This window comes from Pongo pygmaeus, chromosome 15 (genome assembly GCF_028885625.2).
Source record: "Pongo pygmaeus isolate AG05252 chromosome 15, NHGRI_mPonPyg2-v2.0_pri, whole genome shotgun sequence".
Classification (NCBI taxonomy): Eukaryota; Metazoa; Chordata; class Mammalia; order Primates; family Hominidae; genus Pongo; species Pongo pygmaeus.
In genome coordinates, this window is record NC_072388.2 from 79193861 (window position 1) to 80183754 (window position 989894).

At 37.5% G+C, this 989894-nt stretch overlaps 4 protein-coding genes, 2 long non-coding RNA genes, 1 other non-coding gene and 3 pseudogenes across 31 annotated transcripts; 5 read left to right on the forward strand and 5 right to left on the reverse strand.

The window, feature by feature from the left end:
- The first annotated feature begins 201869 nt into the window (after window positions 1–201869).
- Window positions 201870–221735, forward strand: LOC134738163 (uncharacterized). The gene is made up of 3 exons (XR_010123774.1): window positions 201870–201998; window positions 218465–218625; window positions 221590–221735. It is a non-coding gene; the product is annotated as an uncharacterized LOC134738163 (long non-coding RNA).
- Window positions 221736–245364: 23629 nt separating this feature from the next.
- On the reverse strand, window positions 245365–710868 carry CEP128 (centrosomal protein 128). Of its 21 annotated transcripts, none has more exons than XM_063651940.1 (27): window positions 710766–710862; window positions 690817–690972; window positions 671277–671423; window positions 667904–668065; window positions 665827–665913; window positions 657522–657648; window positions 656375–656493; window positions 651795–651886; window positions 647624–647696; window positions 613970–614086; window positions 593563–593649; window positions 591092–591166; window positions 589093–589225; window positions 584061–584212; window positions 545844–546194; window positions 537980–538630; window positions 524859–525023; window positions 508749–508925; window positions 504164–504223; window positions 490198–490390; window positions 334715–334764; window positions 323218–323307; window positions 313552–313575; window positions 285373–285450; window positions 281411–281524; window positions 253482–253590; window positions 245365–246097 (listed from the first exon to the last, which is right to left on the reverse strand). In XM_063651940.1, exons 4-27 carry the CDS (start codon window positions 668048–668050, stop codon window positions 245994–245996), a joined length of 3375 nt encoding a protein of 1124 aa, XP_063508010.1. In that variant the 5' UTR covers window positions 668051–668065; window positions 671277–671423; window positions 690817–690972; window positions 710766–710862; the 3' UTR covers window positions 245365–245993. The 21 variants fall into 21 exon arrangements, with proteins under 21 accessions (XP_063508010.1, XP_054305574.2, XP_063508011.1 ...); XM_054449599.2 differs by lacking the exon at window positions 690817–690972 and adding an exon at window positions 709515–709620; XM_063651941.1 differs by lacking the exon at window positions 710766–710862 and adding an exon at window positions 696482–696697.
- LOC129013127 (non-histone chromosomal protein HMG-17-like) lies at window positions 575487–575765 on the forward strand. Its single transcript, XM_054449614.1, has one exon. The coding sequence runs from the start codon at window positions 575493–575495 to the stop codon at window positions 575763–575765; it is 273 nt and encodes a 90-aa protein (XP_054305589.1). The 5' UTR covers window positions 575487–575492.
- On the forward strand, window positions 706281–889339 carry TSHR (thyroid stimulating hormone receptor). Of its 2 annotated transcripts, none has more exons than XM_054449612.2 (10): window positions 706281–706576; window positions 706832–707159; window positions 811347–811418; window positions 817504–817578; window positions 836583–836657; window positions 839703–839777; window positions 841169–841246; window positions 845269–845337; window positions 857713–857790; window positions 857963–858291. In XM_054449612.2, exons 2-10 carry the CDS (start codon window positions 706990–706992, stop codon window positions 858030–858032), a joined length of 762 nt encoding a protein of 253 aa, XP_054305587.1. In that variant the 5' UTR covers window positions 706281–706576; window positions 706832–706989; the 3' UTR covers window positions 858033–858291. The 2 variants fall into 2 exon arrangements, with proteins under 2 accessions (XP_054305587.1, XP_054305588.1); XM_054449613.2 differs by lacking the exons at window positions 706281–706576; window positions 857963–858291 and adding exons at window positions 882692–882880; window positions 885993–889339 and having other exon boundaries at window positions 706978–707159.
- On the forward strand, window positions 733477–735195 carry LOC129013124 (G protein-coupled receptor associated sorting protein 3-like; annotated as a pseudogene).
- Window positions 752317–754494, reverse strand: LOC129013180 (large ribosomal subunit protein uL22-like; annotated as a pseudogene).
- LOC129013125 (nicotinamide/nicotinic acid mononucleotide adenylyltransferase 1-like) lies at window positions 781757–782639 on the forward strand (annotated as a pseudogene).
- An 8366-nt stretch (window positions 889340–897705) lies between the features above and the next one.
- Window positions 897706–914223, reverse strand: LOC134738164 (uncharacterized). Its single transcript, XR_010123775.1, has 3 exons — window positions 913923–914223; window positions 908938–909126; window positions 897706–897798 (listed from the first exon to the last, which is right to left on the reverse strand). It is a non-coding gene; the product is annotated as an uncharacterized LOC134738164 (long non-coding RNA).
- A 17674-nt stretch (window positions 914224–931897) lies between these two features.
- On the reverse strand, window positions 931898–980492 carry GTF2A1 (general transcription factor IIA subunit 1). 4 transcript variants are annotated; one of them, XM_063651943.1, is made up of 9 exons: window positions 977996–980492; window positions 973076–973177; window positions 960689–960893; window positions 958359–958423; window positions 954181–954256; window positions 952877–953010; window positions 949300–949620; window positions 942300–942389; window positions 931898–937090 (listed from the first exon to the last, which is right to left on the reverse strand). In XM_063651943.1, the coding sequence occupies exons 2-9, from the start codon at window positions 973088–973090 to the stop codon at window positions 936983–936985; spliced, it is 1014 nt and encodes a 337-aa protein (XP_063508013.1). In that variant the 5' UTR covers window positions 973091–973177; window positions 977996–980492; the 3' UTR covers window positions 931898–936982. The 4 variants fall into 4 exon arrangements, with proteins under 4 accessions (XP_063508013.1, XP_054305590.1, XP_054305593.1 ...); XM_054449615.2 differs by lacking the exon at window positions 977996–980492 and adding an exon at window positions 977334–977978; XM_063651942.1 differs by lacking the exon at window positions 977996–980492 and adding an exon at window positions 977334–977811 and having other exon boundaries at window positions 937070–938119.
- Window positions 959473–959616, reverse strand: LOC129013446 (small nucleolar RNA SNORA79). Its single transcript, XR_008493922.1, has one exon. It is a non-coding gene; the product is annotated as a small nucleolar RNA SNORA79 (small nucleolar RNA).
- Window positions 980493–989894: the final 9402 nt, after the last annotated feature.

Consider the following 989894-nt stretch of genomic DNA (forward strand, 5'->3'; position numbering starts at 1 on the left):
GTGCAAGGGAGTTAGCATGTGGGGTCTCATCCGTGAGCACTGAGCAACAAGAGCATATGGATAGATGCGTCCTCCTTTCCTACCACAAGAGGACATTTCTGAGAGGGCTTCCATAGCTTTTAGAAGGCTTTGTGGCCAGATCAATAATACAGATTTATCTTGGCTTTCTTTTCTTTCCTGCTTATCTCCCTATTCGTCACAATTATTACCTGTAATCACATTCTTAAATTACCTAACTGCACTAAAGCCTTTGTTTCAGGCTCTGCCTCTGAGGGAACTCAAGCTAAGACAGTATTTTTAAATTATATTTTCTGGTTGTTGCTGATGTATAGAGTGCAATTGACTCTTTCATATCAACAACAATTCCACTATTTGAGTTCTAAGGAATAAGTGCTTTATATATTATCAATTTTAATCCTCATAGACGTTATGATGTAGGTACATGAGTATACATAATAATAAAGTTTAATACACTGACTTTTGTATATGGCAATATTGATAATTCATATTAATTATAATAAAATGTGTTTAGAATCATTAGAATTTTCTGTGTAAGCAGTCCTTGACTTCATGCTATATAAAAGGAAACACATTCAACATTTCACATTTAAATATAATGCTTATTGTAGGATTTTTATAGATCTCTACATTAGATTAAGGAAAGTGTAATTTATTCCCCATTAGTTATGAGTTTTTGTTTTAAATAGATAAGAATTTCACTAAATGCTTTTTAACCTATTTATTAATTAGATATTAATTTGATTTTCTCCTTAATTAATTTCAAATTAGAAATTAATTTAATTTAATTTATTTAATTGATATTAGATTACCATTGAAATAAACCCACTGTGGTCATGATTATCTCTTTTATATATTACTTAATTTCATTTGATATTATGTTTACTAATACTAATTTCATTTGTATTCATGTTTACTAATGAAACTTGTCTAGTATTGAGTATCAAGGTAATATTAGTCTCAAGATGAGCTACAGAATGATATTGTTTGTCCTCTTTAAGAGTTAGCGTATGTTTAGAATTATCTTTTCACTGAAAATTTAGTAAAACTTTCCATTAAAGCTGTCTGAGATTAGTGATTCCTTTGTGGAAAGATTTTTAATCTCTAATTCAAGTTTCCTAATGACTATTTTTCATCCCTTGTATTCTTCTTGGGTCACTTTTAGAAGTTGCATTTTTCTAAGAATTTATTTACTTCACCTAGGTTTTAAAATATTTTGTCATAAGCTATTTATAATATCTTAATTTTCATAACTTTTGTCTCCTTTTTCATTTATAATATTGTTTATTTGCAATTTGAACCATAGTTTTCTTGATTAATCTTGTCAGAGGTTCATCTAATTTATTATTATTTTCAAAGAACCAATCTCTGGTTTTGGTGATTTTATTATCCATCTTCATTTTCTATGTCATTAATTTCTGCTATAATTTTCTTCCTTCTACTTTTTAAGAATTATTTTGCTGTTCTAACTTTTCAAGTTGAATGTTTAAGATGTTTGATTAATTTTGAGTGTTTCTTCTTTAAGGTTGATAATTTCCTGTAATATAACTTTAGCTGTATAACAATTTTAACAATAGGATTTTCATTATCATTTCATTCTAAGTATTTCTGAAATTGTATTATGGTTTACTCTTTGACCCATGAGTATATTTAATAACATATATTTTAATTTTAAACACTTTTTTCTATTTTTTTGGTGGTTATTGATCTCTAATTTAATGACATTGTCACCTTAGATGATGCGGTATTTATTCTATCCATCCTTTGAAATTTGTTGTGGGTAATTCTAAGTACAGCACATGGTCAGTTTTCACAAATTTCTTTATATGCTTGAAAATAATGTTTGTTATCCAATTATTAGATGTATAATAATTTCCCATATAGGTAAATTAGAACATGTTTACTGATTTTGCTATTAACATCTTCTATACATGTAGACATAAAAGTATCTTAATTGGCTTGTGCTATCAATGACTAAGAGATACATTGTCAACCTTGGTGATGTTTAATGTATCTTTCTCTTTGCAATTCCGTCAATTTTTTATTTAAAATTTTGAGGCAATGCAAGTATGTACACAGCAATTGAGAATATTTTAATTTATTGATGAATGTAGCTTTTCAGTCTTTTCAGTGATTCTCAAAATTACAAGCAATTCTTTTTTGCCTTTGAGTTTACTCTGCATAGTATTAGCACTGCTATGGTAGCTTTGTCTTGGTTAGTATTTGACTTGAAGTCAAGGGAGGTTGAATGACAGGCCCAAGTTCACAAAGATAATTCCCAGAAGTTGAACTAGGACCCAGACTTCCGGACATCCAGTCCAGTTCTCTTGCTTGCATCCTACAGAACAAGTGTGATGTGATATAGAAGAGAGCAAGAAAGACATGAATGGCATATGTTAAGAAGCAATGAAGACAGCAGGGCTAGCTACAGAGGAACAATGCAGGGCAGTTAAACCCAGGCACAGAGTTTGAATTTTATGATCAGCATGTCATGACCAAGTAAGATTTTAGGAAGCCTATAATTTCAGCCATATTCAAGACAGAGAAAATGAGACCATTTAAAACGGTCCTTTCCCTCCAAACCCAGTATAATGTAATGAGAGTTTGACTCAAAGCCATGGGAATGAAAAGAAAAAGGCAGATTCAAGAGTCATTTTATGTAGGAAATGACACACCAAAATGACTTAATGGATTTTGGAGGTGAAGGAAATAGTAGAGTCAAAGATACTACCATATTTATGTCTGTAGTAACCTGACAGCTTTATTACTTTTTAGGTTAGAAACCGCAGAGTGGGGAACCAGTAGATGGCCTAGGGAAGGAGAGAAAATAATGGGTTTCCTCTCCATGCAGTGAGTTGGGTATTTCTCGTATGCAGAGGAAATACACGACTAAGCACAGATTGAAATATGTAGGGATCTTTTTATTTGTTGTTGGTTTTGTGTCATTTTGCCCTGTGAGAAAGGGGACCATTTGCATAGAAATCATAGTGGAATATTTGTTTCAGGCTCTGTGTTTGTTAACAAACACAAAGAATCATTGTCTGCCAAACATTTTAAATTAAAAATTGCTATAATTTATTACTGCTATATTTTAAAAATTGATACCAAAGATAATGGCTTTATGAACAAACTTCTGGTCAACCCAGAGGGCCTTCTTGGACAACCACTGTATTCCAGGCGCTCTTAAGCATCCTTGTATGAAATAAGTAAGATTTATTGCTTCAGTGGTTTGAAATTCCTTGTGGACCTCCCCTGAAAGTATTGACAAGGCTCAACCCTATTTAATCCACAACCATTAAGATCAAAGCATTACGTGGTACATCTGCTTGTGTAATTACCAGTAATGCCAGAAAACAGCTTTGCGAATTCGGTCACGATGAACTCTGAGGGAATAAGCAGCTGGAAAGGCTCTAGGAACTCTCTCTCCAGAACTTTAAAAAACTGTACTCAACCCAGTGAATATTTTTTTCAGTGAGTTTGGTTTTGGTTTTTGTTTTTCCAACTGGATATAATATAAATGTCTGAGATTTTGCTACATAATACGATCTCTTTGGAAGGGTCAATCCTAATGTTTTAGGCCAGTTCAGCAGGCTTGAGTTCAACTCTGGAAATGTGTAAGTTCCAACAGGATCCTAAAAAACCACCTAAAAGAGCCTGTGTTTGCCCACAGATTATTTATGTGTGAGCCCTTCCACTGGTAGAACAGCGAAGCCCCAGGGGAATCATTGAGATGTCTGAACATCAATGGTAAGTCTATTTAGATGCTCTAAAATCACAAATTCAAATCCCCAGAAGGCCTACTAAGCCCTGGCTTCAAGGTACATTCATGCAGTATAATGCTGTCTGTTATGAGACTTTTATATTAATACAGAGCACACAGAACTTCAGTTTTAAAGATCCCATGTTAATTTTGGTAGCAATAGAAGTTGTCTTTGTGTTCTCAGCCAATGTCTCTGGGACTTGGCTGAAATTTTGGAGCCATTGAGAAAGTGGATATATATATGTAATTTCAGATTAATAATAAAAGAGATATTTCTTTATTTAAAATCTCAAAATGTATTGTATATCTAGAGTAAATAAAGTGTTTTGAAAATGTCTCCTAACAATAGAATAAGATGAATCTACATTGGCCAAGGTTTTGCCTCCAAACTTCATATATAGTCATGAAACATTTCCAAAAGCTTCAGTAAACATAAAGTTTTTTAAAGCTTTTAGGAAGATGAGTTTTTCTTTTGTTTGTTTCCTCCAAGTAACCTGCTACTTGTCTATGTTCATCTGGAAACATCACCTCTTAGTAACCTTAACTTTTTTCATTAGAGAATGAAAGAGACATAAATGGAACTGATCGTAATTCTCTAAAATCTCTCTCTTAATTTCTATGTGTTTTTATGTGTTGCTCCCTTTGCTTAGGTTATCCTTTCCTACACTCTTTTTAAAATAAATCCTAAAAAATCTTTTTCTTTCTTTTTTTCTCTTTTTTTTTTTTTTTTTTGTTGTTGTTGTTTTAGACACAGGGTCTCACTCTGTCACCTAGGCTAGAGTGCAATGGTGCGATCACAGCTCATTGCAGCCTCAAACTCCTGGGCTCCAGAGATCTTCCTGCCTCAACCTCTGGAGTGGCTGGAACTATAGGCGCACATGACACCACTCCTGATTTGTTTTGTTTTATTTATTTCATTTTATTTTACTTTATTTTATTTTAGTAGAGATGAGGTTTCACTATGTTGCCAAGGCTGGTCATGAACTCCTGGGCTCAAGTAATCCTCTGCCTTGGCCTCCCAAAGTGCTGGAATTATAAGTGTGAGCTACCATGCCTAGCCAAAATCCTAAAGATTCTTTAGCACTTAGCTGAATTGTCACTTCTAGAAAGCTGTAGAAAGCCTAAATGTCTCTCTCCTACTTTAGTCTCTTCTTTTTTGACCAAACTGGGCACCTGCTCCTGACTTCCACTGTCACTTTGACCTTTTTCTGTCATAACACTCACTTGTATTTACTTCTCTCCAGCAAGAGCACCTCAAATATACACTGCCTTACTTGCATCCTAGCACCTGGTTTAATAAATGTCTTTTAAGTGCATAATAGAGCTCTGACAAACTGCTTTCTCACTCACTTCACAGAGGTACAAAACAAATGTGATCTCTTCTTTTAAAGTTTTTGAAAAATTATGTAGGGCAGGCGCAGTGGCTCACACCTGTAACCCCAGCACTTTGGGAGGCCTAGGAGGGTGGATCACCTGAGGTATGGAGTTCAAGACCAGCCTCACAAACATGGAGAAACCAAGTCTCTACTAAAAATACAAAATTAGCCGGGCGTGGTGGCGCATGCCTGTAATCCCAGCTACTCGGGAGGCTGAGACAGAAGAATTGCTTGAACCCGGAAGGCGGACGTTGTGGTGAGCCGAGATCGCGCCATTGCACTCCAGCCTGGGGACAAGAGCGAAGCTCCATCTTGAAAAAAAAAAAAGTGATAACCTGCTACATGCCTGGCACTGTAGGCACAGAAGATAGAGCGATGAACAAGCCCTTTCCTCTTACAGCTTATATAATAGTGGGGTAGACATAAAATAAAGCAAGCAAACAAAAAATAAGTCTATAATATGATGTCAAATAGTATTAGGTGCTGTGTAAAAAAATCAGCCAGAGCCAAGGATAGAAAAAAATGTATAAAGTACAGTTGGGTGGTGGTGGGGGACAGGCTCTTTCTGGCCAGAATGAGGTGAGGGAATGAGACCAAGCCGGGAAGGGAAGAGCATTCAGGGAGGGGAACAGCAAGTGCAAGGATTCCATGTCAGCACATCCGATGTGCGTGGAGAACAGCGAGGAGCCAGTGGGACTAGACTGGAGAGAGTAAGGGCAGAGAGGCACGGGATGGGTCTAAAGGTGGGCAGAGTTCTTACCACCCAGAGGCTGGAGGCTCCTAAGGACTTTCCATGGAGTGCATGGCCTGCAAGTGTGAAGATGGCCCATTTGAGGCTTTGATCAGGGACAGAATGTGGTCTGAGGAATGTTTCAGCAGGAGCACTCTGGATGCTAGTTAGAAACTGAATACAGGGGGACATGGAAAATTGTTAGGGAGCTCAAATACTAATCCAGCCAAGATGTTGACTTTAGTTAAGATGTAATAATTGAGGTGGTGGGAAGAAGTTCGATTTCAGATAAATTTAGAAAGCAGAGCTGATAGGATTTGGCATTTACTCTTGTGAAGTTATGTTTTAAGTTTGTTACGAAGTAAATTAGAATCAGGCGAATCTCATGACTAACCATAATACTGACAACATAGACACACATATACATAAACACACACATGCCACACACATGCATGAACACACACACACACACACCCCTACCACATCCAGATATAGCTAATGACACAACATACACGAACCTCTTGGTTTAATCTGATCTGGGGCAGTAGACACTATTGCAAATGCTATGGCAATCTGTGACTTAGGATTCACATCATAACTGCTCTATATGAGCCACCTCTGGCTGCCTCTACCTAGTTCACAAGTCTACAACTATAGTTTGCCAACATTCCCTTCACAAATGCACTGCCCTGTCTTAGCCTGAATATAATTGTGGCCATGGGCAGTTACTTTTACCCCTCTGCCATCACAAAACCCTGGTTTTTTGTCCACTCAGAGAGGCTCAGCTGCCCCAAGCTCCACTCCAGAGATATAATGCAAAGAAGAAAGACTTGGAGTTTGAATCTTGATTTTGCTGCCTACTGGTTGAGTAATGTCACTGACCTCTCTGAACCTTAGCTTCCTCATTTGTGAAATGCAGAAGTGTTAAAAACTTGAAGAGATGCAAGAGATAATCTTTCTCATTCTGCCTCTGTGCTTCAGGATGTCATTCACAGTCTTGTCCAAAAGAGTATGGCATCAAAGTAACACTAGTAAGGCCACCAACTGGGATGTCTATGACATATTCAACACTCATAGCCATGTCTAAGGTCAGAATCTGCCTCTGCTCTAAAGACTTCTAGTTTGGATCAATTCCTACCAGCAGTGGCATCAGTGGGACCACTTGCTGTCCCTGAACCAGGGTCCCAAGATGGCTTCTAGTCTTGAGTTTTCATTAAAACCTTTGCATTCTCGAGGATAATAATACTATCAACAGGGCAATCCACAAACAGAGATGATAATGATGTCTCAGAAAGGAGGCATCAAACCGAGATATTTTTCAAGATTTGGCAAGTCAGTCTCTTTACAAAATTCCTTTAATCACTGAGGGGCTAAGGCCACTTGAATTTCATTTATTTTTAAGTAGTGTTTTAGGATAAAGGCTAAAATTGCTCCAATGGGAGGGAGAGAAAGAGAGGGCAGACAAGAGCAAAGGGTTGAGAGCTGAGCAATGTGTCAATACACACAATGGAAATCACCAACAGACACTGAGGGCAAATTACTTTCATATACAGGAATTATACCCCAATAAAAGAGACTGATAGACGCTTACACAGCTGTGGTTATCAGGATAACATAATAGTGTTTGTTCAAAGCAAATAATGGAGTAGCATCAGGCTCAATATGACAGGCTTTCAGACCTTACCAACAATAGAGAAAGGACAAGTACCCAATAAGGCAATAAAATAATCAGGGAAAAAGAATAAAGATTGAGCCCCAGGTTGATGTTGAGAAGTGCGAGTGATGTGAGGAGGGTTTTAAGGAGGCTGCTTTTTTAGCCTATAAGGTTAATTCTAAATATCTAACAGGTTAATGCACAATTTTCAGACAACTTTACAACCCATGCATAATTAGACTGATGTTTGTGAGTTATTTGTTTTGCTTCTAATTTAAATTTGGAATTTGAACTATGTAATAAGTGGTGTTAGGAGGGAGATGGAATATGCAAAAAGTTGGGCATTTGTCCTCTAGAAGGAAACGTTTATGTGCCCCAGTCAAAGATAAAGTAATGTAAGCTATTTTGTCCTAGTAGTTTGTTATAAATTATAATTCAGGTAAAATATATCATTGGAAATGGCAGTAAATCATGGATTAAAGTAAGTTTGTGTTCTGTTGACATCGTCTTTTAATACAGCGCCTCAATCAAAACTTTGTTCTCTCTTCTCAAGAAATAATATGTTTATTTTCCCTTTCTCAGACAAATTTTACCTGAGCAATAGCATTTTGTTTTGATAAATATAATCTTTGACTTCATAAAATAGAAGATCACCATCTTTATTTATTTCTTGTCTCACCATGAAATAGGTTCTGGAACGCTACTTCTTGAAGGTACCAATGGGAGAAATAATTTCAACCATTATGTAAAATTGAATACAGGCTGAATAGTCCTTACGCAAAATGCCTGGCACCAGAACTGTTTCAAATTTGGGATTCTTAAAAAATTTTGGAATATTTGCACATACATAATGAGATATCTTGGGAATGGGACCTAAATCTAAATATAAAATTTATTTATGTTTTATATACACATTATATACATATCCTGAAGGTAATTTTATGCAATATTTTTAAAAATTTCTTTTCTTAAGCTTAGTGGCAAGAATGCAATATTTTAAATAATTTTATGTATGAAACAAAGTTTTGAATGAGTTTTGGCAGCAACCCATTACATAAGGTCAGATGCAGAATTTTCCACTTGTGACATCATGTCAGTGCTCAAGTTTCAGATTTTGGAGCATTTCAGGCTTCAGATTTTTGGATCAAGTCTGCTCAACCTGTATTGTCATATAGTGATTACTACATAGTTATTTTTTAAAATTGTAGCAAAGCTGAATTTATGGCTATTGTTAAAAAAAATATTGGCATTATCACCCAACTGACACTAATTCAAAGAATGCTATAACCTATTAACCATAATCCTCTGGCTATCTTTTCTGGGAACTATATTTCAGGCCTTCTGACACAATTAAAAATGTCTTCTTTCTACTGAGCCTGAAAGTTCACTGGTAATGGAGGAGTTAATTAAGAGTTTGTAAAGCTTAAAAGCTTCACAGTCCCATTTGTTTCTTTGTGTTCAACAAAAAGCAGCCTTGAGAAAATTTGACTGACATTTATGATAATTACTTTTGGAGATTAAAATAATTTAGGGTTTTGAAAGGTTTAAAATTTATACACCATATTGGGCCTCATATGATTATAGCTTCCTTCATATCATTTTTGTCTGGTGTTGAAATTCATTTGATGTGAAGGTAATAGTCATTTTAATGGATATTGTTAATTCCTTGTTTTCAGCATAATAGATATAGGGGAATTTAATTAAATTCATTGTGTGGGCACTTATCAGGGGTAAAAAGGTTCACAGAATTATTATTTTTCTGGCGTGACATGTAAAGAACATTGTAAAAGACAGAGAACATGAGCCATATCAGAGTGTGGCTGGCATTAAAAGTCACACAAGTTTTACCTCTCCGTAGATGATGTGGCAGACTTCAAACCAACACTAAAAAGTGGTACCTTGAAACTATAATTTCCATAAGGGACCAGCATGATGTAACAACATTGCTTTCTCTCTTCTTGAAACTTGGTGAGACTCTTTAAGGTCAGAGTTCAAGTCTCCCGAAAAGTCTTAACAGAGAATCAAATCTTAGGTCCCCAAAATTCAGCAACATATGGCAAGAGGTTTTGTTACAGTAGCAGCTCCATTTCTTGTGCCAGCTCAGAAAACCGGAAGAACAACCTCTCCCTGGAGATTTGGGGACACTCCTGGTTATAATCCCTGCTGACTAAAGGGCTCCAAAAGTCACTGGCCCAGGTACAAAGAAGCTATGACCTCATTCACGGAAGGTAACTTTCTGGGAAGGAAAGGTCCAACAAGAACTGCTGAGATGCTGAATTTATTTTGGTGGAAGAGAAAAGCCTGAATTATTTATTCTATAGAATTTTTACAGCATATTGATTGATATCTCCCTTTGGGTCATTAAGCCCAGAAACTCTGCCCTTAGTTTACTATTCACAAACCTTTGTCATTAATTCTTCATAGTTGTAGACTACATTCAAACACCATAATCATTAAACGTAAAAATATACTGGAAACTTCCACTGAAAAAAAACTAATTACAAAAACTTTCAACTAATTTAACAGCAAACAAACTCTATCATAAGTGAAACCACTACACTACTATCCAACCTTTAAAACATAATAGGTATATTTAGAAACACACACACATTGAAGATAGGCTAACAGTTTCTCTGAGTAATTACATGTGATTTTATTTTCTTTTTCATATGACTATTGATATGGTTTGACTGTGTCCCCCTCCAAAATCTCTTTGTGAATTGTAGCTCCCATAATCCCCATATGTCGTGGGAGGAACTCAGTAGAAGGTAATTAAATCATGGGGGTGGATTTTTCCCGTGCTGTTCTCATGAGAGTGAATAAGAGAGGTGAGTCTTGCAGATCATAATAAAGAGTACAAACTTTTTAAACTTCTTCCCATAAACAGTGATAGTAAATAAGTCTCACGAGATCTGATGGTTTTATAAAGGGCAGTTCCCCTGCACACATGTTCTCTTGCCTGACACCACATAACACATGCCTTTGCTCCCTCTTCACCTTCTACCATGATTGTGAGGTCTCCTCAGCCATGTGGAACTCTAAGTCTATTATTAAACCTCTCTTTCTTTATAAATTACCAGTCTCAGGTATTTCTTCATAGCAGAATGAAAATGGACTAATACAAGTATATTATAATGATAATGACTATGCATTACTTTTTAAATGTGCAAAATGCCTTGAAAGAATTGAAAAAGTAAATAACTTAAATACAAAGGTCTCTCTCTGTTTCTGTCTCTCTCTCCCTCCTGTGTGTATGTGTGTGTATGGTGTGTGTGTTTGTGTGTATCACTTTTCCCAGACCAAACCCATTTTCTCCCACACTCAAAACTTACTCTAACAGACTAAGAGTCAAAAGTAGCTGGTGTGAAAAGGAATGTGTAAAATGTAACAATATCACATCTCTTCACTTTGCCAAATTCAGTGGTGGGAGTAGTTTTAATATGCATCCTTTGGGGAGAAAAAGGGACACCACTCACCTCTCTTTGACCCTTCCAATCTGAACCCCATAATATTGCTCTTCCTTTGATAATTAAAATTTTCAAGAGTGCTTCTTGCCTCAACCATCTCACCACACATTTCTCAATCTTTCTCACGTGGCTTCTACTTCCCACACATTAATTTTTAAAACTCTTCTCCAAAAAGTCACCATGACTTCCTAAATACCAATTAAAATAATTCTCCCTCACTCTTTCTCTCCTGTGATCCTTCTGCTATATTTGACATATGTGCCCACTTCCTCTTTCTTTAGAAACCAAAGGCAAACTGGTTTTATTACTCTGCACTCTTGTCCTTCTCTGATTCCAATGACTACTTTTTGTTTTTATCGCCTGTTTTCATTCTTTTCCTGGATCTGCTTTCTTTTCCCACTCCCCATGTGAAAGCCATTTTCAAGCATGTTTCCAATCTTCATGTCACTTGATTTCAACATTTATTAAGAACTTGCTACATATTTGGCACAATGCTGGGCACTGGGCATACAAAGATGACTATGCTGTACAGAAGTATGCAGACTAATGAAAACATTTTAAATATTTTAAATCGGGTAAAATAGAACAATCAAGTGTTATAGATGCCAGAATAACAGTACAAACTGAAAACAGAGCAGTGTGCAAAGGAGAGAGTAGCAGATTCTCCTTGAAGAGATGTCTGGAATAACCACACCTGGGAAGAGGTGAGTCTTGCAGGTCATAATAAAGAGTATAAACATTTTAGACTTCATTCCACGGACAAAGGGAAGCTGAGACATTTTACGTGAATAAATGAAACAGATTTGCATTTTAGAAAACAATTGAAAGCAGTGAAAGAAATGGAAGAAAATGATATCATCTAGAGAACAGGAGACTTATTGGGACATGCTTGTTGTTGATGTTGAGGAGCGTTGAGTAGCCCTGAAATATTGCAGCATCCATGAGAATAGAAAAAAGGAAGTGAATGAAGGAGGTAGAGAAGAGTGAGGATTAAAGAGATAAATATCTATAGGATTTAGTGCTGATTCTGTAGGGGAGGAAAGGAGACAGAGGGGTTGGAATTCAAGATGACTCCTAGGATTCGGATTTGGGCTTCTAAATGAATCATGCTGATGACATATGTCACAGATAAGCAATGTAGAAAGAGGTATTTGTTGATGGGGAGACAGTGGGCTGGATTTTAAACATGTTGAAATTGGGATCTTTCAGGAAATTCTAGGAAATGTTGGCTAGGAGAATCAGAAGCTTATGTCCTGAACGGGAAACATTTAACACTCATAAGTATAAAAGAGACAGTCTAATCATATGATTGTGTAACGAAAAGAGGTGAGTCACTCCAGGAGAGTCAACAGAATAAGAAGTAAATAACATTAAGCCAGAGTCCAGGAACTATCAGCACTTAAGTGGTGAGAGGAAGAAGAAAACTCAGCAAATGAAAACAAATGATTACCAGTTCCATAAACCCACCTGCAATGGCTGTCAAAGTTCCTGTTTTCCTTCTTGCTACAACTAAAGAAGTGTCGCCCTAAAATCTTCTGCCCTCTCAAGCAAACCTACAAATAACTCCAAAATCTGTATCACTCATTCAGCCTTTCTTCTAAACTCTTTAATACAATCCTCCAAAATCTGACTCAAATCTCTTTTGTCTAGACGTTTCTGCTGGAACTGTCTTACACAGCCTCTGAGCTTTAGCCTCAAAATGACTTTCTTCCAAGTTTGCATTTACTATTCCACATCCTACTAGCGCTGTTCCCTCATCCTAGTATTCCCCCATCCCTCACTCCCAGCCACCATTTATTATCATGACCCCTGGCTTATGAGAAGCTAAAAATAGCCCAAACTGGAGTCACTAACATCAAAGGGAAAAGGAGGGAGAATATCTTACTTATCCAGGTTCTACTAATGTTCTAGAATTATATTTGGCCGTGAGTGTGTCTGTGTTCGTGAATACATCTCATTTAATCTTGCAGCAGCCCTAGAAGATCATATTTATAGAGGAAGATACTGAAGCTTCTTCATTTGCATAATAAATGTTTATCAAATGCCTATTATTTACCAGTCACTGTGCTAGATGCTAAACAACGGTAAACCAGAGTCCCCAGTTTGCACCTACAAAGAGCTATTAACAACGAGAGAGACAAATATTGAAAATATACTTATGTAAATAAATGTATAATGGCAAGTTGAAGTAGCAGCCATGATGTGAAATGATGGGAAGCTAATTCAGGGAAAGGAACCTCTGTTCTTAAGCAGGGATATTCACAGGACGATCTCAAGAAGAAGTGGCCAGGTGAATAATGTGTCAGGCCAAGGAAGGAGCCTGACATATGAAAACATAATGAAAGGTCAATGATGCTAGAGAGGAGTGAGAAAACAGAAAAGAGGGGCTCTGTGAAGCTGAAAAAGGAGGCAGACAAGATTTTTCATGTCTTTATAGGCCATGTTCGAGAGCGTAAATTTTACTCATTAAATAATTAGAAGACATTGAAGGATATTATGCAGCAGAGTTGCATAAAACGTTTTAAAAAATTAGAAAAAATAATTAAATAAAATCATCCATTTCATATATTATAGAACAAAAGACTAAACATCGGGTCTGATCCCCAACTTTGCAGAAAGTTTGTCATCTCATCTCAATCAAACCTATTAGCATAATCTAAAAGACATGGCCACCACTGGCAGGCTTGGGGGGGTCTCAACTCAGATTCTGTTGCTCTTTGTTCAAATTCCAAAACTTACTTGAAAATCTCTTGAAGAATATAAACTTTTTTGCCATATAAAATTCTGGAATACTAGGCTATCTTTCAAGTGTGGGGGGCCTTGTACATCAGCCTTTAGCAAAATTAAACTTGTCTACCTTTCAACTCAATATCATCTCATAGAATAATTGTGGTTCAACATGATGTTTAGGATGGAGCTGGTGCTAAAATCAGGCCCCTTGCTATTGTAACTTACAAGAAATGCATTAGCAAACAAAGACGGCAGAAGGTGGGGAGCCTGATTGCCTAGATTTCAAGTCTGGCTCCACTACTTATTAGCTGTATAACTCTGGGCTAGGCATTCTAAGCCTATTTCCTCATCTATAAGATGGGGATGATAGGAAGAATACTTAACTCATAGGGTTGTGTAAGGATGAAATGAGCTAATACTTTTAAAACTCATAGGGTTGTGTAAGGATGAAATGAACTAATATACATAAAGCACTTGCAACAGTACCTAACACAGAATACATACTGCATAAGTGATATCTGTTATTGTTAATAATTATGAAGGCATTTATAATTTGGGGTGTTTCTTAGAAAAAAATGCATATATCCATCTGTAACCATTATTTATAAATAGACTGACATTTTAGGCGAAGAGACCAACAGACATGCTCTTTCACATCCCTACTGAAATATGCAATGCTCATGCTTGCCAAATGTTTCATTATCATTTCTATGCTTCTGTCCCCACATGAGAGATAGGAAAACCTAGGCAAGTGGACTGTGTTTCCATCCAGAATCTGGTATTCTGGTGGAAGGTACATCCTCCTCAAAGTGCTATGTCTTAAAACACAGTGGCTGGCAGGATCTGAAAGCCACTTACATCCTTCTAGGACTATTTCTAGGGCTTATCCAATAAACAGCCATGAATAAGGAAGAGAAACAAATCCTGCAGACAAAGTCAGATTGAATACTTCCTTACAGTGGCAACTTCTCAGAGAATAAGATTCTAGACACTTTAGCTGAATATTATTACAATTAGCTTCTACACCTGAATCCTGCAAGAGTTCATGCTGTATTGTAGAGGAAGGGTGTCTCTGATTCTACTTCTATATTGAAGAAATGAAAGGCTCCGAATCCATGGATTATTTAAATGGAATGAGCTCCTCTGGTTTATTGCTGCCATGTTTTGTCACATGTTGAGGTCCAGCCCAGGTGTCCAAGTTGACCTAAGCAGAGGAGACCTTGAAGATGTTTACAAAACTAGGAGAAAAGTGTATAGAATAGGAGAAAAGTAGATAAAATCAAGCTAATCTTAGTTGGAGGAGGTGTGACCAGAAAGGCAGAACAAAATATTATGAGGAGCTAAACAGAAACACACAATGTTCATTGATTACGGTTGAAAAATGACTTAAAGAGCAACAGAGAGGGAAAGATGCTGAGAAAGAACGAAGAGTCAATTCCCTTTCCCACCTGTCCTCCATTGTCTATGTGAGGCAAGGGGGAGATTAGAGACTAATGGATATGGAGTCAAGGTATGACATTCAGCTGGTACCTTGGAAATCTTACCTACAGCTCTCCAACTCCAACTTCCCATTTAGAAGGTAGGCATGGAAGATAGAGTTGCAGCTATCTTCAGATTGTATAGATACATAAATTCTAGTTGGTGTTATATAAGTAGTCTATTGATAGATACATATTTTTACATATTTAAAATATTTTCTAATTAAATGAACACTGTTTTGCTGGGACTGAAACACTATTACATAAAATGCACCCATCAGTTACATGTCACAATTCCAAGAATAGCAACATAGCAGAAAAAAGTCTGATATACAAACAAAAAGCTCAGTGTTTGTGGAATGCCTCAAACAGCATAACAATGACCAGAGACATACCTAGGATTTGTATATTTTCTTAAAATTTGTTTTTATAAATTAGCTTTTTGTTAGAGATGCACATCTTTGGCTCATTTTCCCCTGTTGTCTTTATGTTAGGCAGCTTCCTTCAAACATTTCAAAGGGATGAATGTGTTTCTTTCATGGTTTATTTGAAAATCTGATATAAGTTATGGAAAAAACAACTGAGCTAAAAAAATCATAGGAATATGTACATTGTAATATCTAGTCCAAACTAGAAACAGGTTGGAGAAGATGAGCTGAAAAACGCCCAAAAATTCAATTCCTTTTATGATTCATTTGTTTAAGACAGAAAACATTTTTTAAATTCGCCTATCAAAATCTTAATATTTTTATTACTTATTTAGACAACAAAACAATGTTTATTTATAAACTTTGGGAAAAATATAAGAAAAAAATAAAATCTTCAACAATATTTCTACCTAGATAATCATAGCTAATCTTTTGATATGTGTGCTCATTATATTTTTCATAAATATATTCATATAAACTTAAACAAAATTGTAATTATACTATGCACATTGTTTTGTAAATTAACCTTCCATTTTATCGTCTTAAACACTTGTCCAAATTATTACTTTTCTAAAAGATGAACTTTAATAGCTGCATAGAACCTCATCATAACTATACTCTAAATTATTAAATCAATAATTCATTGTTGGTCATTTAAATTGTTTGCAATTACAGTGCTGTTACAATAAGCATCCTTGACATAATTTTGAGAATGTATCAGATTATTTTTTTAGACTGAGCATGTAGAAGGAGAATTATTAGATTGAAGGATATAAACATTTTTAAGACATGTAACACATATTGCTAACCTTTGCCCATTAAGGTTGAGCCAATTTGCCTTCCTGCTAACAGTATACAGTAAGCCTATGCTGACTAAGAAACAAAATGTAAACCCTTAGGTAATGCTACATAACAATTTCTGCTCTGACTATAACCAAATAAGAAGAGAGCAAAAAGAATAAAGTAGTAATAAATAAATGAATAAAGCACAGATTTTCTTAAATTAGTGAGCATACTAAACTGGTATATTTATATGTAGGTTCAATAGGTTTCATTCTAATACTCATTAAACTTTTTTAAAAAGTGATATAGAATGGCCAGACATGGTGGCTCATGCCTGTAATCCCAGCACTTTGGGAGGCTGAGGCAGGCGGATCACTTGAGGTCAGGAGTTTGAGACCAGCCTGGCCAACATGGTAAAACCCCATCTCTACTAAAAATACAAAAATTAGCCAGGCATGGTGGCCCCTGCCTGTAATCCCAGCTACTCAGGAGGCTGAGGCAGGAGAATCGCTTGAATCCAGGAGGTGAGTGTTGCAGTGAGCCAAGATCACGCCACTGCGCTCCAGCCTTGGCGACAGAGTGAGATTCTGTCTCAAAAAATAAATAAATAAAAACAAGCAAACAAAAAAAAATTTTTTTAAAGTGGTATAGATAACTAGAATGGGCCATGGAGTGAGAGAGAAGTGGGTTCAAGTCCCGGTTCTCCAATTTGAAACTGTGGGTGAATTACTTAAACCCTGTCACATTAAACTCATTCATAAAAGCACACTTCTCAAAATTTTGGGAAAGCCTACATGGGATGATGGATGAATGCTGCATAGCACCGTGCTTGATTCTTTGCAGGTCTTCACTCCTCACAATCTTCCATTTACCTTAAATGTGTTCTATTTATGTTATTTTGAAAAATACAATGGGAATATGCTGGCAAATTGTTTAAATGAATTCAAAACCTGTTGTGCCCATTCCTTTTTTGTTCATTTTCTTTCAGCAGGAAAGATTAAGAGATGAGCCATAAATGCTGACAAAAATATTTAGGAAAAAGCTTCATTTGGCCAATGTTTTAAAAATTGACATCACCAGTTCAAACTGGGAAGAGGCAAGATCTGCTCAGCAAATACCAACTGTGTTGGCCAAACCCTTGTTCCTCTTCCTCCATTGAATCTCCATGATTACCAAGATTACATTCTCCTCAAAGGATCCGCCTTCTAAAACAGTAATTTTTCGTTTCTTTATCCTCATTGTTTTTATATATTTTCTCAGATCTTCTCTGATGATTAATCTTTCCCATAAAGCCCATGCATCCTAATTTCTTGCCTTCTGCTCCATTTTGTGACCTAAATTCCACCAGGCAGTAGGGGTGGGGGGCCAAAAAGCTTATAATGAGATACACTGAAGGATAAAGTGGTAGAGACTTTTTAATATGCTGATGAATAGCTAACATAATTGACTCAAACATACGAACAAAAGAAAGTCATGAGAACTAAAAATGTGTGGGCAATGAAATATGCCATAAACAGAGGGGATTAACCTAATGAGTCATAGTACCATGCTGTCTGAATATTAGAATATGATGGAGAGAAGAAAATAGTTGCATTTCTACTTTTTGCTCCAGAAACTTCATTTTGTTCATTGTGGATAAATTAAGCTTTAACATTTTTTAAATCTTAATACAAAGCATGAGTGTATGTGTTGACTCATGTCATCTTATCAGCATTTAACGTTCATGCAAAGTTACCCTTGGGAAACAGCACCCCATTCAAGAAAGCTACAAACTGATGAAATGTTCAACTTGGCCACTGCAATGGCACAAACATGAGTGCATTTCAAGGGCTAATACTGAGTTATTTGTCCTTTAGTTTTTACATAAAGTTAAGTGATTGTTGTAAAAGAAATGTATTAGGCTGTCAATATTGATGAAGCTTACCATAGTACAACAATAAAGAAAAAAATAGGGTAAGAGATTTATTCTGCATAATTATTAGAAAATAGGGGCAGCTAACATACCATTTTTCCCAATAAAGTCCATTTTCAGTCTATAATATAAATCAGATCATATACTTGCCAAATCTCAAGGGAGTTATTATTATTTTTTTGGGGTGGGGGGGAGTTTTAAAGGTAAAGGTAAAGGACACACCATATCCCTGGGCCCAATATTGTGACTTTGTGCTACCAACACACACAGAGATGACCTGCAATCAAATCTGTTGGTCTCATATTTGAATGTCTATTGTTTGTTTTTCAAATATTAACCATAATTTAGTGCTAGAAGTTATTCAAAGTTGACAATTTATACACATTATGAAAGTCAATATTCACTAAGAAGGTCACCATCCCAAACATTTAAACTTGAATAGAAAACACAATCTTACATCTGTGTACAGCAGACACTATTGGTGGCCTAATAGCCATCACCATCTTTTGTGCTAAGAGAACCTTGGTTTTATTCTTATCTAGGAGAAGAAATGTTTTCAGAGAGGACGAGAACATCTCTAGACTGATCATTGTTCTAAATTAATCATGATCATTCCAGTTCTTTTAGCCAGTGATTATTTGGGAGTGGTCATCTGAGCTATTTATAGCCAATGAGACATAAGAATTAAGCCATCGCGCCACTGCACTCCAGCCTGGGCAACAGAGCGAGACTCCATCTCAATAAATAAATAAATAAATAAATAAATATATAAAAGAATTAAGCCATGAGAGCACGCTTCTGAAAAATGTTTCCTGGCCCTCACTGAAAAAAAAAAAAAGGTATAAAAAGAGAAACTCCCATTCTGCATTTGGATGCTGCCGAGGGAGAACAAATTGCAAAAGCCAACTTGTAATCACAAGAGAGACCTGAGGACAAAAGTCATCAAGCCAAGTATGGTAGGATGAAAAAGCAAAACTGTAGGGTGATGAAGACATCTTCATAATATTGAATGAATCTTGAATTTCCCACCTGAAGATTTCTTAAGTGATAAAATGCTTGTTTGTTTGTTTCATTCTGTTGTTTAAGCTACTTTTAATTAAATATTATGCTACTTGTAGCTGAGGTAATCATAAATATTACAACTGGTTAGACATCATATTTATTTCCAGGAAGGGACAGAGACTCCACACCTACTTAGGCTCTAACTTAATCCCTTTGTCACTGTGCCTTTGTTCATTATGATCTTTCCATCTAGAACACCCTTTCTCTTTCTCCACTGCATTATTGGCCAAGTATTTTTTCTTCTGTAATGTATACTTCCATGGTAGAATGAGTTGCTGCATTATATGTGTTCCTGTATAATTTAGCCACTATCATTATTATTGCTCTTATCACAATTAACTAAACATTGCACATGCATTCTGTGCCAGACATTGTGCTAAACACTTTACATGAATGATGTCTTCTGGTAGATTGTATTATTTGTTCATAAATATTGATTCTTTTCTCACCTGTGCCAAGCTCCTAGGAAGATGTGTATTCTTCCCTGTCCATTGATTTTTGGGCTTGGCGGTGTGCCTTGATTTGCCCAGTGAAATCTGAGTAGACCAGATGTAACTTCTGTCTGACAGAAACTTTAAACACCCTTATATAGTCTGGCTCTGTCTGTCTTAATCCTGTCTTCACCACGGGAATAGGATGCCCCAACATGCTCCTTTAACATGGCTTCCAGAGTGAGCAGATACATGGAACCCAGCAGAGCCTAATCAAGTTGAACAAAACTGCAGATAATCTTCGACCTTTGTGTGATAAGAGCAAGAAACACAAATGGACTTTAGTAAGCCACTGAGATAAAGGGCATAAACTAATACGATGTCATATAATATAAATCTCCTAACTGTATGAAGCATTTATTATTATTATCCCATTTAACAGTAGAGGAAACCAATTCCAGTTACAGGACTTAGATTTTTTTCCCAATAATAAGATGGATATCTGTTTCTCTCCCACTACACATAACTCCTTAAGGATAAGGACTACGTATTTTTTCTTTCTTTTCCCAACACATAGCACATTGTCTGCTTGATGAATTAGGTTGTTGGAAAGAATAGTTCCCTAGAGCACATTTACATTATTAGCACACCTTCATGACCTATATTTTACATACCCTGATACCAATAGTTTGGATAATTTACTTTTTCCTCCCCAATGTCCTTTCATTTTAAATACAAAATGAATACCTTGTATAATACTTTGTAAGCATAAGTTAAATAATATATAGTGTAGTCCTATGTCTTAACTTCATGGAGTGCATGCCAGGAAAAAAAATAGTCAATTGTTGGCCCACTTGTTACACAGGTTTGTGAGCAACTGACCAAAATAAGACACTTTGTGAATTGTTTTTAAAAATTAATGATATCTTTAATTCAGTAAAATCTGGCTTGAAAAGATGCCTGGTATTTTGGAAGTTGAATTCACAAAGCTTAATGATTAATTGGATATAGATGGGGAAGAGGGGAATTAAAAATATATACAGGATGTATTAGTCATGGTTTTCCAGAAACAAAAGCACTAATAAGAGAGAGAGAGAGATTATAAGACATTGGCTTACACAATTGTGATGGCTGAAAAGTCACAGTGTCTGTAGTTGGCAAGCTAGAGGCCCAGAAGAGCTGATGTGTAGTTCTGGCCCAAGTCCAAAGTCCTGAGAACCAAGGGAGCAGATGGTGTAAGTTTCAGTTTGAAAACGAGCAGGCTCAAGACCCAAGAAGAGCCAGTGTTTCAGTGTTAAGTCCAAAGGCCGGAGAAGAGCAATGTCCCAGCTGAAGCAGTCAGGCAGAAGACATTTCCTCTTACTTAGTCTTTTTATTCCATTCAGGTCTTCAAATGATTAGATGAGGCCCATCTACATTATAGAGGGCAATCTGTTTTATTTCATATCAATTCAAATGTTAATCTTATGCAGATGCACCCTCATAGACACACCCAGAATAATGTTTGACAAATGTCTGGGCCCCCATGGCCCAGTCAGGCTGACCCGTGAAATTGACCTTCACAGAGTGTTCTTTCATTTAACAAATATGCACTCAATGTGTTGAATCACTACTCTATGCTTTAAATAAATCTTTCTTTCAACATCCCTGAAGAAATTAAATTTTCATCCTTCATCAAAAAAACTTAAAATTAAAGTAATCTTAGAAATTATACTTTCCTACTGCATCATTTATACAAATGAGAAAAATAAGGCTCTAAGCAACATACTTTTATTGGTAAAAGTAGAGGTAAGACTAGAGCCAAGGTCAAGAACGAATGTTCCTTCTATTATACTGCACAGTTCCACATCTCCTTCTAAGTATTTGATTTAAAATCCCAGTCCCAGAAGGAAAAAGAAATTAATAGATACACATCCATACATAAGCCTTGCGGGGTGTTTATCTTGTTACAAATACATACACATAAGCGTTTCTGAACATAGGGAGAGATAAAAGCTTTATTATAGCTTCCAAGCAATAGTAAAACACATTTTAGACATAAAAGACAAGATTCCTATAGATAAAAATGCATCCTTTCCAGTTTTTCATCCATTAGAGAGAAATATAATAAAACATCCAATTTCTTTTCTTGAATGAAGCATTTCAGAAGTTTAATTTTTCTTGCTAACATCCAAGTAACCCAATGATGTTCATCTAAAAATGAGGCCAAAAGGTATTAAATTCATCAGCATATAAATGACTTTCCTAGGATGTGAAGATGGATCACAGCAAAAGATGTCCACAGTTTCAGACGTTATTACTTACCAAGGAAAATAAATAAAGTTAAGTTTTTCATACTATCATTACAGACTATTTCACTGAACTGTTCTTGATATTATCATATTCTGTTTTATAATATTCGCCCAGAGAAACTAAATATATAAAATAATATACATAACTCAATATTCCTCAGAATCACATTTCTTTTTTCATTGTTTCCCTAAACAATCCTGTTAGAAACAAAATATCATTGGTAATTGATCTACACCAATTGAACACAAGTGGCACCAGCTCAGAGTGAATTTCAAAATGGCTGCCATCTTGTTTCCATTCCACTGGAAATGCAACGCAATCATGAGAGAAATCATACTAGAGATAAATGTCAGTAAATGCTTATATATAATTTTATATGCTTTAATTTTAATACACAGAGAGTTCCAAACTATCATTTTATTATCTTAGGAGCTGTTAATAAAAATATGTTACCAAGCAAAATTAACTCTTATAAACTGACCATAGGTCAACTGTTTATTTATGCACTCATCTAATTATTTAACAAACATCTATTGTTAGGCTAACAAGGGTCAGATGCTGAATTTGGTACTATTAAAGCAGATATTTTAGAAGCTGAACTCACCAAACATAATGACTAATTGGATATGAGTAGAGAAGGAGAAATTATATGAATAAACTATAGCTCCTACCTTAAAATAGAGTACCGTGTGTGGGGAGGTCTAAGCAAATAATACAGTTCAAATATAATAATCTATGGAAGTAAGGTGAGAAGACAACTATCAGTCTGATGAAGATTCAGATGACTACTTAAAGGTGATGACATTTGAAGCTTATATTTATCCAGTAGTGAAGAAAGATGAGGCTATTACTGAGAGTATGAAAAAAAATTAAGGTATAGAGTTATAAAATAACAATATACTTTTTGTTTTAAAACTATAGTTTTAAATAGTAATGTTCAAAAAGAAAACAGTGTGCGTGGGCTGGAAAAGTAGGCTGGGACTAATCTATATGCTGTGTTGACACATTTAAATACATTTATTCAGCAATGGGGTTAACACTGAAAGTTTTTACACTGCAGTGTGATAAAACCAATTAAAAGTCCTAAAATCAGTAGAAGGAGGAATGAAAGAGACCTGAGGCAATGATAACAGGCAACAATTATAATAATCTAGGAGACCATTATGAGCAACTGAAGTAAACAATGGAAATGAAGGGGCAGGACCCAGAAGTACAGCTAATTCTCATTACTTGCAAGGTCCATATTTGTAAGTTTGCTTACTCACTAAAATTTATTTGTAACCCCCAAAATGAACACTCATGGCAAATTTTGCAGTCATTTGCAGACATGCCCAGAGTGGTGAAAAATCTGAGTTGCCAAACATGTACATTCCAAGCTGAGGAGAGGAGTTTGTGAGGTTCATCTTCTGTGGTTATCTGGAAGTTTGAGGTAAAAAGAATGCATTTCTTTATCAATGCCATCTAGAAAACTGGATTTAAATTACTATTTAAATTCTAAAAAAATTTTAATTGCTACAAATAAAGCTTAAATTGTTGTTTCATTCAACAAATTTTGCTGGGCACATATCATGTGTAAGGCATTATTCTAGACACTGGAGATACAGCAATGAAACATACAGACCCTAATTGCTATCCCCATAGAGATTACATTCTAGCCTGCCATGTCTCCCAAGAAAGGGAAATGGCATTATCCAAATAAATGTAAGTGAGTCTATGATACATGAAAGTTAGACAATTAACAGAATGAAATGTAAAATAACGAAGGGGTCTCCCAAAACCATGGTAGGGATAAGAACAGAGTCTCCAAAAATCACAGTAAAGACTGGTGAGAATGAACTTACTAAAACAAATGAAAGTAACATGTAAGGAACACTTCTGGAAGTTTGTGGCAGATGGAATTGTAGGGAAGGTGGGATTCTACTTGCACATTTGAAAATTATACCAATTTTCAACTGGCGTATAAGCCTTTTAAAGTATCAACTATGTATTATATCCCTTTAGCAAACCCTAATAATCCTAAAATAGAGATGAATCCATCTAATGAATTACCTCAAGGGCGTCCCTATATGCCCCTCAAGGATGGCTAAATAAGAAGACTCATAAAGTTTCTTATTTCAGAATCAGAGAGATTCAGTCATCCTAGAGTGGTATGGCCCTGGGGTTGAATTATAGCGTGAAATATGAAAATGCATCTTCAACCTTTAAACTGAGTGACAGCTGAGGATAGATACAAGACTGACAGAACTGTTAATGAATTTTGTAACATGGTTGAGTACCTAGAAACGGCATTATTAATAATATAATGCTATTTGGCAGTTATTGCAATGCATAATGATGGTAACTGATTTGTAGAAATTTATAGACACGTTATTGTGTATTTATGCACATACATGTATATATGTATGTGTGTGTATATGTATTATTTGATACACAATTTTGTTTGAATGCATTTAATTTTAATCCTGGGAATCTAAGAAGATCAAAGCATTATAAAACACTTTATTAGTGAATTTATAATCTGTTCATCATGAACTTTCAATAGATCAGAGAAAGGCTAAACAAAAGGAGAAATGACATATTAAGCAAATGCTAATATATGTGGTACTGCAAAGTTCATGTTTAATTGACTGGAAAAAACAAATTTTCTTGATTGCCTTATTTTTATAAATCTTTAAATAATTAATGCATTATGAATTATTCTTACACATTTACTATAGCAAATTCCAAATAACCTTTACTTCACTTTACCTACCAATTGTGTAGTATATACTTGGAAGATATAAAACTAATTTTTTATAGCATTTAAACTTAACACTTATATGACTATTCTTAATTAATCTGAATTAGTAAGATTTGATGTCATTTCTATTTAGCTGCTAGTTGGCAGGGTTTAATTTTTCCACACATACTGGATACTATTGGGTGAATAATTAACTTTTACTAGTCAGCTTCAATAATTTTACCCATTTGAGATACCAAACTATTTTGATTTTTCTTCTCTATAAAAACAGACTATCCAAATTACTTACATCAGAAAAGTAGTTGTCAAAATATTTCAAAAGCATTAAGCTAGATTTTTGATTCTGTAGAGATAGCTGTTAATTTATTCATACTAAGATATTGAAATCTCAATGCTACCATTTACCTTTTGAAGAATTTGCCAGAAAAACAAAAGTCAAATCCAGAATGAAAATCCACTGTTATATTTATGAATAAATAATGTGAAAGAAGAGTTTCTGTGTAAGTTAAAAGAAGAAGACAGGGTTTTAAAAAATATATCTGAACATCAACCTAATCAAAAGCAGAGACAGCTAGATATTTGAGATATAGACAAGTGAGAAGTCATTTCAAAAGTGATACCAATCAATCTGGCTAGGTCTATGGTCTGAATGTTTTTGTACCCCCACAATTCACATGTTAAAAAGCCAATCACCAAGGTGATGGTATTACAAGGTGGGGCCTTTCTGATGTGATTAGGTCGTGAGGGCTCCACCCATGTGAATGGGATTAATGCCCTTATAGAAGAGGCATCAGAGTGGGCCATTCCACTTTTGCCTAGCGAGGCTCCAACATGGAGGTGCCATCTATGAGGAACTGGCCCTCACCAGACACCAAATCAGCTGGCACCTTGATCTTGGACTATACAGACTCCAGAATCATGAGCAATAAATTCCATTGATTATAAAGTACCTAGTCTCCGGTATTCTGTTATAGCAGCCTGAAAAGACTAAGACAGCTACACACCGACCAAAATAGCTAAAATGAAAAGACAGAAAAATACCAAAAGGGTAGGCTAGTGAGAATGTGAATAAATATCCATTTGCAGGTTTTTGTGTGGTCATAAGTTTTCATCTCCTTTTGGTAAATACCAATGAGTGTAGTCGGTGGGTCATATGGTAAGAATATGTCTATTTTTATAGAAAATTACTGAACTGTCTTCCAAAGTGGCTGTACCATTTTGTATTTCTACCAGCAATGAATGAGAGTTCCTGTTGCTCCACACCCTCACCAGCATTTGGCGTTGTCATTGCTCTGAATTTTGGACACTCCAATAGATTCATAGTGATATCTCATTGCTATTTTAATATGCATTTCCTTGATGACATATGATGTGGAGTATCTTTTTATATGCTTGTTTTCCATCTTCATATCTTCATTGGTGAAGTATTCATTAAGGTCTTTGGCCCATTTTTTAAATTAGGTTGTTTGTTACTTAATTGTTGAGTTTTAAGAGTTCTTTGTACATTGTGAATAACTGTCTCTTATGGTTATGTCTTTCACAAATATTTTCTCTCAGTCTGTAGCTTGTCTCCTCATTCCCTTGAATCTATGTACTTTTCAGTGTTTGCATTACATCATTTACTTTGTATTTAGCTATTTACCTTTTTTTATTGTGGTAAGTATGCATAATATAAAATTTGCCATTTTAACAATTTTTTACATTTTTTGTTATTATACTTTAAGTTCTGGGGTACATGTGCAGAATGTGCAGGTTCGTTACATAGGTATACACGTGCCATGGCGGTTTGCTGCACCCATCACCCTGTCATCTACATTAGGTATTTCTCCTAATGCTATCCCTCCCCTAACCCCCCAACTCCCCAACAGGCCCTGGTGTGTGATGTTCCCCACCGTGTGTCCATGTGTTCTCATTGTTCAACTCCCACTTATGAGTGAGAACATGCAGTGTTTGGTTTTCTGTTCTTGTGTTAGTTTGCTGAGAACGATGGTTTCCAGCCTCATCCATGTCCCTGCAAAGGACATGAACTCATCCATTTTTATGGTTGCATAGTATTTCATGGTGTATATGTGCCACATTTTCTTTATCCAGTCTATCATTGATTGGCATTTGGGTTGGTTCCAAGTCTTTGCTATTGGGAACAGTGCCACAATAAACATACGTGTGCATGTGTCTTTATAGTAGAATGATTTATAATCTTTTGAGTATATACCCCGTAATGGGATTGCTGGGTCAAATGGTATTTCTAGTTCTAGAACCCTGAGGAATCACCACACTGTCTTCCACAATGGTTGAACTAATTTACACTCCCACCAACAGTGTAAAGCGTTCCTATTTCTCTACATCCTCTCCAGCATCTGTTATTTCCTGACTTTGTAACGATCGCCATTCTAACTGGCGTGATTTTAAAGATTTTTAAATGTATAGTTTGGTGGCATTAAGTACTTTCCCATTGTTATGCAGCCATCACCACTAACCATCTCCAGAATGTTTTCATCATTCAAAACTGAAACTCTATACCCATTAAGCAATAACTGCCCATTCACCCTTCTCACCTGGGCCCCTGGAACCACTGTTCTACCTTGTGTGTCTATGAATTTGACTATTCTACCTATCTCATGTAAGTGGAATCATACCATATTTGTTCTTTGTGTCTGACTTTTTTTATTTAGCATAATGTCTTGAAGGTTTATCCATATTGTAGCAAGTGTCAGAATTTCATTCCTCTTTTAGGCTGAATAATGTTTCATTGTATGCCATCAGTTTTAAATGTCATATAAATTGCCATTACATCAAATCCGTCAAGTCAGATATCCTTGACTAACCGATAACTTGTAAAATACCATAAGCAACCCAACATTTGCCAACAGATGTACAGATGAAGAAAATGTGGTACATATAGATATACACAATGGAGTATTATTCAGCCATAAAAAGAATGAAATCCATTATTTGCAAAAACATGGATGAAGCTGGAGATCATTATATTAAGTGAAATAAGCCAGGCACCAAAAGACAAACATTGCATGTTCTCATTTACTTGTGGGGTCTAAAAATCAACATAATTGAACTCGTGGACAGAGAGGAGAAGGACGGTTACTTGAGGCTGGGAAGGATAGTGGGGTTCAGGGGCGACATCGGGATGGTTAATGGGAACAAAAAAAATAGACTGAATAAGACCTACTATTTGATAGAACAACAGAGTGACTATAGTCAATAATAACTTAATTGTACATTTTAAATAACTTAAAGAGTGTAATTGGATTGTTTGTAACTCAAAGGATAAGTGCTTGAGAGGATGGATACCCCATTCTCCATGATGTGCTTATATCTCATTGCATGCCTGTAATCAAAACATCTCATGTATGCCATAAATATACACACCTATATTATTTACATAATCATTAATTATGTACTCACAAAAATTTTTAAAAGGCCAGGTGCGGTGGCTCACGTCTGTAATCCCAGCAGTTTGGAAGGCTGAGGCGGGCGGATCATGAGGTCAGGAGATCAAGACCAGCCTGGCCAACATGGTGAAACCCCGTCTCTACTAAAAATAGAAAACTTAGCTGGGCGTGGTGGCGCATGCCTGTAATCCCAGCTACTCAGGAGGCTGAGGTAGAAGAATCTCTTGAACCAGGGAGTCAGAGGTTGTAGTGAGCCGAGATCGCACCACTGCACTCCAGCCTTGGCAACAGAGCAAGATTCCGTCTCAAAAAACCAAACCAAAACAAAAAAATTAGAAAACACAACCAAATTGGCCAAAATCCTGTGTAAATAATATATACCTTCATACTATTATTTAAGATAACTTAGAATGTTCCTTGCCCTCAAGGGTCTCCCTTCCTTACTTCCAACATGTAATTTATTCTACACAGACTATTTTTAAACTCAAATATTCCTGAAAAAGTGTAACCTATTAAAAAAAAAGCATCTTGAGGTGGTTTACATTTACTGCTTTCCTTTACAACAAAGAGGCCTTAAGAGGAAGGTAAAGAAAACATTTCTTCTGTTTCTACTACTTTGTGTCATTTAATGCTCAAACCAGGTTAATAAAGTAGGACTGGTTATTTTCCTCTTGAATATGAGGAAACAGAGACAGGTTAAGCAACTGAGACCAGATGAACAACTTGTATGTGGGAAACTGGGTTTTGTTTTCAGGAATAATGCTTTCCTACTATACCATGCTGCCTACCAGGAAGAGACATAATTCATGAAAGAAGGAAAAGAAAGGGAATACGAAAGAACAACTAACTCTATTAACTTCCTAATTTTGTTCAAAACTAGCCTAGGCTATCAGTGTAACTGATCTCTTTCACTGGAAATTGTTCTCAGGTGTGAAATGGCTGATGTAAAACATATCAAATCTAATTTAAATATTTAATCTATATTGAACTGTCCCTACCCAAAAAAACATATATACTTACAGAAAAAAAAAAGCAACTGAACCCTTTTGTAACTGTACAACTATTATGGGAAAAGTGCCTAATTGATTCCTCTGAAGGAATCCTCTGCCTCTAGCCGTTATGCCCGCAGCACCTCCTATGAATGGGCTCTTTCCTATGAACAAGAGGAAAACAATACCCAGGCTTACATTTCATAAGTCATTATAGTGTTTCAAATTCTTGCTGTTAGTAATTTCTTGTGCAGGCATTAAAAAAATTCATCTTGCTGGTCACTAGGAATGATTTTCAGAGTAGGTAGAGACTAACTGGCCACTATCCTTCAAATACTAGAAGATTCTCATTGAGCTTTCTTTCCCCAGGTGAAATAATTCTTTCATCCTATCTCCTAAAATAACCAGAATTTTCTTAGCATTTAGTAAGAAATGTCAGAAAGCAACAATTCATCTGAAACTATTTAGTATCAGCTCAGATTCATAATTGTCAAATAGATTTGCCAATATAAAACATAAACATAAAATTGGTTTTCTGAGTTTAGTGCAAATTAAGCTAAAATAACCCAAAGTGATATTTATTAAAATAGGAGAGGATGTAGCTATGTTACTCAGATTTTAAAACATATCTTATCATAGTATTTTAATTTTCTGGACTCACTTATAGAAAGAGAGATACAGATAAAGATAGAGATAGGGAGAGCTAGAGGAAAAATAGAAAGGTGTAGATCATAAATTCAGTCTATTTGTGAAGAAAATATAAAACAGCTGCTAAAATTATTATAAGTAGCTATCACATAAAATATTCACATGTCACTTATTTTATTGTGTTTTGGAGGTTACCTCATTTTTAACAGCTTTACTGATATATAATTTGCATACCATATAGTTCACCTGTTTAAAGTATATAATTTAATGAATTTTAGTATATTTATAGAGTTGTGCAATCACCACCATTAGCTAATTTTAGAACATTTTCATCACTCCATAAAGAAACTGCATGCCCTTTAGCAATCACTCTCTGTTTCCTCCCTTACTCCTCCATTCATTCCTAGGCAACACTGATCTACTTTCTGTCTCTGTAGATTAGCTTATTCTGAACATTTCTTATAAATGAAATCATGCAATAGTTGGTCTTTTGTGACTGACTTCTTTTACCTAGTGCACTGTTTTTGAGGTTCATTCATATTGTGGCAAATAACAGTATATTATTCGTTTTTATTGTAGAATAATATTCCCTTATATGGCTACACCACATTTTATTTTTCCACTCATCAAGTGATAAGCATTTTGGTTGTTACCACTTTTTTGGCTATTACAAATAATGCTGCTATTTATGTTTGTATATAGTTCTTTGTGTGAACATAAGCTCCCATTTTTCCTGGGTAGATATCTAGGAGTGGAATTGCTGGGTCATATGGTAACCCTATTGTTAACCTTTTGAGGAACTGCTAAACCATTTTCTAAAATGGCTTCAACTTTTATAATCCCGTCACAATATACAAGAGTTCCAGTTTCTCAAATTTTCACTAACAATTGTGTCTGTTTTTATTATAGCCATTCAGTTGGTGTGAAGTGGTATCTCATTGGGGTTCTGACTTGCATTTCAGTAATGACTAATGATTTTGAGCATTACTTTGTGTGTTTATCATTTTTATATTTCTTTGGAGAACTGCCTATTCAAATGCTTTGCCCATTTTTAAATTGGTTTGCTTGTTCTATTATTGTAAGAATTCATATATTCTAGATTCAAGTCCCTTATCAGATACATGATGGGCAAATATTTTCTCTTACAGTGTGGGCTGTCTTTTCAACTTCTTGATGGTGCTCTTTGAAGCATAAAAGTCTTAATTTTGATGTTCAATTTACCAATTTTCTATTTTATCACCCATTCTTTGATTTCATTCCTAAGAACTCACTGCCTAACACAGAGATTTACTTTAATTTTAGTTGTAGAACTTACATTTAGGTCTGCAATCACTACTAGGAGTTCATTTTTGTTTATGACATTATGTAGGACCCCAAATTCATCTTTTTGCAAATGGATAACCAGTTGTACCAGCACCATTTCTTGAAAAGTATTCTTTCCCCCATTGAATTGACTCGCTCCTTTGCCAAAAATCAATTAACCAAAAATATTAGATTAATTTCTACATTATTAATTTTATTCCACTGATCTATATATTTATCCTGTGTCAGTACCACACTGGCTTGATTATTGTATCTTACTATAGCAGGTTTTCAAATTGGAAGTATTAGTCCTCCAAGTTCATACACCTATTTCATGATTGTCTTGGCTAGTCTGATCCCCTTGAATTTCCATATGAATTTTAAGATCAGGTTGTCAATTTCTCCAAAAAACAAATAACTAGATGGGATTTCGTTAGGGATTGCGTTGAATCTGTAAGAGGTTAACTCTTTGATATCTTTTATTAGATATAAACTATCATGGTTATGATAAATGGCTAATTATTTTGAATTTGATAAAAAGTTAAAGAGATATGGTTGTACTTCATAAGTAGTTGGCAGCAATAACACAGCAATCTCAAAAACATTACAACAAGGTTACATTTAGTGTTTGTGATCATTTTAACTTTAATATATTAAAAATTGCTTGAGATAAGACCTTCAAAAATCAAAAAACCTATGGCCATTAAAGGTCTTAAAATTGGTCTGGAATCAACTCTAAAGGAATCACATAAATTCTCAACTCTATAGAATGAAATAAAGCCTTGTATGTGTTTCATTGAAATGTAAACAAGTCACACGATACCTTTGTTGTGGTCTGTTACTCAACAATATAGAAGTCAAGTAATATTAGATTATACGATAGTCTAAGAAAAACCACTTCCCTCTTTGACCTAGTTTCAAAAGCATTTTCTCTTGGCTTTGAAGATGAATAAATATGCTTGTTAAAGTACTAGGTCAGGCCATCCACTCTTAGTAATGGGTTCTATTAATTATCCTTAAGTCCGTGTTAAAGCAATTTTTAAATTTTAGTTGGGAAGAAGATGCTTTATTTTATAAGCCTTTTAATTTCTCATTTACTTACTAAATGATTATATATTGATTGCCCAGGGGATCTTTCAGTATCTTTAGCCTTTGATTATCCTTTTTAATATGAACAGTAACTTTACAGATAATCTCACAGCTAAACAAATATCATGCATTAAGATGCTTGAAAATAATTTTTTGTAGCCCCCCTGGTTGTTTCATAAAGTTTAAAGACTGGAATGACCATTTTCTTCTATGAAGGCTTTTCAAAAAAATAAGCTGTTATTATCCATTACATTTTTAAAGCAACATCATATTTATTATTTTAGCCAGATATAGAAGCTAAATTTTTAAATTTTTGCCTTGTAACAGCTAAATGCAAAGTGTTAGCCAGGATCCTTAGTTCATTAAGACAGAAAATATTGGCGGATATTGTGATTACTTTATTTTCAAATTGGTTGGATTATCCTAGCTCCAGATGCACTGGAAATGTGAAGCTGACTGGAGGAAATTAGTAATTTCATGTTCTTTGTCCAGAAAACTGTTCAGTGGTTCCTGAACATCTTAGTACTTGAACTATATCTTAAGTTGATGTGCTAATTGAATAACAAAAATTCTAAGATAAGAATACATTTGCAAATATAGCATACCCCTACTGCTATTTTGTAAAATTTATAACTGGTTTTAGAAATGGTTAACTTATCAGTATCTAAAAGATTGTGCCTAAAGAAACTGGCAAGTGTTTATCCTCTCAGTAGCTTAGTAATGATAATTTTTTTAAATTGAGTTTTATATACAAGACAGTCGATAATGCTAGTATGAATATCCAAATCATATGTAAACATCAGATTATTCACAACTAAAATAAAAATACCAGAAAACTTCATTGACTATTAAAAATTACTTTCTTATGAAAGAGAGTAAATAAACATTTATTAGTGTGTATCATTCTTTTGGTATACTGTAGAATGAATGGAGTTTTACAAAATATTTAGCTTAGAGGAGTATTACTTCATTAAATTCAACAAAATATATTTTTAGCTTAAATAGTCAGTGATGATTTCTACAGTAATCTTTCAACCTGTTGCCCTCTCACTAATGTTACCTGTTTTTTTGTGAGTCTTTCACAACCTTATGAATAAAGGGATGAGATGAGAACACCTATGTTTTAGAGAAGTTATGTAAGTTAATTGAAGTCACACTGCAAACAATGACAAATCCTTGATTCAAATTCAAATAGATCTAACTTAAAAATTACATGAATTTTTTTATTATACCATTATACTACAATTTCCTCTACAGCCAGTAGCAATTATTGCTACTATCACTGCCACCATCATCACAATCTTGCCTCCTTATTTCTTGAGCTATACATCTAAAGCCTCCCATCAATGTAGCATGCATGTTCTAGGGCAATTTAAGGTAGAATTGGGGCTCCTATGGGTCAGAGCCTAACTTGAAAGTGACTCCAGATCTGTATATAAAAAAGCAATGGATGAGAATGTCTGCTCTGTGTAATAAAAGCCTCTGAGAAACAGGAATAAGTCCAGGTAAAATGAACAGGTAAAGACGGTGTGACCCAAATGTTCTCAAACGTACCAGCTTTGTGGTCCCTTTGTATCAAAGGTAACTCTGCGTCTCATAACTTTTTTCTCATAATTTTTTTCTTATGTCTTAGTTCATTCAGACTGCTGTAACAAAATTTCCTAGTCTTGGAGGTGTATAAAAACAGAAATTTATTTCTCACGGTTCTGGAGGCTGAAAAGTGCAAGATCAAGGCACTGGCAGATTTGGTGTCTGGCGAGGGCCTGCTTCCTGGTTCATAGATGGTGCCTTCTCACTGAGTTCTCACATGGTAAAAGGAACATAGGAACTCTCTAGGGTCTCTTTCTATAAAGGCACTAATTCCATTCATGAAGGTTCTGCCCACATAACCTAATCACCTCCCAAAAACCCCACCTCCTGACACCATCATATTGAGAGTTAGCCTTCAACATACGAATTTGGGGGAGACACAAAAATACAATCTATGGCACCAAACACTCAATGCACATTTATGAGCATTTCAGATTTTACTGAAGATTTGGCAGAGAAGATGGAGGAAGAGATTTAAATTGTATATTGCACCAAAACCTTTAAATACTCCCATTAACTATTTGTCTTCTTTTCCAAATCACTGTTAGGATTTTTCTTATCGTCTTTTACCACATGCTACTCAACCTTGTCAATTCTTTTATTTTCTCTCCCTAATTTTCCCAGAATCTTCATATACCTCTGCCCTTTAAATTGCTGAAGCTTTCAGCTTTGCCTCAAGGACCACCCCTAAATTGTACCTCAAACTTCATCATACTCACAACAATAAAAATCTTTTAATTTATATTATCCAACCTACATAAGAGGCAATGAGAGGTTATAGTATTTTTTTTTTTTTGAGATGTAGTCTCACTCTGTCACCGAGGCTGGAGGGCAGTGGTGCAATCTCGGCTCACTGCAACCTCCGCCTCCTGAGTTCAAGTGATTCTCCTGCCTCAGCCTCCCAAATAGCTGGGACTACAGGCGCGTGCCACCACACCCGGATAATATTTTTGTATTTCTAGTAGGGGCAGGGTTTCACTGTGTTAGCCAGGATTGTCTCAGTCTCCTGACCTTGTGATCCTCCCACTTCGGCCTCCCAAAGTGCTGGGATTATAGGCATGAGCCACCGTGAATAACCTTAGCTATTCCTAATCACTGTGCATGAACATGATGTGAACCAACATTATTCCCTATACATGCTATGCCTGTCTCCATGTTAACTTTGACTGCTTTCACCTCAGTCTGTCTGTCCCCCTCACTTTTTAAATTCTAAACCTCAAGTCTAACTTGACCAAAACTTAGAATAGACTTTGCTTCCAAAAACGTTTTTCAATAACAATCAGTAGAGCCCTATTTATGTAGCATTTCTTATGTACTGAGCAGTACAGTGAATACTTTAAAAATAATCACATTTAAACCTCCAAACAGGTCTGTGAAATGAATACTATTTTTACATCTGTCAATTGGCTTTTTCCTTGTCTTAAATTAAGACTCATATTGGCACTCATGTCTTTTGGTGGGAAGGAGAGAGTGTGCTCACTAAGCAGCCAGGAACATGTTGCTGAACAACAGAAGAGATGTAGGTAACAATTACTCAAGGCCGACCTTGATCTCATATCTAAATAGTTTAATGAGACAAAGAAAGTATCAATGCGCCATATTTAAATTTAATTCGCTGAGGTTTATGCAGTGCCTAGTAACTTCGGTCTGAGAAGCAAATATTGTTATGACCCCATTTTTACAGACAAGGAAAGGAGATGTGGAGAAACTAACCAAAAAACCTGCTCCAAATGTCAGATGCAAGAGCAAAACCTTTATTATATTCCTCCATGCATACTTCACGCACTTTGAACAATACCATGACAATATATATGCTGCATATGCAAACAGTACCACATGTGTATACATGTGTAATTTTGTGTGTCCCAAAGAAATGACGGCAACTGGCTTCTGAGGCTGATTTACTTGATAAAGAGACTAATGGTAGCATAACAGTTGCCCCTTCAAAAAGTAAAAAAATCTGGTACAGTGAATTGAGTCAGAAATTTATAATCACCAAATGAAAAATATACTTAACTTCATCATTAAAACTCATATTTTTAGACATAAGCTAGCAGTAGTTATTATTGGATTTTGTGTTATTTCAAAGAGTACAATTTTATTTTCATTTGTATATGGGTGAGTATTGACAGTGTGAGTACCACAATCTTTTCAGAGATAAGGAACTCTAACATTTTTAACAGAGACCTATTAATATTGACTACACCTCCAAGGTATATGGCAATGAGAAAAGAAAAATAGGGTGGTAGATAGTTAGGGAAAAAATGTAAGTAAAGAACAATCAGAATGGTTTGGAAAATTTATGCCAAGATAACATAGCATATATTATATAGTTAAGAAATGTAGATATAGAACCAAGTAAATATGAACTACAAAGCACAGATCATATTTAAGATACAAAAGAACTTTTAATATGTGAGTGACAAGTATAACAATAGCTAACTTTTTAAAAACACATACAATATGCAAAGAACGATATATGCATCATCTTATTTAATCCTTACATTTCTCCGTAAGTTATTATTATTATCATCTGCGTTTTGGAGATGAGAAACTAAGACTTAAGGAGGTTATAAGAATAGCCCAAAGTCACCTAGCTTATAAGTGGTTTGGGCAGGATTTCCAAAGTATGGCCACCAGTAACAGCATTCTCTCAGACAGAAGAGAAAGTTGAGGGTGGAAGAAAGATAAAACATGAAGCTGCCAATTCAGATGATTTTACAAAGCAAATACATTAGTGTAATTTCAAGCTAAAAAGCCCTAAAGGCCGGGCACAGTGGCTCATGCCTGTAATCCCACCACTTTCAGAGGCCTAGGCGGGGGATCACCCAAGGTCAGGTGTTCGAGACCAGCCTGACCAACATTGAGAAACCCCGTTTCTACTAAAAATACAAAATTAGCCAGGCGTGGTGGCACATGCCTGTAATCCCACCTACTTGGGAGGCTGAAGCACGAGAATCTCTTGAACCTGGGAGGGAGAGGTTGCTGTGAGCTGAGATTACACCATTGCACCCCAGCCTGGGCAACAAAAGCAAAACTCTGTCTCAAAAAAAAAAAAGTTTTAAAAATAGAGTAACTTATGGCGCTTCATACATTAAAAATTAAGACTTCTGTAGCAACAGAAGCAGCTTAGTAAAAAGAATAAAATTATTGACTCTATAAAGCAGATAAAATGTATAATTTAACTAATTTAACAAGTGGTTCTTATGGAGCAAATTATGTGATGAGGATGGAAAGAGAAGGAGAGAGGAGGGGAGGTGTGGGCAGGGGAGAAAATGACTGAAAAAAATAAAAAGAGACTCATCTTAAGGATGGGGTATTGAATTGTCACGGTGAGCAATGACAAAAAAACAGGAAAAAGTTTAGATGTCGTAAAACTCTTGAACATTCGGGACAGTATTTGAGTTAATTTATTGAGGTAAGGTTTGGAATTTGCTACCTAATCTCTTCTTAGAAAGAACAGAGGAACTTTTTGATGGGGTTGTTTTTTTCTTGTAAATTTGTTTAAGTTCTTTGTAGATTCTCGATATCAGCCCTTTGTCAGATGGGTAGATTGCAAAGATTTTCTCCCATTCTGTATGTTGCCTGTTCACTCTGATGATAGTTTCTTTTGCTGTGCAGAAGCTCTTTATTATTAGTTTAATTAGTTTAATTAGATCCCATTTGTCTATTTTGGTTTTTGTTGCCATTACTTTTGGTGTTTTAGTCATGAATTCTTTGCCCATGCCTATGTCCTGAGTGGTATTGCCTAGGTTTTCTTCTAGGGTTTTTATGGTGTTAGGTCTTACGTTTAAGTCTCTAATCCATCTTGAGTTAATTTTTATATACGGTATAAGGAAGAGATCCAGTTTCAGCTTTCTATGTATAGCCAGCCAGTTTTCCCAGCACCATTTATTAAATAGGGAATCCTTTTCCCATTGCTTGCTTTTGTCAGGTTTGTCAAAGATTGGATGGTTGTAGTTGGGTGGTGTTATTTCTGAGGCCTCTGTTCTGTTCCATTGGTCTATATATCTGTTTTGGTACCAGTACCAGGCTGTTTTGGTTACCGTAGCCTTGTAGTATAGTTTGAAGTCAGGTAGCGTGATGCCTCCAGCTTTGTTCTTTTTGCTTAGATTGTCTTGGCTATGCAGGCTCTTTTTTTGTCAAAAAGTGGGCAAAAGATATGAACAGACACTTCTCAAAGACATTTATGCAGCCAACAGACATATGAAAAAATGCTCATCATCACTGGTCATCAGAGAAATGCAAATCAAAACCACAATGAGATACCATCTCATGCCATTTAGAATGGCAATCATTACAAAGTCAGGAAACAACAGATGCTGGAGAGGATGTGGAGAAATAGGAATGCTCTTACACTGTTGGTGGGAGTGTAAATTAGTTCAACCATTGTGGAAGACGGTGTGGTGATTCCTCAAGGATCTAGAACTAGAAATACCATTTGACCCAGCAATCCCATTACTGGGTATACACCCAAAGGATTATAAATCATGCTACTATAAAGACACATGCACACGTATGTTTATTGAGGCACTATTCACAATAGCAAAGACTTGAAACCAACCCAAATGTCCATCAATGATAGACTGGATTAAGAAAATGTGGCACTTATATACCGTGGAATACTACACAGCCATAAAAAAGATGAGTTCATGTCCTTTGCAGGGACATGGATGAAGCTGAAAACCATCATTCTAAGCAAATTATCACAAGGACAGAAAACCAAACACCACATGTTCTCACTCATAGGTGAGAGTTGAACAACGAGAACACATGGACACAGGGCAGGAAACATCACACACTGGGGCCTGTCGGGGGCTTGGGGGCTGGGGGAGGGATAGCATTAGGAGAAATACGTAATGTAAATGACGAGTTAATGGGTGCAGCACACCAACATGGCACATGTATATCTATGTAGCAAACCTGCACGTTGTGCACATGTACCCTAGAACTTAAAGTATAAATTAAAAAAGAGAAAAATAGAAGTAATGACAGTCATAAAAAAAAAAAGAAAGAACAGAGGAACGTTAAGCAGTTTGATCACAATCATTACAAGAGACTTACAGAGATGCTTCTATCACATTTGCTGTTTCTCAGATCCTCACCTAAAACTCTTGCTATGCACATCACTGCATTTGATTCCAGAGTGTTGAAGCCAAGAACTGTGCAATCATTAATAAATGGTAAACATGCTGTGGTGTGTTTGTTTTCCTTTACTCAGGGTTTTCTCTGTGGTGTACGTGGTAGGAGTTACATGATGCCTAGCCAATTGTATTCATTTCATCAGCTGATTACAGGCATCCCTCTCAGGAAAGCTTCCATCCCCTATAGGCTCAACTTTATTACCCAACTCTAAGGCTCAATGAAAAATTCATAAGGACCGTGACAGCACAGAGGTGTGAAATGCAAAATACCAGAGATAAGATAAAATGATTTTAATTCCTTGCTGAATCGCAGTGTGTCTTATACAATACAGTGTGGCAAGCTGCACACATGATCCAAAACACATCTTTACGGGCTGCGGCACCTCATACTTTAGTTATCACCTCTACAGATATGCAGAGGATAATACCTCACCTAGGCAGAATGCTGCTGACAGGCAGAAGATAATCATGCCTCTGAATAGCTAGTGCACATTCATGCCCAAAGCTCATGCCTAAAACTTCCGTATTTTATTCTGTGAAAAGTTTATTGGACCCTTACTCAGAACTTTTTTGCTGTTATTTTACATAGAATTCTACAAAATTTGGTATAGCATAAGATTAATTTAAATCAAAATCACAGGTTTTTCCATATGTTAGCTCCCACATATTAATTGGGAAGACATTTAATATTTCCAAGTGTCCATTTTATGAACTGTAAAATGGGTATAAAATAGGTTTATTTTCATAGGGTAGGTATGAGGATGTAATCAGCACATCTATGTAAAGTATAAACATAAAACAAGTACCCTAGAGTTTAAATATGGATATTTTTGATAGAAACTGATATCACATTGCAAGCCAACCACCTTATCTGAGACTCAACCAGAGAAATAGCAATCTTATTCAATGCCAAAGAAAAACTGGCTGTGCTGGAATTGTTAAGAGATACACTGATCTCCCTTGTGGAAACTTTCTAGGGAATTTTCAAGGGTAAGTCCAATTTATGAGATTGTCTTTTATTGCTAGCATTAATATCTCCCAAAGAATTTTAAATGCATATCAATATGAACCTAGTCAGCCCAGATATGAACAGCCCTTCTTAATCTTATTGCACTGCATTATAGCGGAGTTCAAAAATCAGTGTTCTAAAGATGAATTGAATTGAGTCATCAAGAAAGTTTAAGTATACATTCCCTAATGCTCAGACAAAGTAAACAGGAATGTTTAGAAAGAATCTCATCGAAAAAACTAAAAATTTTAAACAATATTTGTAAAGGAAACTTACAGGTATAAACACTCAGCCAGTAAAACAAAACAAAAACTCAGTCATCCATAACGGAGCTAATTATAATGTCACTGGGTCCATACAGGACCATCCCCTACACATTCACATATAAAGATGGCTGAATACCCTCTCTTCAGTACCTGGACTCAAGACAACCAAGGTCAGTTTTTTAGGTAGAGAGAGCTACCTAAATGTCTAGACCATTATTTACTCTATGAACTTGTTTTATACCTTCTTACTAATTTGTAAGAGCTCTTAAATATTAAGGATATTAGCCTTTGCTTACAAATTGTAAATACATTTCCAGAGTTTACCCTTTATTTTATACTTGACTTTAACCACACAGAGGTCTTCAATTTTAGTATAATCAAATGTAACAAACTTTTATTTTATGACCCTTGGGTTGCCATCATATGACGAAAACCTGTTTCCAGCCCAAGATTGTTAAAATATCTGCCTATACTTTCTTCTATCCCCTCTGTGGCTTTATTCTCACATTTAAGTCGTTATTCCAATTGTCATATATATTTGTACATTATGCAAAGTAAATAAATTTCCAATAAAATATTTTAATGTAATTCTTATATTTTTAATCCATGTAGATAAAAGCACGGATTTTCATACTATACCTGGGTAAGACAAATATTAATAATACATTTTCATGTTATTATAAATTATCAGTTGTTTATATCTGCTAAGACAAGTAACCAGTTTGGTATTATGATGAGAAAGAAAAGCAAACTAATACTTACAGAATGCCTACAATGCTACAATGTGCCAAGCACTGTTCCGAGTACATTGTACATGCCATTTTACTTAATCCTCAGGAAGCCAACATTCAGTGAGGATAATTACTTACCCCCAAAGTCACATAGCTGATAAAGTAGAACAATGATTCAAAACAAGTTAGTTCTAACTTCAAAACTCATGTTCTTTCTGCACAGAGACACAGAAGTCTTGCCACGTGTCTAAGGGAAACGTGATTATATTTAGTGGTTAATGTTATTTTTTCCAAATGCTAAGTAGCCCATTTAATGCCTTGGATAGCAGTTATAATTATCATCATCATGTTGTATCTAAGTACAGACATTCAGGGAAGATGGTAATATGAATGGCCTTCAACTCCTGGGCAAGGTGAGGGCTAGAAAATGTATTATCCTATTTTTTTCTAATTTGGTTTCCTGAATTTCTAAACTAGAATTTAATAAAGAGGTGATCATGAACATCCACAATAGTTCTAGGCAGTTGGGGAATTTTTTAGTTGTAGTTATAGCTCCCAGTTTACATATACTCAACAGAATAATTGGGACCAAGATACAAAATGCTTTGTAAAATAAAATAATCAAAGGATAAAGTCAATTCTGTTGCTTTCAAATATAGTCCAACAGAAATATTTATGTTACTGTTACATGCACTAATTTTCCTACTATTGCCATATCAGTACAAAAAGCTTGTAACACTTTATTGCATAAAAAACTTGACCACACACATTGTCCCAGTGATTTCCACAACCGTCACATAAGAAGAAAGCACAGCAAGCATTATTTCCCCTGTTTTTACAGGAGTGACAGAAATTACACTCCTTACTTAGATCCTAAACCAGAGAAAAGAATGAGGGAATGAGCGAATGAGCAGAGACAACTCAGTTTCATGCATTCCTAATTCAGTTTTTCTCACCATGCAGCACTCCTTAAAAAAAAAAAAAAAGAAAGAAAGAAAGAAAGAAAAAAGAAAAGAAAAAGAGAAGACAAAAAAAAATCTAAGTTTAATTTTAAAATCCAGTGAAAGTCTAATAAAATTAGGTTTTAAAATGATTCAGTTCATTTACATCTGATCGTAGACCTAGCCTATTATAAAAAGAGATATTATAATCTCTGATCCTAGAGCTATTTGACAAAGATCTGTCTCTGGGACCTGAAAAAAGAATAGATAGATCAGAAAGTCTTCTGGATTCCATTCTAAGCCAAAAATTAAAATTCCTAAAAGACTTATGACTACTTTCATATCTTCTTGGAAACTGTGTAATTCCACAAATGTTGAGTATGCCTACTAGGTGTAGGGCATTCTGAGGGGGTACTAAGAAAATATAGTGGTAAGTGGGATGCTTTAAAAAACCAATATTCACTATCGATGTCTCCGAGAGTGTGGGACTAAGGGAATTTGGGAGGAACATATTTATTTCCAAATTTTTATGTAATTAACATGTACTCATTTTGGAATAAGAAATAAATAAAGCAAAATTTATGAAAAAAGGTTATAGTATAATGTATTATTTTCTTTAGAATAGGCCTCCCATGTTAAACACTATGCTGCCATGTTGAAAGAGAGGGGGAGCTCATATTGATTAGTTATCATGTGCTGGGCATTTTGTAGATGTTTTAAAACATAACCTTATTTACTTCTCAGCATAATTTTGGGAAGAAAATATTATTATCCTCATTTTACAGATCGAGAAACAAACTCTTATTGAAGTTGTGTGATTTGCCTTTGGTCATGCAGCAAAGTTTCAGACCCCACGTACAGTATTCTTTTCACATTACCATGATAATTTTCTTTTTAATCCTGCAGACAATATACTTTCTCCTTGCTGAGAATATCAGTCTGATTTATCACTAAAATAGACAATCATGTGAAGTCCCTAACAGCTCCACATTTACTTTTATTTGTGGTTCTCTAATATAGCAAATATCAATTCCTATTGTATTATCTCTAATCCCAGTAAACGATTGCACTAACTTCATTATATTCAATCAATTGGTTTGTTGACCAAGTTTATTTTTTCCATTGGATGAAATGGGAAAAAATTCTCAACTACTTGTTTTAAACTAATGTAGTTCAAATAATTGCCCTGTATTCCATAATTTGTATTGACTACACACCTAACACAACACAGAAATTGTAGTTTTTATAGCCCAGGTTAAACGAAGACCATGGAAAAAATGGAAATGAATCAGGTTGAACCTAGAGAGTTGCACTCAATGGAAGAAAAATTGTAGAATTACAAATTAGCAAGAGGAAAGAGGTTTTTGTAAGTCAGGATTTAGTCAGGAGAAGTTCATGATGAAGAATATTGAACTTCAAGATGCTGAAGAGTCGCATATCTGCCAAAAAAATCTTCTATTTACAGAAAATATAGGTCAAGTGGTTATATATTTATTAGAAATAAAAATGACTTTTATCCATCAGAAAAATGGTTTTGCTTAGAAAGGTTTAGTGATTAGAATTAGGAACAAGAGACAGTTCTGGGATGCCAAAGAGATTCTGTTTCTTCATGTTGGTACTAGTTACATGGTATGTTGAGTTTGTGTGTTTTCTAATATTTCTAAGAAATGTTTTCTAAATTTCTAAACATTTCTAAGAAAAGACTTATAACAGTGAAGACTAAAAACATCCTGAATGGTTTTTAAATGCAGGGTTTTTGCATATTTGCTGCACAGATTTAAAAAAAAGAGACATAATAAGAGTGTAGGTATAATGGATATATATTGTTTTGCAGAAGGAAAGCTCTTTAAATCATTTTGCAAAGAAGAAAAGAAGAGAAATTTCTCTTAGTCCTAGTATTCCATAAGGATTTGACCTGGGATAAGGAGTGATGTAAAGTTCTCATACACAAGAGCCCCCTAGTTAACTCTCCTTTCTCCTACACATGCACATCCAGACACTTGCATTTCAAGCCATATCAACCATTCCCGAACACAATTCTTTGCCCCATAAAGAACCACTTTTAAACAAGACTCATGCACTGACATTTCTAAAGGTTAACTATAAGATCATTTTCATTAGCATCATAGCCAACAAGCCAAAAATGGTTATTGCTGACCCATGAAATTATTATTTTTAAAGTTGACTATTTTAATCCCTAATTCTATTTAATGCCTATCAGAAAATAATGAAAAATGGTACATTTCACTTTCACAGAAGCTAGTAGTTCTCAAACTGTAGAATTCATAAAGATCATCTTGAACGTTTGTTGAAAACATAGACTTTTGAACTTTACATTGGAGAATCTGATCCAATAGACGTAGAGGGATGGCCCCAAGAATCTATGCTTTTTACAAACATGCCAGGTAATTCTGAAACAGATGATCAGCAGATCACATCTTGAGAAACACTGCCACTATTAGAACCTCAAACATAACAAGCTCCAGACAAACCTTGCATGGATTCAAGAAGATCACAATCCACACAGTGTGCATGGACCTGAATAACCACATGGTTTCCATCCTGGAACTCTGACAATCAATGATTTAACTCCAGGCTAGAGTAAAGCAAGGGAAAAAGGCATAACAGGGACAGGTGATTTCACCATGTTCTTCAGTGAGTTTTTACATGACATACGCTGGCTGAAGTTGTAAACGTTTGTAAAATTTATTGCAGGGCTTTCACAAAGCTTGGTTTGTGAGATACAATGGCTTCTATGAAGAGAGAAGGTACAATTCAGCAAACTTTTATAACACCCTGACCCATCGTTGGCTGAGACCCAACAAAGACTGGCTAACTAGCAGGCAAATCCTCAATTCTTAGAAAAGCCTCATCCATGGAAGCTGTAATTCAACCTGTCACAACAAGTGCGCACAAATTACATCTGCACCATCACAGGCTGTCGGTCACGAGGTGGCTTACTAATTTTTCTGAAACCCAAACATCATGCCAGAAGGTGTAGCTACACTGTTTACGCTCTTTCTTAGGCAATCTTTCTCTGCATTATCATTTTTATCATTAATGTGCTTAGGCTGACAGGAGCCAAAGAAAATTCAAATGCAACCCAGAAACAACAGAAATGTGTCATCCTAGAATGGACATGTTTGTCCAGCCTAGGCACCTGCTTCTCATAATGACTAATGCCAGATGTTTTAAGGAAAGATACAAGCTTCTATTACACATCTGCTTTATGCAATTGTGCAATGATATATTATCACAAGGGAGTTTTCTTTCTCTGACCCTGGGTTAGCCATCAGTTGCAGCCTAGTATTTCAAGATACCAGCCCTTGAACCCATTACCCCAGCATCCTTTACTAAACTCTTTCATAACACGCATACACACACACACACACATATACACACACAGTATTTGTCCAATATGCTCCCTTATCAAGAACTCTGTACCAAAGCAATTATACTTGTTAACAACCTTTTCCGGTTTCCATTAAGGAGATGGCTGGACATTTGCTATATGGGCAATGTTTGTTGGTGGCAGTAGGAAAATGAGAACTAGCTCATATTTGCAAATACTTGGAAATAAAACTTACTATACTGGTGATTATGAAAGTAGGTATTAGAAAGCCCCCTGAATTGTGGATAGTTAACTGAAAATATTCCAGGTAAAACTACAAAGAACTGGTAACAATTGCAAGAATTATAAACACTAACAAGTTATCTTGAATTATATACTCCTGAAAAAATTCAGTAAGCAAGAAGCATATCTATGGTATGTTTGCTCTTTTGTTCAACAGATATTTATCAAATGCCTTTTCTGTGCCATTCCTTGTGTTAAGTGCTAGGGAAAGAGTCATGAGTCTTCCTCTCATATAGTCTTGGCCAATTGGTAGGGAAATAAATAGATAATATAATGGCAAATTGAGATAAATGATATGAAGGAAACCAACATGGTTGTGACAGAGAAAAACTGCATGTACCTACTGTAGAGTGGTCAGGTGAATTTTCTCCAAGAAGTGATTCTTAAACTGAGACTAAAGCATAAGAAAACGAAAATCATGCCAAGAGCTGATGACTGTTCTGGGTAGAGAAAATAATGAGAGTAAGTTGTATGGGTAGAACCAAGTTTGGCACGTTTAAGAACTGAAAGGAAGTCAGTATGCCTGGAAGTAGGCAAGAATCAGATCTGAGAGGACTTTGTAGGTTATCATAAAAATTTGGGTCTTTATATAAGTAAGAAGGGAAGCCCTTAAAGGGATTAAAGTGTAGAAATGATACAATTGTTTATACATTTTTAAAATATCACACTGGATGCAAAGAGGGGGAATGTAATGGAGGAGGCAAAGAGAGTGTGGGAGATCTGTTAGAAGAGCAATTCTCTAACTTTAAATTGCACATGAACATCTGGGAGAATCTTATTGAAATGCATATGATTTTCTAGGTCCAAGGTGGAGCACGAGATTCCACATTTCTAACAAGCTCTCGGGTGATGCAGACGCTTCTGGTCCATGGACCACACTGAATAGCAAAGCATGGGGATCCATCTAAAGGAGTCCAGACTCTTCTCCTTCAAGGTGGTGGCTTGGGCTAGCATGGTAGGAAAGCAATTTGACATATATATTTGAAATATATTTGAAATATATTTCAGATTAGAAGTGGCAGATTCAGTCTAACCCACCTCTTAACATTATAACAGTATATTAAGAAAATCTCTAAAACCAGCCAGGCATGGTGGTTCACACCTGTAATCCCAGCACTTTGGGAGGTTGAGGTGGGTGGATCACGAGGTCAGGAGTTCAAGACCAGCCTGACCAACATGGTGAAACCCTGTCTCTACTAAAAATACAAAAATTAGCCGGGCGTGGTGACGCGCGCCTGTAATCCCAGCTACTCAGGAGGCTGAGGCAGGAGAATTGCTTGAACCTGGGGGGCAGAGGTGGCAGTGAGCCAAAATTGCGCCACTGCACTCCAGCCTGGGCAACACAGTGAGACTCCAAAAGATCTCTAAAACCAAAATTTCTGAAAATGAAAGGGAATCCTGGAAGTTCTTGTCTCAACATTGGAGGCAAGATGGAGATAACAGTGAACGAACTAAAGACAGAGGTCTTTAATTCCATGAGTAGGCCAGAACCCACATGGTCTCTAGATGGTAAGAGGATCAAGGTGCTGGTGAGGGAAGTAGAGATGGTGCCCAGGACTCAGCCTGTTTGTCTGACAGCCAGGGAGTTAGCAGCAGATGTCAGTGAGAGCAGAAGTCCACAGATGGCACAGGAAAGAACCTTCAGCCTCAATGTCCAAAGCTTTAAGCCTTTAAGCCAAGTTCTGTCACATTTCAGCTGTGTGTCTCTGGGGGAAAAAAAAAATCACTAATCTCTTATGCCTGTTTCCTCATTTAAATAAAATATGATGTAATGAGATCATGCATATGAACACATTTACCATGGGGCCTATTATAAGAAGGTATTGATAAATAGCAATCTAATCAAACTTGTATGTCAATGGGGGATCATTTTCTGCTTCTTCTGAAGTTGCATAAGAATATTGTCTGTTAGATATAGAAGGGAATGATTTTACATCCTGAATTGCCAGGCATAATAATTTCCTTTCAGTTCACATCCTGAACTGTGTCCCCATGTAGCTTCAGATTATTTTTGCTTCTGTTAGAGATATTTCCTGACATGGAAGTTGAAAAGCCTGGAAGCAATCCATAAATATCACCTTTACATTCTACAATGGTCCATACTTTTTCCAATTCTACAAAGGTAATTCCCAATTAAATATAACATGGATAAAATGTATTACTATAGGACTTAAATGACTTATTCAGTCATTTTGCCACACCTGAAAGGACCCCTAAAAAGTACCGACTTTCTTAGGAAAAGAAAAGTCTGGTATTGCCAAGGTAGGCTTTTTTATGTTCTCACTACAGAGACAATCAAGATTTTTTTCTTGATGATTTGGTATTAGTCTTCTGCTATTTGTTTGTTATGTCACTTGTACTAAGAAAGAGGCTTACTGGCTTTATCTTTCCTAGTTCAATTTAAAGTCATTCCTCTTTGCCATACTCACAGAGAGCATAAAAAAGTAGCTAGTCCTCAGACTCTGTAACTCAGGTCTGGCATGAAGTTAGGCCACCTCAATTAAGCCTCTTTTGTAATTACCAGCAAATATTAAGTTGGTGCTAAAGTAATTACGGTTTTTGCCCTCTAAAAGTGATGGCATTCAAGCAAAGTTCCAGAAGTACCCAAAAGCTGTTTGATCTCCATGTGGATAAAACATGACTCCCCATAAACATGCTCTACATCATTAATTCATAGTGATTGCTGTCTTCCCAGTGATGCAAAAACAAACTTCAGCCTTTCAAAATTATACTTTCAAAGCAATAAGCTGTTTTACTGTGTCATCTTAAAAGCCATGGACTTTATTGCTTTCCCAGGATAGGGAAGGATTCACAGAGTACACCTTGTACAGCTCAATGAGATGGTTTACTTGTTCAACCCTGTGCCTGAAATGAACCACCAGGAATCTTCTACCAAAATACACTGTATCTACTTCAGTCAAGGCACACGTTATCTCTTTCTCTCTCTCTCTTCTAGAATAATTCTCAAATTCCAAAAGAAGGTCTCCAAAATTTTCCTTGGCAATTCATGTTGGTAGAAAAGAAGTACTTACTGTTCACACTCTCTTGGGCCACATCTAGGACCATGTCTAAAATATTACATGTAACTGTAATATTCCTCTGCAAGAACTTTTCACAAAATATTTCTGAGTAAGTCTACTCCTTAATGGCACAGAATTCCTCAAACTCACAAGGATTGTCCAGGCGCTTTCCACCCCTGCAAGAGAGTACTCACTGTTCTGTTTTACTCACAGCCAAGTCATATCACCAAATAACTGAACATTCTGCCACACAAATTATCCAGATCTTACAAATAATTCTTTCCCTCTACTTCATCACATGATAAACAATGCCAAGTACTTGGGTGTCAGGGATAAAAGATTCTTCAAAGGAATTAACAGTTAGGTATGCATCTCTCACCTGCACTTCTACAATGGCTGCAGGCCCTCCAGTCCAATTCGCTTAAATCCATCCTATATGCTGATCCCAAAGGGAGACTTCCAAGGTACAAATGTGGCTATGATACTCAGGCAATGGGAGAGCTTGAAGAATTTAACACCTCAAACCCATTGATGTTCTTGTCTGACTCCCTCACAACCTGTAAAACGTCTAAGGCAGAGAATAAATCACACACATCCCATTAATCCTATAATCTAACAGGAGGCATGATGCTTCGATGTTTGCTGAATGAGTGACTATCAGTTTTTTCAGAGTTACAGATTCCCAAAAATGGTAATCAAGGAAGAAATCAGGGTAAGCATAGTAAATGACATAGGTGCCAAGCTATAGACTTTCCGTTATACCCTCTTCTTGTTCCCCAGAGCAGCTGGAGTAATATCTGAAATAGTTTACATCACAACATCCTGCTGCCTCCAGAGCTTTTGAGGTCACCATCACATCCAAAGTGATACGCAGGGAAATCATGTTTCAGACCAACACATTATTACTGAAACAAAGAGAAATCATGCTCCATGTTTTAAGTAAAATGGAATATTGCTTTCTGAACACAGTTTTACTAAAATGGATTCGAGTACACATCTTCCAGTAATGCTATCTCAACACCCACACTTGCCTCTCTATACCCACCACACACGCACATGCATGTTTTTGATACTACAAATCTTACTCAGACATATGGGGGGTAAAGCTTACTCACCTTTAGCTACCATTCCTCCTCAGCTCCCCTAACTGCATTTTAATCATAGTCATTACTGCCATAATGATAGTAATAATGCTTTGTGCTTCTGTAGCACTTCTCAGATGATCTCAAAGCATGACTGCATCATGACTGTAAAAGTTGAGAACATTTGTCTCCTCTAGAGATAGCGTTTATAATAAGGGCAGGAGCTCACCTACTCACCTGACACCCACAAATCAAAATTATGAGGAAGCGTGCACCGATTGTCTCTTTTATTTCGCTAGGAAAGGGTGATTTTATTGATACAGGGCAAGACAAGTCTCTGGAGGAGCCTATTGAAGAAGAAGACCTGTTTCTTATCCAACACTCACTGACCTTATCAAATACATTTTATACTGACAAGGGGGAAGGAAAATTAAACTTCCATGGTTTAAATCTGCAAAGCACCTTTCAAGTTGTGGCAACAAATTGATGGCTCTCCCATCCAGTCTTGGTCTCCAGCCTTAAGCTAAACTTGCTGTATGACTCAAATTTCTCCTCATCTCCATCTCATATGGTGCTGCCACAGCTCCTCCATTATATCCCACCAAAAAATCTATGGCCATTATTATGAGTATTTTCCCATGATCACAGAGAATCATTTAGGGAACTCTGAAAAACAGAAGGAACCCAATTCACACTTCATGGGAACAGACTCATCTGTAAGAAGAGTCCTAAGCCCTGAGAGGCTGAGATATTTCTGCCCTAATCTAAATTAGACATTTCTTTCACCCACCCTTCCAGAATAAATTCAGTATCTATCAACACAAAGCACTAGGAACATTTGTATGCAGAGGTGTTAAGGAGCTCATATTCTTTGTAGGCTAATCATGAGAGGGGATAATGGGTCTCCTTGCTGCTATACTGTGACTACCCACAAGAAGTTTCTTCTCTATGTGGTAGCAGAAAGATGGATTTTTAAATATAGATCAGATGATATTGCTCTCCTGCTCAAAATTCTTTGAGAGCTGCTCATCACACTTAGAAGGATATCTAAATTCTGACAACAGCCTGCACAGGGGTCTCTGGTTCTCTTGCTGCCTGCCTCTCCAATCTCATCTATCTCTCTTCCCTGTGATCCTTCCACTTATTGCATACTGACTTCCTTTCTGCTTCATTAAGACCCAACTCAAGTCTTCTGCACCTGCTGTTCCATCTTCTTGCAACACTCCCCCATACCTTCATATGATACCTCCCTCGTTTCACCCAGCTCTCTCTTCCACTATCATCTGCACAGAGATGTCTTCCTTGGTGCTTCCTCTAAAACAGTCTCCCAATCCCTGACAGCTCATCTTTATCTTCTTAGCCTACTTTATATTTCTTCATCATATTTTCCCTATCTGACATTATCATACATGTTAGTCTGGTCAATTGATCGCCATTGGTCTTCACTAGAACGTAAGCTTTGTGCACACTGGTATTTTGTTGTGTTCATCACTGTAACACAAGCACCTAGAAAAATACTTGGCACACAGTGTCTGGTCAATAAACATTTGTTGACAAGTAGTGGAGAGGCTTTCTATACCCACAGTTCATCTAATAATACCATAGGAACTCCTATTTGCTCCCAATACCAGGGATTTTTTTCAAGTCTTAAAGATCAGAAAAGCTAAGGGGATGGGGCATACCTACCAAACTCAGGCAAATTGATGAGAACTATGGTTCCAAAGATCATTCCAGGAAACTGGGAGGATCTTTTTAACCCTTATGGATGTTAAATACACTGTGTGCTGTGTGCCTGTGTTTTGACTGCAACCTATTATATGAGGTTAGTTCTATGTGTCCACAGTCATCTTCTGCCCATAATCCAAGGTCTTTTACACATTAGGCATTATAATTATGATGTTATCACTGGAGACTGGCTGTCCAGTCACCAGGACGCACCCTTTGTTGATGTGTGTTGTCCCATGAATATAGGCCCAGGAACTGTATCTCTTTGTCTCTACCTCTGCTCCTTCTATTTCTTTTGAGTCATGCCTTCACATAGCCCAAGAAAGTTTCCCCGTGGGAGCAATAACAGGAACCGGATTGTTTTCATAGGGTTTCGTGTCTATCTTGTTAGCCTCCAGGGGTCAAATTTTTGTATCCTGCTTCCTTACAGGGGATTTCAGACTATCAAAACAAGTTAGTGCAACCGAAGAGCTACTAGGTTCAATATGCTAATAGTTTGTATGCCTATCTACAAACACACATAATTCTGCATGTAAAATGTACATGGACAAAAGCTCAAGCCTACCAAAATGAACATGTAAAATTGTGAGATATGCTAAATTGGTACTTTTGAAATTCTAATGGCTTCAAATTAGTCCTGGAATTTAAAGTCTCATTAATAATTGCCCCTAATTACGTATGAAGCTGTCCCTCCAACAAAGATCTCTCCCTCCTCACCTCATTGCCTGATAAGGACATTGGTTGCCATTGCCAGAAACCACCACAGTGCCTACTCCATAGCATGTGAGAAAACAGGCTGATGGCATAGTCTTTATACCTCTTTTCTACTTTAACAATCATTTAACAGTTGGTGCCATCTCATCGGCTGACTATAATACTAATTCAGAAAATGCAGCTTCCAATCACACAAAACAAGCCCTGTTCTCTCTGCAATGTTTCATGCCATCATCTTTCTGAAAAATGAGATAAACTGCTGCATGTCTTACAAAAATGTTTAGCAAAAGTTGTGATTTGAGTTTTCTTTTAAAACTGGTTATGCTAAGTAGGATATCAAAAACTGCTTTTCCGTTTCTGAACCTAAAAATGTCTCCAGCCATATAGCCACACACTTATCTATCTTTTATCTCTCCTCTAAAACATGCACTGAACATCTACTCTGGGGCAGATCCTGCTGGAACTGGAAATATAAGTACTGGTTGAGTATCCCTTATCCAAAATGCTTGGGACCAGAAGTGGTTCGGATTTCGGAATTTTTCTGATTTTCAAATATTTGCATTTTCAACAATATCTTTATATTACAAAGCAGAGAATAAGCAAAAACAAAAAACAAACAGGAAAAAAAAAACACAGTGAGTAATGCATATAGGATGTCGTGGAAAACCTACTGTTGATTGGCGATTCAGCCTGCACAAGTGCCATTTTATTACCCTTTGTAGGCATGCTTGCCTGGGGAATCTGGGCATGCGCAGAAAAGATACAGCGCCGCTGAAGGAAAGTGGGAGGGTCTTTTTAACCCTTACGGATGTTAAATTCACTGTGTGCTTGCTGTGCCCCTGTGTTTTGACTGCAACCTATTACATGAGGCTAGGTGTGGAATTTTCCATTTGTGGCATCATTTCAGTGCTCAAAAGTTTTGTGTTTTGTTTTTGTTTTTGTTTTTGAGACGGAGTCTCCCTCTGTCGCCCAGGCTGGAGTGCAGCGGCACGATCTTGGCTCACTGCAACCTCCGCCTCCTGGGTTCAAGCGATTCTCCTGCTTCAGCCTCCCGAGTAGCTGGGACTGCAGGTGCCTGCCACCACACCCGGCTAATTTCCTTGTATTTTTTAGTACAGACGGGTTTTCGCTGTGTTGGCCAGGCTGGTCTCAAACTCCTGACCTCAAGTGATGCGCCCACCTCAGCCTCTCAAAGTGCTGGGATCACAGGCGTGAGCCACTGCACCCGGCCTGGAGCATTTTGGGTTTCAGATTTCAAGATTAAGTAGGCCCAACCTTTATTAATAAAACATGATCCTTGCCCTGAAGCAATTATCTACTGTAAACTGGAATTATTTGTCTTCAACATCAGCAATAGCTTTCAGGTCCAAAAATGTGTAGTCTATGTAACTTATCCCTATTAATTTCACTTTTGTGACTCTCAGCCAAACCTTTAAATAATGTTACATATTGGCCATGTGGGGTTCCTGCTGTTTCCTTGATCGTTTATTCATAGTCTGTAATTTACAAAGTACTTTCACTTACAGCATTTCATTTAATCCTCACAACCACCTGTGGGGAAGATGTCATAAACCTCATTTTACAGCAGCAGAACCTCAAGGATGCTGTGTTGCTTGCCCAAAGTTACACAAGGTCGTAAGGCCAGAAATGGACACTTCTGCCTCCATATCATTGCACTAAAGCTTCTAGTTATCAACTCCAGGATCTCCTTATAGTTCTGTGATCCAACACTCGTTTAACAAATATTTATTGAGCCTCAATTATGTGCAAAATATTTTGCTAGACAAGAATATTCAATCCTTGCCAATGTTCAAGAGAAGTTGTTCATTTTTGTGTTCCCTGAATCTAGGAATACTCTTCTCTATAATTTCCAGCCAAATACTATTAAATACCATGTGTAGTCTTACTTCTCAAGTATACGCTCACCTCATGTCTGCAGAAAGGGTCACACCTTTCCTCCATACTGTATCAACTTTTAAATGCATTTCTTACTTTGCATAGTGATTATTAGCCATATTCCCTTTCCCCCATGCCACACCTAGAGAAATGAATCAGAGGAGAAAGGGGTAAGTAAAGGAGTAATTCTTTGGCAGTATTTCAGAAGCACAGGTGGATAATCAGCTAGATGCCCTTGGGTCCAGTGGCAAGTGTAGATGACAGTCCATGAATATAGATGGCTTTACTAAAGCCCAGGTTACACAGCTCCTCAATATCCCAGGGAAATAGTTTTGTAATTTCTGCCACTTCTTAGCCAAAGACACTCTCCTCATTATCTCCATCTCACAGTTGCTGTTTATTGAGCTAATTTAAACCCTAGTTCAGAAGGATGGTCCTTAAGATAAAAAAGATGTGAAATGAAAAGCAGATGCTTCAATGTACTGGGGTCATGTCTGGGTCTGGAAATGGAAACAGAGACAGCAGGTTTTTATATTCTCTTGAGCAAACCCCAAGACATTCTTTAAAATGAAGCAGTCAAAAAATATAAATATTTCCATTAGTCAAAGGATACCAAACCAAGGTTTGTCAACTTAGTGACTGTGAGAACCTCTCCAAGTGGAAATATTTACCAGAAGACTGAGGCAATCATTGTTACCAAGAGCTTTTGTGAGCCATGTGCACCCTTTTCTCTCAATTTTCACACAGGCATATTGTGGCAAGGAAAGGTAAAGAAAACAAAAGAAAGAATGAAGTGGAAGAGGGGCTGAGAGGGAAAGTTTAGGAAGGACGAAAAGGAATGAGCAGAGAGGGTGAGTGGTATGAAAAAGAGTAAGTTTTGAAGTCAGATGGGCATACATGTAAATTCTGGCTTTGGGATAATTGATCTAATTGCCCAAAGCCAAATGGTCTCACCTGTATAGTGAATATGGTTCTATTTACCTCGAGGGTAAGTGTGAAGAGTAAGCAAGCTGCTGCAAGAAAGGTGCCAGCATGGTATGTGACAGAATGGACCTTAATAAAGACAGGGGGTAGTGGTGATTATTTATTTAAGAGTAAAAAAGACTGAAGAAAGAGAGAGAGAAGGAAAGAAGAGACATTCTCGCTGATAACATCTCATACTCAAAACAGATTTTTAAATCTCCATTTAAAGGAAATCTACATGGATATTCCAGAATCTTTTAAATTGACTATGAATTGACTATTAAATTAACTATTCATCCTGATAATTCTATAAAATGTAAATAGGTGAAGTGGCACAAAATACAAATTATTTTGAATGCAGTGTGACTCTCAATCCTGGATGCTTATCAAAATCCCTTGTGGACCTTAAAAAAAATTCAATTTCCAGGCCTCACCTGTACAAATTTGTCTTCAGTAAGTCTGAGATAGGACTCAGACATTTGTGTTACATTAAGAGTTCAGCATGTATTCTGACGCCCCAACAAGAGAGAGAACTGCTGCTATAGACACTACATAAGGTGGAATATAAAACATCACTAAGGAAAGAAACACGCATTTCTCCACTTGCATGAATATAGCAATTTCTAAATCATATTGAAACCTCTAGTTATAAGACCTTCCATTTTCTGCATCTATTTACTCAAACTTCTTCTGTGTTTATATCTACCTGTAAGACCAAGATGTGTCTCATAAGGAAGATCATGGACACAATAAACCCTTCCTCTAGAATGTGTTCCAGTTTCCAACCAATCCTTCGTGGGTCTATATAATATTTATAATCAAATGACTTCCATTTCAAATGTATGGAGAAGCACACCCCTAAGAATGGGGCAGTGACCACAGCATGTGATATCCTCAGGAGTGATGAGGGTAACATGTCATTTAACATTTTGCTTCAATTTATTTGACTGCCTCCATCTGTGCAAGCATTGATCGGTGTAAGAAGAATGAGTTACTTCACTTCAGATGGTTCATTAGGGAATGAAAACTATTGAATGAGAATTTCTTTGTGAATCAAGGCTAAATGATTAAGAATGCATCAAACCCCAAAAGAAAACACTTTATTGTCCATGAATGCTTTTAGAATGCAATTTTCATTAAAGATTACAGCTCTGATTATTTAAAATACCCATCATTTCCACCACTCCAAAAAAGAAAACAGTTATAAAACACAAATCTTTTGTTCTTATATCACGAAGTTAAACATTTTGAAAAGCTGCACTTGAAAAAGCAAAAGAGCTTATAATGCATTTGCTTTTAGATATGCAACAGAAAAATTGCTCTAAATAAATTTTAAAATGAAATGCCAGAAACTTGGAGAAACATACCTAGTGGGCCAAGAAAACAAAAGAGTGGATGTTGATGTGAGTCTCCCTTCTCTTTCATCAGGTTTTACTTAGCTAAGATCAGGCATGCAATTGCAGATAAACAAACAAAGGAACTTACATTTAAACATGGCAGATTCCTAACAGGACTTCTCCACATAAGGAAGAGAGCTCATTTCATCTCAGCGCCTCCCTATCTCTCCCGGATCAACCAGCTGCTCCTCATTGCTTGGGGAGCAAGTTGTGAAGAACGCTGGTTAATTATAATTAAAGTGAAGAAATTCCATTCAGATGTAATCATAAAGGGAAATGACAGAGACACAAAAGAAATGAAAAAATTTTAAAAAAAATTAAACCCACTAAAACCTTGAAGCCCTGAAGTAACCCCAGATTGTAAGAAAAAGAGATTGGTCTTTAAAAAAAAAATGCTTCTGGTAGAAAAGTCACATCAACTAAGAAGAATTCTGAGAAAAGAAGGTCACATTAGTAAGAAAACAACAGACAGTCATTTTAAGAGCTTAACAATGTAGAGAAGCATGTGAAAAAAAAGAAGTAAGAAGGATGGCTCTGCAATTCTCTAATGTTTTACCTTCTTTAATATGCTGGGGGCTTTTATACAGGTTTTCTTTGACAGTGTTAACAAATAAAAGGACAAGGTAAAATCTCTCTTTTGCTCTCTCTGTTTCTCTCTGTGTCTCTGTCTCGCTCTTTTTTTTTTAATAGAGAGGAAAGGTCCAATGTCTTTTTTACTATGTTCTTAAGACATCTAAATAGAAATATGATCTCCTGAAAGAGATTAATCGTTCATTGAAGTAGTCCTTCATAGATTTTTGACCCTGAAAGGAAATTACAGAAAACAGTCCAGCCCCCACAGGCATCATGATTCAGGCAAGGATGCCATCTAAAACATTTGTGTGGGCTGTGAGTTGAATTTGAGTTGAACTGGTATAATGTGGGTGTAAGGCAAAAGAGTGGCCTGAAGTGGAAACGGAGAAAAAAAAATGAGGTATCCAAGATATTTGCACTTATTTTCTTGCCAAAGTTACCAAAGCACTGGCCTTCTGTAGGCAGAAGCAGAGACATCTGGGACCCTTCAGCTTCAGCTTTTGTATTCCCAGACCCAGGTCACTGTTTCTAAATTAACATGTGTTACTGAGGGGTAACGTTCTATCATAAAATAGCTACTTGTATTGTTTGGATACTTCAGAACCTAAAACAACATATTCAATGTACATTAGCTGATCAAAGATTAAGACTTTTTAAAGCCAGATACCACAAGTGACTTTTTCTTTCTTTCTTTCTTTTTTAAGTGCCCATATAAGATTCCAACTAGGTCTTAATAATAGCATGTTCATGAGCCTCACTATTCAGAGGCAGCATAAAATACGGGAAAGCGCATGAGCTTTAAAGTTAGAGAGACCCTACTCTACCACAAGCCACGTGACTTCGGAAATTTAAAAAACTGACATTTATTGAAAATTTACTATTTGTCAGACACTGCTCTAAGCACCTGATGTATATTAAAACATGTAACCTACATAATAGCTCTAGGATTTAAATATTATTATTATCATAGATGTTAAAACAAAAATACACAGAGGTCATATGGCTAATTAGTGAAAAAGCTAATCTTTGAATCCAGAATAATAGCTTGTTTTTCGACTCATGCGCTCAACCACTATGTTACACCATTCCTCACCATTATTTAATTTCTCTACCTAAGGCTTAATTTTCCTTTTCTTGCCTTGTCTTTCTTTCTTTTTTATTTCAATTGGTTTTTGGGGAACGGGTCGTGTTTGGTTACATGAATAAGTTTTTTAGTGGTGATTTCTGAGATTCTGAGGCACCCATTACCCGAGCAGTGTACACCGTACCCAATGTGTAGTCTTTTATCCCTCACCCCCCACCCTCCCTCTTCCAATCCCGAAAGTCTATTGTATCACTCATGCTTTTGCATCCTCAGAGCTTAGCTCCCACTTATGAGTAAGAAACATATTTTAGGCCGGGCATGGTGGCTCACGCCTGTAATCCCAGCACTTCGGGAAGCCGAGGCAGGCAGATCACAAGGTCAGGAGTTCAAGACCAGCCTGGCTAACATGGTGAAACCCCCTCTCTACTAAAAATACAAAAATTAGCTGGGCGTGGTGGGTGCCTGTAATCCCAGCTACTCGGGAGGCTGAGGCAGGAGAATCATTTGAACACGGGAGGCAGATGCTGCAGTGAGCCGAGATCGCACCACTGCACTCCAGCCTGGGTGAAAGGTCAAGACTCCGTCTCAAAAAACAAACAAACAAAACAACCCCACATATTTTATTCTTCAGTTACTTCACTTAGAATAATGGTCTCCAATTTCATCCAGGCTGCTGCAAATGCCATTATTTAGTTCCTTTTTATAGTTGAATAGTAGTCCATGGTATAACGCAATTTCTTTATCCACTTATTGATTGATGGGCATATGTGCTGGTTCCATATTTTTGCAACTGCAAATTGTTAAGCTTCAATTTTTCTAATATATGGGAATGGAATTATTGTGATAAAGATTATGTTATATATATATATCTTAATTGTTTATATAATGCTACTCTTAAGAGGACTTCTAATTCTAGTCATGATGAAACAGTGTAGACTAGATTTATCTTCCTACCTTAAGCAAGTAGAAAATGAGGAGGAAACTTGTGAAACTACGTTATTCAAATGTTTGGGAACTGGTAGCATAGGCCAGGTGATCTCTGAAAGAAGTGAAACAAGTAAAGTGGCCCTCTCATTGCTCCCAGCTTACTGCCTGGAGAGTTTCCAGGATGTAGTGCAGAAGCAGAGAGCCAAAATAGAGCTAGAAGTTTTTCTGAATGGAGGAAACAGAGTTTGGAATTCAGGGAAGCTAAAGTAGCTAGAATTAGTGGCAGAAGAATATAGGAGAGGAGAAAGTTGCACAAAGAAAGCCCTCCAGAGATCTGAAGAGGGAGTTTCTGTGAGTTTTGGCTGAGTACTGATGTGCATATATGTAAAAGAAAACTATCCAAGGCCAGGGAATAAAGAAGGCAAAGAATTTCAGAAGCTCACATGGGGCTGAAGAAAGTTCGGTTCCAGCTGAACTGAGTGGAAAGACTTTCTAATACATGGAGAACTGGGTAGAGTTCTCAGTATTGTATTGACTTAGAAGTGGGGCTAAATTAGTTTAGACTAAAGGTTGCCTTTAGATCTGCCCTAAAAAACTTAAAAGCAACTCTCAAAAGCATCAAACAAATGACAAGTAATTTATTGCAACCTAGAACAAAGCTAAACGCGATTTAAAGGATAAAACAAAATTTAGCACCCAAGTATGTAAGATTCATAATGTTGGCATCCAGTCAAAAATTACCAGGCATGCCAGTAAGTGAGAAACTATGACCCATTTTTAAGGAAAAAAAAATCTATCAATAAAAATAGACCCAGAAATGGAAAGATGATAGAATTAGTAGACAAGAATATTGTAACAGCTACTATAAATATCCTCAATATGTTTAAGAAGGTAGAGGGAAAAAATGAGCACAATGAGGAGAAAAAGGTAATATACAAAAATGACTTGAATCAAACAATTTCTGACATAAAACATGAACTGGATGAAATTAACAACAGATTTGACACTGCAGAAGAAAATATCAGTGAATTTGAAGACATAGTAACAGAAGATATTCAAAATAAAACACATAGAGATAAAAGGCTAAAACAGAGCATAAGTGAATTGTGGGACAAAATTAAGTGGTCTAACATGCAAGAAAGGGGAGGAAAAATATTTTTTAGTAATGATAAAAAAAATTCCACATTGTACTAATCTGTTCTCACACTGCTAATAAAGACATACCCAAGACTGGTTAATTTATAAAAGAAAGAGGTTTAATTGACTCACAATTCCACATGGCTGGGGAAGTCTCACAAACATGGCAGAAAGAGAATGAGGAGCACAAGTCACTTCTTAGATGGCAGCAGGCAAAAGAGCATGTGTAAGAGGATTCCCCTTTATAAAACCATCAGTCTCTGAGACTTATTCACTATCACAAGAACAGCATTGGAAAGACCCACCCCCATGATTCAATTACTTCCTACTGGGTTCCTCCCACGACATGTGAGAATTATGGGAGCTGCAATTCAATATGAGATTTCAGTGGGGACACAGCCAAACTTTATCACACATTTAATGAAAACTACAAACCCCCAGATTCATGAAGCACAACACACTCCAAGCAAAATAATTATAAAGTCAGTCCAAGTCACATCATATTCAAATTACTGAAAACCGGTAATAAAAATAATGATTTAAAAATCCAGTGAGAAAAAAAAATTACATACAGAAGACTGAAGGGAGGAATGGCAGCACAATCCCTTTGGGAAACTACAGAAGGTGAGAAGACAATGAAATGGCATCCTTAACATATTAAAACAAAAGCATTGGCTAGGTGCGGTGGCTCACGCCTGTAATCCCAGCACTTTGGGAGGCTGAGGTGGGCAGATCACAAGGTCAGGAGATCAAGACCATCCTGGCTAACACGGTGAAGCCCCGTATCTACTAAATATACAAAAAAATTAGCCAGGCATGGTGGCGGGCACCTGTAGTCCCAACTACTCAGGAGCCTGAGGCAGGGGAATGGCATGAACCTGGGAGGCAGAGCTTGCAGTGAGCCGAGATTGTGCCACTGCACTCCAGCCTGGGCAACAGAGTGAGACTCCATCTCAGGAAAAAAAAAAAAAAAAAAGGCATTGTCAACCAATACGTCTATATTCAGCAAAAATATATATCAAAAATGAAGGTGAATTAAAGACTTTTTCAGACAACCAAAAGCTGAAATGATGTATTATCAGAAGTTCTTTATGCAGAAGGAAAATGATGTATATAAATTTGAATCCACAAAAACAAGGAAGAGCACCAGAAATAGCAAAGATGTTAGTAAATATAAAAAACTTTTTTTTGCATTTAAAAAAATATATTTGAATGATAATTGACTGTTTAAAATAAAAGTAATAACAATATAGTATAGGTTTTATAATGTATGTGGAAATAAAATGTATGATAAGAATAATGTAAAAGGCAGAGGAAAGGGAGTATAGTACAGTAGGGTCTTCATGGCATTATATTATTTGAAGACAACTATGATAAACTAAAGATGTACATTATAAGCCCTAAGAAACAATTTTTTAAGTGTAGCTAATAAGTCAATAGTTATTATGGAATTATAAAACATATTTACTTAATCCCCAAAATGTAGGAAAAGAGAAAAAGAAGAAAAGATAGAAAAGATATAAACTATTTTCTACAGTTTCCAACAGAAATCAAATTGAAAGGTGGTAGATTTAAATCCAATCGTATCAATAATTCTATTCATTATAAGTGGTCATAGTTCTGCCCTTGGGAAAGAAAGAAGCATTTTACTGACCAACAATCAGTGTTTCCATAATAAAGGCTACATGATCACATGATTATAAAATAAAAGTGCATTAAGGCATGCTGTTAGCACTGATTTCCCTTTGAAGAAAAGATAACCATGAGGCGTTATATTTATAGACCTTCTCTCCTGAAGTTAGGACGACGTGCAAGTAGAAACATAGCCATACAGAGATGAAGGTTAGAGGGTAAGCAAACTCTTAACCATGGTGAAATTCAGGCAGAATGAGATTGTGGGGAGAGAAGAAAAGGGAAAAAAAGTGGGTGCTTGTTAAATGCAGATTTCCAAACCTCAGCATGAGTGATTGAGTCAGTATATCTCGATTGTACCTAAAAGTCTGCATCTTTAGCATGTACCTACAGGTAATTAGGTTGAATCACATGGGGGACACTGGTGGAGCAGTTTGAAGAATAGGACCACAGGTCTATGATCAGGCTGCCTTGATTGGACTCAGTTCTACCAATCACTTGCTTGGCACAAGTCACTCAATTTCGGTTTAATGATGAGTAACTAGTGGTATTTGTATTCATTGAGTTACTTTACTTGAAACACTTAGCATAGTGCCTAGCACACAGTCATATTCATGTTAACCATTATTGTTATTCTCATATTTCTGAATAATTTGGATTTTTATATGGATGATATTTTCATATTATTCAGTGTTATTGCCCAGCCATGTTGGAAGTTGAGACAAAAGGAAAACACCAGTAATGCTGATCTTGTCTTTATTTTTTCATCATGGACTTTTTTATTAATTTGATTTTTTAAATATTATTTATTGGGGGGGTTTTTTTTAGAGCCTTGACTCTAGTGCCTCACTTGCCTCACCCTATTCTGGCCCTGTATCACTTGTGTAATTAAAAAATAGGTGGGGAACAGGCATATCTCTATGATTACCTAATTCACTAATCAAGTTGAGAGAAACAGGTGTAGTCCCACCCTCTGAACGAATGGGAGACATTAATATCCTGACGGTGAGGATACTTTTTCACTGTTCAAGTCATTTCTTTATTTTATTTTATTTTTTTTTTGAGATGGAGTCTCGCTCTGTTGCTCAGGTTGGAGTGCAGTGGCATGATCTTGGCTCACTGCAAGCTCCGCCTCCTGGGTTCACACCATTCTCCTGCCTCAGCCTCCAGAGTAGCTGGGACTACTGGTGCCTGCCACCACGCCCGGCTAATTTTTTTGTATTTTTTTGGTAGAGATGAGGTTTTACCATGTTAGCCAGGATGGTCTCGATCTCCTGATCTCGTGATCCGCCCACCTCGGCCTCCCAAAGTGCTGGGATTACAAGCGTGAGCCACGCGCCCGGCCTATTCAAGTCATTTCTTATGCCTTCTTTCAAATACTTAGCTTTCCTAAGAGCATTTCTAGAAATAGTTTACTAAGAAATTATTTGCACAACTGTTTAAAAACATCTCACCTACAAAATGACCGCAAACAATAACAATATGGGAACTCATGTTGTACCCAGTTTGCATCAGGTATTGTTCTAAGCACTCTACATATGTCAAATGATTTAATTCTCTCAGCAGTCCTACGAAATAAGTAGCATTTTTATCCCCACTTTACAGATGAAGAAACAAAGGTCCTTAGAGGTTATGTGAGTTTCCACAAATCACACAACTAAAAAGTGACAGAGTCAGGATGTAACACTAGGCTTTTTGATTTGATGCCTTACTGCTGACCTCTACACTGCATGGTCTTTCACCCCCAAACTAAGGAAACAGAGACCTAGGACCACATGACTTTAGTCAGCAGCAAAAATTTCTGGGACCCTTCAACTCCTATTGTTTATATCCCTAGCACTGAATTGCTGTTTCTCTCTTGACCAGTATCATGAGGAGGTAACCACATTAACAGCTGGTTCCACTGCCAAAATATTTGGGAATATAAAGGATTTATAGTGAAATTGGCTGTTCATTGGCAGAAAGAGACACCCAACACACACACACACATCCTTTAAGTGTGCATGGGAATTCATTCCACTTGTCAAGAGAGATTTATGTAGAGAGAAAGGACACTTGGATTGCTTAGGCATGGGTCCCTTTTACACATTGTGATATCTTTGCAGTCCTGAAGGCCTCTGACAGCATGTCAATGTGGAAAGCGGTATCTTGTTGAAAGCTTGATGAGTACATCTTATTTATAATGCTAACTAATTCTCGTTGCAGATAATCCTCTTTGAGTGATGTTTACATAAGATACAGAGAAATAACAGGATAAAAATAGTTACTATGAAATTCTCCACAGGCTATAAACAGTTTTAACTTTTGGCAAAAGGACCTTATTATTTACATACTCAGACAAATACAGGTCACACACTCCTCAGATTATTAATGTTCCTCTGCAAATAACTGACATACACAGTGTATAAATATACCAACAGAACCCCTTCCTGTGTCTTAATTAAATTCTAGCAATCTTGCTCAGAGTCCTATGTATTTGGTTTATCTTATGATCATCATTTATATATATCAATAATACTGCAGTCAGAGATCTTTTTTTTGTCTTTTTTCTAAAACAAATGCAGTCAGAAGTAATTTGTTTCTTATGAGAGATAATGCCTAACTCCAAAATCTCAGCATTTCAATTCCTCACTGTCCTAATGACCATAAACTCCAAATAACATCAACTCAAATACCACAATCCTAGTAGAGAACAAAGTGGCAGATTTTTTAACTGAAGTAAGGAGTGCACTTGTTTACATGAAAACAGTTATTTCTCTGTCAAATCCTCATGGTAAGAACAGAGTCTCAGCTCAACTTTTTTAGGTCAAATGAAGCACCATACTTATAAATAAAGCTTTCATTCTCTTTTCTCTCTAAGCTGTAAATTCTTTGCAACCTCTGGCATTTGCAGTATGAACATTTGTCTGATTTAGTTGCAAAACAGAGACACTCTGTTATGGAACAAGAAGCATTGCTGCAGTCATCCATATCCCAAAACATTCCTAAAACATAGGTGTCTTATGGGATTTGTGGTAAGTGGAATAATGACTCCCCAAAAATGTCCACATCCTCACCCCTGGAACCTGTGGCCATGTTACCTTACAAGGCAAAGGGAATTTTGCAGATGTGATTAGGGTTAAAGGCCTTCAGAAGGTAAGATTATCGTAGCTTATTCAGGTGGGCCCAATTAATCACATAGGCATTTAAGACAGGAAAACTTTCACCCAGTGAGATTAGTCAGAGGGAGATGCTAACACAGAAGACTGGTCTGAAATATGCAATGTTGCTGGCTTTAAAATGGGAGGAAGGGGTAGTTTCCGGGGTCTCTAAGGAATTTGTTTCCTTTGTCTAGTTTCTTTCTAGAAACTAGAAAACTGTGAAATCACTTTCTAGAAATTAGAGAAACAAAGGAAACAAATTCCTTAGAGACCCGGGAAAGAACTGCAACCCTGCCAACACCTTGATTTTAGCCCAGTGACACCTGTGTCAGACTTCCACCTACAAAGGTGTAAGATTATGAATTAGTGTTGTTTTAGGTCATTGAATTTGTGGTAATTTATTGCAGCAGCAATAGGAAACTAATGCAGAGTATTTTGCAGTTAATAGGCAACTCATTCAACTTCACAGGGCATATAAATCCACCTTTGCAAAAGGTATTTTTTTTTAGCATTTATTTCTTTTTTTTTTCTTTTTTTATTATTATTATACTTTAAGTTTTAGGGTACATGTGCACAATGTGCAGGTATCTTACATATGTATACATGTGCCATGTTGGTGTGCTGCACCCATTAACTCGTCATTTAGCATTAGGTATTCTACCAAAGGAAATGCACTGCCTTCTCTTTATAAAAAATCATGTATGCTATTAGAACATAAAGAGTTCATCCATCTTCTATTTTCCAGGAAATAAACTCAAGGATCATTCTAAGGTACTGAAATGAAAACCACTGAACTTCGGTCCTCAAGCTTCAATAATTTCCCATATTTCCTTAAGGTAAAAGATTCTCAGAATTTTCTAACAATTAGTAATTTCTGATTACTCTGAAATCTTGGGTTCACCACCAAGTTACAAGGAAAGCAGGTGCAGTGTGGAAAGAGGGGAGTGACCCTAAGCCCGGCTCCCAGATGATTTCCTTAGATCCTGGAGTTTCACTCACACCTGGCAGATCACTTTATCATTTATTATTTTCTTATACAAATATTGATTGTGTCTATAATGTTCTGAACACTGTGCTGGGGATACAGTGGTGAACATAACAGACAGTGCTTCCATCGCAAGAGCTGGAATTTACAGAGTTCCAACAGAGCAATGAGAGTTTACAGAACCATGAGAACTTTCCAGCTAATGAGCACTTGGTAGAGACTCTTGCTCCGCTGAGAATGAAGAGCAGTGACTTAGCAACTGTTAAAACTCACTTCAGGGCTGAGTGCAGTGGCTTACACCTATAATGCCAACACTTTGGGAGGCTGAGGCAGGTGGATCTCTTGAGCCCAAGAGTTTGAGAACAGCCTGGACAACATGGCAAGATCTCGTCTCTACAAAAAATTTAAAAATTAGCTGGAGCATGGTGGCATGCGCCCATAGTCCCAGCTACTCAGGAGGCTGAGGTAGCAGGATTGCTTGAACCCAGGAGACGGAGGCTGCAGTGAGCTGAGATGGTGCCACTGCTCTCCAGCCTGGGAGACAGAGGGAGACCCTGTCTCAATAAACAAACATACATACAAACAAAAAACAACTCACTTCACCCTCCTGGCGACTTATAGCTTTGTCTCTGACCCTATTCCTAATGGGCTAGAATAACAGAGGTCCTATAACTTTTTTCTATTCTCTGCCCTACAACATGCCTTCTTTGTGTGCAAGCTCAGGCCTTTTGCCTAGTTATTCTCGAATTTTAGTGTGTAGAAGAATAACCTGGGGTGTTTGTTTAAAATACAAGTCCCTGGACTGTCATCAAGATAGTCTGATTCCATGAGTGTGACGTGAGATCCAGGAGTCAGAATTGCTAAACAAACACTCCAGGTGAAATCTACTGAAATGGCTGCAGATTGCACCTTGACAAAAACTGATTTATGTGCTGAAGTGTTCATATGCATACAACTAAAAATATTATTACTTTAAAAAAATAATTTTTGTTTTATTCTGAATTTTTGAAATTTTTATTTATGAGGAGAAAAAATTATGCAACTAATAAATCACCTAGCATTCGAGAGATATTTAGAGATAATTACTGTTAACTTTTGTTCATTCTTTTTCAGTTTATTTTTCCTTATTTGAAGTCATGCCATAAAGGCCTGGGTCTTGCCAATTTCAAGTAATTATAAACAATTTCCCATTGAACTACATTCTTCTTTAAAATGAGATAGCCTTTCATTAGTCTTCTTTTAGGTTCCTTAGTAAAGTTTATAAATTTTCTTTATGTAGATGATATACATTTCTTGATAACTTTATTCCTAGATATTTTCAAAATTTATTATTAATAACAATTGTTTCCTATTATGTTTTCACATTTTAAAAATACAAGTACGTATTAAACCCACTAATTTGTATACACTTAAGTTTTAACAGGCTACCTTGTTTCATTCTCTTGGTAGTTCTAACAGCTTTTAAGTCCATTCTCTTTAGTTTGCTATATGATCTGCAAATAATGACAATTTTTTCTCCTTCGCTCTAATATTTATGACTCACTGATTTTTTCCTATCTTCTTGTATGTGCTACAACTTTGAAGCAAACACTAAATAATTAATAACAATTAATGGCCTTACATTATTTCTGACTTTAAGGACATCGTTCCAGTCTTTTACCATTAAGTATCATCTTTTCTACTAATATCAGACTGATCATTTCACTATGTTAAGAAAGTTTTCTACTATGAAAGTTATGAAGACTTTTAAGATCAAGATGAAGTGTTACATCTTATCAAATAATTTTTTGCATCTACTAAGAAAAGGGTTTTTTTCTTCTTGGTTTTAAATATTAACCCATTTCATAATGTTAAGCTACTGCTGTATTTCCAAAAGAGAAGCATTTACTCATTGATTAATTTTTTAGTATAGTTACAGTTTTTATGTGTTAATATTTTAATTAGAATTGCATTCATATTTATAAATGAGATTAATTTGTAGTTTTGCATGTGTCTATGCAAATATTCACTACGTCTGCAAGGTTTCTTATCAGGTTAATAAAGCAAATTGGGAAGATACTCATTCTAAGTTTTGTTCCAGAGCATAGATTTATTTACTTATTTTTTGGAGATTTTTTTAAATTGCACTTAAAATACTTTGAGCTTGGTATTTCTGAGAATTTGTTTTTGTTGCCATCTACGTGAACAATAGTTTAACTGAGTATAGAGTTCTTAAATCACGTCTTATCCTTCAAAATCTGAAGACTGCCTCCTAGCATGCAATGTTGTGAAATAGACATAATCCTTAAATAACTTGTTTCCTCTCCCTGAATGATTGCAGGTACTTTTCCTTTTTTTCTGAAGATTGAAGTATGTTGTAGGTTATGTGTGGGATAGTGTCTTTTTGTTTACTTTGCCTAATTTTATTTGATAAATATTTGTATGCTCAAAATTCTAGTGCTCATCTAAAGAAAATTTTCTTCTCATTTTATAATTATTTATCTGTAGTGTTTCTATGATCTTCCTAGGTTGAATTGCTTGGGACTATTCTCCAGTTTTTTAAACATTTTATCTTATAATGACTATTTAAATTTTTCCATGAGTTTTGTCAGATTTATTAAACATAGCTGAAGATAGTCATAATAGTGAGTTTCATTTGTGTGTTTTCACATTTGTTTTCCATGTTTGTTATGACAACTTGAAGTGAACTAGGAATGTGATCTTGTTTCTTATAACAACTGAAGTGGCTGTTGCTACAACGTTCCAGTTTCGGATGGGTCTCCACTTCATTCAGTAGGCTTTCACAAGCAAGGACAAGGTATAAGCGCCATAACAGTAGCTCAAGGTATACATCTCAGAGATTTTACTGGAACTGAGATCTATGTAGCACTCCTTATACTTCCTGATTACCCCATAGCTTAACTGTCCTGAGACAATACCACTCTGAGTGAAGGGCCAACCACCTTGCAAGTCACCATAAGCAATGAAAAGCCTGCTTGAAAAATCTCCTAATACTAACTAGCTTAATCAGCCTCTCTTTTGCCAAAATAAAAGAAAAATAATTATTTGAGGTTCATGGCATTTAATGCCCCAATTTTCAGTTGTGACAAGGGTTTTTCCTTCTCATTATCGCCCTTTGTCAAATGGGAATGTGAACAGGGAATAAGTTAAATAAATGGATTCAGACCATGTCATCATATGAAAAGAACACCATCATTTTCATTAAAACGTCTACACAAAGACAAAAAAGAGTAGGAGGTAAAAACAGAGCACTGGAAATCTGTAGGGCAATATCAAATAGTCTAACATAAGTATTATTAAAGTCAAAGAAAGAAAGACGGGAGAATACAGCATAAAAAATCTTCAAAAGCATGCATATGGCTAACAATGTTCCAAAATCAATGAAAGATAGATCTAATAAATCTATCTTTAGATTATGTTTTATAGTAATCCTGTGTAGAATTCTCTCAGCTTATTAGATCTGCTGAAAGAACAACAGCTCAGAGACTTCTACACAGGATATATATGAAACATAATCTAAACACAATCTACAACAATAAGAAAAGACACACTTAGACACATCATGGTCAAAGTGATGAAAACCAAAGGAAAAAAAAATCCTGATGCAGCCACTGACAAAAATATATAGACATATGAAGGAACAAAGGTAAGAATTACAGTGAATATTTTGTTAGAAATTATGCAAACTCAAAGTTATTAGAGTTATAGCTTTAAAGGACTAAAAAATACAAAAGTAATAACAACAATAGCAAAAAATCTTGACCCAGAGTTTTATGCTCAGAGAAAATAGCTTTCAATAATAAAGGCTTTTTTAGACAAACCAAAGCTGAAATAATTGTAAACAGATGTGTGCTAAAAAATATTTAAGGAAAATATTTCTATCAAAAGGAGTACAATACCAGTTTGAAATATAAATCTACACCAAAAAATTAAAAGCAACAGAAACTCTTAAAGTGCTAATATTTTTAAATGTCCTTAAAAATAATCAACTGTTTTGGGCAAAGGATATGAACAGACACTTCTCGAAAGAAGACATATATGTGGCCAACAAACATATGGAGAAAAGCTCATCAACACTGGTCACTAGAGAAATGCAAATCAAAACCACAGTGAGATACCATCTCATGACAGTTAGAATGGCGATCATTACAAAGTCAGGAAATAACAGATGCCAGAGAGGATGTGGAGAAATAGGAACACTTTTACACTGTTGATGGGAGTGTAAATTAGTTCAACCATTGTGGAAGACAGTGTGGCAATTCCTCAAGGATCTAGAACCAGAAACACCATTTGACCCAGCAATCCCATTACTGGGTATATACCCAAAGGATTATAAATCATTCTACTATAAAGACTCATGCACATCTATGTTTATTCCAGCACTATACACAATAGCAAAGACGGAACCAACCCAGATGCCCATCAATGATAGATTGGGTAAAGAAAATGTGGCATATATACACCATGGAATACTATGCAGCCATAATAAAGGATGAGTTCATGTCCTTTGCAAGGACGTGGATGAAGCTGGAAACCATCATTCTCAGCAAACTAACACAAGAACTGAAAAGCAAACACCACATGTTCTCACTCATAAGTGGGAGTTGAACAATGAGAACACATGGACACAGGGAAGGGAACATCACACACTGGGGCCTATTAGGGGGTGTGGGGCTGGGGGAGGGATAGCATTAGGAGAAATACCCAATGTAGATGATGGGTTGATGAGTGCAGCAAACCACCATGGCACATGTATAGCTATATAACAAACTTGCACGTTCTGCACATGTATTCCAGAACTTAAAGTATAATAAAAAATAAAAATTAAAAAAAAATCAACTGTTTACAGCAAGAATAATGCCTTACAGGGTTCATAACATGCAGAAATAAAATGTATGAAAACAATATCATAAATTATGGGAGAGAAAATGAGGTATATCCTTTAAAGATTTTTATACTATGTGTGAAATACTGTAATACCGTTTCTACGTGGACTATTATAAATTAAAGTCTATTCTTATCAGGTTTATATTTTAAACTCCAGAGCAATCTTGAAAAAAATTGAAAAAAGTGTAAGTAATAAGGCCAATGGGGAGATAATATTGAATAAAAACAAGGCAGAAAAAGAAGAAAGAGAGTGGAGAGAGATCCTATAAAGAGATCTATACAAAGAGAGAGAGAGACCACAATCTCATTTGTTGTCTTTCTCTGGACAACCCTGACTAGTACAGTAGGCACTCAGGAAATACTTGAATATGAGTAAATTTGATTTATCATTAGTTGTATACAGCTCCAATTCCCTTTTTAGACTTTAAGCTCCATGAAGGGGCTATAATTTATCCATTTTTCTTTTTGTTCAGTACTTAACACTACTATTCATTCATTTAGCATGTATTTGTTGATTATCTTCCCAGTACCAGGCATGGGACCCATGCTACACATATGCCTTGTACTTTCTTATCTCTCTGCCTTTGCTCTTTCTTCCCTCCCCTCAAACATTTATTTTATTTCACTCATCCTTTAAAATTCAGCTCAAATATGACATCTTCTATAAATAAGAAGCCATTCTTCCATTCAGAAAATACTAATTGAATGTCTATCATGGGTTATGTTTGTTGAATAAACATACGAGCTTGTATTAGTCCATTTTCATGCTGCTGATAAAGACATACCCGAGACTGGGAAGAAAAAGAGGTTTAATTGGACTTACAGTTCCACGTTGCTGGGGAGAACTCAGAATCATGGCAGGATGCAAAAGGCACCTCTTACATGGCAGCAGCAAAAGAAAATGAGAAAGAAGCAAAAGTGGAAATCCCTGATAAACCCATCAGATCTTGTGAGACTTATTCACTATCATGAGAATAGCACAGGAAAGACCAGCCCCTATGATTTAATTACCTTCCCCTGGGTCCCTCCCACAACTCATGGGAATCCTGGGAGATACAATTCAAGTTGAGATTTGGGTGGAGACACAGTCAAACCATATCATTCCACCCCTGGCCCCTCTAAATCTCAGGTCCTCACATTTCAAAACCAATCATGCCTTCCCAAAAGTCTCCCAAAGTCTTAACTCATCTCAGTATTAACTCAAAAGTCCACAGTCCAAAGTCTTATCTGAGACAAGGCAAGTCCTGTCCACCTATGAGCCTGTAAAATCAAAATCAAGTTAGTTACTTCCTAGATATAACGGGGGTACAGGCATTGGGTAAATTTGGCCATTACACATGGAGGAAAATTGGCCAAAACAAAGGGGCTACCAGCCACATGCAAGTCCGAAATCCATCAGGGCAGTCAAACCTTAAAGCTCCAAAATGGTCTCCTTTGACGCCAGGTCTCACATCTGGGTCATGCTGATGCACGAGGTGGGTTCCCATGGTCTTGGGCAGCTCCACCCCTGTGGATTTGTAGGGTACAGCCTCCTTCCTGGCTGCTTTCACGGGCTGGCATTGAGTATCTGCGGCTTCTCCAGGTGCACAATGCAAGCTGTTGATGGATGTACCATTCTGAGATCTGGAGGACGGTGGCCCTCTTCTCACAGATCCACCAGACAGTGTGCCTGTAGGGACTCTGTGTGGAGGCTCTGACCCCACATTTCCCTTCTACACTGCCCTAGCAGAGGTTCTCCATGAGGGCTCTGCCTCTGCAGCAAACTTTTGCCTGGGCATCCAGGCATTTCAATACATCTTCTGAAATCTAGGCAGAGGTCCCCAAACCTCAATTCTTGACTTCTGTGCACCCACAGGCTAAACACCACGTGGAAGCTGCCAAGGCTAGGGGTTTCCACCCTCTGAAGCCACAGCCTGAGCTGTATGTTGGCCCCTTTCAGCCATGGCTGGAGTGGCTGGGACACAGGGCACCAAGTCCCTAGGCTGCACACAGCATGGGGACCCTGGGCCTGGCCCACGAAACCACTTTTTCCTTCTGGGCTTCTGGGCATGTGATGATAGGGGCTGCCATGAAGGTCTCTGACATGGCCTGGAGGCATTTTCCCCATGGTCTTGGGGATTAACATTAGCCTCCTTGCTACCTATGCAAATTTCTGCATCTGCTTGAATTTCTCCTCAAAAAAAAATTTGATTTTTCTTTTTTACTGCATTGTCAGGCTGCAAATTTTCAGCCTTGTCAGAGAACTTTTATGCTCTGTTTCCCTTTTAAAATAGAATGTTTTTAACAGCACCCAAGTCACCTTTTGAATGCTTTCCTGCTTAGAAATTTCTTCTGCCAGATACCCTAAATCATCTCTCTCAAGTTCAAAGTTCCACAAATCTCTAGGGCAAGGGCAAAATGTCACCAGTCTCTTTGCTAAAACATGACAACTATCACCTTTGCTCCAGTTCCCAACAAGTTCCTCATCTCCATCTGAGACCACCTCAGCCTAGACCTAATTGTTCATGTCACTATCAGCATTTTTGTCAAAGCCATTCAACAAGTCTCTAGGAAGTTCCAAATTTCCCCACATTTTCCTGTCTTCTTCTGAGCCCTCCAAACTGTTTCAACCTCTGCCTGTTACCCAGTTCCAAAGTCACTTCCACATTTTCAGGTATCTTTTCAGCAACTCCCCACTCTACTGGTACCAATTTACTGTATTAATCCTTTTTCATGCTGCTGATAAAGATATACCCAAGACTGGGAACAAAAAGATGTTTAATTGGACTTACAGTTCCACATTGCTGGGGAGGACCCAGAATCATGGCGGGAGAAGAAAGGAACTTCTCAAACGGTGGTGGCAAAAGAAAATGAGAAAGAAGCAAAAGCATAAACCCCTGACAAACCAATCAGATTTTGTGAGACTTATTCATTGTCAGGAGAATAGCACGAGAAAGACCAGCCCCATGATTCAATTACCTCCCCCTGGGTCCCTCCCACAACACGTGGGAATTCTGGAATATACAATTCAAGTTGAGATTTGGGTGGGGACACAGCCAAACCATATCAGAGCTCCTCCACAGAAAAGTAGTTACATAAAGATAAAGATGGCATGATTCAGAGAAACAGATTCCTGAAAGTTCAACTTGTTAGGGAGTATGTATGTTACTAGCAACACAAACACTAAAAATACACAGATCAATTGGTTGGAATTACTTTGGTCATCTCTAAAGTGTAATCATCTGTCAGCCAAAGGACCAGAGCATGGATTCATATGAAATCAAAAGATCAAGTAAATGTAGGCAGTGGGAAGTGCCTCAAATTCATGTCCCATAAATCTCTTAAATTCATTGTTTTCCTCTTCAAACTAAAGTCTATTCTTGGGTTGTTTATGAGTTTAAATTCATTTATGAGTACAGCAGGTTGGGGGTAGTAAAGAAAGAAAATGACAAAGGGTTTTCAGAGGAACATTATTTTCACACCTCAACTATATTTTCATCATCCATTAAAGGTGATTAGTTGGCTGGGCACGGTGGCTCACGCCTGCAATCCCAGCACTTTGGGAGGCCAAGGCAGGCAGATCGCCTGAGGTCAGGAGTTCAAGTCCAGCCTGGCCAACATGGTGAAACCCCATCTCCACTAAAAATACAAATATTAGCCTGGTGTGGTCGTGGGCACCTATAATCCCAGCTACTCAGGAGGCTGAGATAGGAGAATCACTTGAACCCAGAAGGCAGAGGTTGCAGTGAGCTGAGATCACGTCATTTCACTCTAGCCTGAGCAACAGAGCGAAACTCCATCCCAGAAAAAAAGTGATTAGTCTAGGTCAACTCCATCTCAAAAAGGAAAAAAAAAAAAAAGGTGATTAGTCCAGGTCAAGTGTCAGCACTAAAAAGCTAAATCTTCGGGCATGAGGTGAAAAGGAGTCTTCTTGCCTTGCATTGAAATGATTTATGATGATAACAGATTGACAGACTGAAAAAGTCACTCGTCAGTCAGCCCACCAAACCTCATCTTTCTTCCATGTTGTAATAAACTTCACTTGCGGATCCTGTAGGATAATACATCCATATGCCTGGATGCTCCAGGAGCTGAAAGGTCATTCTGGACCAGAATTCCTCTCAGTCGTGTGTGAGTGCTCCTCGTCTCTCCTCACTTGCATATCATTATATTTAAAGCCACAAGCTGGTAAGTTTCCATCTCTTGTTCAACCCGTCAGCCTAGGTCTGAATCATAAATTATATTTTTCCATTTAACAGTCAGAAAAATCTCCTCTTCTTCAATGATAATAAAATCGGTAGACCAGATTCTGCCCTTCACTACTAATGTACAAATCCTGCTGAAGTCAGCAGAACTTAAGGGCATGCAACTTTGGACAGAGTGTGTTCCAACTTTTTTCTTTGCTGGGTTTTTATTACCTGACATCTTTCTGATTCCTCTGGATTGCACAATAAGGGAAGGGTGGCCCAGTTTGGGTAAAATAAAAAATGACCCAAACCACTGACCTAAATCCTGCCTTTGAAATTTAAAATTACATTTACTAGGAAGGAAAACAGTTTTTTGAGTGTGGGTGGTTTTCTTTTTCAAAAACCATTTTCAAATGTTGACCTCCTGAATGTTTTCATACCAGTTTGGATTGGAAAACAGAAGGGTAGGTAAACATTTTTTTAAAGCTTGGTAGGGGGAGGTCATCCTTTTCTGAATTCATTATCTGCAAAGAAGCAGGAAATACCAAGAACTTTTTATTTTTTTTTTTTTTCAAAAGATTGCCTGGTCACATTGCCAGATTTGACTCCAAAAGCAAATTGCCCATTTTTGTGAAATACTGAGGCTTTTTGTCCTCCTTTCCTTCTAAGGTGAACTCAGGTAGCAGAGAAGTGGAGGTAGGAAAGTTTTGCTTGGGGCTGTGGGATGGAGTTGAGGACAGCTCATCTTTTGCATAAATAAAGGGGCATATGCATTGTTGCCACATAAGGAACAGGCCACGTGGTTTGATGTAATGAATGCTTCAAGACTATCCCATCATAAACCTCACAGCTCTTCTGTTGTACCTGAGATAACTACATAAGTCAGTCTTCAGATAAGATGACACCTCTTGAGGCACTTTGAAGATTATCAGGATATTGGACTCTAGGACACTGTAACCTACACCCAATTATTTATCAATTCCCTATCTGAAATCAGAGCCCTGACCAAATGGAACAGGAAACAGGCAAATTTTGATAAAAAGAGAGGAAAAAGGAGGAAGGAAAGATGTGAATCAAACTCTAGAGGTATAAAAGCAGTTAGTCACTATGGGTTTGCCATACCTTTACCAATCTGTACATACATACTTACCCTACTGTGTTCTCATTATTTGTATACATAGCTAGTCCTTGACCTAAACTGATCTCCTTAAAATTGGGCTCTTTGTCTCATTTGCTTTTCTTTCACCACACCTAGCACAGGGCCTGCTAACATGGAAGGCAGTATAACACAGTGCTTTGGCTTAAGTCCTTGGCTTGAGTTCAAATTCTGCCCTTCACAAGCTATGTGACTTCGGGTGAGATAGCGTACCTCATTAAGCCTAATCTGTAAAATGGGTATAATAATTTCTTCCTGCAAATTTCCTTCTGAGGATTAAGATATGCTTTAAAGTGTCTTTCACAGTACTTGGTACACAGTACGCACTTTATAAAAACTCAATATTATTATACACTCAAAAATTTTGTGGAATAAATGAATCAGTCAATCAACTAGGAATTAGCAAAGGTTCATCAGGAGAGTCTGAGTGTTTGGTCATACGAAGAGTCAGGGAGGGAGTGCTTAAAGAAGGCATTAAACAATTGACCACAACTTTTGTTTTTGGCACAATGTCAAAAACTCACTACATTTGGTGGGATATTTGAATACAGTAGAAGTCTCAAAACAGCACTAAAGTAGCAATAATTTCTAAAGCAATCACTGCTCAAGAAGAGCTGTGTTTCACAATGCCAACATTATGCACTAGTCACCTTTCAGCCCCTTGCTGCTGATGAAGCAAAACTGTGTATATGCGCTCTTAAACTTCTACAGAGCAGAGTTGCCCTGCATTCCAGCAAACATTTCCTACATGCTGACCTAAAGTTACACTGGGCCTCTGACCTCATTCTGATCGTGTCGTAAGCTATGCTACATCATAAAAGCTAGTATTTGTTGAGATCTTCCTATGTATTCAGCACATTTCTAAGCACTTTTACATGAATCAATTTATTTCATCCTTACAACCCTATGATGTACGTACTACCTACCATTACCATCATAATGAGGAAACAGAGGCACATGGATTCAAACAACTTGGTTAAAGTCACAGAGATAGTAAGAGCTGAATCAGATATTTCAACCCAGACAGGTGGACTCCAGAGTTCTTAACCACTATGTCATATACACCACAAGATACACCAGCTCCACCTGCCTATTATGGACATTATCATAGCAGTATTTGTATACTACATTGTAGCTACATACACTTTACACATTGGTGAAAATATGGCTGTATACCTTGGGAGGAACTACACACACAGTGTGAGATCTGCTGGCAGAGACAGTGTCCTACAAGCAAATTCTGCTTAAATCACAAATATGCCAACAAACCAAGCTGAGGATGTGGGGCAAAAATTGACCATGTTCTCAAGCTTAAAGTCCCAAATGAAATGTGGCCTCTCGAGATCTCAGCCACGATCTCTGTTTCTAGTAAGATGCTGTGGACAGCCTCTTCAACCCATTTTCTGAATTTTCTGCCAGTGGGGAAGGCCTACAAATAGCTTCTGGGCAATTGTGGGGCACTGCCAGAGCTTCCTAAAGCCACCAGCTAAACTTGCAAATCTTTGGCAATTCCTTTCTCATGATAGACTTTACTTAAAAATGAAATTGAGCTTAACAGTCAATGAAAGAAAAGGCAGCAATTATTGAGCATAGTAAGCAACACGAGGAATATAAGATCCTCCTTTCAGTTTTTGTTCTAGACCCAGGCTTGTGCACCTGTGTACCCGTAGGTCTATTCAGTGCTGTCAAACACCTATTGTCCTCAGGAATTTTACTCACATACATTTTTATATCTGTGCATGAGCTGGTTTATACTGCTCCCAAATTTGGTTCATTGCTATTGGATTGATTATTTCTAGATGTTAAGATTCAGCAGCAATATCTATTATCCATTTTCTGACCCTGTACAATAGCAAGATTCAGTAACTCCTATCTAACTGAAATTATAAAAACAGTTGCAATCTTACACTGTATTGCTTCCAAATAAAATGTTAGTTCTGTCCTGGAATAGACAGATTCAATTACATATGTATTAACATTTGGCAAACAGGCCAAGGACTCAACTTTATCTCCAGAATCTTTACTGTTGTAAGCTACCTCTCTCCTCAGCTGGAACAGTCACGCCCAGTTATGAAGTTGTACATGCTTTGAGATTCACAGGTGAAAAGTTATTTAGTAGTCTTTAGAATATTTGTAATTTTGCATTGCGCCTTTCATCTCTAGGCTGTCCGTGCTGACTCATTCATCCTCTCCTCCACTTCTAAATCAGATGAGACCATGGCCCTTAAAAGTGAGGAACATCTCCAATTGCAGATGAAGAAAATGGGCATCTTACTGGTTCTTCTTTAGTTACATCATCATATTCCAGAGAAACATGCAGCACCGGTAGGACTCATCTGATCATTGAAAAGTGACAGTTTAAAAATTTCCACACCCTCATTGGGCTACCAGTTAAGGTAGATCTCATTAGGGTTATCAAATATACTTGGAACAGAACTTCCAGTAAAATACATACCATAAAACTCTGGAATTGTCATTAATCTTCAACTATTCTTATTCTCATGCTGTACCCAAAGAATGGTGACTGGTAAAGAGGAATGTCCATAGACTGTTGCCCCTCCTACAGCTGTATACCCTTGACAAAAACCAGATAGAAAACTGGACCAGGAAAATAAAGACAAAGTCACCCCAAGAGAACATAGCATTCATCCCAATTGCTGTCAGCTCTTATCTGGATGTTAGTAGTAGTTTCTCAGCTGCCATTCTTGCCCACGCCAAATTCTTTCTTTTCTCATAGACCATTGGTGTTTTTATGACTACTCTATCAGATCATATCCCTCCCCTATTTAAAGATTTTCAATGGACTCCCCATTACATAAGTGAAGAAAATGCAAATTCTTTCGCATGGCACACAAGATGCTTTAAAAGTAGCCTTGTCCGAAGGATATGAACAGACATTTCTCAAAAGAAGACTTTTATGCAGCAAACAAACATATGAAAAAAGCTCATCATCACTGATAATTAGAGAAATGGAAATCAAAACCACAATGAGGTACCATCTCATGCCAGTTAGAATGGCAATCATTAAAAAGTCAGGAAATGACAGATGCTGGAGAGGATGTGGAGAAATAGGAATGCTTTTACACTGTTGGTGAGAGTGTAAATTAGTTCAACCATGGTGGAAGACAGTGTGGCTATTCCTCAAGGATCTAGAACCAGAAGTACAATTTGACCCAGCAATCCCATTACTGGGTATAAACCCAAAGGCTTATAAATCATTCTACTATAAGGACACATGCACACATATGTTTACTTGCAGCACTGTTCATAATAGCAAAGACTTGGAACCAACCCAAATGCCAATCAATGATAGACTGGATAAAGAAAATGTGGCACATACACACCATGGAATACTATGCAGCCATAATAAAGGATGAGTTCATGTCCTTAGCAAGGACATAGATGAAGCTGGAAACCATCATTCTCAGCAAACTAACACAAGAAGAGAAAAGCAAACACCACATGTTCTCACTCATACGTGGGAGTTGAACAATGAGAACACAGGGACATGGGGAGGGGAATATCACACACTGGGGCCGATTGGGGGGTGGGAGGCTGGGGGAGGAATAGCATTAGAAGAAATACCTAATGTAGATGATGGGTTGATGGGTGCAGCAAACCACCATGGTACGTGTATATCTATGTAACAAACCTGCATGTTCTGCACATGTACCCCAGAACTTGAAGTATAATTTAAAAAAAATTTTTTTAAAGAAGTAGCCTTATCTATCTCTCCACCTCATTTGCAGTCTTTTTCGCCTTCCCTCACATGTTCCAATCATACTCACTTCCTTTAACCTTCTGAATTATGCCCAACTCTTTCCCAAATCAGAATATATACTTCTCCCTCTTCCTAAAGCACATCTCTCCCCCAACCCACCCCAACTTTTCTCATGGAAGGTGCCTTGATTTTCAGGATTCTCTTTATTGCCCCTCCTTAGAACAGGTCTTTTTATTATTATTATTTGAATAGTTTTTGGGGTACAGGTGGTTTTTGGTTACATGGATGAGTTCTATAGTGGTGAATTCTGAGATTTTATTTTAGTGCACCCGTGAAACAGGTCTTTTTAAATCTAAATCTCATCCACCTTTCCCTATCACAGCACTCTGTTAAATTTATTTGTTCATTCATTCAACAAATTTATTTTGTGCACTAAGTATGTTCTAAGAACCATTTTAAGCACCATGGATACAACAGTGAGCAAGAGTGAACATTTTAGTCAGAGAAGTAGACAATAAGCAAAATAAGTAGATTGAGTATCAAAAACATTTATAATTCTAGTTTAGAGTGGCCATGGAAAGTCTCACTAAGAGGGTGGCATATGAGAAAAGACGGCAAGGAGGAAAGGAGCCAGCCATATGACTATCTAGGGAGAGGGTATTCCGGGTGGAGGGAGAATCCAGTGCAAAGTCCCGAGGCAAGGGAATGCCTGGAGTGTTTGAGGAAGGCAAAGAGCTACAGTGACTAAAGTGGACTGAGTTGGAGGACAATTGCAAGAGACGAGGCGGGAAAAGTGAGATTAGGGTTAGATGGAGTAGGGCCTTGGACACCATAGTAGGTCCTTCAGCTTTTACTCTAAGTGAAACAGGAAACCCTTGGAAGCTTTTGTGTTAAGGGTCATGTGATCTGCCTTGCATTACAGAAGGATCACTCTAGTTGTTCTTCGGGAAAAAAATTTGAAGGAAAGAGTCATAGACTGAATGTTTGTGTAAATTCATATATTGAACTTTTAACCCACAATGTGATCTCACAAAGCCTGTAAGGTGATAAAGGTTAAATGAGGTCAAAATGGTGAAGCCCTGATTTTAAGGACTGGCGGTCCCATAAGACAAGGAAGCAACATTGGAGCTCTCTCTCTCCCTGAGCAACATGCACAGAGGAATGGCCATGTGAGGACAGACACAGCCAGAAGGCAGCCCTCTGCAAACCAGGAAAAGAGCCCTCACCAGAACAACCATTGCTAACACCCTGGTCTAGGACTTCCAGCCCCCAGAACTGTAAGAAAATTCACTTCTATTGTTTAAACCAACCAGTCTATAGTATTTTGTTATGGCAGCTTGAACTGACTAAGACAGGGTAAGAATGGAAGACCATGTTATCTTCCTAGCATTTAAGCAAATTTATATTATACATATCTGTCATGGTGCATTTGTTTCAGATCTTATCCACTCAACTGTAAGCTCCACAAGACTAGGTCCTTGGTCCCTCTCATTCAGCACTCTGCCTCCAGTTCCTAGTACTGTATCCAGCAGGTTGTGGATGCATAATAAATATTTCCTGAATGAGTAACTTGATGAATTTTGGATTTCTCTAAGATAGGCCCATCATTTAGGGCATTTACTTTTAAATGAAAAACATTTTGGTTTTTGTTTAATTTGTTTGTTTCTATAGAGCTTTCTATGGATTGATACTATGATACTCTATATTAATCAACTTTCCTCCTTCATTCTTTCATTCTATAGCCAATTATTGAGTATCTGCTATAAACCTGGCATTGTGCTAGGGCTGGGATGCAAGAACGAATCCTACTTGCTTACATCAAAGTGTTAGCAGACTTTTGTATTTGTATTATTTAACGTCATACCATTTAATGAGAGCCCAATATGCAAAAATAGAGTATATTTTTATCAAATCCAAATGTCATAATTTCTGGAATATGTTTTACTGGGTTACTTAGCAATCATTTTTAGAACTCAGATGCCACCTATTCAGTATGTCACTTTTGTTGGTAATAGGTTACAGCTTTAAAATTTGCAACACTTTGATAGACTCCTACATTAGTTTTCTAGGGATGCTGTAACAAAGTGCCACAAACTGGGCACAAATTTATTGTCTCGGTTCTGGAGCTAGAAGTTCAAGATCAGGGTGTCAGCAAAGTTGATTTCTTCTAAGCCCGATGAGAAAGAATCTGTTTCTTGCCTCTTCCCAGCTTCTGGCAGTTTGTCTGCAATCTTTGGCCTTCCTCAGCTTATAGAAACACCACACTGATTCCTGCCTTCATCTTGAAATGGAGTTCTCCCTGTGTGTGTGTCTATGTCTTCATTTCCTCTTTTTATAAAGACACCAGTCATGTTGGATTAGGGTTTTATCCTACTCTGGTATGACCTTATCTTAACTAACTACATTCGCAACAACCCTATTTCCAAAGAAGGTCACATTCTGAGGTACTGGCGTTAGGACTTCAACATATGAACTTTTGGAGAAGGCAAAATTAAACTTATAACAACTCTTAATAAGGGAATAAATAAAAAGCTCTTCTCACCTTCAGCTCTTAATTACTACTTATCTTTGATAAGTGTTGGGGTTGAAAGATGGAAAAAAAAAAGTGGAGTTCTAAATTTTACAACTTTCACCATGGTGTAGCCAAGAAAACACTTTAGTAAGACTCACAGAGCTCTGTCCTAATCTCATGTACCTAAATGTCTAATTCAGCTATTACTAAGGATATCAGTGAGTTTCTTTATATAAAGAGACAGGATCAACTTTCATAATCACTAATATCCTGACCTGTCCTAGAAGAAAAGAAAAAAGTGTTATTATTTATGGTAGGCAGAATACTAAAATTAGCCCCATGATCTCCACTGCTGGTGTTAGTCCTATGATTATATTATGTTGCATGGCAAACAGGAATTTGGCAGTTGCAATTAAGGTTATCAATCTGTTTACTGTATTGTAGAGACCTTTTCCCAGTGGGCCTAACCTAACCACATAAGCCCCATAAAGCTGAGAAGTTTCATCAATTGGTAGCTGAAAAGAAAATCAAAGAGATTCAAAGTGTGAGAGGGATTATTTTCAGGGAGACATTGCTAGAATGGATTGGGCCACTCAGGCAAGAACTTGAGAATTGCCTCTAAGAACTGAGAAATGTACCCAGCCAACAGCCAGCAAGAAAACAGGGACCTCAGTCCTACAACTGCAAGGCACTCAGTTCTACCAACAACCTGAATGAGTCTGGAAGTGGATTCTTCTACAGAGCCTCCAGGTAAGCACCCAGACTTCTGAAACCTAAGCAGAGAATCCAATCAAATCCAACTACATTTCTGTCCTACAGAACTGTGAGAAAAGAATGGGTGTTGTTTTAAGCCAGTAAGCTTATGGTAATATGTTATGCAGTGATAGAAAATTAACACAGTATTACCCTGTGATGACAAAAAGAATGGCGAAACCAGGAAGAAATAAAAATGAGAACAGAATGGAGAAACAGACTAGGTCAAAACTGAGTAGAATAGAGAAAGATCAAAGGAAACAGGTGAGGAAAGAAAGACAGAATGAGATAAGGTATATAAAGTTTTCTTTTAAAGATTTCTACTTGGCCACAGCCAAAATGTGCTTTTGTTTGTTTGTGTGTTTGTTTGTTTTAGTGTCTGTGTGTTTGGGTGAAGTGGTGATACTAGATTTGACAATCAACCTCATGATACGTTGTACAATTAAACTAAAATCTAGATTTATGTTACCAAAGATGATCTAATAAAAAAGAATGAAACGATGTGTACCTTTTGCACATGTGAGGAAAAGAGTAGAGAAAAAAAGGGAGGAAAAGAGTAGAGAAAAAAAGGAAGGAAAAGAAAGGAAGAGAAAAGAAAGGAAGAAGAAAGACAGGGGCAGTAAGGAAAAGGAGAGGAGAAGAGAAGGAAACTACAAAGGAAAACTTTTTTAGATGAATATAAATTCCGTATTGAAGATTGGACTAAGGTTGTGTGTCAGAGATGAGCACAGTGGTATCAAACTTCTCTTGATGTTCTCCAGAAGCAATAGAGAAATTGCCATTTCTGTTCTGCTTTTTCAACATTTTTGAGCTTGACTAGTTCCCTGGCTGCCTAAACAGCCTTTCATTCCATCAAAGGAAGCAAAAGCTCCACTGCCATGACATTAAAAAAAAAAAAAAAAAAAACTTTACCTCATGTAGGTATTTCTGAATCCAATAATTATGAAAACACAAAATCACATCTGTTTGAAAGAGCTGAGTAAGCCAATAGCAAAGTTAGACATTTCCAATAAAATTCAGTAATTGAAAATAAGTTTTATTAGGAAAACACCATTTCTGGAGTTTCACTCAGTAAGGCAGAGAAATTACTCTGACAGGGTCAAATCCCAAGGAGATTTTTTTCCCCTTGTGTCCTTAATGGGTTTATGGATCCTTTATAGGATGTGGGGACATTTCACATGTCCAGTGACACAGACCGACATCAGTTTATTGAAACAAAAACACAAAGACCAACTTAGTGTAGAATTTATGGTAAAAAGCATGCATGGCAGAGCCAAAGTGACCAAGCAATTAAATAGCAGGCACAAAAATATGAACAACTTCTGTGCACAGACTTATGCAGCTAGTTTCATGTAAGAGCTTTTGTTTTTTAAAAACTGAGCTGTTAAACACTAAAAAACAAGAGATAAATACACAGGACAAAGATCAACTAACTATACAAGTTGACATCCAAATAATAAATAAGAAGAAAGCAGTTATTAATCTTGTAACTTCTGTTCTGGGCTCTGAAGAAATACTGATTCTATTTTCTTTGTCTGTGACCAGTAATATTATTTGTAAAGCATTCTCACCAAGTTGGTTAAATGAGATCTCTTCTCCAGCCAGAGCTGAAAGACCTCTAATCAAAGTGTGCTTTCAGTAGCTCCTCTTTCTGTGCTCGGGAAATTCTAAATGATTATTGCCATTATTTCCTACATAGATGACTGCTGTATAATTGTCTATTCTCTGTCTTGTGGCCTTGGGAAGACTACTAATGTGACAGTTGATGACCAGCCAAACCCCAAGATTGTAGAGTGGCCCAAAGAGTTGTTTATGCCAATCTTTGGGAGGAAACATGCTACATAATTACAAAATAACATATTTAGATCAGGGGTCAGCAAACTTTTTCTGTAAAGGGCCATAGAGTAAATAGTTTAGGCTTTGTGAGCCAGACAGTCTTCGTTGCAACTATTCAACTCTGCTTGTAGTGTGAAAGTAGCTACAGACAGTACCTACATGAATGAGCACGGCTGTGTCCCAGTAAAACTTAAATTAGAACAAAAATTTAAATTTCTTATAATTTTCTTTTGTCAAAAAATATTACTCTGATTTAGGTCTCTTTAAACCACATAAAAACGTAAGAGCCATTCTTAGCTCACATTCATACAAAAACAGATAGTGGGCTAAAATTGCCAGGAGGGCATAGTTGCCTGTCTCTGATTTAAACTATTTTATATGTTTCCAGAATATATCAAGTGATTATATTTCTAGATCTAATCCTTGATATAAACATAATAAAAGTTGGTTAAAGTTATATACAATAAATACCAAATGCACAGTATTGAATTTTGTCAAATATTAATCGAAGTTCACCTTTTCTAATATACTGTAATTTTATTTACTTGATGCTCTTAAAGCTTCCAGTCCATGAAGGAAATACAATGCAGAAAACCTGAAAAATCCATATAATTTGACTACCCATCTATTGCAGTTGTTTGACACTGAAATACTGTGTACTGTCATAAAATCCTGAGGTTTTATTTTCCACGAGACAGAAAATATCTCAGAGTTATTTGGTGTTATTTATTTGGCTGAGAAATTATCTCAGAGTTATTTGGTAATGTAGTCATGTACAATAACACAATTACATGTGACCTATAGTCAATAACTGCTCTGCCCTTGGTACTCTGATATCAGTGATAGTATTAAATAAATAAATCCAAAGAATCTGGTTAAGGTTGATTCCAATTTCAGGCCCTGGGAATAGTTCAGTGGGAATTTTAATGTAGTTTTGCCATTATCCACACGCTATGATTCATGGTTCAAGGCAATACTAGCCATTCTTGACACAGCACTATATCTGTATGTGTGTAAGCTGTTCAGTGTGTATGGCTGCATATTCATCATACTAATGCAAACTAAGGTGATTACTACAGAGCTGTCAAACCCAGTTCAATTCTATACATTAATCAACAAGTATTTGCCAACTCCATAATTTATCCAAAGCTTTACAAAATTCCCTTCATGTCTGCTTTCTCTTAACATATCACTACAAGTTCTCTCTTACTTACTGGTCAGTGGATCTGGCAATTACTTTCCCCAAATTATTATTGTTGTCTTACAACATTATTGATGTAAGTTTTCAGGATCTAGTTATTCTCCAAAGCCAAAAGAACATGGTTCAAGTGTTTTTTTTTTTAAGATAAATCCTAGCTCTTCAAGCCCTTCCATTCTCAACAATGATATGTGCTTTCTTCATGGCTACACAGAACTAATGCTATCATCTTTTGTCTTTTCTCTAATTCATCTCCGATTTATTTATTCTCCCCTCCAACTCACCTTCATTGTCCTTTACTGTCTTGCAATGACTTTCTTTCTTTCATATTTCCTAATCTTTCTTCCTACAAATACTGATTAGGTACCAGGCCCTTTCACTGCCACCAGAAAGATAAGAATGAATAAGACACGGTTGTATGAGATAGATGGTAACATAAGATGCACAAAGATATAATAAGATATGGCATTGAGCTCAAAGTCTACTCCCTTCCCTATGCCTGGGATCCCATGATACTGCATTTTCCAGAGGCCCATGCTATATCCCTGTATTAGTCCGTTTGCACGCTGGTAATAAAGACATACCTGAGACAGGGTAATTTATAAACGAAAGAGGTTTAATTGACTCACAGTTCAGCATGACTAGGGAGGCCTCAGGAAACTTACAGTCATGATGGAAAGGGAAGCAAACACACCCTTCTTCACATCATGGCAGGAGAGAGAAGTGTGGAGCAAAAGGCAGGGAAAAACCCCTTATAAAACTATCAGATCTTGTGAGAACTCACTCACTATCACGAGAACAGCGGGGAGGTAACTGGCCCCATGATTCAACTACCTCCCACTGGGTGCCTCCTACATCATGTGGGAATTATGGGAACTACAATTCAAGATGAGATTTGGGTGGGGACACAGCCAAACCATGCCAATCCCCAATCTCTCAAGAGACTTAAAATTCTCCCTTTTCCTTAGCACCTTCTAACTTCAAATATAGTTATGCTTCCCCAAATTAAAAGATAGGTTTTACTTTCATTTTCATGCTTTAATAAAATATATCTAATATTTATAAATACGGAGTCAAATAACAAGTCACTCATCACCTGAGTGAACAAATTTTATTTTATTCCATTCAGACTTCAAAAAATAAAATAAAACATTCCAAGTGCCGTTAAAGTATTTTTTGTAGTTCTCCTTGGCCTCATATTTATCTGAAATCTTTGTCAACCCTTCCCCCCACCATGGAACCATTATTCTGAATCCTTTGCATTCAGTTTTTTCATACTTTTACTACATATGTATGGCTCTGTGTGGTTTTACTAAACGTGCATGTCTTTCAAAATACAGTGTTTCAGGAGGCCAAGGTGGGCAGATCTCTTGAGGCCAGGAGTTCGAGACCAGCCTGGCCAACACAGAGAAACCCTGTCTCTACTAAAAATACAAAAAAATAGCAAGGCATGGTGGTACAGTCCTGTAATGCCAGCTACTCGGGAGGCTGAGGCACAGAATTGTTTGAACCTGGGAGGTGGAGGTTGCAGTGAGATCACGTTGCTACACTCCAGCCTGGGTGACAGAGCAAGACTCTGTCTCAAGAAAACAAAAACAAAAGAAATCAAAAAATATAGTGTTTGCTTGAGTGCTTTTAAAAGTACATAATGATATCACACTACATGTTCCATTGTGAAACTTGTTTAAATTTGGTTTATGTACTAGTTATATATTTGAGATTTGTCTATATTGATGCATATTGTTTTCATTCATTCATTTTACCTGGTGAGTATTAGTCATCATATGAACAGAGCACAAATTATTTCTCTTTCTTCTATTCATGGAGATTTACATTGCTTCCAATTTTCCTTACCAAATATAATATTAAATAGACATTCCAGTATATGTTTCTTTGCGGACATAGGTAAAAGTGGAATATCTGAGCCTCAGGCTATGTGCACTTTCAACATCACTAGATGTTGTATATAGTGCCAATTGCCTCTACAGAATTGTTGTCTCAGTGTGCTCCCACTATTAGTGTATGAGGCTTTCCCACAGCCTCATAGCAATTGCTACTGTCAGATTTTTCCATTTTTTATTGTCTGATGGGTTTCAAGTGTGTCTTATCACTGCTTTCCAATCTGGTTTCTATCCTCATTGAGCTATAAAAACTGTTCTTTCCGTGGACATCTAATAATGATTTTCTTGCCAAATCACAAAGACTTCACTTGTACCCATCACTCTACTTGACCTCAATTGCATTTGGCATGCTCGTAACCACCAAGTCCAAACTTTTTCTTCCTTTTTCTACCATTTCACAGTATTCTGGGGCAGAGGAGGCATTGAGCAAAATGTCCCCCTTAGAAGTTCAGATATGAATCTCATAGACAGATCAGAAAAGTTACTCTTCAAAGAAATGTATTTAATAATAAAGCTGCAAACTTGGAAAGTTTAAAAAAATACAGGCAGGTTTCATAATATGAAACACAGAAAATTAATATCAAAACAAGTACTCCCCAGTTGTGGGGGTGTGCAAGAAACAGCATGAGAACACGTTCACAGTAAGCACAACATTTAACCCAACATATAACAAATATTCAAAATTCTTTCTTAATTATGTTCAATGTAGTTTATGTATGTGATGCATATTATATTGATAAACTTACTGGTCATCAAAATACAATAAATGTCTTATGTTTTAAAAAATAAACAAAGTTTGAATCTATTGTAATGTCAAAAGGGGGCCATCAGATTTCTGATGCATCTTTCCTTTCCTGTTTCATGAGCTATAGTTGCTTCTGACTATGCAAGCTGGAACACAAATTTAAAAAATGAAAACATATAGATCTGGACCAGGAACCTTTAAGTAGGTCTAAATGGGTAGCCATATATGAAAAATTATCCAAAATATTGTGTATTGGAGCTTATGCACATCTGAAATAGCCATCTCCACTACTCATTTTCCCCCATTGACATCACTGATGACAATAAACAAATATTCATTTAAGGAATGCATTCAACATATACTTACTGAGCACTGACTCGTTGACTATACGAGGTCAGGAGATTGGGCAACGGCTAAGAAAGTCCCTTTCCTCAAACAGTTTAAACTCTAGATCTCTGGAAAAGTAATGCCAGACTCTGATTAGTACCTCCTGTTTTTATAAGTTTTTTGAGGTATGGAGTATTTCAGTTTTGGGAAAAAAGTGGAATAGCTGTTACCAATGGCAAAAATAAAACTCCAAAATGTGATAAGGCTGATATAAAGGAAAGGGTCACCAACACTGTAAAAAGATGAGGTCTAGATCTCTCAGTATGGTCTAAGTTTAAAAATCCAGAGTAGTGACACCAACTAACCCTCATGAATAACGTTTTAGTAAAAATGTAAAAATCAGAAAAATCTTTCTTAAAAAGACTATTCTCTGTCCCACACATGTAGTTGACAATTATTAAAGTCTATAACCAGGAAACCTCAAGGGCTGTGATAATTTTATGTAAAATATCCCCTTTAACTGCAAAAAGTAAAAACCTTACTTCTTTGGTGACTCTCATTAAAGTCTGCATTCTGAATGTTTCCAAAACTTTTATTAAAGAAACACCATAGTGTTTCTGTTATAAACATTTGTGTAATTGCTGTGTCAATCTTTAAACAGACAACTCAGTAGAGGCTATGATAATTCAAATTTGGCAAAAGATCAGTCATTACCTTTTATTTTATTTGGTATGACCTGTGATGATTCTACTACTGGGGGACTCTACTCAATTATTAGTTTATGCCCACTATTTAGCTAAGTGCTCTATGAAACAAAAATGCTCTTTTTCACAGGTTTTGACAATTACCACGAAGATGAAGTACCTTCATAGTTCTGTCAAAGTCACTCTAACCAAAGCAGCAGAATTGGGAATAGGGAGGATTACAATATGCTTTTGCTATTCTAGAAATATTGGATTGGTAATCTGGAGTGCTGGCAAAACAAAACAAAACAAAACAAAACAAAATACTGACCCTATGCCATTTGCCCTCCAAAAATGATTTTCCAAATGCTGCCAAGTTCTTGAAGAGTAGATTTTGGTCTCACTACCAAGGTAATCTAATATAAGAAAAACAGTTCATGAAACACCAGTTTTTTCCCTTTGTTTTGTGAGGATACATATATGGATCAAAAAATGCTTGTGTTCCATGTTGAGGTTCTTTGATTCTTAAAAGGAAATATGCTTGGCTAAATTTATGAGCTGAAAGACCAAGTAGCCTATTTTTGGAACACCAGAGAAAAGACCAACTGTGTCAAACCTGAAAAATTATAACTGTCAGTGGGTCTTGGCTGTTTGGCAGATATACTTTAAGCATTGAGCATACTGAATCTGAAATTTCAAGAGAAAATTTCCAACTTCATTTCTCATTATAATAAATTTTAAGCATTTCTAGCCAAAACCCAGATATGGATACAGCATCTTAATGCCAAAAACTCTAATTATTGTCTCAACTTGACTTCAAGGACGCCTTGAAAATGATTTTAAAGAAGAAAGATTGAACGTCATCTATTCCTACTGTAAGAAAAATGTAGATGGTATTTTCTTGATGCTCTGGGTAAAAATTCCTTTTGGAAACTCAAGAAATGTTTCCCAACATTGAACTATACACAACTAGCTCTGAATAGCTATTTAAAAAATTATGTTCAATTATGTTTCCAAAATTAATTTTTATATAGTCATGGTGGAGTAAAATGTCACTGCAGAGAAGTAAAAAGGCTTTCTTGTCACTATTCAATGTTCACCAACACACACGTAACACACATTTTCTTCACATTTAGCAAACAAGGAAAATATCTGTACAATAGATTTTATACTTAAGCATGCTGTTATGGTCTTCATTTTCCACATAAACTAACATAGAAAAGTTTATAGTCATCAAGTATACTCAATTCTCACATAATCAAATATTTTAAATGATTATTTCTTTATTAAGAAACCTTTTTTCTTCTAAAACTACCACTGAAAATGTTGTTTTTATCTGCCATTTTAAAACTTCACAAACTTTTTTTTTTAAGTTCTGGGGTACATGTGCAGGATGTGCAGGTTAGTTACACAGGTAAACGTGTGCCATGGTGGTTTGCCACACCTATCAGCCCATCACCTAGGTATTAAGCCCGGCATGCATTAGCTGTTTTTCCTGATGCTCTCCTCCCCCAACCCCCACCGACAGGCCTCAGTGTGTGTGTTCCCCTCCCTGTGCCCATGTGTTCACATTGTTCAGTTCCCACTTATAAGTGAGAACATGCAGTGTCTGGTTTTCTGTTCCTGCGTTTAAAACTTCAGAAATGTTATGCATCAAAGCTACCATCCTTCTGATCTACATCATTTCTTTTGTGGGTTGTTTCTCTTGTTACACTTCCTTAATTAAAGATTTTTCTGGCCGGGCGCAGTGGCTCACAACTGTAATCCCAGCACTTTGGGAGGCTGAGGCAGGTGGATCACAAGGTCAGGAGATCAAGACCATCTTGGCTAACATGGTGAAACCCCACCTCTACTAAAAATACAAAAAATTAGCAGGGCGTAGTGGCGGGTGCCTGTAATCCCAGCTACTCGGGAGGCTGAGGCAGGAGAATGGCGTGAACCCGGGAGGCGGAGCTTGCAGTTAGCCAAGATCCGGCCACTGCACTCCAGCCTGGGCAACAGAGTGAGACTCCGTCTCAAAAAAAAAAAAGATTTTTCCAATACTTGGTCATTTTCTTCCTTTTTTGTGACACTCTTAGGAAACTTATCATTTCTCACAATCTTAACTATGATCTCCATGCAAAGGACTTCCAAATACATGTTGTTGACCTTTAATCAAATCTTCATTATTACATATTTCTTTCTTCAAGCCATTCACCTAATGTGTTCAGGGCACTTAGTGTACACAATTCCCACCACAGGCGCCAGAGACACAAGACAGCACAAAGCAGTGTGGGTCCCTTCAGAACTGTGTGCCAGATGATCTCCTTCCATCCCTCTCAACACGTTGCAACATTCATTGTTTAAAACTCATGCTTTTCCATCTCTACTAGCTCTGTTTATTCATTAAAGTTTTTGTCAACACTACAATCACTGTCCTATTCATCCAGATGTATAACTGTGTAGTTAACTCAAATATTGGGGAAAATTAGAAGAGAGGATATTTCAGTCTCTACTTCACACATATCTATTCTTTATTTCATGTCTGTTCTTTCTTATCACTTGCTAATTGACCCTCCAGCATTCACAGTCTTTACCTCCTAATCTACTCTGTATATAGTTGGCACATTAATTTTAGAATATCATCTGCATAATGTCACATCCCTGTACAAAACCCAACATAGAAAACCTTCAGTGGTTCACCATCTATGACATAAAATCTAAACCTGTTATTTTAGCATTCAAGATACCTTCTGATTTTATATTCCATGAATTGCCATGTACTTTGTGCTATAGCCAGACCACTGTTCTCTAAACATTTTAGTATTTCCACCTTGATATTCAGCACCTACCGAGAATGCCTCTCACCATCTTTTATAGCTGCCTAGGTTTCACTCAATGTAAGATATACCTGCAGTTCCACCTCCTCCTGGATTTTTTCCTTAACTCTTCCAACTAATATTCAACTCTCTCAGAAAGCATGAACTATTTTGTTTGTCTTGGCATTCATCATGTTTTAATGATAATAGCTTTTTAAGAAAGAATATATTATCTCTGAAATGAAATTCAATTTCCTTAAGGTTGGGACCTTTATATATATTTATATGTATATGTATTGTATATACACATACACATATATATTTAACTTACTTTCCCTTATAGTTTCCAATGTTGTGATTTTATTTGTCTAAAGGTTTACATTACAGAATGGCTTGGGCTTTTACAGGTGAAGATGTACCACAGCCTAATCATATCTCCTAAAAGCTGTACGCAAGTGAAGTATTATATAAGATGTTCAGATTTTATGACAAGCACACTTGTGTTGCTGATAGCAGTGTTTTAATGGGCTCTCCTGCCTGGCAGTATCCCTTCTGTTTGCATTAGGTCTCAAATCAAATAACATAACTCAGTGCCTCCATATGTATCATTCATGATGACCTAATCAGTAGGCTTTTATGTCAGTTGTAGAAAATTAGGCGTTATTTTCCTCTTTCAGGTTACAGGAAAATTGGCAAGAATTGCATTTTGATTTTATGTTCTCTTTGTAGACCACACTTAGATATTTGATTCTATTAACTGAATTAGTATGTGGAAAGCCTTGTGAAAGATTGGCTATTCAGACAAGTTTATAGACATCACTTGCTCCCTGCACAAAGGAGGGATGGCAAGAGTTATAGCTTAAGGAAAAAAAATATCAGATGCATTTACTGTGACTAACGGCACTAACATGGCCCGTTCTTGCTCCATTACTGTTTATTGTCTGCTTTTCAACAGTGCTTTGCATTTTCTCTAAAGATTCTGATTCAGGGATGAGCAGAGTGTTCTTCAAACAAGAACACACTCAATCTGCAGCATGTCGATAGCAAAGTGCTGATGGACATTATTCAAGAATTCTGATATGTCAGGAATTGTACCCCTGTGGCTCATAAGGGGAATGAAGTGAGGTTATTAGACTGGTTTGCAAGGCCGCACTTCAGTTTTGTCTGACTGACAGTGCCAGGAAAGACAGAGGTCCTCATCCTGTGCCTCGCAATTAATGTGTTTACAATTCCTGTCATTCTGTTAAGCAGCTTGTGCCTGAAAGTCACCGATAATTTTGTGGTCTGAGTAGCCTCATCTCCCCACTACCCTCCATCTTTCCAAGCAAAATCAGTGTTCAGTTGGCCAGGAATGCTTTTGTTTTTGTTTTGCTTTGTTTTCAGATTTGCCCATTATTTTTAATTTTTTTATTATTTTATTGAAAAGAATGAGACCATGTCCTTTGCAGGGACATGGGTGAAGCTGGAAGCCATTACCCTCAGCAAACTAACACAGGAACAGAAAACCAAACACCACTTGTTCTCACTTATAAGTGGAAGCTGAACAATGAGAACACATGGACACAGGGAGGGGAACAATACTCACAGGGGCCTATCCATGGGAGGGTGTGGCAGGTAGAGCGTTAGGGAAAAGAGCCAATGCATGCTGGACTTAATACCTAGGTGGTGGGTTGATAGGTGGAGCAAATCACCATGGCACACGTTTGTCTATGTAACAAACCTGCACATCCTGCACATATACCGCAAAACAGGAATGCTTTTGAATGGACACCAAAGGATTTGTGAAAAGATCACAGTGTTAAGATCAGCATAATTATTTAAAAGAAGAGAAATCTAGGCTGGACCAGAACAAAGACAGTTTCTTAAGATATGGGTTTTCATCAGTCTTTCATTAACGAAGAACAAGAAACCTTATTAGAAGTTCATTTTTATGGCTTTATTGAGGTGTAATTTATATAGCATAAATTCTCCCATTGCAAGTGTACAACAACTGAATGATTTTTAGAAAATTTATAGAGTTACATACCCATCACTACAATACAGTTTTAGAACATTTCCATTACTCCCAAAAGTCCCTTTGTGCACCTCATTTGCAGCTAATCCTTGTTCCCACCCTGGCCCCCCGTGGCCACTGATCTGCTTTCTGCCTCTATACCTTTGTCTTTTCTGGATATGTTATATACAAGTAATTCTGTAATACAGAGTCTTATGTGTTAGGATTCTTTCACTGAAGAAACTGTGTTACAGCTCACCAGTAATTCACTCCTTTATATTGCTGAGCAGTATTTAATTGTATGTTTACCCATTTACCAATTGACAGTCATTTAGATTATTTATAGTTTTCAACTCTGATGAATAATGCTGTGATGGACATTCATATATATGTCTTGTCTTTATGAGGCTTTTTCACGAAAAACAAGAGTAAAGTTTACCCCAGAAAATTAGTTCTTTTCCTAAATGTCACAATTCTAAACTCTACTGGAATGGTAAAAATCTACAGAAAATAGCAACACCAGCAAGATTTTAAAAGAATGGAAAGTCTGACCTGATTTATTACAATCTGCTGAATTCTTTACCTGACTTTTCTCAACTTTATTCTGGGCCCAGGTTAAGTGTATACAGAGAAATGACACAAGGTCAAGTCAAAATGCTAGAAAAGATAGCCTTTATCAAGGGTTATATACTTTTTTCATTCCAGTTTACAATAGTCCAAAGAACACAAAAACTTCTCTGGCATTGACTCATTCAATGCCGTGGATTTCTTGAGACAAACACAACAACAAATTCCCTATTCAGACTTGATTCCCAGGTTAAATGTTTGTTCTAAAAAAAGCTTACTCTATACTTTTTCATCTCAAAACTGAAGGCTTTGACTATCAATTTACAGATATGGAAACAGTTTCATAGCAGGTAGACTATCCCGGTTATGGAGTGAATATTTTGTCCCCTCCAAATTTATACGATGAAGCTCTAACCTCCACTGTAATGGTATTAGGACATGGGGCCTTTAGGAGGAAAATAGGCTTAGATGCAGTCATGAGGATAGAGTCTACAAGATGTGATTAGTGCCCTTATAAGAAGAGACCAGAGAGCTATTGCTCTCTCTCCAGCAGATGAGAATATAGCAAGAAGACAGCCATCTGCAATCCAGGAAGACAGCCCTCACCTGATAGCACCTGGCAGTACTGGCACCCTGATCTCAGACTTTCAGTCTCCAGACTGTGAGAAATAAATATCTGCTCTTTGTAAAGACACCCAGTCTATGGTATTTTGTTACAGCAGCCAAAACTGACTAAAACAATCTCTTTTAATGGTCTTCACCCCGCGCTTTCTTTCTCAAAACCAAACAAATGAAATTGTGGAAATTAAAATAAATATCATTTTGTCATTTATTTGTTTCTAGTGTAAATTCTTATCTTGGAAGTGTATAAAATTAAGGAAGATCAAGCAAGGTATTTCACTTGTTATTGATAGCTTACAAATAATTTTTCAGAGGCTCTTCTTTTGTAATAAAAATACTACTGCAGAGTTTTTCACATTAAAGAATGATTTTAATTTGCTTCAGTGCCAACATTTTATTATTATTATTATTATTATTATTATACTTTAGGTTTTATGGTACATGTGCGCAATGTGCAGGTTAGTTACATAGGTATACATGTGCCATGCTGGTGCGCTGCACCCACTAACTCATCATCTAGCATTAGGTATATCTCCCAAAGCTATCCCTCCCCCCTCCCCCCACCCCACAACAGTCCCCGAAGTGTGATGTTCCCCTTCCTGTGTCCATGTGTTCTCATTGTTCAATTCCCACCTATGAGTGAGAATATGCGGTGTTTGGTTTTTTGTTCTTGCGATAGTTTACTGAGAATGATGATTTCCAGTTTCATCCATGTCCCTACAAAAGACATGAACTCATCATTTTTTATGGCTGCATAGTATTCCATGGTGTATATGTGCCACATTTTCTTAATCCAGTCTATCATTGTTGGACATTTGGGTTGGTTCCAAGTCTTTGCTATTGTCAATAATGCCTCAATAAACATACGTGTGCATGTGTCTTTATAGCAGCATGATTTATAGTCCTTTGGGTATATACCCAGTAATGGGATGGCTGGGTCCAATGGAATTTCTAGTTCTAGATCCCTGAGGAATCGCCACACTGACTTCCACAAGGGTTGAACTAGTTTACAGTCCCACCAACAGTGTAAAAGTGTTCCTATTTCTCCACATCCTCTCCAGCACCTGTTGTTTCCTGACTTTTTAATGATTGCCATTCTAACTGGTGTGAGACGGTATCTCATTGTGGTTTTGATTTGCATTTCTCTGATGGCCAGTGATGGTGAGCATTTTTTCATGTGCTTTTTGGCTGCATAAATGTCTTCTTTTGAGAAGTGTCTGTTCATGTTCTTCACCCACTTTTTGATGGGGTTGTTTGTTTTTTTCTTGTAAATTTGTTGGAGGTCATTGTAGATTCTGGATATTAGCCCTTTGTCAGATGAGTAGGTTGCGAAAATTTTCTCCCATTTTGTAGGTTGCCTGTTCACTCTGATGGTAGTTTCTTTTGCTGTGCAGAAGCTCCTTAGTTTAATTAGATCCCATTTGTCAATTTTGGCTTTTGTTGCCATTGCTTTTGGTGTTTTAGACATGAAGTCCTCGCCCATGCCTATGTCCTGAATGGTAATGCCTAGGTTTGCTTCTAGGGTTTTTATGGTTTTATGTCTAACATTTAAAAGTCTTTAATCCATCTTGAATTGATTTTTGTATAAGGTGTAAGGAAGGGATCCAGTTTCAGCTTTCTACATATGGCTAGCCCGTATTCCCAGCACCATTTATTAAATAGGGAATCCTTTCCCCATTGCTTGTTTTTCTCAGGTTTGTCAACGATCAGATAGTTATAGATATGTGGCGTTATTTCTGACAGCTCTGTTCTGTTCCATTGATCTATATCTCTGTTTTGGTACCAGTACCATGCTGTTTTGGTTACTGTAGCCTTGTAGTATAGTTTGAAGTCAGGTAGCATGATGCCTCCAGCTTTGTTCTTTTGGCTTAGGATTGACTTGGCGATGCGGGCTCTTTTTTGGTTCCATATGAACTTTAAAGTAGTTTTTTCCAATTCTGTGAAGAAAGTCATTGGTAGCTTGATGGGGATGGCATTGAATCTGTAAATTACCTTGGGCAGTATGGCCATTTTCACGATATTGATTCTTCCTACCCATGAGCATGGAATGTTCTTCCATTTGTTTGTATCCTCTTTTATTTCCTTGAGCAGTGGTTTGTAGTTCTCCTTGAAGAGGTCCTTCACATCCCTTGTAAGTTGGATTCCCAGGTATTGTATTCTCTTTGAAGCAATTGTGAATGGGAGTTCACTCATGATTTGGCTCTCTGTTTGTCTGTTATTGGTGTATAAGAATGCTTGTGATTTTTGCACATTGATTTTGTATCCCGAGACTTTGCTGAAGTTGCTTATCAGCTTAAGGAGATTTTGGGCTGAGACAATGGGGTTTTCTAGATATACAATCATGTCGTCTGCAAACAGGGACAATTTGACTTCCTCTTTTCCTAATTGAATACCCTTTATTTCCTTCTCCTGCCTAATTGCCCTGGCCAGAACTTCCAACACTATGTTGAATAGAAGTGGTGAGAGAGGGCATCCCTCTCTTGTGCCAGTTTTCAAAGGGAATGCTTCCAGTTTTTGCCCATTCAGTATGATATTGGCTGTGGGTTTGTCATAAATAGCTCTTATTATTTTGAGATACGTCCCATCAATACCTAATTTATTGAGAGTTTTTAGCATGAAGAGTTGTTGAATTTTGTCAAAGGCCTTTTCTGCATCTATTGAGATAATCATGTGGTTTTTGTCTTTGGTTCTGTTTATATGCTGGATTACATTTATTGATTTGCGTATATTGAACCAGCCTTGCATCCCAGGGATGAAGCCCACTTGATCATGGTGGATAAGCTTTTTGATGTGCTGCTGGATTCTGTTTGCCAGTACTTTATTGAGGATTTTTGCATCAATGTTCATCAAGGATATTGGTCTAAAATTCTCTTTTTTGGTTGTGTCTCTGCCTGGCTTTGGTATCAGGATGATGCTGGCCTCATAAAATGAGTTAGGGAGGATTCCCTCTTTTTCTATTGATTGGAATAGTTTCAGAAGGAATGGTACCAGTTCCTCCTTGTACCTCTGGTAGAATTCGGCTGTGAACCCATCTGGTCCTGGACTTTTTTTGGTTGGTAAGCTATTGATTATTGCCACAATTTCAGCTCCTGTTATTGGTCTATTCAGAGATTCAACTTCTTCCTGGTTTAGTCGGGAGGGTGTATATGTCGAAGAATTTATCCATTTCTTCTAGATTTTCTAATTTATTTGCATAGAGGTGTTTGTAGTATTCTCTGATGGTAGTTTGTATTTCTGTGGGATTGGTGGTGATATCCCCTTTATCATTTTTTATTGCATCTATTTGATTCTTCTCTCTCTTTTTCTTTATTAATCTTGCTAGTGGTCTATCAATTTTTTTGATCCTTTCAAAAAACCAGCTCCTGGATTCATTAATTTTTTGAAGGGTTTTTTGTGTCTCTATTTCTTTCAGTTCTGCTCTGATTTTAGTTATTTCTTGCCTTCTGCTAGCTTTTGAATGTGTTTGCTCTTGCTTTTCTAGTTCTTTTAATTGTGATGTTAGGGTGTCAATTTTGGATCTTTCCTGCTTTCTCTTGTGGGCATTTAGTGCTATAAATTTCCCTCTACACACTGCTTTGAATGCATCCCAGAGATTCTGGTATGTTGTGTCTTGGTTCTCGTTGGCTTCAAAGAACATCTTTATTTCTGCCTTCATTTTGTTATGTACACAGTAGTCATTCAGGAGCAGGTTGTTCAGTTTCCATGTAGTTGAGCGGTTTTGAGTGAGATTCTTAATCCTGAGTTCTAGCTTGATTGCACTGTGATCTGAGAGATAATTTGTTATAATATCTGTTCTTTTACATTTACTGAGGAGAGCTTTACTTCCAACTATGTGGTCAATATTGGAATAGGTGTGCTGTGGTGCTGAAAAAAATGTATATTCTGTTGATTTGGGGTGGAGAGTTCCGTAGATGTCTATTAGGTCCGCTTGGTGCAGAGCTGAGTTCAATTCCTGGGTATCCTTGTTGACTTTCTGTCTCATTGATCTGTCTAATGTTGACAGTGGGGTGTTAAAGTCTCCCATTATTAATGTGTGGGAGTCTAAGTCTCTTTGTAGGTCACTCAGGACTTGCTTTATGAATCTGGGTGCTCCTGTATTGGGTGCATATATATTTAGGATAGTTAGCTCTTCTTGTTGAATTAATCCCTTTACCATTATGTAATGGCCTTCTTTGTCTCTTTTGATCTTTGTTGGTTTAAAGTCTGTTTTATCAGAGACTAGGATTGCAACCCCTGCCTCTTTTTGTTTTCCATTTGCTTGGTAGATCTTCCTCCATCCTTTTATTTTGAGCCTATTGTGTCTCTGCACGTGAGATGGGTTTCCTGAATACAGCACACTGATGGGTCTTGAGTCTTTATCCAATTTGCCAGTCTGTGTCTTTTAATTGGAGCATTTAGTCCATTTACATTTAAAGTTAATATTGTTATGTGTGAATTTGATCCTGTCATTATGATGTTAGCTGGTTATTTTGCTCATTAGTTGATGCAGTCTCTTCCTAGTCTCGATGGTCTTTACATTTTGGCATGATTTTGCAGTGGCTGGTACCAGTTGTGCCTTTCCATGTTTAGCACTTCCTTCAGGAGCTCTTTTAGGGCAGGCCTGGTGGTGACAAAATCTCTCAGCATTTGCTTGTCTGTAAAGTATTTTATTTGTCCTTCACTTATGAAGCTTAGTTTGGCTGGATATGAAATTCTGGGTTGAAAATTCTTTTCTTTAAGAATGTTGAATATTGGCCCCCACTCCCTTCTGGCTTGTAGGGTTTCTGCCGAGAGATCCGCTGTTAGTCTGATGGGCTTCCCTTTGATGGTAACCCGACCTTTCTCTCTGGCTGCCCTTAACATTTTTTCCTTCATTTCAACTTTGGTGAATCTGACAATTATGTGTTTTGGAGTTGCTCTTCTCGAGGAGTATCTTTGTGGCGTTCTCTGTATTTCCTGAATCTGAATGTTGGCCTGCCTTGCTAGATTGGGGAAGTTCTGGATAATATCCTGCAGAGTGTTTTCCAACTTGGTTCCATTCTCCCCATCACTTTCAGGTACACCAATCAGACGTAGATTTGGTCTTTTCACATAGTCCCACATTTCTTGGAGGCTTTGCTCGTTTCTTTTTATTCTTTTTTCTCTAAACTTCCCTTCTCGCTTCATTTCATTCATTTCATCTTCCAGGGCTGATACCCTTTCTTCCATTTGATCGCATCGGCTCCTGAGGCTTCTGCATTCTTCACGTAGTTCTTGAGCCTTGGTTTTCAGCTCCATCAGCTCCATTAAGCACTTCTCTGTAGTGGTTATTCTAGTTATACATTCTTCTAAATTTTTTTCAAAGTTTTCAACTTCTTTGCCTTTGGTTTGAATATCCTCCTGTAGCTCGGAGTAATTTGATCGTCTGAAGCCTTCTTCTCTCAGCTCGTCAAAGTCATTCTCCGTCCAGCTTTATTCTGTTGCTGGTGAGGAACTGTGTTCCTTTGGAGGAGGAGAGGCACTCTGCTTTTTAGAGTTTCCAGTTTTTCTGCTGTTTTTTCCCCATCTTTGTGGTTTTATCTACTTTTCGTCTTTGATGATGGTGATGTACAGATGAGTTTTTGGTGTGGATGTCCTTTCTGTTTGTTAGTTTTCCTTCTAACAGACAGAACCCTCAGCTGCAGGTCTGTTGGAGTACCCGGCCAGCCGTGTGAGGTGTCAGTCTGCCCCTGCTGGGGGGTGCCTCCCAGTTAGGCTGCTCGGGGGTCAGGGGTCAGGGACCCACTTGAGGAGGCAGTCTGCCCGTTCTCAGATGCATGCTGGGAGAACCACTGCTCTCCTCAAAGCTGTCAGACAGGGACATTTAAGTCTGCAGAGGTTACTGCTGTCTTTTTGTTTGTCTGTGCCCTGCCCCCAGAGGTGGAGCCTACAGAGGCAGGCAGGCCTCCTTGAGCTGTGGTGGGCTCCACCCAGTTCAAGCTTCCAGGCTGCTTTGTTTACCTAAGCGAGTCTGGGCAATGGCAGGCGCCCCTCCCCCAGCCTCGCTGCCACCTTGCTGTTTGATCTCAGACTGCTGTGCTAGCAATCAGTGAGACTCCGTGGGCGTAGGACCCTCTGAGCCGGGTGCGGGCGATAATCTCCTGGTGCACTGTTTCCTAAGCCCGTCGGAAAAGCACAGTATTCGGGTGGGAGTGGCCCGATTTTCCAGGTGCCGTCTGTCACCCCTGGAAAGGGAACTCCCTGACCCCTTGCGCTTCCTGAGTGAGGCAATGCCTCGCCTCTGCTTCGGCTGGTGCATGGTGCGCTCACCCACTGACCTGCACCCACTGTCTGGCACTCCCTAGTGAGATGAACACGGTACCTCAGATGGAAATGCAGAAATCACCCGTCTTCTGCGTTGCTCATGCTGGGAGCTGTAGACCGGAGCTGTTCCTATTCGTCCATCTTGGCTCCTCCCCCCAGTGCCAACATTTTTAATGAGGGCAAACATCCCAGAAATTACAATGTAAATCACTGGGGAAATGTAATTATCTCTACAAGATGTGTTCAGGGTGATCCTTGAGTGGCAGAGCACTCGGTAAATCGGGTTGCCTCCACAATGCACGTAAGTATTCCAGTGTATGCAGCCTTAACTGAGGTCTCTGATGAATCTCTCTTGTTTAATTGGCAGAAGGTGCATGAGGAAGGAATACACCGTGACCACATGGTTTCTGGAACACTCATGAGCACAAACTGTGCTAACAATTGTAACCACAGCAATGACTTTCTCATAAAAATTTGTTGTGATAAAATAGAGAAGTATATCAAAAATTCTGTAAACCAAAAAAAAGCACATAGAATATTATCGACAGGATTTCTGTCTGGGACAATCAGTAAACAACCTTAGACTGTGGGAATACCTTTTGTAAAGGCATATGGTCAGAGAGAAAGTATACTAGACAGCATCAGCCATAACCCAGACAGATACCTTTCCAAAAAATAATTCTAATTATAAAAGACTAATGTCTGTCTACATTTTAAAAATATTTATCTGAGAAATACAGCTTTTTAAAGGAATTAAATTTTGCTTCCTTTACCACCTTCTTGGTTGTCAGAAGAAAATAAATGGTGGCCAGATGCAGTGGCTCAGGCCTATAATCCTAGCACTTTGGGAGGCCAAGGTGGAAGAATTGCTTGAGTCCGGGAGTTCAAGACCAGCCTGGACAACACAGTGAGACCGTGTCGCTACAAAAAATACAAAAAACATTAGCCAGGCATAGTGGCATGTGCCTGAAGTCTCAGCTACCTGGGAGGCTGAGGAGGAAAGATCACCTGAGACCTGGAGGTTAAGACTTACATTGAGCCATGATCACACCAGCACTCCAGCCTGGGTGCAAAGTAAGACCTCATCTCAAAAACATAAATTTAATAAATAAATGCATGGCATTCTTTTTATGCTCTGCTGATATAGGAACAACAGTTGTTTAGGGCATATTGAATATGAAGTGCCCATGGAAGGTCAACTATAAGTACAATATAGTTGGAAATACCAGTGTGGAGCCCAAAAGAAAGATCTGGCTATAGATATACAATGGTAATTCATTCCCATACAGATGCCAAATAAAGTCATGATAGTGTATAAACCAGTAAAATGATAATTTGCAGATGAAACAAAAAGCTAGGCAAAAACTCTCCTAAATTTGCAACATAAAAAAACTGCAGAGGAAGAGGAGTCTGTGAAGGTTGATGGGATGTTACAGAAGCCAAAGGAAATGAGTGTATAAAGTGAATAGAGGAGGAGGGAGTGGGGCATGAGCAGTGCCAAATGCTAGAGAGAGGTCAGGTATGGGAAATCCTAAAACATCCATTTGATTTAACAGTCAAGAGGTTATTAGTACTCTTTTATTTTTGGTCTACATTTAAGGGGTACAAGTGTAATTTTGTTATGTGGATATATTGTGTGGTGGTGAAGTCTGGGCTTTTAATGTATCCATCACTTGGATAATGGACATTATATTCGTTAAGTAATTTCTCATCATCTACCCCAATCCCAGCTCCCACTTTCCCAAGTCTCCAGTGTATATTAGTCCACACTCTGTCTATATGTTACACCAAAAACATACCTGCACTCATATGTTTATCGCAGCATTATTCACAATAGCAAAAATATGGAATTAACCTAAGTGTCCAGCAATGAATTACTGGATGAAGAAAACATGGTGTGTGAGTGTGTGTGTGTGTGTGTGTGTGATTTCATATATATATATGATTTTTATATATGTATATGTGTGTGAGATTTCATATATATAAGATTTTTATATATGTATATGTGAGATTTCATATATATATGATTTATGTGTGTGTGTGTGTGTGTGTGTGTGTGTGTGTGTTGGCCAGGCACTGTGGCTCATGCCTATAATCTCAGCACTTTGGGAAGCCGAGGTGGAAGGATTCCTTGAGTCCTGGAGCTCAAGACCAGCCCTGGGCAACACGGTGAAACCCCATCTCTACAAAAAAATACAAAAAAAATTTAGCTGGGCATAGTGCCATGTGCCTGAAGTCTCAGCTACCTGGGAGGCTGAGAAGGAAAGATCATCTGAGCCCTGGAGGTTGAGACTTGCATTGAGCCATGACCACACCAGTGGAATACTATTCAGCCATAAAAATGAAATCATGTCTTTTGCAGCAACATGGATGAAACTGGAGGCCATTATCTTAAGTGAAACAACTTAGAAAGCATGTTCTCTCTTATAAATGAGAGCTAAATAGTGTGTACATGTGGACATACAGTGTAGACTGATAGATATTGTTGGTAATCTTAACCAGACCACAGTAGACTGAAAGGTAGAGAGAACAAAGAGATACAACCATTGGGGACTATTCTTTCAAGATGTCTGGCTCTGAGAAGAGGGAAAGAGACAAGTCAATAGTGGGAAGAAGAGAATATATGAAGTTAAAGACACATAGAGTTAGTTAGTTATTTAGGTAACTCAATATACTAAAAGAGGTTGGGGTTCTAATGAGAAAGAAGTTGGGGAGGAAACATGGAAGACATAGTTAGAAAGGGAAGTCTCACTGACATATGTTAGATATTCGGGCCATAAGTTTAAGCACTAGTGCTCCAGTTCAACAGCTCTCTGTTTTAAGAATGAGGATCCTAGGGTTTCTAGCCAGGATATCTAGCAGCTTTCCTTTACTGAGGCAGAGTTGTGACTTTCAAGACCCTCTCACTACAATTGTGTCTACTTCTGCTGTCACCACAATGTGCCTTGGAGCCTAGACTCTGCCCTGACATCTGTCTTTGTCATACTCTCAGGGCAGGGTTGCCAGATAAAATGTAGGATGACCAGTTAAACTCGAATTTCCAATAAACAATAAGTTTTTATTTAGTATAAATATGTCCCATTCAATACTCAAAACAGCTCATAACCCTCTTTCCATTAACCCAAGTATATACCGAGTGCATATGCAGAAGAGTGAGAGAAATGCGTAGTGTTTAGTCTTTAAAAAAATGAAAAACACATTTTGCCCCAAGTATTTTTCCCTTTCATTTAAAAGTTAAGTTGTGTATTTCAAAGATAAATCTAAGCCATGTGTCTCAGCTCTTCCCTCTAATAGCAAACTGCTCTGAAAGAACTCACTGTCATATCAAGGACTTTCAGAATGTCATTTTTTATCCCAAATAAGAAAACTATATTTTTCCTAAACACACAAAAACAGTCAATCTCAAAAATACACACATATGGCTCTAGCTCACTTCTCATGAAATAGAACAATAATCTATTCTCACTTGACTGATTTATATTCATTCTGAAGATACCCATCATCTGATCAGTGTCATCGGCAGCTTAACGTTTATTAAGAACCTATCATGTGCCAGGCACAAGGCTATGTACTTTATAAACGTTAGTTCTCATCTCAATCACCCTGATATGAACACATTATTGACCCATTTAACAGACAAAGTCATCAAAGTCCCAAGAGGTTAAGTAACATGTGAAGCACATCAAAGGTTAACACAAATTCTGCCTAACACAGAGGCCCACACTCTTTCCATTTTCCTAGATGGTAGCATGTTCCCTTATAGTTAAGAGAAAGCTAAACCATCCCTATTGTCTTGAGGCTGAAGGTCTTAATGAAAGACATAGACAAAAACACAATAACACAGAGTTGAGTAACCCATATTTAACTCAGTGGAGAACAAGGCACTAAGATGGTACATGCAAGGATCTAAAAAAAAAATCAATGTTTTAGAAGAAAATAGTTTCTGCAATGTATTTAAAAATTACCCAGATTCTCTTTATTAAGATAACACTTAATACATCCTATGTCTAGTGTTCACAGCTTTTTTGGAGGAGTGGGAGTTCTATGTGTCTTATAATTTTTGAATTATGAGGATGTAAGAAAAGAAAAAGAGCATTTTGAAAGTATGCGTTACAGAAAGTCCAAAGAAAAATGAATCAAAACACAGATTCTGAATACAGACACTTTGGGTTCCAAACCAAGTTCCGCTGCTTACTTGCCGATTATTCAATTATGGTCCCTTTACTTAACTACCCTGTACTTCAGTGTCTTCATCTACAAAATGGACATAATAATACCTATCTTATAGAAATGTTATAATAATTAAATGAGATTATATTTTGAAAATAGTTGGCCTCATTCCTGAGACATAATAAGCACCCTGTAACCAATGGTTGTGGCTGTTGCAGAACAATCTAGTAGAACACTTTGGCAGCCATCGTACAGTCATGGAGGCCAACGAGGCAACATTTTCAAATAATCACAGTCCATGAATAGGAAAAGGAGAAACCTAGCTAAGAACTTGACCACACTGGGAAGAAGGGGCATGAAAGAAGGGGGAAGAAGGGGGATGTTGGAATTGGCATACAAAGAGACACAAAAGGGCTTGGCAACAAACTTTCTATGTATAACAAAGAAAGACAGCTTACTTGTGTGTTTGTGCGTAATTTTCTGTCTGAATATTTCATACAGGAAAAAATAAAGCACCAAAGAAATTATTTTCATTGGATTAGGAAAAATTTTAAATTAAGAGATTCAAAATTTATGTGGCTTTGCTTTAGAAATAACCATTAGTCCATGTACCTCTAGCCTGAAAGCAGCTATATTATTATTACTAATGGGAATCACACATTACAACTTTTTTAAAAGTGGAAAAGACAACTGATTGTCATTTTTTTGTTATTGTTTAATAATAATGGAACTCTTCCTTTGAGAAAAAAAACCCAGCATATTTCTACTTTAAGTTATTTTTCTGTTTTCTTAGAATAAGAGCCAACAAACTACATAGCTTGCAACCAAATATGGCCCACTGTCTGTTTTCATAAACAAAGTTTTACTGGAACCTGGCCTCATTCATTTTTCTACTTTCATTTTCTACGTACTGCATTCATTTTTACGGCTACTTTCGTGCCAGAATTTCAGAGCAGAGCAAACGTAATAGAGGCTGTACAGGCTGTACAACCCACAAATCCTAAAATATTTAATATATGACCCTTCACAGCAAAAGTGTGCCAACCCCTTTCATACAGTTATGAGGTATTTTGTATTACTATGCTCTGGTTACCTTAATAAAATACCATAGACTAGTTGTCTTAGACAACAGACGCTTATTTTCTCTAGAGGCTCTCAGAAGTCTCAGATGAGGTTGGCAGCATGGTCGGTCTCCAGTGAGGCCTCTGTTCCTAGCTTGTAGGCAGGGGTGGGGAACATCTGGCCATGTTCTCATGATGTGGGAGAGAGCTCTTTGGTGTATCTTCTTATAAGGACACTAATCCTATTGTATCAGGGCCTCATCCTATGACCTCATTTAACTACCTCCTTAATTTAATTACCTCCTTATCGGCCCTATCTCTAAATACAGTTACACTGGGGGTTAGGACTTTAACGTAAAGATTTGAGGAGGACGTAATTCAGTCCATAGCGCATTTCACACCTCCAAACTCTGATTTTAATCTGAAATATCCATGGCTTTTTATCCCCAATGTACCTTCTAGTGTGCTTTTCTAAATATATCTAGAAAAAAGGTTGAAAAGAAAGTACAGTGGAAACCTGCTCTGTTGACTGTGACTAAAGAGACTATCTAGAAACCTTGCCACAAATGGTACCCATACCAAAGCACTTGAACTTGGAGAAAAATAAAGATAAAATGACTTCTGGAAAGCAGGACAAATTTCTCCACTGCAAAACTGAAACACACCCATTAATCCATCCTGCAAATGGTAGTTTCCATCATATGGATGACCTTTTATTTTACTGGGCAAAAAAACAGCAGTAAAGTCCTTCAGGGTAATCTGTGATCAAGTGGGGTTTGAAGATTCAAATAAGCATTGATGGGTCAAAGTCAAGTTGTGGGCCTCATCATTCTTGTGCTATTTACAAAAAGGATATAACTCCATTTCTCCAACAACCGCAGAGTATTTTAAGATACACTACCCCATTCATCTTCTGAGTGCTCCTTGAAGCAAAGTGTCCCACATTTTATTTCTATTTTACAAATGAGAAAACTAGGGCAGAGAGCAGTTATATGCTTCTCCCCAGAGAGAATCAATCTCTAGAAGAACTAAAGATATAATAATTTTAACTCCTTTTGTTCTCTATGAGTTCAACCACAATGAGTATATTCCATACCTCTCCATGAATAAAAAGGGTCTAATGCTCATTGGATAAAATATCATTCACACTGTAGTCATTGTGTGTATTTCCTGCCATGTCAATATGGTGGATGACACTTTCACTTTGGTGCTTTTAAGGACTCCCTTCTTAATTACAGGTAGAGAAACATGAACAACCATAAGAAAGAAATTATAAGCCAAATTAGATAATGGACAGAGCACCAAAAGTGTTGGTTTGAGATCCTAGCACCATACTGTCTTATGACATAGAAATAGGCACTAGCACCATCTAGTGAGAGTAACTCATGGATTATTAAGAGGGTTTGTCACCCAGGGGGTTCCTCTCATTGAGAGGTTTCAATTATTTCCAGATCAAAGTTTCTTTGGGCTTTATCTGACTCCTAAATAAGCAAGAATATCCTCATTAAAGTCACTGTAGGAGTGCAAGGGTTGAGCTTGGGTTGCTTGTTGTATGTTATTTTCCTGTGACAGAGTAAAAATGGCAAGGGCTAGAGGAGGTTGAGACCCAGTTTAAATCTATTCACCACCAGCTCTTTGGTTTTACATGAATTACCCAATCTCTCCAATTGTCTGTTTCTTCATCAATATAACGAAGATAATGCCCATTTCATGGGAATTTGTGAAGATTAACGTTATAAAAGAAATTTATGTTTCTCTATATGTTGACTCTCAACAAATACTAGTTTTCTCTTTCTTGCAAAGGATTCCAGCGATTTTTTCACATAGCACTTGGTATGCCATAACAAAGCACAAGAGACTGGGTGACTTAAAAAAAACAGATATTTATCTTATCACAGTTCTGGAGGCTTGAAGTCTGAGGTCAAGGGGTCAGCAAGATTGCCTCTTTCTGAGGGCTATGAGGGAAAGATCTATTCCAGGACTGCCTCCTTGGTTTGTAAATGGCTGTCTTCTCCCCATGTCTTTTCACATCATCTTCCCTCTGTATGTACCTGTGTCCCAATGTCTTTTTCTTATAAGCACAACAGTCAAATGGGATTAGGGCCTACCTAATGGCCTCATTTTAATTAAATTACCTCTTTAATGATGCTGTCTCAAAATACAGTTAAATTATTAGATACTGGGGGTTAGGATTTCAACATACACATTTGGGGGGATTTTGGGGGCACACAATTTAGCTCATAAGATGCACAGTAAGCAGATATCCATACAGCAAGTTAATAGTAGAGGCAGGATACATCCCAGCCCTGGGCTAGGGTGACATAGCCATGCTGTCCCTGAGAGAGGTAAACAGAAAAATAAAGTTTAATGGATCACATGGAATATCCCACTTATTTTTGTTTAAGTCAAACTATACCATCTTTTTCCTCCAGGAAAAAGGTTTCTGCGATTCTATAAGTATGACAATGTATTGTTAATTACAGCAAGTTCTTAGGTTCCCCAGGTAACGTTGAAGGTGGAATCAAAACATTTGTCCTATCCTCTAAATTGACTGAATCTACCATTCCTGAGTTATTATGCTACTCACCAGTGCTAAACCAACTTTGAGTTACTTCATCTCACGGTTTAGCTGACTCAGGAAGGGCTTTTTGTAATGTCTAGCTAATCTACAGCAGAGTTCAAAATCTTCAGTTGCTAAAAAACTGCACTCTCCAGCTTTTATTCTAAAACATAATGTCTGCCAGCACTTTCAAAATGTATTTTGTGAGGTACACATATGTTAATATAAGGATAGCAAAGACTGTCCACCTCGTTGCTCTCCTATTAAGCAGATTTCCCTTTTACAATCTCCCGCATACGCAGCCTCTGCACTTGAGGTTTAGAGAAAACGGAATTGCATTGCTTTCTCTGCCTGCTGTACCATGACTTCAACACCATCCCCCTCTTCCAGTCTCCCCACCACAGCTATTCCCATGCCTGGCATCCAATTTTTCTCTGCCTGGACAAAACTTAAAACTCGTAATAAACACAAATAGGAGCTTCAGAATCGCTTATAATAGCACTCCCTAGGTATCATCATTATTACCTTCATTTATATATTTTTTTGTATAATAATTTTTTTCTTTTTATTATTATTATTATTATTATTATTATTATTATACTTTAGGCTCTATGGTACATGTGCGCAACGTGCAGGTAAGTTACATATGTATACATGTACCTTCATTTATATTTTAAGTGCCTATTTGAGATGTCTTCATCCACGGAAAGAAAACTTGGTGAAAAGATAGCAGGATCAAACAATACTCAGTTGTGAGAATCCAAATAAAAGCGGGTCTGAAAGATCAGGTTTGACTTTTTCTAGTTAAATTGCATATCGTATTCAATTTCAAAGCTGGCTTGTGATATATTTACCCCAGTGTCTCATCCTCAATTTAAACTGTCCATGTTGTGCTGCCATGAACATTTAAGTACAGGGTTCCACACGGGCAACCCAGTAGTGCCATGTTTCAGCTCCAGCTTTGGCACCTCATTCAATACTCAGTTACTACCTAACCCACTCCCTTAGTTCTCTCCTCTTTCTTCCACTACAAAGCTGATGCCTTGCTCTCCTTCAAGCTGACGTATTCCCATTATACAAACGTTACTGCTTTTATACCCAGCACCTGGATCTTGGTTTCTAATACCATTCTCCAACAATGGAACTGGGGCCGATTCTATGTCTGGAATACGGGGTATACAAGATGATCCTAGGAGCATTCTGTAGTGTCAGAAAGTAAGGAAGTGCTAAAAATATTTAAAAATAAAAATATTTTTTAAAAGGATAGTTTATGTAAAAGGAACCAACCTGAAAGAGCTACAATGGCCAAAGCTGAAACGCTTTGAACAACAAAATATAAAACATAGAATTAGATTATAGCACACAGTATAAAATATACATGAGTCCATACTGATATAAATAAATGAGTGAATAAATACATGGAGGAGAAAAGACAAATCTTACATGAGGAAAAATTCTAAATAATATATGTAGATACTACATACATACCTTTCCAGGAGGTGGAATTAACCACCCCCTGCTTTAAGGGTGAGAGCTGGATTTAGTGACTAGCTTACTGAGTATGAAAAGGCAAAAAACATAAACTTATAGTGGAGAAACCCAGAAAACACTAGCTAAAGCGAGTGATCAAGATTAACATCACCAATGAGCATTCATCTTGATACATATACACACTAATATGACATGCTGAGAAAGGCATATTACCTGTGTGGTATGTGTCCCTCATTCTCATAACCCCAATATAATCATGAGAAAAACAACAGACAAACCCATATGGAAAGACTTTCTATAAAATATCTGCACTTCTTTCTTCAAAATTATAAAGGTCACAGAAAGCAAGAAAAGAATGAGAAACTGTCACAGACCAGGGGATACTATAAAAATGTGACAACTAAATGCAACATGGTATCCTGGATTGACTCTGGGTACAGAAAAAGGACACTCATGGAAAAATTGATACCTTCTTAATAAAGGCTGGAGTTTATTTAATAATAATATACCAATGTTAATTTCTCATTTTCAGTCCCATGGTTATATAAGATGCTGACATTAGAGGAAAATGGGTGAAGGAAATATAGGATTTCTTTGTACTACCTTTGCAAACTTTCTGTAAACCTAAGATTACTATAAATGAAAAAGACAATTTTTAAGAACTTAAATGTTATTTTTGCTGCTTAAAATTTTGTTCTCCTAAGACTTTAGTTTACCATTATAGAGTCTCCCTTTATGAAAAGGGTAGTGAAAAGGTAGAAAAAGGAAGAACATTACTAAAATGAAGACACAATCTTGGGGGATAGAAGTATGCTCATCTCTGTGTGTTTTATTATAAATAGATAAATAGATGTAGGTCTAGCTGATCATATACCACAAAATTGATACATTTAAAGTAGGAAATTTATTGATAAAAACCAATGTTATACTTTCATTGTGTATCATAAGATGATACACCATAAAATAGCATAAAATCAACATTTTTAAAGTATACAATTCATTGGTTTTCAGTATATTCACAAAGTTGTGCAACCATCACCACCATAATTCCAGAACATCTTTATCACCCCCCTCAAAAAAAAACAAAAAACCATGCCCATTAGCAGTTAATCCCGTTCCCTTTCCCACAGCCTCTCACAATCACTAATCTATTTCCTGTACTATGGATTTACCTATTCTAAACATTTCATAAAAATGAAATCATACAATATGCTGCCTTATGTGTCCAACTTCATTCAGTTAGCATAGCATTTTTAAGAGTCATCCATCTTGCAGCATGGGTCAGTATTTAATTTCTTTTTTTTTGGCTTAGTAATATTCTATTGTATGGATTTACCACAATTTGTTTACCCATTCATCAGTTGATGGGCATTTGGGTGTTTTCTACCTTTTGGAACTTATGAATAATATTGCAATGAACATTCTTGTACAAGTTTTTGTGTGAACATATGCTTCCCTTCTCTAGGGTATATTCCTAGGAGTAGGATTACTACATCATATGTTAACTTTATGTTTAAGCTTTTGAGGAACTGCCAAACTGTTTTTCAAAGTGCCTGTACCATTAATGTTCTCACCAGCAATGCCTTAGGGTTCCAATTTTTCCATATCCTTGCTAATATTCTTTTATCTGTCTTTTTTATTATAACTATCCTAGTGAGTGTTAAGTGGTATTTCATTGTGGTTTTGAAATGCACTTCCCTGATGGCTAAAAATAGTGAACATCTTTTCATATGCTTATTGGCAATTTCTCCATCTTCTTTAAAGAAATGTCTGTTCAAATCCTTTGCCCATTTTTTAGTTGGATTGTCTTTTTATTGTCGAGTTATAAAAGCTCTTTATATATTCTGGATACTAGATCTTTATGAAATATATAATTTGTGAATATTTCTTCATATTCTGTAAGTCCTCTTTTGACTTTCTAGATAGTGTCCTTTGGTGCACAAAAGTTTTTAATTTCAATGAAGTTGAATTTGTCTATTTGTTCTTTGATTTCTTGTACTTTTGCCATTATATTTAAGAAATTATTGCCTAATCCAAAGTCATACAGATTTACATCTATGTTTTTCTCCTAACACTTTTATAGTTCTAGCTGTTTCATTTAGGGCTCTGATCCATTTTGAAATAATTTTGTAAATGAGGCTTCTCTACATGGGGTTTCTCTCCATGATATGTCTAGTTTTCTTTATGTGACATCATGAACAGTGATTGAACTTAGAATAAAAATTTCAGGGCTGACATATCTGTGCCACCAGTTCTTAGTGGTAAGATGCTCCCCCTTCTTCGATTTTCATTTTCTCCCCAGTAACGTGAAGGAGCTGAATATTCTCAGTGGAGACTGTTTCAGTTCTATCTGAGATTTTACAACCTCTAAAATTTGAGGCTAAATTTAAGCAAATGAATCCCTGTTTCCTAAAGTTAAATGCCAAAATTTTGTAGATGAAAAGATATAATGAATTTGCTAAATAAAAAATTAGGTGAGAGAGAGTAGTGGTATAGTTAGACAAAATACAATTGGCTATAAATGGCCAACTGCAAAGTACATATGGGTTCATTACCCTACTCTGTTTTTTTAAAATAAGTTCCCAAAAAATTTCAATAGAAGAAACTGTTGTTCACTATTGCCAATATTTTGGGTTGCCAAGTAAAAACATTTTTTTTTAAAAACTGCCATCTATTATCATTATCATTTCATAACAGTTTGAACTATACCAAATAATAGGAGCAATACTATCTTTATATAAAGAAAATTCCCTTAATTTGGGAAAATATTAGCTTTATGCAAAACCTATTTCCTTGTTCTTGTAATTTTCACTTGGTCATGAACCAGTACCATTCCCCAACCTAATGTTTGGGAAGCACTGAATCAGATCACAACTCTGAGGCATTAGAACCACATAGGCTCAGGCGTATGATTTAGTCCACATTTTGATAAACATAAAGAACAATAGCAAGGGTGGGAGGAACTAGGTGTTCTCAGGTGGAATCTTGTTGATGCCAAGCTTTCTTACAATAAGCCAGAGGGTGTTGGGCTGTAGGACACCAAGTAAAGCTCCACCTTTATTCACAATTTGTTAATAGTAAATTTTTCTTGAAGCACCCGTGACTATAGACTAAGTCAAAGTAACTATGAGAGAAGGGAAGAGTAAGAAGATAAATTGTCATATCCTTTTTTGAGCTTTTGTTAGATTTCTTAATTTGAAATTATACATGGGCTTAGATGCATTGTAGTAAGTTTTAATTACATGTCTTTAATTGAAAATTAATAAAAATTGTAATAGACAAAAAATAAAGTCCTTTAATGACTTTTTAATGATTAATAGTGATTAATAGCTAATGATTTTTTTCTAATAATAGACAGAAAATAAAGCCTATAAATGATCTCAGTAGAGGTCATTTATAAGATCCAATGTGCTGGAATTGTTCATGTTAGAAACCTCCATGGTATGATAATGTTGGTCTTACAAATGTATTGAGGAAAGGGGAAAAAAATTAAAATTGTCAAATCAAAAATTTAAAAATAAATTAGATTTTTTCTTTTCTTTGACCTCCTAATGATCTCTAGCCAAAGCAAGTTAGTGTCTCCACTGACTCAATAAATTTGAGTGCTTTTTTCTAAGCAAGGTGAACAGATTCATAAATTCTATAAAAGTGAAATTGAACATCTGCTATATAGCATTTTGTGCTCAAGAACGAAATGAGCATTAAATCAGTACAACTTTGAGCTAATCCTAAATTTCTTTATATCGTTAGCATTTAGTGTCAGTTGTTATACATCTTCTGGGTGGTCCTCTGACCTTTCTTCTTATTATTACTCTTCTCTCCTGTATCACCTTGTTGGAATATCAGGTTCTTATAATCTTAACTCACAAAATTTGAATTTACAAAGTACTTATTTTTGAATCACCATGCAGTGTAATCCTGTAAAGTAGATCCTTTGTAACACATACATTTTACAGCCTAGAATTCTGAAATACTGATACATTAATGAGCTTCTTTTTTTTTAACTTCCTTCCTTTTTTTCTATCCCCACACATCTTTTGCAGCCAGCTCTCCTCTACTAGAGTTTGGAAGACTTTCAACCAATCAGTCCCTCAGAAAATAATACTGGATACCTACTAAGTTCAAGGCATTGTTTGTGCTATATGAACACAGCAATGAACAACAATAATAACAAAAAATAAACAAAAACTCATCTATACTCATGGAGTTTACAGTCAAGGAGCCAAGAGAGAAAATTAAGAAATAAAATGAATGTAAGTATATGTTGTGAAGTGTGTGAGAAGTGTTACATGCTATATATGAGAAATAAGAAAAGACTGATAATGTGGAAACTAACTGGAAGAGAAATACAACTTAATAATGGGTAGTCAAAGAAGGCCTCCTGGAGAAAAAGGTATTTGAGCCAGTACTTGAATGTCAAGAAGGAGAGAGTCAGTTGGAGGTCTAGAAAAGGCAGAGGCATCTGCAAGTGCAAGGCCTTGGAACCGGAAGGAGCTCAGCATGTTTAATGAAAAGGGAAAAAGCCATTTTAGCTGAAGTAAGTGGAAGGGGCTGAGGTCAGATGGTTGTCAGGGCCAGATCACAGAGAAGTTTGCAATGGGAAGTCATGGAAGGTTATAAGTCAGAAAAGAGAACCAATCTATCTTTTTAAAAATAGAGACAGCATCTTACTGTGTTGCCCAGGCTGGTCTTGAACTCCTGGGCTCAAGCAATCCTCCACCTCAGCCTCCCAGAGTGCTGGGATTATAGGCATGAGCATTTATGCCTGGCTGAACCAACCCATATTTAATAGAATACAAAGAGACACGAACTTAGCCTTCTGATTAGCCCTACTGTGACATTTATATCCTATATTTGGTTGACAAGCTTTTCTCTTGTACCCAGTTCACATCTTACACCTGACAACTAGCTCGTCAGGCACGGTCAGGAAGGAAGGATCCCATGAAGAATATTTCCCAATATTTCCAAAAATATTGCATGAAGGACAGTCTCACTCTCATTTCTTTCTTTCTTTTTATTTTTTTTAGACAGAGTTTCATTCTTGTTGCCCAGGTCGGAGTGCAATGGCATGATCTCGGCTCACCACAACCTCTGCCTCCCGGGTTCAAGTGATTCTCCTGCCTCAGCCTCCCAAGTAGCTGGGTTTACAGGCATGTGCCACCACGCCCTGCTAATTTTGTATTTTTAGCAGAGACAGGGTTTCTCCATGTTGGTCAGGCTGATCTCAAACTCCTGACCTCAGGTGATCTGCCTGCCTTGGCCTCCCAAAGTTCTGGGATTACAGGCATGAGCCACATCACACCCAGCACTCTCATTTCTTTCGTGCAATATTTTTAAATATGGAATGCGTCCTTAATTTTTTAACCCTTTGAAAGGCTGGAGTCATGATAACTAAATCCCTATCATTCAGCTCGTGTCCCGTACCTATTGTGAAGATCCTGACGTGCTGACCAATTCGACACTGACGGGCAGTAGAATTGTCATGATGTTGTACAACTACCATGTTCCCTTGTGAGGCTGGACATCTTTCTCAGCTGTTTAGAGTAGTGCCAAAATACCCACCTCCTCACCCCTCTATCTATTCACCTGAGTGAGCAGGTCAAGGAGTTTGGACTTTTGAGCTGACTCCATTTTCTTGGTGCCTAACCCTTCTGGTCTGGCTGTCAGGCTGCTCCCTGAGCTCAAAATTTCCCTCACAAACATAACACACAACTACAGGTACAGGCGAAAATTCAGACAGATTACCATTCCAAACCCAAGAATCCCTGATATAAACTGAGTTACTGATCCACTTGCCTTTTCCAAAGTTTATAACAGTCTGCCCTATAAATTTAGCATTATCTGAGTAAATGGCTATTAGAACTTTCCACTATTATGACATAGAAGTAATGACTATATTTTAATTATTTTGTTGGATTAAATTTGAACATGCAACAAAATAGTATTTTATTCAATAAATTTTACAGTATTCAAAAGAGAAGTGTTCCCTAAATTTAGGAATCTAGGAGCAAATATCAGAGTAGTAATTCAATAACAGTGGCCTCGTCAGTCAGAGGGGGGTTCTTTGAGGTCAAGGTTGAGATATTTTGGCAGCAAATGGTATTCAGGTGGGTCCACAGATCATAACCTCCTTGACAGTGCTACAGTAACCCTGGATAAAATACTAAAAGTGTGGGGGATGGGAAACATATGTAATTATGATACTAGAATGAGCTAATCAGCCTCATCGCAGTTTGTCTTTTTGGGAGAAAGGAACAACTTACTCATCTTCTGAAACATGGTAAGATGCGAGACTTCCACAGAATCCAAATGTTTGTCAGAAAATATAAGCATTTGTCTTTTAATTACCCTCCCACATCCACCCTCCCTTCCCCATTCTTACTTTTGCTGAAGCGACAAGTGTCCTTGACCCATACTAAGGCCACTAATATGGCATTGGTTACAGAAATGCAGACAGAAACTAACAGGGTAACAGGACCAGTGTTCGTCAAAGTGTGACAAATCCCTTTAGAATCCCGTTTGTGACGTGGTGCCCAAATGTCATATGAAACCAACTGAGTCAATCAGAATTTCTGGAGATGGATCCAGGAAGGCTGTATCTGGGGGAGGATAGGGTTCAGGAAGTTAACCTTACTGACTCTAACAACAGTAAAGTTTGAGAAGTATTAATAGTGGATACTTTAGCAAAGACAGAGGGAGCCCCAGAGGTGAAGCTGATGTTGGCAGAAGGTGACGAATCTTGGCACACAAAAAGAATTCAGGTGGCTGGCACGGTGACTCACACCTGTAATCCCAGCACTTTGGGAGGCCAAGGAGGGCGGATCGCCTGAGGTCAGGAGTTCGAGAACAGCCTGACCAACATGGAGAAACCCCATCTCTACTAAAAATACAAAATTAGCCGGGTGTGGTGGCACATGCCTGTAATCCCAGCTACTTGGGAAGCTGAGGCCAGAGAATCACTTAAACCTGGGAGAAGGAGGTTGTGGTGAGCCAAGATCATGCCATTGCACTCCAGCCTGGGCAACAAGAGCAAAACTCCATTAAAAAAAAAAAAAAAAAAAAAAAATTCAGGAAGAATTTGGTGTTTGAACTGAGAGAAAAAAATACTAATTTATATCATCGTTTGTTGTGGAAAAAGTCCTTTCCTCACACATGCTTCAGAGCCTGAAGGAGCAACATATAAGCTGCTAGAGACATGGCCCTTGACTTAGGGCCATGACTTAGAGTCACTGTGACCTTGAGGACTAGAGTTAAATTAAATTTGTACATGCCACAAAAATAGTATTTTATTCAATAAGTTATGCAATATTCAAAAGAAAAGTTTTCCCTAAATTTAGGAACCTAAGAGCAAATATCAGAATCATAAATCAATAGCAGTTGCCTCATTAATTACAGATGGGTTTCCCTGAGGTCAGGGTTCTCAATAGCAGTGGCCTCATCAATCACAGATGGGTTTTTTTGAGCTCAGGGTTCTCTGTTCCCAAGGTTAGAGTGACTGGAGGAGCATAGGTTGGAAGCGGCATGATGAGCACAGAAAGAAAGAAGAGAAAGAAGGGTAATCTGAAAAAAATGAGATGTGTTCTTCTGTGGCCATAAAATGAATAGCTAAGGGGTGCAGGACAGGCTTATGTGACACCAATGCACAAAACTACACAGAAAGACTCCTGCCATATGATTAACAAGCACACAAAAAAAAGATACTTTCTCCACTCTAGGGGAGGTAAAAACCAGGTAGAATGACTTTGCTCGGCATAACCATACTGACTAAAATGAAGGATCTATTTGTTTTGAAAGCAGAAACTATAGCGAGGAAACCCCATGTATCTACAGCAGTGATAATGCCCATCATATAGACGAGGTGAATTAATGTGAGGAGTTTAATTTTTCAGTGTGTATTAATAATTAACCTGCTCATTAGCTTTATTAGACACAATCAGTCCTGCACTGAAGCAGAGCAACTGCAAGGCAAATTATTAAAATAACTGATGAAACTTTCCTTCTTGACTTTAAAAGATGAAGTTTGGCAGCTCCAGATATTTATATGTCTAGTATGAGAAAAGAATAGAGTGTTTTTGTCTTGAAGAACTGGAAAGGACGACTGCTTTGATGCATTAAAATAAAGATGGGATTATTTGAGTACAGAAGTAGGGTTTAATTTGGACACTATGAAGAAAAAATACTTTAAAAATAGGTACGTTATTTAGCATTGATGCAACAAGTATTCCACCTGGAACATGAGGCCACCACATTGCTGGTCACTACTGTTTTATGCTACGTTTGGTAAGAAGACTACAGCAGTGTATGTGTGTATGAATACATTTATGCAAATTAACATTTTGAAAACTATATTTGACAGGTCTTTAGTCTCTTGAGGTCTTACAGATTTAATAAATGAATGAAGCTATCTTTCAAAAAATCAATACTTGAAATTTTACACAAGGAAATTGAGGAAGAATAAAGTTTGCCAAATAAAAAAATAAGTGATATTAAAGAGGACTGCATGTAATATTTTATCTTACCTTTTCACTCCCATCCCAAACATATTATCAAATACTTTTAAAGTATTATGAACAATGGCCCAGCTCCTTTTTGATTCTGGGATATCTTTGCTGATTTACGCCCTGGAATATTAGAGATTAAAAAAATCAAAATATCTCTTTGAAAAATGCCTGGCTCCATTGATTTTGTGGAGAGGCTCTTGCTTGTCTGAATTTAATTTAAATGTAGTTCTTTGTTATTGCTTCAAGAGGACGACAGTCATTTCTAACAAGCACAAATTATTCAGAGCATGACCCCAAATGCTGTATTTCAAATAGCAAAAGAAAACAAGCTATCCTGTAACCTACTTCACATTTCAGGAAGAGAAGCTGTGTGAAAAGAGAGCTGCAAAAGGACAACTTGACCCAGAGAGAGTCGCCCTCACCAGGGCCCTCCTCCCAGCTTCACTGGGTCTCTGGATGGGCCAGTTGCACAAATACAAGAAGATCAGGCCAGCATCCTGGAAGTGGGGAGGGGACTTGGTATCACCCTCCTTGGATAGGTGTTTGCCAAGTTCTAGTTAACCCAGTTACAGTAAAGCCATTGTGGACTCTTTAGTGGAGCAAGCCTCAAATCTACATGGCATTCACGATTTTTCGATGGCCCTGGCCACAGCCAGTAACTGCAATTTAGTGGCTTACACATTACCATGAAAGGGGGCGGGCAAAGGCTCAAGAGCAATGGATTTTTACGGCAATAGGAAATAGAACACATTTTGTGCAGTCGCCAACTCCTTTGCATTTCTGAGGATGAAATGCCCCCTAGATCAAAGTGACAAAGTGGTTAGGATATTCACGGGACAGAAGACAAAAGGAGTTCGTTCACTGCCAAAAAGAAAAAAAAAAAGCCTTCTGTTAAGTATTTAGAAGTTTAATAACAGTACTTACATGAGAAGCAGAATGCAAGAGGGCAACTTGAAAGTGTGCACAGTTAAACAGGAGCTAGCCATTCTCCTTCACACAGGCAGGAAGCTTACCTTCATTCACTCATTCATTCCCCAATATACATTGAGCACCTACTATATGGGACACTGCATTCGGTATTATAAGAAGTACAAATGTGCATAACAAAGCCTCTACTCTTAAGAAGATGGTGGACATTCAGGGAAGCTAATGAAGTATATGCACAAATCAAGGTGTCAGACCAACTATATAGCACTTGCAAAGGAGATAGGCAAAAACTGGTTTTACAATCTTAGCCCAACACAAGCCTCAAGAGGGTAAAAGAGGTTATAGAGGCAAGGAAAGAGACAATTTCTTTGGAGGGATTTGCTAGAATTCCATGCATTTCACTCTTCACTTGCCCCTACTTTGCAATGGAAAAGTTGAGGGCTACTCCCTCCTTATTTCATGCCAAGTGGAAGATGCTTTAAGAGAACCACTTGGGGAGCTTGGTCTGTATCTCTTTAGAGTCTGTGTTGGATATGGGTCAATGACTCTTTAGAGTCTGTGGTGGATATGGGTCAATGACCTACAATTGAAAAAATCTCCAGGCAAGAAGCTGGATGAAGCTGTTCATAGTGTCCAATTTGAAAGTTGTATAGACAGTAAACTGTGCTTCTACTGATGAAAAAAAAAAAAAAAAAAACGAGGACACATACATGTTTCCTGAATTCTACATGTGGTCCATAGCACATGGGAAACACCTGCCCTAGAGCTGTTGAACAGATAATTTACCCAGGAGGGCTACCTACACAGAAAATGGGTTTAAAAGGAATGGAAAATATAGAAGCCTTCTGCCTGTATTTTAAGGAGATCAGCACACTTTATTCAGTAGTTATAGTATATTAAGGTAGAAAGTCTAAATCTCATTCAGATACATAAATATACAGTGTTATGAGGGAAAGGTTTTTTTAAGATCACCTAAGACTTGTTAAATACTACTAATGCGTGGCTAAATAAAGTCTGGGCCTAAAGAGGTCCTGTCTATAAATCCAAGAAATCAAATGAAAAGTACAGTTTTAAGTTGTCATCTAGATATTTAGATTTCAAGACTCCAGGATTTTGGAAACTTGCAGATTTTGGAAGTTTGAGAAACTATAATTTTTATCTACGTGTCTAAAATATTAAGAGATGACATGAAGAAAAAAATGTAGACTCAGACTTAATCTAAACAGATTTGGTTCTTTATCATGAAAAACCCTTAGAGTGATACCCTTAAAGAGTGATTCCCACAGGGGATTATAGAAGTCTTTTGTCCTCGGCCCGGCATGGTGGCTCACCCCTGTAATCCCAGCACTTTGGGAGGCAAAGGAGGGTGAATCATTTGAGGTCAGGAGTTTGAGACCAGCCTGGCTAACATGGCGAAACCCCGTTTGTACTAAAAATACAAAAATTAGCTAGGTGTGGCAGTGGCGTGCACCTGTAATCCCAGCTACTTTGGAGGCTGAGGCAGGAGAATCGCTTGAACCCAGGAGGCAGTGGTTGCAGTGAGCCAAGATCGTGCCACTGCACTCCAGCCTGGGTGACAGAGCAAGATTTTTTCTCAAAAAAAAAAAAAAAAAAAAAGAAGCAGAAGTTTTGAAGTTTTGGCCCTCTTTCTTGGAGTTGCTGAGATGAGATAGAGGAGGGAGCGATTAAGGCATCTTCTCTAGTCTTAGTTCCCCTTCTTAGAATGGAGAGGGGAGGATATTCAGGAAGCAAAGACCAAACCCTGGTTCCATACCCCAGCTCTGCTTCTTCTTTACCCTTTAGGAAATTCCCCTCCCCACTGTCTTGCTTCTCTACCCCATTGACTGCTTGGCCAAACAGGCAATGGCCCCAGGAGTCCTCTCCAGGCTGACGCCACAATTTGCTGCAGTCCACAGGTAGACAAGGTATAATTCACAGGTTGTATAGTCTATCCCCCTCTGTTCTGAGGCCCAGAGAAGTTAAGTAGCCCAAATATCTTAGCATACTGGTCAGAGACTGACAGGAGAGTTCTGATCTTCTGCTTCTCCAGCAGAACTCTTTGACTATACTACCTTAAATGGAAGGTATGTAGGAAGGGCCATGGGGTCACATGTAGCCACAAACACACACACACAGAATAGGTAAACATGGCCCTTCCCCATCCCAGATGGTAGTTAGGGGCCACTGTTTCAAGAAATTTTATTTGGTATTAGACAGCACCCCCTGTCCTCCCCCCACCACACACACAAGTAATTTGGAAACATCAAAGAAAATTACAGAATTATTTCATATGTTATAAATCTGTACCATGTGTCATGAATCAAACAATTGATTAAATAAACTGGGAATGTCATGAAAGTCTCATTAACACTCATGTCATCTCTGCCTAGAAAAAAATTAATCAAGTACATTCTAGAAATAAAACATATTTTCTATAATCCCCAATCATCTGCGATTCTTAGTACAAATGTATACAATTTATGCAATTACTTGGACACTCAAGACAAATATGTCAGGCAAAGGGCCACGAGATTTTCTGTAGAGGCTGCATCAGAGTTAATTTTGTTCCCTGTGGGGTTCCCATTCCTATAATGATACACGAGTCCATGTCTTTCCAGGAACCATTCCGAAATAAGTTTTAAGAGCAGCAGCAAAGTCCTTGCTCTGCAATGTTATTATAGTCTCACACCAGTACCTGCAGGCCTTTAGAGACAGGGTCCTTGCTCTAAAAACAAAACACTGAACAGGACTGGCTACTAAAGGAGTCTCCTACACTTGGGGGGTAGTGGATTCCTTAACCCATTTATGTCTAGTGTTCCATTATTGGAACGCTAAGCTTGTGGGAGTTACTTATATCCTACTGCTCAAGGTCATCACCATGGTCTGATTTTTCACACACACACACAAAAATTGCAACCTCCAGCATAAATGGGTTAATTTGATCACAGAGATTAAACCAAACAGCTCAAACAAAACACCTGGTTCTCTCTCTCTGCCAATTGTTCTTTCAATGGCAAAAAAGCAATTTTTTCCATAACATGAATAATAAAAAAAAGCACTAATGAGATTTACGCAATATTGGAAAGAAGGATTATGAATAGGTAATTACACTTTTAGGAGATTTACAGATTTCAACCAGTTAAGCCCCGGGGCATGATTATCTCACTAGTCTTGTGCACTGAGAATAAATATAGAATAGAATGGGTGTGACCAGTGAACACTACTTTTTGCCAAAAACTTGTAAAGAACAAGCTGTGGATTCAGAAGGGTATGTACCAAAGGTTACCTAAATGGATTTCACGCTTATGAAAGGCAAGCGGCCCCTGGCACAGTAAGCTCCCCATGTCAGAGCCATTTGCATTACCTGCCACGTTGCCAGGCTCCCAAACAAACCACATTGTCTCATCCCTGTCCCTGGCCTCCACTTCTCAGAGTACTTCATGTTCTTTCTATTCCACACTAAATCTACTGACCTACCTTTCCCTTGGGCTGCCTCTGTGGCTTGTTCCTCTGGCTGTCCCTAGAAATAGATTTAATCTCATCTACTTTCACATGAGCAGAGGGATCCTTCATGGCCCGTGGAAGATTAAACCCACTATCTTGGCTTCAATTACATTACTCCGAAAGAGAGAGAGCTAGAAAGGGCACAGGGCACTGCTTGGGAGGAGCACTCACTGAGCAAGAAGAGTGAAAAAAGGAGCAACTGGTCAGGAAGACTTTCATCAACAATGACTAACATTGAATGGGCCCCCACTAAACGCAAGGCTCTATTCTAAGAGCTTCACCTTTATCAAGTTATCTACTCATGAGATAGACCCTACTAGAATCCCCATTTCATAGAGTAGGCAATAGAAGTACAGAGAAATAAAGTCAATTATTCCAGATTAGGATGTTGGAGCCAGGATTAGAATGCAGACAGTCCTGCTCAATAATCATAATAAAGCCAATTGAATACTTAATTAGTTCAATTTGTGTTAGTTATGCACCAAGCATTGTATTATAGAGTTATATGTATGATCTCATTGAATCCCTACAACAACGCCATGAAGTTGGTACTATTATGATGTCTATGGATACATTGTTTTTATTTTACCTCCAAAGTTCAATACTGTTAAGCAATGGAGCCAGAATCCCAACCAGGGTTAGAATGAATAAACTATTTTTTCTCCTATTACCAGCTAGTCCCTAGAGATGGAGTGAGATGCTTAAAAAGACATGGAATGCCCTACTACGGGAGATGGTCAAGGAGGCACCAGGCATTTATTCAAATGAGATACCCTTTTAAAGTTATTTCCATATTTCCATATAGCTAGGAATGCATGCTTTATATTCATTTGCATTGGTTTTCCTGTCTTTTCTGTACCCTTTTCCTACCAGGTTTCTATTTACTCACCCTGAGGCTGAAAACTACTGGGTTTTCTTTTTCCCTTTTTATTCTCTCACCATATGTAGACGCCATGTTCAATAATTCCTTCTGCTGCTATTGCTGCTACAGCTGAGAAGTTTGAGATGATAGAAGGCCCTGAAAAACAAGTCTGAATTGTCTTCTTACAAAACAGACATTTCCTTGCTTAGTGTTTTCTGCCCAGAGTGAGGAACACGTTGTTCAGACTTGTAATGAACTGGGTGCTCCTATAACAGTAGAACTGCCACACCCAAGCATCACATCAGGGCTGTTTTCCTGCTCTTCAGATCTGGATCTATAGGGTAATGTGAGGTTCTGGCATACTTGGAACCTTGTGTTCAGTCATAAATTAAGAAGAAATATATTCCACACTGATGAAAAGTCATCAGATTCTAAATCCATTATTGCAATAGAGTCAGTTTCTTTATGAGGGACGACATCATAACAAGTAGAGTGATAATTATTACCTAATATTTATTAAGCATTTACTATGTGCCACTCTACTCAGCACTTTACATTTCTTTCATTTAATCCTCATACACAAAAGAAAATCCAAATATGTACTGAGAACCATCACCAGGTTACAGATGAGGAAATTGAAACTCAGGAGGGTTAAATAACTTGTTGAGAGTAACATAGCTGTGAGTGTTGAAACCAGTACTTAGAAAAAACCACTGGACTCTAACAAGCCTCTTAACCACTATCCAACATGGCCTCCCACCATCTCAATGTGATCAATTAACATAGCATTGCAAAACATGGTGTCTTAGTCCTTTTGAGCTGCTATTACAAGATATCATAAACTGAGTGCCTTATATACAAAAAAACATTTCTTTTTTTTTTTTTTGAGACTTGCTCTTGTTGCCCAGGCTGGAGTGCAGTGGCATGATATAGGCTCACCGCAACTTCTGCCTCCCGGGTTCAAGCTATTCTCCTGCCTCAGCCTCCTGAATAGCTGGGATTACAGGCGCCCACCACCATGCCCAGCTAATTTTTTGTACTTTTAGTAGAGATGGGGGTTTCACTATGTTGGCCAGGCTAGTCTTGAACTCCTGACCCAGGTGATCCACCCGCCTCAGCCTCCTAAAGTGGTGGGATTACAGGCGTGAGCCACTGCGCCCGGCCAACAGACATTTATTTCTTACAGATCTAGAGGCTGGGCAGTCAAAGGTCAAGGCACTGACATACTCGGTGTCTGTTTCCTGGCTCATAGAAGGTGCCTTATTGCTATGTCCTCACATGGTGAAAGGGTGAACTAGCTCTCTGGGGTCCCTTTTATAAGGGCACTAATTCCATTTAGGAGGTCTCAGTCCTCATAATGTAATTACTTCCTAAAGGTACCACCTCCCAATGCTATCACCTTAGGGGCCAGGATTTCAACATACGAATCTTGGGAGGATGTAAACATTCAGTCCACTGCCATCTCCAAATGCCATCTGAGGTATCTGAATCCATAGCGTTTGTCTTGAAGCCCATCTTTCATAGGAACCTCTTCTCTCCTCATATGCTTATTTAGTTACAGCTAATCATCCTCAGGAGTACAGTTTGAAGAACTGGAGGCAGGATCTTATTTAAAGTACAAGAGGTCTTGCTTTAGAACACATTGATTTTGTTGTTGTTTTTGTTAGGAGGAGGGAGTTCAATTTTGTTTTATGTCATTGAGGCTAATCTTGTTAAGGTCTTAGTTTCAGAAACATGGAAAATTTTTTTTTTTAATTTTAGCTACTTTCTTTTTGCATAAAAGTTTTAGGTTTTTTTATGATACTGACACCCAAGACCATAGAAGTAAAATAACATTTTAAATATTATATATAAAAGGACAAGAGTACATTAGATGAAAGTTTATCCATAAAATTTAAGACTATAAAGACAGATCCAGCTAAATAAAGATGTATACAATCCAGACACAAGACTGACTTAAAATGAAAATACTATGGAAATATTATCCTAAAACTTCCTTAGAAATAAGTTTTCCCATTACTCTTGTTTCCACATGAAAAAAGATAAGGCCCACCGTGTGGAAGTAACTTGTTTAGGATAACATTAGTAATTGGGGCCTGATTTTGTCATCCATTCTCATGCTTGTTACTTCTTCTCCTCTTGCATTTTTTATTTCCTATTTAGTTTTCTCCCTGACCCTCTTTCCTCATTCTCTTCACCAAATGCAATCTTTCATTAAAGAGCATGCTGGCTCATTCGGCAAAAGATCTACATTCAAGTTCCACCTCTGCCACAAGCTCCCTGTGGAACAAAGCATCTGCCCTGGTGCTGCCTTACTGTAACTTTGCTCAGCTGCCTCTCTCTCTCTCATTGATCCCCAAACAAGGGCAATGCCTGCACTGCTGATGGATGTACCCTAGAGCACAGTCTGCCTCAACAGGGACAACTGACTCTCTCTCTGAATTTCACAATTTGGGAAGCCCTTGTCTCTCAGCCAGTTACTTTTTTAAGCACCTGGAAATCACAGGCAAGTGATGCAAAATGTTCTCTCGATAACAAACCAGAGACAAGATTAAATATTGGTCTTTCTCATGAACATTCAGCCAAAAGTCAAACATTACTTTCCCCCTTTACTATGGTGAAGTAAAATATTTGTGTCAGATGTCTCCAGGGCATTTCCTCACTTTAGTTCTTTCTTTACATAGGAACTCCTCAATCTGAACAGATCAATGGTGTTCATCAACCAGTATCACGATTTAAGCAGCCAATACCAGGTGCGACCCTAGAAGCTTCTTTTGCCTTCTTCACACACTGGAAGGGCAGAGGGAACTTCTTTGCAAGTACCAGTGAGGAAGAAGTGGGGTTTTGTGCCTTCTGCAGCTATTAGAAGTCTTCTTATACTATCTCAGGCAGTGCCTGCTTCATCCACATCATGTCCCTAACTGCCACTTGGGATGGCATCTGCCAGCAGTTCTCTGAAACAGGTTCAACTAGTAAAATCAGTTAATTGCCAAGCACAGATTGTCATGACCCTGATGCTTCCATCAGAAAAAGGTCAAAACCCTGCCCCCGAAAAAAGGTGTCAGAAAACACAGGGAGGTGGTTCTGGTGCAATGATTCTGGCAGCAGACAAGTCTTTTGTTCAACAATTGTAGCTTACTTGTCCATGTTATGGATTGGATTGTGTTTGCCCAATATTTACATGTTGAAATCCTAACCCCCAGCACCTCAGAAAGTGACCTAATTTGGATGGGGTTGTTGCAGATGTAATTAGTTCAGATGAGGTCATACCGGAGTAGGATCAGCCCCAATACAATATGACTGGTGTTCTCACAAGAAGACACAGACACAGGGAGAATACCATTGCAAAGGGGAAGGTAGAGATCAAAGTGACGCTTCTATAGGCCAAGGAATGCCAAAGAGTGCCAGGAACCACCAGAAGCTAGGAGAGAGGCATGGAAGGGATTTCTCCCTTATAGCCTGCAAAAGGAATGAGCCCTGCTGACACCTTAATCTTGCACTTCCAGCTTCCAGGACTGTGAGACAATAAATTCATGTTGTTTAAGCCACCCAGACTGTGGTACTTTGTTATGGGAACCCTGGAAAACGAATACAGACCATATTTCCAAAGTTTTGAGAGACTTAACATAAAGCTCTAGTTATCTGTATATTCCAGGAACACATTATTAGAATAGAAGAAGTTTTGTATAATTCATAATAGTGAATATTTCTCCTTACTGGGTGACACATTGTTTATCTATACCCAACAAATACCATCAACTGAATCTCTCAAAATAAACTAAAAAAAAAAAAAAAAACTCATTGATAAAATCCTGGGTTTTTCTGCACAATTATTTCCAAAGCAATGTATCATTTCCAAAATTTAGTTAAGACCAGCTCAGGACTTCCATGACTCAACTGGTATACCTGAGATGCATATTCCTTCCTTCCCCCAGCAAGTGTTACTGTGAAGACACAGACAGGCACCAGGGATCCAATAGTGGGCAAAGCAGGTAGCCATTGTCTTCACAATGGCTGATGTTTACCAAGAAAGACAGAAATTGATCAAACAATCACTCAAATACATAGAACTATTAACTGTGACAAATATAATAAAGAAGTACCATCATACTCTGCAGGCAGTTACTTCCCCTTGGAACTGTGGGCAGGCACAGCTGGGCTTACTCTGTATTCTATGTGTAAAGTTGCAGTACTGTGAGTTTTCTCCCATCAAAAGGAAACACTGAATATTATATTCAGGCACCAAACTACCTGTCAAAAATAATCATATGAATAAAACATGGGCCCATAAAGAAGGAGCTGAAAGGGGTAAAGAAGAGAAGCAGAGAGGCAAGTGGGACATGAAGACAGTTAAAGAAATAGGAAACTCAGGAGGAGACGCTGACATCAGGTTTCTGCACTCGGGATTCAAGAACAAGGGAGTGAGGACATGTTCCTAGTGCTGTGGGCATGGCAGTGGTGAAGGGCACGTGGTCAGGCATGAGACTTTGTGCAGTTAAAAGGCTCTTGCCCAAAATAAAAGCCTACCTTTGTTTGCAGCTCTGTCCTTTTAAACTGGAACATCACCGTTCAGCATGCTCTTTGCTCTATGCAATTGCAAGCACTTTAGCCTGCTGCCAAATGACGTAGCTGGTCACCAGAGAAGCTGCCGAATGCTGCTGAGCAGGGGAAAGAAAATCCATTGAATTAGTCCTGAACGTTGCAAAAGAAGCTGCCCCTCTCAGCTACTGTGTTAAGTCATATTATAATTGTCTCTCGGATCACATGTGAGCTTTTTCCACAGGTGGGATAGAGCCAGGGTTCCCAGTGCCAGTGTGGCCCCCCAGGCCTCTACAAACTGGTCTGCAGCTGCTGTGTCACTTGCCCTTGGCAGAATTTAACAAGATAAACTGCTTCCTTGGCATTTAGTTTTACACTTAGCATGGGTTATATTTATACTTTTTGCCTATTGGTGATGACCAACTTGGATGACCCACTTTGAGGTCACCCAAACAACCTAGGCATAACTGATTCAAAAATATCTTTAAAACAATAAATACATCACTGCATGAAAACATGAACACTTCTATTTTCTGAAACAACTATTCAGAGAACACCTTTACTGATAGCTAGAGGCTATGTGGATGAGAAAATTATACCAGTGGGGCGGAGAGCTCCATCATGAAACAAAAATAAGCTTGCATCACAAAACAGAGTTCTATGGCCCTTGATTCAGCTGTGTCTGCTTGAGTTTGCATGATTCAAAACGTAGATGTGGTAGTTAATGTCAAACCATCCTTAGGTAACTAGATGTATCCCTACAATGCCCAGGTGAATAACCTGAGATTAAAGCTAGATATTTTTAATGCTTTTATGTTAAATGGAAGGCTGAAGCATGTTTAGCACATTTAGCATCACGTGTAAAAGTGAGGAGAAGGAATCATGTGTAAAAGTGAGGAGAAGGAATATGATCTGAACAGAAACAAATTATCTGTGAATAAAAGAAAAGTGGAACGTCCTGGGTGTGGAGGTTGGCGGCTGGTTCTCAGAGCCTGGGCCCGGGACCAGCAGCATCAGCCATACCTGGGAACTATTTAGAAAAACAAATTCTCGCGATAGTTTACTGAGAATGATGATTTCCAATTTCATCCATGTTACTATCGCAAGAACAAAAAACCAAACACCGCATATTCTCACTCATAGGTGGGAATTGAACAATGAGAACACATGGACACAGGAAGGGGAACATCACACTTCGGGGACTGTTGTGGGGTGGGGGGAGGGGGGAGGGATAGCACTGAGAGATATACCTAATGCTAGATGACGAGTTGGTGAGTGCAGCGCACTAGCATGGCACATGTATACATATGTAACTTACCTGCACATTGCGCACATGTACCATAAAACCTAAAGTATAATAATAATAATAATAATAATAATAATAAAAGAAAAAAAAAAAGAAAAACAAATTCTCAGGTCTCACCCCAGACCTATTGAATGAGAAACTCTTGAGGGAGCTCAACAACCCATAGTTTAACAAGCTTTCTAGCGATTCTGATGCACACTCATGTTTGAAAGCATCTGAATTAGGGCATGAAGACCCAAGTACAAGAGACAGAAAAGCAAGACAGAGCGCACCGTCTTCCCCTAAGCAGGATTATGAGGGCAGAACTTCAATGTCTCTAAGGAAAGAAACCCTAATCCTGGAGTCTGTAAATTATTAGAGTCTAACAATCTAAACAATTCTGATAAAGAGATGAAAAGTCATTAAATTAAACTTAAATTGTTTTTCAACTGAATGGGTGACAGACATGATCCCTGTCCTTGTGACATTTGCAGAATTTCTACAAGTTCACTGTAAACAGTGTTTTCATCCCCAAATTCTTAAGTGACTGAAATCAGCCTTGAGCCCAGGCAGCTGAAGTTTTTGTGGTCTGGCAAGTATTTGGTATGACTCTCTTCACCTGAATCTGAGCATTTTCCCTCTGAATCATTCACTGAGTGAGAAGAATTCAAAAAGGAGTTAATAAAATACATTCTTTGTGGTTGGAAATTATAATATCCTCTGATCATAGACTGGCTAAGTCAGTACAAGCAAAGGAGATGCAGATAAGAAACATACAACACTTCTACATTGTGTTGTCTTTCTAATTATTGTACGTATCTAGAGCAATTTCTAGCAGAGGTCACTGGTCAAAGGGCACGTAGAAGACATTAAAAATTGAAGAACGGAAAAATGTACTATAATAAAATAAGCTTGAGTAGAGAGTGAATGTGGTTTGTCCAACCTAAAGCTAAGTGCCAGAGAGATTTATTCATCCTCCTTACCACCCCAAATATTACAAGCAACTCTGAGATATTAACAAGAAAGAGTTTTATGTAACTGGAAGTTTCCTTTTTCTTTTAAACTCTTTCATTTGCGTAGATTAAAATGGCACTGTGTGCTTATAAAAGTGACATCCATTTGCTAGTTCAGTTCCCCCAGGCTAGGAAAGTAAATGGATGTTTTGGCAAAAAGTCGTAACTAACCCTCAAAGTTGGTATACCGGCCATGCTTGAGAAACACTTAATTTAGTCAGTGTTTCCTATTATGGAAGATGGTACAAGATTACAATTTGAAAAAACTGGGAATATTCTAATAAAATTTCTTTTTTGATATGCCTAACTGGTTTTCAAATGTTATTGTGAACCTCATATCTCTCCCACAAATAGACATTTCTAAAGATCCTTCAAAAAAGACAACCAAGGCCAGGCACGGTGGCTCACACCTGTAATCCCAGCACTTTGGGAGGCCGAGGTAGGCAGATAACGAGGTCAGGAGATTGAGACTATCCTGGCTAACACAGTGAAACCCCGTCTCTACTAAAAATACAAAAAATTAGCCAGGTATGGTGGCAAGCACCTGTAGTCCCAGCTACTTGGGAGGCTGAGGCAGAAGAATGGCGTGAACCTGGGAGGCGGAGCTTGCAGTGAGCCGAGATTGCACCACTGCACTCCAACCTGGGTGACAGAGCAAGACTCTGTCAAAAAAAAAAAAAAAAAAAGACAACCAAAGATGTTAGCTTCAGAGCCAGCAGATCAATTTAGTTCCAGCATATAGAAATTATTTCACTGAAAAACTAACACTTGCTCAGCCAGGCCCAAGAATCTATGAGTCCATATTCAATTTTCTCTGTACATTCTCCTTCCTTCCTTCCTTTCTTCCTTCCCTCTTTCCTTCCTTCTTACCATCCTTCCAAGGATGGCAGCCCATGGTCATATATCTGCCAAAATTTTTGAGGGCACTGAAAAGAAATATACAAAATTAATAATCTAATATTTTCAACCTGTAGCTATAATCCCCCTTTAGTATTGTTCTTATGCTGGCAAAATACAGATAATGCTTTAGATGAGCCTAAATTTTGTAACTTTCCCTACCATCTTATACTCACCACCAAGAATAGACAAAATTGTTTATCACTTGTTTTAAGATAATGCAATTTTACTCTGGGGTGCCATGTCATTTCTACAGATCATCAACCGAAGTTCTAGTGTAGTTCATTCCCCAATGCTCTTCAAAGCTATATAATATGGTATGGGAACTAGTTCAGACCTTGCTAGCCTCATAACTGCCACTGAGGAGAAGATCTCTAAGAAGCATCAGCCCAGAGGGCTGCTCAAAGGAATTCAAGAACGTGGCTGAAGCTAAATTTCCTTTGGGACTTAAAAAGTTGACCTGTTATTCGAGCTGGCACATAGCCAGCTTTGTTGTGATCTGCAGCAAGTAGCTTTGCATAGGGTTAAGGAAGTCATATTCCTCAAACAGAGGAGGACCCAGGTACCTAGTGAGTCAAGACTGTGTCACACACAAACACAGACATATACAGTCTAGAAACCCCGCATTCCTGTAGCACAGTATGTCTCCACCTCAAAAGCATGGTGCTCTTTTGTTTTGTTCTCTTTCTTTCCTTTTCATCTAAATTGGTTCTGACAGTGATGACAGCCATGTGGGTGGTTGTCCTTCAGGTTTTGTCAATTCTATAAAACTGACTTTCCATTGTTCACCTTCTTCTAAATTTGCACTTTTCACTATAGGCATGATGTAAGTCAAACCTCATTACAATGAAAACCTTTGAAAGATAGACATTTTCATACCTCTTAACTATGATTATGGGTTTTTTTTTTATTTAGGCAATACACAGTACAATAGGTTTTCCTTTTAACAAAATTACCTGGACAATCCTTGGGAGTTAATCTGAAAGAAATTGGTAACTATAAGTAAGCACAAATAATTTTAGAAGAAACCAGGTCTTGTCATTGACATAGCACTTGTTTTCTCAATATTATCCCAGAAGTTCTGCTTATCAGTTACTGATTTACGTGGAGAAACAACACATGGGAATGTTTCCATGTGAACCTCAACTTGCTTTCTATACAATCTCCTGGTTCCGTCCCTTATTTAAACAAGTTATTTTACTTGGATAAACTACTTGTTATTCTTGTTTTGTTTTGTTTTTACATGAAACGGATAGATTGTCTCTTAATTTCTTTGTCTAATGAGACCCAAATTAATAACACATTCTTCTGAACTTGAAGATATCTATAGCATCAAGAGCATGAGACCAAATTGGCCAACTGACTCCCTCGTGTAAAATGAGGCAGTTGGCCTTTCTGTTCACTATACCCTAAAATCTCTGATCCCCTAAAATTGCTGATCCTCCTCTAAGAGGATCAAATATTCACATTTTCCAATATATTTCATGAGTTTTTTTTCTATAAGGCCCAAACTACTCCATTTAATTCCGTTTAAACCAATTGATTTGTTGACTTAGTTAACAAATACATATTGAGCATTTGTATGTTCCAGGCATTTTGCTAGATGCTGCCCTTAAGTTCATAGTCTATAATTTTACATATTTTATATCTGATACATATTTATGTTTTAAAAGCTCCATATACTCTCATGTAGCAATTTCTCCATTTTGTTTATGTGTGTTAGTGTAGACATGCCCAACTAGGTCTAACACCCTTGAAACTACAGATATCTTCAAGTTCAAAAGAACACTTTATCAATTTTAGACCTATTAGACAAAGAGATTAAGAGACTGTTTCATATAAAAACAAATAAATCAATAATAAAAAATAATTTATCCAAGCACATTAAGGGAATACTGTAGCTATTTTTATCACATTTTTCAGGTAAGGTAGAAATCAGTAATTTAAGTGCCTGATTGTGAGTGAAGATGGGTGGAATGAAATCTAAATGAGATTGGAGAAACATATTTTCCTGCAAGTTCTTTCTCACTAATTCTTAACCGTATTTGCCTGGAAGTGCTATGTCACAAATCTTTAACCATTACCAATCATTACTTAAATTTGTACAGAAATCTAGTATAAAGTTAGATCAATCAAGCAAATAAATTCAGATTTAATTTCTGATTATATTTTTATCAAATTCTAATAGGCTTCAAACTCCATTAGCTAGATTTACAATTTCTAATCCAATTCCTGTAAGACCCTATAAAGTGACCTATGAGTTACCAGTATTTCTAAGTATGCTAGAATATTATATTATCATTGCTTTCTATCCTATATCTTAGAAAACACAAAGCTATTCATAGGCATAGACATTTTAACTACATCAGATTTAAGAAACACTAGACACATCACCATGCCTCTGAATATCTCCCCAACTGACAGAAAATCATCTTCTGAATTTCTCTGTTAAAGATGCCTTTCTTGGGGTTCAGATGCACAGTCATCAAGAACGGCCTGATTACAATAACAATAGCTATTCATTCAGTGTCTAGGCTGTTATAGATATTGTGATTCCCTGTATGTATCTAAAACATCCTTATAAAGTATTATCTCATTTTTTTCTAAGATAAAGGAAGTGAAATGAGGGTGGTCACCTAGATGGGATGCAGTGGAGCCAGCATTTAAACGCTATGCTCTTTCACTATGGCATCTTGGGTCACTCTGTTCAGCCATCATCAGCTTTCAGTGGTCCATTGTAGAAAATTTTATTAGATTATTCTTCAAGATGTTTGAAAATAATGCCAGAAATATTTTTAATAGTAGAAAAAAACACCCAAGTGATGCATCTGGGAAATGGGGCATTTCTCAAGGTGATAATAACTGAGCTTGGTTCTCTAAATAAAGTTATTAGCTAGACAAAGACACACAAGACTACAAGATTTGGAGAAAACATATACAATAATAATAGCTAGCATTCACTGAAACTTACCATGTGCATCCACTGTCCTAAATGCTACACATATCTTAACTCATTTAAGCCTTTAAGATCAGAGAAATATATCAAATTTGGAGAAATCTCAGGGAAACAAGTAGACAGGAAAATAAGAACATGCCAAGCAAACTCTTCCTACTTCAGGGACACTCCTTTGCCTAGACAGATACCTTGAAAAGTGACCCTGTAACTACCTGGACACATCACACTCTTCTAACAAAGAACCTATAACCTTAAATAAAGTATATTACCTATATAAGAAGCAGAGACAAATCCAAGTTTGCTGGGCTTAACAGTTATGCAATTTGGGAGTCCCCTCTCTAAGAAAAAGAGTACAAAATTGTGGATGCAAAAGTGCCTGTGAAAATACACAGTGTTAATAACTGATTGCTAGTATTTTATGGTTTTTTTAATTTTACAAGAACATATGATCACATCAATGCACCTCAAGAGCTCCTGTTGAGACTTGGAAGGGGCCCGATCAAGTGAGGAGTCTTAAAGCTTGAGTTTCATTTACTTCACAGTATATCTGCCTCTGACAACAAGCAAGACTGAAGTTAATCCATTTAGCATGATGATGAAAATGAAGTCATCAATGAAGTTGCAAGCTTAGGATATCCTTCATATTAACCACCAGTAGCCCAACTATTTAACTAAAGAAACTTTGTAATATCTGGACTCAGAAACTGAGATAAATGCCACAACCAATCATCCAACCGGAGACTGAGGTACGTGTAATCAAGTTCAAAAGTGACTCTAAAGGTACTTGCCCGGCAGCATAACAAAGTGGCATATTATTACACTCCTTATACACTTTCTGAGAAGCAGCAATCACATCTCCCTCCTAAATGTATCCAAACACATCAGAGCATTAGACAAACAACTCAGACATTTACCACATTTCCATTCTTGTATATTGACCCAAGGGATAGGGAGGGACAAGGCTTGGTGAGGCAGACAGCATCCTGTTACACATAACCCACCCAAAAGTACAGAATTCATTTCTTGAATTGCTATGACACCCTGGGCCCCTTTGTTTCTCAATAATAGATGGACTCATTTTTCCTTCCACCTTATAAAAATTCCCTTAGAAGGAATTTAAATGCAGTCTGAGAGCACTAAAACATTCTTTAGTGGGACCACCCATTCATAATGCTACCCTAGAAAAGATAAAGAAAAATGAAATCTAGATATAAGAACCAAAGGGATCAGGTGAACAGGATCTTAATCACTTCCAGAGAGAATAAGCTAGTGAAATGAACTAGCATGGTTTTCCCTTCAAAAGCAATCCTGAAAAGAAAGAAAAATGTCTTATGTTGGGTGAAACATACATTTTTAGATGGTAGGCACAAACTGAATTATTTGCACCCTTAGATTTTTTGAAGGCCAGAGAGATCAAACATTTCCCTGCTGTTTGTTTGATTTGGTCTGAGTTGAAGCCAAGAGATGTGGTGATGGAAGTTTGGAAAAACAATTAAAAAGAAATGTATGCAGTGGTTTTTCTGGGATCCTAATTAACTGGCCCATTTCTAGGTAACATTAGGGAAGTTGTGGGCTGTGATTATTATCTCTTTAAAGTCCTAATTAAAATGTCAAACTGTAAGGTAGAATGTCTTCAAAGCTGCATGTAATTTGATTGTGTTGGCTTATTGGAAAAATGGCCATGGAAATACAAATAAACCAGCCACTAAAAAGATCCCAGAAGTCCAGGCTTTATTCCAGAAGCATAATCTGTTGAACCAATAGCATTTTATAACTAACCACTCACCAAGTGGTAGACATCCAAATGTCAAAGCCTGTTTCATAACATGGTAACACATAACATGCTGCAGAAGAATGCCTCTCCATTGCATATTTCAGTTTGAAAAGGGTGTTTGGGGTTAGTTCACCTACAAATGCTTATGTGCTTATCACCCAGACTTAAATGTTCTTACTTGGTGAACTTCAGAAGTTGCCGGCACCCTACCCACTTTCCAAATTAGTCTGCTAGAGTTTTGTAGCTCTAAAAGAATCCCTGAATACTGTGGCAGACTTCTGTTACTCTGAAGTATCAAAATCTCGGCAGAATGAATTCCCTATCATATCTGTGCATGGGTATTAGAGAAGCTGCCCGTCACTTATAAAACTCAGGCAGATATGACACGTTGAGATGTTAGTAACAAAAAAAAAGCCGATCAAAAACTGGCTTAAACAACAAAGACACTGGTTGTCACACAGCAAGTACAGCAGTGAATACAATATCTCAATGACATCAAATGACCTACTTTCTTTCGATTTTTCCACAATGCCATTCTCAGACAGTCAGCTGCTCCTCTCATCATCACACTGTGGTTACATCAGTTCTAGGCATCGTCTCCTCATAAACATTTTGAAAGGGAGGAAAACAGGAATGTTTCTCCCATGCATGTCCTTTTATCCTTTCCTAGAAACCCTTCAGTACACTTGCCACCACACTTCATTCTCCATAGTTGTATCATATGCCCGTGCCTAAACCAAACATGTTCTTTCAATGGCAATTGCTGTGACTAGAGAGCTAATCAAGACTCATCTCCACTCCCACGGCTAAGGAGGGATTCAGTCTCCCTGATGTACATGCATGTCATACTGATATTGAAAAACAAATTATAAGTGTATTTGCAAGAAAAAAATGGAAGAAACGCTGGGTAGGACACCAACATTGCCCACCCCAGTAAGTGGTACATCTACTGCATCACTGTCAGTAGGTTCCAGGCGTGGGCAGATTTGTATTGACACGTTGATCTCGGTCTCTCTTCTATCTCCACTCATGGCAACATGTTTATAAAATACCTCGTCAAGGCCTTTGGTCATGAATAAAAGAAAAAATTATTTCCACCTTGAAATTCCTCTATTCATTCACTTGTTTATTCACAAATATAGACTGAGCAGGCCCTGTACTAGACATAACAAGAACAAGCAAGACATGATCTGTAATAGGAGTCAGCTTATAGTTCAGTGGAGAGAATACATAAAGGAAAATGGGCAGTGTCATATCCCCTTTGATGGGGAATGTACAGTACTCTAAAGTACTTTAATAGTAAAGTATCATAAATGCTTTGATAGCAAAAGTCCTGGGGAACAATATAGATGCACATAGATGTACTTTATCCAGTCTCCTAGAAGAAGAGATCACTGAGGTAAGAAATGAAATATAAGGGTGAGTTGTAAGTAGAAAGACTTAAAAGGAGACTAAAGGAAGCCTCCAACCTTGGTGCGTCTCTAATTAACTTTGACTAATTTAGCTAACTTCTCAAGAATACCTATACTGCTAAAACAGGGATTCTTAAATTGGAGTACATGAATGTAATTCAGAAGATGAGTAAACTTAAAGAATAAAAAAAAAATCCCTATTTTATTAACGCAACTGAAATTTAAGATTTTTTTTCAATAATAAATACATTGGCAAATAATCAATTTGTACTACAGGGTCCCAGACTTAGGATTTTACTTATACCGGACTTGTGATTTTTCAACTTTACAATGGTGCAAAAGCAATTTGCATTCAGTAGAAACTATACTTCAGATTTTGAATTTTGATTTTTTTCACCCAGGCTAGCAATACATAGTATGATACTCTGTCATGATTTTGAGCAGCAGTAGCGAGCCTCAGATTCCAGTTGGCCACATGACCATAAGGGTAACCAACTGATACTCTACAATGTACTATGTTCCCAGATGATTTTGCCCAACTGTAGGCTAATGTAAGTATTCACAGCATGTTTAAGGTAGGCTACACTAAGCTATGATGTTCTGTAGTCTGTTGCATTAAATGCATCTTAAACTTAAGATATTCAAATTATTATGGGTTTATTGGGCTATAACCCCATCATAAGTCAAGGAGCATTTGTATTATCATTACCCATGACTTTGTCAACAATAGAAGTCATAGATATTTCATATTAAATTACAGTTGGTGCAGATATGTCAAAAAAAATTCAAGTGTATTTCCCTTATAAGACTTACCACTAGATATTGTTCTTTAAACCATTAATGTAAATAACATGCTTTTTTAAACATTTGGTTACTGTATTCCAATATAATTAGTTTTATATTTTACTTTCTATTTCTATATATTTTATTTTATTTTATGCATCTAAAGCAATAGTCAGAGAAGGGGTTGATAGATCTCAGCAGACAGATAGGGATGCATTTTTCCCTCAGATCAGACATGAGGGATTTGGAAAAGGTGTAAATTTACTTTTGTTATAATTAACCTGCCCAATTAAATTTTGTGTTTGATTTTTAGCACTGTTAGCTGATATGGTTTGGCAGTGTCCCCACCCAAATCTCATCTTGAATTGTAGCTCCCATAATTCCCACATGTTGTGGGAGGGGCCTGGTGGGAGGTAATTGAATCCTGGGAGCAGGTCTTCCCCATGGTGTCCTCTTGATAGTGAATAAGTCTCATGAGATCTGATGGTTTTATAAAGGGGAGTTCCCCTACATAAGCTCTCTTGCCTGCCACCACGTAAGACATGCCTTTGCTTCTCCTTTGCCTTCTGCCATGATTGTGAGGCCTCCCCATCCATGTGGAACTGTGAGTTCATTAAACCTCTTTCCTTTATAAATTATTCAGTCTTGGGTATGTCTTTATTAGCAGCATGAAAATGAACTAATACATTAGCCCTGTGGAAATAAAATATTCTTTTAGGGAAGCAGTAGAAGCTCTCTGAGTCTATGAGTTTGTCATTTTCTTTTTATAAGAGATTCAGTGCTATCAGAAAATACATTCCACACCAAAGTTCTTATAATCATTGTTACTGCCATAATGGTCAAGTTCAGCAGCTTCTTAGGCAGTTGTCTTAGCAGGCACTTCATCACAATCACTAATAGTGGTAATTTGATTGAATGAGTTACTACTACATCCCATATTTACTAGTATATAATTTCAGCATTGTGTTCAAACCCAAGAACATGAAGAAACCAATTTTCAAATCCCATTTTGGAGTGTCTGTTACCTGAGATCACTTGTGAAATCAATTTCTGTATCAGTCAGGGTCCAAGCAGGAGACAGAAACTATATCAGTGATTTGAACTGAAGGAATTTAATATTTAAAAAATTAGTTCAGTATAAACTTGTTAACTAACAAGGCAAGAATAGAACACTGAGTTATTGTTCAGTAAACTTTGAAACAAAGTACTGTTAGCAAATATTTTACTATATTATTGATGGTAAATATTTTCAGCTTTGCAGTCATGTGATGTTAAGTACTGAACAAGGTCTGCAAAAATATCTCAAGCACTGATCTTAAGTTTTACAACAGTGATGTTATCCCTAGAAGCAATCTGGGGAGGTTCAGAATCTTGCAGCCTCTGGCTACATGACTCCTAAACTGTAATTTCTAATCTTGTGGCAAATTTGTTAGTCCTGTAAAGACAATATAGTCCCCAGGCAGGAAAGGGGTTTGTTTGGGGAAAGGGCTGTTATTATCTTTGCTTCAAAGGTAAACTATAAACGAAGTTCCTCCCAAAATAAGTTTGGCCCACCATCAATGAACAAGGACAGCATGGAGGTTAGAAGCAAGATGGAGTCAGTTAGGTCAGGTATCTTTCACTGTAATACTTGACTCCGTTATAATTTTCGCAAAGGCAGTTTCAGGATAACCCGACTCTGCAAGGGTTGAAAAAACAAAAACAACAAATGACTTCAGCTGTTGTTATGGGAGGGTATTGCTGCTGCAAATTTGAAGTATTGCACAGTGGGAAGACCATGCAAAACAAACAGGAAGAAGAAAATTCCTTCTCCGTTTTCCAGCCTTGCCATCTTCCTGTAGTGTCCCCTTTTGGTAGAACCTAGCAGGGGCCAGTTGGCCATGCTGAAATGTAGTTTACAAAGTCCTAGTCCCAGCATCACAACATGGAGTTTAGAAAGGTTGGCTTGGAGCTGAGAAACAACAGCTTTATAACTGGCAGTCAAATGGTTCAGGCGCTTCACTAAGCTACCAAAGGATACTCAGTGAATAAAAACAAGCCAAGAATGAACTTGCTCAACTTTTTCATGAACTCTGATTACTGAATAACCCCATTAAATAGTCTTCATGAACTGTTCACTTCAGTATAGTTCATTTTGACACACCTGTGTCCTAAAAGAGTATTGAAAGTATAGTCTCCTTTCTTACCAGTTTAAAAGAAAGTAACTATAACTAATCAGCAAAAGCAATGGTCCCGTTTGGGCCACTTTTGAAAGAGAAAAGGCCACCAAGGCTGAGGCAGGTTCTCCTAGTATTATTATTATCACTTCTGGGCATACACAGATGGTTCCGTAATCTCTTCAAAGTCTCCTGGGAAATTAAAAGGAATGCTAAATTAATTTAGCATTTTAAATAAAATAGTAATGTTTTTTAATGAAGTGCTTCATTGCTTTGGGTGGCAGAAATGGACTTGAGATGGAACAGATGATAATTAGTAAGCTCTTTTATTTATGGAACCTGGTCCCTCGTCAGAAGGACCACACATTCTTTGCCCTTGGATGATCTCCACTATTAATAATTACAGGGATTCTGAGAAATAAAAGAAAATACAGCACATTCCAGGTTAACATGCCATAGTTGGAGGGCTCATCAAATATTCCAAGTTCCAGTTTCCCTAGGATGTTTACACCAAACAACACAGTGGGCCACATAATATCCGGAATTTTTCTTTCCTGTTCCTGGCATTCTTAGCCTTTGAAAAACAAAGAAACAAAAACCTTTGCAAAACTATATTACCTTGTTTAGAAACTGTCTGACTAGTGCCATTCAATTCCTGATCATTTCCCTATACATTGCATGGTTGTGACATTTTCTTATTCAATATGGCTTCCTCTGTCAACAAGTATGTACTATGGGTTACTGCTTGGTGTCCAGTGGCTACCATTGTCAAAATGATCACAATATGGTTAGGAAAGCAGAATGGAAATATATGAAATATAGATTTAACAGAATGTTAAATGAGATCAATTCTTTCTCAGAATCCTACTTAATAGACTTATTCCTGGAATGAGAGACTAGAATATATCACTCCAAAAGATGACTATTGGTGACCTAAATATGCTATTCCAAAACAGTGCTCTCAAAATATTTTGTGCTGATTATTTTGAGAAACTTATTTTGAGAAGCTCTGAAAACAGAGTAGAAGTTTCCCTTTTGTAAAGAAAATGTATATCTATAAAGGAAATCTCCATGTGTAAGGGTGTCTCTCTCACTGTACCAAGAAGAGAAGGATGACTTTAAATTACTAGAAACTAATGTCAACAGAGAAGGCACCAACAAAAATCTGTGTAACAAACCTTACCCTTGTTCACCAAGCTTCTCCTGATCATCTCCTCATTACAGCGTCCCCCAATATCCTCCTTTCTTTGTTTCATTTGAAGATGGTATTTCAGCCCGAACTCAAAGCCACTTCTTTAAGATTGACTTATTTTCCCTGAGTATCACCCATGTATAAATGAGGTATACACTCTAACAACCTTCTATGGGCTTTTTCCTTGTTAATCTGTCTTTTGTTACAGGATCTCATTCCAACTAAGAACTCAGAAGGGTAGAGAGAAAATTATTTTTGTCTTCCCCACACTAACAAACAGAAAAAGAAAAATAAGCAGTCACAAGCTGAAGTATGTAGCCCAAGGTTTCCAGTTAAAAATAGAAAGTATCTGTCACCGGAATCATTTTTTAATATTTTTTAAAATTGATTTTTTAAAAATAGAACTTAGACTGGGCCTTGAAGAATAAGGAGAATCTAATTCAAGGGAAGTAGGGCTAAGAAAACAGCTGAGCAAAAGCACAGAAGCAAAACTAAAAATTCTGACCTAGGTGAGGCAAGGTCTAAAGATTTAATAAAAGAACTGTTAAACTGGTCACGGTGGCTCACGCCTGTAATCCCAGCACTTTGGGAGGCCGAGACAGGCAGATCACGAGGTCAGGGGATCAAGACTATTCTGGACAACATGGAGAAACCCTGTCTCTACTAAAAATATGAAAATTAGCTGGGCATGGCGGTGCATTCTTTTAATCCCAGAGATTTGGGAGGCTGAGGCAGGAGAATCACTTGAACACGGGAGGCAGAGGTTGCAGTGAGCCGAGCTTGTGCCACTGCACTCCAGCCTGGGTGACAGAGTGAGACTCTGTCTCAAAAGTAAAAATAAAAATAAAAATAAAATAAATAAATAATAAAAACAAAAAAATTAAAAAACTGTTAGCGGCAGAATATATCTGAGACATGGCACTAAAGTATGTTACCAGCAACGAATCTGTGTGGGTCTGTGGCAACCTCAATTCTTGCCGCCTCAGAAGAAAGAATTCGACTGAGGGGCATAAGGCAGAAGGAGAGACTGAGGCAAGTTTTTACAGCAGGAGTGAAAATTTATTAAAAAGCTTTCGAGCAGGAAAGCAAGGAAGTGAAGTACACTTGGAAGAGGGCCAAGAAGGTGACGAGAGAGTCAAGTGCACTGTTTGACCTTTTAACTGGGGGTTTTATATGTTGGCATACTTTTGGGGTCTGGCATCCCTTCTCCCCTGATTCTTCCCCTGGGGTGGGCTGTCTGCATGTGCAGTGGCTTGCCAGCACTTAGGTGAGCATGCTCAGTGTGTTTACTAGAGTTGTACACAGGTTCACTTGAGGTATTCTTCCCTTACCTGTCGAATGTCCCTGCAAGTTCATATACCAGTTAAACTCCACCATGTTTCCTCTTAATGTGCATTCTTGGGCCCACTCACCCACCTCCTGAGATCTTATCAGGAAGCTACAGATCACCAATTTCAGGTGTTTCTATTGGGAGACGGCCCTTCCCTGGCACCAGCTGTTACCAATTATTATTTTAGAGAGACACGTGACAACTGCCTGACCATCACTTGATGATTGCCTGGCATCCCTGGTGGGGTGTGGGGAGCCCTCTTCTGCCCTGTTCATGCCTCATTAGTTACCCACTGTAACAGAACTGTATGAAATAATGTTCATAACAATTCATGAAAGAGTTTGAAGAATTATTTATGTAGGGGCAAAAGGAATTTTTCCTCTCGCTCTGAAGGTTCCAGGCTGCTGAAATGAATCAACTGACAGATTTACAGGAGAAAAGGCATACACATTTATTAATATGCGTAAGCACAGACGCCACACAAAATGAGACTCAAAGAATGGACAGATCGTTGAGTCTTAAATACCCTCTTCATGGTGGAGAGGGAAATGGGGGGTGTAGACAATTGTGAGCAGTATTTAATGATTTTCAGGGGAAATGAATGGGCCCCAAAAGAAGACAATAGTTTGTAAATGATTCCCTTAGGAACCTTAATGGAACCTACAAATTACACAATGAGGAGGGACAGAACTGCATTGTTGTTGCAGGACAAAGGTTGTCCTACCATACCGATAAAGTCTCTTGGTTAATCTCTTAGAGCTGCCTTCAGAAGAATAGATAAAAAGTCTGTCTGGGCATGGTGATGACTAGTTAATCTTTCCTGGATTTTTAATGAGATTCTTAAGGAGGGTATTTAAGACCATTGCATTTCTTTTGGATAAAATTTCCCCCATCAGATAAGGAAATTCCAGGGAGAGAACCCCTCCCTGCATTAGGCAGGGAGAGGAACAAGAGGTAAGAAGTCCATGGTTCTGAGGCAGCTTCTAAGATCTTTCAATTTCTTTTAATTCAAAGTGTTCTGCAGGCCAAAGCACCATACTTTTGGATATCATTTGCTGAATCCCAATGTTAGTAAAGCAAGAACTTGAAGTGGAACTTCAAAGAGGCAGAGTCAGCCAAGCCGAAAGTGAGGTTTGCCAAGATTGATCATTGATGTAAAAAGATTAATCATAAGTGGTAAGAGGGCAGGCCCTGTAAGGGTTACCACATAGGGGTCTAGTGTAGTGGCCCAAGCATGGGTAGATAATAATCCTACTAGAATAGCAGCCACAGAAATAAAGAAGGGAGACTTTGTGAATTGAACAATTGAGGTCACAATGGAAATGACACACCTATAGTTGATTACTTTAATAACATGTTTTTCAGCATCCTGGATCCCCTTGAAAGACAGGACTAGCTGGAATTCCTAGGCCGACTAAGAATTCCTAAGCCTAGCTGGGGAAGGTGACCGCACCCACCTTTAAACACGGGGCTTGTAACTCAGCTCACACCTGACCAATCAGGTAGTAAAGAGAGCTCACTAAAATACCAATTAGGCTAAAAGCAGGAAGTAAAGAAATAGTCAATCATCTATCACCTGAGAGCACAGAGGGAGGGACAATGATCAGGATATATAAACCCGGGCATTCAAGCCGGCAGTGGCAACCTCCTTTGGGTCCCCTCCCGTTGTATGGGAGCTCTGTTTTCACTCTATTAAATCTTGCAACTGCACACTCTTCTGGTCCGTGTTTGTTCCGGCTCCAGCTGAGCTTTCGCTCGCTGTCCACCACTGCTGATCACTGCTGTCGCAGACCCTCCACTGACTTCCATTCCTCTGGATCCAGCAGGGTGTCCACTGCGCTTCTGATCCAGCGAGGTGCCCACTGCCGCTCCCAATTGGGCTAGAGGCTCGCTATTGTTTCTGCACGGCTAAGTGCCCGGGTTCTGTCCTAATCAAGCTGAACACTAGTCGCAGGGTTCCACAGTTCTCTTCCATGACCCACAGCTTCTAATAGAGCTATAACACTCACTGCATGGCCCATGGTTCCATTCCTTGGAATCTGTGAGGCCAAGAACCCCATGTCAGAGAACAAAAGGCTTGACAGCATCTTGGAAGCTCCAAGAACAAAGACCCACCAGTCATACCCTTCTAGTTCATCGAGCTTTGGCATGTCCCTTCCCAGCCTTATATGTGGATGGTGTCAGGATCCAAACAAAGATAGCACCATGCCCCTACAGGAGGAGGATGAACTCTTTTGAGTGTTCCACTGATCCTGCTGATCCATAGTTTTAGCATTTTTTTCATTATGTTCCTATACTGTAAGAATTTTTAATTTTCTGTATATTATGATGTTTTGACATCTTAAAAAAAAAAATGTTGGGTGGAGAAGAGGCTGCTTTTTTTCTGGGCCAGCCAACTCAGGAATATAACAAAGGACCCAGCTGGGAGCGTGTCTTTGATATACAAACTAAGCAGTTCAGAGCCACATCTTCTCTATCTGGCCCATACACTCTAGGAGACAACATTCCTCTGTCTTAATCATGCTAGGGCCAGGTGCTAGGTAACTAGGGACCCCTCCTGTAGTTTAGAGCTCACTGAAATTATTCAAAGGAGCCAATCCTAAACTGTTGGCTCTGCCCGGCCCTCCCTTTCCCTTGGAAACCTAAGACTGTGGCCTAAGGACTCCCATTGCACCTGTTTTCTGCCTCCTTACCACCCTGGTGTTTTTCCCACGTGGCTTTATGTGGCATATTATACTACTTGTCTCTATGACCTGTGAGCATAATAAAAAATAATTCCCCCTGAGCCTGTCCTCTATCTCCCTGTGGCTGCATCTAACTTACCATATCACAAAATAATACAAAACCGTTCCCCCACCCAGTATATATACAGACCTAGCATCTCCTAAAATCTTCCTCTCTTTTTCCTGAACTGAGGAAGCGAATACAACTCCTGCTTTATAATTTGATGGGGGAAAAGGGGGCATCTGAAATCATGTCTGACCACTTCATGCTTTCTTCTCAAGCCCCCATCTCATTCAGAATATTTGGCTCCTTGCACAGCAGAACATATTCTTACTTTATCTGACTCCTCTAGTCACTGTGCCTGTAGCTCCTCAAAAACATCTCCGCAGATTATATAGATATTCAATGTTTTGGATTTGTCTTGGTCTTAAGCAGTTTGGATATATAAGGCTGCGTAATAAATATTTATACTATATCACTATAACCTTGTTTTCTTATATTTTTATCTCACTACTTGAAATCTAAAATCGCCAAGGACAAGGACTCCAAGCACTGCATCCAACACAATGTTACCATTTTGCATCTCAATAAAAATTAACAAATGAGCTAATCTTTTGCATGTTTATATTCCTTGCTAAGGAGCTGGAGATACACATGTAGATGTCTTGATAAGAAACTCTGAAATCTCTGAACTTTAAAAGGCATGGACTTTGCTAACAGTTGAGTGAAATTTCATAAAAGAGGTTATCTCCTTAATATATGCTAAGAGATAAATTGTATATACACATAAAGTCCCTGGCTTTGAAATAGCACATCTAGAAACAGCTCTAACAGATTTCCTTGAAACACAACTTTAAAGTCAAACAGCGTCCAGTATGAGAAAGATTTCACTCTTTTTTTTAAACAAAATGTCATTTGTTCTTTAGCACAGTAATACCCAAATAGCAATGCATAAGATAGCAAACTCTCAGAGGACAAATGCTCAGATTCTTCACATTTAATAGCCATTATCTTTTCCTATTTGTTTTACCTGGCACAGATCTCCGTGAATTTTCTTTTGGGTCCTTTCATATTATTTCACATGTCTCCTCCCCTGTCATTCTTTAACTCATCTTGTTCCTGATGTCTGCTGCCTCTGCAAACTGCCTACTAAACATACCCAATTTCTCAATTTGTGTGTATTTAGCTGCAAAATTTTATTGTTACTACCTGTGATGATTGTTTAGACAAGCTGAAGATATTAACTCAGTCTGGCTATTAATGTAAAAGCAGCTAAAATTTTTACTAACTTTATTTACCAAACACCCATACTTCTCTGTCTCTAATAAAAAGAAGAAAAAGAAAGACTTGAAATACCTTTGATAATCAGACACTTATAGAAATAATAACTATAAAATAAAATTGGATAAAGTATATCAAAAATGTTTAATTTTATCAAAAGGTATGTGTGCGTGTGTGTGTATGTGTGTGTGTCATTTTATATCACAAAAACACAAAAAAAGAACAGTTGGAATATCTTAGATATAATTAGGGATGTTTAAGAATAAATAATTTGTTGACCCCCCCAAAAAAAAAATCCTGTCCTTTAAATATTTTCCCTAAGCACCTTCAGGTGAATGGCCCTGTGTAGGTGCTATGGAAGATACCCAAAAGCAAAATTCAGGTTCTACCCTAAAGAAGCTGACAATTCAGTTAAAGAAACAAAATAAGCAGAATAAAAATTAAATGAATATGAAAATCTATCACATGGTGCATACCTTTTGACTCAGATATGCTACTTCTCAGATATGAACCTAAGTAAAAAGCTATGGATATAACTACATGGGATTATAGAATAATTTTTGGAATTACTAAACTTAGAAAAATAATGAAAGAATTAATTTTAAAGGGTGGTCACGTACAATAGACTGGCATGTGGCCATTAAAGTGATGTAGAAAATACTGTTTAATAGATGGAGAAATGTTTGTGGTATAATGGGGGAAAATCAGGCTAAAAATTAGTAAGCTTGATATGATCCTTTTGGTGTCAAAAAATAGATACAAAAGGTCGCATATTAAACTCACAGCATCACATTTAATAGTGAATATCAGAAACAAAACAGGGATGTCTGCTTTTGTCATTTCTGTTCAACATTGGATTAGCAATTCTAGCCAGGGAAAACAGGCAACAAAATTAAATAAAAGGCATCCACATTGAAAAGGAAGGAGTAAAGCTATCTCTATTTTCAGATGACGTGATCTTGTATATAGAAAATCCTCTAGGAATCTACTAAAAACTATTAAAACTAGTCAATTAGTTCAGCAAATTTCCAAAATACCATGAATATTATTTGTATTTCTATATAGTAGTAATGAATAAGTCAAAAATAAAATCAAGAAAATAATTTGATTTAAAATTGCATCAAAAAGAATAAAACACAAATAACCTTATCAAAGGAAGTGTAAAACTCATGTACTGAAAACCCTAAAACATTATTGAAACAAGTTAAAGGCATAACTCAACAGAAAAACATTTCATGTTCATGGCTCAGAACATTTAATAGTGTTACAATGGCGATAATCCCAAAATTGATCTACAGATTCAATGCAATTCCTATAAAAATACCAGCTGACTTCTTTGCAGAAATTGAAACCTAATTCTAAAACACATATGGAAAGGCAAGGGTTGCAGAATAGTCAAAACTCTCAAACAAAATTGGAGGATTCACACTTCCCAATTTCAAAACTTACAAAGCTACAGTAATTAAGACAGTGTGTTACCAGCGTAGGTGGAATAGAATTTAAAATCCTGAAATAAGTCCTTATATTTATGGCCAATTGATTTTCCAAAAACATGCCAAGGGTTGGACTCCTCCCTCACACCATACACAAAAATTAATTAAAAATGGATCCAAGAAAGACTTAAACGTAAAAGCCTAAACGATAAAGCTCTTAGAGGAAATTATAGATGTAAATCTTCATGACCTTGGATTAGACAATAATTCCATAGATAGATATGATACTAAAAGCACAAGCAACAATAACAAAATAAATAAATTAGATATCTACTCTTTGATTTTTTTTTGTTTTCTGTTTTTCTCTCTGTTTCATTTGCCTTATCTTCCTATATGTTTTTTAACAGGTTTTAGAATTCCATTTTTTGGATTCAGTTGTGCTGAGTTGAAAGAATAGGGAAAAATACAGCTACTGCATCTTCCCAGAAGCAGAAGTTCTATATATAAGTTTTATTGGGACATCTTTAAAAAGTACCGGAGGTTTTAAAAATTTTTCTGAGGCTCTACTGTAAGCCAGAAATTCTTCCTCACCTTTGGCTGCTACTGCACAATTTTGTGCCTATTTTTGGGTAGAAGGTCTCTTCTCACTTAGAATTATCTGATAGGGGTCTTCATATTCCACCATGCATCTTAGAGCTGTGGTTTTCTGCCACACTAGAAAAATGCTGTACTCCAATAGGTAATAGAAGCTGTTACCACAGTGATTCTCAAAGTATGTGTGTGGGGGTGGGGAGTAGAAAGTGTGTCCACACCACACACTGCAAATAGTGCTTTTTATTTTATTTTATTTTACTTTTTTGAGACAGCATCTTGCTCTGTTACCTAGGCTGGAGTACAGTGGCACAATTAAGGCTCACTGTAGCTTTGATCTCCCGAGCTCAAGCAATCCTCCCAGCTCAGCCTCTCCAGTAACTGGGACTACAGGTATAAACTACCATGCCCAGCTTATTTTTGTATTTTTTGCAGAGACTGGATTTTGCCATATTGCTCAGGATGGTCTTGAATTCCTGGACTCAAACAATCCACCTGCCTCAGCCTCCCAAAGTGCTGGGATTACAGGTGTGAGCCACTGCGCACAGCCAATGGTGCTTTTTAAAATGAGCCTCTGTATAGTTGGACAAAGTCTTTTGTCTGATCATAATCATGTCCTAGGATGTTGGCATAGCCCCTGATTAAGATACACTATAAGTTTTTGTCTTGTGGCAGAACCTGGTGGCCCATGTCTATTATCATGAGGTCATGCCCATCCACTTCCTTTGGCCATTGCCTTGAGTCGGGTTATACTGAAGAACCTAAAGCAAAAGTTTGAATTTGGTGTGGAGAGGAAGGAGGGCTGGTGAAGACTTCATGATGGGCAAGTTGAGTCTAGACTTGGTTCAAAGGCATCTAACCTTGGTTAAGATTCCCAGGCCCTGAGAGTTGCATGGGAAAGTGCAAGAGCACCTGTCGACTTTTAAGGATCGTGGCCTTCTTAGCGGAAACCAGAATGAAGCCCACAACCCAGAAAAGCCTACTTTGCTAAAGAGTCCTTGTATGACATTTGTAATAGGGAAGGAGTCCCAATAATAACTGAGAGGGAATTTGCCGCTAGATCTGTGGTATTGGAACTTGGAATCAAATTTAATTTTATTTAATGAAAATAAAGCAAAATGTGTCTTGCCCACTTAGCTTTGTAAAATACAATTGAAACCCCTCATAATAGTTTTAAAAACTTTTTTTTAACCTAATTCTAGCAAGAGAACAGGAACTCTTGATTCCAGAACAATTATACTTATCCCTTCCCTTTTTTTGTTCTCATTTTTTCGTTTAATTCTAGATCACTATAGTCTTCCATGATAACGATGTGCTTATCATTTTAAAAAAACATCTAGCATAAGTCAGCTTTTCTTACAGAGGTAGTATTACACACTGGAACTACATTTAACCTGGGCCCCAGTGTTCAAAGAAAGTTTATCAAAAGAAACATGAAATTCAAGTGTGATGTTTCCTTCACCTTGCACTGGAATGTCATCGTGACTTTAAAGGTAAAACTTTCTCCTTTTATACACTCTATTCCCTCTGTGGTTTAGGAAACACAGACAAGGTGAATCTACTTTTATAGTTTCACAAAAACAGTGAACATTATTTGTTCTACCTAAGATTTCTGGCGTACCATGTATTCTTCCTAAGGCAGCATTTTCTATTGCTTTTTGCAGTGTCCTCCTGAGACCTCCTTCCTCCTCTTCCTCTTAAACTGCTTTTTAAGCTATTCTTGCTTGCATTTTCTCCAATTATTTTCTGTTTTTAATTTAGAAAACTGTTGGATGCCCAGTAGATACCATAGCTATAAATGTACTCTTGACTTTCAGATCTTTATCTCCAGGCCAAGTCTATCTCTTTAATGTCAAACCTGTATAACTTCTACTACATATGGGAATCTTCCCTAGGATGTATATGTCAGAAGTTAGTGAGTTCTACAAATGGACATTTTCCAAGTGAGCCAGCAGCTTAAGCATCACCTGGGGATTTGTTAGAAATTCAAATTCTGGAGCCCCACCCCACACCTAGAGAGTCAGAAACTCTAGGGGTGGTGGCCATCAATCTGTCTATTAAGATCTCCAAGTAACTCTGAGGCACACTAAAGCTTGGGAGAAACTGTTCTAAAGCAATGGTTCTCAAAACTGCTGCACATGAGAATCACCTAGGGGGTGTGTACATCTGTGCATGTGTGTGTGTTATGAGTGAAATGTCTGTATCCCCCAAAATAAATATGATGTTGAAGCATTAACCCCCAATGCAATGGTATTTGGAGGTGGCCTCTGAAAGGTTATTAGGTTTAGATGAGGTCTCAAGGGTAGAGACCTCATAATGGGATTAGTGTCATCAGAAGAGAGAGACCAGAGCTCTCTCTCTCTCTCTTTGCTTGTCATATGAGGACACAGAAAGAAGGGAGCTGTCTACAAGCCAGGAAGGGGCCCCTCACCAGGAACTGAATCTTCTGGCACCTTGATCTTGGACTTCCCAGCCTCCAGAATTGTGAAAAACAATGTATGTTGTTTAAGCCACCTAGTGTATGGCATTTTGTTACAGCAGTCTGAGCAGACTAACACAGTGTGTGTGTACATATATACAGAGACACATACATTTATCTACATATAAATACATATATAGCAATCCTTGGTCTATCCTCAGAGATCCCGATTTAATTTCCACTGCACAAACACTGGCTTTTCTTGGTACTTGGAAGGCTTGGGTCCACGTCTCAGAACTCCTAGGTTTTCTTATAGGAAGGAGTGTTCTGAAACTCACAGATTTTACTGTCCCCCACACTGTTCATCTCTGCCCCTTATCCTTCGCTTTTTTATTTTGAAGGAAGGATGGCTGGAATAAAAAGAATATGGACTTTGAAACCAGACTCCCACATCCTGCTTATATCCCTTGCAAGTTCTACCACTTGCTGGCTTTGTGAGCTTGAACAAGTCACCCAGCCTTCCTTAGCCTCAGTGGCTCATCCAATAAAAGGAAAGAAAAAGACAAAAGAAGAGATAATATCTACACTCTGGATAAGACTAGAATTAATTTTAATTAAATTAGAATGAGATATAAAATCTTAGCATGGCACATATAGTTAAGCACATGCCAGTTATCTTTTAAAATAAATAGGCATTTCTCTTAAAGATTATACTGTAGACTTAAAGGTTTCCCCAAACTTTATAATAATAACAAAATAAAACAAGGTAGCTTTTGTCATTTCTGACGTGCATATTGAAGCAATAGAACACAGGGCATTTTTTGTTTTAGAGAATATACTCTTCTCAGTGGCACAACGCACAGAATTATCTTCATATTCACTAACACATGATGTTAATCTTGACATCCCAATTACAAAATACCAAGTGAAACGAAACCTAAGGTGATATTTTTAATAAAGAGTTTTAATAAAGAGTCTGAGACATGTTTCAAAAACAAAGCAAAAAATCATGCTTTAAGATAGTCTTGCTCCCTTGGTGAATGGTCCCAAGAAATTATAGTTTGTGTTTATATTTCCCCTAAGCTAAGGACAATTTTGAGTCGTATTCACTTTCATTTTGCCTTCTCACTTTGCCTCCTCAGAAAGGGACCAGAGACGTGAAGCTGCACTTTTAGTAAAAGTATAAATTACTCTCACTTTTATGAAAGACAATTGAGTTTTCTTTTGTAAATTTTTAACAATCAGCTTCTTTGAAGTATAATTTACATACCATAAGATTCATACTATAAGATTCACCAGTTTTAAGTGAGCAATTTGATGAGTTTGGATAAATGTCCACAGTTGTATAAATACCATACAATCTGGCCAGGCATGGTGGCTCATGCCTATAATCCCAGCATTTTGGGAGGCTGAGGCAGAAGGAGCATTTGAGGCCAGGAGTTTGAGACCAGCCTGGACAACATAGATAGACCCCATCCTCATGAAAAATTGTAACACTAGCTGGATGTGGTGGTGCATGCCTGTAGTCCCAGCTGCCTAGGAGGCTGAGGCAGGAGGATCACGGGATCCCAGAAGTTCAAGGTCACAGTGAGCTGTGATTGTGCCACTGTACTCTAGCCTAGGCAAGAGTAAGATCCTGTCTCAAAAAAAAAAAAAAAAAAAAAAAAAAAAAAAAATCACACAATCATGATACAGAGTATTTCCACTACATAAAAAAGCTTTCTTTCTCCTTCCCAGTTAAACCTCTCCCCCAAACTCCAGACCTCAAAACCCTAGATCTGTTTTCTATCACTACGTCGTTGCCTTTTCTAGAATTTCATATAAATAGAATCATACAGTCTTCTTTGTTTGGCTTTTACTAGCATAATGCTTTTGAGGACATTTGGTTTGTCTTCAGGTTTTGGCTATCATGGGTGAAGTTTCTATGAATATTCCTGTACAATTTATTCTGTAGACATACGTTTCTATTTATTTGGACATATAGGACGGGGATTGCTAGATTATATGGTGGGTACATGTTTAACTTTATAAGAAACTGCCAAACTGCTAGCCAAAATTGCTGTGCCATTTTGATTCTCACCAGGAATATGTGAGAATTTCAGTTATTCCATATCCTCACCAACACTTGGTGTTATCAGTATCTTTTATTTTAGTCATTATACTGTACATGTATAGTATCTAGTTGTGGTTTTATTTTACCTTTCTCTGATGACTAATAATTCATTCACAAGATATGATATCTCTCCCTTTACTTAGATATTCTTTAATATTTTTCAGTTTAAAGCATATAGGACTGGTATATTGTATAAATTCATCCCAAAGTATTTATTATTTTTATACTATTATAAATCATACTATTTGTATGTCTCAATTTCCAATTGCTTATTACTCATAGATTGAAATACAATTTATTTTTGTGTATAGACCAGATATCTATCCTGCAACTTTGCTAAATTCATATTAGTCACTAATATTATTGGATTTTTCCTTAAGGTTTTCTACATAAACAACCATGTAATCTGAAAATAAAGGCAACTTTACTACTTTCTTCTCATAGCCACACCTAAAACTCATGTGAACACTTACATAATAACTTCATTTAGCAACTCTTGAAGTTATATCACATTTTAGACAACCTTTTATCACATTTTTCCCTCAAAATTAACTAAATATACAATCAAAAGTGATATTTTTGACATTATACACAAATTTCTTTGACATGACAATTTCTAGTCAAGGAATGGAAATAAATTTAAATTATGTCCCTAATTTGTATGAACTCCAAATGTTTTGCTTGGATACGTCCACATACATACAAATGTTTTGCTTTTGCATATGCACACAAAGTGAGAGGGATGGAAAGGGAACATCTTCTACTACTCTTATCTATACAAATTGGGCATGTGCTATTTTCACTTATTTTTCAGTATTTAATCTTTATTTTGCCCTAACAATAGTTTTCTGTGCTATAACTTTTCAAAATGCAGTTTGATTGCAAAATAAGCATGAGCACCAAAGTATTGCAAATTGTTTGCTTCCTACCTGTTCCTGTTCCTGTTCCTATGAGCATTCCTCTAGCAATGCGTTTATCTTGGTAACAGCAGTTACTTCCTGTAACAGAAGTTGCACCCAGTTTTCAGTTTTTCCAATACTTGTAGAGATAACCTCATCACCCATCACCACCAGCTAAGCAGAGCCCCTTCATCAGAATTCTTAGTTTCAATACTACGGCTCCCTCCTTCCAGCTTCTAGGTTTTACAATTTCCAACTTCCATGCTTTGTTCCCTCAGTCCTAACAATGGTGGCTGCTTCCTGCAGCTGCTACCTCCATGCAACTTCATGTTCTCTTTTTTTTTCTTTTTCTTTTACACCAGTAATACATTTAGACATAGTTAATAATTCCATAAGTTAAATTATTTCTCTTAAAAAAAACCTGATGTGCTTTTTTTTTTGATGGACTCTGACTGATAAATATTTTCATATTAGGAGATAGATGACCATCATACACAGTAATTGAGGGTTAATTTGGTCATTTCTTCAGCTTGCCTGAATGTCGAGCTACTTGCCAATGAGAAATCATGCACTGGCTTATGATTAATCAAGTATCATTTGGAGTTGATTGTAGTGAAATGCCAACTGACGCAGGTCCTGAGGAGACCAAGCAGCTGCTGCTCTTCAGCACTATGGGAATAAAGATGACAACAAAGACTGCAGTGCGGAGAGGATTCTCTAAGTACACTGGAACACTCACAGAGTGAAAATGAGGAACACTGTGAATGGATTCTAAGGGTGTTAGACCAAGCAGGCTGCAAAATAATTCAGAAAAGGGTCAAATGTATTGATGAAGCACTTATGAGTGTTTTCATATTTAATGTGTTAGCTGGATATGGTTCCAACAGTTTACTTTGGTTGAGTGACACTTCGACTCTTTGACAATCTACATTTAATGAGATTAAGATGCTGTAACCCATCTGGTCCTGGACTTTTTTTGGTTGGTAAGCTATTGATTATTGCCACAATTTCAGCTCCTGTTATTGGTCTATTCAGAGATTCAACTTCTTCTTGGTTTAGTCTTGGGAGGGTGTATGTGTTGAGGAATTTATCCATTTCTTCTAGATTTTCTAGTTTATTTGCATAGAGGTGTTTGTAATATTCTCTGATGGTAGTTTGTATTTCTGTGGGATCGGTGGTGATATCCCCTTTATCATTTTTTATTGCATCTATTTGATTCTTCTCTCTTTTTTTCTTTATTAATCTTGCTAGCGGTCTATCAATTTTGTTGATCCTTTCAAAAAACCAGCTCCTGGATTCATTTATTTTTTGAAGGGTTTTTTGTGTCTCTATTTCCTTCAGTTCTGCTCTGATTTTAGTTCTTTCTTGCCTTCTGCTAGCTTTTGAATGTGTTTGCTCTTGCTTTTCTAGTTCTTTTAATTGTGATGTTAGGGTGTCAATTTTGGATCTTTCCTGCTTTCTCTTGTGGGCATTTAGTGCTATAAATTTCCCTCTACACACTGCTTTGAATGCATCCCAGAGATTCTGGTATGTTGTGTCTTGGTTCTCGTTGGTTTCAAAGAACATCTTTATTTCTGCCTTCATTTCGTTATGTACCCAGTAGTCATTCAGGAGCAGGTTGTTCAGTTTCCACGTAGTTGAGCGGTTTTGAGTGAGATTCTTAATCCTGAGTTCTAGCTTGATTGCACTGTGATCTGAGAGACAGTTTGTTACAATTTCTGTTCTTTTACATTTATTGAGGAGAGCTTTACTTCCAAGTATATGGTCAATTTTGGAATAGGTGTGGTGTGGTGCTGAAAAAAATGTATATTCTGTTGATTTGGGGTGGAGAGTTCTGTAGATGTCTTTTAGGCCTGCTTGGTGCAGAGCTGAGTTCAATTCCTGGGTATCCTTGTTGACTTTCTGTCTCGTTGATCTGTCTAATGTTGACAGTGGGGTGTTAAAGTCTCCCATTATTAATGTGTGAGAGTCTAAGTCTCTTTGTAGGTCACTCAGGACTTGCTTTATGAATCTGGGTGCTCCTGTATTGGGTGCATATATATTTAGGATAGTTAGCTCTTCTTGTTGAATTAATCCCTTTACCATTATGTAATGGCCTTCTTTGTCTCTTTTGATCTTTGTTGGTTTAAAGTCTGTTTTATCAGAGACTAGGATTGCAACCCCTGCCTTTTTTTGTTTTCCATTTGCTTGGTAGATCTTCCTCCATCCCTTTATTTTGAGCCAATGTGTGTCTCTGCACGTGAGATGGGTTTCCTGAATACAGCACACTGATGGGTCTTGAGTCTTTATCCAATTTGCCAGTCTGTGTCTTTTAATTGGAGCATTTAGTCCATTTACATTTAAAGTTAATATTGTTATGTGTGAATTTGATCCTGTCATTATGATGTTAGCTGGATATTTTGCTCGTTAGTTGATGCAGTCTCTTCCTAGTTTCAATGGTCTTTACATTTCGGTATGATTTTGCAGTGGCTGGTACCGGTTGTACCTTTCCATGTTTAGCGCTTCCTTCAAGAGCTCTTTTAGGGCAGGCCTGGTGGTGACAAAATCTCTCAGCATTTGCTTGTCTGTAAAGTATTTTATTTCTCCTTCACTTATGAAGCTTAGTTTGGCAGGATATGAAATTCTGGGTTGAAAATTCTTTTCTTTAAGAATGTTGAATATTGGCCCCCACTCTCTTCTGGCTTGTAGGGTTTCTGCCGAGAGATCCGCTGTTAGTCTGATGGGCTTCCCCCAAAAAAAGTCCAGGACCAGATGGGTTCACAGCCCAATTCTACCAGAGGTACAAGGAGGAGCTGGTACCATTCCTTCTGAAACTATTCCAATCAATAGAAAAAGAGGGAATCCTCCCTAACTCATTTTATGAGGCCAGCATCATCCTGATACCAAAGCCTGGCAGAGACACAACAAAAAAAGAGAATTTTAGACCAATATCCTTGATGAACATTGATGCAAAAATCCTCAATAAAATACTGGCAAACAGAATCCAGCAGCACATCAAAAAGCTTATCCACCATGATCAAGTGGGCTTCATCCCTGGGATGCAAGGCTGGTTCAATATACGCAAATCAATAAATGTAATCCAGCATATAAACAGAACCAAAGACAAAAACCACATGATTATCTCAATAGATGCAGAAAAGGCCTTTGACAAAATTCAACAACCCTTCATGCTAAAAACTCTCAATAAATTAGGAATTGATGGGACGTATCTCAAAATAATAAGAGCTATTTATGACAAACCCACAGCCAATATCATACTGAATGGGCAAAAACTGGAAGCATTCCCTTTGAAAACTGGCACAAGACAGGGATGCCCTCTCTCACCACTTCTATTCAACATAGTGTTGGAAGTTCTGGCCAGGGCAATTAGGCAGGAGAAGGAAATCAAGGGTATTCAATTAGGAAAAGAGGAAGTCAAACTGTCCCTGTTTGCAGATGACATGATAGTATATCTAGAAAACCCCATTGTCTCAGCCCAAAATCTCCTTAAGCTGATAAGCAACTTCAGCAAAGTCTCGGGATACAAAATCAATGTGCAAAAATCACAAGCATTCTTATACATCAATAACAGACAAACAGAGAGCCAAATCATGAGTGAACTCCCATTCACAATTGCTTCAAAGAGAATAAAATACCTAGGAATCCAACTTACAAGGGATGTGAAAGACCTCTTCAAGGAGAGCTACAAACCACTGCTCAAGGAAATAAAAGAGGATACAAACAAATGGAAGAACATTCCATGCTTATGGGTAGGAAGAATCAATATCATGAAAATGGCCATCCTTCCCAAGGTAATTTACAGATTCAATGCCATCCCCATCAAGCTACCAATGACTTTCTTCACAGAATTGGAAAAAACTACTTTAAAGTTCATATGGAACCAAAAAAGAGCCCGCATCTCCAAGTCAATCCTAAGCCAAAAGAACAAAGCTGGAGGCATCACGCTACCTGACTTCAAACTATACTACAAGGCTACAGTAACCAAAACAGCATGGTACTGGTACCAAAACAGAGATATAGATCAACGGAACAGAACAGAGCCGTCAGAAATAATGCCACATATCTACAACCATCTGATCTTTGACAAACCTGAGAAAAACAAGAAATGGGGAAAGGATTCCCTATTTAATAAATGGTGCTGGGAAAACTGGCTAGCCGTATGGAGAAAGCTGAAACTGGATCCCTTCCTTACACCTTATACAAAAATCAATTCAAGATGGATTAAAGACTTACATGTTAGACCTAAAACCATAAAAACCCTAGAAGAAAACCTAGGCAATACCATTCAGGACATAGGCATGGGCAAGGACTTCATGTCTAAAACACCAAAAGCAATGGCAACAAAAGCCAAAATTGACAAATGGGATCTAATTAAACTCAAGAGCTTCTGCACAGCAAAGGAAACTACCATCAGAGTGAACAGGCAACCTAAAAATGGGAGAAAATTTTCGCAACCTACTCATCTGACAAAGGGCTAATATCCAGAATCTACAATGAACTCCAACAAATTTACAAGAAAAAAACAAACAACCCCATCAAAAAGTGGGCGAAGGACATGAACAGACACTTCTCAAAAGAAGACATTTATGCAGCCAAAAAACACATGAAAAAATGCTCACCATCACTGGCCATCAGAGAAATGCAAATCAAAACCACAATGAGATACCATCTCACACCAGTTAGAATGGCAATCATTAAAAAGTCAGGAAACAACAGGTGCTGGAGAGGATGTGGAGAAATAGGAACACTTTTACACTGTTGGTGGGACTGTAAACTAGTTCAACCCTTGTGGAAGTCAGTGTGGCGATTCCTCAGGGATCTAGAACTAGAAATTCCATTCGACCCAGCCATCCCATTACTGGGTATATACCCAAAGGACTATAAATCATGCTGCTATAAAGACACATGCACACGTATGTTTATTGCCGCATTATTCACAATAGCAAAGACTTGGAACCAACCCAAATGTCCAACAATGATAGACTGGATTAAGAAAATGTGGCACATATACACCATGGAATACTATGCAGCCATCAAAAATGATGAGTTCATGTCCTTTGTAGGAACATGGATGAAATTGGAAATCATCATTCTCAGTAAACTATCGCAAGAACAAAAAACCAAACACCGCATATTCTCACTCATAGGTGGGAATTGAACAATGAGAACACATGGACACAGGAAGGGGAACATCACACTTCGGGGACTGTTGTGGGGTGGGGGGAGGGGGGAGGGATAGCATTGGGAGATATACCTAATGCTAGATGACGAGTTGGTGGGTGCAGCGCACCAGCATGGCACATGTATACATATGTAACTTACCTGCACATTGGGCACATGTACCATAAAACCTAAAGTATAATAATAATAATAATAATAATAATAAAAGAAAAAAAAAAAAAAGATGCTGTAACATCCCTAGTAAAATGTGGAAGAGCAGATCTAAAGGCCTAGGAAGGTAAGAATGATGGAGTCGATTTATCATGTGTGGCCTTCATTCCCTCCTCCCAACACTCTTCACCCAGCTACATTCACTGAAGAGCTCAAAGGACACTCCTTTTATATTGGTGAGGACAAAAACAAAATCTTGAAAAAGCTCTCTGGTTGCTGTCCTGCGTAAGCTAGTTATGAAAGTGGGAGATACTGTCATTAAGATGGACTTCCCGATTTCAGTTGGATCCTGCAGTTGCAGATTTTCAGAGGCCAAGTGACATATCAGAACTTAACTGACAAAGACAGTGTGGACATATCACCAGCTTATTTCTTCTGTCCATCATGGTAGAAGGAATGAACTGGTAATATGCTCACATTGTCTTTGTGACCATAACAGGCAGAAGGAATAAACTGGTAACCGGTATATTTTACTGCCATATTATATCACTTGCAGATATCTTTAGGTGGTAAATTGATTACGGTGTATCTGGGAATGAAATACACAGACAGCTTACTAAAAATGTTACTTGATCTATAATAAGAAAAAGTTCAGGTCTGCTAGAAACCAAATGTTATTTGACACGATGTATTGTCATAGCCTCTCACCTAGTTTTCATATGTAAGCCTGGAACCCCTTGATTGAAGTGGAGAGGTTAGGTTCATTTGAGGATAGAGACTGATACATTGCTACATATATATGCTATAAACTTTCCTTCAAGCCTTTTTCAATAGGACCTGTAGCCATTTATTAGTTTGATTGTGCTATGGGAAAAAAGAAATGCCCAGATCTTTTAGGAACTATTAGGCACTGGCTTAACTTCTAGGAACCCTAAGTACCAGTTGGTCCACCAGTCATATTAGAGGTTTAAGGCTGCCATGTCATCGGTGAGTTAAAAGTGGTGTGCTGCAGAAAGATGTAAGTTGGAGATATAAATTTGGATATATATCCTAATGGCTCTAAATACTATCTATATAACTGATGGTACTTAGAGCCCTGGTACTCAATGACATCATCAAAAAGTGGTATAGATACAGAAGTTCAAGCATTAAGCAAGGAGACATTTCAAATTTTAGGTATTGACGATATGAGAAGGAACTATAAAAAAGAGATTGAGAGGCAGTGGCCAGAAATACAGTAGGGATAACAGGTGAAGGCAATGTCCGGGAAGCCATGGAAAGAAACGTGTTTCTAAAGGGTGAATAAGCAGCTGTGTGTCACATGCTGCTGATCAGGCAAGTCCAAAAAGGGCCAAGAAATGACAACTGGATTTTAGCAAAGTGGTGACCAGGAGTAAAGGCATTTCAGAACAGTGACTAGTGTAGAAGCCTGATTAGAGTAGGTTCAAAGAAATGAGAGGATACATTCAAAACAGCAAGTACAGACAACTTTTTAAAAGAGTTATGCTCTAGAGGAAAAAAGAAATAAGGCAACAGCTAGGAGAAGAAGTAGGGTTGAGAGAAGGTTGTTTGTTGTTATTGTTGTAATATGGTAGACATAATAACCTTTTTTTATGCTAAGGGAAATGTTCCAAAAACAAGGGGGGAATATGATAATGCAGAGAGGAGTACTGTTTGACAATAGTTTTGAGTAGGAGAAAGGAATAAAATTAATGCACAAATAAAAGGGTTAGACTTAGCTTGGAGCACAGAGTTTATCCACAGAAATAGGAGAGATGATAGAAAATATTAGTACAGATTTAGGATATATAAAATTTTAAAAATCTACAAACAAAATTTTTTGTTCCAGTGGACACAGTGGTACATGTTTGTAATCCCAGCTACTGCAGAGGCCAAGGCAGAAGGATCACTTGAGCCCAGGGATTTAAGATCAGCCTGGGCGACAGAGAGAGAACTCATCCCCTCCCATCCCCACCTCCAAAAGGTTTGGTTCCTTGAAAATACTTACTAATAAAACACTGGCAAAGTTTACCAACTGAAGAAAAATAATTATATAATAAGCAAAATTAGGAATAAAATAGGGGACATAATTTCTTTAAAAGGCTGCAGAGATTTCCAAGATAATAAAAGAATATCACAACCAACTTTCTGCCAATAAATTTTAAAATAAATTATAGAAAAATGTAACTTAGCAAAATTTTCTAATAAAGAAACATAACATTAATAGTTCTATAACTGTTTTTTAAAAGTGAATCTGCATTTTAAAATCTTTCCTACTAAATACACTCATACTTAATGATGAAGTAATTAAACCGTTTCCTTTCAGATTAGCAATGAGAGTAAGAAAATAAACTATCACATTTCTATTTATCATTGTATTGGCGAACCTAGCCAAAGCAGTAAGGCAAAAGAAAGAAACAAAAGTTATGAGAATCAGAAAGAAAGTACACATAAATACTTTCAATACCCTGAGAAGCTATTATTGCCTACATGGATAATCTAAACAGAATAAACAGAATATAAAATAATTAATAAGAAGTTACTGGATTTATAAATGAATATACAAAAGTCAATTTCAGTTTTACAATTAGCAGTTAAAAACATTAATTTTTTTAAAAAAATTATTATAATAGTAATAAAATTATAAATACTTAGAAATGTACAAGACCTGTATGGAGAAAATTATAACATACTTGAAAGACAGTAAAGACTTAAATAAATAAAAATATATTATATTCATGGTTCAGGAGACTCAATATCACAAAGATATCTTTTGTTTCCAAATTAATGTACAGTTTCAGTGCAACTTATCAAAATCTCAACGGGTTAGCATGTATATTTGAGTGGGGTGGGGGTGAATGTGCAGCCATGTATATATAATTGAAACCTGATAGCTATTTCAAACATCAGTGTAGAAGTGCAAGTTATAATACCCAAATAGTATTAAAGAAAAGAACAATAATTGACAATAGATATTAAGGAAAAGATAATAAAAGTTACAACTTTAAAAAATCTTCTAAAGTATTCCACAAGATTTTTTAAAACAACTTTATTGAGGTATAATTGAAGTACAATAAATGATACATATTTGAAGTGTACAATTGGTTAAATTTTGACATAAGTTTATACTTGTGAAACCACTGCCTTCCAAAAATCTTTTTATACCCCTTAGTAATGCTTCCTCACCCCATTTCCAGGCACTCGCTCAATCGCTTTGTGTCACTATAGATTTATTTTCATTTTCTAGAATTTTAAATGAATGGAATTGTACATAATGTTGTGTTTCTGTCTGGCTTTTTTCACTGGAGATATATATATATATATTTATATATATATTTTAATGGAATCTTGCTCTGTTGCCCAGGCTGGAGTGCAATGGCATAATCAGAGGTCACTGCAGCCTTGAACTCCCGGGCTTAAGCCATCCCCCTGCCTCAGCTTCCTAAGTAGCTAGGACTACAGATGTGTACCACCACGTCCAGCTAATTTTTAAATTTTTTGCAGAGACAGGGTCTCACTATGTTGCCCAGGCTGATCTTGAACTCCTGGCTTCAAGTGTGGATATAATTATTTTAAAACTACCCACATCATAGCAGGTATCAATAGTTATTTCCTTTTTGTTGTTGAGTAATATTCCCACATCAGATTTAAAATGGCAACCTCCTGAAAATACGGGAAAGCAAAGACCAGGAGGATGACCTCCCATCTTGGAAATTATCATGCCAATGGACCTTCACGAATTTTCCTATGTTGGTCCTGATTTTGCTGCCCTACTTTGGAAAGTTGTGGTTTTAATGAACCATATTCTTCTCAAAGAACCTGTTGCTGAAAACCTTCTTTCCTTTTCACAGATTTTGATTATTTAGCTGAAAAGAGTACATTGTTACAAAACTGTAGCTATGAATGTATTTTCCCTATGGGACATTTAGGCTTTGCTTTATTCTATTTTTATAGATTGTACCCCTGTGCACCAGCTAGCTGATATAAGATGTTGAAGACAATTAAGAGGTTGTGGGTAGGTCAGCTCTTGGTCAAGCTACTACAAGCAATGTAGTTCAAGGGCAAGTTGGCTGATTTTCAGGAAAACAACAAAAGTGGTAAAAATTTCTAATATATATAATTTAATGTGCTCAGGAGCAGTAATGATAGCAACTAAAATTCACTTGAATATTGTCTGTGTACTTGGCATTGTTATGAGCTTTACATGTATTGTCTCATTTAATCTTTAAATCCCAATGAGATTGATGGTATTAATTATTCTTATTTTACACAGAGAAAACTGAGGTATGGAGACAGTAAGGTCAGAGAATAAATGTCATAACAGAGCAAAGCCTAGAGACAAAATGACCAAGACATACATATCTTGGTGTGAATTCCAGCCCTGCCACTTAGTAGTGCCTGGTTTCTGTTCCAGTTAAGTAGATCTCTGTAAAATAAATTTCATAAACTAACAGTACCAGCTCATATGATTGTTGTATGGCTTAAGTGGTATAATAATGCTTGCAAAGTACTTAGCACAAAGTCAGTAATAAACAGTAGCTGTAATAATAATAATTATTATTACAATGCCCAAGCAGTAATGCCTTCAACCATTATTATCCCGAGTCAATTACTCAAAAGTAAATAGTTTTTAAACCTAATAATCAAAAATGAGCTTACATCATTTCTAAATATGGGACATTTTGAAAGCACGGGAATTACTATTAACTCAAATGCACACTGATTTTCTGCCAAAAGTGTTGATTTATACTCTATCGCTAAGTGTGTTTCCTGACAACATATTAAGACAACTCCTAATTTTCTTTAATACACATCCAAAGAGAAACACACCTAATATTTTAATCCAGTGACAAACGTGTTTGCCACATGGGTATTATCTGAGAGTTAGCAATTAAACTCCTTGGTCAACAATCCCTGCTTTACTTTGCTTCGTTCAGCCAACTCCCATTTCTTTTATTTTCCTCAGCACATAATGTGATAAATGTTCCCAATGCAACGTGCTTCACAGGGTAGCTGTGGGGTTGCCAAGGTACACACACAAAATGTCTCACCAGGCAGAGATGAAAAGGAGTGTAATATAGCAAGGCTGCCTATGACATTCTGGAATTCTTTATGGCTAGGGAAAGCTTGAGGGCTTGCTCTTGAATATACAGTTAACCTCATTGTGATTTTTAGTGTGTGTCCCTCCCCATATATCTTATCACAACCAAAAATTATAGACTCTTATCTTAGAGAAGTTGGGGACCACCGACTTGCCACATGCCCTTGCATGCCACATGACAAAATTCACCTTGCCAATGCATCTCTCTCCATCCCCATGCCAGCTCAGGATTAGTGCAATGACCTTTCCTGATTGGATGGCACAAATTCCTATCTGGAGTCTTATTCTGAATTGCAGTTACCAGTCATATGACTGTAAGAAAATACTCCAGGCTGTTATCACCAGGCAGCTGGGGGAGAAAACCAAGGTAGCAATCCTGGCTCTACAAAGCCGCCCTTGGCTCTTTGTAGCGGAACAGAACTGGAAATACTGTCTGGCCTTGAGGGAAAATAAAGACAAGAGCTTGGCTGTTACAGTTGTAGTCATCGAGTCCTTCTGAAATACCTATATGGAAGATTATTTTACTGATTTTGTTCTCTTCTTGGAAACAAGCAAGAGTTGGAAGGGGCCTTACTCTAGACTTACCACTAGTTTGCATTAGGTTCATCATCCCAGTGATCTGCATTTAGGATCCATTGCATTATTTGCCTATCTCTCCTTCAGTAATACCCCCTCCTGCACACACAAACACCAAGACCCCAATACCATCAAGCAATACTGTGAGGACACTTTTGTTTTCCATTCATCCCAAGAAGTGTGCTCAACTCTGTACTCCCCATAAATCTCTAGTTTCCCCATTCACTCGCCCCTCCCCTTGCACTGAATCCTTTTCACTTAATGACCTTATCCCTCTACTCCACAGAGAAAATTGAAGCCTTCCCAGTGGAAATCCTACAAAGTTTGTGCATTGACGTATATTGTATCCTTCCACGATGAGAAATAGATGGTCTATCTATTTGAACGGATAATCCCTCCACCTGTACTACGGATCCTCTAAAAGTCCAGCTTTTTAAAGAACCTAACCTTATGAATTTCCCCATCTCTTTATTTTGTCTTTTTGTCTTCAACCTTTTTTTTTCTCCTGTGGCCTCCCTGGCATCAACATTTAAACATCCTCAAGTTTCCCTTCCTCTAAAAAGAAAAAAATCTCCTTCGATTCTTTTTCTCCCGTAAGCTACCTTTTTCTACATTTTTAATTCACTGGTACTACTTCTATTGTTGTCTTTCTCTCTTTTTCATTAGCTCCTTGCCTCACCACAAATCCCATGAAACAGCTCTTGTAATGTCACCAATGACTTCTATGTTATCAAATATAATTGGCTTAGCTCTGCTTACCTGGTTTCTCTATGGTATTCAGCATATTCCTTGCTGCTTGAAACATGCTCTAGTCTTGATTCCAGGAAACTGGTCTGATTTCCTCCTACCCCAGACATTTCCACCTCTTCTCAACTTTCCCAATTCTTTCTGCTCTATCTGACCAGTATATGATGAGTTTTCCAAAACTTAGTTCTAGGTTCTCTTTTCATGTCAAACTCTCCCTAGATGACTTCAACTGTTCTACACAACTTCATTTACCAGAAATATGCTAATAAATACAAATTAACTTTGCTGCTAGCCTTCTATGAGGCCCACAAGTATACTTTCAACTGCACATTCATCTTTATTCACCTTTATTCCAAAGGCATCTTGACTCTAACTTGCCAAACCAATGGGGAAATCTCACTCTAGTCTCCAAAAGTGGCTCTTCCAAGTGTTCTGCATCTAAAAGCACTAGTACCTATCCGTTTGTTCATACAAGAAACTAGGGAATTATTCTTGAGACTTTCTTCTCCCTTAACTGCCACCTTCAACCAGCCATTAGGTTCTCTCTAATAGGAAGAATCCCTATTTCCCTCTGGTTGTGTTGTCCAAAAGGAACTTCTGGCCCTAGGAGAAAATAATATTGAAATAACACTTCTAGTTTTCATTCCATCGGTCCTCTCCATATCCTCCTCTTTTATAGGGAAAGGGAAGGTATTACCTTATTGGGGAGTTTAGAAGGAGCCAGGCCATTATGTGTTCTCCCTATTTCTCAGTTCATTCTCCAACAGTCCTGAAAAAGTGGCTCTACAGACTGAAATCTTCCCTTAGAGGTTCATTTTGCATCCTAGGCTTGGACAAAAGGCATTAGGAAAAAATTGGCCACACCCTTAAGCTTCCCTGGAAGGATGTTGTTCATAGGTCTACTTTTTTCAATTGATTCCAAACTCAAAGGTTAGAGAAAGAAGATAAATTACTGCCCACAGACTCTCACAGCATTGCTTTTGTCTTCTGGACACCTCTCATGAACACCAATAATAAAAACCATCTTTACTGTCACTATCTCACTCCAAGCCTGCATCACGGCTCAATAAGATTATTAAAATGGCTGCACTGCGTATTTTCTCTTCTCCTCTTCTAGTCCATTCTCTTAGATGCAGCCAGAGTAGCCTTATTAAAACGCAAGTGACATCATGTCACTCCCCTGATTAAACCCTTCACTTTGTTTCCTATTGCTGTTGGGATGAAAGTTTTAAATGTCCTGCATACAGTGCCACATGTCATGCTCCATTTGAAACATTCTTCCTGTTGTTCATTGCATCCCAGACTGCTCAAGCGCTGCTTTTTTTGCTAGTTGGTCACCCTTTTCCCTCACTCTTGACCAGGATGATCCCAGCATAGCCCAACAATCTCAGATTAAGCTTCATTTCTCAGAGCTCCAATTAAAAGCAAGAAACCTGTTAACATTATGTACATTTTCTTTAGCGTCTTGTCCTTTTCCTTTGAGGTACTCGACACTATTTTATTTAATGTCACTATTAATTAATAGTATTCATCACTTCCAATCCCAATTGGTACATTGCCACAGCATTACCATTGCATGAGAGAAAGTAACGAGGCTCCACTGTCCCAGGCAGCCTTATTCCTACCAGAACAACTCTATGATAACTAAAGGAGAAATGCACCCTGGGAAAAGTGACACAGTTCATATGACTGCATGTTCTAACACAATTTGGTATCAGTTGACTGGTGGTGGAATTAATGGACAAAATAGGACTATGAACATACGTATAAAAACAGATCAAAAATAAGCTTATGAAAAATATCCATATCATAGAAGTTAACATTTTAATGATATATCTTGTGACATAATAATAAACAATCCATTTATTTTTAGTGATTGGAACACTGAGTTGAAAGGGACTTCAAGATATTGCTAATTTTTTAAAGTGATTTATATGGAAGTAATTTATATGGAAATAATTTATAAATAAGCAGCATAGACAATGAAAGAATCTTTAAATTTGACTCCTGGCCCAGTGCGGTGGTTCATGCCTGTAATTCCAGCACTTTGGGAGGCCAGGCAGGTGGCTCACCTGAGGTTAGAAGTTTGAGACCAGCATGGCTAACATGGTGAAACCCCGTCTCTACTAATAATACAAAAACTTAGCCGGCATTGTGGTGCACACCTGTAATCCTAGCTACTCGGGAGGCTGTGGCAGGAGAATCACTTGAACCCGGGAGGCAGAGATTGCAGTGAGCCAAGATCATGCCATTGCACTCCAGCCTGGGCGACAAGAGTGAAACTCCGGCTCAAAAAACAAAACAAAACTTTGACTCCTGACTACGCCACCTGCTAGCTGTGTGATCTTAGGTAAATTGTTTAACCTCTTTCCTCCTCTATCTCTTTATTTGTTTTAAAGTGATAATAATAACTCAATGTTTGTGAAGAGTAAGAGTAAATTATATTTGTGATGCAACCAGCACAGATGAATATTAAACACAGTAATTTCTAGGTTTGTGAATTACATGAAATATTTTCATAAATGATAATGCATATTACATTAAACACATAATTTTAATTATATTCAAGCACACATAATTGATTTAGGCAATATATACATTCAAATATGTATTCAAAGTACACATGTAATTGATTTAGATATTCAATATATATTCAAGTACAACAAAACTGATTTAGGTAAGACACAGGGATATGATGTTGCTTATTTTGTCAAATATTATGAGAAAATCCATAGAACACTATTACTTTATAAAAAGAAAAGACAGGTTAACAGCAAAGAAGTAGATCTTTACATTTAAATTGAATACATTGAGCTTTATGTTATGCATTTCTCCATGGAAGTATGAAAACCTGATCTCAGACTATTACTGGTTTGTGAGCTGCACTTGGAGACTCACAATTAAAGTAGCTATTTAATAAAAATTACTTGAATCTAAACCTGTGCCCTAATATCAGAAAATTGAGTGACTAAATCACTGAGGACCAGTTCTTGCCTGGGCTCTTTTTTTGGGGGGTTGGGGGGACGGAGTCTCACTCTGTCCCCAGGCTGGAATGCAGTGGTGCAATCTCCGCTCACTGCAACCTCCACCTCCCGGGTTCAAGTGATTCTCCTGCCTCAGCCTCCCACGTAGCTACAGGCGCTTACCACTACACCCAGCTAATTTTTGTATTTTAGTAGAGATGGGGTTTTGCCATGTTGGCCAGGATGGTCTTGAACTTCTGACCTCGTGATCCGCCCGCCTCAGCCTCCCAAAGTGCTGGGATTACAGGCATGAGCCACCGCGCCCGGCCTGCCTGGGCTCTTTAAGGTCCCAAGAGAAGACTCTCCTGTGCCTCACTGCACATGCAAATCCATAGGCTTAACCTTTCAAGTAAACTGATGCTCATTTTTTTTTTTCTCAGAGGGAGTTTCACTCTTGTTGCCCAGGCTGGAGTGCAATGGCGCAATCTTGGCTCACTGCAACCTCCACCTCCCAGGGTCAAGCTATTCTCCTGCTTCAGCTTCCTGAGTAGCTGGCATTACAACCACATGCCACCATGGCTGGCCAATTTTGTATTTTAAGTAGAGATGGAGTTTCTCCATGTTGGTCAGGCTGGTCTCGAACTTCCGACCTCAGGTGATCCTCCCACCTCGGCCTCCCAAAGTGCTGGGATTACAGGTGTTAGCCACTGCACCCGGCCTGCTCATTGATTTTGATGGTAGAAAAGTATGATTTTCTTTTTATTTGATAAATAAAACCATTAAAAAATGGTTTGAAGGACTTTTAAAAATATGTATTAAGATCCTATGTAATAAAACTGTAAATCTACCTACAGAATGTCTGAATTTCAAGACATTTTTTAAAAAACGGCGTGGTGCAGTGGCTTATGCCAGTAATCCTAGCACTTTGAGAGGCTGAGGCAGGCAGATCACAAGGTCAGGAGTTCAAGACCAGCCTGAGCAATATGGTGAAACCCCCATCTCTACTAAATATACAAAAATTAGCCAGGTGTGGTGGTGCACACCTGTAGTCCCAGCTACTCAGGAGGCTGAGGCAGGAGAATCGCTTGAACCCGGGAGAAGGAGGTTGAGATTGCACCACTGCACTCCAGCCTGGGTGACAGAGCGAGACTCTGTCTCAAACAAACAAAAAAAAGGCTCCTCAGTGCTCTCATGGAATATAAATTGTATGACTTTTTGGAAGACAAGCTGTCAATAACACAGTAAAAATCTTAAATTATTTACACTTTCCAAACCATTCTGTCTTTTCATATTTCATATTCCATATTTCAAATATGAAATTTAAATTCCAATGCCCATAAATAAAGTTTTATTAGAACATAGCCAAGCTTATTTATTTATGTATTTTCTACAGTTGCTTTGGTGCTGCAACTGCACAGTTAAATAGCTGTGGCAGAAATTTTGTGGCCCACAGAGCCTAAAATACAGTACTCTCTCCTTGTCCATCCTTATCCATAGTGGATATGTTCAAAGTCCCCCAGTGGATGCCTGAAACCATGGATAGTACCAAACCCTATATACCCTATTTTTTTTCCATACATTCACACTTATAATAAAGTTTAAGTTATAAATCAGGCACAGTAAAAGATTAACAACAATAACTAATAATAAAATAGAACAATTACAACAATATACTGTAATAAAAGTTAGGTGAATGTGGTCTCTCTCAAAATATTTTATCATACTATACTTACCCTTCTTCTTGTGATGATGTGAGTTGATAAAATGCCTATGTGATGAGATGAAGTGAGTGAATGACATAGGCATTTGATATAAGTGGAAACTTCCAGAAATGATTCGTAAGACTTAATTTGCATGTTGCTCTAAGTAGTGTGATGTAATCTTGTGCCACCCCACTCTGTCCTGCTGGGATTGCCATTAGTCACTTAGTATCCCTCTAGGTTATGAGATGATTGACCATCATGGCATCCCAGTGTTTGTGTTCAAGTAACCTTTATTTTACTTAATAATGGCCCCAAAGTGCAAGAATTGTGATGTAATATTTTTGGACGTTAGTTGACTGTGGGTCACTGAAACCGCAGACAGCCTAACTGCAGATAAGTGGCGACTACTGCATTTACTATGTGGCCTTTTACGAAAAAATTTTTTGCTGACCCCTGTCCTAGAAAATAGGGCTATTTCAGGGTGGTCTGCTCAAAAGTTCCTTGCTCCATGCCATGCTGCCCCTCATATGTATATGGGAAGAAGGTGAAAGGCAACATGTAAAAATGTTAACAGAGGAAAATTATCTTTGAGAGAACAGTACCTAGCCCATTTACTTAATATTTTTTGAGTGAGTGAAGGCATATGTGACTACTAATGGATATAGAAGGACTCATATGGAATGTTCTTAAGAAGTCCTGTGTCATCTCTCTCTTGCCATTATCTATGGAGAGGTAGCCACTCAATGAAGAAGCCAACAATCACTTGAAGGGGCCTTTGGGTTCTTTACTGTGAGAGAATATCCTGGCTTAACAATTTCTAGAGTCATGGAATAGCAGAGAAAGAATCTTCTCCTGTTGCTGTCTGGTTTCTGAGAAGGCTGTCCTGATGTTACTGTGTTAGCTAAGCCAGTACGGCCATTGGAATGAAACATGCTCAGGCCAAGGGCCATGAAACAGGAACTTCTGGTATATTAACTTGTGTCTAGACTGGTGCCACTAGTCACATGTGGCTATTTACATTTATTCAAATTAATTAAAATCATATAAGATTAAAATGTTAACTCTTCAGATAGAACAGACACATTTCAGGTGTTCAATAGAACAAGTGACTGGTGGCTTCTATTTTAGATGGGATAGAATAGAACATTTTCATCATCATAGAAACTGCTATTGGGCGATGCTGCTCTAGACACTGGTGCAACTCTTTCACGCAACTGATGTTGTAGTGCAGGAGTTGAGCATTTTTGCCTTAAGTCATATGTGTGATTAGTCAAATTCACTTCCTAACCCGGTATTTTACATCATAGTACATCTCTGAATTTAGAAATCATTGATAGGAGATTGGGCTTCCAAAATTTTATTTTCTAAATTTCAAAAATCTGTGTGTACCTCTCTTGCTTAGGTTTGAGATCCAAAGATTAGGTGCAGCTCCATGCCTCACATTAAAAAGACAACGGCTGATTTTTCATAGAATATAATTCTTATTATGTAATTTGATATACGAAGGCCTGTGGATGCACATTGCAATCTTTTCTTTCTCTACTTCTCTGCAATGTGTTTAAAGCCTTTTAGGCTATGAATCAAGTAACTGATGAATGTGTACTGGCTTGCAACTTTATTTATAAGACCGTTCTCTACTCACAGGGCCTTTTATCCAAAGCTGAGAGTACTTTACATCTCCTTACTCATTAGAACATCTCATTCTCCTGGATGGCTGACAAGGATTAAATATGTTCACAGATGGGGAGACCAAGGGGAAAAGAATTACAAGGTCACTTTGTGACATTGGCCATTCTAAGAACTGGATTTACTAAACCAACAATAACTGACCCAGTGCTAATAATGATTCTTTGAACTTTGAAGAACATTCCTCATCTAAACTTTTTATAGGATTTTTTTTTCCTGAAACTATTTTTTGAATCTGTAGAAAAGAGTAACTTTTCTTTCTTTTCTTTTTCCCTTCTTTTTTTTCTTTACTTAGTAATTGTAAAAGTAGTAAATGCTAATTTGAAAACATTTAACAAGTGTAAAGAAGAAAAACTATCCAGGAAACAATTGTTTATTACTTCATTTTTTCATCCAAGTAATATTTGTTGAATGCTTACTACATGCCAAGAATCACTCTACTTGAAGACAACTTTCTCCTCTTGACCCTCTTGGTACTTACGTTTTTCCCAGTATATAAATCAGAAAGGTAGAACATAGCAGTGGAAAAGCCATGCCCATCAGCATCACACCAACCTGGGTTCAAATTCTGGCTCTGACCCTTACTTGCTGTGTGACTTTGGGTAAGTTATTTAAACACCCTGAGCACAGTGGCTTGGTTCACGCCTGTAATCCCAGAACTTCGGGAGGCCAAGGCGGGCAGATCACCAGTTCAAGACCAACCTGGCCAACATGGTGAAACCCTGTCTCTACTAAAATTACAAAATTAGCCGGGCTTGGTGGCACATGCCTGTAATCCCAGCTATTTGGGAGGCTGAGGCAGAAGAATTGCTTGAACCTGGGAGGCGGAGGTTGCAGTGAGCCGAGATCACGCCATTGCACTCCAGCCTGAGCAACAAGAGTGAAACTCTGGCTCAATAAATAAATAAATAAATAAATAAACTCCCTGAGTTCCACTTTCTTATATGTAAAATCAGTATAGTAATAGCAGATCTACAGGTTTCCTAAAAGAATTCAAATAATCTCTGCTCCATTGGGAAATATGTAAGCTATTTGGGACACAAGCCCAAGAGCATGAGGTCTTAGCACAGTACTAATGTGGAGCAATACAAATGAGTAGATTTACTTATTATTACTTTTTTTTAATCATGAAAGGAAGGAAGGCAGGACCAGTGAATCAGGGGATATTGGCCACTGGACTTGGGGCCAAGTTTTTCCAAGATTGAGAAAGGGAAGGCAGATATTTTCTTTCCCAGGCTAAACTTGTAAATTCCCAAGTGTATCACCAACTATAAAGTACTCCATGTTAACACCATTCAGAGCAATGATTGTTAGGTTTTCAAGCAAACTTGTAGACTCAACACAGAAGAAGAGGTATGCAGGGCAAGTAGGGCTGTGTAATCTTAAATTATAGTGAGTTAAACGGGAGCCTTTGAGAAATGACTATGTTTATCCATAGTATTTGCAGGTCTCTCTTGCCAGCTTACATACGGCTGTCACAATGGGAATGAAGGAATCATGGAAGCTTCCATACAGCCTTGCCAATTCTCTTTTTTAGTAGGAAGCTGATTATTCAGTTTGGAAATAAACCCAGATTCCTTGTTTCTCTTTCTGCCTATTTTCCTCCAGCACTTTCTGATCATGTCACTTACAGAAGCTTTGCCAGAGGATAGAAAGGAACACGTTCAGGAAGTATTTAGTCAATGTTTCATTGTTTTCTGGTAACACAGATAAGTTATTTGGAAGACTATATTCCAAGACTATCCCTTACTCTTGATAATGCAAATAAGAGATCAATCAAAGCTCTGGTAAGATTATCTTGTTTTCTATACCAATACTCCACTCTTTAGAAGTGGACATTCAAGGACTAACCATCTCCTTTTTTCCTCATTACCATGGGCAAATTAAAATCCGGATGTAACAAAATTCTCTCAGAGGTTTTATATTTATTTTTAGCTCTATACATTGATCCCAAACTAGTTTAAAAAAATAAATTTAACCTTTGAACTGATGAGAACAATTTACAACATATTGAGCAACTTAGAGTTTTCATTGTGTAAGTCAACAATTAATATATAGTTTAGTTTCCTGCCTTACTAGATTTTATAAAAAGTATAGTTGCTTGAAAATTTTTAAGAACATTATTTTCTAACCACCTTGCCACTATGCAATATTTATTGTTACTGTGGAGATTTTCTTTCCCCTTAGCCTCAGCTTGAGATCATTTTATGCCCTAAAGCACATCACAATATGCCCTGTAGCACATCTTGGGAATCAGAAGTGAACCTTTAAATCACCTAATTTCACATCTCAGCAACATCAGTGAAGAGTATACATTGAGGCAGAGGTTAAAAACACAAAGACAAAACTCCAAACTGAATAGAATAAATAACTTGCCTTCAAGTGGAAAAAGTCTATAATTTTGTTGATTGTCTTTCATAAAACCTTTCTCAAAAAAGATGAGCACTTTTATATCCACAAAACAACACCCTCCTCCCACCAAAGTATTTTTTAAATAATTAGGCACTGTCTTTTTTACATGTGATTTGTCAAATAGAAGAGGTATGCTTCTGGAATTTATGCTTCTAAGTGATTTATCATTTCTGTTAATTATTTGTTCAATGTGAAGATTACTGCTTTGCATACTGCATGTGAGCCCTTCAGAATCCTTTTAAAAGGCTCAAATATGCAGGTCCAACTGTGGCTAAATATATTTTCATTTTATTCTTAAAATTATAGAAGAATGTATATGACCTTTGGAGAATGACAAAAATTGCTATGTGATCTTCATTATCAGTTTAATTAGGAACAGCTTTTTCTGTAAAATGGATTTAGAAATACCCACTCCATAGGATAGTTGTGAAGTCTAACGCAGTTCTCCTATGTACACTTCCCAGAATATTGCAGTTCATGTAAGAGACGCTCAAATATTCACTCTATAAGCAAAACTGAAGTTAGGTGAAGTTAGGTGCCTCTGAGGGAAAAATCTCAAGTTTTTCTGAGGTGTCCAGAAAATGTTGTTCAGTTTTGGTTTTGGTTTGAGGTTCTGCTATATAGCACACATTAGGCTAGGTATTGAGTATTTAATTCTCTCTAAACTACAGCAATAGGGGCTGACTCCCAATTATCTATTCTATCCACAAATAATTGTCCCAAGCACATAATGATAAATCCAAACATCCTGTCTGTAACGGGTTCAGGAATAACCAATTCTGGCTAAAGAGGTATAGAGAAAATTTAGACAAGAGGACACTTGTTAAGAGATTGCCACATGATACAATAATTTTCCTCATACCTCCAGACTTGGCCATTTGGGGGCGTAAGGGTTAGCACTAAAGCAACTATCTTGCTACTAGCATGAAATAAAACTCACGAATGGCAGAGGGCACATCCTGATGACATCATTTAATTGCTGAAACAACCAATCCTGGAGTACACCCTACTACTGGCCTTCTTAGGTATAAAATAATAAATGTCCTTAAGTCAGCTGGTGTTATTTTTATATTACTTGGACTTAACAACAACAAGCAGACAGAAACAAAAACACCATTCTACCTAAAAAGAGTAGCTTCCAAACTATCACCTTACTTCTACTCTTGCTTCTCATAGTCTATTTTCAGCACAATAGCCAAAGATCCTTTACACTCTTATCTTCCCCTGACTCAAAACCATGTAGTGGCCATCAATAATCCTTAGAATATAATCCAAAATTATTATCAAGGCTTACAGCATCCAATATGATCTGACCCTTTTCACTACCCCAGCATCACCTCTTTCCAGTCTGACCCTCTCTAGCTCAGCTAATGTCCACAAAGGCCTTCTTTCTCCTCCTTGAACAGCCATTTCTCATCTCAAAGACTTCGTTCTTCTCTCTGCCTGAAATGTGCTTCTCTTAGTTTTATTTCATTCTATTCTCAGTTCCGTTATCTTCTCAGAGAGGCCTTTATCATCCTACCAACAAAATAGCATGCACGCTCACCTAAACCCGGCTTTCTATTTCATTTGCTACATTATTTACTTCATAGCATATATTACTTTCTGCAATTGAATTGAAAGTAATGGCAAAAACCACAATTACTCTTGCACCAAACTAATATGTATTTGTTTACTTGATTTTATCTGTTGTCCACACTAAAATGAAAATTCCATGAGAGCAGAGACCCTGTCTACTTTGTTCACCCTTGTGTCTCCAGGGCCTTGTACAGTGCCTGGTGATGTAGTTTGGCTCTGTGCCTCCACCCAAATCTCATCTCAAATTGTATTTCCCATGTGTCAGGGAAGGGGCCCAGTGCAAGATAATTAGGTCATGGGGACGGATTTCCCTCTTGCTGTTCTCATAGTAGCGAGTGAGTTCTCACAAAATCTGATGGTTTAAAACTGTGTGGCTTCTTCGTGCTCTCTCTTCTGCTCTGCCATGGTAAATATGTGTTTGCCTCCCCTTTGCCTTCCACCATGACTGTAAGTTTCCTGAGGCCTCCCAGGAACCTGTGGAACTCTGAGTAAACTAAATCTCTTTTCTTTAAAAATTACGCAGTCTCAGGTAGTTCTTTATAGCAGTGTGAAACGGACTAATGCACCTGGCATGTAGTAAGTACTCAATCAGTATTTGTTTAATGAATGGAAGGTAGAACTACTGTAGGAATAGGAGTACCTCAAAGCCTGAGATAAATAGAAAAAGGCTGTAAGAAGAAGGAAAGCAGATAGAAAAACAAGATATTCAACAGAAGACTTGATTAAGTAATTAGAAAAATAAGATATTCAAAAGAAGCCTTGATGATGTAATTAAAAATGGAAAAAGTACAAATAGAAACATGCAATACAAAACAAATGGCTATTAATATCGATGACCAGAGGTCTAGCCTGAGAAAAAAAAAACTAATGGATTTTGCTTTGGTATAACAACAAATCTGAATATAAAGAGGAAGATGTGAAACCTAGTAAGCTAGTCTTCATCTTGGTCCAGTGGAGAAGTAAGCTCCACTGGCCCAGGAAGTCAAGAAGACCTGAAAGATCCACAAATGTGAATTTAACTGTAGATAATAAAAAATAAAATGTTTGAAATTGCATATGCCCTCACTTCTCTCTGGAAGAAAAATATGAAAGTGATATTAACTTCACCTCTAGTAAGCTGCTGAAATTTTAGAGAAGCTTCAAAACATAGCAGAAGCACAACCTCTAAAAAGTACCTCTTTACATACTATTAGGATGATATGTTCTTTGGAATAAACATAGAAAAAAATCAGCAAATCCAAAAAATAAATAGGATATACAAGGAAAGAGATACGGAGCCACATGAAATGTAAAAAGCAATCTTTTCTGTTCACATGACAATATAGCTGAAATTGAGTCTTCAAAAACTTAGAAATTAGTTGTATGGCAGTGAAAAAAAAGTGTTAGCTATGACAGGAAGTAGCTAAAACTTGCTTGAAGGGAGTAACAAGATGCCAGAACTTAGAAACACGTATTAAAAATATGTACAAAAAAAGGTGTCAAGGAAGAGGTAAATTCAAAAGCTTACAACATTGCAAGATTCCATTCAAATGAGTGGCTGGCAAGAAAAAAGACAAAAGTAAAATTCTCATGGGCTTCAAGCAATATGAAAAAACTAAAGCTGGTTTTAAGGAATTTTTCAATAGTCTTTCTGAAGAGTTGGTGCTCCCAACCAGAGCTCATCATCTATGACTCCACAGTTACATAGAATTTTACCATTACATCAAGGACAGCAGTATGATTATAAACAGATCAAGGGGGGAAATGTATTAAGGATAGTATCTTCAAAAACAAACAAATAAACCTTAGAAAAATGATATTTACCTGCCAGACTCAAGATGAGGGAAAATAATAAAGCCATCTATGCTGACTGAAGGTTCCTTAACTCAATCACTTGGTGCAGAGATCCTGGTTATCCTGGTTAGCCACAAGATTGGAGAATGAATTGTGAATAAAAGATAAGGAAGGCATTGCCAAAGGTAGTGCAGTACTGAAAATTCTAATCTCTTTCTTCCAAGTAAGACATTTGAAGTTATTCTGACCAAAATAATAATAATAGCTAACATTTTTGGAGGGCGTACTGTCTACCAGACACTGTCTTAAGGATATTACATAAAGCATTTTATCTAACTCTTATAATGACATTATGTTAGTCTCAATAGGATCCTTCAGAAAAACAACAAAATGACAACAGGAATAATTGCATAAAAATGCACCAGAAATCTCAAGTGGCTGTAATAATGTCTAACATGGCAGACAAGCTGTAAAAACAAACAAGGACAGTCATTTGGGAATGTGTTGCATATACCTGGGGCATAGCTTAGACAGATAAATAATTTAGCCTACTAGAAAAGATGGGAATTCTATAACTGGAGATACAAACGACAGTCTTTTCAAGGTAAGTATAATATTTTTTTAAAAAGGAAAATAAAAGAAATACTAACAAACATCCATGATCCGTATTGTATTTACATTGACTACTGGCTATTCCATGGTATACGATTCTGCTCTGAAGGAAGTATCAAAAATTAAGGTAAAGCTAAGCATACTAAAGCATGCTTCTTCTCTTCTTTGGAAATTTGTATAAACATTAACAAGAATATAACCTATTTTGTGTATGCTTGTTCTGGAATAAAGGATCATTCTAATCAGGACTTTGGTCTAATGAAGCAACTCTTTGCTGCAAGAGCTGGCAAAACTGAAATGCAACATTACTTCCCAATGATACACAGGAAAATAATAAACAGGGTGACACAGGCTTTCAAACTGTGCTAAAAAGGATACAGAATGTAACCAGGTAGAGACTGGAGGATCATACCTCTGAACACTTGGTAATATGTTGAAAAGACAGTTGTTAAGACCATGATTAAAAAAAAAATTGTATGTATTAAGAAAAGCACAAGGGAGGAAGAGGTGGAGCAAGATGGCTGAATAGAATCCTCCAGTGATTGTCCCTTACTGCATGAACACCAAACTTAACAACTATCCACACAAGAAAGCACCCTCATATGAATAAAAAATCAGGTGAGTAAGTACAGTACCTGGTTTTAACATTATATCAAGAAAAAACGTCACTGAAGAGGGTCTTGAATTGCCTACACCACTCCTCCCATATCCGCTGGCATCACAGCATGACATGGAGAGAGAATCTGTGTGCTTGGGGGAGGAAGTGAAGAGATTGTGAGACTTTACATTGCAACTCAGTACTGCCCTGTCCCAGCAGAAAGCAACACAGGGCAGAATTCCACCAGTTCCCATGGAGAGAGCATTTAGAGAAATCCTAGCTGGAGGGGAATTATCCGTCCCAGAGGTCAGAACCTGAGTTCCCACTAGCCTCACCACCATGGGCTAAAGTGCTCTGGGGTTCTAAATAAACTGGAAAGACAATCTAGGCAAAAAGGACTGCAATTCCTGGGCAAGTTCTGGTGCTGTGCTGAGCTTAGAGCTGGTGAACTTGGGGTGCAGGTGACCCAGTGACACACCAGCTGGGGCAGCCACAGGAGTGTTTGTATCACCCCTGCACCAACTCCAGGTAACTCAGCTTGCAGTCCCAGGAGGAGATGGAAGAGTAAAGAAGACTTTGTCTTGCAACTTGGATACCAGTTCAGCCACAATAAAATAAAAGCACCAAGTAGAGTCCTGAAGACCCCATTCTGAGCCATAGCTCCAGGATGACATTTCTAGACCAACCCTGGGCCAGAAGAGAACCAACTGTCCTGAAGGGAAGGACTCAGTCCTGGCAGAGTTCATCACCTGCTGACTAAGAATTCACTACCTGCTGACTAAAAAGCCTTTGGGTCTTGAATAAACATCAGTGGTAGCCAGGCAACTGTCACCATGGGCCTTGGGCAAGACCTAAAACCTGGCTGGCTTCAGGTATGACCCAGCATTTTTCCAGCTGTGGTGGCTGTAACCCCTTCTGCTTAGGGAAAGGAGAGGGAAGAATTAAAAAGACTTCGTCTTGCAGTTTGGGTACCAGCTCAGCCAAAGTAAAATAAAGCACCAAGCAGACACCCAAAGTTTCCAGTTCTAGGCCTTGGCTCCTGGAGGGCATTTCTAGACCCACCTTGGGCCAGAAGGGAAAGTGTTATCCTTGTAGGAAAGACCCAGGTTGGGCACGACTCACCATCTTCTGACTAAAGAACCCTTGTGCCTTGAATAAACATCAGTGATAACCAGGCAATACTCACCACAGACCTGGGGTGGTGGTGGTCATGGAGAAAGACTCCTGCTTGAGAAAAGGATAGGGAAAAGTAAAGAGGACTCTTGCAACATGGATACCAGTTCCACCCCAGCAAAATAAAGCACTAAGCAGATTCCTAAAGCCCCAATCACTGGCCATAGCTGCTGAATGGCATTTCTAAACTCACTTTGGGCCAGAAGGAAACCTGCTGCACTGAAGGAAAAGACTAACTTTTGGCTGAATGAATCACCTGTTGATTAAAGAGCCCTTGGGCCTTGAATAAACATCAGTGGTAGCCAGAAAATAGTCACCACAGGCCTTGGGTGACACTCAGTACTGTGCTGGATTCAGGTGTGACCCAGCACAGTCCTGGTGTTGGTGGCCACAAGGGTGCTTGTTTCACAGCTCCCTCAGATGCAGGCAGCTCAGCATGGAGAGAAAGACTCCATTCGTTTGTGAAAAAGTAAGGGAAGAGAATAAGAGACTCTGCCACATAATCTAGGGAATTATCATGGATCTTACCTAAGACAACCAAGGCACTACCTCTATGAGTCTCCAAGAGTCACAGTGTTACTGGGCTTGGGATGCCCCCTAATGCACTTATGGCAATTCTCTTTGAATAGTTGGAAAGTCTTCTCAAGAAGGTTGGGTACAAACAACCCGACTTTCAAGACTACAATAAACACCTAACTCTTCAGTGCCCAGACACCACTGAACATCCAAAAGCATCAAGACCATTTAGGAAAATATGACATCACCAAACATACTAAATAAGGCAACTGTGACCAGTCCCAAAGTGACAGAGATATGTGACCTTTCAGAGAATTCAGAATGGCTGTTTTGATGATGTTCAATGAAATCCAAGATAACACAGGGAAGGTATTGTCCTATCAGATAAACTTCACAAAGAGATTGCTATAATTAACAAGAACCAAGCAGAAATTTAGAAGCTGAAAAATTCAACTGACAAACTAAAGAATACATTAGAGTCACTCAACAGCAGAATTGATCAAGCAAAAGGAAGAATTAGTGAGTTTGAAGACAGGCTATTTGAAAAATATACAGTCAGAGGAGCCAACAGAAAAAGAAAAAAATATAATGAAGCATGCCTTCAGGCTCTAGAAAATAGCTTCATAGAGGCAAATATGAGTTACTTGCATTAAAGAGGCAGTAGAGAGAGAGAGTGATCAGGGTAGAAAGTTTATACAAAGAGATAATAATAGAGAACTTTTCAAACCTAGAGAAAGATATCAATATTGAAGTATAAGAAGGTTATGGAAAACCAAGAAGATTTAACACAAATAAGACTACCTCAAGACACTTAATAATCAAATTCCCAAAGGTTAAGACTAAAGAAAGGATCTGAAAAGCAGCAGGAGAAAATTAAAAAAAAAAAACATATAAAGGACCTCCAATATGTCTGGCAGCAGATTTCTCAATGGAAACCTTACAGGCAATGAGAGAAGTGCATGATGTATTTAAAGTGCTGAAGAAAAAAAATTTTTATCATAGAATAATATATCCATTGAAGATATGCTTCAAACATGAAGGAAAAATAAAGGCTTTCCCAGACAAAAGCTGAAGAATTTTGTCAACACCAGATCTGACCTACAAGAAATGCTAAACTGAACTATTCAATCTGAAAGCAAAGAACATTAACGAGGACTAAGAAATAATCTGAAAGTACAAAATTCACTGGTAATACTAAGTATGCAGACAAATACAGAATATGATAACACTTTAATTGTAATATATAAATTACTCATATCTTGAATAGGAAGTCTAAAAAACAAACCTATCAAAAAACAATAGCTACAACAAATTATAAAGACATATTCAGTGTAATAAGATATAAACAGAAACAACAAAAATTTAAAAAACTGGAGAGGATGAAGTTAAACTGTAGAGCTTTCATTAGTTTTCTTTTTGCTTGCTTGTTTGTTTTGCAGTTAGAGTGGTCATCCATTTAAAATAATGGGTTATAAGATGTTATTTGCAAGTCTCATGGTAACCTCAAATCAAAAAGCCTGCAACAAAAAAAATTTAAAAAGCAAGAAATTAAAACATACCACCAAAAGAAACAGCTTTCATTAAAAAAAAGAAAGAAGGAAGAAAAGACCACAGAACAACAAGAAAACAAATAACAAAATGATGGGAGTCAGTCCTAACTTATCAATAATAACATAAAATATAAATGATCTAAACTCTCCAAGCAAAAGCATAGAGTGGCTAAATGGATAAAGAAACAAGACCCAATGAACTGTTGCCTACAAGAAACACACTTCATATATAAAGACACATATAGATTGAAAATAAAAGGATGAAAAAAGATATTCCTTTCAAATGGAAGCCAAAAAGAGCAAGAGTTGCTATACTTATATCAAACAAAATAGACTTCAAGACAGAAACTATAAGAAGAGACAAGGAAGGTCATTATCTAATGGTAAAGGGGTGAATTCAGCAAGAGGATGTAACAATCCCAACACTGGAACATCCAGATGTATAAAGCAAATATTATTAGAGCTAAAGAAAGAGGTAGACCTCAATACAATAATAGGTGGATACTTCAACACCCTGCTTTCAGCATTGGACAGGTTATCCAGACAGAAAGATCAACAAAGAAACATTGGACCTAATCTGCAGTATTGACCAAATGGATCTAGTAGATATTTACAGAACATTTCATCCAATGGCTGCAGAACACAGATTCTTCTACTTAACACACGAATCATTCTCAAGGATAGAGCATATGTTAGGCCACAAAACAAGTCTTATAACATTTTTTAAAAATTGAAAACATCAATAATATAGTTTAGATATTTGTCACTGCCCAAAGCTCATGTTGAATTGTAATTCCTAATGTTGGAGGTGGGGCCTGATGGGAGGTGTTTGGGTCATAGGGGCAGATCCCTCATGAATGGCTTGGGCCACCCCCTTGGTGATAAGTGAGCTCTTATTCTAAGCTCACATGAGATCTGGTTGTTTTAAAATATGTGGCACTTTCCCATCCACTCTCTCTCTCTCTCTTGCTTCTGCTTTTGCCATATGATGGACCTGCTCTGCCTCTGCCTTCTGCCATGGTTATAAGCATCCTAAGGTCCCCACCAGAAACTGAGCAGATGCTGGTGCCATGCTTGCTATATAGCCTGCAGAATCATGAGCCAATTAAATCTCTTTTCTTATAAATTACCCAGTCTTGGGTATTTCTTTATAGCAATGCAAGAATGGCCTAATATAATCAAGTATATTTTCTGACCACAATAGAACAAAAGTAGAAATCAGTAACAAAAGGAATTTTGGAAACAATATAAACACACGGAAATTAAACAATATACTCCAGAATGACAAATGAGTCAATGAAGAAATTAAGAGGGAAATTTAAAAATTACTTGAAACAAATAAAAATAGAAACACAGCATACCAAAACTCATGGAATACAGTAAAAGCAGTACTAAGAGGAAGTTTGTAGCAATAAGTACCTCCATCAAAAAAGCAATAAAAATTCAAATAAACAACTTAACAATGCATGTTAAATAACTTTAAGTAAAGATTCAGAGCCAAGATGGCTGACTAGACACAGCCAAAAAGAATATCTCCCACTGAGAGACCAGGACATTGGGAAGATTGACATATTCTAAACATATCTTTGGAGGGAAGGCATCGAGAGTGGACAGAGGGAGGACACAGACCCTAGACTGAAGGGGGAAGGAAGCTGGAAACCCTGCACCCAGTTGCCAAGCACTGAGACTTATTCCTGGTTCCAAACAGCTCCTGGGTGAAGGGGTGAGTTAAGCATGTAAGAAGTGGCCCACTTATGTCACAGTCCTCCAGAATCCTAGCTACAGGAAACCCCTCACCCCTCATGGACACTTGAGCTGGCAAGCAGAGCTGCTTGAAGAGGGAGTACCTCAATCAGAAAGAAAAGCACATTAATGAGCAATAATAAATCATCTGAAAGTACAAAACTCACTGGTAACAGCAAGCACACAGAAAAGCACAGAATATTATACTACTGTAATAGTAGTGTGTAAATTACTCTTACCTTAAATAGAAAGGCAAAACAATGAACCAATAAAAAATAATAACCATAACTTTTCAAGGTACAGACAACACAAAAAGACAAGGTGAAACAACAAAAAGTTTTAAAGCAGGGTGAAAAGGTGAGAATTGTTATTGGTTTTCTCTTTCCTTGTTTGTTTGTTTAGGCAATCAGTGTTAAGTTGTCATCAGTTTAAAATAATAGGTTATAAGATGTTATTTGCAAGCCTCATGGTAACCTCAAATCAAAAAGCCTGTAATAGAAAAAAATTAAAGCAAGAAATTAAAACATACCCAGAGGAAATAGCTTTTACAAAAAGGAAGACAGGAAGGAAGGAAAGAAGGAAGAAAAGACCACAGAACAACAAGAAAACAAATAACAAAATGACAGGAGTCAGTCCTTACTTATCAATAATAACATTGAATGTAAATGGACTAAATTCTCCCATCAGAGGACACAGAGTGGCTAAATGGATAAAGAAACAAGACCCAGTGATCTGTTGCCTACAAGAAACACACTTCACATACACACATATAGACTAAAAATAAAAGGATGAAAAAAATATATTCCATTCCAATGGAAGCCACAAAACAGCAGGAATAGCTAGAATTATATCAAACAAAATAGACTTTGAGACAAAAACTGTAAGAAGAGACAAAGTAGGTCATCATGTGGTAATAAAGGAGTCAATTCAACAAGAGGATTATTAGAGCCAATGATACATATAGACCATCAATACAATAATAGCTGGAGGCTTCAACACCTTGCTTTCAGCATTGGACAGATTATCCAGACAGGAAATCAACAAAGAAACACTGGACTTAATCTGCACTATAGAACAAATAAACCTCATAGATATTTACAGACTATTTCATCCAATGGTTGCAGAATACATTCTTCCCCTAATCATATGGATCATTCTCAAGGATAGACCATATGTCAGGTCACAAAACAAGACTTAAAACATTCAAAACAACTGAAATAATATCAAGCATCTTCTCTGACCACAATAAAATTTACAAATCAATAACAAGAGGAATTTTGAAAACTATACAAACACATGGAATTTAAGCAATATGCTCCTGAATGACCAGTAGGTAAAGGAAGAAATTAAGAGGGAAATACAAAAATTACTTGAAACAAATGAAATATTAAATACAACATATCAAAACTTACAGGGTACAGCAAAAGCAGTACTAAAAGGGAAATTTATAGGTATAAGTGCCTACATCTAAAAATAAGAAAAACTTCAAATAAATAACCTAATGATGCATCTAAAAGAACTACAAAAGCAAGAGCAAACTGAACCCCAAACTAGTAGAAGAAAAGAAATATTTAAGATTACAGCACAAATAAATATAATTGAAATGAAGAAAACAATAAAAAAACAATGTAAATGTTTATTTGAAAGGTAAATAAAATTGATAAACCATTAGCCAGACTAACTAAGAAAAAAAGAGAGATGACCCAAATAAATAAAATCAGAGATGAAAAAGGAGACATTACAATGGATGCCCCAGGAATTCAAAGGACCATTAGTGGCTACTATGAGAAACTATCTGCCAATAAATTGGAAAATATAGAGGAAATGAATACGTTCCTAGGCACATACAAACCTACCAAGACTGAACCATGAAGAACTCCATAACCTGATCAGACCAAAAACAAGTAAAGAAATCAAAGCCATAATAAAAATCCAGTAAAGAAAAGCCCCAGATGTGGCTGGGCATGGTGTATCATGCCAATAATCTTAGTACTTTGGGAGGCCAAGGTGGATGGATAATTTGAGCCCAGGAATTCTAGACCAGTGTGGGCAACATGTCAAAACTCTGTCTCTACTAAAAATACAAAAACATCCAGGTGTGGTGACATGCACCAGTAGTCCTAGCTACTTAGGAGGCTGAGGTGGAAGGATCACCTGAGCATGGGTAAATGAGGCTGCAGTGAGCTAAGATCATGTCACTGCACTCCAGCCTGGGCAATGAGATGATCTAAAAAAAAACAAAAAACAAAATGAAAGAAAGAAAGAAAGAGAAAAGAAAAGAAAGAAAAACCCATGATGCAATGGCTTCACTTCTGAATTCTATCAAACATTTAAATAAATAATACCAACCCTACTCAAATTACTCCTAAAAATAAAGGAGAAGGGAATACTTCCAAATGCATTCTATGAGGCCAGTGTTACCCTGGTACCAAAACCAGATAAACACAAAACAGCAAAAGAAAACTATAGGCCAACATCTCTGATCAATAATATTGATGCAAAAATTTTCCACAGAATACTAGGAAACTGAATTCAATAACACATTTTTTAAAAGTCATTCATCATGACCAAGTAAGAGTAATCACAGGACACAAGGATGGTTTAACATACACAGATCAATCAATGTGATAGACCATATCAACAGAATGAAGAATAAAACCATATGATCATTTCAATTGATGCTAAAAATCATTTGATAAAATTCAACATCCCTTCATGATAAAAAAAACCCCTAAGATTAGAAGGAACATACCTTAACACCATAAAAGCCATAAACAAGAGACCCACAGCTAGTATCACACTGAATGAGGAAAATCTGAAAACCTTTCCTCTAAGACCTGGAACATGACAAGGATGTCAACTTTCACCACTGTTATTCAACACATAGTAGCAGATGTCCTACCTAGAGCCATCTGAAAAAAGAAAGAAAGAAAAAGCACCCCAATTGGAAAGGAAGAAGGCAAATTATTCTTGTTTGTAGATAATATGATCTTCTATTTGGAAAAACCTAAAGACTCCACCAAAAAGCTGTTAGACTGATAAACAAATTCAGTAAGTTTGCAGGATACAAATTTAACATACAAAAATCAGCAGCATTTCTATATGCCAACAGTGGACAATGTGAAAAAGAAAGAAAAAATGTAATCCCATTTACAATAACTGCAAATAAAATAAGATACATAGGAATAAACTTCATCAAAGAAGTGAAAGATCTCTGCTATGAAAACTACAAAACATTGATTCAAGAAATTGAAGAGGACAACAACAACAAAAAAATGGAAAGGCATTTTACAGTCATGAATTGTAAGAATCCAATACTGCTAAAATGTCCATACTACCCAAAGCAATCTACAGATTCAATGCAATCACTATAAAAATGCCAATAACATTTTTCACATAAATAGAAAAAAAATACAAAAATTTATATAGACCCACAAAAGACCCAGTATAGCCAAAGCCATCTAGAGCAAAAAGAACTAAACTGGAGAAATCACATTACCTGACTTCAAACTATTCTACAGTGCTACAGTAACCAAAACAGCATGGTATTGACATAAAAACAGACACACAGACCAATGGGACAGAATAGAGAACCCAGAAACGAATCCATATATCTGTTTTGTTGAACTTATTTTCAACAAAGGTACCAAGAACATACATTGGAGTAAAGACAGTCTCTTCAATAAATGGTGCTGGGAAAACTGAATATTCATATGCAGAAGAATGAAACTAGACCCCTGTACCATGTACAAAAATCAAATCAAAATGCATTAAAGACTTAAACCTAGGACTTCAAACTATGAAACTATTACATGAAAACTGTGAAGAAACTCTCCAGGACATTGATCTGGGCAAAGACTTCTTGAGAAATACAAGCACAGGCAAACAAAACAAAAATGGACAAATGGGATCATATCAAATCAAAAAGATTCTGCATAGCAAAAGAAACAATCAACAATGTGAAGAGACAACCCATAGAACAAGAGAAAATTTTTGCAAACTATCCATCTGACAAGAGATTAATAACCAGAATATATAAGGTGCTCAAACAAATCTACAGAAAAAAAATCTAATAATCTGATTAAAAACTGGGCAAAAGATACGAATAGACATTACTCAAAAGAAGACATAGAATGGCAAACACGTATATGAAAGGGTGCTCTACGTCACTGATCATCAGAGAAACGCAAATCAAAACTACAATGAGATATCTTACCGCAGTTAAAATGGCTTTTATCCAAAAGACAGGCAATAACAAATGCTGATAAGGATGTGGAGAAAGGGGAACTCTTGTATACTGCCGGAGGAAATGTAAAGCAGTAGTACAGCCACTGTGAAGCACAGTATAGATGTTTCTCAAAAAGATAAGAACAGAGCTACTATATGATCCAGCAATCCCACTGATGGGTCGACACCCTAAAGAAAGGAAATCAGTGTATCAAAGCGATATCTGTGCTTCCGCGTTTATTGCAGCACTATTCACAATAGCTATGATTTGGAAGCAACTTAAGTGACCATCAACAGATGAAAGGATAAAGAACATGTGGTATATATATACAAAAGAGCACTCAGCCATAAAAACGAATGAGATCTTGCCATTTGCAACAGCATGGGTTAACCTGGAGGATGCTATGTTAATTGAAAAAACCCAGGCACAAAAAGACAAACTTTGCATGTTTTTACTTATTTGTGGGAAATAAAAATTAAAACAATTGAACTCATGGAGATAGAGAATAGAATGATGATTACCAGAGGTTGGGAAGGGTAGTAGGAAGTGGTGTGAAATGGGTATGGTTAATGGGTACAAAATTATAGTTAGATAGAATGAGAAAGACCTGGAACTTGATAGCACAACAGGGTGACTACAGTTAGCTATAATTTTTTGTACATTTCAGAATAACTGCAGGAGTAAAATTGAATTGTTCATAACCGGAAAGAAATGATGAATGCTGGAGGTGACTGAAACACCATCTACCCTGATGTGATTATTACACATTATATGCCAGTGTTAAAATACCTCATGTACCCCATAAGTATATACATCTATTATGTACCCATAAAAATTTTAAATGTTAAAATTTTTAAAAAGAAAAAAAGAACAGCACAAGGACTATGAGATATATTCAGAAATTTGTCAGAGTGGCCCCTACCTCTCTATCTGTAGGCTAGATCCACCTAAAATGAGCACTAAAATTAGCATTGGCTGATGGTCTATGTGAGCTTGGACTGAGTGGATGACTAGCTGTGTAACCTGGGGCAATTTATATAACCTCTCTGGAATTCAGTTTTCTCATTTATATAACCTAGGAATTACATTGGTTGATCAGAGATATTGCTTCCCATTCAGAAAACAATTCTGAACTGACTTTTAGCAAGAACTGGAAGAGTAACGATTGCAGGAAAGAACATGAAGTAACCAAGAGGGGCAAATCTCAGTGAAAAAGTCCAACTGCTGCAAAGATAGACAACTTCAGGACAAAAACTTCTGTGCCACGTGGTAGTCCTTTGCAAAAGTGACTTGTTGAATTTCAGAAATTCAGTTCAAAAACTATTATGAGATTATATTAGTCAGGGCTTTCTAAAGGGATAGAACTAACAGGATATATGTACATATGAAGGGGAGTTTATTAGGAGAATTGACTCACATATCACAAGGTGAAGTCCCACAATAGGCCGTCTGCAAGCTGAGGAGCAAGGAAGCCAGTCCAAGTCCCAGAACCTCACAAGTAGGGAAGCCAACAGTGCAGCCTTCAGTCCATGGCCAAAGGCCCAAGATCCCCTGGCAAACCACTGGTGTAAGTCCAAGAGTCCAAAAGCTGAAGAACTTGTAGTCTGATGTTTGAGGGCAGGAAGCATCCAGCATGGGAGAAAGATGAAGTCTGGAAGACTCAGCAAGTCTCTCTTTCCAACTTCCCCTGCCTGCTTTATTCTAGCCACACTGGCAGCTGAATAGATGGTACCCACCCAGACTGAGGTTGGGTCTGCCTTGCCCAGTCCACTGACTCAAATGTTAATCTCCTTTGGCAACACTCTCACAGACACACCCAGGAACAATACTTTGCATCCTTCAATCCAATCAAGTTGACACTCAATATTAAGCATCACTGAGATGATGAATATCACAGTCATAGTTTTGAGTACCTGTGAATTTTATGTGTTTATCAGTTTTAAGAATTATCCCCCAAGCCCTAGGATAGTCTTCCCTTAGTCTTAGGTTACCAGGATGATATAGCAGCTTGAGACACAAGTTCTTCTCACAGCAATAACAAGATGTATCCAAGCTTTAACTGTTTTCACACACACCACTGTTTTGGCCTTGAGGTTTACGTGTGCACATTATATAGTTTGGATATTTGTCCCTCCAAATCTCATGCTGAAATTTGATCCCTGTTGTTGGAGGTGGGGCCTAAAGGGAAGTATTTGGGTCGTGAGGGTGAATCCCTCATGAATACCCTGGAGCCATCCTCACTGTAATGAGTGAGCTCTCACTCCATGAGTTCCTGCAAGAGTTTCCCCCTACCTTTCCAGAGAGCTGGTTGTTGAAAAGAGCCTGGCACCTCCACCTGCTCTGTCTTGCCATGTGATCTCTGCATAGTGCGGCTCCCCTTCTCCTTCTGCAATGAGTGGATGCAGCATGAAGCCCTCACAACAAGTGGATGCTGGTGCCATGCTTCTTGTACAGTCCAAAGAACCAAATAAACTTTCTTTCTTTATAAATTACCTAGCCTCAGGTATTCCAATATGCAACACAAAGGGACCAAGATACATGAGATAGGGTCTATCAGCTCCAATCAACTAGATGGCTGAAGAGCAGCTCTAACAAGAAGAAGGCTTCCCTGGATATGTATTGTTTCTGTTTGCTCAACATCCTTTCATTACAGCATCATTTATCTCTAATGGCATGAGGTTGTGAAGTGGCTTCAATTGCAGAACGCTGCTCCCTTAACTTCAGAGTCCGTTATTTTTTTTTTCTTCTGGGAATTTGAATCTTTATCGGAAACATGCAGTTGCACGAGGCAGTTAAAAGAAGTCCTCCAATTGAGTGCCCTGGAAGGAAATACACAAACTTTCTCTTTGGTTTTCCAGCTCTTCCTTGACTCTATGAGCTACTTTGTGCCTAAGCTAAACAGGGTCAGTTTCACTTGCTTCCAGACAAAGAATCCTGATGCCAAAATGCAAAAGTGGTGGTCTTTCCAATCAAGTTTCTTGAAGGGAAATGTCAAGATTGTGTTGCATTCCCTAGTCATTTGCTAAGGGGGAGAAAAGAGTGACTCAGAACTAGAACAAAAACCATCTGGCTTAACAAATTTTCCTAATGAGAAAACAATTTCAAAAAGGAGAGACTGATTGGAGATCACACAATTAGTAATTGATAGACCCAGATTCAAAACACCTGATACTTAAGTCTAGCACTTTTCTCCAACTATCAACATTTTTAGTGGATAATCCACAAAAATGAGTAATTATCTAGTAATTGAATGCAGACTCTATTTCTAATATTTTAAAATATATATATATATAACAGTGGTTACTTTGTTTTTCAATGTTTTAACACATTCATGCAGTTTTAAAATGTATTTTTTTAAATGCAGTGTAGATCTTTCTCCCACACCTGCCCCACCTGTCCTGTCCCTTTCTATCCTAAGGTAACAACATTTATTCATTTCTTGTGTATGCTTCCAGGGTTTTATTATGCAAGTACAAATATATATGTTTCCTTCTTTTTTTTTTTTTTTTCTTCCAAGTCAGGGTCTCATTCTGTTGCCCTGGCTAGAATGCAGTGGTGCAAACATGGCTCACAGCCGCCTCAACCTCCCAAGCTCAAGCAATCCCCCTGCCTCAGCCTTTTGAGTAGCTGGGACCACAGGTATGTGCCACTACACCTGGCTACTCTCACTTTGGTCTTCTAAAGTGCTGGGATTACAGGCCTGAGCCACCATGCCAGACCTGTTTCCTCCTTCCTTACACGAAAAGGAGTATACCCTACATACGTTTATGCACCTTACTTTTTTAACAAGAACTTTTATAAATTTTCCACATCATTACATGAAGAACAATCTTAACTTTTACAGGTGCATTATATCCCACTATATGGACATATATTAATTTAAGCCCTCCCCAGTTGATGGATATTTAGGTTATTTTCAGACTTTTGCTGTTCAAACAATACCCTTGTAAATAACATCAGTTCATAGCTAAGCAGTATTTCTGTGGAACAAATTTCCAGAAGTGTATTTGCTGAGTCAAAGCAGATGTATGAATTTAAAATTTTGATAGATATTAACTACATGCCTGCATAAGGGTTCATGTAGGTTTGTGTGCTACACCCATGAATCATCAGACCTGTTTCCCCACAGTTTTGCTAACAGTATGTTAAAAAAAAAAACAGTAATTGTTCAGTTCAGCTATTTAAGGAAAAGTAACTCAGAAGAGTTAATTTTTTTAAGTAGTAAAAAAAAATTCTTTAAAGCAGCTTACCTGTAGATTTTCTACCTTGACCATATAACAAAGAGAGTGTAATAAAAAGCTATCCTCTGAAATCACTCGTTGCAGTTAAGAGATGTGCTCGCGGCCAGGCACGGTGGCTCACGCCTGTAATCCCAGCACTTTGGGAGGCCAAGGTGGGCAGATCACGAGGTCAGGAGATGGAGACCATCCTGGCTAACACAGTGAAACCCTGTCTCTACTAAAAATACAAAAAAATTAGCCGGGCATGTGGTGGGTGCCTGTAGTCCCAGCTACTCGGGAGGCTGAGGCAGGAGAATGGCATGAACCCAGGAGGCAGAGATTGTAGTGAGCAGAGATTGCACTACTGCACTCCAGCCTGGGTGACAGAGTGAGACTCCGTCTCAAAAAAAAAAAAAAAACAAAAACAGAGAGAGATTGATGTGGTCTTGGGAAAGGAAGCAGGATGCATTAGGTTAGCTGCAGAAAGTGTTTACCAAACAATAATCTCATTTATGTTTAAGCTGACCAAGTTGAAACTGCTCAATAAACTGGACTATTCAAATATTGGCTCTTCCACTTCCAACTGTTGACCTTAGGCAAGTCATTTAAACTCCTTTTGCCCTATCTTCAAAATGAAGATTCCTGAGATAAAACATATAAATCACATAAAACAATGTCTGAACACATAAGTGTTCAGTTCATACAGCTATTGTGATATAATTTGCATATCTCTCAGTCATCTTTAATGTGCCCGGGCATATGTGGTAATGAGATTGCCAGGGAGCATAATCTCAAATGCATTTGAAGGTATGGAGGGTGAAAAACGAGAAGTAGATAACATAAGGAACAGGAGGATGTATGATCTGTCCACTGCATTCAAATTCAAATTTTAAAAAAATCTGTGTTGGCCAAACAAAATAATTCTGCACGCTAATTCTGCCTTGGAGATTGCAATATCAAAAATAATTAAAAGATCCCATTTAGCGTTATCATTCCATGGTTACTGAAATAGTCATTTTAGCCAATAGTGCTAGCATTCAACCTGGGCTTCACCACTTAGTCAGCTTTGACTCCCTTCTCCCTTGCTGCCTCTTTATGTGATCGTTCTTTTTTTTTTTTTTTTGAGACAGAGTCTTGCTCTGTCACCCATGCTGGAGTGCAGTGGCACGATCTCGGCTCACCGCAAGTTCCACCTCCTGGGTTCATGTCATTCTCCTGCCTCAGCCTCCCGAGTAGCTGGGACTACAGGCACCCGCCACCACACCCGGCTAATTTTTTGTATTTTTAGTAGAGATGGGGTTTCACCATGTTAGCCAGGATGGTCTTGATCTCCTGACCTTGTGATCCACCTGCCTCGGCCTCCCAAAGTGCTGGGATTACAGGCGTGAGCCACTGCGCCCGGCTAATGTGATCGTTCTTATATTCTGTTCATGCCTCCATTTAATGAGTCCTTAGCCCTCTTTCCAACATAACTTCTGAATGCTCCATGTCTCTGCCCACTTCCACATCTGTATTAGTCAAATATTGCTGCAAACCTAGAGTTTTACAATAGTAAAGCTATAATTTTCTTGCTCCCTAGTTTGAGGGTCGGCCAGGGAAGGATCTGCTTCAGTTTGTAGTTGGCTGGGCTTCAGGCTTTGAATCACAGTGCAATTTACATTACATGTCTCTCATTCTCCCTGTACCAGCAAAAGACAGGAGCACAAGAGGGTGGACAGAAAAATACAATGTCTCTTGGGGTCTGATATCATTTGGATTTGCATCCTTGCCCAAATATCATGTCGAATTATAATTCTCATTGTTGGAGAAGGGGACTGGTGGGAGGTAATTAAATCCTAGGGGCAGATTGTCCCCTTGCTGTTCTCATGATAGTGAGTTCTCATGAGATCTGATGGTTTAAAACTGTGTGGCACTTCCACCTTTACTCTCTCTCCTGCTGCCATTTGAAGAAGGCTCTTGTTTCCCCTCACCTTTTGCCATGATTGTAAGTTTAATGAGGCCTCCCGGTCAAGCTTCCTGTTAAGCATGCAGAACTGTGAGTCAATTAAACTTCTTTTCTCCATAAACTACCCAGTTTCAGGTAGTTCTTTACAGCACTGTGAGAACTGATACAGAAAACTGGTACCAGAAGAGTGGGGCATTGCTATAAATATACCTGAAAATGTGAAAGTGACTTTGGAACTGGGTAACAGGCAGAGGGGAACAGTTTTGAGGGCTCAGAAGAAGAAAGGAGAATGTGGGAAAGTTTGAAACTTCCTAGAGACCTATTGCATGGTTTTGACCAAAATGCTGACAGTGATATGGACAATGAAGTCCAGGCTGTGGTGGTCTCAGATGGAGATGAGAAACTCGCTGGGAACTGGAGTAAAGGTGATCCTTGCTATGTTTTAGCAAAGAGACTGGTCGCATTTTGCCCCTGCCCTAGAGAACTGTGGAACTTTGAACTTGAGAGAGATGATTTAGTATATCCAGCAGCAGAAATTTCTAAGCAGCGAAGCATTCAAGAAGTAACCTGGCTGTTTCTAAAATCGTATGCCCATATGTGTGAACAAAGAGATGATCTGAAACTGGAACTTATATTTAAAGGGAAGCAGAGCATAAAATTTTGGAAAGTTTGCAGCCCAGCCAAGAGGTAGAAAAAAATAACACATTTCCTTGGAAGAAATTCAAGCCTGCTGCAGAAATTTGCATAAACAAAGAGGAGCCGAATGTTAATACCCAAGACAATGGGGAAAATGTCTCCAGGGCATGCCAGAGATCCTCACAACAGACCTTTCCATCACAGCCCCAGGGCTTAGTAGGCATAAAACGGTTTTGAGGGCCAGGCCCAGGGCACAGCTCCTCTGTGCAGCTTTGGGATATGGTGCCCTGTGTCCTAACCTCTCCAGCCCCAGCCATGGCTAAAAGGGGCCAAGGTACAGCTTCAGAGGGTGCAAGCCTCAAGCCTTGGCAGCTCCCACATGGTCTTGGGCCTGCAGGTGGACGTAAAACAAGAGTTGATGTTTAGAAATCTCTGCCTAGATTTTGGAGGATGTATGGAAACACCTGGATGTCAAGGCAGAAGTTTGCTGCAGTGGTGGAGTCCTCATAGAGAACCCCTACTAGGGCAGTGTGGATGGGAAATGTGGGGTTGGAGCCCCCACACGGAGTCCCCACTGGGACACTGCCTAGTGGAGCTGTGAGAAGATGGCCACAGTCCTTCAGACCCTAGAATGGTAGATCTGACACTGTGGGCCTGGAAAAGCCACAGGCACTCAATGCTAGCCCATGAAAGCAGCCAAAGGGGCTGTAGAGCCAGAGGGTTGGAGCTGCCCAAGGCCTTGGGAGCTCACCTCTGGCATCACCGTGCCCTGGATGTGAGACATAGAGGCAAAGGAGAATATTTTGGAGCTTTAAGATTTAATAACTGCCCTGCTGGGTTTTGAACTTGCATGGGGCCTGTGGGTCCTTCGTTTTGGCCAATTTCTCCTATTTAGAATGTAAGCATCTACCCAAATGCCTATACTCCCATTGTATCTTGGAAGTAACTAACTTGTTTTTGATTTTACAGTCTCATAGGTGGAAGGAACTTACCTTGTTTCAGATGAGACTTTGCACTATGGACTTCTGAATTAATGCTGAAATGAGTTAAGACTGGGGAACTGTTGATAAGAGATAACTGTATTTTGCAACGTGAGAAGGACATAAGATTTGGGAGGGGCCAGGTGTAGAATGATATGGTTAGGATTGGTGTCCCCACCCAAAATCTCATGTCAAATTGTAATTCCAAATGTTGGAGGAGGGGCCTGGTGGAAGGTGATTGCATCATGGGGGAAGATTTTCCCACTTGCTGTTTTCATGATAGTGAGTGAGTTCTCATGAAATCTAATGGTTTAAAAGTGTGTGGCACTTCCTCCTTCACTCGTTCTTTCTCTTTGTCCTGTTGCCATGGGAAGAAGGTGTTTGCCTCCCCTTCTGCCATGATTGTAAGTTTCCTGAGGCCTCCCTGTCATGCTTCCTGTTAAGCCTGTGGAACTGGGAGTCAATTAGACCTCTTTTCTTCATAAATTACCCAGTCTCAGGTAGTTCTTTATATCAATGTGAGAACAAACTAATACAAGGTGTTAGCCTGAAACTGGAACACTGTGACTTCTACCTCTATTTCACTGGTCAAATCAAATCACATGGCCAATTCCAACATCAGTGGGGCTAGGAAACATACTCTATTTATTTTAGAGAAAGGTATTACAAAACCATATGGCAAAAGTTGCAAATATATAATTTGAATGAAAGAGGGACACGAATAATTGTGAACAATGAATGAATCAATATGCCACAGCATATTCTCTTGATCATAATTGTTCCTGTACTTCCCACATCCAAAATACACTTATCCCCTCCCCAAGACATCAACCACAAGGATGGAGAGATGTGGAGTAGACCTAAACCCAAACATAACCCAGAGTCAACCCTAACTCTCAGGTGACCTGCAGCCCGAAATAGTCACTTGGCTAAGCCAGCCTAAATCAGCAGATCTACAAGTGTGAAATAAGTGTTTGTTGTTATAAGACACTGAGTTTGTTACATTACCTAAGTAATCAAATGCATTTTCTCATATTTGTTTCCATATTCTTGACATGACTTTATCACTTCCTTAATTTTCTCAAATCCTTCCTATGTCTCAGATTGATCCAAATCTTCTTTCAGTGCCTGTTTCTTCATCTCATCTTCATTAATATATATAGAGGCTATGTCACTCATTTTGTGCTTTCAACATTGATCCTCTATATGTTTTTTTTTGAAAACTTACTATTCATTCATCTTTTAACAAAGACTTTTGAACACCTACTGTGTGCCAGAAGCAATAACAGGAACTTTAAAAACAATAATGAAAAGATAATCCATCCTCAAGGATTCTAGAGTTTAATAGGTATAAACAAGGAACAATTAAGAAGGTACATAAATGCTCTAATTTCCAAATTATTAATCTTAGCTCCTTAATTAAATTTGAAGCTAGTGTAAAGAGTTACAGGCAAAGATTATTTTATTCTTTTTAAAAAATTTATTTTTTAATTTATGCATTATAGATGCACATAATTTCAGAGGACATGTGATAATTTAATACATTCATATAACCTGTAAAAATCAAATTAATGTACTTGTGATATCTGTCACATTAAATATTTGCCTTTTCTTTATGCTAAAAACATTCAAATTATTCTCTTCTAGCTATTTTTAAATGTACAACAGATTATTGAAAACTATGGTCACCCTACTGATCTATCTAACATTTAGGTCTTATTTCTTCTATTAAACTGTGTATTTGTATTCATTAATAAACTTCTCTTCATACACTCCTCCCCACTACCCTTCCCAGTCTCCCACTCTTTCTTGAGCCTTTCATAGTACCAAGCACAATGACTTGTCTAGAGTAAGTGTTCAATAAAGAGTTGACTTGTTTTGTTGTTAAATGACATCACAACCCAATGCATGGCTTTTGTGCTATGTCTAGCAACTGAGTATTTAGTCTGTTGTTCCCAATAAACATTTGCATAGTGTGCCAAGCATTGTGCAAGGCCCAGGTGTTCCTGGTTGTCAAGCAGAGTACAGTCTGGGTAAGTCAGGTTTGTAATTATGATAGCACTTACTGCACTATATTAAGATTTACGAGAGTACACTATGGGACCAAGGAAGGGTGGCCAACTTCATTTGGGGAAGCAACTTTACAACTTCATAATTATAATTGCAACTTTAAAACACATAGAAATTTTCCAGGCAGAAAAAAGTGGGAAAGACTACTGTAGGTCACAAGAACATCATGTACAAAAGTACAGAGTCAGGAAAAAGCAGATGGGTTTGAAGATTAGCAAAGCATTAAGTATGGATAGAATTTAGGTTGGTTAGGAGTTGGGTGATGAGAGATGAAGCTGCAGCTGAATTGAGAGGATCCTTGTATGAAGCCTGGAGGAGCCAATGAACTGAGATATTATTCTGAGGAGATCAAGAAACGAGTGGGAGTTTTTAAGCCTGGGCGAATTGTAATTGGATATTTTATTTGAGGGTGGCCATCTCATGACAGTGAGGAGATTAGAATAAGGAAAAATAATTTGATTATAGAAAGACCACTTAGGAAACAGTTGAAATGATTCAAGTCCAAAATGATAAAGGCCTGGCTATGATGAGGGCTGGACTGGAAAGACATTTTTGCAATAGAGTTCATAGGACCTGCTAAGTCAGTGGATGGAAAATGTAGAGGGGATGAAGATAAAGCAAGTCTGCACTTTGCCTAAGTTGGGAGCCCAGTGGGATTGGTGACCTAAAATAGGAGAAAAGACAGGTTCCATCTGCAAAGGACAGGGCTCTGAACTTGAGCCTTGCCTGTTCCACCCATTGCTCTGCAATCCTGAGTGAGATACTTCACCTTTCTGAAACACAGTTACACCATCTATAAAATGGAAAAATACTATCTACTTCATGGGATTGTTTTGAGGTTAAACAGAAGTAAAAGATAAAAATGTCTAGCTTACTGCCTGGCCCATAGAAGCTATTTGATAAATACATTTTGAATAAAGCAAACAGAGAAATAGAATGAATAGCACAGACTGGGGTTTAAATCTAGCTGGTTATATAACGTTGAGTGTGTTACCTAAACTCCTTGACATTCTGCTTCTTCATTTGTAAAATAGTGAAAATTTGAGCTGCCTCACCGGGTTGTTGGGAAGATTAAACCTGAACCCATATGCAGAGCCTGATGTACACTGACAGATCGTAGGCACTCAATCAATTTGTATTGAATAAAAGTATGAATTAATTCAAATGAGCTTAGTAATCTTGTTTAAAGAAGCAGAAAAATATACACCCCCTTTAGTAAATATTACACACACATGCATACACCTACTCATAAAAGAGGATGTTAAATCTCTTTAAGTGGTAAGTTTCCATTATTTGTAAAGTCAAGTTACTTAGAAATGGTTATTCTTCAATAATGTAAAAAAAAAAATGGCATGCTTCTCTAATCTAATTGTATTGCATGAAAAACAAAGTCAAGTACACAACGAAATCTTCCTGCAGAGTATAGGTGATCTGCATAACTTTTACCCCAAAGAAGTGGTACACAGACTGAAAAAACTTGAGAACCATGATTATTAAAGAACCCAAGTGCTACCAGCATTGATTGTCTGATTGTGTGTCTTTAATTTGTTGCTGATACTATTCCTGCTTGAATAAATGCATTTTATTTTGTATATTGTGGCTACTGTAGATACTGCTAGCTGCACCACACTCCTGTCTACTCTACTCTCTTTTAGTAATTGAGTCAATTTGTATCCACTCTCCATCATTTCCCCCACCTCCCCACTTTTAGGAACATGGCCTCCCAGCTACAGACTACATTTACCAGCATCCCTTGAAGCTAAGTATGTTCATGTGATGAGATTCTGGGCAATGGAGGAGGAGTGGAATTTATATGTCACTTCCTTGAAGACACCTGCCCTGAAGTCTTTCTCCAGCAGCGCTGAGGAGTACGACATTCAGGAAATGGCAATGCGGCAGTAAGGAAGGAATCTGTGCCCTTTAATGACCTAGAGGAGTAGATCCACTTCGCCACCTGGACCGGCCAGACTAATGTGAGAAATACACTTCTATCTATGTAAGCCAGTACATTTGGGGGTTTCTTTGTAATAGCATCTCAACCTCTATCCATGGAATGCAAGATTTTGTCTTATTTTTCAAGCAAAAAAAGTTGTTTCAATGGTAAACTTTGCCTTTAGGACTTCTAGGACGGATGGATTTTTAAATGACACAGTCTGATGTGTCAGGCTGAACTTCCCAAATACCCATTATCATACCAAGGTTATTACCAAGGACCTTTCTATCATCTTTTATTTGATAATGGTATTTTGATTTTGAATGGCAAGTTCTTATGTGCCAACTGGGTTGATTTTCATTATGATTGTTTTTTGTAATGAAGTAGCAGTTTTTCAGTTTCTTTTACTAACTTTGCCAGTGAATGCTTGTCGAATAATACAAAGACTGTTCAAGTTGCCTTATCTCTGTTATTGGACTTCACCATAAATTAGATTTTAAAAAATGGAGGGTCTCAGAAGAGAATGTCTAAAAAAATAAGAAATGGTTCATCAATTTTTAACTTTGAAATAACAGTATCAATTTTGTATACCGTAATTACCAATTTCCATCTGAAAATTTGTTTTGACTAACAGGCAGAACTAGAAATAGAATTTTATTATGTTGTTTTGCCACTCTTGGCAATTGGGAAAAAATAGGATTCAAGATTCTAGTTCCACATACCTTTTGTAATAGGGTACCCTGCATCAGAACTTTTATTGTTGGTGTAATGAGGAGCTATGAAATTGTTTAGATGTCAAAAATAAAGTCAATAAAAAGACATGTAACATAAAAGAATGAGAACACCAGATGACGGTGGAATATAACATAATATAGACAGAACATTTCAAAGTTATCATACATGGCCACTTATACAACTTATCTAACCATAGATAGAACTGTCCTGGATCAACTGGCCTGGAAAATAACTACACTGCTAATACTTCAGTCACTACAATTCTCAAATTCAGAGAAGCCAAATCAGTTTCTTCCCCTGGCTTTCCCAGTAACCACTGACAGCTGTTGTGGTGGAAAGAACTCCTGGCTATGACTCAGGAAACTTTATTGCTAGTCCTGGCTTTACCACTTACTAAGCATGAATTTGGACAGGTCATGTAACCTCTGTGCAGAGTGATTATGAACTTCAGAATAAGATAATCTATGGGAAGTATTTTGGAAAATAAGAATAAGATAATCTATGGGAAGTATTTAGGAACTAAAAAGTTTTATGCAAATATACGCGCGTGCGTGTGTGCGCAAAATAACTCACATTGTAAATTCAAAGCCAAGTATAAATTTATATTTGCTTATATATGAAAATATATACATATGATATATATACATATGAACACAAATATACGTATATATACATGACCACATGTGTGGGTGGGTGTGTGTGTGTAAAAACACATTACCTAAATTAAAAGCTTTTACTCCTCAGGATTTATGCCCTGGCTGCTTCTAAAACGACTCGAGGCAGCAGTTATAGATTAACATGCAATGCAAAAGTGCAATGAGAAGCTCTAAAACAAAACAGAGTCTATGTAGATGACATTTAAGGAGTAAGTACTTTTTAGTGGAGCCCTCCTGCTCTTTTTTGATGGCTAAAAGCCAAGCATAAAGGGACTTCTACAGTGATAAAATAACAGCTAACTAATAACATATTTGTCACCTGTGAACTCTCACCTTCCCCTTCCCAAATAAAAACTAGAGTCATGACAATGACCTATATCTCACCCTATGGTTTCACCCATATCCCATTCCTCTGTCTCTTGTTCCCTGGGTAATAAAGTTAATAATCCAGTTCCACTAGAGTATTCAGGAAGTACGATCTGAGTGGTAAGTCCTCATAGTGGAATAAAAGGCACACATTATGCTTGCACCCTAAAGTCAGTAGGATTGTTACAAACAACATTTTATTGACTTTTTTTTCTCAGTGATCATTAATCAAGAGATTAAGGAACAAGATGACAGTAATGAGAATAATCTGTCTTTCCTTTACTGAGGTCCCAATAATTTTCCCTCCTAAAATAATTTTAAGCAAGCTACGTTTTTAAAATACACGTAAGTAAATTAGGAATTAACTTCTTGGTGGGGTGGAGAGTAATACATATACCTTTGATTCATTAGCTCAGATAATAGCATTCTATTCTGACAACATCTCTCAATTTCCTTTGATCTTTATTTTAAAACAAACAAATGGAAAGCATTGAATTTTATGGCCTTAGTTCTCAACTTGAACACCAAATATATTACACTATATTTTTACTGGACAGTTTAGTATTGACAAAGCATATTAATACTAAGATAACTCTCTATTTCAAATTAAAACTTGCAATCACTAGATTTACATTTGCACTAGCAAAGAATGGCATTTAAGAGATTTGCCTCTCCCCTATCCCTTTCTAAAATGATAATATAAAATGTGTTAACAATCTGCACAGATAGCTTGGAAATAAAGAACGAGAGCTGATCACTGAATACCATTCCCATACATTGTTCTAATGCTGTTGTTGTCCTCATCACTTAACCACGGCATCACTCCAGGAGCCCATGCATCTCCAGGCACTAGAAAATGCTCACAACTGAGACATAGGTCTTTCAGAAGCTGAAATGTATTCTCCAGACTAACATTTCTGTTTTCTAAACTTTACAAGAAAATGGTTTCTAGAGAAGACTGTATTTAATGTTTGCCACCTTAGAACCATAATGTGCCTTTCTTCCAAGGGAAACCTCCAAAAGCAGTCTCTCATTTAGTATTAGATAGTATACTTGCCAAATAGGCTGCAAAGAATGCCAGCCCTGTTTTACAAATGGAGGCCTAAGTGTCATGAGTCCCAGCCTCTCCCCATGCAGAGAGAGCAAGAGGAAGCAGTGGACCTGCACTGAAAGCCACACATTCCACCCGTTTCTTAAATGTGCATTTGTGAGCTCACATGTCAATAGCAGACTCCTTAAGCATGTGGAAACAAATAGAATACATTGGGAACACTGGTCGTTGTGATAAGAATTTAACCTGTTTCTCAGAGCAACTACAACGGGATAAATTGTATGCAAGCAAAAACCGTCTCATTGACCCCAGACTCACCTGACCCCCTTGTCCTCTTGAAGTTCTAAATACCTGCCCAGATTGACGGAAGTCTGCTAGAACAGACTGTGGAGACAGAAGCCCCAAACCCTTCGTCTTTATATGCCCCTCTTCATCTGTTCAGACATCTCTTTTCAATCTGATTGGCTTGTGGTTCTCTCTCACTGCTCCTTGCCTTTGAAATCTTCTCTGGTCAGCAGTTCTTAGGGTTAATCTCTCCAACTTCCCCAGAGCTTCTACGCACATCCTGGGCATGTATGTGTATTTCCAGTGGCCTAAAGTGACAGTCTATGGTAGATAGCTTCTTCCAACTCCTTTTCCTGGAGACTTGCTTCTCCCTTGTGTGGCTTGTCTTGGCTCTTCTAACAGGCTAAGGGAGGTGATCTATTCTCTTTACCTGCAACTTATAAATCATGATGTGGTTTTGTTTTAGAGGGGTGGTCTGCATGATTGGCATATTAACTGCCAGAAAGAAATCTCAGGTTCCATATTTGAACCTCTACCTCATCTTTTAAGTGAAGTACTACCAAAAAAAAAAAGATTTATATTATTGCCTTTTCGCTTTGTCACCTTCCTACCCAGATTAGCAATATTTTCCTTTCTGAATCTGATTTTTTTTCCTTTTTTCTTTTGTGTCTTGTATAGTTTCCTTTAACACAGTTCACACTATGGGTTGTTTTTCTGAAAAAAAAATTATTTTATTCTTCGTTTCCCACACCATATAGGTTCATATTACAGAATGAGCTTACATGATTTCCAAGGAGTAATAATTAGAATAATTTTGTCATTTCCGCTTCACTTCTTGAGTTCACAAATGAATGCTTAGGTCAGATTCTGTCATAAAAGGCAAAAGGAGTTTCCAAGTTCCTTTGTTGGTGTGAAATTTTATTTATCCATTACTGGGTAAAAGCAAGAGAAGAGGTTAGGAAATCTTCAGCTATGCAAAGAGTTTGCTGTTACAGAATTGTTGAAGTGGCAGATATCCAATATGCCATTTTTGAATGTCACCACGACCATTTCTGATCACCAGAATATGATAGCATTATTACTTAACATGTAATTGAGTTTTACAGCCTTAGTCTATACACAGAGATGGCAAGAACACCTTTTCAAAATCATGTTTAATTGAACTTAACAGATTTCTGCCTAACAGATAAATATCAGCTTTCCCTGAAGTTCTTCATTTTTGTGAAACTCAATTAGTGATGAGATTTAACATTTTCAGCAATAAATTCATAACATCCTAAGTTTAATCTGTTGAAATCTTGAAACAGACTAACTCATCCCTCCTTCCCAATTTCTCTGGTTGAAGATGTAGTGAATGTCCTCTCAGAATTCTCAAACACTGAGTTATTTTTGAGGCAGAACATTTCCACTGGTTGCCCTTGGGTAGATACGCAGTATTGTCACATTACCTTTGAAATCTCTCTCGACTGTGACCCACATTCTCAGCAAGGCAACTGTATGTGAACACCTTGTTCTTCATCAACTTTTTTTTTTTTTAATGACATCTCCCTTGAGTATCTGGTCACTTTGTAAGGTCTCCATCCATTGAGTTGAGTACATGTGATACATATGTCTGTAAATTGGATGGATATTTTCTTTGCTCAATTTAGAAGTACCAAGAACTTTATTAATATATCCCCATATATTTCAGTTGTAAAGTTCACAATATTGTCCTAGAGAATTACATTTATCAGTATTTCTTGTATTTTTTTCTTCTTATTCTGTACCCCAGTTATACATATGTATATGTGTTTATACATTTATAGTTAAAAAGATATTTTCTATCTATCCTCTAACTCACAATTCAGGCTTTGATAAAAGAAATGCTTCAATTAAATACAAGATCTTAATATTCATCATTGCTCTCTGTGGATACAGATCTTGGTGTGCTATCTTTCTTTGTTTTTTTTTTTTTTTTTTTTTTTTGTGAGATGGAGTTTCACTCTTGTTGCCCAGGCTAGACTGCAATGGTGCTGTCTTGGCTCACTGCAGCCTCAGCCTCCCGGGTTCAAGTGATTCTCCTGCCTTGGCCTCCCAAGTAGCTGGGATTACAGGCGTGTGTCACCACGTCCAGCGAATTTTTTGTATTTTAAGTAGAGTCGGGGTTTCACCGTGTTAGGCATGATGGTCTCGATCTTCCGACCTCAGATGATATGCCCACCTCAGCCTCCCAAAGTGCTGGCATTACAGGCATGGGCCACCATGCCCGGCCCAATCTTTCATAATAATATTTTTCACATGGGCTGTCTGAAAAAAATCTTAAGAAGTCGTTGTCTCATTGTCTTGTCCTACCACCTCCAGATGCCCAAACCGACTTCAGAAGTGAGCTTAGCTAATAAAGGCTTCAAGTGTTTTGTCTCCCCCAAGATACCTTCATTTTAATCAAGAATGAAACTTAATACATTTCTAAATGGCAGGTTTCCAGATACCCTTGATGAGGGTAGGGATACCCTTGATGGGGGTGGGGAAATTGAGGTAGAAATATTGCCAGTGCTTTGAAAGGGACACAATGAAAGAGGCAAAATACTTGCAACTTTAATGACTGAAATTATTCCAATTAATAATTGTACTTTCATATATTTTTTCTAATATTTACCCTACAAGGTGGGTATTGTTCACAAATAAGGAAGCTGAAGCTCCCAGTTATTATGTGACTTGCTCAGGGTGGCAGTACAGAGAAGTGGCTGAGCCAGGTCTGTCAATGCCCATGCCTGACCACCTGTTCCTGCACAAAGACCCTGTTGGAAGGTGTTGAGGAAAGGATAAGTGAGAGCTAATAATTTCCAAGTATCAGCTACAAGTAATTTGAGATTTTTATAGGAAAAGAAGTTTGGACCAGAAAATATATCTGGAGAACCTAAAAACTCCCCTCTCAACATTTTCCTAAAATCTGAAAAAAGTGAAAGAGTAAAACAGAAAGAGCAGGGGCTTAAAGTCAGAAAGCACTGGGTCAAAGTCTGCTACTGCCTCTTACACTGCCTCATACCTTGAGTAAAAATACATAGTTTTGTATCCATGTTCTCCCATTGAGTAAAAGAATATAATGTCAACTCCATAGGGCCACTATGAGGATTAAATGATGTAACTTATATGAAAGTCTCAGGATAAGTGTTCTGTTTATAGCGTAAACTCAATAAATGGTCTTTACCTCTCCTTTCATCCATTGTTATAATTTATTTACAACATTTTATTTTATTTTATTTTTTTGAGACAGGGTCTCACTCTATCACTTAGGCTGGAATGCAGTGGCATAATCATGGCACACTGTAGTCTCAAACTCCTGGGCTCAAGTCTTAGCCTTAGCCTCCCAAGTAGCTGGGACTACAGGCATGCATCACCATGCCCTGCTAATTAAAAATAAATTGTAGGCCGGGTGCGGTGGCTCACCTCTGTAATCCCGGCACTTTGGGAGGTGGAGGCGGGTGGATCACGAGGTCAGGAAATCGAGACCACCCTGGCTAACACGGTGAAACTCCATCTCTACTAAAAATACAAAAAATTAGCCAGGCGTGGTGGCATGTGCCTGTAGTCCCAGCTACCCAGGAGGCAAAGGCAGGAGAATCACTTGAACCCGGGAGGCGGAGGTTGCAGTGAGCCGATATCGCATCACTGCACTCCAGCCTAAGCGACAGAGCAAGACTCTGTCTCAAAAACAAAACAAAACAAAACAAAACAAAAACCAAAAAACACATTTGTAGACATGGTGTCTCATTTTGCCACCCAGGCAGGTCTCAAACTCACGGCCTCAAGAGATACTCCTAATTCAGCCTCCCAGAGCACTGGGATTTGAGGTGTTAGCCACTGCTCCCAGCCTGCAACCTTTAAATAGCTGCAAAGGAAGAGGCTTTTCAAGTCTGTAACTACATATATCTAAATGAGTGCTAGACAACAGCTGTACTACCTTGGTTAAGAGCATCAGTTCTAAATTGTAACTGCTAGTTCAGATCCTGGCTCTTCTCTTTACGAATTTTGTGATCTTGGCCCATTGGCTCAACACTATTGTGTGTCAATATCCTTAGGGAAAACACTGGCACTTACTTTGTGAGATTTTCTGAGATTCAATCAAATTCATTAATGAAAGTAAAGTGCTTACTATAGTAGCCAGAACTCAGTAAGTGCTCCATAAATGCTAGCTGTTATTACTAACCAAGCACATAATAGATTTAGAAGAATCATTCTCAACAGGGTTGATCTTGCTCCCAGAGGACATTGAACAATATCTAGAGACAATTTTGGTTGTTACAACTCCGTAGGAAGCTGCTCCTGGCATCTAGATTGTAGAGGTCAGGGATGCTGCTAAACATCCTAAAATATAAAAGACAGCCTACCCTACAAGGAATTATTCAGTCCAAAATGTCAATAAAGCTGAGGTAGAGAAATAATGAGCTAGAAAAATCACCTTTAGTCAACAAAGATCCTGAGATGTTTTCTCCATAGGGCATTAGATACCACTAACCAATATTGCTGGCAAACAAAATAACCCTATGAAACTGCACCCCATCCAATACCAAGTAAGCTAATGCTGGAAAAAGTCAAAATGATAATTGGATATATGGAAGTATAACACTCTAGTATGTCTTAGAGTTATTTAAAAATACTCCTTTGAAAGAGTAATCTTTATTTCTAATTAGAATAACTTTTCTAAAATTTATTGAATAGAATTCTGAGAGTGATGAGCAAGGATATACAAAAGCTTTAGAGACTACAGGTCCTATCAAAATTAATGCCTGCAAATTATCTAGATTTCTTCTCCCATAGGACCCAGCAAGAAAAAATGGTGTACTTATAATGGATACTGGGTAGGAGAGAAAGCGGCCATGAATTTTCATGCTTCTTTATATTTTCATCCTCCTCAACCTAGCCTAGATAATTTTTGGATGGTGGGATTATTTAAAGAAAGCTAAAAGAGAAGGGCTCAAAGTATCTTTTTCCTTGCAGTCCTGATCTCTTAAATTTAGCCAGAGCTCTAGCTGAGAGGATTTCTTATCCATCCTTTCTATGAGCTTCTCTGTATCTCCTCCAGCTTGTGTTGAAGAGAGTATATTGTCCACTTGAACCAAAACCTACTAAGACTAACAGAAACACTTTCTTCATAAAAAAATAGCCTCTGAAGTCTGAATTTCCATAAGGAACACACCATTGGACCTGAACTTCATTACTTGGGAACTGATGGTTGGTTCTCAGGGAACTGCTAAGTAACAGTGAGATCCCTTTCCTTCTTCAGTCCTTGGTATGGAGGTACTGCTCAAACACAGAACAGGGTTCCAGTGATGATACATGAAAAGGTATGACTCCTCTCTTATGCTTGCAGGTGAGATTCACAACAGAGGCTTATATATATACACAGAATGTGCTCACTGTTGTCTGCCATAATGTTAAAGGAGGACTCTGTAATATTCCAATTATAGTGGGCTTAATAATGGTGCCTAAAGAAATCATTCCTGTATTAGTCCATTTTCACACTTCTACAAAGATACTACCCGAGATGGGATAATTTATAAAGAAAAGAGGTTTAACTGACTCACAGTCCCACATAGCTAGGGAGGCCTCAGGAAACTTACAATCATGGTGGAAGGAGAAGTAGGCACTTTCTTCTCAAGGCAGCAGGGAAGAGTATGCGTGTGTGAGCGCAGGAAAAACTACCATTTATAAAACCATCAGATCTCGTGAGAATTCACTCACTATTACGAGAACAGCATGGGGAAACCACCCCCATAATCCAATTACTTCCCTTCCCTGACACTTGGGGATTATAGGTCACTCCCTCTACATGTGGGGATTACAATTTGAGTTGAGATTTGGGTGTGGACACTGCCAAACCATATCATTCTGCCCCTGGCCCCTCCAAATCTCATGTCCCTTATACATTTCAAAACCAATCATGCCTTCTCAACAGTCCCCCAATGTCTTAGCTTGTGGGAGTTCAGTCAGGCTGGTAGGAAAAATTTTAAAGATAGTTATAAGAAAAAGACACACACCTTCTTTGAAGGCCAGGGGGGTTTGCATAAGCTCCAGTAATAGATCAGGCTGAAGGCAGTGTAATCCTTACCTTGAGTTAATTGCTTAGGGCATAGAGTCGTTTATCTAAACAGCTTGTTTACTCCTGTGGTCCTAAAACCATCCTTTGATAACTGCCCGTCTGTAATTGCTCTCTGCTTGGGAGGTCAGCAATGTCAATTACCCTCTAGTGGTGTTTACTCAAGACCTTTGTCATTTATGCTGAATAAAGGCGAGGTTCGCTGGCTGATTGGCCGGCCTGTGGCTGCAACTCTTTACAGCACTCTCCTTGGTGTCTGTAGGTGGCCCGGACTCTCAGCTGGACTGATAGGCAAAATATCTGTGTCCGTGTACGTTATTCATCTGTCATTGGGTCAGGGTCTGCGGGACAGACCCCTACAGCTGGCGCTCTGCGTGAGGAATGCTGCGAAGGATCACGAAGGACCCCCCCAAAAATAAAGGTGAAAAGGACCGCACAGTCAGTAGGTCAGTAAGTCAGTGGTGCCTGCTTGGGATTTCCAAGTTCAGGGGTGGGGGATTGTTCAGGCTGAGGTTTCATCATGGGACAACAGTTATCAGGGCAACAGAAATAGTATATAAAACTATTGAAACCGCTGCTTAAGGCTAGTGGAGCCAGGGTTTCGCAGGCTCAATTAAGGGACCTAATGAAAACGTTGTAACCCATAATCCATGGTTCCCAAAAGAAGGCACACTAGATGTAGAGCTCTGGGAACAAGTGGGAAGAAATCTTAAACAACATCAGGCGTAAGGTCTATGGGTCCCAGTATCATCTTTAACGTATGGGCCTTAGTAAGGGCAGCTTTGGCCCCATTATACACAGAAGAGCCTAAAAAGGCGAAGGAGGAGGAACTGTCACATACTTTACCACCCCTGAGTCCCTCAGCCCTGCTATCACCAGGGAAAAATAACAAAGAGGAAACGGAGGTCTTGCCTGAACCTCCTCCTCCAATAAATAGGAAAAAAGACAAGAGACACACTCCAGCTATGGGACCTTGCCTTAAGCAAGCGACATTAGAAGGGGAGCTTTCAGCCTGCCTGGTAGTGCAAGACTAACAAGGAAATCAGCAACATGAACCCATTTCTTTTAATGCTTATAAAGAGCTAAGAAAAAGCATTAAAGAAAATGGAGCCACTAGCCTATTTACAAAAGGAATAATTGAGGACTTGGCAGACAACTTCCGTATGACCCCATGGGACTGGTCAATGCTAGCTAAAACAACTTTGGAGCCTAGCCAATACCTCCTTTGGAAGGCAGAATATGATGAGTTGTGCGAACAACAAGCCAACCAGAATCAGGCAGATGGGCAAGACATAACAGCTGCTATGCTCCAGGGGAGGGGTCCCCATGCCGATGTACAACAACAACTAGATTTTGATCCCCAGGCCTATGCTCAAGTGTCTTTGTGCACTCTCAGGGCTTGGGACCAAATTCCCAAAAGTGGAGTTCAATAGGGATCTTTTATAAATGTTCAACAAGGGCCTCAGGAGCCATGTGTTGAGTTTATCAATCAGTTAACCAAGGCAAATAAGAGACAAATTAGTCACACCCAGGCCACTGATATCTTATTGGTACAACTGGCTTTTGAAAATGCTAATGTGGATCGCCAGCAGGCAATGCAGGCAATCAGAGGAAAGGGAGCCACACTCGGGGAACTTACACAAGCATGTCAGCTGGTGGGAACTGAGACACACAAAGCCAAAATATTGGCTATGGCATTAAGGCCTCCTAAAGTAAAAAGGGAGAGAAGCCAAAATTGTTTTCTATGCGGACAGCCACGTCATATGAAGAAGGAATGCCCCCATAGTAGAGACCAAAGTAACTCAGGGAAAGAACCCCCTTCTATATGCCCCCAAGGTAAAAAGGGGAAACATTAGGCAAATCAATGCAGGTCAAAATTTGATAAAAATGGAAACCCCATAAGTAACCAGGTAGGAAACTTCATGAGGCCCCACTACAAATGGGCAATGCCAGCAGCTTTCCTCGGTCAGATGGAAAGTCCACAGTCCTCTCTCTCAGAGTAGGCACCACTGGGAATGCAGGACTGGACTTACTCTGCCCCAGTGAATTAGTGCTTAAAGAAGAAGACCCTAAAAGGGTTACAACCGGGATCTGGGGCCCGCTGCCTCTGGGAACAGTGGGATTAGTCCTAGGGTGGTCTAGCCTATATGGTAAAGGAACTAATGTGCTCACTGGGGGGTAATTGATAGTGATTACCAAGGTGAGATATTGGTTATAATGGAATGTAAAGGTCTGCATATTCTTCCCCCTGGATCAAAGATAGCTCAGTTACTGATTTTACCATACTAGGTCCCCAAAGCCCACAGAAAGGAAAGGGGAAAGGGAAGTTTTGGAAGCACAGGAGCCACAGGAGTATATTGGAATCAATTAGTCACTGACCAGAGACCCGTGATTACCTTAAAAATTGGAAATAAGAATTTTACTGGCTGATTGGACACAAGGGCGGACATTTCAATTATTAGTGATCAAAACTGGCCAGAAACTTGGGCTTGGGTCACTCAGAAACAAAAAATTGTCGGCACTGGGGAAGTGCACACAGCCAAGCAGAGCACGTGCCCCCTAACATGCTGCAATTCAGAAGGAAGAAAGGCAATTATACAACCTCTAATCATGCCCATCCCTGTTAATCTTTGGGGATGGGACCCATTAGCCCAATGGCGGTCACTGCAGACCCCTTTCTAACAACGGCCACTGTTATTATTCCTCCCCTACCCCGATGTGGCTCTCTCAAGATCCTATTTGGGTAGAACAGTGGCCTCTGAAGGGAGAGAAATTACAGACGGTCCATGAATTAGTTGAAGAGCAATTAAAAGCTGGACATGTGGAACCATCTAATAGTCCTTGGAATTCGCCCATTTTCCTCATTCCCAAAAAGTCTGGGAAATGGAGAATTTTGCATGGCTTACGTGCTATTAATGTCAATTTGCAACACATGGGACCCTTCAGCAGGGGTTCCTTTCCCCCGTGGTGACTCCTCAAGATTGGCCTATAATCGTTATTGACTTAAAGGACTGTTTATATATATATATTTTTTATTATACTTTAAGTTCTAGGGTACATGTGCACAATGTGGTTTGATACATAGGTATACATGTGCCATGTTGGTTTGCTGTACCCATCAACTCGTCATTTACATTAGGTATTTCTTCTAATGCTATCCCTCCCCCAGCCCTCCATCCCCCAAGAGGCCCTGGTGTATGATGTTCCCCGCCCTGTGTCCAAGTGATCTCATTGTTCAATTCCCACCTGTGAGTGAGAACATACAGTGTTTGGTTTTCTGTCCTTAAAGGACTGTTTTTATATGATTCCCTTAGCAGAACAGGACAGACAAAAATTTGTGTTTACAATACCAGCTATCAATAATGAAAGGCCAGCTTGTCAATTTCATTGGCAAGTGCTTCCTCAAGGAATGCTAAATAGTCCTACCATGTGTCAGTATCATGTAAATCAAGCTTTGCTACCCAGTAGAAAAGAATTTCCTGATTGCAAGGTTATTCATTTATGGATGATATTCTACCAGCAGCCCCAATGGAGCCAATGCTTTTAAATGTATTTACCTCTGTCATAAAGAATACACAGCTAAAAGGTTTAATCATTGCACCTGAGAAAGTATAGATGTCTTCTCCTTGGAAATATCGTGGGTACATACTAACTTCCCAGTCAGTAAGACCTCAAAATGTTAAATTAAATATTAGCAACTTACAACCTTAAATGATGATCAGAAATTACTAGGTGATATCAACTAGCTCTGCCCCACTCTGGGTATATCTATGGATAAGCTGCAAAACCTGTTTTCTATCTTAAAGGGCAATACAGCCCTAGATTTTCCCAGATATTTAACCCCTGCAACAAAAAGGGAAATTGAGGAAATAGAACAAACCATCTCTCAGAGGCAGCTAGATAGCATAGATCCAGGCTACTCAATTCAACTGTTTATCTTTCCCACCAAACACTCCCCTACAGGGTTAACCGCAGACCCCAGGACTGTGCTTTCTAGAATTTTTTTTTTTTTTTTTTTTTGCTCACATACCAGGACTAAAACACTAGTTCCCTATATCCAGTTACTTAGTAAAGTCATCTATTCAGGCTGCAAATGATGCAGTCAGTTGCTAGGTTATGATCCTAATATCATCAGGATTCCTTTAAGTAAAAAGCAGTTAGAAGCAGTATTGCCCTTATTGATGGACTTGCAAATACCACTCTCCGATTACACAGGACAAATAGAGCATGTCCTTCCTGCTGACAAACTCCTTCATTTCTTATGCTTCTACTCCTGTGATCTTGCCTACACAAATAGTTCACTCCCCCATATCTAATGCTTTAACACTGTTTACAGATGGATCTGGTAAACATGGAAAGGTGGCAGTCTTTTGGAGACTACATAATTCACTCACTTGATCTGGATTTACTAGCACTCAAAGAGCTGAGACTGGGGCCCTGATATTGGCCTTGGAAACTTTTTCCACTCAGCCTATCAATATTGTTAGCGATTCTGCCTACTCTATTTATTGCAGAACCTTGAAACAGCCCTAATTAAGTCCACTCTGGAGCCCACCCTGTGTGCTCTTTTTCTTCAACTTCAGCAATTGCTAGATCAACGTATACATCCTATTTTTATCACACATTTTTGAGCCCAGAGTTCACTGCCTGGCCTATTGGCTTATGGCAATGATCAAGCAGACCTTCAGGTTATGAAATCACTGCTTGACCAAGCCACCCAATTGCATCAATTTTTCCATCAAAATTGGAGAAACTTATCTAAACAATTTCAACTTACCCAGAGACTAGCTAAACAAATTATCCTGCAATGCCCAGATTGCCAGCTCACAGGCACGTCCCCACCTTCAACAGGTATTAACCCTAGAGGACTAGAACCTAACCAGTTATGGTAAACAGATGTTACACACATCCCTGAATTTGGAAAACTTAGATACATAAATGTATCCATTGATACCAATTCTCAATTAGTGCCCATGCTTTACCTGGAGATTCCACCCAATATGTCATTAAACATCTTTTAACTTTTGCATTTATGGGATGGCCCACAAAAATTAAAACTGATAATGGTCCAGTTTACGCCAGCTCACAATTTCAACAATTTTGTCACACGTGGAATATCCAACATTCCACAGGCATCCCATATGACCCCCAAGGACAGGCCATAGTAGAACGTGCCCACTCCACCCTTAAAAATATGCTCAAAAAACAGAAAAGGGAGAGTATGGGTAAAGACCCTGCAACACTACTAGCACAAGCCTTATTTACTCTTAATTTTTAAAATTTAGATGACAAATTTCAATCAGCTGTAGAAAAGCACTTTGCGAAAACCTCTCAAGACATAAAACCTGCAATTTTATGGAAAGATGTAAACGGTAATATATGGTGTGGTCCAAATGAATTACTAACTTGGGGAAGAGGGTACGCTTCTGTCCACACTCCCTCAGGTCCTCTTTAGATTCCAGCATGATGCATCAAACCATACCATGGCATGGCTAGGACCCAACCTGGTACCAGAAATGAAGGAACTGACCTTACAGGACCCACAGCCCCAGACGATGTGGCTTCTGTGGATGACAAATCCCCGGACATTACCTGGGGTATGCTGAAGAGGACAACTCAGGAGGCTAAATGAATCCCGCTCCAGACACAGACACCATTCACTTCAGATAATTTGTTCCTTCCTATGCTGTCTGTTGTACATTGCAATTCACATAGGGTATTGCTCCTTTTTAGGCCCTTGCTTTGTCTGCAACCTGTACCTGCTACACTCTACTGGGCTCATATCTTAGATCTGCCTTTCTTTAGTCCTGTCACCTAGGCAGACACCCCGTTCCCAGGCTTTAATAACATGACTTCTTGGCTAGAAGGGATAGATTTACCCCCAGTGGGGTCCCTCATTAATGGCACACATTAGACTAAGATGCCAGATAACACTAAGTATCACTCCAATATCCTCCCACTACGTGTTAAGTTATAAAGGTTCTAACACTTACTGTGTACCTGCTCAAACACAATTATGGCTACATCATGGCAAAAGAAATGCCTTAACAGTCTTAGCTGCAGATAGCCTCAAACCGGGTAATTCAATCAATGTTGCTTTCCCAAACATTCCTTCCTGTGCTAAAGAACAAAGCCAGGAAAGTAATGAATTCCACTTTAGCTGGGAGGTCTGTCACAGGGGACAAGCCTGTAGCCTCCAGTTAGGCAATTATAACATCTTAGACTGGAACCCTCATGGCCATTTGAAGGACAGCCTTATTGATGTCCACATCCATCATGGCATCAATCACAGTTTCGTAGCCTTGTTCCATCCCTCTGTGATTTGGGCCAATGTGGGGATGGGATATCCCAGACCCCAAGTAAAGTCCATCCCACCCCAAGACACTTTATAGTGCCTGGGACATCTTAGTACTTCCTTTGACACCTGGCATGGGACATATCATAATTCCAGTAACAACTATACTATAACCTTTATTCATAATCACACTGATCAGTGCCTAATTTGCACTACCCATCCATATGTTTTCCTTATGGGAACTAGTATTTCCATTACACCCCAAAACTCTGCATTTGTGACCCAGGTGCAGGGACAGGCTTGGTTTGCCTCATGTATCACTAATTACAATATATCTAATTTAAATATTACTAGTGTCATGGTATTAAGGAGACAATCTGAGGCATTCCTATCAGTCGATTTGACACACGACTGGCAAGGTTCCTCCGCCCTTGCCACCTTAGAATGTACCCTATCCCAGGTCAGACCCAAAAGATTCATAGGCAAACTTACAGCCTTTATAGTCTCAGCCATAGTTATCCTAGCAACTGCTAGTGTGGCTGTAGCATCAATTACTTAAACAGTACAAATGCTGTTTTTGTAGATAATTTGGCCAAAAATGTGTCTAATGAACTTCTCTTACAGCAGGGTACAGACCAAAAGATTCCTGCATGTCTGCAAGCCCTTGAGGCTGTGTTGGAATATGTTGGGGAGTGACAAGATGCACTGGCATTCTGTCAACAATTAAACTGCAACTGGGAGCATAAACATATCTATGTCAGTTCTCTACCATGGAATCAATCAATGCATAGTTGGGATGAGGTGAAACAATACCTCTGGGGAACCTTTCATTACAATTTAACAGCAGACGTAAAGCAACTTACAACTAAAATTTTAGAATCCCTTCACACGATACATCTACACACCCAACAAACAGCTGTATGGAAGGGTATGCAAGATCATCTCTCCTCGTTAGACCCCCACTCCTGGGGGTCACTCTTTGACTGGAAAAGAATGTTGCTAATTATACTTATGATTGTCTTATGTTATTTGCTAATTCTAGGATACAAAGCTGGAATAAGATGAATGACCACTTCGTCTGACAGACCTGTTGCTGCACACATCTGTACCCCTCGGTCAACAGAACCCGATGCAAAGAACAGAAAAGGGAGAGATGTGGGAGTTCAGACAGGCTGGTGGTGTGTCCAGAATTTATTCCTTCCGGTGGGTTCTTGGTCTCGCTGACTTCAAGAATGAAGCTGTGGACCTTTGCTGTGAGTGTTACAGCTCTTAAAGGTGGTGTGGACCCAAAGAGTGAGCAGCAGCAAGATTTATTGTGAAGAGCAAAAGAACAAAGCTTCTACAGCATGGAAGGGGACCTGAGCAGGCTGCCGCTGCAAGCTGGGATAGCCAGTTTTTATTCCCTTATTTGTCCCCGCCCAAATCCTGCTGATTGGTCCATTTTACAGAGTGCTGATTGGTGTGTTTACAATCCTTTAGCTAGACACAGAGCACTGATTGGTGAATTTTTACAGAGTGCCGATTGGTGCATTTACAATCCTTTTGCTAGACACAGAGTGCTGATTGGTGCGTTTTTACAGAGTGCTGATTGGTGTGTTTACAATCCTTTAGCTAGACACAGAGTGCTGATTGGTGCATTTTTACAGGGTGCTGATTGGTGCATTTACAATCCTTTAGCTAGATAGAAAAGTTCTCCAAGTCCGCACCCGACCCAGGAAGTCCAGCTGGCTTCACCTCTCAGTGGGAAAAATTTTAAAGATAGTTATAAGAAAAAGACACAAACCTTCTTGGAAGGCCAGTTGGGGGTTGGTTTGCATAAGCTCCAGTAATAGATCAGGCTGAAGGCAGCCTAATCCTTACCTTGAGTTAATAGTTTAGGGCACAGACACAAAGGAATGTAGAGCAGTTTATCTAAATAGCTTCTTTACTCATGTGGTCCTAAAACCAACCTTTGATCAACCACAGGTGCATAATTGCTTCTACTCGGGAGGTGGGCAGTGTCAATTACCCTCTAGTGGTGTTTACTCAAGACGTTTGTCATTTAATCTATACTGAATAAATGTGAGCTTTGCTGGCTGATTGGGGCCACAGCTGCAACTCTACAGCACCCTCCTTGGTGTCTGTAGGTGGCCCGGACCCTCAGCTGGACTGACAGGGAAAATAACCGTGTCAGTGTATGTTATTCATCCATCATTGGGTCAGGGTCTGCAGGACAGATCCCCACATTAACTCATTCAGCATTAACTCAAAAGTCCAAGTACAAAGTCTCATCTGAGAAAAGTCAAGTCCCTTTCACCAATGAGTCTGTAAAATCAAATACAAGTTAGTTACTTCCAAGATACAGTGGAGGTACAGGCATTGGAAAAATGCTCCCGTTCCAAATGGGAAAAATTAGCCAAAACAAAGGAGCTACAGGCCCCACGCAAGTCTGAAATCCAGCGGGGGTCAGTCACTACAACTTAAAGCTCCTAAAATATCTCTTTTGACTTCATGTCTCACATCCAGGGCATGCTGATGCAAGTGGTAGGCTCCCACAGTCTTGGGCAGCTCCACCCCTGTGCAATATACAGCCCCCCTCCCAGTTACTTTGATGGGCTGGCATTGAGTGTCCAGGTGCACAGTGCAAGCTGTCAGTGGATCTACCATTCTGGGGCCTGAGGGACTGTGGCCCTCTTCTCACAGCTCCACTAAGCAATGCCCCAGTGGGGACACTGTGTGGGTGCTCCAACCCCACGTTTCCCTTTCCACACTGCCCTAGCAGAGGTTTACCACGAGGGCTCAACCCCTGCAGCAAACTTCTGCCTGGACTTCTGTAGCAGGTGTTTCCATACATCCTCTGAAATCTAGGCAGAAGTTCCAAAACTTCAATTCTTGACTTCTGTGCACCTGCAGGCCCAACACCATGTGGAAGCTGCCAAGGCTTGGGGGTTGCACTCTCTGAAGCAACAGCCTGAGGTGTACATTGTCCCCGTCTAGCCACGGCTGAGATGCAGGGCACCAAGTCCCCAGACTGTACAAAGTAGCAAGGTCCTGGGCCCAGCCCATGAAATCATTTTTCCCACTAGGTCTCCAGGCCTGTGATGGAAGGGGCTGCTGTGAAGGTCTCTGACATGCCCTGGAGACATTTTTCCCCATTGTCTTGGCAATTAACATTTGGCTCCTAGTTACTTATGCAAATTACTACAGCAGGCTTGAATTTCTCCCCAGAAAATGGGTTTTTCTCTTCTGTCTCATTGTCAGGCTGCAAATTTTCCAAACTGTTATACTCTGCTTCCCTTTTAAATGTAAGTTCCAATTTCAGATCATCTCTCTCAAGTTCAAAGTTCCACAGATCTCTATGGCAGGGGTGAAATGCTGCCAATCTCTTTGCTAAAGCATAGCAAGGGTCACCTTTGCTCCAGTTCCCAATAAGTTCCTCATCTCCATCTGAGACCACCTCAGCCTGGACTTCATTGTCCATATTACTATCAGCATTTTGTCAAAACCATTCAACAAGTCTCTAGGAAGTTCCAAACTTTCCCACATCTTCCTGTCTTCTTCTGAGCCCTCCAAACTGTTCCAACCTCTGTCTGCTACCCAATTCCAAAGTCGTTTCCACATTTTCAAGAATCTTTATAGCAGTGCCCCATTCGTAGAACCAACTTACTGTATTAGTCCATTCTCATACTTCTATAAAGGTACTATCAAAGACTGGGTAATTTATAAAGAAAAGAGGTTTAATTGACTCACAGTTCCGCATGGCTAGGCAGGCCTCAGGAAACTTACAATCATGGCAGAAGGAGAAGCAAACACCTTCTTCACAAGGCAGCAGGAGAGAGTGTGCATGTGTAAGCACAAAAAAACCTGCCATTTATAAAACCATCAGATCTTGTGAGAATTCACTCACTATCATGAGAACAACATGGGGGATGTTGCTTCCATAATCCAATCACTTCCCTTTCCCTTCCTTGAAACGTGGGAATTACAGGTCCCCAACTTGACGTGTGTGGATTACAATTTGAGATGAAATTTGGGTGGGGACATAGAGCCATACCATATCAATTCTCTAATCCCTGGAACCTGTAAATGTTAACTTATTTGAAAGAAAGGATCTTTGTAGGTGTGATTAAGTTAAGGATCTTGAGATTTAGGGCATTACCTTGGATTATCTCTCTGTACCCTAAATAGCATCATAAATGTCCTTGTAAGAGGGGGATCTGACACACAGAGAAGAGTAGAAGGCCATGTGACCACAGAGGCAGAGATTGGAGGAATGCAGCCATAAACCGAAGCTGGCAGCCACCAGAACTTGGAAGAGGCAAGAGATCGATTCTTCTGTGGAGGTGATACCTTCATTTCTGTTTGGTGAAACTGATTTTGGACTTCTGGCCTCCAGAACTGTGACAGAATACATTTCTGTGTTTTAACTCATCTAGTTTGTAATTTGTTTCTGAGGCCACAGGATGACTAATACAGTACATTGTTTATGACTGTGGATTCTCTTCTCACAGGCCTATATCACCCTAACCTGCAAAGGGAAAGAAGGATGTGAAGAAAATAATAAAGGAGGAAGAAGAATGAAGAAACAGAGGGCAAGAAAAAGAAGAAGACCAGAAAAAGAAGATGAAGCAGGATAAAGTGGAGGAGAAATCTCTTTACTGAATGGTAGGTCATATACAAATTATACTGGGGAAAAGTGAAATTTGGCCCCTAAATTCCACATCTACTTACATGGTGAACATTGAGGGTATGCCTAGGTCCTAAGAGGAATTTGTCTTCAATAATCTTCATGAATCATTTAACAGTTTTAATGGTAACTGTGATGAGAAAAATTTCAGTAAGCTATATTAAAACTGTTAAATGATTTATTTAACAGTTTCGGTCAAAACAGTGACCCCTTATTAATCAAGCACTTAGGGTTGATTTGGCAACACTAAACATCCTTCAAGATTCTGTTCATAACCTACTTCCTCTATAAAATCTTCTTTGACCTCTGCTCTTTCCATTTTCTGAATTTGTATTCCACGTACAGGAAGTATGTCTGTTATTTCTGCTCTTCCAACAACAACAACAACAAAAAGCCCAAGGATGCTGCTAAATACCTTAAAAGGTACAAGCAAATAGTTATGATAGTTTTATATCTCCTCCAGCAGTCTGCACAGGGCAGGACTATAATAGAGTCCTTGTGGTGACTGATGGACTAACCACTATTCTGAGGCCAATAATACAGATGGTCTCATCTGTTTCATCTTCTATCTTCTACCTATGTATCATATTGTACAATGGTGATTGATATTGAGAATTATATCCCTGAGGCTTGCCAGGTCTAAATCAGAAAAAATAGATTGATAAAATACATTGTCTTGCTAGTTGAGAAAATCTACTCATACATTTTAGGAAGATTTCCAACTGGAAGAATCGAAGCCAGAATGCATTTCTCATCATCCTAATTTAATGCAATTAACTGCAACCCTCAAGTCCCAAGTATTCAAAGCATCAGAAGAATTGCTTTATTAACCAAAGATTCATAGGTTTGGCCTATAAATTTACCTGAAGGTACCTACTTTCTGTTATTCATTTCCCACTGTGTGGCAAGTCTTAGCATAAACGTGGTATAAAACAAGCTTATTTTTTAGTTGATTATACATTACAGGCTTAAAATTGCCCAGAGGAAAGTCTGCATTCATGGGCTTGTTTATATGTTTTATATTGCTCATTTATATCCAGTGTAACTGAAATTGAAGTTCAGTTCTGTAAACTATCCCACAGTAAGTACTCAGATAACTGCCCACATGCAAAACATTAGGTACACACAGGGCTAAAGAATTTAGTCAAGAGGGCGGGCATGGTGGCTCATGCCTAAATCCCAGCACTTTGGGAGGCCAAGGCAGGCGGATTACTTGAGGTCAAGAGTTCAAGACCAGCCTGGCCAACATGGTGAAACCCCATCTCTACTAAAAATACAAAAATTGGACGGGTGTGGTGACACGCGCCTGTAATTCCAGCTACTCGGGAGGCTGAGGTGGGAGAATCGGTTGAACTCAGGAGGTGGAGGTTGCAGTGAGCCCAGATGGTGCCACTGCACTCCAGCCTGGGTGACAGAGTGAGTTTCTGTCTCGAAAAAAAAAAAAAAATTTAGTCAAGGACATACAACTGTTTGTAAGAATACTTCATGAGTTTACATTTAATGTTTATTATTTTTTTTTTATTTTTTAAGCATAAGAAAACCAAAGGCACATTGTTGGCATTCCTATCACGTCAAAACAATGAATATAAACCACATCATACAATTAAGAATCAGAAATACAGAGAATGGGAATAAATTAACCAAGGAACTCATTAACACACCTCCAAACAGAAAACTAGGACCTAAAATAATGTAAACCTTAGTGAAACAACAGCTGCTCTTATGAAAATCCATATATTCTAATAGTACAGTATTATTGCCTTTCCTACCTTGGAAAAATTACATTATAGTTATGTGGCCCATATTAAAGTTTCTTTGGGCTTTTATAAGTATAAAAGTATTTCAAAAGGATAAGCTTTTGAAACTGGACATTTAGCCATCCACTAAGTCAAGTCGCTTGAGAAAAAGTTCCATTTTTTTCCTCTGGCTCTTTTAGAATGTTCCAAAAGAATGATTCAGAGAAACCATAAATAAAAGAATTATGAGCAAATTCTTAAAATGTAAAGCACCTCCCCGTGTTATCTATATATCTAAACCACGATGCAGTCATGTCAGTCACCTGTCCCATGCATTTCTATTTTGATGACCTGAATTAGGCCTTAATAATGAGTAGAACTAAAAGGCCCACACACCATGGAAAGCTTAGCAAGTTCTAAGGAGGGGGAAAGGTCCTTGCTTTGGCTGATTTTACCAGGTTCCTTTTTTCTACTTTCCAAAATGAATCCAGTAGGTTGTAGTCTGTTGTTCTGTCTGTTAATGATAGTGCACTTAAAGTTCTACTAGCACTTTCTGGAACTCTTTAACCTCACTGTTGTCCTGAGAGAACTCTGCCCCTGAAGGGGAAAATAATTTTTCTTCACCCAGGGCCTTTTTCCTTGTATTAATATTAATATCCCATGAGAATATTAGCTCTGGAGGAAAGAATTTGGTGGCAAAATTCCATATTTACTCATGAAATCCACCCCCAACTTCCACTCACACATTTTAGTAGGACACTCAAAAGAAAAGCTCCCCATTCCTCCCTCTCTTCCTGGACACCTCCCTTCAGCTTCATCTGACACCCACAGTTTTTTCCCCCTTTTTCTGCTTGAGTCAAAAAACACTTTTTACTAGCAGAGCATTCTTTCAGTAGAGTGTACCCTGTATTTGATAGGGCAGAAAAGTATTTAAATTTTTAAAAAATCACTTGGCACTGGCTGGAGTGTAGAAACAGAAAATGGAGTCAGTTATTGCTTAAGCCCGCAGCATCTAACCCCACCTGGCTGCTCTTTGTTCCCTCTCTTGGGTTACAGAGAAGATAGGCATAGCAAAACCTGACGAACCATCATGGCTCCAAGAGATTTAAGCAGTGTAGTGTGGTTGACAGCAGCCTTCCAGCCTTCCTTTCCTGGAAATGCTATTTAAAACACCCTCTATGAGAGAGAGAAAAAAACTCATTGGTGTCATTGATTCTTTCAAATAATTTTTAAATGACACTTTGCATATGTAGCTGAGTGACAAAACATATGGATTCTGAAGCAACACATACTGTCTGCATTCAAATTTGGGCTCCATGCTTACCAGTATGTGAGCTTGGGTAAGTTACTCAATCTCACTGTCCTGCAATTTCCTCATATAAGATACATTCTTGAATGAAAGTGATAATAATACTAACCTCATAGGGTTGTTGTGAGGATTGAGTTAAAATATTTAAAGCTCTTCTGAATACTGTTTGCATATAGCAGATGATACATGTTAGGTACAGAGTATCAACATCCCCTTCCCTGATACATAGGTAGATTTGAAGACATGCTTATAACAATATATCTCTTTCTGTGTATCTGAACTGGCATTCAGTAAATATTTGATGAATTAATGCAATCTAAGAGAATAAATATGCTAATTCCAGAGTCCAGTTAGCTTTGTCACTCATTATTCTACAGCTTCTGTGATTTGTTGCTGATTAATAAATAGAGATAGAACCTCAGAGTTTATGGATGAAGTGGATCAGGCCTAGATAGTAAGAAACATTTATGATGAGCCTCTGTGTGCCAGGTTCTGAGGTTGACACTTTTCATGAGCCATTACATATAAGTCTCCTAACAGCTCTTTTAAGGCAGATGCAATTAGTTCCTTTATAGAAATAAGAAAAATGAAGCTCAGAGATGTTAAGTAAATTACCCCAAATAGCACAATTAGTAAGTTGTGCAAGAGGTAGGATTCTAATCTTACGCTATTTTTAAGCAAAATATAACATGTAAAAAGGAGGTGGAGGGTGGATTATGCAAGTAAAATGATTTTACAGACAGTTCATTATTGAATAAAACATTGAAAAACAAGGGTATTTTCACACTGCTGATGAAGACACACCTGAAACTGGGAACAAAAGGAGGTTTAATTGGACTCGTACTTCCACATGGCTGGAGAGGCCTCAGAATCATGGCGGGAGGTGAAAGGCACTTCTTACATGGCAGCAGCAAGAGAAAAATAAGGAAGAAGCAAAAGCGGAAACCCCTGATAAATCCATTCCGATCTCATGAGACTTATTCACTATCATGAGAATATTACGGGAAAGATAGGCCCCCATGATTGAATTACCTCCCACTGGGTCCCTCCCACAACATGTGAGAATTCTGGGAGGTAGAATACAAGTTGAGATTTTGGTGGGGACACAGCCAAACCGTATCATTCTGCCCCTGGTCCCTCCAAACCTAATACCCTCACATTTCAAAACCAATCATGCCTTCCCAACAGTCCCTGAAAGTCTCAACTCATTTCACCATTAACCCAAAAGTCCACAGTCCAAAGTCTCATTTGACATAAGGCAAGCCCCTTACACGTATGAGCCTGTAAAATTAAAAGCAAGCTAGTTACTTCCTAGATACAATAGGGGTTCAGGTATTGGGTAAATACAGCCATTGAAAGTCTTAAATCCAGTGGGGCAGTCAAATGTTAAAGCTCCAAAATGATCTCCTTTGACTCCAGGTCTCACATCCAGGTCACGCTGATGCAAGAGGTGGGTTGCCATGGTCTTGGGCAGCTCCACTCTGTGGCTTTGCAGGGTACAGCCTCCCTCCTGGCTGCTTTCATGGGCTGGTGTTGAGTGTCTGTGGCTTTTCCAGGCACACAGTGCAAGCTGTTGGTGAAATCTATTATTCTGGATTCTGGAGGATGGTGGCCCTCTTCTCACAGCTCCACTGGACAGTGCCCCAGTAAGGACTCTGTGTGGGGGTGACCCCACATTTCTCTTCTGCACTGCCCTAGCAGAGGTTCTCCATGAGAACCTTGCCCCTGCAGCAAACTTTTGCCTGGGCATCCAGGTGTTTCCATGCATCTTCTGAAATCTAGGCAGAGGTTCGCAAACCTCAATTCCTGACTTCTATGTACCTGCAGGCTCAACACCACATGGAAGCTGCCAAGGCTTGGGGCTACCATCCTCTGAAGCCACAGCCCAACCTGTACACTGGCCCCTTTCAGCCACGGCTGGAGTGGCTGAGACCCAGGACATCAAGTCCCTAGGCTGCACACAACAAAGGGACCCTGGACCTGGCCCAGGAAACCATATTTTCCTCCTGGGCCTGCAGGCCTGTGATGGGAGGGGCTGCTGAGAAGGTCTCTGACATGGCCTGGAGACATTTTCCCCAGAAAATAGGTTTTTCTTTTCTATTGCATAGTAAGGCTGCAAATTCTCCAAACTTCATGCTCTGCTTCCCTTACAAAACTGCATGACTTTAACAGTACCCAAGTCACCTCTTGAATGCTTTGCTGCTTAGAAATTTCTTCTGCCAGATATCCTAAATCATCTTTCTCAAGTTCAAAGTTCCACAAATCTCTAGGACAGGGGCAAAATACCACCAGTCTCTTTGCTAAAACATAACAAGCATCACCTTTACTCCAGTTCCCAACAAGTTCCTCATCTTCACCTGAGACCACCTCAGCCTGGACCTTTATTGTTCAAATTGCTATCATTTTGGGCAAAGCCATTCAACAAGTCTCTAGGAAGTTCTAAACTTTCCCACATTTTCCTGTTTCCTTCTGAGCCCTCCAAACTGTTCCAACCTCTGCCTGTTACCCAATTCCAAAGTCGCTTCCACATTTTCGGGTATGTTTTCAGCAACTCCCCACTCTACTGGTAACAATTTACTGTATTAGTCCATTTTCATGCTGCTGCTAAAGACATACCCGAGACTGGGAAGAAAAAGAAGTTTAATTGGACTTACAGTTCTGCATGGCTGGGGAGGCCTCAGAATCATGGCAGGAGGCAAAAGGCACTTCTTACATGGCAGCGGCAAGAGAAAAATGAGAAAGAAGCAGAAGCAGAAACCCCTGATAAATCCATTAGCTCTCGTAAGACTTATTCGCTATCAGGAGAACAGCATGGGGAAGACCAGCCCCCATGATTGAATTACCTCTCCCTGGGTCCCTCCTACAACATGTGGCAGTTCTCAGAGATACAATTCAAGTTAAGATTTCAGTGGGGACACAGCCAAACCATATCACAAGGCTTATAATTCAAAGATGGTTTGGTCTCTCTTAGCATTAGCTTTGCGGTAGAGATTCAGACTATATATTGTCCACTTTAATCCAGTACAGAATGTTATTGTATACTTCAACAGTATATTCATAAACTATAGAAATGGAAAGTGACCCAGTTATTCAACTTCCTCAGTTAACAGCAAAGAGCCATGAGAGGTAAAATGGCAGGCTCAGTGTCACATGGCAATCAGCGACAGACACGGCCAAGATTTCTCTGGACCTAACACTAATCCCCTTACAGTAGTAGTCAGGATAGCCAACCAGACACTGTGGTTTTAAATCCATCCATTTAGATGTATGTGATCCTAGTTCACCTTAAATAGCCCAGTTCCTACTTTAGTATCTAAACCTAAAAAGAGTATTAGACTAATTCTTAATATTATCTGGGATGACAAAATAAATAAGATTATTCTCTAGCAGTAAAATAGGTAGACTTAATACCTAGGAGCTTCTATTTTTAAAACCTGACCAAAATTCTGGTATAGCTGTATCTTGTCAAGGGACAAAGAGAGTTAAATATAGTTTGGGTGGGAGAATAGTTTTTTAAAGAAAAAGTGCTGCTACTTTTTTTTTATGAAGAGAGGAGTTAAAAGAATCTTTTTTTTGTGTGTTAGATTGCATTCATTCACTAAATATTGATATTTACCCAAAGAACTATAATAGCAGAAATGCTACTTCCTTTGCATATTTCCGAGTATTTATTACAGAACTGGGCTTTTAGTAGTCACAGATTGGTGGTGTCTTTTCCTATGTTTAGTATGTTGGATAACTTCAAAACAAAAGTCACTGATGTTATATCAGCTACTACTGATGTACTGCTATAGAGACAAAGAAGCATATGGTTCTTGACTATTCCAATGCTTGTGTTGTCCAGAACCATGCAGTGTAGTATGCACTTTCTTAGTTATAATGTCATCAGTACCATGAAGTCCAAAGGCATACAGTTTATTTCATTGTGCATGCACCAGAAGCTTAGAATCAAGAGTACTCTTATCAGGCTGACAAGCCTCAAGTTGCATTATGGTATCTATACTAAAAAACTGGCACCATCTAATTATAGCATAGGGCCTAGGAAGCTTTGTTAATATGAGTGCAAGACACATGAAAAGCACATTATCCACTGCTTCAGCAACACTGCATCACCAGACATATCAGCTGAAAAAGCCAAACCTTGGGAAGCTCAAACTTTATGACCTAAACTTCAAAATCTGCCAAACATCACTTTAGTAGAAAGGGTTGTGAATTGCAATGCTGATGTGGAGAGAGAGGAAATAGTAAAGGTAAAGAAACAAAGAGGGACAGAAGTACACAATTCTAATTGATTTTTATAGCAGACACTTAGCCCAAGTAAGCAAATAAATCACTAAACAAGAAATTGGCATGTGAGTTAAGCAAGTTTCTCAAGCCAAATATCTTAAAATAAAGGATCACTGGTGGGATGAATAGGCAACCAAACCACAATCGGCTTGTACATTAGCCAAATATTGGCAGGTCAAGAAGGCTCAGCAAAGATTGACCTGCCATATCCTATAGGGGGTGAAGGACAACTTACTGAGGATGATATTGAAAAGTCAATAATCAGGGAACAATTGATGTTATTTATTCATTATGAGTCTCTCCACTTTCCCTAAAAACCCACATTGCAAAGCCAACTTAGAATTTAAGGGAGCAATATTACAATCTGAAGGATTTTGTTCCATATTAACCATCCAGTGGATAGTCCTAGGGAAGCATGTGATGATGACAGATATAATCCACAAATATGATGGCCGACACACACTCAGGCCTTCAGCTGTAGACTTGCACAAATACAAAAGAAATAATGCATGCAATGACAGCACAGATACTCTATTAATATCTTTTAAGGCAAAATCAGCATATTTCATGCACAGTAAATTACTTATTAATAGTGGTGACATAGGGATGTTATCTGATTGGTGTGGTTTTCATGCCATTCATGGCACTGAAGGCATGATTTAAACTATCAGGCGGAAGTTCCAAGAACAACACTGTGATGTGAATTTAAATGAATACAATCAAGCTAGTGGTTCTGTGAAGTGCTGAAAGACTGCAAATTTGGCTACCAAAACCAGTTAATAAACACACTTTGCTCACTGTGGTCAGGAAAGATGGTTGAGAGTATAGATGGAGTTAGCTCAGTTAGTAAACGTATTTTGAACACTTATTGTATGTCAGCCACAGTACTAGGCAAAAGACAATGCCTCTCTTCAAAGAGGTTACTGTCTAGTGAAACATTTTATAATTTAGAAATACAGTAATCATGTTTGTAGCAGCTATACATAATTTAACAAATAAGCTGCTTTCTAGGTACCATTAGTTATGTCTGGAGATTTTCTATGTAGCTTTTAAAGCTTCTGATTCTGGATAAAATATTGATTGAAAGAGTTAAGATGTTTAACAGGTGATGGTATCAAAATGATAAAACCCCTCATCTTGGTTCTTTTTTCTTTTTCTTTCTCTGAGACAGGGTCCCACTCTGTTGCCTAGGCTAGAGTGCAGTGGCACAATCACAGCTCACTGCAGCCTTGACCTCCAGGGCTCAAGAGATCCTCTCACCTCAGCTTCTCAAGCAGATGGGACTACAGGCGTGCACCACCATGCCCAACTAATTTTTGTATTTTTTATAGAGATGGAGTTTTTACCAAGTTGCGTGGGCTGGTCTCAAACTCCTGAGCTCAAGCAATCTGCCTGCCTCGGACTCCCAAAATGCTGGAATTATAGGCGTGAGCCACTGCACTCAGCCAATTTTGGTTCTTATTTATACAAATTTTTCTATATGCTAGACCTCTGACTACTAATTATAAAATGCATGGCAAATATCAAAGTGGTGATTATTTACCTTGGTCAGATCTTACAAAGACCTACTTGGGTTATCAATGTTACCACATGGGTCCTCACACAAATTATAGGTAACTTGGTAATTAGCTCCCATGATGCTATCAACCAACGGTAATTATTCTGTTGGTAAAAGGCAGTATTGCTTTTGTTAAACTGATCAAACATTTATGTAAAGTCATGGTATTGAGATCAGTATCAGAATGAACATGGATCTCACTCTGGTGATTGCCACTTTGATAGGCATCAGTTATCACCTTAGGAAAGTGGGTAATTTCATACACATTTGAAAGGACAAAAGAAGATACCTCTCACATCCATGCTTTCAACACTAGGGTTACAGACCACAGGGAGATTTTAACTTATTCTCCTTTAGATTCCTTCTCTGTTTCCAGTTCACTTGTAATGACTCTCCAAGAAGAGCAATAGACAGTGGAAAGGTATTGAATATTTAGCCTGAACATCTATTGGCATGAATATTGCACGGTAAAGTTTTTCTATATCTGCTCTGTGGTACCAGTGTCTACAACTGCACATTCCTCTAAGAAATACAGTCCCAAAAGAGAAAGGGTAGAGAAATCTGACCTCAATTGTGGGCATTAGTGTGAGAAATAACACATCATCTACAGCTCAAAAGCAGTGGAATCAAGGTAGCATCAGACAGAAGACAGCAGCCATTGTGGACAGCTGTCTCTCAGTGGCTCCAGAACTGCATTGTTCTCACATGAGATTTGTCTGTGAGAAGTTCAGCCCATATCCAGTAATGGTTCTGAGAATCTGAATCTCATCTTCATTTAATACCCAACAAACGATACATTTTCACATACATACACACAAGATCCTTGCTTTTGGAAAGTAAAGGTTGCCCAAAAACAAAACAAGAAGAATCATTTTGGGGTTGTATGGCTTCACCTTTAGTATTTATCTCAAAAGGGGTCAAGGATAATGCGATGGTCTTGGCTCTCTTATTTGATATTATCTCAATATATACAACTTTTAGATCCCTCTTCCTTTCCAAAAGTCCAATTTCATTCCTTTTTCTGAGAATAGCAATAAACAGTGAAATATGAATGAGTAATGAAAGTTTAGCATACTCAAGTCTAGTCGTACCAACTTCAAATTGTGTATAACTATTATCATTACTAATTAGGAATTATGAAGTATATGCATACTGAAACATATAGGTCTAGCTAACCAACTTTATCAGCGTACCAAGTAAGAAATTATACTGAAATTCTTAAAAATCACAAGGATAAGACTGGTAATACATACTAGAGACTTTTTTAGCCAATTAAATAAGATTTGGCACATAATAGGTCCACAAGAATTTAGCAATGAATTAATAAATGGATAGATGATTGAATTAAGGGAAATAATGCTTTCTCGAGTGGAAGGCCACTAGTGCTGAGGAAACGTAGGAATTGAAGTATGTAATTGTTGGCGTATGTGCCTGTTCAATGATGGGAAGTTTTTCCAAAGTAGATAACAGCAGGTGTAATAAAATGCATGTGTATATTCATGTAGGCTGTTTTTAAAAGACATTATCTACATTACCACTTGGTACAAATTCCAAACCATAAAATCACTGAAGACACTGTAAACACAGTTTGAGGAGCTATGCTGTTTACTCCATTTACTTGGTTTTGTTATTTATGCAAGACCTGTACATTTTAGTACTTTAACTGTTGCGGTTGGCTGGAAGGGTGGGGAATCCTTAGCAAAGCTTCTAAATGGGACCTATTGCATTGTAGTTACTCAATAAATAAGCACTCTTTCAAAGAAACACCTTCTCTGAAGTCCTTAAAGGAGCTGATTGAGCTGAAAGCCAAGGCTTGAGAACTGTGTGAAGAATGCAGAAGCCTCAGGAGCCGATGCAATCAACTGGAAGAAAGGGTATCAGTGATGGAAGACGAAATGAATGAAATGAAGCGAGCAGGGAAGTTTAGAGAAAAAAGAATAAAAAGAAATGAACAAAGCCTCCAAGAAATATGGGACTATGTGAAAAGACCAAATCTACGTCTGATTGGTGTACCTGAAAGTGACGGGGAGAATGGAACCAAGTTGGAAAACACTCTGCAGGATATTATCCAGCAGAACTTCCCCAATCTAGCAAGGCAGGCCAACATTCAGATTCAGGAAATACAGAGAACGCCACAAAGATACTCCTCGAGAAGAGCAACTCCAAGACACATAATTGTGAGATTCACCAAAGTTGAAATGAAGGAAAAAATGTTAAGGGCAGCCAGAGAGAAAGGTCGGGTTACCCATGAAGGGAAGCCCATCAGACTAACAGCGGATCTCTCGGCAGAAATTCTACAAGCCAGAAGAGAGAGGGGGCCAATATTCAACATTCTTAAAGAAGAGAATTTTCAACCCAGAATTTTATATCCAGCCAAACTAAGCTTCATAAGTGAAGGAGAAATAAAATACTTTACAGACAAGCAAATGCTGAGAGATTTTGTCACCACCAGGCCTGCCCTAAAAGAGCTCCTGAAGGAAGCACTAAACATGGAAAGGAACAACTGGTACCAGCCACTGCAAAAACATGCCAAAATGTAAAGACCATCAAGGCTAGGAAGAAACTGCATCAACTAACGAGCAAAATAACCAGCTAACATCAAAATGACAGGACCAAATACACACATAATAATATTAACTTTTAATGTAAATGGGCTAAATTCTCCAATTAAAAGACACAGACTGGCAAATTGGATAGAGTCAACACCCATCAGTGTGCTGTATTCAGGAAACCGATCTCACATGCAGAGACACACGTAGGCTCACAATAAAGGGATGGAGGAAGATCTACCAGGCAAATGGAAAACAAAAAAAGGCAGGGGTTGCAATCCTAGTCTCTGATAAAACAGACTTTAAACCAACAAAGATCAAAAGAGACAAAGAAGGCCATTACATAATGGTAAAGGGATCAATTCAACAAGAAGAGCTAACTATCCTAAATATATGTGCACCCAATACAGGAGCACTCAGATTCATAAAGCAAGTCCTGAGTGACCTACAAAGAGACTTAGACTTCCACACAATAATAATGGGAGACTTTAACACCCCACTGTCAACATTAGACAGATCAACGAGACAGAAAGTCAACAAGGATACCCAGGAATTGAACTCAGCTCTGCACCAAGCGGACCTAATAGACATCTACAGAACTCTCCACCCCAAATCAACAGAATATACATTCTTTTCATCACCACACCAAACCTACTCCAAAATTGACCACATAGTTGGAAGTAAAGCACTCCTCAGCAAATGTAAAAGAACAGAAACTATAACAAACTGTCTCTCAGACCACAGTGCAATCAAACTAGAACTCAGGACTAAGAAACTCACTCAAAACTGCTCAACTACATGGAAACTGAACAACCTGCTCCTGAATGACTACTGCATACATAACGAAATGACGGCAGAAATAAGGATGTTCTTTGAAACCAACGAGAACAAAGACACAACGTACCAGATTCTCTGGGACACATTCAAAACAGTGTGTAGAGGGAAATTTATAGCACTAAATGCCCACAAGAGAAAGCAGGAAAGATCCAAAACTGACACCCTAACATCACAATTAAAAGAACTAAAAAAGCAAGAGCAAACACATTCAAAAGCTAGCAGAAGGCAAGAAATAACTAAAATCAGAGCAGAACTGAAGGAAATAGAGATACAAAAAAACCCTTCAAAAAATTGATGAATCCAGGAGCTGGTTTTTCGAAAAGATCAACAAAATTGATAGACCGCTAGCAAGATTAATAAAGAAGGAAAGAGAGAAGAATCAAATAGATGCAATACAAAATGATACAGGGGATATCACCACTGATCCCACAGAAATACAAACTACCATCAGAGAATATTACAAACACCTCTACGCAAATAAACTAGAAAATCTAGAAGAAATGGATAAATTCCTCGACACATACACCCCCCCAAGACTAAACCAGGAAGAAGTTGAATCTCTGAATAGACCAACAACAGGAGCTGAAATTGTGGCAATAATCAATAGCTTACCAACCAAAAAAAGTCCAGCACCAGATGGATTCACAGCCGAATTCTAACAGAGGTACAAGGAGGAGCTGGTACCATTCCTTCTGAAACTATTCCAATCAATAGAAAAAGAGTGAATCCTCCCTAACTCATTTTATGAGGCCAGCATCATCCTGATACCAAAGTCTGGCAGAGACACAACCAAAAAAGAGAATTTTAGACCAATATCCTTGATGAACATCGACGCAAAAATCCTCAGTAAAATACTGGCAAACCGAATCCAGCAGCACATCAAAAAGCTTATCCACCATGATCAAGTGGGCTTCATCCCTGGGATGCAAGGCTGGTTCAATATACGCAAATCAATAAATGTAATCCAGAATATAAACAGAACCAAAGACAAAAACCACATGATTATCTCAATAGATGCAGAAAAGGCCTTTGACAAAATTCAACAACCCTTCATGCTAAAAACTCTCAATAAACTAGGTATTGATGGGACGTATCTCAAAATAATAAGAGCTATCTACGACAAACCCACAGCTAATATCGTACTGAATGGGCAAAAACTGGAAGCATTCTCTTTGAAAACTGGCACAAGACAGGGATGCCCTCTCTCACCACTCCTATTCAACATAGTGTTGGAAGTTCTGGCCAGGGCAATCAGGCAGGAGAAGGAAATAAAGGGTATTCAATTAGGAAAAGAGGAAGTCAAATTGTCCCTGTTTGCAGATGACACGATTGTATATCTAGAAAACCTCATTGTCTCAGCCCAAAATCTCCTTAAGCTGATAAGCAACTTCAGCCAAGTCGCAGGATACAAAATCAATGTACAAAAATCACAAGTATTCTTATACACCAATAACAGACAAACAGAGAGCCAAATCATGAGTGAACTCCCATTCACAATTGCTTCAAAGAGAATAAAATACCTAGGAATCCAACTTACAAGGGATGTGAAGGACCTCTTCAAGGAGAACTACAAACCACTGCTCAATGAAATAAAAGAGGATACAAACAAATGGAAGAACATTCCATGCTCATGGGTAGGAAGAATCAATATCGTGAAAATGGCCATACTGCCCAAGGTAATTTATAGATTCAATGCCATCCCCATCAAGATACCAATGACTTTCTTCACAGAATTGGAAAAAACTACTTTAAAGTTCATATGGAACCAAAAAAGAGCTCACATCGCCAAGTCAATCCTAAGCCAAAAGAACGAAGCTGGAGGCATCATGCTACCTGACTTCAAACTATACTACAAGGCTACGGTAACCAAAACAGCATGGTACTGGTACCAAAACAGAGATATAGATCAATGGAACAGAACAGAGCCCTCAGAAATAATGCCACATATCTACAACCATCTGATCTTTGACAAACCTGACAAAAACAAGCAATGGGGAAAGGATTCCCTACTTAATAAATGGTGCTGGGAAAACTGGCTAGCCATATGTAGAAAGCTGAAACTGGATCCCTTCCTTACACCTTATACAAAAATCAATTCAAGATGGATTAAAGACTTAAATGTTAGACCTAAAACCATAAAAACCCTAGAAGCAAACCTAGGCAATACCATTCAGGACATAGGCATGGGCAAGGACTTCATGTCTAAAACACCAAAAGCAATGGCAACAAAAGCCAAAATTGACAAATGGGATCTAATTAAACTAAGGAGCTTCTGCACAGCAAAAGAAACTATCATCAGAGTGAACAGGCAACCTACAAAATGGGAGAAAATTTTCACAACCTACTCATCTGACAAAGGGCTAATATCCAGAATCTACAATGAACTCAAACAAATTTACAAGAAAAAAACAAACAACCCCATCAAAAAGTGGGTAAAGGATATGAACAGACGCTTCTCAAAAGAAGACATTTATGCAGCCAAAAAACACATGAAAAAATGCTCATGATCACTGGCCATCAGAGAAATGCAAATCAAAACCACAATGAGATACCATCTCACACCAGTTAGAATGGCAATCATTAAAAAGTCAGGAAACAACAGGTGCTGGAGAGGATGTGGAGAAATAGGAACACTTTTACACTGTTGGTGGGACTGTAAACTAGTTCAACCATTGTGGAAGTCAGTGTGGCGATTCCTCAGGGATCTAGAAGTAGAAATACCATTTGACCCAGCCATCCCATTACAGGGTATATACCCAAAGGATTATAAATCATGCTGCTATAAAGACACATGCACACGTATTTTTATTGTGGCACTATTCACAATAGCAAAGACTTGGACCAACCCAAATGTCCAACAATGATAGTCTGGATTAAGAAAATGTGGCACATATATACCATGGAATAGTATACAGCCATAAAAAATGAAGAGTTCATGTCCTTTGTAGGGACATGGATGAAACTGGAAACCATCATTCTCAGCAAACTATCGCAAGGACAAAAAACCAAACACCGCATGTTCTCACTCATAGGTGGGAATTGAACAATGAGAACACATGGACACAGGAAGGGGAACATCACACTCCGGGGACTGTTGTGGGGTAGGGGGAGGGGGGAGGGAAAGCAGTAGGAGATATACCTAATGCTAAATGACGAGTCAGTGAGTGCAGCACACCAACATGGCACATGTATACATATGTAACAAACTTGCACATTGTGCACATGTACCCTAAAACTTAAAGTATAATAATAATAAAAAAAAAGAGAGAGAGAAGATGAAAATAAAACACCAAGCAAAACAAGAGGGATAGAATATTTTCGCCTAGTAAAGTAAACTTTCAAACCTAGCTGAAATAAACTTATGGTTAAATATTGTAAAAGCTAAAAAAAAAAAAAAGTCATGCACCAAGTGTCTGTTGTCTAATAGTGTAAGACATTATTGATAATTGCAAGAATTGCATTACGAAAAGGATAATAACACAGAGCCCCTTCTAACTGGTACACACCCTTCTGAACACTCTTTATGGATTAACCCTAATGAGCACTCTGAGGTAGGTAATATTATAATTTCTTTTTTCCTGATGAGGAGATTAAACAGCAAGGTAAAAAAGTCTCTAAAGGTAGAAGCTGGACTCAACCCCAGCAGAGTCCCCCAGAGTCTGGGATCTTCATACCCTATTGCCTTAGTATCATGATTTGGCTCGACTTCCTGCTCTAAAGGAATTGGTGCTAGCTTTCATTAAAAGTCAAGAGTACCACCCATATGTGGCTACTTTGAATGTGACTGAGGGGAAAGTGAATCGGCCAGATAAGAAGCTGCTCTCTCATCTCCTTAAAGCATCAGAGTAGGATGTGACCAAAAATCAGAGTGGGGTGTGACATCTCCAGTGGAAGTGGGAAAAGACAATTGTTTAGGAGCATTTACCACACTTACCACCTCCTGACCAGGGTATCTTGTAGGGATTCAGTATGTATTTCTTTGTATCTGACATTTGACATAAAAGGTTTTATCACCAAAAAAAAAAAAACAAAAAAAAAGAAACACCTTCTCTGAGTATGACGGAGTGAATTATTTAGATTGTCAGAAATCTAGAGGAGTTCTTGAACGTATTTAGACATTTTAGAATAGGAAAATTCTGGGTAGGTTTTCATTTAGTCCATTCCTAAACAATAAGGGGGAGGGGCATCAACTTGATTTCAAACAAATATTTCATATTATCAATTGTATTTAAGGGGGGTACCACTGTAAGATTAAAGTCCAAGACGAATCATATATGGCTATCAGTTATCAGTCTTTCAGGGACAACAAGATGGAAAGGTAGAAAAAATCCCTGATCTCGATGTCGACATTGAGGTAAAGCTGAAAGAGATTTAAACGTCAAGGAATCATCAAATTAAAATCTTCCTTCATATGACAATGTCAAAATCTGGAAATGTTACTCTGAAACACAGTGGTTGACTGTGAGCCACTGGTATAGAGAAGAAAAAATGAAATTGCATGTGAAATGTTAATGTGGAATCAATGCCCCAAATCAGGTTGCTCTGAAGTTCCTGGGAGTGACAGAAAACAGAATTACAACTTGACTCTAAAGACATGTGCAACTTTTATAATCAAATACTACTTCTGTCCTTCAAGCCAAACAGAACTATACTATAGGCCCTGATTTAATTGGATGTCTTGATGATGATCCTGATGAATGGGCAGAGTCCTGGCATAGTCTGTTAGAAGGAGGAGGTGGGAAGTACCCTTTAGTAGTTAATCAAGCATCTTTGGAAATGGCTTTAAGACCTTCACTTGGGTGAGCCTCAGGACTGAGTCACAGCTCGGATACCTGGAAGAACACATGATATTGGAAACCAAGTTAAAAAAAAATACTCTTGTACTTCACCTGGAAAATAGCCACTTTCGTATTTTTGTTTTGGGATAGGCACTAAAACTCAGAGAAGGCTATAATAAAATGAATGTCAAGGCAGGGTTCTTGAACTTGACCATTGATCAGAATCATCTGGAGGACTTGTAACACAGATCGTTGGCGCCATCACCAAAGTTTCTGAATCGATAGGTCTGGGGATAGCTAGGGAATATGTAATTCTAACAAGTACCCAGGTGATACTGCTGCTGCAGGTTTTGAGACCACCCTTTGTGAACCACTGCTTTCAGGAATCGTTGAACAAAAGGATATGTATCTTCTTCACAAAACTATGATTTACCCTCAGTGGAATCTAATCCGTGAGTTTACACGCAGTTAAAATTAAGAAATGAGCAATGACCACCACTGTTAATTTGGAACAGTCAAAGTAACCTCACAAGACTTCTCCAATGGAAAAAAATGGGAAACTCTTTCCACGGTACACACTGGCTTTATTGGCTGTGGTCTTGGTCAAAGCACAGAATGAACCTTGGCCAGCAGCATGAGGTCTCTCAAGCTGCAGCTGTTGGGCGGAGGCTGCTCTGCCAGTGACTCTGGGCAGGAAGTGCCTCGTTAGAACTGTTGCATCTATTTTACTCAGGCCAGATGGGGGGAAAAAAAGAAAGAAAGAAAAAATCCCTAGGTTTCTCCAAACCTCTTTTAATGCCACCTTCCTAAAGCCACCGTGTTAGATGGCTTTGCTACCCATCACTGTTTTACCTCTGGTAACTAACAGCTTGGGGTTCATTATGATGGGAAGTTTCAAATACGCTAAGTATTATAAATCAAGCCTGTATCTTCACTCACAGTGGAATTAATGACAGCATAAATAAAATGAAAATCCAAAATGACAGACAAGCACAGGGCACCCCAGCTGAAAAACATCAGAAAGCCGATCACTTTGCACCCAGATCCAAACTGCTAGCCAGCAGTCTATAAAGAACATGAAGGATTAGTGCAACTTTCATCAGAAATGTGACTTTACAGTGCACATCAAGTTCAACGGGACTTCTCACAATGCTTCTTTCCAGGACCCTGCATCACATAAAGGATGAAGTGCTACCACAGTTTTTTCCTTCCAGTAAACAGTTTAAAATGTGTGTTATTAAAGGCAACCCAGCTTCCTCTGTGTTCATATCATTTTACAGAACTCCTGCCATCCTTCATTCCCTTATCCAGCTAAGTGCTGAGCAACAATGGACAAACAAAATCTAAACTAGCATAACCACTACCCTAGGGATAACACTGAATAAGAGTTATGCAGTATGATCTGATAATAGCTGGCTTCAAGAGCTAAGAAGAAAAGGGGGGAAAAAGCTTATAAAGGGGATATATTTGAAATTGAAATTTTAAATCAAATGTTCAACTGGACACACATTTTGGGAATTGCTCTTTTCACTATAAGGTGATGAAGGTGATATGAATAGATTCTCTGATATATGAAGTACATATAAATACTATACTAAAAATAGCTGTGTATTATCACACAAGGATGAAGAATAATGATCTTATTTTACCAAGAGAAGCCTTTCACACCTGGTTAACAGACCAGCTCACATCTTAAGAAAAATAATAAAAGTGTTTCACATATTAATCTCACTAACTCCTTATGCTTGCGATTACCCTGTTATCTTAAAATACATGCACAGGACAAGTGAGCATGACTCTAGCCCACAGGCTGGCCCTAATAAAGGACAGAAAGTTGCCTCTAAAGATCACTGAGGAGAGGACTGGATACCAGAGAAGGATATCAAAGAGAGAGAGACTGGGAGAGATGAAATATTTCCAATAGAAATATAGTATCTCAAGAACAGAGATGCACTGTTTTGAAGTACAAATTTTCACATTATTGGCAAAGCGTCTTGCACTTTTGAAAGCCATTTGAATGCCTGGTGGCTTCAAATGATTCACAAGTACACCTGACTCTCAATTTAAAAATTTGTAAGAAAAAAACAAAAGGAAACTGTATAATTTAATGGAAAACCTCATATTATCAAAATTAAACTTGGCATTTTTTAAGCAAGTATGATTTTAAGAAAATATTAAATCATTATGTAAAGAAGATTGTAAGCTAGTGACTAAGGAACATATAATATTCTGCTTTCCCTCAGAATATTTTTTTACTTTTAAATTGTAACATCTGAATTGTTGGTAGTTTAGTACCCACTAGTTTTCTTTTAAAAATATATATATTGCTTCAAGCCAGTATTCTGATCTTTATTTCCAATTAAGTGATACAGCTAAGATGACACAGAGCTCCAATATCTAAGGATAAATTGTAACTTTAATTTTATTTAAATAATACCAGTCAAACTGCTTCACTAAAAGAATAAAAAATGAGAGGGCGACAAGTTGTGGGGTCCTATGGGGCGACAGAAGATAGACTGTGCAGGACAGTCTAGCATCTGCCTGTTTGAGAAAAAGAGAGCATTCGTCCAGAGAATGGCAACTGGCAATTGTGTAACTTCAGTTTCCTGAAACATAGCAAGTTATCCTTGCAAGTACAGGCGATAAATACTGCAAGACTCTGTTTTGACTACAGTAGCATTTCATTTATATGCTCAACATTCTCATTTATATGCTCAAAGACATTAGGTTCTACATTGTAAAAGCTGGAGGCCATCAGATGATATATTGTTTCAAACACCTTCCTGAAAGGAAGCTAACATGTAGCTATGTTTAGAAATCCACTATATTCCTGTAGAGAGCAAGGAGGTCAAGTTCACATCCAGAATTGTCACAGGGCTTTGCACCCACGTCAGAATCCAGCTATGTTAGAGAAGAAAAGATGTCCAACCACAGAAGTGTCCCTAGGGTTTTAGCCATAAGAATGGCCAAAGACATATGCAATATAAATGATTTCCTAATTGGCTGCTCCTGAAAAGAAATGCAGGGGCTACAAACCCTAGACTCGGCCCTTACAGTGTGGGTCGAACACTTACTAGACTTCAGAGGTCAACAGTAGGGGCTATCCTGGTAAAACACTAAGGGTGACTTGTGCTGGGCTTGAATTTAGGTAGGATATGGTCATAGGCATAGCTATAGCAGGAGAAGCCAATAGGGGCAGACGAGGGCCAGATGAGGTTAGAACTAGAAGGTGCGGCTGGTTTCACCAAACAGCAGATTGGTTTACTTTGTTACTAATCAAAAACTACAGTGACTTTTCTGAAATTTGCTTGGGGGCTTGGAATCTAAAGTTCTGCTTTTCCATGTAAGCATTTCTTCCAGCCTTAAATTAGATGTGTCGTGTTTTGTAAGGAAAGGAAACTAAATGGAATCTTTCGTGGTTTAAATTTCTTTTGTCAAATAGGGATAAGTTGATACGTTTCTATTGCTAAACATTTGAGAACTTAAAAGTTGAAAGATGGAACTATTTTCATATCAAATTTTGGTGCATGAAATGCCTTTATATACAAACTTTCCCAAATTTCCTTTCCAGCTAAGGTTCATAATTTAGTTTTGATCCAAGAAAACCAGATGCTTTCGTGAGAACAGCTTCTTCATTTGAAGGCCATGAAAATCACAAATTTTCTGTTTTGTTTTAAATTGAGAGAAAACACTGGAACAGTTTGTCTGGGGAGGGGGTGTAAGACTCTTGGAAAATTACTCAAAGATCATTCACATTCTTGGCTACCATAGGATGTGTAGTTGCATTTATAAGAACAAATCCTGAGTAAAACAATTTGAGGTATTTATCCCTTCCTAAAAAAAGAGTTTGCTAACTAAATGTGCCATCTCCTTATATGTAAGAATTTGGTCCCATTTTAAACACGATGTGTTATCTAACTACAAAATTCAATACAGATTAGAGAAAATGTTAACAACTACTAAATGGCTCTAAATGTACTTTGCATATCACTGAACTGAGACTCAAAATGAAAAATGCATTTACCATACTTGAAAGGAGAAAAATGAAGAAAAGTAGGTTCATTTTCTTAGTTAAGTAGGTAGGCATCTTTTATACATGTAAACTTTAAATGCTGTGTGCATACTATTTTATTAAGCTATAGATTTTAGCTCTTTATTAGTAAAAATAGGTAGGTAAACTATAACAATAAGAAAAGTTAGTGGTTCTGGGAAACTGGGTGCATAAAACGTTATATAACCAACTGGTTTTCAACCTTCCAGTCAGACACTAGTCAAAGAAATAATATGACCTTAGCCAATGGGAAAAACATTAAGCCAGATTTCTCCCAGCTGCGTTTCTCCCCCTGTAGCCTTCAGCAACTTCAATGGAAGTTTAGTGTGTTTAGGGAGAAAGATGGCCAGAAGAATCAAAATTACTAAACCAAAAAGGTCAACCTTCAAATTAAGCATTGGACCAGGCTTACTGCAGAATAAAGTTTATCCTTCCCAATGTCCCAGTGCTACAAGCAATATGGTGGACCAGCTACTATTCAAACAGGGCTGATATTACATGTAATTGAGGCTATCCTGCCAAAGGGGTGAGTAAAGGAAAGAAGCTGTTGCCTTTAAAATGCACAAATCAAGCTATTAATGTTTCCTTAGCATTCTTTTTGATTTCCAACTCAAGGGTAGGGTAACTGCAAGAGATAGGAAAAATCCTCAGAGGAGACAGGTCCCTGGATTTAATTCTCTATAAACAGGAGGCCAAGGAATTTTGACAAAATTGTTGTTCACAAAAAGTTGACTTTGCCTTTGAAGTTCTAGTGTGTTCCATATTTAGGTCAGACACCTTCATTCATCCAACAGTAGCACAGGGCATTCAATAACATGATATAATGGCTTTTTTTTTAGATTTAAAAAGTTATTTCGTAAGATTCCTCTCCATTCTGTTATAAAATCACTGGCTACTATGTTTTCAAGCATTTCTCAAGTAAATAATTTGAGTTACTTTACATTTTCAGGTCTAATTGGTTTGGTGCAATTTTTTTTTAAATGACCATAGATGCACTAATAATGGTTTAGATCAGTTCTTATTGAAGAGAATGGACTGCATGAAGGCCCTACTAATACATAAAGGAAAAAGTTATTTAACTAACATTTATCCATAGGATTTAAATAAAACCTGTTGATTTTCCCTCATATTTTCTTCTCTGCTGATTATTTAGGACCAAGGAGATAAAATATTTTGATGTTGGTCAAACCATCAATGGAAATAAATTCTCAATACTTTAAATATTACCATAGAGTGATTTAGTTTATATGGATCACCAGGACTGTGAGTCACACCACACGGGATACTCCAAATAAATCCTCATAATGCTCATTAGTACATTATATTGCTCTGAGAATTCCTGAAGTTAGACAGAAGAAAACCAAATCTGTTTAATGTTGTCTAACCCCAAATTTCTCCAGCTAGCCTGAACAAATCACTTCTGTTTTCATGTAATTCCTAATGCCAAACAAATTTTGCAACATGCATACCTGTTTTTGTATCTCATTTTTTCCTCCTAGCACAATGACTGGCATATAGTAAGCACTCAATAAAAGATTTTTGAAATGCATACATGATAAAAATGCATAGCTATACTCTCAGGTTACATAGCTTGTGTTACGCAATTTTTGGGTATGAGATATCTTCATGTTCTAAAGGAAGAGTTGCATTCAAGTTCATGGAAAGAGGCTGCCATGTTTTTCTTCAGTACCATCAAATATGGTAAGTTAGGACAACATATCTTGAGCGGAAGCATCTTTATGAAATGTGAGAACTCTTAATGAGCAAGTGTACTTTAACAAACACAAAATGTAATGCATATTACAAAGGTATTGCTTTATTGCCCTTGTCTATGCAGAATCCATGACCCAGTAGGATTCAGTTCCTGAAAGTTTACTAATACTTAGCATTTAATATAAATCTTTCTCCACCAGGAGATCAGCGTGTAAAGGGAATACGTTCTTAAACACTTTGATGAAAAAAGTTGGGATGGTAGAAGCAGACAGTACCGAATTATACAAGATTATATATAAATCTCATGGACAAAGGAGTTTGGTTCTATGATTTTAGTCACAGTAAACCAAAGACGGTCCAGGATATGACTGAAGTGATCACAGTAGGATATTTGGCCACAAAAAGACAAATAAATAAATTGTGCTATGAATTCTTTACAGTGCTCTACAGTTCAGATATCATTTATGAATTCTTTATTGCTGTTAAAAATGGATGATTGGAAATAATTTTCAGCTACTGTATCTTAGTCGCAGACCGCTGAGATGACGGATATAAAAGTCCTGAGCATTTATAAAGTGGACTGTCTAATGTTATATATGCACATCTCCATGACATGTTATAACACATGATAATTTATTAGGCAGAAAGCACTTTTCAAAAAATCAGTTGTATATAAATGCTCCCTGAATCTAAAGTGCTGGCAACTTTTGCCTCAAGGGAAACTCATTTTCCTTCTTTTTAGCCAGTAATTTTTGAAAGGCCTCAATTAGAAATCCAAATTTTGGTTGGGAAAATGTGACTGACCACACTTGAAAAAGGAAAATACAAAGTGAAAAAATATCATTCTTTCTGTGCTAGTATAAGTTGCAAACAAATTAGCTGCACATCATTCATGAGCTGATACTATTTGGATTGGTTTACCATTCACAAGGACCAACAGTATTGTCACTTTTGTCAATGTTTGGCAATACCAAACAGCCAAAGCTGCAAGTATGTCTGTTAGATAATCTGGGCCAAATTGCTGTAAGAATAGAGATGTTATTATTTGTAACGCACTCATGTAAAATAACAAATTACGTTTGCTTTTTTAGCTCTCATATTCCTCTTTTTTGGGTTGTGAACTTGTTCGATTCACTGTGGCATCTTCCTTGTTTGAAGCTGAATCTGGAGCAACAGTTCTTTTGGTAAATGCTGGCAAGGTAAGAAGAAAAAGAAAAATAAACCTAGGTGAATATAAAACTGGCCTAAAAAATTAATTTTTCAGAAGGTAGTTAATGTATCATGATATTTGATTGAGTTTTCTATAATTAAACTTCACATGGACTAACAGACCTTCAACCTAAGAATAAATACACTCAATTTATGACATTTAAAAAAACCACGAGAATTAAAATTTTTATTTTATTTGAAGAATACCTGAGAGTAAAAAGTGTGTGCTTCATCAGGATACAATTATATAAACCACATATGCGTGCATGCGCACACACACACACACACACGTGCACACTCCCACAGAATTTCAGAGGCAGAAATCTTAAGGGCTTCTTTTTATGGACTCCTCTTTGTTACAACTTCTAGTCTATTGAAAGTAGACCTGGAGTCTGTGTTTACTATTCTTTTACTATCTCCTACCCCTTGTCTGAGCTATAGATGCCTATATCCAACCAACTGTCTGTGTGAAATCTTCTCTCCTGATCTCTGGCTCCCTGACGCCTGCTCTTCCTTACTCTTCTCCAACTTGAAAAATGATATACCCATCTGCTCAGTTTCTCAAACCGTAGTTCCTCTCTTCCTTTGTCCTGTCTGATCCATCCATTCAGTTTAAGAGCAAGCTCTAATGACTCTCCTTATCAATTTCACCTGAGTCCTGATTCACACCATCCCCATTACTCTCATCTCAGCCCCCAAGCCACCACTGTCTCCCTTTCTGTTTTCTTCTTGCTCCCTTACAATCCTTTCTCCACACCACAACCACAGTTACCTTTCTGAAAAGTCAATCAAATTATGTCATTCTCCTGCATGACTCTCTCATCCTGCCCTTAATGGTCGCCCAGTGAACTCAGAATAAAATCCACACATCTGATTGTGGCTGCACCCTCTCACTCACTTGCTCAGTAGCCCGTATCTCTAGGAGACCATGGCCCTTTCTTCTCCGGAGCTTTTGTACTTTTTGCCCCTACTATCAGGAAGATGCTTCCCATCCAATTTCAACTCAGCTGCTGCTTCTTGCCATTCAGGTTTCAGCTGTAACCTCCTCAGGGAGGCAGATCCTGATCACCAATCTAAAGCAGTGCTCCTGTTCCAGGTACCTTCTATCATTTCACCTTCATAGCACCAATCACCATTTTAAATGATTTGTTTACTTGCTCACTACTTGTATCTCCATGACATGACCTTGCCTGTCCTGTTCACTACTGTACACTCCAGAACTGAACACTGGACATGGCACACAGCCTCCTAGTAAACACCGGTTGAACAAGTGAATATAGTTGAGGGATTTTAAAACGACAGCCAACTGGGGATTTTCTAGCTGGTTTCTGGAGCGCCTCTAGAGAGTACCTTGTCAGCTTGCAAAAATCAGAATTCAATTATTTAAAAATATCCAGCATTTAACCGATTAGTAAAAAATACCTGAACCACAGTCACATAAAATAAACCTGTAATCACATAAAATAAGCCTGTAAAATGAGACAGACAGAGGGACTGCACTTTCATAGAATTAAATCCTTTAATGGACAAGAAACAATTTTATTGCCTTTATCAGTGTCCTAGTGTTTTCATTGCCATTCATCTTTGGCATTTTATTCTATAAGGCTGAGGACAGGCTACATATGAAGTATCTTTTCACAGTTAGCCAGGTAGACCTTGAAGTATAACACAGAAGTGAAAATAGTGTGCTGTTCTTGCTGTGGATAAATTATTTTTCACCTCAGGGACTTAAACTACCATTAGAGGCACCTCAAAACACAAAGTGAGAATACTAGCTTTTCTTTTCATAGCAATGTAGACTGAGGTAAGAAAGTGAAATAGTATTTTGAAGCATCTTTCATTAATTCGCTTTTCTAAGAATATCAAATTAAAATAATCTCCAAGATTCACTTTCAACTCCTATGCTAATCCTTAGATAACATATTTTCCCCATGAAGAATAACAATTCCTTCTTTTTGGGTTTATTTATTTTAACAAACATTATGTTTTGGAAGTTTTAGATTTACAGGAAATTTACAATCTGCATTTATTTTTAAAATCTGGTTTGGAGACACCAACTCCACAAAGATGAAACATTTTAGTCTTAAAAAACTAGAGATTTCTAGAAGTCGTCAGATTATTATGGACTTCAGTGAAATCTGGTCTGGTCCCAGTCCTGGGATGTGATGGCTGTATCCTGGAGTTGTGTTTCTTTAGTCTAAAAGGAGCTATACATAGTGACTAGTGGTCAGTTGCCACTTTTGAAAAGCAAAAATGACAGTTTCAAAAGCTGACATTATGAGTCTCTCTTACTAAGCCCCCACTGTCTACAGGCTGAAGGTAATGGAATCCAAGCCTTCTAAAAGAGTGTCCTCACTCACGGCCATAACTTCCAGCAAGCCAGGATAAATTTGGTAGTGATCGTGGCTTTAAATAATGGATTTCTGTGTTCCTATTTCCAATGGCAATATAAACTTACAATTTATACATTTCTTCCCTTCTTCCTGGCAGAAGGAATCTACCTTTTCTTGAATTGACCTGAACTACACAAAGCTGACATAAATTACTTCTTAAAACAAACTTTCATTAGTGCTGGATCACTTCAGAGACCACAAATTATGCAGTATTTTCCCATTTCCTTTGTTTTTTCCATGGTCAATGATTCTATGCTTTAGTTTGGTCACAGTTTGACAGGGCATCTAAGTCAGCAGAATGAATGCCTTAGCATCTACAACTTAAACGAAAGGGCCTCACTCAGTACAAATTCTAACTAGAGTAAGCAGCTGACTGTTCTGTGGGCCCAGAAACTCATGTCTGCCTAAGGACCTATGACTCTCCACTCCCTATGTCTCTATATGTATCAAAACTGCTCAAAACTCCAAACCCTAGCTTTCATGTTCCACCTGAGACTTAACAAAAAAATTAGACATTTACTAGTCAGACATAAAAGCTGGGGTTTTCTTACTAACACTTGTCTTTGTAAGAATCATTTTTAGCCAAAGTGTATACACACATATCAAATAATACCAAAGGGTTACATAGAAAAACAGGAGTTTCTTGTCCTACCTCTCTGAATTCCACAATCCAACTCCCCAGAGTCAGCTATAATCACCTCTTCTAGTTTTATTTTCTGTATTTATTTCATTTTTGTAAAACATGGAGAAGCCTATATTGCTATTTTCTGATTTATATTTTTAGACATTATTCACACCCACCCCCTTCTCCTCACCCCATACTCCCAATATAGTTACATATGAGATTTTAGTTATATGACTGTTTACATTATTATGACTAAATATGGCTCATGAAAACATAGTAAGTATACTATGACAACATTTCTCTTCCTGTTGATTTTTTTTCTCCTGGGTTTATTAATTGACTCTGGTTTTAATTTTATTTCTTTTTATTTGCTCTTTCTCTGTGACCATCTTGCTTCTAAGTGCTCAGTTAGATCTGCCATATGTCCATTAGTAGTCTTTTTTTTTTTTAAGTTTTCAATTGTATCAGATATCTATCCGTTTTTTGTTTGTTTCCTGCAAATTTTCTGGATAGAATCTTTCCTTTCTTCCTTCAGTGTGGCAGAAATGAAAAACATGAGTGTCCAGATAAAAAGTAGCTAGAAGAATAAATTTAAAAAACCCACACTGAGGCACATCATCACAAACTCACTGGGGTGAAAGAGAAGATCCTAAAAGTTCCGGGAGCGAGGAGTAGAAAGGATGTGGTAAGGTAGGAAGGGGGTGCAAAAGATGACTTCAAAGGAGTGACAGTCTTTATATATGAATGAATGATTTTTCAACAACATTGGATTTTGCAGGATAATTGTTCAATGACTTCAGAAACAAAATCATTTTCAACTAGAATTTTATATAATGGAATAAATCTATTTTTAGAAATACAAACACTAAAAATATTTACCTTCTTTTCTTTCTTTCTTTTCTTTTTCTTTTTCTTTCTTTTTTTTTTTTTTTTGTAATGGAGTCTCACTCTGTCACCCAGGCTGGAGTGCAGTGGCGTGATCTTGGCTCACTGCAACCTCCGCCTCCCGGGTTCAAGCGATTCTCCTGCCTCAGCCTCCTGGGTAGCTGGGACTACAGGCACCCACCACCACGCCCGGCTTATTTTTTGTATTTTTAGTAGAGATGGGGTTTCACCGTGTTAGCCAGGATGGTCTCGATCTCCAGACCTCGTGATCCGCCCACCTCGGCCTCCCACCTCCTTATCTTTGATGTGCTCTTGAGGTAGGAGGTGGGACTAGACTCCAAAGGCAGGGCTTGGACACCTGCCCAAATTGAGGACTAGCTAAAACGGGTCTCAAGCAGAAGCACCTCCCCATAAGACACGCCCACAAGTGTGCCTGTCAGTTTATCATTGCCAAGGCAACACGACACACCTGTCGCCATTTTCCTGGCGACAACCCAACAACCTGGAAGTTACCACCCTCATCCTAGAAATTTCTGCATAAGCTGCTCTTTAATTTGCATATAATTAAAAGTGGTTATAACTATGAGTGCAGAATTGCTTCTGAGCTGCTGCTCTGGGCACACTGCCTATGGGGTAGGCCTGTTTTGCAAGGAGCAGGACCTCTGCTGCTGCTGTACGCTGCCGCTTCAATAAAAACTGCTGCTAACACCACCGGCTTGCCCTCGAATTCTTCCTTGGGTGAAGCCAAGGACTAAGCCTCAATTCGGGGGCTTGCTTGTCCTGCATCATTCTCATAAAAGAAAGGAGTGAAACAAGAAAGAGGAAGATATAGGATCTGGGCACACGGGCATCAATATAGGAAAAGAGTGAAAGACAATCTCAGGATGGCCGCTGTGCAGTGGGTGTTTGTTGGGTGGGCCTGGCCACTCCTGGCCTCTTGTTCTGTTTTCTCTGTTCTCTCAAGACTCACACTAATCATCTATTGTCCCTCCTGAATTGATTTTCTGAAAATTTTATCTTTTCTCTCTATTGTCCCATTCTTTTTCTTTTTCTTCTCCTTTCTTTGTGGTTATTTCACATTGTTTTCCACCTTTCTGGTTTTCTTTTCTCTTTATGACCATCATATTTTAAAATTCTGACACCACTTAGTCTGTGTTCCTTTTTCATAGTATTTTGCTCTTGTTAAATTTAGTGGATTTAATATTTTCTCTTATCTCTCAAAGGGTATTAATGATATTCTTTAAAACATCCACTGTTCCCTGTATTACTCATTTGCTGTAAGTTCGGTTTTCCTCTTTGCTGGTCCTGGCATCTCTTCTTTTTAATTTTTCAATTTAAAGGGAGATAAAAGAAAAATTACAGGATAATTTCTATAACTGAGCTGAAATTTTGCTACAAAAAATGAAGTATTCAGGGTAATCCTAATGTTTCTCACTGCTAATGTGCCCCATTATTAAAAACAGAAAACTTAAGGCTTATCAGAAAAGCAAGTAAGAATGTTTTCTAGAAATAATTATAATTCAATTACTTGAAAGTAATTAATCATAAGGTAGCTATGATTAAATTTTTTAAACTATTTTTGAAAATATGGGGATAGGTCTGGGAAGAAAATCATAAAACAAACTTGTACACTAGAAGAATAGTAAAACATAAGACTATGGATTAATCAATTAATTTATTTACTAATTAATTAAACTAATGAAGAGTTTTACTTTTTAGGTTAAATTTTTCAGTTAGATTTTACAATATAAACTATAATAAATGTTTTCTTTTTCAAATTATGCTCTTGATGATATTTTTTCCTATTTAACTTTATTTCCTTTCCAGCCAGTGTATATCTATAGAAACCTATAGTTGCTTGTGAGAAATATATCTTAATTAGAGAAATGACCACAATTGGTCATGAAATGCTAGTGTCGAAACCTAAATACAGGTTGTTTCACTGCCTATCATAGTACTAAATACAATTCCAAAAATCTTGATGTTTTCCATTTAATGTCTTCTAACCACTTCCCTCTAGGTGCCTTTCTAGGAAGGCTTATGAAGGTCATAATGGCAAAAGTAACAGCAGTATAACAAAGACCTCTGTTTACACATCATGGTGCTGTTTATCTCCAGGCTCTTGAATGTCTTACTAATTGGGACACTGTGATGTTTCATGGTGTGAAGTCCCTACTTCCACCTCCATGCTTGTTTATATTAGAAGGACTTGGAGAAAGTTTTCCATTGCTAAATATGAAAGAAAAAAAATTTGGCCTATGTGTATATCAGATTCTGAGGTGCCATAACCAACTTGAGGTCCGTATTGAAGGGTGGTTCTTGGCTTATGTAGATACAAAATCACTTAGGAAAATGATTAGGACAGGAAGACAAAATGCTCAGCATTTAGACTAAAATAATCATGAAATAATGAAAAACCACACCATTCATCAGAAATTGATAAATATTTATTCAATGAATCCATGAATATAAACCAGCAAAAATAAGAGCTATCACCTTTGGATTTGACCTACTTCCTAGTGACTTATTTTGGTATTTTATTTTAGAGCAATATAGCTATTTTAAATGACAGAATTATCAAATTTAATGTATAACCCTACAGGCCTATGGTAAACTGAAGAGCGAAATTATTACCTAAATAAAAATCCATTAAATAACATTTGGATCTCAATAGTTTAGATAAATGTGGACTTAACAAAAACAACTTATATGTATATTAATTGAATATTAGTTGAGTATTTACTATTTGCCAACTACTATATAGAGTACCAAGGAAACAGTGGTGAACAAAACAGGCACTGCTCCTATCCTCAAGATATAAAGAAAAATTGTAGCACACTGTGGGTGCTCATAACAGAGACTACGCTTCAAACTGTGAAGCTTCTTTAAGGAAATTACATATAAGCTGAAACTTGAAGACCACATATAGGAAGGAAGGGAGACGGCAGGGATAGATGGTGGCAGATGGCATTTTGGGCCAATGGACTCATACCTTGTTGATATTGATGATGACATTTATCAAGATTTATGAAATATTCACAGAGTGAAATCTAGCAGTAATAGTATTCTTACTCTTTGTACAAGATTACATATTTCTCAACATTTATATGCAAAGACCTTCAATTTTTTGATAATTTGAATTTTATTATAAAATAACTTTCTTTACTCATTCATCCATAGTTACTGGCAATCTCCAAACAAAAAATTTGCCTAATTAAGATTTTCACCTTGGGTGGTTATTTAAGTTATTCTGAGAAGTATAAAGTCTAAAAAGGAGGGATTCTACATATTTTTAGTAAACTGTGTACTATTATGAATATCCTTGAATATTTTTTGTGTGATTCATGAGGATTTTCTCAGACTTACGAATATTACTATCATGTGCTGGTCTTAAACTAATTTTCCCATGTGTTGCATTTTCTTAAATCTAATTTAAAAACGGATACAAGACTTCATTACTTACAGTTCATGTATGAAAATCTTGGACTAGACAGGAAGCGACTGTGATCCTGCCAAGAGGATGAGTGATCTAACCCATGAGTGCGGGAACCTTCTAGAAAGGTTCTGTCACCCTAAGGAAAAAAAGGCACAGCATTTCAATGATTACACAAGGTAAAGACCAAGACTCATTTAAATGTACTGAAGCTGAAATTAAATCTTAATATACAAACTGTGTTGTACATGCACAATTTAATAGAATTATAATCACTGTAAAAATAAAATATGTGCATGTTAAGGATAATTTGGAAAAAAGAAGAAATCACCCACTGCTATAGCAACATGACATATTTCTTTCCAGTCTTTTTCCCCCATGAATAGAATTTATAAAACTTTGTGTTTAACTTAAACTTATGCTATAAACATTTTTGAAGTCCTTATTTATCCTAACCTTTAGCTTATGAGTTACTCTTATACTATCTAGTGGATATACTGTGTTTTACTCAGCCATATTTTATTGGCATTTAGGTGATTTCCAATGTTTTACTCATATACATAACACTGTGAGAAACATCTTTAAACATATAACCTTTTCCATATTTAGGACTATTCCTTATGACAAATTCTTATGAAAAAATACTGGGTCAATAAAAATAACTGGATGTTTTAAAATACATTTAGCTAGACTGCTTTCTAGATTATATTCATCTTCTCACTCATTTAATAAATATTTACTAAATGAAAATGAACCCAGAAAAGGTCCTTCTCCTTATGTATTATATGAATGTGTCCTTCTCCACATATTTCAGCTATAACTTTAAATAATTTTACTAATAAAATAGATTTAAAATACGTGTTTAATATACTTTCCTTTGATAAACAGTAAAACTGCACTTTCTTCCCATGAACACTTCCTACTTATTTACCACACTTGTGTTTTTTTTCCTTCTTTCACTCATTCATTCATTCACAATAATTTATTGGGCACCTACTATGTGCTAGGCTAAGAGAAAGCAAGACATTGGGGTCTACAGTCAGAAAGCCTTCAGGCTTGCAGAAGAGAAAGGCATTAAACAAATAAATGATATAATAAAAACAGGTAATAACAGGAAGAACCAAGTTTAGATTTAGGATTCAGATAAGACCCCTCTGGGAGGTGACAGTTAAGGCAATATTTGGATGTTGAATATGAATCCACGAAATCAGCCAGGTGAAAATGTATTAGTGGGGCATGAGAAAGCGGAAGGTGAGGAGAAGGATCAGGGAGGGAAGTCAGGGAATGATATTCCAGACTCAAGTAAGTGTGGAGGTGAGAAAGAGTTTGGTGTGTCTGAAGAACTGGAGGAAGACCCCACAGCTTAGGTACACTGAGCCTGGGGGAAGCGATTACAGTGAGGTCCAGGGCCATGCTCAGGATTTGAAACTCTTTTTTTTTTTTTTTTTTTAAGTACAATCAGAAGGCAATCAGGAGTTTAAAGGAGAAGGATGACAAGCTTTGATTTACTTATTTTTTTCAAAGATTACTTGGCCCTCTGTTTGGAGAATGAATTGAAGCAGCACAGGATTGAAGGATGAATATCAGTTAAGACCATAACTGAGGATAACAGCAGGGTTCTAGGGAGATGAAGGAATCAAGAAATGTTGGCAAAAATTCCATATCTGTGGGTTAGGTGGCCCAGAAAGATTTCTCAAAATATGGTCCCAACATGGAGTAAGGCCTCGTGTAACATGACCATCTGATGAATTAGCCGTCCTTCTCTATACCAAGTACCAACTTTATATTTTATTTCTGTGTCACGTACAATGTAGGTAAGTGCAAAAGAAAGGGCAAACATTTTAAAAATATTTTCAACAGGTCCATATATTTTGAGCCAAAGGCACGAACATAATCCTCAGGTGGTTCAAGATCATTAACCTTCATGTTCCAAAGGGAGATGATATAGTTAGGGTATTTTCCCATGCCCCAATCTCATGTTGAAGTGTACTCCCCAGTGTTGGAGATGGGGCCTGCTGGGAGGTGGTTGGGTCATGGGGGCGGATCCCTCATGGCTTGGTGCCGTCCTTGCAATAGTGAGTACCGGGGAGATCTGGTTGTTTAAGTGTGTGGCACCTCCCCTCACCTCTTGCTGCTGGTTTTGCCATGTGAAGTGCCTGTGCCCACTTCACTTTCTGCCATGAGTAAAAGTTTCCTGAGGCCTCCCCAAAGCCAAGCAGATGCCGGTACCATGCCTGTACAGCCTGCAGAACCGTGAGCCAATTTCTTTGTAAATTACCCAGGGTCAGGTATTTCTTTACAGCAACACAAGATCAGACTAATACAGGAGGTTAGCTAGATTTAAGATGAAGACCCTGAAGTTTTTAACCAAGGGATTTTCAATTTTCACTAATTATGGGAATTTCATAAGAAACTCGTCATTCACTGCAGGATCTCTGGAAAGGAAAGGATATACATTATGCTCCAAATGTATTCCAACAACTATTTTAGAATGAGCTGACATTGGGCAACTAGAGGCAGGTAAACTAGCTACTGTAGTTCAGATGTGACATACTACAGGTGTGGCTGAAATTGCAAGATGTATAAATGGAGAAGAAGGTTATGATCTCAACCAATGCTAGAAATCTCCACTGAATCATGGTTTTGATATAAATCACGGTTTTGAAAGAGAAAAGCATAATAAATGGTTTCCCACTAAAAGATGCTTTGATGATTAGAGGCCAATAAGGGAAAGCAAACACACATTTTTACCCACTAACGCCACAACTGAGAAAGACAGTGAGAGGACAGGAGTAGAGACACAGGTTTGAGTATCTTGTTGAAACAGATGGTGTAATGGTGGCCTCAAAATGTGCCTACCAGAGGAAGGATGAATTAAACAAAGATATTTAAATAGTATTCATTCTTCCTAAAAGGCATGGTTTTAAATTTCTAAAAAAAAGTCAACTGGCATCAAAGCATTGGTTATATATTTTCTATTTAGAGAAAAATAATAATTTAATTTTTTTTGTTTATTTTTGAGACAGAGTCTCGCTCTGTTGCCCAGGCTGGAGTGCAGTGGCACGATCTTGGCTCACTGCAACCTCTGCCTCCCAGGTTCAAGCAATCCTCCTGCCTCAGCCCCTGCTAGTAGCTGGGATTACAGGCATGCGCCACCACGCCTGGCTAATTTTTGTATTTTTAGTAGAGACGGGGTTTCGCCATGTTGACCAGGCTGGTCTCGAACTCCTGACCTCAGGTGATCTACCTGCCTTGGCCCCCAAAGTGCTGGGATTACAGGTGTGAGCCACCACGCCTGGCCTAATTTAAATTTTTAATGATAAAGCCAGCTACTTGGCATATGACAGTCAAAATATGGCACTGACATATTTCATTCTAGCAAATTTAAAAACTATGGGAAAAATTCAGGAGAAAAACTATTCAACAAATATTTTAAAATAAAAACTTACTAGCATAATTTAAGGATACATTTTCCCAGGTCTTACTTATAAATATCTGTTTATATGGAGATCACCTTCGTTGATGATTTTGTTTCCTATTTTTTCATGGGAATTTTCTCTATCATGATCATCATTATCATTATTAGGGTTATATAGTATTTTATTTTACTAATCTCCTATTGCTCAAAATTTACAATTGATTCCAGTATTCTCTGTTATAAATAATCATTTGGTAAACATCTTGGTACAAAAACTTTTGTCCATATTTTTATGTACTTAACATAAATTCCTAGAATTGAAATTACTGAATGATACATTTTAAGGCTTTTAAAAATATCATTTTCATTTCAGTTGAAAAATTTACTGGTAGAGTTATTCATAACATTTACTAAACATATGTTGTCAAAAATTATTTAAAAACTTTTTATGGGTACAGAATAGGTATACATATTTATGGAGTACATGAGGTATTTTGATACAGGCATACAGAGTGCAATAATCCTGTATTAGTCTGATTTTACACTGTGATAAAGAACTACTGGAGACTGGGTAGTTTATGAAGAAAAAGGGTTTAATTGACTCACAGTTCCGGATGGCTGGGGAGGTCTCAGAAAACTTACAGTCATGGCGGAAGGATAAGGGGAAGTAAGGACCTACTTCACATGGCACCAGGAGAGAGCAAGCATGGGAAACTGCCACTTTGAAAACCATCAGATCTTGTGAGAACTCCCTCACTATCACAAGAACAGCATGGGGAAAACCACCCCCATGATCCAATGACCTTCCATTTGGTCCCTGTATACCTAGAAGTGGGATACCTAGCTGGATCATATGGTAGTTCTATTTTTAGTTTTTTGAAACTCCTCCATAGTGTTCTCTACAGTGGCTGTACTAATTTACACTTCAGCCAACAGTGCATGGGGGTTCCCCTTTCTCCACATCCTTGCCAGCATTTGTTATTGCCTGTCTTTTGGGTAAAAGCCACTTTAACTGAGGTAAGATGATGTCTCAGAGTTGTGATTTACATTTCTCAATGATCTTGAGCCCATTTCCTACACCTGTTTGCCATTTGTATATCTTCTTTTGAGAAATGACTATCCAGATCTTTTGCCTATTTTAAAATCGAATTATTAGATTTTTTTCCCTATGGAGTTGTTTGAGTTCCTTATGTATTACAGTTATTAATCCCTTATTAGATGGATAGTTTGCAAAAATTTTCTCCCATTCTGTGGGTTGTCTTTTCATGTGGCTGATTGTTTTCTTTAATGTGCAGAATCTTTTTAACTTTATGTGATTCCAGCTCTCCAGCTTTGGTTGCCTGTACTTCTGGGGTATTCCTCAAAGTCTTTGCACAATCCAATATCCTGGAGAGTTTCTTTTTTCTTATAGTAGTTTCATAATTTGAGGTCATCTATGTCTTTAATCCATTTTGATTTGAATTTTGTACATGATGAGGTATACATTCTAGTTTCATTTTTCTGCATATGAATATCCAGTTTTTATGGTAATATTTATCAAAGAGACTGTCTTTTCCCCAATGTATATTCTTGAAAACTGTCAAAAATAAGTTCACTGTAAATGTACGGATTTTTTTCTGGGCTCTCTATTCTGTTCCATTGGTCTATGTGTCTGTTTTTATGCCAGCAACATGCTGTTTTGGTTACTATAGCTCTGTAGTATAATTTAAAGTCAGGTAATGTGATTGCTCCAGCTTGGTTCTTTTTGCTCAGGATGGCTTTGGCTATTCTGGGTCTTGAGGTTCTATAAAAATTTTTTGATAGTTTTTTTCTATTTCCATGAAGAATGTCATTGATCTTTTCATAGGGATTGCACTGAATTTGTAGATTGCTTTGGGTAGTATGGACATTTTAACAATATTCTTACAATCCATGACCATAAAATATCTTTCCATTTTTTTGTGTGTGTCTTCTTCAATTTCTTTTATCAGTGTTTTATAGTTTTCATTGTAGAGATCTTTCACTTCTTTGGTTATGTCTATTCCTAGGTATCTTATTTGTGGGTATTGTAAATAGGATTACTTTTTTTTATTTCTTTTTCACACTGTCCACTGTTGGCATATAAAAATGCTACTAATTTTGGTATGTAGATTTTGTATCCTTCAAATTTACTGAATTGGTTTATCAGTTCTAACAGCTTCTCAGTACAAGTAGAAGATCATATCAGCAGCAAACAAGAATAATTGACTTCTTCCTTTCCAATTTGGATGCCCCTTATTTCTTTCTCTTCTCTGATTGCTCTAAATAGGATTTCCAAGGCTATGTTTAACAGCTAGTGAAAGTGGGCATCCTTGTCTTGTTACAGATCTTTGAGGAAGGGTTTTCAGTTGTTCCTCGTTCAGTATGATACTAGCTGTGGGCCTGTCATATATAACTTTTACGGTGTTGAGATATGGTCCTTTTAAAATCCCTCTAAAATCTGAGTTTTTTGAGGGGTTTTTTTTTATCATAAAGGATGTTTATCAAATGCTTTTTCAGTATCAATTGAAATGATCATATGGATTTTGTCCTTCATTCTATTGGTATGATGTATGACACTAGTGGATTTGTGTATGTTAAACCGTCTTTGCATCCCTGGGCTATTATGAATAATCTTTTTAATAGATTATTGAATTTGGTTTGCTGGTATTTTGTTGAAGATTTTTTTCATCAATGTTCGTCAGAGATATTGGCCTGTGGGCTTTTTTTTCTTTTTCTTTTTTAATGTGTCTTCTTCTGGTTTTGGTATCAGGGTAATACTGGCCTCATAAAATGAGTTTGGAAGTATTCCCTCCTCCTCTATTCTTTGAAATAGGTTGAGTAAGATTGGTATTAGTTCTTTAAGTGTTTGACAGAATTCAGCAGTGAAGCCATCAGGTCCCAGGCTTTTCTTTGCTGGGAGCCTTTTTATTATGGCTTCGATCTCCTTACTTGTTATTGGCCTATTCAGGTTTTGGATTTTTTTCATGGTTCAATCTTAGCAGGTTGTATGTGTCTAGAATTTATCCACTTTACCTAAGCTTTCCTATTTATTGGCATATAATTACTCATTGAAGTCTCTGATGATCCTCTCTGCAGTATCAGGTGTAATGCCTCCATTTTCCTCTCAGATTTTATTTTTTTGGGTCTTTTCTCTGTTTTTCTTATTCTGGGTAAAGGTTTGTCAATTTTATCTTTTCAAAAAAACAACTTTTTGTTTAGTTGATATTTTGTATTTTTTTCATTTCACTTTCACTTATATCTACTCTGATCTTCATTATTTCTTTTCTTCTACAAATTTTGAGTTTAGTTTTCTCTTGCTTTCTGGTTAAGATGCATCACTCAGTTTTTATTTGAAGTTCTTCTGCTTTTTTGATGTAGGCATTTATTGCTATAAACTTTCCTCTTAGTACTGCTTTTGCTGTACCTCAGAGGTTTTGATATGTTATGCTTCCATTTTCATCTGTTTCAAGTAATTTTTAAATTTCTCTTAGTTCCTTTATTGATTCACTGGTCATTCAAGAGCATACTGTTTAATTTCCATGTGTTTGTATAGTTTCCAAATTGATTACTAGTTTTATTCCCTTGCAGTCAGAGAAGATACTTGGTTTTTCATTTTTTTTGAATTTTTAAAGAACTGGTTTTTGCCCAAACATATGGTCTATCCTTGTCAATGATCCATGTGCTGAGGAGAAGAATGTCTTCTGCAACCACTGGATGAAATGTTCTATACATATCTATTAGGTTCATCTGGTCTATACTACAGATTAAGTCTTATGCTTCTTTGTTGATTTTCTATCTGGACAATCTGTCCAATGCTGAAAGTGGGGTGTTGAAGTCTTCAGCTATTATTGTATTGGTATCTATCTCTCTCTTTAGCTCCAATAATATTGGCTTTATATATCTGGGTACTCCAGTGTTGAGTGCACATATTTTTACAATTGTTATATCCTCTTCCTGAATGCACCCCTTTATCATTATATGATAACCTTGTCTTTTATAGATTTTTGTTTTGAGATCTATTTTTTTCTTATATAAGTATAGCTACTCCTGCTGTTTTGGGTTTCTGTTTGCATGAAGTATCTTTTTCCATCCCTTTATTTTTAGTCTACATATGTCTTTATAGGTGAAATGTGTTTCTTGTAGGCAACAGACCATTGGATCTTGTTTCCTTTTTCAATCCATTCAGACATTCTGTGTCTTCTGATTGGAGAATTTAGTCTATTTACATTCACTGTTATTATTGATAAGCAAGAACTTACTCCTGTCATTTTGTTATTCATTTTATGTTTGTTTCCTGGTCTTCTTCCTTTCTGTCTTCCTTTTTGTAAAACTCTGGTAGTATGTTTTAATTTCTTGCTTTTTATTTTTTGTGTATCTGTTGTAGGTTTTTTGATTTAAGGTTATCATGAGGTTTGCAAATAACATAACATGTTATTTTAAACTAATGATAACACTTCAAGAACAAGCAAACTAACAAACAAGCAAAGAGAAAACTAATAAAAACACTTTAACTTCACCCCTCCCACTTTTAAATTTTTGTCTCTATTTTTATCTTATGCCATTTATGTCCTGAAAAGATGTATTTATTATTATTTTTGATTGGCTTATCTTTTAGTCTTTCTACTGAAGGTATGAGTACTTTACACACTGTAATTCAGTGTTATAATATTCAGATTTTTCTGTGTACTTACCATTACCAGTGAGTTTTGTACCTTCAAATGATATAGTATTGCTTGTTAACATCCTTTTATGTCAGATTGAAGGACTCCCATTAGCATTTATTATAGGACAGGTCTAGTGTTGATAAATACCCTCAGCTTTTGTTTGTCTGGGAAAGTCTTCATTTCCCCTTCACATTTGAAGGATATTTTTCCTGGATATACTATACTAGCATAAAAGTTGTATCCCTTCAGCAATTTAAATATGTCATGCCTGCCTCTCCTGGCCTGTAAGATTTCCACTGAAAAGTCTGCTGACAGATGTATGGGAGCTCTTTGAATGTTATTTGTCTATTTAATCTTGTTGCTTTTTTTTCCTAATACTTGACCTTTGGGAGTTATATGTTTTGAGGTAGTCTTATTTGGGTTAAATTTACTTGGTGTTCTATAACCTTCTTGTACTTAAATATTTATATCTTTCTGTAGTTTTAGAAAGTTCTCTGTTATTATTTCTTTGAAAGACTTTCTACTCAAATCTCTCTCTCTCTAGCTCCTCTTTAAGGCCAAAAACTCTTGTATCTGTCCTTTTGAGGAGAAGACTGAGCTCTATTTTTTAATCTTGTCCAAATTCCTAAGGGGTCTGGAGAGTTGTGCCCTACAAACTATAAATTCTCATCAGATGGGTTTTATTTAATTCTATATATCGTGACTTACTTTCCAGTCTGACTCTGGCATAACACTACAATACAAGGAAGAAAATAAAAATATTTTACCCCAAAACATGTTTTTCTGCCATATCTTGAAATGGCCCTGCAAAGCCATCCTTTGTGTGGGAAAATCTGCATCTGTAAAGAATCTCTATTAACATAGCTAGATCTTTTTCTTCCAGGCCCTCCCAATCTTGAAGAGATTAACTAAAAGCCTAGCACCTTTTAACGATCTGAATAGGAAATATTTGTCATCTATTGTCTCTAAGGGCAGCCACTGTAAGACTTCAAAAAGACCTTGGTCTCCACAATCTTTTATCTTTACCTGAATATTTCCTTTCTATTGATCCCAAGTCTTTAGATAAACTCGACCAATTGTCAACCAGAAAATGTTTAAATTTACCTATAGCCTAGAAGCCCCTGCTTTGAGTTGTCCCACCTTTCTGAACCAAACCAATGTATTTGATTGATGTCTCATGCCTCCCTAAAATACATAAACCAAGCTGTACTCCAACCACCTTGGGCACATGTTTTGAGGACCCTCCTAAGGGCTGTGTCATGGGCCACAGTCACTCATATTTGGCTCAGAATAAATCTCTTCAAATATTTTACAAAGTTTGACTCTTTTCATCAACAGAGGCTATTTTCTAGATCTTATAGGTGTACTTCATTTTTTTTTTGTCTCCTCTGACTGTATATTTTCAAATAGCCTGTCTTTAAACTCACTAATTGTATCTTCTGCTTAAGCAATTCTGCTTTTGATTGACTCTGATGCATTCTTCAGTATGTCAATTAAATTTTTTAGCTCCAGAATTTCTGCTTGATTTTTTAATATTATTTCAATCTCTTTGTTAAGTTTATCTAATAGGATTCTAAATTCCTTCTCTGTGTTATCTTGAATTTTGTGGTGCTATTTAAACAGCTATTTTGAATTCTCTGGAAGGTCACATATTTCTGTCACTCCTGTATTGGTCCCTGGTATGTTATTTAGTTTGTTTGGTGAGGGCATACTTCCATGGATGGTTCTGATGCTGGGGGAGATTTGTTGATGTCTGAGCCCTGAAGAGTTGGGTATTTATTGTAGTCTCGGCAGTCGGGGCTTGTTTGGATCCATCCTTTCTGAGAAGGGTTTCCAAGTATTCAAAGGGAATTGAGTGTTGTAATCTAAGTCTTTGGTCCCTGCAGCCGTGTCTGCATTAAAGGGCACCTGAAGCCCAGTATCACTGTGACTCTTGCAGACTCATAGAGATATTGCCTGGTGGTCTTGAATAAGATCCATGAGAATTCCCTGGGTTACCAGGTGGAGTCTCTTTTTTCTCTTCCCCTAATTTCTGCCAAATGAATGAAATCTCTCTCTCCATGATAAGCTGCCTGGAGACTGGGAAGGGGTGACAGAAACATCCCTGTGATCATCACCACTAGGACTCTGCTGGGTCCATGGTGACTAATGCCTGGCTGCTGGTCATGTTCACTCAAGGCCTGTAGCTTCTTCAGTTAGCAGATGGTGAATCCAGCCATGCTTGTGGCCTTTCCTTCAGAGTGGTGAGCTCTGCCCCAGCCCAGGGCAGATCCGGAAATGCCATCCAGGATCCAGGGCCCAGAGTTGGAAACTTTAGGAATCTACTTGGTGCTCTGTTCTACTGAGGCTGAGTTGACACACAAGCCACAAGACAAAGTCCTTCCTACTTTTCACTGTCCTTTCCTCATGCAGAAAGAGTCTCTCTCTGTGACCACCATAGCCCCAGGCCCATGATGAGTATTGCCTAACTACTACCGATGTTCACTCAACCAACTGTCAACCAGATAATGTTGAGGGCTCTTCATTCAGCTTGTGGTGAATGCTACCAGGCCCGAGCCTCTCCCTTCAGGGCAACAGGCTCCTACCTGGTCTAGGACTGGTCCAGAAATGTTATCCAGAAGCCAAGATCTGGAATCAGGGTCTCCACTGTGCCTGAGCTGTTGTCCAAGCTGCAAGACAAAGTCCCCTTTACTCTTCTCTTTCCTTTCCTCAAGCAGGAAAAGTCTTTCCCTGTGACAACTACAGCTGAGAATGTGCTGGGTCATACCTGAAGCTAGCACAGGCCTGGGTCTTACCTAAGACCCGTGGCAAGTACTGCCTGGGTACCAGTTACGTTTTTTCTTTCTGAGATGGAGTTTCGCTTTTGTTGCCCAAGCTGGAGTGCAATGGTGCGACTGCGGCTCACTGCAACTACCACCTCCTGGGTTCAAGCAATTCTCCTGCCTCAGCCTCCTGAGTAGCTGGGATTACAGGTGCACACCACCACATCTGGTTAATTTTTTTGTATTTTTAGTAGAAACAGGGTTTCATCATGTTAGCCAGGCTGGTCCTGAATTCCTTACCTCAGGTGATTCACACACCTAAGCCTCCCAAAGTGCTGGGATTACAGGTGTGCAAGACCTACGGGCTCTTTAGTCAAGCAGGTGATAAATCTTGTCATGACTGGGTCCTTCCTTCAACAAAGCGGGTTCTCTTCTGACCCACGATCTGTCTAGAAATGTTATCTGGGAGCTAGGTCATGGAATGAGGGCTTCAGGACTCTGCCTGGTGCCCTATTCTACTATGGCTAAGCTGGTATCCAAGTTGCAAAACAAAGTTCTCTTTACTCTCCTCCTTTCCCCAACTAAATCTGAAGGAAGGAGTGTCTCCTGGAGCTGCGAGCTGTATTGCCTCAGTTGGGGGAAAGGTGATGCTAGCACTCCCTTGACAGCCCTGGCTGTTGTCTTACTAGGTCACTCCAATGGCTCCAAGCCCAGCACAGTACCAGGCTTGTCCTTGTGGGCTAAACTGCCTTTCAAGTTTATTGAGGATCCCAGAGTGCTTTAGTCCATGGTGATGGGTCTAGCTAGAATTCAGATTCCAACTATCAGGATGGATGATTCCCTTCTGGCTAGTGCTTGTCTAAATGCTCCCTCCATGGGCATGACTAAATTCTGCCTTGTGTTGCTTTCCACTGTGATAGGGTAGCACTGAGCTCCCATGCAAAGTTCCACAATCACTGTTCTCTCTCTCCCCAAAACACACAGATTCTCTCTTCCACAACATGGCTGCTGCCAGAGGATGGGGGAGGAGTGGGGAAGTGTAGGCAATTCAAGATAGTCTTTCCTACCCTCTTCAGTGCCTTTTTCCTTGATATGATGTTAGAACCAGGTACTATGATTGCTCACCTTAATTTTGATTCATATAGGAGTGCTTTTTTGTCTTGATAGTTGTTCAATTTGGTTTTCCTGAGAGACAGATAGGGGCACAATTGCTGGAGGGTTCTATTTGACCATCTTGCTCTGCCTCCTCCCCTTATTCTTTTAATATCATTAGGAGTTGTAGTAATGTTCTTCTTTCATTCCTAATATTGGCCATTTGTATATTCTCTTTTTTTTCCTAATCAGTCTGGCAAGAGGTTTTTAATTCTTACTGATTTTTTCAAAGAACCTGCTTTTAGGTAATTTATTTTTTTTTTAATTTCATTGATCTTAAATTTACTATATCCTTACTTTTACTTACTTTGGGTTTAATTTGCTCTTGGTCTTCTAGTTTTCTACAATGGAAGCATGGACTATTCATTTGAAACATTTTTTCTTTTGTAATATACACATCTCATGTTACAGATCTCCCTCTGAGCACTTTTTAGATGATTTCACAAATTTGGATAAATTGTGTATTAATTTTTATATAGGTAAAATATTTTCTAATTTTTCTTTTGATTTATTTCTTGACATATCCATGGATTATCTGAAGTATCATGTTTAACTTCTAAATATTTGGGAAATTTTTAGGTATCTTTCTGTTATTAATTTCTAATTTCATTCTGTTGTGGATAGACAACATATATTGTATAATTTCAATCATTTTAACCTTATTGAAATTTGTTTTATTGTTACCGGGGGGTCCTTGTTCTTAGAGCTCCCAAGATGGCGGCAAGCCTCTTGTTCTCTGACCTGGGGTTCTTGGCCTCACGGATTCCAAGGAATGGAATCTTGGGCCATGTGGTGAGTGTTATAGCTCTACTAGAAGCCATGGGTCATGGAAGAGAACCGTGGAACCCAGCAACTAGCGTTCAGCTTGATTAGGATGAACCTGGGCACTAAGCCATGCAGGAACAATGGCAAGCCTTTAGCCTGACTGGGAGTGGCAATGGGCGACTTGCTGAGTCAGGAGCACAGTGGACACCCTGCCGGATCCAGAGGGGTGGAAGTCAGTGGCGGGTCTGCGACGGCAGCAAATAGCAGCGGTAGACGGCGAGCGAAAGCTCAGCTTGAGCCATAACAAACACGGACCAGAAGGGTGTGCAGTTGCAAGATTTAATAGAGTGAAAACAGAACTCCCATACAATGGGAGGGGACCCAAAGGGGGTTGCCGTTGCCATCTAGAATGCCTGGGTTTATATCCTGATCATTGTCCCTCCCCCGTGCTCTCAGGCAATAGATGATTGGCTATTTCTTTACCTCCTATTTTAGCCTAATTAGCATTTTAGTGAGCTCTCTTTACTACCTGATTGGTCGGGTGTGAGCTAAGTTGCAAGCCCCGTATTTAAAGGTGGATGCGGTCACCTTCCCAGCTAGGCTTAGGGATTCTTAGTTGCCCTAGGAAATCCAGCTAGCCCTGTCTCTCATTATGACTCAGAATATAGTCTACCTTGGGAAATATTCAATGTGTACTTGAAAAATATGTGTAATAAGCTGTTGTTGGGGAAGTATTCTATAAATGTCAATTAAATTTACTTGGTTAATAGTATTGTTCAAGTCTTTTGTATCTTTACTGACTTTTTGCCTACTGTTTTATGAATTGCTGAAAAAGGAATGTTGAAATCTCCAACTATAATTATGGATTTGTCTATTTTTCCTTACAATTCTATCAGTTTTTCTTCATATATTTTGACACTGGTAATAGGTGAACACACATTTATGACTGTTACTCCTTCCCTTTACAATTGTTGACTTATTCATGATTCAACCACTCACATTTATTTCTTTCACTTTTGGAAAATGAGGAGGTTTAACTCTATTATATCTTTAAGTTCTAATATAAGTCTTCAAAATATTGTCAGAATTTCTTATATTACCTTGAAACAAAACTAGCCAAGTTAACCCTAAAAGACTACCCTAAAATAAAAATATTTCAAAATGCTTTGAACAATCAACAAAACAGAATATGAAAAAAAATACTGTCATCTCCTCTAATTCTATACTGATAATTACTTTGTGGAACTTCTAGAAAAGTAAATTTTATAAGGTGACCATAAAATGAATGTTTGCAATTCCTAGCTATCTTCTTTGCACCAAAAGCTTAAGTGTTAAAAAGGAAATATTTGTTAAAAAGGAACATTCTTTGCAATTCTAATAATCCCAGCTTTTGCTTCTTACCAATTCTTATATACTTAGCACAAGGACCTATTTTCATTGCTGTCCTAAGTCTCAACAAGCTAGTTAGCCAGAATTCTCTGCAAAAGTTCCACTGGGTGAAGGGACTTGCATTTTCTAATATTTTTCCTGGGTTTCTTCCACTTCTCTTTCATAACCCACATTGTAATTGGTTTTTAAAACGCTGTTCCAACCTGACTAAATGTCTTTGCTAAACTGATCTCTAATGATGAATATTTAATGATACCCACCAAGTATTTTTCTCTCTGGAATATTATAAGTTCAAAGTGTATGAGACAAGTGATACATTTAATTTTTTAAAATTTTAATTTGTCCAGCCCTTCCCCTGGAGAGAAGGAACAAACACGTATGTATTTCAGATTCCCTGGCAAAAATATTTTCCTGAATTTGTCTCTAGCCTAATAATGCACTGTCCCTCCATTTCTGCCCTACTCTGAATTCCCAATTCTCTATCAGTGCTCAAGAAAATTTAATCTCTTCCTCAGTAAACTACTTTATTCCTATCTGAAAGTTTAATCTGGGCAGATGTTTTACTTAAAGTCTGCCCTCCATGTCTCCATCTGTGTGGCTGCTATTTTACATTTTAACCTCCAAGAGGGTGAGGCTATGATTGCCTCCATCTACCCATCTTTCCATCTACTCATTTTTCCATCTACCCATCCAAATACTCCACAATTTAGCACTGTGCCATCTACACTAAAGAACTCAATAAATGGTCATATGATGATCGTTTCTTGACCAAAGTGCAGAAATTAAAGTTTGCTGTGGTGGAAGCTGGGAAACAGGAGATTACTGTACTCACATTCTCAGTTTCTTGATGTAAAAAAATTATGGGGCTGCACCAGATCATCTCTAAGTCCTCTCAGCACTAACATTTTATGATTCTAATCTATCCAGACAGAAACAGTGAACAACCAGTACTTTTAACTATGCAAACTATGCAAATTTACCATTAAGAATCCAAATTGATACAACAATATTAAAAACCCAAAGCAGGCCAGACTCAGTGGCTCACACCTGTAATCCCAGCACTTTGAGAGGTGGAAGCTCGCGGATTGCCTGAGGTCAGGGGTTGGAGACCAGCCTGGCCAACATGGTGAAACACCATCTCCACTAAAAATACAAAAATTAGCCAGGCGTGGTGGCGCATGCCTGTGATCCCAGCTACTTGGGAGGCTGAGGCAGGAGACTTGCTTGAACCCAGGAGGCAGAGGTTGCAGTGAGCTGAGACAGTGCCACTGCACTCCAGCCTGGGTGACAGAGTGAGATTCCATCTAAACAAACAAACAAACAAACAAAAACAAATAAAAAAACCAACACTCATTTATCCTATTAACAGATTTATGAAAATACTATTCTAGATAAATCCTTTTGAATCTCTTTGACTAGTTTTCATAATAGGACTAATAGCTAATTGATATTTTATTGTATAAAATTATATATTCCTAGTGTGTCAATAACGAAAAGATTTTACTCAATTTTTTTTTCTTTTTACTTACTTCAGACTTGGCTTCACATGACTTTAATCCATTTTCAGAAACCAAATCCACTCATAGTAGATGAAAATTTGCCATAAACAATCATACTCAAAAAAATGTGCCATTGACATAAGAAATAAGGGCAGGGATGCAAAGATGTTTTTAATGATGGTTCATAGGAATCAGTGCTTAGTTTCTTTTTTTCTTTTTTTCTTTTATTATTATTATTATTATACTTTAGGTTTTATGGTACATGTGCCCAATGTGCAGGTAAGTTACATATGTATACATGTGCCATGCTGGTGCGCTGCACCCACCAACTCATCATCTAGCATTAGGTATATCTCCCAATGCTATCCCTCCCCCCTCCCCCCAACCCACAACAGTCCCCCAAGTGTGATGTTCCCCTTCCTGTGTCCATGTGTTCTCATTGTTCAATTCCCACCTATGAGTGAGAATATGCGGTGTTTGGTTTTTTGTTCTTGCGATAGTTTACTGAGAATGATGATTTCCAATTTCATCCATGTCCCTACAAAGGATATGAACTCATCATTTTTTATGGCTGCATAGTATTCCATGGTGTATATGTGCCACATTTTCTTAATCCAGTCTATCATTGTTGGACATTTGGGTTGGTTCCAAGTCTTTGCTATTGTGAATAATGCTGCAATAAACATACGTGTGCATGTGTCTTTATAGCAGCATGATTTATAGTCCTTTGGGTATATACCCAGTAATGGGATGGCTGGGTCGAATGGAATTTCTAGTTCTAGATCCCTGAGGAATCGCCACACTGACTTCCACAAGGGTTTAACTAGTTTACAGTCCCACCAACAGTGTAAAAGTGTTCCTATTTCTCCACATCCTCTCCAGCACCCATTGTTTCCTGACTTTTTAATGATTGCCATTCTAACTGTTGTGAGATGGTATCTCATTGTGGTTTTGATTTGCATTTCTCTGATGGCCAGTGATGGTGAGCATTTTTTCATGTGTTTTTTGGCTGCATAAATGTCTTCTTTTGAGAAGTGTCTGTTCATGTCCTTCGCCCACTTTTTGATGGGGTTGTTTTTTTCTTGTAAATTTGTTGGGGTTCATTGTAGATTCTGGATATTAGCCCTTTGTCAGATGAGTAGGTTGCGAAAATTTTCTCCCATTTTGTAGGTTGCCTGTTCACTCTGATGGTAGTTTCCTTTGCTGTGCAGAAGCTCTTTAGTTTAATTAGATCCCATTTGTCAATTTTGGCTTTGTTGCCATTGCTTTTGGTGTTTTAGACATGAAGTCCTTGCCCATGCCTACGTCCTGAATGGTATTGCCTAAGTTTTCTTCTAGGGTTTTTATGGTTTTAGGTCTAACATTTAAGTCTTTAATCCATCTTGAATTGATTTTTGTATAAGGTGTAAGGAAGGGATCCAGTTTCAGCTTTCTACATATGGCTAGCCAGTTTTCCCAGCACCATTTATTAAATAGGGAATCCTTTCCCCATTTCTTGTTTTTCTCAGGTTTGTCAAAGATCAGATGGTTGTAGATATGTGGCATTATTTCTGATGGCTCTGTTCTGTTCCATTGATCTATATCTCTGTTTTGGTACCAGTACCATGCTGTTTTGGTTACTGTAGCCTTGTAGTATAGTTTGAAGTCAGGTAGCGTGATGCCTCCAGCTTTGTTCTTTTGGCTTAGGAATGACTTGGCGATGCGGGCTCTTTTTTGGTTCCATATGAACTTTAAAGTAGTTTTTTCCAATTCTGTGAAGAAAGTCATTGGTAGCTTGATGGGGATGGCATTGAATCTGTAAATTACCTTGGGAAGGATGGCCATTTTCATGATATTGATTCTTCCTACCCATGAGCATGGAATGTTCTTCCATTTGTTTGTATCCTCTTTTATTTCCTTGAGCAGTGGTTTGTAGTTCTCCTTGAAGAGGTCTTTCACATCCCTTGTAAGTTGGATTCCTAGGTATTTTATTCTCTTTGAAGCAATTGTGAATGGGAGTTCACTCATGATTTGGCTCTCTGTTTGTCTGTTATTGGTGTATAAGAATGCTTGTGATTTTTGCACATTGATTTTGTATCCCGAGACTTTGCTGAAGTTGCTTATCAGCTTAAGGAGATTTTGGGCTGAGACAATGGGGTTTTCTAGATATACTATCATGTCATCTGCAAACAGGGACAATTTGACTTCCTCTTTTCCTAATTGAATACCCTTGATTTCCTTCTCCTGCCTAATTGCCCTGGCCAGAACTTCCAACACTATGTTGAATAGAAGTGGAGAAAGAGGGCATCCCTGTCTTGTGCCAGTTTTCAAAGGGAATGCTTCCAGTTTTTGCCCATTCAGTATGATATTGGCTGTGGGTTTGTCATAAATAGCTCTTATTATTTTGAGATACATCCCATCAATTCCTAATTTATTGAGAGTTTTTAGCATGAAGGGTTGTTGAATTTTGTCAAAGGCCTTTTCTGCATCTGTTGAGATAATCATGTGGTTTTTGTCTTTGGTTCTGTTTATATGCTGGATTACATTTATTGATTTGCGTATATTGAACCAGCCTTGCATCCCAGGGATGAAGCCCACTTGATCATGGTGGATAAGCTTTTTGATGTGCTGCTGGATTCTGTTTGCCAGTATTTTATTGAGGATTTTTGCATCAATGTTCATCAAGGATATTGGTCTAAAATTCTCTTTTTTTGTTGTGTCTCTGCCAGGCTTTGGTATCAGGATGATGCTGGCCTCATAAAATGAGTTAGGGAGGATTCCCTCTTTTTCTATTGATTGGAATAGTTTCAGAAGGAATGGTACCAGCTCCTCCTTGTACCTCTGGTAGAATTCGGCTGTGAACCCATCTGGTCCTGGACTTTTTTTGGTTGGTAAGCTATTGATTATTGCCACAATTTCAGCTCCTGTTATTGGTCTATTCAGAGATTCAACTTCTTCTTGGTTTAGTCTTGGGAGGGTGTATGTCTTGAGGAATTTATCCATTTGTTCTAGATTTTCCAGTTTATTTGCATAGAGGTGTTTGTAATATTCTCTGATGGTAGTTTGTATTTCTGTGGGATCAGTGGTGATATCCCCTTTATCATTTTTTATTGCATCTATTTGATTCTTCTCTCTTTTTTTCTTTATTAATCTTGCTAGCGGTCTATCAATTTTGTTGATCCTTTCAAAAAACCAGCTCCTGGATTCATTTATTTTTTGAAGGGTTTTTTGTGTCTCTATTTCCTTCAGTTCTGCTCTGATTTTAGTTATTTCTTGCCTTCTGCTAGCTTTTGAATGTGTTTGCTCTTGCTTTTCTAGTTCTTTTAATTGTGATGTTAGGGTGTCAATTTTGGATCTTTCCTGCTTTCTCTTGTGGGCATTTAGTGCTATAAATTTCCCTCTACACACTGCTTTGAATGCATCCCAGAGATTCTGGTATGTTGTGTCTTGGTTCTCGTTGGTTTCAAAGAACATCTTTATTTCTGCCTTCATTTCGTTATGTACCCAGTAGTCATTCAGGAGCAGGTTGTTCAGTTTCCACGTAGTTGAGCGGTTTTGAGTGAGATTCTTAATCCTGAGTTCTAGCTTGATTGCACTGTGATCTGAGAGACAGTTTGTTACAATTTCTGTTCTTTTACATTTATTGAGGAGAGCTTTACTTCCAAGTATATGGTCAATTTTGGAATAGGTGTGGTGTGGTGCTGAAAAAAATGTATATTCTGTTGATTTGGGGTGGAGAGTTCTGTAGATGTCTATTAGGTCTGCTTGGTGCAGAGCTGAGTTCAATTCCTGGGTATCCTTGTTGACTTTCTGTCTCGTTGATCTGTCTAATGTTGACAGTGGGGTGTTAAAGTCTCCCACTATTAATGTGTGGGAGTCTAAGTCTCTTTGTAGGTCACTCAGGACTTGCTTTATGAATCTGGGTGCTCCTGTATTGGGTGTATATATATTTAGGATAGTTAGCTCTTCTTGTTGAATTAATCCCTTTACCATTATGTAATGGCCTTCTTTGTCTCTTTTGATCTTTGTTGGTTTAAAGTCTGTTTTATCAGAGACTAGGATTGCAACCCCTGCCTTTTTTTGTTTTCCATTTGCTTGGTAGATCTTCCTCCATCCTTTTATTTTGAGCCTATGTGTGTCTCTGCACGTGAGATGGGTTTCCTGAATACAGCACACTGATGGGTCTTGAGTCTTTATCCAATTTGCCAGTCTGTGTCTTTTAATTGGAGCATTTAGTCCATTTACATTTAAAGTTAATATTGTTATGTGTGAATTTGATCCTGTCATTATGATGTTAGCTGGATATTTTGCTCGTTAGTTGATGCAGTCTCTTCCTAGTCTCAATGGTCTTTACATTTCGGTATGATTTTGCAGTGGCTGGTACCGGTTGTGCCTTTCCATGTTTAGCGCTTCCTTCAAGAGCTCTTTTAGGGCAGGCCTGGTGGTGACAAAATCTCTCAGCATTTGCTTGTCTGTAAAGTATTTTATTTCTCCTTCACTTATGAAGCTTAGTTTGGCAGGATATGAAATTCTGGGTTGAAAATTCTTTTCTTTAAGAATGTTGAATATTGGCCCCCACTCTCTTCTGGCTTGTAGGGTTTCTGCCGAGAGATCCGCTGTTAGTCTGATGGGCTTCCCTTTGATGGTAACCCGTCCTTTCTCTCTGGCTGCCCTTAACATTTTTTCCTTCATTTCAACTTTGGTGAATCTGACAATTATGTGTCTTGGAGTTGCTCTTCTCGAGGAGTATCTTTGTGGCGTTCTCTGTATTTCCTGAATCTGAATGTTGGCCTGCCTTGCTAGATTGGGGAAGTTCTCCTGGATAATATCCTGCAGAGTGTTTTCCAACTTGGTTCCATTCTCCCCGTCACTTTCAGGTACACCAATCAGACGTAGATTTGGTCTTTTCACATTGTCCCACATTTCTTGGAGGCTTTGCTCGTTTCTTTTTATTCTTTTTTCTCTAAACTTCCCTTCTCGCTTCATTTCATTCATTTCATCTTCCAGGGCTGATACCCTTTCTTCCATTTGATCGCATCGGCTCCTGAGGCTTCTGCATTCTTCACGTAGTTCTCGAGCCTTGGTTTTCAGCTCCATCAGCTCCTTTAAGCACTTCTCTGTATTGGTTACTCTAGTTATACATTCTTCTAAATTTTTTTCAAAGTTTTCAACTTCTTTGCCTTTGGTTTGAATATCCTCCCGTAGCTCGGAGTAATCTGATCGTCTGAAGCCTTCTTCTCTCAGCTCGTCAAAGTCATTCTCCGTCCAGCTTTGTTCTGTTGCTGGTGAGGAACTGCGTTCCTTTGGAGGAGGAGAGGTACTCTGGTTTTTAGAGTTTCCAGTTTTTCTGCTCTGTTTTTTCCCCATCTTTGTGGTTTTATCTACTTTTGGTTTTTGATGATGGTGATGTACAGATGGTTTTTTGGTGTGGATGTCCTTTCTGTTAGTTTTCCTTCTAACAGACAGAACCCTCAGCTGCAGGTCTGTTGGAGTACCTGGCCGGCTGTGTGAGGTGTCAGTCTGCCCCTGCTGGGGGGTGCCTCCCAGTTAGGCTGCTCGGGGGTCAGGGGTCAGGGACCCACTTGAGGAGGCAGTCAGCCCGTTCTCAGATCTCCAGCTGCGTGCTGGGAGAACCACTGCTCTCCTCAAAGCTGTCAGACAGGGACATTTAAGTCTGCAGAGGTTACTGCTGTCTTTTTGTTTGTCTGTGCCCTGCCCCCAGAGGTGGAGCCTACAGAGGCAGGCAGGCCTCCTTGAGCTGTGGTGGGCTCCACCCAGTTCAAGCTTCCAGGCTGCTTTGTTTACCTAAGCGAGCCTGGGCAATGGCGGGCGCCCCTCCCCCAGCCTCGCTGCCGCCTTGCTGTTTGATCTCAGACTGCTGTGCTAGCAATCAGCGAGACTCCGTGGGTGTAGGACCCTCTGAGCCAGGTGAGGGCTATACTCTCCTGGGGCACCGTTTCCTAAGCCCGTCGGAAAAGCACAGTATTCGGGTGGGGGTGGCCTGATTTTCCAGGTGCCGTCTGTCACCCCTGGAAGGGGAACTCCCTGACCCCTTGCGCTTCCCGAGTGAGGCAATGCCTCGCCCCTGCTTCGGCTGGCGCACGGTGCGCTCACCCACTGACCTGCGCCCACTGTCTGGCACTCCCTAGTGAGACGAACAGGGTACCTCAGATGGAAATGCAGAAATCACCGGTCTTCTGCGTGGCTCGCGCTGGGAGCTGTAGACCGGAGCTGTTCCTATTCGGCCATCTTGGCTCCTCCTCAGTGCTTAGTTTCTTAAAGTGACTTTATTTATTTTTTTTGAGATGGAGTCTCACTCTGTCACCCAGGCTGGAGTGCAGTGGCACGATCTCGGCTCACTGCAAGCTCTGCCTCCCAGGTTCACCCCATTCTCCTGCCTCAGCCTCCCGAGTAGCTAGGACTACAGGCGCCCGCCACCATGCCCAGCTAATTTTTTTTTTTTGTAATTTTCATACAGAAAAGGTTTCACCATGTTAGCCAGGATGGTCTCGATCTCCTGACCTCATGATCCACCCACCTCAGCCTCCCAAAGTGCTGGGATTATAGGCGTGAGCCACCACACCCAGACTTACAGTGACTATTTTAAAGGAAACAATCATTGTTTGGATGAATATATTATGACGTTTGTTAAAAACTAATAAATTTAATTGGTATTTCTTTTGTTTTTAGTACCTAGAATTTTGAATTAGAGATTATTAAAAATGGCTTCTATAGCTAAATTTCTTCACAATCTTTCTTTTCTTAATATTCTTGTTGAGTAAATTATTTGGAAGGGTAAAAGCAAGTGGCTTGCTGAGGGAATTGGGTTTGATAAAGTGCGGCTCTAATAGGTTAAAATATTAATATGCTCATCGAAGTACCCAGGTTGATTTCTGAAAAAGCACTTTAGATCCATTACAATTTTCAGATTTTACAACAAAGAAAAAAATACCAATTCAACTGGCAACCTTTTAATTTTTGAAGAGCAGGATGAAATTGACTAGTTAAATATGGCTTGCAGGTTAGTCTTGATCACTTCAAGAGAATAAACATATCTTCATATTTCAGCATGATTTGATTGCCTGTAAGGTTTTAAATGTGTCATGTAAGCATTACTGGAAAAATAGCAATTAAATTTTTGTTAGAATTTTAGAAAGGCCGAAACTAGAAAATGATTTTTAAAAAGTTTTTAAAATCACCAGTTTAACATGTATTGTACACTCACTGTGTGTTCTGGAGTCAAGGCAATGCTTGCCTTCAAAAGCCCATACAATCTAGTAGAAGAGCATTTCCCAAACGTCAATGTTCACCTATAGTTTTACTACTGTTTTCTCTTACATTTACTTAAAAGTTAACCTTGTACTCTAAATCTCTGTATAGGGGAGGCTTAAAAGATGGAGAGAAGCACAGAGCTGTATTTGCATATTAGTTTACATATGACTTCTTATCAGAGCATGGAGTAGTTATAAATGAGATAACTGGAGTATTGTAGAGTTAAAGCTCTCTCAAATCTTCCTATGGTTGCCACTACTATTCCTAAGCAATATCTGTAAAAATCAACGTTAATAATCCATTAGTGATATATATTTATAGTCATTAAAATAAAAATGTTTATGCATCACCTACAATCTTGAATTGTACCAGGAATTATACATAGCATGCTTTAGAAGCTACTGTTGTAGAAGATTTAAGATATGTACAGAAATAGCTGACTTGAGAAAGTGCTAACAGCCATTAATTGCTGTGAGCAAGGTATAAACAAATCACAGAGATTCAATGAGAGAGAAATGAGTTCAAGGAACAAAACATGTACTTATATCACACACATGCTTACATTGAACAAATATGACAGGGCTTTGGCAAACTCTGCTTCTGTAGACTCTGCTGAAAGCCATTATTAACGCTTCCTCACCTACCTCATCTTATCCTGTAAAACATCTGTTTGTTTAAAAAGAAACTGTATACTAACTCTTCAACTACAAGTTAAAAATCATGACTTTTCTTTCAAGGGGAAGAAGGATGGGGAATAAACATGCCTTCTGCAGTTTTACTAAAAAATTCCAATGTTAATTAAAACCATATATTTAGTATGGGTAAAGGTAATAAATGGGGATGTCTTGGACAAAACCATGCTCCTTTGTGAATTCAAATTAGCAATGCTGTGTTACCGGCTGACTTTTGAACATTCTGTTCTATTTGAAACAGCTGAGACAGGAAGGAAGCCTGTATGTCCTACAGAAACCCAATTAGGCTTGATGAAAGACAGGCCATGAAATGCTTCTCTTGTCTACCAAGACAGAGAAAATGTTGTGTTAGATTCAGCTTTGAAATGAATTCTAAATATAAGCTTTTAGATCAGGCGTTGTCCAGTTAGCTTGGTCAACTTAAGACAACATTACATTTTGCTCTCACAATTGTGGATGTTGGTCCTGCTCAAAATCTTGACAGGCTTCTAGAAAGCTAATCCTTTTTGTCCTGGTGATTGCCACAGGAATAAACAGAGGAGATGGCTCTAGCCTTGGATTGATTGAAAGAGAACCTGACTTGCTCACTTCCTGCTAACCCTTCCCTATACCAGCAGTGTGGTCATGTTGGATGTTTCAGTGCCTTCTTACAACAGCAACAACAGAAGAGAAGCCAGCTGCCAACATGGTCTGCTATTCCAACAGTTATTTGTCTGTCAACAGTAATATAGTCAGAATCTACAACTGAAATTCTAATAGTGATCCTCTCCCAAACTGAGATGTGGATAAATGTTTTCTTGTGCCTTGTCCTTACAAACCTCTTTTCAAAAGACTCTTGAGCATCTTTCTTTCCTCTGAACCCCCAATGCAGTTTATTGGGGCCACTTTTTTGGGGCCACCTTTATAGCATTTAGCCCTTTTCATTTTTGTACCACAGTAATTTGTATGAATGATTTAAATTCCTAAGGGTTGGTAATGTTTTTTCTTATGATGCCATTCTCTTGAGCTCCTAGCACAGTGCCTTGGTTTGCATTAGAAATCCAATAAATGTTTGATTAATGCTGTGTTTAGAAAAACAACAACAAAAACATGAACATCCTCCAACTACAACAAAAAAGGCAGATATTTTTGTTTCATTTTGTTCACTGATGTGAGTCCCATGCACCTAGAAAGTTCCTGGCACACAGCTGACACTCAATAAATATTTGTTGAATGAATAAGTATTATGACTTTCCAAAGAGCTTGGAGAGTATCTATTTGATTGGCAAATACAGAAAAGGAAACATGTCATATAATGTGTAAAGGAAGAAGTAGATTAGTAATTTCTTCTTCCTCTAGACCAGAGGTTGGAAAACCTTTTCTATAGAGGGCCAGACGGTAAATACTTTAGTCTTTGTGGGCCATATGGTTTCTGTAGCAACTATTCAACTCTACTGTTCAGTGCAAAAGCAGCCAAAGACAATATGTGAATAAATGAGTGTGGTTGTATTCCAATAAAACTCTATTTACAAAAACAGTTGGCAGGCAAGATTGGACCCATAAGCAGTTTGCCAGCCTCTGCTCTAGAGCACCTGTGTTTGTTAGAAGTAAGGTAACTAGATAACTATTCTCTCCTTTAATACCATGCTTTCTGCATCTTTATACATTTGTTCCCCAACCCCACACCCACAGGTACTGTGTTTTGCAACATGGTAGCTGTACAGTATGTTTGTTGCATTAAACTGAGTCTTACACTGATTTCCTGGAACTGTAGTTTTCAGTAGAACCAGTGAACTCAAGTCCCTATAAGTTGCCTTTTCTTTGAATTCTGTCTTAGCAAAAGTGGGTAAAGTTAATAGCTACTGAAATAATGTCTTCTGAAACTGATGGAGTAAGGGGCACATTCTCTCTTGAGTTCCTATTTCTCTTATCTGAAGCATTTTCTTCAGGATGTCAATGATGTATCAGAGCTGGCTCTTCTGATTATCCATGAAGACAAGAAATGACTAACACAACTTTCTCACTACTCATTTAAGCTCACTCTTCTTTTAAAGGTGCCTCCTCTCTCAGTCTTTTGTAAAAAACTTATTTTCATGAAAGGAATATGAGAAAATGACCATTGGTATCTACAATTGGCAAAAATGTGTTCCTATATTTTCCTCTCCAATGACTACCAAAAATGTTATATTCCTGTGAGTTTTATGTTAAATTACTATATTATTTCAGGCCAGGAATCTGTGACATATGGTGATAGTCAATAAACGCATTGCTAAAATATATCTGTTTTAAAATATTCAAGTAGTATTAATGTGGAACAACACCATCATAAAATGTGTTCTGCAGCTCTATCCTATATTGCACTATCTACTTGCAAAATTTTCAAATTTATTTTTCATTTTGCTAAGTGCTGGCCCCTCTTATGAGCTAGGCCTGATTCCCTCTTCAGCTGCAAATGTAATTTTAAACAGAACTCCAATGAGATTACTTGCTGAACATGTTAAACATTCATAGCTTTGCCATATGCTGTTATGGAAATTGCATTGATTTATAGCAATTTGGGTGCCACTAGATAGCACTGATTCACCTGATACCAACTCTAAGTGTATTGGGAAATAATGTTTTAAATGTTTCATTTGCATCTAGACCTCTGTTGAACTAAGAGGCATGTACTATGTTTATGTATTTTTGGAGAACACTAATTTTTACATATTGAAAATATATTCCTGCATTTGGTGACTTCTAGAAAAAATTAGGTATATAAGGTCTAAATTTATACTGTAATGGCACAGTGGTCAATGACGTAAATTACTAAAGCCAGGCAGACTTAGGTTTTAATCCCGATTCAACCATTTAATTATTACTCTACAGCCTTGCTTTCTTCAATGGCATAAGAAGAAAAATAATCATGCCTATCTGAGAGGATTTCTGTGAATATTAAATATGATAATGTATATAAGGCATGTAACACCTACAAAAAGAAATGTCTTGTGGTTTGTTCTAAAATATGCTTGATAATCATTAGCTCTCATAGCCTAAACTTTGTATTTCTGTATAGGTTAGTGGCACTCCTTTAAATGGTGCAAAAATGCTTGAATTTGTAGGACCTGACTGGGAATGTTGGAAGATGATTTAGGGAACTTAAAAATTGCCATACGAGACAAGGTCACTACTATAGTGAATATACGGATCTATTAAAAATAAAGGTAAAAAGGAACAAAGTCACAGGATGCTGTCTTCACAGTAAGGGTATCAATAACCTGTCCTAATTGTGTTAATTTTTATTTGGAAGGGAGGAAGTATAATGCTCATTTTAAGCATGCTAAGAAGGAGTTATGGAAATGAACACTGTCTTTATATCCACTGAGCATTCTGTCCAATTACATTCAGAGGAGGAAAGACGCTTCTTAGAAATAATTATATTTCACTGTAATAAGTGAATATATACAGTGTAATGAATATTCATACATATTCAAGTTTGTAAGAATATAAAAAAGCCAGAAAACCTTTAGCTTTTTTTTAATTGACTTGGAGTGCACATTTGAATATAGATAGACTCTCTCTGGGTCAGCATTCTCAACAGGGGCCATCTTTGCCCTCCAGGGGACATTTGACAATGTCAGGAGACATTTTTCGATGTTACAACTTGAGATGGGAGATGTTACTGACATCTAGTGCATACAAGTTAGGGATGCAACTAAATATACTGCAATGCATAAGACTACCTCTACCACAGTGAATTAACTGGCCCCAAATATCAAGAATGCCAAGGCTGAGAAACTCTGCTCTAAACTGAGAGCTGCCCAAGGTCAAATGGATTTAAAATCACCCAGATCCCAGATGGATACTGGGTAAGCATACATTCTAGAGAATATATGCTTTTTGTTAATATGGTTAAGTCTTCCCAGTGTCCTGTGCTGGCTCCATGGTAATAAACCAAAAGCTGAAGTATTAATATGGAGTTCATATCCCCTCCAGAAGAAAATGACTAGAATTCCAAAGTACAATAAATTATCTGACCACTGCAGACTTCAGTGTAGAGAGCAGCTAGACTTATACATAGAAGAAGGTGACCATCACACCAAGATTTTGACCAACCAAGTGACCAGGGGTTTCTTGGCTCTTAAGCAGCACTAGTTCTCATGAACAAGTTAACATATCAAGCAGTGATGGCATAGACTTAAGGCTTAGGTCCCAGACAAAATGTGATAGGCACAAACTCTGGATTTTTATTCTCTATTTCCACAGAATTGAAAGTCTATTTAATATATCAAGGAAAATATTTTCTTTCACAAGTGCCCTTACACAAACACTGCAGAGGCTGCTTAAGAGGTTGTAGCCTTAAACATGGATACTACTTAAAGACTAAAGAAGTATATAAAGAACATTACTTTGAAACTTTTGGTTCTGTAGTTGGTGTCATCTTGGTGATACTGAAGAGAATTTCTGCGAACGCTGTATTTAGAATATCTTCCATCAGTTCTCTCAGATGAACTGCAGGAATCCTGGAAAAAAAAAAGCAAAGGGTCTGAACTGGTAGATGAAAGAAAATCAGTGCTTGAAATTAGAGTAAGAAAGAGTCTATATGTAGATAAAAATGAAAATAAATAATTACAAAAATTTAGAGATATATAGGAGAATCACAGGCCACCATAGAGAAAGAAGAAGGCTACACGCAGTGGCTCAAACCTGTAATCCCAGCTCCTTAGGAGGCCAAGGTGGGAGGATAGCTCTAGTCCAGGAGTTCGAGACCAGCCTGGGCAACATGGTGAAACCTCACCTCTACAAAGAAATACAAAAACTAGTCAGATGCGGTGGTGCATGGCTGTAGTCCCAGCTACTCAGGAGGCTGAGGTGGGAGAATGAGGATCTCTTGAGCCCAGGAGGCAGAGGTTGCAGTGAGATTGGGAGATTGTGCTACTGCACTCCAGCCTGGGTGAAAAGAGCAAGGCTCTGTATTAAAAAAAAAAAAAAAAAAAAAAAAAAGAAAAGAAAAAGAAAAAGAAAATTGTCACTGTGGATAAAACCATAAAAATACAATGCATCCTACAGTGGTTACCTGAATCCTTTTAACAACTAGTCCCTATGCCCATCTACAGTGACTGACACCCTTTAGAACAAGGTTCAAGTAGCAATGTACAGTCCAAAGATGTCATTAATGACACATGCCACATTTGGATGCTGTGTACTATCACTTGGATTGGTACTTAGCATCAATATATTCTTGTTTTAAAAAACTGCTACCTGTAAAACTAGAGCCCTTTTACTTCACTTATCCATAAACAACATCCCACCTTTTAACTATTATGTCACATAGATTTTTAAACTGAAGGATAGCTCCTTTGCCTTTAAAAACATAAAAAGATTCAAGTAATTAAAAAAATTAAGAAAACAAGTTTCCAGGGCCTGCCTTTTTTCTTTTTTTCTCTTCATTTCTTGGGGGAAGAAGGAACACAGTAAACACTCACTATAGACAATTATTTAGACATTTCTATTATTATTTAGGGAGAAATTAGAAAAACAATGAGGACAACTAGGGATTTAGTGTCCCTCAAAGTCCCAAGAAACCTTAAACTTACTGAATGTTCAAGCTGGAAGGGGTATTATAATTCCAAAGTTCTCATGCTTAGTACAAAAACAAAACAAAACAAAAACCTCTAAAAAACTAGAGCCCAGGGAAGTTAAGAATGATTTGCCCAGGGCTGGACAATTTGTGGCAGATTGGACTTGGAACCCAATGCTATTCCCTTTCCACCTAATCAAAAATGTAATGTTTAAATATGGAATTGTAGAGCTGAAACAATTCTTTTTTTTTTTTTTTTGAGACGGAGTCTCACTCTGTCACCCAGGCTGGAGTGCAATGGCGCGATCTCAGCTCACTGCAACCTCCACCGCCCTGGTTCAAGCAATTCTCCTGCCCCAGCCTCCTGAGTATCTGGGATTACAGGCATGTGCCACCACGCCCAGCTAATTTTGTACTTTTAGTAGAGACGGGGTTTCGCCATGCTGGTCAGGCTGGTCTTGAACTCCTGACCTCAGGTGGTCCGCCCACCTCAGCCTCCCAAAGTGCTGAGATTACAGGCGTGAGCCACTGCGCCCAGCCAACAATTCTTTCAAAATAAATATGACCACATTTAAACAACAATAAAGTCAGGCCTATCTAAGTAAGATGAGGTCTGTACTCACACTTAAAGTCATAGGCTATGGTACTATCAAGAAATACATATATAGGAACCCAGAGATAATATTGTTCAGGTGCCTCATCACATGAATGTGGACATATCTCCTGAAGCATTAAGTGATTTTTGTCTGGTGCATGACTTTGGACCAGAACTTAGGTCTTTGTATTCTTGTTCACGCCACACTGATTTTTAGAAAGTTTAAAGGGTTTGAATAAATATAATCCACATCTAATAATCTCAAGGCTTTATGTATTTTCATTTAAGGCTATGTCTAGTCATTTTTATTAAGTTGATTAAAATCAGCTCTTTTTAATCACATAGAGGGCTTTAGAGTACATGTAGAATGGATTTTAAGCTAAAAGCAACAGTGCGAAGCAGATGGGCTCTGGTGTTTTACACAGAATTAGATCCCACCTCCAGCTAGTTTATGGGCTCCAAGCTTCAGTGTCCTCATCTATAAAATGGGCGAAAATAACACCCATCTATAGGGTATCTCTGAAGATTAGGAAACATGTACCATAAAGTACTTAGCACCTGCTAAGTATCATGCAGTATGTGCATAACACTTGCTAATTAACTCTTTCCCTTTTCAAGCTAAACGTTTCAATTTTAATATATTGGAAAGTACAATGCTGAACTCTGAAAAAGACTCTCCCAAAAAATTTCACTATTTAGGCATCTTCATATGTGAGTCTGTATGTATATGAGCTAGACTTGTAGATGATCACCAGCTCATAGGATTAAAAATAATAATAATGAGCCTTTTGGTAATAGTAGAGAATACAACTTTTAAATTGTACTTATGAACATTCTGTTCATTGTAGACAACTGGGGAAAAAGTGATCTGTCACTGGAGGTTAAACTTTATATTTTTATGCTGGTATAAGACAGGTATCTATTTCTCAGTGACAAGTGCCACCTGTTTCCCATATTTTCTCTTGTCTGCCCTTCATTTACTTGGATAATTTCTGTTACAGAGAAAAAAATGAAAAGAATATGGGCATAACATATTGCCTCCTATCACATTGGGTTGTTTAAGAGTAAACAGAAATTGCATTGTTTTGGATACTGGTTTCATAATTCTTTGATAGATATTTAAACTGTAAACATATAATCAAATCATGAGAAAGAATCAAAACTTAGTAAAATACATTTGAAACACTTGGTTTTGTTCAATTTGGGATAGTCTAGCTTTCTAGATGTGTCAGCTAAACTGGGTCTCACTCAAAAATGTTACTGAACTACCAAAAGATGCTTAATGCAAGGTAATTTTAAGACAGTGTAGACCTTGGGAACCACATTATGTCAATGCTTCCAATAAATCAATATGGCATGATCTGGCCATTTTCCTATCCACTGTATCTTCAAATAATATATCAGATCTAAACAGAACCTAAATATAACAAGTTATATTTTAAGGCCAATGTGAAATATGATTACGTGGTTGCCCAAAAGAAATCCTTCCCATTGTTAGCTTCAGCTATATGAGGTCAATAAATTATAAATCATTAAAATTTTACATTGCATCTGTAGTCCTAAGGCTATATATGACGTTCTCGGGACCAGACCTTGTCTGGCAGGACTGGCAGCAGAGATATTTGTTTTACATATCTCCTCTATGAGGAATTAAAAAAATTACACAATGTAAATTAACACATGTAACTAATTGGCTTGATAATGAAATGCTTTGTGGTTAGAGGTCTATCAATAAATGGCCAAGAAAGATGAAATGGGAAATTTACGTGGGTTTGAGTTCGTATGTCATAGTATAAAGATAACTTGGGAACGACCATATCTCTAAAACAAACAGTACCCAAATAATTCACAAATTAAAATTGCTAATCAAAAAAGTTATCTATTGTCAGTGTAATGTGTAACTCCCTTTAATTCTCAGGCTTTTCCGAATTATTGTTAAAGCTTTAGGGGCCCAACTGAGCTTCAAGTAGTACAGTGAAAGTCTCTATCTTCCTATCTCATGCTAATACGTAAGTTGCATTGTTTTCAATTCTAACTTCACAAATGTCAATAAACTCTGATAAGGTGGTATGTTAAAAGTTCCCAATGTTTTTTGGTCCTTCTTCCTTTTCTATACTTTTCTTTGCACATCAGGAAGATGCCAAGTGTTCTCACTCAGATAAAATACTGAAAGAGACAAGCCAACTCTTTCTCACTCTGAAGTCTTTGAAATCTTCTAGTAGGCTCAGTTTCTCAGGCACAGACTCCAGATGGTCCAAGGCCACTCGGGTACTCTGAAATAGAAAACATAAGGAAACCAAACATTATAAAAAATTGATTAATACTCTCAGAATCCACATACTAAAAATCAGATGCACCACTGTAAGAAAGAGTTCAAGCTGTAGATTTAGACAGTCAAATAAGAACATATATAATAGTATTTTCAAGATAAATTTATCTTTTGAAATCAGAAGAATTATTTCCTTTTAAAAAGTATATGAGATGCATTTGCAAGACTGACTCAGATACAAAAATTCTTCCTGGATAATTGCTTTCAACTGATATGCTATGAAACTTTCTATAGACTATTTCATATTAATATTAATGTACAAACCTGCTTCAGTGAACATCAGAAATAAACCATGAGGTAATACTGAGAAATAGATGAATCTGCAGTTACTTATCTATGGAGCATATTAGAAATTCTCAAATGTTGCCGTTATAAAGAAGAAAAGAGTTCTCAGCAATTACTTCAGTTAAAAGGGAAAGAGGAGTGGTTCTCAAGATTTGGGAGAAATATCTGAAATTAAACATTTGCTTCAGGGACACAAGATCCTGTTGATCATAAGTCAATAACTTATCACACAGTCTTTAATTAGCTGATCACTGTTACACCCACCTGTGAACATTAAGAGAGAATGATCTGAAAATTATTTCAAAGCAAACATAAAATAAAAAGTTAAATGGTAAAATAATCTTGAGACTAGAGACTGCATATATATTATAGGCATCTCTGTATTCTCAGCTCTGTCACAATGCCAGACATATTAGGTGGGTAACAGGTGCTAGCTCTTAAATTTAAAATGGATTTTAATTGTTCAATGAAATAAACAATAAACCCTATGGCTGACGCATGGGAAGAAAGTGAAGTGTCCTGCAAGAACCTGGACATAAATTTGCACAAAGTTGCAGGGAAGTTAGTGGCCCCTCAACATTCCATGTGCTTCCCTACTTCTCCCCTGTGAAAGGTTCTGAACAATGGACTCTGAGAGTGTCACTTCTGGAATGAGACAGTTGAACCTGAGCGTTCCCCCTTCCATCCCAGCCCCTGCCATGAGGACCCTGATGGCCACATGCTCCGGAAGGCATAATTACAAGATTAAAATGAGAGCTGCCCACCATATTGGATTTCACATGAGTCACACAATAACCTCTATTGTGTTAAGCCGTAAGATTTCAGGGTTAGTTATCAATGCATCATATAGCATTAATTATCATAAATAATACCTACCCTGAGAATTAAATAATGAAATTGTAAGCCAAATAAGTAGTCAAGTGGCTCATTTTGTGGAATGGGGAGTCTCTCAATTATGAGTACATAAAGTTTGTTTTTTTTTTCTGAGACAGGGTCTCGCTCTGTTGTCCAGGCTAGAGTGCAAAGGCACATTCACAGCTCACTACAGTCTCAACCTCCTGGGCTCAAGGGATCCTCCAACCTCAGCCTCTGAGGACCTGGGACTACAGGCACACACTACCACACCCAGCAAATTTTTGTATATTTTTTTCTTGGGAGGAGTTCATTATTTTCTCAGTTAACTTTCCTATTTGAAATCTCCTATCTCCCTGAACAGAGAGATGCTGTTCTCTGCCTGGCATATCCAATCCAGAGCCTCACTGATGCAGTTTCCCCCACAGCATATACTTTATGTCTTTCAAAGGGTTCAGGGGTAGAGGCACGTATGGAGACAGAGGGCTGAGGGTCTAACCCTTCCTTACAGACACTTTCAATGTACCCATCCACCCTCTCCTTCCACAGTAACTGTACTAATTACTCCAACGCAAAAGCCTTTCCAGAATTCTGCAGGGTGAATGATATTTGATTGCTTTCCATTGCTATCCCCTTGGCAGATTCTTGAGTTTCACCTTTTCTGTTCTGAGTCATTTTACTACTTTTCAGTGTTCTGTGACATGGAGTTACAGATGTCTTCTAGTTTTGACAAGTGTAAATCAGTTTTTCTATTGCTTCATATCCTTATTTTTGTAATGAGATTTTTGAGAAGGGCAGAAATACCTTTACTCTGCCATTCCGAAAAGGAAGTCTATGTGCTGTTTCTTCAAGTTCATAAAGTTCTCTTTTTCAAGTTCCATTTAAAGTACTTATTATTTTGTTCCTTCTGCTTGACATTTATATTATTGTTAGTCTTCAGGCCACATGTACTCACTTACACTGCCATGCATTTTAAATGACTTCATTTAATTTTTTCATGTGCAGGAAAGATTCATCAAAATGATGTGTTTCTTACTATAAGCCACAACATGTAGGCTTAGGAGCTTGCAGTTTTAGCCACTGTATATGCTATATTTATTTAAATAATAAAATTATAGGTTTTCTCAGGAATTATATTGACTCTTGAACAATAAAATACAAAGCAATGCCCTGATGATTTTAAATCAAAATTTTATGCATTGCATAAAATCCTCTTCATAAACACACTCCAATAATATCTGTAGTATTAAAACTTTATTTTATTTTTTTGTCCCATAATTTTTCTCATTTTGAAGTGATCTTCTGAACCAAGGTTAAGTAAGTATGTAAAACTCATTTTGTGCTCAAAATAAGCAAATGATCTCTTGCCCTACTGTAAAACGCAGCATGTTATGTAAATAGTTGCGCTTAAAATTTTCAATCAACCAGGTGACTACATGAAACCATTCTTTTCCTTGCATGTGTTTACATACTATTTTTGACAATTATGTTTTTGGATATATATTCAAATGGCTATGTTTTTGTGAGTGAATTTTGAAAAACGCCTTGACTCCTTCTCTCAGTGCAGTTATTTTTATTCTCCCCTCCCTTGCCATCCCCCGTTGCCCCCATATCTCCATTAACCAATTTTTATACTTTCTCACTATTTATTTCACTTGTGGCTTATTTTATATTCCATTTATGCATTGCTTATAAATATGTTCCTCAATATCAGGAACACTTTCTGGTACACATACCTTTCTTTTCATCCTTATATTCTAGTCAATTAACAACAAATATGTATCTTGGACATCATAGAAAGATCCACAAACATAGATGGCATACTTCCTGCTCTTCAGGAGCATTTAGCTTACCCAGGGGAACAAAAGATGTAATAATTATACAAAGAAAAAAGTTATTTGTACTTACTTTAAGGGAATTGCATGCACAAATGCTGAACTAACTAGGGCATTTGCAACAACAAGATGTGAAGTAATGAAGACAGTGAGTCCAATCCTACAGGCGTCTCAGGTCTCATAATTTCATGATTAAGTGATATTTTTTGGGAGAAAAATGTATTTTCTGGCTCTTCTCTCTTTTTCTGCATGTATGTGAGTATACTTAAAACTGCCACTTTGGCATACAGACTCAAGAACATGAATAACATTGCAACTGTTTTTTGTTTTTGTTTTTTTTTAAGATTGGCTGGGATTCTGTGATTAGAATCTTGTCACATTACTTAAGATTTCAAAATTATTTTCACCCCGAAGCTCATAGCCAGAGAGACAAGATCCATTAGCAGATGAATAGTTTAAAATAAGAAACTTGCTGTATTTCAGAGATGTCATGAGGACCTAAGTAATGTTAATTCCCAGGGCGAAATACTTTGTGCAGAGTCAGGGAAACATTTTGTTTTTTAAGTTGGTTAATTTTTTTCTACCTTACATTATCTCATGCCTTAGAGGGCATGGACAAGTCCCCACTGCTAAAAAATTAAGGGAGCAAAGTTGATTTCAATAATGTCACCAGCATATGACACGTGTTTGTCTTTAATTTTAATTGTTTTCGAGAATAAATAAATCAGATGCTTACAAAGGGGTTTAAAATTAGAAAACAAAGAAAAGTTCACAATTAAGATTCCACTTCATAAAGGGCCAGTACATTGTGTATATTTGGTTTATCTCAGAGGCTAGAAGAGCTGGACTTCCAGGGGCCTAAAAGTAGGGTCAAAGCAGATGATCAGTTAATCTTAATCCTGTTTAGTAGCAAAAACCACGAACACATAATTCAAGTTTGAATACACTTCATAATCCCTCACGCCACCATAAGAGATAGGTACGTATTATTGTTATCATCATTATACAGATAAGGCAATTGAGGACCGGAGAGTGTAAATAACCTCCTTGCAGTCAGATGGTGGCAAAGCTGGGATGCAAATCCAAGCAGTCCGAATGCAGAAATGGCAAGGTTCTTATTAGGAAAATATTTTTATGGCAAATTGCCAGCTAAAACGGAGTACATTGCAACTAGAAGCTGAAATAGTGAGTGCTTTATGTAAATTCCTAACTTCCCTCTAGCTATCAACTCTTAGCAGCTAGATTTTGAAGATGTGTCCTTGATAGGCTTATTTCTGGAAGAAAAGTTTTAAGATGAAACCATAAAGAATGTCACCTCACTGGTGTTAAAGAGTCTGTACTCAGGACCAAGTGTCTAAACACACATGTGTGCACACACGTGCACACACACACACACACACACAGGGTCTGGATAGTGTTTCTGTTGATTAAAGGATGTTAAATGTCAGAGGAGTTTTATGATACTAACACTGCCTTTTCTTTTTTTCATAACATTTAACACTAGTGAAGCATACCACCTGGCTGCTAAGAGGTGTTTCAAATAAATGTTGGCTGAATGCAGACAAAGGTAGACTTACCATGTTCTAATAAACCCACTGAATCTTGACCTCTTTATTAAAACCCCAGAAGCACAAGTTTGATGTTTTATTTATTTCCTCTAGACTAAGGGCAAGATCAAGTGGTAGAAGCAATAGTGAAATTCAGAAACCTTGTCTAATAGGCCCTGTGGCTTTTGCACCTACAGATGTGTTTGGCTATCTGTTGACAAGGGCAAAGAGTAAGCTGTCAGTTTTGCCATTCTGAAATCTTCAACAAACACCAAACTCCTATGAAGTTCAGCTGTCTGTACTGTTCCACAGTATATTTTTCCTTAGTAGTTCCTTTATTTCTGACTGCAGGGAAACCAAATAATATAGTATGACAACATAAGTAGCAGTAATTAGGAATTAAAAGGTGGGAATGCATTGCAATTCTTAGATTCCTGTCTCCTGTAGAGAAAACTTAAGGAACAGATTTAACCATAAATATATTTTAGTATTTATACTGCTCTTTGGAAAAAAAATGCACATTTATTTTCTTATTAACATGTAACAACTACCATTTTCTTATAGTGTTATTGAAATCATATGTGTTTTGAGGTTTAGATGATGAATAAATTAAAGGAGATGATATCTACATTTTTATTTTAAAAATAAATGTGTGAGTTTTTGGCATTCCACACATGTTAAATAAATAAGGCTATGAAGCAGTTTATTTGGGTTCAAAAATGCAATTCTATTTCATTTGGAAACAGATCCACTGCAAAACTTTCCTGACAAATGGCTGAAAGGTGGTAAAAGGACCTGAGTAAACACGTTTCTGGGAGAGGAAGGGTGAGATCATAAAATGGATAGACTGTATGCCTTTTCACTTGTGGTAACTCGATCCAGCACAGCTGTATTGGCTTCATAGGGCCCTGTTTTCCAAACGGTATAAGACACTCACTGGAACCACACCAAACAGTAGCAGAGAATAGGCCACCGAAGTCATGGTGTTGATGCACATTCTTTATGAGCCCCAGTGTTCAAAGTTGTGTGTATTTCTTGGGATATCAGAGGAGTCCTCTATTTCTAGACTGTATTTTATGAGCGGTCTAAAAAATCAGATGCCCACTTACAAGTGTTTACATGTGTATTGGGGTAAGAGGGTACATAAGGCTTGTTAAGTAAAAATGCTTGTTAAGTTAACATGGCACTATGACATCAGTATCTACATTTGGGCTAACATCTAAAAGATTTTTTGTCAACAACAAATTCTATTTGTCTTCATATAACACTATTGTAGTCAAAAGTGGTAGATCTCCTTTAAAAAGCAATGATAAAATTTGAGAACAGGTAACATATCTTCACTGAAAACTGAGATACAGAAGGCTTTCTAGGTATTTTCCAACTCTTATTCACAGTATTTTTTTTAAGAGAGGAACTATATGAAATACAGAATCTGCCATTTCAGATTACTGCTTTCTTATTTCTACATATAACTGAATTATGTTACAGTCAACCCATTATCTTACTATTAGCTTAAAAAGATGTAGTATTTGTAGTATTTTCTCCAAATGAGTGATTTGGGGTTTTTTTTTTTTTCTTTCAATAAGAAAACACCAAGAATGATTTGATGGAGAAGGGAAGATGGAGGAAATAAAGAATCATCTCTTTCCCCGAGGATTCTTGAAATTGTCTTCTTTAATATCATTCTTGCCACTCCCTGATATAAAGAAAAAATAACACACAAAGACAAATGAGGACTAGTTTAATGTTCTCTGTGTGCTGAACAATAAATTAGGTACTTATAACTGTTTTACAAGAAGGAGGGTCTTGAGATCTACAATCTACTTAATTGTAATCACTTCATTTCTTAAAACTGAACATAAAATGTACTCACAAGGGAGAGAAATTTCAGAGCATCTGCAAAAAAACAATTCTTTTTAAGTGATTGCATGTTAAAATATGAACAAACAGTATAAGCCAAGGTTTCCTGGAAGATACTGTGTTTAGCAATTTTTGCTATGGTGACAGGTAAAGAAACTATGCTTCTAGATACACAGGTCCCAAACACGTGTAACCAGCTGAATGATGAACAGAGGTGGAATATATGCTGCATTGGAAATCAGCATCCCTAATTTGTGGATATTCATAGTTTCAGTAATGTTACTTACTTGTGTTTTGTGATTTTGGGAATATGACTTTGCCCTGCCCTTCTAAGCTTCCGTATCTTATTTGCAAAATGGGGATCAATATTAATGGTCTTTATTATTCTACGCCCACAGAATAATACATTCACATTCACTCTCTTACTTGTGACTATCAAGTACTTACTTGTGATAGGCACAAGTAGGAGAGTGAATGTGAATGTGAACTGAAAAGTGTCAAGTACTTTTCAAACAGCAGATTTTTTTTTAAAGCTGAATCTCTGAGGTACCATCAACTCTAGTAACTTCTAAAAGGTGAAGAGGTCAGTGACCATCTAAAATTAGAGCTAATAAAAACTAATCAACAGAGCACAAAGCAGAAACAAGCCAAACTTAATTAAAACTATATCTAATATTTAGAAATGCATTTACTATTCTACAGACATCATCTAAGATATTAAAGTAATAGAAGTGTAATAGCACATAAATTACTTTTGTACATACTGTGCCTTCCATGGAGAATGTTCCTTCCAATTTCCTTATCTGGTTAACACTTTTCCCCACGATGCTATGAGCATCTTCAAGCATACGGGAAATGTGAAAGAAATTTACAGAGCTCACCCGTATACCCACCACCTAGATTCAACTATTAACATTATGTTTTATATTTGCTTTATCATATATCAATCCATCTATCCATCACTCTGTCTGTCCTTCGATCCAACTTATTTTTGGGGTGCATTTCGAAGTACATTGCATACATTAATACACGTTCCCTTACCTAATTCAGCATGCATATCATCAACTCCACTTCATTATTTTTTTAAATGTAGAATTTGCATGTAATGAAAAGCACAAATCCTAAGTGAACTGGTTAACTTTTACTTTCTTTCATATGTCAGCTTAGTCTTCACTTCCTCAGGGAAGGCGCCCCGGCTTTCTCTGATACTGTGAAACAATCTCTCCATTGCGTCATGAGCCTCACTTTGGCAACACTTATTGGAGCACTAATATTATATTAATTTGTGTGACCTATTAATGCTTGCATTAGCAGTGGGCAATAAGCATCATGAGGGTAGGGAACATATGTCCCCAGCATTCCACCAAAGTGCCTGACCCAGGAGAGCTATTCAGCAAATGCTACATAAACAAATGAATGAATACTATTTGATGAAGGAAAGGTTTTCACATTTATTCAGTCTGCAAATATTTACTGAATGCCTCAGACACTGTTCTAGAGGTGAAAAGGTAAAAACTCTCTGTCCTCAAAAACAGAAATGGGAGAGAAACTAACAAGTTCATAAAATGTGATGTCATAAACACTCTGAAGAAGTGTAAAGCAAGGTAAAGTGGTAGTGAGTGATAGGGTTTCTATTTTAGACACAGGGGTCTGTGACAGCCTCTCTGATGCAATGGTTTTGGAGCAGATTGAGTCATGAGCATTGCCAGAGGAAAGCAATGGGGACAGGATATGTTGCGGGAAGTCAGGGACCTCGAACAGAGGGACCGGCTAGAGCCGCGGCAGAGGAACATAACTTGTGAAGATTTCAAAGACATTTATCAGTTCCCATATAATACGTTTATAATTTCTTATGCCTGTCGTTACTTTAATCTCTTAATCCTGTTATCTTCGTAAGCTGAGGATGTACGTCACCTCAGGACCACCGTGATAATTGTGTTAACTGTACAAATTGATTGTAAAACATGTGTGTTTGAACAATATGAAATCAGTGCACCTTGAAAAAGAACAGAACAGCAGCAATTTTTAGGGAACAAGGGAAGACAATCATAAGGTCTGACTGCCTGCAGGGTCAGGAAAAACAGCCATATTTTTCTTCTTGCAGAGAGCCTATAAATGGATGTGCAAGTAGGAGAGATATCACCAAGTTCTTTTCCTAGCAAGGAATATTAATATTAATACCTTGGGGAAGGAATGCATTCCTGGGGGGAGGTCTATAAACAGCCGCTCTGGGAATGTCTGTCTTATGTGGTTGAGATAAGGACTGAGATACGCCCTGGTCTCCTGCAGTACCCTTAGGCTTACTAGAGTGGGGAAAAACTCCACCTTGTACATTTGTGGTCAGACTGCTTCTCTGCTCTCAAACCCTGTTTTCTGTTGTTTAAGATGTTTATCAAGACAATACATGCACCATGCACCACTGAACATAGACCCTTATCAGTGGTTCTGCTTTTTCCCTTTGTCCTGTTCCCTCAGAAGCATGTGATCTTTGTTAGACCCTTATTAGTAGTTCTGCTTTCTGCCCTTTGAAGCATGTGATCTTTGTACCTACTCCCTGTTCTTACACCCCCTCCCCTTTTGAAACCCTTAATAAAAACTTGCTGGTCTGAGGCTCAGGGGGCATCACGGTCCTACCGATATGTGATGTCACCCCTGGTGGCCCAGCCATAAAATTCCTCTCTTTTTACTGTCTCTCTTTATTTCTCAGCCGGCCGACACTTATGGAAAATAGAAAGAACCTACTTTGAAATATTGGGGACGGGTTCCCCCAATAAGGATAAACTCAGGGCCAAGGCCCTAAGGAGGGCACCCATCTGGCACTTTTCAGGAATGAATACTGAAGAGCCTGGTGTGGCCAGGTAGGAGCTCACAGCCAGCTGAGGCCAAAGATGTCTGGGACAAGAGGTTTTAGAGCCTTTTTGGCCACAGTTAAAATTCTGTATTTAATTCTTAATGAGATGGAAGGTCTTTTGAGGGTTTGAGCAGAGGAGTTACACCCTCTCATTTACTCTCTAAATAAATATGAGGATGTTGTTTGGAGAGCAGACTGCTAGCCCCTCACCCCTAACCAGGAGAAGGTCTTGTGGAGTTTGGGAGTGCTGTGCGAGGGGAAGATGGGCATCTTACTCCTAGGCTGGGGACTTGCTGAACAGTAGCAGAAACTCTGAGACCCACCTCAGGGTGTCCTTTGCATAGAGCTCTGTGAAAAATTTACAGGGAGAATAGGCAGAATCCCCAGAAGGCCAATGGTGCCATATCAAATGCTCCTGATTTACCCAAAACACTCTCTCACCCCAAGAGCATGCATTTTGGCTGTAAACTTCTGAAAATGTCATATATGTCCACAAAATGTTTTCTCTAATCATATTTTTATTTGTGGTATCCTTCTGATTAAGGACAGGCAGCAAGACATAGTAAAAAAGATCATTGATAAGAAGAAATCAGGAGATACAAGGTTATAGCTCATCTTTGACATTACCAGTTGTATGAACTTGGGCAAACAATTTAACCCATGGTTCTTAGTTTCTAAGTCAGGAAAATGGGAAAACAGTATCTGAACATCTCTAATAACCTTTTTGGCACTAGCTGTAGTCCACTGTAGCATTAACTTCTTCCTATAGCAGGTTAGGATCTGCTTTTTAAGCTTAAAAGGCTGGAAAGAGTATGGAGAAAAAAAGATTTTATAAAGAAAAAGCAAACTAAGGAAAAAAGTAGATATGGGGTTCTTGGAGTTAATATTTACCCAAGAATACCTATGGAGTGGAAAAACCTTCACTCTTCTATGGCAGAAAGTGAAGCTAATGACTGCTAAAAAAAAAAAAAAAAAAAAAAAAAAAAAAAAAAACAGGAAAAAAGACATTTTTGTTTCCTTGGGTGTTTACCGCATGAAATTACCAACTCCAAATATTTGTCATGGTGTATTTTTAGAAAAGATGCTTCCAAAAGCAGGCAATGAACTTGCTTTTCATTTTTCTCACCTTATAACTGGCCTAACTTAAAAAAAAAAAGATCTCGCAATTTTACCCTTATCTAAATACTGCTAATTAACTTCTGGTTTTATTGCCACAAATATTACTCCATACTTTTGTTTCTCTCCTGAAAGCTTCCATGCCATCATGACTTTGTACATGAAGGTCTATCTGTCTGAAATGTTCTCTATACATTGCTTAAATGAGCTCACTAATTCTCCTGCAAGACTGGGCTTGGTCACTACCTCCTCTAACATGACAGTTAAGAGCTTGGGCTCTTGAGGCAGTCTACCTGAGTTTAAACCCTGGGTTAGTCACCTACTGGCTATGCGTCTATAGAAAAGTTCCTGATCCCTCTACACTGGGACTCAGTTTCCTAATTTTGCAGAGTTGTCGTAAGGATCAAATACATTAACACAGGTAAAGTGCTTAGAGCAGGGTTTGGCATGTGGTAAGCACTCAATAAATGTTAGCTATTACTACAATGATAACACTAGTTATTATTCTGTGAGCCTTTCCTCTAAACTCTGGGTTAAGTGTCCATCCTTAGTATTTCCTATGTGTATATGTACCTCCTATCCTGTGTGTAATTATTTTCTAATGTGTGTTTACTTGTCTCCTTCATTACACTGCAAATTCCTTAAAGGCAGGATGATATTTTTACTATATTTCCAGTGCTGAGTACTTGGTATCACACACGAATAAATTTCAATTTTATTAAATAAAACCTTCTTATCATAAACATACACAAAGATACATTTAGAACTTAGAAATATTGTGGCAAGAAAAATATTGCAAGATTATATTTTAAATGTAGAATTTAAAAATCGACTATCTTTGAGGAACAGAGAATATTTCTCAACAGACTCAAAATTAAAGAAATAATAAAAACAAAAAACAAAACTGAAAGAAGAATGAGGGGACAGTAAAGTTCAGCTAGACAGTATAGACCGAGTTAAAGAGAGAAAGATGAGAACCAAGTCTTCTGTGGACCTAATGACATGGCACAGGAGTGAGTGCTCTGAAGAGCAACATGTTTCCTATGGATGAGTCTACAGGAGCTTGGCCCTGCTGGACAATGATGGGGACACCCAACACAGGGCAGATACTGAGAAATGCTAATCATTTCCCTGAATCCTGCAAAGCCCTGGCCCCAAGTCCTCAAGACACCCTCAAGTAGATAATCACATTTGTCTCTTCCATATTTAACCTGGAGCAGAGGGTACTGATAGAGAGCTCTGATTAGCAATGATCATTGTTCTGGCTGAGGTAGGGTCTAGGTTGATTTATTTAAAAGTGCCTTGGTGAGGTAAACATAATTAATTCTTCTCTGTCCTCAAAATAAAGGGCTATCTTCTTTTTTAGAGATGTCCTGTGTTCTCAAAGAGAATGACAAAATAAATTAATCATTTTCCATTACTCCACACATAGCGCTTGGATGTTGAAAGACCATGTGAACAGCTAATCCTCCTATATGGATGAGTTTCTTGTGACAGGCAGATCAGATCTAAACAGAAATCCGGCAAGGTATTTTATTTTTATCATTGTGGCATTGAGATTTATTTCAAAAATAAGTGAGATCAACTATGCCATATTTTTAAAGTTTACTTTCATAATTAATCCTTTTTTGAACACTTAGAAATACTCTTCTGGCTCTTGTAGCAAAGTGTTTCCCTGACGACTGCTACCAAAGCAGACAGAAGCAGAGACTATCAGGTATATTCTAAAACCTTCAAAAATCCAGCTGCACTGTCTCAAAGAATCCTCACTGCCAAACCATACTTAGTTAAAAGTACCAATAATCTGAAGTTAGAGCAATATATTTTGACAAACAATTTATCTAAACAGCTAATGTTAAAGGTTAAATTTAAAGATGCTCTATTATGCTAAATGGCTGAACAAAAAGTATTAAGAGGGTACATATGGAGTACATATGAGCACAAGTATATATTTTTGAAGTTGGCCTGGTGCTGAATCTTCAACCACTGGCTGAGAAAAATGGATCATGAAAACCAGTGGATACAATACAGCTGACAATATTATTTGGTGAACACATTCATCTAAGATTTGCCACAACCAATTGCTTTCTTGAAACTCCAATAGCTAGAAAATCCTTCCCCTCCCTGCCCAAATGAAAGCCATGCATTCATTCAACTGGACAACAATGAAGCTTTGTGGCTGGTAGCAAATAGGAAAAAGAGCTGGTCTTGCCAAAACAATTTGAAGTTTTGAACTCAGGCCCCCTCCCCTACTTCATTTTACATATTCAACTGAAATGAATAAGTCCTGCAGCCTTTACCTGACACATTAGTAACTAAAAGTAGCCAAAACCACACAACTTTGGACATTTCAAGTGTGCTATGAAAACTCTAGAAAACATGCAATACTCTGAAAATTAGGCAGGATTTCACAAAAGCTTATTAATAGAACTGGATACAGCATCCAGTCTTTCCTGTACTCAACAAGCATTTACTAGCACCTACTGTGTGCAAATCAAATCTACAACATCACTATACCAGGCTTTATTCTGCTAAAGCTGACCAGATTCAGCTCAAGAACATTCTTTGGGTTTCTGAATAAAAATAGGTCAATAGAGATAAACGTGTACACTATATCATAATTTTTCATTAGCCATCTTTTTTTCCCATTAAATTGAAAACTCTTAAACATAGGGACTCTCTTAGTTTGACTGCTAAGTAATAAAATAAGTAATAAAAATACCATAAAGTGGGTGGCTTAAACAACAAACATTTAGTTCTCACAATTCTGGAGGCTGGGAACTCCAAGACCAAGGCTCCAGCAGATCTTGCATCTGGTGAAGACCTGCTTCCTAGCTTATGCAGACAGCCACCTTTTTGAGGTGTCCTCACATAGCCAGGAGAGAGATCATCTCTCTAGTATCTTTTGCTTCTTATATGGGCACTAATTCCATCATGCAGGCTCCAACCTCATGACCTCATGACCTAATAATCTGCCAAAGGGCCTACCTACCTTGCCAGCTTGCAAGTTGTGCAAAATCTCGGACTCCTCACGGACATACTTTGGGCAATACAATTTAAAAAATGAAGTATTATGTAATAGTGATTATTTAGTTCTTTGATTCTAACAACCTCCTATGTGATTCCATCATTCCTCTGTTTTCATATTATTTTAGTTCTTTCTAGCACAGTTAGAAACAATTGATGAATAACGATAAAATAATTTCCAGAATGATAAAATAGCAAAATACTTCAAGAATATGAGATCATCAAGATCTATTACGTATCTGCAAGACAGAATGGGACTTACTATATTTTAAAAATAAGGAAAATCTCTATTTGTGTCTTCATAGAAGATCTTTTTAAAAAGGATAAAAGTTTTTTTAAGAAAATCAATACTTAAAAAAATTTTAAAACCAAGATTGGGTTCAGTTGACCCTGATGGTAGACTGAGAAGTAAACTACCTTGAAAAGCTCTCAGCCTTTTACCATCATTCTCAGAATCCTCTTCATCCTCTTAGTCTCAAGTTTCTCCTCCCTGTGAGCCTACTCAAACCACTTCTGTGGAGTCTGATAGGACTCCAAACGAGAAGTACTTGTCCCATGCCACCCTCCAGTGCAGTGCCTATTAAGAAGGAACCATGCTTCCTACTCAATCCATTGCATGGAGTAGTTGGTTATCACACGCTGAATGGAGAAACGAATGAAAGGCAATGAGTGTGATGCAACAAAGGATTAACACAAGAGTAGTAAGAGGAAAAATTAGAAAAGGAAGATGAGAGAGCCAGTTTACATAATCTTAATCAATATACCAGCAATTACACTGATTTACCATAAAAATCAACAATAACCACTAATTTTTTTTAACTGTTTATATAGTTTTCAAAGATAATGGTTTTGTAAATCAGTCAATTTGTTGTAATTTGTTAAAATAAGAGAATTGGTCATTTGGCGAGTTCATGATTGAGCAAACTGGTCCTTGAAGTTATATCTGACAAATTTTAATGTTAACAAAAGGCTAAAATTAAGCTCCCTTGATCCTTGGACAGTTATGGAAAATAATGTGTGAGAAAGAATCTTACAACTGTTGTTTCAATAGATTAAAAAGAAAAAATACTGGGGAGAGAAGACATGATGCTATCAGTAGAAAAGACACGAAATTAAGTCTGTGAAAATGAGTAGGACAAAATCCAATAGACAGGAAAGCAGAGTAACACCAGGTTTTAGGGGACACACTAAAGGCACATTCTTGAAGGACATGTTGAAGATGGCATAAATCAGTGATTCTCAACCATAGCTGTACATTACAATCATCTGGCAAGCTTTAAAAAATACTGGGTCCTACCCCGAGTCAACTAAATCTGGGGGTGAGGGTGTGTTGAACTGAAATTACTGGGGTTATTAAATAAGAACTCTAAATCTAAATTTCTTAGAGCCTACATGTAACATAACTGAACTGAATTTTGGAGGTAAAATTAATATAACACAGAGTGCCAAGGCACATAACCAGAGTGGCAATACTAGGACAGAATGCAAATGTCCTGATTAATGAGCCAAACCTTTCCAGTCCACACACTGCTCTTGTGGCTGGTAAACGTAATGCATACATCGGGGATGATTATTTTTAAAATTTAGAAAAGGACTTTCCCATCCATTATCTCATTTGACCTTCTGAGCAAAACTGTGACACATGCAGGATAAGAATTAGTCCCATTTCCTAGATGATAGAAAACACACTTGGAGAGGTTAAGTGAGTCGCCCATGTGAAAAAGCCAGAATTCACAACCAGGTCTTCTAACTCTCATCCAACAGAGTTGGAAAGTATCAGGCTTTTACCTTACCCTGTCACTTAATTCCTACACTTCTGGAACAAACGTACTCTTCTTCAAGCAAAAACTAATGTAGAAGTAGGAGCTTTGAAGTATTTCACAGAAAAATGAGGTTTGAGTTAGAAATGAAAGGGATAAAATGAAAATCAGAAGTTCTTGGAAAAGAAGATGTAAAGGGAGTACTTGATAGAATCCACATATTTTAACTCAGCGAGTCTATCTATGTTTCGGTGGCTTTCTAAAGCCACTGTATAGTCAATGCCTGATAGCAATCAACCAACCATGTCAAGGCCTTTGCTGTGGATAGAAAGCATAGGTAGCAGTGAGATGCTAGGAGAGAAAAACATTGCAAAAGCTCCAGAAAATCATTTATGGAAGACCAGCTAGCAAAATAATTAAGAAGTGAGCCTAAAGAGAATAACAAGGGACAGGCTGTTTTGACAGTTTGGCCTTTTACTGTTTGATGTTCAAATATAATGTAATTGGGGCATATGATAGGATGAAATCATATATTAGTGTTAAATAATTAACAAGAGACCACTTTGGATATTTATACTAATCGTGCTAATAGAACAAGTTATACTCTCTCCAGCCTTTCATCTGAGATCAAAGTTTAATAAAAGTTCTAAAAAAACTTTATAAAATCTAGTGTAAGTGGTATTACAGCTGTTATGCAGATGCATAAAAAAAGGTCAACTGAGGTGTTTAATATCACTGACAAAGCTCAAGATAGAACTAGTAATGCAATCTGGGGCAGGCCAACTCTTCAACATTCAAAAGGAGGAAAACTAGATCAAAGTTGTTGTATGAAACTCCATTTACCAATGAGCTTAGGGCATATTATAGCAATATTAAATATGGTCCAAAAATGTCCATACCCTATTTCTTCTTACCCTGCTCAAGGTAAATATGAGATTTGATTGCAAATTTTCTTCCTCTTCACTTTTTATCATTTACTAGATACTTGCAAAGCGTTCTTTACGCATGTCTTCATTACTCTCACCAGTCACAAGTGAAGGATGTGGAATAGAAAGAATGCAGTGTTGCTAATCAGGACATCTGAATTTTAGCCCTAGTTCTGTCACATTTAGAAATTTTACAGAAAGATACTGCCATTGTGCTTTACAATATACATTCATATTATCTTCACAATATAAAGCAAGAGCTTTTACCCAGAGAATGTGCTGTTCTTAATATTGTTTAGAACAGGCCTATAAAACACATTAACAACCAAGGAAGTTAGAAAGGCAGTATGACTACTTATCGGCATCAAATACGACACTGTCAGTCTGACCTCCAAACACTGAGCAATTCAATAATACTAAATTCATCTGCTGGTGAAGTTGCATTCATTATGTAATTTCTCAGTGATACCTTTCCTATGTTATCATGTTTATGAAAAATTTGACAAGGCTGTAGAAAACAATTTTTGCAGGCTGAAAGAAGCCTCACATTTTTTAAATTGGTCATCACCTTTTGCCACAAGGTTGTACCTCTGCATAAACAGCCCACTTGTTTTAGCAGTATTTTCTACATTTGACCATAAACAGTCATGTTTCAGAAGCTTAACCCTTTGAAGATATCCCCATTGTTGGAAAACGTACATAGCTTAATACTGACCAACATAGAATACAGGCTGTGTATTTTGGGACAAGGTGGAGAAAGGAGAATGTCTAGATTGTTTCACCCAAGATCCCTCATGAGAGATTCATGAGGATATTTCCGTTTGCCCTCGATGCGAATATACAGAAGGTAGACTAACATTAGAGCAGTGGGAAACTTGGCAGAACGGGCTAGGACAGGGTTTGTGCAAAACCTTTTTCCGGTTTCAGTTTGAATGGGTTCCCAGGAAGTGTCAAGTCTGAACAAATCCAAAATTTTACAATGTAGCTCAGCCAAAACTGCTGGGATTCACCTGATTCTGGGTCAAAACTGTAACAGAGCACACTGCGTTTTATTTGGTGTAAAGCCAATTGGACTGAACCTTTCAGGCAACTTCAGTGAGAGGCTCATAGCCTTGGCAAAACCAAAAATGAACCTAGCTTGATCTTTGGTTTTAAAACAGCAAGTTCTGGCTTTGTAAAGAGATAAAGGCAAGTTTTCCTTAGCGTCAAGATTCTTACAAATACTTAGGAGAAGGATTGCAAATAATTCACAGTTATTTGGCCAGATTTACATTATCAAGTCAGTTGTTTCCTAAGTTGTACAGTGGCACTTTAGTAAGTACTCTAACTCATTTGGGTCTATATATTCTTAAGTGCCCTAGAGCACAATCTAGTGTCCTAACAAAGAGTGATGGCTCTTCTTCAACTTTGGTGCCTGTAGAGTGATTTGCACATGCAGTAGGATGAAGCACAATTAGTGCTAGATCCAGGGTACAAAGGAAAAATAATTACAAATAAAAACCCCAACAGCAATTGTCTACTCCAACACAGACAGGTGAAGTAAGTGTCTATGACATTACTTAGTCTGTAATTTCCATAGAGACACATGGGCATCTTCTCACAATCTTGGACACCAAATCTTGAAGTTCAACTAGTGTGTATAGTTCAATGAATCTTTCAGAGATATGCTTCAGACTTCACAGTGTTTTTAAAAGAAAAATCATATTTCTAAGAGTTTTCTAGTATTTTGTAATATTTCTCAATATAGGCATTTGAGTATATATTTTTCTCTATACAGCTTTAGCTTAGGATTTACCCCATTTTAAGTTGTTTTAGCTCTGTAAGTATGTTTTGAAAATAAGGGAGATAAGATTTTTTAAGTATTTGGGAAGCTGATTAAATGCTGACTAACTGCAACTACTAATTACACATTTGCTCTAAGTCAATGGTTTTCAAAATTAAGTTTTAAAGCTATGTATCTCTCTCTCACACAGTTTTTAAGTTATCTAAATGTTTTTAATCATAAGCTTAAGTAGTTGCAAAGGATGACATTTTCTCACAATATTGTAAAGAATGACATTTTCAAATAAAACTCATTCATATAAATCATATAAATTTATCCAGTAAACTTTAAATAACTCAGTAATTTGTTGCCACCATTTATCCACTTATAAAATAAATATGACCCTCGTTAAAAGACAGATTTTTTCTTGTTCCTTTTTTCCCTTTAGTTTATCCTAATATAAAATATATTTATGTTCATAAGTGTTTTTATCATTTTGCCATACTTCATCCTTCTCTGTAATAATGTATATATATATGAATATTCAGAAAAATTGGTTTTTAAAATTCCCTGTGACCATAAAGCTCTGTGTTATACATTTTTATAGACTGGATTAGCATTACAATTAATATTAGGTATATTATAAATTTTGAGAAAAATTATTAAATGTGAAATGTAAAAAAAAAGAAAATCCAAAGCTTCCAAAAAGTATATCTCTTAATGGAATGAATATAGCTTCCTCTTCTCCCACACTGAATTAGTTCACATAATCATAGTTAAATGCTAATTTTTGTTTGAATAAGACAGTTTCATTTCATTTCTATTCCTATTATTTCTATAGATTTAATCACAAATCTTGTTCACATAAAAAGTACATGAGAATGAAAGTTTTGTTATAACAATGTTACTCAATTCTTGAATGTTTTCCTACTCTTATGGTAAATATTACATAGTGATCTGTCATCAAAATTAATTTTAATAATCTATCGGCCCTACAAAGTTCTCTTTTGACTTTGTTGAAAGCAAAGAATAAGAAACCACTTGACTTACCAAAGGACTATAATGTAGTTATTTAGACCATTTACTTCCTATTTCTGGAAGGTATGCCAAAAAGGCTTTATTTGTCAAGATTTATCATGTAACTGTTTTTCTTTTGTTTAACTCAACATATACAGAAAGGGTTGAGACAAATAAAAATCTTGCTAACTTTAACACTATTCTATTAGTGTAATATTTTTGATACATTTATTTTATCTTAGCATTAAATATGTTTACATATAAACCCCAGACCTACAGATTGGCAAAGCCAGTCCTCACTGTCAAACCAATCAGACAAATCACGCTTGCTTTATGGTACAAAAAGAGTCTGACTTCACTTCTCAATTCAATGGAATGGTGTTAATGTGTGTCCCTGTGAAAACTGTCTCACTTTTGAATCATAATTCTAAAACATATAAATAGGTAAGGCATGGAGCTCTGCTAGAGTTTGTCACCTGGATGAAATAAAATACCGCTGTCTTTAATGATTTCTTATCAACACTCTCTTAGCTTTGATTTCTGGAGCTATACACTCTTTGATTATAGTAGAGTAGTGGAAGAGGCGAGGTTATTAAATAAAAATGTCTTCACCTCCCTCCTCAATCAACAGTATATATCTAATTCAGAACACTTCAGCCCCAGTATCCCATATATCAAATACAGCTCTTTGTTCTTAACAAAAATATATGTGCAACTAAGAAGGACAAGAAGCCTTACCTCAGGGCCTTTATTAAAGAAGGCCAGCAGGCACAAAAATCTTAAATTACTCTTTTGCTTGGCACCTTAAAGTGCCTGGGAAAATTTGCCTCATGGAACTCGGGATGGGTGAGAAGTAGGCCTGTTTTTGTTGTTGTTGTTGTTGTTTGTTTGTTTTTTAAATAAAGTGGGAGAGAGTCAATTATGAAAGGTAAGATGTCGTTTCAAAGCAGAGAAATTTTAGGAGAAAGTGTATCTAGAAACTGAAGCTACAAAAACCAATTCTCAGTTAGCTGGGCATGGTGGCGGGCAGCTGTAATCCCAGCTACTTGGGAGGCTGAGGCAGGAGAATTGCTTGAATGCGGGAGATGGAGGTTGCAGTGAGCTGAGATGGCACTACTGCACCCCCAGCCTGGGTGACAGAGTGAAACTCCATCTCAAAAAAAAACACTAATAAAAACAAAACAAAACAAAAGTATAAACCAATTCTCTTAAAACTATTTGTGCCTGACTACCTCTTGGAAGATCTTTGTATACTCCCAGGGGCATGCTACCCTAGTTAGAACATGCTGTAATTTACCAGCTCTCTTTGAACATTACCGTTGGGGTCAGCATTAATCATTTTGCAGTAAAAAGCTTTTAAAAAGTTCTACTAACATGTTTCAATTCCCTTTAGTTTTTTTAATTTTTTTGGTGAAATATGTCATTGATACAAAATTATAAGTAAAATATATACATACAGTTTAAAGAAAATGACAATCTGTGGTTTTAATTAGTGTCTCCCTGATTGCCAATGAGAAATGTCTTCTCACATGTTTCTTCTTCAATAGAGATGCTTGCTTATGCCCTTTGCCCTTCTTTTGTCCCTTTTAAAAGCTTGGATACCTTTTTCTAATTGCTTTTTAGGCAATAAGATTTGGACACAAATTGGTAGTCAGTTATATCTGCTACAAATATATCCTATGTGTGGCTTTTCTTTTCACTCTTTTTATGTCATATTTTTATTTGGTTTACAGAAGTTCTTAATTTTAACATGGTAACTTGAGTCACTTCTTTTATATGATCCATTATTCCAATGCCTTGTTTGCCTTTTTTTTCTCTTCAGAAATCTCCTTCAGTTCCAGGGTTATGAAAACATTCAACAATTTTTTTTTTGTTCTAAAAATCTTACGGTTTACCATTCACATTTTGGTTTTCTTTCTTTCTTTTTTTTTTTAAATTATACTTTAAGTTCTGGGATACACGTGCAGAATGTGCAGGTTTGTTACATAGGTATACACGTGCTGTGGTGGTTTGCTGCACCCACCAATCTGTCATCTAGGTTTTAAGCCCCACATGCATTAGATATTTGTCCTAATGCTCTCCCTCCCTTACCCCCAACTGACTGACATGCCCTGGTGTGTGATGTTCGCTCCCTGTGTCCATGTATTCTCATGTTCAACTCCCACTTATGAGTGAGAACAATACATTTTTGCATCTGATATGAGACAGAGGTTCAGTTTAATATTTTTAATACCATCTATGGAAAAGTTCATCCTTACTCCACTGATATGTGATGCCATTTGTGTCAAGCATCAAGTTTCCATATGTACGTATTTCCATTTCTGAGTTCTCTGTTTGATTACACTGGCCGACTTATATATTCCTTTGCCAAGACAACACCATTTTAATTTCCATAGCTTTAATACGTTTTGATATATGTTTAAGAAAACTCCCCTTACCTTGTTCTTCTTCAGAAGTTTCTTGGCTAGAGTGTCCTCTCTATAAAGCACCTGTAATTCTTTTTAAAGTTTTTTCTCTTATGTACTTTGAATTTTTTGTTACTTTGGCATTGGTATAGTTTTAATTACATTTTCTCAGTAATTGTTGCTTGGAGTTAGAAGTAAAATATCCTGTTTTTCATCAAAGAAATTGCTAAACTCTATATTTTTTTCATAATTTAACTATGAATTCCTTGGGCATTTTATATAAACAAAAACAGTATTTGCAAATATCAATTTTACTTCACTGGCTAGGACCTTCTGCACAGTGTCTAACAGAAGTTGTGGAATAGCACATCCTTTGTTCCTGGTCATAGAGGAGGACGTCAGCATTTCAGTACTAAGGTGATTTACCCATGGACTTTTTTCCATATGACCTTTATCAGATTAAGAAAGTTTCCCTTTATTCTTAGTTTAATAGAAGGTTTATGATGATAATGATGATGGTGGTGGAATCAATGCTTCTTATTCATTTATGGGGATGGCCTTTTCAAATTTTATTTCTCTCTAATCTGTCACTATGCTATAAATTACATTGATTAATTTTCTAATGTTAAACCAACTTGTTTAACTGAACTGAACTGCTGGAACAAACTCAACTTGTTCATGATGAATTATTCTTTTTAAACATTCCTAAATTTATTTTGCTAATCTTTTGTATATATTTTTGCATTCACGTTAATGACTAAGGGTCTAAATTCCCTTACTTATTCTTATGCTTGGTTTTAGCACAAACGCTATGCTGACTCAGGATATAAAATGGGCATGTTCCCTCTTTATCTAGTCTCTGGAAGAGTTTTGTAAAACTGAAATTATCTGCCCCTAGAACATTCGGTAGAACTTATGTATAAAATTATTTGGGCTTGGTAGCCCTTTTCTGATTAAATTTCAATTGACTAAAAATAGTTGATTAAAATTATTTATTTAAAATTTAGTCATACTATTTCTTCTTAGTTTTAGAAAACTATATTTTTCTAGGAATTTGTTTATTTATTCTAATTTATAATTAGAAAATTATTCAGAACACTTTGCTATGTGGTTAAATTCTCCAAGACCTGTAGCTATATCCTTTTTTTCAATCATAATGGACAAGGTTCCTTTTTATTATGATTCATTGGACAAACAACAGACTTGACTTTGTTAGCCCTATTGCATGTTTTTTCTATTTCATTAATTTTCAGTCTTTATTTTTCTCTTCTTTTGTTTTCTTTAGGTTTTACTCTTTTAATTTCCTTTTAATATCTTATGTTGGGTGATAAGCTCATTAATTTTTATCCCTTGATTTTTAACATGGCACTTAAGCCTTTACATTTCATCATAGATAACACTACTGCTATATCTCATACATTTTAACATATTAATATTTTAATCATTCAGTTCTATATATTTTAAAATTTACACTATATTTTTTGACCTGTGAATTGTTTAGAAGTTTGCTTTGTAATTTCTAAAAGCCTATGGTCTATATGGTTATTTTTTGGAATCTTAGAGCTAGATATGACTATGTCACAAAGTTCTGGTCCATGGATATGAACAGAAATGGTATGTGCAACTTCCAGTTTCCACTATTTTGTTTCCACTACAGGGGAGTTGCATGCCCTCCCGTTCTTGCATTTTTCTAGTTAGTATGCAAATATAATGGCAAGAGGTGGCATAAGCATTCGATAATGAGGACACAGCAACAACATATTGAGGATCATGGTGCAAAAGACAGAAGGAACAAAAAGACAGAAGGAATGTAGAGTTCTAACACCATGGGGACACTACCTGCCAATAGATAGCTTATGTTTGGATTAGCACATGAGATAAATTAATTTTTATGTTACTTAACCCACTATTATTTTGGATGTTTCTCCAACTTTAATACAAAGGTACGAGAATTGACATTATCATGGTATTAATGGAAATGAAAATAAAGACAGACTTAAAGGGTGATATGAAAAACTGAATTTATATCACCAAAGTGAATTGCCTTACAATCCCTTTCACTTCTTGAAAGGACCCTTACTGTAGTATGTATATTTTCTTTTCTTCCATGACCTCACACTTACTAAGTTTGCTAGTTCCCTTCTCTAAACAAGGGCATGCACTTTGCCTTTGCATGCACTCTGCCTTCTGGCACCTAACTGCCCCTACTCCTAATTTTCCAAGCACATTTCTAAGGTTGGATTCCCTCCAATGTGCACTTTCCCTCTTCCTGCTTGCAGTCTCTTACTACTCCACACCATCCTGCACATTGTCACTACATTTATAGACCCCATCCACCACACCACGATCCTTCATTAAAAGCCACCAATGGCACCCTATTGGTGTAATACTTGTGCTCCCACTTTCTACCTCCCAACCTTGTAATGCAGATGGCAGAAAATGTAAGGTGATCACGACACTCTTTCTGAAAGAGCAACCGGAAAAAAAATCCTTCCCAACAGAATGTTTCAGTAACTAGTACTGACTAGTATGAACTAACATTTGGGAAGGACCTATTTAGATCCTGATATAAAAGATCCCTGATGTAAAAGATATAAAACCTTGATATAAAAAAATCAAGTCTAAACTGCTTGGTTTGTATTTCAGAATGGCAGAATGACTCCTCTTACTCTCTCAAACTATTATCTATCTCTGTATACATTATCTCCTATGAACCGACAGGGGAAAAAAATGTAAAAAGGCTTTGAAATGGAACAAAAACTTACTAGGTATCTTCAGTGAAGACCTAGTTTTTGCCTAGCACACCTGTCTGGGCTTCCTGATTCTGTGGGATCTCTGTGCTCTTATTGTCTTTCAGTTATTTATAACTTTATGAGTTGCAGACAACTGATAACAAAAATGCAAATAATTTTTGTTCACAGACAATAAATTTTGTCTGGTAGGGTTCCATTGATTTTCCTTCCTCATTGTCGAAGAAGCCAATTCTGCCTTTATTTAAAATACATTTCAGCACTCTGTAGTGCCTATATATGTGTGGTTCTTTAAACACTCCTTTAAGTCATTTGTAACTTCTTGTTCATTCCCTCATTAATTAATGAGTTAAATAAACACATTTGTCACAAGTTAATTTTATATGTGTATGGGAGTCATGATTTTACCTTAAAAAATCCTTTTAACAAACCCTTTTGTTCATTACTGCCTTAGACTTTGATTACATCTCCAATATGAAAGGGCTTCTCTAGCTCTTTCTACCTCACTACTGATTCTTCATATTTCACAAATAAATTTAAGCTCCTCTTCACGTCCTCGAACTGCAAAATCTATCATTTTCACAATGAACCCAGATCACAGTGATGCAATGATGCCTCAATTCTCTTTACAATGTTCTTCTCTTCAAAATAGCTTCTGAAAATGCATTATCTTTTTCATTCATGGACTGTATTTTTTTGGTTTTTATCTTTCATCATTAATTCATTTAAATGAATATATCTTCTTTACTCAAATAGAGTACAAATTCCTTGAAGGCATTGATCACAATTTACTTTCCTTTTTTCTTCCTTGATGTCAAAAGAATGCCTCATATTGAGTCCAATAAATTTCCACTGCTGAGTCCCATCCTTGGCCCATGAGCTGGGGCTCTCAATCAAAGTTTTTTTCCCATGTAATCACTTAGCTTTATTTAGGGAATCAACCCATTCTATTTTGGTTCCATCCCAAGAAAATTTACATTAACATTTAGTGAAGATGGTTAGAGCTTCTGTGAAACACCAAATAGCATATAGTACTGACCAGGAATTCTAGGAAATAAAGAATACATTGCCGTGCTTCTGGGGAATTTCTCACAACTACTGGACTAATGCTATTTATTCCTGAGCACAGTCTTATGTGAGGTTGAGATACATGCAGTTTGACAGTCATTCTTTCATTCTACAAATGTTTATTGATTGTCTACTATATATCAAACATTTTTGACAGACCCTGGCAATGCATTTGCAAATAAAATGCAGTTTCTAATCCAAGGAGCTTACCTGCTATGAAAGAAAGAGAGGGAAAAGTTGAGGAAGACAGGGAAAAATGGGCATGTGACTGTGACCTAAGCAGATAGATAATTGGTGGCAAGCTAAGTCAAGTGTCTTATTATGATGAAAAGGTGATCTTCTTTTCAGGTATTATAACTACCGAACTGCTAAAATCAATCTACTGTAAATACTCCTAATGGAATGGTGAAATTCCAAACATTTGCAGATTGCAGATTGATAGCACCATGATATATGCTCTATAAGCAACATCTTCTGTACTGTTAATAACAACTCAACCAAATATGGACCAACAACATTTTTCTAAGTTTTAAGCACTGACTTGGGAGAGAATAATACATGATCTTGAGATAGCTTTCAGCATATTTGATTTTATGAACTATAAAGTACTTTATCAGTACTTTACCAAGTTCATTAAAATCCGTCCCTTAAAATGTCATATGTAATCAAAGGACTTCATAATATCTGATCATTAGCATTATTACTGAGCATTTTAATTTTTATGGTTTTATTTATAATCATTTGAAATTGAAACTATCAAAAAACTACTGCTGTTTAAAATCTAGTCCTTTCAATCAATTTTATTTTTCCCATGGTGATTTTTTATTTTTACCTTTATTCTTACGGGAACCTTTAGGTTAGGACATTTATGATTCTATTCCTCTGTACTTTGTTAATGAAGAGATTAGATAAAAACAATTAACAAATACAAATAGTCATTGTTGCTAATATAATTTTCACTTTTGCATAGTATATAGGTAGAATTCAAATGATTAAATAAGAAGTAACAAGCAATCATGGTAACAATAACATTTGTTTGGTCCTAAATATTTTCACATGTATTTTCTCTCTTAATTCTCAGAGCAACCTGATAAAATAATTTTAATCACAACCATTTTACAGATGTAGGAAACAAGAAAGAAGTCATTTGCTAAATGTTGCATAAGCGGCATTTTGTACACCAAATCCAGGTCTTCAAACTCAAAAATTATGTTTTTGTCCAGATTTTTAAAAAAATCATTTAATTCACAGGCCAGATTCTGTTGGCAAGATACTTTCTAAGCGTAAGTAAAATATATGTGGAAGAACACTAAACATTTTATTCATCAACAATGTCATCACACTGAAACTGAGAATAGTGTACTTTCTCAATGGCCCAGTTAAACCTCAGGAACAAGTTATTTATCCATAGGGTCTGGACACCGTCAATCAAAATCACCTGCTTGCATATTACTAAAATGTGGTCTGTAACCATCTTGCCTCTCTTCATACTCACAAATAAACATTTCATTTTTTATTAACCTTATTATCTAAAGAATTTTTTCCTGCTTGTTAAAAATATAAAAAGAAAAAAAAACACCATGACTAAGATACTTCTAATATTTTATGCATTTTCTTAGTCTTTTTAAATGTAAAATATGCACATTTAATATTTTTATCACTCTTTATATATCACTTTTTCATATATTAGCACGGCAATATTTACTTTTTTGAAAACCTGACTGTTTATGGCTGCATAGTATTTCATCAAATACGTGAAAAACAGAAAGGAATAAAATTAAAATCTATAATTCTTATGTAACTGATCACTGTTGTGAGTTTTGCTTACTCTCTTCTGTTCTTTTTTTATATGCCTATATGTCATCATTAAAGTACACACCATTTTATATCTTGAAATTTTTCCATTTAATATTATAAGCTTTTGCATAACCACTGTGGCATGTTGGGTGAAAATTCCATACTCTACAAAACCATAATTTTATTGACAATAAGTTGGTTTTCCTTTCCTTTTTTTTTTTGAGACACAGTCTTGCACTGTTGCACTGGAGTGCAGTGGCACGATCTCAGCTCACGGCAACCTCCGCCTCTTGGGTTCAAGCAATTCTCCTGCTTCAGCCTCCCTAGTAGCTGAGATTACAGGCTCTCACCACCACGCCCGGCTAATTTTTTTAATTTTTAGTAGAGACGGGGTTTTACCATGTTAGCCAGGATGGTCTCGATCTCGACCTCATGATCCACCCACCTCGGCCTCCCAAAGTGCTGGGATTACAGGCGTGAGCCACTGTGCCTGGCCAATTTTTGTATTTTTAGTAGAAACGGGGTTTTACCACGTTGGCCAGGCTGGTCTTGAACTCCTGACCTCAAATGATCCGCCTGCCTCGGCCTCCCAAAGTGCTGGGATTACGGGCGTGAGCCACCGCGCCTGGCCAAAAATAATTTTTCAGTGAATATTGTATGCATGTAGTCTTTACATCTATGAGCTTGAAAAATTATTTCTTAATAGTACATTCCTACAAGTAAGATTATTCAGAAAAAGCTGGCATGCTTTTATTATTCTTTTTGTGACACTGGTGAAAATAATGTTTATAAAAACAATGAATGTTAAAATCTTAGACTTGAAAGAATAAATAGCAACCTGACTTCATTTTCTTATCAACCAATCCTTTTAGTGATTGTGAAATACAGTTAAAACACCAAGTATTGACTATATTTAATATATTTTTCATAAATTAGTACATCTTGACATCAGAAGTACTGAGAGATGTGACCACTTAAGTATGCTCACATTTTTATTTAATTTTTTTTCATGTTAAAGTCTATATCCACATACCTTTCAGATACAGTTTAGCTTGTTTTCCCCTTTGACATCTTAGATGTAGTTTTAGAAATGATTTCTGAAACTGCTTCCTTTGGTGTGCTGTGAAATCCACATAAGGAGACAGCAGTAATTCGGATAAAAGGAGAAAGAAAATGCCCCAACTTACCGTTTCTAACGCAATTACACGGTCCTGCAAAGAAAGCATAATATACAATTATAAAACGAAGGCTGTTAATTGTTTCAAGTTTACTTAATTAAAAGTATTCTATTTGCCATCTATTATTAATAATTTATTTTAAAAATGGAAAAAATGAGAACTATTCAGAATGATCTCTGGAACAGAAAAATAGTCATCAAAGAATGACTGTATCTTTTTTCATCTCATTTAGTGTTAGGACTATAGGGTTTAAGAGTAAATGCTACAATTCTGGTACAGTTAATGAAAGGAATAGAACCTACCATTTTTGCAATGTTAAGATTATTTATAAGATGTAAAATGTTAGATTTAATTATATGAATCACAACTAGACAAGAGTAGTGATATAGACAAGGAATTAAGCACATATTCTAGCTCTTAATGAGGTATACAGCGAAAAATCTGGTCTCTACAACAAGGTGAAATTCAGACATATCTTCATCAATTAAAATAAATGAGTAAATCATTATTGAAAACAAGGCAGGAAAATAAAAGAGAAAGATACGGCACATGCAGCCAATCCTGAGCCCAGATAGGCCTTCATTGTCTACAGCATCTTAGAACGTTTATAGAAGGACTGGCTTTAAAAGGGGTCATTGATAACAATGCATCAAAAGCTAAATGATTAAGAAAATGTTTGTATTCTCAACTCCATAGTTGTATTCTCAAGTCTTTCCAGAGGCGACATCTATAAACAGGAAGTCTTTACCAAATAAAGACTGACTCTGAGACAAAGCAGAGTGTGAAGATCTAAGAAAATGAAAAACCATCCTTTTTAAGGTGGATCGAGGCCATTTGCCTTTGTTTACTCTTATTTTAAGAACTGGAGGAGGTCAGGTGCAATGGCTTACGCCTGTAATCCCAGCACTTTGGGAGGCTCAGATGGACAGATCACATGAGGCCAGGAGTTCGAGACCAGCCTGGCCAACCTGGAGAAACCCTGTCTCTACTAAAAATTAAAAAGTAGCCAGGTGCGGTGCCACATGCCCGTAATCCCACCTACTCAGGACGCTGAGACAGGAGAATCGCCTGAACCCAGGAGTCAGAGATTTCAGTGAACTGAGATCATGCCACTGCACTCCAGCCTGGGCAACAGAGCAAGACTACATCTCAAAAAAATAAAAATAAAATAAAAGAACTAGAGGAAATATGCGGAATCTGGATTTTTAAAAATAAAATTAATTAATCATATAAAGAAGCGTAAAGGTAAATACTGAGTGTCAACTTGACTGTATACACGGATGCAGGGTGTTCATCCTGGGTGTGTCACCAAAGGAGATTAGCATTTTAGTCAGTGGGCTGAGGAAGGCAGACCCACCGTTAATCTGGTGGGCACAATCTAATCAGCTGCCAGTGAATATAAAGCAGGCAGAGAAATGTGAAAGGGGAGACTGGCCTAGCCTTCCAGCCTACATCTTTCTCCCGTGCTGGATGCTTCCTGCCGTCGAACGAACACTGAACTCCACGTTCTTCAGTTTTGGGGCTTGGACTGGCTCTCTTTGCTCCTCAGCTTGCAGAGAGCCTATTGTGGGACCTTGTGATCGTGTAAGTTAATACTGAATAACTCCCCTTTATATATATCCTACTAATTCTGTCCCTCTAAGAGAACCCTGACTAATACAAGAAGTAAAGAGAGAAAAATGGTGCACAGAATGACTCAGCCCAGGTCTCTTGTGGTCCTGCAGGGACCCACATAGACCTATGACACTTAGAAACAGAATGAACTCAGCCCCTACTGGCATTTCTCAGTATCACATGAAATAGAGGGCTCACTTCTAAAGACTTCTGCAAACTAACTTCCAGCAATCAGACTGGGAAACAGTTGCACATTTCCACCCTGTAAACATTTGGCTATGTGGGCATGAGTTAAATGAATACATTATGCAAAATTAGCCCAAAGCAGACTGTTTCTAGCAATATAATCTGTTTAATTGCATTTTGTGGGCATACTTAAGAGGGCCTCACCCTTACTCTCATAATTTTCATAAAATAACTGCTATTTTGTTGGTGACTTGTATATTGTCACATTTGAGCACTTCATAATAAATGCGTATGATGCCTCAAGGGGGGCTTTGATCTATTGTTGCCAGGCATCTTATTCATTGTGCATCTGGGACAAAAACCATTCAGCAATACTTTAATATCCTTTGCAGATTGAACAGAACCTCATTAGATGCCTTATACAGACAGAAACAGCCTTTGGGCAGTATCATATTTATATGAACCATCTTGGAAGGCTGAAAATATTTACAGCCCTATTTGGGCCTTAAGTTTTCCCTATACCATGGGTTTGTGGGTTGCTATTAGTTAAGATTAACGTATTTTAAAAGCATACCTAGAACTGACTCGAAATAGGCGATTTCATATAATGTCAAAACAGAACAGAATTAAACTGTCTGTCCTAATTCATATCTTAGTGTTTAGCAGAGATAAACTGATAGCATTATAAGTTGTGTATGAGTATCTTCATTTTACCTAATTTTTTATTTTAAAGGAAATATGTGCCTAGTTTATGTGACTATTGACTCAAATGGTGAAGACAACTCCATTTTGTTGAAATATGAAGGTCTGTATATAGATATAGATATAGATATAGTTTTGTTTTGTTTTTGTTTTTTGTTTTCGTTTTCGTTTTTTTTGAGACAGAGTCTCGCTCTGTCACCCAGGCTGGAGTGCAGTGGCATGATCTCGACTCACTGCAAGCTCCGCCTCCCGGGTTCACGCCATTCTCCTGCCTCAGCTTCCCGAGTAGCTGGGACTACAGGTGCCCGCCACCATGCCCGGCTAATTTTTTTTATTTTTAGTAGAGATGGGGTTTCACCATGTTAGCCAGGATGGTCTCGATCTCCTGACCTCGTGATCCGCCCACCTCGGCCTCCCAAAGTGCAATAAATAAATATATTTGAATCCACTTTAGTTATGTTTGTTTGCCTATAACCTACTCTATTCCAAAATGGTACTGGGATAGCTTTCAATAAAAAAACTGTATGTCAAAAAACATGAGGAAATTAGAGAAATAGAAAATTTAGTTTATTAACCTGACTTTCAATAATTCAATATGCCAATCGACAATAGCTAATAAGATACCAGCCACTGTAGTCAATTACTGATTTTGTCTAAATTATAGTTTTCAGTCTCAATTGTAGGCTGTAAATAAAGAGAAATTACTAGTCTTTATGAACTTCTTATTTGATTTTAAAATTTAAGAAATGCATTTTGAAAACTTAAGTGGTTATGGTTGACGCTGTTTTTGGTAAACAAAGTTATAGTTATATATCTTTATATAAAAAATTATGCTACTGTGTATCATTATTCTCAATGGAAAATAAGCCAACAACAGTGTAGCTTTTCTTTTCTTTTTTTTTCTTTTTTTTTTTGGAGACAGGGTCTCCCTCTATCATTCAGGTTAGAGTGCAGTGTCACAATCAGAGCTTACTGAAGCCTATATCTTCCATGCTCAATTGATCCTCTCACCTCAGCCTCCCAAGTAGCTGGGAGTATAGGTGTGCACCACCACACCCAGCTAATTTTTTTTTTTTTACTTTTTGTAGAGATGGGATCTCACTATGTTACCCAGGGTGGTCTTGTACTCCTGGGCTCAAGCAATCCTCCTGCCCTCAAGCAATCCTCCTGCCTCGGCCTCCCCAGATGCTGGGATTACAGGCATGAACTACCACACCTGGGCCAATATTGTCAAAGCTTTGATGTGCTTCATGATTAAAAAAGAAAAAGCCAGTATATGTCCTAGAATGAACATATAATTACAACAAAATAAATTATATCTCCATAACCTCTCCCATTTTACCCAGAGCTGCCTTTGTAATTTTTTTCCCTTTTTCTTTAATCTATAATTTTCATTTAAACAGATTTAAGTTCAACCTGCAGGTTCATTACTCCACCCACCCCTCCAAACCACCAGTCCCTGAACCCCACTCTCAACACACTCCCAAGGCTTAAACCTGAAAAGAAAAGCATTGCTAGAACAATGAAAGGGTGTTAGGAGGTAGGAGAAGTAGACAGGGAAGACCACCCCCAGGAAGTAATGAAGATACTTCCATGCTATTTCAGATGGTTTTAAGAAATCAGTGGCTCTTATTTTTGTAGTAATAGACTTTGAGAGTCTAATAAAACTTGACATTCTCCCTAGGAAACTGTACATTATATGCAACACACATATGTAATTTTATATATACTTTTTGGAGTAATGCAGACTCTCTGAAGCCTACCCATGAGCCTCCAAGTCTTTTTTTTTTGAGATGGAGTCTCACTCTGTCGCCCAGGCTGGAGTGCAGTGGCACAATCTCGGCTCACTGCAACCTCCACCTCCTGGATTTAAGTGATTCTCCTGTCTCAGGCTCCCGAGGAGCTGGGACTACAAGGCGCGTGCCACCACACCCAGCTAATTTTTTTGTATTTTTAGTAGAGACAGGGTTTCACTGTGTTAGCCAAGATGGTCTTGATCTCCTGACCTCGTGATCTGCCTGCCTTGGCCTCCCAAAGTGCTGGGACTACAGGCGTGAGTCACTGCGCCCAGCCCAACTCTTTTTACTCCAAATAAAAACACCTAAAATAAGACATAAGAATATCATAAAAATAAATTATTGTATTACACTAAATGTATTTATTTCCTCTTTATGAAACATGTCTAGATAAATAACCTCGGTAACAAAGAAATAAACAATTATGACTATAACTAAGAGCTCTTATAGGGCAGAAGTAAAAACGTAAAATTCTAAGTGGGAGTGAAGGGTTAAACAAAAAACAAAGGAAAATTTTTCTTCAAATACTTGGAAGAAAAGAGTTTTCTGGGAAAAAGCCTGTTTTGTTGCTACTGTTTATATGTGATTGGATAGTCCCTTTTCTATTATTCCTTAGTTCTAAGAAAGGGAAAGTTTATGAAACACCTAAATTGACATAAATATTTTTAAAAATGTTTACTCTTAATGACTGTACATGTAGTCACTGCATAGACACTGAATTACAATGGAGGGGTGCTAATAGCTGTTCTTACCAATAAGTGAATATTACACTTTCTAAGTAAAAAGAATGTGGCTAGACATCATGTTTTAATTTGTTCTGGGTTTGACAGATCAGGTAAGGAGAAGCCATATGATACAGGCTTCCCTCAATATACAAATTATTTTGGGGGAAGCCTAAAGCACATATACTATAAAAAGATGTATTTTAACTTTTGAGGTTAATGAGGTTTTGAAACTGCCTTTGCAAAATTATAACTGAGGAAATTATGACAGTGACAGACGTTAAACCTAACCGACTCTATCTTGCTTCTTTCTAACCCTTAAGCTGTCCTTGTTAATTCCTGAGTGTAGGCTGAACTAACGTTGGGAAGGAATTCAGTTCATGGTTTGACTCTGAAACAAAATTGATAACCGCCCTTTCCCGAAAAGACCTGCTTCTTGCCTGGGGTCCAGTCTGCCTTTGCAGGACTAACAAATTAGCTACAAGATTAGAAATTTAGGGCAGGCGCAGTGGCTCACGCCTGTAATTCCAGCACTTTGGGAGGCTGAGGTGGGTGGATCACCTGAGGTCTGGAGTCTGAGACCAGCCTGGCTAACATGGCGAAACCCTGTCCCTACTAAAACTACGCAAATTAGTTGGGCATGGTGGCATGCACCTGTAATCCCAGCTACTAGTGAGGCTGAGGCGGGAGAATCGCTTGAACCCAGGAGGTGGAGGTTGCAGTGAGCCAAGATCACACCATTGCACTCCAGCCTGGGCAACAGGAGTGAAACTCCGTCTCAAAAAAAAAAAAAAAAAAAAGAAAAGAAAAGAAAAAAGAAATTACAATTTAGGGGTCATGCAGCCTCTGGCTTCCAGAGTCTGAACCTCCCCAAATTGCTCCTGGGGATAACATCATTATTGCAAAACCTAAGATCAGTGCTTGAGATAGTTTGCAGACCCTGCACTGGATGGATCAGCTGACACCACCCACACCAGTAATCTGGCTCAACAAGTTCTGCCATCCCACCCAAAAACAGAAGACGTTAAGATAACCTAACTTTAACCCCTTATGATTCCATCTCCAACCTGACCAATCTGCACTCTCCACTTCCCAAGTTTTTAAGCAGGGGCTTGCCAAATTACCTTTAAAAACTCTGGTCCCCGAATGCTTGGGGAGACTGATTTGAGTAATAAAACTCCAGTCTCCTGCACAGTCGGCTCTGCGTGAATTACTCTTTCGCCATTGCAATTCCCCTGTCTTGATAAATAGGCTCTATCTAAACAGCTGGCAAGGTGAACCCATTGGGTGGATACAGTTTGTAACTAGCCTTAAGCTGTATATATTCATTTGCTACCACAATGAAGTGTACTTTAGAATTCAGGAATGGACCAAGGCAAATTCATTAGTATCACTGGAGATGAGCAAATATTTGTAGGCTGTTAGGAAATGAGCATTAAATGGATCATTTGTTATCAGAATATCTAATCATTAAAAGTTTATTTGATTCAGCTGAGCTAATCAGCCACATCGATTCATCCATCACATCTCAGAGATGAATTAGAAACTTATAGGTCTAAATAATAAGAATTCTTCTGCCTCTGGTGAGTACAGTTGAAAGGTGTAGTGACTTTATTTTATCATAATAATGCAGCATTTTCCAAGAATGCTTTAAATATATCATTAGCATATGAAAAAGCATAACACTGGCATAAAAACGTAACAAGAGTCTTCTATCTTTTCCACATCTTAGAAGCTTGAAGAGTATAGAATAATTCTGGCAACTTCTCTGGGACTTAGGGACCATGATGGACATAAACTTTTCAAAAAGAAAAACCCACACTGAGGACTCCCTACCATCACTATTGTAAAATACAAAGCCTGTCTTCTGGAAGAAAAATCCACTCAGCTTCACCCAAAGAGACCACTGCCTGGCGTTCTTCCTTCCAATGTCAACTCTGTTTAATCCACACTCACATTTTACCTGCTACTTCCTAAATAAACCCTATAGAATGAAATACAAATATATATATATTTTCTCCTCAGCATTTCCCCATGACAATCCATTACATTTTAAAAATTTGTCAGTCATTTAAAATAATTAAAAGAGCTAGAAGTCATTTTATTTGAAATTATTTGAATACATTTAAAATAGTATTCTTTGCCAAACTTTAAGAAAATGAAAAGGGAAAGACTTTGATTAATCATCACACACAAAAGGTCAGCATTTCATACACTGATTTAAAATAAATTAAAACAAAATTGAGATAAAAATCACTATCTCAGTGTAGCAACATCAAAAAAAGCTTTAAAATATAGCATAAGTTGGCTTTGAATATACCAAATGCATCTGTGATTTATATATAAAATTGTATGCTATCTATTAAAAGTCAGTGAAAGAAGTTAGTCTATACATCAAATACTCCAGGATGGGTGGCATTGGAGCAGCTTGCACTGGTTTCCCAATCATCCTGTGTTCACTGTAACCATCATTAGATACCTGTAGTCAATTTCTGTTAATTCATTTCACTGGCTGCTTATGTGCCTTTTCAAACAACCTACTTCAGCATCTAAAATAACACATATTGAAGAAAACAAAACAGCGAGGCTTAAAGATTTTGTCTGAAAAGTTGTCAAGAAAAAAAAAAAAACCAACATTTTGACTTAGGAAGAAAAGCCAATTTAAAGTGATACGTCATGTTCTAGCCTACAGGGAAGCCCAGTAATGGTCCTTGTTGCCTGATTTTCAACCTGGGTGTGAGAAATCTCTGATAGAACCAGAAGCAGAAACAATCACAGGATTTAAAAACAGACTCAAGGTGGGTGATCCACATTTCCAATATGTTCTGTCATTTACTACTATTGCCTTGACAGAGACCTGAGGGCAGCCAGTTGTTCTTCTGTAGCTTTCTTCTGCTGTGTTCTCTGGTGAGTGTTTTAGTTTGTGGTTTTATTATGAGGAGATTACTGACCATTATACTTCAGTTTTGACATTGTTCAGGAAAGGCTGCGGTTGTATTTATATTGAAGTGGGGTATGTGTATGGGTTTGTGGGGTGAAAAATACAAGTGGGGAAAAGAAAGAAGATGAAGAGAAAGATACAGAAATCGGGGTCTATTGGTTTGTTGGGACAGATTTCAGACCGGAAAATACAGCCTGAGAGGCAAGGTAGGGTTTTATTTAAAATCTCTATACATACTTCTAGTTAGCTGTATGAAACTGACACCAAAAATTCTGAGACTACCCTTTAAATTTCAAATCACAAAGCAAAGCTATGAGCTTTCTTTTCCTTATTTTCCTTTAAAATAATCATTTCAAGATTCTTCCTTTAAAGCACAACGTAATGTGGTACATAGGTGTGTGCTACAGAATATCACTACAGACAAAATGAAGGGCAAGAGACAGAATTATCGTTCTCCAGGGACTGTCAAATTCTCCAGTGAAACTCCTCGTAACAGGTAACAAAGGTGAGTGACATCTGGACTGGAGAACAACTAAAGATTATTTGCAGATAAAATAAAAACTATGATGGTGGCTAGGGGCAATGCAAAGGACAACCAGTGCAATTTCAGATGCTGACTGTCCCCACAAAGAGATGGAGAAAGAGGAATTGAGGAGTACCAGGAGAAGGCCAACAACTCAGAAACCAGCACACCATGTATTTTTCAAGGATTTACATTAAAAAAAAAAGTACATGCCAGTTGTGAGGTTAGTCATATATCAATGGAATATGCCCTGAACTCCTATGCAATCATATACAAGAATGATTATGGCATAATTTACGAGCAGGCTTGTGTCATGCAGAACTTGTGGAAAATAAGAGGGTATGCTTTCATTTTCAGGTACACAAAGGGTTGTGTATCTGACTGCCACTGAATATAGCTGGTCTAATGAGACTCCCTGAGGCTGACATCTCCTTTGTTTCCCCGAAGGGCACATATCTCCTAGGCTTCTAGGTGAAAAAGTTTACAGAGAAACCCATATAACCACAGAATCCTTCCTCCCACGCTGTGTTCTCCTGAGTCTTCAAATTACAGCACTGGATTGTTGACTATCATGCATGTCACACAGCTGAGTCATTAAATGCTACAAGTAAATAGTCCACCTTTGGAATTAATGACTTACCTTTGGGCAATTCCAGTAATCCACATCATAATTTACATGCAGAGTCATTTACAGGAACTAATGCACAAGGAACATTGTAATGGAGACTCTTTCTTGCCCGTCACTCCCATATTCTTTGTGTGCTTCTGTGTTCAGTTACCTCTCAGCATTCTACACTAGAGGGGCTGCTGATGAGGATGATCAACATCGAAGCAGAAAGTCTTAAACTAATACAATAGCTGAGATGGGGTAGCTTTTTCTTGCTTCTTAATTCAGTTTGACTGAGATTAAAACTATTATTAATCTCCATTTCCCAACACACACGCACAGGTAAGAAGGAAAATGTAGTTAAAGAATTTAAAGTAACCAGATTATCTGCCCTCTGATTATCATTGGTGCACTCTTCTTTCTAAGAACGTGGGAAAAAAAAAAACAACAACTAAGTTTTTAGCTGCACTTCTGGGAAGCATACATGAAGGCTGACTTATCCTATATGCACTAAAATAAAGCAGATGTATGTTAACTATTCAGTCCCAAATATCCTAAATATTCCTACCTATGAAATACTTAACTGCTTTTTCTTCAAATTGAGCTTCACTCTGATTTCTCATTGCAGTCTGACTAGCATCTTCCCAAGGTGGAAGTTTAAACAGTAGCTTCGGCTGTTTGAGAGAGATGTGAGTTATGAAAAAGAGTTGGAAAGCTCTATTATCTTAAAGTAATTGAAAATATTATAAATAGTAATAGCTATAAAAACAGCACTAATTTGACTATAATAATTTCAAACAAATTTCTAAATTTCTGCATTTAGAGAAAATAATATGATGTAGTACTTTTAAAATGGTCCCCAAATAATTCCTTACCCAAATTAAAGTCACAAATTTTAGGGACATTATTACTTTAAATCTAAAACATTTTACTTTTCAGGACTATAAATAAAGAGTAGTGATTTAGCCCAAAGCGTCCTCAACTGTATTGCTTTCAAAATCATCCCTGGAAGTAAGTGATCGTAAATTCCAAAGTCTATGAAATGAAGGAATAAATTGGATGAGAGTTTGTTAATAGCCTCACCTGGGCAGTTTTCACTGGTAATGACAGCTATCTCAGCATTCACAACCTTACCTGTGGATAATGGAATGCTGATACAGTGTGGTTGTAGGAGTTCAGAAAAGTCTGATTACTCAAAATTATACTTTCTTTCCATTTACCAAATTATTTCAAATTCTACCAACAGAAATTTATTCTTTGAGGAAGAACTCAAAAAATTATTCTTATTAGACTCTCCCTATGCCAGTTAACAGTTAAACTAGTTCATTCTAAAGCAGGGGTAAGCACAGTCCAGGCAGGCACCTGTTTTTATAGGCCCATGAACTGAAAGTGGTCTTTACATGTTTATTTGGTTGAAAACAATCAAAGCAAGAATAATACTGCATAACATAAAAATACTCTAGACAGGTTGGTCAGCTTACATCCCTACGAAAAGGTAACATTTGAGCTGAAACCTAAAAGAAGGAAATGAGCCAGCCACTGAAAGAGCTAAAGGAAAAGTATTACCGAGAAGCAGATGCAGAGATCCTGGGATAGGAATGGGTTTCCTTAATTTTAAGAACAAAAGGGACACTGGTAAGTGTTATGGCTATTAATGAAAACATCCCTTTATATTACTAGTACCATAAAAATCAAAACTATTTATTGTAAGTTTAATTGCCAAAACTGCATTGGGTACTTTTAACATATGTTCTTTTTATTTATTTATTTATTTGAGATGAAGTCTTGCTCTGTTGCCCAGGCTGGAATTCAGTGGCACAATCTTGGCTCACTGTAACCTCTGCCTCCTGGGTTCAAGCGATTCCCCTGCCTCAGCCTCCTTAGTAGCTGGGACTACAGATGCGCGTCACCACGCCCGGCTAATTTTTTGTGTTTTAGTAGAGATGAGGTTTTACCATGTTGGCCAGGATGGTCTTGATCTCCTGACCTGGGGATCCGCTCGCCTCGGCCTCCCGAAGTGCTGGGATTACAGGCGTGAGTCACCGTGCCCGGCCCATATGTTCTTATTTTTAATGTTCACGAAAACTTCCAGTAGGAGGATATCATTAATTTCACTCATTTAAAGTCAGGAACATAGACTTCAAACACATTAAGTGTGTTGAAGTCCACGTTGTGATTAAATGTGGGGGTTGGGGGAGGCTGGTCTGTAATCCAGCTCCATCTGACTCAAAACAGTCTATACTAACCTCAAAAACAAATTAAAAATCATGAGTGTGCGTGTGTGTGTGTGTATTTTTTCTACTTAACAGCCCAGCAAATGGAAGTAATGGAAATATCATATGCATACAGTGAGGTTTTATGAGCAAATAGACAATAAATTCTTTTTTTTATTAGCATCAGGGCGACTTTGGGGTTTTGCATGGTAGAGGTTAGGGGATGCACTGGGTAACTGCCCTGGAGTCTCTTCCTTAAAGTATGCCAAAACAGACTTCCAGAACCTCAATTTTAACAGACATTAGGTAACAGTGTAATAAAACATACTATATCAATAAAATTTAATGCCCAAATAAAAAAAATTATTTGTATACATTTTTATATTTATTTCACTAGATAATAAAGGGGCTATTATATTGTTGCCATATGCCTTTTCTAAGTAAGTTGCAACTCCTTACTTATTCTGGGTCTGACATCAGGGCAGCTGAAGCACATGCAGCCAATACCACTGGGGAAACAGCACAAGAAAGGATTGAGGAAAGCAAAGACCTAAACTTAATTAGCTGTAATATTGTGCAGCTAAATCACACCTATATTGTGCTGGTCCCCTAGATTTTTTTGGATCTGGACCGCAGGGGTTAGATTCATCACTGAGACCATATCTGGCCTCTGTGCTTCAATCCCTGTTTCAGTCGTGACCAATTTATTAGTTATTTTCTCACAGTGAAATAAGAACTAGGGATTTCTATTACAACCAGAATGTAGTAAAGGCATGGAATCTCTTATAGGTACTATTTTCTATTTTACTTTATGGGCAAATACAGAAATATTGCTAACAGACATTACATGTTATTTATTAACATGCTAATAAGCCTTCACACATTTAAAAGTAAACATTAAACTTCTAACAAATTAAATCTAGAATAGTACGTGTAATGCAGAGACTCTGGAAAAGGAATGCACTTTAGAATCAATTTTTAAAAAGTAAAATAATAATCAACTGATTATAATAAAAGTAAAAAGTATAAGAGGAGATGCTTATTAGTCATTTTTCCAGCTCATTTTAGTTTTATCACTTTTTGCACAATTTAAAATTTATGGAAACGTTCTAATGTTGCCTTTAATTTTTTTGCCAGAATATTTTGAACTTGGTTGAAAACTGAAATTGATGAAGAAGGGAAAAAAGTGGAAGAAATTGAAAGAAAAAGAGGCCGGGATCCTAAACAAATCAGAACAAAAAAAAGAAAGGTGAAGAGATTCTGTTTTTCATTGCTCTTGAATTAAGTATAGTAGTATAGAAGCCAAGAAAGTTCAAAAACAAGTACTAGTTCTCTCACTTACCGGCTGAGGAAGTTGAGTCTCAGTGACATTATCCATACAATTAGAATAGTAGCTACGTACCTTGGAGGATTGTTGCGAGTAATAATTTACATAGATTTAGCAGTTTTACCACAGTGTATGACACAAAGAATTGCTTGGTTTCATGTGTGACTTTTTCCCTCTCCTTTGACACACAGACCATCACCCTTTGGGCTGATTTAGCACAATCCTGACGGGAGTTAGCAAGTGCTAAATAAGTATTTGTTAGTAGACTGAAGCATAAAATAAGTCAGTATTCAAGATCCCAGCCTGGGGAAATCCTCTGCAGTGTTTCTGTATATTCTGGAAAATCAGCTAGAGATTGGGCGGGGAGATGGCCTTAGAAGTGAGAACTACAGTTTCTTTTAATCATGTATTATTAGTACTTAGGATCTCAGAGATTTGTTTCATGAGTCAATGGAAATGTGTTTCAACCAGAAAGGTATTACTGCTGAGCATTTATTTCCAAATCTGTTGCACGCTATAGTCATTACTCAGAATATTGCTTTTCACAGTTCTCATTGTTATCCAGAGATAGACGATAAAATGGATTAACATGGATATTTGCCCAAAGTTTGCGGTCTGTCTAGGGATGTGCTGTGAGAGGTATAAGCAATGTACTGTAAAATATTATGGGGAATGATCTTGAAGTGATCACTTATATTCTGCAACACAAATGAGATTGCCCCTAATTACAGGGTGCCCACTGACTCGAGACTGGCAAAAACTCCCAGATAAACTTAAGACTGAAACATCATAATGTGTTGAGATTTGAAAAAAACAAAAACAAAAAAAACACAAGAAAACATACACTGCTATCTACATAAGCCCCAATGCCCATGGAGCCCAGAGCTCAGACTCTTGACAGTTGGACCAACGTATGTTTTCTGGAAGTGCTGCTTTTCCCAAAGTCAACTGTAAAGGGGAGAGTGTATGAAGATGAGTCAAATCATCTTCCCCCTGGTGGGAGGAATTTACCAATTCTGTAAAACACACCCAGGTCACTTTTTTTTTTTTTTTTTTTGACGGAGTCTTGCTCTATTGGCCAGGCTAGAGTGCAATGGTGCGATCTCAGCTCACTGCAACCTCTGCCTCTCAGGTTCAAGCGATTCTCCTGGCTCAGCCTCCCGAGTAGCTGGGATTACAGGTGTGGGCTACCACGCCTGACTAATTTTTTGTATTTTTTTTTCTTTTTTAGTAGAGATGGGGTTTCACCATGTTGGTCAGGCTGGTCTCAAACTCCTGACCTCAGATGATCCACCCACCTAGGCCTCTCAAAGTGCTGGGATTACAGGCACGAGCCACCTCGCCCAGCCTTTTTTACTACTAACTTTTTAAATAAACTTTCTGTCGCAGAGAAATATTTGGGCTTTTGAGCTCAAAGACTATGCTTTGATTTTGCATTTTAACAATGTTTCCAAATGATGTGTGTTTTTTAGAAGCTTTTTTAGAAGCTTGATTCAAGGAGACTGCTGAGTCTTGAAGACTTGTGCTTTTCATCCCATTGGATAAACAGAATCAGGCACGTTTTTATATTTCTTTTATTCTCAAACAAAAATGACCTAGTCAATCAACTTTGATATATTCAGACACAAGAATACTTCTTTCGTAGGGTATTCTATTTTCAAGTTTTATACTGTCATAAATTTGGGATTAATATTAAGTTGCAAATTTCAGGTAAAACAGAGTGACAAGGTTTAATGATCACACAATTTCAGTGGAATCCTTTTTACTGAGAGTGGGTCCCTGCTCTCATGAAGTCTCCTGATGTAGTAAATTGAAGGGTGTAAACCTAATTGGCCGAGAACCTGTTTGACCCCAATGCAGACTGCTAATGCGTTCTTTCTGGTGGAACTTTGTACCAAATTTAAGGTTGGTAAGCCTGTTCACCTTTTGAGAAAATAGAGATTTTAATGAGCTGTTAAGTTACTTCTGCCTGAAAGTGGCAAAGGGTGGCCCAACCTTCCATCCCCACAATACTGTATTTTGTTCTGTTTATGCCATTGCTTAGAACAATTATTTTTAAATCACATTTCAGAAGAAGACATAGAGATACGTAGTTACTTGCCTAAGCTTTGAGGAATGCACCTTGAGAAGAATACGTGGGTATGCATTACATTTTGGTTTCCAGAATAATAAAAATTCTGTCATAACTCTCACGAGTCATCTTAGGGATGAGTAGAGACTGTATAACTTTCTAGTTTAATGAAACCTTAAACAGTTAATCCTAATTTATCAATTTATTCAAATTGAAATTTCTAAAAATGTACTTTAGTATATCCCAAGAAAATGGGAATTTCTGGGGAAATGAATTGCTTCAGTTCTTTCTGAGATCCAGTGAGAGAGCAGAGCGTTCCCTGTCACCCTCATCGTTCTAAAGCAATTCCGAGGGAACTCTAAAACGGACTCGCAGCTGCCCCACCCTGCATTTCCACCTGCAGTCTCTAAAAGTACTGGTTATGGGCATTCTACAGTCTGGCAGAAAAGACTGACAGCAAAACCACAGAAATTATCAAGCTGGTCGATCAATAGCCCAGTTTCTCACATGGTTTCCTTACCAGGAGTATTAGCCATCTACTGGGTACTGAGAGGTTCATGTACTATCTTGCCAGCTTCTGGGAGGGTAATTTATTTGCTAATGACAGTCGCATTCTTTGGTGGCTTTTCCTGCCCAGTTTATCTCCAACAGTTGTGCCTGACAACTCTACACTGGCATTCTTTATATTATAATACCCTAATATTAATATTTATTAGGCTTGTTCCAAAAGAACCAAGAAGGTATATTCTATTTTTTTCCTCGAAACACTGTGTTGCCATAGGCTACTCCATAAGTAGCTGAAATAAATAATGGCTGGGGAAAAGATTATCTTCTTCTTACTGCTCATTTCAAATGTTTTTGCCTAAGCACTATTGAGGTGACAAAAACAAAATCTAACACCTGTCCCTCCACCGCTAAAACAGTACTAAAAAGAAAATCGAACCCATCAAGTGGGAGATTCCAGACTATTCTTCAAAGCCAACTAATAGAGAAATTAAATATGATTATGGGTCATCTGAAAAACAGCATGGCACTAATGATATTTAATATCCTTCAGTCAGAGCTTCTGGAATGTCTCAGAAAAATCAGTCACTTAAATATATATATTCAAGATTGTACATATTTTTATATATTTTATTATAGATTTATATAATACAATATTATATATAAATCTGTAATTAAAATCTATTATATATTATATGAAATATTCATATACATGTATATATACAAAATCTGTAAACCCATTGTTAGAAATTAAGTAAAGCATTCAGTTCATTTCTAATAAAATTTCTAATAATACCAAATAATGTGTCCAAAAATACTTGTGACAACATTTAGATTACAGGTCCTACAACTAAAATGTTTCCTTTCTCCTCCTAAAATAATGAGATTGATATTCACATGTATCCCAATAATCAATTTAATTATTGCCACATCATGACTTTTTTTTCGATTTTTCATTATATTTAGCAGCTGGCCAAAGACATACTACTACTTTCTTCAGCATAATCTGATGAAAATATGAATTTAAATTTCAGAGTTGACCATGGCAGGGGGAAGGTAAGAGAAATGGCAAGGGTAGAAGGTGGAGGAAGAGGGAAGGAGAAGCCCGATGGGGGCAGAGACCTTCTCTGACTTGTTTATTGCTTTATCCCTAAGCATGCAGCATCATGTCTGACACATAGTAGGTGTAAACAGTCACTGTGTGGAATTAATATTTATTGCGACCTGTCAGGCACCAAAGTTTTCACATTTCTTATGGTAGCTAATCCTCTCAAGAGTCCTATGAAATCAGTATTATTATTATCCTTAATTTACAATATCTATATATTGTGCTGACACAAAGTAACCTACCAATGGCTTAGTATGAAGGGAAAATGAATAGTACAAATTATGTTCATAATCATCTAGTTTTAACTCATTTCAAATAAAACGAAGAGAGACGACTGGAAGTTATCGCATGACTCATTTCAAATAAAATGAAAAGAGAGATGACCAGTAAGTTATCATATGAGTAAGGGCACATGAGTTTTGCAGATACTCTGTTCAGTGACTGTCATAGGTAACACTGTGAAGCTTTCGTAACTAAGCATGATACTAACTCTCGGTGTGTGCTGCATTTTAGGATTCAGAAAGCGACATGTGGAAAGGTGAACCAGGTAGACTGGTATTTAAAAAAATAAAAGGACTAAACAGCAGCAACACCTACCACTATTAGCCATCACCAGCAAGGTGTCAAGTCACTGAATACAATTCAACTAAATTGAGGAAAAATGGATTACCCTGTGTGTCTATTTTAAAGTTTCAGCTGATCTTGAGAGGAATGAAAAAGGGATTTGCTTGTTTCAATGTATCTCAAACTCTTATGCAAATAAAACTCTGATACTGCACTACACATTTATAGTCAAAGACAATACTTTAAGAGGAGCAGCACACAATGCAACTGCAAATGAATGTCACACACACACAAAAATAAGCCAGGCAAATGTTAAGCTCCAATGAAGAATTTTGGTAATTACAAGCTGTATTGTAAAAATCACTGTCAAATATGTTTGTCTCCATTGTTTGTGATTCCTCTTAAGATTGAAAACGCTCTCCTCCCTGCAGCTCCACTCCCCCTGCCATTTTATCCTTTTCCACTGCTTACTACCACTCATGTGAAATTACTCCTGCGTGTGTGTGTGTGTGTGTGTATGTGTGTGTGTGTGTGTCTGTGTCTGTTTCTGTGTCTATACAGGAATGGCAGAATTTGGATGTCTCTCCCCAAAAAATTTAAACAAAAAATGAACTCTAGGACAGGACAGGGATTGGTGTTGTTTTTAAATGGATGGATCTTGAGGAGACCCAGGAATAGGGGCTATATAAATAAGAGACCAGTAGGGTGGCATTCGTTTGTTTATTTAGTAAACAAAAAATTACTGAGTACCCACTAAGATGAGGCACTGTGCTAAGTAGTGGACATCCGGAAAAGTGAAAGACATGAGAGTTGATTGTCAGGTATGACAGGAAATCACAGTTCGTTGAAAGGTAAATTTTTGTTTTGAAACCTAAACCCCATAGCTAAATGGATCCAAGAATTTAACAAATGTTTATTCAGTTCTGTTGATGATCTTCCCCTTGAAATATTCTTTTGCTAAACTTCATAACACTATGTGTTCCTGAAATTATTTCCTTTATGTCTTAGGTTCCTTTGCAAGATTTTCATCCTTAGCCTGTCGTTTAAATGTTGGTGTTTCCTAGGGTTCTGGCCTAGGATTTCATTTCTCCTCATTCTAAATACTTCCCCTGGGAATTCACATTCACTATATGACTTTTAGTATCATTCTTATGATATGGACAACAGACATGATGGCATCAAATTCTGCATGTTCAGATCAAACAGCTTCTGAGCTCCAGACTCAAATGAACCTCCCTTAACATTACCACCTGGACACTTCAAAATACCAAAAATTGAATTGATCAACTTCCTCCTATATCACTGAAGAGCACAACTATCTGTGAAGGTGCCGAATCGAGAAACCCAAGAATCATTCTTAACTCCTTCCTTTTTACTTCCTAACAACCAATCTTAAAGTTCCATGGACTTTATATTCTAAAACATATTAAGAAGTCACCCACTCCTCTTCATGCTCTCTGTTGCCACCCAATCCAGGTCACCATCATCTCTTGCCAAGAGTCTCACAAATGTCTGCTTAATTGGTCTCCCTGGTTTCAATCTTGCCTGCCTCTAATTATTTTTCACGTTACAGCCAGGTATCTATTTAAAATGCAGATTTACCATATTGTTCCCTTATTTCAAACCCTGTTCCACTTTCTCATATACCGAAGGTAAAGTCCAAACTCCTCCACGAGGTCCTTTAGACCTCTGTTTACTTAAAAAATTCTCATTTTGCTGCCCCTCTCTCAGATGCTACATTCCAACATACTGAACTTTCGGTTCCTTAAACATGAAACTGCTCTTTTATCCTAGGCCTTCCCCTATCCTTTCCACTGCCAAAAACTTTTATCTTCACTGTAAACTTGCCTAGCTAACTCCTAGTTATCATTCCAACATTGGTTTTCTTTGGGAAGCCTACTTGGATTGCCACCCTACTCCAGTTTAACCTACCTCAATTGTACTTAATTCCCTGTCAGTTCCGCCAACCTACCCTTACCTATGACAAACAAGCACAGATGTTCTTATATGTTCCCACAGTCACTTTATACTTTTCCTTTAATATGATTTTTGAGTATTTTATTATAAACACTGATTTTTATAGTCTTTACTAATCATAATATAGAGGGCAAGATGCCATCTAGTGCACACAGCTTGCCTTTGTATCCCTAGCACCTAGTACAGTGCTGTGCACAGAATTGGTGCTTGATAAGTGTTTGCTCAACGAGTAAATGGAGTACCTCATTTATAGGAAATTGGAAAGGGTTTAGAGCTAAATAAAACACCCCCTACCCCTAAGGAGAATAACATAAAATGCAGAATGTCTGTTATACATAATTATAAGATGATAATGAGTAAATAAAATTGACTCCAATTTGGATACATGAGGATGTGCTAACATTGTAAATTGGAATTAACTATTTAGCTCTCCCTTCTGGGATCACCTAATCCACACTAAACACTTCTGGAAGACAGTTTTATGATTTTCTATTACAGATGAGAAAATAGGCACAGCAAAGTTAATTGAGTTATCCAAGGTTACCAGTGAATCAGAAACACAGCCAGGTACTATTGTGTCATTGTAGGATTTCAGCCAATATACTTGAATAGTATTCTTCAAACTATCACCTCTGATAATCATATGTGAATATAGAAAGGAACTCAGGAATATAGGCACTTTTCCAAGGATTTTCCTCTAGCCTTTAACATTAAAGGCTTTCTGTGATATGCTTCTGTACTCTTGTGCATTCCGAGAGTTCCTTCTTTATTCATAATAGAGTGTTAATATCAGGCACTAGTTACCATTACAAAGTGTCAACATTTAACTCTTCTGCTCTGGGACATCATATTACACATTCTCCCACTATAAATGTCCATAGTTAGTTGGCTGGTGCATTCTATTGCACTGGATGGACATTTCAGTAGAAAATGCTGCCAGTATTTAATAAACATTTGAGAAGCAACATAGGCTATTAAATTTAATGAGATTACCAGTTCCAACATTTGTACTGTGAAAGAAAAAACTACTTGTGCTGCCATTTCAAAGGGCCAGATATATACTCAATAAGTATGTTTACATATGTTATTCTGGGTAAACACAACACATAACCACAATGCCTAAAAAAGACTTTCTCAATATACACATTTAGTGTACAAAGAGCTATGCTTTTTATAACAACGAGCATTGCTGATATTAGTTTCACAGAGATAGGCAGGTCAAGTATACACTTGAGATTCTTCCTAGCCCCAGACTGGACTAACCAATGCTCTTTTTTTTTTTTTTTTAATTCCGGAATATAGTACAAGATGTTAAAATAATCTAATCTGTACAAAACTGCAGCTAACATGTACCACTTTTACTGGATGTATAAACTATGCTTCCTTTGCATTTTCAGATCAATTATACAATTTTCTTTTAATTGGTATACCATCAGGTAGAAGAATCCCCAATCACAGAACACTTCCCTTGCTCTTTGGACTTTACGTGGCCTATCTTTCATTTGCCAAAGGCAAACATCTTTACCCGTAAAGCACTCAAACCAGCTCATGACATCACTCTCCAGTCTTGCCTTGCAGCTCCAGGCCCATGAAGAACTCTAAATGTCCAAAGTATTTACTGTTCTTAGTCCCCAACCTGACATTAAATGAATTGGTTCTATCATGGGAATATAACTAATTATGTTTCCCCTAATAAAGATAGACACTTGAGTTACCCATTTGTAAGTTAGCCCAATGTGAAAAGAAGAGAGAACTTCTGTCAGATGCCAACTTCACATCCATTGCTCATATCACAGAAGTGTCAACTAAAATTCGAGTGGAATCTTTCTAACACAATTTTCCAGCCCAAGAAATGTGAATAAACCTATAGTGAATTGAGAGGCTGTACAAGGCAATCTTAAGCTCTATTTATGTGTTAATTGGTTAGTCATTGGTAGATGACACCCATGGGGTCAGAATACTTTTGACTTTCATTGAAAATGTAGATTCCATGAATTCATCCTCATTCATCAGTCCTGTTTTGAGGGAAATTACTATGAAAGGATACTGCCTTCATTTCCTAATGCTGCAGTTCCTATTATGCTATACTAAGGAATAAAATTTCCTATCAAAAGTAGCACAGAGGCTGATTTGGCTTCCTGCTTTAGATCAGTGCTCTCAGAGACTTCTAAAGGAAGCAAATTCCAACTTTATAGTTCTGACATTGTCCTTGTTACCCTATTTGCTATACCAGTGTGAATGTGACAATAATAAAGGATAAAAGAGCAAAAAACAAATGTTTTCATACCAAGGATTCTTGCCCTATTTAAGAATTTACCTGCAGAGATCCCATTTCTTCATCTTTTCTTTGGGTCTCTTCCAGTAGATCTGTAATAAGAAAGCAAAATACCCATCAAAATACAATGTAAAAATGAGTTGCCTCTTATCAAATGCAATTCAGCCAGTAGCTTGTACAAACTGTTGCCTGAGAAGAGAATTTAATGTTTAAGTGTGAGAAGCAATGTAAAAGAAACACCCTCTGATCCCAACTGAGGACATGGCAGAGCGCTGGAGCCTGCCAACTCTAAGCTAGCCGAGAAGCCCTGGGATGTCTCTCAGCTTTACCTGACATACCAAAGGATGATATCAAATCAATTAAAAATCTGTAATCATACCAATATTTTAGGAATTTGGTCTCATGCTTATATAACTCAATGCAACACAAAATTTCCTTTAGAAAAAAAGAAAAGCCTTTTTCTTTTGAAAGAAAAATTAAAAACAAACCATTTATCCTTAAAATAAGCTCCCAAGCCAAGTTCCGCCCCTACAGTCAATTTTTATAACCAAATTAAAACACCCTGGAATAACAGGTGTTATTAACGGAAGTGGAACACCACCTCATCCATAAAGTCTTATTAATTATCATTTCACACTGAGAGGGTGGGATGCATTGAAGCTACATTTGACTAAGAGTTTGGCACCATCCCAGAGAAATCAGTGGTTGGAAGGGAAGGTCGTCAACTGAAGAGAGCTCTGTCTTAATGCATGTATACAGCCATGGTGTCTCAGTGCCCTACATTAATTTATGAACTTGCTATTAAGAAAACATATTTTCTGCCTGCAGCTCTACCACCCTGTGCTATGATCTTATTATATCTCACAAACCTAAAGAGGACTAGGCTGAGTCAGAACTTGGATGAAAACTGGCAAGAAACACCTACAGCAGTGTATATTAATATGAGTATTTGCCTTACTCTCTCATTGATATAGCTTACCAAGAGACTATGTTACATAAAAGGAAAATATAAGTTACAGAAGTCTAATATGTATCCCCGAAAGGCAAACTCAAATGTTTTAGCAAGTGCTATATTAGATATAGCAGGAAACAGTCATACAGTAGAGTGACAAAGTCATGCTGGTGTGTTGTAACTGGGTAGGCAATACACCAAAATTTCAGGAGATCTGGCAGATGACAGAACTGATGGTGATGACCCTTTGAGGCTGCACAGCTAAGAGGGTTACAGATGAGCGGTAAGCAATCTCCTGAAGACACAACATGCCGGGATTAAGGATAAGAGATTGTTTCTATTCTGTATGCTGTAGAGGAGCTGACTTTGGCTCCCAAAACCTCCCTTAATCAGGTACGTCAAAAAAGTAAAAAGAGCAGGCCAGTGTTTTGGGGTGTATTTTTAAAGGGGTTTTGATTGGCATATCAGGTTCTTCAGCTATAAGATACAGAAACCAACTTGGTGTATGGAAGATTGTTTAAGTGCCCTCAATCATTCCTCTTCCTGCATCCTCACTCATTTGCATTGCGGCATTGCAGCTACTTCCATCAAGAGGCCATGCACATCTGCTTCACTTCTTGCATCTGGGCTGGCCTCCTGACTTGATTTGGTGAATAGAATATAGCTGAAGTAACTCTGTTTCAGTATGGACTGAGGCTTTAAGAGGCCTCACACATTTCCACTTTTTCACTTGGAACCCTGTCACTGACATGTGAATAGGCCCAGGCCAACCTGCTAGATGACAACAGACACATGGTGCAGGACTCTTTCCACCTCTGTCACCTTGCAGGTTGCCCCAGCTGCCAGCCAGCAAATGCCCAGAAGCAGAGTTGCCCTGACGATGATCTGAGGATGACTACAGATGACTGAGATGGGAGCCCAACTAAGACCAGACAAACTACCCAGCTGAGCCCAGTGTCAACTCCAATTCACAGAACCAGGAGCTAAATAAATGGAATTTTGGAGTGGTTTGGTACCTGGGACCTGCCAACTGATAGCAACGAGATGCTATTTGAATAACGTGTATTTAGAACTTATTAGAAGGATATAGAGGTAACTAATAGATGCACTGGAAAAGAGGATCCCAAATCTGAAGGGAATAACAACTAGAGCAGGTCTGGATGGGTCGAGATGTAGGTAGCATGAGCTAATGATCATTTTATTCTGGGTTCCTCTAAACTTTATGTCATTCCACTCAAGATGAAACTTCATAAAGAGAACAGCTACTGAGCCTAGCTTAGATCTCTTGCCTACTGCTTGGCTAGGGGAAAGTATGGAGTACTTTCATTGATAATCCCAGAAGGACTGGACTAAGAATAGAAAGAATAGTTTCCAAATGCAAAATTAGGGTTAGAGAAGGAAGGATGGACATCAGACAGGCCAAAACAACAGATTTCTACACCATTTGGTTTCAGTAAACTGTGTCCTTACCCCAATTCTCTTCAATATTTGTGAGATATAAGATCACTGCTGTGTTCCTATGAGGATGTGGCTACTTAGCTCCATTACTTCTGGATATTAGGAGGTTCTCAGAGCTGGGTCCTTTGTAATGAATTACATTGTTTAATGGTGCAGTGTAACTGGAGTGATACATAGTGGGGTTCATCAACCACAAAAGAAAACTAATCTTGTTCCTCCAGAGTCAACTTAGTATGGCAACTCCAAACACCTTAGATAAAACTTACTGGATCCATAATGAGTGTCAGATCTTTTATGCAGCCAAACACAACTCACTCATCTGATAAAATATAGATGAAAGAAGTCCAGTCTATTCACAGAACTTCACAAAATTATAGGAACTTAAAAATTATGTTCTCAGTTTTCTCCAAATACATTCGGGTCATACTACTCTTCCAACAAATCTGATGCCAATGACAATGCTTGACTTGGGATGGCTGAATAAAAACAACCAAAGAATTCCTAGAATTTTAAATTTTAAATAAATATTCTCCCTGACTGACCATCTTGTATAAAGGGTATAAGCAGACACCTGGTTTGGTTTTTATTTTTTTTTTCTTTGTGCCACATATCTTCCCTTTGAGAACTCCTGTTCCTCTTTTCCACATGATTTCCTTGAAACTTTTGGTCAAGAGGCCTAACTAACCTTTCCTGCTGCAAAAGCAGGTCATGGCCCAGGCTAGCAAGTCAGAGCATCTTATCCCCCTGAGCATATGAGCTAAGCAACACCAGAGGTGTCCTTTTAGAGGATTAACGTGGATGCCAGGAGATAAATTTTTGCCTTCTGAAGCCACAGCTTATATTATCCTGGTGTTTTGAAGTCTGTATTTTCTACTATGTTGAAGAAATTTATTAAGCAATGAGGCTGGCAAAGAAGAAATGAGAGCCGAGAAAGAGAGAATTGCTTGAGGACTACATCCACCCTTGACTGAAGCCCACAACGGCCCCCTGGACTTCCAATACATAATTCTTCTTCTATTCTTTTTCTTAAATTAGCTTTTGTTGGATTACTGCCATTTTTAAAGGTCTCCAGGGATGTGGTTGTGTTGAACCTTCTTATCTCTATTCAGAAACCTAGAGAACTTAAAAGTTGAGAAGAACTTTCTAGTCCATCTTAAAATGTTTCACCCTACAACAAATATATGAAGACATGAGACTCAAAGAAATGCAAATGGTTTGGCTGAGATCACCTAGTTAGTACAAAGCCACTTCTAGAGCTTTGCTCTCCTATCATCCTGCTCTGTCTAATCATGCTCTCATTTGTACCTCTCAATACTTAATTGCACCCTTCTTCATACTGATTTGAAAATACAATACAGACTTGTCTGTATTCTTCTGACCTGCTTTAAAAGTTCTCTGATGTCAACAATCAGGGCGTCCGTGACATTTTTTTTTTTTTTTTTTTTTTTAAGACAGTGTCTCATCCGATGCCCAGACTGGAGTGCAGTGGTGCGATCTCGGCTCACTGCAACCTCCACCTCCTGGGTTCAAGTGATTCTCCTGCCTCAGCCTCCTGAATAGCTGGGATTACAGGCGCCAGCCAGCACGCCTGGCTACTTTTTATATTTTCAGTAGAGAGGGGGTTTTACCATGTTAGATGGGCTGGTCTTGAACTCCTGACCTCAAGTGATCTGCCCGCCTTGGCCTCTCAACGTGCTGAGATTACAGGTGTGAGCCACTGCCTCTGGCCCATCCATATTTTACATCCACGTTCTCCTTAACTACTGCCTTTCTATCTTTGATATTTAACTTATATCCCCAAAATTGCTCACTCCACCTACACTATTGCTGTATGCCACTGCTCACTTGTTAGGTGCATTGTTCAAGCACATGCATTTGGAATGATGAACAGGGTTATTAACCTGTGCTGATGAAATATGGCTACTGGGCATCGCTGAGAAGCACCACTCTATGCAAACAGACAAAACACAAGAGAATATAGGTGAGACCCCTAGATAGTTGAAGTGACTTAATACTGTGATAACAGTGTGATTAGTATCCCTCATTATAATGAACAATCTTGTTGTTTGTTCTTATCAGCATGGAAAGAGCTGAAGGGCTGCTCTGCTCCCTTGCTCACCACTGACATGTTTGTGTTTTCTTTTATTATTCTCTGGTTTGCTGTTCCATACAAACAGCAACTCAACTACCATGTAAATTGCTGTGGTGAAATTTGCTTCCATCAACATTAGTTAACGAAAGATCTTTGGTAAAAAGGGCAGCAGCCCTGTGTATTTTCCTTGGATTGGTTCCAATTTTTTAAATGAGCTGATACTCACTCATTATGACATAAAGTCATTAGAGGGAGAAAAAGCCATATAAAAAAGCAGAACATCATGGATGAGAATTGGATGATCCAACTGTCCTGTTTTGTTTTGTTTCTGCTTTACATTTCTCTGGCACACTTAGGATTAATATATCATGACCAAGTTTTTGGCTAAGATAGTTTTATATCTCTTCCTCTGCAGTCTTTGCAACCAGTGATCTGGCTGTTTAAGGAGGTTTGACACTTTTTAATGTTGATTTTAGTTTCTGGTAGCCAAGAAGCAGATAGATTGTTTGTTTATTTTTAAAAGGTGAGTCATGTCCAGGTGTGTATGAGCAATTACACCCATCTAGTAACTTGAACCTTCCTAGGAAGACTGAAGATCAAATTGAGAAACGACTATTTTTTTCTTTAACCATTCGTATAAAATGCCTCATCCATATTACAACTCAGCCCAGCTGATAATGGAGAGAAAGTTATAGAAACAGAGGCTTCTGACACAGCAACATTTATAACAACAGCACTGGACAGAGTAACACTGGCAGCAGAATATGTTGAGTTACTGATTGCAGTTTAGAGAAAAGCATTTAGCTCTGGCTCTTGTAACTTACTATAATTCAGCACTCCTGTCCAGTGTTACTCTATGTGTCTCGACATTTACCAAACACAAAAGATAATACAAATTCTCAAAATAATTCAATATTTTATTAAAAAGTAAATTTATGATATTTCCATTTGTGAATAGATTCATATATTTGAATATATTCATATATTCATATATTTGATTCATAATTTCATATAACAAAATTCTTCAGATAAAGCAGCACATTACAACCCTTACGAGCCTATAAATGATGGACTTAGCCTTCTACCATTCCATTCCAGATACTCAAGACATTAGCTACATGCCAAAGATAATGGGTCAGTTTCTGTTTTTCTTCCTTAGCTACCTAGTTATTGGAATCATTGACATTTTAGAGACAAGCGAACACAGAAATAATCTAATCCTAGGGTTGCTTTTTTTTTTTTTCCTAAAGAAGTACAATTCTGTCTTATAAGGGAAATCATATATACTTTCTAATGTAAATGATAAACAGGTAATTTAAAAAGCTGAGAAGGAGCTGCTTTTAAGGAAACAGAAGTGGCGGGCCTGGGGGCCAGCCCACCAAGCTCCTTCCTAATCTTGGGTAGACCCCTGTGGTGGCATGGTGAAGCCGCAAAGCTCCAAATTATCCTCACTGAAAGCTACTGATCTAATCTAGTGTCCTGGGGTTACAAAGTGGAGGACTGAGTTCTGAGATCAAATGCCTCTGTCAATGTCACATAGCTAGTTAATGGTGCATCAATCTGAGCCCAGGGCTTTTGAATTGGACCAGGGTCCAGTACTTTTTTTTCTTTACACAAAAGTGACTGCCCTGCTTTGACTTTCAAGATTTGTATTGAAATGACACAGTATTCCAATGCCTATATATTTTCTAATGCCTCTCCAAACAGAAACAAAAGAAAACTTCATTAAAGCACTTGTGTAACATCGACAATCTGTGGGAAGACCTACAGTTACCAACTGTCCACGTTAAAATTCCTCAGTTTTGGGAGATGACATCCAAAAATATGGCCATGATGGAAAGCAAATACCTAGACACTTGAGAAGGCAGTTGTTTCAGCAAGATATATTCAATATACAGCATACAGAAGATTTCACAAAATCAAACAGCAACACAAAATCTGTTTCAATGAATGAGTTAGTTTCTCAGCTTAATATAACATTTACCAGCAAACGTTTTTCGTATTATACTAGTAAAGAAAAATAGAATAAAGTTATAACAATATGACTATATTAGCTCAAATACCTAAACAACAATCAAATGCGTTGGGCTTTCAGTTAATATATGTAAAACATTTAAAATAATGCTTGGTATATAAGAAGCATTATATATGTATTAGCTCTCAGTATTATTTTTTTTAAAATCACCCTTAAATATCTCTGCTAAAATCAGGAAAATGTGCAAAACAAACAGTTGTAATTTAAAACAAACAAGCAAAAAAGGCCTAATAGTAAACTGCTTTTAGATGTCATCCATTATAAGTAGCTACATTATTTAGAACTCTGCCATATCTACTGCCACCCACTGGTACATATCTGGATATACCACAATGAGTTAAGAGTTTTCTCATCCGGCCTTACCACAGAAAACACACAGGTTAAAATGAAGAACAACATTCAAAAAGTATGGCTATCCCTTGTGGTTTGTCTCAGACACTGAAACAACATGCTGGTCTACAGATGGAGCCCAATTGGTCCAATAAATGAAAGGTTTATAGTCTACTGTCTGTCTTGGGTATGTGGTAAAACATCCAAATACAGGTACTCATGTTTTTCTTTGATGTTAATTCATTTCTGGTGAAACTTTCCACTTCGACAACCTTAGAGATTTAAAACCACTTGCCACAAAACTGTTACAGTACAGAAAAGAGCATAATAATCTACCCCATTCCACCTCATTCTTGAGTCTGGCACTGAGAAACATCCTGATATAGAATGAAAGTTCTGACTCAGTCAGCTATTAAGTTTTTTGTCATTTCTATTGGTAACATGAGCAGAGAGAGTAAGAACATATTCAGTAGGAAACACATCACTGTTCTAAATTGGCCTATGGGCTGTCTTGGCCAAAATGAGCAAGAGAAGTTTATGATCCATTGTAAACATTATTTCAATAATAAGTTTCATATGCTGAAATCCAGGCATAAAATCATTTTTCTCCCCACATGTACTCTGCATTACATTCACATAATGGGAAGTCTGCTTTCATTTAAATTACTTGGGCTGGGAGAAAGTTTATCCTATGCTCTGTTCTTGTTCTAGACTCGTAAGGTCAACTGGGTATACATTTTGAGGCTCACAGAAGTGCTGGGTATTTGACTTACTCTTTGATCACCTCTTCTTTATAGAAGCTACGAAAGTTTGTGCTGGTTTCTCGAGGTACCTACTACTGAACCAGACCTACACTTCTCAGGCCTTGTAGATTCTTGGGTCTACTCTAGATCAAAATGAAATCTGAAATTTTTAGTGAATTTTTTTTTCTAGTTTCTGCAATTCTTACATTCTAAGAGTAAAACAGACCTCAGAAGTGGAATAATGGTATGATATATATCAGTGATGTGCACTTAGTTACAGAGTACAGCTCAATGTCAAACACCAACTGTTTCCACTAGCAATCCACACACAGACAGTATGTACCCATGTATTTATATCTGGTACATCACAATGTAAATATATCCTGGGCTTAAATAGAGACATTTTATTTCAACTTATTCCTCATAAATATCAGTATTTCCTACCAAATTTGGCCTAGTATATTGATATATTCTCTCAGGGAAGTAAATTATTAGAGATAGTTTTAAGGTATATATGATATACATACAAAACTTTTGACAGTAAAGGAGATACAACTGAAAATTTTGAAAAATTTTGAAATTTAAATCTTCAGTTTTAAACTTGATTGGTCAACAAATCTTAAACTACTAAAAGAAGTCCAAGTTCAGACATATGGTGTTTAATTTTTGCCCCATCCCCTCCCCACTTTGAGGCCATTTTAAAGATGAATTATTACAGCTCAGCTCTATTCAAAATGTTTGCATCTTACAAAATCCTTTCCTTAAAAACTTAATGTTAAGATTTTTACATAAAAACATTATATTTTCATTCAGTGAGTGTTTAAAAAAAGCATGGGACTTTTACTAAATTTTAGAAATATTTTTGCTATACCTCCAGGTGGGCAAATGGCTTAAATCTTCTTTGTCTCAGTCTCCTCATCCACAAAGCTTCAAAACACATTGATTGTTATCTCACTTCATGAAGTAGCCATGAGGAAGAAAATGGGGATAAGAAAGAAAGTGGGAATTAAGGTAGTTAATCAGATATCTTTAATATAAAGATTATCCTTAATTGCCCATGTGGGTCCAATGTAATCAGAAGACACTGTGAAAAAGACTCAAGTGGTCCTTACTGATTTTGAATATAGAGGAAGGGGAGCATGAGCCAAGGGATGAAGGAAACCTCTAGAAGCTGGAAAAGGCAAGAAAACAGACTCTTCAAGAGCCTTCAGAGAATAAGGCAGCCCAGCTGACATCTTGATTTTAGCACAGTGAGATCCATTTGGACTCCTGACCTCCAGAGGTATGTTATTTTAAGCCACTAAATTTGTGGTAATTCTTTATAGCATTAATAGAAAACTAACACACCTTAGAACTTTCATTAAGTAATAAATTCAACTCTAAGCAAATTTAAGGGTTCATAACATCTCCCCTCAATTCTGGTATCTGGTAATCAAAATGTACTATACATGGTATATGGCATGCCACATTCAATGAAAGCCTTGTGAAGAAACCTGTGATTAGGTAGAAACAGTGAAGAGGAGGTCTTTCATGGCAAAACTTGAATGTAACATGTCATAAGCTGTGAGTCCAAAATAGTTAGTTTCCTCAGTGAAAGAGTCATGCACACCTGCGTTTAGCTTCTCAAAAATTTCTTACTGAGTTGCTTAAAATTATCCCCACTTCTGCACCTATGCTGGAGTGTAATTTTGTAGACCAAGCTATAAAGTTTAGTCATCCCTATAAAAGGCATGTGCTGATATCAACATTCAAGGTACAGTTTGGTATGTAATACCCCAAGGGTGAGAACCGTTTACCACTATATCCTCAGTGCCTGGCAAATACTATTTCTCTAAGTATTTTTAAAATAATGACAACATCTATAAGAAACTAGTTAATAACTGTCTGACATGCAATATGATGTCATTTACCAGAATGTAGATGCCAATAAATTAGTTTAATATGATACCTTATTAAATTTTTATCTGGACTGAATTTGAAAATTCAGGTAACAAGCATTTTACAATTCTCCTTCACACAGTGGAAAAGAATGACAATTCAGGAATCTGCTTCACATATAAAGAGCAAGTCCAGAAAGATACCCAGTGAGTAGGCAGTAATGAGACACAAGAATGATCACCTGCAGCATGGCTTAGAGTAAATCTGTGTTGTACTGAAACAAGGACGTGAATCCTCACAGAACTGGGTATTCATCTTGAAATGGCAAGCATGTGTTTACACACCTGAAAATTTCCAAATTTTGATAAGAGACGTAACTCTTGGATTGAAGAACCTAAGTGAACCCGAAAGAAGATAAGTATAAGGAAATCCACATGAAGATACTTCATAGAGTTCTAAAAACCAAAGGCAAAGAACAAGTCTTGAAAGCAGTAAGACAGAAACGATATCTTACTTACAGGGGGAAACAATTAGAATAATAATAAAATTCTCATTAGAAACTACGGAGGCCATTAAAAAAGTCACATTTTAAAAATGCTAAAAAACAAAACTGACAACCCAGAATCCTATATCTAGTGAAAATACTGTTTAGGAATAAAGGTGAAGGCAAGACATTCCTAGGAAGAAAAATTAAGATAATTTATTGTCAGCAGACCTATCCTAAAGAATGACTGAAAGAAATTATCTAAAAAGAAAGGACATAAGAGAAAGAATATTAGAAGAGGAGAAAAAAAAGAAAGAACACAAACAAAAATACAGGTACATACATACAATAGATATCTTTTGAATTTTCTAGACTATGTTTGATGGTTGAAGCAAAAATTGTAACAATATCTTATGTGCTCCTAAAAGTATTTAGAGGGAACATTTAAGACTAACAGTGGATCTCTTGGCAGAAACCCTACAAGCCAGAAGAAAGTGGGGGCCAATATTCAACATTCTTAAAGAAAAGAATTTTCAACCCAGAATTTCATATCCAGCCAAACTAAGCTTCATAAGTGAAGTAGAAATAAAATCCTTTACAGACAAACAAATGCTGAGAGATTCTGTCACCACCAGGCCAGCCTTGCAAGAGCTCCTGTAGGAAGCACTAAATATAGAAAGGAAAAACCAGTACCAGCCACTGCAAAAACATACCAAATTGTAAAGACCATCAATACTAGGAAGAAACTGCATCAACTAACAGGCAAAATAAACAGCGAGCATCATAATGACAGGATCAAATTCACACATAACAATATTAACCTTAAATGTAAATGGGCTAAATGTCCCAATTAAAAGACACAGACTGGAAAATTGGATAAAGAGTCAAGACCCATTGATGTGCTGTATTCAGGAGACCCATCTCACATACAAAGACACACGTAGGCTCAAAATAAAGGGACGGAGGAATATTTACCAAGCAAATGGAAAGAAAAAAAAAAGTAGGGGTTGCAATCCTAGTCTCTGATAAAACAGACTTTAAACCAACAAAGATCAAAAAAGACAAAGAAGGGCATTACATAATGGTAAGGGAATCAATGCAACAAGAGCTAACTATCCTAATTATATATGTACCCAATATAGAAGCACCCAGATCCATAAAGCAAATTCTTAGAGACCTACAAAGAGACACAGACTCCCACACAACAGTGGGAGACTTTAATATCCCACTGTCAATATTAGACAGATCAACGAGATAGAAAATTAACAAGGATATTCAGGACTTGAATTCAGCTCTGGACCAAGCAGACCTTACAGATATCTACAGAACTCTCCACCCCAAATCAACAGAATGTACATTCTTCTTAGTACCACATCACACTTATTCTAAAACTGACCACATAATTGGAAGTAAAACACTCCTCAGCAAATGCAAAATAATGGAAATCATAACAAACAGTGTCTCAAACCACAGTGCAATCAAATTAGAACTCAGGATTAAGAAACTCACTCAAAACCATACAACTACACGGAAACTAAACAACTTGCTCCTGAATGACTACTGGGTAAATAATGAAATTAAGGCTGAAATAAATAAGTTATTTGAAACCAATGGGAACAAAGACACAACATACCAGAATCTCTGGGACACAGATAAGCAGTGTTTAGAGGGAAATTTATAGCACTAAATGCCCACAGGAGAAAGCAGGAAAGATCTAAAATTGACAGCCTAACATCACAATTAAAAGAACTAGAGAAGCCGGAGCAAACAAATTCAAAAGCTAGCAGAAGACAAGAAATAACTAAGATCAGAGCAGAACTGAAGGAGACAGAGACACGAAAAACCCTTCAAAAAGAAATCAATGAATCCAGGAGCTGGTTTTTTGAAAATATTAACAAAATAGACCACTATCCAGATTAATAAGGTAGAAAAGAGGAAAGAATCAAATAGACACAATAAAAAATGGTGAAGGGGATATCACCACTGATCCCACGGAAATGCAAACTACCATCAGAGAATACTATAAACACCTCTACACAAATAAACTAGAAAATCTACAAGAAATGGATAAATTCCTGGACACATTCACCCTCCCAAGACTAAACTAGGAAGAAGTTGAATCCCTGAATAGGCCAATAATAAGTTCTCAAATTGAGGCAGTAATAGCCTACCAACCAAAAAAAGCCCAGGACCAGACGGATTCACAGCCGAATTCTACCAGAGGTACAAAGAGGATCTGGTACCATTCCTTCTGAAACTATTCCAAACAATAGAAAATGAGGGAATCCTCCCTAACTTATTTTATGAGACCAGCACCATCCTGATACGAAAACCAGGCGGAGACACAACAAAAAAAGAAAATTTCAGGCCAATATCCCTGATGAACATTGCAAAAATCCTAAATAAAATAAATACTGGCAAACCGAATCCAGCAGCACATCAATAAGCTTATCCATAATGATCCAGTCGGCTTCATCCCTGGGATGCAAGGCTGGTTCAGCATACACAAATCAATAAATGTAAACATCATGTAAATAGAACCAACAACAAAAGCCACATGATTATCTCAATAGATGCAGAAAAGGCCTTTGACAAAATTCAACAGTGCTTCATGCTAAAAACTCTCAATAAACTAGGTATTGAGGGAACGTATCTCAAAATAATAAGAACTATTTATGACAAACCCACAGCCAATATCATACTGAATGGGCAAAAACTGGAAGCATTCCCTTTGAAAACTGGCACAAGACAAGGATGCCCTCCTCTCACCACTCCTATTCAACATAGTATTGGAAGTTCTGGCCAGGGCAATCAGGCAAGAGAATACCAGAAATAAATGGTATTCAAACAAGAAGAGAGGAAGTCAAATTGTCTCTGTTTGCAGATAACATGATTGTTTATTTAAAAAAAATCCTGTTGTCGGCCGGGTGAGGTGGCTCACACCTGTAATCCCAGCACTCTGGGAGGCCAAGGAGGGCAGATCACAAGGTCAGGAGATTGAGACCATCTTGACTAACATGGTGAAACCCCATCTCTACTAAAGAAAACAGAAAAAATTAGCCAGGCATGGTGGAGGGCGCCTGTAGTCCTAGCTACTCGGGTGGCTGAGGCAGGAGAATGGTGTGAACCCAGGAGGCGGAGCTTGCAGTGAGCCCAGATCATGCCACTGCACTTGCACCCCAGCCTGGGCAACAGAGCGAGACTCCATCTCAAAAAAAAAAAAGAAAACCCCGTTGTCTCAACCCCAAATCTCCTTAAGCTGATAAGCAACTTCAGCAAAGTCTCAGGATACAAAATCAATGTGCAAAAATCACAAGCATTCTTATACACCAATAACAGACAAACAGTGAGCCAAATCATGAGTGAACTCCCATTCACAATTGCTACAAAGAGAATAAAATATCTGGGAATACAACTTACAAGGGATGTGAAGGACCTCTTCAAGGAGAACTACAAACCACTGCTCAAGTAAATAAGAGAGGACACAAACAAATAGAAAAACATTCCATGCTCATGAATAGGAAGAATCAATATTGCGAAAATGGCCATACTGCCTGAAGTAATTTATAGATTCAATGCTATCCCCATCATGCTACCATTGACTTTCTTCACAGAATTAGAAAAACTACTTTAAATTTCATATGGAACCAAAATATAGCCCCTATAGCCAAGACAATCCTAAGCAAAAAGAACAAAGTGGGAGGCATCACGCTACCTGACTTCAAACTATACTACAAGGCTATATTAACCAAAACAACATGGTACTGGTACCAACACAGATATATAGACCAATGGAACAGAACAGAGCCCTCAGAAATAACTCCACACATCTACAACCATTTCACCTTTGACAAACCGGACAAAAACAAGCAATGGGGAAAGGATTCCCTATTTAATAAATGGTGTTGGGGTAACTGGCTAGCCATATGCAGAAAACTGAAACTGGACCCCTTCCTTACACATTATACAAAAATTAACTCCAGATGAATTAAAGACTTAAACATAAGACCTAAAACCATAAAAACCCTAGAAGAAAACCTAGGCAATACCATTCAGGACATAGCCATGGGCAAAGACTTCATGACTAAAACACCAAAAGCAATGGCAACAAAAGCCAAAATTGATACATGGGATCTAATTAAACTAAAGAGCTTCTGCACAGCAAAACAAACTATCATCAGAGTGAACAGGCAACATACAGAATGGGAGAACATTTTTGCAGTCTCTCCTTCTGACAAAGGGCTAGTATCCAGAATCTACAAGGAACTTAAACAAATTTATAAGAAAAAAACAAACAACCCCATCAAAACGTGGGCGAAGCATATGAACAGACACTTCTCAAAGGAAGACATTTATGTGGCCAACAAACATATGAAAAAAAGCTCATCATCACTGGTCATTAGAGAAATGCAAATCAAAACCACAATGAGGTACTACTATCTCACACCAGTTAGAATGACAGTCATTAAAAAGTCAGGAAACAACAGATCCTGGAGAGGATGTGCAGAAATAGGAACACTTTTACACTGTTGGTGGGAGTGTAAATTAGTTCAACCATTGTGGAAGACAGTGTGGCAATTCCTCAAGGATCTAGAACCAGAAATATCATTTGACCCAGCAATCCCATTACTGGGTATAAACTGAAAGGATTATAAATCATTCTACTGTTAAGACACATGCACACATGTGTTTATTGCAGCACTATTCACAATAGCAAAGACTTGGAACCAACCCAAATGCCCATCAATGATAGACTAGATAAAGAAAATGTGGCACATACACACATGGAATACTATGCAGCCATAAAAAGGATGAGTTCATGTCTTTGCAGGGACATGGATGAAGCAGGAAACCATCATTCTCAGCAAACTAACACAGGAATGGAAAACCAAACACCGTGCGTTCTCACTCATAAGTGGGAGTTGAACAATGAGAACACATGGACACAGAGAGGGGAACATCACATACTGGGGCCTGTCAGGGCGTGGGGGGACTAGGGGAAGGATAGCATTAGGAGAAATACCTAATGTAGATGACGGGTTGATGGGTGCAGCAAACCACCATGGCACCTGTATACCTATACAACAAACCTGCATGTTCTTCACATGTATCCCGGAATTTAAAGTACAATTAAAAAAATTAATAAACAGGAAGGGTAAAAAAATATAAACAGAGAAAGTTTCTATGTTTCAATTTGATGATATTGTGGTATCACATAGACTGTGATAAGCCAGGTGTATATAATACCCAGAGGAACTACTGAAAGCTTACACAAAGAGTTTTACTCAAAAACACATGATAAATCAAAATGTAATTCTAAAGACTATTCAAATAACCCAAAGGAAGGAAGGTATATTAGTCTGTTCTCACACTGCTAATAAATACATACCTGAGACTGGGTAATTTATAAAGAAAGAGGTTTAATGAACTCAGTTCCACATGGCTGGGGAGGCCTCACAATCATGGCAGAAGGCAAGGAAGAGCAAAGTCACGTCCTACACGGCGGCAGGCAAGAGAGCTTGTGTAGGGGAACTCCCCTTCTAAAACCATCAGATCTCATGAGACTTATTCACTATCACCAGAACAGCATGGGAAAGACCTGCCCCCATGATTTAATTAACTCTCACGGTGTCCCTCCCAGGACAAACGGAAATTATGGAAGCTACAATTCAAGGTGAGATTTGGGTGGGGACAGAGCCAAACCGTATCAGCAGGGAAAAAAAAAAAAAAAAAGAGGCAGCAGAGAGAAAATACAGAACATAGAGAGAGAAAAAATAAGGCAGACTTAAATCCTAACACATCAGTAATTACATTATATAAAAATGGTTTAAATATACCAATTAAAAGACGGAGATTGTTAGAGTGAATTAAAGAACACGCCCCGATGTTATGCCATCTACAGAAAACTCACCTAAAGTGTAATGATATAGGTATTATATCATGAAAGTAAAAATAAATCATGCAAATATTAGATCAAATTCAAAATTAGAATTGGAAATCTCAATATTACTCTCTCAAAAATTGACAGCAAAACTTGACAGAAAACCATCAAGAATATGTAGAAGCATAAATATAACAAAAAACCCTATAAATAGAAACCAAATAAACCCTTCTAAATAATTTATGAGTCAAAGAAAAGTTCTCAAGGGAGGTTTAAAAATACCAGGAATTGGATAAAAGTGAAAACAGCTAGGCACAGTGGCTCATGCCTGTGATCCCAGAGCTTTGGGAGGCTGAGGCAAGAGGATCACTTGAGCCCAGAAGGTTGAGACCAGCCTGGGCAACACAGTGAGATCCCTTCTCTATAAAAATTTGTAAAAATGATTAGCTGGGTGTAGTGGCTTGCACCTATAGTCCTAGCTACTTGGGAGGCTGAGGCAGAAGGATCACTTGAGCCCAGGAGTTGGTGGCTATGATTCTCAGTGAGCTGGTTGGGCCATTGCACTCTAGTCTGAGCAACAGTGAGACACTGTTACACACACACACACACACACAAAAATAAAAAAAAAAAGGGAAACGAAAAGAAAAAGAAAATATCACAAAAATATCACATATCAAAATGTGTAGGACAAAGCTGATGCAGTTCTGAGAGGAAAATTTATGAAACTAAATGCATGCATTTGAAAAGACGAAAAGTCTCAAATGAATACCCTATGCTCCCACCTCAAGAATCTTAAAAAAACAAAAAAACCAGCAAGCAGAAGTAATAAAGATAAGAACAAAAATCAGTGAAATTCAGAACAGGAGACAATAGAGAACAAGAGGAAAAAAATCAATGAAACAATGAGCTGGATCCTTACAAAGTTCAATAAAATTGACAAACCTTTACCAAGATTGACAGAGAAAGAGAGACGGGGCAGGGAACAAGGGAGGGTGAAGAGAAAACACAATTACCAATATTAGGAATGAAGATATTCCTATAGGTCCTGCTGATATGAGAAGGATTTTAAGGGAAGACTGGAAACAACTTTACAAACATAAATTTGATAATTTAGAAGATATGGAACATAAAGTACCATAACTTAACCAATGTAAAATGCCTAATTTAAATAGCCTTGTAACTATTTAGAACAATAGATGTGTAATTTTAAAACTTGCAGAACAAAAATCTCCAGGTCCAATGGTTTCACTAATAACTTTTACTAAATGTTCAAAGAAGAATTGGTACCAGTTTATACAAGTTCTTTCAGAAAACAGAAGAAAATGAAATATTTCCCATTTATTTTATTTAGCCTTTTTCAATACCAAAAACAATAGACAATTGTCCCTCAAAAAAACAAAGAAAGAAAAAAAAACAAAGAAAAAACCGCAGTTTTCTCCTGAGCATAGAAAAAACATCTTTTTTAAATAATTAGCAAATAGAATTTAGCAACTTATAACAAGAATTATGTAACATGACCATGTTGCATTTATTCTAGGGATACAAAGTTGGTTCAGTATTTGAAAATCAATGTAATCCATCATCTTAACAGGCTGAAGATAAACAAAAATCACAGGATCATATCAATCAATGAATAACAAGTATTTGACAAAATTCATTGACCATTTATGATAAAAATAAACTCAGAAAAAGGAACTAGAAGGGAATTCCTCAGCTACAAAAAAAAAAACAAAACAAAAAAAAAACTCTATGGCTAGCATTATATTAAATGGTGAAAGACTGAAATGTTTTCCACTTAAGATGAGAAATAAGACAAGAATACCTACTCTCACAATTCTTATTCATCATAGTACAAGAAGTTCTATAATACAATGAAGAAAAGAAAATAAAGGCATAGAGATTGGAAGCAAAGAAAAAAAGTGTCCGTATTTGCAGATAGCATGGTTGTCATCATTAAACAAAATCCCAAAGAATCTACAAAACAAAACAACAATAAAACCCCACCTCAAACAACCAACAAGTGAGTTCAGCAAGGTCACAAAATACAAGACAAACATACAAAAATCTATTATATTTCTATATATTAGGAGTGAACGTGTAGACATCAAAATTTAAAATTATTATACCATTTAAAATCACTCCATTTGAAAAGACTCAAAAATGAAATATTTAAGTATAAATTTAACAAAACATGTAAAGAATTTGTTTGCAGAAAACAAAACACTGTCACGAAAGAAATTAAAGGAGACATAAACAAATTATAAGACATACTGTATTCATGGATTGGAAGACTCGCATAGTAAAGACGTCAGTTCTCTCCAAATTAATATGCAAGTTCCATACAATTTCTATCAAAATACCAGCAATAATTTTTTATAGCTAACAACAAGATTATTCTTAAGTCTATATGGAAAGGAAAAGGAACTCGAATAAGTAAAACAATTTTTAAAAATTAAGAATAAATTGGAAGAAATAAGTATACCCAATTTCTAGACTTATGGAGTCAGAGTATCAAGACTGTGGTTTTGGTGGAGGGATATGCTCATAGGTCAATAGAACAGAAAAGAAAAGTAATTGAACAGAATAGAAAATCCAAATTATAGAAATGGAGAACAGATCAGTGACTGCCAGGGTTTAAGAATGGAATGAGGGTGGAAGAGAAGTGGATGTGGCTATAAAAAATATAAAAACATGGTAGATCTTCATGTTGATGGAAATGTTCTACATCTTGACAATATCAGTGTCAATACTCTGGTTGTGATCATGTACAATGATTTTATAAGACATTTCCACTGAAGGAGAATAGGTGAAATGATCTTTATGTATTATGCGATCTCTCTTATTATTTCTTACTTCATGTGAATCTAACAATAACCTCACAAGTTTAATTAAAAAATTCAGAAGTATTTTAGGCACAACGACAGATAATGGATCTTAAATTTTAATTGGTTAATTAATTACTCTTTGAGGTTGACACCTCAACACTTGCCCTTCCTTGTGCAGTTCACTGCAACTACCCTAGTACACAGTCATATTCTTTTTTTTTTTTTTTTGAGACAGAGTCTCGCTCTGTCGCCCAGGCTGGAGTGCAGTGGTGCGATCTCGGCTCACCACAAGCCCCGCCTCCCAGATTCATGCCATTCTCCTGCCTCAGCCTCCTGAGTAGCTGGGATGACAGGCACCCGCCACCACACCTGGCTAATTTTTTTGTATTTTTTAGTAGAGACGGGGTTTCACCATGTTAGCCGGGATGGTCTCAATCTCCTGATCTTGTGATCCGCCCGCCTTGGCCTCCCAAAGTGCTGGGATTACAGGCGTGAGCCACCGCGCCCGGCTGAGTCATATTCTTTTTTCTAGACTACCGCATTTATCCATATTTCTAAAGCAAAGTATATAGTTAGACGCTGTACTACTTTAAAAAAGGAAGAAAAAAAAAAAACTTGGTCACACTAGAAAGCCCCGATGTTAGAATTAATACTTAAACACTTTAAATAATTTATTTTAAATATGTACAAAAAAACCTAAAGGAAATCATACCCAAAAAACTGAGGAAAAGTATGAGAATGATGTCTTGCAAAATGGAAAATTTTAATAAAGAGATCTAAAAAATAACCAAGTAGAAATGCTGGATTGAAAAGTAGAGAAACTGAAATTTAAAAATAATTAAAGGGGCTCAGTAGCAGATTTGAGCAGGCAGAATAAAAAGCCTGAAGATATTTGTGTTTTCTTTCACATACCATGAAATATAGAGGTAGGAGCTACAGGGGTGGAGCAGAGGGTCTACGATGTCATCAGCACCCCAGATTCATTCTTTTTTGTTATCATGTCATCCTCAGAAGACAAGAGACTGAAGAAAAATGAAGAGACTTAGAGAGCAGTAGGACACCTTGAAGTATACCAACATATGCAAAATGACGCTCCCATAAGAAGAGGAAAAAGAAAGTGGGGAAGAAAAATATTTGAAAAGATAATTCCCAAAGGAATTATTTGAAATGTAAAGATTCCTGAATTTGATTAAAAACATTAATTTGCATAACTGATAAGTTCAATGAACTTCAAATAGGATAAATTCAAAGACAGTCACACCTAGATACATCACAATCAAATTCTCAAAAGCTAGAGAAAAAGAGAAAATCTTGAAAGCAGTGAGAGAGAAGTGACATATCACATAGAAGGGTTTTGTATCAGAAATCAAGGCTAGAAGGCAGTGGATTACATATTCGAAGGGATAAACAGAAAAAAGAGAGAGAAAAGAAACTGTCAGTGAAGAACTTTACATGCAGCAAAACTGTCATTCAAAATCACAGAGATATTAAGACATTCCCAGGGTCTTTCATGGTGAAATGAAAGTACAGTAGACAATAAGTCAAGTCCACACAAATAAATAAATAGTATCAGTAAAAGTAACTATATAGATAAATATTTTAAAAACAGTATAAATGTATTTTTTTGCTTATTTTAGATATTTACAAATATCAAAACATAGACAAAAATGTATTTTTTTCTTTGTAACTCCTTTTATTTCCCTACCTGATTTACAAGCCAACTATTTAAAGCAATAATTATAAGTCTGAGTTGATACATATACAGTGTATAATATAATCTGTATCACAATAATAATACAAAGGAAATGTAAGGTAACACAGTTACAGAAGAGCAAAAAAAATTGTATGCTATTGAAATTAACTTGATATTAATCCAAAATAGAATTTTATACATGAAGAAGAAAACTGAAGAATATACATGAAGAAGATATATGAAGAAGATTATACATGAAGAAGAAAAATCATTAAGGCAATCCTAGGGCAATCATTAAGAAAAAACTCAAAAATAAAAAAAAAAAGACAATAGTATGCTGGGAAATCTCTATTAAATATTTACATACCTAATACCTAAATATGTATTTAACAAAAGAGAAGGCAATTATAAAGAAATTGAGGGAAAAATACATAAAACAAATACAAACAACTAGCAAAATGGCAGATGTGTTTCCTTGTAAGTATATAAGTCATGCATTGCTTAATGATAGGGATGTGTTCTGAGAAGTGTGGTGTTCTGAGAAATGTGGTGTTCTGAGAAATGCATTTTTAGGCAATTTCCTCATTTTGCAAACATCGTAGAGCAGGGGTGTCCAATCTTTTGGCTTCCCTGGGCCACAATGGAAGAAGAATTTTCGTGGGCCACACATAAAATTAACACTAATGACAGCTGAAACACAACAAAAATCACAAAAAAATCTCATAATGTTTTAAGAAAGTTTACAAATTTTGGGGGGACCACATTCAAAGATGTCCTGGGCCACAGGTTGGACAAGATTGTCATAGAGTATATTTACACAAACCTAGATGGTATAGCCTACTGTACAACTAGGCTATATAGTATAGCCTATTGTTCCTAGGCAACGAACATGTTTGTACAGCACGTTACTGTACAGCATGTTACTATCTTGAATACCATAGGCAAATGTAACACAATGGTAAGTATTTGTATATTTACGAATATCTAAACATAGACAAGATAATGCATTGTGCTATGACATTATGATGGCTATGACATCACTAGGCAATAGAAATTTTTCAACTCTATTATTACCTTATAGGAACACTGTCATATATGCAGTCTGTCATTAACCAAAATGTTCTTAAGTGGCACATAACTGTAATTACATTAAATATAAACTCTCCAGTTAAAAAGTGGAGATTGGCAGATTTATAAATGCATATAATTCAACTTTATGCTATCTATAAGAGAAATAGTTTAGATTCGAAGACAAAAGTAGGTTAAAAAAGGATGAAAACAGTAACCAAAAAGAGCTAGAATAGTTATACTAATATCAAACAATACAGACTTTTAGACAAAACTTGTTCTGAGACAAAAGACATAAAATAATAAAAGGGTCAATCAATCAAGACTATATAACAATTATAAGTATATATGCAAATAACAACAGAGTCTCAAAACACATGACAGAAAAATGGACATAATTGAGGGTAAAGAATACAACAATAATAGTTGGAGACTGTAACAATACCCCACCTTCAATAATACCCAACTTTCAATATAGGATAGAACAAATAAACATTTGAAGAAAGATCAGCAAGTAATGAGAAGGCCTGAACAACAGTCTAAACCAACTAGACCTAATAGTCATCTATAGAACGCTTTACTCAGCAACAGCAGAATACACATTCTCCCCAAAGGCATACATTCTCCAAGACAGACCATATGATAGGCCATCAATAATGTCTAAATAAATTAAAAGGAGGCTGGGCGTGGTGGCTTACGCTTGTAATCCCAGCACTTTGGAAGGCCGAGGCAGGTGGATCACAAGGTCAGGAGATTGAGACCATCCTGGCTAACACCGTGAAACTCCATCTCTACTAAAAATACAAAAAAAAAATTAGCCAGGCATGGTGGCATGCACCTGTAGTCCCAGCTACTCAGGAGGCTGAGGCAGGAGAATTGCTTGAACCGGGAGGCAGAGGTTGCAGTGAGCCAAGATTGTACCACTGCATTCCAGCCTGGGTGACAGAGCAAGACTCCGTCTCAAAAATAAAAATAAAATAAAATAAATTAAAAGGAATGAAATTATACAAAATATGTCCTCAACACAACAAAATGATTTTAGAAAGCAGTAACAGAAGGAAAATTGGGGAATTCAAAAATGCATAGAAATTAAAAAACATACTCCTAAAAATCCTATGGTCAAAGAAGAAATCGAAAGTGAAATTAGAACATACTTTGAGAAAAATGAAAACAAAAACACAACATACTAAAATGTATGGGATACAGTGTGCTTATTAAGGAGGACCAGAAACTTCACTTTCCAAAGGGCTTTTAAACTTAATGGGAGGAAGCAATTCTGCCATTTCTGAATGAGGCCTTTCATTTGTCCTGGCTCTGGAGTGTGGCCTCAGCAAATGAGACAATGGCCTTTCTGGCCAGCAGCATTATTCATGATAGCTGAAAGATGGAAACAACCCAACTGTCCATCAAATGATGAATAGATAAACAAAATGTGGTATTTCCATACTATATTGTATCATTTTATTATATGAAATGGTCAGAACAGGCAAATCCATAGAGACAAAAAGTAGATTTGTGGTTGCCAGAGGCTGGAGGGAGGGATATGGGAGTAACTGTTAATAATTATGAGGTTTCTTCCAGGGCTGATAAAAATGTTCTGGAATCAGATAGTGATAGCTGCATAACCTTTTGAATGAATACACTAAAATGTACACGTTAAAAAGCTGAATTTTATTTTATGTAAATCCTATTCCAGTTTATTTAGAAAACATGGGAAGACCACTATTCCTTTTATAAATGGAATACAGAGCATGGACTCTGGGATCAGCCACATAGGTCTACAGTCTTGTCCATCTACTCCTCCTTCCGCCACTCTAAAATAGACACAATTAATAGCAATCTCTCAATTAATAGCAATTTTCATCATCATTATTTCATCATGCCTGTAAAAAGATACTGCAATTATTATCAATTATGAATATAAATTATATGTTGGTGATTAGAGGGCCCTGCTTGCCAAGAGAGAAAATAATCGAGTAGAATTCCATACTGCTAGGATAAAGACCATCAATATTCTCTCAGGCATTGTATTCTGTTCCAAAAAGTGAGATTCTATAGTAATATTGCTTCTCCCTCCCCATACCTTGTAAAGTGGAAATTAAGTCCCTTCTTGCTAATTTGAGTATTTAGGAATCAATTCAGTGAAATGTTGTGAAACGATGAAGCTTTTGTTACATCTCAAAATGAATGTTACAGGTAAAAACAAAAAGTTATTACTAAAACTTTCAAAAAAGCAATATTTTCTAGTTCTATACATTCTACTTCTAAAACATCTCCTGAAATTCTCCCCCAAATTATTATAACAGCATCCTGTTGGTGTTTCCTACCAATGTTTCCCTTACAGTGCCCAGAGTCATGAATCTAAAATAGATATGCTCATGTCCCTCTTTGTTCAAAGACATTCTCTGACTTTGAACTGCTTATAGAAATGGATTCCACTTGTGTTGATACAAGTGATTGATTGGTCATGGTTTGCTGAAGTGTATATGGTCAAGTATTCTGGGGATATGCCTGAGCTGAACGAAAAGACATTCTTGAATTGGATATGGGAATAGAGGAGAAGAATGAAATGTGGCTAGTGTTTCCCATGCTGAGATAAAGGTCAAACTCCTTAGCACATGCTTTATAAAGGATCTGTCGACAAATTTACTTCCAAGAGTATTATCTTCTGTTATCATTGCAACATCTCCTAGCATTATCTGCAATGTCCTTCCTGGCCTTCGCTACATAGACAATATCTAACATTATTAGAATCTCAGCTTAAAACGTATCCTCAGTTAGCTTTTACAAACCATCCTGTGCCCAAACACCACTCATATTCCTGGAGATATTGCTGCTGCTTCTATGTTTCCAGATCGCTTTGTTCCTACTTTTATTATAGTATTTATTCTATTATAGTTCATTGTTATGCATTTGGATCTACCACTATATTCAAACTCTTTGGTAAGTACCATGTTCAGGAGATTCTAGTTCAGAATATTGTATATACTTTTTCTGAAAGGTTAGGACTTCTGTTTCAAAAGTAGTTATATTCTGGCAAAAGTCAGAAGACTCTAGACAGATCTGAAATTCAGATTAAGTTGACAATTAGGACAAAAAAGACAAAACTCATGGCTACACAAACCAGTCAGTAATACTCAAGTTTCTGGACAAGTTTCTACCAAGCCCATTCAAAGTATGCAATACGGTGAAAAACTATCAGAATGGAAGTCAGGAGACCTGGGTTCTCGTTCTTTCTCTGCTATAAGTTAGCTAAGTAGATTTTCAAAGATGGAAACTTAATCTTTCTTGGCCATAACGATCATATCAATAAAAAGTGAGGTTCTATTATTTGCTAAATTATTGCAAAGATCTCTGTAGCTCTGAAATTTTAGGCACTGTATTTTTGTAGGTTGCTGCATGGTCTCTAAGTGTTAGTTGTTGTCTCTTAGTTGAATGGCTCAATGTGTACGAGTAATAATTATTCAGAATTAATATGTATAACAATTATCTCCCTAAAACTTTTTAGGAATCCAAACGGATTCTTAGTTTAAATAATTATTCTCATTGTTAGGACTGTTTACAGATAATAAAGACGTGACAAATTCATTCTCGTTCACCTCGAATATCTATCTGTTTTCTTTTACACCCAGGATAAATACACTTTAGATAATTGCAAATCTTCCCTTTTTGTTCTTCAAATCCTCACAATTACAGTAATTCTTCTATATCTTCTTATTCAGACTCTTTTTAAATTCCAAGAACAAATTAAATTACTCTATCATCTGGAAGTAGAAAAATGAACAAAGTGGATTTTTTCACAAATGTATTACATAACATGAATATTTTCATTTGTCAGATCACTTTCTTTCCTGTCAGTGTCAAGGCAAAAAAAGGCCAAGAATGTCTTCCAAAAGACAGTTTTTCCCCAAACCAGACATCAGACAGACCTTCCAAAGGGCAGTCAAGCATACTAAATCCAGTTCATGAATATGAAGGTTTGGGATTTTAGTGGTTTTAGTCCCTTTCTATTAATGAGAAGTAAAAATGTGTGTCTCATTTAAACAGAAGGGGTTCAAAAACTACCCAACTGGTAATAGAAAAATAAAAGTAAACCAAAACAGTTTCCAATAAAATATTATAGTATAAAATTTAAAAAATTATTTATTTTATTTTTTATTATAATTTTATCTTTATAAACTATGAAAATTTTTAAATTAGTGTTTTCTTTGGTGTTATGTTCCAATAGCAAATGGTTTTCATGGATAATCTCACGGGTCATTACTTCTTTTAATTAGTAGCTTTTGCTAAACATAAAAAAATCCTCAAGTAATTTTTAACACTGATTACAACTGCCTAGTCCATTAACAAATTGTCATATTAACACTGGCCACATTGTACAGCCTATCTTTAAAGACTACTTGTTTCATTTTCATAGATTTTAATTAACTTTTCCTTTCTTATTAGAGTTGACTATTAAGCAGCAACAAAGGCATTTTGCCTTTTTTGCTTCTGGATATGCAGATTTTGACTGAAAAAGAGATCTGGAAAATGCAAAAAATATAGATACCAAATTAGATGGTGGTGAGACTTGTAGATAGAATCAAAGAAGCTAGGCTCTGTAAACACTACCAGCACATTGATTGAATCAATTTCATGTTGCCACAATACTTCTGGAAGTCTGTAAAATTTCCATCAACAGCTTCTCTTATTTGCATTAGCTGGGAACAGTACATATAATCATAACTGACAGGCTAGAGGGAGTTTAGGCTTATGAAACAGAGAAAGGAAAGGAAAATGCTCATTGTTTAGATTCCCTAAAGTAGAAAATGTTATCTTTGTTTGGGAAACAGAATGTACTGTACTTGCAGTCTAATCCCTAAGGTTTAGGAAGGTCTACAAGTTTAGAACAGACCTCAAAGGTTCTCTCAAACAATGACCTCTTTTCCCAACACTTTCATATGTGCGCCTGTGTGTAGACAGCAGAAAAGCCTGGATCCTGAACACCATGTTATATCATATATAGGTAATATATATAATATCTGTTCAAATATCACTCTATCCAAAATGACTTCCCTGATCTAAAATGATCTAAAACAAGACACATACTCTTCCCTTTCATTATTACTCTCTAAACTCTTACCTTGTTTTGATACACACATATCTACATATATATACATACATGTACATATATTTTCATACATATATTTATATAACACATATATACGATACACATATGTACATATATGTACATATATGTGTGCATCGAATATATGTGTTATATAAATATATGTGTGAAAATGAGCTACATGTGTTTATCTTTAGAGAAAGCCTTTGATATTGTTAAATGTGTTATGTACATATTTACATAAATCTATATCTATATAGAAGTATCTAAAGACAAATACATATAACTCATTTTCAAAATAAGTATGTACTCTAAATAGGTATAAATTGATAAAGACTGAAGCTACATAATAAATATGACCAATTAGTGGGTAACCAAAGTACACAAAAAAAGAGAGAGGAAGGAGATGGAGTGAGAAACAAAAGCGAATGTAAAATTAAAAAGAAGAATTCAAAAGAAAATATAGGCTGAATTCCAAGAGAAAGACCCCTTTTGGACACAATTTATAACCCTTCATCTTTCAAGGGAAGACTTTAAAGTGTTCACATGCACAAAGCTGGACTGACCATCTACCCTAGGTGTGTTACAATAAATGTAAAAGTCTTGCAAGTTCCTTCACCAAATTCTACGTGGATCAAGATACTGTTAACCTTTCAGAGAAGCATTCTGTAACTTAACAATGTTGGGCATAGTTCCAAAAAGCTTTCGGGAACTTCAGAGTAAGAACACTTAGGTCTAGTATGGCAGGAGCAGGCAGGTTTGAAAATAAAGGAAGACTCTCACAGGCCTAGCTTCTTCTCAAATTTACCGGTAGAAACGGCTATGGAGCATCAACTAACTTTTTAACTAATAGACTTTCAACACCATTACTTTTTATAGATTATACAATAGCTTCCCCCACCTTCTCCTAAAGTCGATTTCAGTTTTAAGTCCTACCCTCACATATTCAACCAACCTTTCCACACCACCAGTAGTACTCTCTCTGCTGTCACCTATTACAACTCTCCTCCGCGCAGTCTCAGCTCCAGTCCTGCTGGCTTTCTGCTCTTCAAAGAGCCTGTTATTAACATCGCCTCAGGGCCTTTGCTGCGACTAGTTCTTCTGCCTAGAACACACTTTTCATTTAATCCCTTACTTCATTTATGTATCTGCTCAAAGGCCATCTATCAGAAAGGACTTCCTTGATCTAAAACGATGTAAAGTCAGCACCAGCACCCACATGTGTCCCTTCTACCTTACTCTGCTTTGATTTTCTTCATAGTACTTTTTGACATGAAGAACATTATCTATATATTTGTTTAATTGTTTTCTCTTTTCGCCTCCACTAGGATGTAAGCACCATAATGTTGTTGAGATACTTGTTCAGGAACTAAATATCTCAGGCACCCAGAAAAGTGCTGGGCACGTAGGAAGTGCTCAGTAATGCACGTTGAATAAATAACTCAAATTCTATTCTTCCTGCTAATGTAAAATTGAACTTTATACAACACAGACAACATCTCATTTTACACCCTTACTGTCCTCTAACACCAAGCTAGTCTTGCTTAAAATCAATCATTTCCCATTGCTTTTAGACTATAATCTACATTCCCAGCAGGACCCAAAAAGCTTTTCATGGATTCAACTCTGTTTAATTTTCCAATCTCACCTTTCACCATCCCTTTCCATATTCTAAATTCTGATCATACTAAACTATTTGCAGCTCTTAAATGTATCATGCTCTCTGGAACCTCTAAATCTACGTCTGTTTCTTCTGCCTGGAATGCCCTGCTTACCCTGTTTACCCTGGCTAACTCTTACTTGTCCTTCAGGATCCAGCAAAGCTTTCCCACGTGGGGTTAGATACTGTTAGTAACTGCTCTCACAGTCAGTACCCTGTGCCTTGCTTTAACACAGCACTGTCACACTATTTCTAAAAATAATAATGGTTTTCTTATTTACTTTATCTCCCTCCCCTGTTAATTGAGAGCTCTTTGGGAACCACCAGGCATCTCTTTGCACTTATTCAACACAGTACCTGGAACCAGTAAACACTTAATAAATATTGACAATAGGAATGCATATTAAAAATGTATATTGAAGATTGAAGTATATTACATTTTTTGAGATTTGAGAGATTTCTGAACCATGACTTGGGACTATTAGAGACATACTAATGGTACTGCAAAGACTAAGATCATAAATTTCTACAGTAGAGCTTTCATTTTCAATAAACCACATAATCAAATATTTGTTATATGTAATTTCAAATATAAAGCTGAGATATTTTAAACTCAGTAAAAGCATTTGGATAAGTAAATATTATGTAATTGGGAAGGGCTAGGCATGACTCATTTTTTTTTTTCCAAAAAGTAACCTTGGTTAATATTTCAAGATTTGCCTATAAACTGAGCCTCCTTGTCTGTGACTGACTTTGAACCTTTTAAAACCAAAACATTAAGTTAGATATCTTGAACTTTACTGCATATATATAAGGAATTTTATATTATTAAGACGTGAATTTAGGGATCCCATTATTATGGTTCCCTCTGGCCCCCACCCCCATCCACTTGGTATTTGGGTGTCCATTTTCCCACATGGTGATGGATTTGCACTTTGCTTCATCAGGTCTCCCTTGGGCCAAGAACACATTTTAGCCATAATTATTGGAGCAGTCTGTGGCAGTGGAAAACCAAAGTTAACTGAACCACATGGAAATAAAACCCATGTCATTGGTGTCATTACCAGTACACCCTAACCAACAGAGTTAACCTCAATGTAAACAGTAGGCAAAAATAGCAAAACACTCCATCTTTTGGAGAAATCAGTCCGTTTGGAAAGAATGCAATAAGAAGGAAACACCTGAACTCATTTTTTTTGGACTAAAAGGAGATACAAGTACTGATTTCTTTTTTAAAAAAAATTATATATGTATGTGAGTCAAAAAAAAATCAAACAGCTGGAAAAAAAAATGTTCACAGTGAAAAACATTCTTCACTCTCCAGTACTCAACACTGACTGCCAATCTCTTAGGTACCCTCAAGAGTCAACCTCTATTACCACTGTCTAAATTTTATTTCCATCTCAGTGTAGTTGTTTATGATTATGCTATGTGTGTGTGCGTGCATGCAGTCATCTCCCTTTCTTTTAACAAATGGTAGCAAGTTATATACCTGTTTTTAAAAATAATATATAAAACTTTCATCTGAAATTTATTCTGCTGAAAGCAGCGCAGTATGAATCACACTTTATCTCTCTTTTTCCAAATAAATGTCTATTGGTCAAAACCATTTATAGAATTATCAATCTTTCCCCAACTTATTTGAAATAAAATCTTACTGGGAACTAAGCTCTGTATATGTTTGAGTATATATCCAGGAATGCTACTGTTTTTATCATCTGTTTGTCTGATTATTTACTACTATCACTAATTTAACATTGTTTTATGTTTTGATAACTTAGAAGAGGTATAAACAGTAACATATCATGTAGTAAGTGACATAGATTGCTAAGTGTGGTACTGTTTTATAAATACTAAAAACTATAATTCATGGGATATTTTCATCAATATTGAACCCTAAATATTAACACATAATATGAGGATCAAACCTTTGGTTTAACAATCAAGTAAAAATCATGAACACAATATTGGTATTATATGAGAAAACATATTTTCACTCACTCTTAGTAAGAGCATAAATCAGTACCTTATGGGAGAACATTACACAAACCCTACAAAATTAACAATCCGTGTACTCTTTGACTTACCAATTCTACTTCTAGGAATTTATTCCACAGCCATACTTTCACTAGTGCAAAATGACTTATGTATGTTATTATTCACTGCAGTGTTACAGCAAAAACTGAAGGCATCTTAAATTTAAATCAGTAGGGAAACTTGTTAAATAAATTATAGTATATTCATACAATGGAGTTTCTACATAGTTATTAAAAAAGAATGAGGAAGTTCATTATACATTAATATAGAGAAATCTCCAAGAAATGGTAAGTAAAAAGCAAGATATTGAACAGTGGGTGGTATGCCATCATCTAGGTAAAAATGAATAGAAAAAAATGCATTCTTATTTACTTATATATGTATAAGTTATTCCTGGAAGGATACATATAAAAATAGGAGCATGCAACAGTGCAGCAAAGGAACAGAACTGAGAGTTCTATGTATTTTTCAGTAAATCTTTTAATGTATCATTTTAGTTTTAAATCTTGGGATTAATGGTAAAACATATTTATTGAGAACCTATTATGTTTGAAAAACTATAAGATAAGGAGTTCTCATTTTTGTTTTAAATTATTCAATTAAGCTTTATTAAACATTCAAAGACTAAAGAGAAAATATTAAGAACCTTACATTGCCATGAATTATTAAAGAAAAAAAAAAGCAAACTAGATACCAGCATCAAATAACAAAAAAAGGCGATTAAAAAAAAATCTAAGGTCATTTTGAGTTTGGAATGAGAAAAAATAATTCATGTACTATAGATTATGGCCAACTTGAAATCAGCAGTAAAATCTAGCAAGATACCTCAATGAACTATATAGATAATTCAATTTAACACAAATGTGTTAAAATATTGTAAATAACACAAATCTTAGATTATGGCTATTTGAAAGTAAAAGAGATGAAAAGGATAGGAGGGAACTCTAGAGAGTATCATCACACAAGCCAAAGAAAAGGCTAAGCCTCCAGTATAGGAATGTGGATAGCAGTGTCAAAGGCTACAGAGATCTTCTTAAATTTAAATCAGTAAGATTAAAAATCATAGCTTCACTCCAAGTATTCCCAAAGTTAAATGATAAAGAATATTAAACATGTTAAACATAAGAGAAACCAGTAAATACTGTTCTTAAAAACTTAGATAGGCCGGGTGTGGTGGCTTACGCCTGTAATCCCAGCAGTTTGGGAGGCCAAGGAGGGAAGATCATGAGGTCAGAAGTTCGAGACCAGCCTGGCCAACATGGTGAAACCCTGTCACTACTAAAAATACAAAAATAAGCCAGGCGTGGTGGCCCGCACCTGTAATCCCACCTACTCAGGAGGCTGAGGCAGGAGAATTGCTTGAATCCAGGAGGCTGAAGTTGCAGTGAGCTGAGATCACGCCACTGCACTCCAGCCTGGGTGGCAGAGCGAGACTCTGTCTCCAAAAAAAAAAAAAAAAACCTTAGATATACAAGTACCAGCTAATAGGATAGCAATGTTGTAATAGTAAAGCATGTATGTAGTATGAGCCACAAAAATGTAGTTTGCCTTTTAATTATTCTGAAACATGGTGTTTTTTGTCAAATATTCTTGACAGATTAAGCGTTCTTTCATTGTCTCTGAAGAAATTATGTTAAAATCATCTCAGACATCTCAAAATGATTTGGTAAAAGGGGTGAAAGAGAAATGAATGTAGATAGATACACAATGAAAGGATGAAAATGAAGGATTCTAATTCTATTCTAATATTAGGAATAGTATGAACAAATACAATGATCGTGTTAATCTGATCAACATATTCTTATATAGAGTCCTTGTTTATTCCACTAGATCTTACCAGATCAGAACATTATAACTCTTATTCACTTGAAAGTGCCATGAATTTTCCATTCAAAGTTAACCAGAATTTCAATTCAAGAATATCAAAGGATAATCACATTATTTGAGAGTACATGAATTACTTAATAATACTACACAACTTGGTAACTGAAAGAAAACAGGTGTATCAAAATGCTAGTAATCAAAACTAATCTGAAGAGGGAAAATAGAGTTAGCAATAATATTAGTGAAATTTAAAATAACAACACATTCTGAGTTATAGTTGACAATATTGAATTAAACTGAATCCTCCAGGCTAAACCTCCAATAGGTCCAATTACATTTTAAAGTAATTTCTAAAATCCTTAAAGATCTCAGAAACCAGAAACAGTGTTTTTTGCTTTTGTTTGTTTGTTTTTTGTTTTTCTTTTTTCATCTCGCTCTGTCGCCAGGCCAGAGTGCAGTGGCAGTATCTCGGCTCACTGCAACCTCCACTTCCCGGGTTCAAGCAATTCTCCTGCCTCAGCCTCCCGAGTAGCAGGGACTACAGGTGGATGCCACCACACCCGGCTAATTATTATTATTATTATTATTTTTGTATTTTAGTAGATACGGGGTTTCACCATGTTGTCCAGGCTACTCTTGAACTCCTGAGCTCAGGCAATCCGCCCACCTCGGCCTCCCAAAGTGCTAGGATTACAGGCATGAGCCACTGCGCCCGGCCCATTGCTCTTCCAAAAGTTTCGAAATAAAAGTACTTGTTAAGTAATGATGGTTTTGATCTCATAGTTATGTGTAGGACAAATATACAACAATTGCCGTCTGCTCAAAACTCAAACAATGGAGAGCTTTTTTTTTTTTTTTGAGACGGAGTCTCGCTCTGTCGCCCAGGCTGGAGTGCAGTGGCGCGATCTCGGCTCACTGCAAGCTCCACCTCCTGGGTTCACGCCATTCTCCCGCCTCAGCCTCTCGAGTAGCTGGAACTACAGGCGCCCGCCACCATGCCTGGCTAATTTTTTTTTTTTTTTTTTTTTTGTATTTATGGTAGAGATGGGGTTTCACCATGTTAGCCAGGATGGTCTGAATCTCCTGACCTTGTGATCCACCCACCTTGGCCTCCCAAAGTGCTGGGATTACAGGTGTGATCCACCGCACCTGGCCAGAGAACATTTTTAAAATGTAAAATTATTTTTCCAAAATTATTATCCAAATGACGCTTTATAAGAGATGGCCTTTTCCCCATGTCCTTATATGTACATATGCTATTTATATTTCTAAATGTAAATTCTAACTTTGATTCTAATTTTGATGAAGACTTATTATGAATTAAGATAGCAAGCTACCAAGAGATAAGACTAGAGTGAAACAAGGGGCAGAAGACAGCAAATAGGGCTTTCGGGAAACAGAGTTCTTTATGATGGGCAGGTTATATGGAAATATAAATACGTCTATTTACTCTTCATAATAAGGAAATTGTAAAGGAAGACATTTAATGATTTATGTAAGAATATAATACCATTTAATAAAGAATAGGTGATTACAAAAATATTTTATGTATAATTTTGCATAATAAAATTATCTTTTTCTTATTTGACAAGACTAGATTTTTAAATAACAGAGGGGAAAGAGTCAAGGACAAGGAGAATGAGATACAAAAATTAACAAGCAAGATACACAAAATATACATAAAATTGGAAGAAAAAAATTGAGGTGGTTAAAAAAGAATGAAAAAAAAGGCACCAACTTCCAAATGATAAAATGACTTAGAAGTATTATAGCTCATTTTGTTTCACAGAATTATATTATCATTATCATTACATAACTTCCATATTGTTGAAGCCAGTGGACACTCTTCTATTTGTGTCTTATTTGGGATCTCTGCAGCATTTGACACTGCTGACTACATTCCTATACTCCAGGCTTACCCCCTTCCTTTGGCTCATGTGACAACACTCTCTAGAAGTCCCTCCTATTCTTTTTTTATCATTCCTTCTCAGTGTCTTTTGAGAATTCCCCTTCTATGGCTAAATCTCAAATATTACTATTAATATATCTTGGGTTCTGTCCTTTAACTTTTCATTTTAACATCTAGGGCCTCTGTAGATCTGGTTTCAGAATATAACTTGCCTAATTTCTGCTCTCATGTCCTACCTCCAACCACACAAAACCCTGTCCCACCCAGATAGCCTGCTTTATGAGACTCTATTTTCATAGTGCTGCTCTTTCTTTCCTGAATGTCTTTGTTTGCCCAGATATCTTCTACTAAACCTTTGAAAGTCAAATATAGTGTTATCTCCTCTAAATATTTTTAAATAAATCCCTAGTGTAGGATGACTTTTCTCTGTGCTCCTCCAGAAATCTGCTCATGTAATAGCATTCGTCTTGCTTTGAAATCACTAATTTACATGTCTGCTTTCATACTAGACTATATAACTCCAGGTCAGACCACATCTTCTTTCCCTAAGAATTATAAAACACATATAGCAAAGGTTATCAAACGTACAGCTCAATGAATTATCACCAAATATATACCTGTGCAACTATTCCCAGAAAGATTACATCTTATTTGACTTTGTATCATCAGTGACTCACATATAATAAACACTTAATAAATACATGACAAATAGTAACAAATAGTATTGCTTGGGTTTGGAGTATGTTAATCATTGCAAGAAATCAGCTCAGTGCTATGATCAAAAAACCAGATTTTAGACACCAAGATCAAATATCACTTATAATGGGGAAACTCTATAGTCACACAAACTAGTAACAGTACAGAAATGAAATATGCAATAAAAAAATATGACATTAAATAACAATCTTGCTAGGAAACCAAAAATACACAGAGTTTGGCATTAATACCCAGAGAATGATAAGGGTCCACTATGTGATATTAATTTTGCCAGCAGATGATCCTCTTGGCTAGCCAGTTAACATGAGATGGCCGTACAATATCTCCAAAAGTAAAACCCAGAGACAGGCAGTCTATCAGCAGCTAAGCAACTCAGCTTCTTAGCAGTGAACATGTGAAAAGGATTGATGCAAATGGAACAGCTACAAATCTGCCTCATGGTGAATGGCTGTGGAAGACTGTAATCCAGAGGGGGCAGGAAAAAGGCTACAAGGCCACAGACAACACAACTCCAAGAATAAATTGCTAAGAAGTGACGGCATTGGGAGGCCAAGGTGGGTGGATCACCTGAGGTTGGAGTTCAAGACCAGCCTGACCAATATGATGAAACCCCGTCTCAACTAAAAATACAAAAATTAGCCAGGCATAGTGGCATGCGCCTGTAATCTGAGCTACTCGGGAGGCTAAGACAGGAGAATCCCTTGAACCCGGGAGGCAGAGTTGCACTGAGCCAAGATCGCGCCATTGCACTCCAGCCTGGGCAACAAGAGTAAAACTCCATCTCAAAATAAATAAATAAATAAATAAAAAAGTGACAGCAGCAGAAAGGCCCACCAGTGTACAAGATTGAGAAATAGATTGTCTTGATTTATATCAGCACAGTCTGTGGCCTGGGAGGCTAAACAGCAGAAGCTCAAATACAGAAAGACTATCTAAGCAATAGCAGCAGCTGCTAACCAGTGAAACTAAAACCACATCTGTGCTTTACTTAGAAAAGAGTAAAGGTCGCCGGTGGCCTGTTCAATTTCACTCTTGCTGATAGACAGCTGCGTCTCTCATATAATTATTTAACAAAACTTAAAAATTTGCCTTCAGTTTCAGTATTACATTTTTACTTGCTTGATAGTTCATTCACTGAGAGCTATAATACAAAGGAAAGATCCTTAAGAGGAATCATCATAGTGACAATGACAATAATAACAGCTAAAATGTATAAGTGCTTACTGTACCTCCAGTCACTGTGCTAAAGGTGTTCTTGCATTTTCTCATTTAATCTTCATGTCGTTATATAGAGATGATTATTTTCCCCATTTTACAGGGGAGGAGACAAGCTGGGAGAGACTGTTTTTACCACTGGGAAATAGCAAAGTTGGACATCTAATTCAGGTCTGACTTCAGAACCTGCACTTTTCTTGGTTATGCTAAATTACCCAAATTCAACTATTTTTTTTGATATGTGAATTTTTTTAAATCAAGTGTTCCCATTTCTAGTCATGATGAAGGATGTTAACAAGATTCTTGAGAAGCAAATAGCAGGAGGGTCATGGAATATGTCCAAATTTACTTTAGTTCTCCCAACATGAGTAGTGATGTTTCAAATTTACCTTGCCATACTTCAGAAAGTACTATATGGAGTCTCAATCCGGGAAAAGTAGAAAATTTAGAATCATCAAGGTGTAACTGTAGTTTAAAAAAATAAACCATTATGACTACTGGCATTGAATTAGAATAGCAGAGCTATAAGGACATTTAGAGATCATGTAGTTTAAAAACAAAAAAAGAGAAAGCTGAAATGCAGGGAACAGAAATGATATAATAAAAGTCCCCACTGTCTAGTCCATCACAGAACAAAGACTAGTGATATTAAGCAGACCATAAGCCAATGATTCTTTCTGTTACATCATATGGTCCCAGTGGAAATTACTCAGTCCTCTAAAGAAAAAAACTTCTGATAGTTGGGCTAGCAATTCTGCAAGCAATAAACTGTATTATAGCCACAGAGGAAAACATTTGGAACTAAGTAAACCAGCCCAGTTGCCATATAAAGGATGATGTGGCAATTTGCAGACTTGGGCTCAAGTTCTACTCTCTGATCCATTGGAGCAAATCACTTAACCTATGTGAATATCATCTTCTTCTTTTTTTTTTTTTTTTTTTAAGACGGAGTGTTGCTCTGTCACCCAGGCTGGAGTGCAGTGGCGCGATCCCGGCTCACTGCAAGCTCCACCTCCCGGGTTCACGCCATTCTCCTGCCTCAGCCACCCCAGCAGCTGGGACTACAGGCGCACGCCGCCACACCTGGCTAATTTTTTTTTTTTTTTTTTTTTGCATTTTTAGTAGAGACAGGGTTTCACCATCTTAGCCAGAATGGTCTCGATCTCCTGACCTCGTGATCCGCCGGCCTCGGCCTCCCAAAGTGCTGGGATTACAGGCATCAGCCACCGCGCCCGGCCGTGAATATCATCTTTTAAAGAACATAAGGCAGGGGGTGGACTGGTAATAACTACTCACAAGATTGTTGTAAGCATTAAGTGGAAAATAGGTGAAAGTGCCTAGTGTGACACAAAATGCTTGTTTTTGGCTGGGAGCACTGGTTCACGCCTGTAACCCAGCACCTGGGGAGACCGAGGCGGATGGATTTCTTGAGCCCAGGAGTTGGAGACCAGCCTGGGCAACATGGTGAGACCTGCCTGGGCAACATGGCGAGACCTGCCTGGGCAACATGGCGAGACCCTGTCTCCACAAAAATAAAAAATAAACAAAGAAAAAAAAGCATGTTTTCCTTTTCTAAAAGTAAGCATGTAGTGTATTTGGTTAAACTGTTAGCTCTATTGGGCTGCATGGGTTCAAATCCCACTTCACTTAATAACCATGTAAGTTAGGGAATTACTTACTTTCTCTGCACTCTAGCTTTTTCATCTATAAAATGGGGATGGACTATTTTAAAGGATTTAATTAGATAATGCATGTAAAACACTTGGCTTACATCCTAAGACATGGTAAGCATTCTTGAGGAGAATTATCTTGATTCCATTCTGTAACATGCAAGAAATAAATGCAACATTCCCATTTATTTTATATCTGTATAAGATACTATGTCAATACCTTTGCTTCAATTTTTTTCGTTCAATTACCTTTCCATCAATTTTATTCCATATCATTTTTTTGAAGATTTAAAGAACATGTGATCATTAAGCAATTATGATGTTACAACAATCTATTATAAAGAAAACAGAGAGCTATACATCGTTCTTGATCTTATTTTCAAATTTAAAACAAATCTCAATGTACATTCACCATTCAAGATAATATCAACACACAACATGAACAATTTAGCTAAGGCCTCTGGCAACAAGATGGCTCTAGCTATGCTAGAAGCCTTCTTACAGTATACGTCTTGATATGTGGGATAAAACAAATACATAGTTGAATTCACAAGAAAAAAGGAGGTTCCTGGATGCTCAAACAGTCAAATGAAAATGCACAAACAAGTTATTGCTGTAGTAGACTATGAATGGAAACAGGACTGGGGAAGAGACCCATGAAATGTGAAGATAGGCCATAACTGCTAGAGTTTTCAATTTTAATATCCACTAAGTGACAGAAAATAAAGGCTTGCATCCATTTTGAATGAGACAGGACACTGGAACCGAGATTCCTATATGAAGCTGGGACCCTCTCTAAAGCCACAGTACCCAAACTTTAGCAACCATAAGAATCACTTGGAGGGCCTGTTAAAACCCAGGTTCCTCAATCCAGCCCCAGAGATTCTGGTCCAGCAGACCTGGGTATTTGTATCTCTAGTACATTCCCAGGTAATGCTGATGCTACTGGTCGATAAACCAAACTGTAAATAGTGTTGCGCTAGCTAAAGGCTGCATCATTAGTGAAAAGGGTCCTAAAAATTATCTTCCCTGATCCAGGGAGATGATAAGAAACATATTTCTGACAAGGACTCCTCCATTGTGTAGTGGTTAAGTGTTAAAATGAACACTGCCTGCACAGCACATGAGTGCTAGCCTAAGAAATTAAAACTGAAAAATTGGCCTTGGGTTGGAGATTCCTCTGAGGCATATGGAAAATGTAAACAAAAGACTGTTCTGCAGGAAAACTTTCACAACCCAAATTATGTGAAATTCCCATTTAGATAACTCAAAACCAATAATTAAAAAACACTCAAGGAAATGTTTATGAGCAACAGTCTACAAAAATAATAGAAAGACTGGTACAACCAAAACTTAAGATAACAGAACAACTGAAAGCACTTATAAAATGTTTTAAATGACTTAAAGACACACAGACACACAGACACACACACACACACACACACACACACACACACACACACACAGAAAACAGGCCTCGCATGGTGGCTGATGTCTGTAATCCCAGCATTTTGGGAGACTGAAGTGGGTGGATCACCTGAGGTCAGGAGTTCAAGACCAGCCCAGCCACCATGGTGAAACCTCATCTCTACTAAAAACACAAAAAAATTAACCAGGTGTGGTGGTGGGTGCCTATAGTCCCAGCTACTCAGGAGGCTGAGGCAGGAGAATCGCTTGAACCTGGGAGGCAGAGGTTGCAGCGAGCTGAGATGGCAACATTGCACTCCATCCTGGGCAACAAGAGCAAAACTCGGTCTCAAATTAAAAAAAAAAAAAAAAGAAAGAAAATGGAAAACATAAAAAATAACTTCTGGAAATAAAAAATAATAGTCTTAAAAAATAATAGCCTTTGCTACAAAATTTCAATAGGCAGGTTTTAGGTGAGGCACAGGTGAAGAAAAGAATGAGTAGGTCACGTATGGTGGCTCACGCCTGTAATCTCAGCACTTTGGGAGGTCGAGGCGTGTGGATCACCTGAGGTCAGGAGTTCGAGACCAGCCTAGCCAATGTGATATAACCCCATCTCTACTAAAAATACAGAAATTAGCCAGGCATGGTGGTGGGCGCCTGTAACCCCAGCTACTCGGGAGGGTGAGGAAGAAGAATCACTTGAACTTGGGAGGCGGAGATTGCAGTGAGCCGAGATCGCACCATTGCACTCCAGCCTGGGTGATAACAGCAAAACTCCGTCTTAAAAAAACAAACAACAACAACAAAAAAAAAACAAGTACACTGGGAGAGCAGACTAGGGAAATCACAGAGAATGCAGTGCAGAGGATGAAAAGATAAAAGGTACTAAAAAGCTATGAAGTTACATTAAGGACAGGATGAGAAATTCCAACAGGTTAGCCACAGTTTTAGTGGTTGACTAAGGAGACAACAGAGAGAAGCAATTTGAGATGCTACATAATGACTAAAAAATCTTCTAGAACTAGAATCCTAGGAATAAAGAATCACAAAGAGAACCAAGCAGAATAAGTAAATAAGTCTATACCAAATACATAAAATAGTAAGACTGCAGAATACCATGGGCAAAAAGATCTTAGGGGAAATAAAAAAAAAAGATAAGACAATTTATTTGTAAAGGAATTAGAATTTGGCTGACAGAAGATAGCAGCAACAACAGAGACTCTAAGATAATAAAATATCTTTCAAGTGTTAATAAAACGCAACTGTAGTCTTAGGATTCTCTACTCAGCTAAACAATTATGTAATAATGAAGAGAAAATAAAGACATTTCCAAGACAGAGTTTACCGCTCACTGGAAGAACCAGGAAATGATTTTCAGTCCAAAGGAAACTGATCCTAAGATCCTCTTAATATCTGAGGGTAGAAATATTGAGGCATTGTACACTTTAAGTCAGGTAGATATGCTATAGTTTTAAGAGTGCCTACTAAAATCATACAAATAGTATGTACTTTCGAACATGTAGCAATGTACATACAAATAGTATGTACTTCCAAACATGTAGAGATGAAAAGTGTGCAGAAAATTCAAACAAGTTATGGGTACATACACAAATAGTAAAAGTATAAACTCACACAGCAAGATATATACCAAATTCAGGATAACTGTCACATCTAAAGTCTGAGGGAAAGGAAAGGAATGTGCTTAGGATCCTAGCAATACACAACACCAACATTTTCATGCAAATAAGGCAAAATGTTACCATCTGCTAAATCTGAGTGGTGCATATATGACCTTCCATCATTTGATTTCTGTATATGTTTAAAATATCTCATAATTTTTTTATGTTAAGAAGGCAAATAAGTTTAGCTAAGCCAACGTAAGAAAAACTTAGTTAGTTGGAAAATTACTTACCATGAATTCATTTTCCAAAAGAAGTCAAGAGCAGGCTAAATTAGTCAGGTAGCAGGCCCAATAAAAGCCAGGTTTAAAAAATGTCTAATATGTATTGTCTTTCCTCTTGAATCTGTTCTATTTGGTTTGTCTAAGATTCTTTGATTGTGTAAGAACTTAAGATAAAAGCTATATATAACAAAACATTGTGTTCTTATACTAATGATAATTATATCAGTGGTTCAAAAATGGAGGCTAATGAATAAGAGATGATATTAAGTGAGATTTAACACAAATTCTACAGATAGGGCAAAACGTCGTAAAATTATTTGAAGGGCTACAATAATATATTAACCAGCTTAAAATATACACATTAGAAAATTAGAAAGACTAAAAAGGGGGTACACTCTAGATTAGTCTTTGAAAATCATTAGCTTTCTTTTTCTCAAATGTCAAGCTCTAAATCAGCTATGATATATTTTTGGCTTTGGCTTCAAAGGATCTCTCTAACCTCACCATTTTTTACCAATAACTCAAGTCCACTCCTGTTTGTAAGGGGTTTCTTGTTTCTTTTTCCACTCATCAGATGAAAATCATGTTTGTTTTTAGTGACTCATATCTTACCGTATGTTGTTTATTAATTGCAAAACAATTCCTGTTAGTGACTGTTATGATAGCCCCAAGAGAATGAAGGCTAAAATTAGACCTTTTGGCTTTTGGTTTGTTTATGAGCAGGTATATGCAGGCTGTGACCTATCCCCTTTACATCTGCTCATTTCTTATAAAGCAGCAGCATAAGGGCAGGAGTCAGAGAAATGGAATTGCCTCCTTAACTTTTAGAATTGAAGCAGACAGGTATAATGAAGTAAAAGAAAAACATAAATGCACAGATGTGGGATAGGCTTTGGGGAGCTGTTTTTAGCATTCTTTATGTGGCTAAAAATAGGTATATGTACTGGAGTGTTTTTGTTTTCTATGTTTTTTACTTTTAGACAAAAATGGCATCTTCAAAAGTTTTATTGTTCATTGAGATGAACTTCTAAGCTGTCCTCTCCCCTGCCAGCCTCCTTTATTCAAAATTTAAAGCATGGTTTCAGGTTTCATCAGCTCTGGTCAGAAATATAAATGTTATACCTTATATTCATATTTTACATAAAAATATATATTTGCCAATGTCATAAAGCAAACAAAAGGAAATAGGTCCAATTACTATTCCTTTGAATCTTCAATATGTAAAAGCAGTATCATTAAAAAAAGCAAATAAATTAAAAGCTTGATACTCTAATTAGCACAAAGTGGATTTTTTTAATGTAAAAAAAGTCATTTCCTTCCAGAAGTATATTTTTCCTTTTATTTTCAGTTGACATGTAATAACTGTACATATTTATGGGATACAGAGTGATATTTTGATACATGTATACAATATGTAATGAGCAAATCAGGGTAATTAACACATCCATCATCTTCGATATTTATCCTTTCTTTTTGTGGTAAGCATTCAAAATCCTCTCTTCTAGCTTTTTTGAAAATATACAGTAAGTTATTGTTATATATTCACCTGACACTGCTACAGTACTTTACAATTTATTCTTCCCATCTAGCTGTAGCTTTGTCTGTTAACCAACCTCTCCCTATCATACCCTCCCTCAATCTTCTCAGTACCTAATAACCATTATTCTACACTCTACTTCTACAAACTCAGTTTTTTTTTAGTTCTCACATATGAGTGAGAACATGCGGTCTTTATCTTTCTGTGCTTGACTTACTTCATTTAACATAAAGTCTTCTAGGCTCATCCATGTTGCCAGGACTGGCAGGATTTCATTCTTCTTCATGGCTTCTTTTTTATCCCATTGTGCATATATAACACATTTTCTTTATTCATTCATCTGTTGATGGACATTTAGGTTGATTCCATGTCTTAGCTATTATGAATAGAGCTGAAATAAACATTGGGGTGCAGGTACCTCTTCGATATACTAATTTTTTCTCCTCTGGATAAATACTCAGTAGTGGGATTGCTTGATTGTAAGGTAGTTCAATTTTTAGTTTTTTTGTGGAACTTCTGTACTGTTTTCCATAATGGAGGTATTAATTTACATTCCCACTAAGAGTGTACAATAGTTGCCTTTTCTCCACATCCTTGCCAGCGTTTGTTATTTTCTGTCTTTTGATGATAGACATTCTAACTGGGATGAGATATTTCACTGTGGTTTTGATTTGCATTTCTCTGATGATTAGTGATGTTGAGCATTTTTTCATATACTTATTGGCTTTGTGTCTTCTTTAGAGAAATGTCTACTCAGACCCTTTGCCCATTTTTTAATGATTATTTGTTTTCCGTTGAGTTGTCTGAGTTCTTTACATATTCTGAATATTAGTCCTTGTCAGATAAACGGTTTGCAAATATTTTCTGCCATTCCACAGATTATGTCTTCACTCTGTTAATTATTTCCTTTGCTATGCAGAAAATTTTCAGTTCGATATAGTCCCTTTTGTCTATTTCTGTTTTTGTTGTCTATAGTTTTGAAGTCTTACCTGTGAAATCTTTGCCTAGACGAAACTCCTGAAGTATATTCCCTAGGTTTTCTTTCCCTGTAGTAATTTTATAGTTTCAGGCCTTATGTTAAAGTCTTTAATCCATTTTGGGTCAATATGTTTTGTATATGGTTAGAGACAGAGGTCTGGTTTTATTCTTTCACATATGGATACCCAGTTTCCCAGAACTCTTTATTAACAAGACACTTTTCCCCAATGTATGTTCTTGGCAACTTTGTTCAAAATCAGTTAGTTGTAAATGTGTGAATTCATTTCTGGTTCTCTACTCTGTTCCACTGGTCTGGGTATTGGTTTTTATACCAATATCACATTATTTTGGTTAATGTAGCTTTGTGGTATATTTTGAAGACAGGTAGTGTTATGCCTCAAGCTTTGTTCTTCTTGCTCAGTAATGCTTTGGCTATTTGAGGTTTTTGTTCATACTTCTATTTGAATTTCAGGATTTTTTTTTCTATTTTTATGAAGAATATCATTGGTATTTTAATAGGTGTTGCACTGAATCTGTAGATTGCTTTGGGTGGTAAGGTCATTTAAAAATATCAATTCTTGCAATCCATGAGCTTGGGATGTCATTCCATTTTTTGTGTCCTCTTCAATTTCTTTCATCAGTATTTTGTAGTTTTGTTATTGAGATCTTTCGTCTCCTTGGTTAAATTTATTCCTATAATCTTTCTTTCTTCTGTCCTCCCCTTCTCCTTCCCCTTCCCCTTTTCCTTTCTTCCTTCCTTCCTTTCTCTTTCTTTCCCTCTCCTTCCTCTCTTTTCTTTCCTTCCTCCTTTTATTTTTTATTCCTTCTTTCTTTTTTCTCTTTCTTTCCTTTCTTTCTCTCTTTCTTCTTTCTTTTTGTTACTCTTGTACAGAAGAAATTTTTACCATATCAGATTAGTTCTCTCATTCATGCCAATATCAAGTGAGCCTGTATTATTCTTTAAAAAGTCATAAAATACTAAATAGTAACACTGGTATATTGAATAATCAGCCCCAAAGATAGTCAGGTTGTAATTCCTGGAATATGTGAATATGTAACTATACAAGGCAAAAGAGACTTTGCAGATTTTAAGGATCTCAAGATGAAAAAATTTTCATGGGTTATTCAGGAGATCCCTAAATGTAATCACAATTGTCCTTATTAAGAGTGAGACAGGGGGAGACTTGACCACATAGAGGAAAATGCAATGTAGTGACAGAAGCAGAGATTGGACTGAGAATGGAGGAAGGGGCCACAATCCAAGGAACACAGACATCCACTAGAAGCTGAAAAGGGCAGGGGAAAGAACTCTCCCCTCAGAGCTTTCAGAAGCAACCAATCCTGCCAACACCTTAACTTTAGGCCAGCGAAGCCGATTTCAGATTCCTGACTTCAAGAAAATAAATCTAGACCAAGATGGTGAAACCCCGTCTCTACTAAAAATACAAAAATTAGCTGGGTGTGGTGGCAGGCACCTATAATCCCAGCTACTCGGGAGGCTGAGGCAGGAGAATTGCTCGAACCCAGGAGGCGGAAGTTGCAGTGAGCCAAGATGGTGCGCCATTGCACTCCAGCCTGGGCAACAGAGCAGGACTTCGTCCCCCCATCACCATCCCCAAAATAAAGCATACATTTTATCCACAGTTGAAACCCTCAGGATTTTCTCAGAGATTAATGACTTTTCTTTTATATTCCATACAGTCCTGACAAGATACTTATTAGACCCACAGCATATTTAGAAAAATAAGTTACACGTGGGTACATGGAGACTCCAGGAAACTGGTAACAGAAAATGCCCTGAGTTTTACAAGAAGCAACATCTCAGAATAAGGAAGGGAAGAGACACAGAAAATATTAGAGCATAATAGCTTAGAATAAATTGTGCAAGAACAAACAGTGCTGTATTTCCAGTTAATGCTGAGGACAATTATTGCATTACAGTACAATCATCAAGATTGAGCACAACTGTCCCAAGTCATTAAATAAATGCTCAGCATATTCTGCTTAAGAATGTAAGTGAAAATAAAGAAATGTAAGAACCTTGTTGAAAGACTCTTAGACGTGATTAAAATAAATATCCATGCTCAAAGATGTAAGCACGCATCACATGAAGTGTCCACCTATGTACAGCACCTCATTACTAATGCTGTTGGCAGGACATTGGAAGGCCCATTGTAGATGTTCAATTAACATTTGGTGGCTAACTTCATGAATGAATAATACACTAAATGAATATCATTTGTTGTAAATATACTGCTAATAAGGTCAGTAAGTTATATGTTTATTTAGATTGTACATAAGAGAAATATTTAGAAATTATCTATTCACAGGCAGGTTTGGAAGAAGAATAAAATGAGATATTAAAATACTCAGAAAAGCAATTTAGAAAGTCCATTTTTATTTTTAATTAATTATTATTTTCTTTTTCTTTTTTTTGGCTCAGAAGGTAGAAAGTCCATTTTTAAAAAGCCTACTTAATGAAGTAAAAACCATGTCTGCTCACTGAGGTTTTTGGTGTTAGATGTAATAGAGCCAGAGCAATAACCTCATTGGGCTATAAAATGAAAGTCCCATACCAGAGATTGTATTCTATTTCCCTTAAAAGTTTTTCAAGTGACCTAACACATTTATCTCACTCAGGCTGTGTGTGTGTGTTTAAAACAGTTTGAAATATCCTCAGCACAGCTCTCTTGAAGGCAGTTTAGCTTCGGGAGTAAGCGTACTAGTGAAAAAGCTTAAATTGCAAGAACAGAAAATTCAGAGAACTTTATACTATTACAGACCCATATGGTGGTTTGACAGATCAAACTAACCTCCAAAGGGAAATTTCCATTTGAATAGTAAGTAGATGGTTTCAGACATGTGCTTGAAGTTTTATTTAGAAACATAGACGAATGCATCTGTTATCCTAAATAGTGAAATGTGACAAAAAGTCTTTCCTTTCCTATACTTAGAAACATCCCATATAGCCATTTGTTTATCAGTTTCCTCACTTTCTAAAACACTACTGTACATTTTATTAGCTTGACTGGCATGTCTTTAAATAGACTGTCAAGTATCAAATTAGAAAATGGACTTTGCAAAATTGGTTACATGCAGTAAAAGCTAAAGAAATGAGAGTGTCTTTTATCATATTTAAACTAATTTCAAACTATGAACTGACACGACTTTAACAAGCTAAATTCCCAACATAATATATAGCTAGAATGGACATCTGCTGTTTTTGCCTATCCATTTCCCCCTTTCTCCTAAAAAGCGTCTGCACAACTACCCTTCTCCCTCTCTCGCATTATGAAGTTATTATAGGGCTAACTAAAACTGTCTATTTTAGCTTTGAACAAATGACTGAAACCTGGTCAATGAGAGTAACACAACCTTTTGGCAACAGGGAATGGTTTAAGGGTAACATACATGATTAGGTAAGTCAAGCAGCATCAGCCCTGGACTTTCACTGGAGCTACTGATAAGTAAGCTCTTGCTAGCTAAGATAGTAGGATGTGAGCCTATAGCTCACATATATATGTATGGGGCCATGTAGTCACTTCTTACAGGCAGCATGGGTAAAAATGAAGTTTAAGTCAAGGGAAGCTTTGAATATAAAAGGGCTGACGGATGGTGGGGTAAACGTTTTAGATGCTACAAATGAATTTTCTTGTGCCACAGTTAGACTACATTTGTATTTTTAGTTCCTAAGTGGATAAATACCTCCCTTACTCTCCATTTTTAAACTCAAGCCAGTTTAAAAAAAAAAAAAACAGGTTTAACTCACTTCAATCAAGATTTCAGGCCAATATAATAGTTTCTACAATTCACTACTTTCTTTCCAAATGACTTTGTCATTTTATTATTTAGCAACAATTGAAAAAATTGAGCTGTGTCTTCTCAGTGAGGGCTTGATTCTGATACCAGAGTTCAGCAATGTGAGTTGTGTGGTCCTTGACAAACTCAGTCTTCTGAGACTGGTTTCTTTATCTGTAAAATATACATAAGAATTTGTATCTTGCAGAGTTGCAGTGAAGATTAACAGTGTGTTAAACATCTAGCAGGTGAACAGTTGATAAATTGCATTTTCTTTTCCTTTTTGGAGAAGTAGAGGGCTTTTATGTATTTATTTATATTTCACAGGTATGAAAATGACAAAAAGTTCCTCCGAGAAGGAGTTCTCAAATTCAAAAGTTAAAAGTAATCCTTAACACTCCAGTAATATATATATTTTTTCTTTTTAAGGTAGGAATACCCTCTGTTGGGAAACTGACAAACAAAATTTTAGAAATTGGTCACTAATAAAGGATCTAAGTAAAATTCTTTCACAAAGTAAAGCCTTTTAAATGTACATTAATATAAGGTGTAGTCTCTATAGGCCTAGGGTTTGCGCTGAAGTTTTTCTATGTGGTTTTTATTGTTTGTTGATTTTAATTGGTTTGAGGTTTTTGGCCCTTGTTTTCATCTTTTCTTTTCCATCAGTGACTTACTCAATCTGATTTTCTGTAACTTTTGAGTCACATATTTCTGGGATACTATAGTCCTAGGAATAACATGAGAACTAGATGCCCTGGTAACAAAACATTTTGAATTGGTTTTAAGTAGAAAAATCTATTCAAGAGAGAATAGAATGTGTATAAGTCATGTGGTTTGCTATCCATTGATCCAATAAACTCCATGATAAATTCATTTAGCTTGTAAGTTCCTAAAATCATGCCACCTAACACAAAATTTTAGGATATTTTAATTTTTCTTTTTCCCTTGAAACCCGATCTAGATGACATTATCGTATAACTGTTATTTACCCTTCTGCTTTGTTCAATTTTGTTCTAGTAGTGGTCGATGTAGACATATCGGTTACATTAGTGGTTTAAAAGTAGATAAAAATCAACTATCACTGAAATATTCACATACTTTTACAAACTAAGGTGGACACTTTTCTTACATGGCATTAGAAAAGTAATGAATGAAAATCAGAGTCTATAAACTCAAAGCAATTCATTGTAAATTAACCCACTATTTTTAAGAAATCATAAAATTCTGTAAGTAAATAGAATTGAATACTTGTTGTCAAGATTAAGTAGTATGGTGATATGGCATAATATTTAATATTTAAAATTTTATAGGCATTAGAGTTTACACTTAGATGTGAGGTAAATTCATTAAAATAGTATTTATGGGTAGTCAGTGTAATGGTTTACATTATGAAAGATTCTTTAGCAGAAAAAGAAACTCTGAAAAAATACCCCAAAGTCTGCCTTGGCAAGAAATTAAGTCATATGGAAAAAACCACAAGTTACAATAAAAATTCACTTGATACAGTAATATACATATTCCTTCTGAATTGTATGGGCAAAAAAACTCCAGCTCCCTAAGCCAACAACCAAATATTTCTGTTAAGTTCACATGATTTGTTTTCAGGGCAGAACCTCTGCAAGTTTTTATAGTGTAAGGACTGACCAATATTACAAAAATTAGTTATCCAATCTAGATGCAAAAAGACAAAGCCATATCTCTGTTGTAACACAGAATCACAAAAAGTCACCATCAGCGCACATTGTAATATGTTACCTTGTGTAATATGAACAGAAGGTAAACTTACAAACACTGTCAAAATAATTGTCCATAACATGTTTTATTTGGGCTTCTATTTTTTACTCATGGGCAACTGTAAAAGAAAACATGCAGTGCCTACTTTCTCAAAGGGTAATTTTTATCTTTGTATTAAGAAACTAAAAAATACTCATGCTTTTTCGAGTCAATAATTCCACTTGGAGGAATGTAATCAGAAATGTATAAAATCATATATGTGCAAAGACTGTCATTCTATTGTTATCCACAAAAACATAATTTAAAGCTCATCAACAAATTAGTCACCATCTCCATTGAGAATCTGATGAACACTAAGTAGAGTCTTTACCCCAGAAATATCCACCTATATTTTACTTCTATAACACACACATAGGCACAATATAAACATGATATAAAAATTACATTGCCATCTAACTTTGAAAACTATTACGAGAGTCAGCAATTGCATGATATATAGCAAAAACTTTCAGAATGATGGAAGGAAGAGAATGCAGTTTTCAGAGAAGTAAAAAAATGCTGCACACTTACTATTGAAATTAAAATGACTGGTCTAAAGAACTTAGCGAGATAGCAGATAAAATTGAAATATTACAGGCTACAAAGAGTCTTACATACCATTAATAATGCTTATTTATTTCCATTCTTTATATTCAAAGATAACACTACTACTGTTTGTTTCTATATGTGATTCAGTATCTGCAAAGATCAATGAGTAAAGAAGTGCTAGAAGTCTAATCTTTGATTCGATGTTGTAACTGACTGACAAAGCCTGAAGGAATTTGTATTTTCTCTTGTTCTATCCAAGTGCAAAGTACCAGTCATTTATTCATGCAATACAATTCAATTTCATAAACATTCTCATCAACTCAGTTCCATAAACATACCTACTTTGTGCCAGACTTAGGTGTCAGGTATTAAAAAGATGAATAAAACACAGATACTGTATTCCAGGGACCTCACCATATTAAGGACAATTCTTAAGAATTTATTTTCAATAGTTAGAATGTATACTGCATGAAGACACCTTCTTTCCCCCTCAGTGATATATCCAAAGTACCTAGAACAATTACACAATTACTAAGAGAGAGGAAGAATCTGAACTAAGGTTGATCTGACTCTAAAGTCCATATTATTAGCTGATGTGTTATTCAGCTCTTCTGTACTCTGAATTCTTACCAGTCTCCTGATTAAAAAGTTGCTGCTTCTATAATGTATAAAATTATATACCTGAAAAGCAATAGCAAGCATATTCCATAATAATTAACACAGAAGAGTCACAAGATAGATAAATACTATGACAACTATCATTCAGTATTTTTCTTTTTAGTTTTCTATGTATGCACACATCACTAAATAATACACTGTTTCATTTTCCTGTCTTTTAGTATTATATACATAGAATTATACTATATGTGTACTTCATTGACTTGCTATTTACATTCAACATAATACTATTGAGACTTTACCATGTTAGTGAGTTTATATATACTAAGTATATACATTATATAATGTACTCTGTATATACTGCATATAGTATATATGTTATATAATATGGTACATATATCAGTATATTATTGTATATTATACATATGATATATACTATATATTATAGTGTATTATACAGATTACATATATAATGAAAATTACAATGTTATCCTTGGAGTCATTATATCATATATAATATATAAAATCTATTGTCTATATAATATAACATATGCTATATATATTATAGTGCATTCACTATAACAGTTTTTTAGTATTCCGTTCTGTGAATATATCCTAGTTTTTCTATTCTTTCATGAATGGGCATGTGGGTCATTTCCAATTACTCTGCAATTACAAATGGTGACTACTTATGTGCATATCTCCTAGTTCGGGTGTGTAAGTTTCTCATGGGTGTATGTTTGGGAGTGGAATTGCTGAGTCAAGTGGCAAGTGCATACATTCAATTTTTTAAAATGATGTGAGTTATTTTCCAATATTCCTGCACTGGTTTATAAATATGCACTAAGAATGAGTGAAAGGGCTATTGTTTTAGTGCTCACAACATGTGCATTTAAAAATTAAAAATAGGATGGGGGTTGGGGTTCACACCTGTAATCCCAGTACTTTGGGAGGCTGGGGTGGGAGGATCGCTTGAGCCCAGGAGTGCAAGAGCAGCCTGGGCAACATAGTGGGACTCCGTTTCTACAAAAAAATAAAAAATTAGCTGGGTATAGTGATGTGTGGCTGTAGTCCCAGCTATTCTGGAGGCTGAGGCAGGAGGATCACGTGAGCCCAGAAGGTCAAGGTTGCCTTGAGCTGTGACTGCCACCACTGCACTCCAGCCTGGGTGCCAGAGTTAGACCCTGCCTAGAAACAAACAAACTAACTAACTAACAAACAAAAACAAAACAAAACAAACTAGCTTCTTCTGAAACTTTCCTCAAGAGAGATAATATACATTGGCACAGGGGTCTGATATGTCAATAGTAATACTTTTCATTGTAAATATTTCATATCTCTGTCCTGCTTAAAGCATAAAAGTTGTCACTCACAGTGGCCCCATGATCAAGTTAATACCCCTTGTAGGGCTCACAAGCTCTCCTGTTTCTGTTATAGCCTGCCTTCTTCTCCAGTGTCTTCTGCCACCTCTCTCTATCTCTCTCTATTGCTTTCCTCCGTCTCTCTCATATATGCCAGGGCCAAACTGAAGTTCTTTCATTTCTCCAACAAGATTTCTAATCTTAACAATCAGTTCATCTGCCTCTTGCATCCCTATTCCTACACTTAGGACAAGCAAGACTTCCCACTATGTATTCCCATCCACAGTTTGGACTATGGATTTTAAAAAGTGGGGATCAGACTTATCTCATTCACCACTGTATCTTCTTTGCATAGCTCATTGTCTGGTTCAAACCAGGTCCTCAATAAATAATTAAATAAATGACTACCTGTTTCTAGTTAAAATAAACGTGTGCCCATGGGAGATGTCCCATCCATTCTTGGTATTAAAAAAATGTGAATCCCTATGTCTAAGTATCAAACCCTGGTCCACAATGAATTCATCAAGAGCTATGTACAGAGCCCTCTTGGCCCACAGAGTCTTTCCTGGGTATTCATGCCTAAGATAGGAAGTACCTAAGCCATGCATATCTTCCTTAATATTTGAAATATCAATAATTTCCCATGACTGGAAAGCCATATATGAAGGAGATGAGGCTAGAAATTTGGGTCACTAGGGATCCTGCCTGCTGTGTTACTAAGTTTAGATTACGTCCTATAGAAAATGAGAATTACTATAAGATTTAAGTTCAGGCAAGTCATGATTAATTGGTGTTTAAGATGTACTTGTTAGATTGCTTTCAGAGGAATAACTGTTGAGAAACAAAGATTCTTGCTGGAAAGCCATAATGCCAACTTTGACTTTAGACTCACTACATTCTAATAGATGAGTGAGTCTTTAATATTTTCCTCTTGACAACATTTTTTGGATTGATGCCATATTCCCAAAGGGCATTTCTGGATGGAAAGTTTTAAAGCAATAAAAATGTTCTCCAAGGACATAAGACTATTTTTAAAAGTTTTGAAAGTGGTACTAATATCAATATAGATGTTTATTGGAGACACAGGTAGAAAACAAGAAAAGCAAAGTAATATTTTGAATATATTTTTCAATATTTTGTATTTCACAATTGGTAAGTTACGCTTAGTAGGTATTTTTTCCAGGTTGTATAAATAAGAAAATGTAACTAACATGTTATTCTCCCTTTATCCTGGTAATCAGTTTTTCCCAACTTCTAATTTGGAGAAGCCAAGCTCGTAAGTTTGGTTAATTTTATCTCTGTGTTTTGCCCCCACTTTTCCCTATTCTCCTACAATTGTCACTCACATGTCTTTTTTTCCATTTCCACAGGTACCACTTCAGCTTACCTCCCAATGCCTGAATTGTAACAAGAGCCTTCCAACAGTTTCCTTCTCTACATTTTCTCTCCCCTCTGGTATATTCCCAACACAGATGTCACGATAATTTCCCTTATATAATTTTCATCACATTTTCTCTTTCAGATAAGAACCACCAGTTGCTTCCCACTGCCTGGTTTATCAGTGTGCACTCACCATAATATTTGTGGTAGGCCACTAATATATGACCTTGCTCCCAGACAACCAGGCCTCCAAATTTATAACTTAGTACAGTGTCTTCTAAAATATCTCCCATTTTCATAGAAGCCAGTTCTCTCTGATCAATCCCTTTATTTGGCTTGGTCGTTCTAGCTACCTATAATGCCTGCTCCTAAAGAGCCTTATAGAAATGTTTCTGGCTTTATCTCATACAACTCTGAACACTTCCGCAATCTGTCCATGAAAATTCATTGCAATATTCTCCTTGGAGTCCATACTAAATTATAGATGAGACACTTGCTAAGTGAATTTCCCTTTGATTTTGAATTAGAATAGACCCCACACACAGAATTCAATGCACAGCACGTTATAGGATGAATTGACATCGTCACTATCATGCAGTCCCAATGCATCCAAATGCCAACTCCACTGGGGGTAAAAAAAAGAACAAAAAAAAAACCCAAATATACAAAAAACTAGGTCCTTCTAGTGTCATCCCAGAACTGAAACATGACTCTGTTATTGCATTTGTTAACATGTTATATAGTACTTGAGGCTAAAATTTACGCTGCAAGAACAGTTTCTTCTTGTGTAGAGGATACAGTGCCACACAATAACAATGACTGACATTAGTAGGCTTTCAATAAATTAATCAATCCATCCAGTTAAGGAGTATACAATATGTGTCAGGTATTGTCTTATGTAAAGCAGATTTATCAGCGAACAAAGGAACTTAATTCTGGTGACTTGTCAGTTTCCTCCTAAAGGCTGAGATTCCCTACTGTGAACATTTGAAATCCAAAACGCCCTAAAATCTGAACCTTTTTGAGCACTGACATGATGCCACAGTGGAAAATTCCACACCTGACTTTGTGATAGGCTGCAGTCAAAATGCAGCGCACAACACACAGTTTATTCAGTGTCCTCAAGGGAAAAATACAGCTATCTTCAGGCTATGTGTATAAGGCGTATATGAAACATAAATGAATTTTATGTTTAGACTTGGGTCCCATCCCTGAGATTTCTCATTATGTATATGCAAATATTACAAAATCCAATTTAAAAAAAATCCCAAATCTGAAACACTTCTGGTTCCAAGCATTTCGGTTCAGGGATACTCAAGCGTACTTATTGCTACTTATTTGTTCACTTATTTTCTGAAATATTCTATGGCTATGACTGCATCTTACGCTGTTTTGATATTACTCCACAGAATGGGAGTTGTTTGCATACATGGTAGTCAGTGACTATTTGCTAAATAGTTGCATGGAATGTTAGAAAACTAATGACTTAGTAAAACTTAAATAGTGAGACTGCTGACTCCTAGCCTAAAATTCATTCCCTGCGCCCACTCAACATCATCGTTCCTTAGGAAGACAAGTTGTTCTATAGCATAAAGATACAACCTATTTAGATAGTCTAAAGATTCTCCTCTGTTTCTCAAATACAGTCAGTTATGCAGCTCTTACTCCAAAATGCCTCTCATTTTCTAGCTTTCTTTTCTTCTACTATTGTTGCCTCCAGGCTTTGCAGAAACACATGTTATTCTCCCCCTAAAATCTGTTCCTCTTCTAGTTTTCTCTCTGCCAGCAATGGCACCACACAGTCTTTTGGTTTTGCACCAGAGAATTAGAGATGAACCCCTCATCTCTAATCTATCACAAGTTTCCTCAGATTTAAACTCTCAAATCAAGATGTTTCTCACCATTTCCATTATCATTGTCCCCAGCTAATATTATATTCTTCCTGGGACTGGAATTAGTCTCCTAAATGGCCTCCCCATTTCCATTTTTCTCCCCAACTCTTCTCCACATTACTGAATTTTCCATTGAAATACAAATTTGGCCAGGCGCGATGGCTCACACCTGTAATCCCAGCACTTTGGGAGGTCAACGCGGGCAGATCACCTGAGGTCGGGAGTTCGAGACCAGCCTGACCAACATGGAGAAACCCTGTCTCTACTAAAAATACAAAATTAGCCGGGCGTGGTGGCACATGCCTGTAATCCCAGCTACTAGGAAGGCTAAGGCAGGAGAATCGCTTGAACCCAGGAGGCGGAGGTTGTGGTGAGCCGAGGTCGGGCCATTGCACTCCAGCCTGGACATCAAGAGCGAAACTCCGTCTTTAAAAAAAAAAAAAAAAAGAAAAAAGAAAATACAAATCTGTCCATGTATTCCCAGCCTGCTTAAAACCCTGCAATCAGAACTCTTAGAATAAAACTAAAATTTTTAACATGGTCCATTCTACCCATGGTAAGCAGAATTTTGGCCCCCAAAGATATCCACATCCCTGGAGCCATGTTAAGCAAGGGGATATTAAGGCTGTGAATCAGGTGACCTCCAGATATGGCAATCGTCCTGCATTACCGAGGATGACCTAATGTAATCAGGAAAATCCTTAAAAGTAGAAAAGAGAAGCAGAAGAGTCAGAGAAGGAGATGGAGGACAGAAAAAAGATGAGACCTTGAAAGGAGAATTCAATCCATCTCATTTTCTCGACTTTCATCTCATTTATAAATTCTATAAAGTTAAGGGCTGCGTTTGCTTTTTTGCCTACCAATGTATCCATTGCAGACACTCAGTAAATAGTTTCTAAATGCATAAAGAAACTATTCCTGATAAGAACTCTTATATTTTTATCAGATAAATCACTGTATTACTTAAATATGCTTATCTTCTTTATAAAAACTGAATGGTGCCCCTAAAAAGAGACCAGGTCTTAAACCCTGAAAACTGTGACTGTTACCCTATTGGTAACATCTTTGCAGATGTGATTAAATTAAGGTCCTTGAAATGAGGTTATCCTGGATTATCCAATTGGGCACCAAATGTCATCCCAAGTGTCCTTATAAAAGAAAAACAGAGAGAGAGAGATGAGACACAGAAAAGAACACAGTGTAACAAGAGAGGCATGGGTATGTGGATGTGGCCCCAAGTCAAGAAATGCCAGCAGTCACCAGATGCTGGAAGAGGCAAGAAAAGGGTTCTCCCTCAGGGTTTTCAGAGGGAGTCAGGTCCTGCTGACACTTTGATTTTGGCTCAGCAAAACTGATTTCAGACTTCTGGCCTCCAAAACCTATGACAGCATACATTTCTGTTCTTTTAAGCCAATATGTTTTTGATAATTTGTTACCACAGCCACAGGAATTAAACGAATACACTCTCCTTTGGATTTCTAATCATCTCTTTCCTTTCTGGAATGCCCTTCTTCCTTCTCTTCATATTTCAATAAATGTTCACTAAATAAAGAACAATGAATGGCCAAATCTTATAGTTCCTTCAAGTGCCATTTCTTTCATAAAGCATTCTCTGAATACTTCAGGCCACGTAAAACTCTCCCATCTGTGTGTAAAGATAATAAATGTTATATAATTTTGCAGTCTGGGACTTGTAAGCCCACTAGTATATTTTTCTTATTATCCCAAAGAAGCAATGCTGTGTTTAATTTTTCCTGGTGTCCCTCAAACTGTGCACGAAGCCCAATCTATGGGCACAGAGGACCTGGAATGCTCTTCCCCCGGATGTGCGTAGGGCTCTGTAGTTCACTTCCTTCAGATGCTTGCTCCATTGTCAACTTATCAGAGCGGCCTTTGCTGACCCCTCATCCCTCTACTTTCTTACCCTACTGTATTCTACTCTAGAACACTTTTCATACCACCTGATTTATTTTTTATATACGACGTCTTTTACCCTTCTACAATAAGACGGCGAATTCAAATAGGGTAGGGGCAGTGACTAGCATATAGTAGGAATTCAGTAAATATTTATTGGGTGAATCACTGAATATAAGGAAATGCCTAATATTTATCTTTCTATTGCCATCAGTTGACTAAGTAGTCTGAATGCAGGTCATCAAAATGGTAGCTCCTAACATTTCAAATACTATGTCTGAATTTGATCAAGACTCAGAATTTCAACTCCAGTAGCCCCTTTATTAGGTTTTAGAAGTCAATGACTCATTATGAAACCACTTAGGTTAAAAAAATAAGTCTTTCTTTTTCTTTCATTTGGTTACAAGGAAGTATTGAAAGTTGAGATGAGAAGAATAAATTATGGAATACAGCTCCCTAACTCTCTAATATTTGTATTATTATGTTTCAGACATGTATTGCTTAATACAATGTTAAGCAATAACAAATCAACAGTGGAGTGAACTCTTAAAAAATGGTATTTAACCAAAAAAAATCTGTATTAATATTACATTCTTTATTCTACTTCCACAAATGAAATTCAAATTCATTTTACTTTCAAATAACTAAAATGTTTGATTGTGAAGTTATTGTACAAAAATAATTCAGATAATCCTCATTCTGGCAGATACATACAAGATGTAGCTCAGAAGCTGAGTTCAGACAAAACAATTTTATGCAAAGGCTAACAAACATATGGGATAAGTTACCAAAAGAGAATTGCTGAAACAAGAAACACCAATACGTTCCACTGAGAACAAGGAGGGTATTCACATACGATCCAAATGAGGGGTGTGGAAGAAGAGTAAAATAAAAATTAAAGACCACTGGAATTCTCCCCAGCAATGTATGCCTGAAGTAAACTCATTGTCTTTACTATAATTAAAAGACAATAAAGTATTCTATGCCCTTCTTAAATATGTTTATTGTTGACATTTGTTAGATCCCTTTTGAAATCTGTGGACCACCCAAATCCTTTTATTCTAATATAATTTGTCTAAAATTAACACATTATTGAAAATCCCATTCTTAGTTTGTACATCTTAGAAACAGCTGATTACCCTCTTTCTGTGATGACTAGTCTTTACCTTGTGGGGTAAAAAAGAGAAATTGAGGAAAACTTCCCCACTCCTTTGAGCAGAATTATAATCATAAATGGAGCAATGGTTTGTTTTGATGAAGGAGTAGGTAAGAAGGTTGACTAGCAGTTATTTCATACTGTCAAATTTGAAGAACAAACAACCAAGTTAAACTCAGTCTCTCCAAAAACAAAGGCAAATAACACATAATCAAATTCTTTCTTATAGAAAGTGACTTTTCCATGAACTGAGACCAAAGAAAGCACACACTGAATGAAATTTATAGTAACCAGAATAACAAAGAATTGTCTCAAACTTTCATCCTTTGGAATACGGAAAAATTCTTATTATTGTACTTTGAAAGAATATTCAGTAATGGAACTTTATTGTAAATATGAAAGATCTCTCTGTGATTAGTTAGTTCAGCTAACTAGATCAAAATGCAAATAAGTCTGAATCAGGCATATAGGACACACTCTCATCTTTCTTTTCTAGCACATAAAATATGTCATTAGTGATAGGTAGGACCAAACCAGAGATGAAGGGAAAACTATTTTTTAATCCACCATCATTATTGCTAAAACAAACAAACATAATAAAAAGTTCATGATCTATTAATAATGGGTGAATACTACTTCATTCAAATATTATTTTGACTATCTCATTTTCTATTAATTCTTCAAGCTACTATAAAAGGGCTCTCATTTATTCTTAAAAGCACCATTTCCCTGCCAACTGTTGAGTTCAATGGACATTTTAAATTGCTTCCTAACTTGACCTGTCTGCTACACAGAATACTATGAACCATATCCTCAATTTTTCTATTTTTTCCACAGCAACATCCTCTCCTTTTACCTCTCCAATACCTCATTTCCCTATATGCTTTTCTGGTTCTACTTCTTTTACCATCCCCTTCAATGTGAATCCTCTCCAGGGTTCTATTTAAAACTCTCTTCTTATTCTAGACTTAACCTCTAAACAACGACAAATATGAAAATGGCTCTGACAAGTACCCATATAAAAAGAACTCCCAAATTGGCCCTCCCAAAAGAAACCACCCTTTTGCTGATTTTACGATCAAAATTCCAATAGTTTATTAGAAAACTTGGCCCACATACCTTAAGGGTACCTCAAAAACAGCATCTAAATATAAACTTGTTATTGCCTTCTATTTTCCCAGAGATTGAAGAGCATGAGTTTTTAAGCCAGATAAATATCCAGCTCTGTCACCACCTAGTTATATAGCTTTAACTAATGCATTTACATTCCTTGAGAATTGCTTCTTAGCTACTTTGAAGGGCCATTATTATGAGAATTAAATTTGGTTATATAATGGCCCTTCACAAACATGTTCCCGAGTTTAGTTTTCTCTTTTTTGTAGATCCTCTCCGAGGACCTTAGAGTCATTCCAGAAATTTCTACTTCTCTCTGCATCCACAACCAATAGTAACACAATCTGAACCATCAACCGTCTTCATATCTCCAGCATTTACCCCTTCTGTATAACTACTGATCTCATTTTAGGTGGACTCCTCCTCATTCTCTAAGAGGGCTAATGTTTTATGTTCTTAACATAGGGCCAAAGTGCACTTTCCACTTGGCCTCCACCTGCCTTTTTCAAGTTTTATCAAGTACCAGTTTCCCTGGTACCATATGCTACAGTCACCAACTACTGATGTTGTGTGGCCTGTGCCCTCTCAAAGGTACACAACCTGTCTTTGCACCTTTTTCCTAGAATCAGATACAATGCCTGGTAGAAAGTATGCACAGAACAAATGCTTGTTGAATTAAAAGTCTCTACGGCTTCATACTGATTTTTAAAGTATTTATGGCTGCTGAAAGAGGGCTTTCTGAGACCTAATGTGAATGTAATATTAAAAGGTCAAAAAAGGATTTTTTTCTCCTTACTCAAGACTAATTATCTCAACAGTGAAAGAAAACTCTATTATAAGTAATTAAAATAGCCATACCAGAACAGCTTAGTAATACAATTCAATTCAATTAAGCAATATATATTAGGGACAGACAAAATATTATACAAAGAGAGAGAGAAGGCCGAGGCAGGCAGATCACGAGGTCAGGAGATCAAGACCATCCTGGCTAACAAGGTGAAACCCCATCTCTACTAAAAAATACAAAAAATTAGCCGGGCGTGGTGGCAGGCACCTGTAGTCCCAGCTACTTGGGAGGCTGAGGCAGGAGAATGGCATGAACCCGGGAGGTGGAGCTTGCAGTGAGCCGAGAGAGCACCACTGCACTCCAACCTGGGCGACAGAGGGAGAACCCGTCTCAGAAAAAAAAAAAAAGAGAGAGAGAGAGAAACAGCCCTACCTTAAACCTAAGCTACAAACTGCTGTGATTCCATCAGCCTACAGACATTTGAGCAGTAGTTACAGAGGGGACTGACAAGAAGCAGTTTGTCTGAAAGATGGAGGAGACTCCTAGAAACACCTCATTCTAAGAAAAGAGGGGATCAAGTTTTGTCCAGTAATAAAGCTTTAGCATTAAAGAAAATGAATAATTCTTAGTAGAACATGGGATGTGTAACTAGGATTCATTGCCAGTCCAGAGATAAAGGAGAGATATCCGTGACTTAAGAACGAGAGAGACAAGGCTGGTGCTGTGGCTCTCACCTGAAACCCCAGACTTTGAGAGGCCAATGCAGGAAGATTGCTTGAGGCCAGGAGTTTAGGACCAGCCTAGGTAACATAGTGAGACCCTGCTTCTATAAAAAATAAAAAGACTAGCCAGGCATAGGGGTGCATGCTTGTGGTCCCAACTGTTTGGGAGGCTGAGGCAAGAGGACTGCTTGAGTCCAGAAAGTCAAGATTGCAGTAAGCCTGGGCAACAGGTGAGACTCCATCTCTAAAACAAACAAACAAAGAAAAAGAGAGAAAGAGATTTGAAATAAACTTGAAAGAAATGTTTCATTAAAAGAATTAAAAAGTTATTAGAAAACTTGACCCTCTTTTTTTTTTTTTTTTTTGAGACAGTCTTGCTCTGTCACTCAGGCTGGAATGCAGCAGCGTGACCTCAGCTCACTACAACCTCAGCCTCCCAGTTCAGGCAATTCTCCTGCCTCAGCCTCCCGAGTAGCTGGGACTACAGGCACATGCCACCACGCCTGGCTAATTTTTTGTATTTTTAGTAGAGACAGGATTTCACCGTGTTAGCCAGGATGGTCTGGATCTCCTGACCTCGTGATCTGCCCGCCTCGGCCTCCCAAAGTGCTGGGATTACAGGCATGAGCCACTGCACCCGGCCGACCCACATATATTAAGGGTACCTCAAAAACAGCATCTAAATCTAAACTTGTTATCCCCTATTATTTTCCCAAAGATCGAAGAGCATGAGTTCAAATCAATCCTCAATCTTTTTAAATCATGAGGAAAATCGGGTGGCAAAAAACAGTGCCTTAAAACCTAATTTAACTTGATAAACCCAAAGAATGCCATGTGGTTCCTTAAGTTTCTAATGCGTCAGCAGTGGCACCAGTGAGGAGTACACAGCCCTGTGGGAGATGGTGGCCATGCCCATCAATAATGGAGGCCAGCGGCACCACAGCAGTCAGCAGGGACAGCTGGGAGGCCTCTGCAAATGTGGGGTGCAGCACAACTAAGCAATGAGGCTTAAGAATTGTGGTGGCTGGCTGGGTGCGGTGGTTCATGCCTGTAATCCCAACACTTTGGGAGGCCAAAATGGGTAGATCATGAGGTCAGGAGATCAAGACCAGTCTGGCCAACAGGGTGAAACCCTATCTCTACTAAAAATACAAAAATTAGTCGGGTGCAGCGGTGAGCGCCTGTAATCCCAGCTACTCAGGAGGCTCAGGCAGGAGAATCATCTGAATCTGGGAAGCAAAGGTTACAGTGAGCTGAGATCGTGCCACTGCACTCTAACCTAGGCATCAGAGCAAGACTCCATCTCAAAAAAAAAAAAAAAAAAAAATCGTGGTGGTACATGGAATACACAGCAATAGACAGCCAAAAAGGCATTGGTATCCAACAGAGGCAGCAAAGCCTGGTGGCAGAAATAAACATACTCCAAGCAAGGATCAGATAGTTCAGCTCACACTAAGTAAAAACAGTGACTAGTGGACTCCCAAATTTCATGTCTATCTGGAATCTCAAAATGGGACTTTATTTGGAGATAGCGTGAGTCAAGGATTTGAAGATGAAATCAGCCTAGATGTAGGGTGAGTCCTAATCCAGGACTGGTGTCCTCACATGAGAAAAGAGAGAGATTTAGATGCAAAGACACAGACATACAGAGAAGAAGGCCATGTGAAGACAAGGGAAGAAAATAGAGTGCTGCAGCTGCAAGCCAAGTAACGCTAAAGATTGCCAGCCACCACCAAAAGCTGAGACAAAGAAGCACTCTTCCCTACAGCCTGCAGAGCAAGCATGGTCCTGTCAACACCTTGATTTCTGAGTTCTAGGCTCCAGAACTGTGAGAGAATAAATTTCTGTTGTTTTAAACCACTCCGTTTGTGGCGCTTTGTTATGGTAGCTCTGGGAAACTGACATACCATGTTTTTTGCTAATTAGGCACCTGTCACATGCACATTGGAGATAAACATTTAGGACTCCCATAAAATACTTGCAGTGGCAGGACAAAATACTCCTGAATAAGTGGGGCCTGCAAAAGCAAGGAAGGACACAAGCCAGTAAGACATAGGTGTTATACTATCAGGAGAAATATATTCCACTGAGATTTGTCTGCATTTTTCTTCTAATACTTGTTTCTGTTATTCCAAAAAAAAGATAGTGTTGATTTTCTCAGAAATTCCACTGATACAGAATAATGAGAAATCAAAACTCAAATATCAAAAAAGTGATTAGTAATAACCATCATTAATATTAGGCTTTTCTGTTAATATTCAATTCAATGCAACAAGAAAATGCATATTAATATAACACCTTTCTTTTAAGGTAATAATTTAACTACTCTATTTCTATAAAATTAAGTTCATTGGAAAGTAAAAGAACTTGAGTCATGACAACTGGCCTTAATGTTTAATGTGGATTAGTTAGATAATAAATATACAAAAAAGGCACAATAGCATACATTGTTCATGCTATTTTAATGAAAAAGAACATATTCAACAATATGTTCTGAAATTACTAATTTGCATTTTCTAGGAAAAGAATCCACTCTCATGGAACAAATGAACCATATCTCATTCAATAAAAATGAGAGAAAAATAGCACAGTTTTGAGGAAAGACTACAAATGTTGATAAATGAGACATACTTAATTCTATGTGACCTGGGCCAGATTATCAAAACATTCTGCATCCCAGATTTTTCATTGACAAGTTGAAAGGTCAAGTAGGTTCCTTTTGACTCTAACAAGTCATAAACACGTGAACTAACTAAATATAATACTATTTTATCCACTATACAGTAAAAGTGAAGAAATGGAAATATACTAAGGGTACATTACCAAATGGTTTTACTTTTTAAAATGGTTTTCATTTCAAAACATAATCACATGTTTTCCATCCAATAAATGTTACTGTTTATATTTGATGGAAATGTATTAAGGTATTATACCTTGTGTAGAAGAATGGCTCCTTTCATCAAAAGGTTAATGTTCTAATAGGAGAAATAAGACTCAAAGTTAGCAGCATACATTAAGCCTAAACGAATGGTAAAAATGAAGATAATTATTGTATGGAGTAGGGAAGTATTACTACTTAATGTGTTACGACAATATTATATAAGATGCAGCATCTGAATAGGATATGTAAAATGGAAAGGAACTAAAATAAGCAAAAATCACAGCACCAAAAGCTGATGAGGATTGCAGCAAAAGGAACTCTCATTGATTGCTGGTAAAAATACAAGGTGATATAGCCATTTTGAAAGATAGTTTGTCAGTTTCTTACAAAATTAAACATATTTTTACCATACAATCCAGCAACCACACTCCTTGATATTTACCCAAATGAACTGAACATTTATGTCTACACAAAAATCTGCACATGAATGTTTACAGCAGCTTTATTCATAATTGCCCAAACTTGGAAGCAAGCAAGGTGTCTTTCAGTAGGTGAGTGGATAAATAACACTGTGGTAAATCCAGACAATGGAATATGATTCAGCACTAAAAGAATGAGCTATAAAGCCATGAAAAGACATAGAGAAAACTTAAGTGCATATTACTACGTGAAAGAAACTAATGTGAAAAAGGTACATTGTATGATATTTGGAAAAGGCAAAAGTATGGAGACGGTAAAAAGATCAGTGGTTGCCAGGAGTTAGTGGGGAAGGAGGAATAAATAGGTAGAGCTCACAGGATTTTTAGGGCAGTGAAACTATTCTGTAGAATATTACAATGGTAAATGCTTCATTACATATCTGTCAAAACCTACAGAACGTAAAATGCCAAGAATGAACCTTAATGTAAACTATGAACTTTGGATGACGTGTCAATATAGGTTAATCGATTGTAACTAATGTACCACTTTGGTGGGGGATACTGATAATGGGAGAGGCTGTGCTTGTGTGAAGGGAACTCTCTGTACCTTTCACTTAATTTTATTATGAATGCTCTGAAAAACGAAGTCTTTTTTTTTTTTTTTTTTTAAAGCAAAGCTTAGCGGAAGAACTTGGGAGAAAATGTATGCCAGGGAAATACAAAGCTATAAACAAAAGCATGGAGTTAGAAAAGGATCGTAACTATTAAGGATTCAAGTGAAGGTCAGATTGGGCAAAACATGCAGTTCTGAATCCATAATAGAATCTATCTTTAATGAATAGTATCATAAATGATTTGCCTAAATCTGTATATACAACATGTATATGTACACAAACATTATACATACTTACAAAATGAGATCATACTGTACATTCAATACTACATACAATCCATAACTTTTAAAAAATGTGAGTATCTACTCTTAGCATTAACTAATCCTCAGTGTTATCATTAAAAATGGATATACACAAATTTCCATTAAATACATTCATGAATGTAGTCAACAAACTTACTGAGTATCTACTGTGTCCAGGGATGCTTTAGATGCACCATAAATTATTCTTATTCTCTACTATGGCCAATTATGTTAATTTTACTTGATTATTATCATAAAACTGAAATGAACATTCAGATATATAAATCTTTCACACTTACAAAAATGTGTTTTTCAAAGAGCAATTTTTTAGAAGTAGAATGCTAGGTCAAAAGGTGCTTTTATTTATAAGAAATATATATATATCTATGTGTGTATATATATGTGTGCATGTATATATATATATATACACACACCCTTATAAATACACACACACACACACACACACACACACACACACACACACACACTGCATTCTAGAAACACTGTATGTAATGCTTAAGAATGCTTATGTCACCACCCCTTACAAACACAATATACTGTCACCTTAAAAAATTCCTGTGCCCCATGTATGTTTATTGCGGCATTATTCACAATAGCAAAGACTTGGAACCAACCCAAATGTCCAACAATGATAGACTGGATTAAGAAAATGTGGCACATATACACCATGGAATACTATGCAGCCATCAAAAATGATGAGTTCATGTCCTTTGTAGGGACATGGATGAAATTGGAAATCATCATTCTCAGTAAACTATCGCAAGAACAAAAAACCAAACACCGCATATTCTCACTCATAGGTGGGAATTGAACAATGAGAACACATGGACACAGGAAGGGGAACATCACACTTCGGGGACTGTTGTGGGGTCGGGGGAGGGGGGAGGGGGGAGGGATAGCATTGGGAGATATACCTAATGCTAGATGACAAGTTAGTGGGTGCAGCGCACCAGCATGGCACATGTATACTTATGTAACTTACCTGCACATTGCGCACATGTACCATAAAACCTAAAGTATAATAATAATAATAATAATAATAATAATAAAAATAAATAAATTAAAAAAAAATTCCTGTGCCCAAGTTTCTTGCAATCTGCTTTTTTTCTACCTTTTCACTCCATTTTGCTGTTTTGTTCACTCAGCCTGTTTTCTCTACAAGACTTTTTAATCCCGTTCTCTAATCCCTCTCATCTGAGGCCTTGAATTCTGTTGAGTACTTCAAATAGTACAATAATTTTTTTTCTCAGAACCTTACGTACATACATGGTTTTGAAAGCTGTGCTTTTCCTCTGAGTTTTCAGGTAACAGCTTCTTTCCCTGAACTCTAATATTTTTAAAATAGACTCCATATTGACTTTTTTTTTTCTTCTTTTTTGATGTTTAAATAAGGCAATGGCTATCAAGACTAAATCATCTAACTTTTGAGACCTACTGATGCAGTGGTCTCCAACAGGGGAGATTTGACAAGGTATGAAGACATTTCTGATTGTCACGACTGGGGAGGGGAGGTCGTCTGGTGAATAGCGACCAGGCATGTGGCTAAATAGCCTACAATGTGCAGTATAGCCCCACAAAAACAAGGAATTATACAGCTCAAAATATCAATGGTGCTGAGGCTGAAAAACTGTGTTAAAGGACTAGGTTAGTTGATATTCACTGCTTCACAGCTAATTCATAACATTTTGCCTGCATTAACACAATGCAGTTCTACTGGGGGAGATATCATGCCTGATCACACTGTTTCGTTCTTAGACCCTATAAATAAGCAGAGTATATGGAAAATTATACTTCTCAACTTCCTATTTTCCAAACTTAATTCCAAGGTTCTTCTAGGCTTTACTGTAGATAATATAGCTTAAAATAAGCACATTGTCACAACCAGTTCACCCCTTTGGTCCTGATGAATTATTTTCTAGAAATTATTGCTTATAAATTGACAGAGAAATATGGCTATCTCAAAAATCAGCAGCAACTTTGTGGAATGAAAGCTTACCAGTGTAATGCTTTTTCAGAACTTGGGTCTCTGAGTCAGGAGAGCAGTCGGAGTTTAAGCAAAAGTATTTTTCTACCTCTTTTCTGGGGATCTCTGATTAATGAAGTAAATCCTGATTTGATTTTCCTCAATTCAGTTTGACCTGCCTTATGGAATATCTATCAAGTGGCTTGATAGATATTTTGGTAGAATATTGAGAAAGGCTTCATTAGTGGCTGCAACTAATCTACAATTACAAATCATAGCCTAAACTATGGTTTTCAGTTATCAATAATAATGAATGCACTTAACTAAACTATAATTAATATTATAACTAATATTACTAGCCGTCCTTTGGTATACTTCACTTCTTTATTAAATTAACTTCTACTCCAACCTGTCCCTAAAGGAGAACATAAGATGGGCAGATAAAAATAAAAGTCTACTAATAAAAAATAGCATTAATTTTAATTAATAAAGGAAGTCTGTAGAAGAATATCTACATATTTGTAAACTTTTGAAACTGTGAACGACATAAGAGTGGTAAAAGTTCACCTGTTTATTCATTTTTTCATTCATTAATTCATTCATTCATCCAACTATAAATTAATTAAACACTAGTTTAAAAAGCAAAGTATACCAAACACTGATAAATCAACATAAAATGGACACCATACTGCTTGCCTCTGTGACCTTATAACTTTTGTGGGGAGAAAAGGTAACACCTAATTTCAGCAACTAGAGAACAATGTTAAAGTAAAATATAAGCAGGTTTACAGTAAAGTATAGATAGTATCAAATGGGTTTCCCTCCTAGATTAGTACTTCTAAAAGAGAATTAAAAGAATTTGAGACCCTAGGAATCCAACTTACAAGGGACATGAAAGACCTCTTCAAGGAGAACTACAAACCACTGCTCAATGAAATAAAAGAGGATACAAACAAATGGAAGAACATTCCATGCTCATGGGTAGGAAGAATCAATATCGTGAAAATGGCCATACTGCCCAAGGTAATTTATAGATTCAATGCCATCCCCATCAAGCTACCAATGACTTTCTTCAAAGAATTGGAAAAAACTACTTTAAAGTTCATATGGCACCAAAAAAGAGCCCACATCGCCAAGACAATCCTAAGCCAAAAGAACAAAGCAGGAGGCATCACGTTACCTGACTTCAAACTATACTACAAGGCTACAGTAACCAAAACAGCATGGTACTGGTACCAAAACAGAGATACAGATCAATGGAACAGAACAGAGCCCTCAGAAATAATGCTGCATATCTACAACTATCTGATCTTTGACAAACAAGCAATGGGGAAAGGATTCCCTATTTAATAAATGGTGCTGGAAAAACTGGCTAGCCATATGTAGAAAGCTGAAACTGGATCCCTTCCTTACACCTTATACAAAAATTAATTCAAGATGGATTAAAGACTTACATGTTAGACCTAAAACCATAAAAACCCTAGAAGAAAACCTAGGCATTACCATTCAGGACATAGGCATGGGCGAGGACTTCATGTCTAAAACACCAAAAGCAATGGCAACAAAAGCCAAAATTGACAAATGGGATCTAATTAAACTAAAGAGCTTCTGCACAGCAAAGGAAACTACCATCAGAGTGAACAGGCAACCTACAAAATGGGAGAAAATTTTCGCAACCTACTCATCTGACAAAGGGCTAATATCCAGAATCTACAATGAATTCAAACAAATTTACGAGAAAAAAACAAACAACCCCATTAAAAAGTGGGTGAAGAACATGAACAGACACTTCTCAAAAGAAGACATTTATGCAGCCAAAAAACACATGAAAAAATGCTCACCATCACTGGCCATCAGAGAAATGCAAATCAAAACCACAATGAGATACCATCTCACATCAGTTAGACTGGCAATCATTAAAAAGTCAGGAAACAACAGGTGCTGGAGAGGATGTGGAGAAATAGGAACACTTTTACACTGTTGGTGGGACTGTAAACTAGTTCAACCATTGTGGAAGTCAGTGTGGCGATTCCTCAGGGATCTAGAACTAGAAATACCATCTGACCCAGCCATCCCATTACTGGGTATATACCCAAAGGACTATAAATCATGCTGCTAGAAAGACACATGCACACGTATGTTTATTGCGGCACTATTCACAATAGCAAAGACTTGGAACCAAGCCAAATGTCCAACAGTGATAGACTGGATTAAGAAAATGTGGCACATATACACCATGGAATACTATGCAGCCATAAAAAATGATGAGTTCATGTCCTTTGTAGGGACATGGATGAAATTGGAAATCATCATTCTCAGTAAACTATCGCAAGAACAAAAAACCAAACAGCGCATATTCTCACTCATAGGTGGGAATTGAACAATGAGAATACATGGACACAGGAAGGGGAACATCACACTTCGGGGACTGTTATGGGGTGGGGGGAAGGGGGAGGGAAAGCATTAGAAGATATACCTAATGCTAAACGACAAGTTAATGGGTGCAGCACACCAGCATGGCACATGTATACATCTGTAACTAACCTGCACATTGTGCACATGTACCCTAAAACTTAAAGTATAATAATAATAGTAATTTAAAAAAAAGAATTTGAGATCAAAGGTGCCGAGGTAATCTAACTGATGTAAAAAATTACAAAATACTGACTTTAATTATATTAACTGCAACAAATAATGCATAGAAAAGGTTAACATTTACATAAACTTGTAGAAGAAGAGGCCTGGCAAGCAGGCAAGATGCTGCAGTTGTTTCCTGAACATGAACAGGAGTGGGGAGAAGAAAATGGGGTGCACTCCAAAGGCAAGCATAAAGGACTGTGTTTCAAATTGGACCCTTCAATTTTTTACCTTTGTCCTCCTCCCCACCCCTCCTTAACTTGTGGGTACACAAAGAAGTGCGTGTGCTACATTTGTCTTCTGAGGTCACTCACAATCTCACTTGTTAAAGAATGCCATATCTAGAGAGCAAGAAAAAATTACAGTTACCTAAAAAATGAAACCTGAAAAAAACAGATACTAATGCAATGGAGAAAATTGCTTGGTGAAAAGAATGCTGAGTGAATAAAAGAGAAAAAAGAGATAAAAAAAAGACAAAAAGTAGGAGTCCCTGGAACAGCATTAAGAAAGATGATGCCAGAGCATGACGTTCAGGTCACTTACATGGGGATTACTTGCAGGACTTGTTAAACAGCTGATTGATTCTATTGTACCACCTTGGAATAACAAACTCAGAATCTCTTAGGGATGGGGTAAAAAAAAAAAGTCTACATTTTAAGAAGTCCCCCAAATATTTTATTAACAATTGGAAACCACTGGAATTGAGGATGGATCTAGTCCTGATGGAAAAGCAATTTTCTGAGGTCTCTGTTCTGGTCCATTGATCTATATATCTGTTTTGGTACCAGTACTATGCTGTTTTGGTTACTGTAGCCTTATAGTATAGTTTGAAGTCAGATAGCGTGGTGCCTCCAGCTTTGTTCTTTTTGCTTAGGATTGTCTTGGCTATGCAGGCTCCTTTATGATTCCATATGAAATTTGAAGTAGTTTTTTCTAATTCTGTGAAGAAAGTCAATGGTAGCTGGATGGGGATAGCATTGAATCTATAAATTACTTTGGGCAGTATGGCCATTTTCATGATACTGATTCTTCCTATCCATGAGCATGGAATGTTTTTCCATTTGTTTGTGTCCTCTCTTATTTCCTTGAGCTGTGGTTTGTAGTTCTCCTTGAAGAGGTCCTTCACATCCCCTGTAAGTTGTATTCCTAGGTATTTTATTCTCTTTGTAGCAATTGTGAATAGAAGTTCACTCATGATCTGGCTCTCTGTTTGTCTATTATTGGTGTATAGGAATGCTTGTGATTTTTGCACTTTGATTTTGAAGTTGCTTATCAGCTTAAGGAAAGTTTGGGCTGAGACAATGGGGTTTTCTTAATATCCAATCATGTCATCTGCAAACAGAGACAATTTGACTTGCTTTCTTACTATTTGAATACCCTTTATTTCTTTCTCTTGCCTGATTGCCCTGGCCAGAACTTCCAAAACTATGTTGAATACGAGTGGTGAGAGAGGGCATCCTTGTCTTGTGCCAATTTTCAAAGGAAATGCTTCCAGTTTTGCCCATTCAGTATGATATTGGCTGCGGGTGTGTCATAAATAGCTCTTATTATTTTGAGACATGTTTCATCAATAGCTAGTTTATTGAGAGTTTTTAGCATGAAGCTGTGCTGAATTTTATCAAAGGCCTTTTCTGCATCTATTGAGGAAATCATGTGGATTTTGTCATTCATTCTGTTTTTCTGATGGATTATATTTATTGATTTGCGTATGTTGAATCAGCCTTGCATCCCAGGGATGAAGCCTGCTTGATCATGGTGGATAAGCTTTTTGATGTGCTGCTGGATTCGGTTTGCCAGTATTTTATTTAGGATTTTCGCATAGATGTTCATCAGGGATATTGGCCTGAAATTTTCTTTTTTTGTTGTGTCTCTGCCAGGTTTTGGTATCAGGATGATGCTGGCCTCATAAAATGAGTTAGGGAGGAGTCCTTCTTTTTCTATTGATTGGAATAGTTTCAGAAGGAATGGTACCAGCTCCTCTTTGTACCTCTGGTAGAATTTGGCTGTGAATCCACCTGGTCCTGGACTTTTTTTGGTTGGTAGGCTATTAATTACTTCCTCAATTTGAGACCTTGTTATTGGTCTATTCAGGGATTCAACTTCTTCCTGGTTTAGAATTAGGAGGGTGCATATGTCCAGGAATTTTTCCATTTCTTCTAGATTTTTTAGTTTATTTGCATAGAAGTATTTACAGTACTCTCTGATGGTAGTTTGTATTCTGTGGGATCAGTGGTGATATCCCCTTTATCATTTTTTATTGCGTCTACATGATTCTTCTCTCTTTTCTTCTTTACTAATCTGGCTAGCAGTCTATTAATTTTGGTGATCTTTTCAAAAAACCAGCTCCTGGATTCGTTGATTTTTTGAAGAGTTTTCCATGTCTCTATCTCCTTCAGTTCCGCTCTGATCTTAGTTATTGTCTTCTGCTAGCTTTTGAATTTGTTTGCTCTTGCTTATCTAGTTCTTTTAATTGTGATGTTAGAGTGTCGATTTTAGATCTTTCCAGCTTTCTCTTGTGGGCATTTGGTGCTATAAATTTCCCTCTAAACACTGCTTTAGCTGTGTCCCAGAGATTCTGGTACATCGTGTCTTTGTTCTCATTGGTTTCAAATAACTTAATCATTTCTGCCTTAATTTGGTTATTTACCTAGTAGTCATTCAGGAGCAGGTTGTTCAGTTTCCATATAGTTGTGTTGTTTTGAGTGAGTTTCTTAATCCTGAGTTCTAATTTGATTGCACTGTGGTATGAGACACTGTTTGTTACGATTTCCATTCTTTTGCATTGGCTGAGGAGTGTCTTACTTCCAATTATGTGGTCAATTTTAGAATAAGTGCGATGTGGTGCTGAGAAGAATGTATATTCTGTTGATTTGGGGTGGAGAGTTCTGTAGATATCTATTAAGTCTGCTTGGTCCAGAGCTGAGTTCAAGTCCTGAATATCCTTGTTAATTTTCTGTCTTGTTGATCTAACATTGACAGTGGGGTGTTAAAGTCTCCCACTATTATTGTGTGGGAGCCTGACCATCAGATCTTTGACAAAGCTGACAAAAACAAGCAACGGGGAAAGGATTCCCTGTTTAATAAATGGTGGTGGGAGAACTGGCTAGCCATACACAGAAAACTGAAACTGGACCCCTTACTCACACCCTATAAAAAAATTAAATCAGGCTGGATTAAAGACTTAAATGTAAGACCTAAAACTATAAAAACCCTAGAAGAAAACCTAGGCAATACCATTCAGGACACAGGCATGGGCCAAGACTTCATGACTAAAATACCAAAAGCAATGGCAACAAAAGCCAAAATTGACAAATGGGATCTAATTTAACTAAAGAGCTTCTGCACAGCAAAAGAAACTATCATCAGAGTGAACAGGCAACCTGCAGAATAAAAGAACAATTTTTGTAATCTATCCATCTGACAAAGGGCTAATACCCAGAATCTACAAGCAACTTAAACAAATTTACAAGAAAAAAACAACCCCATCAAAAAGTGGGCGAAGGATATGAACAGACACTTCTCAAAAGAAGACATTTATGCAGCCAACAACATGAAAAAAAGCTAATCATCACAGGTCATTAGAGAAATGTAAATCAATACCACAATGAGATACCATCTCACGCCAGGTAGAACGTCAATCATTAAAAAGTCAGGAAACAACAGATGCTGGAGAGGATGTGGAGAAATAGAAATGCTTTTACAATGTTGGTGGGAGTGTAAATTAGTTCAACCATTGTGGAAGACAGTGTGGTGATTCCTCAAGGATCTAGAATTAGAAATACCATTTGACCCAGCAATCCCATTACTGGGTATAAACCCAAAGGATTATAAATCATTCTACTATAAAGACACATGCACATGTATGTTTATTGCAGCACTGTTCATAACAGCAAAGACTTTGAACCAACCCAAATGCCCATCAATGATAGACTGGATTACCAAAATGTGGCACATATACACCATGGAATACTATGCAGCCATAAAAAAGAGGAGTTCATGTCCTTTGCAGAAACATGGATGAAGCTGGAAACCATCATTCTCAGCAAACTAACACAAGAACAGAAAACCTAACATCACATGTTCTCACTCATAAGTGGGAGTTGAACAATCAGAACACATGGACACAAGGGGAACATCACACACCAGGGCCTGTCAGGAGGTAGGTGGTAAGGGAGGAATAGCATTAGGAGAAATACCTAATGTAGATGACAGGTTGATGGGTGCAGCAAATCACCATGGCATGTTTATACCTATGTAACAAACCTGCACATTCTGCACATGCACCCCAGAACTTAAAGTTTAATAATAAGAAAAAAAAAGTTGGAAGGTAGCAGAGGTCAGCTGATGAGATTTCAGAAAAGAAGTGGTCTCTATAATACAAAAATGCAAGGTGAAGATCAAGTACCAATTTGAGAATCTGCAGCAAGTTATCCAGAAGATCTAGCTAAGATAAGTGATAAGGGTGGCTATACTAAACAGATTTTCTATACAGGCATATAGCCTTATGATGAAAGAAGATGCCATCTAGGACTTTCATAGCTAGAAAGGAGAAGTTGATGCTTGTCTTCAGAGTTTTAAAGGACGGGCTATCTTGAGAGGGGCTAACGCAGTTGGTGACTTTAAGTTGAAGCCAGTGCTTATTTTCCATTACAAAAATTCTAGGGCCCTTAAGAATTATGCTAAATCTCCTCTGCCCATGTCTATAAATTAAAAAACAAACAAAAAAAGCAATTTTCCAAATCTCATCTAAAGAGTGTTTCAAATTGTGAGATGTGACCCATTAGGATCATTATATCAACTTAGTGTGTTCAGTAAGTTTCTTCATTTTGTAATGAAACAGAACAGCAGAATATAGTATTAAAAGATTATATCCTACCATTAAGGAAGCTATTGTTTCATGAAACTTTTGTGTCAGTCATAAATATGTGTGCAGTGTGTGTGTATCCATTGCTACTCACATGTACTAGATAATGACATATAATGTATTTCTTACAGAAGGTCATGGTCAAAAAAATGTGACAGCCCCTGCTTTATAGAACATGAATGAACATTCATGGGCAGCAGGAGGCTTGAGGAATTCAGTTTTGACCTCAGGAGGAAGAGATAGGCATTTGTGACTTGTGAATCCCTGCTGGGTGTTATATAGGCTTGCCATGACAAACCAGAAAGTGTCATATTATATGTGACTTGATAGCTTATAAAATCCACTGGCTGGTACTTATTATTTCTGACTCACATGACCACGAAGAATACAGTCAGGAAAAAATGGAATATATCTATAGTGACTCTGAAGACCAAGATAGGAAGATAAAGGGCTTGGGAGATACAGTTTTTATTTTGTCTTTTAGCTGAAATTCAGGACATTTAAACAGAGAGGGGGATATGGGAAGTAAAGAACTAGCTACACAGATAATATAGGACAAGAACAATTTAGTTTTCTGAACCAAGGATACAAAGCCAAAATGTATTTCTGGCAGGGAAAAGAAATTTTCTCGTCATTCTTGAAAGAGTAAGTAGCGCTTGATAGTCCTACTTCCTTCACTTATTCAATTCCTGTAGTTTGGCTTGAAATGGTCTCTCCAGTATCATTAGTGACCTAACTGCCAAGTGCAATGTCCTTTCATTTTTCTTAATCTTCATCTTTAATATTCTTGAAGTATTTTACAAAAACATTTTCTCTTTTCTTTTTCAAACTCCTTTTCGCCTTTTTTTCTTTCTACTCCCCTCCTCCACTTGTTGGCTTCTTTTTTCCTGCTTTCATTCATTCCTACTATGTGAATTAACTCAAATCTCTAATCTTCATCTAAATGTTCATGGGCTTTAACACATCCTTTATAGGCTACAACTGCTCTTCCAGACTTCAGTGTCACAGTGTAGCCACTGTTCTAATTGTTCTGAGAATGGAACTGGCATAAACAATCATGTACCTGACACCAAAATCATATATTTTCTCCAAATATTATAACTCTCAGTCACAGTTTATACGTCTCTTTTTTTTCTCTCACCCTCTTTAGTTAGATGGCAATTCCTTTTAATTCTTTGTTCACATTGGCTCACATCTGATCCCTTAGGTAATGTTATGTTTCTACCCCTGTTTAAGCTCTTATTGTTTCATATTTCATATCTAGACTCTGCCTGTCAAACCCAGGCAGTGGAATGGAGGATACAAGACATTATACAGTGGAATTCAGGAATAAAATATTAAAACTTCCGTATTTATATCTCCATCTCTATCTATTTATATCTATCCATCCAATCTCTTCATGTTGCTACCAGAGTGACCTTACTAAAATATAAATTTAGTATTGTCACACCCTAGGTACATCCATTATGTCTTTTATGGTAATGTGCAGAATCCTTAGCTACATGAATTCATAATCTGGTTACTTTTCTCCACTAATAGCCTAGCCAATCACCATGTGCCATTCTCTATAAGCATATGTATTCCTGTATAATTCTCCTACTCTCTTCCTCTCTGTCCCCTTTCTTTGTCTGCCTAGCATCCTCTTCAGGGGATCCAGTGGGTGAGTATATGACCCAGGCCTTACCATTCAGAGAACAACCACCTCTGGCCAGAGTGATTGGTTCCCAGGAAGATAGCTGATTGAAACTGAGTTAAGGAGAAGTATCCGGGTGACTTTTGTTACAAATTCAGGAAAGAGGCACCTACCCTTTGGGATTGTTTGGCTGATAGAAAGATAGATGGGTGCTGGTGGTGGTTAACTTTGCCACTACTTGGGAGGAATCTGTCTGAGGAAACACAAAAGAAAATGGAAAAGAGATAAAGCCAGATCCCTGTTTAAAAACCTCTGCTGGCCTTTTGAGTTACACGAGCCAAAGGAAGTCCTTTTTTTTTTGTTTTGTTTTGTTTTTTGTTTTGCTTCATTTAGGCCAGTTTGAGTTTATCTTCTTTTTATTGCAACTAAAAGTGACCTACTAATAAGACCTCCTCTAGGAAGGCTTTGCTGACCTTCTATTCAGCTTTACTAAACCTCATTCCATGTTGCATATTGTTGCTCCTCCACTCCCAGTATTCTGGATCTGGTCACAGAGATAGATGAAAACTGTCCTATCAAAAGCCTATCAAACAACAGGGGAGAAACTGTACATCTTTGGCAAAGTCCAAAGTTAATTTTCTATAAGGAAGTTCTCCATCAAATTTAATGAGTTACATAGAAGAAAAAAGGTCAATTGAAAGTGAAGGATCCTCAAGTATTTCTCAATAAACCTAAGTTTATATGTGTGTGTGTGTGTGTGTGTGTGTGTGTATATATATATATATATATAGCAATAAAAAAAAAAAAAACAACTAATTCAAGCCAACAGTCCCCCTGCTTTCGACATTTCTACAGGTTGTTTTAGGCCAACTTCACTGAAAGCAAGGGCATGCTACCAGGATAGAATATGAGAGCTGTGAGTAAAAACAATTAGGACTGAAAAGATTGAACTCCGTTTTGTTTTCTCCACCTGAAAAGTTTATATCCCTCTTAACTATGGTGTTACTCGGAAACTAAATGTAGAAAGTTCTAAGTTGCCTCTGGAGAATATTAAATTTAGCTCTAGTCTATCTAAATCTAATGAGAAGTTTTGAATAAGCATTCTTAAAACAAAATCAAAAGAAGACCAAATATAAATTTACCATTTTATGAGTAAGAAACAGACCAGAATCAATATTTTTGATTAGTTACTAAATTTCCCTCCTCTGGTCATCACCTGAAATCCAGGATCGCAGTTTTTGCTGGTTGTGGGTACAACTAAGTCACCTGCACAGACCTTTCTTATCCTGGCCTAACCCTAATATGATATAAACAGAGCTGAACCAGATATACTAACAGAATATCTAGTCATGTTTGACTAGTTGGAAGTCCATTCATTTTCTTAGAATAAATTGCACTTTAAAAAATGGTGGCATGGTGGCCGGTCACAGTGACTCATGCCTATAACCCCAGCACTTTGGGAGGCCAAGGTGGGTGGATCACGAAGTCAGGTGTTCAAGACCAGCCTGGCCAAGATGGTGAAACCCCGTCGCTACTAAAAATACAAAAATTAGCCATGCATGGTGGTGGGTGCCTGTAATCCCAGCTACTTGGGAGGCTGAGGCAGGGAATTGCTTGAACTGGGGAGGCGAAGGTTGCAGTGAGCCGAGATCACGCCACTGCGCTCCAGCCTGGGCGATAGAGCCAGACTCTATCTCAAAAAAAAAAAAGTTAAAAAAAAAAAAATGGTGGCTTGTCATTTTTCCTAAAAGGAAGAAATCTATTTTGGCCTCATATTTAGTGGCCACTAATAAATGGAGATTAAAACTTCTCAGGGGGCTGAGCGTGGTGGCTCACGCCTGTAATCCCAGCACTTCGGCCAAGGTGGGCAGATCACCTAAGGTCAGGAGTTCAAGACATCCTGGTCAACATGGCGAAACTCTGTCTCTACTAAAAATACAAAAATTACCCAGAAGTGGTGGTGCGTGCCTATAATACCAGGTACCCGGGAGGCTGAGTCAGGAAAATCGCTTGAACCCAGGAGTAAGAAGTCGTGGCGAGCAGAAACCACACCACTGCACTCCAGCTTGGGCGACAGAGTGAGACTCTGTCTCAAAAACAAAAACAGAAACCACCTCTCAGGGGGATAACATAAAGAAGTAGCTGTATTCAGTGTGTGATTTCTACATGTAATTCCCATTAATACTAGAGAACAAACATGTAAAAAGCTTTATAGAAGGAAGAGAGGAGAAAATTTTTGAAACTTTTTATAAGGCAACCAAAGATCAATTTTGAACAAGAAAAAGAAATCCTTTGTAACCAAAAAGACTAACAAGGTAACATGTACTGATGTTAGCAGGACACTAAAATGTACCTTTAAAAACCTTTTTTGAAGGCAAGAACTCTTATGTAAACCCAGTTTAAATTCAAAGTTCCATTGAATATCTACTCTACTTCGGTGACAGCGTTAAAAAAAAGTATAAATAGTAACAGGAGACCTGTGTTACTGTTTATAGTTTTTTTTTTAACGCCATCACCACAGTAAAGTACTTTAGATTGATAATTTAGATCTTCCAGAAACATGAAAAAAATTAAGAGTTAATTGGTTTTTAATTCACCTAGTACAAGTTTTAAAAAGGTAATTTGTCATTTCTGATCTGACATCGCTTATGGGCATGGCAACTATGGAAGAATTATGGTAGGGGATATAGAAAATAATAGGAAGAGGAAATTGGTTTTGAGTCTCCTTAGATTGTACATCAACATTCTTTTGTTGTTGTTGTTTGCAGGCTTTACTGCCCTATTCACATTTATGCTTGTCAGCAAATTTCCCTTGGCTACATTCAAAAGGCAGCTGTTCATCCACACTCCTCAATGAATAAATATATCAAAGGCAGTTCTTGGCCTGGGGACATGATCTGATTTCTAGAAGAGTTGCCAGCTTCCTTCTTTTAAGAGACTCAGTATATCACTTGGACCCCGGCAGCTTACATACTTATTTTTAAGTTAACTATTACTATATTCCAAAAACAATACTACAAAAGTAGGGTAATCAATGTTGAGATGCCAAGGCTCAAAGAAACAAGTAATGCAATTAGTTAACATCTTAAAATAAGAATGATGCAGATTCCTTCCTAAAAGTTTATAACACGTACAATAAATGTGGTACCTTTATGGGAAGAAGTCTGGTTGATCAAGAATTTGAAACAGGCACAAGCAACTAGCAGAACCTGTCTCATGAGGTCCATCAGTGCTATTTTGAGAAGGGAACACCATGGACAACTACGAATCTTTTCTACCACCCTAGATGAACATTTAGCTCTCACAGCAATGCTTAAAGTTACATAATGAGACTGCTGACAGGGGACAGGGAGCAACCAGACTGCACAATGCAACTTTTGTTTCAATGTTAACTGACCCACATGAGCAGAAAGTATAATAAACATGGCCTGTGAATACTAGAGGAAACAAATTTAGAGACATGTTTAGAAGGACAGTAGAAAGAGTATTGTGACAAGTGGTAAAATGTTTTTAAAGGACAAAGTTATTGAAAAATCTAACTTCCCATCAAGGAAGTGGCAAACCTTTTACCAGAGAATAAAATGTGCTAATTAAGATAAAATTGTAAGGTACAAATAGGTCATAGTTCAGTTGGAGAAGAACATTCTAGAGAGAAAAGTGGCAAGATTTGGTAATAATTTTTTCCTACAGCAGGAAAGGGGTCAAAAAAACACAGTTTCTAAAATGGCCCTCTCTGTCTCAAAATAATTTACCTTAACATGCATTAAAATTCATCCTTATTACCTGCTTAAATGTCTGGGTTTCCAATTGAAGTGTATGTTTCCTGACTACATGGAGCTTGGCACGTAACAAGGGCACCATATATATTTGTTAAATGAATAAAGATATGCATGCATTGGTATGCCAGTAGAAAATCACAGCATTAATGCCATCATTTATGGCTTTCCTTCACTTAACATGCCTTACTGACATCTATAACCCCGTGGTCTACTCAGTTGAGAGTTCGCCCACTTTAAAAGTTTGAAGTTATTACACCAACTAAAATGAAAAGCACTTACTAATCCAAACAATTATGGTATTACTATAAAACCATAACAATGACATTTATATTTTAACCAATAGCAGAGGCCAGTACCAATCGGTTACACTGGAAACTAGTGACTCAGGTGTGTGCAATTAGCAGCATTTGCTTTTTAAGAATTTCTGTAAAACAATTCTAAATAATGATGACACCCAATTTCCAAGTCAGATGTGCAATTATATGACATACCATCCATACTTACAATTTCTCAATTATTTTGACGGATTTTGTCTACCCATGCCCCCTTATCAGGGGGTTTGGGAGGTCTTTTACTGAATTATAACCCTAGACTTTCCTGGAATCCAAGTTCATTTAACTGAAATGTTCTCAGAACTGAACAGTATGTGGTAAAGGCTGTGTTGACCAGGGATTGCAGATCTGATGGCATGTGGTGAATGCTTACAAACGGATAGGTAGGTCTTCTGTGTACGCAAAGGTATTAACACTGAATTAGCTAGGTTATACCATCATAAGTTTATTTCATCCCCTCTTCCTTTCTTTACCCATATACTCTAAATCTCTCAAAGACAGAACAGAACCTGACTTTGAGATATGAAAAGATTTAAATAACAGGACAGAGCTCACTGCACTTCAAACACATCACTGTATTTTGTCTCTGTAAAATTTAAAGCCTTCGGCTTGTACATATTACTTGAATTAACATGTCAGTGTATATGTTAAAATATTTTTTGCTTATTGTATTATGAGTTCTGAGATATAAATGCCATAGGTGATATCAATATAACTGTTCATCTTGAGCAAGTCACGTGCCATTTTCTACATGAGACACTTGCCAATGATAAAAAATATAAAGTTAGATCTCTTATCAGATATTACAACTGCAGTGATAAATCTGGAACAGTTTATAACTAATATAAATACAGCCTACATCATATTTAGGTATAGACAGACACATGCTAAACAGCAACTCAAAAGAACTACCAGATCATTACCTTGTTGACTGAAAAGCTTCAATGACAACATTGATTACATATGATTTTCAGGTACTATGCTAAGCACAGCCAATTCTCACAATAGTCTTATAAGGTATTGAATGTTATTTTCCATGTTTTATGCATGAGAGGAAACTGAGGGTTAGAAATGTTACTAATACGTAACATTCTCAAAGTCACATAGCAAGTGCTACACTGATTCGGCTATCTTAGCCATTTGGCTATCCTGTCTCTTCAGCACATTCTTCTTATACATACACCCTGAGACATTCAGCAATATTTTATCTACACTACCAATTTTACTCTAAAAAGATTCTACTCAATAGCATTAGCCGAGTCACTGCTTTGCTCATAAAAACAAAATTCATATTCTTATCTACTGCCTTACACAGGTCTTTCCACAGACCCTTCAACACATGTACCAGAGGAATCCCATAAAAGCCAATACAGTGCTACATAGTAACCCAGCGTCACTGAAGACGTCAGTGCTGAATAAAAGTTCATTTGCTCGAAGTTGGGCGTGGCTACTCAATGAAATAGAAATATGGGATTAAGAAATGGAACTAGTAAGCTTTCTGAAATGAATAGTTTAAACTAAAATGTGCTCCCCCCACAGAAAAATCAATAGCATCCATTTTTCCTCCTCTTCTGCTCCATTTTCAACAATGCCATGGCATTATTAGAATGTTTAAAACTAAAAAAAACTACTGGTTTGTTGCACTATTAATTTCATTGCTAGATCACCCCTAGATCTTAAAGCCATCATCAATATACTTCAAGAGTACTTTAAAGATACAGGAGGTCCTGGCAACCACAGTGGAAGCAGGAAGTTGCTCTTAGGTAATGAATCTTTTTAACTGGAGATATAGTTCTGGTTGCGACAGAGCCTAAACTGAAGTCTCCCTCTTAAGAATAAAAACAACAAAAATAGTGGAAATTGTTTTCAATGAGAATATTTGTATAGCTGAGATGTCAAATTATTTGTAAGAACTTCAGATGCACATTTTACCTAGATACAATATAAATAAACTGTGAATACAGGTTAGCACTGCCCTTTATACAAATATTCTGAAATTATAATTCTTATCTTTTCATTAAAGCAAGTTTCTGCTAGGCAGTTGGACTTCAAATAAATATATGTATTAAGCAATATAAGTACTTTTTTTCCTAGAGTGCTTTATGCTTTATAATTCAAAATTTTCATTAATGTTGCCTCTCAACTTCAATTAATGAGATTTAAAAAATGATCAGAATAACCGACAAAATATGAATGCAAAGTAGTGTTGTGGAGGGTGAATAAAATTGCTTAATGGACTAAAAAACATCAATTGCTTAATTATACAGAATACATTGAGCTGAAACAATATCACTCAGTTTCTATTAAATCTTCCATCAGCAGAGATAGAAGCTTCCTGGCTGCTTGGAGAAACATTTTTTCCAGATCTAGGAGGACTACACGATTTTCAGATATGAGCAACGTGATCTCAGCTGAATGCGTGGGAAACATAGCACTGAGAAAATTTCAAATGACCCTGTATCAGAGTGCATTTGTTGAAACACTGATGAAAAATGGGCATGTACATCATTTCTGAGCACAAAAATATTTAGGAAAGTTAGTCTAATTAGTTTATGCCATGAAAAGTGGCTGATTTACATGTTTTATAGTGGCAAATCTGCTTGTTTCTGTTTAGAATAGAAAATATTAAGCACACTTTTAAACCTTTAACTTTAAAGTCTAAAATTGAGTTTATGCCTAAGAAATAACGTTGCAGTCTCTAGAGACAGTAATTTACTATCCTTCTTAATTATTGGCTAACTACAACTTTTTAAAATCAACTGTTTGAAGAATTATTACTCACTGTGACCTTAGTCTTTGCAAGAGTGAAGACAGACTATCAAAGCCAATCTCTACCTTGTTCACTCAACAATATAAGCCATGTATCCAGCCTTTAATTTGACAGTGTGCAGTTAAGTAGAGGATCTGCAACATTGCAAATCAAGAAAAATGGAAAATAAAGAGTTGTCTATGTAACTATATTCTGTAGCTTAGAATATAATGATTATTTTTCCATACATAATAATTAGATGGCAGACAATGGGATAACATATCTTTTTTAAAACTGAGGGAGGAAAAATAACACATTAGACATGCTCCTTGAGGTAAAAGTAATCTCATGTAGGTCTTAGGGACCACATTAATATTAGTACCAGCACTTTATAATAGAACTTTCTGCAATGATAGAAATGTCCTATATCTGAGCTGCCAAATACAAGAATCATTAAACAAATGTGGCTACCAAGTACCTGAAATGTGGCCAGTGCAACTGAGGCACTGAAATTTTCATTTTATTTAACAAATAGTCATACATGGCTAGTTGCTTGTATACTGGAAAAGCAGTTCTAAACTTCTTTTTGAACCATCCTTGACAATGACACTGTTGAATAATTATATCACTGTATTATGTTTTGTTACAGTAATAAACAACCCCAATGTGTAATCAGAAATTATTTTGCACCATGCTCCTTGCGGTCTTCACTACAGGCCCCAGGCTGAGAGAGCAGCCTCTCTAGGATATTGTCAGCCTCATGTCAGAGGCAAGGAAAAGAGAAACTGCAGGCTGCAACTGGCTTTAAACATTTCTGTTTAAAGGTAATTCATGTCACTTCCACACATATTTTATTGGTTAAAACTAGCATGACCTCTCTTGATTTCAATAGGATGGAGGCTAATGTCACATAGCAAAACTGATGTCAACAGGACCAGGCAGTATGATCCTCCTCCAGGGAGAAGTAGCAAAAGTTTTCAAAACAGTACAATCTACCATAAGAATAAAATTTTGATTTCAGTCAATGAACATATGCTTTGCTTCAAACTGTTTGCCAGATAGGATATAAAGTGACCCTAGATCTGATAATTCACTATTTTCCATCCACCTTCCAATAATAATAATAACCACAATGATATCAATCACAATAAAAACAGCAGTAACAGAAATTAGAAGAGGAAAAATAGCACTAGCACTGACTGAGCCTCTTCTCTGTGCGAGGCACTACCAAAGATGCTATACATAGATGATTGCACTGAATTCTCACAACTCCATGAGGTTGGCATCATTTCCCTTACCCACCTATAAGGGAGGAAGCTGAGGCTCAGGCCTGCAGCCAGAGAGCTAGGAAACTGCAAAGCCCAATTATAATCACAGATGGTTCACATAGGATTGGCCTCAAGTCTTGTTCTTGTTCCACAATACAGCACTGGTACCCCAATGCCTGGCATCAGGGTTGCTCTTTATTAATTGTTATACCAGTATTTAGAGGCAGCTCCAGTGTCAAATTTAACTGCTAACTCTTACCCTAAACTGCCCACCCCCTACATCTCTACACTTCCAAAATTCTTAGCAGCCCCCAATACAAATATCACCCATATCTGCCCCTGGCAGGAAGATACTAAATCAATTTTCTCACCACCTTTCTTGGAAAATGTGCACTTCTAGGGCTCATTTGCCACCTCACACTGCGGTTCAGCCTAGAATACGGGTTGATGTTAATTATGGACAATAATCTAGGTAATACCTAAAAATCACACATAGGAGATGCCCTCTGATCTAGATGTCCTAAAAAAGATGGTGAAGGCCTCAACAAAAAAAAAGAAGGCCTCAAGGCCTTCTCGCAGCAGGTGTCAGAAGCAATAGACAGAGTTCAGGTCAAACTCAACCCTTTGCAGGGCTTGAAAACAACCAAACTCACAGATTCTAAGGAAACCAGTGCATCAGAGAGTTTAGCAAATTAGTTATTTTAACAGTGAGCAAGCTGAGAAAGAGCTATCAGAGGGACATAGCCAGCAAGCTGATATTCTGGCTAAAAAAGAGGTCACAAAGCAGAGATAGAATATGAGGGCAAAAAAAAAAATACTGTATTAATTATTGACCACATAGGACCCTGTGCTGAACAACTAATTACTTACAATAGCTCTAAGAGGTGGACATTATTTATCTCCATTTTGAAAATGAGGAAACTGTGGCCATGGGAGGATAAATTCATTGTCCTGGTCACAAAGTGGTAGAGAAAGGATTCAATCAAAGCTAGGTCTATCTGACTTCAGGAATGAATGCTTGACTATACTCCATCACTTGACTACAGTGTGACTGCAGGATATCTCAGTGTATCTTAACATTATCAGTGACTCACCCAAACCTTAAAGGAGGTTTACTTTAACAACTGGAAACCAATGAGCAAACACTTCTGCCAGAAGCAAAGGTCTAAAACCTGAGAACACAGTGAAAATCTACAGTCCTACAATGGATTTGCTCTAATAGCACAAACTTCACAAAAAGTTAACTCAAAGTAGATTTTAGGTCACTTTAGATCATATCCTGCCACAACAGGATATCCTACTGAGCTTTACAAATGCTTGAGTTGACTCCTTTCAACTTTAATTATTAAACATTCTATGTGGAAATAAAGAAAATTTGAATTTCTGATCCAGAATGCTGATTCTAAGAATTATTTAGGTGTCAAGTGCTTGAAGAAATTTGTCCCCATTTTAACGTGTCATATAGAATACACCTACATTGTGCAAGTAGATTGGGAGCAGTGCTGCTTTACATGACTAGGGGCCAGTGGGGTATGTGAAACCTGGCCATAATTTAGAACAGATACACAAGAATTTCCTGATAGCACCAATAGTCAAAACTACCAATATGAGACCCCCTAGGCTAAAGCAAAACAAAATCTAATTAATTAGTGATGGCTAAGAGACATGGAAGTTAATTAACTTGGGAGAAAAGGCATAAGGCAGAGACTGAAAGGGAAAAGAGGAATGCTGGATTTAATTGACTATCCCAGCTTCAGCTCTAACCTCTTTATTGTCAGGCACTTTGGCTTGTGATAGGGGTATAATCAAACTCATGCTACCACACACACATTTTTAGCCTTATGTGGCAAGCAGCAAAAGTAAAAGTTTCAAACTCCATAAAAAGAAAAAGGGGATAATTCACAGGTTAAGCATGATGAAAACATGGTAGTAAAGCCATCTTTCAAATGACCTGAATCACTGTCTAAACAACTGCTCTTTATTCCCTAATCTCTCGGGGAGAAATTTATAGAGACAGGAAGACATAGAAAGATCCTTTTCTGAAAAAAAAATTGTTTTAATTAAGTGGGAGAATTGAATCAAGATGGCTAAGAAAATGCACATTTCTCTGCTTCAGGTCTAAACTTAAAAAATGACAGTTGTGAAATGAAATAAGTAAAAAAAAAAATACAGCTATACCAGCACTAGAAACCAGAAAGGATGCCATAGAACGACCAAAGTGTGAAAGATTATTATAACTTTCAAAGCAGATGGAATTATGGAGAAAGAAGGGAGGAGTAAACATTATCCAAAAGAGAGAAGAGAAAATTACCTTTGAGGTATGAGTAATTCCAGGGCTTTTCCAATTGCAAAGTCAAACAGTTATTTAAAAATCAGGAGAGGACAACAACCAGGGTAGTTAATTTTACAACTCTATTAAGCTGGTTCAATCAAGTTTAGTTAAAATGAGCTGCAGAGGGATGTTATGTGGCCCCAGGATAAACCCCTAAGGAATCCTTTCAAATAAAACAATAGTATGAAAAGAATAAAGAAGGATAAGCATAGATTAGATATCCAAATTCTGCTGACACTGGAAGAAGAAACAAAGGTAGGGAAGTGCCTGACTCTAGCCTGTGGGCCAGGACAAAGCCTGAAACTACCTTGTGCAAACTAGAGTTCTAACACCAAAGAAACACACTTTTTATGAAACAAAATAAGGCAGGCCTTCCTAATGTCTGTCCTTTAAGAAGTAGGAAAGGACTTGATTCCCAGGAAATCAACAACACTCACAGGCCTCTGGTCATGGGCCCCTTCCACAGTCAGAACCACTATTTCTTGAAGAATTATCGTATCATATTCTGGAATACACATCAAACAGAAATCCAACAATGATGAACCAACTTGGGACAAAAACACCATCATTCATTCATTGATTCTACAAATGTCTGTTGAGAGCCTATTGCATAAATAATGGAAACTTTCTTTGTAAGATGTTAGGGATATTGCAATGAACAAAGTACTGTCCTCACGAAGCATATATTCAAGTAGGAAAAGAGAGAGACAAAAAAAAAAAAATGACCAAACGCATAAAATCAATAAACCTGAGTCCAAGGAGAAAACTAAAGCAGGGTAAGAGGGATAGAAAGTAACAAATGACAAAGAACAAAATTAACTTCACAAAAGACAGAAGAGGAGAAATAAAATAGAAAAAAGTAAGCACTAATAAACTTCCAATCAGAATGGCATAGTAAGTTCAGGCTTTGACCGTCCATCTTTGTTTCAAAAACACACCGAGAATAAGTACTATATAAAAACAAGAAGCCAGAAAGCCATTTCCAGGACCCCAACATTTGCGTGAACACAAACCCTCACAGACCTCCAAAGATGAGCATGGCTGGACCTGCTTGGTTCCAGATTCTGACGCAGTGGACAGGGCTTTCAGCTCCCACAAGATATGGAGACCCAAAATGCTCATTCCAGTAGAGAATGGGGCACAGGATCTTTGGTTAAAGCCAGGAGCTTCAGGTAAGGGTACAGACATTAGAAGGCAGGCTGATGAAAAATGCTGCCTGAGACCATGAGGCTGACTGAAGCTGAAAGGCAGCAACACACCTTAAAAATGGGAACAACAGTGTGGCCGAGGGGCTTAATAATTGGATGTGAATCCAGCAAATAAATTCTCCAAAGGAAGCCAGAGTCAACTATAAAAAATGATTTTAAAATGTGGGATAGAAGTAACTATAAAACTGTTAGGGAGTGGGGAATCCAGAGTAAGAAGGTGAAAACCCAATAGCAATAACTAAACAATAAAAACGAGTTTTTGAACCCAAATTCTAAAATAAAATTTAAAAAATGCTAAAAAGCCAGCCAACAAATCAATACTCAGAAATGAATTTCCTTGAGGCCGGGCGCGGTGGCTCACACCTGTAATCCCAGCAATTTGGGAGGCTGAGGCAGGCAGATCACAAGGTCAGGAGATCCAGACCATCCTGGCTAACACAGTGAAATCCCATCTCTACTAAAAATACAAAAAATTAGCTGAGCTTGGTGGCAGGCGCCTGTAGTCCCAGCTACTTGGGAGGCTGAGGCAGGAGAATGGCATGAACCCAGGAGGCAGAGCTTGCAGTGAGCCGAGATCGCATCACTGCACTTCAGCCTGGGCGACAGAGCGAGATTCCATCTCAAAAAAAAAAAAAAAAAAAAAAAAAAAAGAAATGAACTTCCTTCAAATTAAAATGAATTTTATATGGTGCTATGACAAAGACTTTTAAAAATAGTATCCCACCCAAAGTACTGATAACAATAATGACACTGATGATGAAAACAACAGTGATGCTGATGATGGTGTCATTCCTGATGATAATAGTAAACAATATTTAAAAACTTACTATGTGCCCAACATTATTCTAAGCATTTTATGTAAAGTAACACACTTATTCCTTGCACAATCCCCACAACAGTCTGTGAGGTAAATGTTTAAATTAGTCTGATTCTATCACTGAGGAAACAAAGGCACAGTCAAGTTAAGTAATAGCCTAAAGAAACGCAGCTGCTATGTGAAGAGCTGGAATTCAAACCTAGGCAGGATTCCACCAGAGCCTGTAAATTTATCTCTCTGAAAGAAGAAAGAAAATATGCTAAACATTTTGAAAGAATAAGAAATTGTAAAACACAGAGGCATATATAAAACAAAAATTTTTTGGATAAAAGAGAAATATTAGAAAATGAAATAGAAAACTATTGAAATAAAAATAAAATATGTGTAACAAATTCTTGGCTGAACAGTAAATTACAGAATTAGAAAATGACAAGGTTGGGGGATTCATTTTGAATATAGTACAGAGGAGAGAGATTGTTAAAAATAACACGAAACATCAATTATGTCACATGAAGAATAGACTGAGAGGTCCCAATAATTGTACATTAGGAGTCCCCGAGGAAGAGAATAAAGGAAATGCTTGACACAATACAGGATGAAACAATGGATGAGAATTTTAAAAATTACAGAAAATTTTGAGTTCTCAGATCCCAAGCTGGCCTGAAATAGAAGGTGGGTGATATGGTTTGGCTGTGTCCCCACCCAAAACTCATCTTGAATTTTAGCTTCCATAATTCCCACATGTCATGGGAGGGAACCGGTGGGAGGTAATTGAATCATAGGGGTGAGCCTTTCCTGTGCTGTTCTCATGATAATGAATAAGTCTCACAAGACGATGGTTTTATAAAAGGAAGTTCCCCTGCACAAGCTCTCTTACCTGCCACCATGTAAGACATGCCTTCATGCTTCCTCTTCTACCATGATTGTGAGGCCTCCCCAGCCATGCAGAACTGTGATTCAATTAAACCTCTTTTCTTTATAAATTACCCAGTCTAGGGTAGGTCTTTATTAGCAGCATGAGAACAGACCAATACCCTGGGAAAACTGGATATCCATATGCAAAAGAGTGAAACGGTATGGAGATTTCTCAAAGAACTCGTATGTCTCACCACATACAAAAATTAACTCAAGATGGATCAAAGACTTAAATTGTAAGACCTGAAAATAAAAATACTAGAAGAAAATCTCGGGAAAACTCTTCCAGACATAGGTCTAGGCAAAGAATTCATGACTAATACCTCAAAAGTATAAACAACAAAAACAAAAATAGACAAATGGGACTTAATTTATAAGCTGCTGTACAGCATAAGAAAAATCAAAATAGTAAGTAGACAACCTGCAGAATGGGAGAAAATACCTGTAAACTACACATCTGACAAGGGACTGATTGCCAGATTTACATGAAAGTCAAACAACCCAACAGAAGAATAGAAAGAAAAAACAGAAATAACCTCATTAAAAAGGGGGCAATGGACATGAATACAGTTTTTAAAAGAAGACATACAAATGGCCAACAAGCATATGAGAAAATGTTCAACAGCACTAATAATCGAAGAATGCAAATTGAAACCACAATAACATACCATCTTACAGTAGTCAGTATGGCTATTATTAAAAAGTCAAAAAAAAACAATGTTGGCAAGGATGTGGAGAAAAAGGAGCTTTTGGTAGGAATGTAATGTAGTACAATCTCTATGAAAAACGGTATGGAGATTTCTCAAAGAACTAAAAATAAGTATACCATTTGATCCAGCAATTCCATGAGTAGGTATCTATCTGTACGCCATTCTTGCATGGCTATAAAGAAACACCGGAGACTGGATATTTCATAAGAAAAGAGGTTTAACTGGCCACAGTTCTGCAGGCTGTACAGGAAGCATAGTTCTGCAGGCTGTACAGGGAGTTCTGCAGGCTGCTTCTGGGGAGGCCTCAGGAAGCTCACAGTTCTGCAGGCTGTACAGGCATCTGCTTCTGGCGAGGCCTCAGGAAGCTCACAGTTCTGCAGGCTATACAGGCATCTGCTTCTGGAGAGGCCTCAGGAAGCTTCTAATCATGACATAAGGTGAAGGGGGAGCTGGCACATTCATGCCAAAAGCAGGAGCAAGAGAGAGGAGGGGAGATGCCACATATTTTGAAACCATCAGATCTGGTAAGAACTCACTGACTATCATGAGGATGGCATCAACAGGATGGCACTAAACCATTAATGAGAAATCCACCCCCATGATACAATCACCTCCTACCAGGACTCGCCTCAAACATTGGGGATTACATTTCAACATGAGATTTAAGCAGGGCAAATATCCAAACTATATTACTATCCAAAAGAATCATTATATAAAAAAGATACCTTTACTCATGTGTTTAATTGCTGCACTATTCACAATAGCAAAGATGTGGATTCAACCTGTATCCATCAATGGATGATTGAATAAAGACACAGTGATCTGTCTGTCTGTCTGTCTACCTACTTGGCTATCTACCTACCTACCTATCTATATACACACACACAGGAATACTACTCTGCCATAAAGAATGAAATCATGTCTTTTGCAGAAATGTGGATGGAATGGGAGGCTATTATCTTAAGTGAAATAACTCAGAAACAAAAAGTCAAATACTACATGTTCTCACTTATAAGTGGGAGCTAAAAAATGTGTACACATGGACATAGAGTGTGGAATAATAGATACTGGAGATTAGAAAGAGTGTGAGGGGGGTGAGAGATGAGAAATTACTTAATGGATACAATTGTGTATTATCTGGGTGATGGTAACACTAAAGGCCCAGACTTCTCCACTACAGATTATATAGCCATGTAACAAAACTGTACTTATAACCCCTTAAATTTACATAAATTTTAAAAAGAAATAAAAATAAATGTTAAAGAATCTATTTTAGTACACACAAAAGGAAAAATGAAATAAGTCATGGCATGTAAGAAATGGAGGATTTTTTATCAGTGAGAGAGATTTTACACATACTTTGTATTCTTTATATAAATTTGATTCAATGGTACTAATAGTTACCTTGATCTGTAAGAAAAATATCATATTCAGTTGTTTTTCTTTCTTACTTTTAACTTTTGCTAAACCAGAGAATCCTTACTTAAATCAAACGGTCATCAGGGGAATGAGTACAATCATTTGGTGATTCTCTAGCATGTTGTAGATAAGTAGCTCAAACAGAGATCCACAAAGAATGCAGGGATATGCTATAGATAAGGACCTTCAGCATTTTGTCAGATGGTAAGTTATCGGATATAACACATTAAAAGCTAGAAAGCTAAACATTTCCACGAAATAAATAAAAGCAAATAGATTTATTCAAGGTAGCCTATTAAATTGATTAAGTGTTTTTGAATTAAATATAGGGAATAAGGCTGACAGGTTACCTCTTTATAGTTAAATGGCCTTGGATTGTAGGTAAGATACTAATGGTGTCAGACAATTTATGTTCTCTGACAGACTTCCTCATCAGTTATACATGTGTCATCATTAATAAAAATATCACAAGACAGACATTTAGGGAAGAGTATCAGGCTAAGATCAATTCAGTCATTCTCAAACCTTGTCTCATATCAAACCATCACATAACATAAACTCATAGACTCTTCTATTCTTTATAAATAATTAAAAGTTAAAATATCTTTTCTCTGTCAAGGACAAGCCATGGGGAATGAACAGAAATAAACAGGCAATCTACTAATAACCGACACAAAAACTTTAGATATGTGTACAATTCAAATTGAAATTCACCACTCTTTTTGCAAGCTAGGTAGATTGGATGCTTTCCTTTAATGAGCCATGGAGAAAGACTGATTGATTACAGAGGATGTTGCTTTATAGTTTACTGTTCACAAATCACTGATCTCCTTATTGTATTGTCTATATATAGTAATCTGTTTTCTCCTTCTTCGGTTTTTTGTGTGTGGGGGGGGTGGGGGGTGGTGGGGAACGTAGAGGGGACAGGTGGGGGAGAATTTTCTATCTTCAAAATTATCCTCACATATCAAAACTGACAGGCCTCTGAAGTTTAAAAGCACCTTTCACAATTCCAATTTGGTAAAAGCAAAAACAGAGATTTACACCAAAGAGATGACACATATAAATTCTGACCTTGAAGCCTGGGGCCTGCCAATTATAAATTACACGTTTCTAGGCCTATTTTTCTTGCAATATCAATAGGACATAAAAGCTAGCTACTGGATGTAAAATAAACAAATCTATACAATTCATTACAAATAAATAAACTCAAGCAAGCTGGGCAAAAATATTTTTAGAAACAGTCTTCACAAGAAGCATAGAAGTCTTCTCTTGTTTCTCTCTGAAATTTACATTATCATTAAACAGATTTTGAGATACTTAATAAGCCAAAAAAAAGGTGAACTGAAAGTGAACAGAAAAGTGTCTTTTTTTAAAAAAAATCACAGAATTGCTGATGCTATACTCAGTATATTAAAATACTCGTTGAAATAATCTAATTTATATAAAATGCAGCCAAAAAGTTAACCAATCAACAAACAAAAGCAACACAGCTAAGTCTGTTTAGGTAGAATATTCAGTTACAACGAGCATGGTGTGCATGTGTGTGTAGAAATGGAAGCCATAATAATTTTGACCCAAATATATCTTAAAGTTTTGATGTTTTTAACACTTTTCTAGGTCCCTTGATTTTCATTGTCAACTACAGACACATATTCATGTCTATTAAATAAAGACACATATACATATGGTTTATTGTCCCATTTCTTTGAAAATTTCTTTGACTTCTAAATGAGTTGGTTAGGTTTGTTTCATCAGAACAGCCTGTGCTTTCTAAATAACAAATATTTATTTTCTAATTTAAAACTACTATAGCATCTGGGGATAATAATATATTTACATAAAAAATAAGCAAAAGTCAAAAGATAATAGTTTTAAGCATAACCATCCCATTAAAATTTGTGAAATTGAATTAAGTAAAAATTGTCAATGACAATTTAATTCCAATCTTTTTATAAAAATAATTTATTCTCAAACTTAAGGTTTAAAACTTTTGTCTCTAAGATTTTCAACGTTAAGAAAAGTATGTGATGGTTAGAAATCACCTTAGAAAAGACAAGTAAACATTTATGTGTAGTAAGACCTGTGTAACAGTACTTTCTCATATTTAGAGTTTTCTTCCCTGAAATGTATTTTAGGACCATTAGTAACAATAACAGGAAAATTTATAGTCTTAGCAAAAATGAGAAGATTTACATAATTGTAAAGCATTTTAAAACAATTCCATTCAGAAATCATAAAATATGTCTTTGTGGTATTTGTTTGCACTATTAAAGCAAGCCAGAGTATTTATTAAAAGAAATATATTATCATTTCTTGCCTCAGTAAAACTATTGTTTCATTAGAGTTGATGAGCATTTTTAAAATGCACTAAAGCAAAGGGATTTCACACTCTGAAACGTAAAACCGCTTACAACCTATAATCCTGGTCTACCTTTGGTTTTCTTGAAGGAGATATGAACGCCTTTTCTTTTCTCTTTCTCTCTCTCTCTTTTTTTTAAGCATCAGAATGCTACAAAGATAAGCTTTCATAAAGTCCCAACAATTAATTAATTCACGAATATGCTATCTGCACTGCAGAAATAATAAATAATGGATTTTGAATCATTGGTCCTTTATAGGAAATTGTACCTCTGATTGGCAAATTTTGAAGCAGCTCAGCAGAGAAAATAAAATAAACAAAAAGAAATAGCCTTCGAGAAAAAGGCCAATTACCTTTCTTTTCTTAGACAAAAGAATTTTTCAGAGTTTCTTGCATACTAATTCATAGTTGTGTTTTTTTTTTCATTTGGGAAAATGCACATATTTTTGGTACGGAGAACTGGTAATGAGCAAAGTTTTAATCTGAATACCCAGGTTCCAATGTTGGCTTTGACAAGCATCAATTGTGTGATCTCTGAACCCAAGGAGATAACATCAAAATAAAGGACAATTTAAAGGATTACTAATAGCAATGGACACTATGCTTAGAGTACAATAAGCAGTCCATGAATAATGTTAATATAATAAATATTCCTGCAAGTATTCACTATCATCATCAATCTTATTATAGAGATTTTAGAGATCACATCATTATAATGCTTTTCCATTTCTGCTTACTAACAAGTGATCCTTCAGTGTTCAAACTCTGTGACATATCCTGTGATTTCTGCAAAACGTATTATGAGGTTCTGAACACATTCAAGGTCAAATGCAAAACATATTTTAAAACAGGTAAGAGAAAATGTGTAAGGGATTAATTTTCTTCTCCTCATAAGAACATTTCTTTATTGAGTTTTAGAAAACCTCTCCACAGTCTTAAATGAAGAAAAATGTGCCTCAAAAATATGTTTATATACACATACCTATGCATATGTATATATGTATGTATAACAGTACATGTGTTAATGAAATAGAAAAAAGACAACATTTCAGCCCATCTAACTTGTTTTTATTTTATTTACACCACATATACTGCCATGGAACTAACTCTATTACAGAGAAGACATTAAGGTAAAACAGTTACAAATGGCTTAACCACTAGAGATCTTAATTCATACTTTTCTCTATAAAATAACCCATACATCTTGCTCCAATGCATAAATGCAGCATACAGCTACATTCCATTAAAACCACCTGGATACACTTATAGGGATCCTACTCTCTATAGCACATTACTTGCATCTTGTTTAAAATAAGGACCTGTTTCAAGGGTCTAATGGAAATTTTATTCCTATGTAAATAAACTATTAAGCATAGCCATTTTGCTTTAATTGCACAATCACCTAGTCCTTTTTAACCTCTCCTATTCCCATATATGAACCTTTTAATTTCAATCATTCATTCCTGATTTCTCTTTTACAGAAAATGTCAAACATATACAAAGTAGACAATATAATATAAGGCCTTGCTATTCAAAGTGTGTTGATGTACATTTGAGTTCTTTTGTGATTTTTGTTATTATCAGTGTTGATTCTAAGAATATTCTTGTACATACCACTGTTAGACACATGCAACAGATTTTCTTGGGTAAATACCTAAAAGTAGTATTACTGGAACATACGGTATGTGAGTATTAAACTTTATAAGATGTTTTTTAAGAGAAGTCACAAAAATTTACACTATGCCAATTCATGAAACCCTGGTGATCCATAATGCTTCGAACACTTGATGCTATAAGATTTAAATCTATACTAACTTAGTGTAAAAATGGGATTTTATTGAATTACTAACTTGAGATTATGTCACATTTCTTCCTAGGATTATTGGGTCTATGTGTCTTCTATGAAACGTCTTTAGCTCATTTTTTATTGAATTTTCATCTTATTGATTTGTAGGAATTCATTTGTTCTTGATAATAACCATAAGTAGGTTACATTTTAGAATTAATATCTGTAATTGGTTCTTTCCTTTTTTGTTTTTGAAACACATTTTGATGAACAGAAATATTTAATTTTAAGATAGTCAAATCTTTCCATGAGTGAGACATACTTTTAAATATTTTCCCATATGGATAAAATTTTTCCCTACCCACTTACTGAATAGTACCTCTATTCCCCCCTCAATGTTCAATGGAAACTGTTATATTTCAGGCTTTTACATCTATTCCTGTGATGCCAGGATTGTTACTGAATTGTTCATCCGTGAACCAATGCCACACTAGTCTTGATAACTAAAACTTCACAAACAGCCATGACATCTATTAGCATGAAATGCTATCTTTGTTCACTTCAGAATTTCTCTAGGCTACTTGTTAATCTACACATTCCTAAATATTTTAGAATCAGTTTGTCAAGTTCTATAATAAGTGTTGCTGGTATTTTTATTAGAAATTTGTATCACCGCATCTATAGGCTCATTTTCAAAGAACTGAACATCTCTATGATAGACAGTCCTTCTATTCATAAACACAAGATAGATCACCTTTTATTTACTTTTTATTTAAAGTATCTTAAATATTTCAGTAAAGTTCTGTGTAGGTACACATTACACATCTTTTGGTAAATAGCTTCCATGGTACTTTATCATGTTTTCCTTTCTGAAGACGGAATCTTTAAACTTACGTTTCCTAATTGTCTACTGCTAGTGAACATGTTTTATTGATTTCATATATTGAGTTTTACATTCAGAAACTTGCTGACTTCCATTATTTCTATTAATTTGTAAATTCTTTTTTTTTAAACAAATAATCAGATCATCTCCAAAGCAGGCAGTTTTATTTCCTCCATCTCAACGTTTATACCATAAATATCTTCATCTTAGTTTACTGCACTAGCTGGCAGCTAAGACTAGTGTATGGTTGAATAAAACTGGTGATAATGAGTACGGTTCCTCAGTTCCTTTTACTTAATTTTTTAAATGCTAGTATCCTCTTATTTAAAAGGATGTTTCAAAGATTTTTTTTCCACAGATATATCACATTTAAAAATTCCCTTAATTTGTTAAGATTTTTTGTAACACAAATTTGTGTTGGAATTAATCACATGTTTTATGCAACTATTACCATAATCATGTGATGTTTCTCACTTAATTAATTAATGTGGTAAATAATATCAATTTTCTGATATTAAAATATATTTGCAGATCTGGGACAAAGCCAACCTGACCATTTTATATGATTATGATTTTTATACAATATTAGATATTTACATTTATGATTGTGAATGAAATGAGCCTAAAATGCTCACTTCTTGTACTCCTTTTCTGATTTTGGTATCAGAATTATATTGGCCTCACATTTTAGACTATGGGGAGCAAAACTGAAAAAGCATTACATCTAATGGAAGGCTTTTAAATAAATGCAGTAGATCTATCATCCCATGATGTATAAAAAGTTTACTTCAATATTTCTTCAAACTTGGAGTGTATGTGTAAGGAGGGGAGTACATGCATGTTTCCATCTGCTTCTTGTCTTCATAACCTGTGTCTTATCTACAGATGTATTACAGGTAAAAAGGCCAGGCGTGGTGGCCGACACCTGTAATCCCAGCACTTTGAGAGGCTGAGGTGGGCAGATCACCTGAGGTCATCAGGAGTTCAAGACAAGCCTGGCCAACATGGTGAAATGCTGTATCTGCTAAAAAACACAATTAGCCAGGTATGGTGGTGAGTGCCTGTGGTGCCAACCTACTCAGGAGGCTGAGGCAGGAGAATCACTTGAACACAGTAGGTGGAGGTGGCAGTGAGCCCAGATGGCGCCACTGCACTGCAGCCTGGGCGACAGAGCGAGACTCCGTCTCAAAAAAAAAAAAAAAAACCAATTAGAAAACTCTTCTCCCACCCAGGTGGTTTTAATAGAATATAGTAAAGTTTAGTGGAAAATATTCAATAAAGAGTGAAAGACAAGTAATGCTACTTAGTTTAAAAAAAAAAAAAAAAGAATCACTTAAGGAAGTTGTGAGTTAAAAAGTCATCACCTAGAGTTGGTGAAATGTATACCTTATGGAAATGTGTTTCAGCCTAGTGAAAAGGGACTGATCTGGAAATAAATTAAAAGAAAAACATAGCAATATTATTAATCTTACAATAAAGCCAAAAAACCTTAATTGTAATTGGAATATTAGAATGGCATTAAAACAAGACATTTAGGACTGGTACCTAAAAAGTTTGAATGTTCAAAAACATGTTTAAGACACATCTTTCACATGTTTTAGAATTATAGTCCTGAGTATAGAAAACTGCAATAAACTAATTTATACTTTTCAGACTTTCTTGGCTTAAGAAAATATTATTTATCAATTCCTATCCACCCTCTACTTTCAACATGGACAGTTGCTCTGTAAAATATATATATATATATGCTCAAGGAAACATGACACAGTAGGTGAAGTTAGGAAGAACTGCCCATCTGTTATGCATGAATTCCTGAAGGTAAGCTGAGAGACCTCATTTCAATTAAAATGAAATGGAACCACATGTATACAGTAGATCCAGACTTTCTATTACTTTTTTCTTACATGTAGCCATTGGGGGTAGTCCAAATCTCACTGAAAAAGAAATTCAAAAGCTACCTTAATATAAAAGATCATCTATCAAAAATATCAAACACAGCTTGACATTGCTTAATCTAAAATGTTCTCACTCCATTCCAAAAAAAAAAAAAAAAAAAGGACCCTAAATATGTATGAGAATAATCAATTACTTGTTTGGTTTCCCCCCAACCCCCAAAATGGCAGATTACAGGCTTTTAGCATGCCTTGGCCACTTGGAAACAGCAAGATAGTGCATAAAGATCAACTATGTGAGCTTTAATTCCAGAAGGAAAATGGGAATCCACTGGAATCCTAAAGGATACCCCAGATCCAGGGGAGAAGAAAGCAGACAAACAGCCCCTGTGACTCAAACAGCCCCTGTGACTCAAACAGCTGGTAACAGTGAATGAAGTGCCAATACCTGAAGAGCTTCCCTCTGTGACTCATCTTTCCGCTGGGGTCAATGGAGAGCACTTTGTTTCTCCCAAGCCCTGGAGTTAACACGGTGAGAGGCTTAAAGACACTGAGAGGGAAAGACACCTGGAAAAGCTGCAGGCATTTTCCAAGACTCAGGACCAAGAGCAGGCTGCAATTTTTAATTTGGGTCCATGTTGCAGGGAGTCAGGGACTCTGAACGGAGGGACCAGCTGGAGCCGTGGCAGAGGAACATAAATTGTGAAGATTTCATTTTAATATGGACATATATCAGTTCCCAAAATTAATACTTTTATAATTTCTTACGCCTGTCTTTACTGCCATCTCTGAACATAAATTGTGAAGATTTCATTTTAATAAGCACAATTATCACTTTCCAAATAATACTCATAATTTCTTACACCTGTCTTATTTTAATCTCTTAATCCTGTTATCTTTGTAAGCTGAGGATGTATGTCACCTCAGGACCACTGTGATAATTGTATCTAACTGTACAAACTGATTGTAGAACATGTGTGTTTGAACAATATGAACTCAGTGCACCTTGAAAACGAACAGAATAACAGCGATTTTAGGGAACAAGGGAAGACAACCATAAGGTCTGACTGCCTGAGGGGCTGGGCAGAATAGAGCCACATTTTTCTTCTTGCAGAGAGCCTATAAACAGATGTGCAAGTAGGGAAGATATCGCTAAATTCTTTTCCCAGCAAGGAATATTAATATTTAATACCTTGGGGAAGGAATGCATTCCTGGTGGGAGGTCTATAAACAACTGCTCTGGGAGTGTCTGTCTTATGCGGTTGAGATGAGGACTGAAATACGCCCTGGTCTCCTGCAGTACCCTCAGGCTTACTAGGGTGGGGAAAAATCCTACCCTGGTGAATTTGAGTCAGACCAGTCCTCTGCTCTTGAACCCTGTTTTCTGTTAAGATGTTTATCAAGACAATACGTGCACAGCTAAACATAGACCCTTATCAGGAGTTTTTGATTTTGCCTTTTGCCTTGTGATCTTTGCTTTGCCCTTTGCCTTGTGATCTTTGCTTCGCCCTTTGCCTTGTGATCTTTGCTTTGCCCTTTGCCTTGTGATCATTATTGGCCTCAGAAGCATGTGATCTTTGTTCTCCTTTTTGCCCTTTGAAGCAGGTGATCTTTGTGACCTACTCCCTGTTCACACCCCTTCCCCTTTTGAAGTCCTTAATAAAAACCTGCTGGTTTTGCGGCTCAGGTGGGCATCACAATCCTACCGATATGTGATGTCACCCCCCGAGGCCCAGCTGTAAAATTCCTCTTTGTACTTCCTCTTTATTTCTCAGCCAGCTGACACTTAGGGAAAATAGAAAGAACCTATGTTGAAATATTGGGGGTGGGTTGCCCCAATAGGTCCATACAAAGTCACCCAGTCTGTGTGGCAGCGTAGTTGCACATGCATTTTAGTCTTGAGCCAGAGATTGGAGTGCCTGCTCTGGAGCTAGGTAGAAACCTTCACAGGGAGAACAGAAATGTGGAAAGTGACTCAGTAGCAAATTCTGGAATTCTGCTCTCCCCTGCAGCAGGCTTAGGGGTGGGATGAGAGCTGCTACAGCTGTGGTTTCTCCTAGGTGACAAGACTTGTAGGCAGAGCCAGCTTGGGGACCTGGAAATAATCTGCATGTGCCATTGCTAGGTGCCCAAGTATGCTCCCCTCAGATCATGGTAAAGTGATCCACCCTGAAGCAGAAAGCCAGGTATTTGGAGCACCCACTTGCCTAGACCAGCATCCCACCCTTCATGGATATAGATCCTAGTGAGCACGGCCCTCTGCACTCCATGCCCAGGAAGATCTCCAGGTATTCAGAGTACTCGCTCACCTGGTTCAGCAGCCGGTGCAGCTGCTTCCTTCCTGGACATATATCGTAGTATATGAAGACCCTCTCTGCTCCAGACACAGACAAATATCCAGGCATTTCGAGCACCCATTCACCAGGATTAGCAGCTTGAACTGTCCTACCCACACTGTGAAGAAATTGTGGTACAGTAGGACCCTCTGCAGTCCATACCCACACATATCTCCAATAATCTGAAGGGTGTACTCTCCTAGATTAGGAGTGTAGGCCACCCATCAACACCCCATCACCATGCAGAGACACGGGCTGAGGTTTCCCAGCTTTAACACTAGGCACACCTCTAGTTGCTTGGTGACCACACACTGGATTCTCTCCTAGCACTGGTGCTTGTATTTACCATTGGGGGACCTGTATGCAGGCCTACCCAGTCTGGCTCTGCCAATCATGCCCACCAACCCCCACCAGTGCTGAGCAGGGAGCTCAGACCACTGTGCACCCCACGGATCAGCCCATTGCCTGAGACAACAGAGACCCTCTCCCAATAAACAAGAATCAAGTATATACTATATGTATATACAATGCTGGCTATATACCATGCTGGCTATATACCATACTGGCTATAGTCGGCTCTTGCTCATAAATGCCAAATACTACCTTGTAGGTCAAACTGCACAGCCCAATATAAAATCTGCCAAAAGAAGTAAATAGCACTATAAAAGCAAAGCCAAGAGACCCTACCCATGATCCTCTACATCCACACACCCTAGTGAGGAAGGGAAAAGGTAAAAAGAAAGAAAAAAAATATTATAGGGCAAGGGAAAAACAGAAAAAAATCCTACCTGCACAAAAATAATTACAAAAAGTAGAAATGTCAGCATCTCCACGTGAGAAAGAACCAGTGAAAGAATACTGGCACCATGAAAAATCTGAATGTAGTGACACCACCAATAGATCACATTAGCTCTCCAGCAACGGTACCTAACCAAAATGGAAACTCAGAAATAACAGATAAGGAAATTCAAAGGCCAGGCATGGTGAGTGATATGGTTTGGCTATGTCCCATCCAAATCTCAAATTGAATTGTAGTTCCCATAATCCCCACATGTTGTGGGAGGGAGCAGGTGGCAGGTAATTGAATCATGGGGGTTTCTCCCATGTTGTTCTCATGATAGTGAGTGAGTTCTCATAAGGTGATGGTTTTATAGGCATTGGCATTTCCTCTGCTGGCATTCATTCTCTTCTCCCTGCCACCTTATGAAGAAGGTTTCCCCTTTGCCTTCCACCGTGATTGTAAGTTTCCTGAGGCCTACCCAGCCATGCTGAACTGTGAGTCAATTAAATCTCTGTTCTTTATAAAGTACACAGTCTCAGGCAGTTCTTTATAGCAACAAGAGAACAGTCTAATACAGTGAGTCATCTCTATAATCCCAGCACACTGGGAGGCCAAGGTGGAAGGATTGCTTGAGGGCAGGATTTTGAGACCAGTCTGGGCAACATAGCAAGGCCCTGTCTCTATGAAAAAATTAAACAAAAATAAGCCAGGCAGGATGGTGCACACCTGTAGTCCTAGCTACTCAGGAGACTTGAGACAGAAGGATCACCTGAACCTAGGAGATCAAACATGCAGTTAGCTATGATCATGCCACTGCACTCCAGCCTGGTTGACAGAGTAAGACCCTTTCCCCCCACAAAAAAATAAAAAAGAAAAAAAGAAAAAGAATTCAAAGCATGGATTGCAAGGAAGCTCAAGGAGATCCAAGAAAAGTTTGAAAACCAAACCCAGAAACTTCTAAAGCAATCCAGTAAGTGAAGAAAAAGATACGCATCTTAAAAAACAATCAGAACTTCTGGAATTGAAAAACTCGAAGAATTTCAAAATGAAAGCTTTATCAGTAAACCAGCTGAAGCAGAAGAAAAAAATTCACAGCTTGAAAACTGGTGTTTTCAACTAACCCAGTCAGACAAACTTAAGGAAAAACAAATTTTAAAACATGAATTAATTCTTTGAGAAATATGGAATTATGTAAAGTGACCAAACCTAGGAATTATTGGCATTCCTGAGAGTGAAGGAGAAAAAATAAATAACCTGAGAAACGTATTTGAGGGAATAATTCAAGAAACTGTCCCTATTCTTGCTAGAGAAATATTCACATACAGAAAACCTAGAGAACACTTGCAAGATACTATACAAAATGAATATCATCAAGGAATATAGTCAGCAGGATGTCCAAGATAATGCTAAAGAAAAAGTCTTAAAGGCAGCTAGAGCAAAAGGGCAGATCACATAAAAAGGGAACTCAATCAGGCTAACAGAGGACATCTCAGCAGAAGCCTTACAAGCCAGGAGAGATTGGGGCCTATGTTTGGCACTCACAGAGAAAATAAATTCCAAAAAAGAATTTCATTTTCTGCCAAACTAAGTTTCATAAGCAAAGGAGAAATAATATCTTTTCCAGACAATCAAGTGCTAAGGGAATTTGTTACCACTAGACCAGCCTTTCAAGAGAACCTTGAGGGAGTTCTAAACATGGAAACAAAAGAATGGTAGCTAGTTCCCCACCACCCCCACCAAACACACACGTACACACACAAACATACTCACTTAAGTACATAGCTCACAGACCCTATAAAGCAACCATACAATAGAAACTACAAAGCATCCAGCGAACAACTTCACAATGGATCAAAACCTCAAATATCAATTTTAACCTTGAATATAAATGATCTAAATGTCCAACTTTAAAGGCACAGAGTGGCAAGCTGGACAGGACCATCCATCTGCTCTTTTCAAGAGACCCATCTCACAAGTAACAACACCCCTGAGCACAAAATAAAGGACTGGAGAAATAATATTATTTTGCAAATGGAAAACAAAAGAGAGCAGGGATCACAGTTCTTATATTAGATGAAAGAGACTTTAAACCAACAATGTTAAAATGACAAAGAAGGATGGTACATAAAGACAAAGGGCTCCATCCAACAAGAAGACTTACCTATCCTAAATATATACACATCACCCAACATTGAAGCATCAAGATTAATAAAACAAATATTTCTAGACCTAAGAAAAGACTAAGATAGCCACACAGTAATAGTTGTGGACTTCCACAACATGCTGACAGCATTAGACAGATCATCAAAGCAAAAAACTACCAAATTCTAGACTTAAATTCAACACTACCAATTAGACTTAACAGACATCTACAGAATAATACACCTATAAACACAGAATATACATTCCTCTCTTCTGCACATGAAACACACTCTAACACTGACCATATGCTCAGCCCTAAAGAAAGTCTCAATAAATTCAAAAAGATTAAAATTATATCAACCATACTCTCTGACCATAGTGGAATAAAAATAGAAATCTATACAAAGAAAATCTCTCAAACCCACACAATTATATGAAAATGAAAAAACTTGCTCCTGAATGACTTTCGGGTAAAAAACAAAATTTAGGTAGAAATAAATAAATTCTTTGAAATAAATAAAAACAGAGATACAACATACCAAAACCTCTGAGATGTAGCAAAAGTAGCATTAAGAGGAAAGTTTATAGCACTAAACACCTACCTCAAAAAGTTAGAAAGATCTCAAATTAACAATCTCACGTCACACCTAGAGGATCTGGAAAAACAAGAACTAAACCCAAAGCCAGCAGAGGAAAAGAAATAACTGAAATCAGAACGGAACTGAATGAAATTGAGACCCAAAAATCCATACAAAGAACCAACGAAATGAAAAGTTGGTTTTTTGAAAGGATACACAAGATCAGTAGACCACTAATTAGATTAACAAAGGGGGAAAAAATACAAGATGCAAATAAGCACAATTGGAAAGGACAAAGGTGACATTACAGCCATTCTCACAGAAATACAGAAGATCTTCAGAGAGTATTACAAACACCTCTATGCACACAAATCAGAAAATCTAGAAGCAAATGAATAAATTCTTGAAAATAAAAAATCTCCCAAGATTTAATCAGGAATAAATTGAAACCCTGAACAGAACCATATCAAGTTCCAAAACTGAATCAGTAATGAAGAGTCTACCAACCAAAATAGCCCTGGACCAGATGGATTCACAGGCAAATTCTACCAGATGTACAAGGAAGAGCTGGTACCAATTCTATTAAAACTATTCTGAAAAATCAAGGAGGAGTAACTTCTTCCTAATGCAGTCTACAAAACCAGCATAGCATCATTCTAATACCAAAACCTGGCAAAGACACAACAAAAAAAATAACTACAAGTCAATATCTCTGAGAAACACACAGGCAAAAATCCTCAAAAAAATAAAAGCAAACTGAATCCAGGAGCACACCAAAAAGTTAACTCACCAGGAAAAAGAAAGCTTCATTCCTAGGATACAAGGTTCGTTCAACATATGTAAATCGGTAAATGTTATTCACCACATACAAACAGAATTAAAAAAAAATACGATCATCTCAATAAATGTGGAAAATACTTTCGATGTAATCCAATATCGCTTCATGAGAAAAAAACCCTCAAGAAACTAGGCATCGAAGGAACATACCTCAAAATAGTAAGAACCATTTATGCCAAACTCACAGTCAACGTCATGCAGAATGGGCAAAAATTGGCAGCATTCCCTTTGAGAACTGGAACAAGACAAGGATGCCCACTCTCACCACTCCTATTCAACACAGTAATAGAAGTTCTAGCCAAAGCAGTCAGGCAAGAGAAGGAAAGAAAAACCATCCAATTACCAAAAGAGAAAGTCAAACTGTGTCTCTTCACTGAGGATTTCATTCTATCCCTAGAAAACTCTACAGACGTGGCAAAAGGCTACTGGGACTGATAAACCACTTCGGTAAAGTTTTGGGATACAAAACCAATGTGCAAAAATAAGTGGCATTTCTATAATCCAATAACATTCAAGCTGAGAGCCAAATCAAGAACCTAATCCCATTTACAACAGCCATGAAAAAAAAAATACCTTGAAATAAATCTAACCAAAGAAGTAAAATATTTCCACAAGGAGAACCACAAAACACTGCTGAAATAAATTACAGATGACACAAACCAATGGAAAAACATTCCATGCTCATGAATTGAAAGAATCAATATCATTAAAATGACCATACTGCCCAAAGCAATCTACAGATTCAATGTTATTCCTCTATCAAGCTACCAGTGTCACTTGTTCACATAACTAAAAAAATTTTTAAAAAAATTCTAAAATGCATATGTAACCAAAGCGAAGCCCAAATAGCAAAAATAATCCTAAGCAAAAAGAACAAAGCTGGAGATAGCACATTACCCTATGTCAAACTATACTATAAGGCTGCAGTAACCAAAATAGCATGACACTGGTACATAACCAAACACATGGAACAATAGAACAGAATAGAAAACCCAGAAATAAAACTGCACTCCTAGCACTATCTAATCTTCAACAAAGTCAACAAAAACTATTAATGGGGAAGAACCCCTATTCAATAAATGATGCTGGAATAGCTAGCTAGGCCACATGCAGAATAATTAACTTGGACTCCTATGTAACATCATATACAAAAATTACCTCAAGATCTATTGAAGATTTAAACGTAAGACCTTAAACTATGGGAATCCTAGAAGAAAACCTAGGAAACATCATTCTGAACATCAGCCTTGGGAAGGAATTTATTAGAAGCCCTCAAAAGAAATTGCAACAAAAATAAAAATTGATTGGGAACTAAATGAATTAACTTTTGTGCAGCAAAAAGCTATCAAAAGATTAAACAGACAATTTATAGAATGGGAGAAGATATTTGCAAACTATACATCCGACAAAAGTCTAATATTCAAACAGCAGACCCCTCTGCAGAAACCCCACAAGCCAAAAGAGATTGGGGGCCAATATTCAACATTCTTAAAGAAAATAATTTCCAATCCAGAATCTCATATCCAGCCAAACTAAGCTTCATAAGAGAAGGAGAAATAAAATCATTTTTAGACAAGCAAATGCTGGGTGAATTTGTCACCACTGGCCTGCCTTACAAGAGCTCCTGAAGGAAGCACTAAATATGGAAAGCACTAAATATGTAGCAGTCACTACAAAAACATACTGAAGTACACAGACCAATGACACTATGAAGCAACTACATCAACAAGCCTGTAAAATAACCAGCTAGCATCATGATGATAGAATCAAATTCACACATAACAATATTAACCTTAAACGTAAATGGGCTAAATCCTCCAATTAAAAGACACAGAGTTGCAAGCTGGATAAAGAGTTAAGACCCATTGGTGTGCTCTATTCAAGAGACCCATCTCATGTGCAAAGACACACCTATGCCCAAAATTTAAAAACAAAGGAAAATCTACCAAGCAAACAGAAAACAGAAAAAAGCAAATGTTGCAATCCTAGTTTCTGACAAAACAACCAACAAAGATTCTTGTTTAAACCAACAAAGATTTAAAAAGACAAAGAAGGATATTATATAATGGTAAAGGGTTCGATTCAACAAAAAGAGCTAATTAACCTAAATATATCTGCACCCAATGCAGAAGCACCCAGATTCATAAAACAAGTACTTAGAGACCTCCAACGAAACTTAGACTCCAACACAATAATAGTGGGAGATTTTAACACTCCACTGTCAATACTAGACAGATCATCAAGACAGAATTAACAAAGATATTCAGGAGTTGAACCTAGCTATGGATCAAAGGGACCTGATTCTCCACCCAAAAACAACAGAATATAAATTCTTCTCAGTACCACATGGCACTTACTTTAAAATCAATCACATAATTGGAAGTAAAGCACTCCTCAGCAAATGCAAAACAACTGAAATCATAACAAACACTCTCTCAGACCACAGCACAATCAACAAATGGTTCTACCAAGAAGATTTATATACTCACTTGTTCATCACAGGACTATTTACAATAGCAATGACATTGAATCAACCTAGGAGCCCATCAATAGTGGACTGGATAAAGAAAACGAGGTACATACATCCCATGGAATACCATGCAGCCATCAAGAACGAATAATGAAATCATACCCTTTGAAGCAACATGGAAGCAACTAAAGGCCATTATCATAAGCATATCAGTGCAGTAATAGAAAACCAAATACCGCATATTCCCACTTGTAAGTGGGAGCTAAACAATTGTTACTCATGGACATAAAGATGGTAGCAATAGACACTAGGGACTACTCGAGGAGAAAGGAAAGGAAGGGGAGAAGGGTTGAAAACGTTACTTTTGGGTAGTATGCTCACTACTTTGGTTACAAGATCTATCATATCCAAAACGTCAGCATCACGCAATATAGCCATGTAATAAAAGAGCATATGTAACCCTGAATCTAAAATAAAATTTAAAAGAAAAAATAACCAGTCAGAAGTCGAAAAGGTAATACTGAACTCTCCCTCAAAATGAGATTGCACTCATGCATGAAAACAAACAGCTGACTACTGAATGCCTAATCTTACCTGATAAAACATCTTACTCTTTAAAAACATAAATACATATTAGATTTTTTCCAGGTGCCAAAAATAAAATATATAGTCTGGGAATTAATAACAATTTTTATCCCTCCATTAAGAGCATTAAGTCATTTATTCACTTCTCCTTTTTTCTGATAGTTGCTTCATGTTAATCTGGCTTGACTTTTAATAGAACAAGTTTCTATCTGATTACCTAAGTCTAAATCTTCCTTAGCTCTTTTAGAAAATACATGCTTGCTATGGTCCCAATTTAATATCATTCTTCAATATTTATCCTCTACCAAACTGCCTGAGTCTCTAAGCTGTATGTAGGATAGAAAAAAAATAAATATTTTATTAATTTTACTTAAAATAGCAACAAAAAATGTTCCCAGATGATAGTAACTCCTTAGTCAGGTTTCAATAATTTCTTCCAACAATTATGCTGACTGGTTTTTGTAGTCTGGTCCAGAATCCATACCCACCTTAACGCTCTGCTCCCTGCTGCATTGTCTTCATTTTGGAAACAGCCTTGCCAACAAGTATAAAGAATGTATAAATTCAGTTATTCACTAGCCTATTCTGTATCCACATAACAAACAAAAATACATGAAATGAACATTCTTTATTCTGACTTATTAAATAGCATCAAGTTTAGCAAGAAGCTCATTGCAATAGTTCCCAAACCTAGATAACTAATGCTATACTAAAACAAATTTTCATGTTTGTTGCATATTTTCCCCTAATTGTTATAACAGATTAAGGCATCACCTAAAAATCTCCTGGAAACCCACATTCGCTTTGCTGTGAGTTGATGCCAGCTATTTCAAAACATGGGTCAAAGTTAATTTAGAAATAATAACAATGTTACCATTCTGTCTCTATTTATAGAAAAATAAGTGAGAGGAATCCTTGCTTGCCTCATACTGCATTTGAATAAATAAATCAGAGAACATTAGCAAATTCATTAGAACTATCTGAAAAGTGTTACTTTGTTATAATTTCACCTATACATTCCCTTACCATCAAGTCTGAATTACACCAAATCCTTTTGGGGGCAGACATTAAATTGGGTACAAGAAAAGAAACCAAGACATAAAGATGAGGCAATCAAATGGTTAAGTTTTTCTAAGCAAAGCTAATTATCCCAAATTTTCATCAGGAAACTCTTACATTACCTCACAATATAATATGCACTAGAGATACAATGATGGGTGATAGTAAGACTGGAAACAAGAAATGTGCCCTTCATGGAATGTGGAAAGTCTGAAACTCCGTCCAGTAGTAACTGGAAAAGAAACTAAAAAGCGGTAGAGGAGGTGCATTTTCAAGATTTTCAAGCTATGAGAAAGGTAAATTAGGACCAATTAGTGACTATTTGGTTACTGGGATGAGAGGGCTGTTGGAAGGAGACCAGAAAGACCTGGAAGTGTCTAGATTGGTTGAGTGAGTAAACAAGGAATAACATAAGACAAGTAGTATGTAAAATAAATAATAGGCTAAAACACAATACATTTGAGTGACTTATAGGATATCCAAGCAAACATATTTGAGAGACAGTAAGATCTCCAAATCTGAATTCTGAGGAAGAGGTTTCAGAGGTCATGAGCATTTGGATGATACTTAAAGCATCAGGGTAGATTAAGTCTCCCAGGGAGAACATGAGATATGAAAAGATAAAGGGGTCTGAAATCTCTATTTAGGAAACACCAAAATTTAAGGAATAGCATAAAAAGAGCTGATAAAGGAGGTTGGAAAATGTTTAGAAATGCACTTAGTAAGTAGAAAAGAGTATTGTCAAGAGAGTTCAATGAGAAGAAAGCAGCCATGGCTATCAAGTGTTACAGAGAAACAAAACAGCAAGTAGACTGAAAAGTGACCTTTGTATTTGACAATTAGGATATCATCACTGATCTCAGTGAGAGTAGTTTCACAAAAGCAGTAAAATGACACATCAAATTTCAGTAGGTTGAAGAAAGAATGGGAGAGTTTAAACAAACAAACAAAAAATGGTGAGCAAGATCGTTCTTCAGAGACCTTTAAATAGGAATAAAATAAAGTAGAACCTAGATGGAATATAAAATTCACAGAGCGTTGTTTGTTTGTATTTGCTTGTCTGTGTTGTGACAGAACAGACTTGAGCATATTAATATGCTGAAGAAAACAGAAGTGTTAAGAACATGAGTGTAAAGGAACAAGTTTCCAGAGGAGGTTAAGAGGTAATGCTTAACAGCAAAGATTAAAGATCGGTCTTCAAGTGAAATCCTGTTAGTAGACGGTGTACATCATCTGGATTCAACCTACAGCCTTACTCCTTGATATTAGCAGTTTCAACTTAAGTCATATCAAACTATTAAATGTTAGCAACTGAAATTTAAGAAATAAAAAAAGAGTTTTCTAAACTTAAAGACTTTATATATCAATTTGGCCTCTCAGAGATATAAAATTTCCTTCTCTGATTTTAGCTTTAATAGAAAACATCTTATCCATGAATTAAAACTATAATGGTTATTCTCCTTACACAATAAAAAGAATTTACAGCTTCTAAAGGGCAGGTAATGGATTTTCTATTTTCATGCCATGATTATGTATCCCAAAATATATCTAACAGTCATTCAATTGAACACCTCAAACATATCTTTAGAAATATCTGAAATTGGGAATTCTTAATAAAATACTGTTGCCTGCTTTTCATTATTTAAAATCATTATTATTGAAATCACATTTGAGAAACCTCACAATTGATTTTATTCTTAAAATAAGAAGGCATAGCAATTTCTTTATTGTCTGTATGTACATTTTGTTTTTAATAACTCAGGCTAATTTAAAAAATGCTGAATAGAAAACAGGCTAACAATTTTAAACAGAAAAACAGAAGATGTTACACTGTAACATCTGTTCCATCTGCTTACCTCAAAATGTGAAGATATGTTAAATCAGATTTTGTATGTCCTTTGTTTTATTTTATTAAACCGGAAGTTTAGGAAAGATTACAAGAAAATTCACTGAACAATGGGTTGATGAGCCAAATGCTGAAAACCAGATACACTTCAACATTTTGGGAGCTATCATTATGGCATTGAGCATAAATATATGTATGTGTGTATATGCACACATATATATAGATACATATATAAACTAGCTTATAAGAAATCTGGGCCCTAAAAATTCTTTTAGAAATTTTTCTTTGACTCTTTTATCCTAGCTTGGCAATATAAATATAAAATATGGACCTTAAAGTTAATGATACCCCATCTTTGGAACTGTGACTTTGTATTATATTAAATTTACCATCAAATTTCTATTAAACTCTTAAAAATGTTTTATGAATCATTATTTTTTGCTATTTTAAAAATACTTTATTTCAGTTATTTTATTTTACATTGTTGGACTGGACATAGTACCTACCTCTGAGGGTTAGTGAGAGTAGTTTCTTCTTTCATCTTTTAAACATTGAACACAGTGTACTACTCCTAGTAGGAATTAGACAGATCCATATTTAAGCAACTATATCTAAATATTAACAAGTGGAATCCCTAAACAAATAATATCAAAAAGTACATTGTATGTTCCCAAATAGGGAAGATGCCTACCATTTGCCAAGCTCTATGAAGAGCATATGAAATTCTTTAAATTAATACTGATCACAATAACCCTCAGAGGTAGGTACTATGTCCATTTTAGAAATGTTTAAGAAACAAACTTAAAGAAGTTAACTTGCCCTATAGTATGCAGCAGAACCAATTATCAACCTCAACTACTGAACTCAAAAGACTATGAAAAATGCAAATACATAGATATTAATCACTGACTTCTTCATTCAGCACTTTTCAAAAATTAAGAGAGTCATTTGAATGCAGCCTAGTTTTCCTAATGCATGTCTGTTTTCTGTGGAGCATATGGGAAATTTATAATAAAGGTGATTTCTAAGATTAATAGAGATAAATTTAGACCTATCTATATTACCCAAACCCCATTCTGAAAAAAACATAAATATTAAAGTATCAATGACATTTAAGTTAAGCATTATATAATTTTTCATTTTCTCTTTTGTAAAAATAAAATTTTATTCAAACAATAAGCTGAAATCCTAATGTCATTTCATTCCCATTCTGGATTACTAGAGTAACAGTAGACCTGAATAGCCTCAAAACAATGCCTAAATTACTCTCAAAGAAAGGTGATAATTGCCATAAAAGGCTTTTAATATTGGATATGGAATCTTGGGAAGAGAATGAGAGGGAGAGAAATAATGTCAGAGCTCTACTTGTGAACATAAAATCCGACAGACCTGATACTCAAACGGAAATTACTTTCTGTCAGAGTACACATTCCTGTCAGAGTACACATTCAGTACAATGCCTTAGGGATACGTCAGCCTCTGCCACAGTTTAATCTGTAAGTATCTAAGAATCTCGCCATTCCTTGTCAGCCATGCTGCCAAGACGTGCAGAGCATGAAGTAGTGGGTTCCCTAGGCCCATCTCCAACTCCTCCTATCTCTATTCGAATAAAAAATAGTGTCTCCCATTACCGCCCATGCACTACAGGCCATGGCCATGAAAGCATTTTCCAAGACGGTGTGTAAAGCCTTCCCTTTAAACCATTGTTTAATGTCCTTACTTTAAACCAGGGAGTTTCTTTTTGACTCTCCCAAGTACACAAGTACTGCAAGGGGAGATAGATATATTCATTTCTACTGAAGTATTTCAACTCTTTTCTCTAAATTATGAACAAAATTATTGACATTGTAACTTCATTTAGTATATGCCACCATTTAACATAGGTTTGTATTAATCAGATTATTAGAACCACACCTAGCACCTTAGGCAAGCATGCTACATCACTGATAATACATAGAGAGATTAAACCTGAACAAACGTCTATTTCTACCTCCTTAGTTAAGATGTCCAGAAATCTACAACTTCCCAGATTGCTATCTTAGATGAAGAGAAATTGTGTGATTTATCTGGAAGGTAAGCCTTCTTCTACAAGACTGGACTTTCGAATTTTCTCCCAGGAAATGCTAAGATCTAATTCTACTTGAAGGCCTAAAAGAATGGGGGTAGTTCCAAGCAGGGTGCTAACTTACGCCTGCAGCGTGTCTCCCTTAGGCAAGGAAGTAGTATATCTTCAAGCAAAGAGCTAACAACCTCTACTACAGGGACCACTAGTACTACAGGGACAGGAAGGTGCTTCTAAGAACACGGAGGGCTTTAAGTGGGGAAGGATGGAAGTGACACTCAAACCTAAGTCCTCCCACAGATTCTTCCAATTCTTGGGTATACGTGGCTTTCTCATTCAATACTATAACACTAGTGAAAGGGAAAGTGTCAAGTTGTGAACTTGAATAATGATATACTTCAGCAGGCACAGGATCAGACTTTCTGAGTTTAGTCTTTGGGACCACTGCCAAAATAATGCTGAAGGAAAAGTATATTTCATGAGCCACCCCTACTCTGTAATGAATCCCATATCTCCATATTTACTCACTCAGATGCAAGGTTTTTGGACTAAAATGATGATTAGCTGGGCTGGTCACTTATCTTGCAGGAAAGACTCATGGTTTCTGCAACTGTCATAGTACAGGGTGGCAGGGAAGATGTGCGTCATTAATAGGTAATTATCCAAAAAACAAGACTAAACTGCAAATAGGAAAGGGGGGATGGTAGAAAATAAACCAAAGAATGATACACATCTATCACGTTATTCATTGACGCCCCCCCAAAAAAAAGCCATATTTCAGAGACCATATATGTTATGCTTAAATATTTTTAAATCAATAACTTTTCCTTTTGTCTTTCTGAGTAAATGGGCTTAGTGCTAGTCATTCCAACTACCTATCTGAATGGGAATTATGTGATTAGTAACTAAGAGTCTTGTTTTGGGTTAGCAATATAGGATTTTGTGACATAAGGAATTCAAAGAGAAAGAGCAATGTAATATTCAGCTTCTGGCATGCAAAATAGGATTTATCAAGCAAAATAGGCTTGTAAATCAGATTATCAACTTTTAGAAAATAATATTGTTTCTTTCTATCCCATTTTAGCAAATCAAGAGACAAGCTTGTTTAACTGACCGTATAGATTTAATATAAGGGATACCCAAACAGGAATAGGATATCACATATAGGAGAGTCTGCTCCTTTCAGTCTCAAAGGAGGGCAGGGAAGAGGGAGCAGAACAAGATTGTTAGGCATGTGAATTGATTTTGCCTTCTCTGTGCTCTGTGTGGAGAGGAAGAAGCTCATCAGATTAGCCAGGGTAAAACTGAAGGCAGAGCAGGGGTCTAGCTTCTTGGCCCTTGTTCTAGACTCAGAAAAGAGATTGTCTCTCAGGCTGCTCCTGATGACAAAGCCCTATCACTTTGGCAGGCAGGAAGAAGACTCAAGATTTAATCTGTGGATGAGTCTTTGGTTCCTGTGTAGTCTGCAAGGGAAGTAGAGGCAGCTGAGAGTGTAGCTGGGGCACCTACTGGAGAGGCTGCCGTCACTCTGCTGTGAGGGTATGGAACAGACTCTCCTGAGGAATCACACTGGACACATACCCAGGTCTCAGAGGAGTGAAGATCAAGCTGGCCAGTGCTACAGGGAAGCGCTGCCCAAGATGAAAGGCAGCAGATGTCACTTTATAGTGGTTGCAGACTACAACCAGACAAATGCCAACAGACTTTGCTTTCACTGGCAGCTCAGCCCCCAAAAGCTCCTTCCCTGTTTTCTCAACATGGCAATTATTACCTTCTAACATACTCTATAATTTGTGTATTTGTTTTTGTTTATTGTCTGTCTCCTGCCAATAGAATACAAGCAACACAGCTACAGAGATTTTTGTGTATTTTATTCACGGTTATAGTTCTAGTTTCAAAAATAGAGCCTGACATTGTAGCAGGTACTAAACAAATATTTCTTGAAGGAAAGATTAATCAAAGTTTCAAGATTTAGGAGGAAAATCGGATTTGCTATAGACCAAATTAAAAAAACTACATTTTCCCTATACATCCATTTGCCCTTGACATTATAGCTGCTCAAAGAGGATTTATTGATTCCTTGTGTGTGCATTCCTGACCATATTCCTATTGTCACCCTTCCCAGTTTCCCAGTTCAGGCCCTGGACTGAGTGATGTCTAATGACAGTAAAACCAAAATGATGACATTTGTATAAAAATAACAACATTTACTGAATACTTCCTAGATACTATTCAATCACTTTACATGTATCAGTTCATATAACCACTTACCAGGTAGTATTATCAACCTGCAAGAATAAATGAGGCAACTAAGGCACAGAGAGGTTGAGAAAGTTACCCAAGTTGGTATTATGGTAGAACCAGGACTCAAATCTAGACAATGTGACTTTAAAGTGCATGTTTTTAACTTCACCCTGAGGTTTGTTTGTTTCCAATAGTTGCTTGGATACCTTGCAGCAACTGCCTGCTTATTTTGTGAACTCTGCTATATTAAGAGCTACTTCATAATCAGGAAAAAAAATTTCTTCAAGACATAAGAAATACAAATATATAAAGCAAAACACTAAACAAAATACCTAAGCATGGTAGGGTTTTTAAAATCACATAAATGGCACCAACTAAAAATGTATGCTATAAAAAGATTATGTATGTACGTATGTACGTATGTATTTAAACTATTTTTATGGTAAATTTTGAGAGAATGGAACTAATGAAAAATAACAACTTCTAAAGATAGAAAGTAAAAGTACACAGACTGGCAGATGAGGTAGGAAAAAGAAGGCCAGAGATAAAAGGTAGGCAAAATCAATCACTCTTGTGTTAAAAAACGGTAGAACCTTGGAAAAATCACTTAACCTTTCTGGGTCCAATCCTTCATTTGTAATGAGGTTGTTAAGAACAAATAAGTTATAAAAGGACCCTTCTCAGCTCTAAAAACTATGTCTCTAAGTCCAAATTAAGTATTGTCCATAAATTCTATAGCATCTTCCATCAGACTGCATTCTCTTTAATATTCTATCCAGTTAACAAGCCTTCAGTTATTTAAGACTTTTAGCAAAATTTATGTTTTCATGGCACATTTAAAGGACTCTCTGCATAACAATATGTTTTTAAGAACTCAATCAAGTTCTACTCTAATTTAAAATTTTAAAAATCCAAAAGCTTTTAGCTTTTGGAGAAATTAGAAAAAAAAATGTGTTTACTATTTTAACTATGTTTCCTATCTGATTTTCTTATAATAGTAATTTCCAGTTTAAAAATATTAAAACTAATGTCACTTTTTAAGCTTATTATTGTGAGATAATAAGAAATAATAGAGATCACTTCTATCTTTTGCTCACTTTCTCCCAATGGTGCCATTTTGTTTAACTACCATTGGATATCACGACTAGAAAACTGACATTAATACAATCCACTGGCATTATTTGAATTTCACCAGTTTTTACCCACACTTGTGTTTGTGTATATGTGTATGTGTGTGTGTATTTAGTTTCATGTAATTCTATCATTTTATCACATGTGTACTGTGAACTCCAACACAGTCAAAACAACAGTTTCATCACAAAGATCCCTCATCCCACTAATTTATAGCCACAGTTACCTCCCTTCCTCCCCATTTTTCTTTAAAATAAAAGAGAAGCAAAGAAAATTATCTGGGCAATAGCATCTTAATTTAGATTCAACCCACAAAATGGTTATAGATAAAACTTTAAACCACTAGAATTAAGAAACTATTTAGATTAACAAGAAAGATACTTATGTAATGAGAAAAACACACTAGACATAACATCATTATCTGTTCCTTACCACACAATTAAATTTAGAATGAAAGCATCTCTGGGAAATAATTTCAATTATGTAGTCCTAGATCATTAGAAGATTTTACTAAGATTAAATTGGGACTTAAGCAGCCAGTATTCATTTGGAGAGCAACAAAAACCATAGAGTAAATATTCTAGCCAGAGTTAATTCTAGCCAAAAGAATATTTGAACTAAATTTTCTAAAAGAAGAAAAGATGCAACATATTGTATATAAAATGAAGGATTTAGTTATTTTTTTAAAAAAGTTTATGAGTCTAAAATAAATGAAATGTCAAAGAGGAAGACATATACACATTTTCATATTTTCTCTATATAAACATTATATGTGTGTAGAATATAAACACATTAGAATTTTAAGGCTCTAATGCAAGTTTTTGTTTCTTCCACCACATCTGTATGCTTAACAAATGCAAAAGAATGTATTTTAACGAAGATTATCAGGACTATTTGTCATAATTGAAAAAAACACAGAACTACTTTAGGCCTACATTTTTATGCTTGAAACATGAAGAGGTGTGTTGCCTATATTTTTTTTTTATAAAATTAGGACGGTAATGATATTGATGTCAAAATTTAGCCTAAACTGATTCTGTCTCTCCTTCCTTCAGCCCTTTCCTCCTTCCCTTCTTCCTCATTGCCTTCTTCTTTCTTTCTACCTTTCTCCCACTTGCCTCATTTTTTCCTTTCTTTTTAAAACCCTTTTACTATAGAAATTTTCAAGCCTATTCAAAAACAAAGTAGATCAGTATAATGAGCTGATATATACATTACTCCAATCATCATCAGTGCATGACCAATCTTTTTCACCTGTATCCAAAGCCACTTAACCACCCCATTCCAATAATTCTGAAGCAAATATCAAACCATATCATCCCATCTGTAAATATTTCAGTATATATTTCTAAAATAAAATTATTCTTATCTTCTAAACATAACTATAATGCCTCTATCCCACCAAAAACAAAAAAAAATTCCTTAACAGCATATCATGAAAGAAATAATCAGTATTCCTATTTCCCAAAATTTTTTAAAGTTTGTCTGTTTGGATTGGAATCATGCAATGCAATTTCATGCACTGAATTGCTTGATAGGACTCTTAAATCCCTTTTAATCTAGATTCTCCCTCTAGCTCCTTTTATTCCACCTGCGTTTTTTTTTTGTTTTGTTTTGTTTTGTTTTAGTTGAAAACAGACCTTTGTCATGCAAACTTTTCCAGTCTAAATAGTGATTAAAATGATTCCTATGTATTCGTGAAACCCAGAGCTTTGATCATATACAGGTTCAGTTTTGTGTGTATAGGTGAGAGAGTAGTCAGACTAATTCATACAGAATGTAGTGGCTTTACAAACATCTGAAAATTTTCAACACTTCCTCCATCAAGAGGTTGAAGAAAAGTGGGGCTGGGAGTGGGGGATTCTGAGGAGACCAGTCTTTTCCCCTTGAACGTCGGTAGGCTTGTGACTATTTTGTAACCAACAGAATGCAAGGAAGGGATGTTGTGTGACTTCCCAGGCTAGGTTAGAAAAGGCAATGCAGATTTTGCACTGTTACCTGGGACACTTGTGCTTGGAGCCCTGGGACAGCCATCCTGTGAGGAAGTGGTACCTTAGAGAGAGCCATATGTGGATTCTCTTGTAGGCAATCCTAGTCTTCCAGTCATCCCTAGATAAATTCCAGATGGGTAAGTCAATAAATTCTCAGATGAATCAATTTTTCAGGTGTAGAGTGAGCCCCAGCCTTCAAATCTTCCAAATTTATAGTAATAAAATGGTTAAGTCCTTAAGTTCTATGATAATTTTTGGTAACAATAATGACAGGTACAGGGATGTTGTGTCATACCACAAGCAGGTATATATCATCTACATGCTTCTATTTTTGCATTAGCAGCCACTGATGACCATTAGTAAACTAATAAATAAGGAGTTGCAAAATAATGATATTCCATTTCTATCATAAATTGTTCACTTACTTATTAGTTGGAACTTCTAGAAGAAGAAACTTTCCATCAACAACTCTTTGGTTACTATAAAAAAATCATATAGAAAAAGGAAGACAAATGATTTTTAATCTTAATCTACTAGTTTTCAAAATAATAAGCTGGTTCCATAGCATCTTTCAAGAATGAAGAATGAAATCTTACAAAGAGATCCCTGTACACTTTGCCCAGTTTTCCACAATGGCAATATTTTGCAGATATATTTACAATATCACAATCAGGATATCAACATTGATATGATTCACTGATCTTATTGAGTATTCCTCAGTTTCACTTGTACTCGTATGTGTGTGTGTGTGTGTGTGTGTTAAGTTCTATACAGTGTATCACCTGTGAAGCCTAGGCCTCCATGATTTCAGATGAGAAATCTTCTGTCATTCAAATTGCTGTTGCCCTATTAGTAAGCTGTCATTTATCTCTGCTGTCAATATTTTTTCTGTATCTCCAGTATTCAAAAGTTTAATTATGATGTGGGTCTTTTAGGGTTCATTCAGCTTGGGGTTCACTCAGCTTCTATGATCTGTAGTTTTGTGTCTTTTACCAAAGTTGGAGCTTTCAATCATTATATCTTCAAATATTCTTTCAGCGCAACCTTCTTCTCTCCTTCTGTGAATCTGTTGATATAAACATTGAGTCTTTTGTTATTGTCCCTGTGGCTCTGTTCTTTTTTTTTCTTCTTCTTTTTCAATTTATTTTCTCCCTATTGTTCAAATGAGGTGAATTCTTTCCTCCAGGTTGTTGATTCTATCTTCTGTTATCTCATTCTACTACTCAACCCATCAGTGATATTTTTCTTTCTGTTGTCGTATTTCTCATTTCCAGAACAACCATTTGGTACTTTCGAATAACTTTTATTTCTTTGTTGAGATTATCCATTTGTGACAGAGATTGCTCAGGAATTTTTATGATTCCTTCTTTAAATCCTTGTTGATATTTCCAGTACCTGATTTATTTCAATGTTGGTGGCAGAGGATTGTTTTATTCATTCTCGTGATTCTTGGTATGGCAAGTGATTTTTAAAATCATATTCTAGACATTGTCTGTTATGTTATGAGACTGTGGGTTCTATTTAAATGTTTTATTTAAACAGGCAATCACTCTGGTTAGGTTTATCATGTGGGTCTTCACCTACTTTTGTAGGCTATGGTTCTAATGATAGTTTAATTTTCAGAGCCCTTGTAGTGTTGTTGTGTTCAGCTTGGTTTATCTGCTGGATATCCCAATGGCCCATGCTAGAGCTGCCTGAGGAGGATGAGCCTAGTTTTTGATAGCTTCCTTGGCTTCTGAAATACTAAGACTTTCCAAGTTTACCATGTAAATATTTATACCTGATCAGAACCAACCAATTCTCCAAGGAGTTTTGGGGATTTTTTTCATGGAAAATGGTATTTAAATATCATAATCTTGGTGCTATAGATACACTCATTGATAACTGCACTGGTCTCTGTGAAGCTGTACACATCAAACCCAAAATTTGTTTAAGATAAAATCCAACATGAGGTCATACTGATACAATTCAAATTTACTACTACATGATTTTTACTTAACCTTAGTAATCTATCCATAAATATCAGTTTTCAATAATACCTATATAATTAATCATTTGATTTATTCCTCAAGACAAACATAATTGTCTAAAATACCACCAGTACCACAGAAAATATGTTTTTTAAAAAATCTAATTTTTTTGCAATCCTTTTTGTCATTAAGGTATAACCCACTAAGGTTATATAGCTATCTTGAAATTTCTTCTGTTCAACATTAACTTTGTTTGAAAATTACATAAAATATTTACATTGTTCTAAAGTCAAAAATAGGTATAGTCCCCTCATTCCTTAAATAGTAGCATATAAGTCATTTATCTCATATTATGGTATATCCTGTAGATTAATGTGCCGTTTGATGTAGAAATATTTGCATTCCTTTTCATTGCTGCATACTACTACATATTCTGGATGTACCATTTTTTTTCTTCACGTCCCCTAATGATGGACATTTGGGTTATTTCCAGTATTTGCTATTAAAGATAGTGCTGCATAAGAAGCGTTATTTACTGGAATTTTGTATTATTTCCACTGTATCTTTTGATATACATTCCTAAAAGGGGAATTGAAGAGTCAAAAAAAGTTTATGAAAATTAACTAGATTCTGAGTCACTTTCAGAGGATTGTACCATTTTTGCATTCCTACAAGCAATGTTTGAAAGGGTCTATTTCCTCACAGTCCCCAGCCTCACAGACATTGTCATGCATTTGGATTTTTTAATAAGTTGTTTATATATTAGGGATATGGGAATATCACCTCTTGTCTGTGATAAGACTTGCAAATACTTTTTCCATTTTGTAATTTGTTTTTTATTTTGCTTGTGGTGAAAATTTTTTGCCATTTTAAAAAATTGCTATGCAATCAAATTAGTCAATCCTTACTCCCTGATTGCCTCTGAATTTTAGCTAGCAGTCATGTAAATTTTATCTGTAGCCACGTTATAAAAGCGTTTGCTTCTTATAGTATTTGAATAATTACATTTTTTACATTAAACTTCTGGCCCATTTAAAATTATACTGATGAATGGTGTCAGAATAGATCTAATTTTTATATTTTTCCATATAAATATCCAGTTATTACAGCACATTTATTAAAAGGTATATCCATCTCCACTGATTTCAAATTCTAGCTTTATTGTAAACTAAATTTCCTTAAGTATTTGGGCTTATTTGGGGAGATTTTCTGTTCTGTTCTAGTGGTCCTTCTAGTCAATTTTTTTAAATTATAAGTTTTAGGCTGGGCGTAGTGGCTCACGCCTGTAATAAAAAAATAAAAATATAAATAAATAAAATAATAAAATAAAATAAAACTCTAAGTTTTATATTATTACTATTATTTTTAGGGTTTTTTTTTTTTTTTTGAGATGGAGTTTCGCTCTTGTCACCCAGGCTGAAGTGCAATGGCATGACCTCAGCCACTGCAACCTCTGCCTCCCGGGTTCAAGTGATTCTCCTGTCTCAGCCTCCTGAGTAGCTGGGATTACAGGTGCCCGCCACCATGCCCAGCTAATTTTGTATTTTTAGTAGAGATGGGGTTTCACTATGTTGGCCAGGCTGGTCTCAAACTCCTGACCTCAGGTGATCCACCTGCCTCAGGCTCCCAAATTGCTGGGGTTACAGGCATGAGCCACTGCACCCAGCTGGTTTTATATTACATTTTAATATTTGGTAGCATTAACCTTTTCACTTGCTCTTCTTTTTCAGCATTTTGATGGATATTCTTGGCTTATCATTCTTCCAAATGAATTTTATAATCAGCTTTTCAAGATACATTTAATACAAAAAAATCTGACTGTATGTGCATTAAGACTGCATTACATATATAAATTAACTTAGAAATAAATGATATTTTATGATGTTTGAGTCTTCCTATTCAAGGAAATAATATGCCTTTCATTTCTTCCAGTATACTTCTATATCTTTCACATGTGTATTTCATTTTTCCTCATATGGGTTTTGACATTTCTCGTTAAGGCTAATTACACCTAGGTAGTTTATTTTCTTTATCAATAAATGAATGGGGTCTTCTTTTGCATATTATCAGTAAGTTTTTTTCTGATTGGTTCAGTTTTCATTATTAACAATTTTGATAGTTTGCTTATGAAATGGTGAAAATGAGTAAACTGTTGTATTAATATAACAAATCTAAAAACTAGGAGAAAAATTAAGAACAAGAGAGTAGCCAAAAAAGGAATTGTCTTTAAAAAAAAAAGCCAGCACAACAATTTGTTTTGAACTAATAACTGTTTTTGTACCCTGGGCCTTTTGAGGATATGAGGATAGAAACAGATATTCTATACCTACAACTATTTGCAAAATATTGCTATTTGTTAAGGACATGTATTAACAATCTAATAATGAAATCATGCCATAAATTGGTGCAAACATAATTCCCATTACCAAAGGGTTTAGAACAGAGGCCAAACAGTTATCTGTTGTTCACATCTCCCTCACTAGATATATGTTACTAGATAAGAGATCTTATTGACTGGTTTTTCATGAGAAATATCACAATTACAGTACGATATATTGAGTATAGGAGAGAAGAAAAGTTAAGAAATTCAGATTAAACTCTTGAAAAAGAAACAAAATATATTTATTTGCATCTACTTTGGTGTCAACTGAATTCATACACGTCTCACCACCTATCAAAATGATAATAATTAAAATATATTGTGAAAACATAACAGTAACTTGTCAAATTCATAAAACATAATTTCTTAAATTCTTCCACAAGTTACTCTGGACATTTATAAGTATTAAAGAAATAGATTTACTTTATTTAAATATTTTCATTAAGTACTATACAACTGAATATAAAATAAAGCAAGTGACTTATAATTTAAAGTTCTCCTAAAAAATGACAATCAAATTAACTCCTTGTTGTCTGATCCTACATCAGCCTGTCCAAATGGTTGACTAACTGGTCAGGAATTTTATAGTATGTGCATTCTGTTGACTTTAATTGGATATTTTCTTGAACAGAATAAAAAAACAAACATGATTTAGAATAACAAGAACTGACAATGTGCAAACTCCAGCAAAACATTAACCCAAAACAATTTCAAGACTGTAATATGATTTTGGAAATAAACCATCTGATATTCAAATTGTCCAATAATTTCCTCTAAAGTGATACAAAAAATGATCATCTGAAATCATTAACTTGCACACTCTGGAACATTAAAGTAAATCTTGATAACTTATCAAATACAATGAACATCCATCCTCTTCAGAGAAACAGTATAGCAGCTAAAAACAAAGCAGCTTTTTGGCTTACATGAGAAGCTATCTAATTTTGTTTGCTTTTCTGTTCTCAAGAAATGGTTTTCATTGTTTCTATAGATTGAGTTAAATGTTGGACTGAGGCAATATAACACAATGAATCCACTTCGGAGACCTTTCCAGTAACTACTCTAAAACAATCCTGTATTACTTGCCCTTTTTCTTCCCAATGAAGAAAAAAGCACTCCCTTTAGAGTATGGTCTAAAGACTGACATATAAGACTATGTTGTGTGTGTGTGTGTGTGTGTGTGTGTGTGTCTGTGTCTGTGTGTATGTGTAACCACACTAATATGATACTTACATAGCATGAATTAACATCATAATAACAATCACTTCCCCTTCAAACATACATAAGAAAGAGGCTAGCTTATAAGAGATAATATACGTCAAATTACAGTCGTAACATCTTTATTATTTGCAGTAGTAAATAGCAGTGAGAACTCATGTAGATAGAGAGCACAAGGATGGTTACCAGAGGCTGAAAAGAGCAGTGTGGGGGTTGCAGGGAAAGTGGGAATAGCTAATAGGTAGAAAAATATATATTTAGAAAGAATAAGACCTAGTATTTAACAGCACAACAGGGTGACTATAATCAATAATTTAAGTATACATTTAAAAATAACTAAAAGATTATAACTGAATTATCTATAACACAAAGGATAAATGCTTGAGGAAATGGATACCCCATTTACCATAATGTGATTATTGTTTATTATATGCTTGTATCAAAGTATCTCATGAACCTCATAAATATATACACCTACTATGTACCTAAAATTTTTTTAAATTAAAAAGAATGTAAAAAATAAAAAATTCGAGTGAAAATAATTTCAATGGTGTTTATTCAACTATTTGCATGCCAATTCACTCATAATCTTTTTCTGCTACAAACATAAGTACACGAACTTAATTTGTTCCTTGTAATCTAATTTCAATGACTACACGTGGCTATCCTAGGGAATTAGTACTTAATATCATAATTTAATAATTATCTTTAGAAATAAATTTTTAATTTGAAATTTTAAGAAATTAATATAAGAGGGTAGGAAGATTTGACAATATGAACACTAATGTTCAGATCTGCCTGTAACACAATAAGGAGTTTGAGATGGTAAACTATAAGAAAAAGGAATACATTCATTCTCTAAAGAGTTCAGTACTGGAGCTTCTTAATCATTTCAAGTTGTGCATTCTCAAACAACAGTATTACATCCAGGCAGGCTGTCCTTAATACTGTCGGGGTAGAAATGACGTCCCCACAACCTGTGGCCTTCTCATCTCACCCCAGGCTCCATCCAGCACACTATGTGGCTCAAGCATTGAGTCCAGAAACACTGTACACATCCAACCCCTATTACTCCCTCAGACAACTACACTTCAGCTACCACTTGGGCCCAGAGAGGTGTTCACACTGTCCCTGGAAGGACTGACCTATGGAAGGGCCACAAATATTCCCTGCACATGGGCTCTGGCAGCTAGGTCGGGGTATTCTGGGGTCCTGGGTACCCAGAGCATGGTTTAGAAAAGAGAGACTGTGGCTATCAGTTGGTAGCCAGGTATCCGTAGACCCAGCTATTTATTCCATTTGTAGAAGGGTTCTCTGAAGCGGCAGATCCAAGGCAAGCACTCTGGCGGCCTCATCAAAGGCAGCTGGAGATGACAGTAATCATCTCGAAGTTCTGCCAATAAGCCTATCTCTTTCAGAAACACATCAGCTATTTTACTGTTAATATAGTGAAACGAGAAATAACCAAGTCAGTAGCTGTGGATGCACTTTTCCTGAGGCTTGCATTTCCCCATTATATCCAGCTTAGGCTGGACCAGAAGCATCTTCCAAATGCCATAAGCCAACTAACTCTAATCTGTAAAATACAAGGTTGAATCAACCCCATCCTTAGATAATACCCTGACCGATCTGGAAAAAAAAAAACCAAAAGTTGAATCTAATCATATCATAGATGATCAAGGCAGACACAGGCAGACTACCAAGTTAAATAGCTCCTTGTTACCAATAACAATAAAATAGTTATCAAGAAGGGCACTTTACGCGGGAGGCATTGCAGGTAAAAAGCAGCCTCCCCATTGCTCCTAGCATTATCCTACAAATAAAATGAAACACCACACTTACTCACTGGAAAACATCTGGTAGTTAATATAAAAGACTCTTTATAATCTAATACCAAACCACATTTTCCGCGGTGATCTTTTCTCATTCTTCCTCTCCTGCTTCTAATTTGTTGAAATATACTACGACTTCTGTCTTTGGAAACAATGTTTTATTCTTGCCTCCCTGAATTTCTTCCTATCTCCTGGTCAAGCATGGTCTTTTCAAAGCTCTATGACTTTGTGTGTAGGCTGTTTGTTTGTCTATTTCTTCACCTGGCAAACTCCTATTTAACCCTCAGAGTCCAACTTAAATATTATCTCTTAGTTCCCTGAGCCATCCAAGCAGAGATGGTGCCTCCATTATCTGTATATACAGCACTTCATTAACATCTACAGCAACACATACAAAGCTGTATTAAAGTGAGTATCTACACTAGTGGACTGTAGCATATTCTAAGAGAGGGACAAGGTCTTACTGTTTTTTAATCTCCCCTGTTTTGCACACAGTAGGTTGATTGTTGCATATCCATTTAAAGCATAACTTCTTAAAAAATAGAATAACTTCTGTTTAACATTACTTACAAGTACTGAGTAAACGAGAAGGTTGGAAACAATGATAGTGATTTTATCTTTAATTTTGTATTTATCATTCTGCAACTAGCCTATTTGCACAAAGAATCAAGAGTCAGCAGCATGAAAAGTCTTGGTTATTAGAAACTATGTAAAAGCAACTGGAGCCTAGCCATCCAATGCTACAGTTTCCTATTTTATTTTTCAGTATCTAGTGTTTATCTCTCTCGCTCTGCTGAGTAGTGAAAAGTTAGGATAATCCAATTCTCTAAACATAATTGATGCACAGGGGATCCAATTTTAATATTCGGAGAAGATAAATCTACTTGGAAGAATACACTGAATATTGTATTCTTTTTCACTATAGCAGAGGTGAGCAATTCTCAAAATGTAAATTTCAGACATCTAATTGTACGATATACCACTCACTAAACAAGGCCATGTTTTCATTAGGGCTTGGATTAAAATTCCAATTGTGCATACACTTGGAATTTTAAAATTTCCCCATGAGTCCACATAGGTTACATCACCCATTCAAGGCAAAACACACACACACACATACACACACACACACTTAAGGCTACTTTTCTCATCTGGGGTATAAACACCACCATTCTGAGCTGGGAAAGGCAGAAGAAAAGTAACAGAAGGGAGGCTGTGGCTAAAAGGCCATTACGTAAATACAGCAGAAAGGTGTGTTTTTGTGTATATGTGAATATACACGAGTGCATGTATGTGTTTGTCCAACTAATGAAAAGAACGCATGACTGACACTGCAAAATTTCTCACTGCCAACCAAAAATCACCTAATATCAGACAAGAACGGATCTAGAAAATTACCCGAGCTCTCTAACAGGCAAACCTCAAACTTCCCACGATGTCTCCATGCTAACGGCAGCTATATCATTTCAAAGCCCCCATGAAACCAACAACCAAGAACCACTCTCCTCATCCATCATACTCTCTACCCACATCCCATACCCAACAATAATAAAACCACATCCTAAAAGCAGCAGATCAAGACTTAAAAAAAAAAAGAAAAAATTTAAGAGTAACAGTATTGTCCAATCACTCAAATATCATCTTATCAAAAAAGCAATTTCCACCCTAAACCGACTGAAGGGCACCACAACACTTAGAAAGACATCAATTACATGGAATTATTTTATTTTTATAAAAGTAATTATAGGCCAGGCATGTCTGTAATCCCAGCACTTTGGGAGGCCGTGGTGGGCGGATCACTTGAGCCCAGGAGTTTGGGACCGGCCTGGGCAACATGGTAAAACTCCACATCTGCAAAAAATGCAAAAAATTAGCTGGGAGTGGTGGTGTGCACCCATGGTCCAAGCTACTCGGAAGGCTGAGATGGGAGGATCACCTGAGCCTGTCAGGTCAAGGCTGCAGTGAGCTCTGACCATACCACTTCCCTTGAGCCTGGGTGACAGAACAAGATCCTGCCTCAGAAAAAAAAAGGAATTACAATAAAATCTGAAAAACATGAAATTGTGTGTACAATGAATCTTTAGTCAAGACATGCAAATAGTCTTCCTACTCTGAAAGTAGACCTCAACCATAATTTGAAAAATATATAAAATCCTATTCTCCCACAAGTCAGTCAGGTAGTAAACAAGTGTTTTCTTGAGCTCCTGCTATTTGCTAGGCATTGTTCTATTAGGCCATGGGTGAATGCATATGCAATTAAAAATTTTAAGATAATTTGAAACACTAATAAATGTAATGAAGAAGTATGAAAATGTGAGAGCAAGTTCAAGTTATTGAAGAAGGCCTCCCTGTGGAGGTGACACGGAAGCCAAGAAAGATGAGAAGGAAAAAAAGCATTTAAAACAGAAGGAGCAAGTGCAAAAGACCCATGGCAAAAAATGAGCCTGATTGAATGGAAATTAGTAAAAAGGAGGGAAAAGGAGTAAAAGTCATTAGAGATCTTCAAGCAAAAGGGTGCCTTGATCTGCTTTATGTAACAGCCACTTACATGTTAAGTGATCTTGGATGAATTACTAATCTCACTGTACCTGAGTTTCTTCATCTATAAAATGGGGATAGTAATAGCACCTACCTCATAGAGTTGTGTGGTAAGGACTGAATAAGTTAGCATGTTAGCACTTAGAACAATGCTTGGCACAAGAAATTGTGAAATGAGTGTTAACCACTTTTTCATTAGCATTAATATCTTCTGTATCATCACCAGTAAAAAATAATCACTTGCTGGCAGATGAAATAAATAATTGGATGAATATAAGAGTGGAGACAGGGAGACCAGCAGCTACCAGGCCACTGCATTAATGTCTGGGCAAATGATGATTTTAAACCAAGATTACAGAATGGGACAGATTCAAAATATATTTTATTAAGTTGATAGGACTATTCAATGAATTAAATATGCAGAGAGAAACAAATAAATTAAATGAGACTCCTAGCTTTTAACAACTTAATTGAGATAAAATTCACACACCATATAATTTATCCATTTAAAGTGTACAACCTGACGGCTTTTCGTATATTCACAGGGGTGTACAACCATCGCCACAATCAATTTTAAAACATGTTGTTACCCCAAAAAGAAATCCCATATCACCCATCACGTTGACTCTTGTAGTCATGCAGTTATTTATTTTATCTACCAGCCAGAATCACTATTTCTTAATGAAGATATAGATAGTACAACCATCAGTATCTAAAGATTTAACTGTTCAGGACATTTCATATAAACAGAACCACATAATATGTGTTCTCTTACGATTGACTTTTCATATGCATAAAGTTTTCAAGGTGCATCCATGTAGTAAAATTTATTAATACTGCATTTCTTAGTGCTAAATAATAGTCCATTGTATGACTATACCATATTTTATTTATCCGTTCATCAGCTGTTGGACATTTGGGTTGTTTATCCTTAAGCCTATTGTAAACATTTGGCTGCTATGTACATGTGTGTACAGGTTTTTGCTTGGCAAATGTTTTCATTTCTCTTGGGCATATTTCTAGGTTATATGTAACTCTATGTTAAACTTTTTAAGGAACTGACAGACTGTTTTCCAAAGTGGCTGCACCGTTTCATATTCTCACCAGAAGTGTATACAGGTTCCAATTTCTCTATATCTTCTCCAGCAGTTGTTACTATCTTTTTTATTATAGCTGTCCTGGTGAGTATAAAGTAGTATCTCTTTGAGGCTTTGCTTTCCATTTCGCTGACGGCTAATGTGTTCATTTTCATGTGCTCATTAGCCATTTTACATCTACTATGGAGAACTGTCTATGCAGACCTTTATCCATTTTTTAATTGGGTTGTTTGTCATTTCATTATTGAGTTACAGGGGCAAAGCAAAGCACCTTAAGCAAAGGCAAGGTTAATTTAGAAAGAAATAATGGTCCAATCTAATAGGTATGGTAGTGCACACAAGTTGTTAGCTCTTAAAGGCAGAGACTCTGCTATAATTTACTTTAAATAATATAGTTGTCCTTTTCACGGCACCTAGCAGAATTGAAATCAAATATTTTAAAGAACATATGAAAATACTGGAATACTCTCAAAAAAAAGAAGTTCTTCAGTTCTAATAGAAGGCTATAACATTTAAAACTAATTTCCTGTAGAGATTAACAAATGAATTTCACCTCATGGGTCAATTCAAATCAGCTGGCAGAGACTACCTAGAACAGTGTTTTCAGAGTGATAATGAAGCTGTAGCTGACTTAGAAGAAACTAAGTATAACATCTTCCATGAGCATCAGAAGGGGTAAATGGGGGCATTTGTGATAGAGCACCATCCCAAAGAAGGTTTATATATTTTGAAAATATAAAAGCAATTAAAGAAGATTGTTAAGGTGCAAAGGTTAAAAAAAAACTTAAGAGGTATTTAGAGTACACACTTAAGATCAGAAAATGATCAAATAAAATGCAAAGACTGTGCTTCTACCAAAATATTTACCTGGTGCCACTTTCAGAATCAGAATATTAGATCAAATAGATCATTGATCTAACTCAGTACGTCATTTCACACGTACCCAGAGCCTCTATCTACTAATCCTCTTTTTTTTTTTCTTTTTTTTTTGAGACAGGGTCTCACTTTATTGCCCAGGCTGGAGTGCAGTGGCACAATCATGGCTCACTGCAGCCTCAACCTCTCAGGCTCAATGGATTCTCCCACTTCAGCTTCCCTAGTAGCTCTGACTATAGGCATGCACCATCACACTCAGCTAACTTGTGTGTGTGTATATGTATGTGTGTGTGTATATACATTTTGTTTGTTTGTTTTGGGTTTTTTGAAGAGATGAAGTTTTTCCATGTTGCCAAGGCTGGTGATCCTCATTTTCATATAACTCAACAAAGACAAAATGGTGAGACTTTTTCATGTAGTTGAAGGTGTGAATGACATGAGGTGTGAATAATATCAACAACAAGTCTTACACGATTCAGTAGTAATGAAAGTCTGCATAAATTATCAATGTCAATTCATTAACTCTAATATAGAGATGATTTCACATTATAGGTATATACATCACATTTCGTCTTTTCAGCAAAAGTAAAGTTGCATAACATCTGCTTGTAAATACTACTTTCAAAATGGTGACTCAGAGAAAAATTTAAACAACTAGTTTTAATGATAGACCTCAAACATATATGGCATAAGAAGACAACAGCTTTAGCAATTAAATCATATAGTCTACAAGTTTACAACCATTTTGTATTATACACATATCACATATAGATATTTTACCTCTCTAGGTTTTCAGAAACCGAAAGGACAGTGAGAATTCGGAATACAGAATACATAGTAGCTGCAGAAGTGGAGCCACCATTTCCAAACTACACAAACTTAGTTTCACGTGATCTTGTAGTGATACTGACTATTTTTTAATTTATCACAGGAAAACAAAAGGATTCTGACAGTCTCTTCTGTGTGAAGTTAGGGATGTGATTGAGAACATTAATCTGTCAGGACTCTGTTTGTGAGGAGAGACAGCAAAGTCTAACAGTTTAAACCAAAACGAGAGGGCATGAAAAGCTGTATCTGATCAAGAAGGGCACTGACATAAAGCAGGCTAAATGGGTACACGGGCTTGACACCAGCAAACCTCTCATTTGCTTCACGTCTGTTTTTTTCTGAGTGTTGGCTTAATTCTCTGCTATCACTGACAGTTTTCTCTTCTTCACATGAAATAGGGTTTCTGACAGAAAAGTTTTATAACCTTTTGATGAAGGAGATGGGCAGGACTTGTTTTCTGGACTTGTTACTCTGTCAGGATTTGGTAAAGTGAGGCAATCAGCAGGAACCGGCAGATGGCAATGAAAGTGATTCCTAGGTGCCCTCATTGCTCATTGGCATAAGACACTCCCACCAGTGCAATGACAGTTTACAAATGCCATAGCAATGACCCAGAAGTTACCACCCCTTTCCATGGCAACAATGCAGAAGTTACTGCCCCTTTCCTTGGAAGTTGTAAATAACCTGCCCCTTAATTTGCATGTAATTGAAAGTGCCTTTAAATGAGTATAAATACAGTTGCCAAGAGCCCATTCTTTGGACTCAGGGTGCAATGCCTATAACTTAGCCCTGTACCCCAAGCAGTACCATTTTTAAAAGACTGCTAACACCTCCAGCTCAGCTAGTCCTAGAATTATTTCCCAGGGAATGCTAAGAACCCTTTTGGGCTAAGCGCCAATTTTAGGGCTCACCTATCCTGTATCAGTTTCAGTGCCATGACCAAAGCTTTAAAAAGATTTTCTTTCCTATTTTGAGTTTGAAATTTTTTATCAAGGAGGGACTAGGAAAGGCCCAGACTAGATCACATCTCTTGAAACAATCCCTGTGGTAAAATGAGTACTGGGCCGCCTGATTATAGCTATCCATGTGGGTAAGGAAACAGAATTCATTAGAAGAAAGAGGGGACATAGGACTAAAAAGTCACCCCAATGAGTATTTATTACAATTTGCCAATATTAGCATACGAAACAGAGAAGTGAGAAAATGAAGCCAGGAAGAGCAATTTGGAATGAAATTATGGCAATCCAGGAACTAAAAGACAAGTATTTGTTCTCAACACATAGTAACTGTGCACCACCACAGCAAGCGTAACAGATATGGTCCCTGGCCTTAGAGAATTTAGAGTCTAATGGGAAAGATGGAAAATATATAAATAGATCCATGAGCATATATATGCAAATAAAATTATAGTGCTGTGAAGTAAATTAATAGGCTGCAAAGATAGAAACACAGAAAAGGACCTACTTAAATTGGGTAATGGAGCAAGGTCCCTCTGAGGAGGTGACATTTCAGCTGAGACCTAAAGGAGGAGGCCAAAGCTATGTGCATAGGGAGGTGGGGGCTACAGGGTAAATGAGATGGGGGCAAAAAAACTAGTGTGACACCTGTGAGGCAGAAATCACCTCAGCATATAAGAGAAACAAAAATAAGGCCAGCATAAAATGTGTCAGAACATAATACTCAAGTTGAAGGGGGAGAATGGGTGAAGCTGGAGAATGGGCAGAAGGGATATTGCAAATCATGGTAAAAAACTGGGATGTTTCCCTAAGTGCATGGTCCATTGAAAGGTTGAAGGAGAGTAGTTGAGTGTCACAAAATGAATACTGCAAGCTGCTGAGAGGTGAATGACAGGAAAGGGCCATGATTAAATGTGGATAAGGGGATATTGTGTCATTCCCTGCATTCCCAGCCAAGCCACATTCTACAAAGAAATCTCTTCATTATGGATCCAAGGCTTGTTACTTTAACTCTGTAAGTATCAACTTCCCCCTTAATAAAGCAGGAATAAAAATATCTACATCAAATGGAAGATTATCTGAGAAATTATGTAATGCAAGGCTTGGTGTATGGTAGGTAATCAGAAAATATTAGGTCTCTTCTCATTTACTTCCTTGTGTAGCTAATAAAAGCTCTTCCAAATTCATCAGCAGGTGCTAAGTTTTGAAAAATAAAAAACTAGACCCAGACAACTTGGTCTAGGCAGTGGAAACAAAGTATCTAAGCAATGCAGACAACCTAGTCTGAATGGAAAATAATCTTGACTAGATCAAAATATTTACTAGCCTCTATATTCTAAACCAAAAATCTGAACTGTGAATTTAAGAATAAACTCTAAATTAAACAACCATCCAAATTCTCTACCACAATCTATACAACACAGAGAAAACCTAAGTATGAAGGTAAATAAATGTCCTTGAATTGTTCATCTTTCTGATTTGCTCGTTATCTTTATCTGCTACCCAGGTGCATAATCGTGTTATTCCCCACCTTTTTAAAAAAGGTATATAGAAAATTTAAGAATTCAAAGAATCTATGAAAATAATTTCTATACATCTTTAATTTCCCTTCTTACATATTGGTATTATGGCTATAAATTGTCTATATTGTAAGAACCCTTAAATAATTTTTACATATAAAAGATTTTTTCATAAATAGGATTAATATTAGAGCATATGAACTTCGGGTTACATTCATCATCTTGGACTTCCCAAAGAGATCTCAACAACCCTGGCAATCATACTACAGATGATTCTCTTATAAAAAGAATAAGACCAAAAAATGGCCAGTATAGATGATCCTCTAGGGCTATTCTGTTCAATATGTTAGCCATGAGCCACATATGACTATTAAACATTTGAAATGTGGCTGGTTGGAATTCAGGTGTGCTCTAAGGGTAAAATACATGCCAGATTTTGGCATCTCAGTTGAAAAACAAAATGTAAAATATGTCTATAATTTTTCTTATAGATTATATGTTGAAGTGATCATATTTAGGATATAATGGGTTACATAAATACATGATTAAAATTAATTTCACTTTCTTTTTACCTTTTTAATAATATTTTATTATCAGAAAATTTAAAACTATACATGGAGCTCATGTTTGTCTTGTTACATTTCTTTTATATGGCACAGCTCCATAATGATGTACATTTTAAATTAAATCAACTCTGCATAAATCTGTTATTGAACAAGTCAGGATATAAATAAATAAACAGGTGAATTCATGAATAAGTGGATAAAGTTCATGATATCTCTGGTTAAATGATTTCAAAATGTTGCTTAATAATTGTTTGAGGAAAGTGATAAGCATAAAAAATTAGGCAAGTGTTTAAGTTAGTATTATATTTTGTCTGATGAATAAACATGAATTAAATTAAATGATTACGGGTCACATACTGTGCTAGTCATGGAACAGCTATATATTTAAGACAAGGCTACTGCTGTCATGTGGTTTATAGTTTTATGGAAGGATAAAAACAATAAAACAAATAAATGCATTAAAATGTTTTTGGTGCTGTGAGAAAGGCATTTAGTAGTTCTCTAAAAGAAATATAAGAGGGCATTTTTCTTGTTTCAGAGCATGGCACTAATATCCACTTTATCCTTTGGAGCCGAGGATAGCCAAATGTCCTTCAGGGTGTGGCAGTGGCCTGAACCACCAAGGATGTTCAGTTCAAATTATTCATAGTGTCACTACTGAGAAACACCCAGCGTCATGCCATGCTATGAACAGGATCACCACTGTAGAACACAACACAAATATCATAAGTATTTTCTGATGCTGGTTACTGAACACTGAGGTGACTCCAGAGACTGGCTAAATACTGTGAGACCCCATTCTAAGAATGCAATCAACATAAAATTACACAAAATCATCTCTGTTCTTTGGTGTGTAAAATCCATACACATATACACTAACATATGTATACGTGATATATGTATACATATTTATATATTACAGACACACACATATAAGTATATATAATGTATATATAAATGTAACATGTATCATTAATATATTTTGCCATTTTCAAACTGAGAAAAGAAAAAATAAGTTTATTGAAGCATTCAACAGATGTAAAACAGAATGTTCATATATAAGCTTCTCTTTAAACTTTTTCCTTTACAAATAATTTTGTCACTGAAACAGGAATACCAATCTTGCCATTCTCATCTGATACCCAATTGACAATTAAGCAAACAGAGATGAAGAAGACAAGGAGGAGAAGGAGGAGGACAGCATTCTGTCATCTGGTAGCAGAGGTTACTCTTTATCTTTTTTTTTTTTTTTTTTTTTTGAGACGGAGTCTCGCTCTGTCGCCCAGGCTGGAGTACAATGGCGCGATCTCGGCTCACTGCAAGCTCCGCCTCCCGGGTTCACGCCATTCTCCTGCCTCAGCCTCCCGAGTAGCTGGGACTACAGGCGCCCGCCACCACGCCCGCCTAATTTTTTGTATTTTTAGCAGAGACTGGGTTTCACCGTGTTAGCCAGGATGGTCTTGATCTCCTAACCTCGTGATCTGCCCGCCTCGGCCTCCCAAAGTGCTGGGATTACAAGCATGAGCCACGGGCGCCCGGCCCTCTTTATCTTTTAAACATTACTAAGAGTATTGCCAATCTAGAATGGTAGAGTGAGCAAAAGACAGTCCCCATGTAATATAAAAATGCCAGAATCCTTAAAGGTGAAATGAGTCAAACTACTACCAATAGACATTAAGGTAATCACTATTTGATAACAACAACTTTTAAATATGTATGAAACCTATAAATGTCTCATACTTCACTGTCAAACCTGCTCATCGCTTTCACCCAAATCAAAGAAAGCTCCTTTAAAGAACTCACATTCTAGAATCGCATTCAGGCTGGAGACAACAGAAATGTTTTAATCAATGCATAAATCTAGGGTAGTGAAGTTATTTGCCTCAAAAACAACAGTGTAGTACCCTTTCAAAATGTCTTACTACATAAATTAAATTGGCTCTATAAGAAGTGAAAACTTTGAACCATAAATTATAGAGGGAAATCTAGCATAATGGTAGAATAGTGTCCAAAAAGTGATACCCTTTTTGCATTAAAATATTCAGGGCTAATTATGATTTTAGCACTTTTTTTTATCCTTGCTTTGTTCATTGGCCAAACTTAAACACTTCTCATCTCCTTCAATGAAAAGTGGTGCTATTATGTTCCTGGAAACATGAGCAGGGTTCCTCAAAGCCTAATTTTAAGGTCTTAATTGGCTGAGGCAATGGGAGACCATACAAAGCCCACTTCACAGAGAAGGGCAAGATTGCCAGGTCACTTGAGAACAGATGAAGAGCTAACTGGAAGCTATTGCTGAAACCTTACACAGTGTTCTGGGAAGTTTTAGCAAATAGTAACTTACGCAGAATGGAACATAATCATCCATCATCATAAAACAGAACCCAGAGGGGTTGAAGTCAGCTTGTAGAAACGGAACAGTTAAAAGATCAAAACTGTTATCCTCATTTAATAATTGAGTACCATAACAAACCAGACAAGCCTTATGGAGATTGGGTACTGTGACTGGTTCTGTGGTACGCTATTGCTTTCAAATATTTGGCTTCCTCATGACCTTTAAGTCTCAGGAACCATGTGCTCACAATTAAAGAGGGTTGCTATTTACTAACACTTTTGTTCATTTGGTATTACTGGACCCAAAGTCTACTTTAAAATTTGGAATGCTGAAGAATAATTCATTCATCCATCTGTTTATCCACCCAACATTTGTGGTGTGTTATGGAATGAAAGACACTTAAGACATTGAATAAAATCATCTCAGCCCTCAATCAGTTCAGTACTTAATAATATAATAATAATTAATAATTTATCCAAATAGATACATTATAAGAACAGCCAATCTGGAATTGTTTTAAGTAAATTACTTCCTTTTTCATCACTCCTAACCACTGGTGACAGATTCCCAAAACAAACGAAACAGAGAAGACCAAATTTTATTTGTGAAATTCAAGACTCTATAGAAAAAGAAAAGGTAAAAATCTGCAATTAACCTCTGAAAAACTTCTAGATTATTCTATGTTTACCTTAACAATAAAGACACATACTAGAAAAAGATATCCAATAATAATTTACACATTTGGGGTTGACAGTAGGACTTACTACTGATTTCTATACACTGTCTAGTGTTCAACTGAAAGCTCAGACACTCTTCTTGAAATTTCAATAAGATGTTTACAAATGTGTTTTACCTGGCTATTACAAAAATATATGAGAGGCTCAATGTTTTTTTCTTTTTCAGGATAGTTCCTATGCTACTTGTGACTGTATACTCTAGCCTCCTTCCCTTGTTGTTTGCTCCTTTGTTCATTCACTCATTACTTAACTAAACAACTATTTATTGGGCACCTACTATATATATATATCATACATATATATATATATCATACATACATATATCATACATATGTATCATACATATATATATATATATATATATGTATGTCAGTGTTTGAAAAGAACAAGGAAAACCTCCATCTGCCCCTATTACACACCAAGGGTGTTTTATTTCTCAGTTTTTTTCCTCTATTGGCAACTGGAATTCAATTCTCAAGTTTAGGTTTACTCTTTGTCATTCTTATTTTCCCCAATTTTTTTTTTTTCTTTTTTTTGATACAGAGTTTCACTATTGTCACCCAGGCTGGAGTGCAGTGGCACAATCTCGGCTCACTGCAACCTTCGCCTCCCAGGTTGAAGTGATTCTCGTGCCTCAGCCTCCCAAGTAGCTGGGATTACAAGTGCCCACCACGATGCCCGGCTAATTTTTGTAGTTTTAGTAGAGACGGGGTTTTACCATGTTGGCCAGGCTGGTCTCGAACTCCTGACCTCAAGTGATCTGCCCACCTCAGCCTCCCACAGTGCTGGAATTACAGAGATGAGGCACTGCGCCCAGCCCCCAATGCTTTTTCCTGCAGGTAATTTACTCCACCTTTACCTCTATTAACTATTCCAGAACACAAGTTCCCTCTTTTTCACATTATCCACAACAAGAATGACCCACAACTGATGAAAATTTAATATCCAAGCAGGAAAAGTTTTCTGACTCCAAAAATTATAATATGCTAGAATTTTGGTACAAGAGGAAGTTCATGCTAATTAGAGAAGATTGTAATTCACAACGTTAAAATCCTGAAAGAAAAATCTCCCTCCGGAAAAAGTATGCAGTAGAAAAGATCTCAAACTCTTAAATAGTATTAACTCTAATTAATTAATTTATATGGAATAATCAGGCTTTGGTATTTTTCAGCTACACTGGTAGATCTTTCAGAAATCACAAATTGAGCAAATGAGATCTGAAAATGCTTTTGTTTCCCAAAACCACATCTTCCCCAGTAAATGCTCTAACCATTCAATTATTACATTCCTTTACCTTGAATAAGGAACAAGTAGTATAAGGTACTATCTATAAAAACAAATAAGTAACTTCTATAAGATCCTTTTTGTAGGCAACCAGAATATGTCTCACCCTTTCCTTCCCAATATCCAAATCCCCCAAAACAGAGGTACTTGTTACCTTCCCTTGTGGTTTAGAAACCAACAGACATCTCCTATCTCTGATGACCATGACAGCCATGATGTGTCTGATTTAGCCAAGGCTTCAGGAGCTTATAACCTTGTATTAATAGGGAAAATTCCTAATAACAAAAAGCACGAAGAAAATATTTTCTTGATGACTGATCCCGTAACCTGTAATTTATATTCCCTCAGAGTATTTATAGCACTTCATAGTCATGAAAGACAGAAGGCAAGATTCCTTAAGTGGTTGCTTCTTTGAAAGCACCAAACCTACATAAGAAAAGAACTTTAGAACCAACTACAGCTACTCCATCAACAACCCCTCCCTTTTAAAAAACATGCACTCATATCTATACACTCCTTTTCATAGCTTTACATGTAAATTTTTGTGTAAATTTGTTTTATCTGAATTAACATTTTAAATTACCTGAAAGCAAAGAGTGTCCTCTTTCATATATGGAATGCAATGGCATCACATACTCCAAAGACACTAACAGGTAGTCTTTGAAAGTAAGTTGCTTTTGGCTTGCCTATGGGTTGCCTGTGCAAGACAAGTGCTTGAATCAGCACTAAGTGAACTTAAGGAGAAAAATGTAAGCCATCAAGCCAAATGTGCATTATATAGTCATGGATCTCATTTAATACTTCTGCCTAGCTAATAATATAAATCAGTGGATATTTCAAGGAAAAAGAATTTTAAAAGAAAGAGAATATAGTTTAATGAGTACATAATTATTAATATTTTACAAAATAAACTTTGGAAGTGAGTTGCTGGAAGGGGAACAAAATATTTGAGAACTGGAAATTTTAAAAGGTGGTGGCAATTTCTAAGTGCTCCTGGTAGAAAACTGATCTGAGAAAAGATTGCATAAAAATTGCTAATGAAAAATAAACTAGATATTTGGGTGGAATTAGAGCTGTGGAAAAAAAATAAGATGATTAGTCACCTGAACATAGTTACGGAGGCATGGAAACTGAAAGACAAGTACAATACCACTGTGAAAGAGTTCTGATTGCTTTACACAGAGAAACGTTCCTGAGGCCAAACAACAGTTACCCCTTGTCTAACATCGACCTTATACCAGGACTTAAACAAAAATAAGGTAACAATTCTACCTAGCAGAGAGGGGAATCATAAAGAAGTAGTAGAGTATCTTACTTTAACGTGAAATAAAGATCAATTTACAGTAAAGTAAAAAAACTTAATAAATTTTAAAATTTTGCATTTAGAAGCCTCAGGGGAAGCATAAATATCCATGTCACCTCACTCCAGAAGTCAGAGGGAGTTACAGAAGTGGAGAGGCCAAATCTTAATGCAATATTTTGCCAGAAAATATGAAACCAAAAAAGAGCCTGAATAACCAAGGCAAAGATTGCATGAAGAAGTCTCCAAAAGCAATTGCAATGAAAACAAAAATTGACAAGTTGGACCTAATTAAACTAAAGAGCTTGTGCACAGCAAAAGAAACTATCAACAAACAGACAACCTACAGAATAAAAGAAAATATTTGTAAATTATGTATCCAACAAAGGTCCAATATCCATAATCTGTAAGGAACTTAACAAGCAAAAATAAACAACCCCATTAAAAATGGGCAAAGGACATGAACAGATACTTCTCAAAAGAAGACATGCAGCCAACAAGCATATGAAAAAATGTTCAACATCATCAATCATTAAAGAAATGCAAATCAAAACCACAATTAGATACCATCTCACACCAGTCAGAATGTCTATTAAAAAATCAAAAAATAACAGATGTTGGCATGGTTGCAGAGAAAAGAGAATGCTTATACACTGCTGGTGGGAATGTCAATTAGTTCAGCCACTGTGGTAAGCAGGCAATTTCTAAAACAACTTAAAACTACCATTCAACACAGCAATCCCATTACTGGGTACATACCCAAAGGAATATAAATTATTCTATCAAAAGACACATGCATACATATGTTCATTGCAGCACTATTTACAATAGTAGACATGGAATCAACCCAGATACACATCAGTAGTGGACTGGATAAAAAAAAAAATGTGATATGTATACACCACAGAATACTACGCAGCCATAAAAAGGAATGAAATCATGTCCTTTGCAGCAACATGTATGCAACTAGAGGCTGTAATCCTAAATTATCCTAAGATAATTAATGCAGGAACACAAAACCAAATATCACATGTTCCCACTTATTAGTGAGAACTGAACATGAGTACACATGGACACAAAGATGGGCAACAGTAAACACTGGGGCCTACCTGAGGGTGGAGGATGGGAGAGGGGTGAGGATGGAAAAACTACCTATTGGATACCATGTTCACTACCGTGGTAACGAAATCATTTGTATACTAAACCCCAGTGACGCGCTATTTAGTCATATAACAAATCTGCACATGTAACCCCTGAACCCAAAAGTTGAAAAAGAAAAAAAAAAGTGCATTTTAAATGTTTGCTCCACAAATTCCAAAAGGAGGAGTTAAAGGGTATACATTGCTATGGGCTCTGTATAAAAAGCATTTTTATTGAATTTGAACCTCAGAAGTTGAAAGATATTCCAAATTCTTATTTATTGATTCTTATTGTTAACGTATTTCAGCCAAAACTTTTTTATTCTGTCTTAATAGATTATGTCTCTGTCTGGATTAAGAGAAGGACCAAAAAAGTGATCATTTGTAGCAGTAATAACTATATATGCAGATATCAATACTGTAGAACATTATAGATATACTAGACCAAAGTTGCATTTTCTAACTAGATGTAACCACATATTAAATAGCTATATTTTTCCTCTTTTAACAGCTTTTTTTGTCACTTCCATGCTGCCAACGCAGAGTCACAGAATCTGCAGGTTCATGCTGAGCCCTTCTGGTTAAACGCATCACTGAGGCAATCAGAATCTCCTTTTGCTGCCATTTCACTGGGAACAGCAAGTTCTGCCCTAGTCCCAGGCTGGGCTGGTGTGTGTGTGTGTACCCAATGTTTAGTCTTTTATCCCTCACCCCCCTCCCATGCTTCCCCCCAAATCCCCAAAGTCTACTGTATCATTCTTATGCCTTTGTGTCCTCATAGTTTGGCTCCCACTTACAAGTGAGAACATACGATGTTTGCTTTTCCATTCCTGAGTTACTTCACTTAGAATAATGGTCTCCAACACCATCCAGGGTTGCTGTGAATGCCATTATTTCATTGCTTTTTATGGCTGAGTAGTATTCTATTTTATATATATATATATCACATTTTCCTTATCCACTCGTTGATTGGTGAGTATTTGGGCTGGTTCTACATTTTTGCAGCTGCAAATTTTGCTGCTATAAACATGAATGTGCAAGAGTTTTTTTCATATAATTTCATAATTTTCATAAATTCCCTCTGGGTAGATGCCCCATAGTGAGACTGCTAGATCAAATGGTAGATCTACTTCTAGTTCTTTAAGGAATATTCGTATTGTTTTTTATTGTGATTGTACTAGTTTACATTCCCACCAGCAGTATAAAAGTGTTCTCTTTTCATCACATCTATGCCAATATCTATTTTCTTTTTGATTTTTTAACTACGGCCATTCTTGCAGGAGTAGGTATCACCAAATTTTGCATGAAGAATATTTGCTTGAAGATAGATATTTAATTGAAATTACATTTACTTCTCTTTTCCTCCCTTAACAAACACCATTATGATAAACATATTTGGTGAAATATTGATGAGGATTGGTGTGTTTAGGGAATATCTCAGAAGACATAGTACATACTGCAGCCATTTTCTCTTCCTTGAACTGTCAAGCTCAACTCAGCATGAACAAAGATAGAAATATTAATGAGTACCCAACAGAGGCCTCACTGATGTGGAACAATAAGAGATGGTATTACTTAGATATATACCTCTTTGGAGTGTACACATTGAATAGCCATAGTCACAGCAGGCTTGGAAAATAAGAGCAGTCTCTTATTACAAAATGAGCTTACAATTGCACCTCAAGAAAAAATAAGAAAATTAATTTCTGTATTTGTTCATAATCATTGACATTTCATTGCAACAAAATCGTACTATATAGAGGTCTCCCCTTCTAAATATCTTTTAAGAAAGGAATCCTTCCAACTGCCATAAACATTTTAGTGTCTATTAACCTCATAGCTTCAAAGTATGCATTCTTACACCTTAGCTACATCTTCCCAACAGTAATTTATATCTCTTTTCTCAAGACTGAAAGTGCTTCTTAGTTAAGTTATATTGGGTCATTCTATATTCAGAATGGAAGAGGGTAAAGAGAAATGTATAACATAAGGGCAACTCCTGTACCATTGACAGACCCAGCTGAACTTCTAGCTGGAGACATGACTGTTTTAACAGGGAAAAGGAGGAAGAAACTGTGAATCATAAATTATATGTATACCTCTTCTGGCCCCAGTGAACTTTGAAAGCTTTGTAGAGAGACAAATATTTCATGACCACAAAAGTATAAGTTAGTCAGACAGAATAGTTCTTGGAAATAGTTGTTTCATGGAATTTATGTAGATGACTACAAAAACTAATTTGTGCTTTTGAGAACTATAGTGTCCATTGATCACTGTGAATTTCAAAAACAATAGAAAGGTGCAGTCTTGAGTGACTGATTAGAAAGTAGTTATCACTTTCATGGTGGAGGCACAAGAAAGGAAAGGTTTGATCTTAGTTTCCTCTTTATGGGAGAGAAAGGTTGTATACAATAATATTAGAATTAAATTCATTAATTGGGCTTTGAGGCTTGATGTTCCTGTGAGCTATTCAAAAAATTATAGGTTATCACATACTAAAATGATGTGAAAGAACATTTTAGAAATATTACAGCTATCGCGACAAAGGAGTTAGTGTCTAACAGTAAAACTATTGTTTCTGGATAAGCATTTCTAACGGTATAGTCATTAAGACAGCCTAAAGACTTTGAAATTTTGGCAATTCCATTTTCTTTCAAACATTCTTAACAAAAAAAACTTGATCTCTTAAAAGTTCAGGGAAGCGTTCCCAACAAAGTGAGGAAAGCCAGGTTGGTTTCAATTCAGAAGGCTCATTGAGGTTGACAGAGTATTGCTGGTTTATTTTGATATGCTATATAGTAGTGCGAACACAAAATCAAGTTTCACAAAGTCTGCTCCCATCTGTAACTGCCTGTCAATCCTGGGGAAATAACCTGCCCCCACTTCCCTCCCAGCCTAAGCTGCCTCTACTGTTAAATGGGATTAATAATCTCACAAGTTTATTTTAAGAGTTACATAAGATAATACATTTAAAACCTGTACATTACCAAACCCTCAAGAAATATTAGGTTCCTTCATTTCCCTAATGGTCTTCTCAAGGAATGAAGTAAGTAGTTGAACATTAAGATCTAATGTCACTTGTATAGGACTGTGGGTAGCGACCTTGTCAAAATGTGACGTAACTAAAAAATTCCTTTCAAATATAGGGACAACAGGGTCAATAGTCTCAACAGGGAAAAAAAAGCAAATCTAGAATTTCTCACGGTTGATGTGATGGAACTGTTTATCTGATCTAGGAAGGAGAGTATGCACATCAAAATCTCTGTAAATACTATGAGGGAGAACTTCAAGGGCTTTACACTGGACAGATAAAAAGGGAAAAGATTCTTTTGTTGCCAAATATACTAGTTTAAAAAATACACTGAAAACAGCTAAGCTAATAAAAAAACATTATCAGACTAGTTTGGTGATAATCTGGAGTTACTCAATTCTTCATATTTGCTCTTGTGTTTTGAAGAAGCAGAAATAAGAATAAATCAATATGGATATCTGTTTTCTTTTTGATTGATAGAACAGACCTAAGTGTCTAGTTAGAAATTATAGGGGAGTGTAGCTTCTGTTGAAGATACCATAATAAATGGAAAAAAAGAGGTAGGAGGGAAATCTGTGCCATCCATTTATCCATCCACCCATCTATCCACCTGCCCCCATACACAAACATCCATTACATATGTTTACGTTCTGTTAAATATAAAACATGGTATCAGATGCAATGAGGAAACAAAAGATTAAAACCTAGTGTTAAATAATACACATGCAGATAACCAGAGGAAACGGCAATAAGTGGCAAATATCAAGGAATCCTACCTGAAAGTTTTAACTGCAATGGAGTGGTAAAACAAAATTTGCACTAGCAAACATGATAAAAAGGGCTAGAGTTTACATAGAAAGAGAAGAGAAAAAAAATGGTAGGACTTTTATAACAAAATTGAACTTTATTTGTTTAGCAGTGGGAAAACCACTGAGGTTTCTAAGCTGGAGAGTCATGGGATAAAAGCTGTGTTTAATGCAGATTCACGTGGCAGAACTGATTAAGCAGGTGTGTGTGTGTGTGTGTGTGTGTGTGTGTGTGTGTGTGTGTGGTTTCTCCAATAAAACCTGTTAGGTAGAGGTCAATTGTGGGTGTGTTGTAAGTAATTTATTACAAAAAACACAAAACCAAAATCGGTGATTTTTTTTGTATTAATTTGAGAGCATTCGAGGTTATTTCTGTAAGATATCACTCTTACCAAATGCTTTATTAAACAGCAGATTAATGAATGCAGAAACAAATAGCTGCAGCCCAGGACACAGTGTGACCTTGAAATACCCACCAGAGTGTTCCTGCTTGGAAAAATTATCTGTGTTGGACTTTAGCAGGCATACAGGTGAGGACAAGTCCAGCAGAAGACACAGACTACAGGTTAGGAAGATCATGCAAGTAAGATGCTTCTGTAATCCTTGTAGGTATGAAGCAATAAAGAGCTAAATAAGACAAAGGTGGTATAAAGGTTAATTTTATATGTCAACTTGACTGAGCCACACGGTGCCCAGATATTTGGTTAAATATTATTTGGAGTACGTCTGTGAGGGTGTTTCTAAATGAGATTAACATTTGAATCAGTGGACCGAAGAAAAGCATATTGCCTCCACAATACGAGTGGGCCTCATCTAATCCACTGAAGGTCCCAACAGAGCAAAAACACTGAGCAAAAATCACTCTCCCTCTGCATGAACATCTTCAAACTAGGACATCAATTCTCTCTTGCCTTAACCTTGAACTCAGACTGGAACTTGCACCATCACCTGTCTTGGTTCTTATAGCACTGGACTAAGACTGGAACTATACCATAGGTGCTCTTGGGTCTCTGGCTTGCTGACCACAGATCTTGGGACTTCTCAGTCTTCATAACCACATGGGTCATATGTGTGTGTGTGTGTGTATATATATATATATATATATATATATATATTTGTGTGTCTGTGTACACACATAGAAACACACCCTATTGCTACTGTTTCTGGAGAACCCAGACTAATACAGGTGGTCTAAACAGAAAGAGAGGAATGAATATATGACAAACAGCTAAGAAAAACTTTGTAAAGTCACCAGTTGTAGTGGACAAGGAAATGGGAGAATGTAATCCTTTTTTCAAATCATAAATATAAGAGAGATTTTAAATGCTTACAGGAAAACTTTCAAATTAATAAATATTTTAAAAATTCCCTGAAGATTCAAATGGAAATTTCATGGCTATAAGGCATATATAAGTTTTACATAGAATATGCTGATGTCTTGTATTTTTAAATATTTCCATTTTATATTTCATGACATGCATATGTTTATTTTCAGCAACTGCATCTAGTATGTAAACCATTCTGGACTCCAGTGTAATCAATAACAAAGAATAATCAAACTTCAAATACTTAAAATTCAATCATAAATTGAAGTTTAGAACCTACTAAAGGTACACTAAGCATCTGAAAATTCAGTCTGTTAGAGAACATAGATAATTTTATTAAATTTACTAAGTGCAGTAACAACATTTTTGTTTGCACTTTAGTTCCCTTATTTCATGTTTCAGCCAAGTTCTTTCCCACTTCAACACTTCATAAATGCTGTTCCCTCTGCTGGAATGGCTATGCTCATCACCCCTTACGTGGCTAAGGTCAGGCATCACTTTCTAAGGAAACCCTGACTTCAACATCTCCCTCACCCATAATCTGTGAAGTTAGATCCTCCATATACTCTCAGAGCATAATCTACACTGTTACAAAGGCCAACTACTCTAGTAGACACTGTGTCAATGGCCAACATGAAAATGTTTTAATGTATTTTAAAACAGGAAAAAAGAATATAATAATGAATACAGAATAATAAAACTAGCCTGCGTTATTTGTGTCTTCATACTAACATAATCAAAAGTTTAATTTTTTTAAGGGAGGAAGGGGCCCACGAAAGCGGAAGTCTTTAGGGTCTACAAAAGCCATAATATGTCCCTAGTTACTTTGCATTATTGCTAGGAAATGACACCCTGACTTTCTTTTTTAAGCTGGATGATAGTACCTACCTAGGAATTAAATAAAATTATAAATTACTTAAAGCACTTAAACAGTGTCTGGCACATAGCAATAAATATTAGATGTTATTACTGTTTAAAACAATAACTGAGGGCTAGGCACAGTGGCTCATGCCTGTAATCCCAGCACTTTGGGAGGCCGAGGCAGGCAGATCATGAGGTCAAGAGATCGAGACCATCCTGGCCAACATGGCAAAACCCCATCTCTACTAAAAATACAAAACTTAACTGGGCGTGGTGGTGCACACCTGTAATCCCATCTACTTGGGAGGCTGAGGCAAGAGAATTGCTTGAACCCAGGAGGCAGAGGCTGCAGTGAGCTGAGATCGCACCACTGCACACAGCCTGGTGACACAGCAAGATCCCATCTCAAAAAAAAAAAAAAAGAAAAACAGTAACTGAAAACACTATTCATTACATTGCTTACAGAATACATTCCTCTTGAATTTAGTTTTCAAAATAAGTTTGCTTCTCCCAAGCAGTTTCTGTGCTCCATTTAAGATAATAAAAACCATGTGACCTAACAGGTATCCCTCCCAGATGTCAGAAAACTGAGAGCTAAATAAAGTGATAAACCAAAACAACTTCTTCTTGGTGCCTAGGACACTATTTCTCTGTTTCTTATTTTCTTCCTGTGATTTTATTTTTAGATTCCATCTATGTCCATTTTAACACTATAGTACAGTCACAATAAAAGGATAAAATTTGAAAATATGACTACATAATATCAAGGGCCTTACAACAGCCTAAGCCAATAAGGACTGTCTACATTTCAGGTTCACTCATAATCCATGTAACTTCTTTGAATTTTCATAGTATATTTGAAGAAAGAATATCAAATATGCATACATAGGCATAAGGAAATCATACTCATTTTGAAAATACCACATTTCACACATTTCAAGAACTATCTCAATATATTTCAAGGTTAATACAGTAAAAGTAACTTATGAATATTCCTAATTTTCTGATAAATGTCCAAAAATGGGTGCACATTTCCAAAGAGGGTCAAGCAGGCTGGAAAATTTCTTGATATATAGGGAATCAAGTAGCAGAGAACCTATTGCAGATCTCTAATTTCATTATTTTATTGGTATATTAGTTTTTCATAGATGCTGTAACAAATTCCCACAAACTTAGTGCCTTAAAATGATGCAAATTTATTATGTTACAGTTCTGTACGTTAGAAGTTCAACACGTCTTACTGGGCTAAATCAAGTGTTAGCAAGCCTACCTTCCCTTCTGGAGGCTCTGGGGAAGAATCCATTTCCTTGTCTTTTCCAGGATCTAGAGGCTGCTCATATCCCTTGGTTCACGGTTTCCCTCTTCCAACTTCAATAAGCAACCTTCAGTTGAGTCTTTCTCATATTGAATCCTACTCTGCTTCCCTCTTTCACTTTTAAGGACCATGTGATTATATTGTGCCCCAGATAATACAGGATAATCTCATCTCTAGAACTTTAATTTTTTTCCAGCTATAAAATCCCTTTTGCCATGTAAGGTAACATATTCACAGATTCAACCCAGTATCCAACCCTGTTAGGTTGTGGACATCTTTTGGCAGAGGAGGGAGGGAATAGGCAGGCATTATCATTTTGTATGCAACATTATAGAAAAGACAGATAGTACTCATTACAACACACCATCAAAGCAGAAACACCCTCCCAGAAATCCATATTTGTAACAACAAATGGTCAAAATGTACAGAGTTTCCATCTGCATTTGTTTTAAGGTAGCTCTAATATAAGGTTTAAAAAAAAAAAACACACACAGCAAAGATATGCTTTGAATTTAATGAAAGCTACTCAGTAACCTAAAAGCTCAAATCAAATCTATTTTAGCCCAAGCTTTGCCTTACTCATCTCCCTAAGTGTGCTCATGATTCAAGTTTAAGGAAGAACAGCTTTGCTACACAAATAATCTATAAGATGAAGAAACAAGAAAATCTAAGAATTCACATAATATATTTAACATTTCTGAATTTTCCAGAATATATTTCAGAATACACACACATACACACACACACACACTGTCTCTCCCCTCAATATTTTGGAAGAGGAAAAATATAAACTTTAAATATTTAAACTCCCCACTCAATCAATACTGGTCTGTTGCCAACTGAATACATTACTGGAAATATTGAAAATCTTTATCTCTAAAATTAAGTTCATCCAATAGAAGTGTTATAAATTTTAGGCCGATTACACAAGAGGTGAAAAAGGGAGGGCTCAGAGATATTTACAGTTAACTAAAGAATAATGAATCATAAGTTTCCACTGCCCATTTACTGACTAAAGACATGAATGTTGATTTCGCATTCAATCACAGTTGACATTTGCACAGATCTGTGTATCAGCATCCCTAGGCATATTGTTAATTTAATTCTGGTTCTAGGAATATTTAGGCAATGTAGTTTAATTTCAATCTCTGTTGACCTAGGCTGGATTTCAATTCATAACAGAAAACATATGAGAAACAAAATTACTGTAATGAAACATCTATAAGCAAAAGAAACTAAGAATAAAACATATTTCTTAAAAAATTATGATTTGACTCTAATAGTGGGCATAATTTTTTAAAAACTATTCTTCCTCAATTGGTTGTTAAAAACAATTATAGGCTGGGTGCAGTGGCTCATGCCTGTAATCCCAGCGCTTTGGGAGGCCGAGGCGGGTGGATCACGAGGTCAGGCATTCAAGACCAGCCTGGTCAGTATGGTGAAACTCCTTCTCTTCTAATAATACAAAAATTAGCCAGGCATGGTGGCGCACACCTGTAGTCCCAGCTACTCAGGAGGCTGAGGCAGGAGAATTGCTTGAACCTAGGAGGTGGAGGTTGCAGTGAGCCAAGATCGTACTACCACACTCCAGCCTGGGCGACAGAGCAAGACTCTGTCTGAAAAAATTAAAAAGAAAAAAGAAAAAAAAATTATAAAGAAAGCAACAAGAAAATAAAAGAAGGGGTAACTTCATGTTAAATTACTGATGAGTTTTAATAATGTTCTCAATTTATCAATTAAAATAATTGTTATTTTAATTATCTCTAATGATCTACACCATTGAACTTCTGAACAAGCTGGTCACAATGTAAAAATAAGATGCTAAGGCCAGGTGCACTGTTTCATGCCTGTGATCCCAGTAATTCAGGAAAACAAGGTCTAGGATTATTTAAGTCCAGGAGTTTGAGACCAGCCTGGGTAGCATAGCAAGACCTCATCTCTATACAAAAATTAAAAAACAAAAACATTAGCCAGGCATGGTGGCATGCACTTGTAATCCCAGCTACTCAGGAGTCTGAGATGGGAGGACTGCTTCAGCCTGAGAGGTCAAGGCCACAGCGAGCCAAGATGGTGCCACTGCACTCCAGCCTGGGTGACAGAGCAAGACCCCATCTCAATCAATCAATCCGATGATAAATTCAATTTTAAAAAATTAACCAGAGTCCAAATAAATAAATGATATTACATTTAGAAATCATCCCATAAGTTACTTCAGGATGTTTAAATATTACACTCCAATATGGAATAGAAAAAACTTGCTTCTTCCTGTTTCGGGACTAATGGACACTTCTATGAGTATGATGATTCTAAATTATTTCTTCAATAAGACAAATCTGAAAAACTGTGAAATGATTTGCAGAGTAAGTGATAGACGAATGAGTGACTGAATGACTAGAAAAATAAACCAATATATAAATAATGTATAAGCACAACATAAAGTCTAAACTACATGTTAGAAAAGATACCTACAGTTCGAGAGTCCCTCCATTATTTCTGTCCCACAAACAAATTATAAGAAATTATCCTCTGTTAACAGCAGTTGACCACCAACTGTAGAAGTAGCATAGAAATTCGAAGGATGAGCAGGGAAAAGCAGAAAAATCAGCTGAAAAGTTTCTCAGAACACTGGGAATGATGAAACCAAAGGAATAAACCATTAAGAAGTTGAGAACACTATTGATAGATCCAAAATCTATCACATTAGATTAAAATCAGATTTTTAGATAGAAAAAATCTAAGTCATACAGTAGTCTCCCCCCATTTTTAGATAGAAAAAATCTAAGTCATACAGTTTCAATTTGGTTTCAATCACTGCCTGTCAACTGCAGTCCGAAAATAGGTAAGTACAGTATAATAAGACACCTAGCGACAGAGATCACATTCAAGTAACTTTTATTATACTATATTGTTATAATTGTTCTATTTTATTATTATTAATGTTTTATTGTTTCTAATATATAAATTAAGATTTATCATAGGTATGTATGTATAGGAAAAAACAGTGCATATAGGGATTGGTACTAACTGCAGTTTCAGGCATCCACTAGGGTGCCTAAGTCCCCACACATAAGGGGAGTCTACTGCATCTCTTTATGCTCACAGCCATGTATATGGCCAGAATAATCAGTGTATAGTGTGCCAGATTCGCCACTAAGGTGGCTCTAATGCTTTGGATATCCATCATATGACAAGGTTTATGCTTTGGAAGCAGGTTGCCAAAAATACAGATTTGGTAATCTGGCTTAAACCACTCCTAAGACTTCTACCAACGCAGGTCATGCCAAAGTTTTACATTGCAAATCCAGTGGCTACTTCTCAGCCCTTCTCTCCTTTTCTCCAAATACTCATCCTTTCTTTGAGCATATACGAGGGATAGGGAGATAATGTATCTTTCCTCTACTGCCTACTTCTAGGCTATGTATATGTTCATCCTTTTTTTGAGCTTATATAAGGCAAAGATTAGACCCAATTACAGATGCTAAGAAGCTAACCGTCAAAATAAGAAAACCACTACAAAAATTATTGTGATAAGTGAATCTGCCAAATATACTAGCATATTCAAAACACTAAAAAGATCTTAAAAGAAGAAATCCCTAACTCTTTTGCCCTTGTTCTTTCCAAGATTCACTTCTCTACCTTTACTTTTGACCTCATCCACTCATATGTTCCGGGATCCTGCTATACCAGCTAAACTTCCACCTGTTCGACCTCTCCCATCAACAGCCCCTTCCACTCAACATATATAATCAGGCTGAAGCTTTTCTATGACTAGTAGTACATACAGAATCATACTCTAAAAGTTATAGTCATTCTACTCTTAAAGACTGAGACTATTTTAGACACACACAAAGTTTTAATATTCTTTTTTTTGATATTTAGGTATTTTGAATTTTTTTCACGTTATACTAGAGAGTTAAATCATAATATACACTGGGGCTAGAATTAATACTAACAATGTTATTGCGTCCCTAAATGAATCAGGAAGCTCTTAGAGGATACTGTCATGAAATGAATAAAATATAAATTATTTAAATATTGCTACCATAAAATGTAATACATAACTGAAATATTAGAAAAGACAAATACTGTTACCTAATTCCAGAGTGTCATAAACAATATGTAAACCACTCTAATTAAATTACTTAATCAACTTCTGCCAAATATTTGCTGATTTTTATTTTGGTTATACAGAGTTTAATAAGTATCCAATAAATTTCAAAACAGGGAAAAATAAATAAATTTGGGCCAACGGCAAGATATCATCTCTGTCTTTCTAAATCTAAACTTTGGGGAAAAACTATGCTTTCTTTTGGAACAGTGATTTTTTTTCACTAAATATTAATATTATGGCTCCCCTATTAACTGTGCTCCTTTAGTGTTCTTTCATTACTTCCCTCATTCATTCAGTTGTGCAACAAATATTTCACATGTCTACTGTGCACCAGGCTCTTTCTAGGCACTGGAGACACAGCATTCAGCAAAGCATTAAAAAATCACTGCCTTCATAGAAACTCTATGCTAGGTGATACATAAAACAAAACACATTTCTCAATTGTGTGCCTGTCAAAAATTCATTAAGGCAAGAAATAAAGTATCTCTGGGCTAGGACAGGCCACACCCACAGCCATTACTAGGGTGAAACTTAAAACTAGTAAAATGTATATAAACATACACACACACACACACACACACACACACACACACAGATTCATATCTATATCTGGATGGATAGATAGATAGATAGATAGATAGATAGATAGATAGATAGATAGATAGAAATGATGCGTATTTCTTTCACTGCCTACTTTTTGGCTAAGACACAGGTGTTAACCAAAAATAATCTGCTGGGCATTTGTTCTCTGCTGCAAAGGCATTATTTTCTGAAGAGCTGGAAGACCATTTTCTTTTTTCTCCATCCTCTTACCTGTAGTACTTTCCCTTTTATAACTATTCAGAAAAGATAACTCCCTAACAAAGAAACTTTGACAATGGCTTATTTCACCCTTAGATGTGTATTCTAACAAATGACACATGACAGCAAGGGGCAGATTCAGGAAGCCTTGGTACAGTACATGCTGCTGGGAATGACTATTTTCTATACATTGTACTTACAGCATGGGGGCAGTGAGGAATTGGTGAAGGTCCCACCTAATAAAACAAAGCCAAAAGAGTATAGCACCTACCCCAAACTGGAAATACTAAGTAAATCAAATTTCATCTTTAAGGTAAAGGAATTTCAGGCCATGTCAATTTCTAATTATTCCAAGAAGGAAAGCTATGTCCACATAATAGCCAAAACCACAACCACCCAGTGCCTGGAAAGCAAGATCAGTCACTTGTTTAAAAAAGAGTCACTATTTCAGTTTAGGAAAAAATAAGAAAATTGCCTTCTATATTTGTTCATATTCACTAGCATTTTGTACAACAAGAATACAACTAAACTGTAGAAATGTCTCTCCTTCTGAAAACTTTTGAAAAATTCCTTGCAATTTCCACATAAATTTTAGGTTTTAGTAAACCTAATAGTTTCAACATATATTATACCTAAATCCTCCCAGCTGAAGTTTACAGCTCTTTACTCTTGTCTTTGTTACCCCTTATAACGGAAGAATTTCTCAGTGAATAATTACTAAACTTCTAAGAGGTTCCTGACATTAACCCCTTAATAAATTTCCTCTCCTACAGGAATTTCCAAATTCCAAATTTCCAGACTTACAGGCCCAGAATACCCCAAAAGTGTATGACAACTCGGATCTATGAATATAGCAGCACTCAGTGGTGGAAACTCCTTGTCCCAGGGCCTCAGTTAACCTGGCAAATGTCACTTACTATGACATTAAATCGCACTAAAAAATATTAACTCTGAGATGGCATTAATTCTAGCAAATAGAAAGTTTATCTGTCATATTTCACTTATAGATAGGTTAACTTTGTTCTACTTAATAGATACGTTTCTAAGATGGTAAAGAGAATCACATATGAATTTGTATTAACAATTAACTTTGATGTGTCAGAAATATCTAAACTTAATCACTAGTTTTGCTGCCTTTCACCTTCTCTATGTGTACCATTGTAAAAAAAAAAAAAATGTTTAAATCACTATGCAAATAAATTCTGCAGAAAATCTCTCTTCCTCATCTTTTCCTTATGGAAATCTTGCTTTGTTTTTAAGATCCAAATAAAGTGACATGCCCTGCAAAAATGTCCCCACAGGGACCTCAGCAGAAGTAATCAAAACTCTTTTTACCAAGAGCATGTTGCTTATATTTCTAGTAATTATTTATAAGTACTCAACTTTAACAGCATTTGCTTGGTAGCAGATTAAAGTGTTCATTACATCCAAATCCACCAGGCAGTACTATTACAATATTTTAAACACACCAGACAAAAGATTAAAATATCTCTTGTGACAAAAGTTTGGGCCTTCATAATACTTTTTTTTCTTACATTTTTGATTTTAAGAATTAGGTAAAAATGCATACCCTCTTTTTCTCCCACCAGATCAACTACTTCCTGACTTTCCTCTTTCTCACAATGGCAAAACCACTGAGACCTTCGAATCTCCTGTGAGTCCTCTATCTTCCTCACCTTGGGCTGGTCCTCCACAACGTCTTTTGCGTTTGTTACCTGTTTTCCAATTCCACTATACCTTGGTCCTTCTTTAGTGCCTCTTTTCCTTTTATAGAGAACATATCAATAGGCCTCTAACTGGACACATTGCCATAATCAATCCTAAGAACTTAATAACAGAGTTCCAAAATACGTGAAGCCAAACTCTCCTTCCCTTACTCTACTGTTTCCACCATTGTGATTACAACCTTCTAATATATTATATAATGTACCTATTTGTAATATGTATGTCTCCACCCAATAAAACATAAGCTACATAAGGGTAGGGTTTTTTTTTTTCCTGCTTTATTCACTGATATATCCTCTGTACCTAGAATACTGCGTACTTGAAAATGGGCACAAAATATGTATCGAATGAACTAAGGAGTATTTTACTGAAGTAAATGTCAACTTCAGCATTTTACTAAGACAGAAGCAGTATGTCTTATCAATTCCTGCACACAGCCAGTAAATGCAGGTATCATATACACAGGAGGAATGCTGTGGCTGAAGAATTTTCTCTTCTCGTCCCAAAAATGAAGAAAGATAAGAAGACAAAGACAAGAAAAGGAGATGGGCTTGGAAATAGTCCAAACTGGATGCAATAGAAGTAGGTTTTTTTCCAGTCCTAGGATTAGGATTCCATAAATATAAACAAAGAAAAATGAAAGAACAACTAACACACCTCTCTTCTCACGATGTATTTCATCCAGAAGCTGCTCCTGCCTTTCTATCTGTTGAAAGAGACACTGCAGCTCAGATTCCTTGTTTTCAGTCAAATTCCTGAGTTGTTGTCTGCAGAGCATCAGCTGGTGTCGCAGATTTTTCTCTCTGTTTTCTCTCTCTTTCAGTTCCTCACAGAGCCACTGAAGTTTAGTCTAAAAAATAACATTTATGTCTAATGGTTAAAGAAACTCAGAAAAGAGTAGCATTTCAAAACAGGAGGAAAACAATAAGTAACATCATAATTTGAACAAATATAGATAATTACCAAATTTTTGCAAAATTTTAAAATATCCATGTTTAATTTGCATAATGGTCTATAGCAAGTAAAAGTTGGTTCAGAAATTAAGCCATAATATTAGTAGATTTTTAAAAAATATTTAGTGTCATCTTTAGAAAGACAAAGTTTGGCCTATTAAACTTTCAATAATATTATGGGTAATCCTCTGATTTGATATACAGGACAGTCTAGTATAGGAATTTAAAAAACAAATACATCCCAGAATAGAACTACAGACTTTTTATAAAAGAAGTATTCCTTCAGAGAATTTTTTAAAAGATAAAATTCCTAGCATGACTTCTAAAAATGCATTATCCCCACTGATCTGATCTAGCTAATTAGGCATCAGGAGAGATTCTTTATTGACTAGCAGATATAGAGTTAATGTTTACGCTTCTAAGACACAAGGAAAGCGAATTCTGGCAACTGTACTTCACAGATTCTAACGTCACCTATCTTTTCTTCTTTCTTTCTTTCTTTTTCTCTCTCTCTCTCTTGCTTTTTTTTTTTTTTTTTTTTTTTTGAGACATAATCTCACTCTCTCGCCCGGGATAGAGTGCAGTGACACAATCTTGGCTCACTGTAGCCTTGACCTCCTGGGCTCAAGCAATCCTCCTGCTCAGCCTCCTCAGTAGCTGGGACTACAGGTACACATCACCATGTCTGGCTAACTGTTTTTTGTATTTTTTGTAGAGCTGGGGTTTTGCCATGTTGCCCAGGCTGGTCTCAAACTCCTGAGCTCAAGAAATCCACCTGTCTCAGCCTCCCGAAGTACTGGAATTACTGGCATGAGTGACCACACCCAGCCCTCACCTATCTTTAATATTTAGATAGTTAAAACAAGAATAGGAAAAGAAATATTTCTTTCACCTTCAACACAGCAGGATTTCAGTCAAGTCTTAGGACCTTCCTAAGTCAGGCTACCCTCCAATTCCTAGTTATATATGAAATGTAATGTCTGTAAGAAAATCATGCTTTTGAAGATAAAACCTGTATCATAATTATTAATATAAAGTCTCATCAAAAACAAAGGGGGCCATCATAACAGTTCTTCTTCTGGAATGATGATATATAGAGTTCTGTAGAAATGGTCCCCAGCAAAATAACCGTAAGTGCTAAAAATATTTTTTTTTAAATTAATGTTTCTAAATATTGTCCTGTAGCCATACAGCAAATGAAGAAACATTTATTTAAGAAACTCTATTTAACCTCATTAAAGTGGCACTTGAGGCATAACTGACTCTCTCCTTCTACCCTCAGTGTGATAAAAGCTCCACTCCTCATTCCAGAAAAACACTGCCAAGAAAACAGGGTTTTCTCTTTCTCCAGTTCACAGTCAAGGTACATGATAGCATACTGGATGGGCAGATCACCAGGATTTTTCAGCCCTGCAGCTCTGATTTGCATAGGCTAAAATCCTGGCCAAGTGCAGCAAGATGTTGAGAATCCCTTGCTCCCCCAATGTCCCACTGATAGGACGGTTACCCTACCCCAAGCACATCAGGCTGAGAATACTGGGGTCCCAACTGCCATTTCCCCAGGTCACTTATAATAAAGCTGTACTTATGAATATGCCTGATGAATACAGATTTTCTTGAAATCCTCGAGAAAATACTAGCAAACAGAATCCAGCAACCTATAAAATGAACATCATGATTAATATGGTTTGGCTCTGTGTCTCCACCCAAATCTCCTGTCGAATTATAATTTCCAATGTTGGAGGAGGGACCCGGTGGGAGGTGACTGGATCATGCAGACAGTTTCCCCCTTGCTATCCTCATGATAGTCAGTGAGTTCTCAGGAGATCTGGTCATTTAAAGGTGTGTAGCACTTCATCCTTTGCTCTCTTTCTCTCTTGCTGCCATGTGAAGACAAGACATGCTTGCTTCCCTTTCACCCTTCCACCATGATCGTAAGTTTTCTGAGGCCTCCCCAAACAAGCCTCCTGCACAGCCTATAGAACTGTGAGTCAATTAAACCTCTTTTCTTTATAAATTACCCAGTCTCGGGTAGTTCTTTATAGCAGTGTGAGAACAAACTAATACAATGATCAAGTGGAAGTTATCCCAAGAATGCAAGGTTTAAGATAGGAAAATCATTAATGTAATATACCATATTAATAGAATTAGGGACAAACGCCATATGATTATATCAAAAGACACAGAAAAAGCATATAATAAAGTCAAACATTTCTTCATAATAAAAACACTCAAAAAACTACAAATAGAAGAGAACCTCAATATGATTTTTAAAATATCTATGGAAAACCCACAACTATTATCATACTTAATAGTAAAAGTCTGAATGCTTTCTCACTAAGACCAGAAACAAGAAAAGGATAATAGCTCTCATCACTCCTATCTAACATTGTATTAGAGGGTTATGAAAAGGCAATTATACAAAAAATAAAAAGAAATAAAAAATATCCAGATTGAAAAGGAAGAAGTGAACATATCTCTATTTGTAGGTAACAGGCTTATGTGTAGGAAAATCCTAGTAATTCCATTAAAAAAATCTATTAGAACTAACAAAAGAGTCCAGCATATTGTAATATATAAAATCAATACAAAAATTAATTATATTTCTGTATATTAATATTCGCAACGAGCAATCCAAAAGTAACATTAAAATAATCATATTTACAATAGCATCAAAAAATGAAGTATTTAGTGATAAACATAAAACTGCAAAATCTATATCTAAAAACTACAAAATGCTTTTTAAAAAACTGACGACTAAGTGGGAAGATATCCTGTGTAAATGGATTGAAAGAGAATATTATTAAAATAGCAATGCATCCCACCTAATCTACAGATTCAACAGGATCCCTTTCAGAATCCCATCTGGCTTCTTTAAAGAAATTGATGAGTTGATCCTATGTTTTGTATGGGAATTCAAGGCAAATTTCCAAAATAGCCAAAAAAAAGATATTGGAAAAGAAGAATATAGTTGGAGGATTCATACTTATCCATTCCAAAGCTTACTACAAAGCTACAGTAGTCAAGATGGTGTGGTATTGGCATAAGGACAGATATACAGACCGATGGAACAGAAGTGAAAGTCTAGAAATAAACCCATACATAAATGTCAATTGATTTTCAACAAAAGATCCAAAACAATTTAATAGAGAAAAGAATAGTCCTACCAACAAATGGTGCTAGGACAACTAAATATACAAATACAAAAGAATTCATTTATACCCCCTACTTCACACCATATACAAAAACTAACTCAAAAAGGATCACAGACCTAAATGTTAAAGAGCTGAAACTAGAAGACTATTAAAAGAAAACACAGGCACAAATCGTTGTGACCTTGGCTTGGCAATAACTTCCTAGGTATAACACCAAAAGCAGAAGCCATCAAAGAAAAAAGCTGATAAATTGAACTTCTTTGAAATTAAAATTCTGTGCTTTAAAGGCCACTACCAACAAAGAGAAGAGACAACCTGCTAAGTGGGAGAAAATATTTGCAACTCAATGTCTAATAAGGGAATTATATGTCGGATTCATAAAGAAGTCAGTAATAAAAAGACAAATGATGCCATTTTTAAAACATACAAAGGATGTAAGTAGATATTTCTCCAACAAAGATATGCAAATAGCCAATAAGCACATGAAAAGATGCTGAACATCATTAGCCATCAGGAAAATGTAAATCAAAACCACAGTGAGACTCTACTTCACACCCAGCAGGGTAGCTAAAATCAAAAAGACAGATAATAACAATTGTTTGTGTAGATGTGGAGAAACTGGAACCCTGACATACTGCCGGTGGGAATGCACAGCAGTGCCATTGCTTTAGAAAATAATCTGACAGTTACTCTATGGGTTAAACATAGATGTACCATATAACCCAGCAGCTCTACTCCCAGGTAAGTAAGTGTCTAAGAGAAATGAAAAACAAACATCCATGCAAAAACTCAGAAATTACTCATAGCAGCATTATAATAACAGCCAAAAAATTGAAACAATTCAAATTTCCGTCAAATGATAAACAGATTTAAAAAGTGGAGTATATCCAAACGATGAAATATTATTTGGCCATAAAAAAGTGAGGTCATGATACATGCTAAAATGGATGTATCATAATATGGATGAAACTTGAAAACATTCTGCTAAATGAAAGAAGTCAATCACAAAAGACCACATATTATATGATTATATTTATGGCCAGGGGCAGTGGCTCATGCCTATAATCCCAGCACTTTGGGAGGCTGAGGTGGACGGATTACAAGGTCAGGAGTTCGAGACCAGCCTGACCAACATAGTGAAACCCCGTCTCTACTAAAAACACAAAAATTGGCCAGGCGTGGTGGAACATGCCTATAATTCCAGCTACTCAGGAGGTTGAGGCAGGAGAATTGCTTGAACCCGGGAGGCAGAGGTTGCAGTGAGCCAAAATCACACCACTGCGCTCCAGCCTAGGCAACAGAGCAAGACTCCATCTCAAAAAAAAAAAAAAAATATATATATATAAAAATATAAAATGTCCTGAATAGACAAATCTACAGAGACAGAAAGATTAGTGGCAGACTAGAACTGGTGGTTGGATTTATAGGTGATGGCTGGCTAAGGGGTCCTGATTTTCTACTTGAGGTGATGAAAGTGTTCTCAAATTAAATGTGGTGATGACTGCACAATTCTGTAAATACAGTAAAAAGCATTAAATGGTGCATTCTAAATTGATGAATTGTATGATATATGAATTATATCTCAATTAAGCTGTTAGTTAAACGGTAGAGAGTAAGTCTAGACAGAAAAACAAAGCTAAAATTACACCTCTATGAATAAACGAGACCTGGCTATGCAATGTATAGGCCTCTGTCCTGTCTGGATGTCACTGGCTAAATGTAGGAAATCTGCAAATTAAATTGGGCTGTGCACTTCCAATTATGATTGCAGAAATTTAACACAGCCTACTTCACTTCTCAATACTCCCTTTGAAACTTCCATGCAAATACAGAACAATAAAAAGCTTCCATAAGACAGAAAACCAGGAAACAGGGTCAACTCTTTGCCAGATAAAATATGTACTTTCTATTATAATTTTCTACTGAAGCACTAACGAAGAATACAGGAAAAACATGAGATGGCATACCACCATCCTCCTACGACAGTCAAGGTGGCAAATTGGGCTGTTCTCTAGAAAGTGTTTTCTACGTAGAGTGTGAAACACATGCTGAAGGCTGGAAATCAAGAGGTTGTTATAATACTCCAAGCAAGTGAAAATGCAAAGGGAAGAACCAAAGTGTACATTTTTGAGATATGATAGTTCCTCACATGTTATGGTTAAAGTAGAGAGAGGAATCACTAATGGTCAAGACATATAACCCATAATAGCCAAGTTTCTAACTTACAAAACTGTGAGACAGGCTTTAGGTGTAACCCTGTGTACTCTCAGCTGAGGTGGGCACAAAGAGATACACCTTCTCCTTGACCAAAGGAGAGGGAAGACTAAAAGGGACTTTGTCTTTCAACGTGGGTACCAACTCAAGCCACAGTAAAATAAAGCACCAAGTAGACTCCTAAAGTTCCTGACTCCAGGCCCTAGCTCCCAGGGAGCATTTCTATACTTACCCTAGGCCAGAAAGAAACGTGTTGCCCAGAAGAGAAACACACAAGCCTGGCTGGCTTCACCTGACTAGAGAGCCCTTGGATCTTGAATAAACATCAGGAGTAGTCAGACAATAGTCACCATAAGCCCTGGGAGAGACTCAGTACTGTGCTGGCTTCAGGTCTGCCCCACCACAGTCCCAGTGGTTGTGGACACAGAGGTGCTTGTTTCAAACCTCCTCCAGCTCCAGGCAGTTCAGCACTGAGAGAAACACTGCGTTTGTTTTGAGGGAAAGTAGGGAAGAGAAAAAAAGACTCTGCCTGGTAACCCAAGCACTTCGGAGAACATATGGAGGTTCCTCAAAAAACTAAAAATAGAGCTACCATACAATCCAGCAATCCCGTTGCTAGCTATAGACCCAAAAGAAAGGAAATCAGGATAGCGATGTCTGCGTTCCCACATTTGTTGTGGCACTAATGACAATGGCCAAGATTTGGATGCAACCTAACTGTCCATCGACAGACAAATGGATAAAGAAAATGTGGTGCATATACACAATGGAGTACTATTCAGCCACACAAAAGGTGAAATCCTGTCATCTGCAACAACATTTATGGAACTTGAGACATTATGTGAAGTGAAATGAGCCAGGCAAAGAAAGACAAACTTCACATGTCTCACTCATTTCTGGGAATTAAAGATTAAAACAATTGAACTCACAAAGATAGAAAGTAGAATGATGGTTACTAGAGACTGGGAAGGGTAGTGGGAGAGGGAGGCAGTGTATATGGTTAATAGGTATATATAGAGAGAGTAATATCTAGTATTTGATAGCACAACAGGGTGGTTACAATGAACAATAATTTATCATGCATTTTTAAATAATTAAAAGAATATAATGGAATATTTGAAACACATAAGAAACAAGTGCTCAAGGTGATAGATATCCCTTTTATAATGATGTGATCATTATACATTGCATGCCTATATCAAAATATCAACTTTCAGCAGATAACAAACAACTTTGGCAAACAAAAGAAATATATAAGCAGAGGATAAAATTTAAAAGAGATAAATCTGAAAGAATACATTTTAAAAAATAGTAAAATGAACATGGACTGATAAAAGATATGACATTTACAGTTGACCACAGACTCCACAGGAGTGAAAAAGAAGACAGTTTTTCAACCTCCTGTCAATAGAAAGACAACCTGTTCTAGGAACAAGTCACTATTAGACAACATAGTAAGATTTAATCTGGTTGGTATGCATCATTGATGGCAAATGTGAGTAGTTACAAGCGCAAGGTAGAAAACATCAATAAAAGAAGTGGATAGAAAATATGGAAATGTATCTGTTTCTCTTAAATCTACTCTAAGAAAATTAACAGTGCAAGCATAATAATAAAATGCAACACTTTTCCCCCATGTTGGAAATGAATAAAGAATGGAGTGGACTATGTCAAACCATAGTGTAGTTGCCCCTGCTAATGTGGTCAGGTCCATGGTTTTTCTCATCTCCAACTGTTTTCTGCCATATGAGAATGAAACTCTACTTTTTTTATCAGATCTTCTGATGCTTCCCACATAAAACTTCAATATTGTCTTTATGCAATTGTCTGATTTTTCAAATGTTTGCTACCAATTCAATTTTTAATAACCCATGTGGTCCAAACAAAATCAGTCCCAGCACGATCCTCCAGTAATCTCTTCTAACCCAGTGATTTAACTGCAAATTTAAAAAATCACTTCACATTTCCTTTTCTCCAATGCTTTTCCACCTACTCCATCCCAGTCTTTCACCTTTGTGTAATTACTACCTATGGTCACTGGTACTCCTAAGAGATGGTAATGGAGAAACAATAAATCTGTTTTGTCCTAACAATAATACTAATGGTTCTGGGGAAAAAACAAAACAATAACAACAACAACAAAAAATCCCTCACAAAGTATTAGTCAGGTTTGATATGCGTTATGGATTGAATTCTGTCCCCTCAGACTTCATATGTTGAAGTTCTCACCCCAAGTGTGACTGTATTTGGAGACGGGGCCTTTAGGGAAATAATTAAGGTTAAATGAGGTCATAAGAGTGGACTCTATCTGATAGGAATCCTGTCCTTATAAGAAGAGATAGCAGAACTCTCTTTCTCTTCCAGACTCACAGAAGAAAGGTCACATAAGCTCACAAAGAGAAGGTGGCCATCTATGAGCCAGGAAGAGAAGTCTCACCAGAAACCAAACCTGGCACCTTGATCTTGAACTTACAGCCTCCAGAACTGTGAGACAATAAATTACTGTTCAAGTCATTCATTGTGTGGTATGTCGTTATGGCAGCCTGAACAGATTAATATAATATGACCTATGGCTTCAGTCTATTCTTACGAAGCCTTTATTCCATTGTCAAACAAAATTTAAAATTAACTATAGTTAGATTTTTTTATGAATTGAATCTGTATGCAGAATATATTATTAATCCTACAAAATAAAATATCAACCTGTAGAAATTTAATCAATCAATAATCAATTATGAGAATTTGTGTTTGTTGGATAAATACCCAACATCTTCATTAAGTGTCTTGAGGAAGCAGCTTGGAACACAATATAGAAATAACTTTAACAATTCCCAATAATAATTAGCTGACAAGGCTATTAATCACAGAGCAAAAACCATTCTATTAACCACTCACAGAAGTATTTTACAGATTACATAATAGGATCATTTATTTAACTACATCAAAAAGTATTGCTAAATAAACCAAAATAGAGAATAAATTTGTAAATATGTCTTTTTTTTTTTTTTTTTTGAGATGGAGTCTCACTCTGCCGCCCAGGCTGGAGTGCAGTGGCACAATCTAGGCTCACTACAACCTTTGTCTCCTGGGTTCAAGCGATTCTCCTGCCTCAGCATCCGAAGTAGCTGGGATTACAGGCTCCCGCTACCACGCCTGGCTAATTTTTGTATTTTCAGTAGAGATGGTGGTTTCACCACGTTGGTCAGGCCGGTCTCGAACTCCCAACCTCAGATGAACTATCCACCTTGGCCTCTCAAAGTGCTGGGATTACAAGTGTGAGCCACCGCACCCAGGTAATGGCATTTTTTAAACCTTCGCAGTTGAGTAGTTGATAGCTTCCAATTAGGTGGGAATATTCATAAGTATCTAGTAAAACTACCAAGATGATCTTTTTAATCTGTGAGAATCCTCTACTGAGTCCTAGGGTAAAGATATACTAAAGCCACTAAGAAATGACTCAAAGCTAAAAATCAAGGACCACAGAAAATTTAAATAAAAAGATTATAGCTTATAAAGGTAGCAATAACATTAGGACCCAGAATTTTGCTCCTTTAATTACTATGCTTCTTTTCCCAAACCTCTAGAAACAATTTTGAAAGAAAATGTTTGTATAAGAAACAGAGATAAAGAGGATGGCAATTTTTTAGAATGTGGTCAGCCATCTAAACAAGAATTAAATTAGAAATGCAAAAGTCAAATACAAGACAACCTAAAAATATGTAATTTTTTCAGTAATACTTTCTCCACCTTTTCACTAAGTTATAAATATAATCAAGAAAAAAGCAAAATAATCTCCACAGCAATACATATACTTTTGCTCAATTAACTGAATATATTCCATGTAAATAATCTAAAGTGTATTTCTAACAAATCAGTCAAGATACTGAGTATAGCATTTTCCATTCTATATCAGAAGGATAAATATTAGATATTTATCCACATCTATCAATAAGAATTAAGTACACTGGGCCTAATACTTCTCACATAATGTTTTAAAAAATCCACCTCAATAAAAAGACAATATTCGTAAATGTAAGGTTTATATTCAAGTGTGGATTACACCACCAAGGGAGAGAAATGATGGAACAGAGTTCCGAGACCTGAGGTCTAAGGCCTTCGCAGTAACTAATTAGCTTTATGTCCTTAGGTAAAACTAAAAACATCTTGGGCCTCAGTTTCTTCAATCTACAAAATAAGGCAGTCAAACTATGTGATCTCTAAAGCTACATCAGCTAAACAGTGTGGAAAAGCAAATGCTTGTCAATGCCTAGAATATACTATACTATAAAAAGTGTAACTCTTTGGGGTGATATCAAACAACACAATATAAACAAATCTTCTCCCTAAATTTGGAAGTGTATTTCTTACCCATCTAATCCCCAAGTTTATAGCTATTATCAAATAAAACCAGTACTTGGGAATTAATATATTCACTGAAATCTCATCTGCTTGTTGCTTATTTTTCTATAATATTTAAGTTGAGGAAGTGCCTCGACTGGGAAAATGCAGCATGCCCAATATAATTACTCTTTTAAAAAATATTTATTGAACATTTAGCCAGACATTGTGATAAGTGCTAAAGACGTAATAAGGAACAGGATAAGCACAGATCTTCCCTAGTAACATTTACAGACTAAAGGACACAGAAGCAAACGGGGAATTTCAATACAATGGGGCAAAGGCCAAGAAGAAAAAGTATAGCTTTATACCGTCAAAAAAGTATATAAATTCACCTTTCTGTCTCTTAAGGGAATAAATACTGGATCCAGGAATTAAATGTGTTCTTCTATGAACAACAGTGCACTCAGGATCCTGCCTGATGTGGAAGCACAGCTAATATCAGCTTTTCTTTATTCTCTGTCACAAAACAACAATGTAACATGTGGGCTCAACAGTGATTATCTCCAGTATGTGAGTCCATCCTGAGAGTGCTGGCCTGCGCTAGATTTGACATGTTATCCCTACCGTCTCAATGTGAATATCTTTGGTACTTCTCACTTCTTGCCATGATGTGAACAAAAACTGTGATCTGTGTCTTTGTCCTTGCTTCTCTTGGGGCCTTCCTGTCCAAACAGAAGTTTCTGACTATCAATCTCTCTGGTGGAAACTCTTTCAATACTGCCACGAATTTGCCTATCTGGGACACTACATGATCATTTATTCAGATACCAATCCCTGACTACTTTGGCTAGAAAATCCTGGAAATCTCTTTCTCCATCACCCTAGAATATAACATCTCTCATCATGTGCATGCTGTCAACAAAATTACTCCAGTCTGTCCTTTCCTCTGAATGTCTGAACAATTTTCTTAATTCAGACTCTCACTCTATCTCACTGTATGGGAAAAGCTTCTTAACTGGTCTCGCTACCTCAAATCTTACCAACTCTAATCTACCTTTCACCTCACTAGCAAAATATAAATATAAGCATGCCACTCTCCTGTTCAAAACTCCTGTGTGATTCTCCATGCAATGTAGATCTGAATCCAGGATCCTCAAAATGGCAAATAATGCTCTACTGGATGAACTTAATCCCTCTGGAGCCCCATCCCCTGCCATTCGCTGTGTCATACGTTCATATTTTACTATTGCTAAATCATTTGAGTGTTCTTTGCAATCATCAAATTGCTTCTGTACTGTGCCCTTCCTAGAACTTTGTTCTTTGCATGTTTGCTCTTTGCTCTTTAGCTGGATGGTTTCAATATTCATCTGGGACATCAGCCTCCGTGGCAGCTTCTGCATACTTCTATTACAGCTCGTACTGTAATATCTGCAATATCAGCTCGTACTGTAATATCAGACTGAAATTATCTGCATAGTCTGTCTTTCCTAAAGACCAGGACAACGTCCTGTTCTTTGTTGGGTTTTTTTTTTGTTTCTTTTTTTTTTTTTTCAGATGGAGTCTCGCTCTGTCGCCCAGGCTGGAGTGCAGTGGTGAAATCTTGGCTCACTGCAACCTCCGCCTCCTGGGTTCAAGCAATTTGCCTGCCTCAGCCTCCCGAGTAGCTGGGACTGCAGGTGCCTGCCACCATGACCGGCTAATTTTTTGTATTTTTAGTAGAGACAGGGGTTCACCGTGTTAGCTAGGATGGTCTCAATCTCCTGACCTCATGATTCCCCCGACCTTGGCCTCCAAAAGTGCCAGGATTACAGGCATGAGCCACTGTGCCCGGCTGTCTTGTTCATTTTTTATGCCCACAGCATGTAACAGCATCTGAGACATAGTAGTTTCTCAGTAAATTCCATTAAGCTGAAGAAAACATGGCTTTACCATACCTTGTTAGAACCTGTTACAAAAACATACCCCTAATCTACGGAAACTGCTTACCTGGCATTCCTTAATGACCACGTGATGGTTAACACTGAGTGCCAAATTGATTAGACTGAAGGATATAAAGTACTGAGCCTGGGTGGGTCTGTGAGGGTGTTTCCAAACGAGATTAACATTTGAGTCAGTGGGCTGGGAAAGGGAGACTCACCCTTAATCTGGGTGGGCACCATCTAATCAGCTGCCAGTGTGGCTAAAATATAAGCAGGCAGAAAAATATGAAAAGACAGACTGGTCAAGCCTCCCAGCCTACATTTTTCTCCCATGCTGGATGCTTCCTGCCCTTGAACATTGGACTCCAAGTTTTTCAGTTTTGTAACTTGGACTGGCTCTCCTTGCTCCTCAGCCTGCAGATTGCCTGTTGTGGAATCTTGTGATCATATGAGTAAATACTTGAAACTCCCCTTTAAAAATAGATCTATTCCATTAGTTCTGTCCCACTGGAGAACCCTGACTAATACAAACCATCTCAACCCTCTTCCTTCCTGTAATTTCTTATTATTACCATTCATTAGCTATTTTACCTGTAAGTATAGTCCAACTCTCAACTGGACTTCATATCTTTATTATGCCACCAGTGCCAACAAAGCAACTGTGTGCAATCCCCACCCAATCCTTGTTTTATAGAATTAATACTAACAGAACAAATTCATTTGGTAGATTTATGAAAACAATTACTGAATGCCCTCAGAGGTCCTTCTAATACTGCAAGATGTCAGAATGGACTATCTGAAGAACAAATTCTACTTTCCATATAGTTTTTTGTCCTCTGATTTCAGATCTTATCTTCAATACTTATAGAGCTGTCCAGTCATAGTTCATGGGAATTACAGTACTGTAGCCCATCAATAACCTAACCCATCTTTCTAGCAAATAGATTCAATTCTCCCTTAGTTGGTCAGTGTGGTATTTTTTATCACAACCCGTTTATACTGTAGAAGGAACAGTTGTCTCATGCAGTATTAGAATGGGTCTGATCAGAAGTTCAATCCCATTAAATGATAAGGGAAAACTGCTCATGAGCTCCCAAATTAAAGAGCTATGATTAAGAATCATCTCTGGCTCTCATAATGTAACTGAACTACAGCAGTGAAAGCTTTCTGTTCAGAAATGATAAAGATTTTAACTTGAAAGAAAATTCTAAGTACATTGCTCTTGTTGTCAGAATTGTGAAGCTGAGGAAAAGAAAAATGAGAAATGCAATATTAATGCACAACAGAAGTTTCTGGCCAAAACATTCTGAGACAGCAAAACACGTGTATTCTAAATTCCCTATTCAGGTGGCATAAATACAAATCTGTATTTGTTTCTATCAAAAATGGCTAGAAATGCACAGGTTCACTGTTGTTAAAGTCTAATGCTCAATCACTATACTTTTATTTTCTTGTTAAGAATGCTTTGTTTTAGGAGGCTTCTCTAATGCACAGTTGGCCTTCAAAGGTAAACTTGATCTTTCCATCACCTCCCACCCATGTCTTACTCACCAATCTCAGGGCATTATCTGTGGTTACTCAAATATTCTCATCTTCATGTCACTGTTCTACCCATAACCAACTAACTGGAGAACTACATATTTTTGCAAGGCCAAGTTTAAATATTGCTTTTTTCCAGAAGCTGTCCATGACATTCTGGTAGCATCATACCCTCCCTTTCTCCCAGCACAAACAACAGAATTAGCTCTTCCTTCTTCTGTGTTCCTTTGTCAATGTTCACATATATCTATAATCTGGTTCTTAATATTTCAACAGTTTTACTTTCCTTTATTCTCTCATTATAGGCCTACATATCTAACTTTAAAATGTTAAAATAAGAAACATGGAGATTCCCTAAGTGGACTGCAGTGATATCTTCCCCTGCAATTAAGCATTATAGCTTCATATGTTCAGTTACATAACAAAATAAATAGCTAACCCAAATAGGATGGCTTAAAGATCATAAATATTACAATAACTTTAGGATTCAAAGATTAATTACCTTGCTTTCTGCTAACCAGCGATGTGGGTCATAATGTATATCAGGACCAGATGAAAAAACCTACAAAAGAGAAAACAGTCAATTAGAAATACATTTTTCTCTGACATAAACATATATAAAGGAAATTCTTCACCTCAGCATCCAAAAGTTTAGTTCCCCAATTTAAGGATTTAAGAAGAAAAATGTTTGCCCCAAATACTCAACCAGTTCCAAACCAGCATTCATTTATATGCCTTTTTACATATGTATTCATTTATTTCTGTATTGGCAATAAATATTTTGATGGAAAAATCAACTATCAAGTGCTATCATTGCTAGGATATGTGGAGGCTGATTCTATGGAGTTCCATATGGCAAACAGCTTCAATTAAAGTCAGTTTACTTCATTTCTGTTTGTTTCCTTTCCTCAGTCTTGTTCTACATAATGTATTTCAAAGAGGGTTATATGTGATTACATGGAAACAATTCTTTCTCTCATTTATCCTTCTTTAATTTAATAGTAAAAGGGCCATTTTGTCTTATCAATGATTGTCAATAGACACAAACTCATCGACATGACTTCACGCAAACATTGCTTTGTATTTCAACATAGTAACAAAATTCTACAATAATAGTTCATCTACACTAGCTGCTTTGACTTCCTTCATGCCAACTCATTTATAAAATCCGTTGCATCTGGTTTTGTCATATTACTAAAGTAAAACTGTATTCAAACTTGGCAATGACTTTATAATTGTAAATACAAAAGTTTTTTCTCAATTTGTACTTTTGTTGAACTCTGTGCTACAAATAATATTTTTGAAGACCTCTTTCTCAAATGTGCCTGTTTAAAAATATCCTCTCTCTCTACAAGGAGAAGTCTGTTCCTATTCTCAAATACCTCCATACCTCCTGAGCTGTGTGCACATTGCTTCTTTGTCAGGAATATCATTAGTTAACTCATTTAGACAAATGCTGAAAGCATACTGAGTGCCCACCACATACCACATACATGAATATTGTATTCTTATATCCAATTTTCTCTCATCCACCTTTCTATCTAAATCTCACCCAATTCTCATATCCTCCCTGCCTTTTCAAGGAAATTTTCCCTAATCACCCGAGTTCACAGTATTTTCTTCCTCTTCCAATTCTCTACTACGTTACTGAATATTTGCAAACATCCATTTGTCATTGATTAGAATACACTTTTATTACTTTCTTTTTCATTCATGAACGTCATACATGTCAATTAAATCTTCCGTGGCCTAATGAAGATATTAATGTTTAATATCAAAGTAAAAGATAATTGGATATAAGTACAAGTAATGTTCACATTTTATTATTTGCTTTACGGATTTATCTATAGCTTCATGTTTAAGAAGATAGCCTTAACCTTCCAGGCATGGTGGCTCACGCCTGTAATCCCAGCACTTTGGGAGGCCGAGGCTGATGGATCACCTGAGATCAGGAGTTCAAGACCAGCCTGGCCAACATGGTGAAACTCGGTCTCTACTAAAAATACAAAAATTAGCTGGGCGTGGTGGTGCATGCCTGTAATCCCAGCTACTCAGGAGGCTGAGGCAGGAGAATTGCTTGAACCCAGGAAGCGGAGGTTGCAGTAAGCAGAGATCGTGCCATTGCACTCCAGTCTGGGGGACAAGAGCAAGACTTTGTCTCAAAAAAAAAAAAAAAAAAGAAGAAGAAGAAGATAGCCTTAACCATTTAACAAATGGTGTCAGCACAGTGTCTGGCACAGAGAACACAATAAACCACTGCTACTGCATATCAAGATGTCACTATCCATAAATAGGCTTCAAGGCCTATTACAAAAAAAGCACTATAACAGGTATTTGTCATTAAAAATATAAAGAAAGAGAAGCCATATGTATTTGTGAACATATTACTAAAAAAGGCAATACAAAATAATGATAGGTAACATTACTTGAGTATCCACTAAGCGCAAGATATTTGACCCTATAATATGCACCTTCTATATCTTATCTCACTTTATCTTCTCAATGAGCCAACTTATAACTGGGGACATGAACTCTTAGAGAGGAAAGAGCTTACATAACTTATCCGAGGTCATATATTAGAAATTTGCAATGACTTCCAATGTGAACCTATACCTGTCTTGATCCAAAGCCCATCGTCTTCATGCTCTAAAACTGAATGAATACTCAGACCAAGTGTTATGGAAAGAGAGAGACTAAAATAAGTGCAGTGCAGAACTAATCTATTTACTTGAGCTCTTGAATTATCAAAAACTGGCCTGTGAGAATGATATATCTTAATTCAGACACTTTCCTAATTGTTTTACAATTGTAGTGTACATCTGTCCTTCACTGTCAAACACATACATTAACTAAAGTGGAATAAGTAACAAATACAGTGACTTGAAAAAGGAAAATGTAACTAAAAATAACATCAACATTCCCAGGACTTTTCTCAAACTCATTTATTACATATCTATTTTCTAATCTATTCCACAGCACTGTTACTCTTTACATACAATGGCTGAAAATCTCATCAGCAATATTTCAAGAATCAATAAATGATTAAGTGGAATTATTCCTTTTTTGAAAACATTTTACATGATTCTTCCACACTCTCTCAGAACTATAAACTATAAAGCAAAGATAAATTTTATCTTTATCACACCCCTGGGTGGTTTCTTGAGTATGTTTCTTGAGTGCTATGTTCTTGAGCATTCCATTTTTTTCTCAGGTTTACAGCAATAAAACAACAGAAGTTACTAATGAAAAGAGGCCCACAATGAAAAAAATGTGGACTCTTAAAAAATTAATAGAATTTCCTTTCTTTTAGATTTATTTTCCACCCAAGACTTGGATTGAATTAGTCTTCCTCTAGGGGAAGAAGTGTAAAACCCATTACCACAGTCACTCCATGTCTGAAAGCCTATAAAAAATTGGATGCTTCTTGGAATATTTTGGAACGATAATTTGTGACTCATAAAGAAATAAAATATTTAAGCAATCTGCTATCTGCACATCATGTATTTGCCTGCAATTGCCCATAACAAAGTGTGTATATATATATGCATGTATGTGAGTGCATATATATATGTGTGTGTGTGTATATATATATATATATATATATATATCTTACAACATGATCCAGATGTTTCCATTTTACCTTCCCACATGATTGAAAACAAACCATCCTGTTACAAATATTTAAATATAGAATTAATATTGCATTGCTAATATATACTTCTTCTAGATAAAAATTAGGATTTTCAAGGCTCCACATTCATTAAATAAACACAAATATGACAAGTCTTAAATTTAAAAAGCAGCATTAGGAAAAAAAATTAGAATGATCATAGGCCCTACAATAGTTCTAAAAGAGTTAGTTCTCCCCCTAAAGCCAATTATTTCTCATATTAGACTCATAGTCTTTTCAAAGTAACACTTGAACTTAAAAAAAATTGTAAATGAGAATGCATATCGCAAAAATTCCATCAACTGTACCAAATTCTATTAGTTAAAATATTTCCATTAAAGACAAATTCTAAAAATGCTTTGACTGCAAGAGAATTAGTTATATTTTCTTTTAAACACAATTTAAGATAGAAAAAAAGGAAGAGAGAAAGAGCAAGAAAAAAGAGGGGAACATAGTAGTATGAGAAAGGAAGGTCATTCTAAAAGAGGAAAAAGACAAATAAATGTCAAAATCAATAGTAGAAACTCCTGAAAAATAAAAAGCATTTCAGCATAATATCACAATGTGAGTGCTATCATATCACCAAATGCAGTAGATAGAGGGGTAAGTGATGCTAAATTGTAACGTATTATGGTTACACATATCAAAGCAATGTAATGTTCTCTGCATGTAAAATAGCAGCAAAACCTAGAGCTGATAGAAGTGCTTACCTGCAAGGATTCCAAAGCATCCACAATCACTTCTGTTTTTATTTATCATTTTACTATGACTCTAAATTGGGTAGCAGTATTCCATTTGTTAAAATAGAAAAGCTAAATTAAATACAGTTGGTTTAAATAGGGAAGGCGGATAACACAGTGGTTATTAATTTGGGTTCCAGAGTTAGACTCCATGGGTTTGAAGTCCTAGTTTAGCATTTAACCAGATGTACAGCCAAGGGCAAGTTACTTAAACCGTCTAAACCTCCCTTTCTCTTAAGTGGGTTTAATCAGAGTAACTAAAAGTTAGGGTTGTTTCAGAGGATAATGGAGAGACTCAAGCACCATGCATACTATAGTACCTATACTATAGTACTCAATAGATGTTAGCCGGTAATATACAAACAACAACAAAAATAGCCTGCGATAGTGAAAACTCAAATTCCAGGCCTCTTGACTCCAAGGGCTACCTCTGTTGTAAGACTTTTCTTTTTTTTTTTTTACAGAGTGAGACACAGCCAGTTCAATGAAATAACATCATGCGTTCTCTCACCACAACTGTGCAATAGATCCAGCGCCTTGTTCTAAAAAATGCAAAATGTTATTTTGTTTTATAAAATTTTCCATAATAACCTGACTACCACACATTAAAATCCTATTATAATTATATATTAGGAAACTAACTGAAAATATAAGGCGCAATGAGAATTCATAATTACTTTTAATTTCTCCATCGAGTCCTTGGAGAATGTTTTACAAGCTGCATCAATTTCCTTTCCTATCACACCAAGAATGGATTCCTGTTCAGTCTCCAAGCAAAGAAGTTGATCCTTGAGCTGCAATCTGGCCTCTTCGATCCTCCTTAAGTGTTCCTCTTCAATGCTTATATGTTTTTCCTAAGGCATTGAAAGAAATTAAACAAGGTGATTACTATTAAGTGGAGGCAAGAAAATACTTGTAATATCTGTTCAACCAACTAGAAGTGGATTTGAAAAGAAATCTGATTCCATCAGTCCCCTTACTTTACCAAAATAAAACACTTTAATCTACTCATTAACTGAAGTAAAATTATAGAGTTCCATTGTAGGGCAGTTTGGGAACTGGTGAGCAGATATTTGGCAAACAAAATTATAATAATTCCCTAACCAAAAGAAAAAAAGAAGTAGAAAAAAGAACATTTTCCCATTTTAATAACATATTCTCAGTAATGAATGAGAGTAAAAACTGACGTCAGACACTGACTTCAAGCTTTCACTGAACATTAGTAAAACATCAGAAAATATAAACTGCTAAATATGATGCTAGTTTCTTCATTTGAGGAAAAAAATAAGCGTTACCACCTTTATCTCATCAAAATATAGCTTCAGAAAAATTCTAAGTTTCAAATGCAATTGCATTTACCACATAAATGCTTTTGAGTCATGAAAATTTGATAAAAGAAAGATGAAGGTATTTTTCATCTTGTCATTATATACTTAATGAAAAGGGAGCCCTTTAAGAGATTACAAGGACTTGGGGACCCACTCTAGGCAAAAACAATTCTAAATCATTATGATTATACAGTTACATTACTAGAGAAATTCCAAATGCATAGGGCTTGTAATAAAATAACAAAATCACTAGAATTATATGTCTAAATGGTGGACCAAATCCATGATGGCTAGCTATGACACCTTCAGTCATCACACTGTATAACCTAATCATCTTCAACTGGCCAGCTAAATACAACAAAACCAGGAAAATTACGTGAGCAACAAACCCAACCTGAATTGAAAAAAAATAACAAGGAGATCCACTCATTAAGAATTAATCATGAAAGCTAGAATGATATTTTACTAAAAGAAACATAAATGATATTTCCTTTCAATTCAACTTACTTTAAAAACAAACGAAACATCCTCTGCCAGAAAGGACAGACCCTTTCATAATCTATCTTCTGCACTTCTCTCTTGCCTCATCTTCCTCCTTTCCACTCTACCAGAATTTGATTACTTACAGCATCTTAAATCCGCCTACATATGTCTCCCCAGACCACATCTGACTTGTACAACTCTGCTTGAAGTTGTGCTACTTCAAAATGGGGCTGGTAGCCAAGAGACATTTATCTCGAGGAGTTCATCTTAGTCCATCATCCGGGTCTGGATCTCAGCTTTGTAAACCTAGGAACTGGAATTTCTTTTTGGTACTCAGAGAGGTACTTTCAGCAGCAGAGTAACATTAAGCTCACAAGAGATTAATGTGTATGAACTAGAAAGCCACTCAATTAACTACATTCGTTTACGATAAGAACCGTAACTACCATATGAATCAGAATGTCCATGTCAGCATAACCAGTACATTTTCTCCCTATAGACAGATCTAGATGGGAAGGCAAACTATAATCAGACCATAGGTTAATGAACAGGAAATTAGAGCAAGGGGAGTTTGTTTTATGAAACAATGTTTAAATGGCATCCGACTAATGGAAGTCCAGCATGTTCACCACACATCAGGAATTTACAAACCACAATAACAGGAGCTCCATTCTTCTAGGTAGTGTTTGCATGGAGGGTGCTGAGGTGTATCTCCCTAACTTTCTTGTTTTTCCACATTGAGTTTCTGTCCAAACTCTCCCTACCAATTAATACATCATTTCTTTAGATTTATTAATATTTTCCCAAGTCTTGCTCACATCTAGGAGTTTTCTGAAAAATTAACATCCCAGCTCTGAACAATATTTGATAATTGTATCATTTACTCATTAGAAAGCAACATTATTACTAAGTCTCTAGGTGATATTTGCCTCCCTACTGTTCCTGTGTATCTACCACCTATACCTTCTTACTCTTCAAAGTTTATCCTTTAAGATGCTGCATCCTTTCTTCCTGAATTCCTGAAGCAAATCATTCCCATAGTATATTAGGTATATCATAATTTTTTAATTTTTTTCAAATTGTAATATAATTATTTGCTTGTGCACCTATCTCCCCAAATAAACTGCTAATTTCAGAAGTCCACAAAACATGTTTGTAATCATCTTTAAACTCCTCCACTTTGCTGAATAAATGATTTAAACATTTTTTGAAGACTCAAATTCAATATGTTAAAGACGATTTCAGCAATTACCATGCAGAGCTTATAACCTGGGAGGCTACTGAGGTGTGCTAGGAGGTTTCTCCCCACACATACATAAGGCCTCCTGATGGTGCAGTATTTTCATGGTCTGATAGTAATAAAGAAAATAAAAACCCTGTCAGAGACTACTGATGTATTAAAAGACTGCCAATATTTTACATCTAAGCAATTCAAAATAATGTTATAATTGATCTTTCTTTTCTCACTTCCCTCAAAGCCAACTCTCTTTCATCCACTACTACTTTTCTGTGGTCTCCATTACTTGTCTCTTATTAATAAGAAGACAAAACTACTTCAATCTTTTGATATTCTTGAGAATGTTGATACTGTCAGAAAAACCTCTATAAGTTCGGTCTCTTTAGAAAACATAGAAAATTTCATTATCCACTTCACTATCTTCTGTGGGACAGTTGTATGCTATGTCCAAGCTCTCTTTGAAGTAAAAGTAGTAGGACTATGGGCTTACATGGATCTTAAAGATCAGTAAATTCAACTACTTGCTCCTTCAGGATTCCCTTATTTGGCATTTTTGACAGTTGAGTCATCCAACCACTAAATGAACACAAGTGTCAGGGAACAGAGTATCTGACAAAGCTGTAAACTCTCTCCATCAGTGTCCAAGCTATATGCAACAATTAAACTAAACAAACAAATCCTTCACCCCCACTAAGCCTTCTAAACTTCCAGGTAAAGATTTTTGTTCCTTTCCCTTGTTTTTTATTTGATTAGGTTTCAGATGCATAGTGGTCCCCATTGTCTGCATGAACTCCAAGACCCTAAATCCAAGAGTTAAGTAAGCTCTTCCACACCATACTTCAGCAGTTATAATTTCATTCTTTCATTCATTCATTCATTCATTCATCCCCTCATCCAGCAAATATTTACCTAAGTCCTATTCTAGACAAGACATTCTCGTGTCCACTATAGATGGAGTAAGTGATTGCTTCTCAGCCTTTTGGCTAAGATCGAGTGTGGAGACAGAGTAAATGACACCAGACAGGCAGGCTCCTACTCTCATAGAGTCAACAAATATTTGCATGAAATGTCATTACTTTTGTCCCATTCGTCTGGTTTGGGCATATTTATTACTAATTATGGTACCCAATGAATTAGTGCTTTCTCCCAGTTTCATGTTTTAGAAATAGATGTGCTGACTAAGCAAACACAGCTAATTCTGGGGGAGGGTTGGGGCTGGAAATTGGCTGAAGTTAATCCAAGTATCCTGTGAGATTTAGACGCATTCAAATAAGTAAGGGCAGATGATAACGTTTAGGCACTATTAAGGCTATTCCCTGGTCTTTCAGTCAATTGAGAGGAGGCAATATCCCCTGATTCTACAAGATTAACAAAAAGCTACCAAATTTCTAGAGAACCAGAGGCAAAATGTGGTATTTTAGAGAATGATTAGAAATATGGAAGACACAATCTAACTTCAATGTTTCAGGGTGAAAGGACACAGATGCCTGGAGCTAGGGAATGTAGGTAACTTCTTTTGGAGGGTAGGGAGGAAGGCAGATGAAGCTGACTACAGCAGTCTATGAGATCCAGGAAGAAAGATATCCTAGATAATGGCTGAGTTTGAGAAAGAACCTCAGAGAATAAAACAACCCCTAATTTTACATTTTAGGTAACCAAAGCTCAGACAGACTACATAACTTGACTGAAATGAAAGAACCTATTAAATACAACCCCATAACCTGATCCCCTGACTAGTATTCTCTTGTAAAATGCTAGAAAGGCCAAGGCCTTAACATTAGAATTTAGAAAAACAATGTGAAAAATTCAGAAAAATTTTCAGCAAGTTATGTGAGGACTAATGTCCTAAAGTAGAAAGGAGAAATCAAAAATTAAATTCTGAATGAGCCTTATTATAAATGAAAATATATGACATATTGACATATTCAGAATAGACCACAAAATCAAAAGCACACTGAACGTGCATAATATCCCAAACTTTTAAAGGGGCTATCCATCTGCGCTGAAGAAGTATCTGTGTACACATGAAATCTGCTTTAGTCCAATTTTCAAAAGTGTGCTAATCACACACTGAACAAGGTATAGTTCCATCATCAAGACAGGAAAGGTTTTACGAAGCTTCTATTTTAGGACAAGAAAGGCTCATACTGTTGACACTTAAGTATAAAGAAAACGTAAAACAAAACTGCTGACAATCTCATGATAAACACACACACACACTCTGTTGACTGGTTTGATGAACTGTCCTATAATTCAAAAGATAAGAAACGCTGTTGTAATTATAGATTTATGTTTCAGCATGCTCTTTACAACTCAGAGCATTCACTTTCCCAGAGGCTCTAAAGATTATAAGGAGATAGATCTTATCAGAAATATAAAAGCTTCAATAACACAAGAGCATGCCCAAAATAGCATCTCTTTGGTAAAAGGTTATAAGATTCTTTCAATGTCTTAAGAGTTCCAGAAATGCCACTTTATTTGGAATATGGCTATTACATGAAGTAAAAACAGTTCATCAAACACCTTAAACAGAAATATTACGTTAAATAAAGTACACTGACATGACTAAATAAATCATTAATTTACAAAGGTAATGGTTTTCCTTCACTGAAAACTAACTTGAGTCAGCAAATGTGACAATATTTCAGTCCCAAAGCCATTTTTACATATGTCAACAAAGGGTAGGGGGAGATAGGATAAAAGGTAGAGAAAGAGAGAAATCAAATAATATTAAAGGCTGAAATAAAAACTAATGCAATTTAAGCAAAGTTACTGGAAATACAGCTTGTTGAAACTACCGACATGCACACATCCCCTAAAAAGTTTTGAGGAAGAATATTTTCATAACTCAAGATAACTGTTATGCCTAAGCTTTAAATCCAGGACACTAGCATTACAAGGCAAATTATGAAACTATCCTGAACAAAAATTGGATCTGTCTGGAAGCCATTATTTATCTGACTCTCTAAAGAAGGCTCATATTCTTATACCAACAGTTGACTCAGCTGCAAAGAAGTTAGGATACAACATAAAATGTCAACCAGGGCAGAAACTACAAAGGGCAACTAAAAGAGAAAATAACTGCGATGGATACTATAGGAAACTTGGAAATAATTTAAGCTGGAAAATTACCACACAGCAGTTTCAACTGTCTTACAAAATGGCCAAAAAGAAAAAATAACACATCAAGTGCTGGTCACATCATAACCACTTTTTTCAAGCTTATTTCTTAAAACTAGATTTTTACATAATGGAGAGCTCCTTAAACTCAAAACTTGTCTACATATGAAATATCTAGACTGATAATCAAAAAATAAATAAGACAAAGCAAAAATAACTCTAAAATCAAGAGTTCAGATGAGTTTGAAAAATCTCCATGGATTTACCCTACATATATCATTTGCCCTCTGGGAAACCAACTCTTCTCAGGAATATAGAGGAAAAGGAAGGTGAATCCCTAACTCATTATAAAAGTCCAGTAACACACCCCTCCTTCCTCACCCACATGGTTGTTAGAACAGTGAAAGATTACCTGACTTCTTGCACAGGAATATTAGGTGCCCCTTCTCTGTGCTACCATAAGAAGTTATGATTAATAGTGCATTAAGAGCATGTGACAGCCTTAGTAAAACAATAGAGCTAATAGAAAAAAGGAATGGCAAATGGAAACACTGGCCATATGATTTGATGCAGGTTAAAACTTAGGTATGAAAGGCTTTGCAATCTATAACCTCTTTAAAAATTTTCTGCTCTGCCACTCACTACTGTGTGTCTTCTATGTTGTCTCCTCATCAGACTATGAGTACCTCTAATGTGAAGATCTTATCCTTCTTTATTTACATATCCCAGCCCCTACTAGACTCTCACATAGCAGTCATTTGATACATCTTGCTAAAACATAAATAAGCTTTTATGCTCTACTCATTGACAAGCATTTTTTGAGCATATTAAATGTGTCAAGCATACAACCAACAATACAACAAGTTTTAAAAATCATAAACAAGAAAAAAATTTTAATCTCTGAACTCAAATAACTTCTTGTGCTACAGTAAGTTAGTTCTCTTTTGTTGCCACAGTTAATTATTTAATTCATTGAGGACAATCATCTTGTCAGTAGCAGGCTATTGTAACTATTAAGACAAGACGATATCACAATAGTGAGAGCCCTGGCAGTGGTAAGAAGTATTCAGATGCAGAATCAATTTTAAAGTAGAGTCAATAAGATCAGCTGATGAACTAAATATGGGTCCATGTGTGAGAGAACGAGCTGATTCTTTACATGTATTTAACAAGCAAAGGAACACCGTGATTTCTACTCTAAGATTGGTTTCTAAAACAAAAATGCTACCATTTTGTGGGTTAGATACACTCTCTTCCTTCTCCTCTGATAAGCAGAGGATTGCTTTATACTATTTCCTCCAAAAGAGGGGAAGAAGTTATGATTAATAGCGTGTTAAGAGTATGCAAGAGCCTTAGTAAAACAAAGAGGCTAATAGAAAAATGGGATGGCATATCGAAACACTGGCTTTAAGATTTGATGCAGGTTAAAACTTGGGTGTGAATGACTTTCCAATCTATAACCTGGTCTCAGGCAGGCTTACAAAAGTTTCTTTCCATAAACCAGAATCAAAAAAATGGAAATTCTAATTCAAACTTTTAACCACATTTAAAGAAATTATTCTGCCTCAGGCTTTTCATTGTCTTTTTCTAGGAAAGTATTGAGCAATACAAAGACGATTAACAGCATAATCAAAACGTGTTAGGATATGTATTGGATACGTTCCTAGAAATTAATATTCAAAGTTGAAATAACAAATACCTTCTAAATGATACTTTATGCATTCATTAAGTTTTATTCTTATTACATATTTCTCTCAAGACAAATGCCTGGAAATAGAAATAACATCCATAATTTAAAAATCAGCCAATTTTGATGCATTTCTATTTCTGAAATGAAATATGGACAAGGGAACAAACAACTAGAGTTTCAAATTATACATTTAGAACGAACATTGTTTAATTTTCAAAAGAAAAAAATTATCATTCATCTTGAGAGAAATGTTTATAAGATTACAGTGTCTTTAATAACCATCAAGATTTCTTCCTCTCCTCTTTTTTTTTCTTAGAGGATACTGAATTTTATTCTGAATTTTTTTTTTTAATTATACTTTAAGTTCTAGGGTACATGTGCACAACGTGCAGGTTTGTTACATATGTATGCATGTGCCAAGTTGGTATCCTGTACCCATTAACTCATCATTTACATTAGGTATATCTCCTAATGCTATCCCTCCCCACGCCCCCCACCCCACGACAGGCCCCGGTGTGTGACGTTCCCATTGTTCAATTCCCACCTATGAGTGAGAACATGCAGTGTTTGGTTTTTTGTCCTTGCAACAGTTTGCTGAGAATGATGGTTTCCAGCTTCATCCATGTCCCTACAAAGGACATGAACTCATCATTTTTTACAACTGCATAGTATTCCATGGTGTATATGTGACACATTTTCTTAATCCAGTCTATCATTAATACTTTTATTCTTATGAAAGAATATTTTTTAAACTTAAAAATGGATGTCCAAATAAAATAACCTGTAGATAACAAGCACCTGTTAGGTGTTTTTCCTAAAATTTATTGATTATTGCTTGTTCAACATTAAATAACAAAATGAATTGAGTCAATAAACAATTTAAATGCTGATGAAAGAAAAACTCAATGAAAACAAACCCAGACATTCACTTTATGTTCCCTTTTAGGGTCAATCAAAGCCAGCTAGGACTGCTTAATTGAAACAGATGTGATACAGAACTTTCATGTTGCCTATTCCATTGGCTTTTTTCACCTCAACCAATGGTATACACCATTATTTAGCCTGATACCCACACTACAGGAATCACTCACAACTGTGTAAGTAAATGAAATCGAGCTAATAGTAAAGGATTTTAATGGAAAGTGCAGAACATGTTTGCTTTCTCCTCTAGACCCTTGTAGTTATCAACCCCTCAGTGAGTTAAGGATTTAATAGCAGGCCTCTCAATCAAGTCCAAGTCAGGAGTGGGTACAACTGGTAAACTTTGACTTTACTCCGGTAATTCACTTAAAATCAACCTCTTTGATTGTAAATAGTTGGTAGGAAAGTCATTGCCAATTGAGTAATTTCAAAATGGCTTCATCATAGCTGTGTTCTAATTCAGAAAGTAGAAACCAGAAGTACTTCTATCCACCTTTATTTTTTTCCCTTCTCTTTGCCACAGCTGCACATATAAATGCATCCTCTCCCTTCCCATTGTATATTCACTTCATTTTTGCATTCTAAACTGTTTTCTTAACATCTGACATTACATTTCATAAATGGGAAGCACTCTGTTATTTCAGCCTATTCTCTGTAAAAGTCAAGGAGTACTCTGGGCTTAATGGCTACATGTGATTCAATTAAACATACTTTAAATGAAAACTCCTAAAAATGTATCATTTGGCTTCAACCATTTTATTATTTTTATCATTGTTTTTATTAAGAAAATGGGAATCTAACAGGAAATTACTCATAACATCCTAGTTAGTGTTTACTTAGAGTATCTGGTTTAAATTTGCTTCTAAATTAATGTGTGGTGACTACAACTTCATTCTACTCACACAACTTAAAATATCTGTAGCACCAAAAAAAAGACCACAAGCTGCCTAAAAATGGCCTAAAGTGTAAACATTAAAGTAAATGCTAGAAGTCAACAGCTCATTTGCTTCTATTTTTCTGATTTCTCCAGAAAAATCTGAAGTCAGAAAATTCTGCCTGCTACCATCAAATACCTCTTAGTCAAAAATGTGACAATGTGACTTTGCAAAGTAGTGAATACTTCATAGAACAGACATCTGAAAATCATATATATTTTTCCCCATCATCAAAAAATAGCAATCCTAAACAGATGGTTAAATTAGAACTGAAACACAAAGTTTAAAAACACTGATTCACTTTTTCCTCTCACAGATATCTTTTATGTGGAAAGTTCAGGTTTTAATTAGATTTTTCTAACAAAATCATTGATGACTCACATTCCAAAATTTGTCAGACTAAAAAATAAGAGTATATGGTAATTTGTTGAATGCAATAACCCCAAATTTAAATTCAATGCTGAGTTCAATGAAAAGAGAGTCATTTTGCTGGCAATAAATAAAGGAGAAGAATACAAGGACTGTATGCTCATATCCTGTTTCTACCATGTTTCTATGCAATGTTGAGCAAGTCACTATATTCTCTCAACTTCAGTTTCTACCATCTGTAGAAATGGGCACCATAAATACACTTGCAAATGTGAATTATAACTAGCATTTTTTAAAGATCCATATGTTGTATAAGAAAACGATTTCAAGTGTTTTTATCTAACATAATGACAGCTTTAAAATGTTACTAGGTGTCACTTTATAGATGACTTAAATAAATCTTTTCATGGGAAGGAACAAAAATGCATTTCTATGCATCCTGATCTATTCAACACAAGTTCCTATCAATTGCTATAGCCTTAGATGTCTCATCATTTGTGGTCTTAAAGTATCTCTTAATTGTTTCATTGAAGTTTTTCTCATCTTCTGAAAGAATTAATAGCAGAAAATAAGGTCCTCTAAAGAGAACTAAGCATAGCTATTGAAATAAGTAAGTATTAAATGAGATAGCTGAGTGTCTCCAGTTAACACTGGCCAGAAATGGTTCTTACCGATTCTAATCAATGGAAAGAATAGGACTGGTAACCCTGAGTCCTATTTCCATTTCTACCCAAGGATAGCTGGGAGCTCTTAGGTAAGTCAGTTAACTTTTTGGGCCAGAACCTCATCTATAAAATAAGGTATTGGGAGCTGACCTTCTGTTTAAGATTATGTTTAAGCTGACCTTCTGTTTAAAATTCTTATAAACTTTAACACTGATACCAAATGTTTTTTGGAATTACTGATATGGACAGTACACATGGAAATATGGGGTAGAAGAGGGCAGATGCCCATAAAGGCTGCACCCTCAAGGCTGGAAACCCATGGCCCTAAAGGAGAACAAAAATTACTGTTTTGTTTTTGTGCCCAAAAGTTGCCTTTTGGCCCACCCATCCCTCTATCCGGTACCCATATAAACCCCAAACCCCTGGCTCCATGAGCAGAAAAGAAGATGAACAGAAGGGCAGAAGAATGGCAGAATGGTGTGACAGACAAAAAAGAGGAGCATCTGAACATCGAGAGGAGTTACACTGGGGACGGCTGTAGAGGAGATCGGCTGCTGGATGACCAAACTCCAGGGGAAGATCATCTTCCCACTCCATCCCCCCTCCAGCTCCCCATCCATCCTGCTGACAGCCACCTCCATCACTCAATAAAACCGTGCATTCATCCTTCAAGTCCATGCGTGAATTGATTCTTCCTGGATGCCAGACAGGACCTGGGTACCAAGCGAGCACTGAGCTGTTTAACACTTAAGCCATCTGCAGATGGCAAGGCTAAAAGAGCACACTGTGACACATGCCTACTAGGGCCTCAGGAGTCACAGACACCCACGCCTGGACACTACTGCGGGGCTGGATCCCAGAGGTGCTTGCCCCAACTCCTGCACCTGCCAATCTGTGTGCTCCCCCTCCCATAAGAGGTTTCAGCGTGCATGGCAGCCCAACAGACAAGCCACACCCCTGTCACACATCCTGCAAGGGGGGTCAGGGAACTCTCTCCTCTCATTAGCAGCTTTGTCTCAGTAGTCCAGTGCTACTGTGTAAACTCTGAGACAATGCTTGTTAAACAAAAGCTAATACATAGATTTTTCAGGGGCAGAAAGACTGAAAAACTCCTGACGGACTTGCAACATTGTCAAGGCTAGCTAACTAAAGGCATAAGACAGCATCTTTTGTAACAGAGGAAGCTCCATGTATGGAGGTGATTATGGGTGGATTAAAGGAGAAAAGTAAAATGAGGGTGGCAGGTATCTCTGAATTCCTCCAGGTTTGGGTACCTAGTAAGAAGAAACATATTCTCATAATTCTGCCTAGAATATCCAAGAACAAGATATTCTATATACCTATAATTTCTCAGATTCTTGTATATATAAAATGAAAATCATCAGTAAAATTAAATTATTCCTTCACTAATACTGGAAAATAAATGTCTTTATGATGTTTGTGTTCGACTTAGGAAAACAATCTCATAATATTGCTATCATTTTCTTTACAAATTTTTCTCATTGTATATAAATACATCTGCACAAAATATTGTATATATTCTTTGATAAAACAGCCACATTTATAAAACATAAGGATGAAGAAAACATGAAAAAAGAATAATTTATAAAATAATGTCAATTTTCAGTATCAGCTATTTTAAAAATACACAAACATGTTCAAAATTAAAATCAATTTTTTTAAATATATCTACTACCAAACTATTTGACTTTACAAAGATAGCTGATGTCATTTATAAACTCATAACTATTTGCAAACGAATTTTTTTAATTACATAGGGTGCAGATCCATATAGATCAGGCATTTAAAACCTTCATTACGTAAACTTTAATGCGGACTGGCTGAGCAAAAATGATTCAATTATGCACTAACACTTGTTGATTCACAGATTCCAGTGAAACTAATAAAAATATATTTCTGATAGAATAAACAGGTAAATGACACAAAAATCAAAAGATTAATATCAATAAGATTCTTCTGAAACAAAAGAAGAATCAAATATTTCACCGTAAAATGTAAGCAAAAGGAACAATAAATTTTAATGATACTAGGGATGGGAGAAAATTCTTTCTATAATATTTCAGGGTAGCTTTTTTGCCCTGGTTAGAAGCTAGTAATAAAAGTACCAAATGAATATGTAAAAATCTGTGGGTTGCACAACATTTGTTCTCTTTGTCACGTAAAACTGAAAAATAACATTTGATAAAGCAAAATCAAATGTTAGAAAAAATGCATTTTAATACCACATATCACCACTGAATACATGAGGAAAATATGCTAAAGTCAGTTATTCTGTGGATATTTAGCAACGACAGTGTTCTACCACTGATTAATGCTACCACTGATGCTAATGGTTTACATGAATTTTGATGCAGTTTTAATATTTCTTAGCTTACCAGGTAATAATAACATGACAAGAAACACAATCTAAAACCACACAGTCAAAATAAAAGCAAGGTTTTAAAAAAAAGGCTGTGTGTATTGGTAGCCTCAGTAACATGGCACATTGACGTTGAGGATGGGCATGCAAAAATACCACTTTGTTAAGCAAATTAGAAAGCGCCCACCCCTTTTGATTGTAGCAGAGCTGTCCCTTCAACCCATAAGGCATCATTTATCAAATTCATTGCATTGTTTACATTGTAATCTTCAGGCTACTAGTCACTGGGCTTTCCTTCATTGAAAACATATTTTTATTTTGTTTTCTTGCTTTTATCTGCCCCAGACTGGCCACCTTCTACATGTGTGTATCTGTACCCATATTTCTTTACATATATACATATGTGTGTGTGTGTGTGTGCGTGTGTATACACACACATATCTCTTTGTCCATAATTTACTTATAAATTACCTACTATGTGTCAGGCTCTGTGCCTGGTCTTGGAGATGGAAATATGACCAAGGTGTAATTCGTCTCCTCAAATATCAACATTATTATAAAAGTGCCCACTTGTTTGGTTTGCTTAACATATGTGCCTTCAATATCACTTGCTGATGAACCGGCCAGCTCTTTTCACATGTGTGCCTCCTCTGTTTCAAATGATTCACATAGTCTGGTTCTAAACTTCCCATCAGCGAAGTTCTGTGGCTTTACGATTAGGTAAATCATAGGCACATTATTTTTATTACTAACACATCATTAGGCTGACCGTAGGCAGTCATTCCATATATGCCAATTGGTTGACTGCTTATATATATGTTAAATATAGTCAGCATATATTTGGAAACATAACAATAACAAAATAATGGCAGCTACCATTAACTGATATCTTATCAGATACCAGATACCATGCTAAGCACTTTACATACATCCTCACACTTAATCCTAATAAAGGTATTATTAAGCCCATTTAAAGGATGATAAAACTGAGGCTTTGAGTTTGAAATAACTTGCCTAAAGCCACACAGATAGAAAAGAATTCAAAGTTTTACCCATAATCATTATTGCTATACTATCTCTCAAAGAGAAAGTCCCTATCTGTAGTTGGCTCAATCCCACAAAATTTTGATTCATAGCTAACTATAAATGGATCAACACAAACAGCTAAATTAACCTAAAGTACATAGCAATCATGTATATGAAAACTAAATATTAAAGATTAGAAAGCATATAAACTACATATATATTAAGCATGTTTGCGTGTATATCTTTAAGATTATATGCCATTTTAGGATACACAGACCATCTTTTCTCTGCATTAGCACCCATTGTCAGGACTTGACTACATAGTTTTAACAACTGAAAGAGATTTTGTTTTTAAAAATCCCACTATGTGTTAGCCAACAACAAACATGTATCTTATCTCTGTCCTATCCTCAACATCCAGCACAATGCCTGCCACATAGCAGATGCTCAATACATAGCAATATTTAAATAAAATCATTAATTCTTCAAGCTCTGTTCTAAAGTGAATGCTCCACTTATATGAACGTGTAATAACACATGCATCTGAAATATCATAAACAGAATCTGTGAAGCAGCATGTATTTTTTATTTTTTTATTTTTTTTGAGATGGAGTCTCGCTCTGTCGCCCAGGCTGGAGTGCAGCGGCGCGATCTCGGCTCACTGCAACTTCCACCCCCAGGGTTCAAGTGCTTCTCCTGCCTCAGCCACCTGAATAGCTGGGATTACAGGTGCTCACCACCGCACCCGGCTAATTTTTGTATTTTTAGCAGAGACAGGGCTTCACCACGTTGGCCAGGCTGGTCTCGAATTCCTAACCTCAAGTGATCCGCCCACCTCAGCCTCTCAAAGTGCTGGGATTAAAGGCATGGGCTACCATGCCCAGCTGACATTTTCAACATATCAAATTTTTCACCACTATTTCTTAAATGCAGCTATGGAAATATAAAACACATTAATGCGATCTTCTGGCTAACTTCATAATTTCATAAATTAGAATTTTATTATGAAAAAGTTGAAAAATTTAGCATTATCACCAGAACAACTACAACCTGCCAAAAGATACATTAAATACATGTGAACATTAGACACAATCAAAACAAAGCATGACACAGAACTAAATGACAGCTGTTTTCAAGACTGTAGGCCTAAATTTAGCAACATAAGCACATTTAATCATAAACTCCTAACTAACTTACATTTTATTTCCTTGACTTTACCAATTACTAGAGAATTTATATATATATTTAATTTTATATTTATATGTAATTTTTTACTACTCTATATATTAATATATATTAATTATATATCTTATTATATGTATTAATAGTAGCAACATTTTATACACAACAAAAAGCGGAAATGTAAGCAAAGCACTAAGAAAGTTTCTTCCTAGAAGTTTATGAGTAGTTTTATGACAACCCACCCAGTGCTAATTCTTTTCATCGTAGATTTTAGTAACCCTGATTGAGCACATACGTGCATTCATTTGGCCCATGTATATACTGTCTCATCCTATTAACCATACTTTGATGGTCATATTTTACATTTGACTTCTATTACCTTCTATTTCAAACCCTTTTAGGAAGTGGGTGAAAGAGAAAACAAATTTAAATATTCTGTTATCTATTCTTAGTTGACTTTTTGCCACAAGAGAACCTCAAAAGTAGTGACTTCTAAAAATATTTATTATTCTATCCAACACATGATATATGAAGTCACTCAATAATTTTACACATCTACTCCAAGGACAGCAGTGAGCCTGGTGGCGATGTACCAAAGTTACAACCTTCTTACCATGAGAATTAATAGTTACAGTGCCTACCACATAAGCGAACATTTAACCATTAGGTAATACGAACCTCAGTTTTGTCACAGATCAAAAGGGAGCAATAAAACCTAATTGCTACAGACTGAATGTGTGTACCCCAAAATTCATAGTTGAAACTGAATCTACAATGTGATGATAATTGAGGGTGGGAGGTGATTTGGTAGGTGATTAGGTCATAAGGGTAGAACCCTTATGAATAGGATTAATGCCCTTATAAAAGAGACCCCAGAGAGCTCTCCCTCCACTTCTGTTATGTGAAGACACAGCAAGAAGAAGCATCTGTGAACCAGAAAGCATGCCCTCACCAGACACTGATTCTGCCAGCACCTTGATCTTGGACTTCCCAGCCTCCAGAACCATGAGAAATAAATTTCTGTTGTTTTTCTTTTATCCAGTCTATAGCATTCTGTCATAGCAGCTCAAACAGACTAAGACACTAACCCAAAGAATTGTAAGAATTAAATGATGGATAGACATAGGTAAATCAGTTGGCATAAATATCTGACTTATAGTAGATCCTCAAAAAACCATCATTCCTTTTTTTTCTACTTCATTTCTAAATTTCTATTTTAGACACAGAAAAAATTTAAAATCAAATTTTTAACCTTCAAATGTATTAGAAGTTGAATGGGTGGTTGAAAGAATAAAAATCACAGCATTCTAATAAACTGTCTTTTTTGGGGGGCACCCATAAAACTTTCCTGTGAAAGACTACAATTATCGTTTGTTAATAAATAAAATATGTTCTAGAGGAAATTAAAATTGAAATTAGTATTTGAAATTAGAATTCACTCATATTTTTACCCTTTCTTCTAGTTGATCCTTCAAACATTGATATTTTAGCTTCAGTTTCTTGTTCTCATTTTCATTCTGGGTTAATTCCTCTGTCAGTCTGTCACACTGTGATTTCAACTTCTCCAGCTGACCACGATGAACTTTAGCCATATTCTTCTCTTCTAAACTTTCAGCCTGAAAAAAAGAGAAGGAAAAAAGAGAAAGTCCACTAGCCATAGCCAAAATACACCAAACACATTACACATTTTATCAGTGGAAAAACACTGCAAGATTTCAGCTCGTTCAAAGCATTCATATATAAATATTAAAATAAACATAAAGGAAATGTTCTTTGCATTTATTCAATCACTCATCAGTATTTACCAAGCGTTTACGAAGTGGTAGATACTGGACTAGATGCTAAAGATAACAGATATGAATAGTAAGAGAGTCAGATGCAACAATCTATTTGACAATACTGAATGAGAAGTGCTTATTAAAGGTGTAAGCTGGATATTTTGGAAATCCAAAGAAGAGATACCAGCTCTGCTAAAAGGGGAAGGAGTTATTAGAGAAGTGTCCCAAAAGGGAAATACTATGAGATGTTACTAACTGATAAGTTCCCTCGTCTATAGATGGGGCTTAACATTCCTGTTCACCTTCACTCCTGGTTTCTATGAAATAATTGTGTACTTTTTATGTAAGTCATTATCAATACTACTTTTATGGGACTAAAAAAATTATGAAGTATAACAACCAAGAAACTACAAACATAACATGAAAAAGTTTACCAGTTATTTTTTCAACATCAGTAGTGTAGTACAATATCTATTTATTGATCTTTACTTAGGGTATAACCAGAATCACCTTTTAAAAAATAAACTTTGGGAATAATCTATTCTATATAGGAAATTCAGTAAAGATTTTTCAGGTATGTGAATTTAAAGAATTTTAAAATAACAATAATGTAAACACTATGTGCCGGACACAGCTCTAAGACCTTTCTGTATAGTTTTTCCTCATTTCATCCTCGCAACAACCTGTGAGAATGAAATAAGGTATTATTATTGTCCTTATTCCAATAATAATGAGAAAGAAAAGCAAGCTAATCACTTGCCCAAAGATACGTAGTGAGTAAATGCAGAGTCAGGATTTGAACCCAGGAATTCTTTCTAATGTCCCTGCTTTCAACTACGCCATACTGCCTCCCAAAAGTTACAATATCATTAGGTTTTAAAAACCAATTGGGAGCCAAGATGGCCGAATAGGAACAGCTCCGGTCTACAGCTCCCAGCGCGAGCCACGCAGAAGACAGGTGATTTCTGCATTTCCTTCTGAGGTACCCTGTTCATCTCACTAGGGAGTGCCAGACAGTGGGCGCAGGTCAGTGGGAGAGTGCACCATGCGCCAGCCGAAGCAGGGGCAAGGCATTGCCTCACTCGGGAAGCACAAGAGGTCAGGGAGTTCCCTTTCCAGGGGTGACAGACAGCACATGGAAAATCGGGCCACTCCCACCCGAATACTGTGCTTTTCCGACGGGCTTAGGAAACGGTGCCCCAGGAGAGTATAGCCCGCACCTGGCTCAGAGGGTCCTACGCCCACGGAGTCTCGCTGATTGCTAGCACAGCAGTCTGAGATCAAACAGCAAGTCGGCAGCCAGGCTGGGGGAGGGGCGCCCACCATTGCCCAGGCTCGCTTAGGTAAACAAAGCAGCCTGGAAGCTTGAACTGGGTGGAGCCCACCACAGCTCAAGGAGGCCTGCCTGCCTCTGTAGGCTCCACCTCTGGGGGCAGGGCACAGACAAACAAAAAGACAGCAGTAACCTCTGCAGACTTAAATGTCCCTGTCTGACAGCTTTGAGGAGAGCAGTGGTTCTCCCAGCACGCAGCTGGAGATCTGAGAACGGGCTGACTGCCTCCTCAAGTGGGTCCCTGACCCCTGACCCCCTAGCAGCCTAACTGGGAGGCACCCCCCAGCAGGGGCAGACTGACACCTCACACAGCCGGCCAGGTACTCCAACAGACCTGCAGCTGAGGGTCCTGTCTGTTAGAAGGAAAACTAACAGAAAGGACATCCACACCAAAAACCCATCTGTACATCACCATCATCAAAGACCAAAAGTAGATAAAACCACAAAGATGGGGAAAAAACAGAGCAGAAAAACTGGAAACTCTAAAAAGCAGAGTACCTCTACTCCTCCAAAGGAACTCAGTTCCTCACCAGCAACGGAACAAAGCTGGACGGAGAATGACTTTGACAAGCTGAGAGAAGAAGGCTTCAGACGATCAAATTACTCTGAGCTACGGGAGGATATTCAAACCAAAGGCAAAGAAGTTTAAAACTTTGAAAAAAATTTAGAAGAATGTATAACTAGAATAACCAATACAGAGTAGTGCTTAAAGGAGCTGATGGAGCTGAAAACCAAGGCTCGAGAATTACATGAAGAATGCAGAAGCCTCAGGAGCCGATGCGATCAAATGGAAGAAAGGGTATCAGCCCTGGAAGATGAAATGAATGAAATGAAGCGAGAAGGGAAGTTTAGAGAAAAAAGAATAAAAAGAAACGAGCAAAGCCTCCAAGAAATGTGGGACTATGTGAAAAGACCAAATCTACGTCTGATTGGTGTACCTGAAAGTGATGGGGAGAATGGAAACAAGTTGGAAAACACTCTGCAGGATATTATCCAGGAGAACTTCCCCAATCTAGCAAGGCAGGCCAACATTCAGATTCAGGAAATACAGAGAACGCCACAAAGATACTCCTCGAGAAGAGCAACTCCAAGACACATAATTGTCAGATTCACCAAAGTTGAAATGAAGGAAAAAATGTTAAGGGCAGCCAGAGAGAAAGGTCAGGTTACCATCAAAGGGAAGCCCATCAGACTAACAGCGGATCTCTCGGCAGAGACCCTACAAGCCAGAAGAGAGTGGGGGCCAATATTCAACATTCTTAAAGAAAAGAATTTTCAACCCAGAATTTCATTTCCTGCCGAACTAAGCTTCATAAGTGAAGGACAAATAAAATACTTTACAGACAAGCAAATGCTGAGAGATTTTGTCACCACCAGGCCTGCCCTAAAAGAGCTCCTGAAGGAAGCGCTAAACATGGAAAGGCACAACCGGTACCAGCCACTGCAAAATCATACCGAAATGTAAAGACCATCGAGACTAGGAAGAGACTGCATCAACTAACGAGCAAAATAACTAGCTAACATCATAATGACAGGATCAGATTCACACATAACAATATTAACTTTAAATGTAAATGGACTAAATGCTCCAATTAAAAGACACAGACTGGCAAATTGGATAGAGACTCAAGACCCATCAGTGTGCTGTATTCAGGAAACCCATCTCACGTGCAGAGACACACATAGGCTCAGAATAAAAGGATGGAGGAAGATCTACCAAGCAAATGGAAAACAAAAAAAGGCAGGGGTTGCAATCCTAGTCTCTGATAAAACAGACTTTAAACCAACAAAGATCAAAAGAGACAAAGAAGGCCATTACATAATGGTAAAGGGATTAATTCAACAAGAAGAGCTAACTATCCTAAATATATATGCACCCAATACAGGAGCACCCAGATTCATAAAGCAAGTCCTGAGTGACCTACAGACTTAGACTCCCACACATTAATAATGGGAGACTTTAACACCCCACTGTCAACATTAGACAGATCAACGAGACAGAAAGTCAACAAGGATACACAGGAATTGAACTCAGCTCTGCACCAAGCGGACCTAATAGACATCTACAGAACTCTCCACCACAAATCAACAGAATATACATTTTTTTCAGCACCACACCACATCTATTCCAAAATTGACCATATACTTGGAAGTAAAGCTCTCCTCAATAAATGTAAAAGAACAGAAATTTTAACAAACTATCTCTCAGATCACAGTGCAATCAAGCTAGAACTCAGGATTAAGAATCTCACTCAAAACCGCTCAACTGCGTGGAAACTGAACAACCTGCTCCTGAATGACTACTGGGTACATAATGAAATGAAGGCAGAAATAAAGATGTTCTTTGAAACCAACAAGAACCAAGACACAACATACCAGAATCTCTGGGATGCATTCAAAGCAGTGTGTAGAGGGAAATTTATAGCACTAAATGCCCACAAGAGAAAGCAGGAAAGATCCAAAATTGACACCCTAACATCACAATTAAAAGAACTAGAAAAGCAAGAGCAAACACATTCAAAAGCTAGCAGAAGGCAAGAAATAACTAAAATCAGAGCAGAACTGAAGGAAATAGAGACACAAAAAACCCTTCAAAAAATAAATGAATCCAGGAGCTGGTTTTTTGAAAGGATCAACAAAATTGATAGACTGCTAGCAAGATTAATAAAGAAAAAAAGAGAGAAGAATCAAATTGATGCCATAAAAAATGATAAAGGGGATATCACCACCGATCCCACAGAAATACAAACTACCATCAGAGAATATTACAAACACCTCTACGCAAATAAACTAGAAAATCTAGAAGAAATGGATAAATTCCTCACCACATACACCCTCCCAAGACTAAACCAGGAAGAAGTTGAATCTCTGAATAGACCAATAACAGGAGCTGAAATTGTGGCAATAATCAATAGCTTACCAACCAAAAAAAGTCCAGGACCAGATGGGTTCACAGCCGAATTCTACCAGAGGTACAAGGAGGAGCTGGTACCATTCCTTCTGAAACTATTCCAATCAATAGAAAAAGAGGGAATCCTCCCTAACTCATTTTATGAGGCCAGCATCATCCTGATACCAAAGCCTGGCAGAGACACAACCAAAAAAGAGAATTTTAGACCAATATCCTTGATGAACATTGATGCAAAAATCCTCAATAAAATACTGGCAAACAGAATCCAGCAGCACATCAAAAAGCTTATCCACCATGATCAAGTGGGCTTCATCCTTGGGATGCAAGACTGGTTCAATATACGCAAATCAATAAATGTAATCCAGCATATAAACAGAACCAAAGACAAAAACCACATGATTATCTCAATAGATGCAGAAAAGGCCTTTGACAAAATTCAACAACGCTTCATGCTAAAAACTCTCAATAAATTAGGTATTGATGGGACGTATCTCAAAATAATAAGAGCTATTTATGACAAACCCACAGCCAATATCATGCTGAATGGGCAAAAACTGGAAGCATTCCCTTTGAAAACTGGCACAAGACAGGGATGCCCTCTCTCACCACTTCTATTCAACATAGTGTTGGAAGTTCTGGCCAGGGCAATTAGGCAAGAGAAGGAAATCAAGGGCATTCAATTAGGAAAAGAGGAAGTCAAATTGTCCCTGTTTGCAGATGACATGATAGTATATCTAGAAAACCCCATTGTCTCAGCCCAAATTCTCCTTAAGCTGATAAGCAACTTCAGCAAAGTCTCAGGATACAAAATCAACGTACAAAAATCACAAGCATTCTTATACATCAATAACAGACAAACAGAGAGCCAAATCATGAGTGAACTCCCATTCACAATTGCTTCAAAGAGAATAAAATACCTAGGAATCCAACTTACAAGGGATGTGAAGGACCTCTTCAAGGAGAACTACAAACCACTGCTCAAGGAAATAAAAGAGGATACAAACAAATGGAAGAACATTCCATGCTCATGGGTAGGAAGAATCAATATCATGAAAATGGCCATCCTTCCCAAGGTAATTTACAGATTCAATGCCAACCCCATCAAGTTACCAATGACTTTCTTCACAGAATTGGAAAAAACTACTTTAAAGTTCATATGGAACCAAAAAAGAGCCCGCATCGCCAAGTCAATCCTAAGCCAAAAGAACAAAGCTGGAGGCATCACACTACCTGACTTCAAACTATACTACAAGGCTACAGTAACCAAAACAGCATGGTACTGGTACCACAACAAAGATATAGATCAATGGAACAGAACAGAGCCGTCAGAAATAATGCCACATATCTACAACTATCTGATCTTTGACAAACCTGACTAAAACAAGAAATGGGGAAAGGATTCCCTATTTAATAAATGGTGCTGGGAAAACTGGCTAGCCATATGTAGAAAGCTGAAACTGGATCCCTTCCTTACACCTTATACAAAAATCAATTCAAGATGGATTAAAGACTTAAATGTTAGACCTAAAACCATAAAAACCCTAGAAGAAAACCTAGGCATTACCATTCAGGACATAGGCATGGGCAAGGACTTCATGTCTAAAACACCAAAAGCAATGGCAACAAAAGCCAAAATTGACAAATGGGATCTAATTAAACTAAAGAGCTTCTGCACAGCAAAGGAAACTACCATCAGAGTGAACAGGCAACCTACAAAATGGGAGAAAATTTTTGCAACCTACTCATCTGACAAAGGGCTAATATCCAGAATCTACAATGAACTCCAAGAAATTTACAAGAAAAAAACAAACAACCCCATCAAAAAGTGGGTGAAGGACATGAACAGACGCTTCTCAAAAGAAGACATTTATGCAGCCAAAAAACACATGAAAAAATGCTCACCATCACTGGCCATCAGAGAAATGGAAATCAAAACCACAATGAGATACCATCTCACACCAGTTAGAATGGCAATCATTAAAAAGTCAGGAAACAACAGGTGCTGGAGAGGATGTGGAGAAATAGGAACACTTTTACACTGTTGGTGGGACTGTAAACTAGTTCAACCCTTGTGGAAGTCAGTGTGGCGATTCCTCAGGGATCTAGAACTAGAAATTCCATTTGACCCAGCCATCCCATTACTGGGTATATACCCAAAGGACTATAAATCATGCTGCTATAAAGACACATGCACACATATGTTTATTGCAGCATTATTCACAATAGCAAAGACTTGGAACCAACCCAAATGTCCAACAATGATAGACTGGATTAAGAAAATGTGGCACATATACACCATGGAATACTATGCAGCCATAAAAAATGATGAGTTCATGTCCTTTGTAGGGACATGGATGAAATTGGAAATCATCATTCTCAGTAAACTATTGCAAGAACAAAAAACCAAACACCGCATATTCTCACTCATAGGTGGGAATTGAACAATGAGAACACATGGACACAGGAAGGGGAACATCACACTTCGGGGACTGTTGTGGGGTGGGGGAAGGGGGGAGGGATAGCATTGGGAGATATACCTAATGCTAGATGACGAGTTGGTGGGTGCAGCGCACCAGCATGGCACATGTATACATATGTAACTTACCTGCACATTGCGCACATGTACCATAGAGCCTAAAGTATAATAATAATAATAATAATAATAATAAAGAAAAAAACAAACATAAAAAGAGAAAAAATAAATAAATAAAAAAATAAAAACCAACTGGGTGCAACTAGAAATGCTAACAAAACACACCTACCAGTTGCTAACAGTCTGTAAGCAATCACATTTAATCTGTTTAAAATATATGCTTTAATGCCTAAAATATATGTTTCTTTTATTTTTATAAGTTTATTATATGAGTTTAATTAGGTATATAGGAACACAATCAATGGAAACAGTTTCCTGAAAGAAAGAAGTTTTGTGAGTTTTAGACAAAATCTTTATTTTATTTACCCCACAAAATTTACCTGAGAGCTGATGCCACATTAAATTAACAAAGAAATTGATTTTTTATGAGCAATCCTATATTCACAGCCCAAAATAAATTTACAAAATAAAATCTCTCATCAGGAAAATTGTTCAATTATGATTTTAAGTTTCAGTAGAATGCTTTTACTTTTCTTTATGTCCTAACAAAAGCATAGGTAAATACAAAGAATTCCCCCTAAGGTCTGCAGTATGCTGCAGCCAGCTCATAGAAACTGTCAAAAGCCAACTGGGCTCTTCTCTTCCCAACTTCACCCCTCTCCAGTGATGTCTCATTTGGTAGCTTGAAATCAGCCAAGAAAGGGGTATTCAGAACCACCAAACTTGGTAAATACTATAAATCAAGGGTTTTCCACCCACCAGAAGCTTGTTTTCGAATATTTATCAGCACACCAATGCTGAAGCTTGACTAACAACTTACTTATTGTTGTGGTTTTTATTACATTTATATTTCATTTCAGAATTTACAAAGTGATGTTTGTGCACAACAACCCAGTGATATAGAAGGACATTATTCCTATTTTAACAGTGAGGCATAAAAAGGTGAAATAACTTGACCAAGATCAAATGGTCAGCAAATGGCAAAAACACAGAACTCCAATCCTGCATCTTCTGAATCCAAAAAAAGGCTCTACAAAATGATTTTGTTGAAATTGCAATGAGGTAACAGACCAATATCCTGAAAATATTAACAGCAGATAGAGCATGTCATTAAAACATTTTAAATTTAAATTTAAAAATAGGTATGAGAGGGGTGATTCTAGATGGAGGAAAAAAATAGAACTAATTTGTACAGAGAAAAAATATGGATGGCTTATCAGAGCTTATTAGACTCAAAAATGTAATAAGTTCAAATGAAGCTGAAAGACACAGAAATACAACATTTATGGAGCTACTTGTCTAAAACTCCATTGTGTGCATAATTCAGTATATTACATCTCCTGTGATGGCCTTTGCTATCAACTCATCTTAATTAATATAAATAAGTTAAAAGTATAGATATATTAATAAAATAGCATGAAGTGGTGATTGTTCCTTAAGGGTAAATTGTTTGGTTTCAAAGGAAACTGCTGGGCTCACACAGTCTCTGGCCATTCTTCCAACTCTCGAGCAACTTCAATACCACATTAGGGAATAGCTTTAACACCCCTCCCAGATCTCAATCTTTCAAATTAAAAAAAAAAAAAAAGTCCAAATGTTTCAGAAGATCCGCAGAATGCTTATAAATTCTAAATTCTTTACACATAGGGAATTTACTAAAGCTTTGTTATCATCTCACAACAAATGAACTCAAAGCACTTCCTCAAAAAAAATGAGGAAATCAATTTTCCCACATTACATGGAGAAATCCAAACCAAACAGATTATAAAGCAAGTCAGGAGCAAATGCTCTGATTTCTAGCTTTTTCAACATTTCAACTTATATCCACTGAGTATCTTCTGTATGTCTGGAACATTATGCTAGACACCATAAGAGGATACAAAATGGCTTAGATCTAATGCCTGTCCCTCTGGAGACTTATGAACATGCAACAAACCAAAATACAAGGCAGCCTAAATGTGCTGTACCTGGGACACCAATAAAGACCTATGGAAACACAGAAGACCAAGAGATTAGCCCCACCTCAATTGAGATTTATTCCAACTTCAGTGGATCCATAAAAGAAGTAAAAAATTGGGCCTTAAAGGATTTAGCAGAATTCTTCTTCCCGCAGACTAGGAGGCCAATTCAGATAGAGAATGAGCAGTCAAAAGTATGCACAGAAATCTATATTTGTATAAGGAATGTTGGAAAGCATAAAAGGTAATGAATGGGCCAGGCACAGTGGCTCATGCCTGTAATCCCAGCACTTTGGGAGGCCAAGGCAGGGGGATCATGAGGTCAAGAGATCGAAACCATCTTGGCCAACATTGTGAAACCCCATCTCTACTAAAAATACAAAAATTAGCTGGGCGTGGTGGTGCGCCCCTGTAGTCCCAGCTACTCAGGAGGCTGAAGCAGGAGAATCACTTGAACCCGGGAGGCAGAAGCTGCAGTGAGCTGAGATCGCACCACTGCACTCCAACCTGGTAACAGAGAGAGACTCCGTCTCAAAAAAAAAAAAAAAGGTAAAAAAGGTAATGAATGTACATGAGTAAGGTAGAATCATTTCAAGGGGGGCTGGGCTGGAGTGGAGACTTTATTACAGAGACAGTAAATAATTAACAAAGGTTTTTCAGTAGAAAGTGACACACTCAGAAATATATTTTGGGAAAGGAAATCAGAGAGTATCTGGGGGGCTAAAGGAAGGGGTTGCAGATACAGAAAGGAACTAGAGGGAAGTAGGGAAGTTACTTAGAAGTATGGCTACGTTGCAAGTTAGCAGTCTGCATTCTGTTTTCTAGTATGACATATGATATATTGTCCATATGCCAATGTATCCATGAGCAAATGCAATTACTATTTCTCACTGAAGAATGCATATCTGAATGTGAGAATTATGGCCTTACAGAGATGATCTTGAACGTGCTCTAACTGAAAAAATTATTACTAACTCCTGACCATTGTGTTGATTATTATACAATCTAAATAATGGCGATAAGACATAAGCACTAGTGAGAAGGAAAGTTCTAGTTTCAACAACACTCTCAAGAAAACTGCAAGCTTCTTAAAACAAACCATTTCTCTATGCCATGCCAGTTTCTCCTAACAAATCATTACATGCTTGTCCTCATGCAAAAACCCTGCCTTCCTTTCACATCACACTATTTCTCATCAACCCCCTCTACCTTGCTGGCAACAGCTGACTGACCAGTCACCCTCTTCACTGTGGTTTTTGGCATGTGACCAATTAATGCCTTCACAATAGTATCTTAAATAGGCAAGTGTCCGTCCCACAGGATAACTTCAAAGTTATTTGACCTGTTCTTTCCCAACTACCTTCACCAACATCGCACAATAGCAACCACTGCGTGACCACACCTTAGACCTTAACTCTGAAAATTCTTATATTGCACTTCCTGACCAAATCAGCAACCTCTGACTGCAGATTTTTATCCTTCAGCTTTCTCATTCCTTTGCCCACAATCTTTGTTCTTCAATGTTAGCCACATGGAAGTACTTTACATGCTCCTAGACTAGTCTCGTTCAGTTTGTACCAGTCTTCATACCAGTTTTCATCTTCACTGCTCCTAATTTCTTGCTGCACTACTGTCCTATTCTACTTCAGAGAGAAGAAAGGCTATCAGTCAAGATTCACATCAATTTCCCCAGATCATCCCTACCAACTTACCCAATCTTACTGGTTTCCTCTGAATCCTTCAGAGGAAAGATGCCTTGTCTCCTGTTGAATGCTATATACTCTTATTTTTTATCAAATCCCCTCACATCTCCTCATGTACTTTCTCCATCAACCTCTGTTGAATGGAATGAAGGCTTTTTATACTTCTTCTTTCAGCTTGCCTGTCACATTTATCACTCTTGATTATAACTTTCTTAAAATGTCTTACCTGGGTTTCCAAGACATCATTCTCTTCTGATTCTCCTCCTATCTGTCATATGGCCTTTTATTTTTATTTGCTAGGCCCTTTTAGTAAATTCTTTCCTTAAAACATTAGTGTTTGAGAGTCTCATCCTCTTTTTATTCCCTGCACAATCTCATCCAAATCCCATGATATCAACTACCACCCAAGAGTTAACTGGCTCCGAAATATTTTACTCTAATCTCAATTTCTCCCTCAACTCTTGACCCTACTAATTATTATGTACTAATTATGTACTAATCTGTTCCACCTAGACTTTCTTGGTTAAGCTTAAAGTCCCTCCCCCAACACAATATGCTAAAAAACAACAACAACAAAAACAAACTAGATTTGCCACTGTTCTCTTCAAATCTTCTATTCTGTCTGTATTCTCTATGTTGGCAATAGCATCATTATCCACCTAATCCCCCAAAGTCATTACCTACCTGTCCTTGAGTCTAAACTTTTTTCCAGACTAGCAAAGCAGTTAAGAACATAGTTAATTACCTGAGTTCAAATCCTTTCCCTACCACTCTCCTGCTGTAAGACCGTGGGCAAATTACTTAACCTTCTGTGTCCCAATTTCCTCATCAGGGAGAAAACAATACCACACAATCTGCAGGGTGAGGTGGGTATTAAATGATTAACACTTGTAAAGTTCTTAGAGTAGTGACCGGCACAAAATGTTGAAAAACTGATTGCTGGTAGTATTGATATTGTCACAGCCAATCAATCAACATGTAATATATATTTTATTTTCTATAAGTTCAGCTCTTCTCCATATCCCTAATTCTACTTTTGTTTATATATTCATCAACTCTAAAAGATTACTATTGCATAGTTCATCAACATTAAAATGTGTATCTTCCACATTTGACCATCTCTGACCTGGGAGTTCCTACACTTGATAGCATATCATGGTTTCATAGGCAGGAGGCAGCATTTTTATTTCTTAGGAGCATATGCATCTAGTAATAACAGCAATGATGCATCTTATAAGGTGTCTTAGGTTTAATGAAATATAATAAGGGTCTTTTACCTATTTTAGCCTCCATTCTGACCCGCCAATCCCAACTGAAGACCCCAAATCCACTAATGCCAGAAGGCTATCTAGGACTGGGGAAGGACTCATAGAATAGCTATATCATTTTACAGATGTCAGCTATTTCAGTATCATTTCATCTTGCATCATAAGCATTTTGAAAGTAGTAGTTGCATTTCAAAGACTTTTGAAAAACGTTATAATTAACCTTCGAAGATTTATCCATTCATTCATTCGCCTATTCAATAGATATTTACAATGTTCCAAAAAACTGTTATAGGCACTGGGGATACAGCTAGAAGCAAAACAGACTAAAATCCCTATCCTCAGAGAGTCTTCCTTTCAATAAAGGGAGATTAAAAAATAAATAATATGGAATCTATATCATATGACAAGCGTTATGAAAAAAAAAAAAAAAGACAGGAAGAGAAACAGATTTATCACACTCCTGACAATCATGTTATAAAATGATTGTCCTGCATGGTGATAATGCTAATAACATTAGACCTTAGAAACATTTCCTCAAATGCAAGATCCCAATTAGGCATTTACCCAGGCAACTTTGATTTGGAAAAGAAGGAGTAAATCTCGAAAGCCTTGGGTTTACACAGCCCATAAGCTGATCCATTTTAGTTACCATACTAATAAGGACTGCGGTTATAGCTTCTCTGGCCTTGACGAGTCTTTGCCTTTTATATTTTAGGAGGTCATAAATGTTGAATGAGGGCACGTTTCAGGTCCACGACTTACTGCCACCTCTGCCTTTCCTGAACTCCCCAAACAGCTAAACGTTCTTTATAAAGGGCTTCAATGCTCTGAAATAGGTGCTCCCAGGTGGCTGTTATAACTCATTTCAACCTGGCTGAACAGGCATGAATAAGCCTCTTTATTGTTGGTTTTGTCTTCCCTTCAGTGCTTGGGAATACAGAATGATCTCTAAAAGTTTATACTTTATTAACTTCATGAGCCACTAGAAAAATTCCTTCAGTATCATCAGGATAATTCAGCAGAGGTACCTTCAGAGTCCTGATATGATTCTCAGCCTCACTCTTTTCTTTCTTAAAGTGCTTCATAAGCTCCTGGATATTCTGTTCATGTTTTGTTTTCACACTCTGCAATGATGATGTGAGATCTTTCAGCTCCCTCTGGTGCACATCTCGTTCCAGCTTTAACTGTGTGATGATTGTAGCTGTTTCTTCATCCCTGGATTTTGCCTGTGCAGTGAGGTCAGAAAGGTCCTTAAGCACTGCTTTCTTGGCTCTCTCTTCCTCGGCCAATTTATTAGCAAGATCTGCTCGGATGGCACTCAGGTCCTTGATGGACTCTTGCATCTCAAGAAGTTTAGCTTTGTCCTGGGCCTGGCTCTTCTTGAGCTCTGCAATTTCTTCCTCCAAGTGAGCTTTCTCAACTTTCATCTGGCTTTGGATCTTACCCTGCTTTTTCAATTCGTTTTCCAGTCTATGGATGGTATCCAGGGAATTCTTAACTTCCAATTCAAGGTCAACTTGATGAGACTTAATATCACGTAATTTCTCCTCCTTGGAGTGAAGCTCCTCCTCCTGAAGGGCACGCTTTGTTAGGACATCATTCAATTCCTTTCGAAGATTCTCTATTTGTTGTAATGCTGCATACAACTGGGTTTTCAATTCATCCTTTTCTTTTAAAATCTATCAGGTTAAGAATATGAAGCAAAAGAAAAAAATAAAAGTTACTGTAAAATTCACCATAGACTTTGCCAGTCAGCAAAACAATGTTTAACCCACAAGGAGAAAAAAAATTCATCAAATAATTTTTGTATTTTTCCCATTTTGTAATAAAAATACTTTTAGGCCAGAAAGGTGGGGGGAATATATAATTGTCCTGAAATAGCAACACAATGAAATATGTATTTCAAATTTTCATCACCAAAACTTATTTCAATCCATGGTCACAAATAATTATTTAAATGTAAGATAAAATTGAGCAAACAAATGGGGAAAGCAAAGACTCCCATTATAAAGAAAACTTACTAGAGGTTGAAATAATACAATATTACCTAAAATAATAATGATGTACATTCCAATAATACACTTTTAAAAAGGAGAAACTCCAAAACAGAGACGGAAAATAATATAGGGAAGCATGCAGATATAATATAAGAAAGTTTACGGTACATTCAGCCATTATTTTTAAAATATCAATGGTGACAAAACACCAATATGCAACTGGGAGCCTGGAAGCCCACAAAGATAGAAATGAGATTAAGTCAGGAAAGGCTGGGAAAGGGCTCAAGAGAAAAGTCAAGGGCCATCATTCTATGCCAGCCTCTCTATGATTTACATCGAAGGACAGAGGCCAAGGGTTAACTCTTCTGGCCTCTAATTCTCACCACCTAATCATTGCAAATAAAATAGTGGGCAGCCAAGGGAGCCAAGATTGTTTTCTATACAACACTGGCACCAAAGATAATCTCCGTGAAACAGGTGGGAAAAAAAGGAACCAATTAAGACTCATTTCAGAATTACAAATAATGAGTTAAAATGCAAATATTTGCAAGACATTTCTACACTTCACATTTTATACTTCAGTGTAAAACAATTTATGACAAAAATTTAATGAGTCAATCACTCCAAAAAAAAGTTTCCCCAATCCTGCTCAGTTTTAACTGAAAGAAAGAAAAGAGCACAAAGATAACATGAGAACTAATAAAAGGAGGTGAATAAGCAGTTGAGCTCTGACCAGAAAGAAGTGAATTTGATTTTCAGTTCAACCATGGGCAATTCTATGGCCTCAGGGAAATCATTTCTCTTACTAGAGAAAATAATAATAGCTATTTCATAAGACTGTGATGAAGATTAGTGAGAAAGGGGAAACAAAAAGTTGGAGTAGAATTTAAGTTCAAGGAAGTACTAGGGTCTCAGGGAGGTATTTATGCAAGGTAGTGATCAAAACTGTAAAAAGAGCCAGGCCCAGTGGCACATACCTATAATCCCAGCTATTTGGAAGGCTCAGGCAGGAAGATAGCTTAGGCTCAGGAGTTCGAGACCAGCCTGGGCAACATAGCAAGACCCCGTCTCTACTGTGAAAAGACGGGATAACTGAAGAGAAGGAACTCTGGAACACAGATGAAGGAGTTCACTTCCGAAAGAATGTAAGGTAGGAGAAATATAGATGAGCCTAAGGGTAGATGTATTATTTTTCTATTGCTTCATAACAATTTCCAACAGACTTGGTAGCTTAAAACAATACACATTTTTTATCTCACTGTTTCCAATAGGTTGAAAGGCCAAGCAAGGTATTCAGCTTAAGGTCTACTAAGACTAAAATCAAGGTATCAGCTGGCCAGGGCTCTTTTCTGGAGGTTCTGAGGAGAATCCATGTCCAAGCTCATTCAGGTTTCTGATAGAACTTGTTTCCATACAGTTGTAGGACTTTGGGTCCCCATTTCCTTGCTAGCTTTTGGTCAGCGATTATTCTGAACTTCTAGAAGCCAAACTTGTTCCTTGGCTCATGTACTCTGCCATCTTCAAAGCTTGAACAGCTTGATGAATCCTTCCCAAGCTCCAACTCTCTCTGACGTCCCCTTCTCTCAATAGCCAGAAAAAAAAAAAAAAAAAAAACTTCTATTGAGGGCTCATGTGATAAGATTAGGCCCATCCAGATAATGTGATCACAGGAGTAATGTCTTATCATATTCATAGGTTCCAGAAATTAGGGTGACTTCTTTGGGGAGGGTCATTCTACTTACCAAACTAGAGAACACAAAAATTGATAGAATCAAATTTGGGCTGTAAAGGTAGCATGGGAGGGACTGAGCGAGGGTAGGGACCTTCAATATAGTGATATATGTTTGAAGCAGATAACTTAGCCCCCTTGGCATGAGTTGAGAGACTTATAGGCAGTACTGAGGATTAAAATCACATTTTCATAATGAAGTCATACCATGTAAAGTGTCTTTAATTATGAAATATTATATCTTCCTGAAGTTGGATTAAAAAGCAAAGATATTTCTTTTTCTCACATAACAGTAAGTCCAGAGATAGGATGGTTCAAGAAGAATCCCTCAAAGCTCAGGCTCTGCTACTCTATAACTCTCCATCATTTGCTGTCTTTGCAATGTTCCAAGCTTCACACCAATGTCAATTCCTGAAAAGGGTGACAGCCACAGGGCAGACAGTCACAGACCATGTGGGTCAAGTTTGGAATTTCTTTGGCAATACAGATACTAAAAACTAAGCTCTGTTGATCTGATTCTGGTTAATTGCTTGCCTAGTAGCCACAGCTTAAGATTTTGTCTAGGCATTTTCTCTGAGTCTGAAAATGTCAATGTCTTTACTGCCATCTCAATACCCTGGACATACCCAGGGCCCTCACATGAATAGCCTTTATCTTGAGGCAAATCAAAACAGTGGAATTGGGTTCCCTTTGTCTGGCCAGGATCTTTTTTCTGTTTCCTGACTCCCTCTTGTGCTTGCACTAATTTCAGTTTGGATAAATAATTTGGCTTTTCCAAACCTAAAGGGTTCCAAATTATCAGACTCATAGGCAATTTGGATTATAGATTGCAGACTTCAGGCTCCCTACCTTAAACAAACAAACAGAAATGAACAAAACTCTCTGCTTTTAGACAGACCAGTTTCAACCTAAACTTGTCTTTCTCTTGTAAGACCTTACTGAAGGCTGAAATATGTACACAGCATACTCCAACATCCTAAAGTTTTCCTACCAGTCACTTAATACTATCCTCTTATTCACAGCATCAATGCCCCTAAATATGATTTCTGTTTAAACCAATTGCTTCCACCCACATAGCAAGGTTTACCAACTTTCCCTTTAGAACAATATGATCCTCTCTTGCCCCTTACCCTACTTCTCCTCTCAGTCAATCCTCCAATTTAGGTTATTTTACTTATAGCTCCTTATTTCTAGAACTCAAAGTTCATATAAACTTGAATTTCTTCTGCTGAGGGTAAGAGAAAATTCCAATCCGAAATGGCTTAACCCACAAGAAAATCATTCCAGGCAGAACTGCTCCAGACACAGTATGTCAAAGCTCTGGCTCCAGCTCTCTGCAATTTTGTACCTAGTGATGGTCTTACATTAATTATTGAATGGAATGGATAGGGGGAGGGAGGAGGTAACCACGAATACTATAGAACCCAACTGATATTTCTATGGAAGTTCTGCTGTTACTGTTAAGGAGAAGGAATGGAAAAAGTGGAAAGTCGGGTTGACTCCAGATTAGAAATCGGTAAAATGTATGAGGGAGAAGAAAGAAATTGAAGATGTGATGAGAACAACATCAAAGCAGCTTTCAATGAAGTCCAATGTGACGGGAAAAAACTGAATCCAGAAACTGGCTAGTAAACCAGAGGAATGTAGAAAGATCAAAATTGGGTATGAATAGTTAAAAAAGCTAGGGTGTAGGGAATAGAAGAATTATGAAAGATCAGAGACTGAGCTTTGGAACTGAAGGCTTGGACATGAAACAATTACAGATGAAGATAAAATTTAAACACAGAAATTAGACGCTGAAGTAGAATTATTTCAGTGACGGTCACTGTAAAATAAGACATTAGTGAATTATAAGGATACAGACTTCAGTAGGTTGCAGACTTGAACTTTGAAGGTACTAAGGATGACGGCAAGAATTAATGTCATAAAACAGGTTGATGCAAAGCCAAGTGCTAAAATCCTTGAGAAATGTAGGGGCATAAATGAAAAATAGCCAGCAGTCAAGAGCAAAAATGGGGAAAGAATGTTCTAACCAGGCAAACCAAGCTTCCAAAGAAGGGGCAAAAAAAAGATTACTGAAAGAAGGTCTGAAAATAGCTGTGCGAAGCCAAAAGAATGATACTATCTAAAACCATGGCAATTATAGAAACAAAAGCCAACTCCTCAAAGACCTGAACACAAAGTATTATATATACAGTTTGGTGTGTTTTTTTTTTTTTTAATTAACTAAAAGGTAGATGAGGGGCTTGCTCAATGTTTTTGTTGTTGTTGTTTTGTTTTGTTTTACCTGCATGTGAGGGAAAATGCAGGCAGATGGCTGGATTATACTAATACATACTCTAGCATTTCTTGAACTGTATGTGATAGGACTGCATATGCATTCAAAAAATCATACACTTTGGCACTGATCCTTCTTACCTTTAACCATTCAAAAATTCGGATTTTACAAGATAGCATATATTACATATAACTCTTTTTCTCTGTCAGCAAGAAGGAAATACACAGAAGGAATAGATGGTAATTTAAGATTCTTGAAGTCAAACACTATCAAGCAAAAAGCTCAATACATAAGCAAGCCAATTATTCTGCCAATTCAGCAGGGGAAACAAAACAAAACAAAACAACAACAACAACAAAAATCCCTAGGAAGTATTCCCATTATCCATATTAAAAAAGAATATGAAAAAAATTGGAAACATTCAGAAAAGCATATACTATGATTGGAATCCAATCTTTTCCTTTATCGTTTTCAAAGCACCAGTACAAACCAATGATTTCAAACAGTACCTTAAAAGAAAAAGAGAAGCAAAAATACCACAACTTACGACTAGATTATTTGTATCTATAAAGTTTTCGGTCTCCTAATATGTGTTACCTATATATCCCTGAAGTACACCACAATTCCCTGATGTAAATAACCATTTCATTGTCTTTGAGGAAAGTGTACAATTTGATCTGTCTGGGTTTTTTTTTTTTTTCCCTGCAGTGATATGCGATTTGATATTACACATCCTTCAGTAATGAAGTAGTTTTGTAATATGATATATATCTGATAATCCTACTAAGATTCCAGAAATGTAAAAAGCAGGAAAAAAGAAATAAATCCAAGAAATTTTTAAGAGGAAAAAAGCCTTTTGCCATTTTGTATATTTTTTCAGTAACAAATCTTAAAGCAGAAAATAAATTATGCTAGAAAAAGAGAACTGGTGGTAGACACAGAACCATACTGCAAATGTGAGGAGAGCATCATATGAGCATATAAAATGACTCAGTAAGGCTACTTATTAAGTAATTTATTCTTTAAGCCACAATATGTTATATTTGTAAATCAGTATAATTTTTATTTTAATACACCCTTCCAAAATACCTTGCAGTTACTTTTTGAAAATAATTAGCCCTAAAAATCAAAAAGAAAGTAGCTGTATTACAAATGTGTTAAGGTGGCTTTGTGATTTTATTAAGAATTAAATATCCCTTTGAAATAATATTCAGTAATATATTTTTAAAATTTTTTTCCAAAATTATTTACCGTGTATTTCCACATCACAGATTTACTGAGCACATTTCTTACTCTTTTTCCTTGAAAAACCATTGCTCTAACTGCAACATGCTGCATTAATTTTTAAGGCTTTTAAAGAAGAAATTACAATGCCTGCTGTGATAATTGTGTTACGACCCTAACTGTGGCAATCACTTCAAAATTGCTTCTTTGCTTATCATTAGTAATGCTAAGTGATAAAAATAATTGGATGTATTCTGGGAAATGATTGTTAAACAATTTTTAATATTCTGAAAACTCAACCTAGAAAAGTCTCAGCACCATGGACTGGAATTACTGTATGATAACATGGACCCTTCTAAATCTCTTCTAATTAAGTAAAATCTCCAAATGAGATTTTCAATCAATCAATTCCCTCAACCACTCCTCTCGCTAGCTACCTACCTACCTTACAGTCAGGCTCATTGAGCCAGTTGCCAGCTCAGGCTGACAACAGAATAATCAAGACAGAGCAATTTCCTGGGATCAGATCAGTTCAGACACAAGTCTGAAAGCTTTAGAACTGCTTTACTTCAGGGCAACCAGCCACCCAGTATGTGTCAGATGGGTTAAAATGAAAAGCAATCCACAGTGAGTGCAAAATGATCATTTCTTTCATCTTCTATATGTCCAAGAAATTCATATGTAAAAGATAAAGCATCTTTTCCATGACAGCTCATCTGAAATAAGCATCTGTCACTCTTAAATGCTGAAAATTGATTTTATAAATATAATGCCCTACATTTTGTTTTCTTTTCAAAGAAAGTCAACTTATCCAAATGATTATTCTTTTGGAATGTACAGAGTTCTCGACAAGTGACAAATGACAAAGCACAAACGATAAACCAAGAATAAACATGGATAAAAATCAATCACAACTTTCCTGCTTATTATCTTATAAACATCTGGGTTTAATTCAACCCAAAGATATATCAGATGAGAATCAACATAGGAGCATAAAATCCATTTAAAGTAACTGATTATACAAGAGAAAAGATAATGTGAAATGCATACATAGATCAGTGAAATGTGTTTTGTTGCTATCAAAAGGGCATAAAAGCAAAGTCTTGAAGAGGGTTGTGATCCCATAACACTGCTCAGTCAGTGAGATCCTCAGTGTCATGCATTTAAGTAAGCCCATTACAGTTGCTGCCAGTAAATGGCCCTAGTAACTACTGCATTTTTTAAATGCTTCTTTCTCACCAATACCTAGTTGAAAATATATAAATAAATGAGATTTTAAAATACATGCATTGGGAGGAAAGTTGTGTGAAAATAACAAAGATTTAGTAATTTTTTTTCCATTGGAATATTAGAAGATTAAACAATAATTCAATTTAACCTACTGGTTAATTGTAAGTAAACTTACACCTAAACTGGGGCAAGGGGTACATCTATTTATGGGCCAACTCTGAAAAGCCACGTAATATTAAACTATGAAAAGGCTTAAGTAAAAAATATTTAAAAATTAACTTTTGTACTTTGAAACAGCCAAGACATAAGGATTCTTCTATCAAGGACATATTGATTATATGCACAGTATGGCACTCAAGTGTTTTTTCAAAGGATCGATGAATGAATGGTTGGGTCACATTGAAAACCGTTCCTTAGGAATGTGGCTTTTATACCTGATTATTCTTGCCTGTCAGTTCATCAACAGTTTCAGATTGTTTCTCCAACGCTCGCTCTAACTTCTTATGTTTAAGCTTCCACTGCCTAATGGATTCTTGAGCTTTCAGTTTCAGGTCTTCCCTCCTCTTCTCCGCCTCCTCTTTCAGAGCCTCTGACTGCTGGAGCTCACTGAGGTACTGCTCAGCCTGCTTGGTTGCATCCTCCGCATGGCGAGTCAGCTCTGAGATCTGAAGGTCAGCATGCTTACGCTCGGCCTCACATGTGTCAAAGTGATTCTGGATCTCCTTAAGTCGATCCAACATCTGCAGTTGCTGTTTTTCCCCATTCTCTAGTTCACGTGTTAAATTCTAGGAATAAAGCATGCAAAACATTAGGAACAAATCCTTGTCAAAATTGGGTGTGTAGCATATCATCAAACAAGAATCTCTAATGTCACTGAAATGGAAATCATCTGTATTAAAATTCATTAGCAATCAATTTAGAAAATATGAGTCCTTTTCTTTGTATTTTACAACCACATTAGTTGGGAATAATTTTTTATATAAATATTCCCTCTTTCTTGGACTATTTTATTATCCAAAAAGGGAAAATATGTGTTTCCAATTGACTGTCACTAAAATAGAAGGCACTTTTGAAGCAAACAATGTGCATTACTTTAGTAACAACCTAGTGTTTTGTCCAGCTGAAGAAATATCGATGTTTTAAAATTTGTCAGGTTATCAGAGAACTATTAGTAGCAATCATATATAACATTTTGCCTTCTGGCAGCAAAACAAAATTATAATAAAAAAATAAGTAACAATAAAGTGACAGAAACATCAGTATAGATAACATTATATTAGGTTCCCAATAAAGTGTTTATACATTATTTCCAGATAAACCAACATAATATTATACATTGAAGCGCTTATCTCAAGCTGATATGAATCACTATAGTACAGATTTATAAATATATTTAATTTAACTTTATTTTGAATATTTCTCTAATCAAGAAAAAAACCTTCAGTCTAGCTTCCCTAAAGCCAGGATGGTGATTATATATTTGGAAATTACACTAAATCATCATGATTAATACATATTTTAAGAATAAGTAAATATCTATTTTAAGTTTAAAAATGAGAAGATATTGTTTTATGCAAGTTTATACAAATAAAATAATCATTAACATTAAGCCATTAAAGAATCATTAACATTAAGCCACTTTTGTAAATCTTTGTAAGAAAGTGATAAATTCAGAAATAAAGCACTCACAATGAGTCACATAAGCTGCCCCTCCTGAGCCTTAGTTTCCAAATACTTAGCGGCAACAAAAGTAACATAAAAAGGTCATGTGTCCAAATAAGAATGGGTTCAAGCGGTTGGAATGAGGCTGTGAGTTGGATAAACAATAAATAACATCTCCACTGTACTAAGGTCCGGACAAATGAAACTAGAAACATTTACCAAGCTCCTTTGGCCCCAACAGCAGAGTTTCCAGGTCCAGATTCTATGATCTATGGCTCAAATACGGTTAAATATAATTTCCCTCATGATTAAAATCATGGTTTGACATTATGGCAAACATTTTTTTAAATGCCTCAAAAACAAACTTCATTTTCTGGGCAACAGGTTTGCATTTGTCCAGTTTGCTAAATTCAATGTAGCCTGGAAGACGCTTCATCCACCCAAATGGTAAATTGAGAACTGTGTACTTGTGTGTGTATAAAATTCTAAAATAAGATGAGAAAACCCTTGTAATTGTGGTTTACCTTTTGCTCTTATTCTAAAAGTTTTACCAATATGCTAGAAATCAACTTGATTAACAAGCAGCAATCAAGTGATTCCTGATCAAAAGAGAAATGGAACTGATTTTTCTTTTCAACAAATACTTGGAAAGAAAGTGGTTATACTTCCTGTTCATCAAACATATGGTTTATAGAAATATTAATAGGACATAGTTTTAATACCAGAGAAGCTAACTCTAATTAGGGAGGTATTCTCACTAACCACTAAATTATACTAGATAGTCCTAGGTGCTAAAACATGATGGAGAGTTACCTAAAGGGGTCTATAGACTATAATGTGGCTGCAGAGAGTCTCCCATCCCATAGGAGGTGATGTATAAACTGAGATTTAAAAGAAAAGGAGCTAGCAATAATAATCAAATAACTATGACTGTGACTGAAATGCATTGAGTACTCGAGTTATACCAAAGATTGAATGCTGTATATGAATTACCTCATTCAATCCCAACACAAATCTAAAATGAGACAATATTATCCCCATTTCAGCGAAAAGTAACCAACATTTGCTGCAGTTAATAACTTGCTCAAGATCACAGAGCTAATAAGTGAGGACATAGGGATTTGGACCTGGATACTCTGCTTCTAGAGCCCATGTTATCAACCTATTGCTAAACTTCCCGATTCTCAGATGACCCCAACTCTATGCCTCTTCAGTCACCCACTGCCATGGTTTTATCTTGGTGTTTTTATCAGAACTGCCACCTTTAAAGCAAGAGGTTCCTCACTCCACCCTCTTCCCATAACTCTGGATTTAATTACCAATCTAATCGGCTATTAAGCCCTCTTCCTTCTGTGTTATCTGTGCTTCATTGTCAAGGAGATGACCACTCCCTTGAGATTTCTTTTGCTAGCTTTAAATCCTGGCTCTCTAACCCAAACACTATATTTTTTCACTTTAGCCAATCTCTTGCTTACACCTAGACTCCCTCTTTAAACTGTTCATTCACTGAACATAAACAACAAAACCAGCAACTCTAGGTGAACTTAAAAAATTCCTAATTCCTACATCGGGTTGAGTCCTGTAAGAAAAATCACACAGGACTATCAGTTGATGTGATCACACAGAGAGTCAACTCATTGGCACCCAGAAAGTCTTCCACATGCCTTAACCCAGCTCACTCAAGGGCCATTATTACAAAAAGTCTCATCTCTGACACTACCATTTTTACCCTTGGTTTTAGTATGTACTATAGCTCCTCCTTCAGAAGTAAAATTGGGCAGGCAGTTAATGCAGGATACCCCAAATATGTCCTACTTGTAGTATTTTAAAATTTACCAATGGTCAATTTCTTCTCTTTTCCAGCCTGCAAAGAAAGGGGATTCTTCCTTAGACAAATAGCCTATCTCTGCGATTTTCCTACCTGACTATTCTGCTTTACTTCTCTCATCTCAAAAACTAACAGTAAAGATTTTAAAAAATAAAGAAAAGAAAAACAACACCAACAAAAGCACTTTCCTCAATCCTACATTATCTTCTACCCAGTACCATGTACTCATTTTCCTCTTAAGCCAAGATCCTGGAAAGAGTAGTCCATACTTGATGCCCCCACAACCTTATTTCAGTTCACTTGGTTCACTACATCTGGTTTCCATCATACTATGAAAACAGCTCTCATCAAGACCCCCAAAGATCACCTACAGCCAAATACAATAACTCTTTAAAAATCTTACTTTGGGAGGCCGAGGTGGGTGGATCACTTGAGCCCAGGAGTTCGAGACCAGCCTGGGCAACATAGCAAAACCCCTGTCTCTACTAAAAACACAAAAATTAGTTGGGTATGGTGGCACACACCTATAATCCCAGCTACTCAGGAGGCTGAGGCATAAGAACAGCTTGAACCCAGGAGGTGGAGTTTGCAGTGAGCTGAGCTTCCGCCACTGCACTACAGCCTAGGCCACACAGCGAGATTCAGTCCAAAAAAAAAAAAAAATTTCCTTCACCTAGTTTCCTTGTAGCATGTGATGCCATTAATAACCCCTTGCTCATTCTAACTCTCTACTTCCTTAACTTTTGTAATACTACTTCTCACTAGTTCTCTATCTTCTTCTTCTTCTTCTTTCATAATCTCCTTTCCTAAGTCTCTTCTACCATTTAGCCTCTTAAATCTAAATAACTCTATAAAGTTCCAGTATTATGCATCATCCCACCTACACAATACTCTTGGTAGATGAGTATTTAGGTAGACAGATAGTAGGTATTAGTGACTCCTACATTCAGAAGCCATACTAACCCTCATCTCCAGACTTTCAAATATCTAATGGCTTCATAACTTTCTACACTTAGAAATCTCACAGGCATCTTAAATTTAGCAAGTTAAGAAGTAAACTTATCTGAGGATCAACTCCTAACAAAAAGGCGGTCCTACTAAAATGGCAGGAAAGTGGCTCTCTGATGAGGGAGGATGGAAATGCGCTGAATTGTGTATTTTAATAGTGAGAAGATCTGAAATAATCACTGTAGGAAAAGAGGAAATGAACAACTGATAGATGTTTAAAAGATAACAAACAGAAATAAGGTTCTAGTTAGATAGTCTCAAATTTATAATGGGCCCAAGAGTATACCAAATTCTTTGGATTTCTCCACCAACTCACTTGAACCCGGAAGCAAAGTAAATTCAGGGTTATTTAATCTTCTGTAATTACAGAGCAACAACAGGGAGCACAGGATTAACATACTCAAGCCCAGAGCTTACGCAGGCAAACTCTTTTGTTCTCACATTTAAACACTGCGGACTCTTATATTAACATGCTACATGCAATAATTCACTTTGAATAATATTTGAAAAGATCATGTCATTGATTGGGTATGTGAGTGTAAATGAACAGAAAAGGGTATGGATCTTCTTATAAATAATTGTGGTTTTCACTACTCAAGAGAAAGCAGGTTTGAATTTGTCCTGGATGAACACCTCTTCTAACTGCCCTGAGTCTGGAAACTATCAGTAGCTACTGCTTTGCTATCAGCCTGTGTTATGTTTCAGGTAAAATTCATCATAGAGGTCCTTCCTATATTCTCCTAAGGATCCTATTCAGCCACTGTTTCAGCATTTCTTTAATCCATTTTCCTCAAATAACCAATCAGAAAAATCTAACTGTAATAAATATTTATCCCACATCAATCAAAGGACTATACTACAGAACCCTCATATCAATTCCCAACACACATACACTCTCACTCACATACATATGAACATATACATAGAGCACATAAGTGTACAAACACATAATAAATCCATGCATAAATGCTTTCAGGGTATTTATAGTAAATATTAAGGCACAAGTAGTAAATATTATTTTCCTGATGCACTACATGAAATGCTAAATGAAAAGCATTTTTCTTATTTATTCCATTATAATGATTTTCAGTTCCATTATTACTATTATATATTCCTGGAGGCATCTTCTACACTGAAGAACTTTTTATATTTAGATTGTGTGAAATTATCTCAGCCACTAAAGCAGAATGGTTAAATTTCATATCACTTAATTAAGTCCATGTTTATTTCTCGCTATATAAGCAGCGTCAAAAAAAGGAACAACTCAAAAACAGAATTATCCATATTACCATAAATTCTTGCCCATACATTGCCAAAAGGCTTATAAAAGCTCCATCTAAATCCAAAACTTTATACCTTTCAATTCCCCTTCTTTTCTCTTTCTTTCTTCAAGTGGGAAAAAATGTTGATGAGTAGTTGTGTTGAAGGTCTCAGGTTTGCTGGTAGTTGGAAGGATTTATAGGACTCAGCATATTACAGTCATAATTATGTTAAGATTTATTAAAGAGGAAAGATAGAAAGCAAAATTAGCAAAGAGAAACAGGCACATGAAGTGAAGTCCAGTGGAAACTAAGAGTCCACTCCCAGTGAAATTACACAAGACATGTTCAACTTCTCCAGCAGTGAATTCTGACAACACATGTAAAGTGTTGTCTATGAGGAAAGCTCATTGTGTCCAAAGTTTTAATTAGGGGCTGGTCACTTGGGCACCATCTACCTGTATGGAGCAAAATTTTAGACTCTCAGAAACCAGGTGGTCAAAATAAACTATATTTTTTGTAGTCTAGACACAGTGAATTCTCCTTATTATTATTTAAGTAAAACTTTATTTCAGCGTAGAAAACTACTTATCATGCAAGTTCTCAAATGCCAGAAAAGAACTGCTAAGCGTGCATTTAAAACATTTTCCATGAGGGTTTAAGAGACATAAAATAGACTACCACATAGGCAGCAACAATAACTACTCATTTGTTCACCGATGGAACGAAAGTATAATATAATAAAATGCATTTTTTCCTCTACTCACACTTGGCAGTGAACACACACAAGAGATTGGGCACCTTGGTGAACATTTAAAAACATATATCGAAAATGGAAAATCTACCCCCAAATAAACCAGGATAAACAATGCATATTTTAAATAATCATTTTCATTTATAGTATTTATGTACTTTGTATAGAAACTTGTAAGGGTAAGTGAGAAAACTGCCAGACTGTAATGACTCAAAAGTCACATCCCTAGGAAGACAGTGGCATATCATGGAAACAGAATGAGTCACTCAGGCTTGCTATCCTGTGACCTTAGAAGGGTGCTTACCCTTCGTGAACCAAAGCAACGTTGTTGCAGGAAGTCAGGGACCCCAAACAGAGGGACCGGCTGGAGCCATGGCAGGGGAACATAACTTGTGAAGATTTCATGGACATTTATCAGTTCCCAAATAATACTTTAATAATTTCTTCTGCCTGTCTTTAATCTCTTAATCCTGTTATCTTCATAAGCTGAGGATGTATGTCACCTCAGGACCACTGTAATAATTGTGTTAAGCATACAAATTGATTGTAAAACGTGTGTTTGAACAATATGAAATCAGTGCACCTTGAAAAAGAACAGAGTAACAGCGATTTTTAGGGAACAAAGGAAGACAACCATAACGTCTGACTGCCTGCAGGGTCAGGCAAAAAGAGCCATATTTTTCTTCTTGCAGAGAGCCTATAAACGGACGTGCAAGTAGGGAAGACATCACTAAATTCTTTTCCTAGCAAGGAATATTAATATTAATACCCTGGGGAAGGAATGCATTCCTGGGGGTAGGTCCATAAACGGCCTCTCTGGGAATGTCTGTCTTGTTCAGTTGAGATGAGGACTGAGATACGCCTTGGTCTCCTGCAGTACCCTCAGGCTTACTAGGGTGGGGAAAAACTCCGCCCCCAGTAAATTTGTGGTCAGACCGGTTCTCTGCTCTCTAACCCTGTTTTCTGTTATTTAAGATGTTTATCAAGACAATACATGCACTGCTGAACATAGACCCTTATCAGTAGTTCTGCTTTTACCCTTTGCCCTGTGATCTTTGTTGGACCCTTATCAGTGGTTCTGCTTTTTCCCTCTGTCCTGTTCTCTCAGAAGCATGTGATCTTTGTTAGACCCTTATTAGTGGTTCTGCTTTTTGCCTTTTGAAGCATGTGATCTTTGTACCTACTCCCTGTTTTACACTCCCTCCCCTTTTGAAACCCTTAATAAAAAACTTGCTAGTTTGAGGCTCAGGTGGGCCCACCGATATGTGATGTCACCCCTGGTGGCCCAGCTGTAAAATTCCTCGCTTTGTACTCTTTCTCTTTATTTCTTATGGAAAATAGAAAGAACCTATGTTGAAATATTGGGGACAGGTTCCCCCAATACAAGGTCACTTATAAAATGGACTCAATAACACCGACTTCCAGAGGAATGATAACCTACATGAAGATAAAGCACCCAAAAGAGTAACTGACACATTTTAGGAACTCGATAAAGAGAACTTTTTATATCTTGCTAGCAACAATGTCAGAATTAGTGACATAATTCAATGTCTATATTTTACAGATCAGGAAATTGAGGCACAGGAAGAGTGATCAATCCAAGATAAGGCAGATAGTTTTTGGCAGAGAAAGGACTAAACACCGGTCCCTAATATTCAATCCAATATTGATTCCACTTCACTATGATAATGACTTGGATACTATTCAAATGACCCCTTTAATAACTAAGTTGCCATGTTCCTTCCAGACAAGAGGAACTCCTGAATAGGAATCATACGATCTTGATGCAGAGGTGTTTCCTAAATGTTCGTGAACTGAGAAAAAAAATCACAGGATAAGGTTGACTTGTGTTAAAACTAAACCAGGCATCGACTACTTATTTATTCCTTTCTACGTTAAAGACACTAGGTTAGGCACTAAGGAAGTACTTCAGTATAAGTACTGATTGGGGTGAATATGAATGAGCAGGAGAGAACAGACCGCTGTTAACTAGCAAAAACCAGATTTAAGTTAGTAGGTTTCAAGAGAAACTACTCTGTTCAGCAAGACCTCAGAAAGAAGAGAAATGAAACATGAGAAAGAAGGCAAACTAAAATGTGAAGAAGAGAAAAGATTGGGTCACTTATGGAAAGGAAATGAACATTCACTACCAAAAAACATGGGCAACAGATTTCACCACTGGTGGCTGATTATGACAAGTAATAGCTTGAGAGGGCTAAAGAGAGATTAAAAAATAAGGTCAGCTTGCTTATGAGTTCAAGGACTTTTTTGGCTGAGATGATGGGGTTTTCTAAATACAGAATCATTTCATCTGCAAACAGAGACAATTTGACTTCCTCTCTTCCTATTTGAATACCTTTATTTGTTTCTCTTGCCTGATTGCCTTGGCCAGAACTTCCAATACTATATTGAATAGGAGTGGTAAGAGAGGGCATCCTTGTCTTGTACCGATTTTCAAAGGGAATGCTTCCAGCTTTTGCCCATTCAATACGATATTGGCTGTGGGTTTGTCATAAATATCCCTTACTATTTTTACATATGTCCCATCAACACCTAGTTTATTGAGAGTTTTTAACATGAAGGGATGTTGAATTTTATCAAAGGCCTTTTCTGCATTTATTGAGAAGGAACTTAAATATATTTAGAAGGAAAAAAACAAACTACATCCAAAAGGGGGCAAAGGATATGAACAGACACTTCTCAAAAGAAGACATTCATGTGGCAAACAAACATAAGAAAAAAAAACTCAACATCAGTTGGATGCAGTGGCTCACATCTGTAATCCCAGGACTTTGGGAGGCCGAGGCAGGCAGATCACAAGGTCAGGAGTTTGAGATCAGCCTAGCCAACATAGTGAAACCCCGTCTCTACTAAAAATACAAAAAATTAGCTGGGCACAGTGGCAGGTGCCTGTAGTCCCAGTTACTTGGGAGGCTGAGGCAGGAGAATCGCTTGAACCCAGGAGGCGGAGGTTGCAGTAAGCCGAGATCGCGCCACTGCACTCCAGCCTGGGTGACAGTGCGAGACTCTGTCTCCACAAAAAAAAAAAAAAAAAAAGCTCAACATCACTGACCATGAGAGAAATGCAAATCAAAACCACAATGAGATACCATCTCATGCTAGTCAGAATGGTGATTATTAAAAAGTCAGGAAATAATAGATGCTGGTGAGGCTGTGGAGATACAGGAACACTTTTACACTGTTGGTAGGAATGTAAATTAGTTCAACCATTGTGGAAGACAGTAGGGTGATTCCTCAAGAATCTAGAACCAGAAATATCATTTCACCCAGCAATCCCACTACTGGGTATATACTCAAAGGAATATAAATCATTCTATTATAAAGATATATGCACACGTATGTTTACTGCAGCACTATTTACAATAGCAAAGACATGGAATCAACCCAAATTCCCATCAATGATAGACTGGATAAAGAAAATATGGTATATATACATCATGGAACACTACGCAGCCATAAAAAGGGATGAGATCATGTCCTCTGCAGGGATCTGGATGAAGCTGGAAGCCATCCTCCTCAGCAAACTAACACAGGAACAGAAAACCAAACACTGCATGCTCTCACTCATATGTGGGAGTTGAACATTGAGAACATATGGACACAGAAAGGGGAACAACAGACCCCAGGGGGGCCTGTTGGGGAGTTGGGGGTGAGGGAAAGATGAGTCAATAGGTACAGCAAACCACCATGGCACACATATAACCCATGTAACAAACCTCCATGTCCTGCACATGTATCCCATTTTTTTTATTTTTTAGAAGAAATAAACAAAAAAAAAGAAAAGTAAGGTCAGAAATTGACTTGGATACTGAAATCCAGTTTAAGCTTTGAAAGGTTTTCTAGCAGGAGAATAACATGATTAGGTATGTGCTTGAGAAAGATTAATCACCAAAAGACTCCATGCTAACACTAGGATATTAAATATTATGGCAACATTAAAAATAATTGAACATAATCCTTTTAAACAGGAATGGACTTTTAGAACCAATTCTTTTCTCATCTCAATTGAATTTCAGCAACCAAATTCAATGGAGCTGGCTTATCATACATAAGAACAAACTGTGGCATTTGAAAGACTGAAAAAGAAAAGAACACATTTGTCAGTTTTTCTGAAGACAATACACGTTTTCATTCAATTCAATAAATATTTACTGCACTCAGCAATATCCTAGTTGCTGAGACATGAAGATGAATAAGATAGCATATTTCTGTGTTCTATTGCTCCAGAGAACCATAGAGCCTAGTAGGCAAGACAGACATCTAACAGTTATTTTTAATAAATGTGATATATATGAGCCATTCTTTGTGCTCTATTTCAAATCTTGCCTCTCTTCCAAATTTATGCTGCCTAGTATATGCTAACACCTCATTCCTGAGTGTCTTTATCTGATTTTATGGTGAAGAAAGAAATGATACTTTCTTCAAAACAACAGCCCTATGTTAAAAAAAAAAAATAGGTAGTAGCTAAGGAAACAAAAGAAGTTAATTTAACAGTTACTACTAAAAGTATTAAAGAGAAAAAGAGTGGGCAATGGGGAAAAAAGAAACAGAAACAGAGGTGGAGGAAATAAAATGAATTCCCATGCCAGCCAATCCCGGAAGTCACACAGCTCCCAACACCATTCATGCCAAAGTATGCCTAGTACTATCTTCTTTCAGGATCAAAGTTCCCTTAACACCAGTGTCAGTAAAGGACAGGAAAATGGGGAAGAGGAAAAAGATCAGCATGTGAATCTGATCAACAAGACACCGCTCCCAAATATTCACAAGTAAAGCTTTTTGTAAGACTGCAAATTAATTTGACTCTACAACATTTAAAAAGAATGATCCCAAGATAAGGTACAGGACAAATGGAAAATCAATTATTTGTAAAGCCTCTATTTCATCCTGAATAATTAGTGAAGAAAAAAAGCCACTTGTTCAATTTATTCCTTTTTCCCAGTTTTATGATATCTGAGAAAACCTCTTCTAAATTTTAGGACAAAAAAATTGACCATAAATTATTATTTTAATGTTTATACTACCTAAACTGTCAGTTATTGGTATACCATATACATGATACAATAGTTGTAGATTCATAGTTACATTTTTATATATTTACATATATATAACACATTTTTAGTATACTAGAATAAACATGTGTACTGCAAAATTATGTGGATGTTTACATTATACTCATTTTACGGAACATAAAGAATAATTTTAAAATTTTAATCATTTTTAAATTAAAAGTTTTTATAACTTTGAATTAATGAAAAATTCATTTTAATATAAGTGTTTTGTTTACAAAACCTTGGTATGCACACAATTAATTACAATATTTCTTATATAAAAACACACAAACCAAACTGCAATGATGTGTTTCATAATACAGTTTCCAGAAGCACAGTACAGTGAAAAGTAGCAATTGCCTAAATGTATCAAAATTATATACTGCAATGATAATGATATTTCAAACACAGGCATATAAAGTTCCATTCTCTCTAAGGGAAATGCAGTAACATTAAAGCTAATAAGTGGTAGACAAGCCAATGATAGAATGCCACTTGAAATATAATTCAATTAATTATCTATAATACTGACCCTATGAACAAAAATTAAACTAATCCCTGTCCAAAATATGACTTCTTTAAAATAGGGACAAAATGAAAATATTGAATGAATATAAATGCTGCATCTAAATGGGATACAAATACCACAGTGAGAAAAATAGCTGACTCAAGTGTAAAAACATATATATATATAAATCGTATTCCTATTTTGTATTTATTGAAATTAGACTGAGTTCTAGCTTGTTGGAACATTTTACAGTTTCCTTGTGACCAGTTAATTGCATTTAGAGATGATTTAGTTTTAACTAAACTAAAATGGAGTAGATGCTTTAAAAAAATCTTCAAAGAAATTGTATATTGCATATAACATTATTGATGTGTGTATATGTATTTATAAATGTGATATTAAGATTAACATGAATTCAACCGACATTCATTTGGGTGCCAACTATGGACACAAGGCTGCTCAAGGGCAATGAAAAATACAAGGCAAGTTCCTGTTTTTCAACTAAAAGAAAACCTGATCACTGGCACTGTCGTGTACGACCCAATAGCAATCAGCCCCCATTGCCACCTCCCTCTAACATATTATCCTATCATATGGAAATCCCAAAACTGAATACTCAGCATTCTCTTGAGCTAGGTTTTGGGATAAAAATTAGGATCTGTCAATTAGATGCAATGTTTAGAGATTTGGAATGTGGAAATGAGGCAGGGACCATATTCTTGCTAATTTGGGCATACTAGTCATACAGTATAGTCATACTGTATGCTACTAGTCATACAGACATTATTTATTTTGTTCTGTAGTGGATCTCACCCTTTGTCCTAGCTAAGAGGCCTTTGCAGCAGCAGCTTCCCAATCCCTGGAAGCCTAAGCAGGGCCAAGTCTGCCAATGATATTACAAACACTTACTAATAGAACACTAGAGCAGTTCTATTTCCAGTACTAACCCCTAACTGATATTATAAAGTTTTGCTTTTATTGAATAAACTAAAGAATTAACAAATTTAATGGAGTTTCACCTGAAATTTTCAGATTCTCAGTTAAGCCATCCCCTACTCATCTCTATTGGGAAATTAGTTTGACATATGCTTGCATGTCTTGATGAACTGAATTTATTCATTTCAGTATAATTTGAGTGTTTCATGAACTGATACTGAGAGGACAAGTAATCAATTTTCCACAGTCAGAACTAAGGCAAGTCACTTTGAATAAAAGAACTCAAATCAATCAAAGGAAGTCTGAGAGCCCTGAACTATACCTACATGAAGCTAAATTAGGCTATCGTTCATTGAGACCATACCATTTCATATGGTGTTTTTTAAAGTAGTGATTGGTTGAAAGTAGAACACTATATTTAAATTTTAGTCAATTCTTTTCAACTCAAGTAAAACTACTAACAATCTTTAAAACTTGATTCAAATTCTTAATGAGTGAATTAGCAGACAAATAAAACATCAGGGGCCATGGTAATAACCATATCCCATATATTATTCCTTTAAAATATAGCCTACTGTCGTCTTCTCTATCATTCTAATTTTGACCACACATACCATTATCATTTTCTTTTTGCCAAATGGAGCAGAAACACACAAACAATATCAATCCCAAATAATAGGTTCTTCAGTCTTAGTGATTAAAAATAGTTATTTCTAAACAAATCCTACGAGAGGCTTCATACAACCTCTTTGTACTTTTTAATAAAACATGATACTAAACTTAAGCAAACTACAGAAAATCATGTTCTATTAATTAAACACACTCATCTCTTTGGGAAGAAATAAAATATTAACTTCTCTTTCATTCACTAGATGTTCACTACAGAGAAGATTTTAAATACACATTTCTTCAGAGTGTTTAACTTAAAACACAAGGGACATGTAATTAACATCTAGGCCTCAGTAATGCACGAGGGAAATTCTGACCCTGGAACACATATCTCAAAGTACATTTCTGTTTTCTTAATTTATCTCACACCCTATTAGACTGATAATTTTAATACTGCAACTCTGATGTTTAAAGTAGGCACTTTGGAAGAAGAAAATGTTAATAAAAATAGGATAAAACTCTTCTGTTTGAAGTAGATTGGTATTTGAGACTGCTTTTGATTGAGGTAGAACAACTTGGTTATACATTTGCTATGAAATGCAATAGGCCAAAGCAAGTATCAATAAAAGACATACACCTATATCTCACCAATATTAATGTGGCAGCAGAGAAGACTAACAGAAATTACACAGATCAATTTAAAAAAAAGTTATTCTGAAATATAAAACAAATATTGAGGGAGAGAAACTAAATGTAATATAACACCTAATATTATTGCCTTACATCATTATAGAGCATTATGGTTTATTTGGAAGAGAACAGACACATTATCTTACATAATACAGTAACTTTGTGCACTTGGAAGAAAGCAATTTTTCTATATTAAACATGAGGAGGAAACAGAAACTAAGGAAAGCTATATAGATGAGAGACTTTGTTTTTCAAAAATAAATATTGTTTCAAATAAATATAATAATCTTTTTTTGATTCGAGTAGACATGGAAAGGGGTGGCTTTGGGCAATTTTTCTTTAATCAGGCCCTCAATAAAATGCATCAACACCTCCCCCATAAAGCCATCCAATATTCAAATAATTAAAGTAAAATCAGGGTACTGTCTATGCCACTAAGAATTTAAGACATGGCTCCTAACCCAATTTCACACCATCCAATCACATTGCCACCTATTAATTTCTACTTATGATTAAATTAAGTAAAATTAACTATTAAAGTTAAAAATTTAGGTCAATTTGAATTCAAGATGGCTAACTAGAGACACAGACACCCACTCTCTACAGAAGCAAGAACCAAAATTACAAATAGATTCTCATACCTCAAATAGAACATCGAGGAGAGAACACTAGAGTTTAACCGAGAAGTCTCAGGAAACACCAGGGGCAAACAAGGTACAGGAAGCAAGAGACCAGCTCAACTGGGATCAGCTGAAGACCCAGAGGGGATAGGTTTTACAGAAAAAGGGTAAGTGAGAGAACTTCAGCTGTTCACATTCCCACCACAAACTGCTGCAATCTGAAACACTGGAGAGCTCCTTTATCCACATGAACCCTAACACTAGCAAGGACAGAGATCTGAACATCCTGTAAGGGCCCTGCACCAGACAGGAACTTGTGCTAGGTTACTCACCCCAACACAGAGACCTAAGCAGCTACAGCTGGGTGCCACTGTGAGAGCACAGCCATCATAGGTCTACATCGTGCCCTGGAACGACAGTCCCAACATCTACACATCCTGGGTGCCCACGGACATCTCCCTGTGTCCCCCAGAAGGCTACAGCAGCACAGAACTGGCTGAACCCAAAGGTAGTGCAGGGTCCCTAGTACTCTAGCACACAGGAAGTATGTCCCAGGGAAAGAAGGATAGAACACATCAAAAAAGCAGCCCCTGAAACAAAGGATACCAAGGCAAGCACCTTCCAGAGCCCAAGAACTCATTGTCTGGGATCAGGAGAAGTGACCCCACCACCAGTAGTGGCACAAACTCTATGCTTGGCCTCACAAGCAGAGAGTGAAATCCCCTCCCACTGGCAGTGGTCTCTGTGCTCAGATTCACAAATAGAAAAGTGAGACACCTTTTGCGCTTCTGCAAACTGCTGCAGGCACAGCCAATACAGTAGCCAGATGTCTGCCTGTATGGGGCTGTGCATGGCAACTATGCTCCACTGGCAGCATAACCTCTGTGCCCAGGCTTGTGTAAGGTCAGGATCCCTCCCCACCTCTGCATGACTCTGCAGTGCTGTTGCCATAGAAAGCAGGAGAGCCTGAGAGCTGCATGTCTGCGCTGTGTGTGGGAACCCTGTACTGGACCTACCGACAACACCAGCATACACCTGTTGGAACCCAGAGGGTCATCTCACCACTGCTACTGCCATCACTCATACCGCAGCACCTGCTTAGGGATCTGAGAACACAATCACCAACCTGGACCACCGCTACCACTACCTGCAGGCAAGCAAGCCATATGAAGACCCAAAATCTGCCCTGGAGCCCAAGATCAGGCATGCTCGGCCCACCATTGCCACTATGAAGTCCCAAAGACTTACCCACCTGACATCTCTATCACCAGGAAAAATTCACCACAGCCTCCTCTAGTAACTGTACCCTAAACCACCAAGAAAACAATGGATACCACTGATGCTGTTTACAGCTGAAGAAATCATATAGAGACTATGCTACCACATGCACCCAGAATAAAAGCCAAAGGGCCCTTCCCAACCAATACCACTAATGTGTCTTCAGGAAACATTCCTCACCTATGAAAGCAAATTCAAAAAGTTGGAAAAAAACAACTATTAGGACAGATATACAGATATCAATGTAAGAACACAGGAAGCATGAAAAAGCAAGGAAATACAACACCTTCAAAGGAAAACAGTAATTCCCTAGCAAACTATCTCAATCAAAAGGAAATTCACAAAATTCTGAAAACACAATTCAAAATTGTGAAACTAAAGAAGCTCAGTGAAAGACAAAAAAATTACAAACAAATAATAGAAGGAAGTCAGAAAAACAATTTGGGATATAAATAAGAAATGTATGAATGATACAGATATCATAAAAAAGAACCAGACAAGAATTCTGGAACTGAAGAATTCCTTGAATGAAATACAAAACACACTTGAAGCCGTCAATAACAGACTAGACCAAGCAGAAGAGAGAATCTCAGAAATTGAAGACCAGTCCTTTAAAATGATTCAATCAGAATTTTAGAAAAAAGAACAGAGCATACATGATATATGAGATACCAAAAAGTGACCAAATATATGAATTACTAGTACACCTAAGGTGAGGAGGAAAGAAAGTGATTCAAAAACCTACTTAACAAAATAATAGATAAAAACTTCTCAAGTCTTGAAAAATATTTAGACAACAAGATACAGATGGCCCAGGGATCCCCAATAAGATACAATACAAAAAGATATTCTCCATGGCACATTATAGTCAAACTGTCTAAAGTGAATCACAAAGAGGAAATTCTAAAACCAGCAATAGGAAAGCATCTAATCACTTATAAATGAGCCCACATCAGACTAACGGTGAACTTTTCAGCAGAAACTTTATATACCAAGAGAGAATGGGAAGATATATTTGAGGTACAAAAGGGGGGGAAAAAGCATAACCAATAATATTATTTTTCATATATAAAAAAAAAATAAATTCTCTCACAGACAAGCCAAACCTAGGGAATTCAAAACCACTACACCACTATTGCAAGAAATGCTCAAGGGAGTCTTAAACCTGGAAGTGAAAGGACAGCAGTTACCACGATGAAAACACATGAAAATATAAAACACACTGAAAAAGCAAACATAAAAATGAAAAAAAGACTCAAATTGGTACCACCATAGAAAATCAGCAAACCACAAGGACAACAACAAGGACAATAAGTGAAAAAGAAAGGAATAAAGAATATACAAAACAGGCCAGGCGCAGTGGCTCACGCCTGTAATCCCAGCACTTTGGGAGGCTGAGCTGGGTGGATCACGAGGTCAGGAGATCGAGATCGTCCTAGCTAACACAGTGAAACCCCGTCTCTACTAAAAATACAAAAAATTAGCCGGGCGTGGTTGTAGACGCCTGTAGTCCCAACTACTCGGGAGGCTGAGGCAGGAGAATGGCCTGAACCCGGGAGGCGGAGCTTGCAGTGAGCCGAGATCGTGCCATTGCACTCCAGCCTGAGCAACAGAGCGAGACTCCATCTCGAAAAAAAAAAAAAAAAGAATATACAAAACAGCCAGAAAACAATGAACAATTCGACAAGAAAAAAAACTCACAGATCAATAATATTCCTGAATGTAAATAAATTAAATTCTCAAATTAAAAGATATAGATTGACTGAATGGATTTTTAAAAACGTGACCTAACTATATGCTTCCTACAAGAAATGAATGGATTTTATTTCCTTGTATTTTGTTGAGGTTTTTTTCTTTCCCATCTATGTTCACCAGGAATGTTGGCCTGTAGTTTTCTTTTTAGGTTATGTCCATGTCTGATTTAGTAACAGAGTAATGTTGGCCTTGTACAATGCATTAGCGATAATTGCCACCTCTTCAGTTTTTAAAAATACTTTGGGAAGATTGGTATTAGTTCTCTATACACCTGGTAGAATTCCACAGTGAACCCATCTGATGCTGGGCTTTTCTCTGATAAAAGAATTTTTATTTATTTTAAGTTCTGAGATACATGTGTAGGATGTACAGGTATCTTACATAGGTAAAGGTGTGCCATGGTGGTTTGTTGTACCTATCAACCCATCACCTAGGTATTAAGTTTAGCATGCATTAGGTATTCTTCCTGATGCTCTCCCTCCCCTAATGCCCCCGACAGACCCCAGTGTGTGTTGTTCCCTTCCCTGTGTCCATGTGTTCTCCTTGTTTAGTTCCCAATTATAAGTGAGAAAGTGCGGTGTTTGGTTTTTTGTTCCTGTGTTAGTTTGCTGAGGTTAATGGCTTCCAGCTCCATCCACGTCCCTACAAAGGACATGATCTCACTCCTTTTTAGGGCTGCATCATATTCCATGGTATATATGTACCACAATTTCTTTATCCAGCCTATCATTGATGGGCATTTGGGTTGATTCCATGTCTTTGCTATTGTGCTGCAATGAACATACATGTGCATGTATCTTTATAATAGAATGATTTTTATTCCTTTGGGTATATACCCTGTAATGGGATTACTGGGTCAAATGGTATTTCTGGTTCTAGGTCTTTGAGGAATTGCCACTCTGTCTTCCATAATGGTTGAACTAATTTACATTCCCACCAATAGTGTAAAAGTGTTCCTATGCCTCCACAGCCTCGCCAGCATCTCTTGGTTTTTGATTTTTGTTTGTTTGTTTTGAGATTAAGTCTCCATCTCATTATTTTTATTAAGAGTTTCTCTAACTAATGGATGTTGAATTTTCACAAGTGCTTTATTGGTACCTGTTGCTTTATTTTAGAAAGTTACTTTAAAATCATTCGGAAAATGGCATATATATATATAGGCAGAAGACAGACTAAGGCAGAAGCCCTGGTTTGTGTGTGTGTGTGTGTGTGCGTGTGTATAGACGTGTGTGTGTGTGTATGTGTGTGTGAATGAGAGAGTGTGGGTGTGTTTGTATGTATGTATTATCCAGATAGACAGGTAACAGTCCTTTGGTTATTATCTCTCCTCTGCCTCTGTGTGTGTGTGTGTGTGTGTGTGTGTGTGTGTGTGTGTGTGTGTGCACGTGTGTTATCTAGATAGATAGATAAATATATAGATAGATGATAACAGTCCTTTGGTACCTTGCATAAAGCAAAAACTTTATCTTTTTGATTTTCCACAAGATTTATGTTTTTAAATTTTTTCCAATTTTTATTTTAGGTTCAGGGGCACATGTGCAGGTTTGTTACATGGATAAATTGCATGTCATGGGGATTTACATAGTACCCAAGATATAGTTTTTCAGTCCTCACTCTACTATCACCCTCCACCCTCCAGTAGGCCACAGTGTCTATTGTTCCTTTCTTTGTGCCCATGTGTACTCAGTGTTTAGCTCCCATTTATAAGAGAGAATATGCAGTATTTGGTTTTCTGTTCCTGAGTTAATTGGCTCAGGATAATGGCCTCCAGTAGCTCCAACTATGTTGCTGCAAACGACATGATTTCTTTAGTTTTATGGCTGTGTAGTACTCCATGGTGTATATGTACCACACTTTATTTATCCAGTCCACTGTTGATGGGGATGTAGGCTGATTCTATTTCTTTGCTATTGTGAATAGTGTTGCAATGAACATAGACACGTATGTGTCTTTATGGTAGAAAGCCTCATATTCCTTTGGGTATATACCCAGTAATGGGATTTCTGGGTATAATGGTAGCTCTGTTCTAAGCTCTTTGAGAAATCTAGAAACTGCTTTCCACAGTGGGTAAACTAATCTACACTGCAATCAGCAACGGATAAGCGTTGCCTTTCTCCATAACCTTGCTTCTGGTTGTCGTTGTTGTTGTTTTTGAGACAGAATCTCGCTCTGTTGACCAGGCTGGAGTGCAATGGCACGATCTCAGCTCACTGCAACCTCCAACTCCTGGGTTCAAGCAATTCTCCTGCCTCAGCTTCCTGAGTAGCTGGGATTACAGGCACGTGCCACCATGCCCGGCTAATTTTTGTACTTTTAGTAGAGACGGGGTTTCACCACGTTGGTCAGGCTGGTCTGGAACTCCTGACCTCGTGATCCGCCAACCTCAGCCTCCCAAAGTGCTGGGATTACAAGCGTGAGCCACCGCACCCGGCCTGTTTTTTTCTCTCTTTTTTTTTGCTTTTTTTTTTAACTTTTCATTAACGGCCATTCTGACTGGTGTGAGGTGGTATCTCCTTGTGTGTTTGATTTGCATTTCTCTAATGATTAGTAATGTTGAGCATCTTTTCATATGCTTGTTGGCCATGTGCATGTCTTCTTTTGAGAAGTGTCTTTTCATGTCCTTTGCGTATTTTTTAATGGGGTTGTTTGTTTTTGCTCATTAATTTCTTTAAGTTTCTTACACAATCTGGGTATTAGACCTTTGTCAGATGCATAATTTGCAAATATTTTCTCGCATTCTGTAGGTTGTCTGTTTACTCTGTTGATAGTTTCTTTTGCTGTGTAGAAGCTCTTTAGACAGACGTCACTTGCCAGTTTTTGTTTTTGTTGCAATTGCTTTTGGAGTCTTTGTCGTGAAGTCTTTGCCAGGGCTTATGTACATGATGGCATTTCCTAGGTTTTCTTCCAGGGTTTTTACAGTTTTACATTTTACATTTAAGTCCCTAATCCATCTTGAGTTGATTTTTGTATATTTGAAATTTGCTAAAGTCTAGTTTATAATTTTTTTCAATTATGATTCATGTTTTTGGTGTCCTAAGAAATCATTGTTCATCCAAATGTGAAGATTTTGTTTTCATGTAGAAATAATTACTTTTTAAAATTGTTTTATTTTCTCCTGTGTATGAGCTTAGAAAGTATATATTCATTATTCTTATTTTACTGATACACTAAAACTTACTATATACATCCTTGATTTGTTAACATATAAATTTGTAATTTTACAACTTCCTTCACTTTAGAATTGAGAACTTTAAACCATAATAACACAATACACACTTTCCAAAATTAAGCAGTATTATTGATAAAATTCTAGTTTTATAAATAATCTAAATAAGAGACAGCATTACTGTTTTTTAGGCCTATATTCATCTAGACTTTTCCCACACTTTTATCCCATATATTGAACTTCATTAACTGCTACATCTTTGTTCTTTGTTTCTCCTTGAGAAAAAATTTTTATATACTTTCCTTAGTGCTGTACTGCTGAAATTCAATTAATGAGTTTTTGTTGTGCAGAAATTACTTTCTACTTTTTAAAGAGAACTTCACTGGATATGAACCTAGGTTGGCAATTATTTTCTTGCAGCACTTTGAAATATGTTTCTATTCTTCTTCTTTCCAATTTGATCTTTTAAGGTAACATGTCTCCCTTGCCCCTTGCTGCATTTGAGATTCTGCTCATTCAAGTTGGTTTTACTAATTTCACAAAAACATGTCTAGATGTGATTTTCATTGCATTCATTTTACTTGGGGTTCTTAGAGCTTCTAAAATATGTGAATTGATGTATTTTCTCTTCAAATATTGCTTCTGCCCTAGTCTCTCTCTGTCTTTAGGACTCCAATTATCTACACCTATATTAGAATTTCAGACCTATTTACTATGCCCCATGTATATCTTACGAACTTGTCTGTATTTTCTATCATTTTGTCCCCTTATTATTCAGAGTAAATATTTTCTTCTGTTACACTATTTCTCTCAAAGAGAAGGACTTTCAGAATGATAGTTTAAAGAGCTCACCAGATCCTCTTCCTAGCACAACCCATCATTATTTGGTAAAAAAAAAAATTATTGGTAAAAAAAAAAAAGAAAAACAAATTTATTGTATCTGCAAACTGTCCTAAGGGCCCAGGGCAAATAAAAATGTATTTATTCCATTACCTCTCACCATATACAAAAATCAACTCAAGGTAAGTTAAAGACTTAAATGTGAGACCCGAAGCTATAAAAACACTAGAAGAAAACCTAGGAAAAATTCTTCTGGACATTGGTCTAAGCAAAGAAATTATAATTAAGATCTCAAAAGTACAAGCAACAAAAACAAAACAGACAAATGGGACTTATTTAAATTCAAAAGCTTCTGGGCCAGGCGTGGTGGTTCATGCCTGTAATCCCAGCACTTTGGGAGGCCAAGGCAGGCAGATTACGAGGTCAAGAGTTCGAGACCAGCCTGACCAACATGGTGAAACCCCGTTTCTACTAAAAATACAAAAATTAGCCAGAAGTGGTGGCTCACACCTGTAATCCCTGCTACTCAGGAGGCTGAGGCAGGAGAATCGCTTGAACCTGGGAGGCAGAGATTGTAGTGAGCCGAGATCGCGCCACTGCACTCCAGCCTTGGTGAGAGAGTGAGACTCTGTCTCAAAAAGGCAAAACGAAACCAAAAAAAAGCTTCTGCACAGCAAAAGAAAAAAATCAACAGAGTGAACAGACAACCTGCCAAATAGGAGAAAATATTTGTAAACTATACATCTGACTGATAAACAGAATTTACAAGAAACCCTAACATCTCAACAAAATAACAATAATAAGTTCATTAAAAAGTGGACAAAGAACAAGAACAATCATTTTTCAAAAGAAGACATACATGGCCAAGAAGCATATGAAAAAATGCCCAACATCACTAATCATCAGAGAAATGCAAATTAAAACCACAATGAGATATCACCTTGCACCAGTCAGAATGGTTATTATTAAAACATCAAAAAATAACAGATGTTGATGAGGTTGTGGAGGAAAAGGAGATGCTGGTACACTGTTGGTGGAAATGTAAATTAGTACAACCTTTATGGATTGCAGTATGGAGATTTCAAAAATAACTAAAAAATAGAACTACTGTTCAAGCCAGCAATCACACTACTGAGAATCTACATGAAAGAAAAGAAATCATTATATTAAAAAGACACCAGCACTTGTTTGTTTATTGCAGCACTATTCACAATGGCAAAGATAAGGAATCAGTGTACATGTCCATCAATGGATGAATGGATTTTTGAAAATGGTGTATACACACACACCACACACACACACACACACACACACACACAATGGAATACTATTCAGCCATAAAAAAAGAGGGAAATCATGTCTTTTGCAACAACATGGATGGGACTGGGGTCCATTATGATTAAGTGAAACAACTCAAAAACAGAAAGTCAAATACTGCATGTTCTCATTTATACGTGGAAGGTAAATAATGAGTACACATGGACATAGAGTGTGGGATAATGGATACTGGAGACCCAGACGGTGGGAGGGAAGTTTGAGATGAGAAGTTTCTTAATGGGTACAATGTGTATTATTCCCATGATGGTAACACAAAAAAAAACCCAGACTTCACCATTATGTAATATATCCATGTAAGAAAACTACACTTATATTCCTTAAATTTGTATACATTTTTTAAAGAAATACTTATTTAAGACAATCTATTAAAAATCTTGGTAAGAATAATCAGCATCTATGGCATCTGAGTCACAAGCTATTCCCATCCTGTCCCCTCCCAACTCAGTTGTCTGAATCTCCACTCTAGACAGGCATAGTCAAAAAGACACAGTTTCCTCTCACCCTTGTTCTCACTATAGGGCTACAGATTCACCCACAGAGGGGCAGGCCCCTAGCTTGGTATTGCAGAGGCTCTATTCCAGGAAGACAGAGCTAAAAGACTGGGGCTTCCTTCCCCCAGTCAGCCCCAACTTGTATAGCAGAAGGTGTGGCAGGCCAAGAATAGGAGGCCCAATTACCCATACTCCAATTCACTCAAACAGTGAATGTTCTACAACAGAAGAGGCAAGCTGAGATGATCAGGGGCTACCATGCCCAGCCAGCACCCTACTTGCTAAGTAGGGGTCATTCTGGCAGGAAGCAGACTATAGTCTCTACCACAAACTCCACTACAGTTGTGCAAGATCGTGCTGAGAGGGAGAGGCCTTATGAACAGAGAGTTCAAAAGCTCTACCTAAGGAGACTGACTTTATCTGGAATAAGGCATGAGGAAATTGACAGCTAAGGACACTGTCAAAAACAATGGAGATCTGGAGAGTGATCAGCTAAGAGAATGGTAATTTTGTAAGACTGGTAGCAACACGTAAAATAGTGGATCAGCTAGCAAAAAAAATCAAACAAAGAGATAGCTAAGAGCCCTCTTGGGAGTCTGAGAATGCCCCAAAGATTGGCAAAACCCTAATCCTGCTAAGAGGTCCAACTTTAATTAAGTTAGACTATGGCACAATGTATGTGCTACATTACTGTTTAAAAAAAAAAAAAGGAACAACTAGGTAGCAATCAGTGAATTAGCAGAGGCTAAAAATTGAGTGAGATATCAACAGAATGAGACCAACCAAAGCTTAATGAGATCAGGGAACTAGACAATCAAAGAGAACCCAGTTAAAGCTATAGTTATCCCAGACAGCAATAGAGACTACACACACGATGGAGAAGTGACATCAGTGGCTACACGCTGCAGGGAAAATAGGTTTCACTGAGCTATTCCAGCCAATTCACTAAACTACTAAAAAAAAACCCAAGACAGAAAAACCCAAAAGGTAGAGAACGAATCAGTATTCAAAGTTAATACAAAAATTATCTAAAATGTCCAATCTCAAAAAAAGTTACAAGACATGCAAGGAAATAGGAAAGTGTGACTTATACAAATGAAAAAGAGGATACAATAGAAAACAGCCTTTGAATGGGCCTACGTGTCAAATGTAGGAGACAACGATTTCAAATCAGCTAGTATAAATATGTTCAAAAAACTGAAGAAAAACATTTTTTAAAAATGTAAGATAATGTCTCATCTAATAGCAATATCAGTAAAGAAATGGAAATTATTTTTGAAAAACAAAAATTATGGAATTGAAATGTATAATAACTATAATAAAAAGCTTACTTGAGGCCGGGCACAGTGGCTCACGCCTGTAATCCCAGCACTTTGGGAGGCCAAGGCAGACGGATCATGAGGTCAGGAGATCAAGGCCATCCTGGCCAACATGGTGAAACCCCATCTCTACTAAAATACAAAAAATTAGCCAGATGTGGTGGCACGTGCCTGTAGTCCTGGCTACTCGGGAGGCTGAGACAGGGGAATCACTTGAACCTGGGAGGCGGAGGTTGCAGTGAGCGGAGATCGCGCCACTGCACTCCAGCCTGGTGACAGAGAAGAAAAAAAAAAAAAGAAAGAAAAACTCACTTGAAAGCCCCAAAAGTGAAATTTGAGTTGGCAGAAGAAAGAATCCACAAACTTGAAGATAATCAATAGATATGATGCAATCTGATGAAGAGAGAGATAAAAGAATAAAGGTAAACACCGACTCAGAGAAATGACTAGAAATGACTCAGACATGTAAAGGTAAGAACAGGCTAAGTGCAGTGGTGTGATCATAGCCCACTGCGGCCTCAACCTCTTGGGCTCAAGTGATCCTCTCACCTCAGCCTCCTGAGTAGCTGGGACTACAGGCATGTACCACTATGCCTGGCTAAATTTTGCTTTTACGTAGAGACGGGGTCTTACTATGTTTCCCAGGTTGGTCTTGAACTCCTGGACTCAAGCAATCCTCCCACCTCCACCTCCCAAAGTGCTAGGATTACAGGCACAAGCCACCATGCCCAGTCTACTAAATTCTTATATCCAGCAAAACTATCCTTTAAAAATAAAGCTGAAATAAAGACATGCTCAGATAAACAAAAACTCAGAGAATCTGTTGCTAGTAGATTAGCCTTACAAGGAATACCAAAAGAAGTTCTTCAGGCAAAAAGCAATTGCTACGCAATCATATTTCAACACAGCCCTGTGACTCCAATCCCTGGCCACAGATGGCTAGACCCAGTGGATTAATAACTGAACCAAAGACAGCCATCTAGAGGTAGCTCAAGTTTTCAGTCTTTGCAATTAACAGTCTTAATGATGACACAGGTCATGTGTAGTAAAATGTATGAAATCTGCTTTCTCCCTGAAGCCCTGCAGGGAATCTTCCAAGATAGTTTCTTGCTTCCCTTAAATTAAACACCCATCTGAGTGTCTCCGTTACTTGCAACCTAGAAGGAACAAACAAATATACCTGAAGAATGTTATATGATAATAAACATGTGAAACTACAAAACCACTCTTTCAGATTTTCAACCAGAAAATATCAATTTCTATTTAAAGATATTTCAGCTACTTTGTCTTCTGAGTCTTTGCTTTTAAATACATTATTCTGTCCTTGAAGGACAGGAGCCATCCTTTTGCAATAGGAATGGAAGAGCCCCAGGCCTATTTCTTAAGATTTAGAGTTCCCACTGTCCTAATCCTAATTTCAAGTCTCACTATGATTATGCCTGTAGTTCAAGCTGCTTTAACAAAGCACCACAGACTGGGTGGCTTATAAACAACAAAAATGTATTTCTCACAGTCCTGGAAGCTGGAAATAAAAAATCTGAATACTACCTTGAGATTCTGGTGAGGATCTTCTTTGAGCTGCAGACCGACAGCTTTCTTTATATCCCCATATGGAGGAAAGGCAGCAAGCCAGCTCTCTGGCCTCTTCTTCTTTTTTTTTTGAGATGGAGTCTCGCTCTGTTGCCCAGGCTGGAGTGCAGTGGCGCGATCTCGGCTCACTGCAAGCTCCGCCTCCCAGGTTCATGCCATTCTCCCGCCTCAGCCTCCTGAGTAGCTGGGACTACAGGTGCTTGCCACCACGCCCGGCTAATTTTTTGTAATTTTAGTAGAGACGGGGTTTCACTGGGTTAGCCAGGATGGTTTCGATCTCCTGATGTCGTGATCCACCCAGCTCGGCCTCCCAAAGTACTGGGATTACAGGCGTGAGCCATTGTGCCCAGCCTCTCTGTCCTCTTCTTATAAGGGCACTAATCTCATTCATGAAGACAGCCTCATGACCTTATTACCTCCCCAAGTCCCTACCTCTAAATGTCATTACTTTGGGGATTAGATTTGAAAATTTGAATTTTGGCAGAACACAGTATTCAGTCTATAATACTGACCATCCATACTGAAAGGGCCTGGTTGTTCTAGGAAAACCAACACTTCAGTGCTGAGTGTGAGTTCAATGACTGTTACTTTATTGAGAGCAAGGATTGTGTGGATTTGTGTACTCCTAGAACCTAGCACCAGACTCAGGCTAGGTTCTTAACAGGCCTTTAATCAAAATGTATTCAGTAAAATACTGAATAATATTTTCATTGCCAAGTAGAAGATAGGAAAAACAGAACATAAAACCTGAAACCAAACCACATATTAAATTATATAATCTAATCATACACACAGATGGAGACCTCATAAAATACTTGAGTAATAATTTTAAAAATGTGTCTACTATTCTCTTAAACTCTACCTACATAACTATCCAGCTCTTAATTTCAATTATATTTTGGATGTAGGATTTGTAGTTGATTCTTTTTATAACTTCCTGACCTCTGTAAGAATTAAATGTATGATCTAATTTCATAATATATTAACAATCATTATTTTAAAGTTGTTTTTGATAACTCCAATATCTGAAGAGTCTATATGCCTATTGACATTTCTTGTTTTTTCTCGTGCCTTTTGGTAGAATGGATTTGTTTCGTGATATGCCAGTTAAGTTTGATTGAATGCTAGACACTGTATATGACAAATTATAGAAACCATACAAACCTCTGGATGATCATATCTTCCTCCCTAAAACATTTACTTTTGTCTTGATGGGAAGTTAGGACAGGGGCAGACCCAAAGCTATGTTACAATGCTAGTCTTTGTGAGTAGAGAAAGTGTATTTTGAGTTCATTTAGACTCCTAGGGGCTTAGTCCTCTGAGTATCCCAATTGTGAAATCTTTACCAGAGCTCTTCCTCTTCAGTGGGCCTATAAGCTCTGCTTATGAATCAGAAAACATTTCAGGAGAAAAGTAGTGGCAAATGTCAGAATTGCCATTCTGAACTTGCCTCCCCAACAAAATACTTGAACCCTCCTGTCCTTGCTGCCTAGAGATAGCTCTCTGAAACCTTCAAATATATTTTTAAAAATATGTCCTAGCCAGCTTTTCTAAATTGTACCATTATAAGGTTTACTCTACAAAACACTAGTCCATCACTCACAAAAGCAGAAACTGATTCTCTTCCTTTAATGAGAATTGCCACAAGTTTGCCAAATTTATTAATCTTCTCTAAGGAAGAGCAAACTATAATCTAACATTTTATCATTATAGGTTCCCCAAAAATAAGATATTCTATGATACAAACACATTCTTCACCCAAGTAAAGTACTAGAAATTAAACACATTTAATGCACTTGAAAAAAATCTTCCTAATGTTGACCATTGTTTATATTAGTCATATGTTATGTATTAGGAACTAAAAGAATGTTTTCTCAGTGCTATGAATAAGTTAGATTTACTTTTTACAAAGATAATTTGTACTATTTGAACATTTTGAAGAGCATAATAGACCGGCTGAATTTTGTTACTGTTTAAGGCTGAGTACAATCTCATTTCCTTATGCCCTTAGAGAGAACTACCTGAAAGCAAATATCTAAAAAACAATTTAATTTGCTACTTAAAATGATATGCTATCAAGTTGAAATCACTCTAAAGATAAGGCAACTATAAAGACTACAGGAATAATGTATGAACAGTTAAAATTGGCTCATTATAAAGAATACTAACCCTCTTTCAATGGTATTTGAGGCAGACAAGCATTGAATAACTCTTAATTACTTAGATACTCAAGGAACATTACCTCATTTGTTTAGTGCCACCCATTTTTCCATAGCAAGTCCTCAAATAATTATTCCCAAAGCTGTATTTTATGTTTCAAATTGCTTTAAATTTTCAATAGATCCATAGATAATAAAAAGTTATCAATACTTCATATTTTCTGAGGAAGTGAAGTTATATGTCACACACATACACACATACATACACACACACACACACACACACACACAAACATGCACACAAAGCTAAGAATCACAAGGCCCCATTTAATTTTTTTTTTTTTAAGAGACGAAGTCTTGCTCTTCCACCCAGACTGGAGTGAAGTGGTGTGAACATGGCTCACTGCAACCTAGGCCTCCCAGACTCCAGTGATTCTCCTGTCTCAGCCCCCTGTATTACTCCATTCTCACACTGCAGATAAAGACATACCCGAGACTGGGCAATTTACAAAAGAAAGAGGTTTAAAGGACTTATAGTTCCACATGGCTGGGGAAGCCTCACAATCATGGTGGAAGGTGAAAGGCACGTCTGACACGGTGGCAGACAAGAGAAAGGAGCTTGTGCAGGGAAACTCTGCTTTACAAAACCATCAGATCTCTTGAGACTTATTCATGATCTTGAGACCAGCACAGGAAAGAAATGCCCCCATGATTCAAATACCTTCCAGGTCCCTCCCACAACACATGGGGATCCAAGATGAGATCTGGGTGCGGACAGAGCCAAACCATATCATTCCACCCCTGGCCCCTCCAAATCTCATGGCCTCACATTTCAAAACCAATCATGCCCTCCCAACAGTCCCCCAAAGTCATAACTCAAAAGTCCATACTCCAAAGTCTCATCTGACACAAGGCAAGTCTCTTCCGCCCATGAGCCTGCAAAAGCAAAAGCAAGTTAGTTACTTCCTAGATACAATGGAGGTACAGGCATTGAGTAAATACAGCCATTCCAAATGAAAGAAATTGGCCAAAACAAAGGAGCTACTGGCCCCATGCAAGTCCAAAATCCAACAGGGAAGTCAAATCTTAACACTTCAAAATGGGAGCAGTGTGAAGAAGAAGAGGCGAGAACGAACCCCTGACCAACCAAAGCCCGTGTGCCACTGCATCCCGCACACAGCACCTACATCCTGCCGCCACCATGCCCAAGAGAAAGGCTGAAGGGGATGCTAAAGGAGACAAAGCCAAGGTGAAGGACAAATCACACAGAAGATCCACGAGGTTGTCTGCTAAACCTGCTCTTCCAAAGCCAGAACCCAAGCCTAAAAAGGCCCCTGCAAAGAAGGGAGAGAAAGTACCCAAAGGGAAAAAGGGAAAAGCTGATGCTGGCAAGGAGGAGAATAGCCCTGCAGAAAATGGAGATGCCAAAACAGACCAGGCACATAAAACTGAAGGTGCTGGAGACGCCAAGTGAAGAGTGTGCATTTTTGATAACTGTGTACTTCTGGTGACTGCACAGTTTGAAATACTATTTTTTATCAAGTTTTATAAAACTGCATAATTTCTTTTTTTTAAGCTATGTTGTTAGCACACAGAACACTTCATTGTTGTTTTTGGGGGAAGGGGCATATGTCACTAACAGAATGTCTCCAAAGCTGGACTGATGTGGGGAAAACACCTTTCCCTTCTAGTTTTGACAGACTTCCTCTTGGCTCCCAGGAGGAGGGATTCCCTGACTTTGACACACATGGCCACCTTGGCACAAAAGCCTTGTGCTATGGAAAAACAAATTCATTTCTATGTCCTCTTCTCCCTTTCCATCTTTCAGCAAAGACTTAACTCCCTTAAACCCAGACCACGACTGGGACCTGACCCCTAGTCATTGGTTACCAGTGTGTCAGGTAATCTGGACTTTCCAGTGATGCCACTCAGATGGCACCTGTCAAAAGAGCAGTGGTTCCATTTCGAGACCGCGGATCTTCAGATAAATTCTGCCACTTTCATTTCACTTCCTGAAAGTCAGGATCGGCTTATGAAAAGTTGTTAAACAACATGCTAAATGTGAAATGTCAACCCTCATTCTAAACTTTCTCTGTTCAGAGCATCAGATGAAGACTTCATTGGGTTTTAGAGTGGCTTTCTGATTTTTGGCAGTCCATTGAAGAAGGGAGTTTGTAAGCTGTTACATACTGTTAATGATTGTCTGCCCAAGTCCTGCCTGAAATACCGTGATTGTTTATGGAAAGTATCTTTAATAAAGCTGGATACAGTTTGGCTTGGGAAAAAAAAAAAACTCCAAAATGATCTCCTTTGATTCCATGTCTCACATCCAGGTCATGCTGATGCAAGAGGTGGGCTCCCACCGCCTTGCACAGCTTCCACCCCTGTGGCTTTGTAGGGTAGAGCTCCCCTCATGGCTGCTTTCATGGACTGGCATTGAGTGTCTGAGGCTTTTCCAGGTATACAGTGCAAGCTGTTCATGGATCTACCATGCTGGGGTCTGGAGGAAGTGGCCCTCTTCTCACAGCTCCACCAGGCAGTGCCCCAGTAGAGACAATGTGCAGGGGTTCCAACCCCACATTGCCCTTCCACATTGCCCTAGCAGAGGTTCTCCATGATGGCCCCGCCTCTGCAGCAAGCTTCTGCCTAGGCATCCAGGCATTTGCATACATCCTCTGAAATCTAGGTGGAGGTTCCCAAATCTTAATTCTTGACTTTTGTGCACCCGTACACTCAAAACCACATGGAAGCTGCCAAGGCCTGGGGCTTACACCCTCTAAAGCCACAGCCTGAGCTCTACATTGGCCCCTTTCAGCCATGGCAGGAGCAGCTGGGATGCAGGGCACCAAGTCCCTAGGCTGCACACCACATGGGGACCCTGGGCCCGGCCCATGAAACCACTTTTTCCTCCTAGGCCACTGGCCTTGTGATGGGAGGGACTACTGCAAAAGTCTCTGACATGCCCTGGAGACATTTTCCCCATTGTTTTGGGGATTAACATTTGGCTCCTCATTACTTATGCAAATTTCTGCAGCCAGCTTGAATTTCTCCTCAGAAAATGGGATTTTCTTTCCTATTGCATTGTCAGGCTGCAAATTCTCCATACTTTTATGCTCTACTTCCCTTATAAAACTGAATGCCTTTAACAGCACCCAAGTCACCTCTTGAATGCTTTGCTGCTTAAAAATTTCTTCTGACAGATATCCTAAAACATCTCTCTCAAGTTCAAAGTTCTACAAATCTCAAGTGGAGGCGCAATATGCCACCTGTCTCTTTGCTAAAACTTAACAAGAGTCACCTTTGCTCCAGTTCCCAACAAGTTGCTCATTTCCATCTGGGACCACCTCACCCTGGACTTTATTGTCCATAATGCTATCAGCATTTTGGGCAAAGCCATTCGACAAGTTTATAGAAAGTTCCAAACTTTCCCACATTTTCCTGTATTCTTTTGAGTCTTCTAAACTGTTCCAACCCCTGCCTGTTACCCAGTTCCAAAGCTGCTTCAACATTTTTGTGTACCTATAGCAGCTCTCCACTCCTGGTGCCAATTTGCTGTATTATTCTGTTTTCATGTTGCTGATAAAGACACACCCGAGACTGGGCAATTTACAAAAGAAAGAGGTTTAATGGACTTAAAGGTCCACGTGGTTGGGGGGGCTTCAGAGTCATCGCGGAAGGTGAAAGGCATGTCTTACATGGTGGCAGACAAGAGAAGAGAGCAGATCTCATGAGACTTATTCACTATCATAAGAACAGTACAGGGAAGACCTGCCCCCATGATTCAATTACCTCTCACCATGTCCCTCCCACAACAGTGGGGATTCAAGATGAGATTTGGGTGGGGACACAGCCAAACCATATCACCCCCCAAGTAATTGGTATTAGAGGCACATGCTACCACGCCCAGCTATTTTTTGTACTTTTTTGTAGTTATGGGGTTTCACTATGTTGCCCAGGCTGGTCTTGAACTTCTAAGCTCAGGCAATCCTCCAGCCTTAGCCTCCCAAAGTGCTGGGATTACAGGCATGAGCCATTATGCTCAGCCCTATTTAATTTATATGTAAAAAACATAAGGCAGAAATTATTATGGTTTCAGAAAACAAAGAAACTTGAAAATAGATATTTTATTTCTAAACTGTTTTACTGACCACATTCAAATGACAAACTAATGTATTAGTAATACATACAAACTATTAGTAATTAGTAATAAATACAAACTAATTAGTAATTAGTAATAAATACAAGCTAATGTATTAGTAATACATTCAAGAAAAAATTAAAATATTCGGTCCACTTCTGCTTTCTGCAACTCAAAGAGTTAAAGAAAACAGAAAAACTACCTTTCCTCATAACTCCCAAAATTCATTTTTTTCATACAGATGAAAGATCTAAGAATTAAACCAAGTCTTCTAATAGGTATAAAGGCTTATTTAGTTATAGGGTTTTTACTTGCAGAACATCTCAGCCGGGCATGGTGGCTCACACCTGTAATCCTAGCACTTTGGAAGGCCAAGATGGGCGGATCATGAGGTCGGGAGTTTGAGACCAGCCTGGCCAACATGGTGAAACCCCGTCTCTACTAAAAATACAAAAATTAGCCAGGCGTGGTAGCACATGCCTGTAATCCCAGCTACTCAGGAGGCTGAAGCAGGAGAATCACTTGAACCCAGGAGGTGGAGGTTGCAGTGAGCCGAGATCGCACCACTGCACTCCAGCCTGGGTGACAGAGCAAGATTCTGTCTCAAAAAAAAAAAAAAAACGGCTCTGCCAATAGTCATCTTTGTGAAAAATACAGAAGTATAGAGCATTTAGTAATCTGCCCACAAATCAGAGTAAATTTGGTTAATAACAGAAGCAGACCTCCTTTCCACTAGATACAATAACTTTATTAATAGCTTCTCTCTACAAACTTGTGGCCAATGTTTGTTTTCTTTATAATCTAATCTAGGTATTAAAAATTACTTGCTATTCAGGTAATAGCATATTTTACAATATACACTTAGATAAGGAAGAAATTAAGATTTTAAAAATGAAGTAGAACATGAAATTAAAACCAGCATAATTAAGGTCTCTAAGACCTTTGGTCTCCAAAAAGGGTTTAATCTCATTATTAAAAGTAATATTAAAGTGGACATACAGTAAAATGGTCAGTTTTATGAAAGAAATGCATGAATCAAGAGTTTATGGTAAAAGAAACAACCTTCCTTCTATTTGTACTGTACTAATCATAAAAATAAGCTATTATTGATTATCCTTTCTTTTTTCTACCATCCTCTTTTTTAAAAGAATTAAAATCTCCCATTATAGCCCCAAGTTTCTGCTAATGAATTATCATGTCAGTTGTCACTTAATTATCACTTTCAACATTTAATCTAAATGATGTTCAGCACCTTGTTTTTTTCTTTCTTTGAAGTTCTTCCTCGAATTTAAAAGTCAAATTTTTTTTCAAGAAGAGTAACTTGACGGAAGATGGAGGCAAAGATTAAATCAGGGGAAATAACTGATCAAGGATGCTTGGAATTCTTATGAATACAAATAGGCTATCAAGGTTAATGAGGTTCAACTTGAGTTTAGAAGGGAAAAGTGTACTTAGTATTTTCTATGCATATACAGATTTAAGATCTTAGGTACAATTTAAAAGGTAAATTATGCAAACTCAAATGTAGCTTCCTTCCATTGTTTTTTTAAGAGACATTTTTACTGTTTTTCTCTAATGTAAAACAACTGCTTGAAATATATATTCTGGATCAACAAAAACTAATGCAATTAGTAAGATACAGCAAAGGTCCCCTTAAATACTGACAAATCTTCCAGAAATGGATGTGCTTTTAAGAAATGACTAGATAGCAAATATTAGCTTTCAAAAAAAAACATAAATTTTTTACAACGTATTATTTCATTCAATAAATACTAATTAAGCACCTAGTATAGGTAAGACCGTGTGGGAACACATAGGGACACAGAGATAAAACTTGGTTCTTAACCCATTTGTAATATCAACAGGAATAGAAGCTTTAAATTCATAAGTGGCTCCCAGAATGCCACAACTCTGAATTATAACATCAGTGCATACTAGTAAGTGGCCCAGAGCAAAATCTGTGCACAGCAACATATCAAAAGAAAAATTAAACATAAGACTGAGCATCAGAGCGAAAGCATAGAAGATTGCTGGAATGAGAAGAGATGTCAGTTCAACACACTCCAGGAATAAAGACATAGAATCTAACTGAAGTATACGGTATCTCTGGTTGTAAGGACTCTGTAAAAAGGGAGGTGGGAGGTTGAGAAGTTCTCCGATAATTATGAACAAACAACCCTTAAGACATCGTTATTCTCTGATTCTGTGTTCATTAAGCAATTTTTTGGTTACTAATTCTAAAGCCAGAAAATTAGGAAATTGGTGCCCTGCATAAGAGAATAATGTTTTCATATCTGTATAAGGCTCTCACAGGGTAAATCAGTGAAGTGGTATACTCTTTTGTATATTAGGTCGGTGCAAAAGTAATCTCGGTTTTTGCAATTACTTTTGCATTGACCTATACGTCTCTCTTCTGAGTTTCATTGTTAATATGAGCCAGTCTCCTGGGTCACACACAGAAAACTCAAGTTTCCAGATGTGAGGACAAGACCTTGAAACATGATGTCTCCACCAACATAATGGCACCAAAGTTCACTCTGTCTTGGTGACAGAGCAGCTGGCTTTTTCCTGAGTCTCTTTTTCTACTTTATTTTTGCCGACTTTGCTTTTTTTTTTTTTTTTTTTGGAGATGAAGTCTCACTCTGTTGCCCATTCTGGAGTGTGCAGTGGTGCGATCTCCGCTCACTGCAACCTCTGCCCCCAGGTTCAAGCAATTCTCCTGCCTCAGCCTCCCAAGTAGCTAGGATTACAGGCACCTGCCACCACACCCAGCTAATTTTTGTATCTGTAGTAGAGATGTGGTTTCACCATGTTGGCCAGGCTGGTTTTGAACTCCTGACCTCAAGTGATCCGCCTGCCTTGACCTCCCAAAGTGCTGGGATTACAGGCGTGAGCCAGCCATAGTGCCTGGCCCCACTATGAAATTTTTAACAAAACGTACCCAGATTATTTCAAGAGAGTGTGAGAAAGGCGCCATAAGAATATTAGTGATATGGACAAAAGGATTATTCAGAAAGGATCACTTACAGCTGATATAATCCAATTCCACTTTTACATGGTGGAAAAAGTTTAGGATTTCCACAAAAAGAAAGAAAAGACATTCAAAGTTGTTCACAGAAACAGTGAACAACTGGCACAAAGGAAAAAATGATGGAGCTGAGTAGGGAAGTTTAAGAAAAAAGGAATTATTTGACAAGACCACATATGAGGTTCTATAGGAGAGGTGTCAGAAAGTGAAGGTTAAAAAGAAAGACATTAATGATTGAATAAATCATAAGAACTGTTACTATATATATGTTCTTGGGCCTGACCAATGATCTCATTTTGTGCATCTTTTTTGTTCATATTTGTTCTCTGAAAAGCAACTAAAGAAGATTAATCTCTCTTTTTTAATAGAATGCATAAGTCAACAGCTTCATACTACCCAATATGTTCCAAAAATAAAGCAGAGACTAAATTTCAAGAAAATTCTCAATTGTTAGAGGTTACAATTGAGTAATCTATGACCTAGTATCTCACAAAGTCTGCATGAGACATCACTTTGAGAATAGCTTGGTAACAAAGATATTCAAATGGCCTCCAAAAGGTGCCATAAGAACATTAGTGATACAGACAATAAACTTGTTCTAACTTAATAGTTCTTTTACAATGAAAAATAAGGGAAAATCAGAAGTGTCACTAAATCAGAAACAGCTGCAAATTTAATTAACTATTTTATTGTTCAAAATAAGAAAATCAGAAAAAATAGCACTAGTTAATGCTAATGTCTTACAGGGATAAACACTGTCTTTGTGATGTCCTTTGCAATGGCAACTGGAAAAAAAAATTTCATTCTCAAAAAGAAATTTATTCTTAGAAGCAAGACAAACTCAAAGAACTTTCTGCACCAATTTTATTTTTATTTATTTATTTTTTAGAGACAAGAGTCTTACTATGTCGCCTAGGCTGGAGTGCAGTGGCACAATCACAGCTCGCTGCAGCCTTGAACGCCTGGCTCAAGCAATCCTCTCACCTCATCCTCTTGAGTAGCCGAGACTACAGGCACAAGCCACTGCTCCCAGCCTGCATCCATTTTAGATCCACTGTGAGAAACAAGGAATCGGCTGCATTTGTGTTCTTTGCTATGTTGCCAGCACCTAGAACAGTATCTGGCATGTAACAGGCAGTCAATAATATTTGCTGTGTTGTAAAAACCTTTCCTCCAATTGTTTTTCACACCCAAACTCTATACAACCAAACCAAACTAACCCAAGAGGACTCAAATTCTTCCCCTAACCCATATGAAATTGTAAAAGAACTATTAAGTTGGGACAAGGGGAAAGCCAGGAATCTTGAATAAGAGCATTATTAGGCTATTACAAATAATTTTTTTAGTGCTCACATATTTGAGATTTTTTCCCAACATACACCATGATGGCAAGTGAAAAGAAACAACGTGAAGGCAGGAAAGAAGGGAGGGAGGACCAACGTGTGGTTATGAACATAGAGCAAAGGGATTTTTCTACCTTTTAGATCTATCCAGCATAGTTTCTTTTTAAATATGTGACTTCAGCAAAATAATCATATTTTAGCATTTTCATCAGCAGGATCAAGGGCTAAAATAATACCCATGAAGCAAACTTTAAAAGTTGTATAATTACCATTGCTCTGAATCAATTTCAAGTAAGTCTTTATTAAACATGTAGAGGGCTTTGTAAAGAGTATGTTAATATTTCATTATCTTTACAATTTGAATCTTGAACCAAATTTAAAAGACATTTTCTATTGATGTGCTGACAAGATGAAAGAGAAACGCAGACGAGTAACATTAAATATTTCCTTTGGGTTATATAAAATTAGGTGCTTTTAACACTAATTTTCTACCTTTCATTTTAATTTTGGAAATACTTGAAATTAGAACACAACTTCACTTACAAAAACAGATACAGGGAGGATTGATACATATCTGTTTCCAAATGTGTCATCCATGTTTAATCTAATTTGCATAATTGTAATTTCAATTAAACCATTTCCTTTTATGAGGTCCTTTCCTTTGATTTTTAATATATACTGATAATTACCTCATCTATGCTAAATAAAAGCAGGAAATGGTAGCTGCCTAGTTATACTCCATTCACGGTTACCACATCATCCATGATTGCTACACAACTCTAAATTAATGGAGGCATCGCAATTCCACCTCATGCAGAACAACTAGAGGTCTGAAAACCTTTATGGTTCCAAAGAAGAATTATCGGTAACATCTTTTCACTATGCATTCTGCCAGTTTCACCCGCAAAATAAATAATAATTCACTGTTCTCTCAAACAAAAAAGGTCCCTTCTGTCTGTAGAAAGGGTTCAATTGCTATTAGAACAAAAATATTTTCAAATTTAAAAATAGTAAAGGATTTCTCTGTAAAATAATAAAGGAAAATCATCCAGGTTCCTGGCTTTGGGGTCCTGAATGAAAGAGAAATGAATCCATAGAAATTTCTACATATAAGTAAATTAGTCATTAATATAACTTTATATTATCAATGCTCACACTAGAGTTCATAAAATAACACATCTTTATATTAAAATTTCATAAAGCAATTCCATGAGATAAAATTGAAATATTTCAAATATGACTTAAAAAGAGCAAAGTCACCTCTACTTGTGATGCCAAATGTGCTTTCTCCTTGTCTTTTCTCTCCATGCACCGTTTCACTTCCTCTAACTCAGATGCCATTGCACTGAAGTTCAGCTGCACTCTCAAATCTGACATTTGCTTCTCCAGGTCCTGTTTTTCCCGCTCAACCCCTTAAAAGACAAAATGTAAGGCTCAAGGGTTGTTCTTTACTCACAGAAGAATGTACTTTCAAATAGTACTGAGCCCTGATGTTTCAATATTCTAGCTATCATAATCCATTTATTGACACTGTTACTCAACAGACTTTGCCAGCCTGTTGTTTCAAGTTTTATAGCTTTCAAAAACATATACATTGCTATGTCATCAAATATTATTCCAGTTTGATACTAAAACTTAAAATGTTACCTGATTTCTGCTGCAATTTATTTCAAGAAAATCATACACATTTTTAAATTTTCCTCACATCTCTACATTATCTCCAAACGGTAAAACAAAAATACAAAAAGAGTTTTCAACTAAGCTACTTCATCTACGAAGTATTTTTTTGCAACATAAACAACAAATGATGCTATTAAATCTCTGATTGTGTATGACCAACCAATTTACTAATCCTTACTCATCTGGAGATTATTACCTGAAATTAATATATCATTTAACAATATAAATTGACTTAGTATTTAAATCAACATGAAATAATTGACCTATGCTACACAGGGGACTATAATACCTTCTTGTAATATAAGGACAAATAACAAAACTTCATCCTCAATGAGCTTACATCCTGATGTGGTTTGGCTCTGCCCCACTCAAATCTCATCTTGAATTGTAGCTCCCATAATTTCCACATGTTGTGGGAGGGACCAAGTGGGAGGTAATTGAATCATGGGGGCAGCTCTTTCCATGCTGTTCTCATGACAGTGAATAAGTCCCATGAGATCTGATGGTTTTATAAAAGACAGTTCCCCTACACAAGCTCTATTCCCTGCTACCATGTAAGACATGCCTTTGCTTTTCCTTTGCCTTCCATCATGATTGTGAGGCCTCCCCAGCCATGTGGAACTGTGAGTCCATTAAACCTCTTTCCTTTATAAATTACCCAGTCCCAAGTATGTCTTTATTAGCAGTGTGAGAACAGACTAATACATATCCCAAGAATAGAGACAAAATATAAAGTACTTTATGGAGTCTAAAATGTCAACAATTGGAACATATACTGTCTGTCATTTTAAAACTACTATCTTTCTAGTGGTTTCCTTTCCAGAAAAAAAAAAAGGAGGGAATGAAAGAAGAAAACACTAACAAATTAAATTTATATATCATTCATAAAATACATTCCAACTTCAGAATATTAGTGTTCAAAATTGTACATATTAGAATGGAAGGCATATGGGCATTTCAATAGGATGATAAGAGCGCTGATAGATACGTGTGGATTATACAGAAACAGTACAAACAGTAAAAGGGATTAGCTCTGTCTCAGTGAGGAACTAAAGTAGGAAGAACTGAGAACTAAGTCAGACATAAAGAATGAATACAAAATTTCACCAAGCAAAGGAGAAGGAGTTGGGGTGTTTTTAGGGAAAGCACATACCATAAAGAATACAGGTACAAAACTGAATTTAACATTCAGGTAATTGCACACACAGTAGTTTCAAGTAGCTAATACATCTTGTATGTTGTGAGGATGGGAGGAGGGAGTGTCAACAGAGTTTATGTGTTGCTAGGAAACTTAGAAGAATTTATCCTACAAACCAAGCATCAGCAAACATTTTCTATAAAGGATCAGATAATAAATACCTTAGCTATATGATTTCTGTCATAACTACTCAATTCAACCACTGTATTGCAAAAGTAGCCTAGACGTTGCATAAATGAATGGGAGTAGCTGTGTTCCAATAAAGTTTATTTACAAAAACAGGTGGCAGTCTGGATTTGGCCCATGAGCCCTACTTTCCCTACTTCTGATAGGTATCCAACCTGCAAATGTACATATTTATCTATTTGTAAATGTATTTGTTTATTTTATAAATATATGTATTTTATTTTATACATATGTGTATATTTGTGTGCATATAACATGTCTCAATAATATGTATATATTGATACGTTTCTTGATATATACACATGGATGTAACATTAGAACGGATATATATTATATAAAATATGAAGGCATGTATGTATACATATATGTATACTTTATGAAACATATATATTTGATATGGAGATATATTTTGGTATGTTTACATATATATATATACTAGTAAAGATAAATATACACACACATCTATACATACATACACATGTAGTATACGTAAACATTTCCCAAAAAAGTTAAAATATTTAAAACAAAAAGTATAAAATATAAACAGCATTACAAACACTCCATTTTGGAGAATGCTTGGTCAGTATAGGATAGCAGTTAAGATCTCAAGTTTGGGGAAAAAAAAATTGGAGTCTGCTACTTCCCTCATGTGTGATCTTGGGCAAGTAACTCAACCTCTTTATTCTTGGGTCCTTTTTATAATCATTAATATAGAAATAAGAAATAAGAATAGTGCCCTTTAGTAGTAGGAAAGAAAATAGATTACAGAGAAGCCAGAATAGGTAAGACAAGAGAGTACTACATGTCCTATACTGACCCAAGCATGCTTAAGCTGGGGCAGTGGGAATAAGAAAGAGAATGTTGCAAATTCAGGAGATACCAGGATGTACAAATAGGCATGAGATAGAAACTAATTATATGGAGGAGAGAATAAATAATTTCTATGTTCTTTGCATTTTAGGCTTGGATGTCTGGATGGAGGATGAAGCCACACACTGAGACAGGAAAGAAAAACACGTTTTGAGGAGACGATGAATTCAGCTGTGTATCAACATGCATTCTGAGGAACAGCATACGGAGATATCCAATGAGCAACTCCATCTGGAGGGCCAATGGTTAGGAGAGCAAATAGAGCTAGATTTAGGAATTATCACCTTTAGGTGATAATTTTTAATGAATTCCCAGGCAGAAATACTAAGTAACAAAAGCCATGAATAGGATAGTAGGCAAAACCAACATTTAAAAGACAAACTGTGAACACAGCAAAAAGATTCAAATACAAAGAATGTAAATAACTAAGGCAGAAGAATTAGGAAAGGCAAGGGGCATAGAAGTCAGAGGAAGAGTTTCAAGAAGGAAGAAGAAATAAGCAGGTAACAGTAAAATAAGTAATGCAACGACATCCTCGGAATTGACAGAGGAGATTGCTAGCAAATCATGCAAAGTCAATTTTACAAATAGAGGTGGAACCCATTTTGCAGTGGCCAGAGGAAGAAATACCAGCTGAAAATGCGATAACTATGATTTCTAATGTAGAACTGTCTTTAAATAATGTAAGTATTCTGTAAAGATGAAAAACTCTACAATTGTTAAAAGGTGAAGAAGTCCATTATCATATATATATAAAAAAACTTCCAAAATTTTTTTCGTACCTGATAAGTAGCTAAGAAAAGCTCAATACTTTTAGTCCTCAAAGACTTACAACATAAATAATTACATTTTATGAGGTATCAAAACATAACAAATGTGTTGGTCTTTGTTCCAACAATTCCTATGTGCATCTTTATGAAGTCTGATGAAGAAGCTAACAGCTTAGGATTGTTTAAAAACAAGTGATATTCTGGGTCAAATGATACTTAAATTATATCACATGAAACTTAACGGCATACAAATAAAAATATGCTAAGATTTGGATATAGTTTATTTGTCCTCACCAAATCTCATGGTGACATTTTATCCCCACTATGGCTGTTAGGAGATGGGGCCTACTGGGAGGTGTTTGGGTCACAGAGACAGGTCCCTCATGAACAGCTTGGTGTCCTTCTTGTAGTAGGAGTGAGTTCTTGCTCTCCTGAGGCTGGATTGGTTCTCAAGGGAACTGATTAGTTCAGACAAGAGTGGGTTGTCAGAACGCCAGGACATCCCTTGAATTTGGTCCCCCTTTACACATCCCCACTCCCCATTTGACCTCTTTTGCATTGTTTGGATGGAGCACAAAACTCCTCCCCGGAATTCCAGCAGATGCCAGAGCCATGCTTCTGGTACAGCCTACAGAACTGCGATCTAAATAAAGCTTTTTTCTTTGTAAATTATCCAGCCTCAGGTATTCTTTTAGTGTAACACAAAACAGACTAAGAAAATATATTAGAATAGCTTTGTCAAAATTTGTCATCCATTGAAGATTTTCTGGCAATGTGGAAATTCTAGCTTAGGCAACATATGGAGGTGTATTTGGAAAGCCTGGGGCAACGTTTACCTTCCCTGAATTTAACAGTACATCAAACACTTATAAAAATTTCACCAATACTTTGAGCACTTGAGTAGGAAGCCTCATTACTGGGATAACACAGAAGCTGGGCAATGTGAACTCACCTAATAGAAACAATTATATAAACTCAATATTATCATTATTAAGCCTGAACATACATCCAGTTATTAAATTCCATAATTTAACACCTCCACTGAGAAGGTATCCTAATATTTTTCAAACACAAAGCATTCCTAATCCACATAAAAAGCCAGTGATATACCTCATGACCACTTCTGAGTTGTGATTAATTTTTGTCACCAACTCCAGATGACAAAAAAGATAGGGTATTGACTTTAATTTCTCTTATATTGAAAATTGAGATAAGAGAATGTGAAAGACAGAGCAACGTTTACAATTTAAGTACAAAGACCGGTACACACTTACACATATGCACATATATTTGAGCATGGGAATAGGAGGCTGGAAAAACTACTGCTTTTGCAGGCTCTTTCTAAGAGAAAGCCCCATGGTTAAGTAGGTCTAATAGCCTAAATGGGTTTGAACCAAGCAGGGAAGATATTAAAATGGGATGATGCTAAATTATTATCAACTTATCAGAAAATTTTTAATGGATCAAGAAATAGTATGACATGAGCATCACAAAGGAATGCAATTCTGAGGATGAAAAGTATTTTCTAAGAAAAACCAAAAAGCCCCCACACAAATTATCACATTATTAGGTACAAATCTACTTTTACCTCTCCTAAACCTCCAGTCCTCCCCTTGTTCATCCTGATAGTTTGACTGTTGCTTGGAAATCTGAGATACTTGATGCTGTAAACCCTTTCGATCACCCTCTGCTTTCGTAAGTTGTGTACGCAGTTCTTCTACCTAAACACATGGTCAAAAATCAAACATCGGTTTTCACAATCAGAGAAAGACCTACTCCAAATGGGCTATTGTAAACACAAGTTGAATCCAGGTTAATCTCCTTCCAAGCATAGTGGAACGGTTTCCTGCTCCCTTTCCTCATTCCTCTCATTTCTTCCACAAAGAATAAATGAATGGTTTTTCCTTCTCTGTGTCCATTGTGGCAAAGAATGTGACTAGATTTTTTTTAATCACTTATTTCGTCCTCAGTCTACTCCATTGCTATTAACCCAAATCAATTTCAATTAAGTATTATACTTCTTATATTTTTCTATTTTCACCCATTTGCTTTCATGTAAACATGGTCTATTGGTTGTTAAATTCAAGATAAATGATCATGATTTGGCATATTTTGATATTAAAATCATGCTCAAAATAAGTATATAATAGATGCTGTTGAATAAACTCTAAACTCCTTGAAGTCAGAAACTGATTTGTTTATCTTTCTATCCTTAGACTGCCAAATTACCTAGCACATAGCCGGTACTTCCAAATGAACATTAAACAAGTTAACAGTGGCAAAAAGATTCAGCTAAAATCACAATGACAATCTAAACAAAGAAATCTCTTGCTTCCATAACTGAAACTGGAGATTATAAGTCAGAGTTCCAAACAAATCAGAATGGAATTCAATACAAATATAAACTTCCAAAAAGGAAAGTTTGAACTCTGCCAAAATTAATTCCATGTGACCACTGGCTGCAGAACAAAGTCAGCGAATATTTTCAAAGGTTTTGTAAAACAGGTGCTATCTTGTATTTTTCAGCACCAATTGTCAGAATGTAATACTCCTTCTGAACATCTATAATGCTTGACATCTTTGCCTACCCTTAGCATATTCTGAAGGTGTGTTATATAACATACACTTCAAAACAGAAGAAAGTATAATTGCAGTTTGTATTAAACACAGACAGAGAGGCAGTTAGAAACCCATAAGCCCTTATCCAATGTATGTAAGATGGTTATTTAAAGTTACTGAACTTTAAACATCAGAAGCGCCAAACTCCCTTTATGGGCTGATGGAATGCAAAATGTTATACTTTAAAATCAAGCCTTATTGGCCAGGCGTGGTGGCTCACACCTATAATCCCAGCACTTTGGGAGGCCGAGGCGGGGAATCACGAGGTCAGGAGATCGGGAACATCCTGGCCAACATGGTGAAACCCCGTCTCTGCTAAAAAAAACAAAACATTAGCCAGGTGTGGTGGCACATGCCTGTAATCCCAGCTACTGGGAGGCTGAGGCAGGAGAATCGCTTGAACCCGGGAGGCGGAGGTTGTGGTGAGCTGAGATTGTGCCACTGCACTCCAGCCTGGCAACAGAGCAAGATTGCGTCTCAAAAAAAATAAAATAAAATAAGCCTTATCTTTGGTTTAAAAGGGTCAAGTAGTATCTTGAAAACATGAATTAAAGACAATGACATTATTCAAAGTAACCTAAACATGCAAAGGTCTGTTTTATGTAGTTTACTTCTTCCTTTACTTCCCAATGCCTCCTGGAATAAAATTAAGCTCCTGGGAAAATTTTCTTATACATTCAGTCTTACTTTTACACTGCTCATGCTAAGAGAGATAAGTAGTCAGTTGTAGCAGCAATCAGCAAGATACACCGTCACAGTGGGGACTTTGGCTGGTGTTTGCACTAGCTTTCTCTGAATTTCCCTGAAAGAATTTTATCCTTTGCTTAGGTGTGCTAATATACATTCCTTAGGAAAACATTTTTTCTAGACCTAGTTTTTTTTTTCCCCCTTTCACAAACACATTTAAATAGAGCTACTCAATCCTGATTTAATGTAAAAGTATATTATAATAACTTGCATAGACTTACCTGATGCAAAAGTGTTTCTCGGCTGCCTTCTGATTGATTCAATAACCTTCGAGATAGCTCCAATTCCTGTTCAAGCTAGAGTTAAGGATAAAGAAAAATGTCCAATGAAGCAGAAGATAACTAAATTATTATGGGCACAGTTTAAAAGGAGAAAAGTGGAAAAGTTTTCAGAAGACATTTACAGCTAATATAAAAGAATAAATATCTCACTATGAACATATATCAATACTTAAATTAAAATAATGTGAATCGTATAACGTAAAGTGAACTAGACCAGGCCTCAGGAAGTCTGGGATCTAGTAAGTTTCACCTCAACTGTGAGCCAGTCCAAGTCTCTTCTCCTTTGGCCTCCATTCTATCATCTCTAAAATAAGTATTTTATATTAAACAGTCTCCAAGATCCCTTCCAATTCTAAATCTCTTTAATCTAAATTCTAAGGCAATTCTTTTCTTTAAATTAGAATATATAGTGTCAAATTAATTAAATTAGAATAAAAACTGCAGGGACCCAATAACTCAAAAGTTTCATCTAATTGGTGATTTCCTACATTCCTAATATTTCTAATATTCATAAGACACTCCTTAAATTTTTAAATGTCTAAATTCAGAATGAGACATTTAAAATTTCTGTAATGATACTGCCATTAGATAAATATCAATAAAAAATGTGACCAGTTCAGGAGATCAAGACCATCCTGGCTAACACGGTGAAACCCCGTCTCTACTAAAAATACAAAAAATTAGCCAGGTGTGGTGGCGGACACCCGTAATCCCAGCTACTCGGGAGGCTGAGGCAGGAGAATGGCGTGAACCTGGGAGGCAGAGCTTGCAGTGAGCCAAAATCACGCCACTGCACTCCAGCCTGGGCAACAGAGCGAGACACCGTCTCAAAAAAATGTGACCAGTTAAATGACTAAATATTCTACAAACTCCTAACATGCCTAGATGATTTCAAGTTGAAATATGTAATAGGATAGAACACAAGTTTCTTAACAATTTAGAGCTTATATGTGCTAGACTTGTTTGCATTTTGTAACAGTAAGATAGTTTTATAAAAATCACACATTTATATTAAGACGCTTGTAAGTGCTTAGATGTGTAATACTTATACTAAACTATCATTTCAGTTGAACAACTGCTATCTGTATATTAATCATTTAATAACTGTACATGTGGTAGGTGTGCCTATGAAAGAACATGAGGGAGCCTTGTGGTGATAGAACAGTTCTGTATCCTGATGGTGGTAGTGGTAACAAGAATCTATACAAGATAAAAATGGATTGAACTTCACACAAACACACACACACACACAAATACAAATGAGTTATATATATAAAGCTGGTGAAATCTGTATAAACTAAGTAGATTGTACCAACACCAATTTCCTGGTTTTGATATTGAATGGCAATTATGCAAAATGTTACCATTGAGGTAAACTGGGTGCATGGGACCTCTCTGTGCATCTTGTTTTACAATATCCTATAAATCTATAATTATTTCAAAATATATCTTTAAATCCCAATATATAATTTTTTAAAAATTATACATGTGGCTCATAAAACAAATGTCATACTAAAAAAAAGTAAAGTACATGTGGGGATCACAGAATCCACATAAATACTGTCCTGTTTTTTAGTCTCTATGGAGAAATAGAGTGAAGAAATCATACTTGAAGCAAAATGACTTTGAACTCAACCAAAACCCATATTGATCATAATCCCTGTGTAATTTCAACATCGCAACTCCCAAAGGGCAAATTTGATGACCTAACATACTTCACTTACCCTAAAAGCAGCAGGGAAGCTGCCTTTACATGAGTTGGTGAAATAAAATAAAGGAGGCAATGGTAGGTAGAAAAAAGCAATACGGAGTAAAGAACTGGGCAAATTTTCACTTCATCACTCATTACTTTGAGCTCATCCTTAAATCTACTTATTCGCAAATTAAGGAAGAGTTGTTTTGCCTCTGAATTCCTTTCTAACTCTAAAGTGCTAAGCTCTACGTGTTCATAGACATGAACACACAGTTCATAAACATGAACATATGTCAAAGATCGTTGATATTTAATAGAAATAGAGAATGTTTTCAGAACTGGCTGCTTACTATATCTGTCCACTATAATGAAAATGAATATAACCAAAATATCCAGTCGCCAAATGACAGGTCTTTTCTAACCCTACAACAAAGTCAAGTTCTTTAAATGTTTCCAACAAGAAAAAGTAAAGTTTAATTCACCTCTCAGAAAGGAGAGTGGTTATAGATGACAAGGTAGCAAACAACTTGCTTATCTGTTTCCAAGAGCAAGTCCAGTCCTAACAAGTAGAAGAGCTGTTGAACCAATTGACTCCATATAGAAAGATAAAGAACTCACAATGTTCTAAAGGATCCTAGGGACACTTTTCAAGGCGCTCAACAAATACTACTGGCCCCAAACCACTTTATTCTTTGAAAGATAACTTTTAAAATCTTACCTGATTCTTCTCAGTTTCAGTTTGTCTTAGCTTATTTTTTATTGCCCCCTCATGCTCATCTGCTTTAGCTTCTTGTTTCTTTAGTGCCTGGAATGAAAGAGGTGGAAAAAAAATTATTCCAAAATATGTACAAAACTGAAAGTCACTACTAGAATTTATTATGTATTAGGGCTGAAGAAGACATGGATATGAGTTACACAAAATCTATAAATTACAATCTGCTCATAAGAACACTTCAGTGGGGATAAAATATAAACAATTCCTGATCATCCTAATTAATATTCACTTTGTTTCCTTTTTTTCCCCATCTTTGGGAATTTTATTACATTATTTAGAGGGCCTAGATAGCTAACAGTTTTCTTGGAAACAAATATTCTTTTCTACAGTTTCCCCTCTTTAATACAATGAGGAAAAAGAAAGTTAAGAAAATACACATTCCAAAAGTTAACTATAAAAGTGTTTGCTTTGGTTTGTTTCTACGTTAGAACAAAATTAAACTTAAAGGGGAAAATTATACTTGGAACTGTCTTTCATAATATCTGAAATGCATTCCATTTGTTTAAAAAATATTTTTAACAATTTTAGTGTTTAGACTTAGCAAGGTGTATGTGTAAAGTCCATACGGCTTGTGAAAAGCCAAGCTGCCAGAAGCTTTTTCCAACAAGATCAACAGAAAAACAATTTTTAGGCAAACAGCAAAATATGTTAAAAACTGCTTTGATGCAAGTATACTCAATCAATTTCAGCTCCCTCTGCCATAATTCCTACTCTCAAATAGAAATTGAGTAAAGAGGCAGAGAAGCATCAACAAAATGAAAAATAATTTTGATTTGAGAATAACAATATTATCACACTTTTACAGTGTTTAGTACATCCAGGCATTCTTCTTCTTCTTACATATAATAAATAAATATATTACATATATTCAAAATATACATTTACTCCTCATGATGATTCTATAAATTATTATTATTATTCCAAGCCCATTTTATTAAAGGGGAAATTGGAGCACAAGGAGTTGGATCATCTGCCTAACGTCACTCACCTACTCAGTGACAGAGACAGGATATAGATTCTGGCTGCCTGCCTCTTAACAACTGAGTGCACTGCTTCTTCATATTGAAATAATAATACCAAACTTATAGGGTAGTGGTGAAAACTAAATGGTTTGATATCTGTAGAGCACATAAAGCAATGTCTGGCTCCTAGCACATGTGCAATAAAATGCAACTATTATTATTGGTAATAGTAATAGCCTGGGTAACAGAGTGAGACCCTCAAAAAAATGAAATTAAAAAAAATCCAAATTTCTATGTTTAAGTTGGTTGAATAAAAGAAACTCTAATTCTCTTGGATACTTAGAAATTTGCTAAAATAATATTGTGCTACTCCTTTCTTCCTTACTTTCCCCTTAGAACATCTGATAAGTTGTTTATAATACTGATTTTCCAAAATCATATACTTTTCTATTATAGCTCTACTTGCTGCCTAAAACTTTAAGTCTCCTTTTTTCAATTTCTCCTTTTACTCTAAGTTTATGTAAGTCTTAAAAAATTTTTGTCAATGATAACTTCAATTCTATTGTTTTCAATAAGAAGCAAAAGTGAGATACTAAGGAACAATCCAAAGCAAATTACTACATTTCCACTATATCATCTAGAAATGCCATTAAGTTTGAACACTAGCTCTGCTTTCTATATACCATGAGTCAGTCAACAAGTAAACACAAATGCAATATTCTAGCCTAGAATACTGAACCAGTTTTTCTACATTATCTAGTTTAAAATGAAAGACAAAGAAGGAAAATCTGACACTTAAGACCCATTAAATATATATTGATGCACCTGTAAACACTGAAAACACAGATAATACTCAAAGAGAGATATTTTTAAATCAACCAAATCAAAATTACAAGCCATTTTTTAAACTTTAATAATAAACATTAACTAATTTACTACCTTTTTTTAAGGGTGTAAGCCTGCACTGGATTTCTTTTCCATTTGACTTAAATCAAGCAACTCAGATTTATATTAAAACTAACCCAGTAAAAGCAGTTATAAAAGAAGAAAAAAAAAATCACATGCCAATGAATTTCAATAATTATGTTATTTTGTCCTTTAAAGCTTGTTTGTCTCCTAAGAGCAGTTTAGCTAAAAACTATCATGTGCCCTGCTCCAGGATTTAGATTGTCTTTTACACGTTTAAGATCACAGCAACAACAATGAGCCTTAATAGAGGGTCCCCGGGGCACATTTAAATCTTTAATAACAACAATTTTTCTTCTTTCCCTTAAGTGTGTCATATCGTGTATTGTACTACTGCATTTCCTTAGCGGTAGCTGATTCTAAACTCTCATAGTTATATATAATAAAAAAAAAAAAGGTAGCTTTTTCTTTTAGAGAGTAGTAAAAAGGGGAAAAGAAAAATGTTTGTAGACCTCTCACTTAACCATAAAAATCTCTACAACACTGACAACAAGCATGTTTATCAAGAGGCTCTAACAGATAACACACTCCAAGATGTAGAACAAATAGGGAATTAAAGGCCCTTTGTCTGCTTTAAATGGACCAGCAAGCTTGGTTAAGAATGATGGCATGGGAATGAAATAAAAATCGCATGTTAATTCCCACACAGGCCAATGAAATTTCCGGAGAAAAATTATAAACATAACCTATCCCAAGTTCTCCTAATCACTCAGCAGTGCTACAATGGCACACCTTTGGTCACAAGGGCAAGAACATGTAGATCATTCACTGATAAACTAACAACACTATAGAAAAACAAGTCTGTGCTCATATTAAACAGTCAGCATCATTTACTTGAAGGTACAAACTATCAAATCAGATTTTTTTTCCGGTAACAATAAAGAATGAAAAAGTTATATCACTGAAAACTAGAAAATCATTGTTCTTACTATATTTTGTAATTAAATTCTTCACGTGGATAGAAAATAAAAGCCAGTGAAAAAAATATTTTAAGCTTAACAGAATATAATGTGATTCCAATCCAAGTTAGACCACATGAGCTATAAATTGAAGTTACAAGTTGTTTATATTTATGTATATTAAAATTTTGAGGTAGCTTTAGTGACATTTTCAATCAAGCAAAAACTCAATATTAAGTACTGAGTATGTATAAAACACTATCATGGAAACTTTATTTAATTAAAATTTTTTTAAGATGGAAATCTGATGTCTATCTCTAAAATTCTTTTTGGACGCTTAAACACAGCTCCAAAGCCATCAAACATCAATAAAATGATACATATTTTTAAAAGGACTCTATATGCATAATACAGCAGGATTTTATTGCTCAGAACATGTACTACTCATTTATATTAACACATACTTTTTTTGTCATGTTCTTTGAATTTCTAAATTATGCTTTTTCTCAAATCAAATTAGAGATTCCTCCCCCATGAGAACTAGCTAAAGTAATGGAAAATTTTAGCCTTTAAGTTCATCCAGTTGGGGATTATCTGTGCCAACAAAAACCAAAACAAAAAAAAATTAAGTTTCTTTTCAAGGCAAAAAAACAAAACAACGTATTCATATTCTAAATCCCTGAACCAATATCTAATTTAAAAATAGCTAGGTGGGTATTACTTAAGTTGTTCAAAGAAATTTATTTTTCAGCCATGACCAAGGAAAGGAAATTCTATACCAACAACTACAACTTAAAAAATAAAAAATAAAACAAACCGCACACACCACACACTTTGGTAGGTGAAAAGAAGAAATGCTTGATAAAAGTCCAAAAGGAATTCAATATTGATACTATTATGATACCATACCTACTTGAGGGATATCAAAGTAAGGGAGAAATTCAAAAAACTTGGTACGAATTGAAATGTATTTTCCCGATGGAAATGGTAAGCACATAAGTAAAGTCACAAAATACAACAATTCCTCTTTTTCAAAGGGTAATATCCAACATCACATAGTTAGGTAGGATTGATCATACATTAAATACTATTTCTAATAGTAATAGTAATCCTTAATAACATTCCTTAAAGATACCTATGGTATTTCAATATAAAGGTCAAGGTTTTATTTTAAGAATGGCCTAGATGTGTTTTTTGTTTTTTTCATTTTTCTCTTCTTATAAGATGTTTATTATTTCGAAAATCCCAAGAATCCACAAGGGCTCTTATAGGAATTATCTTGGTGGAAGAGATGGATGCTTTTTCTGACCTATTTTCTCCAATGAACAAACAAACTTCTTGGTTCCACTATGCCCAATACCTACGGAATCCACCACTGTTTAGGGCATCCAGTGCCAATGAACCCAAACAAGGTCATGAGTTTAATCACCAATTCCCTTTGCTCTGTTTCATGGACACAATCTTTACCCTAAACCTAGCCAAGGGCCTCACAGAAGGCTAACTAGACCAGAGACTATGAATGAATCAGCAAAAATTCAATACCATGACTACAAAAATAACTCAAAGGTAAAACCCCTGTTGACTAGTGTCAGGATTTCATTCTTCAAATGTTATAAATTTGCCAATCTGCAAAACAAAACTTTAATTACTTCATAAAAAAGCCAGTATGCTAAAAAGACATACAAGTCTTTTAACTTCTTTAATTCAAAAGCAACAATGGTAATGAGTATTATTCCCTAACATGTCATTGCTTTTACTGGAACAGATTATATTTTTATGCAATCTTTTACTTAATAAAATCTTGCAAGTAAAGTTAAATCTGAGCCCAACAAGTGCACTTTCCAGGATTTCCTTCAAAATTAAAAAACAAATGCTCCTAGTAGAAGGTCTGTTTTTATCCGAGTAGTTTCCTCTCAAAAAGAGATGCATAGTTTTATTAGAAATCCAGAGTAATATAATACTTCATTTGACTTTCTAAATGCAGGACCACTGAGTTAGGATTATTGACAAATAGAAGATCATAGATAATTATGGAAATTTAATTTAGAATTTCTCAAGTTGTATATCTTTGAACAGAAAGCTCTGTAAATATACAACATCTTTCAGTGTTCAGAGTTAAAGGATGTTATTTTTTGCCTTTGGGTTTAGAAGGGTTTTTTTTGTTTTTCACTATTTTCTAATAAAAATAAAACAGGACTAAGCCAATGAATAAGTCTATCTGTAACAAAATGGTTTTTGTTTGTACAATATTACTATGCACTCAGTAGTTGCCCAATAAATATTAATTGATAATGATGGAAATGGGCTTTATAAACAGATGGCCTAGCATAAATTCACTGAAAACATAGATAGAAACATTCCACTCTTCAAGAAAAGCATAACATAGAAATTGAACAAGTCCTGCACACAGAAAATCTCAGTCTATTGTCAGGCAGCAGTTCAGTCAACAGGGGCAGCAGACATTTTTCATCATCATCATAGCATTAACAGCATTAAATGTCTATTTGCATATGGTGCTACACAAAGTGACTCACACAGATTCATGCTAGCCTTATTTGTTATAATTTACAATGACAACATTGGCAAGAACATATAAGTACACATAGCAAAGTAAAAGTGATTAAACATAATTTGAGATCTAGTAATAGTTGGCATGAACATAAAATATGTGTCAGGCTTAAACACAGCTCACAGTAGCAATAAGAGCATTTATTTAACATATAAACTTCTACTATTCCCCAATAGAATTACAGGTGCTTTACAAGAACGCTTATACATATGCTGAAAGATTAAGTAGAACAAAGAAAGAAGTCAAAGTCCATAATAGAATAAGTGATGACTCTTCAAGAACCTAGAAACTGAATATAATCTCAATAGTTACCAGTGGGGAAAGAAGACATAAAAGAAGAACAAAAAAGTCATATGGGCACTAGCTCACGGTTAGAGGATGGTAGGATCAAGGGAGCTATAAGCAAATTGATCAGCCCAGGAAGACATCCCGAAAAACACACATTTTACAAAAATACTTAAATAAGAAAGTGTAAGATAACATACATGGTAGAATTTTGGAGAAAGACAGTTAAAATGAGGAACTGAATGGAGCAGAAAGTACATTGCAAGCATTTAATAATTAATAGCCTTTAGTATTATTTTCTTAATAAAGTAAAAAGCTTCAGAAGACATGACATAAATGTTAATTATATAGAAATCAGATTATAAGAATTTCATGGCAACTTACATTTATACATCATCTCATAAAACTGCACCCTTCAATGAATCCAAAAGCTAACAGCTGGCATGCTACTACTTCTGTGATGTGCAATACATTTCTAAACTTTCAACTTTTGTTTTATCATTATTCAATACTAGGCCACTGAAATATATTATCAAACTGGAATATTCTTTAATCCAGCCAACTATTTCCCAATACCAGAAAGATAACATAGCTTGTAGAGACTGTCTACAATATCTAAGTAGCTAGCTTGCTCTGTAAATGAAAATTCAAGTATCAAGTACAAGGTTGAAAGAGACACCCTCCAAGGTCTCTTCAGAATTCTCTTCTATAGAAGCTTTGGGGGAAAAAAAATCTTTCACTGAAAAAAATATTAAAAGTGTTTTAGTGTCATCTGTAAAAGGCTAAATAAGAAGGCAAGGAGGGAAATCAAGAAAAAGACTAAAGAACGCTACTGAAGAGCTTGATGTATCTCGGACCTGCATGTTTCAAGCTGCGCCAAATAGTGTTCAAACGCCTTTGAAAACTAAATCCTATAATAGTCAATCATTCTTCACCACCCATTTTCTTTTTATCAGCATGTTGACATTAATGGTTCTCTCACAGTCTTATAGAGAACAATGTTTATTTCATCCTTGCAAAGAAAAAATTTGTTATTTGTTACCACAAGTAACAAATATAAAGAAGAAAATAATTAGCATGGTGTATGATGATAGGACAAGAGCAATGGTATGGATAAAAATGATAGTAAGTCAAAATTTATGTAAGTGTTTCAGCCATGGACTGGTAAAGTGCTTGACATGTAACAACAAGCAATGGGGCAGAATCACATTCATGAAGAATTTCCTAAAATAATGTGAAAACACAGTCTTAGCATGAATGCCACCTCTCTCACCCAAACTTTCCCCAAGGGGCCATAAAGAGGTAATTATTTCCCCTCTGAGATATTCTGTAGACTACACAAATGTGGAATAATGCCCTTACTGCATTGCAAAGATAGTTAACATCTCTATTTCCTCAACTAAACTAGGGGTCCCTAAAAGGTGAGATAGTATTTTAGGTATCTTTAAATCCCTAGTCCCCAGTACAGTACCTGAATTATATTAGGTACATGATAGTATTGGCCAAATGAATATTTTACTGAATGAATAGTTACTATACAGTATGAAATATTTATTCATTCATTCCTTCAAGAAACACTTACTGGGCCCCTACTCTATGCCAAGCACTGGTCTTGGTACTGCGGATGCAGCAACAAGTAAAGCAGGTAAGTCCCTGCCTTCGTAAAGCCTGCATTCTGCTCAAGGGGACAGACGGTTGACAAATAATGAAAGTGTTAAGAAAACATACAACAGTGCAAGGGGCTCAGGAGTGAAGGAGTGTTTTATCTATGGTAGTCAATAAGGGCTTTCTGAAGTAGAGGTCTGAACATGAGGGCACAAACCGCACAATTGTTTCAGAGCTGAAAATTCCTAGCTGTGGGAACAGAAAGTGCAAATGCCCAGGAGCAGGAGGTACCTGGTATATCCATGGAAAAGCAAGATGGCCAGGATGGTTGGCCTAGAGTTGGCAAGAAGAACAACAATAGAAAATTAGGGGCTGGGTGTGGTGGCTCACACCTTTAATCCCAGCATTTTGGGAGGCCAAGGTGGGAGGATCACTTGAGGCCAGGAGTTTGAGACCAGCCTGGTCAACATGATGAAACTCCATCTCTACTTAAATTACAAAAAATTAGCTGGGTGTCTTGGCGCATGCCTGTAATTCCAACTATTCAGGAGGCTGAGGCAGAGAATCGCTTGAACCTGGGAGTCAGAGGCTGCTGTGAGCCAAGATCGTGCCACTGCACTCCAGCCTGGGAGACAGAGTAAGACTACATTTCAAAAAAAAAAAAAAAAAAAGAAGAAGAAAGAAAGAAAATTAGGGTGAGAGGAATTCAGAAACCAGATCAGAGGGGCTCTGTTTTCTATAAATAAACCATTGATTAGCCAGACATGGTGGGACATGCCTGTAATCCCAGATACTCGGGAGGCTGAGGCATAAGAATCACTTGAACCCAGGAGGTGGTGGCTGCAGTGAACCAATATCATGCCACTGCACTCTAGCCTGGGCAACAGAGTGAGACTGTCTCAAAAAAAAGAAAAGAAACCATTGAAGGGTCTTGAAGAAAGATGTGACATTATCTGATTCTGTAAAAGACCACAAGGAGGTAAGAATGGAAGCAAGGAGGCTACAGCGTTAGCCCCAGCAAGAGAGGAGATGTAGTGGTAGGAAATGAACAGTTTCCAATTTAAAAAAATATTTTTTAAATAGAGCTGACAAAATTTAATGATAGACTTGGTGTAAAGAACAGGAGAAAAGGAGAGGCAAGGACATAAAGGAAACATATAAAGGTTTTAAAATATAAAACGAATTATTTTATCAAGATGGTTATCCATCTGTTTAAGAAGAAACATATGAGCTACTTATTTCAATGAACCACACAAAAAGAGTAAGATTTTGCACCTTCCAAACAAGTTCACAGGTCAGGAGGAGAAAGAACTGGAAACTGGGAGCTCCAGAGACCCAAGTTCGCCCACACTTTGTGGCTTTGAATCACAGCATCACTGTAACTTGATTCCTCATCCAAGACTAACACTGGCGAGGAAAGCTTCAGGATCTCATTCTCGGATAATAAACATAAAACTGTAACTTTTTTCTCACAACCATACAAAATCCATTAAATGATGAAATAATGAGGTTACAGTTCTAAATACTATCCTAATACTTGACCACAGTATGGACAAAGATATATTAGAAATAACAGTTTTTCATTTTTTGAGCAATAAATAATTAATACCACAACTTTAATATTTTTTAAAAAGGGATTTGGGGTACTTAATAGAAATACAAATTAACTAGAAATGCAATGAGTCATGAGAGCTATAAAAAAATGCTTTTCTAACAACTAAAGAAAAAATAGGCAAAGGATAATCTATCTGTTGGATAAACTATCCAACAGAACACCAATAGAAAATAAATATAACTGGGTGGATGGACAACAGTGTACAAAAGGAAATCACCACAAAAAACAAGAAAATAATAATTAGGAGAAAGAGGTTTAGGTCTATATAAGATGAATATTTAGAGAAAGTATCTTTGGGAAAATTCTGCATGCACAGCTTCGAAATATTAAAAGTGGAAAAGGGAATGGGATTATATGATTCCCGTGAAAGAAATGCTCATATCAAATTATAATCTGTTTTACTAGATATAAATAGTTTCTTCCATAGAGGGAGGGAGGGAAGGAGGAAGGAAAAAGGGAAAAACCTGTAATCCTGAAGAGGAAGCATGTAACTATTAACACAAAGGCACAGAAATGACAGTTTTCATGATAAATACAGCAGGTGTCTTCATATAAAATACACAATGTGTCATACTTTTTAACCAGTGGAGAGTAACACCGTTTCAAATTTAAATTTTTAATAACAGACAGTTAATTAGATTTTTTTCATTTGTGAGGCTAGTGCCAAGTACACTTTCACAAAGCCCTAAGAGTTGAGAGTATACACACTATGAAGAATTGTTTTTCAATAAACTTGGCCAACTTTAATAAACAGTATCTACTACTTCACAATTAATGGTTCAATACTGACGACTAGTGGTCAAAACATGTAGTAATTCCCTGTCACGTATTCTATGACCTTTATCAATTTATTTAAAACATTTAATGCAAATTATGTGAAAATCTAAATTAAAAGATCACGCCCTTACAAACATTCAGAAAAACACAAAGAAAAGGAATTGTATCTACAAAGTCTCTTTAAAAATTCTTTCTGTCCATTATTTGCAGTATCTCAAAAGTCAATCAGCATTTGCTGTCAACTCACAAAGGAAACAGTTCCATGAAATGTCACTTTATTCACGCTCACACAGCTATGTTAACAGTCTTCATAAATCCATAATTAATATTTCAAAGAGGTATACATTTAGAATGCATGTATCTGGGCATCTCCATTCTAAATTTCTTTTTCAAACTTTGTTAAACACAAAGATATCAAAAATCCAGCTCTCTTTATTAAGTTGTCAGTATAGTTTGAAAACCAGCAACCCACTATATGAAAATGTTATTTTTATAGAGTTGAATTATGTTTAATTTAACTATGATTGAATTCTTGAAGAATGTTTATGGAATTTTGAATATATCATTGTAACTACTATATAATTAAACTTCAAATAAGTTAAAATCGTTTAACTTTTACTTTCTGTCTTCAGGAATGAGAGCAGTAGAGTAACACAAGGTATAAAAATCTTGGAGTGAAATTTACCAAGAATGTTATATGCAGCTGAACAATCACTTACATTTGGAAACATCAATTTCTTTAGCACCTGTTCAGTGAACTCTGTGTGATAAACACTGTACTACATGTCTCAGAAACAAGGATAAACAGGATGCACAAAGCCCCTCCAGTGGAGTCTACATTCTTTGGCAAAAGGCATATAATAGCATAAGCAAACAAACAATAATTAAAGTTTGTGTTAAATGCTATTTTTAAAAATATAGTAATATGATACATGATAGTGAGCAATGGAGGTGAAGGGGCTATTTTAGAAGGGGAGGAGGAACGGGAAAGTTTTCCCTAAAGAGGTGACAATTGAGCCTGAGGAATGAGAAGTGAGAAGTTATACCGAGTCAGAAGAAAAATGTTCCAGTAAGACACTGAGAAGAATCCACTGTAGCTGGAACATAGATATCTTAGACTAATAAGTACTGTATGTTTAAAATTTTAGAACAGCTATCAAAAGAACAGAAATATAATCTGCAGCTCCAAAGCAAACAGAAAGTATAAAAATGAATATATAATATACTCCACTCCAAATAGAAATGGGAAAAAGAAACAAAAAGAGAAGTTAAAAAAAAAACAAATAAGATGATAAAAACACTTTAAAATATTCCAATAATCACAGTAAGTATAAAATGACTAATGCAACCATTAACGTATAAGATAAAGTTATTTTTAACAAGCTATAAGGTGTTTTGTAAGAAACATGGAAAAATGGAAATACTAAGGAAAGATTAAAGAGGGAAAATGATATGCCATGAATAAAGTAATCTTAAGAATGTTAAAATCAAGAGGCACACTAGGTAGCATTTTTAAAATAATTGACCAAGAAGTAATTTAATTATACATAAGATACCACACGCACAAAACAGATAAAAGAAAACTGACACAAATCACATGGAGAAACTGATAATCTCTATAATAATGAGAAGCTTTAGACTGATACATGTACTAAGAAAACAGAAGAACAGAACAACAAAATTCACAAATGACCTATTAAATTTATATGTGTGTGTGTATGTATGCATGTATGACATGCACAAGCACATAAAATTCTGCATCCAAAACACAGAAAAATATTTGTTTCTTACTCTGGAGTACTTACAAAAAATTGGTCATAGAATTAGGTCAAAATAGAAGTTTCAACAACTTTCAAAAGAGTTAAATTAAAAACAATAAAAAGAGTTTAAAAATAAGCATACATACATCTCTGAAAATACCAAAAGACATTCCTAAATAAGTCTTGAGTTATACAGAAAATTGTAACAAATTATAAAAGATTTTGAAAAAAAATTACCGTAAAAGTATAACAAAGCATATGGTAATTTGGTTAAATTTTCATTATTCATTTTTAAAAAACAGAAAAATCAATCAAGCATTCAATTTTCAAGCCTAAAAAATAAAACAGAATAATCCTTTAAATGAAGAGAGAGAGTAACAGAGTTAAGAGCAGAAGTTAATGAAGCAATAAACAAAGCCGGTCAAAAAGAAAACTAATAAAATAATACTATTTCTAGCAAGACTTTAAACATGAATTACCAAATTGACTTAATAAACAGGCTATACAAGCCAATAAACATTAAAAAAAAATTAGTAATCTGCAGCACCAAAAAGATATTAGGCACAAATTGTTTTATGGGTAAGTTTCAACAAACATTCAAGAAATAGACAATCCCTCTCTTACACAAAACTAAACCCGAAATAGGAAAAGAAGGAATCCACCTAATTCATTTTATGACACTAATGTAACCATGCTTCTAAAACCAAAAACGTCAGTGCAAGGAAAACTAATCTCAATCATAAACACAAATATAAAAATCCTAAGAAAAAAATAGCAAGTTAATTCAGCAATGTATAAAAAAATTATAATCAAATAAAGTTCTCAGGAATGCAAGGAGGACTCAACATCTATTGATGGAATCAACCATATTTAAATCAATATATTTAAATATCCAAAGTTAAGTGCACAGCAAGAATATTTGATAAATTTCACAACTCATTCATGATTTTTAAAATAAATAAATAAATAACAACAAACATCTCTTGGCAACCTAGGAATAGAAGGCAATGTTCTTAATGCGACAAAGGTTAGCACTAAAAAGTAGGGGCAAACACCATACAACAACGTTTAACACTTAAGAATCATACAAATATAGAAGTAACAAAAGAATTCTTGCTATCTTTGCTTCTATTTAATATTAGACTTCAGGTTCTAACCAGTGCAATAAGATAAAAAAAAAAGAAAAGAATTATAAAGAAAGAGACTAAATTGCCTTTAATTTCAAATGATATGATTATCTATACACTAAGATAGTATGTTAGTAAAGCTATTAAGAAATTATAAGGACTAATAAGGGCATTGAGCAAAATTGTTGGATACAAGAACCATATATAAAGCCAGTTGTACCCCGGTATACTAAAAATAACCAATTAGAGATGCAATTTAAAAAAAAAAATCCCATTCCAAATAGAAAGAAAAACCATAAGGTACCTAAAAATAAGTCTAACAAAAGAGGTCTAAGACATTTATACAGACAATTATAAAACATTATTGGAAAACATTAGAAAAGACCTTCTCTTTAAATTAGTCTGTACTTAATACAATCGCAATAAAAATGCCAGCATGATTTTTCATGGAGTACGACAAGAGATTTTCATTATCATTTACCAAAAGATAATAAAACCTACAATAATTAAGAAAATTATATTAGTATAGGGCTAGACAAGCAAATCAATGGCAAAGCATATAGAGGTCAGATAGATATTGTAGGAAACCAGATATACAACAGATGTGGCATTTAAATTAGAGTGGAAAGCACCAATTTTTATTCAAAAATGATGCTGAAGCAAATGATGAGTCATATAAAAAGCGAATTAGATTCCTTCCTCTCTCCTATTAAAAAAAAAAAATCCCCGGGGGAAAGAGAGAAATCCCAAATAATCCAATATTTTTAAATGAGCAAAAGTCATACATAGGCACTCTATGTAAGCACAAATGCAAACTGCCAAGAGATGTGTACATAGATATTCAAATTCACGATTAGAGAAATGCGAATAAACATAAAAATGAGTTAACACTTTATACTCATCAGGTGGCAAAAACTTAAAGAATTATAACCACTACTTCTGGTAAGAATGTGGGGGAAAGAGCTACACTCAACCATTGCTGGCAGAACAACGTGCAGTTCAGAACCTCTGGAAAAATAAGATCTACCAATGGCAATAAAAGATTACATTGGAACCACGTCAGCTAGTTGGATGAATTTCCAGAAAGCATTGGTGAAAAAAAGGAAAAAACAAGGAGCAGAAATGTATACAAAATGTGATCTCATTTTCTAAAAATGAATACATGACCAAAAAGTCCCCATATATGCAAAGGTGTATATAGTCTATATATATCAGTCCAGGTAATTAAAAGCAAACAGAAAAATATAAAGGGATACCTTCCAGGCCATCAACATTAGTTCCTTTTTTTAGGGGATAAGAGAAGTGGTTCATGATGAAAGAACTGAGTTGGAAGAGATGTAGGAAAAAATCAGCCATGTAAATAAATAAATAAGCCTGTATTGTAGGAGAATGTTTGAATATTTCATATGATCACATTTAGTTATATTAAAAAATGCTTTTTGTACTAAATATTTAATAATGAAATGTTAAAAGAACTACGTGAGAAATAAACCTAGTTAAACACAGGACCAAAACAGTATATTAATATGGTCACTACTTAACGTATTAAACAAACATTTAGTAAGTATTATCTTCAAATACTAGAAATGCAAAGTGTTCAAAATAGGTAAAATTAAAGGAGACAACATATCAAAAATCAGTAACATAAATAATCAGGGACAAAGCTCTCACATAACATGTATTACCAGAAACTGGACAGTGAAAGACAAAAAAACGCCATCTTTACAAAAGAAGAAAAATAGTCAATGGGATTAAAGCTGGTTAAAAGAATAAAAAGTGTGGCTCAAAATAAGCCCTGATTTATACTACACACACAACTTTACCCCGTGAAGAATAAACACTGGAGTAGGAGTTTAAGGATTTTCACTTGCTACACGCATTTTCCAACAAAGTAGTACATGTGTGGTTGTCCTGTTGAGATAGTGCTTTCAGCCTCTTGGTGGTTTGAGGGCTCTGACACCTTGCCTGTGTTACTCTCTGCTTACCGAACCCCATGGGGCTCAAACAGTCCTGCCCAAGGACTCAATTCTAGGGCTTATGTCCTAAGAATAAGAAAAATAAAGTACATCCTCTGAGTTTTCCTCCTGCTTTCCATAGAATTGTGCTTGAGTTTTAAACTCTCATTACTTCTCAAAGATTAGAGAGGCTGCTGGGATGATCAATGTGAGGGTGATTTTAATGGGCATTTATAACATCAAACAATATCACAGGGAAAGGAAAACTTATGAATAACTGTATGTAAAATACGAATATGAATAGCTATGCAAAAATGTAGGAGATGACTACAAAAAAAGGGGCACTGGTTACGGAAACAAGAGGAAGGCAAAGTGAATGATCAAACAAAAGTTTTACAATTGAACCTTGAAAAGGTAAATAAAGGTGAGTCCAAGATCTGCCAGCTTTGGAAAGGCCTCCACAACTCCAAACAAAGTAGGGGAGTCTGGAAAGGAAGTGCAGGAAAAGGGGTTAATGAAGTTAGGTTAGAATATTTGCCTGACTAGGTTCTCCCCTGCTGTGTGATACTCGAAATATCACAGAAGCCTCAAGGCAGACGCAAAAGCTATTAAGAACACATTAGAATAACATCCTAGGTTTTATGGAAGCTTCTCCCTTAATGAGTCCAAACTAAATACATTAATAAAGGGTACCTGAGGCTTTTCTTATGTAGTATCTGTATCACTCAGCATTTCTGGGGCCACAATAACATTTCTGGACAAAAAAATGAATAGCTACTTCTTCATTAGGTTTTTCCAAAAAAAAGAAGAAAAATGTTGGAAAAAAAGTATCGATTACTTTAATTTTTCTTCATACGGCCTTAGTTTATTGATGAGCTTCACATAACCTAGTTGTCCCTCAGAACAGACTAAAAGCCACTGAGCTGAGCTCCTATCTTAAACACTTAATTTCTCACTTAATCTTCACCATCATCTATTAAGATTCCATTCCCTTGCCTATCCCACAGACTTCCCCATGAAACATCTTATAATTTTAAGGCATCTAGATCATATGTAAGCATAGAATATTGTTGATGCAGACAAGGGAGAAACTAGTGACTTAATACGCTATAAAATGCTCCCAAGAGGGCCAGGCATAGTGGCTCACACCCATAATCCCAGCATGTTGGGAGGCTGAGACAGGCAGATCACTTGAGTCTAGGAGTCTGAGACCAGTCTGGGCAACATGGCGAAACCTGTCTTTACAAAAAATACAAAAATTAGCTGGGTGTAATGGTGTGCCCCTGTAGTTCCAGCTGCTTGGGAAGCTGAGGTAGAAGGATCGCTTGAGCCTGGGAGGTTGAGGCTGAGTGGGCCATGATCACACCACCGCACTTCAGCCTGGGCGAGTGTGACCCTGCCTCAAAAAAATGCTCTGAAGAGTGTATGTGTGTGTGTGTGTGTGTGTGTGTGTATGTGTGTGTGTGTGTCCAGCATTTATCTCATGTTTTTCTTTTCTTTTTTTTTTTTTTTTTTTTGAGACAGGGTCTCACTCTGTCACCCAGGCTGGAGTACAGTGGTACAATTCCAGCTCCCTACAACCTCCGCCTCCCGAGTTAAAGCGATTCTTGTGCCTCAGACTCCCAGGTGGCTGGGATTACAGGTGTGCGCCACCACACTAATTTTTTTGTTGTTGTTGTTTGGTTTTTTCTTTTTTTTTTTTTTGTATTTTTAGTAGAGACGGGGTCTCACCATGTTGGCCAGGCTGGTCTGAAACTCCTGGCCTCGAGTGATCCGCCCACCTCGGCCTCCCAAAGTGCTGGAATTACAGGTGTGAGTCACCATGCCCGGCCATGTTTTTCATTTTAAGTAATTCAGCTGAAGATGAAGAAATAATATTCAATGTATATGAAACAGCCAGTAAAAAATGAGTCAGGAGTTTCCAGAATGCAAACCAGGAGTTTAAATTTTTATCTAGGATTTTATGTAAATATTGGAGCTGCAAAAAAGTGGTTTTGGCTTGTGTTTACAGTCTGCATACCTCTTTCCCAACACTAGCACCCACCAAGCCTACCCCCACTCCACTAAACTAACCAATCAAAGCTAAGATACTATCAAGCACCTCATCAAAAGGAGTTTATAGTATGATAATTTACCTCAACGTTATATACTTGACTGTGTACCCAGAAAAGGCTGATGGGTGTAGGCTTAACAATACTTGAATTTAGGTCAGGCATGGTGGCTCCCTCCTGTAATCCCAGCACTTTGGGAGGCCAAGGCAGACAAATCACTTGAGGTCAGGAGTTTGAGACCAGCCTGGGCAATATGGTAAAACCCCATCTCTACCCAAAATACAACAAAAAAAAATCAGATGGGCATGGTGGCGCCTGCCTATAGTCCCAGCTACAAGGGAGGCTGAGGTGGCAGAATCTCTTGAACCCAGGAATTCGAGGCTGTAGTGAGCCGAGATCATGCTGCTGCACTCCTGGGCAACAGAGTGACCCCGTCTCAAAAAAAAAAAAAAAAAAAAAAAAAAACCAAACAAACAAAAAAACATTTGAATTGTATTAGTAAAGTTCAAAGTATCATCTACAATTTTAAAAAGATAATATTAAAAGAATATTGTCATACAAACCATATAAAATACTCTTCTCTCTTAAAGAAGAGACTTCTATGAGATACCAAACCAGCTTGTTTAAAATACAATATATGAAGGTCCTTACCAAATAAAGAAAGTCTGGCATTCATGTGACTTCGATAGCACGTGAGTAGCTGAGACTCAAAAAAGGAAGTGGATTCCTGGGCGTGCATGGCCCTTTTGTTCAAACCAGGATAATAAACAGAAATGAGTGAACAATTCTTTAAAAACTCTAAAGAAAAGGAAAATGGCTTTCCCTTGACCAATTTCCAATGATTAACACTGTGCTTTTTCATTAAATGGGAATAGGTAAAGCTCTGAGGACCTAAGGACCCATGAGATGACTAAAAAACAGCAGATTTTAGCCAAAACCACAGAACGCCTCCCTGTAATATAGTATACCTTCAAATCTCTGCATCCTGTAATTTCAAATGAAAACTCTTAATGTCTTACGTTTTAAATGTCATATTTTTCATTAACATTGAAAGATACATTTTAAGAAGGCAAAAGAGGACAGTGGCTAAAAGTTCAGGCCCACCTGCTCAACTATGGATTTAATTTCTCACCATAGACAGGAAAAAAAATGCATCAATTACTATTATCATATGGTATATGAATTTCCATAAGTATTTTTAATAATCAAAAAGAAGGGAAAGTATTTCCTCTCCTTAAACATGACCTTTCCAGAACAGTCTAAGCCATTTAACATGGGAGCAGGAAAATACATCAGCTTAATCTTTCCTAGTTTCCACTACTGTGTTTATAATCTAAAACCACTTTTTAAAAACGTATAGGTCACTGCTTATATTAAAGTGACAAAATATGAAATTAAATAGTTCTTATCAATAGTGATCTCCTATTGTATTGTCAGAGATGGAATTCCAAATCACAGCTGAAGCTTTTAGTCAAATTGACAATTTCAATGCAAATACCCAGGCTCTGGTATCTTAAGAAAAGGGGTGGGAAGCAATCTTTTTCTCCCTCTTTCTTTGTAATTTTGTGCATTCTGCAAAGAGAGAAGAAAATAAGTACAGAAAATTTCTCTAATTTTCTCTTGCAGAAAAGAACAATTGTCTCTTTAGTACTATTCTTATGCTCACCAGATGTAATTTGCTTTGAGAACAAATGTATAAAAATCAAGGTTAAAAAAAAAAAAGCCTACCCACATGCTGTATCTAATTATTCAACAACATATCCTCTTCAAAGTAATTACCAACTTACAAGGGTATGCCTTCTTTTGTGAAATGGAAGGAAATGGAATTTCAGAAAACAAAAGCAGATTTTTCTATCAGCTTACATTAAATTTCAGTGTTGCAATTTTTGTTCCTAATTTTCAATTAACAGTGAAAAAAACTTTAAAAACTCTGTCGATTAATAAAGATTAACGATCTACAAGCACACATAAGTGTATTTTTAGAACTCTTAGAAAAATCATTTCATAAAGGAAAAGAATTCCCATTTGTTTTGAATCTTTTGGGTTTCTTGTTGTTTCTACTTTTTATATTTCATGTATAGACCAAAGAAACACTTAAAGGGAATTTCAACAACATTCTAAAATGATAGTAACAAAATATAACCAATATAATAAAATACAAATCCATGAGTGCACATAACAAAAAGTTCTTTCTTACAGTAGGATTCTACAAATGTAGAAGGAATCATAAAAAAAATTTTAAATCACTATCTGGAACTACTTATAGTAGTAATTGTTTCATATGAGTCAATAATAGATGCTAAAATTGGTGAGCAAAGGTACAATAGAAATAGGATATGTTCAAGTCCCAAAGAGTTATCCTATAAAATAAATAATTGTAAGAGAATAATTATAACTTTACAATGGATAAACCCACCCGGTAGGCAACACGATAATCAAGTGTTCAGTTTTCACCAGTAATGTAACAAATCAACATTATATGACTCCTGATATGATACTATGGGAAGGACATAACTCCAATTATCTGAGTTTCAAGCCAAAAGTCCATAACCTGAATCTAGTCATGCAGAAACATCAAGAAACCCAAAATGAAAGCCATTCTACAAAATAAATTGTTTACATCCTGAGAAGTCATCACTCGTGATGACTGAAAAACTATTCCAGATTAAAGGAAACTAAAGAGACATGACAACTAAACGCTATGTGTGAACCTATATTTTATCCTGGATCAGGAAAGGACACTACTGTAGTAGCAAAATTTGAATAAAATGTATAGATTAAGCCATAGTATTTTACTGATTTTAATTTCCTAATTTTGATTGTTATACTGGAACTATAAAAGAAAACATACATATCAAATTATTTAGAGGAAAAATGATTTATTTTTTAATCAGTTGACTTTAAGATTCACAGATAATTATGTATATCATGTCTGCAAATTAAAAATGTTTCACAAAAAATTACATATATGTGGATGTATCTAGAATAAATGATGAAGCAAGTCTGGTAAAATATGAATAATAAGGGAATCTAGGTAAATGTTATACAGAAATTCTTTATTCTAAAGTTTCAACTTTATCTATGTCTCAAATTTCAAATTAAAAAGAGTACCTTAAGGGTAACTATTCTCCGTTTTAAATTGGTTTGATAATAACCTAATTCAGGAGTTGTCAGACTTTTTCTGTAAAGGGCCAAACTGCCAATACTTTAAACTCTGTGGGCCATATATACTTGTGGGCTACAACTACTCAACTCTGCCATTGTGTCACAAAAGCACCCACAGACAATATATCAATGAATAGGAGTGGTTGTGCTCCAATAAAACTACTTAAAAAAAATAGACAATGGGCCAGCTTTGACCTGTGAGCCACAGTTTGATGACCCCTAGTCTAGTCTATGCCCAGAAAAATTAATCAGAATAATTATACTTTAAGCTAACATTTTCCGAGCATATGACAGACAGTATGTTAAGAGCTTTACTGGCATTAATTCATTTATCTTTGCACTAATCTAATTAGGTCAATATTATTATTATTTCCATTTTCCACAGACAAAACTAGCGCCTAGAGAAGTTAAGAAATTTGCCCAACTAACGTCACACAGACAGCAAGTATGAAACCACGGAGGTCTGATTCTATACACTGAACTATAACCAATATGTGATATTAATACTTCTCAGATGGGTTGAATTATACTGTCACATGCAATAACCATTTTAACATGGCTAAATAAACATCCAAATTCAAGATTTACATTCCATGAAAGTGTTTTTGACAAACCTCCTGTAGCTGCAGGGACATGAGTCCCAGTTGATCCTGGCGTCTTTCCACCAGCTCCCTTTCTGTGCGCATCTCTCTCTCTAGTTCCTGAAGCCGCCGCTCCACCCGATCTGAAACCTTAATAAGAATTCAGAGAAACAGCAGTATTATAGAGCTAGCAAGCAAAACAGATTAAATTGAGAAGATAGTTTTATAGCAGATACACTACTGCTTAAAGCATTTAAGATTGTTTTGTTTGCAAAGCCCTTTCTAATGACACTAACATGAAATAGCTGGCCAAAAAACTTACTGAAAGTTACAAAAGAAAGTCATCACTGATCTCCAAATAACCTACACCTGGATACCAATAAATGCCTCAAATTTTTTGAGGTATGATATAATAATTCAGTAGATTTGAGTTAAAAGTAATACACTAGAAAAGAGTGCCCTCTGGTGAGTTAGAATGAAAATACCAATTTTGCTAAAAATTGCATTTGTTAGCCAATTAATCATAAATTGTTCGACCTAATTAGTTATTTTCTATTTTTATTATCCATGAGCATGACCTGCCTATGAAGGAACTGATGCTTATTTGTAGTAATTAAGAGGGCTTTACATTAGCTTATCAATCTTTTCTACCGTGATCTGCTAAAAATAAAACAAGCTATAAAAGATCAAAAACTAAAGTAAACTGAAAATGTTTAATCAGGACCCTAAACATGAAAGAACTTTTCTCTCTGACACAAAATTTTCCTTACTAAAAGTTGCATAAATTCAAACACATCTCATGTATTTCATTATACAGCCCACTAAATAAAATTTACACTATTGACAATGTCTATATTTGGTACAGAAGGACACAGAAGACATTTGCATTCATATAAGAGAAGCAATAAACACAGCTATGTTATAAGAAATCTTTTGTCACCAATTATTTATATGACAAAGAATCAAGAAAAGTCCTGACAAGGAACCTTATTGGGGTCGTGTAAATGTTCTAAACTGAATTAGGGAGGCAGCTGGATGACTCAGTAAATGTATGGAAAAAAAAAAGTTATTGAATTGTACACTTAAAGCATTAATTTTATGGTGCATTATAGCTCAATCAAGTTTTAAAACAAATAAATGTAAGTTTACTTAGGCAGAGCAAAAGTTTAGTTTACTCTTGAACAACAGGGTTTTTAACTGCAAAGGTCTACTTATAAGTGGATTTTCTTCTGCCACTACCACTGCTAAGATAGCAAGACCAATTCCTCCTCAGCCTACTCAACTTGAAGGCAGAAGACCTTTATGATGATCAACTTCCACTTAATGAATGGTAAATATATTTTATCTTCCTTATAATTTTCTTAATAACTCTTTCCTTTAGCTTACTTTATTGTAAGAATACAATATACAATACATATACAAAATATGTGTTAATTGACTACGTTATTGTCAAGGCTTCCTTTCAACAGCAGGCTATTAGTAGTTAAGTTCTGGGAGAGTCCAAATTTATACTGTATCCCCAGACTCTGCCAAATAGCTTGCTATCTATTGAAGGCTGACAGTGAATGAGTAGTTAAAATTTCTCTGATTAAATTCAATGAGTTGAATGACTTCTATATTTCAGAAAAGAAGGCTGTTCTTATTAGAATCCTATCAAAATTAAAGCAGTCCAAGTAACCACATACTGAAATCAATATCCAAAATTATTTAGACATCAGCAACTTTGCCACCATAGCTAATACATTGATGATACAGAGTTAGTATACTTGGAAGATTGTTTCTCACTTTTTTTTTTTTTTTTTTTGAGACAGTCTCACTCTGTCACCCAGGCTGGAGTGCAGTGGCATGATCTCAGATCACTGCAACCTCCGACTCCTGAGTTCAAGCGATTCTCCTGCCTCTGTCTCCCTAGTACCAGGGATTACAGGCACCTGCCACCACGCCTGGCTAATTTTTTTATTTTTAGGAGAGATGTTGTTTCACCATGTTGGCCAGGATGGTCTTGAATTCCTGACCCCAAGTGATCCACCCGCCTTGGCCTCCCAAAGTGCTGGGATTACAGGCGTGAGCCACCGTGCCCAGCCTTTGATTCCTCCTAAGTAAAAGTTTTATTGAAACATAATTTCATGTATTAATATACACATACATTGTGAAATAACTATAGTCAAGCTAATTAACATATCTATCACTTTACTTAGCTAACATTATTTTTGCCAATACTATAGTCACCATTTTGTACATTAGCTCTCTAGAACTTATTCATCCTACATAAGGGAAACTTTGTACTACATATCCCCATATTCCTGACCCCTCCCAACCCTGCTCTGCCCCTAGCAACCACCATTCCACTCTCTGTTTCTATGAACTAGACTTTTTGGAGTCCACATTTAAGTAGGGTAATGCAGTATTTATATTTCTGTATCTGCCTTATTTCATTTAGCATAATGTCTTTCAGGTTCATCCATTTATTGTTGCAAATGACAGGATTTCCTTCTTTTTAAAAATTGAAAAATATTCCATTGGGTGTATATACGTGTGTATGTGTATTTCTTTATCTGTTTTTTGGTCAATAGATACTTAAATTGTTTCCGTATCTTGACTACTGTGAATAATGCTGCAATGAACATGGGGTGTACAGATGTCTCTTCAAGACACTGATTTCCTTTGGATATGTATCCAGAAGTGGGACTGCTGGATCATTTGGTAGTTTTATTCTTAATTTTGATATTAATGTTTCTCTTACACAACTTCTGACATAGGTCCCAATGATCCATGCTTCTTGGTATTCATGCACTTGTATAATCCTCTACCCTCGAGTGTAGGCTAGCCCTAGGGACTTTCTTCTAATAAAGAGAACACTGCAGAAGTGATGGGATGTCACTTCTATTATTAGGTTGCAAAAACTGACTTCCAATTTGCTAGCATCTCCTCTTGCCAGTCATCTTCTTGTCTGCTTGTTCTAATAAAGCAGGCTGCCATGTTATGAGATGCTCTACAGAGAGGCCACATGTCAAAGAAACAAAAGAAGCCTTTTAACAGGTCATGACAAACTGAAGTCTCAAATCCAGTAACCTACAGGGAACTGAATCCTGACAATGGCTTCTCATTCCAGTCAAGCCTTGAGAAGAATGCAGCCTGCAAGTGACCCAGAGCCAAAGGACCCAGCAAAGCCACACCTGTCTCTCAACCCACTGAAACTGCCAAATGAAATTATGTTTTAAGCCAGTAAGTTAGGGGAAATATGTTACATTAAATGCTAATGTACATAGCCAGACACCACGACCATCCCCTATGGACCCAGTATACAGGCCAGCCCCCACAGATGCAGGCACCAGGCCCACCTCCAGGAACTCAGGTTCCACAGGCACCTCAGTACTAGACTAGCCCCTGTAAGCACAGGCTCTAGGCCTTCCCCCATGGGCCCAGGTACCAGGCCCATCCCAGCACCAGGCAGACCCCAACAGACTTAGGCTCTAGTCTCACCACAGTGCCAGACCAGCTCCTATGGGCATAAGCTCCAAGCCTACCCCTAAGAACCCAGGTACTAGGGACACTCCTGCAGACCCAATCAACTTGGCCCACACCAGTAGACCCTGGCGCCAGGCCAGCCCCAGAGGAACCAGGATCCAGGCCCCCCCACAGAAGACCCAAAGTCAACATCTGCCCCAGTGAATACAGGCTCCAGGCTCAAACTCATAAACCCAGACAACAAGCTAGCCTCTGGGACCCAGATACCAGCTCAGCTCACCTGCTGACCCAGTCACAAGTCCAGCTCCCAAAAAGATACCAGCAGCAAAGCTCATTAATGAACTCTGCTAGACAGCCTACCAAAAATCTCTGCATAGACTCATTAAGTAAAGGGAATCCCCTACCAAAGCCAGTCTATAAAATCTGGAAGAAATGCCTGCTTCCTCAAATGCACAGAAACTAAGGCCATAAGGATCATAAACGATCAGGGAAACACGTTATCACTAAGAGAATAAAATAAAGCACCAGCAAGCAACCCCAAAGAAATGGGGATCTTCAAACTGCCTAACAAAGAATACAAAATAATCATCTTAAATAAGTTCAGTGAGCTACAAGAGAATACAGTAGTCCCATTTTACTCATGCAGGATACACTGCACAATCCCCAGCGGATGCCTAAAACCGAGGATAGTATCAAACCCTATATATACCATGAATAATTTTTCCCTTCATAATTTCACAGACAGTAAATCTGTTCATATCACATCAGTATACATTTTTTTCTTTCCTTATTAAGTTGAGACTTTCACATTTTCACTTAGAAGAAACACTTTATGGCTTCTCTTTGGTTTTGCCAAACTGTCAACCTCACCACTCTGCACTTTGAAGCCATTATTTAGTAAAATAAGGGTTACTTGAACAAAAGCACTATCAAGTTACTGAGACAGTGAACCTGATAACTGAAATGACTGCTAAGCAACCAATGGGTGGGTTGTGTCTATGGCATGGATATAATGAATAAAGGGATGATTCATGTGCCAGGAGGGATGAAGTGAGACCACTGAATATTTCACTGCTCTACTCAAAATGGCATGCAATTTAAATCTTATGAATTGTTTATTAACGGAATTTTTGATTTACTATTTTTATATTGCAATTGACCATGGGAAGCTGAAACCACAGAGAGCAAAACTGTGGAAAAGGACAAGCTTCTGTACAGACAACAAAATCAGAAAATTGCTGCATGAACAAAATTAGAAATTCAGCAGAGATAGAAACCATCAAAAAGAACAAAACAGAAATTCTTAATCTAAACAACACAATGACTGAATTGAATAATTCCAGAGCAATCTTGAAGCAAACTAGATCATGAGCTCAAAGACAGGTCATTTGAAATTGCCCACTCAGAGAAACAAAAAAAGAAGAAAGAAAAAAGAATTAAGAGAGACTATGGAATTTATGAGATACCATCAAGTAAAGAAATTTACTCATTATGGAAGTCCCAGGAGCAAAGAAAGAGAAGGAGATGAGAGGAGTTTACTTAAAGAAATAATAGCAGAAAATTTCCTATATCTGGAAAAAGAACATCCAGATCCTTGAAGATCAAAAAACCACAAATAGATTAAATATAAACAGATATTACTGAAACACATAATAATCAAATTCTCTAAAGGGAAAAACAAAGAGAAAATGCCTAAAGCAGCGTGAGAAAAGCAACTCATCACATACAAGGGAACCCTTATGAGACTATCAGTGAATTTCTCAGCAGAAACCAGGAGAGAACGAGATGATAAATTCAAAGTCCTGGCAGGGGGTGGGGGCAGGCGGGTGCTGCCAACCAAGAATATAATCACCATTAACTTGCCTTACAAGAAATATAAAAGGGAGCTCTTCAAGACAAAATGAATGAATGCTAATAACATAAAAGCATATGAAAGTATAAAATTCACTGTATAAGTATGAATATACTCAAAGTATAATACTCTAATACTTACAATGGTAGTGTTTAAGTTACTTTTAGCTCTAGTTTAAAAGACAAAAGTATTAAAAATAACTATAGCTACTATAATTTTAATGGATATACAATATTTAAAGAAGTAAACTGTAACATCAATAATGTAAAATGGGAGGGGAAGTTAAAGTGTAGACTCTTTGTATGCAGTCAAAGTTAAATTGTTATCAGCTTAAAATAGATGGTTACAAGATATTTTATGTAAATACCATGGTAACCATGAAGAAAAAAACTTGTGCATATTTAAAAGACAGAGAAAGCAGTCAAAGCATACCACTACAAAAATTATCAAATCACAAAGGAAGACAGAGAGAAAAAAAAATGAAGAAACTATAAAACATTCAGAAAACAATTAAGAAAACAGCAGTAGCAAGTTCTTACTTATAAAATAAGTGTTTTAAATGTAAACAAATTAAATTCTTCAATCAAAAGACATAGAGTAGCTACATAGACTCTAATGACCCAACTGTATGCTGCCTAAAGAGACTCATAAATAGACTTTAGAGACACAAATAGACAAAAATGAAGGGATGGAAAAAGGTATTCTACACAAATGGAAACCAGAAGAAAACAGAGGTAGCTATACTTACATCAGAGAAAATACACTATAAGTCAAAAAATGTAAAAAGAAACAAGCTCATTAAATAATTATAAATGAGTCAATTCATCAAGAGGATATAATAATTGTAAATGTATATGCACCTAATCAGAGCACCTAAATATATAAAGCAAATCTTAACAGATCTGAAGAAAAAGATTAAACAGAAATACAATAGTAGTTTTGTGGACAACGGACATATCATCCAGACGGAAAGTCTATAGAGAAAGATTAGACTTGATCTATACTTTAGAACAAATGGACCTAACAAACATATACAGAACATTCCATCAAACAGCAGCAGAATACACGTTTTTCTCAAGCATGCACAGAACATTCTCCAGGATAGATCATGTTAGGCCACAAAACAAGTCTTAATATATTTAAGAAAATAAGTATCTCTTTAGATCATAGTGGTATAAAACTAGATATAAATGAACAGGAAAATTCACTAATATGTGGAAATTAAACTACACAATTCTGAACAATCAATGGGTCAAATAAAAAATTTAAAAGAAAATGAAAAAATTCCTTTTAACAAATATAAACAGAAATACAATACACCAAAACTTATGGGATGCAAAAAAGCAGTTCTAAGAGGGAGTTTTATGGCAATAAATGCCTACATTTAGAAAAATATCTCAAATAAATAACCTAACTATACCTCAAGAAACTAAAAAACAAAATTAAACTAAATTAAGCCACTGTCAGTAGAAGAAATGAAATCACAAAGATTGCAGCAAAAATAAACGAAATAGACTAGAAAAACAATAGAAAAGATCCATGAAACTAACAGTTTTTTGGGTAAAGTTTTATTTTAGGTTCAGGGGTACATGTGCAGGTTTGTTACAAAAGTAAACTTGTGTCACAGAGGCTTGTTGTACAGATTATTTCTTCACCCAGGTATTAAGCCTAGTACCCAGGAGTTATTTTTTTCTGCTTAAAGTTAGTTTTTTGAAAAGATAAAGAAAACTGACAAAATGCTAGCTAGACTGAATAAGGAAAAAAAGAATAATGACTCAAGTAAATAAAATCAAAAGTAAAAGAGGAGACATTACAAATGATACCACAAAAATACAAAGTCTTATAAGAAAATACTATGAACAATTTTATGCCAACAAATTGGAAAACCTAGGAGAAATGGGTAAATTCCTAAAAACCTACAACTTACCAAGACTGAGTCACAAAGAAACAGAAAATCCAAACAGACCAATAATGAGTAAGGTGATTGAATCAGTAATCAAAGACCTCCCAACAAAGAAAAGCCCAGAACCTGATTACTTCACTGATAAAATCTACCAAACATGTAAAGAAGAGCTAATGCCAATCCTTCTCAAGCTCTTCCAAAAAACTGAAGATAAGAGAATATGTCCAACCTCATCCTATGAGGCCAGCAGTACCCTGAGACCAAAGACACTACTAAAAAAGAAAATTACAAGCCAATATCCCCCATGAACACAGATGTAAAAATCCTCTGCAAAATACTAGCAAACCAAATTCAGCAGCACATTAAAAGAATCATTACACCAATCATTACACCATGATCACTTAGTATTTATCCCCAGAATACAAAGCTGCAAATCAATAAGCGTAATATACCACATTAACAGAATAAAGAATAAAAATCATATGGTCTTCTCAATAGATGCAGAAAAACCATTTAATATAATTCAACATCCTTTCATGATAAAAAGAGAAACTTCCAATAAATTAGACATAGAATGAATTTATTTTAGCATAATAAAGGCCATATACAACAAGCCAACAGCTAACATAGTACTCAACAGTAAAAATCTAAAAGCTTTTTCCCTAAGATCAGAAAAAGCCACGGATGCCCAGTATGAACACTTCCACTCAACGTAGTACTGAAGGTCCTGGCCAAAGCAAGTATGCAAGAAAAAGAAATAAAAGGCATCTAGATGAGGAAGGAAGAAGTCAAATTGTCCCTGTTTTCAGATGACATGATCTTATATATAGAAAGCCCTAAAGAGGCCCCTAAAAAAAACTGTTAGAAGTAATAAACAAATTCAGTAAAGTTGCAGAAATCAAAATTCAACATACAAGAATCAGCAGCATTTCTATACATAACAACTCAAAAAAAAAGTCCTGTTCACTATAGCACCCAAAAAATACAAAGAAATAAATTTACCTAAGGAGATGAAAGATTTGTACTCTGAAAATAATAAAATATTAAAGAAAGAGGAAGTCAGCAATGTAAAATCTTGGTAAAAGAAAATAGCCAGTGGAAAAAAAAATCAAGATATACAGAGAAAGCCACATAATGTAGGCACTATAGACCATGGTAAAGGATTTGGAACAAAAGAAACCCAGGTAGGATTTTTAAAACTGGAGGAATAATTAAACATAATGACAATTTAAAAAAATAATTTGCCTGCCGTGAGAAGCACAGATAAAGGCAGGTATGGGAGCAGAGGGACCAACTTCAATGGATGCCACCGCAGTACACCCACTGAGAAGAGATGGTAGCTTGAAAAGTAGTATTAGAAGTAGATGGAACTGAGCAAGATTTCAGAAATTAAAGGGACAGGATTTTCTAATGGATTGGAAGTGTGGTGTAAAGAAATGGATCTAGATGAATCCTTGGTGACCAGCTTAATGCACTGGATGGAATATGATGCCATTTCCTGAGACAGTGAAGACCAAAGTAAGTAAAAACAGCCCTAAATGAAGGTTGTAGACCTTAACCTAAAGACATATATTTATATCTTTTGAGTGATGACATAATTCCTAATAATAAGAATTATTTTTAAAAAAGTATATTTTAGAACTTCTTTATTTTTTCTTTCTCTGAGACCTAAGGGAAAAATATTAGAAATGTAATCCAATACTAAAAAATTCATATTTACCAGGATACCATTATCAACTAAGTTTAATAGTAGAATACCAAAAATTCCTAAATCTCCATATTTGGTTATAAAAATAGCAAAATAACAAGAATAAAAATTAGAATGGTTTTTAAGATTAGTATTTAATGAAAGGTCAAATAAAAGAAAAAGCATTCTGTTTAAAAGATGTTATTCTCGCTTTTCAATATGTTGATTCCTCAGATCTTTAACAATACCCAGTGCTTCAGAGTCCACTTAAATAAATATGTTATATATCCTGCTGCTGTAATCTATGCAATAATCATGTTATTCTAAATGCAGTATTGACAGAATTCTTATAAACTCTATTAATGGTCAACCCTTCCAGAAACAGCTGGATCCATGTTTACATTTTTATTTTTAATAGTGATCCTCTTATAGAAAACTAAAATAGAATTGACTTTTTCCTCCAAAAATAATCAAACAACATGCAGTCATATCACACTCAACTCAATAAAATCTAGACAACTAATAAACTGAAATTTCCCCTATGGTATAAGGCCTATGCAATATTGATTGTGTATCACCACAATTAAGTGTTAATAGAAAATATTTTCCATGACATCATACTATAAACAATAACTCTTCCCTTCCAATGGACAATTTGACATTAGCAAAAAATATTTATGATTCACAAAAGATTAACACATCAAATACTGACATGTATGACAGCAACCAAAACTTTTTGTCTCTCAAAGAAAAATGTGTTCCATAAGCTTTCAAGATATAGTCACTGAGAAAATGCATGATAAACAACTGTAGCCTCAGAATAATATACAATAAATGTGATTAACAGTGCTTACCAGTAGAAAGTGAAATTGGCAAGAAACAGGGGCAGCCATTTATTTTCACTTTATGTATGTACAATATTTAAGTTTGCCACAGTGAATGTGCATCATTTTGGTAATTTTATTTTAAACTTAAATCTGAAACAGGGGAAACAGCCGCAGTCTCTGAGAAGCTTAACATTCAAATAATGAAACCATCTTCTCTGACAGCAGGTTATGAATTCATAAATACAACACAATACATTGACCAGTTATAAAACATAAATGTTGACTTCAATTGGAATAAGTGAGTCACAAAGTCTATATTAAGCCCTGGAAACAAACATCATGTGGCCTTCAGAAGACCTTCTTAATTCCAACCATGTTGTTATTAAGTTTTGCTTTGGACATTTTTTTCTTAATCAGGACCATACACACCCACAAGAAATTTGAGATGCCCTTTGTGCAATTATGAGACAATCTTACTTTGACAGCAAATTACAGAAAGCACAAAACAAGGTGTAACATCACAACTTGATGTAAGGAACTGGCACATGAACAATTCAACTGAGTGTACAATTATGTGGGCACAATTTCCTGGGTTTAGGCAATATAAAAGGCTGTGTCCTCATGAGCTGGGCAGAGGGGATAGTTGGGTAAACTAGCATGTTTTATACAGCAATTACACCAATGAGCTGGGCACCAGTGAGGTGTGACATCCAGTTGCACTGTATGTGATATGGAGTCATTCTTGATGCATGGCAATTATGATGTGAAAGAGTTTGAGCTCTCTCTGAATTGAGCTAACTGCTAACTTTTTACTCAGTGGCTACATTTTAAATACAAAGTAAAACTGTAAAACTGTAGACTATATATAAATAATACTTACTAGTTTTATTTGCTATGTGAAAGAAATCCAAATAAAATAACTTTTTATTACGGGTTCTCTTGTCACATGGTGAAAGGTGAAACAATAAATGCAATGTGCACTATGCAAATCAGTACTATTAAACCCCAAATTGAAACCATCCTAACTATCTAACAGTTTCAAAAAACAGCATAACAGTACAACTGGATATGACCATGGCTCACTCAGGTTTACAGGGACCTCAGTAGAATATTAAGGATATCTGAATTTAGATCAAAGCCTGTTTAGAAGTAATATAATTTGGCGGTGTCCCCACCCAGATCTCATCTTGAATTGTAACTCCCACAATTCCCACATGTCATAGGAGAAACCCAGTGGCAGGTGACTGAATTATGGGGGTGGGTCTTTCCTGCACTATTCTCATGATATTTTTAATATCACAAATATTTTAAATAAAATAAGAATATTTTAAATAAAATTGTTTTAAAAACAGGAGTTTCCCTGCACAAGATCTCTCTTTTTGCCTGCTGTCATCCATGTAAGATGTGGCTTGCTCCTCCTTGCCTTCCGTCACGATTGTGAGGCCTCCCCAGTCATGCAGAACTGTAAGTCCATTAAACCTCTTTCTTTTGTAAATTGCCCAGTCTCGGGTATGTCTTTATCAGCAGCATAAAAACAAACTAATACAACAAGCATGTTCACAAGATGTATATCTATGCAGCAAGTGAAAGAAGCCTAATGCAACAGTTGAAAAACTTAGTCAAATCTTGTGCATTAGAAAACATAGCCTGGGCGCAGTGGGGTGGTTCGCACCTGTAATCCCAGCATTTTGGGAGGCTGAGGCAGGCTAACCATCTGAGGTCAGGAGTTTGAGACCAGCCTAGCCAACATCGTGAAACCCTGTCTCTATTAAAAATACAAAAATTGGCCAAGTGTCATGGCGCACACCTGTAATCCCAGTTACTCAGGAGGCTGAGGCAGGAGAATCACTTGAATCCAGGAGGTGGAGGATGCAGCGAGCTGAGATCACAGCACTGCACCCCAGCCTGGGTGACAGAGTGAGACTCCGTCTCTGTCAAAAAAAAAAAAAAAAAAAAAAAAGGGAAGGAAGGAAGGAAATAGCAAACATAGTAATGACATCGGATATATAAAAAAGATTAAAGGAGTTTCACTTCCAGAAATAACAGACTAGATAATTTAGATGAAAGTAACTAGAAAGCTAGAAAGACAATTTTAAATATAATTCGTTTTTTTGTTTGTTTGTTTTTGAGACGGAGTCTTGCTCTGTCGCCCAGGCTGGAGTGCAGTGGCGCGATCTCGGCTTACTGCAAGCTCCACCTCCCGGGTTCACGCCATTCTCCTGCCTCAGCCTCCCTAGTAGCTGGGACTACAGGCACCCGCCGCCACGCCCAGCTAATTTTTTTTTATTTTTAGTAGAGACGGGATTTCACTGTGTTAGCCAGGATGGTCTCGATCTCCTGACTTCGTGATCCGCCTGCCTCGGCCTCTCAAAGTGCTGGGATTACAGGTATGAGCCACCGCGCCCGGCCAAATATAATTGTTTTTTAAAACACGGGGAAGTTAAAAAGTAATAAGGAAATACAAGAATAACATGCAGAAGAAAGAAACCCAGAGAGAATGGTCTATCCTTTAGAACCACTTTTTCCCCTGAAATATCAGCTCATTTCAGAAAAGGCAGCTGAGACACTGAGAAGCTGAACAAAGTTTTTACCACATTCTTAAAGTTAAATGAGAAAAAGGGTTGAGTTGAGAGACTTGCAAGTAATGGGTCCCTGATTAATCACTCTCTTAGCCTTTGGACTGGAATCCTGAAGGGCTATACACAAGCAGTAAAGGTGAACCAGAAATACTTAAGACCCAGTACCAAAAAGTATCTCAACAACAAGTAATAAGATAATCCAAGATTGCTACTGACCCTAGTCTACAACAAAAAGTAAATGTCTATATTCTCATACGTAATAATGTCCTAAGCCTCAAATTATCTATTCAAATTTTGTTGGCAGAAAATAAAATAGGTTTTCTGTCATCAAACAAAAATAACTAGAGAATCAAAAATAAACAGTAGGACAAAACAATGTGATCAAAGTCCAAGAAAAGCAAAGGATAATAGACAATCGAAACCGACACAATGAAGATCTAGATAATGAAGCTATGAGACACAGATAAACAGAAGGATGATTTTGGAAAACAATTACAAAGTTAAAAACAATCAAATGAAAATTCTAGTACTGAAACTTGCAATGACTTAAAATGAAAATCAGTGAGTGGGTTTAATAGGCTTGCCTCAGTTGAAGTGAGATTAAGTTACTAAATAAAAAGAAATAAAAATTTCCTTTCTAAAGGAAATTCTAGATGGGATACTTTCAGGCATATGCACACTCACTCTAAAGGGAATTTTAAAATATGTTCTTAAGGTAGATGTGCAATCTGAAAAATGCAGAAAGGACTGAAGAACAAAAAACAGTAAATCTAAGGGTAAACCTAAATAAACCATTATTGCATAAAATAATAGTAATGTCTTCTAAGGCTCAATTAAATACAAAATTAAATAACAAAATAGCATAAAAGTGAAAAGCGGGGTTTATGGAGTTGAGGTGCTATATAGAAGAAAATATTCAAATTAAAGAAAGAAGAAAGAATTAAAACTGACAGAAATGAGCATAAGAGACAAAGGGGATGAAGTCAAAAGTTCAAGATTATATGAAATGTGAAGTCCTAAAAGAAGAGACAAAGAATAAAAGTAATTTTTGAAGAGATAATGGTACTATAAGCATCAAGCAACAAGTCAAAACACACACACACACACACATGCACACACAACTAAGCTTATCACAATAAAACTATAAATAAAAACAAAGACAAAGAAGAAAAACCCAAAAGCAATTGAAGAAAAAAATCTATTACACCTTAAAAAAAAAGCATCAGGCCGGGAGCAGTGGCTCATGCCCGTAATCCCAGCACTTTGGGAGGCCGAGGAGGGTGGATTACAAGGTCAGGAGATCGAGACCATCCTGGCTAACATGGTGAAACCCCATCTCTACTAAAAATACAAAAAATTAGCTGGACATGGTGGCACATGCCTGTAGTCACAGCTACTTGGGAGGCTGAGGCAGGAGAATCACTTGAAACTGGGAGGCGAAGGTTGCAGTGAGTCGAGATCATGCCACTGCACTCCAGCCTGGGTGTCAGAGCGAGACTCCCATTTCAATAAAAAAAAAAAAAAGCATCAATAAGACTAGCGTCTGATTTCTCAATAGAAGCAATAAAACCCCCAAATGATTAAATTTCTTTAAAATACAGAATAGAGGAAAAATGGCCCATCTAGAATTTTATATCCAGTGAAAATTTTTCAACATAGAAAGTGAAAATTGCGAAAATTTTCTCCCATTTTGTAGGTTGCCTGTTCACTCTGATGGTAGTTTCTTTTGCTATGCAGAAGCTCTTTAGTTTAATTAGATCCCATTTGTCAATTTTGGCTTTTGTTGCCATTGCTTTTGGTGTTTTAGACATGAAGTCCTTGCCCTTGCCTATGACCTGAATGGTAATGCCTAGGTTTTCTTCTAGGGTTTTTATGGTTTTAGGTCTAACATTTAAGTCTTTAATCCATCTCGAATTAATTTTTGTATAAGGTGTAAGGAAGGGATCCAGTTTCAGCTTTCTCCATATGGCTAGCCAGTTTTCCCAGCACCATTTATTAAATAGTGAATCCTTTCCCCATTGCTTGTTTTTCTCAGGTTTGTCAAAGATAAGATAGTTGTAGATATGTGGCATTATTTCTGAGGGCTCTATTCTGTTCCATTGATCTATATCTCTGTTTTGGTACCAGTACCATGCTGTTTTGGTTACTGTAGCCTTGTAGTATAGTTTGAAGTCAGGTAGTGTGATGCCTCCAGCTTTGTTCTTTTGGCTTAGGATTGACTTGGCCATGCGGGCTCTTTTTTGGTTCCATATGAGCTTTAAAGTAGTTTTTTCCAATTCTGTGAAGAAAGTCATTGGTAGCTTGATGGGGATGGCATTGAATCTATAAATTACCTTGGGCAGTATGGCCATTTTCACGATATTCATTCTTCCTACCCATGAGCATGGAATGTTCTTCCATTTGTTTGTATCCTCTTTTATTTCATTGAGCAGTGGTTTGTAGTTCTCCTTGAAGAGGTCCTTCACATCCCTTGTAAGCTGGATTCCTAGGTATTTTCTTCTCTTTGAAGCAATTGTGAATGGGAGTTCACTCATGATTTGGCTCTCTGTTTGTCTGTTGTTGGTGTATAAGAATGCTTGTGATTTTTGTACATTGATTTTGTATCCTGCGACTTTGCTGAAGTTGCTTGTCAGCTTAAGGAGATTTTGGGCTGAGACAATGGGGTTTTCTAGATATACAATCATGTCATCTGCAAACGGACAATTTGACTTCCTCTTTTCCTAATTGAATACCCTTTATTTCCTTCTCCTGCCTAATTGCCCTGGCCAGAACTTCCAACACTATGTTGAATAGGAGTGGTGAGACAAAGGGCTAATATCCAGAATCTACAATGAACTCAAACAAATTTACAAGAAAAAAACAAACAACCCCATCAAAAAGTGGGCAAAGGACATGAACAGACACTTCTCAAAAGAAGACATTTATGCAGCCAAAAAACACATGAAAAAATGCTCACCATCACTGGCCATCAGAGAAATGCAAATCAAAACCACAATGAGATACCATCTCACACCAGTTAGAATGGCAATCATTAAAAAGTCAGGAAACAACAGGTGCTGGAGAGGATGTGGAGAAATAGGAACACTTTTACACTGTTGGTGGGACTGTAAACTAGTTCAACCATTGTGGAAGTCAGTGTGGCGATTCCTCAGGGATCTAGAACTAGAAATACCATCTGACCCAGCCATCCCATTACTGGGTATATACCCAAAGGACTATAAATCATGCTGCTAGAAAGACACATGCACACGTATGTTTATTGCGGCCCTATTCACAATAGCAAAGACTTGGAACCAACCCAAATGTCCAACAATGATAGACTGGATTAAGAAAATGTGGCACATATATGTGGCACACCGTGGAATACTATGCAACCATAAAAAATGATGAGTTCATGTCCTTTGTAGGGACATGGATGAAACTGGAAATCATCATTCTCAGTAAACTATCGCAAGGACAAAAAACCAAACACCACATATTCTCACTCATAGGTGGGAATTGAACAATGAGAACACATGGACACAGGAAGGGGAACATCACACTCTGGGGACTGTTGTGGGGTGGGGTGAGGGGGGAGGGATAGCATTAGGAGATATACCTAATGCTAAATGACGAGTTAATGGGTGCAGCACACCAGCATGGCACATGTATACATATGTAACTAACCTGCACATTGTGCACATGTACCCTAAAACTTAAAGTGTAATAACAATAATATAAAATATATATATATATTAAAAAAAGTGAAAGAAATTTTCAGATACATACAGAGAAGATTTTTCACTAAAGCACACACTCTAAAGGAAATTCTAGATGGGATACTTTCAGGCATGCACACTCACCCTAAAGGTAATCTTAAAATATGTTCTTAAGGTAGATGTGCAATCTGAAAAATGCAGAAAGGACTGAAGAATGAAAAACAGTAAATCTAAGGGTAAACCTAAATAAACCATTATTGCATAAAATAATAGTAATGCCTTCTAAGGCTCAATTAAATACAAAATTAAATAACAAAATGGCATAAAAGTGAAAAGCGGGGTTTATGGAGTTGAGGTGCTATAAGATCTTTGCATTTTCTGGAAAGAGCTAAAAGAATTAATTTATATTAGTTTTGATATTTCAAAGACACATGTTGTAATCCCTAGGTTAACAAAGGAATAACAAAATATAATTAGAAAGCTAATAGATGTGGAATACAGAAAAATGAAAACTAATAAAACCAAAAAAAAACACACAAAAAAATGGAAATATAGTAAGTGGGTCCAAGAGAAAGCAAATAGTAAGATGGTATATTTAAATAAATGAAATCAACATTTACATTAAATGTAATACAGCAAATCCTCCAAATCAAAACAGCGTTACACTGACCTTTAAAAAAAATTTAATGATACCCTATAAAATAGCATGAAAGATATCAAATTCAAGAAATAAATTGCAAAAAAATGTATAAGATATAAAACTTCTTAGAGTGACGTCAGCAAGCTGGCCAACTAAAAGCTCCTAGCACTTTTCTCCACCACAAGAAAATGCACACACATAAAAAACACATTTTGAACCAAAATAACTACAGGAGAGCAATGAGAACAGCAAAGTAGCAACAGAAATTCTATAGGGCACAAAAAGCCAGAATGGCTGCACAGGGAAGGAAAGGAATCATCTTGCCTCCACCACCTCATCCCCCGAGTTGGGGTCAGCCCTACCCACCTAGGGACAAGCTACTTCAGTCACTGCATATCCCCGTTTCACTGCTATATCCTCCCCTTAAGACCAAGCTGAAGGGATGCCCCACTCCCAGGGACCCAGAGCCTCAAAGTGCTGGAACAGTCTTACAACAGTTGCCACAGACATGGCAATACCCACCCCCCACCGCAGGTACCTCAGGCCTCTGGCACACTGGAGAATTTATGCCTCTGGAGCCAGAGTAGATGTGGCACCCTACCGCCTGGGTACCTCAGACCTCCTACATACCGGAGAAGTGGCACCCCCCATGGCACAGCCGAGGTAGTGCTCTGTCACACAGGGACCTCTGGCCTCCTATACACCAGAGAAGTCTCCTTCAACACCATGCCATTGGTGAGGCAGCAGCCCCTCCCCCAGCAGGGACCCTGGTCCTCCAGCATATTAGAGCAGTTGGTCCTCCAGCATATTAGAGCAGTTGCTCCTCCCAGCACACAGGTGACATGACACCATATACCCAGGAATCCAGAGGCTCTACTGACTCACGTAGCTGCACTTTTAGCAGTGCCTCACATCCCAGGGAATAAGAGCCATGGCTGAGCTGTGCCACTCCACCCTCCATTCCCAAGAACCAGAATACACCCCATCTACCTGGAACTAGATTAGCCCTCCACTGTCTAAGCTACTCAGGCACCTCACCTCTTCAAGGAATGGAGTCATCTCTGTGTTTCTCTTCACCACTTGAGACCCAAGCCACAGTGGTATATTGCCATTCCTCAGTCCTTGCTGCTGTTGCACCTGGCCTCTTAAAACTTGGGTTACTACCATATCCCACCATCTTAGAGTACAGAGTCACCACTGCATGGTTCCTCATATCCTGGAGTCCAGCCTTCTACTGTGCCCTGTTGGTTCTAGGTCCCAAATTGCAGTTGTGCCCAACCCCAGGGCCTGAGCCTCTGGAGCACCCCTTCCTCGTCGGAGCCATACAAGTGTGGTGCCCTGCTCCCATGGGTAAGAACCATAGCTGCTTCCCAACCCCCTGGGCCTAAGCTACCAGGTTGTCCCTTAGAGCAACAAACCTTAGTTTACTGGAAGAACTGCATCCACTCATGCCTTGGAGACTGATTCTGTGCCTCAAGTCCCAGGTGCTACAAGTTTCAGAAGACAATGTATGCAAGAACCTGACTTCACGACCACTCTGAGCATCTGTGCTGTGGATCCCAGTGCCACTGTAGCTGCCTGTGAACCACGTCAGATCCAACTTCAAGAGAGATCCTCTCAGCTAAGAATCCCCACTCCAAGAAAGACAAAAACAGGAGAATCCCTAAAACCCTTGCTCTAATAACCTACACAGTCACTGTCACTACCACAAATTCCTTCAGCCTAGACCACTGAGGCTCTGCAGGTATCACTAACATTGATCACAACTGAAAAAACTTCACAGAGACTACAACACTGCACTAACACAGAAGCAGAGCCACCACACTCTGCCACGCCAGGACCCTCAGGCCCATCTGCAGCTAAATGTTTTCCCTTACAAAAGCCACTCTGTAAAGTTTGGAAGGAGTGACCGTACCACCAGATAGGCAGAAATTAACATAGGGACACACAAAAAAATGATAAACCAAGGAAATATGACACCACCAAAGGACCAGAATAATTATACAGTAATTGATCCCAAAGAAACAAAAATTTAAAATTGCCCCAAAGGAATTTCAAAATAATACTCTAAAAACTCCAGTGAGATGCAAGAAAATACAAATAGACAATTCAATAAAAACAGGAAAACAATTCATGATCTGAATGAGAAATTCAGCAAAGAGATACATGTCATTTAAAAAAGAACCAAACATAAATCTTGGAGCTGAAGAATTCAATCAATGAGATTAGAATAAAATTGAGAGCTGCAACAGCAGACTAGATCAAACAGAAGAGACAGTTTGTGAATTTGAAGATGAGTATTTTGAAATGACTCAACCAGAGGGGAAAAAAGATTGAAAAAGAGTAAAGACTTATAAAAAACCATCAAGCAAACAAATGTTCACATTATGGGAATTTCATAGAGAAAGGACAGAGAAAACAATGTTTACTTAATGAAATAATTGCTGAAAACCTCCCAAGTCTTGGAAAAGATACAGATATCCAGATCTATGAAGCTCAAATGTTCCCAAGCAGATTCAACTCAAAGAGATCCTCAAGTCATATTATAATCACACTGTCAAAAATCAAAGACAATTTTTAAGAGTAGCAAGAATATCAAAATTTCTTACACTCTTCCAAAAAATGTAGCTAGAAGAAATACAACAAAACACATTTCATGAAGGAGCATCACTTTGAAACCTAAGCCAGATAAAGACAACACAAGAAAAGAAAGCTATGACAATCTTTCTGAAGAACACTTACGGAAATCTTCAATAAAATATTTGCAAACCAAAGCCAACAACACATCAAAAAAATTATACACCGTGACCAGACAGTATTTATTCCTGGCATGCAAAGCTGATTAAACATATGCAAATTGATGTCATACATCATATTAACAGGACAAAAGATAAAAACCACATTATAATCTCAACTGATGAGAAAAAAAAGCATTTAACGAAGTCCAACATACTTTCTTGATAAAAACTGTCAACAATTTAGACGTATAAGGAAAGTTCCTCAACATAATAAAAGCCATTTACGAGAAGCCCACAGTGGACATTATAAAAATGAAGAAAAACTGAAAGCTTTTCCATTAAGATCCAGAACAAGGCAAGGATGCCCCCTCTCCTTCTATTCAACATAGTACTAAAAGTACCAGCAAGAACAATCAGACAAGAAAAAGAAATAAAATGCATCCAATTGGAAAAGAAGTAAAGTTATCTCTATTTGCAGAGGAAACGGTCCTACACCACAAAAACCCCAAAGATTCCACACAAAAAAAACCTATTAAAAATAATAAGTTCATTGGGAGGCCAAGGTGGGTGGATCACGAGGTCAGGAGATCAAGACCATCCTGGCTAACATGGGGAAACCCCAACTCTACTAAAAAAATACAAAAAATTAGCCAGGTGTGGTGGCAGGCACCTGTAGTCCCAGCTACTTGGGAGGCTGAGGCAGGAGAATGGCGTGAACCTGGGAGGTGGAGATTGCAGTGAGCCAAGATCGCGCCACTGCACTCCAGCCTGGGTGACAGAGAGAGACTCCATCTCAAAAAATAATAATAATAATAATAATAAGTTCAGTAAAGGATACAAAATCAACACATAAAAATTACTACATTTTTATACACAATTATCTAACTGAAAAAGACATCAGGAAAATAGTTCCATTTATGAAAGCATTAAAAACTGAAGAAGCAAGAATAAACCAAACCCAAAATTAGTAGAAGAAATAATAAAGATCAGAGTAGAAATAAACGAAATTGAAATTAAGAAAATATAAAAGATCAACGAAATGAAAAGTTGGTTTTTTGAAAAGATAAATAAAATTGACAAACCTTTAGCCAAACTAAGAAAAAAATAGAGAAGACCCAAATAAATAAATAAAAGCAGAAGTGAAAATGGAGACATTACAACTGCTACTGCAGACATTCAAAGGATCATTATTGGCTACTATGAGTAACTATATGCCAATATATTGGAAAATCTTGAAGACATCTAGAAGAAAACTCCTAGACAGACACGACCTACAAAGATTGAACCATGAGAAAATCCAAAAGCTAAACAGACCAATAACAAGTAAAGAGATAAAAGACACAACATGTCTTCTAGCAAAGAAAACCTGAAACCCAATGGCTTCATTATTGAATTCTACCAAATATTTAAAGAACTAATACTTATCCTATTCAACCTATTCCAAAAAATAGAGTAAGAAGAGTAATAGAGTAATATTGGCCATTTTATAAGATGAGTATTATCTTAATATCAAAACCAGATAAAGACACATCAAAAAAGGAAACTACAAGCCAATATCCCTGATGAATACTGATGCAAAAACCCTCAACAAAATACTAGCAAGATGAATTCAATAACACATTGATAAAAGGTCATCAATAACAAGTGGGATTTAGCCCAGAAATGCAACGATGGCTTAACACATGCAAATTAATCAATGAGATACATCATATAAATGGCATGAAGGACAAAACCATATGATCATTTCAATTCATGCTAAAAAGGCATTTGATAAAATTCAACACCGCTTCAACGATAAAAAAAAAAAACCTTCAAAAAACTGAGTACACGAGGAACATACCTCAACATAAGAAAAGCCATATACAACAGAACAACAGCAACTATCATCCCAAATGTGGAAACACTGAAAGCCTTTCCTCTAAGATATGGAACAAGACAAGAATGCCCACTTTCACCACCGTTATTCAACATAGCACTAGAAGTCCTAGCTAGAATCAGCAGACAAGATAAAGAAAGGGCATCCACACAAGCACAGGCAATCAGAGCAAAAACGAACAAATGGTATCACATCAAGTCAAAAAGCTTCTGTACAGCAAAGGAAACAATCAACAAAATGAAGAGACAACCCACAGAATGACAGAAAATATTCATCTGACAATAAATTAATAATCAGAATATTTAAGAAGATCAAACAACTCTATCAGAAAAAAAATCTCATATCCCAATTTAAAATGGGCAAAATAGCTGAACAGACATTTCTCAAAAGAAGGCATACAAGTGGCAGGGAGGCATGCAAAAAGGTCATTATTGATCATCAGAGAAATACAAATCAGAACTACAAGGAGATATCATCTTACCCCAGTTAAATTGATTTATATCCAAAAGACAGACAATAACAAATGCTGGTGAGGGTATGGAAAAAAAGAGAACCCTCCTACACTGTTGGTGGGAATGTAAATTAGTACAAGTACTATGGAGAATGGTATGAAGGGTCCTCAAAAAACTAAAAATATAGCTACCACATGATCCAGCAATTCCACTGCTAGATATAAACCCAAAACAAAGGTAATCAGTGTATCAGACATCTGCATTCCCATGTTTGTTGCAGCACTATTCACAATAGCCAAAATTTGGAAGTAATCTAAGTGTCCATCAACAGATGAATGGATAAAGAAAATGTACTTATACACAATGGAGTACTATTCAGCCATAAAAAGAATGGGATTCTGTCATTTCCAACAACATGGATGGAACTGGAGGTCATTATGCTAAGTGAAATTAGCCAGCACAGAGAGGCAAACATCACATGTTCTCACTTATTTGTGAGACCTAAAAATAAAAGCAATTGATCTCATGGAGATAGAGAGTACAAGGATGGTTACCAGAGGCTGAAAAGGGTAGTGGGTAAGAGGAAGGGAAGCTTAATGGGTATAAAAAAATACAATGAATAAGACCTGGTGTTTGATAGCACAAAAAGATGACTACAGTCAATAAGAATTTAATTGTGCATTTTAAAATAACTAACAGAGTATAACTGGATTGTTTGTAACACTAAGGATAAACACTTGAGGTAATGGATACTCCATTTACTCTGATGTGATTATTATACATTGCATGCCTATATCAAAACATCTCATGTACCTGTAAGTATATACATGCCTACTACCTACCTGCAAAATTTTAAATAAAATTTTTTTTTAAATAAAACAAAGGCTGAATCTTTGAGAGTGGGAAAAAACGAAATAAAGGGCATCCAAATTCAAAAGGAAGAAGTCAAATTAATTATCTTTGTTTGCAGATGATATGATCATCTATTTGAAAAAAACCTAAAGACTCCATTAAAAAACTGCTAGAAGTGATAAACTCAGTAAAGTTGCAGGATACAAAATCAACATACAAAACTCAGTAGCATTTCTATATGTCAACAGCAAACAAACTGGAAAAGAAATCAAGAAGGTAATCCAGTTTACAATAGCTAAAGATAAAAATTAAATACTTAGGAATTAACCAAAAAAGTGAAAGATATCTACAGTGAAAACTATATAAGATTGAGGCAAGGAATTAAATAGAAACCATTAAAAAATGGTAAGATATTCTATGTTAACAGACTAGAAGAATCAATATTGTTAAAATGTCCATACTACCCAAAGCAATCCACATTCAATGCAATACCAATGACATTCTTCACTGAAATAGAAAAAAAAATCCTAAAATTAATATTGAATTACAAAAGACCCATAATATTCAAAGCTATCCTGAGCAAAAAGAACAAAACTGGAGGAACCACATTACCTGACTTCAAATTATGCTACAGAGCTACAGTAACCAAAACAGCATAGAACTGGCATAGAAACAGAAACATAGACCAATGCAACAGAATAGAAAACCCAGAAGCACATACACACAACCACAGCAAACTCATTCTAGACAAAGTTGCAAAAAACCTGTATTGGGAAAAGGAACATCTCTTAAATGGTGCTGGGAAAACTGGATATTCATATGCAGAAGTATGAAACTAGATCCCTATCTCTTGACATATACAAAAATCAAATCACATAGATTAAAGACTTAAATCTAAGACCTCACACACTATGAAACTATTACAAGGAAACACTGGGGACCAAACTCCCCAGGACACTGGAGTGAGCAAAGATTTCTTGAGTAATAATCCAAAAAGCACAGGCAGCCAAAGCAGAAATGGACAAATGGGATCACATCAAGTTAAAAAGCTTACACACAGCAAAGTTAGCAATCAACAAAATGAAGAGATAACCCGGAAAATGACAGAAAATTTTGCAAACTATCAACCTGACAAGGGATTAATAACCATTATACAGAGAGCTGACAAGATGGCTGAATAAGAATAGCTCCAGTCGCCAAATCCCAGACAGACCAACACAGAAGGTGGGAGATTTCTTCATTTCCAACTGAGGTATCAAGTTCATCTCATTGGGACTGGCTAGACAGTGGGGGCAGCCCACAGTGGATGAGCAGAAGCAGGGTGGGGCATTGCCTTACCGGGGAAGTGCAAGGGACTGGCGAACTCCCTCCCCTAGACAAGGGAAGCCGTGAGGGACTGTGCTGTGAGGGACTGTGCTATCTGGCCCAGACACTATGCTTTTCCCATGGTTTTTGCAGCCCACAAACCAGGAGATTCTCTTGTGTGCCTCTACCACCAGGGCCCTGGGTTTCAGGCACAAAACTGGGCAGCTGTTTGGGCAGACACCGAGCTAGCTGCTGGAGTTTTTCTTTTGTAGCCCAGTGGTGCCTGGAACCCCAGCGAGACAGAACTGTTCACTCCCCTAACAGGGGGCTGAAGCCAGGGAGCCAAGTGGTCTCACCCAGCGGGCCCCACTCCTACAAAGCCCAGCAAGCTAAGAACCACTGGCTTGAAATTCTTGCTGCCAGCATAGCAGTCTGAAGCAGTCTGAAGTCAAAGTTGGTGGTGGGAGGGGCATCGCCATTACTGAGGCTAGAGTAGGCAGTTTTCACCTCATAGTGTTAACTCTGACTATGAGTAACACCACAGCACAGCAAAGTACCTGGGGCCAGACTGCCTCTCTAGATTCCTCCTCACTGGGCAGGACATCTCTGAAAGAAAGGCAGCAGCCCCAGTCAGGGGCTTATAGATAAAACTCCCATCTCCCTGAGACACAACACCTGGGGAAAGGGGTGGCTGTGGGCGCAACTTCAGCAGACTTAAACGTTCCTGCCTGCTGGCTCTGAAAAAAGCAGCATATCTCCTAGAACAGCACTCGAGCTCTGCTAAAGGACAGACTGCCTCCTCAAGTGGATGCCTGACCCCCGTGCCTCCTGACTGGGAGTCACCTCTCAGCAGGGGTCAACAGACACCTCATACAGGAGAGCTCTGGCTGGCATCAGGCGGGTGTCCCTCTGGGACGAAGTTTCCAGAGGAAGGAGCAGGCAGCAATATTTGCTGTTCTGCAGCCTCCGCTGGTGATACCCAGGCAAATGAGGTCTAGAGTGGACCTCCAGCAAACTCCAGCAGACCTGCAGAAGAGGGGTCTGACTGTGAGAAGGAAAACTAACAAACAGAAAGCAGTAACATCAACATAACAAAAAGGATGCCCACAGAAAAGCCCCATCCATAGGCCATCAGCATCAAAGATCAAAGGTAGATAAATCCATGAAGATGAGGAAACACCAGTGCAAAAATACTGAAAATTCCAAAAACCAGAATGACTCTTGTCCTCCAAATGATCGCAACTCCTCTCCAGCAGCAGCACAAAATTGGACAGAGAACGAGTTTGACAAATTGATGGAAGTAGGCTTCAGAAGGTGGCTAACAACATATTCCTCTAAGCTAAAGGAGAATGTTCTAACCCAATGCAAGGAAGCTAAGAACCTTGATAAAAGGTTATAGGAACTGCTTACTAGAATAACCAGTTTAGAGAAGAACATAAATGACCTGATGGAGCTGAAGAACACAGCATGAGAACTTCGTGAAGCATAGACAAATATTAATAGCCAAATCGATCAAGTGGAAGAAAGGATATCAGAGATTGAAGATCAACTAAATAAAATAAAGCATGAAGACAAGATTAAAGAAAAAAGAATGAAAAGGAACAAACAAAGCCTCCAAGGAACATGGGACTATGTGAAAAGACCAAACCTATGATTCATTGGTGTACCTGAAAGTGATGGGGAGAACAAAGACACAATGTACCAGAATGTCTGGGATACAGCTAAAGCAGTATTTAGAGGGAAATTTATAGCACTAAATGCTCACATCAGAAAGCATCAAAGACCTAAAATCGATACCCTAACATCATAATTAAAAGAACTAGAGAAGTAAGGGCAAAAGAATTCAAAAGCTAGCAGAAGAAAAGAAATAACTAAGATCACAGCAGAACTGAAGGAGATAGAGACACAAAAAAAAACCTTCGAAAAATCAAGGAATTCAGGAGCTGGTTTTTTGAAAAAATTAGCAAAACAGATAGACTGCTAGCCAGACTAATAAAGAAGAAAAGAGAGATGAATCAAATAGTCACAACAAGAAATGATAAAAGGGGTATCGCCACTGATCCCACAGAAATACACACTACCATCAGAGAATACTATAAATACCTCTATGTAAATATACTAGAAAATCTAGAAGAAATGGATAAATTCCTGGACACAAACACCCTCCCAAGACTAAACCCGGAAGAAGTTGAATCCCTGAATAGACCAATAACAAGTTTGGAAATTGAAGCAGTAATTAATAGCCTACCAATCAAAAAAAGCCCAGGACCAGACCGATTTACAGCCGAATTCTACCAGAGGTACAAAGAGAAGCTGGTATCATTCCTTCTGAAACTATTCCAAACAATAGAAAAAAGGGGGACTCCTTCCTAACTCATTTTATGAGGCCAGCATCATCCTGATACCAAAACCTGGCAGAAACACAACAAAAAAAGAAAATTTCAGGCCAATATCCCTGACGAACGTTGATGCAAAAATCCTCAGTAAAATACTGGCAAACCAAACCCAGCAGCACATCAAAGTGCTTATCCACCACGATCAAGTTGGCTTCATCCCTGGAATGCAAGGCTGGTTGAACATATGCAAATCAATAAATGTAATCCATCACACAAACAAAACCAATGACAAAAACCACATGATTATCTCAATAGATGCAGAAAAGGCCTTTGACAAAATTCAACAGTGCTTCATGCTAAAAACACTCAAGAAACTAGGTAGTGAGGGAACGTATCTCAAAATAATAAGACCTATTTATGACAAACCCATATCCAATATCATACTGAATTGGCAAAAGCTGGTAGCATTCCCTTTGAAAACCAGTGCAAGACAAGGATGCCCTCTCTCTCCACTCCTATTCAACATAGTATTGTAAGTTCTGGCCAGGGCAATCAGGCAAGAGAAATAAATACAGGGGATTCAAATAGGAAGAGAGGAAGTCAAATTGTCTCTGTTTGCAGAGGACATGATTGTATATTTAGAAAACCCCATTGTCTCAGCCCCAAAATTCCTTAAGCTGGTAAGCAACTTCAGCAAAGTCTCAGGATACAAAATCAATGGGCAAAAATCACAAGCATTCCTATACACCAATAATAGACAAACAGAGAGCCAAATCATGAGTGAACTCCCATTCACCCGCACTACAAAGAAAATAAAATACCTAGGAATACAACTTAAAAGGGACATGAAGAACCTCTTCAAGAACTACACCCACTGCTCAAGGAAATAAGAGAGGATGCAAACAAATGGATAAACATTCCATCCCCATGGACAGGAAGAATCAATATCGTGAAAATGGCAACACTGCTCAAAGTAATTTATAGATTCAATGCTATTCCCATGAAGCTACCATTGACTTTCTTCACAGAATTAGAAAAACTACTTTAAATTTCATATGGAACCAAAAAAGAGCCTGCATAGCCAAACAATCCTAAGCAAAAAGAACAAAGCTGGAGGCATCACTCTACCTGACTTCAAACTATACTACAAGGCTACAGTAACCAAAACAGCATGGTACTGGTACCAAAACAGATATACAGACCAATGGAACAGAACAGAGGCTGCAGGAATAACACCACACATCTACAACCATCTGATCTTTAACAAATCTGACAAAAACAAGCAATGGAGAAAGGATTCCCTATTTAATAAATGGTGCTGGGAAAACTGGCTACCATATGCAGAAAACTAAAACTGAACCCCTTCCTTACACCTTATACAAAAATTAACTCAAGATGGATTAAAGACTTAAACATAAATCCTAAAACCAAAAAACCCTGGGAGAAATCATAGCCAATACCTTTCAGGACTTAGGCATGGGCAAAGACTTCATGACTAAAACACCAAAAGCAATGGCAACAAAAGCCAAAATAGACAAATAGGATCTAATTAAACTAAAGAGCTTCTGCACAGTAAAAGAAGTTATCATCAGAGTGAACAGGCAACCTACAGAATGGGAGAAAATTTTTGCAATCTATCCATCTGACAAAGGGCTGATGTCCAGAATCTACAAGGAACTTAAACAAATTTACAAGAAAAAACAAACAACCCCATCAAAAACTGGGCAAAGGATATGAACAGACACTTCTCAAAAGAAGGCATTTATGATGCCAACAATCATGTGAAAAAAAAGCTCACCATCACTGGTCATTAGAGAATGCAAAGCAAAACCACAGTGAGATACCATCTCATGCCAGTTAGAATGGTGATCATTAAAAGGTCAGGAAATAACAGGTGCTGGCAAGGATGTGGAGAAATAGGAACACTTTTACACTGTTGGTGGGAGTGTAAATTAGTTCAACCATTGTGGAAGACAGTGTGGCGATTCCTCAAGGATCTAGAACCAGAAATAACATTTGGCCCAGCAATCCCATTACTGGGTGTATACCCAAAGAATTATAAATCATTCTACTATAAAGACACATGCACATGTATGTTTATTGCAGCGCTATTCACAATAGCAAAGACTTGGAACCAACCCAAATGCCCATCAATGATAGACTGGATAAAGAAAATGTGGCACATATACACCATGGAATACTATGCAGTCATAAAAAAAAATGAGTTCTTGTCCTTTGCAGGGACATGGATGAAGCTGGAAACCATCATTCTCGGCAAACTAACACAGGAACAGAAAACCAAACACCATATGTTCTCACTCATAAGTGGGAGCTGAACAATGAGAACACATGGACACAGAGAGAAGAACATCATACACTGGGGCTTGTTGCGGAGTGAGGGGCAAGCGGAGGGAGAGCATTAGGACAAATACCTAATGCATGTGGGGCTTAAAACCTAGATGATGGGTTGATGGGTGCAGCAAACCACCATGGTGCATGTATACCTATGTAACAAACCTGCATGTTCTGCACATGTATCACAGATCTTAAAGTTTAATTAACAATAAAAATAAAAACAAAATAACCATTATTCATAAGGAACTCAAACAACTCTATAGGAAAACATCTAATAATCTTATTTTTAAATCGGCAAAAGAAACAGGCATTTCTCAAAAGGAGACATACAAATGGCAAACAGGTATACAAAAAGGTGCTCAAGATCAATGAGCATCAGAGAAATGCAAATCAAAACTACAATGCAACATCATCTCACCCCAGTTAAAATAGGTTTTATCCAAAAGACAGGCAATAAGTAACAAATGTTGGCAAGGGTGTGGAAAAAAGAGAACCCTCCCACACTGTTGATGGGAATGTAAATTAGTATAAGCACTATTTTGATAACAGTATGGAGGGTCCTCAAAAAACTAAAAACAGAGCTACCACATGATCCAGCAGTCCCACTGCTAGGTATATACCCAAAACAAAGGAAGTCAGCATATTAAAAATATATCTGCACTCCCACATTTATTGCAGCACTATCCACAATAGCCAAGATTTGGAAACAATCTAAGTGTCCATCGACAGAAGAATAAATAAAGAAAATGTGGTGTTTATACACAATGGAGTACTATTCAGCCAAAAAAAAGAGATGAGGTCCTGTGATTTGCAAAAACATGAATAGAACTTGAGGCCATTATGTTAGTGAAATAAGCCAGGCACAGAAAGAAAAACAACACATGTAGGAGCTAAAAATTAAGACAATCAAATTCACAGAGAGTACAAGGATTGATTACCAAAGGCTGAGAAGGATAGTTGAAGGGTGAGGAGGAGACGGAATGGTTACTAGGTGCAAAAAAAAACAAAATAGCTGGAAAGAATGAATAAAACCAAGTATTTGACAGCACAACCACAGTCAATAAGAATTTAATTGTACATTTAAAAATAACTAAAAGAGTATAATTGAATTGTTTGTAACAAAGAAGAAATGCTTGAGGTGATAGATACCCCATTTACCCTGATGTGATTATTATACATTGCATGCCTGAATAAAAATATTTCATGAAATATGTATATTTCATGTTTTAAAAATTAAAAAACAGCTGAAGAGTAAATTTAACAAAGGTGAAAAACCTGTACACAGAAAACTATAAGACACTGCTGAAAGAAATTGAAGACAAAATAATGAAAAAATAAATAAAAAGATATTCCATCCTCATGAATCAGAAGCATTAATATTGTTAAATTATCCATACTACGCAAAGCAATATATAGGTTTGACATAATCCCTATCAAAATCCTAATGGCATTCCTCAAAGGAAAAAAAAAAATCCTAAAATTTGTATGGAAACATAAAAACCCTAAAACAATTCCAAGAATGAAAAACAAAGTTGGAGGAATTATATGTCCTGATTTAAAATTATATAACAAAGCTATAGTAATCAAAACAATGTGGTACTGGCATAAAAACAGACACACACACCAATAGAACAGAACAGAGAACCTAGAAACAAACCCAAACAGATATGGTCAACTAATTTTTGACAGGGGCACCAATAGGACACAATGAGGAAAGAAGAGTCTCTTCAATAAATGGTGCTAAGAAAACTGGAATTTCACACACAAAAGAAACTGAACCTTATACCACACATAAAAATAAGTTCAAAATGGATAAAAGACTTAAATGTAAGCCCAGGAACTATAAAACTCCTATCAGAGAACATAGGGGAAAATCTCCTGGACACTGACGTTGGCAATGATTTTTGGGTATCAAAACAAAAGCTCAGGCCACAAAAGCAAAAATAAATAAATGGGACTACTTCAAACTAAAAAGGCTCTGTACAGCAAAAGATATAATCAACAAAGTGAAATAGTAGCCTAGAAATTGAGAAAAATATTGGCAAACAATACATCTGATGAGGTTAATACCCAAAATTTACAAAGAACTCATACATCTCAATAGTAGAAAAACAAATAATCCAATTTTTTTAAACGGGCAAAGAATCTAAATAGACATTTCTCCATAGAAGACAAAAATCACCAATAACTATATCAAAAGGTATTTAACATCATTAATCATCAGGGAAATGCAAATCAAAACGACTACGAGATACCACATCATAGCTGTAAAGGTGGCTATTATTTTAAAAAGTCAAAAAATAACAAATGTTGACAAGAGTATGCAGAAAGAGTAATTAAAAATAGAACTACCATATGACCCAGTGATCCCTCTGCTGAGCATATACTCAAAGGAAATAAAATCATCACCTTGTAAAGATTCTGCATTCCTATGTTCATTGCATCATTACTCACAATAGCCAAGATACGGAAACAACCTAAGTGTCTGCTGATAGACAAATGACTAAAGAAACTGTGGTACATATATACAATGAAATATTACTTAGCCTTAAAAAAGAATGAGATCTTTTCATTTACCACAACATGGCTGGGTCTGGAGGACATTATGCTAAGTGAAATAAGCCAGACACAAAAAGAAAAATATTGCATGATCTCACGGAATCTACAAAAAGAAATCAAATATACAGAGATAGAGAACAAAACAGTGGTTACCAGGGACAGACGGGGTAGAGGGGATGAAATGGGAAGATGCAAGTCAGAGGATACAAAGTAGCTGATATGTAGGATGAACAAGTCTAGAGATCTAAAGTATAACATGAGAACTATAGATAATAAAACTGTACTATATATGGGATTCATGCTAAATAAGTATATTTTAGCTGTTCTTGCCACAAACCAAAACAAACAAAAAAAAAAAATGGGTAACTGTGAAATGACAGATATGTTAATTTACTTCAATGTAATAATCTTTATACTATCTACATATACCCCATAACATCATGTTGCATAGCTTAAATGCACAAAATAAAATTTATAAAAAAAAAAGTACAGTTACATTTAAACTTGAGTTTTAGAGGTAGGGAAAGGGCAAATCAGGGCTGGGTGGGTAAGACATTTTGGGGATGATGGGTGTGTCCTTATCTTGGAGTTACTCTATCCCTATCACAACTAAATATAAAGCAACAGTAATCAAGATAGTGGAATACTGGCAGTTGGATAGACAAATAAACCAGGGGATCAAAGAGTCCAGAAACAGATGCTTGTGCATATGAACATTTGATTTATACAAAGATACGACTGTAAAGTAGTGGGGAAACAGTAGTCTTTTTAATAAATGGAACTTAATCAATTAAACATTCATACAAAATGTATTCCTCCTAATTCATACCACAAATACCAATTTCAAGTAAATATCACATCTAAATGTGAAAGGTAAAACCATAAGCTTCTAAATGATTACATAAGAGAACATCTTCGTGATCTAAGTATAGGGAATGACTTCTTAGGTCAAAAAAGTACTAACCACAAAAGAAAAGATGGAAAATCAAACTGGATTAAAATTCAATAGATGGTCCCATTAAGAACATTATAAAAATGAAAAGAAGCAAGAAAAAAAGAAGATAGAGCTTCAGCAGTTTCCTTTGTCAAATAACAGGTTCCACTCTAGAATTTATGAGAAGGACAGCATATTACTTAGTAAGTTAAAGAGGACCTCACAGCAACATTCTTAAATGTGTACTTCAGCTCTTGTTTAGTATGTAAATCAGACAATAGCACAGATTTCGTACTGTGTGAACTATTGCAATTAACTAAGAAAAGCACCAATCTGTTAATCCCAGAAAAGTCCTTTTTTTGAAGTATGTGATGTTTTAGATATTTTAGACTGGTACAATTTAAATTGAAGGTGCCCTTGGTACATCTGAAAAAATCTAGAACTTTACGCAAAAAAAAAAAAAATGTATCTTGGTATTACACATTAGATACCACATTGCCACACATTAATTGCAAAGATGTTGTCTACTTCAGCAGAATTCAGGCATTCTATCTTCACCTTTCCAAGGCTCTTCACAAAAAACTTAATACCAAAAACACAAAAGAAAAGTATTTTTATGTGGCCAAGTGTTTATTCACATTTTTAAAATAAGCAAATTTCACTACAAGAGAAATTTTCAAATACCCTATTTTCAAAAAGATCAACTTAGTTGATCTTTTTATCTCCCAGCACATTCAGCCAATAAATTCAAACTCCAGAATGAACTCAACATATATATGTAAGGAACTGTAAACAAATTAACAACTGGAGAAAAATTATCTACTTTTACTAGGAAACTTTCAATTTGAATAAAATATATTAAGAAAAAATCTTGCTAACTTTCCTTGAAAAAAAGGTATTATGAGAAATAAATAAATGAATAAATACACTCCTGAAGTTGACAAATTTGCAACAGTTTAGTGACAATTAACAGTTTCCTCCTAAAAAGAAAAACTGATAATAAAAAGAAATGAACACTATATAGACTGTATTTTTTTACCTTAATTCCACCAAGGATAGTGATTTGATAAAAATAAATCACTGAACAGTGAGTGTCAACAATATGACTTTGAGATAATAAAGCTTGGGGATTAGGAGTATTTTCAAGTGGAACCATATCAGACAAAAACAGACAGCAAAGAGGTCTTTGTAGCAATTGTAATTACACACATGTGAGATGACCTGAAAATGGGGAGTGCTACAAAACCACCGTGAAAGAATTCTGCACTTCTCAAATATCATTTCATAAAAACTACAGAAAAATCAGAGCCAGTAAAACTTAAATTATCTTTCAAATAGTCATCATAAACTCTAACCTAGTTAAAACAAATGTTGACTCTAATATGCTAATACTGTAATATAAATCCCTAAATATAAATACCAAATAAATATACCTAAATATAAATATACCAAATATAAATACCCAAAATTCATGAACATTTTATAAGAGCTACAAGAACACACTTTTAGACAAAATGGGACATACTACTCAAAAGGTTAAACTCTACTAAACTTCACTGTGATTATGACAAGCCCACCCATCCTCTATATGTGAAATAAAACTTTTTATTAAAAAAAAGGTCTCACCACTTCTTGTTTCTGGGCTTCATTAAGTTTTTCAGTCAATTCTTCCAAAGCCCTTTTTGTTTCGGCATCCGACCTAGGGGGAAAAAAAAATTTTAACTTGGATATTTAGAAAATACACAGAACTAGTGAAATGTATAACATGATAATTGTTATTACAAAATATTCTACTTTAGTGGTTCTGAAACACATGGAAGCCTTGTTAAAACACAGACTGCTGGATCCCGCCCCCCAGATTTCAAATCAGCAAATCTGAGATGAGGCCCAAGAATGTGCCTTTCTAAAATTCCTAAGGTCTGCAGGTCTGGAGACCAAACTTTTGAGAACCGCTGCTACACTGGAACATCACTCTCAATAAACACACATGTTGCAATATCTCCCATTTTAAATTAAGAAAAAAGAGAGAAAGGGACAACAGAAAACAAAAACTCTTGATCTTACACCCTCTTTCTAGCAACTGATAAAGAAAAGTGTGCTGTGCAAACTCTATCCTCACTAACCGACCTCCCATTACCTTGTTTCTCATCAAATTAATAACATACATGATAAACAAACAAATCATACAGAAAGATTTACAAAGAAAAGAAAAAGCCCTTCTGTCTTGCACTGTCTTACTTCTGGCTGCGCTTCCCTCTGTGAATCATGCACAACCATTTCCATTATTAATTATTTTGCTGGTTGCCTTCATCATGTTCAACTCGAGACATTTTCGATGGACTGTTTTGAAATATTTAGCTCATTCTCTAATTTCAGATTATGTTAGTACCATTTTTAGTTCTATTGGTTACCTGTAGAGTTTTATGTAATATATTTACACATCTTACGAATTTTATGAATTATTCCATCCTGTGAAATTGATGGAATTGGTGCTTTGTGCTCACATTCTGTCAGGCTCACATTTTAGTCAGCTTCACACTTGGATCATAACTTTCTTGGGTTCTTGTTTTTTCCAAGCTTTCTCATTATCTTTTGGCTTTATATGGGCCTTACTTATCACATCATTGATATTTTCCTCCCGCTTCTTACTGAATGGTCAACAAACCATCTATTTCACTCTTTTTGATGACCTTCTTCTCAAAGGACACTTACTTTCCTGCTCTAATTTAGAGTGAATACTTCCTGGGCCTGCTCCATGATTGTCATTCCAGGGTTACTTTCACTGAATCCCCAGGTTAATTTTACTGTTTCTTAATATCTTTATCTTTCTATTTCTTGGTTACAATCTTATTTAACTTATATATCCTTAGGTAATTTCCTCAAAAAGAAGTTACCTTAAAAAGATAAATTTTCAAAGACTTTAAACCTCTGAAAATGTCTTTCTGTATGTATGTATAGAATGTTAAAATACTTTGCTGTATATCCACACAGTGGAATGCCAAAGAATAATAAAAATGAGCAAACTGCAAGAACCTGACACAACACCCATAAATATTACAGCCCCTTTCTTGGCTTTTGCGGTTCTATGCTGTCTAGAATTTCCCCCATCTCACTAGCTATTCCATCTCAGGTTAGCTCCTCCTTCTATCATAAGATTCCTAAATATTATAACTCCTTGCAACTCAGTCCTGTCCTTGATATCCTCCCTATAGTTTCTCTCTTGGTATTATCCATTCCCATGGTTCCAAATGACACTTCTCCATGCTGACCATTCTTAAATTTTACCTCAAAAGAGACTTTTCCTTTGAGCTCCATAGTAAATATCCAGCTGAATATTTTACCTTCCATTTGAATGTCTCACAGGCATCTTAAACATAACATATCCAAGGCCAAACTCTCTACACCTCACCTACCCAAACCAGTCTTCCATATCTCAGGTAGTGGAATTATCATCTACCTAGTTATTCCAATTGAAAATCTTAAAGTCATCCTTAGTTTATTCTCCCTCACCCACCATTACCAAATCCTGTCTCTTTGATTTCCAAAAACAGTATCTTCAAACACACCCCTGTCTATCTCTCTCCTGCCATAATCCTGGGTCAGGCCACCATCAACTCTCATATACTAGTGCAACAGACTTCTACCTCACCCTCCTCAAATCAATTTTTTTTTCTTTTGTGACTGGTTTCACTCTGATACCCAGGCAGGAGTGCAGTGACTCATCTCAGCTCACTGCAGCTTCAACCTCCTGGGCTCAAGCAATCCCAAGTAGCTGGGACCACAGGCATGTGCCACCACGCCAGGTTAATTTTTTTGTATTTTTAGTAGAGACGGGGTTTCACCGTGTTGCCCAGACTGGTCTCAAACTCCTGAGCTCAAATGATCCACCTGCCTCGGCCTCCCAAAGTGCTGGGATTATGGGCCTGAGCCACTGTGCCGGGCCCAAATCAATTCTTCATATGGCATCCAAAGTAGGTGATTTCTGAATTAAACTTTACTTAATCCTTTCCAAAAGCTTGCTTCCCAGTGTACTTTTATTATTCAATGTATGTTTTGTAATAAATGTCAAAAGTGAAAAATCAGTAATTAAATGAGAATACCAACCTTTCAACATCAAATAGAAAGTTAAACTTTTTAACTTCCTGTCCATTATGTTTACAAACATGAAGTAAGAATTTGTGGTACAAATAAAGCAGAATGGCATCCAGAAATTTTACACATTCCCAAAGGTAAGCCACCTCATTTCCCAAGAAACCTAACTCCTATTTTGGGTTAAACAAAGTTTTCTGCCTCACACATGCCTCTAGGTCACAAAGACTATTACCAGATAGTACCAGCCTATAGATCACAAAAACTATTACCAGATACTAACAGCCCAGTCCAATATTGGTTATTCAAATGACCATTTAAACTAATCAACTAAATCATTCCTGCAACTTCCCCTGTATCTTCTTACAAGACAACTATTCCCTGTAACTCATGTTCCCAGTACTTAATGTATACCCTTCCTTGAAATGGGTAATGGTTATGTAATAAAACCATTCCTACAATACATTAAAGTGTTAATGTCATTTTGTTAATTTTGTAAACTTCTTAAAAAAAAAACCTAAGTATTAAATTAATTAAGTCTTACCAGTTTAAAGGGTTAGCAATATAGCTCAATAATATATCTCACAATCCAGGAATTCAAATGCTTTATTCATATCAGCCACATGTGAAAATGATTTTGAACCACCATATACTGTAAGTGATAAAGAACAGAGACTTTGGGGCCTTACTGCCTAGATTTTAATTCTGACTCTGCTACAACCCTCCTGTTTGAGTTCTAGAGAGCTGAGTTATTTCATCTCTCTGTGCCCCTTTCCTCATCCATAAAATAGAGAAAAAAATAATGATTACCTCGAAGGGTAGTTACTAGAATTAAAGTTAAATCATGAAATAAGGGCTCAATAATATTAGCTAATAGCACTAGTAATAATGGTAGAATCTTTCATTCTCATTACAGCCTATACTTGATATTCATAGATTTAACATTTATAGTTTTGACTATTTTTGTTGCAGCAACACAGAACTGGTGCATGGTATGATTTAGATAGTTGGGGTTAGCAAGCAAATACGGTAAACAAATTTCAATTCAGCTCTATTGTTCCCTAATCTTTGCTGTATATGGATTGTAATTCTTAAGAAGGCATAAAAATCTTTGTTTTTCCACAAAACATGGCCTCCAAAAGAAAGCCACCTGCCACTGGTGATGACAAAAATGAAAAGACAGTAAAGAAGTTTTAAATTAAATAACAGCTCTTGGGGACTATCCAGAATTGACAAAATTGCAAACATGGGGCAGATGTTAACCACTGACCCTCAAAGATTTCAACTAAAAGCTAAAGTATTGGATTCTACAATGGCTTATGTCCACTGACAAACTCCATGTTACACTTCTTTTTCGTGTGTGCAATGCCAAAAGTCAGTCAGCTAGTGAGTCAGTCTTTGTGTCTCTCTCTCCAATGTATTTGTAAATCTACCTCTTTGCAAAAGTCTCACAGTGTATCCCTTCATAATGTCAGCATTCCATTGTATTAAGTTAAAGTGTTTTTAGAAATAGGAAATTAATTTGTCTAACATTGAGTCATGATATATTCTAAATTCAAAGGGCTGTAAACTGTTCTGTTAATAAATTTTAAGATACTGTATAAAAGCACAACACTTTTAAAAAATCTAGATAAATATGTCAATTACAGAAGCTAATTTATTCTCCTCATAATTTATCCCTCTCATAAAAACCATAGGCTGCTTTTACCGGCTCCTTCTGGAAAGCTCCCTGTTGAAATCATCTCCAAGGCGAATTTGTTCACTGCTGAGGTCTCGAAGAGACTGATGAAAACCATGAAGCTAGCAAAGGCAAAACACAGTTATCCATTTAGAATTCTGTTGAATTCTTCCATAAAGATTCACCAAAGGTAAGAATATGATCTTGTTCTTTGCAATAATAACCAGATTTTGTAATATTATTATGAAAGAAAACACCTATTCTGAAAGAAAAAAATTTTCCAAGAAAAACAAAATTTTAAAAGCTGTATATAACATTTACCAACACATTTTCTACAGTACAATTCTACTCCTCCAGAATTCCACCCCTCTAGAAGGGGTCTGCTTCCTCCTTAATCGGAGTAGAAGAAAAAGAAAAAAGAGAGAGAGGGGAAGAAGGAGAAAACCGGTCTGCCAACTTTTTCTGTAAAGGGCCCAATAGCGACTATTCCAGGATTACAAGCTGTATGGTCTCTGTCACAGTTAATCTTGCCACTGTAGTGCAAAAGTAACCGTACACAAATAAGCATGGCTGAATTACAATAAAATTTTATTATATCAACCTACAACGCCTTAGTTTGCCAACTCCTGCTGTAGAGAAACTCTTGCTCATGTACACTTGGAACCATGTACAAGAAAGTATGGTGCAGCATTATTCATAATGAGAACATGAGAAACCAAATATACACCAAGATAAATAAATTGTGGTATATTCCTCCACTGGAGTATGATACAGCAGTGAAAATGAAACAATCAAAGATACCTATGCATTAGTAAAGCTGAATGTCAAAAACATAACATCAAGTAAAATAAGCAAGTTACAAAAGATTACAGTAGTATCCCATTTACATAAAGTTTAAAGGCAAGCAACACTAAATAAGATGTAGGTAGTAAAAATAAAAAAAGTAAAAAAATTGTTTTTTAAAGTAGAAACAGTGTCAGGATATGTACGAAGTCAGGACAGTGGATACCCCTTGGGAAAAGATGGAGTATAAAAGAGGCTTGGGGGTATGATAATGCTTTATTTAGTGGCCTGGGTGGGGGTTATATGGTGTTCATTCTCATTATTGTAACTTTAACTGTAAATATATATGCTGAATATAAATAGTATGATTTATAATAAAACTACATTAAACAGGCTTGCAGAAACAACAAATTGATTCAACAAAATGCACATTAAGCAATTTATTAATGCCAGCTACTGAGAAGTGGCTCGCAATCTGATACGAGAGCCAGATATGTAAATAAACCACAAATTCTTTACGGGGGCATTAAGAAAGTACACAGTCAAGTGGAGCTAAGGGTAACCTTGAGAATGAACTTAATGAGGAAGAACCATAAAAAGAAAGGAGTGAAGCAGTATAGTGAATGAAAAACTTAAGTTTTGCCATCATGATTTTCCAATTTAGCAAACCAGAATCCGGGCATGCATCCTTGACACCTCCGTTTCACTCATTCCTGCCTTCCCCACATGGCTATCTAATCTTCAAGACCTTTCCATTTTACCCACTAAAATGCTTTTAATTCTACCTCCTTCTCTCCAACTCCATCTATCCTAATCCAAGTGACCATCAATTCACATCCAGAACACAGTAATATCCTTCTAATTGGTTCACCCACATTGAATCCATTTTCCACACTACAGCCAGAGTGATCTTTTCAAAATAATTTTGTCAGCCCTGTTACACGGCTCTACATAATCTCAGCCCTTCATACTTCTTTAGCCTCGTGGGCCTTCTTTAAATTGCTCATAGGGGCTATCTTCCCTCCTGCCAAGCTATTTGTTCTACCTGGAATGACTCTTACTCAGCTTTCAGATCTCAGCTCAGTCAGCCTTTCTTCAGGAAGCCCTCCTTGACTGGGGCATGTCCTCTACCATACAATTCTGTAGCCCTATGCATCTTTCCACTATCGCATGCATCTCAGTTCATAAATAAGGTTGTATTTATGTATTTATTTAATATCTAGCTCCTCCTCTAGAATATAAACTTATTAAAAGACAAGGTTTCTGCTCACCACTGTTTCCAAGTGTAAGCATTATCCCAATGACAGAGACATTAAATAAACAGAAGGAAAGAGTAAATGAATAATGTTAAGATATTGTTCTCTGTTCTGGGCTTCATCATACAGTCCATGCTAGCAAGGTGCAACTATCAAAAAAATAACATAGTCAAGGAAAAGTTTCCACAGGGTGTTTCCTAATGCATTTGATTTTGTTGTCTCGTTATGCAGTAACAAGTGACAGCTACAGATGAGTATCTTAAGATACACTTTGAGTACCTAATCCTAAAACTACCAAAACAAAGAGGTCAAAGTGCAGAACTCCCCCAGTCCTTCTCTATTTAATTTAGCTACTTAAGACAACAAAAGGAAAAATTACAGCTCTGCAGAGAACTTTAAAGAAGCAGAAAAAGATTTCCACACAACTAATACTTCAGAAATCTTTAGTGAATAAAGTATGGAATTTCTTACTTAGTAGAAAATGGCTCTATCAATGATTCAACAATCAGAAAAAACACTAATGGTAGAAAAATCGGTAGATCAATCACACAAATATTAACTTGTTCATACTAAACCAAACTTAGTAAAATAGAAAGTAGCTGACCTAGCAGGGCTTACAGAAAAATGTGCTGAACAAGAAAGGAAACAAAACACGTCCAATTAAGCTCACTTTTAAATGTTCTGCAAGATATAATCCTCCATAACAAAACTCAAAACAAAGGGAAGATAATTTGTACATTGAAAATAAACTAGTTTATTTGAAAAATCCCATATTAACAATCTTACATTCATATAGAATGACAAAAGACCCCATATAGCCAAAACAATCCTGAGCTAAAAAGAACAAAGCTGGAGGCAGCATACTCCCTAATTTCAAAACATTATAAAGCAATTGTAATCAAAACAGCATGGTACTAGAAAAAAACAGATACATCAACCTACGAACAGAGGAGAAAACCCAGAAATAAACCTACACATTCGCAGTCAACTGATTTTTCATGAAGGTGCCAAGAACACACAATGGGGAAAGGATAGTCTCCTCAATAAATTGTGTTGACAAAACTGCATATACATGCTGAATAATGAAATTAGGCCCTTATCTTATAACACACAAAAAAGTCAACTCAAAATGGAGAAACACTTAAATATAAGACCTGAAACTGTAAAACCACTAGAAGAAAACATAGGAGAAAAGCTCCATGACTTTGGTTTAGGCAGTGATTTCTTGGACATGACCCCAAAAGCACAAGCAACAAAAGCAAAAAACAGGCAAATGGGATCACATCAAACTATAAAGCTTCTGCATAGCAAAAGAAACAATTAATAAAGTGAAGAGACAATCCATAGGATGGGAGAAATATCTGCAAACCATATGTCTGACAAGGCGTTAATATCCAAAATATATAAAGAACTCAAAAAACTCAATAGCAAAAAAAAAAAAAAAAACTTAAAAATGGGCAAAGGATCTGAAGAGACATTTCTCAAAAGAGAAATGGTCAATAGGTACATTTTTTTAAATATTCAGCATCAGTAAACTTTAGGAAAATCCAAGTTAAAACCACAATGAGATATCACCTCACACCTGTTAAAATGGTTTTATCAAAAAGATGAAAGATAAGTGTTGGACAGGACATGGAGGAAACGGACCCCTCGTACCCTGTTGGTGGGAACGTAAATTAGTACAGCCATTATGGAAAACTGTATGGAGGGTCTTCAAAAACTAAAAATAAGACTACTATATGACCCATTAATCCCATTTCTGGATATATACCCAAAGCTACTGAAATCAATATGTCAAAGGGATATCTGCACTCTCATGTTCATTGCAGCATTATTCACAATAGCCAAGATCGGCAAACAACCTAAGTGTCTATCAGTGAATGAATGGATACAGAAAATGTAGTATATATACACAATGCAATACTATTCAGCCTTTAAAAAGGGAGAAATCCTGTCATTTGCAAAAACATGGATGAATCTGAAGACATTATGTTAAGTAAAAAAGGCCAGGCACAGAAAGACAAATACTATATGATCCCACTTGTGTATGAACTCTAATAAAGTTGAACTCATAGAAAGATAGAGTAGAATAATGGTTACCAGAGGGTGGCAGGGAGAGGGAGAGAAAGGGGAGTTGTTGATCAAACAGTCCAAAGTTTCAGACAGACAGGAGGAATAGCTTTTGAGATGTATTGCACATCAGGATGACCAGTGTCAATGTATTATATATTTCAAAATAACTGAGAGAATAAATTTCAAATGTCCCACCATAAAAAATGATAAGCAAGGTGATAGATGTTAATTAACTTGATTTGATCATGCCATATTGCATACGTATATTAAAACATCATATTATACCCCATAAACGTATACAACTATGATTTTTCAGCAAGAAAACAATAATAAAAAGTAAAAGTCGTTTACTTGGTTCCAAAAAAAGGGGATCAGTATAAAGTTACTAATGATCAAATTCTTGGTTAAAATATAGCCTAAAGTTCAAGTGTTAGTCATTTATATACAATAGAAGAATAAGGAAATACCGCACACAAATTACAGAATGGTACAAAGTACCTGAGTCATATCATCAGTCTCTTGAACAAACCGGACACCAGTTCTTGATCTCATTCGTTTAATACCCTGTGGATCCCCATAGTCCTTGAGAGGTGAGGTAGGTGGAAAACGATGGATCTCTTCACAAGTAAAAGAAAAGGGAAGGTATTAAAATACTGCATGAGAAGAGACAATCTAAAATTTTACTCCGTACAAACATGGCAGACATGGATATACATATATTCATGTCCCTAACCCAGACTATTTCCCAAGTATCTTGCTATGGCCATAAAGTTCCACCAAATTAGCATTAATCATGCTCTTAAAGCAGATAAAATGAACAACAGAAATAACCTGGAAATAGAACACTCAAAAGTTTCAATTTGTTATACTTACCAAAGAAGCAACATATTTTCTCATATAAAAATAATGAATTGCTAAATAAAAAACTCATATGACCCCTTAATATAACTTAATACTAAAAAACACAATTTTTCAAACTACGTAGTCTACAGTCTGAACAGCATATAAAAATAAAAACTAACTACATAAAAAAATAGTGCCCAATTTTTAATCATTCTTACCATAATCAACAGTAATATTAACAATGTAAGGTACCAATGTTCAATTATCTAAATCACCTCCCTTCACTGCAGGCTTTTCGATTCAAACATGAATCTCAGTGCTATACAAAAGTGTAAGTAAGATTAATTAAGACAAACTGTCATAAGCTTTAAGCTAGCCATTCATATCTACCTGCATGCCAAGACTGAAATTCACCTGATCTTAACAAGCATCACAGGGTATTTCATAAACATGGGAAAATCTATTACGCTAGGACAAGATACCTAACCTAAAAAGTGTATCACCTGGCGAATTCATGTATTTGTTTTGATTCTTTGGCAGCAGACAATTAAATCTAAGTTTCTGTTAGGTAAAGCTCTAATGTGGTCTACAGAGTCTGAGAAAAAAAAAAAAAAAACAATATAACAACAAAGACCCTTCAATATATTTCAAAGCATGTACTATAAAATCCTTGACAACTAAATGTCCTATCATCCAATCTGCATGAAGTTATGTGTGGGTCATATTTCTCCAAAAATTAAATGTATTCAATATCTACTTCAAAAATATTTTTAATGTTTTTCAGAACATTTGTAGTGTTTACCTGGCCCAGTGCCACCATCAAGGTCACTTGCACACAAACTTGTAACAGAAATACTTCTCCCTCCTGAGTTTCTCAATAAACGTTGACTCCGGAGTTGGTCGATTGATTGTTCCAAGCTTTCTTTTAACTAATTTAAAGAATATAATGAATGAAGTGTTATTCTTCTTAAGCAACTTCCAAATACAAATAGACCACAGATTTTCAAAGCTATTTCTGAAATATCTGGGTTCCCCCAAAGAAATGTATCAGAAAATTTTAAACTAAGTTATGTTTAAAATATGAAAATAGTAAATACAAATATTTTAAGAACCAATGCTAAAATCTGGTTTTAAAAGGCATGTGTCACTACCTATTCCATTTTTTATTGCCAGATGTGGAAGAGATGTCTACTGTGTAAGGGCTTACAAAACCAAATTGAAATGTCTAATTGGTGCACCACTCATGCGAAGAAGCATAACAAGGTCAACACAACTGAAAGAAGAGAGAAAGCTTTCCTCTCTTCTAAACATTCCTTCAGAAACTCCAGGTCTACAACAAATAGGAAACTAAACAGCTGTCACAGTGACAGCTGCTACTGAAACAATGTACACCGTCCAACTCTATTATCAGAATACCTCTTTCAGTCATTCAAAGACTTCAAATCCCAGAAAATGATTGGGTCAGATATCAGACTGCCAGTACACACTAAGAACTACAGTTGTCCAAATGCTTTATTCAGTTTATTAAGGAGTCAGCCAACAGGGGACATATAAAAACATATCTTTAGACATAAAGAGCTACATTAAATAAAAACATGCTAAATACTGAGAATAATGTCCAGAGCTGTACACAACTACAGACCTGAGAAGAGGATTCGACTAAGACCCAAGGGAAAAAAAATTAAAGCTGAAGAAAATCCATACACCCTGAATTGCTGGGAAACTTCAGGTCTAGATATCTTATTTAAGGATGAATAGAAAGTAGTAATTTTAAACATAATGCATGGATCCATGGAACAAGTCATCTATAACTCTTTAAGTAGAATGTCAAAACAAAATGATTAGTTGAGAAGACAGGGTTTCCTAAATTCAGCCAGCGTTAAAAGATAGAACACCATTTATGGAGAGAACAAGTTACTTTACTTGGGGAAATGAGCAGAAAGAAAGGAGCCTCAACTGAAGGAAAAGAACAGATGAAACAGAATATGAGTCACAAATGAAGCAAACCCTTTTTCAGTCTGGCTATTTGGATTTGGCTGCTCTAATTGAAACAATCTGTATTAAAAGTAGAGTTAGAATTTCAGGAATCTGCTCCTTTTGTCCCTCTCATTTCTGAAAGAAAAAAAAGAGGGATTTCCACATCCCTCTGTCTCCTCCTTACCTAAACTGGGATATGTACAATACCATCCTGCCTTGAGTATTCACCAGCCAGCTATAAGATGCAGCATCGGCCAGGCACGGTTGCTCGCGCCTGTAATCCCTGCAGTTTGGGAGGCTGAGGCAGCTGGATCACTAGGTCAGGCATTCGAGACCGGCCTGGCAAACATGGTGAAACCTCATCTCTCCTAAAATACAAAAAGTTAGCCGGGCGTGATGGTGGGTGCCTGTAATCCCAACTACTCGGGAGGCTGAGGCAGGAGAACTGCTTGAACCTGGGAGGCAGAGGTTGCACTGAGCTGAGATCGTACCACTGCACTCCAGCCTGGGCGGCAGAGCGAGACTCTGTCTCAAAAAAAAAAAAAAAAAAAAAACCTCAGCATGAATCCACAAAACATACTATGAGGCCCAGGAAAACCAAGGTTTACCTTGAGAGTAATTTACACATAAGTAAAATAACATATAAGTAGACCAGAGGTCTTATGTAGTGATCACAAAGTAGTATATCAGTAATCTATGACAAAATTATCAGAATAAAACTAAACAATGTTAAAGCTAAAAAGCTCAAATTCAAACTGTAACATGAGACACAGACTAGAAAAGTCACTAAAGTGAATTTAGATCATACAAATTAGCGTCAGAAATAAAATGTAAAATCAGCTCTCTTAAGTTTTGCTGTGTTTATTATTTCCATCTTTCAAGCTAAACTCAATTTCAGTATCCTTTTGAAAGCAGAGTCAGCTATCATTTCTTACTACTGCTTCTTTTTGAAGGTAATCTGCCTTTTTAGCTCTGGCTATTTTTAAGATTTTCTCTTTACTTTTGTCAGTGATTTTATTATGTATCACTATGTACAGTTTTATTTGTATTTATCCCATTTCTGACCCACAGAGATCACAAAATCCATAGCTTAATAAATTTTATATGTTGTAAATTCTCAGGCATCATCTTTTCAAACATTGTTTTTGCCTCATTCTCTCTCCCCTCTCCTTCTGGAAATGCAACTGCATTTTAGTTATACCTTTTTACTAAATGCTGTATGTCTTCTTTTCTCTTCTATATTTTTTCAATCTTTCATTCTTCCATTCTTTTTGGATCTCTTATGCTGGTTTATCTTTCAATTCATGAATTCTCTTTCAACTATACTCAAGCTGTTGTTCACTCTGTTCATTAAAGGTCAGTTGGTTATTTATTTATCTTATTTTTCAGTTTCTGAAATTTTCATTTGGTTCCTTTTAGTTTTCAATTATTTTCCAAAACTCTTAATCTATTCTTTTAATTTCTTGAACATGTTATTCATGGTTACCTTATAGTCCCATATATGTTTCTATTGTCTGCTTCTTCCCTTGGTTTTCAGACACCTTTTATATTCTTTTATGCCTGTGTATTCTTTACCATGTGATAGACATTTTATATGACAAGTTGTAGAAATAATTTAAAGTTCTAGAGGATGACATCTTTCTTCAGAAAAATCTGGTTCTGCTTCTAATGGAAAGTCAGGTTAGGGTCACTAGCAATCTCAAATCACCTTAACCCAGTTAGGAACTGAAGTGGTTCAAGGACGGGCTTCTGTCACCATGAAGGCTGGTCTATTTTCAGTTTATCACTTCTCATTTCCAATTCACCACTTTGCCTATACTATCACCCTCTGGGGTCTCCATTAAAGCTAAAGGGTTCCTGAACTCCAGCTTTGGTCTTCCTAGCCTCTTAAGTTAATTGATAACTCTGATCCTAGCCTCTCTGCTTTTAATCCACCTCTTTAGGAATCAGCTATCATCTTGAAGGAGGAAGAAAGTCCCAAATATAAGATTTACCCTTCTGGACTTAAGTTTTTTGCCAGATTCTGACTACAGAATTCCTCACTGCCTTAGTAGTTCTTTGATGGATTCATAATATTATTTTTTACTTTTTTTCATGTTTCTAGTTGTTCTCAGTAGAAGAGTTGATCTGAAATAATCTTACCTACCAATGCCAAAAGCAGATCTTGCCAGCATCCTTTTTATGTAGGCTTATTTGCTAACAAATCCTAAGCTGTAACTAAAAGCTCAGAAATAAAGTGAATTTTCACATACACACACACACACACACACACGCACGCACGCACTCCCTGCCACCAAAAGAAAAAAAGTTACCATGGGACATACAGAAGAACATTAAAGAACAAGAGAAATGAAACACTTCCCCAAAATCTCATCTATCAATCCCATTTTAAAACTCTAAAAAGATATATCCGAAGCCATTGAAGATGAATAGGATGATTTTTAAGGTCCAAAAAATAAAATTACGTTATGTAAAGGGAGATGAATAAAATAAAGGCGATTTTAAATTACTCTTCCAAGCATTATGGCAAAAACAATTTCTGCACCTGAAACATAAAACTAAAAATGTAATAGAATTAAAATCTACACTTTAAGTAGTCACAACACAACAGACACTGCACAAAATTTAGTGATGTATGGAGCCAATCTGATAACTCCTAAAACACAAAAACCAAGAAATAAAGAGAGAGAGTACGAAGTCATAAAAATTGTTTTAAACTCTTTTGGATTATAACGTCTTACTAGGTGTAACGTCAAACCAAACAAAATTAAATAAAAACAAAATAATGTTAATAAAACTCAATCTAACATTTTCTATGATGATGTTATTTTCCTAAAACTAATCAGTCTTACCAAAGACTGTGGTACTAACTACAATGTTATAAATTCTTTTGAGTCTAGTAGGACTACCTCACCAGATACCAAATGATGATTCTATTTTCCCCCACTTTCCCCTATCTGAAATCCTGTAAAATGGACATCATAGAACATAATATAATGTATACTAATACCTCACTTGATATAAATGCATGATTTAAAGATTAGATCTATTCTTTCACCTCTGTTCTTTTGATATTAGACTGAAACAACGGAAACTACTGTGTACCAGCATAAATGCAAATAAAATTTGGGCACTGGAATTGAATGGCTATGATTTGGATCTGTGTCCTCACCTAATTCTCATGTTCAATTATAATTCCCAGTGTTGGAAGTGGAGCCTGGTGAGAGGTGACTGGATCATGGGGGCAGAGTTCTTATGAATGATCTAGCACCATCCCCACTTGGTACTATACAATGAGTGAGTTATCATGAGATCTGGTTGTTTAAAAGTGTGTAGCACCTCCCCGCTCCTTCGCATTCTCCTACTCCGGCCATGTGACGTGTGTGCTTCCCCTTTGCCTTCTGTCATGATTGTACGTTTCCTGAGTCCTCCTAGAAGCTGAGCAGATACCAATGTCATGCTTCCTGTACAGCCTCGCGAAACCGTGAGCCAATTAAACCTCTTTTCTTTATATATTACCCAGTCTCAGGTAGTTCTTTATAGCAATGCAAGAATGAACTAACACAGGTAGTTTATCCAAATCATCAAGTAATGCTTTTTCAGACTTAAGCATGTAGTAGGCTCCCTCTAGCCAAAGATAAAACAATTTGAGCATAAATAAAAATATTAACTGCAATGGACTAAAACACTTTAAATATGCATATAATTGTAAGTTAATAATGATACTCAAGGGGTAAAAAAGTCATTGGTCACCACAAGAAGATGTAGGAAACCAATTATCTTGGAAACTGATATACAAATGAACTGAAAAATAACTGTAGATGCATTTAGATTACCATCAAAATAAAATAACTAAATTTTAAAATTCTCACAGAGATCTCTGAAAGCCTTTTGATGTCTCTATTTGGAAAAACTCTGATTAGAAACAAAATGTAACTCAAGGTTAATGAACTGAAAAAGAATGCACATAAAACGCAAAAGGATTGACTACACTGCAACCTAAATCTATGAAAGGAGATCATCTGGGCAACAGTGGGTACTCCAAATAACAGAAGTGATCATTAAAAACATTATAATTCAGGCCAGGTATAGTAGCTCATGCCTGTAATCCCAGCACTTTGGGAGGCCAAGGCAGAAGGATCACTTGGGCCCAGGAGTTCAAGACCAGCCTGGCCAACATGGTAAGATCTCATCCCTACTAAAAAAGTAAAAAATAAAAAGTAGCCAGGTGTGGTGGTACACAACTGTAGTCCCAGCTACTCAGGAGGCTGAGGTGGGAGGATTGCTTAAGCCCAGTAGTTCAAGGCTACAGTGAGCTGTGATTGTACCACTGCAGTCCAGCCTGGATAACACAGGGAGACTCTGTCTCAAAATAAGTAAATAAATAAAATTTTTAAAATAGAAATATCATGATTCAGAAGGAGCAAAGAAAAGCTTCATTTGCTTTCCTCAGCTGTACTACTTTCACTTCTGCCCCCACTCCTGTCTGCATCTTTCACACCCCATCAGATAACTTTCTTACATGTTTTATTTTGTGGATGAAATAAGATAATCTATGTAAAATAATTAGAACAATGCCTGAGGCAGATTTGGTTGTTCAGTAAATGATACTTTTTATCATTATGATTAAAGGCAATGAAAATAAAAGTAAGAAATAAATAGAATGATGAAATAGAATCCTTTAATCTGGAGAAGCTATGTAAAAGAGTTCGTCATTCCCTAAAAATGTATTTACAACTCAGATGGAAATATCTGTTGAGTTTATTTACTTCCCATTTATAAAACCACTCCTGGGCAGGGCACGGTCGCTCATGCCTATAATTCCAGCACTTTGGGAGGCCAAGGCAGGCGGATCACAAGGTCAGGAGATAGAGACCATCCCGACCAACATGGTGAAACCCCATCTCTACTAAAAATAGAAAAATTAACTGGGCGTAGTGGCATGCGCCTGTAGTCCCAGCTACTCGGGAGGCTGAGGCAGGAGAATCACTTAAACCTGGGAGGCGGAGGTTGCAGTGAGCTGAGATCACGCCACTGCATTCCAATCTGGCGACAGAGCGAGACTCCATCTCATAAAAAAAAAAAAAAAAAAAAACTACTCCCTCAGAAAGTTCAGCATTATTTAACTCTAGGCCTACCACAGACTTGATGACAATGGGTCCCTCATTGAAAATTGCTTTCTTAACATCACAATATTTACTGTTATGGAATATATCATACCTAAAATAGGATATACATAATTTAATTTCCAAACCGCCCAATTCAAAGGAAATTTGCTACCCTAAGTAGGGACCTAATATTCAACTTTACAAAGTAGGACTATACTCTGCTAATGGTTAACAATAATGTTTTCAATTTTTCACTAATAAATTAAAAAGCAAAGACTCAATTCCCATTATTAGTAAGGTAATGAATCTGAAACATTTCATGAGCTACCCAAATATAACAAAGTCTATAGAGCTCCATCAGTCAAGTACATCATAAATCATAAAAATCCTGTAAATACAAGGATGTCCAAACTCATTTTCTAAATAAAAATAGAAATGCTTATGAGAGAAGATATGTTTCCCTGCGCCCATTAGCTTGCAATTACAAGTGATTAATGACAACTATACCTTTACTTTGTAAAAACAAAAAAATAACAAGCCGTCAATTACAACTTGGGAGTTATGTGACAATTCAATACAACACAGATATGTATAAAACAGTCATTATTCCTTCATGTTTCCAATGATAGGTACACATACAATGTGATTTTAGTGTTTTCATCACACTGTATATATACCCCTCATTAGAAACATGAAGGAATAAATTTAATTGGTTTTCCAAGAGTTTACAGGATAGGAGTAAGCAATTCCAAAGGAAAGAAAAGTAGAAGATAGAATTAGCAACATATTAATTAAAAATACATTATTAACTTTATTCCAGAACTCTGGAGTACATTTCTTTCTTACATCTCCATGTAAAGTAAGTATAAACTGGAACATCCTTGAAAGGGCAATTTTGAAATATCCAGCAAATTTTTAAGTGCACATATCCTTTAACCCTGCAATTCTACTTCCAGCAATCTTACAGGATTACAAAAACATATATATGTGTGTGTACAGTAATGGTCACTGCAATAATGTTTATAATAAAAAGAAAAACTAAATACATTCATACTATGGAATAGGGTATAACTGTTCAAAACAATGAAGTAATGCTACACAAAGTTATATGGAAAATGATATACATTATTAAATTTTAAAACGTTGTATAACATTATATTTAATATGATTCCATTTTTAAAGCAAATCACACATATGCTTCTAAATACATAGAAAATGTTTGGAAACAAGAAGCTCTCAAAATTGTTACCTCTTTTGAGTGGGGCTCAAACGGAGGTTGGATAGAATTGGAGGCCATTATCCTAAGTGAAGTAACTAAGGAATGAAAAACCAAATACCACTTGTTCTTGCTTATAAATGAGAGCTAAGCTATGCGTACATAAAGGTGTACAGTGGTATAACGGACACTGGAGACTCAGAAGGGACTCAAAGGTATACAGAGTGGTATAATGGACATTGGAGACTCAGAAGGGAGGAGGTTGGCAGCGGGGTAAAAGATGAAAAACTATCTATTGGGTATATTGTACACTATTCGGATGACAGGTGCACTAAAATTCCAGACTTCATCACTATACAATTCATCCATGAAACCAAAAAACCACTTGTTCCACTACAGCAATTGAAATTTTAAAAAATTAAAAAGGGGCTTTGAGAGAGGAGTTTCTCGTTTTTTGTTTTAACCATGAACACGTATTACTTTAAAATAAACCATCCTTAAAAGTCTTAACTCTACACGAGGGGTCTCTCCATGGCCCAAGTTTACCAAGTCTCCATTAAATTCATGTCTTGAATTCTACTCTCTCTGATGTAAAGCCTTCAAATTCAATAGAATCTAATTTATATAAGCTAGTTAGCAATCCATCTGACAAGCTAACCTAAATTTAAACTATAAAATAATAAATTAGTTTAAAATCTAAAGCGCTTCACAATGGTTATTTCCTTTAGCTCACAGCCCCATTCCCCAAAATACTTCATTCCCAAAAAGATGGGTAGGAGAAAATGTAAACAAATGTAGTTTCTCACATGTTCTATCGCACCCGCCTGTCCATTACTGTATTCTCGGTATCGTCCAAGCATCTGGTCCACTTGTCGCAGGTTCCGACTGGTATCCTTGAGAAAGAAAATGGACTGAATTAATTATTCCAAATACTTTTTTTCCTAATCAATCTTAATAGTATGTCAATCAACTAAGTCAACAGTTTGTAAAATGTACAACTTTTATCATGGCTAAGTTGAATATCAATGTACTTCATACATATTAAGTAAATCTTAACACCACTGAGAGAAACTCAAATCCAACTGCAATTTACTTGTGTAAAATCTGACGCACATAATGTAAATCCGTATTCAAGATTCCCTAGTAAGTCAGCAACAAAACCATAAATTCTCAGAATCATAATTTTCAATTTGTGCCCCTCAACCAATTCACACACTGTTTATAGAAAAGGAATTCTGAAAAAGCAAATCTAGTAGACTGTGTACAAGAGAAGAAAATCATTAAGATCAATGTGATTTTGACTATTCTTTTACCTCAGAACTTGGTGAGAAGAAAAACAACAAATTTAATTTTAATCACAAAAGAAATGGTTCTCATCTAAATATTCTAGATTTCACCTGGGGGATTAATTAAGGTATTTCTTTCAAAAATATATACTTATTAACATGTCTCATTGTTGGGAAAGCACAAGAATTCATACTATAAAATTCCATTGTTATCTTACTTTACTTACTTACATTTTACTTACTTTACTTACTTACTTATTGATGAGAAAGGGTCTTGCTCTGCCACCCAGGCTGGAGCGAAGTGGCATGATTATGGCTCACTGCAGCCTCAGCTTCCTGGGCTCAAGGAATTCTACACCACTATGCCCAGCTAAATTTTTTTTTTTTTTTTCCTAATTTGTGTATAGACAGAGTCTAAGTATGTTGCCTAGGCTAGTCTCAAACTCCTGGCTCAAGTGATCCTCCCACCTCAGCCTCCCAAAGTGCTAGGATTACAGGTATGAGCCACCATGCCCAGCCCATTATGTTACTTTAAATGAGTTTAAAAAGGATAGGTCCTCTGGTTTTCAAATCAACGCATGGCTTCGCCACCAGAAATTACCCTCTTCTCATCTAAGCATACTAATCCAAAGCAATTAAAAGCCAAAATCCATTCTTAGCCAGGCTAAGGTAAAGGTAAGGGATTAATGGGTAGGAAATACATTCTATTCCTGAGTTTTCTTTTTTCCCCTATAGCTGTGTTACCTTTCCCCCACCTCCTTTCTAAAGCCCTTTCTAAGAAAAGGAAGCAAAATGCCTCAACTCAAACCTCCAAATACTTGCAAAAATTAGCCTCTAAATCAAAATGGCATCTCTTTATTTTCACCCACAAATAATCTACCTCACCAAAACATGAGCAATTTCTCTAAAGGCACATGCCCATGAGAAGCTAAACTACAATCATTTCTACTGGTTTCACTCTCATGATATTTTATTTGGAAATATTGCTTTATCCTGAAACACTCTCCACCACCTATCACATATTTCAAATATCTTTACTGACCGTCATAGGCAGAATAATGGCCCTCAAAGATATCCAAGTCCTAATCCCTGCAACCTGTGTATGTATACCTTACATGGCAAAAGGGATTTGGCAAATGTGATTACATTGAAGACTTTTAGATGGAGAGATTCTCCTGGATTATTGGGTGGACCCAATGAAATCATAAACATCCGTAAAAGAGGAAAAGGGAGGCGGGAGAAGTAGAATCATAAGATGTAAGAATGGCTTGACCCTTCCCTGCTGGCTTTGAAGATGAGGGAAGGCAGCCACAAGATAAGAAATGTGGGCAGCCTCTAGAAACCAGAGAAGGCAAGGCAATAGATTTTTCCCTTAGAGCCTCCAGAGAGGAACACATCCCTACCAACACTTTGAGACCCAGTAAGACCAGTGTTGACTTCTAACATACAAAACTTTAAGATAATAAATTTGTGTTGTTTTAGGACATTAGCTTTGCAGTAATTTGTTACAGCAGCAAGAAAATTAATCCACTGACTGAAACTATTAAGCAACTCAAACTATTTAAATTCTATTAAATGCAACCATTGTTAAACTAACCTGTAAAGTACTTGTTATAGTGTTGACCTTCTCGGTAACTTCTACCGTAGGAAGACTTCGAGTTCCCCTGTGAGTTGATCTGGCAGCCCATGGACTCAATCGGTCATAACAGCGGAAGTGATCTGATTCGCTGGATGATTCTGCCATTGATGTACACAAATCCTTTTAAATAAATATAGGTCAAAGTTAATAAAACAGTAAAAAGCATGGAAATAAAAGACTAATACAACTGTTTGCTTTTGATCTCTTTTCTATGTTTAATACATTAGTAATTTTGCACACTGTAATTTCTACATACATAGCTTAAAAACACAAGAAGTCACTTCCCCATGTAATTCTCCCTCCTTCGTTTTCTCTGCTTTAAGGGAGCGATTCCTCAGATATGATTTTGGTCATGTTTACAACTCCAGTGATAATAATCCCTTAGATTCATGCAATGCTTCCAAATTTTAAAAGTATTGCCACATTTAGTACCTCACTTAATCCTACCAACAACATCGTAAGGTAGATGAGAAAAACACAGATATTCTCTAAAGTTAGGACCAGCAAGTATCTTAATATTCATCTAATGTCCATTCTACTGTAAGAACACAGGTAAAGACACAGCATGACCTACAATAAGACGGTCTCATTCAGTGTACATTGACAACTCTCATGTACCTTGACTTAAAGTAAGGTAGAATTAAACAAATGCTGTAATACAGGTACAAATTCTACAATAACAGATACATGAGAAGGTGGAATCTTCAACATCTCCACCAAAATAGAAAGCCGGACATCCTGAGTATATGCATCAGTAGATAATTATCTAAACACGCTTTTCTTCCATCCTTACCTCAGTTTTCTATGTAATGCATTAAAAAAATTATTTCAGGCAAAGGAATCTCAAAAGTTTCAGGAAACCTTTTAATAGAAGTTGAAGAAACTAAGTAAGTTCAGAATAAAGAAGCATCAGAGAAACTCAACTGATAAAAAGTGAAAGTGTATTGAGTATCCCAATAATTTCATTTTCTACTTAATGGTGGGTTAACATTATTTTAACATTAATTGCTAGAATCTCCCTAAAATCTATATGGCCATTTTGCTGGCTGATTAAATATAGTGTGATAAAAACATTTCTTTTTTCTTTTGTTTTTTGAGACAGAGTCTCACTCTGTCACCCAGGCTGGAGTGCAGTGGCATGATCTCGGCTTGGCTCACTGCAACCTCCACCTCCCAGGTTCAAGCAATTGTCCTGCCTCAGCCTCCCAAGAAAACATTTCTTGAATGACAGAGTATCTTAGACTTCCAGGATCTTTATTCTGAATGCATCTGGAAGTACGCTGATCATACATTGAAGGAGACAATAAAAAGAATGTGCTAAATGTATACATGTCCTAAAGCATTTAATGAAAGCAACTGTGTTTTTAAAATATTGGATGAAACATAACTAAACAAATAAATAAACAAGCAAGAACTCTTGCCATAAGGTTAGGTTTTTTAAAATGAAATACAGTCTGTTACTGCTATCAAAAAAAGAATCAATGAAATAGCCAACTTCTTCACACTAGCTAAGACAGGATTAGAGAACATGCTGTTGAACACCCATGCTTCACCTCTGCCCAGGGCTCTTAACTTCCTTCTGCACCTATCTTCTCTGGTTCTTGCCTGTCTTCTCCTATGTATAAGTACAAAGGTATAGTACCCATGATGTCACTCCCTCCCACCATAAGGAAACATGAACAAGAAATTAAGACTGAAGCAATTGTTTGGCTTTGCTTTTCCTGGCTCACAATTGCTTAAGTCCAAAGGAAGAAAGTATTTTCTTTAGAAGACAAGACATCTTACATATAACATCTTACATATAACATTCACCTTTTAAATTTAGGAAATCACTTGTATTCATCTCATAAATCTATGCCACGTAACATAACATCTTTTACTCTAAGTTACAGTACTTCCCATCAAGCGTTTTCCATTAGTGAAAGCAGGAAAAAATCAACATTTTCTAAGAGCCTGCTATTCTGCCAAGTACTATGCAGATGCTTACATAAGACAACCCAATTTAATTCTCGTAACAACTTATTAAAGTGAACACTATTAACCCCTAATTCACAGAGGATGCTACTACTAAAAGACATTAAATAATATCCAACTCCATACAGTAATTATAAGTAGAATGCAAACCCAAGATTCAGCTGGCTTTCTCTGTCCTCAACACTATGTTCTTCCCACTGTGTTCTGCTGTCCGTTTATCCTCAGTTAACAATCTTAAAATTAACAAAAAGTGCTAAAGACAGCAGGTGCAGGCCAGAGCCTACATGTGTGTATAATCTCCTCAACTCCCTCTCATTTCATGTCAGCATAAAAATATCAAGAAAAAAGGGAAATATCAAGTAATAATACAAAATCTTAACTAGGCACCAGGAAAAAAACTAAGTGACATATCTGTACTAATGCATTTAATAAAAAGCCCTGAAACAAATCAATCCACTGGTCCCAGATTAAGGGATTTTTGTTTCCTTATTCCTTTTATCTCTTATATAAGAGAAAATAATAATTATGCCTGGCATCTGTCTCTTTCATATCAAAATTCTATAGCTTAAAGCATAATAATTTTCATTTTAACAAGTCATAATTCTGGAAACTTGATCGAAGTTAAGAAATCACTGAAGTTAAGAAATCAGGCAGAATAAAAAGTGATTATTGAAAAAGACAATGTGCTTACTATAATAGTTGTTAATGAGAACAAGGAACAAAATAACTGTCTTTGAGATAACTTGATATTTCTAAGAGTATCAAAATTTTAATAATAATCAGTTATCCGAAGACAACTTCACCAGATATAAATGGCATGTCAGACACTTCTAATACGTAGACAATTTGAGTTTCAACATGACTAAAAATAATTATAACTGAAATTTGGGGATGATATTTAAGATACAAAATAGTACAGACTAATAAAATAAACAGGCACGTATCTACCACCAAGAACTAATAAATATTATCATTCTGACATATGTACCTTCGAAAGTTTTTAGTAAAATATTTAGAACACTGTAAATAAAGTCTTAGTACCTTCCAACCACCCCTCCTTCACCCAGTACTACTCCTGCCCCATTTTCCCAGGGATAATCACTAGCATGATTTCATGTATAACTCTCCAGGCTATGTTTTTATACTATTCCCACAGGCATGGGTACCTCAAAGTCTTTTTTTGTAAAACACACACTGCACTGAATTGATAAATATTAATAAGTAAAGATATGGGGGCATCTGAATTTAACTCTAAAGCAGAAAATCTTACTGGTATTAAATAAAATTAAGAACGACATAAACTAAATTATTTCCAATCGTCATATAATACAAGAAAAAAGAATGATCTCTCACTTACCGCCACTAGGATTACATACTTTTACTAAGACAGAATCACACGTTCGGGCATGAGTTTCACTAGTACACACACACAAAGACTTCAGCTATAAAGTTAAGTTACTGTGAGCAATAAAAGATGTTCAAACTCCTGCATCTGATGGAACTCCTGCAGAGACATCAAGATTTTAGATGAGATATATCTGAGAAATTTGCATGGCTTTTTTTAAGCATATGAAACATTCAGCAACTATCTAAGGACTTTAATTACATAAGTTTCATAAATGTTAAACTAAGTAAGATTTTAAAATCTCATTATAATAAAAAATAGAAGCTAGATTATTTTCATTGTTGATAAAAATCTGGCATTTTCTTCCACTATTACTGACAACACAAGGTCAAACATGATTCCCATAGCTAACTAACAGAGCACCTAACCCTTTGTGCCACAACACAGAAGGCAGCTATGGTGGCAGAAATCCATCCTTACCAAGAATCTCCAATCTATCATCAGCCAGCACCACTACACCCCAGACACAGCACTGATGGAGGGAAAAACAGATGAGAATGGAGTGGCCGCTGAAGTTGGCAAGAGGCTCACACCACATAAACAGAACCTACAGTAAAATGCATGGAGGGCCATGAAAATTCTGAGAGCCCCTTAATATAACTGACTCAAAAAGAAAAGTACAAAGCAATAAGCGTCAATTATACACTCTTTTTTTGTCATTAACAATGGATTATTTTATACCATAATTAAAAATTAATTTTATAAAAGAATGGTAAATAGTAATATCATTGGCATTAATGAAAACTGACAAGGCCTCTGAAAATATTTTCCTCAATTAAGGTTTACCTATTATTTCATTCCATGTTAATAAAAACATATTGAGAGTGGTCACATAAGGAAACAAATGTTCGAGGCCATGAAAAAACATTTAACCTAATAATCTAAGAAATATAATTTAAACAATAAGATGCTTTTCTAGACTATGTAATTGTTTTCTTTTCAATGGTAATGTCTGTGGTTAGTGAGGTTGTAGGGGAAGGAGCACTCCTACACTTTCCTAGTGGGAACATGTAAATTTGAATAACTCGTCTGGATGTCAGCAGGTAATAAGTACCAAGAAGAGCTTATACCTTTGCCCGGGTAATTACACTTCCAAAAATTTCTCCTAATAAAATCATTTAGAATAAATTCAAAAATTTATATACAAGAATATTTACTGTAATAGAGGCAAAATAAAAACAACTCAAATTTCAAAATACAAGAATGGTTAAACTATGGTACATCTATACAATGAACACAGACATTAAAAAATTTGTTTCTGAAGAACATTTAATGACAAAGCACGGGATAAAAGCACGAATTCCAATTTCATAATAAATGTTATCTGTATGTGTATATAAATTACCAGTTCTATGGTTTGAATGTCCCCTCCAAAATTCACATTGAAATGTAATCCCCAGTGAGGCAGTATTGAGAGGTGGGACCTTTAAAAGGTGATTGGGCCATGAAGGCTCCTCCCTTATGAATGGATTAATCTATTCATGGAGTAATGGATTAGTGGGCACTGGTGGTTTTATAAGAAGAAGAGAGACCAAATAAGTATGCTTGGCCCCCTCACCAGGTGATACCCTGTGCTGCCTCAGGACTCTGCAGACAGTCCTCACCAGTAAGAAGCTTCTCACTAGATACAGCCCCTCAACCTTGGACTTCTCAGCCTCCATAACTGAAAGAAATAAAATCCTTTTCTTTATAAATTACCCAGTTTCAGTTATTCTCTTATAAACAACAGAAAATGAGCTAAGATAACCAATACATAAATTTAGAGGTGTGGGGAAGGGCAGAGATAAACGGGTAGTGGGGAGAAACAGAACAAAAATAGATTTACTATCCAGAGTTTATAGCTGATTTGTTTTTTCAAAAACAGTCTAGCCGGGTGCTGTGGCTCATGCCTGTTATCTTAGCACTTTGGGAGGCCAAGGCAGGCAGACTGCCTGAGCTCAGGAGTTCGAGACCAGCCTGGACAACACGGTGAAACCCCGTCTCTACTAAAATACAAAAATTAGCTGGGCATGGCGGCGTGCACCTGTAATCCCAGCCACTCAGGAGGCTGAGACAGGAGAATCACTTGAACCCGGGAGGCGGAGGTTGCAGTGAGCCAAGATCATGCCACTGCACTCCAGCTGGGGCGACAAAGCGAGACTCCATCTCAAAAAATAAAATAAAATAAAAAAATAAAATTCCTACATTTCATGAATTTTCTACAATGATTTGCATTAATATACATTAATGCAAATGAAGTATAATCAGAAAGAAAACTATAATGTGTGCTTAAAAGAAACAAAAACAAATTTAAAGACCTCTTCAGAGATAGCCGGTTAATAGGCTGACAGCAGATTAACAAGCTGTCGACCTGGAAAATTTGATTAAATAAAAGCTCTATATTCAGAACTTCCATTTTCTTGGTAACTGTGTCCTTTTTCTCCCTGGCAACTTCTTGACCTTATTTCCTAGTCCCCTGGCATCTACCTAGGTAGGACCATGCCACTAGTTCTCACCAACTGATGAGCTGAAGAAATGGGATCACAGTGCCAATGTCTACTATTTCATATGGAAGAGTATTCACTGACCAAAGGAAACATTTATCATGGTTTATGAACTAAAAGAAAATTTATTTTAATTGTATATTATTTTCACTTTGTAGTTTTACTGAAGTGCAGTTACTAGATTCAAAGATGACTCACTTAAAGAAACATTCTAAACTACTAGAATGAGCATAAAAATTGGAGGATATAAAAATATATTAGTGTGTACCAACATCCCTTATGCATCAAATTCTACTTTGAAGAACAAATTAAAAATGGTTCACAAGTTACATTTAATCACTATTATAATTTGAAGTGCAAAGAAGAATTATTAAGAGTAGTAGAAGAAAAACATTTATGTATGCTCAAGGAAAATCTTCATTATTGTCTTTAAAGATTTAAAAGAAAAAAGTTAAATTAGATAAGAAATTTACCCTCATTATCATAAGAAATTTCAGCATGACACACTGATGAAAGAAAAGGAAGAACTGCTAAATTTGAAGAATAACCAAACTCTTAAATAACAATTTAAAGAAACAAAAATATCTAAATTCTGGTTAAAGCTGAGAAAGGTATTTCTTTCAATTGGAGAAAAAGCAGTAAACACTCTTCTGCAGCTTACTACCACCTGCTGGTGCAAGAAAATTTCTTATTAACAAGAAAGCAACAATATTTGTGCTGTCTGCTTTTCAGACGTGAGCTTTTTCCAAATCTCTAGAGAAGACTAAGATGGGTGACCCTCAGAGAAAGTCTCTGGAATCTTAGAGCAAGCTCTGGGTCTGATATTACAACTATTAGAATAGCTTATTTAGCTGCTCCCAACAAATCAGTATTTAAAGGCATAAATATTGTTGCTTCTGTCTTAATGAACCTTATAAAGAAGAAATACAGCCACCAGAGCAAATAACGAATCCTCATCAATTCACTCCCACTGAGGATCTATCCATCTACAACAAATGCCCATATGCAAACTTGAATACTGCAACTAGAGAGAGTAAAACTGAATTCAACCTTTGTAATAAGAGGATTGGCAATGAGCCTTTACAAACTCAAGTCCACCTCTTTTGTTATTTGACCTAAAGAGCCATCAGACTGTCTTCATTATAATGATGCACATTTGTATGTATGAGAGCTGTAATTTATTGATTCTCAAACCTCTTTTCCTCTGAGCCAGTTTAAAACAATTAGGATTTGCAAGCTGTTCCATAAAAGATAAGCACCCAGCATCAGGGGTGATACTTCACCAAGACTGACTAGTGCATGTTAAATAGGTGATTGCTTCTGTGGCTGCCAAGTGCCTCAGCTGTCCCTGTCCAAGGTAATCATCCTCAAAGAAGATGCTCAATTGTGTTGATATTTAGGGGGGTAAGGGAAAATTGGGAGTGTATTTTACACTTAATCATTAAAAAAGTTCAAATTTTATGTATTTCTCACTGTTTCTGATATGGTTAGGCTTTGTGTCCCCACGCAAACCTCATCTTAAATTGTAATCCCCATAATCCCCATGCATTTAGTGAGAGACCTGATGGGAGGTGACAGGATCATGGAGGCAGTTTCCTCCATGCTGTTCTCATGATAGTGAGTTCTCACAAGATCTGATGGTTTTATAAGGGGCTCTTCCCTCTTCGCTCCCCACTCTTCTCTCTCCTGCCACCATATGAGAAGGTCCAAGCTTGCTTCCCCTTCACCTTCCACCATGATTGTAAGTTTCCTGAGGTCTCCCCAGTCATGCGGAACTGTTTGTTTATAAATTACCTCTTTGTTTATAAATTACCCAATCTCATGTCATATCTTTATAGCAGTGTGAAAATGGACTAATAGAGTTTCAATAGCTGTAGGACTTGAGAGCTTTGCCTCATCCTTCAAGTGAAAAAGTTAATAAGCCAGGAGACATTACCATGTAGAAACTATTAACAATTGTACCTGTCTTCTTTACATCAGTGCTCTTCTGTAACTTCATCTCCTCAAAGTCTTTTGGTAAATTCATAAAAGATCAAAATCAACTGTCCAGTCCACCTGTCAGTTCTGTTATGTTAGTGAACATAATACATTAAGAAACAGAATCAGATACTTAAATTGATTTTTCATCATTTAATGAGTTGTCACTACATTAGAAATGAAAGATGAAAGTAAATAAGTCATAGTCTTGATGGGAGAGAAGGACGTTTAAGTGTATTATAAACAGTGAGCTAAGTAATACAACAAAATCCTTGGGGAGTCAGGTTAGGATTTTTCCACTCATCTTGAAGGATGCACGTAAGTTTGACAGGTGGATGAGAGAAGGAAATAGGATCCAATTAAAACCTGTCTAGAGAAAAGTAGACAGGATCCAAATAAGCTGAGCTCTTGCATCCTTCTACCAGGGAAGTTCTGCCCTCATCTGATTTTCATTCTATGGTTTCATGTGGTTTTTTAAATGATTCTACTATTTTCAAAAGAAAATAAAAACATTTGAAAGCCACTACTATAACTAAAAAAAAACTGAAGAATCCTGAGTGGGGAGTGACATGGTAATAAGCACATTAACAGCAGAACAGCTGGGAGGCTGTTGCAATCTATTAGGTAATGAATGGTGAGCACCTAAGACAATGCCAGTGGAGATGAAGTGTAACAGGGATGAATTAACTCTGAGGGCAAGGTAAAAGAGTAAAAGATGAATCACAAGTTTCTGGTTTTGGTAGCTGGATGGATCCTGAACTATTAAACTGAGCAAAGAAATCAATGAAAAGAAAGAGCTTTTAGGAGAACATATGTTCTAAATTGAACTTGTCTAAGCTTCAATTAGAAAGAGAGGACCAATTTGTGTTTCATGGGAGGAAATATCAAACTAAAGATGTCTAATACGCAACTGGATATGTGAATCTAAGGAAATATTTGATAGTCATAAGTATAGGGGTGGATAAGACCACCAAGAAAAAAATGCACAGTGAGAAAAGAAGTAGAACCAAAGAAAACCCCGCAAGAACTCCAACATACAAAAGGCAGACAGAGGAGGTGGCCAATGAGATTGAGAAGAAACATGAGAAGTAGGTGGAAAACTAGGGGAAATTGTACAACCGAAGTTATGAAAAGAAGAGTTTCAAAAAAGTGAGAAAAAAACTGTTACAATTTCCCAGTAATCAATGAATTGCCTTTCAACTCCAAATCCATCCTTCACTGTCTGCTCTTTGCAAACAGAGCTGAGGCCTTTAAATATTTCTCCTTTGTAGCTAGCATGATGTTAAACTTTGTCATAGAAAGTGTTGGAAGGGTTTTTTTTTTTTTTTTCTCCAAGTTGGTGGAATGGAGGCATTATTGGCATGCCTCTCCCACTGGGATAAACAAAATAGTGTGTAGAAAGTCATGCTATGAACTTTCTTCCAAGAAGCAACACAGGAACTTAAAAACATTGAAAGAAACCACAAACCCTTTGAAAGAAGCAGTGGGTAGTAGTCTACACGATAAACCAGGAGGAAAACTGGAGTTGCCAGAGCATGAGTGGGGAGGAGAGACTGCCTCCATGACACACTCTCCCACTGAGGAGCCGAGCAATCCAGGCCACAGGGGAACACCTTAACCCTACCTAGCGCTGGTGCTGACTTAGTGAGCAGTGAGGTTTTACGAAAAGGAGCAGCATCGAACCGTGTTTGCTCCCAGACCCAAGCAGGGACAGAGGGAAGACATTCCTGATCCTACCTCACAGGGGACCTCACCTGAAGTCTGCTGGTTAACTGAGGCAGTGGTCACAGGTTGAGAGAAGCTCCCAACTGAGACATGTGACATAATCTTTAGTGGGGACAAATGCCCTTGGTCAGAACTGAGGGGTGGGCAGAAAGTGTGCTATAGCCGCAGGCACAGGACCTGGGTGCCTCTACTTCACGGGCTGACCAGGAGCGGCATGACCTAAAAGCTGGTTTTTGTGTCAGTTGGGAACACTTACGGCTTGGGACAGTTTTGAGGGCTGCCTGGAACCCAGCTAGCTACTGCTAGCACAACACTGTGGGTATGAGACCTGCCTTGCCAAGTTCATGGGAGCTGAGTGGGGCTTACTGCCACCTGCTACCCCACCCTTCCCCTTGTGGATTCTTCTGTGCAGCAGACGTAGCTGGGCTCCTCCCTGGAACATTACCCCTGTGACCAGGGAACTGCCCTGTAATCCCCATTGGAGCCACTGTTTGCACTCGAATGTGGAGAGCCAGAGTGTGGACTTGCCTGACCCAGCCCCAACTAGCTTTGCCCATCCACCTACTCTGGTAGCCTAACACAACAGACAGAGACTTTTGCATGCTCCATGGCCCAACCCATTGCCTGAGACACTAGAGTACCTCCCCTGGGTAACATAAGGCAAGCACAAATCTCACCACCTATACTGCAACTGGTGCTCTTTTGCAAGCACCACCTCCAGGCTGGAAGCAAACCAGCACAGCCCATTACAATATCTGCAGGCACATCATTGTGCTCGGGAAGGAGAAAACTTTTTGCATGACCTCAGCTACCACCATTGCCTGCATCACCCTGGTTAACCAGGAGGCCTTGAGTCTGTCCACAGGCCCAGTACATTACTACTACAGCTGGCATTTGAGAAAGTCAACATACTAAGGCTATTTATAACCAAGGAAATCTCACAGAGTCTATGTCACTCTCCTCTCACCCCCATCAGAGCCATGCTAGTACTCACCTTTGGGAAACTAGAGGACAGTTCACAGCAGTGGATCCCTTTTAGACATTCTCCAGCACCAGCCTAGAGTGCGGCAGCCCCACTAGGTGGCTAGACCCAGAGCAGCAGCAAGATTCGCAGTGGTCTGGCCCTCAGAAACTGCTACTCCTAGGGTAAGTGGGAATGTACCACATTAAGAGGGTGGACACCCTATCGGACAAAAGAAACCCGACTGTAGGCTCTGAGTCCCTGAACCTTCCACTTGTAGGAAGTTTCTTTCAGCAGAGGCACAGGTGCAGTGCTGGGCTCAGTAGGAAAAGTATGTGGCTCTACCTAATTGTCAGGCAGCCCTGGTGCTCATGAAGGATCTTGGAAAAGGGGTCTTTTTCTCCCCTTCACTCAGCACTGCAGACACAGCTGGGGCTCCTCCCACAGAAGCATGGCATGGGTGCATCTGTAGACAGCCTTTCCATAACACTTCAGGGTGGCTGAATCCCCACAAGAGGAATGTCCTCCAGGTTCAGGCTTGCAAGAGAGCTAGAGTCACAATCCCCCTCTACATGCATGAAAAGAGGTGCCTGTCTGATCTGAATAGCCAGAGCACTTCGAGCAGAGTGTGACTGGGAGGTGGATCGCTCCCTCCCTTGCCCACAAAAAGACCTCAGCGCGTTTCACAGAGAGCTTCCCCAGCCATCTCTGTCGAGGCTGTGACCTCTGTCCACCACTGGGATACTGCATTTACCCAACTGCTTTAGTTGTAGCTGTTTTTCACCATGGGTACCTCCTACTGGCCTGAAGCCTGAACTGTTCAACCCAGTAAATAAAACAACAGGAAAATAAAATTTTAAGTGCATACCACTGGGGAATGAGATAAGCTTCATAAGATTTCTACCATTCCAGCCCCACAGGAGAGAGTAAACCTGCTCATAAACCCAGCACATCACTACTACAACCAGCATCAGAGAAAGCCATCACACAAAGATTTTCCATAACCAGGAAACTCACACAGAGTCCTTGCCATTGAAAGTACGCAAAGCCAAAACTAGGTGACAATCAACTATAAACATTAAAGTCACATCCTCAAGGCGGGGCAGCGGGGAGAAGAAAGTTTTTAAAAATCCGTGTCCAATCAAAAACAAATTCAAAAATAATTAGAAGAAACAGTCTACCCAAATAAGAAGGAAACCAGAAAAATAATTCTGGCAATATGAAAAAACAGAGTTCTATAACACTCCCAAAAGATCACACTAACTCTCCAGCAATGAATCCAAACCAAGATGAAATTTTTGAAATACCAGATAAAAAATTCAAAAGGTTGATTATTAAATTATTCAAGGAGATAAAAAGGAAAGGTGAAAACCAACACAAAGAAATTAATGAAACAATTCAGGACATGAATGAAAAATGTTCTAAAGAGACAGACATTGTAAAGGAAAACAAACCAGAACTTTTAGAAGTGAAAGACACATTTAGGGAACTACAAAATGCAGCGAAAAATCTTAATAGTAGACTAGACCAAGAAGAAAAAAGAATTTCAGAGCTCGAAAACAAGGCTTTCTAAGTAACCCAATCAGACAAAAATAAAGAAAGAAGAATGAATAGATATGAAGAAAATCTCCAAGAAATATGGAATTATGTAAAATGGCCAAACCTAAGAATCACAGGTGTTCCTGAGAAAGAAGGTAGATCCTTGTCACTCTCCATATACATCATTAACTCAAGATGGATTCAAGACTTAAATCTAAGACCTAAACCTATAAAAAATTTAAGAAGAAAACCTAGGAAAGACTCTTCTGGGCACTGGCCTAGGCAACAAATTTATGACTAAGACAAATGCAAATGCAAAAAAAAAGACAAAAATAAATGAGACCTAATTAAACTAAAAAGTTTCTGCACAGCAAAAGAAATAATCATCAGAGCAAACAACCTACAGGATGGGAGAAAATACTTGCAAATTATGCATCCAACAAAGGGCTAATATCCAGAATCTACAAGGAACTCAAACATATCAGAAAAAAAAAAAAGTAATCCTATTAAAAAGTGGGAAAATGACATAAATAGACATTTCTCAAAAGAAGATATACAAATGGCCAACAAACATGAAAAAAATGATCAACATCACTAATCAGAGAAATCCAAATGAAACCCACAATAAGACACCACCTTATCCCAGCAGAATGGCCATTATTAAAATGTCAAACAACAATAGATACTGGTATGGATGTAATGAAATGAGAATGCTTATACGCTACTGATGGAAATGTAAATCAGTACAACCTCTATGGAAAATAGTATGGAGATTTCTCAAAGAACTAAAAGTAGATCTATCATTTGAATCAGGAATCCCACTACAGGGTATCTACCCAAAGGAAAATAAGTCACTATGTCAAAAAGACATCTGCACATCTATGTTTATCATAGCACAATTCACAATTGCAACGATATGGAATCAACGTAAGTGCCCATCAACTGATGAGTGCATAAGGAAAATGTGGTATATATGTATACCATGGAATACTACTCAGCCATAAAGAAGAACAAAATAATGCATTTTGCAGCAACTTGGTTAGAACTGGAGGCTATTATTCTAAGTAACTCAGAAATCAAAAGCCAAATATTTCATGTTCTCACTTATAAGTGGCAGCTAAGCTATGAGTACACAAAGACATACAGAGTGGTACAGTGGACGCTGGAGACTTGGAAGGGGGCAGTGTGAGAGGGGGTTGAGGGATGAAAAACTACCTATTGGGTACAATGTACACTACTCAGGTGACAGGTGCCTAAAATCCCAGACTTCACCACTATACGATTCATCCATGTAACCAAAAACCACTTACACCCTAAAGCAGGGGTCTCCAGCCATGAGCCAAGGACCACTACCAGTCCATGGCCTGTTAGGAACCAGGATGCACAGCAGCAGGTGAGCAGTGGGTGGGTGAGCAAAGCTTCATCTGTATTTACAGCCGCCCCCCTTCACTTGCATTACCACCTGAGCTCCACTTTCTGTCAGATCAGCGGTGGCATTAGATTGTCCTAGGAGTACAAGCTCTACTGTGAACTGTACATGCGAGGGATCTAGGTTGTGTGTTCCTTATGAGAATCTAATGTCTGATGACCTGAGGTGGAGCTGAGGTGGTGATTCTAGTGCTAGAGAGCGGCTACAAATACAAATTAACATTAGCAGAGAGGTTTGACTGCCCAGAGACCATAGTAAATCTACTGCTTGCAGACTCATATCAAAACCCTATCAGTGAGTGGCAAGTGACAAGCTGCATCTGGAGGCAGGCTTTAAGTCAGGATCCGATACTTTAGTCCGCACACGGCCCGCCCATTATTTTATTTACCACTTCTGTCCATACCTCTTTCCTGTACTATGCACTTGTCTCAGTCACTGTTTTTGTAAGCCCACAAGCCAGCCCTAGCCAAAATGAGTAAAAAACAAATGTCACTGGAGAGCTTCTTTGAAAAGGGGGAAAGATCCAATGATGGGACAGCAGAAGGTGCTAAAAGTGCCAACAAAAAGAAAACTACATTTAAAAAAATTATCAAGAGTCCTCCTTAAATTAAGAGTTCATTGCAACAGGTGATTCACCTTCTCCAAGCCTGCTCTGTATATGTGATGACCAGCTATGCAATAAAGCCACGAAACCTTCAAACTGTTTCACCACGTGGAGACCATGCACACTGCATTAAAAGACAAGTCTCTGGAGTTTTTCAAAAGAAAAAAACATGAACACAAAGAACAGAAGCAATTATTGAAGGCCACCACTTCATCAAATGCATCTGCACTGCGAGCATCATTCTTAGTGGCTAACCACATTGCTAAAGCTAAGAAGTCCTTTACTATTGGTGAAGAGTTGACCTGCCTGCTGCTAAGGACATTTGTCATGAACTTTTAAGAGAGGTTGCAGTTCAAAAGGTGGCATGTGTTCCTCTTTTGGCTAGCACTATAACTAGATGAATTGATGAAATAACAGAGGATAGTGAGGTACAATTGTTAAAGAGGATTAATGAGTCATCGTGGTATGCAATCCAGGTTGATGAGCCTATCAATGTTGACAATAAGGCAAGAATGCTTGTTTTTATGCGATATATTTTTCAGGAGGATGTGCAAAGGGATACAATATGTGTACTTTTGTTGCCAACCAACACCACAGCTGCAGAACTATTAAAGTCTTTGAATGATTACCTATCAGGAAAACCGCATTGGTCATTTTGTGTCGGTATATGCACAGATGAAGCAGCTGCCATGACTGAACGGCTTGCTGGTTTCACTACTCAAGTCAAAGAGCGTGCTTCTGAATATGAGTCTATGCACTGTGTCATCCATGAAGAAATGCTGGGTAGCTGAACAATGTCACCTGAACTTAACAACGTTTTGCAGGATGTGATTAAAATTATCAGCCACATTAAAGTACATGCCCTTAACTCATGTCTGTTCTTGCAGCTCTGTGAGGAGATGCGGAGTACACACGTCATCTCTTATACACAGAAGTGAGATGGCTTTCTAAAGGTAGATCACTGGCCAGCGATTTTGAGTTACAACAGCCGCTCCAGAGAGCTCTTTTAGAAATACAGTCACTACTGGCAGCACATTTCAGTGACACGGAATGGGTTGTAAAATTTGTTTACTTGTGTGACATATTCAAATTCAACCTGCTCCACAAACTCAATCTGTCACTTCATGGGAAAACGACAACTGTGTTCAAGTCAGCAGATAAAGTGGATGCATTCAAAGCCAAACTAGAATTATGGGGGCAACCAGTGAACATTGGGATTTTTGACATGTTTCAAATATTAGCAGAGATTTTGAAAGAGACTGAGCCAGGGCCTTCTTTCTCCCAGCTGGTGTATGATCATCTATCTCAGATTTCAAAAGAGTTTGAGTATTACTTCCTAATATGGGCTAGCTGTGTCCCCACCCAAATCTCATCTTGAACTGTAGTTCTCGTAATCCCCATGTGTCGTGGGAGAGACTGATGGGAGGTAATTGACTCATGGGGGCAGTTACCCCCATGCTGTTCTCATGATAGTAGTGAGTTCTCACAAGATCTGATGGTTTTATAAGGGGCTTTTCCTCCTTCGCCTGGTACTTCTCTCTCCTGATGCCATGTGAAGAAGGACGTGTTTGCTTCCCTTCCACCATGATTGTAGGTTTCCTGAGGCCTCCGCAGCCATGCGGAACTATGGGTCAATTAAACCTCTTTCCTTTATAAATTACCCAGTCTCGGGTATTTTTTCATAGCAGCATGAGAATGGACCAACATACTTCTCAACCACCAAAGATCCCCAAATTGGGAAGAAATGGTTCCGCAACCCACTTGTAAATAAACCAGGTGAATCAACTTTGTCCATGCTAGAAGAGGATCAACTTCCTGAGATTGCAAATGACTCTGGCCTTAAAAGTATGTCTGAGACAACTTCAAACCTCTATATGTTCTGGATTTAAGTCAAGGCAAAATATCCTGAGATTGCCTTGTGCACCAAAAAGCCTGCTTCCATTTCCAACATCTTATCTTTGTGAAGCAGGGTTTTCTGCAGTGACAGCAACAAAAATGAGACTACACAGTAGAATGGACGTAAGCAACACACTTTGGGTGTCACTGTCTCCCATCACCCCAAGATGGGACTGTCTAGTTGCAGGAAAAAAAAAGCTCAGGGCTCCCACTGACTCTATGGTGAGTTGCATAATTATTTCTTTATATATTACAGTGTAATAACAGAAATAAAGTGCACAATAAATGTAATGCACTTAAATTATCCCAAAACCATCCTTCTCTCTGCCTCCCAGTCTGTGAAAAAATTGTCCTCCATGAAAAGTGCCTCTGGTGCCAAAAAGGTTGGGGACCCCTGCCCTAAAGCTATTGAAACCAAATAAAAATAATAATGATTTTTTAAAAGGACACTGCAGAAGGAAGGGGCTTCTCTTTCTGGTTCCATGTTTTCCATTTGTTGCATTTTCATTTCAGCATCCTGTGTGAGGGATATCCAGTGGTACTCAACTCCATCAAGTTCCAGCAGTACCCACATTGGGCAGCTTCCCATCAAGTTTCAGTAGCCCCACCCCCTACTCAGATTCTTACTGAATCTGACAGACACCCTCACAGTCAATCCCCCAGCTTCACCCTACCAGCATCCTGGAGAGGTGTTTCCTGCCCATCATTCGTGGTGTGGTTCCCTGCCTTCCAGCGTCACTCCGCCTTTAATTAGGAACAGTGTCCCCTCCTTGCCCAGCAACTACGGATCAGCTATGGCCCCAGTAACTCAATAAGTCTATCCACCATTCAGGGGGCTATAGCCACACCTTCTCCAACAAGGTCTGAATCCCAGCCTTGCAGAGAGCCCCTTCCAAGTTTATATCTCCTTTGGGCACTGTCTCTCAGCCCAGGGGATTCTTTCGAGTCAACTCTGTCCTTTTACAGATAGTCCCCTTATACTTAATTACATCAGGAGTCAGCAAATTTTTTTCTCTGCCACAACTATGAGCCTCTGCCAGCTGTAGCACAAAAGCACAGACAATTATAAATGAATGGGGTAGCTTGATTTGACCTGTGGTAGGCTAAATTTAGCCCATGGGATATGGCTTATCAACCTCTGCTGTATGTTAAACTTTCCCTGTTAAAATTACTGTGGGACATCTGTCTCATCTGTTTAGGGGCAAATGCTGAGTGAACTCTGAGGGACAAACGCAACAAATACGTCAAGTAGGAAAAGGAATAGAAAGTATCCTTTGGAAGTGCTAGTGACTGTATCAAAAGCAGTCTCAGTAAAATGGCTTAGGTGAGGACGATGCCAGGCTGTGGAGCAAACAGGAGGTGAAAAAGCAGAAGCACTGTGTATAAATCATTCTTTTAGGAAGTCTGCCTATGTGAAGAAAGAGATTAGTAGCTAGAAAGGAATATTTATGTGTGGGAAATAAGCCTTAGATTGCAAAATATTTGAGACTGATGCCAGGGAGGTCCAATATACAAGAAATAAGATGGCAGACTTCAGACAAGCCCTACCTACCATTAGGATCCATGCAAGCAAGTCACTTACTGTGGAGAGTCCTATGCAACCACCAACTGAGGATGTGCTACACATCTTTCCTGCAAACACTGTGACATACTTCCCCCACCCTCTGCAGTTAATTCCCAGCTTTCAAGCCTCCTGTCTTAATAAGTTACACAAATAATGGCCTTTATCCTAAAACTGCTTTGCAGTACCAGATGGTTCAGCAAACTATGGCACAGCCAATTTTAAGAGTCAGGAAGAAGATAATGATTTCTTGTCTAAGAACTCAAAGCCCATCCTTTGGCAAAAGTTTATTGAGCAGACCTTAAAATTAAAGGTCAATAGGAAATGTTTTTTAAAACATCGATAAAGTAGAAACATACTGGATTTAACGATTGGAGCACATAGCTGGAAATCAGAACATCAGAGGTACAAACGCGAGAACCACCATTTACCGAGCACCTAGGTATGACAGATACTTTGCATACAGTAAAGTATCTCTGCAAAACTTGGCTTAACCTCAGGCCAATCTTACAAGGCAGGATTTCTAACCTCTCTGAGGGCATATACTACCTCTTGTTCATCTATTCCCAGGCCCCAGAATAGTGTCTGAGTGTCTGGCACATTCAATATTTACTTCTTAAATGAACAAAGTAGTCCCTTTTTTGCAAATGAAGAACTACTGAGGCTCCCAGTAGTTAAGCAGCTAGAAAAGCCTGGATTCAAACCATAATCTTAAAGCAACCTTCTAAATAAATAGAAGACCCCACAACTGGAAACATATATAAACCAAGACAAAAAAGAATATTTATTTTAATTTGCTTTTCTGTAAAATTATGAGACTGTAACTGGTATATTACTTGCTTACATTTATATAAAGGCATAATAATGTTCAACTTTATTGAAATAATAACAGCTATTGATTTACAGTTTTCTATGGACTAATTTCTGTACTAAGGGCTTTATGTACACTCATTTGATCCTCATAACATTATTATTATCATCCCCATTTTACAGAAAACAGAACTAAGGCTTAAAGAAACAAAGTAACTTAAGTGGCAGAGCCAGGATTCAAATCCAGGCAGAAGACTATTTCCGAAATCCAACTTTTTAATCAATACACTTGTTACATGTAAATGGCAGTGGCGAGAAAGCAAAAAACAAAAACAAACAAACAAAAAAAAAACAGGTATACCAGTGAGTAAAGGTACTCTTCCCTAAAAGCAAAATAAGCTGATAAGAATAAAGTGCCTGGCTGGGCACAGTGGCTCATGCCTATAATCCCAGCACTTTGGGAGGCCAAGGTGAGTGGATCACTCGAGGTCAGGAGTTCAAGACCAGCCTGGCCAGCATGGTGAAACCCTGCCTCTACTAAAACTATAATAAATAGCTGGGTGTGGTGCTGAGCACCTGTTATCCCTGCTATTTGAGAGGCTGAGGCAGGAGAATTATTTGAACCCAGAATGCAGAGGTTGCAGTAAGCTGAGATTGCACCACTGCACTCCAGCCTTCTGGAGTAAGACACAGTAAGACTCTGTCTCAAAAAAAAAAAAAAGAATAAAGTACTTATTGTTGTATTCAAGGCTATGAGTCCCACTGCCAAAAAAAAAAAAACAGAACACACATGAGCTAGCTTAAGTGAAACAGAAATTAATTGTTTCTAAAGAATACAATAATGATGGTAGTGGTGGTGGTCATCATGCTAGAAGCCAAAATAAGCAATAATACTAATCACTCAACAATTAAATGGCCCTTTTCTCTGCCAGGCTCTGTTCTAAGCACTTTACTTGTATTAACTAACGTAACCCCAACAATAGCCCTAGAGTAAACATAGCTGTAACCAATATTACAGGTAAGGAAACAACTTCCAAAAGTTAACTTGCCCAAACTCAAAAAACTAGAAAGCTTTCTTACACACAGGCATCTCTATTCCACAACCAAAACCTAGCAGGCTCAGTTCCAGGCTGTATTTTTGCTCTAATTTCATCAGGAGTCCACCCTGGTCCAGCACCTCAGAGCAGGAGGCAGAATCAAGTGGACCAGAGCCTGCGAAGCAGAGAACTAAAGCTCATCCATTCATCCATGAGCACATTCGTTCACAAGCACTTATTCATCCATTCACGAGCACCTGTTTCATAGCAAACCCTGTACGCAGAGTAGATTCTAAATGTTTATGAGGCCAGGCACAGTGGCTCATGCCTGCAATCACAGCACTTTGACAGGCCAAAGTGGGAGGATCACTTGAACCTGGGAGGTCGAGGCGGCAGTGATCCAAGATCACACCACTGCACTCCAGCATGAGTTACAGAACAACACTTCACCTTGAAACAAAGAGAGAAAGACAGGAAGGAAGGAAGGGGGGGAAGGAGGGAGGGAGGGATGGGAAAATGTTTAACAGAATGAATTAAATGGATTCGTGTAACCACAAATACTCCCATCTCCCAAATACTCCAAGCTCCAGCATTATAGAAATTTCAGAGAGATGTGCGTATCTGATAAAGGCCTGATAAGTCTCTGAGTCATTCATAATTAGTGATAACAAGATACCAGAAACAAGTTTTAAAAACTAAAAGAAAAACTCACAAAAATATTTGCATTATATGGGAACCAAAGGGTTAATCAGCTCTTTCAAAAACACAAGAAAAAGAACAGTCCAGTAGTAAAAGACTCAAAAGATATATAAACAATTGACAGAAATCAAATGACCCTAACAAATGTTATTTGTTATTTCACTAAATAATTACAAATTAAAATAATAATAAAATGATATTCTTGTCTATCTGTTTTATACAGATGACAAAACCTCTCACTCGCAGGGTTAGCAAGGTTATATACCTTGTTGTAAGAGTGTTAACTATAAAAACTACATTAGCATGTATATCTACTATGTACCCACAAAAATTAAAAATTTAAAAAAAAAAAAAAAAAAAACACATTAGCTTTTCTGGAGAACAACCTAGCAATGCAAGTAAAAATAAATAATACGGGCCAGGCACAGTGGCCCATGCCTGTAATCACAGTATTTTGGGAGGCCAAGGTAAGAGGATCGCTTGAGCCCAAGTGTTCGAGATGAGCCTGGGCAACACAGTGAGACCTTGTCTCTACAAAAAAATAAAACAAAATTAGCCAGGTGTGGTAGTGCACACCTGTAGTCCTAACTACTCGGGAGGCTGATGTGAGAGGATTTCTCAAGCCTGGGAGGTAGAGGCTGCAGTGAGCCAAGATCGCACCACTGCGCTTCAGCCTGGGTGACAGAGTGAGACCCTGTCTCAGTCAATCAATCTGTAATATACATAGACATTGACCCAGAAAATCTATTTCTATGACTATTAACCTAGGAAGATAAAAGAAGATATTTATATAGATATATAGATATATTTTATGTATAGACATATGCATAAGAATTTCACTGTAGAAATTCTTCAGAAATTTTAATTCGCTCATCCTTTCATCCATGAGCACATTCATTCACTCCAGCCTGGGCAACAGAGTCAATGAATTTTTTTACAGTTGTAAAAGAAGAAGAAAAAAATATAAATCCACTGGATAATAATACAATAAATGTATCTAATCACTGGGATACTATTTATCTGTTAAAAGAGACAAGGTTGAATGGTAAGTGCTGACCTATAACAATACATTTTACAAAAAAAAGAAAAACATACAATAGTATGAATGTATTGAAGCTACTTTATATCAGAATCAACCCAGAGACATTACATGGATAGTGTATTCCATAATATACATGCTAATATAGTTTTTAATAATCTAGTAAATCTAGATTATCTTTATATTATTTCCAAAATTTCTGGACCAGATTATCCCAATAGGTCCCCCATCCAGCTCTAAAATTCTTTAATCCTAAGAATTTTTTTTTTTTTTTGAGACAGCATCTGACTCTGTCACCCAGGCTGGAGTGTAGTAGTGTGATCACAGCTCACTGCAGCCTCGACCTTCTGGGCTCAAGTGATCATTCCACCTCAGCCTCCCAAGTAGCAGGGACCAGAGGCACATGCCACCATGCCTGGCTAACTTTTTGATTTTTTTGTAGAGACGAGGTCTTGCTATGTTGCCCAAGGTGTTCTCAAACTCCTGGGCTCAAGCGATCTTCCTGCCTTGGCCTCCCAAAGTGTGGGATTACAGGCATGAGTCAATGCACCTGGCCTAATCCTATAAATTTTGTACACCACTGATCTTATACACAGTGTTAGTTTTTTGTTTTTTTTTTTTTTGAGACAGAGTCTTGCTCTGTCGCCCAGGCTGGAGTGCAGTGGCGCGATCTCCGCTCATTGCAAGCTCCGCCTCCTGGTTCATCCCATTCTCCTGCCTCAGCCTCCCAAGTAGCTGGGACTACAGGTGCTTGCCACCATGCCTGGCTAATTTTTTTGTATTTTTTAGTAGAGACAGGGTTTCACCATGTTAGCCAGGATGGTCTCGATCTCCTGACCTCATGATCCGCCCACCTCGGCCTCCTCAAGTACTGGGATTACAGGCGTGAGCCACCGTGCCCAGCCACACAGTAATAGTACTGCAAGTCCGCAGTGTGTCTCCCCTCTATGTTTCAGAGCCTTTTATCTATCGAGCACAATATGAAATCCAAAAAAAGGTCCAGAATTTTTACATCTATGTTGTAAATTTAAACTTTAAACATTACACCCTTATCAATGATAATTCATGTTGAATTTATTTATAGAAATCACAAATTATAATGATCTCTTACCTCAATAATAATATAAGGACCACTTTTTTTTTTAAAAAACTAAGATAATAGAACTTTTTGAACATTGAAAGAGATGAATAACTGCACAATGTGCCATATATGGTCCACTTAATCCAAAAATGTTGAGTGTGAATCAAATTCTATTAGAGGGCACTTATAAATAGCAATGAAGCCCCTTGGCAGTGGGTGGGACTGAAATTTGGAGTCAGAAGACCTGGGAACAATGATCACTCTTTCAGCTCCAGAATCCCAAGCAAATCAAATAACCTGAGACTCAACTGCCTCCTTTGTAAAAGATAAGCATGGTAAAGGAATTATATAATGCCTGTAAAAGGTGTCTGACAGAGTGTCTGAGACAAAACAGGTTCTCAATTCCTTGTTTAATGAAACAGGTACATCACTGTTGCTTTTGTTAAGGTTGTAAAGGATATCTCAACTTATCTACTTTGTTCATCTGAATTTTTGTAATATTGCACACACAACCATTCGATATTGTATTTTTAAACTACATATTAGAAGGGGCTTCTTGCTCCCAAAACTCTATTTCTTGGCATAGTCTTTTCTACCATAAATATGCAAAAAATGTGTTATCTCAGAAACTCAGGGAGAAAGCATACTTACAAAGCACACCCCCAAAACTCCGAGGTGCTGTTCTCTGAGCTCAACGCTCTTTTTAGGCACATATGTCTGCCTCCTATCATTTCTTCATGAGGTTCAGGGCAAAGGGCCTAGTCAAGCAGATGATCTTTGGTTGCCCCTACACTTTCCCCAAACCACCTACAAATAAACAAAACAAGGGGGTAAGACATACCTACAACTTTAAACATTTTTAAATAATGAAATATGAAAATTAGGTCCCTATGTACAGACTATGGCATAACACAGAATAGAGAAAATGCTCCTAGAATCATTCAAAAGCCCAAGTGACCTCACTACAATTCTTCACATCCAAGTGCCCAGCCCACATATTGTCACTGGTGACTTCCATCCATGCCTGGTCATCCCTGGGGCTTACCAGAGTTCATGCTCCAGTGTGAACCGCAGCCCAAGTCTAGCCAAAAGTACTATGAGCACGTCTAAAAGTTGGTAACTAAGTCAGGTAATACAGTTAACATGTTACTGCTGAATGTGGTGAACCAATTGTACTTCCAAGGCAGTCTAACACTCCTAAAGGAAATATTTTATAAGCTGCCCAGTTCTTCCCATACTCAGTGCTACAATTAAATAAATAAGAATAAAATGCCTTTGGTTGTAGAAAAGAGCTGTGGACAGAAATATTTTCAATTAATTGTGACTGCTTTCAAAGCAATCTGTAAGAATCCACAGGAAGTGATCCAGAGAACTGGGAGTTGTCTACGTAAAAGATAGATCTGGGAATACATCTATAAACCATTTCAAGAAAAAAAAGGTATTCTGAAAAAGTTAATCAAAATAAACTGTCAAGAAACAGTTCAAAGAGACCCAGGTTATGCAATGGCAGACAAGATACGCTGAGACAACATAGGCACGGTGCACACTTCACTCTTCTAACAAAACAGCCACCATCACCCATGAAATGAGTCACAGGCACAACCAAATTTATGTGTGCCAATGTGAAACTGCCAAAGTTTTAACCTTATCTCTGTGCTGTCCCATACAGCAGTCACTAGACACATGGCTACTGAGCTCTAGCTCTTGCCAGGTCAAACTGACATGTGCTATACATGTAAAATACACCAGATTTTGATGACTTAAAATTTTTTTTTTTAATGTATAGCCAGGCATGGTGGCGAGTGCCTGTAATCCCAGCTACTCCGGAGGTTGAGACAGGAGAATCGCTTGAACCCAGGAGGTGGAGGTTGCGGTGGGCCCAGACCACGCCACTGCAGTCCAGCCTGGGCGACAGAGCCAGACTCCTTCTCAAAAAAAAAGTAAAAATCTCAATAAGTTTTATATTTACTCCATTGAAAACATTTTTCTATATTGCGCTAAATAAACTATTATTTAATTTCACTAGTTTCTTTTTACTTCTTTAATGTGGGTACTACAAAATTTAAATTCACCTGAGTGGCTCACACTGTATTTGTATTAGACAACACTAATCTGCATAATTTAAAAAAAATAAACAACAAATGCTGAGCACTTGCAGGGTGCCAGGCACTGTGCTAGATACTTTACATAATACTCAAATCAATGCGGCAATTAATGGTAAGGTTTTACCAGACGCCTACATAACAGATTGGCTCCATCAAACCAATAAAAGATGCAGTTGGGATTCAATGTCAGGTATTTTTACGAAATAATTCAATTAAGCGACTGCTAACAGCTAAGGCTGGGGCAAATCCCATGATGGCACGGGAAAGAGAGGTCACTAATACAGCGTTCCCGAGAGTAGCACGCTTTCTGTGACTACAAAACAGGTATAAAAAAAAAAAAATCAAGTTCTATAGCAGGACAGGCAAGCAAATGTCAGACGGTTCTCTGGAGGACCTACCGAATGAGTCCAATCTCCTGTCCCTTAAAGCTTCACAGTTGGTAGCGGTAGAGCAAGCTGCTCCCAAAGGAAGGACAATGTAGTCCAGATTCGCTGGGTAACCTGGCCAGGACCTGACCGCGGACACCCCTGCCCAGAGAGGGAGGCCTCGGGATGACAGGCGCGCCGTCTCCCCTCACCTCTGCACGCACTCCACCCATCCACCGCCCCACCCCAGATCCCGCGCCGCTCTGAGGTCCCTACACCTGGGACGAGGGGAAGTGGGACTAAAACGTCTACAGTAAGACGGGGAAGTGGTCAAAAAAGGGCAAGGGGGAGGTGGGGGCAGGTACCTGAGACGGAGGATGACCCCAGTTCCTTAATGCGGGATCATCGCCTAGGCCCCACCCGGCTCCCGCGGCTACCAGTGACCCAGAAGGTGCAACTGACCAAACGCAGCGACTCAACCGACTCTGCTCTCCCCGGACTCGCAGCTATGGCAACTTGAACTAGCCGCCCAGCCACAGCGAGAATACAGGACCCCGCTGCCGCCGCTTGGCCCTCTGGGAGTTGGAGTCCATCTCGGCCTCACGATCAAGGAGTTACCAAGGGAGAGCGTCCCGAAAAGGAACTGCAAATCCCAGGATGCCATATAGCTGGCCTTCGGGTAACTTTCCCGGAAAAAAGCCTGATCCCTCGGCCGCGCCCTCTTGCCCTGCTCTATTTTTTTTTTTTTTAAAGGACCAGCCTCCTTTGTAGGCGGCAAACTCCAGATAGAAAGTGAATAAAAATGCTTCCTTAGCCTTGACTGTAATTTTACTCCTTGGGGGACAAAAGGAGTCTCCCAGGACTACGGTAAGATGGGGAAGTAGTAGAAAAAGGGCAAGGGAGCGGTGGGAGGACAGGGAAAGACAATTTCTAGCACTGAAATGTAAAAATCCACTTAATACCAGGGTCCAGTATATTGTTCCAAAGACACAAATTCTTAGAAGCGGACGGGAACAGAGAAGATTATGTAGTCCAACCTGTTTGGCCTGGAAAGAGTAAGGGACTTGCCTAAGATCATATGCCTTATTCACGGCACACCAAAAGTAGATGTGAGGCTGTCAGCTCATTACTGCTGCTACTTCAGTCTACGTGTCATCTCCTCACTCTAGAACATAAAAGAAATGTTTTCCACTCAGTGGAGTTAGTTTCAGTCACGAAGAGAATGAAAACCTCAAAAAAAACTGAACTTTGGAAAGCTAAGAAGTAACAATTAAGTTAGTCATGTGAATTGCCCTTCTTCTCTGCTAAAAAGACCACTTCCCCTTCCTTCTTTGAGGCTAAATTCAAATATTACCTGATCTGTGAAAGCTTTCCTGGCTACGTGAAGAAGAGCTAGATCATGTTTAATAACAAGGGTTCCTTAATCTAATAATTCTGTGCTCTATAATCCATTTCCCAGTTGGTCCCCTCTATTAGCCCTTCAAAGGGACCTAACCTTTTTTTAAATTTTTATCTTTCTTCTCACCCTTTCCTCACTTGCCCTTCTCCGTTCATATCCCTCTCTCTCTTTCTTTCTCTCTCCCCCACTTTCTCTCCTTCCATCCCTCTTTACCCCTCCCTCCCAAAAGGCAGAGTCATAAATAATTAGCACATAAATTTGATATAGTCGAATTATTCAAATATTTTTTTCTGGCCAACACTGAGACATAAAACTATCTCATATTGGTTTGAACATAAAATAATTCTTCTAAAGACCTCCTATGCATTTGCAACTATCTTCAAGCTGCTTACTTGAAATTGTTCCTCAAGAATACACTCCACCAGACAGAGTTTAAGATAATTCAGAACAGCCATAAAATTGCCCCGTATGCATGCAAAAGCATAATAATAACTGTTTATTTGTAAACATTTTAACTTTCAAAACAATTCTATTTATTCATGTAATTCAGCAAATGTATGCTGGATATTTCTAGGATCCAGACATTGTTTTAGACACTGAAGGTGCAGTCAAAATAAATAAACAACATAGACCTTGCTTTCAAATTGCTCAGCGCCATGTGAGAGAAAAAGACAATAAATGATTACAAATCTCTGTGTAATAGAATACTGCATAGGTTTCTATGGAAAGACATAAAAGAGAACCTTTCTGAAGAAGTGATAATCAGATCAACTGCAGGAGAAATGTCTACCAAAAGAGCTAATGTAATCACAAGCTACATTAATAAAAACTGATTGTCCACAGCTTTTTCTCCCTGGTTCAACCATATTTAGAGAATTGAATTCTGTTCTAGAGGCCTTATTTTTCAAAGTGATATTAACCAAATAAATCAAACATTACAGGACACAACTGGGACCAAAGGGTTAAAAATCAGATATTTTAGTTCATTTTGATCAAGAAATGCTTAAATATGTTATTAAATTCATAGCAGCTGTTTGTCAGCTGTGGTGTGCTCTCAGTCAACAGATGTGGCATCCCAAAAAAATGTAGTGAAGTCAGGCCGGGGGTGCTACTCTCTCACCTGTAATCCCAGCACTTTGGGAGGCCGAGGCGGTGGATCATGTGAGGTCAGGAGTTCGAGACCAGCCTGGCCAACATGGCGAAACCCCATCTCTACTAAAAATACAAAAATTAACCAGGTGTGGTGGTGGGCACCTGTAATCCCAGCTATTCGGGAGGCTGAAGCAGGAGAATCATTTGAACCCAGGAGGCAGAGGTTGCAGTGAGCTGAGATGGTGCCACCGCACTCTAGCCTTGGTGACAGAGTAAGACTCCATCTCAAAAAAAAAAAAAAAGTAGTGAAGTCACATCACTGAATCTTCGTTTTTTATGTCTTAACAAAATAGACAAAATGAGTTAAAGCCAACAAAATAGATTTTACATGAAATTGTTTCATAACTCCCAAAGATATGTATTACTTGTAATCAATATGGCCAACACACATTATACAAACACAATACCATACTCAAGCAGAATCATCTGAGCTTAGATTTGGAAAAACCCACAAAGAGTATTGATATGGTCTGGCTCTGTGTCCTCACCCAAATCTCATCTTGAATTGTAATCCCCACATGTTGGGGGAGGAATCTTGTGAGGGGTGATTAGGTCATGGGGCAATTCCCCCATGCTGTTCTCATGATAGTGAGTGAGTTGTCAGGAGATCTGATGGTTTTATAAGAGGCTTTTGCCCACTTCTCTCTCCTGCCACCATGTGAAGAAGGATGTGTTTGCTAACCCTTCTGCCATGATTGTAAGTTTCCTGAGGCCTCCCCAGCCATGCAGAACTCTAAGTCAATTAAACCACTTTCCTTTGCCAGGTGCGGTGGCTCACACCTGTAATCCCAGCACTTTGGGAGGCCGAGGCAGGCAGATCACGAGGTCAAGAGATCGAGACCATCCTGGCTAATACGGTGAAACCCCGTCTCTACTAAAAATACAAAAAATTAGCCAGGTGTGGTGGTGGGTGCCTATAGTCCCAGCTGCTCGGGAGGCTGAGGCAGGAGAACGGCGTGAACCTGGAAGGCAGAGCTTGCAGTGAGCCGAGATCGCGCCCCTGGGCGACAGAGTCAAGGTCTCAAAAAAAAATAAAATAAAAAAAAAAACCCAGAAAAAAACAAAACAAGACAAACAAAAAAAACCCACTTTCCTTTATAAATCACCCAGTCACAGGTAGTTCTTCATAGCAGGATGAAAACAAACTAATACAAGTATCATTTGCAGTACTTTTCTTTTGCAAACCATGTATTATAGATAGGGGCACACAGAGGTTACATGATGTATTAGTTTACTAGGGATTTGATTAAATACCACAGAATGGGTGACTTAAACAACAAAAATTTATTTCTCACAGTTCTGAAGGCTGCAAGTCCGAGATCAAGGTGTCAGCAAGTTTAGGTTCTCCTAAGGTCTCTGTCTTCGGCTTGCAGAGTTCCATCTTTTCTCTATATCCTCAGATAGGCTTTTCTCTGTATGAGCACATACATGGTTTCTCTCTCTTCTTGTAACGACACCCGTTATATTGAATTAGAACTTTATATTATAGCCTAATTTAAACTTAACTACCTCCTTAAAGGTCCCATTTTCAAAAAACAGTAACATAGGGGGTTAAGGTTTCAACATGTTTTCCCCAAAATTGTACCTATTCAGGATTAGTGTCATCAATGATCTTCTCATTACGTAATACCTTGATGGAGGTAGATGCGGGAGATATTTTTGATATGCCTCGCCCACAACACCCCTTAACTGGGAATGATTCTACCCACAGTGTTGGGCCCCTATAGCCTTGTCTATGTTATACAAAGCCCCTAACTGTCTCACCATGGCTGATTAGACAAGGAGTAGACAGACACCTGAGACAATTTGGGCCAATCAGGCTCTTTATCCTTTGAGAATTTAAAATGAGGACTCAAGCTCCCAATTGGTTGCTAGATTAGTCTTGATGTACAGGTAAGAGCTGAGGCTGCCACAGAGAGGTGACCGTCTTCACCTGTGTTCAAGAAGCAGCTGATAATACTAACCTGCAGAGACAGAGAGAAGTGAGTAAAGCAGTGAAAGGAAATAAACTACACAACCACAAGGAAATGAGCACAAGAGAATACAGCCCCGGTTCCTGACAACTTCCAAGTTCCTGGATCCAAGCCTTGTTATTCCCATTTGTATTTCCTGTACTTGTTTTCCACAATACACTAGTGGCAACTAGAGGTGGTTAAATGCACAGATTCTGGGCTCAAACCACTTGGATTCAAGTCCGTTACAATACCTATCAGCAATGTTACTTCAAACAAGTTACTTAATCATTCTGTGCCTTCATTTCTTCCTCTTCTAAATGTGGACAATAAAAATAGCACTTCACGTGTAGAGGTGTTTGGGGGATGAAATAAATTAATGTGTGTAAAGCACTAAGTGTAGTGTCTAATTCATGGTAAGCATTATTGAATGTAAGCTGACATTATATGTAAGCTGACCAATACTATGACATCCTAAAAATGTTAGTTCCGTGAATATTGGTACTCTATTATTTTGTTCTAGACACTTAGAACAAATAATTTATTAATACCTTGATGCCTCATGATGCATCATGTTAATGCCTCACGATGATTTCCCTTTTGAAGCCTAAGATTAGTTCTGCTGATTGAAATCTAAAGAGCCTTGACTGAGGTTATACTAATGAGATCACCAGCCTGTAAGATCCAAGATGCTAATTCTAGATCTAGTTTCTTGAGCAGTTTCATCAGAAACACTTTTGAACCATACAAAACATTAAATACCTAGATGAACTAATCAATAAAAAGGTTCTGGAATGGGGCTAGTCTAAAAGCATTGACATGACCATTCTAACCCAACTCAACTAGAATGAATAAATGTAGAGAAGGGAAGACAACTATTATGTAAGAAGCTGTGGGTGGCAGACAGAGGTAGTGCTGTTTCAAGGAGAAGGGACAGAAGTTGTATTTCACCAATAACTTCCAAATTTATACAACTATGAAACAACAACAGCTGATACGGCTTGGTTCCGTGTCCCCACCCAAATGTCACGTGGAATTGCAATCCCTAATGTTGGGGGTGGGACGTGGTGGGAGGTGATTGGATCACAGCAGTGGATTTCCCCCTTGCTGTTCTCATAATAGTGAGTGAGTTATCACAAGAACTGTTGTTTAAAAGTGCGTAGCACTTCCCCCTTCACTCTCCCTTTCTCCCACTCTGCCATGTGAAAAAGGTGCTTGCTTCCTCCTCACCCTTCAAAGCACCATGATTGTAAGTTTCCTGAGGCCTCCCTAACCATGCTTCTTGTACAGCCTATAGAACTATGAGTCAATTAAACCTCTTTTCTTCACAAATTACACAGTCTCAGGTGGTTCTTTACAGCAGTGTGAGAATGGACTAATACAACAGCACACTAACTATGTCCATGTGACACAAAAATGTATTTGAAATACCAAAATTTTCCTCAAATGTTTATTTTTTTCACCTTGGCTCTCTCCTTATCTCCATTTCTGTCAGCTACACTGTTCTGCACTCATGGCCTTAGAGATGGGATGTGACCACAGAAAGCAGAAAGGGAGGGGAGCTGAGAAAGAAAAAGAAGAAAATGAAGCATTTTCTTCCTGGATTTTGAATATTAAACACAAACATTCTCAGATAGGACACGATGTGTAATTTGTTGTAGGACCATGTGAAAAATGAATATGTTAAGCCCTTTTGCAAAACTGATTAAGATGTCAAAATGGCAACAACACAGCATTAAACTAAGCACTGGGCCTTTCTGAATACAGGGCTCTGAGTGATTGCACAGGTCACAAACCCAAGAAGTCAACCCTGCTGTCACAAAGGAGTCATGCTATAAACAAATGATTTGGAAGGAAATACCATGAACAAAAGAAAAGAGATTCCCCCCAAAAGAAAAGAGATTCCTGACTGGGAATGTGGTAACAGAGAAGAAGGGGGTCCTGGAAAGGGAGGAATAGGAGGTTGGGAGGCAGACCTGCAGGCGTAGGGAGAAAGTCTATGTTGACAGAGTGCCCAGCCTCCACTCAAGCAAGCACTATTCATAGCTTGAAACTGCCTGTTCTGTCCATAGGCATCAGAGGAGGATGTTACTTCAAAAGTAGCCTGCATTGTTCTTGGTGACTGTCCAGCACAAGTGATGACCACCTACATCATTGGATTTTGCTTTGTTCCCTCTAGCCAACACAGATGGTCAAGCTCCCTTATAGTATCACTGCACAGTTATAAGTCATAAGACAGAAGACACCAAGTATGATGTTATAGGTAAGTAAAAGGGAAATCCCCCAAATCTTGATTAGATGGGACTAAATGGAACTACTCAAAATTCTCTGTCAATCAAGTCAGTGGTGAAATTCACTCACTTTACATTGGCAGAAAACAATCATAAATGGTTGTTGATGCTTTCTACATCAAGTTTGCAAGTTACCTTCAAGTTTAAGAAGAGTCAGGATAAAAAACAAGATATTGCAAGGATAATATTGCCTACTACTCAAAGAATCATCTTTAGCCATTCATTGTGCTGAAGCCCTGTTGATCCCATGAAGTTCTTTTCAACCGCACACTTACTAACTATAGATAATTATCACTGCCAAGAGCATCACAGATATAAAACACACTAATTCATATGCATTTAGGTCAAAGTGAGCCACTATTAATGTGCCAAGCCAAAATTGCAAAATATTTCTGTAGTTAAACAATATAGCTAATCAATAAAGAGGTTATGGAATGGGGCTAGTGGAATGCTCCACTTTAATGAGTACTTTTTGAAAAAAGGTAAAACACATAGAGACATAAATTGCCAAACACCACTTTCTAATATTTTAACCATGCTAATAATTCCTCTACAAGAAGGAAAAAGTAGTGTTCTATAGCCATTCTCATTCATTTGTTACATTTAAAAGGGTTTTGTGTGTGTGTTTAAGGGACCTGAGTGCTCTCTTCTCTTTATTTAACCTGATCACAAAGATTGGTCATCATCTTATCTCATGTGTTTATTTGCCCCATTTTGAAAGTTATGCTAAGGAAAGAAAATTGTCTTATTAATTGTCATAGCAATTTGTTGAGCAATTTGTTGAGCAGACTATTAGAACATGGTTAGCCCTAAGGCATGTTCCAATTTGCTGAACTGAAACTGTAGGCATAAGAGTTTTTGCCTACATTATAATTGCCACTAAGCCAATTTCATGCTGTCTAAATCTTGATATAAAATGTTATAGATCTCAGCATACCACTTTTGTTCCCAGCAAAGGTGGAGTAACAGAGACCAGATGTACCCTCCCACTGGAATTATACCAAAAAAACAGGCAAGATATATAAAGCAATGCTTTTCAAGGCAGTGGTTATCATACCAAGAAAGACCATGATCCCTGAAAGACAGGAAACAAATAAAGCAAGCCTTATGATTGCCACAACTTACTGCCTTGAGAGAGTTTCCAAGTCATGGTGCAAGGAGAGGGAACCCAGGCAGAGTCCAGTGGATTCTTTAATTGGGGAGACAAAGCTGAGAGTTTGGGAAGATGCAGGTAGGTGGAGTTTGCAGGACAAACTACAGGAGTTAGAGAGCTATGTAGAGAGAAAACTTCAGAGAAATATAAAGGGTCTCCATGGAAGGTTCAGCAGAGTACTAATCATTACACACACGTGAAAAAAATGAGGCTGGAGAAAAAAGCAACTAGCAAGATTGGAGGTAAAATTGTCTGTGGCTCACAGGGGACCAGGAACAGTGACTCTTCCCACCAGCCAGATTTGAAATACCTCATAATTCATGGAACACTGGGTAGAGTAATCAGAAGGGTCTTGCCTAGGGAATGAGGAATAATTAGCCCCAGATTATATGCTGTGCTAGTCCCACTTAATAAAGCTTAAAACCAAGATCCACAAATCCTCAATTGTTTCAAAGTAATTTACATCTGACAACAAATCTCAAGAATATTTACATGAATGCAATAATTCCGGTGCCAAAAAGGGTAATATTTACAATATCTGCCATCCAAACAAAGATTATCAGGCATACAAAGAAACAGAAAATGCAACCCATTTTCAGGAGGAAAATCAACCAATCTAAACTGACCCAGAATTGACAAAAATATATATATATTTGAATTATCAAACAAGGACACTGTTGTATGTTGAGTTTTGTTCCCCAAAAAGATATCTTGAAATTCTAATGCCCAGTATCTGTGAATGTGACCTTATTTGGGAATAGCATCTTTAACAATACTTAAATTAAGTTGAGGTTATAATGGATTAGCATGGACCCAAATACGATGACTGATGTCCTTGTAGGAAGAGGGAAATTTGGACACAGAGACACACAAAGAGAACGCCTGATGATGACAGAGAAGAGATTGCAGTGATATAACCCAAAGGATGTCAAGGATTCCCAGCGACCATAGAAGCTAGGAACAGTCAAGGAAACATCCACCCACAGAACTCTCAGAGGAAGTATGCCCCACCAACACCTTAACTTTAGACTTCTAGCCTCCAGAACTGTGAACAAATTAATTTATCTTATTTTAAGCCATCAAGTTTGTGGTACTTTGTTAGAGCAGCCCTAGGAAACTACGATAGATATCAAGGCAATTATTGTATTTTAGATGTTCAAAAAGTATTATACAAAGAGATATGGAAAATATGAAAAAAGCCCCAAATTGAACTTCTGGAGATGGAAATCCATTTTATGAGATAAAAAAGACATTGGATGGGATTAGTGGCCAATTAAATGTTACGGAAGGACAAAAAATAATACTGAATTTGAAGACATAGCAAAAGAAACTATCCATAATCAAAGACAAAAAGGAAAATAATTTTTTACTGAGAAAAGTATGAATATTCTCTTTGTGAGACAATTTCAATTTGCCTAATAAGTGCAATAATCGGAATGCTCAAAGGAGAGGAAAGTGATAAGGGGGAAAAAACATATATGCAGAAATGGAGAAACAATGGCTAAAAATTTTCCAAGTCTGATGAAAACCATAAACACACAAATCCAAGAATCTCAAAATACCCCAAGCACAGGAAACTTGAAGAAAAGTACATCAAGGCACATTACAGTCAAATTGCTCTCAACCAGTGACAAAATCTGAAAAGCAGCCCGAGTAAGAAAAAAAAAAAAAAAAAAAAAAAAAGCAGATTATAAAGGAGCAAAGAAAACTTTGACATAAGATTTGTCCTTGTAAACAATGCAAGCAACAAGAAAATGAAGCAACGTTTTTAAAGTACTGAAAGTTAAAAATAATGTCAATCTATGATTCTGTACCTAGTGATGATATCCTTTTTTAAAACGAAGACAAAATTAATACTTTTCCAGACATAGAAAAGCTGGAATAATTTATAACCAGCAGATATGTATGACAAAAAAATTAATGAATGTCATTCAAGCAAAAGGAAAGTGACAGCAGTGAAAAATATGCATCAATACTAAGAAATGAGAAAGACCAGAACGGGTAACTGTCTTATTATTTGAATCCCTTTAAAAGATAATAACACTGTATTATGGGATTTATAACCTATGTATGAGTAAAATGTATGGTGACAGAAGCATAAAGATTAGGCAGGAGAGGAGAAATGGAGTATAAACAAGCATTCAGCAAGTATAGTGTTGAAGGGTTCTTTTAAACCACGTATAAATTGGTAAAATATCAACTGAATGTAGACTATGATAACTTAAATGTACATGCTATAAATCTTAAAGCAATGAGTATAATAACCAGAGTTATGGCTAAGATTCAGCAAAGAAGATAAAACGGAATCATAAAAATTCCTTAATTAGTCCCAACATACGTTTAAAATAAAAGGAGAATTGGATCAAATAACAATGGAGAAAATAGAAAACTAATAGCAAGATTATCCACTTAAACCTAATGTGAATAATGACATTAAATGTAAATGATCTATACAACCCAAACAAAAGGCAGAGATGGTGAGACTGAAAGCAAGACCCAACTCTATGCTATTTATAAGAACTGCACATTAAATATAAAACTCAAAGAGGTTAAAGTATGAAAAAATCATACCATGATAACGCTGATAAAAAGTAAGTTGGATTGGCTCTACCAATAACAGAAAAGTAGATTGAAGAGCAAAGGATATCACAAGGTATAAAGAAGGCCATTTAATAACAATGAAGGGAACAAGAAAATAATAGTCCTAAACACGTATTTACCTAATAATAGAACTTCAAAATACATGAACTTCAAATTGCATGAAGAAAAACCTGATAGAAATGCAATGAGGGGGAAAAAAAAAATCCCCAATTGTAGCAAAAAAATTTCAGTACCCATGTCTCAACAATTGATATGACAAGTAGACTTTAAAATTAGCAAAAATACAAAAGACTTAAACAATACTATCAACAACTTGACCTAATGACATTTGTAGAACACACAACTCCACAAAAGCTGATCACATATTTTTTTCAAGTACACACTGAACATTTTACCAAGATTGGCCATATTCTGAATCATAAAATGAGTCTCACTAAATTTAAAAGTGTTCAAGTTATATAAACTATTTTCCCTGTGTATAATAGAATTAATTTAGAAATTAATAACAGAATATCTGAGAATTCCTCAAACATTTGGAAACTAAATAACATGCTTCTAAAGATCAAGGAAGAAATCTAAAAGAGAAATTAAAAAGTGTTTTAAACTGAGTAAAAATGAAATTACAAGATATCAAAACCTGTGGGATGTCTCTAAAGTAGTACAGGGAAAGTCTACAGCACTACACACATACAATATTATAAAAGAAAAATGGCCTCAGATCAGTTACCTCAGTCTTAAGAAACCTCACCTTAAGAAGTAAAGAAGAGCAAATTAAACCCCAAGTAGGCAGAGTAAAAAAATAATAAAGATCAGAGCATATATCAATGAAATAGAGCACAAAAAAAAGAGAATCTAAGAAACAAAAATTTGCTTCTTTGAGAATATGAATAAAATTGATAAAGCTCTGGATAAAGTACTTAGGTGAAAAAAAGAAGATACAAATTATCAACATCAGGTATGACAGAGTTGACGTTAGAATAGATTATATAAATATAAGAGGATAAGAGAATATTATGAACAAACTCATGCCAATAAATTCAACAATTTAGATGAAATAGACAATTCATTATATGACACAAACTGCCCAGGCTACCTCAAGAAGAATTATATGACTTGAATAACCCTAAATCTATGTTTAGAAACTGGATAAAAACCTTCCAATAAGGAAAATGCAAGGTTCCAACAGCTTCACTGGTGAATTCTACCAAATAAGTAAGAAAGGAATGATATCAGTTCTACACAAACTCCTATAGAAATTTAAAGAGGAAGGAATATTTCCCAACTTATTCTGTGATGGAAGAATTAATTGCCTTCATACCAAAATTTGACAAAGAAGTTACAGAAAAGAAAACAACAGACTACTACCCCTTGTGAACGTCCATGTAAAACTTTTAAACAGAATTTTAGCAATCCAATGAAGGAGTATATTAAAAAGATGATAAACACGGCTGGGCACGGTGGCGCATGCCTGTAATCCTAGCACTTTGGGAGGCTTGGGCGGGCGGATCAGGAGATCAGGAGTTCCAGACCAGCCTGGCCAACACGGTGAAACCCCGTCTCCACTAAAGATACAAAAAATTCACCGGGCGTGATGGCGGGCGCCTGTAATCCCAGCTACTCAGGAGGCTGAGGCAGGAGAATCCCCTGAACCCGGGAGGCGGAGGTGCAGTGAGCCAAAATTGTGCCATTGCACTCCAGCCTGGGCGACAGGGCGAGACTCTGTCTCAAAAAAAAAAAAAAAAGGATAACTACATCATGATCAAGTGAGATTTATCCCTGTAATTCAAGGTGGGTTTAACATTCGAAAATCGATCACTATGATTCACCACATTAATAAACTACCATGGAACCATTACCACAAACAAGATTTAAAACAGTTTTATTACCCACAAAATTCTCTGGTGTTCATTTGTAGTCAGCCCTACCCCAGGCCTTTGCAACCACTGATCTTTTTCCTGTCCCTATAGTTTTGCCTTTTTGAGAAAGTTATAAAAATGAATCATTAATATGAATAATTACATATAAATACGTAATATTTTGAGTTTGGCTTTTTTCACTTAACATTATGCATTCAAGATTTGCTCCATAACAATACCATGGTGATTTTTTAAAAAACAACAACAAAAGACTGGGTGCGGTGGCTCAAGCCTGTAATCCCAGCACTTTGGGAGGCCGAGGCGGGCGGATCACGAGGTCAGGAGATCGAGACCAGCCTGGCTAACACAGTGAAACCCCGTCTCTACTAAAATTATGAAAAAATTAGCCGGGCGTGGTGGCGGGCGCCTGTAGTCCCAGCTACTCGGGAGGCTGAGGCAGGAGAATTGCTTGAACCTCGGAGGCAAAGGTTGCAGTGAGCCGAGATCACGCCATTGCACTCCAGCCTGGGCGATGGAGCAAGACTCCGTTTCAAAAGAAAAGAAAATAAAATTTGTGCATGTTGTATCAGCAGTTCATTTATTTTTATTGCAGAATAGTATTCCAATGTGGAGGTATCAGAGTTTGTTTATCCATTATCTAGTCGCGAGACACTTGGTTCGTTTAGTGGTTATGAATAAAGCTTCCATAAAATTTGGAATACACATATTTTAAATGTACAGTTTAATGAATTTTGATAAATGTATACATCCACTTAATCTCCAGCCTAATTAAGATATGGAAACCCTGTGTGTTCCCTCCTGTCTTTTTCTAGTCAATCTTTCTCAACCTTTATTCTGATTCCCATAACCACAACTTTTTCCTTCCTGTCCTAGCCAAGTTCATATAAAAGGAATTATGCAGTATAGAAGGAATTGACATTCCTTTTATCCCAAGAGGAATAAGTGATTGAAAACTTTTAAGAAGGAAATAGGCACAATCTGATTTATGTTTGGAATGATCTTTTTGGCTACTGTGTGAAGAATGGTGAGTATGCCACTTAAGTATTATTTTTCTTCCCGTCTTCCAGGGGGAATATGACTCAATAAAATTCCTGGGTCGACCAGAATTTCCATGCTGGACCCATTTAGGGAACCTGGAATTATTTCTGCCATTCCCGATTCTTCCCAGCAGATGGCCCCAAAGTTCAGTTCCTGAATTGCCTCGCGGAGCCGCGGGCTGCAATGTGAGGCAGCAGCTGCCAGTCGACTCAAGCGCCGGAGTGGCCCCTGCAGTTGGATAGCAACGACAGTCCTCCAGGGGTGCAGGGCGACGGTTTCGGCCGCACCGCGGGCTAGCCAGGGCTGCGTGCCCGCCTCTGACCCTCAGCAGAGGTGTCTGGCCAGGAGGAGCTGAAGTTCTGCAGGACATTGGTCCGCCCGCGGACAGTCCACTCCGCGGGGAATTTCTCTGGATAAGGAGTGCGTGCGAGTGGCTCCCAGGCAGACAGGGTGTCTAGAAGGCTACACGCGAGGGAAGGTGGCTCCTTGGATTTAAAGACGAGGAAAGGAGGGGACATCTAAACTAGGCTTTGGAGAGAACTAATGGGAGGGGCGCGGGGGTGGGGGCGGGCTGGAAAACAGAGGGGACAGCCAGGACTGGTGTTGGGTGTCGGGGAACAGACGGAGCGGACTGCGTGGGTGCAGCCAAGGAAAGTGAAGCAAGCAGGCTTGTTTGGGTCAAGGTTGCCTAGGGAAGCGGAGCACTTAAGTGCCTCTTTTTCCCCTTCTCCAGCCTCCTCTACAGTGGTGAGGTCACAGCCCCTTGGAGCCCTCCCTCTTCCCACCCCTCCCGCTCCCGGGTCTCCTTTGGCCTGGGGTAACCCGAGGTGCGGAGAGCTGAGAATGAGGCGATTTCGGAGGATGGAGAAATAGCCCCGAGTCCCGTGGAAAATGAGGCCGGCGGACTTGCTGCAGCTGGTACTGCTGCTCGCCCTGCCCAGGGACCTGGGCGGAAAGGGGTGTTCGTCTCCACCCTGCGAGTGCCATCAGGAGGAGGACTTCAGAGTCACCTGCAAGGATATTCAACGCATCCCCAGCTTACCGCCCAGTACGCAGACTCTGTGAGTACCCGGGAGAGCTCAGGGTAGGACCTAGAGACCAAGGGCATCTGCAGAGGTGGCCCGAAGTGCACAAAAGCAGCTCAATAACAGCCCGAAGTAATGTGTGTGAGTGTGTGTGTGAGTGAATGTGTGAGTGTGTGTGTGAGTGAATGTGTGTGTGTGTGTAGATGTGTGTGTGTGCTAAAAACTTAATCGCCCACACTTGGGAAGGTATCATTGTTGACATCCTCATTCCCAACACAGGAAAAGGTTACAAAACTTTGGTGTACAATGACCGTGAGAGCTGTTCTTTCCAACGAGCTGCTATTCAGCACTTTGCCTAACCCTGGTTGAATCTGTTTGATTTGAATTGATAAGGATAATGGCATCTCAGGAACTGACCTTTTTGATCTTATCTTGGGTAATAAAAATTTGCAAAAATATGTATTTCTCCTTTTTGTTTCTCTAGATGGCAGGTTATCTTAGCAGTTCTGCTGATTCATCAAATTGTTGACAAAGGTTTAATCAGGGCCCTTTTTAAAATGAGCTGTCTATACTGTATCTGTAAGTTACTTACTCAAATGTGAACTGCCACTGAAATAGTACGTCCAGAACCCTGCTTTGTGATAGGCATGATAGAGGTATAAAGAAATGAAAGTTCATAAAAGGATAGTACATTTATCTGCATGCTAAATGTTACCAAATTAGAAACCTGATGTTAAATAAGATTATACACACACAACCTGTTTCTTAACAGCAATTTAAATCAGTGATCATTGAAATTGTAGACAAAACCAAAGGAATAAAGTCTTTCTTGATTGGTTAAAAATAGAACAGAAAGAAAGGATAGTAAAACAACCTAGGCTGGTTAAATCCAGTTAAGATTAGAAAGTGCAGGTTATTAAAGAAAATGTTGATAGATGAAAAGAAATGGGAAGGTGGCACCTCTAGATTTTCTCAAGAATTTAGCTCATGAAGACTATTTAACAGTAGATGAATATTTCAGCACAGAGATATATTTCTGTGCTCAGAGATATCCTAGTGTCTTAGCATACCTGAATTAATTAGTTCAATAACCTCCAAACAGTGTGGTAGTCATTCTCCATGCTGCCACCACAGAATAAAATGTGTAAAAGGTGTAATGGCCTCTTGATTACACCTCTACATGGATTGCTTGTCACCTCTAGAATACAATTCTTTTGTGCAGCCTACCAGATCTTTCAAGACCTAGTCAAGTCTTTCCAACCTCATTGCTCCTAATTTCTCTAACTTCCCACTCCTGCTGAGAAGAACTTCTGGCGCTTCCCCAAAGGTCCCTGCTGTTACAGCTGCCCTTGCCTTTCTTCGCACTTTCTGGCCCCTCTGCCTAACGCACATTTCCCCCATTTCTTCACCCAGCTAATGCCTACTCCCAGATCCAGATCCTGGATCAACTCTGCAGGAAGCTTCTCCTGACCCATGACCTTTAGGCTGGGTAAGCTATACCCTGCTACCCAACAGCGTTCTGTGCATGAACCTAACCCTAGCCCTTAGACATTGTCTACTTTCTTGTAACTTGTTATTTATTTGCATGCCTACCCAAGCAGGACACAAGCTTCTCTAACATAGGGACACTGTCATTCAACTCCGAATTCCTGAAACCCTGGAACTACTTAGACACTCAAAAAAAAAAAAAAGTTTAAGTGAATAAATAAGCAAATGAATGTTCCAGGTCTCTGAATGTCCTCTGTATGTTGGGGAGAAATAAATCCAAAGACATCACTTCTTCAGAGACTTCCTTAACAGTGGCAGAAATTCAAGTCATTGAAGAGAGATGTGGCTCTGACAGTGAAAAGGAACTCGTAGACATCCTATTTAAAATTCCACCAAAAGTTGAGAAAGAAAGGGTAATGGAGAATGAGCAATGGAACAGGAGTCAGGAAACCAGCATTCTCTTCAGCCCCTCTTTACTAACCATGAAATTGTGTAAGATGACTGATTTGGAAGGAGCCAAATTTCCTTCTGGGTAAAAGAGAATGTTCAACTAGGTGCTTCCTAGGTGATGACATGATGCTGATGAGAATGGTCTGAGGGAAGGCACTGAATCACAAGAAAAAGACATAAAGACAGTGGCAAGGAGGATCTGACCTTGAGAATAATAGAGAGGGAGGTAGTATGTCCCGAAAAATAAAGTTATTCTGAGATGGAAAAGAGAAACCTGATGAAAAGTGTGGGTAAAACAAAATGGTAGTCTCCTTTGAACAATGGCTACAACCATCTGCAACAGTAGAAAAATGATTTTTACATCTTTTGGGGGTGGTAGAACTCTTCTGTTGAAGGAAAGCATATGAGAGAAGTAAAACATGTAAAGCTAACAATTATATTGTGTTTACTTACGGGGGAGGGGTCCTGTTCTCAGCACTTTGCATGAACTCACCCAGTGAATCCTCACCAAATCCAATTAAGTAGGTGATGTTATTATCCTCATTTTATAGATGAGGACCTTGAGGCACAAAAATAAAATGAAGTAATGTGCTCAATGTTGCACAGCTTGTAAGTGGTAAAGTCAGGATTTGAAATAGCATATCATCAACTATGGAGCCTGCACCCTTAAGCCACCACTCTCAGATGAGAACTGTGTCTCACCATACCAGTGTTCCCCTGATGGTCATAGGCTTTGGAGAAAAAAGTCTGAAAACAAGTCATATTCAATAAACCGACTGATAACCTCGGGGGCTATTCGTCAGATGCAAGAACTCAGAAAGCAGGAGGTTAGCAGAGAAAGGAAAGAAGAAGGAAGGAAGAAAGAGTGGAAGAGAGGCAAGGAGGACAAGAAAGACTAAGTTAGTCTTTCTTGACAAGAAAGATCTAGATCTTTGTTTAGATCTTTCTAGACAAGAAAGATCTAAGTTATGGAAGGTATTCCCTGCTGAAATAAATTAAGTTTTTGTCATTAAAAAGCCGTTCTGGGTGGTGACCTCTTTTTGGAATCTACTTAAATTATACAGGATCTACCACTGAGGCATGTTCTCTCGCAAGTTTTATATTATTCAGAGTGTTCCTCTTTTTAAAGTTTTTGAAGAGCTTACACTGGTTTAAAATGTAAGGTATTTTGTTCTTGTAGAGTTATTTGCATTACTTCTGCAAACTTCATCAAGATGCTGTATAACCACTTCTTAGACATTTTACAAATTATGATGGTGCCGAGAACAACTCTTTCTAAACTTTATCTTCTACTCATAGATTATCGTTCCGAAAGGTAAACAGCTCTCTTGCCCTACTACCCATATCCCAGCCCCGTGGTCTTATGGATGGAGGGGAGAGAATTACGGACTGTGGCCCTCACTGAAGAAGTGATGCTGTATCTTTTCCTCACTCCTCCCCTCCAGAAGGGTATGATGCTTTACCTGAGTGGAAGGTGAGGGAGAGCTGGGATCCCTACTTCACCCACTGCCAGTGGAACATTCTAGAATTTTTGATGTGTAGGTAGTTTGAAAAAAATCACTGTCTTCAATTGAAAATTACTGATTTAAGGAAACTTAAATGAAGCAAGAGAATAAAATTAAAAATTAAAATGTTGGCATATAATTATAGATCATATTATCTCAAAACCAAGGATAACAAGATTGACCCATCACCCTCTCTTACTCAGAAAGTTGCCGTTTGTTGCCTCTGTGCGTGAGAAGATCCTTCCTTCTCTGAATAAAGAGGTAGAAAGGATTTGACAACCATTCTGCACCATTCTATGTATTTGTGTGGATTCTTCCTCCAGAAAGTGCTGGCACACCTTACTGTGTTGTTTTAACCTACCTGCTTTCAGTTTCATTATGACAGTAACTGCTATCTCTGCCTTCTCCAACCCCACTGCCATCTGTGGTCTTGGGTTTCAACAAAGTAAGTGGTTTGGACACCTGTGTGCCTTCAGATATGTTTCTGAAGGAGCTGTTGTTTTCAGGTTCTGTTTTTACTCATTTGCATTCTGCATCTGTGGCTCTAACTGATGGACTCTCCTACTGTTTACTAAACTAAGACTAGCATTCATCATCTTTGGCATTTGTACCCTGTGTTCCATCTGTGCTGTTATTTACTCAGTATTTTTAAGTTGACTCACTTCTCTAACTGAAATTTATTTAGAAAAGTTACAAGTGGAAAATTAGCATGACTTGGTACAAATAAGAGGTAACCAGAAAACTAAAGACAGCAAAAACAAAAATATGATTAAATTCTAGCTACAGACTATTGTCTGTGAATACACTGAGCCTACAGCTGCCTTCTCTTTGTTAAAAAGGAAGCGAAGTAAGTATTAATAAGTATTAAAGAGATAACAATCTGGCACGGTGTCCTTGGTAGTATCGAAAGGATGGAAAGACAATAGAAAAAGGAATTACTTTCTCACTGTGTGATTCACTGTTATTTAATGCCAGGTAGGCACTCCACCTAAAATAATCCCATGTACCTCCAAGTCATCTTTGTTCCACGCTTAAAGAAATGTGGATGTTTTGTATATTTCACAATGGTTTTAGTCACAATCAGTGGTTGTAATCTGAATAACAATTGTTCCCAACCTAAAGAGAAGCCCTCTGCTTCAACACCCACATGCTCCCCAAACACAGCCCCACACGTATAAAGGTGACTTCATTTCATATATCCAGACTCTGTGAATTATTCTTTTCCATTCTCTCTCTCCTCTCCCATACAAATGAAACAGTGTTCTAAGAGGAGTAAAGAATTCTGATCTGACCTTCTCGTGCAGCGCACTAGCATGGCACATGTATACATATGTAACTTACCTGCACATTGCGCACATGTACCATAAAACCTAAAGTATAATAATAATAATAATAATAATAATAATAATAATAAAAGAAGAAATGATGAATATAGGAAAAAAAAAAAGAAAAAATAAACACAACAAATATATTTAAAAAAAAAAAAAAAAAAAAAAAAAAAGAATTCTGACCTGAAAGTTAAAGGGATTTGATTTATTCATTTGGAATGAACATAATAATGAACAATAAAATGTGTCCATCATATATATATGAGAGAGAATATACATAGAGAGGGAATATATCTATATACCTATATGTATATATATTTAGACAGATATATATGTGTATTTAAATCAGTCAAGGTTTCTGATGAGAAGTAACAGAAAACCAACTCTGTTTAGGTTAAGGAAGAAAAAAATATTTTGAAAGAACATGTAATTTACAGAATTACTGTAGGACCAGGCTTTGAAAATAGGCCAAGGCCTACTGTGGGCAAGGAGCTGGAGCCACAGTGAATCATCTGTTTAGGACAATTCCATGGGCAATATAGAAACCACAGCCACTGGACATCTGCGGTATTGTAGCTGCCAGACTGTCTATGTACTGCCATCAATAATTTCCCAACTGTCCCTGTCTCTTTAAATATCCTACCTGAGAGTGGTATCCTGTATAGGAGCATTTGATTGGCTGGCAAGCCATAGCTGCTGGAGGTAGGAAGAAGAAGGAGGTCAGCCGCCCACTTTTGGTGTCTGAAATAGGAGATGCAGAACTGGGGTCCTTCTAATATTCCACACAACAGGGAATTCCCCACTGAAGAGGGGCCATATGCCCTCTACATTGCTCATCACTTCCTTCATTCTGCAAATCTTTACTAAAGACTAACTGTATCCCAGACACTGTGTCACACTCTGGATTTAATGGAGAACACCACCAACATGTCCCTGTCTGCAGGGATCTTACAGTCTAGTGTGGGAGCTGCATATTAATCAAATAATTACATAAACATAGAGTTATAATTGTATAAGTGTGCTTGAGTGTGCTCTTAGTAGGGGTGAGGGATACTTACTTAAACTGCAGTTCAGGGAAGGCTTTGAGCTACCTCCTGAAGAACCAGTAGGAGTTGAGTGTAAGAAGTGTCAGGGGAGCAGGTGGAAGGTGGAGACGTGGTATTCCAAGAGCTTTGAAGAATTCTGACCTGAAAGCTGAAGGGGTTTGATTTATTCACTTGGAATGAACATATTAATGGACAATAAAATTTGTTACTACTCCCTTCATAACTCAGTACAGATCGAGGTGAATTCTGATGTCCTTGGGAGCAGTTTCTATGCACACACACAAAAAAACAGTTAATGGGGGTAGCTGGCTTCTTAAATTAATATTTGGTTTGTTAAAGAAATAAATGTAAAACCTAGTTCTTTATTGAGTTTTCTATGTATTTATTATTTTGTTTGGAAATCTAATCATAACAATTACTTTGAGGAGTATTTTATCATTTAATAATATTTTAATAACTGATTTCCCATATAGTTTAATAAAATAATAAATAATTTAAATGAAAACAAATTTAATGTATTTTATTTTGAAGTATTTGAATGCTTGATGAAACTTCCCCAATCCTTAGAAAATTCAAAAGCATCTATTATATTAAACTTTATAAGTACCAGGAATCCTATGTTTTTAGACAGCCAAACTCTGGAGTGAGATCCTCTGGGTTGAATGCCTTGGTCTGCTATTTCCTAAATATGCTTTTGGGAGCACTGCTTAGTTCCTCTGGGCCTCAGTTTCTCCATCTATAAAAAAAGGGTAATAATAGTCCCTGATTCACCTGATTCCTGGGTGGTATGAATGAGTTAATACTGTCAACGGATAATTTTCAAAGAAAGGTAGAATTGTAACTCTCATACACCTATAAATTGAACACATGTTAAAGATTTTAATTAACTCATTGATGAGTGTATATGAATTGCCTAAGATTGCCATAACAAAGTACCACAAACTGAGTGGCTTAAAACAACAGAAATTTACTATCTCACAGTTCTGGAAGCTAAAAGTTGGAAATCAAGGTATTGGCAGGGCCATGCTTCCTCTGAAGACTCTTGGGACAAATCCTTTCTGGTTCTTCCTAGGGGCTGGTTGCTGCTGGCAATCCATGGCATTCCCTGCATCATTCCAATTATTGGTTTTAGGCTCACCCTCATTCACTATGGCCTCAACTTAACTCATTACATCTGCAAAGAACGTATTTCCAAGTAAAGTCACATTCTATGGTTCCAGGCAGATATGAATTTTGGGGGCATGCTTTAACCCACCATAATGAAGAAACTGGTAAGATATTACAACTGGCTTAAAGGATAGCGCACAAACTAGACATATTTATAGATTAGGAATATCAGAGTGACTATGCAGATGGAGGCCAAACTAGCTTCTTCCCCAGTCGGGGAGAGAAGTTCATAGAAGTTCTTCCATACGGGACAGAATTTACAATCTGTAGACAAAATTGTTTTGCATTGCTACAATTATCTACAATCTAGAAAGTTGTAAAATAATTCCCATAGAATCAGACTGAGAAACTTGGAAGGGTGTTCTCTAGTCAATACACAGCTTTTCATTGAAACACATTTTTCCCCAGTAATACATGCAAAATTATAGAAAAGTTACCACTTCCCAGTGAGCACTATACAGGTAAACTTATTAAAACCTCTAATTTCCTTTTCAACTTAAATCACAAGTCAAAATAAATTAATTATATATTTTAAATTGGAATAGCAAGACCAATCTATTAGATAGCCCAACTAGGTCAACAACTTCTGTTAATACAAATACTCAAAATACCAAATATATATTGATTATTCTTAAACTCAACACAAACATATTAATACTATGGGTCTGATTTAGATTCTCATTCTATTGTTAACTCTAAATTTTCCCAAGCTAAAAAATGTTTATTAATTTTAAAAATTGATCTTCGTTCCCTAATGAACTCCAGGTTCTTTATGGAACCATCCACTGGTTTCCAGGTTCCATATAGTTAGGGTTGCCCTATCCAAACGGACCCTCCTCTTACACCTGTAAGGCAGAAAGTATCTTTTCTTTACCCATCACATGGTGCATGGCTGAGACCCTACAACAACAACAAAAAACAGATTGACAAGAAAAAAACATTAAACAACTATTAAATATAAGTTTTACATGACACAGGAGAATTCAGTAATAAAGACCCAAAGGAACAGAGAAAACTATATCTTTTTATGGACAGTCATACAGATTGGAGGACAAAAGGATATGATCGAATGGTAATAAACTGTGGTCTGTGGGGCAGATCTTAGCAAGTCTCATTTGTCCAAATTCATCTGGGTGTCTCTGTGTCTTCATTCCTTTTCTCCTGGTGTTGGGAGAGCCCCTCTGAAATGAAGGTCTTAAGACCTACTTTAGAGGAAGACCAGAGGATTGTCTTATGACCTGATTCAGGGGAGAAGGGCAGGAAAAAGTCAGAGAGATCTTCTGCTTCTGTTGTTTTCTCAAATGCCAAGGTGTCACATTTGGGGATAGAATGTCGTGAACCCCATTACATCTGTCATTCAAGTGTAGTTAATAGCATTCCTTTCACTCTCAAAGGTGTCCCAGTTTGGGGGATAAATTACTAATGTTAATAGATCTTCCTGTTAGACCATGAAGTCCAGAGGCCCGTGGGACATGCTCAGCCTTGTGTTTCATTGCCGTAGGTGGGAGTCTATCACTTAAAAGAAGGTTGGTCTCAGCCAGGTGGGGTGGCTCACGCCTGTAATCTCAGCACTTTGAGAGGTGAAGGGGGGTCGGATCACGAGGTCAGGAGATCAAGACCATCCTGGCTAACACGGTGAAACCCCATGTTTAAAAGTCCAACCTCAACAGTCAGATCAGTTTTGATGAGGCAAGCCCATTCAGATATGATATCAGAGGCCTAGATCCAGAATGTCCAGTTATTTTCATCTGTGTGAACAAACTAGCTATCCTGGGGCCCAAGTCTATTTTCTTAGATCACCTCTGATGAAGTAGTAAGCATAGAAAACTAATTCGTAATGCATAAAACATATTGTTAAATGAATTAGTTTTGTCTGAATTTATCAGTCAATTTACTAGAGTAGTTGTTTTTTGTCCAGAGCTGAGAAATTAAGTGGAATTGATCTATTTGATTATTTCAGTGTCTCCTGGTTATACAAAGTGTGTTTGTTACCCTTCAGGCTAAGGTTTATTAGACAAAAGTTCATGGGCCTCCAGGAGTTCGTGGTTGTGCTCTTAGGAATCTGTGGTTATGTGAAAATTTGTCCCCATCAGTGCATTTCTGAGACTCTATAACTTTCCTTAGACCTTCAAAGGTGTCCTTGACCCCTCACAAGTTAAGAAATTCTGATTTGGAATAATTTGGCATTTTGTAAGTGTACTCACTATGACTCAATCTTTTTCTTATATTACAAACAACCCTAACAGATATATTTTAACAACAAATGAAAATCGCCTGACCTTTGTGTGGCAAGCTGTCACAGTTAGTTACTACTTGAGACTGTCATTTCGACAGTTACTACTGTTACTACTTGAGACCATCACTAGGACAGTTACTACTATTACTACCTGAGACCGTCATTATGAGACTGAACAAAGGAATGAACGTAGAAATGAAAAAGTAAGACAAAAGAAACTGTTTTAAAGAAAGGGTCCAGGGGAAGAAGAAGAGAGCTCCCTGCTTCCAGTGAGCAAAGGCAGCCCCTGAGCTTCCACAGCCCTTCGTACAGCAAGGGCAGGGAGGAGGAGGTAACGATTGGTCGGCTGCTTAATTGATCACGGGTTCATATCGTTACTAACAGGCTTCAGATGTACCTAATTGCAAGAAACACTGTGCTTGGGGTGTGACTGCCCTCAGCATTCCTTCTGGGTGGAGGACGCACTTTGTCAGTTTGCCAACATTCTGCATTTATGAGAACAGTTTGCTGTTTACTTACAGAGCCTCCAGTGGTATAGTGAGTTGATCACGACCCTCACTCTTTCAGCCTGCAACACCTTTGAATGTGATGGTTTTCCTTCTGAATATGTTATTGTGGTGATTACTTTGTTTATGGCTCACACTTAGCCTGTCCCTTGATAGGCTCTTCACACAGAAGTTCACTGAATGCTGCCACTTTTTCAAGTCAATAGTTGACAGATTTTTTCAAGTTTCTAATGCCTCCTACATGATGTTAAATTCTTCATACGGACTCTGTTTCCATTTTTACTGAAGCTGGTCAACATACTTAATTACTCTCTGCCTTTCATTACATTAAAAAAAATAGCATTTGAAAATTTTAAGAATGAGCAAAATGGTCCCATTTGTTCAAAATTACAGATTGAGTTTTAAAATGTTCCGTTAGATGTCAGACACTACTTACTTGGCTTCATTTCTGTATGAACCTTTAAGAACATTTAGGGTATTCCAGAAATTTTCAAAAAAATTTTTTAATTACAAAGCTGGCACTTGTGATTTTTAAGACGTCTTATAAATATTGTTCTCTTATATGTGGTGACAGGTATATGTGCTCTGGATTTTTATGGCACAGTCCCATTGAAAATACTGCCATCAGAATGTTCCAGAAATTCAAATATTTCATCATCATTTTAATCTAAACTTCCCACATCACTTGTGCACCTGGAAAGAGCTTCCTTATGTCCAAATTTTTCTTTCAGAAAACATGATCTCTGTATTTATATGACACATGAAGCTTTTGGCTTATATTTTGTAGGCATTAACTTAATCTTACCCATGCCTGTGTGTTCTCATGCAACTCCAGAGAGGAGACTGAAATTGTCTCATCTTATTGCCAGGTACTGTCATTTTATATTTTGTTATTTCAATCTTTTTTTAAGCCAAGAAACTAGAAGGCTACTTTTAGGGAAGGGCTCTGTGCATGAGAATAAAGAGGATCTAAGGATGGGCATAAATGAGATACTCTTCCATGAGAAAGTCTTTAGTGGGCTTTAGATGGCAGTATTTCCGTTTCAACACCCTTTGCAGTTATTTCTGGGTTTGTGGACATGGTCCAAAGATTTGAGATAACCAAAAATACTACCTCTAGACAGGTGGCATTTTATCGTAAAATGTTCTTCCTTCTTTTCTTTTTTATATTTTAAATGTTTATTGATCACCTATCATACATTAGTACTATTCTAGGCTTTGATATATAATAAATGACCTCATTGATCTTACATCCTAACAGGAGAAAATAGCAAAAAAAAAAATTAAAAAATTTTAAAAAGTAAAACACAGAGAATGTCAGATGGTGAAAAGTATAATGGAGAAATATAAAGGAAGGAAGAGGAAGAAGGAATACTGGAAGTTGCATTTTAAATAGTCAGCAAGGTGTCTTAGTTTGGGCTCCTCTAACAGAATACCACAGACTGAGTGGCTTACACAATAACCATTTACTTCTCACAGTTCTGAAGACTGGAAGTCCAAGATCAGGGTGCCAGCAGATCTGTTGTCTTGTGAGGGCTGCTTCCTGGTTTGCACTTGACCATCTTCTCATTGTATCTTCACATAGCAAAAAGCCAGGCTCATCTCTCTTGTGTTTTTATTATAAGGGCACCAATTTCGTCATAAGGGTTCCACACTCATAATCGAATTTCCTCCCAAAAGCCCCATCTTCTAATACTATCCCATCAGAGGTTAGGATTTCAGCATATGAATTTGGGGGACACACAAACATTCAGTCCGTAACAGAAGGCCTCACTGAGAAAATGACATTTGAATAAGGACCTGAAGAAGCTAAAAAAGGAATGCAGGCTAATATCTGGAGGAGGAAAAAAATATATATATATATGTATGTATGTGTATATATATATGTATGTGTATATATATGTATGTATATATACATGTATGTGTATATATATGTATGTATGTATATATATATATATATGCTTATTTTTGGAATGAGATAAGAAGCTATTAAGGATTTTGAGCCACACACACACACAAGCAAGACCTGACTTACTTTTTTTTTTTTTTTTGAGACAGAGTCTCGCTCTGTTGCCCAGGCTAGAGTGCAGTAGTTGATCTCGACTCTCTGCAACCTGCACCTCCGGGTTCAAGCAGTTCTCCTGCCTCAGCCTCCCTAGAAGCTGGGATTACAGGCATGTGCCACCATACCTGGATTATTTTTGTATTTTTAGTATAGATGGGTTTTCACCATGTTGGTCAGGCTGATCTCGAACTCCTGACCTCAGGGGATCTGGCCGTCTCGGCCTCCCAAAATGCTGGGATTACAAGTGTAAGCCACCCTGCCCAGCCCTGACCTGACTTACATTTTAGTAGGATCACCCTGGCTACTATGTTTCTTAATCGGGTGAGAGATGATACTGGCTCGAACCAGCTTAATTGCAGGGAATGTGGTAAGAAATTTCCTGGGCTTATTTTGGAGGTGAATCCAACAGGATTTTCTAGCAGACTGTGTGGACTTTGAGTAACAGAGAGGAGTCAGTGATATCTTAGCCTGAATTCTCCAGAAAGCAGAGCCCATGTGAGAATTCTTGTTGGGGAGTATGATCCCAGGAGCAGAAGGTAGGATGGGGAAGTGAAGCAGGGAGAGAGGGAGAGTTTGCTGCTGCTAGAAACAAATGGTTGCTGAAACCCCTGAGACCACCTGAGAATTCAGATGACTTGCATCTTAGGACCCTTGCTTTAGGAAGGAGGAAAGGTAAAACATCTATCCATCAGTTCTTGGCTCCCATGAGTCAGGGATTTAGTTCTACTGACCTTCCAGGTTTCTTGTGCCTGGGTGATGAGATAATTTCCTGATATTAACAAAAAAGTCCCCGGGTGGGAGATGAGAGGTGTGTGGTGCAGGGCTGAGATGCAGTACTGTCGAGTTGTACCTGCCTGAAGCTAGTCAGAGCTCATACAGAACTGGTAGCCGCAGCAGGGCTAGCGTAAGAGGCAAGCTGAGAGAATCTAAAACGATGTAAAACAGGTACCCAGGGTTGGTTAGCCTTTGCACAACTCAGACCTGCCCAAGCTTTTCATTACGTCTAGCTCCCATAATAAATATAGGGCCTCCAATTTTGTAAGAATGAGATGTCCTTACTTTTTTTTTTATTTTTACAAGAAAGGGGGATACAAGCCCCTTCTTCCACAGAGATTCCTTCAAGATGCAGTCCTTGCAAAGACATAATGCAAGAGGGTTTGTGAAATAAACTAGTCTGCCCTGCTGCAGCTAATCTTAAGGATGCCATTGATAGTCCTCATCTCTCTTTGACTCCAATCCTAGATTTGTCTCACCCTTGCCCAGCACTCTGACTGGTTGAGTTGATTGCCTGATGGAAAGACCCAGACTTCAGCTCCAAGGGTTCTGAAAGCTTAGTTGCCTTGTTCTTGTCATATGTAGCTGCTGTATTTTCTCCTTCACCATTATCCGTTGTCTCAAAAGAACCAAGAGATGCCCCAGTGAATTCCCTGCATTCTAGACACACTCCTCACTCTTCCTAATGTGTAGCAGCTGCCCTAGCTTCTCATGGTAAAGAGGGCCTAATATTTCTCAATAGAGAAACTCCTATATTTACCTATTTGTCCACTAGCGTGAGAAGCCCACATGACCAGGTCATCATTATAGTATCAACCTCCCTGTATTTTTTACTTGGAAGAAGTAATCTTTCTCCTCAGGAACTAGTACTGTTAATTGGGCAGGACTACAGACATGAAGCTCAAAATTTGAATGTTAGGTTACTAGGGTGATGGTGAGACAAGCCAATTCTACATTTGCCCCCCGGGTTTTCAGACATGTGTATCCTAGCTACATAGAACACAATAGCATATGTTGGCTATTGATTCAGCTCATATCCTGTCTTAGGTCAGATCCCAAATCCTGCAGGGCTTTGTCCCCAAGATGGCACCTTAGCTGAGTCTTTAATTCATTCCACCATTCTCGTAGGCAGTCTGGTTCTTCATGACAGAGCACATAGTGAGACTAGTGGATATAGTGTTCATATGCCCTTTGTTGTACCTTCTCTGCCATGAAATGCATCCCTTGGTTGAGGCAATGCTGTACACATTTTCATAATGGTATATCAGGTTTTTATAAACCCTTAAATGGTGGCGCCGGTGGAGGCATTGAAGTCAGAGAAGGCCAAATCCAAAGTAGCCATGAAGTTTTAAATGAATTACTATTTCTTACAGGGTGGAAAGGGTCCAGTATAATCAAACTGCCACCAAATGTCTGGCTGTTCTCTTTAAAGAAATGTGCCTTATCAAGGGTGCAGCAATGGACTATACTGCTGAAAGGTTGGTCATTTACAGGAGAAGTATCTTGATTAGACTTGATGAAAAGGAGCCCAAGCCATTGGGTCCATGCTTGGCTTCCATTCCTATCACCATGGCCACTTCATTCATGTTCATTTCCCCAAAACAGGATGGCATTTATAAAATGAGTCCTCTAGTCTACCCGGGTGTTGAGATTCACTGCAAACTAGAGTAATCAGTGGATACTCTCTGATGAGCATTAAGGTGAGACACAAAGGTCCACAGAATTTGTTCCCACTCCCATAGATATATCCATATTTGTTTCCTAGACTTTCTTGTTTTCTGTTTTCCAATAGTATTCTTTCCAGGCCAGTGGTCAACCACGTAAGTTACTTGCTACTTCTTGGTATTCCATGTATACCCTTGTCACAGTTCTTTCTCCCTTCATACAAAGAGAAAGAGAATGATTGCTGTAATGCTCACAGATCAACTGACTGTGAAGATTTCCTTTCACCACTATCCTTTAGGGCCACCCTTGAGTGGGGCCGTAATGCAGCAGTAGTTCATTTTTTTTGGCTGGCATTAGCTTGTGCCAAACTGTAAAGCAGACACCAACCTATGAACTCCATCAAGTGGTCATATGGAGCTCTCCATGAAGCCAATTTCAGTGAGAGTGCAGCAGAGATAAGTGAAGTGGGATTCTAGGCCACCTAGTCATGAATTTACCTTCCCTTACCTAGTCTTTCTTGATCCAGAATGTAAAATTTCTATCATAAAATCAATTGCTGCTGTGCTCACCTTATTTTATGACTCAGTAGAACTGGCAATACCCAATTCACAATGGGCAGCTGTAGTCACAGAGTCACTTAGTGTCCCATTGAAGAGATCTCAGTCTCTACTAGGGCAGACTAGCATGTCAGGAATTATTTTTCACATAAAGGGTATTTCTGTCCTTCAGAAGGGAGATCCTTGCTCCTAAACTTCAAGAGCCTGAGCTTTCATTCTCTTCTTGGGACCTGCTGGCAAATCTATGGAATATTCTTGTCCAGGATGGATATCTGTAGAGTTGTAAGACCTGCTGGGCTGGGCTGTGTGGCCCACATGGCAGGGAAGCTGGCATTTCAGCCTGAATCTGTTATAGACTCCTGTAGGTCCTACCTGAAACCTGCAGCCTTCTGAGTTATCTGATAAATGGGAAAATGGGTTACACTGCTGCCAAAAGCCAAGACGCCCAGCAAGTGCTGTACTTCTTTGTAAAAGGTAGAAAGGGCAAGATACAACTATGTGTCCTATACCTTAGAAGGGATTTTTTTTTTTGAGATAGGGTCTCACTCTGTCACCCAGACTGCAGTACAGCAGTAGTTCATTTTTTTGGCTGGCATTAGCTTGGCTCATGGCAACCTCTGCCTCCAAGGCCCAAGTAATTATCCTGCCTCAGCCTCCCAAGTAGCTGGGATTACAGGCATGTGCCACTACCACCCGGCTAATTTTTGTATTTTTAGTAGAGACGGGTGGCCAGGTTGGTCTTGAACTCCTGACCTCAAATGACCCACCTGCCTCGGCCTCCCAAAGTGCTGGGATTATAAGCGTGAGCCACCACACCTGGCCAGAAGGGATTTTTTAGAATGCCCCAGACTAAGCATGTTGCTAATGGAAGAGGTCCCTGAATCTTTGTGGGATTTATCTGCTGCCCCCTGACCTTCAGATTTCTTACTAGAATATCTAGGCTTCTTTCTATTTTTTGCCCACCAACTCTAATTAGCATATCATCAGGTAGCAAACCAGTATGACGATGTGTGTGATGTCCAGACTATCCGTCCCCGCAAACTCTTATGAAATGGAGCCCCTGGGGCAAAGCAGTGAATTGGTGTTGCTATTGTTCCTAGATAAAGGTTTACTACTTTTGATTCTCTCTATTGATAGGAATCAAGAAGAGAACACATTCACCAGATTGATAATCACATATAAAGTGCTAGAGGCTGTGCTGATGTGTTCCAGTGAAGACATCTGGCACAGCAGCTATGATAGAACCTACCTATTGGTTAAGTTTGTTAAAGTGCATTGTCATTCACCTTAATCTATTCGTTTGGGGTTTTTGTTGGTTTTGTTTCTTACAGGGGGCAGATAGGGGAATTGAAAGGATATGAAACGCCACCATTCTGCATCCTTTAAGTCTTTCAAGTTGACACTAATATCTGCAATTTATCCTGGGACATAGTCTTATCAGTATAAGCTCAAACCTTGTATCCAATGATCTTCAAGAAGTCTTGGATTTCTGTTTACCAGTTGACAGTTACTTTGGCAACTGGCCACAGGTTCCTTTTAGGAACAATTGGGGGACGTTAACCAATAATGCTTGTAGTGGTATACACTTTCCCTACGCTTCCTTAGGGGGATCCAGCAACACTTTTAATCAATGAATTCCTGGTTCCTGAGACATTAAAGTTTTAAAATATGTGCCTCTTAAGATGATGAAATATAGTAACTTGATGTGGTTACTATACATAGTACTAGAGGGAAGAATTTTCCATAACACAAATGTTTAGATTTAAATTCATGCCTTGAAGCCAGATAAATGAAGTATAAACTATAATTACAAAACACCTAGTTCTTCAGTTTGGATTTATGAAAATTGCCATGATTGTTATCTATTGTGAGTTTTTAATCCAAGTTACTTTTATTACATTTTAACAGTTTTAGCTATAACATAAATTCCATGGGTTTTCGTTTTTGTTTTTTGTACTACCTTAAAAAAAAACCTGTCATTGTTCTGTGGGGTTTTTTGCTCAGTTATGTGTTTGTATCAGCTTTATGCCCAGACCCATTCTATATGTCTTCACATATAATATCTCAGTGCTCACAGTGGTCTTCCTTGAGAGGTGTTTGACTCTCATTTAGATGCAAAACTGAGACCCAGAAATGTCATCTTTTTTGACTTTTATGTCACAGCTGGTAAGTGAAAGAGTCAGAATTCAAATTCATGTCTCCTAACTCTAAACCCAAAGCTCCTTCTACTATTCCATAGCTATCTTGCTAAATCTGGTCTATTTTCTCTCCCTCTCCCTCCCCTCCTCCTCCTCTCTCAGGTGATGTGAAATTCACATGACATAAAATTAACCATTTTCAAGTATACCTACCATTCAGTAACATTGAGTACATTCACAATAGTGTACAGCCAGCACCTGTATCTAGTTCCAAAATATTTTCATCATCTCAAAGGGGAGCTGGTGCGGATTAAGCAGTCATTCCCCATTCCCCACTCCTCCCAGCCCCTGGAAACCAGGAATCTGCTCTCCGTCCACATGGGTCTACCTATTCTGGATATTTTGTGTAAATGGAATCCTACCATATGTGACCTTTGTATCTGACTTCTTTCACTTAGCATAATGCTTTCAAGTTTCATCTACATTGTAGGGTGACAAAGAGTATGGGCAATCAGACAAGTGACCCAAAGGGAAAACAGATGTAAACAGGCCTGGCTAAAGCTTGTAGCAATTTTTGGACAGGTTCATTTCTAACACATCAATGTAGATAGCAGCCCCACTCCATGCTCTAATACCTTATACCTTAGATACAAAAATCTGAACATCAAAAAAATCTGTGTACTTGGCCGGGCGCGGTGGCTCACGCCTGTAATCCCAGCACTTTGGGAGGCCGAGGCGGGCGGATCACGAGGTCAGGAGATCGAGACCATCCTGGCTAACACAGTGAAACCCCGTCTTTACTAAAAATACAAAAAATTAGCTGGGCAAGGTGGCGGGCGCCTATAGTCCCAGCTACTCGGGAGGCTGAGGCAGGAGAATGGCGTGAACCCGGGGGGCGGAGCCTGCAGTGAGCCGAGATCGCGCCACTGCACTCCAGCCGGGGCGACAGCGAGACGCTGTCTCAAAAAAAAAAAAAAAAAATCTGTGTACTTATTCTCAGAGGCTTAGAGCTACAAAACATACTTTCCCGTGTCGAAAGGTTTTAAGAGTTCCCATCTTATGAAGGAGGCTGTTTCTAGCCAGTTGGCAGAGGAACACTATGCATTTATCCCTTCTGGATCTCATGGCAATCTTAGGCAACATTTCTAGAAAGCGGCGACTTAATAGCAATGCATGAAGCCATTATTCATAACTCTTTTATGAGTCAATATTCATGCAAAGGGCTTTTCTCCGTTATAAGGAAGCTGAAGAACAATTCTAACAATATCCTATTTCTGTCGATGTTTCTTATAATAATATTGGCTTCTATACCTTTTCTAAATCTCCATTAACAAATTTAACCAATGTGCCAAGGAAGAAAATTTGCTGTGAATTGGAAAATGTTTAAATGAGAGACATAAATTATTCTTCACCTTATGTTTACCAGAGCTTACTTCTCAGTTATTTTTCCCCAACCTGCTTTAGATGTGGAGGCAGAAGAGGTGTCGTATAATTCTTATCTCCCACCATCGCCCTGGGTGGGAGATTCTATTTACTCAATTCACAGGATGAACAAACTAGCAAGATCTGTAAAATCTGCTCTCCCCACATTGAGTGATTATACGGAGCTCATGAGCTAATGCTGTTAGCATGATGTAACAGAATACGCCTTGATCACAGGTTAGCTATTATTACTAATGTGGTAGTAGGTCTGAGAGCCCGTCAGATGTGGCCTGATTTAACCCTCGGTGTGAGCATTCTATCAATTTGTGGAGGGCAAGCTTCCATGCAGGGACCATCCAGCAGCTGTTTGGCATCAGGGTTGCACAGCTTTATTACGAAGAGCAACACTTGTCTACTTTTCAAAAGGGACATTTTAAAGACTTCCAAGAGTTCTTATCTTCTTCCAGATATATTCATTCCCAGTAGGGTAAAGGGACTGAAATTCTAACTAGGGGGCCTCTGTGCCAATAGAGCCCATAAATCTGTAAGAAGGATTTATCTGTTCTGTGTCAGAGTTTGGCTGAAAAGCCTGTTAGTATTGCCAAACCCTCCAGATGCCCGTATTTAATGCTTGGTTGGCCTTATGTAGCATAACCAAATTGCCATTTCACAACCACCCTCAATCCCTGGAATCTAAAACAACAAAGCCAGAAGCTCTGAAATGTGCTTTACGAAGCATGAAAGAATCTTTTAAGGCTCTGTCTGATTCAGTTCTGTGTGATGATAGAAGGTCTAATGTACTTATGAAGGATTCCTTTTACTCATAAGAAACTTGGCACTTTACAGAAAATATGTATTTCATGACCAAAAAATAGGGTGGCTTGGAGGGATTGTGCTTTCTTTTTGTATTGTATCCAATATCTTCAGTATCAACAGCAGCAAAATAGAGAGGAAAAATATCTGGTATAAAGCTATGTCAGCTAAAAGTCATGGTGAAGAGCAGAGGACAGTTTTCCACTGAACTCAGGGAAATTATTGCGTGACTATGTGAAAGGACTACTTACACAGTAAGAGTGGTAAGTAGAAATGACAGTGGAAGTCAGGAGACCTTCCATAAGTCCTAAGCATCTTAGTAAGGCACTTAATCATTCTGTGTCTTACCTTTTGTATCTATTAAAGGAAAACCGTAAGATGGTCCTGTCCTATTTCAGAGAACTGTTAGGAAGACCAAGGACATCATTGTTCAAATGTTCATGGAGCTCTTCCTATTCAAGGACAATCTTCCCCATTCAGCAGAGTAAGACTATGGGAGGTCATTGTTTGTCACATATTTTGAAGAATACAAATGTATTATGCAGGGATTCTGAAAAAACTTGACTATTAAAACAAAGCAACACAAATGAAGTGTTTCATTTAAAAGAATCTACACCCATCCTTTTCTTCTCCACTTTTGTAGTAATACAAGATGAGTCCCTCCACCTACATCCGTGTTCTTTTGGTTTCCTCACCCTATTTTGACTTTTTCCTCCCTCTCCTACTCTCTCAGATGCTTTTCACAGCTATCTAAACACACTCAATTATCTTTCCTCTAAAAAAATTTCACTCCATAGTTCTCACATTTGCGTCCACCTACTACTCCTTCCCTGCCTCTATCCTTCCCTTCACAGCTAAATGTTCATAAGGAGCTTTCTCATGTTGCTCTTCTGATTTTTTTACTCCCCATTCACCATTTAGCTTGGTGCAAGCTGGCTTTTGCCCCCATTACTCAATTGAAAAAGGTCTTGCCAAAGTCATGTTAACAACCTTTGTTGCAAAATCCAAAGAACATTTTAGATCCTTTCCTAAGTTGAATGCTCAGTGGCTTTTGTCACTGCTGACTGCTTCCCTTGGTTTTCTCCACATCACACTCCTTGATTGCCTGTTGCCTTAGTTCGGGTCTTCGGAGCAGCACAGGAGGCAGGGCTGCTGTTGCATAATGGGGAGGATACTGAGCTGGTTAGGTGTGCCAACTGCACTCCTTGCAGCTTAACAGCAAGTGCTTTTTTTTTTTTTTTTTTTTGAGACAGAGTCTCACTCTGTTGCCCAGGCTGAAGTGCAGTGGCACAATCTGGGCTCACTGCAAGCTCCGCCTCCCAGGTTCACGCCATTCTCCTGCCTCAGCCTCCTGGGTAGCTGGGGCTACAGGCGCCAGCCACCACACCCAGCTAATTTTTTGTATTTTTAGTAGAGACGGGGTTTCACCATGTTAGCCAGGATGGTCTCAATCTCCTGACCTCGTGATCCACCCGCCTCGGCCTCCCAAAGTGCTGGGATTACAGGCGTGAGCAAGTGCATTCTTAAATGAAGCCCTCACTTCCACAACAGCCACAGCCCACCCCTTGCAAGATATAGATCTGCTTCTCCACATATCTTTGGGGAACAGATTATCCAGGATTCCAGTGGGCCTGTCTTCCTGAGGAGAAACTTGAAAGAGGTAACTTAGGGAGTAGTCTGACCCCTGTTGCTGCAGTTGGTCTGTCTGGGATCACAATTGGTACTAATCATCTCTCTTCCACTGTTCATTTTAAATTCCCCCTCAGCTTTCACCTCTGCTGGTCTTGATGACTTATCTGCTGATATAATCAAAGCTTTCATTTTCGAGGGCCTGAACCCATAGTAACCACACTTTTCTTAGGCTGGGGTTATTGCACTTGTTTGTCTATAGTCACAATTGAGCAAGTATGTCCAACTGGATCATCTGAGTTCCAAATATATTTCTCCCTGTCCTCATTGTGTAATAGCAGCCCTGCTTCTTCCTCCTGATCAGTGTCAGTTACTCCTAACAAGATATTGACTCCTCCTTCAGCCTGCTGGTCTCTGTGTACAAGAAATCCTGAATGCAGTCATAGACTGAGTTCTCCACAGAGCCTAGTATTATAGGAAGAGGAAACACAGACTCTTTCAGCAAATCATTGAATGTGATAAGTGGACTCTCTCCTGCTTCTGCCCAATGGTTCCCAGACCAATATATTCTTCCTAATTGGGATAACATCCATATAGAGGTTTGTGATTCAGTGTCTAGCCTGCATGATGATACCCCACCATGGCAGATGCCATGATGTAGGTTGCCTACAAATTGGCATTCCAGTTGAGCCTTTGATAGGCTCTTGCATTGCTCTATAGAGCTACCTGCCTCTGGAGTATGTGGTATGTGATAAAACCAGAGGATCCCATGGTCACAGGCTCACTCATCTCCTCCTCTGTGAAGTGTGTCTCTCATGGTCTGATGCTGTGTTATATGGAATTCTGTGTCTGTGGATCACTTTCAAATCCCCCAGCTAGTAGTGCTGCCTGGGACTTTGTAGGTAAGAAAGGCAAACAGTTATCTAGAATAAATGTTTACTACCATGACAATAATTCACAGGTCCTTCCAGGAAGAAATGGCTCAATGTGTCATAAAGTGGCCATGTGATCCCTGTTGTACTGCTCAGGTTTGATCCCTGGTATACCACTTTCCACTAGACAAATTGCTGCTGAGTCTGCCTGACATTCTGACTTAATGTGTTCTACAGAGCTCAGCTCACAAGTGGCAGTTTAGAATGCATAGTTACTGGCTTCCATGGTCAAATATTCAGTCTCAAACAGGGCTCAGTAGCACCCAAGAGATGTTTTTCTGCACTGCAGATGGTGTGGCCTCACTCTAGAACTCCAGAGTACTGTATTTTGATTCTTCTATGAAGGCTTGCCATAAACTCCACACCACACTACCTCTTTTTTCACTTTTCACTCTTCCAACACAATAGAGTCTACGAGATCATATGGCCCAAGAGGCAGGGCTGCTTGTACCACAGCCTGGTGCTGCAAAGTCCTGCTCAGGCCCTATTCCAAGTTGTCAGACTTCCACGTTAACTGATACATGGGCGAAGCAATCTTTCTACAGTATTCTATTCAAAGAATAAATCACAGCTTATTTGTCCATTTTCTTAGATATAAACAAAAGTATAACTCTTAACTGTAAGTTCTGAGTTTAGTCTTCAGCTCTTTCTAATATCCCCCTGGACCAGATATAGGCCTTCTCATATAGTGTTCAATTGTTTGTCAGTTGCTGTCAACTTTATCTCAGCATTAGCTGTCTGTAGTAGCTTCAAACTTAACAAAAATCCAGCTAATTCCTTCATCCTTATATTCATTGCTTTCCTTCATCTTCCTTGCCTCCTCCTCAACAACATCCCTCCAACACACACACACACACACACACACACACACACACACACACACACGTGCACTTTTCTAAAGCATGAACATTGCACAGGCCAGGAAAGTTCTCTCACAGAACTTTCTTCCAAGCCATCATTGATTAAAGTTTTTGGTAATTGGGCTGCCACCCTGTGCCAGAGACTATCTGTGCCCCATGTGCCACCCAGAATGGGATCCTCATTACGCTTGCAGGAAGTGATCTGCTCCCAAAACCTCATTTTACCTCCTGCTTTCTCAGACCAATTCCAGTACCAACTGTATCAGTTCAGTTATTCTGGGAAGCAGATGCTGAGACAGAGTTAGGAGGGCGAGTGGTTCATTGAAAGATAACATCTGTGAAAGATAAAGGGGGAGAGCCCCAGACTGTGCTGCAGATCTGACAAAGTCTTGGCCAAACCAATGGGGAGCTCTAGAGCAAAGACTGCCCGTTAAAGGAACCCACATTGGGCATAGAGGCCAGTCTCTAGAGCTGCTGCCATGCTTAGCCCTGGGCTGTGGGCTTCCCAGGAAGAGTAGAGTTTTGGTTAAAACACTGTGACAGTTCCTGCAGGTGCTGCAGATGGAGGCTGGCAGCTAACTGCCTCCTGAAGTTACACAGAAAGCTGTTTCCTGGAGGGAGATCTGCATGGTGCATCTCTGTGGCTGCCATACCCATTTTCTTTTTCATCTTCTCTGTTTGCACATCTGCCTTTCTGTACCAGCTTCTCTTTCTTCCTCTACCTATCATTTAAATGATGCTGGATGGTTTTGAGGTTCTTATCTCACGCCACACTTCTCCAGCCTCACCTACTCCCATTCATACATCTAATGAGATTCTAATGAATTTGAATTTCAGATCTCTAAGCCAGGTCTCTTTTCTGAGCACTAAACTTATTTCATCCAATTGCTGACTAAAATATCATACAGACTCCTTATTTTAACATTTCCAAAGGTGACATTATTATCTTCTTGGCCAAAACTATCTGTATACCCATCTCAGTGAATGGATCCATCAGTTATCCAGATGCTCAAAACAGCATAGTCATCTGCAACAATATGGATGAACCTGGAGGACATCATGTTAAGTGAAATTGGCCAGACACAGAAAGACAAATGGTGCATGATCTCATGCATATGCGGAGTCTAACAACATTGATCTCATAGAAGCATCATGCATATGTGGAGTCTAACGACATTGATCTCACAGAAGCAGAGAGTAGAATAGTGGTTACCAAAGGCTGTGCAGAGGGTAGGGGGAGGAAGAAATGAGGAGAGGTTGGTCAACAGGTATAAAGTTACAGTTAGGTAGGAGGAATAAATTCTGATGTTCTATTGCACAGTAGGGTGACTACGTTAACAATAATGTATTGTATATTTCCAAATAGCTAGAAGAGATGATGTTGAATGTTCTCACCACAAAGAAATGACAAACGTGTGAGGTGATGGATTTGCAAATTACTCTGATTTGATCATTACATAATGTATACATGTATCAAAACAGCATACCGTATTCCAAAAATATGTGCTAATTAAAAAGAGTAAACTAAAAACATATAATCAGTATTTAAAGACAAAGAAAAACGGACACATATGATTATTCTTGATACTTTCTTCTCACTCATCCCTAATATCAAATCCATTATTAATTACTAGTCTAAGTATATCTTAAATCTGTCTCCATTTCACTTGTTTTCATCTGAGTTCCCACTACTAACATTTTTTTCCACCTGAATGGAAATGGAGTTTCTTTTGTTCTTGCTAAACACAGCAGTCAGGGTGATCAGCCTGTACTGCAGATGGGGTCTCGGTCTCTTGCGTAAAATACGCTATTGGCTTCCATTGCTCTTCAGAAAATTTCAGACTCTCCACATGGTTTATGAAGGCCCCGTGATCTGGCCCTGCTTGCTTCTCTTAGCAGGCAGATCTTTTACTAGTTTCCCTCCACTTCAGTCACTTCTATTATTTCAGCCCTTTGAACTATTTTTATATTCTAGAATTTTATTTCAGCCACTTCGAACTATTTTTACATCCTAGAATATGTCATTTACTCAGCTGCTCTTATTGCTTGCACAAGCTATTCCTTTTTATGGGAACATTCTTTATTTCCACTCTTTTTTTTCTATAATTAACCCTTTTCCATCTTTAATGCATATGAAAGCACAAAAATAGCAATACAGATAACTATGTGCTACCATCAAAATTAACCAGAAGTTAACAATTGGCTTTAACTTAGTTTTCTCTTTTATTTTTTAAATAAATAAAATGTTACAGCAACAACTAAAGCTCTGCCACTATCCACTTTCTCCTTCTCTCCCCACGCAGGGATTAAGATAGAATTTTATTGTTTTTGTACCTTCTCTTGCTGTTAAGAAATCTACCACCAGCTCAGTTATCTTTCTCTTGATGCTTTCATCTTTGACTTTTATTTGCTTTTAAGGTCTCTTTGTCTTTAATCTTTAATAGTTTTCCTGTAATATGTGTAGATATTGATGAATTTTTATTTACCCTGCTTTGAATTTATTGTTCCATTTTGAATGAGAAGTTCTTAGCCATTATCTCTTTAATACTGTCTGTCCTCATTTTCTCTGTTCTTTTCTCATGTGAGTCCTATTAGATGTAAGTTGGATCATCCATCTTTCGTTCTTGCCTTTTAACTTCTCTTTTGTGTTTTCTAATATGATATCTCTCTGTGCTACATTTTATCTAGTTTCTTAGCTTTACATACATTTCCAGGCCACTATTCTTCAGCTAACTACTCTTCTGTCTAATCCATTTCTGTTATATTTCGGTTGTCTGTTCTGTTTCATATATCTGTTCATTTTTGTGATTTTGATCATGTCTTTTATGTCTTGAATTATTTTTAAAAAACTTATTTTATAATCACTTTGAAATCATTCTATTCTCTGTAATTCTTGGGGGTGTCAGTTTGATAATTGTGAGATCTTAATGGCTCTTTCATGGTGAATTGTTATCTTTTTATTTTATAATTTAGGATTATAAACTCATTTATCATTGAGAAAATGGCTCAAGGGAGTTCCACATTTGTTTCCAACAGCAACATCAGGGATTTCGCTGCTCAGGGATATATTTTATGATACTATCTTAGCTTGGGTGGTGTCTCAGCCATCCAGTAGTTGAAATGCCAAGCAAAACACACAAGTTTATGGGCAAGTGCTTGGTTCCAGATTCTCAAGAAGGCTTTTTTAAAAATAGAATATTGAGTTTGATGCAGTGGCGTCGGGGGCGGGACGCCTCTTTGCCATCCAGATCGTGGGGAAAGAAGTGGGAATCCAAGTGACGAGCAGCCAGAGGACAACAGAGGAGAGGATGGGAGGCTGACGACCTGGGCCCTGGGCCTGTGAAGGCTGTGACTCTTCTCTAGCTAGAAGACTCTTCTTTTGTGGGAAGGATAGCATCTTCTAAGGACCCCTGCTATATGAGCAGGCTGACATAGGTGGTGATGAGGTCTGTTCCTTTCTAGGTTCCTGTAGAGATCTGTAGGTAGCTGTTCACTAGGAAGTTAACTAAGAAAGAGAGCAAAAACTATTCATTTGGATCCAAGGTCCATCACTGCTGGTGGCTGTGGTGGCTTTGGATTGTTAGAAGACCATCAGCTTCAGCAGGTCTGCACCAGGGAACAATCATTCTTCCCTAGCCCAAGCGTGCCTCTGCCCTCTGTATCATTGACAGAGGCTGCATGTTTGGCAAGAGAACATAGTGACAGCTGAACTGAAAGTTGACTCTAAGTCTTGCTACCAAGTTTTTCCCCGACCCAGTGAAAGAGTATTAAGACATCAACCTAGGACACGTTGAGAACCAAGGCCAAGATGGACGGGGCCAAGTAACTGGGCTTCAACCATGACTGGGACTAAGAATAAGACAAGAGCCCAGGCCAAAACGGAAAAGAGGCTGCTATACAAGCTAAAGCTGGAGAAGAGAGGGAGGCTACAGGTGTGGTTAGGCCTGCTGCCAATACCTGGGCCAAAGCAAAAGACAAGCCAAGGTCTCTGACAGATGCAGTGGCAGAGATGAAGGTAGTGTCTAAGAACAAGGTCGGTGCTGAGATGAAGGAAGGAGCACCTGTCACAGCCTAAGGCTCTGGGCAAAGCCACTGGAGATTTCAGTCCCAAGGCTGGGAAAGAGTCCACCAGCTCCACATGTAAAAATGGGGCTGGTATTGATGCCTGGGTCTGGGCTAAGGAAGAGGCCACTATCAATTCCTGGTTCTGAAATGGAGAAGAGGCTGGTAATCATCCCGTTGCTAAGAATGATAAACCTGAAATTGGTGGCCAGGTCTGTGCTGAGGAGTTGGAGCCTGTGGCTGGGGCCAGTTGCAAACCTAGGTCTGGGGCTGAGGAAGAGGAGGAAGAGAATGTCATTGGGAACTGGTTTTGGGAAGGAGATGATGCTAGTTTTGACCCTAATCCTAAATCTGTGTGTAGGATAGTTAGATCTCAGCCTGTGGATTAAATTAATGAAAAAAAAAAAAAGGCCCAAGGACTGGTCTGAGGTAACTATCTGGCCCAAAGCCCCTGCTGTAACTCCAGCAGTGTTCAGATTAGATCCCAGGCATCTGAGGCAAGCCCTCCTTCATATATTGTTTTGGCCTCAGCTGAAGAAAATGCCTATTCTTTGCCTGTGGCAACAGCCTGCCCTTCTAGGAACCCTCACTCCTGCTCACAGCCCATCCCTGAGTGTCCTTTTGGTTCCGACCCTTGCATCCAGACCATAGATGAGATTAGATGCCAAATCAGGATTAGGGAGGTAAATGAGATTAAGCCATTTGCTTGCCCTTGCAAAATGGAATGCTATGTGGACTCTGAGGAATTTGAACAACTTGTTAGCTTACTTAAGTCAACTACTGATCCTCTTGTCCATAAAAAAGCACAGATTGCAATGGGTGTCCACAACGTTCACCCATTTGCCCAAGAGTTTATTAATGAGATGGTATAATGACACTTACTGAAAGCTTGCTCAGTGTTCCTTCCCCAGAAATGAGAAAATTACTAATTTTCTTATGAGTAATTACTCTGAATCCTCCTTCTGGGGATGAAAGACAACGCAAAATTGAATTACATGTTAAGCATATGTGTAAAGACACCATGTTATTTCCTTTGAACTCACCTGGACAGCAATCTGGATTAAAGATACTAGGGCAACTGACTACTGATTTTGTCCATCACTACATTGTTGCCAGTGACTTTTCAGAGCTTTTTCATTTGCCATCCTTGAGAAAGTACAAAACCAGACATCTTGTTTTGAAAGTAATTTTAAATATATCTGAAAATCCAACTGCAGCCAGAGACATGATCAATATGAAGGCATTGGCAGCATCAAAACTCATCTTTAACCATAAAGAGGCAAAAGCCAATCTTGTTCGTGGTGTGGCCACATTTATTAACATAAAGGAGCATATCAGAAAGGGCTCAATTGTGGTTGTTGATCACTTGAGTTATAACACACTCATGGGCATTCTCAGGGAAGTTAAAGGGATTATTGAAGCAATGTAAAATGAGCCAGAGATAGAACATTTTGAACCATCTCCAAACTCTAGCAGGCTGTACATTCCCAAAGAGCCTTGTATCACGTTTGGTTATTACGGTGTACAAGTTATACATTGCATCTTTAACACATAGTTACCTGTGGCAAGCTCTAGGTTTGAGCTAAACTATTTTGGGGTTATCAGATGAATATCATATCACTAGCTGAAAATGTTTGTTGATTTTTATCTTGTCTAGATTGGCATATTTTTAACATTTTATTTAAGATAGTGAACCAGTTCATTGTAAGTGAGCTAACTTGTTCATTAGTATCTGCTTAGATCCATCTGTGGCTTAAAATGGCAAAAAAGAAAACATCCTTGAATTTGTAATCTAGTTATAGAAGTAAGGCATACACACACACAAAGATAACAGTACCTAGAGAGAGAGTGAGTGTGTGTGTGTGTGTGTGTGTGTGCACGTGTATACCCATGACCAAATGTGCACTCTCTACATAAAAGAGGCAGGGGTTGCTATAGGCTGTTTAATGTAAGAGAAACTACTATTTTTCTCCTATTCCGGCTGTATCAGATACTCATTCCACAACACAGAAATGACCCAGAATTTCAGACAAAATGTATTATTTGTTCAATTTTAATTTTGCTTCTAATTTGTAACTCTTAAATTGTCAGGCTGTTTCATTTATGTCAAAGTCATCTCACAAAAGAGAAGGGTGGAAACATTTTGTGAGTGTCTATTCTATATCAGACACGGCGTTGGCACCATATTTTGCAAGTTTATTTTTTTCCTCTACTCACAGTGATCCTGTGAGCTAGGTACTCATGTTTTTATTAGACCTCATTAGTCTGGGTACCCTCCAATGAGAATTAGAGAGGGTAAATACTTTTTCCTAGATTCCCACAGCAGGCAGGTGGCATAGCTGTTTTATCTGACACCAGAACCCATCTCACCATACTCCTTTACAGTCCCCCTGAAGGACATTTTGAGGCGATGGTCTTCAAAGCTCAGAGACTGGTTTTAATGTTTAATGTTGCAGTGGACGATGTCCATGCCAGGTGTTACAATTCTTAACTTCCTCCACATGCTTGTGTCCATTAGACATTTGGTTGCATCTGGCTGGAGGTCAGGAGAAAATTCTGAGATGAATAGATGGATTTTATCTGGCAGTGTCAGAAATAGTAGGTGCCCCAAACTTTGTTCAATGAGTAAGATGGAGATTTGGAGTGATCAGCAAGGGGAACTTGTTAGATGTCCTTTGTATCTTTTTCTATCCATTTGTACTTTATCTTCCCCAAAGAGCTGAAATCATCCTGTACATTGTTTTATACTCTGAACTTAAAAGGTAATTGCTTTTTTCCTCCTTGCAAAATCATGCCTTAATTTTTTTTATCATTTGTGATTTATTCTCCTATGTGTCCTATGAAAGGCCAAAGGGCTTTATCTTTTACTAGTACGCAAGCCTGGGCATTTCTGCATTTGTACCAGCTAACACAACAGAATAAATGTAATCGGAGAAATTTAGATCCAGAATTGCAGCTTCAACAATACAAAACAGCAAAGCTATAAGAGGCTGCTGTGCCAGTCTACAAGATAGTGATTCTTGGTCGTTGGTATGGACCAGAAAGCATGCCCAGGACGTTTAGGTTATGGCTGAGTTCTCTAAGACTCATGGTGGGAATTATAATCCCTAGTCTGAGCTGAAATGGAAGTTTCTATGTGTGAAAATATGGGGTAACATGCTTTGAGGTTTTCTGACAGTTAAGAAACTAAAACAAGATCATACTGTAAATATGTATGTAACTTGCTTCCCCCCAGTTGTGTATTGTAAACATTTTTGCATGTCAATAAACATGCCTCTACAACAACAACAACAACAACAAAATAGAATATATACAAGGGATATGCAAACTTTGGTCAGTGGGAAGATCTTTGCTGACTCACATTTTCATTAAGTGTATAGCACTTTGACATTCCTAATTTTGTAGCAATATCTTAATTCCAACTCTTCCTGTCACATGTGCTGACATCTCTTCTTACCTAGTATCAGCATTAAAATCCAAACTCTCAGGATCCTGAGGCTGGCGATTCCTTCCCCATGATCATCTTTCTACTTCTTGAGCATTCACAGAGCTTGTTACTCTGTTTGCAGTTCTTTCATAATATCTGGGGAGTTCTTGGATTTCTAGAGAGTTCAGCTATTCGTTTGAAATAATTGTTATGTTTTATCGAACATTTATCAGTGGTCATAGTGGGAAGGTTTGGGGATTATGTAGACTTCCAGGAAGTCTTCATCTTTCAGTTCCTAGGTTATTCATTGTCCAGATATTTATTATCTTGGAGACTATATTGGGTATTGAAGAGAGTTGGTAAAAATATAGATAGAGAGAGAGAGAGATAGAGAGAGAGATAGATCCTACACTATTAACTTTACAATAAAATTAGACATCAGTTTCTCCAGGAGGCTTCCTCTAACTTTTCTCAAATCTCAAAATTAGCTATTATACATAGCTAACTCACTGTATATTTCCTCATTCTGTCATTCTTTTTTTTGTTTTTTGTTTTTTGTTTTTTTTTGAGACAGAGTTTCGCTCTTGTTGCCCAGGCTGGAGTGTAATGGCGCAGTCTTGCCTCACTGTAACCTCTCCCTCCTGGGTTCAGGTGATTCTCCTGCCTCAGCCTTCCAAGTAGCTGAGATTACAGGCGCCCACCACCACTTCCTGCTAATTTTTGTATTTTTAGTAGAGATGGGGTTTCAAAGTGTTGGCCAGGCTGGTCTCAAACACTTGACCTCAGGTGATCCGCCCGCCTTGGCCTCCCAAAGTGCTGGGATTACAGGCATGAGCCACTGCTCCCAGCCTCATTCTATCATTCTATCACACTATTTTAATTATATGTTAATTTGTCCGTATCATCTTCAAGATTATAAGTTCTGAGGAAATGGTAAAGCATGTCCTTCTGATTCGTTATTCCACAGTGTCTTGCACAAAGTCCGCCACATTGCAGAAACAAGATTGTTATTGCTGAACACAGTTGCTTCAGAAAGTACTTGAGAATTTTCAGTATCTTTTAAGAAAATTCAATTATCAGCCTGTTTTTCCCAACATTCATGCACTATCCACCCTTCCTTTTTCTCAAGTTTGTTCTCCTCTGTATGTAAATTATCTCAAGCCTCCTGTATCCTTAAAAACAAAGGAAAAAAAAGGAAACAGTAATACCTTCCCTAGTTTCCTGGATCTAAGGATTGTATTCTAAGCTCTTTTAAAAGCCAGCCAAAGCAATCCTGGTGCTTCCCAGATGCCATTTCCATAGGAATATTGGTCCCCCATGAGGCAATTTGCTAAAGCACTCTGGCTGTTTCCTGATGTCAGCACTTATGACTCATGGCTTATTTGATTACTTCCCGGTGACTCCCTGAATCCTTTGCTTGTTTGTATACTTCAACCCTAGTTCAATTTTCTTACATTAATTATGTTTTAAGCATTAATTATGTTTTAGGCTTGATTCAAGTCTTATGCTGCATCCCACACTTTTTAAAAAATTAAAAAACAAAACCTTTTTATTGCATCCCATGCTTTTAATTGACAGCTCAATTCACCTGGGATTTCTTCAGCAGGTCACGCAGCTCTGAAAGCTCTCTATCGCCCCCTTCTGGTAGCTTGCAGACTAGTTCCTCAATTAGCTTACATCGTCAATGCTAACCTTGTTGCTTGATGTTGCTATGCCTCAGATACTAGTATCTTCCTTTCTTTCTTATATTCTTCACTGTCGCTGTTTCTTCATCATCTATTTATTCCTCATTCCTTTCAGACTGACTTCTGCTGCCTCCAGGCTTCTACCAAAACTTGCCATCCCATTGATACAAGGCCCTCTCAAGTCTTCTGGATGATCTCCGTATATGAAAATATTGCCCTTCCGTTTCCTACTTAGCCACAACACTTTATTCTAAGAACTTGAAGTTCTATTAGAAATTATCTACTCTAGGAGTCTTCAAATTTGACAACAGATTAAAATTGCCAGGACAACTTAAAAATACTCTTTCCTGGGCCCCCTTCCTGAAAATTCTCACCTTTTGGGTCTGAGGTAGAGGTCTCTTTTGACCTATTGTCAGCATTAAAATCCAAACTCCCATTTGAACTTTAATTTAAATGTATTTATTCAGTTAGGTAAATCATGCATTGGGTAAAAATTTAAACAATACTTAAATCCACCCTTCCTGTATAAGTGTTCTTACAAGCTATAGAGAAATACCTGAGACTGGGTAATTGATAAAGAAAAGAGGTTTATTTGGCACAGAGTTATGCAATCTGTACAGGAAGCATGATGCTGGCATCTACTTGGCTTCTGGGGAAGCCTCAGGAAACTTACAATTATGGCAGAAGGTGAAGGGGAAGTAGGCGTGGAGGAAGGGGGTGGGAAAGTGCCACACACTTCTAAATGACCAGATCTCATGAGAGCTCACTCGCTATCATGAGAACAGCACGACAGGGGATATCTACCCACCATGATCTAATCACCTCCCGCCAGGCCCCACCTCCAACACTGAGGATTACAATTTGACCTGAGATTTGGACAGGGACACAGATCCAAACCATATCACTTCCCCTTAGTTTCCTTACATTTCCTCTCCTAAGGCAATCCTTGTTAACAGTTTCTTAAGGATCCATGTAGACACAAATTCCATATTCTAAAGACACGTCTCAACTGATTTGGATGCATTTGGTCCACTAAGCTTGAGGAGCCTCTGATTTAATTCACCCCTCTCATCTTCCTTGAAATTCTTTCATCCTTCGTCATCCTTTATGCTGATTGTCGAACATCTCTGATAGTTTGACTCTGTCTTCTTGGTCCACACCTCCTACTTTTTCTGACTGTTTAATGTGGGCATTCCCCCAAACTACTCCCCTTGATCTTCTTTTCTGTCTACATTTTCTTTCTTGACACATCTCTCCAGACCTATGAGTCACTCACAGAATATACTCATATCACTTGCGCCAACATCTCAAGCTAGCCACACACCAGTATTTTTTCTACCAGTTAGACATTTCTGTCTAGTTGTCTGGGAGCACCTCAGATTCAGCATCCAAAATGAACTCACCTTTCTGTTAACAAAACTACTTATGCTTCTCTTTTTCCCATTGTCCTTACTTCTGTTATCATTGACTCCTCCTCTGCCTCTTTCATGTTAATTGCACCTTGAAATGTCCCACACTTCCCTTCCCTCCACTTCAGTTTCATTTGTTACAGCATTTTTTACACTAGCTTCACTTGTGGTTACCACTTCCCTGCCCACTGCTCATAAGCCCCTTGAGGATTCTTCAGGGCAGCAACTATATTTTCTTTATTTCTATGTTCTCGGCACCTCACTCACTCTCTGATAGTAGGTGTTCCATAGATACGTTGGGTCAATGAATATCCGTTAAAGCTCAAATTTTTAACATGGCAGTCGACATCTTCCATTTCTAATTTACCAACCTCTTTAATTTAGATAACTTAATTTACGCCTTGCTTCAACCAAACTAGATTATTCACAGCTCTTCTGAATGCACATTGCAATCTTCCTTTTACACTTCTTTGTTTATGCTTTTCTTTCTGCTTGAAATGCTCATCTGCTCCCTGCCTATCAAAATCCTACAAATCCTTCAAGTCTCAGATCAAATACCTTATTCTTCCCAAAGGCTTCCCAAATCCTTAAGTCCTGGGTTCCCACAGCATGTGGATTGCACTTTAGTCTTACTTCTATTCAACTAAATTTATAAAATCATAGGATTTTAGTTGTGGAAGACACTTTAGAGGTTATCTAAGACAACCCTGTATTTTACTCTAAGGGAAGTGAGACCCAGAAAGAGTAAATGTCTTGCTCAAGATTAAATATCAGCCAGCGACCAATGGAGCCAGACCTAGAACCCAACTCTCCTGAATTGTTTTCCAGAGCTACCTGCCTATGCAATTGTTTTAGCTTCTCTTCCGGACCATTAGTGCCAAAAGTCAAGGATTAAATTTTATTCAGCTTTAATTCCCTTATAATATCCAATATAGCGCCTTTCATATAGTAGGTTCACAAAAGCTATACTGGATTGAAATAAACATTTAATGTACTGGTTAATAGATATTTTTAGCCAGAGTTCCCTCGAAAACAGAGTGTGAGGCAGAGATTACTTGCTGATGTGAGAGTAAGGAGAAAGAAAAGGCAGGAAGGGCTAAGGGACAATGCAGTGACTTCTGCTTCCCAGCGAACCTGGAAACCCAGCAGGGAATGTGGGAGGTGGTCTGTACATCCAAGCAAGGTATCTGTGGACAGGCTATATGGACCCATGCCTTGGGGCAGTTCATAATAAGCAACTTAGTTTCCCTATATCTTCTCATATCTTTTTTCCCACCGATCAAAGTTACTCCCCTGCACTTCCAGTTCTGTCATCTGGCCCCTTTGATGGCTCTTTGGAAAGCCAGATTCCATGCCCTGTGGGAAGGTTCCTCGGTTGAGTCCAGAGTGGAAGAGGATGCAAATAAGATATGTCCAATTAAAAAAGCTTTGAACCTACACCTGTTACTTAACCCTGTTACTTGAGATTGTTACTATGCTGGTTTTTGAAATCATCGATGTTGGAAACACAAAACTGGTGGTCGCTTTCTTTAAGAGACAGGTTGAAACAGATAATTTTTTTTTTTTTTTTTGAGACAGAGTTTCGCTCTTGTTGCCCAGGCTGGAGTGCAATGGCACAGTCTCGGCTTACTGCAACCTCTGCCTCCTAGGTTCAAGCGATTCTCCTGCCTCAGCCTTCCCAGTAGCTGGGATTACAGGCGCCCACCACTCCTGGCTAAATTTTGTATTCTTAGTAGAGATGGGGTTTCACCATGTTGGCCAAGCTGCTCTCGAACTCCTGACCTCAGGTGATCCACCCACCTCGGCCTCCCAAAGTGCTGAGATTACAGGCATGAGCCACTGCACCTGTCCGAAACAGATAATTTTTAAATGTTTTGTGCAAGTTAACAGTGACATTCATGAAGAGAATGATTAAAGTACAGCTTGAATAACTTCTGATTTTTCTCTGTTAAGAATAATGTGCAAATCCATATATGACTTTTAAAAATCATCAGATTTCAATGTTTTCTCATATGATGTTATGACTCTACATTAAAAGAACTATAAACTCTTCTAATTAAATTACTCAAGATAGTGCAAAAGAATCCATGACTCTTTGTCCTCAGATATAACTCATACCCTAAATGCAAGTTGTTCACCAGTGCACATGACAAAAAACACCTAAGTGGGGGGAAGAATTCTTTCTCTCAGACAAGTGGTTTTACCTACTTAAAAAAAGCCTTGAAAACTTGGACACCCTTCAAGAGCCTCTGAATATTTTTCTTCAGCAGAAATTCCAGCCCAGATGTTCAATAACTCAGGTTTGTTTTAAAAGAGGAAATAAAGAAACAAATTTTTGTAAAGAAAGGGCAAAAAAGCAATTAATGGTGACATGTCCAAGAATTTTGCTTCATTTTATTATTAACGCAAACATTCTTTCCAAATTTTATTGTCAGATATTGGAGAAGAGAGAGGAAAAAAGTCTGGGAATTGGAGATAAAATTCAACATAAAGGAGACATTTTAAATCCCAGCCAAGAGGAAAGGAAGAGTGATGGCTAAGCTGACTGCCAAAAGACATTGTAAAGTTACCAGATAACAACAAGTGATAATAGAAGGGCCTAGGGAAGTTCTGCTCACAGACTTCAAACTTAGAAAGGTGTCCTGCAGACCAAGACCTGCTGACCTAGCAGTGGCAAAGTTGTCTTAAATGAATTCACACCGACAAGCCTGGAGGGATTGTCTCTTGATGCTAAAGTGATTCAGTCATATATATCTGAGGACACTAGGTGAAATTTCTGGAGAATCTTGGAAAATAAGTGTGGGACCAGAAAGATAGGATCACTTTGTTCTGGTTTACTTTAAAAGGATAAAAGGTGCTTTTCATTTGCTGGATCACTTAAATGCTCTAAGCCTCTGGTTCTCCTATAAACTGGGGACTATTTACTAGCCCCATTTATCTACCAGAATTTTTTGATAATTTAAAAAAAAGATATGCAAGCTGATCATAAATTCTAAATCAATACAAAAATGGGCTGGGCGTGGTGGCTCACGCCTGTAATACCAGCACTTTGGGAGGCCGAGGTGAGCAGATCACAATGTCAAGAGATCGAAACCATCCTGGCCAACATGGTGAAACCCTGTCTCTATTAAAAATACAAAAATTAGCTGGGCGTGGTGGCACATGCCAGTAGTCCCAGCTACTTGGGAGGCTGAGTCAGGAGAATCCCTTGAACCCGGGAGGCAGAGGTTGCAGTGAGCCAAGATCATGCCACTGCACTCCAGCCTGGCGACAGAGAGACCCTGTCTCAAAAAAAAAAAAAAAAAAGATATTGAGTGACTATTTAAGTCTCTTTCTTCTTTGCATTTTCATTGCACTTTACACATACTACTGTTGTAGATCTTACTGTGTTGCATGATGGAGAGGTTTATGTCCAGTTTCCCAACTGGAATGTGAGATACTCAAGAGGACAGACATCAACTTATTTTTCATATGACACCCCCAAACCCAAAAGAAGGATTAGCATTTAATGAGTGCTTAACAAATACTTGCTGAATGCAGCAAGATTAAAAAATAATCTCAGCAGACTGTGCTGCAAAACAGAATTGCAAGATGATACCTAAGATAAATATAAACCCTACATTTGACTCTAAATAATAAATTGCACAATTATTGGATTGTAAAGTCCTAGTCCAGAGGTCATGGTTAAAACATCTGGGAGCTGCAGTTAACTATAAAAAGAGACAAGAGACAGATGAAGTTTCTAAAAATATTAACTTATTAGTACCAGTATAGAATCATGGGAAATGATGGGAACCAAGAGAAATGATAGTCTCACTGCTTTCCTTGTGGGTCAAATCACATTTTAAGAGGAATTGATAAACTAGAGTAAATTCAGGTGATGCCATCTAATAGGCTAGACAGTACCCCATGCTATACCAAAACAAGTTAAAAGAGCTCAAGTAGGGCTCTGGGGAAGAGAAAAATAAAATATAGATTTGAGCTGTCTTCAGTTATTTAAAGGAGATCCAGTGTTGTCCCAGTAGGCAAAACTTAGACCAAAAAAATTGTACTCCCAAATTTGATTATCACATATCAGATTTGGATTCAGTAAGAGCTGTTCTAAAGATCACAGCTGTTCAACAATGGAATGGACTCCTCTGGACGGTAGAGAGATTGTGTCACATAATACCTGGGGCTTAGACATTTCTTGTAATCCTGTCTGTACTTAGCATAGCTCTGGACACACAATCCATAGTCACTAAATATTTTTCACAGATTGATGCTAGGGAAAATAATAATATTTAACTATGAGTATATGCCTACTCTGCCCAGTAATGTTTAGTATTGAACCAGAGATCTAGGTTAGTGATCTCCAGATTTAATTCATTGTATACTCCTATCAGTAAAGTTTTTGAACAGGTACTCCTAATATATACATTTATTTATAAATTCTATACTATACTACTCTACTAATCGTCACCTCGAATACATGTTTATAAAACACACAAATAATGTAAAGGCAAAAACATGAGATAAAGAAAAATAAATGTTAATGTGTTTGCTTTCTGCACACCAGTGGATCATCATGGCCACCCCTATAGACCCCACTTTGCAGAGCACTGGTCTATAATTAAGGGACTTAATATCCATCTCAAATACCTGGATATTTTAGGCCCTTCTGAGTCTGAATGATCTACATATCAATCTTAATTTTTTCATTTCTCTTTTCCCATGTAGACAAAAACAGAATTAAAAAAAAGGTTAAGCAATGTTCTACCATTTCTATACAGTTGACCCTTGAGCAACACAAGTTTGAACTTCACAGGTCCACTTATATGAGGATTTTTTTTCAATAAAAGTAACAATGAGTATGCTGCCTCTTCTGCATCCCCTTGCACATCCTCCATCTCTTCCATCTCTGACACAGTGAGACAGCAAGACCAACCCCTCCTCTTCCTTTTCCTCCTTAGCCTACTCAACATGAAGATGACAAGGATGGGGACCTTTATGATGAGTCACTTCCACTTAATGAATAGTAAATATAGTTTCCCTTCCTTATGATTTTCTTAATAACATTTTCTTTTTTTTTCTAGCTTACTTTATTGTAAAAGTACAGTTTGCAATACATACGCAAAAAAAGTCTTCACTGACTGTTTATGTTATCAGTAAGGTCTCTAGTCAGCAGTAGGCTATTAGTAATCATTTTAAAAAGCCACTTATAGATTCAATGCTATTCCCATTAAACTACCTTTGACATTCTTCACAGAACTAGTAAAAAAAACTATTTAAAAATTTATGTGAAACCATAGAAGAGACCAAATAGCCAAGGCGATCTTAAGCAAAAAGAACAAAGCTTGAAGCATCACGCTACCCAACTTCAAACTATACCACAGGGTTACAGTAACCAAAACAGCCTGATACTTGTAAAAGAACCAACACATAGACCAATGGAACAGAATAAATAACCTAGAAATAAGACCACACACATACAACTATCTGATCTTTGACAAACCAAGCAAAAGCAAGCAATGAGGAAAGGATTCCCTGTTCAATAAATGGTGCTGAGATATCTGGCTAGCCATATGCAGAAGACTGAAACTGAACCCTCTCCTTACACCATATACAAAAATTAACTCAAGATGGATTAAAGACTTAAATGTAAAACCCAACACTATAAAAACCTTGGAAGACAACCTAGCCAGTACCATTCAGGACATAGGCACGGGCAAAGATTTCATGACAAAGATGCTAAAAGCAATTGCGACAAAAGCCAAAATTGACAAATAGAATCTAATTAAACTAATGTGCTTCAATTTACTTTGTTGACAGTATAAAAAACACTATCAACAGAGTAAACAGGCAACCTACAGAATGGGACAAAAAATTTGCAAACTATGCATCTGACAAAGGTCTAATATCCAGCATCTATAATGGACTTAAATTTACAAAGAAAAAATAAGCAACCCCATTAAAAGGTGGGCAAAGGACATGAAGACATACATGTGGCCAAAAATCATATGAAAAAAAGCACAACATCACTGATTATTGGAGAAATGCAAATCAAAACCACAATGAGGTACCATCTCATGGCAGTCAGAATGGCTACTATTAAAAGTTAAAAGAAATGCTTTTACCCTGTTGGGAGTGTAAATTAATTCAGCCATTGTGGAACACAACGTGGTGATTCCTCAAAGACCTAAAGACAAAAATACCATTCAACCCAGCAATCCCATTGCTGGATATATACCCACAGGAATATAAATCATTCTATTTTAAAGACACATGCATGCATATGTTTATTTCAGCACTATTCAGAATAGCAAAGACATGGAGCCAACCTAAATGTCCATCAATTATAGACTGGATGAGGAAAATGTAGTACATATACACTATGGAATACTATGCAGCCGTAAGAAAGAATGAGATCATGTTCTTTGCAGGGACATGGATGGAGCTGGAGGCCATTATCCTCAGCAAACCAATACAGGAACAGCAAACCAAATCCCATATATTCTCACTTATAAGTGGGAGTTAAATGATGAGAACACATGGATGCATAGAGGGGCATAGTACACACTGGGGCCTTTTAGAGGCTGGAGGATGGGAGGAGGGAGAGGATTAGGAAAAACAACTAATGGGTACTAGGCTTAATACCTGGGTGATGAAATAATCTGTACAACAAACTCCCGTGACACAAGTTTACCTGTGTAACAAACCTGCACTTGTACCCCTGAACTTAAAATAAAAGTTTAAAAAAAAGAACAAAGGGTAGCAAACACACCTTCTTGCTACAAACAAGAAAAACAGTAGGCTATTGGTAGTTAAGTTTTGGGGGAGTCAAAAGTTATGTACAAATTTTTGATTATGCGGTTGTCGACACTCCTAAACCCCTGCATTGTCAAGGGTGAACTGTATGTTTTTGTAAGCCTTGTATGAAAATATTTTTAAATGTCAGTTTTTTGTTTACCCTGCATGATTGTGATAGAATTTTTCTACCTTGTGTTTCCAAAACAGATGTTGTTCCCTTATAATTATAATACATTTTACAAAATCGCAACTGCAGAGTGTTTTGTTGAAGTGATCATCTTAAATGAATACATGAGCAGTAACCAGATCAATCATTCTTACTACTGTCAAGCTTTCAATTACATTCCAGAGTCCCAACACAAACCTAGCAGCTTGTTGGAACATCCAGATGCCCTTTGCTTCTAGATCCTCCCTCTTTCCTCCCAGATTTGTATTACCTTTAAATGAGCTATTATCTGATATGATGCCACAGTTTCCATGATTCATAGTCATTTTTTTAAAACTTTCGTCTATGATCTAGTAAGTGACGATGACTGGTTTATTGCAAAATTTTCTGAATCACTTTGCTCTGTCATATTAAGCTTTCAGCTAACCAGCAGAGGGAGCACAAAGAGACACACTGGTTTCATCTCAGTGTACAGGGAGTCTAGTTACTAAGTGGACGAAGAACTCCCGCACGTTCAGATCTGGTCCTCAATGGCAAGAAGTACTGTTCGAGCAATCAGGAAAATCTAGGCTTTAAGCAGTGGCACCACTACGAATTTATTCTCTTGCCTAAGATTACTTGGAATTCCTATAGTAGTGGGGGAGAGGGGACTCTCTTTTGTACTTGTTCCTCCTTAAATTTTAAAGAAATTGAGCCCGTGGACTGAGGTGGGTGCGGATGGTGGGATGCAGAGGAAACAAAAATTTCTTCTCATCTAGCTTCCACTCCAAATCTGTTTCTCCCAGAGAAAATACAAGACTTAGCAGTGGTGTATGAAGTCTCTTGCTGCTCTATTCTCTAGGAAACCTAATATGAAATCATTAAGCTACTGAATGTCAGTTTCTTCAACAGTAAAGAAGACACATTATTATTGCTGTTATTATTACTACTACTAGTACTACACCACCACCTTTACCACCATTACTATCCATTTAGTGACTTCTCTTTTCTCTACTGAATCTCACTTATTCAGCATATCAGCCCTAACAGACAGATGTTATTGCTCCCATTTTACAGATGAGAAACTGGAGGCTTAAAGAGGTTGAAGAACTCAACCAATGTCAAGCAACTAGAAAGGAAACTTGAACAAAGTGTCTCTGATTCCAAAGCTCCATGCTTTTCATCAGTTTTGGTATAAAAAGAATAATACCATATCACAGTTACATTATACATTACAAAGAACTTTAACCTTTATCATCCCCACCTCAGGATAATTCTGTGAGCTAAACATGGACAAATAGTAACATTCACCCCTCCCTATCTCTCTTTACCTCTTTAGCTCCCATTTTTTAAAAAAAAAAGTAATTAAGGAAACTAAAGCTTACAAAATGTAAAGGATTTTTCTAAGGTCACATAGATGAAAAATGGATTTGGAATTAAGTGGGTGTTATTCCTGTAGTTGCCACATCATGCTGCTTTGCCACATAGAGAGGAAGAGACCCAGCTTTGCCTCCAACTAGCTCTTTTACCCTAAAATGATCATTTAAACCCTGGAGTTCTTGCATATACAAAATAGATGGGAATAACAACAATAATTAATACTTATGTTAACAACCTGACGGTATTCACAAAGATCAAATGAAATACGGAGATAGTTATGAAATAAGTAAATAATATACAGACAAATATAGTTCTATCGTAAGATTATCCTGGGTTAGAAACTAGGTTATGTCTGACTTCTGGCAAAATTACAGGACAGGGCAGGTTAGTGTCTAATCTGCCTACCTCCCAATCCCCAGGTAGCTGTTGCCTGAAAAGGCATCAGAAGATACTTAAGAGATAGGAGATTGTTCGTATTTACTTAATTTTTGGGGTGAGACTGTTTGTCTGGACTGTCCCATGAGGTGGTATTTACCTACTTGGGAAGCTCATTCTCCCATTTGGGACTTGGAAGCATTCTCATTGTACAACAGTGAGAGCTGCAATGCCAGATGAGTTGTTATTACATCATTACGAACCACCCAGTGCCCATTTGATATAGTTAATAACAAGGATTAATGAAGTAATTTAAAAGGAAGAAATAGAATCCTTGCCCTGATCCAAGACAAAGGGACAAAAAAAATTTCTTTTGGAAATTTGAGGGAAAAAATATTGGTTGCTTCTATTCTTTTAAGAAACTGCCTGAGAAAAGTCACAGTGTGTGTTATGTGGGAAATAAGAAGAGTATTGGGGCAGGCAATCATTCATATGTTAGATTTCTTTGTTCAAATCAATATTGTTTGAGTGCTAACACTGTGCTAGGTGCTGGAAATCGAATGCTGAACAGAACAGATAAGTTGCCCACGTTTTCATGGAATTTGCATTTTAGACAGACAGCCAACAATGATCAAATAATTACATGTTTGGTGGGTATTACAAAGGAGAAAAACAGACTTCCATTATGACCTTTTATGTAATCACACTGCAATATCTTGAAGTTATTACTTATAAAGATCAAGCAGAAGCTACTACTGCATACTATAGAACTTTAAATGATTTCCAACATCAAGAAACTTGAATTTCTTGAGGAGTAGTTATTATAAAAAGAAACCAGAATGGCTAATCTTGGCTGTCTCTCTAAAACCACTATTATCTTGACCTCACTGACAACTAGATAGCCTAAGAAACAGTGTGTGCAATAGAGTAGAAGGAAGAATCAAAGGACATATTTTATAAGGATAATGAGTTCTGCTTTCTTTTCCCCTTCTGGGCTATAATAATTTTTGTCTCTTTTGTAATCATACCCTCTTGGAAAGCCACTGGCTTGGACTGATTTATGCCTACTACAGATTTTTCCTTCCAAAAGTACATCTCCATGACTAAGGAAATGGGCTGTCTCAGGTTGGCTGGTTCCATCAAGAACACTTAAAATTTGATTGCACAATTGTGAAACCAACTGGGGTCTTAGCATCAACTTGCATTTTCTCATTGGCATCCAATTTTGAGGATATCATATTGCTTGGAGAAGAAAGAGGCAGTAGTTATTATAATTTCCATGGACTTACAGAGTTTTAGAGACTTGGATATCGTGTACTTTAACCTCACACCCAGTGTAAGAATCTCCTATACCTGATTCACGATATTCATCTTTTGAATACATAGGGTAAAAAGAGCTTACTATCTCATTTTTGAAGAATTCTGTTATTCTTTTTCATATTGGAGAAAATCTCCCAACATTAGTCTTAGATATGTTCACCAGAGCCCTCATGGACCAAATCAGAAGTAATCATTTGTACTTAAAGACTTTCTTCCTCTTCACCACTAACAAGTCTTTTTTCTTCTAGGTTAAACATTCCAGGTTTTTCCTCCATTCTGTATACAACATGATCCTCCAAATCGCTCCCATTTTGGATGATGGAGCTTGAGGAGGTGGAAGATCAAAATGTTAGTGTGTATTATCTAACATATTTGCTCTTTCTGTCAGTTTTGTAACATTAGCAGGTTTGATCAGTATTTCACCTGTGCTGCAATTCACATTGATAATTAAACTATACAGGGCTATTTTAATTATAAAGCTAAAAGTGGATTTTTTTTCCATTAACATTGCCAGATAGGATGACTTGCCAACTCACTCTCTTTGGGTCTGGAAAACGCCCAGTGAAGTCATATTGACTCTAAAATCAAGCTCTGGATTTGAAGATGCTGCCATGCTGTTGAGTCAAAAGAATATATTATTTTTGATTTCTGTTAGACCAGTAATTTTAGTAACTTTGGCAAAGGAATATAAAAACAAGCAATCTCCAACTTACAGGGATACACTGCAGAAGTCAGTTGTTTGGAATTTATTTCACATGAGTATTAAATTTTGGGGGAAGACTACAATTTTTTTTTTTGAGACAGAGTCTCGCTCTGTCACCCAGGCTGGAGTGCAGTGGTGTAATCTCAGCTCACTGCAACTTCCGTCTCCCGGGTTCAAGCGATTCTCCAGCCTCAGACTCCCGAGTAGCTGGGACTACAGGCACATGCCACCACACCTGGCTAATTTTTTGTATTTTAGTAGAGACAGGATTTCCCCATGTTTCCCATGCTGGTCTCGAACTTCTGAGCTCAGGCAATCCGCCTGCCTTGGCCTCTCAAAGTGCTGGGATTACAGGCGTGAGCCACTGCACCAGGCCAAAATTTTTAACTCCTAAGACAACTGACATTGTAATACCACCCCAGAAATCAGTTGCAAACCAGGATGTCATTTCAGGTTCTTTAACTTAACATGTGCCATAAGCACCACTAGAAATATTTTGACATCTAGCACGATGTTTAACAATGTTTTTCTGGATTCGGATGACCAGGATCACTGCTGGGAACACCAGGAATATTTTCATGCTTTTACTCTCCTATCCAATTGAGTTAAGGATCCCCGGCCCCACATCTGCTGAATAAAGAAAACTGGGATCCTTGTGGCCTGAATCTGGTGGTGGCTGGGAAGGTAAGACACAGTGATAGATGCTACAAAGCTTCTGGAAGAAAGCTTGCCTGTCATTGGGGTATACTCCTCAGTCTTCATGGGTCCCAGTCGGACTCTCATTCTCTCTTTCCCTCCACGTCATCCTGATTCATAGCCTCTTCATACTCATTCTCTCTCTCTCCTCCTATTCTCTCTTCCTCAGAGGTCATGACAAAATCTTCCAGTTTTGTTTCACTTATCCCTTAAGCACTCTCCAATGCTTTAACAGTTTTCTAAGGTTTGTTTTTCCCCTGCTGGGTAGCTAATGGATTAATTAAGAGGTGAATATTGCTAGTTGCAAAAGGGAAGTGGGGTCTATAAAGGATCTCTCCAGTGGCAGCCTCTGTCTCTCAATCTCTCTCCCATTTTGTCTCACAGCTGGCAGGGAAAGGCAGAATCACCTGCAGATGCTACTTGTGGGCTGAGTAAAATGCACCAACTTTTCAAGGAAAAGCAAGGACAGTTTATTCTAGGCCTTAAGGGAAAGATGGTGAGGTAGGTCTGACATCTGACCTTTGATGAGAACACAGAACAGGGCTTCTTTGTGGGAGTTGGGAGTGAGAAGTTGGGAACTAACTTTTTCTAACTCTTAATTGCATTTATTTTATGCTGAATTTATTCCCATGCCATAAGTTTTTGTTTCCTCAGTTTCTTCTGAGATATCTTTTTTTTCCTTCTGTACAACAGAAATATCATATGTTGCAGAAATATCGGCACAAAAGAAACTTACTGAATCCTTACTGAAAAGGAACAATTGTTCCAGGTTGCTCCTCTTCAGGTTTAGGAACAATTTGTTCCTTTTCAGTAAGGATCATCTTGATGTGGCAGGGAGAGTACATGCATGGGTTAATCCGACCATGAGCTCTATAAGGCTAGTAGCAAATCTTAGGTGCTTTATTCACCTGGGTATGCTCAATGACCAGAGAATCTACATCTACACCCTTAAGTTCAGCATTTCTCTCAGCATTTATAAACATGTGCAGCAAAAATTCAGCACTCATTTTGGGCCACCAACCCTGTGTCCAGCCCCACTGCTTGGCCTGGGCACTACCAATGCCCCCATTGTAATGTCGGAATGGTACACGCTGTTTCTGTGAAGTGACATCTTTCAGATACTTGGTGGCTTTTCGTATAGGCACACCCTTGTTGGCCTGGGCAGTTTCACGAGTGTTCTTAAAGGAAACACAACTATTTGAAACTCTTGATTTGCCTGATTTTGAGGTGTTTTCTGGGTCGAGTGAATAGAAAACTGTTTTCACAGATCACCTCAGGCCACTTAGGGGAAGAGTGGGACTAACTTTCTTGATCTTGCTTTTGCCTGCTCTCTCTTTTCACAAAGAAACAGATGTTCTCAACCCTTCCCAAGGCCAATCTTTCACCTTCATTCATTTTTCTTCCTCCCCTTCTAAGACACACTTGGCTATTGCAGAAACACAGTTCCTTAAACACAAGTCCAAAATTCAAACAGCTCTGAACACTGAAATGTTTTGGCAACCTACATTGCAGTAGAATTTGGCCCAAACTGACATGAGGTGATATCATCTTTATTTACTCACATACTTACTACAAAAATATCAATTATCAATGTGTTTGTTTCAAAGTACAGCCCCAGATCCTGCTTGAGTATAATCAAACATATATATATCACCTTTCTAAAATCTGAAAATTTTTGAATTCTGAAATACATCTGGCCCCAAATTTTCTGGGTAAGGGATTATAGCCCTTTATTTCCTGTTTTCCTGCATCTTTCTCTTTCCAGCTAAGTGTAAAAGAGCATAGACTCTGGTAACCCGAGCTGAATTCAAATCCTATCTCTAATATCAGTTGTGTGTGATTTTGCTCTATTTACTTAACCCGTCTGTGCTTCACTTTCCCCATTTGTAAAATAGGGATAATAGTATTACCTATCTCAATGTTGTGAAGATTTAATTGAGTTAATCCATGTAAAGTGCTTAGAGTAATCTCTAGCACATAGTAAGCACTATAGGTTTGCTATTATCATCAACCTTAATCCTTCACTCTACCCAAAAATGTTACCTAATGTCCCAATTATAAAATCCTTGCTCTTCGCCCTATTCCCTCCATAGTTAACCCTCTATCCATTTTCTTCCACTCATGCCATAAACAGAAAACCATTCGTCATTAGTTACCATTGACTACTCTTCAACTGGCTGAAATCTGGTTTGCTATCCTATTTCTCAACTCCGTGGTAATTTCTCTCATTAAGGTCCCTAATGCCTCTTAACTGCCAGTTTAAAAGACTGCTGTTTAGTTTCTTTTGTGCTGATATTTCTGCAACATATAATATTTCTGTGACAAATAGACTCGGTTCTCCTTCTACTTCACTTTCATTCTACTGCTCCGGTGACTGGCTCATTAAAGGTTGACCTCCCCACCTGTTTCATCCTTTGTCCTTTTTGTACAGTACACATGCTCCTTAGAAAAATCTCATCCAATTTAAAGCGTCAGCTATCACCTGGACAATAATGACTGCCACATTTTATCATTAGCCCTGACCTCTTCCTCCTGCTTCAGACTACATTTCCTATTTGCCTCCTGTGTCCAGCCCCACTGCTTGGCCTGGGCACTACCAACTCCCCCACTGTAATCTCGGAATGGTGCACCCTGTTTCTGTGAAATGACATCTTTCGGATACTTGGTGGCTTTTCATATAGGCACACCCTTGATGGCCTGGGCAGTTTCACAAGTGTTCTTAAAGGAAACACAACAATTTGAAACTCTTGATTTGCCTGATTTTGAGAGGTTTTCTGGGTCGAGTGAATAGAAAACCATTTTCACAGATCCATCTCCACTTGGATGACCTGTAGGAATCTCGAATGTAACATATCCCAACGAAATGTATGATCTTCTCCCTGACATCCTGCCCCTAAACCCCATTCCAGCCCCCAAAATAATCTCACAACATGTATGTTTTTTCATTTTTAATCTCAGCTTTAATGGCATTGCACACTTCACCTACTAGCTTAGGCCAGAAATGTTGAATCCTCATTCATCTTTAACTTCCACATTCAATCAGTCACTAAATCCCGCCAGAACCTGCCTACTGATTTACTAAGGGCTTGTACTAACTATCATGTAGACCAGTGGCTTGACCTTTTTGCCCATAACCCATGGTATAAAATATATTTTACATTGTGCCCTGGGATATAGACATGTTTATGTACATCTGTGTTCTATTTTATTTCATTTCATTTTTCTAAAATTATGGTTATGATACCCTAAATTGATTTTACAATCTACCAATGGGTTACAATTTGCAGTTTAAAACACCCTGACCTCAAATAATAGCACTTTACTCGTCTCCCCACTCCCGACCCTGCTATGTCTGTAACAGTGGGTCAATAGATAACACTTCAGAGGTTGTGTACCAAAATCCTTAAAGGCAGGGATCGTAATCTGCCAAAGACAATGCTCCCAAGAAGGTGATTCTGATATCTCTTGTATGTTCTACTCAGTTATCAAGACAATACTGAATATTTCTTAGACATGTACTATACATAAAGCACACAGCTGTGGCTAAAATAAGCACGGTTCACTGATTTGGCACTCACATTTACATGAACTCGGAACCCTCAAAAGCCCTTAACGCTCCATGTATTTTCACACCTCCATTGACACTGCACATACTATTCCCCTTGCCTGGAGTGTCCTCCATACTCCCTTTCATCAGGCAAATGCCCATCTGTAGCAACGTATACAAAAATCTGTTTCTTTACCAAAGACAGTTAGGTAGCAGAGGGGTAGCAGTGGTACTGGGCCCAGTTTATGTGCCTCTCCAGTTACCCTGTTTCCTGGTCACAATGGTCCCAGCAACCACCATGGTCATTGCTGCCAGCTCACTCCACAAAGTCTGTCACAATAGCCTGCCCCTCACTCTTTGATTTGCTGACTCGGAAATACTGGAAGTCACATTCATGGTTTATTTAAACAAGGAAAAAGATATGTCTGAGCAGGATGCCCCACAGGCCTTTCGATTAAGAAAGTTTCCATCCTTGGATACTCATGGTTTTCTCCTCATTTCTCTCCTAGCTGGGAAATATAATATGAGGAAGGCACTGTTAGGATCCCTACCTTAAGGATGAGGGAACCGGGGCATAAAGAGATTGAGTGATTATTGCAAGGCACTTAACCAATATGTAGCAGAGCCTATAGTTTGAAAACATCTCTGGAGATGAAAATATGCTCCTTTTCTCGCCTATAATATTTAAGGGAAAAAGACTACAAATCCAATTTGTACTTGTCTACGCACTGGTCCTGTTTCTCCTGCCTTCTCATGAAGGGGACTCAAGCCTCTGTGTGTGTGTGTGTGTGTGTGTGCACGCACGCGCGTGTATCTCTGTGTGTGTACTCTCAATCAGCACTCTAAAATATATTGGCACTCTGAAATATATGTGTATTTATGCATGCTTTATAGGCGCATATTACTGTATAATATACCATGTAAATTATAAAACACACACACAAAAACATAAATTCAAAAAGCATGAATTTTAAAAACTATAAGAAAAAATTATAATATTTTTTCTGCACCTCCCAGTGTATTACCTTGGATACTGTATTTTGGATACCTGCCATAAAGTATCATACTTAGTAGAAAAACATATTTTCTTTCATATACAGGAAAAATATTGATCCACAATCAATATTGTTCACAGGGTTGCTTCTCAAGCTGTGGTGTTGTCTGAATGTCATATCCCCTAGGATGCCATTCAAGACAAGCATTTGCAGTTTTGAGATGGCTAATTCTAATTAGGAAAGTGGACTGCCACCACAGGTTATAATCTGACTAATGTGTTCTTGGAACCGCGGAGCTACTGAAGTTTTCGGGTATGATGTCAGTAAGGAGTGATGAAAGGAGGACTGGATTAACAGCAGATAAAAGTTCTAAATAATTTGACCTCTGCCTAAAATAGCGATGGGCCTTGAACAAAACATTTAATAATAACAGGTCCTTTGATTAAATTGCTTTTGCATGTATTTAATATTAATTCCACTGATATGATACAAACCCTATGAAGTAAGCATGGCTGGTACTAGCCCTTAATTTTATATCATAAATGAGCAAAATCTTAAAGAGAGTAAATGACTTGCCCACACAGTAAGAGGCATAACTGGGCTTCACAATGGTATTTTTGACTCATGTATTATCTTACCTTGCTTAACCTCTTTGGGCTTCATGCCTTTAAAATAAACTTTCTGTTTTAGAACAGTTCTAGGTTTTAAAAAAAGTTGTGAAGATGGTCCGGGTATTTCCCATATCCTTTACATGCATTTTCCCCTATGTATTTGCTTGCTAAGGCTGCTGTCACAAAGCCCCACAGACTGGGTGACTTAAACAACAACAGTATTTTCTCTCAGTTCTGGAGGCTACAAGTCCAAGATCAAGGTGTGACCAAGATCAAGAAGCTTTTCTGGGGCCTCTCTCCTTGTCTTGCCCATGGCCTCCTTCTTGCTGTGTTCTCACATGGTTGTCTCATGTCTGTGTTTTGTCTCTGTCCTGGTCTCCTCTTCTTATCAAGGACACCAGTCATATTGGATTAGGGCCCACCCTAATGACCTCATTTTAACTAAATTACGTCTTTAAGGGTCCTATTTCCAAACATAGTCAATTTTTTTTTTTTAATCTGAGTCTTGCTCTGTCACCAGGCTAGAGTGCAGTGGTGCAATCTTGGCTCACTGCAACCTCTGACTCCCTGGTTCAAGCAATTCTCCTGCCTCAGCCTCCCGAGCAGCTGGGATTACAGGCACGCTCCACCATGCCCAGCTAATTTTTGTATTTTTTTAGTAGAGATGGGGTTTCACCATGTTGGCCAGGATGGTCTCCATCTCCTGACCTCGTGATCTGCCCGCCTCGGTCTCCCAAGGTGCTGGGATTACAGGCGTGAGTTAACGTTCCTGGCCCCAAATATAGTCACTTTCTGAGGTACTGGGGTTAGGACTCCAATATATAAATTAGGATGGGGACACAAGTTAGCCCCTAACACCTTATTATTGATGCTTTACATTAGTATGATATATTTATCACAATCAATAAACAAATATTGATACATTATTATTAACTGAAGTCCATATCTTATTTAGATTTCCTTCATTTTCACCTAACAAACTTTTTCAGTCCCAGATGCTATCCAGGATACCACATTACATTTTGTCACTGTTATGTATTTAAATGTTTGCATCCTCTCAAAATTCATGTTGAAGTTCTAACCCTAATGTGATGCTATCTGGAGATGGGGTCTTTGGAGGGAATTAGATTTATATGAGGTCATGAGGATTAGTGTCCTAGAAGAAGAGGAAGAGAAACCAGAGCTTGATTTATACTGACACCTTGATCTTAGACTTTCCAGCCTCCAAAACTGTGAGAAATCAATGTCTGCTGCTTAAGCCATTCAGTCTGTGGTATTTTGCTGTGCCAGTAGACTAAGACAGTCATCAGGTCTCCCTGAGCAACTCTAGACTCTGACAGTCTTACAGTTTTCTTGTGATTGATGACCCTGAGAGTTCTGAGGAGTACTGGCCAGATATTTTGCAGAACATCCCTCAATTGGGATTTGTCTCTTTTTTTCTCATTAATAGACTGGCGTTATGAGTTTTAGGGAAGAAGACCAGCAAGGTGAAATGTCATTCTCATCACTTCGTATCAAGGGTTCATACTATCAACATGTCCTATTACTGATGTGGTTGACATTGATCACCTGGCTGAGATGCTGTTTATCAGGTTTCTCCACTTTCTCCCATAACATTACTCTTATCTCCTCCTTTCCATACTGTATTCACACTTACAGAATGGGAAGTTATAGGACTTCACATATGTTATTTGTAAAACAGCAGGACTGGATTAGTCCATTTCTAAGTCATCTCTAGTTTGTTCCTTATAATCAATGAGAAGTACTGTCCTGATTGAAAAGGAAATCTGTATTCACAGAACGGGGTGAGAGAGCAGGATCACTTAGGTTCAAACCCTTAGTTTTAACCATCTTAGCACTCTTTCTGAACAGAGGGACTACAAAAAACCATTGTGAATGTAGCAATTTAATGATCTACTTTTTTGCAAGTTGGCATTCATATTATGTATTGATCAGCCTGGGACAGCTCACTGTGTCCAGACTCAATTCTGAAAACTTGTGGAGGGTTGGAGAGGAGGGGTATGTCTATTCTTCACCTAAGAACACTGATGATGATGACACTGTTGGTCATAAAGCAATACTCAATAATTTTGTTGATTGCTGATCAGTTACTTCAAACACAAACTCGTAGACCATTTTCTTTCTTTCTTTTTTTTTTTTTTTTTTTTGAGATGGAGTCTCACTGTGTTGCCCAGGCTGGAGTGCAGTGGCGTGATCTCGGCTCACTGCAAGCTCCACTTCCCGGGTTCACGCCATTCTCCTGCCTCAGCCTCCCAAGTAGCTGGGACTACAGGCACCCCCCACCACACCTGGCTAATTTTTTGTATTTTTAGTAGAGACGGGGTTTCACCTTGTTAGCCAGGATGGTCTCCATCTCCTAACTTTGTGATCTGCCCACCTTGGCCTCCCAAAGTGCTGGGATTACAGGCATGAGCCACTGCGCCTGGCTTTGTAGACCATTTTCTAGAACCAACAGGTAATATGTACTAGAAATTTTATCTTGGACGCGAACTCTAGGTAGTTTACATTTCTTATTCTAGCATATAGTGCATGCATTGAGATTCTACCAATATAAATATGTAAAATAAGGCAAAATAAATGAATTTCAAAAGGAAATTAAGGTCTTTAAGCTTTATCTATGTGAATTATCCTTAAAATGTGAAGAATTGCTAGCTGTTTTTTATCCAACTTCTAATTTCCTGCACCAGTTTGAAACATACCCTCCTTAAGAAATTCTTAAAAGTTTCCAATTACTGTATGAATAATGGAAATTTTTCTCTTTAAATAACCAGAACATTGATTTGTTGTTCTTTTAACAGGATTTCCTTTTTAATGATTATAAAAGTTTATCTGTCCTTGATATATAGCAATGTACCCATACAATATGAAATTGTATTTTACCCATAAACAGTCTTCAAACAAGACACACAATTTTCTTGCTTACTGGCTAATTTAAATAAAATTTAAACCCACATTAAACTCGATTACATTGTCAAAACACCCACATTTTTAAAGGAGAGGTCTACAGTGTTAATTCAAAGAGAGTGATTCTTTACTCTTCAGCTAATAATAGCTTCAGTATTAATAATAACCAGCTAAAAAATAGCTTCAATAGTCTCAGATTTTTAAAATCATGTCAATGTAATCATGCTTTTATGTCCTCTTCATTTGTGGAAAAGGAAACAAATGATTTGTCCTATGTATAAGATCTTTTAAAATGAAGTTTCTAGGGTTTCCAAGTTGGCGAAACGTTTGTCAGTATCATCATTTGGTTTGTAGACCACGTTGATTCATATACTGGCTACATTGCATATTAATTGCAGTTTTGTTATTATGGAATATTTAAAATGCACAAAGATACACAGTGTACTATAACAAATACCCCTATGTGCCCACCTCCAAGAAAAGTAATCATTGTGTTTTTAAAAAATAAAACATCATACTGGAGTTCCTCTTTTTTCATGTTCGTTCTCTTTCTTCCTCAGGGGTTATCAGTGTGCTGCCAGTTGATGTGCATTTTACTCTTTGTTTTATCATATCTGCCCACAACCACAAATGCCATAGGACTGTGTTTTGTATTTAACATTTTATTTAAACTGTATCATATTTTGTGTATCATTCTATAGTTTATTTTCTTTACTCCATATGTGAATTCAAGAGAAATTAATGTTGATGCGTGTAGTCTAGTTTATATTTTTGGCTATCTAGTATTTTGTCATGTAAATAAATCAGAATTTGTTTATCCATTTCCCCTATGATGAGCTTTAAGTTGTTCCACAACGTTGAGTCTTGCAAAAGTTGCTAGACTGAACATCCTTGTGTATTCTTGTATACGTCCACTGTGCCAGTTTTGCGGGGAGTGTATACCTAGATGAGGACGTGTCGGGTTGGAAGACATAGTTAACTTCAATTCTACCAGATATTTCCAAATTACTCTTTGGAGTGATTGTAGCAGAATTCACTCCCAAGTAAATGAAAATTTCTATTTCCAAATATCCTCACCATATCCTGAGACATTTTAAATATTTACCAATCTGATAAGTATTCTTCTTGCTCTCATTTTCCTAATGATTACTGAGATTGAGCATTTTTCATGCTTTTTCTTGTTTCACTTTACTGTCTTTTTCTGTAAATTATTTATTGCCTTATCTTTTTATTGCTTCATAAGAGTTCTTTATATATCTTGGGTATTAATGCTTTGGTATGCAACTAGTAAATATCTCTTCCCAGTTTATCACTTGCCTTTTAATTTAATTTTTTAAATATGTGTTGACTAAGAAGTATATACTAGTCATTTAACTTTGTTTATGTAATGTTTTATTCTATAGATAATTTAAATTTTGGAACAGCCATATATATGTCTAGTTTCTTTTCATTTTGTCTTTCAATCAGCTCTAATAATTTTCTCAACTGAGATCTTGTATGAGTTTCATTTATTTTTAACTATATTATAGTTTTTGTTTTTATTTTTTAATGAGCTTTTTAAATTTACATTTTCTAAATGATTTTTTTGCTGGTTGAGCACTATGATGGTTGTACATTAATCTTTATACGCAGCAACACTGCTTAACTCTCTTGCTTTTCCCTACAGGAAAATATATAAAAATAACATTTTTTCTCCCTTTTCAAAATTAATTCCTATTTTTTGTCTTATTGCATTCATTAGAAACCCCAGTACAATGTTGAATAGCAATATTCTGTCTTCTTAACCTTAAAGACAATACTTCTAGAGTTTCCCTATTAAATATGAAATTTGCTATATTTTTTGGTATATGGCCAAAAGATGTACATGTAAGATGTATCAGTCAATATTTAGATTTGGAGGTAACAGAAACTCACCCCAACTATCTTAAACTGAAGTTGGATAAATCTGATTCTTTAGGTCGCTGCTGAGAACTCCACTACAGACATCACTGCTTCTTGGTACTCAGCACTAATTCCATCATGTTCTCACTTCCATAGCTACCAGAAAAACTTCTCCACTGTTCTTATATCTTGCTGTCACTCTCTTGAGAGTCAAAGGTCTAGATGACAGCATTCAATTAGCTGGAGCTAGGAACTAACATGATTGAGTTGGGTTTTTCCTTTCTTGTACTATCCAGGCCCAGTTTTGGTGTCAAGATTGTACTAGCTTCATAAAATGAATTGAAGCACTTCTCATTTTCCTTCCCTTCCTTCCTTTCTTCCCTCCTTTTCTTCTTTCTTTTTTTTTCTGAAATTGATTAAGAAAAAAACTATCAGTTTTTTGAAAGTTTGGTAAATTGTAAAACCATTCCGGCTGGTGCTTTTTTAGGGACAGGGAAAAAAGATAGACAAAAATAAATAATTTATTCAATTATTAGTTGTCTGTTCAGGCTTTGCTATTTCTATTTTGGTCATTTATATTTTTTGGATACATCAGTTTCTTTTAATTTTTAAAAGCTTTGAAGATAAAGCTATTCACAGTATTCTTTTAAGTTATTTTTTCAAATTTGTACAGTATTTATAGTTGTAGCTTCTTTTTCATTCCCAATACAATTATGTATTGTGCTTTCTCTTTTCTTTCACCTGATCAATTTTGCTAGGTGTTTATCTATTTTATTAGTTTTTTCGAACCAGTTTTTATACTAGTTCATCAGGTTTTAAAAATTATGGTACAATATTTATGGCCTAAAAGGAATAGTAATTATAATTTTTAGTCATATGTAGTAACTACTGGGAAAAAGTTTATTTTTCTGTTTTAATTACATTAAAAAGTCCCCTGGAAAATATGAATTAAGTGTTTTCTCCTGCGGAGATTGCAGTGAGCCGAGATCACGCCACTGCACTCCAGACTGGCCACAGAGTGAGACTCTGTCTCAAAATAAATAAATAAATAATAAAAGCTTTTTCCTATCTAGTTTTTACAAGGAAAATCTTAACAGATGTACACAATTTTTGAGACATATAAGTAGGTTTTTTCCCCAATAAACAGATGTTTATAAAGGATTTGTACGTGCCATTATGATGAACTACAAAGATAAATACACATGCTCTGTTCTCTAAGAGTTTTCCAGCCAATAAAAATTTACAGCTACTCTTTATTGTCCACCATACTCTGTTATGAGCCATGGGCTTTAGTAAGTTCTCATGACATTGGGCACTGACTTCCTGGGAGTGTAAGTGACTCACCTGGACCCCACAGCCAGTGAGCATTAGTGCTTATATTCCATCCTCCAAAGCTCTTTCTTCATACCAGACCACACATGTGGCCCAAGGAGGGATATTTACTCTGCACTTTTAGAGTTCTAGAAAACATTGTTTAGTGGTCTGGCATCATCTATATTTACTTGGCTTGATTTGGGATAGAGTATAATCCTAGTCCTCGACGAAAGGATTTTGATGAGTTAACCTTATGGGGTGATGGGATTTATGGGATTATTTCCACCCTTAAAACGATCTGTGGAAAAAAAAAAGTGTACTAATCCCTAATTTAGGATTAAGACAGATATATCTATGAGATATGGGTCTATAAAATTCCTCATAATTTGAGAAATGCAACAAATAATCACCTCTAAAATATCTTGTTGGTTCAGTTATTTTAGTCCAAAAGGCAGTTGGAGATGTGTTCTGTATCAAGAGCTCCAGCCCTCTTGTGAGAGGGAGCTGTTTTTCATTCGCTTGTAGTCTTGAAGTAAAAACAATGTCAGGGACGGTCTCCTCAGAAGCCTAGAGGGTCTGCCTTTTGGGAAGTGTTTGTCCCCTCAGAAACGAGAAACCAGATGAGCTGAGTTTAGGGGTCAGACCAGAGGAAATGGCTGGAAGTTAGAGGTCTCCTGGCTAATTCACATGATGCCAAATAACAGTCTTTCTGTTGGGTGTCAGAATCCAGAATGGCGGGAAATTTGTATCTAGGGGATATAAAAGAAAATGAATGAGATAATATATGCAAACAGATGAGTAGAGTGCCTGAAATGTAGTAATAGCCTTCAGTAGATTCCTTCCCCAATTTCACCCCTTCTCCATCTCAGGTTTGGCTTTCCCCTGGACCTGTCAGTACAAACCCTGAGAGTTTGATTGAACAATGGCACTGTATGGTCAATGCTACCAGACTCTTTAACATGCCTTGTTTGCCACAATTTCATTGAATGGGAGCAGAATGGCAACCAAACCAATGCTAACAGACTTTGTCCTAGAATTCCCACACCAAGTAGGAGGCATAAAATAACTTAGAGACCTGACTATAGTTCCTGCAGCTATTAGTCATGGTATGTTAGCAGAATACAGTCTCAGAAAGTTATTTCCTAAATGCCTTCCAAAGCCTTGGTTCTTCATGCAGATAGTTTTGGCCAACTGTGATGGCAGTGAGAAACTCAAGAGTGTCCAGAAGAACAGAATTTATGCTTTAAGTTTAACTTTATTTTGGATTGAATGTTTCTTAAAAATAAACCTTCACCTGATTCTTATTTTCATTTCAATTCCATGGGCTGGTGATTTGAGTATCAGGGATAGAGTTCTTAGAATCTGTTTATGTGGTGTGAATACAGAAATGGTCTGATTCTGAGTATTAGGATCATGATCAGAGTTTTGATATAAACTCAAAACCTCACTAAGCCACGTGTTATTTTTTGAACCATAGAAATTGGACTTTGCAAACAACCTAAATCCTTTTGAGAAACTCTAAATAAGCATTGAGTTTTCTTGCCATGAAGTTTTACACTGTATCTAGAAAGTTTCTTTGAAAAATTCCTCTGTAAACCTAAGGCTGACAAAGAAGTTGGCTAGTTGAATGGAAAATGATAATTATGTTCTGTGGCAAGGGGGAACAAAAGGAGGGGCAAAAGTAATTACTGTCCACTTAACATTTTATATTAAATTTCTAATGCATAATTTTCAAGATGGGCAAGAGTTTTGGTTTGTTTTAACCAAATATAGTTACAATATTAGATATGTGTTCTATATCCAGCATGTGAATATCACTTCTTTAAAAATTTTTTAATTTTTTAAATTGACAAATAAATATACGTATTTATGGTGTACAACATGATGCTCTGAAATATGTGTATATCGTAGAATAGCTAAATGCTGCTAATTTACATATGCATTACCTTACATACTCATCATTTTTTTGTGGTGAGAGCACTTAAAATCTGCTGTCTTAGAAATTTACAAGCACACAATGTTACTAACTACAGTTACCATGTTGTACAATAGATATCTTAAACTTATTCCTCCTAACCGAAATTTTGTATCCCTTCACCAACATTTCCCCAACCCCTCATCCCCCCACTCCCCACCAGTAACCATCATTCTACTCTCTGCTTCTGTAGTTCAATTTTTTTAGATTCTGCATATAAGTGAGATCATGCGGTATTTGTCTTTATGTACATGGCCAATTTCACTTAACATAACATCCTCTAGTTTCATCCATGTTGTTGCAAATGACAGGATTTCTTTCTTTTTTAAGGCTGAGTAGTATTTTATTGTGTATATATGCCACTTTAAAAAAATCCATTCATGTGTAGATGGACACTTTTGCTGATTCCAAATCTTGACTATTGTGAATAATGCTGCAATGAACATGAGAATGCAGATATCTCTTTGACATACTGATTTCATTTCTTTGAATATATGCCCATAAGAGGGATTGCTGAATCATATGGTGGTTCTATTTTTAAGTTTTTCAGGGGCTTCCATTCTGTTTTCCACAGTGGCTGTACCAATTTGCAATCCTACCAACAGTCTACAAGTGTTCCATTTTCTCCACACCTTCACCAACATTTATCTCTTGTCTTTGTGTTGACAACCATCCCAACAGATGTGAGGTGATCTCTCACTACGGTTTTGATTTGTGTTTCCCTGTTGATTAATGAGGTTGAGCATTTTTAAATGTTTCTGTTGGCTATTTGTATTTCTGTATGTCTTTTTTGAGGAGTGTTTCCAGGTCCTTTGCCAATTTTTAATGGGTTATTTGTTTTCTTGCTATTGAGTTGAGTTTCTTATATATACTGGATATTAGCCCCTCACCAGATATATAGTTCACAAATATTTTCTCCTTGTCCATGAGCTGCCTTTTCATTTTGTTGCTTCCCTTGCCATGCAGAAGCTTTTTAATTTGATGTAATTCCACCTTTTGTTTGCTTCCTTTTATTGCCTGTGCTTTGGGGGTCATATCTAAAAATATTACTAACAAGCAGCTTTTCCCCATTGTTTTCTTCAAGATCAATGTCAAAGAGGTTTTCCTTTCTGTTTGCTTCTAGTTTGAGGTCTTATGTTTGGATTTTTAATCCATTTTGAGTTGATTTTTGTGTCTAGTATAGGGGTCTAGTTTCATTTTTTGGTATGTGGATATACAGTTTTCTTAACACCACTTATTGAAAAGACTATCAATTTATTAAAGAAAAGTTTTGATTTGTTTTATCCAAACACAGTTACAATGTTAGATGTGTGCTGGAAACCAGCATGTGAATGTCACCTCAACAAATTTTAACAACAGAAGGGATAGGAACAGCAAGGGGATGAGGAAATAAACAGAACATAGGATTTAAAAATCAATGGGATATTAACACATTTATGCCTGAGGTTGCAATTTTTTGCATTTTTGCAATCAGGCCTTGCAATGACCTTGAGCAGTAGGATATAACAACTCCCATGCTTAGCGTTCCAATAATGGAACACTAGGCATAAATGGGTTTAAGGGCACTTGGGGTCACAGATGTAAACTTAGAAGAGGATTAAATGTGGCCAATGCCTTGCTTTTGCCCATTTAAAAAATTTCAACTAATTCTGACGTTGTTCTAACGTTCTGTGATCACAGGATGGTAAGTTTGCATGGTGGAAGATCAGATTGGGCACCAGGATAATGGCCACAGGGACCTCAGTAGAGCTCCCAGTAACTCAAGGGCATCGGGAGTATGTAAGGAGTGGAGACAGTGCACAAAGAAAAACTTGACCCACTTCATAATTTAAGCTAATGTCAATCCGCCTGGCACTTCAGAGTCTAATTTCTCAAAACATGGCTCCAGAACAGCTTGTACCCAAATGCCCTGTGGGCCTGTTAAAAATGTAAGTTCCCAGAAGACACTCTAAACCAGTGGAATCAGAACACTGGGAATGGAGTCTGAGAAGATACATTTCAAAATAATAGCCTAGGCAATTCTTAGGTATTCTCGTAATTGAACCTCCGCCAAAGAGTGGAAAGTATAAGTTAGAAAGGAATTTATAAGCACCATACACAAAAATAGCCATGGCTCAGCCTCCACATCTCATTTGTGCTGTCACTTCCCCTGGGAAGCCTGATCACCCCAAATGCCACATTGTATAATCTTTTTTTTTTTTTTTTTTTTTTTTTTTAACCGGAGTGTCGCTCTGTCGCCCAGGCTGGAGTACAATGGCATGATCTCGGCTCATTGCAAGCTCTGCCTCCTGGGTTCAAGTGATTCTACTGCCTCAGCCTCCTGAGTAGCTGGGATTACAGGTACCTACCACCATGCCCAGCTAATTTTTTGTATTGTTAGTAAAGATGAGGTTTCACCATGTGGGCCAGGCTGGTCTCGAACTCCTGACCTCAAGTGATCCACCTACCTCGGCCTCCCAAAGTGCAGGAATTACAATAGTACTTAACACACTCTATTAGATTGCTGGCTTTTCTTTCTCTTTAGCCCATGTAATCCAGTGTCATTCATCTCCTCTGCTTAACAAAGAGCTTAGTTCATGAAAGCCACCCAATAAATGTTCTTTAAATTAATAAATGACTTCATGTCTTGCTGTTCCAAAATATACTCCTTAACCTGCCTGAATACTTTCACTTCACTTTACCTATTATTTCATTTGGTATATCTGAGAATTTTAGTTTAAATCATGAAATCAGTCAGTTATTCAGTAGGGTCAATTAATTCCACTTTCACTTTCCCGAAGATTGTAGAGCAACTACACACAGACAATGAGGAAGCAGTGATGGAAGTAATTTTGAAACACAGTTTTTAGAGTTAAATTGTTTCTGGATGCAGGCATACAATAAATGGGTAAGTGCTGTGTGGGGGACACTGAGCACCGAAGAGTTGGAGGGAAGGCCCCAGGGAGCTATGAATGGGAGTACAGGGGACAGGGAAGAAAAGGAAGATGTAACCTACTTATCTAAAAATTTTACCTAGAAATGAACCTGCACTCAGGGTCGTGGTGGGAGAAAACACTCCTCCTCCTTTGATAGCTGTGACCTCCTCATAGTTCCTGAACATAGCGCTCAAGCTGGTCCTAATCCCACTACATGAATAAGTGAAATAGGCTTTGAGAAACTAGTCTGAGAAGTTGATCACCCTATGAAAAAATGCATGCAAAATCCCAGAAAACATTTCAAAACTTTTGGAATCCAACCAACTCAGAAATTGAGCAAAGCCAAGATTAGATTTGTCTTGCAGATCAACTTAGTGAAAGCAGATGTTACTCGTGAAGACAAAGGTCAGGACCCTAGAGACATAACAAGAAATATTCTATGAGAAGGAAACTTGATGTGGATTGAAAGGCAGAAGACATGAAAAGAAAAAGGCACATGAACATTTTTAAGCAATTGTAACAGAATGACCAAATTTCCTGAGCCCCAGACATATGATAAATCATATAACATGAATAGGCCCCCTTCACATTGGTGGCATACAAAATGGCAAAACCCATCTCTACTAAAAATACAAAAATCAGCTGGGCCTGGTGGCAGGCACCTGTAGTACCAACTACTCAGGAGGCAGAGACAGGAGAATCACTTGAACCCAGGAGGCAGAGGTTGCAGTGAGCCAAGATCATGTCACTGCACTTCAGCCTGGGTGACAGAGCAAGACTTTATCTCAAAAAAAAAAAAAAAAGGTTGCATGAGCAATATATAGTGATGGTGACTCCAGTTTTGCCAAGATACAAGCAAGATTGAACAGGCAAGAAAATGTGGATATGTTAGTGCAAGCAAATCATCGATTCTTTTTTTTTTTTTTTTTTTGTATTTTAAGTTCTGAGGTACATGTGCAGAATGTGGAGGTTTATTACATAGGTATACATGTGCCATGGCTGTTTGCTGCACCCATCAACCCATCATCTACATTAGGTATATCTCCTAATGCTATCCCTCCCCTAGCCTCCCACCCCCCAACAGGCCCTGGTGTGTGATGTTCCCCTCCCTGTGTCCATGTGTTCTCATTGCTCAACTCCCACTTATGAGTGACAACATGCAGTGTTTGGTTTTCTGTTCTGGTGTTAGTTTGCTGAGAATGATGGTTTCCAGCTTCATCCATGTCCCAGCAAAGGACATGAACTCATCCTTTTTTATGGCTGCATAGTATTCCATGGTGTATATGTGCCACATTTTCTTTATTCAGTCTATCATTGATGGGCACTTGGGTTGGTTCCAAGTCTTTGCTCTTGTGAACAGTGCCACAATAAACATACATGTGCATGTGTCTTTATAGTAGAATGACTTATAATCCTTTGGGTATATACCCAGTAATGGGATTGCTGGGTCAAATGGTATTTCTAGTTCTAGATCCTTGAGGAATCACCACACTGTCTTCCACAATGGTTGAACTAATTTACACTCCCAACAACAGTGTAAAACAAAATAACATATATTTATTAAACATATGTGTCTCTGTCTGTGTGTGTTACACTTAGGCACATAAAATATATTTAAAAAACATTGCTGAATGGATAAATGACTGAATGAGCAGCTACTATGTGTCAGGTGCTAGAAATAGCCAAAATGTTCTAAAAGACTGTGGGGAATTAGCAATTCCTTTTAGAACAGGGGTCCCCAACCCTGGGGCCATGAACCAGTACCCGTCCGTGGTCTGTTAGAAACCGGGCCACATAGAGGAAGTGAGTGGCAGGTGAGCGAGCGAAGTTTCATCTGTATTTTACAGCTGCTCCCCATCGCTCACATTACCACCTGAGCTCTGCCTCCTGTCAGATCAGCTGTGGCATTAGATTCTCATAGGAAAGTGAACCCTACTGTGAACTGCACATGCGAGGGACCTAGATTGCGTGTTCCTTATGAGAATCTAATGCCTGATGCTCTGAGGTGGAACTGAGGCAGTGATGCTAGCACTCAGGAGCAGCTGCAAATACAGGTTAACATTGGCAGAGAGGCTTGACTGCATAGAAACCATAATAAGTCAATTGATTGCAGACTCATATCAAAACCCTAAAAGTGAGTGACATGTGACAAGTAAGCTGCATCTGGTGGCAAGCTTTATAGTGGCAAGCGAGTTGATGTACTTCAATTGTACAGCTGCATCTGGTATCCTTAAAAGTATGTTTCAGACAATTTCAAATCTCCATATGTTCTGGATTGAAGTCAAGGCAGAATATCCTGAGATTGCTACAAAAGCTCTGAAAAGCCTGCTTCCATTTCCAACATGCTATCTTTGTGAAGCAGGGTTTTCTGCAGTGACAGCAACCAAAATGAGATTACTGTCATTTTGTCACGGTCCCATCACCCACAGATGGGACCATCTAGTTGCAGGAAAACAAGCTCGGGGCTCCCACTGACTCCACATTATGGTGAGTTGCATAATTATTTCAATATGTATTACCATGTAATAATAGAAATAACATGCACAATACATGTAATATGCTTGATTCATCCCAGAACCATCCCCCCGACCCTGCCAGTCTGTGGAAAAAATGTCTTCCATGAAACTGGTCCCTGGTACAAAAAAGGTTGGAAACCGCTGCTCTAGAATGTTCCCCTTGGCTGACGAGTTCCTGATCAACCACTGAGGCTCTGCTTAAGTGTTTCCTCCCCTGTAAAGTCTACTATCACCCTAATTAATTACTATTCCACTGAAAAGCTCATCCCACCATCTTACACTGGTTAGATGTTTTACCTGCTTGTCTTCCTCACTAGGATAAGGGGGTAAAAAAGATCCTGGGTTTGTTCCATATTTGTTTTCCCCAAATCTACCGGTTGTAACAGGGAAAGGGAGAAAGGAAAGGCGTAAGAAAGAGAAGAGAGGACAGTAGGCAGGGAAAGTAGGAGAGTAAGGTGAGGTAAATCATGTTCTTTTGCCCCTAAAGAAATTATGTTGCATGGTAGGTTTGTTGTTAGATACTGAGAACTTGATTCTACCTTATATTCAATGGACATTGTTTAATTACATTTATTGCTTTACAACTCTGGAAAGAAACGTATTAATTTAAAATGTTTTGGATCAATTATTTCTTTTTATTACAGTTCTTACAGCTTATTGAAACCACTCAGCATACTTTTAAACATATAAAATGTATGATCTGAGTCACGATAAAAAAAGAAATTTTATAGGTTAACAGCATCAGTAAACATGTGGCCTACCTTTATTCTTTTCTGAGTTTACAACCTCAGTTATCAACAACTGACATTACTCAAGAGTTGGCACATGGCATCCAATGCATGGACCTGAACGTAGGCTTTAAATTTACAGTAATTGGCCTGGTGTGGTGGCTCATGCCTTTAATCCCAGCACTGGGAGGCGGAAGCGGGTGGATCACGAGGTCAGGAGATCAAAACCATCCTAGCTAACATGGTGAAACCCCATCTCTACTAAAAATACAAAAAAAAAAAAAAAAAGCCAGGCGTGGTGGCAGGCGTCTGTAGTCCCAGCTACTTGGGAGGCTGAGGCAAGAGAATGGCATGAACCCGAGAGGTGGAGCTTGCAGTGAGCCAAGATCACGCCACTGCACTCCAGCCTGGGCAACAGAGCAAGACCCCGTCTCAAAAACAAAAACAAAACAAACAACAAAAAAATTACAGTAATTACTTGGGCATGGTAATTGTATGTGTCAACTTGTGTTGTGTGCCACAGTGTTTCCAGATATTTGGTCAAAGAGTTTTCTGGCTGTGGCTGAGGGGGTGTCTTCGATGAGATTAACATTTGCATCAGCAGACTGAGTGCTATGATTTGAATGTTTGTGTCCTCCTCTCCCCAGAATTCATTTATTGAAACTGACCCTTAATATGGTGGTATTAAAATGTGGGGTGTTTGGGGCCTGGCGCAGTGGCTCATGCCTGTAATACCAGCACTTTGGAAGGCTGAGGCAGGTGGATTACAAGGTCAGGAGATTGAGACCATCCTGGCCAACATGGTGAAACCCCATCTCTACTAAAAATACAAAAATTAGTCGGGCATGGTGGCGCACACCTGTAGTCCCAGCTACTCGGGAGGCTGAGGCACAAGAATTGCTTGAACCCTGGAGGCAGAGGTTGCAGGGAGCCAAGATCACACCACTGCACTCCAGCCCGGGCAACAAAGCGAGACTTCATCTCAAAAGAACAAAAAAAAAGATGTGGGGCGTTTGGGAGGTGATTGGGTCACGAAGGTGGAGCCCTCATTAATGAGATTATTAAGGAGATTACTGCCCTTAGAAAAGAGCCCAAGAAGTCTATGCGCTCCTTCTGCCATCTAAGGACCCAGCTAGAAGGCACCAAAGAGCAAGTCCCCACCAGACACTCAGTTTGCTGTGTGCATATGGAGATTTCTTGGTGCCTTGATCTTGGGCTTCCCAGTTTCTAGAAGGTGAGAAATAAATTTCTATGGTCCATAAATTACTCAGTTTAACGTGTTCTGTTATAGCAGCCCAATGGACTAAGACACTGAGTAAAGCAGATTGACCTGAATAGGCTACAAATGGAAAGGAAAACTCCTCCTTCCTGACTGCTTGATTTGGAACATCAGTCTTTATCTGTCTTCTGACTCAAACTGAAACATCAGCCCTTTGCGGGTCTCAAGCCTACTGGCTTGAGATAAGGGGAAAGACCCACCCCCATGATTCAATTACCTCCCACTGAGTCCCTCCCACAGCGCATGAGAATTCAAGATAAATTTGGGTGGGGACACAGCCAAACCACATCATCAGGGTTTTCTTACGTAGTGTTGATAATCCTTTCCAGGGTACTGGGTGTAATGAGCCTTAAAGGTCTTTAGGACCCTGATGTAAAGACTAAATTAAAGATGTGTGTTTGGGCGCAAGTAGACCACTTCAGCACCTTCAGTGTTGAACTCATGGAGTTCTGGGTGGCCAGGGGCATTGTTCAATATCAAAAGAACCTTAAATGGCAGTCCCTTACTGGCAAGGTACCTCCTGACTTGAGGGACAAAGCATAAATGGAGTTAATCCAGAAAAAGAGTTCCCATTGTACAGGCCTTCTTATACAACCAGAAGATTGGCAGGTGGTGTTTAACTTTTCCCTTCAAGGCTCAGGGGTTAGCTGCTTTATAGATAAGGGCAGTCCTTATCATAAACCGAACTGCATTTGCACAAAACAGTAGAGGCAGCCCATCTCTTCCTGCCTTAAATCCTGGTGCTCACTTCTTTTTCTTACTAATAAATGTCCTTCATGGCATTTTTTTCAGAATAGGGCACCTTTATTTGCATTAAAAACCTATTTAGTACACCTACTATGTACCCCCTAAAATTTTAAAAAATTAAAATCTATTTAGGCAGATATTCTTCTCAGTGATTGTCTTAATGGTGCCTGGGAACTCATCTGCTGCCTGTTGGTTAGCAAAAGCTGATTCTCCTGTTATCGTCACATTTTTAAAACCAAACATCTTTCTAAAACTATCACACCATCTTTTGCTGGCATTAAATTCTCCAGCTTTAGTTCCTTTACCTTCCTTTTGCTTTAAGTTGTTGTATGACTTCATTTTTTTTCGAATAATAATAGAGTATTTAGGCATGCCTTTTTTTTTTTTTTTTTTTTAGATGGAGTCTTGCTCTGTCACCAGGCTGGAGTGCAGTGGCACAATCTCGGCTCACTGCAACCTCCACCTTTTGGGTTCAAGCGATTCTTCTGCCTCAGCCTCCCTAGTAGCTGGGACTACAGGTGCATGCCACCATGCCTGGCTAATTTTTTGTATTTTAGTAGAGACAGCGTTTCACCATTTTGGCCAGGATGGTCTCGATCTCCTGACCTCACGATCTGCTCACCTTGGCCTCCCAAAGTGCTGGGATTACAGGCTTGGGCCACCGTGCCTGGCCAGGTATACCTTTCTTATAGCAATTCCGCACCCACATAAAAGCTCCATTTTCAATATGAGATAAAAAGGTATTTTGCAAAAAGTATAAGTTTTTATACCTGCTGGTATAGCTGCAGTGACAGCCTCATGAATTTTCTTTCTTTTTTAACAATGGGCCTTACACTAGATTCATTTGTCTTGAAATGGCAGGCAATTGCAGCTGCAGACCTCAATCTATGGTAAATATCAAGCAGTTCAACTTTTTCTTGTCATGATTTTTCCCTGCTTCTTGGGAGCACTTTCAGCAACACTAACGGCACTTTGTATAGATCCCATGGTGTTATTCAAGGTTTACAGTGTTGCACTAAATACCACGAAAAATATGTGAGAACAGTGAGAGGTCACTTTTTACTGTCATATGGAATTTACTGGAGACACAAACTGCTTATACAGAGATAATTAGTGACATGAAATTTTAAGCAGATACTTGCAACACCTGAGCTTAGCACAATAGCAACAGGAGGTGGCTATGAAATTTTTGCAGTAGTACAGTATATACAGTTAATTGTATGCAGTAATGATTTAATACTTTATCTTTACGTTTGCTCACATTTCTCTTGACTGTGAATGGTGCATGTGCAGTCTGTATTTGTGTTTGAAAGTTTTGATGAATTTTAACTTTTTATAATATATTTGTATGTATTTTATCATAATAAATGATAAAATAGACGAGTATCTACCTAGCTTTTTTAAAATTTTTTTTATATTTCCAGGCTATATGGTTCAACTGCAAGTTTTCAAAAGTTGTTGCAAATCTCCAAAAAAGATTCAATATGTTTATTTTTTTAAATTGTGTATAATTAAATTTGCAATTCAAAGGTAGACTTGAACCCTAATTATTCCAATGGATAAATCAGTATAAATATGTAGTTATTTTTTTTTAACATGAGAAGAGACGGAAAGTTGGTTTTGGACAAATCTGAAGCTGTTTCTATGATATTCTATAATATTGATTTGTTTCCTTGATATTTATGTATCTTTCACATAAAAATAAAATACATTAAACTGGGAGCCCAGAAAGTTTGGTTCTAGGATTGAATTTTTATTAAAAATTATACATGAGACATTCAACAAATCACTGAACCTTCTAGGCTTGAGTTCCCTCATTTTGAAAGTGAAAGAATGAAATATTTAGTTTCAGGATACTAAAGACATCTTGATCCCTAAACTGCTTTCTAGAAAAACGCCAAAAGCAACAAGGAAATTTTGCAATACACACTCCCGTCTGTAATTATTAGAAAATCTTCATTAACTTCAACCATAAAATATATGAAGAAAAGCTGGCAAGTATAGTGAATTTGGACCAGAGAGAGGCAAGAAGCTGAAAGAAGATGGTTACTGGAGCTCAAAGGATGACATTGCAGAGGTCTTAGAAGTAGGTGACACACATCAAGGGGTAAGACATGATAGAACAAGATGGATGGCCTCAAGGAGCTCCTGAAACCACACAAGAAACCCCTCCAATGCAGGGGATGTGATGACAAATGAAGACACATGCAGACAAGCTAACTCTGCAAGACACTATCTATTTGGAAGACCAGATGAGAAACTGAATATTAAGCAGCTTGAGGCTGTCAATCTTTATCCCCCATTGAATGTAAACTCCATGGAGGCAGAAAGTTTTTTTCTGATTTATCTATTGCTATATTCTCCAAACCTAGAGCAGTACCTGGCACAAAGTAGCTGCATAATAAATATTTGTATGATGGATGGATGAGTAAAGAAAGATTACAGCTGAACCACACAATCGACATACTTGTGTGTGTGTGCATGCACACGCATGCAAACATGCAAACATTACTCTGTCACCTCTAGAGAAAAATCCCTTCATTATTGAAAAGGAATTAACATTGGATTTATGCAAAAATAACCCTATTTACATAAAGAAGAAAAGCAACAAAACAAATAAAAATCATAAAAAGGGCAACCACCAGAAATATTTTTATTGCCCTAAAGCAGGTAAAACTTGTGACCAAAGTTATCTGTGAGTTCATAAAACTTAATGAATAAGGTGACCTTCCTGAAATTAGGACTCCAAAGCTAAGATACTAAGTCTCAAATTAAAAAAAAAAAAGGTAAGGCAATAAAAAATGTTAAAAAATTATTTGGTAGATCTTGGGATAGAAGTAAAAGAGCAAAATAAAAGCATCAAAGAAATAAAAGCTTTGGGTTGGGCGCAGTGGCTCACACCTGTAATCCCAGCACTTTGGAAGGTGGAGGCAGGCAAATCATCTGAGGTCAGGAGTGCGAGACCAGCCTGGCCAACATAGTGAAACCCCGTGTTAGCTGGGTGTGGTGGCGGGCACCTATAATCCCAGCTATTTGGGAGGCTGAGGCAGGGGAATCACTTGAACCTGGGAGGCGGAGGTTGCAGTGAGCCGAGATCACGCCACTGCACCCCAGCCTGGGCAACAAGAGTGAAACTCCATCTCAAAAAAAGAAAAAGAAAGGCTTTGATAGGAACAGCAATGTTGCCCATGTTGAAAATATAAGTGAAGACATTCATGACATCTTGAGAAAGTGGAGCAAAATGAAACAGAAAATAATAAAAACTAAAGTAGGAAAAAATTGTAGATCTAGACACAGGAGAAATTGAACAGGTACAACACACTGGATTTTTATTAGAAATCATATGTAAAACATTCAACATTCTTGTTTTTAAAGACAAAATCAGAAAAAAATGGAGAACAAAAATATCCAAAGTTATATCAAAAAACCTCCTGAAATAAGATATTTGAATCTGTAGAATTAAAGGACACCCAATATTCCAGCAAACATAAATATCTATTAATTTCTGTGCATAATCTAGTAAAGTTAATCTAGTAAAGTTAAGGAATTTCAAAGAAAAATAAAGAACCCAAGAGTATCTAAAAAAGGTGAGGGCATAAATATCTGAATAGCAAAAGAATTAAGCTAGCTTCAAATTTCTCTCCATTCAGTGCTAGGAATAATGAAATCATCAAGTTCTCAGGGAAACAAAGTATGACCCCTAAATTATATACCCAGACACACCAGGCTTGTTTATTCTGTGCATCTGTGCAATAACTTTTTCAAATATGTAAAATGTAGGGGGAAAAAAACCTACATGAGCTTTAAAAAAGCTGTTAGCTAACTAGGTCAACTAAGATATAAATGATGACCTATGAGCATTAAGTCATTTTAAATTTAAAACTAAGGTTAAAATGACTTCAGGAAACTAGGGTGTACAGAACAGAATAGAAATGTAATAAGTTATCCCTTTATAAAAATAATATAACTAACAAAAATCAGGAGCAAGAGGGAAATGAAAATGGGAGATAATTTAAGCACCAATCTTCTCATTTTTAAAATATATTGTTTAAGGCTGATCTGAGACTAAGGCTGATCTAAGATTAAGCACATAACTAATCAAAATGAGTGTAGCAGAAAAGCAAGAAGATGGAAGTAACTGGACATATTCTAAAAACATCATTCAGAGTGGGAAATTAATAGGTACTGTTTAAAGGAAGAGAGACCTTACGATATTACACAAAGTTATATCTTACAAAGTAACAAAGAAATTACTAGAGGAACTCAAGTAGATCATAAGCCTTTCATATTATGAAAAATTGACCTTAGAAATCACAGCCCAATGGTAAAATATTAAAAACAAAGTGTAATGAACTTATCCTTCCAGGAACGCTGGTTTACATCACATAAACCACTCCTGGTAAGAAAAGTTAGGAAAGCAGGATTAAAAAAAAATTTAATCACAAAATAGTAAAGAATTATGAAACAAAGAGGAGAAAAAGGGAAATCGGAGAGGTAAATCCTAGGAATGTGATTCAGGGAATAGTTGAGCAGAGGTTTGGCAGCACTATAGGGCTAGACAGTAAGAAAAAAAATCTATCAAGAAGGGATCTCTGATAAACCCCCTACATTGAGTTGGGATCCCAAAGGGCTCCATCTAGTAGTAAGGGGTAGCTGGAAAAAAACTTGGGACAGAAGTCCAGTTTTCAACCATCTTAGTTCCTCTAATTGGATTACGGTAATATAAGATTGCTAGTCCCCCTAACCAACTGCCATGAGCAAATGGAAATCCTACCAGGAAATACAATTTTAGGCTTCAAATGATTTCAACACTTTTTGTATACAACATCTTGCACGCAATAAAAAGTAACCAGACAAATGCGAAGAGAAGATGATGTAATAAAAAATTGAGAGAAACACCAGCAACAGAAATGAATGCACAAGAGATTCAGAATATGAATAATCAGACATTTTACAATTTTTAATAGAGAAAACTTTTTTAAACCCAAAATGGATTCTTTGAAAAGACTAATAAAATTGATAAACCTTTGGTAAGGTTGATTGAGGAAATAAAGAATCAGAAATAAAAAAGGAGTCTATTATCACAGAGCCTATAGATATTTTAAAATTATATTATCTAAATATATTAACTTTATGTCTCTAAATTTGAAATTTTTAATAAAATGGATAAATTTCTATAAAAAACAATCTACCAAAACTGACACATGAAGAAATAGAAAATGTGAATCATTCTGTAACCTTTAAAGGAATTAAAAACCATAACAAAGGCCATCGTGATTTCCCCAGAGTTATTTAACTCTCTTTTCCCATGTAAAATTTACTTCCAAATCTTTGAGAAGGCATTCCTTATTTCAGCAACAGGAATCTTCAGGGTTTTTTTTAATTATGAGGACATATTTTCCATTCCTCATCTTATTTAACTCAGTGTTATAAAACTGTTCTATGATTTACTTTTGAGGATTATATATATTAGTTTCTCATATATTTCATACCCTAGGAGTTTAGATCATATAGCATGATAGTGAAGGGAGAAAAGAGGGAGACATGGAAGGGGAGCGAAAAGAGAGCTGTCCTGATTTGGATTGTTACAGTTCCGTATCTGAACCCTCAGCAGTTTATTTATGATGGAGAGAAAATAAGTAAAAATATATGTGACTTGATTTTCAGTTTGAAAATGTGTTAATGAGAAAAAAACCCAAATCAACCTAATTCTTTATGTGTACTTTATGGAAATAAAAATTTTCTGTACTATGTGGTAGAAATGAGTGTGGGCCATTCTGGGAAACTGTTCTTCAGACTACCTGGTGACCTATCAGTTAATCAAAGCATTTGACATTTTTTCTAAAGAAAAGAGGGTGAAATAATAACTTGGCCTTTCTTAAAAAAATATACCCATGGATTCTGCATCCTTGCCAGTTGTCTATTACATAGTTTGTTGAGACTGCCCAACATTGTCTGGAATTTCCAAGCCTCAGCGCTATAAAAATAATTCACTAGAACAGGCTCAAAATAATTTATATTGTGTAATTACTTAACACTGCACTTTGGACTACAGTATGGGATGGATATGCTAGGAATTATGCTGGGTTCAGTGAGAGTTCTGCACAAAGCCTCTTTTGCCATAACTACCGGGATCTTGATGTTTAAGAAATTGTGTTGATAGGCCCTAGAAACTTAGGACCTACAATTACTGGAGCATATTTATTGCAGCACAGAATGGAGTTGATGGTGGCTGATACAACATTGGTATAAACAAGGTCACTAATGTTCCAGTATGAACATTCAAGAGCCCTTAGGGAAAACAAAGAAGTCACTTTCACAAAGAACTTTCAATTGCCTGCTCTCTGATACTAAAACAGAATTTTAAAAATGAACCGAGTTCATTTTTTTTTCTTGTCTCTTGGCTAAAAGACCACAGAAAACTGATCCTTCACTTAATTTCAAGCAAAAATTGTACTGCTTTTGGTGAAATCCATTTTTTACCTCAAGGATTGAGCCTAAGGTTATCACATCAAAATATATTTTCTTTAAAAATCTGAAGTTTGGCCTTGAATTTTCAAGTAAATTCTACTTGAATTATTATATGGGATGAAATATTTGAGTATTAATCCTTTTCTCTTTCAATGAATTAAGACAAATATAAGCACCTTTTAAAAATCAGGCAGGGAAATAAATGCTAATTAAATTCTCTTACCAGTAGTTTTTCATTTTGTGAAACAAACTTTTCTAGATCAGATAGACTTTACTGACGAGTATTTTTGATAATGCTGAATGGAATTGAGTATGACCTCCCAGATACAGATGCATTTGGACTTTTCATCCACTTAGTCTTTTTCATTCAAACTGGAAAATCATGTGGTTTCATTTTTTTTTTTTTTAATAGAGAGGATTGTCAGGAGAAAATATGTATGTGGCTTTATTTTTATTTTAACCAACAAGATTGTCAGTAGAACTGCATTCTGAATATAGCACACAGGGAGCAAATGTTCCTTTTTGGTCATGACATTTTTTTCATTATAATGGAGGTTTGCCAGGGCATACACCATGTTTTAATGCCTTTTACATATAAAATCACAACAAGATAAGACTTTAGACCTCTCTGTAAAAGCTGAGGTATAATGGGAACTAGCATGCTCTGACTGGTTGCCTCAATTAATAAAACAATCAGGAAATCTCGAGAGTTTCCTTCCACAGATTTGAGTATCCCTTGATGACCTGCACAAACGCTAGTTCTTATAAGTCTGTTCACCCTCCTGCACTGGGGGAAGGGGAGATGGAAAGCTGGCCTGTTGGTGACATACACAACATTATGCTTAGAAAAGTATGGGTTTCTTCCATGCTACCATCCTACTCTTGGCATGAAATCATAGTTTGTGATCCTACAGTCATACATTTGAAGGAACTACACACATAGGAGACAGCGTGACCCTAGGCTCTGACTGGGTATCTTTGTTTATATTTTGATAAAGAAGTTTATGGAAAAACTTATTTTTAATTGAACAATAATTTGAGGCATGGTAAAAATATATATTGTCTAGGAATTATTATTTAATATTTAGAAAAAAACATGAGGCTTTAACTTGAAGAAATAAATAAATTTTCAGGGTAAATCTATGTTGTTTCTTATTTATTTACACTTTGGTACTCTAGAACACCATTAGGATGTCTTGTTTCAGATTTTAAAAGTAGGTATTATCCCTGCGATCCTTTGTGTGCAAACTAGCTTAGCAACCTGCCCCCAGGAGAGTAACCACAGAGCCAGTGGATCTGTCCCATGCTCCCTTGCATGAACCAGCCTGGCACTTTGCCCACAGGGAAGCAGTGCCAGAACCAGCAAACTAGCCACACAAACTCTATCAGCCTAGGTCACAGAGGCACTTAATAGGCATCACTGACATTGACTACAGAAACTTCAGAGAGACTACACTACTGTCCTCACTCAGAACCAAAGCCAATGCACTCTACCCAACTGACTCCCTAGGACACCCTTCAGGTGAAATTCTTCCCCTCTGGAAGCTACTGTATAAAATTGGAAGAGGCAATTCTTCCACCAGATGCACAGACATCAACAGAGGGACACAAGAAACATGATACCGCCACATAAGCACAGTGATTCTCCAGTTACTTAACACAAAGAAATGGAAATTTATGAATCTTAAGGAAACTCAGAAACAAGAGAACACAGATAGACATTTCAAATACATTGGGAAAATAATTTATGATCTGTATGAGAAATTGAACAAAGAGATAGACATCATTAAAAAGAACCAAACAAATTTCCACTTGAGCAGCCTGAGACATCCATGGGTGGGGTATTTTCTCCCTCAACTGCTCCTACCACAGCCTTTCTGAGGTTTCTCCTAGTGAGGCCAAGAGGGTCTTTGAGGAAAACTGCATCCAGACATGCCTTGAGGGAAGGTATCAAATGCAGGAGCGTGGAAAAGAGTTACAATTTGGATATGAAACCGTTTTTCTAGCCCACCTTAGAGAAAACTGTTGACACACTAGTCGAAATTGTTCCAATCACCTACCTTGCAAGACACTTCACGTTCAAAGAATTTCCTTTGTAAAAACAACAAGGGAGGTGTCACAGTTTTCCATTTAGATCAACAAATTCAAGTTCTTACCATGGAAAATTCAGAGAAGACTGAAGTGGTTCCCTTGCTTGTGACTCCTTCAGTCCTGTTACCAACATGCACCTCAGGTTGTTTGAACTGGCCAAGGACTGCATGAATTGAACAGGAAGGTAGAGAGTTGTCAAAGGAATAATCTCTCCTGTTGGTGATGCATACAAGAAGAAGGGACTCATTCCTGCCCATCACCAGGTCATCATGGCAGAACTTGCCACCAAGAATTCCAAATTGGTGGAAGTTGATACATGGAAAAATTTTCAGAAGGAGTGGATAGAGACTGTTAAGATGCTAAGACACTATCAAGATAAACTGGATGCTAGTAACTGTGATCACCAGCAGAATTCACCTACACTAGAAAGGCCCGGACGGAAGAGGAATTCCATGAGCTGAACAAAGACAAGATTCTAATCAAGAGATCCCTAGAGCCAAAAACAAAAGGTGCGCCAAAAGTCAAGCTGCTGTGTGGGGCAGATTTACTGGAGTCCTTTGGTGTTCCCAATTTCTGGAAGAGTGAAGACATCACCCAAATCATGGCAGACTGTGGGCTCATATGCATTACTCAAGCTGGAAATGCTGCTCAGAAATTCATCTATGAATCTGATGTGCTTATGGAAACACTGGAGCAACATTCATGTGGTGAATGAATGGATCACTAACGATATCTCATCCACAAAAATCCGAAGAGCCCTCAGAAGGGGCCAGAGCATCCACTACTTGGTACTAGATCTTGTCCAAGAATACATCGAAAAGCATAATTTGTACAGCTCCGAGAGTGAAGGCACTCCGAGAGTGAAGACAGTGGAGACAGTTCCAAGAGTGAATGACAGGGGCCATCCTGGCCACTTTACAGAGAAACACTGCAGAAGCTAAGGCATAGAAATTCTACAGCATGATGTTTTGCACTTTCCTTTTAGGGTTTGAAACAATCCGGGTGTTAATAACTGGGAAAAGAAATTGTGATCCTGTTGCATAAACTAAAGATTAAAAGTTTAGTAAAAATCAGTGGTAAGTCAAAATCAGAGTTTTTTTTTTCTTTTTATCAGAAGTTGCTAAAATGAATGTTTTCCATATGGTCTTTTTCTAAAAAAAAAAAAAAAAATGTACAATTCTCTTTATCTTTAAAACAAGAGATTAGCAGCACACAAAAACCAGAAGAATTTTCAGTGAAACTAGCTACAAATAAGAAGTCAAAAAGTACAGCCTAGCTCTACCACATAAAAGAAGCAAAGTGTGAAAAGCAAAAGTTCATTTAAAATTCTAATTTAGGTTATGAAGAGAATTGACATTTTATGCATGCCTGCTGTGGGTAATCTGCAGCTAGGGTAGACAAAGGAAGGAATTCTTACAGTGGTGATCTTGTAAAATGCACCATTGATAAATCATCTCCAGTTATGCAAAATAAAGGTTGTGCATATGCCTGGCAGAAACATTGTACCAATAGTTAGTTCTCCGTGGCACACATCACAATTGCTGACTAAAGTTTGGCAAGACCTATCTGCCTGGAGCTTCCTCTTTAGAAGTAGGGAGTGAAGTCCAAGCCCTCTTATGTTTAGAAAAGTACGCAAGTTTTCTGATGCCCACCAGAGGTAAAGACCTGCTGCCTTATACTTTATACACAGTTACTTTTCCTTGTTATGGGTCATGCCCTAGCCTTGGTCATCCGCCCTCTCTTTATCTTCAGAAACAACTTCAGAGTTGACATCATGCTACCTTGAATTGAGAGAACCTCAGAGAATGAGAAGTCTATTCAAGGATTTTATGTCTGAATACTCTTAGCCTTTATTGATAGCTTAATCAGAAGATCTAAGTGGGGTGCAGTGGCACATGCTCTGTAGTCCCATCTACTTGAGAGGCTGGAGCAGAAGGATTGCTTGAGCCCAGGAGTTTGACACCAGCCTGGGCAAAATAGTGAGAACTCATTTTTAAAAACTCTGAAATTTCCGAAGGGCCCTGCTGTTTCTGTTCCAGACAACTGTGAATCTGCCATTTGTGAATTTAAGCAGAAAAAGAGTCTGTTTTCTCATATTTTTTTTCTTCTTGTCCTTTTGTATGAAGTTTAACCAAAAGTAGTATTCTCGAATAATTAGTCATAGCTTCATGTTAAAGACACCTGCTTGTTACGTGGGTTTCCCCTGATTAAAATTTTGTGGAAGTTTTACCAATCGCTAAAGCAGAAAGATCAGAAATAGCTTTTTATAGAATCATTTTGGGGTTTGTGAAAATTGTCCTATGATAGAAACAGGACTAAAGTTAAATTTCTAATGAAAATATAATAATTTGCCTTTTTGTAATTTCTATTTCATTCCTACACCACCCCAGATGAAGGGTTTGTAACTCCAGAAGAAAAAAAATACTTAGATATGTGCAATTGTATAGTCAGATCTGAATCTACAGTTTAAAAAATAAAAATATTAAATAAAGTTAAGTAAATATATGTGCTTCAGCTCCCAGCTTACTCTTACTAAAGCCTTTGGGCCAATTCTCAAAAACAGGGAGGATGAAAAGCCTGACACCTAGCAGCTTTCAGGATCCATCTGCCAAGTGAATAAAAGGTTGGAATCTCAAATCCTACAGATAAGAGTCATTTTTCTCCTCCTTAGCTTCTTGGAGTTTAAGAGTTGAAGCAGCCCTGAAAAGTAATGATTGAGCAAGAAGAAGCTATAAGAATTGAACTTTAATTTCTTCTGGGAAACAATACATAGTTTATCTGAAGTGTCGTGTAAACTGCAGAAAGGTTCCAATGCTAGAAACTTCTCTCATACTGCCATGCCTTCCCACTTAGAAGTGCCCATGCCCTGCTCAGCTGTGACTCTACTGACCTCAGGACCTCACTGGACAAGGCATGTGGTAACCCTTGCAGGAGACCTGATAATGGTGAAATGATTCTATTGTTATATTATTTATGGAGCAATAACTTTGTGCAGAGAATGAGCTGCTTGGCTTTTTCTTCCAATGCCAAGGATGCTGCTGATGCTGCCATGTAATAGCATACTTTTGGGTGTCCTCAAGGATAGAACTTCCCTTTTGAATAATGGAAATTAGAACAATGAACTTCACAGGGGAATAAATACTAATGAATAATGTGAAGAAAATATGCCATTGTTTATTCCCTACCACATCATTTCCATAATTGGCTGTTGTACTGTGAATTTAGAGGAAACGTGTAATGCTTGTGTTTTGTTTTGCTTGTTTGTTTGATGCTGGGGGTTTTATGTGTTGTACACTTTACCCCTTACATTGCATAATTTGAATGCAGCAAACAAACCCGCAATAAAAGTCATTTATTGGCATCTTCATTCAGATGAATGGAGAGCCTTTGTGGTAGTGTCAAAAAAAATAAAAATAATAAAAATAAAAAGAACCAAACAGAAATTTTGGCGCTGAAAAATTTAACTAATAAAATGAAGAAATACAATTCAGAGCTTCAATAGCAGACTAAATTAAGCAGAAGACAAAAATTTGTGAACTTAAAGACAGGTCTTTTCAAATAACCTAGTCAGAGATCAAAAAGAAAAAAGAATAAAAAGAACAACCAAAGCAAGCTGGACTTCTGGGACACCAACTAAGCAAACAAATATTTGCATTATGGGATTTCCATAGGACAAAAGATGAAGAGAGACACAGAAAGGTTACTTAAAAAAATGGTTAAAAACTTCCCAAGTCTTTGGAGAGATATGTACATCCAGCTCCATGAAGCACAAAGGATCCCAAACAGATTCAACCCAAAGAGGTTCTCTCCAAAGCACATTATAATCAAATCATCAAAAGTTAAAGACAGAATTCCAAAAGCAGTGAGAGAAGAGAATCAAGTTACATATAAGGGAATCCCCACTAGACTATCAGCACATTTCTCAACAAAAACTGTGCAGAGAACCAGATAATAAATTCAAAGTGCTTAAAGAGGTGAGGTGGGGGTGCGGGGGAACTGTCTACCTAGAATACTATCATAGAAAATTTATACTTCAGAAATGAAGGAGAAATAGTGTTTCTAGGCCAGAGAAAGCTGAGGGAATCCATCACTGCTAGACCAGCCATATAAGAAATGCTATAGAGAGTGCTTCAACTGGATGTATTAGGAAAATAATTACTAGCATGAAAAAAATGAAAGTATAATCTCATTGGTAGGAGTAAATTTATTATCAAATTTAGAATACTCCATTACTGTACTGGTGGTATATAAACTTTCAGTTGTCTAGTTTGAAGATTAAAAGTCAAAATGGTCAATGATTACTATAGCTACAACAAGTTGTTAAAATACATACAGGATATGAAAAGATACAAAGTAAGCAACAAAGTTATAAATTTGGTGGGGGAGGCCAGGCGCAGTAGCTCATGCCTATAATCCCAACACTTTGGGAGGCCGAGGTTGAGGGATCACCTGAGATCAGGAGTCTGAGACCAGCCTGGCCAAAATAGTGAAACCCCATCTTTACTAAAAATACAAAAATTAGCTGGGTTTGGTGGTATGTGCCTGCAGTTCCAGGTACTCAGGAGGCTGAGGAAGGAGAATTGCTTGAACCCGGGAGACGGAGGTTGCAGTGAGCCAATATTGCACCATTGTACTCTAGCCTGGGCAACAAAGCAAGACTCTGTCTCAAAAAAAATGTTTTTAATAAAAAATAAACAAACTTGGGAGGTAGAAGGTAAGTCTAGAATACTTGTATGTAGCCAAAGTTAAGTTATTATCAACTTAAATTGTTTATTATAACTACATAGTTTTTAAAATGTAAGCCCCATGGTAACCACAAAGAAAAACATTACAGCAGATACACAATGAAAAAGAAAAAAAATCAAAGTTTATTACTACAAAAAAAATCAGCAAACCACACAGGTAAATTATAAGAGAGGGAAAAAGGAACAAAGGAAACACACACACACAAAAAAAAACAGAAAATGATTTAACAAAATGTCAACAGTAAGTTCTTACCTATCAATAATAACCTTGAATGTAAATGAATTAAATTTTCCAATTAAAAGATATAGAGTGGCTGAATGGGTAAAAAACAAAACCCAACTATATGCTACCTACAAGAGATTTACTTTACCTATAAGGACACACATAGGCTGAAAGTGAAGGGATGAAAAATGATATTCAATGCAAATGGAAGCCAAAAGACTACAAGAGTAGCTATACTTAGATAACAGATAAGTCAAAAATTGAAAGGGGAGACAAAGAAGGTAAATCTATAATAAAGGGGTCAATTAGCAACCGATTATAACAATTCTAAATAGATACGCACCCAACACTGAAGCATATATAAAGCAAATATTATAACATCTAAAAAGTGATACAGACTGCAATACAATAATAGTAGGAGATTTCAACACCCTACTTTCAGCAATAGATAGATCATCCAAACAGAAAATCAGCAAAAAAAAAAACAACACTGGATTTATACTGCACTCTAGACCAAATGGACCTAACAGACATTTGCAGAACATTTCACCCACCAGCAATCTACAGAATACACATTTTTCTCAAAAGTACATTGAATTTCCTCCAGGATAGATTATATGTTAGGCCACAAAACAAGTCTCAACAAATTTTTAAAAATCAAAAGCATATTAAGTATTTTTCTGGTCACAATGGAATAAAATTAGAAACTGATAACAGGAAGAATTTTGGAAATCGTGCAAATACATGGAAATTAAACAACATGCTCCTGGAACAACCAATGGGCCAATCAAAACATTTAAAATGAAAATTTAAAATTTCTTGAAACAAATGAAAATGGAAACACAACACACCTCAATCTATGGGATATAGCAACAGCAGTTCTAAGAGGGAAGTTTATAGCAATAAACGCCTACATCAAAAAAAAAGAAAGATATCAAATAAACAACCTAACATTGTACCTCAAGGAACTAAAAAAAGAAAAAACAAGAACAAGCTAAATTTAAAATTAAGAATGAAGGGAATAATAAAGATCAGAGCAGAAATAAGTGAAATAGAGACTAAAAAATACAAAACATCAATGAAACAAAGAATTGTTTTTTAAAAAGATAAACTAAATTGACAAACCTTTAGCTAGACAAAGAAAAAAGAGATAAGACACAGATAAATAAAATCAGAGATTAAAAAGAAGCCATTACACCTGATACCACAGAAATACAGAGAATCATAAGAGACAATTATGTTGTGCACATGTACCCTAGAACTTAAAGTATAATTTAAAAATATATCTATATAAATAAATAAAATAAATAGAAAGAAATATAAAAAAGAAAAAAGAAAAAAAATCTAGAAGACATAGATATCTTCCTGGACACATATAACCTACCAAAATTGATAATAGAAAATATGAACAGATCAATAATGAGTAACAAGATTCAATCAGTAATAAAAATTTCCGATCACAGAAAAGCATGGGACCTGATGGCTTCATTGCTGAATTCTACTGAATATTTAAAGAATAATTAATACCAATTCTTTTGAAACTATTCCAAAAAACTGAAGAGGAGATAATTCATCTAAATTCATTCCATGAGACCAGCATTACCCTGATACAAAAACAAGACAAGGACACAACAAAGAAAGAAAACTACAGGCAAAAATCCTCAACAAAATACAAGCAAACCAAATTCAACAGCAAATTAAAAAGAGAGTTCACCATGATCAACTGGGAGAGGGAAGGATGATTCATCATATGCAAATCAATAAGCATCATACATCACATTAATAAAATCAATGACAAAACTGATGCAAAAAAAGCATTTGATAAAATTTAAAATTCCTTCAGGATAAAATCTCTCAACAAATTAGGTATAGAAGGAACATACCTTAACATGATAAAAGGCCAAATATGATAATTCCACGACTAACATCATACTGAACATGGAAAAGTTCAAAGCTTCTCCTCTAAGATCTGGAACAAGACAAGCATGCCCACTTTCAACACTTTCATCTACCCAGAGCAATTAGAAAGAAATAAAGAGTATCCAAATGGAAAAGGAGGAACTCAAACTGTCCCTGTTTTCATATAGCATAATTTTATATATAAAAAAATACCCTAAAGACTCTACCATAGAACTATTAGAACTAATAAACAAATTTAGTAAAGTTGCAGGATACAAAATCAACGTACAAAAATCAGTGGCACTTCTATGTGTCAATAACAAACTATCTGAAAAATAAACCAAAAAAGCAATCCCATTTACAACAGTTACAAGAAAAAAGATACTTAGGAATAAATTTAACCAAGAAGGTGAAAAATTTCTACAATGGAAATTATAAAATGTTGATGATGAAATTGAAGAGGACACAAGTAAATGGATAAAGATATCTTGAGTTCATTGATTAGAAGAATTAATATTAAAATGTCCATACTACTCCCAAAAGATCTACAGATTCAGTGAAAACCTTATCAAAATTCCAATGACAGTTTTTCAAAGAAATAGAAAAAAATCCGAAAGTCATATGAAACCAGAAAACATCTTGAATATCCAAAGCAATTTTGAGTAAAAAGAACAAAGCTGACGGCATCATACTAGCTGACTTCAAGATAAACTACAAAGCTATAGTAACCAAAACAGCATGGTACTGGCATTAAAATAGACACATAGACCGATGGAACAGAAGAGAGATCACAGAAGTAAATCCACACACTTAAAGCCAATTGATTTTCAACAAACATGCCATGAATACACATTGGGGAAAGAAGAGTCTCTTCAAAAAATGGTTCTGGGAAAACTGGATATCCACATGCAGAAGAATGAAAGTAGACCCTGTCTTTCATCATATACAAAAAATCAAATCAATATTGACTAGAAGCTTAAATCAACACAAACGATAAAATTAGTAGAATAAAACATAGGGAAATCCCTTCATGACATTGGCCTAGGCAAAGATTTTTTTGATAACAACTGAAAAGCACAGGCAACAAAAGCAAAAATTGATAAATGGGATTATATCAAACTAAAAACTTCTGCACAGCAAAGTCAACAATTAACAAAGTAAAGAGATGACATACAGAATGGGAGAAAATATTTGCAAAGCATACAAAAGAAACCCAAACAACTCAGCAAAAAAACAAATACAGTCATGTTCCACATAACATTTTGGTCAATGATAAATGGGATCTAAGTAAACTAAAGAGATTTGGCACAGCAAAAGTAACTATCAACAGGGTAAACAGACAACCTACAGAATGGGAGAAAATTTTTGCAAATTATGTATCTGACAAAGGTCTAATATCCAGCATCTATAAGGAACTTAAACAAATTTACAAGAAAACAACAAACAACCTCATTAAAAAGTGGGCAAAGGACATGGACAAACACTTCTCAAAATAAGATACATCCAGCCAATGATCACATGAAAAAAGTCTCAACATCACTGATCATTAAAGAAACGGAAATTAAAACCACAATGAGATACCATCTCAGAACAGTCAGAATAGCTATTATTAAAAAGTAAAAAAATAACAGATGCTGGTGAGGTTGTAGAGGAAAAGGAATGCTTTTACACTGTTGGTGGGAGTATAAATTATTTCAGCCATTGTGGAAGAAGGCGTGGCAATTTCTCAAAAACCTGAAAACAGAAATACCATTCAACCCAGCAATCCCATTACTCATTACTAGGTATATACCCAAAGTAATATAAATTATTCTCTTATAAAGACATGGCACACATATGTTCATTGCAGCACTATTCACAATAGCAAAGACATGGAATCAAGCTAAATGTTCATCAGTGATAGAATGGATAAAAAAAGTGGTACATATACACTATGGAATACTATGCAGCCATAAAAAAGAACAAGATCATGTCCTTTTCAGGGACATGGATGGAGCTAGGGGCAATTATCTCAGCAAACAAATGCAGGTACAGAAAACCAAATACAGCATGTCCTCAATTATAAGTGGGAACTAAATAATGAGAACACATGGACACACAGAGGGGAACAAAACACACTGGGGCCTGTTGAAGGGTGGAAGGTGGGAGGAGGGAGAGGATCAGGAAAAACAACTAATGGATATTAGGCCTAATAACTGGGTGATAAAATAATCTGTACAACAGACCCCCAGGACACAAGTTTACCTATGGAACAAACCTGCACTTGTACCCCTGAACTTAAAAGTTAAGAAAAATTTTGGTCAATGATAGCATATATAAAAGTGATTCAACAAGATCACAATATTGTATTTTTTGTGCCTTTTCTATGGTGAGACATGCTTAGATATGCAGATATTTACCATCATGTTACAATTGTCTACAGTTTTCAGTACAGTAACATACTATACAGGTTTCTAACCTAGGAGCAATAAGCTATACAATCTAGGTCTGTGTAAGTACATTCTGTGATGTTCACACAATAGCAACATTGCATTACAATGCATTTTTCAGAATATATTCCAATCCTTAAGTGATGCATGACTGTAACTGATTTTAAAATGAGCAAAAGACCTAAATAGACATTTCTGAAATGGCCAACAGGTATATGAAAATATGCTTAACATTACCAATCATCAGAAGGATACAAATAAAAGTCACAATGAGATATCACCTTGCCCCAATTAGAATGGGTATTCTCAAAATACCAAAAAATGGCAAATGCTGGTATAGATGTGGAGAAAAGAGAACTCTCATACACTTTTGGTGGTAAATTAGGACAGCTATTATGGAAAACAGTATGAAGTTTCCTCAAAAAATTAAAACTAGAACTATCATGTGATCCAGCAAGCTCACTACTGTGTGTATGTTCAAAGGAAATGAAATCAGTGTGTCAAAGAGATATCTGCACTCTCATGTTTATTGCAGCACTATTCACAATAACCAAGATATGGAATCAGCCTAAGTGTTCATCAAGAGATGAATAAAGAAAATGTCACAAATATACACAATAGAATGATATTTAGCCTTAAAAAAAGAAGGAAATCTTGTCATTTGGGGTAATATGGACTAATCTAGAAGACGTTATGTTAAGTGAAATAAGACACGAAGAGAAAAACAAATACTGTATGATCTTACTCATATGTGAAATCTAAAAAAGTTGATATCATAGAAGTAGAGTGTAGGGAAGTGGTGACCACAGGCAGAAGACTGTAGGGGTAACAGGAGGATGGGGAGAGATTAGTCAATGGGTACAAAGTTACAGTTAGATAGGAGAAAAAAGTTCTGTGTTCTGTTGTACAGTAGGGTGACTATAGTTAATGATATTGCATTGCATATTTCCAAATAGCTAGGATAGAGCGTATTCAATGTTCTCACAACAAAGAAATGATAAATGTATAAGGTAATTGATATGCTAAATACCCTGATTTGGTCATTACCCAAGTATACATGTACTGAAACTTCACCCTGTACCTGATAAATATGTACAATTATAATGTGCCAGTAAAAAACAAAACAAACATAACAGCCATATATGACAAACCCACAGCCAATATCATACTGAATGGGCAAAAGCTGGAAATATTCCCCTTGAAAACTGGCACAAGACAAGGATGCCCTCTCTCACCACTCTTATTCAACATAGTATTGGAAGTTCTAGGGCACTCAGGCGAGAGAAAGAAATAAAGAGTATTCAGATTCAAAGAGAAGAAGTCAAATTATCTTTGTTTGTAGATAACATGATCTTATATCTAGAAAACCCCATAGTTTCAACCCAAAAGCTTCTTAAGCTGATAAGCAACTTCAGCAAATTCTCAGGATATAAAATCAGTATTCAAAAATCACTAGCATTCCTGTACACAAACAACAGGCAAGCAGAGAGCCAAATCACGAATGAACTCCCATTCACAACTGCTACAAAAAGAATAAAATACCTAACAATACAGCTAACCAGGGAGGTGTAAAGTCTCTACAAGGAGAACTACAAACCACTGCTCAAAAAAATCATAGAGGACATAAACAAATGGAAAAACATTCCATGCTCATGGATAGAAAGAATTAATATTGTGAAAATGGTCATACTGCCCAAAGTAATTTATAGATTCAATGCTATTCCCATTAAACTACCATTGACATGCTACACAGAATTAGAAAAATCCATTTTAAAATTAATATGAAACCAAACAGAGCCCAAATAGCCAAGACAATCCTAAGCAAAAAGAACAAAGCTGGAGGCATCACACTACCTAACTTCAAACTACACTACAAGGCTACAGTAATGAAAACAGCATGGTACTGGGACAAGAACAGACACGTAGACCAATGGAACAGAAAAAGGAACTCGGAAATAAGTCCACACACTTACAACCATCTGATCTTCAACAAACTTGACAAAAACAAGCAATGGGGAAATGATTCCCTATTTAATAAATGATGCTGAGAGTCCTGGCTAGCCATATGCAGAAAATTGAAACTGGACCACTTCCTTACACAATATACAAAAATTAACTCGAGATGGATTAAAGACTTAAATGTAAAATCCAAAACTATAAAAATCCTAGGAGAAAATCTAGGCAATACCATTCAGGACATATGCACAGGCAAAGATTTCATGATAAAAACACCGAAAGCAATTACGACAAAAGCAAAAATTGACAAATGGGACCTAATTAAAGTAAAGAGCTTCTGCACAGGAAAAAAAACTATCATCAGAGTGAACAGACAACCAACAGAATGGGAGAAAAGTTTTGGAATCTATTCATCTGACAAAGGTCTAATATCCAGAATCTACAAGGAACTTAAATTTACAAAAAACAACCAACCTCATTAAAAAGTGGGCAAAGGACAGGAATGGACACTTCACTAAAGAAGACATACATGGGGCCAACAATCATACGAAAAAAAGGTCAACATAACTGATCATTAGAAAAATCCAAACCAAAACCACAACAAGGCTGAGCACAGTGGCTCACACCTGTAATCCCAACACTTTTGGAGGCCGAGGTGGGTGGATCACGAGGTCAGGAGATTGAGACCATCCTGGCTAACACGGTGAAACCCCTTCTCTACTAAAAATACAAAAAATTAGCCGGGCATGGTGGCATGTGCCTGCAGTCCCAGCTACTCGGGAGGCTGAGGCAGGAGAATTGCTTGAACCTGGGAGGCGGAGGTTGCAGTGAGCCGAGATTGCGCCACTGCACTCCAGCCTGGGCGACAGATCAAGACTCTGTCTCAAAAAAAAAAAAAAAAAACACAGTGAGATACCATCTTACACCAGTTCAGAATGGCTATTACTAAAAAGTCAAAAAACAACAGATGCTGGTGAGATTGCAGAGAAAAAAAGAATGCTATACACCGTTGGTGAGAGTATAAGTTAGTTCAACTATTGTGGAAGACAGTGTGGTGATTCCTCAAAGATGTAGAGGCAGAAACACTATTTGACCCAGCAATCCCATTACTTAGCATATACCCAAAGTAGTATAAATCATTCTATTATAAAGATATGCACACATATGTTCACTACAGCACTATTCACAATAGCAAAGACATGGAATCAACCTAAATGCCCATCAATGACAGACTGATTAAAGAAAATGTGGTACATATACACCATGGAATACTATGCAGCCATAAAAAGGAATGAGATCATGTCCTTTGCAGAGACATGGATGGAGTTGGAAGGTATTATCCTCATCAAACTGATGCAGGAACAGAAAACCAAATACCACCTGTTCTTACTTATAAGTGGGAGCTGAAAGATGAAAAAAGAGCTGGGCTTATGTCCATGTCTGGTTTTGGTAACAGAATAATGTTGGCCTTGCACAATGCATTAGGGATAATTGCCACCTCTTCAATTTTTAGAAACACTTTGGGAAGATTGGTATTAGTTCTTTATACATTTGGTAGAATTCCACAGTGAACTCATCTGATGCTGGGCTTTTCTTCAATGAAAGAATTATTATTTAAGTTCTGGGATACACGTGTAGAATGTGCAGGTTTGTTGCATAGGTAAATGGGTGCCACGGTGGTTTGCTGCACCTATCAACCTGTCAGCTAGGTATTAAGCCCAGCATCAATTAGCTATTCTTCCTCATGCTCTCCCTCCCATGGCCCCCAACAGGCCCCAGTGTACATCGTTCCCCCTCACGTGTCCATGTGTTCTCATCATTCAGCTCCCACTTGGTTTTTTTCATCATCACTGCTGTTTCAATGAAAACATAAATTCAAACCAATTTCACATTTACTGAATAATTATGGAAGCTAGAAACCCACAGGGTAATTACACAAATACAAAATACCTACCTAAATAATATCAGACATATACTGGGTATTTTGGTTACCTATAGCTACATAAGTATTTACTGTAAAATATAAAAGTTTAAACAGCTACCAATTTAACATTTCTAATGATAGTGTATATCAGGAATTGAGGTAAGAGATAGCTGAATCATTCTCATGGCATCATCAGAGTTTACTCACTGATATTCAGATGACAAATGGGCTTTTCTGGAGAGTCCAAGATGGCATTATTCACTTGTCTGCTGCCTTGATAAGGATGGCTGAATGCTAGACTCAGGTGGAACTTTGCTGCAAGGCTTCCTCTAATGTAACCTCAAAATTTCAGAACACACTTCTGCCACATTCTATAATCAAGCAAATGATCAAAGCCAGCCCAGATTCCCAAAGACGGAAATTGGTGGCCATGTTTTTGCTTCCATAGTCAGGGAGAAGGGCAGGAAATATGATCCAGAACAAAGAGAAAAATGAGTTAGTAGCAGCAAACCCAGAATAACAGAGATGATGGAATTAACAAGAAATGACATTAAAACATCTATTATAAGTCTTCTAAACAGACTCAAAGAAATAAAAGAATGCATAATCATAATGAGAAAAATGGAAGACATAAAGAAGACCTAAAAGGAACTTCTAAAGTTAAAAATATATAAAATGAAAATAACTGGATGAGATTAACATCATTGAATACTACAGAAGAGGAAAAAATTAGAACTTAAAAACAGCAATAGAAACTATCCAAAATTAAACCCAGAGAGGAAAAAAAATAAAAATAAATAAAAATAATTTGAGTGCATCAGTTACCCATATGATAATATCAAGTGATCTATCTTGTGATCTATCTTATACATAATTAGAGTTCCAGAAGGAAATGAGAGAGAAAAAAACATAAAGAAAAATTTTAATGCAACAATAATCATATATTTTCCAAATTTGATAAAAACTCTAACCCCATAAATCCAAGAACCTCTCAATTAACCTCAGGAAGAATAAATATAAAGAAAATGATACCAGGACATATATTCAAATTGCTGAAAATTAGTGACAAAGAGAGTATCTTAAAAGTAGCCAGATTAAAAAAATACACATTACCTACAAAGGAATGAAGGTTAAAAGAGAAACAGGCTTATTGTCAGAAACTTCACAGGCTGGAATACAACAGAATAACATCATTAAAGTATTGGAAAAAACCTGTCTACATAGAATGGTATATCCAGTAAAAGTATCTTCCCATATTAAAAGTAAAAATACTTTCTCAGATAAGCAAAAGTTGAGTGAAGTCATTTCCACCAGACCTGTACTAAAAACAAAACACATTAAAGGAAGTTCTTCAAGACAGAAAGAAAATAGAAATTTAGATCTACATAAATGAAGGAAAGAAACAGGCATGGTGGGTAGAAAATATGTGGTTTTAAATCAATGCATAATAATTGAAACACACATACTGAAAGGAAAATTAATGCAGGAGTGTTAACATCTGAAATGCAAATTAATGGGAAGAACTCGCTTTTTGACCATTTTTCAAATAAAATTATTTTTTTCCTCCTAAACAACAGCACAAACGACCGACACAAATACACACACATACATACACACACACATACACACACCTCCCCCAAAATGTTTGACTATGGTATTCCATATGTCTGAGTAGAATATATAGGTGATAAATATATACATACTATTTTTGAATGCCTAGCCCGCTGTTCTGACTGGGTTGAAAATGCCTTAAGACAATTAGGTCTTTTCTCCTTGAATAAAATTCACTGACAACACTTTGAAATTTTAATGATAGATGGTGGAATTTATGAAGTGCCAAAAGGCATGTGAGAACCAAGAAAAAGTTACCCTGTGCCAAAGCCCACATTGCCATTTGTAAGGACAGCTGCTTTCCAGAACACTGGACAGATGACACGTGTTTGTTCATTGGCTTTTTTTTTAGACAGTCTTGCTCTGTTGCCCAGGCTGGAGTGCAGTGGCACGATCTTGGCTCACTGCAAGCTCCACCATTCTCCTGCCTCAGCCTCCCGAGTAGCTGGGACTACAGGCACCCGCCACCACACCTGGTTAATTTTTTGTATTTTTAATAGAGACGGGGTTTCACCATGTTAGCCAGGATGGTCTCGATCTCCTGACCTCGTGATCCACCCGCCTCGGCCTCCCAAAGTGCTGGGATTACAGGCATGAGACACTGCGCCCGGCCTGTTCATTGGCTTTTATATAGAAGTATTAAATGAATGCCTGCTATGTTTATGACAACATTGTAGCTAAGATCCCATATATTATAATTCCTGACTTTCATTCAGGACTTTGCAAAAGATAGCTCACTTTTATATCTACCTTGCTTTCTCTTCATAACAATAAATAAGGAGGGTGGATATTTTTATCCCTTTTTCAGTTGAGGTTGAGAAAGCCCTGACTCTCAACTCATCACCCTACTTCCTTCACTGAAGCTGTAATATCCTTTAGACTCTGTCAGAAACAGAAGCCTTCAGGTTTCAGCTGAATTCAGTTTTTTCAAGGGGACTTCTCATATACAGCAGATCTTCCAATAAGGTCGTTTTGTTATAATGTTGATGAAAAAAAAACATTGATTCCTGGCCAGGATCACCGTCCATGGGAAGTTCACACATTCTTCCTATATCGAAATGTGCTTTCTTCTGTTATTATTAATATGGTTTCCTTCCACATCCCAAAGATGAGCATGCTAGGTTCGTTGGCCCGTCTAAATGGTCTCAATCTGATGAGTGCAGGGGTGTATGTGCGAGTGTGTCCTGTAATGGAATGATGTCAAAGGCTGGTTCCTACTTTGCTCCAAGCTGCCAGGATGGGCTCTGGCCACCAGTGACCCTGAGCTGGAATAAGCAGGTTGGAAAATAAATGACTGAATAAATACAAGTTATTATAAAATAAAAAATTTTTAAGTACATGATAATCATACAATAAACAATGCAGTATGAAAGCGCTTAGTGAGCTCACTATATTTGTTGTTTGTTTCTGAACTGTGTGATGGTAGGAGGTGCTTCTGACAATGTTCATTTTGCAAACATTTATTCTTTGACTGAATCTACCACCACTATGAGTGCCCTCACTCTCTGATTCACTGAAAATCGAGTAAATCATTATCTTGTTTTTATTTTTCTTTCTTAAATGTATATATAGTTTACATTTATTTCAATGTTTAATAGTATAAATGTTTTGGTCTTTATTTAGAAGTTTGGTGATGTTTTTGTGACCAGAAATATGCCACAGGAATTTAACTCTTGTTTATATCCATTATCCTATGATAAAATTGGTTTTGTTATACATCATTTTCTTAAAGTTGTAGTTTCCAGGAACCTAACCAGGACATTAAATGAGAATGTACTGTACTCACGTAGGTCTTGTATTATTTATTCATAGCATATAGTTATTAAAGTGAGATTTAAAAAAAAATGTTTGGCTCCCACATTGGTCTCAGCTTCAGGCAGGCAGAAGCTTTGACTCTTTACCATAGCAACCCCAGCACTCTGAATAATGCCTGGAGGATGGTAGGCACTCAATATATGCGGTCTACTAAATGTGTGTTGGTTCCTGAAATGCTTCTAGATCACAACTGCATGGCAAAGGAAGGAATCTGTCTATGGTTATGTAGTTTCAGAATACCATATCTATATGTACTTTATAATGAAAAGCTTGCAGGAAAATTGGCTATTATTACTTTATTAAATGAATTTGAGTCACTCATCCTTTCTTCTGATTATTCATCCATAAAATAACAATGTTTGAAAATCATATAGGTATTAAACAGTGCTCCTCAAAGTCCAAATGGTTCTGTGAGGGTTGAGGAAGAACAAAAAGATACATTTAAATTTTTTTCTTTTATTTACATGCCAAGTAAAAGCACTACACATATTAAATGTCAGTCCAAGGCTAGGTTTGGTTCTGTGTCCCTACCCAAATCTCATCTTGAATTGTAATCCCCACGTGTCAAGGGAGAGATCTGGTGTGAAGTGATTGGATCACGGGGACGGTTTCCCCCATGCTATTCTTAGGATAGTGAGTTCTCACAAGAGCTGGTGGTTTTTAAAGTATTTGGCAGTTCACCCTTTACTCTCTCTCTCCTGCCGCCATGAAGAAGGTGCTTGTTTGCCCTTCACCTTCCACTACCTTCTGCCATGATTGTGTTTCCTGAGGCTTCCCAAGCCATGCAGAACTGTGAGTCAATTACCCAGTCTCAGGTATTTATTTATAGCAGTACGAAAACAGACTAACACAGTTTATAATAAAATATTCCCAGTAATATTGAAGGAGCACTATAATGCTCCCTAAGAACTTAGAAACAAATGAAATCAAGTAAATTTTTAAAGTAACACACAATGGATCATAATAAAGACATACAAAATATCTTAAGGGAAACAGAATAACACCCTACAATATGAAGAAAACATCAATCAGGCAGGAGATTGATCAGCAATAAAGGCAAAGGAAAAGTGGAGTCAGAGATGAAAACTCTGGAAATTCCCAACCGGTCTATGTCCAGGAGAAAGGAAACTTAAATCAATGTTCAGACCTTGAGGCAAGGTCATTTTTTGTATGAAACAACAGTACTATGCTCTCTTAGCCTGAGAACATTTTTAAAAATGGATTCATCTCCTGTTTTGATTGATTTCATGATCTTCAGGCAAACTTCTGAATATTTCATGGTTCCCTAAAATAGTCTGCTGTGAAGAAAAATTCATCATACCATCACGAATATTCATACCAATGTGACAGTTGTATTTCTCATCATCAATAAATTGGCAAACTGATTTATATGTTTTTGTTTAAAACACCTAGTTAGTGTTCGTTGTGTTCCTAACATTGTTATAAGCGCTTCTAATAATAACTTATTACATCTTCATAGCAACTCCATGTGGTAGGTACAATCCTATAAAGATAATAATAGTAAAGTAATGCACTTTTTCTGTTAAAAATTATTTTTAATTAACAAATAATTATATCTATTTATGGGGTACAGTATGATATTTTGATACATGCATACATTGTGGGATGATCAAATCAGGCTAATTAACATGTACACCACCTTACGTATTTCTTTGTGATGAGAACACTTAAAATCCACCTTTTTTCAATTTTGAAAGATTTGGGAGGTATTATGGGTTCCTTTCCAAGCCATCACAATAAAGTAAGTTGCACAATTTTATTTTGTTTTCCAGTGCATATAAAATTATGTTTACACTACACGGTGTAGTCTACCAGTGCTAAGATTTCTCTATAGCATGCAATGCTGTTTGATAGCATTTTACATGCAGTGGAACTTCTTTCAAAATTGGAGTCAATCTTCTCATACCCTGCTTCTGCTTTATCAACTAAGTTTATGTAATATTCTAAATTTCTTTGTTGTCATTTAAACAATGTTCACAGCATCTTCACCTGGACTAGATTCCATTTCAAGAAACCACTTTCTTTGCTCATTCATAAGAAGCAACTCCTTATCGAATAAAGTTTCATGATGAGATTGCAGCAATTCAGTCACATTTCAGGCTCTACTTCTAATTCTAGTTCTCTTGCTATTTTCACCACATCCATAGTTACTTCCTCCACTGAAGTTTTTAACCCCTCAAAATTATCCATGGAAGTTGGAATTAACTTCCTCCAAACTCCTGTTAATGTTGAAATTTTGACCTTCTCCCATGGATTACAAATGTTCTTAATGGTATCTAGAATGATGACTCTTTTCCAGAAAGCTTTAAATTTACCTTGTCTTGGTGACTGTGAATACTGCTGCAGTGAATGTAGAGTGCAGACATTTCTTCAGCTTACTGATTTTTATTCCTTTGGGTGGCATAGCTGGATCATATGGTATTTCTACTTTTAGTTTTTTAAATAACCTTCATACATTTTTCCAAAATAGTTGTACTAACTCACATTTCCACAACACAGGGTGTGAAGGTTCCCTTTTATCTGCATCCTTGCCAACACTAGCTATCATTCACCTTTTTGATGATAGCCATTCTTACAGGTGCAGGGTGATGTCTCATTGTGGTTTAATTTGCATTTCCCTGTTGAGTAGTGATGTTGAGCATTTTTAAATATATCTGTTGGCCATTTATATGTCTTCTTCTGAGAAGTGTCTATCCATGTCATTTGCCCATTTTTAATAGGAGTATATGTTTTATTGAGTCGTTTGAGTTCCTTATATATTTTTGATATGACTCCCTTATCAAAATGAGGCCCTTTGACAATATATTTGCAAATATTTTCTCCCAATCTGCAGGTTGTCTTTTCACTCTGTTGATGGCTTCCTTTGCCATGCAAAAGATTTTTTAGTTTGATGCAATCCCAATTGTCTAATTTTGCTTTTGTTGCCTGTGCTCTGGGGGACATACCCATGAAATAATTGCCCAGACCAATGTCAAGGAGCTTTTCTCCTATTCTTCTCCTATGAGTTTTACAGTTTCCGATCTTACATTTAAGAGTCTCACCCATCTTGAGTTGATTCTACTATCAAGGGAGAGATAAAGTCCCAATTTTATTTTTCTGCATGTGGATAGCCACTTTTTCTAACACCATTTATTGAAGAGACTGTTCTTTCCTCATTGTGTGTTCTTGGCACCTTTGTTGAAAATCAGTTGACCATAGATATGTGCGTTTATCTGGGGACTCTCTACCCTATTCGATTTGTTGATGTGTCTGTTTTTATGGCAGTACCCTGCAGTTTTGGTTACTATAACTTTGTGATGTATTTTGCAATCAGGTAGTTTAACGCCTTAACCTTTGTTATTTTTGCTCGAGATTGCTTTGGTTATTCAGGGTCTATTGTGGCTCCATACAAAATTTAAGGTTGTTCTATTTCTGTGAAAAATGACATTGGAATTTTGATACGATTGCACTGAATCTGGAGATCACTTTGGGTAGTATAGACATTTTAACAATATTAATTCTTCCAATTCATCAACACAGAATATCTTTCCATTTCTTTGTGTCTTCAATTTCTTTTATCAATGTTTTATAGTTTGCAGTGTATAGGTTCTTCACCTCCTTGGTTAAATTTACTCCAGAGTATCTTATTTTTTATAGCTATTGCAAATGGAATTGTTTTCTTAATTTTTTTCAGATAGTTCATTGTTACCATATAGAAACACTACTAAATCCTGTATGTTGATTTTGTAACCTACTTTACTGAATTTTATTCATTAGTTCTAACAAATTTAGGGGGCTGAGGGAGGGGAGAAGGAGAGGGAGAGAGATTTGTACTGTAAAGAATTGGTTCATATGATTATGGAGGCTAAGAGGCTCAAGATAAGCAGTTGGAAAACTGAAGACCCAGAAGAGCCAAAGGTATAGTATCAGTCAAAGTTGAGAGTCCTGAGAACCAAGAGAGCTGATGGTATAAATTCTGGTTTGAATCCAATGGCCTGAGAACCAGGAGAGCCTGTGGTGTAGAATTTAGTCCAAGTCTGAAAGCAAAGAAAATTGATGTCCCAGCTTAAAGACAAGCAGAGATAAATAATTGTTCTTACTGAGCCTTCAATTGATTGGATGAGGCCCATTCACATTGGGAAGGGCAAGCTGCTTTATTGAGTTTACCAATTCAAATGGCAATCTCATCCAGAAACACCCTCACAGACACAACACGAAATAATGTTTAAGCAAATATCTTCATATCCCATGACCCAATCAAGCTAACACATAAAATTAAGCATTATACTTGTGTACACATATAGACATTTTTAACTTAGCTGTGCATTTCTCCAAATCCTTTAGCAAATTACAAATACCAATCAAGAATGCTGATGGAAACATACCTACTTGTGTGACTATAAGTTAAAACACTGATAACACCAGGTGTTGGTGAGGATGTAGAGTTGACTGGAACTCCTATACATCACTGGTATGAGTGAACATGTTACAATCACTTTGGAAACTGGAAGTTTTTGTGATAGTTAAGTATACACTTACCTATGATCCATAAATCATATTCCTAGACATTTACCCAAGAGCGATGAGTATGTGTGTCCATAAAATGATTTGTACATGGATGTTCTTCATAGCAGCTTTTTTCATAATAGCCCCAAACGAGAAACAACCATCAACTGGAGAATGAAAAAAAAAATGCATATTCATAATTAGCAATAAAAATCACTACTGATACATGTAATAACATAGATTTGTCTCAGAAACATTATGTTGAACAAAAGAAGCAAGGCAGAAAAGTGGCTAATTTATGATTATTTATGTGAAGTTAATAAACAAGCAATCTGTGATGATAGAAGTCAGAATAGTAGTTATCCTATAGAAGAGCAGGATTACTGATATAGTTTGACTGATACAGTATATAGTTTGATATACTGTGTCCCCACTCAGATCTCATCTTGAATTCCCACATGTTGTGGGAGGGACCTGGTGGGAAATAATTGAGTCATGAGAGTAGGTCTTTCCTGTGCTGTCTTCATGACAGTGAATAAGTCTCACAAGATCTGATGGTTTTAGAAACAGGAGTTTCCCTTCACAAGCTGTCTCTCTTTGCCTGCTGCCATCCATGTAAGATGTGACTTGCTCCTCCTTGCCTTCCGCCATGATTGTGAGGCCTCTTCAGCCATGTGAACTGCAAGTCCATTAAACCTCTTTTTCTTCCCAGTCTTGGGTATGTCTTTATTAGCAGCATGAAAATGGATTAATACAGTAAATTGGTACTGGGAATGGGGTGCTGCTGAAAAGATACCTGAAATGTGGAAGCGACTTTGGAACTGGGTAACAGGCAGAGGCTGGAGCAGTTTCAAGGGCTCAGAAGAAAACAGGAAAATGTGGGAAAGTTTGGAACTTCCTAGAGACCTGTTGAATGCTTTGACCAAAATGCTGATAATGATACGGACAATGAAATCTAGGCTGAGCTGGTCTCGGATGGAGACGAGGAACTTGTTGGGAACTGGAGCAAAGGTGACTCTTGTTATGTTTTAGCAAAGAGACTGGCAGCATTTTGCCCTTGCCCTAGAGATTTGTGGAACTTTGAACTTGAGAGAGATGATTAGGGTATATATATATCTATATATCTGGTGGAAGAAATTTCTAAGCATCAAAGCATTCAAGATGTGACTTGGGTGATGTTAAAGGCATTCAGTTTTGAAAAGGAAACCGAGCATAAAAGTTCAAAAAATTCGCAGCCCGACAATGCGACAGAAAATAAAATCCCATTTTCTGAGGAGATATTCAAGCCAGCTGCAGAAAATTGCATAAGTAATGAGGAGCTGAATGTTAATCCCCAAGACAATGGGAAAAATGTCTCCAGGGCATGTCAGAGAACTTTGTGGCAGCCCCTTCCATCACAGATATAGAGGCCTAGGAGGAAAAAATGGTGTCGTGGGCTGGGCCTAGTTTCCCTCTGCTGCGTGCACTCTAGGGACTTAGTACCCTGCATCCCAGCTGCTCCAGCTGTGACTAAAAGGGGCCAAGATATAGCTCAGACCATGGCTTCAGAGGATGCAAGCCCCAAGCCTTGGCAGCTTCCACATGGTATAGAGCCTGTGGGTGCATAGAAGTCAAGAATTGAGGTTTGGGAACCTCCTCTTAGATTTCAAAGGATATATGGAAATGCCTGGATGTCCAGGCAGAAGTTTGCTGCAGGGGTGAGGCACTCATGAAGAATCTCTGCTAAGGCAGTGCAGAAGGAAATTTGGGGTGGGCACCCCCACACAGAGTCCTCACTGAGGTACTGCCTAGTGGAACTGTGAGAAGAGGGCCACCATCCTCCAGATCCTGGAATGGTAGATCCACAGGCAGCTTGCACCATGCGCCTGGAAAATCTACAGACACTCAACACTAGCCCATGAAAGCAGCTGAGAGGGAGGCTGTACCCTGTAAAGCCACAGGGGCAGAGCTGTCCAACACCATGGGAACCCAACCCTTGCATCAGTGTGACCTGAATGTGAGACATGGAGTCAAAGGAGATCGTTTTGGAGCTTTAAGATTTGACTGTCCTGCTGTATTTCAGACTTGCTGACTTTTTGGACTTGTAGCCCCTTTGTTTTGGCCAATTTCTCCCATTTGGAATGGGAGATACAAGTATTTACCCAATACTTGTATCTGCATTGTATCTAGGAAGTAACTAGCTTGCTTTTGATTTTACAGGCTCATAGGTTGAAGGGACTTGCCTTGTCTCAGATGAGACTTTGGACTGTGGACTTTTGAGTTAATGCTGAAATGAGTTAAGACTTTGGGAGACTGTTGGGGAGGCATGATTGGTTTTGAAACAAAAGGACATGAAATTTGGGAGGGGCTGGGGTGGAATGATATGGTTTGGATGTGTCCCCACCCAAATCTCGAGTTCCCACATGTTGTGGGAGGGACTCAGTGGGAGGGAATTGAATCATGGGAGCAGGTCTTTCCTGTGCTGTTCTCATGATAGTGAATAAGCCTCATGAAATCTGATGATTTTAAAGATTGGAGTTTCCCTGCACAAGCTCTCTCTCATTACCTGCTGCCATCCATGTAAGACATGACTTGCTCCTCCTTGACTTCTGCCATGATTATGAGGCTTCCTTAGCCACATGGTACTGTAAGTCCATTAAACCTCTTTTTCTTCGCAGTCTCGGGTATGTCTTTATCAGTAGTGTGAAAATGAACTAATACAATTACTGATTGGAAAACTACACAGGAAACTTTCGGGGTGATGGAGATATTTTATATTTTGATCCAGGCACTGGTCTCATGGGTTTATGTGTACATATATGCATACATATATGTGAAGTATAAGTATACTTATATACACCGAAGTATATAAATATGCATTGTAGACTTGTGCATCTCACTGGGTATAAAGTATGCCTTAATAAAGAACTGTGAAAAAATAGTTTCAATACAAAAAATTATGCCAAATAATGAAATGAAACCAAATTTAATATTTTCAACAATTTGGAGACCTAAACCAATACTCGTGAATAGACAACTCTCTCCCAGATGGCCTAAGCTGAGCAATTTCCATACGTCAAACTTATCAAGTTATTTCTTGAGTTTCTGGGGTTCAGATCACACACAAAAAAGCCCAAATCGAAACTCTGTTTGACCCTACATAATAACTCACAAATCCACTTGGATTCTGGGCAGTATGCCATTCTATTTCAGCTGCAGTGTCACATCTTGCATTGTAGACATCATATCACCTGATATTTTTGTATCATTTGTAAATAATTTAGCAGCAACACTGATTAAAATTCACTATATCACCCAAAATAGAAAACACAACAGAATGACAAGTTAAAATTATTTTATTTTAAAAAATAGTCTATATGCAAATAGTCCCAAGTGTTTAACTGCATGATCCTTGTGGGTCTACACCCCTGATTTTAAATCCTATGCTTGCTGTATTCTTTCACAGTTTGCCACAGAGTATTTTCTTAATGCACAACAGTAAAACAAATTCACCAATGAAAATTTATTATTGGCTGGGTGGAGTGGCTCACACCTGTAATCCCAGCACTTTGGGAGGCCAAGGCGGGTGGATTACTTGAGGTCAGGAGTTTGAGACCAGCCTGGTCAACATGGTGAAACCCTGTCTCTACTGAAAAAACAAAAATTAGCTGGGTGTGGTGGTAGGTGCCTGTAATACCAGCTACTCAGGAGGCTGAGGCAGGAGAATCGCTTGAACCCCAGAGGCAGAGGCTGCAGTGAGCCAAGATTGCATCACTGCGCTCCAGCCTGGGTGACAAGAGTGAAACTCCATCTCAAAAAGAAAAAAGAAAAGAAAAAAAGATTTATTCTCACCAAAATAAGAACACAAGGCAAGTGATAAATGTCACATTAAATTGTATTAATATTGCCTAATTTGTAATCCACAACTTCACAATATAAAAAATCTGGATTATTTTTACCAATTCCCTCTTTTTCTACTATGAATATTTTCTATACTCACATAGAATAGTTCAGTGAAATATATTTGGTACACCTCAGTGAAATACTAGCTGATTGACTGACACAGGTGGTTAATACAACAAGAGGCCCTTAAGATGAAGATGACATTGATATTAAACAAACACGCAGAATCACAAAATACTCTCAGCCTGTTTGCCAGGAGGCAAATAGGACACACAAGTGGGAAGTTTGGTGTTTCTGGACCACACAGTCTCTGCCATGGCAAAGAAGATCAGCCAGCCTCCTCAACTCAGTACAATTCAGACATGGTCATGAGGTAGGGGCTATAGTGAGAAATGTGTTAGAACCCACACCTACATATGCACATATGCAACACAAGCTATGTGTTTAAGATTCCAGAAACTGTATAAGAAACAAGATGTTGGAATGTTGATTGGATTTATATGTTGATGAGATTTCAGTGAACTAAGCCTAGTATCATGCAAGATTACTGTGAAAAGTTTAATCGCACCAACTGCTCTTGTTTGGAACAAAGAACTATCAGCTCTCTTTACATTAACCATATTTCTCTCCTCCATTGCTACTGCAAGAACCGAAAAGAAAGTACTTAAAACTGAGTTCTACCTGCAAAATCTGCAAGTCAATCAGTGACGGTTCACATGCATGTCAATTTCTACATTATATTTTCCTAAGGCAGACATTTGATAGATATAAATCTTGGTTCAGCAAGGCCCAAAGGAAACATTTGTCATATCTCCAATGGTCGTTCTTGATTAAAGAAATCACAGAAAAACAAATTGAAATTGCAAACTCAGCTTATATCTTTTCTCTCACATAATTTCTATATCTTGAAGCCAACTTCTTTAACCATAAAATGTGCATTCTCCACATAGGATACAAGACTATAGCTGTGAACTATTTTCCCAATGAGTTACATATGATGCCTTAATCATTAATAGTAAATAGATATATTATTTGTCTGAGGTGAGGTTTTTTGTCGTATTTTAGAAAGAATCATTGTCTTCTTATTGTGAATTATCAAAGGCAAATAAAAAACAGCCTCTTCAGTACCTAGCATATTTTCATTAGAAACAAATACTATTGTGATGCAAATTCTTTGGACAAAAGTGAAGCACTTTGAAGATTTTCTAATAGTTTTGTCAAAAGAATATACACGTAGATGTGTACTTTGCCTTTTCTATAAATATTCAAAATGTATTCTGAAATTAAAATAAAATATTTCTATAAAATAAACACATTCACTTGGTGTTTTTTCTTTCATTTGCATTTAAAGCAGTAATTACAATATCACAAGATTCTTTGAATAAAAGGCCTTCTCTTGAAAAGGTAGACAATAGAAAGAACATCCAGCCCCTTGCCCCTAGATGGAGGGATAAAAACAGATAGATGACAAACATTCTATAAATTAACTCTAGCTACAAAACTACTGCAAATCAAAACAACCACAAAACCTCCACAAAGATTATGTGCGTGCCGGAGCACATGTGTCTGGGGGTCATGAGGCATCCACATATTACAATAAATTTTCCCCACAACCGTTATTGTAAGGTTGAACTATTAGGGAAAAATGGAGCAGATGCTCTCTAAATAAATATGATGTCTTTATTTAATTTCCTAGATGCCATGCCCTCACTGATTGTTTTTGTTCTTTATTTGAAGGGAAATAGATACCTTAGAAGAAAACTCCTTTTAAATGTTTTCATAAGTTCAATCAGACTAATCACATGTTAAAATCTAGGAAAGAAATTAAAGGAGAGCTTAAGCTAATATGATGAATTTTAGAGAGGCAACCAAGACAATTTATACCACAAGTCAACAAAATTTACACAAACTCAATTATGTCTTTTTTTAGATTATGTGCACATTACTATGAAAATATCCAGGCAAAATGTATGAACTGTTAAATTGCAATTGAATTTGGCAATCTCTACAACTAGTTGTCATTCTAATAATTCATTTAACATTATTGAAATCAGTATTTTGTTCCAGTGTGTGTTATAATCATGATATTAACTGAATTTATTCAACAAAGAGACATTATTTTTATCTCAGGCTGATTACTAGCACCCTCAACTTCAATTTTGTTTGGTTTACTGTGCATATTGTATTATTACTAAGACAGATGCTCTGAGACACATAATCCTTATTGGTCTACATATATTGGTGAGCTTTCTTTGGTAAAAAAAAAAAAAAAAAAAAAATCTGGCTGGGAAAAATATCTTGTTTGTGGAATTAAGCAAAACATTAGCATTTCAAATATGGTTGTCTTTTGAAACACCTTGTGCCACAACTAACCCAATAGTGGGAAAAAGATCTTTGTTCGGAACTGTATGTGTGTAAAAGAGAGAGAGAATTCAAGAAACAGGTATTATATATTTCAGAAACTCATACTTTGGGGAAGAATAGAAACATTATTTGAACCTTTAGCCCAAAGGCTATTAAATTGCACTTAGATGCTATTTCTGTTCCAAGTCAATTTCTTAGAAACCATTGTAATCTTATTCTGGTTTCCTATTTAATTTTATATACTTTGTTTACTTTTGAACACAGGCTAAACTCAAAAAATTTTAGTCAGTGAAAGTTACAGTTTAGACCCATATTACCTACAATCTTACCATAAGTATGCCCACAAAATGTTTGCCTTACGACAGCTCTATGAGTAAGACCATCTTTGAGCTTAAACTCAATCGCCTTGGGTGATACTCAACAGGTGTGTATCTTTTGTTTTCCTTTGACATGGCCCAATTTTACACAGAGATTTTGGTAGAATGACTTGTTCTTCTCATATCTGTTTAGCTTCAGAATCCGGATAACTCAATTAAGGAAATATAAGTGGGAGACCTTCAAAGAAGACCAAGTAATTTATGGGACCTGAATTTCTGAAATAATATTAAGGCAACATTGGGCTTCATGGCAAAACACCAGAGGTTGGGAAGAGCTGAAGATTTACTCTTTTGTCATTCACATCACCTCCCTCCCTCCATTTTAATAGATGCTTTTACCAACTAATTTGGTCTTTCTGATGCTTTGATTAGGCAAGTTACAGATATATTTTAATCGTTGCAAAAATGAATACTTCAAAGAAAGCACAGACCAAGGAAATATATTGTTGAGAAGTAACCCCTCAGCTTAGAGAAGAAAAAATACACAATGTTATTCTACTATCTATAAATGAGGTACCAACTGGATGATGTGTGACTACCAGTGTGATTAAATGGCAAAAACAGACATATGGAGAAGCTGAGTAGTATGCTGAGGCATTGTCTTTTTGCCAAGTTAATACACTATGCACACTGTTTTCCATACGAGATTCTCAAGTAGTAACTATAGTAAAGAGCATAACTCAAAAATGGAGTGCCTAGGTGGAGAGGTATACTGGAATGCATGAAGGTGTTTCATTATGTATAATGATAACAGTCTCCACCTTCTGAAGAGTCTCCAAAGAAGCAAACTGGAGAAAAAGTCACACCTTTAAGGTGCAAATCCAGCAAAGATGTCTTAAGATTCTGAAGAAGAATTTGCTCCTTGCCAGTCAGTTATTTCCAGACTGCAGCACGTAGATGATAAGATCAAGATATGATTGAAGAGACTTTTACTTGTGCAAGAAGGTAGTAACCACGCTACTATTTTTAATCCTTAAGATTTAAAACATGCATTTAATTCTTTTAAATATGTACTTAATGTATATTCTGATAGCATTCCAAGACATTTCCATTGACAAGTACATGCTATAAATTCAGTAGTCTTAACATACTGATGAATATATTATGTTGTTCGCACAAATGTACATTGTAGCACTTTTCACAATAGCAAAAACATGGAATCAACCTAAATGTCCATCAGTGATAGATTGGATAAAGAAAATGTGGTACATATATACCATGGAATATTATGCAGTCATAAAAAACAACAAGATTATGTCCTTTTCAGGGACTTGGATGGAGCTGGAGGCCATTATCCTCAGCAAACTAACAGAGGAACAGAAAACCAAATACCACATGTTCTCACTTATAAGTGAGAGCTAAATGATGAGAACTCATGGACACAAAGAGAACAAACAGACACTGGGGCCTACTTGAAGGCAGAGGGTGGGAGGAGGGAAAGGAGCAGAAAAAAATAACTATTGGGTACTAGGCTTAGTACCTGGGTGATGAAATAATCAGTACAAAAAAAACCCTGACACCAGTTTACCTATATAACAAATCTGCACATGTACCCCCAAACCTAAAGTAAAAGGTAAAATAATCATGTTTTTTCAATTTAATAAAAAGACCCCGCAAAAAATGTTGCCCTTCGGTTAACAAATAAAGTGTGATGTGAGGCAAGACATATTAGTTTACTGCTAATTCATAGATGAAGTTTGATGATTTATCTTCTGCATCTGAATCTCACAATTCTTATTGGGAGAAAAAAATGTGTACATATGGTTCTTTGGTATGTTTGTTGAGTATTATTTTTGTTGATTATGTGTAAGGAAATATATTGTGAAAACTGTCATGCTTTTTAATAATGTGTTTTTATAATTAAGGTGAATTATTAGAAAAGCCCAATGATTAAAACTCTAATTATGTAACTGTTATTTTCACAGGAAGCTTATTGAGACTCACCTGAGAACTATTCCAAGTCATGCATTTTCTAATCTGCCCAATATTTCCAGAATGTAAGTTTTTTTTTTAATATAAAGAGAAGTTTGCATTTGTGATATGTTATTCTCTAAACGTGTTCTATCAAGAAAAATACTTGGTATTATACTTGCATAAATCAATGGCAGTTACATTTTCAATGTATATGACAATTTTATGTACATGATTTTTATTTCATTTTGTTATATCTCCACTCCCTAATTCCTACATGATTTTTTAAAACCTAAATCAAATTTAAATTCATTTGATTTTGAGCAGTTCATAATTCTCGATGTATTTTAATATATCTTGGAATATGGCAAAACCTTAGCTGTAAATCTCTCCTATAAACATCCCATAGTTTATAAGATAAACATATATACAGATAGACAAACATCCATCTGTCCTAGTCACCAAGTCTTGAATCACCTTTCACTACTAATACAAATATTTACATTTTGTTATAAACGTAGCCAGCGGTTTCATATCTCTCTCACGTTAAAAGAGAATTAAAAATAATTCTAAACCTTAAAAATTGAATTGCTATCCACTTAGAGTAAGGAGAAAAAGGATTTTCCATATTGGGTTGACAAAGAGTGAATGAAATGAAGCAGGTCTTTATTTCATTTAATTGATTTTGACAGGCAATCCAGATAGTTCAGGCATGCGAAATAATATAACCAGGAGCAACCTGTACAGTTTTTGGCCAAATGTACTCACTCTGTGGCCATTTTGTTAGTGTTTCTGTCATTTCAGTAGTTCTCAACCACAGTCGACTCTACCCCTAGAAGCATTTAGCATTTTTGGTTGCTAAATGCCCCCTAGAGAGGGGGCTGCTACTGTCACCTAGTGGGTAAAAGTGAAGGTTGCTGCCGAACATTCTACAGTTCATAGGACAGTTCCCACCACAGAATTATCTAGTCCAAAATGTCAGCAGTGCTGAGGCTGAGAGACTATCCTACTGAACATCTCTGCAGTTTTTTATGTTGCTAACAAGTCCTTCCTCTTTCAAATCCTTGCCTCTTTGTTTTCCTTGATATTCCTCTCTCATTTCTCTTCTTGTCTCACCTGGCTACTCTTCCTCAGTCTCCTTTTCTGACTTCCTATTTTATTTTTGCCAGCTACTGAATTACCAGTTCTTTCTTTGTATATTTTGTTCTAATTCCTCTATACCCCACTTTCCTTGAGTAAACACTCCCATTCCTTTGGCTGCACTATTTCCTAACACAGCTAATTTCCAAATATTACCACTTGGATGTCCCACAGGCTCTTCAAAACCAGCATATCCAAAATAAACACTTCATCTTCCTCCCAAGCTGTTCCTTCTCTTTTAACAGCACCACTGTAGCATCCTATAAGCTAAAAACCTTGAATTCTCCTTCAGCTCTTCCTTTTCCCTCATCTACCTTATACAACTGCCTATTTGGTGTCTCTGTTTGCATGTCCCAACAGCTTGGCCATTACTTCATTCATTTAACAGAAAGTTATTGAGCCCTACTTTGTGCCTGGCACTTTGCTATGTGTTCCGTACACAACAGTAGACAAAACTCACAGCAGTTCAGTTTTATTCCTAAGAGAGTGATGAGTGTCATGATGGGGTCAGTTATTGGGTGATAGGGAATCTCACATAAGAGGTCTATTACCTACACAGGAGCAGGGAGAGGAGTTGGGGAAGACTTCCTGAAAAAAAAATAGCACCTGACCTGTGATCTGCATTATATAGCAAAAAGCAGAAGGGAAAAGCCTGGGCTTTCTGAAGAATTGAAATATAATAAGTTTCTTGGAGGTAGAGCTTAGGCAGGGAGGTGGGCAGTAGAAAAAAATAAAACGTAGGTCTAAGTTAGTACAGCGTCTTATAAATCATGTGAAGGAGTTTAAAATCTTCCATAAGGGCTGAGCCATTCAATGGTTTTAAGCAGGCAAGTGAAATGGTCAGATTTTCATTTGAGAAACATTCCCTTGGCTTTGCAGTGGAGTGAGTGGTGGAAGTGGAGCAAGGCTGTAGGCAGGAAGCTAGTGAAGAGGCTGATGCAGTGCCCAAAGGACAGGGGATGGCAAATTGAAGGATGATCATTGAGTGGGAATAATGAAAAAGGATAGAGATTTGAGACATAAATAAGGGAGGGCTGATCAAGTTTCTGATTAGGACATCTGTGTGGTTGATCGGCACATTCGTTTAGGCAGAGAAGTGTTTTGTGTATTTGCTGTGGAGGGTCAGGGGGTGTGTTAGGAATTCAATTTGGGGCATATGGCATTTGAGGTGCAGTTATATTGAGTACACATCAGGACATAGAATTTTTTCATTCATTTGATAAATATTTGTTCAGCCCCTACTATGTGCCAATCACTGCTCTCAGAGCTGGGGATACATCAGGGAACAAACAGACAAAGATCCATGTCCCCATGGAGTTTCCATCTGAATGGGAGGAAATAGACAATGAACCAAAAACACAATAAATAAGTAAATTAGATACTAATTTAGAAGGAAATAAGTATATGGGGAAAAAAAGTAAATTAGAGTAAAGAGGATTGGGAGTTCTGGGTGTATGGGGGCACTCAGGGGAGAGATTCAGGTAGAGATTGAGAGTCACAAACAAGTGGGTGTAACTGGGACCAGGAGGAGGCATCCATAGAGAGGGAGAAGCTAAAGAGAGTGAAGAAAGAACAATTTTAAGAGCATGTGGTCCCTGAAGAGGCAGGAGGGGATGAGATCCAAATAGAGGGATTGGCCTTCTATAGGAAGATGGTCACTTTCTACATCATAACGAGGAAGTTATGTTGTAGGACTTTCTCCTTAGTTCAGCTAAAAGCCAGGTTCTTGTCACATGGCCATAAAAGATTAGCTCACAGACAGTTTGAAGGGTGATAAAAATAGAATTTATTGGGTGAAAGAGGAAAAGAGGGAAACAGGGACTCTCAGCAAAGCGAGAGTCCTTCTAGCCCGTTTCCCACCTCACAGATTGAATCCCAGGTACCACCCCAGAACAGGAGAGGCCAGGCTCCTCCCAGCTATAAATGAACTTCCCTAAGCTCCATCCCAGTACACACTTCTCCCAGGGCACAGGCAGTTGAAGGTTCTGCTAGGGAGCCGTTTTTTTACTTAGCTGTCTCAGTTGTAAGAAAAAGATGGGACAGATGCAGGTAAACTAATAGGCTTATTGGTGGGGAATTCAAGGCATTCTCGTGTTAAAGTTTCAAACATTTCTATGACTTATCAAATTATTAAAGGACATCTAAGAAGATGGAAGATGGAGGTGGCAGAGTTAGAAATCTGATGAGAAGATTTGAAATAAAAGTGGTGAGCAATAAGAAGAGGGTTTGTTGACTGAGATATAGGAGACACCCAGGCAGATCTGAAGGCTCCACTGAGGCTTCTCCCAGGGAGACTGCTGGATTCTCCAGTCTGGGTTAAGTGATAGGGTTCCCTGAACCTTGTGTTAATCCCATTGTGTTAACACCTTGTGTTAATCCCATTTACCTTGTGCATTAATCTGTATCTCTGAGTACTGTGAGTTCCTTGAAGGTAGGGAACAGGCCTGTTTTGTCATTGTCCAGAAGGATGTCTGTCATACAATGAATGTTCAATACATATTTGTGGAATAAAAGCACATACACATACCTGAATAATAATTAAAGATTTGATATATCTTGGGGAGAAGAAAGAGATCAACAGGATGATGCTAGGTTTGTCTGAGATGGTTCAAATTCCCACTTGGTATTCTGGCAAAATTGTTAATGGCACCTTGCTTTAACTCACAAAACTACCCCAGTTTGAATGGTAAGTCATATGGTGACTATAATGATTATACAATGCTTAAATGCAAAGAAGAAGTAGGATCTGATTTTTCCTAGTTATAAAAATGGGGTAAGTAAGCAGGGAATCACAATTTTTATCCCCCTGAATAAACAATTCCTGCCAGTTGTCTTCACAACCAAGCTATCACAGCCCTCCAAAAAGGTGTCATTAGGTTGGAGAAACTGGAACTTCCATTTGGTAATATGGGCCGAGTGACTATCCTTCTGGAACCTTGAGAAAGACTCATACTTCTTAACTAAGAAATTCAGTAGAAGATTTGTAGCAATGGAAAAGATGCTTAGGGAAACAAGTTGGCAGCCTTGAAAAATGAATCTTGCTCTGCTAGCTGGCTCAGCTTCATCCATGATAAATCCCCACAGTCTCTACATGGTAAATTAATTCCTTTCAATCTGTTCCATTGTTTCCTTTATGTTAGAAATATATTTGTATCAAAACAATTTATATAACGTTATTATCCGCAAGAGGCAAAGGGTTAAGAGACTGGGTAAATCAAAGGATAATTATTTAGAGAATGGGTAATTCAAAATAGAAAGCACAGAGCCATTAGAATACTCATAATAACCAAGATAAAAACTCAGAATGGAACAATCAGCACTCCTCTTGTAAACATTGCATCGATGAGGATATTTTACTGGCAGATTCAATTCAAACCATAGGTCAGTGGTTCTCAACATTGCCTACACATTAGAATCGGCTAAGAAGCTTTTGAAAAATAAAAGTACTTGACTCATCCCTCATAAACTCTGATTTAATTATCCTAGACCGGGTCTTGGACATCTGTGTACTTTAAAGCCCTTCAGGTAGTTTAATTGCATGTCCAGGGTTGAGAATCTCTGCTATGGCTATGGCTGGCAACCATCTGTCAATTGTTCATTTTCCCAAATGTCATAGAAATACCTCTCAATAGAAAGTGGTCATTGAATTTGGCCGCATTAGTCATTCTCATTACAAGATGGAATTTGAGGAAACTATTTGAAACATTCCTTATATGTTCTTGACAAGTTGTATTTAGGAATTTCTCTTTTCCTTTTTCAGTACTTGAAGCTTTTATTTGAATTACTTTTTGCTTACAAAGTTTTAAGATGGAGCTTGAATTTTCAGCTTCATTTAAAATCATGAAGAGAAGTCTTAAGGGAGTATGTAGTCACCCTGTGGAATGTTCCACTAGAGAATTGCGGTTTTCTCTTCATCTTTGAAACTACATGTCTAATTCTATGTTATTAGACGTTCCATTAAAAATGCTTCTTATTGACTCTAGTGTTCTTTTCTGATGCTCATTTTTTTTGCTATTTTGAGGAACCCTTCTATTCATTCAGTTGTTTAATAAGAGTCGACAACATGCCAAGCACTCTGAAAGGCACTCAAGATTCAGTGGCCAAAAACAGACACAGTTCTGCATTTCAGAGAACTTACAGTCTAGTGAGACAACATAAATATCACCCAAAGAACTGGAAATTTGCCCTGTGATAATTAGTGAAATGAGTTTATAGTTATGTGTATATATATATATATATAGTGATATATCACTATATATAATCCCTATGTATACACCATATATACATATGTATGGCAGATTCAATTCAAACTATAGGTCAGTGGTTCTCAACATTGCCTACACATTAGAATCAGCTAAGAAGCTTTTGAAAAATAAAAGTACTTGACTCATCCTTCATAAACTCTGATTAATTATCCTAGACCAGGTCTTGGACATCTGTGTATTTTAAAGGAAATAGAAGAGTTCCTTTAAAATGGAAGAGTTCCTCAAAATACCAAAAAAAAAAAAAAAAAAAGCAAGCATCAGAAAAGAACACTAGAGTGAATAAGAAGCATTTTTAATGGAATGTCTAGTAACATGGAATTAGACATGTAGTTTCAAAGACGATGAAGAGAAAACCTCAATTCTCTAGTGGAACATTCCACAGGGTGGCACTATATGTGTGTGTATATATATATATATATATATATATATATATATATATATATATATACACACACATATACATAATCCCTAAATATACATATGGGAAATTTTAATCAGGGAGTTTGGGGAAAGTTTCTGAAGGAAGTGACAGTTAAATGATAACTTTAGATAAATAGGAGTTAATATACAGGAGGAATTCAGGTATCACAAGATCTGCAAAAAAAAAGTAGTAAGTAATTTTAACATAATTTGGCAGAATCCATGAGGGTTGTACATGTTGCATGATCTGGGAAGCACATAACAAAAAGTTATGTCAAAAATAGTGTGTTTGAAGTTTACAACCCTACTAACTTTCTACTTTGTCTTATATTTTTCCGACATTCAGCTACATATCTATAGATGTGACTCTACAGCAGCTGGAATCACACGCCTTCTACAATTTGAGTAAAGTGACTCACATGTAAGTACAAGGAAAAGTGAAGCATAGACCTAAGCCACAACCACTCTTGACTGATAATCTTGGGGCTCCAGATGGCAATGGGAGCTGGTTTCTAGATTGTGAGTCAAAACTTCTGTTTGTGATTAAATTATTAACCTGTTCTCATTCTCAGTTTATGTTTATTCATCTTCATTACACCTCAATTCCATGGTTGGAAGTTAAAGACAACATTAAAAGTTCTGTTCTTGAACCACTATCTGTTCTATTACTACTGTGTCAGCATATTTTATTGATGTGAATGTCAGTGAGACAATAAGTATTTACTGAGTAACTACTTGATTCTATGGTCTGTGCAAGATTCTACAAAGCTGGCATTTTTTCCTTAATTCGGAAAGAGAAGAGTTGCTTAGTGAGATTAGAATAGGAGGGAATTTAATAACCCTAGTTCTGGAGTTGGTCAGAGTTGGATTTGAACACCGGTGTCTCTGCCTACTCATTATCTACCCTTGGACAAGTCACATAATCTTTCCTAGTCTCATTTGCAAAATAAGTGTAATAAGAGCTGCAACTTCATGTTTATCATCAATATTGAATTATATAATATCTAGCACATGAAAACCAGTCAATATACCATTCAAAAATAGAATAATTTTTCTATTTCTCTAGTAGATTACAATCTATAAAAAGTGTTACATAAATAATCACATTGCATTATTTTAAGCAGCTATGTATTACTAATCATTAACTATTTTCTTGATGAAGAAACAAAAATACTTATCTATAAATACTTAGTATATCCTAACATTACATTAAACATTATATGAACATTATTTGTTCGGTTATTATTTACCTCTTAAAACAACCCTGTGAAGTAGATACAATTATTTCCATTATTTATATAAGAAAAGCATAAATGCAGAGAGGCTAAATATGTTTTCCTTGGTCACACAGTTACTAAGAGACAGGGCCACAATCTTTATACCATAAATATATGACTTAAAATTTTTCCCTATCCACCACATTAAGATGCTTTCAAGAATACTGAGGTCCAAGATATTGCTTCCAAGTATGGTAGGCTACCTTACATCAGATCAATTATTAGTCTGAGAATAACTTAAGGAGCTGAATTTTTTTTAAAAAAGTTTGAAAGTATCAGAGTGTTATGAAGACAGTAAGAACTCAATGGGCAATAAGCAAATCCCAGAAACATCATTTGGTTATTTTCCCCTTGAGGTATTTCCTGAATTGTAAGCAAAAGCTTAAGGGCTAAGAAGCTGACCAGAGGTTTAGGCATCTATTAGGGCTAGGAAAATAAAAATTTGAGTGCAGGGCTTGCTAAGAAGGATTGCTCCTAGTAAGCAATCCAGGATTTTGGTTGAGATCACTAAAGAGCTTCATCCTAGAAGTACGGGAAAACTGTGAATAGATCAGCCCTTGCAAAGACTAAAGTCTAACTTTGAATCAATACAAAAAATACTCAAAAGTTTGTGGGGCAAAACATCAAGAGAAGAAAATAGACAACAGAAAATGATCCATAGGAAGTTCAAATATTGGTTATCAGACACAGACTTTAAAATAACTAGCATGTTCAAAAATTTAAATGACAAGAGAGAATTTCAGAATAAAACTGAAAATGATAAGAAGGATCAGTTGTAAACTCTAGAATCTAAAAAGTCAATAAAAAATCTAAATACATGAGTTTAACAAGAGATTAGACATAGCTCAAAGGAGAATTAGTAATATGGAAGATAGGTCAGAAGACTATAATCAGTCTGAAGCATGGAGAGAAAGAGAAAATAAGAAATATATAGCACAATAAAAAGTCTAGCATACCTATGACTAGATCCCAAGAAAAGAGAGAAAGAATGAGAAAAGCAATATTTGAAAGAAACTTTCCAAAACTCTTAAGAGACATCAAGTCACGTATGTTGGAAGTACTGCAAACCCCAGAAGGATAAATACGAAGAAAGCTACATTGAGGCACATCATAGTAAAATTGCTAAAAACCAAAGACGAAAAGAAAATTATAAAAGCTAGCAAGGCTGGGCGCGGTGGCTCATGCCTGTAATCCCAGCACTTTAGGAGGCTGAGGCGGGTGGATCACAAGGTCAGGAGATTGAGACCATCCTGGCCAACATGGTGAAACCTCGTCTCTACTAAAAATACAAAAATTTGCCAGGCATGGTGGTGTGTCCCTGTAATCCCAGCTACTCGGGAGGCTGAGGCAGGGAATCACTTGAACCCAGGAGGCAGAGGTTGCAGTGAGCTGAGATCATGCCACTACACTCCAGCCTGGGCAACAGAGTAAGACTCCATCTCAAAAAAAAAAAAAAAAAAAGCAGCAAGAAAATAATAAATAATACTTTCAAGGATGTAACAAGACTGATAGCTAAATTTTCAACAGAAATCATGGAACTTATAAAACAATAGGAAGATGTTTGTGAACAGCAAAACAGCAAATATCTGCCAACCCAACCAAAAGATTATTTAAAATTAGAAAAATATAGATACTTCAAGCAAACAAAAATTGAGAGAATTTATTACCATGAGGCTCATATTAAAGGAACTACTAATGGGAATTACTAAGACAAAAGGAAAGCCATTCCACATGCTAAGACATTTCTGTGCAGGAAGAAATGAAAAGCAACAGAAAAGGTCAATATACCGGTAAATACAAATGAACCTTGACTGCACAAAATGAAATAATGTCTTAGGGGATTTAAAATACTGTTCTTTGCTCTGCATGATAGTGTGGGATCATAAAATTGTGCAGACTGAAACTGTATTAAGCAGTCTTAATAATCAATAAGAAAAATTGTGTTGTGACTTCTAAAAGCTTTTATGAAAACATTAAAATTTCTCAGTCAGTTATAAACGGAAAGGAAAAAATTATAAAACTAATATTTCACATACTGTAATTGTCAACATTAGAAACACTTAGAAGTAAAATGCTTTATTGCTTTGTAAAAGCTTACCAGGAGTAGCTTTGACAGTGCTTGACCTTTTATCTTTATTATATAAGTTACAAGAGAATATCTTTTCAATACCCTGGAAAATTGTCATACTTCTTTCTAAGTCTAGATTAGCTTCCATCATTTTATCCTTTGCTTTTTAAATATTATAAAATATTTTCAAGTGTTTCTTTAATGTAAAATTTTTTTACCATCATTGTTTCTTTTGGGATATCTTCATCCTTTGCATCCATTTTTCTCCCATCACTAAGTTCCTCTGGTTAATATCTAGAGTTTCTCAGCCAGCCTGGACAACATAGTGAGATCCTGTCTCTACCAAAAAAAAAAACTAGCTGAGCATGGTAGTGCAAACCTGTGGTCCCAGCTATATGGGAGGCTGAGGTGAGAGGATTAATTGAGCCCAGGCATTCAAGGCTGCAGTGAGCTATAATCACACCACTGCACTCCAGCTTGGATGACAGAGCAAGACCTGGTCTCTAAAATAAATAAATAAATAAATAAATAAATAAATAAATAGTCTCAGATGGTGGTGGTATCAAAATTTTCAGGCCAGTGGTTTATTCTATAACTCCATTTACATTTTGTTTGAATTTCCCTTTCAGTAACATTACATTTCATTTCCTGGCTTCATTTGCATCTTTATTGGTAAATTCACTCTTTCAATTAGCCATTTTTAGGAAATGTCATATGAGGTGATTACTGGCAAACACATAGGAAACACAATGACATACTTTATTGTTTGTGAATGAACTGAGCAAGAGATGCCCAGTGAGCAACTATCAATGACTTTGAAAGGAGTGATGTAGTTGGTCACCTATTACAATGTGCGTCTGTTATTTACATAGTGATTTGTGGACTGAAGAGCTAGCAACAAAGTTCGTACTTTATTCAATGATTAATAGTTAATATACTATGGTAACTGAAACTTGAGGGATGTGTTGAGGACAGTTATTATTTACATTTGATTAAATCATGGTAACCAAACTTCATGTGTATTGGAGCCATGCAAAGTAGAACTGCTTGTATGCATAGAATTAAAATATGCGGTAGCTTTTTAAAAAAAGTATAGGACATTATAAATAATGTTAAAGTGTTCTAAAGGTCTTTGAATTATCTGAGAAGTGGTAAAAGTACTAACTGTAATTAAACTTTAATAAATCATAAATAAATGTTTTAACTCACAGGGCAGCTACTAAAATGCTTGTAGAAGACTGGATAACTAACAGGCTAATAGTAGTGGGGAATGGAATGAAATTAATTGATTAATACAAAAAAGCAAGAAATTGGAAGAAATAGAGAGTTTCTGGAATAAATAGATTTAACTCCAAATAATCAGCATTTACATTAACTGCATTAAATGTAAAAGGACTAAATACTCTAAGTAAAATACAAAGATTGATTGGTGAATTTTTAATACTCGCTGTATGCTGCTTACAACAGACATTTTAAACATTATATAGAAGGGTTGAAAGTGAAAAGATAAAAACATATAAAATGCACACAGTAACTAAAAGAAAACTGATGTAAATATACATACATATAAAGCATAAAGTCTTACTCTAAGGTACACTTCATAATGATTAAAGGAATTACTATATAAGATATAGTGATTCTAAATTTAATGTCTATAAGACCATAGCTTCAAACCATATAAAGCAGAAATTGGTAGAACTAAAAAGATAAACAATAATTGGCAATCATAGTGAGAGCTTATTTTAATATAGTTGTATCAATAATTGATAGAACAGGCATACCAAAATGGTAAATATACTGATAAAAAGTTAATAAAAAGATTTGAACATAATTTACAAACTTGATCATATTGACTTATAAAAAATGTTGTATCCAACAACTGCAGAGTGTATATTCTTTTCAAGGACACATGGAACATTTACTAAAATTGACCACATGTGGGGCCATAAAAGCAAGTCTCAATAGATTACAAAAAAAAAATAAAATCAGCATGTTCTCTAACTAGTAAATAACCTAACTTCTAAATAACTCTGACTTCTAATTAACCATAGGATTAAGGAAGAAATCATAATAAACATTAGAAAATAATTTTAACTAAATGATAATAAAAATATGACATATCAAAACCTGTGGGATGTAGTCAAAGTCATACTTAGAAGAAAACATATAGCCTTAAGACAACATATATTAGAAAAGAAGGCTAAAAATAAATCATTTATGTATCCTTCATAAGAAGTTTATATAATAGAGCAGTACATTAAAACCAAAGAAAGTAAAATAACACTGAGGCCCAGGAAGGCTGAGGATCTAGTACAGTAAAGACAACAACAGTCTTCAAAATTGAAAACCAAATCTTCTGACTCCAAATGTGATATCCATTTAGCAAACCATTTTGCTTCTTTGCCCCTTCACCAAAAATAAAAGCAATTAATTTGTAGTGAAGTCCTATATAAACCCTATTGATCTTAAAAGCAGTCATTTTGTTTGTATTATGATCTTTTTTCTCACAAAGATTCCAGTTGTTATTTATAAGTCTTTTTAAGTAAATATTCAGTTCTCTACTCTGAGCAAAAGTGTTAACTTCCTAAACCAAAGGAAACTATTAAATACAGTAATTAAAAAGAGAATGAGTTTAAAAATAAATTATTAAAAGACAATTCGCTTATATACTTGAGATATTGAGAGTCTAATATCTTAAAAATTGAAAGGATAATGCACCTTGTATTCTTCAAATGTTTCTAATATGTATCTGACATTATCGTCTGCAAATGGTTTTGGTCAGCAGAAAAGATCAGTGAAGATTTTTGCATGCATGCCACCCAAATGTTTAAGACATTTGTTTTATAATCATTTATTAAGCAGCGACTATATACAAAGCATTATAATTTGCATGAGAAAAATAGAGCTGAAAGATCACTCATCTTTGGTCAAGGAATTGAGAATGGTTTTGTGGGTATAAGGCATGCAACTGAGTATCAATATAGAATGATTTGTTTAATTTATATACCATATAAGTACCATCAACCAAACGTTCCTGGGATTCCTCAGTATAGAATTAAAGCCCTCTGATTTGTTTAGGAAAGAGAGCTCTTTATTGTGTTGGCTTTGCTGCAAGTATAGATATGTAGATACTAAACTTATGAGTACACATTTCAAATGCCAATGCATATTGCCAGCATTTATTGAAAAGCTCCAATGAGGACTACATCAGCAGTAAAATAACATAATGTTATTCCATTTCATAAGTGTGTTTTCTTTCTAATCTGCCCTTCAAAACTGACTTTTTTTGGTCCTGTGATTTGGTAAATAGAAAGCTGAGCAGTTAGTTTACCATTGCCACTTCTAATTATCCCTGCCAGTACCTGTCCAGTCTTACAGAGCTCTATATACATCCTCTGAGATGGCTTCCCAATTCACGTTTAGATTTTGTTCTGTGATATGAATTAGAGTATTAGAACATAAGCACTCTTTAGCCTAAAGCTGCCTCCTTGTAAATTTGGCCTAAAGGCCTCTCTGTATGCAGTGAACTATAACCTAACTGGATATGTGAACAGACCACAGACCATAATTTACTTTTTTACCAATCACCGAGTTTCAGCCAGTCACAGGTGACCAATTGTTCAAACAGTGTTCAAATAAAGCAAATGCTGAGCTATAACCAATCTAGCTGCTTCTATAACTCACTTCTGTTTTCTGTATATCACCTTCTTTGCATCCCGCCCCCCAGCTCCAGAAATTCTCTATCACAGAGCAGCACCAGAGTCTCTCTGAACCAATTCTGGTTAGGGGGCTGCCCAATTCATGAATTATTCTTTGCTCAATTAAACTGTTAAATTTATCTAACATTTTCATCTTAACAGTACTGACATTGGGTCTGTGACCTAGAACTGTCATTCCAAAAACTAAAAGCTATTCATTCAATAAATACAGTATGTTTAACACAGTTAAACCTGTGACCATTGCATCTTAAAAGGCTATATGCAAGATTCAAAATAGTAGACCATTCTGTTCTTATTCGTAACCTCTTCCCTTGGCCTCTGTGATATCACAGTCCTGGGTGGACTCCTACCATACTGGTCAGTCTTTCCTATGATCTTTCGCTGGCTGCTTCCCCTTCCCCACTTATAATTATTGGGCTTTCATATGGCCCAATCCTGTGTCATCTCTTTTCACACTACCTTCTCCTGCTATGTGATCTTATCTAACAATTCCCAAATTTATATATCTAGTTCAGGCCCTCATTCTTAGTGTCGGTGTATACCTATTGGTCTACTTGACCTCTGTTCCCAGACATCTTGCACATATCTCACATTTTATATCCAAAACTGAAATCTTGATTGTCCTCCTGAAATCTACTACTCCTGTGTATGTTGAACCAATAAATGCCAACTTCCTTCATCCTGATGCAAATCCTAGATACCTGAGAGGTATCACTATACCTTCTTTCCTCATCACCCACTTCTACTCTTTCACCATGTCCTGTTGATTCTACTACCCTAATACACAGAAAATGTATCCTCTTCCTCTCCACTGCCACCACCCTTATTTAAGCCACCATCATCTCTTGTCTGAACTATAATAATTTTATATCTTAACTGGTATTTCCAATTGATTTCTTCTAATTCAGTATCTTCACAGCAGCCAGAATGATTTTTCTTGAATAAAATCCAAATATCTTAACATAAACAGCCAGGCCCACAAGTTCAGCTGGTTCCTGCCCACCTGTGCATTCTCATCATGCTTCACACCTGCACACCTGTGTTCTTTGGTTTTTTTGAACAGTCCAAGATCTTTCTCACCTCAGGGTATTCACGTGCTTTTGCCTCTGCCTAGAAATTTATTTCTCTCTCTCTCTCTTTGCCTAGTTAACTCTACTGATTATTTTTTCAGCCTAATTATGACCTACACAGAGACACATACCCTTCAGCCCACTTCTGCATCTAAGTTAGATCCCCATTTGAATCTATCCTTGAATGCTTTTTGGTTTAGAACTTACTAAAATTTATTATAACAATGCAGATGTTTGATAATAATAAGTCGCCGTAAGGCAGGATGCTTTGTGTGCCATTCACCTACACCAAGCTGTGAGGAAATCAAACTAAAACAAACAAAAAATGAAACAATGTATTCTGAACATGCATTTTAAAAATAATGAATTGGAAGAGTAGGCTAGTCTGAATTCATGAAAAATTTGATTGACAGAATGTTTAGTGTATGTGTGTACACACACATATTGACACATATAAGTTTAGTCAACCTTAATTGAGCATTTACCATATCCCAAGCACTACACTAATTGCTCAACACATATATACTCATTTAATCCTCACATCAATTCTCTAAAGTAGTTACTATCATTTTACAGCCAAAACAACTGAGATTCAATAACTACATCTTTATATTTAAAATGCATTTCATGTAAACATCACAGAATTGGATCTTGCTTTTATATCCAGCCTGAAAATCTCAGTGTTTTAATTGGAATGTTTAATCCATGACGTTTATTGTAATTATTGATATGGTTGGATTTCAGTCTACCATTTTCCTATTTGCTTTGTCTTCTCTGTTCTTTGTTGCTTTTTTCTCCTTTGTCTTCTTTTGGATTAATCTAGTTGTTTTTGCTTCTGTTTATTAGTATTCTATTCCATTGGCTTCTTAGTCCTTTGCAAATTTTTTGTGATTACTCGAGAAATTATGATATGCATCCTTAACTTATCACAATCTACTTAGAAATAATATTATATTACTCCACATATCATGTAAGAACCTTTTGAAATTAAAACTCCATTTACCTTCTTCCATCTTTCATGCTATTGTTGTCATATATTTTATTCCTATATACGTTATAAACCTCATAATACATTATTATGTTAACTTTAAAGATTCAATTAACTTTTACATAATTTGAGTAAAGAAAAATATAGTCATTTATATACATTCAACATATTTAATATTTCCAGTGTCCATGCCCTTCTGTAGGTCCAATTATTTCTCTTTAGCCCAAAAAACTTTTAGTATTTCACTGTGGTTCTACTGGCAGCAAATTTTCTGAGGTTTCATTTACTGAAAATATATTTTACCTTAATATTTGAAAAACACTTTTGCTGAGTATAGAATTGTAGCAAAGCCATTCTTGTTTCAGCCCTTTGAAAATATCCTTCAATGTCTTCTGGCCTTCTTTTTTTCTCATGAGTAGTCATATCCGTGTTATTATTCTCCTGTAGGTAATGTGTTTTTTCCCCTCTGGTTACTTGTAAAACTTTTTCTATATCTTTACTTTTCAACTGTTTAATCATAATATGCCTAGGTGAGTTTTTTTATATTTAATCTGCTTAAGGTTTGCCGAACTTTGTGGATTTATTGGTTGCTGGTTTTGTTAAATTTGGACATTTTTGTCTACTATTTCAATAGAGTATGTTAGAAGTGATACAATGCCAGTTCTAGTCCCAGTCTTTAAAAGAACTGGCAGCTTTCACTTTATATCCTTGGAACCCTGAACAACCATGTAAGACGTCCAACTGCACTGATGGAGAGACCGTGTGGGAAGATCCTGAGATCCTGGGATGGAGAAGAGCCTAGCTGAGCCTAACCTTCTAGCAATTCCCATCAAAAAGCCAGGCATGTAAGCACACCCTTTTGGACCCTCCAAATTGTTCCAGACGCCAGCTGAATAACACCCAGTGATCCTGGTGGAGGCTACATAGAGCAGAAGAATCACCCAGCTTAGCACTGTATGGCATCCTGATCCACAAAATTGTGAGCTATAATAAAATGTTATTTTAACCACTTAATCTGGGGTAATTTGTTATACAACAATAGGTAGCCAGAGGAAGTAGCAATTATATATCAGTTAACAATGGGTAAAGGCATTGAGGATTTGTAAGAAAAAAATACAAGAATGGTAGGTTCTCTGTGAGTTATTCAGGATCCTAAGTGGATACAAATCATTTCCCCCTGGGTTGTAACTTCAGCAAGGATACTGTTTGGACCGAAAAGTATGCATGTAATAAAGATTTATATCTGCAAAATGATGAAACACTGGACACTTCCATTTTCTATTGTATTTTCTCTACAAGAAAGTCAATAACATACAGATTGCTGCTGTTGTTACTCCTAGTAATAATAGTGACCAAGTTCTGAATGCCTTTTGTGGGCCAGCATTCCACTAAAAGTACTTCACATACACTATCTCACTAGCTTTTACCAAGTGTTAGTTTCTGCTATGTCAAATGAAGATGGTAATACATACCTTGCAGAGCTCTTGCCGAAGTTTTCTTAGCTAAGACATTTCAAAGTGAGAATTTGAACCCAAAAGTGTCTGCCTCCAAAATCACTGCAATGCCATAAAATCTCTTTAATTAAAATATCTGCAATAATTAAAGAAAATGCTGGCCAGGGCTGGTGGCCGACACTTATAATCCCAGCATTTTGGGAGACTGAGAAAGGATGGCTTGAGCCCAGGAGTTTGAGACCAGCCTGGGCGGCAGAGTGAGACATCATCTCTATGAAACATATTTTTTAAAATTAGCTGGGCACAATGGCACTTGCCTATAGTCCCAACTGCTCAGGAAGTTGAGGCAGGAGGATCACTTGAGCCTACAAGGTCGAGGCTGTAGTGAGCCATGATCATGCTACACACTCCAGCCTGGGCAACAGAATGAGACCCCTATCTCAAAAGAAAAAAAAAAAAAAGCAAAGAAAAAGAAATGCTGCCCTCAGAAAAATGTTTTTACTTTTACATGAGTTTTTGAGTTTTGTTTCTTTGTTTGTTTGTTTTTGAGACGAAGTCTTGCTCTGTCGCCCAGGCTGGAATGCAGTGGTGCAATCTCAGCTCACTGCAACCTCTGCCTCCTGGGTTCAAGGGATTCTTCTGCCTCAGACTCCCAAGTAGCTAGGACTACAGGCATGTGCCACCATGCCCGGCTAATTTTTTGTATTTTTAGTAGAGATGGGGTTTCACCGTGTTAGCCAGGATGGTCTCAATCTCCTGACCTTGTGATCCTCCTGCCTCAGCCTCCCAAAGTCCTGGGATTACAGGTGTGAGCCACCGCGCCTGGCCTATGTGAATTTTTTAAATCAAAAATAAGTGAAAATTTTTACAACTGGGATAGGTGAAATGTGTGACTTATGCCTTATAGTATAATAAGACTTTATTTTGCTGATCCAGTAAGTTGAATCAAGTGGCTGCATCAGAAGTTTCAAAATCACCAGCTTTAGCACCAATCCTTAAATAATCGTGAAACTAGCTGTATGCACCTGCCAGGCAATTTAGAGAATCACTTCTTTAATGTTCTATTTTTAGTGGAAAATCTGCTGATAAATTTAAATTTTCTTCAATGTGCTTTAAAAATCTGAATACTTATAAACTCTCCCCAATATCTCTTACTTTTTAATTTCTCAATATATTAAAAGATACATCAAGTCATGAATATTGCCTTTTGGTTATAGATTATTTCTTTCCTCCAGTTACATAGAGAATGTTAATAATGATTCATTAATAATTATCAAAGAATTAAGACTTCTCTCATTGAAAATCCTCGATAATGTGGGAAATAATTTATTCTGTGAACTTTCATATTACAGATTAATATGAAAAGTAAGTGCTAGTCTAACAATCAGGGCTTTAGAAACTAAGGTCTAATCTATACCAAGAGCTTTGACAGACTTTTAACTTTTGACCCAGTAATTCCACTTCTATAAATTTTCCCTAAGAAAATAGACTAGTGAAAAAAAGTTAATGTAAAAAGCCATTTGTTTCGGAGTTAATTATTTATATTAGAGAGAATTTGGAAAGGACTTAAATGCTTAGCTAAGAGAATGGTCAAATATGAAATACTAAGCCAGGCGCAGAGGCACAAACCTTTAGTCCCAGCTACTTGGAGACTGAGGTGGGAGGATTGGTTGAGGTCAGGGATTTGAGGCTGTAGTGCACTATGACCCCGCCTGTGAATAGCCACTGCACTCCAGCCTGGGCAGCATAGCATGACCCTGACTTATAAAGAGAAAATCTGTTGCTATAGACAATTTAATCACATAAGAGAAGCTTTTGTCATTATGTTATTTAAAATATATATGTATGTATGTATATATATATATACATAACAGAACAAAATAGTTTTTCTCTGTATTATAAAATGATGGGAGTTTTTTTTTACATTTACCAGCTTATTATAAAGGATATTACAAAAGATAGAGATGAAGATTGCATAGGGTGAAGTGTGGGGGAGGGGCACAGAGCTTCCACTCCCTGCCTTGGCACACCACCCTCCAGGAGGATGGTCAGCTGTCCGAAAGTTCATTTTCTTTTTGTATGAATGTGTTTCAAAGTTTTTTACAATAAATATGTATTCCCTCTATAGTCAGATGAAATTAACTTTTTAAAGATCACTATGCATTAAACTTGAAATTAAGACTTGATGTCAAGATACATCAGTAATGTATTATGTGATAGAACCCTGTCCTAAAATGTTACCTTAAAATTAATTTACAGTCTCAGTTTTCACCTAGGGATTGTATAGCACTTAAAAATTTTTTTTTTAATTTTTATTTTTTTAATTATTGTTATTATTATTATACTTTAGGTTTTATGGTACATGTGCACAATGTGCAGGTAAGTTACATATGTATACATGTGCCATGCTGGTGCGCTGCACCCACTAACTCGTCATCTAGCATTAGGTATATCTCCCAATGCTATCCCTCCCCCCTCCCCCCACCCCACAACAGTCCCCGAAGTGTGGTGTAGAGTAACAAAATGATGGCTTGGGCAATATATGCACATCTTATTTTTAAAATAAATAATAACTATTTCTTTATACCACCCAGAGTATGCAGCAAAGTGCACCTAATAGATGTCCAGTAATTATTCACTTATATTCTAATTAATCTCTTCCCACTCTACCCACTTGAGTGAGCAAACCTAGTCAAAATCAAGGTGACTGCCTTCCATTTTTTTGAACTACAGGTGAGGTGGGAAATTAAAGAAAAATAAAATTAAAAAGAAAGAGAAATAAGCTTTCCTATATTAGGCTGACTTGTCCCAGAGGCAGCAACAGGCACAGCCCAGACCCAGGAAAAGTCTTGATAATACTATCTAATGTGCTCTGGAGTCTCTCCCAGCACTCCCTCAACATAGGGAGAAGAAAACAAATTTTCCTTTGTTTTATGGAATAAGTTTATAGATACCTGTTCTCTGTCACTAGTGACTTCAAGTATTCTGTTTTATCTAAGAAGTACAAAGAAAGTCATAAGAAGCCTGAAAAGGCCTGAACTACAGCTGCCTGGGCACCATAGTGAAGGTTATGAGATAAACCAGTGCAAGGCTCTTTAGAGCAAAACCTAGATAATGAACATCTAGGTTGCTTGGCAACGGTCATGTGCAGTCCTGAGTTTGTCCTGACTCTGTATCCCTGCTTTCACACCGCTGTAAGCTTGCTTCAAGCTAGCCCACCCCCTTTTGTGAAATGTGTATAAAAGTCAAGTGCTGTCTTTGTTCTAGGCCCAGTCTTTGGATGTCAAGTCTGCTAAGTCCGAGTGTGCTCAATAATAAAGATATCCTCCTGTATACACCCCAAGGTCTCTCACTGGTCCTCCTGATCCCACAACATGGGCACTTTAAAGTAAATGAGAAAAAAATTGAAAATCAAATTGAAACAAGAGTTAAAAAGAAGCTGGGGACTGGTGGAGAGCTAGGCTTTTGGCTAATATTCTTGTTCAATTTATTGTTTTGGGTAACAATAAATTGGCTGTGGCAGCTTCTCTTCTGACATCATCTAACTGAGTCTTCTTGGTTTATGCTGGTCTGAAGTGTTCTCATCGCCATCTAATTTTGCAGATGAAATGCAAAGTCGGCTTTTTGATTGCCCTCAAATTGTTTCCTGGCTTGGCATGCTTCTCACTCATGAACTGAGGCAGTTTAGGGTGTGGGGAAATATCTCCAAGGGTGAGGAGCACAGTTAAATGCCACGATCCATTGCCCATTGAATAATTGAGGTAGGAAGAGGGACACTAGGAAAATGGAAGGAAATTAGTGGTTGGAAAAAAAAAAAAGTCTTCCTTAACAGAAGACTTTAAGTCTTTTCCCCTTCTTCTGTTCCTCATTCCCTCACCTGAGAACTCCCTTCTCTCATCCTGCTGATTTCCCATATGCTCTTTGAGGTGTGGACTCAGGGACTGAGTGCCTGCTGCATTGCTAGTCGTAACGGGAAAGCCAGTTGTCCTGTGCTAGGCTTTTATTGAGAATTAATAAATGTTTCTTAGAGGAAGAAAAAAAACCCAGAATGTAGACATGTGATTAAGTGAACCTAACTGCATGCTGAATTATTGATCTGTTGATTTGTGAACAGTGCCATTGGACAGCAATGTTACACTTTTCATCTAAATGTTTATTTTATTTGAAACCTAATGAAGGAGAATTAGACAATGAATATTTACATATATTTTTAGTTCTGCCGGATGATCTCCTTGAAACCTCATTTAAAAAAAAAAAAGGCTGTATTTGAAGTCATAAGTCCTAGATAAAGGTCCAGTGTTGCCTCTGAGTGTATAACAGGAGATTATTCACTTGCCCTTTCAAAACATGTCTCCATAGTTTTGTCTGCAAAATCAGGATGATCCTTACCTGCATCACATGAGTCAGTTATGTTGTTCCCTCACTAGGAGGAAATTCACACCCTCCCTCAGGTGAAAAAAAAGTACACTGTTTCTTTTTACCGTTTAATCTTCTGTATTAGTTTGTATTCATGCTGCTATGAAGAAATACCTGAGACTGGGTAATTTATAAAGGAAAGAGGTTTAATTGACTCACGGTTCTGCATGGCTGGGGAGGCCTCAGGAAACTTACAATAATGACAGAAGGGGAAGCAAATAGGTTCTTTCTCACATGGCAGCAGGAAAGAGACATGCAGAGCAAAGTGGGGTAGAGCCCCTTATAAAACCAGCAGATCTCATGAGAACTCACTCGCTATCACAAGAACAGCACGGGGGAAGCACCCTGTGATCTAATCACCTCCCACGAGGTCCCTCCCCCAACACGTGGGGATTACAACTTGGATTACAATTCAAGATGAGATTTAGGTCCCTCCCCCAACACGTGGGGATTACAACTTGGATTACAATTCAAGATGAGATTTAGGTCCCTCCCCCAACACGTGGGGATTACAATTTGGATTACAATTCAAGATGAGATTTAGGTCCCTCTCCCAACACGTGGGGATTACAATTTGGATTACAATTCAAGATGAGATTTGGGTGGGGACACAGAGCCACACCATATCATCTTCCAAAGCTGAATTTTTCTAATCAATACGCTTTAAGAGCCTTGCATATTTCCCCAACAAAGAAAAAGAGCCTCGCTCCATAAAACAGCATACTTAAGCAGCATATCTGGCACATATTTTAATGTTATTTTTATAGAGAATATATAAAGCTTTACTTTTTTGTTTTTAAAGTTTGAGATTTTTCGCATCCTCTTTATTACTTTTTTTTGATTGAGATAAAATAAAAAGTGAAAATTCCACATTCCTTCCTTTTAAACCTATCTACTAGACGTGACCACTGTGAACAGAGTACTCTATATTTTTGGAATTTTATTTATGCTTATTAGTTTGGGTAGGTGAATTACTATAAGAAATAGACAAAAATGCAGACATGTAACAGCCCTTAGTGAGTGAGGTTTACTGCTTGCTCCATGGGACAGTACTGGATGGATGAGTGGGAGCGCAGAGCAGCCACCTTCAGGCAGTCACTCAGGGCCTCAGGTTGTTGGAGGCACAGCCATCTTCAGCTCTGGGGGGCATCTCCATTCCTAGTGTGCTGTATTACAAACAGCTTTTCTTTCTTCCAATGTCTCCAGCTTTCTGGCAGCATAGCTAGCCTCCTGCAAACTCAGGCCATAATTGCTTAACTCAAAATGGTGTGATTCAAATTCACCCTCACAGGCATGCTTGAAGACATTCAAATTTGAACGCCTCTTTCACCCTTCTCTGATTAGATGTTCTTTTGTACTCACTTCTGCACTTCCTTTCTTCCTATCTTTGAAAAGGTTTTACTAGCTGCATTTGCTTCTTATGTTACCTCTCTATTTAATGATTGATAGATTGATTGAGACAGAGTCTTGCTTTTTCGCCCAGGATGGAGTGCTGTGGCACAATCTCAGCTCACTGCAACCTCTGCCTCCTGCATTCAAGCGATTCTCGTGTCTTGGCCTCCCAAATAGCTGGAATTACAGACATAAGCCACCATGCCCGGCTAATTTTTGCATTTTTAGTAGAAACAGGGTTTCACCATGTTGCCCAGGCTGGTCTTAAACTCCTGACCTCAACTGATCCACCTGCCTGGGCCTCCCACCTGCCTTGGCCTCCCAAAGTGCTTACAGGCATGCGCCACCACACCCAGCTGTTATCTCTCACCATTTAGCTAAACTACTGGTAGTCTATGACCACTCCACCCCTTCTCTGCTTCAGGAGATACTTTTCAAAAGTCACTTGTGAGCAAGTGGTGAGCTGTTGCCTTACCTCAGAAAGCACCTTCTTTTCCCTGCTGTTTTCTTGTGGAATCTCTCATTCATCTTTCTCCTTTGTAGCTCTTACATTTCCTTCCAGAAATCTTCTCCTCTTTCATGTTTCCTTCTCTCTCCTTGCTGCCTCTCCCACATTTCTCCTCTTCCAGCCTCCATGTAAGTTGCCAGCCTCATTTAATCAACTGTTACTAGCAGCTGCATTTCATTTCCCTTTTATTTGCTACCTTTTCAGCTGACCCAGGTGGGCTGCATTTTCTTTCACTGTAACGTTCTCTTAGACCACTCACTCAAGACTACTTGTTCAACGACAGTCTCTTGTGGAGCAATTTTCCAGACTGCAAACCCCGCTCAATTTCCAAACTCCTGCATCTAGTTTACATCTGTTTGTCTCTGGCAGAAGTTCAAACCCTCCTCCCCCAATGGAAAGCTCTGGCAAGGAGTTTATTGCTCACCCTGGAAAGAGAGAACCACCTCAACAGAGATTGATAGTCTCTAGAGGGACAAGGTGGGAAAATAATGAGATTTTGGAGTAGGGTAGCCAACTGGCACACTTTGCCCAAGACAGAGGGAATTCCAAGGATATGGGCTTTGCATTTTAAAGCCAGGACAAAAAAAATGAAAGATTGTATAAAGAGGGTCTTTCCATGCAGGGTCTTGTTTAGGTAAAAATCATGACATAATAGTTTAGGATTAGCATAGTGAGGATTTGGAAGTGAGGAGTTCTAAGATCTTGGAGTATAAACTGTTGATGCTTTCTGTTGAAGCATTGATGGTTCTTTGTTTCAAAAACTCTCTGTAATGAACAATAAAGCAATCTGCCTGGGCAAGAGTCTCCTGGAATAGTAGTTATGTTAATGAGGACAATGGACCAGTAAGGGTATATTATTATAGACAGTAAGCTGTGTGTTTAGGGAGGAGAGGGGTAGGTGATTTCTGTTCTCAGAGTTAACTCCATCCGCTCTTTTCTAAGGTCTGTTTCATATTCAGTGTCCTTAGTTGAAATACCTAGTTGAAAAAACCAGAGAGTTTTTTCTAATTTTGCAAGAATGTCATAACATCTCCAGTCCCAAGTCCCTGATGTCTCTTCTAGCTTTCATTGCACTTAAGAAAATAACAATAATAAAAGCATTATTTATAGAGCCCTGACTATGTGAAGGCCAAACATAAAATCCCTCATGAATATTATTTAATCCTCACAAGAGCCCCACAAAAGAGGTGTTGTTAATTGTTCCTATTTTACAGACAGGAAAACTATGGCTCAAAGAGGCCAAGAAACTTGTCCAAGGTCATATAATCAGAAGTGGCAGAGCCAAGACTCTATCTCAAGTCCATCTGGCTATTCAGAAATAAAAAGGAGTGAACTACCAATTCATGTTACAACATGGATGAACCTCACAGACATTATGCTAAATGAAAGAAGGCAGACATAAAAGACTGCCTGTTATATGACTCCATTTATATGAAATGTCCAGATAAGGCAAATTTATAAGGATAGAAAACTGATCAGTGGTTTCTAGGCATAAAGGAGCAAGTGGAAACTAACTGCAAATGGGCCTATGGTTACTTTTATCATTGACAGAAATGTTCTAACCTGTGATGATGGTTTCAAAATTATGTAATGTTACTAAAAATCATTGAACTGTATGCCTACATACAATGTTTGAAGTTTATGGAATGTAAATTCTTTTTCAATAAAACTTTAAAAATTACAGAGGTCACATTCTAAGCTTTCTGACTGGTACCACCAATGACTAGATGCTGGTTCTTTTAGGTGCCACTCCTAAGGAGAAATGCTAAAGGTTTACTGGGTTCTTATATACTTTTCATGTAAGCATAGGGAATGCCTTAAACTGTTTAAGCCAGTCAACCTACGTTGAATATGTTTAATTCAACCAGTGAGAGTTCATTTCTAGCAGTTACTTATTTCTTTAATGCTAACTGTGCATTCTTGATCAGCATTTATATAAACCTAAGTATGTAAGTTACTGACACACGATATTGCACTATACATGCAGAAGAGTCTTCAACTGCTGACATGACAAAATAAACCCAAGTGAACTGTGAAGACTTACCACTTCTGAACATCTGGTATGGCAATGACAGAGCCTTACTGTCCATCTTGCTGTGCTGTCGTTCATCATAAAATTCCCTCAACCTCCCACTCCAACACTCATTGTCTTGGCCAGAATACTTATAAATAATAAAGATATTTGTCTTCAACTCCTCACCAAATCATTGGAGGGATTTTTCTCTTTTCTCTAAATCTAAAAGAAAACAAAAATTCTGATACTACAATTAAGAAAAATGTAGCCCATAAATTAAAATGGACGGAAACCAAGCCAACGACGCAAAAGAGCTGACCAGCCATTGGGTCCCCGTGAGGAGACAGGAGTAGTTTGTTGTTGATGGGACCCCTGGCAGCTACAGTCCCTGGGGTACCCTGTGGCATAAATGCATATTTTTCTCAGGAATATTTGTTAAAACTGATTTATGTTGTTTTGTCTTTGATAAGAACAGATACGGATGTATTATAGTGACTGTGTTCCTTGTAACTTATACAGAGAAATTCGGAATACCAGGAACTTAACTTACATAGACCCTGATGCCCTCAAAGAGCTCCCCCTCCTAAAGTTCCTGTAAGTATTAAATCCTCTCCCATCCTACTTCTTTTGGGGGAGGGGGTCAGATTTAATGCTGTTGTCTCCCAGGAATCTCCCTAGGATGATGTGGTCCAGGTTCATTTTAATGGTGTATAGCCTGGGTTAGGGCAAGGTATCGGGTGAAATGGTCCACATTTTTAAAACCTATTCAAAAGTCAGCACATAGTGCTGGGACCAGAGACCCACTCCAAGAAACAGGAGGGGAAAATGCCATCATGTATATGTGGTCCTTAAATGTAGTATTTCAGAACAAAACAAAACAAAATTCTCAGAGCCAGTTGGTCAATTTTGTTTGAAAATGCATATCACAACAATATTATTAGAGTGGCTGTTACACAGGAAAAAAAAACCCACAAAGAGTGAAATACACTTTTGTGGGGAGTGGAGGGAAAACAGAAGGGACAACAGTTTCAGCCTCCCACTCCAGCACTCAAATGTCCAGCACTCACTGCTTTACTTTGAAAACACCTTATGAGCTGACCATAAGCTCCATGAATCCAGGGACCCCACATTTTTTTTCTCTGTTGAATCTTTACTGCCTAGTACAGAGTAGGTACTCAGTAAAAATGTGTTCAGTGGATGTGTCTGTATGACCTCAGGCCGCCTGGATACCAGGTGGAAGAGTCCTTTTTCCTACCTGCATGCATTATAAAAATTAGAAAACAAAGAGTATGAAGAAGAAAATTTTTTAAAAACTTAATCCCAATACCCCAAAATAAGCACTATTAACATTTCAGTTCATCTTCATCCAGACCTTCAAAACAAACTTATGTAATCATAGATATTTTGTGAGATAAGCCCTTAAGGATGGATAGAGGGTATCCTGAACAAGAATGGGGAGAGATAGAAAAGAAATTTAGCTGGATGGAATAGCATGATAAAGACACAAAGGTAGGGAACCACACAGCTTCTTTGGAGAACTAAAAATAGTTGCTTTTTTTTTTTTGAGATGGAGTCTTGCTGTATTGCCCAGGCTGGAGTGCAGTGGTGCGATCTTGGCTCACTGCAACCGCCGCTTCCTGCATTCAAGCGATTCTCCTGCCTCAGCCTCCCAAGTAGCTGGGATTACAGGTGTGCACCACAACGCCCAGCTAATTTTTGTATTTTTAGTAGAGATGGGGTTTCACCATGTTGGCCAGGCTGGTCTCGAACTCCTGGCCTCAGGTGATCCGCCCACCTCAGCCTCCCAAAGTGCTGGGACTACAGGCGTGAGCCACTGTGCCTGGCCAATAGTTGTATATTGAAGAGGTGGGTGTGAGAGATGCCAGGGGAATAGAAGACACTGATGGGATATGAAGATGAAAGGATGTCTGGAAAGCCATGAAAACTTATGGGACCAGACAATTGCTCTTCTTATGGACTCCGAGTTTCAAATACTATAATAACCCATTGATGTGATGATCCCCCACTATATGCTCTGTGGAGAACATACAGGTTTCTAAGACATTGTCCTTGCCTGCAATCTAGTTGAGGAGATGTGTATGAAATTGAAAAGTGCCTCTCCTACAGAAGAATAATGGAAAGTGACAAAAGAGAGACATATACAGTGTTTGGGGGTTCAGGTAATTAGAGAAAACATCAGAAAGAAGACCCACAGGATGGTTTTAAGGGACTTGTTTGAGATTTTTGAAGAATAGAAAGATCTTGATCTAAGTATATGGACCCCACTTGACTCTTGGACCTTTTTCCCTCCTACTATTCTTCATGAGCACTTATTGCAATTGAACTAGTTTGTTTACTGTATTTCAAATATACCTTATGGAATCTCACCTTTCTCCTTTGTTATCTGGAATGTCCCTCCCATTTGCTCATTTTGAGACCTCTGGCTCCTGCTGCCTCTTCAAATCCTATGCCTTCTTCTCTAGAGGGAGTCAAGTCTGAATTTGCCTCAGAAGGTGTATCAATGGATATAGTTTTTCTACCAGAAGACCTTCTCTAAAGCTTTACTGAGTAGTGTCTAGATGTCACTCTATGCCATGCCAAATTCTCAAAAAAAAAATTCTAATTACATTCAAGTAGCTGCAACAAATGTTAAAACAACTAAATCTGGGAGGCATCAGGAGCCTGAGAATTCTTGTATTCATGGTGTTTTATGCATGTCTTTTAATCTTAACATTTTTCTGTAGAAGATATAAACTACGGAAGGTAAAGACATTGTCTTTGATTGGTTTCCTTCCTTTTCTGAACACTGTCTTTTTTTGAGACAGAGTCTCCCTCTGTCACCCAGGCTGGAGTGCAGTGGCATGACCTCGGCTCACCGCAACCTCCGCCTCCCAGGTTCAAGTGATTCTCAAGCCTCAGCCTCCCAAGTAGCTGGGATTACAGGCACATGCCAACACGTGCAGCTAATTTTTGTATTTTTAGTAGAGACAGGGTTTCGCCATGTCAGTCAGGCTAGTCTTGAATTCCTGGACTCAAGTGATCCACCCGCCTTGGCCTCCTAAAGTGTTAGGATTATAGGTGTGAGTCCCTGTGCCCGGCTCTCTGGACATATTTTTTTAAATGGTACTGCTATAATGGTACTCTCAGATCACTGCTGTAGGAAAGCTAGTCTTGGCAAAATAACAGCATAATATAATGTAGAGCTTGAAAGAGGAAGCTGGCTTAAAGTCATCATATCTTCCTGTCCCATCTTCTTCTTAGCCCTTCACTAACAAACACATAATTTTTTCCAATTAAACAAGAAAATCACACACACACACACACACACACACACGAAAACTGAATTTATATTTCTAGTAATCCCACTTGGTTAAAACAATCTCCAGAGCATTCTAAGCCGAGCAGATGTATTGACACCAGTGGACTGGATTAAATTATTGTGCCTTGAGGGAATATCATCTCATCCAACCATCAGAACTTGCCCACAGTTACTCAGATATTTAGTGAAGGTGTTGGGAGTTTGACTACAGGCTGTCTTCAGAACCCATGCTTTCAGCTATTACATTATTCTCCTTCCTATGTGTTGATTTTTTTACCTAAATTCTATGCTTTTTTTTTCTCTTTTTTTCATTAATTTAGTGGCATTTTCAACACTGGACTTAAAATGTTCCCTGACCTGACCAAAGTTTATTCCACTGATATATTCTTTATACTGTAAGTATGCATACATGCCATGTTTGACAATATTTTGTTTGTCACTGACAAGAACTAGAATACAGTCATGGGGGTAGGTTGAAGCTAAGTAAAGCAATTGTTTCAGGGAGTAAGCAGTGACCAGGTGTGACTACACTGGCATGAAGTAAGGCAAGGACTGAGAAATAACCACTGGCTTTAGCAATGTGGGTTGTTGGTGACTCTGCCAAGAACAGTTCCAGTGGAGTGCTGGTTGGAGTGGGCTCAAGAGAGATTTGGGTAGACAGAATTAGAAAGAGTTACCATAATTAACTCTTTTGAGAGGTTTTACTATTAAAAGGAGCAGAAAATAGCTCGGTAATTGCAAGATATTGAGTCAGGAGAAAAGATTTTGTTTGTGTGTTTTTGTTTTTAAATGGAAGAAATTATGCAATGTTTCTTTGCCAATGGGAATGGTTGAATAGAAGGAATATTTGATAATAACTATGATACCTTATTTTTCATAGAGTTTTAATAGTTTTTTAAACACTTTCCCACACATGACATTTGCTCCTCTCAGCCACCTTATAAGGTGTAAAACGAAGTTATTGCTTTTCCATTTATGAATGAGGAAACTGAGGAATAGAAACCTCAGGTGATTTTGTCTGAGCAGTGTCTCAAGGAACAGTCAGGAGTGGTACTCAAATTACTGCCTGTGACCTTTGATTGGCACCCATGTGCCCTTTTTCAAAGCTGGTGACATAGGTCAGTTGTCTTACTAATTGTATAGGAATGAAAGGACATAAGGCAGAGAGAATTACAAGTTGAGTTTGCATTAAAGAGTCAGCAAAAGGTAGAATGATGAGCTTCAAACTCTCGGGGTTTTGCTAGAAAAAAAAATTGATCATACTTCTTTGTTGCAAAAGAGCTCAGTTCAAAATGTAAGCAATCTTCCAGAAACTAGAATGGCGTAGAAAGGTTCTCCAGGAGCCTGACGAAGTTTGGCAAGTGAAGGACATTTTAGAAATACTCATTAAATGAAATCCTTTAATCCTTTTATCCTGACCTTCTTAAAGGTCCGTGCATGTAGAAAACTCTAGTTGTTGTGGACAAAGTGTTGCAGATTCAGGAGAAGCCTCTCAAATCCATCTGCCTACCCCGAGATAAGGGTTAAGTCAGGGACCTCCACCCACACCTAAAATTCTCACTTACCCCACATTTGGGCTCCAGGTGCATGTCATCTAGGACAGCTCTCACCACCTCACCAGACCTCTGAGCCACTAGCGGTTAAGAAGGGTCAGTGAAACTTAAAAATAAATAAGATTAAGCTATATTGTGTCCTGTTATTTATTTAAGTGCGTATGTGCAGCAAGACCCCTGCTGCAGAAGGAAAGCATTTTTTCATTAAGTGTTTTTGTCCCTCTCTCTTGCAGTGAAATTACAGACAACCCTTACATGACGTCAATCCCTGTGAATGCTTTCCAGGGACTATGCAATGAAACCTTGACACTGTGAGTATTACCAGTTCTACTCGCTCCATCAACTAAATTCTATTTTGAGCCATTTTCATATGTTTACAGACCATCCAAGAGCCATACTGCCTTATCATATATACTCTATAGAGTATAAAGTGTTCTACATAATTAAATAAGAGTATTGTCTTATGGGATGGTACTCTGTAGACTACAAAAGAGTTTAGGTAACAAGACAAGAGGATTTCATTATGGCAGTGGTTGGTACATTTTTCACATGAAGAACCAGTTAGGCATTACAGACCATGCAACCTCTGTAGGAACTGGTCAACTCTGGCATTGTGTGGCAAAAACAGCCGTACTCAATACATACACTAATGAGCATGTCTGTGTTCCAATAAAACTTTATTTATAGAAAGAAGCAGTGGACTAGATATGGCCTGCAGGCCTTATGGGATAATCATCGGTATCCAAGTGTCCCCATTCTACAGAAGAAGAACCGGGGTTTAAGCAAATTGAAGTGACTTACCCAAGATCACTGAGTTAAAAAAAAAGTGGTGCCACTAAGAACTTTATAAATTCTGCACTCACACTTTTACTCAGTAATCACAAACTGTTATTAAGCTCCTGTAAGGGGATATTACATAGAAAGCATAGTGCTGCTATACGTCAACATTTTTCCAGAGCTTGAATAGGGGCAAAGCCCTTTAGATGGTCAAAAGTGGATGCTTAATTAGGGATATTCACAAAATGTTCTAAAGGAGAAGATCCAATAGAGGTATAAAGAATAAGTTAATTCTCCAAGCTGGTAGAAAACTCCTCTCTCATTGTATAAGTCACAAAGTAGAGTTGAAGCTACCTCTGCAGGGTCTCCTCTCTATTTTCAGGACCACTGCCCAGGTTCAAGCCTGGTGAAGTTTTTGTCTGGATTGTCACCCCAGTTTCATTTCTCTGCTCACACTAAAGTTGGGGTGGAGGTCTTTATCAGATACAAACCTGATGAAATTACTTCCCAGAAAAATGGATCCAAGCTTCACACTGTTCTTCTAAGGGGCTATTGTCTGAGCCATTCCTAGTTTATCAGTTTGGGCCCAGTGAAGTTACCTCAACTTCTGAGAGCAGTAGAGCATTTCAGATGATCCTTCTCATCACAACCTGGTGAGCAGTCTCTTGAAAAGACAAAGGAGGCTCCTTCTCAGTCATAATTTCTTCTTACCATGCAGAAAAGGCCCAGGCTCTTAGCCTGCTTGGCTCCAAACTTCAAAGCCATTTACTTCCTCAGTAAAGCTTTCCATTGCGCCATATAGTGCTCATCATAAGGAAACTCCTACATGCTAAACTTCTTTATAGAATATTACTTCTATCCCTTGACACCATTTTTCTGAAATCCCCATACCTCAAGCACCCCCCTCAAGTGAAAGCTCATTGTCCCACACCCAGCATGGAGCCCAGCATGTGTTTCTAGAAACATCTGAGTGAGGGAAGCCCATATTTCCTAAATGTAGAGGAGAGGATGGTATAGATTATTCATGATCTTTTCAGATGATTAGCTCTACATTTTGGCAAAAGTCCTTGCTTCTTCGAAGCTCAGGCTCAAAAAACTATCAACATGAAAGGATACATGTTCCAACAGCTGACTTTGTACCCGTATTCCTGGTAGGAGAAAGTTTCAATCAAAGTTTGTAATTCTTTTGTCTTTCTTCACCATGTTCCCTTTACAAGGCCGATTTGTTCATTAAGAATTCTATTTAATATCTGAAATGCAATTCAAACAAGTATTTTTAATGTCCAGGACTCTCAACAAATTTAGGAAAATTAAAATGCTATATGCACAACTCTCACATCTTCATAAAAGAGTTCTAGTTTAGAAAAAATTTACTTATGCGCAGAGTTTTCTCAGCCATTGTGCTTATATTCCTGGGGTATCGCAATCCTCACCCAGGGCATGTTAGTAGCTGGAATTAAACTCGCTATGTAATTATTTAAGATGAAACAAAAACAAACACATCAACAACGACAACAAAGCCATGAGAATCTTGCTCAGTTTCCCACAACTATATAGGATAAATCCAAGTTTTAGGATACTCCTTTTATTTATTTTTTATTTCATTTTATTTATTTTTTTTTTTTTGAGACAGAGTCTCACTCTGTCACCCAGAGCTGGAGTGCAATGGTGCGATCTCGGCTCACTGCAACCTCCGCCTCCCAGGTTCAAGCAATTCTCCTGCCTCAGCCTCCCGAATGGCTCCTTTTAACATGGTCACCTAATAAGTGTTCCTCACTTTGTTAAATATATAGTTATTTGATCCTCTCTGCAACCTTTTGATTGGGCATTACATTTATGTACTTATTTATCACATTTTTAGAGATAAACTGAGGATAAGACAGGTTAAGAAATTCTCAGGATCATCCAGCTATTAAGTGGCAGAGCCAGGTCTAATTCCAAATTTGAACTTTCCTGTGTGCTTCTTAATGTGTTCCCAAAGTTCACATGTGGTAGATTACTGTAGTTTTCAAAGTTCCCTTACAACTGCCACTAGGAGTTCCCACTAGCAGTGCCTGAGTGTGTTTATAGCTGTCTTCTCTTATCTTCATGCCAATAACCACCAATAACCTCTTGCATTCCCATATAGCCCAGAGCTCCCAAGGCTGGGGCTCCTTCTCCTGCTGAAAGGGGGGCTGCTTTTGGTAGGTGGAAATAATTACATTTGAGGTTGGCCAGGCGCGGTGGCTCACGCCTGTAATCCCAGCACTTTGGGAGGCCGAGGCAGGCAGATCACCTGAAGTCAGGAGTTTGAGACCAGCCTGGCAAACATGGTGAAACCCCATCTCTACTGAAAAATACAAAAATTAGTCGCACCTGGTGGCAGGCACCTGTAATCCCAGCTACTCGGGAGGCTGAGGCAGGAGAATTGCTTGAACCCAGGAGCAGAGGTTGCAGTGAGCAGAGATCATGCCACTGCACTTCAGCCTGGGCAACAGTGCCAGACTCCGTGTCAAAAAAAAAAAATTATATTTGAAGTCAGGGATCCTAAGTCTCAACAGTCCTAGAGCAATGTATTTTTGGCAAGTCACACTCATGTCTCAGTAACTTCAATAGGAAACAGAAGTAATAACATTTCAGACTGGCTCCCTGATTCATTAAACGAATTAATTAGTCATAGAAACATAGCAACAAGTTAAAACATTAACATTTCCAGCCCAGTGGCTCACACCTGTAATCCCCCGTGCTTTGGGAAGCTGAGGCAGGTGGATCACTTGAGCCCAGACTAGCCTGGGCAACATGGTGAAACCTCATCTCTACAACAAATACAAAAATTAGCCAGGCATGGTGGCACATGCCTGTAGTCCTAGCTATTTGAGAGGCTGAGGTGGGAGGATCGCTTAAGCCCAGGGATTCAAGGCTGCAGTGAGCCATGATTGAGCCACTGTACTCCAGCCTGGGTGACAGAGTGAGAGACCTTGTCTCAAAAAAAAAAAAAATTCCATAAGAGTACGTGGTCTATCTACTTTCTTAGATTTGTCTGTGAGGTTTAATTTAATTCAGCCTATAACCCTTAAACATTTAATCTATCTAAGCTCTGAGGATAAAAAGATGGATAAAATACAAAGGTGAAATAACATTTAAATATTAATAGAAAAATAAAAACATATGCATTTAGATGAATGTCTTTCAAAATGTTTATCTTAAGAGACCGCAGTTGCTCCTCCGCTATTGACATTGGGTTAACTATTACCTCAAATCCCTTTTTCTGAAGGTATGTGGAATATTCTTTTAAAATCTTTAATGGTAACAAGTTTGTTACTCAAACTAAATATGATTCTGAGAAACAGCTTAAATTTACTAGAAGCTAAGTCGGGAGAATGGGCATTCAAACTGAGAAATATTATCTTGTTTCCAACAACTTGTACTGGAAAGTTTCCTTATGGGATACACATGTGGGACCTGAAAAACCTTTATGCACATTTATGACACTGAAGAAATATAGCCCAACTCTCCAGAAACAGGCCAGCACCACTTCTCACCAGTCACTGATTTCTCTTCTCTCTGTTGGTTGTAGGAAGCTGTACAACAATGGCTTTACTTCAGTCCAAGGATATGCTTTCAATGGGACAAAGCTGGATGCTGTGTAAGTCACGGGTAGCCATGAAAACTGTCACTTCCCCTTACCCTAAGAACCATCCAATGGGGCAGAATGCTGTTGAGAGATAGGTTCTACCAGAGCATCTTCCACGCCAGAGTTAGTGTGACCAACATGGAAATGAGGTCAAGGAACTTGGCAGGGCCCCACTTTAGTGGACACTTACGTTAGCTCCAATGGTAAGTTCCAAAGCTTTTCTCCCTGATGTGTGTGTGTGTGTATGTGTGTGTGTAAATGTTCATCTATTATGTACATGAAGTAAAAGGATATCTTTAATGAAGCCCAAAGCTGTTCAGAAAATAAGGTGGTTTCTCTTTTACTCCTTTCTGACATGTTTTTGGAAAGATGTCAGTTTATATTTGATTCACTCAGAAATAGCTAAAAAATCATATCCACCTTTGCCTTTTCAAAAAATAAATAGTGCTGGGAACAGCTGAAACAGCAAACAATAGACTTTGTGTTTGATGTGTTTTATAACACTTTTTGAGTATTTCTTTACAAATGATACATTTTTTCTATTTCACCTTTTTCTATTTGTTGTTTTTTTCAAATTTACCTGCTCATTTTTGGCAGTGTCTTGTTATGTATTCATTTTTGTAATTCTATTTTTTTTCACTTTAAACATTTCATACATAGTAATTTTATGTTCCAGAAATGATCCCTGCAAAATCTGAAGGCCTTATGACTCAAAATCTGTTGCGTACGGGGCTTCTCAAACTTTCCTGAGCATCAGACCCTCTGAGGGGTCTTATCAAAATACATATTCTGATTCTGTAGCTCTGGATTTGGCCTCGGGATTCTGTATTTCTAACAAACTCATCCAGGTGATGCTGACACTGCTGTTCATAGACCACACTTTAAGTTGCAAGGGTGAGGTCAATAAGCTGTCTAACCGTATACAGTGGCTCTGGATGGAGAAGAACACGCATGTAGATTATGTGATTTTGGTTGATGTTCTGGTTTAGGGGTTAGGTGGTAGGTTCTGGAACAATTCCATTTTTAAATGGTAAATGGTAAAAAGATGTTTGAACTCATTACATGGAGGCAAGGCTCCCTGAGTTCTGTTTGAAGTGAAGTCTCACTCTTTGCTGGCTTTTGTGCTTCATACCAGTCTTTATGAAATGAAGAGTTACAGTACCATTCTCTCGATTGTCTGGTTGTGGAATCATAATGGTTCATTTCCATTATTTTTTTAATACATAATTACAGACGAAGTCTAAAAAGACTCTATCGAGTAAGGTGATACTTACCCCCTCAAATTTACTTACAGAATTGGAGAGACCCTCCTTCTATCTTAACTTTATGATACTAACTTCTTACAATCTTTCATACTTTTCAACATATTTATTAGACACTTGCAATGTACCAGGCCCTGTGCCATTCACTGGGAAAACAAAGGTGAACAGGAGCCATGTGCTCCCTGCCCACACTGAGCGTACATTCTGGTGGGGGTCAGCTCAAGGGCAGCAACATCAAAGGGCAAAGTACATTAGGGAGAAGTATACCCAATCCAAAATATGCATCTCAGATAGAAGATAACTGAAGCCTAAATATCGAATAACATTGCTTTCCTTCTTTGGAGATACAAGCTAGATTTTTTCTAGATTTATCCCATTGTTTTTTAAATCATTATTAAAATTAATGTTTTAGAAATGAATTACCCTATATTCCACGTTTCAAGTTCTTTTTCTAATCCAGCATTCTGGAAAGGTGGCATTTGATTTTAATATTGTATGAATTTCACCAAATATTTTCCTCTTTGATTCAACTGTTCCTAGAAAGCTATGACTCTTAGGGTAATGATCTTCAAATTCAAATTTTCTATGAATGGAGTATGGAGAGTTCTTAAAATAATGAAGATAGTTTGTAGGTACTTAGGGTATAAAGATTTCAGATGTCTGTCACACAGTTCTAGACATAGAGTACACCAAAAGTTTAGTTAGCATTAAGGCAACAAAGACTCACATTAGCAAGGGCAGGGATAGGAGATAGTAAGGAAATCTTCAACCAGGGAAACCAGAGCTGTTAATATGGCTCCTGAATTCAGTGTGTTCAGCTGACTCTTGCCTGAACTAAAACTGCCTTTCCAGAATGGTGGATTAGAGAAAGAACCTGAAACCTGGGATACAGGGTAATTGATTTCTAAAACATTCATTTTTCCACAAGCAAAAGATTTTGGAGCCCAAGATAAGAATCTATGCTTCAAATTATCTGCCTGTTTTTCCTGCCATATTTAGTCATTGGAAGATATGACCCTCAAACACTATCAGCTATCATTTATTCAAGATAGAGTATAAAATTCAGACCTTAAGGCCTACAGAGCAATAGTTCTCAACATTAGGGAGTTTTCAAAGCACTAATGCCTAGGTTTTGCCATCAGACATTCTGGATGTAGCAGGATCATGGGGATTTAAAACTCTCTCCAAGTGAGTCCAATACAGAGCAAAAGTCAAGAACTACTGCTGTAAAATACATTATCAGTCTTCTTGTCCAATTGTCACATTTTACATATGAAGGGAATTAAGCCCAACAAGGACACAGGGCTTCTTTTTTTTAACATGGCTGTTTTAATTTGATAGAGCTGCCTAGTGGCCAAGTCAAAGCTGAGACCTGGGTCCCCTGGTTCAGAACTCTTTCCCTGCCCTCTGCTGGGATTAATCATGGCTGACTTACTAGCCATCACCAAGGTGTGGACACCGAACTTGTTTCTTAGCCCTGAAGATTGCTTAGGCTTCTTAGCTCAATCTATTAAAGGTACTAAATACAGAAGTTAAAAATATCTTGATCCTGAAAAGAATGAGATCATGTGAGAGAAGGGAGGCAACTCAAAACTCAAGGCATAATCAGGAGAAGTTTCAGATGACAATCACATCAAGAAAGAGCACCATTAGTCCACAAGAACCTGACTTTACCAATGCTGCAAGGCCATTCGTGAGCTTCCAGGTGAAGTCTGGTCGGCGATAACCTGACAAAAAGGCTGGGACAATAAAACGTTATTCAAGTCAAAGAATTGGTATTGAACTTAGTTTATGTATATTGACTATTTTCCTGCAAAACATCTGACTCCTCCTCATGATTGGCCTCCTGGTCATGTTTAGAGAACTCTGCAAAGACTTCAAGAGATTTTCAAAAGAGGTCTTCTTCAATCATGAAGTGTTAGTGTGCTAAGTGGAGCTCAGTGTAGGTCTAGCAGCTTATTATCTTATGACCAGCCATAAAATTAGCCACAGAATATCAAAGGAGTTTAGAGACATTTTCTATTGAAAGGATGGAAAAACGAACAAGTGAACAATAATTTCTCTGTGGGCTTCTCCTCAGCCTTTGTGATAAGAGAAGGGATGGGAGAGGGGGAGCTATGTTCCTTTAAACTATATTTCTTCAACTCTCTTTCCATAGTAAATTAATGGGTATTACTTTTTAAAAGAAATTTATGATCTTATAAAGTTAAACAAGATATATAAGTGGACTTTTCAGATCTTCTAATAAAATCATCTGAATTATTCATATCAAAGAGGGAGCCTTAGTTTGCAGAGCTTCTCAAGCAGTTCTCAGTTACAGGAGCATCTCTCTGGTCTGGTGTTCCACAGACTTTTCAGGGGAATACCGCCTCTGAGAGGTAGGAAAAAAATCAAGGTGTTTTTCTACCGTCACACACTCAATACAACACTTTTGACACCAAATGTTTGGAGGTTTTTTCCCCCACACAGCAAGTAATCAATTCTCCAATGCACACCAGCTGGATGTCCTACAATTTAACTCAGTTCTGATACTCTACCTGGAGATAGCATCAGATCCACAGGTTAAGGGCTCAGTCCCACAAGACTGCCTGCTACTTCAGATGCCAGTCACAGCTCGCAGGTTGTGTCCTATGCTTCTGACTGACCAATTATAAATCAGGGTTCCCACAGTCCCCTCCCCAGTTCAGTTAATTTGCTAAAGCAGCTCACAGAACTCAGGGAAACACTTTAAAGGATATTACAAAGGAGCAGCTGTGTGGAAGAGATGCATAGGGTGAGAGGTAGGAAGGAGTGCAGAGCTTCCATGCCCTCTCTGGCCACACACCCTCCTGTCAGCTCCACATGTGGCTTGACCACCTTCCAGCTACCTGGAAGCTCATCCAAACCCTCTCCTCTCGGGCTTTGTATGGAGGTTTCATTACATAGGCATGACTGATTACGCCACTGGCCGTTGGTGATCATCTCAATCTTTTCAGCTCCTGTCTCCTACCTGAAGGTGAGAAGGTGGAGCTGAAAGTCCAACCCTCTAATTATTTATTGATCTTTCTGGTGACCAGCCCTCATCCTGCAGCTACGAAGGATTGACAGTCACCAGTCATCTCATCAGCATACAAAAGACACTTGTCACTCTGGAAATTCCAGGAGTTTTAGGAGCTGTGTGCCAGGAAACAGATAAGACCAAATACATATTTCACAATATTACACTACTGAAGAAGAATCTTTCAATATACCATCTGCTTGGGAGGCAGGTAAATTTAAGAACATTTATTCTAGAGACAGCTGTGGAGATTCTAAGAACTAGTAAAGATTTCAAATGATCAGATGGCCTTCTGAAATTAACCCCATGGAAAGAGTACACGAAGTCCTAACTTAGCATCCCAGATAGGGTCTTGAAAACTACAACTTTAAGTACAAACAATGTATAATGAAACCAATTTTACCATAGGCTAGTTGATATAAATAGGAGTTGAGTTTCTATAGCATATTTCTGGTCACAAAAACAACCAAACTTTTACATAAGGACCAAAATGCTTCTAATGTTAAATATGGAAACAAATATGAGCTATACATACATTTAAGGTAGGTTAATAAAAACAAGAGAATTATTTGCCCAATTATTCCAGTCCAAGGTCACAGGTGGCCACAGCCTATTCCAGCAGCTCAGGGCACAAGGTGGGAGCCAACCCTGAACAGGACGTCACCCCAACATGGGACACAATCACACACACCACCACACTCACTCGGACTCACCAAGGAACCTGACATGCACATCTTTGGGGTGTGGGAGGAAATTAGAACACCTGGAGAAAACCCACACAGACATGGGGAGTGTGTGCACACTTTACACAAACAGTAGCCCTGGCCTGGAAAGGATTTTTTTCTTGTTAAAACTAAGCAGGCCGGGCGCGGTGGCTCACGCCTGTAATCCCAGCACTTTGGGAGGCTGAGGCGGGAGGATCACGAAGTCAGGAGATCCAGACCATCCTGGCTAACACGGTGAAACCCCGTCTCTACTAAAAATACAAAAAAATTAGCTGGGCGTGGTGGCGGGCGCCTGCAGTCCCAGCTATTCGGGAGGCTGAGGCAGGAGAATGGCGTGAACTCGGGAGACAGAGCTTGCAGTGAGCCGAATCGCGCCACTGCACTCCAGCCTGGGCGACCGAGAGAGACTCCGTCTCAGGAACAAACAAACAAACAAACAAAAACTAAACAATAGTGAATGAGACAATATTATTAGAGGATCTCCTGTATATGTAGAGACTCTCTGTACCTTCACACCAGCTTTCTCCTCATACCATATCATGGATTCTGTTGGGAGGCTTAGCTGACGGCAGAGATATTCTGTCAGTGACAATGGATTTTCAATTCACTGGTGCCATGACTTACTGTCTAACTATACCTTGAAACATAGGAAAGAAATCAGCGTACTGTTTCACAATACTTTCTTGACATTTTTATGTTAAGTATTAAAGTTATTTGGAAGAGTTTAACAAATGTGGAAACTATTTCTTTGTTAAGAATCTTTTGTGTCTTGGTTTCTAAAAGTCTAGATCAGGGGTCAGCAAACTTCTTCTGGGAAGAGCCCAGATAACAAATATTTGGGGCTTTATGGGACATATGGTCTTAGTTGCACTACTTAAGTCTGCCTTTGTAGTGTGAAAGCAGCCATAGACAACATATAAACAAATGAGCATGGTTATGTTCCAATAAAACTTTATTTACAAAAACAAGGGCAAGGCAGGATTTGACTGGAGGGTCATAGTTTGTAGACCTCTGGATAAAAGTATTCAGTGAGGATGACCATTGCATGGCGAAATATGTACTCTGTTTCTCTGAATTTCTGGTAAAGGTTAAAGGGCAAGCGTGGGATCAAGATAAAAAGTATCTGGATTAAAATATTTGGCATTAGAAAGTACAGATCCAATCATAATAGAAAACAAATTTTTTTAATCAGTATTTTGAATCCAAGTTGGAAACTGCTCCTGTTATAAAACAATGCTCCATCATTCTACCCTAAGTTTCTGATTCCTAGTCAATAGAAATTTATTCTTTCCTAGATTTAAGCACTTCAGTAAAAGGTATCACGTAAATCCAGTGTAAAATCAAAATGATGGTTGTGATAAGGAGCCCTGGGACTGGAGGAAGACAAGGATTGAGCTATAGACGAAGGAAAGAAAGGTCAAGGTTCCATGGTAATAATAAAATAGTATTCATGTTATGTTTTTAACATAGGGATGTTGCTTTTGGTCTCAATGCTAATTAAGATTTTAAACTAAGGCAAACACATCAATCTCCTGTAATTATCTTAATAGTGTTCAAGGATTTCACATGGCATGTTAGCAATTTGGTAATTTCTCCAGAAGTTTGTCCAGATATCATTAGGTTCTCATTTAAACAATGTGTCATCCAAAAGAGCAATCATCCCCCATCATTCCACTTCATGACAATTTACTGAAATTAGCAGATCGACCTCATTTACACTCATTTTTTAAAATGTAACTGAATAATACAATTACAGCCAAGCTGGACAAATTCCACATCAAGTGCAAGTGCTGATGCCTCAGCAGCAGTCAAGTAATTAGTTAGGATTTCATGAAAATGATGGCAGATGTGTAAAAGCACATTGTCCTATGACTTCCTATGGCGCCAAGAACATTGTCATCACTCAGAGGTGAAATTAATAATAATACAAGCATCCCTTGCTCAACAGAAGTTGAACTGTACTTGGTCACAAGTTAAGTCACACATTCATTGTTTGGAATCTCTTTTCCATCCTCTTTCCACACAATCTGCATGGGGATATGCTGCTTCTCACAGAACGTCTGATTCTCTGTATCACATTTCCTATTGTCAAACTCTAGTAACTAGCTACTATCTGACAGTAAACATTTAGGCAGGAATAAAAATACCATTTTGATATGCTAAGAGCCCACCAATACGCTAATTATTATAAACAGCGTCAACACAATTAATGCGCTAATTAGCATCATGCATTAGCTGATTCGAAGTAAAACACCACATCTTGGCGCACTGGGAAAAGACAATGATAGAGAACATTATAGGATTAAGAAGGCTATTATTTGTCATGGGGTAAGTATTTGAACAGCTTGTAGGATATACTCTAAGGCTGACTTTTCCCTCTGCCTATTGAAAGCTTGAGTATTTTCTCACGGGTTACTATACAAACAGCTGTCCTGATTTCTGCTACAAAAGGATTTCCATAGAGCAATCCAGCTTCTCTTTAAACTAACATAAGAGCTAGGCAGGGGGTCCCTTTAATTTTCTGAATTAGCAACGCTGTGGGAGGAAAACATGGTTCCCCACAGAAGTGTTCCCATGAGAGTCTCACAACATAATCAGGGCCCAGCCCAAGTTCCCCATAAAGGGACTGTGGAGGCACAGGCTGAAATTCCATCTTGGAGCTGAAATGTATCTTCAAACTCCCCAGAGAGCCAAGTTCAGCAGCAATAGCAAATTCTCTTGCCACGACATCACCCTCCTCTCTCTGGCATAGATCACGTCTTTCTAAACCTGGTGTAGAGGGTGCCTCTTTCTAGGAGTCACCCAACAATCGGGCTTTCACTCCTTCCTCCAGCAAGTCTTTATTGAATGGCCCCTATGTGCCAAGAGTGAGTCCAACAGAAAAGGGCGTACATAAACACACATATAGTACACATAATACTGAGTTTGTCAATTGAATATTTTCCTCAGCTCATTCCTCACCACCTTCATTTTCCTGACTGCACTGGTCTTCCCTAACTGTGAACTATTCACAATCTTAAATCAGAGCAGGCCTTCTTAACTCCATGTATGGAAATCTGACATCTCTTTTCTCAGAAGAACTTCATTTCTTCCAACAGGTTCTCAAAGAGGAATAAGACCCAACAGTGAAAAGCTGTTGAACACATAGAGACGTAGCCATGTCTATCTTATGTTTAAAGGAAATACCAGTTCTTTTCTCATAAGCCCTTTCCAGTATAGATATTTAGAAACCTTGACTTTCAAAACGTATTTCCTTTCATCTCTTACTACAAGCCTTTTGAGTCTCTTTTAAGCTACTTTATGTTCATCTTCTCCTTGCAAGGGATAGTTTTTATCACTCCCTTCTAAAATAATCATTTTCTAGAGTAGGTTAACCAGATAGCCTACCAAGATTTGTGACTGCTTTATCGAAGCTGGTTACAAATGTGGATTTCAGAAGAATCAAGGTAAGTCATGGTCAAGGAATCAGTTTAACTAGACTGATAATCCCAGGAAATGTCATGTGATAAGTGAGGTTGATGGAAGCACTATCCTGGATATCGAGGCTTCTGTATATGTATTTTCCCTCCCCACTGTCTTGACTTCAGATGGAAGGCAAGAGCAGCAAGCTGATGCAAGGTTGAAAAGCTAAATTAGGCAGCCCTCAAATCTGCTGATGGCAGAGTGATGGTTTCACTTTTAAGCATCTAATTATCTCTAAGAGGTAAAGTACCCAAACAGCCGTGCTGGCACAGTCTCCTGAAGTGTCAGTTCATCTCCGTTCAGCTTAGCCAGGGCTCCTCTGCATCCTCCTCCTCCCCTCCTGGACTCTGGCTGGCTTTTCCAGTCTGAAGTCTTCTGCAGAGTTTCTGGTAAACTGCAATGCTTATCAACCAGGCTCCTTATCCTCAGGAGTATATTAAATATCAGATGAAAACACTGCAGAATTGGACAAGCAATAATTTAGTTTTACAATAATTTCTAATGATTAGAAAGAACAAGCTGAATTTCACTTGCAGCAGTTAGAGATGAAGAGGAAAAACTGAGATGAGTTCACCAGCTCTTACTTGATTTTCAACAGCCTGGGAACAGAATGTGATCTGCAAGCTGCATTGTCCAAAGAATACAAAAAGAGATGCAAGCCAGTGCGGCCCTTGTACTGAACTTAGTTGTCTTTTTACAAAATCATGCTGTTCAATATCTTCTCGGCAGTTGTTGTTTTTTTCCAGGGTGGATTTTGCCCACTCCGGGTGTCACTGACCAAAGGAATTCCATGGACATAGTGGGTTAAAGGAGAGTCCAACAATGATCAAGTGGGGACTGTGATTGAAGCCACTGGGAAGGCACAGATTGGCTGCTTTAGCATCTTAGCCAGGTCTCTGAATGCATTTGAGATTTATTGACTCTCCCTGTGTCACACTTAACAATGCCCTGAATATTGGGTGTTCAGCCACTACCAGAAGAGGCCAAGTTTGGGCTATACCCTTGAGGTATTTGTAAACCAGATGCCTCAAAAATCACTACCTCAACAAGAACAGTTGGTCAAATGCCACCACACCATAAGCCAAGTCTTCTGTTGTTTCACTCTTCATTATTTTTTCTTTAAAGCAATCGTCTGTGTCACCCTAAGAGTTAAACACTGCCCACTTTACTGCCTTGATGAAAAAGTATGTTGATTTATTTTCTACTCATTCACACATTCATCCAACAAATAGTTATAGAGATGGTGAACTTGGCAATGGGTAGACACAGAACTTTCATTCTGGTTGGGGAGACAAAAAATAAAGTAAACAAGTAAATAAACAAGGTAATAATTATGGATTGTGATAATGCTGTGAAAGAAATAGAGAGTGTATGGAGGCAAAATGGTAATGGCTACTTTAGATTAGCTAGTTCTCCATCTCTATTTAAGAAGAAAATTGGGCTGGCACGGTGGCTCATGCCTATAATCCCAGCACTTTGGGAGGCTGAGTTGGGCAGATCAGTTGAGGTCAGGAGCTCGAAACCAGCCTGGCCAGCATGGTGAAACCCTGTCTCTACTAAAAATACAAAAATTAGCCGGGCCTGATGGTGATTGCCTGTAGTCCCAGTTACTCAGGAGGCTGAGGCAGGAGAATCGCTTGAACCCAGGAGGTTGCAGTGAGCAGAGATCATGCCACTGCATTCCAGACTGGGTGACAGAGTGAGACTCCATCTCAAAAAAAAAAAAGGAAGAAGAATGGTAACGCCTAGGTTTTCTTCTAGGGTTTTTATGGTTTTAGGTCTAACGTTTAAGTCTTTAATCCGTCTTGAATTGATTTTTGTATAAGGTGTAAGAAAGGGATCCAGTTTCAGCTTTCCACATATGGCTAGCCAGTTTTCCCAGCACCATTTATTAAATAGGGAATCCTTTCCCCATTGCTTATTTTTGTCAGGTTTGTCAAAGACCAGATAGTTGTAGATATGCGGCGTTATTTCTGAGGGCTCTGTTCTGTTCCATTGATCTATATCTCTATTTTGGTACCAGTACCATGCTGTTTTGGTTACTGTAGCCTTGTAGTATAGTTTGAAGTCAGGTAGTGTGATGCCTCCAGCTTTGTTCTTTTGGCTTAGGATTGACTTGGCCATGTGGGCTCTCATGTCCTTTGTAGGGACATGGATGAAATTGGAAATCATCATTCTCAGTAAACTATCGCAAGAACAAAAAACCAAACACCGCATATTCTCACTCATAGGTGGGAATTGAACAGTGAGAACACATGGACACAGGAAGGGGAACATCACACTCTGGGGACTGTTGTGGGGTGGGGGGAGGGGGGAGGGATAGCATTGGGAGATATACCTAATGCTAGATGATGAGTTAGTGGGTGCAGCACACCAGCATGGCACATGTATACATATGTAACTAACCTGCACATTGTGCACATGTACCCTAAAACCTAAAGTATAATAATAATAAATAAATAAATTTTTAAAAAAAGAAGAAGAAAATTGAAAGACCCAAAAATATATACCAATTTATGACATGTCATTTTGTGGAGTCTCAACACTTGCTCATCATTTAGTGATTCCCTCATCCTGCCCAGAAAGGAGAGATTTCTTCAGCACTGGTGATTGGTAAAACTCTTCTTCCTCCCACGGCTCCAGTGAAGACTCATGCTTGGGTCCAGTTAACCAGGAGGGAAGTTTCTCTGTGAGGGCTATGGAGAAGAAATCCTTCTGACTGAAGGCTTAATATTATTATTAACCATTACCCTTAAAAATGTTCCACCATGAAGAGCAAACCCCGTAAGTAGAATAATGGAAGCATTAGCCATATCTAAGCATACCTTCTAAGGGTCTCTGCTATATTCTTTTGCATCAACAGGCGGCCACTCAGTAATGTTTAAGTTAACATAACTAGGTTATGTTGTGAGTTATTCTAAATGTGTAAATTGGGAGCATTTGTAACAAGGATATATATGTGCTATGCTTCTTTTTAGGTAATTTTATTGTGTAATAAAGTTATGGGGAAACAGCCAGTTTCAAACTCCTTGGAAGATTTTATCCATTTGGAGGGAATTTTATTTCAAAATCACTTTGTAACTTAAATTGCTCCAAAAACATTTTACCCTTTAATGCCCAGTGTGTTTTTAAAACGGAATGGTCAGTGTGCCCATCAAACCTCCTCCATGGAAGGTTGATGAGTTTACTCTGTAATCTGCCTCTGTAATCTGCCTAAACACTCCTCACACACACTATCGGGTTGTCAGATCAAATACAGGCCACCCAATAAAATTTCAATTTCAGATCAACAACAGATAACTTTCAATATAAATATTTTTTAAATTGCATGGGGATTATTTTTACCAAAAAATTATTCATTGTTTATCTGAAACTCAAATTTAACTAGCATCTTGTATTTTTATTTGCTAAATCTGACAACCTTACCCAAAGAAAATATCTGAATCTCTGACAGTCCTCAGCATCACTCACCACCCTCACCATCTTCATTCCATTCCTAATTTAAGCCTAGTCTTCAAAGTTAAATTGGAATATTAATTAATACTAACAAACAAAATTTGGTATTACAGAGGATTGGCATTAAAGAGAATTAAAAAATACAGTTGCCACTGGCCTGAAAAATAGGGAATTAAAACAACTTTTAAGAAATTTAGGTATGCAAACTAGATCATAAACATGCTCATTTTCAAAAACTTCTGCCATAATTAATGTGTAAAACTTTATACTATTGAAACCTAGAATGTTTTAAGTGCTCAAGCCAGAAGAAGATAAAGTATCCTCTAAATTCTTGAAATCAGTCAATACTATGGTCACATTTTATTCTGATATTTGTACTAATTTGGTGTGATTTCTTAAAATCACCTAATTCATTCTCTCTCTCTTTCTCTCTCTCTCTCTCTAGTTACCTAAACAAGAATAAATACCTGACAGTTATTGACAAAGATGCATTTGGAGGAGTATACAGTGGACCAAGCTTGCTGTGAGTAAGACATACAAAAGAATATTTTAGTCTTTTTTTTTTTTTTTTTTTTTTTTTTTTACTTTTTTGGAATAAATGGAGACATTAAGGGGAGAACCTTATGTTCAAGGGTAGAAAATGTTGCTGTCTCGGGTAAAGGCTTCTGCAAGTCCCTCTTTTCCTGGCTGTATAGGCTACCTCTTGGAAGAAAGTCCTTGTCCTTTGAGACTCAGAAGGCCCCAAGCTCCAGTATGCCATCCTGATGCCTGCTAAGGCAGCCACCTTGGTGTACATGCTCACAGAGGCTCTGTTCATGGAGCAGCTGCTGTTTGAAAAATTTTGAAATGCAAGGTCCACAACTAGATGGAAGGCACTCTAGTCTTTGCAGAAAAAAATGTACCTGAATGTACATTGCACAATGCCTGGCACAAAGAAGGAAGAATATAAATGATAGTTCGACTCATCTGTGGAAGAACTTACAATCATGGGGAAAGATGGAATAAAAACATTTTTTAAACAGCATGAAGACATACCTATTTGTGCATTTCCTTTGATTTACACCCCCACAACCAATCAGTGATCAGGTTCTGTTGATTCTGCTTCCCTGAAGCCTCTGTATCATCGCCACCTTCCTCATTCCCTTGGTTTTGCCTCAGTTTAGAATCTCATCATTGAGCATCCACTCTAGTCCTTGCCAAAGTGGATCACAGGCTGGGCGCAGTGTCTCACGCCTGTAATCCCAGCACTTTGGGAGGCCGAGGCGGGCAGATCATGAGGTCAGGAGATCAAGACCATCCTGGCTAACATGGTGAAACCCTGTCTCCACTAAAAATACAAAAAATTAGCTGGGCTTAGTGGCGGGTGCCTGTAGTCCCAGCTACTTGGGAGGCTGAGGCAGGAGAATGGCATGAACCCAGGAGGAGGAGCTTGCAGTGAGCCCAGATCGCGCCACTGCACTCCAGCCTGGACAACAGAGCGAGAGTCTGTCTCAAAAACAAAAACAAAAACAAAACAAAACAAAAAAAACAAAGTGGAACACAGCACCCTAGAGATAACACAAGATAATCTGTTAGGGGCGAGAGGAAATATTAGAGGTTCTATTTATACTTATTTTTAAATAAGAACAAATTAAGTTTTATTAATCTTTTATTTATAGATAGCCACTGTCCCTCAGGTGTCAGGTAGGGGTGGATGCCTCCTAGAGAAGGGTGAGTGATCCACAGTCCTGAGCACTGGATACCTTCACTCCTTCACCTTTAACAATGTTATTTCACTTTCAGATTGAATGCACCCAGTGCGTTTAAGGTCCTGTTCTCTTAACACATAGGCTCCATCCAAATAAGAGGTCAGAGTGATCTTGAAAATCTGCTGTGCCACGTAGGGGTTCACTGTTAATTCATGGCAAAGTACTTAAAATTATTATGCATTTTTCTTTTTACAAGAAGACAAGTGGGGAAAAAATGTATTAACCTTTTCTGTGATAAAGTCCCTGTCAGTAATTTTTAACCTGGAAGATATTTTTCAATAACACTTTTATATCTGCTTCTTCAAGATTAAGGTACTATTTCGCCAAGTAATAAGAAAAGTCATTGCTTTTTGAAAGAAATGTATGCTTTAGAGAAAGGCTTTAGAAACAGGTATTTGGAAATATTCACATATTATGCGATTTTCCTGATAAAAAATTGTCAATGCCATAAAAATTCTGTTTGGTTCAAATCAGAAATAGAATTTTAACTTGTTTTTAAATCTTTCAAATTAAGCTTGTTATGAACTAAATTGTGTCTGTCTTCCTAAATTCAAATGCTGAAGCCTTAACCTCTAGCATCTTAGTGTGTGACTGTATTTGAAGATAGGGTCTGTAAAGAGGTAATTAAATTAAAATGAGTCTGTTAGGTGAGCCCTAATCCAATCTGACAGGTGGCCTCATCAGACAAGGAGATTGGGATACACAGAGAGACACCAGGGATGGGCGCTCACAGAGGAAAGGCCACGTGAGGCACAGCAAGAAGGTGGCCATCTGCAAGCCAGGGAGAGAGGCCTCAGGAGAAGTCAAACTTGCTGACACTTTGATCTTGGACTTGCAGCCTCCAGAACTGTAAGAAAATACACTTCTGTTGTTTCAACCAGCCAATCTATGGTATTTTGTTACCATAGCTCTAGCAAAGTAATACAGAGTTGTAACAGGTTTAAAATCCATGTGTATAAAATGTGAAAATGAAACACCTCCAGATCACTTTGCAAAAACAACTGATTGACATCAGAAAATATAAAATTTCATTAAAAACATGTATTTAATTACTGAATTAGATTGAAAAATGAAAATCTTAGTTTAATAAACGCAGTTAAGCCTGCTCTATTCTTGGTGAAACAACCATCTTTGGTAATTTTTTCAACTAGGATGGCCATTTAAACCAAAATCAAAACAAACTGAACCAAAAGCAGACTTTGAACAGCCATAGCCAAAAGGGTTAAAAATAATTTTCAAAACTAATTAAGCATGTTTGATAACATTGCTTTTGCTTTTGTGAAACTTTAAAAAAATATATATTACTTATCCTCATTGCATTATTTTAAAATGTATGTTTAGTGTGTTATGGTATATATTATATAGTATTACGAAAATACATGTATAGGGTTCATGACTATTTGTATGTTAGTGGTACATACTCAGATATTTTTTACTTATTAATATGTGAGACTGAAAGAATTGAAGACCAATAGTGTAGACCAGAACCATTCAAAGTGAGTTCATTACAAGGTAAGTGGCTGTCCAAGACATACAGCAAAGCACAGCTTCTTTTTTGGAGAAAATCTCGTCATGAAAATGAAGTCAACCAAACTCAACAGTGTGTTCAGTTGAAGTAGCTGGCTCACATCCAGCATATGCTTCTTATCCTTGGATTGGTAAGAAGCTATTGGCCAATGGGCACCATACTTTGAGTAGCAGTAATCTAGATGATTAGCGTCTCCAAATCTGGCTCCTGCCTTTATTTAGTCTTGGTTCCTCTCAAATCCACCCTCCCCAAACCTCTTTGGGTTCACATGCAAATAGAATCTTAAACCCAATACTGGCCTCCCATTCCCCTCAGGATAGAGGTCTTGGTGAGGCACGCAAGGAATTGCCACAATCTTCAGCTTTGTCTTTTACACTACTTAACGCCTCTGATCAATGGTCCATCCATATTGAACCTCTTAGCTCCCTTAATTCTCCAACCTACTTATACTGTTATGCTAAACTCTTACTCTTCCTACTGTCTGGAAAGCCCTGCTATAATCTTATCTTTCTGATGAGCACCTGCTGGCATTTTAATTCTGCCTTAGAGGGCAGAATTGTATTTCTACAATTCTGGTTCATATTATAATGCCTGAAACACAGTATGAGCTTAATAAATATTTGTGAAATTAATATGGTACCCAATAAATAATTAAAGCACTCTTCTGTAAACACTATAGCATTTAAAGAGCAATCATATTTTAAAGATATTTTAGTCTGTTGTCCTCAACGGAATGTGTCCATTTCTACTTCTTTGGAAGTGGTCAATTAAACTACCTGCTTGTACTGCCTAGAAGTTGTTTTTTATATTTATGGCAAGATTTTTTACAAGACTCTCCCACCAAGTTAACAGGATTTGTGCAACTGCCTGAAAATGCTTTCCCTACCTCTTGGTGGCATTCCAGGTTGTGGAAAGTGACAAAGATGAGGAGTTATACCTGGAGTTGACTCCCAGCCCCATCACTTACTAACTATAAGACCCAAGTCTCAGTTTTCTCATCTGTCAAAACAGGATAAAGTAAACTAATAAAGTTTAAATAAGATAATAAAGGAACTAAATATATCCTCAATAATGTTAGACATTATTATGATTATTTTCACTTCTTCCTGAACTTTGACATTTCATTATTCTGATCTGTTCTAACCTCTCTGATCACTCCTTCCCCATTTCTCTCCTTAGCTCACTGCATCATTCCTCAAAATGGGGTTCCATCCTGGGTCCTGGCTCTTTTTCCTCTATATCTTCTTTGGTTAAATCATCTGCTCACAAGTATCATGAGAATGAATGATTTCTAAGTTTAGGTCCTCATACCTTAGCTCTTATTTGGCCATTCACCCAGCTGAAATTCTCTCCTTGCTCCCTCTCATTCCTATCCAATCCCATCAATCTGGTTAAACTCTCCCTAGCCAGCCTTTGAAAATGTACAATAAGCATTTACTGATGAGGACTTGCTAAACTTGGGATTCTTCACTGGGAGCTGCCAATAGGGGAGGGTCACTACATTAAAGAACAGTGAGCGAAAAGCCTCATCAAGAAGGTGGCAATTCAGAAAATATCCAAAAGAAACAAAGGGGCAAGCCTGGGGACAATCTGAAGAAAGAGCATTTTAGACAAGTGCAAAGACCCCCAGGTGAGAATATACCTGGCACATTTGAGGAATAGCAAGGAGGCCATTGCCGCTCAAACATAGTGAAGTAAACATGGAGGAGAAAAGTAAAAGCTGTGATCAAAAAGATGATAGGGTTGAGGAGCAACTTGCAGATGGTCTTAGAGGCCATCATCAGGTCTTTTGATTTGCTCTTTAGATAGAGGGGAAGCCAAAGGAGCATTTTGAGCATAGGTGTGTCACAATCTGACTCAAAGTTTCACAGGAACATGCCGGCTGTTGTGTTGACAATAAACTGTAGGGAACCAAGTATGGAAGCAAGAAGACCACTTAGGAATATGCCAAAATAATATAGGCATGAAATGAAAGTAGTTTGCACTAAGACAGTAGCAGTGGAGATGATGAGAAATAATCTGATCCTGACTATATTTTTTAAGGTAAAGCCAACAGGACATGCTGATGGATCGGATATAGGAGATGAGAGAAAGGAAGGAATCAAGGAGAACTGTAATTATTTTTGACTGAGTAGTTAGGAGAATGAGATCACCATTTCCTGAGATAGGGAAAGTTAGTTTGAAGTCCCATGACACATGCAAGCAGGCAGTGATATACGTGGGTTCAAAAGTCACAATAGGGGTCAGGGCTAGAGATATATTTGAGACTCTTTGGAATGTAGCTGGTGATGAGGGGATACAGGTATAGAAGAAATCTCAAAAAATGAATAGAATTGAGACTTCTGAACTCTCCCCACCAATGTGATTTCCCTGATCCTTTTTTAAACAACATTAAAATGACAGTACTTCTGAGAAAATATAAATACATTAAAAAGCATGTATTTTTAATGACAAAGAGTAGGAAAGGTGATCATGTGAGTAAATGATGAGTGTCTTCAAAAGCCGAGAGAGCTGCATGCTAAGTACTTGCATGGGTGAAATCAATAAAATGCAAGCTAATTCAAATCACAAAATCTAGGAAATATTTTATCAATTAAATCTTAAGTGTTCTGCAAACGAGAATATAGGTGACGCTGAAGCTGGTCGGTCTCATTCTGCACAGTCAAGGACTACTTCTTACTCATCCCAGAAAAAAGACTAGAATTTGCTTTCTGTTAAAATGTCATCACCAAGACTCAAGGAGAATAAGCACAGTTGGGGTTAGAAGGTAGGTACTGTTCTGAAAACAGGATTATATGAAAATTTACATTCTAAAATGTAAGAACAACAATCCTCTTATCCACTCACTCAACTCATAGAATATTGGCAAAATGTATACCCTCCAAGTAAGAGATGAGAGTACTGAGGAAGGTGACAGGCCCAAGGAAAAGAAAAAAAAAAAAAAAAACCTACAAAAAGAATCACTGATAGTCTCCCAAAGTCACCATAGTAATGCCCACCAGCCAATAAGCTTCCACACACAGAGCTTCTCATAGGCCTCCCTTACAAAGAACAGACATCCAAGAACCAGCAGACCTTTGAGGAAATCCATTGACATGAAAAACGTCAATGTCTTAGAGTTTTCAGTGTACGGATCTTTCACCTCCTTGGTTTAAATTTATTCCTATTTTTTATTTTGTTTTAATGCCATTATAAATGGGATTGTTTTCTTTGTTTCTTTTTCTGATAGCTTATTGTTTGTTTATAGAAACACAACTGATTTTTGTAGGTTGACTTTGTATCTTGTAACTTTACTGAATTCATTTCTTAGTTCTAACAGTTTTTTGGTGGAGGCTTTTGGATTTTCTGTATAAGATAATGTCATCTGCACTCAGAAACAGTTTCTCTTCTTTCTTTAAGATTTGGATGCCTTTTATTTGTATTGCTTAATTGTTCTAACTAGGACTTCCAGTACTATGTTGAATAGATGTGGTGACATGAAAAACAAGGACTAGAATAAACAGAAAAAGGAACTTGGAAGGAACAGAAACAATGCAAGAACCAGAAAAAAACTTTCATGAAAGTTATAACAAATATCCTCAGAGAGACAATGTTTTACATTCGCAAAATAATTCCTTATATAGGCATATTCAGAAAACAATAAAAGAGCTTTTGAAAATTAAAAACATGAAAGCCAAAACCAAAAAAGTAAGCAGAAGTTGTTAAAGGGAAAAACAGCACTCAGTAGAGAGAGCAAAAAAATATGAAATAGAGGAAAGAAAAAACATGAAAATTAGAAATTCAAGCCACGAGGTCCACAACCCAACTAACAAAAGTTTTAGGAAGAGAAAACAAAAACTGAAAAAGAAAATAGTGTAGCAGATTTCCCATTAATAAAGAAAATGAATTTTCAAAATAAAAAGATGCACAGAGAACCCATATGGCAAAAAAAAAGTGGGGAGGCATGAAGGTACATCATAAAACATGAAATCAATGGGATAAAAATAGTAAATTAAAGGCGTCTAGACAGAGAAATCTTGTGACCTGTGCAGTCTGGAGAATCAGAATGCCATCAGCCTTCTCAATGGCGACACTGAAGAAGACCATAGATAGCATACACCTTATGAATTCTGAAGGGAAAGTCATTTCCAAACTACCAATCAAGTATGATTGATAAAAATAAAGACATTTTCTCACATGCAAAGTCTCAAAACCTTGATTTCCTATTCACCTTTTCTTGGAGAATAAACCAGAAAAGAGAAAAATGAGGACTTTGTTAAAACAGTGATCAACACAGGAAAGAAGCAAATAGAATTCCCAGGATGACCACAAAGGGAGGTCTGAGGAGTCTTGAGAACATGACGTCTACATCAGAGCTGAAGAATGAAGACTCCAAGAGGAAGGTCTTCTAGAAATAAAAGAGGGTTGGCTGGGCACAGTGGCTCATGCCTGCAATCCCAGCACTTTGGAAGACAGAGGCAGGCAGATCACTTGAGGTCGGGAGTTTGAGATCAGCTTAGCCAACATGGTGAAACTCCATCTCTACTAAAAATACAAAAATTAGCCAGGTATGTTGGTGCATAATTGTAGTCCCAGCTACTTGGGAGGCTGAGGTAGGAGAATCGCTTGAACCCAGGAGGTGGAGGCTGCAAGTGAGCCCAGATCCCACCACTGCACTCCAGCCTGGGAGACAGAGCAAGACTCTGTCTCAAAAAAATAAAAGGATTGATAGATTATTTGATGGAATTCATTGTGTGAAAAACTGGTTTGGAGATGTGTTTTCTTTTCCTTTTTTTTTTTTTTTTTTTTTTGAGAGGAAGTCTTGCTCTGTCACCCAGGCTGGAGTGCAATGGTGCGATCTCAGCTCACTGCAACCTCCACCTCCTGGGTTCAAGCAATTCTCCTGCCTCAGCCTCCCAAGTAGCTGGGATTACAGGTGCCAACCACCACACCTGGCTAATTTTTGTATTTTTAGTAGAGATGGGGTTTCACCATGTTGGCCAGGCTGGTCTCGAACTCCTGACCTCAGGTGATCCACCTGCCTAGGCCTCCCAAAGTTCTGGGATTATAGGTGTGAGTCACCACTCCTGGCCTTGAGAGGTGTTTTAAAGAACATTGGAGCACGTAGAAAACTTAGCAAGAGGTTTGTTCAAACCAAGACACCCAAATAAAAAGAGAGAGGCAAATGGACATCTTATGAAAAAAAATAAACAGTTACATGACAAAGGAAATGAAAGCACAATATGCAAAGTTGCAATAACCACAGTACTGAATATGGGTTTAACCAAATATGTCACAAAACTATTTCAGCAGAGTAGAGGAGTGTGTCAGGAGAGGAAATGCTTAGGGGTGAGGGATGTTAAAAGAAAGCCAAATCCTCATCTTCTATAGTAGAGAGTCAGCGGATAAAATCTAAAAACAATAAATCAAGAAATACTTACACTTATGGAAGGAAATACCAGAAGTTAAAGGGAATACTTCTGGGACATCAGACACTAGACTGCAGGGAAGGGCTGCCTCTTGTATTATCAAGCTTCCAGTATAATTTGCTTTTTAAAAATAGGTCCATGCATTATTTTAATAAAAATTAGGCTGGGCGTGGTGGCTCACACCTGTAATCCCAGCACTTTGGGATGCTGAGGGGGAGTGGATCACTTGAGGTCAGGAGTTCAAGACCAGCCTGGCCTACATGGTGAAACCCCGTCTCTACTGAAAAATACAAAAATTAGCTAGGCGCGGTGGCAGGCGCCTGTAATCCCAGCTACTCGGGAGGCTGAGGCACGAGAATCACTTGAACCTGGGAGGCAGAGATTGCAGTGAGCCAAAATTGCACCATTGCACTGCAGCCTGGGAGACAGAGCAAGACTCCGTCTAAGAAAAAGAAAAAATTAACACTTAATTTAATAACAAAGCCACAAAGCATAGGAAGAGAAGACAATGGAGATGTCAGCATGTGAGAGGTCAATAGCAGAAAAGTAAGAAATGAACAAAGAAGAGTCCAGTCTCATTCCTGAACTTCCAAGCATAGTTGTTGTCTGGAAATGAATTGGTTAACTAATCATACATGGACGTGTGACGTCTCTTTAATTCTTGTCTTCATCTTTTGTCAAAATCTCCATTATTTTTTCCCACATATCTTCTTTCCATAATTAGATTTTAAGATCCCAGAGGAAATAAGCGGTGTCTTATACTTTTAATAATCTTCCTGCCTCAAAACAGAAGACAGAAAGTGCTCAATAAATATTGGATGAATTGTAACTAAATATCAAATAGCCATGATTTCATTGTCATTTGTTGTCAAAGCCAGACTTGGAAAATCGTAAACTCCATCTAAAGAAAAGAGAATCAGATGCCGTATATATTTCTGCCTTATAAAGGTTTTTGAGGGAGAATACAGTCATGTCTAATAGTCAACCAAAAAAAAATCAAACTTACCCACTTAATCAGCGTTTTCAAGGTCACTTCTCAAAAGATAATCTAATTTAAAACAGTTGCAATATCTAGAGTCAGAAGATCTATTATCCAATATTTGCTGTTTTTCAAAAAGACATAATTTAGTTTGGAAGTACAATAATGTTTTTTATTGATTGATTTTTAATCAAGACATGCAATCTCATTTTCCATTTTTATACTTTCCATTTTTGATTACCTCATTTTCTTTTTATCTTATTTTGAAAGAGAACCACTTGGTGTTTTTAATCTCAGAGGAAAGAACACACTGAAATGCAATGCCTTTCATAATAATCAGAGTTCTCTAAGTTCTAAATTATGTAACCCACTTTAATATAGCATTTAGCATATTGTTGAGTAAGTACTTCCTAAGAAGAGGAAATCTCTGTAATAATACCCTTGAGTTTGCATTACAGGTATCAGCATAAATAAACTTCAAAAATACACCTTTCTTGTTTTTAGCTGATCAAATTAATTCAAGGGTCATGGCACTGTCATATTTCTTCGGTTTTTTTTTTTCTTTTTCTTTCTTTTTTTTTTAAACTCTTCATGATCTTCACAAGATAATACTATTAGGTGGCTGAACATTTGTGGTAGAGTCCTTTCTGGCATGCCTGAAGTACACAGGTAAATACACGATTTTCTAGGATGATCCTGAGCAAACTTATATTTTAAATATAATTTGCATACAATAACATACACAATTGTTTTAAGTGTACAGGTTGATGCATTTCGACAAAACTATATTACTCTAGCCTGATTAAGACTTGGAACATTTTCATCATCCAGAAAGTTCCCTCATGCCTCACCCTACCTCCCATAGACATGCTATTTTTCTAATATAAAAATTTAGTAGTAAAATTGACAGGTAATAGAATAGATGTATATCTCCATATATATGTCTTTACGTATACTTTATAGGAAATACTGCTACGCTGTTTTCCAAAAGGGTTGTCTCATTTTCTATTCTCACCAGCAAGGTATGAGCATTTTATACTGGCCAATGCTTTTAATTGTCATTTTTTTTATTCTAGCCATTCTACTGGGTATCTCATTGTGGTTTTAATTCATGTTTCACTGATTATTAATGATGTTGAGCATCTTTTCATGCACTTGTCAGCTATTTGTATATTTTCTTTCACCCAGTTTCTGTTCAAATTTTTTGCCCATTTTCATTGGATTTTTGTCTTTTTATTATTCAACTGTGTTCCAGGAAAAAATTTTTGACCTAAATAAAATTTTGGTCCTGGCCACCAGCTCTCTGCCAACCCTAGTGCATTTACTCACTTATTCCACAGGCATTTTACTAAGCACCTACTGAGCTCCAGTAGTTATAAGGATAAGACACAGCCTCTGCTTTAAAAAGATTACAATCAAATTTAGGAGAAATGTGAATAAGTAACTGTAACATAAGTTTAATGTAAAAAGCCATATGAGATATTTAGAGACTGAACATGCCATTTCTAGTTAGGGTGATCAGCAAAAGCTTTATTAAAGGAGATAGTATTTGAGATGGGCTTCAGGTGAGGGGCAGAATTGCAACAGACAGTGATAGAGTTATGAGACAAAACAAAGGCATGTCTATAGGAAAACATGGGATGTGTTCAGAGGAAAAAAAATGACATAATTCGGGTAAAAGGATAGTGTTGGAATGTTGTGTTGAAATCATATTATGGACAACCTAATCTGACTCAGCAGGTAAGAATGGCCCCTGTAGAAGTAGTAGTAATAGTTGCATAACAGATTAAAGTTTGTGGCCCTCAACTCACTTCAGCCCTGACTATATTATTCCTGGACACCTCTGTCATGGCCACTGAGCTGGGACTGCTAATCTGCACCTCCTGGCAATTTGACGGGGACTGGATCTCCCTCTGAGGGGAGGGAAAGTGAGCCCCAAATACCTCATCAGCCTGGAGCTCCTTGACGTTCTTTCTGTGCTTACCAAGTGAAGCTCTTGGTGCAGCTCCCTTGGAGAAGGGAACCTCCTGCAGATGCAAAGCCAAGGGAGGCTTGCATGCTAGGCTGCCCTGCTCACCAACTGTGAAATGAGTTGCAAACACAAGACAAACTGACGTCTTGCACACCTAGCTTGGGCACCAAGCCAGACCCATGCCAAAAGAGCCGAGGTGTTGGGGAAGCAACTGAAGTAGGTCCTCCCTCCTAAGTCACACGCCCACATCTCCAGAGGCACAGCAAAGGGGCTGCAAGGAAGATCATGAAAGAATTTGAAGAGAGAGAGAGTAGGCAATGATCTTTCCAGAATGGTGTGCTTGCTGACTTCTTGACAAGAACAGGGAATGGTCTGCTTCAGCCCTAGGAATTTTCAGAACAGAAGAGTCACATTGACAACTCAGGATACTTGGTTTCCCCCAAAATCCTAATTTATTGATAGGTAGCATCTCCTACTACCATAGCCACTATTATGAGAAAAAAGAATTAATACATTAAATCACAGCAATCTATATTGGCAAGGTTACTTTCATAACTATTGAGAAATTGTTTGCAGAGCAGTCCCCAACTAGTGGGCTGCCTGCTGGTGGGAGAGGGATAAAGCAGTTAGTGCAAAGATCCTCAAAATCATACAAACCTTTGTACTTCTTCAACTGACTAACAGTGCAACTACTATCATCCCCGAAAGATTTTTAGTTTAAATAACAGTTCTCCAAAACACTGGGAGCCACTGTCTAGAGCAATGGCCTCAAATGGTCATGCATTTTGTATTAGGGGATTCAGTCTGAGTAAATGTTTCCTATCTATGCCAGGCCAAAAAGTAAACTAGAAGAGCTTTTCTTCTCTAAAAATAATTTGCAAATTCATAAAATATTTCTTTAGCATGGTTTTGCTAAAGTTATTTATTTAAGTAAGGGCTTTTTACCTTGACAAAAACTGGTAGAACATAAAAGAATTTTTGCTGAGAATGAATACTAGGAAAACAACACTACCAAAATGTTCTAAACCTTATAAATTCTGAACCATTTTATTAACTAATTATCCCTCTTTAGCCAGGAGCTCATAACAGTAAAGAATCTGAAGTTTGTTCTATGTTGAGCAAGTAGGATGATAATTACTTCTTCACTGTTCCTTCTTTGCAATTTTATGTTATTTATGTAATTTTAGAGTTATTTATGTAAATAACTCTACCTTTTAGTGAGTGCCTGCTAGGCGCTGTGCTATTTTTACATAAATTTGATTTCAGCCTTCCAACCCCAAAAGATTCTGACTTCTCCACACTACTCTTCTCAATTTTGGGTGATTTTGCCCATTTCAAGTCTCAATTATCTGTATAATGAAAGAAGAGAAACAAGACTGCATAGGACCAAATAGTAAAGGCAAAAGCCATGTATACTATGTTCTATAGCAGGTTTTACTTGTGATTTTACAATCAGTTGGAGGATGCTGGCAACAGGCTAAATAATGAGAGGTATAAATCAACCTTGGATTAAATTTTTGAATAAATAACCTACAAACAGAAACACAAAAAGCAGTTTTTAGCATGTAGAATTAGGCACACAATTCTTTCCAAGTAAATGTGGATGGGTACTAAATGTTTTCAATCTTCTGGGAGTTTACTCCTGGATCAGGTGGGAGGAAATAATCAAGCATTGTCATCTGACACACTATCTCTGCCAGGACATGGAAATCCATTTTGTTAATTAGATTCTGCCTCTGAGTCTAAAAGAAATAAACACTTAAAAAAAAAGTGGACCTTTTATCTCCCACAAGTAGCATTGAGCCTGACCCTTTTGCCAGTACGATGATGATCAATTTGGGTGTGTGTAGGGGTTGTGAGGTTGAGAAGGGAGGGGATTCAACATTGAGGAGGAGGCTATGCTTGTGTTTCAGCTTCTGACCATTGGCCGTTGATACGGTTCGGCTGTGTCCCCACCCAAATCTCATCTTGAATTGTTGCTCCCACAATTCCCACATGTTGTGGGAGGGACCCAGTGGGAGATAATTGAATCATGGAGGCAGTTCCCCTATACTGTTCTCGTGGTGGTGAATAAGTCTCACAAAATCTGATAGTTTTATAAGGGGTTCCCCCTTTCACTTGGCTCTCATTCCCTCTCTTGCCTGCCGCCATGTAAGATGTGCCTTTTGCCTTTTGCCGTCTGCCATGATTGTGAGGCGGGAGGCAGCGTGGAACTGTGAGTCCACATTGGGGAACTGTGTTCCCCAGCCACATGGAACTGCGAGTCCATTAAACCTCTTTTTCTTTATAAATTACCCAGTCTCTGGTATGTCTTTATCAGCAGCGTGAAAATGGACTAAAAATTGCCCTGGTTTCCTTTTGTCCCTGTGTGGTAGAATGCTGACTCACCAACTTACAGGATATGGCAATTTTCCATTGCAGAGTCTATTATGTTGCAATAGTAAATGCTGAAAGATTTCATAGATCATGGAAAGAATAGGCTTATAAGAAATGATCGTAGTAATATCTGAGTTATAAAGCAATTTTATTTGTACACATAGATTTTAAGAAAAGATTCATAATTTCTGATCAGTCAGTCACTAATTTTCTTATTAATAATAAGTCATTTTTGAGCATTAGCTTTGTGCTGGGTTCTTTACAGATAGTCTATCACTTTGGGCCTAACTATTCAATAGAAAGTATTCTTATTCCTATTTAACAAATAAGGAAACTGGTGCAAAGATATCAGGTAAGTCCCCCGAGGTCACCTGGCCATAAGGGAAATACTAGGATAGAAATTCAGTATTAACTAACTCCAAAACACAATCTCTTCCTGGTACATCAGGTCAACCCCTTTTATGTAAGATTATTCTTGCACCTGTTGTAATTCTGCAACTTTACTTGATCATTTACTTAAATTTCTGCTTAAAAGCCTCCAGTGGTTGTTCATCATCTTCATTTTTAAAGAGACAAAGTCCTCACAAATAGCCTTCAAAGACCTATGCTGTTTGTCTCCCACCCATGCCACGTAGTCTCTCATCCTACCTCCTATTTCTTTCTTCCTCATGGTTCTATCCCAGCCACACTGAATAAGACACACGGCATGTTCCCACCTTAGGGGTTGGGCACTAGTTGTTTTCTCTGCCAGAGAGTCCTCTCCCTAAATATCCATAGCTGTCTCCTTCGTCTGATACAAGTCTTTGCTTAAGGGTAAGTTTCTCATTGAGATCTTCCCTGAATGCCCTATTTAAGTTTGCAAGCTGCCCACCACTCTTCATCCCACTTCCCTGTTTTATTTTTCCCCATGATGCTTATTACCATCTGACATTCTAGACATTTGCCTACGGTGGTACCCCCTTTACCCATGGAGGATATGCTCCAAGACCCACAGGGGATGACTGAAACAGAGGAGAGTCCCTAACCCTATATACAACATTTTTTTTCCTCCAACATTGCTCCTGTCCTAACTTTGGTTATTTCAATATCCACATGGATTATCTTTCCTATACCTTGACCTCTGAGCTCCACTCCCCCCAATAAGCCTGCCCTCCATTGTACTTCCAGGCTTCACTAGACCTGTCATGACCAATGACTACAAAGCCTCCATAACCTTAATCTTAAACATCCTGCTCTTTCTATCTCTTTCCTTAGAATATATTAATCCTTCAATTTTTTGTTCTGCCAGGATCTACAGTCTGTTACTAACATTTCACTGTCTCTCACCTCCCTCATATCCTCACTTTTTCCTTATGCAGCTTAAATGCCATGTTCTGTCGTTATAAACACTGACTTGTATAAGCAGGCGACTAACTACCTTGCCTCTCTGTCTCATCAGCCTCTTCTGGCCAAGCCCAAACCTGGTTAGGTCTAACCACCCACCTGCTGCAGGCCTGGGCTTTTGCAGCTGAACATAGCAAGTGGTTTCACCTTAAATCATTCACCCCAAGCAGGCTCTACCTGCTGCACAGCAATCACATCCCACTTCCCCATTCCCTCTCCCACTCTGTTGGATGACCATGTCCTATGGCCTCCCCTCTCTTCAGTTCTCTAGTCCTCTCCCTCATTCTCCTGTTCACTTGATCACCTTGATTTCCATTTCACTGAGCATAAAATCAATCCAAAGAGAACTCCTCATGTCCCACTACCACATCTACCCATCTTCCTGTGTCTATGCCCACATCCTTTCTCCTCTCTTCCGTATTTTAAGTCACTTTTTAAGGCTGGCCCCTTCACCGGGGCCCTAGATCCCATCCCCTCTCAAAAACTCAAGGACATCGCTTCAGCAATCCTCTCCCTTCTTCCCTAATCATCTGTATTTCCCTCCCTACTAAGTTATCTCCCATCAGTGTATAAACATGCTGTAGTTTCTTCCATCTTAAAACAATGTTTCATGAATATGGATTAAAAGACACTTAAGAGACATCAGTTGAATGCCATGTCTGGGTCTATTTGGATCTGACTTAAACAAGGTAAGAACTACCTTGCCTTTCTTGGAAAACTGATTGAATATTACATGGCCTTAAAGAGTTATTGTTTTAGATGTTATTTATTTTTAAAAGATTCCTTAATTCTTAGAAAATATTGAAATATTTATAATTTTAAAATATCCCTTCCTTCATATCTACTTCCACCTACTGCCCTATTTATCTGTGTCTTTTTGCAGCAACTATCCCAGTTTCTGTTATGCTCACCCCAATCAAGTTTTCACTTCCCACCATGCCACTAAAACTCCCTTTACAAGGTCAACAGTGACTTACACAATTGCTAAATCAAGTGGCCAATTAGTACTTATTTCAGAGGCATTTGACTCAGTTGCTGACTCCATCCTCCTTGGAATGTATTCTTCTTTTGGCTTCCAAAGCACTACCCTCTCTTGGTTTTTCTCTATACCTCTGATTGTTCCTTCCTACTCTGTTTTTCTAGCTCTTCTTCTTCCTGATCTCTTAATGTTGGAGTGCCCCAGGGCTCCATCTTTGATATTCTTTTTATCTATATCTTCATTCACTTCCTTGGTGATCTTATCCACTTGTATGGATTTACCTAATGCTTATGATACCCAAATAGAAATCTCCAGTCCAGACAATTCTCCCAAATTCCACGCTCATAAAACACTGCTTGACTGCCGTCACCATCTGGATGTCCAATAGGCTTCTCAAACTTGACATGCCCAAAAGTGAACTTCTGATCATTCCCTCCAAACCTGCCTCACCTGCAGCCTTCCCCATCTCAGGAAATGGCAACTTCATTCTCCCAGCTGCAGACTAGAAATCTTGGAGTCATTCTCAACCCTTCCCTTTCTCACATACCCCATATCCCATCCATCAGAAAGTCCCAATGGCTCTACTTTTCAAATATCTACAAACTCCAACCATTTTCAATATCTCCACTGCTACCACCCTAGTCCAAAGCACCATCCTCTCTATTTTTGGTCTCCCTGTTTCCACCCCTTACTCACTTTGGTAACTTTCAAAGCAGCAGCCAGCATGATCCTTTTTAAATAAGTCAGATTATAGCATTCCTCTGCAGTCTTTTGATCTCACTTCCATGAAAATGCAATGTTCTTTCAATAGCCTACAAGGCCACACATGATCTGGCTCCCAATACCTCCGCTGACTTCTCCCACATGTTCTATGCCCTCACTGTCTCAGCACCAGCAACACTGGCCTCCTTGCTTCCTCAAACATACAGGTGCACTCCTCACAGTCTTTACACTGCTGGTCCCTTGGCCTGCAATGCTTTTGCTCCAGATATCAGCTTGGCTGTCTCCCTCACCGCCTTCAGACACTTCCTCAACTATCTCCTCAATGAGGCTTTCCCTGACACTGTCCCCTCATCTCTCATTGTGACCCACTCCTGGTCTCTGCCTTTTCTCTTCCCTGTTCTCCTTTTCCCCTCCCTGTTCTCCTTTTCCCCACAGTACTTATCATTGTCATCTAACATACTGTATGTCTTCACTTTTTTAAGAAAAAATTACCTTTTTCTCCACTAGAATGTAAGCATGAGGACAGCAGGAATTTCTGCCTGTTTAGTTTGCTACTATAGCCCTAGCTTCTAGAACTATACTTGAGACATAGACAGCAATCAATACATTCTGTACTTGCTAAATAAATGCATATTGCATTTCTAAATTATTTAAATATATTAATAGACAAGCTCACTGTTTTGAATTTATACCTTTTAAACCTTTAACTTATTTTTCAATTCAATATTAATAAATTAATTACATTGTATTTTAAACAGTAAATTAATCTTTCTGCTCCTAGATGCATTTCATCTACCAATTTAGAGATGTAACTGCACATTTATAATGGAGCAGCTTCCACATATTGACCTTTGGGAAAACCTACTTTCATGACAAGCAAACAGAAAAGACACTTGCAATTTCTGTTGGAACATTGGCAAGCCAATTAGTGCTTCTTTAATTTGCAATTGAATTTATCATGTTAATCTTAAATAATAATCAATGACAAAATATCTCTCAAAAAATAAAAATAGTTCCAATGTTTGGGGATACTAGAGTGCCCAATTGCTTTTGAGGTGCAATTTGCTCTTCCTATGACATTCAACGTAGTTAGCTCTTTTTTTTCCTGGCATCATTAAAATCTCACGATATTCTTTTCTGTATATAACACTGCAGGACTCACTCTCTCCAAATTCAGGTCCTGTTACTTTCATTAGACACTTAACTCGAGATTATTCCCACGACCTAGGCAATTAGACTTCAAACCATCTGCCAGACTCAGCTCAGCTGCATTCTGATTTGCGAGTAAATACTTGCTAGAGACAAATTCTCATGGAGTTCAATGCCCATTGCTTGATGAGCTCTTTGAAGAGAGTGCCAGAGTCAACAAAACAGAGGGAAGCCCTCCAGCTTGTAGCTTTCTATCCATATGGCTACATCCACAAGTGATTTCAGACCCCTTCATCACCCATAACAACTCTTTATATTCTTCTTACTCAGAAAAAAAAAAATTACTACATGTTGACAGGTTTATTTTAGGAAAGAAGGTACACACTATTTAAAAATCCTGGATTTGAAGTAACCAAATAAAACTTTGGGTGAGTGGGAAAAAATACAGCCTCAAATAACTTAAAATGATTCCTGACTTGTTGAGTTTGAGGATCTCTTCAGACTGAGATTTATTCTCTGAAAACTCCAGAATTGGGAGACTATCAAATGTGGCTCAGTACTCAACAAGTATTTGTTCCAAGCTCTTGCACAGTTCTGTGTGCTAAATACAGTAGTGATTAAAAGTTAAAGATGAAGCATTAAACCTAAGATTTTATTTTCTCTCCCTCCTGAGATCCCCTTAAAAAGATGAGAAATGAGTTTTTCCTATTTATACATCCACAAGAATTTTTACTACACATACATTTACAGAAGACAGGTGAGAGCCCATCCATGGTCTGAAGAGCTACAGAATTCAGAAGGAAGAAAAATAGAAAAGAAGGAAGGCAAAACTCACAGTACTCAGAGGGAGCGTAGTCAGAGACTGCTGTCTTGCTCTGTAAAATCTCTGGGAGGAATGGGACTTAGAGGTGATGGGTATGGCATGTGGGAAGAGTAAGACATGGGACTGAAAACAGAAGGGTTAACTGAAAGTTTATATCTGGAAACATTAATCCTGTACTCTATTTATGCAAAATTCCAACAGCCAAGTACCTCCCCACTAAGCTGAAGAGGTTGAGAAATCCTAAAACAAAAAAGACATTTACATTCTGGCACTTTAGGGTCTACCAACATAATGGCCAGCTCCCTACATAATTACCCTAAAGCAAAGTCTGCCAACAGAAAAGCACCCTCTTAAATATGAATGTGTGCAACCAGAGATCTCCAGTCAAAGAATGCTCCTAATATGGAAGATCAAAACCAAGATACACAAATGGCAGGGAAATGAGCCTGGAGAAATCAAAGACATCACAGAAAAGAGAAAGGAACCTTTAACAAAGCAATAATAAAGGACCTGAGATAAATCTGAGAACACATTTCATCCCTATTACTATAACAATCATGATAATAATAAAAATAATAGCTAATATTTATTGAGAACACACTAAGAGTTACTGTTCAACAAACTCAAGATAAGGAAACTGCAGCACACAAAGTTTAAGTGACTGATAGTAAGCGCAGAAGCCAGGATTTAAGTCCAGATAGTGTGAATTTAAAACCCATGTTCCTAAACAAAGGGGTATGCTTCCTCAAATACACTGGTTTTATTTTATTTTTTATTCTTTTTTATTTATTTATTTATTTTTAGAAGGAGTTTTGCTCTTGTTACCCAGGCTGGAGTGCAATGGCATGATCTTGGCTCACCGTGACCTCCACCTCCCGGGTTCAAGCGATTTTCTCCTGCCTCAGCCTCCTGAGTAGCTGGGATTACAGGCATGTGCCACCATGCCCGGCTAATTTTGAATTTTTAGTAGATACCAGTTTCTCCATGTTGGTCAGGCTGGTCTCGAACTCCCAACCTCAGGTGATCCACCCGCCTCGGCCTCCCAAAGTGCTGGGATTACAGATGTGAGCCACCACACCCGACCAAATACGCTGTTATTAAAAGGAACAGAACACAAGAAAGTGCTCTTAAAAAGTCTATTCAGGTATTTGACAAGTATGTGTTTAGAGTCTTCTGTTGGCTAAACACCAGTCTAGGTACCAAAAATATGGCAATAAACAGAACAGGCAGTATTCCAGCTCTCATGAAGCTAAAATTAAAAATTTAATAGAAGAGATGGAAGATGCACTCAAGGAATTTTACCAGGCAATTTAATAAAAGTAATAGGAGAAAATTCCAAGAAAAAATGGAGATATGTCTGAGGGACCAGGAGGTGACTTTTCCTCTTATTAAGAATTCCAGAGACAAAACAGATAAAATGAGAATAAGTTATCCCAGAAACAATACAAGAAAATTTCCTAGCGGTGAAGAACAAAGGTCTTCAGATTGAAGGGGCCTCTCTTCCCCCAGTGCCCATTATAATAAATGGAAAAAGATTCCTATCAAGGTACACCTTCATGAAATGTCACACCAGGGATAAAGAGAAGGTCTGAGAAGCTTCCAGAAGTAATAACAAGTCAATGACCAAAGAATAAGAATTTGAATGGTGTCATACTTACCAAAAGCATCACTGGGTGCTAGAATAGGATAAAGCCTTTAAAATTCTGAAGAAAGGCGATTTGCAACCTTAAATTTTATAGCCAGCTAAAGTACCAATTGAATATAAGGGTAGAAAAAAAAGGTCATTTTCAGACATGCAAAGACTCAGAAAATATCTCCTTCACACGGCCTAAGAAATTACTTGAAAATGTGCTCTAGGAGAGAAAATCGAGAAAAAAGATGACACAAGATTCAGAAAGAGACTCCCACTGGGGAGAGGGGAAATAGTCTCCTAAGAAGCTTGAACTTCATTCTGTAGATATTAGAGGAGGCATGGATTTCAAGCTGGAAAGCAATATAAGATCTGTGTTTTAGAAAAGATATTCTTTCCTAAGTCTTTCCTAATGTCCTTTAGAAAAAACATTCTTTCCTAAGTTCCTAAGATCGGAATAGTGGAAGATTTCTGAGACCAGTCACGAAGTTTTTGCAAAACTCAGGTGAAATGTAGTTCAGACCTAAACTAAGGTGGTAGCAATGAGAACCATGAAATTGTAGATGTGCAACAGCTGGGCTGACATCTGATCGGGTGGGGGGTTCTTAGCACAATTTCATGTTGTTGTAAATATTCACGGCATGAATGTAGGGCAAGGGCAAGAGAGACTCCACAAGGACATTGAAGCTTCAAGCCCTGGAAAAGGGTAGATGGAAGACAAGAAATAAAGAAATTCCAGTAGGCTTCAAGGCAAGAATCATTCTATTTGAGATATTTTGAGTGGAGAGGCAGTGCTAGATCCATAGAGAAGTATAGAGGAGCTCCTACCTTTCTGTCTGATAGCAACCAGACTGTCTGATTAAAACTGCAGATCACTGCAAGGGTGGTTAAATCAAAAAAGAAAAAAGGCAGTTGTTCCCCCTGCTTGACCCTGAAAGTGCAGAGATAGTGTGGGTGGAGTGCACAGGAACACTTAAGGTGCAGCATGCCTAATGGATACTTAGAACGATGACAAGTGAGGATTAAGATGTCTTCAAGTATAATAGATTCTAATTTTGTCTGTAAGTGGCCTTAGAGCTCTGAGATGAGACTACAGAGGTAGTCCAGTGCTAAATCTGCAAGACCTTAAAGGGCATGGTAGGAAGCATGGATGTTATTCATGGTACGTTGAGAAGTCACTGCAGGCCTTTAGGCAGGAAAGTGACATTACTCAATTCATATGTTATGATCACTCTGGCTACTATGTGAGGAATGGATTGAAAAAGAATAAAAGTGGACAGGAAAGATATTGCAGTAAGAGATAATGTTAGCTTGGACTAGAAAGCTTACACTGGAGATGCAAATACATGGATTTGAGATTCCTTTGGAGTTCAGAATCATAGGTGTTTTGCAAGATTAAATGTGGATGGGACAATGGTCTTGAGGAAATCCAACATGTTGTAGTGATTCCAAGGTTACTAATTTGAACAATCAAGTGGATGAGAGTGTCAATTACCATGTTGTGGGGAAATAGAGGAGGAGCAGGTTAAGCCAAGGGCAAGGGATGAAAAGCTAAGTTTTGAAAGACCCTATTAAGTTGGAGATGCCTGTGAGGCATCCAGGTGGAGATATCAAATAAGGAGTTGGATATACAAGTTGAGGTCTGGACTGGAGCTGTATTTGCCAACTTCATTGCTTTTGGCTTGAGCTCAGATAAACTTCAAATTGGAACAAGGAGGAAATTAACAATTATTGAGCACCTACCATATGCCAAGCACCCACATTTCCTAACATCTACTTTCTCCTTGCCTGCCCAAGCACCCTCCCAGTTCAGCCTGAGTGGGACCTAACTTAGAGGCCACCTGGGATACGTCATTACATATACTCAGACAAACTTTGGAATCAAATCTTCCCTCCCAGATTCCTAATGAGTCCATGGAGAGTTACTGCACCTGGATCTGTGTTCAAAGACTCCAAAGACCTGAAAGTGAAGGCTAGCGCCTGGGACACTGAAGCTGAGAACTCCAGACCCAAATGATAGTTATGACTCCACCCTTGGTTCACTGTATCTTTTTGGACACAACATCCCTTATTTCTTTGTCTGAATTTTAGTATCTGCCTGCTTCCTAAAAATGCTTTGAGAATTGAAACCAGCTTCTGAATCACCTGGAGAGCATCTTAAATAATGCAGATTCCCAGGCTCCACAAACAGAGATTATAATTCATTTGGTCTGGGATGTGTCTCAGTCAGTATTAGAGGTGATTCTGATGCTGGTCCAGAGTGATCCCTGGACTAGAAATGCTGATTTGCAGAGTGATAAACTGCCAGTTTTTCCCCAAATTATCTGCCTCAATGCTGTCTCCATCACTTAGAACATTAGGGCAGTTTTAAAAGAAGGCACCGAATTCTTTGACACTCTTCCCATTAAGAGGTGGACTGTATGTCCTCTGCCCTTGAATTTGATAGTTCTCTTAGAATCTGGCTGATGTAATGTGGGAAGGTCAAGCCACATGGAGTAGCCACAGCAGCAGTCCCAGCTGAGCTCAGTCTTTGAGTCACCTCAGCCCTGGCACCAGACATGGCAGTGAAGGAAATTGCAGATAATCCCAACCCCCAGGCATTGAGTCACCCCAGACTCCAGATCTTCCCAGCTGATGCCCCAGACATCACAGAACAGAGACAACCTATCCCCACCATTCACTGTTCAAATTCATTATCCATAAAACCTATGCTCATAATAAAAAGATCGTTGATTTATGCCGCTTAGTTTTTGGGTGTTTTGTCACGCAGTAACTGAAATAATTACTAACATGTTTTCTCAAGAAATATGTATTAAAATGCAAGCACATTACTTGGATCAACTCTTTCAGATGAATACACACAATCAGTGTATCTGGCAGACAACAAAGCAGGGAAATGAGCCATGAGATGCTCTCCCGTTTCACTGACATGAAAGCATCATTGGGAAGAGCAACCTAAGATGCTTCCAGAAAGCTGGAATTGAAAGATGGCCACACCTTGAAGACAGCACAGCTAAAAGAGAAAGACATGCCTCAAAAAGGACAGATGATGCAGGAGAGCAAACCCAGATTCATTTTCTTCACAACTGTGCTTAAGTCTGGCTCAAAAGTCCCTCCACTCTCTCACTACCCGCAAAGGTGTTTATTTATGCCAGTTTATAAGTGTCTAATGTAAAAATCACCCGGGATTAATATAGGAACAAGCACCAAGGGTAATGCTTTTTTTGTTTGTTTGTTTGTTTTTGTTTTTGTTTTTTTTGAGACAGAGTCTCACTTTGTCACCCAGGCTGGAGTACAATGGCATGGTCTCAGCTCACTGCAACTTCCGCCTCCCGGGTTGAAGTGATTCTCCCGCCTCAGCCTCCTGAGTAGCTAGGACTACAGGCACGTGCCACCGTACCCAGCTAATTTTTGTATTTTTAGTAGAGATGGGGTTTCACTATGTTGGCCATGCTGGTCTGGAACTCCTGACCTCATGATCCGCCCGCCTCAGCCTCCCAAAGCGCTGGGATTACAGGAGTGAGCTACCGCACCCGGCATCGCCAAGGGTAATTCTTACCACCAGGCAAGTTTGGAAAATGCTAGATTATATATTTTTTTAATTAAATACAAAACAAAATAGCAACCGCACCAACGCTTTCCTCACAAGAGTCACAGTCCTGTGGTGAGAATGGGGTTAATACATGAGCTTCATGTTCTGACGGCCTTGAACCTTGAGTATGTAAATCCCAGCTAAGTCCAATTACAATGATGTGGGGTAAGAAATTGAAAATAATGGAATTCACTTGCTAATTGGATACTATTAATTATATTAAATATTTTAAATGGAATTATCTTCTATGAGGAATATTTTAATTGACAAAATATAAAATAGGAGGGATATTAGGTTAAATATTCATGGCCTTATTCAAGCTATTCATGGTGCCAATAAAAATGATGGAGCAAGACATGGAAACTGGACTCTCTGGGATTCAGAAAAGAGCAGAGAATGCCACACTAATGCCATGAATTCATTCTACTTTAGTAACTAACACTGATGTCTACACTGTTCTCAGCCTGACCACCACCCCCCCAACCCATTGTTCTTGGAAGTGATTTGAATCTGATTTCACATTGTTAATATCAACACTTGAGTTTTCTTTCCAAGAATTGATTTACAGTCTTCTAAAGACACTGGGCGGGGCGGGGGGGGGGGATTGTTGTCAGTCATGAATTCGCAGTGTAACTGGTTATGACTCCAAGGTCTGCATCATTGTCAGATTTTCATGATACTGATATTGGTTCATATCAGTGAGCAGTTTATCAGTCCCCAAACTCTAGTCCCCACAGTGGCTGATAGCAAGGTAGGCCCCTTTGTCTCTGTTCTACTTTATTTCTCTTGCCTCTTGAGACCCTTTCATAGTCACATGGTGGCATGTTGCAGAGTAAAATTGACATCTCTCTCTGATTCCCAGAGTTTGCGTGTATTGTGATGGATAGAATAAAATGACTGTGGAAATAGCATTTGTACTGCTGGATACTGGAATTCCAAGGAGTTCCTGTAACACAGACTTAGAAGCCTAATATCCATCCCTCCTTAGACCAGGAGCTCAGCTTATGTACTCAGTAGAAGAAAGAAGCATGTCATCTCCCAATTAACCTCAGGCCTGTTTGAGTTTCTGGCCAAGGCTGAGAAGGCACTGGCTGCTCACTGCCTCTCTGCATTTTTCTGTTCTCTGCCTCCCAGAGACGTGTCTCAAACCAGTGTCACTACCCTTCCATCCAAAGGCCTGGAGCACCTGAAGGAACTGATAGCAAGAAACACCTGGACTCTTAAGAAACTTCCACTTTCCTTGAGTTTCCTTCACCTCACACGGGCTGACCTTTCTTACCCAAGCCACTGCTGTGCTTTTAAGAATCAGAAGAAAATCAGAGGGTAAGTGGCAGGGACCTGGCATAAGTGACAAAAGACCTTGGTGGAAGTGGAATTCATTTCTTGGTTTTGGAGAAGATGCTTCCTAGTTTGAAAACCAGGTGGAGAGGAAATTGGAAGCATCCATATGAAACAGGAAATCCATGGGACACAGTGACCCTGTGGACCCAAAGTGGGTGCAGCTGAGAAATAAGGCAAATGTTGCTGGATAGCTGTAGAGCAGAGGAGGTGACAGATGGCAAAGGAGAGAGAAACACAACCAGATCTCATAGAATCTTGTAGAGGTTACGTAGACATGATGTCCGGTTTCCAGGTATAACTCATAATTAGATACTGCAACACATATTAGACCCCAGACACCACAACCACGAGAACAGACTTATAAACAACACAAACAGTTGGGTTACCTGATTGGTTTGGGCCTTGCAAATGTCATAGCTCCCTGGTTACATGGCTGCAGGCTTTGGAGGCAGCTGGGTTTATACCACAGCTCTGCCATTTTTCAAGCTGTGTTATCCCAGCCTAGTTATGTAACCACTGTGAGTCTTTGGGAATGGAGATCGTAATGCTATCATTCATAGCAGTTTTGAGAAGACTAAATGAGAAACTGAATGGAAAACACTGGAATGGAATGGCCTGGAATATTATAAGATCTTCATTAATATTAATTATGATATACAGTATGTGCACATCAGGCTGCTTATGAGCCTGCGAAGGAGGAATTGCCTTCATTTTCTCTCCAGGCTTTCTCTGATTCTTTTACTTTTTTGCTTTTACTCTGCATTATTTCCCCCATTGTGTCTTGTACAATCTCCTGTTCTCCTAATCCACCTTCATCATCTCTATTCAGTCCTCCTCAGCTTCTATGTATTTACTGATTGACTTACTACACACATAATTGCAGTCAGGAAAATATCAGATCTAGGTGTGAGGGCAGAAGCTAAAACAGCCATACCAAGAAGGCCAATATGGCGGCCGGGCACGGCGGCTCACGCCTGTAATCCCAGCACTTTGGGAGGCTGGGGCGGCCAGATCACCTGAGGTCAGTAGTTCGAGACTAGCCAGGCCAACATGGTGAAATCCCATCTCTACTAAAAATACAAAAAACAAAATTAGCCGGATGTGGTGGTTGGTGCCTGTAATCCCAGCTACTGGGGAGGCTGAGGCAGAAGAATTGCTTGAACCTGGTAGGCGGAGGTTGCAGTGAGCCAAGATCGTGCCAGTGCACTCCAGCCTGGACAACAAAGCGAGATTCTGAGATTCCGTCACACACACACACACGCAAACACACACACAAAAAAGGTCAATATGGACTGCAAAAGGCCAGGAGTTGGGTAGAGGATGGTGATAGTGGACTCTACACTGATGCCATGCAGCATTGAGAAGGACTGGACAAGGGCTGGGTGGGAGGCTTAAGTGGACCTCAGGGGCAGGGTCTAGATTTCTCCTTAGCCTCCAGTTGAGAAGAGCAAGTCCATTGGACATTTTAACCAGAACCCAAGAGATCAATCAAAATCTGCTCAGCAGCTGAGGCAAGTTAAAGAATCCCTTTTGTTGTGAGTCTAGTGAGCAAGGAAAAAACTAAATCTTATTTCCACAAGTATGCCTGTATGGTAGTGTCCATTTGTTCATTTGTTAAACAGATATTTACTGAGCACCTTCTATGTGCCTGGCTGTTGTGAATAGAACAGACAAGAATTCCCTCTTGTATTTTGCTTACTGTCTAGTGGAGGAAGTCAGAAAATAAACAGGCTGGCCGGGGGCAGTGGCTCACTTCTGTAATCCTAGCACTTTGGGAGGCCGAGGTGGGCGGATCACTTGAGGTCAAGAGTTCGAGCCCAGCCTGGCCAACATGGTGAAACCCTGTATCTACTAATGGCCAACATGGTGAAACCCTGTATCTACTAAAAATACATAAATTTTTTATTTTTAAAATATTCAGTTTGAAACTAAATAATGATGAGTAGAGGCAGCCATGGGTTTTTCAGGCAATGGGAACATAGGGTTTTGGAGCTTTGAATAGGAATAATAATAATAATAACAATAACCATCATATGGCACTCACAAAGCTACAGGTGCTATTGTAAGAGCCTTAAAAAGATAAATTCATTGAATCCTTTAATGACGCTATATGAAATAGTCACTCCCATTGCCCCATGTTACAAATGAGTTAACCAAACTTCATGGGCCTACCCAAGCTAGTCAATAATAGAGCCAGGTTCCCACCAAGGCGACCGGCTCCAGCATCCACATTTTTTTTTTTTTTTTAAACAGAGTCTCACTCTGTTGCCACTCAGGCTGGAATGCAGTGGTGCAATCTTGACTCACTGCAACCTCCACCTCCCAGGTTTAAGCGATTCTCCTGCCTCAGCCTCCCAAGTAGCTGGAATTACAGGCACGTGCCACCACGCCCAGCTAATTTTTGTATTCTCAGTAGAGATGGGGTTTCACCATGTCGGCCAGGCTGGTTCGAGCTCCTGACCTCAAGTGATCTGCCTGCCTCGGCCTCCCAAAGTGCTGGGATTGAGTCACTACAGGTGTGAGCCAGCACACCTGGCCACTTTTTTTTTTTTTTTAATCACTGTTCTTGAAGTGGTTGCAGAAGAGAAATAAGACCAATGCCACCGGACCGCAGTAGGGGAGGGGAGGTAATAGGAATGATGTCACAGAAACAGGCCTGCCTGGATCCTATAGAACCTTATAGAATTATGTACATCACAGTAAGTAGTTTGCATATTTTTGTAAATGTGGGAACCACTCGTGGGTTTTAAGCAAGCACTCTTTTTTTTTTTTTTTTTTTTTGAGACAGGGTCTCACTCTGTCACCCAGGCTAGAGTATAGTGGCCTGATCTTGCCTCACTCAGCTTTGACCTCCCCAGGCTCAGGTGATTTTTCCCACCTCAGCCTCCCGAGTAGCTAGGACCATAGGCACATACCTCCATGCCCAGCCAATGTTTGCATTTTTTATAGAGATGGGATTTCACCATGTTGCCCAAGCTGGTCTCAAACTCCTAGGCTCAAGCAATCCACCTGCCTTGGCCTCCCAAAGTGCTGGGATTACAGTCATGAGCCACCGCGCCCAGCCTGGCACTGACTCTTTTCTGTTGCCTTGCAGAATCCTTGAGTCCTTGATGTGTAATGAGAGCAGTATGCAGAGCTTGCGCCAGAGAAAATCTGTGAATGCCTTGAATAGCCCCCTCCACCAGGAATATGAAGAGAATCTGGGTGACAGCATTGTTGGGTACAAGGAAAAGTCCAAGTTCCAGGATACTCATAACAACGCTCATTATTACGTCTTCTTTGAAGAACAAGAGGATGAGATCATTGGTTTTGGCCAGGAGCTCAAAAACCCCCAGGAAGAGACTCTACAAGCTTTTGACAACCATTATGACTACACCGTGTGTGGGGACAATGAAGACATGGTGTGTACCCCCAAGTCCGATGAGTTCAACCCGTGTGAAGACATAATGGGCTATAAGTTCCTGAGAATTGTGGTGTGGTTCGTAAGTCTGCTGGCTCTCCTGGGCAATGTCTTTGTCCTGCTTATTCTCCTCACCAGCCACTACAAACTGAATGTCCCCCGCTTTCTCATGTGCAACCTGGCCTTTGCGGATTTCTGCATGGGGATGTACCTGCTCCTCATCGCCTCTGTAGACCTCTACACTCACTCTGAGTACTACAACCATGCCATCGACTGGCAGACAGGCCCTGGGTGCAACACGGCTGGTTTCTTCACTGTCTTTGCGAGCGAGTTGTCAGTGTATACACTGACGGTCATCACCCTGGAGCGCTGGTATGCCATCACCTTCGCCATGCGCCTGGACCGGAAGATCCGCCTCAGGCACGCATGTGCCATCATGGTTGGGGGCTGGGTTTGCTGCTTCCTTCTCGCCCTGCTCCCTTTGGTAGGAATAAGTAGCTATGCCAAAGTCAGCATCTGCCTGCCCATGGACACCGAGACCCCTCTTGCTCTGGCATATATTGTTTTTGTTCTGACGCTCAACATAGTTGCCTTCGTCATCGTCTGCTGCTGTTATGTGAAGATCTACATCACAGTCCGAAATCCGCAGTACAACCCAGGGGACAAAGATACCAAAATTGCCAAGAGGATGGCTGTGTTGATCTTCACTGACTTCATGTGCATGGCCCCAATCTCGTTCTATGCTCTGTCAGCAATTCTGAACAAGCCTCTCATCACTGTTAGCAACTCCAAAATCTTGCTGGTACTCTTCTATCCACTTAACTCCTGTGCCAATCCATTCCTCTATGCTATTTTCACCAAGGCCTTCCAGAGGGATGTGTTCATCCTACTCAGCAAGTTTGGCATCTGTAAACGCCAAGCTCAGGCATACCGGGGGCAGAGGGTTCCTCCAAAGAACAGCACTGATATCCAGGTTCAAAAGGTTACCCACGACATGAGGCAGGGTCTCCACAACATGCAAGATGTCTATGAACTGCTTGAAAACTCCCATCTAACCCCAAAGAAGCAAGGCCAAATCTCAGAAGAGTATATGCAAACGGTTTTGTAAATTAACACTACACTACGCACAATAGTAGGGGAACTTACAAAATAATAGTTTCCTGAATATGCATTCCAATCCCACGACACCTCCAACACATAGCTGCCCTCACTCTTGTGCAGGCGATGTTTCAATGTTTCATGGGGCAAGAGTTTATCTCTAGAGAGTGATTAGTATTAACCTAATCATTGCCCCCAAGAAGGAAGTTAGGCTACCAGCATATTTGAATGCCAGGTGAAATCAAAATAATCTATACTATCTAGAAGACTTTCTTGATGCCAAGTCCAGAGATGTCATTGTGTAGGATGTTCAGTAAATATTAACTGAGCCATGTCAATATAGAGCTTCTCAGTTTTGTGTAACATTTCATACTAAAGATTCAGCAAATGGAAAATGCTATTAATTTGGTTGGTGGCCACAAGATAAAATCAGTCCCATGTTGGTTCAGTTCAACTAGATGTTCCCTGATACAAAGAGAACTTGATTTCCTCAAAACTGAAAAGCCAAACACAGCTAGCTGTCATACAAGAAACAGCTATTATGAGGCATGAAGGAGGGTAAGAATTAGCTTTAAGTTTTGTTTTGCTTTGTTTTGTTTTTTAACTCAACCTATTAATCATCTCTTCACAAGAATCCACCTGATGTGACCAAGCTATTATGTGTTGCCTGGAAAAACTGGCAAGATTTCAGCTTATGTGGCCTAGCAAACTAAGAATTGCTCTTCTTGGGCAGCCTCATAGCATAAAAGATGTGAACTCTAGGAAGTCTTTCTGAGTAGCAATAAGTGGGAATTATGGGCAGAGCACACTCAATCCCCTGTTGATTAATAAAACAGGCTGGACACTAATTAACTATGGGACTTAAATCTGTAGAAATGAAGGAGTCCAATAGCTTCTTCCAATTTTAAAACTCTAATACATCCCTCTCCCTCAAATATATATTTCTAAGATAAAGAGAAAGGAGAGCACTAAGTAAGTAGAATCTGTTTTTCCTATTTTGTAGGGCTGCTGACTCCTAGTCCTTGAAGCCTAGACATATGACCCAGGAAATTTTTCCTTTGTTTCACTTTTGATTATGATGTCTGAACCAAAAATTCAATTAAGTAAACATATTCGCCTGGATCTGAATAATTCATTTAATTACTAGATCTACCCAGCTATAATTATCAGGCCAAAAACAGATTCATGTTTATATAAAAGAGTAAACAATGGTTGCAAATTTTGGCTATTTAGAGTTGCTACTTCACTATGAAGAGTCACTTCAAAACACTTTGCTTGTCTTTAGGGATGATTTTTGCCATTTCCAGGCCACGGTATGATACTAAAGCTGTCAAGAGAGGTTTCTTCTTTTCTGAAACTGCCAGCTCTTTCCAGCCCTGTTGATCACTGGACATAAAACTTCTTTTCCCCAATAATTTTTATTTACTTAAAATAGTCAGGATCTTTATCTACAGATGTACTCTCCAGGTTACCTGTGATGATAGCCCCCTAATGTCCTGCTAGAAAAGTCTCCAAGCAGAGATGACATTACTTCTGAATGCTCATAATCCACACCATGAAATAAAAGCTCTTTGTTGTTTTAAGATTGTGGAGTGTGGTTAATGGGTGCCCACAGATGGTCCCTGCTGGACTCAACTGGAATCTCTCCACAGCCATACCCACTCATCACTATCATTGAGACCTGCACATCTTAATAGAAATATTATAAACATCTAAAATTATGACTTACCTAGAAGTTCGCTTGTAACTAATGAAATTAAACAAATGTGTTGCCTTTTGTCATGTGTTTCTCTCCTGTGACATTTCGAAATATCACATCTTGATAAATAATGTGTTTCATCTTGAATAGCTGAACTAATGCTTTGGAAACAGAGTCCTAGAAAAGTGACTTCAACAGAATTGTTACTAAAATTTGCACTCACAACATGAAATAAATTTTCTTCCTATGGAATAATTGTGCCAAGTCCTAGAGTGTTGTTCTTTTTTGTTAATCTGTGAGTTTCTTCGGGGGTTACTATTATATGTGTTAAAACTGAAGACAAGAAAAATAATTGGCACATTTGCTAATGAATCCATATTAATAAATAAATTGTTGACTGTCAATTAATAACTTAAGTATAACATTGTGTCTCGATCATAAGTGGTCTTTATGTGGAAAAACTTACTCCTGGTGAACTGAATTATGATTAATTGACAGGAATCACTAAGAGAAAAAACCAAGCAAATGATTGGTATTGACACTAGAAATTTAAATAGTGTGCTAATGAAGACAATAAACCTCTAAGGCCTGTTCAGAGTTCATGTTATCTAGCACCTTTCAATTATCTGAAGATAAACCCAAATTATTGAGGATAAATGGCCACAGACTAGTCACAGTGGAGGTCACACAATTCATTCTCTAAAGCTCATGCATGTTTCTCAAAAGGCTGTCTCTTAAAACACCCCCAAAGTTTATTGACTCTTGCTTTAAGGATAATCTACTGCATCAAAGAAGCAGCCAATGAGGAGAGGGTCTTACAGGGCAGCACCGTGAGAGTGGCAACAAAGTAAAAGTCAGGGCAAAAAGAAGAAAACTATAACCACAATACTTTTTTTAAAACAATAAATGTTTGGGAACAAATGCTCCTACTTTAGGAGAAAACTGTTTCATAACATAACTGAGTGATTCTCATTCATTCTGAGTACCTAAAGGGTGCCATAGAAACTTGTTGGCATCAATGCATTCTGTTTTAAAAGCTATAAAAGTTCCAGCTCCAAGTGGTAGACTGACTTTCTTTCAAATCCCACCGACATGACAGGGAAGACATTTAAAATGAGACCAAGCCAAAACTGCATGGTGAACAGGAGAAATAGAACCACCAGCAAAGCAAACGTGTTGTTAGCTTTCTGAAAGATGGAAGGTCTATGGCCTTGAGTTGACGGTAACTAACTGTACGGGAGGTTACAGCCTAGAACACACTGACAGGAAAAGGCTGCAGCTGCCGAAGAATGTACTTCCCTGCAGAGTCCCAGTGAGCCTCCCAAGCCTGAAGGTTACAGGACTGAGGTTAATTAGGGCAATTAATTGAAAGTCTATGTCACTTGGACCCTTCCATCTGCCATCACTCCATTCAGTTGGAATAACTGACATATGCAGTGTTTGCTGCAATTAATATCTCAAAGAAAGCGAATGATTCCTGTAAACAGGGAACTCCTCCCACTGGCCCACTTCCTGCCCTCACACATAAGTGAAGCCTGATCATTGAGGAGTTACCATCAGCACCTCCCACCACCCCCACCTGAAGTCAGGGAGAAACATCTTGGGGAAAATGATCTATACAGTCTGCTGACATTAGCTGCTCTCATTCTTCACTCAAAAATATAAATGAGACACAAGAATTGCCAGATATTTGAGAGAAATAAACTGCACATCAATAGCACACAGACACACACACACACACACACACACACACACAAGGCCAGAATGAACAAAAGAACATTTCTCCAGAGAAAATAGATCATTCATAAACAGAATATTGTTGTTTAATTTCACTTAATAACTTCAGAGAAATTGGAGAGAATATCAGACCCAAAAACAATCAAAATTACTATTAAAACAATAATAGTAATCAAAAATTAGAAAGAGTTTTGGAAAATTTTAAATGAGATTGCCAAAGCAAGAGCTTTACCAGAAGGAGTGGAAGTTAAAGTGAGGAAATTTCTTGGGATGTTGAACAAGTAGACAAAGGTGTGAAATATAAGACAAAAGTTAAAAGATGCAAAGGATCCGTCTCCAAGCCAAACATCTGTCCAAGAGGAGTCCTAAGGAAAACGTAGAAGGCATAATCATCAAGGAAACAGAAGGAGAAAATTTTCCAAAGCTGGTAAAGATTGATAGTGTCCACTTAGTGCAAAAGGCGATGAATGAAAAGGCACATGGGCAGAACAGCACTTATAAAATGTCAGAACACCGAAAGTAAAAGGCAAACCTTAAATGCTTGAGGGAGAATCAAGAAAGAAAAGTAGACACTGGAAAAGATATTAATAACAGTATAAACTAGAAGACAACAGAGCAACATCATCAATGCCTCCAGAATAAAAAAAAAAACAAAACTGGAGTTGAAGATCTGAATATAACCTTTCATCCCCCAGAAACTTAGCCACTAATACCCTACTGATCACTAGAAGCCTTACCAATAACGTAAACAGTTGATTAACACATATTTTGTATATGTATAACATACTATGTTCTTACAATAAAGCGAGTTAGAGAAAAGAAAATGTTATTAAGAAAATCATAAGGACAGAAAATATATTTACTATTAATTAAGTGGAAGTGGATCACCATAAAAGTCTTCATCGTCTTCACACTGAGCAGGTTGAGGAGGAGGAGGAAGAGGAGGGGTTGGTCTTGCTGTCTCAGGGGTAGCAGAGGTAGAAAAAAATCTGCCTGTAAGTAGACCCATGCAGTTCAAACCCGTATTGTTCAAAGGTCAGTTGTAATTTCCTAATCTTCATTATATGTAGCCAAAAGATATGTCTAAATATTTATCGTTCAGAAAACAAGTACATAAGTATATAATACAATTACAGTGACTAAAATCAGAAAATAGCTTGAAGTGGTTTTCTCTGGAATTTGGACTTAGGGACTGAGTGATATTAGGACTGAGCTATGTCTCCCCTAAATTTATATGCTGAAGCCCTAACTCTCAATGTGGCTATATTTGGAGGTAGGGCCTTTAGGGAAGCAATTAAGGTTAAATGGTATCACAAGGATGGGGCTTTAAACCAGTAGAGCTGTCGTCCTCAAGAGGATGAATACCCCAATTACCCTGATGTGATTATTACACATTGCATGCCTGTATCAAAACATCGCATGTACCCCATAAATATATATATCTGTTATGTACCCATAATAATTGAAAATAAACTTTTTTAAAAAATAAAGAAGAGCTGTCCCTCCTCCGCACTCCCATGCACACAGCAAGAAGGCAGATGTCTACAAGTCAAGAAGAGAAGTCTCCCCAGAAATCAACCCTCACAGGACATTGATCTTGAACTTCTAACTTCCAGAACTGTAAGAAAATAAATTTCTGTTGTTTAAGTCACCCAGTCTGTGGTATTTTGTTATGGCAGCCCAAGCAGACTAATACAAGTAGAAACTTTTCAACTGGTACTCTTCTGTACTGCTGATTTTTAAATATGTACATACTTTTTAAAAATATTGGAATGGAAATTATCACAATAATATTATGCTTTAAATAATTAACAATAAAAGACATGACATTTAAAGAAATTCGCAGAATGGCTAATTGAGTTATTGTGTATTTAGAGCTATACTAGGGGAGTCAGATACCACAGTGATGTGACGTGAATAATAATCTAGCTATTATGAAATTTAGATTTTTTTAGGATGTGATAAATCTAAGCCAGTGAGTTGGGGTTTTTTCCCCATAAGTTATTGGAGTACTGGTGGTATCTGGTTACATGAATAAGTTCTTTAGTGATGATTTGTGAGATTTTGGTGCAGCCACCACCCAAGCAGTATACACTGCACCATATTTGTAGTCTTTTTTCCCTTGCCCCCCTCCTACTCTTCTCCTCCAAGTCCCCAAAGTCCATTGTATCACTCTCATTCCTCTGCGTCCTCACAGCTCGGCTCCCACGTATCAGTGAGAACATATGATGTTTGATTTTCCATTCCTGAGTCACATCATTTAGAATAATAGTCTCCAATTTCATCCAGGTTACTGCAAGTGCTGTTAATTCATTCCTTTTTATGGCTGTGTAGTATTCCATCATATATATGTACCAGTTTCTTTATTCACTAGTTGATTGATGGGCTTTTGGTTTGGTTCCACAATTTTGCAAGTTTGAATTGTGCTTAAGCCAGTGAGTTTTAAAGTGCTTATCTTGTAGCAACATCTGGTAAGCTGAACACTAAGAAAGTGAAACCCGTGTATAATTTATTCCATTGGGCAGCATAATCGTATTTTGTCAGAATATTTGTTTCCCATAAATGCATAGCTACAAGTTGCATAAGGAAAATTAAGCAACTAATTGTTGTTCTTCATATGAATTTAGTAAGTAAAAAGCTTTCAACAGAATAGAGAAAAAGTGCTTTGTATAAGCAACTTCAAATCTGTCACCCTCAATCATTTAGTATAATTTTGAAATTTCTCCTGGAAATTTAGAAATATTTTGGAGTATTCTGTTTCATTTGTTGAAGTATTTTAGATGGGGAGGGCTTAAGAAGGTAATAGCCATCATTATTTAACAACACACAATTAAAAGTCTATATATATATATATATCAGTCCTATGCCTGTTAGTCTTAAAAAACAATAACATGGTTCTTTGTAATCAATTCTGGGGGGATTCAAGTCATGAAGCACTATAGAAATAGCTCCATGGTATGGAAACCATGTAATGATGTATTAATAATTCACCATAATGGGATTTTTATTCTCTATTTTATTTATTTATTTTTTGAGACAGAGTCTCACTCTGTGGCCCAGGCTGGAGTGCAGTGGTGCCATCTCTGCCCACTGCAGCCTCGACTTTCCTTGCTCAAGTGATCCTCTCACCTCAGCCTCCCAAGTATCTGGGAATACAGGTGCACACCACCACTCCTGGCTAATTTTTGTAGAGACAGGGTTTCACCATGTTGCCCTGGGTGCAAGTGATCTGCCTGCCTCAGCCTACCAAAATGCTGGAGTACAGGCATGAGCCACCCCGCCCAGCCTGTAATGGGATTTTTTAAATTTTATATTATTTTAATTGGAAAAATCATATTAGATTTACACAGTACAATGTGATGTTTTGATCTATGTATACATGGGAAGTGGTTAAATCAAGCTAATAAACATATTCATCACTTCACTTACTTGACATTTTTTGTGTTGATACATTTGAAAGTTACTCTCTTACTTATTTTGAAATATACAATGCTTTATCATTGACTATAGTTACCCTGCTGTGCAAGAGATAGCAAAACTTATTTCTCCTGCCTAGCTGAAACTTTGTACCCTTTGACTAGTAACTCCCCATTCCCGCTTCCTCTGCCCTTTTCCCCCTAGCCTCTGGTAACCATCATTCTAGTCTCTACTTGTATCAATTCAAGTTTTTTCAGATTCCACATATAAGTGAGATCATGTACTATTTGTCTTTCTGTTCCTGGCTTATTTCACTTAGCATAATGTCTTCTAGATTTACCCATGTTGTCTCAAATGACAGGATTTTGCTCTTTTTTAAGCCTGAACAGTATTTCATTGTGTAAAGATTAAAGATAGCAAGTGTTGGTGAGGATACAGAGAAAAAGGAATCGTAGTACACTGTTGGTAGGAATGTAAATCAGTACAGTCATTATGGAAAATAGTATGGAGGTTCCTCAAAAAACTAAAAACAAAACTACCATATCATCCAGTAATCCCATTTCTGGAATATATTGGAAGGACTTGATATCAGCATGTCAAAGGGGTATCTGCACTCCTATGTTCATTGCAGCATTATTTACAATAATGAGGTTTAAACACAGAATTCTAGTCATTAGGAAATTTGCTATCAAGGCTGGGCGCAGTGGTTCACGCCTGTAATCCCAGCACTTTGGGAGGCTGAGGCAGGCAGATCACTTGAGGTCAGGAGTTCGAGACCAGCCTGGCCAACATGGTAAAACCCCCGTCTCTACTAAAAATACAAAAAATTAGCCAAGCATGGTAGCACATGCCTATAATTCCACCTACTCAGGGGGCTGAGGCACAAGAATAGCCTTGAATCTGGGAGGCAGAGGTTTCAGTGAGCCGAGATCATGCCACTGCACTCTAGCCTGGGTGACAGAGTGAGACTCCATCTGAATAAAAATAAAAATAATAAAAAATAAAAAGAAATTTGCTGTCAAGAGCAGCACTATCTATCTGCCTATTGGAAGGGAAATATTTTGACAAAAATCTCTTCATAACTTATTCCTTCCTGTGACTCCATTTTCTCTTTCACCATAAACACTGCAATTTAAAGATTGACCTCAAGGGCAGCTGCAAAAAGTCCAAGCCTCAATTCTCTAGGAGAATTTTCAAGCTGCTCAGCAAGAGCTATATTAAAGAAATGGGGTAAAAGTTTGAGAAAAACAAGACTAATACCACCTCTGTTTCTTTTTAGCAAATCCCAGGTTTAAATTTTATTACATTCCATTTCAGTTCCCCTGACATCATATGAAAAAGACTTCTGGAATGATAGAGGACAAATGGAGACACTTACAGACTAGATACTGACACATGATTTGTAGATCTGTGGGAATATGGGACTCCTATGATTTGTTATTAACAACAAAGAGAACCATTTCACACTATTTGCTCTCAAATATTTTTCTGATTTCTCAAAGTGTTCTTCAAGCACTCTGACAGGAAAGAAACTAGGGGAAGTATTAATAGCTTCAGCAAATGTTGGAGAAATGAGATTCCCTGAGCAATCAATGCCATGGTCTGGATGAAAGAGGAGATGCCTGACCTCATACCTGTTTTCATCATCTGCAGGCCAACTCTGGTGAAAAGGAAAGAGTGAGCACACACCTTTGGCACTCAGAGGTCTTCCCAGACATCCAAGTTGCTACTTGATTTCATTTTAATTAGTACAGTTGAGCCACTCATGGGAGCAATACTTGGAGAAAGTTAAAGTATTTTCTCCTGCTTCTTTAACTATTTGCCCATCCAGCCTCTTTGGTACCCATAAATTCTCTTCAAACCCTCTCACCCTGCAGCCACGCCCTGTATTACATCTGGAAGGACTTCAACCTACACCAACCCCTCCATCTTATCCTAATCCCAATATACTTTGTCCAACCTATTCCATTCTGTCCCTGTCCAACTCCTAAAAAGCGTACTGTAGTTTCTATGCCCCCATTGCCACCATCAAAAGGGGGAAAAGGGCCAGTGGTGGTTGATGCTGCATCTAGGATATACTGAGAAACTTTTTAACAATCATCATCATAGATAGGATATGAAAAAGAGAATAGGTGCAGAGTATAGTGGTACGAAAGTTTGAGTGATTCAGGATTAGAGATGGTAATTACACAGAATGAGAAAGAAACCTGTGGCTGGTGCTGCTTTTCATCCGTCCCAGTCAGCTGAAAAGGAAATGTAGGGGCTAAGAATTTCATACTTACATAGCTAACTCTTAGAGCAATTGCTTAGTATTATCCACGAGTTCTAGAGAAAGGTTCTACAACTTTTTGGTAAGTTAACAACAACAACAACAAAATCAGTGGTTGAAAGAAATGTCCAGAAACATCTAATTCACTTATTTTCTTAAGTTTTTGTTGAACAAACCTTCTCAAATATGCCTAAGGCAATCTTCACCTTTGTCTTACGCAAAGTACTTTTATGTACATCTCTTAAGAAGTCTTCAGATCTCCAGCTGCGTGCTGGGAGAACCACTCCTCTCTTCAAAGCTCAGATGGAAATGCAGTAGAAATACCATTTGACCCAGCCATCCCATTACTGGGTATATACCCAAAGGACTGTAAATCATGCTGCTATAAAGACACATGCACACGTATGTTTATTGCGGCATTATTCACAATAGCAAAGACTTGGAACCAACCCAAATGTCCAACAATGATAGACTGGATTAAGAAAATGTGGCACATATACACCATAGAATACTATGCAGCCATAAAAAATGATGAGTTCATGTCCTTTGTAGGGACATGGATGAAATTGGAAATCATCATTCTCAGTAAACTATCGCAAGAACAAAAAACCAAACACCGCATATTCTCACTCATAGGTGGGAATTGAACAATGGGAACACATGGACACAGGAAGGGGAACATCACACTCTGGGGACTGTTGTGGGGTGGGGGAAGGGGGTAGGGATAGCATTGGGAGATATACCTAATGCTAGATGACGAGTTAGTGGGTGCAGCACACCAGCATGGCACATGTATACACCTGTAACCAACCTGCACATTGCGCACATGTACCCTAAAACCTAAAGTATAAAAATAATAAATAAAATAAATAAATAAATAAAGAAGTCTTAAATTAAATAACAATTAATTGAAAAACGAAGCTCAATTCATTCATTTATTCCAAATCTGAGCACAGAGAGACACCAGCAGGCTGGAAAATCAGTAGATTGTCTAATATTGGTCTTAATTCCACAGAGATGTTTGGAAACGTCTTTTGAAAAGTCTGCTGACAACCTGATTACTGTTTCTATGATTCTGTCTTTTCAGTTACAAAGTCCTCTGAGAGCTGCCAACAAAAGGTTAAATTGAAACTTGTAAGTTGAATGACTTATCAGCCACTGATTTGACTGGGTGTGGTGGCTCCTACCTGTAATCCCGGCACTTTAGAAGGCTGCAGCGGGCAGATTGCTTGAATCCAGGAGTTCGAGACCAGCCTAGGCGACACAGCAAAACCCCATTTCTAAAAAAATAAAAATAAAAATAAAAAGCCAGGTGTAGTGGCACTCACATGTAGTCCCAACTACTACGGAGGCTGAGGCAGAAGGGGAGGCAGAGATTGCAGTGAGCCAAGAAGGCGCCACTGCACTCCAGCCTGGGCAACAAAGCAAGACCCTGTCTCTAAAAAAAAAAAAACCACCATTGATTTGTTTCCTTGTAACCTACATTTCCTCTGATTGTGCTTGCTCTAAATAAACTAAGAAGGAAGGAGGATGAAATGGAGAAACTGGTATTAGCGATACATATGGAAATATTTTTTAAGGGAAGAATCATTGTCAACTTTTGTTGCTAATAAAATTATTGATAAATAAGACTAATGATGATAGTTCTATGGTCAGTAAAATGATACTGAATGCCTCTGTTAGGGGGAAGTTTAATGAAAGGGAAAATCAAGTTTTCAGGTCAGCTTCTTCAACAGAAATGGGTCATACAATCCATCATCAAAAAGGTCTTGTAAATTCTAAGGTGGCAAGCAAAACTGTAACTTAAACATTAAAAACTTTTTATAGCTAGTCAGTCTAACTGGATTAGAGTATTTTTATGTTATGTGTATATAATATACCTGGTGTGATTATTGTAGACATTGATGCCCATTTCCTAGTAAATGGAGTATAGATTTTCCTCTTTGAGTTATTATAAAATAATAAAGTTCCTGTATTTGGATTCTCCTTTTTTATTGGTACCCCCAATCAGCACACAAACTTTTTTCTCATGTTTAGAAAAAAATAATCTTGCCTTGATTTCACTCTTCCCCCATTATTTCTTTGGCACCTTTGCAACAAAACTAGAAAAAAAAATGGGGTTATCTTTACTCACTTTTCCCGTTCTCTGTTAAACCAACTGTAACTAGTTTTTCAATCCCATAGCTCAAGGAAAGTGATCTTGTTAAGGGCATCTGTGAATCCATATGGCTAAATCTAATGGTCAGTTTTCAGGTCTTATCTTACTTATCAGCAATACTTGATCCAATTGTTCACTCGCTCCTCATTGACATCCTTTCTTCCCTTGGCTTTGAGGACACCACAGTATCCTGGCTTTCTATTTACCTCACTGACCACTCCTTCTCAATGGCCTTTGCTGCTTTTTTCTCTTTGCATCAACCTCCTAAAATACTCTGGGATTGAGTCCTTGGCCCTCTTTTGCCTTTTCTGTCAACACTTACTCCCTAGGTGATCTCATGCAACCACAAGACTTTGAATGCTATCTACATGCAATGCTTCCCAAATGTCTTATCTCCAGACCAGACCTTTCTCCAAACTCTAGGCTTATATATCCATCTGCCTCCTCACCAGCTCCACTTTAATATCTAACAGGAATCTCAAAATTAACATGTCCAAAACCAAACCCCTAATCTTCTACTCCAAAACCCACTTCGTCTACTGCCTTCTCCATCTTGGTCAATGGCAATACATCCTTCAAAGTGCTCAGACAAAAAATCTTGAAGTCTTCCTTGTTTCTTCTCTTTCTCTCACACTCCACATCCAAACTACCAACAAATCTTTTTGGCTTAACCTTCAATATATATTTAGAATATGGCCCCTTCTTACACAAGCACTGCCATTATCCTGGTCTGGATTACCACCATCTCTTTTCTTTGGATTACTAAATAGTCTCCATTGTTCTCCTGTCCCCCTACAATCTATTCAAGGGGTTGACAAACTACTCCCCAGTGGCCAAATTAGGTTCACTGCTTGCTTTTGTACATCCTAAAAGCTAAGAATTATTTTATATTTTTAAACCAGTTCGAAAAAAATCAAAATAAAAAATCTTTTGAGGGACATGACAATTATATAAAACTCAAATTTCAGTGCTCATAAATGAAGTTTCAATGGAACACAACCACACTCATTCATTTACATATTGTGCATGGCTACTTTTGTGCTACAATCGTTGAGTAGTTGTGACGGAAACTGTATCGCCCACAGAGCCTAATGGCTCTGGCGCTTTATAGAACAGTTTGCCAACCTCTAGTGTATTCTCAACAGATCAGTTACAGTGGTTCTTTTAAAACTTAGGTCAGATCAGGTCATTCCTCTGCTCTCCAGTTCTCTCATATCAAAAGTCAAAGTCGGCCGGGCATGGTGGCTCACGCCTGCTGTCCCAGCACTTTGGGAGGTCAAGGCAGGCAGATCACTTGAGGTCAGCAGATCTACACCAGCCTGGCCAACATGGCAAAACGCCATCTCTACTAAAAGTACAAAAATTAACTGGACATGATGGTGGGCACCTGTAGTCCCAGCTACTCAGGAGGCTGACACAGAGGAATCTCTTGAACACAGGAGGCGAAGGTTGCAGTGAGCCGAGATCATGCAACTGCACTCCAGCCTGAGTGACAAAGCGAGACTCGGAATGTGGGAAGCAGTTGCAGAAATAAACGTCTTAATGACTAAAAAAAAAAAAAAAAAAAAAAAGCCAAAGTCTTTAAACAAGACCCATATGATCTGGTCCAAGTTGCCTCTCTTTTTTTTTTTTATCTCCTACACATCTTTTCCCTGTTGACCTCTTGCTGCTCTGCCTTCCTGCTCTTCCTTGGTCATACCTACGAACTTCCCAACCAGACCCATGACATTGGCTCATCACTGTCTGGAATGCTTTTCTCCTGGATAGCTGTATGGATAAATCCTTCACTCCCATCAAGCCTTTGTTCAAATGGCACCTTTTAGTGAGGCCTGTCCTGACCACCCTAACTTAAATTTGTTACTTGTTCCATGCTGTATTCCTGGTCCTCTCAAGAATTTTCCTCTTTTTTTCTACTGTACTTATCACTTTTTTTCTACTGTACCTCTATTTTCCTCTTTTTTTCTACTGTACTTATCACTTCCTAATATACTAGTTTATTTATCATGTTATAATAAACGTAATGGGACATAAGCTCCACAGTGGCAGACATTTTTGTCAGTTTTATTCACTGGTGCATCCCAAGAACCTAGAACAATCCCTGGCACATAGTAGGTGCTCAATAAATATGTGCTGGATTTGAATTGAATTTCTGATATATTATTTTTCATGTCTATGAAATGTTTAATTGATGCTGAGCCCTTAAAAATGTATCTTCCCCCAAACCAAACATCATATGTTCTCACTTATAAGTGGGAGCTAAGCTATGAGGGTGAAAGGCATATAATGATATAATGAACTTTGGGGACTCAGGGGGAAGGGTTGGGAGGTGGGTGAGGGATTAAAGAGTACACACCAGGTACAGTATACACTGCTTGAGTGACGGGTACACAAAGATCTCAGAAATCACCACTAAACAACTTTTCCATGCAACCAAACACTACCTGTTCCCCAAAAACTATTTAAATTTAAAAAAATGTATCCTCTCAAATATAATAGCTTATTCCCGGTAGAGCATGAACATTTGACAATTTTCTGTTTTATGATATAGTCGTCCTCTGTAGTTAAAAATTAGACATGGCCTTATATAAATTCTTACAGATTATAAAAAAAGAGTCCACTATCCATCATTTTCTCTGTAAGAAGCCTATTCGTTGAGTCCTCTATCTTACAGTAAGGAAGCACTTGTGGTTACAAGCTAAAAACCCCTGCAATTCAGTAAAACTCAGTCTCAACTTCCCATTTAAAAGCCCAGAGAATTAGTCATCTACATGCAAGAAAGTGTTTGAATTGAGCATTTGTTTGACTAGTTATTCATTTATTGAGTACCTTCTGCAAGCAGAGCATATCCATCAGAATTTTTTTTTTAACTGTGCCCCAGACTTTAAAAAAACTTTGAATCTAGAGAGGAAGATATATGTGTCACCGCAGTATAAAAATTATTGCAGTTTCTGAATGTTACTATAGAGCAGTGTTACTCAATAGAAATCAATCCTAAGCAAAAAGAACAAAGCTGGAGGCATCTCACTACCTGACTTCAAATTATACTGCAAGGCTATTATAACCAAAACAGCATGGTACTGGTACATACATAGACACATAGATCAATGAAACAAAATAGAGAATCCAGAAATAAAGCCACATACCCACAATCCAACTTATCTTCAATAATGCTAACAAGAAGTTACACTGGGCAGAGGACTCTCTTTTCAATAATTGGTGCAGGAAAAATTGGATAACCACATGCAGAAGAATGAAACTTGACCCCTATCTCTCAACCTATAAAAAAATTAACTCAAGAAGGATTAAAGACTTAAACATAACACCTGAAACCATAAAAATCCTAGAAGAACACCTAAGAAAAACTCTTCCAGATATTGGCCTACGCAAAGAATTCATGACGAAGACGTCAAAAGCAAATGTAACAAAAACAGAAAAATGAAACTTAATTAAACTAAAAAGCTTCTGCACAACAAAAGAAATAATCAACAGAGTAAACAGTCAACAGAAAGGGAGAAAATATTTGCAAACTATACATCCAGCAAAGAACTGATACCCAGAACCTACAAGGAAAAACTTAATAAGAAAAAAAGCACTTGTATTACAAAACAAAAACCCCTGCCATTCACTAAAACTCAGTGTCAACTTTCCATTTAAAAGCTCAGAGGTCACTCACATGCAAGAAAAACTGTTAAATTAAGCTTTTTTTCTTTTTTCTTTTTTCTTTTTCTTTTTTTTTTTTTTTTTTTTTTTTGAGACAAGGACTCACTCTGTCACCCACTGCAACCTCCACCTCCCAAGTTTAAGCAATCCTCCCACCTCAACCTCCTGAGTAGCTGGGACTACAGGAGAACTCCATCATGCCCGGCTAATTTTTTGTACTTTTTTGTAGAACGGGGTTTTGCCATGTTGCCCAGGCTGGTCTCAGAACTCCTCGACTCAAGCAATCTGTCCGCAGCAGCCTCTCAAAGTGCTGGAATTACCGGCATGAGCCACCACAGCCAGCCTGAATTGAGCTTTTGTTTGGCTCAATTCAATAAGAAAAAAACAAATAACTCCATTTAAAAGTGGGCAAAGGATGGCCAGACACGGTGGCTCACGCCTGTAATCCCAGCACTTTGGGAGGCTGAGGCAAGTGGATCACCTGAGGTCAGGAGTTCGAGACCAGCCTCGCCAATATGGTGAAACCCCGTCTCTACTAAAAATACAAAATTAGCCGGGTGTGATGGTGCACACCTGTAATCCCAGCTACTCCGGAGGCTGAGGCAGGAGAATCTCTTAGAACCTGGGAGGTGGAGATTGCAGTGAGCCAAGATCACACCACTGCACTCCAACCTGGGCAACAAAGGAAGACTCTGTCTCGAAAAAAAAAAAAAAAAAAAAAGTGGGCAAAGGACATGAACAATGAACAGACATTTCTTCAGACATACAAGCAGCCAACGAACATGAAAAATGTTCAACATCACTAATCATCCGAGAAATGCAAATTAAAGCCACAATGAGATACCATCTCATGCCAGTCATAATGGCTATTAATTAAAAAATCAAAAAACAGCTGATGTTGCCAAGGATGTGGAGAAAAACAAACGCTTATATACTGTTGGTGGGAATACAGAAAAAGTATGGAGATGTCTCAAAGAACTAAAAGTAAAACTACCATTTGACCCACCAATCCCACCGAGTACCTACTCAAAGGAATAGAAATCGTTCTATCAAAAAGATGCCTGCACTCTGTGTTTATCACAGCACTATTCACAATAGCGAAGGCATGGAATCACCCTAACTGTCCATCAACAAATGACTGGAGAAAGAACATATGGTATACATACATCATGGAATACTATGCGGCCCTAAAAAAGAATAAAAGCAGGTCTTTTGCAGCAATATGGATGGAGCTGGAGGCCACCATCCTAAGTGAAATAACTCAGAAACAGAAAGTCAAATATTACATGTTCTCACTTATAAGTGGGAGATAAACAAGGGGTACACCTGGACATATAGAGGGAAATAATAGATACAGGGGAGAGTCGGAGGGGGCAAAGGTCAAAAATTACCTATTGGGTACAATGTTCAGTATTCAGGTGATGGGTAGGCTAGAAGTGCAAACCCCACCATTATACAATATAGCCATGTAACAAAACTGCACATGTACCTCCTGAATCCATAAGAATAGAAAAAATTAAGGTTAAAAGAAAAAAGTGAAAGTTGTTTTAATAATATACTTTAACCCATTATTATAAAATGATATCATTTTGAACTGAAATCAATATGAAAATTATTAATGAGATATTTTACATTCTCTTTTCTTCTTGCTCAGTCTTGAAAATTCAGTATATACTTAAAACACATGGCAATTTGGAAACTAAATTTTCTTCAGAAATACCTTAGCCACATTCAAAGTTTGTAAAATGTCCACTTGAAAAAAAAAGACTTACAAACCCAAATTACTCTAAACAGACTTAAAAGTTTTTCATAACTGAATTGTTTTTTTTTAAACTTGAAATTCAATTCATAAAAATGAAGTAAAATTGAAAATTCAGTTTCTCAGTCTCACTACCCACATTTCAAATGTGCCATAGCCACACATAGCTCATGGCTACCATAGTGAATAGCACAAGTTTAGAGCAGGGACTGTCAAATATTTTCTGTAATGGGCTAAAGAGTAAATATTTTGGCCTGGTGCAGTGGCTCACACCTGTAATCCCAGCACTTTGGGAGGCCTAGGGGGGCGGATTGCCTGAGCTCAGGAGTTCGCCACCAGCCTGGGCAACACAGTGAAACCCTGTCTCTACTAAAAAATACAAACAAAATTAGCTGGGCATGATGGCATGTGTCTGTAGTCCCAGCTACTTGGGAGGCTGAGGCAGGAGAAATGCTTGAACCTAGGAGGCAGAGGTTGCAGTGACCCCGTGCCACTGCACTCCAGCCTGGGTGACAGAGTGAGACTCCATCTCAAAAAAAAAAAAAAAGTAAATATTTTAGGCTTTGCAAGCCATAGATGTCCCTGCACTAGAGGATTCCGCTTGAGGGATCAAAGAAATCTTTAAGAAGGTCACTTCTAAGCTGGGATTTTAAAGATTAGTAGGATTTCAAATGTATAAATATAGGAGGGTACAGGAAAGAGCATTCCATACAGAGGCCTAAGCATGAACAAAATGACAGAGGTGTGAAGGCTGTGGTACTGCTCGGAAAAGGAATCAGCATACAGGATGAGAGGGCTGGAAGGAGGAAAGGCAATGTGCTAGTTACTCTCCCTGTAATTGACCCAATTACAGGCATTCTCCAACTTTTCTGCCCTGCAGGGACTGACCACTATAGACTGCATCATGCATGCTCTTTTGTCCTCTGTGTTCCAATGGGTTTGGCCACAGGGGCTCTGGCTTGAGATCAGAGTACAAGGGCAGAGATAGGTGGGCATTTATCCCCGGTTCCCTCCCTGCTTCTTGACTGCTATGGCAGTGTTAGCTCCATAGTTATAGCTCCTGTCTTCTGTGACTCCAAGTTCCCTCTGGGGTTCAGTATCATCCCCTGTTTCTTCTGTCCTTTCAGCCTTAGGACTGGTAACAACTTTGCTGTGGCTAATTCCTAAGTGTTTCACCATCCCTGATTGGTTCCTCTCACCCCACCCACCTCTTTGTAAATAGTCTGTAAATTCTCCTCAGTTAAATTCTTTGAGGAGACCATTTGTTTTCTGCCAGCCTTTTCACTGACTCAGATAGACTGAAGCTGCATCATCCAGGATCTTACATGACAGGCTATCAAGTTTGACCTGTGTTCAGTAGACAGTACAGAGCATCAAGGCTCTTAGCACAGAGTTGTGTGGGTTGTGCACTGCACAACTATGTATGGAAGCCCTGGCTCTTAATAAAGAGAGAGACAGAGGGAGAGAGGGAGAGAGAGAGATGATTAAAGAAAATAAAAAGGAGGAGGGCTTGGGAGGCAGTTCAAGGAGAGAATCAGCATAACCATGTCATCAGTAGCTGAGAGTATGTCATAGGCACACAGTGCCAGCTCTGGGAAGAGTACGAGTGGTCTGGTCCATTTTAGAGACTATCAAAGCTACTTAGCTCTGAGTTAAATAGATAATATTCTGTCCTATGTTCCAGAGCCACTCTTTGCAGCAACCAGTGCCCATTCACTGCAGGGTCCTCCATGACTTCTGGCTTAGAAGCCAGTTGTAGCTCAAAGTTCTCCAGCAAACATTTTCCCACTTTATCATTTTCTAATATTAGTGTGCTGGTTCTGGAAAGCAGATAACCAAGTATAAGGAAGACCACACATTTCCTTCAAGATATCAAACCCAAGTCCTTTGTAAAGTAGTATCTTATAGCAGTGCTCCCCAAATTTGTTCACATCGTGGCATTCTGAGAATATAATCATATTGCACACACACTAGGTAAATGAACAAGGGTACTCTCAGCCAGAGGTGACAAGTACAGAGGCTCTGGCTTCCCCAGACCTTGGACAGCTTCCTCAAGGCACACTTGCAACACACTTGAGACTTAGAGCTCAAGGTGTGAAGTTCTGCCTTAGAGCTCCAACTCCATCTGCACAAGAGTCTCATCCTCGTGGGACTCTCTCATGAACTATCAGTGACCTCAGGCAAGCCCTGGTCCCCCTTTAACATTTGACCCAAAGCCGTTGTGGTGGCTCATGCCTGTAATCCTAATGCTTTGGAAGGCTGAGATTGGAGGACCACTTGAGGCCAGGAGTTCAAGGACCAGCCTGAACAAAACAGTAACACCCTATCTCTATAAAAAAAATTAATTAATTTAAGAATTAGCCAGGTGTGGTGGCATGCCCCTGTAGTCCCAGATATTCAGGAGGCTAAGGCAGAAGGATCACTTGAGCCCAAGAGTTTGAGGCTGCAGTGAGCCACGATTGTGCCGCTCCACTCCAGCCTGGGCCACAAAGGGAGACCCCCATATCTTTAAAAAAATTTAACAACCATTTGACCCAATTACGGGCATATAACTCCTCTCTGATTCTCCGAAGTCATAGGTAGGGTCACAGCTAGCCCATATTGAACCTTTGCACAAATTAGAAAAAGGTACCCTTGCCCTGGATGGACATTGCCAAGCACCAGGGTACAACAGCCACCAGCCATGATTAAGAATATTCAAAAACTCATGGGATTATAGAATAAAGAGGAAGTGACACCACTCAATACTTGGTCTTACAAAATGCCCTTAGTTATGCTTGGGGCATTGGGGCCCACATCAAGGCTGCCTCCTTATCTTGCTGGGAACCTTTCTAGATCTCCTGCGAGTCACTCTGTCCTCATGACTCTTTAGCTGGGAAAGTGACTGTCCCGTCCTATTGTGATATGTTTCCAACCCCCAGTGTTGTACTGGGAGACTTAATATCTGTCTTGGTGATACACAATATCTTATGGAAGTTTGACCAGTTTTGTGATTTCTCTCTTGAAATTTCTACTCTTACTTCTGCATCTGGGCCACCATCAGCCAGTAGCCAGGTTAATCCCATTAATCCAATAGCACAACCCACTAACCATAATGTATAGTATCAGTGCCCTTATCAATGTCAATCCCTTGCCTTCAAAGGCTGGCAATAGAGAAGACTAGAAGGAGAAGACTAGAAGTTCAAGTTTTAAAGTTTAGGCACCCTTCTCTTTATGGAGTGTATAGCTTCTTGGCCAACCTGAATCTAGTCTTGATTTTATTAGTAAATCAACAGATCATTTTAGTTTTTACTTTGTGTAAAGTAAGCATAAGAGGTTCTCCCATGAGTCAAATACACATGTCTTCACACTAGGATTGAAGCTATTAACATGAATATTGACCAGTTACGTGTTTTATTTACATACATCCATGTTCTCCCTTGTGACCTAGATAAGTCCAGTTGTTGGGCAGCTGAGCTCTGCAGTAATGGCCCAAAATGGACAGAGCAGACTCATCCTCAAAGTCAAAACATGGCAAAGGGACGAACCTTTCTTTCAAATATGAGGAAGGTTAACATGACCTAAAAACAAAGTTCTTCTGTTCTTTGCCAGATAGAAATGACCTTTCTGTGAAGAATTTAAAAAAAAAAAAAAAGAATCTTAATGAAATACACCTGCGTCATTAGGCGCTTATTACAGACACTTAGTAAGTCTGTTAGGTCAGTGAGTGAGGCCAAGAACCTGCCAAACTGAAGGGTCATTGTCAACCAATGGAACAAAACAAATGGAGAAGAAGGAGGAGGAAAGATAAGTAGTTTTGATCTGAGACATGCGGCACAGACTCCTTGCTAGAGCTGCTTGAAAACCTATCTTTCTCCCTTTTCCTTTTGCCAGAGACTTAGGGCCCACTCGACATATTCACAGTTGGCTGATGCCACACTCTAAATCCTTACCTGAGGAGCAGTGTCTCCCTCTACAGGCAGCACAGCTGAAACACAAGAAAGGTCTCTCTCCATAGCAGTGCCTCTATAACTGACATGTCCCTGTACCTCGCAGCCAGCACATTGTGATAATGACTCATTGCTCCGCTGCTGATTCACAGACCATCGCCAGGCAATGTGTGGGCCTGGAACTTGGTCATGCTTCTTTACCTTTTTGCATTGATCTCTAACATAAGTAACATGTCATACCCATCCATGTGAGTATGGCCCCAGCACAACCAGAAAACACCAACTAATGGAATTTTCCACATTTTATGTGACCCAGCAGCACCTTCTTGTTTTAGTTAAAACTCTCTAATATTGCTTGTCCCATTTGATGATCGTTAAATTGGAAAGTGGTAGGCCAAGTGCAGTGGCTCACACCTGTAATCCCAGCACTTTGGGAGGCTAAGGTGGGTGGATCACCTGAGGTCAGGATTTTGAAACCAGCCTGGCCAACACGGTGAAACCTCGTCTCTACTAAAAATTTAAAAGTTAGCTGGGCATGGTGGCGTACACCTGTAGTCCCAGCTACTCAGAAGGCTGAGGCAGGAGGATCACTTGAACCAAGGAGGCAGAGGTTGCAGTGACCCGAGATTGTGCCACTGCACTCTAGCCTGGGTGACAGAGTGAGATTCTGTCTCAAAAACATTTTTTTTTATTTTAAAAATTAAAAAAGTAAAAAGTTGGAAAGTGGTAGATTGTACCACCTCCCTGCCCTCACACCATTACAAACTACTCAGAGGATTGAAAACAAGCTTCCCTTTTCAAAAAGGATAGGGCAATCTGATTTCAAGTCACCTGTGAACAGTCAAGGAGCAGAAATAAATGTAAGGAAAGAAACACACCAGATAGAAATGATTCTTGCAGCCTATTAACTTACATGTTTCATCAGACTTCCCAGGACAGTCTCTCCCTCGATTTCTTATAAGAATTCCTTAGATGAAGCCAGAACCAATGATTTAGCCTCCTTTTGACACCACTCTTCTTGTCCTATATCTGTATACCGACCTCCTTTGCCCAACTGTTGTTAAATCCAAAGCAACGTTATTCCAGGAAGTGCTGTCACCACCTGTGAGAGTAGGCAGACATGAAGAGTTGCTCAACATCTGCTTTGCTGGATAGCTTTCTTCATTTATGAAAGCTCAAAGGCAGAATTCAAAGTTCATAGGTGGAAGAACTTAGTGCTGGCCAGCATCATCGTGCACTCCCCAGGCCACATGGAGGAGCATGAAGTGTTTGTAAATTGTTAGGTCTCTATTAAAGAACGTTATGTGTTTAAATACAGGGTTGAAGACGATACAAACTTATAGGTGAATTAAATTTAAAAGACAAAATGTTGACAAACTTCTTCTTCAACTAAAATAATGTAACATTTATTCTCTTCTCATCACATAAATAAGAAGCAAGCTGCATATTAAAAATACATATATATGAGACCAGGCACAGTGGTTCACAGAGGTCTGTCATCTCAGTGCTTTGGGAGGCCAAGGTGGAAGGATCACTTGAGGCCAGGAGTTCGAGACCAGCCTGGACAACATAGGGTGATCCCATCTCTACAAAACATAAAAAAATATGAATTGTTCAAACATGTAAGTAAATGAGATCATGTTTAGGCAATGGGGCTCATGCTGATAGCCATCAAGAAATCACAGAAGTAATTAACTTGGAAAAAACATCAATGATCAATTATAAATGTGACCATGCCTGATTTTATCATTCATGTTATCTTTTTCACACTTTTCATACTTGCAAAACAAAGTCATGATTAGCTCTCTTATAACAAACACCAGCATGTATACTCACCAAGCCCATTTTCCCTACATCCTGGACACACACCTACATACTCATTCCCCAGCTTCCCTTTCAAGGAATGTCACATCCAGCCCTTAAGACTCCTAACACAATCCTCTTGTGCTTTCCGTCTCCATATCTGCCAGACAGATGCAAAGGATCCCAGAGAGAGGGAAAAAGAGTATCTGAAGCTGCAGGGAAAAATAAATCACTAGATGAAAGAAGCCTGTGTCTCTGAATTACTGTGTGGAGAAGAGCCATCCATACCAACCAGCATTGTCCTGTGACATGCAGAAGAAGCAGACCTTTGTTGAGTTAAGCCACTGAAATCTTGAAGTTAAAGAAACATTACTTAAGTTTACCTTCCTGAACTAATTCACAGTCTTACACTGTATTCTTTCCTTTTACTTCAGAAATTGAGCAACTATGGACAATTTTTATTTTTTTTTCCACAGTTAGAGCATACTTTAGCTCTTTGTCAATGTTACTTGACTTTCTTCTGTGTCAAAACAACGTGACAGCAGATAAATAAGACAGAACTGTGCAATCATCTTTAACACAGTCCTTTAGGCAATCATGCTATCTCACAGTGCTAAAATGGAATAAAATACATAAAACCCAAATATTATATCATTGAGAGAAATTTTTTAAATAGTCTTAGATTCCTTCTTTTTAATAATTCCTTGATGGCCGGGTGAGGTGGCACACACCTGTAATCCCAACACTTTAGGAGGCCAAGGCAGGTGGATCTCTTGAGGCCAGGAGTTAGAGTTCAGTGTGGCCAACTTGCTGAAACCCTGTCTCTACTAAAGATGCAAAAATTAACCCGGCATGGTCATGCGAGGCTGTAATCTCAGCTATTTGGGAGGCTGAGGTGGGAGAATTGCTTGAACCCGGGAGGCGGATGTTGCAGTGAGTCGAGATTGTGCCACTGCACTCCAGCCTGGACGACAGAGCAAGACTCTGTCTCAAAACAACAACAACAACAAAATAATAATAATTATAATTCTACGACAGCCATTTCATGAAAAAATAGAATTTATCTTCCTGTAATACACATTACTGTCAATAAACATTCCCAAATTACACAGGAAATCGCTGTTAATGCCTAATGATAAGAAAAGAAAAGAAAGAAACCTTCAAAACACTTTTTTCTTAAAAGAAATAATTCTGACATTTTTGACACCTGTATTAATGCTATCTAATTAATAAAATTATGAGAATTACCTGGACTAGTTCGGGCACGATGGCCCACGCCTATAATCCCAGCACTTTGGGAGGCCAAAGCTGGTGGATCACCTGAGGTCAGGAGACCAGCCTGGCCAACAGGGTGAAACCTCGTCTCTACTAAAAATACAAAAATATAAAATTAGCAGGGTGTGGTGGCACACGCCTGTAGTCCCAGCTACTCAGGATGCTGAGACAGGAGAATCACATAAACCCGGGAGGCGGAGGTTGCCATGAGCCGAGGTTGCATTACTGCACTCACTCCAACCTAGGCAAGATAGAGTGAGACTCCTTCTCAAGCAAAAAAAAAAAAAAAAAAAGAATTACCTGGACTAAATCAATGAATATAAGTGAAAATGCATAAAGAATATATATAAGAATGCATAAAGAATATATATAAGAAATGCATAAAGAATATATATATATAAGTAAAATGCACTGTCTTTGTCATCTTAGATTTCCACCAGTGCAAGGTAAAAAAACAAAAATGAAATAAGCAAAGTGTGCATTTTCCAAGTAGAATCAACTTGGGTTAGGAGGGTAATAATAGTGGCATCAACAAAAAACATTTTTGGCATCATTATTTTATTCTTTGAGTTTTTGCTTTATCTTTATATGTAAGGAAGTTTTATTGGGCCATCCCTCTGAAGAGAGACAACTAAACTGAAATAAAAGCTTAAAGATGTCTTCATTTCTTTAAAGGATCCTGGTATATTGTTATTACTATGTGTCTGTGGTTTTACATATAGGTTTCCATCCATGTTCCCGGCTCATAACTCCAATAGCTCTTGGTATAATGCTGGAGCACTTTAGGGCTCAGAAGCAGGCCTGAGAAAACAGAATGTCTCTCTGCTCCCCTCCTGCCCTCCTTGCACCTGCTCCTTTTTCTCCCCAGGTGAGGAATCTTCCTTGTTTTTCTATATTGGCACTGGCCATAAAGGAATTCTCTGACCTAACTTGTCTGATTGTGGGACGTAAGACCCTCATTTCAGAAGTGATCTTGCCCCATACCCTAAAAGAAGGAGTCCTACACAGAGGGGCCAAAAGGAATCTGAATAGACAGGCCTTACAGGGTTTCCCCTCTCAGTCTGTGAGTATTAGACCATACTCTTATTGTCCAATCACATCTCTACACAGTTGTCAGTCATGCCTATTCAATGATGTTCCCATGAAAGGCTCAAGCAAGAGACCAAGGTTCAAAGAGTTTCTGGATAGCTGAACACATGGAGGTTCCTAAAGGGTGGCATATCCTGGGAGATCACGGAAGCTCCGTGCCCCTTCTCCCCTACCTTGCCTTTGCCTCTCTTCGTCTGTATCATTTCTAACATCTTTCATAACAAACCAGTAAACATAAGTGTTTCCCTGGGTTATTTGACTCACTCCAGCAAATTAATTGAACCCAAAGAGGGACTTATGAAAACCCCAACTTGAAGCTCATTGGTCAGAAATTCTGGAGGCCTGGAGTTGCAACTGACATGTGAAGTAGGGGCAGTCTTGTGGGAATGAATCCTCAACATGTGGGATCTGATGCTATCTCCAGGTAAACTGCGACAGAATTGTAGAATTTGTTGCTTGCTTAGTGGCAGGAAGAACACCTCCACCCCAATTTGGTCACAGACATCTTCTGTGTTGATTGTTGTTGAGAGAGAGAATAGAAAAAGCACTTTGAGTTTGAGTGTGGTTTTTTTCCCACAGAAGTCCTTATTGTCTACAATTCATGAAGTAATTTAATGTTGTTATGTGTTATATTTGTTCCACTTTCCTTTAAAACTTACCATTCTAATTTTTCTCTCACAGTCAATATTTTGACCTATTCATGCTTACCAATTTCTTTGTTTTCCATTTCTTCTTTCGTCCTCTTTTGAATTTCCATAATCTTTTTTCTAAAGTTTATTGTTTACTAGGTCTTTCTGCCTGGCTAGGACTTGTAAATAATAAACACTTTCAGTTTTTATTTTAAAATATCTTTATTTCATCCTGACTGAAATAATATTTTTAGCTGGGTCTAGGTTCCTAGATTGAATTATTTCCCCTTAGTACTCTGAATACACTAACAAGGTCTTTATCCTCGTTTTTAATGAGGAACGTGCTCTTAATGGGTAAGTAGACATCTCCGAAGTCAGACTGGGTCCAACTTGACTCCACCACTCACTTGCTGTGTGACTTTAGGCAAAGTCTACAATCTTTCTGTACCTCACTTTTCCTATCTGTAAAATGGGGAGAAATCTAAAGCGTAGTGCATTGGGTTATTTAAAGATTCATACATGTGTAGTGTCTGAGACATAAAAAGCATTTGGCATTATTCCTATTTACTTGCTCAAGATGAGAGGCCTTCTTGCGTTTGAATTGTTGTGTTACATTGCTCCCAGAAACATCTTGATTAGATGATTTTTCCCAGAAAAATAACAGATGCAGTCAATAAGTGCTGCTTCCATCGAGACACCAAAATATCCCGTAAACCAACATACTCTGAGCAGATCCTCGCAGTGAAAACATTGAGTCCACAGAGCGGCCACACAGACACGAGGCTGAAGAGGAATGAAGCTGGGAACCCTGCGCGGGGTGAGTGCCAGGACTAGTTCCAGGCCCAGAACGTTTCCTAGGGAAGGGGTGAGTAAAGTGACAGTGGGGCAGCCCACTCTCCTCACGTATTTCTGGGATTCCAGCTATAAGAGATCCTATGACCCCCACAGACAGTTGAATTGGCAGAGGGATCTGCCCAGGGAGTAGGTAGAGACAGAGCTCCAGGTTGCAGGGAGCCCAGGGGGTTTTGTGTGCATGGCAGCTGCAGAGGAAGGTGGCTATAGGCGCCTATCCCTCAAGGCTCCCCATCTGACCTCAACTTACCAGTGGACCAAGAGAGAGCAGGGCTGTCCTTCCTGCGGGACTGGGGCGCATATGTTCTGCGGGACCCCCTGCACGCAGCCCCTCCCAAAGCCCCTGCCTGGTTGTTCCTGCAGGAGTGTGTGCACCGTGCCGCCTCCGCTGCCCAGCCTGAGTTCTTGCTAGCGACCCCGCCTGAATGCTTTCCAGGCAGCTTGGGAGCACTTCGGATCCCCCAACACAGCAGGTGTCTGACCCCGAGGGGCCGAAAGACAGAGCCCAATGCCCCAGGGTTGCAGCACAGAGCTCAGGGGTGCCCAGCTGCGATCTGTGGCTGGTGCGCAAGCGCGGGGGAGGAGCCTCCACTCTCAGAACGCTGAGAGGAGTGAGAAGCAGTTCGTGGGCCAGCGCGGGATGAGACTTGCCTCTCTCAGGGCCTTTCAGGGAAGGGTGCGGCCTGTCTGCAAGCCTTAGCCTCTGCCGGAGAGAGCCCCCACAGCTCCGAACACCTAACAGAGGAAATGTAAGTGCAGCTCCAGTGATTGGAGGGGGCTCCTCTAAGGGCCAGGAGAGGACTTGGCAAAAGGATCATCTCTCTCTCCCCTGAACTATGGAGCATGGCTGCGAATACAAAATAGCCAAAGAGCCAGCGCTGAGTAAGAGCCTGCCGGCCATTACTCTTAAGCGCCATCTACTGGTTTGCAGCCGAAATCACAATTTCAAAAATATTCTGCCAGTATAGAGCGCCTGTAAAACCCAGAGCAAGAATCTAGCCACAAAGATCCCATACAGAGCCTTGGCCCTCTGAAAGTATCTAGAAATGAAGCCAATTGACTATTCTCAACATATACCACAGTTAAGCCTTCAAGGTAAATGAATAATATAAAAACGAGAAGACAAAGGAACACCAGCCCTCTCAAAAGAGTCAGCACAAGAACTCTGGCAATTCAAAACGTCAAACAGGCACACTGGCCTCCCAGCAAGGACTGAAATGTCTGGAATGACAGACATAGAATTCAGAATCTGGATGCCAAAAAAGCTCATCAAGATTCAAGAGAAAGTAGAAACCCAATCCAAGGAATCCAGTAAAAATGACCCAAAAATTGAAAGACAAAATAGCCATTTTTATTTTTTATTTTTTTTATTTTTTTTTCTTTTATTATTATTATTATTATTATTATTATACTTTAGGTTTTATGGTACATGTGCGCAATGTGCAGGTAAGTTACATATGTATACATGTGCCATACTGGTGCGCTGCACCCACCAACTCGTCAGCTAGCATTAGGTATATCTCCCAACGCTATCCCTCCCCCCTCCCCCCTCCCCCCACCCCACAACAGTCCCCAGAGTGTGATGTTCCCCTTCCTGTGTCCATGTGTTCTCATTGTTCAATTCCCACCTATGAGTGAGAATATGCGGTGTTTGGTTTTTTGTTCTTGCGATAGTTTACTGAGAATGATGATTTCCAATTTCATCCATGTCCCTACAAAGGACGTGAACTCATCATTTTTTATGGCTGCATAGTATTCCATGGTGTATATGTGCCACATTTTCTTAATCCAGTCTATCATTGTTGGACATTTGGGTTGGTTCCAAGTCTTTGCTATTGTGAATAATGCCGCAATAAACATACGTGTGCATGTGTCTTTATAGCAGCATGATTTATAGTCCTTTGGGTATATACCCAGTAATGGGATGGCTGGGTCGAATGGAATTTCTAGTTCTAGATCCCTGAGGAATCGCCACACTGACTTCCACAAGGGTTGAACTAGTTTACAGTCCCACCAACAGTGTAAAAGTGTTCCTATTTCTCCACATCCTCTCCAGCACCTGTTGTTTCCGGACTTTTTAATGATTGCCATTCTAACTGGTGTGAGATGGTATCTCATTGTGGTTTTGATTTGCATTTCTCTGATGGCCAGTGATGTTGAGCATTTTTTCATGTGTTTTTTGGCTGCATAAATGTCTTCTTTTGAGAAGTGTCTGTTCATGTCCTTCGCCCACTTTTTGATGGGGTTGTTTGTTTTTTTCTTGTAAATTTGTTGGAGTTCATTGTAGATTCTGGATATTAGCCCTTTGTCAGATGAGTAGGTTGCAAAAATTTTCTCCCATTTTAAAAAGAACCAAACTGAACTGGAGTTAAAAAATTCACTACAAAATTTTCACAATAGTGTTGGAAGCACTGACAGAGGAATAGATCAAGCTGTGGAATCTCAGAGCTCAAAAACTGATTCTTCAAAGCAACTCAATCAGACAAAAATAAAGAAAAAAATTTTTAAAAATACAAATCTTCAGAGAAGTATGGCGTAATATATGACTCACTGGCATTCCTAAGAGAGAAGGAGAGAGAGTAAGCAGCTTGGAAAACATATTTGAGGACACAGTTCGTGGAAAGTTTCCCAATCTCGCTAGAGAGGTTGAGATGCAAATTCAAGAAATACAGAGAACCCCTGTGAGATACAAGATGAACATCCCTAACACATGCTATCATATTCACCAAGGTCAGCGTTAAAGAAAATATCTTAAAGGCAGCTAGAGAAAAGAGTCAGGTCACTTACAAAGGGAATCCCATCACGCTAGCAGTGGACCTCTCAGCAGAAACATCACAAGCCAGATAAAACTGGGGACCTATTTTTATCATCCATAAACAAAAGAAATTCTAACCATGAATTTCATATCCTGCCAAACTAAGCTTCAGGAGCAAAAGAGAAATAAAATTATTTCCAGACAAGCAAATGCTAAAGGAATGCATTAGCACTAGACTAGCCTTACAAGAAGTCGTAGGGAGTGGTAACCATGGAAATGAAAGAACAACACATGCTACCACAAAATCACACTTAAGCATATAACCCAGAGACACTATAAAGCCACTACACAATCAAGTCTACAAAACACCCAGCTAACAACACAATGACAGGATCAAAATCTAACATATCAGCACTAACCTTGAATGTAAATGGTCTAAATGCCCCATCCAAAAGGCATAGACTGGCAAGTTGGAAAAAAGACAAGACTCAAATGTTTGTTGTCTTCAAGAGACTCATCTTCCATGTGATGACACTGAGAGGCTCAGAGTAAAGAGATGGAAAAAGATCTATCATGCAAATGGAAAACAAAAAAGGGCAGGAGTTGCTATTTTTATATCAGATAAAACAGACTTTAAAACAACAACAATCAAGAAGAAGAACAACGAAGAGCATTACATAATAATGAAGGGTTCAATTCAACAAGAAGACTTAACTAACCTAAACATATATGCACCCAGCAATGGAGCACACAGATTCATAAAACAAGATCTTCTTGACCTACAAAAAGACTTAGATGCCACACAATGATAGTGGGAGCCTTCAGCACCTCGCTGACAGCATTAAACAGATTATTAAGGCAGAAAACTAACAAAGAAATTCTGGACTTAAACTCAACACTTGAACAATTTGACCTAATAGACATCTACAGAATGCTCTACTATACAACTATAGAATATAAATTATTCTCATCTCCACATGTAATATATTCTAAGATCAACCATGTGCTCAGCCATTAAGCAAGTCTCAATAAATTTTTAAAAAATTGAATTCATACCAACCATACTCTCTAACCACAGTGCAAGAAAAATAGAAATCAAGACCAAGAAGATCTTTCAAAACTACACAAATTACATGAACAACTTTTTCTGAATGACTCTTGGGTAAAGAATGAAATTAAGGCAGAAATCAAAATATATATATTTGAAACTAATTAAAACTTACCAAAATCTTTAGGCTATGACGAAAGCAGAGTTAAGAGGAAAGTTTACAGCCCCAAATACCTACATCACTAAGTTAGAAAGATCTCAAATTAACAATCTAACATTGTACCTGGAGAAACTAGAACAAAAAAGAGAAAACCAACCCCAAATCTAGCAGAAGAAAAAAAATAACAAAATCCGAAAACAACTGAACAAAATTGAGGCACAAAAATGCATACGAAAGATCAATAAAAGCAAAAGTTGGTTTTTCAAAAGAATAAATGAGATCAATAGACTGTAACTAGATTAACGACAAAAAAGAATCCAAAGAAACACAATCCAAAATGATAAAAACGACATTACAACTAATCCCACAGAAATATAAAAGATCCTCAGACTATTATGAACACCTCTATGCACACAAATTAGAAAACCTAGAGGAAATGTAAAAATTCCTGGAAACACACAACATCCCAAGATTGAACCAGGAAGAAAGCAAAAAACATGGACAGACCAATAACAAGTTCCAAAATTGAATCAGCAATAAAAAAAAATTACCTACTAACAAAAACAAACAAACAAAAAGCCCTGGATTAGATGGATTCACAACTGAATTCTACCAGCTGTACAAAGAACTGGTACCAATCCTATTGAAACTATTCCAAAAAATTGAGAAAGGCCTCCTCCTTAACTTATTCTACAAAGTAAGCATCATCCTGATACCAAAATCTGGCACAGATCCAACAACAAAAAAAGTAACCTCAGGCCAATATTCCTGATGAACACAGAAACAAAAATTCTCAGCAAAATACTAGTAAACCATATCCACCAGCACATCAAAAGTTAATTCACCACCACAAAGTAGGCTTTATTTCTGAGATGCAAGGCTGTTTCAACATATGCAAATCAATAAATGTGATTCACCACATAAAACCATATGATCACCTAAATAGAAGGAAACAAAGCTTCTGATAAAATTCAATATCCCTTCATGATAAAAAAAAAAAACCTCCTCAACAAACTTAGCATCAAATGAACATAATCCACAGCCAACATTATACTGAACAGGCAAAAGCTGAAGGCATTCCCCTTGAGAACCAGCATAAGATAAGGATGCCCACTCTCAAACACCTATTTAACATAGTTTTGGAAGTCCTAAGCAGAGCAATCAGGCAAGAGAAAAAAAATACAAGGCATCCAAATAGGAGAAGAAAAAGCCAAACTATTTCTCTTCACTAACGATATGATTCTGTACCTAGAAAAACCTAAAGGCTCTGCCAAAATGCCCCTGGAACTGATAAACAACTTCAGTAAAGTTTCAGAACACAAAATCAATGCACAAAAATTAGTAGCATTTATATACCAATAACATTCTAGCTGAGAACCAAATCAAGAACACAATCTCATTTACAATAGCCACACACAAAAAAGAAATGCCCAGGAATAAATCTACCCAAGGAGCTGAAAGATCTCTACAAGGAGAACTACAAAATACTGCTGAAAGAAATCAGAGATGACACAAATAAATGGAAAAACATTCCATGTTCATGGGTTGGAACAATCAGTATTATTAAAATGGCCATACTGCCCAAAGCAATTTCCAGATTCAATGTTATTTCTATCAAACTACCAATATCATTTTTCAAAAAATTAGAAAAAACTATCCTAAGATTTATATGGAACCAAAAAAGAGCCTGAATAGCCAAAGCAATCCTAAGCAAAAAGAACAAAACCAGAGGCATCACATTGCTTGACTTCAAACTATACTACAAGGATACAGTAACCAAAACAGCGTGACATTAGTACAAAAACAGACACATAGACCAATGGAACAGAATAGAGAACCCAGAAATAAAGCCACACACAACCACCAGATCTTCAACAAACTCAAAAAAAAAGCAATAATAATAAATAATAAATAATATATATTATTTATATTATATAAATAATATATATTAATATAATATAAATAATATATATTATTTGTATTATATTAATATACATTATTTATATTATATTAATATATATTATTCATATTATATTAATATATATTATTTATATTATATTAATATATACTATTTATATATTATTTCTATTATATTAATATATACTATTTATATATTATTTCTATTATAGTAATATATACTATTTATATATTATTTCTATTATAGTAATATATACTATTTATATATTATTTCTATTATATTAATATATATTATTTATATATTATTTCTATTATATGAATTATATATTATTTATATATTATTTCTATTATATTAATAATATAAATATATAATCATATAAATATATAATGTATTATATAATATATTACATTTATATTATATATTATATTATGTATTATATTATATGTATTATATAATATATAATGTATTATATATAATATATATTTTATATATATAAATTATATAATATATACAAATTATATATATAAAATATATATTATATTTTATATATAAAAATTATATTATATATAAATTATATATATTATATATTATATATTATATATATTATTTATTATAATATATATTATATAATATATAATAATAAATAATATATAATATAATATATATTATATATAATACATTATATTATTATATATTATATATAATATATTATATATAATATATTATATATTATTTATTATTATATATTATATATTATTATTATATATAGTATATATTATTATAATATATAATATATATTATTATTATATATAATATATATTATTATAATATATAATATATAATTATCTATTATATATATCATTATATAGAATATATAATATATAATATATATCATTATATAGAATATATAATATATAATATATATCATTATATATAATATATAATATATAATATATATCATATAGAATATATAATATATAATATATATCATTATATGGAATATAGAATATAGAATATATATCATTATATGGAATATGGAATATAGAATATATATCATTATATGGAATATAGAATATAGAATATATATCATTATATGGAATATAGAATATAGAATATATATCATTATATAGAATATATAATATAATATATATCATTATATAGAATATATAATATATAATATATATCATTATATATAGACTATAATTATTATATATTATTATATATTATTTATTATTATAATGAATATTATAATATATTTATATAATATTATTATATATTATTAATATATAATATTATGATAGATTATTATATATTATATATTATTATATATTATATATAACTATTATATATTATTTATATTATATAAAATAATATATTATATATTATTTATATTATATAAAGAATATATTATATATTATTTATATTATATAAAGAATATATTATATATTATTTATATTATATAAAATAATATATTATATATTATTTATATTATATAAATAATATATTATATATTATTTATATTATATAAATGACATAAATGCTGGGATACTGGCTATCCATATGCAGAAGAATGAAACTGGACTCCTACCTATCACTATATACAAAAATTAAAAAGATTCAAATGTTAGACCTCAAAATCCTATAAAAACATCCTACAAGAAAACCTAGGAAATACCCTTGTTGACATTGGCCTTGGCAAAGAATGTGTGGCTAAGTCCCCAAAAGCAATTGCAACAAAAACAAATGTTGATGAGACTTAATTAAACTAAAGAACTTCTGCACAACAAGAGGAACTACCAAAAATGTAAACAGATAACCTACAAAATGGGAGAAAATATTTGTAAACTATGCATGTGACCAAGGTCAAATATCCGGAATCTATAAGGAATTTAAACAATTGAACAAACAAAAAACAAATAACCTCATTAGAATGTGGGCAAGGACATGAACAGAAACTTCTCAAAAGACGACTTAGAAGCAGCCAAGAAACATATGAAAAAATGGTCATCATTAATCATCAGAGAAATGCAAATCAAAACCACAATGAGATACCATCTCACAACAGTCAGAATAGCTTTTGTTAAAAAGTCAAAAAATAACAGATGTTGGTGAAGCTGTTGGGGGCGCCAGGGAAGGGACATTTATACACTGTTGGAGGGAATGTAGATTGGCCCAGCCACCGAGGAGAGCAGTTTGGAGATTTCTCAAAGAACTAAAAGTTGAGCTACCAGTTAACCTAGCAATCCCATTACTTGGTGTATACGCAAAGAAAAACAAATTGTTCTACCAAAAGGTTACCTGTGTGTTCACTGTGGCACAACACACAATAGAAAAAATATGGAATCAACCCAGGTGCCCACCAACAGTGGACTGGATAAAGAAAATGTGGTAAATATACACCATGGAATACAATACCGTGATAAAAAAGAATGAAATCCGGCCAGGAGCAGTGGTTCACGCCTGTAATTCCAGCACTTTGAGAGGCCAAGGCGGGAGGATCACGAGGTCAGGAGATTGAGACCATCCTGGCTAACACAGTAAAACCCCGTCTCTACTAAAAATACAAAAAAATTATTAGCCGGGCGTAGTGGCGAGCGCCTGTAGTCCCAGCTACTCGGGAGGCTGAGGCAGGATAAAGGCATGAACCAGGGAGGCGGAGCTTGCAGTGAGCCGAGATGGCGTCACTGCACTCCAGCCTGGGCGACAGAGCAAGACTCTGTCTCAAAAAGAAAAAAAAAAAAAAAAAAAAAATGCAATCCTGTGAACTAACGCAGAAGCAGAAAACCAAATATCACGTTTTCTCACTTATAAGTGGGAGCTAAACATTGGGTACACATGAACATAAAATGGGAACAACAGACACTGAGGATTACTAGAATGGGGAGAGAAGGACAGGGGAATGGGTTGAAGAACTACCTATTGGATACTGTGCTCATTACCAGGGTGATGGCTTCATTCATACCACAAATCTCAGCATCACACAATATAATACCTCTGTAACAACCCTGTACATGAACCTGATGATCCTAAAAGTTGAAAAAGTAAAAAGAAAAATCATGATTAATATCTCTTCGAATATTGCCTTTCATCTTTTTCTATGGGAACTCCTAATTAATGTGTGATTGCCTTCCTCACTATAATCACCATGCAGCAACCTCTCCTATTTTTTATGTCTTTAGTTATTTGTGCTGTATTTTAGGTAATTTCCTTAGGACTACTCTCAGTTCACTAATTCTTTTTTCAGTTATGAGTAATCTGTTGCTTAACCCAGGACTTTTTTTTTTGTTGATTTTAAAGATGTAGATTTTCAGGTCTTTATTAATCAGGGTTCTCAGAGAAACAAAACTAATAGAATATACAGGTATGGAACTTAATTGAATAAGCAAAAAAAACAAATAACCCCATTAAAAGGTGGGCAAAGGACATGGACATTTCTCAAAAGATTAACAAGAGGCCAGCGCACATATGAAAAGTGCTCATCATCACTAATCAGCAGAGAAATGCAAATAAAAACCACAGTGAGATATTGCCTCACAACACTCAGAATGGCTTTTGTTAAGAAGTCAAAAAATAACAGACGTTGGCGAAGCTGTGGAGAAAAGGTACAGTTACACACTGCTGGGAGAAATGTAAATTGGTCCAGCCACTGGATCAATTATATATATAGACAGAAAGAGGGAGAGAAAGATAATAGGTTTATTATGAAAATTGGCTCATGCAATCATGGGGACTGAGAAGTCTCACAATACATTGTCTGCAAGCTGGAGAACCAGGAAAGATAATGGTGGAATTGAGTCTGAGTCCAGAAGCCTGAAAACTGGATAAACCAATGGCATAATTCCCAGAGTCTGAAGGCTCAAGAACTGGGAGCTTTGATGTTCAGGGGCAGAAGATGGATATTTTAGCTCGAGATGAGAGAGAGAATTTGCCCCTCCTCTGTCTCTTTATTCTGTATGAGACCTCCTCCTCATCATTTAAGTTTCAGCTTAAATGTTATCTCCTCGGAAATGACTTCCTCAGCCACATTTCCTGGAGTAGCACTCACTTCCCTGGACACTGTATATTTCATTGTCCTTTTCTGGTCTCAATTGCACTTATTGTTTACGTATTTATCTACTTATTTAATCTTAAATTCCTACTTACTAAGCATTTGTCTTTCCCGACTAGAATGTAAGCTCTGTGAGAGCAGGGGCTTGGTCTGTTATGCTCCCCACCATATCACTAGCACCTGGAATAGCGTCTGTCACATTGTAGGCTCTTGGTTATTTGGATACACTGAATTAGCAAATGAATCAACGAATGAATAAAAGAAACTGCAACTACTTTTGCTTTACATTTTCTTTCCCTGATGTGGTCCTCATCAAGTTGACAATAATGGTGTGTACCCTGCCTTCTTTGGGTAGAGGTAGGCGTGTGACCCAACTTGGGACAATTCTTGATATGGTTTGGCTCTATGTCCCCAACCAAATCTCGTAAGTAATTGTGATCCCCATGTGTCAGGAGAGGGGCCTGGTGGGAGGTGATTGGATCATGGGGGCGAATTTCCCCCTTGCTGTTCTCATGATAGTGAGTGAGTTCTCATGAGATCTGATGGTTTAAAAGTATGGCACAATCAACCAAAATGCCCATCAATGATTCCCTGGATAAAGCAAATGTAGTATATATATACCATAGAATACTATGCAGCCATACAAAGGAATGAGATCATGTCCTTTGCAGGGACATGGATGAAGCTGGAAGCCATTATCCTCAGCAAACTAATGTGGGAACAGAAGACCAAACACCTCATAGTCTCACTTATAAGGGGGAGCTGAACAATGAGAACACATAGACATAGGAAAGGGAACAACACACACTGGGGCCTGCCGGGGAAAGGCGGGAGGGTGAGCATTAGGAAAAAGAGCTAATGCATGCTGGGCTTAATACCTAGGCAATGGGTTGATAGGTGCAGCAAACCACCATAGCACACGTTTACCTATGTAACAAACCTGCACATCCTGCACATGTACCCAGGAACTTAAAAATAAATAATAAAATAAGTGTGGCACTCCCCTTTGCTCTCGCGCTCTCCTTCTCCGCCATAGTAAGATGCACCTTGCTTGATTGTAAGTTTCCTGAGGCCTCCCCAGCCATGCAGAACTGTGGGTCAATTAAATCTCCTTTCTTTATAAATTACTCAGTCTCAGGTAGTTCTTTATAGCAGTGTGATAATGGACTAATAAAATTATGAACCTACATTCTTTTGAATACAGTGATTAGTCCAAGGATTGTGCACAGGTCCAAGCCAGGTCAATTGGTGCACTTCTACAAAAGTTTCAAAATAGAAAATTAAAATAAGAAATTATCTTGGCTCACAAACTCTAAGGATATGTATGTAGGGCCCTGGGTAGCCACCATCTTCTTTTGAAACATAAAGAGTCTGTCAAGGGTAGACAAACGTGAGATTAAAACTTAAAGTGAAGCTGGGCTGAGAGATGAGGCTAGAAAGAGCACCTGGTTTCTAGTCTTGCTTGAAGCTGTTATCACAGTTCAGTGAGTCACTACATTTCTATCTTTGCTCGAGGCAGATTGAGTTGGGTTCCTGTACCATGCAACTAAGAGTCCTGACTATGAGTAGGTGCTTCACACAGGTTAACTCCCAAGCTTTCTACTCCTCTCTGCCAAATGGAAGACTAAAGTATAGCAACACCAAGCAACAGCCATGGCATTTGGCCCTGCCATCCTGGAGTGCAGTTCAAAAATTGAGCTTGAGAGAGGACAGCTACAAGTCTACTGCCTGTTTCAGAGCAGCTGCGTGCTGTTTGAGAGGTCCTGCCGTGGTTCCCTTTCTTTCACTCCTCATTAAGCAACAAGGAGCAAGGTTGATGGTCAACGGAGGGTAACTTTTCTTTCTCCCACCCCAGACCCACTCTGAAAAAGATCCTTTGTTCCAGATCAGATCATCAATAGCACTGGCAATGACTATGACCCTTCCTCCCTTTCTGCCAACCCCACTCCTCCTCCCGATGTCCAGGTCCAGATGAGAGACAAATTGAAATCTTATGCCAAATCACACAGCTGTGGCTGGCTTCCTTATTCTACTCCTTTATGAAAAGAAATAGCAATGATATCAGTAGGGTTGGTTGTGCCTGGCTGGTTGCAAAACAGAACCTTTTCTACCAAGGCCAGAGTCAGAACAATTCATAATGGGTACTTTAAAGCCCAAAAGAAAAACTTAGCAAAAGGCAGCAAAATGTTCAGCAAAACATAAGGTGAAGTCCTTATCTCTCCACTTAGCACTTGACTGGGCCACCTGGCTTCTCACTCTAATTCATCCTTTTCTTCAATATGCTTATAACCTGTCAGGGATCTATTCCTTTCCCTTAAACTTCCTCGCTTAGGGACAGCATCTCCCTCCAGAGTTCTCACCTTCTCCCCATGTGTTCCCTTAAGTCCAGGGTTCATCAGAAAAAAAGACCTCCTCATACGCAGTGAAGCCATTCCCGTTGATATACTTTATTTCTGTTGCTAAGACCTAGGGGCAAGAAAATACTGAAATTGAGCAGCTTCTAAAGTCTAACCAGTTCTCAGAACCAAGTAGTGAAGAGAAGAAAAAGAGCCAAAATTTATTCTGTTTTAAGCCACTCAGTTTGTGGTCATTTGTTATGGCAACTATAGGAAACTAATGCACTAGCCCACGTCATGCCTGCTCTGTGCTTAAACCTGTGCTATGTGCTCTGCACTCCTTATTCATGGCAAAAACTTCCTTACAAGGGAGGTACTGTTATCCTTGTTTAACAGACAAAGGGCTTAAATGCCTTGTCCAAGGTCTGCCAAGGAGAGAGTGGAGCCTGAATTCAAATTCAAGTCTATCCAATTCTGAAGCCCATGCTTTCTCCAGCATGCCACCATTTCTGTGGTTAATAAAATGTTTGTTTTCAAATAATTAAAGAATACGATCTGGCCAGGCATGATGGCTCATACCTGTAATCCCAGCACTTTGGGAAGCCAAGGTGGGTGGATCACTTGAGGTCAGGAGTTCGAGACCAGCCTGGCCAACATGGTGAAAACTTGTCTCTACTGAAAATACAAAAATTAGTCGGGCGTGGTGGTGGACACCTGTAATCCCAACTACTCGGGAGGCTGTGCCAGGAGAATCACTTGAACTCAGGAGGTGGAGGTTTCAGGCAAAGGTTTCAGTGAGTCTAGATGGCGCCACTGCACTGCAGCCTGGGTAACAGAGCAAGACTGTCTGAAACAAAAAAAAAAAAAGAAGAAGAATAGGATCTGATTCTGATTCTCTGATTTCCAGTTTTTAGCATATTTGACATCCAGAATATTTCATTTCTTAACACGTCTTCCTCTCTTATATGACACAATTATTTTCAGTAATAATCATAAAATGAAATGAATGTATTTCAAGTATGGACTAAAATTTGCATTTACCAAACAAAATGATTGCACTTCACAGTCCACACATTTCAATGTTTCATTATTAAGCAGAAATAAGAATTCCCAGTGGTCACATAGAAGGATGTAATTGAAGAACTAAATTTTGTTTCTTTCCTTACAGCCGTTGTGCTCTAACTCTTCCTTTTTATTCTACTGCTTAAACACAGAAATAGACACTACCACAGAAGTTGAAGGCATGAGCTGAGCCCTAAGTGAGTAGAAACAATTCTAAACCTACAAGAATCTACTCTAGAAACAAACTAATGTGACTGTGCCCTCATGTTGGGGTCTGACATATAACTGGGAGTTGTCTGAATTAACTTCCACACTGAACACAATGTTCACTAAAAAATATGTAGGCCAGGCACAGTGGCTCATGCCTGTAATCCCAATACCTTTGGAGGCCGAGGTGGAAGGATCGCTTGACCCCAGGAGTTTGAGACTAGCCTGGGCAACATAGCAAGACCTAATCTCTACTAACAAATAAAGAATTAGCCAGGCATGGTGGCATGTACTTGTAGTCCCAGCTACTCTGGAGGCTGAGGAAGGAGTATCACTTGGGCCCGGAAGGTTGAGGCTGCAGTGAGCTATGATCATGCCACTGCATTGCAGCCTGGGCAACAGAGCAAGATGATGTCTCAAAAAATAATAATAATAAGCTTTTCTTTTTTTACTACTGTAGTAAAAACAAAACACACACAGACAACATAAAATTTACCATCTTAGCCAATTTTAACTGTACAGTCTAGTAGTGTTAAGATCATTCACATAGTTGTACAACAGATTCCTAGAAATTTTTCATCTTGCAAAACTCAATCTCTGTATCCATTGAACAATTTCTCATTTCCTGTTTCCTCCAGTCCGGAGTAACCACCATTCTACTTTTTGTTTCTAAGAATTTGATCACTGTAGATAACCTCATTTAAGTGGAATTGTGTAGTATTTATCTTTTTGTGATTGGCTTATTTCATGTATGTGAAATGTAAAAAAAAAATGAAGCTAACAAATATTAAAACTAAACATTAATGTGTTTCATGCCACTGAACTGTACACTTAACCATGGCTAAAATGGTAACATTTATGTATATTTTATCACAGTAAAAAAAAAATGAAAAAACACTCTCAACACTAACTGTAACAATTAGACCAGTTAGAACGAAAAATTATTTCTTATGGGAAGGTAGTTCTATCATTGACATAGCTTAGGATTGCTGGCACATGGTAATAATAAAAAGCACACTACATGTAATCAATTTAATAATGATTATGTTCTCGGCCAGCAGTTCACCTCCTTATTGCCCATCCCCCAGGACTGACTGCCTCCCTCCCTGGGCACAACACTACTGCAGAATATGCCAAGAGCAGGATTTGATAGCTTTACCATAAGGCTGTCCAGCAATGTGGGCTCCCATGCTCACATATTTAAAGTGGGGTTTTTCAGTAACTATCTTAGTCTGTTCAGGTTGCCGTAACAAAATACCATGAAATTGGTAGTTTCTAAACAATTGGCATTTATGTCTCAGAGTTCTGGAGACTGAGAAGTCCAAGATCAAGGGGCCAGCAGTCTGGTGTCTGGTGAGAGCCTGTTCCTTGTTGCACTCTCACATGGTGGAAGGGGCTAGCTAGTTCTCTGAGTCTCTTCATAAGTGCATTATGCCCTCACTGCCCAAAGACACCCCCTTCTAATACCATCACCTTAGGTTAGAATTGCAGCATATGAATTTGGGGGGGAGGGTAGAAACATTCAGACTACAACAATAACCACAGGACATTTGTCTCCAAGTTTCTATATTCCTGATGCATCCTGCCATGAAACCCATAGAAGCCACGCCCACTTTAACTGCATTAGGGAGCTCCTCTTGGGAATAAACTTATTTCACCATCAGATTCACCAGAAGAGAAGTGATATGAGGTGAGGCTAGACAGATCTCCTTCTGGCAAACAAACATGCTGATTTTTTTTTTTTCCGTGAAAACATTCTTTTCCTTTAACTCATTGAACTATTGGGAGAAGGCAAAAACAGAACGGACCACTTTGCCAACCCCCAAGTCTTCACTGAATGACTCTTCAGAAGGACTTTGCTGTCATGGTCCCAGCCAGTGTTTTTATTTGTCTCTCTGTCTTTTCAGAGTGGTGAGTACAGACAGTGGAGAGTGAAGAACTGTCCCCAGAATATCTCCTCTGAACAGAAACAAGAGACCAGGTTGCTGCAACGCCACAGCCTCTTATTAACAGGTGTAGCTAAGATGGAAACCATTTGTTCCTGGAAACTGAGGTGATGAAAAGACCCATCCCATCCTAAGCTAGGGATGGAGTATCTTGACCTCACTCTGCCAATCTGCCCTAGCTTCAAACTACGGTCTCGCTGTGTGGCCTTAGGCAAATTACTTGGCCTCCACAAAGCTCCATCAACTCATCTGTAAAATGAAGATAAAAATAACCACTCTCAAGGCTACTGTGCGTATTTGAAAAAACAGGCAATGCATTTGCCACTGAAGAAGTATTTATTCCGAGTCCCCATCCCTGTTTTCTTCATACTTGCTGCATACTTCAAAACCAGTATTTCCAAACACTTCTCTCTGCTCCACAAAAGCTGTGTCTGTAAAATCTTTCAGTGTCCTTCTTCCACCTTTAATACCCTCCTTGAGAACAGGAACTCTTGGTTGTGGGAGACGAATTCTATGGAAAGGCTCCAGAACACATGGAGCATGTCAAAAAAGAGGCTTTGAGAACATGAAAATAACACTAAGTATATATATCACACACCCTCTTTATAACGTAGAACTTAAAAACTGAGTGCCATCTCAAGATAGAGCACAGGGTCCTTATACATTTCACACCAAGAAGGAGAGGAAGTCTTGGAAAGTTGATCAGAGCAGATTTGTGCTAGAACAAGTTCAGGAAGATGTCAAGGACTTTGGAGTCTCTGTGCTCTTTCAACTCCTATAAATGGACCCCCAGTGGCCTCATCCACTGAGGCCGATTGGCCCCCAGAGAGAGATGCTATGCAAGGGATGAAGAATCTTGAAGGGACTCTGCCAATTCTACCCATCAGTCACTTCATCAAGACTGTAGGGAGTTTGAATATGGGTTTAGTTGTCATGGTACACATAGTAGGTATTCAAGTATTTGCGGAATACATGAATGACACAAAATATAATGGGCTTAAATGTAACAAACTCCTTTATGTTCGAAGATAATCAGCCAACCACAGTTGTGATGCTGATATTACAAGTATTGCTATTTTGGTAATTCACTGAAGATTTTTGAATAGGATATTGAATGTCTAATGGGAAGAAGGGGCTAATTGTGAAGGCAAAAGACTCCGAACAAGGGAAAGGTGATATCTTGCAAAAGACTCCTACAAGGGAAAGGTGATATCTTAAGACATACTTTGCATGAATAATGCTTTTCTTTCTTGGTTGCAAACAACAGAAACAGACTTATTTTAAGCAGAAAAGGGATTGGAAGGGTACAGTAGTTTGCAGCCAAAGTCTGCTTAGGAGGTTGCCAATAGCACTCTTGCCCCAGTCACTATCATACCACCAGACCTGAACATATATAGGACCTCTGACTGATCCTGCAACTTTGTTTCATGCTCTTAAGACTCAAAGTCCTGAGTGTAAGCATCAGTCTGACCATCTCTCAGATTTTGGTCCCCATTTCTGGATCCAGTTGACAGGTGACTTCTTACTTGCTATTCTACTTCCATAAAGAGGTATACATTACCCTCTATTCTTCTTGGCATGAAGCAAAATAGGAAGGGTATTCTGACACTGAGAAGCCAAAACAACAAATGTCCCTCGTGCATCCCTGCTGAAAGTAAACAGCTCTAAAGAGCTTTACTCTCAGCCGGGCGCGGTGGCTCACGCCTGTAATCCTAGCACTTTGGGAGGCCAACGCGGGTGGATCATGAGGTCAGGAGATCAAGACCATCCTGGCTAACACGATGAAACCCCGTCTCTACTAAAAACAAAATTAGGAGGGCGTGGTGGTGGGAACCTGTAGTCCCAGTTAATTTGGGAGGCTGAGCCGGGAGACTGGTGTGAACCCAGGAGACGGAGCTTGCAGTGAGCTGAGATGGCGCCACTGCACTCCAGCCTGGGCAACAGGGTGAGACTCTTGTCTCAAAAAAAAAAAAAAAAAAAAAAAAAAGCTTTACTCTCTTCATCTCTTGCAACTAACCTGGGTGAACTTTAGTTTTCCTGGCCCTATTTGCCCCACTCAGCAATGCCACCCTAACCTATGCATCATTAGCATGGAGGTTCTGTCAACACAGAGAAGTCAATGTACTCTTTTTCAAAGTGGAGGAGACATTGTGAGAATCAGTGATGTATCCGTATCTTCAATGTTTGACAACTCTGTTTTGCTACTTAAATGAACTGGACAGACTCCATTCACATTTTGAAAAGTCCATTTTTAAAATGATAGTTCTATCACAGTTTTAGCTTTGAGAAAATTCAACTTTAGACATATAATTTAGGAATTTTTTGGCGCGGGGAAAGGTGGAGCTTAAAAGCCCTCCCACTGTTTGATTATCCCTCTCCCATACCCAGCACTCAATTTTCTTCCCTCTGACACTTTCTGCTGTAGCCAGATGCATTGTTTCACCAACTTACCCTCCCAGGATTGTTTGGTTATAATGAACTCTTTCACCGGCTCTCAATTTGTTTTTGCTATTTTTGACCGTTTTTTCCGGTTCATGAATAATTTTAAATTATGCAAATAATTATGAAATTAAGCAAATAATTGTGACATCTGAGTGCTGACCGTGTACCAGGCACCAGCCTAAGAGCTTTACATGCATCACACCTCATTTCATCCTCAAAATCTTGTCATTTTACAGATGGAAAAACAAAAGCCAAAAGCTTAAGCTTAAAGTAGGATCTTGAATTAAACTGCAAAATACAAGATTTGCTGGCAATAAATAAGATATCTTTATTATGATTATGTTAATAGTTAAAATTTGCATGTTTTCTAGATAGTCTGTTAACAGGATAAAAAAATACAAAAAGGCGAGCTTCTTAATGATTCAGCTGAGTTAACTATAAAATTAAAATACCTGCTAATTATTTAGTATCTTCTAAAATAACACAAAATATATTCAATACGCAATACAAATCTCAGTAATCCAATTCTCCTAATACGCAATTATTTATAACCTCTGAACTAAGAGGAAGTGGTTTGGCTAAACAGAGAAATAACAATGTTTTTATCCTAAGTAATCTATACTTTGGAGTAGAAATACTTATTTAATACAATATGTTAATTATTAATATTTCACAAGGAGTAATCTTTATTTTGAAAAACAATGTTAATTATACCAATTTTTAGTTATAATTTGTTAGTGTGAATTCGCCCAACCTAAATTCCTGTGTGCCTGGAAAATAAAACTTTTTAAAAGCTACTATTAATAATTTGTAACACAGTTTACTAATTCAAATTGACATCTCAATCTACTTATCTTTAAGGTACAGAATTTAGCATCTTTTTGTTGTTGTTAAATGGAATTCTCATTAACAATGTAAAGCATTTTCCTTTCTAAATTGTATTTTATTCAATTATCTATAACAATGCCATAAACTAGTAAGCAAAGCAAGCAACATTTTTTTTTAAATAACATCTTTAATTAAAGTTTTTGCAAAGGTAGAATATTAAACTTAAAATAGGTCTTAGTACATCAAAATACTAAGTTCTCTAATTGTATTCCAAGATGGTCTTTAAAACATAATATCCCATATATCACAGAAGAGCAACCTTGATCTGCAATGAATTTTACAAACATAATAAATATATTTACGCCATTACACATAACAGTATGTACAACAGCAGTTGACAATAGTAGCTCAGAACAGCAAAAAGGATTAGCCCCGCCCCCCAAGTCATAGTCCTGATGCAGACTGGACTGATTAAGGAACCTTGACTAAAGAGTAGTTACTAACTCAATGTGTAGTAACTTCCCTTAAAAGAGAAGAGAAGAAGTTTTTTTGTTCCTCAAAATAAAAATGTTAGTTTGGTGTGTTCTTCATTAAACCATAGACAATGACAAAAGACAAGAGTAAGGCAGGCTTAAAAAGGGAAGAATATAAACTTCGTAATAATTTTCATAGCATAACAGAGGAATAAAATGCAAAGCTATTTAACAAACTCATGAGGAAACAAAGCAACTATTTTTTAACTAAAGAATTCAAAATCTGCTATAGCTGATTCTGACAGGTAGGTGGGAGAAAGACATGAAATAAAATGAAAATGTACAAAGATGGATCAATAAACTATTACATTGCACAAAAGCTCAAAAAAAAGTTCAAGATGAAATAATCGGAAAAACAGGAATTTTCTCAAGTAGAAGAAAATGCTAAGTCATAAAGAGAACTCCCAAGAGGAAATTATGTCTGTTTTCCTATACAGGGGGTATTTACCCTCTGATAAGAATGGTGACATTATTGCTATGAGAATCAAAAATTACTCTTAGAGGGAGACAACTCTTTTCATTCCTCCATAAAAGCCAGGAAAAGGCCGGGCGCGGTGGCTCACGCCTGTAATCCCAGCACTTTGGGAGGCCGAGGCGGGCGGATCACAAGGTCAGGAGATCGAGACCATCCTGGCTAATGCGGTGAAACCCCGTCTCTACTAAAAATGCAAAAAATTAGCCGGGCGAAGTGGCGGGCGCCTGTAGTCCCAGCTACTCGGGAGGCTGAGGCAGGAGAATGGTGTGAACCCGGGAGGTGGAGCTTGCAGTGAGCCAAGATTGCGCCACTGCACTCCAGCCTGGGCGACAGAGCGAGACTCCGTCTCAAAAAAAAAAAAAAAAAAAAAAAACCAGCCAGGAAAAAAAAAATCTTTGATTTTCACTATAGCAAAAAATATTCATATAAAAGCTATGTGTTATTTCCTAAAACCAGAATCTATTATGCTCATTAAGCATACATTTTAATTACTACACACTGCTCAAGTCTTGATGTAATCTTAGAACAAGAAAGTGGCTTTGCTTTTAAAAGAGGCAACAGTGTAAATGTGACATTATGATGGCATTTTAATTAACAGAAAGAAATGTGAACATTTAAAAAATAGAAAAGCCCAATATAAAGATCCCCCTCACATAACAGACATTTTACTCTAGAAATTAATTGCACATTAAAGAGTTGTTTTAGCCATATGTGGCACTCCACAGAAATTAAACATGCTCTCAGGTATTCAAATGGTCTGATTACCCAAATGACCACCAAGCAAGAGTTTGTATACTGAAAGGCACACATTTCCATGTTTTATCTTGTAATTTTGTGTAAATTTTCCTTAGCACTGTTGATTAATGTTAATTTAAGTAAAAGGTGCCATCGCCATCTGTGCAAATCTAAACCAATCCTCTCCAGAAACCATTACTTATTTTCATAATACCAAGTCTGAACTATTTTCTGCCTTTAGATAAACATGCTACTTTCATTTTCAAATTCTGAAAGTGGAAATCCCTTGCCTTTTCAAAGGAATGACATTTTAATGGAACCTAATACGAAATGATTTGTTAAATACAATGTTAAAAGCATGATTAAGAATTCAAGTACAATAAAAGATAAGCAAGTGACATTCTTACAGCAAAAGCTACTATAATAAAACTAAAACATGCTATTTGATTAAAAAGGACACGATGCAAATAATATATAAGAGCACAATTTGGTATGCAATGTAGCTTGGACCAGCTTTCAGAATTTTCACAGGTAAAAGAAAAGCATTTGCCAAGTATACCATAATTAATATGCAATACACAGGTGCAAATACAAATGGTTATTTCCTGCTTCAAAAATAACAAAATAACCACTCTGAAAGCAGTGGTTGTTAATATTTGAAAAATAAAGTTATAAAAACAGGCCAGTATACAACGCTACTATGAATATGAATGTTTGTCTACATAGAGGGCCCAAGACAAGCTGAATATCATACAGTAATCCAAGTTTCAGTAGCATAAAAACTACTAGATAGCCAAAGGGTTTCACTTAAGCAACACTGCAGCACTGCTGAATTTTTATAGGTAGTTCAGGTCACTGACTTCTTTACTGAGTAAATACAAACCTACTAGCAACTATATTGAAGAACAGTTGAACAACAGGACTTCTGTGATGTTACTCCCTCCCATTTCCTCTCAGTCTTATTAATAATAATATATATTTTAAAACCTCTGTGTGCTTTGAGAGTCGCAGAATAAACAAACTTCCCCTCAAAAAACTAAATTAATATAGTCAAAATAAAAGCTGTATTACCAGTTATGGCATCTAAATAAAATCTAACTACTAGCATGCTAGACACCACCATTTACACCAAAGTTTAGAACATAAGTTAAAGAGATCAAGGTGGTAAGCTGGGTGGGAAGTAGAAAAAAAAATTTTTGCCTTTTTTTAAAGTTAAAAGATTTGTGTTAAAAAAGAAACACTATATAATAGCTCACAGTTTTCTTCTTTGTAATGTACTTTAAAAAGTGTTTATGTGTTACTTCTGAAAACACAAAGGCAAAAGGAAGACAAAAACTGAAGATTAAAAAAATATATCAATATACAAGTAACCTAAACACATGTAAATTTTGTCAAGATAAACCATGGAAAGTTGAATTCGTTGTAAGAACACAATGGTGAAGACAAGCATTCCTGCAGTTCTCCCAGGCAGCGAATTCACACTGAACACAGCAGTGCTATATTGTTCTTCAGAGCCCCTTACAGAATACAGACCTACGCATTCTTAATATACATATTACATTTCTATTATTTTTAATATACAAGTCAAATTTCTATGCTTTCTTCCCGATGTGCAAACTGGAGCCAACGTCTTTATTTTCAATGGCCTGGAAGGGCCACCAAATGAAAGAGAGGTAACTTAGTGGCCCACCCACCTCTTCCCCCCAAAATTTTAACCTCAAATTACAAAGTTGATTTTAAAAACTTGTTGAATTAGAATAATAGATTTTTAAAATTCTTTACTAGTAAACACAAGAAACTTTTATAATTACTAAATTGTTTAATAAAAATCCAGGTCCTCACCACCTGCCCTATGCTAATCAATGCACAGACTGTTAACTGAATGTTTAGCTTAAAAACTAAACACATTTATAAGCACACACTTCAGTCCAACAGGAAAAGTCTACATATATTCATGTGTATACAATTTCAGCTAGATGGTATGCTTGCAAAATAAAACTATATTCCTGAGGAGCTAGTTTGGGGTTTCTTTTTAAGGTGTGGCACTAAAAGAAACAAATTAAGTTTTTCTGTAAGGAAATTAAAGTTGTGGTTTCAATTCCACTGAACTCAGACAAGACCCAAGTCTTTAATTACATTTAATAAGTATGAAAACCTAATTAAAATAAATATTCATTCCTGGGTCAAATTTTATCTCCAAACTATGATCACTGATAACTTTAAATCTTAAATAGATGTTTCATAAAGCTGGAAAGGAAGAGGTATATATCACTGAGGGAGAATAGCAAGTAAAAATATTTAAGACCTATTATGAGAGTTTTAAATTGTTTTCTTATACAAGTGAATTAAAATTCAACACAATTCTTACCCTTCTGTAAAAAGCTCACACGCAACTTTTACCAAATATAACCACATACAATAAGCAGTTTCAGTTCAATCTATCAAAAGGGAAGTTTCTTCAGTTCATTCCAACAAGTATCTTCTGATTGAACCCAAGTTGGAGGAAGGAATATAGACAAAGCTTTACATGCTAATTACCGGTGGCAGGTACCTGTATTTAAAATCAACAATTATGGTTTTCCTACACAAAACCCCAACCCTCCCACCCAACAACCCCAGGTGCTACAGTTCCATGGCTTGCCAGTAAGTAGTGTCTATGTTGTCAAGGTCTATCTTTGTTCCAGTAGCTTTGCTTCTACTGCACTTTTCTGACATGCAGAAATGAAGTTTTGGTTGGCATATGCCCCAAGTTTCAAACTGTCCACTTTACATTTTTTTTTAAGTTTCTTTTATTTATAAAAGAAAAAAAGCAACTCTTCACCATTCTGCGTCTCCAATGGCTTTGGAAAATATATAATCTCTTCCATTAAGATTCATAATGCCATCCTTGAGATGAAATTTCCATTTGTTTTTACTTCTGTGTATCTAAACAAAAACAACATTTTAAAAATTCAGAGATACAATCAGAAAACAGAGAAAACAAGTAACAAAAAACCCATACACACACACACGTACACACACCCCCTCCACAGAACACTATTTACAGTATTGTATTTGCAAATTGGTTTGTTTTTGTAGAAGCAGGGTCTCCTATGTTGTGCAGGCTGGGCTCGAGCTCCTGGCCTCACGTGATCCCTTCTGTCTCAGCCTCCCAAAGTGTTGGGATTACAAGCGTGAGTCACAGCACCTGGCCTAAAAATTGGTTTCTCAATAAAGTTTAATTTCACCAAAAAGAACAAAAAACAAAAAACAAAAAAAAACCACACACACAAAACTTACTCACTAGGTGGGTCTAAAAACAAATTTATCTGTAATTAGTACTATTTTATAGCTTTTAGTACTTGTGTTCATTAAAATAGTTAAAAAATATTTCTTTACAAAATGTCTTATCTCTCTACCAGGTTTGCATATATATTTTCAAGGTCTACCTCAAAAAGACTATCCTCCACAAAGCTTTCCCAGATCTTAACCAGCTAAAACTATTCTTTTCCAGTGTTAAATTCCCAATGGTATTTTCATTGACATTTCTTACATTATTTGTAAGTAATATAATTATGGACTCATTTCTTCTACCAAAATAAAACTCCTTATAGAGTTCTCAAGACCTAACATGGAACCTTATACATAGCCGTATTTTAAAAATACATCTAAAGGATGCTAATCATCCAGTCACTTACAGCAGATTTCAAAAACTATGTACATCCACAGTTAAACAAAAAGAGCTGAAGGGCATGCCGGCTCTGGGCACTCCCATCTTTGCCTTCACTTATAGTCCTTAGTTGTTTGTAATTCCATGGATTTGGTGGGGGAGAGGAGTTGTAAAACTTAATGAACTGAAGTGACCTTTCTTCCTTTTCCCAGTAAGTCACACTAATTATTTAATGTTCAGTTCAAGTTCCACATCTTCTGCAAAGAAGGCCCCATGGTTCTCCCTATTCTATGATCTAAAGGTACCTAAAAAAAAAAAAAAAAAAATCAACTAGTTCAGGCTTTCATTTTCAGAAGAAGTAATGACAGATTGGATAGGGTTCAATGGTTTGACCAAGGGTACACTGCTACTAGGTGACAATCATGATTTTCAAGTCTTGGTCCAGTACGCTTTTATTAAATCAGTCTGTTTCGTATAATAATGCAGAAATGCTCAACAGGTACAGATATTTTCTTTGAGAGAGTCTCACTCTGTTACCCAGGCTGGAGTGCAATGGCGCGATCTCGGCTCACTGCAACCTCCCCCTCCCAGGTTCAAGTGATTCTCCTGCCTCAGCCTCCTGAGTAGCTGGGATTACAGGCACTCACCATCACGCCCGGCTAATTTTTGTATTTTTGTAGAGATGGGTTTCACCAGGCTGGCCAGGCTGGTCTTGAACTCCTGACCTCAGGTGATCCCCCACCTCGGCCTCCCAAAGTGCTGGGATTACGGCCATGAGCCACTGCACCCAGCCAGGTACAGATATTTTCTGAGATCTCATTCCTAAAATTCCATGGCCTAACCTCCCAGTGTAAACATTCTTTATGACATATTCCTGACAAATGGTTGTGCAGTGTCTGCTTAAATACGATTAGAAAAGTAAGCAAAGAATTTCAAATTAAGTTATTCCTTTTTGGAACAGCTCTCTTGTAAAATCTTTCAGAGTTTACCCTTACTGAAATCTGCTTCTCCAACTTCCATTTATTGATCCTAGCTCCGCTTTTTGAGACTTAAAAAAAAAAAAATCACTCAATCAAACAACCTTCGTCTTATTTGGAAACTACTCTCATGTTCTTCTTCTGGATTCAAACTTTTCTTACTTATTAAAGCAAAACAAAGCACAATAAAGGTAAAACAGCAGGTAGGGTAGAGACTGTTGGATGAAGAACTAATTATACCTCTAGTCTAAATACACTACGTAAATGCTAAATGTAGCATCTTAAGATTGATGTCTTGAATGTCTAACAGACATACCAGACTTGGCATGTCCAACCAGCTTCACATGCAGCTTTTCCTCAACTGAACTGATGGTATCACCATCCTTTTTTCAGAATCCTCATCAAAAAATCTTGAGAGTCATTCTTGATTCCTTTTTCTCTTCTACCACAAATCTCAGAGTCAGGAAATCCTGTTAACATTCTTCCTTCAAAACAAATCCAAGATCCAACTACTTCTCACCAACTTTAATACCATCACCATAGGCTGAGTCATCATTATCGCCCATTTGAATTATTATAATATCCCCCTAAATAGACTCTTTGTTTCAGCAACCTCTGCTTCCTCCTCCTATTATGCTCTCTACAAAGAAAGCAAAGTAATCCTTTCAAAATTTAAATCAGTTCATACCATTTGTCTCACTGAAACCTTCCAATAACTTTCTGATTCACTTAAGAGTAAGAGCCATGTCCTTACAAAATCCTTACCATCTGCCTTCCCCTACCTCTCTACCTACTACTGTACTCTCCCCTTCCCTCACTCCAGTCTAGCCACACAGGCCTCCTTGCTGTTCCTCACATACAACAGACTCTGCCACCAGATAACAGGGCTAATTCTTCCCAAGTCTTTGCTAAAATGTCATTTTCTCCAAAGACCTACTATGACTATCCTATTTAAAACTGAAACCAAACCTGTCCTCTTTCCCTGCTCTTTATTTTTCCATACCGACTATCAGCTTCTAACATATAAATATTTTATTATGTTTTAAATAAATAAATCCTAATTTATTATGTTTTAGCATCTATCTCCCCTGATTGGAGTAAGCTTCCCAATGGCAGGGACTGTTCTGTTTTGATCATTAGTGTATCTCAAGCTCTAAGAATAGTGCCAAGGGACATCATAAACAATAAGTATTTGTTGCACATGAAAAGAGCTGTCTCCCCTTTTCTTTGATTTCCTATAAAGTATTATTTATTCTACAAACGTGTATACAAATGTTATTTCCAGCATGCACCAAGTGACTGCAACCAGAAAGACAGTGGGCTTAGCTAGACAAAAACAAGAAAGTGATGAGTAGCCAGGAAATGGAGATTCTATAGACAAGTAAAGAAACTGACTGCATTCTGTCATAGGACAGGACAATTTGCAAAAAATAAATGTACGAAAGTTTCATGGGCCAAATAATCCACACAGTCAACACTGAAGTCATGTTGGGTAATAAATGGTAAATATTTTTATATTAATAGAAGTACAAAGTCACAACTTAAAAAGCAATCCATTTACCTGCCCTAAGCCCTTCATGAAGGAATGTTCTTAAAGCCAGGAGAAAGCCCTCTTAAATTTCCTAATTAAAAATGTGTTAAAGCAAGTTTACCTACATCTGATGCTATTTTCGCCAAATGCTGTATCAGCCCTTATCCACCCACACGCAAGCAAGAACTCTGCCATATTATTAGCATTTAACTAAGATTCTGATTTGATTGGCAATACAAGCTTTATTAGTCCTTCTATGATCTCTTCTAAAATTGACTCATTGTTGACATTCTAAAGTTTAGGCTTCAAAACTACATTCCTGAAATTCAAGGTGGCTCAAACAATATCCAGTCTCATTTTATGCAGTCACAGAACACTGCTGTTCTTTACTATTGGCTAAAGACATCAAGCCACCACCCCCCTCCAATCTTCAGGGCAATTCATTTGATTCTCAAAATTAGACCTCTGCAAATTTTAAAATTATTTATCATTCAGCACACTATTTAGAGCTATTTTCCACTTACTAATTTAAAACAGTAATGTCTCTGGGAGCAAAACAAACCAATTTTAACATTTAAAATATCATGAGTACAGTTTGTGCCAAAGGAGAATACAACCATTGTCTTAAAGTAGGAAGACACTTAGAAGTATACTCTTCAGTCAGGCTAAAACAAAGGTCCTCTCTTGCCTGATAAATCTGACATCTCATCATGAAATTGTGTTCTGGATAATCTGGTTGCAAGGAGATCCTCTGAGATTTCCTAACAATAAAGATTTAATGGTATCTTTTGTTTTAACCTCATAGTCTTGCTCTATGTGTATCTAACAGGAAATTACATTTATTATACTGTACATGGTATATGGTTTTAAGAACAGTCTCTCAGAAGTCATTATGCACAAAAAAGAATGCTGTGAAACTCTCAATGACCTTACTGTCTTCACTCTATAATTTCACTGGTAAAAAAACTAGCCTAACTCCACCTTTTTATTAGTAAATAAGATCCATAGTATTGGCATTCTCCCTACAGATCTGTTTGAAGTAAGCACGGTTACTTATCACATTCATTTTCATAAAAGCAACAGAATTAAGATTTTCTTCATCTATAAAGGAAACTTCATGCAAGGCACGAATTTTACATGTTCATAACTACATCGCCAGGGCCCAGAATAGTGTCTGGTACATTTCCGCACTCTATAAATGTTGAATAAATAAGCTTTTGTTAGAATTTTCAGCATTTGGTAAAGATCGCTACTAAAATTATAAATGCAACGTAATATTTGCATGCATTATAAATTTAATGATTGCAATAAAAAAACTGTATTCCAATTTAAATGTCTTGAAAACAAAAATCTCAGAAATAATACAAATAAATGTAACAAAAATACTTGGAAAGAAGCACCCTGTTTAGGAATTAAGAAAATAAGGAATCAATGGCTAGTTTTCACGGTATCTGGTTTAAAAATTCCTTAATGTTAGCAAACTACAGCAAAGTTAAATAATATTTTAAATAATTTTCAGTAAAAACTTATCTGTTTGTTTTTAGCACTGTTCATTGCCTTCGTCTTCTCCTTAATAATAAAAACAGTTACAGAGATTCAATTGAACCCTTCTAGTTTTGAGATAGTTGAGGCTAAATAGAAAACAGAATTATCTCATTGAGTTAGCTATTACCATAAAGGACAACCTCAAAGTGGCTGTTTACTCTGCTTACAAGTTCAAAGACTGTCTAAATAGAAAAAGAAGATCATAGCTCTTTTCATTTCATTCATAACTTATTTTTCAAACATAAAGCTAAGAAATTAATCTTTCATTCTATTAAAATAATCCACAAAACTCTAACAGGGTTTTCATACTATTCATAATGAATTTAAGAGGCAGGAATCAGCTGCCCAAATGTTTCAATAAGGTAGAAAGAATAATGTAGGGAAGAAATTACAACACAAATAACGTCAGTAATCTGAAGATGACATCCTTACCTTATCATATTGGCATACAACAACATTTTCTGTGTCAAAGAGTTCCTGTCCTTCCTCATCACTCACATCATCTTCACTATTGAGGGGCTCCTACAAATAAAAGGAGAGTTTATTTATGTATTACTATAAGAAGGCCTTAATATTCACTGAAAAAAAAAATATAATGACCTTGATGTTCTTTGAGAACCAAATGCCAAATGCATATATGTACGCCATAAATTTAATATTGTCAAATCAGCTGTTAATAGTTTGCCAATATTACTGAAATGTAAGAAATTAAATATAATTAAATTAGCTAAGCTATGTAATTTGTAAGTCTGAAAAGATGTTTATCTTTATTTTCTTTTTTCTTTTTTTGAAACACAGTCTCGCTCTGTAGCCAGGCTGGAGTGCAGTGGTGCAATCTCGGCTCACTGCAACCTCTGCCTCCCGGGTTCAAGCGATTCTCCTGCCTCAGCCTCCCCAGTAGCTGGCACTACTGGCACGTGCCACCACACCCAGCTAATTTTTGTGTTTTTAGTACAGACGGTGTTTCACAATGTTAGCCAAGATGATCTTGATCTCTTGACCTCATGATCCACCCACCTAGGCCTCCCAAAGTGCTGGGATTACAGGCGTGAGCCACCACACCTGGCCTATCTTTATTTTCTTTATTCTTTAAAAACAGTACAAGAAGATAATTCTCCACAATAACTGTTTAAGATGCCTAGAAAAGGACCTAATATGAAGGTTCAAAAGAGCTAATGGCACTATGTACTACAAATCACATAAAACGGAAAACAGTGGAGAAATTAGAGGAGAAAAGAGCAATGCAAAGGCTAGCAGTCTGCCTTGCTGTCTTTACATTAAAGAACTTGGACTCTAAATACAAATCAGCATGTTTAGCATGATGATGGTTATGGTAGAGGTATGAAGCAGAATTAAGATTCAGACTTTTTTTTTTCTTAAAGGCAGAAGGTAGGAAATCTCAGCATTAAAGAGAGTTAGGGGCCAAGATAAAACCTAACTAGAGCATAAAATAACCAACCATGTTAAATTTCGCTTCAATTGTGACAGAAGATAGATGTAACTGAGATTTCTAATAAATGCAGAAAGACAAGACAAAACAAAAGTAGAGAGGACAATAATCCAGAAGATATTATGGACAGGCACGTGGCTCATGCCTGTTAATTCTAGCAATTTGGGAGGCCTAGGCAGGACAATCACTTCAGGCCAGGAGTTTGAGACCAGCCAGGGAAATACAGTGAGATGCCACCTCTACAAAAAATAAAAAAAATTAGCAAGGTATGGTGGCATATGCCTATAGTCCCACCTACTCAGGAGGATGAGGTGGGAGGATTACTTGAATCCAGGTGGTTGAAGCTATGAGCCTTGATCACACCATTGCACTCCAGCCTGGACAAAAACCTGAGACTCTATATCAACAATAAGAACAACAAAAAAAATTATTATGTCTAGGTCTATACCTACTTACACAGGTGTGTATGTATAGATATTCTTTAATTTAAAATAGGTATCATCAATGTAAAATGAAAAAAATTTTCTAGGCCGTGCGCAGTGGCTCACACCTGTAATTCCAGCACTTTGGGAGGCTGAGGCAGGCAGATCACGAGGTCAGGAGATCGAGATCATCCTGGCTAACACAGTGAAACCCCGTCTCTACTAAAAACACAAAAAATTTAGCTGGGCGTGATGGCAGGTGCCTGTAGTCCCAGCTACTTGGGAGGCTGAGGCAGGAGAATGGCGGGAACCCGGAAGGCGGAGCCTGCAGTTAGCCGAGACTGCGCCACTGCACTCCAGCCTGGGCAGCAGAGTGAGACTCCGTCTCAAAAAAAAAAAAAAAAAAAAATCTCTGAGGTAAAATTCAAGTTAACAAAATTCACTATTTTAGCATTTGTACATGTACATTTCAGGTGCAACGAACATTTACAGTGTATGTAACACTCACCACTACCTAGTTCCAGAACATTTCATCACTCTTACCCATTAAGCTGTCACTCCCCATTCTCCCTGTCCCCTGGCAATCTATAATCTGCTGTCTGTATGGATTTGCCTATTCTGGATTCATATAAATGGAATCATATAATATGTGGCGTTGTGTGGCTGATGTCTTTCACATAGCATGTTTTCAAGGTTCATCCATGTTGCAGCATATACGAATACTTCATTCTTTTTATGGCTAAATAACATTCCACTGTTATCAGCTGATGAACATTTGGGTTTATACCACTTGGATATCACAAATAGGGCTGCTATGAACAGTCATATACAAGTTTTTGTTGAAAAACATGTTTTCAGTTCTCTTGTGTATGTATGTAAGAGTGGAACTGCTGGGTCATATGGATAATTCTATACTTAATTTTTGAGGACTATCAAACTGTTTCCCACAGCAGCTGTACCATTTTACATTTCCACCAACAATGCACAAGGGCTCCAAATTCTCCAAATCCTCACCAGCATTTATTTTCTTTCTTTTTTGAGTATAGCTATTCTAGTAGGTGTAAAGTGGTTATCTCACTGTGGTTTTCATTTGCATTTCTCTAATGACTAATGATGCTGAGCATCTTTTCATATGCTTGTTAGCTATTTGTGTATCTTCTTTGGAGAAATGTCTATTCAAGTTCTTTGCCAGTTTTTAAATTGTGTTATCTTTTTGTTGTTACGCTGTTTAAGAGTTCTTTATATATTCTGCATAGTAGATCCCTATCAAATACATGATTTGCAAATATTTTCTCCCAGCTACTCAGGAGGCTGAGGCAGAAGGATAACTCCAGCCTGGGAGGTCAAGATGCTGAGGCTGCAGTGAGCCACGATCATGCCACTGCACTCCGGTCTGGGCAACAGAGTGAGATTCTGTCTCAAACAAAAACAAAAACAAAAACCACCTTTTTAATCTACAAAGTCCACTTTTTCTTTGATTGCTTGTACTCTGGGTGTCATGTCTAAGAAAACTGTTGCAAGTGGCTGGGCACAATGTCTCATGCCTGTAATCCCAGTAATTTGGGAGACTGAGGTGGGCAGATCATGAGGTCAGGAGATCGAGACTATCCTGGCTAACACAGTGAAACCCCGTCTCTACTAAAAAAAAATACAAAAAATTAGCCGGGCGTGGTGGCGGCCACCTGTAGTCCCAGCTACTCGAGAGGCTGAGGCAGGAGAATGGCGTGAACCCGGGAGGCGGAGCTTGCAGTGAGCTGAGATCGCGCCACTGCACTCCAGCCTGGGCGATAGAGTGAGACTCCGTCTCGAAAAAAAAAAGAAACTGTTGCCAAAGCTATGGAGATTTACCCCTATGTTTTCTTCTAAGAGTTTTATAATTTCAGCTCTTAGATATAGGTCCCTAATCCACTTTAATTTTTGTATATGGTATGCCGTAGGGGTACAACTTAACCCTTTTGCATGCGGGTATCTAATTGTCCAAGCATAATTTGTTGAAGACTATTCTGTCCCGACTGAATAGTCTTGGTTGATGTTAAAGTTTTGCAACAAATAGCATAAATAGCAATATTCTACTTTAAAAAGATTAAGTTTACAGATCCAAAATGTTTGAAAAGTGAAAGAATGAAAAAAGCTGTACCAGGCAAATTCTAACCACAATAAAGCTGGTACAGCTCTAACAGTATCATACAAACAGACTTCATGGTTAAAAAAAATTACTAGCAATAACTTAAGACATTATATGATCATAAATGGTTCAACTCACTGAGAAAAAACAATGAATGTTAAACTTACATGCACCTGTTTTGAGGCTCAAAATATAAAAAGGAAAAATGGCAGAAAAACAAGAAGAAACATATCAACTACTATAGTAGGAAACAATGAACATATCTCACTCAGTAGTAAAAAATGGATCAAGTGGCGAAGCGCGGTGGCTCATGCCTGTAATCCCAGCACTTTGGGAGGCCAAGGTGGGCGGATCACGAGGTCAGGAGATCGAGACCATCCTGGCTAACACAGCGAAACCCCATCTCTACTAAAAATACAAAAAATTAGCCGGGCAAGGTGGCGGGCGCCTCTAGTCCCAGCTACTCGAGAGGCTGAGGCAGGAGAATGGCGTAAACCCAGGGGGCGGAGCCTGCAGTGAGCCGAGATCGCGCCACTGCACTCCAGCCTGGGCGACAGAGCGAGACTCCGTCTCAAAAAAAAAAAAAAAAAAAATGGATCAAGCACACAAAAAATATCAAGGATACATAAAGAGCATCTTAGCAAACCTACTGACAATATAAATCTAACAGACACGTACAAATAGCAAACAAGTGCAGAAAACACATTCCTTTCAAAGCATATACAAAAACTGACCAAATCAAGCAAGTCTCAAGCAATTTCAAGAGATTCACACATCACACAGATCATATTCTTTACAAACAAAACAGTTAAGTCAGAAAAGAATAGAATGGGAAAAACACACTAGAGAGAATAAAGCTAAAAGTTTACTCTTTGAAAATATTAATAAAATCAACACACCTCTGGTAAGACTGAATAGGAAAAAGAAAGATGGCACAATAATTATATCAGGAATGAAGATGACAAAGGATTCTGGCATCAAAAAGACAATGTCATGATTAACTTTATGTTAATCGACTTGAAAATTTAGATAAATATATAGAGAGTCCTAGAAAAATATAACTTATCAAAACTGTCTCAAACAGAAACAAAACACTTGAAGGGCATGAGATTACCAGACCCAGGTATCTGCAGTGGCATGTTTTAACAAATATCAACAGAAGAATTAAATACAATCTTTAAAAAAAAAGAGTTCAAAATAGAGGAAACATGTCCCCAAATTCATTTAACAAAGCTACCATAATCTGAAAACCTTGTAAGAAGAGTATGAGAACAGAAAATCAGACAGTATCTATCACTCATACATATCTACAAAAAAGTCCTCAACAAAATGAATTCAGCAATTTATAAAAAGAGAAATAAAAAATGATCAAGTTGTGCTATCCCAGGAATACAAGATTGTTTTACAAATAGAAAATCAATTAATGAAATCCATTATAAATAACATTACAGTGAGAAAATGTACAAATCATTGCAGAAAAAGTGTTTAATTAAATGCAACGTTCACTTACAGTTTAAAAAACAAAGCAATGCAAAGAAGGGAATTTACTTAACCTGATGAAGATATCCATTAAAAAAAAAGAAAACCCACAACGAACATTAAACTTAACAGTGAAGCATGGAAAAGATTACTTTTCAGTTTAAGAAGAAGAGAAGGGTGCCTGCTATCACCATTTCTAATCAATACTGTTCCGGAAGGCTTAGCCAATGAGCCACAAAAAACTGCCATTCTTCATATAAGATGTGAATGTCTACACAGAAGATACAAAAGAATCTACAGATACATTATGAGGACCAACAAAAGACATTAGGAAGGTGGCTGGTTCAAGGATGAATATTAAAAGCTCTACATATTTCCATACTACCAATAAACAACTGGAAAAGGTAATAAAAACATGTTACTTACAGTAGCACTGAAACTATGAAGAATTTAGTGGGGGGGAAATGGGCAAGAGACCTCAATAAGCACTTCTATACAAAACAAAAATATCAAATAAATATACAAAAAGAGGCTAAAACTCCTAAGTGAGGAAATGCAAACTAAAACCAAAATGAAATACTAAAATTTTCTACCTACCAGATCAGCAAAAATTAGGAAGCCTGACACTATCAGGTATTGATAAGGGGGTATGGACATCTGCACAATTATGTACTGAATGGCAGAAGTGATTTGGCATTTTATTATAAAGTTGCAGATGTGCATGCCTTAGGAGCCAGAAGTTCAATGTTTAGGTATAAAATTTAGAGAACCTCTTGCATTTGTGTCCCCAGAAGACATACACTACAATATTTTATAACTGTTTGTAACAGTAAACAACGTGAAACAATCCTGAGTCCACTGGATTAGAAAAATTGATAAATAAAATTATGGTATATTCAGCAATGAAAATAATTATAACTATATGCAACAACTTGGATAAACCTCAGGAATATCATTTTAAGGGAAAAAAACCAACTTGCAGAAGAATACGTAATTACTTCATTTACGTTATAAACATGCAAAACTAAACAATATGCTATTTAGGAATATAAATATATATGGTAAAATATAAAAGCAATTAATAATCAACACAAATGTATGAGCAAAGGTACTTTGATGGCCTAGGAATAATGGGATTAGGGAGAGGCATCTAAGGCCCTTTAAATAATGGAATTTTATTTTAACTAGATGGTGGGCACCAGGATGATTTTTATCTTTAAACATTTCTATTCATTTGTGTCTATTCAATATTCAATAATAAACTATGTTTTCTTTAGAAAAAAAATTACTTAGATAATTTAGAAGAACTTTGTACTAAGAAACAAAAAGACTGCATTTTAGGCGAACGAAGGCAATTAACAATGAAGATTGTGGTGGGACAAATAGTTTTTGGAGCCTAGTAACTAAGCTGGAATAGCGAGGAAAACAAAGGCATATTTATATGCTTCTAGAAGAACACAGACATTAAGGGTACACGCAGGTTTTTAAGGAAGTGGTATAGAACATGGACCAAAAGGTTTTAAATATTTAATAAATTTGTGACATTTGGTTCTTGAGTTTGCTCTCTCCCCAAATGTTGCCATGCTTTTTAAATTACTGAAGCAAAAGATTAACCACATCTATTTATCTACCAATGTCTTGTTTAAGCCACATTATAAATGTGTAAGCCAGAGTTAGAATTACCTGTACTCTTTACTACACATATTAATACAATTTAATTTGTTATACATTTTTTATTACCAGCTATATGAAAGTTATATTTTATGAAGATAAATATAACCAGAATATAAAAACCTTACTAAAGTTAAAACAATCTAATTTTATCTTTAAAATCTTATGTTGTACAGCACCTAACAGTCTCTGAAAAAAACAGGATATAATTTATCAGTTTTGCACCAACTAAAAAAGGAAATAATCAAGTAGATTATCATTTTAAGTATTTTACTAGAAACTTACTTCTTCCACCTGCCCATCTTCAGCTCCATCTTTCTCTTTGTCTTCCTCCTCATCATCATCATAGTCTTCTTCTTCATCTTCATCTTCTTCAGACGATGTATCCCCAGTTCCATCAACTTGTAAGACCAATGGAGCTTGTGTTTGAGCAGGCTGGGCCTGCGGTTGCTGCTGGCCAGTTGCAGTTATCTGTGCTTGGGCTGGTGTAGGTGCTGCCACTGTCGTAGGTATAACTTGAGTCTTATTTCCTGTAAATAAGATTTGCTGAGGCTGGATGATGACACCTGTCTGTGGTGAAATCCCTCCAGGAAGAGGAGCCAGTACCTAAAGCAAAAGAAAACCACATAACAGTAACTAGTTAAGAGTATCAAGTACGGTACACAGAAATAGAAACAAATGCTTAAGAATCACCAGAATGGCCTTATTTCATACACAGTTAAAAACTACTAAAGTATAAAAGCAATTAGTTTAACTAGTGTAGTGACCCACTAAATTTCTATTTTATCAAATTTCTGGAAAATAAGGATTTTCTAAAGATAACTGCTTCATTTATTGAGCACGTACTATGTATATGCCAGATACCAGGCCAAGAGTTATACACTGCCTTCACATGAAGAACACTGGACTGAGAATCTGAAAACTTGGGTCTACCTTTTTTTTTTTTTAGATGGAGTCTTGTTCTGTCGCCCAGGCTGGAGTGCAATGGTGTGATCTCGGCTCACTGCAACCCCTGCCTCCTGGGTTCAAGCGATTCTCCTGCCTCAGCCTCCTGAGTAGATGGGACTATAGGTGCACGCCACCATGCCTGGCTAATTTTGTATTTTTAGCAGAGATGGGGTTTTACCATGTTGGTCAGGTTTGTCTTGAACTTTTGACCTCGTGATCTGCCCGCCTCCCAAAGTGCTGGGATTACAGGCGTGAGCCACCACGCCTGGCCAACCTGGGTCTAGTTTTGTCTAAAGTCAGACATAAATACAGCAGAGGCAAGTCATTTAACTCCTCTTGGCCTCTGTCATTTCACTGTCAAACTAGGCTCAATGGTTCTCAATCCTGGCTGCAAATATGAACCACCTGGCAGCTTAAAAAGTACTGATACCTTGGCTATACCCCTAATATTCTGACTCAGTGTGAGATAAAAGCTAATTATTTTTCTAAAAACCACCAGATCAGATTTCTGAAGTTCCTTTCCAGGTTCTGCACCTAGGATTCTAAAGTAAGTCACAACTTGAAAAAATATATACTAACAAATATTAACTATATGTACTATAATAAAGGAGGAGGACTGGATGCTTGTTACTTGCCATTAGGTTCAAGGAATGCAAAAATAAGACACAGTATTTCCTTTAAAATGCTTACACATGGTGTAACAACACAAAAGACAAAAAAATGGTACAATAGACAAAGCACTAACAACTCAAAAACACAGAAGATGTAGTACAAATATGACATACTGTTATGGGAACACAAGACAGTGTACCAAATTCAACTTGGGGGACAAAGCATGATCAAATATTACTTATATTATTAGTAAGTAGTTTCTGTTTGTGCTTAAAGGCAGCGGTCCCCAACCCGTTAGAAACCGGGCTGCACAGCAGGAGGTGAGTAGTGGATGAGTCAGCATTACCACCTGAACTCTGCCTCCTGTCGGATCAGCGGCAGCATGAGATTCTCATAGGCGCAGGAACCCTACTGTGAACTGCACATGCAAGGATGGAGGTTGTGCACTCCTTATGCCTGATGACCTGAATTAAAAGTTTCACCCCGAAACCATCCCCGCTGCCCAGTACGTGGAAAAATTGTCTTCTGCAAAAACCAGTCTCTGGTGTCAAAAAGCTGGGGGACCGCTGCTTTAAGGAGATTAGCCAGGTTTTTCTATTTGCTTGGGGGAAGTGCAGGGAGTTGCCAGACAGCATTCTTAAGAGAAGTGTAACAGCAAGTGAAACCCAGAAGTGACAGCAGTACATAATTTTGGAAAGACGTAAATAAACTGGATTAATAGTACAGCTCTGATCTTGTCTCTATCATCATACTATTTTACTGACATTTAAAAAAGAGACAGACACATAAACATATAAAGTACATAAGTTCCTCAAGAAAATAACCATTCCTCTTTCATTTTAGTGCTCACAGCACAAGAATATAACACAAGTAGATCCAAGTGTTTATTTTGATGTAAATGCAGCTAAAGAAAATAACTGGGAGCATGGCAAGAAATAAACCTGAAGAGTTCAAAGAAACAAGATCCACAAAAAGATTTTATAAACCATGTTGAGTTGTTTAGGCTCTTCTCAGTAGGCAATGAAAAGCTGTTAAAAGTGTTAGGATTTTTAGAAAGATAGGCCAGGCACAGTGGCTCACACCCGTAATCCCAGCACTTTGGGAGGCAAAAGCAGGCAGATCACCTGAAGTCAGGAGTTCAAGTCCAACCTAGACACGGTGAAACTCTGTCTCTATTAAAAATACAAAAATTAGCTGGGCACAGTGGTGCGTGCCAGTAATCCCAGCTACTCAGGAGGCTGAGGCAGGAGAATCGCTTGAACCCAGGAGGCAGAAGTTGCAGTGAGCTGAGATCGCACCATTGCACTCCACCCTAGGAGACAGAGAGAGAGACTCTGTCTCAAAAAAAAAAAAAAAAAGACTATAAATCAGCCAGGTTAGGAGGGCACAAGATGAGAGGCAGAGAAACCATTAAGGAGACAATACAGCATTTTAGTGACAAATCATGGACAGTATGAACTAAGGAAATGAAAAAAGAGGCTGAGAAAAAAAACAGTGTCAAACATATTAAGGGACTACAACCATGGCAAAACTGCAGTTAAAGAAAAAAAAAAAAGCCGGGCGCAGTGGCTCACACCTGTAATCCCAGCACTTTGGGAGGCCGAGGCAGGTGGATCACAAGGTAAAGAGATAGAAACCATCCTAGCTAACACGGTGAAACCCCGTCTCTACTAAAAATACAAAAGTTAGCCAACTGTGGTGGCGGGCGCCTGTAGTCCCAGCTACTCGGGAGGCTGAGGCAGGAGAATGGTGTGAACCCAGCAAGCAGAGGTTGCAGTGAGCTGAGATCGCGCCACTGCACTCCAGCCTGGGTGAAAGAGCAAGACTCTGTCTCAAAAAAAAAAAAAAAAAGAAAAACTATTAACAAGAATTGGTAGGGCTTGATACCTTGGATATTAGAGGTAAGGAAAAGGGAGGATTCTACACACCCACTTCCAGTAAGCATCATAAAACTAGAGTCATGTCTGCCTCATTCACTCCTAAATCCCCTGACCCTTGTGAATACCCCGAGACTCAGTAACTGCTTATTGAATAAAGGCTGAATGACCAGCTTAGGAAGCTGGAAGGAGAGTGCTGCCACCTTCGAGGGGATGATGAAGGATGGGCAGAGACAACAGTAATTGTTTAATACATGTTTAATACATGCTGAATCTAAGTTAAGCTGTATACAGGAGAAATTTGAAACAACTGGGTCTGTAGCACTGAATAAGAGTCTTTTGTGCATATAAGGAGAGGGAAACTACCCAGGGAATACGTACAGAATAAAACAGAACCCCATACTGATCATAATAGATTATTTTACCTGCTGTATAACAGGAGCTTGTACTCCACCAGGCTGCATTTGTGGTATAACCTGTTGTTGTAGAACCACTGACTGCTGAGGCTGAAAGATATATTGGGCACCATTGGCTGCTCTGACCACCTGAAGAAGCTGGCCTAAAGCAAGAAGCATGCATTCCAAGTTATCATTTTACCAGTGACCATCTCAAAAGAAATGAATTCATATTTAATTTCATACCACCGAAAGCACAAGAAATTATCAAGAAAACTAACAATTTTATTAAAGGCTGTCATTCATACACAGTATGCACAATCCTCCCCTTCTCTGACTTCTCGCCATGTTCAAATACATTCCTTAAAATGTTTTATTTTTCATATTTACATCCTCATTCAGCTATTTCCAACAAGGTTTTAACAACAGATTATGAGACTTGACTAAAGCTTACATTATCTTTGCTAATCTCAGGAGTGAAGAAAGAGCAGTTAAGATCAGACACTTCGGGAGCTGTTCATTTTTAAAGCTTTAAAGGAACAAAAGCTTAACAGCTCATTTAATATCTTGAACCAAACAAAGCACCTACAGAACTTTGCTTCAAAATTCGTAAAAGCAATAAAAGTCCCCTGAACCAGTTATCATCATTGTCATACAATTCACACAGAATCAAATTCCCCCAATATGTTCCTTTAGATAACTCGGAGTCTTGAATTGATTAAAAAGCAAAGTACATCTTATTAAAATATGTAGCAAGACAAGCCCCTAATTTCACAAATTCACAAATTAACAAAAATAACATACACAGAATAGAAAATAAATAATAACTATATAATCAAGATTATAGGGGACACTTAAAAATCCATGTAAATAAATTTTTCAAGCACCAATATGCCAAAACACATGAGCTAGACATTGGTCTTTTGTCAATGAAGAGATACTGTGTATAATAATAGCATACAATAAATTTGCTCTTAATATGCTCTAGGAATTACTTTGATATCACAAGTTCAAATAAGTTTAATACTCACTTGGCATGTTAAATGTGTTCAGTAAAACACTAAGTAAGCATTTTTATATAATCATACTTCAATAATAGGGTTATCATGCACACATCAAAAGTTCAAGTACAATTTTCATCTTCTTTACTGTATCCTCAACAATGATTACAGTTGTATGCGTTACAGCCCTCAAATAAAGTTATTTTAATAACCTAAACCAAATGGTAAAAGAAATATTAGTATTTTCCGTCTTTCAAAGAAGACAAAACCTAAGGGCTAGATAGTACAATTTTCTGAATTACATTTTAAAATGGTTCCATCATTCCTAATTACCTGAATTTGTTAATATCTGCTGAACAGGAGTCACACCTGCAGGGAGTGCTAAGGTAGCGGCTGTAGCAGCAGCACTCTGAAAAAAAAAAAAGAAAAAATATCAAAACCACATATATATAATACTGTCTGTTTATCTCTAGCATATTTTAATAGTGTATGAAACTTTTTGTTTAGAATATACCAAAATTAAAAAAATCTAGTAAGGCTAAATCCCATTTTATAAAATGGTACAAGACCGACCAACCTAGCCTCCAACCTACTAAATTATTTTAAGCAGTTAAATACAACAACACAATTGGGTTTTTTCCCCTAGAGAAGGTGCTCTAAGTAAATCCCACAGGTACTGCAGTTTTTTTTTTTCCTTCTTGTCCCATCAATCTTCTTTAAGGTACCAAGCCTTCCTATACTCAATCTAACCTACACATTTTTAGACAATACCCACGTTAACAATGTACAATATATGTACATTATATGAAATAGCTATTTCATTATTGCTTCCTTTCCCACTGTTTCCTTATCCCCATTTCCTTGAGATAAAAGTATAATTATCTACTTTTTAGAATTCTTAACTTTTAAAATTTCTACTAAAATCAACAGATATCTATAAAGAATACTGTATCAGAAGACTTCACTGGGAGTACAGCTGACAATTCTAAGATGTCACATTAGCAAAGAGAAAAGGGATATATTGGCATTATATTCTAGGTGAAACATGTATTAATAACAGATTAATACAAAAAATCTGTAAATCTTAAGAAAAGTCACACCAGGCAGACTGGCTCACGCCTGTAATCCCAGCACTTTAGGAGGCCCAGGTGGGAAGATCGCTTGAGCTCAGGAGTTTGAGACCAGCCTGGGAAATATGGTGAAATCCCATTTCTACAAAAAATACAAAAATTAGCTGAGCACGGTGGTGCACACCTGTAGTCCCAGCTAGTTGGGAGGCTGAGGTGGGTGGATGGCTTGAACCTGAAGGTGGAGGTTGCAGTGAGCCGAGATTGTGCCACTGCACTCCCAGCCTGGGCGATAGTCACAAACTTTAATTTCAACATTTTGAAATGAAGTTAGTATGTGACACTTAAGTTATAAAGATATAGACAGGATTATGAATTTCTTTAAATCCAGGACAAATTCTTGACTTCCTGGAGAGTTCTGGAGAGTTTTCTCCTCCTGTCCTCCCGCAAAGAATTATGCCATTCTCTGGTTTTTTATTCTGTACTTTAAGTATTTTCCTATATCCCACTATAGCTACACATTTTGGTAGTTTTTTCCCTCTCTTTTCCATCTTCTTTAGCTACCAATCATTCATATATTCAATCTAACCTATACATTTTTAGAACTACCCATATCTGGAAAAGCTTAAAAAAATAAATATAACTGCTTTGGAAATGCTAGTGTCAGAGAAGTCAACAAACTTGGAAAATTATTAAAGTGAGTTAATAATTCAACTACTGTCTAGTCTGGGCTCTAGGTACATAGCTTTCCAAGAAAATACACTTGTTGCCACTTGACAAACCTAAGTAATTTCTACATCTTGGGCCTGAAATTCCCACTGTGTCTCCGGAATTTAACTATAGCCCACCCGGGTGATCCGTATTTAAGTTGGATACTCAATTACCCAATTTAAGATAAATCTTGTCTATATAAGCAAATTAAAGGTTATCTAAGTTTAAGGAAAATATTAACCACCACATACTATTAAGAAATATTTAAAAAGAAAAAAACAAAAATATTTAGAAATATTAAGTGCCTATAATTCATATTTTGAAAGACAACAATTCTCCACCAGCAAACTGACACAGTAGTTTCTATATAGAATACATGACCCAATATCTACCTGCACACCCTCCACAAACTCAAGCTGCATAACATATATTTGCTGAGTCATGTACCATACACAAACCACCTTATACTTAGTAACTATTAAATTTTCTTCTTGTATTCCACGAAACAGCCCAAACACAAATAATGCATTAGACCAATCATTTCATAAAAAAGAACCGAAAACAATGGTTTACTAGAAGTTCCCTGAAATAGCCTTCTGCTATATTATCTCACGTTTTTATGATTAGTTCATTTCTAATGCAAACAGAGCCATTAGAAAGAACAAATATATTTTTGCTATTTCTGAATCAGAATAATGCAAACCCACAAAAACCTAAAACACTTTTATTGGTACAGAGCCTATACTGATTATGTTCAGAAATACATGAAGGAAACACTGACTAAAAACAACAAAGTAAAATGTAAAATATACAGAAATGTTAAATCAATTTTCCTGAATAACTGACCTATGACTTGTTTAAATACATATGCTTTTTAGAATAAAGGAGACTTAACCAGTAAGTAAGAGATGGACCACTAATTTTTATCCCAGAAATAACTTATTAATTCAAAATTCTCTTCCACAACATTTAAAATTCTTTTAGAGGGGCCTACCACAAGAGATTCTGCCAAAATTTGTTTTAAAATAATGCGAGTTATTCCCTAGGATATAGTCTTAATAACATCAACTGCAATAAGCAACATATAGTGAGACTTTTTTTTTTAAGGGTGGAGGTTAAAAAAAATTGGGGCCTTAGACTTAAAATGGAGTTTTTCCCAATAAAAAATCTTGTGAGAAATAACAGGCATGAAATTTTTTATTTTCATGTAAACGAAAAGATTCTAGAAACTGCAACTGCAAGTACAAATAGAGATCCTTGATATTTGTGAATTTAAAAATTGCAATTTCTACTATCATGTAGAAACTTTCAATTCTGCCACAGTATGAATTTGTGAGGCTGGTAATGTGTAGGAGGAAGTCATCTGTCTAGTGGGTAAGCCCTTCTTATCTGGCTTATAAACCACAAATGAACTTTGTGATTCAGTATCACTCACAAAGTAGAACTGATCTTTCCATATACTGCTTTTTGGTTTAAAAAAAGACTTGAGGCTGGGCGTGGTGGCTCACGCCTGTAATCCTAACACTTTGGGAGGCCGAGGTGGGCAGATCGCTTGAGATGAGGAGTTGGGAGACCAGCCTGGCCAACATGGTGAAACCCCATCTCTACTAAAAGTACAAAAAAATTAGCCAAGTGTGGTGACATACACCTGCACTCCCAGCTACTCAGGAGGCTGAGGTGGGAGGATCACTGGAACCTAGGAGGCAGAGGTTGCAGTTAGCCAAGATCACGCCACTGCACTCCAGCCTGGGTGACAGGGTGAGACTCCATCTCAAAAAAAAAAAAAAAAAACTTGAACGGAGGGAAAAAAAATCTCATTTCTAGTATTAACTAGTTACATAGGTTAAAAGACCTTTTTACAAATATTGATTCTTTCACCTTTAAATAAAAGTATTGGCTGAAGAATGAAATGTAAGAGCTGAGTCACCACTCAACGAAATTAACAGTCTGTAAATTTTAAACAGAATAAAGAAAAACCATTTATAAGGAAGTATTGAACTACTCTAATCTGACTGTATTTTAATGTTTTATCAAAAAAAAAAAAACAACTTCAAGGATATAGGTAAAGATTTTCTAAGGCTCTGAAGAGGTTCTTTCAAGTTTACAGTTAACCTATACTGCATTTGTTGAGAAATATTATATGTCTGAAATGTAATTTGAAAATGTGAGTGAGGACTTGTAAAGTTTAGTGAATAGTCCTCAGAAATATAAAAATTCTAACGTAACTCAACGGTTAAAATGTATTCTGTGGTAATTTACACACTATAATGACTTATTAGACTATACTATGGTTAAGTCAGAGCAATATTTTTAAATGCTTGATTTTAAAAATAGTTATACTGAACTATCCAAACAGTCTATCTTCATTTTTTAGAAGTTCACAATTCTTAGCCTTCCCACCCTCTTGCAATTACTAGGTCTCCTGAAACAGAACCATACTTGGCATTATAAGCTTGGTAGGTACCCTAAAACTTTTTCAGAAATAGTGGGGAATGGAATAACTCTCACAAAGCACCATTCTTTTGGTGTTCTTAAACAATTCCGTAATTTTATGAATCTTAATGTCTAGGTACCAAGCTAAACTTCAGATCCAATATTCAGGAAACTAAAACAGCTGTTTTGCTCGAGTCTTCAATAAACTTCAAGTTGTTAATATACGACATATATAGGCATAATCACAATTTGGGTTAGAATTAAGTACAGCCAATCAAACTGCTACATTCTGAGTCTTACCATGTTTGATGCATTCATATGCTGTATCAACTTAGAATCTGGAACAATAACTTGTGGTGCTGTGGCTACAAAAAAACAAGCACACATGCAAACAAGGAACCATGAGGTTATTTTATAATCACAAGAACACTTTACATACAATGATGAAAACTTTTTTCACGTTTTCCATGTTTTCCGCACTCAAATGCTTTCAGTCATTTGATCTCAGGACATTATAAATTTATATGGCAAATAACAGCTGTGATATACCCACCCTATACTAGAAAACATTAAAAAATATTTAAGCCCAGGCGTGGTGGCTCACACCTGTAATCACAGCACTTTGGGAGGCCAAGGCGGGCGGATCACTTGAGGTCAGGAGTTCGAGACCAGACTGGCCAATATGATGAAACCCCATCTCTACTAAAAATACAAAAAAATTAGTTGGGTGTCAGGCTGAGGCATGAGAATCACTTGAACTCGGGAACTGGAGGTTGCAGTGAGCTGAGATCATGCCACTGCACTCTAACATGGGTGACAAGGTTCCATCTCAAAAAAAAAAAAAAAAAAAAAAAATTAAGTGACAATTCCTAAGGATGCAAGGGAATTTAGGAACATGAAGTAGTGAGTTACCTTAACACCTAAACATACACAGTTCTATGCATTCTTAAGTAAACTGGACATTTTCAAACATAATTTTGTCTTAACTCAAGGTTAACTGTTTTACTGATACAATGATACCACTGTTGCAGTGAGTTACTAATCCAATAAAAGTAAGCTCAAAAAGTTGTGACTAGTTTTTGAAATCTACATAGTCCTTTTCTTCCAAATATGACAGCTGACAAATTCATGCTACTTTCATCAGCTGTTTAAAAAATACAAATCAGCCGGGTGTGGGGATGCATGCCTGTAGTCCCAGCAACTCAGGAGGCTGAGGTGGGAGGATCACTTGGGCACAGGAGTTCTGGGCTGTAGTGTGCTATGCTGATCAGGTGTCCAAATAAGTTCGGCATCAATATGGTGGCCTCCTGAAAGCAGGGGACCACCAGGTTGCCTGAAGAGTGGTAAACCGGCCCAAGTCGGAAAAAATACAAATCAGAAATAATGGCAATGTTACTTAAGCGTAAAAGAAATTAAATGTTTGATTCCGCAAATTTCAGAGAACAGACAGATAACTCCATTATCCTAATATTCTCTGAGTGAAGAAAATCAAATTTTAATTTATGATGACCTAAAATCCTAATGCCAGGTCTGAAGGCAACAGGAAGAACAGTCATCAAAAAAGAATAAAAGGATAAAATTATTTGATACAAAGTACACATTAAAATTAGGTATGAAAAGTACCACTAGATATCAACAGTAAAATAACCCAAATAGACTCTTCTACTGTGTGTCATTACCAATTTTAAGACACATATATATACTGTCAAATGAGGCAAATGAGTAACTAAATGATATTAAAATGAACTTTTCATTTACTTCTAGTGTCCTCTCCCATAAAAGCAGATGCACTGAATTAGAATGCTCAGGAAGTTTTATAACTGAATAGATGTTTGTCATGAGAGAAAATACAGATCAAGTTTCTTAGCCTTTTCTGGGCTCAGATTTTCCTCAGCTGTGAAACTGAGCCAAGGGCTATTTTACAAAGCCCTTATAAGATGCCAGTGAAACAGTATCTATAAAATGACTTGCAAAGTACAAAGCACTATGGACACAGTCTATGAATATTTGCTTTTTCTTAGCTTTAATCCAAGTAATATAAATTAAGATATGTTATATATCCACCCTTAACTTAAAATAAATCTAATTCAGTCCATTTAGCCTTACATAAATTACTATGGAACTCAATTTTCAGATTGCCAAAGTATACAAAAAACTCCAGAATTTAAGATATATTTTAAAAACTAATCTGAAACATGTCTTTGAAATAACATGTATTATAGAGAAAGCAAATAACTATTTTACCATATAAAATAATAAAGCCCTTAGTAAATAAACCTTTTAGATTTAACTTAGGAAATCCATCACTATATAGCCTTTTCAAAACAAAATATTAATATAACTTCTCTGAATATCAACTTAGGCTTTCAATTAGTAAATTACTTGTCTACCATTACTCTACAGATACAACCTACATTTTATACAAATTTATATACATTTACATACACACACACCCCTCAGCCAAGAGAAAGGGGGAAAAAAGCCCGAAATCAAGAGGGGTTTTTGTTTATTTTTAGGTTCTCCATGCACCCCTTAAAAGACAAGATCCAAGAAATGCAGCATATTTCTCTTCTTTCATAATGACAAACTTAATTTCCAAGTCGTAAGTAGGAAAACAAATCCAGTCTCACCTTGCTGTGATGCAGGAATAAGGACCTGCTGCGTCTGCGCTTGCTGAGGTACCGTCTGCTGAGGCTGAGCTTGCTGATGATGGTGATGGTGGTGATGCTGCTGCTGCTGGGGTTGATGCTGCTGTTGAACTTGCAGTAGAAGCTGCTGCTCTTCTGAATGAAATCCATCTACTGCCCTGGACTGCATTAGTTTGTTTTCCCATAACTAAGGCAAAGAACATTAAAGACTTATAAGTGAAAAATAACTCTGGACAGATGAACACAACAGTTTTATTAATCTCTTTATAAAGTTATTCCATTTTAAAAACTGATACACAGAAATACAACAAATCTATAATTCTAACCCAAGTGTAAACAATAACAAAAACAAAATTTTAAAGTATCAAACCTCATTTTTGCCACATCAGAGTACTAGAGATTTTGTTTCTTTTTATATCTTCCAATAAACTTTCTATAGTAATTCCTTAATCAGCAGTTATTATTTAGCATTGAGTTTCATATAAGCAACTTCTTTAGTAATCAAAGTTTATCCTTTATAATATCAAAACCATTACTAAACTATTTTTATATGGAACTTTTTCCTTATAAAAATACAAAAGACAAAATTTTCTGCTTCAACATATAAAACATAAATTCTTAAATAACATACAAAACATAAATTCATTTACAACAGTGAGAAACATAGAGGCAATCCCCAAAGAAGAAAAGCCTAACTTTCCATCTGTCCAATCCTACATAAAGAAAAAGAACCGGCAATGCCCGAAGGTCTTAGTAGTTATCCCAACTCTCCACACTTCTTGAAATGTCCTTCCTTCTTCCATTACGCCAATTGGCAATCCTTTTCTGTTTAGCCATTTCTATTTTCTCATTTCACCTTAGTAGAATGGGAAAAATCAGAATGGACAAAAAGAAAGAAAAGAAAACATGTGCAACGATTTCATTCTTCTACCTAACACATTTCCTCTCTACCAGGTTTAGTGTTCAATCTAGAGCCTTAACCTTATAAGAAACTGGCCAAAAAGTCACAAACTATTCCCTGAAAATACAGATAAAACTTCATTCGGTCATTCTGTACACAAGGATCTACACATACTTTGTCTTCTCCTCCAGGATTTGCTCTTGGGATATTGCCTAATTGACCTGAAGCTTCTACCAGATCCTTCAAGAACTTCCCTTTGCCATACTCACAGCGAGTTTTTTTATTTTTTTATTTTTTTTTTAATTTAAGAAATAGAGACACTATGTTGCCCAGGCTGGTCTCGAACTCCTGGGCTCAAGCAATCTGCTCGCCTTGGCCTCCCAAAGAGCTGAGATTACAGGCATGAGCCACCATGCCTGGTCATACTCATAGAGATTTTTTATAATCTTCTGACCCTTCCAATCATTCCAGACATTCTAGATTTGTTGTCTTGATGCTAGTAACAATTCCACTAAATCTCTAATGGCTTACTGAAAAAGCAAATGTTAAGGTCAATTTCCTAGGGAATCCTACTGGCAGGCCCAGTATTTAGACTTACCTGAAGTCTATTCTTAGAGAGATGGTAACAACATCTATCTCACTGGTTGTTGAGAGGATTAAATGACATATCCATGTAAAACAATTATAAGTGTTACACAAAGTTGGTGATCAAAATATATTATTATTGGTGGCAGTGGTGGTGGCATTAACTGTTTAACAGAGCCTTACACTAGAAGTCAGGAACCCAGTTAGTCCTGGTTTGGCCATTTATGTAACCTAATCATTTATCTTTCTTAGGCATCTTCTTCACCCAAAAGGGGAACCAATTGAATAAGATTACTTCTAAACTCACTTCCAGTGAATAAATTTAAGTCTCTGCTAATCTCAGGCGAAAGACAGCTAGCTTCTTCCCGTAGTAACAAGCACTACTTTCTGAGATCCCATGTTGTGTCTGATTCATCTCTGTAAAGTAGGCATCTAGAATAGTGCACCATCAAAATAGACACTCACATGCTAAATAAAACACATTATGACTAATGTATTATATATAGTAAGGCTTCCAAACACTCTGTTATCACCCAAACCTTCTACATTTTCTCCTCTCTTCGAAAACAAAACAAAGCCTGTTTCTTGTGAGCCAAAAATCAAGGTGAAAAAAAGTCTTATTAACGTTTTGTTTAAAAAGTTTTTTAAATCATAATTTTCTAAATTTTATGCTTCACTTTTACCACCTGCAACTGGTCTACCCACAGCAATCTCGACCCATCACTTCTACGAAGCTCCTATGATAATGGTAAACATTAATGAACACACATCACGTGTGGCTAAGTACCGGGCACCATGACTCATCTAGACTCCCATGTAAACGACCTAGAAGTCAGAATCCACCCCAACAGCCCATCATTACTGTCTATTCTGATTCACTGTTCCAATGCATCTCTATGACATGGCCCTGGTCCTTTCTGCCCAGCAGTACTGCAAACAGTAGTAATGTAGTGACTCAACTCTTGAGTTTCCTGCATAAAGTCATACAGTCCACAAATAATTATGTCCTATATGCCAAACACTGTTACAGGCATTAAGAAGATACAGTGAACAAACCTGAGAAAAATGCTCGACCTTACAGAGCAGACATTCCAGTGGACACTTGCCCTTCCAATCTATCCTCTATAAATCAGTGATCCTCAAAATGCGGTTCTAAACCCAACATCAGCATCACCTGGATACTTGTTAAAAATACTGAATCAGCAGCTCTGGGGGTTATTCAGGTTATTCTGATGTATGCTAAAGTGAGAACTACTTTAAAATCTAGACCGATGTTTTTCAAACTGAGGACTGCAACCCACTAGTGATTCATAGTCAATTTAGAATTTTCTTTGTAGCCCTCTCTCCTTCTCTCCCTTTCCTTTCTTTCTCTCTCCTTCCCTCCCCTTCTCCGTCCCACTCTCCCTTTCCTTTCCCCTTCTCCCTCCCTCTCTCCCCTAAGAATGTTTTTTGTAAACAAAATAGAACTGAGAAAAAATCAGACTGTACTGCACTGAGAAAAAACTTTTGCAGATTTTTGTTATACACACATACACTTGTGCATATATTTATTCAAAATGTTAAATACTACTAATTCTTAAGGAGAGACCTAGTCAAGAAGTTTGAGAAACACTGTTCTACACTGTTATCAAGGTGTTTTTTAAATTTATAAATATGATATCCTCTGCTTAAAAACTGGAACCACAGCAAAGTAATTAATATATCTATCTATCTATCTACCTACCTACCTGATACAGTTTGGCTGTGTTCCCACCAAAATCTCAACTTGAATTGTATCTCCCAGAATTCCCATGTGCTGTGGGAGGGACGGGTAATTGAACCATGGGGGCCGGTCTTTCCCACGCTATTCTCAGGAGATCTGATGGGTTTATCAGGTGTTTTCGCTTTTGCTTGTTCCTCATTTTCTCTTGCTGCCAACACGTAAGAAGAGCCTTTCACCTACTGCCATGATTTTGAGGCCTCCCCTGCCATGTGGAACTGTAAGTCCAATTAAACCTCTTTTTGTTCCCAGTTTTGGGTATGTCTTCATCAGCAGCGTGAAAACAAACTAATATAGTAAACTGGTACCAGTAGAGTGGGGCATTGCTGAAAAAATACCTGAAAATATGAAAGCGACTTTGGAACTGTGTAACAGGCAGAGGTTGGAACGGTTTGGGGAGCTCAGAAGAAAACAGGAAAATGTGAGAAAGTTTGGAACTTCCTAGAGACTTGTTGAATGGCTTTGACGAAAATGCTGACAGTGATATGAACAATAAGGTCCAGGCTGAGGTGGTCTCAGATGGAGATGAGGAACTTGTTAGGAACTGGAGCAAAGGTGACCCTTGTTATGTGTTAGCAAAGAGACTGGCGGCATTTTGCCCCTGCCCTAGAGATTTGTGGAACTTTGAACTTGCGAGATGATTTAGGTTATCTGGCAGAAGAAATTTCTAAGCAGAAAAGCATTCAAAAGGTGAGTTGGGTGCTGTTAAAAGCATTCCGTTTTAAAAGGGAAACAAAGCATACAAGTTCAGAAAATTTGCAGCCTGACAATGCTGTGGAAAAGAAAAAGCCATTTTTTGAGGAGAAATTCAAGCTGGCTGGAGAAATTTGCATAAGTAGCAAGAAGCCTAATGTTAATCTCCAACACCATGGGGAAAATGTCTCCAGGCCACATCAGAGACCTTCACTGCAGCCCCTCCCATCACAAGCCCAGAGACCCAGGAGGAAAAAGTGGTTTCGGGGGCCAGGCCCAGGGTCCCCATGCTGTGTGCAGCCTAGGGACTTGGTGCCCTGTGTCCCAGCCACTCCAGCTGAAAGGGGCCAACATAGAGCTCAGGCTGTGGCTTCAGAGGGTGGAAGCCCCAAACCTTGGCAGCATCCATGCGGTGTTGAGCCTGCAGGTGCACAGAAGAATTGACGTTTGGGAACTTCCACCTAGATTTCAGAAGATGTATGGAAACGCCTGGATGCCCAAGCAAAAGTCTGCTACTGCAGAGGCAGAGCCCTCACGGAGAACCTCTGCTAGGGCAGTGCAGAAGAGAAATGTGGGGTCGGAGCCCTTACACAGAGTCCCTACTGGGGCAGTGCCCAGTGGAGCTGTGAGAAGAGGGCCACGGTCCTCTAGATCCCAGAATGGCAGACCCACCAACAGCTTGCACTGTGCTCCTGGAAAAGCCGCACTCAATGCCAGCCCGTGAAAGCAGCTGGAAGCAAGATTGTACCCTGCAAAGCCACGGGGCGGAGCTGCCCAAGACCATGGGAACCCACCTCTTGCATCAGCATGACCTGGATGTGAGACTTGGAGTCAAAGGAGATCATTTTGGAGTTTTAACGTAAGACTGCCCCGCTGGATTTTGGACTTGTATGGGCCCTGTAACCCCTTTGTTTTGGCCAATTTCTCCCATTTGGAACAGCTTTATTTACCCAATAACTGTACTCCCATTATATCTAGGAAGTAACTAGCTTGCTTTTGATTTTACAGGCTCATAGGCAGAAGGGACTTGCCTTGTCTCAGATGAGACTCTGTACTGTGGACATTTGTGTTAATGCTGAGATGAGTTAAGACTTTGGGGGACTGCTGGGAAGGTATGATTGGTTTTGAAATATGAGGACAGGAGATTTGGAGGGCTAGACACAGAAGAGATATTGTTTGGCTGTGTCCCCACCAATATCTCAACTTGAATTGTATCTCCCAGAATTCCCACATGTTGTGGGAGGGACACAGGGGGAGGTAACTGAATCATAGGGCCCAGTCTTTCCCAAACTATTCTTGTGATAGTGAATAAGTCTCACGAGATCTGATGGGTTTATCAGGGGTTTCCGCTTTTGCTTCTTCCTCATTTTCTCTTGCCACTGCCAAGTAAGAAGAGCCTTTCACTTCCCACTATGATTCTGAGGCCTCCCCAGCCATGTGGAACTGTAAGTCCAATTAAACCTTTTTTTGTTCCCAGTTTCGGGTATGTCTTTATCAGAGGTGTGTATATGTCTTTATTAGCAGTGTGAAAATGAACTAATACACCATCTAACAACCTGGAATACTTATTTGCAAAAGATTCCTAGGTCTCATTTTACTACCCCTATCAAGCCAGACTCTCTGGAAAATCCAAAAATCTGCATTTTAACTAGTACCCCAGATAATCCTCACACTGAAGACCAAGCTCCTTAGTATAGCATGTTACCATACACCAATTGCTACTATAACTTGTACTCTATTTTCTCACAGTACCAAATTACTTGGAGGTCCCTGAATATAGCATACGTAACCTTAATAGACTATTCCTTATGATCAGCAGTTTTCTCCCACAATTCCCTATACAAGACAAATGTCAAAGTCTCAAAAGCCTCAAAGAAAAGCCATCACTCACTGCCTCCATGCATAAAAGACATTTCTATTTTGTACTTACCAAACAAAGTCTACCATTTCTACCAAAGTATGAACATCTTCTGGGCAGCAACTGTCTTATTCAGGATCTAATTTCAAAGAAGGGAAAACAAAACTATTGTCTTCTAGAATACTGTTCCTATATAAGGATGCTACTGACATTTTGGGCAGGACAATTCTTTATCATACAGAATGGTCCCACAAGAAATATGCAGGAATTGCAACATTCCTGACTCCTGCCTAATAAATGCCAAAAATCCTCATGAAATGTTGAACATGGCCCCACACATTTCCAACAGCTTTGGGAGAGGCGGGTAATCTATTGAAAATCATTATTTATCAAGTACTATAATACTGGTTCTAGGTAATGTAAGACATACAAAAAGAGTATCATACAAGTACTTTGTATTAAGCTTATAATGCCAATTACCATAAAGTTCAAATTAGTTGAATGTTTATAGTTTCTCTACAATTCCATTTTCACACAATCTTATTTATCAAAATATTAGACATCAACTGTTTAAACAATGAGGCCGGGCGCGGTGGCTCATGCCTGTAAACCCAGCACTTTGGGAGGCTGAGGTGGGCAGATCACGAGGGCAGGAGTTCAAGACCAGCCTGACCAACATGATGAAAATAAAATAAATAAAATAAACAATGAAACACTATTTTGGCAATAGTAATCATACTAACATACGTTTTTGTTTTTTTTTGGATATGGAGTGTCACTTTGTTGTCCAGGCTTGAGTGCAATGGCGCGATCTCGGCTCACTGCAACCTCCGCCTCCTGGGTTCAAGCAATTCTCCTGCCTCAGCCTCCCCAGTAGCTGAGATTACAAGCATGCACCACCATGCCCAGCTAATTTTTGTATTTTTAGTAGAGACAGGGTTTCACCATGTTGGCCAGGCTGGTCTCAAACTCCTGATCCCAAGTGATTCGCCCACCTCGGCCTCCCAAAGTGCTGGAATTACAGGCATGAGACACCGCACCCAGCCACTAACACGGTATTGAAAACAATCAGGAATACTAATCTTTGCCGGGTATCTGAAATTACATGGAGAAAATTCATCTTCTGTTCCCAAAATGATTCAGGTATACATTTGTATATCGTGTTAACTAGACTAATAACTAAAACTTACTAAATTCTGTGTACTTTATAAATACATGTACAAACTAGTTTTTTCACAAAAATCCTATAAGATAGATATTATTATCTCCCTTTTACAGAAAAAGAATCTGACAAGAAAGAAGTTAGGTAGCTTACTCAAGATCACTCTAATGGCAGACAGAATAGGGGTATAACCCAGTTGGTCTGACTTCAATGTCCCAGTCAGGGCTAGAGAGTGAATGTCTCTGCATTCTGTACCCCAGGACCCTCACTTGCCTCCCTTTAATCCCAGTACTAGTCCAAATTCCTAGTCTCTAAACTAGACTACTGCTATCAGAGCAGGTTGCCAACCCTCAAAACCATCTCAGGTGCCACCCACCAACAACCCAAGATCTAGTCAAAACTCTGTTACCTTCCTTCTTACTGCTAAGTACTGTACATGTCACATGGAGGCAAAAGGGCTAGGTTCATGGCTCTACCATTTATTAACTAAATGACCTTGTCAAAGCACATTCCATGTCTACTTTCTCATCTATAAAATGTGATGAGACCTACTGCTCCCCAAGTTAATCCCCTTACCACTCCCCTGCTATTAATCCCCAAGACCATGGAGAAAATGTCTCCAGGCCACAGAGACCTTCACTGCAGCCCCTCACATCACAAGCCCAGAGCTTAGGTGGCTAAACCTGGCAACATGGTAGGCTAGAAATTCTGAAGGATTCTCCTACTTTCACAAAACATCTAGCTCCTGGATAAAATATATTACACATCTGGGTTCCCAAGAAATAATGCTGTAGAAACAGAGCTTTCCCTAAGAGTAAATGAAATGAAATAGTAGATTATTCTTCAACTTATGGTCCAAATATTTACACATAATTAGAGTGCATCAAGTACTTTATATAACTAGAGTATATTTAGAATAGTGGTTCTCAGCCAGAGGTGATTTTGCCCCCCCAGCGACATCTGGCAATGTCTAGAGACATTTTTGGTTACAACTGAAGAGTGCTACTGGCATCTAGTGGGCAGAGGCCAGTTGTGCTGCTAACATCCTACAATCAATAGGACAGCCCCTGCAACGAAGAATTAACCAGTGCAAAATGTCAATAATGCCAATGTTGAGAAATCTGAATCAGAGGCAGATAAACTGAATTTCAGATATACTTCCAATTGAGGCAACTCTTCTCATTTGTTTTATTAAAAAGAGAGAAAATGTTTTATATCTCCCACAGTACTTGACATTTGGACATAGGTAGGTTGGAAAATCTAGAAATCAGGTTGATTTTATCATTCACTTTGAAGAGAATTTCTACAGTGTCATTCCCACCCATAGACACTCACCAATCCAAAACACATTTACATTCAAATACAGATTTACTGAAAACCAGGGCTGTATTTTATTGTGTTTTTTCTACCTCTCACAGTTCATACATTAAAGTAGGCCTGCAGTGTTTCAAAAGATAACCTCAAAGATTGGGTTGAAATATTCTTATCATCTCCCTTTCTGCTTACCTCATTAACCCTCAAATTACATGCATTCTCATCATTCTTCTTTGTTCTCAATCTAATTCACCACTGCCTCCTTTACGGCCTGATACAAGCTTTTGATAAGTTTGTAAAATGGCCCCAGAAAGTAGGGAGAGGGGCTAGAGCTAATGACAGGCTTTCTAAACCATAAAATATGAAATTAAAGTTTGTTTTATTAAGCAAGAATGTCTAAACCTGAGCAGTCCAATATGGCAGCAACTAGCCATATGTAGTGATTTAAGTTTAGATTAACAAAAATTCAGTTCCTCAGTTCTACCAACCACATTTTGAGTGCTTAATAAGCACATGTGGCTAGTGGCTACCATACTGAAGAGCACAGATACAGAACACTTTCATCACTGCAGAAAGTTCTATTGGACAATGCTGGCTGTCCAGCTGTTAAATCTAGGGCATATTCTAGAAATTCTAATGAGATCCTGAAGAAATTCAGTGCAGAGAATTAAAATAACAAACTCATTTTAGTCCAACCGTTTTATTTTTAACTCCAATACAACCCAGATAGAAGAGTATGGCCCATTTAAAAACAACAAGAATATTACACTACTTTGTTCAGTTAGATTCAGGTGCCATATCTATTATCAAACAATTCAATCAAATACTTACTGAATGCCAACCACATATGCCCAGACATCATGGTAGAAGCTGGGGATTCAAAATTGAGTAGGTCACATTTTTTGTCATTAAAAACTAACCATTAAACTAAAAATCAGTGTGTTACCTATAAAATATGTACTAAAAGTCATATATAACAAAAATGGAGGTGGAAACATTTGGTCTCAAAGACAGCTCATTCTCTTCAAGAGAATGTCTCGATTCTACTGTTAACGATAGGGAAAATTCTCCAGATTTTCATTGTGAAAAGCAAGAGTAGATAACAATCTAGACTGACCACTAGAGTTAGACCTAGAGAAAATTACCTAACATCTTTAGAACTGATTTTCTACACCTAAAAATGCTGCATCTTCTATACAAGGTCACAAAACTACAAGGACAACCATTAAAAAGTATAACATAAATTGCAAAAAAACTCATTCCACGTTACACTAAGGAATCAAAAGAAGCTTGTTTTCTTATTATTCACATCCCTCAGTTACTTCATGCTACTTGAACAATTTATATTGTTCTTCTTCCAACTCACGTCTCGGAATTAGCACTCTTACACTTGTATTTTTAGATATCTACTCTTCACTATTAGTAACCTGTAATTTTTCTCAAGGTAAATAAATATTTGCTCATCTGTTTCACACCTATATATTTTTCCTACCTCACACAGGAATATTCTTGGTTTTTTTTTTGTTTTTTTTTGAGACGGAGTCTTGCTCTGTCACCCAGGCTGCAATGTAGTGGCACGATCTCGGCTCACTGCAACCCCCGCCTCCTGGGTTCAAGCCATTCTCCTGCCTCAGCCTCCCCAGTAGCCGGGATTACAGGCACGCACCACCATGCCCAGCTAATTTTTGTATTTTTAGTAGAGATGGGGTTTCACCATGTTGGCCAGGCTGGTCTCAAACTCCTCACACAGGAATATCCTTATTGAAAATTCTAGAGAAGTTTCCTGTAGATACCTATTAATAAATAAGCCAAGACCTACTTCATCACCACAATCAAGGTGAGATTTGCTTTACGTAAAATAAACTGGTTGCCAAGTTGCAGCCTCCACACCTATATTGAATGGATAAATGAGACCACAACAAATGTTCCTTAACACTTATTAACTGTGATTATTTATTTGTACATAGATTTAAGGGAGCCTAATAATCAACTTCTAAAGCAGCAGTTCTAACTCTTTCATCTCAGGACGCTTTATCAAATTACTGAGACCCAGCCGGGAGCGGTGGCTCGTGTCTGTAATCCCAGCACTTTGAGAGGCCGAGGTGGGGGGATCACGAGGTCAGGAGATCGAGACCATCCTGGTTAACATGGTGAAACCCCATCTCTACCAAAAATACAAAAAAATTAGCCGGGCGTGGTGGCGGGCACCTGTAGTCCCAGCTACTTGGGAGGCTGAGGCAGGAGAATGGCATGAACCCGGGAGGCGAAGCTTGCAGTGAGCCAAGATAGCACCACTGCACTCCAGCCTGGGCAACAGAGCAAAACTCTGTCTCAAAAAAAAAAAAAAAATTTACTGAGACCCTCAAAGAGCTTTTCTGTATGTGAATTACATCCACCTATATTTACACTAATAGAAATTATAACAAATTTTTAATGTTTACTAATTTGTTTAGAAATAATGGATCCATTATATGTTAACATAAATGACATTTTTCTGAAAATAGCCATATTTTAGTAAATAAAATTGAGTGAGAATGACAAATGACTTAAAGGAAAATAGCTAGATTCTCATATCTGCCCGTTTTTGCTTTGTTTTGGTTGAGGTATACAAAGAAAATCTGCCTTCCTACAATTAAGTAGTTGGGAAAAGAAAAGGTACTTTTAAGTGATAGTTTCTTAAAAGTTAGTTACAATGCATAATATGAAACCATATAACTATGAACTTTTCATACTTTTAAAGTCCATTAATTTATCTTGCATTTTGAATGAATTTTCCAACATTATGCATTGGATATTCAGAAAATACAAGTTCAGTGAATTATATGGATCTTTCAAATGTAAACACACTTCATTACGGAATATCAAACAATCAAATTTCTTAATATAACATTGAGTCCTCATCTTTTTAATATTCAGTTCATCAGAAATGAGAAGTACACATAAAGCATTTCTGCTGCTTATTTACAGTTATCTCAAGGAAAAGCACCTGTGCACTTGAGTTGTGAATTTAACTGGTCACTTTTCTCACAGAATACAACTTTTACTTGAAAGAATGACGGGCAAACTATGATTTTCCAGACTTGAGCATTTAGTCAACCTCGTGGACCCCTTGAAAGAACCCTTGGGGAGAATCCAGGACTCCACGAACTATACTTTGAGAACCACTATTCTAATCAACAGGGCAAAAATATTCCACAATTTCATGAGTCATTACAATGCAAGGAAAACACAACTGCTAATAAAAAAAATCTAAATATTTCCACTTGAATCCAAGATACAGAAAACCAGCTCTTAATGTAAAATATATTTAAAACATTTGGCCTACATAAAGGGTCTACTTCAAGAACCTAAAATTATTTTATCAAGCACTTAATCCCTACGACTTAAAACACACTTTAGAATACAGGTACATTAAGACCATTAAAAAAAGGTAAGATTAAGGCTGGGCGCTGTGGCTCACACCCATAATCCTGTCACTTTGGGAGGCCAAGGCAGGAGGATCACTTGCAGCCAGGAGTTCTAAAGCAGCCTTGACAACATGGTGAAAACCATCTCTACCAAAAATACAAAAATTAGCCAGGCATGCTGGCATGTGCCTGTAGTCCCAGAGGTGGGAGGATGGTTTGAGCCTGGGAGGCAGAGGTTGCAGTAAGACCAGATTGTGCCACTGCACTCCAGCCTGGGCGACAGAGCCCGACCGTGTCTCAAAAATAAAAAAAGAAAAAAGAAAGCAAGAATATTATTCCAGACATGTCAAGTAATTAGACCATAAAATGTAGAATGTTAACTACCCAATAATAACTGCTAATGCTACTATCAGGCATTGTGCTAAGATTTTATACAGTTATTCCATTTAATCCTCAAAACAAACCTATAAGGTAAGTACTACCAATTTCCATCTTACATATAAGAAAACTGAAATATAAATGAAGCTTGCCTAAGGTGAGAGGAAGAATGCATGGTAGAGTTGGGATTTAAAACCAGCACACTTCACTCAACTATACGTTCATCCTATAGAAAAATTACAGATTCATCTCTGGCTAAAGAAAATGTTTTAGGGGGGAAAATAGGAATATTTTAAAAAAAGACAAACTCACAGTTTTTAGTTCCATCAGTACTTGTTCATCCACTCCATCATCCAGAAAGATGTCTCTCACATCATTAATGACATCTTCAATCACAGATCTGTATAATTTAGGCTTTAAAGGAAAAATAAAAGACTTGAAAAACACAGTTTTTCACAGGTTATAATGTATAACAGGTTTTCACAAATTCAAAACAAATATAATAGTCATTTTGCCAACTATCTATATATGACTTTAAAGATAGGACCATCATTTGCCATAAACTGGATTTGATGACTGCATACTTTAATAAAAATTTTAAGATTAATGCAATTCATAAACAGAAGGTCCCTATGACTACAAGGTCCATACAATTTCCAATTATAATTTCCTATGTTGTAGTCAAAATACCTAATGTAATGTTCAATAATAGCTTTACGGGTTGCTTATGTCTGGCTTCTACTATTCCATGCTTGGTTTGAACTCTGTTGTATGTCTTACTACCTCACCACTAAATCTTAAGACTTTGCAGAATCTTATGTCTGGGAGTCATCTGCCTGGTAATAATCTGCAACCTAATGAACATTCAGGTTTAAAAATCACCTAACTTCTGTTGTGTGACCCAGTCTGTACTTTCAAGCTATACCATTAAACTACTCATACACTCACAATGACAAGTCTCAAGGTCCCAAGGAACAAGGTATACTGATTTCCTTCCCAGGATTTCTCCTCTACTACTGCCCAGGTAATGCTATGAAACATTATAATGAACATGAACCCTCTAAATGTTTACTATCATTATTACAATTAGCACTGTTGATATTACTTGGAGGAGCGGGAAGTAAAGGAGCTGGCTTCTAGAAGGTTGAATGGTAAAATGAGTAAAATGAGAACAGATGTGAAAGAACTTTCAAAAAGTATAAAATATTTTTTAAAAACTACAAGGTGGGAGATAGAACAATCAGCCCAATCCACATCCTATTTTTTTCCCCCACATCCTATTTTTAACCTGTTAGACAAAAGGAAGTCATGTCAGATGACAAACCTAGAGCTGCCTTGACAAAACTACAGTTGCCTGGTTACAAATCCTACCTATTATCAGAGAGTTATGGTTAACAAGCTCTTTAGATGTTTTCTCATTACTTGTGTTTCATACCTTGCTTAAGGTTAAAGTTAATCGCTACCAAATAAAACCAAGTGTTTTTTCTCATAAGCAAACTTCAAACAGAAATATGTGTTTCACTACCATCTCTATCAGCAACACTGTGATCACAGGGGAACTGCTAAGAAAATGTGTCCTTGCCTTGTCAAAACTACAAATAATGAGGCCAGGTGCAATGATCTGTAATCCCAGCATTTTGGGAGGATCGCTTGAGCTCAAGAGTTCAAGACCAGCCTGGGTAACACTGTGAAACCCAATCTCTACAAAAAATTAGCCAGGAGTGGTGGCACGTGCCTGTAGTCCCAGCTACTTGGGACGCTGCGGTGGGAGGATGGCTTGAGCCCAGGAGGGAGAGGGTGCAGTGAGCCAAAATTGCACCACTGCCCTCCAGCCTGGGTGACAGGCCCAGACCCTGTTTCAGAAAACAAACAAAATACAAATGAGTTTGTCAGTACAATTTACCTCAACCATTAAGTACTATTTAATCCTTCTCATTACAAGAAAACCAATTCAACTGTCTGGGTTCTTGCTTCAACTGTCTGGGTTCTTGCTTTACTGTTCACTCACTAACCTGCTTTATTTTGCCAAATCCGCCTCTTGAAGTTTATTTATCTGTAAAATGCACATTTCTATAGTCCCTACTTTAACATTCTAATTCTATATATAAGGAAAGTATATCTTGACTATGGACATCATCTTGCCTAAAGTGACTTAACTGAATTACAAGTATCTCTATAAAGTGCTTTTTTTTTTTTTTTAAACCAATAATGACTCCTCGAGGCATTAGGAGGGCAATGTATTTTAAATTGGGCGTATAAATCTCAAATTGACAATATGTACGCTTTTCAGTAAACTAGATGGTGCTTTGGTGTTTCTGAAGTCAGTTACCTCTAAAGAGATCCAGACAGGTATAGGTATAATTCTGCTTTCTTCTACTACTCTCTACTTAATCAATTATTACGATTTTATTTTTGTGCCTTAATGAACTCACAACTTGACCACTTAACAGCTTCATAAGCCCTATAGTTGAAGGAAGAGAAACGTATATTCTTCACAAAATATATGCCTAACGAGTAATTTAGCAGAATTGTTCACAATTTGAAAAGCCCTCAAGATACTAATTTTTGAAAAGTATGTGGGCACATAGGTAGTATTTGAAATAAGCAATTTCTAAATTATTACTTAAAATTCTATACTAATACTTGAGGCAAAGTTTCTTTCACGAAATACAATTTAGGTTTGTCCTAATTTTTAAATAACAGGTTATTTCAAACTTAAGAACTGGTAAATCAGAGGGCCACTAGTGGCATTATTAAGTGATTTGTTAGGTTTCCTTCAAAAATGTTAATTCCCTGATGCAATGCTGGAAAATAAATTGGAATAATTTTTATACCGGATACCCATGTTAATATCCAAGGCAATAAAGTTCTACTTCGATTTTTTTTTAATCTAGTCTGCAGTATGTCTCTTCCCTCTACTCACGATTCTCCTACACATAAATGGTCCTATACTGAAGCTTTAGGTACTTATCTATTTCTCTGAAAAGCCTCGTGTCTTTTATATTTACTATAGGAAAACATAATGAAATATTAGGAGCTATATTTCTAACATTATTTCCTGAATACTTGAACAAAACACTACCAAAACCAAGTCCTCTGCAGCTAACACTTTCCATGTAGAAAGCAGTTTTTTAAATTCCCGAAAATAATGCACATAAGAAAAATGGCTAGACCATCTGATCTAAAACTCTGTTTTAAATAATAAATTTTGAAAATTGTAAACAAAAAGGGACAGCGATTCGGATATATTTCCCCTAGCAAACAAAGAAGGCAAATCCTAGCTGCTGCTAGGAACAAAACCAAAACTTGGGGCTCTGAAAGCAGCCCGCGACGGATGCGAAATCACAGGGTGAAAAAAGGACCTAGAAATAAATTGAGCTCTGCACACGCCTGGCTCTCGCCTCGGGAGCACGCACCTCCCAGCCCCGCTCTCAGCAGCTCTCACTATTTAAAGCCGGATCTGGTGTTTAAATGGAGAGGCGGTGACGTAGGCCTGAAAAGCACCTTCCCATCCTGGCAGAGTCTATATTAGAGAGCGGCAATGGCTCTATATAAACAGGGCAGCCAAAGGGAGGAGGACCACAAGGCTCAGGGACTGAAAAGCAGGGTAAGCCGGCCGCAGCCATGATGGATAGACCCGAGTCGCCAACGGTACGGTGTCGGGCGGCCGCGGGCTGATCTGCGGCATTTGGGACCGGGCAAAAACGTGTTTTATTGTCATCATAAAAATAAGAGTTGGGTGGACTAGTGATCACACTGCGTTGGTGACTGAAAAGGTTATTTATGTGACTGCTTTTTGCAAACCTACGTGATCGCAAGTAACCAAAAAGGGACCAACGGGAAGAAGTAGGTAAATTTCAAGGCGAAAGCGGGGACATTTGGACCACTGCAGGCTTTTTTTGTTTGTTTTGGTGCTTCTGCTAGTCGAAGATACGATGGGGGTCTTCCCCTTCGCCATTTTACCCATTCGGAAGGAACTGAGATAAGTGCTTTTCAACCAACCTTCGTCCTTTTTTTAAACATAAAATGGCCCCAGAGAAGGTTCCCAAACCACAACCGCCAGAAACAACCTAAGAAACCCCCAAAGTAACCATTAATCTTCCACTGCATTAAAGTGGATCACGGTGGGTCTCGGGGGTTCGCCCGATTCCCCAGACACGGTTTTTGTTCTGTAGCCACTCGGGGAGCCCTCGTCAAGCCAGCGCGGACGGGCCCCTCGGGGGGAAGCGGCGGCTCCCCTCCCGCCCTCCCTCCCAGCGGCCGGGTTCTGGGGCCGGGGCTGCGCGCCCGACCGGGCCCAACCGCCTCCGCGGCCCGGCCCGGCCCGCGGCGGCCCCAGGCCCCGCCGGCGCCCCCGCCCTCTCCGCGCCGCGAGCCCTCGGCGCCCCCCCCGCGCCCGCCGCCCGGCGCTCCGGCCCGATCCGCCCGAGGCGGGAAGCGGCGGCGGCGGCGGCCGCGCGGGCGGCTGAAGAGTCGAGGCCGGGAGTCGCCGCCGTCCCCGCCCCCGCCCGGTCCGGCCGTTGCTGCCGCCTGAACGAAGCCCCCGCCGGCCACCGAACCACGTCCTTACCACGGTGTTTGTATTTGCCGAGTTCGCCATTTCCACACACAACACAAACAAGAGGGGGCAACCCCAAGAAAACAAGATAAAAACAAAACCAAAAAAAAAAAAACTATAACACCCGGAGGGTGACCCAAATCACCGCAAGATTGGGGAAAAAATTTTAAACAAAATCAATCCTGAAGGAGTAGGGGAGAGCGGAGAGAAGAGGAGGAGGGGGGCACTCCTCCCGCAGCTAAAAACCTCGAGAATCTCCTTTAAAAAAAAAAAAAAAAAAAGCCACGACCCTTCAGGGGTCCGGGGGGGCGTTGCCCGCTCCCCACCCCGCGCCAAGGAGGGAAACCACCACCGGCCGCCGCTCCCTGCGCCGCCGCTGCCGCCACCGGCTGCAGCTCCAGCCGTCCGGTCCGCCCGCTTCTCTCCTTTATATAGCGAGCCAACAAGCTGCGCGAGCCACCGCCGCCGCCGCCGCCGCCGAGAGACAGGGTGAAGGGGGAGGGAGGGGCGGAAAGGGCGGGGACAGAGGTGGGCGGGGCTGAGCGCGAGACACCGCGAGAGCCGCGTGCGCAGGCGCGCCGGGGCGGAGGCAGCAGGCGAGCCGCGTTGTCACGCGCCGTGGCGGGTGCTGGACTGGCGGAACCCGGGGAGTGAAGTAGTGAAATCGGACCTACGCCTCTCCAACGCTCGCGTGATCACGTGGTTGGCACCCAGGCGGAAGTCTGCGGCAGTTCTTTGCGGTGAAGTACTTGCAAAGCGTTGCTGGAAAAGACGGGAGTTCTACTGACACTCCAGTCCAAAGCTAGGTGGGACCGCCTCCTGTTGCACGTTTCCGCCTGGTCCCGCGCTTTAGGCGCTAGGAAATGTGACAGAGGCGGTGCCTACTGCCTCGCTAGGAATGGCCGCGGAGGAGGACTGGTCACGTGGCGTGGCTTCCGGCCTCTGGCGCGTTCCTATTCGGGAAGGTTTTAAATGCGGAGTCATCTCTTGATTTGTTAGCGAGGCTTTGACTGTGAGCTTCGCGGCGTTCGCGCCTCACCGCCTCACCGAGGGTGGGTCTTTCGCGCTCAGAATTGTGTAGGATTTCCCAAAGGGAATAAAAGCCGATCGGGGCCTACTTTCAACATTCCAGAATTAGTAACCTCTGATTCGTTTGTTTCCACACTGGGTACGCTGCGAAGACTAGGCTTATGTTACCCAGAGGTTAGTCCTCTACTAGGCCACGTACTTTAAATAATTTATCACGCTAGTGGAAATGAGGGGGGGAAGAAAACCCCACCAGCCTTTGGATTGTAACAGCACAGTAACTTTCCCTGGTTTTTAAAAATATTGCCAAAATACTGCGACTCCACATGGCCAGCGTATAGTCTGATCACATTGAAATGCATGCCCTTGACCCACCAACTCGCATGGCCTCTCGCTATAAGAGAGCAAGCCGGCTGTGTTCCATGTGCAATTCAATAAGTACATTTCAATAAGCTTTTGACCTGTTCTGCCCAAGCAAATCCTGCCTTTATATCGACATCGCAAGCAGAACAGAGAATGCTGTTTGGAAGGCAGAATTCATAGTACCTAATTTTCTTGTCCCTGGGAATTTTGAGGGACTTGAAATGTCGCATGGATGAGTGAGGGAGTTTGTCTTCCAGAGACAAAGCAAAACTAAATGTCAAAGTTCTGTGCCGGTGAAACCAGATTTGAGGAATATCAAAGGCGTCTTACCAAAGAAGAAAAAAAAGGCATCCTGCCAAGACTTGAAGAAAGGGATTGGAGAAACCAGAGGCCTTGAATATTCAGAAAATGGGAGATTGTGAATGGGTGTAGAGAATATCTATGAACCTTGACATTTCTTTTCACGCCAAGTCCATTCCTCTCTTAACAGTTGCTTCCCAGTTTCCTGCACAGCTGCATGGTCTGGGACACTTAAAAAAATCACAGGAAATCGGTGTTCTTGATATATTATATAAAGTTATGATTCTATCAACATTTGTAATTCATTTAATATTCAGGTGACAGCCCGAAAAGTTACACTAAACAATACCATTCCTGTTAAGCTTTACTACATATTGAGAAGACTTCTTGTTACCTCCCTATTACATACTCCCAAACGCTTTGCACATGGAATCCCTCACCTTCCACCTAGTTTTCCTCCCTACTATTGGTATTCTTGACTAAATGGTTGAGTAGTTTTGCTATCAATTAAAGTTAAAACCACTGCAGACAGGACAGGGAAGAGAAGCTACGAGGTTTGCTCTTCACAGAATTAATCTGTGAAATAATGGATTGTAGTTACTGGATTAAAATGGCAGAAAACCTAGTCTTGGCCTCCTTAAGACCATCAGACTCCCTGGAGGCTCTAAGTTGGCTTCTGTCTTTACACCTAGATTACAAAAAGACCTAAGCACTTGGTTAATATTTACCCAGGAACTTAGATTGCTTGTGTGTCTGGCATCTAGCCATCATGGATTCTATTCCAATATATTGGTTTTCCAGTCCCTCAGTAGCTGTTATATGCCTTCATTGCAACATATGTGTGCCATCCAGTTTAGTTTCGGAAAGAAATATTTTCTGTTGTACCAAAATTGTAGGACTGAATACTTGGAAGCTGCAGCCCTTTAATTCACAAAACTGAAAATTTGTGAGAGAAAACTTCTCCCAAGTAAGATTACATTTAGCATCATATTTAAATTGTTTCTATCTGAACTTTTTATTCTTGGTCTCCTACAGCTTGAATGACGTTTCTAACTTTAACAGCTTCTTCTACTATATAAAACATTTATACAGGATTTGCTGTTTGTGATCTCATACTTTGTAGCAGCCATGTACTTAGATAGATACATAATAGTACTCTCCTTGTGATGAATGTTTATGTGTTTTTTTAACTTCAAAATGATTTATATTGGGAGATAAAATGTTGCGTCTTTCTTTTAATATGCAGCCTAAACACTAGATAACTGTAAAACAAGAGAAGAAAAGGGAAAAAAAATCAATGTATAAATTTTGCTATACCATCAACAAAATGACAGCAAACCTTCTGTGTCCAAACATTTAAATATTTTACTGTCCAAATGACTATTTTAGCAACAATGCCAAGAAAGAAAAGAGTCTAAAAAGATTGTGGAAATTGGCTTAAACTAAAATCTCGTGACTTCCCATCAAACTCCATTTTCTTAAATAGTGAAGAAAGAAAAAAAACAAAACTAGTTTTGAGGCATATTTAGGCCCTAATGCTCAGTATGTATTGGGCACTTTGTATGTATGTATGCTCAGTGTGTATTGGGCACTTTGTATGTATGTATGTATGCTTAGTATGTATTGGGCACTTTGGGAGGATACAGAATTGAAGAAGAAAGATGCCTCGAGCTTACTAATCATTTTTTTTCTTTTCTTCTTTTTTTTTTTTTTTTGAGACAGACTCTTGCTCTGTCATCCAGACTGGCATGCAGTGGTGCGATCTCGGCTTACCGCAGCCTCTGCCTCATGGGTTCAAGCTATTCTCCTGCCTCAGCTTTCCAAGTAGCTGGGATTACAGACGCACACCACCATGCCCAGCTAATTTTTGTAATTTTGGTAGAGACGGGGTTTCACCATTGTTGGCCAGGCTGGTTTCAAACTCCTGACCTCAGATGATCCACCTGCCTCGGCCTCCCAAAGTGCTGGGATTACAGAGATAAGCCACCGTGCCAAGCAAGTTTACCAATCTTAATGAAAGTCCCTGTTTTAAAGTGTAGTGCATAGTCATAGCATTCATTTAAGCTGTTGAAAGCATACATATTTCAGTCCTACCAAAAAAAATTATACTGCATTCAGATTTCACCTATGTTTTTGTCATTTTCAAAGAAACTGCTGATTTTCACATGCACAAATTTTTGGTGGTGGCTATAAGAAGAAATTGCTGACCATACAAATCAGTTCTATACATGTGATGAAGAGATTTTTAAAAATCTTTTTGAATTATCTTCGTCTGTTGTAACTTAGTTTGAAATTGCTACTTCATGTCTTAAAACACCAACCAGCTCTAAGTTATTTTCTGTAGAACAAAGTGTAGACCAGTTTGTAGTTTTTAGCAAAAATAAATTAACTTAGTGTGGAGTTTTGGTGGAATCAGGTTTGACTCTTGCCACTAAATTCCTGTGTAACATTGTGCCATGATTCTCTCTGTGTCAATAAGGTGAAATAATCACCACCACCTATCGTTGTTGGAAAATCAAAGGTACTAGGAAGTGCTTTGACAAGTATTTGGTCGGTGTTTTATTATTAATGGTAACTGTAACAGCTACACCAATGTCATCAAAGCTGGGGAAAGATGTTCTTAACTCACTTTGTAGAACACTACCTTTACATTTTAATAATGATGGCTGCGTGTTGTGGTTCATGCCTGTAATCCTAGCACTTTGGGAGGCTGAGACAGGCAGATCACTTGAGGCCAGGAGTTCAAGACCAGCCTGGCCAACATGGCGAAACCCTGTGTCTACTAAAAATGCTAAAAATTAGCCGAGTATGGTGGCATGTGTCTGTAATCCCAGCTACTTGGGAGGCTGAGGCATGAGAGGCAAAGGTTGCAGTGAGCCAAGATCGTGCCTGGGCACCAGAGCTGGAGACACACTCTGTCTCAAAAAAACAACAACAGCTGGGAGTGGTGGCTCACGTCTGTAATCCCAGCACTTTGGGAGGCTGAGGTGGGTGGATCACTTGAGGTCAGAAGTTTGAGACCAGCCTGGCCAACATGGTGAAAACCCATCTCTACTAAAAATACAAAAATTAGCTGGGTATGCTGGTGCATACTTGTAATCCCAACTACTCAGGAGGCTGAGGCACAAGAATCACTTGAACCCAGAGGCTGCAGTGAGCCGAGATTGTACCACTGTACTCCAGCCTGGGCGACAGAGCGAGACCCTGTCTCAAAAAAAAAAAATTTTTTTTTTAATGATGTCATTGGCCAATGCTTACTTTACAAGAAGCTTAGCCAAATTTTGATAACTCAAGTGGTGAATATGTAACAGCATCCTAGCCTCACGATGCATTTTAAAACTTTTTTTTTCTTTCTTGCTTGCTTTCAGCCTTGAAACATACTTTGAAACTGTTTGTCCCTTTCCCACCAGCCTCTTCTGAGAACAGGGCTCACTTATCTTAAGGATGTGCTTGCTTAAAAATTCCAGGGGCCAATTTTGAAACAAACTAGACAGAGAGACCCCAACTGCAGAATCCTTCTGCTCAAGGGGGATTAGAAACCATTAGCCCAGCACTACCAGCTGAGGTCAGGATGACACGAACTGGGCCTTCAGGCAGGCAGTTACTGAAGATGACCGTCAGAAGAAGACACGCAGACCTACACCTTCCTGCACTACTCCTGCATATTTCCCACACCTTTTTGCTTCTTAAACCCCTTCACTGTGCCCGAAAAGTTGGAGTGATCTGTTAAAGGCATGAGCCTGTCCATCCCCCAACTGCTAACATTTGAATAAAGTTGCTTTCCTTTCACTACACATCACATCGCTTCTCATGCTTTCAGCCTCTGAGCAATGAGCAGTCAGACTTGAGCTGGTTATAAGTACGGAGCGCATATATATATATATATATATATTTTTTTTTTTTTTTTTTTTTTTTTTTGAGATTGAGTCTCACTCTGTTTCCTAGGCTAGAGTGCAGTGGCTCAATCTTGGCTCACTGAAACCTCTGCCCCCACAGGTTCAAGCAATTCTCCTGCGTCAGCCTCCCAAGTAGCTGGGATTACAGGCGCCTGCCACCGTGCCCTGCTAATTTTTGTGTTTTTAGTAAAGACGGGGTTTCACCATCTTGGCCAGGCTGATCTTGAACTCCTGACCTTGTGATCCACCCGCCTCGGCCTCCCAAAGGGCTGGGATTACAGGCGTGAGCCACCGCGCCCAGCCCACAGCATAATTTTTGTATGTTAATATAATGAGATGATTCCTTAAGCTGAAAACTGATTTATTAATTAAATATATCAGATTGCTTAGTTACACATGTGCCCAACTATATGTAGTAAAAGTTATGTATGAATTTGCCCATTGACCTAGCAATGCCAAATCTAGGACTCTGTCCCACAGATACAGTAGCAAAAATAAGAAAAGATGTATGCCTCAGACTATTCGTTGTAGGACTGCATTAACACCCATCCTACCATATAAAGTATATTTATTTTATATAAAAAGTAAATATTTTATATAAGAAGATTATATAATATGTCTGTGTCCCACATGTCCATATAAGGAGGTTGGTTGAATAAACTATAGTACATGCACACAGGTGAATACTATGCAGCTGGAAGAAGAAATAAGGAATATATATATATATATATATGCCCACTATGGATTGATCTTTGGAATATAATGCTGAATGAAAAAAGCAAGATGTGGAAAAGTGTTCTTTGCCTCCATTTAAGAAAAGAGAAAATACAAAAATGTGTGTAATATACTTGCTTACTATTTTTTTTTTTAAAGGAAATACGGCCAGACACAGTGGCTCACACCTGTAATCCTAGCACTTTGGGAGGCTGAGGAGGGCAGATCACCTGAGGTCAGAAGTTCAAGACCAGCCTGGTCAACATGGCAAAACCCTGTCTCTATTAAAAATACAAAAATTAACTGGGCACAATGGCGGGCATCTGAAATCCCAGCTACTCGGGAGGCTGAGGCAGGAGAATCATTTGAACCAGGGAGGTGGAAGTTACAGTGATCTGAGATCACACCACTGCACTCCAGCCTGGGTGACAGAGCATGATTCCCTCTCAAAAAAAAAAAAAGGAAATATAAACCACATGTATGTATCTTTAAAGGTTACCTATAAGGACTGGGAGAGAAGAGTATGGAGAAGACAGAAAAAAAAGAGTTATTTAAATGTACTTTGTTTTTTAGATTTGACTGAAAACACATATTTTACTTAGTTTTTAAAAAATCAACTTTTGAAAAGCAGTTCCCCAAACTAAAAATTAAGTTACTTAACCTAACCAGATATTACGTAACACACAAAGAACTTTTTCAAGTGACTTTCAAACACAATAATTTGACTAGATACCCATAGTGGGATATTTTTAAGGAGAAAAAGAAATGTCCAAAAACATTTAAGTGTTGTTTGCATTTGTATTGTTGGTGATAATGTTTGGAAATGTATTTTGGTAATTTTATGTGAAAGTGCGTTAAAGAATACGAGTAATTATATTATGTTCTAATTATCTAATCCCAATTATTCTTGAGAACCAGGCTCTCAATAGATTGGATAAGGCCTACCTGCATTGTTGAGGGCAATCTTATTTACTCATTCATAATGCTAATCTCTTATCATATGGGAGAAAGACGATACAGATGTAAGGTACAGGAGGATAAGTACAAATTCTGTAGTCCTGAATTTGAATTAGAAGTATCATGGTGAATTTTGTCAAAATTCCCTGCTGGCTCTGAAGAGGCCTAGAAACAATGACCAACACAGTAGTAATGAGTACACTTGGTACCTAAATTATAAGATTTCAAGACCAGTGCTCTGTGGAGAAATGTCTGATTCTGATTCCAGGTCAAGAGCAGGAAATGTCTTTTCTTAATAACAACAACAAAAACCCAAACTCAGTGTTTCATCTTATAAAATATATTTGTCCCCATAAAAGCTAAAACAAACAATGATCAGTCCAGTGCTCCAGAATTTGGGAGCACCTCTTGCTCCCAGATCATCATCTTGAAATACTATTTTCCAAGGAATAATGGCTCTTCAGAGATATTACTGACTCTAGGACTGGGATAAAAAAATGTTTAAACCAAATGAAATTACCAATTATTGCCCAAAATAAGACAAAGTGACTCTAGAATATCTTTTCATGTGGATAACAAGTAAGGTGTATTTGTTTCCCAGGGCTGTTGTATCAAAGTGCCACAAACTAGGTAGCTTAAAACAACAAGAATTTGGCCGGGCACGGTGGCTCACACCTGTAATCTCAGCACTTTGGGAGGCCGAGGCGAGTGGATCACGAGGTCAGGAGATCGAGACCATCCTAGCTAATATGGTGAAACCCCATCCGTACTGAAAATACAAAAAAAAAGCCAGCCGTGGTGGCGGGGGCCTGTAGTCCCAGCTGCTCGGGAGGCTGAGGCAGGAGAATGGCGTGAACCCGGGAGGCAGAGGTTGCAGTGAGCCGAGATGTGCCACTGCACTCCAGCCTGGGCAACAGAGTGAGACTCCATCTCAAAAAAAAAACAACAAAAAAAAAAACCAAAAAAAACAAGAATTTATTGTCTGACAGTTTTGGAGGCTAGCAGTTTAAAACCAAGGTGTCGGGCGGGCACGGTGGCTCACGCCTGTAATCCCAGCACTTTGGGAGGCTGAGGCAGGCGGATCACAAGGTCAGGAGATCGAGACCATCCTGGCCAACACGGTGAAACCCTGTCTCTATTAAAAAAAAATACAAAAAAATTAGCCAGGCATGGTGGCACATGCCTGTAGTCCCAGCTATTCGGGAGGCTGAGGCAGGAGAATGGCATGAACCCAGGAGGTGGAGGTTGCAGTAAGCCAAGATCGCACCACTGCACTCCAGCCTGGGCGACAGAGTGAGACTCCGTCTCAAAAAACAAAAACAAAAACAAAAAAACCAAGGTGTCAGTAGGTCCATGCTTTCCCTAACAACTGGGTAGACTCCTTATGTGATAGTTAATGTTATGTATTAACTTGACTGAGCTAAGGGATGCCTAGATAGTTGGTAAAACATTACTTCTGGGTGTGTCTGTGAGGGTGTTACTGGATAATATTAGCAATTAAATCAGTAGACCGAGTAAAGAAGATTGCCCTCACCAGTGTGGGCAGGCATCATCCAGTCCACTGAGGGCATGAATAGAACCAAACATTGAAAGAGTGAATTCATTCTCTCTGTTTGAGCTGCAACAGGCATCTTTTTCTATTCTTGGACATCAGCTCTTCTTGTTCTCAGGCTTTTACATATGGACTAAATTTCAGTAGTCCCCCCTTATACATGGTTTTGCTTTCTGAAGTTTCAGCTATCTGCAGTCAACTGAGGTCCAAAAATATTACATCATCACTCTTGCACTTTGGAGCCATTATTAAGTAAAATAAGGATTACTTAAATACAAGTATTGTGATACTGGGCCAGTTGATCTGATACCCTGTACGGCTAAGTGACTAATTGCAATTGGGTTGGACAGAGCAGGACAGTGTGAGAGTTTATCATGATATTCAGAACAGCATGTAATTTAAAACTTACGAATTGCTTATTTCTGGTAATTTCATTTATGTCACAATGCCCATGTCATTCATGATATTCAGAACAGTGTGTAATTTAAAATTTATGAATTATTTCTGGAAATTTCATCAGAAATTTTATAATCTCACATCGTAACACGAAGAAGATAGGTGAGTGTATAGTACACTCTGATAATTTGAGAACGTTAGAGCAAGTGACAGACAGCACATAACTTTTATTATGGTATATTGTTATCGTTATTCTGTTTTATGTTATTGTGGTTAATCTCTTGCTGTGCCTAATTTATAAATTAAGCTTTATAATATGTATATATAGGAAAAAATAGTGTATATAGGGTTTGGTACTCTGTAGTTTCAGGCAGCCACTGGGGGTGTTGGAAAACCCATAGATAAGTGAGGACTACTATACACTATTGGCTTTTCTGGTTCTCCAGATGTAAAAGGCAGATCATGGGACTTCTTGGCCTCCATCATCATGTGAGCCAATTCCCAATGTGTGTGTGGGTGTGTGTATGTGTGCATGTGTGTGTAATCTCCAGTGGTTCTCTTTTCCTGGAGAACTCTGACCAATAAAATATTTTGGTACTGAGAGTGGTTCTAGAGAAACAGAAAGTACTGATAGTCCATGGAGTGAACTGTTTCTAGAGATATATAAAATATCTGCATTGGATACTCCTAACTAATACTTATAAGAAGCAAAGAGCTAAGTAACTCTGTATATGACACTTTTGAACATTTTTGGAAAATGGAAAATAAGGAATATAATGACATTGGTTTGTTGCTTCTAATGTAGGACCAAGTGGTAAAAGAAAAGGAGGGGCTCAGGATTCAAATTTCCAGCTTGCGCACTGTATAAATGACTTAAAAACTTGTAGTTGTGCCCTGAGAAATCATTAACTCCTGTAGTCACAGGGCTAAAAGTGCTGAAAATCAAACCCAGGATCTCATTGTGCGATTGGCTGAATTACAAAGCAAGTTGAACTCCCAGCCTCATGTGATATCTACTGTTAAAGTGATGGCACTGGTTGAGAAAAAGTGGGATCCTGTAAGATGGGATGGGGATATGTAGGAAGAGCCTGATGAAGCTACAGACATTGAGACCCTACATTCTGATGCGTCTTCTTTGCCAGTGGAAGAGGTTTCTCCATCCCCAGCAAAAGTAACCTTCCCAATCCCAGTGAAAGTGGCCTCCCCACCCTGAATGGCATAGGTCTCCCCACCTCTGGTGGGGAGCAGCCTTCCCACCCACAGTGGTTTCAGTATTTCTACCTCAGTCTGAGGTATTTAACCCTGAGGAAGTAGTAATGGCTTCCTCTGAGGCAGTTGCTATGCAAGATAGTGCTGGTTCTCCTCAGGATCTAATCTACCCCTGCCATCCCTGAAGGGCCTACTTTGAGTTATAAAGTATGACCCATGAGAAGGTGCACTACATTCCAAAAGAACTACTTGAGTTTTCTGATTTATATAAGGAGAAATCTGGGGAACATATATGGGAATGAATATTAAGAGTGTGGGAGAATAGTAGAAGAAGCAAAGTTGAATCAGGCTGAATGTATAGATACGGGCTCACTAAGTTGAGATTCTGCATTTAATATTACAGAAATATTACATTATTTCTAACTCAGAGAGTTAGAAAGGGCTCTAACAGTTTGGTTGGTTGCTGAAGCATGGGTCAAAAAGTGGCCCACCAAGAGTGAGTTGGAGATGACTGATCTCTCTTAATTTAATATAGAGGAATGGATTCAAAGCGTTAGGGAGATTAAAATGTTAGAATGGATTTGTCATTTAAGACGTATTTACCACACTGGGTGGGTCCAGAAGACATACTTTTCACAAATATTTTGAGAAATAAATTCATAAGGGGAGCCCTAGCATCCTGAAAGAGCTCCATGATTACTCTTCTCTGTAGGACAGACCTTACAGAGGGAACCACAGCCATTCAGTTGAAAAATGTAAATAGAGTGAGAGTAATTGGATCTCAGGGTGACAGGGGCCAAGGGTCAGCACTCAGGTAACAAAGGCAAAGTGGATGTAGTTATTGTAATGCCCAGCAGAGTCAAAGCAGCAATCACCATAGTCTGACACACAGGGACCTATGGTGTTAGCTAGTTATCCGTGGTGTTCCTAGACGTGAAATAGATAGGAAGCCTACTAAATTCTTACTTGGTCTGTATGAGCAGAAAAGTTCCAGGTTAAGTGAAAAAAAAAGTCTAAGTTGAATTATAAAACAGAGAGTCATCCCCCATTCAATTCCCAGAGTTTAGCCAGTTTATAGACCCAGAGCCCTTTGGACGAAGAGCAGTCAGGTCCCATCAAGAGAAGACCCTGGTGCACTACTGAAAATTGATACTGTCATCAATTTACTGTTAATCCTTATCCCAGCCTTCTCCAAAGGGACTTACACAATTTTACCAGAGTAACTGTGCATGGGTTTCTGGCTGGGGGGTGGGAGGGGGGCGCAGGGAGCGGGTGGAGGAATCAGAACTTTAAGGGACTACTGGACACTGGCTCTGAACTGACAGTGACTCCAGGAGACCCCAAACATCACTGTGGCCCTCCAGTCACAATACAGGAATATATGGAGGTCAAGTGATCAATGGATTTTTAGCTCAGGTCCTAAAGTTTTAGCTTTAGGAGGTTTAGCACAGTACATCCAGTGAGTCCTCAGACCTATCCTGCAGTTTTTTCTTCAGTTCCAGAATGCACAATGGAAGTAGACATACTTAACAACTGGCATAATCCTTACTTTGGTTCCCTGACCTGTGTGTGGAGTGAGGACTATAATGGTGATAAAAGCCAAGTGGACGCCATTAAAACTACTTCTATCTTGGAAAAGTGTAAATCGAGCATAATACCACATTCTTGGAAGGGTTGTAGAGATTAGTGCCACCATCAAGGACCTGAAAGATGCAGGGGTGGTGATTCCCATCACATCCCCATTCAACCCTCCTATTTGGCCTACGCAAAAGATGGATGGATTTTAGAGAACAAGTGGATTATAAGCTTAACCAAATGGTGACTTCACTTGGAGCTGCTGTAGATATGGTTTCATGGCTTGAGCAAATTGACACATCTCCTGGTACCTGGTGGGCAGCTATTGATATGGCAAATGCATTTTTCTCCATCCCTATACACAAGACCCATCAGAAGCAGTCTGATTTCAGTTGGCAAGGTCAGCAATACACCTTCATCATGTTACCTCAGTGATACATCAAGTCTCTAGCCCTATGTCATAATTTAGTTAGCAGAGATCTTGTCTACTGTTTCCTTCCACAAGATATCACACTGGCCCTTTACATTAATGACATTGTTAAAAGGAAAACTTTAGCCAAATTAAATTTAAAAGAGTTTAATTGA

What these genes read in the sequence shown, in the direction of transcription:
- CEP128 (XM_054449602.2), bottom strand. Translation starts at nt 668,050, where the DNA reads ATGGCAGAATCATCCAGCGAATCAGATCACTTCCGCTGTTATGACCGA. An exon ending in GAGAAACACTTTTGCATCAG is followed by an intron (nt 589,226 to 591,091) that starts GTAAGTCTATGC and finishes CCATGTGTTTAG; the next exon opens with GTAGAAGAACTGCGTACACA. An exon ending in TGACAGGCAAGAATAATCAG is followed by an intron (nt 538,631 to 545,843) that starts GTATAAAAGCCA and finishes TTAACCTGATAG; the next exon opens with ATTTTAAAAGAAAAGGATGA.
- LOC129013127 (XM_054449614.1), top strand. Translation starts at nt 575,493, where the DNA reads ATGCCCAAGAGAAAGGCTGAAGGGGATGCTAAAGGAGACAAAGCCAAG.
- GTF2A1 (XM_054449615.2), bottom strand. Translation starts at nt 977,363, where the DNA reads ATGGCGAACTCGGCAAATACAAACACCGTG. An exon ending in AAGCTCCTGTTATACAGCAG is followed by an intron (nt 949,621 to 952,876) that starts GTAAAATAATCT and finishes CTTTTGCTTTAG; the next exon opens with GTACTGGCTCCTCTTCCTGG. An exon ending in TTGTATGCCAATATGATAAG is followed by an intron (nt 937,091 to 942,299) that starts GTAAGGATGTCA and finishes GTTTTTGTTTAG; the next exon opens with ATACACAGAAGTAAAAACAA.
- TSHR (XM_054449613.2), top strand. Translation starts at nt 706,990, where the DNA reads ATGAGGCCGGCGGACTTGCTGCAGCTGGTACTGCTGCTCGCCCTGCCC. An exon ending in TTGAGTAAAGTGACTCACAT is followed by an intron (nt 817,579 to 836,582) that starts GTAAGTACAAGG and finishes TAACTTATACAG; the next exon opens with AGAAATTCGGAATACCAGGA. An exon ending in TACAGTGGACCAAGCTTGCT is followed by an intron (nt 857,791 to 882,691) that starts GTGAGTAAGACA and finishes TCTGCCTCCCAG; the next exon opens with AGACGTGTCTCAAACCAGTG.